The sequence below is a fragment of the Plectropomus leopardus genome, chromosome 20, assembly GCF_026936395.1.
Source record: "Plectropomus leopardus strain MGB_pleo_1.0 chromosome 20, ASM2693639v1, whole genome shotgun sequence".
In the NCBI taxonomy this organism is placed as follows: domain Eukaryota; kingdom Metazoa; phylum Chordata; class Actinopteri; order Perciformes; family Serranidae; genus Plectropomus; species Plectropomus leopardus.
The window spans coordinates 9,108,590-10,098,205 of record NC_142195.1 but is presented as its reverse complement, the minus strand read 5'-3'; the positions used below and the strand labels follow the sequence as shown (position 1 = coordinate 10,098,205).

Genomic DNA, 989,616 nt, shown 5'->3' with positions numbered 1-989,616 from the left:
AGTCAACAATGTAAATTATTTCTGTTGTCTGTGTGCAGCATGCTAATGTCATTTTTTTCAGTGCATTTTGGGAAAATATTACTATAACTCTTAACACAGTAATACCCAGGTAGCCAAAATAACCTGGCCCCGCATCAGCCTGAACTCAGCATGCTGGAAGAAATAAGTCAGGCTGCATCTGATTGCCCTGAGTCGGCTGAGAGTCCGGATGAATGATGCCCCAGAATCGGATCGAATTAACTGGCCCAGTACCAGCTGTCGACACTACCATTACTGGGCTGTTATGAAAAATGACCTGGCCCAGCACTGGCCCAAAGTTGGGCTGCATCTGATTGCCTGACTCAGTTTAGATTTGGGATTATTGACGTCCCAGAATTGGGCCAAATAAACTGTTCCAGTACTGACTGCCGACACTGCCATTACTGGGCTGTGATCAAAAATGACCTGGGCCAGCATCAGCCCGAAATAAGTTGGGACGATCTGGTTACCTGAATCAACAAACTGGCCCAATTCCGGCATCCGACATTGCAGTCACTGGGCTGTTATTAAAAATGACATGGCCCGGCATCTGCGTCAACTTGGCAGTCTGGAAGAAATAACTTGGGCTGCATCCGGTTGCCTTACTTGGCTGAAACTCAGGATAAACGATGCCCCATAATAGAGCCAAATACACTGGCCTGGTTTTGACCCACAACACTGCCATCACTGGGCTGTTATAAAAGACGGCCTGGCCCAGCATTGGCCCACACTTGGCACACTGGAAGACACAAGTCGGGCCACATACGGTTGCCCAGCCTGGCTGAGTACTTTCTTTTTTCTTCCAAAAAATACGTCCCAATTCTGGCTGCCGACATCTCAGTCAGTGGGCTTTTATCAAACATTGTCTGACCCAGCACTGGCCCAAACTTGGCATGCTGAAGATACAAGTCAGGCGGCATCTGGTTGCCTGATTCAGCTGAGACTCAGGAGAAATGACTCCTCAAAATTTCACCAAAAAAACCTGTCGTGATCCTGAATGCCCAGGCTGCCATCACTGGGTATTAACTGTCGGTGAAAAACAACCACACACCTCCATCTTTAAATGAAAGTCTGATGATTTTGTCTGCGAGTGGCCTATGACGAAAGAGGAGCATACTTTTGAATGGATTTTTTGGAAAGATAAGCCATGAGCTAAATGACACACCAATAAATAGAAACACACAGATACACACCACCATTTTTTGCCACGTCTCCTGTCATAACTCATAAACTGACTTATGTAGGGAGGCATTGTTGGACTAATGACAGGTTTTTGAGAGGTTTTGTGTGTGTGTGTGTGTGTGTGTGTGTGTGTGTGTGTGTGTGTGTGTGAGCTGCAGCTATGCTATGTTTTTAGTGATTTAGTCAGACAATAGAAAAGCCTGCTCTGTCCTGTTATTGTGTCTATCTGCTGGCCAATTTTTTTATCCTCTGCACTAACGGTGCCCTCTCCTCTCCTAAGGGTCACCGCAAACTTTCCCATGTAGCCATGGATATCAAACCATAATTCATCAACAGTGCCACAGGGCTCTTGGTACAAGTTGATACGAGACTTGGCAATACTTTCTTTTCCAGCCATTATAAAATGACTGGAAGGCTTTGAAATGAAGTCAAAGTTCCTTACTGCTGCTCGGCATGTATAAATAATACAAATCTGAGATACAGACCTGCAGGAAATTAAACAGAATTTATATTTCAATTTTTAAGCATTAACCTGGTTAAGCCCACTGAGACATTTAAAGTTGAAAAAAAGATTGAACAAATGTCTATCATGCATCTATTTGTCTTCAGAAATTTAGATTTATTTGTCTTTAAACATTTCGATTTTAGTTATTTAAGGTTGAAAACCTAAAGTTTAGTAGAGTCTGTGTATATGGCAAAAAATAATGATGCAAATGTAGGGGGTATGCAGTACTTGTACAGGTTTTTAAAGTTTTTTTAAAAAATATATTTAATGATTACTTTAAAATATGGTCTAAATCTGGGCTATGTGTAGCAGATAAATCCTTATCTATAAGAGGACTAAAGCTTGTAGATGGTGTTTAAATGACATCTGTTGGTCAGTGGGAGAATTCACCCTTTCCAATTTACTATTTTTTGGCACTTTATTGAAGAATATTTGGATGCACAGCAGTTTGTAAAGAGAAAGCTTTCCATTTACCTTTGCATATGGGCTGTCATCAGTTTCTAATCTGACTCCTATTTTTTAGCCATTAGCCATTGTTTATTAGGCAGAAATAACTGCCTAATAAACATGATAACAACATTAGTCCCCTGCAGTTATCATCCAAGGACAGGATCCGGAGGGAAAGAAATGTATCACAAAGCAATATCGAGTACTGTAGGTAACGCCGATATCTGAGAGCCCGCAGCAAATAAGCCTGGCAGTGTTGGCAGCGTTAGCTGTTGCGTTTGCCAGCGAGGGTCAAAGGCATGCAAGGAATGGTAACTTCAAGTCCTCAGGTGCCCTCTCCTCTCCTCAGGGTCACAGCAATCTTTCCCATGTATCCCAAAATACACAGTTTATCTGCTGCAGAGGATATCAAATCATAATTCATCAACAGCCACAGGAATTCTTGGTACAAGCTGATACAAGACTTGGCAATGTTTTCTTTTGCAGCTAATAAAACATGACTGGATTAATCAAAAGTGAAGCTTATGTTCCTCCACTATATGTTTGCACATCTGTTTCTTATAACTTGGAAATTTAAACCTCTTTTGGGGTGGGGGCTTAAAATATGCCCACTTGTTGTTTTTTCACTATATACTGTGTTATTTTTTTGTGCATTTTTAAATTGTGCATGAATAAAAAATCAAAATTGAAATTTAACACATAAAATAATTAATTGCAGCCACATCAATGTTGCAACAGCTGGTAATGTGTATGTTTGTGTGTGTGTGTGTGTGTGTGTGTGTGCTACATGGTAGCAAAACCACCTCAGATAGCGTTTTGAGTATTTTGCCAGGTGTTCTCATGTATGTCTGTTTGAGTTTTGCTTATAACAGAACTTTTGCAGAGTGTAGTTTTGCTACTTTTACTTAACTAAATGATCTGAATATGTCTTGCATCACTATCAAATCATTTGTCACCCCATTGCACTGTGTCCTTGGTAACATCCCAAACTGGGCATCATAACACAAATATGTACTATAATCTTACATAAGATGTTCTGCAGGTCTCAACAACACTGTGAAGATCTCAGATCTTAAATGACGGTCAGGTTTCAGCTTCTCAGTGCTAGAAAAATTTCAGAGACGACAAACCATAACTCAGCAGAATTCAATAGTGCACATGCACATAGTCAGGGTCCAACTTTAAAATTGGATATTAAAGGTCCAGTGTGCAGAGAGCAACATATGTAATATTTATCACTGTTTTCTTTAGTTTATAATATAATAATTGTGTTTTCGTTACCTTAGAATGAGCCATTTATATCTACATACGGACCAAGGCTGCTATGTTGTTTCTACAGTAGCCTAGAATGGCCAAACCAGCTCTATAGGCAACGGATATCCTGGTTTTAGGACTCATTACTGAGGTTCTCTCTACATACGTATGGGTGTGTGTGAGTTTATTTACAAGCAGGTGTATGCGTATTTGCAAGTGTATCTCCAGTACATGTAGAGTACATGAATAACCTTTCAACCCAACACCTTTACTTTTTCTTAAATTTTATGTATGTCTTCTTATTCATTTTACTGTTTTGTTTCTATTTTTTTCTCTTTTATCTTTATTCACACTAATTCTGTTTGTATAGCCTATAAAGTATTTGGATAAATGTGGTATTTTCATTTAAATTGTTGACAAAGATATATATATATACACTGTCAGCAGCATCCTAACACAGACGCACACACACACACACACACACACACACACACATATATACCTGAGGTCACTTCGGGACACAGTAGCTTTTGATCTCCGATAACTACGCATGAATGAGCAGAGTCCTTGAGTATCAGACGTCTCCCACCACTTCCCTCTGGTAGTACTCGCTGGGAGTCACACCACTGACAGCTGCTCCTGGCTGCGATCACAAAGAGGCTTTATGAACAGATGAAAGACTGTCAAAGAGGCAAGATCCAGATGTTCTTCAAACAGACAACACAGAGGACAATCTGGACACGTGTTTCAACAGACGTTATCAAAAAAGTTACAGGATTTCATGAAGCAAGATAGAGAAGTTACACTAACAGACTTTCACCTGTGGGAATATTACTATAGAGAAATGATTTCAAAATGTCTGCACAAAAAGTCTAAAACAAGATTACTGCAGACAGAAAGAACACAAACTGTAACAATGTTATACAATCCATAGTAAACTCATTTTTACAACACCTTTGGTGTAAGTATGGTTTATGTAATCTCATCATTTTCACATTTGTACCTGCTGTTGTTTCATTATATTATATAATTTTATATAATATAATAATTATAATTATATTTTATATATATATATATATATATATATATATATATATATATATATATAATATAATTCATAGTAAGTGGTGTATTTCTTTACCTACCTACCTACCTATCTATCTATCTATTATCAGTTGTGGGATGTAAGTGAGTACATATACTCAAGTACAAATTTGAAGTACTTATACTAAACTTCAGTAATTTTGTCCTGCAGAGATTTACTTATACTCTGTTTAGTTTTATATTTCAGGGGGAAATATTGTACTTTTTACTTAACTACATTAATCCCACACTTATAGTCACAAGCTACTTTATAAATTAAGATTTTTGCTTCAAAAACACATTATGAGCTTACACAATATTATATTTGGTTAAAAAATTATTATTATAATTATTAAGATTATATAAAAATCATTATAATTACAAAGTTGACTGACAAAACACAACTACTGACAACTATTTTGATTGTTGGAGTTGGAATTACTTATATCACTACAGGACAAATGCAGCACTCACCACTGATGCATACTCCATCAAAAAATATGAAAATAATCTTTTTATTATTTAATGTTTTTTTTTAATACTTTTGAGGTTGGAACTTGACTTCAACCCGCTACAACAGTAAAGTCCTGCTAATGAGATTACTTTCATAGCGGTGTTGGTATTTTTACTTAAGAAGAGGATCTAGTGTATTATTATATCGAGAAAATAGCACTATTGGTCAATGTGACTGTTACTCCAATGATAACTGAAATTTGATGATTGCACTTTTGCATTTTAACTTGAGATAGTGCTCACTCTTTGTATTGTGTGATAGTTGTATTTGTCTGTCTGTATTTATTGTTGTGACTTTGTTTTAAGCTGCAGATTTAAAGGATATATATATATATATATATATATATATATATATATATATATATATATATATATATATATATATATATATATATATATATTTCTTTGCAGTCAATTCACTGTTAATGGATTTAATATTATTATTATTGATATCAAACGAGACACATGAGTGTCTTGAGCCCAGGCCAACACAACCTCCTTTCAAAGCAGATGCTGCCCTTTTATCAGAGCCCTCATCCGTTTATTCAGCGTAGATGCCAGCCGTAGTAAGGTTTAATCCTAATCTACTTTCATCTTGTTTTGTTTAAGTGATCAAGGAGCCTCTCCAAGACACTTGGCCCTGATATTCACAAGCCTTTTAGCTGGTGTGTGTTTGTGTTGACTGAGACTGAGTAGCTGTAGAGAGGGGACATCCATTACAACATTACAGCCACTTGGACCTGTGCTGCTGCACCTGGGAAATGGAAATGTCTACGTGATAACCCTTCTTTTCCTGATTTTATTATTTCACACTGCACCAGTGTGGCTGAAGAGTTTGTTGAAAAAAAAAATGACAGAGTTTCTTCCCTGCAGATGCAGAAGAACTGAGGGAAGGTGATGAAAGAAAGGTAAAGTGACCAGGTAAGGTAGATTTGGGACCGATCCAGTGATTTATTTTTAATTTGTTGTTGTTTTGTTTTACAACAATAATTAGGAAATTCAGACATTAAAATCCAATGCAAAATTGTGTATTCTATTGAATTATGTGGCAAAACATCCAGTAATTATAAACACTGGGAACTATTTCTCCAGATTATTTCATTTTCTTCCAGATATTGTTGATTTATTATAAAAATGTTTTACCTTTCTATGAAGACCACATCTATCATGCATTATGATGACACTCACAGTGAATTATAAAGCATTCATGATGCCTTATGAATACAATCATCAACACACATAATGCTTACTGAGGCTTCCATGCATTTATAATAACATATGCCACGTCAAAATGATTACTTTACTTAACACTGGCAATGAAACATTATGATGAAGCATAAATTATTATAAATGCATCATTATGTACCTCACATTACTTAACACATACAATGATAACTTAAATACAGTATGGACTGTTATAGCACACTAAGAGTACTTACTACAGTTAATTATTGATGTGTGAATAAGTGAGTATAGATATTTATAATGCATTATAGGCCACAGCATTCAACCTCTAGTTTATAACAAGTCAAGGGCATCCATAAGACCCTTGCCGCTTATAAATCATTGTAAGTCATATCTATTATGTTTTATGCCTATTGATATACTGCATCAATAAGCACTATATCTGTTTACAAGTGTATTCATAAAGCATTATGAATGCATTATAACGCATTATGAATTCCTTCATAATGCATTATAGATGTGGTCTTCATAGAGTGTTACCAAGTTCTTTTTCTAATCTAAAAGCATGTAATGAAATAGAAAATATAATAGAAAAATGTGTTATACTGTACATGGAGATCTATTACCGCATAATTCCCAGGCTGCAAAATACAAGGTCAGATATCTGACACATGGAAGTATCTTTGTCTTTGACAGTGAATACAGCAGAGGGTCATGGGATGTGGAATGGGAAAATCTCAAAAGCAGCTGAAGAAATGTGAAAGAGGTACAGCATTTATCACAATCATTCTAGTGGATAGTCGAGCATTTTCAAAGCAATGTTCCTATTTATTGCAATAACTTCATGTCAATGTTATTCTTCATTTTCAGTGTCCATCTCAGTTCCAGGTAAATGTGTTTTATTGCATTGGTACAAGTATCTGTTAAAAAAGTCTCAAACAACAGTTTGCTAATTTTGGCAATCTCTGCTCATTTTTTATACACACTGTGAAGCTGCCACTGGTAAGTCTTCCAGTCTGGATCTGACAGAGTGAGTGAATGCATTACTGGTGGAAGAGGAAGATTACCTTGCCATGACCAAGTGCTTTCTTCTTCTCTCCCGATCTTCAGCAATCAGGGCAGCTCTGTTAATCCAGCGCTGGTACCGTCAGTATGTTGCTCGGTTGGAGGTGAGACGCAGGTGCACTTGGAACATCTTCCAGTCTATTGAATATGCAGGAGAGCAAGACCAGATCAAGGTGAGCTCCGACAGTTTTGAAGACTTTAGTCAAAATATTTGCATGAAATTAATGAATCAATTACATCTTAGTGTGCCCTCTCAACAGTGACCCAAAAAAAGCATTTTCAGTCTCTTGAAATATCGCAACATCTATTAAATTAATAGCAACAGAGAGAAAGAGAGAGAAAGCAAACAACACGATAAAATGACCCAAAAAAGCTGAAAACTGAAAAAAAAATTAAATTTATAAATTTTTCTGTACATAATTCAAATATATTATTACGATAATTGTGAATATAGTTTTCTGGACAGTTGTCACATATATTTATTTATTTATTTTTTTAAAAATGTATCTTGTCACCTTATACTACTTTCTTCATTGCCTTTTCCCCCCATGTGTTTGAAAGAAATCAAACCAATTTGCCAGGTGTTAGAGGGTTACACACTTGTAAAAATGCAGCACAAGAAAACTAATATCGAACCACGTTTCAAAGGGTTAAAATGAGATGGTCGACATGATGAACATACCTACTAAACATCAACATGATTGCATCGTCATCGTGAGCACATACAATGACATCAGCATTAAGCTCAAAGCAGAGAGCTGCTAGCATGGCTGTATATTCTTACTCTTGTTCATCAGTCTCTTCTCAGAAACTGCAAATTAATCTTCATTTTTAAAATTCTCCTTTTCCTTCCTGCAGCTCTACAATTTTTTTGGCTTCTTGATGGACCACTTCACCCCAGCCAGCAGTGAAAGTAAGAGTGACTCACTGACTTGTAGGTTTTCATTAGATTACTGACAGAGAGATAATCTGAGCTCACCCGCTCTCCTCTCTGCTAATGTGACACTGATCCACTTCCTTTTTTCCATCTCTGTTTTCAACGTACAGGAAACCTAATATCCCACATCTTTCGTAAGAATGAAATTTGTCATGACGCAGACTGGGAGAGATATTTTTGCTACAAGAGCGTTGAGGTCCCCGACAGCTACACCGGCCCCCATCTGACCTTCCCCATGACCTTCTGTGGGGTGTCGAAGCTGGTGGAGGCCTTCAAGCACAAACAGGTACGCACAGAACACACACTCATGGCCGACACACGAGTATCTTAATGTTCTTTTCCTCAGCGCTCGGTTAATTTATAATTGTCTTTTTCCCAGTAGCAGCTTCATGCTCGATATGTTCTGCAGCTTCTTGGAGAAACCTGGAGGCTTCTGAGAATTCTCCCAAATATCAATCAAATCTCCGCAGGCCACGCCAAACACATTACCATATGCGGTAGGCAACAGCAGGCGCTTCCCTGGACACTTTTTATTAATACGTTCAGCATGCACTCACGCCATCACAAATATTAACTCATTATTTATCCATTCACAGGAGATTTACATGGGCAGCTTGAAGATCTGCTGCTGATATTCTATAAGGTATTCACAACATGCAAGTCATCATATTGTTAGAAAGGGTTGTTCATTCACCCAGATTGACATCAGTGTTCTTTTGCTGCGTTTAGACACCTTTTACCAGCTATATAACCCTTTGAAACCGGCGCATATTTGACTTCTTTCGAAAACAAGTATTGAAAATTCTTCTGAATTTCAATACTTGTAAAAGATGTAAAAGGGATTAGGGAAACACAATTTTCTTCATTATCATTAGGAATTTAAAGTTATGTAAAAGAATTATTCTAATTTTTAAACACCTTGATCGGGTTGTTTGCTTGTTTGTTTTCTTTTTTACTTTTTTCCTTCAATTTTTTAATTTAAATTTCAGGTTATTTTCTTGGGTTTTTTTGTTTGTTTGTTGTTGTTTTTTTCTAATTTCTTGCTATTTTTTAGGGTATTTCCCTCTTTGGTTGCTCATTGCCTTCTTCCCATGTTTTTGACAGAAATCAAGCCAGATTGATCTGCTTTCAAAGGGTTAACAATGTGTTAACATTACGTTTGTTTTTTCTGTGCGTTTATTTTCAGGTCATTTTCTTGTAACTTTTGACAAATTTCTTGCTAATTTTTGGGCCATGTCTTGTCAAGTTGGTCTTTGCCTTTTCCTTTTTTTATTAATAAAACTATTAAACCACTTCGCTCATGTTTAAAAGGGTTAACTGACACCTTTCACTGAATCTGTCCAGAATGGTTTGCCGTCCTCTGAGAAGCCGTATGTCTTCAACGGAGACTTTGTGGATCGGGGTAAAAACTCTTTAGAGATCCTACTCATCCTGTTCGGGTTCCTGCTGGTCTATCCCAACGATGTCCTTCTGAACAGAGGGAACCACGAGGACCACATTGTCAACCTGAGGTAAGCTCGTCTCTGCACTGCTTTCCTTCAGTTTAGCGGCTTGTTCCTAATGTTTTTATAAGTTAGTCACAATATGCTCATGCAGTCTATGGCTTTATTAGTGTTCTGATATATTCAGCTGATGTGTGCACTAATCTGATTATTGTTGTGTGCTTTCCTCAGATATGGTTTCACCAAAGAAGTTTTGGGAAAATATAGGGTAGGTGTGTGTGTGTGTTTTCCTTTAACCTCAATATTACAGCGCTCTCAACCAAATTTAACGTCGATGATGGAAGAAATATTCAAATCCTTTACTTAAGAAGTAGCACTACTCAGTGGTGAAATGTTACTAAGTACATTTACTTGTGTACTGAACACTGAGGTACATATTTGAGGTGCTACTTGCATCCTTCTCACTATTTCATGAAAATTTTGCACTTTTTACTCTACTACATTTGTCTGAGAATTACATTTACTTAAGAGATTACAATTTTTAGCGCTAAGTATGTGTTAATCACAATCAGCTTCAAAATATGTGTACGCAAAGAATTTTATTCATTTTTTAAAAAATTGTTTTCAATGTTCCCACACATTTTTACTAATGAATTTTCAAAACCTTTCCATAACTACTTCACCCCACTTCCATGACTTAACTTAAGCAGCTTAAAATAGGTAGGCCTGTGAACACACACTTCCCGGGTATTTGCAGATACGCAAATTGCTAATGTTTGCTATCTTTATTTTCAAGTAAGACATGCCTGCCACCAAGTAGCTGCATATGCCAATTGAACAGAGCGGCACATACAGGTACTTTCAAACATCAAGGCTACGCCACTTTTTGAGGGACAGAAAAACAAAGATCCAATCAACGGTCACAAAGCGCAGCAATGGATTTTATATAACTTCTTTCTTGTAATACAATGTAAACATTAGCTGAAACAAAGTATATTCAAAACTTTTCCAAAAGATTCTATTAATTTCAAACCATTTCTAGGCCTGGAAAACAGTTTTTCTAATTTCATAACTTTTCCAGGAATTCCATGACCATGGGAACCCTGGTAGTTACAAATAAATAGACACACAGCTAAAAACAAGTTGGAAAGTCTGGCTCGATTTTGTCTGCAGGTGCACGGAAAGAAGATCCTAAAGCTTCTCCAGAAGATTTTCAGCTGGCTGCCTCTGGCTACAGTGATTGATAACAAGGTGCTGATTGTGCACGGAGGGATCTCTGACACGACAGACCTCGACACGATAGCCAGAGTGGACAGACACAAAGTATGTGTCAGCAAAATGAGTGTATTTGGGGTGTTTCAAATCCAGAATTATTGTCATATTCATCATGTCATGTGTGTTCATCTTTTTGAATGTGCACAGTATGTGTCGGCTCTCAGGCCTCCTAAAGTGACCCATCATGCAGTCAGCAGCAGTAAGACTCAAGCACTGAACAACAGGAACGAGGTTCCTGGTGGACCAGCCGAGGGCCGGCGTCGAGTGTGTTCTCTGACTTACCAGAGGCCGGCCACGGCTTACAGGCACGACTTTCCACGCCGCTCGCTCCACAGCACACCCGTGAGTAGCCAACTCAACTGGTCAGTGGAAGAGGAGCTGAAAAGGAGGCGCAGGCTGGCTGGGTTTGACCAGTCATACAGAGAACTAAAGATGTCTGACTCTGACTCCGATCCGGACTCTGGAGAAACAACAGAGACAGATGTGGAAGAGTGGAAACAAGTAAGTGACAGGAAGAGTGTTGGGTCCCAGTGGTTGTTAGTATTTTGGCAGATGGTCAACGTCGAGCAGGTGCATGCAATAATGCTCCATAATGAACACGTTTTCCTATTCCATGACTTTTATTTGGTGTGTTAGTTAACTGTACAGATTTTCACTACGATCACTATTTCACACCCAGATAGTGGACGTGCTGTGGAGTGACCCCATGCCCCAAAATGGCTGCATTCCCAATGAGGTGCGAGGCGGAGGCTGCTACTGGGGGCCAGACGTCACTGAGGAAGTGTTGGGGAGACACAACCTCCAGCTTCTCATCCGCTCCCACGAGTGCAAACAAGACGGCTATGAGTTCTGTCACAACCGCAGGGTGAGCACAACGATACACGTGAGGTGGAGTTCATAGATCTGATGCTCAGGATTTAGTGGCATCTAGCGAGGTTGCATAATGCAGACATCTGAAAATTCTCCTGTTTGCCCAGCGTGTAGAACTATGATGTCTGATGTGAAAACGCAAAAACATGAAATACGAATGGTCCTGTTTTGGTTGTCCATTCTGGGCTTCTGTAAAAACAACATGGCGGACTCTGTAGAGGAGGACCGTCTCTGTATGTGGATATAAACAGCTTACTCTTAGTTTACAAAAATTAATAAATTAACCTTTGAAAAACCGGATCAACATCTGCTGGGGTGGATTATTATATATTATCAAAATCAGAGGAAAAATGTACAGAAAACTTTATTTAGACTTCTCTAAATTATACATTTAATTTTTTTTTTTTTTTAGCTCTTTCTTGAGATAATTTTCTTTTTTGTTTGTTTTCTGATTTTTTTTAGTTTTGGGGTCTCATTTTCAGGTAATTTTCTTGAGTTTTTTTTTTTTTTTTTTTCTTTACTGTGTTCTTGCTTTTTTTTTAAGGTCATTTCTTATTAAGTTGCTTGTCACCCTCTTCCCATGTTTTCAAAATCAAGCAAGTTTGCTCAGATATCAAAGGGTTAAGCCAATTATACACTAAAGAAAAAAAGCTGTGAATATTATATTTAATTTCTGCCAATATATTCCACAAAATAAAAGACAACTTGCTTTGCTTGGGGGCCACTTTGGCAAAATGACAGGAGGCCAGGTGCTGAGCCTAGATTTCCATCGAAGGTCCAGGGGATCCTCCCTGACACTTTTTTTGATGAACAAGCTGTTTTTATGTTTTTATACAGTCTGGCACCTTATTGTACAAAGAATCCCACTGTTTATAGATTTATGTTATTGTAAATAAGGAAATACTTAGGGGAGCCACCTAACACACTATTATGGGCCAGATTTGGCCCACCAGCCATAAGTTGGTTATCACTGCCCTAAATCCTACACACAGGACCTTTAAGGTAAAATACTGATTGTGGAGTTTTCTCAGCTCTTAAATGGTATTGTCAAGTATGACATAAGATGAAAAACATTTAATCTGACAGCATTTAGTAATCAATGGTGAGTCATTAAAAATTTACCAACCGTCTTCTGTTGCATCCAGGTGCTGACTATATTTTCAGCGTCAAACTATTACGAGGTGGGCAGCAACAGAGGAGCCTATATCCGAATGGGCCCCGATCTGGTCCCCCACCTCATTCAGTATCAGGCCAGCAGGACATGCAGAGAGCTCACCCTGAGACAAAGGTACAAACACAAGGCTGCACAGAATTTAAGATAACAGAAAGCAATTTCAAAAAATAATCAACTGAATGTGCCAAAAACATTTAAGCACATTCAGTTGAGTGATTTTCTCAAGAGCTAGAAATAAATGTTTTTTCTCTGCCTGTTGTTTGTCAGTGTCGGGTGGACAGAGAGATCAGCTCTGCGAGCTCTCAGGGGACAACTGTTCGTACACAAGTCTGATCTTATCAGTGCCTTCCAGGATTTTGATCCAAACAACAAAGGTGCTGAGCAGCAGTGATGAATTTTCACACTTTTATACTTATAGAGGAATGCTTATTACATCAGGATGTAAATAAATCTACGGGATGTTTCTGTCTGTGTCTCAGGGACGATCTCTCTGAAGGACTGGGCCAGCGCCACAGAGAGAGTACTCAATCTGGGTCTGCCCTGGAGGGTGCTGCGCCCTCAGCTCGTCAGCAGCACCCGGTGTGGCATGGTGGACTACCAGCAGTGGATCAGGGAGCTCTCCATCACTGAGCCAAAACTAGAGGTCAGCTTTCTTTCTTTCTTTCTCAGCCTGTTTCTGACACACACAGAGCTGCAAATGTTGACTGATATGTCCCTCGTCCATTCCAGATCTCAGATAACAGCATCCTGGAGACTATGTACAAAAACCACTCCAACCTGGAAACCATCTTCCGCATCATAGACACAGATCACTCAGGTCAGTCAGCGGCAAGGTCCCACAAACTATAGCTCCATTGCTTTATCTGCTTTTCAGCCATGCTGGTGGCGTACTGTAGCTATATGGACAACGCTCTATCGGATGGTCCAAACCCCTTTGAGCAAGACTGAAATATCTAAACAACAATAAGATCAGTTACAACCAAGTTTTAAACACACATTTATGTTCCCTAGAAGGTGAATCCTACTGACTTTTGTGACCCCCTGACTTCCAATCTAGTGCCACCAGTGGGTCCAAGTTTATCCAATGAATTAGCTCAACATCTACTCGCTGGATTACTGTGAAACTGTAAAACTAAGATGGGGAACATGATAAACATATTAACATACTGATGTTAGAATTAAGCTCAAAGCACCACAGCCTCAACCAGACACAAGCATGGCTTTAGACTCTGAAGGCCTTTTCACACTGAGTCCGTTTATTTTTGTCGCACCAAGAATAAATACGACCTCATGGTGTGTCAACCACATTTGCACACTGACTCTTAAACTCGCAATAGGTTCGATTTTCTGTTTTCATTTTTTTTGCATCCATCAAAAGCAGCCAGGGATGTAACTCCAGTGGAGAGAAGCAATAGAGGAAATTTGCCTTGTAATTTTATCTCCTATTGCGACTGTTCACAACTAATATGTCAATAAAACATATTGGACTCAGTGTGCAAAGTTTCTTTGCATAAGTTTTTTTTTTTCAGATGAAGGATTTAAAATACACTTTTCTAAAAAAACGCAATCAGCGTGAAAAGGTTTGAAGTCTTTGTCTTGTCACTTTACGTTGGTATTTCTGAAAACCAAAGTCAAATCAACAAATTGCCCTGCTCTCGACGCAATACACATTTTTGTGATTTGGGAAGTATTCAACATAATCCTCCCCACTCTGTTTCTCTCTAGGTTTGATATCTTTAGAGGAGTTTCGTCAAACTTGGAAACTCCTGAGCACTCATCTTAAGACAGAGATCAGTGACAAGGCCATCACAGAGATGGCCCAGAGCATCGACTTCAACAAGGATGGGAGCATCGATATCAATGAGTTTATGGAGGCTTTCCGGCTGGTCGACCTCTCTGCACATTCCTGAGGGCCTGGAGCAGGAGCTGTGGCTGAAACCTGCTGCATAGAGAAGACACAGGACAGGTTGGAATAGACTTGTTAACCTGGAGACAAATCTGTGAAACCTGAATGAGTAGTATCTCATCCACATCCATCAACCTAGATCTTTTCTACCTCAGTTTATTTGGGCTTGTTTGATATTTCTTTTTTTAAGTTTATTTAAGGAGTTGGTGTATGTTAGGGATTTGTTTGTGTAACTTAATGATCAACTGGTTTAGGTGTGCATAAAAAACATCAAACTTAATGTTGTCTTTGCCTTTCATGTTGCCCCAAAAACAGTGTTTTGGACCAAAGTGAGAAATGAAAGGAAACCCAGATTGTAGACATTGATGTCCGTAGGGGAGTGTGAATGCATATATGAAAAATATTAATACAGACTTCTGTGGCTTCAGAGGGAGCTGGGCATTGTTTGATAAATGTCTGTAAGTGATGTCTTTTGAGGCATTGTTGGTCAGAGTTGAAGACTACAAGTTTCAATATAAAAAACAGAATTACCACCTCTGTTTTATGCTTCTGCAGTGAGTCAAGTTGCAGTTATAGGTTAACTTTTATAGCTGTGAAAACATGGATGCTTCACACACGTCTTCCCCCAGCAGCACATAGGATCTATACAATCAGCACAATTTCAAGATTAGTGTCACCAATTCAGTATCTGACCAAATGTCTTGAGAAATGGCGTTAAATAATGGCCACAAAAGTGCTTTTGCAGAACGTCGTGATGTCACAGTGAAGCTGACCTTTAAACTTTGGGTATAAAATATCAATATATCAATATGTCCTATGAGACAGTTGTGTAAAATTTTGTCATAATTAGTGTATGAATTCTTGCATTACGGCCAAAAACATGATATGTGAGGTCACAATGACCTTCAACCACCAAAACTAGTTCATTGTTGAGTCCAAACGGATGTTTCTAAAAGGCTCTCTTAGGATTTCACGTTCATTAGAATAAGACAGATGCAAGGTCACAGTGACCTTGACCTTTGACCATCAAGTATAATCCATTTATCTTTGAGTCAAAGTTTGTGCCAAATTTGAAGAAATTCCCTCAAGGTGCTCATTGATAGATTTGTGTTAATGAGACAGACACAAGACCACAGTAACTTTTGACAACCAAATTGTAATCTGTTCACCAATGAGTTCTAGTTAAAGTTTGTACCTTATCTGAGGAGGTGATCAAGGTGAGATATCACATTCACAAAAATGAGACAGAATAATGCCTCCGGCCACAGCTATTGCCATTGCGGAAGCATAAAAACCTGGTGTTGTGTAGTCAGAAAGAGGTGAGCTTATTGTACCTCTGCAGCTCACTCCCAATCTCTGTTTAAGGCTACATTAGCCACCACTAGCGTAATCACCCCATCTGACCGATTTGTCTGAGCTCAGGTTGCATTTAGGTGGATGTAGACGCCATGTTTTACCAAGGAATGAGTGGAATATTTACCTTTTATAGTTGGTACTAAATCGAGTACAAGTAAAGAGAGGACTGGGGACCAGGATTCGTAATAAACACATGAATACGTGCCTCTGAGTTTCTTTTTGAAGACTGTTCTAGATACCATGGAGCTTGATCAAATTTAATCAATGAGAAAGCGCCTCTACTTAAGGGGTGAATTTGATGATGCATTCCAACACTGTGTGTGATTAATTAGTGTATTTTCTCCTACCTGTGCTCTGACAAACAGTCTGTGGTTCAGACCCTTCAGACCCTTCAGCACGAGGGGATATAATCTGTCCGAAAGCTGCTTAATCAGTTCAACTGCCAGTCAGACTGCATCCAGGACATGAATCCTATCAACTCAAGCCCTGCTTTGATGAGATGCTGGAAAGAACTTGTCTGAAGCTAAACATAGGTGACATTATATGTCCCATATTAGCAGCACAACAATGCAACTGTGTTTACTGGTAACCTCTTAAGATCAAAAATAGGGATGCTCCGCTAGAAATTTTCTCAGCCAATTCCAATTTTCTTTAAAGCCCTAAATGACAACATACAAACATTCTTGTATTGAACTTTTCTTTAACAAAAAAAATCCATCAATCAATCATCAATTCTGTGTTTATAAAACACTGTCTATTAAATAACATTTCTCTCCAAAACTGCACAAGGTTACAGGTCCTTCTTTCACTCAAACTCACATGAAATCTGGGTTACCTTACTGGGAATGAATTGCAGTATGTAGCACTTAATCTAATATGTTTTACATTGCCAAATGAGAACACATCTATATATGCTCGCACAAATGACTGCACAGAAGAATCAGAGAAAATATTAACCTATACTGTGTATGTAGGCTAATCATACAGTCAGCTATTACTGATCTATCTGAAAAGAGAAGGAGAGACCTTTGTTTCTGTGAGAACAGCCAGTTACTGCGATTACTCTCAGCAGAATGTGTGGAAATGAATTATAACCTCCCTAATGGTCTGAGTAAGTCACGAATTTGTCGCTGGTCGCTTTTAGAAATTAAGTTACTAAGAGGCTTTGAGAAGTCGCTCTGAGGGGCGTAACAAAGCGTCGGTATTTGACGACCTGGGAACCGGATGCAGCGGCTCTGACAATAGCTGGTTACCATCTGTGCTGCTGTGTGCGTAACGTGAACCATGTGGTGCCTGCATGTACATTTGATTGGCCGGTCAGATCACGGCCGATCAAGCTAAAAATCGGCTGATTCTGGACATCAGCTGATTGACCAGTGCATCTTGAGTCTAAAACAGGATCCGGGTAAATGGGCAAGAAAGTGGCGCTGTTGAAGAAAAAAAAAAAAAAAAAGGCTTCCTTTACACAGCTTGTGTGCAAGAGAAGAGATGTTGTGAAGAACTTGTTTTCAATTTAAATGAAATTTATTAACATTCTAACAGCATAAAAAAAGAAAATACAAAGATGTATTTACAATGTTTTCAATCAGAACACACACTCAGTCCTGCGACTTGTTTACATGCCGGCTACAATCATGGTCTCTTATCCATAATCTGATTTATTACAGGGGAAGCCAGCTATTATTAGATGATGATGAGTCTTTTCATCAATCTCTCTATATGAGTTCGGAAAGCACAGATTAACCAGTCAGTTGTTGTTTTGTTGGAATAGAAAGTGGGGCAAAGTCCTGATGAACCAGCTAAAACTGTGAAAAAGTGAGGGTACTCCAGATTCAGATGCTCTCTTATGATCAAACTGTAAGGCAAGAGATGACTTCAAGATTAACCGACAGCCAGGCTATGTCTCAGAGGACTGATACTGAGTCAGAGTATTTGCATGTGTGTGTTGGTAGAGTGGACTCAGCTCAGGATGCCTCCTCTCATGTGTCCACTGTCACTCAGCCCGTGCTCTATGAGTTTGATGTCCTCCAAGTCATCTTTGATGACGCTGATCAAGTGACTTAAACCATCCTGCTGCTGTTTCAAGTGCTGAAAGTGGACAGATAAAGAATTTCAGTCAATGCCCAAAGTCTTTGAACTGTGCAGTCTGGAACTAGAATTATTGGGCACAGATGTTAAAATAAGATGCACTGTGTAACTGCGCTGACTCACTTGTTTGATTTCCCTGAGAAGGTCTGCATCAACACTGTAACGCTCTTCTGACCTCACAGCTCCGAAGTGATTCTGCATCCGGATTTGAGACATTAATTCATTCAACCGACCCTGGAAGAAAAGACAGCACAGAGAATGTAAAATAAACACTTAAAGACCTTGTCTCGAGTTTATTCACAAATACAGTCAAAACCCAATGAAGCTTAGAAGCAAGGTGTGGAGTTGTTGACATCCAGTATCACGATGGAGCTTATAATTGAGTCTCAGTTTCCTGCCAATGGTGTCACACTTTGTCCTGATCTTCAGGTGGAAATAATGCACCAATTTATGCAGCAATGCACAAACTGTGGCAGAACAGACAAAGACTGCTTGCCATCAAACACAGTTCTAAAAATACAGAATAACAAAAATGCATTTTGGAGAGAAACACTAGATGTAAAAATAACATACCACCCTCACAGCACCTTTAACCTCCTGAAACGTGGAATGACATCAGTTTTCTTGGCTATGTTCAGATGCCTTTTACATGCATTTAAGCCATTGAAACCCAAAATGATTTGATATCTTTTGAAAACACTGCTAAAAAGGCAATGAGCAACTTGGCAAGAGATGCAAGATATATTATTAGCAGTCAATAATAATATGAAAAGGGGAAATGTCCAGAGACTACAAAACAGTAATATACAATTTTAAACAGCATTTATACAGATATTATGAAATAAAATTCAAGGCATTTAAAGTGCTTTTCCAAACACTATGTCTTAATTTTCAAGGACTTCACTTGATCATATATAACTGATGTGACCAATGTCCCTTTTTGGTGCAAGGTTACTTATCACACTATTTAACCATAACAAAACATTTGAATGTCATGAGAGCTATAACGCATATAGCTTCTATTATAATGCACTGTTTTCTCATGCTTTGCAAAAGTTCAAATTAAGAGACAATTTCACAGCAAGAGCGTCAACGTAACCATAGAAACTCACTACATGTGACCTCCATAAGTGGTGCTGCCCTGCTGGTCCTAGACCTACTTAACTGCCTGCACACAGCGCAGGAGGAGAGGGAGAAACTCTGCCACGCTGCCTGATATCGGACAGAATTGTCAACAGCACATTATAATGACAAGAAAAAAAATCATCTTTGAAATCGAACCATCTGTAAGTAGTGCATGGAAACAATGCCAGTTTCAATTTCAGTTTTCGGCAGAGCAATTACATCAGTGCACCGCTGAGAAATCACGGTGAAAAGCCAGCTCATTAAGTCAAGTTAAATTAATTTCAGTCATGCCAATCATAATCATAACAACTTGGTGAACAAAACTTTTTTGGTCAAAATATACACCTCGTGCGGTTCATTTGAATTTTACGGACTTTCAAAGTACTTTGTAAGAACTGGGCTATTTTTATGGCACTTCCAGGACCTGAATCACCTTATGTGAACCTTTCAAGCATGCAGCGAAGCCATTTTAACCTGATTTCAACTCTAGTAATCTGGATGAATAAAAAAATGAACACTGTCAGTGTGTATCTGTTACTGCTACAGTTTGGACACACTTACCTTGAACTGTGTGGGGGCATTGAGTTCAGACTGTATGGTGTCCAGCTGCACACGGAGGTGCTCCTCATCCACTTGGATAGCATAACCACTTTTCCTTTGAATCTCCTGTTTGATCAACACCTGCCAGGAAAATAAATTTGGAGGAGGAGGAGGAGGAGGAGTGATAAATATGACAAGAAATACTGGAGCGGAATCGACAAAGCAGGGAAAGACACAGACAGTGCCAGGGCATTCAAACTCTAAAAAAAAATCATCAAGGTCATTCCAAATTTTCTTGGAAAACAGTAAGCAAAGTAAACAACGATGAGGTGGCTACCTGCAGCACCCTGTGAGAGAGATCCATCAACTTCCTCTTGTACTGCGCAATCTTGGCCACTGTGGTCGCCTGGTTCTTCTGCAGTTCACTGATGTCACTGGAGATAATCTGCAAGTCCATGTGTACGTGTACATGTGTGTGTGTGTGTGTGTGTGTGTGTGTGTAAGTGAGTGAAAACAGATGGGAAGAAAATTGTTGGCATTTTTCTCCACTGATTTCAAGTTTTATTTTTAGACCAGTCAAGCCGAAAACAACCCCTGCCCTGTTGCCGTAGCTTGGTAACATTTTGTTTGTTGTTTTTCATTTTTTATTTTCTCAACATAATACTAAGGCAGAAGAGATGTATAGATCCAAACAAGTTTTTTTTTTTTTACATTTTTTTAACCAATTTAGAAGTTATGTTGGTAAGTCTTGCACTCACTCTATGTCTTTGCATTGTGAGCATTGAGTTACCTTATTAGCTTCTGTCTTACATGATATATCTAATGTGAATATCCTCAAATTCAAGCCAAACTTGGCACATAAAAGGCTTATATGGATTGTAAATATGAAGGGGAGTTCCCATATTTACAATCTTCACACAAACACTTACAACCTGTTGGCAGCTTGCGTGAATTCAACATCTGTGTGCCCTGTCCTTGACACCACAACATCAGTTTCAAAATTCTTTTGTTGATAATCAGAAGGCACTGTGCCCAGGTCCAGTGAGTTGGGGGTTTGTTTACATTTAGAGAACTAAGATTGGCAGTAACAAACAGCAGTGTTTTCACTTACATCCACTCTGGTCTGGTGCTGTTTGGTCATCTGCTCCTGGATCTGCAGCCTTCGAAGCAGCTCCTTGAAACCTACCATGGGCACTGGTATTAATCTGGAGAAAAACATAAAGCACTATGAGCACCTTGCAGCTGTGTGCCTCTGCCCACCACTGAAGTTACAGTTTGCATCCATGTCTATCTACACTCATACATAAATATTTATCACTACTCTTACATGTACTATAATTCAAGTGAATATATAATGATCTAATATAATAATCACAATATAATAACTATCATACTTTCCTGTGAGAATCATGCTCTCTTCACTTATGGACTATTTGTTACAGAGGAGTACAGAGCACTAATAGAGAGCTTTGTTACATAGTGCCACAACAATCATCCGGAGCTCAATATCAATAAAAACCAACAAGCTTGTGGTGGATGACAAGAGGAACAGAATAGAAAACAATGTTGTGGCCATGAAAGATTACAGTCTCAGCTCTGGTTGAGCTGATTTTGTTTTGGTCAAGGTGGGGTGAGCACTTGCACACTGCTTTTATGGGGTAATATAAATAAGAAGAAATAAAACAAAATAGACTCAACTGGTAACATTTATAGAAATGTACAGTTGTGTTTTAACTGAAAGGTAACTATTATTGAAAGAACAAGTCTGGCATTTTACAGTCAGGGTCGTATTCTTATAACTGTGGCCAGCCTGACTGTGGGTTATGCTAACTTTGCCCTGGAAGTGGATCTCTACTCAGTTTTGCTAATTTCCGTTTTATTTTCTGATGGACTTTCTTAATATGTGTTGTTTGCCAGAATTGCTTCCCAAATCTCTACAGTGGACATGGAGAGTGTAAATTAGAATGACCTACAGTCATATTTACAACAGGTATGAGAATCAGAGCAAAGTTTTAAATTAACAGAATGAGAATAAGTTGCGCTACCTGGTACTATGAAAAAACTATGAAGTTTGTGAAATTCAAAATGCAGCGTCTGGAGAATCTAAATGATCTTCTGGTCTTATGCAACTGTTCTACCTCCCCCCACATTATTCATATGACACCCTTTATGGGAAGTCTTAAACAGATGACTTCAACCAACTTACTTCTCTGGGTCAGGGTTGTCCACCTTAGCCTGCTCCCAAATGATAGGGTCCACTCCTAGGGAGAAGAGACAACATCATCAGTTATAATTTAAGACATAAATATAATAAAATCACAAACCAACTCACGGTGGGGAGAAAAAAAAAAATCAATGCAGCATAGTATCCAAAGGTTTTCGGTAGCCTTCTATAATAATAAAGTCAATTGCTTTTTCAGTCCACTTGATACATTTAAAAACTCTGAAAAACATTCCTATTAGATAAAACAGAGGTTGACATAGTTTTCGTTTGGGGACATAATTAAGCATATACCAAAAACCTTTAAGATTGCAATAATGTTGTACTGTGACCGAAGTATCATAAAATATCTTGGGGCCTCTGGTGAGTCCTGCCCGTTCCCAACAACCTGTAGTCTTCAATGAGAGGTGGACACAAACATGGATGTACCTGCAGGTGCGTTTTGCAGCAGCTGTTTGAGCTGTGCTGGAGACAGCTCTGTGCGTGTGACAGACATGGCCACTCCAATCTGTGTGAGCTGCACCTTGACGTTGGCCTGCTCCAGATAGCTGAAGAGAGTAGTGGAGGGGATCCGCTTGGAGGTGCCATTCGGAGAACGCTCCACCACGTAAATGATCACCTCTGTCCTGTGAGACCGAAGACACACGAATAAGTCCTCACATTTGTTTGAAATATATGTATTATCTATTACGACTTCTTACAGCTTAAGAATTGGATTGTAGACATATTACAGAGACGTACTGGTCGTTGGGCAGGGCTTTGACGCCATCTACATTGACAGTGAGTGTCTGGTTGCTTCCCAGGATCTTGTGGAGGGACTCCACCAGGTGCTGCTGCTGACCTCGCACATCTGCCTCCTTTTTATTGAGAAGCAAGACCACTAAACCATCCTCGTCTTTACTCACTGGGACGCAGCTATAGCCCACCGCCTAGGACACAAAAGAAAGAGGATTACCATATGTTAAAATACACATGAACTTAACACTCCACTTACATAAATTAGCAGGATTTCTCATGTTTATTTTTTTGTGTCTGGCACCCACAAATAAATCATCCAACACAAAAAAAGTGAAAGTGAAACTTAATGTTCATTCTGCTGGGTTGAAAAATTTGCTTTCACTTCCATAAATGAGAGGAGCTAGAAAGGGATCTACAGATCAATGACACACCCCCCTAGTGAAAAACTGCTGAAGAGGAAACAAAGAACTCATACAAACTCTGCCTACTGCTTTGTGTTGAGGGACCAGCAAAAACTTTGATTTTTAGAGTGAGAACACAGAATAATGTGATTATATGATAATGATAAAAATATAAAGAACAAAAACAAAACAATGGTCTGCTACTGTCACACACATACAATCATTCTGTGGGAAACACTGACTGTCCGCTATTACCTTGAACCTGCAGAATGGGTTCTCCTGGGTGAAGTCAACAGGCTGGCTGTTGTTGCTGTAGTAGCCCTTCCCAGTGCCCCAGTATGCCTGCAACTGGTTCCATTTGGCTAAGATGGAGTCACGCTCATCTCCTAACAAGGTGGGAGCTGACAGAGCAGTGACCTGCTGGTAAAGCTGGGTGTGCTGAGCCTGACCCTGCTGCTGCGCCTGCTGGCCGAACAAACCTCCTGGAGGGGGAATGGAGAGGTATAATAGGTCAAATTGTCTTACTCTTTTCAGTTCTGAAACAACTGTATATATCTTTATTTATAGGGGAAAACTACTAATTCAAATGTTTATGTTACTTTATAACAAAAGGAAAACCACCAATTATTTTTGTACAGTCTCATATTTCTGCCTCAGCTGCATGCTCTTGAACTGATGATGCTACCTTAAGCTGAAATCTGTAACTTTGTGCTTGTTGTCGCCCTCTGTGTGATAAGAGGTGTACAGCAAAGTTGGAAGATTGTCTGTGAGCGAGCTTTGCAAAAAATACCCTGCAGAACTGTAGAATCAATAATGCTGGTGGGCTTATGCTTGATTTGGAAGGGGAAAATACAAACATGAGATGCAAGGCAGGTTACTGTTTCTCCTACCATGGTAGATGTGCTCATTTGTGCATTTTATGAAGATCCTTGAGAAAAACAGGTGGCCATATATATCATTAACTCATTTAAAAGCAAATTACAGGTATCAGATTTAATGTCCTGCAAGGCGGATTTGTCTGGGTGATCATTTTCTAATGCTAACATGGAAACACTAAGACCGTCATTTAGAAATACAGGGTCTCACCTGGCTGCTGCTGAGTCTGCTGGATATTAAAGCCTCCAAACCCACCAAGGCTAGTTGTTCCTAAGCCAGTTCCAAATCCTGTTGTCCCAGCAGTGGTTCCAGCGCCAAGCCCAGAGGAGAATCCAAACCCTTTGTTCTGTGTGTTACCAAACAGGCCTCCTAAAACAGAACAGTGTCCCAACACAGTGAGAAAATATCTAGATTAATACTGCTGAATGCCATTTAAGTCTAGAGTGATCGGGAAATATGCTACAGCTTTACAGAGGGATCACTACAGGAGTGACGGGAAGTATTTAAGGTACGTACACCAAGACATCTTATGGTAGTTATTTGTAAGCATTTCAACACAAAGCCGAGTGTGCAGTAATATGGAACAGTGGAGCTTTGGTTGTAATGTATAGAAAACTGAAACCAAACCAACCAAAATCAATTCTCCTTAGGCTGGCCCAAATCCCCCTTTTTTATATACATCATACATTTAAAAAAAATATCCAGCATTATTCATCATTCATGATTTTTATTCAGGTTATTTTCATCAAAGTGCAAGTATTGCTGATAAAACCCTGCCTTTGATGTTGCCTCAGCTGGTAAAAACTGCTGGATTCCTCATTTTTAAAAACTAAATGCTGTATATATATTCTCTTTCCAGCTCTTAAACATGAATGACAACCGAAGGGTAAGTTCATATTTTGTTGTTAAGGCTCACACTGCTGACCTGTGGTGTTGCTGGGAGCAGCAAAGCTAAAGGTGGAACCTGGTGCAGCAGCAGTTGTTGTAGTTGTCCCAAAGCCACCAAAAGCGCCTGAGAAACAAAGAAAATCATGCCAAATGAGATAAAGGAGGTAAAACAAAATGGGGGTGAGAGATAGATAAATGGGCGAAAGCAAAAAGAATGAAATCACTGACTATTTGATACATAGCAGAAGAGAAAAATCATGACTGAGCTTTTAAGATTAAGAAAAAGGAGAACAAAATTTTATTTCTATCTAGTGTTGCTCTTTTGTCTTACATAGAAGGTGAAAATGTACTGGCTTTCTATCAAATCAAATGGCATGAGTGCTTAATTCAACATTTTGTCTCCTCATGCAAATGGAAACAACAATGTAACACGTGAGATGAAAAATCACTGCACCACATAAATGTGAAAATGGATGAAAATGTGTGTTTACAGACACAGACTGTACTGAGTAATCAATCACAAAAGTCATCTACCTGTGCTAGCCAGGCTATTACCAAAATTGAAAACAGTGCCAGTGGTGGTTGCTGTACCAAAGCACCCCACATTAAAGCTGACTGCTGCTGGGTTGGCATTTAAACCAAACCCCCCAAAACTAAACCCACCAGCCGTGGTGTTTCCAGCTCCCAGCCCCCCAAATCCTGCAGCCAGCGGAGGCAGGCAGCGAGAAAGAGAAAATGACATGGAGGGGTTAAACGACAATGCGTCACGCCCCTTTCGGGCTCATTAATTGCATAAACAGTCTTCAGGTACCTTAAATGAGACAGGACTAAAAAAAAAAAAAAAAATTTGTATAGTGCATCTTACCAGTGTTGGTGGAGCCAAAACTAAATCCTGTGGCTGGTGCAGCAGCAGTGGTTGTGGCAGCCCCAAAACCAGGAGCAGTAAGAGCTACAGAAAGAAAGAAAAAAAGCAGACACAAAATAGTCAGTTTAACTGGCACACAACTAGATTCAGATACATCGACGAGGATACCTAAAAAGTCAACACAACTTGTACAATCATTACATAGTAAAAATATTACTAGCCCTACATCATTACTCTATTAAGTCCTGCATTAAAGGTCCAGTGGGTCCTCTGCAGAAAATTCAGCACCCAGTCAAGAACCTTCTGAACGTCTGGATCAGAACAAACGTCAGCACACATTAAGGTTTCGGAGAAAAAAAAAAGCGAGCACAAATAAGTGGGTGCTGGGCTCATGGCTTTTCTTCTAGATGAGCCAAACAACGAAGAAAAACGCTGATTTGTAACATTAAACTGCTTTATTTTGTGGTTTTAGCTATTTAAATCACAAGGTCTATTTTTATTGGGGAGGAAAAGACCTCTGCCCATGTTAGGTAAAACACCTCCTGAACATCTGGATCTTTAGTTATCAGAGAAAAGGTGAGCACATATTAGTAGGTGCTGGGCTAGCGGCCCATCTGTGATGTGCAGAACAGTGTCAGGGACACACTGATTTGTGACATGAAACTTCTTTATGCTTTGGAGATGAAGAAACCTCAGCAGATAGTTTTGTGTTGCAGTTTGCTATATTTCAAATTTTAAATTTCAAGAGATATATTTTAATTTTTATTAGTAATGCATATCGGTTCCAAATATCAGTTATCGGTCTCATTAAGTACTAATAATTGATATATGTATCTGCCCTAAAAAAAAACAGTATCAGTGGAATCCCAGTACATTTACCAAAACAACCAGTTCATTTCTACCGATGAAGCCTTCTTTCTGTGAATCCTAAATGAACTGCCCCTTCACAGGTGGATGAGACAGTCCCAACCTAGGCTGACATGAGTCGTTGCATCTCTTCAGTCACACTGACTAAAAACACAGCCGAGTAGCTGTGATTACTGAGGGTCACAGGTGAGGAGAGCTGCCCCCGTTAGTGAGGGTCAGATCTCTGGACTTACTGCCGAATCCTGATGAGGCGGTGGTGGTGGTAGTAGCTGTGGGGCCAAAGCCAAATGCTGCAGTTGATGCTGTGGTTTTGGCACCAAATGAACCGAAAGAAAACCCGGACGTGCCTTAACAGAAACACAGAGAGTGTTGCGAGTGTTGAATGTCGTGACAGTTACGTTAAATTGTGAATTTCACACGCCGCAAGCTCATTTTTGTCAGGGAGCGTGAGGTGCGCTCGCGAGAAAAAAACTTGCCGTTTGCCAAAACACCTAACGTTAGCCAAGAGCTAGCTACATCATAACGGTGTTACAATAACGTTAATGAACGGTGCCTAATAAGCCAAAACTATTTTACTGAAATTACAGAAAAGGTAAAACAATTTACCACACATTTGGCTCAACAGCTAACTGCCATAGCTGTGAAAGCATTTAGCTTTAAATTTATTTGCCGGTTGGTGAACCAACCGACATGACTGCTAACACCACGAGAGCGCTATCACCTGACCAGAGGTAGCTCGTGTATACACACCAAAAATGACGTTAGTTAACAACATATAAACACAACACATAAAACATTTTATGAGAATAAAATGTCCTTACTTGCTGCTGGGTTACTCGTGGCGCCGCCAAAACTGAACGCCATGTTTACTGCCGCTGTCAACCACTTCTTCTTCTCCTTCTTCTTCGTCTTGTTCTTTATGAGAGCCGGAAGTTGTCATCCACCATAACGGCGCATTACCGCCACCTGGAGTCTGCATGAGAGATAGCTACTTCTGAAAACATCACAGAAAATTTACTTCACTGGTGTTATAAATAGTGATGGAATGTAACTAAGTACATTTACTTATGTTCTGTACTTTAGTATGAATTTGAGATATTTATACTTTACTTGAGTGTTTTCTCTTTGTGCTACTTTATACCTTTACTCCACTACATTTCAGAAGGAAATACTGGTACATTTTACTTCACTACATTCATCTCATAGCTTCAGCTACAAATTAAGATATTTGCATAAAAATCATATCAATTTAAAAAATATGTTTTATGAATAATTAAACTACCTCACAGATTACACACATACAGCTTCGATTATTAGTTGATAAATCAATAAGTTGACTCACAGAGAGAATTACCAACTATTAGTAGTACTTTTATTTAAGTAAAAGATCTGAGCACTCTCTCCACCACTGGTTATAAAAGCAGCTACAAGAGTGTATGTTACTATTGACAATTTACAATTAATTTGATACTATATAATTCATGATACATTAAGAGACCATTTAAGAATTTTTAAATGCAACACGCAATAATTAATCGATCTCCATAAATGCCCAAATATCTGTGTCCTCACAACGAGTGTTGTTCAGTGTAGTCAGTGCAAAACACGCTGAAAAGTTTTACTCTAAAAACCACGACAACAGAGCCTAACCCAAAACCAGCACCTAACCAGACTTTTAAACTTGTGTGGAAAGTTGATTTACTTGATAAATGACTTAAGTTATTAACTGTCTTTTATTTAGGCACAACATGGCCATACATTTGGCAGGCAAATGTATGGATTTCTATCTTCCACTTCCCTAAAATGAGAACCAAACACTGACAAAAAGGCTTTAATGACGATGAGACACATTAACTGAAACTACTTTTATTTTTGTGTACACAGTAAAAACAGTTTTAACAGTCAACATTTCAAAACAAGCTGACAATCAGAAGAATAAGTGGTTATAGCAGTAACGATAATTTCAGAAAATACAATCCGTTATCAAAGTATGGCACAAGGAAGGCTAGTGTGCTTTCCGTGTTTTGGTGTTACAGACAAAGCAAAATAATTTATTCTTTTAAACCACAACACTTATGTTGTGTAATACTGTGTTTTGTTTTGCATAAAAAAATTGCTTTATCCAGCCATTCACCCTGTCATGAAATTATGACGACACTACATTATATACTCTCCACCAATTTACTCTATTTTCATTACTTTTTGAACATAACTGATTACATCAAACACAAAAAGTCAAATGAGGAAGCAGAAATCTCTAAATGAAACTTATCACAGCTTATCTGCTATTATTTGATATATTTATTGCTGATTATCATAGTGCACTTATTGACCAGGTGGTATGAAGTAACTCAGTCATCCTTAAAATGTTACAACTAAAAGTAAGCACAGAGATAAAAACTGGGCTCAACTCAGTTTAAATGTAGTCATTCTGCAACATTTTCTCTATGTTACATTAAATGACACCTGAAATCTTCATATTCCAGTGAGGAAAGCTGTAGCTCTATACAACAATCTACCATTCAAGCAAAGCCTTTCACAAAGTGCAGCGTGACCCTGCTGGCGAGACAAGAAATTTTGAAAACTTCTAGCCTTTTTGTTTGGTATCTGGAAGAAAACGACATGCACTTGAGAGTAGATCTGTTGGTATGCATCATGTTCTTTTCACAAAATATGTGAAAACTATAAAAGGCAAGACAAATTCAGTAACATTGATTCTTTAAAAGGCACAGCTTCATACTGGAACTTCATGAGTGTTGAGTTGTAATGGCTGGACATGAAGTCTTTCAAGAACACACACACAAACACACACACACACACACACACACACACACACACACACACACACACACACACACACACACACACAAAAAAAAAAAAAGGTTTGCTGGGTATAGTAATTAGCACCAACAATGCTAGTAAGGCCTTCAACAACAGTCTCAAAAAAGTTCATTTTGAAATGATAATAGGCTTAATTATATTTTGTTATGTCAGCATTAGTTAGTGTAAGCAGTTATGCAGGGCAAAAACACTGTCAAATCAGTACTGTATGAATCATTTTTCAACCATAAAATCCATAAAGTCACATTCAAGGCTTTAAATGGCTGAGAAAAGTGTGGAACTAGTAGATAACTGTGAAGCTCTAACTCAACATGTTCCTCATTCAAACATTTCTACATTTATCATTTACAAAAAAAAAAAATGAGAAGGATTTCTTATTTTACAAAAATTAAAGTATCCAAAATATACAGCGTTTTGTCTGATATTCATTCCCATCATACACTGAGAGGAATGTAAGCAGTTCAACACATCTTACACTGTATCTACACAAAAATATGCTCAGAAGGTTTCTCAGAGGCAGTGGTAATGATGTGCACAGATGTCCCTCTACATGCAGTGCACGGATAGAAAACAATGAGGCGTGACAATGTTGTGTAACATTTAGTGGAGGATTAAATTAAACATAGTAATACTGAACTGATTTTAATGTCTTTACAAAGAGGGAAGGCTTGCCGTGTGTTTTGTGCCTCTTTCCTGCTTCAAAAGGCCCCCCTGAGAGTAACACATCATATCTAAAAAAAAACCTCACAGTTTATGGATTTAATTACCCTGGTCCCAAATCATCCCCTCTGCCCTGTTACACAGTCTAAAGGTCTGAAGGCACAATCTAGGCAAAAAGAGAATGAGGTGAGGCCACAGCGTTAAAATCAAATTTATCCCACACCTGAGTTGAAAGGGTGTGTCTTGTTTGTTTTGGATCGCCACAAAGTGTACTTTTGCAGCTTTCAGCAACTGATTTAACCCAACAGCAAGAATAAGCCCTAAAAACACAATGTTTTCAATTGATTTACACTTTTTCTGGCGTGCTAGACAGTGTGCTATACCTGGACTTTAGGTAGCTCTTCAAGGATAAAATTAGGTACATACAGCACATTCAGTGTATGAGATTAAAACATGTTCCCCTTCTCTACAACCCCCCCAACCCCCAACCCCAGAGATTTCCAATCATAGAGGAGATACTGACAATTTTCTATCTCTCTCCTGAAAACCCAAATCCCTATTTGTGATTCTGAGCCCCTTCTAACGATTCACCCCCTGCTTAATCTTGTGGGTCCATTTTAGCTGTCAAACCGATATAGGTCCCATTCTGAGGATCTTCCTTTTCCTTGTCGTTGACTGGAGAGTAAGAAGTGTCCTCTTCAGTGGAGGTCTGTGGAGGAAGATTGTGGATGAAAAAAAAAAGAATTAAAAAACGTATTAAAACTCATCTTACTTTGTACAGTCATACCTGTAATTATTGAAGACTTGGTGTCCTTTAACATGCCATCTTACATTTATTGCGCACATATTTATCTTTTGGACTTACATACTACTATACACTGTATTTTAGCATAAGGCACAACTTATATTTTCCAAACTTTACACACTCAGCACATTATCCATATTACAATTTAAATGTTCACACACTGTGCTAATGCTATGTCTATTACGGCACGGTTTTAGCAAAAATGCATGTCTTTGGGAAGTACTGAGCATGCAGCTGGATAAATGAGACTTGGATTATACTGCACCAGTTGTGTGAGAGAGTCTGTACACAGACACATTGGTATAATTTTACTGTTTTTAAATGTGGCCGACTTCTTCTCCAATTCATTAAGCACTTGCTCTGTTTTTGGGATTCTTCGATCACCGTAGAGGCATGCAAATTAACTGTTTTGACTGCCTCAAACAGTTAATTCGTTTGTGTTAATTGTGTGACTTTGGTGTGAAAACAGGGTGGTCCAGATTCACCACCAAGTCCTACAATATCACAAATAAAGAAACTGATCAACTCAGTGGTAGACCAGCAGATCCTGTGTTCAGGGAGCCAAAATCACTGCTTTTGTAAAGTGAGTCTGGTGGCTTTGACGAGAGCATAGATGGGGAACTGAAGCCCCTTCCTAGGTTTTCTGATGTGGAGATAAAGCAGTGAAAAAACTCTCATTATAGCGTGCACTTAAACGGTTACCAATTTTTGCATCATTCACCGTATATATATGTCTAAATATATATATATATATGTATATATGTATATATTATATATATATATATATATATATATATATATATATATATATATATATATATATATATATATATATATATATATTGCTTAGCTTCTGTGTCAGCAGTCCTGCCGCTTTTTCCAAATTGGGGGAGTGCAGACAGACATCTACTGTTAGTAATACAGTGACTATGGATAAATACACCATACAACCCCACTTTAAAAAAACCCAAACTACCCTTTATGGTTAAAACCAGACATTAAGTTTACTGTACAGCATTAAAATTATTTTGGGAGTTGTGAAAGCTGTCCAAATGCACACTGAGAAATGAGATTAAAGATAAAGCAAACACAGCACAGGAAAACAAAACAAAGCAGCAAAATAACCAATAAGACTTACAGCATAGAGAGGCTTGGTAAACACAGTGCGCTTAACTTCATTCTGCACAGAGACACAGTGATAAACACATGCACAGTGCAATTAGTGTGTAGTTAGAGCAAATGAACCAATTAACCAAAAAAAAATGAACACAAATTACTTTTGGGGACAAAGCGAGCAAACAGTGAGCTGTTAGAATAAAATCAGCTAAGAGGTGGGGTCATACCTTCTGCTTGCGGGCCCTGTACAGAAGGATAATGAAGACAAGGAGCATAATGGCTCCCAGTCCCACAATAATGAGCGGGAAGTTGGACACTAGAGTGACAATCAGCAGCAGCTTCTGCACTCTCGCCGCAGACACATCATCAATCACCACACTCTGTGTATTAAAAGACAGAAAAGATACAGTATGTAACAGAAACTTTGTATATTACTTGTATATTAAGTGGCAGGTTTATCAACTTGAATACAATACTTTCTAATGGTTGTGTGCTTATTTGTGTTTTCCCTATACATGAAACAAAGAAGTTTCTTATTAAAATACTTCATTTTCATTTTGGAATTCATCAAGAAAAAAGGACAACATTATTAATTGTGTTTATGAAATATTAACAATTTTGTGATGATCCAATGTAATGATTCTTGTAATGAGTTCAACTCTACTGTCAATGTGTCTTCAGTATTCTTACCTCATTGAGGAACATGACGGGAAAGATGGTCTCATTAATGCTTCTAGTTTTCCTGTAGTGAACACAATGGAAAAAAGTGTGAGCCAGTCAGTTCTGAAACACATACATCAGTGTTTTAGAGTAATGAGATAAGTAGATACTCACGCAAATCCAGGGAGTCTGTTGATCAAGATGTTAATCTGCGCTCTCTTGTTTGCGCGCAAAATCACACCAGTCGTCTGCAAAAAAAGACACGAGATATGAACTGAAAAATGAAATCTCAGACAGTGTCTGGTACCCCTTTTCCACCAACATGGAAGCGATTCCCTTCCAGTTCCTGAACCTAATTTTAAACAGTTGTTTAAACAGGTGTGTCATATTTTAATGGTTTGAACAACTGTTGGAAGTCAAGTGAGTGATAGTCAGACAAAATAGAGGGTGCAATGGTCTCATTAGTAGGTGGTTCATGCTGGTCTTTTTAACCCTAACCCTAATAACAGAACAAAAGTTTGAAGATAATCAATGTGATCTGCAACTTGCTTGATGACTAAGTTTAACAAAAGCCTTACCAAGTAAAAGGATTACAGATTATGACATAAAATAATTGATTGTAATTGAGAGTATTTTTTATTTATTTATTTTTCTGTCTTTGGTATTGCTGTTATTCTGGGTTATCCTTTGTTCATATAGGATAGGCTACAATAAGCCTTGCTGGTTCGCTAAATAGCACCAAGAATCCTGAATGGAACTGGTAGGGTACTTAGTGGATGTTCTTCTTCTCCTGTATTATTCAACATGCCACTAGGTGGTGTAGCAGTACCTCTTATGACACAGTTGAATGAAATGCTTTGCTCCTACATATTTTCCCAGTGACTATCAAAGACAACTGCAGAGTTAAAAGTGCATTTGAGGTCAGTGAGGCCTGGTGGCTTACTGGGTTTAAGTCCAGGAAGGTTTGGTGGTGCTGTCTTTTGGGGGACATTCCTCCAATGGCAGCTGCATATCTATCTTCTCCAAGGTAAAAATGAGGAAAGGAGGCGACCACTGGGGCACCTGTGTGAGGAGGGGATTTAAGGGAAAAACAAAGAGAAAAGAAAACATTAGAGTTCAGATTTCCTTTATTTATAGTTTTCATGACACACGTCATAGCAGAAAGAAAAACAGTGCAAGTGAATAATAAAGAATAAAAATAAGTAGGTAAAAGTCATAGTTAAAAAGCAGTCATAATTAAGAAAAAAAACATTCATAATTAAACTCTATCAGGTGCATAATTGCAGAAACATGAAGGGCCCCTTTAAGTGTCCATAAAGTGCATGGTGTTCTGATTATGATTATGATCAAACTGCTTGTATATGTAAATGTACTTGGTAATAAAACCAGATTCTGATTCTGCTTAAACTAAGCAAAGCAGCAATTTATAATTTACAGTAGAGATATACTGTAAATTATAAATGAGTCACAGCAAAAGAAGTTTTCCTTTCTCTGATTTATGAAGTGACATAAATGTCAGCTAGGACCGATTGTGTGCTCCGTCCTTTGTGACAATGTTGCCCAATCTCTAATCAGGGTTTATTGTGACTTGACACATAATTATGACAAGGGGCTCTTGAGCTGCCACATGTTTGTATAAGAAGGTTTTCATTTTCATCAATTCAGACATTAATCAAAGTGTTTTGATGTCAACAAACATATCATCACATAACAGAGGCAATATTTAGAGGACCAAGTCAGTGTTTCTGGGCCAGTTCACCAAAATACATATTTTCCCTCTTACCTGTAGTGCTGTTTATCAGTCTAGATTGTTTTGGTGTGAGTCTTTGAGTGTTAGAGATATCAGCTGTAGAGATGTCTTCCTGCTCTCCAATATAACGGAACAAGGTGGCACTCAACTTGTGGTGCTCAAAGTGCCAAAGATACATTTGAAAAACTGCAAACCAAAGTCTCTTTTCAGAAATCATGAGCCAGTTACTTTGACCTTATTGTGAGCAGTTTCATGTAGGAACTACTCCATTTCATTTTTTCATTTCTTGAGTATGGGCCACTTGTCCATGAGTAGATCCACGCATCCTTCTGTGGGGTGATGCAGTCGGCCAGTGAAGTACAGTAGAAAGAAAATAGTTCCTACATGAAACTGCTTACAATAAGGTCTTTGAAATATCTTTTGTAACCAGGTCATGATTTCTGGAAAGAGACATTGCTGTTGATTTTTCCAAATGTTTTTGTTTTTTTTTTGACGCTTTGAGTACCACAAGTTGAGTGTCATCTAGTTTCATTATATTGGGGAGAAGACAGACATCTCTACGGCTGATATTTCTAACACTAAGCAACTCACACCAAAACAGATGGATGAATAGCGCTGCAGTTATGAGGACAAATATGCATTTTTCATTTTGAAGTGAACTGTCCCTTTAAAGGAGTTAATGCTAGTTTGTCATATTAAAGTCATATTAGAACATCTGCTCTGTAAAGGGAACCTGTAGAACAAGCATGTAGGTTCTGTAATGTGCTCTTCTTGTTCAAAACAATGCATGTATGTACAACACCATGATGGTGCGACAAAAATTCTCATCCTCCCCGACACACAGGTGTAGTAGGTAGTCGAAGAAGCAGCATAAAAAACAACGCCTCACGTCAAATGTCACATTTCTTGCTGGTTGATTTCTTTACTGAAACTTAAGCAGGGGAACATCTGAGAACAGAAGGTGAGGAGATATAAACTGACCTCCATCGCAGGAAATGCACTGTGTTACTCAGGGTAAATCTCATGAAGCAAATAAACAATAGGTACACAGATGGACCACAACCAAGAGTCGTATCTTATATCCAGGAATCTTGTTACTCTTGCTAAGTTCCTTCCTCATATTGTTAACAGGAGACACCCCGTTCCTACAATATGGCCATGGTCTAGATAAGCGTGTCCAAGGAGAACATTCCCGGTTAGGTTCCACCTGTGCAGTGTCACACACAGTCACTCTGTCTGTGTCTCAACAACAGAGTCAGATGGCAATGGCACAGTTCGGGGTGCTGTTGAAGTGGGGCAGAGGTGACCATTTTCCTGTCCTTGTGTTTGGTAACACATGCATGACAAAAACACACCCGCAGTCACCTGAGAGGCTGTTCCCGTGTCAACCCACAAGGTCAATGTAGCGCAAACACACACACACACACACACACACACACACACACACACACACACACACACACACACACACACACACACACACACACACACACACACACATATTCCTATTGGTATACTTATGAGTGCCACTTAATCACTGCGTACATTCCTCAAAACCTGATCCTAAACTTAACCCTCTGCACATTCTTTTAAATCCCAGCAGAATGAACCCCCTGTTGCTGGCTGCACTAAATTTGTACCATGACCTCAGAGTGCTTTGATTTCTTTTTGTTGGGCCATCATGTTTGCATATTTCTCCAACACAAAGAAGGCCCTCACATAAAACTACTCTGCCTATGCAGCAGAAAGACAGAAATACTTGAAATTGGTGCTACATGACCAGAGAAAACAGAGAAAATTGCTTAAGAAGTGAAAAACCTACAACTACCAGTATGCTACGCTCTTGATGTTGTGTGGATGGCTCCCTGTGAAATAATGGGAGCCGGCCAAATTTCGTAATACAGTTAAAGGGTAAGCTAAAGGATGTTTCTGAAAATATTTGGGGTAAATATTTGATAAGCACTGCTTAGTTTTACTGTTTGATCTCCCCTGTTCGCCCTCCGTTTTCACTGTGCAGGAAGCAGTGTGGCGCCCAATTTCTGCTCACAAACCCTGCCATTAGGGCAAAACGAGGCGTTAAATACATGTCTGAAAACAGTTTAGGTGAGAAATAGGCAGTGCAGTGACATAAACTTTATATTTGATAAGTGCTGCCTAGCTTCACTGTTTGATCAGATTTCGGTCCGAGTGTGTCTCTTGATTGGCTGTTTGCTCTTTGAGGTGGCAACTGGGAGCGGTTGGTGAAAATGCAGAAGTACAGCCTGTAGTTTGAGCAACAGCTACAAGAGCCAGAGAAACTCCTCCAAATGACTTATATCAAGTCATGTAGAGGAGTTTCGTCAGGGGAGAGGAAGGGCTATCAAGGCCCTGGTTAGATGGAGCAAAGAGTTCATCTACATGTACTTCCCACACTGTTTGATACACAGCTGGTGGAAAATCGACACTGAAATATTCCTTTGACTTTTATGTGCATGGCAGTCATTGGTGTCCATTTGTCTCTGTGAGAATCATCCAGTTAACACTAACCATTCACAGTAAATAACATCATGCCTGTTTTTAATGACTTTGTCAACATTACTCATATTGTTTCACAAGAAGCAGTACGCAAGTACTGTGCCAAATCAGTCCCGTTCATGGAAGATTCAACAACTTGTGACTTGTTTGAGTGAGTTGTTCTATCCCAAAGAGAACATCATGCCTTCATTTTCTTGCAGAAGCAACATGATTGCTGGGAGGTCATACATTCAACAGCTGATTGATCTGATACAGTATGTCAGTGGTAGAGTGTAAAGTTCATTTACTCAAGTGCTTTAGGGTGAATTTGAGGAAGCTGCACTTTACTTAAGTATTGCCTTTTCAAGCTGCTTTGTACATGTACTCCACAACATTGCAGAGGGAAATATTGTACTCCAAATGATAGAAGATTAATGGGCAAATATTTCGATGAATATTCGAGTCAGTTTCTTTTTTTTTTTATAGTCAATGCTATAGTCAATGCATAAAACAATCTAGTATTGCTCTTTCACAGAAAATTATCATATTTAAGAGAAAGAAGTGGAAAGTGAACACAGGGACTACAAGGTAATGCCCGGTCATATTCAAGGCCAGAATCAGGTGACAGGGCTTACCGACCCCCTCGGCTACTGGGCCAGTCATGGTCAGATGTTGCCTGAGGTGAGGAGAGAGCTGGAGAGAGCTGTGTCACATGGGTCATTTAGACCGTATTAGTGCTGCTGATAGTAGGATGGAAAACAAAAAAAGGACTTGACTAAGATAAGAATAAAAGCAAAATAAAATGGCAATAAGAAAGAACAAGGCAACAGAAATCAAATATGTTGGCGTTCTACGTAAAGTTATGCGTTTTAAAAAGAAAGGCCCAGATCAGAGTGTAGGCTCAGTGTCAGAAGTACAACCAACTCAAAGAACAGGAGACAGAAGAGTGGGCACAGAATGTCATACTCTGTGGCGGGCGTGTGAAAGTGAAAAAATTACATAAGAAAACAGGCTGCACAAAAGGACGTTTACCTTTCCGACAGGGGCTGACTTTCAGAAGTCCGGTTCCCAGGCACTCCTGTGGGGTGACGCAGAAACCCTCATTGGCTGGGTTCTCCTCCTTGCTGGCAAAAACAGAGCGTGGTGGTGTGAAGCGATATGCTGGGATTCCTTTCACCTCCACGTCTTTCTCAAACTCCATGTGGATCGACCTGGAGAGAAAAACAAAGAACAGTACAGTTCACGGCGAATTTAAATCAGTTTTTATTAACTGTGAGTTCTTCTCTTTCTTTATCTCTGGCTACTGTCGTCTTTGCTGTACCTCATGGGCACAATTCGTTTCAAAAACTTGAATTCAATGTCATGTTAAAAACAATATATCCCTTTTTTGTTTTATTATTAATATTATTATCTATTTATTAATTTATTTTGTTGTTGTTGTTTTTTTAATACTTCCTGTCTGTTCTAGTTTATTCCCTGTGGAGGAAGCCTATGGGGAGGAGTGAGGAGGGTTTTGGGTTATGAGATCACTCTACTATGTCGGTTCATGCACAACATGCTTTCCCATTGAAACATTGAACGAAAAAAAAACAAAAAACAGTTGAACTTTTTCCAAAGGCGCATCTGTTAGACAGACTATGCATAAAATAAGAATTCAAAGGAAATGCTGAAGTGATTTTCTCACAGGGGCTGGTGGAGGCACATGAGCGATGAAAACACCTCTACTGAATTAATTTAATAATATTTCTATCTGTCTGGTCCATTAATATTAAATCAATTTCCAGGTACCACACGCACTTATCTGAGTGCTGCTCGGCTAAGTCTCAAGTCAACAAATGCCATTCATCCAGTTTGCTGCACAGAATAAATAAACACAAATATAAAAGTGCACATGCTCTTGCATTAGCTGCTGCTCCACATTTGTCACCCATTCATTTAAGTCGATTTTACCTGCTGTTGGGAGCTGGGACACCTGCTCACCAGCAAACACAACCTGAACTCAATTCTCCTCTTCTCTATGAAAACAGACAGCTGACTTTCAACTTCAAGAGTAATATCTCTCCAGAAACTGTAGGATCTATGTAGAAATCCTGTTCTTACATTCTAAACAGATGGAGGAAATAACACTATTGTGTTGTGTTGACCTTCTTTTGGTCTGGGAGTGGAAAAAAATCTTTATTTATATTTTAATGTCTGTTGTGTTTTTACAGCTTCCAGGGAAATTGCGTTCCTGTGAGCAGTTCATCCCCGTTCAATGTATCTGCAGCTCCGTTTTTTCTAGGGAATCCCACAGATTCTCAGCGAGAACAAAGGAGTCCATACAGTATGTGCCAACTGGCCGGGAGGATGCGCCCCTTCGTTTCCCAGCCCACCAATCGTGCAACAATACTGTACAGACCTTTCCCTTGACCTTTGCGAGAGAAGCCAAGTTAAAGACTTATGTGTTTCCTCACTAGAACAGGACTGTGAAAGCCACTGCCTTGTACTGCTGTGCATGAGAGAATGTTACAGTATGAATTAATGTCAGATAAACTCAGCTGAAATATGCGTCTTTTGTATCTAAATCCCTTCAGTGTGTGCGGGCCAAGGTTGGATGAGATGATGTAAGATACTTGTATCTTAGGTGTAAAAACTTTGAAAGGAGAAAGGAGAGATGGGGTCGTATTAGTATTTTAGTTTAGAAAAAGTGCACCTTGTATAATAATTAATACTGATAATATTTAAATCTTAGTGTTAAAACATTCACTTTAGTTTGCAATGAGGCATAACAGTGTTTATATCTGTTATAATTTGGGGCCACCAGGACCAAAATTCAAATAACTTGCAAACTTTTAAAGCTACAGTTGCTGACTTTTATGAAAATAACTTTGTGTCATATTTGCTGAAACTGTCACGATATTCTGAGAGAACTACTTGAGACAGAGACAGGCGCGGCAGCAACAACCAATCAGAGCCGAGGAGCCTCCAACGCAGCTGTCAATCATGTCAATTGTAAACTATGGTCAAACTGTCAAACTAGGTAGCGCTGATCAAATATGAATCAAGATTCTGTCACTGAATTGCCTGTTTCTTGTCTCAAAGGTTTTCAGAAAGATATTTTAGTGTACTGTTTACATGTAAAATGAGACAGTTTGTGACCCAGCTGCCTTGTTGGATACATTCTAACAAAGTACCAACCACCGCCCACTGGCCAGATCAACATGCTCACTTTACAGCTAAACAGTACACTAAAATTTGTTTCTGAAAACTTCTATGGTGAGAAATAGGCAATGTAGTCACCTCCAATGTTTTCAGGAGGTTCACTGGTGACAGGGAAATAGAGCAGGTTGACTCATATAAGTTCTTGGGCAAGTTATCCATTAGTATTATTGTGATTTCATTTCAATTTTATCCTTATGCAAGACCATTGTCATTATCTTTATTTATCCTTCTTTCCATTATCATTAATATTTTTTCTTTTTTATGCTTGTGCAATAATATTGCTGGTGCAATATTATAGGGAAGGTACAATACATGAAGGCCATGTAACTTTCTTTCCTCATCTGTTGGTGACATCTAATGAGTGTCATCAGTGTGGACTGTCTATTGCATTTCTGTGTGTCTCACTCTGCTTTATTGTTTGTCCGTGAAGTATAGCTTGTGATTGCAGCTTCGTGTAATACTGTGGCTCTAGACAAAATTTTTTGTTTGTTTTTGTTGTTGTTGATGTTTTTGTTGTGTTTAGGTGTTTCTAATCTGCGTCATTCTTTATCTTCATTGGTTGGGTTGAATCTGTTGGGTTTTTTTTTTTTAATTCTTTTTTGTTTTGTGAATGTTTGGATAAGTGTTGGTTGTCTAGGACATAATCCCTTTAATATCAAAACATGTCATTAAATGAAAAAGGGTCTTCGCTAGAGGACAGATCGACATACGGCAAAAGGCCCTTTGGTATTTGAAAAATGACACCTGTTTGCAATTCATCAAATCTTTCTGTGGTTCAGCTGTTAGTCAGTGGACCAAAGGGTGACTGCCTCGTCAGGTCACAAATGAGAATTCTCAGCTTAAGGCTGAAAACACTTGAATACAACTGTGTGTGTGAAGGTTAACATGCTTAACTTAATGGAACATTTCCTCTTCTCATTATGGTCCAAAAAACCCAGGAAAAAGGGAGGGATCCTTCCCTTCAATCACAATAGCACAGACAGGCGCGATAAAGCCGTCAGGCAATGAATAAGTAGGTGAGAGTGTAAACATTTGGGAGAGGGGTTTCTTGACACACATCCAATCAGAGTCAAAGGTACAACCATGCCACTCCAACAGATTCTTTCCACGCTGAATAAAAAGGGGAGGATGTCTGCAGCAACATGTGATTTTTTTTGGATCAAGGTCATTTTCTAAATCAGAAGCTGTCATCATCAGCGAGGGCACAGTTTTGTCAGTAAAGCCAGCATAAAGCCGTAGTATTTGCAAAATTTGTAACCCCAAGGAACTATTCATTAGTCACTGTGTGAGAGGCAACTCTCTATAACATCCTGGAATAAATTCTGAAATCCTCCAGAAATCTGACGGTCCCTTATGAGAATTGGCACTGAACATGTCTGGCAAACATTTCCGAGAAGTAAAAATTGGATGGATGCACGCAGACCGTTTTATACAGAAAGCATAATCAAACTTGTTTGTTCCAGCTGAACAAGAACAGAAAGAACGTTTCTTTCCCAATGCTTATCTCACATTTAATAGCTGACAAGAACCATAAAATGCTTTAAGTTTTTTTTTCTCAGAGTTTTCTCGATCACACTCCCATAGTTTTCCTTCCCCCTCCTCACTCTCCCACCTTACATGCCCATTACCCTCCAGACCAACATTCCTCTCCATGTAAGCCCCTACATTAAGTGTTTCCTGGAAACTACCATGTTAGTCTTTCAAAAGGCACACACGGTAAAGGCGGAGAAAAACAGACGTCACCTGTGGTGCAGTTTGTAAGTGATCAGGATGTTATGATAACAATCTGTGGGATCCCAGGCCTGGGAACATTATTTCCATACCACATATGAAAGCCTGCGTCCTGCTGTAAGGTGAGTTGAGTCCAACTTAATGAGGCAAGACCATGCACCAGAAATAGACACTGGTTTATCATAACCACACCATCAACAGGTAAAATAACATTGGTGGGACACTGGGATCCAGAGGGACATATGGAGGATATAAAATCCCTGTTGCAGCTGGATTACTTGACTGATGTAGGACCAAGTGTCAAAAGTTTATTTTTGTTCTTGAGACAGATGAATACTGTCCTCATATCTAACAAGAAGAGTTTAGGGCCATGCATACTTCAGCTAACTATGCTTCTTTATAAATATATTTTGAATGGTTGATAAGGCCCGTGGGCTGAATTATTATAGTCCATAGTACTAATAAGCTCTAACATTAATGGTTCTGCTGTCAGTGTTGGTGAAATTAAGAAAATATATTTCTTGTTCATTTAGATTACTTAAACATTATCTTTGACAGTTTTTATCTTATTAACTCTGTTTCTAATTTGCAATAAGATTAAGACATTCGTCTATGATGCATTTTTTGCTTTTCACTCCAGAGGCGAACTCAGCCTTGCAGCATGCTGCTAGTGTATGTGTGTGAGTGTCTCACACACATAGGAGCCCTGCTCTAGGTGACACTGGCGGAGAGGGCAAAACGCTCCAAAATCTGGTTCAGTCAAGAGGTGATGCTGACACTGTACGTTGCCACGAGGGCAACAACTTTTTTGCAAGTAAGGGCGGGAACACAAGCAATTTTGGAAAACATTTCCCGATAATGCAAACACATACAGGTGGAGAAATGCATTTTTTTTCTACCATCTAGTCAGCAGTTCATCTCCTGTTACACCATCCACCTCAGGTACGTTACAGTGTATAATAGTGATTTGTTAAACAATGTTATTGCAGAATTTTAATTTATATATGGTGCCTACATATATAGAAAATAAAGCAATGTTAATTCTGTTCTCCACTAAAAAAATAAATAAAAAAAATAATCAATAAGAGTACCAATAAGAGTTAAAGTAACCATTAAAGTACCGGAACCATCAGCAGTATCAATAAGAGTAGTAGTACTGTAAAAATTTTAAGGATGCCCATCCCTTGTAGTGAAGATAATTTAGAAGTCTGTGGCCCAGTCGGCAGCAGTAGGCTGCAGGACGGCACTGTGATGTTAAACTGTACCTGCAGAGATCTGGAGTGAAGACATAAAGGCGCTCATTCTTGTCCAGCAGGGGATGGAAAGCACTTCCATCTGATCCATTGATGCTGTTGCTTTGGTTTGAGTTCCAGAAGGTCAACGAGCTGCAAAACACACAGTCACAAACAAGAACATTTTACATATATTTTTTAAAATTGCATCAAGAAAACATTTACACTACTAAAAAAAACTTAGAATGATCATACATATGGTGTCTCTTTGGGGGCTGATTAAATAAGAAATGAATACTGCCTGTAAAGTGACCAAAAAATGTTTGGACTCAGGCAGCCTGCCTTCACAAAAGCTCTACTATTTTTCTGGGACTAACAGAGAACGAAAACATTTTGTTGTTTTTTTTTTTTTGGCTCGATATGCTGTTTTTCAGAAACCCTCCTTTCAATGTCAACACTATTATCATATCCACTTCAGTGACAGTAAATTACAAGAAAACGTTTTGATGATCAAGCATGATTTATCTGAAAGTCACAGTTGATAAGAGAGGTTTCCCAGGAGCAAGAAGTGTATTAAGAGCCCCCGTACTGAGGCAATAAAGTGGAATAAGCGAGGTCAGAAAAAAGCCATTGAGGCATTTGGAGGTACAGGATGTCCTGTCCTGTGCTCTGTACTGTGGGGAGCAAGCCAGACACACAGAGACACAACCAGACAGCACTTACTTATGCAAAAACCAGTAGATTTGAGAAACGTTTTTAATCCAAAGGTCACACAGCCTTTGGATTGGGAGTGTGTTTATGTGAGACTGCAACAGCGGTACCTTTGGCCTTTCCATGTTTCAACACGGCCATAATCCAAGTAGTTCTGCCTCCCGGTGTGAAAGATAAATTCCCCATCATTGCTTCCATTTTTCTAAAAAGAAAAAAAAAGTCTTAAAAAAATAAACATTTTTAACAGAAAAAACAACAGCACACTGGATTTCAGTGAGTAATTAACCCTTTGAAACCTGGAGCGACTCTACATTTTTTGTGCTGCTTTGAGACGCCTTTCACAAGTATTTGAACCTTTAAACCCTGAGCAAATTAGTGTGATTTCTTTCAAAAAGACAGAGAAAAAGGCAATAAGCAACTTGGTAGGAAATGTTTCACATATTTAAATAAATCAGTAAATTCTGAAAATTATTTAAAAAAAGAAAAATGCTAGGGAATAACTATATTTTGGTGCTAATTATCAAAACTGCATATTTTAAATTACGTTACACAATTATTTTAATTTTTAGGCACTTTTTGCAGGTCAATTCCTTTTTTTGTTTTTTTTCCTCTTTTTTGTAATAAAAAAAAAAATCGGGTCATTTTCTCGTACTTTTTACTAATTTCTCGTTCATTTCTTGTTTCGTTCTTCATTTCCTTCTTCCTACATTTTTGAAAGAAATCAAGCCAGTTTGCTCAAGTTTCAAAGGGTTAATCAAAAACAAATTGACAAATCTTCCTTTCCGTAAGCCATGAACAAAATCAAGCTGAGGTTCATCAGTTTGTATTATTTGTAGACCTGTACATGCCTTGTACATGAGGCCAAAATCTTTCTCCACATCAGGACTGGTGGAGGCGATGCGGGCCAGGAGGGGGTCTTCGTAGCCCCATAGCAATTCATCCACAGTGCGAGTAGTGAAGAGACCGCTCCCCAATGAGTTCATCCAGATGGACACCATAGTGGCCTTAAAGAAACTCCCTTTCACCTTGTTCATGACAGCCTGCAGACAGGAAGTGGGAGTGAGGCAGAGTGGAGAAGAGATGGAAAACAAAGCAGGATGAGGTGGGACTGAGGAAACAAAGTGCAGAAGAAAGTGAAAGAGCACATGCTCCACTTTCCCCCCACTTGGATGTCCACTTTGCTCTATTTTTCTGAAACCTTTAGTTTGTGACTCACCCAAGCAGGGATGTTGACTGTAGTGATGTTATCCACAGCTGGGTCACCCACAGACTTCTCCCTCAGGAACACAAAGCTTTTGGTGTTGTATGCAGACACCATCTTGTCATCGTCCACCATGCTGACATTGTCCTTGTACCTGTACTCCCTGAGCAAACATAAAAAACTCATGTTTAAATGAAGCCTTTTAAATTAAAGTGAGCTACAAAACCCTTTGAAACCTGAACAAATTTGCCTCAATTCTTTCAAAAATATGGGAAGAAAGCGATGAGCGACAAAATGAAACAAGAAATTAGGGAAAAACAAGGTAAAAAGAAAAATTTAAACATCAGTCAAATAAAAATAAAAGAAAAATAAAAAATAAAGAAAGGCCAACAAGACTAAAAAAGTGCTTAACAATTACAATAATTGACATAATTTTAAATATGCAATTATGACAGTAATAACTTTCCCCTAGCTGTTTTCCCTGGTAGTTTTTCATAGGTTCTTTTAAATAGAATTTTCTAAATCTACTAACTTCTTGCAATCTGCGGAAAATTTCTGAAGTTTCTCATTGCTCTTTTCAAATGTTTTTGAAAGGAATCACACTAGTTTTCCACAGGTTAAAGGGGTTTATATACTTATGAAAGGCGTGTGAAACAGCAAAGAAAAGTGATATAGCTATTTGACTTGAACACTGCACATACATTGAGGTTAACATGTCTATTTCATCACAGAGCTGCTTCCTGTCAACATGACATCCGTTTGAGATGTGGTAACATGAACAGTTTAACATAGGTCTGGAGGTACGGGAGGGTTATTTAGACATGCGCCGTGGCCCTTTTTGGTGATTCAGCAGTGACCCTTGATATTTATTTAAGGGTTTCTGTAGCTGCATTAGAAGTGATTCAAAATGACTAATGTTTCTCACATGGCGGACAGGACAAAATGTAAAACATACTGTATATACCACTACCTGATCCTTACAGCTAACCCACCTGGATTTTTCTTTCATGCTGTTTAATATGTAATTAAAATAAGAGTGACTAAAAAGACCACTAGAGAGGAAGCAGAGAAGCAGAGGCTGATGTCCCTTTTTCAGTTTACATAGGTGCTGAGCAAATAACAGCTACAATTCAACAGCACTGCAAGAGGCAACCATTTTCTATTCTGCAAATCCAAATTTTGCAGTGTGCGGTGTGACTGATGAAGTCTAAATATTGAGACAAGAGAAAATGCAGCGCATGAGCCCACAAAGTCAATAAACTCTATAAACATAAACAGCAACACAGTCTGGTTTACATAGATTTTACATGTGTGGTCTCTGAATCACGCTTGAATTTAGCCCCTAAAACAGGAAGAAATTGTGTCAAAACACAGATTTGGCAACCCTTTTTTTCTACATTGAATGTTTTTAAGGTTTCCATTCCAAGCTTTTCTATTGCTTTTATTCTAAACAAAACTGTAACACTTTAACACTTTTCTTTTTTCTGTTTCATTTTTCACAGGTTTATGTCAAAGAAGTGAGACTTTTAATATGCACTCAACAGATGCAAATCCGTTAAAGTTTGGTTGCAGTATTCCAAGTTAGTGAGAACTTTCCATTTTCCAAGATAATCCATCCACCTGACAGGTGTGGATTAAATAGCATGATTACTACAGAAGTGTGCCCTGGTAGGTCACCATGAAAGGCCACTTTAAAATGTGCAATTTGATCATGCAACACGATGCCTCAGATGTTGAAAGTTTTTTGTGGCAATGTCCACCAGAGTTGTTGACTGTGAATTTCATTTCACCACCTTAAGATGTCTTTAATGTTGTTTTCTTGAATTTTGGCAGTACATCCAACCTGCCTCATGACCACATGGAACAACATAAGCTCAGCACCTCCACATCCTGCATCTTCACCTGCAAGATCATCTGAGACCAGCTGATGCAGCAATGGTTTTACACACCTGAAGACTTTCTGCACAAAGCTTTAGAAACTGTCTCAGGGAAGCTCATTTGCATGCTTGTGGTCCTCTCCAGGGTCTTGACCTGACAGCAGTTTGTCATTGTTACTGACTTGTCTGTTTGAGGCTGGTTAGATGTACTGCCAAACTCATGGAGACAACATTGGAGATGTCTAGTGGAAGTGAAAGAAATAATCAGATCACAGGAAACAGCTGTGGTGGACATTCCTGCGGTCAGCATGTCAGTGGAATGCTGACTCATTGTTTGCAAAATCTGTACCATCTCCTCCTTTCATGCTACAGGTGTCCTATCCAATACAGGCAAAAAAAAGCCCAAAATATAATTTAAAAAATCACATTTAAGAGTGGCTTTTTATTGTGACCATCGCAAGGAACAACTGTGTAACAATGATGATGTTTACTCAGCATCTTGATATTCCACACCTGTCATGAATGTATTAGTGCTCACTAACACAGATTTGAACAAATTTTCGACCAAAATTTGAGAGAAATAAATCTATTGAGTTCATAAAAAAGTCTTAGAGGTTTAACTTACACCTGTGAAAAATGGGAGCAAAAAAACTAAAGTGTAGCATTTACATTTTTGTACGGAGTACATTCAACAAAGTAAAGACAAATGAAGCATAGTAGTATCTGGAGTTGGACATAATATGTGCAAGTCAACAACAACGTCAAATATCTGACAACATGTCAGCCTGTGCACTTATGTGTGCATTAATGTGCTTTTGTCTCCTACCTGTACGTGTAGGGCCCAACTTGCTCGACCTCTGGCTTGGCCCCTTTGAGAAAAGCATCCAAATTGGTCACATTGAAGAAGAAATACTCCATGAAGACAGGAGGGGGAGGGGTTTTCCATGACTCAAACACACGGCTGCCCTCCACCAAAACAATCTCCTGTTGAGACAAGAAGTGCGTATCTCGGTTAAAATATTTGATCCTGTGTCCATTCGAACACATGCATTTGGTTGTGAAAAGCAAAACTTCTGATTAATGCTGAAAAAAGGACATGTGTGGCAGTTGTTGATGTGGCTTTGAACTGGTTATGCATTAGCTGGAAAAAAGTGCAAAAACTTTTGCAACAGCAAACATGTGTTTCGAATCTTTCCACAGTCTGTTCACAGTAAAAACAGCCCCAAGAACAAAAACATCCTTGGGGGGTTCGTGTAGGGGAGCTGCTGTCTGAGCATCATACAACAGCATTGGCTTCACACATGAATGGTATTGGGGTGACCCCTCCCCAGCTCCATTGTCAGCCGTTGCCATTGACAACAGGCACTGGGGGAGAGACACGTCATGTGATGCAGGGAGCTGGATGCCCACTTGTTGCGCAGGACCGCGATCTTAATGATCTGAGCTACATTCCTCAGGACTCAGCCTTATGTGGCGCTGCAAGTGCACGACAGGCAGAATTTTTTACATTCCCGTTTCATTTCACAGTATGACAGAAAATTCTCACAGCAGATGTTATTGCCTCTGGACAAGGAAAACCCGATTCACGGCAGGAATCTTTTAAGGAATTGGAAAACACTGGGAGTGAGGGAAGAAGGAAGGGGGCGAGAGGATTAGTATTTCTTTTGACAACACATCAAGAGGAAATCTCACTTTGGCCTAATTGTGTCAGCTTTGTATTAAAATTAAAAGCAGGACTTTGGTATGAAATAAGCCCAAAAGAGCTGAACATGTCAACGAGTCCCATTATTTCACCAGAGTGCAGGCCCCCTCCTCATTTGGGGTCCCTTGTTCAGAGACAAAAGTTTAGCTGAGTAGCCAAGGACAATAAAGCTGTCACCTTAGATTGAGGAAGGGAGAGCATGGGCTTTCTTTATCGTCTTTTCATCCTTTATGCTTTCATGCTTTTTATGGTACCCCTCCCTGCATGCTACATAAAATATCACATGGAAAACAGGAACAGAGAAACCCTCTTATCTCAGTGCTTACCACAGAAACTCTTACACCACTCCCTTTTTGAAAACACATGTAGCAGGTGAATACACAAATACACTTACTGCTAGTGCTTTGATGTCAAAGGCAGGCAAATACATAGACGTGCACAACACTGGGCACAGCGAGAAGCTATTCATCAAATCCTCCAGCCATGGTGTACAAGGTTTGCATACTCCAAATGGGCTCATCTCAGTAGGCTACACTTAACAAAGCTTTACCAGCTGAACTGTAGTCGGGTCTTGCTGTTACTGAATCCATCAAAATCATATTAAGGTCCATTTAGTTTGTAATTGAACAGAACTCCCCGTGGACACCAAATGTGGCTAAGTGGCTACATTGGCAGATCCCTGGTTTGGAATCACAGGAAGGCAGTTCTATTGCTGCAAAGATTTTAAAGAACATTCATTCATTGTCTGTAACCGCTTGTCCTTGCAAGGGTCGCGGGGGGGCTGGAGCCAATCTCCGTGGGCGCCAGACTATCACAGGGCCGACACATATAGACAGACAACCTTTCATGCTCACAGTCACACCTAAGGGCAATTTGGAGTCACCAATCAACCTGACCTACATGTCTTTGAAATGTGGAGCCGGAGACCCTGGAGAAAACCCATGCAGGCATGGGGAGAACATGCAAACTCTGCACAGAAGGGCCAACGCCTACAGACCGAAGCTCGTTCCAACCCGGGATCAAACCAGGGACCCTCTTGCTGTGAGGCAACAGTGCTAACCACAACACCATCGTGTTGCCCTCTTAAGAGAGTGAATTATGTTGATCCAAAGGTAATGTGTTTCCAGTTGCCTCTATGTCAGCTCCGCTAAATTTGTGCTCTTATGTTTATTTAGCAAGTCTTTTATTGTGCTTTTTGTGGATGGTGTTGGATGGTGATGACGTGTGGCTGCAAGTCACTCATCAGTCATTAAACTCTCCCTCTATTGACTTCTGCTAGCTAGCCAATGTAAACATCCGTATTCATTGAGGATAAGATTTAGAAGACTGGGCACCAGCTCAACTTGCATACTGCTAGCTATTGTACAGGCCAGTGAAAATAATATAGGGTGACCTTCATGTCGCATCAGTTTCCAAGAGGATATCACACACCGTCTGGTTATCATCTTAACTCATCACTTGTTGTCACTTTGCAGTGGACTTCCACGTCTACATATTATGCTCTCGGTATCCTTCTGCGTCTGATGGTTATGTTCCTGTGATTCCATCAAATATATGAGGAGGAACAATGAAGCTGTCTTGTTGAGGTCGGGGTGTGTTGACAGTTAAATCATTCCAAACCCTTGTACAACCCCACGTGAAAAATCAATGGTTCACTGAGGTGTGATTCTCTTTTTTACTTGTATGTTGTGATCAATGTTTTGCGGACATTGTAACACTTTTTTTTTTTTTACGCTGTTTTGTGCTGATTAACAAATGCTAGCATGCTAACACGTTTACCGGTGAACATGTTAAACATTATACCTACTGAACATCAGCATGTCAACACTGTTATTTTGAGCATGTTAGCATGCTGACATTAGCATTTAGCTCAAAGAACTGCTGTGCCTCAGCGCAGCCTCACAGCTAGCATCACTATAGACTCTTAATCTTGGCATTAACTTGAAGTAATATGAAAAGTTTTTGGGGCCTAGGTCCAGAGCCAGATATCATAATAGCCGCTGGTGATGACTTCAATAGATTCTGGTAAGATTGTCCCTAGGGCATGATTAACATGATTTTTGATGACTATTTGTTTTGCAGTCATGGTCGGCCACATGCCACAGACGTTTGGTGTGGATATGCTGTATATGTATGTATATGTTTCCAGGGGGATATTAGTGACCTCATGGCCTTTTCTCCAGTAGCACTGTCAAGATAAACCACATTTTATTTCAATACTGGTAAAACTCCAACTCATCTGTCTTTTTGTGGGAGCACTTCACCTTCTAGAAGTGATAGTACAGTTAAAATGTGAGCGTGTCAAAGCTAAGACTCTGAGGGAAACCCAGCAGACTACCAGCAAGTGAACACTAGCTGCTCACTCTAGTCTAGTCCATGTAAAATTAGCAAATTCCTATTCAGAGACAAGTCGTTTTTCACCATCACCTCATCAGCAGGTCATTGCATACTGACCTCGCTTGACTCACATGGAGGGGCTGCCAGCCCAGCCGGTTTCCCAATAAACCTAGCAGTGTGAAAGAGGCTTACCACACAAAGACAGTCTACTGGTGGGAGGGTATCCATGAAATGAAATCCTTCACACTGATGCAACTGAGGTTAGGGGGTAATGTGATACTGCTAACATAAATCATTCTGCCAAGCAAGTAGAGAAACCATGCGTGTCTGCATGTGAGCCCTGTGCATATGTGTCACACCCACGCATATTTTACAGAGTTAAGATTCTTTTACATACATATACGTCTGCCTGTTCATGTAATTACTACTCTCAAGCTGCAGAAACTACCTTGCGTAATCAATCCCTGGGTAATGTATCCGTTTCTCTGTCTCAGCTATCTAAAGATGAATACGTCAACTAATGAGACCAAAACGTGTAGACACTAAAAGCAGCGTTCATGTTAAAGATTAAATAAAGCTTTATTTGTCCCACAGCAGGGGCAATATGCATTGTTATAGCAGTATACTGCAAAACAAGAAGCATCCGCAAAACCAAAAAGCAAAATAGAAAAAATAAGGAAACAGGTTTTAAAAAAGTATGATATAATAGACAGACTAAATGGCTGAATTCACATTATTGTGAATGAGATAGATATGCCACAGTTTAGTACATACTGATAATGCACACGAGTGATGATTATTAGTTTTGGTAAGTGTTGTCTACTGGAAGCAGCAGGAAGGAAGGACCTGCAGTATCTCTTCTTCACACTTCGCTATTCTATATAAAAACTACAACTGCTGATAGGGATGCACATTCATATTTGCACGTCATCGGTATCTGCAGATATTGGCTTTAAAATGAAATATGTGAATTGTCCAACATGCTGATTACTGGTGATATCATAAACCAATATACTGTTTATTGACAAAGTGAACATGTATAAAACATCAACCTTTTTCTTATTTTGCACAATGAATGAATATTACACACACCGAAAAGCATTGTATTTTATGTATCCATCTGCTGGTGGGCCATCACAATAAGAGTATGCATAATATGATGTTAATTCCACTACAGAAGAGACCTGATGATCACTAAAAGGTGGGGAAAAAAGTAGATATATCGATGTCGTTAACAGGCCAAATTAGTTGTTTTTTTTATCAGCATATCGGCAAAATATCCAACATGGTGCATCGCTCATCGCGGAAAAGATGTCAGATTTATCTTGCCTTTAACCTGGCAGTGGAGATAGTAACAACGTTGAATCCACATCTATGTAAAAGAGACAGTCAGCAGGAAGTGACAGGTGTGACATTTTGATGATGTGTCATGTGTGCGACCCACCAGAAGTAAATTTAAAAGGCAGCCAGCAGCAGTTAGCAGCTAACTCAAAAAAGAACAGCAGCTGAAATGTTCCATAAATTGGGGAGTCAATTAGCTGTCGAGATGCTGCTGCCCCAGCAGACCACTTCATAGAAGATGGCTGATGTCTCCACAGTGTTAAAAAATGTCATTAGGAGTGGCCTCTGCACTCCAAATCTGCTCTTTCCTCTTTTATACAGTGCATATATAATGTCTGTCCAGGCAAGTTTATTGTTCAGGTCAATAACAAACAGTTTACAGTATCTAGTTTGCAACTCAGTCAAACTTTCCACGCCCTGAACAAGAAAAAAAATGTTTTTGCTTGTCTGTGAATGTCATCCCAGGGTGACAGGTCAAAGTGGCCGCTGCAGCAATGGCCTGAAATTGCATACCTCACCTTCTGTTCGGTTTACTGCGACTCTGTAAGGTCAACTGTTACTGCTCTGGGTTAATGCCAGCATGTATTATCACCTGGTAAATAGACCCTTACACACAAACTCAAAACTTACATTGAACAAGCAGTGGCACTAAAGATCTACTGATTATTGGACATGATATTCAGCATTTTTACCATTATCACTATCATTTTGTTTTTTTTATCCAATATCCAATAAAACAGGGTAACTGGAAAATGCTCTGCTTTGGCTCTGATGCAGCCGCCTCTCTTTCGTTGGCAGTCTCCAATGTGTTGCCTCGCTCCCACCCACAGCACTACCTGATTAGTTACACGTCATGAATAATAGCATATCAACACTGAGGGCTGTCGTGTCAAGGACAAACAAAGACTGGCACTGTTCTCCTCAGTGAGCAGATCTGTGTGTCAAATGTGAAACAGCTATTGATGGCTGAAATTACTGACATCGCTAACCAACACAATCCAAAACCATGAAGCTGCAAAAACACCCAGTAAAGTTCTGCTGTTGGTCTAATTGTAGTTACTACACTTGTATATTAAACTTCAGTTGTATGAGTACAGGACATATTACGTGACGTATTTTTAAGTATATACAATACAGTGTTTCATACACCAGACAAATGCAGATGGAAGATTAGTTGACATTAGCATGCTGTATTTGTGGGCAAAATTTGGCTAGCAAAATGCAACAGTTTAATCTGTGAACTTAATGAGTTTTACTGGAGTTACATTTTGCACATTTCTTTAATGTTGTCACTATAAAGCCATGTTTTAGGTATATTTGTTGAAGGGGTCTGAGTTCTTCTAGAGTACTCACATATGCGCAATAAATTCTGACACATCACTCTGAGTTCATTTGAAGGGCTGAAATAGACCAACTTCTCAGAAACTTAACACAGCAGCAGAGTAACACTCCCCCCGCACACACACACACACACACAACTGGCATTTTTAGAGTTGCAATTGCTGAGGTAATAACACATAGCAATACCACAAAAGACAGATTTTTGCAGAGAATGTGGAAGTTGTTGCTCTTTTTATAAAGACAGCGTTACAAAGTTCTCTTTCACACCACCCAAGTAAACCCTGAGATGCCTAAAGGTTGTTTTGTCAAGTTTTTCATTTTTACTGTCAAAATTTTTGTTAGCAGTCTTCTTGATTACTAATAATCAGTATCAGAATCGACACTCAAAAAAAAAGGCAAATCGGTCGACCCCTTATTAACACCAGACCAGGCAAAAAAATGGAGCTCTAGTGTTAAAAATTCCCTCTGCTATACCACTTTAAAGTACAAACTGTAACACATCTGAATAAAGTAATTTAGGAGATAATGGTTGTACCATAGTCAAGTTTTGGTGAATAAAAACCCAGACTAATTCACCAACCCAGCATCAGTCCCTGAGTCTCTTAACCTAAGTCATTTTATGACCTGGTTACACCCCTGAATGATTTTGCTTTGTGCTGGAGAGGCAGCAGTTGTTACACAGGTCCATAAAAGTATCTTCATAAACCACTTCATGAAGCACTACTTTGCCTAAAAAACTTGTAAAGCCTCACCAGTCTTATGGCTGAAGAGTTTGGAGCAAACAGTATAAGTTATCATTGTAACTGACAAGCCTAAAAGTAAATATTGAATGTGTCAGTAATGGTTAAACAAGACTAAACTGTCAGTGATGGGGATGAAATCACTTTGATGGATGAGGAAATGTTTAGAAGTTTAATTCACGTTATCTTTAGTGACGTCATGCAGGCTTTCCCAAACATGCATTTATTTACAGCAGCCCACCACAATTAAAATATCTGCTGAGATTTTCTATTTTTGGAGCTGGACCGCTCATTAGAAATGCTATTTATATATACTGAATGTACCATTTGGCTATTCATTGCGCAACACTCTCGGACTGCAGAGCAAACTTAACCGTTCCTTTTGCTGGGTTTTAAAGTTTGCATTCACTCGCAGAAGCTGCTCTTCTTATCTACTGATCTGATCTGATCTCTTAGTCACAACCTGCTGCTAAGGAAAGAATCAATGAAAAACTATGGGGCTTAACCTGACTCTGAATTATGCCAGTCGAATCAGATTTGGCTATTCAATACAAATATTTAACTACTCGTGTTGTTTTCTATACAAAGTTTTAAAGTTTGAACGGGGCTAAGAGGGACGTTTCGTGTGAAAGCGGCATTCATGTCAGATAATAAACAAGCTAACTGCTCTAACAACGGGTCGTTTATGAGCAACAACATTTTTTTCTGACTTGAGATATAAAACAAAAGCCAGAGACTATTGTATTAAGTTGCTTTGAGCTGCAATTTCACTAATTCAAAGCAAAAGGTCTCTCCTCCTCCATGCCACTGCCCGCATGCCTGCATCTCCATGTATCAAAGAGTAGCATGAAAGTCAAGAGCACTCACTCTTCAGCAAAATCTTGGCGGGGGGCAGAACATTCCCAGAAGTGCAATGCACAAAAAAGGACTGCTCCACTTTAAGCAATGTCAGTCGACTGAGGGTCCTCGACTGATCTCTGATTGGGCACCACCACGGGTGTTCAGGTGGCTCAACAAGGTTTTTTTTTTCCTGTAACATAACTTTAACTAAATAATGATAAGATTTATAAATATAATTCTCTAGACTTTTTTCCCAATTTATTTGATCATATTATATCATATCCCCAATCTAATTTACAAATTATTTTGTTGTTCACTCTTACCTTTTTTTTTTTTTTTTTAAACAATTTACGGAACATGCCTTACCAACTTGCCCATTGCCTTTTTTCCCTATGTTTTCAAAATAAAACAAACCAAACCAGTTTACTCAGGTTTCAAAGGTTTGGATGCTTGTGAAAGGCATCTGGACAAAGCATTAAAAGCAGATGTCGAGTCAGGTGTTAAAGGGTTAATTATGTTGAGGATTTATTTAACATGTGATATGTCTATATCAAGCAAAATAGTATCAAACTATATCTATGATAACTCCCACTTCCTGCAGCCATTTACCTTGGAAACTTCTATAAAAGTGTTTAAAATGTAATTTTACTTAAATTACAATTTTCCACATTGTTAGCAACTTTCAGCATGAGACATCTGAATATGTCTCGTGACCTCTAAGCCAATTCTACTCTTTAATAAAAGCCATCTGATACCTGTTATGGAAAGGCAGGTTTGATATGAAAATAAGGATGAAGGTGTGCCACTGGATAATACTGAATGTGGGCCAACAGTATTTTCATGTCTGCATTGTTATCAATGTAAAATGAACCTTCTGGGAGCGCTCTGAGCTTCACTGACCAACACTATGAAACACTGGAAAGCCAGTAACTCTAAAAGAGTTACTGTCTGAAGGCAACTGAATGGTCCACAGCATGTTTACTGGTGCTGATAAAATACTTTCATTGTGGCAAAAAAACAGAACTACAGCAGATGTTTGTGGTTAAAGCTTGATAATGGGAGTGTTTGTATTTGAGGTCCATTGACTTCTCCACCTCTGGGATGGAATATCAAACATCTAAGATCTCTGCTGCATTAAACATGTTGAGCTAAACAGAGTGGAGAGTGTGGGGAATAGGGTTGGGCAACGTTAAAAATTTCCAACAGCTCACCAGAAGCCCAACAATTGCCATTTGCTAATATATTAAGACGTGTGCAGCACGATATCAAGGGCAGGATGATATTGATGTTCATGTCAGGTTAAAAATCTATTCCTTTCAGCTGTAAACATCAGTGATGGTCTCATACTTCTTCCCATAAACCAAACATGATGCAGCTGCAAAGTTGAATACCACAACTGAGAAAACTGTACTTCAGTGTCTTCAAACTCTTCTGGTCCATCATCTGAAGCATCTTTAAACAATCTGCAGAGATACCAAACCTCTTTCATCATCAGCCAATGCTGCTCCTCGGAAAGGAAGTCAACGGATTACAACTTAGGAAAACAAGCGGAGGAAGATAACAGCTTCTCTTTGTCAACACATATATTTGTAAAGAAAAACCTTTAAATAAGCAATAGGCAAGACACCATTTACCAAAGACACTCTGTTTCATACACGACATGTCCAGGGCTAAAAAAATGAAGCCAGTGTGGAAGTGCCAAAAAGCTTGGCTCCAAAAGTGACTCCCTGGACTGTATAAATAATGGACATAGCTACTGTGATCATGAAACCATAGTGTGGTTCATTTATAGCCTCTGGACATTGCAATTAGGCTTAAAAAAGCCTAAATATGCTGCTAATTTGAGAAGATGATCTTGCTTAACAAAATGTGTAAGTACTATAGATGTTCGATTGCCACTGAGCTTTAGTCCAAAATCCAATGGAAAAATCCCACAGCCTTTTTAAAACGGGAACCATGGCGTTGCTAACTTGCACGCCGGCCTACGTTGGCCCCTGGCAGGGCTCTACAGTGCAAGCAATGCACTTGCAATTGTGCCTAAAAAAACTGACATGTACCAATAGGATAAATAATAAAGGAACACAGTGTGTGTGACAGAAATGCCTTTTTTAAAAAAAAACAAAAAACTGTTTTTTTCTCACAGTCACATACAGACAACTTTCACTTGCAGAAACTGTCAGTAGGGCTACAATAGCTGACATCGTTGATAAAAAAGAATCCAATTTTTTTTTTTTCAGCGAAGAGAGGAGAAAGGAATCCAGCGAGGAATATTTATTTGGAAGGATCAACAACTTTGAAATGTTTGACTGAGCTAAAACTAACATGGCTGACAACAATAAGGCAGCCAATATTAGTGAGATGGGAAAAAAAGTAATGTAGAGCTCTGCCTGTGACACTGTTCAGAGATTGATATAACTTTTAACTGAATATGTTTGGTTTTATGAAGTATTGGTCAGACTTAACAAGACATTTACAGAAATCAGACCTGCTATCAACAGCAACAAGTTTTTTGCATCTCACAATTACTGTGCAATTCTTCAGAGTTGCTCATGCTGTGCTTCTTCTATTGTATTAATACTCTACATGGGCGTTAGGAATCTTTCTGAGTGAGGGTTAGTGAATGAAGCAGCTCCATTGAGTAATGTGTGACCAGTATGATTTCACTCATTTTGTTGTTATGTGCTAATTTGCTCTAAGCAACAGACTCAGCATTTTCTTGTGACATGCTGAAAACTCCAACCCAAGAAAAAGCATTACTGAGCCAGCTCTTCCTTCCTATAAACTGTAAAATATGCCTTTTGACCAAGACCTCATGTGAAGTGTTTTGGAGAAAAGCAAACACAGGGCATGCTAACAGGAACTTTGACTGATTCTAATCTAACTGTGGGGAAGAGAAAGTGCTGATTGCACGGTGCAGGCCACTGAACCCATAATCACCCATCCTCCTCCACCTCAAGGAGCTTGAGCTGCTTATTAGAGCCACTCCTTCTGAGAGGCAACACACAACCCATCACTGTCCATGTTAACAGATGCAAGTCATCAAAACAGACTCCAGTGATAAGAGCAACCACAACACATGATAATAACAAAACAAGCGGATTGCACACTAAAGTTTGGTCAGCTGCTGAATTGTTGTCAAAGTTTGCATATTTTAATCATATTACAGCTGAGTTGTGAGACCAGTTGTTGGTGTGATCCCATCAATCTGTACTCTAATGAGTTTGCAAACAGTGGAGGGTTTGTAATTGGGTTCAGAACACAGTTTAATCCCATCACAATGTTTTCTACGATCTCCAACACACTCTACTTGCACTGTAGACTACACAGCAGTGCAGTCAGAGCACAAAACATTCATGAAATAATAACGTGCTTTATAGAGTTCTGAGGATGAAAAGTGTGTGTGTGTTGTTTTGGTTTTTTTTTTTACCTTTTTGAGGCGGTTGTGTATAAACCTGCGGAAAACTTGACCCAAGATTAAACCAATCCCAGAGATCAGCAGGATAGCACAGATGATCCCAACCGCGTAGATCGCGCATGATCTTCGTGTCATGATTGCAGGTGCCAACAAACACAGAAAGTTGCGCCCGAGACCCTTCTTGAGTTTGAATGAAAGCGTAAATATCCCTTAAATTAAACTAGCTCTCCGACAAAACTCGTACAAAGTTTTCCTGACTATCCAAGCTGTGATAATAAGAGCTCAAATCATGCCTTGGGGTTGTCCTCTCAAGTCGACGAGCAACTAAGTAACGGTTGAAGATGTTTAGTTTGTCCTCGCGAGTTTCCAAGTTACACAGAGCTGAAGGGAAGCCTGTTTGGTTTATAATGAAGCGGTTCACTATGGCAGCCACGAGGTGCCCTGAATCTGTCTATTCTAGAGCTCCAAAGGCGCACTCAATAAAAAAAAAAGTGTGCCACGGAGTATTTGTAGCGGGCTGTAAAGTTTGTCACTCCCTCTGCGCGAGGACAACGCTGATTGGTCGTAGCAGTTTGTGCCCCCGCGGGGGAGGTGAATGTGCGCGTGAGTGTTTGCGACCCCCGCCTGCAGCAGTGCTGCTTCAAGGACAAGCACACGAATCATGTGTGATCTCACGGCCTTACAACCCCACAGGACAGAGCTCTAACACTGTTCACTTACCATAAACTACAGTATTACTATGTTGTAACTGTGAGTGCATACATGGAGTCACAGAAACGTAATCTTTGAGTAACTGTTATTATTATTATTATTATTTTCCTGTGGGCAGTTACCCAAGTGACCAGTGGTGGAAGAAGTAGGTTATATAGGATAGATCCTTTACATTAGTAAATGTAGGATACCATTACTACAGTGTGGAATTACACTATTACAGGAAAAAAAAAAGCCCTGCTCTGAATATGGTGCTTAAGTAAAAGTAATCATTAGGTATAATCTGGAAAATGTACATAAAGTATTAAAGTAAAAGTATATAATGCAGAAAAATCTTTCCAAAGAAAATGTACATTAAAAACTTTTAAACTCTTTTTTTTATTTTAATAGGAAGGACAAGAAGGATACCTCGAAAAAAAAAACCTCTCAAAGTTCTTTCTTTTTAAAAAAAACATACTAGAAAAAATAAATTAGAAAAAAAAACACTCCAAAACTCAAATTTATAAAAAACTTAAAACAAAAAAAGACTTTATTTTAAAAAAAAATAGAAAAAGACTGTTTTATCAAAATAGTTCGCAATTATTACTGAATCGATGGATTTAATCAACTAATTGATGCAGATGTACTTCTACAAACCGTTGGTTAATTAAATTAATACCAAAACATCATATTTTATAAACTCTTCTCGTGACTTTTATCCAAATATCTTATTTTATCAAGTACCTAAAGCTGTTTGATAAATGTAGTGAAGTAAAAAGTACAATATGTCCCTCTGAAATGTAGTTGAATAGAATTATAAAGCAAAAGAAAATGCTCATATAGAGTACAAGTATTTCAAACTCACTCTTAAGTACAGTGTATAGTAGTAAGTATAGTGAATAAATTACCTTAGTTACATTCCCCCACTGCAGGTGACAGTGGGGGAAGGGGTGGGCAGAACATGGCCTAAAGGAATACTCCACCCACAAAATGACCATTTGCAGGATAAATCAATTAGTCACACTGTGTTACCTTAAATCTGTGGTGAAAACCTTTGTTTTTCTCACATGCCTTCATGTAAATTGCTGTTGATTTACTGATAGATTAGGGGACCACCTTTCAAACAATAAATTACTGTTTGTATTTTCCGCAGAGGCATGTGAAAAAAAAGTCATCTTTATGAATTCAAGGTAACACTTCATGACTAACTGATTTACAAATGATCATTGTGTGTGTCCTTTAAGTAAAAGTAGGAATACTATAGTCCAAAAATATATTACAAGCCAAAGTCCTGAATCCAAAATGTTACTTAAGTAAAAGGACCATTATCAGCAAAATGTACATAAGGTATGAAAGTTCTCATAGGGCAGAATGGGTCATTTGAAAGTGTTGTATTCTATAAAATATTATATCATTTTGTTTTCATCAGAAAGAAACACATTTATGAGCATTTTAATTTTAATGTTTGTCAATGACGAGGTGATTTAAGATACTTGATGTAGCTGGTTAGATAAGTAAGAGACCTATAGTACTGCATTGTAACAGTAGGCATATCTTCTTTTGATGTAAAAAGTAACATAACCAAAAGTGTTAAATATATGAATTGGAGTATAATTTCCCCCTGAAGTGTAGTGGAATAGAAGTAGGAGAATAAAATGAAAATACTCAAGTAAAGTACAGGCATGTCTATCAGTAAGTGCCTTGGGTGGTCAGCAGTTGTTTTACAGTACTGTTACTGTAGATATCACAATTTACTTGGTTATTTACATGTGTTTCCCCCTCAAACATTGAACCCACACCCCCAACAACAATAAGACAGTACATGCTCTGGTGCTCAGTGTTTATACTGATAACCACCAAACCACTTCCTAGTGCTGCTGAATTTACTTAATGTAAGCCCATCAAAAATAAAATAAAATAAAAATAAATAAATGAATTAAAAAAACTAAATAAATAAATAAATAAATTATATATATATATATATATATATATATATATATATATATATATATATATATATATATATATATATATATGCAAAGTGACTTCTGTCAATGTTATACTGCTGTGTAATAATTATAATATTGTACTAATAGATCAGTAGTACTTAAATTTATTCATTAGTTTATGTGCATTTATTTACTTTATAGTATTTTTTTGTTAGTTACATTTGTGAGAACAGACCAAATCCTACAAACTGATAGTATGCTCTGTATGTTAAATCTTGATTTTCTAAATTAGCATTGCTCTTAAAAAATGTTGTGAAGTGAAAAGTACACATCATCCAGTCTAGAATTGGAAAGTAACTAAGAACATTATTCAAATACTACAGATAATTCTTTTTTTTTTAAGGTACTTGCACTTCATTCCAATATTTCAGCTTTCTGCTACTTTGTACTTCTTTTCGACTAAATTTCAAAGGGACATACTCTGCTAATTAGCTATTCATTTATCTTGCAGCTATAGCTTCTGTAGTCACTTCAATGGGCAGATTATGAGGCGATGGGCCCCTGGCTCTGGGCACAAAAATGCAAAGGGCCCCACCACCTCCACTACAGGAGCAAGACCAGGCATGTGCATCCCAGGTTATGCTGTAACACTTTATATTTTATTTTATTTTTTTTATACTTTATTATTTTATTTCTTTTAACATGTAACTAGATAAGTACCCTTTTTGCAAGGAATTTCTTTTTCCAATTTTACGCAATACTTTTTGTTTTTGTTTTTAGATTTGGCCCATGGCATCAATTCAAAGCATGTTGTAACATCCCACATTTGCATCTGAGTCAACCCCCTCCCCCTCCCTCTTTAACATCCCTTGTCACAGCCAACAAAGATAACGGATGCAAATCAGCTGCTGCAAAGTCTCTTTTTCACACATCTTTTTGCATTTTTACACAGACCCAAACAACATCGGCATCATTCCGCCCCAGAGTGTGATTTTAGGCAGCATGCTGGCATTGCAGAATCAAAAAGAGGGGTAACAGGCTTTGTATGAAGTGTCTGCTTCTACTGTGATGTATAACATATGTGTCTGCAGTGCTTTTTAAACAATAACAATCACATTACAAGGTAATAACAATCATTTACTGTCTCTGTTATCTGGCCGCTGATCTGCTCCTCTGCTCAGAGGGTAAGAAGCGCCTGGACTTAATTGTTTTCCAAATTTTCAGACATTTACAGCTGCTGTTCTTTTCTTAGTTAGCTGCTGACCGCTGTTTTTTGAATCTCCAGTATTGGATCATATGCACAGCACAATGTCAAAACATCACACCCGTGCTGCCCATGATCCTTTCCAACCGGCTGACGTGCCTATACAGACACCGTTTCGGTGCTGTCACTAGCTCCCGTGGTGACTCAAAGACGAAACAACAGGTACTGACATAAAATCACAACCTATACCTCCAACTCTTGGGATGTCCGGGCTCTGCCATGTGTATAAAACAAAACTCAACCTCAAGTAATGTTTACATCTCCTGTGCTGCGGCTCTAATAATTCATTTAAACAAATCTGACATGTGGTTTGGTGCTGCACAAACACGGTGTGCACAAAGAGCGCAGTGGAGCAGAGGAGGAGAGTTTGAGAGGTGGAGCCTGGAGCTACAGCTGCTGCATGCGTTTGTTCTCTGAGATTCTTTAAGTATATTAAATTTATTTGGACGATAATAATAAGATTTGGTGCGTGACTGTTTGATTAAACCACAGCGGTTGTCTCTTATACACAAACGTGATTGCTGAAATTTTAAGGCAGCAAATTGAAATTTGAACCAACTCTTTGCGGAAGTAAAGCAAACGTTAACTGGATAACACGTTAAATCGAAAGGGTTTTAGTGGGAAAGTAAGGAGAAGATATAAAATAAGCCCTGCATTTAAGGCATGGAGAAAAAGAAAGGTGTTTGTCATAGGCTGAATTGAATGTAAATAAACAAAACTTTGGTGTAAAAATAGCCCTCAGAGTGTGTCAGAGCAGCGTCTACATATAAGATACAAGCCAGATTTATTTGTCATTTTTCTTAATCGTCGTTTAAGAAGAAATGAAATAAAAGTTGACCTTAAATCCTGCAACATATATACATGTACTCATTGTCTCAGAGATAACATTTAATAATGGATTACTTGCGGAATAGTGGAGGACTTTTACATTACTGCATCAATATTTGTACTCAAATAAAGGATCTAAGCACTCAACCACTGACCGTAATACATTGCAAACAGATCATAAAACACCTAAACAGCCAATTGCAGGTTTTCGAGAAAGTAGCATATAGTGTTTATTCTGCTATTCACCAGTCAGTCAACTTTTACCTATATATCTAATTCTACTGTCCTCATTGATATTCTTGCAGCTTGGCAAAAAATGATACAAACACAGAGATTTCATAGGACAGCCACATATAAATACATAAAACATGTAAAACTGTTGCTGTGGTGTTTCTCTTTTTCTTTTCTCTTATCAGCTCACCAGGTCTCTCCGGGTACCGCTCAACCCCTCCATGCCAATTTCACTATATCACATCTACAGTATGCTCGATGCAGTGAGTGGCTTTGGTGATTATGAACTTTCTGTTAGAGACGTCAGAGGAGATGATCAGCGGGCGCCAGCAGGCCATTTGGCAGCATCTACAAAGTGTGTTGTTTGTGATTACAGATATCAGTAAATAACTCAAATTGCGTTGTACCATGTGGAGGGAGTACGTTTATTTATTCACTGTTATCCCGTGCCATAGCCTTGTTTTATTGGGTTGACTCTGTCATGACATTCAGTTAACTCCTCTTTTTTCTTTTTGTAGAAAGTAATTTTTAATAATTTTTTTGAGGACTATTTTTTCTGCAAAACTTTACTTTGTTAATAAATCTTTCACCTTTGTTTGTTTCATTAACCCTTTCACACCATGATTGACATCAGTTTTGTTCTGATGCGTCCAGAGGCCTTTAACAAGCACTTAACCTCTGAAACCTGAGAAGAGAAAAAAATAGGGGGAAAATTAATATATATTTATATATATAAAATATATCATATATATTTAAAATTATGTTACAGAAAAAAAGTAACATAACCAAGAGTGTTCATTTTTTTTTTTTTTTTTTTTATTTTTAGCACTTTCTTAAGTTATTTTTCTTTTGCTTTTCGCTTGTTTTTTTATTAAGTTTTTCATATTGTTTTAGGTAATTTTCTCTTTTTCTCTACTAATTTCTTGCTCATTTTGGGGCAGTTTCTTGTTAAGTTAAACAGAAATCCAGCCAATATGGTCAACTTTCAAAGGGTTAATTTATACACTTCTAACTTCCCCTTATCCCCTGGACATATTCAGGGAGGATAATAAAAACATTTAGGTTTTACAAACTTTAGGTACACCTGGCTAAAACTTAATCATTCTAATACAACAGTCTTGTTCTTGTCATCTGTCAAGAGTTCACCAAAGCAAGTATTCATAATCATTTTGGGTTGTAGCTTTCAGTGTGCGTCACTGGATAAAAAATGTCAAGCACGAGACTGTGACCACACTCATGTTCTTGTAAAAGGCCCACAATGACTGACTCATCAGGATACTTTGGGACTTCTGCATTTGATAGTGTATAGAGTGTATTAAGGTGAGAGGACACAACATATCAGACATGGTGCCGTAAACCCTGACACACTGGGATCCGTCCACAGTCAGCAAAACATAGATCCAATCACTCCAACCGATTTTTGAATTGGTTGGAGTTTTTTTTTCAATTTTTAATTGCATGAATTTTTAAGGTTTATCCTTTCTCTGGTTTTTGTTTTAGGTTTTGTTTGTCTGTTTTTGCTGTCTGTGTTTTCTTCCTCTCACTTTTTCTAATGTCCTTTATGAGTACAACTTAAGATTTTTCTCACTAAGGTTCTTCTTTTATTTGTAAACAAAAAACAGCTGTACAGCGTCATCGTGGTGGCAATGTTAAGTCATGCGCCTGTGGTGTAGTTCGTTTATAGCTTCATGTTAGCTTTTTACTTCTGGCAATTGTGTTTTAGGCTTCAAAAATCACAAGAGTGGTGTTCATTAGTGGAGATTGTATCTAAGTTTCATAAAAGTTTGTTTGCCACAGAGCACATTTTCTGCAAAATTCCCAAAATCCAATAGAAAAATCACATAGGCTTTCTGACAAGGGCGACACTATTTTCCACATTTTTTTTTTTTTTTTTTTTTTTTTTACAAAAAGAAAGGTCCTTCCTGGAGCAGCATTCTGTAGTGCATGAACTGAAAAAACAAAGACTAAACTGTTGCAGTGAAGGTGAACTCTACTCAGAGGCAATGTTTGATGTGGCCTCTATTGATTTGGGAGAAACATTTGCCCTGCCCCACATTCATGCTGTAACACACCTTAGAGCTGCAAACGCTAGTTTGTTTTACCACTGAACAGTCTGAAATGACCAACGAGGAGGCACCTTGAAGCGTTTACTCATTCACTTTATCCAGCCTTGAAGGTCACATGCCTTTGTGACTACTGCTACTTCCCTATGTTGGACTGCAGGGTTTTTTGTCTTTGAATAGGGAAGCTTTGATAATGCAGCTGGTAAACAGATGCAAATGTAACACAGACAAAATATACTTTCACTTCAAAGAACAACTCTACTGAAGAACAAAATCAAGCACCTTTTTCATCTGCTGCTTTATAAATAGGCTGTAGGAAATATGTCCATTGTGTCACGCTGTCCCCCTGTTGTTTGCATTGTATCAGCTACGGTGGCCCAAAAGTCCTAGACACCACTATCTATACAAACATCAAGCTCATGTTAAACATAACAGGAAAATGCAATCAGCCATGTACGGAGATTCAATAGGATGTTGCTACTTTGAATTGCCATTGTTTGAGGAAACAATGACTAATGTACCAGCATGTATACATATATAGTCTGATAGTACCAAGTTATTGGGCATTTATTATTTAAAAAGCTTTAAGGGGATTTAAGGTGATTACAGTGCGACAATATGTTCAGTGCAATGCAGCTTTACATCTCGGGCCAAAACAAGCCAAACAATCTGCAAAAAATTACACAGGGCACTGACAAGGCATAGTGCACCATCTGTTTGTCACATGTTTGTGCTAATGATTTGGAAATGGAAAGAGCCATTTTTTAAACACTAAAAAGCTTTGACTACACAATCCCATTGGGTTTTAACCTGTTCGGCCAAATGTTATCTTATCTTATCTTACTGTAATGTTTACATCCATTATTTATGCTGCTGACACACACATTGTCCTACACTGACCTGACTTCACTGGCTCATTGTTTGTTTATTTATTTGTTGCGGTTTAAAATGAAGCTAAACAAAGCAAGACAAAACAAACAGGGAATACAGTACAGGCTTAAGCAGATGGGTATATAGGCAAATGTTTCAAAAAACAAAACAAAACAAAACAAAACCCTAGAGATATAGTAAAAGATGCAAAGAGTTCTTCCTGATGATTTATGGTTGAGGGCACAGAACAGGTTGACGGCTACAAATATCCCTGAACTCAACTGCCCCGATTTTTCCTCCTGGGTTACTCAGGTCTTCCGACCAGATGGTTTTGGTTACTGTGTGTTCTTTAGCAAAGCAAGAACAAAATGTTGCTGTTGTTGCACCAGAAGTGTGGAATAATTGGATACTGCCAAGTGGCAACCCCTAGGGCTGAAAAACACAGACGTGCCAAAAACTACAGCTCCTCTAATGGCCACTCGAGGATGGCTCCAAAACAGAGTCAGTCCCCAGAGATGCCTATGTTAAAATCCCAACTTCACAGCATGAATCAACATGTTTACAGCCTAGTACAAAAAAACTGTTTTGGTCTCCGAAGCTAATTTCCCCATTTAGGTCAACTGAACTGGGGGTGAAATATTGTATAACTCACCTGTTTACATTTCATTAAAGCCTAAAATTAAGTGCAGGTTGGTTTGAGTGACAGGCTGTCTGCCGATAGTGTCCTTGGCTTCTCAGTTCTTCTCAGATTCACCCCTCGATCCTCTAACCTATCGCCTTATGGTCCCTTCTGATTCCAAAAAACCAAGATGACGATGGCCAAAATCCCAAACCTCAGGCTTCAAAACCACTGGGTGTTGTCATAGTTATTATTTGTACAGTCTATGGACGTTGTGAACATCATTACAGCATTGCTGCTATTATTTTGTCAGTTTTAACCCAAAGGGAGGCAAGTCGATGCAAGATAGTAACAGTCTGAAAAAGTTTTAGCCCGAGGGTGTCAAAATGAAGCGATTGCTCACTCACACGGACATTCAAGGACACAAACAGGCCCACACTCTTTTTTTTTTAAACCTTAAAACACACAAAAAGTCAACTTTCTGCCATAATAACCATGAAATATGTGGCTTTCATGATTGAAACTCTCTGACAGGGTCTGTTTTTTACATTAACATGCTTGGAAAACAAACTCCTGATGACATCATTTGACCTAAGAGAGCACGACCTCAAGGGAGCTAAGAGACTAGACCAATACATTTTTAATGTCAGTCAATCAGTAAATCAGTCTGATTAATGCAAAAACAGAAGATTTTTGCCTCAGTTTCATACAATGCAATGCATACAGTAATGAGCACACAGGTTTTTGTTGTCCTTATCCTTATTGTATCTAACGTCTGGTTAAGTTATGTACAGAACTGCTGAACCTGTTAATTTAAGCCCACAGGACAGTTGGGCATCAGGGCGCCACTGCCGAGGTAAGCACAGCTCACTCATGGGGGGGGGGGTTTAGGGAAAAGATGTTTTTAGGATATGCTTGGCTGCTGCTAGTTACAAAACTGCTATACACAGATATGTTCCCAGAATAATGAAGGAGTACACACTGCGATATCTCTCGTTTTAACTTGGTATTTTATCCTGTGTTGTATGGCCTGATTTATTATTATTTATTAATATAGGTCTAATTGTTTCCATTTTCCTTTAGTAAGGCATATCTATGATGCAGGGTCACAAAATCTAGATTCACCTTGTTTAAAAATCTGATTTTGATATTCTATGATATACTATAGTTAAAATACAAACTTTCAAGCATTAAAAGTTTGAATTATGCCACTGCATGCATCCATTATTGCTTAGAACCAGAGTTGTAAACTTGAGTCACACACGACTTGGACTCGAGTCACACTTGCACTTTAACACCAATTCCCATGACTTCATTCGAACTTGAGCCTTTTGACGTGAAAATACTTGAAACCGTCCCCCAAGCCCAAGGAAGGAAGTATGTTATTTAAAAAGTGTGCACAAGTGTCCACAATTTATTTCCCTTCATTAAATAAACAAATGTTAATGATATTAATGCCCAAAAAGTTGACATTAAATTTTTTAACCTGACAGCATTCAATCAAGCTGCAGGAGAGAACCAAGAAGAACAAAGGTTATGTTACTGAGCTGTCACCAATAAACAAACTGCAGTATGCAAAACATGTCCAAAATTCAAGACGAAGATGCAACAATTTCCAAATTCATTTGACATTTGAGTTTGAAAAAAGAACGATAAGTCAATGATGAAAATTCACAAAATTAATGACCTAACACTTAGCTAACATTAGCTTAACTAGCGTATGCATGCAGTTTTTTAAAACACCGGTAAAGCTGCTAAAAATAGGCTATAGACTCTTTACCCATTGCCAGTAGAGCAGAGCTGTATACACAGCACTGCAGGAGATGAGTATGCCTCTGTGTGTGTGTGTGTCAGATTTTTTTTGTGTGTGTGTGTCGGTTGTTTTTTTTACCCTAGTATTAATATGTGATCACTGTGCTGTTTAATTGCTTCCCCGTTTTTAATCTTTAATCTGAAAGGACTTTGTAACCTTGTTAAGAGAAGTGCTTTATGGGAATTCAGTGGCTCAGTGGATAGAGCAGGTGCCCCATGTACAGAGGCTGGGTCCTCGCTGCAGTGGTTGCGGGTTTGATTCCGGCCTCGGCCCTGTGCAGCATGTCGTCTCCTGTCTCCCGTTTCACACTTACTCTCTGTCCTATCCATTAAAGGCCAAAAGGGCCCCAAAATATCTTAATATCTTAAAAAAAGAAAAGTGCTTTATTATTATTAGGATTATGTTGTTTATGATAATGATAATGATGACTATCATTAATGTTGTCTTTCTTCTTCTTATTATTATTATTATTATTATTATTATTATCTCTTAGTTATTCTGTCTCTCAAACTCAGTGTAGACTAGTTTGGAGTACTGCTTAGATGGAGACAGAAAGTAATAAGAAATTTAAATATTAGTACGAGTTGACTCAGTACTCGTTAGTCTTGACTTGGGGCTTGATTTGAGACTTATCTGTGACTGGCAAAGCAATGAGTTGGTCCCACCTCTGCTTAGAACAAACCATAGGGTCATTTTATACTGCCACTGTCAACAATAATACCATTATGACTCCTACGCAACCCCTACCACTACAACTATAGTGTCAAGAATTTAGGAACAACTTTTAACATTAAGCGTTATTGAACAAATTAATATATTATTACAAATATTAAGGGAAAAAGGGAGTACTGATCATCATGTACTGATGCATCTTCCCGTGGCTATTTTTCTCTATCGTATTGAAGGCATTTTCTCCCTTTTACTCATCATGAGCACTTCTTCTTGTGTTTGGACCATGGGAGAACATCTGCAGGATGCCAGTCAAAACATCCTAAATTTTGTATCGACTTTCATTCAAAAGGACTTGGCGGTCTCACTCCTCTGTTAGTGATTAAGGGACAAATCCATCCAGCTGCTGTCATTATCAGCCCGGAACTGTTCATTTCCCAAGGAAGATGTTAAATGTTAAGAAAGTGCGTTTGAATGAAGTTATGTCTGTGGGCGGGTGACCCTGCAACCTTGCACAGCTTATTTCAGTTTTGTTTATATTTTTTTTAGACGAACTGCTTGAGTGTAATTTCCAGGATACCGTCCAAGAATCTGACAAGCAGACTGATATACTGGAAAGCAACAAACCGATACAATGCTATTTAACTCATCAGGAGTTAAATAGCAGCATTGAATGTTTGGGAAAAAATATTCACAATGAGCGCCACAGGGATGTTTACCATCAACGTATATGTTGTGCCTCATACCCTGATATTCATCATGATATTTGGTCGCTGTTTCTTATGTCACCTCATTTCAACTTTGATACCACTGATGGTCCACTGACTGTACAGGATGTATCATGTCTTGGCCACAGCATGAGTTTTTATCTCACTTCCTAATGTTTTTCTATACAGTTCAAGGTTACAGGATAGGAGACACTGGAGGGAAGGACAGAACACCACACCCACCACAAACAAAGGGGACAGTTGTTAAACAGGTCGATACTGACACCATGGTGTGACCCTTTGATGGCGATTTCTGGTAAAAATATGGGAAACATATAAAAAATGATGCTTATTGATTTTATTATGGTGTTGATATTGGTAACTAATTTTCATTTAGGTGAATGTTTGATTATATATCGCACCATATTCAAATAGTATTCAATTCAGATGACCTTTGTCTCAACTTGGCCTGAGAGGATATTGAAAACAGCTGGCAGCATTGTTACAAACTGTCTGTACTTCCAATGAAACTTGTTCCGAGGCATGTTCTTTATTTATGTATGACCAATTGTTTTCTGTTTGTTCCAAACAATAACGTGAGAATATCGAAGTTGTTATCAGCTGATGTAATAGTATTACTAATAATAGCTATCAAAGCAACAACTAAATTAATAACAGTGTTCAGTATTCTGAACAGTTACCACAAACAATATCACATTTTGGGTGATTTTATGTCTATATATTGTGCTGTGACTTGATACTGCCAATATTATTTGCAATAGACTGACATTGGATAAACTATACATTCTAGTATGCTACAGCCTTTATGGCATTTTTAAATGCCAATTAAGTCATTTTTTTATAGATAAATAAATATGCTTATGAGATTATGTTTATGATATGTTTAATAAATAAATAAATATGGCTATGAAAATAATTCTTAAACAAATAGATATATAAATAAATTTAGATATAAATATGCAAATTAAATTAATGAATAAATAAATTGTTTTTAAGGGATGTTTTCCAGGGGATTTCTTTTTTTTATTGCAGTTTTTATTTCACGATTTTTATTTCATAATGCCACATTTATTTCCAACCTTTTTTAAATTTTAAGCTGTTACATACTCATGAATGGGGCATGGTTGTCTCACAGAATGAGACCATAGCAACAGCACAAGAAAATAAGAAAGGTTGCCCTAAATAAATAAAAGTAGCCCTTTGAAAAATGTCCTTAAATAACACCTATTTATTTACTTAGCTACATTTAGTCATTTAGTAATATTTACACTTATTTACACTTATTTATATATGTTTATATGTTGGTTAGTTAGTTAGTTAGTCATTTAATATTGACTTAAACCTACCTACATCACATTAAGGAATTTGGTTTCTGCTTCATTAGTGTACAATTTTGTACAGTACAATAATGAGGCAGAAATAAAAAGCTGAAGCTGTATTGTATACTGACGTCTCTTTATTATGATTAAAAGCTGTGGATGAGAAGTTTTTCAAAGTGATTCTACACATACAGTATCATACAACTAATCGGAATATATCTGCAAAGATTTCTTTTGTAATCTTCAGATTTGAATGAATATTTTAAAAAGAAGAAAATTCCAAATGTCATACTGAATTGTAAATCTGGTCAGCTACATTTTAGGTTTTTGTTTTTCTCACTGGTAAGGAGACAGATCTACGAGGTTCACCATATGTCAGTAGACGTTTTCGAGCACATCCCGAGCTTCTTGTCAAGGCCACCGAGGTGGATTTTTTTTTTTAAAAGAACGACACAACACATGAAAACAGCAGATGGCAAGTGCACCATCAACCTATAGTCAAGGAGTTACAGTATTAAAAACTTTAGTGTACCTTTGCATGTAAAAAAAAGTTAAAGTTAAAGTTAAAAGTTAAAGAGAAAGTCATACATTGCTTTACTATCCACAATATGTCCAAATATATTATGTGATTTAGTTATTTCTATCATATCTTTTTGTACTTAAAATGTTTGTATTCTTTTCCACGCTTTCACATTTGTGAGTTAAACATTAAAACATCATGATATAAAAAGGGAAGTCTTCCAAGCCACTTGGCTTCAGTAACAACTGACAAAGTTTTAAATATTCTTTGAATAGGGAAATGCATTGTTTGGTAAGGAACTTACTCAGAGTTGACACTTGCAGAGGAAGTCATTACTTCTGTTACTTTTGCCATAGCCTGCAGATGTGGATTCAGATGCCTTGCAGGGTCATTGACAGAGATGTCACAAACCTGTAGAAAGGAAATTGGAAAGATTAACAACTTCCAACCTTGAACAAATATTTGACATTAGTCACTGTTTCCATGACTGTAACTGATATTAAGTGTCAATGGGCCTATTAGTTGCTAAAATGCAAATGTTTGATGTGTATAACGAGGCAACACAGGTAAATTGTCAGTGGCTACAGGAGAGTTTTCTTCCAACAGGTAAAGTTTATTACGAACTTCTTAAAAACTAAAATTTTATTTATTTTTTATTTTTTATTTTAGGACATAGCCAGAGGTGCCTGTGCAGTTTTATTGTAGTAAATCACAGTCAAGCTATTTTGTTCAGTCAAACATGAGGTTAATGGGCCCAGTTGTTAAGAAGTAATCTGATCAGATTCTGATTTGAACAAATCTTACAAATTGGTTGATCAAAAGAGCAAAAAAGGATTCTAAGACTGGAATGACAGTGAGATCATGTCATCCAGTTTCGATCCAGATCAACCTTCAGTATGTGCTGTGAAAAACACTTTGGTAGGATATTGATACCTATGATAAAAACAAAAATCCGGATTATCCTGAATGCAGCAGAAAAGTGGATTCATTGTGGATTTCAGGAACAGTGTTAAAAAAAACTTTCAAATTGGTCAAAAATATGTATACATTCATTTGTATTGTGCACATGATTGTTTAACTGTTAGAGTGACAAAGTAGAGCAAGCATTTTTTCCTCACAAATAATCCCCAATTAGCTCTCCGTATCAAACAAAAGCATTTAAAGTTACAATAACACCTCTGTAAGATCAATAAGAATACAATAAGATCTCTGTGTCGTTCTTGTACTTATGGCGATAGGTTGCAATTGTAGAGTGTTGGCTGGCTACGTATTGAAACCAGGATGGCGGTTCTACCTGTTCTTCACAGAGAAGCTAGCCTGTGATATGTAGACCCATCTAAAACACTGATAATCCAGATTTGGTATTCTTGAAACATTTGCATCTGGATCAGGGTAATCCAAAACAATGTTGCTTTGAAAAGCCGGCACTTAAGTGAGATGGATTAGCTGATCCTGGGTAGCAAAACGTGCAACTTCCACTGGGCCCTGGAGACAACTTATCAGATTGGCATTTCTTGCTTACATGTGTGTGTTTTGGCTTGCAGGAAAGGTTAGGAGGGGCCACTTAAGTTACTGAAATTCATCCTCTGGGAGCTATTACCAATTTCCTCTAAATCTAGTACTTGTTGAGGCTTCTCACTCTTGACCGAAGAGACAGAAAGACATCCTGGCATTGTCTTTCTTGTGGCTGTTAAGCAACAAGGGAAAAGATACATTAAAGAATTAGGGTTCCATTGTTCGGCTCACATGTGTCCGCATGTCAGAAAAGGATCTGTTTCCCTCGACACAACTATTTTTATAAAGAGGAAAGAGTACCATGAGTGGGGTGGGGTACATAAACTTTTAAATTATATGTCAGTGTTTGAAAACCCATTAAAATCTTGGAATATATAAACTCATTTAAATTACGTTAAACGATGAAAACTTTATGTCATTTGAGAGAGCTGAGTGAAACCACCGAACAGCAATACTTTAAGGTAAATAATTTGTATATATGTATAACTGTATATATTGTTTGTACTGTATATATTGTTTGTTTATGTCGTCCTCTGTGCTTATTTCCTTCATCTTCATCCTGCACGTTTTTGTACTTATTTATTTATTAATATAGTTTATTTTGCACAGTTATCTTGCTATTTTGCTATCCCTTTGCTGCTGCAATGTTGGAAATTTCCCCACTGTGGGACTAATAAAGGATTATCTTATCTTATCTTATCTTATCTTATCTTATAATTTAAGGCATATTTCTGAAGACTTAATCAGTCAGTATACACCTAATTAATCTACATTAATCTTATTTCCATGGATAAACAGCCACAAGAAGTGCAGCCAGCATTGGATGTAATATGTGCCTGTGGGATTTCCTTCTTTTTCTACCAGCACAAAGTCCACATTAGCAGGCGCCATCATGCAGCAGTAATTGTATTTGTGTGTTTACACAGTGAGTTAACATCCTCACCTGACGCAGCTGTTTTCCTCTGCCACGCTCAGATTAACTGATCCCTGACATTCGATTTTTAACTAAGACAATTAACAGTAGGCTGTGCTTTAAATTTAATAAAGTGTCAAAATAACATTTTTAAATTAATTAAGTCAGAGACTAAAGTAGCCGCGATTTCAGTTAATTTATGTGCTTGCATTTTAATGCCTGACACTGGAGGCAAGAAAAACCCAAACAAATATAATTTAAAGACTGTGATGAGATACTTATTAAGCGTTTGAGCATGTGTGTGGGCAGGAAATAGCTCATTAAATGTTTGACTCAGGTATGCTGAGCAGCTAGGTGCCACTAATGCCATTAATAACGCTAAATGATCAGAATTGAGGTGAGACAATTTTTGACTTTTTGAAATGTCATCATATAACTAGAATCACCACACCCCCTTCTGTTCCTGAGATATGAAATATATATATATAATATATATATATTTGTCCTTTTGGATATAAAATCATCATCTCTTCACCATTTTATCCTGTCAGACATTGTATGACGTTTTGCCATAATTACCTTAAAAGTTCTTGAGTTATGGCCAAATACATGCTCTGTGAGGTCACAGTGACCTTTAACCTCTGACCACCAAAATCTAATCAATTCATAGTTGAGTTCAGTTGCTTGTTCAACATCAGTGCTTGTTTACAGGTAATTTTCTTGTAACTTTTAACCAATTTCTCGCTAATTTGGTGGGCTATTTCTTGTTAAGATGCTTGTCACCTTCTTCCTATGCCTTTAAAAGAAATCAAGCTAATTTGCGCAGGTGTCAAAGGGTTAAATTAATTAATGAATAGGCCAAGCCTCATTTTAAAGTGTCTCCATGTAAAGCAGTATCAGGGTAAATTGTTTCTCTTCGGACTGGATGAAATAAAATGAAACATAATTCAATAAAGTGGAACAATTTGATGTTAATAATGCCAAGGTATATATGGTGCCAGGTACATTTCTCTTTATTTTCTTCTGATTAATGCTTCCAAAGAAACTCCACGTTCCTCCACAACAGGAGGGAACATTTCATTAAAGTTGAATCCGAGCGTTAATTATCTTCTAAATGTCACATCATGGACACATTTCACAGTGAGCTTTAAAGTTCATCTCCTCTCCTTAACTTTTTATAAATAATTTTCTACAGGAATACAGGAATAAAGATGTCTCAGTACAGCAAGTCTTTCCCAGAGACAATCTAAATCTCAGCTCAATTAACTGTAAAACAGCTAGTTTCATATGCAAAGCCAACAGAGGGCAGCAGCACTCTGCAGCATTTCTCTCTCTTTTTATCTGATCAGCTGAACCTAAACTCCAGCATCTGAATTGGCATCTGGTTGCAAGGTGGCATTTTTAGCTGCATTCACTCAGATTTTGTTGCAGTTTTTTTGTGCAAGCCTCTAAACCAGTGTCACTATTGCACAGACTCTGCCCTTTAAGTCTGTGCTGCTTCTGCTGCTTCACTGCCAAAATCCATCCCTGCTGTTGTATCTCACACACCTCTCTCTCTATGTGTGTGTGTGTGTGTAATTGTGTTCACTGGGATACATTCAGCCAACCAGACTGGCTGCCAGTCAGCTTCTTAAATTCAAAGAGCTGCTTTTCAATCCAACTGTGGCTAATAGATTTTTATCTCACTGAATGACGGATAATTTCCAAGAGTAGTTTTTTTTTTCTGAACTGGTTGCACGCTTTGTGAAATTAATATTCATGTTTTCCTTTTTAATCTAAAAAAATGAAAGATCAGTTAATTATTCTCTTAAGTGCTGCAGTTCCATAGATTGAGCTAGACTGCAGTAATTTGACTTTTAAAACAATTAAAGTTAAAATAATTGAGTCAGTACTTGAGTCAAAGATACAAGAACTCTGCAGAATGCTAATTCATTTTGATGTTTTTATCCATGCAGCAAAATAAAGGGTGGGGGGGTCTCTTTGTAGTTGTGAAGCTTGTCTCTGTGGTTTTATGTCTCTTCATAGTAATTTTGTGTCTCTTTGCCCCTTTTTGTAGTCATTTTATGTCTCTTTGTGGTCATTTTGCGTCTCTTTGAAGTTGCTTTGCATCCCTTTGTTGCAATTTTGCTTCTCTTTGTGGTTGTTTTGCCCCTTTTTACAGTCATGAGTCTCCTTGTGTCTCTTTTCAGCTGTCTTCCCTTTATGCCGACAAGAAAGGCAGTAACAGTGCGTAAATGCCGTTAGTTTAAAAGGGAGAACTGGTTGACAGGACCATGGATGGGTGTTATGCTTTGATGTCCTTGTCATGTGAGCAACCTACCGTGGCAGATTTAAAAAGCAGCTAATAACAGTTAGCAGCTAACTCAGTGGAAAGACAGTGGCCAAAAATGAGTATAAGATCAGCAACCATATAACAGGGATGGTAAATGATTGTTACTCCCAGGTACATGCCATTGTTATAGTTTTAAAACTGCTGCAAACGTGTATGTCACACAAGAGCCAACGCTGTTAAACGCCTCTTCTGCTTCTGCTCGTTTGGTTCTCTGTAAAAATGCAGAGCCTGCTTAAAATGGAGGCTTTGTATAGCGTGATCTCTGTGTAAAAAGGGTTGTAGTGATGAGATGACAGCGCATATTTACAGACAGCCTCTCCATAGTGACAAAAGACAGTTGGACAGAGAGGCCTGCTTATTTTCTCACCCTAACCCTCTGCAAACCTGGCCAATCACTGAAGTGGCTAATTGACCCATAATTAGCGACTGGACCCCTTTTAAATCTCACTTTCACATTATCTGTCTGTTCAGTCTGCCCCTCGGCCCCTGTCCAGCCACTTTTCACTTCCCCCTGGCCCATGTGTTTCCTAGGAGCTCATCAGAGTTGCTGTGGATACTAAGTACATTATGTTCAGACTTGCCACCAATGCCAGTAACCTTTTGCACCTTCACTTTTTCAATAGATCACTGAAATGTTCCTGTCTGCCTGGATTGTCTGCTTTTGGGTCCTTTCCCTGCTGCCTCGTACTCCCCTGCTTTACAGAAGTGTAGTTTTTAAATGCTAGAGCAATAAGCACAACTGGGCCTCTGATTTTGACCCTCTTTAAGACAGGGTCTTAGAATAAGGTGATGAGACTGGGGCCAACGTCAGTCGATATTGAGCTTTAACACTGTTTTATTTCACACATTTTTAATTAGCAAAAACCACTCAGCATGCAATGAACTCTGAGTTTCAGGGCCCTGTGGGTTATGTGGCCCGAGGCAATTGTTGATTTCCAACTTTGAACATGAGAAGTAAGTTCCCCTTTATGCTTTTGTGGCTCACAGAGGTAGAGACATCTATCTTCCTTCATCTTCTATAATTGATCACTTTGTGGACTGTGCCCGCAAGTAATTTTTCACAAAGTTCCTACATTTTCATGAAGCCAGAGCAAAATACATTTAAATAAGGTGGAAGCATTGTAGAAAAATATAAAGGCATCAGCTGGATATTTATCTGTGAATAAAGCCTGCCAGTTTCTTCTGTTAGACCACACTACAATGCATATTGTCATATAACCACTGTTAGATGAGCCACAACGGGATGTAATTATATTGAAAGGGAAAGTGGACTAGAAAGTTAATATTTTTACTATTCACTCTTAGCTGTAAAAAACAAAATGTTTGAGTACTTTTACTCCTTTGACACATGGATCAACATCACTTTTCTTGTGCTTATGCCCCTTTTGCAGTTTAATATAATAACTTTAGTGGTCTATTGATAAAAACTACCATGCTGTCATGGTGTAAAAGCACCTAGTGAGAGCTGCAGCAGCCCTGCAGTCTGCCATCACACACACTGACTCTGACACCCCCCCTGAGGCGTTTAGAGCAGCATAGCGTCAACTTCCCTTAACTGCTGTTGTGTTTTAGCGGCTAACAATCGCGTAAAAACTGCGGCAGCCACTAACAAACGTGACACAAATCCTTTCCCCAGCTCCGCCACACAGTGTCTAACACACACCCGCCTAAACAATGCTGCTTTAATGGATTTAGCTGCTACCGTTAGCTACTGGTAAAATAGCAGTTACCATTAGCCGGTAAATGTTAAGAGAAAAACACAGCACATAACTAATTATTTTTTAAAAACACTTACAGCTACCACATCGGCAGTCTCTCCTCGGATAGTTGGCGTGGCTCAGATACAGTTTCTTGGCCACTCCTGACTCGTACTCGGGTGAAAAATGCTAAGCACAGACAAGCAGCAGTTTGGGTACTTCTTGCGGTACGCTGCCATCAAAAATAAAATTTAGCCACCCGGCTCTTTGTCCTCGTTGGGAGTCCATGTAGAGACTTATGCTCATTTTTTTTACAGTAAATAACAAAGCAATAAGCATGCCTATCTTTGACTTAGCACATTGCCTCTACCTTAACAACTGCGATGCCAGGGGAAACATGGCTGCCCTCTGAACAGCTCTTCAGGTGGGCCTGCTCGGGCGGTGACCAGGTATTTCCCCTTTTTTCTTGTTTATTTTCTGGTAATTTTCTTGTAACATTTTTTTAAAAATGTTTTTTGAATTTTTGCCTGTATTAGATAGGACAGAAGACTGATAGCGTGAAAGGGGTAGAGGGAAGGGATGACTTGCAGCTAAGGGCCGTGAGCTGGAATCGAACCCACGGCCGCTGCGGCAAGGACACTGCCTTCATTCATGGGGTGCCGCCCCATTTTCTTGTAACTTTTGACTAATTGCTTGGTAATTTTACAGCCATTCCTTAGTAATTTGCCTCTTGCCTTCTTTACCATGTTTTTTTTAAAAAAAGTAAGGGTTCACCAACTATTAAAAAGAATAACTTATGTAAAAACAGTTAATTTAAAAAGTCTTTCTTTTGGCTGTAGGTTTCTGTATTGTTGAATATATCAGGTATGGCAGAATTTTCACTATCTTATATTCACTGTAAATTTAAATATTTTAATACATTTTCAGTATATATATTGATGTAAGAAAAATGGGTCACACAGAATCTTTTGAAGACAAATGACAATGGCATTTATAATGCAATAAAGTCTTAAACTCTTTGGCCACCTGGATGTAACTGCTCTAAAGGCCACCTCTAATTCCAGGATTTTATCACTTATGGTCAGCACTTTGTCCTGCATCCTGTTTGTGATAATGGTGGACAGGATATCAACATTCAGCCAAGATGTGGAGAATGTCCAGTCTGGCAACAGTGTTTTGGAAGTTTAGCCAAGTGTGGCCAAAGGCCACAGAGGAGGGTCATCACTGCCAAATACAAAGTCACAGCATAACCTTGGGTGGGCGTGGTCCACCGAGAGGAGTAGCAGGCTTGTTTTGGGTGCTATATAAGTAAACTTAAATTGTCTTGCCTTGTTTTTAGACATTGAGAGTGAAGGACCAGCTGCACTGGTGAAGAAAGAAGGCAGCAGATGGGCAGCTGTCCAAAAGTGGGTCGCAGGCCAATTCTGAACGGGCCGCAAGTGACATTTAAATGTTTTAAGTTTGTAAAAGTACAGCGAATTTCCACCATGGAATTTTATTTTAAGTGCTGTGTCTTTTCATTCTTGCAATGTGTTTTATTGTGAATATACCAGGTTTGTAAAAAAAAAAAAAAAATCACACTTTCTTGTGAAGTACAGTGAATTTCCAGCACAGAGCTATTTGGCTGTATTATCACTAGGACTCATATCCTTCCTGTTCATCCGCAACTTCACTGGCTTCATGTTTATCAACTTTAAGATTCTACTTAAGGTCCTTCATAACTAAGCCCCTGTGTATCTGTCAGAACTCCATGTCTACACACCTCTGAGACTGTCTTCTGCAATCCACCCATCGCCATCTGCCTGTTTGACAACCATGGGCTCTAGAGCCTTGAGCCACTCTGCCCTCTGCCTATGAAACTCTCTCCCATAAGACATTCAGGATATTGACACCCTGTCCACCTTCAAGTCCCATTTGAAAACACACCTTACAAAGCTGGAGTGTTTGGTCTGATTTGACACACACATTTTAATTGCACTGATGATGACTTTATTTTAATTATTTTATATCTAGTTTTTTTATGATAATGATTTTATCAAGTTATTATACAAACTTATAAATGTTTATTAATGATGTATTGCTGCTTGTTTTGTTATTGTTCATTGTAAAGTGTCCCTGAGTACTTTAAAAGGTGCCTTTAAATGTGTTATAAGTATTATAAATATAATTATTATTATCATTATTATAATTAGTCAGAGTTTATAGTTGAGTACAGCTACTATTTTATTACCTATACCTACACACACACACACACACACACACACACACACACACACACACACACACACACACACACACACACACACACACACACACACACACACACACACACACACACACACACACACACACACACGACATGAAAATGAAAACCTCATTTCCCAGAATTCCTGCGATCATAGCCCTGAGGTCGGCTCAGGCCACCAGGAAGCAGCTTGTAAACAGGGTTCGCTTACATGCAACACCAGCGCACACCGATAGCCAGACACCCTCTGGACCAGGCGGAGTCGGTAGAGCTGTTCAACCTTTAATCACCGTTTATAATCCGTTCACAGGCAAAAGTAACATCCTCAAGCTGCTGCTTAATCAATATTTGCCTTATCATACGTTATATTTTATTAACGCCTTGTTTACGGTGAGTTTGTCGTGTTGCCGGTGTAGCACGTGATCCGCCGTCGGGTGGCGTTATATCGAAGCAGTCCTCTCCAACCAGAACCCGGCGTGTCTACGACGGTCTGCGAGTGTAGCAAGACAAGTCTGCAGTGACTTGTGCCCGACTTGGAAGCAAAGGTAAGGTGAAGCTAAGCTGTAGATAGGACAAGTGACATTTTTATATTCATTCAAGCACTCTGCTGTAAGCTAACGTTAGCCGAACAAATGCTACAGCTACTTCAGGCGGGTTTTTGACGTCCTCAACAAGAGGCGACTGTACAAATATTTGAGCTAAATAGCTTGTTTTGGTCAGTTTTGCACATAACTTAGTGATATTAGTCCGTTGTTAATGTTAACGGTTAATGGTAACTTTACGATACCCGGCGGTCATTATAAAACGGTCTGTTCAAATAGTACATTAAGTATTTGGTCCAAACCCGCTGGTACTTTGGACTCTGGTTAACTTGGCAGTGAGCATTTCTTCAGAGTATGTCACCTTTGACTTTGAAAAAGTAGACGATTTGTACTTTAGCTCAGTTTCAGTCTAAAGTCTAAAACTCGTTGTCATAGCAATTAGATATCAATGTACAATGTACACCTCTAAGGGGTCTGTGTACTTTATTTTTCCTGGGAACCTTAAAAAGTTTTAAAGGCATTGAATGCATTAATGTAAGCATAAGGCCTTAATTAGTACTTAGACGATTATTAGCAATCTTTCAGAAGTATTAAAAATGTTTGGGACATCAATGGGGAAAGTAGTCTAGATGGGACATTGAAAGTCCATGAATCCTTGGTTTTTCTTATGTTGCATTACCAAATGCCTCCTACATTAACTTCAGGGTAGATGAACCAACAAAATCATGTTTTAAATTACAATAACATAACCCCCGTTATTATTTTTTTAGTTTGTTATTTTGGTTATTATAAATTTGGTATTACATTTCATTCAGAATAGTATTAAAGACATCTTAAAAAGTCTTAAATTTATATGCTTAAAGTTATAGGAACCCTGTTTTCCGTATAAAAGCGGGCTGGTCAAACATTTCAACAGAAAAAAATAAACTAAAAACTGTGGTTTATCCTTCAGAAAAACAGCCTCAGCAATTAACAGTTAAATTACAAACCAGTGTTGATGGGCTGCAGCACCCCAATATTTTCATTGATTTATGATTTAGTCTATGAAATGTAAAGAAAAAGTTGATCGATTATTGAAATAGCTCCAAATAGTTAATTTATTGATTGACTATTTCTTTTTAGCTCTAATTTACATTCACATGTAGACAATAGGGAGTTCTTTTGGGGTCATCCTTAGAAAAAGACTGATAAGCTGATAAATACAGACGGGTCAGATGTTGCAGCTCTGTACAGGGCACTGGTTTCTGTTTTAATGGCTATTAGAATTCCCTTTTACCCATAATCAGCATTTTAAAACAACTTAAAAACAACTGTCAAAAATCATAAGCCCAGAGCTGAAACAGTCAACTTTAAATCCCAGCTCAAGCCTCAGAAATATGAGTATTTGCTGTTTTTGGAGTCTTTTTAGTAAATGGAATACCTCTTAGGTTTTGGACTGTTGATGGGACAAAACAGGTCATTTAAAGAACCAGAGCTCTGGAAAAGTGTAAAAGGAATTTCTTGCATCCATAATAAGATTTGTAAAAACCTTTGCTTTGGAAAACTTTCTGTAACCCCACCCCAACTATTGGTGTTGCATTGCATTTCACTAATAAATCTGCTTCACAGTCCTGTCATCATGGCATTGTCTGGAGTGAGAGTTATCGAGCTGGCGGGCCTGGCTCCAGCTCCGTTCTGTGGCATGATCCTGGCGGACTTTGGAGCCAAGGTGATCCGTGTGGACCGCACCAAGGTGGCCATGTCTTTGGACACACAAGGGCGGGGGAAACGATCTGTGGCCATCAACCTGAAGAAGACAGAGGGTGTAGCTCTGCTCAGGAAGCTCTGTGTCCAGTCTGATGTGGTCCTCGAGCCATACCGTAAAGGTCAGACCGCCAGCACTGTGTCTGTCTTTCTTTATTTGGGTCCCTATCAGCACCAGCATAAGCATTTTCTATTCTTTCTGGGGTCCACACATATACAGTTATACACACTCACAGCAATACCATGGATAAACACGACAAACAAAAACCATTCATCATGTTGGTTTAACATTGAAAAGAAAAAAAAACCAAAATGATCATCCTTTAACAAAAATTAAACCAAACAACCAAACCAATCACTGTTTCAAAGAATTCATAGCAGACTCGACATTGATCTTTATACAAATAAAAACTCACAGTCATGGAAAACCTGTAAAAAATCATGGAATTTCCCAGTCACAATTTCCACTTCTGGAAAAGTCATGACATTAGTATAAGTTGTTGAAAGTGTAGGAAAAGTCATTGAATTTTGTTGTCTGTTATGAAATTGTTACAATAATCTTCAATGGATAGCCCTCCACCTAATGTAACATGATGGCAAATGTATTTTCTGAAGCTGTTGTTGTAGCTCTAATACGCGTCGGTTTGTGACGTTTGTTTACCCTTGCATATTTTTCTTAGTTTTCTCCATGCGTTTCATCTCTCCCTCCATGTGCCAGCTGGCTGAAATTATAATCAATCATGGGCATGCAGGGCAAGAAAAGGTAATTGAAAAGTCATGGAAAAATTTGGGATTTTTGCCCATGAAAATGTGTGGGAACCTTGAAAATACAAATTATAGAATGGTTAGAATCATTAGTGGAAAAAGTATTGTTTTATTTAAGTAAAAGCACCAAGACATTAATATAAAAAAACCCAATTAATAGCAATAAGTAAAAGTATTCAGAATCCCTTTTCAGTAAAAGAACCGTGTGCAGCAATATTTACTTAAAGTAAAAGTACTTTTTCTGCAGAAAACTGGCCCTTGTGAGTGATACAGTGTTTTACGTGATTAGGTTATGTGATATGAGATGATTAATAGAACAGAAATTGACATTTTTTGACATTCTTTAAGTTTTGATATTTGTGAAAGAATACTTTTTCCTTTTTGAGCCTCAAACTTTGTTGAAATGAAATCCTCAAAAGGGGCCTAAAATGTGCTATAGTCACAAGGTTCCTATGGTTATAGAAAACTAAGGAAATCCACAAACATTTTCCAGGCCTGGAATCAGTCGTAATTATTGAAAGTACCATAAAAGTCATGGAATTTTGTTGTGCATAATGAAATCGTTACAATAGTCTTCTGCGTTTAACCTTCCACGTAATGTTAAATTAACAGTAAATTCATTTTTGGTAGTTTTCAGTTTAGCTCAATGTGTGATGTTTTGTTCACCATTGCATGCATTTCTTTCTTCTTTTCTCCTTGGATCTGTGACTTCTTACCTGTGTGCCAGCTAGCTGAAATTATTTTTAAAGACAGTTTGAATCTGATACATTTGAAAAACATGGGCAAGTGGGGGAAAAAAATCTTTATTATGGGTCCTTGAGGAGCCATGGAAAAGTTTTGAAATCCTAGTCCATGAAAATGTGTGGGAGCCTTTTGTCAATTTGTCACCACAATGTTCGAATACACTCATAGATAAACCTTCTTCTAACCACCCAGGTGTGATGGAGAAGCTGGGCCTCGGCCCACAGGAGCTGTTAAAGGAAAATCCTCGTCTGATCTACGCTCGGTTGACGGGGTACGGACAGAGTGGATCCTTGGCCACTGCAGCTGGACATGACATCAACTTCCTCGCCATGTCGGGTAATAACATCCACGTAATGGTTACGTTCTGGCCTGATGGAATAGTGTGTTGGCAGCTGTAATTTGTTTTCAACACATTTATCTTTTCATGACCTTTGAACTGGAAAAAAAAGGTTGATCACTGACATTCATCAATAACCTAAACTGCTGTGACAGTGTGCATCAACCTTTTCGTAAACATGAATGCGTTTTCCAACACCTTTAGTCCACCAGATGTTGAATAACACTTAGGGCGAGGGCTGCGCAATAATGTCAACATTTCATCAGCATTTGTTCATGTTGGCTTTAAAATGAACTATAACAAGACATCCTAAAGGTAAATCATGTCATTGTTTATTAGGTTATCATCTGTAGCACCTGCACTACCACATGTGTCTGCTTTACATGTAATGGCACTGTTGTGATTAAAATAAAACACAATCAGTCCAGCCAGAAGACAAAACCAAAAATCAAATTCCAATATAATTTCAAACAAATTGTATCAAAACTAAACAGTAACATTTTAAATTAACTTGTAATGACACATCTAAAGTGAAGAAAAAGTGGGAATATAACTTTTAAGAAAGTTGCTGTAACTACAGGATTCTTGTGGATCTTTCCAAAGTCTTAGATATAAGGCCTGAAATAGTATTCTGGAATAACATATATGCCATATAATGTCTTAAATCAGTCTTTCAAAAGTCTTGCAAAGTCATTTGAAGTAGGATATTAAGTGTTTGGGTTTTTTTTTTTTTGACGTTGCATTGTAAAATCTCAAAATAATCTGTAATATATATTTTTGTTAACATTTTATAATAATAATAATAATTCATTGAACAAACGCCACACAAACATGATAGAGGAACCAACAACACTCCTGCACATTTACAACATCCAGTCAAGTAAAAAATAAACACACTTCCTTTGAGGAATGGATACTTATATGATTATACTGTATTATACAATTTGTTTTGTTTGCTGCATGTTCCACTTCAGAAAGTTTTTACATTTTTAGCATTTGATGTTTAACTCATCTAACATGTTTTATGATGACCTAAACATTTGGGCAAAATTATCCCAAACTAACCCCGAGTAATTGATGTCAGTTCTTGTTTATCTTTTTCTTCAGTTTGGGTTATTGTAAAAATAGTCTTAAATTCTATTTCAAAGTCATAAAACGTTTGAAATGTAACTTCCCTTAAGCAAGGAACCCTGACCTCGTCATGACTTTTTTTGTTCAAGGAGTTTTATAATTTCTGTGCGATAACAAAATAGCAAAAATTCAAATGAAAGAAACAATCCTCTAAGGTGGTATGTAGACTTGTATGCTATCTGAGCTGCACATAACAAAGCATTCCTGTTTGAAAGGGTTATTAACCTTTCTCAGTTTTAAATTTAGTGCCATTCCTCCCTGAGCTATCCAGTTTATTACCTTTTCTTTTTCAGGGCAGAGGACATTCTCTGTTTTTCTCCACTAGTGTTTCATTTTGTGTGAACCTTTTCTCTCCACTCATTTGTGTCGCAGGCCTTTTGTCCCGGCTTGGTCGTAGCGGAGAGAAGCCCTACGCCCCGTTGAATCTGATTGCCGACTTTGCAGGAGGTGGTCTTACCTGTGCTCTGGGGATAGTCCTAGCTCTGCTGGAGAGGACAAAGTCAGGGAAAGGACAGATCATTGATGCCAGCATGGTAAGCATGTCAAGGACTCACTCATACTCAGAAGTATGCGAGAAAAAATGTCAAATATGTTTGCTTTAGGCAAATGAGAACGGAGATGCTGTGCACAAACTGTAGGCTGGGCTCAGGCACATTCTGACCAAAACAACCCTCCAGCAAACAAATGCATGGACTGTGTTAGTGTGGGCTTATTGCTACAGGCACCACAGAGAGGATATCATACAAATAAGGTAGTGCAAGACTTTTTTTTGTAATTATTGGTCCTTTGAAAAGTCGTGGAAAAGTTTTGAAATTCTGTCCCTGAAGATGTGTGGGAACCCTGGTATTACAGTGCAGGAGACACTGTCTGAATTTTGAAGTTGTGAAATGGCTGTGCTGATCACGTAACACAACTGTCTTTTATATTTTTTGAAGTTGTTATGGTTTGCACATTACACCAGCAATCAGCGACATAGGATCACACACTACATTGATTGATTGATTAGTTAATTCAAGTGTCATGCACTTAATTGTGCCCAGCCCAAAGACACTAACGATAACCACCGAAAAAATAGAATCGCACACAGCCAGCCAAAATTAGTCAGGGTTCTTCACCTGAACTTTTTCAAACAAATGCCCTCTCAGATCACTATACAGAAGGCAGAAGAGCAAAAAAATGAATTTCATCCTCAACAGCTTCAACATCACACATTCAGAATACCTTTATACCTCCTGACTTCAGTCGCCAGAGGCAAGGTACCATTTCTTGCCTGAGCACACAGGGACCTCTGTCCCCTCCTTAAGTTTAATGTGACATAAGGTTAAGTGTAGTAGTCCTCTTTAATTTGAAGATCTCCAGATCTCCTCCTTTCATTGTTTCTTATGGAAGTGACTGTGTTTATATAAGTCTGTGTGGTTTCTTAAGTCCATTTAAACATTTTGATGGGAAAAGTTGTGAGACATTGTGTAATTTTCCCTAAACTGTGCTTGAAAGATCTATTTAGATCTATTCAGTTTCAGTACATGTGTCGGTGCCAGTCCCAGCATGCATTGCATTGGGCCATAGCCAGGGAACTGTTCACACTGTACAGGTTGTGTAGCACAACGCCGACACATTTTCACATAAATTCACCCCTGTGTGCTATTAGAAGCACTTCAGAGCAGCTTTAATTTCTGTTTCATTGTGATGTTTTTTTTTATATAACCATGTGAAAACAATGTGAAAGGAGTTGGTTACAGTGCTGGAACTACAGAGTCATTATCTGAAACTGCAGCTCACTTCAGCTTTATGGAGCTGTATATTGATTTTAAGCTTCTTGTTTAGCTGTTTGGTAACCTAACCGTTTTGTTTCAATCTCACTGCTCTCATAGTGTCATTTTTCAGCCTCAGCAAGCAGCTGCATTCAGTGACAAAACTCTGAAATCCCCCTGAGCACTACCTGCTCAATGCCAAACTGCAAACACATCTAATGATAAACCTGTTTATTTAAATACGAGGTACCTCTGCTTTTTATTTGGTGGTTTGCTGCTAGAAAGCTGCATATTCTGTCGTAGTATGAGTCATGCTCTTTCGTCACCCCCCAAAAATATCAGAGTTTTTCTGTGCCAACATGATGTCATATTTCTTTTCAAATCACAAATTCACTTTTATCTCTCAAATAGTGTGAAAAGTAGATTCGGGCAATCACAGCAGCTTTCCAACAGACTCCATATTTCATGCATGAGTCATGACTTAGCACAGACAAATCAAGACAACATCAAAGCCCTGACCAGTGACAGAGATGCCCTCCTGCCTGCTTTGATTTGTCCCTGATGACTCAGACAGCAGTGGTAGAAAATAGTGTAGTCGTTTTAAAAACAGTGCATTGCGTACATTGTGTTAGTGTGTAAGTATTAAACTCTTTATGTCGATCCAGCACTCTTTTGACTTGACTTTTACGAATTAGCACACACTTCATAAGAGGTTACAATAACTGAAATGATTGCAATCAGCAATACAAAAAGTGACATTGACTTTCTGCTCTGCGCTCTCTGCAGCATGATAGCACTTTTGGTATATTTTTGAAGGCGACTGATTACATTCCACCAAGGGGAAATAAATCAAGTTTATTAGAAGTGCTTTCAGTCAGAGCTTGGTAAAGGAGTTTTTTCAGCATAATAGCTTGTGGCTGATGGTTTACCGTGAATGTCAGTAGAATACCCTTTGTGCAGTCTTTTCACAAGCTTTGCTGAAAAGCTTAGTATTTAACAAGTACTTGCTGCTTTTCAATGTTATTTTAACTACACAACATTTGGTCTGCTCTCTGTACTTTCTTATTGGGAAAGGAGATGCTTACAGAATGAATACATGAATAACTTTTACAGAAACATGGATGCTCTTGTTTTCACCACAAACATGGGACTTTATATGAATTTACAAGTAGGCGTCGTTCATCTTTTATTCATGACTAGATTTTTCAGGCGTAAAAATGAGATGAAAATCATATATCCTCATTAAGTTTTTCTTCTCCTCTGTCTCTCAAAACCCTCAGGTAGAAGGAGCAGCATATGTAGGTTCATTTGCATGGAAATCTCGTAGCATTGGTATGTGGGATCGTCCCAGAGGACAAAACATGTTGGACAGTGGAGCGCCTTTCTACGATACCTACGAGACTGCAGATGGAGAGTACATGGCTGTAGGAGCCATAGAACCACAGTTCTACAGAGAACTACTTAAGGGTAAGTGTATGAAACAGGTACAGATTGGATTGTTTTCTCAATAAAATAACTCTCTAAAGCCCATCTCCCACCAACGCCTGGTTTGGAAAAAGTTTCAAGCACCGTTATTTCCCATCCCAAGTGACTCTGCAGTAGTCTTTAGTATTTATCAGCTCCAGCTCCAATCCGTTCCAGCCAGCAGTGATGGAAAAAAATTGACAACCGGGTGGATGCACAACATCTTTGGCCCTTTTGTGGGTATGATTCAATGACGAGCTATCACAGAATACCATACATCTCCATCCAAGCAGCACTCGAACATTGTTCCAAATTTAGTCAGCACTGACTTTAAGAGGGAGAGACTGAATAGGTGTGAGATATAAAAAAGAAGTAACCACTGTAACATTTTCAGTGGCCTTCATGCTGCTTTCTTCTCTTTTACTATTCTGTTTTGGGGCCAATCTGTGATGTTGAACATGGGAAAAAAAACAAAAACAGAATGACATATTGGTCTCTACAGAGCTGTGTGAGTTGCTGGTACACAAGTGCAGTGGGAAAGCAGTCTATTTCCTAAATCCTGCTTTTAAAAATCTGCATATAAGGGCTAATTTGGCCAGTGGTCGCTTGTGTCACACATGTGCCTCTGCCATGCCATGAATAATAGCAAAACCTCAGGGGAAACAAAGGCCCAGGAAGAACACCAACTTCTAAAAAATGCAAAATACAAACAAAAGAAACAAGCAACAGATCACAGGCAAATGTAAGGTTGGGACACTCATGTCTTTAGACCATAAGCATGATTTTTAAACAGATCATTGGGGGGGGGGGCAGAGCTTGTTGTGTACCCAGAGTTATAAAGACAACAAGCTGTGATGCATCGTGGCATTGCTAACTTCTGTGATATGTACAATGCATAACCTGTAAAAGTCTCAATGTAAACCTTTAACATTTGGTTACACATTTCTCTTCACCAAATTCACTTTGTTTTTAAACACATGTGTCTGGGGCCAGGCTCTGTAAGGGGCCACAGGTATCTGCAACAGATCAGTTACCTTCTGAGGGTCTGGGTGCAGCCAGGGGCAACAAAAACGAAAGAGAGCTTGTGGGCCCAGTCCAACTGACATTCGACTGAGCCCTTGTGATGCCCCGGGCCCATGGATAATGACGAGAGAAGCTAACTCTAAAGAAAAAATTGAATAAAATGAATTACTATTTATTATTTACAATTAGTATTATTTATTGGGATTTTTATTATTGATAATGTGGTTTGCAGATTTATAACAGCAAGAATACTATTCTACCATTTTATTATTTAATATATTTTCTTTAATTTATTTATTTTTCCCTGCTTTGTCTATATTCCTGTTTCCGTGTACGTCTTTTTTATTCTTAGGCTTAGAGTTGGATGCTGCAGACTTACCTCCTCAGATGAGCTTCACCGATTGGCCAGAGCTAAGACGGATCTTCACAGAGCGTTTTGCTTCAAAAACTCAGGCGGATTGGTCAAGGATTTTTGTTGGGACTGATGCCTGTGTTACACCTGTGTTGTCTTTCGACCAGGTGAGCTCACACCCACATAACCAGGAAAGAGCCTCTTTCCTTAAGGACTCCAGCGGGGAAGAAAGTCCCCGGCCAGCCCCAATTCTTTCTAGGACTCCTGCGGAGCCTTGCCTTACCTCCGACCCTGTTATTGGAGAACACACAGTGGAGGTCCTAAATGAGTACGGCTTTACATCTGCAGAGGTAGACCAGATGCTGACAGCAGGGGTTGTAGAGTGTAATGTAGTCAAAGCAAAGTTGTAGACATAATTGATATTAGGGATTGATTTTTGACCAAAAATCAAATTGAGTGATTTGTTAAGACCTGCACATTCAAATTATGTCTAACACGGCAGTTTAAGAATCACAACAGGAAGGGAATAAATAGCTTTTTTGATTACTTGTAAATTAAAACTGAGAAGCAAAGCAAAGTACAAATGTGTCAGAAAAGCATTATCTCCATCTCCGTTCTCTTGGAGCCAAGGAACCTGATGCACGATGTTAAAGAATTTACATATCACTCTGGCCTTAAGCGTAGACGAGCCTTTGACAAGATGAAAGGCCATCCTGTGCACTCGCAGGGCACATAAATGCAGTTCAGGCTTATCAATAGGTCATAGTTGTCAATTTGAATTGCTGCCTCCTCTTTTTTACTATCTGTTCTGTCCTCAGACTTTCTTATTTTGACAGTAAAACAGTGTTAGGAAAAGATGTGCTCAGTTTTCCAGGTTTCTGTGTACCAAAAGAAGTTTGCATGCACAGACTGATAAATCAGCAGCACCAAAAATATCTTCCTTTTTGAATTTAACTTCTTAAGAAGGTTTTGTTTTTGATGAACTATATGACCCGAATACTAACAATTATTAGATAAATTCCAGTCTGGCTGTTGGACCAACTGAAGCACTTAAACCACAAGATTAAAGGTATTTTCAATTAATTCAAACAATTTGGCTGTTTTATTTTTTTTTTCGATTTGAGTGCTGCATTCAATACAGTTAATCGTGGAATTTATATCTATCAGTGTATAAGAAATGGGTAGGTTTCTGGCACATTGCTTGACTGGACTAATGAAAAGTATTAGTTTAGAAGATTTTGTGACTCAGACATTTGACGCACCCACACAGGAAGTGCATACAGCATACAAACAGCTGTGGATGACAGATACCTCTCAGCCAGAGAGCAGACTCAGCCTCACTGGCATTATGGCCTTAATCACCCACTGATGTGTATGGAGTCATGTCTAGTGGATCAAGAATTTATATCAAACTGACAAAGGGAGGCACTGATGTGATTTTGGAGAGCTGTAGGTGGGAGTGTCTTTGCTAAGTAACGCTGTTTTCACAGCGTGTCTGACTGTCTGTGCTGAGACTGGGTTTGAATAGTTGGAGGAGCAAAGGCAGTGTTTGTGCCAGAATGACGCTGATTTGTACCTTCACTCGTCTCTTGTGTCCTCGCTGATCATTTTGGCAGAAAAGATGTCAAAAGGAGCCATGAAATTACAAGAAAGGTGCAGATGGGGAATCATTACCACTTCATTGATGCAACGTCCTTTCATTTGATTAGGTTTTTTTGTGAAAGAGACGAGAACTGGCATGTATTGCAGTCTGATGATGGGCCCACTCTCGGAGATAATCGGACGGATTTTAGGTCTGATTCACCCATCTCGACAATTGCGGGGGTGTTCACAATTCGGGCCAGTCTGACCAGATTATCTGCCCAAATGATCCTGTAGTCTGAAGGGTTTAAGGACATAATCTTAATGTTACCGACTGGAACAGAGTCTCCTCGATTTTGAATCTTTTGTGCCCTTACATCCTGTAGTGTGAAAGGAACATTGATGGAATATTAAGCAGAAAGATGAAATAGCCAATAAGAGCGAGCTGTAAGTATCACCAAAGTTGCGTATAGGCCCCGGTAGAGATAAACAGCAATACTTTATTTCCAGCTCTCCTCCAGTTCGCCCTGCAAGATATATAAGCCATGCTGATTCCATGTCCTGAGCCATGACTTCATTCACAGTTTGTTTCCTTTTTTCTATTTCTCGGTTCAGCACACACAACTACCTGGTTAAACAGCCTCCATTTGCATTAGTGAAGGTTTTGACAGCAAACGTGGTAGAGTGTGCAGTTTTTGGTTGCAACCTGGATCAATGTGAACATATTGTAACATTGTAGCAGATATTATGGTTTGTTTTAGATCAGATCTGGGAGTGATTTTAGACTGTTTGTAATTTTATTAGCCATTTTAACAAGGTTGCAAAAACATATTTTTTGTTTCCTTATCCACTAAAGACAGAGGGATGTCGTATGCTATAAAGCCCTTGAGGCTAATTGTGATTTGTGATGATGGGCTTTATAAATTGAATTTAATGTGCCGCTGCCAGCAACTGTTGAATATAATTTGCCCTTCGCCTTAAATTTGCATATCTCTGAGATTATTCTTTTGGCTTTTTGCCTTTATTTGATAGGACAGCATCAGAGTGAAAGGAGGAGAGAGAGGGGGATGACATGCAGCAAAGACCTGCAGGTTGGAATTGACCAGGTGAGCTACTAGACGCCCCTAAAATTTACAATTGTAATTCACTACAACACTAAAACTCTGTAAATTACCATTGTTATTGAACAATCCAGGCTTTCCCGCATGAGGCAAATCTCATGTCCCACTTTTCAAACCATAGTTCCTAATTTGGGACAATTCAAAATTTGGTCAAAATTACAAAAAAAAAAGCTCCACCATTTGAGACAACATGTGATTTTGATCACATGACACCACAGTTTAGTTAGCGTAGTTTTATTGACTTTCATTTCCATTTCCAGACACATTAAACTAATATGTGATGGCACACGCTGTGTATTGCAGCTCCCTTTGTGATAAATGGTGAGTCCCTTGGATGACGACAGTTATTAAATAAGCAGAAAATAATTGAAAGACAAGATCTGTTATTTTATTATTCAAAAGAATAAAGCTCCTTAGGGGGCAAACTAAATGTTGGGGATTTTATTTTGTTTACTCATCAGTTGCAGTTTGTACATTGTAATTTATTCAGTTGGTGCCACTTTTGCAACAGTTATTACTTCACTGCAGCCTGGAGGTGCTGCTGTTGGATTAAATAATTAGTTTTTAATGATAAGATGCTCGAGCACTCTGTGGAGGGATGCCTTATGACAATTAATGAACATTTATGTAAATCAAATGCAGCATGTCTATATTTCAAATATTTTTTCAAAGGTTTACAAAATCAGCTAACACCTCCAGAACCCCTTTACCTTAATTAAAATGATTGAAATGCTAAATAAGCAATCACTGCATTAGATACATGTAAATTTAAACCTGGCTCTATTAAAACGTTGTAAAATTATAACAATAAAATGCAAATATCTTCATGCATGAAATGTGAGATAAATACTTTGTGAGCACATGATGTGAAGGAAAGATGACTAGAAACAAACAGCACGCGAGAAACTTAATGTATGAATGACTTTTGTAGCTAAACAGTAAGCTTATGGATTTTAGGTAATAGGGTATAATGCAGATTATAGCTTTATTCCATTGTGTGTATTGTCATGAGCCAATTGGTTATAAGCTGTAAAAGGTCAGCAACAAGAATGTCATGACTTACTGTACAATGAACCACCTCATCACGAAGCTCAAAAGAATACAGATGTTAGCAGGATTTCAGGTTCAAATCAGCAGATAGCTGAAATGAACCAAAGTTTACCTGGTCAGTTGACTTTTCTAACTTGCCTCAGATGGTATCCTGCTTTGCAGATAATGTTGGATTTCCTTTTCAGCGTATCAGATATCTGTCTCGAAGGACAAAGTGGTTGCTCTGAATAATACATTTCACTGTGGTTTATTAAAATTTAGCGGTTAATGTTGACAGCATGGACGGATTAACCTGAAAACATGATGCGCATTTAGATATAAAAATAACCAGCTTTTTAAATGTTGATGTAAAAATAAACAACTTGGTAAATTACCAAGAAATCCAATTTTTTATTTTATTTATTTAGCAGTACCTCTGTGGGCCACTAGACCACGCTGTGGAGCCCACCAGTGGGCAGCAGCCCCCCTTGTTGAGAGTTGCTGGTTTACACCTGTTTGCTTGCCAGCAGTGTTCTTCACTGCCTTTGTTGATGCATCACTGCATTTTTAAGAATATTCTGCCCAATTGGCATGAAGAGCTGAGTGAGAAAATGTTTTTTTGTGGGTGTAATTTCAGGTAAAAAAAACAATTTAACAACAATTTACAATAATAGTAATTTGGAAAATATGCTTTTACACTTTATTGAAAGTTTGATGAAAAAATTGATACTAATCTTGTGTCTCTACGGTGAATAGGAAACAAGGGTTAACAGGACATTAGCTTAGTTTACCATAAAGAGTGGAAACAGGAGGAAACAGCAAGTCTGGCTCATCTGTCTCAAGATAAAATGTGCTTATTAGCACTTTTAAACCTCACCAATTAAGATGTCATATCTTAGTTGATTAATTCATACAAAAACGATTTGTAAAAACTACAGGTCATCTGCTTGTCACTAAGCAGTCTGATTGCTACAGTTAATATTTAAAGACCTTTTACAGACTATTATCTTTATTATAATGTACAGATGTGCGTAAAATTGCTGCTTAAATAATTGCTCTAACAACAGAGCGTTTCCCTCCAGCATTAACAGAGCTCCGTTCACTCAGCCATCTTTCACTTCATGACTGTACTACTATCACATATGCGGTTGTAGTATTAAACCTTAAGGCATGGAGGTATGTGAAGAATGTCAGCGGTGTGACTCCGAACATCTGACTCTCACCCTGCCAGGCCAAGCACAGGCCATCTGACTGTAAGCATATAGCAGGAGATTAGTGCAGGCCTCAAACGTGGTTTGATGTATATGTAAGCCAAATTGTACAGAGCAGTTTCAGCCTGTTAGATCTCTATTGTGCAACATGTAAAGAGTTCACACATGGAGGACAGATCCATGAGACAGATCTTCACCTGCCAAGTGTTATCACATTTTGTATCATAAGCAGGTGTATTATAGACCTGGTCTCAATGCAGAGTGGTGCTTTAAAATATTTAATAATGGAGGAAATTTGATTTGTTGACAGACATAACCTTAAAATAATTTTGAATATGAAGCAATAGATTGAATAATCTGTATTAACAAGGCACTCTAGTTACATAATATTTCTTTCCCCACACTCCAGTGGTGGAAAGTAACTTATTACATCTATTCATATATTGTACTTAAGTGCAAATTTGAGATACTTTTATGTTAATCTCATGCCACTTTCTACCTTTACTCTGCCACACTTCAGAGGGAAATATTGTAGTTTTTACTCCACTACAATAATTTCAGAACTTAAGTTACTTTACAGCTTAAGATTTTTGTGCACAAATTATATTAAAATATACAAGTGCAGCTGAAACAATTAGTTGATTGATCAGAAAATGAAATGGCAACTATTTTGATAATAGTTTAAATTATTTTTCAGTAAAAAGCATTTAATTTCTCCGGCTTCTGAACAACATGAAAAAAGGTTTGCATGCTGTTGCTCATCCACAAGTGTTGTTTAGAGCTTATAGCTTTTTTCATGTTTATTGCTGTTTCTTGAAATGATTATATTGATTATCAAAATTGTTGCTGATCAGTTTTCAGGCTATGGACTGATCGCTTCAGTTCATAAAGTGATATCTCTCATTTGCTATCGTGCTCTTTTTAGTTCAGCTAGTTTTATTTCCTCTGCAACAGCATATAAGCAGTCTGCTTTGTTGACACTGCCCAGAGCCTGGATGAATACATCCATGGAGATTTTGTGTACTGTCTACATATTGTATGTGGATATCTCCTGTATATTTTCTGTGTGTATATGGCTTAAGTTTCTGTGAACTGGCTGTGAAAACAAATATCTCATTATAAATCTAATCTAACGATGACAGAAGGAGGATAATCTGCCAGTATCAATGTGTGCCCTTCATAACTGAGTAATCATGCCTGTGTTTTTCTTCATATTAATATTTTCAGGCTAGCGTTCAGAAGATGGAAAATGAGCTTTTCCTTGTGCTCCCACCTTTCTCTCTTTGCTGTCAGTATCCTCCGCGGGGATCACATGGACCATCACTTGATTAGCTTTAGTGCTGCTGTAGCCGACCACAGAAGAGCCCTTGTGATTTCATGGTTTGGTGACGAACTCATCCATCAGTGGTTTCGGGGGGAGGGTAGATCCTTACTTTATTATTACATTATGGCTATCTGGGCAGGGCGGTTGACTTATTATAATTCAAGGATATTCTTTCGAAATTTTCAAGATTTCCCTTCTCTCCTTTTCACACTTTTTCTAGTTACTTACTACAAACAGGACATATGATCAGCAAGGTCGTTCAGAATCATCCTCTGGGGATCATGAATGTCTGTGCAAAGTTTCATGGCAATCTGTCCTGTAGTTGTTGAGATATTTCAGTATGCACAAAGGTGGTGTGAATTAAAAAAAAAAAAAAAAAAAATTGACGTTAATGTTAATATTTCACATTTTCAATATGCTGGTATCGCCTGTCTCTATCTTTGATCAGAGTGGCTCATTTTGACAAACTTTCTTCAAAACGTATTGCTCAAAGACCTGTCTGTAGCCTTTTTTTTATAAATGTAATCAGATTCAAGAAAGCTCATTTCCTTAATGGTTTACCTAATGTATCTTAACTGAGAGTAATTGTCCTTGAGGACCACTTTCAATCAAATTGGTAAAAAAATAATTAAATTGTCAGGATTAATTCTCTCTTTCTTTCTTAAGTTGAATTATAAAAAAATCTCTCCTTTTTTTAAATAGCACGTAGCATATCATGTGTACTGTAGTGTGTGTGTGTGTGTGTGTGTGTGTGTGCGCGTGCGTGCGTGCGTGCGTGCGTGTGTGTAACAGCATTTATTTCTCCTCAGTCTATTAAAGTGGATTTGAACGTTGAGTAGTTTTGACATTGAGTTCAGCTCTAAAGCCGCACTGAATCATCCCTGAATAAACATTATTATTCATGAATGCAATCCTGTGCTGCATTCAAACACTAAAACCTGATATTAAAGTTTAAGTATTGTGTCAGTTTTAACAGTGAGGTGTTTGAAGCTGCCTGACACAATAGCTGTTGTCAGAGTTACAAAATGATGTGAGGTATAAATTGACGGATTACTAGAATTACTTCTCTACTCAACAATGAGAATGTCAAGATGTCATCCAGGCAGTATTGATGTGAAGATAACCTTTAACAGTGTCAAGGTGCAGCAGCTGCTGCTTTATGAGCTGAAATGGCAGTTTCTGCCTTTTAATACTGAAGATCATTAGAAATTGAAGAGTGGAAAAAAATATTACATTTCTCTCGGGGAACAAAGATGAGGGGGATTTTAAGAACTGCTTCAGCAGTGTTTGTGAAATGGGACAGTGTGGCATTTCTGGCTGGATATCTGTAGATGTGGCTCCTTTTACTTCAACTGAAATTTCTCAACTACACTGCCATGAAATTTTGTCCAGACATACATTTTCTGTTCAGGAGAAACTTAAATGACTATGGTGATACCTGTCGATCAGCATTAATTTAACCATTCAAGGGTTTCCACACTGCAGAAGGACACATAAGTAAGGGGGGTTTGGGGATTCTTCCCCAAAAACTCAGGGATCAAACACAGTATTTCCTGCATTCTGGTGACGTGAACTGCACTATTTTGCACCTTTCTGCATGAATTTAGGGTGTAAATGTCTTTTCAGACATGTTGTTTTCTTAAATATAGAAGTCTGCTGCTACTTAAATGTTTATATGCACATGCACCTGTTCCAAATATTGACACCTTAGCTCCCATTAGCCTCGGCTACTAATTAGCAAATGTTGGCATGCTAACACACTAAAATGAGATGGAAAACACAGTAAACATCATACCTCAGAACATCAGCATGCTCGATTTGTCATTTTGCGCATGTTAGCATGTTGCAGTTAGCATTTGGCTCAAAGCACCACATTGTGAGACTCCTTTTAACTTGCTTTTCAACAGCTACATTGACCCTCATTTTGAAGGCAATCCAGTGCATTAGTTGTGCAAAGACACAGAGCCTGTTTACACCAAGTATTATTGTGCATCTTCGAGCCATTTCAATGGTAGTGGACATTGGGACTGTTTAACAGCTGTTGCGGCCTTAGCTTGTGCTAACCAGGCAGACATTGAACTGACCGTTTGCCAGAAGTAGAGCAGCTCTGGACACGGTCCTTTAGCGCTGCGTCTTACCTGTTTAACAGCAGCAACACCTTGCTTGACGTTATCCAGTGGCGTCAGCTGAGTGGATGGTTCTTTAATGTGGTCCACTTCACATGAGCGCTCACGCTGCTGAAAGAATGTGGTCAAATAAAAAATACTTAATGGTTTCCAGACCACCTCTGAATGTTGTCTTGAGTGTTCAAATCTCAAGACTCATTGAGAGCGCATTCACGCCCGTCCACACCAAGGACGCATGCTAATACCAGGTGTAAACAAGGCCGTAGACTGGTTTATCTTTCCTGAAGCTAAAATGGGAAATCTCTTAAAGTCTGACATTTTGGGGAACTATGCTTCGGCTATTCCCTGTCTCGCCAAGTTAGATGAGAAGTGAGATCAGTATCAGTCTTCTCATCTAACTCTGAAAGTCAGCAAATTTTCATGTTGTATATTGCTTTAAGTTTACTACTTTGCTTTCTCCAAAATGTCCTGATATTCCAGGTCCCAATCAAACTCTAGAGAGAGAGAGATCGCAAAATCTTTTTGTTTTCCATTGCATCAGGCACCTGGCAGGACTGGGGGGGTAAAACGTCTCTAACTAGATGCTCATCTATTGCCTGTGATTGCATATCACATCCCTTTCTGCTGGCAGGGTGAAAGCCTTCGTCAATTGTGTGTATTTTGGCTCAGACAGGCGTGTTGTGGTTACATAACACCCTGACCTGCCAGTGTATCAGGTTCTTTGTTGTCTGTAGTGTTGAAACAGCTAGTCACTTAATTGGATGCTGCTTTTTTTCCTCTTCCCATGTGTAAGAGACGTTATACACTGTACAACAACAACAACAACAACAACAACAACAACAACAACAACAACAACAACAACAACAACAACAACCCTATTTTAAGTAAATGTCTAGCACTCAAAACAGTTCTTATCAATAAGTTTCTCTTATTAACAAATCTGGTTAAAAGACCCATTAATCCATTTCTCAACATCATTTGACTTCCCAACTGTCTGTGGTACCCTGCTAATCATTATATTTTATGGAGGATGAACACTTTTAAAACCTGGTGAAAAAGATATACTTTAACTTTAAAAAAAAAAAAGAAAGAAAGAAAAAAGCTAAATGATTACCTAAAACAGCTGGGTACTGTAATTTTTTAGCAAATCTTACTCCTACAGGAGTCAATACTGCAGTTGGGGACTACTTTTAGCTGTGCATTAATACACATCTGCGCTCTGGTGAGTACAGCAGCAGGATGTTGTGTTTGGGATTAACTCAAAATAAAACAAATGTCAAGTAAATACTTAAAAGCTGTCAAATAAAGGTAAAAAGTGCAATATTACCCTCAGAAATGTAATAGTGTAAAGTATAGTAGCATAAAATTGAAAATACATAAAATGCAATTACTGAATAATTGTAGGTATTTCATTTCGGATATGTGGGTGTATCCATATTTGTTTAGTTAATTTCAGTATAGGTTTAAATAAATAAAGAAGCCGGTTTATTAAAATCCAGTGAGTTATGGGGAAGGGATGTGATTAAATAAGTCCGTATTCTCACTCCTTTTCAAATATGTAAAACAAGTCGTCTTGTCTTTTACCAATTCCTTTTGATTTATGTTTTCTATTGTCTGTAAATATTACTTTTTTTGTCTGTCTGCTTGTTTGTATCATCATGTCTCTATTTTCTTAATTACATGTTTGAAATAAATCAAGTTATTATAGCTCACCTATTATATGACAGGTCACAACCAATTATACTTTGCAAGTTGGACGAGTGCAGAGCGGCACATTACTGCAGGCTGTTCTGTCACGCTTAGCACTGGTTTGTACTCCAAGATTAATCTGGTGGTTTTTAATTAGGATATAGGTGCAGAAAACTGATCATTCAGCACAGTGGGACCAGAACACAGCAGGAAAGATAGGGTACTATGGAAAACAAAGAAAGTGTTTCAGCATTGTAGCTCAACAAAGATGGAAGTTAAAATGAAAGAGAATGAAGGACAAAGACAGTTTTATGTCTCCTAATGCTCCCACACTGTGTGTCTGCTTGAGTCTTAATGATGCTCTTGTGATTTACAGGGCTGGTCTGCTGATTCTGAGAACAACGGTCATCGGACCTGAACCTGACCTTTCGAGGAAACTGTGTTTTGATAACACTTCGTTTCACGGAAACGAAGTTCCCAATGAAGAGTTAGTTTTTTGTGGCTTCGCCTCAGCTTGAACACAGGTGGTTAGTCACAGATCAGCACACAACAATTCTGACAGAACTGATGGATGATCCCAGCAAGAGCAGGAAAAACAGTAAGATTTTCTAAATATTTTATGGTGCAAGTTGTGATTTCTTTCTCACAGGTAGTTATCAAACCTAGCATTTAAATGCAACATCCCCATTCCCTGATGTATTTCTTTATACCATCTCACCTCTCAAAGCGGAAAATAACTATTTTGTTTGGAGAGGCACATGATGATCTAATGACTCATCTACTACACGGCACAGGTCGTTAGTATTTATTGATATGGATTGGCTGTCTCTCCAAGATCCCCAAGGAGTCAGACCTTTAAGACTGAGTTTCCTTTCACTCACCACATGAGAAGAAAGAAAAGGTATTGACACACACCCTTGCACAGGCACACACACACCAAATATCACACACAAATAGACTCCAGTAAATTCCAATTTCTCTGCAGTTGTAGTCTTTTTGAATCTTCATTAACTTTTCCATTTTACCAGCAACTTTTTAATTATGAATCTACAGACTGGAGAGAATCATCTGCATATATTTTAGTTGCTCAAATGATAAATTATCAATGCCTTTTAAACAAGAGTAAGAGTCTCCATTCAATGCCACTTTTTAACCCTTTGAAACCTGGATCGACATCCGTTTTCTTGCGCTGCATTCAGACGCCTTTCACAAGCTATTTGAACCTGTGAAACTGGTGTGAATTAATTTGATTTTTTTTTTCGATAACATGCAAAAAACAGCTTGGCAAGAAATGCCCCACAGATTTCAACAAATTAATAAAATGTGACAAGAAAACTACCTAAAAAATATTTAAGAAAAAACAGGAGGATTGTTAGAAAATTATCCAAAAAATAGGGGGAAGAGTCCTGAAAACTACTGTTATGGTAATTTTATTATTCAAACTGTGTTACAGAAAAATCTAACAAAATATATAAAATAAATATATTTTCAGCATTTTTTAAAAGTAATTTTCTTGATTGTTTTTTTGTGGGGTTTTTTCAGTTGCAAATTTTCAGGTAATGTTCTTGTAACTTTTTTCTTTTATTTATTTTTTTTTTTTTTTACAAATTTTGTGCTCGTTTTTGGGCCAAGTTGCTCCTTTCCTTCTCCCCCTGTATTTGTAAGAAATCAAACCAATTTACTCAGGTTTCAGAGGGTTAAATACACCTACTTTTTTCTCTCCTCCCCTCTCCCTCTGTTCTTCAATGAGTGCCCCTCGGCTCTGCTCAGACCAGGAGGCAGACCTTCACATGTGAAGAAAAGCTGTGTGGATCTTGGGACTCATTGCTCAGCTATGCAGTAGAGAGGAGGATTAGCTCAAGCTGAGCACCAGTGCAAGGATTGGGCATTTGGCCATTTATCCATCACCTGGCAGACTGAGAGAGAAACACCAACATACTCTTTGTTCCTACTCACCTAAATCTCCTCCTCACTCCCTTGTCATTCTCCCTCTTCTTCTCCCTTTCTCCTTCCACCCCTCTCTCCCCCCTCTAAACCATGACCCTTTTATCAGAGGACCAGTCTGCGAGGCCCCAACCCTGCCGGCTCCCGGAGCCTGGCAAACACATGAGCACGTCTCTGTACCCAACAGACTTCACAGGCTCCAAAGAGGACTACATGGACAGTGGAGAAGGCGCTGTGTTTGGAGCAGTGGAGCCCCCCAGACGCTCGCGGGGCCGGCTCATCCTTCACGCCATGGTCATGTTCGGAAGGGAATTCTGCTACGCCGTGGAGGCAGCGTTCGTCACACCGGTGCTTCTGAGCGTGGGCCTGCCCCGCAGCCTGTACAGCCTGGTGTGGCTGATCAGCCCCGTCCTGGGCTTCCTGCTACAGCCCGTCATTGGCTCGGCCAGCGACTACTGCCGCTCACCGTGGGGCCGGCGGAGGCCTTACATCCTCGCCCTGGGCATCCTCATGCTGCTGGGGATCACCCTGTTCCTGAACGGAGACGCTGTCATCTCAGGTGAGGGATGGGCGGGAGGATTTGAGAATGAGAAGAAATGGAAGATAGACAGACAGTGAGAGGGGGAGGCGCAGATGTATTTTTAGTCTCGACACATCAGAAAGTGAGTCTTTGTTTTGGGTGGCTTTGATTTAGAGGGGATAAAACAGAATGAATAATCAGCTCTTTCCATCAGGGAAAACGAAATATCACTGTTGAAATGTGAAATCACCTTGAACTCATTCTAATGTCTGCTTATGCTTGGAAATATGTACAATAATAACTTGTAAAACTCAAGAAAGGCAAACATATAAGGTTTCATCTTAATGTTTCTACACAGGAGCACTAAGGGAGTATACTCAGGGTTTTGCAAGTAAAATTCAAGGACTTCTAAGTATTTTTTAAGCTTTTCAAATGTTTGACAGTATGAAATGGTTTTCTCCACAACCATCTGTTGCAAGAGAATCGTGCAAATTTGTGAATGGAGCAAACGTGCTGTCAGGTGCTAAAATGAAGGACAAAGAAGTTTAAAACATATATCTAAAATGTTTTATAAAATAATTTATCATTCTGTTCTCCTCTCAGCTATATTCAAGTACATTTTCAGGAAGTATTCCAGGGCTTCAATTTCTGAGAGACAAATTCAAGTACTTTAAGCACCTCAAACACCTTGTACAAGAGTGGCTGCAGTGTAAACCTTCCTGGAGCTACAAATATTTTTACTTGAGCTACCCCCCCCACCACCACCATAAATAAGCATTTTTCACAGTGTTTGGCTGTGATAAGTGCTGTAGTTTAGACTGTGCCGTTTAAATCCACATGAAGGTTTGGCTGTTCTGGGGATGTCTAAAATAAATATAAAATATGACCATTTTAAGTTCAAACTCCACCCTAAAAATTATATGAGCAGGGTTCCCATGATCATTGAAAACCTGGAAAAGTCATGGAATTTAACAATCTTATTTTCCAGGGCTGGAAAAGTCATGGGATTAGTTCAAATCATTGAAAGTTTTGGCAAAGTTATGAAATTTTGTTGTGTGTAATGAATTGTTGCAGTAATCATCTGGGGATAACCTTCCACGTAATGTAACATAACAGCAAATTTATTTTCTGTAAGTTAGCTGGTGACATAACGTAGCTCTAATGTGCAGCGATTTAAGGGAGCACGATATATCGTTTTGGCATCGATACTGTGATGCACAATAGTCACATCAAAGGACCTGCAATGTCAAATAAGGCAAATTAGCCCAAACAACTTAAGCCTTCCCCTTTAAAACGGGTTACGTGTATATGTTATGTAGTGTGGCAGCGTTTGTTATGGGAAGTGAGACTTTTCTCTCTCTCTCTCTCTCTCTCTCTCTCTGTGTGTGTGTGTGTGTGTGTGTGTGTGTGTGTGTGTGTGTGTGTGTGTGTGTGTGTGTGTGTGTGTGTGTGTGTAAAACCACCATACTAAGTGAAATTTAAGTATGGGTCCTTGAAAAGTCATGAAAATGAAACTGTGTGGGAATGTGTGGTTTGAAGCACCTCCCCCATTTGCCCCCCCCCCCCAAAAAAAATAATGAACAGTCCCTAACAGTTCCAATTTTTCCTAAATGCCTTTCCTGTCCCATAAAGAACATCAGCTTTCACCTGCCATATGCCAATGACTTAATTCTATTATTTTAAAGTGACTGAATGAATATAAATGTTACTGTTTGCCTCCAAAGTGTTCTCTTATCTCTTTGGCTTTTATAGACTCAAGCACTGAACTGAATAAGTAATAGCATTTTTGGAAGAAAGTGACACATCAATCAAGAAAGTTTCAACATTTTAAATGTGCAAAAAGTCCTTAGCATCTCCAGAGCTCACACTTCAAACCTGTGACTAAAGTCAAATGTGTAACTTGTTAGCGTGGCCCTGAGCCGACGCCCGCTGGCAAAGACGGCGATGAGTCACAAGTGGGAAATAAAACTCTCGAGTAAAACTACTGATAACATGTAAAACAACCCGGAGTGTTTCCTGAGAATCCAGCGGACAGCATCACGAGAAGCTTCTCCTCACAAAAGAATCTGTGACCTTCACAGCCACATGCACTGATTCACTGCTGAGAAATACAGTGCTGCTGTATTGTGTCCCGCTGAACAGGATCAATGTGGGGTTAAGTGCACATTCACTGATCATTTCCTCCACTTTGTATGTCACAGTTGGCCCTGGAAGCTGCTAATGATGGCGTCTCATCATCAATACCTCAGTCATGTCTCAAGATCTGAGGACAAAAGCAGTAATCACCTGTCAAAGTTTGAAAAAGCTTGGCACATTAGGTTGAGAGTTCTCTTTTAACAAGAGAAAAAGCAACATAATTTAAACGAGCTTTGGTTCAAAGTGCAGGATTCTTATTTCAAATCTGGGGCATAGGTCAAGAGAAAACCAAAATCAGCGTGTTTGAAATACATTTTTCTCGTTGTTGAATGCTGTGATTGTTGATTGGGTTTCTATTTAAAAGGCTCTGGTCTTTCTATAATCATCGTTCACGCTATGAAGTATTTCTTTCTTCCGACACATGCCGGATAAGCTGATTACCTTTAGTATTTCTCAGGGAAGTAGAAAAAGCCACAGGAATTGTGTTACATAATGTTTGAATTGTTGTAATTACCCACAGCGTAATAATAACGTTGAACTGCCCTTTCAGTTCTAAATAGCATTTTCTTTTCATTTATGGCCAGAGAAACGTCAGAGCAATGTTCTGTTAAAGTATTTTTTTCTGCTGCAGTACATCTATTTCAAAGTTTTTAACAGGCTATTATGTTGTTTTTGCCTTTCTGCTTGAATCATATATCCTGTTTGAATTGCAGGTGTTGAGGAGAACACAGAATAAGACTTGGCTCAATGATCAAACAGGCAGATCGTGAAGTTTTCAATTGGTTTTCATGAAAAAAAATGTATTCATGTCTGACAAGCTCCAAGTGTGCTGATCTGGTGGGATTCTTCTTTTTGACACTTTAGTAAAGGTCTTAGCAAAGGTGCAGGGTTTTTTTGATTATTGAGGTGAAAAATATGAAACTGGGAATTTGGGTTCCCTCACCAAGAAGTAGCATCAAACGCTAAAAAGTTTGGGAAAAGCAAAATCACCTCTTTCTTAACAGATGATAAATGATAGAAAATACTTGTTGAAAACATGTTTAAGTCTGGGGACTGTGTAGTACTGCAAAGTGGAGTTTAGACCGTTCAGGATCTTTTTGGCATGTGCAATGACGGACAGGAGCCATCCTTAAAACAATCCTGCCCCCACTACATTTTAGGGGTGGGCAGATTATCAGCCTTGCAGATTATTGGGGCAGATATTTATATAGAATAATGATACAAGCTCAAACGTTATAACCCTAACAAAGTTTCATCTCGCTCAGCAGACATGCCCCTAGCATCTCAGAGCAGAGAATACTACTCACAGTTTTGAAACCTATTTTATTAACTTGGTGATTATTTTTTTAATCATTGAAATTTGGCTCTGTGGTTAATTGTAATTGTGTAACAGACTAGTGGCACACATTTTTGCTTTATCTGAACTTCATTATCCTGCATAGTTGTGAATTATGCTTCACTTTTTACCTTTTCTGCATCAGTTTATGACGGAAATGTCCTCTGCTCGTGCTTTTATTAGGGCGGACAAATGCACATGTTATAAATATTGAGCTGGTGGTTTCCCCCTGCATCCCTCTTGAAATCTACGCCCATGGGTACCGTTGTACTGTTATGTACACCACTGGCTGCAGTGCTTGATGAGTGATGAGGTGTATTGTTCTGTTTTGCAGCGCTGGTCACTGACAGGTCATTGAGGAGTATATGGGCCATAGTGGTGGTGATGTTCGGGGTCGTGCTGTTTGACTTCGCTGCAGACTTCATTGATGGGCCCATCAAGGCCTACCTGTTTGACGTGTGTTCCCATCAAGACAAGGAAAGAGGTCTGCACTACCACGCTCTGCTCACAGGTGTGTAACACGGACGAGCACATAAACACACACTGTTGTTGCTCCAATTTTTATTTTGCTTATTTCTGTCATGAATCATTCCTCGCCGGCTGCTTACGTCATGAATCTTGATGGTGAAAGTTTCCGTGGCAATAACTCAAATAACACATACCTAAGGCGTGATGCTTGTGGGTGGAGCACACACTGTGTTGCTGAGACTGAGTGTCTGTCTTATGACTTCCTGAGACTTTCTTGCCAATAATAAGATAAGGAGATTGATACATCGCTCATCATCGAGACTGTACATTTTTCTTAGCACAAAGACTGTTAACAATGAGGCTGTCTCTGTCCAATGGTAAAGAAACCCGCCTTCCAGTATCTCTAAAGCTCCCTCATTAACGCATTATAGGTTGCTTGTTTAATCCTTACAAAACCCAACATGTAAAATGACAAGTAGCTTTGTGTGGGAGTTATGTGCCGGACTTTCATCTGCTCATTGCCTGGCAGCCTCACAGTAGTGAAACAACACCAAGGAACTTTAAGTGCAACCTCTCTAGCTGTGTCCAAAATGATTTTATTTAAATATAGTGCACTGCATTTACTGTCTGCTGTTTTATTTGAGTGCCCCAACTGTGTGTACATGTAGCATAAAGAAATATAAAGTGTAAGTCCTGTTTCTTAATACATTTTAGTGCATTTTAACTAGGTTTTACAATCCAGAACTTAACTGTTTTGGTTCACTCTCACTGCTCCCATCAGTCTTGTTTTTCAGCTGCAGCTATTTTCAGAAAAAAAAAAAGCTCCATACACAACTTGCTCAGTACCAAACAGCAGAAAGACACAGTCAGAGACTAGCAGGTCAACATGACGGAGCAATTAGCTGCTAAAGAGACAAATATTTACCAGAATTGGCAGAGACTGAAAAAAAAAACCCAGTGATGTCCCTATCTCAGCCAAGTCGGGCAATCGGATGTTGACTTATTTCATCCGGCGTGCCAAGTTTGGGCCATTGCTTGTTGTTTGGGCCAGGTCATTTTTGACCGACCCAGTGGTGTCAATATCAGCCGATCGAACCAAACTGGTTTATTTGGCCCGATTCTGGGACGTCAATTATCCAGAGTCTTAGCCAGGATTTATCATTTCCAGCGTGCTGAGTTTGGGCCGTTACCGGGCCGGGTCCTTTTTGCTATCTGGACAAAGCTAAAATAGATTGAATACTAGACTTACATTCAGCAAGTGGACATAAACATGACTCCAGTAAATAATTATATTATTTCATTACAGACGAAATATGATAATATATCAGCACTTTACTCTAAATACACTTTTACCTCCATACAACATTCGGCAGTATTGACACTGTTTGCAAAAACATGTTAATAGATCAAATACAACCACGTTCAAGATAGAAAAACAGACCTCAGAATGAACACACACTCACATTTTTATTTTGTTTCACTAATTTGTCGTTGAGATCTTGCCAATACAATGTCCACATGTGAGAAATATTCCTCTCCATGAGTTGTATCACCTCAGGATAACCAAATGTAACCAAAAGCTTCTTTCTTTTATAATAAGTCTCTCTGGGAATTTCACAGTAGGGTTGGTTCACCCTTTCATGTTTCTCAGGGATTTGTGAACATGATGTTTCTGTAACCGGCGTGACATCGCAGAGTGGGCTTTCATAACCTTGCCACAACTTCTAACAATGTGCTCTTCGGCCACTGTGACCCATAAATACTTCGAAGTTTTGTAACATTCTCTTGATGGATTCATCCATCCGTCCATCCATCCATTTCACCTTCAGAACATCGAGATTGTGCTGAATAGATGAATAGATTCGCCACTTGGCAGCCAAGATTGTCCAAAGTTCATGGCTGTATAATGAAAAGAAATTTGAGGCTCTAAGCTGACATACTGGATGTAGACCCATGTTTGCTGCATTGCCAGTTTATTTTGAGTCCTTAGTTGTAGATTTTCCTTTGCTAAACGTTTTAAAGGGAAAATCAAGAGTGCCACATGTAGCTAAGGTGAGCAAGGTTGGTATTTTCACATCCTGGATAATTAATAATAATTATAAACTTTATTTGTATAGCAACTTTCATACAACAAAAGTACCCCCCATGCAGCTTTACAACAAAATTTTACATGCAAGTGTTTCACATGAAAAGACAGAGGACATAAAGACACAATAAAACATGCATGTAAAAATAAGGATAAGATTAGACTGTATCTTCACATGGATAAAACCCACTTCATAACACTAGAAAAAGTAATACAAAAATAAGGATAAAAATAGAGTGTAAATGATGCATAACATAAGATGAAAAATAAAACCCATTAAGACAATAATAAAGCTAAAAAAAGGTTTATAAAATGCACAAAATTAGAAAAATACAGAATTTTAAAGAAGTGCAACAGTGCTCAAGTGCAAAGGAAAATGCAAAGCAGGGAAGTCAGAGATAGCTAAAGGCTAAGTGAAGAGATTCGTTTTCTTTTTAATATATTTAAAGATTAATCAGACACTTTGAAGAGATTTTGGCAGAATGACCATATATGGATGAGTGAATGCATAGGTTAGGAGTACACATCAAAAGACTGCATGCTTTACTACTTTATGCAGCATATATGAGACATATGCCATATTTAGATGTCATTTTTCCTTTAAACCTAATCTATAAACCACCATAACCTTACAAAATGTGTTGACAGTGAGTCTAAAAATATACAAGATCAAGCAAATATCTTATAATGCACTGCCAGGTGGCAAGATGATGTTTTGGGTGTGAGCGAGCGGCAGTGGTGCGCTCAGCTGTCAGCATGCACGGGGTGGTGTGAGCATGCTAGTCAGGGAGTAATCCAGCCCTGAGCTAGTCATGTGCTGCAGTCATGGGTCTGGGCTGAGAGAGACAGAAGCCAGGCACATGACTCCTTAGACGCCCCTACCACCGCTGGTATGTAATGTTTGAGGAGGGAATTGTTGCGTGAGCTTTCTAATCACACACTCTGACCTAAGGGTGTTGTTATAACCAGTGTTGACGACAACTGTGATATTTAGAAATAAAATATTGACATTGTGGTAATAATATGCGATTATATAAATAATCCAGTGCCCCCAAAATTATTTCTGTCCTCACTTTGTCTGGCGCCCCTAATGCTGTCTATCTATAATTATCCATTAAAGTAGAAGTGTGTAAGATTTAGTGGTAAGTAGAGGTGAGGACTGCAGGTTGCAACCAGCTGACACTTTTCCTTTGTGCCAAGCGTAAAATCTTGGCGAGGATTCTTTCAGTGTTGATTTTCAGGAGGTTTTTTTTTTTTTTTTACCAGGAGCCAAATTATCCACAGAGGTCTCCTCCTCTCAACAAACAGACCTGGTGATTTAATCCAGTAAAAATGTAAAAATAATGGATGTAGTTATTGTGACGTCACCCATTGGTTTGTTGATAGCCATTTTGAAGCCTCGAGTTCCACATTTCCGTCATCGCAATGTTGGTTTTTTGGAGCCAGAGGTGACTTTTTTTGAACAAAAGGGTAGAGCTGACTCGTAAACTATAGCACCTTGCTGACAGCTTGTCACAAAAATGGCCCCGTCCTTGAACATGCACAGCTTTTGGCCTTAATAAACATGTAAATGGGTGAGTAATAAAAAAAATAATAAAATTCACCCTGTTAAGTTGTCATGGATGTTGAAACTAACTAAAGACACCAAAAAACACTTTATCAGGTTGTAAACATGTTTATGTCTGCTGGTCAATTGGACATTTTAACACAGGGGTCTCTGGGGATGTACTCTATTTGGATGCCAACAATAAGAATTTTCTCCTCCAGCGATGTACTTGTACAGCCCACCACTGCATTGCTGATTTTGTTCTCCGTCTCTCTTCTGAACACATCTGCCTCCATTGCATAAACTTAGCATCTTTCAACTTTGGAGCTGGACTTAAAGCCTCTGGGAACACAAATCACGTAAACGTTCTTAATATGTAATTGAGGGTCTTACATGCATAATAAAAAGCATCAGAAATGATCAGACATTAATCCAGCCTCAATCCAAATTGAGATGTGTTCATTTTTATTTTTTTCAATTTCCTGAACTTGGGTTGATTTGGGCGTGGTTATCCCTGATCCATGTCAGGTAATATGGATAAAGCCAATAAATAATTCAAAATCAGGTGTCAGTTGATCCTAATTTATCATGCCAAATTGAAATCCCTCGACGCTCCTTTCAATGGGGTGCGTTCAGAAACACTCACTCTGAAACTGGATCATTTGTAAATTTGGAGCGCTGTTGGAATACCCTTCAGGTATCCCACTCTGGGAGTGTCAGTGTACTCTGAGCAGCAAAGAGCAGCAAAGTGCCGAATGGAGTGAATTTGTCATGAACTTGACTGTTGATTGACTGTTCATTGACTCATGGAGAAATACTAGAACACTTCGCTCTGTCATCTTAGTGTAGAGTGTCCAATTTGATTTCGGGCGCAAACAGGTAGGGCTGTGCCACATAGATTCAGCTTTGCATGGAGACGATAGACAGTTGACAAAGGTGGGATCTGATCTGCCACGGCCACACAGTCTGGGAAAAAAATGCCATTGTCCTCAAAATGAGCTGTTTTGAGCTCTGTTTTCTAATAGTTGGGAACATTTATTTTCACTCAAATTTCTGTGGATACTTAATAAGACACTCAACTTTGATATGGTATATGCATTCTGACTATTTTAAGCCACGTTCCCAGAGGTGTTAAGTGGGTTTTCCCAGTGATTCAGCGGAGTCAGATCAATTAGAATCTGTGTTTATGATGTACTAAGGTGGTGAATCACAGTGTGGCTATAGGCTCTTATTTGCCTTGCTTGCAATAAAGAGATACTTTTTGTAACCTGTTGTTAAGGTTTTCCCACTAATGTATGCAAACTACACGGGCCTGCCTCCGTGAGCTTCTCCATCCTCACAGAAAGCAATTTCCACTTCTATAATATAAAAGCACTTCAGTGTAATAGCTACCTCTCACATTTTCAATCTTTCTGTGTATACTTTTGAGATAAGTTGAGCCACAGTGATATTTCTGTTTTGATCTGTTGCACTGTGCTGAAATGAGATGTTATTGCAGGGGCAGAAACACACGTGAGGTGACATTAATGACACACAAAGAAAAGGGCAGAGCAGGCTTGATTCAGAGAAGACGAGTGATTGATGTTTTACACAAACAGCAATGCTCCAGTCATGGGACACATGTGAAGCGTGAAGTGGTTATTAGTTTACCTGCCAGGTGGTATAATGTAGAAAAATAGCCTCCATTTCAAGTGACTGGTGACTCAGTCCATCAGTCAACCAACCATATATGTTTTTATTTATTTTTATTTTTTTTTTTACAATATATTGAATCGATTGACCACTGACTCCCATTTAAGAGAAGCATCCACCTGTATAGACTTTTTACTCTAGTGCATGAAAGAAAAAACAGCAAAATAAAACATGATCTTAGTTTTTTTTCTCCAGTTATTCTGTGTTGCATACAAACAGACTGCTCACTCATATACTGCACAGGCAACCGACATATCAAGTGGTGCTGGTTCAGTTACAGTGGATCTTTCTACTCCAGGGGTGCTGAAAGTTTTGCATATGATTAAGGCAGCACTAGAAAGATGATAAATCGTAATTTCCATGATGATGATTGAGGCTGGCTCCAAAACGGAGGCAAACCCCACAGATCCCCCATGTTAAAATGTCCAACTTAACATGAGAAATAAACATGTTTACAGCCTGCCACAGAAAATGTTTTGGCTGATTTTAGCATTTATGACAACTGTACAGGGGGTGAATTTTTATTAAACTTAACTATTTGAATTTTATTAAGTCCCAAAATTATGCATATTTAAAGGCGTGGCCCCTTTGAGTCATACGCTGTCTGTTAGGTGTCGCTACAGTCTGTGAGTCAGATCCACCCTCACTCCTCAGCACCAGCCTCTTACCCAAATATGCTCACTTTTGGCTTCAAAAATCCAAGATGCCAAACTTGAGGGTTCAAAACAGCAGTCCACAAACCAGTGGGTGATGTCATAATAGTTACGTCCTTTATTTTATACAGTCTATGTATGCACCTATGGCTTTCTAAAGGTTGTCATTCCTGTAGTGTGTTGAATGTAAGCTATTTAAAGTGAAAATACTGAAATGGATGACAAATGATTGAGATATAATAAATCCATTTAATGTTATATTTTAGGGCATCTTAAAAAAATGTCTCTGAGGGTTGCCATTGGCCCACAGCCCTCATACAAAAAAACAATGGCCTTTATGGTCGCTCACTTTTCCTAAAGCTGTCAGCATTAAACTTTCCTTTGGTGGTAAAGAGAGGAGGCTGTGCTGTTCATGAAAGCCAGTGAGAGCAGAGAGATATGAGATTAACGCAGCACGGAGCACACGCTGTCTGCAGCTGGTGAGCCTTCATGTTAGCAGCAAACAGGCTGAATCCAAATTCCTGATGGCTCCATGTCTTCTGCATGGATACTGAGCTTGAAGCAATATTCTCTAAAATATGAAGCTATGTCTTACTGCAGTGCTGAAGTCTAAAATAAGAATTTCTCTATGCTGATGTTTTGTTCATCATTTAATGTTGATTTTGTTTCCTTTTTTATACTTGTATTTCCAGTGGTGTGTCTGTGTAAAAATGAAAAGATGACAATATGCCAAGTGCTGTAAGTCCACTATACATACCCAATTAAAAAAAGGGGAAGGTTGTGTAAAACATAAATAAAAACAACATTTGCAAATCTTTTTAAACCAGTACTCAATTGAATGTAGTACAAAGACAAGCAAACAAACAAATAAATGTCTTGTATCAAGGAAAGTTAAGTGCACACCAAGGTGCTCAGGTTGACAATTATTTATTAATAGCTCACATTAAAAAAAAGAAGAGTGAATTAGGCCTCTTGCATATCACTTCTTCAGATTCTCTCTGTTTATAAACCATCAGCTGTTTCATCTAAACCATTATGTGCTAATTATCAGACAATGAAACTGGTGTGTTTCAACATCAGAAGTCATATTAACTGCTGTGTTACTATGTAGAGTGAGTTTCAATATAAATAAGTGTCAACCTGAGCATCCTGGTTTGCGATGGAACTTTACTTTTCTTGGTTTATTGTTATCCAGCACCGGCTGGCACCCAGGAGAGAGGCACAGCTGCACAGGGCTTTTTAAATAAATATCGTGTCCTTAGATATTGGACCGACATTCATCAGGTGGACACAAAAACAACTTCAAATAAATTACCATGTTGCTCTGTAACTGCTGGATGTGAAAATAAGCAACTGTTTCTTACCAAGTTTGCTGTATTAACTTTAAAGGTGATGATATGTTAAAATTTTGTTTCCCAACTTGTTTCCGCTGCCCTCTTGTGGCAAAAACTCTCTCAACTCTTTAAAATGGAAAAAAAATATACCCGGAGGAGGAATGTTCTAGTCGACTTTGAATGTGTACAGTACTTTAAAACAAGTGTACTTCTCTGCCCACAGTGTTTTAAGCTTTGCCGCTGTGTTTCAGGTCTGGGCGGAGCGTTTGGCTACCTGGTGGGAGCTATGGACTGGGGTCACTCTGTGATGGGTCAGCTGCTGGGCTCAGAGTATCAAGTCATCTATTTCTTCTCAGCATTGACCTGGGGTATCTTTCTCACCGTGCATCTCTTCAGTATCCCAGAGCAACCTCTGGGCAAGGACCGCTCCACCTCCGACCTCTCTCCTCCCAGTGCCCTCCGCCTGCTGGGGTCACATAGCAATGGTTATGGGGCACTGGCTAACAAAGAGCCTGTCTCACCGATAGCCCCCTCGTCTGTCCCAGACCTCAGGCCAAGGTCGTTTTCTGCTCTCGGAGAGGCCAACTCAGTGACCTCCAGTGCCAAGCAGCCAAACAAGGAGGTATGTAATGTGCAGGATAAACAGGATGCATGTGTTTATATACATGTGGCACAGATTTTCTTTATGTATCCATCTGTGCTCATGGTCACAGGGAGACTTTTATGAAGCTATTAAGAGGAAATGGACTTGGAATATAGTCCTAATATCAGTTCTATTGGAAGCTAAGTGGTGGGGAAAGTCAGGTAAACATGTTGCCTTTATTGAAAGATGTGAGCACAGTGACAATGTGGTGTGTATATTTACACATCAAAGACAAAAGCTTTTAGTGATGGCATCTGAAAGTCACAGAATGACTGTTGAATAATTTCATTTGATCTCACTGTGCAGTCATAAAAGTAGCGACAAACAGTCATTTCAAGCATCAACATACATACTATATGTCCGTAGTCTAGCTTCGGGGTTCAATTTTTCCTTAAACACTGTTTTCACACTGACCTGCAGATCCATTCAGTGTTTTTCCATCCATCCATTCTGCCTGTCAGAAAACACAAACCCACGACCTTTCTGCTGAGAGGAGACAGCACTAACCGCTCTTCAAATTCATTTCACAAAATGAAAACTAAAGTAATTGCTGTTCTTATGGTGCTTAAAGCACAGTGACATAAAAAGCCCTGCAACAAGCGAGTGCAATTAGGGCTTAAAAAGATTTCAAGCATTGCAGTTTCAGCTTCAGAGTGCCCCAAGCCATCTCTTTGACAGGGTGACCAACTGTTTTTTGTTTTTGTTCATAGCCAGAACAATGTAAGGAATCGCAGGCCAAACAATAGTAAATGTGCAGTTTTCAACCAGTTACACAGCAACAAAGGCAGTGTTTCAAGACCAGAAAAGCTCACCATAAAAAGCTCATTTTCTATCAAAACTACAGTTTAATGTTTGACATCACAGTAGTTTATTGGTGTGCCCACACCAATATATATCAACCGGTTATCGATAACTCTAGGTGAAGTAGCGATATTTGGTGTTCAGTTTAAGAAGTGCTCATAGTTGGTCAAAGTGACATCAACATCATGTTTAAACTCAGCTGTGAAGTTTACATACAGTGCAATTTGCTAGAAGTATGCTTATTCTAGTTTATTTTTAAAACTTGCCTCGCGCCATTTAAAAACAGGAAGCGGGGCCGCAGTTGGTCCACACACCATAGTTTGGCCGCACCTGATCCATGATAAGACAATAAGATCACTGGTTTCCTGGTTTCCTTCATTTCTGTGAAGAATACTAAATGAAATTGTTTGAGTTAAGATTATTATTTTAGATATGAACTGAAAAACAATCTCACAGTATAAAGGTACAGTGAAGACATAAAATACATCTGAAATATTTATTAAATATGTCATAATTGTATAATGTATAATTATTTAATGATAGAAAAGGGTGCTATAAAGAAAACTGTTGGGAACCACTGAATTAGATGAATGATTTTACATATAAATATTCGATTGTCTGACTTTATTAACTAAACTAACTAACTTACCCCTCAAAATGACCATTTGCTTACCAGTTATTAACCCTATATTACACTGAATTTGTAAGGAAAGCGTGTTTTTCTCTCATGATTTCACTAATGAAGAATGCAAAAAAACTGAGAAAACCTTTAATGAACTGAAGTAATATTGATCAGCATTAAACAACAGCAAAACTATATCAAAACATCAGTTTACACTTTGTTTTTTGTGTTTTAATTAGTTTGGATTCTGCAAACTCACACAGTGACACAAACTATCAGTTGTAGGCAGCGGTTAACACGCAGCTCTGGTATTCATATGAAGCTTGGATTATACTGCTCGAGTTGTGTGAGAATTTGTTAAGTGATGTTTTTGATGAACTTTTGCTCTTTTTAAACACTGAGCCCAGTGACTTCAATTCATATAGAATTATCTCTCTTTTTGGATTCTTCGTTCACCAGAGGCATGCGTAAAAAGTTTTCTTTCATTAACAAACTCTAATTTTCTTTCGAGTCGCATCTCACTACCACATCAAAACCAGCTTAACCTGCTGCTTTTCTGGTGTAAACTGCAATTAAAAATACACCAGCCGAAGACTACTCTGTCCTCTGTGTTCTCCTTCCACCGCTCGGCCAGTTCTTCACAGGAATATTCATAACTCAATATCCCTGAGGATGTTTGAGTTCAAATGAGTAATTAGGCCATGCTCTAGAGTGGAAACTCTTCAAACAGCCTCATGAAGATGATGTGAAGTGTTCTGTGAATATATCCTGTGCAACGCAAAATTGTCATGTGATTTCCTACAGTATTCATGAATTCTTTTCTGAAACTCCGATCATCAGTCGCTCCCTCAAACCCATCCAGCCGGGTTTCTGTTTAATGTGTCTTGATGAAAAGAAACGGGATCTATCACAAGACTTGGTGTCATCCTTTTTATACAACTCACTTTGGTAGCCTTGCTTTGATGTTTGATTAATAATCTCTAATATTTCATGCTTTGGTAGTCCTTATCTTAGCTCTCATTGCTCTGGCTGTCTATTCTGCCCTTTATTTCACACTTCGGTGAGTTTAAACAGTGAATGTTTCTGTAATAAAAAAAATTATTACTGATGCAAAGTTTTTCACTTATAAAAGCAAACGATTACAATGTCATATCAGGACTTCATTTAATGCTTCTGAAGTGTGCATAACCGTATGGTATTATCTGTTTTATCTTTCAACATCTCCTGTCTCTTACCCTTGATCAGAGTCCTTAACGTGACTCCTCTGAGAAGTTTATGTTCCTTCATTCATTCCAATTAAGATCATTAGGATGTGGACGTCTAGTTTTTTTTTAAGCTTTTGAGCTGACACTTAAGCACCACCAGCAATGAAACACAAGGAGAGTAATGAGTGCTTCGAAAGAAGAAGCTTTTCTATTTTATTTTAGTACTTCTGTCAGCGTTGTAGCCATTGGCGCTGATGTCTGTGATGTTTGTGTATCTACAGGCTCAGAAAAGGATGACATTCAGGTCAATGATGAAAACTATCATCAACATGCCAAACCACTATCGCTACCTGTGTGTCAGTCACCTGCTGGGATGGACGGCTTTCCTCTGCAATATGCTCTTCTTCACTGATTTTATGGGACAGGTATGTATTTTAAGAGTGTGGCTCGGTGTGATTGGCGTTCAGGTGTGGCTTATGTTCCCATCTGTGTGGCAGGTTGGTGGTGGATTGCAGTGGCTGATGGCATTGTGTTGTTGACATCACTTTTAACCACAGACTTTATAAAGTAATGGGCATAGCTACTGTGACGTCACCAATTGGTTTGTGGACTGCCATCTTGGATTTGTGAAGTCAGAAGTGACCATATTTGGACGTTAGGATGGAGCTAACCTTAATGCTAGCTGCTAGCTTGGTTAGTACGGTGCATTTACAGTCTGGTTAAATGTGATCACGATAATGATCATTTCTGCTAGAAAAAAAAGAACTTAAGAGCTTAAAACTCATAAAACAAATTGTACATCCCAGTAAAATGATATATCCAGCGTTTATGGGCAGGCATGCATGTCCATGGTCCACCCAAGGGCTATTTGGGGCCCTTGAACAAATTTTAAATGACCCTCAATGAGGTGATATAGTGTGTTTGTAGACATATTTTGGTCTCTGAACAAGCCCCCACTAATTCTGAAGACTCCTAGGAGTCCAGGTTTTTATAACAAAAATGACTGTATTGAGCACAATCCTGTGTAAGAAAAAGTTGTGTACTTGGTATTAATACGTTTATTGCTAAAACCACAAGGCAATTAATTGGCAGGAGTTTGAACTATTTTTAGCATTCTATAATCATTTCAGTCATTTGAGCCTAAGGCAAAACGTGGGGATTCTTTTTCATGTGTTTCATGTCATTGTGAACTGGGCTAGACTGTTGAGGCAGCATTTTATGTATAGTAAGTCGCTCCCTGTTGGAGGCCGAAAGAAAGGAAAAGATGAAAGCTTGTCTTAATGAGGGTGGCTGTCATTAAATATCTATATCAGTGAAGCCATGTGCTTTAACTTCTAGCCTTGAAAAAGCCAAGCTTGTATTTTAACACTCTAAATAATGGCTGTCTTTGCTTTTCAGATTGTGTACAAGGGAGATCCTTATGCAGACCATAACTCCACAGCCTACGCCACATACGAGAGAGGAGTCGAAGTGGGCTGCTGGGGGCTGTGTATCAATGCTGTGTCCTCTGCTCTCTACTCCTGTACGTAAATGAAACATTATGTATGTGTTTAATTCACAGCAGTTACCATCCATTAGTATCATTATGCCCGGCACACTGACATCATTAGTTCCTCTGTGAATGACAACCCGTCAAGGTTTGGCAAAGAAATGAGTAGCAGTCAGCAATTACCACCTCCTTGTCTCTTTTGTGTCGGGATCACAGGTGGTAGTGTGCCGCTGCCGTTCATTAGCTGCACAAAAGAAACACGTTTCCCCAGAGGTATGCTGATTAATGTTTCATTCAAATGCAGCATGTAGGTCTGCTATAGCAGCAGCTATGTAAAAATAAAAATAACAATGAAAAGCGAGGGAGAGACATAAGAGCTCGGTCACATAAAGTGCTGGTGTCCCTGCATTTCTTGAGTGTGAAATTGGCTCTATTTATATTCTGGATGCTGAGAAAAATTGTCTTTTTACAAGTTTTTTTTTGTGACATTGCTGCTCTGAAATGAAAGATAGGCTGTGGCCCTCCGTCGTCTGATACCAACGCAGAAGGTGTCTGTATGAGATGCACAGCTTCCTCCTGGGTGAAACACGTTATAACTCATAAAAAATGTTGTGAAAAAGTAGCAGTTGGGTTAGGACAATAAAACAACTTGATTAGGTTTAGAGAAAAGATCACATTGAAATGTAATGTGACTCAGTGCTGCCCCACTGTTCTGTGATTGGCTCGAACTCATCACATCAAACATTAACCAGCACCAAAGACGGGAGACTATGCAGAACACTCAAGGAAAAAAAAGCAGCATAAGGACAAGAATGTGACATACGCCTGTTACATAACGTTACGTTAAAGAAGTCAAACATATTTTTCATGTTACATGGGACACCAACAGCGTTCTCCTGGGTGAAAGTCCTGTGTTTGTTTGACCCAGCCATTGACCCTGAACTCTTCTGTATGCAGACTTTGTCACTCTTTGCCATAACTGTTTCACAGGAACGTAGAAAGTAAAGATACTTGGCGTAGAAAGAAAAAAACTAAATAAATAAATAATTGCCGTAGCTACCGTCATGTCAGCCACTGATTTGTGGATTCCTGTTTTTAAAGCTGCAAATGTGGTATTTTGGCATCACCATCCAGAAGTGACCATATTTGGACAAGAGGGTAGAGCTGTGGAGAAGTGAGGCGAAGAGCTACCTGAGAAGCCGAAGACACTATCGGCTGACAGCCTGTCACTTAAGCGGCTCCACCCTTAAATAAGCACAACTTTAACCCTTGACAAAATGTAAAGTAGTGGGCTACAACGGCGCTCAGTGCAACTTTTTGGCCAAGACACAACAATGTGAGCCGACGTGGCAGTGGGCTTTCATCGCCCCCGTTGTTGTTTTGTGTGTCACGGCTTTTAGAGACATTAGGTGCAGGAGTTCTCTTTCATTTCTGTTTCTGATTTTCCACTAAGCTATTTAGGACATTTAGGTATTTATTTTCGCTTTTGATTCTTTTTAGATAGCATTAGCAGCTCTTGTTTTCAAGAGCCCCCCTTTGATTTTATTTCCGTCTTTAAGTTGAACTGCACCCAAAAGCCCTTTTTCCTTTGTAGTATGCCACACATTTTTGTTAATAAATAACTTAATTTCACCAGAAACTTCTCTTTTGCTGTTGCTTTCCTTTCCCTTTGCGAGCTGGGTTGTAACAACCGAAAAACATGCAAAGCGTCTGTATATGATGACCTGGGAGTCAGACACAGCTCTGCAAACTGTGGAGGGTTTAATGTCTTTTAGAGGCACAATGCCATTAAAAACAAAGCCATTGTCCCATAATCCAACTCAAACTATTTCTCTGTAATGATGTGTGTGTTTGTGTGTTTTCAGACGTGCAGCGTTTCCTCCTCCCATACATCGGCCTGAAGGGATTATATTTCATGGGCTACTTTGTATTCGGCATGGGCACCAGCCTGATCGGCCTCTTCCCTAACATCATCGCAACGCTGATCCTCTGCAGCGTGTTCGGCGTCATGTCCAGCACGCTCTACACCATCCCATTCAATCTGATAGCGGAGTATCAGCGGGAAGAGGAGGTATGGGGCTGGCAGGGGAAATTGGTGTTCAGGGCTGAGATGTAAATGAGTAGAGAGAAATAACATTAATTGGGTGTGTGCAACAAAGCTAGGCTGAATCAATTAGGATGTTTGGTTTTTTTTAGTTTTCAGGGCCAAAATTGAATGCATCTGCTCAGCCGTCTTGTGTGTGCAGCTTTGCTTCAGTTTAATGGTTGAATCCTTTTAACTCTTCACCCACATAAAGTGCCAAATAGCTTCTTATCAACAGGTGCATCAAGTGCTTACCTGCAGTCTGAGGCATGCAACATTTTCCCAACATCAAATGCCATAAATGTATTATCCAGAAACAACGCCATGCATTCATAAAACTATACACAAATAAGACAATTAAACAATATCAACATTTTTTTGTGTGAGCCATGTGGGCAATTCTGCAACCATTTCAAATTAAGCTGCAACAGTGAGTCTAATGATTGATTAGTTGATCAATGGGGAGTTAATCAGCTATGAATCAGCTATTTTTTAACCAAATATGATATTTGCTGGTTCTGAAATGTGAAAATAATGTGCATTTCTATGACATGCACAAGAATAACCTGAATGTCTTTGAATTTGCTGTTCAGAAAAAAACAAGTCAGATGATTGCAGTACTTAGAGCTGTGGGAAGTGAATAATGACAGGCAATTTTGACAGTTTCCCAGACAAAAATGATATGTTATTAGAGAAAGTAATGTGCAGATTAAGCCTTTGAAACCTGCTGATAACGGTTTTCTTGTGCTGTGTTCAGACGCCTTTTACAAGCATTTAAACCTTTCAAATGTAACTATATATATTAGTTGATTTCTTTCAAAAATAAGTGAAAGAGGCGGTCAGCAGCTTTGCATGAACTGTCCCATAAACTGGAAAAATAATAGTAAAAGGTGACAAGAGCATGACCGGAAAAATTAGCCTTAAAAAAGGGGAGAAGCATTATATAACTATCAAATAACTATGGTAAAATATCAATAAAACCATATTTATAAGTATTATAAGTAATATGTTTTTGAAATTAAGTCACACAATATGTATTCATGGTATTCCTGTTCCTCATAGTTTTTTTTTTCTATTTTCAGGTATTTGTCTAGAAAATGTTTACTGATTTCTTGCAAATGTTTTGGCAATTTTTTGTAAAGCAGCTCATTGCTTTCTTTTCATGTTTTTTTTTTTTAGAGGAATCAAGTCAATTTCCTTTGTTTCAAAGAACTGATCAATAATTAAAACAACTGCCAGTTGCAGCCCTAATTTTTAACCAATTTGCCCCAAGTGGTAGAGCGGGTTGTTCTGTATTCGGACGGTCAGGGGTTCGATCCCAGGCTCAACATGTCAAAGTATCCTTGGGCAAGGGACGAACCGCATATTGTTCCAGGTGGCTGTTCCATCGGTGTGTGTATGTGTATGAATAGTTAAAAACTGAGTAGCAGGTGGCACTTTGTACAATAGCCATGGCCACCAGTGTATGAATGTGCTTGTGAATGTGTGGATGTGAGTAGCGCTTTAAGTGGTCTAACAGATACAAAACAGCTATATAAGTGCAGATCCATTTACTATTTAAATGATTTGAGTAGGCGAACGTTTCATTTAACTTAAAGAACTCGATTTAGTATTTTAATTGCAAAATGCTTGAGGATTCAGTGGAGAAAAAACATTAATTGAACTGAGAGCAGAAGAAAGCTGAGAAAACCCTGAATACCCTTCAAATAATGCAACTGAACAGAAGCTGCCAGTCGACCCTCACTGTCTGGTAACATCCAAACCGTCAGACTGTATCACACTGTTTCTGTTATACATTTAAAGTCTAAAGCCAAAACTGAGATAACCCTTAAAACTTCCCCAGAGCCACAGAGGACATTACACAACTACTTTCACAGGCTCAGTGCTCGTTGTGAAGACTTCAAAAAACATTGACTTGTGAAATTGGTTTAGTACCCATTTAACTGAATTTACTTTATTACACAAGGATGAATCATTTAGCGTCAATACTGTTTTCCAGAAAGTCTTGGGAAATTAGAATAACCAAAAAAGCAGTAATATGATTCAAATATATCAAATAACAGTAACAGGCTGTCAATCCAGTACTTTTATTTTATGTGAGAGTTATTTATTTAATGCTTCTCATTAGATATATACATTCCTTCATTTCTGTTTACTTTCAGTTTATTCATTTGCAACGACTGTCTACCACACATTTTTGCCCACACATTTATGTTATTTTTTTGAATGATATATGTATTTAGCTTCTGTGCTGATTTATGTGCTAGATAATAGATCATTTTGTTTTTGACTTACAGGATTTCCTATGAAACGTATTTAATGAGAGACACAATGCTGAAAAAATGCAAATATAGCAAGACAAAACGAAAGTGAATCTAGGGTTAGTTTTTACATTCACTTTCCCCGGCGAGTGTTTTTACTGACAATCCTGTACAAATACCATTAAAGAACTCGGCGATCTGTGTGATTACATTATACCGGAGGCTGCTATTGAAAGCAGCCTCTTCAGCAGAAGAGATTCCAGGGACAGGCTGGATCTTTTTTGTCGCTTATATTTCATGGAATATTGTGAAAGAATTAGGGAGATATAGTGGCGTCTGGGGGTGAGGATTGCAGATTGCAATCAGCTGTAACTTCTACCAGTTAGAGTTCCCTCAGTGTTTGTTGATCAGGAGTTTTTATCCAGTAGCTGAATTATCCCCAGAGGTGTCCCTATCTCCAAAACAAATGGACGTGGTGATTTAAACAGGTAAAAACACTGAATAAAGCAGATAAACATTACAAATAAGGGTTCCTCCGGCTCTGTTTCATGTTGTAGAAATGACATTAGCCCACCACTTGGTAATGAATGCTCACCTTTTTTTTCTGTTAACTTAAGATCCAGACATTCAGGAAGTTCTTGCTCTGAGCTAAATTATCTGCAGACGTCTCTTCCTCCAAAATTAATCGACTTGCTGATTTAAAGCGGTAAAAAAGAAAGACAGAAAAGAGCTGTTTTAAATTAAAAATCAGTGTTTTTCCTACATTGCCCATCACAGAGGGGCTTCCAACAACAACATGAAAAGGCGAATGTCCCTCTCTGGAGCCGGTGTTCTTTGCTAATCTATAAAAATGGCAGTGCAACGTGGTGATCTCCGTATGGGAGGACCTGCTTCTATATACAGCTCATTCTGAGGTATCGAAAACATGACGATTCTTATTTTCAAGTGATTATACACAAAATAACACACACTTTTTATATTATATTCCATTTCTGCTGATATAGCCCCCTAAATCTTAAACACTGGACCTTTAAAAATACCACTGTCATTAAAGAGACTGTGGTAAGAGACTTGGGTATTTTCGATTCCAGTTGACAGACGAAGGACAAAATTAAACTTTTTAATTTTGCTGAACGAGTGGTTTTCAGTTTCATTTTGAACAGCGTCAGCCCCATTCACAACATCATGTCTGAAAACTAACAGACTGAATCATCTAAAAAAGTGTGTACTCATAAAAAAATAATAAAATACAACTTTTTTCCTGAGGCAGTGGCTAAAAAATCCATTGTTGATGGAAAAACACTTTCTTTTGTTAGTTTTGATGTGCCCTGGCATGCTCAGTCAATACTTCATTACCCTGATTCAGGTGAGCTGGTGATGAAATCAAAAGTTTGAGGTGAGGAGGAGGAGGAGAGCTTTAGTTAGCTTTAGTTATAGTTACAAAATACAAAAATATTTGAGGTGGTCTGTTGACTCCCCAAGGTGAATCTTTTTACACAACTATTTATTGCTTTCTGCCCTTGGCATTCCCGGTAATACTGAAATTAATTACACTTAAAACGGCTTTTCCTTCGCCCTCTTCCTCTCCAGGAGCAAGTGAAGCTACGAGGCAGCAGTGGAAGTGAGCGGGGCACCGGGGTGGACTGTGCCGCCCTCACATGCATGGTCCAGCTGGCTCAGATCATCGTGGGCGCGGGTCTCGGAGCACTGGTCAACATGGCAGGAAGTGTAGTCGTGGTGGTCCTCTCGGCTTCGACCATGTCCCTGATCGGCTGCATCTTCATCGGCCTCTTTATCAGATATGTGGACTAATTTTGCTTATATAAAAGTATTTTAATTGTATTGTTTTAATAAATACAGATTCTTTATTATATCCTTGAACTAGCTTTGATTCGTGACTCTTTGTAGGGTTTGTCAGCAAGTTTTCACCTTAGGGTGACACAGAAATTGCAAGCGAATCTATGTTCTTCAGCTCAGCGTCCTCTAAATACGACTCAGTATGATCGATCCTTTATATCTGCTGCTAGCTCGCCTAGCACCTCTGAGATAGCTAACGTTACAGCTCATCAGAGGACGTCAATAATGTTTACATCTCGTTCTGTCATGAGCACGAGCCTATCGTCCATGAGTAGATGCACGCTTCCTTCTGCGCAGTGATATGATTGGCGGATGTAGTTCGGTAGAGAGAAAATAGTTCCTGTATGAAACAGACAGCAACGAGGTCTGTGTATTATCTTGAGTTGTAATTTATTGAAAGAGACATTACTGTTGAGTTTTTCAGATGTATTCTTGGCATTTTGAGCATTTTGAGTTAAGCGCCATCTAGTTCCATTATTTTGGAGAGAAGGCAGACATCTCTACAGCTGATACCTCCAACACTCAACATGCAACCCACACCAAAATTATCTAGATTGATAAACAGCACTACAGGTAAGAGGAAAAATATGTATTTTTGATTTGAGAGTGAAATGTCTCTTCAGCGTTTCCACAAACCGATTAACGTTCTATGATTGTTTAGCTACATTTTCTGATCATATTACTGCATACTTTTACCCAACTAACATTTTAAAAGCAGAACTTAGACCTGAGCACTTCTTCCAATACTGAAAATGAGAAACATTTGCATCTTCATGCAATAGATTTTCTTTTCTTTGATGTGGGAGAAAGAGTATGCATTTCCAAGAAGTTTTGACTAAGTAATTCATCTTTTTTTGGGTGGAAACATCGGAAACAAATTACTATTCACAGCAGAGTATTTTTTATGCGTCTCAAAACATGTCTGGAGGGAGGCTTTAAAGTTGAGGTGGTTTGTTTAGCTACTGGCAGGAAATACTTTGCAAAAGAAAGAAAGAAAGGAAAAGAGTGGGTAGTAATGGGCTTCATTATTCTCTGTCAGCAATGCAAGTGTTTTTACAAAATCATAGCAAAAATATGCAAACGATCCTTCTCCTTATTATTTTTTTTATATGATGATAATAATAATAATGATAAATTGGTATAGGTGTAATATGTAAGTGTTAAAGCATCTATGTACATTTCTACATACATCTTTCTTGAGGTTTTTTTTAGGTTGTAGGTGTTTAGAACTTTGAATGAGGCACTTTCAGACATCTGTTTCTATTGATTTTAAAAAATAATAATAATAATTTTTAGTGCATAACAAAAACCATTTATCTAAATATCTTTGAAAATAGGTTTCTTAGACATCACCAAAAACATCGAAAGCTTTTCTTCAGTACCCTGGGAGATCAGTGGAGATGCAAGCTCATCGCTGTTACGCTCTAATTTCTCAACGTGATTTAGATTCAGGTCACTTTTCTTCCCCTCAAAGGGGAAAACAGAAGAAATTCTGCGTGTGTGTGTGCGTGTGTGTGTGTGTGTGTGTGTGTGTGTGTGTGTGTGTGTACAAACGTGCATGTGTGTGCACAAACTGTGGGCGACGGATTCAAACATCTAATTAAATGCCCAAGGCCTGGTGCAATTAGTCATTTATTTGTAATGACAGCATGTCAGTGTGTGCAGAAAATGAGTCCCTTCGTTTTCCACTACTAAATTAAAAGATTAAATGCAATGTTTATCTCGGGGTGTTGATTTTTAAGAGTGGATTTGCTGGACTCCTGCAACCCCCTCTCTGTCAGACACATACACACACATCAGCTTATGGGAAATCAAATACTTAGAAACAGCAGGAGAATAAAGGATTGCAGGGAATTCAAACAGATGAGTAGCATTGGATATTTGTGAAATTACACTGAATCCAAAGTATAATGGAATCCTGCATTTTCTATCAAATCTGTAAGTTAAAATGCGTTTATATCTGACTTGCTGTCAAACAGGTATCCGTCTCTGACATTTAACTGCTGTTAAATTGTACTTGTACTTGGCCACATTCACTGAGTAGGTGCTTTCTGAAATTAAATTAAGATTAGAATTAGAATGAGCCGTTTAGGGCTGGTCCTCACCTGCAGAACTCACCATGTTCACCAGCCATGTTTCTACAGTAGCCCTTAATGGACGAACCAAACACTGGCTCAGGATATGGCCTTCGCATTAACACAGTTAGAAGCCCATCTGCATCAAAAACTATTCCTTGTAAAGTGAAACTTCTTTATTTAGTGTTTTATTTTTGCCGGTTTAAATCATTGGGTCTGTTTTCAAGAGTAAGAAACATCTGTGGACGATTCATCTCATGTTTAAAACCTCCTGAACATCTGGATCTTAAGTTATCAGAGAAAAAAAGGAGCTCACATTAGCAGATGCTGTGCGAGCCACCAGTTTCCAAAGTGCCAAACAGTGTTGGAAAAACAGAGATTTTTAGCATGAAACTACTTCATTCAGTGTTTTTACTGGTTTTAATCAGTTGGTCTGTTTGATTTGGAGGGAAAGAGACCTCTGTAGATAATTCGGCTCACAGTAAAAATCTCCTGAATGTCCAGATCCAAAAAACAGGTGCTGGGCGAGCCGGCCGTTTCCAATATGCCAAACAGCATTGGAAAACACTTGGAAAACACAGCCAAGCTTTGGTTATAGCCCAGTTAGGCTATTACTACTGTCCTTGTCCCAGTACACAAACACCAGAGAGTATCGATATATTAACAGTATCATGTCCAACTCCTCCACAGTGGGTGGCGATATGCCCCCTTTCAGCAAGTTACTATTGGATCTTCATCCGGTTGATCTACTACGTCACATACCAAACAAGTTAGCAAGTGGCAAAAGGGTTGCATGTCGAATGGTGAAACATTGATAACTTTTCGGCACTGTACATTACATAGGTATCCTACCCTTTTTTTCTACCTTCTTGTTTTGTTTTCCTCCCTTTTCCTTCTTTTATTTCTCGCATCTAAGCCTGGCGCTGGGACTGTGGAGCATGCGCAGAACGCCTTGGCCAGTTCAGGTATTGAGGCGCATACATGAAACAGTTATTGGACCCCCAACCGCATTATCTAGGTTTGCCAGACCGACTTTGAGAAATTCGACGTAGTACGATTTCAGTCAGTCTAACATGTTTACGTGTATTTTCGAAGTCCTGTTTTAGTCAGACTAACACAATCATTAGAGTTTTTTCTATCATGTAAATGTACTGACTGATTTATAACGTAAAACTGCTTTATGCACTGTTTTTACTGGTTGGTATCAGCAGGTTTGTTGGTTTTGTAGAGGAGGAGACGTCTCTCAGTGAAAACCTCCTGAACAATGAACACTGAAAGAATTCTAACCAGGTTGTTTGAAATCTGCAATCATCACTGTTATACACCACTAAAGCTCCCTAAATCTTACACAATGCTCCTTTAAATATATATATTGAAAATTACTTGCAGTTGCACTCAACTTGACATTTAAAGTACATTTTGGGTGCCTTAATAGTAAATGTCAGGAACAATAAGAGACTTTGAAGGTCGTTTTAATGGCAAGTTCCTCTGAATTTTTCATGAGGTTATTAGAAAGTAAAGAACTTAAATATAATAATGGGTTGTTTGAGTTTATCCCCTTGAAAAACTTTTCATTAATTCTAAGAGGTTCCTTCATTAATTATGAGTGAATTCATACAAATGCAATCATGTAACCCATTAAGCCCTCTTTATGTGCATCAGACACATTGTCAGACACCAGTGTTCTCTTTTCACATTATATTTAACCCTTTGAAACCCGGACTGACATCATTTTACTTGTGCTGCATTCAGAGGCCTTTCACAAGCTATTTAACCCTTTGAACTCTGAGCAAACTGGTTTGATTTCTTTCAAAAACATGGGAATAAAAGGCAATGAGCAACTTGGCAAGAAACCTTTTTTTTAAGCTAGTGGAAAGTTTGTGGAGAACAATATTTGAAATTATTATGAAGATTATCATTTTTAAACTCTTCAGTTCAGGTTATTTCATTGGTTTTTTTTTTTCACTTTCCCATTTTTTTGTTTTTGTTGTTGTTTGTTGTTGTTTTTTTGGGGGGGGGTATTTGGGCTTTCTGTGTTTGGAGGGTTATGGTTAAATGTTTTTGAAAGAAATCAAGCAAATTTTTCTAGGTTTCAAATCTGTGTGTAGCTCACTGGACATTGTCAATCCGCGTTGGCAACCACCACAAAACAACAAAGAAAGAACAAAGAGCAACAAGTGTCTCACCTGTTAGATGCACTTTACTTGCACATTAAAATACATTTTTGGACATTTTAGCACATTCAAAATACTGTTTATCTGCCTTCATAATATCACAAGAGAAATTCCAGAGCCCATTTCACAGATGCATGTGCAGTAACATGCCAGTGGGTCATATATGACCATATCTGTCCTTTTCTCGCTTGCTTTATAATGCACATCCAACTAACTGACGGGGCACTTAACATAAATTCATATCAATAACGATCTAAGACGATTAAGTCCTTTCGGCAGTTTAGACTACGTGCTGTTTTGCGGCAGGTCTCGCTGGTCATGGTACATCACAGCCCCCGGAGGATAAAACTCTACATCGGGCTCCTCGGGCGCGCTGACGGGGACCAGCACATGCCCTTGCTCGTCCTTCCCCGGCTTTGTGGTTCCTGTGATCGGCCTTATTTTCGGTGAAGTCATCCTCCAGAAGAGTTTTTTCAGCGCTTTCCTGAACTCCCGCCTCATCAGGCAGTACAGGATGGGGTTCAAGCAGCTGTTGGAGTGCGCCAGGCACACGGACACGGGGAAGACGTACACCTGCGTGGTGTAGTACTCATAGCTGAAGTGAACCACGTTGAGTTTGATGAGGATGCCCCAGGCTGTGAGCGCCTGGTTGGGCAGCCAGCAGAGGAAAAAGGATAACACAACGATGGTGACAGACTTTGTGACCTTGGCGCGTCTTTTTGCGCTGGAGGTGTTGATGTTTTTGGATGTGATGAAGCGCAAAAGGAGCAGGTAGCAGGCGGAGATGATGCCAAGCGGTAACACAAACCCCAGCAGCACTTTTTGGGAATGATACAACCCAAGCCATAACTGCGCGGTTCCGTTGGATTCGGGGAATTTGACAAGACACAAGTCCTCGTTGGAGACAGTGACGGTTGTGGAGAAAACTGCGTGCGGCAGAGCGGCGGAGACAGCGGCAAACCAAATGAAAACGGTGATGCAGCGCGCGGAGGAGCAGCAGTGTGGCCGCCGCCGGCTGCCCTTGAGCGCAGAGGCGAGCGAGCAGTACCTCGCCACGCTCATGGCAGTCAGGAAAAACACGCTGGCGTACATGTTCATAGCCGTCACATAGGAGACGATTTTGCACATCGCTTTGCCGAAAAGCCACGTGAAGTCCAGCGCGTTCTCCACCGCCCAAAACGGCAGAGTCAGCACAAACTGGAAGTCCGTCACCGCCAAACTAGTTACAAAAAGGTTGATGGAGGATTTTTTCCACACTTGTTTCGACTTCATAAGATACAGGACCAGTAAGTTGCCAACAAGACCCAGTGCGCACACCAGCGAGTAAATGATGGAGATGATAATCCTCACAACAGCAGCGCCATCTCCCACAAAATCTGTCCTGTTGAGCGGGAAGAAGTCACCGTCCGAGCGGTTGGTCGTGTTTAAAATACAGCTGAGGCTGAAGTTTACAGAATACACTATTCCTGCTTCGTAGTTGGTGTCTATAAATTCTCCAGACATATTAACTTCAATCCGTGAGGATGCTACCTAATGTCATGCTTCAAAATCCTCGGATTTCAGGTCTTTGCGCCAGCCTCCTTAAATACATAAACATACACTGAACATAAAGAGAAGCGGTGCAGATATGTACCCAAATAACTGCCCTTTATCCCTGACAGGTGAGCTCTACTTTTGCTCGCCGTGCTCTGAGGTTTTTCTTAGTGCGCCTCAGCTCTCCAAATGTGACAAAGCGCCCTGACGCAGCGCTCAGGCGCAATCTGGCGCTGGGGGTTGGTTCTGATTAGATGCCATGTGGAAAACAAGAAGACGTCATTTCATGTGGAGACCACCATGAAAAAAGTACGCTCTTGAATAAGATATTAAAAAAAATAATGTTTGCATTCGTTTTTCTATGTAAACCGACATGATCTTGTAGGAGTACAAACCGCCTCTGATGTTCTTGAGAATTCTTTTTTAAATGCAAACAAAATCATACTGGTGGTGCTGATTACCCAGGGCCCCGATGGGAGAGGGGCCCCCAAAAAGCTTGGGGTGAAAAGTTTGCTTTTCTTTGCAGTTTATTGGAATAATTAATGCTAAACCCAAATTAAAACTGTACAAATAAATTGGTTGAAAGACTAAACCTTGCTTTACCAGTTTACTTTGGCATATCTTTCCCTAAGAAAAGGAAATCTGAATTCCAAGAAAGACATGGTAAAAAAAAATGAAAAGTTGCATAAGAAAGACATGGAGCACCAGGGAGGCGGCGCTGCAGAGAATGCTAATGCATAGGGCCAACAATTTGTTGTGGAGGTGAAAGTTGCCGTCAAATGCTAAAAGCTTCCTCCACAGTGAATTCAGCAAATCCATTACTTTCGATTCCTTTCCTATTGTTTCTTCCACTTACCTTGGCTGAGGGTCAGCACTGTTTCATCAGAGTTCACCTGGCTAGATGGCACAGATGAAACAGGGTGGATGGAGTGGAATTAACTTAAAAGCAGAAGGATGGATGAAATGTAGACATAATGAGACAGCATGGGGAAGTGAGCACAGAGAGTTGGAGAAGAGATGTGAAAAGAGTGCGGTAAATTAGATTGTGCGAAATTAGAGGATGCTGCTGGGATTGGAGGCATTAAAGTTCAACAATACTCAATAAGGCATGCAAGTAGCCGGCTATATCTGAATCAATGGCCCTCATAAAAGAAACAGCAATTTCTCTTATTTTTGCTCATATCCATGATTTCTTCTTATTTTGTTAGTACCCACTGATTTCTGGGATTCAGCAATGTTCTCTTATTTTTGCCATTCTCTTAAGTAAGAGAACATTTTATGACTCGTCATGAGCCGCCGTACCAAGATAAGACAAAGACATCTTGTTTTCACAGGCCACAAATTGTTGCCCAGCGCAAGAAAAAAAAATAACTTTGCATTTTAGGAACAACATTCAAAAAATTTATGAATATATGTTAATCCAATTTAGATAATATTTTAGAATAATTATAATGACTGAATTACTAAATTTCATGGCTAAAGAAATAAATTTCTACTTAATGCCAATTACTATTATTTCAGTTACTGCGCATCCCACTGTGGAAGTGAGTACATTCACTCATATACTGTGCCTGAGTACAAATTTGAGGAGCTTTTACATTTCTTGAGTATATTAATCTCATGCCACTTTCCACTTCTACTCCACTACACTTTAGAAGGAAATATTTTATTTAATTAATTGGCAACATTTAAAAAAAAATATTTTCCAATTATGTTAAATGCAGAAATAAACAATTATATGGTTCTTATATATATATACATATACATACATACATACATACATACATACATATATATATATATATATATATATATATATATGAGGATTTGCTAATTTCCCTTTTAGTTATTTATTAGTTATTTAATTTTTACATTTTGAATTTTCTGCCTTTATTTAACAGTGGGCCTGTTACTGTTCCACTACTGCAGAAGTTCTTCCTCTTACAACCTTTTTTTTTTGTGTTCATGTGTCAGGCTCTTCACACATGGCGCAAAATTTGCACTTATATGGTGTTCAGGGGGTGTTACATTTGCAAACATGGGACTTGTGATCAGGTGGGATTCATCATTGAGCACACCTGGGTGGGAGCAGATTTGGATGGTGAAGAGCACTTGGTGCATCTAGAGTTGACTTCTCATATATTTTCTCATAAACTTAAAAGAAAAAATATATAATAGAATAAGAAAATGTATGAGAATATTGCTGCATGAGGCCTAATATATCATACGTGTGTATTTACATTTATACTGCATAAAGAATCTTGCCAAGGTTACAGTGAGGGGTAGATGATTACATCTCCAGGGACTATGATTTTCTCCAATGCCATAGATCAACATGTTGTTATCAATTATGTGCACTTCTGGCTACATGAACTGAATGTGAAATAGCTGCTCTGAATAGTAAGGGAGTGACTCTGTGCAGCTTAATTAGCTTGTTAAGGAGCAGCCAATGGAGTGAGGAGACCAATTACCTGTGCAGCTGCAGGCAGCTCACAACTTCTGCTCTGGTAGAAGAATTTTCACTTTTTGAAGAGTTATGTGGGAGATTAATGAACCTCTTTTTGAGTATATTGTGCTAAGGCTAATGGTAAGTACTGTTTTTTGTTTAAAGTTTGGTGTTGTTTCAATTTAGGGAGATTTGGGGATTATTAAGTGTGAGACATGCAGGTGTTAATAATCAAATAAGATTCTCCTTTAGTGTGGGGGTCTATCAGCTCCAGTATGTATGACTGCAAGAAAAATATAATACAAAAGAATGTCAGAGTAAATAGATAAAAATGTCATTTTCAACAAGTGTCTACTGTGAAGACAGGTTTAAAGTCTTAAAAATATATATTTTTTGAAACACTTTATTTAAAGAAAAATGAGAGAAAAGCCTCAAATTTTGCTAGTTTCACTTCTCGCATGGCTAATCGATAGTGAATTCAGTTCAGTTCTTTTGTTTTGACTTACTTTATTGTCAAATGCAGTGATAACGGAACAAATGAGGGCAAGTGCAGAGGCATATAAACAGACAGAAAAGATTATATTAAGTGACACAAAGACGAAATGCACAGGTAGAAAGAAATAAAGGTAGGGTAGAATATTGAGAAAACAGAAATAAACAAAAACAAAGAAAATTAAAAAGAGGATAAAATCAGCATTGGATGTGATGGGTGTGCAGGACAAGACTTGCAAAGGTGTATTCCTCATGACAAATTAGGAGCAGAAAAGTAATCTTGCAAGGAGCTACAAATGGCTCAAGGGCCTGGCAAACATGTTGCTGTTCAGGTTACTTACTCATGTTTTTCCAATCTCAACAGAGCCAGGGAAAAAATATTCAATGGAGTGCATCACTCTTCTCAACATTTAGGTTAAATGTATTTGTATGCATTTGAAAGGATCTGCCTATGTTGTGGAGCAATGGGCCTTTCATAGGATTTCAATTAAACCTCTGAGATTTTTTTTAGACATGGCTAAAAAGGAAATCAACAACTTGGCAAGAGATGTAACACAAATTGCAAGAAATTAAGAAAATGACTTGGGTTTTTTTTAAGGGAGAGAAGGGGAAATTATTGAAAGTTAATAATCATAAAAAACATAGGGAATTTTTCCAGATTATTATTATTATTATTATTATTATCAACTGTTTTATCTATATATTTGTCTTTGCTTTTGTTTTTACCTCTTTTTTTTCCTCAAAATTTCCGGTAATTTTCTTGTAACTCGTAACTTGTAACTTTAAAAGAAATTAAGCCAATTTTCTCTGGTTTCAAAGGGTTAATTTTAAGTTGTGTTTCTGTTTAATGCTCCATTATGTTCACCAGCTGGCCGCTAATATTGTCAGTCTGCAGTTTGGTTCTGGGCAAGGAGGGTGGAAAGAGACATGCTTTCTGTCTGCTGCAGCTTAAAGGCCATGAATGGTAATTCTCTGTGGGTTTGTCCCCATGAGCAACCTTTCAAACTTTCAGGGCTGCCAACTTTTCAATTTAATTTGGAGTACGAGTAAAATGACCTCCGACTTTCTATTGTCACATTCAAGATCATCCTGAAGAGGATTGCATTTACAATTTCAGCAAACCTCTGAGTATAAAGACTTTAGGAAAGGACATGAGAAAGTATTTTTAGGAGAATTTCCCTTCTTAATTTAAAAAAACAAACCTAAAAGAACTTCAAATTTGACAGTCGTTGTGATCAAGACTCCATTTCAGCAAACCTATTTATGACACATCAAATATGAGGAAATCATTTATGTTATGATAAAATGTGAGCAAACTTTCCCTTTAAACCTTATAAATAACAATTTTGCTTGATAACTGTAGCAACACAAGGAAAGTTAGTATTGCAATTTTAAAGATGACATATGTATGTCAGCTGACGTTTGGTTCTGCAGATGCAGATCAAATAAGTAGATAAAAGAATATCTAAGCTCAAAGTGACATGTGAGATGAGTCATACACGCGTCATACTGTAGGCTGCAGTTTTGTTTGATAAAACAGGCGGCATCAGCAGGACGTGAACTCCATCAGTACTGGTGTGTTTAGCCCCTGATCCAGTTTCTATATTTGGGAAACTAAACAAGAGAAATGAAATTCTGAGTCACCGCTGTGATATTCCTTCACCCTATATTTGAGGCTCATATACCACAAATCCTCTGCAGGAATCAACATCTCAGATCCTCTGTGAAGCTCCGCAGCATCATCACTGACAGGAGAAAAAAATATCTGCTATCTGTTCCAAATACGTGCCATCCCTCTGACGGTTTCCTGGTCCTCCATATTATGGAGGATATCGTGACGGCTGATGTTATGAAGTGGATGGATTTAGAGAGGGAGAGTGATAGCTGCACAGCCCGCACTTTATTTACCAACTCCTAAAAAATTAAATAAAATATCCCTTTGTCAAAAACAGATTTGATTCATTTTCCTGGCCACTAATTGACCAACAGAAGTGTGCTAATGGAATTCAAATTATAGTTCCAGCCATGCAACTAGTTTTTAATAAAAAGAAGAAAAGAAAAAAAAAACAGACCATCAGAGTAATGCATGTTAAAAATAAAACCCAATGGTGGAAGAAGTAATTCAGATCAGTTAGCAAAAGTAAAAATTACCACAGAGTGAAAACCCTCTCTTACGTGTACAAGTCGTGCATTCAAACTTTTACTCAAATAAAACGTACAGTGACATTTACTTTGAGTATTTTACATTTTTTTTTAAAAAAAGTACTCATTAGGGAACCAGTTTAAATATTATTACTTTAAAGGAATATTTCACCCACAAAATTATTGTTTGTATAGCAGTTACTCATCCTGAGTTATTTGTAGAAATAATAATAATAAAATAATAAAAAATGAAATTTAAAAAATTAAGAAAAAGAGAAGAAAATTGATAAACAAATCAATAATATCATATCTAGTTGAGGTGGATCTTATTCAAAGTATTGTATTTACTACTGTATTTTTTACTACTTACTTTTGGGCAGTTTGATTTACTGTGTAAAAACGCTTCATAATTTATATGCTCATTTTAGGTTTCTGTAACCCTTAAATCAGCACAGTTAGTAGAAACAAAAGCTGAAATAAGTGAAGTGGAGTGAAAAGTTCAGTATTTCCCTCTTAAATTGTGTGGAGTAGAAGTATCAAGTAGCACACATTGGAAATACTCAAGTAATTTTTAGGTACCTTCAGTGTGTACTTTTATATTCACACATTGTACAGTTTGTTACACTCTGTCATTGATTAAGTCCAAATGTCTGTGTTCAGTATTGTGGAACTTGAGACAGGTGTTCTGCTGACCTCCAGTGTTATTCATGCAAACTACAAAACAAATTGATTTAACACAAAACATATTGAGCATATCGCCCGAGTGAACCCAGAGCGGTGCCGAATCTCCCTGCCAAACTGTTTGTTAGTCATAACACAGCTGCTGGAGCCACCAGCTTGCGCACATACCAGAGAACAGATGGAGCTGTGAGCGTTTAGTGTGAAAACTGTATTGAATGAACCCTGCGGTCACAGTCACACTTCATCCAAGGTCTAACATCCACTATCCTAAAATCGTTTCGGGACTTTCATAATCACACAACAAGTTTATGAAAGATTTTTTTACTGCACGTCCGCTCCAAAACAAACATCTACTACAGTTTGGCTAGTATCTGTCTCTCTTATCAGCGTGCTGACACACCCCTCATATAGAAACTCCGGCGGCATTCCTCAGCTGTCACTGTTTTGAAGACAGCCGGGCACACAGGCCACCTGAAATTAGGTCAAAGATCCTGACACGTTTGTTGTAAACAGAGCGGGGAATAGATGTCCTTGGGTACAAAACTTAAGACTGGTGTTTGCAGGCGAGACTAATATCCCTATACCGGATTAATAAAGTTGTGAGTAATGCTTCTTGGCAGTGTTTTCAGTGCATTTTAATCCATTCTCCTCATACTTCATTTCATTGCTACCTGGGTATACTTAAAAATGAGCTTACTTTTTCAAGCGATTCACGATAACTGAAGCTCACATAAGTCAGATCCCTGCATCTAAAAAGAATAAAAGTTGCAAATAATGAAGTGAGCTTTGTCAAATGGTGCAATGACTAATCACCTGAGGCTCAATATCAGCAAAACTGATGAGCTTGGATGACCAGAAAGAAGAAAAAGAAGGAGGCAGGGGCGTAGCACCAAAATTCTGGGCCCTGTGCATAAGCAGTCTCTGTGGGCCCCCCACTATCCTCTCTTGATCCACATCTTTCTTTCTTTCTTTTTGGAACCCAAATTTCTTTTGGCAGGGGGGTGAAAACATGACAGTGTACGCTGGTGCTCCAGCAGCATAAACAGTCTCTTACTCCACTCTAGCTGTGTTTTTAGACAGAGCGAACTAAACCATTTTGGACCTTTAAGGGGTGAGAGGGGCCTCACAGAGCTTCCACTATTTTTCAATAAAAAGTTTAGTCTTTATACCGATGTATTAAGCCAGTTTTAACTTAGTTGTGGCACTAATTACTTACAAATAAAAAACTGCAAACAAAACAAAACTTTTCATTCCAGGGTTTTCGAAGGCCCCCTCCCGTTTCAGCCCTGCGTAATCATTTCCAGCCACAACGCCAAAGAGGAAGTAGATACCTTTAACTTTTTTCGATATCAAATGTCATTACTTTAACATTTTATCCTACTAGGCTTTTCTGTGTAAAGAGCTTACCTGAGTTACAGACAAAAATGTGTTGTGTGAGATCAAAATGGCCTTTGACCTGTGACCAACACATTCTAAATTCATCAATTTATCCAGTCTGAGGCTGCAGTCAAATCGTCTTTTTTTTATGCTTAGGGAGGTCTTGGCTATCCACTTGTCATTAGATTATCAAAACACATTTTAATACCAGGGCTAAACAGGCTTCATCATCAGCAGTCACATAATTACGGAGCCTAGTGTAAGCAGGTGTTTTTTTTAGCACGGTGGTTGTCTGTTTTGGAAGTCCTTGTGAATTCTCCAACATTTAGGAAAAGGCAGGATGCTTTTTTTGTGACTATATCACAGCTCAAGTGGATGTTTGAGTGAAATTTCCTCGAGGCATCCCTGAGATATTGTATTCATGAGAATGAGACTGACAGCGTGATGGACAACCCGAAAACATAATTCGCCCTGCCACAGCTGCTGCTGGCACAGAGGCATAAAAATTCAGCTGGTGGCACAACACTGAACTAACCCTGAAAAATAAAGCGGTCGTCAGATGCCACTTCTACAAGACAAACATGACAAGGAAGTTTGACATGTTGTAAAAGAAATGTATTCTCTTTCTTGCTGAATGTTAGATAAGAAGATTTGTGCCTCTGTTACTGTCAGCACACTGAATATGAAGACACAACCAGCATATCAGCAGCCTGCAGACATGAGAGTGGTATATCTGACATTCAGCGAGAATGACACTTGTCTTCCCCAAAATGTCAAACTACTCCTTTAAATTACACTATCTTACTTAAAATGCTGTGTATGACCATCGCTTTTCCACCAGTTCATCCACGGTCCCTTGTGATGCTATTGACCTCAGACATTTAAATCTTTATAGACCGGATAAGGTGCAGATAGAAATGTCATTGATATTTTTTTTTTTTTTTTTTTTTTTTCAAAGAATGACATTTGAAAGAAACTTGGAAACAAGGGCAGAGTCAGATACGAGATTATTCCCTTGTGCCTGCTGGATTAAGTCACATTATGCCACAGGACGATACTGTTTTATGTTCACACCCTCACACTGGAATTTGTTGGCTCCTGTGACAAGACACTGGCGAGTCCAGCTAATAACACAGCACCATAGCAACGCAACAACACAATAAAACTGTAACCAAAGTACAGTCACATGAAAGGGAGCACAATCATTACTTAATAAGAGCATGAGGTGTTCATTTGTCGACGTAATAATATCGTAAATATTGTATGTATTTGATTAAAAGTTAAAAATTGTAACTGGAACCAGGGTTACAGTAGCTCATGGAGACGTTTATCTGTGATAAGTCAGCAGTGGCCTCGTGAACTTGAGCTCATCGGTTTGTGGTGAGATCAAAACAGTCTACCAACTGAGGGGATGTTAAGTAACATTTCTTAAAAAACGCCACGTAACGTTGAGTAACTTTCAGCGGGACCAGGTCATTGTTTTGCAAGTCACAAGTAAGTCTCAAGTCTTTGCAGTCAGGTCCCAATTCAAGTCCCAAGTGAAGACAGACAAGTCCTAAACTTTAAGTTTTGAGTCATAAAGTCATAATGTGTACCAAATTTACTGCCATTTTAGACAAATATTACATTTACATTACATTACGATATGACATCTACCCAAATTAAAGCCAAATCTAAATCACCACCTGGTGGTTGGCTGCAGTGTAGGTCATAAACCCCGCCCCCTCCATATTAGTGAATGGGCAAAAACTTCAAGTACAAGTCAAATAAAGTTTTCCTGTCATTTTGGGTAGTTTTTATCACACTTATGTGTGTTAAAGTGTTTGTTTTTCTGATGAGTATAGTTTTAATTAGTTATTTGATGCTGTAAACCCTGTGTGTGCCAGTTGGAGTGCCCGCGTTTAATGGCACTGCTCGTGATTGGTGAGGCAGGTGTATGGGCAAAAACGTGATGCTGCGGAGATCGCTTCTGCACAGACGGTGGCTCAAAATGTCATCAGCGCCAGATGGCAGCGGCCATATGTGGTATAGTTTGGCTTCATTTTTGTACAGTGGGAGGAAATAGAGACGTGTCATCCATCTTTATATCTAATTATAATATTCGACCTGCAAATTTTGCATACTGCAATTCATTTTTTGTTGACCACCAAATAGTTTTTTGTACCCAAACAAGATTATCTTTGGTATAATTTTTTTTCCAACTGGCACCCAGTAATGTTAATGTAATGTTAGTTCTTCATGGTTCCCTCCTTCAACTTGATTGGATGTTGTCAGGTTGGTTCAAATAAAGCGGATCCGGAGGATTAAGATTTCCTGGGAATAGCTTTAACGTTAGTTGATTCAGGAAATAAGGGAAACGAATTGATTTCTGGAGCACTTTTTACATAATATACTTTTTAATGTTTGGACTTGGTATCAAGTTTTTTCAAGTCAAAAGGCTCAAGTCCAAGTGAAGACAAAAGTCATTAGTGTTAAAAGTAAAAAATCGAGTCTAAAGTCATCAAATTTGTGACTCCAGTTCAAGTCATGTGATTTTTGAATTTTTATTTTTCTTTAATTGAAAGCACATGTACAATAGACATCTTTATTGCTAGGTGACATATAGACGGCAGGTGCAGACGTCACTGACTCTGCCCTAACTCTCTTCATTCTACATTTAGATGCAGAACACACATACAGATACACATTTAAAAAGGCCAGTGAAAGGCTGACAGTCTAGAAACCGTCTCATACAGTGGAGCATTTTCACCTCAGTGGAGCCTCCACACACAGGCTCGGCTGTTCTGCGTCCTGTAGCTCGGAGGCTGCCGGGCTCCAAATATACAGTTCAAAAAAGCCTCCCGCACAAGTTCTCCTTGTCCTCCTCCAACCCGGGACTCCAGGACTGCAACCTTTTAGTATATAGACGACCCTTTTTTGCATTGCTAACGTTGATGAGTAACAATATTCTGCGTGAGTTTACAAAGAGACGTTAGTGTGGATAGAGGAATAAATGATAATTGTTGATTTGTGTGATGTGGATCAATAGTTTACCAGCAGTAAACAAAACAATATGACACAAAGATACAGCATATTAAGACAGTTGTGCAGCTGCTGGTACTCGAAATATTGCATATTTTTATACAGTGGAGTGTCTTATCTTCACACAGTCCCTTTCCTCTCATTTTTCAGTGTCTGCCTCCCACGACATACTTGATAAAGTTTTTGCATCGGCTGCCAGCTGGTGTCACATCTTTTTTCCAACATAGCAACAGCTGATTTAGCAGAGCTTAGCGAAAGGCTACAAGCGCCTGTTGCTTCAAAGACAACATCAACAAAAAAACAGCTGAACAGCTTGTGTTCATCATCCTCTTTGTTCTGAAGCTTCATCAAAGTTTCAGACAAGTTTCCCTTTAAAGGAGGGTGCAGACTCCTGTTTGATCCAACACAGCCTTCATCCAGAAATGTCCCCCCACCTCTGAGCAGGACTTAGTTGTGTATGTCACAGGGGGACCTCCTTTTACACACTGCTGTCACACGTGAGACAAAAGGCAGCAGCTGTGACACGAAGGACAAAAATCTCTCATGTCTAAACAACTCCCAGAATTGTGGACGCACACACACACTTCTCACACAGCGTTGGTGAGCGGTGGCTCTGTTGAGTCTGCTGTTGAGGTTGTGTGTGTCACGTTGGTGTCCATCATTCTGAGCTTCTCTGTCCCGTTTCGCGGTTCTTCCCTCCGTCTTCTCCTCCGCCAACAACACCTGCATCTACGACTGACAGAGACAAACACATGTAATCATGTCTTTTGTATGCAGCAGCAGGGGTGTTTCCAGGAATGGAGGACATCGGGGGCTTTGCATGGACCTCAAGAGGGGGGTTCAAGGAAATCTTTCCCTGGGAATTTTTATTGCTAAACATGCTCTACTTTGGTGCTTTTTATGCACTCTTGCACCTTATTTACCTGTGAAAAAAAATTTCAAATGTTTTTTTCTTTTACTTTCAAAATATTCGGAGCTGTTAGTAATTCCTATTGATAATAAAATACTTTCAAATTCTATCATTAAAAATCTTGAACTCTTTGAAAGTTAAGCAAATTGGAGAAAAAGCAGCGTGAAAGACATGACCCACAAATTGGCAATAAATCATTTCAAAGTGACAAAAAAAAAGAGAGGGAGAAAAGTGATAAAAACTAAGACAATGACTGCATGACTGAAAGTAGCAATGACTGTGTACAATTTTTTTAGAATCCTAATTTAAAATATTTAATTGTAATAATTATAAATATAGTTTTCTCAACAGTCTTTTTGGGCAGAATTTTCCAATAATTCCCTCCCGTCCCCCCCTAAAGACTTCCAGGCTTAATCCAGGCTTATTGATACCACTCTGCAGCAGTAATGGCAAAAGCAGTTGCTCAGTAATTATGCTGTCATTCCATTTAACAAGACAGCTAATGAGCATGGTTTCCAAAATGTGACACTAAGTACATTTCATACATTGGTAAATCACTTTTTTTTCTGTCAAGCAAGCACAGAAGCTTACCCTGAACAAATGCAGATGAATACAATGACGAGAATGAGGAAAACGAGTCCTGCGATGACACAGGCAATTATGATTTGTCGCTTCTCTCCTATCAGCCAGTCTAGGTCCATATACTCACACCTGGCACCAATGTAACCACGGTGACACCTGAGAAAGAAAACAACTGTCATTTCAAGCAAAAGATGATGAAAAAACACTACTGCCTCTTTTATCTGTTCTATCTCTTTCCTGTCATTTTTCTCTGCCAAGCTCCTAACTTTGAATTTCTTTTCTCTCTACTTTTTACTGCTACATCTTTCTCTTTCTCCTTTATCTTCATCTTTACGCAGCGGATGTCTCTCACCTGCAAGACGGTGCCTGTTGTTCCTTAATGTAACGACACTCTCCGTGGATGCAGTAGTTTGTTAGTTCCTCGGGGCATTTTGAGAAGTGGCTGCCCCACTGCCCCGTGTCTGTTGTGTCTGCAGGAAAAATGAAATAACATTTAAAAGGGAGGGATTGTGTTCAGACAATTCAGGACAACACTATTCTGTCATCTGTTACATTTTGCATTTTCCATATAAACTAATAAACATCCAAAGAAAGCCTGAGAAAATCCACCTACCAGGACTTCTAAAGCCATAGGTACATAATTTAACTACATAATAAATGGAATTGTAATCTGTTACAGTACTGAGAGGAAATAATTCTGTTACTTTGCACCTTGTCTCTGTGCAGGAACGCCTTCTTTTGGCAAATCCGGACGATGCTGGCCAGCAAAGCAGTCAGAACAGAACATCATCAAGGGTAGGATGCCTTACAAGGAGCTGTCTCTTAATCCAGACAGGCTTCATTCATTTGGCAGTATGCACTCAACTTTTATATAATTTATATATAAATGCTTATTATGCTTAATTTCAGGTAATTTTCTTGGAATGTTTTTTTTTTTGTGCAAATTTCTTGCTAATTTTGGGCCATGTCTTGTTAAATTGCTCATTGCCTTCTTCTTATGATTTTGAAAGAAATAAAACCAATGCTCAGGTTTCAAAGGGTTAATGTCACCAGTCAGTATAAGTTATGAAAAATTCATCGAAGGTAACAAGTTACATTACTTTGATAAAGTAAATAAAATAGTTTGGCCCACGATACCTTTTACATTTTTACAAAGGTTAATTTGCAACCATCACTAAATATGACACTAGCGCAGCAGATTAGCTCAAAAATCCCTCCAAAACCACAACAAAAAACAAAACAAATGAGATATAACATGTCAAATAAGTGCTTGTGGACTTTATTTCCTTGTTATCTGTTTTCTCTGTTAAAGCTGAACAAGCCAATTGCTGGCTTTAGCCTAATATTTAGTTAACAAACATTAGAGTGGCATCATTCTTCTCATCTAACTCTCGTCAAGAAAGCGAGAATGTCAAACTATTTCTGTAACCGCGTCACGTTCTGTCAGCGTGCTTTTTTTGACACCTTGGACTTCTGGCAGAGCCTGAGTTATAAATAGACTGCTTGCAATATGATCCAGAGAGGAGTCCTAATGAATCAGTGCCAGGAAAGCGTGGTGTCATCAAGGTCTCATTAACCACGTGTTTCATTTATTACAATTCCTTACCAAATGAAACACGTGCGAAGGTGGGATAAAGTTACAGTACGATTCCCATTCTCCCTGTCTATGTCTTCCCGCTCCTCACTCTAAGTCAGTCTACAGACCACACCCCGACACAGCTGCTCATGGGACATAACACTGAACTTCTGACCCCCAACGTTGCACATAGTGCTTCTTAAACTACACGCTGCCGCTATCTTTACAACACCATTATCTTTGAAAATGAGCTCGTAAAAAAATACTGCTGTTCAGGTGACATCAATGAGAGCGCTTCGGTTTAGCTGAAACTAGATCCGGCTTGCTGCCTGATGACCATTGTTGAAAAGGAAAATATCCAGTTACAAAGTTCAAAGGAATAGCTGGGGAAATATGTTGGCCTTTTTGCTTGGGTTAGCTTAGAAGGCTGATGCCACTCTAATATTTTACTAAATATGATGCAAATTCTAGCTGAAATTGGTTAGTTTATTATTTTATATTATTTAGTTATTATTATGATTTTATTCATTGCAAAATTGAATAAAAGCATGTAGAGCTTGGCTTAGTTTAGCAGGGGAAACAGCTTACCTGGAAAGGAATAAAAGCATTTACCTTTACCTAAACTAGCTATTTTTGTAACATGGTATATATTATTTGTTTAATATATACAAAAATCATATTGTAAAAATGTCATGTAGTCTTGGAGGGTGTTGAATTCGCTTTCCTTAAAAAGGAAAACGACTAGCCTGGACAGGAGAAAAAAGTAGTAGCACTTAAGCTAACTATTTAATATTACTTATAAAATTTATTTGATCAAAAACCAAGCTGCAAAAATGACAATGCAATGTTTTAAAAGGGAGCTGAATTAGTCTACCGTCTTTCCAGTCTTTCCACTAAGCAAAGCTAACTGCTTCTGGTTGTAGCTTCATATTTAGCATCCTCTATACTAGCTCTCAGTGACAGCAAGAAAGACAAGATGCACATCTCAAAACGTTTAACTTTTTTTTTTAAAGTTAGTTTTAACAAAACAGCTTTGGAATCACTTGTTAAATGAAACAATATCGTTGTTTTCTCCTTTGATTCATTTAATAGGCTATATCAAACAAAAAGCAACAATAATTTTAAGGAACAGAGTGCAGCTGGTATGACATTTTTCTGTAGGCTGACGCTCGTCAAAAAGCCTGATGGCTTTTTCCATTGGATTTTGGGTTATTTCAGATAATAAGCTCTGTCTCAAAAAACATTTTATGATAGACACTTATGTTGTTCAGCAAGACAATCTTCACAAATTAACACAAATTTCATGATTTTTAAAGCCTATGCAATCGCCAGAAGTAAAAAGCTAAGGCAGGCTATAACAAACTGCACAACTGTCGCATGATTTAACATCCCTTGAACATCCCCACCACTACAAGGCTGTAAAGCCATGTTCAGCATGATGACATTCAGTATTTATTGACCCATTTTATGTTATAAAAAAAACCCCATGAAATTCTTTTACCATTGTATTAACCATCTAACCAAAAAACTATTATAAAAAACCCTTGGCTTCAAGATGAAGGAACCTGGAGTGCTAAAATGCTACTGTGTTTTAGGACTCATTCCCTTGACCAGTACAGTTTGTAGTAATTAAAACAAATACAGACGAGTGAGTTGAGCCTGCCTCCATTTAAGAGTTCATGTATTTTTTAAGAACAGAGAGTTGCAAACAAGAGACGTGTCCCTCTTAATATTTAGAAGATGTGTCCCTCACAAACATTTCAAAGTAGCAAACAACTTTAATTTTGACAAAATAAGACATTCACACTATAAACTGATGCAGAAAGGCACAAATCAATGCATAAAAAAATCACTAGATTGCAGGAAATTAAGTGTATGGCGCTCAAAATTTCATAGCGTAGCACCCCCAAAGTCCCCATTTCTGATGTGTTCTGACACAAAACCTATGCCTTTGTTTTAATTACTCCTGGACAGCCGGTGTTATGTCTCCTCGCCAATTTTTTTTCCCTGTTAAGTGTTTCAATGTGTAGGTGTGTTTTCATGTTTACATCCACATCTGTTATTGCTCATTCTTCCATTAAAACCTCCTCCTTAAAACTTCAAAGCAACCATTTATGACACCCTAAAGGGCCCCGCCCCCCTCGCCTCCTGCCCGTATCTACCTGTGCAATTGTCTCCGTTGCCATGGTGATGACAGTGTGACACAGTCCGATTGGCAGACTCGTCCGTGGCATTCCATTCTGCCAGGGAGTATTTGCATAAGGCCAGAGCTGCAACCAGAAACACAAACAAAAAGCCGATCACACTCTCACACACCCGCACACAAGAAACAAATATATGCATGTGCACAATTGTGCAAACATTTTTAACCAGTTTGTGACCACATTTCACACTGAGTATAGGATTTCTTGGAAAAAAAAACCCATAATCACAATCAGTTATTGAAGAATAGCTGCTGAGTCATGATGCCAGCCTGCCTTGTAGGGCAGATTTCTCTCATTCACGCCCACTTCTGTCTCTCCCTCTCTTTCTCTCTCTTTCCCTCACGCACACACACACACACGCACTTTTACTGCTGTAAACAAAATCATATAAACTGTCCTGGTCACTCTGAGAGCAAAGGCAGTTAAGGATATAGTGTCATCTTTAGTTTCACACTAGGGAAAGCTGTTATGACAAACTAATTATCACAGGTGATATACAGCTGATGTATTCTTTTAATAATTAACAAACACTGAAGTCTACTGGACAAATATAGCTCAGGAGGATGAGCCCTTCCTTCAAACCTGTGTTACTCTGAGGTCACGTAGATGATGACAAGGTGTGGCAACAATCAAAACAAATTATAAGTGACTCATGCAATGCCATTATAACACTTTATATATGTCCCTCATGAGGAAAATGGTCACTGGAGCACATGTTAAAATTAATAATTATATATGAACATCACTCTAACATGTCTGTCTGATATTATATTCATCTGTTTACCAATAAGGTGGGGAGGTAAATAGGATAAACAGTAAATCTTACCTGCTGCTATTCCTAAATAGAGTCTGTACACCTTGGCCATGTCCTCACTTGATAAAAGCGCTCATCCAATACATGAAAGCTCAGTATCAATAACAAATAAAGATGAAACTGGATAAGTCCTTCCTCAGAGGTCATTGACCTTTGAAAAAGGTGTGGGCAAGCTGTAGAAGTTCCCCAGTGGTAAGTTGTATTGTGGTCCTTCATTGATGGCGGTTAGGTTCATAGTCATCCAGGAAAGCTTGAGGCTATAACCAAAGCACACACACAGTCCGAAGTGTCTCTCTGGACTGTGACTGGACTGCACCACACTGTGTGTGAGAACAGAAAAAAAGGGGTGGCACTGAAACCCAACTCTGCTCTCCGCTCCCCGCCCACACCTTTAAAGGAGTACACCACTCCATTCAGGCTATTCAGGTTAGTTCCTAGTCAAAGAGCAGCTCCACCTTTACACCTGACTTTCGTCTTCTTGAGAATGAAGCGAGAGGCGGAAAAACTCATTGACAATAAGTAACAGCCAGTTCAACAGCAAAGCACTTCGGGATCAGTTTTCTAGGCTTTTTTCCCTTTGGGTTGTCTTTAGAAGAAACATGTAAATGTATGACCTGAGTTTAGCAGATTTGCTGGTCCAAAATCAGACATTGTAAAATAGAGCTGGACCTCTTCTTAGTCTAGAGACGGATTTCTGCAGGGTATGAATCCACTGGAAGAAAGTTTAATGTGAAAGGTCAAGTGGCTACTAAACTAAAACGTGTTTTTTTATTGAAGCATTTTCCAATTTCAGGCTTAATTTCAGAAGGAAGAATTGTACTTCATACTCCATTAAAGTTAGATGACATTTGTGAAATTAAGATTTTACAAACAGAACATTGTTAAAGAATTAATCACCCAACACAATGCACGAAAATACTAAAAGTTAGCTCCTTCGAGACCAACTACAAGCCACAGGCCTCTGGACATATGCCCAGTTCAGTTATCCATCCATGTGAGTAGCCTACAGTGAAGTGCATCAGTGATATTGCATAATATTATGTATAACACTGGCTAAGCTGTTGAAGGAGAAATTGTGATATTATTGTTTTCCACACATGACCAGAAGATGGCACCATTTCACACTTAAATAAATATTTTAAACATGTCCTGTGACACTTAAAATTGTAATTATGGTTAAGTTATTATGGTTTAAAAGTTTATTATTAAGCCAGCCTCTCTCTTGCCTTTCCTGTGGTTTAGTACACAGCTGCCACTGTAACTAAATAGAAATAGTTGAATGGCAAGCTTCTGTCAAACCTGGACCATTTTATGCAACATAGGGTTAAAAAGAAATATAGAAAATTGCTGTTCTCAAGTGAACAGTTTCACATTTCTCTCTGGTTTTGTCTCAGAAAGGGTTTTGCATTTTCACACACACAGACACAAACACACACATGCACACACTCTCTCTCTCTCTCTCTCTCTCACACACACACACATATATTCTGTTCTGTTTCTGCTCATTTTCATGCTAAAAGTGCCTTAAAGGAGGAACATCTGATGCCTTTAGTGTGACACACGTTTGAACAAAGGTTGTTAGGAAAGGAGGCATAGAAATGTGAACACTATTGAGACTCGTCCAAGAACAGTGTACTGAGAGGAAAAGGAAGTGACAAAGTAGAGAGTCGTCTCATGACAGACTAGACCTCTTTTAGGCTGATGTAGACTGTTTCTGGGGCATCTGTCTACTTGTCCAAATACATAAGTTTCATTTTATACAGAATATGTGCAAATAGATAAAATAAACAGACTTAAATGACTAAACGCACAAAAAATAAATAGACAACATGATTCATAATATCCATTTTCCACACAATGGTGATTCATGTTTAATTTCTAATCTAGCATAGCCTTGAGCTTCAAAATAAAGTCTAAAATCTTAAAAGCTGAGTGAAGTCAGTGCTCCTCTTTGTTGAGTGTCTTTGCAGTTTTGAACAGGAAGACCCAGTTTCCTCTCTCTGGCTGTGATCCTAACTTAGACTGAACCATCAGGAAGCTCCGACGCAGACAGATTCCAAAGTGTAATTTAGAGCCCGGCTGTAAACATCCGCTTTGTATAATCCATAGATAATATAATTCTGCTACAGACTTTCAAAAGTTATTGAAATAAAAAGATACAGTATGTTTCTGTAATGTCCTTTAATGTGGAACAAAAAAAGGAAATAGGTTAACAGTTTCGTGCTAAAACAAGGCATTTATTTTTAAAAAAATCTTGTGAGAATTTTTTTTTCATGCTTTTCTCAAAAACAAAAATAATTAAAAACAATTTCGCATCACTTTCTTCTGCGAGTGAGATGCCACAGTTGTGTCCACTTTTTCCTCCTCTGCAAAAAAAAGTGCAAATCTTTTCATTTCTCATTTAAAATCCTACTATAATTTGTTACTTACAAATTGCCTTTTAAACTTTGTGTCCTCTGACCTTCACACTACAGCACAGGAGCGTGGCTCTCTGAAGGGGTTGCTGCCTGTGGGGACTCCGACCAGCAAAGCGTCTTTGCCTGCGTTCTGCAGACAGTACTGCTGGAGCTCTGCAGCCGCCTGGGACACCTGGGAACATATAGACATAATATTTGTAAGTCAGAGTTTATAAAAGGGTTTTAAGCAATACTTAATGCTTATTAATACAAAATAGAATTTAAAGGTCCAGGATAAAGGGGGTTCAATTGGCACACAGAGTAATATTCCATGTTTTTCTTTAGTTTATAATCACTTAAAAAAAGAATCATTGTATTTTTGTTACCTTAAAATGAGCCGTTTATATCTACATACAGAGCAGATCCACAGAGCCCACCATATTGTTTCTACAGAAGGCCAGAATCAAACACTGGCTATAGATAGGGCCAGTAGCACTTTTGCGTTTTTGTTTTTTTGGGTTTGTTTTTCTCACCTCGGTCACCAATGTGCTCCTACACGCTTGGCACACGGAAGACGTTTCAGTTCTACAACCTCACTCACTGTTAGATGGCACAATTTAGGAGGCCTCATAAGAAAAACTCTGGGATTCCTTTAGTTTCATGTGCCTGCAGTACCAAACATGCTTTGTCTTATAAGCTAGCTATTTAAAGACAGGGAGACCCCTCCTCTGAATTGTTTTGCCACTTACCTTTTATTAATGAGATATTAACAAGGTCCTTTATAAATTACTTATTAGCTGACTTGATGCCTTTATTCACAACTTACCAATAAGGAGGGGTCTCCCTAAATGACATAATGAGCTTAAAATAGTCTAGTGCATAGTTGTGCATTTTCTGCATCAATTTATGATGCAAATGTCTATAATTTTGTCAAAATAAAAGTCCTCTGTGACATGCATGTTTATATTGTTGGGGGGGGGGCGTCCCTCCCAAATCCTAATTATCATTTAAAAATTAATAAATCCATTATTATGATAAATTCAGGGCTCATTTTAAATTTCTGCTCTGTTGTTAAATTAGCCTTTAAACAACAATAAAGCAGACAACGTAAAAGGCAGCTGAGCAGATAAAAAGCTTAACAGAGTATAAAGCGACATGCAGAGTATGTGAAGTACAGTATGAGCAATTATTACAAAAAAACTGGTAATAAGCAGCAGTCAGTGCAACATAAAATCGTATTATAATACAGACGGCATTAGTAAAACCATTAAGATTACTGTCTTCACACAAAAAACACATTGTGACACGATGTCATACAAGTAGATTTCAAATATTTAGAATTAGATATGTGAAATGTGCTCAGCTTCCTTAAAAATAGGCCTATCTAAACTGGTTACTATCTAATGTATCAAAATGTATGATGAGAGCACATAGCAACATTTTTTGATGCACTTCAAAATGTTTCATTGATACATTTTATGCAGCCACTACAGTATAATGCGCATAATTGTGGAATAGGAGTATAGAACAAAAACTTATGTAGTGTGAGACAGTATTAAATGAATGTGCGGAAACAAAACAAGTGGGTGGCTAATAGATTAATATATTGTGTAAGATAAAAGCAAAAAAATGTTTACTGTAATGTTTCCGGCAAATTATTCCGCTGGGGAACGGATAAAAGATTATCTTACGGTATCCTACTTGAAATCTAATACAGTAAGCTTCTGCATAAATGTAACAAAGTTTAACAAATTAAAAAAAGTGAATTAGTAAACCCCAAACCCTCACATATCTTTGTCCATTTTCTGTTGCATTTCTTTAATTTACCTTGATCCTCTCCACACTGGCCTCGAGCTTCAGTTGTTCCACCAGCCGTCGCATGTTGGATAAATTGGAATTAGAGGTCATGTTGTTGGAAATTTGTTTTGGTGGGAGAAAAAAAATTCCTTGTGAAAAAATCCCCTTCAGTCTTTCAACACTGGAGCTGACGGCACTAATGGGCATGGAAAGGCTCGAGGAGGAAGAGAGGCCGGGTTTCTTTCCAAATGACCTTAGTCCACTTCACTAAAGAAATGAGGAGACATGGAATTAAGACTTGACTTTCATGTTCTCGATAGCCCACACTAGTGGGCCTATTTAGACATTAGTATTATATGGTCATCATTTTATCAGAACTTTCTTAGACTTACTTGTTTGTCTCTTTCTTTGGTTTTTATGATTGAAAAAAAAGTGCATTTTTTCCTGCACCACACTGTGTGTTAGAATAGAAAAAAAGGAGTGGCACTGAAACCCAACTCTTCTCTCTGCGCTGCAGCTGATTCACGGGATTGGCTGTAATTAGCTTTTGCCGATCATCTGTCTATATGAGTCCTGAGAGGGAAGATGAGGAGACAAAGAAGGAGGATGAAAAGAACAAATGAGAAGACTCAAGGAAGTGAGGAATGGGATTCTCACATTTATACATATATATATATATATATATATATATATATATATATATATATATATAATATATAACATTATTTTTTTATTTATTTATTTATTTTTTTTTTGCAATTTGCAGGATATTTCTTGCCAAGTTGCTCATTGCCATTTCCCCCATGTTTTTTTTTTTAAAGAAATTAAACCAATTTTCTCAGTTTTCATTTTTGTATTGATCATTTTTCAAAATATACAGTACATTGTACAAGTATCTAATTAATTTTAAAACCCAGAAAAATGGTAAATTTAGTAACAAATCAGAAACAACTTCAAATACACACAGAAGAAAAAAAACAAAAACAAAAAAAAGACATAACACAAAAACAATAATCCAGATAACAATAAATTACAAGAGGGAGGAAAAACAATTATTTAAATGCTTATAAAAGGCGTCTAGGGGCAGCAAAACAAAACTGATGTCGATGGCAGGTGTTAAAGGGTTAAAGGTCGGGTTCATATGGTCGGGTCCTTTGCGGCTGCACGCATGCGCTTGCCTGGGCTGCCGGAAAGTGCTGTTAGGCGTCGTGCTGCAGCTGAACTGGAAATTACTAGCATCGGAGCAGCGTTTGAATGCAGCTCTGCCCCTGAAATCCACATGGCTAATGAACTACAACACTGTCTGCTGGTGTCCTCATTGGTCTGCGCTGCAGCTGATTCACGGGATTGGCTGTAAGTAGCTTTTGCTGAAAGGTAAACATTACAGGAGAGCCTCCTTTAGAGGAGCTGCACTTCTTCTGACAGGCGGCGACGCGTTGGGGAAATATGAGCGACACTGTGAGCTGTCAGAACTGTTCAGTGTGAAGTGTGTGTGAGACTTTAGCAGACATGGTAGAGGTGTTTACCGGGCGGCCACTGCTGAACAAAGACGGGGACTTAGTGGATCCTGAGGAGGCGCTGAGAAACAAAGTGGTGGGGATCTACTTTTCTGCAGGATGGTGTCCTCCTTGTCGCGATTTTACACCCATCCTGTGCGATTTCTACACGGAGCTGGTGGAGGAGAGCGAACCTCCGGCTCAGTTTGAGATAGTTTTTATCTCCTCTGACAAGTCGACCGATGACATGGTTGAATATTATCACGATATGCACGGAGACTGGCTGGCGCTGCCCTGGACGGACGATTACAAACAGTGAGTACCAAAATCAAATGAAAATGCATTAAAGTCTGCGTATTTGAATTATAAAGTATTTCATGCACACCCACTTTAAACTCAATATGATGGGTCAAAAATCTAATTAGCTGCACTTGACGGTGCTTTATTTGTCTTACATCTTATTAGGAGGTAACACTGGTGTCTATAAAGCTCTTTAGTCTGCGCTCCCTCTTATGTAAAATGCTTATTAGGGTCACCCTCTCAGGGATTAGGGTTAAGTGCAAGGCAGACAAACTGTCTGACGAGATGAGAGTGCAAGATAGATCTGTTCAGTTTTAATGTTTAGGGTTTATTTTTACATTTTAGCATCCAATTGCAACATTGGATGCTAAAATGTAAAAATAAACCCTGTCATGATTGTGTGTTGTTTTTTTTGCATGCTTTTCCTGTTGTGAAAAAGTTTTTAGTGGTGGAGAAGTGCTCAGGTCCTTAGATAAAAGAAGCAATATCACAGTAAAAGTAATGCATTCAAAGTTTTACTTAGGTAGAAGTGCAGATGTATTATTGTTTAAAAGTATTAAAAGTAGACACTCATATGGAGGTGATGTTACCTTTGTCAATTTTGCTATTATAATCATTAGATTTATTCACTTAGTTTGTTCATTTAATTTATTATTTTGTTATGTACAAATTTATATATCAATAAATCAAAACAAATACTGATTAATGAATGTGTAAGCAGTACTTTAATGTTTTAGATGGTAAATATGAAAGAAACTTGTTTTGTAGTGAAACATTAACAATGCTGGGCTGCAGCTCACACTCTTATATTCATTATCAATTAATCCACTGCTTACCTTTTTTCGATGAATCAATCACCTTATTTGTAAAATGTCAGAAAATGTTTTTTTTTTTTTTTGACCAACAGTTAGAAACCCCAGAATATTCACTTTGTGATCACATAACATAGTAGCGTTGCATGATATTGGGATGTTACCGATATTCGATATTTTCTAACTCATTTGAGCTGACTGCTGATGCGGATACCAATATATGCACATTTATTTTTCCACATAGTTGCAGAGAACATCGAGTCTCTCCTGTGGTGAAATAAACATATTACAACTGGTCTTGTTATGCTGGACCACTGGTGGTAGACATAAAATACAATACTTTTCTAAATGTACACATTAAATGGGCAAATCAATAAAACTTATTTAACCTAGGTTACATGTAAAACATACCATATTTGTTAAAGAAACTATATTCATCCCACATTTGAACAGGTTTGGGTGATACTCTCTAGACAATAGCCAAAACCAGGGCAAATTTGACCCATTTCAACTGATCAGAGTTGCATAATAATGATATAGTGTCATTTGTTGGCCTGTCACATTGGCAGAAATGTTCATCGGCCTGATGCCAATATTTCATTTTAAAGCCGACCTGCAGATGTTATCATGCATCCCTCTAAGAGAGGGCTGGGCAATAAGAAGAAACTCCAAAATCACAGTATATTTATCACCAGATACATTGATATCAATATTGTGACTGTTGATCCTGTAACAAAAATATTTACACAAGAAGATTTTTGATAATTAATTATCAGTAATGTGGATATAATGACTAAGTGGGTAAAATGAATAAAACAGCTGGAACTGTCTGCTGAGTTCAGAAAGTTACATCACTGTAATGCAGCCGTTAAAACCAGGAAAACACAACACTTATGATATTACAATATCCAAAACCAATGTCTAGTCTTATGTCATGATATTGACATAAATATCAATATATTGCACAACCGCAACATAAGTGTGAGAAAACTTTATTTAAAAAAAAATACATTTGAGATGTTGGCACCAGATCATTCTTGCTTCTTTGATTTAAAGAAATTTATTTAAAAAATTCATCCGTTGTCAATCAACTAATCAATTAATCAGCTAATTATTTGAATTTATAGCGTAGGCTGTATTTCAATATTGTAGCAGTTCGAGGGGACGTTAGTTTTATTTTTCTTCTATCTATTAGGTTTCTTGTAAATATAACTGTCAAATAAGAAAAACTACAGGTGCTTAAATTGTAAATATGAAATAAAAGTGCTGAAGCTGCAATGATTATGGTTAATTCATTGATTGACAAGTTGATTTCAACATTCAAATTAACTGATGCGCAATTAATAACTTAAAGCATTCCTCAAGCAAAATGCCAAATATAGTCGAGAAATTATCGTCAGATTTATCAATAATGAAAAGCGATCGTCAGATTCAGTCCTAATGTTGCAGTGTTTATTTTTTAAGCTGATCATGTGCACTGTTTGTAAAATATAAGTCTGTGAAGAATCTTAACGGTCAAGTAAATGAAGTGGTGTCAAACGTGCAGTAATTCTCTCCAAGAAGAGGACTATTTAAAAAGTAAAAAGTATCAGCTTTCCAGCATTATCAAGCATGTAATGTTTTATTCACAAAAGCAACAGCTGTTCCAGCTGTTATTCTGTAATAATCATCTGTCTTTCTCTCTCTGTTTTCTCTCAGTGAGTTAAAGCAGCGCTACAAGATCACAGCGGTGCCCAAACTGGTGATCGTGAAGGAGAACGGGGACGTGATCACAGACAAGGGCAGGAAACAGATCAGAGACCGAGGCCTGGCCTGCTTCAGGTCCTGGCTCGACGCTGCCGAGATCTTCCAGAACTTTAAGGGTTAGGAACCAACGACGAGGAACATGTTGACCCATGTTCTCACAAGAGCTTCTGCAGCCCCGTTAGAGAGACGGACAAAACCAAAGTTAGATATTAAAGATGTGGTTAAAGGGAAATCAAAGAGCGAATTACATTTCTGTGACACAAAATCATGTTTATCTATCCTGATTTTGTCTCTATTTTTAGCCTTTTCTCGTTGATTTTGGATATATTTAAATTTTTAACCCTTTGAAACCTGGATCTGTATCAGTTTTCTTGTGCTGAGTTCAAACGCCTTTCACAAGCTATACGACTCTGTGTAACCCAAGCAAATTGGTTTGATTCATTTCGAAAACACTGAGGAGAAAAAAAAGGAAAAAAAAGGCAATGACCCTGACCAAAATAGTAGAATGTGACAAGAAAATTACCTAAAATTAGTTTTTAAAAAAGAGGAGAGGATAATTAGAAAATTATCCAAAAGGCAGGGAAAATGTCCCACGAACTATATTTCATTTTTAAAATTATGTTACAGAAAACAAATCTAATCAAGACATAAAAAAAGCTTTTTTTCAGTGCATTTTAGGTCATTTTTTGTTTTCATTTTTACTTGTATTTTAGTTTGTATATTTCTTACTTATTTTCAGGTCATTTTCTTGTAACCTTTTTGTTTTTTGTTTTTTTTGGGGCTTTGTTTATTTGGGCAATTTTTTGGCCATGTCTTGCTAAGTTGCTCATTGACTTCCCCCCATGTTTTTGAAGAAAATCAAACCTATTTGCCCAGATTTCAAAGGGTTAAACACTCTAAAATCTTTTAAATCAAACAATCAAACAAAAAAAATCAAACTTTGACTGAACTGCTCACACGCCATGCTTTTAAGATTGGTTTACAAGTAGATATGGATTTGTTTTAAGCGTTTACAAGACAATAAAAGGCTGGAAATGCTGCTTTGAACATCCTATGCATTTAAATCAAACCTCAGGCATGCCCATTATATGGTTCAAATGTAAAAACAAAACAAAAAAAATCTACTTTAAGGAAATTGTGTGTCTAGTATGAATAATTTTCAGAGTTTAATTTAATTTAATCTAACCCTAATTTAAAAAACATCAATTTATGTTCTTTATAGGCTTGTGCACTAATTAAACATACCGTTAAACCTTGCTTTGGTTAAGTAGATATCTTCTTGCTTTTGTATATTTAAGATTTCACTTGTAGTTCCACATTGAGCTGCCTGTATATTTTTGTATTTTTTATTTTATATGTGTTGTGAGGATGCAAATTATTAAAAAAAAAAAAAATATATATATATATTTATATATATATATTCTGAGATGTATTGTCTTTTTGTTTCATCTCACATTTCTGTTGTCATGTCAAGTAGTCTCAGCATAAGTCCCATGTTTTATGAACAAACAAACTGATTCCCCTGTTGCCTCGTTAAGACGCAGAAAGCCCACAGGGCATCATTTCCAACATGCTGACACACACATATCCTCTGTCCTAATTGCCTCCCCCCCCCCCTTGTGCAAGCTGACACTGCTGTTATCATTTTGTATGTAAAGCATCCAACAGGCATGATGACATTATGATGAGTCTGCACAGACCGGTTCCTCCAGTACCTGTCTGCTTTGTAATGTCTAATGCTGCAAGTCTTCAAAGGACACTGTGTCACACCAGGTAACGCCCGCAGGCTTCATTCAGGAGTGAATTCGGCTGGAGATGGTGCCACTCCTTAGGGTCAGATCAGGTGTTTGTGCCGCCCCTTCATCACACGTCTCAGAGGACTTCCTACGTCTCGCAGTCTAACATTGAATTAGATGATGCAACTCCTCAAAGTAATGGAGGGAGTTGGAAAAATGAAGACTCCTGTTGGCAAAAGACAACTTATAACAAACTGAACTGAACTTTGAATCATTATTCCTCGGGAGCACTTTTGTGAAAGTTGTAGTTTTGTGGTCGACCATGTGGGGTCACTGTTTAGCCATAAATGAAAACGATGGTGTTTTCTCGGTTCTGCCCACATTTAAGACAGTTTTCGCCTAATCAGACACAAGTTGTGAAACGAAATTACATTAGTTACATTACATTAGTGTCTTATTAGTGTGTTTATTCGAGTGTTTTTGTTTGGAGTTGATTTTTAACCCTCAGGTCTCTTGGTCGGTTATAATCTGGTTTATATAGGACTGAGTGCAGCTCCATTTATCTGTGTACATTTATTCCTCATATCACATGACGGTCTGTCTAATAGGACCAGATAGAAGTTATATTATGCTTTCGGGTCTAACGCTGTGTGTGTGTGTGTTATTGCATTATCAAATCAGCTTTGAGAATGTGTTAGTCATGATGTGAGGTCAAAGGTCAAAATTATACCCATTATTTTTGCTCAGTGGACCTAAACATGGATGTGACTCATGAATTACAAGTCTGTAAGCTGTAACTAACAATTTGACTGTGGATTTTCTGTGAAATGACTGATCCAGTAATGGATGGTTGCAGCTACACAAAGATTTGTGATCAGCTTGGAGCTGTTCACTGTTGCACTGTAAAGGTGTCTCATAATCCAATGAGGGATGGGCTGTGAGATGGATTAAATTAATTATTGATTTCATATAACCCTTTGTACAGGATGCTTTATAAAGAAGGTAGAACCAATTCATATACTGTTGGCTGCATATAATCAACAGTGGATTATGAGACAATAGGGCACTGGGCACAGGTATGTAAAAAAATATTTAAAAAAAAAAAAAAAGCCCCACCACCTCTGCTGCATAGGAGCAAGAAACATAGTTTGTGGTAGTTTTGCCGTTTTGTCTCTTTGAGGTAATTATTTTGTCTTGTTGCTATTTTTTGTGTCATTGCAGTTAATTTGTGCCTCTTTGTGATCTTTTGTGTGTTTTCTTTGCGCTCATTTTTAGTCTTTTCCTGCTCGGTATGTGTTCACTAGAGTGACATTTTGCAGATGAAGGTCAGGAGGGCCCCTAACACTTTGGGCCCCTGGGCCTGTGGCTGGTAGACTTGTTTAGTGTCCATCTATCAGTGTAATATGAATATAGGAGGGCACATCACTGCTAATTTATTGTCTTGTATAGTGTTGGAAAGTAACTGAGTACTTTCACTCAAGTATTGCAAGAATGTACATTTTTGAGGTACTTGTATTTTGCAATGTGTTGCTACATCATACTTCTACTCCTAAATATTCTACTTTTTACACCACAAATATATTATTAATCGGACTGTAAAAAGTAATTAAAGTAACTAAAGTTACCGTTTACATTCAGATTAATAATATGAAGTAACTTAAGTTACTTTTTGATGTATTAAGGTAAGACTTAATTGATCCTCAGGTGAACATTCACAAGCTACCCAACTGTAATTAAAATAATCATCCAATTTTTACCAGCTGCAATAGTAAAGTAATAATAATTATTATACAAAAATATCACATAGGCTTACATTATTCTGAAATGGGCCGTTTTTAAAAACTAAGTAGGCAATATTTTAATACTAATGGTTTTACACTTTTACTTAAAAGATCTTTTTCTGATGCTGTGTAGCTGAAATGTGATACGGTAATTTAATCACATGCTTTTATCCACATGGGACTTTATTAAATACGGAAAATGTCATTTTTTTTGTATTTGCTCCCTCGTTGCTGTTTGACTGAGACCCCAGCCCGCAGAGAAGCTCTCGGTTCAGTTTAGATTCAGATGGATCTTTATGTCGACTTTCACATTAGTCAGTCGGACTTCTTGTTGGCTTAAGAAATGAAAGGCAGCAGTGTTTCCTGCTGCTGTAACGGTGTTTGCATCAACTAACAAGGCTTTTCTTTATGTGAGAGCAGGGCGGGAGGGAGGCGGAGAGCTGGGTGGACCGGCGGACCCTGCACGGAGAGCGCGCTACCGTCAATTTTCGCCATAGTTATGAATGGCACTTCCGCTTACAACCTTCAAAATAAGACCCATATTTCTTAATACAGTTGAGTGGTTATATGGAAACTTTCCAAGTTTATCATAAGACTTATCATAAGGTCAGATTACAATTTCAGTCAAAATATTTAATATTATTTTTTGAAATCAGCTTTATGACTAATTTTATTAGAATTGCCCCACCCAAATCCCAATTAAGACTTTATTATAGGTTTATGACAGAAGAGGTCAAACGGGGAGTTTGACCTCTCTGCAGCATGATCTAATTGACTCCAAACGCAAGTAATGTCACTATGTAGGATACAAATAGTATTGTAAATTGTTATGTTCGTGAGCGATGTATTGGCAAACATTGCCTATTTCTCTACACATAGCCCCATCATGTATTAAACAGAAACTGCTTTCGTACTTGATATAACATATTTTAAGATTTTTGGTGTCTCCTTCATCAATGGCCAACTTGTGGCAAAGGGAATAGTTATCACATAGCCTACTGAATATTAATTAATTAACCTTTTGAAACCTGAGCAAATTGGCTTGATATCTTAAAAAAATGTAATTAATTAATTAAACTAGGAAAGAAGGCAATAAGCAACAAAAGAAAAAAAAATACCCATAAGTTGAGAAATTAGTAAAACAAACCAACAACATAAACTGTGTAAATGGCCTGTGAAAAAGTGCACTAAAATTCTAATAATTCTGTAACATAATTATCATAATATAAATGTAGTTTTTCCACTCTATTTTCTATTTTTTATATTAGGTTTTTGAAATATTATTTATAAATGCTCTCATTTCCTTGTGGAACATTTTTGGAACAAGTGGCTTATACATGTTTTTGAAAGAAATCAAGCTAATTTGCTCAGGGTTTAAAGGTTTAAATAGTTGTGTAGTCTGAAAGCCAGCAACTAATTAGCATAGCGTCATACAAAGACTGAAAGTGCGGGGAAACAGCTAGCCTCGCTCAGGTGGTGATTTTGTGATTTTTAAAAGAATTTTAACACAGATAAACCAAACGAGGTATATGCTATTATGTTATTTAGCCTGATTAGCTGGTGAGCTTTGGAGACGCTAGGCTAGCTTCCCAGCTAAGCTAATGCTAGCATTTCTACTGCCTTTAAAACCTGTTCAACTTTAAACTTCAATGTTAAGCCTTTAAAATGCCTAAAACATGAAACAAACGGTCAAAACATATCTGTGTGACTTGGTCAGGATATTAAAATGTGTTTAATTTGGGATATATATATATATTTTAACATTTTATCTTTCTTTTCTTTTTTTTTATTTTGAAGGCGGCACACGTCAAGTTCCGGTGTTACTCCGCCTCTGTCCGGTTGTCTTCACGCTCCTCGGCGGTACAAACGCTCACACCCGCTCTTGCCCTCCGCAAGTGTCGGCTGTAGACCGGTGGAGGGCTGCAGGGACCGGACCGCAGTACCGGGACAAAAACAAAACCTCCACGCAGGATGGACTGAAGCACAGACTGCTGCAGGAGCGAGAGGTTAGTTGTCCGGGTGAGAGTGCACGTTAACACTGTAAACTACAGATACAGCCTGCCGGTAGCCATAATGTAAGAAATAACAATCACAAAATCTTAATAGTTAGCATGTGGTGAGTTTGCGCTGATCACTCTCATCCCGCTTAATGTAAACTTTAACTTTGCTATGACATCTACTTTTCGTGAGCAGTTATCAGTTGTAATTAAGTCATATTTTCCTATAATGCACTTTATGTATACATTTTATGGGAAAACAAAAATGTGCCTAATTGTGAGTATAACTGGCTTTAATGTACGTGTAAGTGCTTGCTTGTTTTCACTGAGGAAGCTGTTGTTAATCATTTAAGTGGATGCATACTTTCTGATAGATTTAATATAAATGAAACAGTCCATTTTTGGGGGTATGTTCAAGGACAGTCGGGTTATGAGGGCACTTAAAAGTAAAATCACATGGAGGATTTAAAAAACAGGCAAAAAAACAACAACAAAACACACAAAAAACACATAATCATTTCTGGTGGGTAGATCTAGATAATAAAATTACATGCACTCAGTGAAAGTGCATGCTTCTGCATCTGTCTCTCTCTCTCTCTCACACACACACACACACACACACACACACACACACACACACACACATATGCACGCAGCATACTGAGCAAGCTGGAGGTTTTATCAGGAAAATGGTTCTAATCCTGCTTAGCGCACTCACTAACAGGCACCTAGCACCCTGAAATATTTGGTTTGCAAGCTGGCAGAGTTGTTTTTCTCATATTGGAAGAATGAAACCGGAGATTATGTAGGATTTGAGGTTGTTTAGCAAGCAGAGAAGAGACTCTAGAGAGTGTACACACACCAGCAGGATAAATTACTGCATGTGCCTTTACCCTATAGGAGTGATTAGCTGGAAAACAAATTGATGTGATACTTGATGACATATATGTGCTTACTGTGCCTGGAAGATAAAGTTGCCCTCTTTTATTAGATGCTCAATACATGTGTCTGTCCTACATGTGTGTCTGGGAGTGTGTGTTCTCACTTTGTGTTGCTGTGCAAAACCTCACATGCACTCTCATGTTTCACAGATCAGATAACAGGAATCTTGCAGGACATTTTAATGGTGCTGATGTAACGTCCCTGCAGTGTATTGACAAATTACCTCTGATGATATTACAGTTGCCCTCGCTCAGTTAGATAATGCTGGTTTATAAAAATCGATTACATTGAATGGAGAGCTTATGAATGGCACTGAAGGGTTTATAGCCTCTAGGGCTGGCTGTGTGTTTCACTAAAACCAGTATAAATTATCAGCAGCAGAGGGAGGAGCTAGTTCAGTGTTGCCTACCTGTTTTAACTGCTAAAACCACACGATGTACACCTTTGCATGCAAAGACGCCACAGCTGAGAAACGCCACAGCTCTTCCTGGTAATAATGTCTGTGTGGTGGTTAACTGTCCAGGGAGAAGAAGGAAGTAATGAGCTCTGGCCCTGACTGAGCTTAGCTCACACTTGTTAACATCTTTCACAACATTTCCGTTGCATAATGTTGCACCAGCGGCAAGAATTTTGCAAAGGTTACAATGTGCAATTATAATGTTGCAGGTGAATGGCTGAAAATGAAAAGATGTGATTTGTAGACACACTGGATTTCATTCATTCCATGTCAACCTCAATTTGTTTGCTCACCCGCTGTCTCTGTTGTCAACTTTTCATACAGTCCGACTTGCAAAATCATTGTCAGCAACTGTGAAGCATGTGACACGGGGAGCATCCTACTATACAAACTGAGATTTATTATTTTGCACCATAATTATGCGGAGATGAGCTGAGCCCAATCAGAATTGCATTGTGGTTTTTTATTGTGTTTTACTGAATGAGGGAGTGCCCACTAATTTCCCCTCTCTGCACAGGCAGACTGTATATAGCACATTGTAGAATTGGGTGGTGGCTGTTTTTGTGTTATTGGTTTATGGAGGAAATCAATCGGTTTTCCTTGACTCCTAGAGGCACTAAAATCAATGCTTGTATTCCCTCGTGCTCATTTTGGATAGAAATAAGAGTAACTGTTAATGATGACTGACACTTCTGTTTTTAAATGCTTAAGCACATTTTCATATTCATGATAACAGACAAACAGACACTGGAATTTTACAGCCGATACCCCTGTACCATTGCTATTTTTTGTTACTTATCAGTTGGCATACAAGTAGTCTCATTTCGCCACTTATTGGCAACTGTATTTTTTAAGACATATCAAATCTTAAAGGTTTGTGATTGGGGTATATACTGATTTATTTTATGTCATAGAAGAAAACGTGAACGTCTCTTAAGCTTGTGTCAACCACAGATCTCATTTAAGGCTTCTAATCAAAAACGCATTCAAAAAACCAATACTAATTTGTTGTGTGGTGTTTAGTAATTTAGTCATGTCCAGGGTGCCCAAAATTTAGCTGTAACTCAAACTTGATTTCTTAATGCTAATATTATTCAAAGGTATCATCTAACTTTGAAGCAATTTCATCAGGTTATAAGCATAAACAGAAAAAGGACATTTCCTTTCATAAAAATTACTTTAATTTGGTGAGAGAGTCCTGAGACTTCAGCCTACATGGGGTTTAAAACTCTACCAGGTGAGCCAGAGGCTCAACCCTTCAGGGCTGTTAATTAACCAAAATCCAACGTCCTTCAAAGGTCTCATGCCAACGTCATCTTGATGTAAAATGATGACATTTAGTCGGAAGGTACGAAGAACAAAACTAAACATATGCAAAGTGCCAGTGCCAGCTGGGAAATGTGTTAAGAAATGAATATATTTTTGAGTTTTTTTATATCAGAATTCCTGTCTTTGAGAGTTTATTGACTGAGATTTATCTGACATTCTGATATTTGACCTGATTTTTGAGATTTTCTATCTGTCTATGCTACTGTTCGTTCTCGGCTCTTGCAATGACCCATTTTCCCCATGGGGCCCATTAAAGTTTCATCTGATACCATCTAACCTAACTGTGAAGAAATGGGAACACTTTGAGGACCAACAGAGAGACGGGGAGAGAGGGGAGGTGGAGGGGTGGGTGGTGAATGTTAACACGGACCGCTTGTAGTGAAGTAGAGGAGTGTAATGTGGTTTTTTTTTAAGGGCCCTCCAGATGGCACGTCGACAGGAAGGTTCCGGGGAAACCGGCCCCTAATGAATGGGAGGGAGAATCACCTGAGGGGACAAGAGACATCAAAGAAACCTTTCTCCGCTCTCTCTCCCTCTTTCTCCTCCCACATGCTCACTTTATACTGACTTCTTCATTTTCTCCCCTCACACCATGTATCTGATCTACCCACTTAATAGTTCCCCCAAGTAATCAGTGGGCATAGCTCTCACCATCCTCCACTCATTTTTAAATTTATCTTAATTAATCTCCTCTCCTCTCCTCTCCTCTCCTCTCCTCTCCTCTCCTCTCCTCTCCTCTCCTCTCCTCTCCTCGCTTCTCTCCCTAGAGGACATTCCTCATTTTTACAGTGAGATAGCCGCAGGGCAGGTTCAGACAGAGCTGTCTGAGCGCTGACATTCACTGAGGCCAACATGCACATAAACGCATTAACATCCTTGACCTGTAACAAATACACAACCCACCAGAGGCTGCTGGGAGGCAGGATAGAGTGACACAGACAGGCAGTGTGGAGCAGAAACACGCTCGGCTCTGTGGTTTATCAGGCTGTTTGTAATGATTGCAGACACCACTTACTTAGAGAGGGTTGGATGTGGATGGGAGGAGAGGGTTGCTTGAAAGATTAATGCACCCATGCACTCTCATATAAACATGTGTGCATGTTTGAGTATTGGATGAGAAACAAAGAATGTAAAGAGAAGGGAATGTCTGAAGGACGATGACAGTGGTTTTGCATGATTTAGCCCTTCACATAACGGATAATCACTTTGCAAACCACTGCAATTAAAAAAAATGGAATGTACTTGGTTTGAAACCTTAGCCAGTTGGACTGATTGCTCTCAAAAACATGGGAGGAGAGCAATGGGCAACAAAACAGGAAATGACCTCAAAATTAGCAAGAAATTATTAAAAAAGTGCAAGAAAATAACTTGAAAGTTAGTAAAAGAAAAACAAAAAAACAACATAATAACATAGAAATGACCTTGGAAAAAGTGCTTAAAAACGATAATAATTTTGTAAGGGGTCGACTGATATTGGTTTCTTGGGGCCAATACAATACTGATTATTAATGGTTAATGAGAATGATAACCGTTATTTGGAACCAATATGCATTTACAATAAAAATGAAAATCTTTTTTGTCAATATTTAGAATTTGGAATATAACAAACTCCAACACAAAACTTTCTTTAAATGCCTTTAACAAATGTTTAATCAAAACTGAAATGTTCAACATACACAGCTGTTGCCAGTAACTTTTTTTTTTATAAAGTCAAATGAAAATTTGAATTAAAGCTCCCTGAGGTTATATAAAGTTAAAGTTCCTCCCATGCTGAAACTTTCTTTGCACTTTTTAATTAATTACTTTTATTGGGGATCAGTAAAATAAAATAATGAAATGTCAAAATGCCAAATATCGGCTCAAATTATTGGCCAGCCAGATAATCTGTCTACTCCTATATCTTGTAATTTAAATATATAATTATGATAATTATAAATATATTTTTACCCTAGCTTTTTTTTCTTTTTTCCCCAGACATTTTTAAAAAATAATTTTCTAAATCTACTAATTTTATGCAATTTGTCGAACATTTCTTACTGAGTTGCTCATTGCCTTTTTTCCCCGTTTTTGAAAGAAATTCGCTCAGGGTTTAAAGGTTTAAATACACGGCAAAGGCATCTGAAAGCAGCAAAAGGAAAGTGATGTCACTTGAAGTTTCATAGGGTTACGCATCATCTTCCATCAGCAGCAGTTTCCGTTCATTTCTGTACAATATGAAAATCCCCTCGCTGTGTCTTGAATCTTGTTTTAGTCGTGTCATTTGTGACGTAACATACAGACTGTTCAAATCAGTCAACTCTTAAAGGGGAACTCCTTTCATTTTGCACATCGAGATTAGTTTACATGCCACAGTCGAGTGCTTCTCAGCCGGTGGAAACAGTTGTCTCATGTCTGACTGTGACGATGTCATCAGTGGGGTTATCGCAGCGTGGATTTTAAGACGACACATTTAAAACAAAAAGCCTGTCTGTTAAAATCTGGGGGGGGTCTTTCAGACTGAGTCTGAAAGACCTGGAGCATTTATCAGTCAGGGATAGTCTAACAAAGAGCTGCTTTAGTTGGAAGATTTAGTGTTTTTGGAGCTTATGGTGAGGATATTTTAAATCATACAATAGCTGACACTCGTTAACCAAGGGGTTAATGAGAGCCCTGCCATAAACGCCTGCTGTGAAGGTTCTGATTTGTAGTTTCAGCATCGTACTTCTCTTATTACTAGCAACATTAGACAGATTTATAGCGCACAATCAGCCCGAATCATGGTTTAATTATTTCTTTTATTCTCATTGTGATATGGAGTCCCCTTTAAGGGATACTTTGCTGATTTTCAGTCAGCTTTATAATCATAATGTGGGTAGTATGTGTCACTGAACTGTGATAAACTTCGCTTTATCTCACCAGTGTTTAAGAGTTTGTGAACAGGAAGTGGCCGCCATACTGGATCAGTAATCAGTCAAATCAACTGAGTAGGAACTCGTTAATTCAGACTTTCCCGTACAAATGGAACGCACCATACATCACCCACCTGTGGGGACGTTTATCAGTGCGGCGCAGTGCATTCTGATAATTGTAGGCTGTCTATATGTTGATCAAAAGCGACTTTCCTTTTTTCTCTGTTTTCTCTGGTCATTTAGCACCAAAGTCAAAAGTATTTGCGTCTTTCTACAGTCTGGTCATCTTTTACAGCTGTGAAATACTTCTCTAATATGAGGCAACACCATGTGTTTTCGGATTTTTCTGTGAAAGCTGTTAGCTGTGCAGAGATCGTGGCGAGCAGGAGGTTTGCAGTGGAAATGCCTTTAATAGATGTATGGACAAATATAAATCCTGCATTCTTATTTTTAATATTTCTCTCTCAAGTGCAGCAGTAAATCAATGGAGTTCCCCTTTAAACTGATTAAATTTCGCAATGATTGTGCAACTTAGGCACAACCTAATGCAGATTGGATGTTCCCTGTGATGGATGACATAACTCAAGAAAGTTTCACGAGCCTGCTAATAGATTTTTATACCTTTGCAGAAGTTAATGGAGAACAGAGGTTTCCAGAAAAGATACTTTGTAAAAACAACTCTTTGAAAAAATGAAAATGATCAGCAAATTTTCGGTTGAAGAGCTTAAATGTGCAGGCACACTGATAAGATCCTTTGAAGCAGATATACAATATAATCTGTGTGGTTTCTGGTGTTGTGGTCTGTTTTCTCTCTTTCCTGCAATTTCTCCACACGCACACTCAAACACACACACTCAATTAATGCTTCTGCAAAGTGTGTCTGCCTTTGAAGAGAACACATTCCACTGTAAGGTCTCAGTACATACATTATTCTTTATATTTTGAATATATTAAATACCAGCAGAGCGCAAAGAGAATAGGGCTCTTTAAATCTGACAGCGGGGCTGAAAGGCAACATTTATCACGATGAGAGGGTCACAAGGTTGCTTCTCAAATGCCTCAGACATTTAAAGGTTGACCTGTGTAGGCTGTAGTACAGAGACGGGCACACACACACAGATAACCTCTCACCTGAGTGTGATTTCTGCTGTACGAGTGTGACCGACAACCAGAAACGAGACAGAAGGCTGAGAAGAAATCTGTGTTTTCCGACAGAAGTTCCTCTTTTCTCACACCCCCTTTTCTCCTTATTTCACAAAGATAAACATGGCAGAGTTGGGTGTTAAGAGGGTAACACTAATATTTTTGCTGCAAATGAAACACATACACGCACATATCCCCACATAGATACACACTAATTGAAGCACACACACACGAATGCCCCGTGGGCAGGAAGCTGCAGCAGGAGGGGAGGAAGTGATTTCCGAGGCTGAACCAGATGCTGCAGAGCTCTGTTTTGGAAACATCTCCGGCCACCAAATACTAAATCATTCTCTTTGTCCTCTCTCTTTTTCCTCTCCTTTATGACAGCCTGATCATTTATTTCATCTCTCTGCCTCTGACCCTCTCCGACTCTCGTCCCTGCATCTCAGTTTCTATTCCTAGCAGGGAGAATGAAATACGTGGTGCGGGGGAAAACACATTTATCAGTTATGTCATCTCGGGAAGTGGAGGAAATGTATCCTCTGCCTTGTTTCTCTGTTGGTAAACAAGCCTGACAGCGTTTGCGTTGTATGTGGATTTATTACTTCTGTTATGCAAAGAGGATTTCGGCAGATGCAGTTCTGTGAGATCTTTGTCAGAGGACGTGTCGTAACAGTAAAGGTTAAAACAAACACCAGGAAATTGTTGTGTTGATTGGTGTTTTGATCTGTCACACGTTGAATTAGAGTTGCACAGAGAAAAAAACAGGAAGTGTTAAATTTTTTATGTGTCTTTGCTGATAAAATCTAATGCAGTGATAGAACACAAAGAAATAAGCATAATATTGGGTGAAATCGGGGCAGGGTGTTGTGGTAAGGTCACACATTCAGATGATGTCATTTCCTCTGAGTTTGGGTTGGGTTTGTGTGTTTGTTTGAAGCTCAAGTATCTCAAAGTTTGTGTATCCAAAAAATAAGTTGTAATTAAAATAGGAAACTGTCACAAGGAAACTGCTCCACAGTGTTAACAAGACTAAGAGCATGCCGTCACGCTGTTCATTTGTAATTTTGTGCCAGGCCCTTGGGAAGGCAGCTCAGGCCCGCTTGAAATTTTTTCCGCTGGCCACTTGCAGTATTGCACTGAAAAAATCCCTGGAGGCCCAAAAAGCATTTTAGACTTCCACTGTAAAAGAGACGTCTGTAAAACTGTCAGTACGACACTGAAAACAAGGTCAGTTATCATTCTTTCTACTATGAATTTTTGATCCAAGGAGGTTTTATATTTGTAAAAGTCATGAAAAGAAAAAAAAATCATGATGTCATAACAGTGTGAAAGCATATTCAGTAAGCAGCACAACCAGCAAGTAAACTCAGAATCTGGAAACTTAACGTTTACTAGTATAGTGAAGGAAGTGGCCACCTTACTCTGCTTTACTCTGCCTCTGACTGGCTTACCCTGACAATGTTACTCTAACCCTAACCATCCCACTCCTCTTTCCTAAATCTAACCAGTCCAACCAACAAGGCAACAAGCACTATCCAGTCAGACAGAGAGTAGGGACGGTCATTCCTTCGCTATCTTAGGAAATGCAAATTTGCACCAGGCAGGCACTTCCATTGGACTGAATAGGCAAATCTTATTATAAATATATGGGCTGTACTTCAACATAGTGGTGCTTTGCTTTGCAGTGGAGTTAAATGTTAACATCAGCATGCTATCACGTACACAATGACAGTGCTATCATGCTGATGTTTACCATGTTCACCATGCATGTGAACATTTGCTAATTTAAACACAAACTACTACAGCTAGGCATGATTGAAATGTCAGAACTTTTGCCAATATTTAGTCATAAACTTTGGTCAGCACTGGACTATTTAACTTTTATAAATAGTCAGGTCAGGTCATCAGTGTAATTAAACTGAATCCTAAGGGTGACATGAATCTCTGTACAAAATGTCTTGGCAGTATATCCAAAAATTATCGAGACATTCCACTCAAAACCACAAATGTGAACCTCACGATGACACTCTGGGAAAAGTTGGGGGACCTTGTCTGGGAAAGACAAATTTATGCACCATATTTCATGGCAAGCCATCTAACAGCTCTTGAGATATTTCACTCCAGACCAAAATTGTGTTTCTAATTATTTCTTAATAATTTCTAATATGATAATATTTTCTCCACAGTGTCTAATTGAAATATAAACATCACATATCAAACACATTCTTTCAGTGAAAATAAGCATAAGCGCAAGTAGGGTAACACAAATCAGGAAATTACAGACGCCTGTTTCCACATCACACCACCAATAAAATCAAACGTGATTATTTAGCTGCCGGTGTTCCTGTGTTGCAGCCGTGCCTTTCCCCACGGGGAGTCAAATATCCAGGACTGAATCAACTCATTCATTCCCGGTGAGACTCAGCGGTTGACTGTGACTCTCTGCTCGTAAATCTCAGTCACACCAGCAGCTCTCCAGTGATGAATCTTTCTCTGGTCGTTTTAACAGCAGGCATTGACTGCCTCGCCGCAGAGGATCTGTACTTCTATTGTCTTTGTGATACATTTGGCAATTGTTTCTAAAAGTAACACGTCTCACCACCGTCAGAGGGAGAAATACTGAGCTGACAAACAAGGATATGCTTCACTGTTGTTTCAGTGTGTGACAAGGGCGTTTTATGGGTTTTACATTTATCAGCTATTTATCACTTTATCAACAGCATATACATCTACAGCAATAATAACTCAATTATTTAAAGGAACAGTTCATTGTTTTGGGAAATACCTTTATTTGTCTTTGTGCACATTGAACAACTCAGATTTAAAGTGTTATAGGAAGCTTTTGGTGGTGGGAGGTGGATTATTTTAGCTTTTGACAGAGCCAGGCTAGAATGTTTTCCCTTGTTTTTCCAGTATTTACTGTGCTAAGCTAACTAATCACCTTTTGTCAATACCTTGTTTTATCAAACAAGACACTCACTGCTTCTTAAATGTGTGGATTTGCTGAATATCTGTTGTGTTTTGTATTTTTTATTTTGTTGTAAATTGAATATTCTTGGGTGACTATTGCTTTTTGTCTGGCAAAAACAGCAATTTGAAACCATCACGCCGAGGCAACTTGTGACAGGCATTTTTCACTATTTTCTGACATTTTACAGACAAAATGATTCATCAGAAAAATAAGCAACAAATTAATTGATAATAGAAACTAGAAACCATCTTCTGCTGCGATCACTCCAGTCACAATAAAGCGATTCGCCACTCAAAACGATGTGGGCCAGGGGCTTTAAATAAGGGAGCCAATAGCCCTCTCCTACTTCCTACCGCCCTGTCCTGCCCTGAGACATCATGGTATAAAGATACATGAAGAAAAATGTGTTAAATTCCTTCTGTCATCAGTTATTTTAGAATTCAGAACTATAAGTGATTTTTTTCCTATGATTGTGCAAAGATAAGCTTGTCGCTCCGCTCCCAACTCCCCAAGCTCCCAAAGCTTGCTGTAGTAAAAAAAATTCCAAGTATTGCATTTGTTGCATAATATAACATTTTGACCTTCACAATGTCAGAAGTAAGTGCGCATTTTAATTTGTTTGCATGGCTTGTGGTTCACCGGCATCAGTGCCAAAGTGCAGTTTGTTACAGGAAGTCATGACACCAGGAAAGTCAAAGTCACCCCGGAGAAGTGATGTAATTATTTAAACGTTCCCAGCTTGTGATCATATGGATACAAGACAAATGAGAGCTGCTTGTGAACCAAAGAAAGTGATTAAACTGCCACCGCGTCATTAAAGTGATGCCATATTTATGGTCGTATATAATGACATCATAAGGATTTTCTTCGAACTGAGAGGATGATTCGCCATCACAGCAGCCATATTTTGCCCTCCAGCTCTCAATCACTCACTTTTCCCCGAGAAACTTCTCCTCAAACATTTTTCGGCAGTGGAGGTCCTGCTGGAGAGACGCCCTGTCTCTCCTGATTCAGCCGTCTGTTAGAGCACAGTCCAGTATTCACTCCTGCCACATACTAATCCTTTCATTAGGCTCGGCTTCAGGCAGCCCTGTCAAAGAGCTGACTGTGTGGCGAGTCAAGCAAGACTGAGACTGATACACAGAGATACATTTACAGATATGTACTGTAACTCAAACACTGAAACACCTCCCCACAAATACATATGCTGTAGTGTATATGCATACTCAAGACTCACATTCAAACATCTAACATCTATCCATAGTGTCACTCTCTCTTTCTGTACTGCTGGTAGATATTACTATCTTATATTTTATTTCTTGCTGTGACTGTGATGATCACATCACAGTCATCTTTTTGGCTTTAGGTCTCTAAACATCTTCTCTTCTCCACCTTTAAATATTTCTACAATTTTTTTCATCTTGAATTGACTCATTTGAAGGATTTTTAGAGACCTAAAGCAATTATAGTATTTCGCAACATAAAGGCAAAAGAAAAGAAAAGAAAAGAAAAACATAAGGCAGTAAATCAAAAATATTTTTGTTTCTTGTTCCCTTAAAGAGATAGACAGATCATGTGGGAAATAAGTTTATTTGCTTTCCTGCCAATCGTTGGATAAGAAGATCGTTCCAGTTTCACATCTTATGCTGCATCTCATGTTTCTTGGATGGTTTCATTTCCCAAGTTGGGAAGTCGTTCTTCGGATTTAAGTGTGTTTATGAGCTTTTAAGTCATAATGTGGAAACAGCACGGGAGCTGCAAAGAAGACGTATCATATTTTATTGCTCAGAGCATTTAATGTCCCAGAGAAGATTCATTTTGTTATCCATGTTTGTTTAAACAGTCTGATATTACAAAGCAATTTTTGTCCCAGACTTGTTGATGTACAAGTGCATCACTTAAAACCACTAAAGTGTTACTTTACCTTTCTTTTTATCAAGGTTATTGCTAATAAATAACTTTTATGACTAATCTAGGTCATTCTACCTGCACATCATCTAACAGTTACAACCTACTATACTATATTGCAAATTAAGCATGAGGAAAAAAATGCAATAATTGAATAAAATAAGTTTCTTAACACAAACCAAACATTTACTTTTGTCTGCCATGTTTCTGCTTAATATGACGTCACTAGTGTACCAAAATTTTTGTTGCCCTTCCAAGTTGTTTGGACTTCAGAAGGCAATCATGTAAATTTTCTCAGTAGAGAACTAATTAAATAAACAAGATATAACATTGATTTGTGAGCTTAAGAGGTGTTTGACAGTGTGTTTTGTTACTTTTGGACAGTGCCAGTCTAACTGTTCACCCCTGTTTCCTGTTTCATGCTAAGCTATGCTAACACACACGGCTGTAGTTTTATATTTAAAGAAATAGTTCAACAATTTGGGAAATGCACTTATTTGCATTTTGGCTGAGAGTAAGATTAAAAAATTGTGTCACTCTTATATATGTCCATTAAATAAAAAGTTAGCTCTAGGAGCTTGTTAGCTTAGCTTAGCATAAAAACTGGAAATAGGGCTAAGCAGCTAGCATGGGTCTTTTTTTTTGTACAAATTAAACAAACAAGCAGAAATGTTTAAGGAGGTTAAGGAGGACAGATTAAGGAGGACAGAATTTTACTACTCTCATATCTGTCCATTAAATAAAAGTTAACAGCCAGAGGTCGGTTACGTTAGCATTTTATAAAGACTGGCGATAAGGGGAAACAGCTAGCATTGCTGTGTCTGAAGCTAAAAAAGATCTGCCCAGGATGGGTGCAACTGATTTGTATCAGCCACTCAAAGATCACATACAAATATCCGCTTCATGGTGAGTGTAATGGATTTTCAATGAGCAAGGATGTAATTGCAGGAGAGATAATGTGTCTCAAGAGACGCTGTGTTTAAATAAAAATAAATAGATAAACAGAAAGCAGTCTGGCAGTATGGCACGTTAAGTCACCTACTATATATACGCTGCAGATATATATATATATAGATGAATGTATGGATATGTCCCAGTTTCTTTTCTCTGTATTCACTGAACACATACTCACAATAACACACTTGTCATTTGTGCACTTTAAAGCACACACCCTCGCACTCTGCCTCATATTCTCTCACATCAGTGACAACATTGCTTACCAGAAGCTGCAGTCCTGAAGGAATGCTTGGTTTGGCCAAGGTAGTTGCCATCCTAAACTAACACGTCAAAGTGGCCTGGCATGTTTCAGACTTTTAATTGACACACGTGATGTGGATTGGATGGAGGTCAAAATGTCAACATTAATTGTTTCTCTGATGGCAAACCTCTCTCTTCTTTCTGTCAGGAAAACAACATGAGAAAACTGCTCACCACCGAGGATTCACTTTCTCATGAGGCAAAGCATTTTTGCTCCACCCGTCACACTGCTTCATCTGGGCTGATGTGAAGAGGACGTTGCAGACTGACTGTGGGAGTTGGCAAACAGATGAGTCACGTATGAGTGATAGATGATGTAACAATGTTGCTGACCATGGAGCTAATTGGACCAACAGAAAGGGAGAAAATGCTTTTTCTCATACATTCACTTTGCCAATGACAAAACAAGTTACAATCTCAGGCCGTGGAGAGGCAATGACCTAATTCACATGAAGTGACCTCATACTGATAAGTAGCCCGCCTCCTCACTGGGTGATGGAACACAATCACAAATGGACTCTTATCATCGTGGCTGGAGTGTGTGAGGTTACATGATATTTCTGTCTGTGTGTGGATGTTTAACTCAGAGGAGTGAGCTTTGATGCTACTTGCAGCGATGTTGCGGCGTGGGCTGCTAGCTTGGGTCTCCCGTGTTGGAGGCGTGCTGGTACTTCTCTGCTGCTCCTTGTCACTCCTCTATGTGATGACCTGCAGTCCGCCGCACTCTGACGACCCTCCGCTGAGCCATGCTCTCCCTCGCGCTGGACCCAACCACCCCAGCCTTGGGGGCACAGGGCCAGGGATTGGAACAGGAGGGGGTGGAACAGGAGGAGCCCGAGGTGGAGCTCCTCAAAGCGGTGGACCCCCAGGTGTTCAATCTTATCAGGTGCTCCTTCAAGAGCGAGAGGAGCAGCATCGCCTCCACATCTCCTCCTTAAAGAAGCAGATAGCTCAGCTCAAGGAGGCTTTGCAGGAGCGAAGTCAGCAGCTGAAAGGAGTGCAGGAGAGCCTGAAGAGAGCTGCTGGGGGACCAGCTGAGGGACAGGAAGCTGGGGTTGGCTCCCAAGGTGGTGGTCTTGGGGAGGCTCAGGGTGCCAAGAGTCAGCAGACGGACCTCCAGGAGTTCCTGCGGAGCCAGCTGTCTAAGGCCGAGGTGACCGCAGGCACCAGGCTGCCCAGTGAGTACGCTGTGGTGCCCTTTGAGAGTTTCACCCTGCAGAGGGTGTACCAGCTAGAGATGGGGCTGACACGTCACCCCGAGGAGAAGCCTGTGAGGAAGGACAAGAGGGAGGCGCTGGGGGAGGTGCTGGAGACGGCCCTGCACAGCCTCAACATGCCATCATCCCAGCAAGACAGCAGGAGTGCAGTGGAAAACACTCAAACAAGCAAAGTGTACACACCGTCTGACTTCATAGAAGGTAAGAAAACATCAAATATCAACACTTGCTCCAGGAAATTATGTTTATGTGCAGCTAAATGCAACATTACATATGTTTTGAAGGAAATATTATACTGTCTAGATAACGTTTTTTGTTTATACATGGAGGAAATGTTAATTAATACATCACTCAAGTTGCAAAATGTTGATGTTCGGCATAATTTTTAATGACAGAATTGTTTGTTTCCATCCATCTTGCAATGCAGCATTACCTCACGACTGCATTGTTAATCTTATTATATGGTTATGTTTCTTAAGATTAAAAGGAAATATTATTGTCAGATTTAATGCATAAAAAATAACTTGAAAGATAACTTGAAACATGAGGCCCATGTCCATTACATTTACCTCAAACCACAATTTTTCCCTAAACTAACCAAAATGATAATTTTTTCTATCAGTTATTCACCCTATGTTATGTTGAACTCGTGAAGAAAATAGTATGTATCACATCCCGATTTGATACGATGAACGAAGAATCCAAAAGTGCACAATTGTGCAGAATAATCCAAGTCTCATTTATCCAATCGTATGCTCAGTATGCTCACACATGCATTTTCGCTAAAACCTTATTATTCAAAACACAAACGCATAAACAGTCTCACGACTGCACCTGGGTAAGGATGTGCATTTGAAATGAACTCAATATAATGCACAAGGAGAATTTAAAACATAAAGACTGGAAATACCAAATGACGTGACATACCAAAAACTGCAGTTCCTTGAATGGCCACTTGAGGCTGGCTCCAAAAGCGAGTCAATCCCCATTCCCTTTTGTTAAAATGTCCAACTTTACAGCAGAAATAAACATGTTTACAGTCTGGTCCAACAAAACAGTTTTTATTTCTATAGCTAATTTCAGGATTCATGACAACTGTATGGAGGGTGAATGTTTATATAACTCTTCTATGATCAGTTTATTAATGCTTTAAGGTACATATATTTCAGGGCAGGGCTGTCTGCGAGTTGTCACTACAGTCTTTGAGTCAGATCCACCGCTCAAAGCTTCACCCTCTCATTCAAATATGGTCACTTTTGGCTTGAGAAAAACAAGATGGCAACAGACAAAATGCAGAACTGGAGACTTTAAAACAGGTGTCCAAAAACCAGTGGGTTATGTCAGTGTATGCTGTGTTCATTATTCATACAGTCTATAGCTCATTCTTCGTATGCAGAATCGTTTTAAATAGTGAGGTTTTATAGAAAATGCATTTGTTTGGGAAGCACTGAGCATACGACTGGATAAATGAGACTTGGGTTACACTGCACGAGTTGTTTAAGAGATTGTAAACAGATATATCGATATATATACAGACTCCATTTAATCCATTTTATCATCAATTTTCTCCGTCTGAAATCTTCATTAACCATGAAGGCATGTGCCAAAAACGTTTTCTTCACAAATTCAGTGTAACATAGGAGTAATTGATTTACAAATGTCATTTGGCGGGTGAAGTAGTCCTTTATTACAAAATGTTCATGGTAAATTGAAGCATGAGGAACATGTTTATTAACATTTAACTGAAACCCTGATCTTTTCCTAACCGGATTGCTGTTGACTCATGAATGTATCCTAAAATATTAACCATAACAAAATGCCTCAGAGTACATTGTTGAAAACACTGATGTATATGTTGTACTTTGCATTGCTTAGAGTAAACCTCACTATTTGTCTGCCTTGTAGACAATAAGGTAATATTTGTCCCCACCACCTAACTGGAAAAACAGATTAGTACTATATAAATGTAATTTCCTGTCGACAGGGTTGCCGATTTTTTCTACATCTAATCACTATAATCTGCTTTCTTCCTCTATGTCTGAGTTGCTTTGATCTCTTTTTTATACATGAATCCCTGGAAGGTCAGAAAAATGTGAGTGTGTTTGTATACGAGTGAAGCCAGGATATCCTCCTAATTTGTTCTGCTCAGCTCTGATCACAACCTCAGGAAATGAACTCAGATGCTGCTCATTCACAGTGGAGCATCTCTTCAAATGTGGTAGTCTGCTCTGTGTGTGTGTGTGTGTGTGTGTGTGTGTGTGTGTGTGTGTGTGTGTGTGTGTGTGTGCACTCTGTGAAGGTCACCATGCACAGTGTGTGAGTGGGTAGAGGTTTTAAAGTGAGCAATAGGGGCACCTGGTGCGTAGGAAATGAGCCATAGGTCACTCGCGTATATAGAGCTTGTGTGTGGTCCTGCTTCATCTAAGTGCTTGTTTATGCGACAGTGATTTTAATAGATGTGCATACATTTGCGCATATCTGTGTGTAAACAGCCTCCACTATTCCTCAAGAAGACAGCAGGAGAGTGCAGCTAGCTTTTAATGAAATAGCGACTCCCTTCTGCTCATATTTTTTTTTTGCACTTAATGCCCTTTAATGGACTCGGACATCGATTTTGATCAAATCTTGAACAAGCAGCAATTTATCCAACCTGCAAGCCAGACAAGTGAAAGGCAGTCTAGATGTCCAGACTGACAAAAGCATCTTCGGGGAGCTCTCAGGGCAGCATTGGCAAGCTAGTGAGCTGAAACTGCACACAAACAGAGGAGGTATGCAAAATGAACTCGCCAGCAACTGGGTTCTGTCCTAAAAAGGGACAGAAAAGTATACTGAGACAGAAAGACAGGAACAGGAAGAGGAGGCATTTATTCTAAATTGTTCAGGCTATTTACTATATGAAAGCTTATCGTGTCCTCACAGGAAGCTGGCCAACTTAACAGGAAGGCCTTAATTCAAACTGCTATCAGACTATAAGTGGTTGCTTACAGACAAATTTCTGTTCTCTATCTTCGTTTTCTGACTTGCACTTCACTTTCTTCTTTATTTCTATCTGTCTGCTCTTTTTTTGTCATCCAAGCACTCTCTGATGTCTATTTCCAGTGCTGTGTTTTCTTCCTCTTTCTCCCTCCCCGTTTCTCTTCCCTCTGGTCTTACTTCTCACTTTCTGTACTCCATTTCCCATTTTCTCTCCACCCCCACAGACCTCAGTAGGTCCATTTGCAAGTAATAATCCTTGTAATAGCAGAGTAATTGAAAAACAACTTCTCTCTGGAGGAGCAAGTTGACGTAAAGCCTGCAACAAGAAAATTGGTCTGGATGACCAGAATAGCCTCTCACTTTTCTTGTGTGTCATGCATGTGTGTGTTACATGTGTATGCACAGTCACGGCTCTTTGCCCAGCTGCAGAAAAGTGCATGGACAATGTCTCCAGTTGCCTTGAATGACCTCTTCCTCTCCCCACATATACAAACAGTATCAGTCTTTCACGAGCTGATGCTAAAAATGATGTTCCCTGAAAAAAAGATGTTTATTTTGCAGATATTTTTTTAAGATTGGATGTTAAAAAATAACTGGAAAAACACAATCTGTGGCTTTTAGGAACACAGAAATTCTCAGGGGATTTAAACAAAAGCCGCACCCTGGAGAAAAAAAGGATAACAAAATCACTGCGACAAAGAACGACACAGAGGAGCTACGTACATGCACAGAAACTAAAATCTGGCATTATAATTCACTATGGACAAACAAAGATTGTTTTTGCACTGGGTTACACTTACATTTTATCCAGCATTCATACTGTATTCATACTGGTTAATATGTTGGTATGTAAGTGAATGTAAAAGGGACAGTTCACAACAAAATCATCACTACATATTGTTCCTCTTTCCTGTAGTGCTATTCATCAGTTTAGATTGTTTTGGTGCGAGTTGACAGCTGTTGGAGATATCGGTCGTAGAGATGTCTGCTTTCTCTCAAATAAGGAACAAGATGGCAAGTGCCAAAAAAAAACTCATCAACAATGTCTCTTTCTAGAAATCATGAGCCAGTTACTAAAGATAATAAAAAGACCCTGTTGTGAACAGTTTCATGGAATAACAGTTTTCTGGATACCAAACTACACTCACTAACTGTCTCAACATGCAGCAGGAAACATGCATCCACTCATGGACGAGAGGCTTGTGAAGGCGCCACATTTTAACATTAATGCTGCCCTTCTCATTAATATAGCTAGCTCAGTGGTGCTAGGAGAGCTAGCAGTAGATGCACGCTTCCTTCTGCAGGGTGACACGGTCGACAGGTGCAGTTCTGTGGAAAGAAAATAGTTCCTACATTAAACTGCTCACAACAGGGTCTGTGGATTATATTGTGTAACCTGTCATAATTTCTGGAAGAAGTCATTGCTGTTGCGTTTCTCAAATGTATTTTTTGGTGCTTTGAGCACCACAAGCCGAGTGCCAGCTATTTCCTTTATTTTGGAGAGAGGGTAGACACCTCTACAGCTGATATTTCCGATATCTGGCAACTCACACCAAAACAATCTAGACTGATGAGCAGGTAAGAGAAAAATATTATATAGTATTTTTGATTTTGGGGTGAACTGTAACTTTAATATACAATATAATATTTTCCCAAAGTTACTAGAAGTTCAGTTTATCATAGTTGTTTAATTAAAGCTGCAAAATTTAAAGGAATACTTCAGCATTTTGTGAATTGCTCTTACTTGCAGGGCATCAGATGAAAAGATTGATTCCACGCTCAGATATGAGCGTAGCATGAATTATATCAGAAATAATGGAATAAGCATATTCTTTTAAACATGCTTATATACTCAATGTTGCTAAAATACATTAATACAGCTACTGACTGTCATAAAAACATGCACTGGCTCTGTATCAGTTTGTTTGGTCATGAGTTCATGTCTCTGTGTCTCACTCATCAGGTATCACCCGCACAGAGAAGGACAAAGGGACGCTGTACGAGCTGACCTTCAGAGGGGAGTCGACTAATGAATTCAGACGCCTGGTCCTCTTCCGTCCCTTTGGACCGCTGATGAAGGTGAAAAACGAGAGGGTGGACACTGCCAGCGTTCCGATCAACATCATCGTCCCACTGTCCAAACGCACAGACAAGTTCAAACACTTTATGCACAACTTCAGGTGAGACTCAGTGATTGAAATCTTTTCTCACATATTTGAATTCCTTATCCTGTTTCCAGCAGTTTATTGCAAAGTCACACAAACAAAGTGACATAAACAGAAGCACCACAATGAATTATTCAAGACGGTTTGTTGTGTCACACGTAACTAATTCAGGAAAATGTGATACTCTGTTATTCAAACCCAGTTTCAATTCCCATTTCACATTTTAATTGGGGATCAGGCAGACAGCGACAAGAGGTAGGCGAGATTAGAGGAAAGAAAATTAACATCAGAGAAGCTGTTTTTCTTTTTTCTTCTTTTTTTTTTTTAAAGAACATGTAATTAATATTTTGAAACTGCCAATGCGGCGTTATCAGTTAATTTATTTTGGTGCTGGTGGGCATAAAAAGAATGTAAACAAATCTAAGAGGTTTAAACGATTCAGACGAAAGGATGAACGAAAATCCCAGCTCAGTTTTTATCAGTTACCACATGACCACAGGAAATGTAATTTCATACTTATAAAAATTTAATGTACAGATTTAATAAGCATCTCAAATAAACCACATTATAATACAAATAGATCCAGGCTAGTATGTGATCCAAACCATGAAGGATTTTTGATAAAGAAAATCAGCAAAGTGAGCTTGTCTCAGCTCTGCAGTCCATCACCATCAGTTCAGGAAACATCCTCCTTAATGTCTGTGATTTATTGGGCAGCTGCTGCTGCTTATCACAGCTCTTTTTACATGGTAAATCCTGCTTAGTAGCAGTGTTGCAGCCCATTAAAATGCCCCCCTGGGCAGACCAGCAGCAGTTGATATACAGCATGGCAAGAAGTGTACTTACTTGAAAGACTGGGTGAGTCGCTGAGCAAACACTTTACCCTCATCCATATTAAAGGTGTACCAGGAGAAACTGTGTGTGTGTGTTTAGGAGGCGATAACAGTGAGTAACTGCGCATTTATCAAATATTCTTTATTCACAGTTAGAATGGAAAATAGCAGTGTTTATGAGGCCCTGTGATATATTTCCCAAGTGCAAAATATGGAGATAAAATGATGAATTCACACAAACAAGCTGAAAAAAAATGCAGATGGGCACTCTGGTGTTCATAAAGAAAATATAACGTTTTCGTTTCTATTTTGTGGTCCCAGTGACAAAATGAAGAATGCCTCATCAGATCCTAAAAAAAAAGTCTATTTACTTCTAATAATGCCGGCATTTAGAGAGAGCCTTTAACAAAACAGAGTGTATAATGACAGTAAAAACCTCATTATTTATGACTACTCAGTATCCTCTGCTTATAATTAGTCATTTTTAAGCATTTTGTGTTTACCTAGTTGCGTTTTAGGAGACATTTCTCCCCATGTGCTTCTGGGGAGAAACTCTAATGTGTGTGTGCTGTGGCAGACGAGGTGAATTATCTTCAGCATATGCGTGATATATTTGACATTTCTCCATCAAAGTGCCTGCAGGCATCTACCACCTGGTCTCTCTTTCACTCATGTACAATCTCTCCTCTGTGCTTTCATGTAGTGTCAGAATGAGGAGAGTGAGTATCATAGCTGAGAGTGAAGATTGTCTTCATTAGCAATTAAATTGTCTGTTACTTTTTTGATTAAATAATTAATCCTTTAGTTTGGAATTATTGAAACAAGAACAATATTCAAAAGTGTTGTCTTTTCAATGCAGGTTTTGTTCCTACTAACTTAATTTTCAGTGATGTAAAACAGAGAATAGCAGTAAATCATCACATTTTAGAGGCTGAAACTAGCAAATGCTTGATATTTTTTTCTTGGTGAGTGATTCAAGCCATCAATTATCCGAGTTGTTGTTGGACTAATCATTTCAAGACCTCTAAACCAAGGACTTCTTTTTAAAACCCCTCATTTAATCTTCCTTCCTGCTCTGTTTGAGTACACTTTCATCCATAATGTCCCTTCCTGTGCGTGTGTGTGTGTATGTGTGTCTCTCTGTGTGTATGTACAGGGAAGTCTGTGTGCGTCAGGACGGTCGGGTCCATCTGACAGTGGTGTATTTTGGGAAAGAGCAGATGAGCGAAGTCCGCAGCACTCTGGAGAACACATCCAGGTGGGTTGAAAGCACAGCCAAGATCAGATCTTTGAGTCAGAGGGCCAGAATATGGAAGGCAATTTATGTAATGAAAATGAGTGCTGCCGCAGTCATGCTCTCAGAAGCAGCTGCTGTAAAAACATTTTTTTCCCGCATATAACACTAGAAAGCTCTTCACGTTTTCTAATCTGTCGCTCTCTTATGACACACACACACACACACACACACTCACACACACTCACACCTCTTGGCTCGGCGTCCTGCCACAGCCAGTCATCTGTCTGATGAATAATGGAGCAGTGTGCCACCCACGCTGAGGAGCTTCGAGCCACCAGCCAACACAGATAAATTACAACATGCCTGTGATCATCCCTCACTCATGCTAAACCTCTCACATGGACCCCTCGACACACACACACACACACACACCTCAGGAGATGATCGCCGGCGGCTGTTCAGAAGTCAGATCCACTGTGGATAGAGCCTCAGATTCCCCGAGGGGGTTGCTATGGTGACGCTTGTCGATTTCCCAGCCCCGAAGGTTTTTGTGTGGCCTTGATACAGTTGGACTATCTAGTATAGTATCACACAGCGTCGCTCTTTGTCCCTCCGTGTGTCTGCCTGCTGCTGTCGCTGAGGGGGGGAAGACTGCAAAGCAAAAAATGCAGTGTTAAACACACTTGAAGTGAAGAAGGAGAAGGCAAAATCAGAAAAGAAGAACACAAACATACAACAAACCCTATTGATTTTAGTGTAGAAGTGAGATTTGGGATGTTTGTAAGAGAAGCACACTGAGTAAAAAACAGTTGGAGCAGGAGTAAGTGGAGGTACAGTCAGCGCTGGATAAAGTGCACTGTCCTGGCAGCGGCTCCGCCTTGAACCCTTTTAGGCTTTTCGTATTCTTCTCACTGCCGAACAATTCATTCATCAGTTATACTGCAGCTTACCTAGGCGTGAATCGATGGCTGTAATCAACCCTGTACTCCTACTTTTCTTTTATCTTGCTCCAAGACTGTGGTTGAAATGAATGGGAGTCATTTCTGTTAGATAACCTGTGGTTCCATTATCCAGCACACACACACACACACATATACAGTACAGCCACAGATACAATCACAAACTGCATATAGGCTCACAGAGGAAGATGCATGTGTGCACGGGCATTTGGACTGTAACTCAGGGTTACTGTCTTTACTGCGTAATGTATGAAAAAATACAGGTCCCGTGTGTGAGGTTTATATCCCCATAAACCTCACACACGGGACCTGTATTTTTTAGTGTCATCTAGCGATGTAATGTATGTAATGTAGCGATGTAGTGTAGTAAGTACACTGATTTCAACCAGCTGAAACTTCTCCTGGTTGGAATTCCTTTAGTGATCAGCAGGTTTTTACAAGGCAGCAAATTTTCCACAAAAGTCTCTTCTCCTCCCTAATTAAAACTAAGAATAAAGCAGTTTTGCGTTATAAATTAGTGTTTCTCTGAATCTTTTTGGCATATCAGCAATGGGCAGCTAGCCCAGCACCTGGTAATGTGTGCTCAATATTTTTCGTCTGATAACTTAAGATCCAGATGTTCAAGAGGTTTTTACCGGGAGCTAAATTATCCGCAGATGACAGATGTCTCTTCCTTTCCAAAATAAACAGATCCGCTGATTTAAACCAGCAAATACACAGAATAAAGCAGTTTCATGTTTTAAAAGTATTATTTTTTATACTGCTTGTCATAGAGGGGCTCCTAACTATGATGGCTGACACGAAACCATAAATGGCCCTATCTAGAACCAGTGTTTTTGCGTGTCCCGAGCTACTGTACGAACATAACGGTGCAACATGTCGATATCCTTAGACGAGGACCTGCTCCATATGTAGATATAAAAAGCTCATTGAAAAATAACGAAAAAAAAAATATAAATATAAATATAAAAATATTCCTATTTTCAGGTGATTATAAACTGAGGAAAACACGCTTCTTTTATTATTTTCTGTTTCTGCTAATATATCCCCCTAAATCCTACACACTGGACCTTTAAATATATACATTGTTTATTATAAGTGTCTGACATGGTCAGACAAAAATTACAAACAAACTAGTTATTTTCTGCTAAAACCTGGTCACTGACTTTGAGCTAATGCCAGCATTACATAATGGCGGTTGTAACATGTTTTGCAAGAACAATTTTCACCACGTTTGCTGTCTCAGTTAAACATGTTAGCTTGCCAACACTGATTAGCCCTAAATACAGAGGCTGATGGGAATCTCATTAGTTGTGTATTGTCATAAATGAAAGTTTTAGACATATTTGGCCTGTCGAACGGTAGAGCAGCGATGCTCAACTTACAGCACAAGGGCAAAATCTGGCCCCCCAACCATTTTCTTATTCACAGTGAATATAAATTGATGCAAACTAGGCTTCTTTTTTTTGTTACTTTAAATGTAAATAAGGTGCCAGAGTGCATAAAGAGGAATCAAAATAGAGCTCATTTATCAAACAACGTGCCAGGGGAAAATCCCCTGGACAGCTTGACAGTGGTATGGGCTAAGCCACGAATTTTCCTCAATTCCTAGAAACACCACTACGTACACCTGAACTGGGCAGAGCTGCTGTGACCTGCCCCTGGCCTCCTGTCATTGTGCAAAGCAGCCTCCAAGCAACGCAAGAGCTATGATATGTAGAGAAAAAGTCAGGGGATCACAAAGTCGTTAAGATTCAGAGCAAAACACAAACCAATCTCTGTGTTTGCAAAGTTGTATTGAACAAAAATCAGGTGATTTTACTTAATAACTTAATCAACTATCACAGTGGTCTTTTATCAACCAACTAATCTGTTACACTAATCGACTCAGCAACAGGGCACGCTTGCATGCAAATACTAACAGATGCTTATTTTATCCAAGGATAACTCTAATTAAACTTTAATTAACCCTATAAATCAAGAACAGATCCTACAAAAAAGAGTTGAAAACGTCCTCACTTTGAAGGTCTAAAACTCCAATTGGTTCACACAAATATATCGTTCAAGTGCACACACACACCTCCACTCACAAACAAGTCAATATCTGTTCCCAGCAGTGATGGCATCATTAGTGGCTGATCTGATTCTACACTGCCCATCCTATAAATGGAATTCACCTCGAGAAAGTGGTTTGATTTGCGTCTGCTCCCAAACAACCTCTAGCTATTTGTCCTTTTTTTTCCTTTATCACATGCAGTCACACTCTCTGCTTTTTAGTAGCACAGCGTCCCTGCTGAAATCCTTTCAATAGAGCATTTGTACGACTATCAGCAGCCAATGTGAACTACCTGAGGCACATTTCTAACAAGTCTAACGAGATCTAAACTGTCCCGGATCTCAGGCAGCTTTGTAACCCCGATCAACACCTCTTCAAGGATTAAATGAGGGCAAAAAAATGCATGGGTTTTCATTTGCAGGTGCTAATTGTTTGCAGGTGTTTATATCAAAGTCCAAACCAGTCTGACTATAATAAAAACTAAAACAGCCAAAGCAGAGTATGGGAGATAGAAAAGCAATGCTCCAGCAAAATCAGAGCCTCCGTTTTCAAGCATTCTGCCTGACACAGGGGATATCGTTTAAAATAGATAGGATCAGCTACTGAACTTTCAAGTATATCGCTTACACATCCATACTTCAAAGCCTGAACTCAGGCTCAAACCATCAGGGGGAATGTACGTTTCTGAGCCTTACATGCTCAAGAATAATGATTGAGAAGAACGTGAGATAAAGAGGGGGAGAGATACCGCTGAGAAATTGTGTGTAACGGAGGGAGAAGTGAGTGATCTGTTTTAAAGAGATACCGCTCGATACGTATGAGTAAGTGTTTCAGAGGCAGAGCAGAGACGGGAAAAAACAGTGAGAAAGGAAGTTGCAGGAGAGGTGTAAAGATACGATGCGAGGTGGGGGGAAAAAAAAAATCCGAGGATGGGAGAAGAGCATCAACAAGGATATCAAAGGAAGTGGTATGTTAAGATGAAAGAGAAAGATCAGAAATTTGGGCAGACAAAGAAACGAAGGATGAGATCAATCTGTCACTCTTTCAGGTTTTACCTCAGCCTGTGACAGCCTCTCAGACAAGCCTTTCATGTTACTATGGCATTTTGTTAAGTTCACAGACAGGTCGACAACACTGTGAAGGGCCCCTGACAGCTGAGGAATTGAAAGGATAATGTCCAGCAGACGGAGATTGAGAGATTATGAGAGGATGAAATGATAAACAAATCACAGAGCAGTTTTGAAAGCTGTCCAATATTCATTTTAAAGAGACTCTTAACTGATCGTCTGTACCCATTCTGCAAATTACTCACCGTTGATAACTCGTGTAGCTGTCTTGCCTGAGGGCTCAGACTGAGAGTGATCACAACAAGTCTACATTTTTTATAGCTTGCACTTACCTCTCCATTACATGCAGAGACTGCTGATTCCCCAGCTCACTGTAAAGCACAAGCTTCTTTTTTTTCTCTTATTCTGCCCACTGAGGATACACCAGCCTCCCTGCTCTGTAAACAGCAGACAGGTGACAGACAAACAGAGGAAATTTGTTGTTTATAATTTATTGCTGCCATTTAAAAAAAAAATCCCAGGTAGAGAGGAGCTACCAAGAGAGCACATCAAAGAATGCAGGAAAACATGGAGAAGGAGGTGAAAGCAGTTTACCTTCTTCACTTGAAATGTATTTATGGGGCGACAAGACTTGACTTGACTGAAGATGTACATGCGATTACACTTGCATGAACATTTTTAACTACTACGCAGTATGTCATAAAATGACAACATAAAAGAAATGCAGTGGTGTTTCGGTGAGTTTAGTCTTGAGCTAAATGCAAACCTTGCATGCTAACACATTCACAATGACATTGCTGACGTCCTGCTGTTAAACTGATGCGGTGTTTACTAATACAGAAGTCAACGTGACGTCACAAGATCACTGCCATCTTTGTTTGAAGCGAAGGTGGTCTGTAAAATTCAAAATCGTGCTTTTCTCGTCTTTTCTGCTTAATTTCACAACCTTGAATAACATTTTGATTGAAGAATATTGAGGCCAACATGGTGTTTAATTATTTTGAAGCCCTTTCTGGGGATCTAAGGAATGATATTTAAGTTTGGCCTTGAATCATGCCTTAGGTAATGTACTGCAGCCAATGCACTTACTTAAAAAAATTATCAGTTAGTTCGGATAGTAAGGATAAGTAAAGTACTTAAATTGGCCAATTCTGGGCCTGTAAAGACTGCCAAAATGCAAGACCAAACACTCAGCGACACACAATTATACAATTACAGTATGACTCATTAGTCTAGTCTAGTCTCATTATTCTCACCTGTAATGAAATGCATACAGCAGACATGAATGTGATTTGACGTGGGGGACCAAGAGCTCTTTTGGTTGGCACTACCGTGAGCCATGTTGATCTGCCAGTCCATTTTTCCTATATGATTCCTCAACTGGTAGTTACGATGTAAGACTGGATACTTTGATTTGTCTACTCTTCTCAGTCGTACAGCAGTCACCCAGCACATTGGTGTGTGGGTGTCACAAAGAAAACATTTTTTTGATAGGACAGCTATAGCGTGAAAGGGAGAGAGAGAGGGGATGACAAGCAGCAAAGGGCCGAAGCCAGAGTAGAATCTGCAGCCGCTACGGCAAGGGCATAGCTTTTGTATATGGGACGCCCGCTCTACCATGAAAACAAAGAAAAAATGTTAATGCTGTAACTTTTTGAGCAGTTTTCTACACTGCAACAAACTGTACTGGAAGTGACCCTACCTCCACATGGACACATTTAGAGCAGAAGAGAGGTGTGCTAATCCCTCTAAGAGTTGTTGAGATATCTCTGTCTGGACCAAAGTGGTGGACCGCCTAACTGGCATACAGTGCCATCACCAGAGCAATGCAACAAGCATGGCTAAAATGCAAGACGGTATCTTAAAAACGTGTTTAGTTTAGTGTAGCTCTGTGTAGTTAGGTTTATGGTTGAATTGTAGAAGTACCACTGTCTTTGGAGTTTGCAGCAAAAAGCCAATTTGCAACACCTGCTCAGAAAATGTGTTTAGACTGAAGATATTAATTGAATTAGTTGTATTAGTGTTTGTGTCCAGGGACTACAGATGGAAATTAGCTCAGAGCTAAACCAGCCACAATGCAACTCTTCTCCTCATGTCAGATTAATGTTGTTATATATGGTCCCTAACAAATGCTGAAATAAACTAAGCTAATATGGCCACATATAGAAGCTCACAGCACACACATTCAGTAAACACCATGTTTGCAGTCAGTCCTTGAGCTATAATCACACACACGCAATACATGCAATAGTTACACAGAGGCACAGATTCACAGAGAAGAGAAAATCTGGTCTCTGTCTCCTGTCCTGAGCCGAACTAACAGGATCAGGACTGCTGCTGAGAAACAACATGACAGCTCTTAACAGGCTTCTCACTCTGACACAATTTCAACAATTTAGCCCCTTCGAGGTACCAGCCACCACGCCCACAGTAAACAAATTGACTATTTTAGGCCAGATTGAGGTGCTGTGGGGGAAGAGGGAAGAAAAAGAGCATATTATGAAAAGGAGTTTCAAAAATAAGGATGTTGTAGGATTTAAGTGAACTTCATTCGACATACGATAGCTGTGCCTTTGTTCATTGTCTTGGGCTTACATTTTAGAGACTCTGTAAATGGGTAGGTGGACACACGAATGTTGAAGAATTGTTACTAATATTATAAGTCTAATGAGATATAACAGAATCCACCTACAATTTACATGATTAAATATCTTGTTTGATTAATTCATTCAAAAAACAAAATGTAAAAACAACTTCAGCTGGTATTTTTACCTTTTCACGGGGCCAAGCTAGCTGTTAGTCTTTAATCAGCAGGAGCAGCATAAATCAGCATATCACAGCCCCACATCCTCTGTATCTGTATATTTGAGGAATATTGGCTTTCAAGACAGATTTACATCAGTTTAGTTTCCCTCCAAAGTGAAATCAATTAGGCTAGATGCTAATGTCACAGCGACATTCAAAGTGACACAAACATGTAAATGTTCTCTCTGAGAGGTGCCAAAATATAAAACAAGGCTCCAATGAGACCAGAAATCTGTTTTAAATGAATAGTTTGACGTTTGGGGATCAATACCACCTGGGTGTCTGTAAATATGCAGCTACAGTTAACAGTTGCTTAGCAGCTGCTGATATCGCCTATGGCAAGCGCCTTGACTGGGCCTTGGTGTATGTGTGCCCAGGGGCCCATTTTCTCATAATCCACCCATGGCTATGGCTTTGTTTTAAGCGTCTAAGTGGCCTATGGCACTATCAACTTTCTTATATAACTCTTGTAAATAAAGCAATAAGAGTAGTAATTATCAAACTATCCATTTAAAACAAGGTAGGACATTATTTTGCTGATACAAAACATTATAAAATCCATATTTTATCACATTTGTGTTAGGAAATAAGCAGTGTATTTTAGTCAGTGAGATGCTGTTCTTGAAAGTTTTCTCTTCATCTTTGACAAATGAGCTTCCCGCCCTGTTAAAATTGAGACTGAATCAACATGTGAATGAAACTACTATTGCATCAACATTGTTTGAGACAAACAGAGCTATTGTGCTCCGTCTTAGCCATCTGTGGACAGTTGAGTGCCAGCGGGTGGGTCAGCCTCTCCTGGGACTCTGTTTAGACTGCGAAACAAATCGACTCTGTTTGGTTTCATAAACTATAGACAGACGTGGAGAATAGACTGCAGACGTATTGTCTGACAGCACATAAATACACATAGACAGGTATATAAGGACATCTTGTAATTGCTCCTGATGTTTTACATAAAGTTGTTATTCTGACTGACAAATAAGGCACTCATAGGTGGCATCCTGTTCATGTGTCTCTGCTCTGACCAGGATTAAAATGTATTATTGTGTCTTATTCATGAGAGAAGCTGAAAGGACAGGAGCGAGACAAAAGCATACACATGAATAAATATGCTGATACACAATATTCACACAGATGTCCACACACACACAGCCGTCAGATGGAAATGTGGGAAACATGATTCACGCTGCCTCTGGCAAAAACAAACAGACCATGTTTCCTTTGGTCATCCCGGTTTCCTCTGACAAAGCTGTGCATGTCTACCTGCTTTCTCTCGTGTTATATCACCCAACATCACATGAACAACGAAGGAGGTTAGATCCTGTTTGTTCTGCTTTGGACAGAGACGTGTGAACCAGTTTTTCCTCAGTAATCTCTGTATCTGAAGTCAATACGAAGTGTGCGTTTCGGTCTGTGTATGCATGAGTAAAGGATTAGTCACCAGCAGTGTGAATTGTTATGGTTAAGGGAGAAAAAAAGCCACAGCTGTATACATCTGGATCCAGCTGTTTCTCTTTACTCTCACCACATCCTTAGAAAACTTCAAGGCAGTGATGGAGGAAGCTTCGTTGTCTCGTGCAATTACAGTAACAGTTAAAACTTGTTCGTATCATGATGAGAACGCGGGAGAAAAGAACATGAGCTGAGAACAAGAATCGCGGGAGTTAAAAGACGTCCACAAGAAGTTGTGCTGATGTGAACTTTGTGAGTTCTTCATGTTTTAATATTTGGGAAGAAAATATTAATGGCAGAAAATGAAGCATTACTGGAGCCAAATCAACCCACAGGGAAGCCCAGGGCACAACTATGCTGTGGGCCCCTGTTGGCTCTTGGGTTTCACACAGTCTGTTGCATTAACCTACTCATCAGATCCAGTGTGTATGGCAGCTTCATCATATTTTGTCCCAGAGTCCATAAAAAAAACAACTCAGTGCTCATATTCTGTAAAGCTATTCAGCCCCATGTTTCATATGCTGTCTGAAGTTTGTCTAGTTTGATTAACACTAATTTATTTAGGAATAGAGTGACTCAGGATTGAATCGTAAAACCAAGGAGCAGTTTCTGTGCAGTTTCTGGGCAATCATCCAAAAAGGGGGCATGTGCTGTACCCCTCATTTTAGACAGTGACTTCTCTTTCCACCCCCCTTGCCTAAAACCTGGAAATGAGTTTAAGTATTAGTACTCGCAGTTCCCTTGTCTCAAAGTCATTGGGTTTTTTAAATTGGTTTTTGGTTAGAAGCCTGAAACAAGGTCTTTGGTTAAAACAAGCTTAAGACTTAAAATTTGTCAGTAAATACCCTACTGGTGAACCTTGAAGTTTTTATGTATTATGTAAAAAGGCGGTTGCTAGAAGTGGCTAAATAAGACTACAGAACATCATCATTATAGGCACCACGTGAGCCACAGTATCAGCTGCAGTATCTTAAAGAAGAAGGTAGAAGTGTAGATTGATTAGTCATTTTTTAAACAACATTATGCAACATTCAGAGCATACTGACGATTCAGAGTCAGAGTCAGAGTCGGGATTGTCTGCACAAGGCTATCAACATGGAGATGGCTGAGCTGGCAGCTAAAAGTGCAAACTCAATCAACAGCGACAACAACAGCAACAGTGCTAACAGAACTAACATTGTTACCTGTGGAGAAACCCGAGCATGGGTGCTGCGCATCTGTGAGCACTTTGTGTTACAGTTCATTTGTATGAAAAGTGCTATACAAGTAAAGTCTGATTGATTGATTAATTGTGATAACATGAGCTAGCCAGTGGGCTACATTCACTAACAAGCATGAGCGGCCGGACCGGATACCACATCATTGGACAGAGAAGTTCAGATTAAAACGCACACAAAGGCAGTACGACTTCATTCTCTGCTTAGAACGTCAATACTTCACTATACCTTTACCTCGCAAATAGTTACTTGATGCTGTGTTAAAGCTCCGAATGTTTCACAGCTCCTTTAAGGCCTGCAAAATTACAATTAACATTATATTGTACTTTAGTGGTGCATATTCCATAACAACCAAACTCAGAAATGAATATATTACTGGCTGCAGATTGGACAAAGGAAGATTTCACAGCTTAGATGCACAATGGGCTTGGTGGCTTTAGAGACTGCATGTTGATTATTTGTATAACTTCAGTTTCTGAACAGATTTATAATCAATTCACGTCTTACTTCTGCTTTCCTCCTCTCTCTCTCTCTCGCTCTCTCTCTCTCGTTCTCGCTCAATAAAACAATAAATGAGGAAATCACAACACAATAAAAGGAAAATTAAATCAATTAAAACAAAATTAGATAATTAAACTGTAAAAAATGGAGTAATAAGCTTATCCAAATTCATTGCAATCAATCAAGAGCACAGGAAAACTTTAGATGTTTTAATTTCAATTTGATACAGACATAACTTATTAATAAATGCAATGAATACATAAGAAGGTCTGATGTTTCTGCCAACACTCATAAGTGAGAAATATTGCAAATCAGGGTAAAAAATGGGAAGAATCTGTCTTATAAAATGTGAAAATGTCTATTATTCTTTATGAAATCCTGCAGTCGTATATTCTCTTTACAGTTGTGCTACATTAGCAGTTTCACAAAGAAGACTTCGAACAAGCTCATTTTAATATGAATAAACTTGAAAAAAAATCTATATTCATGTATTGATATTTTCATTCTGTGGGTGTTTCTGTGAGAAAATTGACTTCTGGTTTCTTTGTCTCTCTCTTTCTCTCTGCAGGGAAGTTAATTTTAAGAACTACACTCTAATGCAGCTGGATGAGGAGTTCTCTCGGGGACGGGGTCTAGACGTCGGGGCCCGAGCCTGGAAGGGAGGCAACGTGCTGCTTTTCTTCTGTGACGTAGACATCTACTTCACCGCTGACTTCCTCAACACCTGCCGACTCAACACGCAGCCCGGTGTGACATACTTTCACCTTTTTAACATATAAAAGATCAACGTTATTAACATGAGAGATATCAGCAATGCATTTATGACGAGTCAAACTGTTTCACTCCAGAATCTCCAAAGACATTACTGTGCATGTTTAAGGAAATATCTCAGGATTAATCATTCCGAGAAGGCAATATGTATTCGTAGATATATTATTATATATTAAAGATAAAGGATATCCAAAATTGTAGATATAATTATGACAAGAAATAACTTCTTGGTATCTACACTGTAGTTTTTAATGGTCCAGTGCGTAGGATTCAGGGGGATATATGGGCAGAAATGGGATAGAATATAATAAATATATTTTCTTTAGTTTATAATCACCTGAAAATAAGAGTAATTGTGTTTTTTTTTTACCTTAGATTAAGCCGTTTATATCTACATATGGAGCAGCTCATTGTCGATTGAGTCCGCCATGTTGCACCACTGTGTCTTTACAGTAGACCAGAATAGACACTGGCTCTTTTTAGGGCTGTTTGCGTTCTTGTGAGTCCCTGAGTGCAGTCCCTCTTTGACAAGCAGCTTCGGAAAAGCGCTATTTTTTAACATGACACTGCTTTGTTTGGTGTTTTTACCAGTTTTTTACCAGGTCGGTTTGTTTTCGAGAGAAAGAAACCACTGTGGCTAATTTGGATCGGAAAATCGGAAAAATGGTGAGAAATGGTGACACATTAGCACGGACTAAGCTAGTGGCCCGTCTTCAATGTGCTAAACATTACTGAGAAAACATTGACTTGTAGTGTGAACCTGATTTACTCGGTGATTTTAACGGTTTAAATCATTGGGTCTGTTTGTTATGGAGAGGAAGACACCTCTGTAGATAATTCAACTCCTGGTAAAAAAGGGAATTCTAACTGGGAGTTCACGCTTTGCACAAGGGAGATGTTTCAGCTGGTTGCAATCTGCGGTCCTTGCCATTGGATGGATTAGATGGCACTAAGTCCTACACACTGCTACTTTAACAACTCATTGATTCACTCTTACTAATCAGAACGTAATTAGAGTTAAAATGTAATTACAGATGCCTTAAGTGAACGTTTTATGGATATCTTAAAAGTACTTGCGACTGGACGAAATCTGTCTGGACATATCATATCTTTATTAGCCAGGATGCAATGGCAGATATCTTAATTGTAATTACAAGTGGTTAAACTGTTATGACTAGTCTCTAATTTCTCAGTGTAATTAGAAATGGTCAAGTGAAATGTATAAATATTTAAAGTGCTTTCCCTACAATTCTCATTAAATCACTGTTTTTATCTGACATTGCTTTGCTGTCTCGCTCCCTCTCAGGTAAAAAGGTGTTCTACCCGGTGTTATTCAGCCAGTACAACCCCACTCTGATCTACGGAAGTCCTGAACACGTCCCACCTGTGGAGCAGCAGCTGGTAACACACACACCAATCAGACCTACCCGCTCCCTTTTCTTCTTCAAACACTCTCCAAGACACTTGTAGAAAACATTATATTCAGTTGCCGTGCTAAATTGCTGTGAAAATATTTCCCCTCTCCAGCTGTTAAAAATCGACAGAAGCATGCTCCTGTTGATGTGCCTCCAGAGTGTGTTGAGCTGATATATTTTTGTTCATAAGCTCCCTAAGACTTGCTGTTCTTTTCTCCTGCAGGTTATCAAGAAAGACACGGGTTTCTGGAGGGACTTTGGTTTCGGCATGACCTGCCAATACAGGTCCGACTTCATCAACATAGGTAAATATTTGCACTGCAGTCGTAACCATCAAAACATTTTAGCAATGCAGGAATTGATAAACAGTTGCTCTTGGGGCTTGATTATCTGAGCAGAGGCGTTACTTAATGCGGGGTAAAAATGGGCTTCCTGGATGACTTGATGCTATGCTAATGGTGGCATAGCTTAATGGATATGAAAAACGCCAGAACCCAAATGGTTTAATATTACATTACTTTTCTTAACTGGGAGGAGATTTGATTATATTACTCTGCATGAAACAGCTCTCAGCAGCAGCAGAAGCATAGATTAGCATATTTCACAGCCCCCATGTCCTCTCCATCTGTGTACTAGTTGAGCAATATTGGCTCTCAAGACACATTTACATCAATTTAGTTTCCCTCCAAAGTGACATCACTTAAAGGCTACAGCGAAACTCAAAGTGGTTTATTGTTTAGGGCCAAGGCACACACGCCAGCATGAAAATGCTCTCACTTAACTGAGCCGAAATGTTAAACAAGCTGCAGGAAGGACAAAAACTCTGATTGAAAGGAGTAGTCTGGGGATATATGTATTCACTTATGTGCCAAGAGTCATTTGCAAGTACATGCTTTTATGTATGTTCATATTTATACATATGTATGTCATATAGAGTTGCAACCATTAATGGATTAATTGCCAACTATTAAAGCTCCAATGTGTAGGATTTAAGGACATTTTTGCAGAAATGGGCGCAGACAGTTTTCATTTGTCAATAATCACATAAACACAGAGAAGCATGTTTTTGTTACCATGGAATGAGCTGTTTATATCTACATATGGAGCGGGTCCTCTCCAACAGAGTCCGCCATGTTGTTTCTACAATAGCCTAGACTGGATAAACCAAAACACTGGCTCTAGATAGGTCAGTTTGTGTTTTGTGTTGGCCACTGACCTCCAACACACTTTGCACATGGAAGAAGTTTCAGTTGATCGCAATCTGCAACCTCACCACTAGATGCCACTAAATCCTACACATTAGACCTTTAACCACCAACTAATTTGATCTTTTTTTTAAGAAAAATAAAATCAAAAATTCTCTGATGACAGCTTCTTAAATGTGAATATTTTGTGGTTCTTTACTATTTTATGAGAGTAAACTGAATATCTCTATCTATAAGTTTTTGAAAGTGTGCATAAGCCTTTACATTTTTACATTTTATACACCAAACCACATTGATTGATAGAGAAAATGATTGGCAGATTCGATGAAAATAATCGCCCTACTTCAACTTTATATTTACCAAATCACATGAAATTGGTACAGTAAATATATAAGCCAAGCTAAGCTAAGCTATCCAGCTTCTGACTGCAGCTTCATATTTCAAAGTATTCTCATGCAGCAGTATGATATCCTACAGAAATGCACACAACGGTTTGCATGATATCCTATGAATTAGCACCTGTCTATTGACATTAGGTCCCTAACGTAAAATTGTGAAGGTTTGATTTAGGAAAAGAAACAGGATGAGGATGTAACTTAAAATGACTTAAAGCTCACACGGTTCTGAACACCGCTCTCATGGGGAAACTCCTGTGGTCTGTGACCCATCCACTAACCTGACCCGCCTCCTAACGACCGCTTCCTTCTTCACTCCTGTCAGTGCACTGATGACATGACTGCAGCCCTCCAAAATATTTCTATTTACTTTGCACAAATTACTGGGTCGTCATTACATGAGATTTCAGTGAATTTTAGTGCATTACTTTTCATAGCAAAACATACGAATTATGCATGAGAACAGCCTGCACATTTACCATACAGGCATATCAATGTTCATTGAAAATCATAATTGAGTTGTGCTGTTTTTTGTTCTTCGGAAATTATGATGCAATATGTTATTTAGGCCACGAGTGCATAAACAAATGAACAATTCATCTGTTGGGTTCAAATTCCTGTCTTATCTGTGTTTAGCCCTGGAGCATGAGTGTGAAAATGGAGACAGAGACAGACAGAATAATCAAAATAAAACTGCAGAGAGACACAAAGTGTGAGCATAAGCAGACACCCATGGTTCAGGCGTTTAAAGATGCAGGTTTAAACATGCCTCGTCGAGGACTGTTTTGCAGCATCGGTCCAGAATGTCCTCTCCGCCCCCTCATGAAACAACAAACCAGGCAGAGGGGAGGGAAGACTGATTATGATCACATCCTGTAAACCCTAATCAGGATTCACAATCAGCTGCAGTGAACAGAGCACCAGAGACTGAAGTTACTCAGAAAAGTTTGCATATCAAAAAGCTTATCATTTTCCACAATACCACATCCTATGATAGTACAATTAAGTTGCGTTTTATAATGCATTTAACGTCTCTCATCTCCAGGAGGTTTTGACATCGACATCAAAGGCTGGGGCGGCGAAGATGTCCACCTGTACAGGAAGTACCTCCATAGCAATCTCCTAGTGGTCCGAGCACCGTCACGAGGCTTGTTTCACCTGTGGCACGAGAAACACTGTGCTGACGAGCTCCCTCCAGACCAGTACCGCATGTGCATGCAGTCTAAGGCCATGAACGAGGCGTCACATGGCCAGCTGGGGATGCTGTTCTTCAGGCACGAGATTGAAGCTCACCTCCGCAAACAGAAACAGCAGCAGAACTCGAACCCCAAGAAGACATGAGGAGTTGAATTATTGTCACTGCAAAGACTGCAATCAGCTGAAATAATGCCGATGAATTCGACTGAGCTAAACCGCATCCGATAATAGAGGAAAAGTTCAACACTTTTTGGAAAATACGCTCATTGGATTTCTTGCTGAGAGTCTGATGAGTAGACTGAAACCACTTTCAGATATAACACCTGTGCCACACTGCCTGTGAGAGCAGCGCTGCTGAGGCGTGGCTCGATTGCTGCTCAGCTGTGGCACATCTAGAGATTCGGAGTCTCGCCAATTTTTACTGCATGACGGCAAAAATAGACAGTAAAAATGGTGTTTTGATAATTATGTTGACATTATAGGACCTTTCACCTCAAAGTTTCAATGTCTATATCTGTCACAGACACTGAGAAATACAAATATATTTTGTTGTTGACAGTGCAGAATCAGCTTTTTATACCACAAGCGTGCGAGCTGCAGCATTTCAGCAAGGTAGCCATCATGCGCTGCTCACGCATGCAGTGTGGCCCAGGCATAAGAGTGAGACCGTTCCTCTTGTTGACTCTGCAAGAAAATAATAGGCATATTTCTCAAAAAGGCGAACTTTTCCTTTAATGAAAAATGTGAAGACTTTTTACTCATCGAGGACTCCGAGCACTTTGTTGCTCTTTAAAGGAAACCATGATATAAAGATGAATAAAGAACTGACTTGAGGAATTCATCGATACAAGTGGATCGGACTTTTCGTTGGACATTAATCAACAGATCTCCCGTCTGAAACATGTATCTGTACATTTAATATAATGTCCATATGTATTTAACTGCAGAAAGGCCTTTCAGAACGAAAACACAGCACCTTTGTTTGAGCTCTACAGTGTCTCTAAACCAAGTGCCCTCTGTGAATAAACCCTAAACAGTCTCTTCAGAGTGAGAACTGAACACGTGTATTTTTATGTTTAGGGAAACAGAGCCACCTAGTGGACTGAAAGTGAGCAACATGTCAGTGCATAAACAATGAAGGATTCTTTTAAAGCCTGGAATGACCTTGTAAAACATTATTTTTGATAAATTATTCATTCCTATAATTTATGTTTGTTATTATTTTGTAAATGCCACCATGTATAAGGATTATAATTGCAAATGCAGTTATTGCCTGGACAGTATTACGTGTGAGTTGTTCTCCTCAATAATGAACGGTGCTGAGACAAAGAAAAACAAACAAAATTTGTTTTTTCCTAGTAAGCCTTCTGAGACAGATGTATTTATGCCCAAATAAAGATAATTTTATTTTGAGATTGTTTAAAGGACAAAACATAATGTAGACTTTGTGTTTTGTTGTTGTTTGTTTTTTTTTTGTCACAATATTAATTTGTTGACACATAATGGATGAACAAAGGAAAGGACTCTTGACTGACAGTAACACTGTTTTCCTGACTTTGACGATGACTTACTGTTACAAGTCAGAATTAGATGTACGGATCTAATATTTTTGCTTAAATCGATCAAATGATATTACATGTATCACTGAGCAGTCACCGAAACTGGAGTCGTTGTAGGTGTAGATACATTAGTGCCTCATTGGTCACTTTACATTATTTTTAATGTAATCCCCCATAAATACAGCTACAGCACTTCAATCAAAACAAGCTGTATTCTTGGTGGATGACCAAATATGTGAAAAGAGGCACTTTTTAAATCATGTTTTTTATTGTTAGCCATTAAAACATTCCTTGTATATAAAAAAACATTGAATGACTGAATGACGTTATTTTTCCACTTCATGTAAATGAGTTGAATTAAACATATTTGTGCATTGAGTATGTTTCATTGTGATGTATCTGCTTATGCCATCTGCTGTCATTATCTATTCTTATCCAGCTTTAAGGTGGAATATAATACAAAGATATGAGAGAATGTTAAAATTATTACTTTTATTCTTGGAAAGCCCATTGCTGTAAGACAAAAATGTCATTAACTGATTAACTGGCCTTGATTTTTCTTTCAGGGACATGTGAGGAAAGAAGAATATGGCAACCAAAGGGTTCAGTTTTGATAAAAAAATATTTTAAAAAAAATAGAAAATAAATAAATAAATATATGTCAATAAAATGCATAACTTAACCATGGGATTAGGACAAATACATTTCTCAAACGTCAGCCCTTATTATCTTTTGTGTTATGTTATTCTGCTTATTCACATTTAAAGCAGAGTTTATGTTGGAGCTCATTTAATTTCTAATTTTTTTTAGCTCAAAATTTCTTTTTCTAGTATTTGATCTTCTTAGCTCACATTTTCCCAATGGCTGCTGTATTTCATGATACTTTTAATTGCAAAGTCTGCACCTGTCAATCAAAACAGCCGGAGAAAAGACAGTCATGAGTGAACAAAAGACAGAAAAAAATTAATCCGGTTCTTTATTAGACTCTTAAAAGGAACAATTCAGACCGGTGCTTTCAATCACTTACTAATTAAACCTTCTCTCTGCACAATGTGGGCACGTGCTGACTGCTTGAATACTCGCTCTCCTGTTAGTTTGGCTGCACCTGTTGATGGAAATATATTTCAAAAGTAACTAAAAGTTTGTAGCCATTATTTACTGATGTGAATCACCATTTTCAGTAATATTTTATTATTTTCTTAGTGTAGCTTAAACTCCAAAGCACTAGATGGTGTCAGTGAGCTGATAAAAATGTCAGGTGTGCTGCTGAAGTACCTTCCTCTTCGTCCCTGAAGTGTTCAAACAAACCATGGTAATAATAACAATAAACACTGTTTTTTAATTTAATGCATACAGAGATTAGTTAAGTGAGACAATTAATTATAGTTACATGTATAACTTCATATAATGTGCTTCCGCGTTTCAGGACTCATTACTCCCCACTCTATTACTAATGAAATAACTTTATCAGCGCTCAAAATTGATTAATCCAAGTATCTCCCACATTTCCGCTGGCACTTGAATGCGGCACTGCAGGCCTGCAGCAGCTGCAGCCAATACGTCCATGGCTGCAGCCCTCGGCGGCGCTTTCCGACTGTCGTTAAACTGCTCATCCGCCACAGGTCACTCACACACACACACACACACACACCGACACAAGACAAGTGTCACCGCAAATGACCGAGCCTCCGTGAGAGTGTTTTGTTTTATTCACCGGCTTTTCAAACCAACATGACAGACGTGCGGAGTTATCGGCTCTGCTGCAGTTCACCGCCCACCAACAACAACAACAGCAACAACAACAACATTTCTTCCTGATATGTGCTGTCCTGCGGCTCGGACGCTGTTTTGGTTACGCACGAGGAGGGCGTCGACGTTTTATCGTGTTTTTACACTATTTGCGACCTTTTTTTAATCTCGCACTCCGTCGGAAACAATTGCGGCAGCAGCGACGTCCCAAGGAGGGGCATCCTCCTGGTGTTTATTACAGGAGAGGACACACTACGAACCAAGGAGTCGAGACTGAGACAGACAAGAGCAAACATGTTCGAGACAAGAGGAATCCCCTTTGTCCTGCTCGACATAGCCTGTCTCATTCTAGGTATGTACCTATATGCTTTTTTTTTACTGACTGTTTGCTGCTGCTGTTATTGTCGTAAGCCGATTTGTGATCTGATATAATCCTACTGTTTAGATATTTATCGGCTTGCCATCACGTGAAGGGAGTGGTGAATGTTCAGCTGCACGCGAGTGTCATTTAATGGGTTAATATGGTTTATTTTGACCTTTTAATGGAGCTACTAATCAAACAATATCATGTGTTAAATAAATGTGTAGCATCTTTTTAAATAGCCCTTAAGTTGCTGTAGTTTTTGCTCCAGTGCAGTTCAGGACTACATGTCCTTTGTGTCCATTGTATGCAAATTAGTGCCACTCAGCGTCTTTTCTGCTGTTTCAGATGCTCACAGACATCTAACTAGTTAGTTATGAGGCTGTGTTTAAATTATTACTTCTGTCATGATTGTACTGAAGTACAGTGCTGTGCAGAAGTCAAAGGCCACCTTAAACTTCGTTATTTATTTATTTATTTATTTTACATATTTATTTCTCAGTAGTCTCTTTATTAAGTTATGCCCCGAACATACAGGAAATATGTATACAGTATTAAAAAACGCAAATGTTTCAGAATAAAATAAATTCAACAGGCTATAATATTTCATGTGAGCTCCCTTTTCACTTAACATGTCTTGAACTCCCTTGAGCAAACAAAATGAGATTTACAATACTAATACTCTGGTTTATTTACTTTTTGGGGTATTTAAATGCATTATACACGTTCTCTGAATTCTTTGTATCTTAAAGAGACAGTCTCATATATTTGCTTAAAGAATCCATGGTGGTCTAAGACTTGTTCACAGCACTGTAACTCTCTGAAGTTAAAAGTTACAGTTACTGTCTTAAATTCTGGCCATTAAAGTCCACATTTATGGTTATAAACTGATTTAGATTCAGCTGCAAAACACAAGTTTTCTATCAGTAATATAACTTAGTGTTGAGAAACAGTGTTTTAATGGTTCTCAGGCTAATGTTTTCAAGCCACTCACATTTTCTTGTTTTGTGTAACCGCAGGTCTTCCCCTTAGAAAGTCTAAAGACATCACATGCGAGAGCCCATAGTCATATCAGTCCGGAAACTGTATTCAAATTGAAGAATTTGTGAACTCCAGTTTATTTTTCCAGTTATCTTAACACTGTTTCAAATGTTAAGCATTATCTGAAAGTGTGGTGACACTTAACAGTTTCTTAATTTTTCTCATCCAGTGTTAAAGTCTTTAATGTCTGGATATATGAATCACTGTACAAATTCTCACGGTGCTGTACATTTAGTTTTGCAGTGTAGGCACAGACATTTTGTCCCCGGAGCTTTGAAAATCTGATTATGAACGATCATTGCGTACGATGACTCACACAGCGATGGCCTCCCTTACACCGTGTACAAGATGTTTTAAAGATCCCCTCCAGACATGTTTCAAACATAGTATTACACGAAAATACTCAGATAGAGTGATTAATTGTGTTTGGATTGTTATCAACAGGTGACTAATTTAACATTTTTGTGGCAAAAATCATATCAGTGTTTCGTGAGTGGAGGGGGACTTTAAATTGTTCCTGTACTTTCAAGGTTACAGACTTATTTAATATTGTTTAACTTTGTAAGTGCTTTGTGCAGCGTGGAGCAGTACGTCCGTACCATCTCAGTGTGCTATTAGGCTGACTGATGCAGAAGCAAACTGGATTATTCTGATATTGACAAATTAGATTATAAGCATCAGTGGTAATCTGTTTCCAGACCCAGGCTGTTTCCACAGTGCATGTGACTAAACATGCACGTACATATAGCAAGGTTTGACTCGTGAGCTTGATGAATATGAGAACTGAAAGAATTTGCGATCATCTTGAGTGCATAAAATGCAGCGATGAACTATTTATGTTCTGGTTTTCTTACTTAGCTGATTTAATTTGGTTTTTAACACAATTATTGAGCAGACTGCTAAATGTCCTCATGTATTTATGTTAGGTATCTGCATTTTTCTTATCATCTGTGTGTTTGTCCTTTAGTAGTAGTTGTGGGAACAAGTTAAAGTGTAACACGGCTGCTTTTGCAGCAGTTACAAAGTGACTTGCAAGTCCCGCTGTTGGCCTGAGTGTCTCTGTCCCGACTTTTTGGCATTTCCAGCTGTTGTGGGCGATCAACTTAGCATGGCACAGCTGACGGTGTCAACAGCTGCGGAAATGGCAGACAGAACAGAGATACCAGACTGACTTAAAATGTAGTTTGTCGTAGGATGTTTTCCTATCTTCATGTGTTTGTGTGTATTCTGTGTGCGTGCCTCGTTATTAATGTATACCTCATTATATACGTCATTTTCTGCTTGACTGGCTGAACAACTGTGTCTTTTTGCTGGCACACAAAGGGCTAAACAGGCCAAACAACCAGAGGAACGACAGCAGCTTTATATTCAGACTCTAAACTGTCAAGTCCTATTAGCATAATCTGTTATCTTTATGGTATTTTATCTATAGGGAGTGCTTAGCTTGTGTCCACAGCTCCTTTCACATCAATATATGAGTCAGTGCTCAAACAAAAAGCTTCTCAATCCTCTCTGCTGAGAAACTTACCAAAAGCAACATTCAACATTTTTTTGTGTTATGAAGTCACAGCTGGCGGGTGTGTTTGCTGTTTAATTTCTTAATGCTGCAGAGTGTCTGTTCAAGGCTCCATGTCAAAGGATATGACTGGCAGTATTTTTCCTATTGTTAACAAATCTCTCCAAGACCAAAACTAACAATGAATTGAGACACAACTACCCACAAACCTGTTTTAATAAAGAAATACAAAATTGGAAAAAAAAAAAAAAAATCGGGGGTTTTTGGTAAAATGTAATATATTACTCCTAAAATGGCATTAGATTTGGTGAAGAGTGCATAATGACTGGTTAAGGTTTCAGCTCAAAGTTTAGGAATAGGGGCTTGACTTCAGGAACTGTGTGCAAAGACTTGAGACTAACCTGTGACTCGCAAAATGATGAATTGGTCCCACTGCTGGGAAATACTCAATACAGTGCCACATTCATGACACATTTGGCCTATGCCAAATAAATTCACCATTTCTATTATACATTATATAGGTATTGTTTATACTGTTAATGTCTGAAGTCAGAGCAAATGTTACATATTGAGGGCTCATGTTGCTGGTTTTGGTCTTTTCATTGAATTTGATGACATTAGGAAAACATAGACAGTCTTATCCTTTAACTGGGCTGCTAGAAAGGTTGGGGTCTTTTATTTCTGTCACACAAATTTTATTAATTTTCTGTGATGATAAAGAGCACCATCATCCACGTCTGTGTGAATGTTGACAGATTTAAAGACCTCAACACTTTGCTTTGGGACCTTCTCGATCTCTGCCGTGCATTTTTCTTTACCTCCTCCAGCGGTAACTCCTCCCGATCTCTCCGTCCACAGGGGGTCTGCCTCTGGCAGCCTTTAACCTGGGTAAGATCCGTCCCTACCAGAGGGGCTTTTTCTGTAACGATGAGAGCATCAAGTACCCTTTCCACCACAGCACAATCACCTCCACAGTGCTCTACACTGTGGGCTTCAGCCTGCCCATTAGCTGCGTAAGTAGAAGTCACTGAAATACCTTTCCCATGGCAAATATGTTGACTTGTCAATAGCAGGTGTAACAGATAAATGCCAGGGTGTGGCAGGGCATTGACGCCGGTAGCTGGCGCACCTACATGGAAAGCAGCCATTGTAATCGATTATCAGCTACACTTCTGCTTTTCCTGCGATGGCGAGTCAAAATGTCTGCTGTGAGAACGGTCTGTTGGGACTGATAGACCGGCACATTGAAATACCAGTACATTTCCAGAGCCTAATAATGTAGTGTGTATTCAGAACGGCAAGCTTCCTGTTTTCATAATACAGACAGTTATTCTGTGGTTGTTAACAATAGCACAGCTACCTGGTATTGAAAGCAGATGAGCAAAGTAAGTTTTATCTACTTCTGCTATGGTTTCATATGTAGCTTGTGAGACTGTTGGAGGTGTTCACCAACATCAGCTCTCACAGCTGTGTATGAAAAGCTTAAGGTAAAGGAGGGTGTCCACTTAAAAACAACAAATACAACGAAATCAGTAAATGTGAAATCTTTTTGCACACATACACACACGCACGCATAAAGCTGCTTTGGGGAAAAACATTCATTTCCTGGAAACTAACCTCTACTTACCTAATCCTAATCCTAACCCTAACCCTAACCACTGACGAAAAAAAATCATATTTTTCGGAAATGGGGGTGACTTTTGGCTTTTGAGCGTTCTGCTAAAAAAACAAAAAAAACCCCAGACCCCCACCAAAGTACAAAACCTTCATGAGGGGGTTGCAAATCCAGCTTTTATTTAAGGGGAATATAAGAAAATGTTTAAAATAGGAATACAGTAAAAAATTTTCTCAATATTTTATCCATTCCCTCAAGGAATACTGCATTTTTCGGGATTATTATTCAAGATATGAACTTTTTAAAAAAAGGCATTAGAAAAGTACATACTTAAAACAACTAAAAGCTAATAGAACAATGGCCAAGAGTCAGGATGAAGAAAATACTGAATTTGTCAAACAAAAATAAGCCTATTAAGTATGTTATTATTGTTAAATAATCTGCCCAATATTGATGTAAATTGCTTCCTGCAATTATGCAGTTTTTATGCAGTTTATCAGTTCTGTGATGTTATTGCTATACCTTAGATATCATATAAAATTAGTCAGGGGTTGTCTGTTGCAACAATAACTGAAAAGGAGGTTTTATTTTTTCATGAACAGTTCAACCACTAAACATTTGGACCAGCCAAAAACACAAACTCATACAAAAGACGTAAACCACAGATTAGTTAAGCCATTAGGGAATTAGCTAATTATACTCCAGAAAACCTAATAAAATATGGATACTGTGAAGTAAGAACAGGCATGCTTTTGTTTTTAATTTCTATTTAATGTTAATCTATTGGGTGAGCTCTCTGTCACTGTATTTCATTAGTGCATCAGCCGTGCAAGCTGCGTGCTGCGTCCCTCTGTTCCTTAAAATAGCTGGAATGCTCTTCTGGACGAGAGTGATTGTTATTGGAGAACGACAGACGCAGAGAGTGCTGCTGGTGTGTGTGTCTGCCTTCTGTTTCTGCTTTGTGGTATCTGCGATTTATCTCTTCCATCTCTTGTCTGTGGGTTCTAATGTCTCATGAGTTGTTAAAATCCCAGTCTGTGACACTTTTCGTCTGTTTTTTTAACTCACTTCATGGTTCACTGTCTGCCAGAAGAAGGTGTGGGAGAATATGTGGAAAGTCAGTATAAAGAAGAAGTTAAGTGTGTCAGTTTGCTCTAAAGAAGAAACGTCAAATGTCACTTGTGGGAGAAGAAGTAAGTGAGAAAGTGCAATATATGACCGTTTCAGTCACGTACATTGCGGGCGTCTTGTTTCCTTTCTCTCGCTGTGGGTTCGTTGGTGGTAATTCGACCATCGAAACACAATGACACCCATCTCTCACTGCATCACAGAGAAAGTGATGAGCTTGATAACCTGCTCAGAAATGTCAGATTTGTGACTTTATGTTTGATTCATCTGATTCCTTATCAGCAATGTCTGTCTCGTTGCCAACACTTTAACCACTGATATTTTCACACTGATTTTCATGAAAGTTGGTCAGGATGCAAACATCTTTCATGTGGCTGCTGTCTCCTGCTCTGCACAGGCACACAATGTTGCATGAGGGGTAGGGGTCCGTGGCCGGGTGACATGTTCTTGTAACCTGAATTTTTTTCTCTCATTACTTCTCTGCTAGCTGGAGTCCCATTTGTAGTACTCAATGTGCAGCACAGTCCTTTCCGACGGGGCTTTTTCTGTAATGATGATACAATCAAGTACCCCCTTAAAGAAGACACCATTTCTGCTGCTTTGTTAGGAGGTGTTATGATTCCTGTCACAATAATCACTGTAAGTGCATCTGTTTTGTTTTCTGCTAACAGTTCTCTTTATGCAGTGCTTACCTTCATCCACTTTCACACTTTCCTTTCTCTTTATCAGCGATTGCTGCTAAATACATTATTCTGCAATGATGTATTTGTTTTGAATTGCTTGCATAAGCCTCATTACCATTAACTGTGAGTTAATTTGCTAACTGCATGTTGTAGAAAACGTAGACGTTTTCATAACGCTAACATTTGATGGTGAAACAGAAAGGTGACCTGAGACACAACTTTATCTGTGAAAGTCAGGAGCCCCAGATGATTCTGCAGCCGCTGCAACAATAAATATCACAGATGTGAAAGTGTTCACAAGCAGCGCAGTGGTAACCTCAGTCATTTGACGCTGAATGGAATTGAAAAAATGTGACGGCACTTAAAAGAGAGACTCGTGTCAGTTCAGTATAAAAAAGAGAAAATATGCTTTCACTAAAGACTTACCATACTGCAGGATTTACCTAAAAAAATAATTAAACAGACCAACTTCCATTTAAAATGTGTGTAAAACAACCTGAGGTTAGTTAAGGCAAAGCAGCTTTTCTGTAATAATTAGTGACTTATCAACAGGAGTTGCTAGTTATCTTATTAATAGATTTTAAAGATACTGACAGCGGAGTGATAGCTATAAGATCCCATCAACAGCATTGTTGTTAAACGAATGTACGGCCTCCGGGCCTGTGATCTGTCGTAAGTATTGCAAAACAAACACATCCACACGCACATAAACCTTAACAGGAATTCATGAATAATTCTTCTGACATGTCACATAATGAATACAGTAAACCGTACAAGCTCAAATATGATTCACTTTGCGATCAAGGCGTGATGTAATTTAAACTTTAGGATCAAACAAAATGTTTATTTTAAGTGGACATCATCCTGTTGCCGTGTATTTCCAAAATTATGTGCTCACTGTCTGTCAGATGAGAGTTAAAGAGTGTACTTTAAGGAATAGTTTGATATTTTGGGACATAAACGTATATGCTTTCTTGCCAAGCTTTAGAATAGAGGATCAATACCAATCCCATATCTGCCCATTAAATATGAAGCTACAGCCAGGAGATAATTAGCTTAGCTTAGCAAGAAGTCTGGAAATGAAGCTCTTTTTGGGTTTTTTTTCCTCAGCAGCAGTGTAACTCATAGGGAGGGCCGTCACAAATTAATGAATGTGTAGGAACCCCTGCGACTGAACAGCTAGCCTCTGTTTTAAAAAAATCTGTCTACCAGCTCACCAACTAAAATGTAATGTTGTGTTTGCTTAACCGTACAAAAACTATATATTATTATATATTTCCACCAGCTACGTCAACAAGCTGCTGGTGGTAGCAGCAGCGCAGAGATGTGGGAGTGGTATCAATCTTCTCATCTGACTCTTGGCAAGAAAGCAAATGTGTTTAAATCCCAAAAAGTCAATATGTCTGTTTAAATATGGTTTCTAAGATGAGAAATTTTGTGAAAATGTGATTTTTTTAAAAACGCCATACCTGTTTTTTTCGACTCAGTTAGCGATTGTCAGCTTAGGGAATATATCAGGCTCTGACGTTAACTTTATTCAGTTGCATGTGTAATTTCCATTTTTGTAATTCTGTACAAACCTCTGACTCTGTATCCTTTCCTCGCTCTCCTTCCCTTCCCCCTCACAGATGATCTTTGGCGAGTGCCTTTCAGTTTATCTAAAGCGCATCAAATCCAAGTCCTCTTTCGGCAGCTACCTTTCCAGTGTTTACAAAGCTGTCGGTACCTTCCTCTTTGGTGCTGCGATGAGCCAGTCTCTGACCGACATAGCCAAGTACTCTATTGGACGTCTCAGGCCACACTTCCTGGATGTGTGCAAACCTGACTGGAAACTTATCAACTGCACAAAAGGGGAGTATATTGAAGAGTTCACCTGCAGTGGAGACGCCACGATGGTCAATGAGGGCAGGTATGTATTGCTTCATTTTAAACCTTGTGTGTCTTTTATAGCATTCAAATGCGTATGGATGAATGCAGAGTTCCAACAATTAATCGATAAACTGAAAGAAAAAAAAAATCATTTTCAACATTTTCTGTCTCCAGCTACTCAAATGTGAAGATTTGGCGCTTTTCTTTTTCATATATGATAGTAAACTTCCTTTTTGATACACATAGACCAGATCAACATCACATCAAGCCCCCTTTGAGGAGAAAGAAACCTGCTGTCACATCAGGAGAGAAAGTGAAATCCCTCCAGTCTGCAGATCTATTAGCCATGAACAAGCTGTTTGAGGACAGTACTCAAACTAAAGATACCTGATCTCTGATCCATGATACCCGAAACCTAATTGATACAATCAGATGCACATATTTGATTGAATCACAAAGTTTCGTGATCTGGAGCAACATCTGGGTATTGGGCCACTGATCCACTTAAATGAAGGAAGCATGAAGGGACATGACAGCAATCAGCCTTCATTTATAAAGCTGTCACAAACGCTCAGGTTCAGGCAAGGTTGCAAAACAATTTTTAGAAAATAAAAAATAAATCTTTGTTTATAAAGAAATAAATGCAAAAATTACAATTCGAACACTTCAAAATGGATTGTAATTTTTCTCTAGCATCTTCGGTTTTCCATTCTCTAAAAAGTACCCTTATGTCGGGTCTAGCCTGCCAGTGGCATATGCAGCTAGTTGGCAGCGGGAATGTCTAACAAGCGAGTAAAGGTAGCAAGCACCAGCAATTCCACAAATGCCTGAGAAGTGCATGTTTAATAATGAACGGCTGTGTCTTGATTTAGCCCTACCCATCGTAAACTACCTGAATAAAGTCATGGAAATGGGGTAAAAATGCGCTGAAAAGTTTTAGAAATTCATTGATTTAGATTTTAGCTGCTTGCTGTTGAAATTAGCTCCTCATTTAAATATCTGGCCCTCCAGGTTCTTGTTGTTTTGCTTGAATGATGGTGTTATTTATAGGGGTGATAAAACTATTATGGCAGGCCCCATTAAGTGCAACTCTTAGTTCACAGTACAGTATCTGCTCATGGACTGTGAAAGTGTTTTTAGCAAAATGCCGCAGCACACGAGACTAGCAGAATTGAGTAATGTCACAGGAATGTAAAGCTTGTTTTGATTTAACGTCACCGTCCCTTATCAGCTCAGAGCAGGAGGAAATATAGTGGGAGGAGAGGATATCCACTTCTCATTCTGATGTAGGCACGACCACCGAGAGCAGCAGTAATTATAGAAGCAGAGGGCCTAAATAGTGACATGAGCTGTGCAGATTGTATCAGTGTTAAGAAGGGTTTATTACGAGCTGTGAGGAGCTTTCTACTCTTTTCAGCTCCACTTTGCGTAAAGGTAAAGTAGGTTATTCTGCTTAAAGGCTAGAGTGCTTTATTTTCTGCCTCGCTCTCAAACAGTTTTTGGCGAGCTTAATGAAAATGTGCCCACCGACCCCTTTATCATCTATCTAAATTATCTATTGGGCGTTTCCCTGGGTGTGTTGCACTATTATTGATATTTCCTGGAGCCTCATCACTATCCTGCAGTCTGCTTATTTTAATAAAGCATAATGAGACAAACATTTACCAGCTGGCCAAAAAAATAATCTGCTGATTCAAGGCAGACATCCAGCGCTTTTAAGAGTAATGTCAGGACAAATTGTATTTCCAGCTCTTATACAGTGTGTGTGTGTGTGTGTGTATGTGTGTGTTTTTGATGGCTTGCCGGTCACTAGTAGAGGTAATAAACAGCAGCAGGAGAGGAGCGAGCAGGTCTGGATCATCTTACTGTAATATGATGCGTCCTTTGCCTCAGTTTAACTTCCTCAGGACAGAAGAGGCCTGGAGTTTATACGTGTGTTTTTTTTGCATTTAGGAGTAGATATTTAACTGTAGGAACTCAAACGTGGAGGGTTTGATGAATAATAATACTTGTCATGCATGCTAATTTTTTTTTATCAAACGGACATTATAAATGTACACTGAGTGGAGCCTCCACAACCTGCAGTTTTAATGTGATATCACAGAGGATGTATAGAGGTCAGTTCAACATTATTATTTAATTTGCCAGTTGGGTCTTGTTACTAAGGTCAAGCCTGGATTGTCGACTAACAAACACTGTTGGTGCTGTAATGATTAGCTGATAATTGAATAACTTCAAATGACCGAGCACAATAACTTTAACAATAACTGTAAACATATGGTTCCAAAAATCGTTTTAACGTAAGTAGTCCTGGAGTCCTCACCACAACTATAACAACACTAACAGTGTTGAACAAAATCATTGGGATCACTTCTAGAGCAGACTGCTGAATAACAGGAACACTGACAGTAAATCCAAATCCATCTGAATGTTCAGGGTGACACAGCTGGAGCTTGCAGTGTTTGCTTGGCACCACTGTTGACAGTATTTTATCAGTGTTAATGCTCAAATCGTTATCTGTGTAAGATTCTCAGTCATCCAGGTCGTGGTAATTCTACGTGCTAAATCGTAAGCAACTGGCATTGCTCAAGTTTCGTAAAGACGTTTTACCTGTCATACAAGGAACTTCTGAGAGCAAATCCAGTTACCTACACTTTAACACGTCTGCACTAAATGCAGACGTGCTATAATGTTGATGTTCAGCAGGTATACCATGTTTACCATGTTCACTGAGTTTACCGTTTACAAATACAATTTTTGACCTGATGATGGCAATTTTTTAATCGAACGTGCTGAAATATTTTAATATATAACTGAAAACTTTGACCTACTAATGACACTAGATGGAGAGTGAAATCATCACCAACGTTCTTACATTTCACCCTCTGGGAAATATAAATATCTGCACCCAGTTCAATCCAATAGTTGCTGAGATATTTGAGTGAGGACCAAAGTGGTGTACAGTAATATTACACTGTGCTGTTGCGAGGTGGTCCAGACAACCGTATAAAACACGGCACTGTCATGATGAACAGGAAATAGAGTGAAGTAGAGTGAAGTGGAGAGCCTGCTTCTGCCTCGCTGTCACTCTTCATCACATCACTTACATTCCTCTCACAAATCACTTCTTATTAATGCAGCAAACACGCACCTGTCAAAGAACGTCAACCCCAAATACGGGTGCGCCAGAATGACGTGTGGGTTTGTGTATCTGACTAATGAACAGTTTAATAATACAGATGACAGACTAGATGTCTTGTATGTTTACTGCAGCAGAGTAATTAAGCACATAACAGAGTGTTGAGCCATGCTTTTGTCTTTCCATTGCAGGCTATCCTTCTACTCCGGCCACTCCTCTTTTTCCATGTACTGCATGCTGTTCTTGGCTGTAAGTAACTGAACCAGTTTTGATTGGCAATCATTTTACATCACACACGACAGCCTTCAGGGCTGACAAATAAAGCCAAGTGCCAAAAACTACAGTTCCTTGATTGGCCACTTGAGGCTGACTGAGAAACCAGACTGACTGTCAAACCCCTATGTTAAAATGCCCAACTATACAGGGGAAATAAACATGTTTGCTGCCTGGTACAAAAAAAAACCATTTTTAGTTTCTAAAGCTAATTTCAGCATTTCTGACTCCTGTACGTTGGGTAAAAGTCTTAAAGTTATGCATCATTAAGGGTGGCCCGCTTTGAGTGACGAGCTGTATGCGACGCGATGCTACAGTCTGTGAGTCACATCCAACCCTCAATCCCCCACAGCTCCACCCTCTCGTCCGAATATGGTCCCATCTGGCTCCAAAAATCCAAGATGGTGACAGCTGAAGGGCTGAAATTAAGGCTTTAAAACAGTAGTCACACAGACCTATGGGTGACACCTACATCCACTGTTTTTACAATCTATGGGAAACATAGTTTTTATAGGGATCAGACAAATAAGATGTAACGTGTTTATTAATGATGATAGGTGCAGGTAGGCTTTATCTTTTAACTTTTGGTCAGAGCCATGCTAGCTGTTTCCCACTGTTTCCAGTCTTAATGCAAACAGTCTCATGGCTGTAGCTTTTAATTTAGCAGACAGGGTCAGGGTTATGGCTTTAAGGATCTGTCTCGTTTAAGTAAGACGTCACGTTCTCATTGTAATCAGAGCTACTCAAAAGGGCTCCGAATTCCAGGGTGGGCGGGAGGCCCCTTGCAGAGGAGGGAGGAATGCTTTTGTTGATAGGCTACAGTGGCCGAGTTTCAGTAGTAATTCTGCAACGTCAATAGCCTTTACCAGTAGTAGCTACGTGACAAGTTAAACAAGCAGTTACAATCTCAGTGTAAAGAAGAGGATTGCTTTACACATTGCAGAATAACCTAATCCTCTATAAATAATCTAATCTGTCTCTGTCAGCCCTGCGACACTTTGGTGACCTGTCCAGGGTGTACCCCGCCTCTCGCCCCATGTCTGCTGGGATAGGCTCAACCCCCCCAGCAATCCATAAGAGTATAAATGGTTCTGACGAATGAATTAATTGATAACCTTATCTTAATACATAATCTAATCTCTATAAAATATTTTAAAATTCAAATTTTATGGGGAAATAATTCAAATGTATGTACAGGTATTTAACTTTTAAAAATATTTTTTTAAATCATCATATAAATGAATAAATCAAATACACAATTCTTAGATACATCATTAGTTTGCAATGCCTCTCAGTATGACAAATTGGTACCACTTTGCAAGACAGCATATAAATGTATTACCAAAATGCCAAACTACGCTTTGAACTTCGGTGTTTAAGGATTTTTTTTATATGCCCGCATGTCCTGCTTGATGACAGTTGTTCAGCTCAGAGAATTATAGCATCATTCCTGTGTTGTGTTTGTTCAGAGCTAATTTTACTGCCCATCCCTGATAAACTTTATAGGCTGCTGATTCATTCAACACCAGCAGATATAAATAGGCACGGGTACAAAGTCCTGGCACCAGCACAAAACTCCCTCTGCATAAAGTGGAAGTTCAAGTACGAGAAGCAGTGACTGGCAATTAAACATTCACCGTCAAGCCTGCTTTTCTTTTTTACACAATTAAACAACAGAATCTGTGTCACAAATAAAGACTAACAAGAGAGGAGGAGTGTCTGGATGGAGCGGTTAAGCTTGTTTATTCTTGAAACCAAAAATAAGACATGCCCTACTTTTAATACAAACAGAAGTTTTGAAGTTTGTGCCACAGAGTAGTATGACGCTCAGCTGACCTTCATGATAAATGCTCCGGGGTGGTTTGATGTTTAATCATCAGATTAGATTGTGAGAATAAACAATCTGTTCCACCAGTTTCCTCTTCCAGTAACATTTATTGATTCAAGGTCAGTTTTGTGAAATGAAATGTGGCCTGCCGCAGATTTCCTCACCCTTTTTAGATGACAGAGGAGGAAGTAAATAATAATAGCTGATTTAAAAAAAAAAAAAAAAGAAAAAGAGGATGTTTCATTGACAAATGTTTACAACAGTTTGCTCAAAGATTTTTCTCTAGTGCCGTAGTGTAAAAACACTGAGTCATCTGCATATCACTGCAGCTCATTTTCTTTCCAGTAATCCGTGTCCGTGTCTCCCTCAGCTCTACCTGCAGGCTCGACTCCAGGTTGAATGGGCAAGGCTGCTGAGACCCACAATCCAGTTTTTCCTGATTGCTGCTTCAGTGTACACGGGATTGTCGAGGGTGTCTGATTATAAACATCACTGGAGCGATGTGCTGACGGGACTCCTGCAGGGTGCCCTCATGGCTATCCTGGTGGTGAGTCATGTGACTTTACCTGACTTTTTAAAGAAGTAGTTTGACTTTTTCTTTGGAAATATGCAAATTTGCTTTTTTTTTTATTAAATCATTGTTTTTGGGGCATTTTCTGCCTTAATGAGTTTGCAGTAGTGGAAAGATAACAGGAAGTGAGGTAGAGAGTTGTAAAAGGTGTCCTTGAAACTACGATGGGGGGATGATGTGCTGTGCGTGTGAAAAAACTGTTCGATCCTTGGACATAATTGTGTGACTGTTGGGATGTCATTACTCTAAATAAATAAATAAATACTATACAAAAATACTATATTTAAATTTTTTTCAACAATATTACATTTAGATAATGTTTTTAAACAAAGTACTCTCCTATGACGTTTGTACACTGTACAATGATGTTTTGATCATTTTTTAAATGACACAGTATACTATGATATTTTGACGATTTTCAAATGACATAATTACGATCACATTTATGATTTTTTTTTTATTGACATACTACACTATGATGTTTTTACGATTTTTTTTTTTAAAGAGATACTTTTTCGTTTGGATGATTTTGTATATGACATGCTCTATGATGTTATGAAGATTTTTCAAACAACATATTTAAATGTGACATTTTACTATGCTATGACTTTTTTCTGCAATTTTAGGCAACATACTATATGTATACAATTTTGGATGACATATTGTAGTATGACTTTTTTAATGCTTTTTTGGACAACATAGTATAGTATGTTTTCATGCTATTTTAGATGACATGCTTTCTTTCTTTCTGGACCACATACTGAAGTATGCTATGTATTTTTAGGCAATTTTGGATGACATGCAATACTATGACTTTCTGATGCTGTTTTTTGACAGTATTCTATGATATATGACATTTTTGTGTTAGTTTTGACGCCATACTATCCTAAGACTTTTGTGGGTATTTTTTGATGACATACTATAGTATGACATTTTTATGCTATTTTGGAAGACATCATATACTTTGACCTTTTTTCTACTTTTTGGAGACATACTGTACAATCACATTTTTATTGTATTTTGGAAGACATTCTTCAGGCAATCAGACACATTATAGGACATGCTATAGTATGTCTTTTCTATTGTATTGTGGACAACATACTTTAGTATGACTCTTTTGTGGTATTTTGGACAGCATACTATAGTATTATTTTTTTGTGGTATTTTGGTCGACATACTATAGTCTGACATTTTCATTGTAGTATGACTCTTTTAATGCACATTTGGATGACATACTAAACTATGACTTTTTAATGCAGTTTTGGGCAAGATATTGACTTTTTTGTGGTATTTTAGACAGCATACTATAGTATGACTTTTCTATTGTGTTGTGGACAGCATACTATAGTATGACTTTTCTATTGTGTTGTGGACAGCATACTATAGTATGACTTTTGTGGTGTTTTGAACGACATACTACAGTATGACTTTTTTGTGCTCTTTTGGAAGACATACTTAGTATTACATTTTATGATTTTTCTCATGACATACTATACTATGATATTTTTATGACATTTTTAATGACACTTTCATTTTAATGATTTTTTTTATAGGACATACTACACTGTGACGCTTTCTTTCTATTTTTCCGTGGCATACAATCATTTTGTTTTTTTATTTTTTTAATAACATTCCTTGCAATGTTTAATGAGTTTTTAAAGGACTTACTATACTATGACATTTTAAATTGATTATTTATGGACCACTTTACTATGACATTGATTGAGCCAACCTTGCTGTTTCTCCCTGAGCTCATCTGAGTTCGTCTAAAAGTATTGATCGCCCTCAAATGTTGTTTTTCCTTCAAACCACAGATGTAAATAATTAAGCCTCACATTCCTCCTGTATTTTGCAGGTCTTCTGCGTGTCTGACTTTTTCAAGCCACGCGTAGATGCCCGTAAAGAGGCCGACATTCCACACACAACTCTGCAGGAGACCCCGACAAATGGAAACCACTTTGAGAGTCCCAATTAAGCTAAATGAAGAGGTGGAGGAATGACGCCTCACTGCTCTGTCCAAACGCACACCCAGGACCCCTGCCTTTTATTTTTCCCAAACTCTCATCCCTGAATACCCTGCATGGATTTACGATTGATTCTTATTTTGTGGAACTCAGTGGATGGCTGTGCATCCCAGAAGAAAATTTTGGGTGCTGCACCTCAGGCTTGTTCAGATTTTAAGATTTTTATACTTTTAGGCTGTCTTGTCCACCAGTTCTCCGTCTGGACCCGACTACCTGTCCAAGCCTTGTAGATATGCTGAAGTGACTGAGACAGATGTAGGTTAGGGGCTAGAGATCCTGTAAAGACAGGAACCATTTAGCATGTATTTATCTACTGCACTGGTGGGAAGATTTACCTGCACGTGCCCACTAAAGGGTCTGACCACTGCTGGGAGAGAGGAGGGTTGGAAACCTGTGAATGTAACCTTGCTTTGTGCTTTCCCTCACCTGGAGTCAGTCTGCTCAAGGATCTGATTCAGGATCAGTTTTCAGGTGACTCCAGCACCCAAAGAGACGTCCAAGTCTCATAACTTTTATGCCTTAGGTCCAGTATTAATTTAAGGGCTAAGTATAGGAGGAATGTTTGCTTCTCAAGGCTCCAAGTGCTGGAGTCTAAAGCTGATCCTAGACCAGAGGGCAACGCTGCCTCACATCTGGAGCTGCTGCCTCCAGGCCGCCATGTCACTCTCCAACCTTCTAACCTAAAAGTCAAGGAAGGAAGCTTGACTTGATTCATGTTTGGTTAGAGAGTTGGAGAGTAGACGGTCAGTTAAAGCCCCGTGTTGCCTTTGCTGGACTGCTACTGCTGCTATCACAGCTGCCTGTGTATCTTAGAACTAATATAAACATCAAGTGAACAGAAACAATGTACTTTTGTATAATCTGTATGTAAAAGCAAGTCAGCATACAGACTTTTATTGAAAAAAAGTTAAATATGTACAAATGTCTAAAATAAGGAAAAATAAAGCCATTTTACTTGTTAACATGAACAGAAATGATATGTAAGTGTATTATGTCATGAGCCATAAAAAAAGTAGATTTGCCAACTTTACCAACCAGATATATAAACAATCATGTCAATTATTTTATGAACAACTCTGCTCGTGGTAAAAATAATAATAATAAAAGCATGAATGTTCAATGTATTCTTTCCATGCAGATGCATTCACCTAAATGAAAAACATTTCTGTTTACATCCTCAGTCATTGATATTACAACTTAAGAGGGATCACAACTCAACAGGACATTATAGAGCAGAAGTGAAACAAATTTTCACATATATATATATATATATATATATATATATATATATATATATATATATATATATATATATATATATATATATATATATATATATAGGGAAAGGAAAAATAAACAAAAAGCCAATTGAAAAGGCACAACTCAGAGATTTTTTTTTTTTTTTTTAAAAAGGGCCAAGACATCCATCAGGGATTAATTATAACTATAAGGTCAAAAAACAGCATTACTTCTCCAGTGCTGCTCGTCATGTGTTGGAAAGCTGTGGCGTCATCATAGGTAGAGACTGGCAGCAAATACAATGTCTCTCTTGATCTTTGTTATTCCTGCAGATACACAGAAATTGAGAGTAAATTAAACATGTTAAACTTTTAAAAACACTTTTTTCCAAGGTGCCATACTAAGTCAAGATGAATAATATAGAGAATATATATTATGATTATGACAACATAATATACTGTATGGCCTTTGGAGTTATTTTTTCAATATGCTCTAGTATGGCGTTTTTGGCCGTTTGTTAATCATTCTGTATTATGATGTGTCTCAACATGCTATTTTATGTGGTTTTCAGCTGTTTTTCGGACACGTCAAATTTTGACATTTTTCGACATAGTATACTTTGACGTTTTTGGTCATTTTTTCGACATGTTATATTATGATGTTTCTGGACGTTTTTTCAACATTTATTACTGAACTGTGTCTCCACGTGCAATTTTATGTGGTTTTCATCTGTTTTTTGGACATGTCATATTTTGACGTTTTCTGCCTTTTTTTTCTCGACATGCTATATTATTATATTGTTATATTGTTTTTAGCTGTTTTTTTAGATATTCTATATTATGATGTCTCTCGACATGCTGTTTGATGTGGCTTTCAGCTGTTTTTTTGTGGACGTGTCAATTTGACATTTTCTGTCGTTTTTTTGCAACATTTTATGCCATGACGTGTCATGGCATTGTTGCGTGCAGCCTGGTTGTGTGTGCGATTAGGCACACAGTGTTGTTGCTGCTGTGTGCTGTCCTCTCTCTGTGCGCTCCCTCCGCCCTCCTGTGCACCTGTTGCCAATTCCCTTATTGGGGAGGGCAGGTAAGGAGGTGCGGAGTGTTAGGCCGTCTCTTTCTGACACGTGCGCAACACGAGGAGGAGGCAGCACAGCAGCCGGGTTTGTAGGGGTTCTCTCCCTCGATTTTGTTCATTTTCTTCTTCCCCCGGCATGTCTAGATTGCAGGGTTTTGTTGTTGTAGTTTGTTATTTTAATTTGCATTGCAGGTTTCCGGTAGTTCAGTTTTCGGTCTTTGTTTAACTTTAGTTAGGTCCCTTGTTTCTTTTCTTTTAGGGAGTTATGGGAAAGGCGCTGAGTCTGACAGCCCTCTGTGGGCTGGCTCAGCGGCTTTTCACCTTTGTGTTCGTTTTGGCCGTGACCTCCATCCCTTTTGGTTTGTTCTGTTGATTGTTTGTTATAATTAGTTTTTTCTCTTTACAGAGAGCCACCACAAAAGGGTTTTCAACCAGTTGCTTTGACAATAATCAATAAAGTGTTGTTTTTACACTTTTTCCAACTGTCTGGCGTCGTTGTTGCCGTCTCTGTGGAGCCATTTGTTAGAGGCTGTAATGCCATTTTATGTGGTTCTCAGCTGTTTTTTGGACATGCTGTATTATGACATTTTTTTCCATACTATAGTATGACATTTTCGGTAGTTTTTTCGACATGCTATATTATTTCTTGGCCTTTTTTGAACATTTTATTAAGAAGCTACACTAGGACATGACGGTACGCACTATAACAGGCAATTTTCAGCCATTTTTATGACGTCAAATTTTGCAATTTTCCTCATTGCATGGAGATGTGCCATAACGTAGGATGTTGATATCAGGGCCAAACCCCCACCCCCACCCCCATACTATAGAATGGCAAAAATCTCAAATTATGACATGTCCCAAAAATGGCTGGAAACCACTTATTATTGCTCCTAGGGACGCGACATAGCGTATCATGTTGAAAACAGGGCCAAAAAAAGCCCCAAAAGTGCTAATTTAGCATGTTGAAAAGATGGACAAAAATCGCATACTATAGTATGGCAAAAATCTCAAATTTTGTCATGTCCCAAAAATGGCTGGAAACTGCTTATTATAGCTCATATAGATGCACCAAAGCACATCATGTTGAAAACAGGGCCAAAAAAAGACCAAAAAGTCATAATTTAGCATGTTGAAAAAACTGCGAAAAATCCCATACTATAGTATGGCAAAAATCTCAAATTTTGACATGTCCCAAAAATGGCTGGAAACCACTTATTATTGCTCCTAGGGACGCAAAAAAAAAGAGCCCATAAGTGTTAATTAAGCATGTTGAAAAGATGGACAAAAATCGCATACTATAGTATGGCAAAAATCTCAAATTTTGACATGTCCCAAAACTGGCTGGAAACTGCTTATTATAGCTCATTTAGACGCGCCATAGCGTATCATGTTGAAAACAGGGCCAAAAAAAAGCCCAAAAAGTGCTAATTTATCATGTTGAAAACATGGCGCAAAATCGCATACTATAGTATGGCAAAAATCTCAAATTTTGTCATGTCCCAAAAATGGCTGTAAACTGCTTATTATAGCTCATATAGATGAACCAAAGCATATCATGTTGAAAACAGGGCCAAAAAAAGCCCAAAAAGTGCTAATTTAGCATGTTGAAAACATGGCCAAAAATCGCATACTATAGTATGGCAAAAATCTCAAATTATGACATGTCCCAAAAATGGCTGGAAACTGCTTATTATAACTCTTATTTATGCGCCATAGCGTATGATATTGAAAACAGGGCCAAAAAAAGCCCAAAAGTGCTAATTTAGCATGTTGAAAACATGGCCAAAAATCGCATACTATAGTATGGCAAAAATCTCAAATTTTGACATATCCCAAAAATGGCTGTAAACTGCTTATTATAGCTCATATAGATGCGCCATAGCATATTATGTTGAAAACAGGGCCAAAAAAAGCCCAAAAAGTGCTAATTTAGCATGTTGAAAAGATGACGAAAAATCGCATACTATAGTATGGCAAAAATCTCAAATTTTGTCATGTCCCAAAAATGGCTGGAAACCACTTATTATTGCTCCTAGGGATGCGACATAGCATGTTATGTTGAAAACAGGGCCAAAAAAAGCCCAAAAAGTCATAATTTAGCATGTTGAAAAAATGGCGAAAAATTGCATACTATAGTATGGCAAAAATCTCAAATTTTGTCATGTCCCAAAAATGGCTGGAAACTGCTTATTATAACTCTTATATATGCGCCATAGCGTATCATGTTGAAAACAGGGCCAAAAAAAGCCCAAAGAGTGCTAATTTAGCATGTTGAAAAGATGGCGAAAAATCGCATACTATAGTATGGCAAAAATCTCAAATTTTGTCATGTCCCAAAAATGGCTGGAAACCACTTATTATTGCTCCTAGAAATGCGCCATAACGTAGCATGTTGAAAACAGGGCCAAAAAAAGCCCAAAAAGTCATAATTTAGCATGTTGAAAAAATGGCGAAAAATTGCATACTATAGTATGGCAAAAATCTCAAATTTTGTCATGTCCCAAAACTGGCTGGAAACTGCTTATTATAGCTCATTTAGACGCGCCATAGCGTATCATCTTGAAAACAGGGCCAAAAAAAACGCCCAAAAAGTGCTAATGTAGCATGTTGAAAAGATGGCGAAAAATCGCATACTATAGTATGGCAAAAATCTCAAATTTTGTCATGTCCCAAAAATGGCTGGAAACTGCTTATTATAGCTCATATAGACGCGCCATAGCATATTATGTTGAAAACAGGGCCAAAAAAAGCCCAAAAATTGATAATTTATCATGTTGAAAAGATGATGAAAAATCGCATACTATAGTATGGCAAAAATCTCAAATTTTGTCATGTCCCAAAACTGGCTGGAAACTGCTTATTATAGCTCATATAGATGCGCCATAACAAATCATATTGAAAACAGGGCCAAAAAAAGCCCAAAAAGTCATAATTTAGCATGTTGAAAAAACGGCAAAAAATCGCATACTATAATATGGCAAAAATCTCAAATTTTGACATGTCCCAAAAATGGCTGGAAATCACTTATTATTGCTCCTAGGGACGCAACATAGCATGTTATGTTGAAAACAGGGCCAAAAAAAAGCCCGAAAAGTGTTAATTAAGCATGTTGAAAACATGGCGAAAAATCGCATACTATAGTATGGCAAAAATCTCAAATTTTGTCATGTCCCAAAAATGGCTGGAAACTGCTTATTATAGCTCATATAGATGCACCAAAGCATATCATGTTGAAAACAGGGCCAAAAAAGCCCAAAAAGTGCTAATATAGCATGTTGAAAACATGGCCAAAAATCGCATACTATAGTATGGCAAAAATCTCAAATTATGACATGTCCCAAAAATGGCTGGAAACTGCTTATTATAGCTCATATAGACGCGCCATAGCATATTATGTTAAAAACAGGGCCAAAAAAATCCCAAAAAGTGATAATTTAGCATGTTGAAAAGATGACGAAACTATAGTATGGCAAAAATCTCAAATTTTGTCATGTCCCAAAAATGGCTGGAAACCACTTATTATTGCTCCTAGGGATGCGACATAGCATGTTATGTTGAAAACAGGGCCAAAAAAGCCCAAAAAGTGCTAATTTAGCATGTTGAAAAGATGGCGAAAAATCGCATACTATAGTATGGCAAAAATTTCAAATTTTGTCATGTCCCAAAAATGGCTGGAAACCACTTATTATTGCTCCTAGGGATGCGACATAGCATGTTATGTTGAAAACAGGGCCAAAAAAAGCCCAAAAAGTGATAATTTATCATGTTGAAAAGATGACGAAAAATCGCATACTATAGTATGGCAAAAATCTCAAATTTTGTCATGTCCCAAAATGGCTGGAAACCACTTATTATTGCTCCTAGAGAAAAGCCATAGCGTAGCATGTTAAAAACAGGGCCAAAAAAAGCCCAAAAAGTGATAATTTATCATGTTGAAAAAATGGCAAAAATCGCATACTATAGTATGGCAAAAATCTCAAATTTTGACATGTCCCAAAAATGGCTGGAAACCACTTATTATTGCTCCTAGAAATGCGCCATAACGTAGCATGTTGAAAACAGGGCCAAAAAAAGCCCAAAAAGTGCTAATTTATCATGTTGAAAAGATGACGAAAAATCGCATACTATAGTATGGCAAAAATCTCAAATTTTGACATGTCCCAAAAATGGCTGGAAACTGCTTATTATAGCTCATATAGATGCACCAAAGCATATCATGTTGAAAACAGGGCCAAAAAAAGCCCAAAAAGTGCTAATTTAGCATGTTGAAAAGATGGCGAAAAATCGCATACTATAGTATGGCAAAAATCTCAAATTTTTTCATGTCCCAAAAATGCCTGGAAACTGCTTATTATAGCTCATATAAATGCGCCATAACATATCATATGGAAAACAGGGCCAAAAAAAGCCCAAAAAGTCATAATTTGGCATGTTCAAAAAAATGGCGAAAAATCGCATACTATAGTATGGCAAAAATCTCAAGTTTTGTCATGTCCCAAAAATGGCTGAAAACCACTTATTATTGCTCCTAGGAATGCGGCATAGTATGTTATGTTGAAAACAGGGCCAAAAAAGCCCAAAAAGTCATAATTTGGCATGTTCAAAAAAATGGCGAAAAATCGCATACTATAGTATGGCAAAAATCTCAAATTTTGTCATGTCCCAAAAATGGCTGGAAACCACTTATTATTGCTCCTAGAAATGCGCCATAACGTAGCATGTTGAAAACAGGGCCAGAAATAGCCCAAAAAGTCATAATTTAGCATGTTGAAAAAACGGCGAAAAATCGCATACTATAGTATGGCAAAAATCTCAAATTTTGACATGTCCCAAAAATGGCTGTAAACTGCTTATTATAGCTCATATAGACGCGCCATAGCATATTATGTTGAAAACAGGGCCAAAAAAAGCCCAAAAAGTGCTAATTTATCATGTTGAAAAGATGACGAAAAATCGCATACTATAGTATGGCAAAAATCTCAAATTTTGACATGTCCCAAATATGGCTGGAAACCACTTATTATTGCTCCTAGGGATGCGACATAGCATGTTATGTTGAAAACAGGGACAAAAAAAGCCCAAAAAGTGCTAATTTAGCATGTTGAAAAAATGGCGAAAAATCGCATACTATAGTATGGCAAAAATCTCAAATTTTGTCATGTCCCAAAAATGGCTGGAAACTGCTTATTATAACTCTTATATATGCGCCATAGCGTATCATGTTGAAAACAGGGCCAAAAAAAGCCCAAAGAGTGCTAATTTAGCATGTTGAAAAGATGACGAAAAACCGCATACTATAGTATGGCAAAAATCTCAAATTTTGACATGTCCCAAAAATGGCTGGAAACCACTTATTATTGCTCCTAGAAATGCGCCATAACGTAGCATGTTGAAAACAGGGCCAAAAAAAGCCCAAAAGAGTGCTAATTTAGCATGTTGAAAAGATGACGAAAAATCGCATACTATAGTATGGCAAAAATCTCAAATTTTGTCATGTCCCAAAACTGGCTAGAATTTACTTATTATAGCTCATTTAGACGCGCCATAGCGTATCATCTTGAAAACAGGGCCAAAAAAAGCCCAAAAAGTGCTAATTTAGCATGTTGAAAACATGGCCAAAAATCGCATACTATAGTATGGCAAAAATCTCAAATTATGACATGTCCCAAAAATGGCTGGAAACTGCTTATTATAACTCTTATATATGCGCCATAGCGTATTATGTTGAAAACAGGGCCAAAAAAAGCCCAAAAAGTGCTAATTTATCATGTTGAAAACATGGCCAGAAATCGCATACTATAGTATGGCAAAAATGTAAAATTTTGACATGTCCCAATATGGCTGGAAACCACTTATTATTGCTCCTAGGGATGCGACATAGCATGTTATGTTGAAAACAGGGCCAAAAAAAGCCCAAAAAGTGCTAATTTAGCATGTTGAAAAAATGGCGAAAAATTGCATACTATAGTATGGCAAAAATCTCAAATTTTGTCATGTCCCAAAAATGGCTGGAAACCACTTATTATTGCTCCTAGAAATGCGCCATAACGTAGCATGTTGAAAACAGGGCCAAAAAAAGCCCAAAAAGTCATAATTTAGCATGTTGAAAAAACGGCGAAAAATTGCATACTATAGTATGGCAAAAATCTCAAATTTTGTCATGTCCCAAAAATGGCTGGAAACCACTTATTATTGCTCCTAGAAATGCGCCATAACGTAGCATGTTGAAAACAGGGCCAGAAATAGCCCAAAAAGTCATAATTTAGCATGTTGAAAAAACGGCGAAAAATCGCATACTATAGTATGGCAAAAATCTCAAATTTTGTCATGACCCAAAAATGGCTGGAAACCACTTATTATTGCTCCTAGGGACGCGACATAGCATGTTATGTTGAAAACAGGGCCAAAAAAAAGCCCAAAAAGTCATAATTTAGCATGTTGAAAAGATGACGAAAAATCGCATACTATAGTATGGCAAAAATCTCAAATTTTGACATGTCCCAAAAATGGCTGTAAATCACTTATTATTGCTCCTAGGGACGCAACATAGCATGTTATGTTGAAAACAGGGCCAAAAAAAGCCTGAAAAGTGTTAATTTAGCATGTTGAAAAGATAGACAAAAATCGCATACTATAGTATGGCAAAAATATCAAATTTTGACATGTCCCAAAACTGGCTGGAAACTGCTTATTATAGCTCATATTCATGCACCAAAGCATATCATGTTGAAAACAGGGCCAAAAAATACCCAAAAAGTGCTAATTTAGCATGTTGAAAAAATGGCGAAAAATCGCATACTATAGTATGGCAAAAATCTCAAATTTTGACATGTCCCAAATATGGCTGGAAACCACTTATTATTGCTCCTAGATATGCCCCATAACGTAGCATGTTGAAAACAGGGCCAAAAAAAGCCCAAAAAGTCATAATTTAGCATGTTGAAAAAACGGCGAAAAATCGCATACTATAGTATGGCAAAAATCTCAAATTTTGACATGTCCCAAAAATGGCTGTAAATCACTTATTATTGCTCCTAGGGACGCAACATAGCATGTTATGTTGAAAACAGGGCCAAAAAAAGCCCGAAAAGTGTTAATTTAGCATGTTGAAAAGATGGACAAAAATCGCATACTATAGTATGGCAAAAATATCAAATTTTGACATGTCCCAAAACTGGCTGGAAACTGCTTATTATAGCTCATTTAGACGCGCCATAGCGTATCATGTTGAAAACAGGGCCAAAAAAAGCCCCAAAAGTGCTAATTTAGCATGTTGAAAACATGGCCAAAAATCGCATACTATAGTATGGCAAAAATCTCAAATTATGACATGTCCCAAAATGTCTGGAAACCACTTATTATTGCTCCTAGAGAAAAGCCATAGCGTAGCATGTTGAAAACAGGGCCAAAAAAAGCCCAAAAAGTGATAATTTAGCATGTTGAAAAAATGGCGAAAAATCGCATACTATAGTATGGCAAAAATCTCAAATTTTGACATGTCCCAAAAATGTCTGGAAACTGCTTATTATAGCTCATATAGACGCGCCATAGCATATTATGTTGAAAACAGGGCCAAAAAAAGCCCAAAAAGTGCTAATTTATCATGTTGAAAAGATGACGAAAAATCGCATACTATAGTATGGCAAAAATCTCAAATTTTGACATGTCCCAAAAATGGCTGGAAACCACTTATTATTGCTCCTAGGGATGCGACATAGCATGTTATGTTGAAAACAGGGCCAAAAAAGCCCAAAAAGTGCTAATTTAGCATGTTGAAAACATGGCGAAAAATCGCATACTATAGTATGGCAAAAATCTCAAATTTTGACATGTCCCAAAAATGGCTGGAAATCACTTATTATTGCTCCTAGGGACGCAACATAGCATGTTATGTTGAAAACAGGGCCAAAAAAAAGCCCAAAAAGTGTTAATTAAGCATGTTGAAAAGATGGACAAAAATCGCATACTATAGTATGGCAAAAATCTCAAATTTTGACATGTCCCAAAACTGGCTGGAAACTGCTTATTATAGCTCATTTAGACGCACCATAGCGTATCATGTTGAAAACAGGGCCAAAAAAAGCCCCAAAAGTGCTAATTTAGCATGTTGAAAACATGGCGAAAAATCGCATACTATAGTATGGCAAAAATCTCAAATTTTGTCATGTCCCAAAAATGGCTGGAAACTGCTTATTATAGCTCATATAGATGCACCAAAGCATATCATGTTGAAAACAGGGCCAAAAAAAGCCCAAAAAGTGCTAATTTAGCATGTTGAAAACATGGCCAAAAATCGCATACTATAGTATGGCAAAAATCTCAAATTTTGTCATGTCCCAAAAATGGCTGGAAACCACTTATTATAGCTCATATAGACGCCATAGCATATTATGTTGAAAACAGGGCCAAAAAATCCGAAAAGTGATAATTTAGTATGTTGAAAAAATGGCAAAAATCGCATACTATAGTATGGCAAAAATCTCAAATTTTGACATGTCCCAAAAATGGCTGGAAACCACTTATTATTGCTCCTAGGGATGCGACATAGCATGTTATGTTGAAAACAGGGCCAAAAAAGCCCAAAAAGTGCTAATTTAGCATGTTGAAAAGATGGCGAAAAATCGCATACTATAGTATGGCAAAAATCTCAAATTTTGTCATGTCCCAAAAATGGCTGGAAACCACTTATTATTGCTCCTAGGGATGCGACATAGCATGTTATGTTGAAAACAGGGCCAAAAAAAGCCCAAAAGGTCATAATTTAGCATGTTGAAAACATGGCCAAAAATCGCATACTATAGTATGGCAACAATGTAAAATTTTGACATGTCCCAAAATGGCTGGAAACCACTTATTATTGCTCCTAGAGAAAAGCCATAGCGTAGCATGTTAAAAACAGGGCCAAAAAAAGACCAAAAAGTGATAATTTAGCATGTTGAAAAAATGGCAAAAATCGCATACTATAGTATGGCAAAAATCTCAAATTTTGACATGTCCCAAAAATGGCTGGAAACCACTTATTATTGCTCCTAGAAATGCGCCATAACGTAGCATGTTGAAAACAGGGCCAAAAAAAGCCCAAAAAGTGCTAATTTAGCATGTTGAAAACATGGCGAAAAATCGCATACTATAGTATGGCAAAAATCTCAAATTTTGACATGTCCCAAAAATGGCTGGAAACTGCTTATTATAGCTCATATAGATGCACCAAAGCATATCATGTTGAAAACAGGGCCAAAAAAAGCCCAAAAAGTGCTAATTTAGCATGTTGAAAAGATGGCGAAAAATCGCATACTATAGTATGGCAAAAATCTCAAATTTTTTCATGTCCCAAAAATGGCTGGAAACCACTTATTATTGCTCATATAAATGCGACATAGCATATCATGTTGAAAACAGGGCCAAAAAAGCCCAAAAAGTGCTAATTTAGCATGTTGAAAACATGGCCAAAAATCGCATACTATAGTATGGCAAAAATCTCAAATTTTGTCATGTCCCAAAAATGGCTGGAAACCACTTATTATTGCTCCCAAGTACGCGACATAGCATGTTATGTTGAAAACAGGGCCAAAAAAAGCCCAAAAAGTGCTAATTTAGCATGTTGAAAACATGGCCAAAAATCGCATACTATAGTATGGCAAAAATGTAAAATTTTGACATGTCCCAAAATGGCTGGAAACCACTTATTATTGCTCCTAGAAATGCCATAACGTAGCATGTTGAAAACAGGGCCAAAAAAGCCCAAAAGTGATAATTTAGCATGTTGAAAAAATGGCAAAAATCGCATACTATAGTATGGCAAAATCTCAAATTTTGACATGTCCCAAAATGGCTGTAAACTGCTTATTATAGCTCATATAGGCAGCCATAGCATATTATGTTGAAAACAGGGCCAAAAAAAGCCCAAAAAGTGCTAATTTATCATGTTGAAAAGATGACGAAAAATCGCATACTATAGTATGGCAAAAATCTCAAATTTTGACATGTCCCAAATATGGCTGGAAACCACTTATTATTGCTCCTAGGGATGCGACATAGCATGTTATGTTGAAAACAGGGCCAAAAAAAGCCCAAAAAGTGCTAATTTAGCATGTTGAAAACATGGCCAAAAATCGCATACTATAGTATGGCAAAAATCTCAAATTTTGTCATGTCCCAAATATGGCTGGAAACCACTTATTATAACTCTTATATATGCGACATAGCATGTTATGTTGAAAACAGGGCCAAAAAAAGCCCAAAAAGTCATAATTTAGCATGTTGAAAAGATGACGAAAATCGCATACTATAGTATGGCAAAAATCTCAAATTTTGACATGTCCCAAAAATGGCTGGAAACCACTTATTATTGCTCCTAGGGACGCAACATAGCATGTTATGTTGAAAACAGGGCCAAAAAAAGCCCAAAAAGTGCTAATTTAGCATGTTGAAAAGATGGTGAAAAATTGCATACTATAGTATGGCAAAAATCTCAAATTTTGTCATGTCCCAAAACTGGCTAGAATTTGCTTATTATAGCTCATTTAGATGCGCCATAGCATATCATCTTGAAAACAGGGCCAAAAAAAAGCCCAAAAAGTGCTAATTTAGCATGTTGAAAAGATGGCGAAAAATCGCATACTATAGTATGGCAAAAATCTCAAATTTTGACATGTCCCAAAAATGGCTGGAAACTGCTTATTATAGCTCATATATAAGCGCCATAGCATATTATGTTGAAAACAGGGCCAAAAAAATCCCAAAAAGTGATAATTTATCAGGTTGAAAAGATGGCCAAAAATCGCATACTATATTATGGCAAAAATGTAAAATTTTGACATGTCCCAATATGGCTGGAAACCACTTATTATTGCTCCTAGGGATGCGACATAGCATGTTATGTTGAAAACAGGGCCAAAAAAAGCCCAAAAAGTGCTAATTTAGCATGTTGAAAAAATGGCGAAAAATTGCATACTATAGTATGGCAAAAATCTCAAATTTTGTCATGTCCCAAAAATGGCTGGAAACCACTTATTATAGCTCATATAGATGCGCCATAGCATATCATGTTGAAAACAGGGCCAGAAAAAGCCCAAAAAGTCATAATTTAGCATGTTGAAAAAAGATGAAAAATCGCATACTATAGTATGGCAAAAATCTCAAATTTTGACATGTCCCAAAAATGGCTGGAAACCACTTATTATAGCTCATATAGACGCGCCATAACATAGCATGTTGAAAACAGGGCCAAAAAAGCCCAAAAAGTCATAATTTAGCATATTGAAAAAACGGCAAAAAATCGCATACTATAGTATGGCAAAAATCTCAAATTTTGACATGTCCCAAGAATGGCTGGAAATCACTTATTATTGCTCCTAGGGACGCAACATAGCATGTTATGTTGAAAACAGGGCCAAAAAAAAGCCCGAAAGTGTTAATTTAGCATGTTGAAAAGATGGACAAAAATCGCATACTATAGTATGGCAAAAATATCAAATTTTGACATGTCCCAAAACTGGCTGGAAACTGCTTATTATAGCTCATATTCATGCACCAAAGCATATCATGTTGAAAACAGGGCCAAAAAATACCCAAAAAGTGCTAATTTAGCATGTTGAAAAAATGGCGAAAAATCGCATACTATAGTATGGCAAAAATCTCAAATTTTGTCATGTCCCAAAACTGGCTGGAAACTGCTTATTATAGCTCATATAGATGCACCATAACAAATCATGTTGAAAACAGGGCCAAAAAAGCCCAAAAAGTCATAATTTAGCATGTTCAAAAAAATGGCGAAAAATCGCATACTATAGTATGGCAAAAATCTCAAATTTTGACATGTCCCAAAAATGGCTGGAAACTGCTTATTATAACTCTTATATATGCGCCAAAGCGTATCATGTTGAAAACAGGGCCAAAAAAAGCCCAAAAAGTGCTAATTTAGCATGTTGAAAACATGGCCAAAAATCGCATACTATAGTATGGCAAAAATCTCAAATTTTGACATGTCCCAAAAATGGCTGGAAACCACTTATTATTGCTCCTAGAAATGCGCCATAGCATAGCATGTTGAAAATAGGGCCAAAAAAGCCCAAAGAGTCATATAATAGCATGTTGAAAAGATGAAAAAATCGCATACTATAGTATGGCAAAAATCTCAAATTTTGTCATGTCCCAAAAATGGCTGAAAACCACTTATTATTGCTCCTAGGGATGCGACATAGCATGTTATGTTGAAAACAAGGCCAAAAAAAGCCCAAAAAGTCATAATTTGGCATGTTCAAAAAAATGGCGAAAAATCGCATACTATAGTATGGCAAAAATCTCAAATTATGACATGTCCCAAAAATGACTGAAAACCACTTATTATTACTCCTAGAAATGCGCCATAGCGTATCAAGTTGAAAACAGGGCCATAAAAAAGCCCAAAAAGTTAAAATTTAGCATGTTGAAAAAATGGCCAAAAATCGCATACTATAGTATGGCAAAAATCTCAAATTTTGACATGTCCCAAAAATGGCTGGAAACCACTTATTATTGCTCCTAGATATGCGCCATAACGTAGCATGTTGAAAACAGGGCCAAAAAAGCCCAAAAGTGTTAATTTAGCATGTTGAAAAGATGGACAAAATCGCATACTATAGTATGGCAAAAATCTCAAATTTTGTCATGTCCCAAAAATGGCTGGAAACTGCTTATTATAGCTCATATAGATGCACCAAAGCGTATCATGTTGAAAACAGGGCCAAAAAAGCCCAAAAGTGCTAATTTAGCATGTTGAAAAGATGGCGAAAAATCGCATACTATAGTATGGCAAAAATCTCAAATTTTGTCATGTCCCAAAAATGGCTGGAAACTGCTTATTATTGCTCATATAGATGCACCAAAGCATATCATGTTGAAAACAGGGCCAAAAAAAGACCAAAAAGTCATAATTTAGCATGTTCAAAAAATGGCGAAAAAATTGCATACTATAGTATGGCAAAAATCTCAAATTATGACATGTCCCAAAATGGCTGGAAACTGCTTATTATAACTCTTATATATGCGCCATAGCGTATCATGTTGAAAACGGGGCCAAAAAAAGCCCAAAAAGTGCTAATTTAGCATGTTGAAAACATGGCCAAAAATCGCATACTATAGTATGGCAAAAATCTCAAATTTTGTCATGTCCCAAAAATGGCTGGAAACTGCTTATTATAGCTCATATAGACGTGCCATAGCATATTATGTTGAAAACAGGGCCAAAAAAGCCCCAAAAGTGATAATTTAGCATGTTGAAAAGATGACGAAAAATCGCATACTATAGTATGGCAAAATCTCAAATTTTGTCATGTCCCAAAACTGGCTGGAAACTGCTTATTATAGCTCATATAGATGCGCCATAACAAATCATGTTGAAAACAGGGCCAAAAAAAGCCCAAAAAGTCATAATTTAGCATGTTGAAAAGATGACGAAAAATCGCATACTATAGTATGGCAAAAATCTCAAATTTTGTCATGTCCCAAAAATGGCTGAAAACCACTTATTATTGCTCCTAGGGATGCGACATAGCATGTTATGTTGAAAACAAGGCCAAAAAAAGCCCAAAAAGTCATAATTTGGCATGTTCAAAAAAATGGCGAAAAATCGCATACTATAGTATGGCAAAAATCTCAAATTATGACATGTCCCAAAAATGGCTGAAAACCACTTATTATTACTCCTAGAAATGCGTCATAACGTATCATGTTGAAAACAGGGCCATAAAAAAGCCCAAAAAGTTATAATTTAGCATGTTGAAAAATGGCCAAAATCGCATACTATAGTATGGCAAAAATCTCAAATTTTGACATGTCCCAAAATGGCTGGAAACCACTTATTATTGCTCCTAGAAATGCGCCATAACGTAGCATGTTGAAAACAGGGCCAAAAAAAAGCCCGAAAAGTGATAATTTAGCATGTTGAAAAGATGGACAAAAATCGCATACTATAGTATGGCAAAAATATCAAATTTTGTCATGTCCCAAAACTGGCTGGAAACTGCTTATTATAGCTCATATAGATGCACCAAAGCGTATCATGTTGAAAACAGGGCCAAAAAAAGCCCAAAAAGTGCTAATTTAGCATGTTGAAAAGATGGCGAAAAATCGCATACTATAGTATGGCAAAAATCTCAAATTTTGTCATGTCCCAAAAATGGCTGGAAACTGCTTATTATAGCTCATATAGATGCACCAAAGCATATCATGTTGAAAACAGGGCCAAAAAAAGCCCAAAAAGTCATAATTTAGCATGTTCAAAAAAATGGCGAAAAATCACATACTATAGTATGGCAAAAATCTCAAATTATGACATGTCCCAAAAATGGCTGGAAACTGCTTATTATAACTCTTATATATGCGCCATAGCGTATCATGTTGAAAACGGGGCCAAAAAAAGCCCAAAAAGTGCTAATTTAGCATGTTGAAAACATGGCCAAAAATCGCATACTATAGTATGGCAAAAATCTCAAATTTTGTCATGTCCCAAAAATGGCTGGAAACTGCTTATTATAGCTCATATAGACGTGCCATAGCATATTATGTTGAAAACAGGGCCAAAAAAAGCCCCAAAAGTGATAATTTAGCATGTTGAAAAGATGACGAAAAATCGCATACTATAGTATGGCAAAAATCTCAAATTTTGTCATGTCCCAAAACTGGCTGGAAACTGCTTATTATAGCTCATATAGATGCGCCATAACAAATCATGTTGAAAACAGGGCCAAAAAAAGCCCAAAAAGTCATAATTTGGCATGTTCAAAAAAATGGCGAAAAATCGCATACTATAGTATGGCAAAAATCTCAAATTTTGACATGTCCCAAAAATGGCTGGAAACTGCTTATTATAACTCTTATATATGCGCCAAAGCGTATCATGTTGAAAACAGGGCCAAAAAAAGCCCAAAAAGTGCTAATTTAGCATGTTGAAAACATGGCCAAAAATCGCATACTATAGTATGGCAAAAATCTCAAATTTTGACATGTCCCAAAAATGGCTGGAAACCACTTATTATTGCTCCTAGAAATGCGCCATAACCTATCATGTTGAAAACAGGGCCAAAAAAAGCCCAAAAAGTCATAATTTAGCATGTTGAAAAGATGACGAAAAATCGCATACTATAGTATGGCAAAAATCTCAAATTTTGTCATGTCCCAAAAATGGCTGAAAACCACTTATTATTGCTCCTAGGGATGCGACATAGCATGTTATGTTGAAAACAAGGCCAAAAAAAGCCCAAAAAGTCATAATTTGGCATGTTCAAAAAAATGGCGAAAAATCGCATACTATAGTATGGCAAAAATCTCAAATTATGACATGTCCCAAAAATGGCTGAAAACCACTTATTATTACTCCTAGAAATGCGTCATAACGTATCATGTTGAAAACAGGGCCATAAAAAAGCCCAAAAAGTTATAATTTAGCATGTTGAAAAAATGGCCAAAAATCGCATACTATAGTATGGCAAAAATCTCAAATTTTGACATGTCCCAAAAATGGCTGGAAACCACTTATTATTGCTCCTAGAAATGCGCCATAACGTAGCATGTTGAAAACAGGGCCAAAAAAAAGCCCGAAAAGCCCGAAAAGTGTTAATTTAGCATGTTGAAAAGATGGACAAAAATCGTGATACTATAGTATGGCAAAAATCTCAAATTTTGTCATGTCCCAAAAATGGCTGGAAACTGCTTATTATAGCTCATATAGATGCACCAAAGCGTATCATGTTGAAAACAGGGCCAAAAAAAGCCCAAAAAGTGCTAATTTAGCATGTTGAAAAGATGGCGAAAAATCGCATACTATAGTATGGCAAAAATCTCAAATTTTGTCATGTCCCAAAAATGGCTGGAAACTGCTTATTATAGCTCATATAGATGCACCAAAGCATATCATGTTGAAAACAGGGCCAAAAAAAGACCAAAAAGTCATAATTTAGCATGTTCAAAAAAATGGCGAAAAATCGCATACTATAGTATGGCAAAAATCTCAAATTATGACATGTCCCAAAAATGGCTGGAAACTGCTTATTATAACTCTTATATATGCGCCATAGCGTATCATGTTGAAAACGGGGCCAAAAAAAGCCCAAAAAGTGCTAATTTAGCATGTTGAAAACATGGCCAAAAATCGCATACTATAGTATGGCAAAAATCTCAAATTTTGTCATGTCCCAAAAATGGCTGGAAACTGCTTATTATAGCTCATATAGACGTGCCATAGCATATTATGTTGAAAACAGGGCCAAAAAAAGCCCCAAAAGTGATAATTTAGCATGTTGAAAAGATGACGAAAAATCGCATACTATAGTATGGCAAAAATCTCAAATTTTGTCATGTCCCAAAACTGGCTGGAAACTGCTTATTATAGCTCATATAGATGCGCCATAACAAATCATATTGAAAACAGGGCCAGAAATAGCCCAAAAAGTCATAATTTAGCATGTTGAAAAAACGGCGAAAAATCGCATACTATAGTATGGCAAAAATCTCAAATTTTGACATGTCCCAAAAATGGCTGGAAACTGCTTATTATAACTCTTATATATGCGCCAAAGCGTATCATGTTGAAAACAGGGCCAAAAAAAGCCCAAAAAGTGCTAATTTAGCATGTTGAAAACATGGCCAAAAATCGCATACTATAGTATGGCAAAAATCTCAAATTTTGTCATGTCCCAAAAATGGCTGAAAACCACTTATTATTGCTCCTAGGGATGCGACATAGCATGTTATGTTGAAAACAAGGCCAAAAAAAGCCCAAAAAGTCATAATTTGGCATGTTCAAAAAAATGGCGAAAAATCGCATACTATAGTATGGCAAAAATCTCAAATTATGACATGTCCCAAAAATGGCTGAAAACCACTTATTATTACTCCTAGAAATGCGTCATAACGTATCATGTTGAAAACAGGGCCATAAAAAGCCCAAAAAGTTAAAATTTAGCATGTTGAAAAAATGGCCAAAAATCGCATACTATAGTATGGCAAAAATCTCAAATTTTGACATGTCCCAAAAATGGCTGGAAACTGCTTATTATAGCTCATATAGATGCACCAAAGCGTATCATGTTGAAAACAGGGCCAAAAAAAGCCCAAAAAGTCATAATTTAGCATGTTGAAAAGATGACGAAAAATCGCATACTATAGTATGGCAAAAATCTCAAATTTTGACATGTCCCAAAAATGCCTGGAAACTGCTTATTATAGCTCATATAAATGCGCCATAACATATCATATGGGAAACAGGGCCAAAAAAAGCCCAATAAGTCATAATTTGGCATGTTGAAAAAATGGCGAAAAATCGCATACTATAGTATGGCAAAAATATCAAATTTTGACATGTCCCAAAACTGGCTGGAAACTGCTTATTATAGCTCATATAGATGCACCAAAGCATATCATGTTGAAAACAGGGCCAAAAAAAGACCAAAAAGTCATAATTTAGCATGTTGAAAAAATGGCGAAAAATCGCATACTATAGTATGGCAAAAATCTCAAATTTTGACATGTCCCAAAACTGGCTGGAAACTGCTTATTATAGCTCATATAGACGCGCCATAGCATATTATGTTGAAAACAGGGCCAAAAAAAGCCCCAAAAGTGCTAATTTAGCATGTTGAAAACATGGCCAAAAATCGCATACTATAGTATGGCAAAAATCTCAAATTTTGACATGTCCCAAAAATGGCTGGAAACCACTTATTATTGCTCCTAGAAATGCGCCATAACGTATCATGTTGAAAACAGGGCCAAAAAAAGCCCAAAAAGTCATAATTTAGCATGTTGAAAAGATGACGAAAAATCGCATACTATAGTATGGCAAAAATCTCAAATTTTGTCATGTCCCAAAAATGGCTGAAAACCACTTATTATTGCTCCTAGGGATGCGACATAGCATGTTATGTTGAAAACAAGGCCAAAAAAAGCCCAAAAAGTCATAATTTGGCATGTTCAAAAAATGGCGAAAAATCGCATACTATAGTATGGCAAAAATCTCAAATTATGACATGTCCCAAAAATGGCTGAAAACCACTTATTATTACTCCTAGAAATGCGTCATAACGTATCATGTTGAAAACAGGGCCATAAAAAAGCCCAAAAAGTTAAAATTTAGCATGTTGAAAAAATGGCCAAAAATCGCATACTATAGTATGGCAAAAATCTCAAATTTTGACATGTCCCAAAAATGGCTGGAAACCACTTATTATTGCTCCTAGAAATGCGCCATAACGTAGCATGTTGAAAACAGGGCCAAAAAAAAGCCCGAAAAGCCCGAAAAGTGTTAATTTAGCATGTTGAAAAGATGGACAAAAATCGCATACTGGCAAAAATCTCAAATTTTGTCATGTCCCAAAAATGGCTGGAAACTGCTTATTATAGCTCATATAGATGCACCAAAGCGTATCATGTTGAAAACAGGGCCAAAAAAAGCCCAAAAAGTGCTAATTTAGCATGTTGAAAAGATGGCGAAAAATCGCATACTATAGTATGGCAAAAATCTCAAATTTTGTCATGTCCCAAAAATGGCTGGAAACTGCTTATTATTGCTCATATAGATGCACCAAAGCATATCATGTTGAAAACAGGGCCAAAAAAAGACCAAAAAGTCATAATTTAGCATGTTCAAAAAAATGGCGAAAAATTGCATACTATAGTATGGCAAAAATCTCAAATTATGACATGTCCCAAAAATGGCTGGAAACTGCTTATTATAACTCTTATATATGCGCCATAGCGTATCATGTTGAAAACGGGGCCAAAAAAAGCCCAAAAAGTGCTAATTTAGCATGTTGAAAACATGGCCAAAAATCGCATACTATAGTATGGCAAAAATCTCAAATTTTGTCATGTCCCAAAAATGGCTGGAAACTGCTTATTATAGCTCATATAGACGTGCCATAGCATATTATGTTGAAAACAGGGCCAAAAAAAGCCCCAAAAGTGATAATTTAGCATGTTGAAAAGATGACGAAAAATCGCATACTATAGTATGGCAAAAATCTCAAATTTTGTCATGTCCCAAAACTGGCTGGAAACTGCTTATTATAGCTCATATAGATGCGCCATAACAAATCATGTTGAAAACAGGGCCAAAAAAAGCCCAAAAAGTCATAATTTAGCATGTTGAAAAGATGACGAAAAATCGCATACTATAGTATGGCAAAAATCTCAAATTTTGTCATGTCCCAAAAATGGCTGAAAACCACTTATTATTGCTCCTAGGGATGCGACATAGCATGTTATGTTGAAAACAAGGCCAAAAAAAGCCCAAAAAGTCATAATTTGGCATGTTCAAAAAAATGGCGAAAAATCGCATACTATAGTATGGCAAAAATCTCAAATTATGACATGTCCCAAAAATGGCTGAAAACCACTTATTATTACTCCTAGAAATGCGTCATAACGTATCATGTTGAAAACAGGGCCATAAAAAAGCCCAAAAAGTTATAATTTAGCATGTTGAAAAAATGGCCAAAAATCGCATACTATAGTATGGCAAAAATCTCAAATTTTGACATGTCCCAAAAATGGCTGGAAACCACTTATTATTGCTCCTAGAAATGCGCCATAACGTAGCATGTTGAAAACAGGGCCAAAAAAAAGCCCGAAAAGCCCGAAAAGTGTTAATTTAGCATGTTGAAAAGATGGACAAAAATCGCATACTGGCAAAAATCTCAAATTTTGTCATGTCCCAAAAATGGCTGGAAACTGCTTATTATAGCTCATATAGATGCACCAAAGCGTATCATGTTGAAAACAGGGCCAAAAAAAGCCCAAAAAGTGCTAATTTAGCATGTTGAAAAGATGGCGAAAAATCGCATACTATAGTATGGCAAAAATCTCAAATTTTGTCATGTCCCAAAAATGGCTGGAAACTGCTTATTATAGCTCATATAGATGCACCAAAGCATATCATGTTGAAAACAGGGCCAAAAAAAGCCCAAAAAGTCATAATTTAGCATGTTCAAAAAAATGGCGAAAAATCGCATACTATAGTATGGCAAAAATCTCAAATTATGACATGTCCCAAAAATGGCTGGAAACTGCTTATTATAACTCTTATATATGCGCCATAGCGTATCATGTTGAAAACAGGGCCAAAAAGCCCAAAAAGTGCTAATTTAGCATGTTGAAAACATGGCCAAAAATCGCATACTATAGTATGGCAAAAATCTCAAATTTTGACATGTCCCAAAAATGGCTGGAAACCACTTATTATTGCTCCTAGAAATGCGCCATAACGTATCATGTTGAAAACAGGGCCAAAAAAAGCCCAAAAAGTCATAATTTAGCATGTTGAAAAGATGACGAAAAATCGCATACTATAGTATGGCAAAAATCTCAAATTTTGTCATGTCCCAAAAATGGCTGAAAACCACTTATTATTGCTCCTAGGGATGCGACATAGCATGTTATGTTGAAAACAGGGCCAAAAAAAGCCCAAAAAGTCATAATTTGGCATGTTCAAAAAAATGGCGAAAAATCGCATACTATAGTATGGCAAAAATCTCAAATTATGACATGTCCCAAAAATGGCTGAAAACCACTTATTATTACTCCTAGAAATGCGTCATAACGTATCATGTTGAAAACAGGGCCATAAAAAAGCCCAAAAAGTTATAATTTAGCATGTTGAAAAAATGGCCAAAAATCGCATACTATAGTATGGCAAAAATCTCAAATTTTGACATGTCCCAAAATGGATGGAAACCACTTATTATTGCTCCTAGAAATGCGCCATAACGTAGCATGTTGAAAACAGGGCCAAAAAAAGCCCGAAAAGCCGAAAAGTGTTAATTTAGCATGTTGAAAAGATGGACAAAAAATCACATACTATAGTATGGCAAAAATCTCAAATTTTGACATGTCCCAAAAATGGCTGGAAACTGCTTATTATAGCTCATATAGATGCACCAAAGCGTATCATGTTGAAAACAGGGCCAAAAAAAGCCCAAAAAGTGCTAATTTAGCATGTTGAAAAGATGGCGAAAAATCGCATACTATAGTATGGCAAAAATCTCAAATTTTGTCATGTCCCAAAAATGGCTGGAAACTGCTTATTATAGCTCATATAGATGCACCAAAGCATATCATGTTGAAAACAGGGCCAAAAAAAGACCAAAAAGTCATAATTTAGCATGTTCAAAAAAATGGCGAAAAATCGCATACTCTAGTATGGCAAAAATCTCAAATTATGACATGTCCCAAAAATGGCTGGAAACTGCTTATTATAACTCTTATATATGCGCCATAGCGTATCATGTTGAAAACAGGGCCAAAAAAAGCCCAAAAAGTGCTAATTTAGCATGTTGAAAACATGGCCAAAAATCGCATACTATAGTATGGCAAAAATCTCAAATTTTGTCATGTCCCAAAAATGGCTGGAAACTGCTTATTATAGCTCATATAGACGTGCCATAGCATATTATGTTGAAAACAGGGCCAAAAAAGCCCAAAAGTGATAATTTAGCATGTTGAAAAGATGACGAAAAATCGCATACTATAGTATGGCAAAAATCTCAAATTTTGTCATGTCCCAAAACTGGCTGGAAACTGCTTATTATAGCATATAGATGCGCCATAACAAATCATGTTGAAAACAGGGCCAAAAAAGCCCAAAAAGTCATAATTTGGCATGTTCAAAAAATGGCGAAAAATACATACTATAGTATGGCAAAATCTCAAATTTTGACATGTCCCAAAAATGGCTGGAAACTGCTTATTATAACTCTTATATATGCGCCAAAGCGTATCATGTTGAAAACAGGGCCAAAAAGCCCAAAAAGTGCTAATTTAGCATGTTGAAAACATGGCCAAAAATCGCATACTATAGTATGGCAAAAATCTCAAATTTTGACATGTCCCAAAAATGGCTGGAAACCACTTATTATTGCTCCTAGAAATGCGCCATAACGTATCATGTTGAAAACAGGGCCAAAAAAAGCCCAAAAAGTCATAATTTAGCATATTGAAAAGATGACGAAAAATCGCATACTATAGTATGGCAAAAATCTCAAATTTTGTCATGTCCCAAAAATGGCTGAAAACCACTTATTATTGCTCCTAGGGATGCGACATAGCATGTTATGTTGAAAACAAGGCCAAAAAAAGCCCAAAAAGTCATAATTTGGCATGTTCAAAAAAATGGCGAAAAATCGCATACTATAGTATGGCAAAAATCTCAAATTATGACATGTCCCAAAAATGGCTGAAAACCACTTATTATTACTCCTAGAAATGCGTCATAACGTATCATGTTGAAAACAGGGCCATAAAAAAGCCCAAAAAGTTAAAATTTAGCATGTTGAAAAAATGGCCAAAAATCGCATACTATAGTATGGCAAAAATCTCAAATTTTGACATGTCCCAAAATGGCTGGAAACCACTTATTATTGCTCCTAGAAATGCGCCATAACGTAGCATGTTGAAAACAGGGCCAAAAAAGCCCAAAAGCCGAAAAGTGTTAATTTAGCATGTTGAAAAAATTGTCAAAAATCGCATACTATAGTATGGCAAAAATCTCAAATTTTGTCATGTCCCAAAAATGGCTGGAAACTGCTTATTATAGCTCATATAGATGCACCAAAGCGTATCATGTTGAAAACAGGGCCAAAAAAAGCCCAAAAAGTGCTAATTTAGCATGTTGAAAAGATGGCGAAAAATCGCATACTATAGTATGGCAAAAATCTCAAATTTTGTCATGTCCCAAAAATGGCTGGAAACTGCTTATTATAGCTCATATAGATGCACCAAAGCATATCATGTTGAAAACAGGGCCAAAAAAAGACCAAAAAGTCATAATTTAGCATGTTCAAAAAAATGGCGAAAAATTGCATACTATAGTATGGCAAAAATCTCAAATTATGACATGTCCCAAAAATGGCTGGAAACTGCTTATTATAACTCTTATATATGCGCCATAGCGTATCATGTTGAAAACGGGGCCAAAAAAAGCCCAAAAAGTGCTAATTTAGCATGTTGAAAACATGGCCAAAAATCGCATACTATAGTATGGCAAAAATCTCAAATTTTGTCATGTCCCAAAAATGGCTGGAAACTGCTTATTATAGCTCATATAGACGTGCCATAGCATATTATGTTGAAAACAGGGCCAAAAAAAGCCCCAAAAGTGATAATTTAGCATGTTGAAAAGATGACGAAAAATCGCATACTATAGTATGGCAAAAATCTCAAATTTTGTCATGTCCCAAAACTGGCTGGAAACTGCTTATTATAGCTCATATAGATGCGCCATAACAAATCATGTTGAAAACAGGGCCAAAAAAAGCCCAAAAAGTCATAATTTGGCATGTTCAAAAAAATGGCGAAAAATCGCATACTATAGTATGGCAAAAATCTCAAATTTTGACATGTCCCAAAAATGGCTGGAAACTGCTTATTATAACTCTTATATATGCGCCAAAGCGTATCATGTTGAAAACAGGGCCAAAAAAAGCCCAAAAAGTGCTAATTTAGCATGTTGAAAACATGGCCAAAAATCGCATACTATAGTATGGCAAAAATCTCAAATTTTGACATGTCCCAAAAATGGCTGGAAACCACTTATTATTGCTCCTAGAAATGCGCCATAACGTATCATGTTGAAAACAGGGCCAAAAAAAGCCCAAAAAGTCATAATTTAGCATGTTGAAAAGATGACGAAAAATCGCATACTATAGTATGGCAAAATCTCAAATTTTGTCATGTCCCAAAATGGCTGAAAACCACTTATTATTGCTCCTATGGATGCGCCATACCATGTTATGTTGAAAACAAGGCCAAAAAAAGCCCAAAAAGTCATAATTTGGCATGTTCAAAAAAATGGCGAAAAATCGCATACTATAGTATGGAAAAATACCCAAAATTATGACATGTCCCAAAAATGGCTGAAAACCACTTATTATTACTCCTAGAAATGCGTCATAACGTATCATGTTGAAAACAGGGCCATAAAAAAGCCCAAAAAGTTAAAATTTAGCATGTTGAAAAAATGGCCAAAAATCGCATACTATAGTATGGCAAAAATCTCAAATTTTGACATGTCCCAAAAATGGCTGGAAACCACTTATTATTACTCCTAGAAATGCGCCATAACGTAGCATGTTGAAAACAGGGCCAAAAAAAAGCCCGAAAAGTGTTAATTTAGCATGTTGAAAAGATGGACAAAAATCGCATACTATAGTATGGCAAAAATCTCAAATTTTGTCATGTCCCAAAAATGGCTGGAAACTGCTTATTATAGCTCATATAGATGCACCAAAGCGTATCATGTTGAAAACAGGGCCAAAAAAAGCCCAAAAAGTCATAATTTAGCATGTTGAAAAGATGACGAAAAATCGCATACTATAGTATGGCAAAAATCTCAAATTTTGACATGTCCCAAAAATGCCTGGAAACTGCTTATTATAGCTCATATAGATGCACCAAAGCGTATCATGTTGAAAACAGGGCCAAAAAAAGCCCAAAAAGTGCTAATTTAGCATGTTGAAAACATGGCGAAAAATCGCATACTATAGTATGGCAAAAATCTCAAATTTTGACATGTCCCAAAAATGCCTGGAAACTGCTTATTATAGCTCATATAAATGCGCCATAACATATCATATGGGAAACAGGGCCAAAAAAAGCCCAATAAGTCATAATTTGGCATGTTGAAAAAATGGCGAAAAATCGCATACTATAGTATGGCAAAAATATCAAATTTTGACATGTCCCAAAACTGGCTGGAAACTGCTTATTATAGCTCATATAGATGCACCAAAGCATATCATGTTGAAAACAGGGCCAAAAAAAGACCAAAAAGTCATAATTTAGCATGTTGAAAAAATGGCGAAAAATCGCATACTATAGTATGGCAAAAATCTCAAATTTTGACATGTCCCAAAACTGGCTGGAAACTGCTTATTATAGCTCATATAGACGCGCCATAGCATATTATGTTGAAAACAGGGCCAAAAAAAGCCCCAAAAGTGCTAATTTAGCATGTTGAAAACATGGCCAAAAAACGTATACTATAGTATGGCAAAAATCTCAAATTTTGACATGTCCCAAAAATGGCTGGAAAGCACTTGTTATAGCTCCTAGAGACGCGCCATAACGTAGCATGTTGAAAACAGGGCCAAAAAAAAGCCCAAAAAGTCATAATCTAGCATGTTGAAAAAACGGCAAAAAATCGCATACTATAGTATGGCAAAAATCTCAAATTTTGACATGTCCCAAAACTGGCTGGAAACTGCTTATTATAGCTCATATAGATGCACCAAAGCATATCATGTTGAAAACAGGGCCAAAAAAAGACCAAAAAGTCATAATTTAGCATGTTGAAAACATGGCGAAAAATCGCATACTATAGTATGGCAAAAATCTCAAATTTTGACATGTCCCAAAACTGGCTGGAAACTGCTTATTATAGCTCATATAGACGCACCATAACATATTATGTTGAAAACAGGGCCAAAAAAAGCCCAAAAAGTGCTAATTTAGCATGTTGAAAAAATGGCGAAAAATCGCATACTATAGTATGGCAAAAATCTCAAATTTTGACATGTCCCAAAAATGGCTGGAAACTGCTTATCATACCTTATATAGACACGCCATAACATAGCATGTTGAAAACAGGGCCAAAAAAAGCCCAAAAAGCGATAATTTAGCTTGTTGAAAAAATGGCCAAAAATCGCATACTATAGTATGGCAAAAATCTCAAATTTTGACATGTCCCAAAAATGGCTGGAAACCACTTATTATTGCTCCTAGAAATGCGCCATAACGTAGCATGTTGAAAACAGGGCCAAAAAAAAGCCCGAAAAGCCCGAAAAGTGTTAATTTAGCATGTTGAAAAGATGGACAAAAATCGCATACTGGCAAAAATCTCAAATTTTGTCATGTCCCAAAAATGGCTGGAAACTGCTTATTATAGCTCATATAGATGCACCAAAGCGTATCATGTTGAAAACAGGGCCAAAAAAAGCCCAAAAAGTGCTAATTTAGCATGTTGAAAAGATGGCGAAAAATCGCATACTATAGTATGGCAAAAATCTCAAATTTTGTCATGTCCCAAAAATGGCTGGAAACTGCTTATTATAGCTCATATAGATGCACCAAAGCATATCATGTTGAAAACAGGGCCAAAAAAAGACCAAAAAGTCATAATTTAGCATGTTCAAAAAAATGGCGAAAAATTGCATACTATAGTATGGCAAAAATCTCAAATTATGACATGTCCCAAAAATGGCTGGAAACTGCTTATTATAACTCTTATATATGCGCCATAGCGTATCATGTTGAAAACGGGGCCAAAAAAAGCCCAAAAAGTGCTAATTTAGAATGTTGAAAAGATGGCCAAAAATCGCATACTATAGTATGGCAAAAATCTCAAATTTTGTCATGTCCCAAAAATGGCTGGAAACTGCTTATTATAGCTCATATAGACGTGCCATAGCATATTATGTTGAAAACAGGGCCAAAAAAAGCCCAAAAAGTCATAATTTAGCATGTTGAAAAGATGACGAAAAATCGCATACTATAGTATGGCAAAAATCTCAAATTTTGTCATGTCCCAAAACTGGCTGGAAACTGCTTATTATAGCTCATATAGATGCGCCATAACAAATCATGTTGAAAACAGGGCCAAAAAAAGCCCAAAAAGTCATAATTTGGCATGTTCAAAAAAATGGCGAAAAATCGCATACTATAGTATGGCAAAAATCTCAAATTTTGACATGTCCCAAAAATGGCTGGAAACTGCTTATTATAACTCTTATATATGCGCCAAAGCGTATCATGTTGAAAACAGGGCCAAAAAAAGCCCAAAAAGTGCTAATTTAGCATGTTGAAAACATGGCCAAAAATCGCATACTATAGTATGGCAAAAATCTCAAATTTTGACATGTCCCAAAAATGGCTGGAAACCACTTATTATTGCTCCGAGAAATGCGCCATAACGTATCATGTTGAAAACAGGGCCAAAAAAAGCCCAAAAAGTCATAATTTAGCATGTTGAAAAGATGACGAAAAATCGCATACTATAGTATGGCAAAAATCTCAAATTTTGTCATGTCCCAAAAATGGCTGAAAACCACTTATTATTGCTCCTAGGGATGCGACATAGCATGTTATGTTGAAAACAAGGCCAAAAAAAGCCCAAAAAGTCATAATTTGGCATGTTCAAAAAAATGGCGAAAAATCGCATACTATAGTATGGCAAAAATCTCAAATTATGACATGTCCCAAAAATGGCTGAAAACCACTTATTATTACTCCTAGAAATGCGTCATAACGTATCATGTTGAAAACAGGGCCATAAAAAAGCCCAAAAAGTTATAATTTAGCATGTTGAAAAAATGGCCAAAAATCGCATACTATAGTATGGCAAAAATCTCAAATTTTGACATGTCCCAAAAATGGCTGGAAACCACTTATTATTGCTCCTAGAAATGCGCCATAACGTAGCATGTTGAAAACAGGGCCAAAAAAAAGCCCGAAAAGTGTTAATTTAGCATGTTGAAAAGATGGACAAAAATCGCATACTATAGTATGGCAAAAATCTCAAATTTTGACATGTCCCAAAAATGGCTGGAAACTGCTTATTATAGCTCATATAGATGCACCAAAGCGTATCATGTTGAAAACAGGGCCAAAAAAAGCCCAAAAAGTCATAATTTAGCATGTTGAAAAGATGACGAAAAATCGCATACTATAGTATGGCAAAAATCTCAAATTTTGACATGTCCCAAAAATGCCTGGAAACTGCTTATTATAGCTCATATAGATGCGCCATAGCATATTATGTTGAAAACAGGGCCAAAAAAAGCCCAAAAAGTGCTAATTTAGCATGTTGAAAACATGGCGAAAAATCGCATACTATAGTATGGCAAAAATCTCAAATTTTGACATGTCCCAAAAATGCCTGGAAACTGCTTATTATAGCTCATATAAATGCGCCATAACATATCATATGGGAAACAGGGCCAAAAAAAGCCCAATAAGTCATAATTTGGCATGTTGAAAAAATGGCGAAAAATCGCATACTATAGTATGGCAAAAATATCAAATTTTGACATGTCCCAAAACTGGCTGGAAACTGCTTATTATAGCTCATATAGATGCACCAAAGCATATCATGTTGAAAACAGGGCCAAAAAAAGACCAAAAAGTCATAATTTAGCATGTTGAAAAAATGGCGAAAAATCGCATACTATAGTATGGCAAAAATCTCAAATTTTGACATGTCCCAAAACTGGCTGGAAACTGCTTATTATAGCTCATATAGACGCGCCATAGCATATTATGTTGAAAACAGGGCCAAAAAAAGCCCCAAAAGTGCTAATTTAGCATGTTGAAAACATGGCCAAAAAACGTATACTATAGTATGGCAAAAATCTCAAATTTTGACATGTCCCAAAAATGCCTGGAAAGCACTTGTTATTGCTCCTAGAGACGCGCCATAACGTAGCATGTTGAAAACAGGGCCAAAAAAAAGCCCAAAAAGTCATAATCTAGCATGTTGAAAAAACGGCAAAAAATCGCATACTATAGTATGGCAAAATCTCAAATTTTGACATGTCCCAAAACTGGCTGGAAACTGCTTATTATAGCTCATATAGATGCACCAAAGCATATCATGTTGAAAACAGGGCCAAAAAAAGACCAAAAAGTCATAATTTAGCATGTTGAAAACATGGCGAAAAATCGCATACTATAGTATGGCAAAAATCTCAAATTTTGACATGTCCCAAAACTGGCTGGAAACTGCTTATTATAGCTCATATAGATGCACCATAGCATATTATGTTGAAAACAGGGCCAAAAAAAGCCCCAAAAGTGCTAATTTAGCATGTTGAAAAAATGGCGAAAAATCGCATACTATAGTATGGCAAAAATCTCAAATTTTGACATGTCCCAAAAATGGCTGGAAACTGCTTATCATACCTTATATAGACACGCCATAACATAGCATGTTGAAAACAGGGCCAAAAAAAGCCCAAAAAGCGATAATTTAGCTTGTTGAAAAAATGGCGAAAAATCGCATGCTATAGACTATCTACTATATACTATAAAAATCTCAAATTTTGACATGTCATGACATTTTAACTCTTGTGGACGCGCCATAGTATAGCATCTTGAAAAAAGTGCTAAAAAACAGTCAAAAAGTCGCAATATAGGACATATAAAAAATGGCCATAAATCGCATTCCGTAATGTTTGGACTATTGAGCGCACTTTAACATAAGCTGCATCAATAAATTTAAAAAGAATTTTCTTTTTTTACAAATAGAGGCCGCAGGTGTCCATGTTGTAAAATGAGATATTTACACAGAAAGATGGTACACAGAAAGATTTTTTGAATCTTTATTGAAATAAATGCTTTTTTAACAAATAGTGCCTGTAACACAGCAGTACCACAGCAGTAATTCGGCAGTAACATGGCTGATTAAAAAAATAACCAGTCTACCAGCCATAGACCGATAGCCTACCAGAAAAGTCATTGATCGCTATCTTCATCTTCCTCCTGCGTACTAAAACCACTGAAGTCGTCTTCTTCAGTGTCTGAATTGAACAGCCTTTGAATGACTTCATCACACACTTTCTCTGTCTCTCCTTCGTTGTCTCTCTCAGTGTCACTTTCGTCTCGAGGCGAATTTGTGCTTGTGCTGTCCTCTTCATCACACAGCAGTCCAGCCTTTCGAAACCTGTCGGTGATCATAGATTTTATAGTATTTTATAGCATGTTGCTATAAGATACTAAATAAAATAAACATAAACTATAAAATATGCTCATATAGATGCGCCATAGCGTAGCATATTGAAAACAGGGCCAAAAAAAGCCCAAAAAGTCATTATTTAGCATGTTGAAAAAATGGCAAAAAATCTCAAATTTTGACATGTCCTAAAAATGGCTGGAAAACACTTATTATAACTCATAGAGACTCGCCATAGCGTAGCATGTTGAAAACAGGGCCATAAATGGGACAAAAAGTCATTATTTAGCATGTTTTAAAAAATGGCCAAAAGTCTCATATTATAGTATGGAAAAAATCACAAATCTTGATATGTCCCACAAATGGCTGTAAACAGCTTAGTTTAGTTCATAGAGACGCGACATAGCATAGCATGTTGAAAATAGGGCCAAAAAAGGCCTAAAACTCCTAATATAGTATGTTGAAAAAATTGTCAAAAATCGCATACTATAGTATGGCAAAAATCTCAAATTTTGACATATCCCAAAAATGGCTGGAAACTGCTTATTACAGCTCATATAGATACGCCATAGCGTAGAATGTTGAAAACAGGGCCAAAAACAGCCCAAAAAGCCATAAAGTAGCATGTTGAAACAATGGCCAAAAATTGCATAGTATGGCAAAAAATCTCAAATTGTGACATGTCCCAAAAATGGCTGGAAACCATTTATTATTGCTCATATAGACGCGCCATAGTGTAGCATGTTGAAAACAGGGCCAACAAAGCGAAAAAAAGTCATTATTTAGCATGTTGAAAAAATGGCCAAAAATCACATACTATAGTATGGTAAAAATCTCAAATATTGACATGTCCCAGAATTGTCTGGACACAGCTTTTTATAGCTCATAGAGATGTACCTTAGCATAGTATGTTGAAAAAACATCAAAAAAAAAGTCCAAAATTTCAAAATATAGCTTGTTGAAAACAGGGCCAAAAATCGCATACAATAGTATGGCAAAAATCTAAAATTTTGACATATCCCAAAAATGGCTGGAAACCGCGTATTTTACCTCATAGAGGCGTGCCATGGCATAGCATGTTGAAAACAGGGCCAAAAATAGCCCAAAAACTCATAAAATAGCATGTTGAAACAATTGCCAAAAATCGCATAGTATGGCAAAAAATCTCAAATTGTGACATGTCCCAAAAATGGATGGAAAGCTACCATTATAGCTCCTAGAGATGCTTGATAGTGAAGCATGTTGAAAACAGGGCCAACAGAAGCCCAAAAAGTGATAATTTAGCATGTTGTCAAAATTTTAGATTTTTGCCATACTATAGTATGCGATTTTTTCACCATTTTTTCATGTCCCAAAAATGGCTGGAAAACACTTATTATAGCTCATAGAGACTCGCCATAGCGTAGCATGTTGAAAACAGGGCCAACAAAGGGAAAAAAGTCATTATTTAGCATGTTGAAAAAATAGCCAAAAATCACATGGTAAAAATCTCAAATATTGACATGTCCCAGAATTGTCTGGAAACAGCTTTTTATAGCTCATAGAGATGTACCTTAGCATAGTATGTTGAAAAAATGTCCAAAAAAAGTCCAAAATTTCAAAATATAGCTTGTTGAAAAAATGGCCAAAAATCGCATACAATAGTTTGGCAAAAATCTCAAATTTTGACGTCCCAAAAATGGCTGGATACCACTTATTATAGCTCATAGAGACGCGCCATAACGCAGTATGCTGAAGCAAGGGCCATAAAAAGACCTAAAAGCCATAATATAGCATGTTGAAGACAAGACCAAAAATGGCATACGAAAAATATCAAAATATTACTTGTCCCAAAATCGTCTGTAAACTACATAACACAGCATGCTATGATGTGTCTCTGAATGCTATATTATGTGGTTTTCAGCTGTTTGTGTTTTTTTGACATATCCAGTCAAAGTCAAGCTGCCTTTGTATCTTAGAAATAATCTAAACATAAAGTGAACAGAAACAATGTACTTTAGTATAATCTGTATGCAAAAAAACAAGTCAGCATACAGAACTTTATTGAAAAAAAAAGTTAAATATGTACAAATGTCTAATATAAGGGGAAAAAAGCCATTTTACTTGTTAACATGAACAGAAATTACATGTAAGTGTATCATATCACGAGCTATCACACAAAATGTAAGCAGACTTGCCAACTTTCCTGCCCAGATATATAAAAAATCATGTAAATTATTTTATGAACCACTTTGCTTATGTAAAACAAAATAATAACAAAAGCGTGAATGTTCAATGTATTCTTTCCATGCAGATGCATTCACCTAAATGAAAAACATTTCTGTTTACATCCTCAGTCATTGATATTACAACTTAAGAGGGATCACAACTCAACAGGACATTATAGAGCGGAAGTGAAACAAATTTTCATGATGGGGAAAAATGGTAAAAAAATAAAAAATAAAAAAAAGATGTTAAGGAAAAATAAATAAAAAGCCAATTGAAAAGGCACAACTCAGATTTTTTTTTTTAAAAAGGGCCAAGACATCCATCAGGGATTAATTATAACTATAAGGTCAAAAAACAGCATTACTTCTCCAGTGCTGCTCGTCATGTGTTGGAAAGCTGTGGCGTCATCATAGGTAGAGACTGGCAGCAAATACAATGTCTCTCTTGATCTTTGTTATTCCTGCAGATACACAGAAATTGAGAGTAAATTAAACATGTTAAACTTTTACAAACATTTTTTTCCGAATTGCCATACTGAGTCAAGATGAATTTCCCTAACCATATTTTGTTGTTACAGGTATGAGCACAGCTCTTTTTATCACCTTTAAGGAAGATGTTTGTACAAACCCCAATTCTTTTTAACCTATATTCAATTGAATACACTACAAAGACAAGATTTAATGTTCAAACTGATAAACTTTATTGTTTTTTGCAAATATTCACCAATTTTGAATTTGATGCCGCAACACGTTCGGTTGGTATGGGGGTGTTTTAGTGCCCATAGCATGGGTAACTTGCACATCTGTGAAGGCATCATTAATGCTGAAAGGTACATAACGGGTTTTGGAGCAGCATATGCTGCCATCCAAGAAACATCTTTTTCAGCGACGTCCCTGCTTATTTTAGCAAGACAATGCAAAGCCACATTCTGCACGTGTTACAAAAGCGTGGCTTCGTAGTGAAAGAGCGCAGGTACTAGAATGGCCTGCTAGCAGTCCAGACCTGTCTGCCATTGAAAATGTGTGGTGCATTATGAAGCGCAAAATACGACAACAGAGATCCTGGACTGTTGAGCAACTGAAGTCGTACATCAAGCAAGAATGGAAAAGAATTACACCTACAAACCTTCAACAATTAGTGTCCTCAGTTTCCAAACGCTGATTGAGTGTTGTTAAAAGAAAAGGCGACATAACACAGTGGTAAACATGCCCCTGTCCCAGCTTTTTTTGGAACATGTTGCAGGCATCAAATTCAAAACGAGTGAATATTTGTAAAAAAAAAACAAAAAAAAAAAACAATACAGTTTATCAGTTTGAACAATAAATATCTTGTCTTTATGGTGTATTCAATTGAATATAGGTTGAGAAGAACAACATTCTGTTGTAATTTATGTTTTCCCAACATCACAACTTTATGAGAATTGGGGGCAAGAAAAAAGATATCTTGGTCCAGCATTCCAAGCACACAAGAGTTCAACGTGAGGTTTTAATGACATAATATACTATGAAGTTTTCATGATTTTTTTGAAAATTGAAAATTAAAACTTTGTCTTTTTTTTTTTTTTTTACCTTCAGCAAACTTGTTCTCCAATTCAGTGTTGCCGATGGCCTTGGCTGCAGAGCACATTTGTCTCAGGACCTCCTCCAGACGACGCATGCAGCGGATGATGCTGCCTACACCACGCAGACACAAATATACACAGTGTTTATTGTGTGTTAATCTGCTTTTTTTTCCACAGTTTAATCACGTAGCCACATACAAAACATACCACACGTTTGATGGCAAGACAGATATTTTTCAAGAGTTTCAATCCTTACTGGTCTATAATTTCAATATAATTTCCAGTACGTTCCCAGGGAATAATTGTAGTTTGGTACTAATTATGAGGAGATAGAGCTTATTTTGTACACTTCCAATTGATCGTGATTAACTGTGACTGCCAAGTATCTTTTAGTCAATTAAATTTCTGAAAAAGGCAAACATATAAAAAAAATTCGATATGGAGAGTTGTGTTTCCAATAATAAATCAACGATGAATCAATTATTTACTTAAGTTAATTTGTAACATTTCATTCAAGGAAATTATTTTTTTTGATAATTAGTGACAAAGAGAAAACTCAAAAAAAATCAGGAAAATATATTAATTGCTAGTTTATAAGAATCATCAAGTCTCTTTTTCTCCTTTACTGACGCACACAAGCACATCTGAAACTCCCTTTCTTGACTCAACATTACTTCCTCATTATGATGAAATGTAAGTTTTTTAACATGAGGTCATTGTTTGGAGTCAGACAGAGAAAGTATGAGGACACTAACAGATTTGGAGCTGTGTAAATCAATAATCATCCTCTAACAACCGACTGTGTGCGTGATAGTGTAGAAAGTAAAAGTGAAATGGATTTGTGAGGGCCATGTTGAATCTCAGCGGTGGTGGTGGAGGATGATTCATATGAAAGACATTAGTACTTTTAGCTAAATGTACTGAAAGTATTCAAGTAAAAGTGCTCATTCTGCACAAAAATGTGTAAGTAGAATTTTACTGATGTAGCTGGTTAATGTGGAGGTACTTTAACTTTTTTACTACAGTTCGTACAGTATTACAGTATTTTCTAAAGTACAACAAAATTAGAAAGATTAAGTTAAGCACAAATACCTCAAAATTTTACTTACATCTAAAAACTATTTCAAAATTCCTGTTGGATATTAATATGAATAGCCCACCTTCAAAGACGTCCGTCATCTTGCAGATTTGGGCAAACGTAGCGCCGTTGGCCCAGGCGTATATCACATCCATGAGGTGAGGCTTGAACTGGCTTAGATACGTCTCCTCGTCCACTTCCAGTTTGGCGTCTGCAGAAACTTTTGCTATGCGCTTCGCACACTCCTGAAGAAAAACCACAGCAAACATTTCAAATTCAAACTTTTATTGATTAGAAAACAAATATTTTCATTCAGGTTGTTTCATGTCGTCTCACCTGCATTTGTCTCAGAGGAGCTGCTAGTTGCTCAGTCAGTTTCGGCATCTCACTGGCCTGAAGGAAAAAGCATCATCATTAATGTTGTGATATCAAATATCAAACAGTTGTTTTGTAGTCTGTGTTGACAAACTCCAAGTTAATTTGAAGTCTCATCTAAATAATAACTGCATTTCTCTAAATAATAAAATATATATATATATATATATAAACAGGCGATAATCCAATAAGCCTTTTTTATTTTACGTACTGTCTAATTTTGGATTTGGTACCAAGTGTATGAAATGGATCAGAGCATCACAAGCCGACTGTACGTGTATATTCTTTTTGACACCTTATTTTGAAGTATATAAACATTTTGCCACAAAGCCTTTTTCATTTAACAAAAGAAACCAAATGTCTAAAATGTTTAATGTGCAAATTGCCTGAATCAAACACAATATACAATTATATTAAACTGAAAAAATCTGATTAAAAAAATTATAATGACAGTTTTCAGTGCCTTGCTCATCACGGCATTAGGGGATTTTTCAAGTCTACACTGAGATAAGGAGACTCCTTTCTGTCCTGGTTACTACTGTCAAATCACTGAGGAGATCTGGCTGGGTTACTTCAGCACTTTGATGTCATCAGTGTGTAGAAAACACATGGAGGTTGGATGTTTTGCCGTCATCCTAAGCTAAACTAGCAGCAGATGCTTTTTAATGACATGTGACAGCTGCGCGCGCGCACACACACACACACACACACAGAGACACAGAGACAGAGACAGACACAGACACAGACACACACACACACACACACACACACAGAGACACAGAGACAGAGACACACACACACACACACACACACACACACACACACACACACACACACACACACACACACACACACACACACACACACACACACACACACACAGAGCAGTCCGGTAGTGGTGTGCAAACATGACAGCTGCTTGTCATTGTCCCCTCTCCTCACACAGATACTGTATGTGTTCTGTTGCTCTGAGGGCCCAGCTGACATAAAGCCAAAGAAAAGGTTTGTTAAACCATCTGATGCTGGATTGCCTCATTGAGAGAGCAGGCTTCATTAGGAAAGACAAACACACATCAACCTCAGGTTTCTGTTTTGGTTGCAGTGCAGCGGAAGAGACCAAGAATGCGACTGGAGCTCAAATGTGTGGGAAGAATGGGAATCAGCTGTTTGTCTCAGCGTTCAGGGAAAGGCTTAATATCTGTTTGTGTAAAGAATTAAATAAATTATATGTGCTTGTGTGTGTTTGTTTATACATTCTCTTGGAAGACGAAGCAGGACAGCAGGGCGGTGGCTTGTTCCACTGTCAGATCGTTGAATAGACCGTTGAATACCATCTCTGTCAACAGGAGCTCGTCAGCACTGAAAAATGATAAGATATGATGATATATGGTATTTTATACAACAGTTAGTTCAGAACAAGCAATCTGATTGGTCAAGAGGCATTCCATGAGTGCTGATATAGGAGTACAACATCACTGGGACTGTTAACTTTTAACTCTGCATGTATCACTCCGCTGCACGGCTGTTCAAAATCCGTTAATTAGTGTTAGAGTGAAAGTGGGATACGTTAATAGCATGGTGTAAGCACAGGTTCAAACAGCTAGTTGCCCAGGAGGGGGCAGCTGTGACAGACGGGTTTTGGCAAACGTTCATTAACTGGGGGTAAACCAGCTATCACGACCGTGAACGGACACGCTGCAGAGATGAACTGTCTGATCAAACTAACTCATGTGATTCACACAGACCGCCAAAGTGTCTGTTAACAGACGGATTTCACTGAAAACAGAGATAAATGATTATTATACGAAGCAGCTGCTCTGTGCAGAACATGAAGACCGAGCTAACACAGATTAGCAAGCAGCGTGCGGGAAAATGTTTGTGCTGATAGGCAACAGCTGTCGCGTCCAGCAGTTGCGGAACTATTTCTGTCGGCAGAGCCAAAAAAAAAAATCATTAAATAAACAAACAAATCATAATCTGTTGTCGCTTGTTACTATTAACAAATAAAAGACGTTTGTAGAGCTGTTGTATAAAAGCAATATCACCCTCGAGGTCGTGTGTTGTGCTGTATATCATCACGGCTGTGATTATCTTCAGCACCCGGCCTGCGGCCTCGTGGCTACGACCGAATCACAGCCGTGACGATATACGAGCACAACATCACTCCCTCTCAAGTGACATCGCTGAACTATTACTTTATCAAACTGATCTGAACATGTCTTCCCTCGTCTACTAAAACAGTGTTAGTAACAATGCAGAAATGGTGTGTGGCACCTCACTTATGAACCTGAATTTAAGTTTGTACTGTACAGTAAAGGATTTCACTTTTTAAGCAGTGTTCCCAGAAAATGTGTACAGCAGATCCTGTTCAACTATTTTTTTTTGAAAATGCCACTAAAATAAAGGTTAGAAATGTTTGGCTTACATTTTTTCCTTCCTACTGATTATGATAGTTGAACTTGTATCAGCCAATAGCAAGTACTGATCCAATTCTATTGTCTAAAAAATTAAATAAATAACAGCTATATACCACTAACATCTTTCTCCGCTGCTTTGGACCTGTCGTACTTCAAATGCTTTATAACAATGCTGGTGTTGAAACTGAAAATACTAGTGCCACCCCCTGAAACTAAAGCCTTGTATACTGCACACTTGCCCTTTTTCTGTTGCCAGATTGCTGACATTTTGCTAATGGCTAACATTACAATATTTATACATTCTTCTTTACGACTATACAACAGTAGTTGTCTGTGGTGGCCAGGCCTCAAGGAAGAGTAACAGGCTTTGAAGCCAATTATTGTTGAGGCCAAACTGGAATTACAACACTTAAATCCATCACATGATAACTTGCAACTTAAAAAGGGTTTTTCCCATAGACTGAAATGACGAGACACTATGTAAATAAGTCAATAAATTTCTTTTTGGCATAAGCCCGGTTACATGACTCATTTCATTATTGTGATTTGATCCATTTGGTTGATAACATTTCTTAAGTCTTGAGGGGACACGTGATCAAATAATTGTATCCCCATTTAAGTTAGCAGAGCACTTAACTGGAAGCTAGCCACTTGGCCAGCTAAAGTTAGCTGCTCGGCCACCACAAATCTCTATTGTGCATGTTTTATGGGCCACAGAAGGCAGAAGTAGTGCTGATCATCCCCAGATCATGCAGGTGTTTTAATCCATCGCAAGTGAACTGAGTAACTCCCATAAATGGGGCACAGCATTCAGCGCTGTATCCAGTTCTTTTGATACATCAATCCGTGGCTGCACTGCGCAAACTGCTGTGTAGACTGCAGTTTAAAGCATGGAAGACCTGAATTTCCAGGAAAACTGCTGTTTTATCTGCGAAACTAGTTTTAAGTTTAATAAAAACAATTATGTGGGGTTGGATTGGTGCACAGACTAACAACGCATACATTTTAGGTAGCATTGGAGGCAATTCTGATGCTTATATTTGTATCCAAACAACTAATAAAGATTATTCTCTACAAAACATACATTTTTCAACTCTTTGAAAACCTCTGTGAATCAGTAAAATCGGTTTTACTTTTGTAAATCTCCATTATCAAATCCTTCTGTTTCATTAATTAGCATATGCAGGAAGGTATTTGTTTCCCTCAAACCTGTCATAAACAATTTTAGGCTAGCGCTTTAAGACCAAATAACCTCCAAATTGACTTGGACAATCTTCATTCATTAGACTGCAGACAGTGATTAACCCAGACATCTCTGCTTTTGTGATCAGTGTCAATGTTTTCTTTTCCACTGTGCCAACGCAACAATGACAGTGCACATATAATTCGGCTATTCAATCTGTCTATAGATGTGTTAAAACAACAGCTCAGCCACCTGGTTTTAAAAAGGCTTATCATCCTTGTAGAAGCCACACTATCAGCAAACAAAACACATCTAAAAAAAATCATGTGTGCTCTGTCCTTTCCTACCTGCTGATTTCACAGGCCACCCGGCCTTTCAGCTCGATGACATCAGACGGACTGGCGAAGCCGAGGCGTCGCAGAACTCTCTTTCTGCACTTTAGCTTGTCCATCTGCAGGACGGTTTGAGCTTTCTTCAGATCTCGCTTGGCTGTGCGAACATGTCCAGCAATCTAAAATACACAGATACCCTTGGTTAAACCGTGCAACCTTTTTTTTTAAAGATTTTTTTTGGCTTTTGCCTATATTTGAGATAAGACAGCTGTAGTGTGAAAGGGGGAGAGAGAGGGGATGACATGCAGCAAAAGGTCAAGGCCAGAATTGAACCCGCGGCTGCTGCAACAAGGACATAGCCTCTGTATATGGGGCACTTGCTCTACCAACTGAGCCACTGGGCACCCCAAACCATGCAACCTTTACCTCGTGTAAACCCAAAGAAGCTCTTCCAGGGTTTGTGGAAAACACTTAATAATGATTTGAAGTACTATGATACTACCAGCTGTTTTGCACATGAGATCATATGAAACATTAATTGTCATAGTGACAGAGTGGAAATATTTGAGTCATGTGCCAGCAGATGTTAATCAGCCTCGTTATCTTTCCTCAACGATGTCCATTATCCATTTTAACCTTTACCCCATGATTACAACACACCTCACAGACCAAGAGCCAAACACATACATCAAGACATTTCACCAATGTGGGTCATTAATCAAAGAATTCAGAGGAATTACAGCCAAACTTCTCCGAACTAGTGCTTGCATCTGAGATAGTGAAGAAATCTTTCACACACAAAAACTGCACATCCTAAATTATAAAAAACAGCTCCAGCATTTTATTCCCTATATTTCCTTGGCTTCTTAAAGTGCTGCCAAAATATTAATATGGGACTAATTACAGCCCTGTTAGCAGCACAACTCAATGGTTTTGTCAGTCTGTCGACTGGTCCAAACTGAACCTCTCAGTGACTGGTTAAGGAAATAACCATGAAATTTGTACACGTACCCATGATGCCCAGAAGATGAAACCTACTAACTTTGGTTAGTAAATGTTTTGTTTCTGTACAACAGCAGGTATATGGGTTTGATTGTGTTTGGTCTTTTTTGTTGTTGTAGTAATACTTTTTTGAAAGAATATTTTTCCATTTGCTCGTTGCCTATGTTTACATAGAAAATATTCTGAATTTGATGCGGGTCATGTAAATAGCATATTCCGTTTAGATTTTCTTAATTAGGCCTTTATCAGTATGAAGCATTTTCCGATTTCCGATGTGAGATACACCGGTATTGTTCAGGTTTTAGGATCTTTCTTCAGACATGTATACAGCACATTCAGAATATACACCTCAATTGAGCAGCACCGGCAGTTCCACTTTTCTGTATTTCGATGTGATGAACAACATGTTAGGGCATGTTAATCAAAGTATGCAGGGCTACATGTAAAACCTAATATTCATTTTCATTAGCCATGGAAACAGTTTAATGGGAATGTTGTCTTTTCCAGCATAAAAGCAAAAAAAAACAATTTGTGCATGTAAACGTAGTCTTTGTGATCTGATGAGGTTCTCTGTTATCTGACCTATAACTCAGGGTGCGGCCCTGTAAGACTAATGTCTGTGCTTTCTTCCTGTGTTTGTCTGTATGAGTATATACGACCAAAGCCAACATGTCTGGCAGAAAAACACAATGGAAGGTCATAGATTGAAATCAAACAAACTGTAGCCAAAGTAGATAAAAAGGAAAGATAAAAGTAATTCATATTGCAATAGTAACAAAACAAATTGTGTCACTGTTTTTAAAAGGTTTCAGTAAGGTTTGACATTTAGCAAAGTTTCTAGGGCTGACGTCTAACTATCCCGCAGACTGAAAAGCACCCATAAAGTTCCTCACCAGAGCTTTCTTCTCACAGAGAGAGTACACAGATTCCAAGTTGGGGTCACTATGCAGGGGGTGGGAGTACATGCGGTGCTCAAAGGCCTCCACTTTCTGAATAACTTTCTTCAGTGCAGGGTCTTTGATGCCCATGTCATCTATGGGGTCGAGCAGAGGAACGCCATCTGGGAAACGTTTCTGCACCTCCTGCAGACAAAATGTTTGGAGGCAACGGAAAGAAAGAGCAACAATTTACATCCTGATTTCTGTTGAGTTTGACCAGTTTCATTATTTTTCATTTCAACATGGCTGCATTTTGCACCTGTATAGACTTCAGCATGAGCTGTCTGTTGTCAAAGGGCCTCAGGTCTTTGGGGATATAAAGGCGGACTGAGCTGATGGAAGTCAGGAGATGGAGCAACACTGGAACCACCTGGACAAAAACATTAGAGTTACAGCCACCCTAACTACAGACACATGCTGTTATATTTGTGTATTTAATGTACACTAATGTTTGTGTTTGTTGCACTCGCCTGCATCTCTCCAGTCTCCCCTGGAGCAGCAGGTTTAGCGGCCTCAGTTGCAGCATTATTTACGCTGTCCTTACTACAGTGGACCAAAACTTCCACCACATGTAGTGGATCAGAGTCCATACTTGTCTAAATGGTGAAATGCAAATTAGTCACAGCCACATGTAAATTGACTCACATACATATGACATAACCTTGAACTTACCTTTGTGTTAGTCTTCTTGCAAAAGTTTACGACAACTCCCCAGCCAAAGTCAGCATCTTCATTTTTTACCTGTGGGATGAAAATAAAGAGTCATTAGATGACATGTCGAAACGAATAATTATTGTCCTGCTGTCAAATTGCGATTGTGTGAAGTGTTACCTTGACAAGCCGCCCAGGCTGCAAGAAGGGCAAGCAGAATTTGGGTTTGTGGATGAACTCTTGTATATCTTTACCCAGTTTGGCCAGCTGCTGTCTGATTTTAAAGTAGGTGACCACACTCTCTTCATTGGGAATCTCAATGCTGTGATACTGCCCCTCGTACTTCTTAATTTCTAAAAAGATAAATCAGCAATATGATTAAAGTTTAAACTAGAATGAGAACACAACAGAACAGATAATGTTTTATTATCGCATCTTACATTGAAAAACATTTATTGACGATTTTCTGCAACAAGCCTCATGATATGGAAAATAGTGCCAGACACCAAATACTGACAGATGTCTGAAGGCCTTGACACACCAAGCCGAAGGTCGGCTGTTGGCCAATGTTGGGCCATTTGCGATCATCTGACAACCTGGTTCTTAATGGTACTAGTAAGCTCTTGACGGCTTTTGTTGGCCAATTCAGCATGTTAAATCCGTGAATCGGTAAATCGGAAGTCATTAGTGATTAAACTTACTAGTCAGCAGTTCAGCTTAGCTTGTAGCTGTAGTTTAGAAAACTACAATAGAAATCCTAGCAGACATATCCACTGAACATAGTATTTCATGTACAAAAATTAGTAAGAGGGAGTGAAGACCTTTCATCCTTTTTCAAATTTTATCAAAAAACATACAAAAACATGAATTTTCTTTCTGCCCTATAACAGATCAATGTAAATAAAACACACACAAAAATAAAAACAGAACTAACTTATTGTTACTGTTTGCTATTGCATGCTTAATATTATTGTGTTTTGTTGTTTTTGTGCTAACTGGCTAACTGCAGTATTAAACCTGTCTTATTTTTTTTCACAGGCGCAAAGCGTACGTGCTAGTTGGCCTTTGGCTGTAGACTAGTGATGTGTTCAGTGCAACTTTTTGGTCTAGACACGGGCGACGTGAGGCAACGCAACAGTCAGTCTTTGTCATCACTAGTTTGTTGATGTCGGTTTGGTGTGTCTGGGCCTTTAGTTGTGGACTCAGTGTCAACACTGCAGTCAAAACTGTGCTTTTCGTTTTAAGCATATCTTGTCAAACAGTTTCTAAGTTATGCAAAATACACCCAAAGACATCTGAAATATGCCAATCAAGTATGCAGATTTCACTATATTTGTAGAATTTAGAGTTGTGTTTTTCTGTAGGTAACTTGTTCATCCAGCCTGGAGCATGCTGCAGGAAATATAGAAAAAAATGCTTACTCTCCACAACGCCAGGCAAAGCCCTGTAGTGTTGGAACTGGTAGAAAGACTTCTCCAGCATGTACTCTGGGTTGATCTCCTCCACACGCAGCAGGTTGAGCACCATGTTATAGGTCAGGTGGAAGGCACTGTTCAAAGGGTCTGCTGAGCCCTACACAGCACAACAAAAAAGAGAAAAAAATAAACAGAAAAAAATAAATGCCTCCTTTAAAATACTATATAGCTGTGATTAATTATGTTTTGAGAATATTTTTAGCATTTTTCTCAAAAGGCTAAGAAGGTACGAGGTCTGAGGAAAACCAGGCTTAAGTCACATTCCCAAAATTAAACACTGAGGAGGATTTTGCAATCACAACCTCCAGAAACAGAGATATAAACCACAGCTTTCACCCCCTGGGAGCTGAGTACTGTGACAGAGCCAACAAATAGTTTTACATTAACACAGCCTCTTTCAAAAAAGCTATGCAGCAGCATATTTATAGCAGCAATAACTGTGTCAAATCCAACACAGACTGAGAGACTCTGGCTTCCCTGTGACTGTGAGTTGTCAAGCTTTTGATAGAGCATCAAATGGCCAAATGATCCACAGAAAGAACAACTTAAGAGCCACTTCTGACAATTTCCATTCAAACATCCGCACAAATTCTCAGCAAGTCAGCAGAGAAATATGTTTCATTGATGGGATAGTTGGACTACTCTTCTAAGAATGTGCAGACAGCACTTAGGAGGTTTGTAACAATGTGATTGATGACTAACAATTGCATTCAGAAAAATAAACTGAACTCGTAACAACCGTAGCAGCCATATTCACGGTACCTTTAGTAGCTGTTTGCCCACAGCTGGGCTCATCTTCTCGTCCACCATGAAAATAACAATTCCTCTGTCGTCCATTCCTCTCCTACCAGCTCGCCCAGACATCTGGATGTACTCACCTGATGTAATCTAGAGCACATGAAAACACACGAGACATTAAAACAGAAATGTGTTAGTGAATGCTTTTCTGTACCTGTAATAAAATGTATATCTGTTTATGTAAAAAACAGTGACACTACTGAGGAAAAAGAGGCATTGTGATGTTGTGCTGATGCATACTTGAATGAGAAAATAACCAAATGTTTGGGAAAATAGACAAAGTATTTCATCAATTAGTGCCTAGCCAAGAATCTGCATCAGTAACGAGACTGAACCAGATTTCCGCAAGCCTCTTGGGACTTTTCTCTGAGATGCACATGGCTCTGATTATCTCCAAATATCTTCTGGCCTTTGAGCAATAAAAATGCAAAAAAAAAAAAAAAAACTGATAAGATTATTTTCATGTTGAAATGAGCTGATGCCATGGGATCAACTCTTGATTTGAAACACAGTGTGTTTGAGGAATGAGAATTGTGTGTATTTCAATGTGTGAGTGCCTGCGTGGAGCTTTGGCACCATCAGCGGCACCAGATGTTCCTGATGAACCTTTTGGAGGGCAGTTTCCTTCTCTCTCACATTCTCAAGCCTTTGTGTATGTGAGCTGGAAATCCATGTGTATGAAGTGAAGATGAAGGGTGCTTCTAAGTGACGGCAGCTCCACACATACACACGCTCGGCCCTCAGCTCGTATAAACAATACGTGGCTGTTTATGTGGCGGTGCAAGCTGCAGGGCTTGAAGACCTTATAAAGGCCTCAGAGCAACACACTGTGTGACAGCTCCACATGGCACACAAGCCAGAGCTGTTGTTTCAAAGAGATAGCACAGTTTATGGGGAATTTTACTCCTCTGCTGGCTTCTCATTGAAGGTACAGTAACTAGGGGATTAGCCTTGCAGCTCTTCTCAAAATGCAGAAAAACTTCTCTAAAGATAGAGGAACATAAACTACATTTTCTTAGCTCATTTTCTGGCTTATGCGCTCCCACAACCACAGCTATGGAAATTGCAGCTCCACAACATAATGTACTTGTTAGGATGTTGCATGTAACATTGGATGAAGGGGAAAAAAATCCAATAAATCTACTGTGAAAATTTCCTCTTGACAAATTATCTTTATTGACCTATTATGTGACATTAACTGTGTGTTTGTGCGTGTACATGTGCTCTTACAAAGCGGTGATTCTTGCCATCAAATTTGCGTGCGCTGGTGAAGAGCACAGTGCGAGCCGGCATGTTGATGCCCATGGCGAATGTCTCTGTAGCAAACAGGGCCTGAAATGAGAATAGAAAGCAATAAGACAATCTCACTGCAATTTAATGACCATGTCATTATGATTTTGGGTACACAATCAAATCCGCATTTGCAAAATTGAAATATGTTTGTATTCAGTCTTTCTTACCACAAGGCATCGTGTTTATCCTTGAGGTCTAACAAATATGTTGAAATTTATTTTAAATTCATAACGAAGAACACAAATCCAAAAAACTGAATAATAATAATAATTGGCATGCACTCAAAAAGAAAAAGCTAGTGCTCTTCAAAAAAACATGCAAATCATGTATAAAAGGAGCTTCAGACTTCAGGCACATATTTACAAGCCTCTGAGGACTTATAAGCCATTATACTAATAAGATCAATATATCGAAACTCTACTTTTTCCTCCTCCTGTGCCCAAAGAGACCAATTTTAAAATTTTGCAGTGTTTACATCTGTAGCGTAAAACAGGCAGAAGGACACAGGTCATAAAAACACTGCTCCATAACACTGCTAGAGGTGAAAAATCTCACAGTGTAGCTTTAATTAGTTTTGTGCAAATATAAAGAATCTGCTTGGAGTTTTTTTTAATTATCAATTCTCAACATTACTTACTAAACTTTTTACTAAACCATGGATGTCTGCACATTTTCATTTATATGTACAAAGCACAGTAATAGAATGAGAACAGCACCGACATTCCCAATCAAATCAACGTTACAGGACGGTCACAGCAGCAGGCATTTTTAGGTGTATCATTGCCATTGTAACCCTTGCAGCAGACTGACTTCCCTATAAACTTCTATATAAACAAACCAATATGCGCAACATTAAAAATTCACCGAAATGAGGTTCTGAAGTAACAACCAAACAAGCACAAACTGCTACCTTGAAAATGTTATGGTAACTGTTGTTTCTTCCGTTGCCTTTAATTGCATTATTATTGAAACATGATGTCTGTAGATGCGTCCGAAGAACAAGTGAGAGAAGCTGCTCAGTGGACAGCTGAGAGGCACAGATGAACAGCATGTAGATCAGCATATTTTTACATTTATCTCTGTGAGTTAAGGGTTAACTTTGATAAAAACGAGAGTTGGTGATTATTGGCTCAGTGGAATATCTAACTAGAAAATGAAGGGGCTATTTACATGGCAACGGTTCTTGCATGAAACGGTAAACTTTTGTTGTAGTTTGGACTTTGGTCGGCGCTTTGGGGGCATGAAAACGCAAACTTTTGAAAAGACCTCACCATTTTAACGAAGCATGTTTTATGATGAGTTAACAAGGCAATCAATCTAACATTAGTGTTAGTTTGGTAAGAGAGAAATATTTGGATTGGACCATGGTGATATTTTTCAGTTTAATAAGGAAAATAGGTCTGAGAATAGGCCAAGATAGAATTCTTAAACTAGTGAGTGTGACGCACTTTACAACCCCGCTGATATGTGTTGTTACCATAACAACTAACAATGATAACCTTTTTTTGTACACGTTGAATGACTATGGCAAACAGTTCAATGTCCTGTCAGTACATTCTTTTTCGATGGTACAAACACAGTGCTTAAAAGGACAGTACCTTGATTAGGCCTTCAGAGAAAAGGATCTCTATGGTTTCTTTCAGGATGGGCAGTAAACCTCCATGATGGATTCCTATTCCCCTCTTCAACAGAGGCAGCACGTGCTCCACCTGAGGAACACCGAGACATTTCTTTAAATAAGCTTTAGTGACAATTACACCACTTCATTCATTCATTCACAGCCATCAGCACCACAGAAACAGAGTGGAAAAGCATCTAACCCTCATAGTGGAAAAGTGTGATGTATGGTTGGCTTTGCTCTTGCCGTAGTGGTCTACCCACTAACAACTGTTACCTCAACACGGCTGGTTCTCATAATGTGAGTCAGCACAGCAGGGCAGAAAAACAGGAGCAGTGTTTGAGCTCGTGTTGATATTACATGTGCAGCTATTAACATTAAGGCAGTTTAACTGTCTTCTTTCAGCAGAAAATGATTCTGAAGGAAATGCGGAGGCCTTTTTTCTGAACTTTACAAGGTGGCAGCACTGGGCTCAAAAGGAGGAGTAAGAGCAACCTGGATGGTCATAAAAACATCACGAGTTGAAAGGAAACAGAGCTTGAGAGTTCAGTCTTTCTCACCTGAGGGAGTTTCTTGTCTTCATCTGAGAGACAGTCCACTGCGTTGTTGAACACTTCCTCAACCAGACGTTTCTCGTCATCTGAAACAAACATGTGGTGTATTTTTTAATAAAGGCCTCTCATAGCTGTTCCAAAAAAAAAAAAAAAAAAGCTCTGAATAATTGCAGAAAGCCATTTCTTACATCCTGAACCTCAACTACTCCTCAAACATGCCTGCACACACAAACTCACACACACTTTAGGGTTATTTTGAAATGTTGTTTTAGATATAATTTTTCTTGGCATGTGTGGTTAATGTGGAACAACAGGGAGAGTTTTTTAGTAAATCGCTGGCAGGAAAAGTTTAACCACCCAGGGACCGAGCATGCAAATGATGCCGCTGCATTTGCTTCAAGTCTGAGTTCATTCCAAGTTTTATCTGATTTTGCCGCCATATGCTTCAAAAACATGGTCTCTCAAATTTATTCTTCAGTTTTTCAAAAACACTTCGAAATATTTATATTGTTCATTGAAGACTGATTCAAAAGATTAAGGCTGAGGTCTTATTACATAAACAAACAATATCTGGAAATCAGTTAAATGCTGCCACGTGGTTAGCCAATTTAATATTTGAATCCACTATGTATGAATGTACCAACAGATCCACAACCACCGGTGTCTTATTATTGTGCTAATCACATTATGTTATTTGCAGTGGCTGGTTGGCTATCTCTGTCCATGTGGAAACTTTGTCACAGGTCTTTCTGTGTTCATGAAACTATTCTGGGAAACCTGCCTTCTTATGCGCATGTGTTAGTCACAAACTTGGACCTCCACAAAGTCGGACAGCTCAGCATTTATTTTTGATGTTAAATGACTTCAGTGTCAATGTGACTTATTTTATTGGTTTAATAATAACAAAGCCACAGTAAAACACACACTGGGGCCAATGTAAAAATGGAGCTCGGCCCAAGATAAGTCCGTGGCTGAGGTAAACCATCCTGATCAAAAAAAATCAAACAGCCAAAACATCTACTTCAAAGCCATTTTAGCAGCGAGCCAGAAGTCTCAAGTTTGGGACAAACGGGAAGCTCAGAGAACATCCAGAAAGGAAACAGTTAAACCTCTGAGGAGCGTCATTGTACTCAGTAAATTCCATGGCAATCAGCCCTTAAGCTTTTTATGTTTCTTACGTACGAATGGAAAAACTGACCGGATGGTGGTAAAAGAAAGGCCAAAGGGTCATCAAAAACAGATACTTCTATCCAAACTTGATGGGAAGATGGTGAGTGGTTTCAGTGTATTTTGACATGGACTAACGCCATAGATTTTACACCTAAAGATATGTTTACTCATCATGAGGAGTATTACTCAGCCTTTGCAAATGATTGCATAATATTGTAGACTCCAAGCTTGTGCAGAAACCCTGCATTGCATATGAGGATGTCAAGTTTCTGTAACAGTCAGGGAGGGTCTAAAGACAGACGAAAAAAGATGCTTTATTCGAAGTATAGGATAGGATCAGGATATAGGTGGTTTTGGACTTACAGTCAGGATTTCAGTATCTGCTGCATCAACTTTCCTCATTCCCTTTAATCTGTCTCTTGCAAGTAGAGATGCTACGATACTATTTTTGCCTTTCTGACACCTGAACTGTCTTATCAGTTGATATTAAGTACTGATCAAATAACAGTATACTAGTAACTCTGTAAGTATGTGAAATGATTGTTAGCACTGTTGTATGGCATGGCTGAGCTTAAACCAGCAGTTCCCAACTGGTCCAGCCACAGGGCCCAGATTTCTCCTTAGTCATTAGTTCAAGGTCCACACCTAAATTACCTAACTTTATTCTATAAAATGTTAACGACACATTGATTTAGAACATAATGTAATAAAATGTATGCAAGAAGTGCAATTACTTAAAACTTTGTGAATAAATAGCACTCCAACCATATCATTCCAGTGACGCTGCAAAGACGCAGCATTTTAAAGGCCAAATAATACCAAGAACAGGACAATAAAATAGTTGCGGTACTGGAAAAAGACAGGTTGGTGTGATAAACGAGGTCCTTAAAGTCTGTAGGTCTGTACTTCAAAATAAAGTGCATTTTTTACATTCTTGACACGTTCTTGCGTTACTTGTGGTCCATTCAGAATGGACCCACGACCCAGTTTTGGACCACAGCCTACCAGCTGGGGAAAACTGTCTTAAATTACAACATGAACAAATCAATACAGAGAATGAATGCCACAGAAGTTAGCCAATTGCTGTTTTTTTTGGATTTGGGAGAGAAATGTTCATATTAACTCATATTTTGGATTGTCTTAGACCATTGAAAAAACATAAAATTTTGAAAATGGGCATAACTACCCTTTAAACAGTAGTTGCCAGTGGCATCACAGCGTAACTTGCTGTGTAGGCTTCTGTTTTAGAGCAGCAAAAAATGACTGATTTCTGGAAAAACTGCTGCTACAAAAACTACTTGTAAGTTTGTAAAGTAATTGTGGGATCAAATTTTTGCATGGACTCCAGGTCCTATCAGACAGACACACTACTTGCCGATAGCTAACCTAGCATTTTAGGCTGTATCTGTATCAGACCAACTCTACTTCTGAATCCTCCAACTTTACAAAGTGTGTAATACTTAATTGCTGGAGTTCTTCTTGAAGGCAACAATTGAACCTCTGTGAAGCATAAATATCCACTGAATTCACAACTATGTGATGGGTAACTGCTGAAATCTTTGGCTTTTGACCAAACTGCTGGTTGGACAGACTTCATCAACCTCACGCTCTGGCCATTAGTGGCAAAAAACAAACAAACATAATGCTGTCGTACAACCACAAAACTACTACAACATGGCACCAACAACACAATCTGGCTCTGTGTCCATGTGTCAGTCTTTGCACGAACCAACAGCACTTCAAATTTGTCTGTTTGATGCTGCAGTTCTGCGTTTGTCAGCTGGTTTGTGTTTCAGCACCAGTCGGTCCCCTGACTCCAACACGGCTCCTCTGCCATTCCACAAACACTGCCCAGAAACTATGTGTCACAGCACACAGCAGAAACAGAGAGCGAGAGGGGAGACTTTGTCTCAGTGTTCATAAAAAAAAACACACTGAGAAGGATATATGGAAGAATGAAAGAAAACCACAACATAGAAAAGGTAAAATAGAGGGAAGGGGGCTGGAGAGGAGTAGCTGGTTGACAATGACAGAAACCAGGAGAGCAACGTGGCTCCCTCTCCTTATTATAACCCACCTACACACACAAACAGACGAACTCCATAACACCAACAACCTGCCTACAAACACTGGTTAAGCAATCTGGCTGCTCAACTGTTTGCTCGAGAGAATTGGACCCCGTGAGTTTCTAAATGACAGATATAATGACAGAACAGAATATACATCTTTACAAACTGCATGTGGTAATCTAATGAGTTGTGCAACCATGAAAATAAAATTTTAAAAAATCACATTTTGTTACGAACACTTTATGTCTTTTAAATAACAAACAAGTTAATTAAATAATTTCAGTTCTTTGCAAATCAGATTATTTTTCTTTCAACATTTTTCCTCAATCAATTTTCTTTACTCTGATAAAATTATCTGACTGCTATTACTGGATAACATCTGCCTCAGTTTCTAGGAAAAATTAGCCTGTTCAAGAAAATTGTCATAACACAAGAAACTGTTGGAAATGAGCAGTTATATTTGGCAGAATTTTAACATTTCTTGTGTTGTTTTTTTTTTTTTGCAATATTAATGAAAAAATTGGCCACGCTGACAGAAAAAAGGCTTTCAGTATTGGCAGAGCTCAGCATTAAAACAAACCTCCTCATTTATAACAATGTCACAATGCAGGGAAAACAATCCAAGATGAGGGAGGAAAATGTTGCCCAAGTAAGACTTCATGAGTATGTTTCATCTCACTGTAAAAGCCTGAAGCAGGTGGATGCGAGCCAAACTCAATCTTTTGATGGATTATCTCCCATTGTGCAGAGATTTGTCCTCATGAAGCAACTTCACTTATCCACTGGACCAAACAGCAGCACCAGCTGTGCAGCCACAATAAGCCGCATTCACAGCACTCACTCAGTGGGGAGGATTCACTCAGCTCCACTTGCCAACAAATTAGCATTTTGGTGAGCGGTTTCGCTTGCCCTATTTCAACACCCCCCGCCTAAAGCTCTCGGCAATTTGTCACAAAAATGTATTTGTTTTAGCATTTCGGTGAGCAAAGACAACCTGCTCACCAACTCTGAACCTAAACAAAAGTGTTACAATTATTAAATGTGCTCTTAGTGTAACTTTGCAATTTCACTGCATCTGTCAGTTATCAGATACAGACAAAAATAAAAGATTAATTTGGCTTATGAGAGATACATTATGCTGAGCAGACCTTTGACCACTTACTACTGATTGAATCAACAGGTTGGGATTTTAATTGCTAGCATAACAGATGTGCCAGTTTAAAAAATAGCTGGAACTAGACATGAATTGTATCCATTTTCCATACACTTCTGTCACGTCACCTTTCCAACATTTTTGTGTAAAAAGAAAAAAAATAAATAAATAAAAGCTGATCTTCTTGTGATAGAAGTAATTGTTGCGTGTATATTATTGTCTAGCAGCAATGCTGTTTCTCATGCAGTCTACTTAATCTAAGACAAGTCTTGCTGGGTTTAAACACTTATGGCCCATAGAATAATGAATAAATAAGCACCATTCTTGCTCGAGGGAGCGAGGATATTTGTTGCCACAACAGATACCAACACACAAGCAGGCTGAACAAAAATGATGTGTTGAATTAAATCACGCAGCTAATAAACTGTTTTGGTAACTGGAAGAATTCATCTCAAGATAAAGTTATAGGTGCAATACTACCTAACAGGGGAAGGAGCATTTTTCTTTTATTTGGCTTGTAACGTTATCCCCACAACTCACAGTCACCATCTTTCTCCTCTCAGGTGCCTGTTCCACCAGTAGACACTGACCTCTGGTGATGCACTACAATTCATCATCTTAATACAGCATCTCCATATCAGTTTAATAGAAAGTATCTGTATCTATCTTTTTGCAGTATAAAAAGGACATACATTTGGGATTTCCGCATGTCAACACAACGCTGCATTCGCAAATTTGGAAAATATTCTAACATTATCACAGTCAAATCAGCAGAATGAATGCTTGCACAAAAAGCACGGATCCGCAACGTCTATCATGCTAAATCTCCTTAACACACAAAATGATCACACTCGCATGAACAAAGAGAAAAAACAAAACAAAAACAGTAGTGACCTCATCACCTCCCATTGATCTGATGGCTCAAGGGTCTGACGTCAACCTTTCATAATGCAAACATTTCAGAAAACCTCCAGGACAAGTGTATGTACCTTCTCAAACTAAACAAGTGCTTGTGGGAGTATCGCACAATGCAAATTACCACTCATGTTGTGAGTCTCCACAGTAACAAGCCAAGTAAAGAGTTGTAGTGGAAATAATTACAGATACACATCACAAGTTGTGATAAAAGCTGTATGCTGAATGGCAGAACAAATACACATACCTCTGTTAAAGTCCAGTTTGGCGACCTGTAGAGCGTAGGCCTCACATTCTTTCTTGCTGAAGCTGAAAATGATAACGGGCTGAAAGTTCCTCTCCATGATCATCTTCACGATCTTGAACACACTGGATGGACCTGAGGAAATCATAAATGTGAGTAATGATGAACATGAATTTTTAAGTGGATCGAGGACATTTGCACAGATTGATCTTGAAAACTGTCGCGCACACACAAAAACACGCACCTTTAGTGCCTCCTTTACGGTTTCTTGGGTCCCACTTGCCCCCTCCGCTGCTCCCAGAATCCCCTGTGTCTCTAAGCACCTGCATAGCTGTGTTGAAATTGTCCTCTCTGAAGTCTCCCTAAGGAAACGCAGAAAAAACAGATGTTTTGTATCATGGACATCAAGTGAAGACTGGTCCCAAAGGACACATCTAAAACTAGGAGACAGAAAGTCATCTTGGGGTAAAAGGAGGCCAGAAACATCTAGTCTGTTTCTAGTCTGACTTGTAGAGGATTAATAAGCCAACTTTCTTTCATAACTTAGTTTGTAGGTGTTCTTACGTTCTCATCAACAACTAGGTGGAGTCCGTCGCCCCCTGCTGGGAAGATGTAGTGTTGCAGCGGAGTGGGACGATAATCTGTGTAGACGACATGGCATGGCTAAAGGAGACATGAGACAGAAAAACTTCATTAATTATGTAACAACAAGGAACATGCACAATATCCTGATCCTATCACATAGATGGATAATTATCACCAGCTCATGTTACACACAGGAGAAGGTAACTTAACCCTTACGATAACAGTACATCATCCCACCTGCTTATGTAGGTGGCAAATCCACTCAGCAAACTGTCGGGCATTGGGGATGGTGGCTGACAGGAAGACGTAATGCACATTGTCAGGAAGAAGAATGATGGTTTCCTCCCACACAACACCACGCTCTGAAATACACAAAAAGCGAAGGGATTTATAACAAGCTAAAACAAGTGCTTTCTTATCCAAAATCTTTCTCCGTTTTTTTTTTTTTGTGAGGTTTACTCATATGATTGGTCCAAGTCAGATTCACCGAACTTTCTTAGCTATGGAAACTTGACTTGTGTCCACCTGATGAATCCCACTTCTTAATGAGGACGTGCACATTCATGAGATTGGATCTCCATCATACTTGACAACCCTAAAATTGCCATATAAGGCTACCTAAACTGCTCCATTTGTGGGCAAATGTAATTCACAAAAATGTTATCAGAGTAAAAAGAATGTTGCACCATTAGGCCTCTATTACTGAATCAGCAGAAAGAAAGAGAACAAGTTCAGCAAATTCAGTCATGGTATGATGGGACCTGAAACAATGACACAATATTAAAAACACAGCTGTAAATGAAGAGCCATCAGAGCAGCGCTTGTGCTATGACAGAAACAAAGAGGCTCAAAAGCATCTTTTTTCAACATGAAAGGTGACCAAGCGGACACAAAAGTCACATGATATTAAAAGAGGAGAATATTACAGTCTATATTAATTGTTGCTACACTGTTGGATGCAACAGAGCATGATACTGGACAGCGACTTCTGTGGGTAGAAGTTTTTGTGTGGAAATCTAGCAATAAATATGAGAAAATCTAAAAACAAACTTGCAGTAAATTGTCATGCCATAATAGTGATATACATATTGAGAACAGATTACCTGTTATGCTTGAAGCTTGCTTTAGTTATGTATTGGATTTTAAAAAATGATCATAATTTAACTTCATCATTCAGATTTTGGCTCTATGACTTCAGGGCCATATGAGTACTTTTTCCTCGTGGAGAAAGGCACATTATCAGTACATGACTCTGAAAATTCTGAGTGCAAGTAATATGATGATTGCAAAAAACGATCTCAAATCACTTGTACGTACCACCTAAAAAGGAATCTGCTCATATGACTGATTTTGGTAGGAGTGCTGATTTTCCAAACCACACTGAAGGTAAATCAATAGTATGACTGTGTGGTTTGTTTAGTGTACTCACCTGAATCTCTCATGTAATGGATCTCATCGAAGACAACCCACGCGACCTCCCTCATGATCTCAGAACCTCGGTACAGCATGCTCCTCAGGATCTGGGAGAAAAGCAGTTTATCATGTCAGATCAAACTGTCAGTGCTGATTCTCCTTCACAGCTGCAAACTGAGCCCCCAAAACACCTTATAAAGACCACTCTACAATAAAGGTAACATTCAACATATCTCACAGTAACTCCTCCTTTTTGGACGTCTCACCTCTGTTGTCATGACGAGGCAGGAGGCAGTGGGGTTGATGGTGACGTCACCAGTCATCAGGCCCACATCCTGAAACTCCTCGTACATCTCTCTGTACTTCTGGTTGGAGAGGGCTTTGATGGGGCTGGTGAAGATCACTCTCTGCTTCTCTCTGAGGGCCAGTGCAATGGCATATCTACAAGAAGAGGATTTAAGAGATGGATTGACAGAGCCATAGTTAAAACAAATGCAGCTGAAAGTAAGTTGGATAAATAGTTAAACTGATGTCACGAATAACATTTTCTCTGCTCACTTTAACAGTCATATAGTTGTACTTTTGAGTATGACATGTTACTTCATTACTGTTTATGCTGACATAATGACATTTTATTGTCAAAACTTTCTTTGCTGCACTTTATAGTCCAGCGAACTCAGCATCTTATTATTCTATCTTCCTATTCTCTCTTTGATCTAAAATCTTATTTATCTTTCATCTTTGAGTAAAAACTGCAATATGTGGATGCCATAAAACGCATCAGTGTCCCATCATGTACCACAAACAACATACCACAACACAGATAAAAGATTCACCAATACCAATAGTCCAAGATATTAAAACTCACAGTCATATTCATATAACAAAATCAACTTCACTTAATGAAAACAAGCTGTATTTGTTGTAGTTTGGGTTTAACTGCATTCTTTGGTCTCGTGTACATGGCTGTAGCTCTCCAGACAAGGCTCAACAGTACAGTAAGCAATTCATTTTGTCCACAACTATTAATATACTTACTCAGCACAGACAGTCTTGCCAGCAGAGGTGTGAGCAGATACAAGCACAGACTCATTGTTGTCTATACATAAGATGGCCTCACGCTGGAACGGGTCAAGAACAAAAGGGTACTCCTGCAAGAGAAGCAAGACGTGAAAAAAAAGAAAACAATCCATACTGAAGAAGTCCTCATTAAGTAATGCAGTGTTAAGATGTGACAACAACGTGCAAGTATTTTCCTTATAAAGACCATGTAATAATAATAAAGTATAAAGTGTACACCATAATTAAGTTCAGAAAATGGTTCCAATTGTAAGTTTAAAACGTGTCCTTTATAGCCCTCATAGAGAAGATAAAAGATGTCATACAAAAAATAATGAATGTTTGAATTAATCTTTTTTTAAAAAAAAAAACAAAAAAAAAAAACCAATTTCAGTAAAATTAGATAATGTTCTTTTCTGAACGAACTAAACTAGTTGAAGATGAAGATCAGTTGAAGACCTGGTCTAAAGATGCAATGTACCTTGGCTGCTTTTCCCACTCGTGGTTTCAGTGGTTTATATTCATCATTTAAAGGCAGGGCAACCTGTTAAAGAAACACAGAATTTTTATCAGTCAATTTTTAATCAGACAGGTGACAAATTCAAGAAAAAGCCTGATATGTCTTTGGCCAATGTGGTTTGATGTGTTAGACAGTGGTTTCCATCACAGTCATCAAATCAAATGTGGGAATAATTTTGGAAGAGTAGTGTTCATCTCTCCGTTAGAGTTCCAGAAATTTGCTGCTTGCACAATCTATATTAGGGCACACTGATGCTGCTTTGGCAGCTTGTAGTGGCAACACTTTATTGGTTTTAAACTTCATCCGTCATCCATCTGCAAATTTGCTTTAATTACCTCATGTGAGCATCCTTCCACGGTCTCAACTTGTTCCACCTTGATTTGAGGCATGAATTCTGCAAGGCTGAAGCAGTGAATAAATAAAAAAACACTGGTTATCTATACAGCAACTCTAAAACATAGAATGCAGCAACTCTAAGCTATTATTCCCCCGAAAACCCTAAACGTCATTACTTTACATGGCATAATGTTCAATAGGGGTGTAACGATACATGGATTGAATATACACCCTTTTTTTTTTTTAAAAATCCCATTGCATGTTTTATGTCAGTATTTCTGTCTAAGCAAAGCTCCTTCCAAAACAAACAATGCTAGCAGCCTAGCACCAGTTCATGGTAAGCAACCAAGAAAAACACAACAAAGGTTATTTACAGATATTGTTTCACAATGATCACAATTTCATATTTTACCAGCATTTGGCTGGTGGCTGGTGCTAATTTCCAACCATGACCATAGAGTAATATGTATTGCAGGGCTTTTTTATTAGGCTGTATTATGAAGTTGTGGAAACATATTCTGGTCCCTTAAGTAAGTATGCGAAATACTCTTAGTAAAAACCGGTAAAGGTTTATATGTTGTATCAGCTAATTGGACTATATTAAAAAAATGCTTTCATTTGTAAGACACATTTTAATGTAGCTGGTCGGGTTGGAAATCATTTTAACCACTTTGTAAACTTCTGAGTAGTTTAATCCGTAAAAATATAAAGACTCTCAACTGTAGTGGGTAAAGCATAAAATACTTCCTTCAAATATATAATAAAGTAGCATAAAATGTTATCACAAGTAAAAAGACCTTACATTTCCTCTCCATCAGTTATAACAACACCAAAGCACCAAGTGAAAGCAAACAGTGTTAAGATGTAACTCAACTCACTTTAGGTCATTGACAGAGCCTGTGTCAAGTTTAGGTTTTTTTCCAAACGCCACCTCCTCCCCACCGTCACTGTCTGCCTCCCTCTTGACCCGGGCAGACGGACCAGCATCCTTGTCGGTGCCATTTTTAGTTAAAGGTTTCCTGGAAAACAGAAAACACACACAGGACATAGAGCTGCTTTTACTGAACCTGTCCTGCTAACATCTGACGTTACACATCAACAGTTAGCTTAGCTAGCTACGCTCTTGTAACTTTGATCGTCTACGTCTCAAACAGAAGGTAACATTATACATATAAGAGCAAACAACATTTTAGTTGGTTTAAGGTCTGTCAGCACAAACAGGTGCTTTATCTGACGTGTAATGAACAAGTTAACCGACATTAGCTAACTAGCCGGTTGACGTTTTATCTGCCTTGCACGTGCACACATGATGCTACATTCACGTTCGTCCTTATTTCAACCGACAAAACACGACTATGCAAAAAAAAAGAAGCTTATACCCGATTTCTGGCGTCAGAGAAGCGGGTGTCTTTTTGCTTGTGGTCGTTTGTTGTTCATCGTCAAACACGCTGAACAAACCGTCTCCAAAGGCGTCCGCCATGTTTGTTAGGGGCACACTTCCCACAATACAGCACGAGGAGGTTTGCTCCCCGGTAACACTTCCGGTACGGAAGCTGGGCTGTCCAAAAGTTACCCAACCCGACATGAATACGGGGAGACACACACGTTAGCGTAATTTTTTGCTCTCTATTCATAACCACAACATTTCAGGAGTTTGCCGATGACTTGGAATCACATAGTCGCATAGCCGAGCAGCTGGCAGGCAGTGTTTTTGTGACATAATGGGTGGAAAGAAGAAGAAATCGGCGGCGCAAGCGGCCGCTCCGGTGGCCCCGGCAGCAGCAGCAGCAGCAGCGGGCAGGACTGGTGCCTCTGCGGGGAACAGCGTGGCGGAGGAGCCGAAGAAGACAGCCAACAACAAGCCGGCTAAACCAGCCAAAGAGAACAAGTCGAAAGGTGGTATTATAGCTGTAGAAACATCACTGTAGAAGCTGAAAATGCGTTGATACGGTCATTTTTAGAATATAGTTGGAGCTGTTGGGTGTTCATACTGTTGTGTTGAACTCTATATGCAGTGACTCATTCATAAATGTGTTGTATTTATGATATTTATTTGTGTTAGATTGTTCAAATTTCCATACAACACCCTTTGCACACGGAACCATGTAAATATCTCATTGTATTCTTAATTATTATTAAGTTATTTGTCAAGTAAAAGATACCAAAAGCTTCCATGTTACAGCATGACAGATGCCAATCTGATATTATCTGATATTATGTCACCTTGCTGCATTGTTTGCAGATTGCCAGATATTTAAACAGACGTAAGGGTCTGGTGACTTGTGATGTACAGTTGCCTTTACATTCAAAGTAAACAATAGGGGTGGGGATCAGCAGAGGCCCTAGGATACAATATTATCACGATACCCAAGTCATGATACAAAATTATTGCGATTTTGAATATGTTGGGATATGCTGAGTTTTGCAATATTATATATTACAAAAAGAAAACTTCATTATCATCTGTTTATTCTAATAATATCTTTTTTTTTTTTTTTTTGCCATTTTGTCCCTACTTCCAGCTCCAAAGACCTACAGTCTTGCCAACACTGCCCAGGTTGACACAGGTGGAGTCGCGGACAAGTCAATTCTCAAAGTAAGTTGTTTGTTCAGTAACTTAACTGTGTAATTTATCATAATTGTGTAGCTTGACATAATTTCTCTCCATGACAAGTAAATATTGCATCTGTAACTTTTTGTTGACAAGCTTGTTACATATTAATGAACTAAACATACTGTAATCGGCCTTTATCTATCCAGCTGCAAATCTCATCCATTTAGTCCAGAATGTTTTCATGCTGAAGAACTTTCAAAATGTCAATAATGAAATGGGATTTGATCCATATAACACAGGTTATAATCCAAGCGGACCTGGAGAAGAAGATCATCAAGCTGATCAATGACTTCAGAGAGGAGAATGGCGACAAAGGGCCCATATCAGGCAGACTGACCAACAAGAAGTTGCTGGTAAAGACAAAATCATCCCTCTTACACTTCACAGTTAATACACACTTATATGAATGTGTTACCATGGTTGAATGTTGTCCTTTTCGTGTTTGCAGGACCTGTACACAGCTCTGCAGAGGTTCAACTTCAAGCGAGAACACATTGAGGAGGCGATGAAGAGTAGTGTGCTGTACGGAGGGGATCTCCACTCTGCTCTCGACTGGCTCTGCCTCAACCTTAAAGATGGTAATAGAGCGTCAGCGGTCATTTAGATGTCTTCATTGCGCAGTTCTTGAGGACACAAAACTGTTGAAACTCTGACTTTCTTATTGTACCGTCTGTATACCAGAGGAGCTGCCTGAAGGTTTTGCCCAGCAGATGCAGGAGGAGAATCAGAAGAGCAGGCCGAGGTTCCAGCCTCCTGCTCAGCAGAAACCTGCAGCCCCGAGCCCCAAAGCACCCAGCAACACCCGCAAAGAGACCACCAAGGTTTGTTTTATTGACAAGTGCGTGTTTGCTAGACAGATGCATACTGTAAAAGTTATAAGTATGGTGTTTTCCAGGCTGCAGAGAAGGATGAAGCTGCAAGTATGAAGGACTGGATCTTAAGGTATGCAGAGCAGAGCAGTGATGAGGACGAGGAAGAAGAAGTAGAAGACAAAGGGAAGAAGACCCATAATCCTGAACTAGATCAAAAGTTTGATCCAGTGAGTAAAATTAAAACAACTTAAGCTGAAATCTCTTTTTATGTAATTAAAGGAATAGTTCATCATTTTGGGAAATGCACTTATTTACTTTCTTGCCAAGCGTAAGATGATTTTTTGGGTTTTCTACACATTAAGCATATGAGATATAACATGTTAAGAAATAGTGAGCTTTAGAGATGCTGGTAGGTGGATATTGTCACCTTCAGGTGGAGCCAGGCTAAACTACAATTTTTTTTTCTGTAGATTGACGGTGACATTGTCAGTTACCACATTTCAGCTCTAAAATCTAACTTTTTTTCAGCCACTGTATGAGGCTGTTATGTGGCATGGTGTAGTAATATGTGTGTTCTTTCTGCGTAGAACGACAGGTATTTGATCCTCACTGCTCAGTTGTATGACACAAAAGAAATGGCAGCTGCTGCCAAGACAAAAGGAGACAAGGCGGGCCAGAGGATGGCACAGGACAGGATACGCATCATCCAGCAAGGTAAGCGTGCTTTAACTCACGCGTGCAGAGATTACAACGTTTCTTCCAAATCACTTTTGTCTCATTTAAAACAAATGTGTTTTCTGTTTCTAGAAATGAAGCCCCTGGAGTCCCACCCCATGTTCAATCCAGCTATAAAAGTGGTGGATGTGCCTCAGAGGGAAAAGAAAATAGTTCCTGTCAGCGAGGACAAAGAGGATCTCAGCTTCAACTTATTTGAACAAGCTGAAAAGGCTCCACCTGCGGAGAAAGGTTAATTTGGCAAATAAATTCCTTACAGTTAAAGTCATTCATCAAGTGACTTTTAAACAGGATGTAGTCCTTAAAAAGTCTTAAAATGTCTTCAGCTCAATTTTACAAATATTAGACCTTAATAGTCATTAAATAATCTTAAATTTAATGACTAGTCTAGACTAATTTAGTTCTCAATTACAACACACAATGTTGATTTTATCTATTCATCTTCTATTCTTCATCTTCTATCTATTCATCACTTATTTTTGTCAGAGTGACTCAAGCTTCTCTGTGTGAAAGTCCACCAGTACCACTGAACTTAATACTTTACTTTAAACTTGCACTTACCTGTTGACAAAATGTACATTAACCTAATTTACTCATACATTTACACATAATCATATTCCTAGAGCAAAAGGTACCTCTGCACAGGACAACATATACGTCTACTTTTTATCTTTATTTTTGCCTGCAATGCCTGAATAGGAAAACAGTGATTTGTCCAAAAATCAATCTCAAATTTGTTTAAAATTTATCATGAAAAGGTCTTAAAAAGTATTAAATTGAAGTGTCAGACACCTGTAGATACTATAATAACATGGATGAATTTTAAAGAGCTTTTTTTATTTCAAAGTGGCATAAATTCATAACAACAGACTTTTTTTTTGGATCATTTTGTTACATTTTTCTTTTCTTCCAGCTCCAGTTGTAAAAAAGAATGAGCCAAAGGACATTCGTAATTTTGACTACACGGCTCGCAGCTGGACGGGAAAGTCTCCCAAACAGTTCCTCATCGACTGGGTCCGAAAGAACCTACCCAAGAGTCCACCACCAGCTTTTCACAAGGTTGCTGCTGGTAGATACTGGAGAGCCAGGTAAGTCTGTGCTTGTGTTTCTGTGTCCTTTTTCTGCATACAAAGACTGCCACACACAAAGACAAATATTCTATCATGTGTAGGATTTAGGGGGATACAATGGCAAAAATGGAATATAATATAAAATGTATGTTTTCTGTAGTGTATAATCACCTGAAAAAAAGAATTGTCTTGTTTTCTGTGGCCCTAGAATGAGACGTTTATATCTACATAGGGAGCACATCCACGTCTACAGATCACTGTGTTCACTGCCATATTGCTACAGTAGCCCAGACTGGACAAACCAAACAAACATCTAGTGGTGGAATGTAATTAAGTACATTTACTCAAGCGTTGCGCTTGAGTACAAATTTGAGGTACCTGTACTTGAGTGTATTCTTTTCATGGTACTTTCTACATCTGCACCACTACATTTTAACAACATTTAAAAAATAATTGTAATTGATTTGATGTGTGTATCCACCAGGGTGCGTGTTCAGAGGGCAGATGATGTTCTCGAAGTTTGTCCAACGATCCTGACTGAGGACAGCATGCAGGCCCAACATCTGGCAGCCACACTGGCACTCTACAACCTGGTTAAAGGACAGGTAATAATACATGTAACCTCCCTGTAGAGGTTACTGCAGGTCTGCTGCTTGACCTCACATTTACTGTTTTATCCTTATTCATGCTAATCCCAGTCATCCTCTAATAATTTACTCACTCTCATCCACTCTCAGTCAGTGCACCAGCTCCTTCCTCCGACCTACAGAGACGTGTGGCTGGAGTGGAAAGACAGCGAGCAGCAGCAGCAGGAAGAGAGCCGCACCGCTGCCAACAAACCTCGAGACCAGTTCATCTCCCGGCTCCTGACCAGACTCAAACAGCAGCAGAACCAGAACAAAGGGCAGGAGTCTGGATCCCAGGGCCAGCAGGGGCAGGGCAGTGCTGGGGATGAAGAGCCCGAGGAGTCCTGGGAGAACCTGGCTGGTCTCGATATTGGGGAGGGAGAAGAAAAACAGGAGGACAAGAGTGAGAAAAGAGGAAGGAGGGAAGAAGCACTTGAGGCATCCAGAGAGCTCTTAATGAAGCTGAAGAAGTCCTCACTGGCCCAAAAACTGAAGGTAAATACATTGAAGTATTCTACTTTACCATATTAAAGATGCATCAACCAAAACTAAGTAATTAAACAAGTATCCTACCTTCAAGGCAGAGCGAGAGCAGCTTCCTGTCTTCCAACACCGACACCGTGTCCTGGAGGCACTGCAGCGCCATCCTGTGGTGGTGGTAGCTGGTGAGACAGGCAGCGGAAAAAGTACTCAGATTCCTCAGTTCCTCCTGGAGGAGCTGTTAACGGGCGGCAAAGAGGCGAAGCCCTGCAACATCGTGGTGACCCAGCCACGCAGGATCTCCGCCATGAGCCTGGCCTGTAGGGTCAGCCAGGAGCTGGGCTGCGAGGACGGACCGGGGTCGAAGGTGGAAATATATTTTTTACAGAGAAACCTTTTGCTTTGCTCTTGTATATGCTGATAGGATGCACTGTCACCTGCTTTAATGATCATGTTTAAATCCTTTTCTAGTCGTCGCTGTGTGGATATCAGATCCGGATGGAGAATCAGTCTGGGGAGTGGACCCGCCTGCTGTACTGTACGACTGGAGTTCTGCTCAGGAAACTACAGCATGACAAACACCTGAGCTCCCTGACGCACATCATCGTAGACGAGGTACTGACACTTTCTCATTAAACATAATACTTTGCAGATTGTACATGTCTCGGCACCAGGTGTGATGCCATACTATTAGTTTCCTTTCTACCCTCAGGTACCAAGGTAGGTCTTTAGTATTTTTAAAAATGTCTAAAAAAATATTAAGTTGAGGACTTATGTTATGGACATAAAGTTATGCACTTGCCCTTGTACAGCACCTTTCTAATCCATTCAAACAGCTTTTACATGACATGTCAAATTCAACCATTCACACAAAGATGGCTAAGACTACCATACAACCTGCTACACAGTTTTAACAATCACATGCACTTACAGGCAATTTTGAAACAATATGGGGTTCAGTATTTTGCCCAAAGATACTTCAACAAGCAGACTGGCAAAGCCACAGATCCAACTAACACCTAGTGGACGATCCGCTCCATCACCTGATCCACAGCTGCATAGTCAATATTTACCCATTAATACATGACACACAGTTTGAGAAGCCTATCTTAATTTTTTCAGTGTTTATGTTGTTCCCCATATTCACTGCCCTAAATGCAGTCAGGAAGGATGTTTCTGTTGGACCAAAAATCGTAAATTCTACGCTTAACTGAAATAGGATAGGATTTTACCCCACCTCCTCCTCCTCATTTCCACCTTCCTCCATCAGGTCCATGAGCGCAGTGTCCAGTCAGACTTCCTGTTAACCATCCTGAAAGACGTCGTGATGAGGAGATCAGACCTGCAGCTGATCCTTATGAGCGCCACGGTGGACTGTGACAAGTTCTCCAACTACTTCAACCGCTGCCCAGTCATCTCCATCCCTGGCAGGACTTTCCCAGTGGAGGTAAGAGGAGCTTGTGTTTACTTGTCCACAGAATCTAATTTAACTATCCTTTGTTTATTCAAGAAATCTGAAGTGGATATCAGGGACATGATGTGTCTGTTTTTGACCTAAGTGCTATCACTGATGTATTTTTATGATATTTCAAGGACTCTGCCTCAGAAATGGGGCATTGTGAACGCTCCTGTGTTTTTGTTTCTAGGTGTACCACTTAGAAGACATAGTGGAGCAGATGGGGTATGTCCTGGAAAAGGACTCGGAGTACTGTCAGAAAATTCTTGAAGAAGAAGAGGAAGTTAGCATCTCTGTCACACAGAAAGGTGGCAAGACATTACAGCACCAGGTAATGTTGACTCTTTGCAGCAGTGATACAGTATGCATGATAGTGGTGTGATATCTTTGTGTTTAACCAGTGTCTGTCCATTCTAGGAGGTGATAGTGAGGGACTCTTCTGGCTGGGACCTGGGTCCAGATCTAGACCACTTCAGCAGCAGGACTCGGCAGGTGCTACAGTACATGAACCCTAATAAGATCAACATGGACTTATTGGTTGACCTCATCGACTACTTAGGTATAACACAGCGTTGTGCCAGTTTCAGGCAGCACAAGGTACATATTCATACATGTTTAGGTCTTGCATGTTAACTTCCGGTGTCTTTCCGCTCTGCCAGACAAATCTCCACAGTTTTCAGAGTTGGATGGAGCCGTTCTCGTGTTCCTCCCGGGTCTGGCTCACATCCAGCAGCTCTACGACCTGCTTTCCTCAGACAAGCGGTTCAGGGACAAAAAAAGGTGATGTAATGCGCTATAATGCAGTATATACCAATAAAAGTCCTGACGAAACAAACATAGTGAAATATACAAACTGATCCCTTAACTTGACCTTTTTTCACTGGCCTCACTGTGACCGGCTCTTTCAGGTACAAGATTGTTGCTCTCCACTCAACTCTCTCATCAAAGGACCAGGCTGCTGCCTTCACAGTGCCACCTTCTGGAGTTAGAAAGGTACTTCTAAACGTGCACTGAGAAATAAGAAAATAAAGCAATCAACATAATGTGATATGATTTAAGAAAGCCCTTTTTTGTTATACAGATGAATTTCTGTTAAAAATAAAATGTTGATAAATATATAATCTAATTTGACTTAGCAACCGAAGAAATGTACTATAAATCCTGAAAATTTCTACTGCTCTGCTTTGTGTCCCTTTCAGCTCGTCTTGTCAACTAACATTGCTGAGACAGGTGTTACTATTCCAGATGTCGTGTTCGTCATCGACACGGGAAAGACTAAAGAAAATAAGTAAGGGCTCATTAACAAAACCAGAAATGTCTTGCATATTATAGAATTGTTATGTCTTCTATTACATTAAAAAGATAGGCTGTTTTCATGGGAGATTAATAACTGGATCAGTTTCATGGTTTCAGTCACCAAAATATATTTTATCCAATAATCTGTGATTTGGTACTATGAAGCAAAAAACACACAAACAAAAACAGTCTATTGCCTTTCTAGTGTGTCTGTAAGGCTGCATTTGGCACAGTGGTGCTTTGAGCTAAATGCTCATGTCAGCATACCCACAATGACAATGCTAAAATGAGGGTGTTAAGTACAATGTTTACCACATTCACTATCTTACTTTAGTGAGTTAGCATGTCCACATTCTCTGGAAAAATGGAAGTTTTGACTTTAAGGCACTAGCTAAAATCCAGCCATCCTTCTTAAATTGAAGGAGACTCTCTCTGTCTGTCTGTCTGTCCTTCGATTTACTCGACAACAGTTCAGCTTCAGACATGGCGGATGTGTTGCTGAGGACTAAAGGAAGTGCAGTGTCAAGTGCAAGCTCTTCACATCTACTTTTATATTGATTAGTATTGAATTATGCACATACTGTATAGTGTATTGAGAGGAGACCCCTTTTAACTGTCACACTACTGAATCACATTCTGGGCACAGTTAGCTCTTCATCGCTCACAAGTACATTCAACAACCGAAGAAGAACAGAGACCGGAGATGTTACATTGTAGCAAACTTTTCAAGCATCAGTGATTTAACTTTCAAAATGAACACTTTTGTTCCAGGAAATAGCCTGGTTCTAAATAGCTAGCTGTTAGCAAATGATGCTTTTACTCCAGCACTGCTAGAAAACGCAACTGTGTCATGGCAGGCACATTGCTCCAGATCCAAGGACGTGCAGCATCAAGTGTGTTCGGATGAGCTGATCTCACAAAAAAACACCGGAGGCTAAGCAATGAGCCTGCTCCAAACAGGCACATTTTGAACAGGGGCTGCACTAGTCCCTCAAAACCATAAATGCCAACCTCATGGTGTCGCTACAGGAAAAGTCTCACCATGTTATTGGGATACATTATCTGGAAACAATGGATATCTGCATTAAATTTCATGCCAATCCGTCCAATAGTTGTTGAGATATTTAAGTCTGAGTTAAAGTTGTGGACATATCAGCATTCCCAACCCTAGAACCGTACCATCTGCAGGGCTAATAATCTGAGTAATATAAAAACAAAAGGGAACTCAAACTCCAGTTGTGTTGTTCAGGTACCACGAGAGCAGCCAGATGAGTTCTCTGGTGGAAACTTTTGTTTCCAAAGCCAGCGCCCTCCAGAGGCAGGGGAGAGCGGGACGTGTCCGAAACGGCTTCTGCTTCCGGCTCTACCCAAAATTCAGGTACGGAGGTCATCATCCATTATAAAGAGAAGGGAATGGAAATACAAAGCAGGAAAAAAAGTTTTCCATTAGATATGAAGGATGTGTTGGTCAATTTTGCCCGTTTGACCCTCTTGACCTCAGGTTTGACGCCTTCATGGAGTACTCCATTCCAGAGATTCTACGGGTCCCACTGGAGGAGCTCTGCCTTCATATTATGGTATATAAACCAGACTCAGACGCAAAAATAAAGATTCACACAATAACAAACTACTACATGTGGAAACACTACTGAAGCTTCTATTTAAGGTGTTTTTCCCCCTCCTAGAAATGTCAGTACGGCTCCCCGGAGGACTTTTTGAGCCGGGCCCTGGATGCTCCTCAACCTCAGTCAGTCAGTAACGCCGTCAGCCTGCTGAGGAGGATTGGTGCATGTCACCCAGACAGTCATGTCCTCACCCCTCTGGGACACCACCTGGCAGGTCTTCCTGTCAATGTGAAGATAGGCAAGATGCTCATCTATGGAGCCATCCTCGGCTGCCTGGAGCCCATAGTATGTACCATTGCCTCCTTACTCACAAAACAAACACTCCACAAGTCTTTGTGACTGTGTGAGGAGTATATCATGTTATTTTATTTTGTAACCACTACTGTTGTTATATTATATCTTTATTATGCACTATATATTAATTAGAGATTGATTTCAGGCAACCATCGCAGCAGCCATGTCAGAGAAGTCTCCCTTCTCCACACCGATGAACAGGAAGGAGGAAGCCAACCTGGCCAAATCCGCCCTGGCATTGGCCAACTCTGATCACCTGACCATATACAACGCATATCTGGGGTATGGACTTTTTAAGTCTTGGATTCAAACGCAGACTGCAGAGCTACATTAAGAGCATATTTGGGGGTTTTGAAAGCATTTCAGATTGATCACACACCAGTATTGATTTTATGAGTATCCTTCAGTTCTTTAAGAGGTAGAAGAGATGAAGAGTACTGATCAAGTCTTGAAAACCATTAAATTAAGTTCCTCCAAAATAAGACGTCAGAAGATAATAAATAGTCTTACATTTAACTTAAATAGATCTTGAATATTTCCTTTTTTCTGCTGTAGATTGTTAACAGTCGTGAATTTTTCTTCTGTATGAGGTTGAAGGATTCCAGTGGACATCATACATCTTTGAAAAAACAAGTGAGATTTGTGCTATAGTGCAGGAAACTGTTCTGCCTTTTGTAGTAAATTTCGGTGTCAATTTGAAACAAAAACTATTAGAACTGGTTAATCCATTTATCCACTTTCTATCTGGATTCAGCTCCCATTATCTGATTATTTACTTTACTATAAATTATTGATACATGCAACAACATGCAGCGACATTCATCCAGTCGTATGCTTGACAAAAACAGTAATGACCTTTTTTTCTCACACTGTCAGGTGGAAGAATTCACAGACTGAGGGACAGAGAGCAGAAATGGCCTTCTGCAGAAAACACTTCCTCAATCGTACAGCTCTCATTACAATAGAGGTAACACACACACACACACACACACACACACACACACACACATTTAGATTATCCCCCCTCTTCCCCCACCTGTCTGATCCCATGTGTTTGACTCCATCTTTTATCCAGGGTGTGAAGCACGAGCTGATAAAGATGGTCGAGCAGGCGGGTTTCTGGTCGTCTCGCTCTTCCTCCAAGCTGCAGGAGGCAGCACTTTCCAAGCAGCAGATCTCTGTCCTGAACGCAGTGCTGACGGCGGGGCTCTACGACAGCGTGGCCCGGCTCTTGTGCACCCCGTCTGTGGATGTGCTGGAGCGAGTGGCCTGCACGGTGGAGACACCCCAGGGCAAGGCTCAGGTCCACCCGTCATCCGTGAACCGCAACCTGCAGACACACGGCTGGCTGCTGTACCAGGAAAAGGTACGGGTGAAGAGTGTGTAATATCTGCTTTTCACTGAGTCACACATGTGCTGATACATGTTCATCCACAGGTGAAGTACACTAAGATTTACCTGCGAGACACCACGCTGATACCTCCTTTCCCCTTGCTGCTGTTCGGAGGTGATATCGATATCCAGCACAGAGAGAGGCTCATCACACTGGACGGATGGATCCACTTCCAGGTCAGAGGTCACTGGGCCCGTTCCCTCTCCTCTTCTGTCCCCTCCTGTAGCAGCAGCAGTTGTGTCCTTGCTGAATGTTTCTTTTTTTAAAAGAAAAAAATCAATATGTTGTTCATCCTTAAAGGCTCCTGTACGCATCGGTGTGATCTTCAAACATCTGAGGAAGCTGATGGACTCTTTGCTTGAAAAGAAACTGGAAACCCCGAGGATGAATCTTGAAGGTAAACACAAGCATCACAGCACGACAAATGGCATTTTTTGAAGCAGAGTAAGCAGCATAAAATAAATAAAAAAACATTTTTGTTTAATGTGTCCATGGCTGTGCTGCAAAACCTGAAAAATCAAGACAAAAATGCAGATAAAGACTGGATGGCATACATTTTCATTCATTCTTGACAACACTTCATAGACGGAAGGCATTATAAAGAGATCATTATAAAGAGATTTACCTGTACTTCTGTTGTTCACAGCAGTGGCTCCTAACTGGTGAGTCACAGTCCAAAAGTCGGTTGTAAGTGACTTAAATGTGTCAAGTTTGTAAAAAGAATAAAACACCCTTTAATTTCAAATACAGTGAATTTCCAGCAAAGGGCTTTAATTTTAAGTGCTGTATATGTTTATTTTTGCAGAATGTTTTATTTCTGTGTTTAAAGCCAAGGTGTTGTATACATTTTCTGAAATAAAATGGAATATTTGGTAATTTATTAAATGAGGACCTTGAACTAACAACAAAGAAGAAATTTGGACCCATGACTAGACCAGTTGGGACCCAATGGTTTACAGAATAGTGCATTTTTTGTATTGAAATGTTCTAAAATACACAAAGAAATCACATACATGTTAATGTCATCAGACTATACAATTTTAAGCAAACTGCAGGTAAAAATAAAGGGAAAATATGTTAGATCTGATCTGATCCTGTCTGTCTGCTATAGGTGAGAAGACCATCCAGATCATTCTGGATCTGATCAAATCAGAGTGACATTGGACCGCCAAAAGATCCGACTGCCTCGGAAGAACCTGCATATCAGTATCTTTTCTTACACTATAGACAGACCCCTGTGTCCAGTCGTCTTCAGGAAAAGTGTTTCCTATTTGCTGTTCAGGATGCAGCACCTGCAAACAGATGTGGGCTTCCTCATGATGAACTGATGATTACCATGAACTCTTACTCACATTGAGGAGGACTGTATCATATGAAATGCAAAAATTCATGCTTAAATTTAAGAGAAAAAATAGAAAACTATGTTGCCAAATGTGGAAATAAAGCTGTAAGCATTTTTATTTTAACCTTTCATTGTGTCATGATTGATAGTCAAAATGAGGTACAGCCTTGAATATTTTATAATGATAAATAGAAGGTGTTAATGTAGGCACCAAAAGTAAGTTGAATAGAGAAACTTTAATGCTTAAAAATTCTGATAACAATAGTAACTTTACATAAATCCAGCGCCAGCTCAGTTGCACAGTAAAATCACATTTAATTGCTCTCTTTCAAACTTAAGTCACAGTTTGTAGCAATGCCGACAACTGATATGTTAACATAAATAAAGCAAAACCAAAGTGCAAAAATTCCAACAATCCTCAAGTATTCAGAAAATAATGTATGTCATTATCACACATATCAATTTCAGTGACTTGAATGTCAAACTTAACTTTTTTTTTTCTAGAAAACAAGCCTGTTGTTCAGCACATCTTGCACTTAGCAAGACTTTCCAAATGTTAGGATGAACGGCGAGTGACAAAGAACAGGACTTTCATGGAAAGAAATGATCAGTAATTCATAAACTGTACACTGTGGATAAATGAGTTTGTGCATTCACCCTCCAATTTCAAGATCTGTCAGCTGACATGCTGCTCTCACATCAAAGAGGAATTGAAAACAAGTAAGCAGACAAGCAATCTTATTTTATGAATCTCTATTTAAACTTTGAAAAAAGTTATGATCCACAAAAATAAATACAGAACAGGAGATAAATGAAGATGCAATTATGCAGAGGAAAGAGCCCTACATAATATCAATGGAATAAATATGCTCTATTATCTGGACAGTGAAATGACTTCTTAAGTAGCTGGATGTCACTTTTTATACTGATGTCATCTAATGGTTTGGTTTTTGTTTGGTTTTTTTTTTCAAAATACTGAGCTAAAGTCCTGATTTTAGTTTTGATTTAAAAAAAAAATACACATGAGAACCTAAAAATAAAATGATGGCGTTCACCTTTCTGTTTATACCACTGTGATATATTTAAAATATCACACAACCTCACCTTAAAATATGTATTTACACAGTTATGACACTCATTTCCATCTGGCGACACCTTGTCATTACAGGAAATCACAAAGGAGGAAGTGAAGAGACTTGTGTAACCTTTGTATCCAGTACAAAGCTCAAGTGCTGCACAGGATGTGCAATAACTTCTCCTCCATCAGATCTGTGTGTTAGTACTGGATAACACTGTACCCGGCATCCTGCACTGTTGAGTAGACTGTATTATCTGCAATCAAAGCAAAGATCAAAACAATGAGGCGGTTCAATATGAAAATCAGAAGTGTGCAGAAGCCATCCGGGTTATCATAAAGTCACAAGCTCCAACCCCACAACTGAACACACCTTTTGTTTCCCACACGCACATCAGAAAATTTAAGTGTTGTAAATTTGACAACATTCCCATGGAAGCCAGTATTCATGTTTACTAAGTAGAACTACATCATCCTAGCAAGCAACACACCATGCACTGTATTTAAAGGAGCAGTGTGAAGGATTTACAAGTTATCTAGTGGCAACATTGGAGAATGAAACAAACTGAATACTCCTCCGCTCATAACAGCGGTCAGGTAACATATGCATAAGGCCCTCTTTGAAATCAGTGTTTGGTGCCAAGATGGTGACTTTCTTTTCTACCTAAATGAGCACATTTATGTGGGTTTTTTAAATGCAGGAAAACAAGCTATTGCCATTAGACCTATGAACATGGCGCTGTAGACAGTAGATTTGCGTTTCTTTCTGGGGGTTTTTTTGTTTGTTTGTTTTCCAGTAGTGTTTCACGATCAATGTTACGGACAGATCAGAAAACAGGTTAGTTAAAATTAGAAAGCAACATGGAGGCCAGTGAAAATGTTACGGTGGTTACTTTATGAAATCATCTGGTGAATTTCAGCAACTTTTGGTGCAAGCTACTTTCAGTGAAAAACAGTTGCTGAAAGATCCCCCTAAATACTACATACTGGACATTTAAGTAAAAAAAAAAAACATTCCCTTACTATTGGGTGTTGGATCAGGTAATGGCCCCCTCCTGCAAATTCGAAAACAAAGTAAACAATAAATCAGTAAGTGCTCTAAAAGAGTGGCAAACAAGAGCTTGAAATACTTAATTGGTGGATAGATGAATAAACATACAGGTGGCAGCCTTCTCTTGTTTACCTAGTGATTGGCGGAGGCATTCGAGAGGGTGGAGCTGCAGCAAGAGATCTCTGACCACTGTAGAAGTTCTCATACAACACCGGAGCTGTTAAGAGAGGAGGACTGATACTGTTCATATATGCTGGCTGGCAACTGATAAAACTTGTGTACACTAATTCATTGTTATTGACACTGATTTGTGAAGGTGTGGTTCTGATTTCATACCTGGTGGTTTGTCACCGGTCCGTCTAAGGTTCACAAAGTGTTCAATATCTTCCTGGACATCACACTGCTCCAGTGATTTCCTCACTTCCTCATACAGCTATGCATACACAACCAAACACACACACAAACAAGGGCAGAGTCCAGTTAAGTAATGTCTTCACATATATGCGAGGTTCATCTAAGAAAGTTTAAAATGTGAAAGTATTATTGTTATAATAACAAAACATGATGGGCCCTGTTTAAGCTATCTATAGCAGATGGTCTTAAGTGCATATACGGCATGTCCAACCAATTTTGCTTGTTAAATAATCTATAATATGGGTGTAAAGTACGGTGCGAGGGACAAAGGGACTTGATTTAAACCCTTGGGTGTATTTTGGGTGTCACCTAATATTCATCCCTTTAAAATCAATGTATACCTGCAACTGGCACACTGATATTTCCATGGCGAATTGTGTGAAATAAGAGCACTTTTCTGCTGAGAGCAGAAGGCAAAGAGAACAAACAGCAGACAAAGGAAAATCACAATGTGGTAGAGAGGTTTCTTATCGGGGAGTCTGCTCTGCTATGTTCACAATTTACAGAATGTAATTTACATTTTCCTTATTTTATATTTGCCCCATGACGGCAATACACCAACAACCTCATTATAAGACCTACACACCCATTAGCACATAGGTTGGCACATACGTATTTGCTACTTACATAACGTAATCACTGAAATTTGCATCAACCTGGTGAATGTAAATCCAACAGTTACTCTCATTTTAGCTCTGTTTTTGGTCTCCACCGTCTCCTAAGGGAAATATCCGGATCTTCAGCTGCTTAATGCTACACTTTTTTCACCGGCTAGACACCAACTGTGTCTGTCTGCTGTCTCCTTACAGCTTAACAACAACCGCCGGAGAATTATCATATCATCATCTGCAGTTTAAGTATTGATTATAGAAGCTTTAATTGTTGGCTTTACCTCATCACTGGTCACACACTGCTGGGATAGCTGGTTGAGATGAGTCCAGACTGTGTTTCTCAGAAAGTTAATACGCTCCATTGCCTGCTTCTCAAGCACCTGCAAACAAATGCATAACAGAAACATTCAGGTCATCCACATGATGTATGTAAAATTCAAATTTTTGGAATCTTACTAAACGTCTCACCTCACAGGCTTTAACATGCTCCTTCATCCATTCATCTCGAACCTTTCCCACTGTAGTCACATTCTGATGATAAAACCTGTCTGCCAATCAAACACATGCATCAGTATCAACAGGGTATATCTAGTTACCATTAACCACTACAGTCTCTTGTGTGGAAACTATATTAAAATCAACCTGGTTTTGTGTTCCAGACAAGCAGTGTGGATAAAAATGCTAAATAAATACAGTCCAGTCCATCCAACACCAATGCTCCCAGCAAATGATGTGACAAAAATGTCAGTAGCAGCTGTTTTTGTAAACTTACCTGCTTCTTCTGCATTCTGTTTTGCTTGCTGTGCTTTAGAGTAGAGCTAAAAGGTAATAAATAAAGAACACAAGTATTCAACAGTAGGTCCTTGGATAACATATAACAAGTGACAAGTGCCGAAATTAGTGCTGGTGAGTTGGTAGAGTCAAACCTATGAAAGTAAGATCAGAGATAATCAGAGCACATACCTCCGCCAATATTATGGAAATCACTGAATCTTTTCTACCTAAGTATTAGTATTGTTTAAGCACAACTTTACCTTCTCTATTGTATTGTACATGTTTCACATCAAGGGACAAACATAATTGTGCTGTAAAAATCAAAAAAACATATTTTCCCCCTTACCCGTGTTGCTATTTATCAATCAAGAGTGTTTTGGTGTGAGTTGCTGTGTGTTGGGGATATTTGTAGAAAGATGTCTGCTTTCTCTCCAATATAATGGAATTAGATGGCACTCGGCTTGTGGTGCTCAAAGCAACAAAAAACACATTTGAAGAACTCAACAGCAAAGTCTCATCATGACCCGCTTACTCAAGATGAGTGAGCGAGATCCACAGACTTTGTTGTGAGCAGAATTTTCTTTGTAGCAAATGTCCCCCACCAACCAAATCACCACGCAGAGGGAGGTGTATCATGTATATAACTCCCCTAATAATACTGTCTAACGGTAGCCATCTACTTCAAAGCTTTTATTGGGTCAACAGTATGGGGTTTACATGCACTTTAGGGACACAACTAACAGCTTAATCATTACTGACTTATCTTTAGTCTTTAAAACATCAGATAATGGTGGGAAAATGCCTACTGCAAGTTTTCAGAGCCCAGTGTGATGTCTTTACATAACATGTTTTCAAATAAATTTACATTGATATCCATCAAAAAAGACTAAAAGAGCTGTACATCAATAAATAGATAAAACAGCAAGAAACACAACCCCTGTGTGAATCTAAATGTGGGGAAAAGTAATGTTCCCAGTAAATATTTGATCCTTTGTCATAACAACAGTGAGAGGGTCAACATTGTTTCAATGTACCTTCTCCATGTGCTTGGTGTTGTTGGTGTTGGTGTTTCGGTTCACATTCTGGTCTGCTTCTTCTTTATCTCGACACTTCTGCTCATATGTCTTCTTTGACTGGGGACAGCAACACAGTTATCATTTTAGCCTTTTAATGTACATCGAAAATGATATGAAAGGCAAAATGTGTAGGAAAGAAGAAAATAAAGACAGCAGCATTAACTGAGCTTGACATTACTCTGTGGATTTATAGCACTCACTTCCTCTGAGCTGCTTCAATATATTGACATCCAGTTTTTTTGGTGGCACACAGTAATTTTCCTATTTTCATTTAAATGTTGCATGGCAAGTACTTCTTCTTTTTGTAATGATTTAGATGGCATTGAACTGCGCCTTGTGAGCTACTTCCCAGGCTGATCAACATGACTTCCCCAGCCAAAGAGGAAGAGCAGAAAAGGGATAAAACAGGCATTTTCACTGTTTTCATAACACAACTGAAACTCTCTGACGTAAATCAAGAATGAACTAAAATAAGCTGGGTGCTATCACAACAGTGTTTGGCTTTAATTCTGCTTGTGGTGATAGTCCACAGGCTAATCAGCTCAGTTTATCAATAACATTTTACAAGGAAAAGCAACAGAACATTTCTTGAGGGAAAAGTCTGAAAGCACCCTTGAAGTGGCTCATTTAGTCTTTAGCCTCTAATAATTTACTTTGCAATTTAAGTATTTTCTTACATCCATCGTCTTCTTGAACTGTGAAGACTTCTGTTTGTGGAGAACATCCATATGTTGCTCAATCTGAAATGACAGGATCATATCCAGTCAACTACTTATAAAGGTGTTTCACCTGGCTGCATTACGGTGCTGACAAAACTGCCAACCTTTTTCTTCGCTTCTTTTTGTTTTTCTCTGAAGTCTTCCAATTTCTTGGCCTCCTCCCTCATGCTCTGGGCCAGTTGTAAGTGTGACAGACTCACATGTTCAGTCTCTGCAGGGGTAAAAACATGGTTTATACTGAGAAAACACAAAAAACAAGGATTAAAGGCAGTATCATTAAAGGAGCTGTGTACAACATTGAGAGCATTAATATAGCAGCAAACAACTAGTTGCTATGTTAAGATATACAATGGCATGCTGAAGAGAGAATAAAGTCACGTTCCCTCTCCGTGTCTTGTAATCTGAGCCTCTCTATTTATTGTTTTAGTAAGTCAATTCCAGCCATGCGTGCATGTTGATAACACCATCCTAAACCAATGTCACGGAGGTGTGGCATGGCGGGAACTCCCCAATTCCCCTTTGGGTTATCACCGTTAGCTCTGTCAGCACTTTTGCCATTGTTAGCACTGTTCACGTTGTTAGCACCATTAGCTACTAGCTGCCAACTCTGGCTCCTCCATTTTGAGGGGGCCATGTGTAGACAACTTCTGAATCATAGATACGCTCAGAAAATCATACACAGCTACTTAATATTAAAAAAATGTTAAGCACTCACGTAATTTAAAGACATCCAGGGATCTTTTTAATGTGCTAAAAAAAAATACATACGATAAGAAGATTACAGAGGGACTTGTAGCAATGCACCAACAAAGACGACAGCTCATTTAGAAACATATTAACAAAACAAGATTTTAAAATATTTTGGGGGAAAAAATAACTTTGCGAGTATTTTATGAGGTAGGAAATGATTTCAAGTTAAGTTCATATTCTGCTCAATTAAATGCCTGTTCATAGTCACACTGGCCAAAATATCAAAGTATGAAACTCAGGCCAAGGCCTGGAGTTGTTGATTATTTTATCACCTTTTCTGTACTTTCCTAATGATTAAATTAATTAAATGACTGAAACCTAAGCCTGAATGACTGTCAGAAAATGGATAGAACCAATGCTTTTATTAAGTAAATAAGGTTCCCCGTCTCACCCTCCCCCATTATTCTTTCTTCCCCTTCAGAAACAAACAGAAACAAAGTCACACTGGTCATGTGACCCTTGTCAGAATGGGAACTAGACTTGCTAATGTGGAAACGATATCACCTCACAAAAGCCGACTGACAAAATAGACATTATTAGGAAACTGCAGAAAAATAATGCAGTCCTCATTTCCACCTTTAAACTGTGAACAACAGAGTGAAAATTTTCCCACGCTTGTTGACCAGACCGCTTTCACCTCTACATTTGCCACATTCTACGTTCAATTCATTTTCTGAGGCTCACTGTAAAAATCGATGTGGTCAAACAGATAGTAACAGCATGTCAGCACTGAGGTTTCTTACTTCATCTCATTGTGTCCACACACCTTCTTGGACAAACTAAGGAGATCTTTGGCATACTTCTCTTCAATTGTTGCCCTGAGAGAAACAACCAGAAACCAAGAATAAAAGAGAAGGAACAGAACAATCCTTTATCTGATGAACTGCAAAATAATTTACATGACATCAGTGACAATGCTTTACTGCTAGTTTACATATATACATAACTTGGTCATCAGTATCAGCCTGTGGACATTTTTAGAAACCAACATCATAAATTCACATCAAATGTGAATTTATGATAGGACTGTGTCTGTACTGACATACATGAATTACACAGAAATACAAAAGCATTTATTAAAACAACCCTGCTGCCTCAGTCAAAATCAAAAGCACTCATACGTGTATGGATAAAGAGAGGGCAACAAGAAAACCAGGAAACACATTCTGGGACTAATTTAGGCTCTAATGACATGAATTCCTTATCATTTTATTGAGTCTGCATAATCAGGAACTCAAATGACGAGGTGCAATTTACAGAATACACAACACGGGCCTTTTGTGTTACTGCGTGTGCATCTGCATACTATTTGCTGCAAATGCATGCATGCACTTTTGCACAAATGAGCAAAAACTTCATCTATGAATATATTGTGATATTATTTAATACAACAGAAAAAAGCACACTTGTAGCAGTCACTGATCCAAAGTTATATTGAATATGATGCACATATTTGCTTTATCTCTATACTCTCATTTATAATCCCATACACTGTAAAATCTTATAAGTCGATCTTTAAAAAATCTAGGAAACCAAATGTCTTGGTAAGTACACATAACTATTAGTCTTAAACTATGTTTACTTTATATCTTATTGTCATATTTATTTAAAATTTAGTTGTCTTTATTTTACTTTATGAAGTTGTTGCAGCTTAAATTTTATTAGTAAAATGCTAAGTTTGCTGTTATTGTTATATTGTTATATTTTTTTGTATATTACTTTAGACAAAATTAAGTAAACAACTACATTTGAAGTTAAACAAACCATTGAATATAAAGTAAACACATAGCTAAAGCCTAATAGCTACACTTACTTGCCTTTTTTTTAGAGCACGATCAACTTGTCAGATTTTAAAGTGTACATATACTTCTTGATTTCTTTTTTTTTTGTCTTGGAGCATAAACCAAGTGATATTGCAAGCAGCGGTTGATTTTCGTGTGAGTGTCCCACTGAGACGAGTGTGTTTCAATATCTTGGAAACTCTTGTGGTTCTAGAAGTGCTTTTCATTGTTACATGAGGAAACTTTCAGTTATGTTTTTACGTAATGTCCCCTTTTGCTGTATTCTTAGCTTTAAGTGTTATTATTATTGCACTGCAATCTAAGCAAATTAAGTTCATGTTACTGGCTGCCAACTGGTGTGTGTGTGTGTGTGTGAGAGAGAGAGAGAGAGAGAGAGAGAAAGAGAGAGTGAGAGAGATAGGACAGATTCATTATCCCATGAGGAAGGAGGAAATCGAAATTCAAATGCCAAAGCTGCTCAGAGCTGCAGCACTGTCGGCTAGAAAAACATTTTCAGTTCCTCCTCTAAAATTTTTTTTTCCGCTGGTCTACCACGATGCTGTAGAGTGCAGAAATAAATGCTGCTATTGTCATTGCCAATTTTATACACAGCGGCTTTTTATACCACAAGATTGATAGATTGTAGGCTATTGCATGCAAATGATTTGTCACTCTTTTTTTAAGTGTCAAACTACATAATATCACAGACTAATCAAATACAGCATGCTAAAATATTCTTTAAATTAAACTGCAGTCTTTGATTGCGCCATGTCCACCTACACATGAAGTGTTCATGTTACAGACTTCACCTATGTAACTCAACTCCTCTCAAACCTCACGACTTTGCACAATAATGACACTGCAAAGTCTACACTTTGTGTTCCTTCTCTTGTTTAGCTTCATTTTCATTCCATTCTTTTAAACTGATTCTGTCAAACCCTGCAAATAATATAAATGCTATTTTTAGTCACTGTCATACAATTAAAGTTTAATGTGATTCTGACAATTAGAAAACATCAAGAGAACCACCAGGGTCTATGGTTTTGTTTGTTTGTTTTTTGCATATTTACATATATAGATCATAGCATTACCTGGCTTTCATGAAGTCCTCCACCTCTTTGCATGTCCGCCTGCCATCATTGAGATACTGGATGATAGCATCGTAGCCAGCAGTGCAGGTAAGGTCAGCGTTCTGTCAATAACAATTATAAAATAGTTTACTTTGTTCTTCGGTTTTAGGAATTGTAGTATAGTAGTGGTATTATATGTCCACTTTATACATTGAGTTTGCATTATACAAAAAACCAACACAGGGACACAATGCTCCCATAACACCACCTCTACTACCGCCCAGTGAGACACAGACTCCGTCTAAACTTGTTTGACTCTAAATTCACACCATGAAGTTCATGACACAGACATAAATAAACACTTTACTTTGGCACAGAGATGTAAATTGATGTTTTGAACTGTACATCTCCGTGATTTAGATAAGCCGGTGGTAACAGCCTATAATCATCCTCACCATGTAGATGTCAAAATCAGCATGTAATTGACTTTCTATCCCTATAAGATATAAAGCAACTGTATTGCTTAGTCAGTTACCCAAGAGTCTGTAGGTAATTTTACTTTTTTTAATAAAGCAAGTGGTGGAGTGTAACAAAGTACTAATTTGTTGAACTCCTATGCATTTATCAGAACGCTACACATACTTTGCATATTAAAATTTTACACAAACTGTGTTAAACTGCCTTACATTTTCATTTTAATACTGAAATACAAAAAACCCACCACTATATTTATAATTATTACAATTATCATGAATTATTATCTTAATTTAGCACTTTTTCAGCTCATTTCCTGATTTTTTTTTCTTTTACTTTTCTTTTTATTTTTGTTTAAATAACTAATAAATAACTCATTTTGGATATTTTTCTTGTAACTTTTTATATAATTCTTAAAGTTGCTCATTCCCTACTTTCCATGTTTTTGAAAGAAATCAAGCCAATTTCAGGTTTCAAGAGGTTAACTACAATAAACAAAAATAAAATGTCATTTACATATCAATGCACCATTAAAAGTAATCTGTCAGTCTAACATTATTTAACAGTATAACACTAAGGCAATATTTCTGCAGTACTTAAGATACTTTGAGAACCTGAAAGTGTGGCAGGTTAGAAGTACTTTTACTTTAGTGAAGGGTCTGAATTACTACAGTACTTTTACTACAGTAAAACAAGTTAGCTATAGCATTACTTGACAAAACACATCCTCATGTTTGAATTCACGCGGCGGCATTACTTTTTTCGACCAAAATTTCGTCAACTATTTCAAATAATGACACCGAAAAAACCTCAAAACACAGCACTAAAAACTCACCCAGAAGAAATCCTTGAAATGAAGGTTTTTCATCGCGGCTGAGTGGACAGAGGCAGTGTGCTGTGGACAGGTCCGCTGGTTGACTGAGCGTATCTGTGTCTGATTGTCCCCGCTGCTACTGTACGGTGATTCTGTGGGCTGGGCCGTTGACGCATGCGCAGTCACGATAAATAAAAGCTTAGCGTCAGGGTTGTCTGCACGTGCACTTTGTGTCCATCCTCACACTTTTGATAATCTTAGGGAAAAAAATGTATTAACAATATTTTGAAAGAGGTTTAATTTAACATTTTATATAGAATATATATTGTAAAGAGTGTTCTGGGAAGATTTAAACAGAATGTGAATTTTCCTGTGATGGAACAATTATACAAATATATATTGTATGTAGGCCTATAACAAAATTTGTGGGATGATTTAATAATAATAATAATAATAATAATAGTAGTAGTAGTAGTAGTGATGGAAGTCGTGTTATTATTTTATATGTTGTCTCGAAAAAGTGGTCAGCTGGCCATGTGTGTATTTGTGATAAGAAGAATGATAATAAGAAAAATGTTTATTTTAATGCAGCTGTCATTTTCAGCAAAATCCATATACATGAAATGGAATGGACGAATAGAAAAATTTGCCATCTTCCTAATGACTACATTACAGCTCCTTCTTTAAGCTGAACCAAGACCCAACCCAACTTTTTTTTTTTAACTGAAATAATTTCAGTGTATATCTGTACTTCATTTTCAATCATTTACATTTTCCTCCTCTTATAGACTGCTTTATTTGTAATGAATACAGAGCTTCTTACATAAACATTTTGACAAATATTTATTTATGTAACACTGTGGTAACATTCAATGTGTTTCCTCTTTTCATTCATATTTATTTGTTTGTTTTTTGTTATTGCATTTGAATTTTATTGCTCTTAAAGTTAAAAAAAGACTGCACCCATCTGCCCAACACTGTATAATCAAATAAACAACAGTTACATACGCAAACTATGCAAACTGGTCGCCTACGTATAGTAATTTAACATAGACCCTCCAAAAGAAATGGCAGGGCCCCTGAAAAGGTCCAGTGCATTTTTTTTTTCTCATAACAGCTTCGAACCGAGGATTAAAAAATAAATAGCAACATTATTTCCAGTAGAGGGGGGTTTTCATTATGAAAAAATTACATTTTAAACAGTAATAAATATGATAATTATTTTTGTTGTTTTATAAAGAGATGATTAATATCATGGTTTAAAGTAAAATTTGATTAATGTGGTCATTGCTTATTTTTAGGACGAACATTATTATTGCTGGCTTCCATGAACCCTCTCTAAGCAGCTGGGCCCCGGAGAGTTGTCACACTGAGTTTGAGTGTGCTGCCATCTGGAGAGTGATGGAGGGACACACATGGTTTAAAACTCACCAGTCAGGTAAGTGAGGTTTTAAAAAGTGTGAGAATAATGAAAATACAATGGAACATGTACATTGATAAAAGAAGTATTTGCATCATTAACTTTAGTAAAAATCACAATACCACTTCAAAAATATACATTTTACAAGTCTAAAAGACTTGTAAATGTACAGAAGTAGTCAGAAATAATATGCAAAAGGGCAAGTAGGCTGCTCCATATGCAGAACAGTCAAAACTGTCAAGCCAGTTCGGTGTAGACATTACTGCAGTTAAAGTTTTGTAATTTGTTTATTCTTTCTACCACAGGAGCACACACACACACACACACACACACATACACACACATATCCAGAGAGTAGAGGAGGCACAAGGTAATTTCATATTTTCACAACAACAATAAGTGTGTTGACATAGTATTACATGACTAAACATTTTGTATGTACAGCAACTCTGATAAGCATGTTCATAGTACATGTATATTGAAAACAGCAACTCTCCCTTTTCTACCTATGTGGCCATAAAAGACTGGGAGGACAAGATGTTTTACAACACTGTTATCTGCAGAGAGGCCTTTTGCAACCATGTGACAATTCTGCACTGTAGATGAACTTTACTTTACCTGAGTATTTCCATTGTGTTCTGCTCTATACTTCTATTTCTTATCCAACAGCTAATAGCCAATATATAGTACATACATTTAAGCTTATAAAACACATGCACTGCTAAAGTCAAACCAGTGGCTCCCAGTCTTTTTGATTTGTGACCCCTCAAAAAAAAAAAAGCAGCATATAGTTGGGGCCCCATGCTACATGTTAGATGTCTCTGAGTTGTTAGAGGTTGCACCAAAGAGACACTTCCGCTATAAACTTCTCAGATGGTTTCAATTGAATAACCATTTGAGACCCAAAGAGGGAAAATGAAGTGACCCCTAGGTTGGGAACCAGTGAACTAAAACATCAAATTGCATATTTAAAGTTAAGTAAGTTAAAGTTATTTGAAGTTAAATCCAGCTCCGTCTTCATCAGCTACTGCAGTAAAATTCTACCAAAGCATCAGTTTGAACAATTTCATATTGAAATATACATTAGTTACAGTGGACATTTTTTCCCAGAAAGATTACTTTAGCTTCTTTAACTGATATTTTAAGCACATTTTGCTGATTACACTTCCGCATGTTTTCTTGTTTTCATTAAAGTAGTTCTACATGAATATATTGATATTTTAACTTAAGTACAGGATGAATTTTACTTTCTTTCCTCCAGTATTTTGTGATGTGCTGCTTATATTCTGCTTATATTCTTGTGTCTTTTCTCTAGTGGTGGAAAGTAACTAGGTACATTTTCTTACGTACTTAAATACAATTTTGAGGTATTTATTCTTTATTTGAGTATTTCCATTTACTTTATACCTCTACTACACTTCATTTCACTGTTAAATATTTGAATTTTTTACTCCACTACATTTATTTGACATCTTTAGTTACATTCTGCATATTTAGATTGCTAAATAAAAATCACCTGATCGATTAGCATTTATTTTTTATAGATTATAGATATTATAGCTGTATGTAAAGTAATTAAAATGAGCTCCACATGAACCCATTACAGCATCAATAATTATTACTTACTTTAATATATATGATTCTGAATTAGGACATTCTGTAAAATGAGTACTTTTACTTTTGGTAAAGTACATTTTAAAGCTTATACTTTCGTTTTTTCACTAAGCCCAAGTACAAATTTAAATGCATGACTTTTCTTATAGTATTTGAACACTGTGGTGTCGCTACTTTTAATGACGTTTAAGATCTGAGTACTTCTTCCACCGCTGCCTTTCTCCATATGTTTACATCAAAAAGTATCTTCTTTAATCCTTCTCATTGTTCTGTAACTCTGTAACGCTTTAAATCTTCTCCTTACATGGAATTAACTCCTGTCACAGTAACTCAGCCAGTAGTGCTCCAATCACCTGACTACAGACTGCAGTAATTTCCCTGGGTACTTCCCTGATCCTGCAAAGAGGAAGAGATAGCTTCCAGGCAAGCCTTAACATGTTCATGACGCCTGAACTGAGCAGAGACTTCATGCCATATGTTACTCTTAAAGGAGATTCCTAGAGTTTGACCGAAAAGCAATGCACAAACAGTATATACAGTATATATTTGACGGTATAAACCCGTTATACCGTCGTATATGTTGTGAGCTCATGGTGTATCTAGTCACCGCCCTGGTGTGTGTAATGTAATCAGAGGAAATGCCTTTTTGATGTCACATGAATGCAGGCAATAAAAGTTGTCATACCTATGTTAAAGCAGCCTGTTAGTATATGTAAAATAAACATTGTACTGATCACATGACATGGTGGTTTTGAATATCAAGTGGTTCTCTTTATATAATCAGTCAAATGTCACTTTAGTCTCATGACCGCGTTCTACATTCTCAATAACAACCGCAAAATCTGCTAATATCTTATCACAATCAGCCCCCAAGGACACAGAATCAGCCACTGATCCTCCTGTGAGCTGTTTTCCATTCAAATCTTACCTGTACGATAAATCTTTATGGTGGGATTATAAACATGTAAGTCCTTTCTTAAAATCTAGCCTTTATCTACTGAACAGCGCGGTCTGTAATGTTGAAATCTTGTATCAGGTGACACATTACAGCTGGAAGGTTTAGTTAATTCTTGTCATCGCTGTAACGCTTCTTTTAAATGTATGTATGCGTGTTGAATTCATCTTCTAAAATGGTTAGATCATTTTATTATGATATGTTCTTTTTAATCATTTTGTTGTAATTTTTTTATATGTGCTCACATCAACATGGTTATGTTGGACAAAAGTGCAAGCATTAACTGTGTGGCACAAACATTACAGGTACAGGTATGTGTTATGTACAGTTTTATGTAATACAACTGATTAAAGGCATCCCATAATTGTAAACACAAAAGTGGGAGGAACTTGGCTGTAGCTGACGGGGATTCCTCAGCCATATAGTTACGTCAGCTGGTTGTATTTAAGCCAGGGCTGCTATCAATAGTTCAGACCTGTTCCTTCTTGTCAAGCCACAACTGAACAGCTTCATAAGAACTACGGAAAAAGAAAAACTGGAACTTTGAAGCTTCTCTTTACCAAACAGACAGAGAAATTATTAAAATGGCTAGCCCTGGTGAGTATCTAAGAAGATTTTGTTTATCTGAACCTAGTTTTAATTAAGCTTCATAGATTTGTATGTGTATTAGATCATTGATACTTAACTCGTGTCGTTTGCCCACAGATCTCTCTGCCACAATTGATTACTGCGCACTTGAGCTGCGTCAGATTGGAGATGGACTCTACTGGAGATACAAACTGCTGGAAATACTGATAAATAACTACAAGACTGTTTCTAAAATCAAGTGACATCGAAATGAAAAGGAAAGAGGAAATGGATTTAATTTGAATGGCGTTGGGAGCCGAAGCAGAGGAGTCTTGGACTCATCACTGAGGGTAAAATGGTGACTCTCAAGTGGGATGTCAGCTCGTAGAAACACCCTGATGGAGACGCTGGATGTGGACTGTCAGTGGACTGTTGTCGTATTCAAGCCTGAAGCTCTGTAGAGGAAGCCAAATGTGTGGGGATGCTGTTTATCCACCTGTTCAGACCCCTGGGTGACTGGAACCAAAGTGGAACATCTGAATTGAAGACATCTGCTGAAAAAGGCTGATTATCTATACATACTGCTGTATATATGGACACTTTTCCATGTTACGCTCTGTCAGTCTATCACATTTATGTCCACTGAAGGACTCAGTTAGCTACTTATTGACTCAAAAATCTTAAAAATGTCTTTCTAATGGGAAGTATGTCATGAGTTAATAATATAATAAAAGATGCATATTCAAGTCTAATATCTCGTCATGTGGTCATGTGGTCATGTGGATTATCAGGTGGAGTTAGGTAAGGTGGGACATCAGGTTAAATCGGACAATTGAGGTTTTACTTCTTTGGTTCATAAGATATTAGCAGCCAATCACCAAACATGTTTCTGCATTGATACTACAAATGTGCTTTACATGAAACAAACATTACAGTTGGTCTGAGATAACTTGTTAGGTGGAGCAAAGATTACTGGTCTTACAAGTTGCCAAGTAAGTCCTGTGGTATGTTGATTTTCTCTTTTGGTAATAAGACTTCTACAGCTAAAACAAAAAGAGTGTAACAACAAAATGGATATAGGACGTTGCACTTAACCTAGCTGTTTGACGTGAAATAGAAATTTTTTCACGGTACACTTTTTTGGGAATGGGTTTTGAGTGAGAACCTAAAGCATTCAGGAAAAATGGGACAAAACGTAAGCTGGAAACATTCAACAACATGCCAGCATGTTTTTAGGCTACCGGGTGTCATTGAATCATGCCACAATGTCACATGTAGAATTGTCTTCTTCATTTGCTTTTAACATGCTAAAAAATAGCTTATTTTACATTCATGTTTTCATTTGTGCTTAAATTGTTTGAATGCTTTCACGTTTTTCTGTTTTAATGGCTAACTTAACACCTGGAACAGGGACAGGGTGCTAATAGGCTATTTTGTTTTTTAACTTTGGACAACCAGGCTAGCTGTTTCCCTCTGTTACTAGTCTTTGTGTAAAGCTAAGCTAAACTACGCTAAGCTAAGCTAAGCTAAGCTAAGCTAAGCTAAGCTAAACTAAGCTAAGTGGCTACTGGCTTTAGTTTCATACTTAGCATACAGACACGAGAGTAGTATCAATCTTCTTATCTAACTCTTGGCAAAAAAAAAAAAAAAGTAAAACACATATTTACTTAAGTGTTGAATCTGTTGATTAATTCTCCAATTAATCCTGTTATGACAGTCATCATAACTTCCCAAATCTTTAGGTAACTTCCTCAAATTGCTTGTTTTGTCTGACTTATAGTACTAAGCTCAAAAATATTCAGTTTAAAAAGATCAGAAAAATATCCCCATGTTTCTAAAGCACCCACATTATTGGCATTTTTTAAATAGATTACATACAAAATAAATCAGTTATTTATTTGCACTGGGTGAATCTGATAAATCAGCTGTAGACTAAGCACCTGATATTATTTATATGACCATTTATGACCATTTCTAGGTTTATTTAACAAATAGAAAGGTAGAAAACTCAAACGTAGATAAAGTAAATCCATGAGAATAAAAACAACAGCAAAACAGTGCTAAATTCAGGCACTTAAAGGATCCTTACTTTATTTTGTGTGGTAATACAAAAGCATACAGAATTATAGAGGATAGTAGAGAAGATCCCTTTCATTGAATTCCATTAGATCGTACACATAAAATGACTAATAATTACATACAAGCCTTTTCTCTGTAGCTACATCCACAAGTACCCCAGCCCTCCACCAAAAGCATGCATGGTCTCTTTGCTGTAAACAGAGCTCAACTGTTCTTCATACCTATTGGTATTTTGTTGGTAGAAAAAAAGACAAAACTATAAGTATGCCATGAAACAAAAGGTGATGGAACTTCATACACAGATCACACTTGTCAGGCCAGGATGTTTACAATCATCATTTTATAGAATGAAACAGGAGCGTTCCAAGATCTGCACTTGACCATGTTCGGAGATCGTTTTTGTTCCAACAGATTGCATGTTGTTGAACAGCTTCAGTCTATAACAAGGATTTATCTGGGGCCCAAGTAACCCTCCCATCATCTGCATGAATTAAACAATACAACATGCCCGCCTGGGCCTAGAAATAACATCTAATTATGACATGACATAAAAACTTAGAGATACAATATATTGCAAATGGAAAACTTAAGATGGGTCGGTTCACCCAAATAATAAAAAACATTGTCTCAGTTTGTTGGTATCTTGTGAGACAAGCTATTTAACAGGGACGATCTCTTTAGTGCAAAGTAGTTCTCAGAAAAACTGTTTACAGTAAAGATGGTGGATCAGTGGAAAACTCCACAGAGACGTTGTTTCTACATCTTTTGTACTGATGAGCATCTTAAAAGGAAATTCCATTTACCCTCAATGTATAAAGATAGAGGGTGATATCTCTCAGACATTTTTCAAAACCTAAATAAAACCAAAGCTAACTCCATAGCAAGATACTAATAGTGAGAAAATATATATTTTTTAAATAATTTGGGTGAATCGAACATTTTCATAATTTTAGACTAGCCAGCTTGGCTAACATTCCCCACCCTGTTTGTAAAAGAAGCTGCAGCTGATTATACTGTAAATATTGTGTAGGCTGATCCAAATCAGATCACTCTTTGTTTTTACATCTCAACTCGCACTGTGCAGAGGAATGACTTTTAAGTTTTCATAAAGATTAACAGTTGTAGACAAAATGAGTGAGATCTTTTTTCTTTTTTTTTTTTAAACTACAGTTGCTTTCAATCTCATCCTCTCAAGTGTGTCACTCAACCCAAGAACAATCCCTATAAATACGATCCTACCTGCAGACCTATTGACTGTGCAAAATAGTTGATAAATGGCAGGCTACTCCAAGCATCGACTAGCGACATAAATAGAAATGGAAGACTAGTCTCATTCTATAAACACAGAATGGACCCATTTCGGCTTATGAGATAAAGAATTTTTCTTCATTTAGGTCAGAATTTATGGAGGGCTAAATTACCCGGCTCATTTTTGATGATGCAGGCTTTAATTTGTCCTCCATTTCCTCCTCAAAATTCAATAAGGAAGAAAAGGAGGAATGAGAAGTTATGAGGGGACAGAGTAAAACATTCAGGTAGTCTATTCTATCAGTAACCCTTTAGCAAATACTCCCAACATAAGTGAGAATGAATAGGAAGAGACCTGTGTGAGGGCAAAGAGCATCAATAGCAGTGTGATTTGCTATCCTTTATCCTTGCTTAAGCATGTGGGAGGGTATATGGAGACCAGACCAGGATTTGATTCTGGCCACATCTTGTAGTAATGTAGAGATGATGTTTCCTTTGTGAAGAAGGGAAACTTGGCCCCAGTCAAAATCTTCATATTCACCATGACTACTGCTGCCATCTGCTTTGTTCTTTGATGTCATCTAACATTAACAGAAACCCATCTGTTTGTAGTGTTGACATTTTGGAGTATATCCAGCCTCGCAGCAGCAGATAATATACCTCACTGTGTGAAGCAGCCAGTCGTTTTTCATTTAGAGACTGTTCCAACCAACCAAATATAACTTGGGGAAGCCCACCACCAATCAGATTGCACTGAGTTTTAACATGGACTGCCAGCAAAACGTCATCCGGAATAGATGTACAAACAGGCTCCCCAACCAAAAAATAGATTGTCTCATTAAGTGAAGTCCTTCAACCAATTAAATAACACAGACCATAGCCAGATCTTCCAGTCCAACCAATCAGGTGTTTTTCATTTAGTGAATGCGGCTACCACGGCCCACATAAGTTCGTTGACGTTGGGCTTTGCGCTCTCCTTCTCCGGCTCCAGCTCCAGCAGAGTGTGGACTCTCTTCATGCCAAGGTCGTACTGGTCGTCTTGAAGTGGGGCGAAGGCATTCTCTAGAACGTCGGAGGAGTGGGCAAGAAGAATCAGGGCCAGAACCCGCTTGTCCATGCGGTGGGGATCGTTGACCCACTTGTCCAAAACGGATTCCTGGACCTTCTTGACGAGGCGCTGTAGGAAGGAACATAAACACGTACGTTTATAGCCATCATATGCATCACATGCATTCAGCTGGGTGAAAGACCTAAAGTAACAACTAATTAAATGGAGACAACAGTTTTTGAAATTGGTCCAGTGCTTAAACAGGCTGCAATGTAACATTACCGACCCTTTGCACACTGTTAATTTGCTACCAATTAAAGTGCTTGTTTTTTCAACTGGTATGCTAAAATTGTTATTTTATCATCGTAAACACACTACACCCAAAGTCAACAGAAACTAAATAAAACTCACCAAACAAGACAACTACCAACTCTGGTTTGGTGGAAATAAAAATTACAACAGCCCAGTCAGTGATGAAAGTATGCAGGCTCTACACATGCTGAAATGACTGTTTATTTAAATAGAGTTTTGTGGGTTTGGCAAAGGCAATTTTAAGGGCTGTTTCTGGTTAAACAAAAAGGATCTTGCTCCTCAAAATCGAGCACTTTTAGTGGACGTAAATTGACAATGCCAAAGCCCGGAGTCGTCACACTGCAGCCTGTATCGCTTACTAACCAATTTCAAAATGTGTTATTCCCATTACTCACTTAAACACAAAAACATTAGTAAAGGGTCCAGGTAAAATAAAAAAAGCAACCCTGAGTTATTTAAATATAAAGCCCCAGATAATTAGCTTATCTTAGAATTAAGACTCAAAGCAGGGGCAAACAGCTAGCCTGGCTCTGTCCAAAGGTAAACATACCTGCCTATAGCAGCTCTAAAGCTCACTATTTAACACATAATTTCAGTTGAACTTTAACAGGATCAAATGTAGCTGTTACTGTTACAGATCAAACAGACAATTAAGCGGAGACTGTGACTGTTAGCCTCACTCTCATAAAAACTGAATCCTGTTTACAGACTGAGCATAAAAATACTGCTTGTATCATAAAGTTTTTACATGTAAGAGTCTTCAACAGCACACAAGTGACTTGGTCGCCCCAAAATGAGTCACGTAACATCCCTACACCTTACCTGTTTAATGATGCTGTTGGTGAGTGGATGTGTGGTCATGTCAAAAAGAAGGAAGTTCTGTTTCTCTGTGGTGAGCACGCCTTTCTCTACCAGGTTCTTTGCCAGACGCTCTCTAACATTTCTCAGCTGGTAGTGCAGCTTCAGGGGATTCCAGGTCTCTCCTAAAGAACAACATAAGACCCATTTTAGGACATTTAACACAGCCATACATAGACAATGTCATGTTCACACGTTAATGTCGCTGCTTTCAGCGTATTCATATTTTTTGTTGATGTTGAAATGTTTTCAACGACAGTCCCCGTAAATTGTTGCTGTCCATTTATTGTCAACTCATGGAAGATTTGAATCAACTTATAATTTAACTTACACTGACAAATGAGAAATAACACGAGCAAAAACAGCAATCAGAAAGAAAATATGTCACCTACATACAGTATATCAATGATATTGACTAAGAGTTGGGATACAAATCTATGCTGATGATGCAGGTTTATGTGTGGCAGGAAAACCATCACGTATTTCTGCAAACAGGCTAAAAGACTGATTGGGCAAGGTGGAACACTAGCTTGACACTTCTTGCCCAACACTTAGTGTTAAAAAATAAATGGTCACAATGTGTTTCAGAACTACTGAGCTACTAATCACAGACATTTTCAAAGTGAGGATGAAAAATAATGACTTAGAGACACTAAAGGATTTGGAATTGTTTTGGACTCTAAATTAAGGTTTGACAATCACATCCCAAAAAGTTGTGTAGGGCTATTTTTCAACTTTTCAACCATACTATCAAAGTTCTGGGCAAGACACTACTAAGGACCTGTGCTCACATAGCGTCTTTGTTTGTTTGTTTTTTTGAGTGACTGCATCTTATTAATTGTTCCCAGTGAGGACAGAGCTCGTGCAACTGCCCAGAGAAAAGGTCCACCCCTAAAGTCTTTTTCAGAGCATTTTATTATGCCGCCACTCTGAGCACCTCCAGTTGAAAATCTCTCAACTTTTCAGAAAGGTGCTTATGTTGTAACTGCTGCTCCTTTAGCTACAGTCTATCCTGAGCTGTATAAAACTATCACAACAAAGCCAGAAAAGCCTATTTGTGGGATAAATTCTGCTGGACACTGTATGTTGCTGCTGAATGTTGTACTTTTATCACTGTACATACTGTAAGATGTGTAGTCAACACTCTGTTATTGTAGCGTTAGCTACATTAGCTACCAGCTAAAACTGATATCAAGATATTGTTATCACAGAAACAAAAGTCATGCAAAGTGTGTCATTAAAAAACGCTCTATGGGGATCTAGTCAGAAGGTTGGCGGTTCTACCCCTAGATCCTCTAGACCACATGTCGTAGCACCCTTTGTCAAGATATTAAACCACAATTTGCTCCGGATGGCTGTTCCATCAGTGCGAGATGTGTTTGAATCTTTTAAAAAAAATTAGGAGGTGGCACCTTGTACAGTAGCCTCTGCCACCATATGAATGTGAGTGTGATTCAGTGAATGCGACTCCTAATGAACGTGCCTTGAGCGGCTGAACGACTAGAAAACAGCTATACAAGTGCAGGTCCACTAGGTTTCGACTTTTAATGAAGCACTGGAATGAAGTCCTCAGCGCCCCGTCACAGCTTTTCTGCCAAAGAAAAACACCCTGTGAACACATGCCCTAAGATTTCATCATTTCAATATCCCAAGGAAGTATAATCTTCTCAGTTTCGACAATTTCATTAATCTCTGGGGCGGCTGTGGCTTAGGGGGTTGAGCAGGTCTTTACCAATCTGAGGGTCAACAGTTCAATTGCTGGCCACTGCAGTCTGCTTGTCTAAAAGTCCCTGGGCAAAATACTGATGGTGTGTGAGTGTGTGTGAATGCTTATCTGATGAGCAGGTGGCACCTTGTATAGTGGCCTATATAAATGCAGTCCATCCCTTTACTATTTACTTCAACCAAACATTTGGCTTTGAATGCGTAAACCGTTCAGTTACACCCATGTTCAACTAGACTCCCCTGTAATGCTACTCACACCAGAAGTACATCATGAGGAAGTTGCAGATTTAGACACTGTAGGACTTTCTTTAAACAAACTGCATTCTGAAATAATGCACAAGCCTACAAAATTCCCTTCCTGCTAGTGCAAAACATATTATTTTAATTTATTTCTACAATAGAAAAGTCCTGCCTAAAACCTGGCCAGAACTGTAATCATGGCATCAGCTAGTCATCATTTCATACTTGAGTTGATGTTATAAATGTTTTGCAGTCTGCTTTGTTTATTTAACTAGTCTGTTTGAATGTTTATTTGAGTGCCGTCATGGATGATTGCTGTTGTGTTTAAAAACACACGCTGTTTACGTTTTAAGGTTTTTATTTATAACATGCATTTTCAGTCATTAAACCATTGCTGCCCATCGAGGGACTTGTGTTGGAAATTAGCTTCACCCATATACATGTGTTCAGTAAATGTGATACTGTTTCACATTTTATTAAAATCTAAATAATGACTGCTGCATTTTATGTCTGTTTTTGTTGCTTAGCTGTGAGTCACTGCTTCATGCTGCTTGCATCACTGTTTGTGCTAAAATGCTGTTTGTTGTTGCTGTGTTATTGAATTCCTCTTTTTTATTGCTATTGCTGTCTTTGTGGTGTCCTGCTGTGTATGTTCTGTGAATTTAGCATTTTCCAGGTATCAAAGCATCTTGCTAAAGCACTGCAGTTGAAAATAAGCCAGCTGGCTAACATCAGCAAAATGGTGATTAACATCTGTTGTCCTTATTAAAAAAAATGAATTAAATAAAAAAATATTAATAACATGTCCAAGAGTAGATTAGATGTGAAATGAGTAGATTATTACAAGGTTTGGTTATCAAAGTAGGTATGCTTTATCTCACCACTCAGCAGCTCTATCCAGCTCTGGACCGTCTCTGGAGGCTGGGTTTCTTTAATGTGCTTCAAGGCCTCATCCAGTAGCACATCTCCTGTCGGGGCGTCTGACTTGCAGATCACCTTTGCAAACACAAGAGACGTATTTGAACTAGGATGGCTGCTAATGTCTGCCTCACTTAACACATATAAGCATATCCTGTGAGTACAGGAACTACAGTACAGTGTGTGCTTTTCAGCAAAAAACAAAGATAAGCAAAGGGATTAATTTCTTGGTAAGAAGACTATTACTAATCCCCGGGGCTCCCACACATTTTCATGGATTCAATTTCAAAACTTTTCTTCTTGTCCTACTTACATTTTTCACATATCAGATTCAAACTCTGTTCATAGATAATTTCAATTGGCTGACATTAATTAAAGGAGAGAAGGAAGGATGAAATACGGAGGAAATAAAGAAATGTATGGGATGGTAAAATAAGCCTATTGCATTGACACATAGGCTTTTTAAGCCTTTTTCTGTCTCTTTGGGGTCATTTTGAATGGTTTGGGGTTCTTTTGCTTCTCTGTGGTCATTTCTATATCTGTGGTTGTTTTGCTTGTCTTTTGGGACCTTTATCATTTCTTAGTGGTCATTTTGCATCTCTGCAGTTGTTCTGTATCTCTGCTGTCATTTTACGTCTCTTTGGGGTTCTTTTGAATTGTCGTGGTTGTTCTGCATCTCTTTGGGGTCATTTTGCGTCTCTTTGGGGTTCTTTTGAGAGGGCTGAGGTTGTTTAGCATCTCTGTGGTCTTTTTTGCAAATGTCAGTGGTTGTTTTGCCTGTCTTTGGGGAACTTTTTCATTTCTTTGTGGTCATTTTGCTTGTCTGTAGTTTTTCTGCATCTTTTTGAGATCGTTTTAGCGTTTCTTAGGGGTTCTCTTGAATTGTTTGGGGTTGTTATGCATCTCTCTCTGGTCGTTCAATATTTCTTTGAAGTTGTTTTGTGCCTCTTTGGGGTCCTTTTGCATTTCTTTGTGGTTGTTTTGCATCTCTATGGGGTCGTTTTATGTGCTTTTGGGGTTCTTGTGAGTGGTTTGGGGTTGTTTTGCATCTTTTTGTTCATGTTGACTTTGCATTTATCATTTGATCATTTTGCATCTCTCTGTGGTCATTTTGCTTGTCTGTAGTTGTTCTGCATCTTTTTGAGTCCATTTTGCATCTTCTAGCTGTTCTCTTGACTTGTTTGGGGATGTTTTGCATCTCTCTGGTCGTTCTACGTCTCTCTGAAGTTGTTGTGTGTCTCTTGGGGTCCTTTTGCATTTCTTTGTGGTCGTTTTGCATCTCTTTGAGGTCGTTTTATGTGCCTTTGGGGTTCCTTTAAGTGGTTTAGGGTTGTTTTGCATCTCTGTGGTCGTGTTGCATCTCTTTGGACTCCTTTGAACGACTTACATCTGTCTGTGGTCGTTTTGTGTCTCTTTTGGGGTTCTTTTGAATTGTTTGCCATTGTTTTGCATTTATGTGATAATTTTGCATCTCTTCTGAGTCATTTTGTATCTCTTTGGGGTCCTTTGTCTTGAGTCACTTGTTTCACTATTTTGCATTTGTTTGAGGTCATCCACAGACAATTACTGTCAAAACTTTATTACATAAACCAAAGTTCCAGGAATTTTGAACCATGATTTTTACTAATTCCATAACTTTTCCAGGCCTGGAAAATGAGATTGTGAAATTCCATGGATTTTCCCAGGCATTCTATGAGCAGGGGAACCCTGACTCTCTACAGAACAAATAAATCCTTCAGCTCACGGGGACAAAACTGAAAGGAATCAGGTGTCTTTTAGCATTCAAGAACATTTATACAGTTCGCTTTCTGAACACCTGATCACATCTTCACACTTCTCACCTTCCTGGAGAGCAGACTTTTCCTCCTGACACCGCAGGGCTCCAGCTGTAGCCGTCCTCTGAGAGCCAGCTCCACCAACATGCACCCGCGAAGACCGGAAGAAATACAGTCGTTCCAGAAAGACGTGTAGCCCTGAGAGGAGGAGGAGAAAAGGTGCAGCGCTAGTTAATTTAGCTGACGTGTTGGTTGGAGTGTCTGGTATCTGAGTGCTTCCAGGTTGAAAAGGAGGCGCGTCGTTGAAGCTGGATGGTTGTCAAGAAAAGTACACAGGTAACACAAGCTACGAGAGCTGTGTAGAAAGTAAATTATCTTATTAGCTTAACGTCGGCTAATCCCTTTCATTCAGGAAACCGCCTACCGTCTTTTCCCGAGGAACACCATAATGCAGCTATAGCGACAAAATTGACACACGCTAATGTTATTTACATTTGTTTGTAAACGAGTTTAATAATAACCAGCGTTTAAAACTGTACACTTTACAACCGCCGCGGTCAAATAAATCTGGGAGACATTAACTAGCATCTACAAACGAAGTTAACTTTGTTGACATTTGCAAACACGGCTGGTGACGCACCGTAAACATTGTGTTAGCTAATGTTGGCTAAACTGCTGTTGAACGACATAGTTACCAGCTATCCGGATTAAAAACAACGCACACCTCTCGATCCTTGAGGCCCAAGAGTAACACCTCCTCCATCAGAGTGAGCCTGGTTTCCTTCGAGTCCCCCTTGTCGTCGTCCTCCTCCTCCTCCCCGCGGCGCGCCTCGTCCTCCTCCCCGCCGGACTCCCTCTCTCTGTCGGCGGCGGCGCTGCGGATGGCCTCGGTCCTCCGCTGGACGAGGCCCGAGTTTCTCTGGATAAGAGTGGTCATAGCTGGTGCTGCGAAACGATCGAATCCCAAGAAAAGCGCCTACCTCGACCAGCCAGGAAGCCACGCAGCATGTAACCTGGATATTAAAGGTGAAAACGGTGAAACGGTCGACCGAGAATAAACACGGCCGCTGACGGTAAGATCAGCTCGGGATTCCTGCTTCGGCTCTGCCTACTTCCTGATCCAACATGGTGGCGGTGGCAATGACGTCGGTTGTGGGCTGAACCGCTGAACCTGAACGCATCTCGCCTGTTGCCTTCAAGTGCTATCAGGAATACTCATAGACTGTATATAAAGATTTTATATTATTTTACTTTATATTTTGGTTAAAATCTTATTTTTTTTTAGTTATATGTCTTTGTAAACAGTCTATGGGACAACTATGGGAAAATCTAAATTTTTAAAACATCTGTCGACTATAACATCTCATAACCACCAGTGGTGGAAGAAGTATTCAGATCCTTTACTCAAGTAAAAGTACTGATACCACACTATGGAAATACTCTGTTACAAGTAAAAGTCATACAAAGAAAATGGTACTTAAGTAAAAGTAAGTTAAAACAATATCTAACTTAAGATTATGTGATAAAAAAATAACCAAAACTATGAATTTACGCAAATGATATAGCTTTATTGGTTAACTAAGTAAACCCTTAGCCTATGTGTGTTCATACTTTTGTCTATTTTATTTTCTTCATTGTTTGTCTGGTTTGTATCTACTTTTGTATTACATTTGTATTTTTTGTGTTGACCACTGAATGTATTGTTTTTCAAGACGGTTAGTAAAAAGTTTTTATTTTTTAAAGTATTAATTTTCTTTAAAGTATCAAAAGTACGCAATGCAAAAAACAATCTAAAATTAAGAATGAACACAACACACCTAAAACCCTCAAATTATTTAAATCAAAATTGACCCCCCCCCCAAAAGAAAACCTCAAAATTCTATATAAACAGAATAAGACACCCCCAAAGTCAAAATAGTTTCTTTATGAAGAAAAAAAAAATCCAATCTCAAATTAATATAAAAAGAAACCATTCTGAAAGATTATAAAATGTAATGAATATTTAAATGCATACATGGTAGTTAGAAAGATTTATTCAGTGTGATGTTGCAGAAGTTTCAAAAATTAGACAATAGCCGACTTGTTTGGGAAAAAGGCTTTTTTTTTTTTTGGAAGATACACGTTGTTTCGAAATGTTCTCTGTTGACTGTTGCATAAGAATTAAAAAAGGGTGCCAACCTTATTGTAGTCACCAAGAGGTAATGTGATACAGGTCATATACAGATAGTGGTGTTTACTTGAGAAAATGACACTTGAAATATAATGCAGTGAAAATTTAAAAAAAAGAATTTAAGCAGACACTAAATGGCAATTAGAAAAAATAAAGAGTGAAATGGAATAAAAGTTAATATTGAATCCGAGAAACCTGCACATAAAATCACAGAAATTAAGAAAAATGTATTGAAATGAAAGGAAAATTGTGTGGCTGGACAGAAGTCATTTCACCTGCTGGGGTGCTGGTGCTCCAAAGCCAGACCCTTAATCTATAGACCAGACTGTGTAAACCGCATCTATCTAAAAGACCGTGTGTCTTTTAGTAAAAAGAAATTGTAAATGTGTGCACCTTTGTGGGAGTGTTGTAACGAGTACTATTGAAAAGGAAGCCAGCATTGCTTTCAGCAAAACTACCCTGTTATAACGTTTTTTAGAATGTTTTCACTGCTAAAAGGCCTCCTATCTTCAGTTTGCATTTTGTTTTTAAGAAATTTGATCTAAAATCCATGTTAACACTGACACTGTTGTCAGCAGCCCCCCTGCTCAATAACACCATGGGAAATTTAACAGTATAGTATAAGTAATATATATTTAAATTATATATAAACTTTCTATTCAGAAAAAATTTAAATGATACACGGCATGAACAGTTAATTTTTTTCTTTTTCTCCAAAAAGCCACAGTGCAGTACAGACTGTCAACACAAGGTGGTAGACTGCGTGCAGGAAAGAGATGCCTTGTCTGCAAGTATTTTAGCTCTACTTTCTGAAACTGATGCTGCTGAATACACTTTCAAAGAAGGCCAGTTATCAGTGGACCACTCTATCACTGGCAGAGGCCCATGTGATAATGAGGTAGCAAATAAACTCCCAAACATCCTCCACTTAACCTCACTCCCTTTCCATGTCCTCCACTCTGAGTTACTTTGTGATGTTGGGCAGAAGGGAAAAAAATGAGAAGTTGCAAATTCCATTGGCTTGTAAAGGTCTTTTTGCTTTGTTATAGCAAGTAAAGCACAAGTGTAACTCAGAATAATAATGAGCCAGCATGCAGAAAACCTGGCTGCTGGAATTGGAATAATTATGTTTTTTCAGCAATGACTTAAAAATTTCTTCCATTAAAAAGGAAGAAACAGCCACGACAATATGTGCTTGGTGGCAAGTCATTAGTAATATTATTATAATTATAATCATTTTTTGTATTGTGTTCTTTAGGTTGTGCTCCAAAATTCAACACGTACTGCTCTTTTTTTTTTTATATACAGTACCTAGCACAGTGACAATACAGTACATATCTGGAAGAACAGTCATAACAGATGTGCAAGGAGTCCAGTACCCTCTAGTGGCCTTGCTAACTGGTTGTGCAGACGGATATAATGTAGTTTTCATGCTTGGACTGGCAGTAATCAGTGCAGCACTGTCTTGCATGGCCTTAAACAAAAGTCATCTTATTGAGGGGCTTTTTCTCCCAACAGAAACCTCACTATTCTAAAGAAAAATGCAAAGTAACTGCAACCTTTCATATGTTTTATGATCCCTAATGCCAAGAAACACTAGTCTAAATTGAATATAAACTATATAATTCACTGAAAATCTAATTAGGTTTTAGATCAGCTCATGACTTATGTCCTGTGCTCCTGTCTTAAAAGCGATTCTCACTATACACAAATGTGTCATGCTGTTCTGGACAAAACTGCAAAATTATACAAAATTCATCTTTTAGCAAAGAATTATACTTGTCAAGTACATAGCCGAGGTAATTTGTTCCTTTACATTCGTGACTCATGACAATGTGATTCACATCTGAAGATGTTTTTGAATATTCCTGCTTTGGGTGTTTAGTCTGCAATCAGTCAGTGAAGAGGAGTCCCACACTCGCCCTGGGAGACGAAGCTCTCCTTTTATGGCCAGTTGAGTCAGGTATCGGGGGCTCAGTCCCCATCAGCTGTGAAAAATTTACAGACAAGAAGACACACTGTGACCTTCTGACCACTTCTTTTATGAATGATGTTTCTAAATGATTCGTACAGCATCTGTAAATCGGAATTTAAACCTGGAAGAAATAAAAAAAATAAACAGAGATGAATAAACTGGATTCAAGGTCTCAAAACAAAACAAAACCATTATCATCAGAGTTTCCAAATGACAATGAGTGAAGCAAATCATGGTGTAAATTCAGTTAGTATGGTCAATTAGTCATCAGTGTCAAGCCAGTAGCTTCCCACAGTATGTTAATAGCTGATTACATGCAGCATTGACATCAGATCAAGAACAAGATTAATTAATCAAAAGATAAAACAAAACTGTTAATCCCTGTAGGAGATCAGATAATTACAGAAGCAATCTTAGCTATAAATACATGTGTGACAATTACAATGGCTATATTTTGCAGTCATTTTGAAAGCCTACCTTAAGAGTAATTTGAAAAAATACAGTTTGTACTATGGTGAAAAACCACTGTTCAATAGTAACAACATTTTTTTCTGCTGGTGCAAAGAGCACTGTTTAAGTACTGTAGACAGAGGAAATAATAATAATTTTAAAAAAGGCTTGAATAAACTGATGCTTTGTTGAAGATGGAAAGTTTCTGTTTGCCAAGGCACCTCATGGTCTCCTGAGCTTAATAAAACAAGTATAGACCACAACCAATCAATAAATAATAAATTGGCTGAAGTCATTCCCATATAATACCTTTTAGGAGGACTAATGGCAACATTAAAAAGTCAAACTGGAGTGATGCCCTAGTCTTCTTTTTTTAGGCCTAGATTAAAGATCCAGCGTATTTGAGTTCAGCACTTTGTCTTATTTTTATGAATCAATGTAGGCCATATTTATAACTGAGATAAATGTCAAGCAGCCTGCTCCTGGTAGGTGTGCTCTGCAGTATTGTTTCAGTAGTGACGGTGAGGGCTCACTTTCAACTTGAGCTGTTTCGTGACACCTGAAAGCCTCAGCAAAGAGGGGCAGTTAACCCACTAATCCGGCTTTGTGAGGCCCCTGGAGATTTCTGTTCAAAGTAAGCCACAGACTTGTTTCCTACAATACATAGCTACATGCCTGTGGTACCTTATTCAGCTTTTTCTTGGGCTGAGAGCTAGAAGCTGCATATATCTTGACGCTTGTGCTTTTCGTTAGCCTTCTAGCTAACCCGGCTAATGTGCTAAAGCTAACTTCACCTCAAACTCACTTTTGATTTAAAAAAAAAAAAAGTTCTCATAATATTACATTTCACAGTGTTAGCTTTTGGTATTGTTTAATTTGTGAGTACCTACATTATATTTTTTTTTTGCACAATAAGATTTTTAAGATAGCTTTAAAGAGAAATTTGCTACTAGCAACTAGCATAACGTTAGCATCTCCGGTCACCTGCTAAACAGTTTATCTTAGCATTTGTGTTTGGTCTGTCTCCTGGTTTAGCAGTGGCTGTGGTGACGAAATTTAAGATTTTTTTTTTTTTTTTTAAAGATTTATGAAATAAAAGCACACCAGAGGATACTATGTGAATTTAAGAGTGCCAATTATTCTGAATGACAACATACAAAACTTCTTGAATCTTAAGTGATCAATAGCAGAGGATGTAATCAATGTCCTATTGTAGTAACAGCTGTAAAAACTTCATTTAAAGTCCTGCTTTCAAAATGCTACTTAAGTTAGTAGTAGGCTATGAAATGTATGTATGCAAACAAATAGCCTCTGTGATGTGAATACTGAGGCACCATTGTAAGTCAGTGTTTTGTTGTTGTTGTTGGTCACTGTGGGGCGAATTGAAGTTGATTTATGCTGTTGGGTAGTTTAATGTTAAACTGCTTTGTGGTCTATAGGCTATAAACTTGGTTTTAACCCTCTGAAACCTGGATCAACATCAGTGTTCTTGTGAAAAGAGAGGTAGGGAGAAAATTATTAGAAAATAAACAGGAAACTAATTAGAATTCAATATTTTAAGTTAATTACATTTACTTTTTAGCACATTCTCCAAGTCATTTCCTTGTTTGGATTTTTTAAAACCATTTTTTTGTGCAAATTTTCTAGTAACTTGTTAATAATTTCTTGCTAAATTTGGTAATATCTTGTTACTCCTTGCCTTCCTCATGTTTTTGAGCCAATTTGTTCAGGTTTCAAAGGGTTAAATATAAAATCCTTATTTGTAAAGTCACTTGTACTGTGACCATAGCTGTCAAATAAATTTAGTGGAGTAAAAGCTTCAAAATTTCCCTCTGAATTGTTGTGGAGTAGAAGTATATTGTATGAATAGAAATACTCAAGTATGGCAAAAGTACCTACACCTCTGACTTACAAATGGTATTATTAGAATGTGGTACATTATGATCAGTTGAACTCCCTACTTGCATCAGATAACTGGCCACATAATCTCTTTGTTCATCTTTGAAGATCTCTGCCAAGAAAGTCTTCAAACATTGCAAACAGACTAAAAGTAACAAACACTGTCTTCTCCTCTGACGTTAAAGAGCCTGTAAGTGTGGCCCTAAAAATTCCTTGGAGAGATAATGCTCCAGACGGTTGCAAATATGCTCTGTATAAACAACCATCTCCACAACCATCACAGCCAAGACAGTCGGCCGACACTCTGACCATCTAGGTAGAATATTTGCACTCAGTCCAAGATGCGAAGGCGTTACAGCATTAGGCCCGGAATAAATCTAATAAATCCCCTCATGCTTAAGTCTGTGTTGGGGTGTAAAACTGTGTAGGAAGATTTAATATCTAATCAAACCAAAAAACTAAACACATTTTGGTATTTATAAAAATCATGAAAGTTACTAATATATACTCTGAAAACCACCATCTTTTTAAAATGCAAATATCACACTGGATGCAAATCTTTTTTGACATATCAGCTGATCATCTGCTACCCCACTGACACTATTAATAAACTTCTAGGCCCCTGTGAAGCCTACCAGAGATCCATGGTTTCAAATGCTACGAACAAAACATCTGTATTTTTCACTTTGTACATTTTTTCTCACTGATCCAGCAGTTCTGGTCTTGACAAGAGGCCTAAATCACTCCCCAGAGCCTTAAAAGAGGCCACACTCAGGCCCATATTGGAGCCATTTCCTGTCTCTGGAGTGGGCAAAAGGTTGACCCTTAGTGCCCCCTTTATATAAATGCACAAGAACACACTCACATATGCACACACTCTTTTAAGACAACACCCCCACAGAGAGAACTAGGGGAGTCACTTACCATTGCACTGCACTAAGTGAATTACAGAATTTCTCAATTGAACGTTACACCGCATCTCACTGGAGAATAATGGCAAAGAAAATACAATTACATTTAATAGCCTGTGATATTGAAAAGCCCCAGTGAATACTACAAGGCTGAGAAAAAGCAGAATATCAATTCAGGGATCGTATGTAGACGGTTTGAAAAGGAAGACCCTATCAGTTTTCTCGCAGCTTGTTGCAATAATAAGAAACAAGATAGGAAAAGAGGCCAAACTGTGTGGAAATAATTGAAGATAAAAGGTCACATCTGCAAATTTCTCAGTTTTGAACTGGTGTGAAACAGAAGCTTGGTGCAATTTATAGTGCGATTATGAAAGCAGCATGCCCAAGGACGTGTTGGCTCCGAGGCCAGGTGGGCTGAATAAGGCTGTATGCCACACACTCAGCCAACAGTAAGAATACTAAACAAAACAGAGAGTGAAAGACAAAGAATAATGAGGTGAAAGACCGAAAGAAAAAGAGTCCTTTTCAACATTTGCTCCAATTCAGAACAATTAGGGGAAGTGCTTTGCCTTCGTCTCATTGTGACATGAATAATAAACATCACAATGAGGCAATACATCTACAGCTTATATTGCAATTGAACAAAGAGTAATTTTACTTCACAGTGGATGCTTGAGTATTGAAAGCCTTGTATCTAGGACACAGATCATTTGAGTCTTTTATCATGTGCATATGGCTGAATGAAGTCATTGTCTCAGTATCAGCCAGATACAGAAAACATGACACGCAAAAGAGGAATTGTAACTTGTTGGGCTAATCTTGTTTGACAGTTTTTTTTAATAAATTGCAACGATTAAAGCTAGGCCTACAGCTAGAGTCAGCTTGATTAAAATTGCAGGTTAATCGGTTCCAGTTTGTTTTAAGAGACTATAATTGATATTTTTTATAAGTGAAATCAGTGTGACAGTGTGAAAGGGATACCTCCTAGTCATGGACCTACAGAGAAGTAATACCTGAATCTGTAGTTCCCTCAGCTTTGCAGAGCTTTAAAGTGAGTTTAGGCTCAATGTTTAACTGTTCAGCTTCAACTTTACCGTTTTGCTTTTCTCTTACCACTCTCATAGCGTCGTTTTTGGATGCTAAAAGCCCCACTGTGCACCACCTGCAGCAGACCAACAAAGTTAGCTGGTTAACTGGTGGACATATTTAGCAGCTAAAGAACCGTATAATCTCCTGAGGAGATAGAGGAGACCAAAATCTGAGCCAATAGAGAATTCATCTGACTTAAATTAGAAATGATGTTTCTTTGTAACTGCTGGATGTGTATACAAGCAACTATTTGCCAGCTAGTCAAACACATCAACTTAAAAGATGATGAAGTGTCTAAGTTGTGTTCATAGCTGTTCCCAAGTTTGCATTTTGCCAAAACTGGTCATAGCAGACCAAGTTATGCTGTAGCAGCAAAAATGATGCAGTGATGCATTTTACCGCTCACAGACGTCATGTTAAAGAGGAAGGATGACTTATTTCCTCCTGCAAACGTTGCATTGTCTCAGATTAAAATGAAATAAAAGATGGTTTGAGGGCTAGTTTGATGTAAAGGAAAAACTAAAAGTCCTCATAATTTTTGCCACCAAAGAATTAAAATATCCTTTTTTTCTGTTTAGCCTGCAGATTTGTGTGATCCTCCCAACGGGGCCCTCCCTTTCCTCTGTTCTCCCTGGTAGATTTCTGCAGGAAGCCTTTAACAATGGGACCCCTCCAGAGGATCCGAAACCCAGCTGTAAGAACCTCTACACACACACACACCAACACACGCAGTGCAGACACATACACACACACACACACAAGTGTGACCTCGTTTATATTTGCACGTATACACACATCTACAGTATGCACAGAGACAGTCAACATGCAGCCATCCACTGACATGAACGTTAGGTAGAACCTTCCATTGTTTGAATGATAAAACAACTGACCTGACGGAAGACCGACATCTTTCGGTGAGGAGACCTCTGACTGAGGAGACCGGGATCAGCTGATGAACCTGCAGCACTGCTGACCTCACAGTGAACGTTTGGTTTGTTTGCTCTGCAGAAGTGATGGAGTAGTCTGACCCCTGCTCAGTTTAAGGCAAAACAACTTCCAGTGGAAAGTAACTCAAGTACTGTAGACACATGTACTTCATTTGATGGTCACTATTTTTTTTTGTTGTTTTACATTTCTACCCTTCTAACATTATGAAGGAAATTCACTACACATATTTGACAGCTTTAATTACTTTTCCGAGCAAGATTTCAAATGGAAAATGTATTGTCTATATTAAAAGTGAAACATTGTTATAGATTAACTTGCCCAATAGCATGCAATTTAGTTATGATAGCTCCAGCTTGGCAAACTACAAGAATAAAATGCTACTTCCACATTAATGCATTATTCAATACTATTATATATATAAGAATATAGCATTCAATGTTTGTCTGTATGAAATAGTTTTGTTTTTGTTTTGACATTTTTTCCCTTTATTTGGTTTTACTTATTAGCAGCAGTAACCCAGTTGTCTTTGGTTCGGTACTTTTACAGAGTGAAGCATTTTTTTCTTTTTTTTCTTAATACAAAATAGTTTTATTTTTGACAGTTAAAAGATTTCTTCTTCCCCACAATAACCATTTATATATCCATTACTCAACCTGTATTATTTTGAATTGGTGAAGAGAAATTTGTTTTTCTTTCATGCCTCCATGGTGAATAAATTATAAAACAAAGAGAACTTTATTGTTTCATTAAAGTCATAGGGGTCTGCATTTCAAAACAGCAAAATGAGTGCTCAGTACAGCTGGAACAGACAAAACTTTATGAAAAGAAACTGAATAGAAATAGAAAGTTATTTGTGCTGTCTTTAAAGCCAAACTCCATGGACCAAAAAAGTAATTTTAACTTACTGAACACAGAAGCTGCAGGTCTACCACTGCTTCGATCAGTTAGTTTATGTTTTTGTGTGAATTTGGTGTTTCAGTTCAGTTCAGATTTATCAAACTCACACAATATCGCATGTAATTTCAGCATTACACGGGACGAGTAATTGATGTAAAAATCATCATGGTGATTAAGTATTTCCTCAAGTTCAGTTTCCTGGTAATCCCTCAGTACTTCAGCAAGATGTGGAGTTTTGAACTTTTATTTGCACACTTTTATTTGTACTTTAACACCGTTGTAATTTAACTTTCAGTGAAGTAAAAGATCTAAACACACTACTCAAAGCAACGTTTAAGTGTGAAAATTCCCTGGTTCACTGCAGATTTAGCCAGTACAACACAATAATCCTGACCAGATGACTTCTTATGTTGTTCATCACTTGTGGTCAGAGGCCAACCGATGTTCAACCCCCCAAAAAACAGGATTTGTGGTCAAAAAAGTCAAGTCAAAGTGAACATGATGAGGAGGCATGGAGACCTTATGATCTTAATCATCATCTGGTTACTCAAGGGGAGACAGACCACAGAAAGGTCAAACACACATGAGCGTACACATACACGATATTCCCACTGAGTTCCACAGCATATACCTGAGGAGATCCGACCCCCCCCCCCGTGGGTCTGAACTGGAGCACTTGTGCCCTTCTCAGCCCTTGAACTCATGTATACCATAGGAGACCTGTCAGTGTGACCAAAACTAGATCCCTCAAAAATTACCTTCCTCACAGTTATGACAGGAGTAATCATAAACAAAAGGTAAACTGGCAGCAAAGTTAAAGCTCCTGGTCCGCTAGTTTAATCATTGTAAACTGTCACTGGCTTGGCCCTGCAGGATGTTTTACCTTCGACAGTAACACAATCTCCATGTCTCTGTTCTTTACTGCAGCACATGGTGTAGTGTTTCTGATGCGGGTGTGTTATGAATATTTCGCTGTTACCACCTGTGGCAGCCAACCTGTAAACAAACCTCTGCCCTGCCTTTGGATCAGATGGATAGGCTGAGCTGGCAAACAAAAAAGTAATAAAAGTCAGGGGCATGCCTTATACAATTTAAACAGTCACTATGATATTACACTGAAACCATGTGAGGGAAGATACCATAAAGGTACTATTGAGTAAGAGAAAGTATCACATGCTACTATATAATTCAAAAAGTCTTAATGTATTATTCTGCTGCCTTCTAAAAAGATAAAAATGATAATTTACTAAATATGAAGTTGGTTGAGTGAGTTTAGAAGTAAATGAGCCAATTTGAAGGTGCAATGCTACGCTAAAGTGGAATCAGGCAGATGGCAAACAGACAACATCTTCTCCACTCAATATGTTGCGATGGTAATGTCATATTTACAAAGAATGCAGTAATGATAGAATAATAATGATAGAATAATGAGGGACCATGTTGAAATGACAAAAAGTTAAATATTTTAACTTAGGATGTAAATGTCGTCTAGTGTCACGTGTCTGTGCTGTTCTGTGCTGGCCTCTCCTAATTTTACTCTCCTACACCCGTCCACTAAAGTGATATCCAGTTTGCTGCTTACTGTCTGCATAATTTTATATGAACGCAGCATAAGTGATGCTTTTTCTTATTTTTCAGATGATATTGGAGCCAGTGTCTCTCCCTGGATTATTATCCAGCAGCTGTGTGATCAGGTAAATTTTATTTGTTTGGTCCTTAAGCTGCTGGTGTTGAACTAAAACTTGCCCATATGTAATGTCCATATTGTCCCCTTTAAGTATGACTCCAGTATAGGAGACCAGGGGCAGACTCCACGGTCCTGGTCCTGTGTTGAAAATTTCATTTTATATATGTGCATTTTGGGTTTTTTGCCTTTATTAGATAGGACACAGCCCATGTGTGAAAGGGGGAGAGAGCGGGAATGAGATGCAGCAAAGGCCCGAGGTTGGAATCAAACCCGTGGTCACTGCGCTGAGGAAGTGGCCTCTGTACATGGGGCTGCTCTACCAACTGAGCTACTGGGCGCCCCAAAAATAATATATTTTAAAGTTCAGCTAAAGCTAATATGAGGCTACATTTTAGTGCAAAATACCCCTTCTGTGTTACAATCCAACTGCAGCTCAGCAAGGGACACTGGGGGAACACAACAAGACTGCAGGTTTGGAAAACCTCAGACTGCTGATAGTTTTAGCTGTAAAATCGCTCAGTGGGATTCCTTCACTGCATGAATAAAGAGGAGAAACTATTACAGCGAGAAATAAGTATTTAAATGTACATATGGGCATGTAAGTACTGCTTTAAAGTACCAGTGTGCGAAATTTAGGTGCATATATTAGCAAACATGGAATACAATAATCATAACTATGTTTTTATTTGTTAATATTTACCTGAAACTAAGAATTGTGTTTTTGTTACACTAGAATTAATTTATATCTACATATGGAGCGGGTCCTCTCTTAAAGAGTCCACCATGTTGTTCTACATTAGCCCAAAACAGAAAAACCAAACGGTGGCTTTAGATAGGGACATTTGCATTTTCCTGTTAGCCACCATAGTTCTTCTACACTCACCACTCAATGCAACTGAAGCTTACGCACTAAGACAGACTTGAAAAACAAAGTGAACCCATTCTTGAAAGTGGTGAAAGTTTGTAATATGTTTCAACAGTTTGTATAAACCATCTACACCTGCTCAATCTGTTACTGCCAGCTGCTGTGAATATTAACATTTATGCCACATGAAATTCAACTTGTTCACTCTGGCCTCTAGCTTCAGCTCCATGGAACCAGACACATAACTTTTATTTGTCATTTGTCACACCGTAAGTTTGTGGATCTTGCTGCCAGTTGCACAAGGGATCAACTGCAGTGTTCCTAAATTGGTTCTGAAAGTAAAATTTTGTCGTATTTATTCCTGAATTCTCTGAACTCATCAAGTCAAAAGACAAGTCATTCAACAGGCACAGACTGGGAAATGCACAGGTGTTACTAATAACATGGCTCTGTTCTGTGAGAGTGACGGTGTGAAAGTGAGTCAGCATACACAATATCAGGACCCCGAAACTGGAGAAGCTAAATGGAAATTAGGCTTCATAAATTGTATTAGTTACACTCGTTCTTTTTATTTCTCTTGTGACATGTCAAAATTTCCCCCATGGAGAATGTTTAGTAAGAATTTGCTTCTACTGCAGCATTTGTGAAACTGCTGGCTTTTTTGTGGTCTTGGACACATAAATTGAGCTTTGTCTCCATTTTGTAAATCATAGCAAGTTGAGAAAGATGGTGGGTGGACCACAGTGAACGTCTGTAAAGCCATTGTCTACTTCTTGAAATGTCATTGACTGGCGGAGGGGGGTCAGTTTGTTCTAAATACAAAAAGCTGGACCATGCAGAACTCTTTCTTGTGCTAAATTGTGAACATAACTTTAGGAATCAACCTTGCACGACCGCCCCCACTCATGTCTCCTCCCGTGTCTACAACGCTGTCATGTCAAATGTCACGCCAAGAAATTACTGCAAGAATATGATATGCTTTAATCACAATGGCTGTGTGACTTGCCAAGAATGTGATGCCACATGCTGGAAACAACTGTGTATGTGTGTCTGCGCACATGTGTTCATGCCTATTGACATACGTGTAAGCATGTCTGTCCACCAGGACAAAGAAAAAAAGTCATTACAGCAGTTCATTCATTGATTGCAGATTGTCACAGTACTAAAAGGTTACAGGCTGAAACTTTTTGAAAGGAAAATTGGTGTGAAACTGCCTGCAGGGAGTGACTACAGACTAGTTTTTGGCAACAATAATTCTTTTAACAATCCATTCCACTGAGCACAGCCCCCCCCCAAACTTCCTGTATGCTGACACCAGGGTCCGGGGACAAACTTTGACAGAAATCCCATTCCTGTCATTGTTAGGCAGTCATACTCACAGAAAGCAAAACCCAGAAACATAATGGCTTCCAACTTTGGACTTAACTTCCACAACAATGCTGTTAACAAAACTCTGTAGTCATGCTCACGGCTGAGTGAGGCTCTAATAGGCATCGTGTTGCAGCATGTTAGGACAACTGTTTACCATTCTCATCGTCTTCGATTAGTAGCACGCTAACAGTGGCTAAGTAGCACTGAACACAAACCACAGCTGATGGAAATGTCTTACGTTTTGCAGGTTTCTGGTGAGAAACCAAACCACGCAGCCTGTGACATGCTGAAGTCAAGTGCGGTGTATTGACCATGTTGGCACCTCAGTGTGCCAAAAAAACATTTAAAAGTGTCTATACTACACACCGCTCCATTCACATTATGGGTACTGAATGAAGTACTCTGTTAATATTAGTAGGCACTTTATGCGTACTGGTATTGGTATAGGTATTGGTATCGTCATTTTTTAAATGATACCCAGCCCTGACTGGGAACCATGAGGATGGTTCAAAATGTAGTGGTCATTCGTAGTTTCTGTGAAGATGTCTCTGTTTGGGCCTAAGTGGTGAACCGACTGACATTGCCATTCCTAGAGCCATGCTGCTAGCATGACTGAAAATGTTTTTAACAGTCGCACATCTCAAGTCCTCTACTTTAGTACATATTTATTTATTACATGTCAAATATAGATATATTCTACAGGATAAGGATTAATGTAAAAAAAAAAGTGAGCATTATGCATGACTGCTTAGCAGAGAAGAAGGATTCATCACTGTTGTTATGGAGGGCAGAGGTGCCCAGTGTGACTGTGGGAGACAGATAGCCAGTGGCCAGGCTGTAACTGACACTCTGCCTCAGTGTTGACAGAGTCAAAGGGTCGGGACCCTGTGTGGGCCCTCTGTAGAGTAAAGTGAAGCTCTAGGACCTGTCAGCATCACTGAGAGGAGGAGACTGAAGAGACCTCTAATTGCTGTCCACATGTGTCAGATTGTTGTTTTCGCCTCAGGGGTGGGATCGGACGTGATTTTGAAGATAGTGTGATGATTTCTACTCACGTGCTACTATGTAAGCATCACCATCTGATTTGGGAAGTAAGACGAAAGGGATTAACCAGTTTAACTTGCTTTTTGAGCATTTTTTTGACCAGGAACACATTATCTCTTGTACCTCTAAAGTTTTTAAATATGTTATAGCCTTTAGATGGAAAGTAAGGTTTTACGAGTTATTAAGACCTTCACGAAGTCAGATTTAAATCTGAATCATAGTTTACCATGAGCCTTAATAGTCTGAGACAAGGCCATGCTGAATACCCAGGAAATAAAGCATAGATCCACATTTTCCATTGGTTTCCATCTGCTTTCTATTATGGAGCATTTCCTGTTTGTTGTTGGCTGCCCTAATATTTGCTCTATTCACATCATTAGTATGAAAGAATAAATTAAAAGCGCTGTGAACACAGTGGACAAGACAGAGTAAGGAGCATAAGGGGGTTTAAACTCGAGACATTTCCATTTGCTCTCCTTGGTCTGGTTAATGTTAGAGTTCAAAACATAGTCAAATGCTGTTCTCATCAAAGAGGAATCAGTGAGGATGGATCTGCTTTCTTTCACATTGAGCTGACAGTCCTTTTTTTTCTGAAGTTCATCCCCAGTGGTATTGCTAAGTCATGATTGCAAACAACCACCCGTGCTGTTCGCACTAACAGGGCTTCACAAGCAGCACCGCAATGAAGTAGTGTTATCTTTGCTTTGCTGTTAGTTGGAGATTAAAAAACAGAAGTAACTAAAGCCAGCATGTCCTTATATAGCAATGAGCTGCTGTTTTTGTCCACTGTTTATGCTTTAAGTGCTTAAGTCGGTTTACGTTTCTATGGCTACTGTTATTGTACAAACATTTCATGTATTTTATCAAAAACCAACTATTCAGTAGATCAATATTTGGTCCCATTAGTTAAAAACAATTCCTAGGAAGAAAATTGAATCATATTCAAACAAGATTAATTTGGCTCTTGAAGGTTTAAGACAGTTTTTAAAGGGGCACTCCACCGATATTCCTCTCAAGAGTCAGTTTACTTGTCATGCGAAGCCTGTGAAAACAGTTGTATATATTCTGTGGCTCTAAAATAACTTTCCCAGGTCTGAGAAAACAACGTCTGAGGCATCACGGTTATCTCAGCTTGAGCTTGGAAAGTAATTATTCATGAGGGAAAACTGTGTTACAAACTGGCCTCATGGAGTATAAAAGGCAAAAGCATTCACAAGACGGGAAAGGTCTAACGATAATAAGCAATTATTGTATTATAGGGAAAAAATGGATGTAAAGTTTTTGAAGCTTCATAATATGGACCAAAAACTCAGGATTCTTGATTTGTACTGCTTCGATTTTGAACATTCATTTTTTAAAGCTGCATTAATATACTTTTTATCATTTGGGGGCATCGAAAAATAAATGTAAACATGGCATAGATCACCTTTTAAGGTTGGTATCACAAACAGCTTACACTATTTACACATTCAGCAGACACTAAGCACATTAATCTTTTATGTAGTTGTGTTTCCATCAATTTGACAAATGTAGTTCTAATAATCACACTCTTTAGCCCCGTTGTTGGTCCACCAACTCCTTCGAGAAATGTCTGTCTCTTCAGCTGCTAAAAGTTTCCCTCTGTTTAACAGCTAGTTGCTAATTTTGTCTGTCTGCTGTTTTATATTTGGAAGGTTGTGCTGAGGCTGTCGAGTGTTGAGACTGAGTCAAAACAGTAAAGAAGGTTGTCATAAACCCAAAACAATGAGCTGAAACGCTGAAGGCCAAATGCCTCATAGAGCTGAGGGGATCTGCAGAGTTGGTTAATAATTCTCTGTTGGTTTGTAACTACAAGTGACATTTATTTAAATTAAGAAAAAAACAAACAAACAAATCATATGTATCCCCTTACCTGTAGTGCTATTTATGAGGGTTTTTTTTTTTATGTGTGTGAGTTGTCAAGTGTTGGAGATATCGATTGTAGAGATGTCTGCCTTCTCTTTAGTATAATGAAACTAGATGGCACTCAGCTTGTGATGCTTTAAGCGCCAAAAAAATGCATTTTAAAATCTTCACAGCAGTGTCTCTTTCCAGAAATCATGACCTGGTTACTCAAGATAATGCACAGATCTTGCTGTGAGCAGTTTTATATAGGAACTATTTTCTTTCTACGGAACTATACCTGAAAAACCACATCACCATGCAGAAAAAGTGTGCATCTACTCATGGACAAGAGGCTTGTGCTCATAACAGCGCAAGATGTGATCACTAATGCCGTCCTTATGGCTGAGCTGTCATGTTAGCCAGCTCAGTGGTGCTAGGTTAGCTAACAGTAGGTGCATGCTTCCTTCAGTGCAGTGATGTGGTTGGTGGACGTAGTTTGTGAGAAAGAAATAGTTTCTACATGAAACTGCTCAGAAGTCTGTGGATTATCTCAAGAAACTGGGTCTTGATTTCTGGAGAGAGACGTTGATGTTGGATTTTTCAACTGTATGTATTTGGCTCTTTTAGCACCACAAGCCAAGTGCCATCTAGCTCCATTATACCTGAGAGAAGACGACATCTCTATAGCCAATATCTCCAACACTCGACACCTCACACCACAACAATGTAGACTGATAAACTGCACCACAGAAAAGAGCAAAAATACATGTTTTTGATTTTGGGGTGAACTGTCCCTTTAATATGTCTCCTGTGATTCCCCTGACTTTACGAAAATAAATCACTGGAGTACCCCTTTAATGGTTAATTCGTATCCACAGATATTTGTTAAATATAGTCTCAAATTTCCAGGTATCGAATGAGAACTCAACGTAATAACAGAGAATACCATACATAGTATATGTTTACCGTGAGCTGTCGTTAACTGCTTCACAGACAATCACCATCCCCTGTGTACATTACAGATTCCTCAGATGCTCACTGTAAATAGCTTTCACTGGGGGGAGGAGGCTGTTATTGGGCATAGAGGATCTACCGCTTGGCTTTAAAATGACCCAATGAGTCATTCAGTCTGTAAATAAATATTGTGTGTCAGACTGTATGAACCAAGCTAATTTCCTTCACTTAAAGGGATTTACTTGGCCTGGGATATACAGTTTGTCTTCATTACAATAGCGCTTTACAACACAAAAAGCAGCTCAGAAAACCTTCATGACTGGATGATGGAGAACATGAATGTTTCTCAGGGTATTCTGTTCATTAGGGACCCTGAGAGCCTTGTATCTTGTATGCACTTAATGCTCTCTTCCTGTCTGCATGTATACAGACAGTTAAAGGCGTAGAAAAAAAGCATAACACATTAGAATAGACTTCCATGGCTAATCGAGAAATATGGTATGTCTGGATGAAAGGCAGGGGACAGAGGAAGGGAAGGAAACGGTGTCGAGGTCAAAAATGAAAACATAGGGGACCATTTCTGCACTCTCTTTACAATGTTAAAAGTATGTGAGTGGGCCGAGGTGTTTCAGAGGATAAGGAAGGGGGAGGCGGGTGGGATGGGTATGTTGTAGTGAGGAAATGCATGGAAACTAATCAGAGTCTTCCTGAGTCTCAGTAGTCAGATAGCTGCAGGGCTGAAGACAGGAAGGACTCCTGTAAACTGTCTCATTCACATGGAGTTCCTGTCTTATACAGATGTGTGTCTTTTTGTGTACCTTTAAAGTGTGCATAGTTACATAATGAGGAAGGTTACAACAGGATATACTGTGTGTAGAGTAAATAATTTATTCTGTGCGTGCTGTGCTGTTCTGTTTCTGATGAAATGATTGTCATGTTTGTTGTTCGTATGTATGACATTCATAATATTTACACAGAACTGGAGAGGGATAATGGTGGTGGTGCTACTCAGTGATTATAGAAATTGATACACACATGCAAGTGTGTATGTGGTTGTGTGTTTGTCTGGGTGAAGACACAGGCATACATGGGTCTAATAATGATTGTCTCGCAATGCATGTGAAAATAAGGCTGGATAGTACATTTTAAAAGGGGGAAAACAAAAAGCAGACAGTGTGCTATATAATTGTAGTTTTTAGATTTTGGTTGCTAAGTGTTCACTAGGGTGGTGCAGCAAATGTTTACAGCAGTGGATGCTGGGTGATTAAAGGCCCAGAGTGTGGGATTTAGTGGCATCTAGGAGGTTGCAGAACTGAAAACTATCCCATGTGCCAAGCATGTAGGAGAACTACAGTGGCCAACGCGAAAGTGCAAATGGCACTACTTAGAGCCAGTGTTTGGTCTGCTGGTCTGGGCTACTGTAGGACAACATGGCAGACTCCGTTGAAGAGGACCCGCTCCGTATGTAGATATAAACGGCTCATTCTAAGATAATGAAAACACAATAGTGAATATATTACTATTAATACTATTATTAATAGTAATATATTGAAATGGGTCTTAAATGTATAGATTTTGTGACAGAATAGTAATTGAAGTTCTTGTGATTACTATATTTTACTTAAAATGAGTAATTATTCTATGTTCTGCTGTCTGCATGCATGTCCCGCAGTTGTGTCATTGTTTCACCTGCTGCATGCACTGAGAAAGTGCGATGGTCACATGCGTGGATGAGTTACTGAAGTCGAGTAAACAGTCGAGTAAACAGTTGTGAGAGAGCTGACATTGAACAAATTCCTGTTTCAAACTATTCCCTGTTTGGTGTTTGAATTTGAGGGTAGTTGGCCCTGAAAGTCATCAAAAAAGACCTTAAATTTAATGTTGGGCAGAAACCCTGAAACAATACATAGAAGTATGTAGGGAAGAGAATTAGTCAACAAAACATGTAACCTTGAGGCAGTAACGTGCTGCTCTTTTTTTCCCAACTGACAGACAACATTGTTTTATGTTTTAAAAGCATGACTAAGATTGTTCCACATGTTCATTATTGAGTGCATGACGCAGAAGATCCCCTGACATTAACAAAGTAGTCATTTTCAAACCATGATCTTTCACTAAATATAACCAAGTCATTTTTGTGCCCAACCAAACCTTAACCATAGCGTTGTCAAGTCACAAAACAGATTTATTTTTCCAACACTGATTCGTAACTGTTTTTGAAGGCACAGAGAAATTATGTTGTCAAGGTGATCAGAAAATGCCTTCATGTATAGTTTAAAAGAGGCTGTGCACAAACGATGCATGCTGTTGTCTAGTGTTGAAGACTTGTTTTATCCACTGCATGGAACAAAGCTACACTGACTTTCTTCAAAAGCCACTGGGTACAATCATGTGTGCAAATTCAGAAAATGAAGTAATCGGTGGTCAGAGATGACAACTGGAAATCAGTAATGATCAACAGTCAGAAAACACCTTAAAAATAAAAAACAAAGACAAAAATATTAAAAGAAATGTTGAAATATCTGCGTCCAGCACCTTTTGACAAGTTTTTCAGCATTTCCTTCTGTGACTCATAAGGAGTTTGTAATGGTACCAGCTGTATAAATTCTCAGGGTAGATTTTGCAAAGTTCTTCTGAAATGGTCAGATATTGATAACCAGTGGTTGCTAAAGTGTCAGTAGACATTTGCAAGGTAAATAGTGCTGGATGCTAGGGTGTCAGGATGTGGTTTCCTTCTTGTAATTACCACTTGGAGTTTGATACCAGCGGTTTTCTCCCCAGTAGTTTGATGCGCCGTAAACCTGTCAGCAGAGGATTTGTAGGTTCTGCTCTTGAACTATTTCAAGATGTTTCTAATAACACCAGACTAGTGTAAAATTGCTAAGCTTCAGATAAGTTTACAGCTATATTACAGGATGATGGAGAGGATTGTGAAAATACTATAGGGTATCATCTTTAAGTGAACCTCCTCGCTCTGAGTACTGGTTTTTACATTATAGGGTAACATTGCACTCGTGAAGTTGATTGTAATCAGGGAGCTCCGGCCCCCTCTGAACGAATTTTGTCGCCACCCTTCCTATAATAATCCTGTGATAATCTTAGTGGGATTTTTGCATCCTCTCCAGCTGTGGGTCCCTGGAATTGGCACTTTGCAGAGTATTTGTAACTCTACACTTTTTGTAACGATATAAATCATCAGGGACTGAATTAGTGTGCCTGAATGTCTTGTTCTTTCCAGTACTGGACTGAACTGCTGCTAAAGACAAGCAGCTGAAGAAATCACTCACATTTGCTTATTTCATCCTAAAAAAATTATTTCAATTTTTGTTTTGTTTCCACATAGAGATGCCAATTGTTGAATTAACAGCATTTCAGAATGAATGAGTTTGTTGCAGCTGTGGTAGATTTTGCCCATGTTGGCAGTGCACAGTCAGCTCTGAATATCTTGTTCTGACTTCTCACAACAACAGCTGCAAGATGCCAGAACAATCACAGGCATAAAAAAAAGTCAGATCAGATAATGCTAATATATACTGTATTTAGTTAAAATATCAAATGTTGAGACATTATTATGCCTTTATGTAAAAATCAACACTATTTACAAGTACTCTTTTATTGTAAAAGTCTCACACTTACAAGTATAACACACTGGCATGTATACCTTGTTGTGCATGCTGTACTGCACGGTATAAAGTATTGTGCATACTGTGCAGTACATGATAATGGGAAACACTTTGGATTAGGTTTTTCAACTGACAGATGACAAACATCTTTTCGGGGCTACTAACGCAGATGGTGAGGCTTCAAACTTCTTCATACAGTGGTGGCCCCAACTTTCAACACAAAGCCACAGCTGGGAAATGAGAGTGGACCCCTGGGAAATTCTATGGAGGGCTGACTACCAAAGAGGCATACAAGCAATTTTATTAATGTTATCGGAGAGTAAAACCAACAATGTTGAGTTTGTTCATTAGTATTTAAAGGTTTTCAGTTTTGTTTTGTCTTTAAATTGTTACGACAACAAATCTGTGTTTATGATCAGAGGAAAGAATTCAACTTTTCTTGCACATAAAACTCTTTTTCACACATTGAATCCCACATGAATTGGCCAGAATTGTGATGCACTTTTGCCAACCCAATTGCCAGAAGAAATGTTGGCATTGAACATTTCTGCAAACCATAAGATTCACTACATTATATGTTGAAACTTTATGTTTCTTTATATTCCATAAAGGCTGTGGTGAGCATGTGGTTATGTTTAGGCTTTAGAAATACTTGGTTATGGTTAGGAAACTATCACATTTGGGCTTAAAATACCCCACTTGGGTGGCATGATCTCAGCTGGAAATGCCTCTGATGTCTCTCTAAAAAAGCAGCAGGCTTTGGTTGCACAGTTGCTGTTGGAAATGCTGCCGATATTTCGCTAAAAATGACCTGTTTTGGTAGCATAGTCACTGCTTGACATGCCGCTGATGCCTTGCTAAAAGACAATGGGATTTGGTGGCATAATGGCCTCTGGATATGCCAGTGATGTCTCAGAAAAACACACCCCACTTTAGTGGAACATTTGCAACTGGAAATGTCTGACTAAAAAAACTCACTTTGAAACCTCGCCCAGACATGGAAAGGATTGCCATATTGATAGCTCTTTCTCGATTCTGTGGGTGGTGGTGCATGACCGTTATTAGTTGGTGAAGCGATCTCGATAAAATATCCACTTTTGGGCAGCACAATCGCTGCTGGAAATGCCTCAGATGTCTTGCTAGAAAACAATCAGATTTTATGGCCAGATTGTCCCTGGAAATGCTGCCGATGTCTCACTAATATACGCCCCAATTTGGTAGCACAATCACTGCTGGAAACGCAGCCAAAAACAACAGGTTTGGTCATGAGCAGTGGTCTGCAGCCATCTCCCCTATCATGCCATTCACAGTCACCTCTTGATAACAAAGTCAGCTCATATAGCCAAGCCTATAAAGCCAAGAAACATTGAAATGTAACGTGGTTTGCAGACATGTACAAAGTCAACATTTTCTTGTGGCTGATTTTTATCCAATACCATCTTTGATACATACAATTATAGGGTGACTTTAATACTATTACAACAAATCTAAGTTTACAATTATTAAAAACATGAAGGATCAGCTGCTGTATGTGTTCTGGTCTAATTGTTTAATGCCTGACAGTTTGTATTCTGGTCTCCAGACATCTTTGCGCTGACTGCTAAGATTTTCCCATGGACTGGCAGACCAAGCCCCCACAAAACATAGCTTATAAGGTCCTGTACACGAGTGAACTCCTTACAACGCTCCCACCCTCCTTCCTCCTCCTCCTCATTATCCTCCTCCCTGTTTCTGTCTGAGGCGACACGCAGAGGAGCAGAGCTCATCCTGAGCGCAGGAGTCAGTTTGAAACGGGACTTCAGACGGTCAAACTGTGGATGCTGCAGCACAGGAAATGCCTTGTGGACTCTTGTTAGTCGTTTAGCGATTTGACTTCTCTGGGGAGCCCTTGTTTATGTGAACACCGAGCGCGAGAGGGGGAGAAAAGTCCGTGGAATAACTGAGGGCATCTATAGTGCGCCGGGATGCTCGGGATAAGACATTTCACTTTGACAACAGCGGCAGTAGCTGGTGAGTAATAAAAATAATAAAATATATAATAAAAATTTCGCTTTTACGCTAATTTTTAGAGAAAACAGTGGCACGCGCCTTTTCTCCCGCGTCAAGGTCTCCGGCGCATCTTTTGCGCACACGCCGGACACGCGTATTCATCGCAGCCTGCATAATTGACGACTAAGCGACTAAAAGCATCCATTAGGTGTGTCACTCACATTGCCAGCGCGCCCATTAGAAGGTGGTGGCACCACAGTGTCCTCGTAAACTGCCCCTAAATACTTTCCGTCCGTATTGCCCAGATGTTGCTTATTCTGACTGAGGGGAAACCGCAGAGCACTTAATTGTTTCTACGTGCAGCAGAAGCATGGCATCGCCTCATATAATCGAGACATTACAGCCAGTCAAACTACTGAATGAACGTTGCGCTCAGCAGTGTCAAGGCTTATTTGCAAGCAAGTTTTGCTGCTTCTGAGGAAACAAGTCTGCAGAGAAGTGTGTGTTCCTCATATTTCTGCAGTATCTGATCATATGCAAAGCATGAGTTAGGTGAAATCGTGTAAGATCGTGTGTCAAGACAGACCCTCACATACATCTTTGGATGAATGAGCAGCAGGGTTCTCACAGACACACACTGCACACAGGGTAGTTGGCCTGCACACATTAAAAAGTCTCAAAGGCATGCAATTCATCTAAAAATAAGACTTTAATTATAGCATGAAAATGTATTAAATCAATCTTTCAGAAGTGGTAAAAATGCTAAGGATATTATGAATCTTTTCTTTTTTTCTAACGTTGCAATTGGAAATTTCAAAATAATCGGTAATACCATATTAAAAAAAAATAAATTAAAAAAAAATTTAAATTTAAAAAAAAAAAAAATGACCAAATGGCTCTCACAATAACATCACACAGAAGAAGACAGCTTTAAATTTGTCTAAATGTTTAAAAAGTCTTAAATCTTGCTTGCCTTAAGCTGTGCGAACCCTGTACAAGAGGGTAGGATTTTCACAAATCATCAGTGATAATTGCACTTTAATTTTAAGGAGGTGAAAAGTGAAATTAACACCGGTTTTAAGAGACAGCGAGGCTCTAATGGATGTCGGTGTTGGTGCTGTGAGGTCCCTCTGGTGATGCTGTGCTCTCAGGTTCAGCTCCAGAGCAGCAGAAGTGAATTAACTTCTAGGTCATGTACCAAGTAATTCAAACATGACGGATAGTCCCGGCAAAGCTGAGCGAAGGAATCACCCCTCTGAGTTTGAAGGAGAGAAAAACAGCGAAGAAGAGAGCAAAGCAAACGGTGCATGTCTCTCTTTAATGATCAGATTCCTATGCTTACATGTGATGCCGGCTTGTGATGCTCATTAGAGAATTGGGTTAGTGATGGGAATTGAGATAAATGTGTGTGTGTTTGAACGCATGTGTGTGTGTGTGTGAGAGAGAGAGAAAGGGATCAGCTGAATCTCAATCATTACCATCACATCAAGAAAGTTAGGTTCACTCTCAGGTCCCATCCTGAACACTCCTACTGGTGCTGAGTCTCATAATGTAGTCCACTGGAGTATGACTTGAGTTGGGTTACACAGGGGTAGAAGCTATCTGTTTTGAGTCCATACAGGGAAATCCCATGTTGTGCTATCGGAGCTGCCTCTGCCTGCCTCAGAGGCCCACATGTGGTTATTGTAGTGGCAGCATTTAATCTGTATAAATTCCTAACGGAGATGGGGCTACAGGTGGTTTGAGTTTGGTACTGCAGAGGAGGAGAGGGGCATCTGGCTTCAATAAGTATGTGTCAACCCGGAGTGACCGAGCTCACTAAGGACGTGAGCAGCATGAACACCTAGACCTGAGACTACTGAAGGGATGCAAGTAATAATTATTTTCATCAATCTGTTTTTTTTTTTTATTAGTCAGTGTTTCAACTTTATTAGTCTATAAATTGTTAGTAGGAAAGCATGAAAAATTTCACATCACAGCTCCTCAGAGCCGAAGATGATGTCAGATAAAACAAGCAATCCAAAGACAAGGCATGATGGGCATTTTTTACACTAGACTAAATGAGAAGCAAAAATGCCAAAAATAGTTTTAAAAAAATTATTTATGGTAATAGAAGAGGAAAGAGGTAGAGATTCCAAACATTTGAGAAACTAAAACGAGCGAAATTTGATTTTTGTCAGAAACAGTAAATTGATTATTAATGTTATTGCCCGTTAAAGCTGCATACTGTAAAGATAAACTATTTGTCTTAACTTAAAAAAAATGTTAGTGTCCAGACTTCCTTAAAATTTTAAATTCACTGATTTTGAGAAGACAAGTTGAGATCATTTTGTAATGATTCAACTTGTCCTCTCAATCATTGTCGGTCATATTAAAGATTAAAAGCAGCTCTGAAACTCACTTGTTTGTTGAAACAAATAGTTTATTTTTAAAGTGCAAGTATAATAGTATGATTAAATTTATTTAAATATAAATGTATTTTAAATGAATATGCAGATTATTATCAATCAATCATTCAATCAATCATTTATTTATTTGTCACATGGAATTATATCAGGTACAACTCCAGTGAAATGCGATCCCTTCAGCTCCTTTAACATTAAGCATTGTTGGCTGCTGCTTTAATTACTTGATTAATTAATTGAGTCATTTCACTCCATCCATTGTCTGTCACAGCTTATCCTCTTAAGGGTGCTGGAGCTGATTCCACCTGACTTTGGGCGAGAGGCGGGGTACACCCTTGACAGGTTGCCAGACTATCACAGGGCTGACACGTAGAGACAGACTACCATTCACACTCATATTCACACTTAAGGGCAATTCAAAGTCACAAGTTAACCTAACCTGCGTGTGTTTGGACTGTGGGAGGAAGCTGGAGAAAACCCACACTGACACATGCAAACTCCAAACAGAAGGGCCTCAGCCCGAAAGCACGTTCAAACCTGGAACCTGTGAGATGACAGTGCCTACCACTGCACCACCGTGCCACCTTAATAAATCATTGAGGCTATTGGGATTTAAACTTTAATGTCAGATAAAATAAGTAGTAATAATGTTGGGCTTCATAGGAAATTTTGATCATGGGCACGGAAAAAATGCTTTTATAATGTAGAAGCTAAAACTAGAGATTGTTTGCGATTAATGTCTGAAGAATTACATTTAATCCGCAATCAAAACACTTGATTATTTTTCTGTCACATTAATCAGCTCTTGTTTCATCCCGACTTGACATGCTCTGAAGTCTGAAGTTTGTGTGAATGCAGTAAAAGCATCACAGAGATCACATAAAAGGAGATGTTTGTCATATGTGACAAACAGCCATGAGACATTTGGAAGTTCATATGGTTCTTTAACACATTAGAAGCTGCCCCTTCAAGTGGCTTTGTCACAAAGCCAGAATATAGACCGCATGTTCTTACTTAGGAATGTATTTAACGTCTTTGTTATTATGTCTGCTGCAAAGATGGAGAGGAGGGGTCAAAGGTCAGTCGAACACAAGCTGATTCAGCATGCCTTCAAGGACTTTTTACATAAAGTTTCTCACACCTCAGATTTAGGAATTTGTCTTTTCTTAACATTTTTATCAGCATGTGAAGTGCTTCAGTAGATTGACCTGAGTAGATGGTTATTTCATTGAAAGCTATAAGGTCAAGAGATAAGTCTTCAGACAATAAAGCGCTAAATTAAATTTATGATCCTGAGTAGTGAACCCGGCCTCCGTCAATAGCTATATGTCTCCTCCTGCTGCTTTACTATCTCTACTATCATTTGAATCAGCTCACTCCCTCAGTCGCAGCAATCAGCACTAATTTGACATAAACTGTCTGCTGGCAGCGGCAGGCAGATTCACTGCGATGGTATGCGATGCTGATGCGATTGCTACTTTAAGTATATTCAGCCTTTTTGACGTGTTCACTGTTAGCATCCTAATTTTTTAAATCAGTTTTGTTGTCTGAAGTTGTGCCGCTACCTTTGAACACTTTACAAGGAGGTAAAGGAAATCAAGTTTATTGTCTCGACTTCTGCTGGGTTCATAATTACACTGTCAGACATCTGTCTGCCACCATAACATCTCCTTCTACACTGAGACTGACGACATGCAAACACATGAATTTGTTCTGGAATATCTCATCAACTATTGGATGGAAAGGCATAAACTATTGTATAGACATTCATGGTCGACAGAGGATGAATCCTATCCTGACTTTGGTCAATACAGAACTTTTTTTTAGAACCACAGATGCCCACGATGCATGTAATGCATCAATTAGTAAGACAGAAGAATAATGTTGCAAAATTAAATCCTATTTTCTCTAGATGTCAAACACAGTTCTCTCAGTGAAAACCCATGTGCTCACTCGCATGACAGCGGCAGCATCCTGCCCTGTTAAAGAAATACTTTTGGAGCTTAAAGGATAACTTCGGCATTTTTCAATCTGGACCCCATTTTCCCATGTGTTTGTGTCTAAGTGACTGATGCAAAGAACAGTTTTTGAAACTGCTCCATTATTACGTGAGAGGGCAGCAGCCAGCAGCTGCCCAATGGGCTGCAATATAAACATATGGGGCAACTGATCACTGTCACTGTTTCTCAATTAAAAGTGTTTATTTTGACACTTACGGGATCAGACTTTTATTTTAAGAGGATGAAGTGTCTTTTTACTTTTTCCTTAAATGTGTCCGTTCATTATTGTCTCGTCAAGTGGCAGTCTTATTCTGAAACCTCACGTGACTTGTTGCAGGAAGATGTGGAAATGTGAGGGAGAGTTGGAGAGAGTTGTAAATGCAGTAATTAAACAGAAAACAGCCACTGCTTGTTGTCCCTCTTTCTCTCTCTTCTCGTCCCCTCTTCAACTGGTAGGTGACCTTCATACATACACTCCGGCTCAAATAAATTCAGGCGGACATCGAATTAAAAGGCCACGTCCATATCGTCGAAATCCGCTCAATCATGCATGATATTAAAAATCTTAAAAATCACTATAGTTTTCTGTAAACTGCTCTCTCCAACTTACACTCAAATGTTCACATTTTTTTCTTCCTGCAAGTCACATGTTGTGAGATTTCAGAACAAGACAAAATTGTTGCTCACATCAGTCACTTAGACACAAATACATGGGAAAATAAGGCCCAGCTTGAAAACTGCTGAAGTAGTCCATTAATAAAACCAAAAAACTCAGGATTTGTCAGCATGACTTTCTCAAAAATGTTTTGCCTGAGTTTATGGTTAGTGCTTTATCTGATGTGGTAGACGACGAAGAGGTTTTCACACCTCTTACAAACAAGGATGTCTACATACCAGCTAACACCTACCTCATGGCTTACATTTTCAAGTCTGACTGTGTGACAATCTGTGACCGTGATAAATGGACTGAGTGTACATCTATAAGACAAGGGGCCGTATTCACAAAACATCCTGAGGCAGAAATTAGATGAAATCTGGTGTGGCTGATGTAAAAGAAACTCGCAGCAATAAGAGGCGTGTCAGTCCTCTTCTCAAGATGCCTGTGTTTTTGGTCAAAAAACAATTTAATAAACTTTTAAAACCATATATTGATGGCCGTTTTAAAAGGTTCATTCGACTCACAATTTGAAACAATACGATGGCGTGACAGTTTATTATTTTGATAATGGAAAATCATTACTGATGAGTGATTCATCAAACCCAGACTGTGCTCTTTAGATCCTACTGTGATACAGAATTCAGTTAGTGCACATCAAACAATCAACAACTGCAATTCATACTTGAATGTTCGCTGTATGATTATGTCAGCTACAGTCTTTCTCTGGATGCATTTAAAATAGAAAGAAAGCTAGTTCAGTTTAGGAGACTTTTTTCCCCAGAAGTCAATATAAGAAGAGGAAACTGCACTTAAAGACAAACGTGACACAGACCTCGGGCCGTCTGGTGTCAAACAGCACAATAGACAAGAGATACAGTCACCTGTGAGGCTTCCTGCCTGTCTTGGCAAAGACGACATAGAAAGAAAACAGGAAGATAGTTCCCTCTCCTGCCTCGCGAGAGCTGGGGCTTCAAAGAAATAAAGAACTCCAAACACAAAACACATTAAAATAGGGCAGGTCATGACATTTCACAGTTCACCATTGCAAATATTGTTTTTGAGCAGTTTCACTTTCTTTACCCCACATGCAATAGTGATAGTGACTGTAGACACGGACACTGACGCAGCACCCACTGACCAGAAACTGTGGTTTTCCTTCTGCATATATGTGGTTGTTTTGGGTCAGTCAGTGCATACAGCGAGCTTCACTTACAATTAGTGGTCTCTGTCAGCTGGCACTTGCTTGTGGGAAAAAAAGGCACAAAACACAATAGGCAATGATACATTGTATGTGATATTCAGAGCATTAATATAGCAGCAGGCCACAATTTGCAATGTAAAGGTATAGTAGAGTAATGGTGTCCTGACCAGATAATTAAGTCACGCTACCTCTGTGTGTGTTGTAGTCTGAGCTTCTCTGGGTATAGCATCCCCACTGCTTTACACTGTGCTCATATGGCAGTTACGGCGGATTTCAAGACAACATTGTTGTGCAAGTGTAGCGCCCACCCTCCGTTTCCCGCCGTTTAAGATCAGCTAATGTTAGCACTGTTAGGTGATAGCCACCACTATCTTCTTGGTTACATCCTCATCCTCATATTTCCATTCAAAGTCAGGAGAACTCTTTTATAGCTAAGCTTATTTGTAATTATTTGATTGATTTGTGGATGATATAGAAAGTATGTTGCTTGTTTTAGAGAAGGTCAACATTCAATTCAAATACCTAACTTAATTTGGCATTCACTTTCAGCAGTGCTTATCAGGCCAGTATCACAAGAAGCTCATTCTGATGAAAACAAGCTTTTGAGTGCACACAAAGGTGACTAATGTCAAGTTAGAGCTGAGCTGACAGGATGTTGCACTCTGTGGGTAGCATATATTTCCTTGAAGAACCATGATACACTAAGAACGGTTCAAAGATTTACCCTCAAGCTTGTGAAACCACAAATGCCACCCACATGACTTAGTTTCAGACTCTGCTGCCTTAGCCTATCTCTACATATGTGTAACTGCTGCCTGTGCAGCATGTGGCAGCCTTGAAGCTATCATTTGCAAAGATGTTCAAGGTAAAGCTGATATCTATAACAGCATTCATCGCTTTACTGGCACTGGTCCATTTTGCCTTTTACCCTTAAGTCTTGTCATTCAGATTGAGCCCTAGTCTGAGAGAAAACATTAAAAGAGATTCATTTGGAAATGTTGCTTTTGTATATTTGGTGCCTTTAATTAGAGAAAGAGAGGGAGAGAATTGCAATAAAGTGTTCCAGTTGGAATTTATTGGATTGTGCTGGCCTCTATTTTAATCTTTGTGAATGTCAGTGACTTTTAATCTAAAACCATCATCAGAATATTCAGTCTGTTCAGTGCTTTGGTTTATCTATTAACCAGTTTGGGCGTCATTATATGGAGGTCCCACAGGGGAATTTACCAAAAAGAAAACTTCCACAATAGCATTATAATTCCACATATGTTTGAATTATTTGAGTAAAAATGAAAATCCCATAATCCGAGGCAGCTACAGAGTGAAAGAGCAACCATGCTCTCATCTTGCTTTTGACCAAATCAAGCAACCTCCATGGCTAAAAAACTGAAGCCAATGCAAAAGTGCCAAGACCCGCAATTCCTCTAATGGCCACTTGGGGCTGGCTCAAAAACAGGGTAAATTGCCACAGAACCCCATGTTAAAATGCCCAACTTTACAGAAGAAACAAACATGTTTACAGCCTGGTACAAAAAACTGTTTCGGTCTCTGAAGGTAATTTCAGCATCATGACACTGTGCAGGGGAAGAAAGGTCTGTGAGGTGTCACCACAATCTGTAAGTCAGATCCACAGCTCCACCCCTCTCATCCAAATATGGTCACTTGTGGCTCCAAAAAACCAAGATGGCAACAGGCAAAATGCTGAACAAACTTCCACAAACCACTGATTGACCCTGCAGTCTGCAGGATGCCACACCACCATGGATGTCACAATGACATCATCACTGAGTTGTGTCCGATTTAATTTGTAAACAACAGAAGCAACTGTGCCCAAAAACTACAGTTAAATAATTCCACAACCAGAAACCATGGATTACCAAAACCATACAGGATGCCATAATCACACCCACACTGCAGCCAGTCTGGAAACACAGCCAATTATAAAGCAGCAGCCTAAAATGTAAAAAGAGCAGTAAAGGAGAAATGGACTTAACTTGTACAAATTGAAGGAGCTGACAGGATTGCATTTGATAGGAGTTGTATTGTTTCATATGACAAATAAGTAGATTTTTTTGATTCACTGATTGATATTTTTAATAAAAACCCGTTTGGGCTTCAATATATTTACATTGAGCATTACAGTCCAATAGAGCTGCTAGCGTGGCTGTAGACTTTTATTCTTTTTACAGTATAATTTGCAAATAAACAAAAATGAATAATGTCTCTCATATGTGTATGAGAGACGACTGTCAGTAACACAAACCCGGAGTTGGGTTTTGCCACAGAACTGAGTCATCACTGAATCATAATGTCCTGTCTGCTGCCATCATTGGAGACGGGGAAGTGAGAGAGAAGTATAAGGAAACTCCTCGGGGTTGCCAAGGTGATGCTTGTGCCAAACGTTGCCCGCTCTGTGACCGCGAATGTGAAGTCATCTCAACAAGTCTTATGGTTTTAGCAGTAACGTGCAGGACTTAGCTTTCCGTCTGTCATTATTGAAAACTGGGGTAAATGCTAAAGATGTATCGAATGAGTTGTTCTGTTTTGGTTGAAAATGTGCCTGAAAGACTGTTATTCCTGCTTTATTTGAATAACAGGGACAATCTTCACGAAGTGTTTGAAAACCTAATCCTACCATAAGTGGCCCCGAAGCTCAAAAGCAAACACGATAGTGAGATAAGTGCAAAATAATCCCCAAACTTCATCCAGCAGCATACACACACTCTAGAAAGAAACTGATATCTCTCATAAAAGAGCCTCAAATAAACAAATCGCCCGTGAAGGTGCGACATCGCATGTCGTTTCAGCTTACGTAGGTCTTAACCTCCGATGAAGGTCAAGCCACACACAGACACACGCACACATGTAAAAACACACACCCAACACATAAAAGCATTCTGCATGTGTTTCACACTTCATCACTTGTCACTACTTTTCGTCAGCCTGTTACAATTCTAACATTTTCAGGAGCATCCTCTTAACCCCGTGAAGCCCTGGTTTAATTGTTTCCTTGCTGAAGAAATATTTAAGATTTATTTGGAATATTTTTGGGAGGATAAGATAAATTGTAATATAACTATTTAGAGACACACATTTAAACTGTAAAACAAGTTGATTTTACTTAAAATAATCTTGGAAACTAATTGCTTTGAAAAAGGGAAATAAATTTGACTATTAATCTTAATTTTGTGTGCTTTATGTCTAATAGTTAAGTTTACTCAAAATTAAACTATATTTACTTAATTTTGTTGAAGTTGTTGCAATTTAGGAATTGTTCTTTTTTTTAGTGTTAGCAACTTCAGTAAACCAAGTTAGTTTGATGTAACTTAATCATGAGGATTTTGATGGAGTTTGGAGATCTGTTTTAATAATATGTGTAAGAAAATGCAAATATGAGCAAATTAAACAATCAACAACTATACAGCACAGTAAACTTGGTTTACTGAAGTTGCTAAAATTAAATACGTCATTTTTTGTTGCAAAAACCTCACAAAATTAAGGAAATACCACCGCATTTAGAACAATTAGACATAAAGTAAACAAACTAAGTATAATAGTTATATTTACCTACATTTTTCAAGACAAGCTATTTCTTAGAATTTTTTTTTTTTTAAATCAACTTTTCAGATTTCACAGTGTAGGCCTGCATTTGCTTGATGTCAGTCATAATAAGTTTTGCCCTCCTAAACTATTAAGCATATTTAAACAGCACCACAACATTTATCAAACATTATCTCAGCTGCAGTTTCATTTTTATCAGTTGTTTACGGGAGCTTATCTCCTCACTCTGCCCGTTATTATGTCGGATAGTTTGTTTATGCTCTGGTATTTTTCAGTCATGTGACCTCTGGCACTGCGCAGTTGTTGTGAGGCATCAGGGGCAAAGAGGAGGGCGGAGGAGGACGCAGCAGGGCAGACATGGAGGCAGAGGGGAGAGCGTAGAGGAGGTTGTCGGGGAGAGGGGAAAAGCTGCTGGTGAGTTGATAGGAAGGCAGAGGGGAGGTCCATTTCGGAGAATTCGTTGTGGGAGGAGATAGAAAAGGGTAGAGGTTAAAGAGAGAGCAGACAACCACTGCTTCTGCTTTTCAAATGGAGAGGGTTTTTCATCTTTTCAGCTTTTTTTTTCATGTATTATTGTGGTCCACAAGTTCTCATTGCTAAATAGAGTGTTTGTCAGTGGCTGTGAAAATGTTTCGTGACTGTTCCCACTCATATGAGCATTTTCTCATCTGCCAGCTTCATAGTTGAGTGGCTATGTGGTGCAGTGAAGGCGAAGAGTTGGTTTCACACCTAAACTGTTTGGTGTGGTCAAAACAAAATTGCATGTTTGGTTTTGTTCGTTGTGGTTGTTTTTTACATTGCCTGGAAAAGGACCGTCATTTGATGTGGGATAGAAAACCAGACGAAACTGTGTAATAGCAGGAAGTTCAAAAGCTAAACTATTGTTAAATTTATGCTGATGCTGAGCTTATGCATTCCAAAGAAGTGTTCCAGTGGCGTTATTTTGTCTTTTAACTTCCTGTCCACACTGGGAGCAGGAACATTTCACATTATGTTGATGAACACCTGCTGTTTGTGATCACCTAGCACTAGCAATTTAGCAAAACCCAATCGTGACAAAATGTTCAGTGTGAAAGACAGATTCTGAGAAAAATTAGAAACTTTCTTCCAGTAGTCCGACAAACATTGAAGTATTACAGTTCAAAATGCCTCTTTTTTATCACTTGTATGTCCGTGACTACATATAGTTGAGCTCAAATTACATTCTCTAAACACTGCTCAATGAATTATTTCTTCATGAGCCCTTTACAAACATCAGAGACCAGACATGTGCACTCGAGTCACATGACTTTTTGTGATGTGAGCTAAAGTAACCATTTAAGTTTCAGCTTGAGAAAATCAAAAAAGACTTGCAACTCAACTTGGACTTTAACACAGATGACTCATGACTTCACTTGGGCTTGAGCTCTTTGACTTGAAAGCCCAAGGATTTAGTTCACATTCAAAAAATATGCCTTGGTTAAAAAAAAAAGAAGAAAGAAACACAGTATACAAAACATGCAGGTTAAAAAAATTACAGATAACACACTTCCAACTTTGTTTGGATCTTTGAAATTGCACAAAGAGCAGTAAATGGAAGCTAATATTAACATAGTTAGCATAGCAAGCTAATGCTCAGATAACATTAGCTTAACAGCAAGCAACTTTTGAAGAAACTTGCTTTAAAAAATGAATGCAAATTTATTTGGCATTTGTGATTTTTTTTGCAAATGTAATATTTGCATTACCTTTATTGAAGAGCGCATTATGATTGTTTAGGACTCAGAATCCAGAGTGGAATATTTGGGACTTAAGAGTTACCTGTCTTGAGAATGACTTGCAATGACTTGCAAAACAATGACTTGGCTCCACCTCTGCCAATGATAGTAAATCAACACATGGCACAATAAAGTGCTACTTTATGTCCGTCCTCATGGATCCTGACGATGCAGGATGACAGTGGAGTTACTTGTCAGTCTGTGACTTCAGCTGTTCTCCCCTTGTACCCGAACCATAAACTCCAACCTCCCCCTTAAGCCTTTTTGTGTGACAGTATAAAAAAATGATACTCCCCTCTCTTTTGATACTGACTGAGAGGAGAAAGTCTTAATTGACAGCTGGAGCTTGTCTTTGTCTCAGAATGTCTGATAAGGACACTGTGGTTATACTTTGGCACAGCCAGAATAAAACATTATCTTTTCTTGGCATTAACTTTCATTCTGGGTGTAGTTTGTGATAAAGCTATTTTTCTTTTTCGTTTTTTTTTTTTTTTGTAAAACAGGTTTTAGTCCTGTCTTGAGTTATTTCCTTGTTTTTGCCAGTGTGTGCCAACCAAGACCTCATAACATCTTGCCCGGAGAAACACATGAGGAATACTTGGACTCACAGCCTCCTCTGGGGCTCTCTCTATCTGCTAAGTGCTGATAGCCTCAGACTTTGGATGTATGTGTTTCTGTGTGTGTGTGTGTGTGTGTGTGTGTGTGTGTGTGCTACCAGAGCAATGCTGCATCTGTGCACCAGGCCTGTCCAACCCTCCACCCGCCCCCGTCTCTCTCCTAGGCCAGCGGCAGGCCAGAGCTATCAATCAAACTGGCATCATACAGGGAGCAGCAGAGCTGTGGCGTCTGCCTGGAGCGACATGCTCACATTAACCTCTCCTGCAAAGAGGCCAAAATGAAGTGACTATGCTGGTCATGAGGGTCTTCTTGCAGGCAAAGGTTTCCTGGGAAAAAAAAGGTGTTTTTTAATGCTATACTGTTACAGTCTTCCGGAGGTCAAATAGGTCAGAATGAGCCAGAACAGTTAGGTAGTCCATAAGCATGTGACTGTTTGGATACTTTTCGTATTCATATAGTGACATCAGACTAATATTTGGGATCAACCTAAGAAGGGTTCCTGCAGATCCCTGAAAAAAGTCTTTAAAAAAATTAAAATCGCTTTAATCAATCTTTAAAGAAGTCTTAAAATTGACATGGGAAGTAGGATTTTGTGAATCTTTTTTTTCTGGTCCCATCTTTTATTTATTTATTTATTTATCTAATATAATAATTATTATTTTTAAATATATAAAATTAGCCGTAATTCCTCTCACATCAACATCACCAAAAATTCATTTTTTATATGATAAATAATTAAATACATTTTTTATCCAAATATTTGGTGTCGGTTCATGTTTTATTTTTCTTCAGTTTTGGTTACTGTAAAATTGGTCTTAAATTTCATTTGAATGGCAATAATAAGGCCTTAAAAAAGTCTTAAATCTAACCTGCCTTTAGCTGTAGGAACCCTGTTAAGGTTTCTTCACAGAATAAAATCAGCAGCAAAAAGGAAATAGACTTGACAGTGAAGGAGAACACATTCATGTAGCAAATTCTTACTGGCGTTGGGTGACATCAATGAATGAGGAGAGAGCTGAGGTGATTTGACATTCACCACATTTTATTTTTGCCTGTTTGTCTTCTCATCTACAGTATTCAGAGTGAGTATGTCTGCTGTGATTTTCTTTACTGTTTTAGGGTAGCCTTAAAAAAACAGCAGAGAAACAAAACATCAGGGGGAGTTGTGTGTTTCTTCAACACATCTGTGTGTCTGACAGAGTGAGGGAGTGTGTCGACGGGGGTGGGATTCACCCCCGCTGAGGACTTGCCCTCGCTAACATGGATAAATTTAGAAAAACGTTCCCTTCTTCCTTTCTTCTGAACTTATTGTTTCATAGAGCACAATTTTTTAATCTCTACAAATGTAAAAAAAAACCACCACATGCTATTTACTATTTAATTTGTTTTCACTATAGATGTCTATTCATATAGCAGTCCTATACATTGTTTTTCACATGAATAATTTCAGTGTATTAGAAACCACAGACCAGCCAATAATAAATGTTTAGGTGCAGCTGGATTGTGATCTTATAAAAGAAATATAAGAGCGTTTTTAAACATTTCAGAATAAATGTTCAGTAAATAATTGCCAAGCAGGAGCTAGTTTTGTGCTCACGCCTGTTTGAGAGAATAACAGCTCTCTTGTCCAAAGTGTGTACTTATATCTTATTACTACATTTACATTAACATTTACTTACAACTACACTTTTAAATGGATAATTATCTTGATACCAAACTTGAAATTAAATTGACTAACACATATTGTATATATGGAAGTGGTTTGTGCAGAGTTTTTAAATATAACTGTGCTGCGATTCTAAGCATATAATTGTATGCTTTTCCCTCTTAATATTTGTTCAGTCAGTGATGTGTTTGCAAAACATCCCACCCTAACAATTAGCTTAACCTGCCGCTGTGATCCACACTAAACACATATTTCAGCATCTTTAAAAGGCTTAAGACACATGGGTGTGTTGCTGTTGTCAGCACTGCTTTGAGACACACATAATAAAGTAAATAATGAATAAACCATCATCAGATAACACTTAAAATTGATATATACCATAATTTACTTTTAAAAGTATGGTTATACATTTTGGGGAATCTTTATTCCAAGAAGTAGGCAAGATGAGAGGCTGATACTACTCTCATGTCTGTGTTACATATGGAGCTAGAACTTGGTGCCAATTTCACAATAGCTTAGCATAAAAACTGGAAACTGGTGGCCTGGCTCCCAACAATGGTCCAAATTATTAAATTTGCCTATTAAACATAAGCGCATACTGCATCCCCCTTTAAAACCACATTTTGTCATTTTTATATTTCAGTTTGTGTACAGATTAAACAAATAAGATCACATATTACAAGATTAAATAAGATTAGATATTTCAAGATTTGGAGTTGATGGTCAGTGTATTGTCTAACTTTTGGAGGAGCTAGGCTAGTTGTTTCTCATTGCTTCCAGTCTTAATGCTAAGCTAGGCTAATCACGTCTGAGCTTTGGCTTAATACTTCACTCATAAACATTAAAAGTGGTATTAATCTTCTCATGTAATTTAGGAAACGAAAGCAAATAAAGGCCCTTTTCTACTGCAGACTTTTTACAGACAGCCATCTATGCTGCTTTTCTACTGTTAACCAACCTGTCTGTAACGTTTACTGTGACACACCAAAAAAATCTCCACCCACACACACACACACAAAGGCATGCTTGTCTGCTGCAGACCCGTGTTCACAACTCTGGTCTGTTGGCAATGGGAAAATAGTCTATAGCCTGTATGTAGCGAGCTTCCCTTTGTTGAAAAAAAACTACAAACTGCACATACGCTAATTTGGGTGGAAAAGGGGTATAAGTGTATTTCCAAAATGTCGAACTATTCCTTCAAGAGCAAGATCATTTTCTGGAAATGCTCAGATCTAGCCTGCGAACCAAATAAATCTACGAGCTCATGTGATATTTGCTCTGGCAGATATGTCTGGCCTCCGTCCCACACAGATTTCCAGCCGACCTGGCCCGGGTCGGGCCAATCATTTATCAATTTTCATATGGGGTGTGTTTTAGACGATGACAACTTGCAACCTTTGAGCTTTACACAAAATATGTGATAACATCATTTTTGGCTCACACGCCGTTGTGCCAGGGACACAGCTGTGAGCATAAACCTAGCTTAGTAAAGAGTAACGTCGTTGAGACATTTTATGTTATACAACCGAGATGGCTGTACCTGATGTGGAATTTTCTGTTGAAGTATTATTTTCAAATTCTGGTGGCAAAAATGGCAACATTCGTTCACAGATACACCAATGCAAGTCCATCACAGCTCATCTCTGCACACTACAGTCTGTTAACATTTGTCCGCTGCTCAGCGCTAAGTCTTGTGTTAATGTTTTAAATGGTTATAGGTCTGTCAAAATGTGTTCGGAGGCATTTTGATGCAAGTCCGTTGATAACACCTCATTGACAATGAACTCAGAGGTTGCAGAGTAATTCACATTTGCAATCTGGGCTGGCTAGCTCTGATGAGCATGACAGATAAAAAACAGATGGAGAGCCCGAAACTACCACCAAGCTGATTCGTGCTTGTTTAAATTAATTACATTGTTCCACCTAAACAGCAGGCAGCCAGCTAAAAGCACTCTACTATTTGTGTATTCTAATTAAAGTTTTAAGAGTATAAGTGGGTTGTGCAGATCAATGTTAGTTCGTCTGTTAAGTGGGAGTTTGGCTAAGAGCCTTGATAACACTTGATTATAAGAACACACTAAACAAAGCACAGATAAATTGCACTGCATACTTTGTGAAGCTATAATTAGAGTATTTCAGTTGTAGTGTTTGTTGTTTATTATGCAGAGCCTGTTATTTGAAATGAGACATAAATTAGTTATTATTATGCCAGAAGTGTTGCATACAGACATTGTTCTCTGTTTGCACAGGATAAGTGACGGCAAACTACACCCCTTTTCTCCTGTTCATTGGATTCTCATTTGAGTCTCTGTTTTTGTATTTTTTTGCCAAATTAACCCAAAGTGATGTTTTATGAGTTGTAGGAATATGGAGCTCATGCTTATAGTAGTATCTGAGGCATAACATGATTATTTTCGCATGTTGCTTATTGATTCTGGAGGAAGGTCACTCTTTGACCCTTGGGTGTGTGTATTTTTAGTTCCTCCAGAGGTGTTTGATCTATCCCAGAAGCCCCCACTTCCCAGCTGCTCCCTGTATGTTCAAACTGTTGTGATCAGCAGATTTAACAGACAGGCTATATGCATGTGTCTGCTGGAGGGACATGGTTAGAAGAGTGTCAGCCACCCCTGCCATATCCTGAGTGAATTTTAGGGGGGGATGAAAGCTTTGACAACCGTCTGGGGGGATGATGTCATGCGTGGGTCTCACTTGTAACTCTGCATGTTTTCTGCACCGGTGAAAAAAGCAGAGCTCCAGAGGATACATCTGGAAGTTTCAGAGAGTGGAACCTGACACCGTCGAGCCGATGTGTTCAGTCAATGAATGAAAGGAGGTATGAGGAGAGGAGCGGAGAGATGCTGGGACGGGAGGTGGGAAGGAAGGAGCGACAAAGATGAATGAAAGGAGGAAATAGTAGTGAAATGCATGATGTTCTTGAGGGAAAGAGGGATGGGAAAGTGAGCTAATGAATGGGTGGAGGAGAGGAAGCAGATTGAATAGCAAGCTGAGTAGAAGGAGATGATTTTTAGCTGATGATGTGGCTTTTGGGATGGCAGTGTCATAAATATCTCAGCAACTTTTGGATAGATACATTGACTCTCCCTGTTGCATTACCAGCAGTTTTTTTTTAATTTAATTTGTGAAATATCTCAACAGTCTTCTCTGATTGAGACAGAATTTTGCAAACATTCATGGTCCCCAGAGGATGATTCCTTTGGTGATCAGCTGATGCGCTGTTTTGATTTAAATGTCTGGACAACTGTTGCATGGATTGCTATAAATTTGAGACAGACATTCATGTTTTCCAGAAGATTGTAGTCCCATTGATGTATGATGAGAACTGGATACAGTGTTGGAGGCCCTTGTACATTCTCATGAAAGTTGCTCAGTGGTGCACGAAGCCAAATAGCCTTGAGATCTGCAGTATGAAGTTACCCAGATCTTCAGCATTGTGGGGCCGTAGTGGCTGAGCAGCTAACTTCCATCAGCCAAGTGGTTACTTCTGGTTTAACCCCCCGCAAACTTGAATGGGGATAAAAAAAATGATTTAATAGTGCAGCTCTTACAGACTTTCAAAATGTTATAGGACCAAATGGATCAAATCACTTTAGTGCAACAATTTTAGGGGGATATTGCAGCACTAAAAAAAATGTATTCACTGATTTACAGGCGTGTTTTTTATAATGTAAGTCTACGGGGAAAAAGTATTTCTGGGCTCATATGACGGACCCGGGAGTTATAATTCCACCTTTGGCCAGTATGTAACATTAATAGTCACATTAACTTTTTGTGTGTGTAAAATATTTATGTAACAGGAAGTTAGCACCATTTGCGATCTGCCTTTAGCTAATGCTCATTAGGCATGTGACAATATGAATATTTCATGTCACCATTATCCTGTCCACAACGGCTTGACACAATATTCACAGTTTTGCCAATAATGGAATTTCACTAACATCAACTTATCAGTAATGGTGTCATAACTGATAGTGGTATCAGTTGATGGTGGTGTTTTTTGTGATTTGAAATAAAATCACATATTTTCCCATCCCTCGTGCTCAAAAATTGTTTTTGGAAAACAAGCTCCAGCATGTTAACATTGTTATTTTGAGCATGTGAGCTTGCTTAGTTAGCATCTAGGTCAAAATTGCTGTGCAGCCTCTAGCATGGCTGATGACCCACAATCTTTTAACAATCATACTACAGCTTGTCTTGTTTATCTTTACTGACATTAGCACTAAAACTCCGTGGAATTTGGCCTTTTGTGTTCCCCCGTGAATATGAAGATATAAAGCGCCTACATTCATGACCTTTTGCGTCGACTACACACCCACACCCTTCACATTTGGCCAAGAAATAAGCAGCGGCTGAGAAGACAGCCAAATAAGAAAATTAAGTCAGAGTCAGCAGAGCTAAAAACTGTCAGAAGTTGAGCTCGTGATAACCATTCCTGGAGTGATTAGAGAGGAGAGGACACGGTTTGAGCACAGAGGAAGAAGAAATTGGCCGAAAAATGGAGTCAGATAAGGATTGTGGGGAAGTCAGGAGGAGAAGCTGGGGAAAAAGGGCAGCAGAGAATAACAACTGATCAAGATAAAAGAACAAAGGAGAAAATCTGGAAATATTTCAGTTTCATAACTCTCATGCCCACGGCCATGCCAGAATATGAAGCCTGTCTCCTTTGGCAACAGTGTCTGTTATTTAACAGCAGCACATGGTGCATGAAGGTCCAGGTCCCACCCAAAAATCTCTGGCTTTATTCTGTTTAATGGTCAGACACTCGTCCATCATAATACTGCGCCATCTTTCACTCTGACTCATGTACCATTAACATTATCCAGCTTCTGTTTCTGTTTGCTTGCTCAGAGGATTTGTTTTAACTGTCTGTCTTGGATCAACTTTACAAGTGACATGTGTTTCCTACTATGACTGATTATGCGTTTCAGGGTAACCTAATGACTTTGTTACCTACAGGTGCTGATTAGCGCTGAGTTTTAAAGCTGATTATAGTCGGTTAGATATTTTACAGATGAGCAGGTGCCAGTTGGGTGTGTGTTTTTACTGTGGCTGAACGATGCTTTGAAGCCTACAGGTGCTGACTTTGGGTGATTTTTATAGGTGGTTTGATGTCTCACAGGCCAACAGGTGCTGATCTGTGCTGCTCTCTGTCCCGGCTGTATCAGACAGATCTGACTTTGGCTACTTGGTTTGATGTCTTGCAGAATTGTTAAATGCTGAAATGGAGTCGTTTTGGTTTTAAGAACTGTATCCGAGAGGGCAGCAGGGTTTTATTGTGGGTTAGTGTGGCCGACATATATGCCAAGATCAGTCAGGACCACATGGAGCTGACCGAAAACAGACACGTTGGTTGCTCATTGTAGTCTCAGGCTCAGATATTTTTGTCAGTTTAGATTAGAAATTTCTGGTGAGCAAAAATGAGATTTTTCTCATGATAAGCAATGACATGCATGGGCTGTATTGGATCAGCTGGTCACATTTTTCAGTTTAAACAAGTTTACAGCCATGCTAGTGGCTATGTGAGGCTGTACTTAGCACACTGGTGCATTAGTTGAAATGCTCCTTGTTTAAAGCACAAGTTGGCTAATAAGAAGCCGATCATAGAAAAAATTAAATAATGAATGGAGGTTTAAAAGGACGGCAATGGTAGGGCAGCAGGAGTTTCAGTTTATATTAAGATTCTTTAAGTTCCCATGTTATCTCCCCCAGCTGTTAAATAAGATAAACCTGGTCAACGCTAATAGCACCATTCAGAAAAAATTGCAGTTTGAATAATAAACAGCAGTTAATGAATTAAAGGAAATGATTTATATTTAAAAGTAAGGATCTTATAGTAAGTGCAAATCAAACTGAATTGGATGGCAGGATAAAATAATAAAAACATATATACCTTTAGGGTTAGGGGTTGGGTTAGTTCAAGTTCAGCAGTTCTGAACACAGGTCTCAGGGGGAAAGTCTCGAATTTTGTGACCAATCCATCACCCCAACATGCCTCCTTAGGGGACCGCTTTCTTCTTTACTCTCACCAGTGCACTGGTCACATGATCGCAGCATTCTCAAATATGTAGGTTATACATGAATTGCTGGCTCATATATGTATGCATTTTGGTGCATTTCTTTTTGTAGAAAACAGTGCATGAGAACAGCCTGGTTGAGGCTGATGTGGGTTAATGTGGTTGGTATATACTAGTTTTACCAAAGAATTTAACAAACTTATATTTCAATTTCATGGTTTCAACAAAAAGAAGAGTCAGTGGATCACCACAGATCTATCCTGAGTGGAACATAAATGTCTCTACCAAATTTCATGCCAATCCAGCCAATGGTTGTTGAGGCATTTCAGTCTGGACCAAAGCAGTGGACCAACCCACATAGTGCCATGCTGCTACCATGGCTAAAAAAAAACTCCTGCTGCCTCTCCACTGCTCACCATGTGTACTAGAGTGCAACATGAACCCTTCAGAGCTTGATGGACAGCTTTATATGCCAGTGCCTCAGAGGCTCATGAGGCCATTTCCATCCACCAAGGGAGAAGTCCACTTATTGGTTTTCCAGGGCAGATGTTAGCCCAGCTCACGAAAATAGCCAGTTACATAACTCAGTGTTTTTGATTTGAACAGAGTGGAGCCAGGAGACACCAAATACAACAAAATGAGATTGGTGTACACAAAAGACTGCCAATCGACATAGGACGTTCCTGTGTAACTTACAGCTCAGAGGCCAGCGTGACTCTGAACTGTACTCGAGTTCAGTATGTGATAAATGAGAAAGGCCTGGCTGGCCCAAAGCCATCTTAAATCAGCTAAATTAGCTCTGTGTGTGTGTGTGTGTGTGTGTGTGTGTGTGTGTGTGTGTGTGTGTGTGTGTGTGTGCACCTGTGTATTTGAGGGGATGTCTATAATCAGGTTAATAGGAACAGGAAATGGAGCTTCTCTGAGAGATGTAGAGGGGCAACAGAGGAAGTAGAGAAATGAGTGAGGGAGAAACAGAGGGGATAATATTTCTTGGCTGGGATTCCAGTATATGACTCTGCAGGTCTGGCTCTCGCTCACTCTCTCTCTGTGTCTCTGCCTATGTCTCTTTACTAGAGGGGAGTGTAAAAAGCGTAATCTTGTATGAAATCTATGGGATCAACATCTAAACATGACTGGATGATGACTGGCAGCAGTATGTTTTTTTAAGTTCTCTGTTTATAAGAAACCAGGGAGAGGGGTTGGTAACAGACTTGATTGCATGTAATTCATGCATCTAAACCTCCTTGAGTTATGGTTTACATATATGCTGATCCCTGTTTGTATTATTGCTCTCCAGGCCTGTCTTCGACCATGCATGTCCTGTTAACATGACAGAGTACACTGCACCTACACCAGAATGTCATGCGTTACGAAGGGATTTTAGACCATTTTCATTCCCAGGGTGTCAAATTACGAGAAACTCTGCATAAGGCGGGAGGGAGGGGAGGTGTATGGGTCAAACACAAGCAGACTTTCAGCCAAGAGACCACAGTTTGTGTCCCGTGTGAAAATGAAAGTCAATGTTGATTTGACGTAATGTTGTGTCACTTACGCACCACGTCCTGTGTGGAAAGAAAGACAGTGTTGCTCTGTTGTAACATTATGTAATTCATGACATCACTATTACACAACGTCATAATACATTATTTTACATCATGACCCTTAACATGATCTTTTTCTCTAAATTTATCTTAGTAGTTTGTTTCCTAAACCTAACTGGGGCTGTTTCACTACATTAAACATTAATGTGTTACAATGTGCGTCAGCTATACGTCACAGAGATGCTAAAAGGTGCCCCTTGTAATGATGTGAGATGACAACGGGCATGACAAGGAGTCAGTGTTTGACAATCTGGGAATGAGGTGGATTGGGCATTTCTTTATAAACAAAAGTCTAGGACAAGGATATTTTGACTTGATGGCACTTTCTGAAAAGTCAGAGGATCACCAAAATTAATCAAATTTATGCCGAGGGGAACATTAATATGTTTACCAATTTTTTTGGCGATCCGTCCAATAACTGTTGGAATATTTCACTCAAAACTACAAATTTAAAACTCAGTGACGGCAGAGGAAAAGTCAGTGTATCACCAAAGTCATTGGTATTCATACTCTGGGGACCATGAATCTCTGCACAAAATTTCATAGCCCTCCTGTTTGTGTTGACATAATGCCAACTGGACCAAAGCGGTGCACAGACTGACCCAACGACACAACGTCCTTGAGCTGCACCACTAGCGTGCCTAGAAAGTCTATAATTACTTTAATGGTGAAACTCAGACTCCATATGGTAGCTCTCTATTGTCCTTGGGGTCAGACACATTAGCTACAAAGCATCATCATCATCAAACAAATAGCTGCTTTTTATTTGCGGCTCTCCATGTATGTGGTCTGTGTCTGCTTGTTCTTTATTTAATCCCGCTGTTCCTCGACTCCTCTGCACTCCCTCACAAGTCCGGGAATTGAATAAATTATACTGGAGGAATTCCCTGGCACTGTACATATAAAGAGCGTCATTGTAGTGCAGGCACAATGAGACATGGATGGATTTATATAGAGCCTCTGTGATATATACTCAGCTCGGTGACAGACGGACGCAGACTGCGCAGAGTGCAGAGAAGAAGCCATTGTCCTGCAGGTCAGACTGGACTCTGACCAAAGTACTTCGCATTGATGTTTGAAATTCCTCTAGTGTCCTCCAAAATGACTCTGTGTGTGTGAGCGTGATATGGTTCACACAGTTCCTCTCTCATATTGGTGTATCATCTCTATACTTTTGATATCATAAGAATGATATAAATATTGTGGCTAAATGACAAAAATGTCTGTTATTTACAGTTGTTCTATTAATAGATCAGTTTATTTTTCATTTCCGGGTTGAATCTTTATTGTTTATTAATTAAAAATGTTTGTTCATGCTGATCCTCTACTTAAATAAATTGCTCTTATTTCAGGATGTGATTGTTTATTAACCAGTCAGATTTTCAAACTGAACTCTCTCTGGGGAGCAGTGCAATAGCTAATGCAGGTCTAGTAAACAACAGTCTCTGGCATCCTGAATAATATTTCCTTTCCTTTCGTCCCCGCAGTGCTGCTGGCATGTGTGTTGTCCTTCAACGTGGACCAGAATAATGGTTTGTCGTTCAATGGTCCGGTGGAGGATATGTTTGGCTACACAGTCCAGCAGTTTGAGAACAGTGAGGGGAAATGGTGAGTGTCATCAACATTCATCAACTTTCACCACAACATCATTTCCTCCTTGTCACAAAGATCCTAGTTGAAACATGAGTCCATTTCAGACATACACAATGTGATGGCAATTCAACATTGTATTCGGTTGGACCCTGAACACTTTCAATACAGGACTGAATGCTATATTAAAGGGATTGCCCTGAAATCAAAAATAATTTTTTTCCTCTTACCTGTAGTGCTATGTTTTTGGTGTCAGTGCTGGAAATATCTACCGAACTGCACCTGCCAACTGTATCGCAGCGTGCTCATGAGCATCACTGATCAACCTAACTTCACAACTGAGGACACCATTAATGTGTGCATCTCACGCTAGTACGAGCACAAGCCTCTCATCAATGAGTAGATGTACACTTCCTTCTGCGTGGTGATACGGTTGGTGGTTTTAGTTTGGCAGAGACAAAATAGTTCCTACATGAGAGTGCTTAAATGAAATGCGTATTTTATTCACCTTATGAAGAGCACTGTAATTGCTTTATCACACAGTTTCAATTCTTTTTATTCATTTTAACATGTTGGGTTTATGGATGTTCAACCATTGACATTAAATACCATTAAGACAGATGTATGCAGTCACAAAATTCATCTAACAGTTTTATGTGCATTTTAGTTTGCAAAAGAACAAATAAATGAATAAAAAAACTCAGTGAAAATGCTAGAAATTCAAAAACATTTTGGGAAATTTTGTTACACTGAATACAGCCAACTGTGACAAAATGCAAGCTAGACAGACTTAACTAAAGAATCATGAATGTATATAAAGCACCTGAGCATCATCTTTATTCCAAATTGTTTTAGTTAATTTGAGGTTTAACTAGAACTCTTAAGTTATGTGATCTCTTTGTGCCCTCTTGTTTTGATTCGATGAAAACTAACTGGAGAATTAGCGCCACCAAATGTTTATCTTGGTACACCCAACTCCTAATATTTGCACAGTGGCAGGGGATGGAAACACACTTTACAGTTTCATTTACATTTTTTATGTCATTTTGAAAGTTTGGTTAAAATTTGCGATGCATTTGGATGTAAGTGACACTTCCTGTGCACAGTAAACTTGTGTGCACATGACGTTGCCTAACAACTCTCTTGTGGGTTTTTTCATGAACTGGTTTCTCCACTCTGGTGGTCCTCTTACATTGTTATCAGAAAATCTCCTATATATTGTTTCAGATAGGCTTGGCCAAAACGGTTCCTGCATTAGATCATTTTATGACACCAAGTTTAGTTTAATTCAAATCCTCAACAATAACAAAAGCGTAAAACCTTTATTAACCTGTAAAACAAAGTGAAGGCGAGCGCACCAGCTGCTGCCCTAATGAGGCTCCCTGCCTTTACTGCTCTGGCTGTTAACGGTAAACTGCCCACCAGAGCCTCCACACCAAGCCTGTAAATACACTGAAACCAAGCATCCGTGGCTCCTTGATAAAAAACAGTCTGGGAGCACATTTTTAAAAACCTTGTTAAGTGCTATTAGAGTGTGGTTAACAGCTCTGTGTCTCCACATCTCTCCTTCAGTTACTCACGTCTTCCTTCCAACCTGTTGCAACACCACTGCTGATTCTTTCCCACATGGCTGTACCTGGTGCTGTCCCGCCGTCACGATCTTATCAAGCTCATATGAGATCATTTACAATAATTCACTCACCGCTAATCAGTGGAGCCAGCTGTGAGTGAACCTCCACACTGTGCCCTGAGAACACATTGGCTCTGTTGCATCTCCAGATAACACTATTTTGTTCCAGTTCACAGAAACGTATTAAAGAGTTCTGAGTGATAAGGGCTTGATTGAAGAAGTTGAACTCAAGAAACAACATGAGTAAAGCAGGGGGGACGTCAGAGTTCTGAGGAACGGATGAAAACAGATGAAAAACAGAAACTAAAGAGATTAAACTGATTGATGGAGACAGTTTCAAGCAAACAAGGAGGAGGGGTTATACAATTAGAGATGTTATTTAGCCACCAGTGTGTCCATGAGGGAGAATATTTTGAAGAGAAAAGATGGCGATCGTAAAGTGACGTAACAATGCAAAGGCTGGGAGGTGACTGATTAGTCACAGATGTGTCCTCTAGACTCCCACCCCTTAGCTCTTCAGTGCACCTCAGTCGTGTTGAAATGTGACATAGTTTAGTTTTCATTTACATGAGCTGACTTAGTCATCGGAAGGTGAAGGTGAAGATAACTTTTATTCATTTAATTTACTTATTTTGTTTATGTGTTATTTATTTCATTCCCTTTTATCTGCATTTTTTATTGCTGTTTTTGCCTTTGTTGTTTTTAATCTTTATCTTATTTTATACTGACATTGTGCCCCTTTGCATTATTTGTCCTCTTGTTTTAATTTTATCGTAGATCCAAGAGTTTTGTCTCGCCCATGTTCAGTCAGACTGTTTGGATTTCTGTTGTTGTATTTCCTTTTAATATCCTCTTTCTGCTTTTGCTTTGCTTGTTCTATATAAATTAAGTTATTATCATTAGAGTTATTAAGGCGATGGTGCTGAAAACTGCAGACTACTGCAGAGCATAGTTTGAGACCAGCAAACATCGAGACATCGAGACATCGACTGCATTTCCATCCAAGATTATGGCAACCAGCTGGTTGTTTTAAGCCTAAAGTTGAACTCTTCATAACCCTAACCAAGAGATTTTTGTGCCTAAACATAACCACACATTAACCACAGCATTGTTAAAACACAAAGAAAAGTTTCAACATATCCTCTTCTTCATGGTTTGCTGAAATGTACAATGCCAACATTTATTCTGCCAGTTGGGTCACGGAATAGTTCAACATTTTGGAAAATACTCACTTTCTTGCCTAGAGTCAGACAAGTAGATCAATACCACACTCTTATTTGTCTGTTCAGTATAAAGCTAGAGTCACAATATGGTTAGCTTAGCGTAGCATAAAGACTTAAAGCAGAGGAGCTAACCCTCATATTTGCTGGACAGCATAATATCAGTCTCCTTGTCTAAATTCTGCAAGACGTAGTTCCAAAATCTTGAACTATACCTTTATAACTATTGAAAATTATTTGATCTTAAAAGTGCAACCAAAGGAACCAAAGCACCGTCAAAGTCTTGAAGTCTAGGTATTTAGTTGTTAATCAAAGTATTGGTCAATTCAGGGCACCCAGTGGCTCAGTTGGCCCCATAAATAGATGTTACGCCCTCTCCCCCGAGGCCGCTGGTTTGATCCAGGCCTCAGCCCTTTGCTGCATGTTGACCCGTCTCTCGCTACCCCTTTCACTCAAAAAAAAGTATTGGACAATTAGATTTTGACCAGGTGGTGGCGCTAGATGTAAAGTCAAGGGATCACTGAAGTCATTAGGATTCATCCTCTGGGCATCATGAATGTCTGCGCAAATTTTAATGGCAATACATAAAAACAGGGTTAAAAATGAAATGAAACCATTTCTCTTCTAACAGTTTTAATAATCTGAAGAAAACGGTGTCTGACAAGTTTATGTAGCTTGGACAGGAACAAGATTAAAGTACGATTTTATAACTTTCTGAACTGCCTTTTTTACAGTAAAGCAAGCAGTATCAACAATCTGCAGCCAATTATCTAAACGTATGTTTCATCCTGTTGAGTATTCATCATAAATGAATCAGTAATGTTGTGGTGTTTTCACAGACAGCTGACTGTGGAGTGAGCAGAGTGTTGTTGTATTTTGTGTCTCGCTTTAGATGATCAGGGCCCATTAGATTTCAGGAATGTTAATAAGCACGAATGTTTAGAGGAGGGCAGATGACTGACTCTTTTTAGTTTACTGACAGAGAGACACAATGTTATGCAACTCACACATGGACATGAGTGTGTAATGCAAACAGGCATATAGTCATTCACATTGAACATACATGTCCAGTACAGACCAGACACACACAACCACGCACACACGTTGTGTGATGTACAATAACACTGTTCTGATCTGCAAACATCTGCAGCATATCATACATTATATATGTAATGAGGTTATAATAAGGTGTTTTTTTTAAAGATATTTCAGTGTTATTTCGGATTCATACTGTATTTTCAGGTTGATGATATAACAGTGTATCAGCCACAGATTCATCAGCCAGTTACAATAAACTAAAACAGCTTTTTTAACCAATCTGAACCTCCTGTTTATGTTTTTAAATTTAACTACGTAAGTATAATTAAGGCAAATCTAAACTGTTGGGAAATTATAAAAACGCTCACCACCTCCAACCTGCCAACGCTTAATTTCTGCAGTAACATTGAATTGTGCTTATTATCACAACTGTTAAACTGTGACACTGGTGTGTGGTTGTTGGCAGGATATTTTACTAACCAATCCCAACTTTCTTTATTTGTTCAGGGTCCTGATTGGATCGCCGCTGTCGGGCCAGCCAGCCAAACGGACAGGAGACGTGTACAAGTGTCCTGTGGGGACGGGGGACAACACATGTGTTAAACTGGAACTGCCTAGTAAGAATATTGTTTGTGTGTATGTGCTGAAATAGCTAGTCAGTTAATCTATTTATTGATCAATATGAAAATAATCAGTAACTAGGTTTGGGTGGTATCTGTTTTTCCATACCTTCATACTTTCTTGACATTTGACTGAAGAAAATAATATATATCAGTTTTTGTGTGCAGCACCTCCCTCCATTTATGCCCCCAAGCGTCAATTTGCTGTTACACAAGCTCTTTCAGTTTATTTAGTCTAACAGATAAACAAAATAAACCAACTAAGTGTCAAGTTCTGTTATTACAAAGAAAAATAGAACCATACACATTCTGAATTTACGTTCCTCTCTTTCTCCAAACTGATATTAGCCTTGTTGAATCAAAACACTTCATTCAGACAGACACACCAAAACTATGTTTGTCAGTCTTACTGTTCCAACAGTAACCTCTGGTTACTTCAAAAGAAACTTAATTCACTGAGTAATATGTGAAAATATGCTGCTTTACCTTATGCAATGATACGTATGATATCCTACGCATAAGCGTCCCACAAATTATGGTATGTCCTTTACATAAAGTCATGTAATTATTGTACAGTTGCAGAGGTTAGTTTAAGGCAAATAAGCTGACTCTGGATATGTTTAGTAAATGAAGCACGGTTTGGTGTCTTTAGGATTAGGCAAGTGAAAGTGTTGTGGTCAGTGTCAGGAAAAGAAGCACAGTGATGATGTACTTTAAAATAGATGAAAGTTTACTTAAAGTTCGCATGGTTCCTAAAAAGAAAACAATCAGGAGATTATTCAGTGATGAAAATGATTATTAATTGTGGTCTTAATTTGTACCATATTTGGGCAGGATTGTGTGCAGTTGTGCTACTGTGTGTTTAAGGCGACTGTATATCTGACTGCGTCTCGTCGGGAGGAAGTGAGGCCCATCCGAACAGGAAGACAGTAAATAAACAAGGATTTAATGTTTCATCCTTCTAATTATATCTTAATGAAACAGATAAACACAGCTTAGCTCCCGGTCAGTGGTGTCTGGCTGTGTGTCGACACTGGAGGACTGAGAGTGAGCGTGTACAGCAGCTCTGCACATCAGCTCTCGGCTCAGAAATTAATACTTTTCAGCACAGCTGTTCACACCTCAGAATTACTGACTTACAGGAGTTGCAGTTCTCCCGCTGTTGGTAAATTACACACTATAAGTGCTGATAATTTACATTGAGAGACTGAAATGATACTCCTCCACTCTCCAGAGGAGAGTCCTGTATTTGTTTTATCTTGAATGAGTTAAGCAGGAAAAAGCTTAAATCTCACAGACTCAAGTTTAGTCTGCAAAACATCCACTGGGAATCGAGTGAGCTTGGCAGCCAGAGCAAGACAACTCAGCAAACAACTGGGAGTGGTTTACAGGACATCAACAACAACAATGCCGTATTTTGATTTAAAGTGAAACTGACTGAGTTTTTACCCTGGACAAGGAGAGCCCAGCAGGATGGGTTCATGTTAATGTTTTACTGGAGAGAAGGGCTTGTCAGTCACGTGTAAGTCTGATCCCTGCAGAGTCATTTTGCTCTATGCCCACTGTCCACGCCCTATAGTCTGTCTCCATAGGTTTACATTATTGCAGCACAGGAGAGAGATATGCCAAACCATAATGAGCAAAGTAATGAGCAAAGTTAAATTAGTGTGGTTTTCATGTTGTAATTCTTAATCACGGTTCCGTCCGACCAATAAAATTGAAAGGTGGTTATGCCAGGACAATTACGTGTCATAAAAATACTGGCAAGAGAGTCCCAAAATCCACAGTTTATCAACATGACTGCTAAACAGAACTGCAAAATGTTTACATTCTGTTCAGAAAATTGCATCCAAAAGACAAACAAAATAAGACAAACTGTTGGCTGCACACAATTGCGTATACAGGCTCTGAAAGTCTTTTAGGCCGAAGAACTACTCAGCAGTGGTGGATGCATTAATATACTGAATTTTATCATTTTTAAATATGAAATAAAAATGCAAAACTTTGGAGGCATGCAGGCAAAACATTGTTTTTTATCACAAATTCAGTGTAGCACAGTGTGAGTAATAAGCTCTTCCCGTCGGGCCATCCCGTAGGGCTGCAGTGAAGACAGTTTATTATTCCATCTTTTTTTTTTTTACCTCTCCAGGCAATGAGCTGCATGCATAACACACAGTCACACCCATACTGTCCTGTCCCTTTTACACAGACATAGATCTGGTGCTGTCACTGCACACTGCTGCCAGCTTAAAGGCTAAATAAATCTTTCCTCCCATTCTGTGATAGTACCTTTTATAAAGAACAGAGAGGAAGAAAAGCGTAGCAATATTCCTACATTAAACAATTAGTGTAGAGGGTTAAAGTGGCTAGAGGTATATAAACAGTCATATGGTCATATGATGGGTGAAGCATTCCTTTAAAAAGTACTCCTTGAAAGTACAGAATTATGAGCATCAAAATATACTATCAAAAGTAAAAGTAATTTTTATACAGAATGGCCCGTTTGAAAATTATGTGTTATGATACTGCATTATAATTATTGATGCATTAGTGTGTTCATCACTTTAATGTTGCAGCTGGTAAAGATGGAGCCTGTTCGAATGATCTACAGCTGGGGAGCTTGTGAATTTCCCTTCGGGATCATCAATCAAGTTCAATCTTAACTAAGAATATTACATTATGATGTATTTGTTGATTACATTTCCTATTGTTTGTCTGAATCTGAAAGTAACTAAAGTAAGGGGAGTCCAATATTTGCCTCTGAATTGAAGCTAAGAAGAACAGGTTTAAAAAGTAACAGAAAATGAAAATACCTAACTAACTTTGTACTTGTGTACAGCACGTACAGTAAATGTACGTACTCACTTTCCACAGCAGGCAATTCATGGCCAACACCCAGTAAATAACTTCTGAAAAAGTGGATATATATTTTAAAAGAAGCCACTTTGCAAACAGCATTTGACCTACAACTTTCTTTGAGTTTAAAGAGGTCATTCCAAACCAAAAGGGATTGTGTGATAAGGCTGATTTGTTCTGATTGCTATCTGTGGTTCACAGTTCACTGAGGACAAAGCTTTTATTCTCTTCTGCAGCTCGCAAAGCTGCTCTCAGTCCCACGTGGATGAATCATGAGGTGCCGGGTCTTGGTCTATGTCACTCATTTTATCAGAGTGTTAAGAAACAAAGAAATGTGACTATACAAACTATCTTTTTTTACCATCAAAGTGTGCTGTGTGTGCATGAGAGATGACTGATTACTGTGTGTCACAGAACATGTGTTAGAGCATAAAAAGATCCTCTAATTTTGTGTTTTCTTTAGTATTTTCTTGTCAGCTTGAAGACAGGAAATAGGGGAAGGATAGAAGAAGAAAGCAGGAATCTGTATTCACACGGAGATGAAGAATACAGCTGAATTTTAGTCACTAAAGCAAGCCTGGCTGCTAATGAGAATCAGAAATGGTTAAATATCCAAATCCTCTCATGGGGATTGGTAAAGAGCTTGATTCAAAAATGAAATGGCATGTGAATGAGTTTTTATGAGAATATGTGGAAAGAAAAATAAAGCAGATGATACATTCCCAATTTGAAGCATTTGTCATAATAGGCTAATTTTAGCCACATGTTGTGATTGCTTAATGATTCGATTTCTTTCCCACCACAAGTTGGAATTTTGTCAACAGATCATTTTGTTTTATGCTCTACATCCTTTATTAATTGCTGTACGCGACACCCTGAGGTAAAGTGATGAAACATGCTATATTTAACCACATGTGAGTGATTATTGCATCTATGTGGATTAGAGGGAAGTAAGGAGGGCGGGTGAGCGGCTCTCTTCCTATGGGAAAACTCAGACAAGGAATTTGTCCAGCTGTTCTTCCTCTGTGCTGCTCTCTGTTTGTCTCACTCTGTTTATTCATCCATATTTTTTTCTTTAGAAAACACAACCGTTCCCAACTTACATGAAGTCAAGGAGAACATGACCATGGGAACCACGCTGGTGACCAATCCCAATGGAGGATTTCTGGTAAGAAGGAAGTTGCTCTTTATAGTATATCAAAGTGCTCTGTAGTACATTTTCCATACCAAACACAAAAGGACTGAACTCTGCATATTTCCTGCAAGAAACTGGGCAGCAAGTGTATGTTCACTAGACCTCTGGTCTCTGTGGAAACAGTGGACTCAGCCCTCCATGTTTCCCAGTGAGGCGTTATGTCCTGGGAATTTGACACTGTAATCTACTGTATACGTGCAGAAATGTATGTATAGGAGGTGGTCACATCCATTCCATAATATGGATTTGAACTCCAGTATAATTTTGCACGTAATCACAAGATGAGCAAGGTGTAAAAATGACCAAAACCATGGACTAGTGGTCGATTAATATATATTTATGCAACTTATCATTTGGTCCAAGCAAATATATGGTGCCTTCTAAATCCCTTACTTTTTCTTTTTATTTTCAGTATATACTGCAGCTGCCCTTACAAAGTATGTACTGTTGCAACAAGTATGCATTCAATTGCAGGGTTTCCCATACATTCATTTATTTGTTGCAGGCAACCACAATGAAAACATCTGCCACCACAAATAGGTATTTTAGAAGCACTAGTATATATTTGATATATATACTGCACAGTTATTTATAGCACACTTTGGGAAGAGACGGTGCAGCAGAAGCAGAATGTCAGGCGCATTGAAAGAGAAACTTAACTGTTCATTCTGGTGGATCTAAAAGTTTTCTTTCACTTACAAACGGCCGCTCCTCTCATTCAGCGATGTAATTTGATCCGCTGTGAATAGATCGACTGATCAATTATCCGTGTATGATGAAGTTGCTTCCACAGAAAAAAATAACTCATGGAGAGTGCTGCCTGTGCTGCGTTCAAGGATCTGCAAAAACTTCAGAATTTAGAGAGGGGACACAGAATGATACAAAGGGACACAGGAATTTAAAAGATGTTAAAAAAAAAAAAAAAAAATCCTGCCCCAGCACCACCACCATGGTCAGTTACCACCACACATACACTCTTATTCTGTGGGAAACACCGAATTGGGACATGCTACATTGTCATACATGTCCTCATATAATGGCTCATATAATATTGAACATATTTGTGCCCACTGCGTTACGTACTTAACATAAAGTTACATACTAAAGTAAAGTTACTTGCACTAGGTTTAGGTGACTAAATTTACTGTGTCGTCAGCCACTTGAATGTCCTGTCGATCATTGCACCATCTGAAAGCTTTCAGTGAGCTGTCAAGCTGTTATTAGTCTGGATACTGCTGGTTTGAATACTGCAAAATGCAACCAGATGCAGTAGAACAGCATGTATTTTTGGCATACTGTTTTAGTCATACTATATATTGGGAATTACTAAATCTTTTTCTGGCATACTAATAGTGTGGTGGTGTTGGGTATTGGAATGAAATTATTGTGCTGAACTGAAAGACCCTGCACAGCTGCTATTGTAACTGAAGCTTTTAACCTCTTTTTTAACATATTAAGTAACTCTTGCCTGTTTTTGATGCAGTGTTTTAAACATTTGACAATAGGAACACATCAAAAGTCACTCACACACAGGAAAAAAACAACATTTGGATTTGGTATAGTGGCTTTTATTTTGAAGGCTTAATTTGTTACATAATCACATTTTTTTTCCTCAGGACGTTCCCACCGGCCTCAATTATAATATGTAATAAAAATGTGTTTAATGGTAATTACATCAGCATGTTAGCATTGCCATTGTGAGCATGTTAGCATTAAAGTCAAAGCACCACTGTACTTGGATACAGCTTCACAGAGCTGCGAACATGACTGTAGATCCTTAGGCTTGATCTTGTCTAACTCACACACTGTGGAGCATGCAGGAGAATTTTAGGAAATGAGGCTGAAAGATAATAGATGTTATTCAGTTTTCCATTCATTGTTGGTCGTTTTAAAGCCCTTCTTCCTTTCAGGCTCAACTTCTCTGTTTCCCTCTTCTCTTTCTCTCTTTGCAGAAGTCTGAAGGGATCTCTGGTGGTTTTTAATAGTCTCTGTGTAATTCTCAGTTTGAGTAGTTCTTTCCTCTTGGTTTCTGTCCTTGGTAGCCCCGAACCTCCTCTCACCCATGACCTCATACTGGTGGAAAGCTAACCAGTTACAGCCTGTGAGTTTTTACTTTCTCAAGCAGCTCGAGTCTTAGTTTGTGTGTGTGTGTGTGTGTGTGTGTGTGTGTGTGTGTGTGTGTGTGTGTGTGTGTGTGTGTGTGTGTGTGTGTGTGTGTGTGTGTGTCCTTTCTCCACAGGCCTGTGGTCCTCAGTATGGCTACATGTGTGGGCAGCAGCAGTACATCTCAGGAGTTTGTGCGAATGTCAGCGATTCCTTCCAGATCCTCAACTCTGTGGCACCGGCTGTGCAAGGTACGCAGCCTGTCAGAATAAGACACAGCACATATACATCAGCACGTAAAGGCATCTGCACAAATTGCCTGTCTGGGATAAGAGATTACAATCTACTCTTCGCGGTAGTACCACCCAAGATCATGACATCAAACTCCCCCTCTCTCAGTGAAGAGGGAGATTAGAGCATTCTTCTTAATGTAAACTTGTCTGCGACCCCCATCCCTCTGCGGCCCGGCCCAGCCCAGCCCTTCTGCCCCGTTGTATGCCCAAGTTAGGAGACAGTTTACTGGGCCTGCACTCTGTTTCCCAGGAAGGAAACAGCGTAGAAAGAACCGGAGAGCCAACAGTCTACAGGCATTATTGTCTATTCTTCTTTCACTTTGTCTACCATTTATATGACAGAAAGAAACAAGTGCAAACATACAGTGTTGCAAAAACGTCAGTGTTAAAATGTCTCAGGTTTTAGACTGATTAGACAAATTCTGAATTAATGTAAACACTGACACATTTTAAATGATTGTGAAGCCTTCAGGGACTTTTTGATTTCTTGTTTGGCATGAGGCAACCTGACTGAATTCATTAGGTCTCTGCCTTGAGTTCCTACACTAAGATATAACAGCTGGTGAAATTAGCCTCCTTTAGGCCAATTACTTCATACACACACACATACTAATACATACAACTGCAATGTAGCCTTGTACTTCTTAACCTTGGACTTTTATCCTCTGCATAAGTGGTATTAAATGTTAAACTGTGAGCTTTAGAGGTCAGAGTTTCCCACACATTCATTTATTTGTGGTGGGCGCGACAAAAAAAAAACACCTGCTGTCACAAATAGATTTTTATATTTTTTGAGGTGAACCATTCATTAAGGGCACTTGAAATATATAGACTACTTGGTTATTGATTGCACCACACTGTCGGAGCACAGAGCGTACTCTGGGCACAGATGGAGCAGTAGAATATTAGGTGCTTTCAACTTGAAACTTAACTGTTAACTCTGCTGGGTCTAAAAGTTTGAATTCACTCGCAGCCGCTGCTCTTCTTATTCTCATGATACAAAAGTACACACACTCATTTATAAGAAAAAAAAAACAGACAACAACAAAAGTTTGTTGCTGTCGTCGTCTCCCACCACGCATACACTCACATTCTGTTGGAGACAACCAAGGTCAGGCTTCTCCTTTTAAATACCCTATAATTATCCAGTAATTTAATAAAAAGACGAGGGTTTTGTTTTTACATTTGACTTCCTATTCAGTTAATATCCCTTCAGATTTAATCTGTAACTCAGAGTGGGGTCCCAAGAACCGCTGCTGTATATTATTACATTTTGATTCGGAGCTTCTGTTGGTTGTCTGCTGTGGGTACAAGTAAACAGGAAGAGGACTGGATGTGTTGCATAATCAATTTTTTTTATTTGGAGCAAAATCAGTAATTTTAATGAGACCAGCTGTCCATCTTTGGAAAAGTTTAGAGACAAAACTTTAAATGTGCATAAAAAAAGGCAAACCCCGTAACTCCATCCATCCATTCAGCCATCCATTTTCATCTGCTTTTCCGAAGCTGTGTTGGGGGGGGCAGCACACCAAGCAAAGCGCTGCAGATGTCCCTCTCCCCAGCAATGCTTTCCAGCTCCTCCTGGGGGACCCTGAGGTGTTCCCAGGCCAGATGAGATACATATATAATCCTTTCAGCATGTTCTGGGTCTGACCCAGGGCCTCCTACCAGTTGGACGTGCCCAGCGCACCACTAACGCGAGACACCCAGGAGACATCCTGATCAGATGCCAGAACCACCTCAACTGGCCCCCTCTGTCACAAAGAAACAGTAGCTCTTCTCCAAGCTCCCTCCAGATGCATGCAGAGGAATAATAAACCAAACTTAACATTGAATTACCTGTCATTTCTGTCTCTGTTCCAGAGTGTGCAAAGGAGCTTGACATCGTGATCGTTCTGGATGGATCGAACAGTATCTACCCCTGGTCCAGTATCATCGATTTCCTGCGACGTTTCATTGAGAAAATTGAGATCGGACCTAAACTCTCACAGGTCAGCTGCATGAATAGATGATTTCAGAGGAGTTTTAAATTATCCTACTGTTAATCGCAGTTAAGATGACTCTTTTTGTCTAAAGCATGTCGGTGTATGCAATGTTAAACATCAGGTTGTGGAATCACACATGGTTGGATAAATGGGTTACATAAGATTAGACTGAAAAAGTATGAATGAAGGAATAAACCGTTTGCTGCCAACACAGTTCTTCATATTATATTATATTTGATGACTAAAGTGCCCTCCATTATGGAATTTTCCACATGGTGCCAGCAGTGAGAATCACTTTAAGATGTCCTTCATAAAGCAGACTTTATGAACTGAATCCTTTCTAGTCTTTAGAGTAATTTTAGCCTTTGCGTTGTAAGTTATACCTTGAGTGTATTTCTGTCTTCTTGTGTTGGATCACTATTCCAGTGGGTGGTTAGTTTTTATTATGGTTACATTGATCTGGCCTGGAGCGTGTGGAGTTTTCCAGAGGGAAACACTGGAAAGTCTTCTCACTGTGGAGCCCGGTGGTTGTAAGTCACATCTTCCATGGCTGCTGAAGTCCTCTGCCTTCTGTATAAAGAACATTGTGTCATATCAACCCCACCAAACCCGACCACATCCTCAGTAGACTGTCTCGGCGGGGAGACAGAGAAGAAGAGAACACAGAAGGAGAGAAAAGAAAAAATAAATTTAATGTAGGACAACATTAATAAGAATGTGTGTGTTTTCCAGGTGGGGATAGTGTCCTATGGTGAGACTGTTACTCATCGTGTCAACCTGAGCCAGTTCGACAACACTCGTGCTCTGCTGGATTTCGTTGAAGACCTTCCTCAGCAGACCGGCTTCAAGACTATGACTTTCCTTGGCATCGATACTGCCAGGTACTCAACATTAACCCCTCCTATTCTTTTGGGTGAGCTTGGCTTTACCGGGCCACAGTTTTTGATTAAGTTATCGAGGTCTGGCAAAGTTTAATATGCATTTGAATGTTATTTCAAGATGGTTGGACAATGGATATAGAAAGGCTACTAACGCAGACATCAACATAAAGCCTTCCTGTTGGTGAAACTGCTCATTGTGCTGTCATTGGTCAGATTTCCCCTAAACAGTCCAGCAAAGGATCTCTGATTGGTTCGACATGTATCTAGTCTGGCATTGTGTAGTCCAGGGAGTGCATAAGAGAAAATGTACTTTCTCTCTATGTCAGTAATTTCAAATTTATCTAAAAGTGGAAAACTGGTACGTAATATGAGTGTTACTTAGGCTATATCACTTTCGACCGTTATAGTTTTTGTGACGTCATTAAAAAAAGTCAGTGTGTGCATTTTTCCATAGCGGATCTTTAATCAAATGCTGCCAATCTAAAATGGCAGTTAGTCATCAAAACTTTGAGAACCCCTCCCTGATGTAAGATTTTTCTTTCAAAATGCACTCAAATGGTCTGTTGATCTGATAAGTTTCTAAAAATGTATCCTGGTGGTAATTTCGCAGAGATGCAGATTGAAAATGCCCCCCTTTTTACAGCCCTGTTCAAGCATCCCAACACAATTTGGAGTTATCGATCTTAAGGCAATCGGGAAACGAGCACTGAATAAGGCTTTTATAAATGTAATTTTATATTTGTTTATTTCAATATTTTATGGCATTGACTTACAATCAGTAATGTTGTAACTCCAGTATCTACTTCAGCGGTACATGCTGACACTGCTATAAAGGCTTTGACCTGGAAACATAAAGTAGTTGAGATTGTTGTGTTAATGAATCTGCCACACAGTTCATCTGGAATCTCAGCTGACTAGGAATACTTTTACAGCACTACTTTATTAGATAGTGTTAAGCAGACAGGTGCTCTGGAAGTTTTGTTTTTTTGACTCAGTTTTGAAAATTGTGTACCAATCAGGAGGGAAGCTTTCATGCCGGAGCGTGGTGCACGACCCGGGGTGAAGAAAGTCATGGTGATTGTGACTGACGGAGAGTCACACGACTTCCATAATCTGGACAAGGTCATTGGAGAGTGTGAAGATGATGACATCGAGAGGTTTGGCATTGCTGTGGGTACAAACTACCTTTGTATATGTGTACTGAGTTTTTAGGAACAAGTGACAGTTTTGTGTTTATTATTAACAATACGCCCAGAGAAGATTAGTTATTATTCATGAAAAGCTGGAATATGCAGATTATAGAAATCATAGTGACACAAAGCCATTTCACTGTGCATTTTATTGAAATATTGAATCATTTCAGTCAACCAGCCAGTAAATCAATTAGAATTTACTAATTCAGTCAAATAATAAGAAGAATAAATAAAGCAACGTAGTTGAAAACAAATCAGGGGAAGGTGTACTGAAAAGTTTCTTTCACAGTTGTTTAACCTTCATCAGGGTCATTTTAATCTTGAGTCTCTTTCTACTTATTTATACTATTTTTGTGTTTCAGGTTTTGGGAGACTACAATCGTCAGAACAAAAGTGCAGAAGAAGTGCAGAAGTTTATCAAGGAAATCGCATCCATCTCCAGTCAGCCATTACAAGACCACTTCTTCAATGTGTCTGATGAGGTGGCGTTGTTGAGCATTGTGGATGCTTTGGGAAGCAAGATTTTTGCCTTGGAAGGTAAATATTGTGTTAATATCCATATTGAGTTCGACATTTTGGGAGATACGCAAATTTGCTGTCTTGCCGAAAGTTAGATGAGCGTAGAAGATCTATGGTGGCTGACATGAAAAACACCAGTGGCCCCTTCTACAGCCAGTGTTTGGTTTTTCAGTTTTGGATAAAGTAGAAACAATATGGTGGACTCTGGAAGAGGACCCGCTCCGTATATAGATAAACATGACTAATTTTAAAGAAACGAAAACATGATTCTTATTTTTGAGTGACTAAACACTAATAAAAACATAGTCAGGAATATCATATACCATTTCTGCTATTATATCCCCCTAAATACTACACATTTGACCTTTAAAGTGACAATGACATACTCAAAAAATGTTGTTATTTACTATCAATTTTTATATAAAAAGCTTAAAATGAACTTTTCCCTCTGCAGCTACAACCGGCAATTTCACCTCCTCCTTTGAGATGGAGATGTCCCAAGCTGGCTTTAGCGCACATACTTCGAAGGTAAGTCAAAATCCAGTTATTTATGTTGGATGAATACACAATTACCATAAAAGTAAAAGTCAGTGACTTTCAGTAGAATGACTGAACCAGACCGAGTGACAGACGAGTGCATCCTATCTTTAGATCACAGGGAAGTTTACATGTCTGTAGGCGTTTCGTTGAAAGGAATTGTTTATTTTATGTGCTTGCGTGCGAGTGTATGTGTTGGCATGGACGTTTGCTCGGTTAATGAACTCTGTGCCACAGTGTTATCTGTGATGCATCTTCAACCCTTTGGTGATTCACCTCGGTCAGTAGAAGTTTCCAGACACAGACGCTCTCTGTCCTCACAGCGCTGCAGACTTAACACTAATGGTGTTTGATCTGATTGCATGAGAGCGAGAGAGACAGACACGAGACATGTCCAGCACGAGAGACGGCGAGGACGGTTGAATCAGATGTTTGTTCACTACTGTTAAAACAACACGCCCTGGAGTTCATTCATTAGGAATTTCCTATGTCTATTTTAAAGTATACTCGCTTCTTACGCATCTCTTCCTGCTCCTGAATCATGTTTATCATCTCTCAACTGATGTGTGCGCTGTTTCTGTGGCTCATTGAGCTTAGCAAACCAGGACATAACTAAACTGAGTCGTTCCACCGTGTGCTGAACATGTGAGGCCTCGTTCTAACGGTCAGTAGAGGGAAAGAGCCTCTTGAGGCACTTTGTTGTGACTAATGACATATGCTATGTCCTGTGTGACCCCTCCCCTTCCTATTAAACAACTCTGTTTCCTGCAGACAAAATTAATGAATAAATTGATTTAGGGATATTTTATTTTCTTGCTTTGTTTCCTTCAACAATATTTTATTTTATCCAGGTTATTGACCTGTGTTTATATTTTTAAGAGGTTATTCTCTCTTCAAGAAATGATGAATAGTTCCATTATTTATTGTCAATATTTTTTTTCGATTAATAAGTTCATTGGTTAGTAAATAGAATAAAGTATTATAACGTATGAAAAAATTGTGTATCACAGTATCACACAGTATCCCAAGATGATTTTTATATAAGCTTTTCAAAATAAGAGAAGCCTTTTTTGTCTCCCTTAGGAGAAATTTGTCTCGGGCATTAAAAAGACATAGGCAATGTAACAGCTAACAGACTCTCCAAATACATAAAATATATTATATATATATATTATTATATATTATATATATAAAATATATTCTTATAAACAATTAAACTACAGTTCACATTCAGTAACACACACAAGTTTAATTGAGAATTATGTAACAGGGAAAATCAGAAGTTTTCCTTGATGAATATTTTCAGGAATTAATTCAGAATTTTTGCTGCATTTTCTGTCGATTGATTAAGTGACCAAATGTTTCAGTACTAGTTGAACTCTTGGGTCTGAGGCTACTAGTGACTTGATGCAGGTTGCGATTTTATATTTAAATTTATGTTTAACAAATAGAATATAATTACTATAGGTTAATTCACCCAAAAGCATATCAAATATTGAATCCTCACTTCAGCCTGCTACAATTTGTGATTTTTGATTACATGTGAATATGCATCAGTAGTCACATTTCAACAATGCAGTAATATAATATGAAAGTCTGAAGGAGACCTTTCTGTATATTTAGTACTTTTGATGCTTTAGGTAAAGTTTGCTGATATTGCTAATTAATTTTACTTTGTAAGGTTTTGTGTGGTACTGTAAGATTTCGTGTGCAGAACTTTAACTTGTTAATGAATATTTTTACAATTTGGTAAACTACTCTTTTTACTTTCGGTTATAGTGAAAGTGAACAAATGTGAAGGAAACGTTTTGGAATGAGCTTTTTTTCCAGCTGGCATTTTACCTTGCTCCATTTGTTTGTTTGTTTTTCTCCACAATTTACATTAATCTATCTTAGATGGATGCAGCTTACAGTCTAGCAAAGTGGCCACTCACCTTTAAGATATGTCCATGGATGTCCCAAACATAGCAAACTAAGACAAAAATATGAAAATATAAGCAGAGGGAAGAGTCTGTGCAGAAAAATACATGGCCACACACTGAGAGAGGGTCATGACTGATAATTAAGAGATTAGTTTTGTATGAGCCCATACTTTGTGTTTCAAAAATCCTGTATAGTGTGTCTTTAAGTAAAGGACCACTTAATAATGACAATTAACAGAAATTGTAATTATTCTAATCTCATATCCAACTGTTCCTGATATCAGCTCTGTTGTCTCCCATAGGATGGTGTGTTACTGGGAGCAGTGGGAGCGTATGACTGGAATGGGACCGTGGTAATGCATACTGCTGGAGGAACAATTGTTCCAGGGAAGACCGAGTTCTATGACCCAGAGACTGAGGCCGGGTATGAAGGACTTGCTGGGTATCTTGGTGAGTTGACTCGTAAAGTCATAAAGGCCCTGAAATCAAATTTTCGCAATCGGCTTCTTACTGTTTCCTTTTGTTTTATGTTAAATGTAATTCGGATTTGATCAAAGTTTTTAGTAACTTAAAACAAAAAATACAGAAACATACACCTGTTAAGAGGCTTATAAAACACAATGAACACAGTTTTTACACTTGCATGAACAACTCTGTCTGAGCTGAGTGTTTTTGGTTACTCAGAGAGATATACTATATCTTTCAAGACATTAGGTGAAATTTTACAGCTGCAGAATAAATATAGAGCCTCTGTTGCATGGAGGAGCGAGGTATGTAATTTATCTAAGTCCAACAGCAGATGCCTCCCTCTGTGTGTCACATAAATAATACACACAGGCTTTTCTCTCTGTCCTGCTGCCTTTTATGGCTTGTAGAGCAACCACAGCATCTTAATATCAAGTTATTTAATCAACATGTCATTAGAAAGAGCACTGGTGGGTCCATGCTCGCGTACTGTAAACTCAGCTGTTGGCACCATCCCTAATGGTCTGACCGCAGACCGTATAGCCTTTGTGTGCCTCACTGTGAGTGTGTGTTTGTTTGTGTGTTTTCCTGACAGTTTCCAGGAGTGTTTTATAGTTACCCTCCTCACACAGAGATGTAAACAGCTGGCTGAAGGAGCATTTAAAAAAGATCCTTCAAAGAGAGTGTGTGTTTCTCATGATGTTGTTCAGTGTGCATAATGTCTGCTTATGTATGCATAGAATTTGATACAATGGTTGCGTGTGTACTCATGTCTCGTCAGGCTATGATGTTCAGTCAGCATCCACCCCTGATGGAGTGCTGTACATCACAGGTGCACCGCGGTACAACCACACGGGCCGCGTTGTTATTTACCATCTGAATGAAAAGAACAACATAGTCATCTCACAGATACTGAAAGGAGAACAGGTGAGTCTTTTTCAGTGATGTGCAGGTTAAATAGTTTCGAAAAAAGATATATATTTTAAAAAAATATATATATCCTGGGTCACAACAGGCGTGTCATTAAGTGACAAAGCAGCATTCTGGTTAATAATAATAAGTTATTAGAGACTTTTTGCCACCTTCTGTCCACCTTCCACCGTCTCTCACTTTTTTATTGCTCTCTCAAACACAGACAGCAAACAGCTCTATCATCTGCACTGGGTTTCAGGGTTTCTGTTATCTGATTTTTACCAGGAAAATCTGTTGAAGTTGGAAATATTTAAATATCTCTGGTATATTGTCTGGTTAAAATATTTCCCTCAGAGAATATGTAGGCCTAACCCTGTATTCCATAAGCAAGCGTCTCTCTGTCCACACTGAATTAGCTAAATGTAAAGGACTGGAATCACTAGAGGCTCCACAATACAATATTATCACAATATTTGAGTCACAGTATAATATTATTATATTTAAATATTTTGTGATATGCTAAGTATTGCAATAACATACATTGTGATATTGTGATTCTTACATTTTCATTTTAAATTATGAAAAACTTGTAAACATGTTTTTATCTAATAAGATAGCATCTTAATTCCATTTATCTTTTGTCAGTCATCTTTATTGCAAAATGCATCAAAATCAGAATGCATCTAGTTTAGGGAAAAAGAAACTGATTGTAAGATTAATTGGCTGCAAGTGTAAATTTGTGTTTCCAATGTTATTAATTTATATACTTTTATAAAACTTGATATTTTGCGTCTATGTATTGAATCAGTATTGCCATACAAAATATCAAGATACCATGCTGTATCAGTTTTTCCACCCCAATTAAGTATTAACTTCTGTATGTCATGTAAACAAGCCACTGAACCTATCAGCTGTGCACTCAAAGGATATCAGCTCTGTGCTTAGGTTCATACTTAAGAGGTAACCACTTAAAAGATGGATGAGTGCCTGTTCTCTTCCTGCAGGTTTATTTGCAGTGAAGGTCTCTTTGCTCAATCTGTCTGAAAGCTGTAAGACGATACCTCAGGATTCTGTTCATATTCTAAGCAATCTGGATGTCTCATGTTGTATTTCGTAATAGACTTTAAATAAGATAAGAAGTCTGTATTGATCCCAGAGGGAAATTTCACATTACAGCAGCACAGAGACAGGCTAAGTGTTTTTTCTTGTTGTGTTGTCCACATTATTATTGAGTTTTCTATAATGTTTTGAGAAATGTTGTTTTGTTTTGCAGATTGGTTCCTACTTCGGCAGCGTCCTGCAGACCGTCGATGTGGACCGTGACTCCTTCACGGATATCCTCTTGGTTGGATCTCCGATGTACATGGGCACAGAAAGAGACGAGCAAGGACAGGTCTACGTCTACAAACTTAAGGTACAAATTATTAATCAAAAAGAAAATTAGGTATTTTGTGCATTTTGAAAGAGTCAGATTGTGACAGTACACCCACTGACTTTTTTTCCCCTTTCCGCATCACCAGGATGGCCAGTTTGAGCACGAATTCACTTTAAAGCCAATCAATCAGTCCTGCTGTACTGCTCACTCCGCCACCTGCACCAATAAAAATGAACCATGTGGCGCCCGGTTTGGTACGGCCATTGCGGCAGTATCAGATCTCAACCTTGACGGGTTTAACGACGTGGCGATTGGCGCGCCTTTTGAGAATGACCACCGAGGGGCCGTTTACGTCTATCATGGAGATAAGACATCACTGAAGGAGAAATTTGTGCAGGTCAGAACAGTTTCAGTTCCACTCAACAGCAAAAAAAATTGTAGATTAATGGAATATATTGGTGTATATCAACCTGTCATATTTCCCGTAAATGTGGGGGTCGTGTTTTGCATCCATCACCTCCTGCTACTATCTGTGTCTCTTCCAGACCAGAGTTTGAAATAATTCACATAAGGGTCAAAGGTAGCACGACCCACTGAGCCAAAAAAGTCACATTTATGAGAAAAATGCCAGGCTGAAATAAACCAAAATCCTCCTTTAATGTGAATCTAATTGGGTCTGTGTTTCTCTTTAGCGTATCCCTGCAGGTGGGGATGGTGAAAAAGTAAAATTCTTTGGCCAATCCATACATGGAGTCATGGATCTCAATGGAGATGGGATCACAGATCTCTCCATAGGAGGTCTGGGAGGGGCGTCACTATTCTGGTGAGACACGGCCCATCCTCACATATAAACATTCACTCCTAAAACGACACATTCCACCTGAATCATTACCAGCAGCAGCACCCGTATCCCGGAGACATCATCTTACAAGTCTGCTTTGCATTGTCTTACTTGGGTTTAGACAGCTGTTCATGTCCCACTGGGCTGGCAGGCTTGAGACTAGCAACTTCCTAATGATCTCTCTGTTAGTCTCTGTTGGACTTGAACCCACAAAGTTGTTAAACATCAGCCCACACCATGATTTAGCTTCCCAGGCAGACCCTTATCCCAGAGTTTCTGCTGGCAGAGGCTCAGCTAAGCTGTGTGAAAACTCCATCTCCCAAGTGGCTTAGAGTTTAAAAAGGATTTGGCAGCAGGCGGCTGTTCTTCCTGGACTGTTGGCTGTGTCTTAGAAAGCTCAACAGTTGGATAGAGAGAGTTGAGGCCAAGCTGCGCGCTCAAGATGCATCCGTGTCTTGCAGAGTTGGGACCGAGTCATTATTGCAAGTCACAAGTGAGTACACAAGTGAGTCTCAAGTCAAGACTGACAGATCCTAAGTGAAGTCCCAAGTCCTAAACTTTGAGTTTCAAAGTTTAGCTCTTCGCTAATGGTTAAATCACTTAAACAACAGAGTAAATGGAGCAACGCCCATAATCTAGTTCAGGCAGTCAGCTTCAGCTGCACTGATTCATATACACACATCATGCATCAGTCTCCATATGTCATCTGCAAAATTCACCCTCTATTAGGTGTTCTGTTTAAGCTGTCAGCTCTCCCTCTGCCTTGTCAGTGCTGCTGCTGCCCTGCTGCCTGCTCTTTCAGCCCCAACTCCACCTCAGCATTCACCTGCAGGCTCCGGCTAGAGGGGAAGATATGAAATCATCACTCCCCAATATCTCATGTAAACACATCTGTGGGAAGTGATGAGGCTGGCTGGAGTCTAGATGCCAAACTCTGTTTTGCTGTTGACATAAACATTTCGAATTTAAATTGTTTGTCTGACTGAATCATGTCAAATTTATAAAAATCATGAATGCTTTTTTTTTTCTCGCACAATTTGCATTCCTTAATTTGTTTTTTTTGTTGACCAGCACATGAATAAGTTAAGTTTTTGCACATGAATAAGTTATTTTTGGTAGAATTTTCAAACTGGTGCTCAGTAATGTAACATTAGTTCTTCATCACTCTTGATTGGAGGCTGTCAGATTGGTTAAAACAAAGTGAATCTGGGGAATCAAGTGTAAAACATTAACTTTAGCTGCTTCAGTTGAATATGACGAAAATTAACTGATTTGTGGCATACTTTTTAAAAAATAAAATCAAGTCAAAAGGTTCAAGTTGAAGTGAAGTCATGAGTCATTAGTGAGGGGAAAGTCTTTTGTAATTTTTATCAAGTCAAGTCTAAACTCATCAGATTTGTGACCAGAGTCCAAATCATGTGACCTGTGTCCACTCCTCTAGTTGCTTCTTCCTCCCTTTAAGAAAGTAGATGCATGCTCACATTCCAGCACACATATTACACCAATGACATCTACAATTTTCTAAAAGTCGGTATGTTTTTTAATTTCACCAGGTCGAGAGATGTCGCAGAACTCCGTGCCAACATGACTTTTGACCCCGCTAAAATCAACCTGCAGCAGTCTCAGTATCAGTGTGAACATGGCGGACGCAAATCAGTGTGTGTGACAACTGAGGTGTGTTTCATCTACAGTGTCAAATCTGACAATCAAGATGTACAAACTGATGCAGGTGAGCCATTCAGCATCCTGGTCATTTCTCTGCCTCCTCATTATTAAAGTAGTTTAATTACCTCATGTTTTCTTATCTGCTGTGTCCTGCAGCTATCCGCTACAGTCTGACTCTGGATGCTCTGCGTGCCAAAGCCAGGGCCTCCTTTATTGACTCAGATGACAAAAGTGATCGTAAGATTACTAGGGTCTTCACCATCAAAGACAGAGAGAGACAATGTGTGCAAGAAACCTTCATGATGTCGGCAAGTACTCCGATCTTTATGTTGCACACATGTTTATGGTTTCTTACCTGTTTTTAGCACAGTATCCGCATGACACAGTATTCAGATACACTGGAGTCCCTCAAATTCTGTGACAATCATTCATCAGAGTTATATCCTACACTTATTTGAGATGTAAATGGTGTTTTGAGCCAGAAAGGAGGCAGGACAAAGCTGTGAGAAGTCTTATGCAGAACAGGAAGACCTTAACATGAAACAGACCCGTCCTGATCAAAGCATGCCTAGTACAGCCCCGTGCTGCTCTGCGTGATAAATTATCTGTAGACACTTGGAGAGCTGCAGAGATGGAGAGAGAATGAGAAAAAGGAAAAGGAGAATGAAAAATGTGACAAAGCGGCGTTCCAGGTCAAGGGAGATTTCTACAAGTAGCCTAACAAGCACATCACAGGCTGTTGATCACTGCACAAACCTTCGTACGTTACAACAACACCACCTACTGTAAGCAGTCTTCAGTGATGTGACACATAAAGCCATGTGTGCAAAGTTTCTCATTCACTGCAGCAACGGATTTCTCTGATTAGTTGCCTTCAGGCGAGAGAAAGAGGAACTAATCAGTGGAAACAGCTGTTGTGGCTGTGTGTGCAGAGCATGAATACCTGCTCTGTTCTAGTGTGCCAGTTTGTGCAGAAACTTCCCACATTGTCCAGCGCAGAGAGGTCCTCAAAGGTCAAAAAAATTAGTAGCGGACACACAAAAGGCCTTTCAGCTGTTTTACCTGAGTCCAAGATGGACCAGACCCAAAGCTGAACAAATCAAATCAAAAGCAGATGTATCAGAAATGTGTCCATGTCCAAAAAATGTGTTTGTGACTCAGTGTGGTCTGAAGAAATGCCCCCAGTATGTTACAGTATCTAGCTCCAGGTCAGTAATATGCCTGACTAAAGATGCAGCATGTGTTCCTCGTGTTATACTCTCTCCGGGTTTAATCAAAATTTGGCCCAGGCTAAGGAAAAACTCATATTTTTATGCTTTACTGTTCCTATACAATGTTACATACTGCAATGTGACACCATTCCTTCAAATGTTGTCTTCATATATCAATGATCTAAAGGTCCTGCACCCCCATACAGGTTTTTCCAGTTATTCTGGTTGATTAAACCTCTTTTTAGTCATGCCAGCAGCGTGGCTCAAGAGATGGCGATGTTGGCCCACCGCTTAGTTCTAGACTAAAATATTTCAGAAACTGTTACATGGATTGTCATGAAAGTTTGTACATGCATTTATGGTGTCCAGAGGAGGATGTGTACTTGCTTTGGTTGAGGTTAAAGTTACACTATGCAGGATTGTTGGTTACTATTTGTAAGCACACCGGTCTGTGAAAGTAAAGCAAAAGCTAATCTCAGATTCCCTCGGTTGATGTTTCGCCTCACTGTATTTGCGTTTTTTTGGTGTTGTGTCTCTTGAGTACCTGCTGCTTCTGGTCTTGCAGAGTAGAATCAAATAGATCCATACACACCATGCTTATAGTCTGACACCTTGTTGCTATGTTATTGTAAAGTCCAGACCTCAACTGCAAGCTACGAAGATACACACCCATAAGTGTCCCAAACACAGAAAATAAGAAAATGCAGAGCAGAGTCTCTGCAGGAAATATGCTTCGCTACACACGTCTAGTAAATGATAAGGGATGATTGAGAGAATGGGAATACTTCTGTATGAGTCAATACATACATTGACATCTCCCTCTGGATGATCTGAAGTAAGTTTTCATCAACCATCATCAGGTCAAGATTTTATTACTTCACAAACTTTGGTCTATGATAAAACACCTGCAAGACTAATGAATTTCCCAGCGTTTAACTCAAAGTATTTCTGTGCCAAAGTGGAGACTCACAGATCTGGAAGCAATGCATGACCTTGAATTTTTGCTTTGCCCTTCTGTGTGGTATTTTGGTGCCAAGCTTTGTGCTAAAAATAGACCTCTCAGTACTACATATGCTTCCAATGCAACTTGGCATGCACTGATCCGATACTGAAAATAATATCAGGCGAACGCTGACTCAAATAGCTTGACTGGTTATCTGTAACAAAGTGGCCAATCTATTTATTTCAGTTCTATGGTTATATCTGATTGCACATATGTTTACTACATCATGCATCACTGTATTGCATTTTGTTCTCATTTTATGCCATTGTGTTGTTTTATACTTGAATTTTAATTCCTGTTTAAGTTTTTCATCAATTTGTTGTTGCATTTAAAAGGTTTACACAATTGTAATTCCTGATGATTTTTAAGAGGGTTTACCAAGTTGCTGGTGCTCAATTTATAATTTTCATAATAAAAATAATAACACAAATAAATAGTAATCCAGTCCAGTAATTTTATATTTATGTATTTATTTTTTACTTTTTGTTACTGTTAGTGTGTAAGTGGAGCCTGATATTGCCTAATACATAAAATAATTATCCCAGTCATTTCCACAAAATGAGGCTTACAGCTTATTCATTTATTATATACTATATGTATAATAACACTGGTATCGGATTGGTCCTTGGTATCAGTCGATACCTAACGCCCAGGTATCGTTATCAGCAATGTCAGTGTGATGATTTTTTCACACCCACTTTGTCACAGGTTTATTGACACTTCTGGCATTCTTTTTGCTGTCACTTTTGGGAATTCCTGATAATACCAACTCTTTAATACAATTCTTATGTTGACATGAATGTTCTTATATAACTTAAAACAAAATAGGGCACAATCAAATTCATCAAGCGAGTCGGGGAGCAGTCAGTGGTGCATGGACTGTACGCATCGACATAGTCTTTAGTCAAGTCAAGTCTTATTAGTCAAATAAGTGAAAACACCTAGAAAAGAGATGACTGCTTGCTCTGTAAGCTATAATCAAACGTAGCTCAAAAACTTGAACCAACAGGATAAACAGGAAGGAAATCCAAAGGGAAAATGAGAAAAACATGAAAAAACCCTTTAAAAAAGTGAAAACACCTGTGAATGTGGACCAAGGGTATGAAGGGTTAGTTCTTCTATGCTTACATCCTCCTGTTGCTCCTCCTTCCCTCTCCTCACTCTCCTGTTGTGTTTGTTTTCCTCGACAGGCCCGGCTTGACTTCCGAGACCCTCTCATGGTGTCTCTGGAGTTTGGACTTGCTGAAGACAAAGGCCCCGTCCTGGACGAAAGCCTACCTAGATCCATCAATAAGACAGTAAGACAATATTTCATATCATTATCAGTGTCTCTCAGCACTTTAAGTGTGAACTGCCAAATAACAGCAAGCAGAAGAATTAGAGTCACAGACAGGAAGGATTTGAAACTTGTCTGAAACATCCTCCATCTGTCTGTCTTTATAATCCAAGACTGAGAAGTGGGATGTTCTCGTCTGGCTCCAAACTCGCTGCTGTTACACTGCATTAGCATCTGCAACAGCTGACTGCCATCCTTCGTGTTTCCTTGAGACTGCATTAGTGTTTCAACACCAAGCAGTCAGGACAGTCTTCCCACGCTCCCACGTTCAGAGTTGTTCTAACAAGAGGGTCTCCAGATAATTGTTGCAGTGAGTGATGTCTGTAGATAAAGAGGGAAATCTTACATGAGAATTCAGCTTTAATGCGTTACAAAGAATGCAATTAAGCCCGAGTGTGTGAAACACACAGGAGCAACACCTCCCCTTACTTCTTAACACAGGACCGAATGTGATGTGTTTATAGGCCTTAACACATCCTCAGTGTCAGATAATGTCATAGCAGCGAATCATGCTGAACTTACACAAGCGAGGAAGCGTTATAAGGACGTCTCCTGTTATTGTTATTGAAAGGAGGAGAAGGGACACACACACACACACTCACACACAGTAAGGGGAAGTCATCAAACGGAAGCTTTTCTTCTAACATTGTGCTGCATATGATATCCCAGTCTCTCATCCTGTCTTTGGAGAGTGGACACTGTTGATGTTAACAGTCCACAGGGAGAGCTTTGAGAATGGGAACAAATATGACGGTGACCCTCAAACCTCTAACACTCTGGGGGAAAAGGCAAAGGAAATTAAGGTCATGTGAGTGCACCTTTTTTAGTCAGTGGTACAAACAAATACACAGAGACAGCAGCTGATTTAGCTTCATTCTTCTGCTCATTTCTACAGAGGGCTTCTAAAGACTTAAATCAGTGAGTGTAGGAGAAAGTCCCAGTTCCCAGAGCGATTGAAGGTGCATGATATGAATCCCCATGAATATGACGTACTTAATATGAAATGCTAATTAAGTGTATTAGAAGACAAAATTGACTTTGTATTTTTCAATTATGGAAAAGCATCACATTTTAGGTATTTTTCACTTGTTAATTTAACTTCTTGAGGGTAAAATAACACACACACAGACACACGCACAACACAATATTCACATGAGAGTATCTTCACTTGAATCACAGGATATATATAGGATGCCAAATGTCCTATATTAGATTTTTAGAGTTGGAGTAAACTGTAAGTTGTATTTTGAACTATGATTGGCCTCCCAGCTTGTTGTGATGTTGGAAAACTGTCCTCGTGCATATGCGTCTTAAATTCAGATTTAAGGTGATCACAGAGAAAGTTTTCCTTCTCAGAAGCTGATTTTGTACACACCCTTTTAATATTCTGCACTCATATCACTCAACACAGTGAAGCTCAAACATTCAAATGATGTAGCAATAATCAAAACACATTCTTGACTGTAAGGACACTTTCTTTGTCTCTATCTTGCAGATTCCCTTAGTGGACTGTGGAAGCCATGAGAGGTGCATCGCTGATCTCTCTCTCAAAGCAAAGCCAAGTGTCAATAGGTGAGTGCAATTAGAATTATTCACACCTTTTTCAAGTTTGTCGTACTGGCCGCTGTAAGTGGTCATGCTGTTGTTGAGTAGCTGTTGCACACTGAAGTTGTACATTATGTACTGTGTCTGAGTGTCTCGCAGCACAGTTACAATAATAACTGAGTTGTCGGACTCTTGTCAGCAAACTCCTCTGGTGCACGACTGCACCCTTGTGGGGAGACGTGTGCATCACAACCAAGCATGCTGAGAGTTTTTTATTCATTTCTCCAGAATGACGATCATATCGAACAAAGACAAGTTTGACGTGAGCATCAACGTGAGAAACAGCAAAGACCCTGCATACAACACCAAAGTTATCCTCAGCTTCACTCCCAACATCAACTTTGTCAAAGTGGAGGTGAGATTTCTAGTGCTCCTCCGTCTGCATCATATCAATGTGTGTGGACTGAAGCGAAGTGTGTGATAATGTTTGTTGTGTTTTTGTATTATCAGCCGGAAAAGGAATGCACTCTGAATAACACAAGAGTGGAGTGTGCTGTTAGATACCCCTTCTTGGGAAGCAATGAAGAGGTTAGTTTCAGCATGTGTTACATTTGTCATGCTACTTACATTCCTTTAAGTTATATATTTTTTATCTTTACTATCGCTACTTAAGTTGTGATGTGATTAATATCTACAGGAAGATTGCAAAGTCAAATTTGAGGTAAATCCCAAGCATATCCAGGACGTCATTCAGATCAACGTGACAGCTACAAGGTTAGAGAATAAACGCTGTATTTTTTGTTTGTCTGAAATAAATGAGTCTGTTTCTGTTTGTAGAATTGTTCAAATTTTAATTTAAATTTCCCACAGTGACAGTGAAGAGTGGAATTCAACACTGCATGACAACACGGTGCTAATCTCCATCCCTGTAACGTATGAAGCTGGACTCATATTCTTAGTGTGAGTAGCTGTGGAAATACTGCTCCTCTGCCATCTTGGATTGCAAAAGTGGATGCAGTATCGGGCTCTTAAAAATGTGGTGAACTTTTTGACTTTTCAAAGCAGGAAAAGAGCAAGTGCTTCTAATAACATTAATGACAGCCCTATGTTAATCATTTAAATGACATGCGGTCATTAATAATGTTATTAGTTACGCCTGTGTTTGGAAAATCAAAATGTCTAAGATAAAGCCATTGTGGTACCACTATATAAGCAGGCATTGGTATATGTGCTGAGCTTTAGGATGGTTTATTATGGTGGCTATAATCAATATTTTTATATATTAATGAGTCACATGATCACATTTTTTCCCATTCTTTATTTACATGTTACAAAGAATGTAACAGAAATCTAGAATACAATTTTAGATATACAAACACAATAATAATGCAAAGCCAGGGGTATATTACAAACACCACATTTTCCCAAAATAATGTGAAGTATTTAAAGATATGGTCCATGATGAATCTGCCTGTTTCATTGAAGAAATGCTTTGAAAATTTAGTGTACACTACCTGCTCAGCACCAAACAGTGATTAGGTGGTGAACATAGTCGAGTATTTAGCTGCTAAAGAGCCAGGTATTTTCTTTAGGAGCAGCATCATCTTCTTGGCCCTATGCTAAAGCAGTCTCCCTTTTTCCACAAGTCAGTTCCAGGCTTTTTAAACGCACCATAAAAAATTTTAAAGTTATATTAAGTTTATATGATGTTTGTGTTGTGTTTACAGCTTGTTGTGGCCCAAAATATTGCCTATAAGCAGACCTCGATTTGTCAAATAAGTGGGGTTTCCTTTAATTTTTTTTTTTTTGAATATTTTATTCATTCATTTATTCTCATAATATACAAACAACACAGTCACAAACTGACAGTACAAAAACACCCATTTATATAACAGATATCTACAAAATAAATTAACAGACAATGAAATAAATTTACACGCACAGATTAACACAAAAAAAAGAAATTAATAGAGTTAAGTACAATAATTCACTAAAAGAAAAAAACATTCCTTTTAATATGAGTGCCTCTTGTAGAGTTTTGCTTCTGTGGGTCCTAAGTTTGATATTTTATTATTTCAAAGAACAGGAAAATCTTATATGATGTTTTTTCTATAAAATGCATCTTCTAGACGGCATGTGGGTGATTCCATCATAGTCAAAGAGGGTGAAAAGTTTCCCAGTGTCTTCAATGAGACCAGGATGATCGGAGAGGAGGTCAACATCAGCTATACGGTAACAGAGATCATATCTGGTCATGTGTCAATATACATGTAGAGTATACGTAAAGTGATGGCTCTACCTGAACATCTCACATCTGTCCAGGTGGAGAAGTCAGGTGATATGGTGACTCCACCCCTCGACCTTACAGTGATGTATCCTCACCTGTCCCCTCGGCAGAATAACTTATTGTACCTGACACATGTCACCACCAGCCCACAGGTATGCACACACACACACACACACACACACATGCAGACATGAAAACAGTCAGAACCACCCTCATGTTTCTCCTTTTTCTCCAGGTGAAATGTAACGCAGCACAATGGATCAACCCTCATAAAATTAACCCAGAAGTTATAACTACCAATCCAAAGAAAGAAACTCTCAGTGTCTTCCTGCTGGTGAGTGGTGAACCTCTTTTAAAGACTACTGACCTGAGGGGTGTGTCAGTAAAATTAGGCTTATTTCAGTAAAAAAAAAAAAAACAGACATGACTCTTATCTCATTAGCTAGGAGATGGCTCCATGAAACAAATTATTCTTGGTTTGGATTGTGAGGCTCATTCAAGACAGGCTTTTCGCAATAATAATACCTTTTATAAAATGTCTGCATGAGCGAGTGTGTGTGTGTGCTCCTATCTTACTCTGTGTGTGTGTGTGTGTGTGTTGATTTGCTCCACAGAGCTGTGAAAACCTCTACTGTGCATCCTTCAGCTGCTCCATCCCCGAGGCTGCGATCAGTCAGGTCAACGTTACATTCAGAGTGTGGAAACCTACATTCATCGAGGTATGTTTAAGGTGACACATGGGCGCTTCTTTTTGGCTTGTCTCTGTTGTTTTGCTTGTCAAAGTGAAGAACTTGGAGGCAGGGTGACTAACAGCTATCTGACCGATGAATAAAAAGCATTTAAAAGTGATTTATCTTACAGGGGGAGTTTTCCAGTCTATACATGTCGGTGAACGCCACACTGGGGATCAAAAACACAAAGCTGTTTGAGCTGAACAGCAACGACAGGACCAGAAGTGTAAGTCGTCACTCTTTTGTATTACATGCCTTTGTTGTCATTGAATGTTTGCGTGTGTTTATGTGTACATTTGCTGTATGTGTGTGTGCCGATCAGGTGAAGATCCACGTTTTGAAGGAGACTATAGGAGGAATCCCCATTTGGATCATCATCATCAGCATCCTGATAGGACTGCTGATCTTAGCACTTGTCATCTTTGCCCTCTGGAAGGTATTAAATCTTTTAATACCTTGTAATGTATTACCAATAGAATATGAAATATGCCATGGCTTTAAAGGAGCAGTTCAACATTTTTGGGAAGTGAGGTCATTTGCTTTGTTGCTGACAGACAGATAAGAAGATCAGTACCAGTTTCATGTCTTTCAACTCAAAATCAAAAATACATATTTTCCTCTTACCTGTAGTGCTATTTATTAATCTAGATTACTTTGGTGTGAGCTGCAGAATGTTGGGGATATCGGCCGTAGAGATGTCTGTCTTCTCTCCGGTATAATGGAAATAGATGGCACTCCGTTTGTGGTGCTCAAAGCAACAACAACAACAACAACAACTAAACTTTTGGAGAACTCAACAGCAATGTCAACAAGCACGAGCCGGTCGGTTAAAAGAAAATATTTCCTCCATGAAACTGCTTGCAATAAGGTTTGTGGATTATCTTGCATAATCGGGTAATGATTTCTGGAAAGAGACATCGCTGTTGAGTTTTGCAAATAGATTTCTTGGCACTTTGAGCACCACAAGCCGAGTGCCGTCTAGTTCCGTTATACTGGAGAGAAGTCAGACATCTAACGGCTGATATCTCCAACACTCAGCAATTCGAACCAAAACAATCTAACTTGGCAAACAGCACTACAGGTAAGAGGAAAAATAGTATTTTAAATTTTTACTGTTTCTTTAATAAATGAAATAAATTAAATTTTTTGTGAATCTAACCAGGAGACCGTAAGCTAAGTTTAGCATATAGACTGGAAACAGAAGGAAACAGTTAGCCTGGCTACCAGCACGTTTAATGCTCTTTAATTGACATATTACATCTGGTTTGTTTAATCCTGATAAAAACTATTTGTAGTTCATATTTCATATTTCAGTGGTATCGATCTTGTCATCTTTAGTAACTCGATAAGAAAGGGAATGATGACAACTAATAACAGTTTAGCAGATACAGCAAACACTAAGAAGCGTACAGAGTAACTGTTTAGTAACTGAGCTTTCTGCTCCTCCAGATGGGCTTCTTCAAGAGAAAATCAAGGGACTACTCAAAGGAGGACATGATGGACTGAGCTATCCAAACATCCAGCAGCAAGCAGCTCTGTGACCGACTGCTTCCTGAGCCATCAGGTCGCACAAAGTGACAGGCAGACTTTTAAACAGACAGTCGGACGGACGGAGGAGACGCCATAAGACCCAAAGACACCTCGGCGCTACGATGCAGAAACGACCTGGGAAACGTGTCCACCGTGTCCTGCGCAGGCCGCAGTCAAATACTGTTTGCAAATACTTCCAGACACTTGTCCTTTGATGCTACACTGGGGACACTGGGGCTGTTCAGATGGTCTCACACATAGAGAGCGCTTTCTCTTTCTCTGTTTGAAGTATTTGCAGACACTATTTGTTCTAGATCAGCTTCTTTCTTGTAGATATGCAGAATACACCGAGCAGTTCAAGAAGAGGAACCCGGGAGGACGAAGAAACCATCACTTAACAGGCATCTGTTGGAAAAGTAGCATATATCTGTATTACATACAGCAGTTCTACAAAATCAGAAGAGATTCAACAGCTGCACTCCAGCTTTAGAGGAAAAGAAGTACTCAGGTTTTTCTGTATGAAGATCAAATGTCGCCTAAGCCACCTCACATACTTTCTAAGCCGTTACAGCAACAATGTCCAAAGGTCTATTCGCTTCAGTACAATATGTGAGCTTGTGTTGGAGCAGCCTGTCTGACAGCTGAGACTCTTGTTTTAAAGCTCATGTGCTTTATTAGTTTTATGAAAACACTGTACCTTTTAGCATTTTATAGCATTTTGTTTTGGGTATTTTTTTTTTTTTTTTTTGCTGAATTTTAACAGTATAACATGGCACATCCTTGATTTAAAAAAAAAGTTGGCTTAAGACACTGACCTGAACACATTTATTTTTAAGCAAATGTGCAGCCAGTATGTTTTTATTTTTTTAAATCTTAGTTAACCAATGCAAAAGCAAACAAACAAAAAAAATCTTGTCCGGACTCCGATGTTAAATGTTTGTACTAAGTTTCACTGAGGGATACAGAAAGCTGCGCCTTCAAAATCCAAAACTTTGATTGTACTGTAAATATACGTAAATGCTCAGCTATGTAAAGCTTTAAACTTGTACATAATTGTGTTTGCTATAATTCATGTAATTTAAGAGATGTTATCCATATTTTTTTGTGATCAGTGGTCAGAGAACATGACTTTGCTCAGGTGCTATAATTATCATGAATGATGACATTAACATTTGACACGTAAGAAAGTGATCTGGCCTGTCTCGCAATTTCAAAGCTGTTGCAAATATGTAAATATTGTTATATTTTGATGAGAAAATGAAAGTATGATTATTCTGTACTGAAAATATACATGAAGATGAGGGTTGTATCCACTACTTTGGCTTTTGTTTGACTGAAAGTGATGTTAAAAGCCTGAATGACTGTGTTGTGAGGCTTTCACATTATTGAGACAAGAAACGTCTGTAGCATATTTTGATTTTAACCTTTTTAATTTGCAAAATGGAAGGTTAAAACTCCTCCCAGTGTCACCATTCGCCAGCAGCGGCTGGTAAATGGTATTCACTGGTAGGCGTATTATAGTGGAGGGCAAATTACACATGTACACAAAGCATAAAGGCTCAATATCACCCTGTATGCGGTACACAGTACCAGTTACCAGTACACAGTTATTCTTTTAGGTTTTCTGTGTTTGTTTCCAGAAGTTGCACAGCTACACAATGTGTTAAAAGAGATTATATTGTGGAGACCGCTTTTCTGCCTCTCCCTCGACTTTTTTTTTTCCCTCACTGACATACAATAAAGCTGAGGGAAGACTGCAAGAAGAAGAAGAAGAGGAGGCAGCTTTTTAATACTCCTCAGCTCTCACTCTCCACTGTTGACAAGAAGCACATGTAATAAATTGTATGTACAGAACTGTCGTATGGCTACATCAGGCTTATGCACGAGGGCAGAGTCACGAGTCTTGCTTTGCTCACTGGAGGTGGTCTGGGATTGTTTTCTCAGATTTTTTATCTCTGTTGATGTCTGAGAAAGCAGAAAGTGAGAGTCGTGAGCTCCGCCCCAGCCTTCTACACTGCTGTGAAGTCTTCACTGTAATGCACTGGTTTGTCAGACTGTATGTGTATCATCAGCACAGAAATTAACTGAATCTTATGTACAAAAATAAAGACTTTTTACGAAAAACTCCTTTCATCATGAACTTTTCTGTTTTTGTTTCGACTAATGTAAACAGAAATTTATCAAAATGTTAAAGGTGCATCTTCAAATCTGTCTGTTAAATGTTTCACTAAGTCTCTCTCACTCTTTACAGTCATATTTAGATGAAAAGAGTTGCTGATATAAATTTTCTGTCTTGAAATACGTAAGCTGATAAATAACTATTCCTGCTGGAACATATAGTATATTAATAGCTTACTTGATTAACAGCTTTTAAGTAACAATTTTGATGATAAATTAACCATTTAAGTCATTTATGGAGGAAAAAATTATTGACAATTTTGACTTAAGCTTAATTTTATTCTAGTATTTCTATTTAATTCTCCTTTATACTTCCCCTCTACTCCATTTCAGATGTTAATATTGTGCTGTTTACTCCCCTATACATTTATTTGACTGCTACAGTTACTTTAAAGATTAAGAGTTTACATACAAAACTATGGGCAGATTTCACTGGGAAGGCAGGGAACACAATCCCCTCAACATTTACAACATGTGCATTTGTCCCCTCAATAAAAACATGAAAGTAGGACTTTTATTTTGACAACTTTTAAAATAAATGCTGTAATTTAAAGCAGAAAAGGCACAAATTAGGTGCATAAAAATCCCCCAGATTGCAGAAGATTACATGTTTGACTGAAAATTTCCAGCAGAGGACCTCCAGAATGACAATGTCATATGCGCCCCCCCAGCTGTTGGGTCCACTTGTTTAAATGAGCAAATAAGACATTTGGTCATAAGTGCAGAATTTCAGTTAATTTATCATTATTTTATGTGAAGCATTTTGTTTTCATAAAGGGAAAGAATACATTGTTCTTTTCTGACTATTTATGTGGAACATATGGTGGTTAATTTCTCCAATTTTCTTCTTCTTTGCAGATTTGTATATATGTCAGCCTAATCCCATTACCTCCCCTTGATTTAAATATTTAAGAAATAAAAAAAAGAATTCATTTTTAAAAAAGGAACAAATTGTTTTGAAGAAAAGGCAAACTTTTCGATACCTAAGCCTACTAGTCTATTACTAGTACTACTATACTAGTAATACTACTACTATACAAGCATTTTCAAATCGTCTTATTGCTTATTTTATTCCTTAGTAAATGACCCTAAAACTTGGTCCATCACTGAAAGAGGATGTTGGCAGGAAAACTCATCTTCACGGTCTTGACGTTGGCCGGACTAGTTTGATGTCGGAGAGCGCCGCCTGGTGTTCATCCGCGACACTCAGCGATAAGTGACACTCTGGGAGGGGAAGCAGAACAAACTGTAAGCTGCTGGCGGATCCATCTTGCTTGAAAAAGACACGAGAGTGACGGCTTTTCTCAGTTTATTACCTAAAATACTGTGTCGTTCCCCGTTAACCGCGCTGGGGAGCCCGAGGAGGGGCTGTGCCGCTGTTTGTAGGATGTCCCGACATGAGGGTGAGTTGATAAACAGGTCCACAGAGCCTGGGTTGGTGGCTACATTACCTGAGCAGCTAGCTCCTCGGCTAGATTTGCTAAGTGCTTATTCAAGTCAGCCGCTTTTCGCGACTTGTTTACGGGCTTGTCTAAACACACACATGCATGCGGCCAGCAACTGTGGCTCACACACGTATCTCATAAATTATAATTTGAAGAAAAATGTTGTTACTTCTCTTAACCTGCTCGCAATGATACGGCAACATTGCGGAGCTTAGCAGTTAGCCGTTGCTAGGTACCTTACATTAGCTGGGCTAGCGAGCAGGCTAATGTATGCTAACATATGAAGTCGTTGGTGTAGCTGCTATTTAATGTTGCTTATACTTTCTCCCACAACCTTAGTAGTTGTTTAATACATGTCCCATTATAGCTAGGATCATGTTTTGCTGTTATTTCGGGTTACGTGTTCATTTAAGAGCCCGTAGCTCTAATGTTAGCGCCATACTGTCCCGTCTGGTCACATAACCCACTGTTGTTAGCGAATGCACTGTCATCAAGAAGAAAGTCTGAGGCCTCAGACCATAAACCAAACACTAAGTTAGCTATCTGGCAGGCTACTAGCTAGCTAGGGTTAAGTTACAGTATGTTTAACTGCAAACCAGATGGGAGTGTAAATTCGGCTCACTTCATTCACAACATATTGTTAGTTGTAGCAGGCCAGCCAGGTTATCCTGTTTAATCACCTCAGAAGTTGCTAAGGTGTTGTACAGAGCAAACATGAGCAATGTTCAGTAAGATAGCCCCAAGGGACCAAGTATAATGCCAGAGTAACTCATTTAAACTCGTTGAAAGTAGGACAAGAAATGTCCATGATAACTGGTTATGTTGTCCACAGTGGGCTAGCCTTTAAGATTATGATAGTGGTCTTTAAGACAGTCATAAATCCTTGTTAAAACCAAAGAAGGCTCACAGTTTTAAACAAGGTGGTGCTAATATTTCTGTAAAACTTGCTGCAGTGAGTGCAACCTTTAATCAACACATACAGCTGATAACTGCATATTGATGGTTGATTTGTTTGCTCAGGCCTGGCTTTGGTTAATAAATGTGGAAATTTTCTCTTTGTATTTTGAAGCTTCTTGTTGCTAGACATCAGATTAGTTTCAATAAAGGAAAGCCCCACAATACTTGCATACCTGCTATCCAGCATTTGCCAAATAAGGCGTTTTTTTTCTCTTCAAAAGAAATGTCAGCGAGGCAGGAGTTGGAATATTGTGTGTAATGATAACTGTTACGTCTCAGAAAATAACTGGTTGTGTCTGCAGAGTAGTGAGCCAGTGCTGGAAGAGGTATTCACTGTAATCACGCCGTAGAAAGTGGACAAGCACAGAGATGCCATTATATTTGATATTATGGCTTGTGAATAGTATTAGGCCATTTGGAAAATATAGAAACAGCTGACAATATGTCTGCTGCCTTGGTTGGCTGCCCTTTACCTTCTCCTTCTGTTGACAAATTTGGTCTCTGTAGCTCTAGTCTAGATGAATACAAAAAGCAAAACCTGAAAGTGCATAGACAGTGCTTTAAATGAGTAACTAAAGCTGTATCGAATATGGTTGAGCCATGTCTCTGAGTTGAGTTTTTGAGACCTTTAATGTGAAGTTCACTGGAATGCCACAGTTCTTCATCACTGGTACTTGTGGGTTGGTGCCACTCCAAAACACATGCTTTTGTGAGTGAGACTGGCCTACAGATAGAGATTACTTTCTCACAGTCAGTCCTGCAGACGCAGTCATAAGGAATTTATAACTTTATTGTCAGGTACACACATTTGACTTTACATCCCTCTGTTCTCTTGCAGGTGTGAGCTGTGATGCATGTTTAAAAGGGAACTTTAGAGGAAGACGGTTCAAGTGTTTAATTTGCTACGACTACGACCTGTGCGCATCGTGCTACGAGAGCGGAGCCACAACGACAAGACACACCACAGAGCACCCCATGCAGTGTATATTAACCAGGGTAGACTATGGTAAGGACAGACAGACAGACACTTGTGTGGCTGATCCTAAACAAACTCATCATGCCATGGTTATTAATAATTAAAATATTGATTGGCAAACAATAATGATGGCTCTGTCTTTTTGCAGACTTGTATTATGGAGGAGACACTTTTTCAGTAGAGCAACCCCAGTCCTTCACATGTCCTTACTGTGGCAAGATGGGCTACACAGAGACGTCCCTACAGGAGCATGTCACCTCAGAACATGCAGAGACTTCCACAGAGGTGGTGAGTATACAGCACATATTAAAGGGTCGCGGCTCACAGATTTTAAACGGTCAATTTATGTGTCATTCATCAATAACATCTCAATACTTTCAAATGTTGTCTTTGTTGCTGGAGGCAGCTCCAGCAGCCTAGTTTACTTCTGCTGTCCACTGACGTACTTTATATTGAAGTCATTAGACTGTGCTATTGCTGTCGAGCTGTGCACCTCTGTCAGCTAAAATGACTCTCGAGGAAGTACAAACAGAGGACATTTATGGATTACTTGTTGTCAGAGCAGGATTTTTATGAGCGTTGTCCACTGCTGAGTAAACTGAGCAAAGGCGAGGCTTAGGGTCGGGCAGCTGCTGACAGTGCTGATACGTACCTGGTTGGCTTGCAGGTAGTTTGCCAGTCAGTGGTAGGTCTTCTAGCAGTGATGGGGCATTAAAAGAGACCCCTGTAGTCAACAGCTAAAGCTAAGTCGTAGTGTCTGTGCTCCAGTTGGCCACTTGTACCAAATGAAACCAAGCTGCTGCACTGCAGAGAGTTCCTCTGAGGTCTGTTTTGTTGGATTTTGTTGGAGGGGGACATTGTGTCATACGTTGTCTTAATGTATGAGTCCATAGAATGACCAAAATCAACAATTATTCCATTTCTCAATACTTCCCAACTTCCCAACCCTGTCTGTGTGCCAAGACCCAAGCACAATTATTCCTAATAAGGATATAAATAATTAAAAATGCTCATAAATAGCATATCTTTTAACTTTTTTGAAAAGCCAAGTCATTTTCTAAAACAGCTGGGCACTGTGATTTTTAGCAAATGTTTCTCAAAGAGGAGTAGATTGTGCATTTGGTCCGGACTATATTTAGCTGTAAATTAAACTGTATGCATTCGGTGCATTAATGAGTATTTACAGCAGCAAAATGGTGTATGTGGGATTGACAATGGCCGTTTTATTCATAATGAATCAACATGTGGGTCAGTGATGTGTTTTTAATGGAATTTGGGGTCACATATATTCAGTCATTGACAATAAGGAAACTGTAGAACAACGTGCTACTCTTGTCTTTAAGAAGATTTTTCACAGACTAAGAAAAAACTTTGCCAACAGAAACAAGACAACAGTTAAGGTGGAGTGTTTTTGTAACTTGTTGCTGTGTTTGTATGTGGCAGTTAACATACATGATGTCATTTGCTGGGATTTTACATTGAGAGTGCACTGATACAGCACTAATGGACTCATTTGTGGTGAAATGTTCTGTAATAGTAACCTTTTTTGGTCTGCAGTGCAGCGTGTGCAGACCACACAGTAGTGCTGCTCCTTCACCTGTTTTTTAGTGCGTTTGATAAAGGCTGTAATGAATTATTTTCATAATCGATTCATCTGCTCCTTAATTTGTCTATAAAATGTCAGGAAACAATGGAAAATTCCTGTAATAATTTTCCACATCCCCTGGTGATGCATATAGATTGCTTGTTTTATTGTTCAATAGTCCAAAACCCAACAATATTCGCTTTACTGTCATATAACAAAAAAAAGCATCAAAGACACTGAAACTACATGAAGGAAATGTTTGGTGTTTCTGCTCAAAAAATGGCATGTAACCAACTATTAACATTGTTAAAGATGATTTTTCAATTGATCGACTAATCGGTTAAATGACCAATCTCAGAGGCAGTGGTTCATTTTATCTACATGATGTCCATTTCAGATGTTTTTTTTTTAACTACAGTAAAGTGATACTACTACCTACACAAAAGAGACAAGGAGCATCGAATTTATGAAGAAAACTTAGTTTCTCTCACATTCAAAGTGACTTGGCATGACTAATTAATACACAAATGGACATTTGGTGGGAGAAGTATTCCTTTAAATTCCTTTAAATAAAATTGCTCAGCCGATAATCATTTCCTCATTGTCCCATGTACAAGCTGAATGTCATATTAGCACATTAAGCATATACTCATGACTATTAACGTACTCTTAAAGGGGGGAACTCCACCAATTTTACTCATCAAAGTCTGTTTACAGTTCTTGGGGAATATGACTGTATATATGGAAAAAAAGTTGTATAAAGTATTTTTTGTGCCTCCAGGGGGAACTGTGTGAAATCGATGTATTGCCTTAAGTGATGTCACTGGAGTCAGTGCTGGTTGGGGCTAAAGAGTATTAAGTTGAAAATGAAAAAAAGCTTTCTAGAACTGTGGCGCCAACTCTCTGCTTAAGACTACTTTATCCTGAATTATCTAACTGAATTGTTGTCTGTCGAGTTGCATTGTTGGTAATGTGGGCACCACTTTTTGATAAGAAATTTGTGGAATAAAAAAGTGAAGGAAAATATTGTTCTGCTGCATCAGTTTTGATGCTTTTTTTCTATGTAATGTCCATTGTCGGTCTGGCAGTGTTCCAGGATTGCAATGCTAAATAGTTGGAGTACTCTTTCAACTGACTTCATTTAGTTTTATGTTAACAGCTCTGTAGTCACTCTTAGTAAGAATTTACAATCTCTTAAACGTGCCACTCATTATGATGCTGCACTCGAGAAAACATTTGAACAGGGTAAAACTTGACTCTAAAAAAAGAGAGAAACCATATTGCTTGCCACCTTCATTTTGTTTCATTGCTAGGTGGCGCACAGGACAACATTTTTTGTCAAAGAATGGTCATCTCAAACAGAAACGTCTCCCTCTTTCTCATTTCAGATCTGTCCAATATGTGCAGCCTTGCCAGGAGGGGACCCCAACCACGTCACAGATGACTTTACAGCTCACCTCACACTTGAACACAGAGCACCAAGAGATTTAATATCCTTCCTGTGTGTCCTACACACTAACTTCTACATTAAGTTGAGTTTAAAAAATGTCCTGTTATGATGTAATACTTTGTGTGACAGTACTGCAGTGACCCTTAACAGTCCTCGTTTACGATGAGTCCAGCAGTGTTCGACATGTACGCAGGATGTTCCACCCTGGACGAGGACTGGGTGGTCCCAGAGCACGACGGACAAATATGCACTTTACTAGCGGCTCCACAGGGGGACTTTCATCCTCCTCTTCACAGAGCTCCACTTACACCCCCAGTAACAGAGAAGCGATGGACCCAATCGCAGGTTAGAGTCAGGAGTATTTTGCATTTCTCTGCAGATTACACTCTTCACTCACAAGTTGAGTTAGATCCTTCACTGTTGCCTTCTGCTGGTAAAAACTTCGGACATGCTATTAAAACTGCTGCATTGTATGACTAATGTCCATTCATTTCCAATCTACAGGTTTGAATGAACTTGTTTTGTGGTAAATCTGTTTAAAAAAAAGTTGATGTTGTTGAGAATACTTAAATAAATAACGAAAGAAAGAAAAAAAGAAAGCAAGCTATCCGCTAAATAGAAGGCTTCAAATAGACCCAGTGATCTGTGATCCGTATCGGCTAATACTGCCTCTAGTGATCAGTGATTGGCCCCCAAAAAGGGTGCACCCTTTTATCCAAAAATCTAATAGTAACAAGTCAGGAGTATTTTAAAGTAATATACATGTTATGGTCTGTAATCTTTTTTTCCCTCGTATTTAGAAAACAAAAATCAGACATGATTTCAACCAATCCCTTGATGGCTGATTGTAGATCATAGGTTTTTTGTAAAATCATGCCGGTCACTCTGTTACCTTTTCTCTGTCCTTCATATCGTCTTTTATCAACAGTGTTGTCTCTTGAAATCATGACTTACATAGAAACTGCTAAATGTGACCACGGATGTCTGTTGTCTCCTGCAGAGCTGTTGTCTCAGCTGTCAGGTGTGCGGCGTGCAGCAGGGGGGCAGATAAACTCATCAGGGCCTTCAGCCTCACAGCTCCAGCAGCTCCAGATGCAACTGCAGCTGGAGCGACAGCAGGCTCAGGCAGCACGACAGCAAGTGGAGACGGGTCGCCACGCGACACGACGCGGCAACAACCCAGGCAACACTGGCACCGCCATCCCTCCACCCAGCACAGCAACTGCCAACACTGCCACTGTGGGTGAAAACAATCCCTCATCCTCGTCCCACAGCTCCCAGTTCCTATTAGCACGGTGAGTGTAGCCAGTTGGCCGTATTGGTAATGTATTATTACATGGTTATAACACTATCATAACTGCCCTTATTTTGAAAATTGTCAGGTCTCCACTTTAACACTTGCCCAGAGTGAGTAAACTCTATGTTCAGACAAGTGGAACGCCTCATGCAGTGGTCCGATCGGCCAACCGAAAAATAAATATGATGTATGTGGCGTAATCTGAAAAGCAAATTTTACTTTTTCACATTGATATTAACTGCTCCTTGCATGCGATGAGTCCTCATGCACCAATTTAACATCTGAGAGTTGAAGAAGCAGCTGCGAGCGAGAAACAAACACGACGAGAGTGAAACTCTTTGTACCTGTGTGTTTACAACTAAGAAGCAAGCACACAGAACAGACCACATATGGGGTCTCACAGGTTACTCTGATCTGAAAGACACAAATCAATGTAATGTTTTACAACTGGGAGCGGGAACCAAGGGAGGCACTGGACCTCACATTCAATGCGATCACAGCCACACAGACCTCCGTGATTGGCAGTTAGCTCAGAAAGTTGGCACCACAGAAGAAAAGTTCATCTCATCCTCGTTCTGTTGGGAAATTTGCGATGCTTTTGAAATGACGGTAGTTATTTTATACAGGCTTATCCTCACCTATAGACATGCATTTTTTATTGCAGTTTTTTCAATTTGAAAATTGCATTCTGTCACATCGCAATATCAGTGTGACATGCGATTAATGGTTCAGCTACAGTTGTCAGTAGGATCAGTTCATTATTGAATTTGTTGACAACAAGAAATATTAAGAATACCAACAGTTTCATTCTTTTCTGATACTTAGTTAACAGACATTTTTAGACGGTAAAGCTGATCTTTAATTGCAAAATATAATGTAAGGGTGGGTTTCTGTGGTAAAACAATGGGACCCTCCAAGTAACAGAATGCCAAAAATCTGAAGCCTGTATGAGAGCTTTGAAGACATTCATAGTTCTTGTAACAACATAATTACATCTCCTCTCTTCTCCTCATATGTTTCAGTCTTTTGATGTCTGCTGTTCCCACAATGATGAAGTTCTTTTGAGTTGTACAACTAACTGTGTAATCAGTGAGGTACATTATATCTGCTAGTAGGGCTGTAACTAACAATTGTTTTTATTTTTGAGTAATCCATTGACTATTTTCGGGATTAATCGATTGGTTGTTTTGTCTACAAGATGTCAAAAAATGGTGAAAAATGTATGAATGTATTTAAATGTAATCTTCATTTACTTCAGGTTGAATGAACCTAAGATGTCTGAAGCAGAGCGGCAGTTTCTAGAAGGAGAGCGTGCAGATCGCAGCCTGTTTGTCCAGGAGCTACTTTTGTCCACGCTGATGCACGAAGAGAGCTCCTCTTCCGACGAGGACGAGCGCCGAGACTTCGCCGACTTCGGAGCCATGGGCTGCGTTGATATCATGCCTTTAGATGTGGCGTTGGAGAACCTCCAGCTTAGAGAGCGCAGCTCTACGGGGAAGGAGCCTCCGCCGCCTCCTCTTTGATGTCCGAGCATCAAGCAGACTGTGTCCTCTCTGCTGCAACTGTCAGTGATGGGCAGCAAAACAGCGGCAGTCCTCCCTGGCCTCACCCTTCTTTCTCCCTCCTCTAATTTCTGAGTTTGTTTTTGGTGATTGTAATTTCAGGCCTGTCACCATTTTTGTTACATTGTAAACAAAAATAAATGAGAGCAAGTGGGATAAATGTGCGAGTGCGCAATAGAGTGAGCGAGCGAGAGAAGAGAAATATATAAATATATATATAAAAATATATATGAAGTTGATAATCAATCCACATAACGTTTCTTTTCTTTATCAGGTAAATGTTACAGGCAGCTGTGGCAGACCTTTGCTTCCTGTGACATGCAAATGGCTCTCCGTATAAATACTCCACATTCAAAAGTCAAGAGGGCGTAGGCTCCTCTGATGAAGCTGCTGTGTGTGTTTATGACTATTAATAAATAAAAAGTGCTTGGATGGGTTACCATAACTACTGCATGCAGTTATTTGCAGCGTGCATGACTTTTAATGACCTTGTCATTAAAACTTTTTAAAAAAATATCCCAAAGCTTTTAACTGTTTTAAATGGTTATTTCAGACACGGTTATTGGAATTTGAGTTTACAAGACTGACATGCAGAAATTGAGCTCTAACAATATATTTTGTCAGGTTTTCTTTGAATGAGTCTATAAAATGAAGAGAAAACAATTTGACTGTGCAGTAGCTTCAGTGCGAGTGTCTCAGCTCCAGAACGCCTTTTCTCTGTGACGACTGAATATTTCGATTGTTGCAGAGCTGCGACTTCACGCATCAGATGAATGCTAGGAACAGAAGACAAGAGAGCTTGCCTCTGTTTTTCTCCCTAGATGTTTATGTTTAGTGATAAGCTGTTTAGGCACAGTTTGCATTATAATTTATAGATAAGAACAGACGCCCAACTCCAGTATGTCCATCGCTCCTGCACACTAGTTTCTGGCTTTCACTCTGCTTGTGTACAGGCCCAGTGTCAGGCCACGTGCTTTAGACAGCTTGTATGAATTTCTTTGCTGGGTAACAGGAGCTTGAGACTTTCCACATTGCAGTTTTGTTTTGGTTTTTTTTTCTAAGAGAAGGCATTTTTTCTGCTAAGGTTAGCACTTTCTATTTATTCATGTTTGTTTTTCTGATTCTCTTGAGCCTTGATCTGAATCATGCCACCTTCATGCCTTTCCTTTGACCCTCTATGTAAAATACAATGAGATGTATATGGAATTTGTGCGTTAACTTTCATAATGGTTCTAAGACATGGGCAGGCATTTTTTTTTTAAATGTAAATTTAGAATACAATAAATATAAACTGCGCACAGCTTTTGATGAAACCAAGAGACCATCACACCTTTTGCACCTTGTGTTGTTGTTGTGACTCTACAGATGTTTTTTGATTTAATCTGTTGGTGCATAAACTTGAAATTTTTATAAGTCTGCTTGAAGAGTGAAGATGAGGACATTTGGAGCTCAGCCGTTGACATATTACTCTGTTTAGCGTTTATGAGTATATAAACATTTAATAATAATGTAGTTTTAAGTAGATATAAAGGTTTATTAACCCTTTGAAACCTGGTGCAACATTGCTTTCCTCGTGCTGCTTTCAGACTATTTTAGACCTTTGAGCCCTGGGCAAATTGTTTTGATTTTTTTTTTTTTTTTTTTTTCAAAAGCATGGGGAAAAGGGCATTAGGCAACTTGGGAAATGGTAAAAATGACAACTGAAATGTTTCACAAATTGCAAGTAATTAGTAGATTTAGTAAATGATATATTTATATCTTATAAAGCTCAAGAAAATGTCTAGGGGATAAAAAAGGAAAAAACCTAGGGAAAAATATATTTACAGTTATCATAATTGCATATTTAAAATATGTTACAGATTTTTTATATATTTTTTTTAAAACACTTTTTCCAAGTCTTACTTGCCTTGTTTGTGAATTTTAATTGAATTATTATTTTTAAGCTTCATTTTATTTTCTTGCACTTTTTACTAATTACATGCTAATTCTTTGATCATTTCTTCTTTCTTTGCTCATTGCCTTCTTCCCCTGTTTTTTTTTTTAAATAATAATGCTCAGGTTTCTAAGGGTTAATGTAAATGTCAACAACTATCGTTCCTGTGCACAACCATAAATGGAGGCTGCTGTAGTAACAGGCAATGAATGACAATGAAGTAAAAACATAAATATGTCCTCTTAGCAGAAGTTGACAAATACTGCACATTTAGAAACACCTGTGTACAGCTATATTACTGTGTGTCTTTAACTGTTAAATGTTTATTCACAGCTTATAAATGCTAAATGAAGGGATAAAGGCAAAGTGTTATGCTCTGAAAAACAAGGTCAGTTAGTACACGTAATAACATACAATATATAAAGAATAAAGGATGAAAGCAGACCTTAAGTCAGTATAATCAAACCAGAAAAGAAACAACAAAATATATTTATTTGAGTATTCAGTCTTTTTGGAATTTATTCTTCCTTTGGCAGAGCCATTGAAGCTTTCCTCAGAGTGTCAGTAGGTGACCCCTCATGAAAGACGTGATCTGCCGTGGAAGACACCCCAGATGGACGGCCCAGCAACTGTCCCCCCAGCCTGAGTCAAGTGTGAAGCTCCTGACCAGTAACACTGCAGTACAAGGTAAGTCACATACATGTAGCTTAATTTTATAGTCTAAATAAATGTATGTTTATGTGTGTAAATTGTGACAATAATGTGATATAAAAATACATACACACCTCAGCACAGTATACAGCTAATTAGCTGTTTTTGCCGTTTGGCCGTGTGTGTGTGTGTGTGTGTGTGTGTGAGGACTTGAGAGCAGCTGTCCTCGTCACTCCTCTGTAGTTATTGTTAGAAACAAATGGTGCCCATGAGATACCTTTCATGACACATGTCGCTTCTTTTTAAAGCAGCCAAACCAAACACACTGAACGCCAATCACACCGTAACGGACAATCTGCCCACGTGTGTGTGTGTGGTGTTCAGACTGCAGAGAGGATGATAATTATAACAAACTTATCAGCAGTTTGGAGTGCTGGCTGACTGGGATTGTTTTACAGTAGACAGCCCTCTGATTCGATGCCCAGCCAAATCATGCAACATTTTACACTGCATGAAAAGTCCAGCAACAAACTGTTTCTGAAAAAACATAACAAAAACGATACATTTAATCTCCACATGGTAGCTCCAACATTTAGAAAATAAATCAGAAGTGTTAGACAGTAACTGAGTAAATCAACTCAAGGACAGTTTTCATTTTCTTTACTTAATAGTCTACTTTTTCTCCACTACATGTTGGAAGCAAATATTGTATTTTTTACTCCAGTACATATATTTAATAACTTAAGTTACTTTGCAAATAAAATACAAAACATAATTACTAACAATGTGACACGTTATTATACATTAAGCTATATAAAATAATAAAAGCTCAACAATTATAATGTAAGATGTTGAAGCCTAAAAGAATGGGAACCACAACAGCAGGTTTTATCTTTAACAATGGTAACAAGCTTAAAGTTTATTATCATATCACAAATACAATTTTTTCCGCTCACATGTAGTGCTATTTGTTAGTTTAGGTTGTTTTTGAGCGTGCATCTACTCATGGATGCGAGGGTCATGACAGCAGTAGATGTAGACGTTAATGCCGTCTTCCTCGACTGAGCTGTAACATTCTGCAACTCACACCAAAAAAAGTTTGATTGACAAATGGCACTACAGGTAAGAGGAAAAATATGCAGTTTTGATTTAGGGTAAATAGTCCCTTTAATGTTATTTTTGAACATACAATCTTAATCTATAAAGTAAATAAGGCTTTCAGATGTATGTAGTGCATAAAAATATAAATATTTCACTTTGAAATATAGTAGAGTAGAAATATAAAATAGGATAAAATGTAAATACTCAAGTACAAGTACCAAAAAAGCTATTCTCCGTGGACACACAAAGAGTGGTGAGGACACAGAGCGTATTGTAAGACATACCACCTTTATTAAATGCACAGTATCACAAGGAACATTTCCATTAATTGTGGATAAGCTACTCACATGATGCACAAAGCATTGAATTGATTGATAGAACTGGCTGATTAAAGCAGGATTAAATCTGCCAGGAGAGCACACACACACGCACACACACGCTCACAAACACACATACACACACTCTTGCATACAGATGTATGTGCCAACGCACACACACCACCTCGGAGACATTAGTCTCACACACAAACACGTACACTCTTTCTCTTTGTATTCACACAGTAAGTAAAATTTGTTATCTGCACAAGAATGAAAACTGTAATCTTTTTTTTTTTCATTTACCATATATTTACAAAAAAATTAACGCCCCCTCCCTCCCCCGAGATAGATTACATTCAAAAAAGGTCCCGACCCTTCTAGATTACATTCAAAATAATATACTATTCATGATGCAAAGTCACAGTTATTCATCTGAAAGAGGATCAAAATAGGCTACAGTCAGTCAGAGGTTGAGTGGTGGTGTTGGCCAGGAGGCGACCTTTGACCTCCTCGCCATCGGCCACACGTCTGCTGGGACGCCTGTCAGCTAGGAGCGATCCTGATGTGTAATCAGATCCAGAGTCTATGGTCCTCCTACAGACAGACCGCATCTCAAACAGCCTCTGTGTAAGCTCCCCATCACAGTGGAGAGGAAAGAGGAGATCGTTTTTCTTTTTTTGTCTTCTTTTTTTTTCTTCAGAGAAAAAAACACATAGTTCAAATAAAGTCCTCTGCAGATCAAAAGTTGCCCAAAAAAGGATTGTATTCTCACTGGTATTATGAACGAGCACAAAGAAATTATACAATGTAGCACAAATAAAATCGTATTTACACATATTATGTATTGCCAGTGGCCCATAACACGTTGTCTTCAATAGATGTCACACAGTTTTGGACATGATACCTGCTTCAAACAGATTATACTATTAAACATAGCCTACTATTGATATAGACAAATATCAGAACTGTACAGAATGGACAGCAATTTATGTACAGCAGACACATGACTATTATACAGAACTGACAAACGCTGTAATAAAAACATAGAGGGACACTGAATCATTTTCATCAAGGACAATGTGTCAGTTAGGACTTGCTTCAATCGTGGTCGGCACAGCAAAAGTGATTTTTTTTTCATTTTTTTGTCAGAAAGTGCAGTTGAGGTTGAGGCAGAGAATGGTCAAGGGCACAGGTTGTGCATTTGGGGGATAATTAATGCTACGAGTTGCACTTAAAGGAATAGTTATGTTTTTTTCTAAGTGGGATTGTAGGAGTCATTACCCACATTATATATAAGATAGATAATATATTTCATACAGTAGATGTCAGTCGGCACTCTCCTGGTTTGGAGAAGCAGGCTGGAGTCTGACATGGAAGTTTAACGATGTGCTGCTGTGGAGGGGGTCAGCAACAACATATTTTTAGCCACCTAAAAAAATCAGTCTAAGTTAATGCTATATTGAGAGTAAAGTGGTAAAAATACTCTCAGTATAGCATTCACTTAAGGTGATATAGATTTTTATAAGTAGGACTTTTTTAAGAGTATTTTTTAGGCTTTTTGCTTTTATTTGATAGGCGATAGGTCAGCTTAAGTGACGGGGAGAAAGAGGGGATAACATGCAGCAAAGGACCAAGGCTGGAATTGAACCCGTGGCCGCTGCAGCGAGAACGTAGCCTCTGTACATGTGGTGCCCACCCTACCAACGGAGCCAACGGGCACCCCATAGGAGTTTTTCTGAAGTGGCTAAAATATGTTTTGTTGCTGACCTCCATCCACAGCACTACATTGCTCAGCTTCCAGGTCAAACTCCAGCCTGCTTCTCCAAATTGGGGGTGTGCAGACTGACTTCTACTGTATGTAAAATATTGAATATGAATAAGTACACACAACCCCACTTAAAAAAAAACCTGAACTATCCCGTTAACGCAACTTATTGTCTCAGCAAAGAGCCATACTGCTCGATGCCTCCATATGGACATAAATTGTGGTTATTATGGAGGAGTCATCTCTGCTGTTTTTGCAAAGATTAACACAGAAGTTTGTACTAGACACTTAGACCAACACGCTTGTTTAATATTTTCAGCCTTTTGAAAATCTCAAAACAAGATAATTTGGAAAATAAATTACAAAATGCGCTTTAAAACCATTTTTTAAGCAGCCGTTATAAATGTGCTTTAGCGATGCCCGAAATAAAGAGCTGTATCAGTCGCCACGCGGCTGACAGGGACCGCTCAGAGAAATGAAAGTACCCCTGGGACACTTTAAGGGCAATCGGACTCTTAATTATACTTTTACTGCGGCCTTTTAGCCTACTATGTAGAATTAAAGATTACATCTTCAAAGTATGCTCTTGTAAATGACAAATAAATAAGTAGCAACAATATATGCAAAACCAAAAGTGCTTAAAACAAAAAAAATCCTCTGTACACTTAACTCACTTCAGTGAACACACAGAAAACTGCATCAAAATGCCCCGTCAATCCCTCTTAGAAATTACTCTTAAAAATGAATCTGGTCTTCTCTTATCAAACACAATCTCATCAACAGCAACAACATTTGAAAAACCTGCGTCTGAAGATGCATACAAAACCACATCACTTACAGATATGGGCCACCGAACAACAAAGATTTGCTGAATGGCATTTGCTGGTGAATGAAAAAACAAAACAAAAACTAAACTGTGCTCATTTTTTTTCTCTTTTTTTTTTTTTAGAGCTTGCCAAGTCCTCGATCTCTGTGCTTTAGATATATCAAATGAAAAAGGTTGTGAAATGAGCAGAGCACTCCAACAACGTTTATAACACCACTTTGTTAATATAGATGACCTTGTGTGTAAATATTTAAATAAAATATGACAAATGATAAGAGATTGTTTGAAAAAAAAGTTGTAAAATGCTGTATGCCCTTATGTTTTACAACCTCGACATTGATTTCACATCTGGACGTCCTTCTCAGGACTTGAGTAGGTTTTATATACTGAACAAACATTTAAAGGTAACACTTTTGTTTTTGCTCTCATTTTTCACAAGTTCAAGATCTAAGACTTTTTATGTACTCAATAGATATATTTCTCTCAAATTGTGGTTGCAAATTGGTTAAAATCTGTGTTTCCCAAAATAATCCATCCACCTGACAGGTGTGTCATATTAAGATGCTGATTAACCCTGAGAAACCTTAGAAAATTGGCCTTATTTCTTTTTAATACATGGGAAGAAGGTAATGGGCAATAAAAGACGAAATGAGCCAAAAATGAGGAAAAAATTAGTAAAAAGTAGAAGAAAATCACCTGAAAAATAGTATAAAAAGAGAGAGAGAAAGAAAGTTTAAAAAAAATGCATGACCTGGGGAAACAAAAATTAGATTCACTTCATATTTCAAATATGTGAAAATTAAAATTATCTGAAAATTTAAAATATAGTTTTTCCCTAGCTTTTTTCTTTTTCTCCCTAGACATTTTCCCCTAGATTTATAAAAATAATTTTCTAAATCTACTTATTTCTTGCAATTTGTGGAACATTTCTTACCAATTTCAATATTTTACTAAATCCTATGTTCTGGAACAAAATCAAGCCAGTTTGCTCAGGGTTCAAAGGTTGAAATACTTGTGATTGGTGTCTAAAAACAGCGCTAGAAAAGTAATGTCACTCCAGGTTCCAAAGGGTTAACAGCCTCATTACTACATGGGTGTGCCTTGGGATGGTCGCAATAAAAGGCTGCTTTAAAACGTGCAGTTTTATCACGTATCACAATGTCACAAGTTTTGAGGGAGTGTGCAACTATCATAAGCTGTTTCCATGTATTTGGTAGTACATCCAACCGGCCTTACAACTCCAGACCACATATAATCACACCAACACAGGACCTCCACATCCAACGTCTTTACCTGCAAGTTATTGCAATAATTGGCTTGCACAACCGCAAACATTTCTGCAAAAAATGTCAGAGCGTCTCAGGAAAGCTCATTTGCATGCTTGTCACCCTCAACAGTTTGCCATCGCAACCAACTTGTTGTGGTTGTGTGGCCGGTTGGATGTACTGCCAAATCCAGGGAGCATTGGATTCGCCATCTGTGGCATTGTATCGAGTGCTAAAGCTGCACATTCAAGCGTGGCCTTTTATTGTGACCATCCCAAGGCACATCTGTGTAGTAATAATGCTGTTTATTAGCTGCCATGTGGATGGATTGTCTTAGAAAAGTGCTCACTGACATGGATTTTAACATACTTGCAACCAAAATTTGAGAGAACTAATCTCTTGGGTCTGTAAAAAAGTCCCATATCTTTAACTTAAACCTGTGACAAAAGGAAGCAAAAACAAAAGTGTAAATTTTTGTTCAGTGCATAACAGACACAGGCATGTATGTGAATCTACATGGGTCTCACACTGTTTTTAAACATTCATGTGCCATAATACACACATATGTTTAAAATTCAAAGAAATAAAAGCCTCTGTAAATGACTGAAAAGCCCCACACATTGAAATCAACAGAAAACAGAGTCAACATTTATAAATTCTACAAATATTAAAATAGTCTGTGACATATAAAATAAAAAAGCTTCAGCTGTTACTTGATGAGTATTTTTTCTATCTTCCTGCAGAATATGTCGCTCTGTGTGTTGAGAGAAGCTCTATCTACAAAGTTGTGTCCACACAGAGTCCATTAAAGAGACACGTTATTTTCCCTTTCATTCCCGGCAAATAGATTATTTAATATGATGAACTGAGATGGAGAAATCCAGTAATCAATGTTTCTGATTATCGGGTTTCTTTTATTTGTATGCCTTTCACATAAAGTTACATTATCCTGTATGCATTTTGGTTTCCATTTGTGAAACATGCCTCGGTAACAAATGGATAAGAAAAGAAAAATTTAAGGCTTTTCTCGATGTGATGATGAGGACACGGACGATAGCATTTACAGGAACATTTACAGCCAGGTACTGTACACAGGCACACTCACACAGTCGCACAGCCTTTTTTTCCGGCTCTCCTCTCCGTCACATCTTGTGCAAACAAACACACAGCCGCCCCTCCACGTACGAAGCCTTCCAGCTCACACACATGCACGCAAGAGTACATACAAGAACACGGGTGCATCATCAGCCCAGTATGTCCAGGTACACGGGCGAGGCCTTGGCGAGGCTCTGGAGCATGCTGTGGATCTCTTTGATGTTCAGCCTCATGTAGGGCTCCCTCTGCCAGCAGCCCAGCATCAGGTCGTACACCTCTTTAGGACAGGTGCGGGGCCGCTGCAGCACACGGCCCTGGGTGATGCACTCGATCACCTGCAGGGCACAAAGTGACAAAAGACTGTTTGACTTTGGTGTTTAAATGAGAGCAATGCAGCAGATGTTGCTAATTTTTTGGAACATCAAAATGATTGAATGATGATTTAAATATGATGATCAGGAAGTTTTCACATTTATGCTGACGTAGTTAGATAATTCTCAGTCCATCCTGACGTAATATATATATTTTTTTGTTCGTTCATTTTAATTTAGGCGCTTTTACACTATTTTTTGGGACGAGATGGGATCATTTAAAAAAATATTGCTATAAAATATTTTTTTTGTCAAAAGAACTGAAAAACAAGGGTGCACTGGTGCTCTTGGGGTTAAGGCACCTACCATGAACTACAACGTCCCTGATTTATGTCCTGTCAGATGCATTTGTTACACATACACAAATGTTCTAAGTTTCCCCTGTGCCCACCCCAAAACATCTTTGCCTTTGACTCCCAAAAAACATATATAAAATATCTTTTTGTTTATTTACAGAAGAATGCTGAGATAAAACTAAAGTTATACTTAATTTACAATGTTCTTTAATATTTTCTGTAGCTGTGTGTAAACAGCATCGCTCTGATACTTGCCAGTTACTGATATAAAAGTTTTGTAAACAAAAGAAATGTGGACACCCCACTTCAGCCAAAGACTGGCATTCCGCGTAATTAAAACCAGTTTTAATGGATATGATGTTTGCACAGTATCTAAATCCTCACAACAACAAACAGTGGAATCATCGTTTTAATGATGTAAATGTAGCATCGGTTGCATCCTCCCTACGTGGTTGACGTCTTTGCACCCACAGTTTGTAAAAAAAGCTTTTCTGTTGAAAATGTGCTGTCTGTGAGGCCCAGCTGATGCTACCACACATCCTTTTTTTCTCTGACTTAAAAAGCTCCTCTAGAGCCAATAGATGTAACACAGCTGTTTGTTTTCACACTTACCAAAGGTGAACTTTGCTAATTTATGTACTACTTCAATTGGGAAAGTGTTACATAAGATGATATTTACAGTCAAACTTCTCCATATGACTAGCTCAAAGTTTGATAACTTTTCAAGTCACGGCCTGTGTTTTGGTGATAGCTGCAAAGCTGTGTTACATACTGACGATTTTTAATGAATTTTCCAACATCAAACTTTTTCTATAGTGAGACCATCAGAGGAAAAAGTGTCTTAAAGTGCCAGCGTTGACTACACTAACTGCAGACCTCTTGTGACTCTGACCTCATTGTTGGAGAGCTGGTACCAGGGCTGCTTGCCGTAGGTGAAGATCTCCCACAGCACCACGCCGAGGCTCCACACATCACTCTCTGTGGTGAACCGCCGGTACATGATGCTCTCTGGGGGCATCCAGCGGATTGGCAGCATCGTATGACCGCCCACCTGCAGACACAGACAGACAGTGAGTGAGTGACTCTTCTTTGTTGGGACATTTTTAGCCACACTTTGACTCGGCACTATGAATGTTGTTTTGCTGTTTCCCTTTGTTGGTCCTGACTGAAATATCTCAAAAACTACTGAACACACTGCAATGAAATTTGGTACAGATATTCATGGTGTTCAAAGGACACTTTCTAATGCTTTTGGTGTGTGTTTGTTTTAGCTGCTCACTTCCTCAAGGACGTGTGCTCTCCTCTAACTCTCCAGAGCTACTATCCTAAAGCCAACCACTAGAGGCCCTCTTTCTTGTCCTGGTAGCAATATTTTTTCCTCTGATTGGCTTACCCTGACCCTAACCAATCAACAAAAGCAAATAGTACTAGCTAATCAGATGCAGAGTTGGGGCGGGGTCATGTCTTTGCCATAGTAGAAAAAAAATTGACACCTGATGTCCCCTCCCACCTGCACACCTGTTCCTACTTTCTTCATCGGCCTCTCAGGTGTAAACCAGCACATATTCTCATGTTTCCTGTCAGATCATTTTACCTGTAATGTTAGACTCTATTTTTTAACCTTTTTGCTCCCAACGTGGTTAAAGCAGCCTCCCATTGCTTGCAGTAAAAGACAGTAGTAAAAGGACAATTGGTGCGTTCTGATGCCAGAAAAAAGTTCAGCATGTCCCAATGCATAGTATGTCAAATGCAGTATGCCAAAAATACCACAATGTCCCACTTCAACTGGTTGTATTTTGCAGTATGATTTTCTGGCTTTTCTGACCCACAATCCTCTGCACAGCAGAAGATATGTCACGTCAGCTGAGCCGCATTCAGATGACAGCTCTCTGGCACCCGAGTAAAGCTGCAATGATGGATGTCACCGCATTCAAGTGTGAGTACTACATCTATCTGTGATTTGTGTGTATAATTTACACATTAATGTTCTGTTAATTTTGCACTGCGGATTGTGAGGCGCATTGTTATGATGAAGTAGCACGTCCATTTGTGTGCATACTCCATGCAACAGCATGTACTGTGTAAGGACAGCTGCACTATGCATTGAAAGGAAAAAGTTTGCGAATTTGAATCCAGCAAATGTTTTATCTCTATCTGATTGGTCTTCAAGTCCTGTTCTTGTGTCCAAACCCGTGTTCACCAAGTCAGTAGTGACATTTGTAAGTGACATTTGTGGTTTTGCGGAACATATCTTGACAACTATTTATTTGATTGTTGTGAAATTTTGTGAAAGATATTTAAGGTCCATAGAGACTCAACTTTTGGTGATCTTCTTTTAATTAACTGATTAATGATGGCAATCCCATCAGCTTCAGCTATCCTTTTTTTAGAGCTAACAAGCAAATGTTCGTGCAGTAACACGCTCAACTAAGATGACGAACATTAGGCCTTTACGTTCTAAACGTCAGCACGTCAAACTTTAGCATTTAGCTTCAACCACTGTTGTACCAAAGAACGTCCCATGATGATATAGAGAGGGGTTTCCGTTATTTAGCCCACCCTCACTGATATAAATTGGATGGAAATAACACATTTCAGCAGCACTGCAAACTGCATCCTGCAAAAATGATCATGCAGTTAAACAGCTCTACCTGATCATTCATGGACTGTTGCATTAGACTACATTAGTTACATCTTAATGCACCTAAAAAAAAGGCAACTAAAATTTTCTTTAGTAGTGAGCAATTGCATTTTGTCAGTCTAGCATTCCTGTAACATGCCTGTTATAACATCAATACCTTTTATCCAACCAGGGTCTTCCTAACTTCTTCCATCTGATATTTCCTGTCTACTAAATGCATTTCCTTCTCTCGCTGTCTCCTCTTTTATCTAATCACCATCCTTTCAAATTCATCCTCTCACCTACAGAAACCCACACACCAGCATATATGATCATAACCGGCAGATCAACAATGGTGAATGGATGTAATTGTATATAATTCTAGTTTTATTTGCCACTAAACTAAACATTAAGCCACATCAGCCTTTTAACGTGAATTTTATGCATTTATATTCCTGGTTTACCCGATTCATTGTATCACGTAATTCGCAGCATTATAACAGATGAGAAGGTGATACTGTTAGCTGTGTTTGTGCTCTGTATTAACATTTGTAAAAAAAAAAAAAAAAAAAGTTTGATATCGGGGTTGGTGACTGGCCGGCTTTATGGTGATCATGCACCTCAGAGATGATGTGTTTTGCGTTCAGATCTCTCACTCCACTTTGGACAGCAGAGGGCACTGTGGGATTCAAGCTGAAATCTCAGACAGAGGGGATGAGGAAATAAAATACACCCATCTGTATAATGTATATTCTGTATTTAAATTGTATTGTGTTGTAGTATCAAGTTATTATAAAAACGTGTAATCTTCTCACCACCATCAGTGTGTCCGAAAATATCCTGTGCCGTAGTTTAATATGTGCCGTTCATGAGTGAAGGGACGAATTAACTCTTGCCCAGGGAAAAGGAAAAACTGCTGATGCATTTTTGCACTGTTGGCCCTTATTCCCATGGAAACAGTAATTTTATGCAGATTATAGAATTTGCATTTAAATGGCATTAAAAATAGATAAAATACCTCTGGTTAAAATTGTCATTTATGCAGCTACACAGTTATTTCAGGAAAACTGGAATAAAATTCTAATTACATATTTGAGACAGTGCGTATGTGGCTACATTTCCATATTTCTGTATATATATGTATATATGAGAGGCTTGTGTGTGTGCTTATGTATGTGTGAGAGAGAGTGTGGGAGCAGGACAAAGGGGGGATTTTCAAAAATACTCTGAACTCACTCTGTAGTAGTCTGTGCTGTAAACGTCTCTGGACATGCCAAAGTCTCCGATCTTGACCAGCAGGTTTTCTCCTACCAGGCAGTTCCTGGTCGCCAAGTCTCTGTGGACAAAGTGTTGGGAGGCCAGGTAGACCATGCCAGCAGCAATCTGTTGGGCAATATGCAGCATCTGGGACTGGGTGAGCTCCACCAGGATACTGTGTTGACCGTCTGCCATTAGCACTGCATCAGGACCGTGGGACCTGCACCCAGAAACACCTCATCAGAGCTTCAATCGATTGCATTACTGAATAGGTTAGAAAAAATAATGCCAAACACCAAAAAGTCACATTTGAGAAGCTGGAACCACTGAATGTTTAACAATGCTTCTAAAAAAAAAAAAAAAACAGCAGATGACTCAATCAGTTATCGAAATGATTGCAGATTACTTTTTTGTTGATGGACCAAACATTTCAGCTGAACTTAAGTTGTTGCCAAAAAATTATTTCGAGGTTGCATAATCAGGTGATACATACAGTATCAGTTGTTGGCTAATTCAATGAATTAAATACCCGCAAATCGGATTATATAAAACCATGTGAACCCATCCAGCATTGATATAAAGCAGGCCCCCTCACCCACTGATTTGTAAGACTGCTTCAGTGGCCAACATTAAAGGGGACCTATTATGCTCTTTTTTTTTTTTTAAAGTTTATAATTGTAATTTTTGATTTTGACTAGAAAATCTTTATATGCTTTAATGGTCAAAAAATGTCATTTTTCCTTATACTTTCTGTGCTGGAACACCTCAACCCCCACCCACCTTTGTGTGAAACACTCTGTTTAAGTGCCTGTCACTTTCTACCATAAAAAAATCACTTATAAAAACTTCCAAACCTAAATCTTTACAACTGGACATGATCCATCAGGATAAAGACATTAACAACATCAGCCACAAAGATTCCCTGACATTAGCACATAGCTACATGTAGCTGTGAGGGCTATGTAAACACCTGCAGCAGCGTGCCTGGAGCAGATGACTATATAACGGAAACATCAGCTTGTATTAAAAAAATAGAACATACGTTGGAAACAGAGTTTTCAGAACGTCTCACATTTGAGGATTTTGCTCATAGGGATTATTTTTACATACATTTACCTCATCATTTGAAACTTTGGCTTCATTTATTATAAACATCCAAAATTAACATTATACATATGACAGAAAACACGGAAAAGCATAAAAAGTCCCTTTTAAATAATTATCTTCCTCATTAGAAACAGAATTAAATTATTTTCAGCAGTGGATATTACATTACATTATGTAATGTCACAGAATATATCATGATATCACCCATCTGTTCCTTCAGTGCGCTCTGATAGAGTTAAAAGAATATTTGGACATTTCGGAAAATATACTTTCTTTCTGAGTTAGGTGAGTAGATCAATACCACTGTCATGTCTGTGTACACTAATTATTAAAGATGAAGCTAGTGCCAGGAGGCAATTAGCTTAGCTTAGCATTAAGGATGGAAACTGGGGCACAGCTAACACTGGCCTGGCTCTGTTCAAAATTAACAAAATCCACCTACCAGCTGCTCTAAAGCTAACACATTAAGTCTTGTTTGGTTTTTGTAGGGATTAAACAAAGTGTAAAGATGACAGGTTGTGGTTTTATGGTGGATTATGTGCTGGACTATCTTGGCCAAGAGCAGAAACTTTTTTGAGTCTTTGCTGGTTGCCAGGAAACTTCACAGTGATGAAAGGAATACAGGAATTAACTTCTTCCAGCCAGGAAATAGTCTATCACATAAACCAATACAAAACCACAACTTTTTTACATTTTTTTTTCTCTAAATTCAACAAACAAGGTACAAAGTGCTAATTGGTGAACTTCATAGGTGCAAAGGTTCTTTATGCTTAATGTCTTAATGCTAAGCTAAGCTAATTAGCTGCTGGCTGTAGCCTCATATCAAACGTATGAACTTGAGAGTGGTATCGACCTTCTTGTCTAACCTTTCCAAGACAGCAAATATCTATATATCCCCAAATGGTTTACACTATTCCTTTAAAACATGCCAGTATTTTTAAAAGTCAAAATGATCCTACCTGAGGAACTTGTTTAGGTCTCCATGTTTCATGTATTCAAACACCATGATGAGTGGGTCGCTCTCCACACACACCCCGTAGAAAGTGACGATGTGTTCATGTTGCAGGTTGGTGAGGAGCTCGGCCTCTCTGTAGAAGTCCGCCCGGCCGTTCTCGTTGGCCTCTTTCAGAGTCTGATGAAAAGGCAAAGACGAGGTAAGGCGCATTATCTACAACACACATCCAGTCAACAGAATTCACTAACTGAATGACAAAGACATTGATTATTTGAGTGAACGGCGTCCTGGTCTGTACCTTGACCGCCACGTGGAGCTTCTCCTGGTCTGGTGTTAGGTTGTAGCACTCGGCGAGGAACACCTTCCCAAAGGCTCCCTCTCCCAGCTCCCGCTTCAGCACAATGTTGTGTCTCTTGATGTGCTGGACAACTTAAATGCAGAGTAAGAGAAGTTAGGTCAAGGGCACAAGTGCATCTTGATTTTTCAGTGGGTATTTTGGTGATTTTTAGTCAGGATTATATGAGAGATCAAATCAGATTCAGGCTGTAATCGCAGAATATTTTCATTTTGTTTTGTTTGATTTGGAAATGAATAAATGAGTCTATAAAATATCAGGAAATAGTACGAGTCCAGAACAATCTAAAAAAAAAAAGGTGTTAGAATTTACAATAAAAGGGCAATTCTGGAAAACAACACATTTGAAAGGCTTGAACTTGCAAACATTTGACAATTTTGCTTGATAAATTACATTTCACCTTAAATAAGTTAAAAATTAAATGAATACATTTTAAGTTAACTGAATTTGTGAAAAGAAGTTGAGGTAAGTTTGTAATGATTCAACTTGTTTTCGCAAATTCACTGAACATAAAAAATTTAAAGCAGCCTGGACACTAACTGTGTTAAAACGAATACTTTCGTTTTACATTGTAGGGTTAGTGGTTAGGACACAATCACGTGTGTCTAAGAAAGAAAGTCATCCAGGTTTATTCTGCTGAGTTGAGCCTTCTGTAAACAAGCTCGTGTTTCTGGACATCATCTGAGCGTCCAGTCGCCCTGCAGAGCAGCACTCAGTATCACAATGCAGCAGGATGTTGACAATAAATATGGCGTCCGGCTGTGACCCCTGCATGGATTTATCTGAAAAGGTACGGGTTACCGTCCATTTGTCGAGCGCGGCGGTAACTCACACGTGTCAGATTTCAGCATGCTGCCCGAGTTGCGGAAGTACTGTGGGTTCTCAATGACAGGAATCTTTGTCATCCCAATGATCACTGCATCTGGACCCATCTCCGAGGACGACGGGGTGTTGTTGCCATTGGAGACGTGATGAAGAGGGCTGGCAGAGTCATCGTCATTACTGATGACTGAGGAGGAGCCTAGGGAGCCACAGAGGAGGAGGTGGAGAGGAAAGAGAGGCAGGAGAAGAGTGAAAAGTAAAGGATGACGAGCGGAGAGAAGAAAGGAAATTGTGGCCATAGATGGGGAGAAGAAGGAGGACGCGTAAGAGGAGGGTTGGAGGGAGAAAAGAGAAAGAAGGACTTTTAATTACAAGTTGTACATAATGACAAAAAGAAATCAGAAGATCAGGGAGGATGACTCAAATTCCTGCCACAGTCATATTGACACTGATTCTGTGGAAATGAGCTTGAGTCAACAGTAACACACTTACAAGTAGAATAAATTGCATTAATGGTTTATAACCCATTATAATGTAGTTGTCAGCAACTTTAAATATATTTTAAGTGTTTTTTAATCAATTTGTCTCATATAAATCTTTTCATGAAGAATCCATATCTGTGTATAAACAGTTCATACTTTTTGAAAAACACACTGTAAGGATTTGTTTATGTGTGTAAAGCAGCAACATTATGGGATATTATTATTAACTGTTTTATACATTGGTCATAAATGAATTATAAGGGGAATTTCTAATTGATGACAATCAAATAAAAAACACTTAAAGATCCAAAGTGTAGGATTTAGGGGCTTCTATAAGCAGAAATGGAATATTAAATCTATGGCTATGTTTTCATCAGTTTGTAGTCACCGGAAAAAAAAAAAATGGCAGTTTTTTGTTATCTTAGAACGAGCAGTTTATATCTACAAACAGAGCGTTTCCCCTTCCAGAGAGTCTGCTGTGTTTTTTTTTTTTTACAGTAGCGCAGAACAAACAAACCAAACACTGGCTCTAGATTGGGCCATTCACATTTGTACATTTTCACGTTTTTACGTTTCACGTTTTCCCATTTGGGCACCGTAGTTTTTCATGCTTGGTAAAGAAGAGAAGTTTTAGTGCTGCAACAGCACTGCTAGATGCCACTAAATCCTACACTGGACCTTTAAAATGTATTCAATAAAATAATCTTATGTTAGAAACGTCCTTATATTAAACTATTCCATGCTCTGTTATAGCGTTCTATAAACTATTTATTAACTTTAATATACTGCCGATTACAGTTTTAAATTTTTTACTAACTCGTGGTGGTTTTAGAAGAATGACTTGTTCAGCATTTTTGTAAATTTGCTTATTTGCTATTTTGCCAAGAGTCAGATGAGGTCTTATGTGTCGCCAAAACTGAAGCTATAACCTGCAGCCAGTTAGCCTAATTTAGCATTAGGCTGGAAAGAGGCAGATTTTGTTGGTCTGACAGGGCTGAGCCTGCTTTTCCCACCCATTTTCAGTCTTTGAGCTAAGCTACGCTAAACAGATACATGTTAAAGTGGTATCACTCTTTTAATCTAATGCTGGACGAGAAATTTCAATGTATTTCCCTAAAGGTATTAGTATTCTTTGAAAGGTCCAGTTTGGAGGATTGAGGGACATCTATTGGCAGAAATGGTATCTTATATTCATATTTTCACAAGTGTATAATCACCTGAAACAAAGAGTGGTTGTGTTTTTGTTACCTCAGAATGAGCCGTTTATATACATACAGAGCGGGTCCTCTACTAAGGAGTCTGCCATGTTGTTTCTACAGTAGCCCAGAATGGACAAATGAAACACTGGCTCTGGATAGAGCTGTTTGCAATATTGTGTTTTGCTTTGGCCGTCTACACGCTTCAGGAGAAGTTTCAGCTCAGCAACCTCATCGCTCGATGTCATATAATCCTAAACACTGAACATTTAAGAAAATTAGCTCACCTTTAATACCAAACTTGGAGTTTCTTCCATATTTGAGAATAATCACCATCAAAACGCAGCCAGTCAAAGCAACTCCTGCGATCCCCACAACGACATACACCTGTGAAAAAAACATAAAAATATTTTAAACAAAACTGTCAACCAAAACGTGGCATCTTTATAGAACAGTAATTCCCAGCATGGGGTCAGGATCGCCATAAAATGAATGTGAGGAATCATGAGATTATTTACATGATAGGGTCAGCAGAAAAATAAATATTTATGTTGCATGTTCTGAATTTTAAAAATAATTCAAACAAAACTGTGATGGAGGATTGGGAGTAAATATTTATGTAAATATTTATGTAAGGGGGTCACAATGACAGGAAGCATGGCTTTAACCCTTTTAAACCTGGAGCGATGTCAGTTTTCGTGTGCTGCTTTCAGACGTCTTACAAGTATTTAACCCTTTGAACCGTGAGCAAATTTGTGGGATTTCTTTCAAAAACGGGATAAAAGGCAATAATAAACTTGGTAATAAATGCTATTATGTTATTAGTTGATTTCGAAATTATTTTTTATAAAAGCTAGTGAAAAATATCTGGGGAGGAAAAAGCTAGTGGAAAAAATACTGTATTTATAATTATACTAATTACATATTATGTTACAGAATTATATATTTTTAACCACTTTTTATGCCAAGTCTTGCTTTCCTCTTTTGTGTGTTGTTTGTTTGTTTGTGAGTGTTTGTGTACTTTTTTAAAAATATATATATTTATTTTTTAAAAAAAAAACAAAAACAATTTTAAGGTAAATTTCTTGTAGTTTTAATTCATTTATTGCTATTTTTTGGGTTAATTTCTTCTTTTGTAGCTCATTGCCTTCTATCCATGTTTTTCAGAAAAATCCAACCAATTTGATCATGTTTCAAAGGAGATGGGTGAAGATCACTTACGGCAACACTGTCGTCCAGTGGAGGGAGGGGAGAGTCTGAAAAAATAAAATAAAATGAAATGCTTGTTAGAACATTTAAAAAATGATGACAGCTATTATGTGCAAACAGTTGACTTTGTGATGCTTCAAACACCTACCGGTGGTGTCTGGGCAGCAGAAAGATGCAGGCAGAGGCCACAGGAGAAGGGACAGGTCATGGGAGAGTTACTACGGTTGTTATGAAGCCAACAAATTTAAGCATTTTTGGTTTTATAGAGCTGAATCATAACTTACAGTAGTAGAAGGGGTCTTCTGCTGAAAAGAAACAAAATTCTGTGTGTTAAAAGTAAAATTTATCAGCAGAAATGTGCTTACTTCTTCCTCAATGTACTATTGTGAAAAGACACCTGTATGGTCGATGTCAGGCGGGTTGATGAACTGGGCGGACACCTTCTTCTCATCCCGGCCGTACTTATTCTTCGCCACCAGCCTGTACACGCCGTTGTGGATGTGCGTGGGGTTGACCAGCTGAAGGCAGCCGTGGTACTCGCTCTCTGTGGACTCGTGGATCATGGTGCGGATGTAGTCCTGCTCCTCGAGCGCTTTATTCTCGTGGTACCACTGCAGCTCGGGTTTGGGATTCCCCGTGACGCTGAAGGGGATGCACCAGTGGTGGTCCCGCTCCGGCCCCAGCAGCTGCTGGATGGTGGGGGCAACTGACACGGAGGCAACAGTAAAGGAAGAGTGATAACGGGGTGACAGGAAATCAAACACCAGGAGTAACAGCCAGTAGGAAAAGTAACATTTACGGGCTCAGAGGGGAGATGCTGTTGGAGGGGGTGAAAAGAGAAGAGAGACTGATGACACAACATTTAAACGCTGACATCAGGAAAACGTGGAAGAAGAAATTGAGGAGAAATGTGGCACTAAACAAGCAGAGGAGTGTGCATGAGGAGCTTCACAGGAGGAAGAGTTATGGACAGGAAACACGGAGAGTCAATAAGATTTGCCAAGAGACTGTAATGATAACTAAGTGAGGAGCCTTGTGCCTCCACTGGAAAAAAAAACAAGGTTTAGAAGAAAGCATTTAAAAGATAATGAGCGAAATTTAATTTAATTAATTTTTTAATTTATTTAATTTTTTTGTTACTAAATATAATCACTACACACATACTGTTCTGTAACAAATGATCCTGTAAAATTCTGGTAAACTACTGGCAACTGTAGTTGCAAGCATCCTACTTTTAACTTTAACATTATATTATGGTTAAACTGATCACAGTATTTTACAGTAGAATGTGATGTTTACAGTGTAAGATTTGTCCCAAAAAAAAAGCATCAAGATTTTGGAAAAACTGTATATTACTGTTAAATGTGGCCGTATTTTTCACAGCGGTAATATTGCCTCCAAAAGAACCATCAAAATTTATTTTAAAGAACAATGTGAGGTTTAAAGTGTGAATTTGATCCTACAGAGTTTTACTGTACATTACTTTTAGAATTTGGCCATATTTTTACAGCAGTAAAATTGCCACCAAAAACATAAAGATTTACAGTATTTTACTGGATTTTTAAAAAAAAACTGTTGACTACTGTTAGAATTTTGGCGTATTTTTTTTTATAGCAATTTGTTACCGTGTACATTTCTGCTGAATGACATGTAGTTGTCAGCATCCTACTGTTATGTTACAGTGTCGATACTGCAAATCACTTCATTATATTACTATACAATGAATTACTCTATTTAACTGTAGAAAAGAGGTTTTACTGAATTAAAAAACAAAAACAAAAAACCTGTATAATACCGTTCAAATTTGGTCTTATTTTTTCTAGCAGTTTTCTTATACTGTGCAGTTTGTTAACATTTACAGTCAACGATAACATAAAAGTAAGAGTGCTTACAGAGAATATTGAGCTGCAGGGTGGCCTCAGTCTGACCGACCATGTTCTCGGCGCTGCATATGATCACCTTGCCATTATCATCAGGAGACAGGTCTGACAAGGTGAGGCTGCTCTCGGTTTCAGAGGGATCAATCTGTAAATACAGCATTATTGTTTTGCATTAGAAGATCTCAATTTTTTTTGGTTTTAGAGCCAAGGACCCCTTACAAGATAAAGAATATAGTAGGGACCCTCTCATCTATGTCCCTTGAAATAACAACACAAGAGAGATGAAGACATGTCTTGAAAATAACTGCACCATCTCAACCAGGGCTGGGCGATATATTGATATTATATCGATATCATGATATGGCCAAGATATTGTCTTCGATTTTGGATACTGAAATATTGTCAGTGTTTTTCTGGTTTTAAAAACTGCATTACTGTAATGTGATGATATTTTCTGAACTTACCAGATTGCTACTCCAACTTATTATTATATCCACATCAATGATGATCATTCACATCTTGCTGTGTAAATATTTTGTGAAAGCATCAATCATCAACCCTACAATATAACAATATCGATGTTGAGGTCTCGGTATATTTGATTTTCTCCATATTACCCAACTCTTATCTCAACACAGAATACCCCTAAAACAATGCAACTTATAGTAGTTAAATTAGTTGCAGGTGACACTTCACAAAATTCTGAAAGCAAATAAAGATAAAAGGGCTAATTTAAAGAGCATTTAAGTGTGTTTCATCCACTATACATTTTCAAAAGTTTTAAAACACAGATTCTGATTATTTTAAATGATCTACAGTTTGTTAGATTAGAACATAATCTATGGGCTATTTTATATTAAAATAAAATACGAACTTTAATTATTGCAATTTTAAAGAAAAGGTTTGTATCAGACACCCCATCTATATAGAACCGGGATGACATCACTTAATGGAAAGAACATCCTTCTCAGAAAAGCTTCGGGAAATTAAATTTGAGGAAATTTGGAAGCAATGGAAAATGTACATTACCCCGAAAAACTTTTTTTTTAGTGTTCAACTCTTGATTGTAACTTTTTTTTTGTCTTCATAGTAAAACACTCGTGTTCTGGTCATGGACGTACATTTCCGGGAGAGCACAGGGGACATGTCCCCCTCAATATTAAGAGAAAAGTTCAAGCTTAGCATGCACATCCAAAAGTGATAAAAAAAGCTAGATGCTGGACCAAGCAAAAATATGAAATAATAATATATAATATCTAAAATATAATAAAATATGAAAGAATAAATAAAGTCGGCACACTTTCCCCTCAATATTTACAACATGTGCATTTGTCCATCCCTGTAAAAACATGAAAGTAGCAGGGGGGGTTTAAATTGACAAAATTAAATAAATGGATGCACAAAAGCCTAAACTTAGTGTAAAAAAAAAAAAAAAAAAAAATCAACAGAATGCAGTAAATTCAGTGTTTGACGCTTAAAATTTATATGGGAAATAATGAAACCAAACCTACGCCCCTGGGTGTGCAGACCGGCTCACCTCGTGGTGGGTAGAGAGCCAATCAAGGTTCCACATGATCTCAGGAGGAGGCGAGCCAGAGGCTTTGCACACAGCTTTGGCGTTACTCCCCTGCATCTCCGTCACAGTGTACGGGCTGACCTCCACTTTAGGAACCACTGCGAGAAACGAGCAAACAGCAAAATTAAACATCCAATCAGAACTTTACATAGACTTATTTGTTTACATATCCGCCTTTCCTGTCTCCAGGAAGTCTCTCTACATGTTCAATATCACATTCCCAGTGCTGCTTATTATAACGCGGTTTCACATTACCGCAGTCTGGTGGAGTGAGCGTGGTGAAGGCCTGTGGTACTCCTCTCTCGTCTATGCAGTTCAGCTCTTGACTGTCGGGTTCTTCTAGCAACCTCAGTTTGATCCACAAGTTCTCACAAACACAATCCAGAGGGTTACCGGACAGCAGGAGCCTGGGAAATAAAAAACACAGTACATGAGAAACTGTAGTTGCACATACAAAAAACACCAGATGTACTGATATTTTTCTGTACACTTACGGGAAAGTTGTGTTAAAGTTCTGAAATGTTCTCCAAGACAGCGTTGATAGGTTATTGTCTCTGAGATTTCTAAAAGAGAACAAAAATAGCAATCAAAATCCAAACTTGTGTGTACTCCAATGACACACCTTTAGAGGGACTTTGGCATGCGTCTTACACATATTGGAGTTTTGTGTTGTTGAAAAAAGCATCTGATGATATAGACGTCAATCTCGTTCTCATCACTGTTCTGTTGGAAGTCGAAATGCAGAGTCATCAGGTCATCTGCTACGCCTGTGCTTCAGCAGAATATATGATTGTGATTTGAAAGCATACTGTGTGATACTTACAGGTTTCTGAGGTTTATGTAGTGTCTCAGACTGTTGTCGTTGATGTCAAACAGTCTGTCTTGATTGGTAATGTATCTGTTAAAGAATAGAAAAGAAAAAGCAGTCATGACACACGTGCTCACCCATCGTTTAGTGTAAAGTTTGAATCCAAAGGTGTTGGCAAGTTGTTCTGGACGTAGACACAGGCTGAGAAGCTCTGGTGCTCAGTGAAATAACTTGATCTGAAATAAGTAAGTGTGCTATGCTCTAAAGCAAGAGAATCACTTGTGTTTGTATATCTTTTAGGAAACTAAATGCTATTACAGAGGTCTTTTTTTATCATTTTGTAGCTAAATGTGATCTCTGCTGCCCACACAGCTGTCATGTTCCTTTAGTGAGGGAATTTGGTCTGCAGTACTTTTAGTTGTCAACAACATGTTTTTACACACTGCCAGTAGCCTATGTTTAGCAACAGACATAATATTCTGTATTGTTGGTGATACTGTTTATATTATTGTATTAATTGACAAACATACAAAAATAGTTTTACATTTTGATTAAAATCAAAATATAGCACTTTTATGACTTAATGATGTCACTTTGTCAAACTTTTTGGATAAAAGTATGACCCTAAAAATGTATTATTACATTTTTAATAATTATGCAGTCTCAGAGAGAGACAGTCTATAATCTATAATCAGTAGGCTACATCCTGATTATTTTTTAAAATATGCAATTTAATCATTGTATTTTAATGGGGACTAGCTAAACTAGCTACTAGCAAAAAAAAAGTGTGAAATATTTTAAGGTAAAGGTTTTTATTTTTAAATGGGGACCGACTGAACTACTTTTGAGCATGGCAATACAAAGCAGAAATTGTATAAATTTTTTAACAAATGATAATTCAAAGATGATTTTTAAAAAATATTGTAAGGTGATTTTTTTTTTAATGGGGACCAACTAAACTACTTTTTTTGATAATGCAAAGCAGATATTTTCCAAAATACTTTAAAGTGAAGTAAAGTAAAGTAGTTTATTAAAAACTACTTCTAGGACATGATAAAAGCAAAGCAGAAATGTTATATATGTTAAACTTTTTTTTTACTTTATTAATTAGAAGTATATCACTGAGGATTTTAAGTAAGGACCGAAAAAAACACCATTTTATATTACCATTACATTGCTGTTGCAAACATCAGAAAAGATTAACCACTTAGATTATGTTGTTGTCTTGGTGGTAGGGAGACACTTTTGTTTACATGTGGATGGTAACTTTAGTTACACAAGGCTGTGATATATTACAAGTTAAAGTAACTATCTAAAGGGTCTGTGCTGCTTCGGGAGTTTTTATTGCCAAGTATTACAAATAGGGCACAGGATTTTTTTTATTTTTTTTTTTAAATGTATGGTTATTTTTTAGAGAGTTCAGCTGACAAGCCATCGTGAAATTTTCTTTATGCTTCACAGGTGTTTTATTTGCCAAAGAAGCACATTTCACCCACTAAAAAACAGACACTTTGCGTGAAATGTACAAAGTTTGGGCTGCTATAAGGCTTCTATAATTTCTAAGATAAATAGAAGAATAATCTTGTTATTAGGCGCCTATAACCTATATCTTTGATGGGTTTATGACACCTACTTCCAGTCTGTCTGCCTCGGGAAAACTCACCCAGTATCCCCTCCATCCTCCACTGGGTGCCATGCAGTTGTACACTTGTGCAGGGTTGTAGCAGGTACACTCCGACACAAGCCTACACACTGACGCAGATAAGGCTACATAACTGTGGGGAGCCTATCGCCGGGCTGTATACAACCGATGTGATCTCGTGTGTAATCTGGCAACAATGTGGTCATTTCTTGAAATATTGAGCTTATATCACCCCCCACCCCCACCCCCCTCCCCCTAAAAAAAAAGCCGAATTAACACCTCTGACGCTGCGTCGGGCCTAAACATTTACTCCATCACTACCTCTGGAGCTGTTTTGTAAAGGAAACACCGACTAATCCAAATAAGCCTGACGCACACTCTCACCACCATTACACACACACACTCTATCGTCGTTAGTGGCACGCGCAACCCCCATCTCCGCCACACATATACACACACGCGCGCGCGCGCACACACATATACTAGGCTACATGATCTGACAAACCCATTGGTTATGTGGGGGGAAAGAAATTCGCATATTTAGTGTTTGACATCAAGCGCAAACGCCAGATTGGTGTTCAATCCACATGGGGAAATCATATCAGGCCTTTTAGTAATATTGGTGTTATGATTACCTTTATTATGATCATAATCCTAGCTATTGGGTATTATTGCGACCTACGATCGAAGGTACTTCTTTACGCATTGCATCCTAATAAGTTCATACGCCGTGTGCACGATCATTTTCATACACTTACATCTCCGTGATGTTTTCCATGTCATCTAACGTGAGGAGAGGGAAATCCTTGATCCCCGGTACAGAATCAATACAAACAATCCTTGAGATGCTGCAAGTGCAGGATGCGGGGCAAGCATCGCTAAATCTCCACAGCCCCATCAAAACCAAAAACAATCCAAGACGAGCCATGCCATATTCCCCAGCGCTGGAGTCCATCGCAGGTCCAGTGATATCCCCCACGAATCCCCCAAAACTGAATCAAATTGAATAATTGTTAAGATTTCCTCCCTGGCTGCTTTTTTTTGTTTTTTTTTTTTTTTGAAAAATCTTGGCCAAGTTAATCCTTTCGACTCCGCAGAAGAAGAAGGAAAAAAAACGCCGTCTGTGAGGAATGCGCAGAGCCCACGGTTTTAATATCAAGATGCCATGGACTGGCCTTCCCGTCTCCGCAGAGCTGGTATCACACTACTGCATATCGATGTCGTGAAGCAAGGTGTCAAGTGGTCCGTCCTGGTGCTGCTGCTGCTGCTGCTGCTGCTGCTGCTGTCTCACTCCTCTATCTCGGGCACAGACTGTTCGCCTCTGCCTTGTAAAACAAATATGAGGTGTTCCAGATGTTTAGAGATCAATAGGCAGGGCCCCCCCACGAGCGATTTCTCATATGTGTGGTGATGGGGAGGAAAATAAGAGAGACTGCACAGTGGAGTAAGGATGCGTGGTGATGCTGCGTGTGTAGGGAGGAAGGCTACCTGCATGCGTCTATCGATTATCGCCGAGGACGAGCGCATCTCCCCCCAGCCATCACCGGGATCGGGTTTAAGATGGGTTGCGATGATACGCCCGGAGATGTATTTCTGGCAAGTTGTATTTATAGGAATTTCTTTGAGGTTTTTTTTTTCTCTCGATCATGCAAAACCTCACATGCTGCAGTCTCACTGGGGCTGCACAAGTGGGCATGTATGGGTCAACTGCCCTGTTTGTGGCGGGCACAACAACAATATGGATGTAAACTGTTGTGTTGTAGTTGCTCTGAAGCCATGCGTTGGACAGCGCTTTTTTCCACATCGACACTGTTGTACGGTTGGCCATTAGGCCTATAGTGTGACGTACGGTTGACGCACAAGACGGGGTGCATCTATGAAAAATAATTACCTAGCCTATACTATGTCTGCAAGCTTCAAATGGGTCTCACTCCAGTCAGTGGTCATATATATATGGGGAAGAATCTAAAATAAAAAGCTATTTTGTTTTAGATATTCGTCCTGAAAAAAAATGCATTTTTCAAAAATAATGTTTTTTTCTGTTAAGTTTGGCACATAGAAAAAATACGGTTTTATTTGCAGAACTGGGCTATATTTATACAGGCTTAATAAACCTGGATTTTAATTTAACAATATGCAAGTATGGTGGTGTCAATACACCAATAAAGATTATTAAGGTGACATCAGGTCATTTAGGACAGTTTTTATTACCAAGACAACCACTTAAAACTGTGATTGCTGCTTTAAGTACAACTTTTCTAACTTTTTATGGGTCTTTGTTACATTGATATAAAGAAAATATGTTGCAGAGTAAAATAATTTAGAAACTTTCGACCTTCAAACACACAGAGAACCCCCACCATGCTCCCATGACATGTTAAGGTAAAATAGGACAGTCATGTTTGATTGTATCCATTTATCAGTTCAGTCATTAATTCATAAAAATCATTAATTTAACTTACTATTCATTAAAAAAAGATTTCCTATCTTTTCTGCCAGGCTTTCTCTGTTCTTTTAATACCTGTTTCCTTGGTGCAATATTGTCTAAAATGGATGTGTGTGTGTCTAAGTCTGGACTCTTGTGGCTGACATATTGCATCATCTTTAATATTTTTAAATGACAAAAATTCTAAAAATGTCCAGATGGCACACAATAGCATACCTCATGTTCATGTCCCATTTTACCTCAATGCATTAACACTCACTCAAAACCCATAAAATGTAAAGTATGTTGAGAAATATTCAGATTATGAATTTTTGTTTAAATCAATAAAATGCAACATCCTAATTCCATGTTTGTTGATATACTCTTACTGTTTTAGCTTCAATAGTCTTATTACCAAAATAAAATAATTAACAGGCCACATGGTTTACGTTGCAAGTTCTGGGACCAGACTTATTATTATTATTTTTTGTAATCTTTGCTATGTCCATCCTAGTTATCTCAGACCAATAAATATGATTGTTTGTAAAGAGGATTTCTTCATCAATAACTCCATAACATGTTTGGTGACTTGATGCTTATATTTAGACCAAAGAGCATAAGATGTAAAAGCTTATTTGTCCCACTTTACCTGATGCCACACATTACCCGCCTTCACCCTATATACATTATTTCCCCACTATTACATCTAACTGAGCAAATTAAACATCATTTAAATCCTTTATTTATCCATCCTTTGAAAGTTATAGTGCAGTGGTCAATATCAACAAGATAACGTATCTCAAAATGATCAAATGAACTCTATTTACCAGTGGATTCCTAAATTTCACTCATAATGAGGAGACATACTCAGCCAGGACACATGATCTATGACACAGCCTGCATGGTTAGTGTCGCTATGGTGACTTGCTTTTTACAAATAGCGCTGACAATGTCAAGTGTCGCTATGGTTGCAGATGAAAATATGTACGCAGGCTTTTTTTATGAGAAACATCAAGAACTGAATTATATCTGTCTCCATGGTAACCTCAGAGTATAGGAGAGGGAAGAGAGCTCTTTATTTTGCAACAGATCCTTGCCTATATCTGAAGGAGCATGACAACACTACAAGAGAACAGGGGGATTTAAAATAGATCAAGTATAGAAGTAAATGGGCAGTGAGGTGGACAGGGGCGGAGCACCAAATTCTAGGCCCAGTGCAGCAGCATTCTCTGTGGGCCCCCCGCCCTTCGTCTCTTGATCCATGTCTCTCTCACGCACCTTTTTATTTTTTTATTTACAAAGTCAGTTTGCCTTCTCTCCCTTTCCTTTCTTTTTTTGTTTGTTTGAACCCTGAATTCACTTTCTTGGGGAAAGACATGACAGCTGGTGCTCCAGCAGCATAAGCAGTCACTGACTCGAGCTGCGTTTAGAGACAAATCCGAGTGCAGGGCTGGACTAAACTATTCTTTACCTTTAAGGAGTGTCACAGTCTGCTCTGCCTCTCTCCTGCTGCTGTGGGATCTTTTCCTCTTACTCCACCCCCACCTCTCTCTCCACCCAGCCGCTCCCCCTCCTCAGCCTCATCACCTCCACCTGATGCTCCTGGATGCTCTTCATCTCCAATCAAGCCAGTATTTAACCACCCTCACTCCACTCACTCTTTGCCAGATTGTCTTTGCTTCCACGCCTGACCTTCCAGCACTCACTCTCGGACCGTTTTCGTGGTTTCGACTTGGCTCGCCTCTGACCACCTCTCCTAGTCTCTGTCCCAGTAAACCTAACAGACCTCTGTCTTCGACCACGAGTTTCACCTAGGTGATGGAAACACAATATCCGGGTGAATGCGTTACTTTTAGCCCCTTAACTGCCAAGATGCAAAGATGCGCCAACACAAAATACCATCCGTCTCCGCCCAAGCAGACATCAATCCAAATTAGTCTGCACCAAGTTTGTAAAAGAGACTGAATAAGTAAGAGATATTAAAGAAATTCAAATATATTAAATATATTTTAAAAAGTAACCACCATAAAGTTTTCATAGGCCTCCACCTGTGCTGCTTTGTACTGTTTACTAACCTGTTCACCAACCTGTCTGTGATGTATAATGTAACACACCAAAAAAAAAAAACAACAACCAAAAGACCCCAGAAAGGCATAGGCTACTCATTTGCTGCAGAGACGTGTACACAGTTTTGCTCTACTGGTTATGGGAAAGGAGTCCCTGGCCTATTTTTAGCGAGTTTATGCTTGTTTAAAAAACCCAAGGGGGTATAAGTGTGCTCTCACTACCTTATCATTTCAGCACTACAGGAACACTAAACTGAATTTAGTTACACTGAGAAAAACAATTTGTGCATATGTGTTTAACTTGTGAATTCAAGGCTTACTTTCTTTTTGAAATTTTCTTCCACTTGAAGCCTAGATGGTGGTTCTGAGCTGGAATAAAAACAAGGTGGTTACTGCTGTGCTTTAAAGTTTGCCTTGCACCAGCGGAAAGATTGTTTAACATCAAGAGATCTTCCCCCTCTTGTATGCTGAGTTTATATCCACTTCTGCACTATCCAACTCTGCAACTCCTCCATCTCGGCTCCTACCTCCTCCTGAACCAGCTGGTGGCAGACTTGTCTTGAACCTTGTGTGCAGTGATGCAGCTGTGACTCAACCCACTGAACTATATCCTGTACTATCCGCTGTCTCTGAGTGTGTGGATTATCAACACTGTTACACTCTTGTAACTTATCTGAGTGGAAGAAAAGCTGTTTCTCTTTCAGACATAATTCATCTATTTCAGACCAAATGATGTTTCTGTTTAAAGCATTCTATTGAGGGTGGGTTTAATTTCCACAAATCATCAGCAAATATATACAGTTATAGAAATTATTGGTAAAAATACAAATGCAATACGCAGATAACTAATGCATTTACAAATACCATACTATTCTTTTAGTATTTATAAAAAAAATAACACAATATAGGGGTAAAATAAACAAAAACAACAACGCAAAAGACTAAGTACCCAACCCATCAGTATTCCTGAATCTTAGGACATAGTATATAACAGTGTATTAAAGTGGCTAAATCCCATAAAACATAAAAAAAACTTAGGTTTCACCTTCATATACTTGGATTTGTGTAGATACATTTTTTCCCAAGTATTAGCTTGTTATTAAAGTCATTTTTTGCCGTAGTCCATGATAAGTCCATAAACAATGCCCTTTTGAAAAAAAAGTTGTCAAGTGGAGAAACCTTCAGGGAAAACCAGTCATGTATAGCAGCCCCTAACTGTATCTATGATCCGTAAACTAACCTGACAGTCGATATTCAGGGCAGTAAAACCCTTGCGGTCACGCAGTAGTTATTAGAAGTGGCTGGGAGTGTCCGCCGAGGGGGGCGGGGTTGAGAGGGAGCGCTGCCTGCGAGTCTGAACTCAGGAAAATGATACAATAAATATTACAGGAGCGTTTGATATATTGTTCTTCGTGGCCATGAGGGTGCACCAATTCCTCTCCGTGTGTTTAATGTAGCTTAGCCCCGCCCGCCCGTGCTGTCTTGAAAAGCATAAGTAACAAGCCACCGTGTGAGTGTCGCTGAATCGAGCTCACCCTCAGTATTTCCTCTCCATGCTGAAAACGTGTGAACGCTTCTGGGCGAAGAAACCGTGGAGGACCGCAGTGAACGTGGCTCTGCTGCAGGTTTGTTTTTCTAGCCGTTAAAATCGCGTTAGCTCGGTATTTAACGTTGCGTCATTTAGCCCCGATTGCTAGCTATGGTTCCTGTAATTTGATTTCACAGCTGACATTTACAAGGATAGCCGGGTTGATTCATGTTGTGTCTCGCCAGTGAGTGTTGTACAGTCGCAACGTGTCCACTGTAGCTGCGGACACGCCTCGCCAAACACAGAGACAGCAACTGGCTAGCTCAGCGAAGCTGTTAGCTTAGCAAAGTCATGTCAACTTAGCAAGGGAGCTAGCTAACTTGCGCTTGCAGGCAGACAGGTGACAAACACGTTTTCCTTTCGAGTATTTGACATTGCGCAGGTAGCTTTTATGTAACGTTGGAGTTTCCTCGGGTAGCTGTTTTAGATTTATATGGAGTTAAAGGTGGGGAAAGACTACAGTGCGCGAGAGCTTTCTTCAAAACAGCTAATTTGGTAACCACCTACATGTTTCGAAGACAAGCTTCATGGACGAGGTAGCTGTAAATGCTCCCGAAAACACCGTATTTAAAATGGGTGCTGCTAATTCCTTAGCTGTGTAGGCGTTGACCAGCATCTCCCTATAATTTCGCAAGGCCTCAGTACAGTGAGTGATGCTTGCAGAAGTCTGTTATTGCAGTGTCTAACTTGCAACAGTGGGCAGTGCACGTAGGTGGACTGTATGCGTACAGTAGAGTTCATGCAGGCTATTTTAGACTATATTTAAAGTTTCTAGACCTAGAGTCTGAATGCTGAACTATCCAGGCAAAAACACAAGTCAGTTTTACTTACATACAGCAATATCCCAAATCACAGATTTGGCTCAAGAGGCTTTACAGTCTCAGGGTTTCCTACATATTCATTTATTTTATCATTAAAACATTTGCTGCCACAAATAGATTTTATGGCACTACCGAAAGCGATTATTTATTGCACCACACTCTGGGTGTACCGTGCATACCGTTGTCACAGGTGGAGCAGCAGAACACCAGGCACAGTGAAAGTGAAACTCAACCGTTCATTGTGCTAGGTTTAATACTCAATTTATGGCCGTGGGCCAATCTGGCTCCCAATTGGTTGCCAAGTGGCCCCTCAACTATTTTAATTCTTATAAAAATACAGTGATTCATACTGGGAATTTTTTTTGTACCTTTCATATACATACAGTGCCAGAGTGCATAAAACAATATCAAAATAAAGCTTGTTTATCAATAACAAATGCCAGCCTAGGATCACCTGATCCCCAACAAAGGCCCTAGCTAGGCTCCTTATATCCTAAAATCCTAGAAATATCCATTACAACTCAAACTGCATCTCAAGGGAAAAAAACAACAACTCACAATGAGTTTTGCCTGTGCTACATTCACAGATGGCAAAAACATTCAAATTTAGAGAGGGGGGTTAAAAAAAGGCTCACATGAAGACAAGATTAAACAAAAACAATAAAATAATAAAGTAAGCTACCACCACACATAAATTCTGTGTGAAACGTACTACGTATCTACTGCATAGGATATCCTCTGTCCTTATTCACCCAGTCGTAGGAATGGGTGAAAAAAAAAAACAATACAGCAAAGCATCGCAATATTTTTTTGTGGCCATATTGTTACCTTTTTTTTCCCACTACATACATTTTTAATATGCTACCAACATTATTAAAATGTTGGTAGCCTACTAGAATAATATAATCAAATTTTCCATCCAAAATTATAGAAGTGATTATAATTAGATAATACAGATATTGGCCAAATATTCCTTTGGGGACATAATATGCACTTGGAAAAATGTAATAAATGGCAATATATATCAATATATTTTATTGCAGTACTCAGTAAATTGCAACGCATTTAAAATCACAATAATATTGTATTGTGACTTAAGTATTGTGAGAGTATTGTATTATGGGGCAACAGTGGGCAGTGCATGTAGGTGGACTGCATGCATACAGTAGTGTTCATGCAGGCTAGTTTGAGACTATTTTTAAGGATCCAGTCCTGGATTGTAAATGCTGAACTACCCAGGTAACAACTCAAGTCAATTTCTTTTCTATACACCAATATCACAAGTCACAGATTTGCTTTAAGGGGCTTTACCATCTGGACAGCATAGGATGTCCTCTGGAAAAAAAAAACATACAGCATACTAGTATTGTGATAGCTTTATGTGGCAATATTAAACATTCTGTGTTTCCAACTTCCACGTTGTAATGATTTGCTGCTTTCTCTCATTTTATACAGTAGCAGACTGAGTAGCTTTATATTTTCGAGTGTTATTGGACGCATTTGAACCTGTTGTAGATGAAGATGGCAATGTAAAATGGACATTATTTTCTTGTGTAAAACAGGCCAAACAATCAGTCACTCTGTGATTGGCAGATTAACTGATAGGCCTGATAAATATATTCAGAAATATTTGATGTATCTTTGCTTGTACCATATATAGCCAGGCTGATGATATTATTGCTGCCCACCCCCTCTTTTAGCAGATCCAGGGAGAGGAGCCTGTTTGCATTCCACTGCAGGTGCAAAACAATGGAGGTGAAACTCGAACAGCAGGACGACGATATCGCATTCAGCAACACCGACACTAATGGTAAGATCACACATTTTCATTTTGATCATGACCATAATGTAAACTACATGAATTAACTCATGCATTAAGTAGAAAATGAACTGAGTGTGCGTAGTGTTATATCCAGCTCGAAGTACAGCGTGTAGATTTACTGGCTAATTAGTTCACTCAAGGGAGTAAAAGTGAAAAAAAACTGAGCATTTCTGGCTGGCACCACATAGCATGTGGACATGTCAGATGGTTGAGGGATTCTCCTGTCCAAGATACTGCTGTTCGGTGGGCCCTGAGCAGATCTGCCTGTGTTTTAATCCAGGAAGGGTACATGTTGGTGCTGGACATATTCCAGCATACAGTTGGCTGCTAAATGAAACACGTTCTTGGGGTAGAACATACTGTAGACCTAACACTCACCATGTATTTATATATTTGTCACTTCCATTAACCCATTAGTAGATATGGCTAGTGATGGTAATTTATTGTCTTTTGCATTTGTTTTTCAAAATATTACGCCTACATAGTCCTACATTTTAGCCACTATATGTAGCTTTTTGTGTGATAATAGAAGATGAAAGCAAGATGTTTTTAGAAAATAAGGTCATTCTGGTGAAACATGGCAAGTTAATGCTGCACCAGCAATAGCCATGGCCAAAGGCATGATGTCTTCAGGTTGTCTGCTTGTCGGTCTGTTTATTTGTAGTGAATATGATATCTCAATTAAGTCCTTGGGAATTTCTTCAAATATGGCACAAATATCTACTTGGACTCAACGATGATCTGATTAGAATTTGGTGGTCAAAGGACAAAAGTCAAGGACACTGTGACCTTGTCTGTCTCATTCTCATGAATGTGATATGTCATGAGCACCTGGAGGGAATTTTTACAAATTTGACACAAACGTCCACTTTGACTCAATGATGATCCGATCAGAATTTGGCAGTCAAAGGTCACTGTGACCTTGTGTCCATCCCATTCATGTCAATGCGATATATCAAGAAGATCTTGAGGGAATTTTCTCAAATTTGGCACAAACGTCAACTTGGACACAAGAATGAACTGATTAGAATCTGGTGGACAAAGGTGAAGGGTCAGGGTGACCTCATAAAACATGTTTTTGGCCATAACTCAGAAATTCATGCTCTAATTACGACAAAATGTTACGCAAATGTCGAGCTCAAATTTGACCTGAATTGTCTTCTCTCTCAGGTAAACGCCCAGCTGAGGACATGGACGAAGAACAGGCCTTCAAACGTTCTCGCAATGCAGATGAGATGGTGGAGCTGCGTGTGCTGCTTCAGAGCAAAGTAAAGACCCATTTACACAGTGGGGCTGCATTAGTTGTTGGGTCACAGTGCTGTTTTTTTCCTATCAATCAAAGTGATTCATTTCTAAGGACATTTTTTTCTTCACAGAATGCCGGTGCTGTTATTGGAAAAGGTGGCAAGAACATAAAAGCCCTACGCACAGACGTGAGTAAACAGACAAAAAAAAATGCTGCTGAGGTGAACATTTAGTTGGCTAATAAAACTGAAAGGATCCAGACCTAAATTCCAATTAATTCCAACCCCATACTCATTGGACTCCCTCAGAAACAGTCCCAGATTTCCTGCCAGCAGGTTGAAGACATGCACTGCTATTCAAAGACCAGTTTTCTTGAACGATGACATCAACTTGGCTCATTTGAAAGACGAGAAGGAAGGCCTTGTTTGACATTTTGTTTCCACTCTTCTTGTGAGTTTCAACCTGATGCCAATTCCCCTCACAGAGTGGAAGCTATGTCTAACCTTGAGCTGACAACAGGTGGCTGGAAGCCTGAGTGGACATAGTCTCAGGGATGTAAATCTCCAGACTGTGTTTAGTTTATCTTTGTCCAGGTCACACTTCCTGTTCTTCTTCACTCACCACAGTTTCAAGTCTCTCATTTCACTTTTGGGACAAAGTGTAGCGTGTATTCAATTAAAAATGTATTCCTTCTCCCCCTCTTCCCTTCTCCTTTACTTTTTTATTTATTTTATTATTTTTTTTTATTTTTGGCCACCTTCCTCCGTTGCCCATGTACTGGATCGACATGCCCCTCCTGCCTTGCCCACCTTGACGTTGGCCCAACCTCCGCCCGCCCCTGAACGCCCGCCCGCCCGCCCACCTGACACTCCCGGTTGGCCCCGCCCATAAACCGTGCCCCTCCTTAAACGGGCGCCTAACTTGACATCTTGTGATTGAATGCCCCCGCCCAATGCCAACCTCCTCCACCACAACCACCACCACCACCACCACCACCAACACCACCTCGGCCCATGCAGTACAATGCCAGTGTATCAGTCCCAGACAGCAGTGGCCCAGAGCGGTATGTCCCACCAGTTATTGCCTCACTGCCTGATTAGAACAGTGAAACACATGTCTTTGATAACCTGCCTTCTGTTTCATTTGAACATTTTTATATACATGACAGTATACTCCCCCCTCTCCCCAAACACCCCCTCCTCCACTTGTAAGAGACGTGTATTGTTCCTTTTGATTTTTATGTCCATTTTAAGCATCTCCATTGAGTTGGACTTCATTACAGTTTATTGTCCAGAGTCACTGACAACCCACTACCAAGTAGTTAAAGAATAGCACCACAGCTGTTGGATGTTGTTTTTCCGTGCTGTGACGTTTAATTTCACCATGAAACTTGTGGAAAGCAGACATCTTTTTCTCGCTCTGTCCTCTGTGGCCCACCTGGCCCCACTTACCTCCGACCTCCCCCTCCCTCCTCCACCCCACCCCCCTCCTACCCCACTGTTTTCAGCATCACTGTCCATGATTTCCGAGAGAGCGCTGGCTCTCGTCTGGAGGCTCCGTCCCCCACTCTGTCACTCATCAGTGTCGTGTCTTTATTTCATTGTGCTGTTCTGTTGAATTTCTCTCAGGCCACATCGGATCAGAGCTGCCTGCCAAATCTTTTCATAACCCCCTTCTCCCCCAACCTCTCCACCCCTGCTCCTGTCCTGTGCAACAAAGTAGTTGGTAACCACACGCATCTCTTTCCCCTCCTCAACCCCCTCTGCTCTGTTAAGGCTTTGACACACCAAGCTGACATTAGAGAACTAGCGGCGATGAAAGCCCGCTGCTGTGTCGCCGTCGCGTTGCTGTTTCTCGCCAAAAAGTTGCACGTGAACACACCAAACCGACGGCCAGCAAGCACATATGTTGTGTGCCTGCGTGAGAGGAAATACCCCTCCATACCAGCAGACAGCAGTCATCTGTATTCATCATTCAAAACCGTCTTGACGCTAGTTAGCCAACTAGCACATGAACAACACAATCCAATACTGAAAGCACAGAGCATATTACTGAAATGTTTCTTTTAAGACCTCAACCAATCTTACCTCATGCCTCACCAATAGTAATGGAATTTCACAATGACATTTTCCAGGCCTGGAATAGTCATCGAACTAGTGAAAATCAATGAATCTTTTGGTAAAATTTATGGAAATGGCTTGTCTGTAATAAATTTAATTTAGAAATAGGGCCATTTTTTTGGGGCGATTGGTTTAAAGAGAATTTAAGCGTTTTTTTTTTTTTCCTAATTTTTGTAAGACAACTAAGTTTTCTTTTTAAAAAATGTGGCAATTTTTGGGATGGGAACCCTGCTCATACTACAACTTTGTTTCGACCTCGCTCCCTCTTAACGTTAGCTGTTTGTTTACATTTTTCACTTCAGTTTCTGATCTCATGCGCTGAGGTGGACTGCTAATCAGAGTGGTTTCATTTACCGATGGTATCCACAGACAACGGTGTCGATTCAACATGCTGAATTGGCGGAAAAAAAGCTGACGAGGGTCGACGAGGGCCAACGGTGTGGGACACACCTGTGGTGACGACGGCTGCAGACGCTCAGCCGTTGGTTTTGTGTGTCACAGCCTGCTGGTATGGAGGGGAATCTCCTCTCAGCTCGGCGCAGAAAGTACACGCTGGTTGGCTGTTGTTTCGGTGTGTTTATGTGCAACTTTTTGGCAGAGACACGGGGACGTGAGGCGACACAGCAGGGTTTCGTCACTGCTAGTTCTCTGATGTCAGTTTCGTGTGTCTTGGCTTTTGCTCTTCTCTACTGCCCACCTCGTTTTTTCCTCACCTCAGCCCCCAAGCCCCCCCCTCCCCACCTCTCCCCTCTCTTCCCCAACCCTCCTGGTCACAAAGAGAAGGTGTGCTGGTGGCGCAGTTGTCATGGCAAGTTTATGTTTGAGTTTGTTATGTTCCTTTTCCCCAACTTGCTGGTGGTGGGATGGTGATAGAAGATCTCTCTCTGACACCCCCTCTCCCTCAACTCTGTGTGGCCAGTCTTCCGTTAATTTGAGCCGTTCTGAAGCTGCCCATCCTCCCAAGACTTAATAATATTAGATTGAGTGCATGTCAGCTGCTTATTTAATTAGTGTAGTGTTGGGGAAAAGTTATAATTGTGCGCAGTATGCAGCAGTCTTAATTTTTTTTGTTTTGTTTTTATAGTTTGAAACCTTTCGTGAGTTTGTCCGTTACTGTTTGTTGGACTGCTTCTCGCTCTACTTTTTGTCCCCCTTGTAATGCCTTGCTTCCTTTTGGCCAAAATGGTTCCTGACAGGATCCTGAGTGTGAATGCCAGCATCGATACTATTGGAGAGATTCTGCTGAAAATTATACCAACTCTAGAGGAGGTAAGCAACCACGGTAATTATTGTTGATTATGTGTGTGTGAACCAAGGGCGAGTTCAGGATGATGGACGACATTCCCTTAAATTTGCTGCTTGTTGAAATGTATGGAATATAAAAGTATATAATTTGGTATATGCAGACCTAATGGTACTTAAAGGGACAGTTCATCCCAAAATCAAAAATGTATATATTTACTCCAACCTGTAGTGCTGTTTATCAGACTAGATTGTTTTAGTGTAAGTTGCCAGGTTTTGGAGGTATCAGCCATAGAGATGTTCTCCCTAATATAAAGGCATGAAATTGCACTCAACTTGTGGTGCTCAAAGCGCCAAAAACATACATTTGAAAAACTCGACAGCAATGTCTCTTTCCAGAAATCATGACCTGGTTACTCAACATAAGAGAAGAAGAAAGAATGCATCTACTTATGGACGAGGGGCTTGTGATAGCACGAAATGTAAACATTAATGGTGCTAGCCACAGCTGATCTGTAATATTAGCCAGCCCAGTGGTGCTAGGTGATCTAGCAGTAGGTGCAATAGGTTTTGCACCATTCCTTATTGATTGTTGGTGCCGCGTCAACTAACGAGCAATGCGTCAACAGAGGTAGTGAAGAAGAAGAAGAAGACTGCTAGCATGTATGTAAACAGTGCAAGATTTTAGGTATTTAAAACATGGTTTGCAAATGCTGTATGAGGAAGGCACAGTGTTCAACATATTTGTTAGATGAGATATTTTGCTTAGTAATACTGAATGTAAACCTACTGTAAACTTTTTACAAAGAAACTCCACAAAGTGACACCTGGACCCAGAACATACCCACGTCTTTAAGACCTGACACGACTGCTATGTCCAAATATTACACCAAAGAATCTGACTGAGGATGCAAAGCTAAAATTTAACTTACTACACAACTTAATTACACCAGACTAATGTAAGAAACCGGATACACCCCTGTCTTGCTCTTCTTACCAATAACACTGTATTTTGGTTAGTCTCATTGGGACAGGTGACAAAGTCTGCTTCATAGCCACTTGCTGGCTGGCTATAAGTCATCCTCATGATTTTACTGCAGTGGGGTCAACCAGAGAGCGCGTATCTGTCATTTGTACAGACCAATCACTGCAGTGGCACCCATGTGGTTGACACCCACACCACCATATTTAGCAGTTGGCACACAATGCTTCAGATGTGTCCAAGCATCAGAGTGAAAGATTTCTATTAGTCTTAAGTTCTGTTCACCTCATAACACATCATGCATCTTACTTTGTTGGCCTTGAATATATTTTCCAAATGGCATCTCTGTAATAACTGCCACTTTTGTGAAGCTCACAGTAATTAGCTTTTGTCTTGACGGTCACAGAAAAATAATTCAGTGTTATTTTTGAGGTGGTTGTTTTTTTCGGTAATTTTCTAACTACTGAGTCGAATCTTGGTTTCTTTAATGAGCTCAATCTTTTGCCACTACTGCTCTCCTAAACCAGCACAGTTTATGTTTTTGTTTGCCAAATGCTGTCATGATTTACTGAGAGTTTCTCTTGTCATATGGTAATTTTAAAGACTGATGCAACAGCGATTTAAGTGCCAATTATTTGCTGTTGTTAGTCTGTCAGTTGCCCGGTGCTGTTTTAAAAACATATCTTCTAAAATTGACACCTGCTGCTTATTACTATTTAATATCACAAGTGTGAATTCACTATTGTGTAATAATATTCCCAACTACATCTTATTAAACAAGACTACATCCATTCAAACAGATTGCAAATATGTTTTTATTTTCTATAATCAAAACTGCATAGGGTAAGTTGTAATCTGTTTTCGGATTGGTTCATGAGTTTGTTAATTTAAAACTTCCATCAAGTGTTTACAAGCACATAACATAAGCTTGTAATGAAGTTCTTAGTTGCGTCTGTGGTCCTGAATGTATCTGTTGTACAGACATTCATATTTCTGTGTATAGATTATTTCAAATTAAAAACCCACCACATGTTGTAGTGGTCTTTTTCCATGTTTTTCTCATATTTTCAAGATTGGGAATCTAAGTGCAAGAATGCTTTATTAATCAACAATGGGAACAGCTTCAGGTGCTACTGACATCACTGATCATGCTTTGTGTTTCTTTAGTACCAGCATTACAGTGGGATTGATTTTGACTCCGAGCTTCGCCTGCTGATCCATCAGAGCTTGGCAGGGGGCATCATCGGAGTAAAAGGTGCCAAGATAAAGGAGCTGAGAGAGGTAGGACAGAGTCCAGATTAGTATTGCTTTGATGCTCTGCACCAACAACAGTTGGCCCGCAGGTGAATTATTTAAAAAACATAATTTTTCCATGTATTTTGTGAGTTGCACTAGCAATAATTACTTGACATACATGTAGTAAGGACTATTTTTTTATGTCTCCACACTGGATTAGAATTCAGTGATCAACATCACAAAAGATGTTTTTGGCCATAACTCAAGAATTCATACTCTAATTATGACAACATTTAACACAAATATCATATAGGATTGATGATGACACAAAGTTAAACTCTGAAGAACGTTCAGGTCTAGTTTGCTGGTGTCATTGGCTAATTCAGGAGCAAAACAATCAGTGAATTTGATGCAGTTGATGTACGTCTGATATTTTAATGTTTTCATGCACTAGAACACCCAGACCACCATCAAGCTGTTCCAGGAGTGCTGTCCACACTCCACTGACAGAGTCGTCTTGGTGGGAGGAAAGCCAGAACGTGTCATTGAATGTATAAAAGTTATCCTGGAGCTGGTGTCAGAGGTTAGTTTACATTTCTGAGATCTGCTGAAAGCTTCAATATACTTTATATAGTCATGCGTTTCATGATATATAGATGTCAGCGTAGTTTATAGCCTCAGAGACTAGAGTCCATTATTTTAAAGTAAAAGTCAACAATTTTAAGTGTTCAGAGTATCATTGTTTATGTAGCAGTCTTTCACGATCTCTTTAATTTCTTTTCATTTTGCAGGCGCCAATCAAAGGTCGTGCTCAGCCTTATGACCCTAATTTCTATGATGAGACATACGACTATGGCGGTTTCACCATGTTATTCGAGGAGAGAGGCAGACGACCCATTGGCGGCTTCCCCATCCGTGTGCGTGGGGGCTTTGAGCGCATGCCCCCAGTTCGTGGCAACAGACCCATGCCTCCTTCCAGAAGGGATTACGACGACTTGAGCCCCCGTCGGGGTCCTCCACCACCGCTGAGCAGAGGGGGGCGAGGGGGCAGCCGAGCACGTAATCTGCCTCTTCCCCCGCCACCACCGCCAAGAGGAGGGTGAGGAGGGGCATACATACTACAGATGCTTTTACACTTCTGTTTCTGGTTTGTTAAAATGAACTCTGGTGTGTTTGCCTAAGTGGTTTGGTTTGTATTGACTTCACAGTAAAAGCTCTTCCTTAATCAGAATCAGATTTATTACCAAGTAAGGGTTTCACTTATAAGGAATTTGCTCTGGTCTTGGTGCAAACATTAAACATACAATAAATATTAAGATAAATCAAAAAAAGGCAAAGAACTGCAACGCTCAAGAGCAGGAATTTCGATGGAAAAGTAATAGTAAAAACATGACAAATATGTACAATAGTAATAATAGGGTAGTTTTTATTTCTGTTTCTGTCTGTTCATCAGTAATGATATACATGGTTTGCTTTATTTTTTTGAGAGAGAGAGCTTTTTGTGGCATCACAGAACATCAAAAAGCCCATGTGTGATTTGCTTTCAGTAACCAGTATTTGATTTCCCCAAGTGGATGCATGTAAGGATGATGATGCAGAGAGTTAGATGCCAAAACTGTCACTTAAATGGGTTACCTGTCAGGCCCAGGCCTCCAGGAGGGTCAGAAGAGGAGAAATCTCCTAAATGATGTCACACTGGGGTGCAACTAATGTGCAGTAAAACCTGGTCTGCAGTTGCCGAAGGGCTTACAGCTGGCACACTATCATAGAACAAAAAAGTACGTAATAAAAGACAAACAAAAAAACGTTCTATTTTATATTGACCACCATCAATTTGAGTGTACTTAAAAGTTTTGTCAGGCTAAGTGCACTTAAGGAGGCTAAAAATAGCGCACCCAAAGAGAACCTCAGTGCACACTGGCTCTTTATTTTCTGTGCTGTCTGCTGTAACCCTACAACATCACAGCACAAGATATGTTGTGAATTTGTCATCCCCTAAGATCCCATTGAGTCAAAGAGCGTGTCCCAGCTTCTTTTTAACAGCCGGAATTTCAAGCTAATTTCCATAATGGCCAAACAGTTGCAACCTCAGAATCCGTTACATGATGCTTTTGGGCCAGATTTTTTTCCCATTGTCATGCACTGGAAAGAGATTTTGGATCATTATCTTTAGATTTTGATCCGTTCATTCCTGTAACATTTGGAAAAGTCGAGCGTGATTAAATTATTTTATCCCCATTCAAGTTGGTGGAGTGCTTACCTTGAAGTAGCTGGCTTGATCAGTGAAAGTCACCGGGGTCATTTTCTACGCGGCAGTTAAACTTTTTGACTTCATGTGCCACTAACCCACAAAGTCAGTGCAAAAGTGGATCTTTTTTTTATTGATCTGGACCAAATGAACCAAACTGCAGGTGTAAAAGCATCCTCCTTAAATATCCAATTGATACAGTTGGACATTTCTATTTTATTTTCTTCCTTGTTTACAGGGGAGACCGGTTCTCACATGGAAGTTATCATGGCGGCATGGACGACAGACCAAGGTGAACATGTAGTAGGGATGACTGTAATTTAATTTCTCTCAAAAGCAGAGCAACAGATATCATAAGTTGCTCAGTAGCAAAATGTCAACCCACCAGCCCTGATTCAGAGTGTGATCACAGGTCATCTGTAGAGTCTGCATGTACTTTTACACCCACAGCTTTCTAAATACCAATCTAACAGCGCTGACCTGCTTCATACTGTAGCGTCAAGTGTCCTCCAGAGTAGAGAAACTGTATTAATGTGTCCCTTTTTGTCTGTAGTGACAGAAGAGGCCGAGGAGGAGACCGTTACGACAGCATGGTGAGTGCCGTCTGTTTTTACAGGTGCTGCTGTGTTTTTGTAGCTGCCTCGTTGTGTGTAGTCGGTGTTTGTGAATTATGTCTCAGACGAGGTGATTGGAATTCCTTTTTCTGAGTGTAGTACAAGCACGGAGGCACGGACACTGTGCTGCTTTTTCACTGTGTATTGCACACTGATCTGGGCCTGTTGTTGCCTGGTAACAGTTGTCTCCGTGGTTACCACAGAGCAGCTGAGTACGTAGTCCAGAGATCCACCAGGCTAGCAAATGAACTCAAGTTGAAACCAAAGCAGTTCCTGAACAGGTTTCCTTCAGGTCTTGGCTGCAAGATAATAGTTCAAATAAGGTGGTAAAGAAACATTTGTTTATATAAATACCTTTTATGCTCTTTGTTGATTCATTCTTGAGATGTAAGGAGAAACATGGTTTGCTCCAAACCAACATAAATTTTAGACATGTACCTACTTGTTTAAAGGCCACTTAGACTTTTTTTTAAAATCAAAATGCAAATGAATTTCAGAAGTAAGGGCTTCAAGAGACGAAAGTAACTTAAATACGATATAAAGATAGTCTTGGATAATAAGCTAAGCCATTGCTTTTTTTTTACCCATCAAAATACACATTTGATTTACTGTTGAGGAGAGTTTACAAGCACAAATAAAAGAAATGTGTGTGTTTTATGATGTTTTATCTTAGAGTAAAATAAAATCTGTTTCGAGCTCCTCTTCTTCTTACTCAAAACTAGGAGTCAGAGTGGTATGTACTATATGATCTTCTTAAATTCAGAAGAACTACACTTAGTGGCCACTATACAAGGTACCCTTGATTGACCCTAGAACAACCTGAATTCTTCATGGCACGCTGCAATCTCCTGTTCTGCGACATCTTAAAGGTGCTCAGTTGGGTTAAGATTTGGTGACTGTAGAACTTAAGTATGCTGAGTCATGTTGATGCAACCAGCTTCAGGTGATTTGTCTGCATTATGCTGCTGGAAGAAGCCATTAGAAGGTGTGTAGACTGTGGCCATAAACGATGCATGTGGTCAGCAACAGTCCTCAGACTGTGCTTTTTACAAAACACTTAAAATGGGGCCAATGTGTGGCAAGAAAACACTTCCCACATCATTAAAGCCAATTCATACTTCACGTGTCCACGTGTCTGCAGGAGTCTGCTTTAGCCCATGTTACATGAATGTCATCATCTGCCATGTTCGTGGGGGTTTGCACAGACCTCTGTGTGGATGTTCCTCCGCAGCCTATAAATTTGTGACTGCGTTGACTGTACGTATAGCAAGCGAGCTGACTGGCATGCTCCAGTTACAAAATCTAGTCTGTTGTTCCACACTCCCGACCAGTTGCTGGCATATGCACCTCTAACTGGTTTGCCAAGAACTGCACTCAGAAGAAGACTTTCTTGTGAAAGCAGTATCTCAAGAACACCTTGAGGGGATTTATTCAAATTTGACACAAACATTCACTCGGGACTCAACAACGAACTGATTCGAATTTGGCGTCAAAGGTCAAGGTCGCGTGACCTTGCATCCATCTCATTTTTATGAATGCAATATCTGAAATGGCCTTACAGGATTTTTTTTGGGGGGGGGGTGGTTGGGGTTAGAATCTGGTGGTTGGAGGTCAAAAGTCAAGGTCATGTTGACCTCATAAAACACGTTTTTGGCCGTAACTCAAGAACCTTGAGTGGCCACCTTGAAACTGTGCTGATTGTGGAGATCATCGGTGCTGCTGGGAGGAAGATGTGTGTGAGGCATCATGTTTTCAAAGACATGGACGTACACTGTGAGTGCAGCTTGACCATGTGCGGAGGCTCACAACCGTGTGGCAGTATTTCTACTTCCAATCTTCTATTCAGTAAAAAAAAAAAAAAAACGTACAGGATTAAATTCTGAAATATAAAATAAAATAAAAAAAGCTTATCCTGTCTTTGGCAGTAGGTGTCACACCAACATGTCTATATCTGTGGTTCAACGCTGCAGCTGGTGCCAATCTTGCTATTGCCAACAGATCGCACACGTTGGACTCGAACTGCAGGTCTAACTGCTGACACTTTCAGGTGCTTGGTGTCAATGGTGCTGTGCCTCTGTGGATGTAAGGTTGTGTGTCTACGTGCCAGTTTTTCGATACCTAGTGCTTTTTAGGTGTGTCTAAGCAGTTGTCACATTTTCAAATGTATATTTCCTGTAACGCATATAATCTCAGGGTGCTCCCAAAATTACTTTGGATCGTTTCAGTGGCCTACAGACCTCAGATTTCAAACCAATGATGTACTTTTCAGATAAAGTAGAATGGGATATTTGAAGCGTGAATGTCACTGAAAATGTGAAGGGACTGCTTAATGCTGTGGAATCAGCACAGACTTAGATCTGTGCTGAATCCTGCTCTGGATGCAGAAATGATCAACCCAGTACCTGCCAGGTTGTTTGTCATGGATACGTGGTATATTATTGTACAGAAAACTTAAAAATGTCGTGAGAGCAAACTGGCATTATTCTGTCATTAAAACTGTTTCATATTTGCCTTTTTTTCCCTCCAATCACTCCTGACATGCAGAGTGGAGGCGGATATGGTGAGTGTCGATATTTACATAAATCCTGCACAGATTTAGGTTATTTTATCAAAAATCATGTCTTCTTTTATTTTCAAGATGTCTTATTATTACATATTCAGCCACTATTTGTTTCAGGCATGTCATTTATGGGCAGCCACGTAGGCTCTGTCATTGGTTTTTGGGTCCAGAGTTGGCTTTTGCCCTGAATGTCCACTTTATTAGGAACATTTGTCCAATCTAATACAGTACAATACAACAGCCCTGATGTGACATTTATCTTAATGAAACTCACAGTGTTCAGTTTTTTGAGTGAAATGCTCATAAATTTGTAAACTCAATTACATTCATCACTGAGGTCAAAGTTAGAGTTATAAATTCAGCCATGGTTTTTTGTCCATCGATTATTTAACTTCTAAGAGACTTACATGGGTTCCTTCGAATTTCCTGTAGGAAATTAATACTTGAGACCTTCTGGCATAACACATAAGGGAAGACTAGAGTAGCTAAGAATTTTTCTTACAACATTCAAAGGAAATTCTTAGGGTGATTTTTTTGCAACTTTTTTTCTATGGCATCCTCTGTTGAAAATGTAAGAGCAACCTTAGCTAAAGTGGTTTCATGCAACCAGGCACAGTTAGGTTAAAACCTGTCTTGTGACCTGATCATACTGCTGCTTGTCCCTGTTGTAAAGCTCTGGCAAAAGGTTCTGACATTTCCCCGCATCCTAGGAATGACAGTGAATAAACATTTCCCATTAAGAAAAACAAAAACATGATTTCCTTTTAAAGTATTCGTTACAGCACAAAAAGAAAAAAAAATGTATTTGTCTTGGACGTTTGCCTTATTGCTTGTTTGCTATCAAACGATCTCTTGTCATTGTCCCTGTGGTCCATTTTCATTTTTATCTTTCTTGTTTCCTTTCCAATGTTTCCAAAGACAACAATTCTTCCTGGGAGCACTTTCAGTCTGGTGAGTGGGGATGGATGATTATTGTCCCAGTGTCTTGTCCCCTAACCTAAAACGATTTCTTCCTCTTATCACCTGCTTTAGTTAAAGACAGTGTCACCTTAAGTGTTCTGTCTCCCCTCCCCCTGCAGGTGGTAGAGGCTCATACAGTGATATCGGAGGCCCAGTCATCACAACACAAGTCACCATCCCAAAAGATGTAAGGAAGACATCTATTCTAAAAAAAAAAAAAACAGGATTTTTATAGTAAAGAATGAAAGAAAGACATTTCACCCCTGAATCCATTTTCAGTCGGCCTGTGTGGTTGTTTTTCAGCTGGCTGGCTCCATCATTGGTAAGGGCGGTCAGAGGATCAAGCAGATCCGCCACGAGTCCGGGGCATCCATCAAGATTGATGAACCACTAGAGGGCTCTGAGGACCGCATCATCACCATCACAGGAACACAGGACCAGATCCAGAACGCCCAGTACCTGCTGCAGAACAGGCATGTGCTCCTGTGATTCCCCCAAATGTGGTCTCCTCTGAAGGCCTGTATGTTCATCCACCACCGGGTGGAAGTAAACTTTTGTTTATGTGCTGCGTTTAATAGTTAACTAAAGCTTAAATGTATTGACCCCCATGAATAAAACTGTCTTGTAGCCAGGTGAAACTCACACACAAACTTAATAGTAAAATACATAAAATATATAATGAGGTTGTCCATTGATGCTATTATTTTAAATGTATTATACAACATACATTGCATTTATTGTCACTACCACCTCCAAAGTTTTCAGATCACAGATCAGTCACAAAAACTGAACACCAGAGTGGTGTTCATTTGTCCAAAGCTGAAATGATGGTAGTCTAATTGGTTAATTGATCAAAAGAAATATAATTGCCAGCTATTTTGATAATTAATTCCTCATTTTAATAATCTGTGAGGAAAACACGGCAAACTCTTTATGGTTTCACTCTCTAAAATGCGAGGATCTGCTGGGTTTGATGTTTCCGCCTTAAACTGTTAACTGAGGCTCCGTCTAAAGAAATTCTGCCCATAATAATTTCGTTTCACAAAATATCTCCGTCTGCACTAGAATGCAAGAAGGACTCCAAAACTCACATTAGCTGTTTTCCATAGTCTCCCCTTGTCACACTGATAGTAAAGTGTACAGCAGAAACTCAACTTGCTTTGCCTAAGGGCCACTTTGCAAAATGACAGGAGCCCAGGGGCCAGTCATACACACTTTAGGCATACGCAGGTGCATTTCTAGGATTTGATGACATTCTGGGCTTTGTCGAGACCTCTGTCTGACCTCTTTCTGCACCTTTTCAGAGTAACAAAATATCTCAGTGTGAATTCACAACATTTCGTTTTCATTCATCAGCTCACTCAAAAACAAAAGTGATGCTCCGGCCATCAAAAGTTTTCTCTCCATTCCTTATCGACAACAATCCCACCATCAAAACTGTCCCACCATCTGCTGGTTCGACTGGGCCTGACCCAAAATCATTGTTTCTGGCGGGCTTTAAACCACGGACACCGGGGCAGACCAAATAACATTGTGCGCAGCAGATGCCTCTGTTCATGCATGAGGCGGTGCAGCAATATTAAGTCAATATTTAGTATAAAGACGTCATTAGGGCTAAGCAGTGCAAACAAAAAGTAAACAAACCGGTAGTCTGACGATGTTATTGTTTGTGTTGCATGTTCATTACACAAATCAACAATGGACATGCAAGATTTGAAGAGATGACGTTACTGTTTCCCAAATGCTCTGTTTTATTTGTTTTGTTTTGTTTTTTCAGATTATTTTTGTGGCTTTTGCCTTTGTTGCAGATAGAATCAAACCCGTAACTGCTGCAATGAGGACATAGCCTCTGTATGAGGCACCCGCCATAGCAACATAGCTACTGGACGCCCCCAAATGCTCTGTTTTACATGTCCACACAGATACACAGTAACCAGAGAATAGGGAAAAAAAGTGACCTAGATAGGGGTCGACTGATATTGGTTTTTCAGGACCAATATTGATTATTAGTGCTTAATGAGACTGATACCCGATATTTGGAACTGATATGCATTTATAATAAAAATAAAAAAATATTTGGAATATAATTATCTAGGCCCAAAGGCTATAATTATAATTTGGAATATAACAAACACAAACACAAAACTTTGCTTAAATGCCTTTATCAAATGTTGATTAAAACCTGAAACTTTTAACATCATATACAGCAAGGTTCCAGCAACATTTTTTTGAAAATTTAAATATAAAGTAAAAGTTCCTCTCATGCTGACACTCTCTTTGTTTGTATTGCAGACGGCCTTCCCTGTAATCCACACACTTTTTCATTAATTCATTTTATCTGCGATCATTAAAATAAAACGCAGATGCAGATAATCGGTAAAATGCCTAATATCGGCTCCAGTGATCAGCCAGGCCGATAATCTGTTGACCCCTAGACCTAAAACTGTGGTCACATGAGGACAAGAACCAAAACATAAAGGAAAAAAAATCATTTAAAAAATATGTGTCTGAATATCTTTGAGGTTTGGGCCGTTCATTGAGCAAATTGAAATTCTGTGGGGCATTTTTCATTATTTTGTTACCTTTCATAGACAGCAGTAATTGTCAAACTAACAGATAATGAGAAAAATAATTATTTGCACATTAAGCCAGAATTTAAGGTGTTGAGCCTTTTTTTTCTTTCAGTAGTATTTCATCTTGAAGAGCTTTTCAGTTCACAGACACTTCCTTTCCCCCGTCACTAAATGGCTAAGCTGGTCTCAGCAGTCGTAATGCTTCTTGCAGACAGAATTTATTTCCAGCCCTGACCTTGGCACACTTTTTATAACTTACAATTGTGCTCCACATGAAAAATGTCTCACAGTTTGCAGCATTCTGCTTTAACAGCTCCTGACTCATGTCACGTCCATGTTTATATAAATATTATGAATTCTGTCATGAAATGTCCTCACCCTCGTGTGTCTTTTTATTTCAGTGTGAGGCAGTACTCCGGACGGTTCTTCTAGGAAAAGGGAAGTGAAGAAGAGTGAAGCCATGCTGCCATACTGTTTCCTCCTCCTATTCAGAGCTTACATTCCTCTGCTTTGCCTCCTTCCCTCACTATCAAACACTACACCATCGATCTATAAATCTTTATTTTGAGGAGTTTTTGAAAAATCTTAAGCTGTCAAAAAAAGCAAAACAAGGAGTCAACAACATGTTTCTGTGCTGGTGTAATTATTTTTAAGGAGATCATTGTGCCGTCATTGGAGTAAACTCATCCGTGTGATAACTTTTGGTGTTGTGAGCCACCCCCGGGGCCCTTATCTCCCTCATTTCAGTACAGCATGCAGAATGTAATCATTTTGTAAAGAACATTATGTGAGTTTAAGGTTTTTTCATTTTTACCCCCTCAAACATTCAAGCACACTTTCTAAATCAAGATGCATGGTCTCAGAATGGTTAAAGAACAATCTAATTGAACTCTAATTTTATACAACATCCGATAACATCTTTTTCCACTGTCAAATGAAGTGCTTTGTTTTTGTAAGATCAGCTTTAATGAAGTAGTTTGACATTTTGGGAAATACACTCAATGTTCTGGAGGAGAGTGAGATTAGAAGATAGATACCACTTATGTGTCTGTATGGTAAATATGAACTGCAGCTGGTTAGCTTAGCATAGCATAAATATGGGAAACCAGGCAAACCTGCTTTATTAATGATGTTCAAGGTCAACATGCTCCACATACTAGCACCTCTAAAGCTAGCTAACCCACAATTTATTTATTTTTTGTTAAAAACATGCAAAATCAAAGTGTAAAAACTACCCTTTTTTGTTTTTGGAGCAGTAACCATATGTGCTGTCTCTCCTGGTTGCCTGGCAACAGAGATGACACTTTTTTGTAGGCCAAGGCAAGTTATTTTTGCCCCGGTACCCCTGTCAAAAAAGCCTATGGGATTTTTCATTTGGATTATTGCTTAATATAATCTATGTGGCAACAAACATTTCTGATACTTTTTTTGTTCAGCAAGATAATCTTCTCAAATGAACACCATTTTTATGATTTTTGAAACCTAAATGCAATCGCGGGAAGTAAAAAGCTAATGCTAGGCAATAAACGTACTACATTATGTTTGCAAGATAAAACGTCGCTGTTACGAGGCTGTAAAGCCGTGTTTGGCGTGACGACATTCTGTTGTCTCACTTAGCCACGTTAGCAACCACCTTTCTTAAGACACATGAAAACTTCACAGTTCACAAGTGGGGTATTTAGTGACGTATTTTACATAGTAGGTGAAGCTAAAATGCTAACTCTTGTCAGTGGGATACTAGTAATTGGAGGTAACCACAGGTAAAACAGTGAATCTATATTGTTATCCTTTTGTAGGAATTAAATGAGAAATTACTTGTTAATTAGTGAGCATTTAAGGTCCTCGTACTGTAGGTGGACTTTCATTTAGCTGAACAAAGCCAGGCTAGCTGTTTTCCCCGTTTCCAGTCTTTGCGCTAAGCTATCAGTAACTGTACAGATATGAGAGACGCATGGTATCAGTCTTCTATTCTCCATCAGAAATCGAATAAGACAAATTTTCCAAAATGTCATACTTTTGCTTTACGTTGGAAAAATGTGCCAGTGTGAAATAGAATAAGAATTTTTAAAGAGATTTTTTGTTTTTCATAGAAAGACAAGGAGCTGTATAAAGTGTGTGTGTATATATTTACATAGAATTTCACGAGTGGTTAGGTTAGACAGGCCCAGAATACTCTTTGGAAGGATATGGTGCCAAAAGAAAGGTTTGGTAATCTTTTTTCTCTATTTCTATCATTATTTGATTTTCTGCCACTCATGACTCGCTGTAATGCAAACTTTATATCTGATCTTTATGATCCATTCTTGCAAAATTGTCTTTTATTTTTGACAGTTTGGAAGCATTTTAAAAGTTTGTGTTTTTTTGAAAGGCTCTCTGGAGAAGCAGTTTTGAATGAGGAGCGTACAGCTTTGAGTCTGTGAGTGGTGTTTTCTGTCCAGTTATATCTGTATCTTTGTGTCTGATATCTGTAGTACCTGCAGGTGTTTAGTAAATAAAGTCTGTGTCACAGTTCACCAAGTGTGTATTCAGTGTTATTTCAATAGGGGAGTAATAAGGGACTGTTCTTTATTTATGAGAAGCAAGGGGTGGTGCAAAACAGAGGAGACTTAATGTTTGTAAGCACTGTGGAGGGCATTATGTGTTTTGATTTGTATATGGGAAGGCATATAACTCATATAGACCATTTATCATCACCAGAAACTGTGAGATATGGTTATTTATGATGAATGGAGGGTTGTGCATTTCCCCCCAGTCACTCAGGGAAGCTCGGGGAAAAATATTTGTAACTGGGGAGTGTTATGTTATTATTAAAAAAAAAAAAAGCAAGTCTGGAACAAAAAGACATAAGAAAATGCAAAAATGAAATAAAATAAGCTATTCTTTTATTTATTTATTTAATTATTGCAATTTTTGCCAAGTTGCTTATTGCCCTTTTCCCATGTTTTCAAAAGAAATCAAACCAGTTTTCTTAGGTTCCATAAGGTGTCAATGCTTCTGAACGCAGCACAGTAAAACTGATGTTGATCCAGGTTTTAAAGGCATAATATCTGTCTCTTGACTGGTGTCCCCAGTCTCTCAGGGAGGCTCAAGGAAAAATATTTGTCATCTTGGAGGGTCATGATGTTAAAAAAAAAAAAAAAACTGAACCTGACAACCTGAAAGAAAAAAGAAACGGCCACCTCTTATTCTGATAAATACAGAACATTCCCTAAATGTCTGTCCGGTTCCGGTTGTAATTGGTTTCTAGTAAATTGGCGTAGCCTGTTGCTCTAAGTGTCACATGCATCCGCAGTTTACTAGTTAACACCGGAAATTAGCTCCCATAATGTAATAGTGAAAGGCCACACGGTTTCCCATCAGAGCTCAGCCCTCTGCTCTGTCACATGGTCCACCGTTGGTTTTTTCTCAGGATAGAGGACGGGACAAACACAAGTGGACGCAGAGGAAGATAACGCCGAGCCTCACCTGTTCATAGACTAAAACTGGCGCGAGCATCTTTTCCTTTGTCGCGGAGGTGACTTTTTCTTAATGTTTGTGTTGTTTTGTAGCGCTATGAAGTGAAACTCCGCCATATTCAGCCCACCACGCCCGGAGCACAGCTACCAGGGGTAAAGACTCGCTTCTGCTTGACTAAAGTTGTTGCACAAACTTAATTTCCTCTTCACAGGAGAGGAACGAGGTAATACAAACAGCCTTGAGAATAACGACTTCCTTACATTTACATTTGTTAAACATTGTTTCCAGCTCAGGAGCTCACTATGTTGGCGTACGCAGTGGGAATTCTGGAGGATTTAATGAACATATATTGACTGTAGGATACTCAGAGCTTTTTTTTTTCTTCTTCTGTAACCAACATTATGAATGTGTGTGTACCTCTGAAGGGGAAGTGTTATCCAGGAGTAATGACTCTGATGTCCGTGGGGGCTTGCTGCCTCAGCCCGGAGGCCAAAGAGGCTCGGAGGATCAACGATGAGATTGAGAGGCAGCTTCGCCGGGACAAGAGGGACTCCCGACGGGAATACAAGCTGCTTCTGCTCGGTAAGGGACAAAAAAAAAAAAAAAAGTCTTTCTGTAATACTTTTATAAGAGTATACGAACAGTGCAGTGGTGTTGGAATTGTTCAGATATTAAGCTACTTGAAAAAGCAGTATCAGTCTGTAAAAACACTACATTCAAAATTGTGCGTAAACGTATATAAGTATTAACGAAATTTAAAGTATAATAAAAAAAAAAACGTTACTGCACTGAAATTTTACTTAAGTAAAAGTATGTATATTAGTAATATAATATTAGTATATAGTTATACATAAGGTTTTAAAAGTTAAAGTACCAAATGCAAAAAAATCTAAACAAGCAAACAAAACACCCTAAAACTCATATTGTAAATAAAAGGGGAAAAAACAACAAAACCCAAATAAACCAAAATTGATGATTTGACACTATTTGTACATTTTTGCTGCTACAGTAATACTTTTACATGCAGGACATTTTCTTCCAACCTAGTGTTATTATATTGTGGCATTGCTACTTTTATGTAAGTAAACAATTTCTATAATTCCTCCACCACCATGCATGATATAGATAATTTAAATCTCTTCACAGACACAAAAGTATTCCAAATTAAATAAAATAAATTACTCTGTTACAAATTAAAGTCCTGCATTGCAATTTTACTTAAGTAAAAGAAAGTAAGTAAATTCAGGAAAAAGTACTTAAAAGCTTATAAGTAAAAATACCAAATGCAGGAAAATCTAAAAAAAAAAAACAAAACAAAAAAAAAACAAAAGCAAAATGAACAGCATGCCCTAAAAACACAAAATTATAAAGAAAAGAAAAGAATAGAAACACACACACACACACACACACAAAAGATTTCATACTATTTGTACATTTTTTACTTTTGAATGCAGAACTTTTTCTTGTAACTAAGTATTTTTTTACAGTGGCATTGCTACTTTTACTTAGGTAAACAATCTGCATAATTCCTCTACCACTATGCATGACATAAATAATTTAAAGCCACACACACACACACACACACACACACTCACACACAAAAGGAATAAATAAACATAAAAATCCCTTACTCAATTGGCCTTGAAAGTACTTGAGTACATAATAATGTGTTTGTGGTTGACTACGAACAGTTAATGCGCACTGTTCAATGATGCAGCTGTGTGTGGTCTCAGTACAGGCCACCACAGAAAACTCTTCAGCATTACCACAGCAGGTCCAAAAACATAATTATCATTACAAACAGTAGCATAAGGAGGATTCAGATCCTTTTCTTCAGTGGGACTCACCACAATGCTTTATCGGCTTAATTCACCTAAAACAATTAAAGGTAAAAACATTTATGGATAATTACTGATGCATTGATGTGTAAGTTGCATTTCACTCTCATAACTGGTCGAGGTGGAGCAATTTTAAAATAATTTACAACTGTTGGATTTATCCATAACACTCCATTATTTTGTATAAATAGATAATGTAGTTTGTATGTAAAAATCTTTATTATTAAATATACTATTAATTTCAGCTCTAAGATAAATGTAGTGGAATAGAATTACAGTATTTTCTCTACAAAGTAATGTTGTAGAGGTATAAAATAGCTTAAAATATACCAGAAAACTGTACTCAATTACACCATATGAGCTTCCATCACTGATTATAGAAACACATTAGTCCCAAATGGTAGATAAATGTATGATAGCTGGATTATCTTGGTATGGCGGCCACATTTTATGTGCGTTTTTGTTTGTGACAAAGGACTCATCAGCAATGCTGTGGGTAAGTTTAGGGCGTAAGATGGTCACGCTGGTTATGTTTTTCTGCTTTCAAAAATGATTGACTCACACTGAATGTGTAACCATCCTGTTCGGTTCAGGAGTCAGAGGTGTAGCTTCACTGATTTCCAAACAATGACCACATACATTGAAGCAGTCTTACATTTTTGCTGTGCAATTTGTCTACTATTTTGTTTTGTTTTTTCCAGCATTACATGCTCATCACTTCTCACTAAGCAATCTCTCTAACTGTTGCCAATAAATGCTTTCATTTCAACTTTGTGAGCCACAGGGGGGGAAATGCCGCAACTTCTTTTAGTTCAGCTTTTTACAAGCAGTCGCTGGTGAGATGACAAAATACTGTTTATAAAACTTGACTCGAAGAATAAACATGAGACCCTCGGGGCCCGAGAATAAGATAAAACCCAGACTATGGTAATTCACTTACAGTAAGTCCAAGATTGCATAACAGTGAGACGTGAAAGTCCTTCACATACAACAGAGGTTAGTAATATTCTGTGTTTTTCCTGTTTTCAACACAATCCATTAAGAGATCAAACTAACACTTAATTGTTCCTGATAACAAGTACTGTCTCTGTAGCAAAGAGTGATGTCGCTTATTTCTCTGTAGACGGCTTCATTGTTAATGCTGCAGAGTCTATAGTCACGTTAAAAGCTCTACGGGGCTGTAATTTGGCACATTGGTGCTGTGAGCTAAATGTTAACATCCACATGCTAACACCCTCACAATGACAATGCTAACGTGCTGGGATGATGTTCACCATCGTCATCACTGTATTTTAGATTTTTGCCAGACATCAAAGTATTGGACGAAATGTTAAGAGTTCACCACAGTTAGATATTGAGAGATGGACTGACAAAATGTTGGTTTTAAGCTTTTTAAATGATTTAAATGATTTGTGGACAATCAAAAAAATATATAAAATAATTTTAGTCCAATCCATTAAAAGGTAGGATCAGTATTTTTCTACTTTGGCTTTTTCTTCCATGTTTTTGTGACTACGTGAATAATGGAAATAATGGAAAAATTATATTGGTCCAGTGTTTAGCAAGACCAGTGCAGCTGACAGCGTCAAATCAGGCTGCAATGTAACCACAAGGAGCGTTTGTCAAGCATCAGTTTAAGTCTACTAAAAGTGCTTGTTTTTGTTAACAGTTATCATTCTTAGTATCAAAAATAAAAATTGAAAGGTTCCCTGCAGAGATTGTTTGACTAGAAACAGCCCTGAATATGCCACTGCTAAATCCACCAGACTCCATTTAAAAAAACTGTTATCTTACCATTTAAAAACACACTAAATTCAAAGACAACAGACACAAAGTAGAACTCAAGACAGCAGTCTCGGTTCCTCTCTCCGCTGTTTTAACAATCACCAACTCTAGTCTGGTTGAGATAAACCTTTAACTGGCCCAGACAGATGTGAAAATATGCTGTATCTATAAAAGCTAAAATTTCTATTTATTGAAATGGAGTCTGGTTGGGTTTGGTAATGGTGATATCACGGCAGCTTCTTTTTTTTTTTTTTTTAAATATCTTTTCTGTACCGATCCCTTCCATAACTTGTCAGACTCTTAGAATAAAAATCTAAGCCTGTCAGTGTGAAAAACAAGTACTTTTAGGTGGTCGTAGGCTGACAGTGTAGAAATGCCCCGAATGTTTACACAGCAGCCTGTTTTTCCACTGAACCAGTGTCAGAAATTGTTGTTGTCATTAGTCATTTAGACAACAAAAAGGTCTGAATACTGAAAAATACTAAATTTGTATTGATTTTCAAAGTCTTTTTACGCTGAGCAGCACTGTTTGTATGTGTGTGTTTTATAAGTTAATGTTTGTGATGTTGTGTTTTGAGTAATAAAACTAATAATAGATAAAAAATATCTATATAAAAAATACTGAATGTACCCTTTAAGACAATATGTGTTTGTACAGTAATGTTGTGTATGTGCTGGTGGTTAGGAACTGGTGAAAGTGGGAAGAGCACTTTCATCAAGCAGATGAGGATCATCCATGGCCGTGGATACTCTGACGAGGACAAGAGAGGCTTCAAAAGGCTGGTCTACCAGAACATCTTCACAGCCATGCAGGCCATGATCCAGGCCATGACCACCTTACATATCCCCTACAAGTACGAACACAACGAGGTAGAACAAACTGTTACTTCTTTGTCCTTTCTTTGCTGCTGCACACAGACGGATTGAGGAAGAGCTTTTACCATGCTCTGTCCCAAAAAAGCGCATGCTTGTTTTACTGTCTCAGACACTGACAGAGCCTGCAGTCTGTGTTAGGGTGAAGTACTTCTGGTAATTTGCAACAGTGTTTAGTTTTGCAATCCTGCTGCCAGGGAGTTTAGTCCGTGGTCGGAGCAGGCTGTCTTTTGTCAAGTGCACGTGATGTTACGCTGCAGGCATGTAAAGACAGGTACTCCTGAGACAAATAACAAGTAAGAGACAAAAGAGGAAGGGAGACAGAGAATTCCCCATGAATCATACAGGAATCTGTCTCTGTCATACTAACTGCAGGAGCTTATTAACATAGATTTGCTGGTGCACACAAATTTGGCACATAAGTTAAAGTTTCAGGTAAGGATGAGAAGAGTCCACTGCCTGTGTCCGGTGACAGCAGCTGGAGGGGGGGGGGGTTGTCATGTGGCTGTTGTCGACCTTTTACAGCATTAATTAAGTCTGAGTCAGCACACGGGTTACAATTTCTGTCTTTCTCAGCCTCTGAGTGAGGGTGGTGTTCTGTGTAAGCTCACAGGATGCCAGTGTTTGTCACGCAGCGTGCAGATATTAGTATTGAACGGCAGAGGCTGAAGGTCAGAGAGGTCAAGAAGCCAAGTGACTATTCGCTAACTAGACTTTCGACTGAAACACTACAGGGCTTAACTGATACAGGAAGTGTTGAGTTTGTATTAACAGCATATTGCAGTAACAAATATTTAATAGGGCATATAGGAGCAGATTGATCTCTAAAATAAATTTTAAAGGCTACCTGGTACCTTCTGCAGTTTAAGTTATCAAAGGCCTGTGCCTTGAGTCCACAAATTGGGAAAACACTGAGATTCGAGAGCTCTTTACCCTCTGAGCAGAGGATGAGATCAGCTATCATATTATAGGAACAGTAAATTATTGTTATTGCCATGAAAGTGCTGCCAGTGCATTTATTATATGTTACACTTCGGATACATGATATTAAATTTTTTGCTGATATCCCATCTTCCGATGTAAAGAACTTATTTGGCCGATAAGCAATACCATTATCAATATATCCACTTTTTTTGTCCTCCACCTAATTTGATGATGTGCTAATATTATTGTGCATGCGGATGGTACACCAGAGGCCAACGCTGTTGTATCAAACGTTACGCCTCTCGCCCATGTCACAACTGTCACGCCTCTTTTGCTTTTGCGATTCCAGCATGCTGTCTAAAATCACACACTGGAGTAGTATATTGCAGTGTAGTTACAAGTAAAACTACAAAAGCAGCAAAAAGAGGGGACTTAGCAGCTCTATAGCACAATTTCTGTGAAAAAAAGGGCGAATAACTAAGGTGGGAGGGCTAAGCAAACAGTTAATTGTATGCTTTGAGTATTTGTTGAAAGTAAAAGTGAGTTTTTAGTAAATTGCTAAATTGTTTTGGGGATCCCTGGGGTTGGGGAATGGAGAGAAAAGAAGTAAATAAAGAAGTATGAAAAAAACAGGCTGGCATGGCAGCTTCTAAAGATCTATTTAAATGTGTCCCATCATTTCTACAAAGAAAAGAGTGGGAGCATGAAAGTGCTGAAGCAGGAGCCATGAAATCAATTTTATAAGATGCTCAAAAAGGGAAAGGCATTTGAGGGTGAAATGTTAGAAAAAAAAGAATTAAAAATAAAAGTCTCAGGTTGTTTTGAACTCTCATAAAATCTCCTGTGCCCATTCCAGCCAAACAACAGAAAACAGGACAATTACCTCATATTGTTTCCGTACTATGTGTTGACATACGACAGCAAACGGCTCCTTAGATAGTATTGGTTTTATTGGAGTTAACAGTATTGTAATAAACTGATTATACTCATTTACAGTGTGTAAAGATGTATTTTATAACTTTCAAATTTACAACTGTATAGCATCGCATAGACATTTGTATCATGGCAGGGTCACAATATCTTCTTTATAACTGTATTAGTGGAAGATACCATCAGAACATCAAACACAGCAGCCAGTCAACAAAATGACAATTGCAGTATATCTGCAAAAGCCTGTTTATTGATGTGAAGTTACTCCTCCCCTGCGATAATGCCAAAGTCCCGGGCAGCAGTAAATAGACTCAGAATATGACCCATGAGTGAACATAAAAGTACTCCAACCAGCTTGTGCAGAATTTTACAAGTGTTTTCTGGCTCAAAGATTGCTCTGTGGGTGAAGAACTGGAATGCAGTCAAGGAAATATTTATTATTAATCGGACATAAATCAGGGCAGTGAGGGTAAAATAGAAAGATCGGGAGTTCCAGGAAGATGGAGGACATCGCTTTACAAATCCAGAAAATGTGGGTTGTGTGTGTGTCTTTATTTTATGTTAAGTGTACATTTTAGTGTACATTAAAGTGTATTCTTGAGCTGCAGCTCATCATTATTTTCACATTTGAGTAATTTTCTATTTGTTTGCTCTACAGAAGATCAGTTAACCGTCACAAAGGTGATCAATTGTTTTGTCAGATCAAACATCCAAAACCCATAGAAATTAAATTTCATGTAATATTCAGAAAAGGGAAAGCAACAAATTTGAAAGAGCTGGAACCATCAAATATTTGGTATTTTTGTGCTTGAAAACAAAGACTTGTTGAGTTGCCATTTAATTGTTGCAGCTCTAGTCTACAAATGATGTGATCCAAGTCTTGCTGATGACTCAGCATACAGGTTACATAACATAATTTATAAACATGCATTGTTTAAAAACATGCAGCAGAAAGCCCAAAAATATAGTTACTTTGAAACTTGTGTGAATTGGCTCGATTTTTTTCAAAACATGAGAAGAGGGTGACGAGCAACTTAACAAAAAAATGGCCCAAAATTTGCAAGAAAACTACCGGAAAATATATAAAATAAAAATAATAAAACAAAGAAGTTAAAAAAGCAACAAAATGATCTCAAGACAGTGCTTAAAAAAAATCCCCTTTTTTTCAATGACATAATTTTAAATATGTAAAGACCATTTTATGGACATTTCCCTTTGTCTTTTGATCATATCTAATAATCCTCCCTTACTAGTTTCCAGCTAATTTCTCTGATACTTTTTAGTTATTTTTTGGAGTTTGCAGGACATTTTTTGCCTCATTGCTCATTTTGTTTTTTTCCCATGTTTTTGAAAGAAGTAAAACCATTTTATTTTCACATTTACGAGGTTTAAATGTTAGTGGGAGGTGTTAAAGGGTTTAAGGTGCAATGTGTAATGCACCTTAACTAATTTGGGGCAGCGACACTTTGTTTCTGTCGAAAAGAGGTCATTTCTGTCAAGCGACACTGATCAAAAATCTAGAGCGCCAAAACATGACTAAGGCTTTACTAAGCTCCCAGGAAAGCCGCTCAGTCAATTTTTTCCGAGTGGCTACTCATGGTATTGCATTTTTTGGTATTGCAAAAAAAAATCCCTGTGGCCCAAAAAGCATTTTCCCCATTATAGCTCTGTCTAGTGTGAATTTTTGATCAATGGATGTTTTATATGTAAAACTTTTCTTGAGCTGAAATAAGCGATTTAAAAATCAGGCTGGGCAACCGGGAGAAACACGACTGTGCATATTCAGTGGGTTGTGCATCTCTGCAACATAATACATCTTTGGCGTAGTGTCAAAATTGTTAGTTAAGTTTTCGAATGTTTTAAACTAGAATTCTGCCAATATGTTAAACACCGCACCATGAAGCTTTTAATGATTTTTATCTTCCATAGCTCTACAGCAACAATGCATGAAAACATAAAGTGATATCATCATAAATCTCTATATATTTCTCTTGGATTATCTCATTAATTTCAGTGTGTCATTCATTTGTTCTTCAGACAAACGCCAGTATTATCCGTGCGGTTGATGTGGAGAAGGTCACAACATTAATGAACCCTTATGTGGATGCCATCAAGAGCCTGTGGAGCGACCCGGGGATTCAGGAATGTTACAATCGTAAGAGGGAATACCAGCTCTCAGACTCAGCCAAATAGTGAGTGTAAACAGAAACTAATAACTCCAGAGAGGTTGCCAAACAGTTTCCATTGTTTCATCTGCTAGTTGTCTGTTTAATGTGCTCAGAAGGCTCAGTGATTATTCCATTTAAGGTTGACAAAAGGCTTAAAGGCAAAAAAAAAAACCACCATTTAAATTCTCACTTATATTCAAGTGGCTGAAGCAGAAACATTCATGATGTGAATATACAACAATAATTGTCTCCCCTGTCCTTTTCCTGTTTTTTAATTTTTTAATATTTTTTAACTCTGGGTTGTCCTCCTGTGTTAACAGCTATCTGAATGACATGGACCGAATATCTGATACAGCTTATCTGCCAACGCAGCAGGACGTCCTGAGGGTCAGGGTGCCTACAACAGGTATCATAGAGTACCCCTTTGACCTGGAGAATGTGGTGTTCAGGTGAGTCTTTATCCCAGAGTGGTTACATTGTAGCCAAGGTCATAGTCAAGGTCATAGGCTGCCTCCATATTACTACGCTTTAGATTTAACCAGTATTTCCACGTTTCAGCTAGGCATCCTTACTTATCCAGGGTTTTAGCAGCCCGTAAATGCAACAGTTTGGAAACGCCGATGTGGACACCCCCGTTCGTTTTCTGATTAACGCTATAAGCCATGACGTGTTTTTCTCTGATTGGTTATGCCCAAGTCATGCGACCATTTTCCGGAAGAAAAGACGCTACATCAGCCAGTGTGTATCTATAACAAATTACAGGCTTGCTGACCTTTTTGTCTCTGATAGCAACTGTTGTGCAGTTAAATTCTGCATTTTATCTGGCGACCACCCGAGCAATGCTTCCTGTTACACAGTCTCTCACCTGCACAGCGTACCTGAATTGTCAGGTGATATGTGATGACTGAAAACTTTTTCTTTAGCGCCCCCATGAGTATTTTTTGTAAAATGTGTCATCAGCTATAGGTTAGATTACCACTGAAGTTGGTGTATACATTCGTGCCCCTGTCAATGGTCAATGTGTAGGATTTAGGAGGATTTACTGGCAGAAATGGTACATAATATTCATAACTATGTTTTCATGAGTTTATAATCACCTGAAACGAGGAATCATTGTTTTTTTGTTACCTTAGAATGAGTCATTCACATTTACATCCAGAACGGGCTCCATGTTGTTTCTTCAGCAGCCCAGACAAGAAACGACAAACTAAACACCGGCTCTAGATACGCCCATTCACGTTTTTGTGTCAGCTATCGTACTTCTTCTTCACAGCAGAGGGGAGAAGTTTCAGTTGGTTGCAGTCTGCAACCTCATCACTAGGTGCCACTAAATTTGACACACTAGACCTTTAATTTTTGTAAAACTAATGACATTCACATCAGCCTTTGTATTCACTGCTACTAAATGTCGGCATGGTGAACATGTTAAACATACTCATCAGAATATTTGCATTGTCATAGTGGATGATGGCATGCTCAAGGCTCAAGGCACCTCTGTGCTTAAGTGCAGCCTCACAGAGCTGATAGCCTGGCTGCAGACTCTTAGTCTTGCTTCTTCCTGTGTAGAGCTTAAAGAGCACAGTTGTGGGAGTGGAGGCATGAGTCGGAAGCCATTATGTCTTGTTAGTCTTTAATAGTCTTGTTGGAGCACAGCTGGACTTCGTTTAATAATTAATTGTCAGAGGTCCATGGACTTGTTTGGCCCATTTATACTGTATCATCACAATATTCATTAGCAGTGTCAAATCAGGCCAGTTTTAGAAGTTGGTTTTGTTACTATATTAATGAATTACACTAAATTCGGCTTTTTTAAAAATCAGGATATTATATGAGGAGGTGAAATTTTCAATTCCCATGATCTAACCTTGATGCCATAAACGGAAATGATGACAGTTTTCTCGAAATGTAGTAAATCCATTAAAGTCTCTCGATTTTCGGATATTAGGTAATAAGACTTAAACAGATAAAACTCAGATATGAGTGACTGTTTGTTTGTTATTTATGAGAGGGGAGGGGTGGTGCAGAACGTGTGAGGTACTTAGGATATATTTTTAAGCACTTTCAACTTTAAGTGGTTATGTTTTGTATTTATTTTAAATATCATCAAAACCCCCAAAACAGAAAGATGTTTTCTTGTGGTCTTAATGTCTGTGTTATGAATGATCGATTCTCAAAAAGCTCTTATCATATTATCTATATTAGGGACTCAATCATTTAAATAATCATTTTAGCCCAGCCTTAAATACAAAAATTAAAACTGGCTGTTTTTTTTTTTTTTTATTTAATGATGTCTTGAACCTGTTTCTGTAGGATGGTGGATGTGGGCGGCCAGCGTTCAGAGAGGAGGAAGTGGATTCACTGTTTTGAGGAAGTCACCTCCATCATGTTTCTTGTGGCGCTCAGCGAGTACGATCAGGTCCTCGTCGAGTCCATCAATGAGGTGAGATGCTGCCTAAAAAATTATCTGTAACAATTACAATATGTCTCTTCCTGTATATGTTTGTTAGTCTGTTCGGGGGAAAGAAAGGGGCTTACTTTGGAATAATTTTCACCAAAAAAATCACCCGGAGGGACAAAAAGGGACATTTTTTCTTTTGTTTGAGGCCAAACCTGTTAGGTGGAGATATTGACCTAGATTTCTACAAAGTCCAGCACTAGTCTGGTTTCTTTCTCTTTCTCTCTTTCTTGTCGCAATGGCAGACTTCATCTTGTCCCTCTTTTGTGGCAGTGTGCATAGAGCATCTGCAGGGGGAGCTCTTTAGTCGCTCTGTTCAGCAGCGTGCACCACTCAGAGCGGCTCGCTCACTTGATGAAATTACAGCCAATTGAGTTTGCTCACACATGCAATCACTGCTGAAGTACTGCTGTCTAACACTATGTCTGGTTCCATATTTCTGCTCATGCTTTAATGTTTTTTGTCACGTGTTCATTCACAGAATCGCATGGAGGAAAGCATGGCCTTGTTCCGGACAATCATAACTTACAAGTGGTTCAAAGAGTCCTCAGTCATCTTGTTCCTCAACAAGATCGATTTACTGGAGGAGAAAATCATGCATTCACATTTGGTCGACTACTTCCCTGAATATGATGGTAAGAAGAAAAGTGAATTCTAGAAATGCAGCTGAGCATTATGGTGTTTATGGTTTGAATGCAACACCTTAATTAAAAATCTGTTCGGGATAGCTGTGTCTTTGATGTGACATTTTTTTAAAAGAAAAAATATGATTCCCTCCTGAAAGAAATGTCTTTCTTGTACAGATGAAAAAAATGTTAAGCAACACAACACAATCTTAGTTTATTTAAATTTTGCTGCTACAGCCCACCGTGGTCTGGTATGACCAGTATTTTATAGTGGCTGATGTTATCGTTAACCAGCAATATTACTGTGTAGCTGACCTGCTGAGTATTTGCACAGGCTTTATATATATAACTGACTATAAAGATAGACAACAAGTCTCCACTTCCTCCCACTTAAAGAAAACGAAGCCAAAACTGCACTGGTGACTTCATTCAGAGCTGGAGTCTGCGCATAGGGATCTTTGTGGTATTGGGTTGCCACCCACACACCGTGCCGACCAGTGACGAGCGGCACCATTGAACGCGAACACAGTGATTGGTACACACAGCTGTCAATAATGGCTTCAAACCCTCTTTTTTAATAATCAAAAAACAATTTAAAATCAGATTTATCCAAAAATTAACACCTCAACAAACATCAGTGTCATCAGAAACACCTAAAATGACAGAAACCATCTTCTAGTTTTGTCCACGTCCCGTCTGCTGATATAGAGAGGGCAGGGTTTATGAATTAAATTGCAGCCAGCCACCAGGGGGCTGTTTTGACTTCACTTTTGGGGAGCTGTCATGCTGTCCAGTATTGAGTGTAGTCTGTGGTCATACAGCTGTTGCAGGAGTTATTAAATTGTTAAAGTTTGTGTTACTTTCTCTTTCAAAAGTCACATAGTCTCACTTAAATGTTGCATGCAACCATTTGATATTCTAGCTCTAGCCTGTCTTATATTCTTGAGCTTTTATGTAACTACTGAAAATACTACAGTGACCTTCATGTGCTGTTCCTGCCCTCTGTCTCCCTCCACCAGGTCCCCAGCGGGACGTCAAGGCAGGAAAACAATTCATCCTGGATATGTTTGTCAGTCTCAATCCAAACGAGAAAAAAATCATCTACTCCCACTTCACCTGTGCCACCGACACAGACAACATTCGATTTGTCTTCAGCGCGGTGAAGGACCACATCTTGCACACCAACCTGGAGGTCTACAATTTGGTTTAAAACGGACGTGTTGCCGCTGTAATTCAATCGGCTTTGTACAGCTGGCAGTCCGGAGAGCTCTGCGGTGATTCAGTTTGCCTCACACTGCTGCTGAACGCTATAATCCACAACAGGAAATTGAGAAGCTACAGAGCTTGTCGCCAAATGACTGTACTACTGATGTATTTCAAATTTTCCTGTTAGGCTCTTTGGAAATGGATGTCTCCAGCTATAATGAAGTGTGTCCTAACAATTAAAGCACTGCCTTAGTAAGGAGTCTATTATAGTATGCACTCTGAAATTTATGGAACTCATTGCGAATGAGCAGTAGCGGTATAAATGCACGTGGATGGATTGAGAGGGGGGAAAGTATTTTAGTGGCCTCAAAAGCCTCCGAGGACTTGTAATGTACTAGGTCTCTCCTTCAGGGAATCGGTGGAAGTGAATGTAGACTAACTGCAATGCAGCACATCACATCACTAACCCCAGTTTGTCGTAGTTTATCATTTTTTTGTTTTTTTTTAAGTTGAAAACTGTTTAAAATACTCGAAATGCTTAGTTTGAGTCTTGACTTAAGGGGAAATGGAGTAATAATTAACACTAATGTGTACATTTACTTTGCTATTTGTGCTGATATGCTGTATGTGTCCGTCACTTAGTTGGGTGTTATATCATTTCCATAACCTCATTTCAAAAGACTTTTCACTTTGCATTTATCTGTGATGGCATTATTTAGTCTTAAACCACTTTTTTATTGAGCACAGCATTAATTTTTTTTATTAATGTAATTTAACAGATTTTAAAGGGAATCCTGCTGTCACGTCTTTATTTTGTCAACGCTGTAGAATCAAGCGTTCATGCAGTTCAGGGACTACTTTAAGTCATTTTCTTGCCTAAAAATGGCTGTAGAATCTGCCCCATTATTTATCTGAATGTAAATATAACGGTACATTAATGGTACACAATTTTCACCCTTGCCTGCATCAAGGTCAGTGTTTAAAGGCTAACTGCTGAAGAGACTACCATGTTAAATAATCTCTGGAGTATTACACTAGTGCATTCCTGATCTTTTTTTTCCTGTTCAAGGGTATGAAATGCATGAATAAAAAGCTAATGAGAGCACATCCATGGCACTAATGTTTACACGACCCCTTTTTCTTCTTGTTAGAAATAATTACAGCCTAGTCTGAACGGTTTAATTCATGGTTCGATTTCACTGTCACTGCGATATCTTAATGCAGTCTTCGTGTTTTTAATGTGATTGGTGTTAATGAATAGACATTTGCTGCTCAGTTTTTCTTTGTCTCTGTGTGTTTACTAACCAGCTCCAGTACACTGATGGTTTACCATTCAAGTGTTTGTCTTCTTGGCTGCTCCATCAGCTCATCTGGACCAGTGTTGGTCCTGAAATCCTCCTCTGTGATACATCCATCTGGCTGGAGGCTGCAGCAGCACTTCTGTTAGGGATCCATAGTTTTAGTGTTGTACACAGGGATATATAGTGTGGCAAGGTACTTTTATTTTTTAAGGAGAACAGACACACAGTAATGTGGCAGCAGTACATGACATGAGGCATGAGGGTAAACAGGGTCTTTATTGATCCCTTTTAGGTTTTATTCAATCCAGATCCAGCAAGTCTATCATTCTGCATGCAAACACAAGAAATTATCCACCGTACATCCTAGTGTATACAAGGGCTGCAACTAACAATTATTTTCAATATTAATGTGATTCTTTGATCAATTGATTTGTCTGTATGACAGAAACAGCCAAAAATGTCAAATCACTATTTCCCTCATAAAAACTGCTGTAATGTGAGAATAATGACTCAAATAAACAATTCATAATCAACATTCAGAGGGGAATAATTTTTAATCATTGTTTAACCCTTTAAAACCTGGGTAAATTGGCTTGATTTATTTTAAAACATGGGAAGAAAGCAAAAAGAAACTTAAGAGGTAAAAAAGCTGTTAGCAAAAAGAAATTCAAAAAAAGGCGTAAAAAAGTTGAAAAAAAATTACAAGTATTTAAAATAATTTTAAATATGTAATATATGTATAGTATGTATATAATATGTAATAATATATGTAAATATGTTCTTTTTTTACCAAATATTTTTTTCCTAAATGTACTAGTTTCTTGAAATTTGTGGACTATTTTTTACCAAGTTGCAAAATTTCTTGTCCCCTGTGTTGTTGTTGTTTTTTTTTTTTTACTTATTTTATTTTTTCAAATAAATCACACCACTTTGCCCAGGGATTCAAAGTGTAATCACGTCATTAGGTGTTTAGTGTAGTTATTGCACCTCCATTATGTTTTTGACCTTATTGTGGGGTGTTTCAAATTATGTGGCTCGTGGGAGTTTGGACCTATAGCAGACACACAGGAGCGGAACTCGCGTTTCCTGTCAGTCAGAACCTGCCCATCCATCCGCCCGCCTCCTCCGGAGCGAGGAATGCACCTGAACCGGATCCTGCACGGGGAACAATGGCTGCTGAACGTCGCTCAGCCACCTGTTCCGGGACACACGTTCCCCTGAAAGTTTCGACAAAAATCATTTTCCATTCATTTCAGTAATCCCCGTGATAAGCTGTGGCGCACTTAAACTAACAGCGGCTCGTGCAACAATGGAGGAGTGCTGCCTGCCTGCCGAACAAGCGGAGAAACTCCGAGTACACCGAGAAATAGAGAAACAGCTTCGTCGTGATAAATCAGACTCTCAGCGGGAGTTGAAGTTGCTGCTTTTAGGTGAGTGTCATTAGAGTTTATTTATTAACTTCCACATGTTCACGCACTGCGACTAAAAATGTTTGGGATAATTAACTACCACGTGCTCACCTTCCGAGCACCTCACAAATGGACCTGTCACAAATTCAATTAAATGAGTTTATTACCGTTTAAATGTTGCCCACAAGGTGACTTAAAACTGTTATCATGTTTTCTTAACTCTTCTTTTTAATCGGCGTCTTGGCCATGTTAGGCAGCAGCATGGGGTAAAATAAGTGAACACAAAATTAAAAAAAAAAAAAAAAAATACAAACTTTCCAAGGAACAAATTGCTGTACAAGCCACATATCCAAAATGTCAGTTTGATTATTGATACCCCAATGATTGTTTCAAAATGGATTTAAAAGCATTGAAAGAAATCAAATTAGGGACTTTTAAAACGCTATCATTTTTTCCTCAAAACGTGTTGTTGCTGTGTCTAAGTTGAACTCAGAAAAAAACATTTTAATATATTGATATAATTTTTCTGTAAGATATCTCTTGCCCAATGGGAATTTCATGGAAATGTAAACTGTCAGTGACAATGATTCATGAAGTAATCACTGTGAGTATTAAAGTAGGAATAAAATGTTGTGTACTGTAGGTAATATAAGATATATTGGATTTTAGAAGTCATCTATGTATGTAAGAGTTAAAAAAATAGAGATTGGCAACTTTTTAAAAAAGTTTAATAACAAAATTTACATTGTTTATTTTTAAGAATTGTACCTACCTTTTTACAAATTGGGAAATTTTACAACTGTGTTTTGAACTAAAGTGGTGATATGCAACTTATTCGCTCTAAATTATCATTATAAAGTAAATGTTGATTGCACAATGTATAGAATAATGGCATCATTGGCATTTAGATTAGTTCCCCGTAAGCTTTGTTTGGACTTTGTAATTCTGTCTGCCTCTGAGTCCAGTCTTCCAGAAAACAAGAAGAGGATAGTGCTTTTATTTTTCCAACAAGCTCTTGTTATTCATCCCCAGTTACCAGAGGATTCATTACTTTTCCTATCCCCTTTAGCGGCAATGGTGGAACAACCAAAATAAGTGTGGAAAACAAAATGCAGTGTGCCCTTTGATGCTGGTAGTTGCTGGGTTCTGAGGAAAATGGAAAGCGATTCATATTTGATTTTTGCAAAAAATACCATCCTTATCGAGACATTCATTGAAGCGAAGAAACCTGTATGCTGTTTCTTAAGCCTCCGTTTCAAGGCTGTAGTTTTAGTTATTAGGGTAGTTACAAAAGGTCATTGAGATTTTGAAAGAGGTTTCCTTACTTCTAGAACAGGACCTGGATGTTTCAGTTTCACTTAGGCTCACTTTTAGCACTAAACACAAAGAACAGCTGTTGACAACAGAGATGTTGTCTGTCCTGTCTCCTTTCTGGATTGAGAGATTCAGGATTTGCTGGTTTTATCTTCATCCAGGCCGGTATTTGTAGCTCCTCGAGCCTTTTTAGGAGTTTTGAAGTGCATGCTGCTATCTGAGGGATTGTTATCAACAATTTTATTGCAAAATTCTGAGAAATACATAATTGTTCTTACCAAATTTTATGGCAAGCCGTCCAGTTGTTTTGAGACATTTTGCTCAAAACCAAAAGTGTCAACCTCATGTTGACAGGAAAAGGCTGATGACCAAAATCATCAGGATTCATCCTCTGAACGCCACCAACAACTATAGAAGATGTAATTATATTAGAATATTTGTTTAGACAATTTACCAAAACCAAAAATGTCACCTCTTGGGACAATAGTCCATCCAAACGTTTTGGAGTTATTCAATTCTGGGCCAAAGTGGTTGACTGAATTCAGGTCAGGTGCCGCAGAGCTCCAGTTCATTATGTTGAGCTGATAAACTCAGCAAATACACAAGTGTCTGGATCGATAGGTAGCAAGGCTCTGATATTTGTTTTTGATTGCACTGACTTTTAAAGTAGTTAACACGTTACCTTTTGCATTCTTCAAATAGTTGGTGAATCTGTGCTTTAGGTGCTGTTGTTTGGTGAGGACGTTTTTGCTCACAAGATATTAATAATGCTTCATTGCAAAAGCCATGCCAGGTCAGCACAATACATACATGCACGGTGGTCTCGTCTGTATTGTGCATATGCCAAAATATAAGGACAGAGATGCAGAATGTAAAAAGAGAATAAATGTGTCACATGGTGTAGAGCCACATTTTGACAACCATAATGATAAGCAAACACCAGCTGTGTGACATATAGCACAGCTTTACATGAGCCCTGTTTTTTTTTTTACCCACAATTATCAAAACAACCCAACTTACAGAAGCTTGACTGTCGGGTATGATGGAAACAATGCATTAGACATGAAGGACTTTGTTTAAAGGTCAGTGCTGCTTTAAACTTCAACTTGAGTTTGGAGAATGGAATCTCCTCCTGTGAAGGTCAGTGTAATGGTTAACATTTTTGGGCATTTTAGGTGCTTAGCTGACACTACTATCGAGAGTAATTTACAACCAGACAGCAGGAAGCGGTTTCACTCAAGGGCACATGGCTGTTGATTGACTTGCAGTGATCGAACTCAAACCTTCAGTCTACCTTTTTATTCATTTATATTGCGTGCTGTTCTTTTTTGTTTTAAATCTTGGTCTGTCTGGTCTGTTTTTATGGTTTGACTTGATTGTTTTGGGGTTTTTTTAATCTATTTTTAAGACGCTTATGTAATGCAAATAGATAGAAATTCAATTAAAAGAAGTGTCCATGTGTATGCTATTATTTTATGGTGTGCTATGTTTTAAACGTCACTATTTTCTGTTATATCCAAGCATATATCCATCCACTGTAGCTTGGAAGAACGTGAGAGACGTTAACTTCTGACAATGGTCTTGCATTCTTAAGAATAAAGCCTTTTCTGTTGTTGTTTTGTCGCCAAAATCCAGTTTAGCCACAACTGATTGATGTTCAGATGATTTTTTTTTTTTTTTTAGTGCTTGGCCTATTTCTAGTATTGCTTTGATCATATTCCATTTTTCATCCTTCGGTCTCATTCATCTCATTTGCCTAGGGACTGGTGAAAGTGGGAAGAGCACTTTCATCAAACAGATGAGGATCATCCATGGCAGTGGGTACAGTGATGCTGAAAGGAAAGGTTTCGCTCGGCTAGTGTTTCAGAACATCGTCACAGCCATCCAGGCACTGATCAACGCCATGAGGACTTTACAGATCGACTACATCGATGACCAGAATATTGTAAGAAACTTTGCCGCGTTTTTAAAAAAGACAGTGTTTTATGTAGTATTGTAATACTGGTTGACAGAGGTGTGAATGAGTCATTGTTTTGCAAGTCAAAAATAAGTCTTAAGCCCAAAGTCAAGACTGACGAGTGTGAAGTTCTACACTTTGAGTTTCAAGTCCTCAACAAGTCATTGTCTTGGAGCTTTCAAGAAAGTTTCAAGTCCCAAATTAAGATGGGCAAATCCCAAGTCAAACCACAAGTCAAAAACTGTCAAGTGCCAAGTCCTAAACTTTGAGTTTCGAGTCCAAAACAAGTCATGATGTGCCCTTTGCCACGTGTAATTCCATTTTAACAACAGTGCAATTATATCTGAAATTTACAAAAGTCATGAATTCTTTTTAAAATGTGTATATGTTAAAACACACGAGACTGAACTTAATCATTAAGTGGCTTCGGGGAATTCAAGTATTTTTATGTCAAAAGACACGAGTCCAAGTGAAATCACAAATCTTTGGTGTGAAGTCTAAGTTGAGTTGCAGGCTTTTTTTGGATTTTGTCAAGTCTAAAGTCGCCATATTTGAGACTCGAGTTTGACTCACGTCTTCACCTCTGCCATTTAGCAAGTCTAACAAGTTTCAGCCACATTAGCAACTGTGTGAGTCTGTGCTTTAAGCCAACAACATCGTGCCAACATTCTCACAATGACAATGCCATCAAACTGAGGTTTAGCAGGATATTTTTAACATGTTCACCATCATAGTTTGACATGTTGTCATGTCATTAAATATGCAGGTAACTACCATTAACATTTTGACCTGATGACGATATTGAAGGAACAATGAAGACATCTCTCTCAAAATGACAAATATCAAACTCATGGTGGAAGAGTCAGGCAATCAACACCAGTCATTAGAATTAATAGTCTGGGGACTATTAATGCCTGTACAAAATTTCATGGCAGTTCATTCAATAGTTGTTGAGATGGTTCAGTCTGGACGACAGTGGCGGATAAACCAGTTGATTAACTGACATTACCATCTCAAGAGCCACACCACTAAAATGAGGCTCTCTAAACCACTTTTACCCCATCAGAGTCTATGTCACTTTACACAGAATCCACGAGTTTTAGACGGAGTTCAGCTGCAGTTCTCATCCTCCTAATGGTCTATTAATAGGTCAGTCAAAAACTGAAAGTTTGTATTTAGTAAAATCCCCTGTGGATGTCTTGTGTGTGTGTGTGTTTGTGTGTTTGTGTGTGTCTCAGAGCCACGCACAGAAACTGAGCCAAGTGCAGGCAGACCAGGTGTCCACTTTGGAGGCTTGGCAGGTGGACGCCATTAGGCGAGTGTGGAATGACCACGGTGTTCAAAGGTGCTACGACCGCAGGAGGGAATTCCAGTTATCTGACTCTGCCAAATAGTAAGACTTTCATATATTGTATATCATTTACACAAACCCAAGGCTCCTCTAGCAGGCCTTCATTTTGCATTCATCAACTCAAATCTAAGAATGTGGATTCATACAGATAAAACTAAAAGATTAATATGCTTAGAATGAGCGCAGATCTCTGCATGATGTTCCCTTTTATCTGGTCAGGTTAATAAACTTGATGCATTGTTAACTTTTCAGTTACCTGAGCAACTTGGACAGAGTCACAGCGCAGTTATACATCCCCACCCTGCAGGACATCTTGAGGGTCAGGGTTCCTACTACAGGCATCATAGAGTACCCCTTTAACCTCTCAAAAGTTATCTTCAGGTAGAGTATTTTGCTCTTTATTACCTGCCATGAAAAAAAAAAAGAAAAGTTGAACTTTTGACAGGTTTGCAGACTAAAACAACAGAAGAATTCTATACCTGATTTGTTTTTTATCCATAAATCTTTTAGGTTTCTAATGATGTTTTGAAACTTAACTGACAAAATTTGTGGATTTTGGTGAAACTGTTTTTTTGTTATAACAAATGTAATGATTTGATGATGAGATTTAAACCAATCTCATGTCTGTACGCCAAATATGAAGCCAGCGATCAGCTTTAGCTTAGCATGAGGATTTGAAACTGAGAAATGGCTAGCCTGGCTCTGTTCAGAGTTAAGTAAAAAAAAGTTTAAACCTCACTATTTAACACAATATGTTCTTTATTTATTGATACATAAACACAAGAAAAATATCAAGATTTGTGGAGGTACTATGTACCCTATTAAACTGCAAGTTGGTTTTACATTTCTGTTTGTGTGTGATTTGAAAAAAAATAGATATAGCATAATGGTAAGTGAGCTTTAGAGAGCAATGCTAGCTGTTCCCCCATTTCCAATATTTACATTAAGCTAAGCTCTAGCTTCGTATTTAGCATCTTTTCTTCTAACTCTCGGCAAGAAATCAATTCTTTCCATTTCTCAAATTAACAAATGATTGCTTTAACAATCTGGGAACTTGTATATTTTACTTGATCAATGGTCATATGTCTGTAGGATGGTGGATGTGGGCGGTCAGCGTTCAGAGAGAAAGAAATGGATCCACTGTTTTGAGAATGTCACCTCCATCATATTTCTGGCGGCCCTCAGCGAGTACGATCAAGTCCTTTACGAGAATGAGAGTGATGTAAGGTCAAAAACCTCTCAGTCTGTACTTCCTCAAAATTAGGATTTGATTCTTGATTTCTTGTGCAACAGCTACATACGTCCTCCAGCTTTTAAAACACCTATTTCCACACAAGTCTTCTGTCTGAGTCTTTTCTGACCTTCTCTTGTAGAATCGACTAAAAGAGAGCCTCGCCTTGTTCAAGACCATCCTTTCTTATGCTTGGTTCCAAGAGTCCTCCACCATCCTCTTCCTGAACAAAACAGACTTGCTAGAGGAGAAAATCCTACACTCACATTTGGCAACCTACTTCCCCGCCTTCACCGGTAAAGCGTGCAATCTCTTTTGCTGCTCGTTGTGTTAAAACAGCATTAATAGCTGCACACAAAATCATTATTTAATAGTTTGTGCACTGTATTTACTTTTTACCACTTTTATTTAAGTGTCTGAGGAGAGCTGAGACGATGAATTGATTTCCATGGACAGAAAATTAAAGAAATAATTAGTTCTGTTAGCTGTTGTGATGATTTGCTGCTACATGTTTGGTCACTAAACCTTAATCTTTGTGTTTTGAAATGTTGGCCAGACAAAAAAAACAAATAGGAAGCAGCTATTTGTTTTTCAAGTAATGTACTTAACTACGAATTTTTTTCTTTTGACATAGCACTTTTCTTAGGGTTCCTGCAGATCCTTAAAAAGTCTTAAAATGCATTGAATTTATAATTTAAAAATAAGGCCTTAATTGGTATTAAAATGTCTTAAATCAATCTTTTAAAAGTTTTAAAAATGCAAAGATATGGGAAGTAGCATTTGATGCATCTTTTTTCTGATGTTGCATTATACAATTTCAAAATATTTGGTTACATATTTTATTTGTTTATTTATTCATTATTTCCTTTTTTCTTTTTTTTTTAACATAGAACATGTGCCAAATCCCAAATATGTACAGATTGTACTACATGCAACAGTACGTACTCCATAGACAATGGATAATTTTGGCTCTCAACATGGGGGCTGCTGGTCTTCCTCTGCTTTGAATAGAGCAATATGATGGCTTTAGTTTCCCGTTGGAAATCACAGTCTGATCACAGTTATGAACTATCCCTTGAAGTAACATTTTAAAGGACTTTAAACCTGTAAAAGAATATTTTAGTAGTGGCAGTTGTTTTTTGTTTGTTTTTTTTCCTTGGTAAAAGATCTGACTACTTCCACAACCACTGACATTTTGTAAATGAATAATTAATTTACCGATAATCAGGAGATTAATCATTAAAAAATAATTCTTATTTACAACATTAATTCTGAATGTGAAATCTTATCATGGGATGAAAAAGGCATTGCCCATGAGCATGCGTACTGCTTTCTGCCAATAATTGTCTGAAATCTCAATTTATTGCTCACTATAGAGTAAACTAAAGAGTGATTATTACATTAAGAAAAGTGAAAAAGAGAACAATGCAGTGATTTCAGACAAAGCCTTTGTCTTAAATGATCTCATGTTTAAGTTCCTCTAAAAACTCCCTGATTTGAATCACTCTCGCCCACAGGCCCTCAGTGTGACGCTGAAGCTGCAAAAAAGTTCATCTTCCAAATGTACAAGGAGCATCACAGAGGGCACCCCAAACCCCTTTACAAACACAACACCTGCGCCACAGACACAGAGAACATTCGGGTCGTCTTTAAAGCCGTCAAAGACACACTTTTCAGAGACAACCTTGCAAAGTTCAACCTGGAATAAGGAGGTTGCAGGCCAAAGCTGTGCTTTCACCTTTGGGAGGACAGATTTTTGTTATACAGTCACAGACAGCGCTTTTATGGGCATTTTATCTGTTGTGTGCTGACTGTTATTCAAAGGCATGAAAGAGAGACAATAAGAAAGTATCAGGAAAAGGACATTTTTCTCAGCACTGTTGTAAAATTTCCAGTAAGTGGTAAAAAAGCATAGTTGCTATTGCTACAGAAGAGGAGAGGGCAGCTGCAATACCTGTTAATTGAGCTGGTACAGAGGGTTTGTTTATAGACAATGGGTAAATAGTATCAAACGGGTTAGACAAACTCTTAGACTAAGAATGCACCCCACCCTGCCTTACAGCTCCAGGAGGAGGAAGTAAAAGAATAGCCTACCGGGAACCACTATGCCTTCACTTGTATTTATGTAAATGTGTGTGTGTGTGTGTGTGTGTTAGAAAGATATTGCTCGACCCTCCCTCCACCATTAATAACCTTTTTTTGTATTCATGAAAAATGTCGGTAATATTGGAACCACTGCAATGAGCAAACAGCACAGGACTGAGAGTAACCACCAATTAAAACAGCTACTTTCTTAAGCAAACTGCAAGTACATCTCAAAAATGATGTGTTGATGGACCGGCATAAATTAGTAAATTTGACTATTTTGGCTATGAGAAATGGTGTATGTATAATTTAATATAATGATATTGCTATAAATAATCTTTGTATTTTAATTTGAAATGTGTTTTGGCAGCGCATGTAAAAATGTCCCTGCAGATAAAACATATTGAAATTGAATCGAATTGAAATTGACTTTAAAATCTGCCAGAAGGTTTTGGGGTTCAAATTGTATTTAAACAAAATATACAACAATTCAGTTTAAAGTTATGTCTTCCCCAAGCCAAAGTAAAAACTCAAGTCTGTCCCCACTGCTTAAAAAAATATTTGACGTGCCTCCCTGATTTTGTAACCCCCCACCCCTATAAGGGAACTAACAGTCCCTAATTTGTGTTTTTAGCGAACAGGATTATGCATCAGTCCGTCTCTTTCTTGTAACTTTGCACAGAACTTTATTCATTAAAAAAATGTGTATATGTGAAAAGAACTTGCACTTCATGATATATGACAGCAGCTGTGTGGCACTGATTAACCAGAAACTGTTTTAGGACATGTCCATTCTGTGCCGGAGCCGAGGCGTGGTCACAGTGATTGGTGTGTGAAGGTAACAACCTTTGTACTAAACAATGGTTACCAATGTGCAAAGGTCTGACAGGCTGGTCTCTGTCTTCCTGTTGGGGCTGAAGTGGTAAGTGAAAAGAGTCACCGAGCGGGGTTAGACCTGTGGGGACAACAATGCCTGTTTCCACACAGAAGGAGAGACTGTCTAGGTACTATTGATTTTAGCTGCTTTGTGGCTTTACTCTAGTTTGCTTGTTTAAGGGTTGAAAAGTTCAGTGCTAATGCAGAATACAAAAGGACACATTTGAAGTTTCCTTGTAGACAGAGGACATGGTACGCATCAGATATTTGCTTTGGATCCGTCACTGTTTTCTTCCCAGCATGTGGTAAAGTGTGTGAATATTATCAGCACATGAAGCTGGCAACGTTCTCTTTCCTGATTGTTATTGCTTTTTTCTTTACCCTGAGGGCTAATAAAATGTTGTAGCTGCACAGTATGGGCATTAACAGCAGTCCCACACTCCTCGCAGGTAATGATAATAACACGACGGCGCCTACACATACACGCAGAGTTTATGGATAATAATGACACACAAACACAACTCCTCCTATATCTCCATTCAGTTGCACTGCCTGAGGAAGCTGCTGTGCAGCGAGCTGTTATAGCAGGTGATCGCCCTTATTTGGTAATGGCCCAGATCATGTGATCACAAAATGGTGGAAGCTGTGAGCTGTTTGTAAGCTGAGCATCTCCATCGAGAGGCTGGGAGAAAAGGAAATAGGCAGGGAACTTGGAAGTAGATCCATGCTCTGAGACACTAAAAGACAGAGATTCCCGAGCCCCAGCAGTGGTGAGTAGATGGCTTTTATTCTGTGATGATAAAAAGAAGAGAGAGAGAGGGATATGTTCTTGTATTTTTTTTCTCTCACAGCCAGCAGACAGGAAGCAAGAGTGAGGGAGGGGCTGCTGTCATCAGCACTGTGCTTCTGTGCAGTGGAAGTGGATCTGAAGCGGCTCAGCATCCTCCATGGAGGGTGCACATTACAGCTGATGCCTATTTTGTTATTCTGCATTGTAGGAGCGTGTTTTTTTGTTATCTGTGTGTGCTCATACTGTACATGTTTCTGTGAATCAGCATGATGTCAACTGTACAGGAGTCAACCATCCAGCGTTTTTTTTTTTTGCAGCTGTTACTATAATCACATCTTCCTTGTTCCAGGCAGAGTCTTCGGAGTAGGAACGAGGATGTTTCTTTTTCATGTGAATAAGCACACGTGACTCACTGTGAATTTGCATCTCTGCCCAATCTGTGCTCATGCGAGCGTGTAGTCATTCGATTTGAATCAGCACTAGGAAGAGACAGCGAGGAGGGGGAATGAGCTTGTCATGATGTAACAAGCCCTGTTCCTCCCCCCTCCTGCCACCCCTGAGCATCCTCCCCCTCCTCCAGTTTGAATGGAGGGATTATTCACGGGGGAATGGTGACCTTTAACCTCAAAATATTTCTATTTTTCATCCCTCCCCCTCCTTTCCCCCCTCAGCATCTTACTGCTCATATTTACTTCCTCTGTTCTCTGATAACTGTGCAAATCTGATCAGTAAAATCAATACACCATGTGTTAAAGGGGGCAGTTAACCCCCAAATCAAAAATATACGTTTCTCTCTTACCTGTGGTGCTACTTAACAATCTAGATTGTTTTAGTGTGAGCTGCACAGCGTTGAAGACATCAGCTGTCGAGATTTCTGCCTTCTCTCCAATAAAATGGAACTACATGGTACTTTGAGCTTGTGGTGCTTAAAGTGCCAAAAATACATTTGAAACACTGCACAGCAATGTCTCTTTCCAGAAATCATGACCCAGTTTATCAAGATAATCCACAGACCTTGTTGTGAACAGGTTTATGCAGGAACTATTTTCTTTCTGCCCCACTACACCTGCCAAACATCCCTCTGCAGAAGGAAGTGCGCATCTACTGCGAGCTCACCTAGCACCACTGAGCTAGCTAACATTGGAGGGACGCCAATGATGTTTACATCTTGCAATGTCTCGAGCACAAGCCTCTTTTCCATGAGTAGATGCACACTTCCCTTTGCACAGTGATACAGTTGATGGGTGTAGTTTGGTAATAAAAAAATGTTCCTATAAAACTGCTTACAACAAGGTCTGTGGATTATCTTGAGTAACCCGGTCATGATTTCTGGAAAGAAACATTGCTGTTGAGTTTTCAAATGTACTTTTTTAGCACTTTGAGAACCATAAGCCGAGTGCCATCTAGTTCCATTATACAAGACAGACACCTCAACGGCTGATATCGCCAGCATTTGGCAACTCACACCAAAACAATCAAGACTGATTAATAGCACAGCATTTAAGATATGTATAATGTATACATGTATATGTATTGTTGATTTGTGGGTGGGCTGTCCCTTTAACACATGCCTGTTGTTTGGAGGCTCCTTGTAATAAAGCTTTCTGGTATAGCCAGACATTGTGCTTTTTTCTTTTAAGGCCAATACTGATATTATCTTACTGGACATATTGGCAGATGGTAATTGTTCAGCATGAACATTAACATAAACAGCAATGTTGATACAGATCTCCCAGAATTGTTATTAAGGGATTGTGATCAAGATGCATGCACATGCACGCAGCACATTATACAGTTAAAGTTGCCACTGCTCTCTGGTGGACAAACTGTAGATAATGATGACACTGTGTCTTCATTTCCTCAAACCCAGTCAGATATAGATACCTGTATTGAGCTTATATTTGCCATTTATCATATGAAATATAAGATTCCTGATCTACATTTTGGTCCAAACAATACATTTTTTTGGGGGGGGGGGTTGAAGGAACTATCCAGATCTGTAACGTAAAAGTAGTATTGCTGTAGTATAAAAATGCTCTAACACAAGTAAAAGTCATGCAATGAAAGGTATTTATTGTAAGCAAAATGTACTTACAAATTGTAATTATTATTATTATTGGATCAGAATGTATACATTTATTTCTTTAATGTGAAACATGTTAGTCCATAAAATAACTTGCAACCAAAACTTTTAAATACATGTAGTAAAATAAAAATGTACATATATTCCTTCTAAAATGAAAGTGACTACAGTGAAAGTGGACTACAAGTATGAAGTGAAGCATGAAATGAAAATACTCAAAGTGCTTCAAGTCTGTCTCTAAGTACAGTACTTGAACTAATGTATTTAGTTACACTCAACTGCTGGTAGGTTAAAGTTTGGCGTAAACTGCAATCTTAACAACTTGTCTTTCTCACAGAAAAAAAATCATGCTCCCATGTGATTCATTATACAGCAGTCTGGATACTGTCTAGGTTTGTTGTCGTATCATAAGAGGCCATTTCATAGCTGTAATTATCTTCTAAAGGTCCTCCTGGGGATGGACCTGGCATCAGAGAATAAAATGAACTCTGAGGGGGGCGAAGGCAGACCAGGTGAGTCAGCCAACACACAAATCAAACCCACAATTATTGCAAAAGAAGTGAAATTGTTTATGATATCTTAAATGCGGCGATGATCCAAAAATCACTGTTTTTTGTTCTGTTTTGTTGTAGTCCCTCCTACCTCTCTACCCCTGCAAGGAGGTCCCACACAAAGGAAAAAACTATCTGCCCCTCGCATCAGCCTGTCACTGGACCAGAGCGAGGATGACTTGGGGGAGACACCAGACGATCTCGACATTAATGTGGACGACCTCGATACCCCTGATGAGGGGGATTACCTCGACTACACGGACCATGAAATGGACTGGGAAGGTGGGTCATTCAGAATAAAAACAATGCATCTTCTTTTAAATGTAACTATAATGTAATTCCTACTGAAAAATATATTTTTTATGCTGTTACAATTGTTTTAAAGGGACAGTACAGCCCAAAAAATACCCACATAATTTTACTACTACCTGTAGTGCTATTTATCAGTCTAGATTGTTTTCATGTGAGTGGCCGAGCGTTGGAGATATCAGCCGTAGAGATGTCTGAATATAATGAAACTACATGGGACTTCAAAAAATATTTGAGAAAAACCAGACAGAAATGTTTGTTGAGTTTACCACATTTCTGTTTCTGAGTTTTTCAGATGCATTTTTTGGTGCTTTATGCACCACAAGCTGAGTGCCATCTAGTTATAATATATCACTCAAACACTGCAAATGACACCAAGTAACACTACAGGTGAGAGGAAAAATATGTATTTTTGATTTGGGGCCGAACTGGCACTTTTTTGTCAAGTTTTTGTTATTACTCATTATGTTTTATGGTGTAATTCTCTTAACCACCTAGGTCTACCATGAATTTAAATCTTTTTTCGACTGAAGACATTTGCACATGTCAGCAGGTGTAAATGATGAATAATTCAATTTAGCTGCTCCAGTGTCAGGGTCTTGGTATTTCTCATGCTGGTTAAATGTCACACTGTCATGGTTCATTGGGACACTTGCACACAACAGAACCATCGCTAATGATGTTAATAACACCTGTGCCAATAACACACTACTGGTCTGTTCTCATGTCAGACCCCAATGCAGCCAATAGAAGTGGGACAAGTGAGCCTTACAATCCAATCCCGACATACAGCGCTGAGGAGGAGCGTCAGGACGGCAAACTGTGGAGGACCGTACTCATTGGGGATCAGGAGCACCGCATCAACATGAAGATCATCGAGCCCTACATGAGGGTCATCTCCCACGGAGGTGATTATTAGAAAGCCATATTTGCATTATAACTATGAATGTTATGTTCATCCTCAACATGATCTGTATTTGCAGAGGCAAATTATTTTTATTTTCATAAATACACTTTTTAATAATAATAATAATAATGACAATAATGTTGGTGATGATGATGATATATTTATATAGAACCTTTCAAAAATAGTATTACAAAGTGTTGCACAAATTATACAAAATAATGCATGAACATGCTTTGTTGTTCAGGCAGGTAAAGAGTAAACCACAATTGTTAGGACTGAACTACATTATTGATATGATTGTTTAAAGTTAAACTGGAGTCATAGATTAGCACTGGATTTCACTAAAGGTGCTTGGTTAGGAAATATATCACTAGTGGCCCAAATAGTATTATTTCAATTCTTTCTCATTGAATTGTAAAAAGTTATTAGACATCTAGCACTTTACATCCCTTAGACATTTTTTAAAGACATCAGTCTGCTGGAGGATCCTGGTTTTTGTAGACACATACAGCTGACTGTCATTAGCATAACAATGGAGAGATATTTTATGATTAACTATTAATCTGCCAAGAGGAAGCATGCAAATACAGATTAAAAGAGGACAAAAGCTCCTTTTGAGGAAATCACTATTGTGCTCACTGTCAGGTTGAAGGATAGGTCATCTTTTTTTTCCTCAGGTCTGTCTGAAAACAACACTCACTTGCTCATATGTGAAGGCGTAATTACCACTAGGGATGGGGGAAACGCTCGTAGTTGATCAAAGTGGTAATAAATTGCCTGTAGTGTTACCATGCACATTTTTGCCCCAGATCTTTGTCTTTCAGGTAACATGGTAACATGATGAATATAACAGTCTAATTTATCATAAAGTATCCGGTTAATTAATAATGCAGGGTTTTGCATAGAATAAAACACAGTTTTATGTATATTCATATCCATATATTTTTATGGAACACTACCATTATTATGGAAATCACCACAACCAGTTTCAACATAATTTGATATATTAAGCAGTGAATGAAGACTGAGTAAATTATTTTAGAAAAGGATGTGTTCTTGATCAGAATGGACAGAACAACAATTACACCTACCAAAAACTGTAGTAATGCAGCTATGGGCATGAGAATGTAGTTTTAAAACAAAGAGTGAAAGAATGTGAACCTCTCCTCTAATATTTCCAACAATACTCATTAATTATTGCAACTTTTGTGTACTATTAATCACGTCAGTTACGCTGCCACAAAGTAACAGAAGCAAACAACCAGTTTCATTAAAAATGTCTGGAATTGACAGCAGCTAGAATTAATATGGGGACTCAATTGTTTGAGCACAGTAAACATTTTTCAGTTTAGCTTTTCAGTTTACAGCAGGCCTAAATATCTGATTCCAGAAGTAACAGCATATTGTTAAAGTCTTAATCTCTGGTGAACTGCATCACAGTCGGCTATTGTTTCTGAGCTGAGAATGATGTCTCATTTTGGATCTGCCTCAACTTACCTTGGAGGAGGGCCAGCCGAAAAAAAAGAAGAAATACGGCATCTTTGTTTATCTCTCTCTCTCTATTAAACATTGTCAACAGACATACAGCAGGTCAAGTGCATGCATATTAATATTCCAGTGAGTAAAAAGGTAGATATCGATCAAATGAATATGAAAAGGTAAATCAATTTAATTATGTATAAAAAAAATATATTATTAGAAAATAATTATTCCAAATATAACAATGCACACTGACTTTTTTTGTCTGTCAAAAGTTAATGTATCTATGCACAATTGAAATTAGCCAAAAATATCTTAAGGGTTTGAGAGGGACTAACTGAATCTTTCCTTCAGTATGTGAACTTTACCAATTACAAGTGTAAGACTTGTCATGTAACTCAAAGGTTTATTATTACATTCAAATTTTGTGATAATATCTCTCGAAGTAATTGTTGTAGATCCCTGTCTTTTTAAATAAACCTCTCTACGTCTCTCCAAAACACTTATGAGGAGGGGCTTTTATCATTTTATCGTAATCTGAGGCAGTTCTTAATTTGTTCGCAAAGTACGAATTCAAGTGAGAAAATATTTATGAATCCCAGATATTAACAAAAAGGTTCCTAGGTGTGATTTGAGCACAGACTTGTGCATATGCAGGTTTGTGAATGAGGCCCATGTGTTACACCACAAGATTTTAAATTGAATTTCTTTGATCTTGTTTGGAAAACAGAATATAAAAGGATGTATCCGTGCTTTGTGCTAGTTTATATAATCTAATTGTGAATTCCAAAAAAGTTTCCCTATGAGGGAGATCTCATAGTTTTTAAGCTCTTCCTGTTTGTTTGTAGTTTTTATGTCTGTTAATTTCATCCCAGAAACTTTTAACAAAGGCACGGACACAGTGTGCAGTCGAAGCCAGTTGATGAATGTTACATCAACCAGTCGCCGTCTGAGAGGGAACGCTCCACAAACAAAACACGCTGGAAATTTTCACACGTTTTCTGCACATTAGAACAATAGGATTCAAGCTGAAAATTGGCTAAGTGGCCACTTGACAAAATACACCCTGTGTGTTTGCCGATGGGTGGCTGCTGCTGTCCAAAACAACTCTCTAGTGTGTATAAACAAGTGACAAATTAGTGGAAAAACACAAATAAATAAGTGGAGAAACTGGTGCAGTTGCTTCCATACAGGACGTCACTGAATGTTTTTTGAATGAAAGTGATGTGAATGTGTATTAATTAAAACCGTAGGACTGCAACTAGCTATTATTTTCATTTTCAATCAGTCTGCCCGAAGCTTTCTTCACTTATCAATGAGTCTATAAAATGTCTTAAAATAGTGAAAAAAATGACATCAAAATTTTCCTAAATCTAAGAAGGTTTAAAACTGAAAGACATTCACTTAACTATCACACAAGACAAATAAAGACTGCAAATCCTCTGTGGATGAGCTTAAATGAAAAAGAAAGTCTGTGAAAATATCAGTCATTTCAGCTTTTTAAAAAAACACCAGAGGGAATATTTCTTAGAAGAGTGGTGTTTTTTTTCTCAAATTAAATTCCAGAGACTAATCCAGGATGCACTGAAGCTTTTCTCAGTCACCCAAACCCTACTTAAACAGTTTCTATTGTTTATTTTCTCTAATTTGTCATTCATTAAGACTTCTGTGGTCCCAGGGTCTAAATTGAGACTCAACACTAAGTCACACCATATTGGTTTCACAGGGGCCTCATCTCTCTTTCCCCCCTGAAGGGCCCTCTAAAACCCCATGACCATGAGCGTGCACCTTGATAAGCACTGACCATATTACCATTATTGGTGGAAATCTGACCCCTAACCACATCAGGTAGTGCATTTTATTCCCACTGTGCTGTGGGCTTAGGTGAAACACAGCCGCCCCATGGAAACAGAGACGTCTGTCACTGAAAATAACACAAGCTCTGTCATTTAGATAAAAGACTCTCTGTCTAAGTGACACCAGATCTTGTGATGAATGGGTCGGTGAATAAAAGGAAATTGCATTAATCGGAAAAGTAGTGAGAGCAAACAGGACAGAGAGACAGCCAGACAAAAGACACAGATTGGCGGATAAATTGAACAAAAAAAAAAAAAGAGGAAAATGAGGGAGCAATTAAATTATGAAAACTATGCTAATTAAGGCTAAGCTCTCACCATCAATAAAACAAGGTCAAGTTAACTCATTGCTTTTATTTGTATGTTTTTATCAAGGCTACTATGGCAACGGAGTGAATGCCATCATCGTGTTTGCTGCCTGTTTCCTGCCAGACAGCGACAGAGAGGACTACCATGAAATAATGGAGAATCTCTTCCTGTGAGTTTTACACTGCACACATGCACACACACACACGCACACACGCACACACACACAAAGTCTTAAGCTTATATCTTTGTAGGGACCCTCATTGACACAATGAGTCCCTTACCCTATGCCCTCTACTAAATGATAACCCTAATCCTAACCCAACCTTAGTTTAAGCTGAACCTCAACTAAGTCTTTACCCCTCAAAAAGGGCCCTTAAACATCCTCGCTCTCCAAAAATGCCTCACTCTGTGTTTGGTGTGTTTGTACTTGCTACATAGTGAGGACCAAAACATGTTTTAACCAACACACTTTTAAGCAGTCGTTTCTTTTTTCAACATGTTATACATGTTGTAAGCGTTGTAGAGAAATATTACAATTAATGCTCTTGCAGCAATGTTATGCATTTGCTTTTTAGTCACACTAGTGACATTGTCCACTTTGGTCCTGACTGATATAACGCAATACAAATTAACATAAAACCTTAATATCATAACATGCTGGTGCTAGGTGGTAAAAAGTTTTCCACGTTCACTATCTTATTTAGTGTCTTAGCATGCTAACATTTGCTAATCAGCACAAAACACAAAACAGCTGTAGGAAATATGATACTTGCAGAGTTTTCCAAGTATTTTGTCGAAAACCAAAACTGAAATGAAAGTTAAGGGATCACCAAAGTTATTACAGTCCATCTGCCATGGCAATCCATACAATACTTGTCGAAACATTTCAATCAAAACCACAGATGTGAACCTCATGGTCGTGCTACAGAGAAGTCAGTTTTAGATCACCAAAGTCAGTTTGAGACGCATCCTCTGGGGACTGTGAATATTGTCTTTTTTGGTTTTTACTCTCCATGATGCAAACATCCAATTACCTCCAAAAACAAAGGATATTGCCATCAACCTCAGTTTAACTTTATGTTTTGTTCTAATTAGCAAATGTTAGCCTGCAAACACCACACAAAACTAAAATGGTTAACATTTCAAATTAACATGTTTGTTTTTTTTTTTCAAACAAAGCAAACTAGAAAAAAAGACCTTGCTAAGATGCATTTTATTCTGTTCTATTTAGCATGTCGAGGATGGTGCTTTATTCTTTACATAGCCACAGCCCGTCTGCACATGGAAATCTCTCTAAATAAAGTAACAGAAATAAATTGAAAGTCTAGCTTGTTTGTGGAGACCTCCCATGTTGATGTCTTCACTGTGGTGCTGGCACAGTTGCATTTCATGCTTGGACTGAGTGGTTGGGATCCCACAGGCTGTTCTGTGAAAGATATTGAGTAAGCTGGCATATCTGAGAGTTTTGGATGGAAATGAAAGGAGGTAAACCATAGTGTCTGCACTTTCTGATGCCAGATGGCTTGAGGTCTGAATCCTTGCGAGGAGGAGTTAACTATAGCTGGGAGGTGAGTGCTATGCAGCTTGATGTCAGTGGGAGATGATCACAATAGTCACGAAACAGAGTGGATCAGCAGTGGTGATTTGTAAGCTGGAGAATGACATTGAATCGGAAGGAGCGGAGAGTCAGAGTGAGCCCAAAGTTATTGAAGTTAGAGTTATTGAGGAAACTAGAGAGGACTGTGTTGGCTGACAATATTGTCAACGTTATTTTCAAAGGAGGTGACAAAGTTCCCCGCTGACTGAGAAGAAGAAGGAGAGAAGGTGTGTGTGTGTGTGTGTGTGTGTGTGTGTGTGTGGGGGGGGGGATAACGGCTTCTTTTGGTTTGAATCCGAGGATTGGATTTTATAAAGGTAGAGGTCTGATTGAGTTGCTGAGATGGATGCCGAGAATGAAAAAAAAAGAAGAAATTCAAAGCAAAACAGCTCCTCCACGAAGAAACGTTTGTACTATTTTCTCATAGCAGACATCAGAGGAGAGGAATTTCTTAAAATGCTAGTTTTTTCGAACACAGCAAGACAGCACATTTTGTCAATTTCTCATTCAGACACCCAAAACATGGTTCTGCATTTCTTGCTCTTGTATTTCACCAGTTTTACATGAGTGATTTTAGTGTGTTTTTTTTCTTTTGGTATTTCGCTGGTTTTAATACATGGCTGAAACAGTGTCAGAATGGGGAGTTTTTGCAAGACTCACACTGTTGTCCCACTTCGATGTAGTATGACATCATGGTTTGGACACTCAATTAATATTTGTTGATATTAATTTGGAAAAAAATCTATACACTTCATAGTTTTGTCATAGTGGTTTGTGCCATTTTTATTTTGAAGTGTCATTACATAATACTATATTATAACAACAGATATGGTAACTTTTATCTCTGTTTATGTCAGAAGACAATAAGTGTAGCTTTGATGGGCATTGGTGCTGTAACGCAGAGTTGCGCATGCCTACTGAGATTTGCATACACCTCGTGGTCGTGTGCAGCACAAAGCGAAAACTAGTAGACATTGTGATGGTTTCTATGATGTACTGTGTTTAATAACAATATAATCTTCTTCAGTGGCTCATCAGTAATCAGTGTGTATCAGATTCAGTAGAAGTAACATTTCTTTGATATGATTGATGAAATCCAAAAACAGCCCAGAAACCCAGAAAATAGCATTGTGAAAAAATGACCAAAACACCAAGGCTATAGTATGGCGAAAATGTCAAAATTTGACATGTCCAACAAACACCTGAAAACCACTTAGTATAGCATGTAGAGTCATAGTAAAGTATACAGTGTTGAAAAAACCTGCAAAATCGGCCCAAAAACGCATAAAATAGCATGTTGAAAAAATGACCAAAACACCAAGGCTATAGTATGGCGAAAAATGTCAAAATTTGACATGTCCAAAAAAACACCTAAAAACCACTTAGTATAGCATGTAGACGCATGTTAAAATGTACAGTGTTGAAAAAACCTGCAAAATCGGCCTAAAAACGAATGAAATAGCATTGTGAAAAAATGACCAGAACACCAAGGCTATAGTATGGCGAAAAATGTCAAAATTTGACATGTCCAAAAAAACACCTAAAAACCACTTAGTATAGCATGTAGAATCATGTTATAGCATACAGTGTTGAAAAAACATGCAAAATCTGCCCAAAAACACATAAAATAGCATACTGAAAAAATGACCAAAACACCAAGGCTATAGTATGGCGAAAATGTCAAAATTTGACATGGCCAAAAAACACCTGAAAACCACTTAGTATAGCATGTAGAGGCATGTTATAGCATACAGGGTTGAAAAAACATCCAAAAACGGCCCAGAAACCCAGAAAATAGCATTGTGAAAAAATGACCAAAACACCAAGGCTATAGTATGGCGAAAATGTCAAAATTTGACATGTCCAAAAAAACACCTAAAAACCACTAAGTATAGCATGTAGAGGCATGTTATAGTATACAGTGTTGAAAAAACCTGCAAAATTGGCCTAAAAACGCATAAAATAGCATGCTGAAAAAATGACCAAAACACCAAGGCTATACTATGGCGAAAATGTCAAAATTTGATATGTCCAAAAAACACCTGAAAACCACTTAGTATAGCATGTAGAGGCATGTTATAGTATACAGTGTTGAAAAAACCTGCAAAATCGGCCTAAAAACGCATAAAGTAGCATGCTGAAAAAATGACCAAAACACCAAGGCTATACTATGGCGAAAATGTCAAAATTTGACATGGCCAAAAAACACCTGAAAACCACTTAGTATAGCATGTAGAATCATGTTATAGCATACAGTGTTGAAAAAAACATGCAAGATCTGCCCAAAAACCCAGAAAATAGAATTGTGAAAAAATGACCAAAACACCAAGGCTATACTATGGCGAAAATGTCAAACTTTGACATGTCCAAAAAACACCTGAAAACCAATTAGTATAGCATGTAGAGGCATGTTATAGTATACAGTGTTGAAAAAACCTGCAAAATCGGCCTAAAAACGGATAAAATAGCATGCTGAAAAAATGACCAAAACACCAAGGCTATACTATGGCGAAAATGTCAAAATTTGACATGTCCAAAAAACACCTGAAAACCACTTAGTATAGCATGTAGAGGCATGTTATAGTATACAGTGTTGAAAAAACCTGCAAAATCGGCCTAAAAACGCATAAAATAGCATGCTGAAAAAATGACCAAAACACCAAGGCTATACTATGGCGAAAATGTCAAAATTTGACATGGCCAAAAAACACCTGAAAACCACTTAGTATAGCATGTAGAGGCATGTTATAGTATACAGTGTTGAAAAAACATGCAAAATCGGCCTAAAAACGCAAAAATTGCATGCTGAAAAAATGACCAAAACACCAAGGCTATAGTATGGCGAAAATGTCAAAATTTGACATGTCCAAAAAACACCTGAAAACCACTTAGTATAGCATGTAGAGGCATGTTATAGTATACAGTGTTGAAAAAACATGCAAAATCGGCCTAAAAACGCATAAAATAGCATGCTGAAAAAATGACCAAAACACCAAGGCTATAGTATGGCGAAAATGTCAAAATTTGACATGTCCAAAAAACACCTGAAAACCACTTAGTATAGCATGTAGAATCATGTTATAGCATACAGTGTTGAAAAAACATGCAAGATCTGCCCAAAAACCCAGAAAATAGCATTGTGAAAAAATGACCAAAACACCAAGTCTATACTATGGCGAAAATGTCAAACTTTGACATGTCCAAAAAACACCTGAAACCCAATTAGTATAGCATGTAGAGGCATGTTATAGTATACAGTGTTGAAAAAACCTGCAAAATCGACCTAAAAACGGAAAAAATAGCATGCTGAAAAAATGACCAAAACACCAAGGCTATAGTATGGCGAAAATGTCAAAATTTGACATGGCCAAAAAACACCTGAAAACCACTTAGTATAGCATGTAGAATCATGTTATAGCATACAGTGTTGAAAAAACATGCAAAATGTGCCCAAAAACACATAAAATAGCATTGTGAAAAAATGACCAAAACACCAAGGCTATAGTATGGCGAAAATGTCAAAATTTGACATGGCCAAAAAACACCTGAAAACCACTTAGTATAGCATGTAGAGGCATGTTATAGTATACAGTGTTGAAAAAACCTGCAAAATCGGCCTAAAAACGCATAAAATAGCATGCTGAAAAAATGACCAAAACACCAAGGCTATACTATGGCGAAAATGTCAAAATTTGACATGTCCAAAAAACACCTGAAAACCACTTAGTATAGCATGTAGAGGCATGTTATAGTATACAGTGTTGAAAAAACCTGCAAAATCGGCCTAAAAACGCATAAAATAGCATGCTGAAAAAATGACCAAAACACCAAGGCTATACTATGGCGAAAATGTCAAAATTTGACATGTCCAAAAAACACCTGAAAACCACTTAGTATAGCATGTAGAATCATGTTATAGCATACAGTGTTGAAAAAACATGCAAGATCTGCCCAAAAACCCAGAAAATAGCATTGTGAAAAAATGACCAAAACACCAAGGCTATACTATGGCGAAAATGTCAAACTTTGACATGTCCAAAAAACACCTGAAAACCAATTAGTATAGCATGTAGAGGCATGTTATAGTATACAGTGTTGAAAAAACCTGCAAAATCGGCCTAAAAACGCATAAAATAGCATGCTGAAAAAATGACCAAAACACCAAGGCTATAGTATGGCGAAAATGTCAAAATTTGACATGTCCAAAAAACACCTGAAAACCACTTAGTATAGCATGTAGAATCATGTTATAGCATACAGTGTTGAAAAAACATGCAAAATCTGCCCAAAAACACATAAAATAGCATGCTGAAAAAATGACCAAAACACCAAGGCTATACTATGGCGAAAATGTCAAAATTTGACATGTCCAAAAAACACCTGAAAACCACTTAGTATAGCATGTAGAGGCATGTTATAGTATACAGTGTTGAAAAAACCTGCAAAATCGGCCTAAAAACGCATAAAATAGCATGCTGAAAAAATGACCAAAACACCAAGGCTATACTATGGCGAAAATGTCAAAATTTGACATGTCCAAAAAACACCTGAAAACCACTTAGTATAGCATGTAGAGGCATGTTATAGTATACAGTGTTGAAAAAACATGCAAAATCGGCCTAACAACGAAGAAAATAGCATTGTGAAAAAATGACCAAAACACCAAGGCTATAGTATGGCGAAAATGTCAAAATTTGACATGGCCAAAAAACACCTGAAAACCACGAAGTATAGCATGTAGAGGAATGTTATAGTATACAGTGTTGAAAAAACCTGCAAAATCGGCCTAAAAACGGATAAAATAGCATTGTGAAAAAATAACCAAAACACCAAGGCTATAGTATGGCAAAAATGTCAAAATTTGACATGTCCAAAAAACACCTGAAAACCACTTATTATAGCATGTAGAGCCATGTTATAGTATACAGGTTTGAAAAAAACATCCAAAAATGGCCCAGAAACCCAGAAAATAGCATGCTGAAAAAATGACCAAAACACCAAGGCTATAGTATGGCGAAAATGTCAAAATTTGACATGTCCAAAAAACACCTGAAAACCACTTGGTATAGCATGTAGAGGCATGCTATAGTATACAGTGTTGAAAAAACATCCAAAAAACAGCCCAGAAACCCAGAAAATAGCATTGTGAAAAAATGACCAAAACACCAAGGCTATACTATGGCGAAAATGTCAAAATTTGACATGTCCAAAAAACACCTGAAAACCACTAAGTATAGCATGTAGAGGCATGTTATAGTATACAGGTTTGAAAAAACATCCAAAAATGGCCCAGAAACCCAGAAAATAGCATTGTGAAAAAATGACCAAAACACCAAGGCTCTAGTATGGCGAAAATGTCAAAATTTGACATGGCCAAAAAAAACCCCTAAAAACCACTAAGTATATAGCATGTAGACGCATGTTAAAGTGTAAAGTGTTGAAAAAACCTGCAAAATCTGCCTAAAAACGCATAAAATAGCATTGTGAAAAAATGACCAAAACACCAAGGCTATACTATGGCGAAAATATCAAAATTTGACATGGCCAAAAAACACCTGAAAAACACTTAGTATAGCATGTAGAATCATGTTATAGCATACAGTGTTGAAAAAGACATGCAAAATCTGCCCAAAAACACATAAAATAGCATTGTGAAAAAATGACCAAAACACCAAGGCTATAGTATGGCGAAAATGTCAAAATTTGACATGGCCAAAAAACACCTGAAAACCGCTTAGTATAGCATGTAGAATCATGTTATAGCATACAGTGTTGAAAAAACATGCAAAATGTGCCCAAAAACACATAAAATAGCATGCTGAAAAAATGACCAAAACACCAAGGCTATAGTATGGCGAAAATGTCAAAATTTGACATGTCCAAAAAACACCTGAAAACCACTTAGTATAGCATGTAGAGGCATGTTATAGTATACAGTGTTGAAAAAACCTGCAAAATCGGCCTAAAAACGAATAAAATAGCATTGTGAAAAAATGACCAAAACACCAAGGCTATAGTATGGCGAAAATGTCAAAATTTGACATGGCCAAAAAAAAAACTAAAAACCACTAAGTATATAGCATGTAGACGCATGTTAAAGTGTAAAGTGTTGAAAAAACCTGCAAAATCTGCCTAAAAACGCATAAAATAGCATTGTGAAAAAATGACCAAAACACCAAGGCTATACTATGGCGAAAATATCAAAATTTGACATGGCCAAAAAACACCTGAAAAACACTTAGTATAGCATGTAGAATCATGTTATAGCATACAGTGTTGAAAAAGACATGCAAAATCTGCCCAAAAACACATAAAATAGCATTGTGAAAAAATGACCAAAACACCAAGGCTATACTATGGCGAAAATGTCAAACTTTGACATGTCCAAAAAACACCTGAAAACCAATTAGTATAGCATGTAGAGGCATGTTATAGTATACAGTGTTGAAAAAACCTGCAAAATCGGCCTAAAAACGCATAAAATAGCATGCTGAAAAATGACCAAAACACCAAGGCTATAGTATGGCGAAAATGTCAAAATTTGACATGTCCAAAAACACCTGAAAACCACTTAGTATAGCATGTAGAATCATGTTATAGCATACAGTGTTGAAAAACATGCAAAATCTGCCCAAAACACATAAAATAGCATTGTGAAAAATGACCAAAACACCAAGGCTATACTATGGCGAAAATATCAAAATTTGACATGGCCAAAAACACCTGAAAACCACTTAGTATAGCATGTAGAATCATGTTATAGCATACAGTGTTGAAAAAATCCTGCAAAATCGGCCTAAAAACGAATAAAATAGCATGCTGAAAAAATGACCAAAACACCAAGGCTATAGTATGGCGAAAATGTCAAAATTTGACATGTCCAAAAAACACCTGAAAACCACGAAGTATAGCATGTAGAGGAATGTTATAGTATACAGTGTTGAAAAAACCTGCAAAATCGGCCTAAAAACGGATAAAATAGCATTGTGAAAAAATGACCAAAACACCAAGGCTATAGTATGGCGAAAATGTCAAAATTTGACATGTCCAAAAAACACCTGAAAACCACTTATTATAGCATGTAGAGGCATGTTATAGTATACAGTATTGAAAAAACATGCAAAATCGGCCTAAAACGCATAAAATAGCATGCTGAAAAATGACCAAAACACCAAGGCTATAGTATGGCGAAAATGTCAAAATTTGACATGTCCAAAAAACACCTGAAAACCACTTAGTATAGCATGTAGAATCATGTTATAGCATACAGTGTTGAAAAACATGCAAAATCTGCCCAAAAACACATAAAATAGCATGCTGAAAAAATGACCAAAACACCAAGGCTATACTATGGCGAAAATGTCAAAATTTGACATGTCCAAAAAACACCTAAAAACCACTTAGTATAGCATGTAGAGGCATGTTATAGTATACAGTGTTGAAAAAACATGCAAAATCGGCCTAAAAACGCATAAAATAGCATGCTGAAAAAATGACCAAAACACCAAGGCTATACTATGGCGAAAATGTCAAACTTTGACATGTCCAAAAAACACCTGAAAACCAATTAGTATAGCATGTAGAGGCATGTTATAGTATACAGTGTTGAAAAACCTGCAAAATCGGCCTAAACACGCATAAAAGAGCATGCTGAAAAAATGACCAAAACACCAAGGCTATAGTATGGCGAAAATGTCAAAATTTGACATGGCCAAAAAACACCTGAAAACCACTTAGTATAGCATGTAGAGGCATGTTATAGTATACAGTATTGAAAAACATGCAAAATCTGCCCAAAAAGCATAAAATAGCATGCTGAAAAAATGACCAAAACACCAAGGCTATACTATGGCGAAAATGTCAAAATTTGACATGTCCAAAAAACACCTAAAACCACTTAGTATAGCATGTAGAGGCATGTTATAGTATACAGTGTTGAAAAACCTGCAAAATCGGCCTAAAAACGCATAAAATAGCATGCTGAAAAATGACAAAAACACCAAGGCTATACTATGGCGAAAATGTCAAAATTTGACATGTCCAAAAAACACCTAAAAACCACTTAGTATAGCATGTAGAGGCATGTTATAGTATACAGTGTTGAAAAAACCTGCAAAATCGGCCTAAAAACGCATAAAATAGCATGCTGAAAAAATGACCAAAAATCCAAGGCTATACTATGGCGAAAATGTCAAAATTTGACATGTCCAAAAAACACCTGAAAACCACTTAGTATAGCATGTAGAGGCATGTTATAGTATACAGTGTTGAAAAACCTGCAAAATCGGCCAGAATCCCAGAAACTAGCATGCTGAAAAAATGACCAAAACACCTATGGCGAAAATGTCAAAATTTGACATGTCCAAAAAAAACCTGAAAACCACTTAGTATAGCATGTAGAGGCATGTTATAGTATACAGTGTTGAAAAAACCTGCAAAATCGGCCTAAAAACGCATAAAATAGCATGCTGAAAAATGACCAAAACACCAAGGCTATACTATGGCGAAAATGTCAAAATTTGACATGTCCAAAAAACACCTAAAAACCACTTAGTATAGCATGTAGAATCATGTTATAGCATACAGTGTTGAAAAAACATGCAAAAGCTGCCCAGAAACACATAAAATAGCATGGTGAAAAATGACCAAAACACCAAGGCTATACTATGGCGAAAATGTCAAAATTTGACATGTCCAAAAACACCTGAAAACCACTTAGTATAGCATGTAGAGGCATGTTATAGTATACAGTGTTGAAAAACATGCAAAATCTGCCCTAAAACACATAAAATAGCATGCTGAAAAAATGACCAAAACACCAAGGCTATACTATGGCGAAAATGTCAAAATTTGACATGGCCAAAAACACCTGAAAACCACTTAGTATAGCATGTAGAGGCATGTTATAGCATACAGTGTTGAAAAAACATGCAAAATCTGCCTAAAAGCATAAAATAGCATTGTGAAAAAATGACCAAAACACCAAGGCTATACTATGGCGAAAATGTCAAAATTTGACATGTCCAAAAAACACCTGAAAACCACTTAGTATAGCATGTAGAATCATGTTATAGCATACAGTGTTGAAAAAACATGCAAAATCTGCCCAAAAACACATAAAATAGCATGCTGAAAAAATGACCAAAACACCAAGGCTATACTATGGCGAAAATGTCAAAATTTGACATGTCCAAAAAACACCTGAAAACCACTTAGTATAGCATGTAGAGGCATGTTATAGTATACAGTGTTGAAAAAACATCCAAAAATGGCCCAGAAACCCAGAAAATAGCATTGTGAAAAAATGACCAAAACACCAAGGCTATAGTATGGCGAAAATGTCAAAATTTGACATGTCCAAAAACACCTGAAAACCACTTAGTATAGCATGTAGAGGCATGTTATAGCATACAGTGTTGAAAAACATCCAAAATCTGCCCAAAAACACATAAAATAGCATTGTGAAAAATGACCAAAACACCAAGGCTATACTATGGCGAAAATGTCAAAATTTGACATGTCCAAAAACACCTGAAAACCACTTAGTATAGCATGTAGAATCATGTTATAGCATACAGTGTTGAAAAAACATGCAAAATCTGCCCAAAAACACATAAAATAGCATTGTGAAAAAATGACCAAAACACCAAGGCTATACTATGGCGAAAATGTCAAAATTTGACATGTCCAAAAAACACCTGAAAACCACTTAGTATAGCATGTAGAGGCATGTTATAGTATACAGTGTTGAAAAAACCTGCAAAATCGGCCTAAAAACGCATAAAATAGCATGCTGAAAAAATGACCAAAACACCAAGGCTATAGTATGGCGAAAATATCAAAATTTGACATGGCCAAAAAACACCTGAAAACCACTTAGTATAGCATGTAGAGGCATGTTATAGTATACAGTGTTGAAAAACCTGCAAAATCGGCAAAACGCATAAAATAGCATGCTGAAAAATGACCAAAACACCAAGGCTATAGTATGGCTTAAATGTCAAAATTTGACATGTCCAAAAACACCTAAAACCACTTAGTATAGCATGTAGAGGCATGTTATAGTATACAGTGTTGAAAAACCTGCAAAATCGGCCTAAAAACGCATAAAATAGCATTGTGAAAAATGACCAAAACACCAAGGCTATAGTATGGCGAAAATGTCAAAATTTGACATGTCCAAAAAACACCTGAAAACCACTTAGTATAGCATGTAGAGGCATGTTATAGTATACAGTGTTGAAAAAACATCCAAAAACGGCCCAGAAACCCAGAAAATAGCATTGTGAAAAAATGACCAAAACACCAAGGCTATACTATGGCGAAAATGTCAAAATTTGACATGTCCAAAAAACACCTGAAAACCACTTAATATAGCATGTAGAAGCATGTTAAAGTAAACAGTGGTTAAAAAACCTGGAAAAACGGCCCAAAAACCCATAAAATAGCATGCTGAAAAAATGACCAAAACACCAAGGCTATAGTATGGCGAAAATGTCAAAATTTGACATGTCCAAAAAACACCTGAAAACCACTTAGTATAGCATGTAGAGGCATGTTATAGTATACAGTGTTGAAAAAACATCAAAAAAACAGCCCAGAAACCCAGAAAATAGCATTGTGAAAAAATGACCAAAACACCAAGGCTATAGTATGGCGAAAATGTCAAAATTTGACATGTCCAAAAAACACCTAAAAACCACTAAGTATAGCATGTAGAGGCATGTTATAGTATACAGGTTTGAAAAAACATCCAAAATGGCCCAGAAACCCAGAAAATAGCATTGTGAAAAAATGACCAAAACACCAAGGCTATAGTATGGCGAAAATGTCAAAATTTGACATGGCCAAAAAAAAAACCTAAAAACCACTAAGTATATAGCATGTAGACGCATGTTAAAGTGTAAAGTGTTGAAAAAACCTGCAAAATCGGCCTAAAAACGCATAAAATAGCATTGTGAAAAAATGACCAAAACACCAAGGCTATACTATGGCGAAAATGTCAAAATTTGACATGTCCAAAAAACACCTGAAAACCACTTAGTATAGCATGTAGAATCATGTTATAGCATACAGTGTTGAAAAAACATCCAAAAAACAGCCCAGAAACCCAGAAAATAGCATTGTGAAAAAATGACCAAAACACCAAGGCTATAGTATGGCGAAAATGTCAAAATTTGACATTTCCAAAGAAACACCTGAAAACCACTAAGTATAGCATGTAGATGCATGTTAAAGTGTACAGTGTTGAAAAAACCTGCAAAATCGGCCTAAAAACGCATAAAATAGCATGCTGAAAAAATGACCAAAACACCAAGGCTATAGTATGGCGAAAATGTCAAAATTTGACATGTCCAAAAAACACCTGAAAACCACTTAGTATAGCATGTAGAGGCATGTTATAGTATACAGTGTTGAAAAAACCTGCAAAATCGGCCTAAAAACGCATAAAATAGCATGCTGAAAAAATGACCAAAACACCAAGGCTATAGTATGGCGAAAATGTCAAAATTTGACATGTCCAAAAAACACCTAAAAACCACTTAGTATAGCATGTAGAGGCATGTTATAGTATACAGTGTTGAAAAAACCTGCAAAATCGGCCTAAAAACGCATAAAATAGCATGCTGAAAAAATGACCAAAACACCAAGGCTATAGTATGGCGAAAATGTCAAAATTTGACATGGCCAAAAAACACCTGAAAACCACTTAGTATAGCATGTAGAGGCATGTTATAGTATACAGTGTTGAAAAAACCTGCAAAATCGGCCTAAAAACGCATAAAATAGCATGCTGAAAAAATGACCAAAACACCAAGGCTATAGTATGGCGAAAATGTCAAAATTTGACATGGCCAAAAACACCTGAAAACCACTTAGTATAGCATGTAGAATCATGTTATAGCATACAGTGTTGAAAAAACATGCAAAATGTGCCCAAAACACATAAAATAGCATGCTGAAAAATGACCAAAACACCAAGGCTATACTATGGCGAAAATGTCAAAATTTGACATGTCCAAAAACACCTAAAACCACTTAGTATAGCATGTAGAGGCATGTTATAGTATACAGTGTTGAAAAACATGCAAAATCGGCCTAAAAGCATAAAATAGCATGCTGAAAAATCACCAAAACACCAAGGCTATACTATGGCGAAAATGTCAAACTTTGACATGTCCAAAAAACACCTGAAAACCAATTAGTATAGCATGTAGAGGCATGTTATAGCATACAGTGTTGAAAAAACATCCAAAAACGGCCCAGAAACCCACAAAATAGCATTGTGAAAAAATGACCAAAACACCAAGGCTATAGTATGGCAAAAATGTCAAAATTTGACATGGCCAAAAAACACCTGAAAACCACTTAGTATAGCATGTAGAATCATGTTATAGCATGCAGTGTTGAAAAACATGCAAAATCTGCCCAAAAACACATAAAATAGCATGCTGAAAAATGACCAAAACACCAAGGCTATAGTATGGCAAAAATGTCAAAATTTGACATGTCCAAAAAACACCTGAAAACCACTTAGTATAGCATGTAGAGGCATGTTATAGCATACAGTGTTGAAAAAACCTGCAAAATCGGCCTAAAAACGCATAAAATAGCATGCTGAAAAAATGACCAAAACACCAAGGCTATAGTATGGCGAAAATGTCAAAATTTGACATGGCCAAAAAACACCTGAAAACCACTTAGTATAGCATGTAGAATCATGTCATAGCATACAGTGTTGAAAAAACATGCAAAATCTGCCCAAAAACGCATAAAATAGCATGCTGAAAAAATGACCAAAACACCAAGGCTATAGTATGGCGAAAATGTCAAAATTTGACATGGCCAAAAAACACCTGAAAACCACTTAGTATAGCATGTAGAGGCATGTTATAGTATACAGTGTTGAAAAAACCTGCAAAATCGGCCTAAAAACGCATAAAATAGCATGCTGAAAAAATGACCAAAACACCAAGGCTATAGTATGGCGAAAATGTCAAAATTTGACATGTCCAAAAAACACCTAAAAACCACTTAGTATAGCATGTAGAGGCATGTTATAGTATACAGTGTTGAAAAAACCTGCAAAATCGGCCTAAAAACGCATAAAATAGCATGCTGAAAAAATGACCAAAACACCAAGGCTATAGTATGGCGAAAATGTCAAAATTTGACATGTCCAAAAAACACCTGAAAACCACTTAGTATAGCATGTAGAGGCATGTTATAGTATACAGTGTTGAAAAAACATCCAAAAACGGCCCAGAAACCCAGAAAATAGCATTGTGAAAAAATGACCAAAACACCAAGGCTATACTATGGCGAAAATGTCAAAATTTGACATGTCCAAAAAACACCTGAAAACCACTTAGTATAGCATGTAGAGGCATGTTATAGTATACAGTGTTGAAAAAACCTGCAAAATCGGCCTAAAAACGCATAAAATAGCATGCTGAAAAAATGACCAAAACACCAAGGCTATACTATGGCGAAAATGTCAAAATTTGACATGGCCAAAAAACACCTGAAAACCACTTAGTATAGCATGTAGAATTATGTCATAGCATACAGTGTTGAAAAAACATGCAAAATCTGCCCAAAAACACATAAAATAGCATGGTGAAAAAATGACGAAAACACCAAGGCTATACTATGGCGAAAATGTCAAAATTTGACATGTCCAAAAAACACCTAAAAACCACTTAGTATAGCATGTAGAATCATGTTATAGCATACAGTGTTGAAAAAACATGCAAAATCTGCCCAAAAACACATAAAATAGCATGCTGAAAAAATGACCAAAACACCAAGGCTATACTATGGCGAAAATGTCAAAATTTGACATGTCCAAAAAACACCTGAAAACCACTTAGTATAGCATGTAGAGGCATGTTATAGTATACAGTGTTGAAAAAACATCCAAAAATGGCCCAGAAACCCAGAAAATAGCATTGTGAAAAAATGACCAAAACACCAAGGCTATAGTATGGCGAAAATGTCAAAATTTGACATGTCCAAAAAACACCTGAAAACCACTTAGTATAGCATGTAGAGGCATGTTATAGCATACAGTGTTGAAAAAACATCCAAAAACGGCCTAAAAACGCATAAAATAGCATTGTGAAAAAATGACCAAAACACCAAGGCTATACTATGGCGAAAATGTCAAAATTTGACATGTCCAAAAAACACCTGAAAACCACTTAGTATAGCATGTAGAGGCATGTTATAGTATACAGTGTTGAAAAAAACATGCAAAATCTGCCCAAAAACACATAAAATAGCATTGTGAAAAAATGACCAAAACACCAAGGCTATAGTATGGCGAAAATGTCAAAATTTGACATGGCCAAAAAACACCTGAAAACCACTTAGTATAGCATGTAGAATCATGTTATAGCATACAGTGTTGAAAAAACATGCAAAATGTGCCCAAAAACACATAAAATAGCATGCTGAAAAAATGACCAAAACACCAAGGCTATACTATGGCGAAAATGTCAAAATTTGACATGTCCAAAAAACACCTAAAAACCACTTAGTATAGCATGTAGAGGCATGTTATAGTATACAGTGTTGAAAAAACATGCAAAATCGGCCTAAAAACGCATAAAATAGCATGCTGAAAAAATGACCAAAACACCAAGGCTATACTATGGCGAAAATGTCAAACTTTGACATGTCCAAAAAACACCTGAAAACCAATTAGTATAGCATGTAGAGGCATGTTATAGCATACAGTGTTGAAAAAACATCCAAAAACGGCCCAGAAACCCACAAAATAGCATTGTGAAAAAATGACCAAAACACCAAGGCTATAGTATGGCAAAAATGTCAAAATTTGACATGGCCAAAAAACACCTGAAAACCACTTAGTATAGCATGTAGAATCATGTTATAGCATGCAGTGTTGAAAAAACATGCAAAATCTGCCCAAAAACACATAAAATAGCATGCTGAAAAAATGACCAAAACACCAAGGCTATAGTATGGCAAAAATGTCAGAATTTGACATGTCCAAAAAACACCTGAAAACCACTTAGTATAGCATGTAGAGGCATGTTATAGTATACAGTGTTGAAAAAACCTGCAAAATCGGCCTAAAAACGCATAAAATAGCATGCTGAAAAAATGACCAAAACACCAAGGCTATAGTATGGCGAAAATGTCAAAATTTGACATGGCCAAAAAACACCTGAAAACCACTTAGTATAGCATGTAGAATCATGTCATAGCATACAGTGTTGAAAAAACATGCAAAATCTGCCCAAAAACGCATAAAATAGCATGCTGAAAAAATGACCAAAACACCAAGGCTATAGTATGGCGAAAATGTCAAAATTTGACATGGCCAAAAAACACCTGAAAACCACTTAGTATAGCATGTAGAGGCATGTTATAGTATACAGTGTTGAAAAAACCTGCAAAATCGGCCTAAAAACGCATAAAATAGCATGCTGAAAAAATGACCAAAACACCAAGGCTATAGTATGGCGAAAATGTCAAAATTTGACATGTCCAAAAAACACCTAAAAACCACTTAGTATAGCATGTAGAGGCATGTTATAGTATACAGTGTTGAAAAAACCTGCAAAATCGGCCTAAAAACGCATAAAATAGCATGCTGAAAAAATGACCAAAACACCAAGGCTATAGTATGGCGAAAATGTCAAAATTTGACATGTCCAAAAAACACCTGAAAACCACTTAGTATAGCATGTAGAGGCATGTTATAGTATACAGTGTTGAAAAAACATCCAAAAACGGCCCAGAAACCCAGAAAATAGCATTGTGAAAAAATGACCAAAACACCAAGGCTATACTATGGCGAAAATGTCAAAATTTGACATGTCCAAAAAACACCTGAAAACCACTTAGTATAGCATGTAGAGGCATGTTATAGTATACAGTGTTGAAAAACCTGCAAAATCGGCCTAAAAACATAAAATAGCATTGTGAAAAATGACCAAAACACCAAGGCTATACTATGGCGAAAATGTCAAAATTTGACATGGCCAAAAAACACCTGAAAACCACTTAGTATAGCATGTAGAATCATGTCATAGCATACAGTGTTGAAAAAACATGCAAAATCTGCCCAAAACACATAAAATAGCATGGTGAAAAATGACCAAAACACCAAGGCTATACTATGGCGAAAATGTCAAAATTTGACATGTCCAAAAAACACCTAAAAACCACTTAGTATAGCATGTAGAATCATGTTATAGCATACAGTGTTGAAAAAACATGCAAAATCTGCCCAAAAACACATAAAATAGCATGCTGAAAAAATGACCAAAACACCAAGGCTATACTATGGCGAAAATGTCAAAATTTGACATGTCCAAAAAACACCTGAAAACCACTTAGTATAGCATGTAGAGGCATGTTATAGTATACAGTGTTGAAAAACATCCAAAATGGCCCAGAAACCCAGAAAATAGCATTGTGAAAAATGACCAAAACACCAAGGCTATAGTATGGCGAAAATGTCAAAATTTGACATGTCCAAAAACACCTGAAAACCACTTAGTATAGCATGTAGAGGCATGTTATAGCATACAGTGTTGAAAAAACATCAAAAACGGCATAAAAACGCATAAAATAGCATGGTGAAAAAATGACCAAAACACCAAGGCTATACTATGGCGAAAATGTCAAAATTTGACATGTCCAAAAAACACCTGAAAACCACTTAGTATAGCATGTAGAGGCATGTTATAGTATACAGTGTTGAAAAAAACATGCAAAATCTGCCCAAAAACACATAAAATAGCATTGTGAAAAATGACCAAAACACCAAGGCTATAGTATGGCGAAAATGTCAAAATTTGACATGGCCAAAAACACCTGAAAACCACTTAGTATAGCATGTAGAATCATGTTATAGCATACAGTGTTGAAAAAACATGCAAAATGTGCCCAAAAACACATAAAATAGCATGCTGAAAAAATGACCAAAACACCAAGGCTATACTATGGCGAAAATGTCAAAATTTGACATGTCCAAAAAACACCTAAAAACCACTTAGTATAGCATGTAGAGGCATGTTATAGTATACAGTGTTGAAAAAACATGCAAAATCGGCCTAAAACGCATAAAAAATAGCATGCTGAAAAATGACCAAAACACCAAGGCTATACTATGGCGAAAATGTCAAACTTTGACATGTCCAAAAAACACCTGAAAACCAATTAGTATAGCATGTAGAGGCATGTTATAGCATACAGTGTTGAAAAAACATCCAAAAACGGCCCAGAAACCCACAAAATAGCATTGTGAAAAAATGACCAAAACACCAAGGCTATAGTATGGCAAAAATGTCAAAATTTGACATGGCCAAAAAACACCTAAAAACCACTTAGTATAGCATGTAGAATCATGTTATAGCATGCAGTGTTGAAAAACATGCAAAATCTGCCCAAAAACACATAAAATAGCATGCTGAAAAATGACCAAAACACCAAGGCTATAGTATGGCAAAATGTCAGAATTTGACATGTCCAAAAACACCTGAAAACCACTTAGTATAGCATGTAGAGGCATGTTATAGTATACAGTGTTGAAAAACCTGCAAAATCGGCCTAAAACGCATAAAATAGCATGCTGAAAAATGACCAAAACACCAAGGCTATAGTATGGCGAAAATGTCAAAATTTGACATGGCCAAAAACACCTGAAAACCACTTAGTATAGCATGTAGAATCATGTCATAGCATACAGTGTTGAAAAAACATGCAAAATCTGCCCAAAAACGCATAAAATACAATGCTGAAAAAATGACCAAAACACCAAGGCTATAGTATGGCGAAAATGTCAAAATTTGACATGGCCAAAAAACACCTGAAAACCACTTAGTATAGCATGTAGAGGCATGTTATAGTATACAGTGTTGAAAAAACCTGCAAAATCGGCCTAAAAACGCATAAAATAGCATGCTGAAAAATGACCAAAACACCAAGGCTATAGTATGGCGAAAATGTCAAAATTTGACATGTCCAAAAACACCTAAAAACCACTTAGTATAGCATGTAGAGGCATGTTATAGTATACAGTGTTGAAAAAACCTGCAAAATCGGCCTAAAACGCATAAAATAGCATGCTGAAAAAATGACCAAAACACCAAGGCTATAGTATGGCGAAATGTCAAAATTTGACATGTCCAAAAAAACACCTGAAAACCACTTAGTATAGCATGTAGAGGCATGTTATAGTATACAGTGTTGAAAAAACATCAAAAACGGCCCAGAAACCCAGAAAATAGCATTGTGAAAAAATGACCAAAACACCAAGGCTATACTATGGCGAAAATGTCAAAATTTGACATGTCCAAAAAACACCTGAAAACCACTTAGTATAGCATGTAGAGGCATGTTATAGTATACAGTGTTGAAAAAACCTGCAAAATCGGCCTAAAAACGCATAAAATAGCATGCTGAAAAAATGACCAAAACACCAAGGCTATACTATGGCGAAAATGTCAAAATTTGACATGGCCAAAAAACACCTGAAAACCACTTAGTATAGCATGTAGAATTATGTCATAGCATACAGTGTTGAAAAAACATGCAAAATCTGCCCAAAAACACATAAAATAGCATGGTGAAAAAATGACGAAAACACCAAGGCTATACTATGGCGAAAATGTCAAAATTTGACATGTCCAAAAAACACCTAAAAACCACTTAGTATAGCATGTAGAATCATGTTATAGCATACAGTGTTGAAAAAACATGCAAAATCTGCCCAAAAACACATAAAATAGCATGCTGAAAAAATGACCAAAACACCAAGGCTATACTATGGCGAAAATGTCAAAATTTGACATGTCCAAAAAACACCTGAAAACCACTTAGTATAGCATGTAGAGGCATGTTATAGTATACAGTGTTGAAAAAACATCCAAAAATGGCCCAGAAACCCAGAAAATAGCATTGTGAAAAAATGACCAAAACACCAAGGCTATAGTATGGCGAAAATGTCAAAATTTGACATGTCAAAAAACACCTGAAAACCACTTAGTATAGCATGTAGAGGCATGTTATAGCATACAGTGTTGAAAAAACATCCAAAAATGGCCCAGAAACCCAGAAAATAGCATTGTGAAAAAATGACGAAAACACCAAGGCTATAGTATGGCGAAAATGTCAAAATTTGACATGTCCAAAAAACACCTGAAAACCACTTAGTATAGCATGTAGAGGCATGTTATAGCATACAGTGTTGAAAAAACATCCAAAAACGGCCTAAAAACGCATAAAATAGCATTGTGAAAAAATGACCAAAACACCAAGGCTATACTATGGCGAAAATGTCAAAATTTGACATGTCCAAAAAACACCTGAAAACCACTTAGTATAGCATGTAGAGGCATGTTATAGTATACAGTGTTGAAAAAAACATGCAAAATCTGCCCAAAAACACATAAAATAGCATTGTGAAAAAATGACCAAAACACCAAGGCTATAGTATGGCGAAAATGTCAAAATTTGACATGGCCAAAAAACACCTGAAAACCACTTAGTATAGCATGTAGAGGCATGTTATAGTATACAGTGTTGAAAAAACCTGCAAAATCGGCCTAAAAACGCATAAAATAGCATGCTGAAAAAATGACCAAAACACCAAGGCTATACTATGGCGAAAATGTCAAAATTTGACATGGCCAAAAAACACCTGAAAACCACTTAGTATAGCATGTAGAATTATGTCATAGCATACAGTGTTGAAAAAACATGCAAAATCTGCCCAAAAACACATAAAATAGCATGGTGAAAAAATGACGAAAACACCAAGGCTATACTATGGCGAAAATGTCAAAATTTGACATGTCCAAAAAACACCTAAAAACCACTTAGTATAGCATGTAGAATCATGTTATAGCATACAGTGTTGAAAAACATGCAAAATCTGCCCAAAAACACACATAAAATAGCATGCTGAAAAAATGACCAAACCACCAAGGCTATAGTATGGCGAAAATGTCAAAATTTGACATGTCCAAAAAACACCTGAAAACCACTTAGTATAGCATGTAGAGGCATGTTATAGCATACAGTGTTGAAAAAACATCCAAAAATGGCCCAGAAACCCAGAAAATAGCATTGTGAAAAAATGACGAAAACACCAAGGCTATAGTATGGCGAAAATGTCAAAATTTGACATGTCCAAAAAACACCTGAAAACCACTTAGTATAGCATGTAGAGGCATGTTATAGCATACAGTGTTGAAAAACATCCAAAACGGCCTAAAACGCATAAAATAGCATTGTGAAAAAATGACCAAAACACCAAGGCTATACTATGGCGAAAATGTCAAAATTTGACATGTCCAAAAACACCTGAAAACCACTTAGTATAGCATGTAGAGGCATGTTATAGTATACAGTGTTGAAAAAAACATGCAAAATCTGCTCCAAAACACATAAAATAGCATTGTGAAAAAATGACCAAAACACCAAGGCTATAGTATGGCGAAAATGTCAAAATTTGACATGGCCAAAAAACACCTGAAAACCACTTAGTATAGCATGTAGAGGCATGTTATAGTATACAGTGTTGAAAAAACCTGCAAAATCGGCCTAAAAACGCATAAAATAGCATGCTGAAAAAATGACGAAAACACCAAGGCTATACTATGGCGAAAATGTCAAAATTTGACATGTCCAAAAAACACCTGAAAACCACTTAGTATAGCATGTAGAGGCATGTTATAGTATACAGTGTTGAAAAAACCTGCAAAATCGGCCTAAAACGCATAAAATAGCATTGTGAAAAAATGACCAAAACACCAAGGCTATAGTATGGCGAAAATGTCAAAATTTGACATGGCCAAAAAACACCTGAAAACCACTTAGTATAGCATGTAGAATCATGTCATAGCATACAGTGTTGAAAAAACATGCAAAATCTGCCCAAAAACACATAAAATAGCATGGTGAAAAAATGACGAAAACACCAAGGCTATACTATGGTGAAAATGTCAAAATTTGACATGTCCAAAAAACACCTAAAACCACTTAGTATAGCATGTAGAATCATGTTATAGCATACAGTGTTGAAAAACATGCAAAATCGCCCAAAAAACGCATAAAATAGCATGCTGAAAAAATGACCAAAACACCAAGGCTATACTATGGCGAAAATGTCAAAATTTGACATGTCCAAAAAACACCTGAAAACCACTTAGTATAGCATGTAGAGGCATGTTATAGCATACAGTGTTGAAAAAACATCCAAAAACGGCCCAAAAACGCATAAAATAGCATTGTGAAAAAATGACCAAAACACCAAGGCTATACTATGGCGAAAATGTCAAAATTTGACATGTCCAAAAAACACCTAAAAACCACTTAGTATAGCATGTAGAGGCATGTTATAGCATACAGTGTTGAAAAAGACATGCAAAATCTGCCCAAAAACACATAAAATAGCATTGTGAAAAAATGACCAAAACACCAAGGCTATAGTATGGCGAAAATGTCAAAATTTGACATGTCCAAAAAACACCTGAAAACCACTTAGTATAGCATGTAGAGGCATGTTATAGTATACAGTGTTGAAAAAACCTGCAAAATCGGCCTAAAAACGCATAAAATAGCATGCTGAAAAAATGACCAAAACACCAAGGCTATAGTATGGCGAAAATGTCAAAATTTGACATGTCCAAAAAACACCTGAAAACCACTTAGTATAGCATGTAGAGGCATGTTATAGCATACAGTGTTGAAAAAACATCCAAAAACGGCCTAAAAACGCATAAAATAGCATTGTGAAAAAATGACCAAAACACCAAGGCTATACTATGGCGAAAATGTCAAAATTTGACATGTCCAAAAAACACCTGAAAACCACTTAGTATAGCATGTAGAGGCATGTTATAGTATACAGTGTTGAAAAAAACATGCAAAATCTGCCCAAAAACACATAAAATAGCATTGTGAAAAAATGACCAAAACACCAAGGCTATAGTATGGCGAAAATGTCAAAATTTGACATGGCCAAAAAACACCTGAAAACCACTTAGTATAGCATGTAGAGGCATGTTATAGTATACAGTGTTGAAAAAACCTGCAAAATCGGCCTAAAAACGCATAAAATAGCATGCTGAAAAAATGACCAAAACACCAAGGCTATACTATGGCGAAAATGTCAAAATTTGACATGTCCAAAAAACACCTGAAAACCACTTAGTATAGCATGTAGAGGCATGTTATAGTATACAGTGTTGAAAAAACCTGCAAAATCGGCCTAAAAACGCATAAAATAGCATGCTGAAAAAATGACCAAAACACCAAGGCTATAGTATGGCGAAAATGTCAAAATTTGACATGGCCAAAAAACACCTGAAAACCACTTAGTATAGCATGTAGAATCATGTCATAGCATACAGTGTTGAAAAAACATGCAAAATCTGCCCAAAAACACATAAAATAGCATGGTGAAAAAATGACGAAAACACCAAGGCTATACTATGGTGAAAATGTCAAAATTTGACATGTCCAAAAAACACCTAAAAACCACTTAGTATAGCATGTAGAATCATGTTATAGCATACAGTGTTGAAAAAACATGCAAAATCGGCCCAAAAACACATAAAATAGCATGCTGAAAAAATGACCAAAACACCAAGGCTATACTATGGCGAAAATGTCAAAATTTGACATGTCCAAAAAACACCTGAAAACCACTTAGTATAGCATGTAGAGGCATGTTATAGCATACAGTGTTGAAAAAACATCCAAAAACGGCCTAAAAACGCATAAAATAGCATTGTGAAAAAATGACCAAAACACCAAGGCTATACTATGGCGAAAATGTCAAAATTTGACATGTCCAAAAAACACCTAAAAACCACTTAGTATAGCATGTAGAGGCATGTTATAGCATACAGTGTTGAAAAAGACATGCAAAATCTGCCCAAAAACACATAAAATAGCATTGTGAAAAAATGACCAAAACACCAAGGCTATAGTATGGCGAAAATGTCAAAATTTGACATGTCCAAAAAACACCTGAAAACCACTTAGTATAGCATGTAGAGGCATGTTATAGTATACAGTGTTGAAAAAACCTGCAAAATCGGCCTAAAAACGCATAAAATAGCATGCTGAAAAAATGACCAAAACACCAAGGCTATAGTATGGCGAAAATGTCAAAATTTGACATGTCCAAAAAACACCTGAAAACCACTTAGTATAGCATGTAGAGGCATGTTATAGTATACAGTGTTGAAAAAACATCCAAAAATGGCCCAGAAACCCAGAAAATAGCATGCTGAAAAAATGACCAAAACACCAAGGCTATACTATGGCGAAAATGTCAAAATTTGACATGGCCAAAAAACACCTGAAAACCACTTAGTATAGCATGTAGAATCATGTTATAGCATACAGTGTTGAAAAAACATCCAAAAACGGCCTAAAAACGCATAAAATAGCATTGTGAAAAAATGACCAAAACACCAAGGCTATACTATGGCGAAAATGTCAAAATTTGACATGTCCAAAAAACACCTGAAAACCACTTAGTATAGCATGTAGAGGCATGTTATAGTATACAGTGTTGAAAAAAACATGCAAAATCTGCCCAAAAACACATAAAATAGCATTGTGAAAAAATGACCAAAACACCAAGGCTATACTATGGCGAAAATGTCAAAATTTGACATGTCCAAAAAACACCTGAAAACCACTTAGTATAGCATGTAGAGGCATGTTATAGTATACAGTGTTGAAAAAACCTGCAAAATCGGCCTAAAAACGCATAAAATAGCATGCTGAAAAAATGACCAAAACACCAAGGCTATAGTATGGCGAAAATATCAAAATTTGACATGGCCAAAAAACACCTGAAAACCACTTAGTATAGCATGTAGAGGCATGTTATAGTATACAGTGTTGAAAAAACCTGCAAAATCGGCCTAAAAACGCATAAAATAGCATGCTGAAAAAATGACCAAAACACCAAGGCTATAGTATGGCGAAAATGTCAAAATTTGACATGTCCAAAAAACACCTAAAAACCACTTAGTATAGCATGTAGAGGCATGTTATAGTATACAGTGTTGAAAAAACCTGCAAAATCGGCCTAAAAACGCATAAAATAGCATTGTGAAAAAATGACCAAAACACCAAGGCTATAGTATGGCGAAAATGTCAAAATTTGACATGTCCAAAAAACACCTGAAAACCACTTAGTATAGCATGTAGAGGCATGTTATAGTATACAGTGTTGAAAAAACATCCAAAAACGGCCCAGAAACCCAGAAAATAGCATTGTGAAAAAATGACCAAAACACCAAGGCTATACTATGGCGAAAATGTCAAAATTTGACATGTCCAAAAAACACCTGAAAACCACTTAGTATAGCATGTAGAGGCATGTTATAATATACAGTGTTGAAAAAACCTGCAAAATCGGCCTAAAAACGCATAAAATAGCATGCTGAAAAAATGACCAAAACACCAAGGCTATAGTATGGCGAAAATATCAAAATTTGACATGGCCAAAAAACACCTGAAAACCACTTAGTATAGCATGTAGAGGCATGTTATAGTATACAGTGTTGAAAAAACCTGCAAAATCGACCTAAAACGCATAAAATAGCATGCTGAAAAATGACCAAAACACCAAGGCTATACTATGGCGAAAATGTCAAAATTTGACATGTCCAAAAAACACCTGAAAACCACTTAGTATAGCATGTAGAGGCATGTTATAGTATACAGTGTTGAAAAAACATCCAAAAACGGCCCAGAAACCCAGAAAATAGCATTGTGAAAAAATGACCAAAACACCAAGGCTATAGTATGGCGAAAATGTCAAAATTTGACATGTCCAAAAAACACCTGAAAACCACTTAGTATAGCATGTAGAGGCATGTTATAGCATACAGTGTTGAAAAAGACATCCAAAAACGGCCTAAAAACGCATAAAATAGCATTGTGAAAAAATGACCAAAACACCAAGGCTATACTATGGCGAAAATGTCAAAATTTGACATGTCCAAAAAACACCTAAAAACCACTTAGTATAGCATGTAGAGGCATGTTATAGCATACAGTGTTGAAAAAGACATGCAAAATCTGCCCAAAAACACATAAAATAGCATTGTGAAAAAATGACCAAAACACCAAGGCTATAGTATGGCGAAAATGTCAAAATTTGACATGTCCAAAAAACACCTGAAAACCACTTAGTATAGCATGTAGAGGCATGTTATAGTATACAGTGTTGAAAAAACCTGCAAAATCGGCCTAAAAGCATAAAATAGCATGCTGAAAAATTGATCATATCTCCAAGGCTATAGTATGGCGAAAATGTCAAAATTTGACATGTCCAAAAAACACCTGAAAACCACTTAGTATAGCATGTAGAGGCATGTTATAGTATACAGTGTTGAAAAAACATCCAAAAATGGCCCAGAAACCCAGAAAATAGCATGCTGAAAAAATGACCAAAACACCAAGGCTATACTATGGCGAAAATGTCAAAATTTGACATGGCCAAAAAACACCTGAAAACCACTTAGTATAGCATGTAGAATCATGTTATAGCATACAGTGTTGAAAAAACATCCAAAAACGGCCTAAAAACGCATAAAATAGCATTGTGAAAAAATGACCAAAACACCAAGGCTATACTATGGCGAAAATGTCAAAATTTGACATGTCCAAAAAACACCTGAAAACCACTTAGTATAGCATGTAGAGGCATGTTATAATATACAGTGTTGAAAAAACCTGCAAAATCGGCCTAAAAACGCATAAAATAGCATGCTGAAAAAATGACCAAAACACCAAGGCTATAGTATGGCGAAAATGTCAAAATTTGACATGGCCAAAAACACCTGAAAACCACTTAGTATAGCATGTAGAGGCATGTTATAGTATACAGTGTTGAAAAAACCTGCAAAATCGACCTAAAACGCATAAAATAGCATTGTGAAAAATGACCAAAACACCAAGGCTATAGTATGGCGAAAATATCCAAATTTGACATGTCCAAAAAACACCTGAAAACCACTTAGTATAGCATGTAGAGGCATGTTATAGCATACAGTGTTGAAAAAACATCCAAAAACGGCCCAGAAACCCAGAAAATAGCATTGTGAAAAAATGACCAAAACACCAAGGCTATACTATGGCGAAAATGTCAAAATTTGACATGTCCAAAAAACACCTGAAAACCACTTAGTATAGCATGTAGAGGCATGTTATAATATACAGTGTTGAAAAAACCTGCAAAATCGGCCTAAAAACGCATAAAATAGCATGCTGAAAAATGACCAAAACACCAAGGCTATAGTATGGCGAAAATATCAAAATTTGACATGGCCAAAAAACACCTGAAAACCACTTAGTATAGCATGTAGAGGCATGTTATAGTATACAGTGTTGAAAAAACATCCAAAAACGGCCCAGAAACCCAGAAAATAGCATTGTGAAAAAATGACCAAAACACCAAGGCTATACTATGGCGAAAATGTCAAAATTTGACATGTCCAAAAAACACCTGAAAACCACTTAGTATAGCATGTAGAGGCATGTTATAATATACAGTGTTGAAAAAACCTGCAAAATCGGCCTAAAAACGCATAAAATAGCATGCTGAAAAAATGACCAAAACACCAAGGCTATAGTATGGCGAAAATATCAAAATTTGACATGGCCAAAAACACCTGAAAACCACTTAGTATAGCATGTAGAATCATGTTATAGCATACAGTGTTGAAAAAACATGCAAAATCTGCCCAAAAACACATAAAATAGCATTGTGAAAAAATGACCAAAACACCAAGGCTATACTATGGCGAAAATGTCAAAATTTGACATGTCCAAAAAACACCTGAAAACCAATTAGTATAGCATGTAGAGGCATGTTATAGTATACAGTGTTGAAAAAACCTGCAAAATCGGCCTAAAAACGCATAAAATAGCATGCTGAAAAAATGACCAAAACACCAAGGCTATACTATGGCGAAAATGTCAAAATTTGACATGGCCAAAAAACACCTGAAAACCACTTAGTATAGCATGTAGAATCATGTTATAGCATACAGTGTTGAAAAAACATGCAAAATCTGCCCAAAAACACATAAAATAGCATGCTGAAAAAATGACCAAAACACCAAGGCTATACTATGGCGAAAATGTCAAAATTTGACATGGCCAAAAAACACCTGAAAACCACTTAGTATAGCATGTAGAGGCATGTTATAGCATACAGTGTTGAAAAAACATCCAAAAACGGCCCAGAAACACATAAAATAGCATTGTGAAAAATGACCAAAACACCAAGGCTATAGTATGGCGAAAATGTCAAAATTTGACATGTCCAAAAACACCTGAAAACCACTTAGTATAGCATGTAGAGGCATGTTATAGTATACAGTGTTGAAAAACCTGCAAAATCGGCCTAAAAAACGCATAAAATAGCATGCTGAAAAATGACCAAAACACCAAGGCTATAGTATGGCGAAAATGTCAAAATTTGACATGTCCAAAAAACACCTGAAAACCACTTAGTATAGCATGTAGAGGCATGTTATAGTATACAGTGTTGAAAAAACATCCAAAAATGGCCCAGAAACCCAGAAAATAGCATGCTGAAAAAATGACCAAAACACCAAGGCTATACTATGGCGAAAATGTCAAAATTTGACATGGCCAAAAAACACCTGAAAACCACTTAGTATAGCATGTAGAATCATGTTATAGCATACAGTGTTGAAAAAACATGCAAAATCTGCCCAAAAACACATAAAATAGCATTGTGAAAAAATGACCAAAACACCAAGGCTATACTATGGCGAAAATGTCAAAATTTGACATGGCCAAAAAACACCTGAAAACCACTTAGTATAGCATGTAGAATCATGTTATAGCATACAGTGTTGAAAAAACATGCAAAATCTGCCCAAAAACACATAAAATAGCATGCGGAAAAATGACCAAAACACCAAGGCTATACTATGGCGAAAATATCCAAATTTGACATGGCCAAAAAACACCTGAAAACCACTTAGTATAGCATGTAGAGGCATGTTATAGCATACAGTGTTGAAAAAACATCCAAAAACGGCCCAGAAACCCAGAAAATAGCATGCTGAAAAAATGACCAAAACACCAAGGCTATACTATGGCGAAAATGTCAAAATTTGACATGTCCAAAAAACACCTGAAAACCACTTAGTATAGCATGTAGAATCATGTTATAGTATACAGTGTTGAAAAAACCTGCAAAATCGGCCTAAAAACGCATAAAATAGCATGCTGAAAAAATGACCAAAACACCAAGGCTATACTATGGCGAAAATGTCAAAATTTGACATGTCCAAAAAACACCTGAAAACCACTTAGTATTGCATGTAGAATCATGTTATAGCATACAGTGTTGAAAAAACATGCAAAATCTGCCCAAAAACACATAAAATAGCATGCTGAAAAAATGATCAAAACACCAAGGCTATAGTATGGCGAAAATGTCAAAATTTGACATGTCCAAAAAACACCTGAAAACCACTTAGTATAGCATGTAGAATCATGTTATAGCATACAGTGTTGAAAAAACATGCAAAATCTGCCCAAAACACATAAAATAGCATGCTGAAAAATGACCAAAACACCAAGGCTATACTATGGCGAAAATGTCAAAATTTGACATGGCCAAAAACAACTGAAAACCACTTAGTATTGCAAGTAGAATCAAGTTATAACAAACAGTGTTGAAAAACATCCAAAACGGCCCAGAAACCCAGAAAATAGCATGCTGAAAAAATGACCAAAACACCAAGGCTATACTATGGCGAAAATATCAAAATTTGACATGTCCAAAAAACACCTGAAAACCAATTAGTATAGCATGTAGAGGCATGTTATAGCATACAGTGTTGAAAAAACCTGCAAAATCGGCCTAAAAACGAATAAAATAGCATGCTGAAAAAATGACCAAAACACCAAGGCTATAGTATGGCAAAAATGTCAAAATTTGACATGGCCAAAAAACACCTGAAAACCAATTAGTATAGCATGTAGAGGCATGTTATAGTATACAGTGTTGAAAAAACCTGCAAAATCGGCCTAAAAACGCATAAAATAGCATTGTGAAAAAATGACCAAAACACCAAGGCTATACTATGGCGAAAATGTCAAAATTTGACATGGCCAAAAAACACCTGAAAACCACTTAGTATAGCATGTAGAATCATGTTATAGCATACAGTGTTGAAAAAACATGCAAAATCTGCCCAAAAACACATAAAATAGCATGCTGAAAAAATGACCAAAACACCAAGGCTATACTATGGCGAAAATGTCAAAATTTGACATGGCCAAAAACACCTGAAAAACAATTAGTATAGCATGTAGAATCATGTTATAGCATACAGTGTTGAAAAACAGCCAAAAACGGCCCAGAAACCCAGAAAATAGCATGCTGAAAAAATGACCAAAACACCAAGGCTATACTATGGCGAAAATATCAAAATTTGACATGTCCAAAAAACACCTGAAAACCAATTAGTATAGCATGTAGAGGCATGTTATAGCATACAGTGTTGAAAAAACCTGCAAAATCGGCCTAAAAACGAATAAAATAGCATGCTGAAAAAATGACCAAAACACCAAGGCTATAGTATGGCAAAAATGTCAAAATTTGACATGTCCAAAAAACACCTGAAAACCACTTAGTATAGCATGTAGAATCATGTTATAGCATACAGTGTTGAAAAAACATGCAAAATCGGCCCAAAAACACATAAAATAGCATGCTGAAAAAATGACCAAAACACCAAGGCTATAGTATGGCGAAAATGTCAAAATTTGACATGTCCAAAAAACACCTGAAAACCACTTAGTATAGCATGTAGAATCATGTTATAGCATACAGTGTTGAAAAAACATGCAAAATCTGCCCAAAAACACATAAAATAGCATTGTGAAAAATGACCAAAACACCAAGGCTATAGTATGGCAAAATATCAAAATTTGACATGGCCAAAAAACACCTGAAAACCACTTAGTATAGCATGTAGAGGCATGTTATAGTATACAGTGTTGAAAAAACATGCAAAATCGGCCTAAAAACGCATAAAATAGCATTGTGAAAAAATGACCAAAACACCAAGGCTATAGTATGGCGAAAATGTCAAAATTTGACATGTCCAAAAAACACCTGAAAACCAATTAGTATAGCATGTAGAGGCATGTTATAGTATACAGTGTTGAAAAAACATGCAAAATCGCCTAAAAAACGCATAAAATAGCATGCTGAAAAATGACCAAAACACCAAGGCTATACTATGGCGAAAATGTCAAAATTTGACATGTCCAAAAACACCTGAAAACCACTTAGTATTGCATGTAGAATCATGTTATAGCATACAGTGTTGAAAAAACATGCAAAATCTGCCCAAAAACACATAAAATAGCATGCTGAAAAAATGACCAAAACACCAAGGCTATAGTATGGCGAAAATGTCAAAATTTGACATGTCCAAAAAACACCTGAAAACCACTTAGTATAGCATGTAGAATCATGTTATAGCATACAGTGTTGAAAAAACATGCAAAATCTGCCCAAAACACATAAAATAGCATGCTGAAAAATGACGAAAACACCAAGGCTATAGTATGGCGAAAATGTCAAAATTTGACATGTCCAAAAAACACCTGAAAACCACTTAGTATAGCATGTAGAGGCATGTTATAGTATACAGTGTTGAAAAACATGCAAAATCGGCCTAAAACGCATAAAATAGCATTGTGAAAAAATGACCAAAACACCAAGGCTATAGTATGGCGAAAATATCAAAATTTGACATGTCCAAAAAACACCTGAAAACCACTTAGTATTGCATGTAGAATCATGTTATAGCATACAGTGTTGAAAAACATGCAAAATCTGCCCAAAACACATAAAATAGCATGCTGAAAAAATGACCAAAACACCAAGGCTATAGTATGGCGAAAATGTCAAAATTTGACATGTCCAAAAACACCTGAAAACCACTTAGTATAGCATGTAGAATCATGTTATAGCATACAGTGTTGAAAAACATGCAAAATCTGCCCAAAACCCAGAAAATAGCATGCTGAAAAAATGACCAAAACACCAAGGCTATACTATGGCGAAAATATCAAAATTTGACATGTCCAAAAAACACCTGAAAACCAATTAGTATAGCATGTAGAGGCATGTTATAGCATACAGTGTTGAAAAAACCTGCAAAATCGGCCTAAAAACGGATAGAAAAGCAGTCTGAAAAAATGACCAAAACACCAAGGCTATAGTATGGCTAAAATGTCAAAATTTGACATGTCCAAAAACACCTGAAAACCACTTAGTATAGCATGTAGAGGCATGTTATAGCATACAGTGTTGAAAAACATGCAAAATCTGCCCAAAAACACAGAAAATAGCATGCTGAAAAATGACCAAAACACCAAGGCTATAGTATGGCAAAAATGTCAAAATTTGACATGGCCAAAAAACACCTGAAAACCAATTAGTATAGCATGTAGAGGCATGTTATAGCATACAGTGTTGAAAAAACATGCAAAATCTGCCCAAAAACACATAAAATAGCATGCTGAAAAAATGACCAAAACACCAAGGCTATACTATGGCGAAAATGTCAAAATTTGACATGGCCAAAAACACCTGAAAACCACTTAGTATAGCATGTAGAATCATGTTATAGCATACAGTGTTGAAAAAACATCCAAAAACGGCCCAGAAACCCAGAAAATAGCATGCTGAAAAAATGACCAAAACACCAAGGCTATACTATGGCGAAAATATCAAAATTTGACATGTCCAAAAAACACCTGAAAACCAATTAGTATAGCATGTAGAGGCATGTTATAGCATACAGTGTTGAAAAAACCTGCAAAATCGGCCTAAAAACGAATAAAATAGCATGCTGAAAAAATGACCAAAACACCAAGGCTATAGTATGGCAAAAATGTCAAAATTTGACATGGCCAAAAAACACCTGAAAACCACTTAGTATAGCATGTAGAGGCATGTTATAGTATACAGTGTTGAAAAAACATGCAAAATCGGCCTAAAAACGCATAAAATAGCATTGTGAAAAAATGACCAAAACACCAAGGCTATAGTATGGCGAAAATGTCAAAATTTGACATGTCCAAAAAACACCTGAAAACCACTTAGTATAGCATGTAGAATCATGTTATAGCATACAGTGTTGAAAAAACCTGCAAAATCGGCCTAAAAACGAATAAAATAGCATTGTGAAAAAATGACCAAAACACCAAGGCTATAGTATGGCGAAAATGTCAAAATTTGACATGTCCAAAAAACACCTGAAAACCAATTAGTATAGCATGTAGAGGCATGTTATAGCATACAGTGTTGAAAAAACCTGCAAAATCGGCCTAAAAACGAATAAAATAGCATGCTGAAAAAATGACCAAAACACCAAGGCTATAGTATGGCGAAAATGTCAAAATTTGACATGTCCAAAAAACACCTGAAAACCACTTAGTATTGCATGTAGCATCATGTTATAGCATACAGTGTTGAAAAAACATGCAAAATCTGCCCAAAAACACATAAAATAGCATGCTGAAAAAATGACCAAAACACCAAGGCTATAGTATGGCGAAAATGTCAAAATTTGACATGTCCAAAAAACACCTGAAAACCACTTAGTATAGCATGTAGAATCATGTTATAGCATACAGTGTTGAAAAACATGCAAAATCTGCCCAAAAACACATAAAATAGCATGCTGAAAAAATGACCAAAACACCAAGGCTATACTATGGCGAAAATGTCAAAATTTGACATGTCCAAAAAACACCTAAAAACCAATTAGTATAGCATGTAGAGGCATGTTATAGTATACAGTGTTGAAAAAACCTGCAAAATCGGCCTAAAAACGCATAAAATAGCATGCTGAAAAAATGACCAAAACACCAAGGCTATAGTATGGCGAAAATGTCAAAATTTGACATGTCCAAAAAACACCTGAAAACCACTTAGTATAGCATGTAGAGGCATGTTATAGTATACAGTGTTGAAAAAACATCCAAAAATGGCCCAGAAACCCAGAAAATAGCATGCTGAAAAAATGACCAAAACACCAAGGCTATAGTATGGCGAAAATGTCAAAATTTGACATGGCCAAAAAACACCTGAAAACCACTTAGTATAGCATGTAGAATCATGTTATAGCATACAGTGTTGAAAAAACATGCAAAATCTGCCCAAAAACACATAAAATAGCATTGTGAAAAAATGACCAAAACACCAAGGCTATACTATGGCGAAAATGTCAAAATTTGACATGTCCAAAAAACACCTGAAAACCACTTAGTATAGCATGTAGAGGCATGTTATAGTATACAGTGTTGAAAAAACCTGCAAAATCGGCCTAAAAACGAATAAAATAGCATGGTGAAAAAATGACCAAAACACCAAGGCTATACTATGGCGAAAATGTCAAAATTTGACATGTCCAAAAAACACCTGAAAACCACTTAGTATAGCATGTAGAGGCATGTTTAAGTATACAGTGTTGAAAAAACATGCAAAATCGGCCTAAAAACGCATAAAATAGCATGCTGAAAAAATGACCAAAACACCAAGGCTATAGTATGGCGAAAATGTCAAAATTTGACATGGCCAACAAAAACACCTAAAAACTACTTAGTATAGCATGTAGAGGCATGTTATAGTATACAGTGTTGAAAAAAAAAACCCCAAAACGGCCCAAAAATCCAAAAAATAGCATGCTGAAAAAATGATCAAAACACCAAGGCTATAGTATGGTGAAAATGTCAAAATTTGACATGGCCAAAAAACACCTGAAAACCACTTAGTATAGCATGTAGAGTCATGTTATAGCATACAGTGTTGAAAAAACATGCAAAATCTGCCCAAAAACACATAAAATAGCATTGTGAAAAAATGATCAAAACACCAAGGCTATAGTATGGTGAAAATGTCAAAATTTGACATGGCCAAAAAACACCTGAAAACCACTTAGTATAGCATGTAGAGGCATGTTATAGTATACAGTGTTGAAAAAACATCCAAAAACGGCCCAGAAACTCAGAAAATAGCATGCTGAAAAAATGATGAAAAACCCAAGGCTATAGTATGACGAAAATGTCAAAAAAAACCACCTAAAAACCACTTAGTATAGCATGTTGTAGCGGTTATTAATAACTACGTTAGAATTTGGATTTTTCACTGGTTAAAGTAAAATGAACACCATTCTCCATTTAGGAGAAGATTAAATTTTTAATTTTGACAGTTTCAAAACATGTCATAACTTTAATCAGTCTCACAATCTGTACCGCTTATCCTGTATAAATCGATCTTGTTTCTGTCATGAAATAATATCCACAGACAAGGACTTGGTGTTAAATGAAATATTTTATTTAGGTTAAGGTTAAGAAAATGATGAGTAAATAGAGGAAGTTGTATGACATATAAAGGACAGTGAACAAATGAAAGGGAACCTAAGCGATGTATGTTCAGGTGATGTAAATGATTAATTATTGATGAGTCAGTAGAAATATGTGACCGTCTAAAACACGGATGCGCGCTGAACGGTAAATTAGAATTTAGAAATTTGGCATTAAAGCTTCACTATACGACATCAGCTCTGATCACTAGAAGATGTTATTCTGCCTACTTTTGCCGACTTGGTTAGACTTCTCCGGGGAGGTCCAGGTCGTTGCTTCACTCCGATGGAGAGCTGCTGCACGTCTTCCAGACGAGGTGACCCGCTGAAAGGTGGCGGCGGCCGGGCAGGTGGAGTCGCTGTGCGGTGGTCTTTAATTGGCCTCGATGTCCGCCTCAGCGAAATGGTAAAAGTATTTCAACAAAGTCTTTAAGGGCAGGCAACGGATGCTGATAGTTTGTGCAGCAGGTGTTGCTTCTAGATCCGTGGCAGAATGGCCAAAAACCGCTTACTATAGTATGGTGAAAAATGTCAAATCTGACGTCCCAAAAATGGATGAAAACTGCTTATTATAGCTCATAGGGACGCGCCATAGCATAGCATGTTGAAAAAAAGGGCCAAAAAAGGCCCAAAAGTCATACAATAGTATGTAGAAAAAATGGCAGATAAACCGCATACTGTAGTATGGTGAAAAATGTCAAATTTTGACGTCCCAAAAATGGGTGAAAACCGCTTATTATAGCTCATAGGGACGCGCCATAGCTTAGCATGTTGAAAAAAGGGCAAAAAAAGGCCCAAAAGTCATACAATTGCATGTCGAAAAAATGGCGGAAAAATTGCATACTAAAGCATGGTGAAAAATGTCAAATTTTGACATGTCCAAACAATGGCCGACAACCGCTTATTGTAGCTCGTAGAGACGCTCAATAGTACAGCATGTCGGAAAAAAGGCCAAAAATGTCATAATATAGCATGTCGAAAAAATGGCTGAAAACCGCATAGTATAGTATGCCAAAAAAATCTCAAATTTTGACACTTTCAAAAATTTCGCTGAAATCTGCATATTATAGCTTTTTGAGAGGCATATGTATTATAGTATTATGTTTTGGCATGACACATAGCATGAAGATTTGATCAGAGTTTTGGTGACATGCTGTAACATAATGTTTTTTGTCAAATTTTGGACAACATATACGGTGATGTTTTGGGCAGATTTTGGATGACATACTATACTATGATATTTTGGTCAGATTTTGGACGAAATACTATTGTACAATGTTTTGGTCACATGTTGGACGACATACTATACTATGATGTTTGGGTCAGATTTTTGACGACATACTATGGCGTGAAGTTTTGGTAAAATTTCTGACGACATACTATACTGTGACATTCTGGCCAGATTTTGGATGGCATGCATGCTATACTATGATGCATTGGTCAGATTTTCAAAGACATACTTTACTATGACCGTTTGGTCAGATTATGCACCACATTCCTTACTGTGAGGTTTTGGTCAGATTTTGGATGACATTCTATACAATGACTTTTTAGTCAGATTTTTGATTACATAGTATACTATGACATTTTGGTGACATTTTTTACTACATACTATACCATGACATTTTGGTAAGATTTCTGCTGACATACTATACTGTGATATTTTGGTCAGATTTTGGACTGCATACCATACTATGGCAGTTTTGTCAGATTTGAGGACAACATGCTATATTATAACAATTTTGACAACATAATATACTGTGACATTTCTGGAAGATTTTGAACGATATACTACCCTATGACGTTTTGGTCAGATTTTGGACAATATACTATAGTATGAAGTTTTAGTCAGATTTTTGACGATATACTATAGTGTGACATATATGTCAGATTTTGGACGACATACTGTACTATGACGTTTTTTGTGAAATGTTGATGAAATTCTATAGTATGACGTTTGGGTCGGATTTTTGACAACAGTTTCAATGTTTTGGTCAAATTTTTGATGACATAATATACAATGATGTTTTGGTCATATTTTTAACTACATACTAAAGTATGACATTTTTGGTAAAAAAATTTAAGATATACCATAGCATGACGTTTTGGTCAGATTTTGGACGATATACTAAACTGACATTTTCGTCAAATTTTTGACAACATACGATACTGTGACATTTTGGTCACATTTTTGATGACAATTTAGTGTGACATTCTAATCAGATTTTAAACAACATATACTATGATATTTTGGTTAGATTTTTTACGATATAATATACTATAATGTTTTGGTCAGATTTTTGATGACATGTGAGGTCAGATTTTGGACGACATACCAACTATGATATTTTGGTCAGATTTTTTACGATATAATATACTATAATGTTTTGGTCAGATTTTTAACTACTTGCTGTAGCATTAAGATTTTGGTCAAATTTAGGACAAAATACTATAGCATGGTGTTTGGTAAGACTTTTGGCGATATACTTCAGTATGACATTTTCGTGAGATTGAACGACATACTATACTATGGAGTTTTGGTGAGATTTTGGAAGACATTCTATACTATGACGTTTAACCAGATTTTTGATTACATGGTATACCATGACATTTTGGTGACATTTTTTACAACAGTTTTGTACAGATTTTTGAGACATATTATACTTTGACAGCATACTATACTATGACGTTTGGTCACAGTTTTGACATTATAAAATGAGGTTTTGGTCACATTTTTGATAACATACCATACTATAACATTTCCATCACATGTCTGGGCAAATTGGCTTTTTATGCAATTTAGTATGACGTATAGATATATGCATTTTTTGCTTTTGCATTTGCTTTTCATGATATGCTCAACTATGATTTTTTGTAATGACATCTCTACAAAGACATTTAAAACAAAATATTATTTATGGCATTACATTGTTAGTTTTCATGACTTTTTAATGACATGCTATACTACTATACTATTACTTTAAGAGATACTATGCCATCACTATAAAAAAACATGATGACAAACTATACTACAACTCTTTTTTTTTAAATTTGGACTACACACACACACACACATATATATATATATATATATATATATATATATATATATATATATATACACAAACTACATGCTACACTTACTTTTTGATCACTTTTTGTAATGACACTTTTCCATATGTCTGTAATATGACTCTTTTTTAACATTTTGAAAATACAGTACAATGACATTCTTAATAACATACTGTACTACGACTTTTTCAGCTATGTGATCAGCACACTGGAGCTGATGGTGGCAGAAGACTATATGATCGTGTACCTGAATGGAGCCACACCCCACAGGAGAATGCCTGGTCTTGGTTGGCTGAAGAAATGCTATCAGATGATTGACAGAAGGTCTGCCCAAATTACTATATTATTATGTGATAATAATATAATTTTGTGAGAGATTACAGTGGCATGACTTGTGTTAATGATTTGGATCTTCACTTTATAAAAGTGAAAATGAAACATGGATATTTAACCACACCTAACGCAGTACATAATTTGTTCTCTTTAGGCTCAGGAAGAATTTGAAATCTTTCATTATTCTCCATCCATCATGGTTTATCAGGACCATTCTCGCCATCACCAAGCCATTCATCAGGTACGAATGATCCCACTTTTAATAGTTTTAGAACTATCAGATGGATTTCACTGAAAATATGTCATGTCATTTCTTCCTTATGATGAATTTTAGTAACTTTGGTGATCCTGTGACCTGTGATTCCATCTCTATTTCCATCATCAGGTCACTTTCTTTTGTCTAATACTTTAGTGTAACTAAATACCTCCAGAACAAATAACATTACCATAAGCCTCAGCTGTACTTTGTGTCAACGGAACGACGGAAAAACGTGGTTAACATTATACCTGTTAACATCAGTATGTTTGCAAGCTGAGGTTAGCATTTAGTTCAAAGCATTGTTTAAAGTAAAGTCTCACACAGCAGCTAACGTGGCTGTAAACTCGTAGTCTTGTTTGTGTTCAGTGGCCCACTTCAGCCGAGTTAACCTTTTAAAACCTGGGCTTTTTTTTTAAAAAAAAAAAAGACAGTTAGCAACCTAAAAAGAAATGTCCCAGAAACTGGCAATAAAGTTGTAAAAAGATTAAAAATTACCTGATAATTAGAAAAAAGGAATTTAGAAAAAAAACAAATGACCTTGGATAAAAGGCTTGATAATTATGATAATTCTGTCAAAAAAACTTTAAATACATAGTTATGATAACTTTAAATATAGCTCTCTTGAGTTTTTTTCCCCCCAGCTTCTTACTTAATTTTCTAAATTTACTCATTTCTTGCAATTTTCTGAACATCTCTTGCTAAGTTGCTCATCGCCTGTGTTTTTGAAAGAAAACAATTTGCTCAGGGATCAAAGGTTTAAAAACTTGTGAAAAGCATCTGAATGCAGCACAAGAAAAGTGATGTTGATCTATGTTTCAAAGGGTAAACTACTAAAGTTTCACTTTTCAAAGAAAAACAGACTGATGCCGAGCCGGTTACTTTTATTGTGCTTTTCATAACCCTGTCATTGCACTTGTTTTAATGTGTCTGTGTGTGTATATGTTGCCCCTGTTACAGCGCCAAGTTCAGCAGTAAGATTAAGTATGTGAACAGTTTGGATGAACTGCAGGAATTCATCCCCATGGACTGCATCCAGATCCCCGAGTGCATCATTAGGTGGGTCCCTCCAAGTCCCCAAACTGTGCACCGCCCCTACCTCCTCCATGCCTGACTTGTCCTATTAAATGTCTTTATTTTCATCTTGTCATTTGAACTCTCACCCTAGACTTGACAAGGAACTGAAGGAAGCAGCGGAGAACTCAAAGTAAGCATTGACTCTCCTGCCTCTCATTACTTCCCTACGCGGAGGCAGTGGCCCCTGCTTCAGTTTTATCCTTGGCTGGAGTGCTCATTTATCAGATGGCTCACTTTTAGATCACAGGGACTCTTCTGCTGGATGAGGACCAATTGGATTTGGCTATGGTTGCAATTACAGGAAGGACACAGGGGAAAAAAAGTTGCTAAAGATGCTAAATGCATCGCTTTCATCTCATTTATCATTACAGTAAAATAAATGAGCCAGTCCTTATTGCAGAGTGATCTATTACACTGATAATAATTGTTGGCCCGACACTGTAGAATTCACACACTAATCTCTGGCTGATTAATTGTGCATCGAATCATAAGTTGCATGTGTCTAAGAATTTCCACAATACCAGTGCATTACAACACTCCACAACAATAAATTCTGCGCTAAAAAGCACTCTGTTTGTTTTCTCTCTCATTCAAGAATGAATAGTTTTCTGCTGGGACCGGAGCCAACGGCAGCAGGCAGAACAGAGTAAGTCCTCTAAGACGTTTAAGTTCACACATGGAAGAGAAATGGTCTTGTGTCAGCAGTCTGTAAACATACCTATCTTTAACGTCTCTGTTTTGTTCCTCTCGTCTTCCCAGCAGACCAGACGCAGCTGGTGCCAGCAGCTCTTAAACCCAAACATCATAAATGGATGGGTCATCTCAATGTTCTCACTGTCGTATTGTACGGTAGGAGCTGGAAAACAAGGACAAAGGCTCATTAGTGTGAGTGCGTGTGTGTCAGTGTATGTCAATTAGACACTGGAGTTTAATAAGACAACTTGCAATAGTACCTGTTAGATGTCATTCTTTCTGGCTGCTGTAGCATCAACTGTACCTTTACACCTGCAATCCAGAGAGCTCTATAGTCAAGTGTGATGCTTGGCGACACCTACAGAGTAGCATCGTCGTTCACGGTAGGATAGAGAATGCAATTACACTCCAGACAGTGCACTGCTCAAAATCCATTTGTAGAGTCTATAGTGTTGTAGTTGAGTTGTGCATGAGAAGCAGTCAAGCAATAATATCACCCTTTACTGGTCACACACACTCTCAGTATTTCAGATAAACAGGATACTTGTGTATCAGTAATCTACAATAAAAGCACATGGTGTGGCCAAAAAAAAAAAACCCTTGTGCCATAGATGATGACCAACTACTGCATTTGAGCAATCCACTCCTCTGTCTTAATACTCGTTTTAAAATCTATCTACAAATAGAAACTTTATAGAATCTATCTGAAACCAAGGATGAATATGATAAATAGGAAACCAAGTTTAAGTGCAATGTGAGAGCATGTCTGCAAATATGTGTGTGTGTATGTGAGTGTGTGTTTTCAATCTGTTTCTGTCAGTTACATAAACTGGGCATCGTCTCTTCAGCTTCTCCCTGATCATCAGGGAGAAACCACAGAGTGCATAAAAGATGGGATTTCTGTAAAGCACAATATCGTCTGTGTGTGTGTCCACACGCATGTGTGTGTTTGTGCATCAGTGCATGTCCCCTCATAGATAACTGATGGTCCTCTTTGATGGTTTATTGAGGATGAGCAAAGAAATTATGGATCACTGTCTAGTAATTCAATAAAAATGGACTGAATGTTACTTTCAGCTATGATTTGTTCTTTGGACACTGAGCGCTCATTTAGCAGCAAACCGATTGGGTCTGTTTTCGCCTTGTGACACCATGACTTACTCTTGAATATTCCTGCATATCTTTCAACACTTTATTTAAACAGAACACAGCTTCAAATTAAAATTCAATGCCAGCAAACATACAGAAATATAGAAAAGCAAAATAAATACCATGATTCATCAAAATTAAGATGCTTATCAACACCACAACAACTAAAAAGATGAATAATATGATTAATAAAATTAAACCCTTTAATGTCCTGCTTAAGCATTTGGTAGAGCACATTTTGAGTCACTGTATCCTGATGAAAAATGCATTGAATTTAACTTCACCTGATCAACTTATCTCTACCATTTAGTGTAGGTATTTTTTACGCTCAAAAAAATCTATAAAATGTCTGTCTTAAAATAGTCTGCCTTTTCAGTTCACCTCCTACAGGAAGTAAATCAAAGAGTCACTCCAGACATGATGGGCTTTTATTTTTTAAACATGCTCTAGCAAATGGTTGATTTGTCCTTTTACAGTAAAGTTAGTCTTCTGTCGTTAAAATTGACTATTTTCTAAGAAAAAAAAATTCTTATCATTTATAGATGATTGTTTTTAAATGATACAATTTAACGCTATCCATTATATATTTGCTGAAATAATTTCACAGAAATTATTTCGTAAATATCTTCTTTTTAGCGTCTAAAGCCATGCTTTACCTAGCGGCTGAGTTGACCTTTTATGGTAAAGGTAATGACCTAAGTTAAAAAATTCAGAATTTTCAAGAAAAAAAAAACATTAATGTAATGGTAAATATCTAGAATACATACGTAAAATACTACTACTAATACTACTAAAGGTAATAGGACTAATTCCATTGTCAAAAATTGACATGTCAGAATACTAACATATTACAAGCATTATAACGGTACATGTTTTGTAATTTTTTCTTTCTGTTTTACAATTACCGTGAAGGGCCATCTCAGCCTCTTGGTAGAGGCCTATATTTTAAAAATTTATGGGGTATGTTCATTATTTATAATGCCGCAATAAAATTTAAAAATGCAAGGGAAAAAAAATTCCATTGCTGTTTTCTTGAGGAGGACATTAAAGGGTTACTGAAACTGTCAAAACTGTTAAAAGCCCATGATAAGTTATGTTATATATGCAGGAAGTCGTCATACTCTAAACACAGCCCGGAAAACCAAGTGTTAATATGTAAAAAGTCCTTCATTATGCCAAACAACATGGGATTTTTCTGCAGCATATTTTGTGAATGGATAGCAGTTGTAAAATGCGGCTCATTATAAATAGCTTCTCATGTCTCATTTGGTTCAGCTCATATTCAGTGAAGGATAAATGGGTCTGTCCCTGAGGGCAGGAGGAGAAAAAGAAGCACAGAGGAGAGAGCGAGGCAGAGAAACAGAGAGAGGAGGAATCTGGAAGAGAAATGTTTCCTTAAAGAAATTCTTTTACTTCACCGGAACGTGTAGCTCTCGTCATCGTACTCCAACTCGTCCTCATTGTCCTCTCCCAGCTGTCCGTACCGGAACTTCCTGTACACGGTGCCGTCTTGGCCCATGTAAACAATGTCCTCATCCTCATCATCGTCATCATCATCGTCCTTCCCCCCAGAGCGGCGGTCAGCGATGTCAACCAACTGCGCCTCTTGGAAGCGACCTCCAGAGGAGCTGGCGCGGCCGCTGTAAGATGCAGAGGAGGCAGAGCTGTAGCCGCCATGTCTGCTGCCACCTCCGTATCCCCCACCGGAGCCCAGCTTCTCGTAGCCGCGGGGAGTGATGTCCGGGGGCGCTCTCTTGGAGCGGGAGTGCCTGATGATGAAGACGACAGCCACCAGTCCGAGCACCAACAGGACGCAGGCGATGACGAAGATTGCGAGGTTACCTCTGGCCTCCTCTTCCTCCTCATTCCTGAACGGCAAGTTGGTGCTGAGGACGCACTCTCCTACAAAACCACCATGACAAAGAGGTTTTAGACACTGTTGACTGATTGATCAGTCAGATGTCACATTAACTGGTTTCAGCCTTTCAAATGTGGAGATTTGTTGTTTTTCTGGTGTCTGCAAGGTTGCAATTTCTGCTAGGGAAGAGGGGGACAGGACCAACTCACTATTCAAAATGCTCTTTTTTAGATTTACTTGCCAAAATCTGTCTTTTCACTGACAAGTTACTACAATCCAGACGAGACAAGGAGCTGATAAAAACATTAATATGCTCATCTGACTCACCTTCAGTTATTTCCATGCGCTCACAGTGATAAGCTTAACAAGCAGCAGCAAATGATTTGCACTTTTTTCCTCTCCCTTCTCACACACACAGACTGGCCTTTGTTCAGGCTGTATGCCAGCTGAGGGGAAGATCAACAGCAGCACAACTCAACACCGGCCAAAATCTGGCCTGCAATGGGGGGCCAGGTGGCCTGCTGATCATTTTCTGATTCACAATTATTGTAAATTTTGTTGTTCTTTAAATTTACATAAGGAGCCAGAGGGCATTTAAAAAATAAATTAAGAAAGAAATATAGAGCTTGTTTACAGAAAGTGCCTGCGGTGGATGCCCCGGACCCTCCAACAGAGGTCTGAGCCCTCAAATGTCCTCAAATCCTACAAACACCCCTGTGTTCACCTGACCTGTGTGGAGCTGCTGCAAGGACGAGTGAGGACAGCAAATGTTGAAAGATTGAAAACAAGAAATTCATTGCATATGTAATTATGAACAACATTGTTTGTTTAGTAACTGGCCCCTGGCCTCCTGTCTTTAGCAAAAGTGGTCCCCGTACAAAGCAAGCTGAGAATGTCCGATCTACAGGCTGTACATGCAAGGCGCAAAAAAAATTGAAGAATTAATTGTCTAAAAACACTGCTCATTGAAGTAAAGATGCAAATACAACATTTATTCATCATAAAGATTTAGGTTTCATTAAGTACTCTTAATTTTTAGCCCTTGGTTATAATTCTCTTAAACATGAAATACTCACTAAAAAAGCAATAAAAAAAAAGTTTTTTAAAAAAATACTTAGGTACTATTAAATAAAAGTTTAAAACATGAAAACTTGATCTGACAGTGTGGGTCAGCTTTAATTGTCCGTGGCCTTTCAACCCACCAACTGTTGTCACATGATTCAGATGTTGCTATATTATGACTGGTGCACCAAGTATGTGACACTGACTAAGTCCCGCCCACATCAAACCAGTGAGAGGAGCACGGAGAGAAAAATATAACACAGAAATCTTAATGTGAAACAACAAAAACATTTAACTTTGAGCAGTTGGACACAATTTTTGAACTTTTCAGGACAAGAACCTGATGGTAAAAATACTTTTTCAAGTGCTGTATTTGTATTGATCATATATAAATGTACACATTATTCTTTCAGTTATCCTACCAGTGTTATGAAAAAAAAAAGAAATTATGATGAAATAGATTTTAAATTACTATTATTCTTTATACGCTGTCTTAACTGCAATAATTGGTGCAGTTATTCAACAAAAGCAGTTATTCAAATTTGCAATATTCTTTCAAATCTTGAATTTCGGCTATATTATACATGTTACGCATTTTTTATATATTCTTATTGTTCTTCTTACACATGTAGATATCTGTTGGACATTGTAGCATCATACACGCATTTTATATTTATAATCTAAACACTAGTTCATACATTGTATTGTAGCATTAAGCAAGCAGGTTTTAAATTTCTACACACTTAGACTCAGCACAGTATACATTTATATTTTTTAAAAATTCTCACTTAATACCAATACCAAATCACACTTAATACAAAGTCATGTGCCTCTCCATCCTCCTCCGTTTTCTTTCACTTAGTAAGACTGATCTCCAGCCTACCTCGAGTCTCGGTGCAGTTACAGCAGTCCTGCTGCTGCGCTGTGGCCTCCTCCTCCTCGTCCTCATGGCGGCAACAAAGCAGACAGCGCCCTCCAGCTTCTAAGATAGCCTGAGTGGGACACATGGTGCAGTTGGCTGGACCGGGCCCTCGACACTCCATACAGGAGTCGTCACAGTCTTCACAAGTGTGGCCTGAACCCTGATGAGGTGCAGGAGAAGTCTGAATACGCTGCATCCCCAAAAACACAGCTACAGCGTGCATTTTACATCACAACTACTGATTCTCTGCCTCCAAAGAAATCCAAAACTTTCATTTCTAAAAAAGTACCAACTATAAGTGATGCACTGCCTCTCAGCTTAATCAATTAGTATGCATCTACCTGCCAGACACTTTCAGTCAGAAGCCTCGCAGCATGAGCCGGGAGATTTATTTTGAACACAGTAATCATTTTCACTCCGCTGTTTGAGATTTCTCCTGGTGCAGTAATAAGTCAGTCTGAATTACATTATACGATACCCGGGGCCAAAACATTAGTAATAATTATTTTGGTGAAGCAAGGACAGGGTTAGGGATTTTTTTTTATATATATAAAAAGTTAACATTTGTGAAACTAAAACCTCATAAAAAGGTTACCTTTATCACAGGATACATGCCGATGTCGCACATGGATTCGCACATGCCATCAGAGAGCAGGTATCCAGCGTAGCATGAGTCACACGACTGAGAGTCTTTTCCTGCCGATAAATGACAAATTAAAGGCCAAGTCTGGAAATATCATGTTTTTCTTACTGTCAACAAATCCCACTACATACAATACATTGATCTTACTAACAAGTACCGTGTGTGTGGCCAAAGCCTGATATTTCTCAGTGGTACCACAGAGATCCTTTGCTGTCCAAAGCACATCAGCCAACACTTGGTGACATCTTTCCTCGTTACGATGAAGATGCTAATGTGTTTTGCTTTCAGTCCATCCCACACACACACACAGCATTCTGCTGCTGGAAGTATTAACTAGTAAACTACATCTACGACTGAAAATAGTCCCCAACAGCATTGTTTCCCACACATTCATTTATTTGTGGCGGCCCGCTATGATCAAAACAACTGCCGCCAAATTATTATATTTTTGGAGCTGGACTGTTCATTAGGAGTGCTATTGGAATTTATATACAGCTCTGTTGTTTCATGCACCACACTCTCGGAGCGCGCTGATGGAGCAGCAAAAGTGACATTTAATTGTTAACTGCGCTGAGTCTAAAAGTTTGCATTCACTGCCTCTGTAGCAGCTGCTCCTCTCATCCATCGATCTAATCAGCTCTGACCAGACAAAGCGATCAATTATTCATTCTGCATCTCAAACCCCACAAAATTCTGCAGAGGGAAAAAATAATGCACGACAAGTTACGCCTGTGCTGTGTTCACAGGCCAGAAAAAATGTCCAAATTTAAAGAGGTGACACCTCATCAGCTGCCGCCATAGATTCTAAATCTGTTGGAAACAATGTACACTTAGTCATTATATTCATATTACTGATCAATATCACATTTACAAGCTCCAGTTGTTTTAAGAAATTGTTTGGAAAAAAAAGCAAATGTTTATGATCTGTTCTTATTTATGTCTTTAGTAGGAAGAAGGATTGGGCAATATCACCATTATGTCAATATTGTGATTCAATTCAAAGGTTACCTCTAAAAAATCTTATTGTGTAAATATTTTGTGAAAGCACCCATTGTCGATCCTATAAAATTGTCACAAAATCGATATTAAGGAGAGCCACAGACACACTGGGGAGTTCAAAAAAGTACAAAACACAAAGTGCATTTCCATCCACCTCTCTTATTGCACATTTTCAACTGGAGCCTAAAAACACCTGACTGGAAACACTGAGCATTAAAAACAAAGGTGATAATAATAATAATAATAATAATAATAATAATAATAATAATAATAATAATAATAATAACTAACTACTTGTAAAAATAAAAAAAGATTTCCATTTGAGGGAGGTGGAAAAGTTGGTCTATTGATAAAAGGTAAAGTGTAATAGAACACATTCAGCGAGTACATAATGACACCAATTTATAACAATAATTAACACTAACTAATAAAATGTAAAGTGTTAGTTATATAAAAATAAAAATCCTCAAGTAGCCATTACAGGAACTGCAGTATTTGGTAGTTCCACACTGACTTTATTTTTCAGCCTCAGAGGTTGCCTTTTGCTTTTGACTGACACATCTTCTGCAGTGGCACCTGATTGAGAATTAGTATCACCTACTGCTTATCTCAATGAATCAACTCTCAATATTCGCCTAACAGTGGATGCAAAAGTATATGAATTTTCTTTTGGGTTTTTCTGAAAATACGGTTAAAATTTGTGCCTCATTTAGATGGAAACCCATCTATTGTTTGCTTTGGTCTTCCTATTTGATGTGTTGACAGTAACAGTAATAAAGTATAAAATGAAGTAATTTGACTTGATTCTTTTAAGATTGTTTAAATTAATGTACCACTGCAGGATGTACAGTACACAAGAACCTATACTGTATATAATATTACAACGGTCGAGTCCAAGCAGCCCTCCACTTTCATATCTGCAGCCCACAGAGGAAACAGCATCAATATCTCATCTCCTCTGTGTGTGTGTTTTTCTGCTGAATATCAAATTACTGCTGAGTGGACACTCATACCTGAGCATGTCCTGCAGCTGGCGTGGCAGTGCTCGCAGGTCCTGTGCACAGTGTCATGGTAGTATCCCTGAGGGCACGAGGGGAGGCAGCGGCCTTCTTTCCTCAAGTAGATGAGACCCAGAGCACAGCTCAGGCAGCTGTCCTCCCCGCCCCCAATACACTCACCGCAACTGGGGTCACACTTTTCACACATCCTTGAGCCTGCGTTTCCATAGTGACTATCAGATAGATGGGGAGAAAGTTATGATAGATTAGCTGCAATTAAATGAGATTAGAGTTTTGTTTGTCCTCAAAGGAAATTCCTCTCTGTAGCCACTCACATACAGCTTTGCACAACTACTCAGACATGACCAAGACACCATCACAGAGAGAACAGAGTCTCAAAAAAACTCTTCAAAGCACTGCTGAGAGTGAGACACTGGTTCTGCATTATAAATTCTAAGTGATATTTTCTTTTTTGCTGCATTGCTCCCGTAAAGGTCTGAAAGTATGTAGGGTGGCACAGCAATAAATAGCCTTTGTATCCTTTTGTTTTCTCTTGAGTATTTAACTGCACATCAATTTAACGGCACATTAATTTAACTCTCTCAATCACCGCACCCCAAATAAAATCAAGTCTAATTAGCATTTTACAGGCCACGTGAAGGGCTATTTAAATCTCAGGCTAAATTAGCCTCTGTCTCCAAACTGCAGCCCTGTCCAGCTAACTGAAGAGAAGCAATGGTTTAGTGTCCACAGTTACATTATGTGACTAGGCTGATCTTTTATTAATGACGACACTGTGCCACCGCGCTAAATCTGATGGATGGGCGGCGCAGCTGGACAGTGAGAAGGTTAAATTACCTGTGCAGGCAGGTCTCCACACACTCTTTGCCCTCTCGAAATAGGTGGGTTTTACAGGCGAGACACTCATGGCTGTGCTTTCCAACGCAGGACTGACAGGATGGGTGGCAAGGTTCACATTTCTGCCCCGGCTCATCCTCATAGTAGCCTGCTGGGCACTCAGCCACACAGGTGCCATCTGTGCCAACAAACACACACGTGATCACGCAGCTAAACAAACAAGTCACAGATGCTCGCAGAGCTTCGCGGCAGATTGCAGAGAATTCACGAGCAAAGTCGACTCACTGAGCAGGAGATGTCTCTGGTTGCAGCTCAGGCAGTGAGTTTTGCCAGGACCTGAGCACTGGTGGCAGTATTTGTGACACGGATGGCATTCCCCGTCCTGGTCTGCGTACTGGCGAGGCGAGCAACTGCTGGCTGATGGCACACAATGGCCATGGGCGTCTAGCCTCTGACCTTCTCTGCAGCTGAGGCAGGAGGAGGAGTGGGGGCCGAAGCAGGTAAGGCAAGATGCATCACAGTCTGGAAAAAATACAGGAAAAAAAATTACTGTTTTGCGCTTCTATGCCCCCACTAACCTGTCAAGTTCCAGTTACAGTTTACATCCATGTCTGTCGAAACTCATGGGGTCATGACAGTTGACAATGCTTCAATAGCTGCTGCCAAGAAGATGCATATTCCAAAACATGGATGCGCCACAAACATCTTCGACACAGAAAATTTTGTAGGCAATTGTCTTCACTCCAGTCCCTGAATTATGGCATTGAGTAATTGCCAGTAAAGTGTTTTTTGTGGAACATGATGATGCCACAGCAAAGTCAGCATCTTATTTTCAAAATGTCATCATTTCATCATTTTATTGTATTACATGTTTGCATGAAACTTTGTCACACTTAATACATGAATTCTTAAGTTATGGCCAAAAACATGTTTTGATGTTTTGTGAGGTCACATTGATTGATTCATCTTTGCTTGACATTTGTGTCAAATTTGAGGAAATTCCCTTAAGGCCTTTTTCAGATATCGTGTTCACGAGAATGAGAAAAGCATGAAGTTACACTGACCTTGACCTTTGACCACCAAAATCTAATCAGTTCATCATTAGATGGATGTTTGTGCAAAACTTGAAGAAAAGAAATTCCCTCAAGGCGCTCAAGAGCTACGGCATTACAGAGAATGGCAAAGACACAAGGTCACAGTGACCTCTGCAGTTTGACCACCAAAATCTAATCAGTTCATTGTTAAGTCCAAGTAGACCTTTTTGCCAAATTTGAGAAAATTCCCTCAAGGTGCTCTTGAAATATCTTCACAAGAATGGGGCTAAAGGATGTACGTACACGTACCACGCAAACACATAATGCCTCCGGCGATGGCTTTTTCCTGCACAGAGGCAGAAACGGACATTAAATCACATCTACAGGGAAACAAAAGGAGAGTTCGTGTTTTTTTCATTTGGACTTGATATCTAACATAGTAATAGTATATGTGATAATAAAAACACATATTAGGTTAAAGGTTTAAATTATTCAATATTTTTTTCTACAGTAATACGCTTTATATGATCTGGTTTCCATCTATTGGGTTCTCAATGTGTGATCTGTGAAAACATTCCCTGCAGCCTGTTTTCCCTTCAGATGAAAATAAACATAAAAATCACCCTCTGTCCATTGTGCAGTGCAGCAGTGTACTTCCTTTTTAAATGTCTTACTGCTGGCAGCTACTGTATGTAGCAACAAAAGCAGGCATCGCCTACAACATTTTCCTGGGAGAAACACACCATCGTCTCTGTGTTTTTGAATAACAAAACCAGAGTGTGTCTTTCTCTAGGGAACTGTCTTTGGCATTGCTGTTCTGTTTTCAAGGTTTGACAGCTGCCTGTTAACCGTCGGAAAAGCGTTGCTATTTTAGTCTGAGCTAAAGTCAGGAAACACACTCAGGCATAGTAGGGAATATAATTGAGGAAATGCATGAAGGACGCTTTACAGGACAGAAACTGTTGCATCAGTGAGGAGAGAGTAAAGTTTTAGGAGAAATGGAGCATCTCTGACTTTTGTCATCTTTAAAAGGGCAAGTGTTGTGAATGGATAAATGTTTAGTAAAAAACAAGTTTAACAATATTAAAAGAAATGGGTTTCGATTTTGACCAGGAGTGCATTTTTTGCTTGTGCGACCATCCATCCAATCTAACATCTCAAATTAACCCCTCATTTACCAAAACTTAGAAACAACAGAAAACATAAGCTTTCTCTGCCTACCTTTACATTCTGCTATTATGGCGTCTCTGTAGGTGTGGGAGGGACACGCTTCCAGACATGCCCCATTGTGCAGCGTGGCCTCTGTGTCCATACAGGCATCGCAGTCATTGTTGTTCGGGCCGTCACATAAAGCACAGTCAGGGTGGCAACTCAAACACTCCCTTTGGTCTTTGTCCTCGAAGAACCTCTCGGGACAGTCGAGAACACACAGGCCCTCGTGGAGAAAGTGATACTCCTCACAGTCTGCGCAAAGAACAGCTTTTAGCACTGCATGGAAGAACAATTTAGTACAACTCAGTGAAACTATACTAAGTCCCCTAAAGTCTTGGAGAGAAATGCAAGAAGGAGAAAAGCCCTCTCTCTGTCAGGCAGGGATTTCACTTGGGGAAAAAAAAGTGAAAAGATGAATGAAAAACAGACTTGAGATAGATGAGTCAAATGTAGTCATTATGACAAGAACACTCACTTTGACAGAGTAGATGAAATAAAATTCTGGCGTTGTCTCTAGACACAATGCATTTAGTGTAGAACTAGACCCAGAGTTACAACAAACTGTCAGCATGCCAACATGTTCATAATAACAATGCAACGTAGTGATGATTGGCATGTAAAATATTTAGCATACTCATCTTAGTTGAGTGTGTTGGCATGCTAAAAAATCACTAATTAACATTAAACACAAAGTACAGGTGAGGCTGATGGGAATGGCAATAGTTTGCAGTTATTTTGTCATAAATCCAGAATTGTGGTACAGTAGTGTTGATGATGCAACAGGAAAAGCTGAGATCTCCAGTTGTTACAATTATAACAATAAAAGTGCTCTCAGTAATGTGCAAATCTCCACTAGGTATGTCTGGGGTTGTGTGGGTGGGGAACAGGAAATGCAGGACGGCTGCATGTCCAGCATGAAAGCATGACAGTAGTGGAATGAAGGGAAGACAATATGCAAATAATAAGAGATTAATCCAAGCCCCCTTACACCTAATCTTTGCTTCTGTGGAAAAGCATGCACAATGCTGCAGAGATTGTGGGTCCCACAGAGAGTTTGGGTCAAAGTGGCGAACCAATCAGCTGATCAACATTACCATCTCTACCAGCCATTTTGCTACTGTGGCTAAAAATAAACTTACAATTAAAGACAACACAATCTAAAGGTGACTGTGCAAAGGCAAAAGCACATTCTAGATTAAAATGAGTGAGCTCAAACAGCCGAATCTGTCTTCGTTTGCAAAATGTTTCTGTACCTGTGCACTGTCCGAGTGGGTTGCACTCCTGGCAGGCCGAGGGGCAGTGTTGGCACTCCCTGTCGTGGACAGTGTGAGCTGGAGGACACTCCTCCACACACTGGTGCTTGTGCAGGAGGAGAGGCTCTTCACAGCTAAGGCAGTGGGTGGCGTTCTTCCCACAGGACGCGCAGCCTGCCACACAGCTACGACACACCTGGCCCGCTGGATAACCCCTGTGAGCAGCCAAACACACATCAGCAGACACACACAAGACTGTACACTTGGCATATTATGCACGTATACTTTTGGATCCTTGTCCATGTCAGCTTAACCAGGCTGCATAATGGACATAAATTAGACAAGAAGATTAATAGATGCATTTCTTTCAAATTCCCGCTTAACACAGTGGTAAGTGTAAATGTTTTTGTATTAAGTATTTTGAACAATTAATTAGTTTTCCATGTTATATGTCAAGCTGAGCAGCATATATTAATTATTTTTTCTAGGAATGCACGATCACATTGGCACGTCATCAGTATGTGCAGATATTGGCTTTAAAATGAAATACTGGAAATCAGCCAGCATGTGGATTTCTGCCAATATGAAACTTTTTTTTTTAAAATTGACAATGTGAACATAACATAACATCAACTCTAAATTGAAGTAATTTTCTTTTTTTTGTGCTATGAATGAATACTACACACATTAAAAAGCACTGTATTCTATATCTCTATCTGCTGGTGGGCCATTATGATAAAAGTATGCATAATATGACGTTAATTCCACTGCAGAGGAGACTTGATGATCACTAAAATTAAGTGGGGAAAAAAGTGGATATATTGATATTGGTATCAGTTATTGGCCAAATGAGTTGTTTTATATTAGCATATCGGATATTGCCAAAAAATCCAATATCGTGCATCCCTGATGTTTTCAGTGTGAAATGATATTAAAAATGCTGGCTTTAGTGTGTGTGCTGCTGTTGGGGTAAATAAGTGGACTGACATTTTGCTCTGCTGGCTGCTTCACTCCAAAGAGGACAACTAATAATTTATCAGGACAATCACGTAGTACTTAAGTAGTGCTAAAAAAGCAGCTTGGAAAAATAAAGATGAATTCCTCATGGCCAAAAAGTTGAATGGTCATCTCAGTGCTAATGGAGCTTCAAGGACCTCTTCAGCAAGGACGAGATATTTTTTCAAACTCAAGGATGTCACAATTTAATGGCTCATAAACATTAAGTGGGAAACGTCAAACCATGGCCAGGAAATATGTCTCCTGAGATTTTATTTTTGGCTCTACATGACTCAAACATCTGGCCTGATGTTCAAACGATGTAATTTCAACATGGTGTTGCCAGTAAAGTCCCCACAGGAATCAGTTTCCACATAGAGCTGTAGCACACTCTCATCCCTCTATGTAAAAGGCATGTGAACACATTTATACTGATAGGATTGACCCCTAACCTCACACACTGTTGGACACACTGGCCGTCCTGCAGGAATAACTGAGCTCTGCGTGTGCTCTGACAGCGGGTGCAGTGCTGAGCGTCCGCACACTGCAAACAGCCTGGAGGGCAGGCATCACACGCGCCGCTCAGCCGGCTGGCAAAGAAACCCCCCGGACACTTTGACACACATGTTTGCTGTGCGGTCAGAAACCGCCCTGGAAGAGAGAGAAAGAATAAACATCAACACTGCACTGCAAAATAGTTGGATATGATGTGGTGTCACCACAAAAATGTGAAACTGCTGTTGAAGATCTTACAGCATTCAAATATTAAGGCTGGATTGCACTCAACAAGGATTAACATTGAACCATGACTAACTCTTGGTTCAAGTTTCAGTTCTGTTGCACCAAACTTTAAGACTACTGACTAAGATTACATTTAAACCTCTCTTTAAATCAGTTTAGTTTTTACTCTCTAATCCTGCTGCACCAAAACTTTAAACTCCAATTTAAATTGTGATCCAGGGTTAACTTTAAAGCTACAGTTGGATATGTTTAACTTTTCACGCCGCCTTTTTGAGATGAATTGAGCAAATAATCAAGTTTTTCAAAAAAAGCTGAAGCAGACTCAACCCACTTGACTTTTATGATGGCGATAATGACGATGATGAATTATTGTCAAGATACCAGTTCACCAAGGAAACTGTTTTGGAGCTGAACAGGAAGATTGATTTTTTGATTGATTTGGCAATATTGCTCCATTAATTTGGAAGTAAATTAATTTTTGTTGGTGCAACACAGGCTGAATGTACTTAAATGTGCGGCGGACCTTTTGTACATTTTGTACACTGGTTCTTCTCTTCTCCAGAGCAGGACTCACAGGATGGGTGGCAGTCCTCACACTCTCCATCATCTGGAGGGGAAACAACGCAGTGAATAGACCTGATACCTGATCCTGGACGATCATAGTAAAAATCACTGTCCTGACAAAAAAATGGAGCCCGAATAGTCAGATGGCGGAAGGTTATCTTCTTTGCAACTTATAACGCAGGAAACAATGGCTGCTTTAATATATATTGGACATATTGCAGCAATATTGCTAGTAGTCTAAAATATATAGGCTATAGTTTGACATCATGAGAAATATGCTGGTCAGCTGGCTTGTCATTAGTTAGATGAGGAGAATGCTACCAGTGTTGTCATCATAGTGTAATTTTTAACTTTGATACAATACGTTGAAAAATATTGACATCTGACAGTTTTTGATACCAAGGGAAAATTGACATTGAGGGCATACAATTTACCATGTTTTTTAATAGATTAGTATAACAAGACTATACCATGACAACTGATCTTTTCTTGGTCAGTAGCAGAAACTAGCAGAATGACTGTAATAAACAATAATTAAAACATTTTTACCTTAATAAAAAGCAATATTCTTGCAGTAGTGCTCACATTCAAAAGCCTCTGACATTGTCATACATTCAAAAGGCAGTAAAGTGGAATTAAAAGACGAAACAGTGGCACAAAGGTCTCTAAGCAAGCAGCGTGAACCAGGCGAGTGATGAGAAGATGGCACTGTGCTTGTGCAAGAGGGGGCGGGGCTATGGGGCTGCTGCAGCGGTATGAGCTCACTGCCAAAGAGGAGAGAGAGCAACAAAGTAGTATAAGTAGTACTGATAATGCAAAAATGAGTACTGAAACCATATCAAATATTAATAATTGCTAAGAATTAACACATGGATTTTTGACATTACCTTGAGTCTGTATGCCAAATATGAAGCTAGAGTGGCAGTTTATTAGCTTAGCTTAGCACAAAGACTGAGAGCAGGGCAAACAGTTAGCCTGTCTCTGTCCAAAGTTACAATTGTGCCGATGAACATATTGTATCTCTTTGGTTTGATCAATCCTATTTTATTTCTTGCTTTTGTTTTTTATTGTGATGTACTTTTTGACATATGATATAGTAATTACCATATAAATAATTGCTTACTTTAAAGGTATACTGTGCAGGCATTGTTAGTTATTGTTTGTAAACACACTCACCAGCAAAAGTAAAAGCCCTCCCCAGATTCACTCTTATCTTGGACCAGGCTTTATCCGCCTGGCGTTTTGTCTCGCTATATTTGGTTTTTTTTCTAGCGCAGTGTCCACAATTGTGGTAGCTTTCTCCCGAACTCCTGAGCTTACGGTCTGGCACCTGTTTGCAAACTTTTTGTCTGAACTACGTATAATATTTGCACGTTCCATTTGCACGAGAACCATTTACTGCATTATAGAAAGAATTGTTTACTCCCATTTATACGTCAATTCGGTGCTTGTGTGTTTTCATGTGTGCCTTCCTTAACTCTAATTTTATTACTTTCATTTAGTGCTTTTTCCATTCTTTTGTTGTGTACTTGCATGTTTACACCATGATCTGAGGGAGACTGCATTTCAATCCAATCTATGTCCTGTAAATATGCCAGAATCATACAGCTGACTTTATAAAGTCTCGCCCTTATGTACACTATACTGTCCCACCACAGCAAAATAGACGAGGAAAATAAGAAAATAGAGGCAGGGGGCAGGAAAATGCTCTGCCACATCCATCTATTGTGTCAGGCTTGGCTTGGCTAGGCGCAGTGACTTCTATTAGTTGTCACCACCTTGCTTGGCAATCTTTAGCTCTGGACAGAGCCAGGCTAGCTGTTTCCTCTGCTTTTTGTCTTTGTGCTCTGTGTTGAGCTATGTTAATAACTTGCTGGCTGTAGCTTCAAATTTAAGATAGAGACAAGACAGCAAGATATCCATTCCCTCATCTAGCGCTCAGCAAGAAAGCGTATTTCCCCAAAAGCCTTCCAACAAAAGCATTTAGACAACAAAAGCGAAGATTAGTACCTAAACCCACTCTTCACAAGCTAAATCAACTGGCGATTACACAAAAGCTCAACAGCGTCCTGCAACGTTGTGCCATTCCAAATTTTGTGTGAAGGTTTGAGACTTTAATCTGAGCTTTTGTAGCTGCTGAGATTAAAAGTTTAAGAATAACTTAACTTCTGTGTGTTCATTTTCGACCTTTGTTAAAACGGTATGTACTTTTTGCAGAGTTACTTTGGTTCCTATAATTAAGATGTCTTGCCTTGCACTAATTACCATATGTTGTTTTAAGGTCTGTCCAACTAATTCTTGGGGGGAACTAAATGTTCAGCATATACAATCAATTATTTCAAAGTCCGTATCTGGCTGACGTTCAGTAGTTCTGCCCGTTTCGAGTACTTAAGTTGGTGCGGGGTTCAGGGACGGTGGCACACAGACCAATTACCCTCCAAGATTTCTTTTCTGCCCCTGTGAAAGTGCCCAAATCCCTGATTCATTATGAGCAGACAGTTGGATTAGTGGAATACATAAGTATTAGTCTCACCGCTGCGAAAGGTCTTAATGGGACAGACCTCATGGTCAGACACACACACTCCGAATTTGAGCATCTTCCCTTCCTCACACGTCAGACAGTCATCGTCCTCTGGGCCATCACATGTCACACAGTCCAAGTGACACTCCTCACAGTCATTGGTGTCTTCGTCACCATAGAAACCATCAGGACACACTGAAACACAACTCCCCTCTGGGAAAAGTAGAAGTTTCTCTGTATTTAAAATCAATATTGTATGTTGCCCACCTAGCTGTGCAAGTTCATTATTTAGGTACTCTTACTTTCCTAAAAGAGGAGCTCATTTCACACATCAAAGAAAAATACTACTGAAGGCTACAGCAGGTATTTTTTTTAGGAAATATGACAAGAAGTTACTTTTTTCAGACCTGTTACTATATCCTTAGTAATATACAAAGCAGATAATCTTAAAAAATAGTGTTCCTCTGCCTCTTTGTGGTGCTCCTGATGGAATTTGCAAGAAGAGATCAAAATTCAGTTACTGGATTGTCTATTTCTCAACTCAGATTTTGTCAGAAACATATTTCCGTGCAGTAGTTCCCAACTGGTGCAGCCACAGAGTCTGCCTTTCTCCTTTGTCGTTAGTTCAAGGTCCACACATTCAATAAATTACCACTTATTCAATTTTATTTCATAAAATGTAAACAAGTCGTCTTAGAACACAAAGAAACAAAACACATTGCAAGAGTAGAATGTCAAATAAAGTGTGTTTTTTTTTGTTTTTTGTTTTTTTTTACAAACTTTCACTTTCATGAGTAACTTGTGGTCAATTTAGATCAGACCTTTGGACCTTTGGACCGTGACACATCCAGTTGGGAACCACTGTTTCAGTGTATCCTTAAGCTGTAAAAAAGAGAAAGTTTGTGACCTGGCTGCCATGTTAATACAGTCAAGTAAACCAAGCACTACCCACCTGCTCAATGAACTCTCATTTTACAGCTAAACAGTACACTGAAACTGTTTCAGAAAACATTTTAGGAGACAAACAAGCAACACAGTAACAGAATATTGACACATATTTGAACAGCGCTGCCTAGTTTGGCAGTTTGACTGCAGTTCACAAGTAGTGACTGACATAACTGACTGCTGCTCTCTCTGAAAATCTCCCATCACAGACGACAGTTTCTAAAGCCTTAAACATCAGCAAGTGGAGGTCCTAAAGTCTAATGTTCTCTCGGACCGATGAAATTATAACGTGTGTGAAGTTCATTATGGGGTTTTGTCCAATGACACAAAAATTAAACTACCTTAACCCAGCTTTGAGCATTAATGCATCAGTAATAAGTATAAGATTCAATTTTTAAGTGGCACTAACTTGTAGTGGCAGTATTTTATACTGCAACACTATTTTAATCTCAGAAAAGGATCTGAAAACCTCTTACTAGAGTCTGCGCACTCGTATGTTGCATGATCTTTTTGTCGTCTCTTGTATGATCTCTTGTCCAGCACCTAGTTTTTATCGTCTAGATGTGTGTACTTTTGCAGACTTTTTATAATAATGCTTCATGCCTTTGTGTCTTGACCAGGTGGGGCAGTTCTACCTGATAAGAAGAGGTCGGTCTCACACCAGTAGCACTCATGTTCGTCACAGCTCACACAGTTGTCATCACATGGAACGCAGGTCATCTGGTCTTCAACGCTGTACGTCTTAGCTGGGCAGTTTCTGTAGCAGCCATCCTGAAAACTGATAACAAAAGCGGCAGTCTGTACCTGCTGTTTTACCTCACACACACACACAAACATACTCCACTCTCAGAGCAAAACCAGTCCCTTTTTCATTCTAGCATAGTAGTGAACTGAAAGGCGAGATCACACATGGCGACAGTGAGGCACACAGCCTTACTTGTAAAAGCCCTCAGTGCAGGAAAGGCAATGCCTGGGGTTATCTGTTGAAAGCAGACAAAAAAACTCAGCTCTCCTTTTAAACAGGAACTACCAGGAGAAACCCTTGAACATGGTCGGGAGCACACTGAGGAGGAGAGCTCCGTCTACTGTAGGCAACGTTCATTTGGGAAAAACTTTATTACGGCGACTGAGCTGTAACTTACACAAGACACACTTCCTGCAGCCCTCCTCACAGGCCATGCACTCGTCGTAATCTGGATCCTCCACCTCCCCTGAGGAAAAAAAAAGAAAGAAGTGTGTGAAGGAAAGATTCAGGGAGAGGGTGAGAGAGTTAAAGGACAGATGAGATGATGCTTTTCAAGGTCATCTTTGACACTGGCTGGCATGACAGATATAAGAAAACCAGCTCATAAATAACGCTGTGACCTTGTTTACCTTCTCCACACTCCAGCTTCGCACACACGCCATCAGAGACGTAGAAGGAAGAGTTGCACTTGAGGCAGTGGGTGGGGCTCGTGCAGAGCCTGCAGTGGTCCGAGCATGGCTCACAGCTCTTCTCCTTGGTGTGGTAGAAGGCCTCGGGACAGGCGTCCAGACACTGGCCTTTATGCAGGTAACGCTCCAGTCCAAACTTATCTGAAGGAAACAACATGGTGTATGTTTATGTCCATTTTTAAGAAACTTTGCGATCATTATAACTACTGTATTCACACATTTAATGAGCAAATACCCAGCTCATTTATGTGCAAGCTCCTGCATTGTCAAAAACATGGTGCAGCGAATATATAAAAAATAAAAATGCCTTTTGTCAACAACTGAAGAGATTCTGTCAGCAGAAACATCACAGGGCTTTCATTAAAAAAAAAAGAAAGAAATGGGAGACGTTGAGTAAAAGAGGAAATTTGTATAGCAATAGTAGTGGATAAACAAGATCAACAGTATGTGGAATTAGGACACACAAAAGAACACTGATAAATTAATTGTTAATGATTCAGTTGTGCTGATGTCATTTGTATGTCTCTCTCTCTCTCTCTCTCTCTCTCTCTCTCTATCTCAGACACACACGCACGCACGCACGCACACGCCTAACATTCAGCATGATTTACTTGTTCAGTCCTCACCAGTGTCACAGCTGGTACAGCTGGCAGACCCTGCATCCACACAGGTAGCACAGGTGTGGTCACACAGGTGGCACTGGCCACCTGACTGGTACTTGCCCTTGGCACACTCTGCCACACAGCGGCCCTCATCCAGAGCCCTGCAGCCAACGACAACAACAACAACCCACTTTTTCAGCAGCAACCCCACAAAATCAACAGATATGAATTATGTCTATGCAAATGAGCTGAACTAATTTAGATCCCAGCATGTAACATATGGCAGCGATACACAGATGAAGCTGAGTGTGTTGACACAGGGAGAGCAGAGGAAGGGCTGGGATGGTTGGTTAAACTGGGAGGCAGTGAGGGATTTTTAGACACTGATGTTTATAATTTGAGGTTCAAATTTCTGATAACCAATTTATCTGCTGATGAGTAATGTCAGCAGCATGAACCTATCCCCAACATGGTATATAGTAAATTACAGGGGTTTTTTTGTCATACACTGTCCATTGTTTCATTTTTTATGACAAATTATGTAAAAGTGGTTAATGGCACATTTTATATCCTTTTCCAATCCAGTCAAATCAATAAAGTTGCAGGTTCTTTTTTTTTTAATCCATCTATTAATCATTTAGTCTATGAAATATCCATAAACAGTGAAAAACACTGATCGAAACTTCCAGGTGCCAATGCCGATGTCTGCAAATGTCTCCTTTTGTTGAACCAAAGGTCCAAAATGTAAAAGATATTCAGTTCACAATGATATGAGATAAAGAAAAGCAGAAACTCCCACTGCTCTTCAGAAGCTGAAGCCAGAAACTGAAAGATTTTTCTAAAATTTGCCAATTATTTGTCATTTAACTGACTAGGGTAGTTTAGTACAAAGAAAATAGTTCCTTTATGAAACTGTCCACAACAGGGTCTGTGGATTATCTTCAGGAACGGGGTCATGATTTCTGGAAAGATGACGTTTTTTTGGGGGGATGCTTTGAGCGCCAGACGCCAAATGCTATCTACTTCCATAATAATGGAGTGAAGGCAGACATCTCTACGGGCGATATCTTTAACACTCTGCAACTCGAACAAAAACAATCCAGACTGATAAATAACCCTACAGGCAAGAGGAAAAGTCTGTTTTTGATTTTGGGGTGAACTATCCCTTAAAAAAAACATTCACATTTCATTTTCATTTACATAGATATGGTCAGCATCTTACTGGCAGCTTTGACTGTTGTTAATACTAATCCATCTGTGTATCATTTCTTCCTCTACATCATGGTGAAGCACAATCTTTTTCAGAGAAACAGTGGGATGTATTAATTCCCCCTCTGACCCTGTATCTGAAAAGTCAAGACCAACTCACCGTGAAGAAACACAGCTGATGCAGTCTTCTCTTTGCGGCCCTGTGCACTTCAGACACGTTGCATCACACGCGTGGCACTTTCCATTACCGTCCGGGTACTCTCCTGATAGACATGCAGCAAGAGAACGACGCTGACTCAGAAGTGAATAACCACCTGAGGCATAGATACTAAAGGTTGCAAGCCACATATACAGAACAGCTACACGTTATATATAGCTATATACAGCCACTCTACACATCTTTATATCAAATAAACATGGCTGGCTAATGATAAAATCACATTGTAAATATAGGCAGACCTAGATATACAGTACTGCATAAAAGTCTTAGGCCACCATAGATTTGTTGTTTTAGCAACGTTGTGATGAGCATATATGTATAGTTGTTTCTCAGTCTCTTTATTAAGATAGGGAGAATATACAGAACATGTACAATGCATTAAAAAAAACAAAAAAGTCAGAACAAAATGGCTTCTTGGGACTGAAGTCAATATTTAGTGTGAAACATGGAATTGTACAACCATAACAAAAGTGTCTTGAATACAATGGTGTAAACTCACCAGAAGATCAGTATTGTAAATATCAAATTGTCTGCCCAGGAGAGTTCAAGACATGTTGAGTGGAAAGGGAGGTCACACTAAATACTGACAACTTAAGCCTGTTTAAGTTGTTTTATTTTGAATTTTTTTTTTAATACTGTATACATATTATCTGTATGTTCTGGTTGTATTTTAGTTAGGAGACTACTGACAACTAAAAAAAATATGCATGATCATTATGACCTTGCTAATATAACAAAGTTTAAAGTGGCCTAAAACTTTTGCACAGTACTGTAATGTGTCCATACAGCAGCCTTTATACTTGCATCAAACATTGGCAGCTGTTGTGTGCGTATCATATTAATGCAGTTAGAACAAATAATTGTATTTGAAAATTTCAAGTTGGAGAACTGAACACGTTAATGTCGCTTTATATTTATCTAGCCGCAGTGAGCCAACACGTAATCAGGGAACAAGATGGTTGACTGACCGTCTGTGCACACAGTGTTAACAACGCACGCTCCCTGCTGCAGGCTGTGACCGCTGGAACAGCTGCTACAGTTCCCCCGGCTCGGCCCCACACAGGTGAGACAGCTGGCGTCACACCTGAGGAGGAGCGCACAGAGACTGAACACATGCGCACATATGCGCACACAAACACACACGTACTGACCACAAAAAACACACGCACACAGTGGGGAAAAACCTACATCTAACACAAGCACACAACTCCAAACATACACACACACAGAAGCCAACCACCAGAATAAGGCCTGCCATCAGCAGATAAACAAACCACCCACACCTGAACACACACCAGTGAGCTCACCTCCTACATATCCTGTGCCCATCAGCTATCTCTGGGTTTGGCTCGGTGGCGTAGAAGCCAGCACTGCAGGAGGACACACACCTCCACTCTTCCATCAAGTGGCCCTCTGCACAACGGGTGCATGCCGCAGCACCTGCACCTGATGTCGCAGGTAGCAGAAACAAATATGTTCTTAAATGAGCAAAAGACACAAAGGAGGTCTGCAAACAGTCCTATGTCATGTATTTGAATTCTATATTTTCATGACCTTTGACCTGTGCTCTCACCTGCACAGGTAGCGCAGGCCTTGTGACAGAGCTTGCATGTGCCTTCCTGTTTGTCGAGGTACGATCCTGCCGCGCAGCTCCGCTGGCACCGATTCCCCTGCAGACTGGAGAGGGCGGAGAGAGCATGTGGCACCGTGACACACACAACCAATCATGTGACACTGTGAAGATGACTCATTGCCTTTTAGACTGTAGACTCAGTTTTCCAACCCACAGCACACCACCACATGTACTTGGTGAACTGAGTCAGTGAACACAGTATTCCGGAAACTTCTAACTCAACAATATGGTGAATTTGACAGGGAGGTTTTGTTTTCTTTGGGTGATCCTGCAAAGTGGAAATCATGATGCATTTTTCTTTTTGAGCAGTGTGTAGAAAGGGAACGTTTTCTTTTCAGTCAAAAATATTGTAGTTTTTTTTTTTAAAAATGGTTATGATGCTGCAGAGGGTGTGTATGCATGGGGAGAATCAGTATTCTAAGTGGCTGGAAGAGAAGGAGCAGTGTTTACTGTGCAGTTAATTCAAGCATCAACTGAGAATTTGTCTCACCTTGTGTCTGGTTTGCATTCTGTGCAGATGCTGTAGGAGGTGCACTTCAAGCAGTTTTCGCTGCACTTTCTGCACATATTTGCATCTGTGGGGAAATCAAACAATACACATGGAATACACATCCGAGCGATTAATCAATCTTACTCACACAGCCCTCAACTGCAGTTACATCAACTGACTATTCATTAGCAGGCTCATGTGCAGCTGCTCTGTAAGCAGTGGCTCCTTCCATGGTTCACAAGAGGAGATTTTTTCTGTATTGGTATAATTATAAAATGTGACAAAACATAATTCATAAAAGCAGGTTTTAATGCCAGAAATACAACCATGGTCGAGGTAGTAGTTATCCCCACAGGAGGCCGTGCAGGTACTGGTCCCTTCAGTCAGGTGATGACCATGTATACAGGAAGTGCACTGGTCACTGCGACTCCCGCTGCAGCTCTCGCAGGAGGAGAAGCACCTTTTACAACGCCGGCGGTCGCCCCAAAATCCCCTGGGACACTCTGATACACACATCCTATTGGACCGACACAGACCAAAGCACATAGAGGACAAGAGGTGTAACTCTCTAAATGAGCGGGAGTGGAGAAAATGACAGTCCGTGTCCATTTTTTACCATCATGATGTGGTCACATTTTCTGTTGAGGTTGTGGCACAAATGCAGACTAAATAATAGCTCGTTATTTTGCAGTATGTGTGATCCACATGCTCTGCGACAACAGTTTCATAACATACTGTGAACTGCATTCTGGGTGTGCAAACTGTACTGTGTAATCATGCTAACCTTGTGTTGTTCTTGAACTTGAGAAAAAAGTGTAAACACGTGACACACTGCTGCGGGCTGGGCCCCTCACAACCATCGTCACTGCATTCTGGGTCGCAGGGTCCTGGAAGGGCAAACACTCGCAAAGTCACTGCACCACCACCAAGGCAACAACAGAGAAGTTATCCACATTGCTGATTTAGCTCCAGATTAACATAAAAAACTACCTAAACTGACAGAAACTGTAAATCTGCATTAGAGTGCATTTAGCTGCTGTCTGAGCAAGAGCAGGGGGCAGCTTAATACCAGCTGAGGACATGACTCACCACTGTATTCTTCAGTGAGATCACTATCCATCGCCATCTCAGCCGATCGGACTCGCTCACGATGCCTAGGATACGGATGCTCTGCGGTGCCATAAATCACCAGGGACCACTCGTTCAGCGTCCCTATGTAACAACAGAGAAACAGGAAGAGAGAAGGATAAGAAGGCTGTCCCGGGAGGCCTGCGCTGTATTTTAGCTGCCGCTCTAGTTGAACTTTAATGTATGTTTCATAATACTGTGATGTTACAAAGAGGAAGAGCAGACCTAGTTCAGTGTTGTCTCTCTTCACAGAGGAAGTATCGTGGATTTTCAAAGTCCATCTCCCAGCTGCCGGTTCCCCCCAGCTGTGAGTTGTCATGAATTCCCAGTTCTGAAATCCCTCGGCAGAGTCGTCGAGGGGCCTAAGACAAAACATTACATAATCATGATTATACAGCCACTATTACAACTGTTGCTAATACTATTACTACTGATTATACTACTGCTACTAATTCTACCACTGCTGCTGTTGCTAATACTACTATTTCTACCGCTACTACTGCTAATGATAGCTGATCACCGCTACAACTGTTGCTAATACTACAACAACTGATTCAACTACTGCTGCTGCTGCTAATTGTACCACTACTACTACTGCTGATTATAACAGTACCACTACTACTACTGATGATAATAATATCACTGCTGATAATAGTAGCCTACCACTGCTACTACTGCTGCTAATAGTGCCACTATTATTACTACTGTTCCTAGAAGTATCAATACTACCGCTGCTGCTAATAGTACTGCTGCTGCTAATAGTACCCTACTGATGCTGATGATTCCCTGTTGCTGTGAATACTACTACCAATACTACTCCTAATAATTCTACTGCTGCTACTAGTACTACTACCAGTAGATACTATTACCTACAATTTGGGGCTGTTGCTGCTAATTCTACTACTACCACCACTACTACTGCTGCTCGTGCTGCTATAACATCCATTGGTAATACAAAATATTGATAGGAGCAGCTCTGAATAAAATACATGAAATGTAAATGTACATAAAATGTATGTATTTACTTTGCCCCAACTGTGCTTTGCATCATAAGTTATCCACACTTGAGTCTGTCTTGTTGCTATATGCTGTATTTTTTTGCATTGCACTTTGCCGAAAGTAAGAAAATACATAAAAGTTGAAAGTTGCCCAAAAATTAAACTGCCAGAAACTTCCCCAGGTAGTATCTAGGTAGTAGAAAAATTGGATTTGGGCAACTGGTCTCTGGCTGATAAGAGCTGCCAAAAATCAAAATGCTTTCCCCCTGATGGTACAAAGTGCCAAACTGAAGAATTTAATACAGTGGAGTTATATCGCACTGTGCTTTAAATAGTTATACGCTCTGCTTTACTCATACATGTTGCTCATAGATTACTGTATGTAGAAACCCTGTGGTGAGCTATAGGAGGAGGGCGGTAATATCCTCCACACATTGTGTCGGTGATTGAGCATCACTCTTAGTTACCTGTTAGCCAGCAGCTGCGACACAGTGCCTGAAGGTGACGTGAGCGTAATGGAAAGGTCGCCGCGGCGACCGTGAGTGATGGTTACACGGACGACGACATGCTCCACATAAACAACATGCTGCAGGGGCTTGCTGGAGCAGCCTGTGCTCTCATATGCAGACATCAGTGGCGACCCGGGATGAATAGTTCTGTCATGAAACGCAGGACAGAAAAAGAATAAAGACACATAGTGAGAGGCAAAGATGAGAGAGGCGGCAGAAAACAAGAAGCACAGTCACAAGGAAAGAAAATTAAAGTGTGCAAGCATCAGTGTGAGAGAAAGCCATGTGAGAAGTGAGACAGAAATAGATAAAGCGTGATAAAAAGGGAGGAATCAAGGGAAGCCCTGACTCAAAGCAGAGATGTCTCGCAGTGCAGTTGGCGTGATACCTGCTCAGCTGGATGGGAGCCTCCTCCACACACTCATGCTGTGAGGGGACTTGTTTCCAACGCTCGGCCTCCTTCACCATGCTCTCAGCATCCAGCAGGCCAAAGCCATACAGGTGGCTCACTGACAGACACACAGACACAGACACAGACACAGACACACACACAGAGACACACACATATACCACATTAGCCAGGGCATAAAAGGAGCTGTTGCTCATAAAAAAACATCACGTACTCCTGGGACTTTGTAGGCGTTTATTACTGTTCTGCTCACAGTATCTCATTAGTTTGTACACTCACTGTTTGATAGTTTCCCTAAAAAGAGCTGAGAGAACATTTACCAAAATATGCTTATCAAGCTAAACTTATCTTTGCTCATCTTCTTTATTATAAGTTTTGAGAAGATTGCATTCAAAAGACATCATGTAATTATTCATTTTCTCCAAACTACTTGCAAATACGGGGGGAAAAAACTATTTGGAATTAGAAATTTCCGCAGAAGTCTGGTGGGAATACCTTTGTATCCGGCTCCATTAATGTGCCAGTCAGGGGCAAGAAGATGATGAGATTTTGATGTTTGGACAATAATGTGCTGCACATCCCTCCAGGTTAGTAAAGGGCTGAAAAAAAGGTCAAACAGAGAAAAAACATCATACTCTCATAACCCAGCCAAACCTATTAACAGCACCTGCATGTATGGATTTTGTCTGTGTGGGAGAGCTGCTTACTTCGCGTTTAAAGCAAGAGCGATGATGCCTGCAGCCATGGAGGAGGAGAGCGAGGTCTCTGGATTAGCTTGGCTGCAGCTCTGCCGAGGACCTAACGTTACCTGTCAGGGACATCAGATCTTTTTAGCCTTTCAATATTTAACAGTATTCACCTGCTATTACAAAGAACTGTGCTTTTCGTCTTTGTACAATAGCATTAATGAAGTAGATTTGCATTTGGGTTGAGAGATTTGATATATCCACCTTGTGATAACATTCGCTACCATCAAATACTTTATCATACACTTCATATGAATTAGATCATCGTGGGAAATCAATGGCAATACTGAATATATAGGAATTTTGCATCAATTTTATGAAGTACTTCCTACTGTTTGATTATCTTGTCCGTAAACAGTCTCACCATATATTCCACTATATGTTATTGTAAATACTTTAACTAGTACTACATTTTCTTTGTTTTAAAAACACTTTATCTTCATTTTCCTTGATCTTATTTTTGATTCCTTTTTCCACAATCATTATCTGTCAGAATGCCATTGGCCTTCTTTCTTCAATTACATTTTTATTATCCTATATTACACTAAACTTCAGTCGAACACTGCACACATCTGATATGTCCCAAAAAGCCCAAATGATTCTGGCATTTGGTATTAAAGGTGTTTAAAAGGGATAGTTCATCCCTAAATCAAATATACATATTTTTGCTGCCACCTGTAGTGCTGTTTATCAGTCTAGCTTGTTTTGGTGTGAGTTGGAGATATCAGCAGTAGAGATGTCTGCCTCCTCTCTGGTGTAATGGAACTAAATTGCACTCGGCTTATGGTGCTCAAAGTACCAAAAAAAAGACGTGAAACTCTTTCAACTACTAAAAGTTTCTGAGTGCAATATCTCATTCCTTTTCAATTTGTTTATTGTAAAAGTTGAGTTTGCAATGACAGTGAAAAACAATATGTTGTTCAGCCCTTGGTGTTGGCATATTGTCAGGTGTGCTAATAAAGAGATTCTGCAGATAGAAAACACAAGTGGAAAACCCCTCAGTAAGCCCGAGGCCAGAGGAGCAGCTCTCAGTATTCACCCAATTTACTCTAATGAGCCACCCCACTCTGTTTACCCATGACCCCTGCAAATTACATGGAGTGAGAGAAGGATCTGCCATCTTCCTTGCCCTCTGACTCCAAATTTATTTAGATAGAGAACATTACAATGTTTTTTACCTGACAAAAATATGGTTTGAAAAAAAAAAAGAAAACATTGTCTACTCAAATAAATATGTGGAGTCAGTCTGCATGTGTTACTGTGTTATTGATATGTTTTCCAGAAGCCTTGCACCTAGTATACATATAATTACATACTGCATAATTAATCACAGCCTTTCTTCCCTGCTGAGTCACCATGCAAAACACAATGATTACTGCCAATCATCAGGCCAAAAAAAAAACTGTTTCCATCGGTAATTATGTATTCCATAGGAGGATATCTATTCCAACTTTAAGAAACTTGTCATTGGGCCATATTGGCTATGCTGACATGTTACTGTGGGCCTTCTGACTATCTAAATGTTCTGACTGTATAACTGAAGAAGCTGCAACTGCTGTGGTGCCTTACAATTGAGCCCCCCTCTTATGGCTCTTTGCGCACATGTAATAAAGGCTCCAAAAATACAGCACTGATGTCAATGGGAAAAGGCCATGTTTATAGATCATATAACTCTGTAAATATTTTAAATTTAATATGATTTCTTCCTGTGTCTTTTGAATTTTCAAAGTTATTGTTCTTCCAAAAATAAAGTTCAAAGAGATTATGTCTGGGGCATATTTGCTTGATTGACAGGTGTCTCAGACTATCACACTCAACTGCAGAAGTTGTTGCTTGTTCGCCCCAAACACCGCTCTGCAGAAAAATGTGTATTTTGTGACTTTAAGCGGCTTTGAGCAGCTGGATTGTAACAATCTAACTACAAACATCCTTTAAAGTTCACCAGAGTTACAAATGTCATCATCAAAAATGATTTAAAAGTCAGTTTCCTCATTGTAAATATATCAGAAATACTCCAGCGTTCAAGCCTCTGGGACATGAAGGTAATGACAATGATATTGTCACATTTATTCTGTAATTTCCATTCAGCTTTACAGGAAATCCAAAAGGAGCTTTAACAAATGTATGTGAATAATAGCTCCATCTGTTCTTAAACAAACAGTCCCACAGTACTTTTATTTTTTATTCTAAGTTCAATATATTTCTGTATTTGGATTTAACTGTGTGATGTGTGATAGATTTATATATTTAATATTTCATGCCCTTTAAGATCCATTTAAACCCAAGCAAATAATAATAGCAGTTTATTAATTGTAACATTATTCTTCATAAATGTTGAATTGTCTGCTTGCCTGTTCAGCCTACCTGCTAAGCTCCCAGTTAACTGGAGTTATTAATTGGATGTTTAACAGTTGAACACTGTCTGTTTAACTCCTTATAATTAGTGCTAAATTATATAGTTCTTCCCAAGAAACGCCTCAAAAATTAATTTGAAACTATTCAAAAATGAGAAACCAAAGTGTTCCCAGTTAATCTTGACTGACATTAAACCATTCATGGAATTATAAATGGGTAGAACAGAAATGGCATTTGTTGATGGATTTTCTTGTTGATATTATTATTGTCTTGATTCCCATCATGCTGAGTTTGCATTGTATGCCAATTTGCCAGCTTTGGTTGAATTTGCACTTCCCCATGTTGTGGAAAGTGGATCCACAGGACTTAGCATCATGGCCCAAAACAAAATATGCGTGTTGTTGGTTCCATTACTCTGATCTGAGTGACAATGATGAGAGGCATTTAATTAATTATTTATCAAAAATTTGATTTTACAATTTTTTTAGTGGATTGATTACAGAAAAAAAATACGATGTGCAGAGCAGGGTTGAAACAGTATGAGATTTTCCCAGCATGATAACCGTCTCAGAAAATATCATGGATTCACGGTATCACAGGTATTACAGAATTATTATTAAACTCACTCAGAATGACCCTGAATGCAATGAAAACGAAGAGTTATTTTGTTTGAACAAATATTTGATAATTAAGAGTTGAAACCACCCCCCCAAAAAACGCTACCTTAATGCGGTGGAGGGGTTTGGTTGTCCCTGTGATCCTGGAAGCTGTGTTGTCGGGGGCATTAGATCCTGGTAGGGTCTCCCAAGGCAAAGTTGTCAAAGGGCGGGACTCAAAGGCGTGTGTCTGGTGGCCCTGCCTTTGGTCATAATGCCGGCCAGGCTCAGCACAAATGAGCAACATGAAGCCAACCAAAGATTAATGATCGACTTTGAGGTCGTATCATCAAACCTGCGGCCAAATGTCTTGTACACTCGGGTGAAGAAAAGAGCAGAGCTGTCAACTGATCACCACCTAGCGGTGAGTTGGATCAGGTGGCGGGGGGAGGCTCCCGGAAGCCATCCTGTATGACCAAAGTGAGAGCTGTGTCTGCATACTCTGCGTAACGTCAAACCCGCTCCCATTTAGTGTTGGCTTCCACCAGGGTTGCCCCTCGTCTCCGATCCTGTTTGTTAAAATCATGGACAGGATCTCAAAGCGCAGCCGAGAGGAGGAAGCGGTCCGGTTTGGGGACCTCAGAATTGCATCTCTGCTTTTTGCGGATGATGTGGTTCTGTTGGCTTCATCACACTGTGACCTCCAGCATGCACTGGGGCAGTTTGCAGCCGAGTGTGAAGCGGTCGGGATAACTAGTCAGCACCTCCAAATCTGAGGCCATGGTCCTCTGCCAGAAAACAAAGGACTGTCCTCTCTGGGTGGGGAGGGAGATGCTGCCCCAAGCAAAGGAGTTCAGGTATCTCCGGGTCTTGTTCACCAGTGAGGGTAGAGTGGAGCATGAGATGGACAGGCGGTTTGGCGCAGCGTCTGCAGTGATGCGGGCTCTCCATCGAACCATTGTGGTGAAGAACGAGCTCAGCCAAAAGGCAAAGCTCTCAATTTATCAATCCATCTACATTCCAACCCTCACCTATGGCTATGAGCTCTGGGTAGTGACCCAAAGAATGAGATTGCGGATACAAGCGACTGAAATGAGTTTCCACAGCAGGGTGGCTGGGCTCAGCCTTAAAGATATGGTGGGCTCGGACATCCAAAGATGCTTGGAATAGGGCCGCTGCTCCTTCGTGTTGAAAGGGGCAAATTGAGGTTCGGTCATCTGATCAGGATGCCTCACGGACCACTCCCTTTAGAGGTGTTACGGGCACCTCCAACTGGTAGGAGGCCCCGTGGCAGACCCAGAACACGCTGGAGGGATTACATTACTTGTCTGGCCTGGGAACGCCTCAGGGTCACCCAGGAGGATCTGGAAAGTGTTGCTGGAGAGAGGGACATCTGGAATGCTCTGCTCTGGTTTTTGTCCCCGCAACCCAGCCCCAGATAAGCGGAAGAAAATGGATGGATGGATGGATGGTGGTTTTTTTTAATAGAACTATGTATAAAGAGTGTCCCTTTTGAGACTTTCTTTCCAGTTGATTTTTTGCCCCAATATTGTAAATAAGCAGATGTTATAATGTATGATAATCATCAACTTTTATACCATAGTATACCGTAAAACTGGTATATGGCTGCAACATTAGTTCAGCGTGTGCTTGAAACTAGTAATTGAGAGTTTCGTTTTGTGGATCGTAGATCCACAGACGTAGACACTGTGATTAAGATAAAGTTTTCACTGAATACCACAAAACACAAAATTCAGCACTGAAGTGCTTCCATTGCACATACAGACTCAGCTGAGCACATCACGACCTGCGTATATCTTGTGTGTACTGAAAACACTAATAATGTTTGGTATTCTCCTCACAGCCTCTACTCACCATCTTCTCTGTCTCCCCACCAGTGTAAGCTGTCGCCAGTGTGGAGGAGCACTGCTCCAGGTAATCTGGCCGGCTTCCATGGCGAGCGCTGCTGCTGATAGAGACAGTGTAGATACTGCTGCTGTAGCCGTCACAGGAGCAGTGGTCACCTCTTCGCCCTCCGTTCCCTGATGCCCAGACAAAAACAGAGCCTCTCCCGTGTCGGCCCTGAGATTAATTGGGGGAGGAGACAGAGGTGATTAATTTATTAATGATATTTACACATCGATAAGGAGAAGATTCGCCCTTGAAGTAAATATACAGCCGCAGGTAGGATACAGATATAAACAAACACAAGCACATGCAGCCAGAAGAACTCTCTTTCGCTCACTGTTTTGATGCCTTTCTGCAAAGCAAGACGAGTCAGAGGCCCCGGTCCCTCCAAAGTGGCCCCGTCATCTTCTGGCCCCCAGCTAGCCAAGTAGATATCAATATACTGTGATCTAAAACTCAGTGATTGGGCCTCCACAATGTCAGTCACATCTCCATCCAGCATGCGGATGCCTACAGGGGAAAGATAATGGTTGAATCCATTACACACAAAACTTTGACCTCCAAAAGTCCTTCTGCATTACGGTTTCATGCTGTCACTTGGACTCACCGCCTATCCGTGCGTGGAAAGAGACTCCAACCGTGCATTGAGAGTTATTTGCAGCTGCGGCAACCATCCCTGCACACTGTGTCCCATGGCTTCAGAGAAAGGAGGAGAACATCAGAACATGAGGTTAGATGCATATGCATGAGGAGAAGACGGGCTATTTCCGTTACATCAAACCAGTGAGAGGACAGAATTCAGACTGGGGGATTTGCATATCCATATATGCATGTAATTAGTGAAAAATGGAAAGAAAAGTGTGCATTCATTAAAGTTAGAATCACGACGGGGAAAGGAAAACTGCAAGAAAACAGGTGCTAAAGAGAAACCCAGGAATAAGAAGTACTCACTAGTTGGAAGCATTGTTGGAATAATCCGGAGAGGGATCTTCGTCTTGTCCGTTCACATCATAACTGGCGAGAGGATCCTGAATCAGATGGATAGTAAGCAGCAGCACATTACGAGACACCGGCGGCTATCTATCTCTGTTTCATCAGACAAATCACAAAGGGCATTATTCACCAGTCCACCGGACAGTTAAGTGGATCAGACGGTTAATGTCCATTCCAATACTCTTGGCCGGCCTTTCCGAACCTCTGGCCCAAAAGCTCTGCCTGCAATATCTGTCTCAGCTCTGCGCTCTTACACTAAGAGCTCTGCCAAATTGCTTATGATTAATGTCCCCTTCCCGAGAACAGCGTCCCATCCCAGGGCACTTACATAATTTGGCTTCAGATCCGGATGCTCTCTCTCAATGCCATCATCTAGGACAGACACCACCACACCCTTCCCAGTATACCCTCTCCTCCAGGCCCCCGCAATGTTCATGAGAGACCGGCAGCCTTTGGACTCATCGCTGCAGTGCTGTGGAGCAAATAGTGGGACATTCAATTTAGCCCCTGGGAGTAAAGAATAAATCAGGGTCTATTCTAGGATCTGTCTGTCTGGCTTTATGTGTGTATGTGTTTCAGACTTTAAAAATCTGACTCACCATGTACCACAGGCTGTTCCATATTGAGTCTTCATAGTGCAGGGTGCGGTTGGACTGAGGATGAGCAGTGGGAGGGTGTTTGGAGTAGATGTGACTGGCTCTGGAGTACCTCTTTACTCTTCTTTGGACCACCTGCTGTTGTAGCCATTCCACCTTAAAACAGGAGCACACTGGGTATTTGAACAGATGTAGACGTTTGTAGCTGCATGGCTCAGTCTCAGTTGGATTGTGAGTCAACCACTTGGGACTGAAATATCTCAGTGACTATTGGATGGATTGCCATGAAATCTGTGGTGAAATTTAGTCGACACCCTCAGGGTGAATTGTATTGACTTTGGTGATCATTTAATTTTTTTATCTTGGTTTTTGGTTTATGACCAAATACCTGCACAATTAACAACATTCCTGTAACACCTGCTAAAGTTAAAACAGCCCAAAAACAGAATAAACCACAAACATAATACAAATCTGTAGTTTTTACTGTAATAATCCCACAAACGTAATAGCAGTTGCCTACTACAAACTGAATATGTAATTTCCTGCAAATGTAATGGCTATTGCAATGTTTCTGAAAGTTATTTATAACTTACTCAGAGCTCTGCTTTGACACGTTTTGACTTGCTCTGTCCATAATAAGCTGACTCGAACCCATAGGCGTATAAGTAAATAAACAAAGAACAATAACCACAAAGATTATTTTTCATTTTCATATTACATTTGTGGGAAGTTATTATAATTTTGCATGCTAAGGATTTTCACCTTCCCACAAACGTAACAAATCCCTGCAAATGTTATAAAAACTTTTGCAGGAAATTTCATATTGCATTTGTAGAAGCAAATCCTATTAGTTTGTGGGAAATGTATTACCATTGTGGGATTATTACAATAAAAACTGCAGATTTGTAATACGTTTGTGGGTTGTTATTACTTTGGCAGGTTTTTCCATCACCCTGCAAAAGGTGTGCAGTGTTTTATTCAGTGTTGACACATAGTACAATAAGTACAAACAATACAAACTGTATAAACAAACAGTCTATGTATTAAGTAGTGACTGAAAAGACTCAGAATCAAACGCTTATATATGCCTGTCCTACACTTAACAATTTCCATCAACAATAAAAAGAAATCGTTGAGACTTGTAACCTTCAAAAATAATGTTGTAAACCATTCTTCTGAAAACCAAAAATTAGATACACATTTTTGAATTTATATCAGCATTGTTCCACATTTTGAGCACAACAACAGAAACCCATCTCCTCTGAATCTCTTTTTTAAGATTTTGGTACAGTATAATTACAAAAACATCTTAAATCATATTCGCTCTCTTTTACTGAGAAAAATCTTTGTAGACATTCTGGGAGTGACAGATGTATTTTGAGTTCAGTGTTTATTGGGACATGTTAGCATGCCAACATGCTAAACTAAGATGGTATACATGGTGAGTCTGCAAAACTGAAACTTTTCCTTTGTGCCAAGCGTGCAGGAGAGCTACAGTGGCCTACACAAAAAGTAAATGCTCATTCTAAGGTGATGAAAAATGCAACATTTCTTGCTTTTAGTTGATTATAAACTGATTAAAAAACATCGTTCTGAATATTATATATCAACTCTTCCAATAGAGGCACATAAAGGCGGTTTATGATACAGGCATCCACTTTGTTAAGGGGAACTTTGGTTTTTCTACACCTGCACCCAATTTTCCCATGCTTTTGTGTTTGAAACTGGTCCAGTGCTGAGTGAGACTGCTGCAACCAGCAGCCCGCAAAACAGACTGCAACGTAACAACTGAGGGCATTTGTTCACTGTCAATTTGTGTCCAATAAAAGTGCTTGTTTTTGTCATTGACAGGCTCAGATTTTTATTCTATGTGTCTGACAATATTATGGAAAGATTGCTACAGAGAAAGACCTTTTCATAAAAGAGTAAGATCCTTTTGGATAAACCAGAAACGGCCCCGAAATTGTGATCGCCAAACCAACCAGACTCCGTCCAAATTAAGCAGACATTTAAGCGTGTAAAGATCCAGTATATTTTCACATCTGAGCTTAATTTAAGCAAACCAGATTTGGTGATTTTTGGAACAGTGAAAAGACGAACCAAGACAGCTTTTGTTCCTGATGCCCAGATCAAGTTGTTTTTTCTCAGATCTGAGTCAAGTGATAGAGTGTCTGCCAATACCGAGTCTCGATCCAATAGTTATATTTACCTGGATAACACACACAATGCACACTTCAAGTACTTTTAAGTCATTAAAATAAATCCAGTGTATATGCTTGACAGTTTAATAGTTCTGCAAAGCACTACACAAAAAATCTGTTTCCAACCAGTTCTTTAAGGTTTTGGATTTTATTTTTACAAAAATAACAAAGTAAACAAACTTAACATTTTATATGACTTATCACAATTTCACTTAGTGCGCCAATTGCTTTTTCAACAAAATAACAAAGTTTATAAACAAAATGTGTCTTCAGAAGTAGCTCTAAAATCCACTTAGAGCAGCGTTGTAATAAAAGTATAGAGAACTATAAATAATATAATCACAGTTCCACGTCAAACTAGTGTTATGGGTTAACTTTAACATTCCCAATCACAACAAATAAAATGAACAACAAAAGTTTTAATTCCACTTACAGTGATGTAGCAGCTTAAGATGAACATGAAAAATATCAGCTTGCACTCATTGGAGTAGCAGCATTACAATAAAACATGAACATCTGCCGCAAATCGTTCTCTCCGTTTACGTCACCAGAGTGAAGGTGGACATAAACAAAGGATTTGGGTGGGCAGCGTGCCCAAAATAGATTCTGATCAATTTAAAAATGCTTTGATTGATCAGATCGGGGAATCCCTGGTTTTTGTAAGGTTCATTTGTGCGTGTCACGATGATAAAATAACTGTTGATTTAAATGGAGTCTGGTGGGTTTGACCTAAAGCGATTTCTGGGCCGTGTCAGATTCAGATTTTGAAAACTTAATTGTCTGTGATGACAGAACATCAGCTTAGACATGGCTTAACATACAGTGCAAAACAAACTCAGACAATAAAAAAAACAATAAATACCTACAACAATAGTTTAGACAGAATAAAAATTACAATTTACTGTTGTCTGCTAACACAAAAAGGATCTTACTCTTCAACAAAAAGTTCTATCTCTGTATGGATCCTTTTCATTATGTTGAGAGAAATTTCTAATAATCATTAGTGGCTGAAACAAGCCGGCTCACTTAATACAGGACCTTTTTTTGAAAAAAAATGTTGTCTCCATTAGTCACAAAAACATGGGAAAATAGGGTCCAGGTTGAAAAACACTAAAGCTGCCCTTTAATGACTTTGGTCATCTTGAGGCCATGATGTGAGGGGGTGAGTGTGTGTGTAGAACAGGCCAGCACATGATCATGTGTGTGCTTCTGTGTTTGAAGGTAGGGAGGGAGCATGCTGCTGATTAATAATCCAGCAGAGCCTCCTCATATCCCATTACTATACCTTGGTCTCCTTGGCAACACTAACAGACACCTCTTCATTGGACACAGTGGACCTCTTCACCGTCTTGTGGTGGCGAAAACTGTAATGACTCCTCAGGTCTCCAATCTGGTGAAACACACATCAAACGCTCTAAATGAATTTGTTTTCAGGTGGAGGCGTGCTGCTCGCCCTGCTCCGTCACTGTACTAAACAGCTGTTAAATTATGAAGCTGCCTTTGGTGCGTTTCATTAAAGCAGCTACCTTACACCTGTGATAGTTTTTCAGGCAACCTGAGCCACAAGACTGCAGCCACACTGCTGCTCGTGTTGTGTGTGTGTGTGCGTGTGTGTGTGTATAACACCATGACGTCAACAGATTGTTTCAATATTTAAGAAAAAGAGCTCTGAGTAATTTATATATTTAATATAGAAAGTGTCACAATTGGCTCTGTGAGCTTTGCACGAGTGACAAGAATAAATTATGATCCTAATTTATTCCCTGATGGTTCTGTTGTGAAATTAGCTTTTGACATCTGACCTCAGCAATATAAAGCTGAGTACCACAGGGTCTTCCTGGTTCATATCACCCGCAGTGAAACATGGACCCAAGACCTGCAACTTTCATTACTGCACCAATCCCCATGGGTGTACATGTGTTGAATTTTATGGACCTAGCCTCTCTCCCTCACTCTATTTTATTTATTCACTTTATTATTTATTGATTTTGTTTTTATTTGTTCCTTCTGTGGGTGTATTGAGATGTCTGGTCTGATTGATTTCTGTCTTTTTATTTTGTGCGAATAAGTTCTGACAAATTCTTTGCAACCATGATTGAAACAGCAATAAAGTCCTGGATCTTGGTTCTTCAAGGTTTAACTGTTCGGATAATTAATATTATATGGTCAGGGGCAGAATAATGAAATAAAAGCAAGAGGTGATAGAACAAAATGGGATTTTTTTTAGGCAGCTTGGTATCCTTCTCACAGTGGCGATCACCCCAGCAGGCTTGTGAGCAGCTGCTGACTTCTGATACAAAAAGTTCTCCTCCAAAGTAGAAACCAATTGGAATTATTACCTTTTTTTAATCATTTTGAGGAACAATCTACAGCAGCTATAAAAGTGACTTTCAACCGTCTACTAAATTCAAGATTTTCTTGAATCTTGTGCAAAAATTACACATTATTCTAGTTTCTGTCAGTGACAAACAGTGAACTGCAATCACAATTTATGCACTTAATTTCAAATATTAAACAATTTCTGGTCCTAATAATGTTGGAAACTTGCTATAATATTGTCTTATGTGACACTGAAGATTTGGGAGTTTGGTGATTAGCAGAATGCGACACTATAAGGTACTGTTCGTTATTTATGAGATTGGAGAGGATGGTGCAAAGCAGGCAATTCAAATTGTTTTTTTTAAACATTGGAAAGGGAGTTATGTTTGTTTGGTTTACTTCAACTTCAAATGATTTTCATTGACTTAAAATACCCTCAGAACCTCCAAAACCAGCAAGTGGGTTTGAAAAGCACATTGACTTTAAAAATCTCCAAAATCGCGCCATTTACCACGACCAGAAACTGTGAAATATGGTTATTCGTGGTGTAAGGAGAGACATACGTTTTCCCCCAGTCACTCAGGGAGGCTCAAGGAAAAATATTTGTAGCTCAAGAGAGGGTCATGATACATACCTATTTAAAAAAAAACACTTAAAAAAAAAAAACAGGCCAAAGCCCTACTCTGATAAATAAAATACAGTCCCTCAGCCTGCTGATTATTCTGATTAAATCTATATGTGTATCAATGGTGAGACAGTTTTTAAAGATGTGAGACAATATTTGGGAAGAATAAACATACTGTATACTGGATTTTGTGTAATTTGTTTGGGTCATTTTGCAGCAATTCAATGCCTTTCAATGGTCTGAAGCTGCAGCTGCAGCTTAACTGACAGGCCCCAGACTCCCTACAGGCCTACAGACAGTGACTGACAAGTTACAAACTTTAAAGGGAGATTAAAAAGTACAAAGTCGACAACTGAGAGGAAATAACGGCTGCAAATGCTCGGTGTGCTCTTGTCGGGGCTTTCTAAAACAGTAAATACAGTACGTTGCATGACACTTACCTGACCCATATTCGTAAATCCATATTTCTCTGCTATCCTGTCGACAGACTCCCGGTTCCCTCTTATTTTTATGGCCCAGTCGTTGGTGTAAAATGTTGCAAGACAAACTTGGAGCAGAGTTCCCATCCACAGCGCCAAAAATCCCACCATGACTGCACAGAGACCACCGCGCTTCCTGTAATTAGACTGAGCCCAGGTGTTTCAGACGCCGACCCCGCACACTGCTCCTCTGCCGAAAGTGTTTCTCATTGCCTAAATTAAAGTTCACTGTGGCAACGAAACTATTTCATGAGATGTTCAGAGGGAACGGAAGGATCTCTGCCGGTGTAGTGTCGACCCGACACCTCGGCTGGCTCTCCTTCACTGGGAACAAACTCCTATCAGATTACCGCTTCCATTATGGGCGCCAAGGATCAGCTGTGGTGTTACTTTTGAAAGGATCCGGCTTGCGGATGCTCCGCCCCTAAGCGGATGCTCCGCCCCTAAGCGGATGCTCCGCCCCTAAGTTCCCCGTGGTGCAACGTCATCTGTGTAATGCAGTTTTAATTAGATAAAACATATATTTTCCTAATCAATTGTTGTTTTCGTTTTTATTTTAAAAACAACAAAAGGAACATGTGAAAGAGCCAACCAAAGGAGAAAAAGGTCACGTTGGTTTTAGATATTGCCAGAGGCGGACTAACAACAAAAGGCCACCCGGGATTTGTTGTCAAGGGGCCCCCCAAATTCGAACAAACACAATATGTTTGTTATCCAAAAAAAACATTAATAATAATAATAATAATAATAATAATAATAATAATAATAACAATAATAATAAAATCTGGTCATTTATATTTTTATGTATTACGCTGTAAAAGCTTATTTATCCAAGTTTTACCTCTGCATGTTTATGTGGGGCTACTGAAAGCAAAAATTCAAAGCTGAAGAAATGTAATGATCACCTGCCAACTAGCTTGACTAAACAACCTGCTTTTCAAAATAATTTCAAATATTGTAAAACATTGTTTAAACACCGAATCAAATTAGACTCTCAAAAGAGCATCAGTGGCATGTCTTGACACAATTTTTTTTTTCACTGGGGTCACCCACATGAGGCACTGACTTAAAGGGGGTGGCATGAAGTACAAGCACTTGCGTAAGCTTCAGTTTACCATGTTTGTTGCTACTTCCCATACCTACTTTAATCACTAACATTGCATTATCTTACATTCCTATTTATAGTTTAGTTTAAAAGACAAATAGACTTACAAATCACAACACATATGTAAAATAAAGTGATGCAAAATAAAGCTTTCATATTTTAATGATGTGAAATTGTTTCTCCAAAAGTGAACATACAATTGCAAGAATAAAGTGCCAACCAAATTAAAGTGCCAACAATATTTAAATAAATAAGCCTGTGTGAATAAACTAGCACTTATGTGAAGTGATTTGCATGTAAACTTGGTCAGGCTAAACACTACTCTGGCACATTACTGCTTTTCATGTTTAAGAATGAATTCAGTTTACTTGTCAAACAGTTCATACTGACTGGACAAATAGCCAATTATAAAAGGGCCAAACAGATTTCAGGGCCCACCCCCAGCCACTCCAGAAAAGACCCTGAAGAGCATACTGTATTCACATTACATATTCACACAAAGCACACTAGATTTACAATGAGTAAGTATTTAACAAATAATTTTCATTGCTTGTTTATCCTCTAGGGAATTTGTGTACATGGCTGAGACATATGTACTGCATATTTTGCTACCTGTATGTATTGCTACATGTAATTTTGTGAAGAATAGAAAAAACAACATCAAAGCATCTGTGGAGTGGCTTGCTTTTCCAGTATGACCACTCTGCTATAAAATAAACGATATACACAATAACATCTTCAGTCATGTAGTAGTCACTGTCTTCACTGATTGTATGTATGGTGTCTTTGCAGTAAAAAAAAAAAGAAGAAAAAAAACCTTATCCTGAACCCAGAGGATGTGTTTAGCATTTCTGTGGAAAAATAATATTTAAAAATAATATTTGCCTAGAGGCAATGGATTTTTTTTTTTTTTTTTTTTTTTTTTGTATTAATGTTTTTTGGCCAAACGCTTTTCCCCTTGGCACCACAGCAGTCTGTGCATTGTGAAGCGATATCCCCGCATTTAAAAATTCACTGCTTTAACTGGGTCAATCTGAAGCAATCAGAAAAAAATCCTTCATGGTGTGTAAGAAGACCATCAAGATATTCTTCAATTTTAATGCTGCAATTCTACACAGACGGGAAAGACTAGAAACTTGAGTGGGGACAAATTGCAGCTGGTGAACTGAGAAAAAATTGACAGTAGACTGTCTATGTGTTGGATCATAAAAGTGCTCATCTGTGGGTTCTGTACATGTATGATTTCTAAAAACATTAAGAATATGGTACTATTTTTTAACAAATAAGTATATAAGTATATTTCACATGGAGGCTTACATTCAAGGCTCATTTTAGTGTTTCTTACAATAGTGCCATTACCAAAATAAATAAAGCAATAAGCAGAGAGATGAAATCCAAATAACATCATAACAGGCAGAGTAACAAGGCAGTACTTTAAAGAAATAGTTCCAATACTTTTCACACTTTTGCTGTATCCAGTATTGTGCTAAACTAAGCTGACACTTCATATTTTCAGGAGTGGTATCAATCCTCTCATCTACTGTAAAAACTGCCAGAAAGTGACATTTTCCATGATGTTGAACTTTAATGTAAATCTGGTGTTTAGTTAAGTCAGATTATCTCTAACTGTGACACTGCTGTAGAGTTGCAGCTCTGGTGTCCACAGATCCCGTTAATCAATATAAATTAACACATAAATAAATGATTAAAGTTTATGAAACATAAGAGATCTCCTCAATTATATTTTTGCAGTTCTGCTTCTCGGGATGCGTGCACATTTTATTGCTCTTCTCTTATTCTTGCCAGCCTGTCAGCTCAATTGGGGCACCAGTGTGATGATTGTGTGGAGACTGGTTAGCATGTAACATGTAAGTGTACACTCCATGTGGCAACTGGGTCACCAAACCTAAAATCACTTCTAATTTCCTTGATAGAGAGCTGATTCCTTTTAAATACATATTGTATTATGTTACTGTTTAATAAAACATCAATCAAACTTCCATATCAACTCCAATGTCAGCCTTTTAAACTAAAAAGAAAAAAAGAGTACTTTCTTTTACTGAATATTTTTGATATATGATTAGTTCTAGCATCCTGTAAATAAAATTATTTTTCAAAAATCTGGCTGACTCGTTGAAGAGCAGTTTTGAGGAGAAACTGGAGGAGGCAAACTAAATGAAATCCTTTCATGATCTACAAAGCTGGAGAGCTCTGTTTCATCTCGTCATATTGTCGCACACTACAGAGGAAGCCAATCTTAACTTCTCATCCAGCACCAAAGTAGCTTATTATTGCATGTTTTATATGCTACAATACTGTATTACATAGCGAGATGGAAATGGCTGGAGTTGATAGGAATTTGGGGATTACAGAATATGTGATGCAACATGTCCCAGTATGTTAATTTTAGTTAGATCTTTGTTAGCGTTATTTCAACTGTTGCCTTTTTTTGCATTGCATCAGACTGAGCTCAGTGAGCATCATCATAAGTCATCAGTATACATTACTGTTATTTTACTAATGAAATCTTTAGGGGCAGTCCTTTCAATTAATGCCACAGTATTAGGCATATAATTATGCCACTAGAGATGCACTATATGTGTGGCAGGTAGATGAGGCTCATAATTTGATGTATATTGCATGTTGTTGGAGGATCCCTCACTAATTAAAAGGAGTTGTGGGCATCAGCCTGTTGTTGGTGACTTAGTGCTGTGGGAAATAAAGGAAAGGGGCAGGAGCTTGTCTTGTGCCAGAATTTGTATCAAAACAGAGGCAAAACAGTAATTCATATATCTAATAAAGTAGAAAAAATGTACTGCATGTGAATACAGTTGGATACTAATATAAAACATGGAACTATACCATTCATTAAAGCAATAGTTTAACATTCATGAGAAGGACTGATACCACACTCATGTTCTCTGAGGCTGGAAAATGAAGCCAATGCCAAAGTGTCAAAAACTGCAGTTCCTCTAATGGCCACTTGAGGCTGACTCATAAACAGATTACCCATAAAATTTCAATTGATAGTCCTGGCTATTATTTGCCTAAATCACTGAACTCAACAGGCTTATATTTGGGACATCCACATGAGACGGGCTTTTAATTCCTTTCACAAAAAGCTGCTGCTCAGCAAAGATGGGAAATACAATCAATTTTTTAAAAATGTAAACCTCTTTCTTGCATCTCTCTTTTCTACTATGCTTGTAGCACTGTATTCTCTAGTGCTCGCTGAATTATAGAGAATTTTATCAAGCTAACGATGTGTGTAGCATATCCATATTGACAAAAGTTTACGATATACCGGTAATTGTATGGGTTATCTAAGAAGCTAACTAACATTATCTCCAATGGGTAGCCAACCTACCAGTTTTATACATTTAAAGAACTTCTATAAAAATTAACTTCATAACAGTTGGACCAGGCTTCTAATTGAGATAGATATTTATCTGTCAAAATGTCCCAGCTAGTAGGGACTGGGCGTTTAAGTGGGAATAGGCTTATATTTAAAGTTTTACAGTGAATCCCCATAGACCCCCATGTTAAAATGACCATCTTTACAGTAGAAATAAAAAATAACCAATGAGTGACATCATGGTAGCTACATCTGTTATTTATACAAACTATGGTTTGTATGGTAAATTTAAAGCAATTTCCAGCACCTCCGAAAATGTGCTAGTTTGGAGATGGAAAAAGGGTATAAAGCTCACTAAATAAACATACTTTCAGTCTTCAATGGTTCAAAGGTTTTCGGTGCCTTTAAACTGTAACCTAATATATCTTAGAAACAACCTTTGTTTACAACATGGACAGTCTGGAGAAGTTTTCATCAGCTCATGTTTGAAAAAGCATGATATTGATCGCTATGACCACTTCTGAGCTAACTTATTACAGAAGAGTTGCAGGTAAATGCAAGAAGCAACCTCAATAACAATTCAGTTTCATCACAAGCAGCCAAGTACTTTCATATGAACCACAGATCTGAAAGAAAATCAGCAACTCTTGGACAAGCTCTTTGTTGTGAATCAGAAAATGGAAAGCCTGAAGAAAAAAAACATTCAAAGATTTCTAAACAGAAGAATAAATGTACAATGCAACCAGAGAAAAATCTAAAGAAAATCAAAGTTTCGAAATTTTACAATAACACTGTCTGTCCTATCATCACGTACCAATTCACGGCAAGCTCTGAATAAGAAAAAAACAAAATCAGCATGAAAATGGTCTCTGCAATATTCTTGCATGGATGCCAACGTGTCAGAATATTTTGCTGTGTAAAGTCATGTTCAATGTCCACTGTGACCTTGAATTGTAAATTACAAAGAGCAGGTTCATGATGCAATAAGCACTCATAGTCTTTATCATCTGCTCCACAATGGAGTAGAAAACAAACTAGCTGCACAAAACAAAGGAAAGGTACCTCTCGGCAAAGCAGTCACAGGACTTTGAAGTTATCTAACATGTCTTCAGAGAGTCTGACTTTGATGTTCAGAAAACTCCTCTCAAACAGTGACACATTCCCCTGGAAATAATTGTCAAACGTGTTCCTGAGCACGCTGACTGCCCTGCAGGCAGCACAGCCATGAACTCTTTGTTCAGATTTTTTTTTTTTTTTTTTACTGTTTTATAAACTCTCATTGTTTGGCAACATGAGTTTTGCTGCGTGACATGTCATGGTAAGTAGTTCACATTTTGAAGCTGTGAATACTGTCAGCCATATGGTGGATTAGAGTTTATTTAATGAACTATCAGATCTTTGACTTGTGTGGAGGGTCATTGATCAGCTGAAACTACAGTATCTGTAATGACATCTCAGCAACAACAAGTGATGGAACTAGCTTCCAAATGATTTGTGGCAGACCAAAAAACTTGGTTAAGACAACACAAATGGCTGTGTTGCCTCCAGCACTGTTGGGATTATGAAATAGGAGGATGCAAGAAGACCAGTTTTAGTAATAGATACATTAATTGCCTCTGTGAAAAACAGAATTGTTGGCTATGGACTCCTGGGTTTTTGTCTCGTGATGCTATATGTGGTGTTAATAGCCACATCGGGTATTCTATCCTGGGTGCAAATAGCGTCAGCCATTATATTATCTTTGTTTCCACAGCAATCACAAGGTAAATATAGAGTTCACGTCACAAAGACGGTGCTGCATTGAGTTGTAGCAGCAGTTTTAGCCCCCACACTGTGTCGACAGGCCAGCTACATTCAAATTAATTAATGGGGCTAAATGTCTTTTCGTAAAGTCAGTCTGACCACAGTCTAATTACAGCTTCAAGCAATCTTACTGGTAAATCCAGCTTCTTTTGGGGGAGTGGGTTTGAAATCAGTGACAAATCTTCCTGTATTCGACATAGGCAACTGCCTAATATCTAATGCCAAGGGATGGAGGATGTTGGAGAGCATTACGGTAAGAAAAAATAAAAAGGCACAGGGGGGGGGCTGCTAGCAAATGCAAATATTTTGCAACAAGGTGATTATGAGTGCATTTGTAGCCCAGTGCACACCATGGTGCTGCACACACACTGTAACAAAAAAAAAACCCCATAACACTAATCATTAAAAAAGGTGAAGAAATGAACAGAGTCAAAACTTTGCTCACAGCTCAGCTCCAATGTTGATGTTCCTCCGAAGCCCCATTTATGTACATTTGGGAAGTTCTTGTGATTCCTCTGAACCTCCTCCAACATCTTTGGTTTGAATTCAGTCTGGGCCCTTGTCGAATATCATCCCACTCTTTCTTAAAATCTCTGCTGCGTGTGTGTCAACTCTGAAGTTTCCTGTGAAGGCAAAATGTCCAAAACTCATCAAAACTTATGCAACTTATTGACAAATCCTGCACACTGGGATGTTTTCCCGCCCAGCCTGCCAGAGAGCTCTTTTCATGTGCGCCACGTACATCTAATCGTACATGTTGCCTCGTATGGAGAACCGCGGTGTTGCAGGTCTGCAGTGTTTCTGTGTCCTCCTCAGCCCCAGCCACCATGTATTTACATTTCATTGCCCATTTTTGCGTCAGTGACAGCAGTGGCAGGGGAGAATTTAGCTCATATTTTATTAAACCAATCTGCAGCTATCGCAGTTGACTCAGAAACTTGGCAGGTCGTCTTGAAATGGGTACTTTTTAATTCATTATTTATCATGTCCCAGTGACACACACACACACACACACAGTGCTGCAGTGCTACACATGTAGATATGACCGGAATGCTTTGTGTGTGTGTGTGTGTGTGTGACTCCTCTGAAATCCAGAGAGCCGAGCCAGAGGATGTGCCCAGGCATTGTGTGTGTGTATGTGTGTATGTGTATGTGTATGTGGGTGTATTTTTAATTTGGATCCCCTGGTCCACATTCAATCCATATTTTTCTTTTATTTGGTCACTAATGAGGCTCCTATTTCAGTTCAAAGAAAAGAAAATTCTTTCAAGTATCACTGCTACTTTGGGGCTTGTTTATCGGCGTCATTATTAAGTCATTGAGAAAAGACAGTTTATGTTGCATCATTTATTGCATTAGCTTTCAAATATTATTTTTGCGCCGGACAGGTTGTGTCTCCAGCACCTCTGACTTCTCTGTCTGATTGACTGTGAAATGACCTCTTTAGTTGTAATGTGGTAAAGTGAAACATAATATCTCTATAGCAGCCTAAGCTCAATGACTCATACAGTATTAGCTTTGCTGCTTCCTCTCAGCATGCAGAGGCAGTTGTAGTTGTTTTCACATGCCCATTATGCACGGTTGTTGATGCCTCGAGACATGGTTATTTTTTTTCTCCTTCATTTTAAGTCGAGCCTCGACTGATGTTGCACCGAATTGCGTGAGCCAACTTTGACCCTTGATGTTTCTTTTGAAGAGGCCTCCAAATAGGCTTGTGCTCTCCTTTTCTCTGCAGGCCTCTCCGGAGATCCGTAATGACCGGAGCCCATTTACCTGATGTGTCAGTGTGACACACCGGCAGCCCGGGTTGCTTTCCATGTAAAGCTTTTCTCCCTTTTGTGTGTACCAGCATTCTTGAATAGCACTGCAGCATTGCTGACAAAATAGTTACCTACCTCCTCACCCCAGAATCCCTGCACACACACACACACACACACACACACACACACACACACGCACACACACTTCCTTTCTCTTTATGGATTCAAAGCCAGTCTTCTCTGCCTCCTTTGTTCCCCACTCCAGGCTGGGCTCAGATCCTCTCTGCTCTCTGTAAGCCCGCTCTGCTCTGTCATCAGGATTACAGGCTGTGCTGTAGCAGATTAATGACTGACAACTCTACACTCCTCTCAGCATTGCACGGCACACACAGAGCTACTAGGAGGGAGCGTGTGCCTGGTTGTGAGGGAGAGAGGAACAACTGCGGGGGAGATAATGCATTGTGTCGGTCTGAGAACAATATGTTAGCTGTGCGATTGTGTGTGTGAAGTGGAATTGTGTGGTTGTGAGAATGTGCGCGCAGCGGGGTTTGTGTGAAAATGTGTTATTTTGAAGCGGCAGTACGTGCAGCAAAGGCTTTTCAACTTCTACACCTCAGTGCAGCTCAGTAGGACACAGAGTTAAGTTGTGCTCAGCTGAACAAGCGTATATATGTGTGTGTGTCATGAGTGCATATGCATGGTTGTTGTTTTTAGAACAAGAAAAAGTGGCAGATCTAAGTCCAGTGCATAAGGGAGTGTGGACGCCTGCCTGACACGGATGCATATTCCCTCCAAGTTCCCAACAAAACAACAGAGTCTGTTTCTAACTGCTTTGTTTGAGGGCAAAGTGGAAGCTGGCAGTGGTTGTACAAATCCAAACAAGCAGGCAAACAAACTGAGAGCTAACACTTTCCAAAGTTCGGAATAAATTAGGCCAGGATCTCATACCACCTCAGAGCCTCATAGAAGCAGCTTATGTGTGTCATGAATTACTAAGTAGTAATATTTGGGGCTTCTCGCAGCCATCAAACAGCTGAGGCTTAATTTCCTGAGACTTGCCCTGAAGTGTCCAGGAAAGTGGGCTGTCTGAGCCGCCATCTGAGGACTGAGAGGCGTCCTCTCTTTGCACTGTGTTGTGATATTTTAGAAATGTATAACATGTTGTCTGTCTTGCTAGAGAGCCATATTCATTCACCTACCAATTCACCAACAGTACCAACAGCCAGCGGTGAAAAGTACATGTTTGTGAGTACTAGTACTACTTTAAACTTCTACTCCACTCCCTTTCAGAGTAATATACTTTACGACGGCATGCTTTGCGTTCAAGTGGTTAAGTGGTGAGAGCGACACTGCTAGGCAATGGCAACATGGATGATAGTGACCGCTGGGAATATCAACATTTTCATCAGAAATATAAAACTACTAACTCTATACAACTAAAATGATGATTTTATTAACTGACCATCAGCAGAAAATCCTGCATCCATGGCCTGCGACATTTCTGAAAATGTCAGCAAACATGTCACAACTTGCAAACTCGGAGCTTCCAAAAAATGTCCTCACAAGATCGTAAATATCACATGACAGGGTCGTTCAAATGGGCTTATGTCTTAAACGCAGTAAACACGACCCCAAATGAACGCACCATGTATCCTACTGGCTGGCTAATTTCCGCCATTCTGCACTGCATTCATACAGCTGTTGCTGCTGATATTGCTGTCAGAATGGTGGCGGAACTGCGTCATCGCAGAGGGGTTAACACCCTCCCTCTTATTCCTCCCATGTTAAAACTGTTAAAGATTTCGTCAGTTTTGTTGCCATTGTTAACACTGATCACACTGTTAGCACTGTAAGCTGCTAGCCGCTGGTTCAAATACCTCCATGTTGAGAGCTGCTCAGACTATATGCTCTGAATGTCAAATATAGCTCCTTTAAATCATATGATCAGCTAATAAAATACAATGCATTGATAAAGATGAAACTAGTGGTTTAAAAAGGATGAAGAAGATGCAAATATAAAGAAAGACAAAATTGCATCATGTTGTATTTTCCCCATTTATAATTTTATAACCCCTGAGGGGTGCTGACTGTAATTTATCTTTTTTATACTTTGAAGGGGCCTGACCCCTAAATTGGAAACTACCAGAATAAACTCCCAAACTGCAAACTTAAGTATTTTAAAGTGCTCCAAGTCAACCAGCTACAGCAGGAAAGTGCTTACACACTGATACATTAGTATTAACAGTCTAATAATGTACACTTTAAGATTATATATCACTTACAGGGGGCATTTTTCTGCAGAATAAGTACTTCCACTTTGATACTTGTGCATTTTGCTTGCAGTACTGCTATACTTTTATATATTTAGGATTTTCAATGCAGGACTTTTACTTTGAATGGATTGTTTTTACATAGTATAATTTGATAAATTCCAACTTTATAAATTATTCAAATATAGCTACTTTGAACAAAGGATCTAAATACTTCTTCCACCTCAGATAATGTCTTAAAAATGTTAAACCCACAAAGAAAACACACACAAGCATCTGTGGTAAAATACTTTTATAGAGCAGTAATCCATATCTGAAATATAGCATCCAAGCAGAATAGCTCTGATATGTACAGAACTCAACTCACTCATTTTCTCAATTTTATATATGCTTTGTAAATATGTCAGGTCTTTTCTTTATTTGTGTATTTATGTGTGTGCTGCATGTGCGTGTTGACATGTGTAGTAGTTTGTCATCAATTACATTATATTAAAAGTTTTAAATACAGGTCATAATAATTCTTTTTAAATGTCTCTTGATATAAAAGCTGGTGTTCTGACCCTCATTAGTCCATTAATGAAGATGAATATTTCCTCTGTCTTGCCTATAAACTTTATTCATTTCATCTTTTATAAATATTCTCTCTCGTCTCTGCTGTATTGCCACTTGTACTGTGCCCCTTGCCCCCGTTCCACCCGCTATATATTCTCTTTACTGACTGAACTTTTGCTTTTATTTGACTTCAGCACTTTTACTACCCTGCACCAGTATCAAACCTGTAAGTGCTGAAGAGGCATTTTAAGAGCAGAACAACACGTGTGGCCCAGTCCAACCATTCTCATCAACTCCAACAGTAACAGCGAAAACCATCACCTCTGTAACCCTTTCTCCTCCCACAGTTTTAATGTTTGCATTTTAATTCTCCAGTCCATTCCTCACTTGTCTTTTAATGAAATCTCCAAAGTTTACTGTTTGTAGTTTTTTAAAGAAGAGTACGCAGTGCATTATAGTATCAAAATGTTGTTGTTTTTTCCTTCATCCTCTAGCACTTCAGAGGAACCAGAAGCATTTCTTCCTGTTCTTCTTGGTGGTGGCAGGGGGTCGCACCGGCTGAGGGGAGTCTTGTTGGTGGGGTGTGGAGGGCTGGGGAGTGGGGGTCTGTGGCGAGCCCTCCGGAGGGTCACCCACCTTCCATGTGCGTACCACCTGCCCCTCCTGCAGACGAAAATCATGCTCTACACTAGAAAGAGAAAGAAGGACAAAATGGGAAAGTGTTACTTTAGCTTATACCTGAAATAACCAATTTCACCAATACTTAAGCTCTGTTTTTGGTCAAAGGCGAATACTCCATCCTTATTTAGATTGATTTAACTGCCACCTTTGATATCATCGATCATGCCATTTTATGCTATCAGTTGCACAACTGGCTTGCAATTTCAGTTTAAATTTTTTTCTGACAAGCAGATATTTCTACTTTGTATCAACAATCCTGTATCCTCCTCAGCTCCCCTGCTGTGTGGGGTTCCCCAGGGGTCAGTCCTAGGACCAATCCTCTTTTCATTCTACATGTTTCCTCTGGGTCATTGTTCACTCAATTCCTCAATGCCATCACCGTTAAGAACAAAGATCTATTTCTCTACTCAATACTAATAATCTACATCAGCAGAAGCACCCGCGACTCTGGCGTTAGCATTTGTTGACCTTCCGGGAAACTACCAAAGAATAAGGAGCAAGAAAGTCCGCATAGGGTGGGCGGGAGTGGAGGTGTATTGGGTCGAACAAACTCTGGACTTTTACCCCTGAGCCCACCATTAGTGGCCTGTGTAATAGCAAAGATCAATCAAGTTGTTTTAATAGCTAGCACTAGCTTCTAGTGTGCTAGTATGTGTAGCGAACTATGATAGTGATATAGGTCACATGACTTTACATTACATTAGCAACAAGCATACTTATTTTAAGCCAAAACGTGTTTTTTTCGAAACTATCCATGCACTTTTGTTTCTTAAACTTAAGGACATAAACCTAAAAATTAAGTGTTTTACCTAAGTTATAAGTTTAATTTGAAAGAGACTGTATGCCGTTAACAAGCAGAAACTGTACATGTCCTGTGAAAACGGAAGTGCATTTTGAAAAAAATAAAAATGCAACTAATGATACTAAATTGATGGCCATCTGTGAATGTCCAAAATCAACACAGGAGGGGTACCTACCACGTCATATTTCAATGTGACGGGTCAACGCCAAGCGTCAATATTTGTCAAATTGAGAATGAAATGTATTACTTAAGCTGCTGGATGCTCCACTATGTTCAAAAGCTAGTCACTAACTGCGTCTATTAGTTGTTTGGTGTTGAGCAGGTAGTGTTATGTGGGTTTTTAGAGTTTTTTTGCTAAAAACGGCTGCCTGCTTTGCCTAGAAACAATGCAAGAGTGATGACAGTGAAACAATACAGCTAATCTATGAGCAAAAACTCACTAAAACCACAGTAAAGCTGAGGGTAGCTGCAAATTCTGGTGATAATTCTCTGCTGGCTCATCACTACATGCAACCCTTTTCACATTGTCACAATGTTTTCCTGCTGTTTAAAAGAATCAATTCAAGTCAGTTTAAATATTGCAGTAATAAAGACAAATAACAGGAGCGTGCACAGTGCAAAATACAACAAAGAACGGGAGTGAAAGGCATGAAAGAGAAGCAGCAAAGTCTCCCGCATCTGCCACTTCATACTAGACAATAATGAAGCTGGTGACATAGTGAATCAAGAGCTAAAATGCTGAGTATCACAGAAATGTTGCAGCACCAGGAGGGATCCCGGGACTGCAGTTGACACACACACCAAATGAGAAGTCAGCAAGGTGCATTGTCAGTCACATGACAGCACAGCTCAGGGGCTTGAGTGCCGAAATGAGATGTGAACTCTGATGCACCTCAGCAGAGGCTATAGGTAAATGTAAGCAATAATAAATGAATGCATCTGCAATAAAGGAAAAAGGAAAATATTTGCTTACTGAATTACTTTTGTCAGCAGTTACATGTTGGGTAAGCTTCCCCCCGTGAACTGATTCTTTTTCCCTCTTTTTCTTTTTTTTTTGTTCATTTTAGTTTGTTGCTATTCTTGCTTATTATGCAGTGGCCTAGTTAGCTGGTGTTTCTCATCACAGCACAGATGCTGGAAATAAAGAGGACTCCCTCAGTTGAGGAGTGCTGCAGAGGAAGCAAGGAGGACTGAGCTCAGCAGCAGCAGCAGCAGCAGCAGCAGCAGCAGCAGCAGCAGCAGCAGCAGCAGCAGCAGCAGGGCCTTGAGTTTTCAGGCAAGAACAATGAGGACTCTCACATTCATATCCATCCGGCTTCAGAGCTCCCACCCCCTTAGTCACTCAACCACTTCACTCTGGATGCCCACTGCTATTCTAATGCACAAAATAAACAAATGAAACATCAAACTCCAGACAGTAGCACAGTGCAGGCAATAGGTATGGACAGAGTAAACGGTAAAAAAAAAGTGAGTGGGTACAAAGAGCAGTGGAGAGGATTTCTTCCCTCCGCAATATTTACAGCAGGTAGGGAAAAAAAACACTTCAACTAAACCTCTTTGTGGCAGCTGGGACCGCTTCACAGCTTGAAACAAACCTCCAAAGCTGCACAAAATGAGGTGCTAGTTAGTAGGAAAGTAAACGATGGAGTCTATCTCTGCCGTTCTGCCGCCCTGGAATGAATAGAGTAAATAAAGTGCTCTATCCTCACATCTTCACATGCTCCCTATTTGTGCCACCATACAGCTCAGCTCCCTATAGAGCTCCCCAGTGACTCCCGCCTTGTGTCCGCTGTGTTCCCTCTTTGTGAAAATGAATAGCCCCGGTCCACGGCTCTGACACAGTGGCGCTGTAGGGAGCTGTCCACCCTCAACCTTAATTATCTGCACACTGAGCCCACAAGCTGTGGCAGACAGGAAGCTGTGAATCTAACACGGTACTTTCCGCTGCTCACATCTCCACTTTTTTTTTGGGCTATAGGCTGCACCCCGCCTCAGGTCCTGCCCGTGGGCAAATTACAGTAGGTGTGTTTTACAGATCATGCGGGCCATAATTCAGCAGCGTTGGAGCTCTGGTGGTTTATGCAATGTCGGTTTCAGGCACGGAGTGTGGGAGAGAATGATCGAGCTGGTGTGTTGACCTGAGCTTATAGGTGACAGCTGCAAGCTCATTCTAACACCAGTGTGACTAAAGTTGAAAGAAATGTGTTTTCACAGTAGTTTCACAGTAATTGCTGTGTGTTTACCTCACATTCTGTAATAAAAATCATATGGCCTTGAAAAACAGTCCCCTCCAGTGTGTTTCGGCTGTTGTTCCTTCACATGTTTGACCTTCACTGTGCAGAATGATGTGTGTGTGCACAGTTTGACACTAGAAGGCTTTTTACACACTCATCTGCTGCAGGGGGGAAGTTTCTCTGAGCTCACCTTAAAGTTTCTCTCCACTCAAAAATGAGTTGTTCTTATGTTTATGTCCCCTGAAAATTTCTGACCTTGACTATACCAAATTGTATCGGTGCAAAGTTTGTCACTAGAGAGGTTTTTTTTTTTTTAAATTCTCAACTGAAGTGGGTCTGTGAATTCCCTCAAATCAGAGACTGAAACATACACAGAGGAAGATAGATAAGGTACATGAATGATCATTTATAAAGTGCTCCAGGGATTATGCGTTTCTGTAGGTTAACATGGAAGTTGGCATGGCCTGGGTTCCCTCCTCAAAAAGCCTACGGGATTTTTCCATTGGATTCTTGATATACTTTGTTCAGCAAGTTAATCCTCACAAATGAACACCAGTGTTGAATGATTCTTGAAGCATAAATGCAATCACCAGGAGTAAAAAGCTAACGTTAGGCTATAAACAAACTAAACCATGGTCACACATACTATTTGTTGCAACCACAACAAGGCTGTAAAGGCTGTTTCTATGTGCTGGTTTGTGCACAGTGTATCCATGACAATGCACAGAGCTGACTGTAAACAGACAAGAGGCTGTGCATCGCAAACTGCAGTAAAAACCTGAACTGAGATGCATGTTCCAAAATGCCCTGTATACATGACAAAATACTACTTCTAAAACTTGAATAACCATGGCATATTCCACATGTTTTAATGGAAAAATGCTAAAATCTGAAAAAGGCCTATTTCGGACTACCTTAACATGACCTGTGTCAAATTTGGAGTATTGTCATATCCGAAATAATTGTGGAATATGAGTGTGCATGTAAACATACCGAATCTAAAATCAAGGGCCACAGAGAATAGGACATTTAATTTACAAAATGTAATATATGAGACATATCATACAAACATCATTAAAAAACCATCAATACAGAAAAAAGAAACTTTTTAAGACTATTTATACATATATGAGATAAAGCCCGGTGTAACTTTGCAACTTGTTAATCACTGAACAGATTATGGATTATTTAAGGCTGTATCTGATATTTTCACTGAACTTGTAAGACCAAGTTTGTTAGAAACCTCAGCTACAATAAAGCCATGGTAACTTGAAACCTCTACTTCAGGTATGAGAATGGGCTTTTCAGAGAAGACAAAGATGTCTTGTGTCAAGGGGAAAAATGTTAGAAATTTCAATAAATCTGCATAATTAATGAGGGAGATGGAGTGGATTAAGAATGTTTAATGAGGCTAATGGACTTTTTGTGGAAGAAGAGAGTATTTTAAATCGCTTAAAACATGTCTTGATGGGAATTTACTTGTGTGTTTACGTGCATATAATTGTATTATACCTCCAAGTTTTGGTGGTTGAATTCAGTCTGACCTGAGAGTTTCAGCAGGAGCATCAAAGTGACTCCAAAGTCAACTGCACATCAGCTGGGAAAGTGAATATATCTCGCTGTTAAACATGTGTCAGTACACTATCCATTCCCACTGAGTGACCTTACTTTGTGCACGTCATTCCATCCTTAGAGATTTACTGTTTAAATCTCCTCTTTTTTTTAATCATTCAATTTGGGAGACAGCGACCTTGCCCAAGAGCACTACCCCAGCGCATCTCTGTAGGGGATTGAATCAGCAGATTTGTAGTTACCAATTCATTTGCCTGGAATTCAAGGTTATCCAAGACTGCTATTTCAAACAATTCCAGAAAATTAACAGCACTTGAAATGTTATTAAATATATAACTGGCACTGCTGCTGTATGGAGTACTGCAGTTTTTACTGCATTTAGATGAACTAACACACAGTTTAGTTTACTAGTGATCAGGAGAAAGAGCATTTGTACTTTCTGTGAACAAGGATGTTAGGTGCAGTCAGATTGGATAGCGGCTAGCAATGTGACAAGCTGAAAATAATATTCTGCAACAGTATTTTAAAATAATATAAGCATAGAGGTTGAGCAGGGCTTCATTTCTTTTTCATCCTTCCATCTATAAAACATTCATACAACAGCACCAGCAGGAGATCATCATTTCTCCACCATCCCTCCTCCTCTGTGCTTTTTGCTGAGTGGTGGAGAGACTTTCAGCAGAAATATAGCGGGGCAAAGGCAATCAACTCAAAATATCTTTGCAATTTTCTGTCCTATAGGCTGAATATTCTTTATAAAAGAGAGAGAGAGAACATTTCATTTCAGCAGGAATTACACAAGCAGTCAATCTCTTTAGAGAGCTGTATTCATCTGTGACGAGGTACCACACCCACAAATTCATACGCATGTACACAGTACAACAGATAAACCAGTGTGTGTGTGTGTGTGTGTGTGTGTGTGTGTGTGTGTGTGTGTGTGTGTGTGTGTGTGTGCACTAGCACATAGACATTCCACCAACTACTGTAACCCCTCAACATACACACACACACACACACACACACACACACACACACACACATACACACAGACACACACACACCAAGCTTCCTATTACTACTGAGGAAAACAGGCTGTACCTTGAGGTATTTCACTCTTCTGACCCTAACACCTCTTCCTAACTGGACATGATTTGAACAAGTGAACGAGTGAACATCAGATTGTTTCAGTTTATCCCAATGAAGATGTCCTTATTTGCCCCTAATGTCAGCAGAGAGCCTAAGCAGTTTCGCTTACTTGAAAAAATGCTTGCCACGGCTCTGTTTTTGCGACGCTTTGTGCACTGCAACCTATTTTCAGAGCAGCAGCAAGTCATTCCTCAGGCTTGACCGAAGCTTGATAGGCTCCCTGAATGTTGTTGTCGCCTGCCGTGTTCCCGCACATCTTTTTGCGCGCCATCTAATAAAGTTTGCTTGCTTGCTGTATCTGAGGAAGAAGCGTAAAGCCTAAGGCCAGTGATATCCTCGCTTTGCTACGTGTTTGTGTCATGAACAACAAATGCCATTTTTGCCTGTGGACTATGCAAGTTACTGGAGAATTCCACTAGAGGGCGTGTAAGTGAACTCTAACCGCATCGAATCGTATACAGTCTGCGCTGTAGTGATCTCTACAGTGGGGGTGTTCCTGCCAAAACACCCATTCAACCAATCACAAGCAGCCCCACTGAACACGAGCATATGGATTGGTAAACACGACTTTCAATTAGAGCGGAAAAATATCCTTTTTATAGAATCAAATAACTTCTTAAAACCGAACTTTATCATAAAAACGATTACTTGAACAAACATCAGGTTGATGAGAACTACCTTCAGTGACAGAATCTATCTTTGGGAAAAAAATCGAAATCTTAAATAGTCTCTAAATCTCTTAGGCACATCGGGACGCTCAGTGAGCCAGACTGAACATCCATGTGCAAGTTCTCCTTGTATACAGTTTAATTTTGTTTTTTGCTGGTTCTGGGTTCCCCCAGGCAACCCTGTGTTTTAATGTCACAAGGCTATGACCTGTGGGTAATTCCCTCAGGCCAAATCTGCAGAAATGCAGCTTTCCAGAAACTGTGCATAAAGACCTCAAAACGTCTGAAAGAAACAAGAGCCCTCATGTATTTACAAGATTTGACTCTGTTAGAGCCCTAAGCCCCCACAGACTTTGTGGGAATGTGCCTCAAGCCGTGAGTCCGTGAATGGGGACGTTGGGATCGGGCTTCCTGTCCTGAAATTCTTCTTCCCACCAGCTGCTTAACTGTCACACAGAGCGTCCCAGACTGTGTTTTACCTCTAAAGATCCTTCTTCAATACCTGCATTGACATTCAGATTGCACTGATTGTGTGTAGAGTATGATGTTAACAAATGTGTGTGTACTTAATGTTTGAATGTAAATTTCTATTCTCGCACAAGATGGTAATTTTTCCAACTAGGTGTGATTTTGTTTAGGTCGTCCGTTTTAATAAAGTCTGCAGCAGCGCGATACTAAATGCTACATAAAAGAGACATTTCTCAAATACAGATTCATGTGTTGCTTAAGCATTAGAGTGTATGTATGGGTTTGTCTGTGTGCTGTATATATTTTCACTATATGTGCAGCTGTAGGTTTAGTCACGGTGTAAGCCTATTTTCGTCTCACTCTTGAGGCAAAGATGAGGTAAATAATGCTTTAAACTGTAGGCAAAGTGCAGACGGAGGGGGTGTATAGCATTGATCAGTACTTCTGAAGTCATTCAAGGCAGTCAGGTGAAGTCTGTGTCAAGCAGAAACTCTGTGGGCATTATTTAGAAATATTGGACAGTAAGGGTAATTGTATTTTACAGGCCTAGAGCAATTAAAGCAGAGAAAAGATTCAATTGGTGGTAAGACAATTATACCACTAAAGGGAAACAACAACAAGCCAATTCCTAACTAAGAGTTAAGGGCACCACATAAAAAACTAAGAGACTGCAGCCAAACTAACCCCTCTGTGAGGTTGTACTCATAGGCACAGCACTGCTTTGAGCTAAATTCTTACACAAATATGCTAACATGCTTGCATAATATTGTAAACATGATGTTTAGCAGGTCCCACATTTACCACCTTAGAGTGTGAGCATGCATACATTTCCTATCAGCAAACACAAAAACAAGTGCTGCCGACCTTAATGGGAGCGCCATTGGTTGGCGTATAATTCTGGTAGAAAAAGTATTGGACACATTGAAATTGTGATGGTGGAGCTTTGTGAAATATTAAGGGGATAAGCTATTAAAATCTATCTTGAGGAAAGGCATAGATATTTGTACCAAATTTCATGACAATCAGTCCCATTTTTGTCACAATATTTTACTCAAAACCACAAATGTTAACCTCATAGTGGCACTAGAAGAAATCTTAAAGGATTAACAAACCAAGTAGCATTCATCCTCTGGGGACAATGAATGCTTGTCCAAAAATCCAATCGATTGTTGAGATTTTTCAGTCTGAACACTGTTAAATTGACATTGCCATCCACACAGCTTAGCATGGCTAAAAAAACGCTCACAAGACAATAAGTCATTTACATTAATAATGTCAAGTTGAAATAAAAATGCACCTTTTTAACCATTTTAGATCACATATGTGGTCATTTTCTGCACCTATTCACTAAGGTGTCAAAAAATAGTTCATAATAATCATGTTTTTCTTTCAGTAAAGCATAATACATGTGCTTTTTTAGCTTGTAACAACCAGTTTCAACCAATAATCAATCAAGCTGCAGCTTTTAGCCGCACAGCGTTAAGATAAAATTAGCTGGCTAGCAACAGCATGGTCAGTCAGTCCTTCAAAATACCGAGGTTACATGCCCACTGGCAACTCAAGATTATGCTCAGGACATTTTACAGTGGACTGCTTCTGACATTACTTGGAACATACGATGGACTTCTACAATCCTGTCAACATGACACCACAGGACCTCACTGTTATATGACACAATCAATTTTCAACAATCAAATCAACTTCCTCCCAACGTTATATCCTGCCTGCCTATTCTGTTTCACTTTTTAAAAAAGCTGTTTCATCTGGACTTCAATTTTTTAGACATTATCGAATATCTAGAAATAATATCATTAAATCAGCAATTTAGAATGACAGGCTTAAATATGACATATAAGCTCCAGATAATTAAACTGTCATCATGAGAAATGGTCTTACATTGAAAGATAATGACATAATTAAGGTGCGATCTCAATCCAGATGCTCAGTCAGCTAGTCTGCAGTCAGGTTAGGTTGTTGTTGTGTTCATCTTATTGACAGCTGGCTGAGGCATCTTCAGTCTGATGGCTTGAAATGATTGTGATTGACAGAAGGTCAATCCCACTGTAACCACAGAGCTGAAATCACTAATCTTGAATATCCATAACTCCATTCACCATTAGAAAAAAACTAAAGATACATAGAAAGCTTCACTAATAAGGTGGACTCGGGCAAGAACCAAGAACCAAGATCGCTGGGAGGAGATTGTGTGACGGAGCAAGAAAGGAAAGATACTGACACTGTAAACATGACTAATACCTCAGGGACACGTCATCCTATGAGTTATGCTGTCCACGTACAGTTTGACTATGCAATATAATTTATGTTAATCATAGGATGCTAAAAGCTTAAATGCACATCAGATCACATTACTCAAGAACAACTCTCAGCATTAGGCAGAACAATATATTGTATTGAAACTATGTGCGCCGGGATACAAACTTGGCCTTTTTCAAGGTCAATACATTTGGCTTCATAACTAAGTGCTGAAATGCTTGGCAGCAATTCAGAATAAACAAAAGGAAACCTGTTGTGGATGTTTTTAAATAACCTTGTATAGTTTTAATGTTACTGTCCCTACCTTCATCTCCGTCCTCTGGCTTGCCTCTTTTTCCATTGTGTGATTATGAATGCCCAATATTTACATTTTCATAGCAATTACCCACATAGATTTGACTAATGTGACCTTATTAGCGACCTCTGGCACTTTCCACAGGGCTTTGTTTTTTAAAAAACAACAGCGCAACCGTTCCCAGCGAGAGAGAGTGCCGACTCTCACCTTGTTTGTATTTCTCTCGGTCCGCATGAATAAATAACATAAAATGTTGTTTATTGAGGAGACCAGATGAAGAACCTGGAAGATTTAAGATCAGAGAAAATCCTCTGCATCAAATAGCTGCGTAAATAAGGAGCAAGCGAGGTTAAGATTGATTGCTGAGGAAGCATAAGCTAGGGATGAAGAAATAAAAGCAGATGTAGGCCAGGAGCTTAAGGTCCCATCAGAGTTAGCCCGTACCAGCTTAAGACTTGACCTGCTATTGTGGTCTAACTCTCAGTGCTTTGTTTACTCTGTAGAGCTCATTGTACCATGGGAAGATCCTGAACAAAGTGTATAAACGAGACAAGCTTGCATACACTGAAAAAGCAGCCAAATGCGAGGCTGGCAGTCGCGAGCATCCCGGATCTGCTCAGTGGGGAAAAAAGCTGTTCACTGTGAATTCACACTCATTACTGGTTTACTTTGGGAGTTCACTGCGCGAGCATGCTGCTATCACCCAACTGCGTCTGTCAGGAGCTGCTTTGAGCGACCTGATTATTAAATGTAGCATGACAGAGGGAGTGGTGGGTGAGATGCAGACTCCTGACAACTCACATCATGTGTGGCTAAAAGAATTAGTGCGAAAATGAAATAAGGTTATGGTAACTGATTTCTTAAACCTGGAATAACTCATTTTTTGGCCACCTGGGGGCAGAGGAAACAAGCTGCAAATTCAACAATGACATATAGTCACCTTTTAGAACAATAGTTCAACATTTTTTAAGCCTACTTGCTTTCTGACGGAAATTTACATGAGAAAATCAATACCACTCTCATGTCTGTATATGAATAAAGTGTAAGCAGCTAATTATTTTAGCTTAGCATTACGCATAAAACCAAGTCTTTTTTTTTACAGGGGGATTATGTACCGCACTATTTCTTGAACAGAGGCAAGGCCAAGGAATAATCCAGTTCATGACCCTACCAAAACACAGTCAACTGTTTCTTTACACTTGTTTCCCAAAATAGAGGTGTGGTTAATACCACAAATTTAGGTTTTGATCTGAACTTATACAGGGCAAAACTCACCAATATTGATACCAATGGCAGTTTTGATACCAATATCATTACTAATAATATGGATACTTTCTATCATTTAAATTGGCTTGTGTCCTTTCATGTATGGGAAAAAAGTGTGTCATAATTTATGAGGTGAATAATCAGTCTGATAAAGTAGCAGTTAATGATGACCAAATGGCAACCTTCAGGGTTGAAAACTGAAGACAATGCAGAGGTGCATAAAACTGTATGGCCACTTGAGGCTGGCTCGAAACAGGGTCAATCCCCAAAGACCCCCATGTTAGAATGCCAAACTCTACAGTGGAAATAAATATGCTTACAGCCTGGTACAAAAATCAGTTTTGGTCTCTATAGATCATTTCAATATTCATGACAACTGTGCGGGGATGAATTTTTATGTAAATCACCCGTTTACATTTAATTAAGGCTTAAAGTTATGCATCTAAGGTTGGGGCTGCTTTGAGTGACAGGCTTTCTGTAAGGTGTTTCTACAGTCTGTGAATCAGATCCACCCCTCGCATTGTCAAAATGCGATCATTTCTGGCTCCAAAAAAACAAGATGGCAACAGCCGAAATGCCGAACTTGAGGCTTCAAATCGGCAGTCCACAAACCAATGGGTGACGTCACAGTAGCTAAGTCTATTAGTTATACTGTCCATGATCTGGATGCTGAGGCATTTTCCTACTCCATCTCCTTTTCTGTTGTAGCTTCTAGTTCTTTTTTTTTTGTGTTTTTTTTGTCTTTCGCTCAGCCATCACTGCAATTATGTGTCGGATTAAACTAGTCAGGGCACTTGTCGCGGTAGACATAGATGTTGTTTGAGTGCGCCCAACAACTGCAGAGGAGGAGCACACACTGGATGCATTTACAACAACGGAGTGTCGTTTACAAAATTGGTAAAAACAACAACAAAAAAAATAGAAGAGAAAATCCTTTTTTTCTTTTTTTTCCTATTACCGCTAAAATTTATCTCCAAAACATCACCATAGTATTTGTAGTATCATTATTTTGGTATCGATCCACCAGCCTCTAAAATAGAAAATTATTCCTTTAGGCTAATACGGTAAAGCAATTGCCTATTTACACATTGAGCAGACAAAAAAAAGCAAAAAAAAAAGCAGCATGAGCATTCATTTAGAGTTGTGTTTCAGCCCACCTGATAAATATCAGTCCAATAATCACTCTGCTTCTGGCTCTGTTTTGGTCTCCACTCTCTCCTTTGGGAAATATCTGGCTCTTTAGCTCCTAAATGCTCCAACATGTTCACAGGCCATTTGATGTCTATCTGCTATGTTGGTGCTGAAACTGAAGTTTACAACAGAGCAGAAATACTGCAGCAGCCAAACACGACGCTATATGAGAGCAGTGAGATTGAACCAAACAGTAAAATTTCCCGACAGAAAACCCACTTAATACAGAAAATTTTCAGCAAGCATGGTTAAACACAAATCAGTCCAGATCTTTGTCAATTATAGCTGTGTGCTTGTTTTGAGGAAATTGGAGCAAAATTTAGTGATCGGCCTCCCGGAGCTGTTGTGGGCCTAATTTAGTGCAACATATGTGATGAGGTGTGCATACCCAATCTGTGCTAACATGCAAGCCAGGATTTGTCCTCAGCACCCACGCCCAGTGGATATTTATCCAATGCTCAGCAACGGGTACATGCAAAAGTACTGCAGAGATTTTCAAAAGTCACCTGGACATTAACATGATAAATGAGCTGAGCCGTGCGTCTGCTGAGGTGAATTAAAAGGCAAAAGGTGACGGCTGGTTGCACGCAGTACCTGTTTGTCCTCAGCACTGCTGAGGTATTGAGTGATAGCTGCTGGAGCGGAAGGCTCTGATGGATGAGTGGCTATTGAGGGGATTGGAGAGAGAGGGGTGTGACGGCAGGGTGGCAGTTTGCCACCTGACAAAAACAACAACTAGCAGTTAGAATCCATCTTTATTTCTGTCACACTCATTCATAAACACATACCAACGTACGGAGGCTTTCTCCACATAGTTATTAGTGTGAAGGGGGTGTTTTTAGTTTCACCTCTCTAGCATTTGGAGGTGGGACAGATAACGACAGTCTGAAGGGGTAATGGAGATTTAGGGCTGAGGTGAGCTGTGGGAGGATCGTTGGAAGACAAAAAAGGGAGCAGATTAACACAAGTATTTTGTTGTTGTTGTTGTTGTTTTACCTAAATGGGATTCTTTGGATCACTTCAGAGGTCAGAAAATATATAATGGACATATCTAAGAAAAACAGTGGTTTGCTTTGTTTAGATGTTTTGTTGGCTCTGCCAAGGCGTGTGGTTTTTGTGAGAAAATACATCTTTAAAATCAGCTGTATTTAACAGCTACCATACACTAGAAGACTTCAAAAAGACATTTAAAATACTTTTAAAAGACAATAGTCTGACATCCTCACACAAAGATAATATGTGTTTTTAGTCACAAACAAGATTTTGCATAGATTATTGAGCTCTCCATTTGCAAGACAAAAACAAGATTTCTTTTGTGATTATATTCCATCCTGCTCCTGGTGGAAAATATTACGCCAAACTCACAAAAAAAAAAACGACAAAGTCAATTCGGCATTACTATAATCCATAAAGATTAATATTAATTATCTGTGTTTGTGTACAAATGTTACATTTGTATTTTGTCGCCTCAACTTGCTACCAGTCTCTGTTGGTTTTAGTAGGAGGAAATCATGGGAATGAATGATGAGAGTTTGCTGTAAAATAAGTAGTGGTTGGTGGATGTGCTGGTACACACTGAATTAAACACGGACTTCTTCACTTCAAAACTCCACCAGTTTCTCCGTCTTTTTAACAGTCAAGTGGACTGAGACTTGTTTGTGTTCTAGGACCTCCCCTGAGTCTCCTCCATGTTTACAGCCTACTAAGGATGCAAGTTAATATCGGTAGGTCATCTGTATCGGCCAATTTTGGCTTTAAAATGAACTATTGGAATCGGCCAACATGTTTTTTCCTATTTTGCACAATGAATAAATATTACCTACATTGACAAGCATTGTATTTCATGTCTCCATCTCCTGGTGGGCCATCACGATAAGCGTATGCATGATATGACGTTAATTCCACTACAGAACAGACTTTTTGATCACTAAAATTGGGCAGGGAAAAAAGTGGATATATCCCTATACGTATCAATTGCCAGCCGAATGAGTTTTTGTATATTGGCATATCGGATATCAGCAAAAAATTCAATATTGTGCATCCCTACTGTCTACCGGGTTTATTGCTTCTCCTTTGTTTCTGGAGAAAGGACAGCTATTGGTTTTTGACAATGTTCTCAGCATTAATCTTCAGTATTTGCATAAGCCAAGACTAGGTTTCAACTCTATGACATTTTAACATTAAGATTACTCTCTCTCAAAATATCACGGTTTCACAGTATAAGGTAATTCACAACTACTATTATCATTATCAGCGACCCTTAAACGAATGAAAACAGATAATTCTAGAGGTTAACTGAAACCTTTTTTATTGGAAGTACTGGTAAAAAATCTGACAGACACATGCACAGGTGAGATTCTCTGTCCGGTTGCATATTTTTATCAAAACCTTAGATATGCAAATGTAAATGGTATGATAACCATCAATTTTCATACGATGGTATACGTTGAAAGCAGTGTACCACAGCAGCCCGACTCACAATGATATTAAGCATGTTCATCGAGTCAAGACAAAGATTTTATGACTGACATACATCAAACAGTGTAGAACACGGGAGCAAACACCAACTGAGGAAAAACGGTCATGATTTCATTCTAACAACGGAAATGTTTCTGTGACAGTGCAATTGCTTAAAAAGTAAGGCCAGTATTACTTGTACCCAAAATATTCATAGATCATAAGGTTAAAAAATGGTGGAAATGAATAAATCCCCAAAGTCTGTGAATTTTGTGGAGGTGCAAAAGTAAGCAGGGTTTAAACTTGTCTCTCAGACTCTCTTTTTTTCACTGTGTCATCTAAGACAGATAGTCTAAAATTGTGAACCATCATCCCCATTTGAACAATAATCGTGTCTACGGACGACTTTCCATTTCGCCTTTGAGTTTGTCAGAACAGCTATTAACATGTTTGCCTGCAGACGAGGTGGGATGACATGTTGTACAAACTAATTCATTTTGAGCATTGCCCCACGCTCATGAAAGGGATTTCACACAACCTGGCAACCCAGATTAAAAAAAACTCTTAGAATTATGAAACTCTGGGAAATGATTTATTAACCAGTAATGAACGTGTTAGCATTCAGCATTTAAGGTCTCGTCTATCGATCATCTCTGATAATGACATACGCTCGGTGCCAAAGCAGGGAGAAGATTGAGAGTGGGTGCGAGTGGAAGAGCTTTAGGGATCTAATTTAGCTGTGGGTGTGATTCTAGCGTGATTAGTATTTATATGACACATCATCCACATTAGGCAGTGCTTCCCTGTTCCACATGCCACTCTTGATCTTCTTCTCTCCTCCCCGTTTCAAAGACATGGCACAATGGTGATGGGCACCATCTGGCACTCACTGTTGGCACGAGGTCGGCTCTGTGATTATTGCCAAAAAGCATGAACAAGGGTTCTTGCTCTCCCTCTTCTCTCACTGAGTTTCTCTCCTCTGTTTCACGCCCAGCCCTCTATCTGTCATTTCTTCACACAAACAAACTCCTGGGTGGATGGATACACATTTGTAAGAATGTATAAGAATTTTTACGGTTTCACATCTCCATTGAATGGCCCGAGACAAATGCGGTTTTTTAGATGTATGCACTGCAAACACTTCACACACCACTGTGCCTGTTTTTTTTTTTGTAACTGTCGTGCTGTCAGCGGTGCAAGAGGAAAACAAGACTATACATAACAAATAATACTCGTCATTTCTGTTTTCTTGTTTTCTCGCTGTGAAAATCTCGTGCTCCTGCTGGCTGAGTATTTCGTCTATGTAGTTTGGTATGAATGAGAGTGATGCCGACAGTGTATTTTCTCCCTCTCCCCTGCGAGGTGCCTGTTGCTCCGTGGCTCAGCCCTGAAGTAAAGATGGATTACTGCAGAAGAACTGCCTGCCCTGCCCTTTACACATTTCACACACACCACTTCTCCATTATCAGCCTCATCCACGGGGGAAGTGGCGCACATACACGCACGCACGCACACACGCACACGCACACACACACACACACACACACACACACACACACACACACACACACACACACACAGAGGTTTGAAAGCTCTGACAGGGTTGTTAGCAAAAGGTCAAAGTCAAGAATCTGACAAATCTTTCTTTAGAGAAAGGAAAACCTCATATCCAGTTAAACTAAAAACACACCAGCTCTTATTTTACTCTCTTGTCTTTCAATCGGTTTCTATTTATCTCTGTCTTTCTCTGTTTCTCCCCCTCTCTCTCTATTTTTGGTTTAAGACACGCAGCAAGGAGAAAATCTGTTTGGATCAATTTCCTGTCAGATATGGACGACCTGGCGATTTGAAATATCAGAGAAAAGTAAATCCCGGCTCTGCAGTCTGCAGATTATCCTGATGTTGTTTGGCTTAACTTCAGGGTTCAATAAGTGTATTATTGACTGAGCAAGGTTCTTTTTGAAAATTTGGCATCTTAAATTTATACAGTTTATTTTCTTTCTTTAAAGCATAAACACAAAAATTTTAATGTATTTGTTTTAGACGGTTCATCATAACAACCCTCATTTTGATATTATTGATGGCTGGGAGTTTTCAATACTCATTCAGTGTGTTTCCATGCTGTGATAATACCTCAATGTTATACTGTATACCTCTATATATGGTACTACTGTTTTCATTTATTTTGCCTATTTTATTTATGTTTTATTTAATTTATTTCCTTTTTATTGCTTTTGTTGATTTAGAACTTGTTTGTATTATTCTAAACTGGCATTTTGCATCCTGCATCTTGCATTATTTGTCCTCTTGTTTTAATTTTTTGCTCTTGTGTTCAGTAGGATTGTTTGGCTTTCTCTTGTTGTATTGCCTTCTATATATCCCATTTCTGCTTTGCTTTGTTTGTCAAAACAAAATTCTGTATAACTAATGTTATATTATTATTAGTAGTAGTAGTAGTAGTAGTATTACTTTATGATTCTATATATGGTCCTGCTTTTCCATGTGGGATTAGATTCCCATGCAGCAAAATGACAAACATGATATAAAGATTAGATTTTCTATTAGCGTAGAAACAGACAAAAACAGAAACAGAGCATTACTGTCGGTACCAATGTTGCACAGACAACCCCATTGCTTCACGTTTTCCTCAGAGACAGGCAGCTACCAACAGCACAGGTAACTTGAGAAAGCAATTGATGGTACTGCGCTACACAAAAGTGCTTTCCTCTTCTAGTCTTGGTTGTGCAATGGTTGACGCACTTCCTGTGTGCACTAAACCCAGCCTAATTTTCCAATTTTTTAGAAACGTCACTGGTGATCATTATTCGATTGCCATTGCATTGTGCCATCAATATTCACTTCATAATGATAATGATTGAAGCAAAAAACCTTTGCCTACAACATCCATTCTTGTAATACAATATCTCCTCATAGCAGACAAAGCATTTATAACTTGGTTAAGTTTAGGAAAAGATTGTATTGTATTAACTTTTAACCAAAACCATGAATTTTTCCCCCAATCTTAACCAAAGTGCTTTTGTTGCCTCAACCTAACCACACATGCCCTCCATTAACCACATCAAAACTACTGATGAATCATGCCATGCTGCCCACTCTTGAATCAACCATAACATTGCGATAGCCGCTACCTCATACAACTGTTTTCTCTTTTTGCCAGCTCCCAGCCAACTGTTTGGCTTGTGACCCACTGAATATTGAGCGAGTCTTGGAATCCATCAAGAAACAATAATTCCCCTTTTCAGGCTAATGGCATAAACACAAACCAAATGGCAACCTCCAAGGCTGAAAAATTAAGCCAATGGGGAAGTGCCGAAAAACTGCAGTAGCTCAAATGGTCACTTGAGGCTGGCGCCAAAAGTGAGTCAATCCCCATAGACCCCCATGTTACTCAGCTGTTGCTCAGCTTTACTGCAGAAATCAACATGTTTACAGCCTGGTTCAAAAACCAGTTTTGGTCTCTATAGCTAATTTCAATATTCATGACATAACTATCTTGTTTATACAGATACATAATTAAGGGCTTTGAATGACAGGCTGTCTGCAGATGCTGAGATCCACCCCTCATTCCTCCACAGCTACAGTCTCTTGTACAACTACGGTCACTTGTGGCTCCAAAAAAACCCAAGATGGCGACAGCCAAGATGCCGAACTCAAGGCTTCAAAATAGCTGTCCACAAACCAGTGGGTGACATCACGGTAGCTGCATCCATTATTTTACAGAGTCTATGACACTAACATACACCTTAACACAACTGACCTCAAAGCCAAATTTCAGCATCTTAGGGCAAAAGGGGCAAATTTTTGATAACCAACCGACAGAGCGAGCTATAGCTGTTGGTTGCAGCTAAAAACGTTTTTCTACATTACTTTATCGGTAAAACAATTGTTTGTCTGCTGTTTGATCCTGAGCCGGTTGGGTACTATTTTGCTTATTAGAGCATTCGTACTAGAAGCAGCTGCCTGCTGCAACCGAACATGACATTAGGAAAGAGGTGAATGACCCAAAACTGCAAAGTTGCCAAACAGCTAAACAATGAACCAAAAAATCAATATAAAGCACAGTAAAGCTGAAGGAAGATGCATATTCAGCTGATAAGTCTCTGTAGGTCTGTCACTTTGAACGACCCCTTTTTATAATGTTATCACATTGTCGTTTGATACATTTTTAGTATAAAAATATTAACTAAAGTAAAGATCATAGAGCAGTTTAAGTTATGACAGCCGGACTTGCTACAGGTCTATCCACCACCCTGACCTCCATGAGTTTCTACATTGGACAAACTACCTCCTACACCAAAATGTAGCACTGGATGTACATTTTGAAGGGCAGAATAATACAATATGAACATAATTTCTGTGTATACTGGGATGCCTGATTTGTTTTTTAAAGTAGCTTTTAAAATTCATATTATGTCTTCTCTGTATCTTACAAAAGACACACACGCACACACACACACACACACACACACACACGCACACACACACACACACACACACACACACAGTATTTTTTCTGTCACTGTAATGTATACTCGGCTGTGTTTTTCCTATCTGTCTCCTTTGCTTTGTTGCTTCTTCAAATACAGATGCACTTTTCCTCTCCTCCTCCTTTCTCTTAACCTCTGTTTTTCCCTGGGATTTCATTTTATATTCTATTCAGTCAGGTCTTTTCACTGCCTGTTATGATAATGGCAGAGAATTGTCAATGTTTAATGAATGGCTGGAGGCTGGATACAGGTTCAGAAATATCCCTGTGACCGTTAACATGAGAACTTCATCTATAATTTGCTCACACACCGCTGTGTTCCCGAGGAGCTCAGCAGAAATGCGCACACACACACCGAGTCACAGATTTATTTTGGACAAGTTTCTGCTCATTTGCACACTGTATGTTATAGTGCAGATGTTGGTTTCCCTGAATAAACTGTGCACTGAAACACCTCGGGTTCTGCTTCATTTGGCCGTGGAAGGGAAAGCAAATCTGTAAGCAGCTGCCGAGGCAATCTTTCCTCCTCACCTCCTCTCTGACGCTCCTCTCACCCCTCTCTCCCGCTGCTCCTACACCCAATCCGGGGCTGCAAGTTTGCACCACTTCTCCTCATCCCCATTTAGGTGTGAAATGTATTTATATTCAAAGCGCAGAAAAACGGAGAAAAAGCGAGGGGGGGGAGTGGAGGAAGTGACACAAGCAATCTACTGGAAAAGGCGCCTCTTTCTGATGTCTGTAAAGTACCGTATTCCTCCGGATAAAACCGGGACAATGAGGAGCTGTCAGTAGCTATAGGCCAGTGTTGGGACCATGTGGAGAGTATTTGAATTGGACTGCTATGCCCTTCTGGGCCACATGAGAAAGTGAATCAAAGGCGGTGAAAGGAAAAGTGAGCCCGAGCTGAGGAGTAGCACTCTGGAGACGGGGAAGTAGACAGAAGCACATTATAGAGGGCAGGAGGAGTGTGAATGAGGCTCCACGCACCACAGCCCACTGCTCTTCACACTGACTTTAGTGGCAGCAAAGACACTATACATTGTTCTTACTAGATTCTCCACTTTGGAGTAAGACTTCGCCATTTGCCCTCGACTCAGATATACAAAGAAACATTGTGGATTTTTCAGTGGTGTAATGTAACAAAGTAATAAATCTTCCTTAATATAACGTAGTATTTTTTGGGAGCATCTGTACCTTGCTTGAGTTTTTTATATTTCTACCAACTTTCCCTTTTACTACACTACAATTTCCTAAATAATATATATACTTTTACTCCACTACATTTCCCCCAAGCATTTCAATTACCTACTACAAAATCTGGAAGGAAAAGAGGAAAGGATGAACTGAAGATTGAAGGTAAAATACTTAAATTTGTTTCTTCAAGTGTCATGTATACTCCCTTTTTAAAGGTATATGTTATGAAGAAATAAACTTCATAATATGCACAATTCTGACCACCTGCTTTTTTGTTAATAGCATTTACTTGTACTTTTAGTTTCAGTACTTAAGTGCATTTAACAGATTCAAAATACTTTTGATACTTAAGAACAGTAAATATTAGATACTTTAAGACTTTTACTCACCTAATATTCTAACAAGTTGCTTTAACTTCTAACAAAGTCAATTTCCGTTAAGATATCTGTACTTTTACTCAAGTATGGCTTTCAGATACCTCATCCACCACTGAAAATTTTTAACGCAGTCATCAGTTAATTCCCTCTGCAACTCATCAGGCTACATTATACCGCCTGTTTAAGCATGCAAGACGTGCAGCGCTGCTCCATCACGGGGATCTATCGGACAAACGTGTCTGGCAGCCATCCTTCACCCGCGCCGAGCCAACGGTAAGATGTCTCCTGGTCTCCTTTAACACTATTATTACTTTTTAAAATCTTTTAAAGCCATCGTGATTAATTTTTAATGTGGATGAATATTTCACCGCACACTAGAGTTTAAAAAAAAAGAAAGGAGAGTGAATGAGCGGTGAGAAAGTTGGAGCTATTGAGATGCATTAAGAGTCATCCCAAATTCCCCCCCACACACACACCATGCCCAGTCTCAGGAGTCTCTTATGCTCCACCAACTCACTCTCTGGTCTATCGCAATCGAAGGACAGCGTGTGAGTATCCGGCCCCGTCATGCGATGTTGTGTCAGTGGAGATGTGTGTCAGGAAGCGCTGATTCATGATGGGTGTGTGGTGAGAATGGCGAGTGATGAGTTGTTTCTGTAGGCGCTGTCACAAAATGTTCGTCTCAAGCCCTCCCGATGGATCAGTCTGCGGCCTTCGTCCTACGAGTCTTGAAGACTCGGCAGAGGAATCCACCACCCAACAGCCACCACCACCACATGCATATTCATATCAATGATGTGAAGAGGCATTCATTGACAAATAGGATGCCTAAAAGAGTCAGCACAGACTGTGAATGAGAGGAACAGAGAGAAAACAATGCGAGTGTGAAACGAGGCCACAGTACAGATATCAAACAAGCGTGAGTGGCATCCCCAACGATAACAGACGGCTAGCAGGAAAAGAGAAAAAGAGCAGGAATGCTTCCTCAGCAAGCCTTTTCTCAATTATCTGCTGTTCAGCGAAGGCGATGACGGATTGTGTTTGAAAAAAAAAAAAAAAAAAAAGGCAAAAAACTCTTAGTGGACTTATAGTTTAGCAGAAAACGTATGGTCCGGAGAGTCATTAATCCATTTCAGAGCAGCAGCCCATCGAGCTCCTCCAGCGAAATGCGTGATCGAGCAATAGACAGAGCCGTAGCAGAGATAAAGCAGCGGAGTACAGATCTGATTAGGCTGCCGTCTCCGCAAAACTCCTCGGGGATTAAGCACAACAGTTCCTTGTTAGACCCTACTTTGTTCCATCCAGCACATCCGCCATTAGCAAAAAGGAAAAATCACAACTCCCCCGCTAATTAACACCCCTGCGCGGCCACACAATCAGATTCACGTATTATCATGCAGTTAATGTGCCACTGGTGCTGGATAAATAACATCAGATGCATCATGCATTATTCTTCATGTAATGTGAAACCCTTGAAAACCAGAACAAATGAAGTGCTTATTTATGAGTCTTGGTTGGGTACAAAATGTTCAAAATGTTACGTTGTGTAGCCACTAGTATTTATATTTGCATGCTTAAAGTGTCATTAGCATTTTTATATAAGCTTTGCCCTGAAAGATGTCCTGAGCAGCTGGAGAACAAAGCTCAGTGTGCAAACACACAGTGACACACTTAAACACAAATGTATCACTGCTGCTTTGTACTTTACATATTAATAGTTTTTGTTAGACTTTTATCTCACTATATTTGATCGCTATTTCCTGCTATTTACCTACTTTAGATATCCCTTTTTATTTGTTTTTTTTTATTTTTAAAAACTGCCAAACAAAACAGGAAAAACTATTATCTATTATGCTCACTTCTGTTCAAACTCAACACTGATGATTTTAATGCAATGTTTTATAAGTAACATATTCAATATATATAAATTTGAAGCTGCATTAAATTATTTATTTAGTTATTTATTATTATTATTATTATTATTATTATTATTATTATTATTATTATTATTATTATTTATACTTATTTATACTTATTTCTATTTTATGGCCAGAAGTTTTTTTTTTAACCTGAAACTGATATGGGTTGGTTAGGAGTTTCTATATTTATCATTTATTGGAAAACCATTAACAGAACAGCAGCAGTATTGAAAAAGAGAGATCACTTTGATCACAAGATTGAAACTTCATCATGTGGCATTCATTTAGAGGTGTTTTTGGCCTGTTGACAAATTATATTTACCCACCTATTAGTCTCGTTTTGGTCTCCGCTCTCCAAAAATATCTGGCTCTTTAGCTCTTACATACTCGATTCTAGGGGCAGGCGATACAACAAAACTCTTCTATCACGCCATATATTATTCTCAACAGTATACGCACATCACAATACAGTAATTGTTCTGTAAATTCAATAAAAAATGTTTTAAAAATGACCATCTCATATCAATAATTCACCATATCTATTGTGTTTTATTGTTTCACAGCTTACTTTGTCTTATAATGATAATGGGTACAATCCCTGGTGTGTGTGTGTGTGTGTGTGTGTGTGTGTGTGTGTGTGTGTGTGTGTGTGTGTGTGTGTGTGTGTGTGCGTGCGTGCGTGCGTGCGTGCGTGCGTGTGTGTATTTAGGAGGCTGTTAGAATTTGCCTAGTCTGCTTAATTTTGTGCCTTATATTGTTTCCTACTGCCATTTATACTCCTCATACATATATTTATAAGAAAAAGGAAAACAAGTAACAAGTACAGTGAATCTAAATAAAAGCTCTGTTACTGAGCAGGAAAATAGAACACAAGGTTTAAATTGTGAGGAAATTACAAATCAGAACTGCACTGAGCGTAGCGCACGATTTCTTTTAAAAAAAAAAAACGGTATCTGTAATGAGAGGATGACTGGATGAAATATACTGCAAACATTAGGATGTTTTCCTGCATCATCTATTAGCATCCAAATGATGTTGGCCTGTTAATTGTTAATTCAATTATTAATTTGTTTACATCCCTGCCTTCTGTGGCTGAAAGTAATGACTTGAGAGTGGTGAGAATGAACCAAAACATTGAAGTTGAGGGCCAGAAAACCAAAACAATGAGCTGAAAGGTGCTGAACGTTCTGCACAGCTGAGGGAAACATCTGTGGGTTCATCAGTAGTGTATGAGCGACCTCCTTCACATAACATGTTTGACAGATTATTAATGTAAAAATATTGATTATATCAGCTTTAAAATGCAGTCTTGTGACATTAGATTTTTTCAGGTCAAATTTTGCAGCGGCTTATTGGGCGAGGACGAAAATTCTTGCATGAAAATGATTTTCATTTTTCCCCCTAAATATATTGCTGTCGGAGCTTTTCAGCGAGATTGATACTGTGTGATGTGCTGAGCTGTGCTTTTCTTTGAGGGCTAAGACTTCTTCAAGAAGCTTTTTTAATTGATGGAATCTGTCCTGTCAGATTTTATGGCTTTTCCATCACTCACTCCTTTCCGGGTTTCACTTTATCTTTTTTTTTTCTTCCTCGTCTTCCTTCAACACCTTCTTCTCTATTGCTGCCAAATTCTCTTTTTTTAGACTCAGCTCAACTTGAGCCTCAAAGAAAAGAAAATCTCCTCCCCTTTTAAGGCTGGAAAATCCTCTTGTCACACATGAAAGAAGCATGTCGACTCGACAGGTTGATGGAGCGATAAGTCATCATCTGACCATAAAACAGAGGCTTGGGATTGAGCACTGTGATATTAAGTGTAATATTTCTCACGCCAGGCATCATCTGTATTTCTTATTCCCTTTCTTCAAGATGAGATACTATCGCTGCTTCATACCGACATTCCTGAGCAGTAAACCCGCGCTGTAATATTCTGATCTTTCAAGATGAAGCTGTATTTAGTTTCTGAATGAATCATTTTCTTTTTGGGCTTCTCACTCTCTCCTTCTGCCCTCCCTCTCTCTCCTCTCATTTCTAAATCTCACATCTTTTCTCACAGATCTTTTTTCCCTCTTATCCTCAACTGTCTTTCTCCTCGTCGTCCCCAACTGCCTTTCTTCTTCTTCTTCTCTCTTTCTTGATTGAGGAAGTTTGCATAAGCACTATAAATAAATTACTGAAAATAACCAAATTAGAATGAATCATTTATATATGGGATATAGTCATTTAAACTTCGGCAATAATTGAATTTGTTCGACAATCAGGTTAATGTTGAGGATGTGTTGTAGCTACAGGAAACACCTTATTAGCGCTACCGAATAATAAATAATAAATGAGCGAGTAGGTGAGCATGCACAATCAAATCACTGAAAGCAATCAGTCGAAGCTGTATACACGCCACATTTCACAGCTCCGGTCCACAATTAAGAAGACTGATGATGAATCTTGGCCCTTTAATTGGGTTATGCTTCCTCAGATTTATGACATAATTTGACATAACCCCTGTAAGGTGTTTACATGAGAGTTTTAATCATCAGAGTACTGCAGTAACTGTACAACACCATTTGTTTCTGAGACAAGATCAATAATGACCTGAAAAACCTATGGTAAACAATGTGGTACATGTTTACCAGTTTACTTTTGCGTCATGTGGCTCACTGAGTATGTGGTGTTTCTCCTGTTGGCCCCATCCGTAATTTCCAGCTTGGCTCATAGATTTTAACATTGTGATGACAGATTTTTAAATTGCTATTTCACAAATATATATCCACCACTGTTCAAAGATTCATGACATAAAGAGTCATAATTGATCTTGTTTACAGATTAAGGTGTGCTGTCCAGTTTTACAGACGTCTCTTTTACAATGGCGGTCTATGGGTAAAGTGCTTTTTGGGCAACAGGGGATATTTTTGCAGTAATATCATGAGCGGCCACTGAGAAGAATTAGCTGCATGGCTGAGCAGTTTTCCTGGGGTCCTGGTTGGGACTCACATGACTTACCAATCCAGTCATTTGGCTAATATTGTTGAAGTTAAAAGTTGTTGCGTTTTGTTTGGCTTTTTTGCCTTTATTCAGATAGGATAGTTTATGTGTGAAGGGGGGAGGGAGAGGTGACTACATGCAGCAAAGGGTCAAGGTCGGGGTCAAACCTGTAGCTGCTGTGGCAAGGATAAAGCCTCTGTACATGGGGCGCCCGCTCTACCAACTGAGCTCCTGGGCACTTTTTTTTTTAACCAGTTTTTAAGCGACATATTTGCTTGATTGAAGCAGCTTTAATTTGTTGTTAAAATGTGTGTATACAGTATGTCACAGCAGATGTGTTTACGGATTTAAAGGCCAGACACTCTTTATAGTGATGACTATAATAGTTGATAGACTTTATAAAAACAATGAATGAAGCCACCGTGAGTTCAGCATTTTAGTCGTCACCATCTTAATTTTTTGGAACCAGAAGTGACCATGTTTGGAGGAGAGGGTGGAGCTGTGGAGGATTCATGGACTGTGGTGACACCTCACAGAAAGGCTGCCTTAACCTTAAATATGCGGAACTCCTAGCCTTATTTAAATGTAAATGGGTGAGTTATTTAAAAAAAAACCAACATCCCGTGTACGCTTGTCATGAATGTTGACATTAGCTGTAGGGACCAAAACTGTTTTTTGTAGCAGGCTGTAAACATGATTATTTCTACTGTTAAGTTAGGTATTGTAAAATGGGGGTTTATGGGGACTGACTCACTTTAGGAGCTAGTGTAAAATGGCCATTCAAAAAACTACAGTTTTTGGCACTTCCATGTTGGCTTTATTTTTCAGCAAAAACAGTTGCCACTGGGTCATCATTAGCTCTTACCTTAGCAGACTGATTATTCACTTTGTAAGTTTTGACACACTGCTCTCCCCTACATGAAAGTATATAAGGGTGGCTCTTACTCACAGACTGTGGTGATGCAGCCACACCCTTAAATACGTGCAACTTCAAGCCTTAATTAATGTAAACGGATGAGTTGTATAAAAATGCAAACCCGTACACTTCACATCATGAATGTTAAAATTAGCAAAAGAGACCAAAACATTTTTTTTTTGTTCCAGGCTGTCTATGGGGTACTGGCTCGCTTCAGGAGCCAGCCTCAAGTGGCCATTTAAGAAACTACACAATTTTTTAATTAATTTGTTAATTCGTTTTTTTTAACCCTGGAGTTGCCACTTGCAATAAATAAATAAAATAACTAAATGCGGAAAAATGCAATAGATCGATATATCTACAATATAAACGTACAGTATAAATACACTATATATGCATAAATAATATCTTATATATGTACATTTATAAAACAAATCAATTTAAAAAAACAAATAAACAAAGAGGAAATTTACATTGCATAATTCTGTCTCTATGAAAAGCTCACTTGAGAAAAATAAATTGCTGTGAAAGTCGGATGTATAATATATGATACGGAAAAATATAAGTGCAAATTGAAATCTCATTTATAGCTGTGGCTAAGGAGCTAGAGCGGGTCATCCACTAATTGGAGAATTGGTGGTTCAATCACCAGCAGTCTGCATCTCTAGGTATCAGGTTAACTGAGTAGCAGGTGGCACCTTGTATGCTTCCTTCAGCCATCAGTGTATGAATGTATGTGTAAATGGGTGAATTTGACATGTATAGCGTAAAAGCACTTCCAGTAGACCAGAAAAGTGCTACAGAAGTGCATATCCATTTACCTCTTTGTAATTCGGTCAAAAGGTTTCACACCTCCAGTTTTAAATAAAGATAGATATAAAATTCTCTGTCACTTATTCCATGCGTCAGGCTTTCCAGGTTTAATCCAGTGATGATCAAATGATATTTGTACATGTAAGCACTGAATGTTATTCTTCCTTTCTCTCCACTGTTTCTTTCTCCTCTCCCTCTGCAAGATTTGCTTCTTCCTCTAATAACCCCCCTCCCTTTTCTCTTTGCAATTCTGACATTTACAACTAAGAGGCAGGGATTTCAATTTCATAGCAATCCACACTTTTCTTTTTGCCTTTCTTCCCCCTCCTGTAAAGTGTGAAATCCTGTTTATTAATTGATTGATTTTAATTCAAATCTCACAGCGGAATGATTATGCAGTAACTCTGCGTGTGTGTGTTTGTGTGTTTGACACTGGGTGCATCTGTGTGTGTAAAAGAGAGATAAGGAGAGTAGAAAAATGAGGCGAGCAGAGGAGGAGGGAGGGAGGAAACCAAGTGGGCACACAAACTTAAATCTGTGTTGTTGTTGTTCACCTCATTAAATCTGAGAGAGAGTGTGTGTGTGATGAGTCTTAATAAATAATAACTGTGTTAAGTGATCAAACCTGCAGCGGTGTTTGTGCCATGAGTGGCCATACTCAAAGTGCTGTGCTGTCACACGGAGCAGAACGGCAATCCCACCGAGCCATAAAGCTGAACTCCCAAAACTGACGTGATTCAAAATGACAGAGTGATGCACATAACTGTGTGCTGTGACACGCACTGCACTCTCAGTGCTCACATGTAAAGGAAGCGATAAATATGCAAAAAAAATTCTCACTCGCACATCCATCCACATACCTGTAGATGATGCAGGCGCAGTCCCTGCAGGTCCCACAGTTCTCAATGTCCTGTCCGGTCCTGTATGAATGTCTTCTGTTGAAAAGCACAGAGATGACATATCAGGGGTAAAAGAGTGACGTTTTGTGTGTGTGTGTTTGTGTGAGCCCGCAAAGACATATTCAGGTTATCGTTTCCCTGAGCCGAATTCCTGGCACACACACATCCCTGCAAACACACCAATCTACTCTGAAATCACCCCTGATCATTTTTTAATGAACGATACCCCTTCCAACAGGCTCCGGCTGTTACGTAAAACCATGAGTCACCATATCACTCCAGGCATAAAACAATGCTTATGAGGTAAAAGTCAAGTCTGCATGCATTAGACTTAGCCCCATCACTGAATTCTTACACTGAAACACGCAAGATGTGTCACTTTATTAGACAGAAGGCTGTGCCGTCACATGTTGTGCAAGGCGTAGTTTTGGCATTAGTGTGTGATTTGGATTACGCTGCTCGGATTTCAGTCAAGTCTTTCCATGGATTCATAGACACACATCCGTCCATGTCTATCGCAAGAGTTCTCTCGTCCCCACATCATGTACTATTTCTGTGTGATAAGGCGGGGAGAAATTACTAAGCAGCTTACGATGTAGGAAGCAGATTAATTAAAGACTTGATGAGAATGGTAAAGGGTTTACACTAAGAGGCATGGCACAACTGAAGCCACCAACATGATAACAGCCAAATGCAGATTCCTATCTATACGCGTCTGCTGCATACATGCAGTAGGAAAAAGCTGCTGCGAAACGGGTGCATCCGAGTCCCAAATTGCTCCTTGTGGTCTGACATGACAGCAATCTTGTTGAGTTGAGATCAAGAGTTGCATGACTGACATGAGACTAAATAAAATAACTACAGATGCTCCCCTGCCTTCTTACCCACATCTGTCCCTCTTGCCTTCTCATTCTCACCAAATTTACGTTGCACGCACGGCTTTGTTGCCAAAGTATTTACAATGCTTACAATGCTGGGACTGGCTATAAATAGAGGAGCTACAACACAGCAAAGCTTAGGCACAACAATCATCTATCTGTAATGTTCACAGCACATGATGCTGCGAGGTTATTACAGCTGGGTTGTGAATATTCCTCTTTTTTAAGGAATATTCTGCAGACAACGCCCAATTGTCTACCCGACTCCAGGAGAGAGAAGACAATCTTTTAGTGAAAAGCTATGATCGCATTATAATGTGTGCCCCTCCTTTGTTTTGTGTGTGGAGAGAAACACATTCTCACTTGAGAAATTAAGTATCTAGGAATAAAACAGCAGGCACTTAGGCTACATGCTGACATTTACTTTCCAGGTCTCAAAAATACCAGACACTCATAATTTACGTATAGTCCTGCTGTTCTTTATCTCACTATCTCTCTCTATCTATCTAATAAGAGTTAACTGAAGACTGACTAAAGTTGGCCACAGATTACCAGATGGCTTTTCACACGACACTTGGCCCCAGGCTGAGAGCCCCCTTTAGCCCTGGGTTTACAGCTCCATTAGCCTACGGCTCCCAGTCATTTCACATTTACAACTTCAAATGTGGGATAGCTCCTCTTTTTGGCCCAGGGCTTTCACACAACATTTAAACCCAGACAAACCCCTTTCCAAACCCCTTTGGGCTATGCAACATTTCACAGCACTGTTGGCACTACCTTTGAACACCACCTTGGACATAAGTTGTGAAAAATAATACTCTGGTTTTGGGTCATCCACCCTACGATGTGAAGAGTTTTTAACCTTTTAAATGTGGAATGTGTTGTGAAAGTTGACCCAAGAATAGTTTTACCGAAGTTAACTCTTGGGCTAAGTGTGGAGCCTTGCACTAAACCCCACTCTAGCTGAGGTTATCCTTTGACTTTTCAAGGTTAGCACCTGAAACACAGTTAAGATCATTTTGTGTGAATTGAGTTTCAAACAGTTCTCACATCAATTCTGTGAATATGTCTCTTATTTCACTGTCAAATTAAATAGTTGCGACATCATTACTGAGTGCCTAAAATGTGAGCAGTGAACCATAGATGTCATTTCAGTCTTTGACAATCCTGAAAAACAGCCCAATATTCAAACACAAGAGGCTGCACTGGTGTGGGTGTGTTGTTAGACAATGGGGTTAGGGTCCCCATTTACAACTGCACAAAAACACCCACTACCAACCATTGATATCTGGCTTTCATATTTTATTGGAAAGGTTACAACTATACCCCCCATTTTTTTAAACCAAAATCTGCGCAGGTACGTATTAAATACAGGAAAACTTGTTAAAAATAGGCTATAGAGTCCTTTCCCATTACATGTACTGTTTCTTTTTTCTGTTTTACGGTTGTAAACACTAGAAAACAATATAGATGCCAGTGAAAATGTCATAGTGTTTACTTCTTTTTTGATCTTTTTTGATCTCTCTTTGATCTCCATCGCTGCCAATCGGAGCCAGAGCTGATAAATAACCATGACTACTGCAGAGTAACTTGACCCAAGTGTGAATGCTGATTGTAACCTTTTCCACTGCATACAAAAGCCAGATACAAGCAAATGCTAGTGGGGGGGGGGGTTTGTGCAGTGGTAAAGGGGCTTTAGCATTCCCTCCTGAGACAAATGACTCATTTAGCAAACATTTTTACTAGCCTGTAAGCTGCTTTCTAATGTTCACCAACCTGTTTTCAAGCCTGTCTGTGAATGTGACGCACCAGTAAAAATAGCAGAAAAACAAACTTGTCTGCTGCAGAACCATGTTCCTGGCTCTGGTCTACTGGCAATGAGAAAGCATACGCTCACTAATTTTGGTGGAAGAGTAACAGAAATGCAATCCCGAACAGGCGGTTTGAGAAGTAGAGTCATGAATCTGAAGGCTTATCAGAGGCCAAAATACTGAGCAGTAGTTTAAAATACTATGAGACAGGATTTTATAAGAGACTGTTATCTGCTTTCATGATGATTGTAGTAAAAATACGGTTCACATTACAAAGTAATCTACCATGAATATGGACCTGTATGCATTTGATTAGCCACCAGAGCAGCAAGCTGAGCGACGTTACATTGCCTTTTTTTGCTGGAGCTGTCTGCACTCTTGGCACTCTTGGCATCTCCACTGTGTCAATGGGCTGGCCAAAGTCGGTCTAAATGTGGCCGTAGGTCAACCCAGGGCTAATTAATTTCAAGTGTGAAAAGCCTTCAGAGCAACTTATGTCAGTGGTGGCATGTTAATGATTTTATAGCAATATGGGAGGCATGCTATTTTGTAATTTAGTATGTATTATGACCTGAGAATGGTCTGACTGAGCTCAAAGGTTGTTGATTAAAAGAGATTTGTGATATGGAGTGCAGGTGTTACCTTTCAATTCCTAAAATGTTAACTGCCGAAAAAAATGAAATATTGCCTCACCCGTCTCGCTCGGCTTCCTTCTTTTCAAGGTCTTGAATGACATCCAGCAGGACCTTAATGGTGTTCTGGCTGGTCTCCAGGACCCCCTCCAGGCTGTGAAGCTGCGTCTGCAGGCTGCGAATATCGTGCAGGGGTCCGTTGGGACCCAGGAGCTTTTCTGTCACCCTGGATGGGTCCAGTTTACACCTTGCCCCAGACACCAACCCTCCCAGAATTTCCTGGACCTGTCTTAGTGTGTCAGCCTGGGTTGCAGTCAGGGGCCCAGCTGTAGGCCGCTCCCCAGAAGCAGAGCAGCCCCTGGCTCCAGAGCAGCCCTGCTGGTTTGGAGGGAGAGGGTGTTGGCTATTGGGGGTGTTGGGCCTAGCATTGGGTCCTGAGCAGAGCATTTTGTGTAGCGCCCCAAGCTGAGCCTGGGCTGAGCTGAGACAGCTGGACTTAAAACAGGCCTTGGCAGGAGAGGAGGGAGAGGACTGCTTCTCTCCCTTCATCACAGCAACTGGCGGAGTCTGAGCTCTGTGCTTCAGAGAGCTGGCTCTCTCACAGAGCTTGGGTGAGTCTGTACATTTTACATCTTCCTTTTTCTCCTTCTCCTCGTCTTTATCTTTCTTGCTGGCCTTGCTGTCTGCCCTGAGCATGGGTGTTCGGATTGCAGGACCTGGCGGATCGTTTCCCTTTTTGCGCGGTGTGTAAGGTGGAGGTGGTGGGGGAGGAGGTGGAAGTCGAATGCCCCTCTTATCCTGAGCGTTGTAGGGCGCCTGAGAGGGGGGGGTGTATGGTGGTGCAGCACGAAATGTGGAAGAATAAAGAGGAACAGCTTTAGTTGGCGTTGCACATAGCTGTGCATTTGGAAGAGTGGACACGTACGTTTTCACAAGTGGAGGCGGAGAAGTGCAAGATTTTAGTTTGGGGACTGGGGAGGAGAATGGGGTTTTGCCTGTGTTGGCAGAAGAGGTATTTTGCAGAGCTTGACATGGGATGTTGCAATGAGACACGGTTTGTATGAGGGTGGCATAAGAAGGTGTAGTAGAATTAGGATGAGAGGCATGGTGACTAACTGAATGTGTGGTAGAGTAATATGTTATGGAGGTGCAGGACAGGGCAGTCTGAGTTACAAATGTACAGGGTGTTAGATTTGAAGGCGTAGTGTTGGATTCATTGTGTGGGGGCTGATGTGTTATGTTTGGGGTGGGAGTTGGATGTCTGGTGGGCTCAAAGGATGTCACATTGGGGGTTATAGCTGGTGTAGGGGTGGAGCAGGTTAGGGGAGCAGATGATACTATGTTTGGGGTAGGGGAGGTGCAGTTTGGGGTGGGGTATGTTGGTGCAGGACTGGAGCAGACAAGAGCTGTGCTAGGGGTCGCTGGTGGCGACACAACAGTGTAATAGGGGATAGGGTGTTGGACGACAGTAGGTGCAGAAGTGGAGCAAGGAATGGTCAGTGCTATGGGTGGCGGTGGGGTAGCGCAAGCTGACTTGGCTGGAGAGGAGCAAAGTTGTTTGGCGCAGTGTTCAGGGGTCTGCGCACTTGTAGGTGGGGGAGAGGTACAGTAAGGCACAGTTGTTATTTGGGTGATAGGAGGGTCTTGAGTCGCAGGTAGGGATACTGGATGCTCAGATTGAGTTTGCATTGGTGATACCGTCAAAGGTGGGGAAGCGCAGGGGCTGCAAGTTTGTGTTTGGGTAGTGCAAGGTTCATGATTTGGAGGAGAGTGACAGGGCGAGTCTGTCTGGATTTGAGTGGTGCACTGTTCAGTGTTTGGAGGTAGGGCTGGACGAGAGTTGGCGATTTGAGTTGTGCATTGTTTGTCACTCGAAGGTGGAGATTTATGTTGACTCTCTGTTTGACTTTGTGAGGTGCAATACTTTTGAGGTTGGGAAGGGCTCTCGGTTTGAACTTGAGTGGTGCAGAGTTTGGTGTTTGAGGGTGGTGGGGAAGGACTGGGGCTTTCAGTCTGAGTGGGAGTAGTGCAGTAGTGCACTTCCTTTCCAGGATCACTTGTTGTCCGATTCAGCCGCTTCCTCCTCCTGACTACTGAGGGAGTGCTGCTTCCCTGACGCTTGGGGCCATCTCGACAGGACACAGAGGAACAGTGAAATGGCTCAGTGTTGTGAAGCACTGAAGGTGGGCAGCTGTGCCTGGAGCTTTTGACCACACTAACAGCTGATTTAATGTCTGTCCTGGAGGCTTTAGACCTCCGTTCTATCACAGCTCGGTCCCCAGGAGGACCATTCTGATCCTTGGACCCAGGCACCGACACGTGGTTGTGCGTAAGGTACTCATCTTGAGAGTCATGTTCGTCATCCCCATCCATGCCCACTGAGTCCCCGAGGCTGTGGCTGCGTGTGTGAGTGGAGGAAAGGGACTGGGGCTTTTTCAGGCATGGGGAGGTCTGGATGGCTGTGCTGGTGCTCGTGCTGGGCCTGCGTGTCATTGGCAAGGTTAGGGAGTTAGTCTGTGGCGGTACCCAGCATCGACGCGTGGGACCTGGTGTCAATGGATGAGGTGGTGCTCGGGCTAAGAAAGCAGCCACCACCTCTATAGTACTTGCCATGTCCCCACGCACAGCCCCGACCACAGAAGTTTGGCCAGGTAGACTCTGAGTCCGCAGCCTGTCCCTGTCCGTCCATGGCTTGGGGGACCTGCTGCTGTGTTTGCGAAGAGGATGTGGGCTGTCACAGTCCGTGGCAGGCCTCTGATGGCTATTGTTTTCTCCTGTTCCACTGTTGCCACTGCTGCTGCTGCCATCCTCCAGGTCCTTAAAGCGGACCTGGTGGGTGCGGTTGCGGCGTCGCTTGAGGCGGCTCTCGATATCTGGGGAGTCTCGATTGAGCAGCACAGACCGCACAGTCATTGTCCCGGGCAGCTTGTCCGCCAAGGTGCTCTTGCCGTTGGTTTGGCCCGTGAGCAAGTGGTTGGGCTCTTTGCTCACCATTTCTCTTGTGTCTCTCGCTCCCCCAACATCCACAGGCTCTGCAGGCAGTTTGATGTGGTGAAGGCCTAGTTGTGTCAGTGCGTCAACAAGGAAACTGATCTCCCCTTTTCTTTATACTCATTATAACAGTGAGAGATCTGTACAGTTGATCGACTGAGTTTCATTACAGAACAGGCTTTATAAGATTAACTTCTTTGTAGGATTGTGTGCAGCTGCTCAGGTTATCACAAATCTATACACCAAGGACTTCCTTTGCAACTAAGATTGTCCTCTAGAAAGGATGGATTACCATAATCACAGTTCAAGGTGTAGTAATATTAAGCACAGCAAGTATAAATTCAGTAAAGATCACTGTGATGAATGCTAACCTCTTTGGGTTAGCCTTTATCTTACCCTTATACAAAAATAAATGTATGCAGCATCAAATACTCTTAAAATAAGCATGTAAGAAGTGTCCATACTCTCCCATGTCTTCTGAAGTTGTGCACTTTTGCTCCTTACTTCTCTTTAACTTTCAAGGGAGACGAACTCTCGATCAGGCCGGAGAGGTTACCGGCAAATAGGCAGCGAGTACGAAAACGCAGCCTGTCCATCCTCTCTGTGTCCATCACATTGGCTTGTCTACTTGGCGGCGCCTCCTTCTCCACCTGCTTTGTCCCCTGGGGCCTCAGGAGATTGGATGGCCGAAGTATCGGATGGGTCTGCGTACTTCTCCATAATGGCCTATCTGTTTCAACTTTTCGTCCCCCCCACCCCCTTTTGATTTTATCAGTCTCTTGGTTTCTTCCTCTTCTCAGCTCTTCTCTCAGTGACTCATTCTCTCATGGTTGAAGACGGTGTGAGTTCCTGAAGAAAAGAGAGAAACAAAGGGGACTGTAATTGTTCCCATATTATTGCATTCCCACTGAAACACAATGTGCTTGTTCGTTGGGATATTGAAAGAGATATAAGATAGGCAGCTATATTAAAAATGCATGAGAGCGGGGTCAACACAGAGGGGAAGAAAGTAGACATAAATTTAGAGGAAGTAATGACAGGATGTAGGTGGCACAAGAAAAAGAGAATATAGGAAATCACTCGGTATATCATCAGTGATATCCATGAAAACAAGTGAAAAGAGATTATAATTAGAGCCCATTCACACTGGCTGAGGGGGATACTTATGAGTATTTGATATTCCTCTCTCTGTGGCTCCCTTTTTTAATGTCTGTCTTTTGTACATATGCATGACATTACTGTTAGCTGTATTGTAGCAGCAGCCCTGGTGGTTTTCAGTACTCTCCCAGCTCCTGGGTGCACACTGTGACTGTTATTCCTTATGTGAGAGTGTCTTACAGATTTTTCTTTTTCTCCATGTTTAACAGTCTGTGGCCCTGTTATCAGTCCTTGATGATCTGCCATGGTGACATCCTTTCTGATTCATCTGGTCACTGTGTGACAGTCTGTCTGCCTCGCTGTATTTAGTAGTATGCTCTCGTCACACCGATTCCGCGGCCTGTTTTTGACGATCTACGGCCTTGATACGTATATATATCACTTCCATTTCCTGTCTGAGCCACTGGCAGTCGGGCGTGATGCTGTCATTTGCCTTACACGATCTATGGATCTGTGCCTTGTTATCTCCCTGTGATAGCCTCTGACACTGACAGGCCCGGGCTAATTCTGTGCGCGAGTATGACTGGCCGTTACTCTGTTTCCCCCCTCCTCTCTTTCTGTGGGAGGGGTAATTAGTGACTCCTTCACAGCTCCCAGGTTATTTAGGGAGAGAGATACCCGAGGGGCTGCCACTTTTATTTACGTCCACTGTTTTCCTCTCTTCACCCTCTTTCTTTCACCCTGCTCTGAAGAGGAGGATCTTTGTCACAGCCGCGCCCCCACCGTCAACCCCTCTAAAAACATGGTTATTAGGATTAATTATGATTAAAGTCACAGCTGACAGAGCCTTGGGGGGGGGGATCAACCATACACACTCAGATATATTAATGGATTTGGAAACAAACCACAGGATTCCTTCTCATTTTACTTTCTTATCACTGCAGCATGTACAGATGGGCTGCAGAGGACCAAATGGGGAACACTAAAGGCTCATTTACACTCCCTTCATGTACAAAAACGGATATGTTTATCTCAAAAGTTATAAACGTCATAGGCCTCATACTTCCACGTGCCTTTTATGATAGCGCAGATATAGCCAATAGATGGCACTAAAGGGCAGAGTCAAAAGTTTCACACAACAGCAAAAGAGGCAGTGGATGAGGTTCGTTATTATGTACCTTTTAATGGAGGCAGCGTTTTAGCAGGTGGTGGTCTGCAAGGCTAATAAGTACATTGCGACAATTCTTTTCTCTTTAATACTGATTAGTGCTGTTTCAATATTTTTAAATGTCTTCGGCATCCATTACAGTCGTATCTTGCTTGAAATACACAACTCTGCCCCCGCAATCTCCAGTGGCACTGCTGTGTTTCATCCGTATATGTAAGCCTTTAGAAAACATTTACAAATACTGATAAAATTAACACAAGAGTACTGACAGGAGGCTCCGTCCGAGATTATGGGGGCAGTGCAGCAGTGGAATGTAACTAAGCACACTAACTTAAGTACTGTACTTAAATATGAATTTAAGGTATGATTACTTTACTTGAGTCTATTCTATTCATGACTCTTTATACTTAAAATTCACATTTCAACGGGAAATATTGTACTTTGTGATTCACTGCATTTATCTGAAAATTCTAGTTACTTTAAAAATCAAAATTTTTGCATAAAAAACCATACGAAGAGTTGATTAAATATGACGTTTTGTTATAAATTTTAAGAAAATGGCAACCATTTTTTGACACATACAACATTTAAGTTTTGTTTTTTTTAAACAATTTAACTTTTTGGGGTGGTTTTGTTTTCAAAGATTTTCTGCAACAGGTACTTTTACTTTTAATACTTTGAGTAAATGTTCCTGATTATACATACTTACTTTTACTTATGTAATATTTTACTGCAGGATTTTTCCTTTAACAGAGCTTTTGCATTTTTAATTCTAAAAATGATTAATATTGCAAATACAAATCAAACATTTGGTAGTCAACAAGAATAATAAAATCTTTTGCTTTGTCAGTCCACCAAACACATTTCGCAGTAATAAAGATGACTGAAGTGAGATAACCTGACTGTAAAACTGAACTTAAAAGACAAAAAGTAAGGTAATTAAATGCAATATGTATTGTAATATATGTAATCACATTACTCAGCATACCCCAGAAAGTATCATGATAATATGGTATTGGGGTGCAAAAGTGAAAAGATTCCTCAGTCCAAACGTTGCGTTGTATTTCATGGCCTAACAAACCACCGGCTTCGAAAAAGCTGCTTCCATTAAAAGGTACATTATAACGACTTCCTCAGTCGTAGCCTCATGCCCTCAGTGTCTTCTATTGGCTGTATCTGTGCCATCATAAAGGACACATGGAGATATGAGGGCAGTGACGTTTACAACATACATCTTTTTTCGTACATAAAGGGAGTATAAATGAACCTTAAGGGGGGTTGAATCCTGATCTACAGAGGCTACAAACAAAAGCAAATGTATATAAATAGCATATCACTGATGTACACTGTCCATTCGACCTTGATGATTTTGTCTCTGGATAAAAACATGTTTCCACTCCTTCTCTTTTTTCATTAGTGTCCCATTCCACTCCGGTTGGTTGTAAAAAACACTCTACTTTCAACATCCACCTTGACAGATTTTCCTCTGAGTTTCATCCACCAGTCGCAGGACCATTACCTTTACTCATTCTATGGGGTGTCATCCTGACTCTACCCTCTTTCTATCTTTCTTCCATCTTGCCTCTCTCCTTTTTTCCCTTCACCACTGTCACTTATATCTGTCCTCCTTCTTTCACTGCTACTTGCTTTACCGCAATCTCCCACCGCTGCCTTTTTTTCTTTTTTTTTTGGTTCCACATCCCCTTCCTCGCCACTCTCGTCCCGCAAACTACCTTCAGATCAAAATTTACGCTGACAGCTTAATGAATCCGGACCCTGTTAATGCTGCATGGGCTAACTCCTGTGGCTGAGGCCAGCTCTTTCCAACATGTGACATTTTCATGTTGAGCTTTATTGGCAGGACCAGAGATAAATCACCAGGCAGGAGGAGGAAGGTGTGCGACGGCATAATGCCAGCTAGGGTCGTAACTCTTTTCGGTTATTATTTAAGATTTACCACAGCCGCCTTTACTAGCTGCCTACCTCTCTGAGAAGGCTTTACTGTGAATATAGGCTCCTATCCTCTTCCCTGGGCGTGTGTGTGTGTGATGATAATTCTAAGGTCACATCTGATCTCCCTATGCTAAGCCGTGCTGACTCTGGGAAACATATCTGATGCATGCAAAACAAGAGAAGCCGAGATTGCGCAGATTAAATAATATTCTTTCAGGGATGTTGAGAACGGCATCCACGCCAATAACACACCTTTGGGCCTCACTGTGTTGAGGCGGTGGAAGGTGCTGTGGATTGAATTGTTATGTAAAGGCATGTCAGATTGGATTGTCTAGGCACGCTTAAATTTGTCAGACAGCGCTGAGATGAAGAGGAGGCACAGGGAGGAAGAGGAAGGAGTGGAGGTAGACATGCTTGGTTATATTTAGAGATGCTATGAGACACGTAGCAAACTGAGAGGAGTAGGAATCTGAATAAGTAGGAGGGAGACGAGGCGGAGGGAGACAGACAGGCGGAGGTAGGGAGGAGGCGGAGGAGGGGGGACAAGGAGCAAAGCAGGAGGGAACAACCCCTGGCAGCAGAGGAAATGTCATGGTTAGGGTTCAGTGAAGTGGTAAATCAGGAGCATCAGCGTGTCAGGGCATTTAAGGGGGAACTGGAGAGGAACTAAGAAAAGCTATATGATCAGTTATTGGCCCCTGTGAGCAAAAGGGAAGGGTAAGAGTTATACCTGCACTCTGTCAAAGGGATTTACAATGAAGTCAGCTCACAGAGCAGATGTAAATGCGCAGGAACCTTTGTGGTGTTTGCATTTTTGTCCAAAGGGATCTCAAATTCAGGAGCAACTCCTTGAGAGTTTCCTGTAGATGAATATTTTGTTGGGTAAGCATTGTGTGCAGCACAGCGACATCTCAAACAGGGGGGCGTTTGGTTTTATTTGAAACAATAAAACCAGCCAGCACGTTAAAAAATGCAGATGTAAGCCCATAAAGGACTCGGCAGGAACACAGATTTGTATGTAAACACATGCATATACAAGCAATGCTGAAGCAGAAGTCAACCACAGTCTAGCTTTAACCCTTTGAAACCTCAGCATATTGGCCCAACTTCTTTCAAAAACATGGAAAGAAGGTGATGAGCAACTTGACAAGAAATGACCAGTTTATAGGAAATAAGAAAAAAGATACAAGAAAATTACCCAAAGCAAAAAACCGGAAAGGAAAAAAAAAAGGAAATTACCTTAAAAAATGCTAAAAAAAAAAAATTAAAAAGAAAAACATAATTTTAACATAATTTTAAATATAAAGTTCTAATAATTAGAAAGATAATTTTCCGGATAATTTTCCCTATTTTTTGATCATTTTCTAATAATTCTCTCTCTCTCTCTCTCTGTTTTAGCAAATTTTCAGGTCATTTTTTCATCTTCTTTTGCTTATTTCTTGTAATTTAGATGATGGGCTTTTTTTTGCCAAGTTGGTCATGCCCTTTTCATGTTTTCAAAAGGAATCAACTACTTTACTCAGGTTTAAAAGACTTTAATGCTTTTGGAATGTGTCTGGACGCAGCACAAGAAAACTGAAGTCTATCGAGGTTTCAACGGGTTAACAAATTGTTATTAGAAATAAGTAAAAAGAAGCAAGTAAAGGCATCCTCATCCCTGGTCTAGGATCTGCTCTTAAGAAGAGAAAATTCCTTCTGTGCTGATACCCTAAGCTGAACACAGTGTTACTGATGCAGCTCCCTCTGACTGATGAAATCTTAAGCCCGATCATGCTTAACAGCAAATTAAATGACACAAACAAACACAAATTAAATTACGATTCTTAATTCATTATATACCCGAGGCAACACAGTGAAACACAACCATTGTTATTCCTGTCAGACACTTGTGTAATAGCAGCAAGATGTAAATGCTGGCTTGTTTGTTTGTTTATGGCTATGTGCTGGCATTCGGCTCGGCCAGTTACAGTCAGCCGTCACACAAAGCCATATTTCACCAGGCACTGGCTGCAGAGGAAGTATTAAATATTGAAAATCTGCATCTTTGAACAGAGAGCTGTTCTACTATTTTTTTTCTTTTCATCAAAATAAACTTATCGCTGTGGATGAGTGGGCCGACTCACATTTCAGTTATGCAGCTCTAGTGGTCATGGTTAGGGACTAGTTGGTCAAGACATTCAGCAAAATAATTCCACTTAGGAGTTCCCACAAAACTTAAAGAAACGGTTCACCCCAAAATTAAAAATACATATTTTCCCTCTTAGGTGTGCTGCTGTGTATCAGTCAGGATTGTTTTGGTCGAGATATCGGCCATAGAGATATCTGCCTTCTCCTGAATACAATGGAACTTGATTGCACTCGACTTGTGGTGCTCAAAGAGCCAAAAAAAAAGAAACAAAGAAAGAAATTTATGACCCAATTGCTCGAGATAATTCACAGAGCTTGGTGCTAGAAGTTTCATGTAGGAGCTATTTTCTTCCCACAAAACCATAAAGGCCAACTGCATCACCACACAGAAGGAAGCGTGCATCTACTGCTAGCTCATTTAGCACCACTGAGCAGCTAACATTACGTCTCAGCTGTGGATGACACCATTAATGTTTACATCTCACTCTAGGATCTATTTTCTCTCTGCCAAACTACACTTGCAACCTGTATCAATGCACAGTAGGAAACGTGCATGTACTCATGAATGAAACACTTATGCTTGTGACAGCATGATATGTAAACACTAATGTGTACTCCTCAGCTGTGCTGTAATGTTATATAGCTCAGTGGTGCTAGGTGAGCCAGCAGTAGATGCACACTTCCTTTTGCACTGTGATGAAAAGTGTGAGTCGGTGGGTGTAGTTTGGTGGTAAGAAAATAGTTCCTACATTAAACTGCTCACAACAAGATCTGTGAATTATGTTACGCAACCGGGTCATTATTTCTGGAAAGAGACACTGCTGTTGAGTTTTCAAAATGTATTTTTTGGCGTTTTGAGCACCACAAGCAGAGCGCCATCTAGTTCCATTTTATTGGAGAGAAGACAGAAATTTCAATAGCTAATATCTCCAGCACTTGGCAACTGACATAAAAACAATCTAGACTGATAAATAACACTACAACTAAAAGAAAAAAATAGTTTTGTTTGTTTCTTAATTTTGCAGTGAACTGTCCTTTTAAAGTGTCTGAATGTTGGACTTAGTCCAGATATACAACTATGTATAAGCTTATTCATCAGTTATGTGTTTACAGCATGTTTCTGCTGCCGCCAGCTGGCCCAAAAAAAAACTGGTTATTTCAGTTTTGAGCATGAACTGGTTAGTTTAAACAGTTTCTTTTTAACTAAGAGGTTTTTCATCTGATAGTCTTGTTACTTCCTTTTCCCCTCGCACACCATTTATTTTTCACGTGTATTCGACTCACTGAAAATGCAGAGAGGTGGGCGGCAATGAAGAGGACGCTGGCTAAAGAGTTTCAGATGTCACAATGAAATCTGCACAAATTACTTGAAGGTTGGTGCATGCTGGTTTGTTTTGATAGACAGTTGTATAAGTGAGCTCCTGATTTTCAGTCAGTCTAATTTTCAGAATGAGACACGTGAACTTTGGGTTGTGAATATTTTGATGCTGATAGGCTCTTAGGCTGGTTCTTTAAATTTGTGCCATTTTCAATACTCTATTTATCTAACAGCAACGAATGCAAATACTTCAAGGTTAAACATCAATGATGCTCAAACATACGCAAATGTCAGCTTGCAAAGTCACTGGCCAGCTCATCACTTAAAAGGACAGAGCGGCCAGCAACCCTTCTTGTTCAAGTTTCCTTGAAGGATGGCTGGATTACTTCTAACTTTTAGAGTTAGAGTGCCAAAAATGATTTGTTCCATCTGTCCTCTTTTGACCAAAATCCCCCGCCTAATATGAAATCCCTATATGTAGGCCAATGGATTGTGATAAGCATACTTGGCCAACTGTGAGCAAATTTGAGGATGTTTGGTTATCTGTGAAAGAAAGCCAGAGTAAACATTGTTTGCTCTCTTGCACGCGTCGTGCAGCGTAATTGTCTTGTTTCTCCGGCTGGTTAGTTCTTTTATGCTCTGGCTTTTGTCCCTCTCATTCAGAGAGGTTAAATCTTCCAGAGGTCTCTGCGTGTAAAATCAGCACTAAAATAGAACAGGTGGCATGACTGACATGTTCAGTGCACAGCTGCACGTTACATGTAGCTACAAACAGCGCGGCCCGCTCCCTGGGGGTTACTCTCTGCTGGGGCTGTCGTGCTGTAATGTTCCTGTCCAAACTAATGTCCTGAGAGTACATCATAGCGTGTTACCTATAAAGCCAAGCTGCTGTCAGTCCAAAGACAACACCTGGCCAGCAGATAGACAGTTTTACAAAGCGTGGAGAAAGACTATAAAAGTTTAAAAGAGGATTTTTTTAACATACTATGTGTGGCAGCCATGAAGCAGGGGTCAAGGACATCGAAAAATCCAACCACATCCAACCTAAAATACATGGATAAAAACAATAGAACAATTTGAAATGGAAAATTGAAAAATTAACTAACTAACTATTATTATTATTATCATTATTATTATCATTATTATTATTATTATTATTATTATTGTCCTATCATTTTTGTTGATTTTGTTATTATTAATAATGAAGATGAGGGTGATAACTATTTTTGTATTTTCGCACTTTATCATTTCTTTATGCATGTATCTGTGCATGGTTGCTTGCCTATATGTGTGAGGCTTCAATTTGCACAAAAAAACTTAAAAATACACCATGGACTTAAAGTAATGATTTGTGTGAAATATTTGTAAGATGTTGAGAGAAACATTGCATTAAAGTATTTAAGAACAAGTTTAAAAGAGGACTTCTGTTGAGTAAAGAGAGGAAATTAAGTGGTGGAGACAGAAGACTGATTCATAAGCATTGTGAGAAAAAAGGATTAAATAGGAAAGAGGAAGCTGGGAGATGAAGATAGCTGACCCCTTAAAAGACACGCTGATGAGATAAGATAAAAGGGAAATATAGTTTAGTGTAGAGCAGAGGGAGTGAGAGAGCAGGAGCGACGACACACAGGATTAACAGCACAGCACTTCTTCACGCAGCAAAATGTGCACCTGTGCGTGGTGAGTGCATGCATGTGTGTTTGATTCTGCATGCATGAGAGGGTCCATGTGCAATTACATTTGTATCATGCGTGTCGATGACAAGATCGCCGCGAGATAAGTTAATTGAGACACGTGAAGGATGTGCAAATGTGAATGTTGAAGCACATGATTGAAATGCATTAACAATTTCACACATTACTTGTAGCCTGAGCAGCATGCATTGGACCTTGCTTAGACACACACAAATCCATACAAATGGAATTCCCTCACTCAGTTCCTCCTCCTCCTCCTAAAACTTTCTGCGTACAAACCCCCACCACACACACACACACACACACACACACACACACACACACACACACACACACACACACACACACAGAGTCCTGCTCATGACAAATATGCAATGAAAGCACGCTGTTGGAATCTGCAAAGCTACATCACTGACACACCAATCTAAGCTCCTCACTCTTTAAAGCTTCTCATAAAGCTGCACAATCTCGGAAAATAACTCCCACACCTGCAGTAAAGCAAATCTCAGCATCCAAACACACACATTTCACAACACGAGCACGCCACGAGCACATGAACACACCCCCACTGGCAGGATGAATGCGTGCGCGTACACACACACACCTGCCAAACACATAAACAAAATGCATGCACGTGTGCGTGCACGCATGCAAGGACGTGCACTGCTTCTCTTTTCATCGTACGATTCAGCAGAACGTAAAAAAAAACAGCCAAAAGTAAATGCTGCAGAAAATAAATACTTGTATGATGTTTTTAAATGTGTCCTCCTTTCTGATCTTTCTCACTTGGTTATCTCTATGGTGATGCTGAGAGAAGGCTGATGGGGGAGATCGCTGTACTATCTCCCATCAGGACACAGAACTGAGTCACACATACCACATCTCTCGCTTCCTGTTTCCCCTTCTGCGTTGCCTCGTTCTCCCACAAAAGCTCCTCTTCTTCTCCGCTATTCCTTCACAGCTCCTCAGCCCATTCTTCCATCCCTCTGGCGTTCATGTTTTGCTCTTATTCCCACCTCTCTGTCACTGCCGCTCGGTGCGCTTCACACCGTTTCCTCTCCTCTGTGCAGAGTCCATCTGCTCCTCTCTTTATCCTCTCTTCTCTGGTTTGGCTCTTCCTCTAGCTCACCCTCCTCTTCTTCTGTGGATTCATGCCTTTTCACGTGGGAACCTTTTTATCCATCCCTCAGAGCTCTGAGCTCCGCTGTGCCTACCTAGCTGTCTGAGCGTTTGTGCTGCGAGTGGAAGTGAATGGACAGGAGGGGGAGCAAGAAGACAAGAGTGAGCAAACAGGCAGTTATCCTCTCAGATGCTCCTCTCAGTTCCCCCTGTCTTGCTCCTTTTCCCTCTCTCCCCCTCTTTTTCTCTGCATCTCTCCATCATGACCTCCTCTCTGTGTCGCCATGCAAGCCCCCCTGTATCCTTGTATGCAAAGGATGGGAGGGAGAGACGGGGGGACGGGACGGAGAGTAGGAGGCAGTCGGAGGTGGAGCTAGTGAGTTGGTCTAATTAAAAAGCAGAGTATGTACAGCTGCAGAGAGCAAAGAGGGAAACGAAGAGGGGAGGAGAGAGGGGAGCCAAGTGATCCAGGGGGCGGAACCAAGGGACAGGGAGGGAAGGAGCAGTCGGTAGGGGGTGGAAATGAGGGGCACGGGCTGGTTAAGGGGGGTGGTGGTAGGGAGCAGCTAGTAGTGTGAGGTGGGGAAAAGGAAAGAGCTGACAGGACACCAAGGTCAGCTGGAGAGGAATGCAGAAAGGTCACGCACACAGAGAGGGAGGGAGACGGGGGGGAGAGAAGGAGGGAGAAGGAGATAGGAACAGACAGGTAGAATTATTCTACAGATATCTCCCATATGAGTGGGGGCAGAGCCGGGGAACCGTGACCAGCAGGATAATAGAGACACATGGACAATGGCCCTCTGAAGCAGAGGCAGAGCCATCGAAGGTTAAAGCGCTCCAGTGTTCTCAGGCCTCTTTAAATTAACATGCGTAAGTGTTTGCAGTCGTGCATGCAAATTAAAAGGCAAAACACCAGTGTGTATTAAATTAATCACGTATTTTTGCACGGGTGTTCTTCTGTCTGAAGTTCTCAGCGTGTTGTTTTTGTGTGGGCTTGATGACTATAACAAATTGATTTTTTTTTTTCTTCTTATTGTTGTACATCGACCCAATCATCAATGCACTGGCTGTTGTCACCTGAGGCTGGTTAGTAGAAACCACTCTATACAGCGGAGATGGAGAGATAAAGTCTACACCTAAATGCCTTAAGGGCTGAGACATCTCATCCCATTTTATCAGCTCTGATCACTTATCTTGTCCCATCTCCTCTCTCTCTCTTTCTATCACAGCTACATTAACATCCCACTGAATCTTGTTTTTACATCTCTCAGATGTTCTACTTTTAGATCCCATTTCTGGAAATCTTCATTTGAATGGATTTCAAATATAATTTCATGGAAAGAGCCAAATTACTCCCATGGAATTTGCAGTAATAGGAGCTGAATTGACAGGCCATCCACTGCAATACTAATGGGATATACCTATCGACTACATTGAGTAGACAGAAATAGATTAAAGCCTTTGAGCTAATACAAAAATCACATACAACACACGCTCAACTTTGCATATATTTTACACACATAATCCACACAAAGTGGTGGGAACTATTCAGAAGTAGAGTGATTAAAATAAATCCGCAGAGGGTCAGAGTTTCTTGCCATAACAACTTATCTACTTATGTTATAATAAGAAAAAGTGTCTTTTAATGACGTATGCAGATTTTGTGAACTATTCAGTTAGACATGTTGGTACTACAAAAAAAGTTGAATGTAAAAATGAATACTGTGATATCTGGTCATGATGAGAAAATATGCAATAATGCCATAAAAAAACGTCCTGTTATAAAGTGAAAGGATCTTGTTCAAGAGGCTCGTTCGAGATGAAACATGGGTGAGATCAGGTGGCAGCAGCAAGGGGGTGCTGAAAAAAGCTGCCGTCAAGTTGTTCCATTTTCAGCAAAGATGCTCTATTTCAAGCAACTTTTAAAGAATGTTCAGGAAGTCAGAGAAATATTAATATCCTGTTGGAATCAATGTACGCTACCTGTAGTTTGCAGACGATATGATATTATTAACACCACATGGTATGTTTTTTTAAACTTTCATTGCACAACATGAGACTAATATTCTGCAATCCAGTGTTAAATACAATTTCACTGAAAATGTGTATTTACTACATAAAAAGTGTGGTTCGTGGCCAAAACTAAGATCGAATCAGCTCTTTGATCAGGCGATAGCCAGACGCTTCTCATCATTCCCTGGGTCTTGCAGTCGGTGGAGAGCAACTGCGCCTGGCTCAAAAAACTGTGTTCGCCTCGATCTTGTGAGGTTATCGTTGCCCGCATCTGCATGATGTCAGAGCAAGGCCGGATCAAGTTGAAACATATTTAACTGGTATGCATTGTGCAGCAATTGCTAGTAACTGATTCTGAACAGGCCTGCGTCATCTCGAACAAGCCTGATGAGAAAACCAGTCCCCCAGGAAATGTGTTGAGCTTTGAAACGGTATAATTACGCCATCACCATCACATTTCTTCCATTGAATAACATGGCAAAACAGATGTCTGTAAATCAGTGGAAACATTTTTTTAGGCATCACAACGCCCACAAGATGACTTCACTTCAAGTCAGGATTTATACCATTCAGTCCAGAAACATTCAGAAAGTCTAGAGGAGCCAATTAAGTAATTTTATCTCCTTTCGAGTTATAAGCGCGCTAAACCGAAATCTCTTGTGCCTGCTCTATGGGCCATGCAGTGCTGAAGCAGTGCCGAACATCCAGGTAATTTTATAGCAGCTGAACCACTGAGCAACTTCATGTAGCACTGAGCAGATTCCAATGTAGTCTGCAGGTGTTAGCACATCATCAATCAACATCAATGGTTATAACAAGAAATTGAGAAATTATTCTTTTGTCGAGGTGGTAGCAATATGCTGCCATATTTCACCACATTTGCACATACTAATCTATTGACAAATTCGGCTACATTTGTTGGATCTCTCTGTAACTCTGTAATTGTCTCAGATATTGATAGTTCATTCAGTAGTTGAGACCACTCTGTGAGACTGTACTTTGGTATAACAATGCTGTGAGCGAGATGTTTGCGTCAGCATGCTGACATGCATCTGATTAACAATGATAGCATTGTTATATTTATCAGGATCAATCATAAATGACTGACTGATTGAATGCAGACCCATATTCCTGTTCCAAAAGAGCAGGATTAATTTGCTAGCTGGATATCATTGCAAAGTAAAACATGAACAACCTCCCCATCCAACCCCTGCAGACATATCAGTATCACTGTTATTATTAGATTCTGTAACAAGGATTAATATAAAAACTAATATCTGTTGTGCAAACTTACCCAGATACCTCAGGAACAGGCCCCAGGATGTGCACCTGCAGCTGGGGTGAAGCAGAGTGACGCACTGGTTGCAGGGGGTTCGGGGTCATGTGCTGCACAGAGGGCTTTGCTTGGCACGACTGCAGTGACTTTGACGTCTGTAAAGAGTTGGAAGACGAGTGATGTTAGACTCCGTGCATGTTTGTGGCTGTTGGAGACTGTCAGCATGGTGAAACAGCAGATGGAGGATAATGAACGGAGCACAGACTGTGTGAGGCTCCTGAACAGGCGGAGCAGTCTATCGGCTACAGAGAGGACCTTGAGTTTACAGACGACAAAGAGCTTCTGCTGGCAGAGTTTATAGGTGGTGTTTAGTTTATCATCAATTATATTTTGACAATGTTTGAAGCTCTCCGCCATCTCAACTGTCCTGCTGGTGATTATAGTGGAGTCGTGTGAGGGTCAAGGCATGTTGGGAGAGCTAAAAAGCTGTTCTTTATAGTTTTAGAGGCTCTCAGGCACAGACGCAGCAGCTGTCTGCACACGCTTTGTGAGATGAAACTGAAATGAGGACACTAATGGGCAACAATAGACTGCTGTTACGTTTCCTAGACAGAATTTAAAAATATACTTACTGTAATGACCTTTTAGGAGCAATATTAGTTTTATCTTAACAGTTTGAGAGCTTGAAATAAATCTATGTAGGTCACGCACAGGTACCATATAATGCATTTACTGCATATTGTGTCTGTCTAATAAAAAGTGTATTTCCAAATTTGGTGATTATGATTTTTTTTTTTTTTAGATAGACTGAAGGATTAAGTGTTCTTTTAAAGGTTGGGTAATGTTACTTCTTCTGAGGCTCAATAAACCCAAATGGATTATCTAAAAAATGCATTGTCACAAAATTTGCACAGATGTTCATGATCCCAAGAGGATGAAACCAGTTGTTTTGGAGATTCTCTGACTTTTCCTACTGCACTGCTATAAGGCTGAAATATAAAGGATTCATTAACTATGGGACTGACTGTCATGGAATTTGATGCAGACATTCATTATTCACTTAGGATTAATTGTAAATACTTTGTTGATCCACTGACTTTTTATCTGACATTTTCTGGACATGAGGTTGGCGCGGTAGAGTAGCGAGGGTTGGATCTGACTGAGAGGCGGAGGACACTGTTGGCAAACAACCTGTCACTCAAAGCCGTCCGTCTTGAAATATGCACAACTTTAAGCCTAAATGAAATTGACTCACTTTTGGAGGCAGCCTCAAGTGGACATTAGAAGAATTGCAGTTTTTGACACTTCACGTCAACTTCATTTTTCAGCCCCGGAGGATGTCGCTTAGTCAGTCTTGTAGGCCCCCATATTAAAAAGCCCAACATTACAGCAGAAATTAACATGTTTACTGATCTGGTTTAAAAACATTTTTTTCTCTAAAGCTAATTTCCGCTTTTGTGACAACTGCATGGGGGTGATTTTTTTTTTTTATATAACTCACCCCTTTACACTTTTTTAAGATATAAAGTTTTGCATAATTAAGGGTGGGGACACTCTGAGGCATAGCTACAGTCTATGAGTCAATTCTCTTTTCCACAGCTTCACCTTCTCATGTAAATACTGATGGTGACAGCCATGACGCTGAACTCTAGGTTTCACAACAGGAGTCTAAAAAAAAATGGGGGACATCACAGTAGCTATGTCCATTATGCCCAAATGCCTACAAAACTAATAACAATCCCATCAGCCTCTGCTGCATTTTGTGTTTCTTGCTAACAAGCAAATGTTGGCATGCTAACACTAAACTAAGATGCCGACCACGGTAACCTTTGGTAGTGCCTAGCTACAACACCATGCCAGAAAAAAAAGAACAAATAAACAAACAAACAAACAAAAGAGATCAGATAACAGCATGAAAAGCTTCTTGTTTTGATAAGATATTTTTGACGTTAAAATGTCATACAAACTTATCACATTATAACAAAAAAAACCTTGTTATAATAAGAGCAGCAATACACTACCATAGTAACCTAGATCCAAATTAATGACTAAATTCTGACTGAATAACACCTTTAGCCTATAGCATCATCATTTCAGATCTTGTTTCCTCTCTCCCTCTCTGGCCTCGTGCACATGAGTCAGTTACCATCCTCCCAGGGTGAGTCCAGAAACTGTAATTATTATTTAGCAGACTAATCCAACAGCTCCCTGCATATAGCCAATCAGGTCATTTTCCCACAGTGCCCACAGAGGACACCACCAAAAGAAACATCACTAGTTTCACTGGCACTCATTCATCAGCTTCTGCGTCTAACCAGTTCCAAAAAAAGGGGTGAATTTTAAGCAGATCTTTTAATGTACACTCAGATAAAGTCATCAATCACAGCCTAATACAAGGTTGTAGGATAGGGGACGTGCCTAATGGCGAGATCTAACTGTGGCCATTACCTGAAAAGGTTTTATTATTTTGCTATCTCAGATTCGAGCATGATGGATGAACGAGGCGGGCAGTCATTTGCCGGACCTGACTACAGCTGGCGTCTCTCTCTTTGATCTGAGCCGGAGCCCAGGACATTGTCAAAGATCTTAAGCTGCTTTGATGGATGGGGGAACTTTTCCTGCTTTGTTTCTGGGTCGAATAATGACTTACCATGTCCGTCCCCTTGTCTAGAAACAAGGCTGGAGGTCAGAAGAGAAATGCTGCTTGGCAACATAATAAATGGGTGAGAAGATAGACTGTGAAAGCGGGGAGATTTCTGGCCGCCGCTATGCACCAGAAGGCACTAACAATACATTACATCACTCTTAATGTTTGGTCTTCTTGTCCAACTCAAATAGGAAAGTGAATTACAAAAAAAAAGTTTTAGAGCAGTTGTAGTTAAATCAGTACAGAGTTGTATAACATGAAAGGCATCATTTTTATGGCTGTAGATAAAATTGCCTCAGGACAAGAGTGATTTTTGGTTGCTGTCACCAGCAGGTGGGGATGTTGTTCATCTTAAAGAATCAGGCAAGGTTATATTATAATACTCGTAACAAATTATTAAAGAAAGAATGAAATCTATTCCCCTATAATGTTCATTTGACCGTTTTGTTCCTGTGTTCACTGATTTGTTAATTATTACTTAGTAATCAGAGTAAAAGTATTATGCTGATGGGAGTATAGTGTGAGCATCATCCTGTGTTATGTCTGTTTGCTCTTGGCTACATGAATGAAATCCAGCTCTGAGTCTGTGCGCAGCTGATGTCACCGATGCCAAGCGTCTTAAAGGAATGTCACAGAAACAGATGAATCATCTGGGCCATAGGGCTCATTCGATGCACACAGAAAAATCTGGAGCGCATTCTTGATCAAAGTAATTAAAGAAATAGTGTAAATATAGCACAGAGTTCTCGCATGTTCTCCAGGTATGTGATGCTGATAAAGTGATGATGCAGCGACCATGAACATCCTGATCTGCTCTGGTCCATTTGATGTTTTTAAAGGCGCACATCAAACGCTACTCTGCAGCATATGCAGCTTGCCAAAGATTAAAAGGGGAGCGCTATTTTAAAAAATAAATAAATAATTTCTAGATTCTGGCAATAACTTTAATAATTTGGCTTTAGAACTGCAGCCCATTAGAGAGATTTTTAATAAGGACATTTTGTATGGACATCCCTGGACTAAAGAGGTAAAATCTTTTTTTGTATGATTCATTTATTATTTATATTTGAAAATGGATTACAGTGTAATATTGATGTTGCTCAGTACCCCCCCACCCCCCCCACCCCCATCCAAAAAATGCCTTTTGTGTGTGCCATGGACCAAACGGGTTAATTTTGCGAAATGATTATCTCACTGCCATCCACTTCCATCCATTCATTTTGATCAAGCAGCAACCTCAGAGGCTGAAAGAGTAAAGCCAGTGTGGAAGTGCCAAAACCTGCAGTTCACTGAATGGCCACTAGAGGCTTGCTCTGAAACTGAGTCAATCCCCCAAAGACACCTATGTTACAACTTTACAGCAGAAATAAACGTTTGTAGCCGACTGTTTCAGTTCAAGGATTTATGGCCAAAGTGAAGTTAAATATATATGTAGGTTTACAGGCAGGCAGATACAGGAATAATGAGGTAGGCAGGGGTCAAATTCTGGATAGTCATCCAAAAAAGAAAAACATATCCAAAAGGGGGCAGACAGGAAATCCAGGATTCCAAACTAACAGGCAAGTAAAAATTCCCAGATTCCATGTTTCGAGTAACAGATAACAGAGGCTAGAAAGCAAAAAAATACAAAGCACATGGTAACTGATGAACTGAAAAGGAGCGAGTGGACAAGGGCTGGTTAAATACCTGCAGGGCTGATGAGGAAAGGGGGAACAAGTGAGCAAGTGAGCGGGAAGGTCAGGTGACTAGGGCTTGAAGTAATGGGGTTGTTGCAGGGTCGGAGGGAGTGGCTGGATGTGGGAGGGAGGTGAGTGAGACAGGAGGAAAAGTCAGAGGGGATATAGTGGACAAAAAAAGAATGGCAGTGGATGGTCTGAAGATGTGGGAATGTGGCCCGAGGACATAATGTGACAAACCCAGGTCCCTTTGTGTGTGAACAGCTTTGTAGTTTTCTTGGCCAAATTTGAAACTGGCAATGAAATGAAATTTTGTACATTTCTTGTACATTTCAGTGGATGATTTACAAAGTTTTTGGTGACAACCTGATGAAATTACCCTTGACTCACAATTAGGTCCAAATCAAACATCAAAAAACAACATCGATCTGGATCGACAAATCGATTCACTGATCAGCAATCAGGTATCACTGATGCAAAAGGAACGCACCTATACCGAAGTATTGTCATCTTAAAGATAGCTTTATTTTTATATTACCATGGTGCACCTGTGTCACAACTGTTTATTGTAAGCACACCTCCTTTCTAAACATTCAAACAGCACCAGTGAATAAGACAGCCAAGAAAAAGACAATCGGCAGGTTTCCTTTAACCCACAAATTGCACAAACTGAAACTGCCAATGTAAAATACACCAAACTGAAACACATCGATCTAGAAAAAAAAGGTTTTTACACTGGCATGAGGTGGTATTTCAGTCGATTTGATAAAGCCATATTTATGGCTGGAATGGAAACACTTTTTTTGCTTTTATAGGTCACATGATGCTACGGCTATGCACTTGTTGAAAGGAAGTGGCTCCTTCGGGCATGACGCAACAGGAGCTACAAGAGGTGTTACTGCATCGCATAACTCTTCAAAAATTTAACGGATCATCTGGAAGTTTTGAATCCACAAGGACTGCAACACAGCAGACTCCATGGAAGAGAACCTGCTCCATATTTAGACATGAGGAGCTCATTCTGAGCTAACCATAGCACAAAGACTCTTAGTTTCAGTTGATTATACACTAATGTAAATATAGTTTTAAATATTATATTCATTACCGCCAATGGATCCCCCTACATCCGACACACTGGACCTTTAAAAATGAATCCACTCTTTTAAAAAGGGGGGAAAAAGCTATGTTTGACTACTAATACAACTTAAATGTGCAGACATTAATATTGAGAAAGTTTAACTTTCAATTAAGTCACACATAAAAAAAACAGTTATTACACTTTTTATATGCATTAACAGGTTTTTAAAGCTTGTATGTGATTCTTTTTTTTATCTTCTGGAACCGTTTTTTATTATTCTGCTGCAAAAAGTTGTTAGTTTATCAGAAATATTGTTTTATGATGATGCAAGACAAAGATACTGCAAGTAGCCTAATCTGTGGGATACTGTGTGTTCAGGGCCGTTCAGGGAAATCGGGTGAAACTGGGTACTGGCTGGTGTTTCTTACTCCTGCAGGAGGCTTAATTTATCTTTCTAGACAGTTACTGAGGTCATCTGGTTGGCACACTAATGAACCCAAATCAACCCTTTGGAAAAAAGTAAACCCAAAAAGGAACATATTATCATCTACAATGAATAACTCTGGACTTGATGACGTATTAGAAAGTGTTAAAGTATTTTTTTGTAATTGTTAAAACCTGTCACTACTTTATTACCATAATAGAATGATTTGATTAACACCAGAAAGAGGGAAACCCAAAAATTATTTGTTTATCATGAATAAATCCACTACTGCAAACTCTTTATAAAGAAAAATCTGAACTGACTCTGTAATAGCTCTCAATAGATTATGTAACATCAACAGTGAGCTGAGAGAACATGTGTAAGCTATGTGATATGTACATACATGCATGTTAAAAGTGGTGTTTGTGTGCTGTCTTTTCAAATTTGCAACTCAAAAATGCATTAATAGTCAAAGTTCCTTACATAATCATATAATAACTTTTAGAAAATTGGAAATTCATATTTTTCATTGACCAAAAAGTTGGTTGCTGGGAGACAATGCTTAGGGCACGCGCCCGCTGCTGGCGTCACGCACCTTGTTGTGGCTTTTTACCTGCTGAGCCTCTCGGCTTGTTTTGTTTACCTCTTCCCCCCTGACACGTGGGACAGGGAGGGGGAGGAGGGAGGGAGAGGAGGATTAGCGCAGCGTCGGTGCCTGGTGTCCTTTTTAGACTACAACAAACACAAGAGTGACTGAGAGAAAAGCGAACAAGGCAGAAACCCATTTGCACCTGCTCGTCCTCGTCGGCCAGTGTCAGCATCTCTCCGAGCTCTCCCCCCTCTCTCTCTCTCTCTCCATCCATCCATCCATCCACACACCCCGGCGATCAGGCATGTCTCTGTCCGGCTCGCAGACACCAGAGGACGGACTCTATGGTGAGTGATGGTGGTACATGCACCAGGCCGTGTGTTTCGCTGTTATATCATGACATTTATGTGTTTGCCTTTGCAGCCGTAACGTAGATCGTAATGCTCACACGTAGCTATTAAACAGCTAACCGACAGCTATGTGTGTGCACAGATCGATTGGATTCACCGATGAAAATATCAACAAAGTGGGTAAACAATGTAAACAATGAGCCCATTCATTGGCTCGGTGTGTCTCCGGATGTCCCGTCATCAGTGATACTAACAGCATGTCTGCAGGTGTGAGAGGATGCCACAGAGAGAAGAAAGCACTGCCAGTTTTATTGTTGGCATTGTTGTTGCCACTGACACCGTCATTGTGTAAACGGATTCCCTGACTCACCTGTTTGTATCGCTGTAAGCCAATTAAGATGTGGAGATTTCCTGACGCTTATAGCTCCACTGTGCACGTTGCTTGGCACATAGGATGCTGGGTAAAACAAGTGCAACAATGTTATTATGGGGACAGTAAGGGACTGTATTAAAAATAATGAGGGCAGGGTTGAGCCTTGACTTTTTAAAAAAAGTAAAACAAGGTTGTCACTTACAGCCTGACCAATACTGGAGTTTTTACATTAATGACAGGAATGTATCAGTAATCAATCTTGCTATGGACCCTTTAGATTTATTTTAAGAATTGTAACCAAGATACAAAGACCTACTGAGTGTGACGATTTAAAGTTGAAAAATCATCTTATTTCATATAGATGAATGTTATGTAACAGTGACAGTGTTTTTATATTACATTGAATCTAGGTTGCTATTTCTGTAAAGCAGTTTTCTTTTATTTATCAGCCAACATACGGAAGTACGTGTCTTGGCAATTTATTGGCCAAGCTTGATTGTCAATATTTGCTTTGAATGACCACCTCCTTTACTCAGAAACGTTTGTAAAACCCTGTTTTAAATGTCAATGAAACAATATTTTTATACTGCTGAATCTGCACATTAGGGGAGGAATTAGCAATTGCCAAAAAACAAAAAACAAATAGGAACAAATCATTTTTACTGAAATTTCAGCCACCATTTTTCCACCAAATGCTACTAAATGATTATTAAAGGTTATTAACATTCGTCAAATTTCCACCCAAATGTAGAGCAAATTGACTTTAAAATAAATGAGAGAGAGAGAGAGAGAGATGTAAGAATGTCCGTCCACAACTGTTTTGGGGATCATTACAAGTTGGACATATTGAGATAAATAGTTGATGGCATTCTCATTTCCAGTGCCTTTAAGACACCAAAAAAGAGGAGGGCACCTTTTTGTTAGTTGCAGTATTTTAAAGTTGCAGTTTTCTTTGAATTTCCATTGTTTGCACTCAGGTATTTTTTATGCACAAATTGAAAATGTGCATATAAATACATGGATGGAAACACACTTGCAGTAAAATATGCATATAACCAAATGCACCCTTTTGGTCGATGGTGAACACAAAATGTGTATTTTAGGACGCAACTCTTTTGCAGTTTGCATTAACTAGTCAGTCTTATTTTAAGTAATTCTTGCAAGAAAAATGTGAGGTTAAATAAAAGCATAGTGTTGTCAAAAATACAGATTTATTAACTTTGATTGATTCTTAATTCTTTCTTCTGCTCTCTTATTGGTAATGCTTTCTACAGTCATTCTGCTGTTACCTGATACCTACCAAGAAAAGCAAAGTTATAGCCCTGTTTATTTGATAAAAATTTAAACTTATATGCCCTAAGAGTCATTTTCTTCCCTGTATTATCAAAAATGGTATTGAATATTGACATTTCTCAATGCATTGTATTGGTGTTAGACATTCCATTATCGTGACAACACTATGAAGACACGGAAAAACTGCAGACCTCCCCTGTTCTCAAGAAACAATTTCAATATCCTCCCTTCGGCAAAAACAAAAAAGACATAACCCACCCCCCTCTTTTTGGTCCCCCATGTCCTTTTCAATTTCTGTACAGTCCCTAAACTGGAAGCAGACATTCATAGCTGCGCAAATCAAAAATGAGCCTGTTGTGCTGCAGTTCATTGAGTCTTTCAGCATCCAGCTCTTGTCCACATTACATAAAGCTGATTTGGCTGTGGCACAGATGAATGTGTATAGGATTGCACCATAGAAACTGATTTAGTGCCGCAGAATGGCGACAGATAGATAAGTCAGGCAACAAGGCAGTTATGTCATAACTCCCCTCTGTAAAAAAATAAATAAATAAAAAAGAAAGAACTAGGGCAATGGCACAGTTTTCCCACTCTGCCCTCCCCCTACTCCTCTCCCTCCAGCTCTGTGCCCACTCATGTCTCTCCCCCCTCTGCTGCTGTTTGTGTGATTACAGAGTGTCAGAAAGTGAGGATTAGAGCGATCAGAAGAAAGGTGAAGGATGCTATGGTAGGCAGATGAAGTGCTGATATTTTGTAAACGCTGCCCGTGTCACCAAGGGACACAGACGGCATGACAAGGGAGAAACAAGGGGAGGAAGGGAGAGGGTTGATGGCTAATCTCTAACAGAAATAAGATCTTACGTAAGCAAGCATGCTGTCAGCCCGAGTTAGCCCTGCCCTACTGTTTGGCTCTGGGTATGTGCACACCATACACACAGCTAAGCGTGCGTGTGTGTGTGCATGTGTAAATCTTTTCCTGCTCATGTACCCAATGACCCAGGGTGTCCATTCATTCCTGGGCTGTGTGTTTACGGAGCTCATTGATGGAGAGAAACAGACTGTGGCTTTCAGTCTTTGTCACGTCAGGACAGTGCTACAGATAAGTCACCGTAATGTCAGCGCACAACAACACACCTGTCCACATTTCAGAGGGAAACTAGCTGGCTCATTTGGTTAACATAAGCATCGCAATATCAGAATTTCCCAGACAATACAATCAGTGGGTTATTTGGAGACAAGAAAAGCTGCAGTGGTCAGTAATTTACAGAAAAGTGAAAAAAAAATCAAATAAGTTGAATGAAAAACAAAAGAAACAACAGTTGGAACCTTATAAGATTTGATCAATGTATTTCATACTATACAGAAAATAAACTAAAACAAAACGTAGGTGTGTGTGTTCAAATGGAGAGCTGACAGGAAAAAATATTGCATCTTCAGTCAAATTTGGTTATGGACTTGCACTTGTAAAGCATTTTTCTAGTTGTTCGATCACCAAAATAACACAACTTGTTACATTCACACAAACATTCATACACTGGCGGCCAAGGCTACCGCACAAGGTGCCACCTGCTTCTCAGTTTTTTAACATTCATACACAACCACACATGGAACAGCCACAGCGGGAGCAATTAGAGGTTCAGTATCTTGCCTAAGGACACTTGACACACACAACATGTTGACTAGAGGATCGTGGTGATCTAAATGCTGAATTTTAAAAAAGTTTATTCATTTCTAAGAACATTTTTTCAACATTTTTATAATTAAAGGTCCATTGTGTAGGATTTAGGGGGGTATATTGGCAAAAAAATGAATGTAATATAATTTTTTCTTCAGCGTATAATCACTAAAGAAACTAAAATAAGAATGATTATGTTATCATTACTTCATAATGAGCTGTTTATATCTACAGTACATAGGGAATGGCTTCTCGTCCATGGAGTCCACCATGTTTCGTAGCCTAGAACTGACAAACCAAACACTGGCAGTTAGCATACCCTCTAAGATGAACAGTGTTGGAGGAACCGAGATTTTTTTTTGACCATACAACTGTTTTTACCAGTTTATATCTCCTGGTCTGTTTGTTTTGGAGAGGAAGACATAACTGGGCTCATGGTTAAAACCTCATGAGTGTCTGGATGTTAAGTTTTCAGAGAAAAAAAAATGGGCACACATTAGCAGGTGATGGGCTAATGGGCCATCTCCAACTAGCCAAACAGCGTCAGAGTAAGACAGATTTGTAATGTGAAATTGCTTTCAGCGGTGTGTTCACTGGTTTTAATCACCTGAAGATCTCTGAGGATTATGTGGCTTACGTTAAAACACCCCTGAACAACGAACACTGAGGGAATTCTAACCGGGAGAAGTTTCAGCTGGTTGATATCCTCAATCCTCACCACCAGATGTCACCTAATCCCCATTAATCTTTCACACGGCACATAGAGTTGTGCTGTTTTGATTTACATCAGGCAAAATCCTTTACACATGTAAAACAAAAACTACAATACTTGATTTTATCAGTTAATTACAATCTGTTCAGAATCACTGGCATGGACAGCAGTGTTAATAATAACACTGTTTTATCAATCTGTACGGCACAATTCACCTTATAATTTAGTGAAAAACTAAATGCCAGTGACAGATGTGTTGCACACTCTATGAATGTGATTCAATGTAAACACTAACTTTTAAGGCTATAGATTTGTTTACTTTCCTCATCACGAGTCCTCTCTGGCTCATTGCAGTCTGACATATGTGCACGAGGCCCCAGCGTTGTCTGCCTCCCTGCTTACTGTCTGAGCATCATCACAAACTCAGCTGCTCCTATTGTTTCCTCATCAGGCTCCTGGGTGGAGCTGGAGGAGCTGATCGCAGCCGTGAGCCGCAGGGAGAGCCTGACAGGGCCGCAGGACAGCATCTCCTCCGCCCTGCAGGGGGAGCTGGAGAGGATCCTTCTGGAGGCACAGCTGGAGTGTGAGAGGAGTAGAGACAGGTAATGGTGCAGTTTGAGTGGTTTTTGTTTGTTTTGTTTTGTTCTGGGGGTTGAGCTGCACAGCGAGGTGTGAGAATAATTTGCACAGTAATGAGTTTCATTCTGTGCTCAGTGGAACTTTGCTTGTTTTTCACAACATGTGTTTACTTTCTCTGTTTGATTTTAGCAGAGTTGTAGAGTTGTTAAACTGCAGTCTGTCCATATCTTGATTCTGAACCCAGATTGTAAACGTCTGTTTGTTGTCCACAGTCCTCCACAGGCAGGGACTCCAAAGTCCACTGGGTCCCCGAAATCCACGAGTGAGCAGGACAGTGACTGTATCACCATACAGGTAATGACTCAGCACTGACGTGTGTTTTTAAACTCATCATGAGTTTATCTGATAAATATTAAAAGGATTTTTGCTATCTCTGATACAAAACATAGATCTGAAAATACACATACATTTTATTTGGTTGGGTGAGAACTGTTGTTTACTTTTAAAGGTCCCTTATTATGCTAATTTTCAGGTACATACTTGTACTTGTGGTTTATACTAGGACATGTTTACATGCCTTAATTAAAAAAACAATCACTTTTTTCCTCATACTATCTGCTTGAATATGTCTGTATTCATCCTCTGTCTGAAACACTCACTTTTAGCGCCTGTCTCTTTAAGCCCCCCTCTTCCGAAAAAGCCAAGTCTGCTGTGTTTGGTCAGCTTCTCTGGGTCTTCCACATCTGTGCTCTTGGTGTCTCTGCACCGTCACTGCGGCCAAAAAATGATTGTAACACTGTAGCAACAGTTTCTACCTTTATATAGAGTAGTTGTGAGATCACAGCTGCAAAGAGATCTTGACAGCTTGTTTAAAGATAGTTTCTGAATATTTACTGTGTCCATTTCTCTGCAGATTGAGTGTTTTGATACTTTCACAGTATTTATATACCTATACCTGCTTTATGATTAAAAAATGAATCTGACTTTAAAATTATGGGACCTTTAAAGCCCTTTAACTACAAATTAAATACAACATACTTTTATTATCTTTTATTTTACAATACTGCTGTCCAAAGCACAGAGGACTTTTTTATAGTGATTTCTGACTTCCCCCTCTCATTTCCATTTACTTTAGTACAGTCTTAAATCAGCTTGCAGAGACATAAAAGCACTTGAGTTAGGTCATCTACCTCATGAAGTTGTTCTGTTTTATTGAACTGTCTGTAAGAACGGTATGTTTGAGATTCCACCCAAAGATTTACAAGGCATATGTTCATGCTGGAGAAAATCAGGAGAATATCAGATTCAGCCATGTACATGTGCTGAGGTGTCAGGTTAACGTCACTGCTCTGATTTTCTCGTTTGTGTCTACTCTCCTTCCTCTTGTTTTTTTTTTTACTGTTATAGCATATGTTATAGCATATCATTTTATCTGTTACGCATGTTGCAGGAGGAAGCTGAGCGGCGGGTGGACACTGACTGGGTCTGGGACTGGTCCAGTAGACCTGAAAATATGCCACCGAAGTAAGACTAGCTCAGTTATTAAATGTATTTTCTTGTATATTCATTTATGTTAGCTGTTTTGTGTTTTTTTAATTTACTTAATCCCTAAGTTGTTAAAGAAACAAGAATAGTACGTAGAGGGTTAAATAACTAGTTAAAACCAAACTCATCATAAAAACGACCACCAGAATGATAAGAACTACCTTAAAAGACAAAAAACATCATTGGGAAAATTGATGTGTACTTTGATTTTTTAGTCCGGCCCATGTCCAATTTGCTTACGTGGAGGGGGCGGGGTTTATGACCTGTACTGTAGCCAGGAACCATGGGGTGATTAAGATGTTTTGGCTTCATTTTTGGAGAGCTGTCATGTTGTCCATCTTTATAATACAGTCTATTGTTCCTACCAGCCCCCGACGCTCACTAATTAACAACAGTTTAAGCAAACATTAACAATCTGTTTTGTTTAAGGCGTACGAAAACAGAAACATAAAAACAACAATTTAGTGCTTTTATGGGGATTTACGTGCTGTAACAGTTATTACGAGGCTGCCTGACAACCAGACGAAACACTTTACTTGTTTGTTAAATAATTAAACTACATGAACGAATGACTTCCCTCGAAACAAATGCATTCATTTGCTAAAAAAAAAATATTACTCACAAAACATACAAAATTGGCATGTAGTTATTTTCTAGTGTGTGTCTTCAGTTTGACTTTGAAGGCATGTTCCAATGCTGTGTCTTAAATTATTTTTTTGCGGATTATACCTTTGAGTGTTGAGAAGCGCATGAATCACCCTCATTTTTTATTTACGCTGCCACACTTGACATTTAATCTTCAGCAATACAATAAGTCTATTTGACAGGTAGTAGCTCTTAATGGCCTCTTAGTACTGTGCTACCTTTCATGCATTCCCAGTCTTCTCTCTTGTGTTCTCATTATCTCTGTTTATTTTTCTGTCTTTCCTCCGCCTGCGTCTCTCATCTCTCCACTTTCTATGTAGAGAGTTTGTGTTTCAGCACCCGAAGCAGCAGGGATCCCTCAGCGTGAGGAAGACGGAGGTGATGAAGAGAGGGATCTTCTCCTCCGATGTTCTCCTCATCCTTGTTCCCTCTCTGCTGGCTTCACACCTGCTCACACTTGGAGTCGGGTGAGACCAATACACACATACTTAAAGGAAAACTTTACCCGCCAAATGATCATGTAAATGACGCCTTGTTACGCTAAATTTCTGTAGAAAATGTTGCTTGCTTGCATGCCTACAGTGAACGAAGAATCAAAAATGACTTAATTTCATTCTTGATGAAATTAAGTCATAGGGTTCCACCTTTAACAACAGCAAAACCATATCAAAGCATCAGTTTACAAACTCTCACAAAACTCTCATTTATCCAGTCACATGCACAGTGCCTCCCAACCAGACAGCCCTTTCCTCTCTCCTGTCTTCAAAGCCAGACTCCATTAACACAAACAGCAATTTTACCTGACTGAACACGGGAGCTGCTGGTCTACTGCTGCCCCAATCAGTTAGTTCGTTTGTATAATTGTGTGACTCTGAACAAATGCTTTATATTACCAAAGTCATACAATAACATAAACAAACTAACTGGTTTTGGCAGCAGTAGACCAGCAGCTCTGGGGTTCTGCTTGGTAAAATAACTTTTTTTGTTTTTTAAGTTTAAGTTTCACTTCTTGATCAGTTTCTCATTTGAAAGGGCTGTCTGTTTGTGGAGTACTGAGCATACAACTGGATAAATGAGACTTGGAATATACTGAATAAGTTGAGCAAGAGGCTGTAAACATATCTTTTTATATAGTTTTGCTGGTGTTTAATTTGGACCCCATTTATTTCCATTCATTAAATCTTTCTGAATTTTTATATTCTTTGTTCACTGTGAAAACATTTAAGAAAACTAAATTTTCTTCACAAATTCAATGTAACAGGGGGTGAGTAACTGATATACAAGTGATCAATAAGGGGTTGAAGTTTTCCTTTAATATCTGCTGCTAAACTCTAACAATTCCAAAACTTGACACGGGCTGAAGCTAGCTACAGTTGCTAAGCTATGATTGGACAGCTGCTGTTTGGGGGAGGGTTTTCGCAAATGACCAATTACTGCTTTCTCTTTTTTTAGGATCTACATAGGAAAGCGATTGGCTGCTTCCACAACTAGCACGCTGTGACGTTGGCTGTAGCCCAGTACCCCCATTCGCTAACAGTCTGTCCAAAAAGGTCAGACTGTTACCGCACTAATTCGCCTCCTTCCCTCTCCTTCGTCATGGGGCAACCTTAGGACCCTGCCCGTCTGTACCTCTGTCTCTCTGTTCATCTGTCTACCCAGAAGCACTCTGCCTGTCTGTCTCTCTGTCAGTCTGTGCATGTCGTAGGGCCCGGAGAGCCGACGGATGCCGACCAATGAGTCAGACTGAGGTCACTTTTACTCCCCCGGAGAGTAACACTGATCTCAACCAGCTAAAGCATATTCAGAGAGGAGAGATTGCCCAGATACAAGAGAGGGGAGCGAAAGAGAGTTTAACCCAGCTAGAACAATAAATCCCTTTGATAGGAGGAGATGAAAACTGTTATTTGGGAGCAGTGTGTTCGGACGAAATGAGAAAGATAATATGGGGTAGCCTTTCGCCCAACCTTTGAAAAAGCAAAATGTCTGTCATTTGTCAAAAGTAATGACCCTCTGTAACTCTGAGCTGCTGAAAGTGGCTCTTGGGTTTTTTTCTGCTCTGATGGTGTATCTAATGTAGAGAGTTTTAGTTGGCTGAGTGAACCGTAGGAGTGGCTCTGGTTGTGCTTTTTGTCCCGTAAACCAATTAAATATTTGACGTCCGACAAAGACAATCATGACCCCATTAAACTTCACTCCTCAAAACCTTAATGTGCCTCTTGGGTCTTTTATTCCTCTCTTCCAGCCTCATCTTGGCAGGCGTTTCTTGAACACATGTTCATCTCGTTTAATAAATGCAGGAAAAGTGAAGCCGGCAAAGATTTCCTTAATTTAATTTGAACCAGTGATTAAAACTGCACGTGCGCAAGGTGGGGGTTTTTTTTTTGTTTGTTTCTGTCTGGAGATTATTCGTAGGCAATCATAAAAAACTAAAAGGAAAAACTTTGACTGTGTTGTTGACAACCTGCAAATGAACCACAGCATCTGGTTAAAATTTATGCCCCTTCCCATATGGGGTAAATCACCGAAAATCACTCTGTTGATTCGTCCTGATAAGCTCTTTGATGTCTGTTTCACTCGTGTTTTTTCTACCTGATCTCCACCAGCGATGACTCTTCCTCTTATAGAAATGTTATGACATCACATAAGCCTGTCTCCATCTGCCTTTGTCATTCCTTACCTCACATACGTCTTTTCTCTCTTTTTTTTTTTTTTAACAAGCTGCTGCTTTGACCAGTGAAGGATTTGACATTTTATTGCTTTCCCATAAACCAGAAAGCCGTTTCCTCTTAACATCTCATGAAAATAGCTGGCCTGGATTTAGAACGGATGCCCTGAGAAACACACTGTGTTTTTAGGGGGGTTTTCTTTGCTGTGCTGCCTTGAATGTAAACGTGCCCCATTTGTTGTCCGGCCCGACCAAACCCAGCGAGTTTATCAGCCATTAGCGGAGTGTTTGATGTGAGGGGTCCTGCTGAGCTCGTTAAGCTACTTGTAGACACACCACGCTGACGATGCAACAACACGCCTGCGTTGGCAGAGTACAAAAGCACCTGGTTTCCATTCACAGACGTTCACACATTACGCGCCCACATGCGAACTATGCCTAGCTACTGGTGCATGTTTTAGCAACACTTTTTCACAACAGGGGACAGCAGCGTGTGTGTCGGTGAGCGAAATGTTTATATGTGCTCAGGAAACGTTCGTTCGTCATTCTTGACTGCCATTCATCTATTTAAGTTGTGCAATGCTGCAATTAAAGTCTCAGTAAAAAGATTCAATTCCACAACGTCTGGCTCATGTTTGCAGTTTTGGCCTATTTTTCCAATAGTTAATAATAACATTGCACTCAGCCAAAAATAAGAACATAGAAAGAAACAAGCGGTCAGATGATCAAATAAGTTTAAACATTCCAGTTTATATTTGCATCATGTATTTAGATAATAAATGATTACTCAAATTGCCTGTTTTAAGCATCCATTATTGCTTATTGGTCTTCTTCCTGGTTCAACTCTGACCTGGTGTACGGAGTGTAACGTGTAGGAGATTACTTTATCAGCACTTAGTCGTGCTTGGCTCGGTTAAAGTTTTTAAATTTGTAATTTAATTTTTATTTACGACATCTATTGCACGTCTGTCCGGCCTGGAAGAGGGATCGCTCCTCAGCTGCTCTTCCTGAGGTTTCTCCCATTTTTTTCCCCCCTGTTACAGGTTTTTTGGGGGGAGTTTTTCCTTAGGCGATGTGAGGGAAGGGGAAGGGGAAGGACAGAGGGAAGTCATATGCTGTAAAGCCCTCTCAGGGAAACTGTGTTTTGTGATAATGGACTTTATCGATAAAATTGACTTGACTGGACATCTTGTATTATTTTTAGATTTATTTTCGCCACCAAAATCTATGAGGAAACTTATTTCTTAATTAAATTTTTTCACAACAAATCCCAAGATAACCCGAAATGACACAGAACCTTTTAAAATAAAAAACTATAATGAAATACAACCACCTAAAAAGTGAATTGAGCTGCTTCAGATATAACATATCTTGCATTTCAGTAACTTAAAGGTGTATGGGGGTATATGGGCAGAAATGGAATATAATAGTGTATATCACTTGAAAAATAACAATCTTTATATTTTTTTTGCTCGCTTAATATGAGCCCTTCATGTCTACACAGGAAGAGAGTCCTTTTCACAGAGCCTGTCAGAGCCCAGAACAACAAACAAAACACTGGCTGTAGAGAAAGCCTTTTGCATTTTAATGCTGAAGTGGCAGCACCGTAAGATCACAATAGGTTCTCTGTTCCCAGACACACCAAACTGACATCAATGAACAAGTGGTGTCGAAAGCCAAGTGTTGAATCGCCTCACATCACCTGAGTCTCTCAAAGAGTTTCACATAAACACAACACCATGACTTCAGCCAACTGCCAAACAGCATGCATAGTCTGCGCCTCCATGAAAAGATAAAACTCCATACCAACAGGCGGCGGTTGTCTGTCATTGTCATTAAAAACAGGAAACCAGACGAACAGCACAATCCAATATTAAAAGAACGAAGCATATTTACCGCACGCCAGTAAATACCAACACAATCAGAAAACGTTTCTGCTAAAAAGCTCAATGGCTAAAGAAAAACAGTCTTACCTTATAGAACAAGTTTGTTTGGACCTCACTCCCATTTGACTTTAATTCACTGAGCTGAACTGCCAAATACAGTGATTTCATCCACTAAAGGGCTACGCCGTCTCTGAGGCTGATTCAACATGCTGAATCATGTTGAATCATGTTATAGCAGCTAATGCACCTCCCCTTGTTTTATATAAGGTTAATGTTTTATTGTGCACTGTCCCTGTATAAATAAAACTACATTACATTACAATCAGCTGAAAAAGAAGCCCACAAGGACGGAAAACAGCCAACAAGGGCCAATGGTGTGGGACACGCTGCCGCTACAAGGGTGACAGACATTCACCGGCAGCCCAACACTGCCGACCATTTGGTGTGTTATGCTTGTTTAGGGAGCGGTAAGGGGGTCACCACCAGGTGTCACTGGATCTTACACACTGTTCCTTTAATTTCCACCCCAGGAATGTTAGCTTTTGTTAGCGGTTCTTGGAAGGAAGGAAGTAACAGATTCAGAGGCTACATGCATCCACTGATAATTAGGCAAAACTGCTACAAACAGCTGGGCAGCATGAGCACTCAGAAGATGAGCTAATTTAATTTTTCTCCAGCCGCCGCCTGCAATCATAGTAACTGTAAAGGAAGAACTACGGACATTTGTTTTTGTTTACTTAAATAGAAGTAATTCATTCAGATCATTATTTTAAGTGTCTGAAAACATTATAGAAAAGGATCACTGTGGAGATAAAACCTCTTTGCTAAAGATCCTTTGTTTAACCAGAAGCAGACCCAAAATTTCCATCACCAAACCCACCAGACTCCTTTTAAATAAACAGTAATTTTAGCGTATACAGTGCCAGCATTTCAGCCTTTAGCACATCTGACAGATGCAGATGTCTCCCTTAGTACTTGACCAAATTAAAAAATTGTTGTCTCCATTAGTCACTTGCACGCAAAAATATGGGAAAATAGGGTCCAGATTGAAAAGTACCAATGTTACCCTTTAAGCTATGAGTCTTGGCCAGTGAATTGTCCCTGATTCAATCCCCCCAAAACGTTTATCTTCAGCTTGGGGCAAACAGACGGTCACAGGTGGCACAGTCTGTTGTAAATCACCATGTTCTCACACAGTTACATCCCCTGTTGCTGTGAACCTTGGTGACTTCTTCATAGCGGGGGGCTGTGTTAAGATTTGTCGACCCTGTAATATCCTCCCTGAAAAATGGGGACAATTACTACAATGAACAGCCTTAAATGCCACATGTGATTTTTCCGAGCATAAAAGCGAGTAGCAGACTTTAAGATACACGTGGAATACAGCGGTCAGCGGGAGTCTGAGCATTTAGTGTTACGAAAGAACTTGTAACTGTAAGGACACCGAGGCTGAGACAAAATGTGGAATAAATCTCTTCATTTCCTGGACTCCACTTTAGGGATCGGACATCTGTCTCTCTGGGAAATACATTATCTTCCTGCTCCTATACCGCTAGACAGGATATAGAGTCCAGTTTCAAAGAGTTTGGATGTAACAAAGAAATTCGGTTAAATTGGCACAGCGTTCATGCTTTAACATTCAAACAAGGTCACTAATTTGAGCCTCCATATCAAGTAACCTCACTTAACCATATGTGCATGTGGCCCACTTCCCCCTCATGAAGCGTTTATTATAGGGAATAGTAGGTTCTAATTCCACATAACAGAATGATGTACTCCCTCTCAAAAATCAGACACATAATAACACTTACAAAAACCACCACACTCCTACACGAGCAATAAAAACTTTTTTGTTCTTAAACAGTTGCGCTCATGCACAATAAATACATTCATCTCTAATATTTCATGTTTGCTTCACTGAATACAGACTTAATGTTTGTGGGAGGAGATCACTGCGTCTCTTCAGATGCGATTTGACATTCAATATGCACAATGAATGCCGTGCTGGAAACATTTTCAGACAGAGATTCTTGCATTTTTCATACTCTCTGTCACTCTCGAGAGCACCGCAGCAATTTGACTGTGTCTGAACAAATGACCCAGTGTGCTCTCACACTATGTGCCGTTTCCCACCGTATGGCCGACCTTTTCCAGTCCAGACACGCTTGGTCTCAACGTGCCAGAACTATGAAGGATTAATGAGAGCAGCTGGAATAAGACTCAATGGAGCACAATGCAGCGCTTTTTGCACTGTGTAAACAAGCCTCTCAATAATGTGTAGGTGTGTTTTGTCCTCACATCCTGAAGCATTGGTTGATACATGTTTTTCTATGGAGAATCTTTGTTGTTGCTGAGCTGAGTAAAATGGGACATTCAGTATTTTTTAAGTCTATGTAAGTTTAAAACAGGGGTGGAGGAGAAGGAGAAGAAACAAGACTAAAGCTGCCAGTATGCTTCATCACAACAGCGTGTAGGATGGGTAGACCAGTTTCAGAAACCCCTGCCCCATTGCAGCTCTCCAACATCAGAATTGATATTGGAGAGGTGTCCGACAATGTCTGTAACTTTCAACAACAATCCCACCCATTTCACACCATGACGTGTTTGAACTTCTCTTTTTAGCTCTCTTTTTTAATGTCAACACAAGTGTTTCTGTCACTTGTGACCAACCCTCTTTTGCACAAATAGATTTCTCACTCCGCCTTCAAGAAGATTTTCAATTCCCACTATGGGCGCACAACACATCATACAAAGTAGGTCTTTTTTAGCACAACATTGCCCCAGGAATCGGATCTAGAATCATACTAACAATCATTTATGGCAAAACTCACAATATACAGTGGTGCTTAAAAGGCATACTTCACCTCCCCCAAACTGACTGTTTGTATATCAATTACTCATCATGTGATATGCTGACTTAATGAGGAAAATCTTCATTTTTCTCGCATACCTCCACAGAGATCTCCAATCCAAAAGCAGAGAAAATTATTGATGTTTGGTGTTTTAAAGGATTAATTTGGATTCAGCAAGTCACACAACAACACTAACAAATTACTAAATCAAGGCAGCTGTACATCAGCAGTTCCTGTAGTCAGAGAGGTAAAATTATTTTTTCTGTTTGTTCAGTCTAGATAAAGTTTCACTTTCAGTTCAGTTCAGTACAAAAAGTACAGCTGACACCTATGGGAATCGCATTAGATTTGTAGGTATTAAGTCATAAACCTAAGTATTGGAAGAATTTGAAAAATATTGGATCAACAATTCATCCTGAGGGAAACATGAATGTCTGTACCAAATTTTGTGAACATCCATCTGAAACTTGTCAAGACCTCTTGACACAAGATCTCATTCTCACGCGAGTGGAAAAGTCAGGGGACCACTAATGTCATTAAGATTCATCCTCTGAGGTACATGAATGTTTATACGTGGTTATTCATCCTACAGTTGTTGAGATGTTTTAGTCTGGACCCAAGCACTGATCTGACATTGCCATCCCTAGAGCCATGTTGCTAGCGTGGCTAAAAAAGTAAAAGGAAAAAAAGGTCAAAAGAATAGGAAAAGTAGCACTGAGGGTGTTGGTGTGAAAAGTATCTACAGCGATGATTTACAGCAGTCTCCGGCTACGGTATGAGGTGTGTAGGTGTAGGTGAGACATGCATGAGATGGAGACGGTATGAGATGGACTGAGTGTGAACGTATCCAGCTGGTGTGAGTAACTGAAGGAGCAGCTGGATATTCTGAGAGTGAACTCACAGTTTACACATGGCAAAACAATCAACCGCAACTTCAACCGGCAGATTTGCGGGGGCCTTCATTACGTACCCTCACATAACACTGAGAAATGTGGTGAGACACTGAAACCACATTGTTGTTTTAAAAAAACGATACGCCCCCCCACCCCATCACACTGAGGCTATTCTGAGAATACCTTTATGCACCTATCATCAATCTTCTAGTGTAATGGTCATGTTTTTCCAAGAGGGGCGTCGAGGTTTATGTTACAGTGTCTACGACTGAGATCATTTTGAGTGATTTTACAGAGAGATATGAAGGCGGGTGATTCGGTCAGGTAAATGGAATTGAAAAAAATATACCAAATGGTTTCATTCGTTTCCTGTATTTTTCCAAAGTTGGTTTTCTGAGGATTAGGAAAAATGCAGAGTTTTTTGTACACACAAATCAAACTCACATTTAGCTCAAACTAATGTTTGCATCCATTTGGTCTGATTACCTCAAGGCCAAAGATGACATAAATCTACAATTGTAATGAGCAGTGCCTTATTTTCAAAGATTTACCGTTCCGTATTGGCTCGGAATAAATTTTCTGATTAATTTTGGATCTATAACATTTGACGTATAATTTGTATTCATGCCCTCTATGCCGTGTTAGACGATTCCAGGAAACTCGACAGCTTTATCCACCATGACATACCAATTTGGCTCAAGAGTTTGCAGTCTAAATATGCTGCAGGATGTGGGTCCATCTATTAAGCCTCTGCCTTGAGTTCAGAGCCACAGTCTGTCTAATACCAAAAATTCAGGCAATTTAATGCTGTAATTTTGGGTTTGGAATGAGTCCCCTCTACCAGACAGGGTGGAGGTTTTGATAGATGCTGCAGATTTAATGAAGTGTCGGATCAGACCTCTCTGACTTGCTGACTCGCTGCTGTTACGTAACTTCATCAGGTAAGACAGTGCAGAGCTTGTAAGGCATTGCGTCCCACAGTGTAATGAGCAGTTAAGCACTCAGCGCCGAAGCAAGGAGACTTATGGTCACCTCCAGCTGTGGTTTGCTGTCTTGTAAACGTCTGTATCCATTCCGCAAACACGAGGGTACTGATGTAAGTCATTTTATGAAAGAAGTTCTTGTGATGAGAAACCTTTATGTGGTGAAAATAATACATGAATGCTGTCTTCGCACGCACATTCAACATCCGTAAATCTTTCACAATTATGCCTGAAAATGTCATTAAAGGGAAAAATTCTAAATTTATGTGTACCTTTTGGGTAATTTGTATATTTATGTGTACCAAGAGAATAAAATGGAACAAACACCCTGTTCTCATTCCCAGGACGTCAAATACAGCAACTTGGTAAGTGATGCCATGGGGCCCAAAAAATCCTTCTGTCAAGTGCAAATATTTATTAGATTTGACAAATACCTGTATAAATGTGGAGTAGGTAATTTTGTCAGGTACAATTATCTTTCAGAATGTACTACTACCTATATACATGCTCACTGTAGTTAGCTTAGTAAAGCAAAATGATCTGCAGTGTTCAATTTTGAAAACTGACAGGATTTTCTGCCATTGTGTCTGTGACTTCCTGCGTGACTTGCTTTGCAGCCTCTACTTCGCTGCAGCTTCAGTTTATGATTGCCGCCCTAAAACTGTGGATAAATCGTTTTGAGCATCACACGACCATTGCAAAATGACTCAATTCACTATCAGAGTTTAATCCATGCAATTTGGAAAGTCTAGAGAAGCCTCACGATTACACTATTTTATCCACAGTTAACAGGGCACTAATTGGGAGGTAATCTCAGGATGGCAAAGGCATGTCAAACCCTCCTCTGTGTCTGATTGGCTGGCCTAATGCTCTTACCCTGAACCTTACCAATTTTTAACCATTCTTGCTTCAGCTCTCCGACCGTAGTCAGCGAGCACAATTGGAGATTAGTTTACCTCCTGGGCTGAAGTAACTTCTGGGTTAACTCCCTTCACTTTAACCAGCAGCTGGAAAGCAACACGCAGGAGCGCCACTCGGTCTTGAGAAGCAGCAGCATTAATTAACTGAAAACTGTGACTTATACTGCACATTTACTGCTAAGCGTACCACTTTTACGGCTAGGTGAACGCTCTAATGCATTCACTGACACTAGTATCACCCACTCACAGGCTTTGGCCTGACCACTCGCACCATATGCTCACACATACACACACTGCCCTGCCTCTAAAGAAGCCACGCCACTTATAACACAATCTAGCAAACGAAGGCTCAGAGTACTGACCAATCAGAGGCAGAGTAGGGCGAATCATGACTTCTACCTCCTAAAGGGAAAAAATACAACATACTTCGCCATCCTACGCAAGCCTAGCAAATGTTCAGGTCTGATGGGGTGTCTCATTGGCCTGGCGCACACTGAAAATGAAGGCCAAATTCGAAAATAGATATGGTCCAAGCAGGGGTGTCTTAAGTAGGGTGGCAGGAAGTAGGAGAAGAGATACAGTTGTACTTTTGGCAAATAAATCCAAGAAGCTTGATAAATGATCCTACCATAATGTAACAGAAGAATAATAACAAAACCCAAATGTTTTGATAATGAGTAAAGGCAAATGTTTAAAGATGAGTAAGAAAGAGGACAAACAAAGAGCAAAACAGTGAAGGATGAATTTCCCCCGTGGACAGTTTTGATGCGAAGACGTACAATTAAAAAAATATTTGTAGGTCATGCATGTTTTTACTGTTTTTTTCCATGGACTACAACAAAACATTTTCCTTTGTGTAGCTATATACGTGCCACATGCTTCCTATTATGCACCTTTAATCATTCCTGTTTCGATCAGTTTGTTTACTTTCGGCTCAAAGGTTTTGAAAAATGCAAATTGTCAGACCTCCGCTGAGAGCACTAACAGCCCTTACTGTCCTTTTATGCTGCATGAAACCACTGCTTCAGGTCGTGGTAACCCGGTATATCATGTCGTCATTGTGGGTACAGTCATGCTATAATCTTAAGTATCTGTTGCCAACGAACCATATAAAGAGAAGCTGAGTTACGAGTGTGAATGTCAGAGTCTCAGGATTCGGTCATATCGGTATCACGAATAAAAATAGTCCGGAGATGTTGTCAGAGACATTTGGGGTTTGGTTTTATCTTCGAGCCAGCTGCGGTGCTCACTGTCTGACCTCATCAACCGCACCATGATGTGACTCAGCCCAGGTCCTCCAGTGGACTGATGTGGTCTATAGAGCTCCTGACCACAGCTGCAGACCATGCATGGAGGTCTGTGGGCCTTTCTGCGATCCAGAGACCAAACGCCTGCAAAGGCTCATTCTGGAAACCAATCAGATGGCAGATAAAACTCTGGGTGTCCTGTTCCTGACTGGAATGAGTCCATATCGGCACAAAACAAAATACCACGGCAGCCGTGTAAAGACTAACCACAAGAACACCTGTGGTAGACGTATGGAAACTATTGTGCAACACATTTGCTGCTGCTTGTTGCTATAGATACTTGTGTTTATCTTTTTAAGTAGGAACATCATCCCAAAGCCACTGAGACTTGGCTTTTGTTGAATTAGTGAAACATCATTCATACAAATTCGGTATTATTTAATGCTCAGTTGCTCAGTCATGGAACAAGGCTTAAGAAAATGATGCAACGTGCAAAGAGGAACGGAAAAACAAACATCATTAAGACCCGAGCCTCCTCATCTCTGCCAAATGTGGCAACTTGCGTGGTGCCAGACTTGCTGACGACCTGGAGGCCGTGTGAGCCAGCAGCCTGTCTGAAGCTCTGCTGGCCGCTTAATACGGCTTGTTAAGGCGTGGGCTCCACAGAGCGCTCATTTCCTGACTTTGCCCCAGGATGGAGGGGGGAAACGAGGGCACATGGGGAAGGTGTCACATCTGATCCCTGGAGGGAAAGTGAAAGAATCTGTCTGTGTTTTCAGACAGAGTGTGAAATAAATACTCAAAGCCTGATTGCTGGAGGAGGGAAACACTTTTTTTTTTAAGAAATTCACCCCAAGCGTGAACTCAAGACTCTAAAAATATTCCAGGCTCAATTTGAGTTGAAACATGAAGTTTCAATAACCAAACATTAGGTTCCTAGACTGGATTATTAGCTGCTCATGTACATTTGTGTAAGAGCCTGTGGGAATTTGGTAGCAGTGAGTTGGAGCCAATGCAAACAGTTTCTCCAGGTCACTCCTTCTCCACATGGGGCCGTCTGAGGAAGGTTTTAAGAGCAGGTTCTGGGTCCTGATGCTCCTCCCTCAGCAAGACTCCTGCGATCCTCACATTCACACACCAATTGAGACACACACACAAAAACAGTCAGCAGCTTCTATTACCATGACTTCTCACTTCTGATTCAAAAAGGAAGCAAGGACACAAACGCACCACTCACAGCAGGCGCAGACATACGGGAAACTGCCACTGTGTCACAGAAAGTCCCTCCAAAGAAACTGCTGATCTGGGACCAGCTGGAAGGACAAAATGGGTGTTTGGACGGCCCTGATTCTGGCCTTGCAGCTGCTGTTAAAACTGAGCTTACACGTGGAAGCCCAGGCTTTAGGTGAGTGTTATTTTAAGTGTTTTATTTAGCTTTTAATGTCAATTATTTAAATGTCATCACAATTTGAACAAAATGTGTTATTGATTGGCGATAACCAATTGCAACAGCTGTGGTTGCTGTTGGGGGATGACAACAATTGAAGAATAAAAAACCTTTTTAGGCTCTCTTTTTAAATGTTAACACACACACAAAGAAAGACGTCTTTGATTTCATTTGAATGCCGCATTTTTCTGACATCCTTGGTGTGATGTAATCCTCCATTTTCATTATCTGTCAAGAAAGATTTAATGGCTCCACCACTGGGTATTTTAACACACTATGTATGAGTTCAATGCATAATGGATAAAGCAGACACTGTGAAAGAGAATATCATATGCAGGCCCAAAGAACACAAAGGATTAGACATGGTGTGTGATACTCACTGAGGTACGAATAAAATGCTAAATCTCCCCGTCAGTTCGAGAAGAGATGAGGCCATCAAATGCATTTTTGGGTGGTTTGTGACAGGAGTGAGAAAAAGATAAAGAATAAAAGTAGACATCTCTCTGCTGAAGTAGAGTCACCCTGCTTTCCATATCTATCCAGCCAGATCTTGCTTGATTACTTCGGCTTCAGGAGGTTCAGCTTTCTGGCTCGTATTAATTCAAACATAGTCCCAGCTAAAGTCGCACACATGGGAATAATCAGAGATGATCTGGGCGCAATATTGAACTTCAAGTCACACAAACTCTCTCCCTCTCTCACAGTCACACACAAATTTGTTCAAGGTCACGCACAAAAACACAAGCTGCAGACGGCATGTGAAAACATTGGTGTTGATAGTTTATCAGCTTCTTACAAATCACTCTGGTGATAGATGGTGTACCTTTCATGCACCCATTAATCCCAACAATCTTTTGGCAATGGCTGCCTGATGTTATGTATAAAACAAGTCCAGTTTAATGGAGTTTATCATCCATCATTTCCTTAGCAGTTGAATCATTGTCTGTAATTGTTCAAAATCTAGCAGACATATTTTAAAGCTGCGGTAGGTAAGATTTGAGTAGCACAAAACAGCCATTCTATATCTGAAAGGGGTTACTAATCGATATGAATGTCTCGAGGATGACTTCACTGGGAGATGATTTTACCAGAATTCAAAATGCACTTTCTACTCTGGGCACAGACTCCTTGCCCAGGGACAAGGCACACTTTTAAAGCAGCTATAATCAATATATCTATAATTACAATGTATCAAATGACAATGTGAGAAGGGTCGCTCTCAGTGATGAACCTACAGAGAATTATCACCTGAATCTACAATTCCCCTCAGCTTTACAGTGCTTTATAGAGAATTTCAGCTCATTTTTTAGCTGCCCGTCTGTTACTTTACTCTTCTGGTTCTCTCATAGTGTCGTTTTAGGCAACAGCAGGCAGCTGTTTCAGTAAAAAGAAAAATAAACCCTCTAAAAAGCCACAGTACACCTGCTCAGCACTAAACAGCAGACAGACACAGTTAGTGACTAGCTGGGAACACAATGGAACATTTGGCATCTAAAAAGCCTGATATTTCCCTAAGGAGTTGCTAAAGACCAAAAACTGAGCTAAAAGAGATATTGGACTTGCATTCTTCCATTGGCTCTAATTGAATGTTAATGTTTCTCTGTAACTGCTGGGTGTGTAATTAACCAACTGTTTGCTAACAAGTTCGACGTATCAACTTAAAAGCAATAAGATAATGTGTTCACAACTTGTTTCTGCTACCCCCAAATTTAAAAAGAAAAAAAAGAAAAGTTATTTAGTCATAGAAGGTTTATGTTTTTGTCTCAGGCAAATATAACGGGGACCTATTATGATTTTCTGTATTTTGTGTCTTACATATAGTATTCAAATTAAGCATGTTCATATTAAACAGGGCCAGAGTTTCAAATAATGAGGTTAAACATTGGCCTATGTAGAGGTAGCAAGATCCCTGTGAACAAAAACCTCAGATGTCCCACCATTTTGAAGATCATTTTTTCTATTCTGGCCACAATATGACATTATAGTGAGCTAGATGTCTTTATACATTTAACATGTACATTACATTCACATTACATAGCCTACACTGCTGCATGAAGCTACATGTTAACCTCAGGTAAACATGTCATCTTTGTTGCCAATTTTGTGTTTATTTCTCCCTGATTGTGGATCATATTCCTGCTGGGACATATCCAATTGTGTTTGGAAGCTTTTATTTGTATTTTTTTTGCTTTAAAAAGTGCCAGCATTTTCCGTTACAGTCATTCACTGGCTACAATGGCAGTGCAGAGATGACAAGATATGGAAAACAGAAAACCACTGACCAATCAGATCAGACTGGGCATTTAAGGGAGGGATTCTTAAAGAAACGCTAAAATGGAGTGTCTCAAACAGTTGGTGAATACAGGCGTTCCAGCACAGACAGCATGAGGAAAATAGTCGTTTTTGAACATAAAAAACAAGTAAACATTAGAAACAAATACAGTATGAACCTGAAAATTTGCACAATAGGTCCCCTTTAACTGCAGCTGAGAGCCAAATACACCATTTTACATCATGAAATAGATTTCTGCCTCTATTAGGTCGATTACTGTGAAAATGTGACCTCACTGTTTATGTTAATTATGTGCTGATGGTGATGGTGTAATTCTCTCGTCATTACTAATGCCCGACCAGGTACTTTTAAACAGGAAACTATGATAAATCATAGCTTGTACACCCTCAAATGGGAAGTATTTGTAAAGCAGTAAAATGAAGAATGCTGACCATTTGTACCCTTTATAGTGCTCTGTAACCGTGATAGATTTATATGCCGGTGTTAAGGAGAGGACATGACTCTGGATTATTTTATGGCTTTCAGCTGAACTAGTTTTATGAAGCTTGAAATCGGAGGTTAATCAGGGGGTGAAACGAGGCACTTTCTCAGGATCTCTGGTGTAAGATGACCCTGACCCCCACAGAGCCCTCTGTCCAGAAGATTTATGGACAGTAAGACTGTGTGTTTTATGTACAAGTGTGTCTTTGTAGTGCTACAGAAACTCTAAAAACACACACTGAGGTTCAGTTGCTCTCTTGCTGTTTTGTTCATTTTTGGACTTTTGTCAATTTAACCAACTGATTAGTAAAAAAGAGACGGCGTATTGCTCAACAGGTCATCTTTTTGCAATCACGAATACAAAACTAGTCATCTACTTTTCAGGCAAAGGGATTTTGACAACACTATGTGAGCAGCCATGTCCAGTGGCTTAGTCTCATTTAACTAACATTTTTTTAAGCCCCGTGTTTCACTGAAATGCAGCATGTGAGGGACAAAACACGAGGAGAGAGTTAAAAGAAAAAAAAGGAGAGACCTCATCTGGGGATCATGCTTCGCAATCTTGGCTGACAGCGACCAATCTCTGGGAGCATTTGGGAGCAATTTTGCTCCCTCATGACTGTGGGCCTTGCAGACTGCTTTCAGGGTGCTTGTGCATTCATGATGCGTGCAGATGGCGGACTGCAGATTCACTGCACATCCTCTAGTGGCCTGCCCAGATCCCAAGTCACTTTATTAAAGGAGGACTCTAACCATAAGGTGTACAGCGTCCCTCTGGCTTTTCACACCCACTAAGCAGCTTGTCAGTAGATGTGTTTTTAGCCTGCCATACCTTTCTGCCTGTGAGAACGATAAATGACTTGTGGCTGAAAATGAGAGCTCACATAAGTTTCATCAGCCGAGCAGCTTTGGCGTGGATCTAACAAAAAAGTAATAAGAACACCACATACCTAAGTGTCACAGCTCTGATATGCTTCGAAATCCACGTCTTTCTGATTTCTCTGAGCCAACTCTGCCTGCCAAGTTTGCGCTGACTGATTGACACAGCGTCTCGCAAGAGCAACAAACACTGGGTCAACATCATCATCTTCTCCTCGTCGACTCAGGATGTGTTTACTCAGGGATCGGAGCGGCTGCAGGTTGTAAATATTCATACATCTCATCATCCATTACTCATGTGCATTACCGCTTCTCTCTTTTCCCATCCCTGTCAACAGTCTATGATCTGCTCACCTCGCCTGATTGCTTGCCAGACCTGCTGCAGGGGGGTCTGGCCGAGCAAGGGGTGAACGAGGCTTTCATCCTAACCTCCTTCAAGTTGCAGCCCAAGACCGGAACCAGTGTGTTTTCCCTGTACAACCCCAGGGACAACAGCAAGTACTTTGAGTTCACGGTGATGGGGAAGCTCAACAGAGGTAGGAGACCACGAAAGAGACCCTGGTGCAGTTTAAAGCTGCACTAATCAACATTTTATACTCATGTGTTGAATAACTGTGTTTTGAGTGAATTATCATAAGACTCTGCTGTCCGTCTCACATCAGTGGAGCATTTTAGCATCTTTCAGCTCATTGTTTTAGTTTCACAGGGACTTGTTAGTAGATTTTAGCATGCTTTTATGCCACACTACTATGGTGAACGTGGTAACCATTACATCTACTTAAAATTAGCATATTCACCGTGTTGTTTGACCCATCCACCAGCCCAACCTACGTCTTTTCAGTCTTTATACTAATGTCTTGTTTATTCCAGTCAGTGCACTGGACACTCAATCACAGCCTGCCTAAGAAGTGTGATGTGCTGAAATAAGTTAGCTGTAGTCAATGGGTTTTTTGAATGGGTTTTTGGTTAGATGCCTGAAATAGGGTCTGTAGTTTAGCAAACTTTCACGTTTTGTTCTAAGACATAATATATGTCAGAAAATACACCTCTCATGAATTTTGAAGCTTTTTTCGTGTCTTAAAAAAACGGTTGCTAACAAGTGGCTAAATGAGACTAAAGAGTGTCATCACGCTGGATACAGTTTTACAGTTTGTTGTTGTAGAGATGTTGAAGTCATGTGACTGTGGTATAGTTTGTTGATGGCCTACCATTAGCTTTTTACTTCTGGCTATTAGATTTATGCTTCAGAAATCATAAAAGTGGTGTTAACTAGTCAAAATTATCTTGCTGAACAAAACATGACAGTATCATTAACTTTTGTTAACCACAGACCTTAATTTCTGCAATAATCCAAAATACAATGGAAAAATCCCACTGGTTCTCTGTTGAAGAAAATTGGGGCGATATTTAAAAAAGTAATCATGAACCCACATAATCATGATGCTCATGATTACGTGGGTTCTATAAGAATTGTAGTGCATTACTTTTCTTACGTATACATAGGAACAGTGCATGAGAACACCCTGCCTTGTTAGCATGCTGATGTTACCATTTAGCTCAAAGCAACGCTGTGTTTAAGTGCGGCCTTTCAGAGCCGTAAGCAAGGCTGCAGACTCGCAGTGTTGTTGTAATTTGGATGAATCAACCCTTACAGTAAATGCTTCCAGTAATCCCCCCCTCCTCTATGCTCTGCTATTATCTCTTCTTTGCTCCCTCTTCCCCTGCGCTGTCCTCTCAAAGCTGTGTTACGCTACCTGCGGACTGACAAGAGGATGAGCTCAGTCACCTTCAACAACCTGGTGCTGGCAGACGGCCAACAGCACCGACTGTTGTTCCACCTGAAGGGGTTGCAGCAGCAAGGGCCAGGCGGGGTGGAGCTGCATCTGGACTGCAGGCTGGTGGAGACGGTCAGGGATCTCCCTGCTGCCTTCCAGGGTTTGCAAGCAGGCTATGGTATGGTGGATCTCAAGACCATGCAAGCCAGAGAGCAGGTGACAGTATTTCCATACAATAATGAATATGTTTCTGTTCCAATAAAGCGTCTGGAGGTTTCCAGATGGTCTAGCAGTCGACTTTGACCCGTTTTATTCCAACAGGAGAGTTTAGACGAGCTCAAGCTGGTGGTTGGAGACACATTTGAGAATGTTGCTTCATTACAAGACTGTCACTTCCAACAAAGAGACTCCGTCCAAACTCTGGGTAAGATTCTTGTGGAAAGCAAATGTCCACAGAGATGGCCAAATGTTTCACAGGAAAACAATCCCAGTGTTAAGAAAACAACAGTCAGTGTTTGTCAGAGTGACTTGAGAGAAAGCAATGAGAATACCCCACCTCTGCTTCAGTTTAACAAAATAACAGTCCCTTTCTCTTAGGGGTCAACACGAAGCAGCTGTCCAATCAAATGCTGGAGTTAACAAAGGTGATAAATGAGCTGAAAGACGTCCTCATCCAGCAGGTGACTACCACTAACAGCTCCTCTGAGGCCACTTAATCCTGCTTCCTCACCCCTGACCTTCCCGACAGCTTGCCTGACTGCATATAAAATTGTTTATGTTTGACCCTTTCCAGGTCAAAGAGACCTCATTTCTCAGAAACACCATCTCAGAGTGTCAGGCCTGCGGTAAGATCGTGTTCAATAACAGTCATGTCACTCGCCAGTAAATACGATCAGGGTTCCCACACATTTCAAGGACAAAATTTCATAACTTTTGCCTGACTGAGGATCCATAATAAAATTTAATGACCATTCACAACGTTTAACATTAACAGAACTGTATGGTATACTTTAATGCAAATGTCTAAAAACTGAACAGCAACCGTTTCCAGTCTCTAATAGGTGGTTATGTTCGTTACATCACGTGCAAAGTTTCCCATGGAAGAGCACTGTTACAAATTTCATTACACACAACAAAATTCCATGATTTACCCAAAACTTTCAATGATTTTTACCAATTCCATGACATTTCCAGGCCTGGAAAATAGGATTGTGAAATTCCATGACTATTCCAGGTTTTCCATGACTGTGGGAACCCTGTATGATGCTTAATTCATATTTTTGGATTGTTTACCAAACAAAATTTAAAAAGCACAATGAATTAAATGTGTTTTCGCCTGTTGTTTAAAGGTCTGGGTGGTAATGAGGTGCCAAAACAAAGGTGTGCCCCGGGTACCTGTTTCCGTGACGATATGTGTATAGAGACAGCTTATGGTGTCGAGTGTGGACCGTGTCCTGATGGGTACACCGGAGATGGTTTCAGCTGTGATGATGTGGACGAGGTAAGATTAAGTTTGTGTGGGTGTGTTTCTCTCCCACTGATTCTTGTGAGAATCAGTGTTAGTTTAAGGACATTCTTAAAGAAACACTTCACCCTTCAAATGATCATTTGTATATCAATTACTCACCCTGTGTTATGCTGAATTTGTGAAAAAAAAAACATTTTTGTCGAATGCCCTCTATAGTGATCGAAGAATCCAAACCATGGCGGAAAGTTTTGAATTGAGTCATGGGGTCCCTGCTTAACAACAGCAAAACTATATCAAAACATATGTTTAAAAAACTCTTTAACAACTTGTGCAGTATAATCCAAGTCTCATTTATCCAGTACAAACACAACCCCCTATAACTTCAGTTCATCAAGAATGTTTTTCCATTTTTTGATTATTTGTTCGCGGTAGAGGCATGCAAGAATGTATGTATGCATGTGAAATTTTCTTCAGGAGTTCATTGATACATACATTGATATATGAATGGACATTTTGGAGTTAATTATTTCTTTGCGACTTGTTGCAAACTTGCCCAACTTAAATTCTTGTATTTTAGGGCTCTATTCTGGGTTTAAAATTATATTTATGGCTAGGTGAAGATATTGAAGGGGTGGGTACTGTACAAATTTTGTTAAATTCCCATGAGGTAAGTATGGGCCTGAGGCTGTTGGTCTGTTTTCAAAATGTGTGCATTTCCACACAGAAACTCTGCCACTGTCTAGACAAACTAGTAAACTGAGCCCGAGGTAAGTATTATTTATTTTGGATGCTCTGTTTTAAATTATTTTCAGGCATTTTGCCCTGTATTCAAAGGTACGCAGCAGAGAGGTGAGAGGAAATGAGGAGAGAGGGATAGGGAATAACATGCAGCTTCACAGAAGCTAATGTGGTATAATGGGGTTCGGGAATGAAAGCCACAAGTAAAGGTAAAAGTTTGGGAATTCAGTTAAAGTCAAAGCATTACTGTTAATGAGGTCCTTGTGAGGATAGAAGTACAAGGATGTGTGTGTGTGTGCATGAGTGTTTAACTGTCTTGTCTTCTCGTGTTTGCACTGACCCCTTTTTATAAGGACTGGCCCCTTCAGCATTCTCTTTTTTGCATGAGCAAAAGTGTCATCAAACCTAAAAGCTTTCGGGAGAAGCCCTGTGAGAACCACATACATTTTGCAGCTTCAACAGCGCTCCTGTCCTCCTTTCTTCCTGCAGTGCCAGTTTAACCCCTGCTTCCCTGGAGTGAAGTGTGTGAACACCGCCCCGGGCTTTCGCTGTGACGCCTGTCCGCTGGGCTACACGGGCCTGGCAGTTGAGGGTGTGGGCATTGTGTTTGCTCAGACCAACAAACAGGTAAAAGAGTGGATAAAATGCAGAGGACACACAAACAAAATGAGACTCGATTATGAAGGGATGCTTGCAACTATTAGCAACGATCAAAGAAGACATAAAATATCATTATTAGAAGAGTTAAAAGGGGTAACCCTGTAACCTTTGTTTACAGGGGAATGCTTTAGATTTTAGCCCTGAAATTAGGCTGTAATTTTTAAGTATACATGTGATATCAATAAACTATTTACTGGTCACCTATACCAGTATAAATATAAAGCTGAGGCAAAAAAGTCATAATCATAATAAAAATAATGGGGACAGATATTTTGAAGATCCATTGTTAGATATGGGAAAAGAAGAACCTAGAACAGCTTCCTATAATGTCATCCGATAATGAACAATTTCCCTCTGAAATGTAGTGGAGTATATATAAGTATATACAGTATTCCGAAGTAGAGTAAAGTACAAGCACTTCAATTTGTATAAAAGTACAGTACTTGAGTAGATCTACAGTTTCAGAATTTAAAAAAAAAAGATAAAAGTTGCTCAAGTTTGATTGGTTAAATTCAGATACAAAAAATTGGAGCACAGTCTGTCTGTCATGTGATCCAAGAAAGCAGCTTGAAAATTGAAACCTAATGATAACTACCAGGGAGAACGATGGGCTCTGGTAAGTCGTCCAAATTGTGTTGTTTATGTAAAATCTAAGTGTACTGTATCTAATCTTCTGTTTGATTTTTGCAACAAGCATTTTTCAGTCTGTATTTGACCAATCAAATTTGAGCAACCTGAATCTATTTGTTTTCTTTGTTTTTAAAACTTTAAGTTTTGGATCTGAAGTTGTGAACATTTAAAAAGTCCAGCTCTTGAAAGTGCAAATCAAAAACTTTCCATATTTTAATTTCAAAGGGGTGAATTTAGAATTTTCAAAGTAAAATATTTCAAGGCTATGAATTCAGTGGTGTTTTAAATTTCAATACGAAGTACTCGGAAGCTGTTGAAATTTAAATACTTATTTCTCTGAGTTGCTCATAAAAACAAAACTTTGGAGGATTTCACATCTCACTTTTATCAATTAAGGTCTGTGACGATATTGACGAATGCAAAGGACCCGACAACGGAGGCTGTACTGCAAACTCAATCTGTCACAACTCCGTGGTAAGACCAATGTCCAATATTATCCACTATAATACTACACATAGCTCATGTAGGACAATTATTTGTGTGTACGTTCAATAAAACCAGATGTCCTCATTCCTGCACAGGGCTCATACCACTGCGGCAGCTGTAAGACAGGTTTCACCGGAGATCAGGTGAAGGGCTGTAAGCCAGAGATCAGCTGCAGCAACAGCCTGACCAACCCCTGCGACATCAACGCTCAGTGCAGCGTAGAGAGGGACGGGTCAATCACTTGCCAGGTGGGATATCACACACTCACTGCAGATAAGTGCAACTCCATACACATGCTGTCTGAGTTCCTGAAAGGTTGTCTGTGTTTTGTCAGTGTGGAATTGGCTGGGCCGGTAACGGATACCTGTGTGGGAAGGATACCGACATTGACGGATACCCAGATGACAAACTCAAATGCAAAGATGCGAACTGTAAAAAGGTAACCCAAGTGCAAACTGTCAGCAGATGCAACTTTGCTGTGACAGGCAGGCCTTTTTTTAAATAATTCTTTTACGTCTCTTCACAGGATAATTGCATCTACGTTCCAAACTCTGGTCAAGAGGATGCTGACAGGGATGGTCAAGGAGACGCCTGCGACGATGATGCAGACGGTGACGGTATACCAAATGAGCAGGTTGGTGGAAATGTTTTAACAAATGTATGAAGCACACAACAGCTACAACTGATGATTTTTTCATTATTTATTAATCTGTTGATTGTTTTCTAGAGACAGTGATTGATTGTTTAGTCTATGAAAAGGTCATGAAATCGTGAAAAATGCACATCACAGTTTCCTGAAAGGAGCTGTATGTGATATTCAGAGCATATCTATGATTTGTCTGCAAATGACTTTTCACATGGAGGCGGCTAGGCTTGTGGCTAGCATCTAAAAGTGCTAACAAGATGAACAGTGCTAACTACAGAAAAAGAGCGATGACAGAGCTAATGATGTTAACCTGGAGGGTAATTGGGGAGAGGGCCTTACACTTCTATGACAAGGCTGTCCTGTCACAGTGTGTTGGGTGCCATCTGGGGGCTTTTAATTTGAAAATCCAGCCTTTTCCAGGGTCCCTGCTAAACTCCTGGTATCCTCTGGGTGCTTTTATTTTGAAAAGCCAGCCAAAATCCTGCCAAATTGCAGAGCCAATGTGGTTGGGAAGGCATTATCAGCAGTAACTGCCGTATGAGCGCAGTGTGAACCAGAGAATGACAGCTTAGAAACTGAGAACAACAGCAAACCTGGCTCTGTTATTTTTAATTAATATGTTTTATCTAATTTCTCTAATACTTTCTGTCCATTTAAAACAAATTCCAGAAATACACATGCTGTGAATAAGACCTTTGTGTTCTCCGTCTCTCAGGACAACTGCTGGTTGAAGCCCAACGTGGACCAGAGGAACAGCGATAAGGACAGCCACGGCGACGCCTGTGATAACTGTCGCATGGTGGAGAACCCTGACCAAAGGGACACCGACAGTGACGGCAAAGGGGACGCCTGCGATGACGACATGGATGGAGACGGTATGGAGATAAATTACATCACTAACACTGACGCTCATCCTTATATAACCAGCATCACTGAAGGCACTCACTGTTATGACTTATTACTCTCCTTCACATTTCCCCCCTGCTCTCATTAAATTACAGACAGATTTTACATTGCACACCTCTGTAAATCATGTTATAGAAATATATCACACTTAAGTAATATGGATGCTTTTAGAAGCCATCTGAGGCACGAGAAACAGCACTGCAAAATGAAAAAATAAAAAAGTCAAGGCCAACAGCAGTCTGACCCCTGAGCGAACACAAGCTTTGATCATTCACCAGCATGATTACACCTCAAAAACCGCCACGGGAGAGAAGATAGTTTTTCCTCTATCGCTGCTGCTTGACCTTTATGCATTTGTGGTGCTGCTGCTGCCTCCCTGCGCTGAATAAAAAACAGCATCAGAGCACAAACTAGTGTTCCCTTTCATAGCAAATACAACAGTGCAACCCAGTGGTGAAATGACAAATAACATACCTTAAAAAAACAGTAGTATGGATGTAATGTCTCACTGTCATTATGTATTTATTAATCAAATATAAATATAAATTCACTGATTGACTTCACTCATTGTTTATCAAGAAACTGACAGAAAGTGTCACTTTCAAAATTGAAATTTCAAATAAATCAAATTGATTAGGTAAATACCCCATGACTGTGTCCATGTAATCATCATTCCATATTGGCAACACCCATATTTGGAAATATTTCAATTGGGCAATGGCATGGTTTGTTTTGTTATAGAGCTGCAGCTGATAATTACTTTCACTATAAACAATCTGCTGATTATTGTCTCTATTAAAACTGGGGTAGGCAGTTTAATTTCAGCATCACTGGGCAAAAGTCCTTGCCTGGGTCCAGACCTTTAAATGAGCCCACTCCACCAAGCTGAGTGATTTGTCTGGCAATGTGAAATGAAACAGCAGTTTCTCTTTTATAATAAAAAACAACCATTGAGCGCCACGGGGGTCTAGATTAGCAAATCACTACTACTGATGTCAAGCTGTAGTCACGCTGTTGTTAAGCTGTGGGTCACAGTGGACAAAAGCTGCCATCAAGGTTATTGTAAAATTTATCTCAGATAGACTCAATCTCAAACAGATTCTGCATGTTTGCAAACTCTAAACACATCGGAGCAAGATTTTGTCGTCAAGGTGTTCTGGTTTCTGTATGTCTACAGAATCTATTTGCAGTCTGAGTGAGTTGTATTGTTTAAATATGTTTGAATGGCAGGTAAACAGTCTATGTGAAGAGGCAATACTCATTGGCCAAAATGCATTCTTGGAAACCATAAGCAATGACAATGATTTGGCTTTATAATCGGTTTTTGTTTTTTTAATTTATCTGCATTCATATGTAGATCTGTTCATTGAAATTAGCCGAAATGACCAGCACACAGAGCAAGAGGTCCTTGGCTCTGATATCTCCTAGCTACACCGGATCAGCCTGAAATATTGGCCTTTTATCATCGTCAGACCGAAAGCTAGTGGGTTCCAAGATTGCTTCAGAAGAGAAATGTCTTCTTAATATCACCTGACAGTGTAGTTTGTTTTACTTCACTCCACTTCACTCTAAAAACCCCAGCAACACAGCTATGTTGGCATGGCTACGCGTAAGTATGGACCTAAAACGACGCTGGATTAAGGAGGACATAGGGTTCTCTAGTAATTGGTTATGGAAAATCAAATCCCCCTCCCTCGTGGAAATTGGTTAGAGAGGGCACAATACTTTTATTATCAGGCAACAGAAAGTCTCAGCCTTTGAGCATATTGTAATTTATGTGGTCTGAAAGAACACTAAATTTCTGCCTCAGCTTGGCTCTGTTTTCAGGCTTTAGAAAGTCTGGCCCGTGAGACAATAATAGGCCAATTTTAGAGAGTAGCTGTCAGTCATGTCAATCACTGCTGCTGAGCTGCAGTCAAACTGTGAAACACAACACTGATCAAATATGAATCAAGGTTCTGTTACTGCACTGCCTATTTCTCAACATCCATTTCTGCCATCTCTGAATACACCTGTTTCATACATGACAATAATCTATATTCACTGCTGAGAAGGAGTCGGACTGACTACTAAATAGCGCTAATCGTCTCCTCTTGTTCACTGGTGAGCAGGTCTGAAGAACATTCTGGACAACTGCCAGCGTGTCCAGAACAGAGACCAGCGAGACCGGGACGGAGACGGAGTGGGAGACGCCTGCGACAGCTGCCCCGACATCCCCAACCCAAACCAGGTCAGTCAGATACACAGATGGATAGATTGTGTAAAGTAGTTGAGTACATTTACTCAACTGCATTTTGGAGTACAAGTACTTACTTGAGTATTTCCATTTTATGTTAACTTTTATTCCACTACATTTATCTGAAAACTAAATATTTTACATAAACATATATGACAAGCTTATGGAAAACAATGCACAGCCCCTCATATTTAGTGTGTGGCCCTTCTGAGGATCAAACTCTACACTGAACCACAGAACAAAATCTCCACATTGTAAAACTAGCTCCACCTCAACCAGCTACAACAGCAAAATACTGCTAACATATTGATGTGTTGGTACCATCAATCTTATAATGTCATACATAATACATTTTACAGTCACAGGCAGTATTGGGAAGGTTACTTTTGAAATGTAATAGGTAACAGATTACTAGTTACCCTCTGTGATAAGTTACAAAGCTATTTTAATTACTTGATCAAAGTAATGTAACATTTGATTAATTTTCTAACAAATGTTTTAAACAGGGCTATAAAGCTGAAGACATAAAAACCTTTAAGACTTTTGTCTCAGTGGCTTTGCTGATGTTTGATGTCCAATAAGATGCCAAAAGAAGGTATTCCTGCACAGCAAAAAGTTTTAAAGCAACAGAATTCATTTTTTTTTAAATATAAACTTTTTGCTGAAAAGATTTTTTTTTTTTGCATAATCCCTTTGTAATCGCCAACATTTTGATTAGTAACTGTAACTGATTATAGCTACATTTATTTTGTAATCTAATTACTGTAAGTAGTTACATGTAGCTAGTTACTCCCCGACACTGGCCACAGGGGGCATTTTACTGTACAACAAGTAGTTTTACTTTTGATTTTTGAGTACTTTCAGCTAATACTACTTTTGTGCTTTTACTTAAATATAATTTTAAATGCAGAATCTTTACTTGTCATGGAGTCTTTTCGCATTGTTGTATTGGTATTTTAAGTCAAGTAAGTAATCTGAGTACTTTATGTGCTAGAAAACTGTGAACTCTTTGCTCTTGTTTCAGTCTGATATTGACAACGACCTGGTTGGAGACTCCTGCGACACAAACCAGGACAGGTAATAATATTGTCACAGTCTCTCTGTTGTATTCTTGCAGATGTCTTATATGTTATTTCTACAACTGCTACCACAGCTTTTATTTACATCGTATGATTGTGTCACTTCACTGTAGTGATGGCGACGGTCACCAGGATACCAAGGATAATTGCCCGTTCGTAATAAATAGCTCACAGCTGGACACGGACAAAGATGGGCTGGGTGATGAGTGTGATGATGACGACGACAATGATGGGATCCCTGACACTATACCACCAGGACCAGACAACTGCCGGCTGGTGCCAAACCCTGACCAGACTGACGACAACAGTGAGTGCTAGTCTAAATACCAGCACTTCTTCATGTACCACGCAGTCAGAGCAGCAATGTTAGATACTTCAGACTGTTGACATCCTCGGCTGAAAACCAGCATGGTGATCTCACTGAACTGTTCCTACCTTTACATGGCATTTTGGGCCCAAGTTTCACACCCACACAGATCAACCGAAGCAACCCTGAGCACAGTGAGTGGTATTTTAACTGGGTAAAAGCCTGCTCCCATTTGTGACTCTTTATGACATTAAAAATGGGCTCTGAAGTCAATGGGAGTGGAGTGTCAATTCAAATCAAGTGCGGTGAGGTGTTTTTTATTAGTAGTCTGGGAGTTGCGGGATTTAAAGTGGAGCCAACAGTTTGGAATATATTACAACAGCAAAAGTTTATTTACCTGTTTTGGAATTTAAAAAACGATGCCCGCAAGACATTCATGCATTTGCTTAACTGAGCAACGATAGCACAAAAAGAAGCTTTTATGCTAAGAACCACAGAGCCTGTGACCTTTCTGATGTTGTAGCTGTAGCACATTCATGGGCAAATTCAAAAAAGGATTGCACCGCTTGTTCAGCCGCCAAACCTGCACATCGAAGACATAAAGAAACAGTGCAATTTTTCAAAGCACCCACAAAGGGTTTAATGCTCCCCTGACTGTGCTCTCAAACAAATTGCATCTCAGTGCTCCTGTACTATTTGCACATAACTAAATTAGGTAATATGCAAACTTTTGGCACAAAATTGCCAATTTTCTAATGAACATCATTGTATCAATGCAAATGAGCATCATTGCAAAAACTCCAGTTCACAAAATCACTGCTAATCACAAGATGCAGCAGATGAAATCATTAACGTCTTTAAAAGGTTGGCGGTAACTCAAGCACACGTACAGACTGGGATAGTAAATCCTAAACAACTTCACTCTGTCACATTTAAATTCCGTGCCTAAAGGAGGAGTGCCTCGAACATCTTGTCAGTCAGAACCTGTAGCCCGCAGTTCTTTGTTTTTCTCTTCCATTTTTCTGCTGACTGTGTTCTTGGTGCAAAGGCAACATTTAAACTTCAGATGCAAAGAAAAATCAAATTTTATGGGCTGTAATATCATCACCGCAAAATCTTTCGTGAATCAGACCTTGAGATGGGGCATATAGAGTTTGCAAGTGATTTGCAATTCATGATGCTATCAGAGGCCGCAATCCATTCTTTGTGAATCCTTCCGTCAGAGTCTTTATAGTGTACCATGATCCAGTACGGAGGAAAATGTTTTTGCTTCCATTTAATAATCCATATCTGCTGTCAGATTCAGAACTATATATGAAACACTGCACAAAACAAACACTACCAAATGTGCTACAGAAACTACATTGCACTCTTTATCATGGCAAATGTCCCTTTTCTACATCTGAAAGTACACTCACACAGCAGGATGCAGACTGGAGAGTGCTTATATACAATCCATCTAAATTAAGCAAATGCAAAACACAGCCTTGTTCTCTTGCTAAAATGTGGATAGCCTCTCAAGAAAGGTCTTTTTTGCACGTTGGCAGCATATTTAGGATGTTTTGTATTCAAACCCCGCAGCTCTGCAGCTTTTGGACATCAATGTCTTTTTGAGACAGGCCTTTTTGACATTTTTGTTAAAGCCAGTCTAAAATCTCCTCACCGTGACAAGGCAGAAAAATCACTTTGCATAATTGATGCAACACGATTTTGAACACACAACAAATCTCTGCACCTGCACCTTGGTCATGAAACGATAATCCACCATCTTTTTTAATTTAAATCTAAATCCTGTCTCTGTTATCCCTCAGATGATGGAGTTGGAGACGTGTGTGAGTCGGACTTTGACCAGGACAAAGTGATTGACAGGATTGACAATTGTCCTGAGAATGCAGAGGTTACCTTGACTGACTTTAGGGCCTACCAGACGGTGGTGCTGGACCCCGAGGGTGATGCCCAGATTGACCCCAACTGGGTTGTTTTGAACCAGGTGAGATTACTGAGAGCAGAACTTCCTATTTGTCACTTGTGGTGATGAACCTACTGAGAATAATCAACTGAATCTACTGCTACTTTTAACATTACAGCTATAAAGCTAGTCTCAGCTAATGTTTCAGCTCATGTCTCTCAATTTTAGTGTTTTCGTCTCAAAGCCTCTTTTTCGGCTATTTTCAGCAAAGACATGTACGCGCTCACAACCAAACATCAGACAGACACAGTTAGCAACTAGCTGGTGAACACAGTGGAGCATTAAGCTGCTGAAGAGCCAGATTTTTCCCTCAGGAGATGGTGAAGACAAAAAGAAAACATAGTTAAAATGGAGTGAACGCTGGACGTTGCATTCATCAGGTGGCCACAAAGATTACGCCAAATGAATAATAATATTTCTCCATAACTTATGAATATGCAATTTTTGCTAACAAGTTCTAAATATTATTTAAAAGGTGAAGATATTGTTAGAAGTTGGCAAAAAAAATATTGTAGCTTTAATCCATTGAAAAGAGAACTATATGTATAGTGCATGCTAAACAAATTTTAATATATCTAAAATTTAAGTTGCAATTATAAAACTTAATAAGATGTGCTGAATTCCAAAAAAAAGGGATCAAATTCTCCATTAATAAGTCTGTCTCTGTCACACACAGGGAATGGAAATTGTTCAGACCATGAATAGTGACCCCGGACTTGCTGTTGGTAAGACGGATTTCATCTTGGTTAATGATCAGTCACTTAAACAATGTTCTTGAGAGATAAAAACTGATGAATAATGATACTGATTACACGGTCTGTTGGCAGGTTACACTGCTTTCAGTGGAGTGGACTTCGAGGGCACATTTCACGTAAACACAGTGACTGACGACGACTACGCCGGCTTCATCTTCGGCTACCAGGACTCGTCCTCCTTCTACGTGGTGATGTGGAAGCAGACTGAACAGACCTACTGGCAGGCGACACCCTTCAGAGCCGTGGCCGAGCCCGGCATCCAGCTTAAGGTGAGAGCACAAGTCATGTCACCGACTCACTGGCAGCAGATTCATACTCATCCATTTTTTATCCCTCAAAATATTTTCTAAATTTCTGCCTTTCTATTGTCGGTTTACTTCCACCGCCCCCACAACCACCTTCTCTCTTTTGTTTGTCGCTGTTCATCAGGCTGTGAAGTCTACATCGGGCCCCGGGGAGCACTTGAGAAACTCACTGTGGCACACTGGAGACACAAACGACCAGGTGCGCCTGCTGTGGAAGGACCCCAGAAACGTAGGCTGGAAGGACAAGGTGTCCTACCGTTGGTACCTGCAGCACCGCCCACAGGTCGGATACATCAGGTACGACAAAACCTCTTCTAGATATTCGTTGACTGATTCCATCCAAGAACATATCGACATTGCTTCAATGATTCAAGGAATAGTTCTACATTTTTGGAAACAACCCCCACTTGTGACTCTTAAGAGGACAAGCGGTTATGGACTATGAATGAATTAAATTAAACTAATTAAATTAATTTAGGTGGGTCTGTGACATATAAGGTTTGCAAGAAGCAAAGCATAAAGTAAGCATAAATCCAAACAGGTTTTCACTCTTTATATACACTTTTTTTAAGGTATAACACATTGTTAGACTGAAACTAATGTGATAATAGCATGATGACATCATCAAACTTTACCAATATTTTTTACCCCCTATGATCTCAATAGCTACGTCCATTTTTTTTTATTTTTTTTTTTTACAAACTATGGTTTCCACTCATTATGCTAAGCTAAGCTAACTGACTGCTGGCTTCAACTACATATTTAAAGTCTAAACATGAAAGTTGTATCAATCTTGTCATCTAACTCTGAGCAAGAAAGTGAATAAGCAAATTTCCCTAAGTGTCTAGGAGGGAATATATTTTTAAAAACAGTCTTGTGTTCTGTTTAGGGCGAGGTTTTATGAGGGAACTGAGCTGGTGGCAGACTCTGGTGTGACTATTGACACGACCATGAGAGGAGGACGACTCGGTGTGTTCTGCTTCTCTCAAGAAAATATCATCTGGTCCAATTTGAAATACCGCTGCAATGGTAAGGAAGGGACACTTCATCTAAGATCCACGTATCTGACTCTTTTTCTGTATTTTGACTTACTGTGATTGCATTCTATAGAGCAAGTCTCTTTGTGGTTTGTTTTAACACATCATCTTAAAGTGTTGTATAATGTGACTGGAAAGTGGGACAGAAATACTACTTCGATTTTGTGTTGTTGCGTAAACAAGACTATAGCTGAGAATTAGTTTGTCCTTACTTGGCTTTAGATTCGGAGTTTGTCTCATGATACCTGACTTCTCACTTCTACAGACACCATCCCAGAGGATTTCCAGGAGTTCAGCACTCAGCACGGCGTTGACTCACTCTGAAGTCGAGACAAAAATATGACACCAGATCTCTAAAGACTCTTCTGTGTGGGAATGTGAGTGTGTGTGTGTGTGTATAAGTGAGAGTGTGTTTAGGTCTGTCTGTCTGTCTGTCTGTCTGTCTGTCTGTCTGTCTGTCTGTCTGTCTGTCTGTCTGTCTGTCTGTGTATTGATGTGTGCAGTTTAAGTGCACATATGACCACAATCTTTGTACTGTATGTGCATATTATCATGTCCGTTTCCATTTCCTAATTGCGTCTGTTCTGTTTAATCGTCGCTTAAAGACTCCAGCCGAAGGTGTTTTGCTGAATATCATAAGTTATGATGATTTTTACTGAACATGACATTGCATAACAAGAGAAAAAAATAATACAAGAACATGTATCTTAAGATAACATAATGCAACATAATACAGCGTCGAGGTGGAATTAACAACTTCTCCCCCTCCCTCAAGCATTTCCAAGTGGTATTTTTGTTGGCACTGCTGTCGCAATGGTTACTAGATCGCTTTCCATTTTCTCCAGAACCTTGCAACTGGGCTCTTTTTCTTTTGCCAGGTTTTTTACATTTACTACAGTTGTTCCACTGTTCGTCATTTACGCTACTGGGCATAGTAACTGCAAAGAACTTACACTGACATGCTTTAATAACTGGGGATAACTACCGATAGCTAACAAGGAGAAGAATAGCGCCATCCTTTTCTTGTTTTGGTTGCAAAATAGTTGACACACTTTCTTTGTGCCGTAAATCAAGCCTTAGTTTTTCCAAAGGATTGTACCCAAGCGACAATCTCCGGGGCTGACTAATGGAGCCAATGCAGAAGTGTCAAAAACTACAGTTCCTTTAAAAGTCACTTGTGGTTGGCTCCAGAAACCACTCAATCCCCATGTTAAAATGCTTATATAATAATAGTAATAAACATGTTTACAGTCTGGTACAAAAAATGTTTGGTCTCTATAGCTAGTTACAACATTCATGTCAACTGTATGCAGGTTGAATTTTTTCATAACTCACCTGTATACATTTTATGAAGGCTTAGAGTTACGCATATTTACACCGTTTTGAGTGACAGACTGTCTGCCAATAGTGTCCTTGGGTTCTCCGTTAGATCCACCCCTCGCTCTTCCACAGCTCTACCCTCTCATCCAAACATGGTCACCTCTGGCTCCACAACAACAAGATGGCGATGGCCAAAATGCCAAACTCAAGGCTTCAAAACAAGAGTCCACACAACAATGGATGACATCACAGTTGCTACATCCATTATTTTATACAGTCTGTGATCGTACCCAGTGAGAGACAGAATTGCAGAGCGAAGCGAGGCTTAAAGGGAATCAATCTAAACACCGATCGTGTCATTATGCTCCAGCAATTATATTGTGCAATCAACATTTACTTCATAGAAGTTAAAGCAAAAAACTTTCATTTCCACTTAAATAATGCACAGTTTCCATTCAGTTCATATATATTTCCTAAAAAAAACACAGTATTTCACTTCCATACAGGACATTTTGGCCTATGCATGGTATTATAAAGATGTTCAACAACTGGAAGGGAACTGGAAGTTATCACTGTGGATCAACCTCATACTGATGTTTCCTACATTCAGATGTATGATCAGATCAGATCATGAACTGGTTGTGTTTTTTTTTTGTTTTTTTTATAACTATCAGCGTGTTTATCTTTTCTCCTTTATGTTAAGAAAAGATGAACAGACCAATTTTTTTAATGACTCAAATTTCAGACTGTACCTTGTCTAACTTACTATAGGACATTAACTTAAAGCTCAGTGTAACCATGACTTTTCTTTCCATCGTTTTGTCCTTGACATCTTGATCATTTCATATCTATGTAGTCACAAACCTGGTCAAAATAAAGGGCTTTAAAATATACAGAATTTCATGTTGATGTTTATGTAAAAGGTGATATCAGGTTTCAAATTACTTTTCTTTAATATTTTTCTTTTGCATGTTCTGAAGTCTAGATGTCTTTAATCCACTGCTTGCTTGAAGATACCACAGGTCAAGATATCATATGGCCACTTAAAGAAAATGCAACCTTCCAATAATCCACTCAAATGCATGAAAATGACCTTTTATAACAATCTCCCTCTTCCTCATGAGTTCCTTTAGCTCAGAGGGTGATACTTCAGAAACAAAGGCCACTGTTATGCTTGAGCAGGAAATACTTTCCTAATAAGAACATTCTTATACCTGATTAGCTGCTGACATGAGTAGAGAGACTTTGGTCTTTGCTCGGAGCAGGGGGTCCTCCGTTAAAGAGACAAGGATGAAAGTTTGGGGCTTTAATAAAGACCAGAAGAGGCTTCACAACATCACGCAGAGTCCTTTATGTCTAGTTTCTTTTTAATCAAGTATGTGTGCCTTCATTAACTCAGCTGGTAGATAACAGAGCTGTGATTCATCTCCAATTCAGAGAGGTAAGAAAAAAATCCTTCTTTAATTTCTGTTGCATAAGAGGTTAAATGACTCAGCTCAGATGGAGCTTGGCTTAATTTAGCTGAAAGTGCTGTTGTATTAACCAGAAATAATAAAATGGAACTGGATATTCAAGAACAGCACAGTGTGTGCCCACTCTGTATTACTTGATTGTATGATGGGAATATTTACTGATTTATAAATAAATGTGATGTAAATTATAAATTAATAAATCAGTCACATCTGTTAGATTTTTTCAGGTAGTCCAAAAAAAATGTTTTTTGAGTTAAATTCTTTCCTAGGTTCTGCTTTCACTTTGGATGAAGAACACTTTAAGAAATGTATTGACTTTCTATTGAGTGATTGGTATGTTGAATATTGGGGTTCTCTGCTTTATGTTTTCAGAATCTCTGCTGAATTTGGATGATCTTTGCAAAACATGATTTACATAAAAGTAGAGAAGGAGCTTGTGGGGGGTTGGGTTCTTTAGCTGACCAAGAATTTGTTGAGAAACTTGGTTTACCAACTCAAGATTTTTAGTGGCCCCATCTGGACACACCTATGAAAACATTTCTGGGGGTACCAATGCCAATCAACAAGCTATTCTTATCCTAATAAATAAGCACTGACCCTGCACCTGGTACTCAAGAGTGGATGAGAGTTTGTACACAGTTTGCAAGCAACAGCAGCGACCTGAGGTATCGTATGAGAAAAAAAGGCAACTACCAAGGGCCCTATCAAAATGCACAAAGACAGGAAACAACACAAAACAAAATAATAATCCAGTAACAACAAGCAGTGACAATATGAGGGCTTAAAGATAACAGTATCACGGTTGGAACTACCTCCGGACACGTACATGGTTAGATGCTGATTGTTTTATATCCAAACCAACATTCAGTCACAAAAGTTACTCCAGAGTTGTGTTCAGTAGCTTCCGTATTTGTTGATTCTTAAGCAGTATTGTGGCACAGAAAAAAAGAGGCTGCAGACGGAGTTGAGAGATCAAGAGTTGCACCGTTCACTCAACAACAGAAACACACCCAGGCTTTCATGCAGGGAACTGTGACTGCGGATGTTGGAGGTAACAGTGGGAAGCTCTTTGGAAAATCTGCTTTGATCATTACTTCAAGAAAAAATACGAAAATAAAAAGAATAAAAAACGATGTGGCAAACTGGCAGTGAAGTTTGGATTTTAGCTCGCACTTTTCTGTCGGTATTGTTTCCACCCCAGGGAGCAAAAGGAAACATGTTCACAGTCTGTGGGCAGAGGCGTCGACTTGTCTAATTCTGAGTTATAGGAGAAGGGTAGACGACAATACATGATGATATCAGGGCCTAAATTATGAGTTTAGCTCTAATTAAAATGTGGACTGTAGACACAGGAGGATATATTGGCAGAAACAGAATGTAATATTTATAACTATGTTTTCTTTAGTGTATAATCAACTGAAACTAAGAATCGTTGTGTTGTGTGTTGTTTTCTATATACCGAGCTAATCTTCTTCCACAAAATTTGCCATGATGTTCGTTAGTAGCCCAGATTAGACAAATCAAACAGTTTCTCTAGTAAGGGCCATTCATGTTTTTGCATCAGCCACCATAGTTCTCCTCAGCACTTATCACACAGAAGAAGTTTAGTGAGTTGCAATCTCAAGGCTAAAGGCACCTCTACCATTTTAGAAGTATTGTTTTGGCACCAGTATTGGAAAAAAAAAAATACCCAACCCTAGTAATAGTGATCCTGAATGTATTAAACCGCCAGTTATGGCACCTTGACTGTTGGCTTTATAAATGTAGTTTCCCTGCTTAATCAAGTCTCAAATTAAATGGCAATGAAAGCCAATAGCTGTTGAGATCTTTCAGTCTGGTTCAAAGTTGTGGACAGAATGACCAACATTGCAACCTTTAGAGCGGCCAAATAAAACCTGTTCTGTATGATATGCTGTACTGTGCTAACATGACAATAAACTCTAATGACAGCGAGTATGGGCAACAGCAACCAGCCTTCACTTGAAGAAGCTCCGGCTGGCTCCTTTCTCCTCAGAGCTGTCGGACTCTTCACCGGGGACATGTGTCTCTGTGGAGACTGGGTGAAAAGTAGGTGATGAGCTGTCTAATTTTCAGTTACTTTTAAGTTATTAAAAGTGTGCAAATGTAATACATTGGAGTACTATACAATATACAATATACAATATACTATACAATTTCATATTTGTGTAGTTTAACATTTAAGCCTCTTTGTGATGTAATTTAGATGATGGCAAAATGAAGTCACTATCTGTCTATGACAGGACAGTCTGTGGTAATCCAGCTGTTGGACTGGATTTTCCGCGGGGTGGCCCAGGTCATGTTTGTTAACAACCCTGTCAGTGGCCTCCTTATCACAGCTGGCCTCTTTCTGCAGAGCCCTTGGTGGGCTCTAAATGGCCTGCTTGGTACCTTTGTCTCCACCTTGTCTGCCATCATGCTCGGACAAAACAGGTACGATTATATCTCTGTCTTTATTTGGCCTCATCACTAAAAAGAAAAAAAAAAAAACAAAAACATTTTCCTCCTACAACTAAGCCATTATCACTGTCACTTCCACTTTAGCTCCCCAGGGCTATACTTTCTTTAGCTTTCACATCATGCTAATTTCACAGTGTGTTTCTCATTTTAATGTGTTTTACACATCTGTCACATTCACCACAGGGCAGCCATATCAGCGGGTTTATATGGCTACAATGGAACATTAGTCGGCATGCTGATGGCTGTTTTCTCCACTAAAGGAAGCTGGTATTGGTGGCTGTTATTGCCAAATATGTTCATGTCTATGTTGTGGTAAGTGTTCTCGTAAAATGCTTCTGATTCTTTTGATTTCACTCATTTTACAACTTGAAGCTTGTGGTAATTTTTGTAAAAAAGGATCTGTGATTTGGTTGTGAAAGAGAAACAACAGCGGCTTCTCATTTCTTGCCAGCAACCTTACAGTTCCACCATTTGGTTAATAAAGTTGTCTCTGGCTGCTTTTTCCAAAGTAAAAAAGTAAAATCCTGAAATTTTGGATGAAATCTATTTTAGTGTAGCCATTCACATCACGATCCCACCATTCCTGGCACTCCCACCCTACAACCATCTCAGTAGAGAAGTAGCAGCCATTGCTCCATAAAAAGCCATAATTTTAAATGTGCCTCTCCCTCTCCTCGTTTTCATTATCATCTGCTTACAAATTTGCTGGTTTTCATTGCACTACACGGGTTATTGCTGCTGCAGAAGTGTGAGTTTCCTGCCGGGTAACGTTGTGAGAGTCCACCTGGCTGCACACACACAGTGACAGGGCTAACTGTTGGCATCACACAGCTATTGTCAACTCAGTCTGTTAAGCCATTTTAGTGCCAGAGTAAGTTTGTTGGGATCACAAAACCATTTGGTGTTTGATGTTAGCTGCTACTGTGTTAGCATGTGCTAACCGGGTAGAAGTGGAAGTGACCATTTGCCAGGAGGCCAGCGGCTCTGAGACAGTAGTAAAGTTTGCTGAACAGACCAGATCAGAGCCCCAGCATGAAAAGCATTGAATACAGGTATCGTTTGACTGGAGACGTTTAGATACCGTTTGGCACTGGGTTATTTTGGTGAATACCTTAAAAAGTTATCAAACACCCATACCCAGCCCTAGTAAATGCTGACCACAGTGGCTTCCCTGTTTACTTCCGTAAGACGACTTGCTGTCTGTGATGTTTTTGTTGTTGAAGGTATGCACCGCCCTACTCTCCCTCTGATTGGCTAGTACTTGTTGCTTTCATTGATTGGGTTGGTTAAGTTTAGGCAAGAGGAGTAGGCTTGGTTAGGGTAAAAAAGACAGAAAGCCAATCAGAGGTAAAGTAAGGCAGAGTAGGACGCGTCATGCCTTCGCTATCCGCAAAGCAGTAAAAATACTACTTTGCTAGTTGAAACAGTTATTGGCAGATTTTATCAGTCATAAGCTAAAGTTAGAATTCAACTTTATACATGGACCTCCAACCATAAGGTAGACATAAATCTCGGCTGGATCATAATGTTCTAGTTTGCCTTTCCGCCCAATCACTAATCCATGTCCTGCCCCTGTTCACAGCCCAGTGGTCTCCCGTGCTTTATCCTCAGTTGCCAGCAAATGGGACCTCCCGATATTCACACTGCCCTTTAACATCTTGGTGTGTCTACATGTTGCAGCTACAGGAGCCAATCACCCCTACTTCCCAGAGGTACAGTACAGACCTGCAATCCAAACAAGGATGCTCATACGAAGTGCTTAGCTGTAAATTAAAATGGAACGTTTTCTGCAATTTCAGGTGGATTTTCAGCCAAATCACCATCTGCACCCTCCAAATGACACCATGAACAGCCTCAATGTCTCTCAAGTATAACAGTAATGTTCTTTGAAAATCCCCACATAATCTAAACCATTACAGTGGCTCTGTTGCAAGTATGTTTTGTTTTTTTTTTAAAACACATTACAATGTCACTAAATGGTAAATGGATTTCCATTTGCAGCTCTTCCTGTCAGTGCCAGTTGGTGTGGGCCAGGTGTATGGCTGCGACTGTCCTTGGACAGGAGGTCTCATCCTTCTGGCCCTGCTGCTTTCCTCACCCACTATCTGTTTCCATGCCATGTGGGGCTCTGCTGCTGGCATGTTGTCTGGTAAAAAAAGATTCTCCCATCTGCACAAAAGTATGCATAATGTCTGCGCACCATCACATTATGGCAAATGCATCATGGCATGTTTTCTTAAATAATGCTGTGTAAACTGTGCATGTTATTGATGCAGTTTTCAGATCTGACATTTGTGCAATTGTTTGCTGTTGAATAATGAATTTCATAGTGAATACTAAGATTGTTTATGTGGTGCAGGATTTGCCCTTGCAGCTCCTTACAAAGATATCTACTCTGGACTCTGGGGATATAACAGTGCTCTGTCTTGCATCGCCATCGGAGGAGTCTTCTATGTCATAACATGGCAAACTCATCTCCTGGCTCTGACGTGTGGTAAGAGCGACTAACAGCATCATTATCCTCCTTCGGGTAGTTGGATAGAAAATATTTTCATTGAAAATGTTCCTTTCCAGCACTTTTCTGCGCATACATGACTGCAGCGATCTCAAAACTCATGTCTATGGTAATTTCCTCCCAAGTCAAACCCTATAAACATAATGTGCACACCCAAATGTCTCTCATAACATGTGTCAAGCTCCCCTCTCCTATGACATCCCCTTTCAGCTGGCATTACCGGCCTGCACGTGGCCTTTCTGCCTGTCGACTCTCATCTTCCTCCTCATTTCCTCTGAGATCCCAGCCATCTGCAGACTGCCTCTGTCTGTGGTCTCCTACCCCGAGGAAAACCGGCGCTACCAGAGACAATTAAAGGCCTCGGAGAAAGCTCAGCGCAGTCAGCAGAGCTGCAGCCAAGAAGAGGCCACGCTGAAGGAGAATGGACGGCCAAATGTCCAGTTGGTGGTGGACTGCAGTGAATCTGTGTGATTAGAGATGCTCAAACCTCTTTGAGTGTTTAAATGTAGATAACATAAAAGGAATGTGATGTACAGTTTTGTAATTTTTTTTCTCTTACATAATATCTGTTATATAAAATGGCTGGCATTGTAGTGAGAAATATTTTCTACATGGCAATTTTTTTCTTGTGCAGTGTTCTACACAGCAGAGGGCAGCACTTTCCAAGGAAAGATAGACTGTTATTGCACATAAAGCCTATAACATTGCAAAATACTGGGCATATTTGACAGTATGAATGAAATTATGTATACCGACTACATCAAGTAGATGTAGCCTTGTCATGTTATGCATTTAGAGTTGTTACAAAGCAAAGAGTACCAGTCTTGAGTTGATTTAAAATGCAGCAGAGCATTTCATCAGTGCAGACAGTGAGCTGTAGGGGAGATTTCATAAAGTGCTCCCCCAGCAAAAACACCCATTTCTCTGCCAGGCATAATCCATCACTGCCTTCAGTACTCCAATCTGTCCTCTTATCGTTTCTCTTTACCTTTCTGTTGGTTTTATGCTTCTCTTTTGTGCTTGTCTACTCCTTCCCTCTGTCCTCAAATGCCTCCTCCCTCTCGCTGTCCTCAAATGCTCTATTCTGCCACGATTTGTCTGCCTTAGTCCTCCTCTCTCCCTTTAAAAAAAACAACCTTTCTCCCATTTTTCTTAAGAAAGAAGATTTTGATCTCTGTGAAAAGAAGTCACCGAGATGTCAGCTAATAAAAGGTATCTCGAGCTCTGTCTGGGTCTGCATTTATATTTACATTTATGACTAAATCTTTGCGTGTATTTATCGCCATCTGTCTGTCTGTGTATCTGGTGCACCGAGGCACAAGGCTTCAGTCTAGCCAGTGCTACACATAACAGTCACACTCCCAGACGTGTGGGAGTGACGGTACATCGGGGGAGATGGTGCGAGACGAGGGACGGGGAACAAGTAGATAATGAGAACATCTCATTTTCTTGACTGGTGAGAAAATATTACTTGTTATGACACCTTTTTTTTTCTTGAATGACTAATGTGCATTTTTCCCCCTTCTCTGCCCTTTTTGAACCCAATTCCTCATCAAATATGACACTTTTACATTTAATGTTCTGAAGGCATAACAAAGGAAAACTTTCCAACGATGCAGCCGGTATAATCTCTCTTATCCACTGCTGCCTTTAGGTAAGAGTGACCTTAGTAGGGGGATTTTTGCGTGGCATTTTACATAACGTTGATTCAGCCAGCGACCTTTGAAGGACAGGAGAGGTGTTACTTTGTGTCCCTTCACCAGTGCCGTGTGCTCACAGCAGTGTGATTCACCTTCCAAAGTCCTCTGCAGGCAGCACCTACTGCTCCCACACAACACAGCAGAGGAGAGAGAGACGGGGCTGAACCTGTGAAGGATGAAACCGCAGACACAGTCCTGTGCACCTGCATGTGTGCATGGCAGAGAAAAAAACTGTCTGTTTGTCTACTCCAGCGTCTGTCATTCAAGTAAGTAAGCCAACTATTTTGTAAGTGTAACAGAAGGAAGACATGAAAGCATAAGTGGTACAAGGACAGGGTGTCTTTACCAGACGTTCTCAAAGTGTGGACTCCGGATCCGGCAAGTCAATCTGGACTCATCCAACACCTTGTATTAGGACTTCAATTATACATGTAATTAAGTGTACATTTCCTACTCTGAAAAAAATGTTTTATACTTATCAATAAATTGTTAGTTTTGTAAAATAAAGTCTATTTTGAGATCGTTACAGCGATGTTGGCCTGAGATTAAGCCTTAAATGTAATCATTTCACTGTTTGACATCATTGTCATGGCAACACTGACCACTGGAGAGCGTATGACGTTTAATTCATCAAGTGCCAGAGTTCAAGGGTCAACGAACAGGCATCCCTTCAAAATTAACAAGTTATTTAACAGCTAACGGGCGTTTACATTCTGTCCTGCCGGCACAAGAAAGCAAGACTTCGGCTTCTTCTGTTAGTCTGCATTACGTTGCTGATGCGGCGAGGATGTCACTATCCAAATGTGCAAAGAAAAGAAAAGTTGACCAAGAAAAGTTTTCAAGTTTTCATGAGTGGACAAAGAAATATGTGTTATTTTGCCCCAATCCTGCACGAAGCCCATGTGTTTGATTTGAACAGAGACAGCTGGAGTTGTGAAGAGTGGACATGTTAAATGCCACTATGACACAAGGCACATTTCAAACAGCAATGTCCTCAGAACACAGAGGTGAGGACAACAACACTTTTAAATTAAATTAAAATTAAAATCTTCCTGTAACAATAGATCAAGTCATATGTAATCACCTACAATCCAGGACAGTGAAGTTATGTTCTCTCTATGTTTTTCTGGGAATTTGGGGGTTGAAGCAACCCAGGGGAGTTCAAGTTTTGCTATTACAAACCTGGAGGGTGTCAGGGTGTTAACTCGAGCCCTGTAAATGAAGGCTGCACACCTGCCAAACAACCAATTTTTTTCAACATCCATCAACACAGATTTGTTGTTGTCAGTAGATTTGTTGTAGTTGTTGTCAGGCAAGGTTGGAATAAATTGGACATCCATCATTTGGCCAGCTCTTGCTGTGGGTGTCCATTTGGATGATTTGGGTCGTTTAAGACTCAGTAAATTGGACTAGCTTTAGGCCAACAAAAACAAAATAAATAAATGATGAAGCATTGAGCATGTTTTCACCTACCACTGCATTCATCAAATGTTATTTCAATCACGACTTTTGCTTCCCACATTTAAATGAACACGGTCAACTGGGATATTGACATTTAAAATTCAAACTCTGCTGTATATAAAATTGAGCGCTTTCTAAACTTACAGCAAGTAAGTTTAGAAAGTCTCCAATTTTAGGGAGCGGCCATGCTGCTGTGTTCACACCGTGCTGCGGCAATTTTTCTTAACGTTACGGCTGCAGTCCAGAGTAGATGAGTAACAGCGCAGACAAGTAAAAAAAAAAACCTGTCTGGAGCAGAGGGCAGAGAGCCAGTCCTTAGAAATGGATCATCACCCATTTTTTTGGAAGTTTTTTGCATTTAAAGTGTAATGTAAAGCAAGAACAAATCATAAGCATAGAGTGCACTGGACTTGTGTCTGTGCCACCAGGCAAGAAAACTAACTTGTTAAACCATATTAAAAGAATCACTTCAACCTGTAGTTCAACGAAGGCATGAAGGCCATGGATGCTAATGTCAACTCACTGAATCCCCGTCCATCCAGTGTCAATCTGATATTTTTAAAATGTATCATGAAACAAAAAAAGACGCCCACGATAAGAATTTCCATTATTAGGATAATTAAGCCTTAAGAGACTGCTGTGCAACCAACAAGAAAAGAGATTTGCCAAAACAGGCTACATATGCAACAATCTCTAAAAAAGCATTGGCATATTTTTTTCCCTTTTATTAGTTTTTCCCTACAAACGAAGCACACTAAAAAAATGTGTCCTATCTGTGTATAAGCCTATACTTAGGGCATAGTTTTATTAATATTTTGCTCGTAGGGAATGCAATGTATTCAGGTGAGGAGGAGCCTTAAAATATCATGTCAAAGTCAGGCATAACTTGGTGGCATTTTAAGACTTTAAAGCGTATTTTGATTAATGTCGGGATAATTTCATAATTGCAATTATTTTGGCCAGGATAATTGTGATGTGAAATTTTTGTATCATACTCTGAACATGATTCAATCAGCGATAATTAAGAAAGTAGTTTAGTTAAGAAAGTAGTGGTAACGTACAAATGAAAATAAAAAATCTCGGGGACAGGGCTGTACTCTGGGTCTTTTTGGGGGCATTTCTTACTGATTTCCTTCACTTGAGAGCTGGCGTGCCTGTGTACGTTGTAGGTGAGCCTACATGTATGGTAAAGCACACTGTATATGTATTGGTATTAGCAGACAAAAGGGGACTGACTTCTGTTCCATTTTATTTTAAGTTATACAACCATGCATAGTTGATTACAAAAAAAGATTACACATACACTGCAGTTAAAAAACGGGGGCACAGACAAAAGCAGTTCAATGAAGTTACTACTGAGCAAGTGAGAAGACTAAACAACACCGCAAGTACACCAGGCTGCATGTAAGCTGTCCACCTTCTCGCTGCCTAACAATAACGGTGTCAGTGCAGCTTGGCACTTTAATTAGCATTCATTTCTCGGAGACTGACAAGCAACTTTGTATGTGTTTATGAGAGAGACAGCGTGAATGTGTGAAAAACAAGCCGAACACACAGTCAGACTGTTCCCGTGGGCAGGAAAGAATGATTGCTGTGAAAGAGGCTGTTGTGATTCACTCCATCTCGCTCAATCTGTGAATAGTATGTAAGAGCTGCGATCTGGAGCATGACGCTCCTGGCACAACATGTTCTAACCAAATTTGTCTGCCGTTTCCTGTAAGACGAAAGGAGAATCCCCAGGAAACTCCAGCCCCCATTGGATGACTGAAGCATCACAGCAGAGGAAGCATTGCCATGTATGTATGCTCCCTGACACTGATTTCCATATCCATGGCTGCACTGCCGGCTGCACAGCTGACTCTGTGTTGTAATACTGTAGTATAATCTCTAAATAGAAATGCTGGGTCTTTTTCAATGGCAGTGAAAGCAGCATTCAAGCAGATGACTTGCTGCATTTCATCAAGAGTGGCCTTCATGTGGTGTTGATTTGTGAGTCAACAGCACTGTGTGGGTCTGTGAGATATTTTTAAATATCTTCATATTTTATTTATACTACACATCACATAAGCCCTCTTAAATCCCCAGTTTCCTCATTTGTCTTAACAAAATATCTTCTTGGTTAGGGACTGTGCATAATTATTAAGGGAGGAGGAGGGACGGAAAAGGGGAAGGGGTTAACCACAGACCTAATTTCAAGCATCCAACCTTGGGGCTTTTTATGCATTTAATTGACAGGACAGACAAAGTTTGAAAGGGCCGAAAGGGAGGGGCGACGGCAGCAAAGGGCTGAGGCCAGAATCGAACCCGTGGTTGCTGCGGCGAGGACTCAGCCTCTGTACATGGGGCAGCCGCTCTATACACTGAGCCACTAGGTGCCCCAATGTGTTTTCATTTCTTGGTAGTGAACTGTAACATTTTGGTCATGTGAAAAAAGTCTTGTTTCTCTAACGGTTTAAGCCTATTTTTCCCTAGTAAAAATTAGCAGTAACACAACCCCAGCCGTAAATTTAGCAAGCTAGCAGAGAGCATTATGATTATGTCCACCCTCTCATCCAAATTTGGTCACTTCTGACTCCAAAAAATCCAAGATGGCGATGACCAAAATGCCAAACTTAAGGCTTCAAAAGGGGAGTCAGCAAACCAATGGGCAACGTTATGGTGGCTACTTCCATTATTTTCTACAGATGATGACTTTGGAGTCTGATGAGTCCATAATGAGAAGGGATAATCTGAATATTACTTGAACAATATCCCACCCCCTAATTAGTTGGCCCTGTTTTCAAGTGAAACGTTCATGAAACAATAATCCCAGATCACACATTTGGTGTGGAATTAGCAATTCTCAGAAAACGACAAATGTGTTTCATGTTGGCAGCACATTCAAGCTGCTCTCTATTGTTGAATTAACAGCTACTAAATGATCAGTTTCTACCACCTTACCCATTAGTAGAACAGGTCGGGTTATGCTGAACATGTATTACGTAACAGGATACAGTAACTGTAAATGAAACATTTAACTTTACTGCATTTCTGTTATGATGCAGAATAAACTGAAGACTGTTGGGTAGTGAAAAAAAATTGCTGTATATAGATCATGTTTAATCCCTATTAATTACACAATTTGCTCTACTGGCAGTTATACAGTATAGTTGCACTCTTTTTCCTCATGAAAATAAGCATGTATATGCTTTTCTTTTTAAACAAAATCCGGATAAAAATAGATGACACCTTTCCTATTGCCACTAGACCAGAGCCATGAAGACGAGTATGCCTTTCTGTTTTTTGTTTTATTTTATTTTATTTTTTTCCTTATTTCACTTATCCAGTCTCTCTTTTAAACTTGGTGCAGACTAATTTCGAACGGCGATCGAGTGCTGCGAAGACGGACAGAAAATGTGGCTGAGAAGTCACCGATAGGTGATCGAGCTGGAGCCGATAAATACTCGTGATTATACAAAGTAATTTGTCTTGTAAGTGAATGCCAATTTTAACCTCTCCCATTAAAGACAAAACCCAGATGTTAATGGGTTAACACAAGCTGAAAAGACTTTCACGTTTTGTTCTACGACATAGAGTACGTGAGTAAATACCCCACTTGTGAATTTTGAAAGACAGTTGCTTACAAATGGCTAAATGAGACTACTGAACGTCATCGTGCCGAACACAGCCTGAAAGGCTTCTGTAGTGGCAATGTTGAAGTTATGTGTCCATGTTGTTGTTCATTTATGGCTTAATGTTAGCTTCTTACTTCTGGTGACTGCATTTGTGTGAGTTTTATTAAAAAATTCACTCAAAGAACAGTAGTCATAAATTAGTAAATTAGCTGTACAGACAAGGAAAAAAATGTTTTGTACCAGGCTATAAACATGTTTATTTCTGCTGCAGAGTTGGGCATATTAACATGGGAGGTCTATGTGGATTGACTGGTTCTTGAAGCCAGCCTTTCTGTGGTGTAATCAAACTCTTAAACTCAAGTAAGAAAACTGAGCCTCGTTGAGTTTATTTTACTATTTATCAAAATGAAGATTGACAAGTTTTTTCACAGCAATTTTCTGGCAAGGCAATCAGCATCCTTCAGTCAGTCAACATGATTCTGAGGTGATATTTTGATTTTTCGCAGGAGCATGATATGTTAACGCTTACTAAACGACACAAGGTTCTTTAACACATTTCAGTTGCATAACTGGAAGCTGCCTTTTCCATGCACAGCTGCTGGCGATTAAATGGCTCATTTGCATTGGTTTTCATTTATTGTCTGTAGCACTACACATAATTGCTATGCAGAACTATGGGGGCGGACGCATTTATATGCACACCTGCTTAACATAATGGATACAGGAGCCATTCAACAAATGCAGCCTTTGTAAAGCTTATTGAACTTTTGAGGAAAACTCCATTAACAGAACAGTTTGGGTCCAAGTAAACTTCAGCTTCAGGAAATCAACCTTCACACATTTGAAATGTCAATCAATAGAAGGTGTTAAGGTTATAATTTGCTGCTGTTTTGAATTTTGTTCAATTATAAAAGTGTACTTCCCCAACTTGAAGTGCACTTAAAGTAGCCTGCCTAAAACTATCTCCACCTCAACCAGCTACAATACTCAACTAACTAGACTTACAACATGATTGGAAGCACAGCAAAAATGCAAATACCACCAATACCACATGACAAGAAAACTCAAGCTGCTGATACACTACACATATGGACTGTATATAAATATATAGTCTACCAGTATTAAGATGCTTCACAACCCATTATAGGTAAAGCACAAACATCTCCAACACAAACTTGATGCAACACATGCAAGATTGTTTTTGAAGCAAAAGCTGATTCGTTGCACCAAAATGCCACAACATCACTCACTAGCCTGTGTTTAACCACCACTGCCAGAGATGGATAGATTACTGAGTGTGTCCACCAGGCACAGGTAAATGTGCCAAAATATCAGAGGCCCTTCTGGCCCATACCTACAACATGTCGCTCAAAAAGACACATACTGACCAATAAGCAAATCAAAATGACCACACAAATATGCAAATGAACTGCAAAAGAACTGAAAAAGACTCAAAGCAATTAAAGGGGAAAAGGAACCACAAAGAGACAAAAAAACAAAGTGAAAGAATTACGAAAAAGATGCAAAATTATCCCATAACCATAAACATTTATAAAAGAAGAACAACAAAAAGCAGCAAAATCACCACAGACACATACAATGACCACAAAGAGACAAAAAAGACAAACAAGAAATCACAAAATTGTCTCATTAACACAAAACGACATCAAAAAGATGCCCAACAGCTACAAAGAGATGCAAACCGACAACAAAAAAGGGCAAAGCCACCACAAAGATGCACGAAATGACTACAAACAGACACAAAGCAACCAAAAAAGAAACAAAGTTATCTCATAAATATTAAATGCCTTCAGAACGATGCATGACAACAAGAAGGTGCAAACCAACCACAAAGATACACAAATGACTAGAGACACAAAATAACCCAAAAGATGCTAAATTATCTCATGAACACAAATTGACCTCAAAAAATGTGTAATGACTGCAAAAAGATACAAAACTACAACAAACTCGCACAGAATTACTACAGTTAGAGACACAAATTAACCAAAAAAAAGATGCAAAATTATTTCATAAACACAAAAGGACCACAGAAAGATCTATAACGACTACAAAAAGATGCAAAAACAACGAAAAGAGGTAAAGCTACTGCCAGGTCTGTTTCTTGCTCCCATGTAGGAGAGGTTTACGTTTGACAGAACATAACAATACAACATAAAAACAAGAAGGGGGTTACATACATGGTATTCCATTTTTTTTTTTATAAATAAGTTTCTTTACAAAAAGACATTAAAAAGGGTACACAGGTTCAGGGTCTTGACAGCTTTACTGTTGGTTGAGTCTTTGATTGTTTTTATATACTGTTTGGTTTCATTTATTAAAAAAAAGAAAGCAAGGATTTTTATTCATGTATCGGCATTTATGAATATGCCATTTAGCCAACAGAATAATAAGATTAATTATATAATATTGTTTGTTTTTGGGGGGTGTAAAGGAAGTGAAACCAAACAGTATATTTTCAAAACAAAGGGTAAAGTTATTTTCAATAAAGGAGGAAATAAAGTGGCAAACATCTATCCAGAAACTGTTTGAAAAGGGCAAAACCAAAACAAGTGAAAGATATCTTCAGGGCATTATGAACAGAAAGAGCAATTAGTGTCAACACAATTTAACACAACTTAAACCGCTGTAAAAAGAATATTTTACATGGATAAATTTTGTGAATTAATTTGAAAGATACTTCTTTAATTTTATTATTGATCATGTATTTGGTTGGTAAAATCCAGATCTTTCCCCAATCAAGATTTGGTAATAAGTTATTCCAATAAGTAATTACATAGGGGAGAGACACAATGTCCCTTTGAAACAAAGCACGTACAGCGCGATTGCTGTTGCGTGTCGCCGAGAAACGGTGTAGGAGAGGTGGTTGGACCCTTTGCATACCAGTCCCCAGAGGCCTCCTGTCTCATGATACGCCCATGACTGTCGCAGTTTTGCGCGACAGACTTAACGCCAGTACAAAAATCAGCGTTAACAGTAGCAGCTACAGCACTGGACTCACCGTTCAGACGAGCTGCGGGCGACATTCATGTGAGGTCTCTCCGGAAGTCCAGCTGCTCCACCAGTGCGGCGCATGGACCGACGCTGGTCAGTGAAAATGTCCCTCATGTACATTTTGTCTCATTGGAAGCTCACCTGGAGACCCCCCGCGAGCCGGTGACAGCGGCTGGGCTCGAGCCGCACTGCTAATGCTAGCTTAGCCTTCTCTCGTGGGTTTTTGCCCTCCTCCCACAGCGCGTTTTTCCTCCAATTCCGGGCCGGACGTATGCTATCTTTATTTCTGTCGGTTAAATTTTCTTTAACATTTATCCAATTTCTTATATCCGTGGTTACCAACCATAATATTTGTCTGTGCTAGTTTCTTCGTGCTGCACGCGCAACCCTTCACCTTTGCTCCGCTTTGCTCTCGTAGGTCATCCTTAATCTCGCAGACATGTGCGAGATTTGATGGTTGACTGCCTTCCTGCCCCCCAGGAAGTGCGCCACGCGTTGATGCAAAATGTACACAGTGGTCAAAAGTGGAATTACATGACAATGGCCCAAAAAGACTTTCCCCCATTGACTAGCATCGGAAAATAGACCTCTGTAAATCAGTAAATATTTTTTTGTGAGCGTCAAAACCCCCGAGAAACGTCCTCTATCCCTATCTAGATGTAAACCTAGAGTCTAAAAGTCTAAAAGAGCCGTAAGATTAAATTTTTACATTTGTGAAAGAAACCTAAAATATCGATTTCTAGGATTTTAGTCAAAAATATTTTGATATTTGATCTTGTCTGTATCCCACCATCACAGACTATGGTTGCACAAATGTACCACCTATCAATTTTTCATGTACGTTTTTATGTAATATGTTGTCATTGTTGGTCTTTATGCTCATTTATGCAAAGCAAAGTCCCCTTGGGGCAATAAAGGTTTTATTCATTCATTCATTCATTCAATTGCATTACACCACAAAGGCGTTCATGTTACAGAAAACCTGTCTAAACACTTATTGATCATATGACCAAACCTACTTTTTTTTTTTTTACTTGACTGTTAATGTCACTGCAGAGTTATAAGCTGCTTAAAATAGCTGTTCAAAAACATCCCAGTATAATTTTTGCATCCTCTCATCCACTGCATAGTTACATAGCCTTAATATTAACAACAAATTCAGTTTGCACAAAAGATAAAAAGTCATCTGAGGACAGGGGCTCCATCCCTGAGCAGGTGACTGTCTGGGTGTTTTAACTGCATGTCTGGTTGTTCTGTTCAGTTTGTGAAATGAAAAAAAAAAAAAAAACACTTTGTGCTGTGTCGTGACTGTCTGCTCGGCTCTGCTTTCAAGAACTCCGGAAGCAAGTCTGAAGATGGACAAGGAGGCTGCAACATCCGCGTGATCATCGCCGGAGCTCCAATGGCTTTGCACCGAGCAACCTGAGGACACCGGCATCCCCTGCTGCGCGTGAGGAAATGGGCGGATCCGGGGAAAGCTCGCTCACTGCTGCGTGGGCGGGTGAGTGGATAGTAAAGGAGCTGCCGCGGTGCTATTTAACAGAGAGCCGAGGAGAGCTCAGACAGGACGCAGCAGTAGCATCGACAAACACCGGAGCGATTTCAGCACCTGGACAGCGACACTTGTAGCCTAAAAGCAAACTACTTTTTTAGCAGCCGTCATGGTTCTCATCTGGACTCAGTTCGGTGTGAAGCACAAAAATGTCAATGTCAAGTGCAAAGTGCGCGTGATGCACAGGGGTGACAGCTCAGGATCATCATCATCAGCGGTGAGTACATTTTGATCAACTTTTTTTTTGTTTGTTTTAATCTTTTTTTTTTCTTTGTTTAATTACTAATTAAATCAGCAAATAGCCTGCTTATATTATAGTGTGTTAAATACACTGTTAGGGCGTTTGGATTTCATACAAGGTGTATTATGGCAGGAGACAAGCTGTAAAAAAAAAAAAAAAAAAACCTAAAAGAAAATCCTTTCATCATCTCTCAGTATCATTGACTATATGTCTGTTGCTGTGGATTCATTCAAAATCCAATAATCGCCGATGCGCTCTCAGCCAATCGCTGCAGAGAATCTCGGTCGTTGGGGGAAATCTTTTGCCCCTCACGACCCCCCCTCTCTCTCACGTTGTATTGTGCACCAGCCCATAAAATGCATGGATATGCAGCACGGAGATAAGGGTGTTTTCCCACAGAGTGTATTTGCTGGGGGGCTGATTTTTCTGCATATTAATAGACAATGTGCAGCAGCTTGTGTGGAGAATGTCCAATACATGAACCTTCCTGTTTTGAATTCTATGAGATGAATATTTAAATTTACACCCTCATTGGTTATTTATGGTCAGCTGTCTTTGCAGCATGCATTATTGCCACAATGAGAGTTCATCAGAAGTGCATTCTTTGAGCAGGTTTTCATGAGTGCACTAATGTCTGATTGTTCTTGTGTCCACAGGAGAGCACCAAGTCTGAGCAGGACACACCCTGCCTGGCCATCAAACCCACTGGCAAGGACTTCTTCAAAGTCCTGGGTGTCTCCCCCGATTCCAATGAAGACGAGATCAAGAAGGCCTACAGGAAGATGGCTCTCAAGTTCCACCCGGACAAGAACAGCGACGCAGATGCAGAGGACAAGTTCAAAGAGATCGCTGAGGCCTACGAGATCTTGACTGACCCCAAAAAGAGAAGCATCTATGACCAGTTTGGAGAAGAAGGTGAGATTTGATTTCCGTGAGTTAAGTCGCGCAAATAGTAACTGACATGTGGTTAATTACTGTAGCCCAGGCGGGTGCATTGACTATTCATGTCTTCATTAAGGCTAAATACTGATGAGCTGTGGGAGGATCATCACTGAGACACTTTCACTCTTGTTAAAGTGGCTAAATATGTGCAGCATCAACAGCTGCAGGGCTGATGAATTATTCAGCAATGTAAGAGTTTTCCTGAAAACTCCTAAATAGCTGATGTTTAGGAAACCTTCTAGAGGCAGCAGCAGAATTTGCATTAAAGAAGCACTAATATTAGAAAAAGAATGAATCATCATGAAAACATGTAGATTTTGATGAATTTAAATGAACCCTTTCTGTTTTCTTTGTGTATTTCTAGGTCTTAAAAATGGAATGTGCATGGCGGGCCAAGGCAACGTTTTTCGCAATAACTTCCACACCGACCCCCACTCCACCTTTTCCTCCTTCTTCCACGGCTCGGACCACTTCGACATCTTCTTCAGCAATGACTGGGACGGTGAAGACGACCTCTTCAACCCCTTCAGACGGTTCCCCTTTAGCCACGTGAATGGGTTCTCCGGCAGTGAAGGTGGCCTGCGAAAGGGCCAGCGGAGGCTGCAGGGCGACGAGGTGGTGCACGACCTGCTGGTGACCTTAGAGGAGGTGATGCAGGGCTGCACGAAGCACGTAAAGATCACCCGCAGCCGCCTCAACCCCGACGGGCGCAGCATGCGAACCGAGGAGAAGGTGCTGAACGTGGTGGTGAAGAAGGGCTGGAAGGCCGGGACCAAGATCACCTTCCCCAGGGAGGGAGACGAGACGCCCAACAACATCCCAGCAGACATCACCTTCATACTCAGGGACAAGGAGCACATGCAATACAAGAGGGATGGCTCCAACATCGTGTTCACAGCCAAGATCACCCTCAAGGAGGTGAGTTTTTGTGCACTTATGTCAGGCTTAAAAGACGACAGTTTGACTCCTACAGAGGCCTCCTCATTTATTATGTCACAGATCTATAAGTAGATATACTATGTAATGCCAACAGCTTACACCTACTCAGAGAAAGGCCATCCGCCACATCTTATCCTTTACGTAACCGTGCAATGATGCATTTTCTCAAGTACCAAAAAAATCAATTACTGAAGGGCATCATAAGCCAGAAGGTGCGATCTCTGCCAAACTCTGGGAGGGCGTTATCTTTGATTTTAGTGTGAAGAGAGAACACGGTGTTCTGATTCAGTGCCTCTGAGCCCCCAGCTTACAATGGGCTAACAGACCCCCGCTAACATAACAGCAGCAGCAGCCTGCCAACGCCTTCGTTACCTCATCGGCCCCTGCAGAGCGAGAGAGAGCAGGAGCTAAATTTAGCCACGGTGCTGACTGCCCCCACGAATCACACTTCAGCACCGATGTGTGCCGCAGACTCCTCTGCCTCTACGCAGCAGGCCAGTTTTTGGCTCGATCCGTCTCTGGCTCTCACTTCTAGCAGCCTACGCGCAGATTAGCAGGGTAGCAGTCACACAGAGTGGCATTTCAAAGAGTTCCCTCCATCTTCCTATGGCTCCCTTCAGTCACTGAAGCACTTAACTCCCACACACAGTCTGTAAATAGGGCAACGATTATAACATCTGTAGCACTGGTTTGTTGCATAACACAGAAAATCGTTTTTGAAAGACAGACGCTCCATATTTATCCCTTACATAACTTGACACCTTTAAATATCAGGCATTTAATTGATTTTTTTCTTGTGTTCCAAGTGTGCTTCACACCAGTCATATCAGGGCCACTCAGGAAGCATTACAAAACGTGCTCTACATTTAACAAGTCTACAAGCTAACTTTTTCTCTTCCTTTTTGTTCCCTCCAGGCTCTCTGCGGCTGCACAGTTAACGTGCCAACACTTGACAACCGGATGATGCCTCTACCATGCAGCGACGTTATCAAGCCCGGCGCTGTCCGGCGGCTGAGGGGCGAAGGTCTGCCCCTGCCCAAGAGCCCATCCCAGCGCGGCGACTTGGTGGTGGAGTTCCAGGTGCTCTTCCCCGACAGGATCCCACCGCAGTCCCGCGAGATCATCAAGCACAGCCTGGCCCAGTGCTAGCCTGCTTTTCTTTGCTGATTGACACAGCTTCACCATGTGTGTATGTTGTTATCAATTCACAAACACAGCCTTGCCCGAGGTGCTAATATCACAACCAATCACAACCTCTCATTGTGTTTGGGAATGGCAAGAAGCGGTTAAGTGAGTTATAGTTCAGCGAGGAGGTGACTTTCTGCAGGGCACGACAAGCATGATGCCACCTGAGCAGTGAGTTCAGAGCTGATGAATGGGGTCTTTGGTATCTGAGGGCGTCCATTGACTCAATAGCCTTTCTCTGAGTGAAAAGGTTATCTGTACTGTTATACTTGCAAGCCTACAGCAGGATATCAGTGTGCTATTCAAGTCTGTATAGACTTCCTTAAACCTGAGCGGTAGAAGAAGAACTTTATTCTAGTTATATGGTGCTCATATGACCGATTTTTTGCATTGATTTATTACAATAGCATATATACTTGTGTACAAGGATCTACTTTGTGTGCAAAATGCAAAAATATTGTCTCTAAGAGAGATTCATTTGTCAAATGTTCTATTGAATTATTTGAAATGTTTGTATATATTCTGCAAGGAGGCAGCAGTTGGTGTATTATTATCTGATATAGAATGATAAAGCATGAAAAATAAAGAAGAAAAAAACAACATAATTTGACTTCTGTTTTCCGCTGTTCTTTGTGATAATTATGTACATTGTATAAGTAATAATTACATGGTATTACAAGTAATAAATAATGAACCGCAGACTGTACAGAATTGAGCTGCCAGACTTTTAAAGGACGTGATCACATCACTCAAGTTTCAGCCTTTTCACTCTGGCTCCCAGTATGTTTAAGAAGGAGATTTTACCAATTATCTTTAAAGCTCTTCATGGCTTCACTACTGGCTATATCTCTGAACTTTTAATGCTGTATGTGTTGGTACGTAGTTTGAGATCCTCGGGCAGAGCTCTTCTGTCTGTTACAGAGCTAAAAGGGGACAGAGAGTTTGCAGTCAGAGCTGCAAGGCTCTGGAACAAGCTGCCCGATTCAGTGATCTCTCATTAGTCCCTTCTTAAATTATACTTTTATCAGAAAGCCTTTCCTGATTTTACTTGAGTTCTAATACCCTTTAAACTCTTTTATTTCCTTGGTTTTATACAACTTACAGTTTTTTCTTAATCTGTTTTCTTTTCAAACTTGTTTGAAAAATGTTATGTCTTGTATGTTTTATTTTGATGCTATGTGAAGCATTTTGTAATGTTGTTTTTGAAAAGTGCCATAAATAAAGATTATTATTATTATTATTGTTATTATCATCATCATCATCATTATTATCATTATTTTAGTCCTTAAAAGGGGCATTGTAATAGGGGGATAAATTGGGAACTGATTACCTGGGGCCCCAATGGGAGGAGGGCCCTCAAAAAGCCTAGTATGAAAACTTTGGTTTTGTTATCATGTTTTTATTTCTTATTAATTAGTGCCATAACTACATTAAAATTGGCCGAATAAATCGATATAAAGAGTGAACTCTTTATAAAAGAAATAGTGGAAGATCTCTAAGGGTCCTCTCACTTCTTAAATGCACAATTACAAACTGATTTATGTGATGATGTTTTGTAGTCTCATTTAGCCATTTATTAGCAAGTCCTTTTTAATAATATGTAAAAGCTTAAAAATTCACAAGATGGGCATTCACTGACACATTTTACGCTGCAGGAAAAAAAACGCAAAAGTGAAAGAATGTCAGGCATGTGGCCAAGAAATTGGGGGGGGGCAGAGAGACAGTTTATGCATAGGGCCCAGCGTTTGGTGTTACGCCCCTGGTCCACAACACTGGGTCCATAAAAATCACAATTCAGAGCATGAATATCTTCACTGCAGCACTTTAAGATGCAGTGGTGCAGAAGCCTGTCTACGTGCCGCCATCTAGCGGCAATCGGTTGCTATGACAACCCCAAATATCCTGCACATAAAAGGACACACCTGTTGACCTGTGATTCATGTGTCTGCGAACTGAGTGCGCGTTGCAGAGTCAGATCAAGCCTTTGCTTTGGTAACACTGACAATGATGACGACAAGAGGGATGAGAAGCTGCATCTGTTTGCATGTGAGGAGCAGGCTGGCACGTTGGATCAAAAATACGTTCAAACACAAAGTAGTCCTCACTGATTGGCAAACCAGACCACCTGTGCGTTCAGACACGTGACATCTCGATTGAGATCACCGATTCTCCAAATTCAGCCTTCATGTCCCCTCGGATGAGATGTCGCAGACAAGTCTGACCACCCCATCAAATGTGACTGAAGGTTACCCCGTGACAAATCTGACTTTGGTGGTACTTCTGCTCATCCCCTGTGTGGTCATCCTGCTGCTGCTGAACTGCTTCTTTCTGGGTTACAAGTTATTGATCCTGTCAAAGAAGAACAACATCAGACGGCAGCGAGAGGACGCAGAGGAGATGCTTTTGCACTCCACGCTGCAAAGAGTCAGAAGAGTATCCGACGTGGCTTTCCCCTCTCTGCAGGACGCCAGGAGAGCTTACACGTCTCTGTCGGAGCCCGTCCTGCCCCATCCTGTCACCTCCTCCAGGGCTTCATCCAGGGAGAGGGCCGGGCTGGATCACAGGAACCGGCTACTGAGGCCAGATGGCGGTTCGGGGTCCCGGAGGGCGCCGAGCACCATCCAGGCCACCTCCTCTGCGACGGGTTTCACCCCCAGACTCGACCTGCCCTCCGGCTCACGGACACACAGCATCAGCAAAACTGGATGGTGCAAAAGCGCACCGGTTTTGCTGCAGTCCAGCGATTCAGAGGCTGAAATCAGAGTGAACCTGGTGCCGCCAAATTCTCCAATGGTGAGTGGTCCAGTGTGGGTGTCACTAACTCAAAATAAAGAGGTCTAATGAGTACGCCGACACTGTGAAGTTATTAGAAAGTAGTGGAGATTGACTAGTTGATATCCTTTCAGAAATATAAGTACATATTCACATTTGACAGTGTTTTAGGTCAGTGATTCCAAATTCAAGTAATTGTGCTCAAACATCAAACAGGCCGGATCAACCTTATTGGGGGGCCCCGGGCCAAAAATGAGCTGCTGGGCCCCAATTAAACACCCGACTTCTTGGTGTTTATTTATTGCTCCAGTTTTCATGTGTGGCGATTTCATTAATTATGATGTAAAGTATGTAAGGTCTCATAGGAAGATTTTGAGGTCAGGCCTCCAAATCAGCTAAAAAAACCCACAGCCACTTCTGGGGCCCATTTATCTCAGTTTATATTTGCTTTAGCACTACATATTTTCATGCTACTAAACAAAGTTTATTAAATTACCACAAACCTATTGGGCCGCTGAAGGTTTGGTGTGTACGCCTGTGGTGGGCTGGTTACGTAGAGTCTGATACCCATTTGACAGTTATCGTAGCCATCAGAAACACCAGATTAGCTGCTACATTTCAGCAGCGACAGGGGCGTATCACACGGCCCATACAAACAATAACAAGTCAAGGGAGCTTAATGAGACAGAGAACTGATGAATGTCAATCAGGCTTACAAAAACTCATATTGTATACATTATTTTATCAACTAGGAAAGCTATCATGGCTTTTGCCCTGTCGGCCGACATTGTTGTTTGTTTTGTCAGCTGACAGTTACATGGTTACCCCCCTGGCTGGCACATTACACTCCATTTAACAGCTTTCCTGGCCCTCGTCATATACCAGCACACTGAAATGAAGTGAACCCACTCACTGCTTATACTAAATCCCCTGCTCTGTCTATTTGGTTTATTCCAAGCAAATGGCAAGAAGGAAAACTTTTAGACTACATCAGTAGGAAAAAGCCCACATTAAATTGCGGCTTGAGTCAATTTTATGTCACGATAATCTGCAATAAAGCAAGAAATCTCTGCAAAATCACCAAGATTATTTTAAAAGTAACACAAATGTGTCTCCCCAAGATTGAACCTTTATGTTTAAAGCACACATATTATTTCTAATGCAAAGTATGAGGTCTTTATTTTTTTCCTCTGTTCACAGCTCAGGACAGAACATGTGGGTCGTCTTCATCGGAGCAGTGCTTACGAAATCCTGACAGACGTGAACCCGGGTGTAGCAGTGCACGCGTTTGACAAAGTGGACACAGAGTGCGAGTACGCCAACCCACCTTCAGAGGCGTCCTGTCTGAACACGACTGCAGTGGGTCCTGGACTGGACAGCGACTTTGGTGCAAGTGCAGGTAAGCTTTGGTCTCCTTCAGCAGCACTGTAATAATCAATGTGACTGTCATCAATAACTAATGACACTGCTGCGTCAAAAATAAGTAGACTGAGGTACAGTATGATGTAAACACTGTCTTGTCTTGCTGGGAGAAAGGCTTTAAAGAACCGGTGAGGAATAAAAAATGATCTTGTTCCTGCTTTCCATACAGTTTTTAAACAAAATACTCACCATTTTTTTGCAGGTGTCTCCCTGCGGATTCTGTCAGACAGTGACGGTCTGTCTAACGGTGTCCTGGCTTCAGCCCTCGAGTGGGATTATTACGACCCCTGCTATGTCAAACAGAATAATGTACCCAAACACAAACACCACCGACCTGCAGTGCACACCAAACAGTACTGGGTGTGATATTTTCCATCTGTCAGTGTGATTAATAGTTTTAATGTTTATTTATTTATTTTTATTACTTATTTATTTCATTTAAATAATGCACTGTTTTATTTTTTTATTTTTTGGAAAGAGTCTTTATTTAGTTTGTCTCACTAATAATCACTACTTTATAAGGACACATTTTTTTCTACAAATGCACTCTGCTACTGAATTTGTTCAAATTGTGAAATATTTAAAATGCACCTTCACTTAAGTTATCATTAAGTATTTATCATGCACCTCTTTCACCTATGCTATTGTTAATAGTAGTCACTGTCATGTTTACAGGGCTGTTCAGCTAATTCTGGATTCCACAAACATTCACATTAAGATTAATATTCACTGCTGTTGATTTAAATATTTTGATTCACTTTGAATAATAAAGACTCATTTATAATTGAGGTAACTGCCTCTTTATTATCTTTGCAAATGAAATAATTTAAATTATTGTCACACACAGAGAATGAAATTTGCAGACATATTAGAGGTCAGGATTCAATAAATCAGACTTATGTCAGTGCTAAAGAACAAATATAATTTTGGGTTTCAGGTGATGTTCACTTTTTTTTCTCCATTTTTTGTTGATCTCCGCCTTTACTATTAAACTGATTTGGAAATCTGCTAAGTGCCATTCCTTACCAGTAGAGGGCACTATAGTTTAGTGTTCTCTATCTGTACAGTTTTACTCTGCACAGACAGAAGCCAAAGACTTCTGATGATACCAAGAATTTTACTGTTGGCTTATCCTACACAGTGACATAGTAAGAGAGATACAATGATTTAATGCTTTACGTTTGCTTTTCATAAATAAAATGTTGAGAAAAAGAAAGCACTGTGGCTCCAGCTGGGCGTACAGTGGACTGACAAGCAAAAATATTCTTAATCCAATTCATCTTGCCCTGTTATTTATTTTTTACATTACGCCGAGACTTAGTTTGATTTGTGCATGAAACACACCAGCATTTGCTTCCTAACTGTTGAGATGCAGGATTTTAAGAAAAAACTGTTAGAGGTGTGGCTGTGTCCTATATCAGCATTGGTTTGAGTTTTTATATTCTGTTTCATCATCAAACTGCATCTTGTGGTCCATCATGAATTAAAACAGAAAGTGACCAAACCAGGGCTGCACAATATGCAAAAATAAATGTGATATGAGTAGCAATTTTAGGGGAAAGGGTAATGTTTTCATTTCATTTTCCCTGGGGAAAAAAAAAAAAGATTTTGTTGCAGCCTGTACCAAACACGCATGTTACCTCATCCGGAAAACGATTTGCAGGCTCTGTAACAATACAATGCTTCATTTATGACAATACGTTGACACACATTTTACCTTCATCAAAATATCGTAGCTCCTGTGATTTGGAAACAGCAGCTCCAAACATAAAAGAGGCAATCGGGTCAACTAGTTGGAATACTTTATTCTCTGTTAAGAGATATCTGTACATTAAAGTTCAAGTGCCACTTTTTTTTTTTTAAGTTCATAGAAAGTATAACTGACGTTGCACTGTGTGAACATGAAAACAACCAGACCGAACAGCATCACCTTACTCGAAGCTGGAGAGGAAAGTCAACACAATTTGCTTGAGTTTAGCATCAGAAGCCTCAGAGATTTTGCCATCAGCCCTGCAAATCAAGAACAGATCGGTTACAATGTAAAGTCAAAACATTACTTGCCGTGCCTAAAATGCCCAGAAGTTCTTTAACTCACCTAATCGCTGCCAGCAGGTCTTGGTGCTGACTCAAGATGTGCTGCAGGAAGGCCTTCTCAAACTTGGTGATCTTGCTAGGCTCCATTTTGTCCAGGTGTCCCCTCACACCAGCATAAATGACCGTTACCTGCTCCTCAATAGCCATTGGAGCTGGAAGCACGCAGTCACGATACATGAGACAAATGTAGGACAGACATATTTTGTGAGGAAGCGTGTCATGCTGAATGGAAATACTCACAGTACTGTCCCTGTTTCAGGAGCTCAGTCAGACGGACACCACGGTTCAGCAGCTGCTGGGTGGCAGCGTCCAGATCAGAACCAAACTGAGCGAAGGCAGCCACCTCACGGTACTGGGCCAGCTCCAGCTTCATGGTACCGGCCACCTGGTGACACGCAGAGGTCAACAAGTCAGAATCAAAGACATTCATTGTGATAAAAGCTGCAAAATGGGTGATAATAAAGAGGGCTGACCTGCTTCATGGCCCTGGTCTGGGCGGCAGATCCGACACGTGACACGGACAGACCGACGTTGATGGCCGGGCGAATACCTTTGTAGAACAGCTCGGTCTCCAAGAAGATCTGTGTGAGCAAACAGCATTTAGTGACCGCTTCGGGATTTTAATTGGGATGCAGCGAGTCACACGCTCACCTGTCCGTCTGTGATGGAGATGACATTAGTGGGAATGTAGGCTGACACGTCACCAGCCTGTGTCTCGATAACGGGAAGGGCTGTGAGGGAGCCGCCGCCAAAGTTGTCGTTCATCTTGGCGGCTCTCTCCAGCAGACGGGAATGCAGGTAGAAGACGTCTCCTGGGTAAGCCTCACGACCGGGGGGACGACGGAGCAGCAGGGACATCTGACGGTAGGCGACGGCCTGTAGAAACAAACACACGAGGTGAGCTGTACGGCTGCTAACTTTTAGATTTCCTTTGTTGTTCGGACTCTGTGTTGCTGTTTTTCTTGTTCAGGTCTTTGTCTCAGTGGGACAAACGTGCAGCAGCTGGATTTCTGCATTAACTAAAATTACCAACCTGTATCCAATTTAGTATCTGACCAAACGTTTCCTCTTCTGAGATATGACGTTAAGTAATGGCCAGAAAAGCGTTTCTGCAGAACATTATGATGTCACACTGAAGTTGACCTTTGGCCTTTTGGATATAAATCATATAATCACTTTGTCATTTTATCCTATTTGACATTTGTGTCAAATTTTGTCAGACTTAGCGAATGAATTATTGAGTTACAGCCAAAAATATGTTTTGTGAGGTCAAAATGACCTTGACCTTTGACCATGACCACAAAATTCTAATCAGTTCATTAAGTTCAAGTGGATGTTTGTGCCAAAGTCACCGAAATTTCCTCAAGGTCTTCTTGAGATAGTGCGTTCACAAGAATGAGGCAGATACAAAATCAGTGACCTTCACCTTTGACCACCAACATCTTATTAGTTTATTGTTGACTTCAAGGCGACGTTTGTGCACTAAAGGTGTTCTTGAGATATTGTGTTCACGAGAATGAGACACAAGAGGTCACAGTGGCCTTTGACCACCAAAGTCTATTAAGTTCTTAACTGAGTCTAAGTTGACGTTTGTGCCAAAATTGAAAAATTCGCTCAAGGTGTTCTTGAGAGGGCGGAGAGACATCCCAAAAACATAATGCCATCAGCCACGACTATCCCCTGCACAGAGGGATAATCAGACTCACCTGCTTGGACAGATCGTCGTAGATGATCAGGGCGTGCTTGCCGTTGTCTCTGAAGTACTCTCCCATGGAGCAGCCGGAGTACGGAGCCAGATACTGCAGCGGAGCAGCATCAGAGGCAGTGGCAGACACCACAATGGTGTACTTCATGGCGTCGGCATCAGTCAGCCTCTTCACCAGCTGAGCCACTGTGGACCTCTTCTGGCCAATAGCTACGTAGATACAATACAGCTTCTTCTTCTCGTCGGTGCCGTCATTGAAGCGCTTCTGGTTGATGATTGTGTCGATGGCAATTGCGGTTTTGCTGCAACACAAATTTAAAGGCTAAGCACCATGGATATACCAAAAGATCTGTATTGTGCACAAGTAAATGTTAATTTTGGGCTTTAGAGCCCGATATTGTCAGAAGTTAATTCATTAAAATCACTGCACCACCTTCAAGTGTATTCAAAAGCCTTTAAATAATTACAACCACAGTATAAAACCATGTTGAGATAAATGTACTTTGAACCAATTCAAAATATTTTTTCACACAGCCATGATGAAACGTTAAGCAACAAACCCCATAAAATATTACTTCTACAATCAAAATGGCCATACAGTTACAAAAGCTGAACTACCAACAAGCAGCATGATTAACAGTTATTAAAACATCTTGCAAATTAGCTAGAATCATGATATTTTGCATATTTGTCCCACCCCTTATCAGCATTAGCACTACCACTGCTGTAACTGCATTTCAGCAACACCAGGAACAACATCAAACGCTACCGTGTATTCAAGTATTCACTTTGAGCCGAACCCTCTTACCCAGTCTGCCTGTCTCCAATGATGAGCTCACGCTGTCCACGACCGATGGGCACCAAACTGTCCACGGCTTTGATGCCAGTCTGCATTGGCTCCCTCACAGAGATGCGGGGGATGATACCAGGGGCCTTCAGACCCACACGCCTGCGGGTGCTGGAGCCAAGGGGACCCTGCGGGGAACAAAAGGATCAGCCATCGACCGATGCGACTACTAGTGCTTGTATATAGTCAGATGAAGTGCTTTTATGAGAAGCATTTTGTGTTGCATTTTACGCATTAACAGTGCTGTAGAAGTAGAGTTTACTCGCGCTACCATTTACCTTTCCATCGATAGCATTTCCCAAAGCATCGACGACGCGGCCCAGGAGCTCCTCACCGACAGGCACATCCACAATAGCACCTGTTCTCTTGACAATGTCGCCTTCCTTGATCAGCTTGTCATTACCAAACACCACCACGCCAACATTGTCGGGCTCCAAGTTCAGAGACATGCCCTGGATAAGAGAAGAAACAACAGTTAAGACTTTTTCCTTTCGTGAAGTCAAATTACTAATAACATGGCATAACTGCCCTCCAAATAGATGAAAAACCAACAGATATATAATAAACAGACCTAAGAAAAGTAAGGTATAAACATTTCATCTCTTTGTAAGGCTATTTCCACAATCTTGTCAGACACTTCTAATAACACTCTAAGCCAGTCAGTAGCAAAGCCAGGCACTTTTAATGACGCTGCACGACTGCATGAAGGGCTTACACTGGAGCAGTCTCAAGCAATATCAAACCAATTTTAAAAATTGTTGTCCCCTTTGGTCACATCAGAGCAAAAGCATGGGGAAATCTGATCCAGAATGAAAAGTATTGATGTGTCCCTTTAACCCTTTAAAACCTGAGCAAATTGGCTTGATTCTTGAAGAAAAATAAAAAGGGATGAAGGCAATGAGCAGAAGAAAAGTTTGCAAAAAAATTGTTAAATGTTGCAAGAAAAGTACCTAAAAACAACTGATTAAAAAAATGAAAAAGACAGATAAACAAGTATATGACCTGGAAAAAGTGCTTAAAATGTATAAAAGTGAAATATTAAATCATGAGAATTATAAGTACAGTTTTTCCCTAGCTTTTTTCTCCAGACATTTAAAAAAAATTTCTAAATCTATTAATTTCTTAAACCTTCATCTGAGAATGTAACCCTTTGAAACATGAGCAAATTGGTTTGATTTCTTTCAAAAACATGGAGAAAAAGCAATGAACAACGAAAAAGGAAATCACATAAAAATTAGCAAGAAATTTGCAAAAAGTAACAAGATAATTATCTGAAAATTTGTTTTAAAAAAATGCAACAAATCAAAAAAATACAAAAAAATAACAACAAACATTATCTTTTTGAAAAAGTGCTTAAAATTATAATTTTGTGATGTAATTTTAAATATGCAATTATAATAATTACAAATATAGTTTGTCCTTAGAGTTTTTCATTTTTCCCTGGACATTTTACTGAGCTTTTTCAAAAACATTTTCAAAATCTAAGAATTTCTTGTAATCTGTGAAACATTTCTTACCAAATTGCTCACTGCCTTATTTCTCATGTTTTTGAAAGAAACTGCACCAATTTACTCCAAATGCAAAGGTTTATGTACTTGTGAAAAGCATCTGAAAGCAAGAAAACTGATGTTGCTCCAGGTTTTAAAGAGTTAAGGGACCACTGACAGCAGTTTCAGAGAAAGTAGAAAGCATCGCTGTTTGCCAATTACCTCTGACTACACCGAACATAGACGCTGTTTCAGTGAATGCAACCTTTTCAAATATTCAAGCTGTAATATCATAAAGCCATACAGCAAAAGCTCAGCGTCTCAGGTTTACGTTATCAGTCTTTACCTTCAGACCAGAGGAGAACTCCACCATCTCCTCAGCCTGCACGTTCCTCAGACCGTAAACTCTAGCAATACCATCACCGATGGACAGCACGCGACCAGTCTCCTCCAAGTCAGCACTGGTGTCAGCTCCCATGATCTTTTCCTCCAGAATGGATGATACCTCGGCTGTGCCTTCAATGTGTGTAAAAGTACACTAATTAACAACTTTGGAAACACTACTGGGTAACTTGAATCTTTCTTAAACAGTCGGCCAAGTACAGGTTTCCCAAAATACTGACCTGTTTTCTGCAGCCATGGACGGGTGGTGTGTAGATTCTTGACTCCTACACATGCTGCTGCGACGTTCTTGGATACCTTTAAGACAGCGGTGACAAGTAAAGTCAGAAATTTTACACATGATAATAATATCAAAACAAAGAAAAGAGAAAAATATAATACGATAAATATTATTCATCGACTTTCCCAGTGACTTTGTCACAGTGCTAAGCAAGTTAACCCAATTATAGCCCCAGTTTGGGCCTGTCGTGTATTACCAATACACCCACTCAGAGCTGTGCAGTGTTTGAAAAAGATTTAAGATTAAGAAGAAAGTCAGTTTCTTTTTCTAAACAAAAATGGAAACCAGAAATGATACATCTTTGGAAAATTTTTAAAAAATGCACAAAAAAGGTATGAGTAATTTTATCAGTTATTATTTATCTGTGATATTGCCATATCTATATTTTAATACAAAACAATGCATTATTACTTCAGACATATGTCATGCAGACTGTCAGGATAGGAAACAATCTGGAACTTTTTCTGAGTTTTCTGAGTCTTTTTCTTTTTTTTTCTTGCAGTTGTCAGCATATTAAACATTTCAGTTTTTGAAAAATTTAATTTTTTTTTAAAACATTTTTTAGAAAAACATACCCTTGGCTCTGTCACTTAAATGTAATTTAGGATATTACAAGCATACTATGATCAATTAAAATACAGAGTTTATATGAATAATTTCCATTCACATTTCATTGTAAATTATAATAAGTAGCTAAAATTCATTAAGACAGTCCTATTTCTACACGACCGGGGTCTTCTTCCAAAATAAGAGCGCATTTGAGAGGGGCCCCATGTCATTCAGTCTGCAGGGTCACAGGACAGTCCTCACCTATAAGTCACTAGCTAGACCAGAATAATATCCAGCCTAATGTGAGCCCATATAACGCAATATATACAGCTGTGCGAAGTTTATCCTGGCGGTGCTTTTATAATGAAAGTTAGCATGTCCAATTAAAGCTAAAAGTGAGACAAAAGCTGACCTTCAATGCCAGATTACACGTCTTGACTGCACTTTAGCTTAGTCATAACCGCTGACAGTGTGTTAGCACTTTATCACAAAGCTCAGACATTCATTTTATCCACTCGTCAGCTTTAATAATGGCACATCACAGTGCTAGCTTGCTGCCTGACAGCAGAGTGAAGGGCCCGGTGTCCTCCACTGCAGAGACGCGAGCACGCACAGCACCGCCATGACTTCTTCATTTGAATAAATTTAGGGTTTTCTGGTAAAGGTCGACACAAATTTAACGACAAAAGAAGTTAGAGGTGCTTACAAATCCAGCCCGTCGAGGCAGAGTGCGGGCAAGAGCCGCTGCGACGCGTACTGACAGCATGTCGGTGTCCTGCGGGGTCTGTCCTGCTCCCGGAGCGGAGAGAGAAGGATGGCGGACACGGCAGCCGATTTGTAGAAAGGTCACAGTGACCCGGAAGTACTTCAAAATAAACTTCTTTTTTTTTGTTTCTTATACCGTTTCCTTTATATAAATAAAATATATGTATATTTTGCTTATTTATATGCTTAGATATTTCAGTACTATATTTTCACTTACAGTATTTCATGTCTTAGATTCAGATTTTGTTTCTGCTTTAGTGATTTTGTGCCTTTTCTTTTTTTGGGGGGGGGCTGTTCTCTATTTATCAGAGGAGGGGTGGCTGGGTTGTGATTTCGTTATTTATTTATTTATTTATTTATTTATTTATTTATTTATTGCCATACCCAAAGCTACAAATATTTTTCCCTCAGCCTCCCTGACTGACTTGGGGGAAATGTATGACCATCCTTTCAACATAAATTAGTTGTTAAACTTTTTAAGTTTTTAAAATCTAAGACAAAACCCTGGAGCTGGGGAAAAAGCATTAGTTTTTCACTTTTATTATGCATGCTAATTGGTTGGTGCAAACAGTTTATTTTGGGAAAAATGAGACATGTAGAATAAAGTGAATTAATGAAATATCACTTTTGCTTTGATTCGGTTATTTTTCTTCTGTTGGAAGCTTTTATCCCACATAATGTGTTCAAGGATCATGGGAAATTTAAAAATCCAATGATAATTTCTGTTTTTACAGTTGCTGGCTTTGATAAATGATGTACTTTTGGCATTTTAAAAAAACATGCCCTCCAAACTGGCATGTTTTCTTTACAAAACATGGAGGTAAAATAAATCCAAAATGCAGACCCCCCACCTCCCTAATGAATGTCAAACAGTCCCGAAGACATTTAATAAGCATTGTTAGAGGGAGCCTGAGGGCTCAGATTTTCTTTGCCAATGACTGCTTCTCTGAAAGAACTTGATCTCTGATAAAAATGTATAGTATTTACCTCTGAAATAAATATAACAAAGTAAAAGTGCACAGCAGCATAGTATAGTATCATTGAAATACTCAAGTAAAGAACAAGTATTTCAGAGTTATTACTGTGATGTTAGGGAAATTGTGGTGGTGCGTCTATGGGGATCGTGGGTCAGAACTTTAGACTGGAGATTTTAGAAAAATAATTTTATCAATTTGTCCAGGAAAATGTACGGAAAAAGACAGGTAATAGATTTACAAAGAAAATGAATATTATTCAGCAATAATGATGGAAATGTTACAACACAATCAAATACATACACACACACACACACTTTATATGAAAGTAGGTAATCTTTAACCATTGCACATACATATATGTATGTACATATGTACTGAAAATCAGGAAATAAGTAAAAGCTACAAACATTCATTTTTACACTGCCTAGTCCACCTTTCAATGACTGTAAACTTATTTTTAAACTTTCAGATTATTAAAAAATATTTTATCCTCACTCCTTTTTTTCTGCACTTTAGCTATTTTAACAGTGATTTCCAACTGTAAATCCTTCAGTAATTAATTGTACTTTTTATGTCTTTTGTCTTTCATCTGAAATCTGTATCTTTTATTGCTCTGTAAGAATTTTCCTGGTGTATGAAATGTGCTAAATAAAGTTGCCATGCCTTGCCTCTACATGTTTTTTTGGGTTTGCTTTACTATTCATTTCCATACATGTTTTTGACTTAAAGTAGCTGGCAAATGTATATATGGACACACTTTTCAACAACTACAATAATATATAAGATATTTTCCCTATAAAATGTTTGCATACAGGCAATCCATAAAATAAACTATATCACTGTACCCAGTTATGAATATCAGACCAAAACAAATAAGCACATGGACATGCAAAAAACGGAGGAACAAACTGGTCCCTCTGCTGTCCATGCGTGTCCTGCGGTATTTCCTCTCCTGTAGTGTTAATATCCGGCCCACAGGGGCGCTCGACCGCGAGAACCACACCGGAAGTGGCGTATGTATCTTTGTGAAAGACGGACGGCTGATGGAGACATTTTAAAATAAACACACAGCTAACCGCTAAAGGCTAACGGGGCTCGCGAAGGTGCGAGCGCACTGCGCCAAAACACGTTCAAATCCCTCCAAGTTGTGTAGAAGTGAAGCACATTCAACAGTGCGTCGTTTATGCATCGTAAATCAAAGACGCTACAAATTACCGAAGATGTTGAAAAGTCTGACACTGGAGAAAGAAGAATATAACTAACGCCGCGGTAAGTTGTGCAGAGCGCAGCCGATTTTAAATGCTAGTTGGCTACCGTATTGACTGATAACGTTAGCCTTTAGCAGCTGACATTATCCTGCTTGTTACGCCTCTGGATGGCTAGATACTGCTTCCATTTATAGGATCTTGCGAGGCAGCTGTCCTGCAACCGGAACATTTTCCCATGACTTGTGGTCTTGTTCTCGCCAAGTTTGCAGTGTAAGGTTATGACCGAGGTTAGCTTCACTACGCAGCTAAAAGTAGTGTCTGGATCCGAGCCTCTGTTAGCTTCAGCTAGCTCTAGACCTAACTAAGTAAAGTAATTAATTTAAATACCATGAAAGGTATCATAGTACACTGACTTTTTTTAATTCGGCCGAAGAGGTTTAACAGACTTTAATGAAATCAGACTCGCACTGTTTGAAACGTAAAAGTAGAAGGAAAAAAAAAAACTAAAAATAGCCTTCATCGCGCTTAGAAGTTAGCCGATATTAATGTCATACCAGCATTATCGTTAATGAGAGTTTCTGGCCAAACTGTTGCATAAAATATAATGAGATTATTTGTTAGTTTTGGAATGTGAGCAGTCAGTAGTTATGCAACATGTAAACCTCGTACAAAATGTACAGAATAAGTCGAAACAGTGTTTTTTATCCGAGTCTGTAAAGGAGGAAAAAAATGTCTGAATATGCTGCTGTTGTTAACCACAGTACTTGAACTGGAGAATTACATGTTTTAAAATGAAGATTGCATTTTGGGGTCATAATTTAATAATTTGGGGGTGTAAACTATATTTAATAATGCCCTTAAGTATTGCCTGTGCTGTCAGACATCCACGCTCTTGCACAGATTACTGTGAATTTGAATTAGTGATATGTTTCTCTTCCAGCAGGTGAGCTCCTGTCCAGGCACATTGGTCCATGTTTGTTGGACCTTTGGGCTCTGGGCTCAACTAGCATGAAGATGGCTGACTCAGAGAAGGCAGAGGAATTTGCGTATGCGGAGTTACCCCCAGAGTGCCTTGATGAAGCACAATCAGCCACAGGCTCTGTTCAGGGAGAGCAGGATGAGCATCTGAAAACAGAGACCACCACCAGTACCAGCTCACCACCGCGGGAGAAGGAGGCAGACAGTCCCTTGAATACAGAGGGTGAGCAGAGCCTCCTCTCCATGCCATGCCTGATGAAAGAGCTCCGCCGAGACTCCCCAGAGTCCCAGCATGCCTCTACAGGGAGCGACAAGCCCGTATCTCGACATATCTATGAGAGTGACTCCTCAAACCCCTGCATGCTCTCCCCCTCATCCAGCGGCCACCTTGCTGACTCAGACACACTTTCCTCAGGAGAAGATGGCACTGCTCCTCCCGCAGGAAAAGAGGAAGATGGCAACATGGAAGCTTCAAATGATCCTGGGCAGGCAACAGGAAGGCAGTCATCTGCCACAGCTACAGGGGGGAGGAAGTCTCGGCGGTCACGTTCTGAGAGCGAGATGCCGCCCAATGCAATGGCTGCAAAGAAAAACCGCTGCCAGCCCACCTTGGTCGCAGCAGGAGGGCAGGAAAAACAAACCAACGGCAAGCTGGCGAAAGTGAAAGGTCACAGGAGCCAGAAACACAAGGAGCGAATGCGTTTGCTGAGGCAAAAACGGGAGGCAGCAGCACGGAAGAAATATAACCTGCTGCAGGACAGCAGTACGAGTGACAGCGAGCTCACGTGTGACTCCAGCACCAGCTCCTCTGAGGACGAGGACGATGACACTTCAGGAGGTAGCAAGACAATCAAGACAGATATTTCAGGTAAAGTCCAGCTTTCACAACACATGCTTATAGCACAGTACTACTACCACTGTGTAGTAGCACATGGTCACAGTAACAGCCAATTCGACATCCTTTACAACACTGTATCACATAGTATCATAAAACATAGGTGCGCAGTATATGACAGCCAAAGCTGATCAGCCATCCAGCATAAAGCTTGACGTTAAGAGGCTGCCTGCATGACTTAAAACTTTCAGGCAACCAAACCAAGTTGTTCTCTTGCCACATATAGTGAGAACATGTAAAGGGGGTTGTTCAAAACCTTTGCAAAATCACATCAGTACAAGCACTGCTTTGTTTGTGTTCGATCAATCACTTTCTCTGTTTTTTTTTTTTTTCTTTTGTTGTTGTTTTCTCACTCATCATCTGTCTTCATTCATCCTGTTTTGGATACTTAGCTTGTGTGTTTAGGAGGGCCTATGCCCAGACACTTATTTGAGCTTTGTCTCATGCATGCTGTGGAAGTCTAGTCGACATTCTTCAACTCATTGGAAGATAAAAACAGAATTGTGTTTTTTTCAATCTAACCTATATTGCCAGCTCTGCTGCCTCTGCTTTTACTGTTCACAGCATTGGTGTGCTGCTACCAATGTAGACTCCAAATCAAATTTAATGTGCCATTTTATTAGAATGCTTTAAAGTCAATTTAAAGGATGTATATTTAAACAGGCTATAGCACTTGAGGACTGCTAGACACATAGTATAACCTGCTTTCCTGCAGCTTTTGAGTATTTCTGAGGTCTGTCATTAGTCTACAGTGGAATCTTTTTAGGGTTGCAAACAGGCGGTCCTCTTCTCTATAATGGGTTCTGTAGCACCTTTTGGGAGACAAAAAGGAAATATCCATGCATACACAGCTCTATGCTGGAAACTAAACTCGGGCACACAAGTGTCCAATATGAGTAAACACTGACTGTATTGTCTGCACATCGACCCTGTGTTTGTTCCCTTAGTTAATCGACTGTTTCCTGATGATTGTAGAAATCTCTCGGGTGAGTTGAGTTCTCCTTAAGTAGCTTCTAGCTGGGATTCACAAGCCTGTTGCTGCTGTTGAAGTCACGTCACAGAAGTCGTTTCCTAGAATGTAACCTTTTGGGTTGGTTCTGGTTTGTGGTTTTTCGAATCTTCAAAATTTAGCTGGTGATGTGCCAGGATTTTTGTTTAATACATTTTTTGTTCCGATCACATAGTGTGTTTCCACAATGACATTAGTGCATCTAGTCTTACGCCCTTTTTACAGAGATCGCACTACAGGACTGCTGCTAAGTCCCCTCTTCATGACTCCTTTCAATTTTTACACAGAATCAAACGATGGTGACACCCTGCCGCTCCATTGTGTGATTTTAGATAGCATGCTGGCACTGCGTAACCAAAAAAAGGCAGGCATGACGTTAAATGCAACAGCGTCGACCTCTAGTATGACATATATTATGTGCCGCAGCAGCCCTTTCTAATAAAAAATGGCAATAATGATCACTGACCATCTCTGTTACAAGGTGGCTGATCTCGTCCTCTGCTCGGGTAAGGAGCTCCCGAATCTCATCATTTTCTTAATTTGTGGACATCTATGGCCACCGTTCTTCTTTTTGAGTTGTCTGCTAACCACTACCAGCTGCTTTTAAATCTCTTGTAGTTTGTAACTCGTTGTCAAAACATCATACCCATCCTGCCCATGGTCCCGTCCTGTTGGCTGTCCCTTTGATACAGACACGGTTTCAGTGCTGTTACCACCTGTGCTGGCTTAAAGGCGAGTCAACTCTGTCCCTATGATCGTTCCTTATACACAGGACGGCGAGGCGGCATAATGGCGCGATATTCCCACCTTGAACAGGCAGTGTAAAAGGGGCTTTAGATTTTTGTTTCAGGGGCATTAAAGAGATATTGCACCATGTGCAACTTTTAGCCGATACCCTGATGCGTCTTTTAATTGCATATTTTATGAAGATGAATTACGTTTTAAAAGAAAATATAGTTAGACGTGTGTTGCCCATTTTCTTCAAATGGGTGTTTTTAACCACAACACATTTTCCAAACCACGGTCACTAAATGAGTCGCCCAAGACATCCAGTTATTTTTCTTTAGGGATCCGTGCCACATGAAATGTTTTCAACCATTTTTACATCCCGCACACAGATTTGAGTGCTTCAACTGCATGATGTAGTCCATCAGCATGAACGAGTTGATCTGCACGTAACCCAAAAAAAAAAAAAAAACTGTCATTTTTCTCTTTAATACAAAAGTCCACCTCCGAAGCATGAAAGTGCCACTGTATTTTCTTATGGCTTGGCCTCAATGTCTTTAAAGCTGGCTTCAGACGTGCATCGGAGAGATCCAGAGTGGGCGCCCAGATTCATGGGCTGCTGGACACCAGTTCGTGGGACAGGAACGGCATCGGGAGCGTTCTGGAGGAGGCCATGACGCGATTTGCCGTGATGCAGCGCCAGACCGAGGAGCGCTTCCGCATCTGGATGGAAAAGCTCGCACACCTCGACTCGGACAACGACTCGTCTAAACGCTCAAGTGATGCCGTAGAGGGGCAGCAGCATCCCTCCCAGGGGGGACGCCCATCCCCACCCAGCTCCTTTTTGCCATCGTCTGAGTCTGCAGAGACCATGGCCGCCTACATGTTGGCACGAGAGAACAACAGTCTCACCTCCACCCCTATGAACAACAACAACAACATCCTACCTGAAGCAGTCACTCAGAATGGAAATCTAGGTGTTCCAGACCCTGGTCTCTTGAATGTTTAGATTTCACTTCTATTCGCTGTGATCTCACCAAGTGTAGAACTAGTTGATACAGAAAGCATGGCAATGGGTATTAATAGATAAATGATACGAGGTCACTAAACGGATACACCATCAACAGCAGCTGGGCCTGAGCCGGCGAACTTGACTGTGTGCAGAGCTGAGGCTCAGTGCGTCTGCTGGCACTGAATCACTGTGAAATTTGACATTCAGAATAATTCAACTCACCTGTTTGATTTCTGCAGCGTCTGTCGACACAGACTCGGGGCATATCTCAATAGACTGTTGAGTCAGGGCTCTTATTGTATTGCTTATCGTATGGCTTGTTTGTTTTTGAGTACTAGCTGTACACTCACATACATACAGACACAGAAGCTGGTTATATCATTCATACAGACTGTGCTTTACAGCACCTGGGCAGCCATCATGACAGAGCTAGGTTGGGTGCTGCTGCTTAATAGCATGTGCCTTGTCATTCCTGACTTCATGCTGGGAATGATAGCTAGAGCATCATATTTCTTTAGGTCCAGCACTCTACATTACCCTTCTTTCTCCCGAACTATGTTTGCACTTTGCTTGTAAATGGTTCAGGACTTTTAAAAATCTTGTGACAACCTTTATTTTGGTGGTATAGCTTTACTAACATCAAAAACATTTACATAACAATATAGATTTGCCTATAAATATAAACACACAATATACTAACCCACATGAGACCTTGCTTTTTAAAATCCTCAATTAGATTAGATGTGTTTACATTTTGTAATGTTTGCCTTTCTGTTACATTTGCTGCTACTGCTGCCTTTGTGCAGTAACAAGAAACTAGTGAGGGGGGGGTGGCTCCCAATGTTTATTTTTAGTAGCCTATGTATAGATTATAGACATCAGATAAGGCATGGGTTCCTATGTTGCAGCTATTCGCTTCAATGTCAAGAGCCTGAAATCTTCACTAATATTTGCCTAGTTTATTTTTATTCACACTGGTCCTCCAGCTTGGCCTGTGTCTCCACAAGGCGCCGCGCACTCCGCAGCTTGACTTTGAACTGAAAACCGAGGCATCAAACTAACAAATACACAGCAGTAATACAGCTGCAGTATGGTGCATGGCAATGTTTACTGATTTCTTAAAAAAAACTGACTGATCTTAGTGATCAAGTGGCCTTCTCTGGTTCAGATCCTGTGGTCTTTGAGGTGGAAACTCTCCGCCTCAACCCTATCCTCCATACTACTTTCAAGACCATGGTGTCACAGTTTTTAACACTGCTAACCATCACAGACACTGATGAAGGAATCTTTGGCCTAATCATATTTATAGTTAGGATGTTAAAAAAAAAAAGTGTTTTCTGTATGTGTATATGTAGCCCTATGACTGTCCCGTTTTACAAAGCTGGAGGCATTGTTTCCCCACCTGTTTGCATGTGGTAATATTAGTATATAGAATGTGCAAGGCCAAATTAGTTTTCATCAGCAGCATGTGTGCAAGGTATAGCTTTGCTTATGCTGATAAATGGTGACTGATTGAACATTTTATCTATTTAGTTGTTTTCTTTTGGCCTTAAGTTTTTGTTTTCAATTCTGTGAATATTGGTGTTGCGTAATTACCTACATTTGGATCCCAAAACTGCTGTCCTGCATTTGTTAATGCTGAAATTACCTTTAAAATCAACTGTTTTGTCAACATGGTAAAGGGAGCCTTGTGCATACTCTCACAAACTGTGTGCATTAAAAACAACACTAAGGACAGTCCATTGTTTACCAAAGAGACTATCCTGGTTTACATCAGTCCTTTTTCTAACTTAAATACATGGCCTTTACATTGGCAAGTCCTCTGGGTTTGTCTGGTACCTGCCTGTTTCAGTCCAATCAGCTATTCATAGGCAGTGTTCTCTCAAAGTACACGCTGTCCAGACGAACCCCCCCTCACACACACCCACAGTCAAGTCTGGATGATAGCTGTGTATGTGTGTCTCCCAGGGACTCCTTTTACAGGGTAGAACAAACATGTTCCCGCTCCTCCACAGAGTTCTTCTATTGTTTGGCTTTTATTATCCTCCCACTACATTTCATTCACCAAGTAAGATAATTTTGAAGTGTTTTGTAATGACTGTACTCTAGTGTAGTTTTTATGTGAATGGCTGTTATTTTAAAAGCAATAAATGGAGAGAGAGAAAAAAAAAAGCTGCCGCTAAAGGTTTATTTTTTTTACTCATATAATATAAAAGCCTCAATAGTGTAGCAAAAAAGTGATGATTACTTTATTCACAGTGGGATGTTTCTGTAATTATCTATGTTTTACAGCAGAGCTGCTATCAATTTGAATGTGCTAAAATGTTTCATTTCATTATTGCATTTGGGGAATATAGGCTTTGTTTCCTTGTGCATTTTGCAGTTAGCAGGACTGCGGATGCGTCGTCCTGTCCTACGATTCCAAAGCATGATTTGAATAATGAAGTGTTCTCTTTGTTTTCTGCAGACGGGCTTCCAGTAGTGGGTCACTATGATATTTCAGACACTGATTCTAACCAGGAGAGTATGAGTGTGGAGACAGTCCGGCCCACGGTGATAAAGCATGAGCTAAAAACACACAGAGGCCAGGATATGGCAGCTCACTCTGGGTGTATAAGAGCTCTGTGCTCTATCTCAGGTCAGTTACAAACCCGCTGAATCCAAACTGATCATTTCCACTCCTCTCAGTGAAGACAGGACATTTAGAGGCATGGGTGCTGCGTGCTATGTGGGGGAAATGGTCTTATTAATCTCAGCAAGAGGCCTTTGAAATACTACTGCCTTCATCCCACACACTACTGGCTTGCATTGGGTGCTATAAAAATCTCTGCCTTGCTTCAGGACAAAAAAGAAAATGACCTTTTCTGACTGACTAGCCGGCATTGTCAAAACATGAATCTAAAGTCCACAATTTATGTTTTGTCCAATGTGTTGCTCCACGCTATCCAGTCAGCTATTTTTTTTTTTTTTCAAACCCAAGTGTCAGATTCATCATTGTTTTGTTCTTGTCTGTGTCAAAGCAGCTGCAGTCTTTATGTGTCAGCAAGGCCTGAAGCTCTCTATTGCTCTGATTCTCCTCACAATGTGTGACTCTGTTCCTCTTATTTGTTTCAGGCCACGTGGAGGCAGAGCTGTCGCACAAGGAAAGTTCACAACACAACAAGGGCCAGATTAACATTGCCTCCTCTGACAGCGAGGTGGAAATAGTCGGAGTGCAAGAGAAAGCACGGTAAAGACTTTCAGTGGGACTTTAATCTTTTGACTTTTATTTTCATTAGGGCTGCGCCCGACTCCAAATTACGCCAGCAGAATCAGATTCGGTCGTTCAATACAAATATTTGACGATTTATTTTTTTGTCGAACGATTTAAAGTTTGAACGGGGCTCAGTGGGATGCAGCAATCACACAAAAAATAAGCTAGCGGTGGATAGGCAGCATGCAGCAACATTTTTACTAACATTAAAGTTAAGCATTATCAGACAAAAGCCGTATTAATCTGCTGTGAGTTATAAATTCACTAGTTCTCAGCAGAGGAGACGATTATGTTTTCTCACCAAGCAGAGCTCTGCCCCTCTGTGTCACTTCCTGTGTCTACGCAACAGCCTTTACCAAAGAGTAGTTTAAAAGTCAAGAGCGCTCACTCCACTCCAAAATCTTTTAATTTTTTAAAATATATAACCAACCAATTGATCAGAAATTTTTACCAATAATCAATTTAGTGCTACCAATTTTCAAGTTAAAAACAGTCTGTATATTATATTTGTAACGTCACTAATCCACAGCTTGTTTAAAGGCACAGTTTCTGTATTCAGACTGTGTGCAGTTCTCTGTGGTTTGATACTTTTTGCAGTTTTTATAAAGCCCCATTACCTGGTTTATATTAAAAAAGAAATGGAAATCTGACTTTTTACAATAACTTCAACTTTTTAAATTCTTTTGTTTCTAAATCTAGTTGCGCCCACCCGTGCGGAGGGGTCATAAAGAGTCTGTCCACCTGGAAGGAGAACTCAGTGGAGCAGTTAAACAGCACAAATCAACCACAGCTCTGGACTACTGTTTCCCCTCAGCCCAACTGGGTGTCCCCTCCCGAAGTGGTGGACCTCACACTGGACGAGGACACCGGACACAAATACCTACTTTAAACAACCTGTACACTGAAGACTCCTTATCTTCTCCCTCTCACTCCTCCTCATCCCTCTTGCCTTGCCTCCATGTTACGGCTGAAATCCTTCCTAATAGTTGCGGCCTGGCCTGTAACCGCTCCTGGACTCTTTGTGCTCCAGAGTTTGTTTTTAACTTACTGTCAAACAATCATGTGTATCAAAGCCATTCTACTGACGTGATTCCCTCATCTTGGCTTGTCAGTTCTGAATTTAGTTGTAATAAAATGGCACAGCACTTCAAGTGCAGGTGGAAATAAGAGTGATTTATCTGTTAATGATAGCAATATCCTACCTTCATTTAATACCTCAGTTACCCCCTGACAACAGACACAGGTTGTCATTTTTTGTTTTGTGTGCTTGCAAGCTGTATAGTGAAAACATCAAGTTGCTGCTTGAGAGCAGGTTAGTATCAACGTGGCTGTTGACCTGCTTCACTACAGACTCTGAATGGCACATTTTCAGATTTGGCATTTTATCACCTGCAGTCGAGGCATAAACGGCAGCTGGTACACTTCTATGTTGTACAGTAGACCGCAAAGTTTGCTTTGTACCGGTCTAAGGTCAGTTTTGTTTTCAAGAGTCTCACCACTGGTTTCACATTTAGTTCAGTTTCTGCAATGATGGCTTTGCTTCTCGCTACTCTGTCCAGCAGAGGTATAGCCTGTGCTCTGGTGCTGTATGGTAGGGTTTTGGTTTATTTTAAAGAAATGGTTTGACATTTTGGTATTTTTGCTTTTTTACTTTCTTGCAGAGGTAAGAAGATTGATACCACCCTTATATTTGTACTTTAAAGTGATCGTTCAGATCTTAAGTGGGGTTGTATGGGGTACTTATCTTTAGACAGTACATTACATACAGTAGATGGCTGCTTTTACACAGAGATCGTGCTACAGAGCAGCAACAAAGTCCCCCCTCTATACCGCCCCGGCATTTAAAACAGAACCAAACGATAACCGCGTCATGCCGCTCCGGTGTGTGGTTATACACTGCCTCTAGCGTGACATACAATATATGCATCAGCAGTACTTTATAAACAATAACAAAGGCATAACATGTCAGTCACAATTATTTACCTTCCCTGATCTGTGGCAGCTGATCTCATCCTCCGCTCGGAGGCTAAGGAGCTCCTGAATCTGATTGTTTTCCCAGTTTTTGGACGTTTACAGACGCTGTTCTTCTTCTTTGAATTAGCCGCTTTGCTAACTGCTGCTTTTTAAATATCCCACAGTGGGTCACACACATAAACATGTCAAAACGTCACACCCATGGTCACTTCTCTCCGGCTTGATGTATTACACAGAGCTTGTTTCGATGCTGTCATTAACTCTGCCCCCCTCCCCCCATTTCAGGATCACACGTTATATACAGAACAGCAAGGCATAACGGTGTGATATTCCTGCCATGAACAGGCTGTGTAAATGTGGCTGATGTCAGTTGGCACACCTTCAGTTTGGAGAATGAGGCTGGAGTCCAACATGGAAGATAAGCAATGTACTGCTGTGGATGGGGGCAAGCAAAAAAAAGGAATTTTGGCAACTTAAAAAAGGTTCCACCTAAAAAAAAAAATCCAGTCCAATCAGAAAATGAAGCGGTTATATCAGTCTCTTCAGAGCCAGATTCCATTTAGAAAAACAGTGACTTAACATTGCTAAACGAAGGAGCTGCTGGTCTACTGCTGCCTTGATCAGTTAGTTTGTGTTGTGTGTTAAAAAAGACTTCTTTCAGATTCACCAAAGTCGCAAAATAACACAGACTAATTAACTGATCGAAGCATCGGTAGACAAGCAGCTCCCATGATCAGCGAGCTAAAATTACTTAAATTGCACTTATACTGATACAGATTTTTTTTAGGTGTCTGTGTCTGTGCCTGCTTCTCCAAACTGTGGGCGTACCGCCTGACATCGACTGTAATTACCATAATGACTCTAAATAAGTACCTCATATAACCCCACTTTAAAAGATCAAAACTATCCCTTTAAATATGAATCTACAGCCAGAAGCTGGTTAGATTTGCTTAGCACAAAGACTGGAAACAGGGGAAATAAATAGCATTTCTGTCCAAATGTTACCAAACCCTCATACCAGCATCTCTAAAGCTCACTAATTAACACGTTATGTCTTGTTTGTTTAACTCAAACAAAAAAAACAAACTGTAAATGACAATTTACTCTTTTGGGGGAGTTATGTGACGGACTATCTCTTGACAGAAATAGATGAACACAGTGAGAGAAGCTGTTATCTCAGCCAGTCTCCAGTCTTTTTGCAAAGCTAAGATAACCTGCTACTTTAACGTCATATTTAATGGATAAACCTGAGTGAATCCTAGCATCTCCTCTTGCATTAACTCTTCACCAGATAACAAATAAGCACATTTCCGGATAATTCTTTTGATACAATCCACATATTTTGTTTCTGTTACTACCATATTACAATACCGTATTCCTTCTTTTATATTAACATACAGAAAACCACTGGTTAAACTCAGACACTGAGGGAAAAAATACAATCACACTACAAAATACGGCTCATTTCCACTGCAGCACTATTATATGTGGATGTGGTGTATGGGCAATAGAAATGACTTGTGTTATGTTTAAAGCCACAGAGTCTGCTGTGTTGCTACAGAGTCTGAGAGTGTCCCAGGTGATGCCCCCCCTCCCCCACTATCAGTGAATGTATGACCCTGCAGTGCTGACTGGGTGCACTTCTGGTTTGCATGTTTATCCTGAGTGAATGCAAACACCTTTAAACCTCTGGGGACCCCTTTATAACAACTGAAGAAATGTATCTTCCATTGATTACTGCAAAGCAAAAGATGGCCTGAATGCCTTGAAACGTGCACTATTTTTCTTTTAGAATCGTATAAAGCTTATTCTTTTACCTTACAGAGCAGTGGATTTTGCTATCTTGATAATAAATATTTTAATAATAGATGTGAATTTAGCACACACATAAAGTATACGTGGTGTTGAGTTTGTACCCACATATTGGGGGGTGTTTATAGAAGAAACTTTTACTGTATGAACTGTTTTTACCCTGATCCTCAGGGCCTGCTTGCTCTCTTTCCCTGTGGTCTTATTTTTGTCTTCATGCAGTACTGCAGCCAAGCTGGTAAATTTTTTATCAATGATCCAACTCCTCATACTGTTTTAACACGTAAGATTTATTTTATTTCATATGAGATAACAGCTACTTTTCTAAGTGATGCTTGAGAATTGTAGAATCAAAATATTTGACTTCTGCTGGTCACAGAAGGGAAGGGAAAATCCTAATTATAAGGAACTAAACCAAAGTCTAAATGGAATTTATGTTTTTGTTTTATGGATTTTAAATTTGCTTCCATTTTTTTAAAAAGTGCTCTGTAAGTCTAAATCTTTTAATTTGAAAGTCAATGCATTTGATGTGAAATGAGATGACTTGAACTCTGTTTCAAACTCAACATACAGTTTAGTACAATGTGATACTTTTGTTTTTCCTTTGGCCAGTTCTTTCCACCTTATGCAGCTACCACTGTAATTTTGATTCTTTTACCAGACCACTTCTTCTTGCAAAAACTATTTTGCTCTTGTTTCTTAGGATTATTATGAAATGTTAGTAAGACTCATGTCTTTAGTGATAGAGGTTTGGTAGAAATTTCTGGCAGCGATGCCCGACTATGGTTGCACATAGCATGTTTGGTCACATCTTTAACCTCCAGTCAGATATTATCCTCATTACAAGTAATTTAGCTTCGCTCTTCTGTTATTATTGTTTTATTTTACTGTCAGTATTTTAAATTAACAAAAAAAGGTGTTTATTTTGTTGCTTCTGCAAGTCCTTGACTTCCTTGAAATTATGTCTGTAGAACAAAAAGAAACTATTTTAAAACTAAATAAATAGAGCGTTATTTAATGACCTTTTGTACAGCCATTTATTTCCTTGTCTCTAGAGAAGGCTGACTCATTTTACAAGCAGTTTGTGTTGTTTTTGTTCATGTGTTGCGACTGTCAGGATGTCAAATGTCAAGCTTGGGAAAGGGAAATTAAAGTGGAGGATTTTTCTTGTTTCACTTTAGTCTGAAGAATTAGAGTTGCCAATTTTGGATGTCAAAAGTTGTATAATTGGGGCTTTTGTCTGCGAGCTGTAGAAATTGACATTTGCTGCGTGTTTTTCATCCTGTCACAAAAACTTTAAATTTAACTTAGCAAACACTGTCATTTAAATTCAACTTCAAATTTAAATATGATAATGGCAGCACGGAGTCGTGTCAATCACAAAAGTGTTTTGCACAACTAAATTCTTGTGTTCCTGTGTGAGAATAATTGCCACTATAGGTACAATACTTAACGACACGTCTCATTGTTGTCTTTCATCCTGTGGCCAAACAGTCTAGACAACTGCCTCGCCATGAACAATACAACTTCACCGTCACCCACTAAAGTGGCATGCCGGGTCAGAGGTCACACCGTGACACCTGCCGCTAGGGGGACATATGGAGTTCACATGAAGAGGACAATGAGGGTGTGGAGCAATGCAGTCTGCGGGGCCCTTCCCCTGCAAACCAAAAGCCCTTTGGCCGGCTCTTTTCACCCTCGGGGGCAGAACATCAGCTGTATGCTAATTTTTTACAGGGCAGTGGTGGCCTCACAGAGCAGCGAGTGTGCTGGCTCACTCTCAAAAGCCAGAAATAAATATCCTTCCTCTTGCAGATGTCTTTTCAGGCTGAGTGATGCAGCTTTAGATTCTGTGTTGTACAAGTGCTGTTCCGGGTTTATTCAAAATGACAGCTCGCTTGTTAAAGACTGCCGCAGCCGCCACCAGAGGGCCGTACACCAACAAAATAATGCATGTGACTACTTCTAATGACTAATGAGTGAAACACGGATAACATGAGTTCCTTCTTTGGTGGATCTTGATCATTTATGTTGTGATACAAAAACAAATACTGTTCTAATTAGCAAACTTAAAATCAGAAATTATCAATTAATGATGGATAGTGGATTATTTTGATAGCTGATTATTTGCTTTTTATTTTAAGCAGAAAAAGAAGAATATTGTCTGATTTAAGCTTCTCAAATGAAGATTTGTTGCTTTTCTTTGGCATGTAAAACTGTAAACTGATTATTTTTGGGTTGCAGACTTTTGGTCAAATAAAGCAAGTCACTTGAAGATGTCACCTTGGGCAGTGGGAAGTTGTAATGAGTAACATGAGGACAGAGAGGAAATTCATTTCAAATTAAACACAGTAGCTTCCGTTTTCATGATATCTATTAAAATGGTTTTGCAGTTAACACTCTGACAGTATTAAAAGTCTGTTATTTGTGAGTAAAGTGAACTGATCGCAGTAGTTTGACCTGCGCTGATAGTAAAGCATTGTGAAAGGCTCTTTGTGAGGCGCCGCAGGCTTAAAGCATTAGATGGTGGGAACTAGAAGACGAGGACATATGGGACTAAGAGTTTTGTGACCCCCTCCGCCTCCCCATGCCCATCTGTTCCCTCACCCTTCAGGCTTAGCACTGAAGGCAGAGAAGTTTTCAGGACACGGACAATTTGGAGCATATCTGCTGCACAGAAAAAAATGGTACAACATGGGGAGAGGCTGTTTTTTTTTTAAAGGAATTATGATGAGAACTGAATAATACTTAATTATCTGTGGCGGATTATTCAGCAGCATTTCCCTGATGGCTGTGTTTGTGCGTTACTACAATGAGCTGGTGACAACCGATCTGCTAAATACAAAGATTAAACTATAATCTAATGTGTTGTCTTGTCCTTATAAACTCTGCTTAGTAGGCTGTTATGAAAATGTGATTAGACTGAAAAGGGGTTTCAGATGTCTAGTGTGCTTAGGGGAGGGAATTAACACTGGTCCAGATTTTTCATTGCAGTTACATTGAAGTCTTTCTTTTAATGTCTCCAAAGAGGCCTTTCTTGTGTAATAGATCATATTAAATAAATTGCTTCTGATCATGTTCTGTAAAATCTAGCTAACTGTTAAGTATGGCTGGTAAATAAATGTAGTGGAGTGGCATAAAAAAACAACATAAACTGGAGCACCTCAAAGTTGAACCAAAGTACAATGCTTAGTTAGTTAATACTTACTTAGTTTCATCTTACTGTTCTGCTTTTGGGGACCAGTGGGCCATTTATCCCAACGGAGACTGCTCAGAGAGAAGTTACCAACACTGCTACCAGGAATGTTGCTGAGTAATATGTTTCATAACATGAGCAGTCAACTACCCCAAAAATGCTGTTTTGTTTTGACATTCAAAGAAAAATCATAGGGGAAATGTTGGATGGGAGTGTATGAGGAAAGCATTAAAGTTAAGTCTAGAGAAGACTATTTTATGAATAGTCCCAGATCTAAATATGTAGGCTATATGTATGTTTAAAAAGGTTAGGCCTGATAATAATAAAAAGACCCTGATCTAATAATCTTGTACTAACTTGTACTTCAATAAATATGCTTACTTTACATTCAAGGCTGTGTTGGCCGTGTGCACTTTTGGCGCTTTAGACCAAAAACAGTTGTGCCACCCCTCAATTTGCAATGTACCACATCAGCAATAACACACCAAAGGCCGATATGTCATTCACATAAAGCACTCAGCAGTAAGAACAAACACCATAATGGCTTAAATATAACACAAATGGTCGGTGCAACAGGTGTCAACAATATCAAAGTATGCATGACATATCATGCAGGCATTTTGCCAATCCATAGGCTGTACAAATAACGCACTAAATGGATCTACATAACTTCAGCAGAGTAATGATGCCACACAGATTTTTTTTCCCCAAAATAATACAATTCCAGCTCTTCAAAGTAAATAATACCCATGCAAATCTCTCCACATATCACTTTCTCATGTGCATTTGTGCATCAAACATATATGATTAATGGACTGCAACTTAATGACTAAAGGTAACCTTTCAAATGAGTATACAGCATTTCGCAAGGCCGAGGCTGCAGGTGCAGCATGATTGACACATGTATCAACCTTTCATTGTGCTTACAAAAGCACAGCCTAGTATGCCAGGAGTCTGCATTTACTGCTATTGGTTACTGTGCGATTTTACTCACGAATAGTTGGCACTCATAAATTATGCCACCCTTGCCAAAGTGCTACCTTTAGGCAACTGCCTACTGTATACATACTGTGTACATATGGATGTGCCAATGGATGTGTCAATTTATGTGGTTATGTGGTGGTAACCGTGGTGACATTCCACTGCTGTTTACATAAACTGACACGTTTAACTATATTTCACTCAACATTTTAATGACAATAGTTGTAAAATTTGTACTCACTACTAATAACTAATAACTAAATATATATATGTATATATACATAAAAATTCAGAATTATTCTGGAAAGTAAAAAGGTTTTGAGAGTAAGTAGTGCCAGTGTGCATAAAAAGCATCAAAATAGAGCTTCTTCCTTGAAAAATGTCCCAGGATTATTCCCCCCCTACTGATGTCCGGGGCCGAGTCCCCCATGCCTTTAAATCTAACAAACGCCCCTGCTTACCTCATGATCCTGGTTGATTCAGTCATGTAGGGGCAGGCTGTCCAAAACACAGACGTCCCCGCCCAGGCGCTCATCCCATTGGTGGATCAGGGTGCCAAAGCCGGAGGGTCCTGATCGGAGGGTCCAGTGATTGGTTGCTCGTGTCTGTGTGTGCTCGCAGCGCAGCCTGTCCGTTTGAATGTGCTCGGGACTGGAGAGGGTATCATTTCCATGGACCATCTGTCTCACTGGCTGCCCACACAACAAAGAAGGACCCAGGATGGTGTTAGTACATGTTGGATATCTGGTTCTCCCCGTCTTCGGCTCAGTTAGAAACAGAGGTATGACTCGCCCTATTCTTACTTTAACCCTAACAAATTTCTCGGCTTTTCTCCTTCTTTTTAACGTCCTCAAATGATGTAAACAGAGCTGACACCTGCTAGCAAAAAGCCAGCAGCGACAGTCGAGCGTAGACAACATTAGCTGTCTTGCTAACAGTAGCGTCGCGTGAAATTAACCGTGAGCCACCGTTAAAGCGCAGCTAATGTGACCGAGGCCATTTAACGTTACACGAGAGCAATGGACGTTTGTTTAAGGATGTTTCGGGGCCTGTTACCGCATCAAATAACTGCAGCTGTCAAATGGCAGCCTCTCTTTTTCTTTCATCCTCAGCTGTGCTAGCGCGGTCTGCTTTATCTTCCACCGCGCGCTGTTTACGTGCGTTTTTTTTTGTGTGCAGCCACCGCTAAGCTAACGTTACTGAACAATACCACACAGCCACATTTACTAGCTCAGCTTTAGCTAATAATATCCATAGCATTGCGTGGATTTGTCATTAATTTGGCCCAAGCATGTATCTGAATGGAAACTGAAAACATGACAAGGGGATGTTTGTCCCTTTGTGTGCAACTGGCATGGAGTCTGTAGATTTCTTGCGATCATTTTAACATGAGTTAGTTTCAATTAAGGGGTTCCTTCATTAAAGACAGGTAGTATGATGGCCGTAACTCAGATTAAAGGCTATTTTAAAATGCATAAAACCTCAAAAATGCAAACCTGCAAATTAGGCTGCAGGTGCAGTGAAACTCTGAACCAGCATAAATAGGAATGATGACACTCGCTGAATTGGGCATAAGAACTATAACCATCCTCCATTGCAGCAGGCTATCTGTGTTGATTATGTAGTAATAATAGTAATAATTTGACGTGCATTGTTAAAACTACATGCAGTAGCACCAATGATTTCATTGTGCTTTTATTTGTGTTCTTTTTTCCTGTTCCATAGTATCGAGGCTGGCTCTACATTCCGCATTTCTCAGACCTTTGTCCCCCTCCATTGTGTAGCTAACGATCATCTGCTGCTGTCTGCCGTAGCCTCTGCCTGTTCTCTGCATCTAGCTGTATTGTGAACCCCTTCTTCCTCATTTCCTCTTTCCATCTGAAGACGACATTGGCATTAAAACCGAGTTCCCACTCATACCGTATCCTTCTGTGTAACAGACTAAAGAATAACACCTTCTGTAGAAAACAGTTTGTCTTTATTTAAACTGTCATGTTGCTCTTCAGTGAATAACCCATTGTAGCATTAGACTTTACTACAAACTGTCATTGTGATTCTCCCATTCAGTGTGGATAGACTACATTCTGCTGTAAATTTCTGTAAAGTGGATACATTTTGATCCTCCCCCTGATTCGATTACAGCCAGGCTTGATCGAACTCAATTTTGTCTCCATTCCCCTATTTGCAAAGGTGCATTGTACCAGCTTTTGTAAACATTAACCCCTCGAAACCTGAGGTGATTGACTTGATTTCTTTCCAAAACATGGGAAGAAGGCAATAAGCATCTTAACAAGAAATGGCCCACAGATTAGCAAGAAATTAGTGAACAGTTACAAAAGATCAACTGAAATTAAGCACACACAAAAAAGAGACTAAAAAGTCCTTTAAAAAAATATGTGTTAAATAAAATAAAGTGATTTTTTTTTTCCTGTAACATAATTTTTAAATATATAAATAAATTTAGTTTTCCAGAATTTTTTTCAGGATAATGTCTAATAATCTCCCCACAGCTAATTTTCAAGTCATTTTCTTTACACCTATTATTATTATTATTTAATTATTTATTTTAAATTTTTTTTGGTTTTTTTTGCAATTTTTCCAAACATTTCTTGCCAAGTTGCTCATTGCCATTGCCCCATATTTTCAAAAGAAATCAGACGGATTTTCTCAGGTTCCATAGGTGTAAATGCTCATCAAAGGCATGTGAACACAGCACAACAATGCTGATGATCAGGTTCTGGAGGGTTAAAGCACTTGTATGATCACCTTTTTTTTCCCTAGATAATCATGACCAATAATCATTTTATCCTAACGTGCACCAATTCGCCAGTACCTGTCACACTAATCTGTGTGATGCTATTTTCATTTTGATGGTCCACTGCACCTGTTCTAGTGGCGTCCAAACGGCTGGTCATAATCCTATCCATGTGTGAAAGCCTTTGTTCCTGCTAGCTGAATTGATTTAGTCGGTCACAATAAATTGGCTAACTCATCTTGCCATTTGAAAATCCCCCACTATCATGCACAGCCCCCCTATCGAGTCTTTTCTCCAGAATGCTATCCATTTTACAGGGATGTGTATATCCTGCACTGCTGTAGATCTCCTTTTAGAATGAAAATGTCTTTTATTCTTTGGTTGTGGTTTTCTACCTTATGTTCTTGTATTAGATCCTAATGCATGGTCATTTTATACTTTTGTTTTTCCACATTGAACAGCAGACTCCAATGTAAACTTTGTGTAGAGATGTCCCTGCTATACTGAAATGTGCTGTAAGCATACACATCTACTCATTGGATGCTGCTTCTGTTCTGTTAACCCTACAGAGAGCATGGTCGGGCCTTGCCTTCGGTCTTTATTTGCATGGTATTATTATGGTTATGTAGGATATATTACTCTTATTATTACTATTATCACACAGTGCCACACATAACTAATATTTTTCCAATAAAGACTGTAGATTTCTTTCTAACCTTCAGTGTGCTTTTTGCTGATTTCCATGTGGTCCTCCCCTCCTCCCTCCACACTGTGCTGTCACCGAGACGGTCCCCTCACTCTTTATGTGCTCTCATTTCTCAGCTGTCTTTGACAGAGTTTCCTCAAGTTGCTGCTCTGCTTCCTTCGGAGTAGGGCCAACCAAATTTTCTGTCCATAAAAAAAAAAGAAAAAAAAAAAACAAGCATGTTTTTACTGGAACACACCGGCATTGATAATCAATGTTACACGCTGTCATTCACTCCTAACCCAACAAAACACAGCCTCCCTCACTTTCACTCATTGGTGTTCATTGGCGATGAGTTTACATTGTAAAAACTTTGGGTCATATGGATCAAATCCTCTGTCTAGGTATATATCATTTTGTATTTTGGTGACAGTTTCTGTAAAAATCAACTACCATGTATGTTTCTGACTAATCCAACAAAATTCACATAAAAATACAATATTGCCATAAAGCACTTGATTTGCAGCATTGTCTGAAATGGCCTAATCCAAAGATATTAAACTGTTGTAGATTAGATTATAAACAGCATTACAAACAAATCGTCTCATAGTATATAATATGATGGTGCCCAACTCTACCTCGAGGTATGGACTAATATTACTATTGAGCACAAAAAGACCTTTGGTGTCTTCTGTCGTACATTAAACACTGGGTCACATTATTCTGTAGGTTGGAGACTTCTGTATGTTATCAAAGGAACGGTTCAACATTTTGGGAAATCCTCCTATTGGCCTTCTGGCAGAGTGTTAGAGTAGCTTCATAATCTCTCTCATGTCTTTGGTTAGCTTATTTTAGCTCAAATACTGGAAACAGGGAGAAACAGCTGGCTCTGAGGCTCGATAACAAAATCCACCTTGCAGCTGCTCCAAAACTCACATGTTTACTAATTTACACATATCTTATTTGGTAGTATGAGGGGGCGACCAAGAAGTGTTTTGCCACACTTTAGGGTATGGATGTGCAAAGAGAACTGGATACAGGTTGGGAGGCAGGTCTCTGGTCATTCCTATGAAAGTTGGTCAGTGGTGCATGAAGCCAAAAAATGTTAAAGTGCCGTATATCAAATTCCCTGAATGATCAGCACTGCCTTCGGCCTATAGAGCAACTGCAGTAGACGCTTTCGCCAGCTGAGTTGACCACTTCTGATTTAATGCCCCGCTAACTTGAATTGTGATAAAATCATTTAATTGTGTAGATAGACTTTCCAAATGGATCAAATTGTGATTGTGAAACGAGTCATTTTGCGTAGGTTGTGACGCTCAAAAGAAAGTATCCATTGATTTTCAGATGAGTCTTTTGCAGTGTAAGTCTATGGGAAAAAGTGTTTTGGGGCCCAATGGCATCATGTGACAGACTCAAAAGTTATAATTTCACTTTTAAACCACTACAAAAATGAACTTCAAAGCCCGGCGAGCTTCCTGGGGACTTGCTTTTGGGGAGTCATGTCTCCCATCTTTATTAGACAGTATATGGTTGTACTACAAAGTACAGATAAATCGACATATAAAAGTGGTATTGATCTCCTCATTTAATTCTCCACCAGAATGTTAATTGATCAAGAGTCTCCAAATGTGAAACATAATGAGAAATCAATTTGGTTCAATCACAAAATGGCAACTACTACTTCTATTTAAATGCTATATCTTTGTATAAAATATTGGCCTATTTCATCTGGTCCTTCTCTTGTTAATAGTAGAACAGACCTTGACACAGTTACACAAATAAAATCGCAGTAAGAAGAATGTCGCCACAGTTTTATAAAATAAATTCCTACAGTTATCCAGCCTTGCCTTCGTAGCGTGTGATAACAGCACAGGTGCAGACAAGGCTTCTGATTATTTATTGCAGGAAGTCAGACATATTGTTAAATTAAAGGCTTTTTGTAAACACATAGTAACAAGATGTGTTTAAGTGCACAAGTTCTTAACAGACCTAGAAAATGATTTGGTTTTAAAATCCTATGTTTTCCTTTAAATGTTAGGTGTTTTAATGTGCTCTGGATTTAAGAATTGCCCTCATTTTTAACAATGAATTTAAAAGCCCTTTCTTTTAGAGTTTCTGTGGAAACTCTAAAAGTGGGTTAATTGGTCACAACATGCAGCGCAGCACATTTTAAAATATGAACTCAGTCATTTAAAGAGTTTTAAAGTCTGGAACTTCTGTCTGTCACGTTCCAGCCACTTGAGTCTTACATCTGTTCACAGTCTCTGAAATAGTCTGAGTTATTTATGTGCTGACACAAGGTGTGTCTGAGACTCAGCCATGTGTGCTCGGCAACTTTCTCCAGAGACTCCAGCAACTGACTTTTAAATAACTTAACAGCTGTGATACCTAAGTTATTTCACTGGTACTGACCACATTAGTATCAGGCGCTTTGTCTTCCATCCTGCGGCCATACTGTCCTCGTGTGACCGACCTTTAGTATCAAGGTTAGTGGGTGGCGTGCAGGCATGTGCCATGTAGAGCTGTTTGTATGCAGACTTCCAGTCCAGCTGTCAGCATACGAGCTGATTTCACTCATTAGTCCCTTGCTCTGATTGTGAGTGTGCCAATCAGGGAAATCAGCTGGTGTGGTGATGATGGGTTTCATTGAAAAACTGCACACACAAGGCTCACAGGGTCACATGACGGAAGACCACCGCACCAGGCAGAAGACAGGATTATGTTAGAAAGGGGAGGTGCGATTGTAAAGCTGCAGTGATGGAAGCAGGAGGGGTGAGGGAGGGAGAGGGACAGGTTCGATGTCAGACTGCTGCAGTCGCAGCTGGGCAGGGCTTACAGGCTGTCACTCACGCAGGGACACCATGCCGCAGCCACACTGTGGGGGAGGGGCTGCCTGTGCAGCAGCTCAGGGGTGAAAAGAGGTGGATGGGAGTGTATGAGTGTGTGTTGTGTGCGCTTGTGTGTGGATGGGTGGGGGTCTGTTCTGCACCAATCAGGAATTTTCTGCGAGTCAAAGCTGAAGCTGAGATGTAACAATAACAACATCAGGGCTCTGACTGCTGGCAGCACTGCAATATGTCAAATATTAATGTCAGCGATTCATGCTGTGAAAGACAAATCATTTTTACATTTACTCTCAGCTTCACATTGAGTCCAGTCATACCAGGTCACGGGCTTCATACAAAAGTGATGTGCAGCCTTTAACCAATCCAAACCAGCAGTCTGTCATTTCTGCTCTACTTCCTCAGCCAAATGTTGTTTTCAGATTGCTCATGGCTCCCAAGGTTCACTGGCTTCTCATGTCCCAAGGCTATATGCAACAAAGCAAAACAACAGCCATGTAAATATGTCATATTAGGAATAAATGAATAGTTTGACATTTGAGGAAATTTGCCTTCTGGTGGAGAGTTAGAGAAGCAGATTGATACCACCCTCATTTTTTTTTTAAATACATACAAAAAGCCCAGAACCCAGACTCTTTCTTAGTTTGGACCAGTAACTTCCCAGAGTCTGATAACTGCTCAAAGCCAAATGTGCCTCAGTGATGACGTTTTTCTGTAGGCCAACTCGGAAACTGTCATCGCCCTGGTTCTCTCGTCAAAAAGCTGATGGGATTTTTCCACTGGATTTTGTATCACTGCAGAGAAAAGAGGCTCTGTTGTAAAGAAATCTTTATGATACTTACATGTTTGGTTTTGGAAGATAATGTTCACAAATGAACCCCACTTTCAGGATTTTTGAAGCATACATGTAATCACCAGAAGTAAAAAGTTAGTGCTAGGCTAAAATTAACTACATTACAGTCACTACGTGGCATGGTTTGGCGTGATGACATTCTGTAATCTCATTTAGCCACTTGTTAGCAAACGTCTTTTTAAAGACACATGAAAGCTTTAACGTTTGCGAGTTGGGTATTTACTGACGTTTTAGAACAAAATGTTAAAGTCGCTTAAGCACGTGTTATCCACAGACATTATTTCAGGCTTCTAACAAAAAACCCATTGACTTTGAGACGAGGGAACTGGAGGTGCTGAAATGCTAACGGATTTCCCACTTTTAAGACTTGTTACTGGGGCACTCTTGTGACCTTTTCCATTAAATACAAAAGCCAGATGTTAGAACATGTTCAGCGGGAGAAAGAGAATAAGCATGTTCCCAAAACGCTGTACTATCCCTTTAAATGAATCAACTAAATCAATCAATGCACATGCATTGAAGGCATATTATGGGATTTTGTGTTAACATTAAAATGTTACAGACTTGAAAATTTGTAAATTAGATCTTAGCTTAGTGAACCATCTACTGTTAATTAGATTAGTCAGCAGCATTTGCTAAATATATCACAAAGGATTAACTAACAGCCAAATCTTTCGTCTCCATATTAGACATATATGTCAGTCCGTGTTACTGTTTATCACGTTTTATTGTGCTTGACTCAGCTTGAAACAGCTGACAGAACAGTAGATGAGACAATTACTTCTTCCAACCATGCAAAACACTCTGGTACTTCATTACACACAGTGCCTCCAGACCCCGCTGTCCGCTTCCTGTTGCAGAGGGCTAGATAGCTGTAATGGGCAGTTGAAGTAGTAATTGTTTGTTCCCACCTCACCCTCCTTCCAGCCCTCCTCTCTCTGAGCCTGGAGTAATTTGTATCGATTGTTTTGTGCAACTTGATACCGAGGTGATTCAGTGGGACTACCATACAATCTCATGCCTCCTCCTCTGCTGATAGGAAGAGTGGGGGGAAGGTAGAAATGGAGGCGGATAATCTTTTCAGCCCACCTCGGTTGCTGTGCTGGGTTTTAATGAGAAATCTACAGTTCAGTATTTGTTCCGTCGCATGTCAGACATAATACAGAGCCTCAGTCTATTAAATTGACTAGCAGTGGACCGCAGACAACCCCTCCGTGCTGTAGATCTTCTTGGAAATACACCCGGCTGTTAGTGAAGATCCATCCTTCCTGCTGGCTGCACTATGGCAAGTGGAGAGGCGGGCCATCGCGTGCAATCTGTGTGTGGGTTTAGATGGTGCTCCACAGGGGTCTCAATGTCTGTGTCCTCCATCTGCTGTTTTGTCTGTCTTGTGTCGTCTCTTCCTGTGTCATGGCTCTCTTATTTTTAAGTTGTCTTTGTTTGAATGGTTGTTAAATGTTTTTGTGTGTCTGAGAAAGCCAGAAAGTGCTTGTTTCTGCAATTATGTGTGTCAGTATGTACTCATTACTGGTTTGTCTGGGTCTCTCTGTGGTGTCTGTTTGGATGATGAGGCTTAATTCTGATCACTTGTGTTTATTCCCCATAGGTGCACACTTCACCAGGCATCAACACAGCCATGCTACCTCCTGCCGACACTTTCACCTGGGTGCTCCCCAGGCGCCCATCTCAGCAGAGTTCCCTCTAGGACACGCCAGCCAGCCGCCTCAGACCGGCCTGGCAACCCACCTGCCCCCGGCACATCACCCGCCCCTCACTGCCCTGCCTGCACCCCCTCAGTTCCAGGATGTGCCGGGGCCTCCATTCCTACCTCAGGCCTTACACCAGCAATACCTCATCCAGCAGCAGCTTCTTGAAGCGCAGCACCGCAGGATTCTCCCACACTCCAGGTAGAGTCCCCACCTGCATACAAATACGGAAACGCAAACAGATGTCAGACGTTTTTATGCTCCACACCGGTGATAGGCGTGGCTGAAGGCATTATGTTTCTGGGTTGTCCATCTGTACTTCTGTCCAAACCTCTGCTCCATGCTAGTGAATGTGATATTTTAAGAATGTCTTGAGGGGATTTCCTCAGCTGGGGCACAAACGTCCACTTGGAGTCAACAATAGACTGTCTTTTGGATGGTTGAAGGTCAAGGTCACTATGACCTTGTGGCCCTCCTGTTCTCTAAACGCAATATCTCAAGAACACCTTGCATGAATTTCCTCAAATTTGGCACAAGTGCACATTTGGTCACAAGGATAAACTGGTCAGATTTTGGTTGTCAAAAGTCATTGTGGAAAACATGTTATTGGCTATAACTAAATAACTAAAACTGAAGAATTTGTGCATTACCTATGACAAAATTTCAAACAAATGTCTCATAGGATAAAATCATGAAATGATGACATTGTATATTCAAAAAGGCCAAAGGTCAACTTCTCTGTGATTTCACAATCTTCTGCAAAAACACTTTTCTGGCCATTACTCAACTTTACAACTCAGGAGCAGAGGGACAGACATTTATTCAGATACTGAATTTGTGACACTAATCTTAGGTGTCCACCTTGAAACTGTGCTGATTGTTTAGATCTTCTGTCCTGCTGGGTTAAAGATGTTTGTGAAGCATCCATATTTTTGAATATGAACCATCTTTGCAACAAGATCCAGATTTAAAGCATTGTCTACTGACATAGCTACAAGTGTGGACAGACATGGATGTACATTTTAACTGCAACTTGACTGGTTCACAGAGGCATACAGCTGTGAGGTGGTAACTGTTGTTCATCTTATCTTGATCCTCTTGCAGGAGAACCCAGGAGCGTATACCCCTGAACCCTCACCGACTGCGCTCAGGCTATGAGTACTCCCCTCCCCTCCATGTTCCTCAGCCAATGACACAGCAGCAGCGGTACCTGGCCGAAGGCACCGACTGGTGAGTCTCTGTCTGAGATTAACGAGAATCCTGTAGAGTCGAGAAATGATCCCGTGCTTTCATCTCTGCGGCCATCTGTCTGTCTGTCACATTGCCTAGCATGGGTGATGATGCTGATTTAGTCGCCTGTCTGTCTGCCTGCAGGGATCTCAGCGTTGATGCTGGCCTCCCTCACCACCAGTACCAGCTCCAGCAGCTTCCGCAGCCCTATCAGCATTACCTGGCTTCCCCTCGAATGCACCACTTCCCTAGGAACACATCCTCTGCACAAGTGGTAAGTTGGTCTCTCTGCTATTTTTTCTGTGAATTTTATCACATAATTATTTTCATGCCTCTGCGCTAGTGACAGCTGTAGCCAGAGGCATTATGGTTCGTGTTGTCCATCTGTCGGTATGCTTGTACAACCACATGTTTGTCCCAGCCTTGTGAACACACAACATCTCAAAAACGTCTTGAGGGGCACAAACATTCACTTGGACTCACAGATGAACTGATTTGATTTTGGTGGTCAAAATTCAAGGTCACTGTGACCTTGTGAAAACAATATCTCAAGAAGGGCTTGAGGGCATCTCAACAAATTTGGCGCAAACGTCCACTTGGACTCAAGAATGATTAGAATTTGGTTATCAAAGGTACTGTGACCTCAAAAAAATGTTGTGGCCCTAAGTCAAGTATTGAATCACTAATTATTACATTTTACACAAATGTCTAATAGAATAAAAAATTAAGACATGATGACATTTTATATCCAAAAGGTCTACTTAACTGTGTCATCATAATGCTACGCTATTAAATTGCTGTAATATGATAGAGAATTCTCCTTTGTTAGGTTGTGCATGAAATCAGAAACTACCCGTACCCTCAGCTGCACCTGTTGGCACTGCAAAGTCTGAATCCTTCGAGGCACGCCACCGCTGTGCGGGAAAGTTATGAGGTAAATCTTTCTCTAATATATTTTACAGAGTTTCCATCCATCTGTCTATTGATGGCAACACTCAAAACAATCTCACCTCAAGTTCCATTTAGTAGCTTTTTTGGTGCTGTTGACTTTATCACATGATCTTCTTCAGCAGATAGCGTTTGCTTAGTTGTCTTGAAACTGCAGAAATTGCAAAAACAATTGCACGTTAAGGACTTCTTGTCCATGCTGGCTGAAATTTGAGCTTCAAAGTTCATTCTTAATCCTGAAAATCCCAGTTTTACGAAACACTCTCATCTTGAGGTCCATTTGTTAGCTGTTCTATTTTTTACAATTTTTAGTAGTATCTGTTCTCAACTGAATGTGGACTTTACCTCAGGAGCTGTTGCAGCTGGAGGACCGGCTGGGAAGTGTCAGCAGGGGAGCTGTTCAGACAACCATAGAGAGATTCACCTTTCCACACAAATACAAGAAGGTAGGACAGATAACTGGATGTTAATAACAAACAGATAATAGATTCACATTTTTGCATATTCACCTTTGAGATCCTACCTTTTGTCTCTGTAATCTGACCTACAAACAGAGAAAGCCCCTGCAGCTGAAGATTGGCGAGGAGGAGGAAACGGATGTGGATGAGAAATGTACCATCTGTTTGTCAATGCTGGAGGACGGAGAGGACGTCAGGTTAGAAATGATTCATAGCTCCCAGGATTACTTACACAAAACATCTCTTTTGTAGAGTTAATCATTTCTACTTGATCGCAACTTGAACATTAACTCATAGCCAAATCCTTCCTCTTGCTCACATCAGACATACAGTCACTTCATATTATAAACAGGGTTCCCACACTTTTTTACAAATGAATTTTTAAAACTTCTCCAGAACTTTTACACAATATTTTACCCTATTTCTAGGACTTAATTTAAGTAGTTTAAAATGGGTAGGCCTATGAACAGGCACTTCCCTGGCATTTGGGAATAAACAACCAGCTAGCGCTTGCTATCTTTACTCACATGTCAGTAAACTAGATGCATATGACCACACCAGCACACATGGGTACTTCTCAAAACATCAAGGCCACGCCTCTTTTTGGGGGATAGAAAAACACAGATCCAATCAACATTCATGCATCACAGCACTAGATTCTTAACACAATATATTTTGGAAATTGTTAAATATTAAATAATGTAATGAAATGAGTGATGTTTTGGGTATTTTATTAATATAATGAGTGAGTTATTATGAGTTTTTCTATTTTCATAACTTTGACAGTGGGAACCCTGAATTTAAGTCCAGATTTTAACAGATGTCACAACAATAGATAAAACAGTTTGAGGGTGGATTTTGTTCGTCTAACAGAACCAGGCCAACGGTTTCCATCTGTTTTTAGTTTTATGCTAAGCTAAGGTAACCAGGTGTTGACTCTTTTTGAAAGATATGAGTGGTATCAATTTTTTTTTGTTTAACAAATCAAAAAAGTGTCTTTTTTTGTTGTTGTTTTAAAAAATGTTAAACTATTCCTCTAAGCAATAACATGGGTATGTTCACCTAAACTTGCATTTCAAACTAAGCGGGGGTGTGAAATTGAGGGCATGAGAGCCATGCCCTTGGATGAGGGAAGAGGGTCAGTTTACAGCGTGTGGCGTCTCAGCTGTCTGAGAGGCGTGCAGGATTGATGACTCAACAGAAGTCGCCTCTACGTGCCTGAATGAGCAAAATTAACTCCCTGCTGGTTTCAGGAGTTCTTTGCAAGCACATAACGGTACTGCGCTGGGAAGAGTCGATGTGAATCGACACTGACCCGTGTCTCTCTGACTCTCTGTCCTCCAGGAGATTGCCCTGCATGCACCTCTTCCACCAGGGCTGCGTGGACCAATGGCTGGCCACCAGCAGGAAGTGTCCGATCTGTCGAGTTGACATCGAAACACAGCTGAACCCTGACAGCTGATGAGATTTCAACACCTCCCCTCCCGCTCCTTGTCAATCACCCTTGTGTGGTTCCTGCTTTCTTCCACCCCGGCCTGCCGGCCCTCCTCCTCCTCCTCCCCTTGTTGGGTGCTTTGCCAAATGTCTCCAGACTTCATGTGACATCACCACCCTTCTGACTCACGCTTTACTGAGCCAAGCCTGGATAACTAACTACACGAGAGGCCGCAGAGGACTCTCTTTATATAGAAGCACATCCCTCTGGAGGCAAAAGACACGCAGACACACACACATACTCATGTACACAGGGTTTACTTGTAGCTTGCTGGTCGTAAGTGGGGTGTTGTTGCTGTTGTGGTGTTGTACTGTAGGTAGCCGCGGGCTGTGTAGCATGTCCTCAAAGCCATGACTTAACGTCCTGAGAGTGGAACACATAACCCCACACTGAGCTGGCTACTTTCTCTCTTTTTCTCTCTCTTTCTCTTTCTATATATATAAATATATATATTTCTCTCTTTTCAAACACACTTCAATCAAAGTGAATATTCTGCCACACAAGAAAGCTTAACAAATGCTCTGATGCCATGTTTACCTAAAGATCATTTGTGGTCGTAGTAGAGTAGCAGTAACCAACAAGTGATATCTGGTGTTGCCCTCTTATTGGGGGGCAGGCACCAGCTAGCTGAGTGTTTTAATTCTATCATGCAGCTTTGACATTTTGCAATACAGTTGTACATTTACCTTGGGTTGGTGTCATGTGAGATGGTGTCGTGTGAGTAGGTCTCTTTCACTGCCGTGGGAGCCCAGTGATTGAGTCGTCGTGTGTTTTCAAATTTTAAAAAAATAGGTAGAAAGTGTTTTTTACCAAAATGCATTTTGTCACGGTGTAGCTTGAACCTGACGCGCAGGTTCACGTGTGTGTGTGTGTGTGTGTGTGCGCGTGTGTGCTCTGCCCTGCTGTGTGTGACTTAAAGAATGTGTCTAACAAAATGTGTGGATATTCAAAGAGTGCAAATGTGAGTGTGTTTCAAGGGTTTGAGGCAACAGCTAGGCGTTAACTCGCTGTAGGTTAACAGCATGGCCACTGGAGCGCTTATACAACACAAAGCCAAAAAAAAAAAAAAAAAAAAGGATGAATAAAGGAAACTATCATGCACTGCAGAGTGAGGTGGGAGGAAGCTGCCCTCGTACCTGTATCTTTATCTGGCGCAGGGCCAGTGGCAGAACAGTGTGTGCTAAAATGCATGTTTCATCGTCGACTCGGGCTGTTAGCTCTGGTAGCGTTTCTTCAATATTAAAAGGTACAGAGATGGCTTTGCATGACTTAGTTAATCTGAGCTGTGACTATCTTCTCAACACTAACAAACAAAAAAAAATGGTGTCAGTGGCTGCTCCCCTGACTTGTAGCGTGTGTTCATCCTGTCCCCTTTGGTGGCAACGATGGGATCCTCTTTTTGATGTTTACCTTATTGCCTAAAGAACAAGCACATGTGACAATAGTTATAGCAACAAAAGGTTTTTTCCTCGGTATTGCATTTGGTTTATATTTAGGTATAGATTCATGCAGTGTTTCAGCAGAGAGAGGAGCTTTCGTATTGATCTTGTGTATTTGTGTGACAGACCTCCCCTTGTGGTTGCTATGCTGGTTGCTATGCTGTATTGCTAGAACATGTAGAACGTGGTGAGACGGAGGCAGCCTCCCTCTCGCAGTGCACACAGACACGAGACGGCACAACAGCAGGAATACATTCAGGCTGTTAACACTTGCTCTGGCCAGTTTTTTTTTTCCCTTTGTGTAGTCTCAGTTCTGCAGAATGCCTTTAGGACCCTCTCTGTCCTACGCACTGTGATAGTAAAAGATAAGCCCTGAGACGCTTTTAGCCTCGTGGGTTACGGCTCAATTAACTCGGATTACTTTCTCTTTGTCTTGTGCACTGCCAGTGTCGACACTGCCTCCTCCTGTAGTGGAGTCATCCGTGATGAAGTTTTCATAGTTTACACAGGGTGTTGTCAGTTGAGATGCCTTAAGTATTTAACAATCATAATTTATTACTAACTGTAGATATTGTGGGTATGTATTTAATTTTATATAGTTTTTTTGTGGGGTGGGGGTGGGGGGTGACTGAATCATAATTTATTTATTTAGAAATAACACAAAAATGCTATGAAAAAAAACTATTACCTCATTTTTGCATTGTTTTAAATGGGAATGCTTTGCATGCAGTTGTACTTTTTGGAACACTAAAGTTTAAGAAAAAAAAGAGCCCTGCTGTTTGATCTCCACAAGCTGGCTGTGCGATGTTTACTGTCCAAGGCTGAGCTACTGAGCCCGCTCTTTGTCTCTTTCTCTCTCTCTTTCTCTCTCTCTTTCTTAGGCTCAGTCCCAACACACCCCTTTCCCCCACCGTTTAGCCCTTCCCCTCCATTTTGGGCGTTGTGTAGAGCTAGAGCGTCCCAATACTTGTTGGGATGGAGGGTATATGGTGCATTGTTAGGGCTACATTGCCCTTTAAAGAGGTTTTTCAGAGGCAAACTCCAACCAAGTGTTATGAGAACCCATGACAACAAATGTATTTTCTTTCTTAACTAAGATTTTAAAAAAGACAAACACCACTGTATTGTCTTAGGTTAATGTCATTGAAATAGTCCTTTTCACTAAAACAAGCTCAATAAAAAAAATCACTGGTATGTTGACGTTGACGTCGATAGCCAACTAGCGACACAGGGTGACAGTGACATTCACGTAATGTACTCAATAAACCAAGTTAGCCCTCTGAGCTAATCTGTGCTATATGTGCTAACGACAGGTCAGATATGTGTCTCAGGCGACTGTGGGGCCCTCAGCTGATCCATTTTTACAACTTTTTTGGAAGGAGCCCGACCACATTTAGCCTACAGAGCTGAGCTAGCGGCCTGGTAATGAAGCAGTGTTCTTTTTATTTTATGATTTTCTTAATTAATTGATAGCGTGAAACCAAAGTTGAAGTAAACGAATTGCGAGCATCCACTCTTTGTCTCTGTCAGATAAATGGAAAGATATTGACGTCTGCTTAAATGAACGCCATCGATGACAATACTTATGACATATGAGGATCTTGAGGGTTGTCCCATTTCATAGGTCAAGATTTTAACCACCCACAACTGTAACTAGGGAGGGAACGAGGGAAAGGGGCAAAAACAAGAAATGGGATTGGGCCTTAGTTTCTCTCACTTTTTTTCTGTCTCTCTCTCTCATGTGGTGCTGTGGATCTTGGTTACATTCCATTCAATGCAATTTCTCTGATCCCCCATGCTGTGATGTAGTGGACAAACTGCAATGAAGTGATTTTTTTTTGTTTTGCACTCACTTGTTTTAAAAATGGGAACCCTCTCACTGGCAAAAAAAAAGTTAGTTTAAATAATTTAATATTATCACTAAAAACTCTGGCTTTTATTTTGTATGCTCTGCTTTTCACAATGCACTATATGTCTTAATAATGATCATCTGTGAAGCATGTTCCTTTGCTTTAACTCTTCGTATCTATCTTTTAATTTCTGTCCTCTCTAGTGTTTCTCTTCAGTTTGTAGACATAACAAGTGCCTCGCTTTAAGTGTTAGGAGATATTTCCATATTACTGAAACCATTAATAACAATCAACCCATGAAGCCACCATGCCTTATTGGTTGCACAATTAATCAAAGGATTGAGCTGTGAAGGAGTTACACAACATTTGACAGGTGTCTGCAAAAGCCATTATCCTCGAAATTAAAGTCAAACTGTCTGAACTAGCTGTTGGTTTGTGGAACTGGAAGCGTTACATATTTTGGAAATAGATCTGACTATAAAGAGGCATGTTTCACTGTGGGCTTTACAAATACACTTAAATAATCCGTCTTTAATTCTGTTTATCTTTTATCTCTGACTCTTTTATTCCTTTTTTATTTTACCGTCCATCTCTCCTCTCAGAATCTTTCCTGTTTCCTTTCACAGTCTAAAAGGAAGGCAAGGATTTTAAAGCACAACCTTTTCTAAAAATGCATGTTTTCTCAGGTTTCAATATAGTCTCAATGGTTTAATAGTATATGGTGAAAATATATACAAAGAATATAACAGAAAAAAAATATTAATTTTGTCGCTGTTTGAAACTGAAAAACAAAAACTGAAGAGAAAATATCCCAAAAAGTGCCAGTGAAAGGGCTGCCGCCATCCTCGTATGAAACTCTGCTGTTTAGCTGTGACTGCGCAATGTTTTTCAATATAGGATATTTTATCTGAAAATAGAACTATTTATCATTAATATTAAAGCAATAGCGCATTAATGGTGATGAGTGTTGATGAAGAAATGGATGAGCATATTATGGGTAAATGTTAGATTCACATGTGGTGGAATTTTGTACTTTATTTATTATTACTACTAATAATAATGATAATGATTTCAAAAGTTGCATTGCTAAACCCAAACTGTTCTGTTTTGTTTTTTAATTTTAATTTTATTTCATGGCTTGTATATTATCCTTTTGTATGTGCTCTTTTTGTAATAAATTGGATAAAATGGACAAGTTCCTGTTTTTCTGTCTTTTATATTCTGCTATAACATGGTCTCAGGTTTTCCCCCAGATGATAAAATGTGGTCAAAAATGTCACTCCATGACATGTAAGAAGTTGCTATTAGGTTTCCACACTTCACATGGTGTTTAAATTATTGCTAAATTTGGGGTAGGCAGTTAAATTTTGGCATCCTCCAGCCTTTGTTTTTCAGGCTTTAGAAAATCTAGCTCATGAGAGGACACTTTGGCGAATCACAGGTCATTTCAGACAGTGGGTGTTCCTATAAGCTGTTGAAAAATGCAAACATGCGTGCATGTCCTTTCGGTAAAAGCCTGATTCAATGGCGGAGAATCCTGCAGAGAGGGTTGCTATTCCAGCATTGGCAAAAATTGCCTAGACCGCGAATAAGCCCTGAAACGGAAGCCAAACTTATCAAAGAGACTCTAAAACAAAGTCAGGTACTGACAATAAAAGAAAAATAAAATAAGTGTCAATATCTGAAAAGACTTACAGAGATAGAGAGAAATAGTTGCTAATAGTTTAGCCTTCTGCTTACAGTAGCTAAAAGCTAACAGATGCAGCTTTAAGGTAGTTAATATTAGCTAGAGCCTCGAATCACAGTGTGTTCTCCACTCACTACAGACTACCAGTCTACAGCTGCAGCAACACAGATCCAGCCTGCTCAGACCTGCGCTTCAGGGGACCGGACAGACCCGACTCCCTGCCAGATCATTTAGCAGGTTAGAACCGGCACTGCTGGTCACCAGCCCGCTGTGACAGCCAGTGCTGGAGGGGTTTGTGCTGGCCAAATTCAAGCCACTACAAACACCGAACAAAGACTCCTCTCCAGAGCTAAGCCAATTTTCATGTTTTAAGGAGATCACTCTGAATTGCTTTGTTGCTAAAATTTGCTATATAAATAAACTTGCCTTACCTTATTTTTAAATTTGATTTTAAATCATTTTAAATTTCTTTATCTTTGCACCTCTTATTTGCGCTTTTGCTATTTTTTTTCTGTCAAAGAAAAAGTAAATCATTTGTAATTATTTTAACTTCTACATCTTTTCTTTTTATTCCTTTATTGTAAATGTCTATCCTTTAATATGTTTTATATTTTATTGCTCTGTAAAGCACTTTGAATTGCCCTGTTTAGTAATACATTTAGACAACTAACAAATAAAACTGCCTTGCCTTGCCTTGCCTTGCCATTGTCCTCCAGGTGAAGCAGTCCACAGCAGCACGGAGTGAGGCGGAGGGACTGTAGGGTAGCTAACTAGCTAATTCTTGTCTCATCTGTAATCTGATAAATGGAGAGAGACAGAAAGAGCAAGGAAAGGATGGAATGAGTAAATGTGCTGGGTGCAACTCCACAGTGCAATAAGATTAAATAAATCACGTATAGGAAACGTTTGGTGACTGTATGAAGAGCGTGCATGTGCCTGTAGTCATCTGGTGGGAGGAGCTTAGGACAGAGAGGGGAGGGCTGCAGGAGGAGGGTGTATATATAAATCCTGCTTGGTATCTGCCTACCCCAGCTTTAAACAAGTATTTCACCAACATAAAGAAGGCCCTCACATACATCTCTGCAGTACAAAGATGCAAAAAAACTTTTGAAATGGGTGACACATGACCAGAAAAAAAATTGAGAGGGTGTTTTTTTGTGTTTTTCCTACTATGCAGGAAGCAGTGAGGCACCCACTTCCTGTTCACAAACTGCCATTACAGCGAATGGGGCATTGAAATACATTTATGAAAACATTTTAGGAAAGAAATAGGCAGTGCACTAAGTACAGCCTGTAGTACAGCCCCAAGAGCCAGCAAAACTCCACCAAATTACATAACTTTAAATCAAGGGGGGGGGTATCTAGGCACTGGCTATATGGAGGAAAGTCTACCACAGTTCATGTACACATACTACCCACATTGTTTTGATACAAAGCTGGTTAAATATCAGCTAAATATCCCTTTATTACAAAAGTACTTGAACAGTTTTAAAATAAAGTTCTGCAGTTATGGATGTTGTTTGAACAAACCCACCAGTGAATCAAACAGGTGGAAAGCTGCACTGAGCATTGCAAAAGAGTTTAATGTTTTATAAAACCTTAATTATAACAAAACTGAACAGACCATCCCTGATATATGAAACTTAAAAAGAATGGCACATATAGTTTCCTGACCTAAGTAGATATTGTCACAGTATTTCATTGCAGGCTATATTCCCAGGTAGTGTTAAATATCACACAATAATATAATAATAAAAAAACTGTGAATGTAAAAATCTGTCTCGCTTCCTGAGATACAAAACTTACCAGAGCAGAATCTCTTTGGTCATTATTTTAAACACGAGGGAAGATCTCTCTGCAATAAGAGTTTGTATAAATAAACAGTTTATCTAGTATTTCGGGTAAAGGACCCTGGCAATCTGCCCATCAGCCCTCTTAGTGTCCAGCCACTTCCCACAGAGGAAGATGGTGGTGACACCGTTGGCTGTGTTAGTGACTTCCACACGATCCAGCAGCCAGCCGGGGCTCAGACCGGAGTTGTCGTGCTCCACCCGAACTTTCTGCAGCTCTCCCATGTCCAGCATTTCCAGCAGGAAACGGTCCGTCTGCTCGCGTTCGAAAAGGTTCCGAAACTTCTGCCGCAGCTGCCGGCGGCCTGAATCTCCATTGGAGCCGTAGATAGTGATGAAAACATTGGCATCTGTGCCTGCTCCCTTCTCATCGCCCGTGATGACGATGATTTCGTACTTGACGGGCACCAGGCTTCGAGCTTTACTGGCGAAGCTCTCAATGGATTTCGCACACTCGAAGGTCATGAAATCATCCCTCTTTGGAGAGAGCGGGACGTGGGCATTGCAGCTAAATACATACCTGAGAAGAAGGATAAATATGATTTGTTACCAAAAAATGGCGTCCACATGAACGTAGATGTGGGTCACTGAGCAGTAATTTATGTCTTACTTGTTTCCTAGTTCCCTTTCTGTGATGACAACCTCCTCCACATGCCACAAAACCTCCCCCTTTACTTTCTTTCCATCCTTGGGTGTGTGGCCGAGGCAGATACCAGCGATGTCTCCCAAGTTCTTTGATGAAAAGTCAAACCTGTCAACATTTCCCCTAAAAAAGAGAGAAAAATTAAGCATGTTAGTGTCAGTAGCTGTTCCCTTAAATTGGCCCACATACTTTAAATTCATGTCAGTGCTAATTTGTTCTGGATGGTGTAATGTCATCATGGTGGAATTGCAGCACTGGTTGTAGCTCAAGTGCTTGGTGCTGGTGGGATTATCATAATAAGAGTAAAAGTAGAATTAGAGGGAGAGAAAGCACATTTCTTTGAGCTTTTTCATGTAAACAAGTTGCAGCTCATTAAGTTAATCTTGCGCCAAGTACCTACCGCAAGAACCTCTTCTTCTTTGAGGAGTTCTCCATTACGAATTCTTTTGATCGGCCCTTCTTCCCCTCAAGAACTATCCAGGCATTTTCTTTGGTTTCAGTGTCTCCAGTTGTAATACAAATTTCGTATTCTTTTGGAGAGAAAACAGACAGTTAAAGAAAATGGTCTCAGTTGTTCACAAACAGACATGTGCACCAACAGAACATATAACCTACATAAAGATGCCTTAGCATAGAAATATATGCAGTAATTTAAAGTTATAATCTCTAAGATTTCCATGAAATCAGTCCCCATTTTTCATACTATTTATGGTCTTTACAGTCTTTTGTTAAAATTATTTATCAGGAACATTAAGTAATTATCTTTCTATATAGTACTAATCATTGTGTGGCTGCACTGTAAACTGAAACACACACTGTATTACTGACAAAGTAGCTCCTAAATGAGTATTCGCTGGACTCCAAAATTCTGGGACCTATAGTATCACACTACAATCCACCGTGATCAGAACTTGGAAAAAAAAAGTAAAAGTGCAATGGAACAGATTTCAAGTTGGAGCTGCTGCACAGAAACCTTTGGCAAATTCCATATAGTCCAAATTTGCAGAGATAAACACACCTGACGTCACATCAACACGGCAGCGCATACAGTAAACTGAGCAGAATTGATTATTTTACGTTATGTGGTGTTTCGTGCTTTAACAACATTGTAGCTGCCATTTCTATTTCCATTCAGATGATCTGTGCTTGATAGAAGTATTTGCCAGCATGCTCATCTCCGTCTCCATCCACACACACACACAAAAAGAGGTCACAGCAACTTCATGCTTTTGGCTGTGGTGATTCACACTAATATGCTCGGCACTCGCTTACACATTTTTGAGCTGCTGTATGTTATTTTAATGAGCAAAGACGAGCCAAACTGTTGACTTTTTTAGACTCCCTTTCTCAGTGCTAAAGGTGCTGGGATCATTGAACTGGGACACATTTAGATCGGAAATAGGGAATATTGACTCGGAACAATCTACTTAAATTAAACTGCACTTGCTGTTACCATGGTGACCACAGGTGTCGCCAAGTAATACAGAACTGAAATCTAAAGGATTACAACTTTGGACACAAGATATGTCTTATGTGACGGCCTTACTCGTCTTCTCGTTGAGGTCCAAGTAGTCGTTGTTAGCGCACGCCAGTTCTCTCATTATCTGTCCATCATCGTCATTCTTGGCAAGCCAGCGATCGCAGGGGAAACGAAATGTTTTGTCCATGATCTCATCCTTCACATCAATGTACTCCAAGTGCCATCCTGGAGCAGGACCTGAGTGGAATGGGATCGGGAAACAAAAAAAAATTAGATACATAATAAATGTTGTCAAGAATAATGTGACAAGATGGATGCAGGAATCTTTTAAACCAATAAGTAAAAAGCTGCGTCACTGCTTCAGGCTTCCTATGAGCCAGACAGCAATGTGTCAGTTGTTAATCTTTGACAGCAGATCCATTTAGTCATCAACTGTTTCATCAAAATAGAAGTGGGGACTCAGATATCTTCCGTTATGTCAGACTAATGTATCTGTGGCCAGATTTATTTTGGGTTGAATGGCTGTAACTTAATTTGTTACTTAAAATTCATTCATAAATTCATTTACAAGGCACATTTCACAATGCCAGTTACAAAGCCCACTATGCAGGGTGACTGTTCATCCGAGGGCTGACCTGAGTTGTCGTGCCAAACTCGCACTTTGGAGAGTTCTCCCATGCTGAGGATATCCGAGAAGCGAAATGTGTCCACCTGCTTGCGCTCAAACTTGTTGGACTTGTTGCATTCTTTCAATGCCAGCGTGCCCGTGTCTCCGTTCTCTCCGAAAATGATGATCCACACGTTGGCATCAGTGCCTGCCCCTGAGAAGGACAGGAGAGAGTTAGAAAAAAACAATATGAATTTCGACTTCCCTTGAACGCCTGTCCGGTTAAACAAAGAGCAATGCAACAATTGTTAGCTGGGCAATATACTGTATACATTATGTTTAGAATTATCTCTAAAATCAGAATTCTTAATTTTTACAGTAAAGCCCAAAAGTCTTTTTAGCAAAGTTGTGATGAGGATATTTCTCATTCCCTTCATTAAGATACAAGCAAAGAACACATAGAAAATGTACAATGCATAAAAACATCAACAAGACAGAACAAAATGGACTCTTCAGACTGAATTCAATATTTAGCTTGAAACATGGAATTGTACAACCAAGCTTTAGACATGTCTTTAATGCAACCTGGTGTATACACCATAACATTAGTATTGTAAATCTCATATTGTCTGCCCAAGAGAGTTCAAGGTACTTTGCTGAAGTTGTTTTATTTTGAAAAAATTGCATTTAATAGTGTATAAATATCTCCTGTATATTCTGGTTGTATTTTAGTAAGGAGACTTCTGAAAAATAAATATGAATGATCATTATAACCTTGCTAAAATAACAAAGTTTAAAGAGGCCTAACACTTTTGCACAGTAATGTATATTATTCTGACTAGACTGCATGAAACTCATAAAATTGTTAACTACAAAAAAAATGCACTTGACCTCATTTGTGCCGATTATAAATTCAAAAGTGCTTGCACTTTGTTGTAGCTCTTTTAAACTGCAATGCAGCTTAACTAGTGCAGGGATTTCCTGAATTGCCAATAAATACCAAGTTTTCAAAGCCCCGAGGAAAGTGATCAGCTAACAAGCGGACACACTATGCATGGAGGAAAATGAGCAGCAGAGAGAGCTGCACTCTGTGACTCAGACAGCACATCTGTAATCCCTCTGTGTTTTATTATTTCATTACAGTGTGTCAGACACTTAGTGAATGTGTATTAGGTGATGGTGAGCACAAACCTTGCGCAGTCTGCAGCATGTCTTCAATGATGTGTGTACACTAAATTAGAAATCTGATGTTATAATCAACAGCCCTGTCATTTAAATGAAATTAAGAGTTGCACTTTATGTTGCTGTTAAATGATGACTGTATTGTTATGTGCCTCCCTGTATGTACGTGCTTAACATTCAATGCCTCGTCACATTGTACATGCAGATCATCTCATAATGATCCTAAAGGAGAGCATCACTTCATGTGCAGCACGTTATTGGCTACATGCGTGTGTGTGTGTGTGTGTGTGTGTCTATCAGCCTGGCTCATTATTCCTCCCGTAGCCTCAGTGGTGGCGCAGGGCTACATCTTAGCTCCCAGTAACAGCCAAGGGCAGAGAGCAGTCCTTTGAAGTCGGCTCAGACTTCTCGCCATGCTATCGTATTGATCAGCAGCCCTACTGAGCTACAGAAAATACCGCATGAAGAAAAGAGGGAGCAGAGCCATGTGGAGGGTTTCTGAAGAGGATTTCTTTCACTACCACATTTGAGTTAGACATGAATTATTCTAGCTTTGCTCCTCCTGGAAAACATAAACGTCGGCACAAGGACAGGTCAAATGATCCACTTTTAAAAACATTTTTTTCCTCCACTGCAATGAGAAAACTTCTCTCTAATCCCAACAGATGAACTGCACTTAACACTTTGTGTGAATCTCGTAGATATTATTTGTGAACTTCCTCTTGTTGTAACGTGCATAATGTTTGTTGAAGTAGTCGTGTTTCTAATGTGATGTTAGCATCTGTCTATGCTTGATGTTGCTGACTTGCCCACCTGCTGTACATGAAGCAAGTTTCGCCAACCTTGGCCGTACAGTCATCAATAAATGATTGATGACTGATGAGGAGCTGTGTAACATAGCCATGAACTCCACCTTAAGCTTTGGATAGTGGTTGGAAGAATGTGATTACAGACATAAATCACCTCTACAAGGTCATAGCGCTAATTTGGTACAATAGGGGAGCTCACTCATCTGAGAAATATCAAGCCACCATCTAGTTTGAACTCATTTAAGCACCTGTAGGTTGCCCTCAAGTGCCTTATCTTGAAAGAGTTCAGGAAACAATCAACAGAGACGTGATTGCAAGGTGGACCCAGGACACACTTGACAGATGAAATGTCTCATCTGACATTTGAGTCCTTCAGGATCCCCCAGGGAGAGCTGGAGGATGTTACTGATGAGAGAGGACATCTAAGCTGCTCTGCTCACGATCATCATTGGATTTGACCTGACGCTGACCCTGAGATGAAAGGATGGATGGATGATGTCAGTATTCCGAATAGATGGACTTGAAATGGCCTCATCTGTTGAATGTGTTCGAACCTGGGCAAAAATTATAATATATGTTGTGGGGACACTCCCCCTAATATTCAAAAATTCTCAAAACATTCTCCATAATGTATTTATAGAAAATATCAAGAGTATGAATTTGTTATGCTATGACAGAAAACCATGCCCCAGTGTCTGAAATAATTATTAATGTAATAATTAATGTATTTAATGTAATCATAATCAATAAAAAGATTACTAAACTGCCATTACTATTACCACTAGTTCTAGTATTACAGGGTATTGCAGTTTTATGTGTGGTATGTCCATGAAGCTGCTCCACGACTGCTGTGGGTACAATCAATGTCAGAAAAGTCATTTTTTTGTTAGTCTGTTGAAAAATTTTTTGTACACTTAATGCTTTGGGTGTTTTTTTGGAAATAAATCACAGTTGCTGTTTATGGACTTCGTGTGATTGTCTTTTTCCTTTACCCTTCAATTATTTGTCACTACCCTCATCCTCTGAGCCTAGTCAGGGAACATAACACTCTGTTTTATTACTTATTTAAATGTATTAAAAAGCAGAAAAACAGGCTAAATATTAGTGTTACATAAGCAATATCAATGACGACTGTTATAGTTTTTGTAAAATTTTTGTTATTCAAAGTACAATTCATCATAAAAAAGACATTTAAAATGTATAGTAATGTCATAAAAAGTAAAAACATGTCGATTGAAAATGGTCTCCTATCCCAGTGTTAAATGTTGATTATATTTACATTCAAATAAAACTACATGAAAACACTACCAAAAAACACAGTCAACCTGTGACAATGAGTCAGAAATATAAAAAGCTTTGTTTTAAGCTAAAGAGGCTTAGAACTACTGCTTTACAGTATGGCTGATAATGTAAGTACAGAAAAATACACGAAGCATATCTAAATTTTCACATAAATGTTTGCAATGACCGGCATGTACTAATTTTCACAGGGAAAGAAAAAGAAAAGGTCCTTCTCTGACTGTAACATGTAGCTACACATTCACTGTTATTTGTTGGGATTACCTGATGAACTTAATGAAACATTTTTTAAGAGTCAGCTGACAGCAGCCAGCATGTGTTGAGGACTTACCTGCACTATCACTGGTCTTGACTTGGACTATATAGGTGGTGAGCTCCACCATCACCTCCTCGTCCACGACAGCAGCCATCTCACAGATCATCGTTCTCTTGGGTCCACGTGTCTTGGACAGCCACTCCTCATAGGTGAACACAGACACCTCCTCTGTTGTCAGGTTACGCATGATCACCTGGATACATGGAGATAGCTCTTTAAACGTTATATCGCACTTAACTCTTAATGTCATTCAAAGTCCTGACATTGATTATTTTTATGATCCACTGTCACAGTGAAAGAAAAAAAAAATCACTGGAGAACTAATGCTGCTTTTTGACAATCATGAGCCGGCTTAAGTTTGCCCTGTCAGCCTATCTCTGCAGGGATTTGCATTTCCATTACAACAGGGCTACCCGCTTGAAGGTGTGTCTTTATAACTGATGAGGGCTTATCTTAAAAGCAGCGAGCATAGTCCCCTGTGTGTGTTTTTTTTATGTGTGTATGTTTTTCCAGCAGGCAGGTAAAAGAAGTTTACCTGTTTGAGGTGAGCTGTTTGCAGAGGTGCAGTAAGAGCCTGGTGTCTGCAGCCCGTAAACATCTCACTGTGGCTGTTTCTGCTTTCACTCTCCTCCCTACTTGCTTTTGAAAATACTGAAGTATTCAAAATACTACTAAAATACAAAAAAATCTCAACGCAAGTACTTTTAACAGTGCACGACAACTTTCTGGACAAATCCATTAATAGTACTTTGTCCAAACATAGCACAAAAATTGCAACTATTACAAGTGCAGACAATTTTGTTTAAAATACTCAAATGGAATTAAGCAAATGTTCCCATACCTCGACATGCTGTGAGGCAGTTTGTGTGTAGTAAAGCAAACATTTAAAACTATAGGAATCATTCCTCATTTTAAAAACTTCAAACATGAACCTGAGATATGGTCATGGGTGTTCTGGTGGGGAATCTTCATCTGCATCTGCTGCAGTAGCCATAACTCACAGTGCATAACCAAAACAGGAACACTGGAAAATCTGCACCAGACTGCATGGCAATCTAATAGGTGTCAACCTCATGAATGCATGGGATCACCAAAATTAGGGTTTATCCTTTTGGCACCATGAATGTTCAAAAATTTAATGTCAATCCATCAAACAGTTATTTCAGTCTGGACCAAGGTGGTAAATAAATAATAAATAAATAAAGGTTCTGTCCCACATTGTCATATTATGGACACTTATGTGTATGAAGACAAACCCTGCCTCTGATCATTCGTCCTGGGAAACATTTTGTTGCTAGACAAAGACTGAGCTCAGGCAGCCACACTTGTATTACCTCTCCACTCTGCATATTTATTTGGCCCGATTACTATGCTGGCAGTCCGCCCGGTGCACTGTTGTGTCCATTTCAATACATAGACCCAGCAATCCATAAAGGCAGCACATCTGCTTGTGATGCTGAACACACAAGGCTCTGTGCAGGGTCAAGTCAAGGAGATGTTCGCAGTCGCTGAGTCCCAGGCACGGACGGACAGGGCTCGGTATTGTTCCTGACTGCTCTGCTGCTCTGCAGGCATGGTGCCTTTACCAGAGAGGACATTTGCATAGGAAATGTGTTCTGTTTCATTTGGCCTCAAACATCAGACTGAATTTGGAGGTGAGCAGTGATGCTGTCCTCACAGGGTCAGCCAGAGAGCGAAAATACTGAACCATTTGGGGACACTATGTTTATTAATGCAGTCCATTATATTGCTGGACTATGTATTAAAAATTGTGACATTTAAACTACCATAAACCAAGTTACACTAAAAGGAAATTTGGGATGATTTTTTTTTCTATCTTTCTCTACTGAGTACACAAACACACACTGCTCATTACTGCGTGTGTGTGTGTGTGCCAGAAACAACAGCATGGTGAATAAAATGGGTCAATATGCTCACTCCAGGAACTCTGGGCCCTGGTGTGTGTGTATGAGTCTGTGTCTTTGTGGGTGGGTGAATCATTGACCATTCTCCTGCAGGCAGGGATAGATGTGTGTGTGTATTTGTCTGTGTGCTGTGTGATATAATAGATTGAATGATCCTGTGACCTACAGCACACAGAGCCAGCATAAAAACACAAACCTGTGACTGCTTTGTACTATTGATTTTTGGAGAAGCTAACAGTTACGGTTCTGTGTTTTTTATGCCCCTGGTTTTATGTTTTATGGACAAGAGCTGCAATTTCTTCTTCATAACCAAATACTATTAAAATCATTGTAAATATCCTGAACAGACATCTCCTGATATATACAGGTTAGACAACAATATTACAATTGATGCAGCAGAACCAGAGATGTTATCCATGTTATTTCATGTATTGTTCTCCCCAGTTAATACCTGTTGTCTACATTATCCTCACTGCAATTTAACAGTTCAGTAAAGTACACTAGTAATGATTAATGCAGCCTCGAGCTGCTAGCCTCAAGCAGAGATGAGGAGCAGGTCTAGTTTACTGCTTTCTTATGCTGCACCTCCATATTTGTTTTATGAGCCACAAACGGCTTTATAACATATTTTCCATATGTGCAGCAATAGCCCTCAAGACCTCTAAACATACATTGACGTGTAATATCAGCTGAGTTCTCCTTAAAAGTGAGCTGACCTGATCCAGGAACCAGTCAGGCCGACTGCCCGTGCCATCAATACGAAGCCTCATTTTCCTCAGTGGAGCGATGTCATCAATTTCCATGTTAAAAGTGTCCTCCTGACCGCGCTCAAACCTGTAATTCACCACACAAACAAAACAGAATTTACATTCTACAGCATAATGAAATTCTGTCTTTATTTTACGTTGTTTTCCGCTGGCCATATTTGGCTACCTGTCTTCATTCTTCTGCAGCAGCATCTCCTCTGTGCTGCCATTGGCTCCAAAAACAGACATGTAGATCAGGGTGTCTGTTCCCGCGTTCTGCACGTCTCCTGTTACCACGGTCACCTCGTAAATAATCTGATGTGAAAATAGAATATAAGATAAGATATTTTACTTGATAGATTTTTTTTTTTTTATTTATATACTCACATAAGTACTACACTGGTAGTATCTCTAAAACTCCACTAGACGAGGATTTGAATTTATCCTCCATCCATTACATCCATTAGTCAATATCAAATGATAAACAGACATCTTGTTTTTACAATAATACAGTTCAAACAGCAGCAAGTCATGGAGGGGTATGATTAAAAATAAGTTGTAAAATTGTGAGATTGTAATGTAGAAACATTTTCTATTTCTAATGCTAAAAGAAACTCTGACAATCATTGATGATAAAAGTTATTTTAAGGAGGCTACTCATCATTTCTAATCTTATTTGTAATGTGACTGTGCATAACTTTAACTCACATTATTGAAGGGCCAAAAATTTTAAAAGGGCTCATAAACATAGTGGTGTCAAAGACATTCCCCAAATCAGCCAAGATAAGCCCTCATAAATATCACAAACCTTTTAGACACATCTAATACCAATAAATCTACCTTCAATAAAACCTTTTTTTTATATCAATAGTGTAGTGAATCATATTTTTAATTCTGAGATTTGAGTGTCATAGCACAACAATATCCAGCATCTCCAGTAAACTGTATACATACAGGAGAAACGTCACATGTTCTCTGAGGCATTTGGGAAATTTTGGAAACCTGAACTGTTCATAGCTACCCTGTAGTGACTAGCTCCTTATCCTCTGCTAGTAAATACCCCAAAATGGCTGTTTTGTTTGGAATGGTGGTTGCAAAGAAGTTAATTTTACGAGTGTTGAAGATAGATTCTGTTCCTGCATGTGATTTATGGTTAAATGAAATGGCAAAACACATAACATCTGGAGAGTCTGAAATTCACAACACATTGTACTAATGAAGCAGCCTTTGCCCACTTGTTACATATGATATGCAATGCCTATTGGCTTTCTGTTTTTCTTTGTTTTTTATGCTGTAAAAAACATAAAAAACAATGTTCGGCATTTTTTCAACAAATCAAATGTTTATGTCTTGTGGTAAAAGACAAGGGGTAAGAAATGTCCCCTCTCAAATGTATCTGCATATTTGTAACAGGCTGGATGGTGATCTTTCAGATACTCTTGTCTTGAAGTTAATTTAAAATCCCAAATAAAACAAGAGATTTACCACATTTAAATGTATTTATTTAAAATGACAGTTCTGATGTAGACTTTCCACACAATTCCATTGGTTTCATTAGTGACAGTCTGAAACTGACTCGTTATCATTATATTGTTAATTTGATTTAGCTGTGATGTTTGCGCTCTGATCACTTTGCTGTCACCAATGTTCTCCCATTTACATACCTGCTGGGAGATGGAAATGGCCTCTGCATCCAGCACGTTGAATACTCTAGCAGTCAAACCATCTCCTCGATCTTTGGCCAGCCAGCACTTGCAGGCAAAGACATATTTGACCCCTTTGGTTGGCACAGCAACAGACAGCTCATCAACTAGCCAGCAGCTTTCAGGAGTGGCCCCATCGTGACCGAGCTGCAGAGAGGGCGAGAAACAATCACTTCAGGCAATGTGGGCGTATTTTTCTGCATTTTCATGTGTGTGTGGATGCGCTAGAGTACACAGTCATCACTGAAACTCTAAAAGCTCAACCCCCTCCCTCACCTCGACCTTTTTGATCTCCCCCACGTCTGAACCGTGGGACTGAAAGCTCTCCAGAGAGCCGGCCTCATAGCCCTTCTTCCCATCCGGCAGGTCCAGCCATAACCTCTCTGTCTGGCTGTGATTGGCCCCGACGATGATCACGTAAGCCCTGCTGGTGGTGCTTGCATCCCGCTCCAGTCCAGTACAGATGGTGATGTGGTATGGTATGACTGCACAGGAAGGGCACAACACTTATTCATTCATGAGAGCAAGGGATTATGTAAAGATGTCTGTGTTAGAATATTAATGACCAGCATTCACAGAGGAAAGATTTTTCTTACTCGGGAGCTTGATTTCTTCTTCGTTCTTCTTTTTACTCTTTTTGTTCATGTTACTGTCAACACTCTTCACTGTCAAGGCTGAGTTCTTCTTTTTGCTATTTAGACTCTCTCTTACTCCTTCATAACCCTGAAAGAACACAATGCCTGTAGTGTAAAGCACTTTGAGTGGTCGCTAAGACTAGAGATACGCATCAAAAAAGCACTCCATTTATCCATTTGCAGTCCATTTACCTTAACATAGAAGACTCTCTCAATACGTCGGTCTTCCCTTTTCCTGGAGAGCCAGCGTTCACATAAGAAGAGAAACACCTCTTCAGTATCTACGTCAACCACCTCTACCTGGTCCAAGTACCAGTCGGCACTCATCATACTGTTATCATGGCGGATTTTTATCTTGAAAACCTGTCCGAGGTCAATTGCTTCTATAGTGAACTTATCCACCTGCGGATATAAAAATGTGACAATAGGTGAAATAAAAACACTTGTATAATTATATAGTTTGTACTTTTTTTATGTGATATATTTCCTGTCATTCTGTTTTTTATTATAAAGCTGCTCATTGGAATATTTGTCTATCCTTACTTCAGTGGATAATACACAAAATACTTTCTTACAGATCCTCGCTCAAACTTGTTGCTGTTTGTCTCCGACTTGCTGAGCTTCCTCTCCCCAGTGTCCCCCAGGTCCCCGTAAATCGTGAGGAAGACATTGGCATCGGTGCCGCCTCCGTACACATCACCTGTCATCACTGATACTGTGTATGTGTGAGCTGTAGTGGGGATGATGATCACAGACAAGCACACGGGGGAATCGGTTAGAGGCAATTGGCGGAAAACGGAGTGAAAAGAAAGCAATTTTCCATCGCTGCTTGATGCCACTGTCACAACAGAGACTCACTCAGGGATTAAAAAGGACCTTAAGGGAAAAGTGTCTAGTTTCCAAACTAATGCTCAGAAAGGTGGGGAGAAGACAGTACCGCAGCAGTGAGACAACATATTTCTGTATGTGTGTGTGTATAAACACTGGTGAATGTGATGCTTGTCTGTGTATGTTAACATACTCTCCAGGGCATCTTCCACCTCTACTTCTGTGATTTTCAGGCTTCCGTCTCGTGAAAGTTTCTCAGTGATGATGTCAGAGGGCACCAGCTCTCTCACGCATTCTCCATCATCCTCAGACTTGGCAAGCCAGCGTTCACACGGGAAGATGACAGTCTCTGAACCCTTAAGACGCAGAAAGAGAGAAGGAGAGAAAAACAGAGAAAAAGAGGGAGAAAGAGAGAGAGAGAGAGAGAAAAGCAAAAGAAAAGAAAACAAACAAAGCTACAATTTCATTTGTGCGTTTGAGAGGAGAATGGACACAGTGTTGGCCTTTGAGCATCAGTTCAGTATGAGAAATATAAAATATAAATGAAATTACAGCAGTGGACTACCCTCATCTGTCTGTGAGGAGAACACCTCCACCTACTGACCAAACATAGTGCTTGTGTGTGAGCAGAAGCTGCAGTGGTGGATGAGGTATCTGAAAGCCATACTTGAGTAAAAGTACAGATATCTTACCAGAAAATGACTTTGATAGAGGTGACAGTCACCTGTTAGAATATTACTTGAGTGAATATCTTAAAGTATTTAATGTTTACTGTACTTAAGTATCAAAAGTAACTTTAGAATATCAAATGTACTTAAGTATTGAAAGTACAAGTACAAGTAAATGCTGGGAAGGATTATGAAGCTGATGTCTTTGTAAAATACATCACCATAAAAAATGAGGCCTACATTACAGTTGAGGAAAACCAAGATCTTTTTCTTTTTACAACTTAGAGGATTTATAAAACAAATTTCAGTTTTTCCTTCTCTCTCATTCCTTAATTCGTCTATCTGTCCCTTCCTCTCTTCCCTCCCTATTTTGTGTTAAGTATCTAAAATGCATAGGGAAAATGTAGTAGAGAAAAAGTATTTTACTCCACAGCAGGGAGTACCTTTCCCTTCCTGAGCAGTCGTCTGATCTCCACTCTGTCCAGATGCCAGCCTGGGTTGATCCCACGGTTGTCATGGCCGATCCGGATCTTTTCAATCACATCCCCCACATCTTCTAGCTGCACGGAAAGCAGAACATATCACCAATTTAACCCTTTGAAACCTGAGCAGATTGGATTTATTTCTTTCAAAAATATGGGAAAAAGTTACATGGTAAGAGTTACGACAAAAAATTACCTGGTATTTAGCAAAAAAAAATTAACAATAAAACAGTTAACAAACAAAAACTACTACTACTATCCCTACTTTTTAAATTATTATCAATTTCTAATAATGTCTCCCTCTCTTTCTCCTTTTAGAAACTATTTTCAGATCATTTTCATGTCTCCTAATTTCTTGTAATTTGTGGGACATCTCTTGCCAAATTGCTCAGTGCATTTTCAGCTGTGTTTTGAAAAGAAATCAAACCAGTTTGCTCGGTATCAATTATTTACATGCATGTGAAAGGCGTATGAACGCAGCATGAGAAAATTGATTTTTTAAAGGGTTAACACTGGATTCAGTGCTGGATTCACTGCAGTAAATACATTGATGGCCTTGCTATTCTTCACTGGCCTGGTCAGCCGAGTTTGATGAACGCACCAGTTCTACCTATTTATCTTTCATGACTAATACACTGTCACTGTACCTCAACAATAAACATGTCCTCGGCTCCTCTCTCAAAGTACATCCTCCTCTCCCTCTTGTTCACACACAGAGACTTCTGCTGGGTGCACACTGCATCTCGTCCGTAGAGGACAATGAAGACATCTGCATCTGTGCCGGCTCCAAACACATCACTCGTGAAGATTTTAATTTCATAAGGAACAACTACAAAATGAAACAAAAAATATTACAGATGATTTGCATCAAATGACAAATATACATTCATTTTGATGTAAACTGTCATGCGGTGATCATTTACATGGTGTGTAAAGCTCTGTCTGAAGAGAATTAGGGAAAAGGTCCCTGACGATGGCCCCGTCATCCTCCCCTTTATCCAACCAACGACCGCAGGGGAAACGCAGTTTCTGTCCAAGAGACGGGGCATCAATCTCCACCCAGTCAAGAAACCAGCCTGCTGATCCTCCTCCTTAAATATTAACACACATTGTTGTGATAACATATGCAGACCTATCTTGCATTATTTACTGCACAGGCAGGAAGTCTGTCCTACTGTACCACAGTTGTCATGTCCGACACGCAGCTTCTTCAGCAGTGCAATATCCACAGCTTCCACAATGAACTCATCAATCATCCCCCGCTCAAACTTATTCCTATGAGTCTTTGAGGCCTTCAGGTTAATTATCCCTGTAGATGCACACATCACATAACAATTTCATCATTTAAATACAAATGCACACAGATAAAAATAGAGTGTGATCGTCTGGAGCTTCACCTGTGTCATCTTTGGTGCCGTACAGGATCATAAACACATTAGCATCGGTTCCTGCATACTTTTTGTCACCGGTTTTTATCCTTACTGTGTAGGTTGTTGACATGGCTGTGATAACAGGAAACCAGAATAAATTACACATGGTAATCCTGTGATTATCATTCCAATTTATTAATTTAAAAATGATTCTTCAGCACCTCGCTTCTCTTTTAAGGCAGCCATAATGTTGCTCTCACCTTTCTGTTCCAGGCCGAGTGTGGCTTCGGAGTCCTCCTCATCATCATCATCCCCTTTCTTCATAAAGGCCTCATCCACAGGAACGAGCTCCCTGGCAAGCTGTCCATCATCCTCATCAACAGCCAGCCAGCGTTTACAAGGAAAAAAGTACCTTAAGACAACGGATAACAAAAATATGTTATGTGCAGTTTGCAGTCGGCATAGTTACAATATCAAGATCTCTGTTTAGTTTCTACTGTTCGATGTTGAGTACCATTTTTCACCACACAGTGGAGCTCTACAGATATTTTATGTGCAAAGGCTCTGTCTGCTATCTAGGATGATGTTGTTCTGTGAAACCTGTTGCAGTGAGTTGGTGTCTAGAATGACACAGTAAGGGGTTTATAATTTCTTATCTATGAAATAAATGATTAAATTTTCATTAACTGGTTTCTAAAGGGCTTTGTGAGAAGCACAGTTACACGTCTGAAATTAAAGTGCTGATGGATCTCTGCTCTCTAATAGGGCTTCAACAACTTATCATTATATTATTTTCTCAAATAACTGATGACCTGTTTGGTCTATAAAATGTCAGAAAAAGGTGAAAAATGTCAATCAGTGTTTTCCAAAAGATTCATTCCCAAGAAATGTGTTTTGTTGTTCACAACCCAAAGATATTCAGTTTATGGTCATAGAGGAGTAAAGAATCCAGAAAAAATATTCACATTTAAGAAACAGGAATCAGAGAATTTAGGCTTTTTTTCTTAAAAGGAATTACACAAAACTATTAATCAATTAACCCAATAAGTTGCTGATTAATTTTAAAGCTGATAACTAATTAATGAATTGTTGCTATTCTGTTTTCTAATGTCATCATGACTTACGTGGTGTCATCTTTGTTGTCTACAATTTCCACTCTGTCCAAAAACCAGCCAGCACTGGCCTGACTGTTGTCATGTCGGATCCTCAGCTTCTTTAGGACCCCCAAGTCAACAGCTGTGATGTTGAAAATATCCTCCTGGGTCACATGTGAACAAAACAGTCACAAAAGGTTAAGAAATGTCAAAGGTCTTAGTTTATCAGTCCAGGAGAGCCTCATTACTTGTATATTTGATCTGTATTTTACCTACAAGGAGCCTTAGATCATTATTTTGTTAATAGAGGGGATTATAGTATCAGTGATGACAATCATGACCATGTAGAACAAATACAAATAATCAGGTGAAAAAGATAAATCTACAATACATTCTAAACAGTGGAAGAATAAAGTGTCTGTTTTCACCCTGATCTCTTTATGCTAAATTAAACTAAACTAAGCTGAGCTAAGCATCTCCTGGCTCTAACCTCATAATTAGCCACTAACTCTCTGCAAGAAATTGACTAAGCATATTTCCCAAAATGTTAGTCTATTCCTTTCATACATAAAGTTTATATTAACACTTAGATTATCACATTAAATGAGCACATCTAGAAATGACAGAAACAAAGTTTACCTTGCCTTTCTCAAATTTGTTCAGGTTGTTTCCCTTTCTGAGCTGCCGCTCCCCCGTGTCGCCAATCTCTCCATAGATGTTGACGTAAACATTGGCATCCGTCCCAGCTCCCCACATAGTCCCAGTAAATACATGAACCTCATAAGAGTTCACTGAGAGAGAAAACACAGTTAGACACAGTTAGAAAGTGCACATCATTGCACCTGATGTACCTAATTTGCTATTAATTATTAATTTCACACGCAGAGCAATACTTAACCCACAAGATGACCATCTCTAAATCAATAAGTCATACCTTGTTTGCCTGGATTCATAAAGATTTTTTTTCTCTCAGGCCTCCACAGAAAACAGCAAACATATGAATTTATGAATTGATCGGGATCTTTTTTCAAACTCGTGGGATAAGTCTCATTTATCCTGCTGTCTGTTCAATACCTCCCAAAAACATGCATTTTTGCTAAAACCTTAGGCTTACTATTTAAACTGAAACTGAAAGTGAAACTTATCCATACTCTCCTCAAAGCCAAATCCCAATACTAAAGTTGTGTTTTTTCAATGCAAAAATGTTTGGAAGGTACTGAGCATACAACTGGATAAATTAGCCTTGGATTACACTACACAAGTTGGTTTTCTGCCCCTCCCTGCACTGTACATTATTTGTTATTTGTGTATTTTAAAAAAGGGGGTAACACATCATTACTAACCGATTTACAAATGGTCATTTTGTGGGTAAAATATTCCTTTAAGGCCTCTTCTGTAATAACACAGGCATTTTTGTAAACAGAATTTCCCATCCTTTATTGCCTCACACACTGTGGCATTTGTAAAATGATGGTTTTGTTCTGAATGTCTGATTGGTTGTTTTTGTTGTGACACCATCAGCAGAAATGCCTACTGTTATAACTACTGTATTTCCTCGATTAAAAGCACATACTGCACTCATTTATGAAGCCATGCAAGCTACTGCATTGTCAACAACATGGTCCTGCAAATGCTTCACAGTGAAATGCCTTGTGTCAATGACTGAAGGGATACTGTCGACAGAAACAATATCAGAGGGCGTTTTCAAAGTCGTAGGGGCGCAGGGGGGTTGTTAGTGCTGCACACTGATACCGTCATACACTGTATAAACCGGTGATATTCCAAAATGGTATGAAGGTATAAAGATACCGCTAGCGAGGTTAGAGCCAAAAACATGTCTGTCATTACATGAAATGTCACCTCATTGGTGACACCTCATAAAGAAAATGTGATGCACACTCTCAAACCAAAAAGTTAAGTTTCCCTTTTACAACAGAGTTTCTGAAAATCTTCACCCTGGACAAATATTTTGCAAAAGATCCATTTTTAGTGACGTCAAACAGTTTGCCTCTGGACAAAAGGCCAATAGAAAAAGAAAAGCTACGTTTTCAAATGTATGTGCGTACATGCAGATAAGGACAAACCATCTAGCCTCTGGAAGCAAATAACAGTGCGTCAACACACATTACCTTAATGCTCTACTTACCCTCCAGGTCTTCATTGTCCTCAGTCAGCAGCTCAACCACAATCTCCCCATCCTCCTCATCCCTGGCCAGCCAGCGGTTACAGGGGAAGGTAAATGTCTCCACCACTTCCTGCAGCTCCTCAACAAACTCCACCTCCTCCTCCTCTTTCTTCTTCTTTTTCTTGTCCTTCTTCTTGTCTTTCTTGGTGTCCTCCTTCTTCACCTCAACCTGCACCATAGCCATCGTCAGCCTCTTGATGTCCACTGTTTCCAGGAACCAGCCGTCTCCAATTCCCTTTCCATCATGGTAGATACGCAATTTGTAGATCTTTCCGACATCCAGAGCTTCAATCTGGGTAGTAGATGTAAAAATTTGGTCAAACCAGAGACCGAAATCTGCTGCTTACATTGACAAAACACGACTTTTTACAGACCCTGAAGATCTCAGTGGTGCCACGTTCAAAATTGTTGGAGCGACTCTTGAGAGCGAGGACTTCGGTTTTTCCCTCATCTCCGTAGATCTGACAGAAGACATTGGCGTTGGTGCCACCTGCACGCACGTTCCCTGTGACCACTGTTACTTCATAGTTGATCACTGTTGTGACAGGAGAAAAGATAATGTAGAGCAGAGAAGTATACTGCATGTGTGTGTGTGTGTGTGTGTGTGTGTGTAAATTCACAGGAATGTATATATAAAGGTATATGTACATATGGATGTGTGTGTGTGTGCTTATATGTACGTGAGTGTGAGAGTGTAATTATGTAAGTGTATGTATGTTTGAGCTGAAGATCATGAATGAATTGAGGAGTAACTCATAAGGTTATACTTCTCCTCCTCCTTTACAATTATGTAGGATCTATTTTTTTACTAGAATCTATTGTGTGCAGATTATCATCCATTTCAATTATTGTCATTTGCTTAATTTTTTTGTTTATTTGTTTTTCATGTTCGAAATTAAAAAAATATGAAACCAAACTCCAACTCATGATCACTGTTACTGTGTCTAAATTCTGACTTAAAAGTACTTTTAAAGTTGTTTTTATTTACATTGCTCTATTTCCAAGATCTCACTGGGATAGATCTCAACCTCCACTTTCCCATCAGCCTCATCTTTACAGAGCCAGCGGTGGCTCGGGAACATGTACTGCGTCCCGTGAACTGGTACAGAGATCTGCACACTGTCCAGAAACCACCCAGCCCGCAAGCCCTCATTAGTGTGACCAATAAGGAGACGGTTGATCTGTAAGAACAGAGGACATCGGAGGATAAAACAGATTAACGAAAGACAGATAAATATCTGAACCATAAACTCTGTTGACTATTAAGTGTACTCATGTGTGAAGCACTTGCCTGTCCAATGTCAAAAGTGTCAATGGTAAAGATGTCAGTCTGTCCCGTTTCAAAGTAGTTCCTGAGGTCATTGTCGGAAACTGCCAGTATCATCTTGTTAGTATCACCCTTCTCCCCATACAGCTTTACAAACACCCTGGAGTCTGAGCTGGCTCCATTCACACTGCCCGTCTTGATCGCTATGTGGTAGCTGACATCTTGTGGGGATGAACAGGAGAAAATAATGTAGTTTATAAGAGCATTAAAGATGTGTTGCATTTTTTTAGTAAACTTAATCAATCTTTTTAATGTTAATTATGCACTTACTGAAGAGAAGCAGGCCATCTCCAGCTGGGACTAACTCACGAACAATCTGCCCATCATCTTCATTACGATCCAGCCACCTGAAGGAAAACATTAATTGAATTTTATAGTTGTAAACGTAGGTTGAGATCAACCCTCCTACCACGTTGCTTATAAATGTATAACTTATGGTTTATCTAAACAGATTTAGTTTACACAAGGTAAAGGTGAGAAAAATTAAGACCCAAACATTAAAATACAGTGGCTGGATGCTTAGCATTTTAACAATTCAATTTAAGTTTTTGCTTAATGCATGAGCTTTAATTTAAAATCCATCAACATTTCAAATAGCCAGAGAGTGAGTCCTACACAAGTCTGATTTTTCAAGACCTGCTCCCAAACTGGTTCAACAACAAAATCTATAACCTGTCAGATTGTGCATCAAAGCATCAGTCTCCCTTAAAAAAATATTGACTTCTGTCAGTTGTTCAAAGGCTAGGTTTGGGGTTTCGGGGCTGGATTATGGATGCTAGTGGATCACAGAATTCTGTGTAATGGCACCAGGAGGTGCAATACCGCACCCACCCCGCCACCAACACGTATGACCAATTAGTTTCGCAAAACCGACCCAACAACAAGATCTGCAGCCCAACCCGAAATTGCAAATCCTATAATAACTGTATAAAAAATTTAATTTGGCAGCATGTTTAAAGTGATTATTTTAGGAAATTTTTATACATGTGAAACATACACAAAATATATTTTAAAACAAAGGTAAATTCAGAAAATAAAAGTAATTAATTTTAATTAAGTAATGTTCTCATAATCTACAATTAGCGTCTGTTAGTAATGCATCTAATTGAAGCAGCTTTTATATTCCAGATGGTGCAGAAGAAAGAGCTCAAAAGGAAATTAACATTAAAATAATGAATTAAATTATTATTTTCATTTTATTTTAATATATAGTTTTTATCTAACATCCACTGTCTGACCCTCATGTTCTTTGTTTAACCCAGAACTGATTAAGTCAAGAAATTAAGCCAAAATACCATCTGCGAATCATCTTTTTCCCCATCTGATGCAGGACTCTGTCCTAAGATAATTTAACATCATAGGGAAAATAGATCTCCTCAAACTGAATAAGATTTACCGGAAAATGATTAACATAACCAATACAAATAAAACAGAACATGCAAAACAACAGTTTCACATTGTCTAATGAGGGATGCTACCAAGCCTTTCCTTTCAACAGCACAGACGGACTGACAGACAGACAGGAAGAGCCTCATTCCAGATGAAACACTGCACCTCAGCCTTGCGGTTTGGATCCAGTTACAGAAGGAGAGAGTTGGCTGACTAATGTGCATTTAGTGCCGATTTGTAGCGGCAAACTCATCCATCAGTTGCCTAACTACTTAAACACATGCCACTGGAGAACTAGCGAATGTGTGGCCGATTTGAGTCTTTTAGGGCTGTTTGGACATTTTTGTCCAGCTGTTTGGTGTTTTGGTAGGTTATTGAGTAAGGAATTGTGAAGAAAACTTAGCATACAATTCTTCGTTGCTGAAAATTAGATGAAAGGGTAAAAACCAAACTCATAACTGTACAACAAGTAAGTTGACCACTAAAGACTAAAAACCTGAAGCACTTTCTGCACAACCAAAACTTGCATTTTTTCTCTTCATTGTTTTACAGATTAAACAAACAAGATCTAGCATGTTGATTAGCCCTTTAAAACAAAGGGTGGCATCACTTTTCTTGTGCTGCTTTCAGTTGCCTTTCACAAGTATTTCACCTTTGAGCCCAGATTGGTTAAATTTCTTTCCAAAACATGGGAAAAAAGGCAATGAGCAGCTTTGTAAGAAATGATCTAAATATGTCCAGAAATTAGAAGATTTAGAAAATTATTATTTTTTAAAGAAGCTAGAGACAAGTGTCTAAGGAAAAAGAGAAAAAAAGCTAGGGATAATTGTATTTAGAATGAACGTAATTAGATATTCAAAATTATGTTCCAAAGTTCTTATAACTTTTAAGCACTGTTTCCCGGTCATTTACTTGTTTGTTTTATTTTCTTTTTCGTTTTTTGTTTGTTTGTTTGATTTGGTTTTTTCTTGTACTTTTTACTATTTTCTTGCTAATCTGGGGGTCATTTTTTTCTTTCTCATCGCTTTCTTTCCATGTTTTTGACAGAAACCAGGCCAGTTTGTTCAGGTTTTGATGGGTGAATGAGCTTCAGAGGTGCTGGAAGGTGTATTTTTTTTTTTTATCTGGGAGCCATACTTGCTGTTTCTCTCTATTTCAAGCTAAGCTAACTGTCAGTTGCATTGTGTGTACCATACAGAAATATGAGCGTTATTGATCGTCCTTTGAGTTAAGTGTAAAGTATTAGTGCCTTGCCTGAAACAGGGGAACTCAATGGCCACACTCTCCGGCTGGCCTTCCTCCCTGACCATCACTTTATCAAGGAACCAACCGCAGCCTCCACCACGGCCATCATGACCCACACGTACTCTGCGCACCTGGCCCAAGGACACGGACTCGATGAGAAACTCATCGTGCTGAATGGAGACAGAGAAAACTGGTTAAAGATCTTTCCCAGATTATTTATTTATTTTGTGTGTATTATTGTTGCACTCACATTGCCCTTTTCAAATTTGTTGACATTGTTTTTGCTCATAAACATGAGTCTCTCCCCTGTGTCACCCAGGTCACCAATAATATTGAGGAAGACGCTGGCATCGGTGCCACTGCCACTGACATTGCCAGTGCAGATAGTGACACGATACTTAATCACTGAAAGAAAAAAAAAAAAAAAAAAACAGGCAACCCATAGAATTCAAATATCTGCACAGACTCTTGGTCAAACAGCTCAAATGTATTTAGGATCAAATGAGCATATGTGTGTTTCCTTGGTGTGTTTCTTACAGGGCAGCGGCTCATCAATGAGCTCTCCGGTAGCTGGAAGCTCTCTGACAATCTCATTGTCGTCTTCATTGATGTCCAGCCAACGGCCACATTCAAATGAATATTTCTCCATCGTGAGAGTCTTGAGCAAAGTGACCTGCAGAAAGTCACAACCCACATGTCATCACACACTTTTTCATGTCTGGTTCATGATCTGGCCGAGGCACTGACATAGAACACATCTTCCAAACAATTCCATATTTCTGAGATCACATGCAGACTCCAATTCAGTGTCTAATTTAGTGCTAAGAAGGGGCACCATACAACAGACTGTACAGCTTACACCGACAGATCTGACAGACAGCACAATGGATCTCACCTTCGCTAAATGCCAGCCAGCAAATGGGTGTCTCTTCTCATGCCAGATGCGCACTTTAAGCAATCTTCCTATGTCTGGCATTTCAATCTACAGTGATCAGATACATATGACAGATACTTGAAAGCAAAATTTGTAAGAGTGGAGATCAGTGTGAGAACTTAACAGTTGAAGAAGGCTTACCATGAATTTATCAAGCTGGCCCTGTTCAAAACTGTCTGAGTTGTTTTCCAGTTTGATCTCATCAGACTTGCCCTTCTCTCCATAGATCTGCAGAAACACCTGGGCGTCTGTCCCCGCCCCCTTCACATCTGATGTCAAAATCCACAGGGACCATGGGTACTCTGGAGTAGCAGAGGAGAAGATTCGATAGTAAAGTGGGTTTGTAAAGTTTTCATCAAAAGCGAATGTGTTTTCAGAATCAGACATTATTTAATAAAACACCACTTGAATTCTTTTTTGGTAAAGATAATCTGAGTGATTTCTCTTTCTTTCAGTGAGTAGAGATCTCTGTTGAATGATGACACCTACTCTTCTGTTTTTTCTGCCTGAGTGAGACCATCTCATATAGCTCCCTTTCAATCAGTCCGTCCCCCTCATCCTCATCCAGCCACTTCCCACATGGAAATGTCTGCTCGATGCCCGTGAACGGACAGTAGATAACCACCTAGAGGGGAAATTTGTGCCTGGTGGGTGAATTACACTTTGAGAATCATTCAGTTACCAAAAACAGGGGTGTAGTACCTTTTCACAGTACCAGCCAGCACCAACGGCCCCATTGTCGTGCCCGATGGTGACCCTGCTGAGCGGGCTGATAAGTTCACAAATCTCTACGTTGAAAATGTCGATGAGACCACGCTCGAAAGCACCGCCCTCCAGGAAGACTTTGCCGCTGTTCTTTAAGCCCTTGGAGCCATGCATGACCATGTGAATCTTAGAGTTGGTGCCTGCACCCCTCACATCTCCAGTCATCACTTGTACATTGTATACAATTCCTAAGTAGTTGCATAAACACAAAATATTATTATTTAATCAATGAATTGTAAAAAGGTGACAGGATATTAGCCAGAAAGGGTAAAGCTTCCTCACCCATTGGCTGCACGGATCCAACCAACACATCTCTCTGTATTTTGCCGTCACATTCATCCATGGCAAACCAGCGGTTCACTGGAAACTCATACACTTCTTTATTCCCCATGTCATCAATCACTACCTGGAGAAGAACATTGTGAGTGTTTTAAGCACATGTGCACATCTATGAGGATCATCTGTGCATGTGTAGATTGTACATGCCTTATCTAGAAACCATCCAGCTGATGAACCTCTGTTGTTGTGTCCAATGGTGATTTTCCTCAGCCTTCCCAGGTTTGGCGCCTCTATCGTAAACTTGTCCTCTGACCCACGTTCAAAGTTGTCTTTGTCACTGTCTAGGCGTCTCTCTCCTTTAATAATAAAACAAAGCATTTTTTTGTACAGCTATTATAGTAACACTTAACATAGAACAGCATTTGTCATTGTTATTGGTTAATGAGACTCACCTGTGTGTTATGTTTAAATATACAGTCAATTAAAGGATATTACTATCAACAGAACTTTTATCGTCTATGATTATGATACTTATTTGATTGTTTAAAAGTTCTGTATACAACATTCAAAATGTTAATATAGCAGCAAACCACTGTTTGCTTTGTAAAGATATGGTGGAGTAATGGTTTCCTGAGCAGAGAATAAAGTCACTATCCCTCTGTGTGAGTTGCATGGAAGCTTCTCTGTCCAGTGTTGTGGTAGACAATGCAGCCATGCTTGCATGTTCATGCATGTCTGTGGATGTGAGTCCCTGTGCGTGACTTTGCTAATACGCTCATTACTGCTGATTTTGGGACGACACATCGCAGAAGCGCAGCGCCCACCCTCTGCTTCCACCCAGGTAACAGTGTTAGCTGTCAGCACTGTTACTATTGCTAGCACTGTTAAATTAAAATAGAACAGCTGACTCCTAGCCACATCCATGTTGAGAATCATTTGCAGACTGTCTATCATAGATATGCTCTGAATGTTGCATACAACTCCTTTAAGTTATTTATCAAGTGAATTAGCTTAAAATTTCTGGTTCCAGCTTCACAAATGTAAGGAAGTAGCACTTTTTTGTTTGTTTATATCAATGTAAGTTTAATATCTTTTTGATCTATTAATCAGACAAATGTCTCCTTGGGCTCTGAGATTTTTCAATATGTTCCAACATTTTATACAATATGTGTTTAATTACTTAACAGAAAAATGATCTACAGAAAGGAGAGTAATGAAAAAAATAAACATTTCTTGCAGCCCCACCTGTGTCACCATTCTCTCCAAAGATGTTCAGAAAGACATCAGCATCAGTTCCACTTCCCTTCATGTCAGCAGTGAACACACTCACTATGTATTTATTTGCTGCAAAACACAAAACAGAAAATCCAGTGATGAATAAAAACAATTCACTGGAACGACAAGCAGTGAGGTAAATGTTGACTATCAGTGTCTTTCATAAACAATTTTCTACCCAGTGGCACTATTTAATCATAATCAGCGGGACTTTTCTATTGTCCGTAGGCAGCTGCTTTGCTAATCCACCCTCGGATGGTTTCCAGGTTAAATATTCATAACACTGAGTGTGTGTGTGTGTGTGTGTGTGTGTGTATGTGTGTATGTGTGTGTAAAACAGCCATATCACTCTGACCACTCCCTCCTAGCACAGTGTCCTCATGTGTTTATCTGAGCCTTGGTCTCACAATGCTTTGCCTGACTGACTGCAGGTACTAAGATGTTATATCACATTGCAACAGAGCACACATGGGCTGGTTTACCTGAGGATTATACTCTGATGGAATTCAATTACAAAATGAAACAGGAGGAAGATCTGCACGCTACCAGGCATATTTGTGTCCAACTGGCTAGACACATTGCATTAACATTGTGAAGTTTCCAAATAAAAGTTTTTGTTTCTGTTTGAAATAAATACAATCTAACATTACTATAAAATTTATTCTCATGGATACAATGAAATTAGCTTAAGTATTAGATCTCTTGGACTCTTAAAACCACAGTCTTTCTGATGAAATTTTCAAACCCAGCTGTTTCTCTCAATGTGTTGGACGTAACGGAATTTTAATTAACTGTTATTCCATGTGAACCTTTGTGAACCTTTGTTTCTGCTTTGTGTGATGTGTTTGTCCCAGAGTGACCTACATTTGGGGACGTCCATGGGGTTCAGGCTGCCCAGCAGGTCCCTGACATACAGGTTGTCCGCCTCCTCGCGACTCAGCCAGTTGTTGCAGGCGAAATAGAAGCGCAGATGTGGCCGGTTCATGTCGGTCACCACCACCCTGTCCAAGAACCAGCTGGCGTTCATCCCTGTGTTGTCGTGCTCGATCCTGGGGAGTCAACCGTCATAGTGTGACATGAAATCACCCTGCAGGTAATCCCAAATTAGTTTTCCACATTACATTGACTATTTTCTTCTTTTGTTTGAATTTCTGCAGTGGTAAACGCCACACAATTCAGTGAATACAGTGGGGTAAAATAACATAAGGAAATATAGCCACATTCAGCATGTAAGAACAGTGTTTTTACTGTAAATTGATTCACTTTTATAACACAAGAGTTACTGTTTCACAACAGACAGCAGGGACAAACATGAGGAATCACACACAAAGTTTCCTGAGCTGGATTCAAACCAGATTTTATATTCATTAGAATTTTTCTTGCACAAATCATTTGGGAGTAGTTTGATGCCAAAGTCTACTTCTGCCAGCACTCACACAATAAAGACAAAAAAAAACAGCCAAACAAGAGAGTGCAAGCTCTTACAAAACCTTGGACCCTTAATAATGCACTCAATTCATGAGCATTACATGAATAGTATGTGAGATAAGCAGTGGACAGACAGTTACACAGACTCAATCACCCACACACAATCAAATGCATGATTCCCTCCAGGTTTATGACTGGTGGATTTCAAAATCTGGTAAGCAGACCCTGAGTTGGGATTGTTTTGACAAAAAAAAGCTGGGGTTAAGTAACACTCCCATAGTTCATAATTTGAGCCATAGTGCAGCTCTACTTTTTGTAATCTCTGTCTTATGTGTTTGCTGCCTTGTTTCACTGCTCATGTGTGGAGATTGTGATGTAACTCAGCCTCCTCTGGCGTAAGACCCTAACTCCCAACAACAGATGGGGCTTAACCTTCTGTCACTGGATGAGATCCTTTGATGGCCAGCAGCACAGCTGTAAAATTAGTGAGAAATGTTTCTGTGATCCACTTTGTAAGCCGCTCTTATCCTGTGTGAGGTATACTTAAACTGTGATGTTGTCATTGACCTCTAGCCATGCACTCTGTCTGCTGAAACCATGCAAACAACAAAAGGAGCTTTATAGAATATATTATTAACACAAATCACAGTCAGCAGCACCATGGGTATTTTTCTCTCTGCTGTACAGTACCTCAGTTTCTTTAGAGGACCCACGTTGTGTGTTTTGATGCGGAAAACATCAGTCTTATTCTTCTCAAATGCAGTACGGCTTCTGTAAATGTAGGACACATGGAAATTGTCAGAATTTAGGAGAAAGATAAAGAGTGTGTGTGTGTGTGTGTGTGTGTGTGTGTGTGTGTGTGTGTGTATGTGAGCGAGAGAGAGAGAAAGATAAAGAGAGTTATGTTCAATTTGATTGAGAGAGATTACATGGGTGGAAGAAACACAGTCCAGACAGATAACTGAAGTGAACTCTGGAACAGTAAATTACATCTCCTGACTGATCCGGCTTAGGGTACCCTGGTGGTCTCATGGCAGTTGTATAATCTGAAACCTCCTGAGGCTCGGCCACTTCGATGCTCCCTCCTCCTCCTCACTAACTGATACCCCTCACAGAGCCCGGCTGAGCCTGCGTGTGCAGTGGACCCCCTCTGCCAACCACAGCGAATCAGACACCCTCTTTTCCATTAACAGAGAACACATGCCTTTGTCTCTGACCCACATTTCCATCTGTTCTCATCTCCCTGCAATATACAGTCGCCAGACAATGCCAAGACTCGCATAATCAAAGTGCACGGTGTCATATACTGTAAAAAGAAAACTGCCAAGAATGAAATACTGTCCAGCACACATGAATACATGCCCTCGTTCTTTATTTTGTGTAAAATCACCTGCAAGACAATAATGGGGAAAGATTTATAATACGAAAAAGCAAACCCAATGCAAACTTTGGAATTCATGCAATTTAAATTTGTTATCATCACACTGAATTTCCAAAGAGTTGCATTTTTAATCTGCCTTGATTGTTCAATCAGGCAAATATGCTTGGAGACATAGCAACCGTCCCTTACCTGTATCATGTTATAACGTTTTAATTGATAATTACACAATACAGGCAGGACCTAATATATATCGGAGTAAGGTGAAACTCCTTACTATGTAGTACGTTCAATATATGGCAAAAGTGACTCATCAACGTCGATGTATGGTATTTCATCAGCTGTGCAACAGTACAGCCACACAGCATGGAGATACTGAATACATAGCATGTTGATGCTTTCTGAGGTGGATGAATGGGACCACCACAAGGTGTGGGTGACATGGTTCAGTGTGGCTTACAATACGTTGGTATATCCTATACGCTGCACAGGTAACCCTATCTGTCAATCAATGTGTGCAGAGATAAAGGGAGCCTACTGCTGATAAGATCCCCTGAGAGTCATTTGATCATCCACAGAAATGACATCGTGGTCTTCTTTCATTTGCCTCTGAATGGAAAAGAAGACCGGCCATGTCACATAGTTCCTCCTTACTCCAGATATTCTGTGTCCAACATTTTAAATGACTGTATAGAGGAGAGATTCCTGCACCACAGCCAAACCTTTAAGTACTTGCGCTGCTTCTCTGACATCAAATGATTTTTTTGAAGTTTCAGTCTGAAAGAGTTTTAAAAAGTAGGTTAAAAAAATCCTCCATATGCAAATTTATTTTTGTCTTGATTCATGGCCTCCGCAGGCAGCAGGTTAATGTTGAGCAGGAATGGTACTCCATACAGTGTTATGCACAATATAACTCAACACAAGGACAGAATCATAGCCATCCTTTAGCAGACTGTTTAGAAAATACCTCTTTTCTGTGCTGAAGGATCAGAGAGGAATAGAAAAGGTTAAACATTAACAGCTGATAATGACAAAATAGTAAACTAGCTAAGCTTACTAGTTATATAAAGTGAAATCTAATTTACTTAAAGCAAGACATAAACAGTGGCGCCCTGGTTAGTTAATTAGTCACTCATTTTTCAAGCTGGCAAGGTACCACTTATGTTTGCATAGCTTCCCGGGAAGGGGGCTTAATAACGCTCCAAAGAAGCGTTATTTATTTGAGGTAAGTCTCAGGTACCTGACATTTGTATTAACCTGCTGGAGTGTCCCAATTTTGGTGAGGGAACAACTGACAGCTATTTTCAAACGAGCACCTTGAACTCTCACTTTAAGATATCTGAATGAAAATGGGTTTGAGTCTCCCCTAAACCTGAGAGGGCTTGTTCCCAGTAAATGTTTTGTTCCTTACAATCAATGTATTCCATCAAATCAAAGCTGTATATTTGTCTTAGATAACACATTAAAATGAGATTGCTGTGGAATTGAAAAATGTTGTACTGGTGTTAGTCTATGCACATCAGATAATTAGTAATGTTAGCTTTAAAATTAGAAACCAAAGTATGTCAGTATGCAATTCCTTAACCCTCCACACTGACATAGTTTTCAACTAACATACACAACATCATAATGAGAACTCTGAAATTCAGTTGTTTCTTTATTTTTGCCATCCTGAGATTTTGAGTGACCCTATCTGGCTACCCCTATGAAAAACTTCTGAGAGCGCCACTGCACATCAAACCTCAGAGCAAAGTGAGTCATTGAGACCTGATTTAAAGTCTTTAAGACAATAAAACCATCAAAGTACACTATAATTTAATGATATCAATATAAACCATTAAAACTTACTTGCTTGCCAGATGAACTTTAGGCGTGACGCCAAAGTCTCCAAAAAGGGTGACAAACACATTAGCATCTGTCCCAGCTCCCTTTACATCACCAGTGATAGTGACCACCTCATAAACTGAAAGAGAGAAAAAGGTGGAGATTAGACAGAAATGTGTGCCCTGGCGTTCATATTGGATGAATTACGATTTTGAGATAATGAGAGCACATGTCCGGAGTACATTCTGTGAAGTCTAACAAGGACTTAATAATTTAAAAAGTTAAAGGTTGAATAAGAGGACAAACAAAAAGACACATCCTCAGGCAGTGTCCAATAATCTATAAACATTAGGGAGCGTTATGTTTCCTTCCATGCACAGTTGCCAGGGAATTCAATGCGGCGAATCTGCAGCGAATCCATGTCTGGTGTGATAACGCCAGCCAAGCCTCTCTCACATTTCACAAATGTGTCTCTTTGTCTAACCGAGCCACTGAGTTGATGGGAGGGTAAACAGGATGACATCTCAGCAGTCTGTAAAATCTGCCTCAGTTGGTGTCATTTAAGGTGGCTGTACGGAGGAGGGGAAGAGAGAGCAGACATACACTGAGCTCACTGTATGTTTACGTTTGTGGGGCAGCAATGTTGCTCTAATGGTCCACACTGAAACGTCTCAAGATCTATTGGATGGATTGCCATGAAATTTAGCACAGACTTTAATGTGCCTCTCTAAATAAACTGACTAATTAAACACTTAAATGATATCCAAAATATTCAACCAGTGCCATATTCAGGGTCAAATGTATTTATTTTATAGATACAATCCTTTGGTTTATGACTACATACCTGCAAAACTACTGACCTTTCCATTTGTCTGAGCTATACTTTGTGTTTAGTGCTAATTAGCTTATGTCAGCATGATAATTTAAATAAAATGGGGAAACATGTCAAAACATCATACCTACATCGAGCATGTTAATGCTCCTGAGTTAGCGTTTAGCTCAAAACACCACCATGCCAACGTGTAGCCTTAGAGCTGTCAGCATGGCTGTACACTGTCAGTCTTGTAGCACAGGCTTGTGGCTATTTTTTTACTCACAAACATGCATCATGGCCTGTATAATCACATCTACTTTTATCGAGTAAGCCACTTTTCACTCAACTTTTGTCACCATGAATCCAGTGAGCTGATAATTACTCATCACAAAGTCATAGCCGTGAAGTATTCTCTGTTTGAGTGACAGTAACAACATTAACTCTTCAGTAGGAGCTTATTCTGTGTTTGCCGGTTGCCTGTGACTCAATAGTTGGGCCTGTACAGAGGTAATTCTATAGTGCTGTTGCATTACTGAACGTAAACGTAAACTCCTCTGTCCTGTGGTTACATAAGATAGACTGGAAGGTATAGGACACTGTCTGGGACTTTGGGTCCAACTTCATCGGAGAGAAACGATGGAGGATTAAGTGTCCAGTCTGATCAGAAGTAGACTGTGGTTTTAAGGGCTGTTAGGGTTGGTTCTCTCTTAGGCATGCTGAGTACATATGTACTCACATGTGTACAAACACATGTCAATGAATGCACAACGGAACTGGAAGTGAAGGATAAACTGAGTGAGGGAGACATGCAAAAGCAGCAGAGGCTGAAGACAGATTACCCACAAACATCCAGAAGAGGAGGAAAGTCGAGGCCGTGACTTGATAAAGAGCAATTTGACCAAAGTCCAACAGGGACATGGATATCTAATTAACAGTGAGCAGAGCTATTAAAGTCGGATTCAAGAGAAAGAGAGACACCTGATAAAATCAGATAGACAGTGGCCTGGTAAAACTGAGCCCTGATAAACTCCTTGGAGTGTCAGAGGCCTGAGTAAGCCAGTGAGCTAAGAACGGCATGTACACCGGCATGTATCACTGCTACTGATGCTACATAATGATAGTGGCTAATTCTTTCCTAATCAGCACAAAGATCAGGAGCTGAAAGCACGTCCACTTAAAGCAGCCACTTGTGGTAGCAATTATCTTGCAGTGAAAATACTGGAAAATATACTAAAATGTCGCATTTTCAACACTCTGTTGGGGGAAAAAAATCAAAAGCTTTTGTGTTCAGATTTTTTGATGTATTAATATGCAATTTTCTTATTAAAGACACCTTTGAATATAACTGAGTGCTACACTTTCCTAATGCTCCTTTATGGAAACCCAGTCTCCCAGAAGTTGCTTTAAATACTAATTTCTTTGCCAAGAAAACACTTGTCAGTTGTGGGAGACCGGGGTTCGCTTCTTAAGTCCAGTGTGTGATTGGGTTTAGTCAACAAAAGCACTTAGTTAGGATTAAGGAAAGAATGTGGTGTCAGTTCAATGTTAATACAAGAAACACTCTCTATCTTGTGCTTCAGCTTGCTCTCAGCTGCTTCAATATTACACCAGAATCTTTGACTGACCGTAAACAAACCATAAAAATATCAGTAGATACTGTTTTAAAAGAGCAAATATAATCATAAAACAATTAGGATAAGTTTGCAGTTGATTTTTTTTTCAGATATGTTAAGTATAAACAGATGCCTGCAGACTACTGCAGGCCATTGTTCCAACAAACAATATAATGGTTGTGTTTCAATGAGTCATTGCTGTGTCCATTATCTTGTTACCCTCCAATCGTGGGCGTTTTGTAGCCAGTAAAAGCAATTGTATTTTTACCGCTGAAAGCCACTAAAAGCAACTGCTTTTTTACCATGACATCGCTGCTTCAAACAACTGTATAGAGGAGGGTATTTTTGATCTTTACCAAACCATAAACTTTAAAGCCTTTTATGTGCCTAAACCTAACCATACATTAACCACTGTGTTGTTTGAAACATGTATTAATGGTTTACATAAACATTTAATGCCAACAATTTTTCTGACGATAGGTCTGCCATTTGAGCCTGGGCATTAATTGTAGACCTTGGAACTGAACTGCAACAGTAAATGCCCACTGACTGGCTTTCACAGAGGCTTTCAACTTCAAAAAGCTTTTGATAGGATCGGGATCTAACTCAGCTCTTATATAACTGAATTGCTCAGATACAAAGTTACATTACGGTAATTTTAGTACACACATACTAGTAATTACTACTATGTCTTTTCTGATCTACTCAGAGCTGTCATAAAGACAAATTGTTTTCAATATTTGTATTGTTTAGGTTGCTCTTTTTTTCCTGATCCCATTAATTACCCTACAGCCCTCTTCCTCTTAACCAAACTACAAAGATTTTTAAAATTATACATTTTTGCAGCCTCCTGGTGGATCTGGTTCCCCCATTTTAAAAGCCCTGTGCTTTAAGAAAGCTCCTCTGGCTCCCGGCCCTGACTCTGGCCCCGGTGGTTCTCCCAGCCCCAGAGACTGGGACAGCACCCAGCGTCTGTCTGCCCCCGAGCTTCTGTTTGGCTCCATTCATGTGTAACATAACTGAGCTTTCACCCAAGAACAATCACAGAGGGATTCCCCGGGGTGCTCCTGCTCGGAGCTGAAGGGAACTGGACGAAACACCTTGTCAAGATTTGACCAGTTGGGACACTCCAACAGGTAAATACAAATGTCAGGTAACTGGGACTTACCTGAAATAAAGCATGTGTGGCTTCTCTGTCTGCTCTTTAGTGTCACATTCTTACCTTTCTTTTTGTAGTACTCATCCTCATATCCATCTGATGAGTCTGTGTGGTAGTTCAGCAGCTCGTTCTGGTAGATCACACCATAGTCCACCTGTTTGTTTTTGGATTTTTTCCCTTTTTTCTTTTTGTCTTCATCACTGTCCGCTGATCCCTTCTTTGGCTTCTTCTTTTTCTTTTTCTTTGAACCCTCCTCCTCCTCATGCTCCTCAATCAAGGGGTCCTCATCACCATCATTGTGAGACTTCTTCTTCTTCTTTCCATCTTTGGACTTCTTGTCCTTGGATCCCATCTCTTCCTCTCCCTCTGGGTTCTCTATGGAGGATTTCTTCTTCTTTTTCTTCTTCTCCTCCTTCCCTCCCTCAGTCACTTCCTCTTTGAGTTTCTCTGATTTCTCCTTTTTGGAATTGGGCGTGGGGTCATTATTGTTCTGCTCGCCTTCCTCAGCTTCATTTTCAATCACAACACCAGCTTCAGCATCCTCATCTGACTTCTTTCTCTTCTTTTTCTCTTTTACTTTGTCCGCCTCTTTTTTCTTCTTCTCTTTTTCTGGGGCCTCCTGATTTTCAGAGTTCTCTGCACTCTTGTTTTTCTTCCGACTTGTCTCTCCTTTTGTGGTGTCCCCACGGGTCACACCATTGCTACTCTGCTTTAAATTTGGCTCTGTTTCCTCCACTTCGTCATCGACCTCTTCGGTTTCTTCTGAAGCTGTGGATTTTTTCTGTTTCGACGGCATCTTTTATTCATCCACTTCCCTGGACTTTAGTTTCGTAAGTGCTGCCTTGAGTTTCTAATGGTGTAAGACAATTCATTTGACCCTTGGCTGCAGAGAGGTTCTGAGATCGTGGGGTTCACAGCAGCATGGGTATGTGTGGCTGCAGGCACACAGACTCAGGACACGCAGAGGGTGCAATGGCTACATGGACGTCTCCTACCTGGGCAGTATATGGCCATATGACTGACACACACTACTCATGAAAAATTACCATCACGTCAACACTCACGTGACCTATGGGAGAAAGCCCTGTGAAAAAGGAGCCTTGCACAGAGAACTTATCCTCTCTGCCACGGCATTCTCCATTATTCATAGTGTTAGGATCGCTTTACGGGCCGGGGGCGTCTCGCTTTTACCTGCAGTCACACATACACAGACAGATAGACAGACAGACACACACATTAATACACACACCCACACACTCTCTCTCTTTCTCTTCCTTACCACTCCTCTTTGTTTATTCTGATAGAACAAAGTGTAGCAATGTGCATAAATCACATTTAAGTAAAAGAAAAGCAAGAGTTTCATGAAGAAATTGACATTTCTCTCATATAGGTGTGCTCAAAATGAAGCCAGCTGGTTGTTAGCTCAGCTTAGCCTAGTTTAGGACATTAATTAGAAAATGGGAAAACAGTGCTGATTCTGGTGAATGCAGCTATTCCTTAAAAACATATCAACTCTCCTTAAAGGGATAGCAAGAAGTTGCACGTTACAGATTTTAAGTATTTAGTAGCAATTTCTGTCTGAGCTGCGCTGTCCTTCCTTATCTACACAATGACAATTAATATTAATATTTTGTCTTCTAAAATATTATTTAACCATGTGTTAACCATTATTAACTAGTTTATTCTTAAGTCATAGTTCAGTAAATTGCTTACTGTGACTAAGTGAGTGATCACAACTTCAGTATTTTGGAAATCTCATCTCCAATGTAGATTTTTAAGACAACTCAAATGTAAGACTATTCAAGGTGCTAAACAAAATATACACCAAATTTTCCTCCCATCATTTGTCCAGGAAAAATTGCCTTAAAATTATGGATTGATTATGGAATAATTTGCAACTGCAAAAAAGCATTGCAGTGCTTGCAAATCCTAAAATCATAAAAATAATGTTGACTAGTTTACCTACTTAGTTATTATGTGGACTAACAGACCTTATTCACCGCAGACACTTTGACTTGACACAGTAGAAAAAGCCAGGCAAAACTAAAAACCTTATCGATTAGCTATTCCAGTGAGCCAGCTTCCACAATACCAGGGCCTGCCCCAAGTGGAATGCAGCTACATTTAATATTATTAAAAAACACCCATGCTTTTCTTGTTATTATATGTAAAAATGACTGCTATGAAAAAATGTCAACTGTAACAAAAACAACTGAACATTTTTCCCATGACTTCAGTCTTCAGCCAGACACATCTGCACCTATGAGCCAAATCATCCCATTAGCATTATTGCTGCCACCTGACACCTAGTAATGTAGGCATCAAGGGGAAGGGCAGAGTTTGGTCATATTGATCTTTCAACATCAGATTACCCAACCCGCAGATGACAGCACAGAGTCAAACCTCATTTGACCCAGTGCACTGAGGAATCATTCCAGTAACATAAAAGATAAAATCCTACATCATTCCCAGTTAATCTAATTCATAACATAAGAATTTGCAGTTTTGCACACCACCATCCTAGGTATGTTTTTTCCTTCTTACTTACCTTGTGTTTACATAAAGGGGAACTGCATGTACATAATTTCATGAGACTAAACTTACCTGAATTTGCCCGTGGTATCGTGTTTATTTGAGAGCCAGGTCAAAGCTTTTTTCGATGAAAACGTGTGGTGGTGACTGCATTTTTGACACGCTCTGTCCATCAAAGTATGCCGTTCCTGTTCTGTCACTGGAGCTCAAGTACCCCTTCATCTGCAACATGATGTTATACAGGATTAATTTATTGCTCGATTATAAGGCTAATTACATTTGAGTTTGTGGATTAGTTGAAAAAAAAACATCAGACTTCTAGCTATTTCACTGGAGATTCATTACTTTTCACTGCTGACTAACAATGCAATTGTTCTGTTATCTATTTGAACTGTCCAAATATTACTTTTAGTTGAAGTGTTTATTTACTACTTCTACTTAAGCTATTTCTCCATAAATTTTAACAAACAAGCCATTTCTACCATTTATTTATCAACTACTTTTATCTACTTCAATATTTTATCCATTGTTTTCAGTTAGTTATTTAAACTGTTAAACCACTAGCATGCCTACTTTAGGCAAACTGCCTAAACCATTTCATTACTTTTAACTATTAATCACCACACACCAGCCAGCCCTTTATCCACTACTTTTAGCTAACAACTTCAATAGTTGAGCATTATTTTTAGCTAACTGTTTCAACTTTTATGCTCTTATTTTTTAGTTCACTATTTCAATCCTTTATCCATTTTTTAACGAAAAATGGAACCATTAGCCCTTATTTTTAGCAACTATTTTAACCATTTATCCAATATTTTTAGCTAAGTATTTCAATGATTTAGCCGTTATTTTTAGCTAACTGTTTCAAGCTCTTATTCTTAGCAGTTTAAGCGAATGTTAATTACTTAAACCATTTAGCTCTTATGTTTAGCTAACTATTGCAACTATTCACGGCTCATTTTTGGTCAGCTTTTTTATACCAGTTACCACAACAGTTTAGCCGTTATTTCTAGCTAGCTATATAAACCGTTTAGTCATTTTTTTTTTGATGTTTGGTGTTTATGACAACGTTTTAGACTTTACTTTTTTCTAAATACTTTAACCACTTAGTCCTTTCTACTTCTACCGTTTAGCTACTGTTATCGGCTAACTATTTCAACCATTTAGCCATATGTAGGTTTTTTCAACCGTTACGCCACCGCTTTTATCTAACCACTTCAAACATTTGTTGACTAAAGTTAAGTTACTTACTTTTGGCCGTTTCAACTTCTTTCATTAACTGTATGAAACAAAACGCATATGCTGGCTTGCTTTATAACTTTATATTGCCTGTTTTGAGTGTCATTATTACCTGCCGAAAGACTGTTTTCACCGCGGACATTTTGACAGGCGGCAGTGAGGACCCACGGGTGTGTTCAGTAACATTAATGATGGCTGCATTCCATTTAGGGGAAATCCTGGTGTTTTGCATACTGACTCACTGGGGAAAGCTTACTGGGACACTTAATGGAACTTAACCATTGTTCAAGTTAACAGTGAAGAGTTTTTTTTTCTATTTGTGGGGGAGAAAGAGAGGGGAATAAGAGGGGAAAACAATAGCTACAACACAGCTAAAATATGATCTGCCATACTCCCAGCCATCCTCTGCTGAGTCAGTCAGTGAGAGGACACTGACACCAGCCGCTGCTTAATAATTGAAGTGTTGACAGCTTTGCTCAAAGAGCTAATTGGAGAAAACAAACCAGAGGCTAACTGGTCTAAAATGAGACAGTTAAATTAGCATCTCTGTGGCCCATTTTTAATACCTAATGCTATCTGTGGCAAATGTACTTATTACTTAAATTAGTATTTATATAAATCAATATGATCAGGTACTGCAGGTACACATTAACAGACAAACACAATAATAATTCATACAAGTGAGAAAATCCAAACAAGTTTATTTACAAACACAATACCAGTATAAAGAATGATCTAGAGTCAGTTAAGAAGCACTGTGTTATATATATTTATATTGCCTCCATTAAGTACACAGACCAGTTCCCTTTCCTTTCCCCATTCTTGATTCACTTGTGTCTGTGCAAAAATTTAGTGGTCAAGCCGAAACATTTTTGGTGTTCATATTTTCTAAACTCATATCTCTTGCGCATAAACACACAAAGAGTCTGTATAAATGATGAAAGAAACAATCTTATAAGCAATGACTTTTAAATACAAAGGAAATAATGAACGTGAACAGAGGAGTGCCAAAATATGCATTTACAGTCTCTTAAAACCTTTTGCAGCGTACAACAAAACTTACAGTAAAAACACAGCTTTCAACGGTTTCTAGAGTGAAAACTGAACGCTCACAATTCAAAGGGGACGGTGGAAGAATACAGTGGTGATAAAAGGGTCGTACCACTTCACAAAAAGGGCATCAACCGTCTTCATTCGTGCATCTTCAATCAATGACTCAACTGCATCCACTATTATACAATTCAACGAATCCATTCATCTCTCTGTGAAAAGGTTCGTGTATATATCTCCAAAAGCACTGTGAGCTCCAGTGGAGGCTTAAGTGTAAACATATTTCAGTGATCATTGAAGCAGGCACACACAAAGCCAAGTATAGAGTAAAGTCATGCAGAGCATTACATGATTATGAATGGAGTTTACAGGGAGTAAGACTTTGCTAATTCCAATAAAATACGAGCTGAGAACCGCACATGAACTCCTACACCATAGAGTCTTACATGTCCTTTGATTCAAGAGACAAACTAAGATTTAGTTTGATTTTAATGTATTTTTTGATAAGCAAAACACATGGGTGCATTGCATATCATATAGAGGGGTTTGATATTTCATAAGGCAGCATGGCTTAAGACATGAATGACAACGAGAGGCTGGGTCGCTCGACAGTGCCGTAAGTACTGCCACTTTACAAATTGGACGGCCTTAAAAGTCAAAGTTTTGCTCAGTTGGTGTCATTTTAAAATATTTATCTGGCTTTTGTCCAAAATCATGACAAAGAAAATATCCTTGCCTTTTCTCATACCTTTTTTTTCACCAGATATATCAGAGGGGATTTTTAAGATAGAAGTAGGCCACTAAAAACAGGCCGTTTCAATAGTGTTTTTAAAATATTCACCCAGTGAATCTGGAGAATAGGAAACAGATTACAAAAGTAGACAACTGGATGTTACAATTTTTTTTTCTTAATATCAAGGTTCAGGTTTTGTTTTACACAAACATTAAAAGCTGCCACACCCACAGAGTGTCAGAGATAAAGAGAGAAAGAGAGTGGGAATGAGGGGGCACAAAGACACCCACTGCGGCCCGTTTCAGCGTAAATATCTGTGCAACGTTGAGTAGAAAACAACACCTCTGTACAGCAGAGCCACTAGAAAACTTCACAGAAACAACATCACTATGATGACCACTTTTCACATTTAAAAACAAGCATCCTATGGTTAAAGAGTCGGAGATAACCATAGCGATCTGATTGGCTAAGTAAACAACTTAAGGTACACATAAGTATGTTGGCAATCAAAGCAAGCTACCTTCACTGTATCGTGGAATAAGTGAGAGCAAAGAAGTGAACGCTCTGAAGGCCAACTCACTTTTTAAATAGGGAGGACATAAGTGTCTCTTGGACTAAAATGAAACACATTTTAAAATAAACCAACTAAACGGTAAACCACGTTAACGCACACGAGTGAGACATCACGTGCACTGACCCGTGTGTACGTTGATGATCCCACGGGTATGCATGTGAATAAAGTTGAAAATTTCATGTGGCATTGCGTGGAAGCCCGGCCGTGGCTTGACGTTGTCATAGTAATGGTGAGTAATGAAGATGCCAGAAGGGTTCATGGGAAACGCCCAGAAACCGTAGAGGTGGACTTCCTCGCACATCTCCAGGGCAGCGGTGACGAGCATCAGGCCACTGCTGACCCGTTTTGCCCGGACGCCCTGCACCGCCCAGAAACGCTGAACGTTGAGGAGGTACTGCGGGTGGAAGAAGAACACGCCCCTCTGGGAGTCAAAGTCATCCAGCATGTATTTGACTCTGAAAGATACATCTGTGTTGCGGGTGTTGTAGAAGGCGGGAAGCACCACTGAGGAGTTCTCGTAATTCTGGAGAACTTCGTAAAACGGTCGGCGCCATTTCTCCAGTTTCTGAAATCTGCAGAGGAAGCAAAACATGAGACGCCAAACACCAAAAGGAGATAGATTGAGAAAGAGATAGGCCTGATTTCTTACTCAGACCCATATTTCCAGTACCTCTCTGTAATAATGCTCGGATTTATTGTCACCAGATCTGTTTTAGTGCCAACATCAGCAGAGTACTTCTCATTGATGGGTGGTATGTTGCACCTGCAAAAATAAAACGTACAATTCTAATGATAAAGGAGCTCAAATATATCAAATGTATCAAATGTGATTTGACACAAACTGGGCATGCTGGTCTGTTGCACAATAAATCATGTAATATTTGTGATCAGGAGTTGGGCTTCCACAATGAATCAAGCTTAAGTAGCTGTTAGCTAATTGTCCAATCAGGGTGCAATACTTGGCTGCCTTGGTGCCAATCAGGTGCTCCCTATTTACAGCCCAATCACAGTAAAGTGTATTTTAACTACACTGGCAACAGTTCAAGTGTCATGATACAGACATTGTAGGTATACAATCAAAACTCAGGAATTAATGTTGGCATTGTACATCTCTGCAAACCATGGATATGTGACATGTGTAGCGGTTATGTTCAAACTCAATGTTTCTATATCGCTGTGGATAATGTGGTTATGATTAGACACAAAAAGTTATTGGTTATGGTTAGGAAACCCCTTGAAACCTGAGCAAACTGGCTCAATCTCTCTCAAAAACATGGGAGGAAGGCAATGAGAAAGAAATTACCCAAAATAAGCATTTAGGAAAGAGTTGCTGGAAAATTACCTGAAAATAACCACACAAAAAATGAAAGAAAATGGTTTCAAAATATGGTGATGGCTTGAAAAAAGTGTTAAAAATGTAACTGTTGATAACAAATAATTATGATGATATAATTATTTTCCTAATAATTATTTTCTTATTTTTTTCCTTTCTCTGTCTCTCTCTTTTTTTAAAACTAATTTCCACATCATTTTCTTGTCAGCTTTTCCTAATTTCTTGCAATTTGTGAGATATCTCTTGCCAAGTTGTTTGTTGCCTTTTTAGCCAAGTTTTTAAAAGAAATCAAAGCAATCTGCTGTTTTTTTCTGTCATGTTTGACATTACAAACAGACCACTAAACAGGCAATAAATAGTAGAAAGCAGCATGGAGGCCAATGGAAATGTTACAGCAGTACTTCTTTTTTTATATCTCTTACTTATTCTGCCTGTCTGACAAACTCAGTGCCAATTAAACTTTGAACAATGTTAAAGTGCTGCTTGGATACAGTCCAGTATTTTGTAGCAGTGCATCATTGCCCTGTCCTGGCAAAGTGGTTAAAATTAGTGCATCCACCTATTTCCAGGGTGACTGCCAATGTGCTCTTCCCATTAAATACAAAAGCCTAATGTTATATGGTGTTAATGGTTTTTTTTTTTTGTCCTGTGCGAAAGTCAGCTCATATAAATATAAATTGAGCTATGCCACTGTAGAAACATTAATGATAGATATAAAAAGTCCAAATGTAACATATTCATGTTTTGCAGAAATGTACAATGCCAACATTTTCTTCTGGATAGTCTTTTTATGTGCTCAAAAAGTTGTTAGCATTGTTGCTACGTTTTATTCATAGACAATAATAACACATATTGAAGGACTACATCCTGTATACCTAAACACAAAATCTGCTGAGTCAATTTCCTTTCCACATTTGGTGTTCTTGATGATGCCGCCATTTCCAATAACAGCACATTTCTTGTACTGTGATTTGGAATACGGCATATCCTGGATGACACAGACACGTTTTGTTAGATTCAGACAGCATTGTGGGCTCTTGAAATCAGATAGATCTTATCACCAGGTTTAGCAGCATGAGGCCAATGGTAGAATAATACAATTTAATATAAAGGAATGCTCATAAAAAGGTGATGAACTCACATCTGGGAACATCTTGAAGACTTCAGTGGTGATGGGAAGAATACCACTGGTGTCCACCTCGTACCTCAGCTTGGTCCCTGCAGGAGTGTTCCTCTTGGTGGTGAACAGAAAGGACGGAGCATTACAGCAGCGAGACAGAGACATCCTTCACGAAGACAAAGAAAGAAGGAAGTTAGTGTCTAAAAGACTTCATGGCACAATCAAGTCAAAAAGTAGCTTAACCCTTGCGTTGTGTTGATATTGGCTTCACCTCCTCAGTGTTTGGGGTCCCACAGACCCTGCCTCTGTATGTGTAAAAATAGTAATTGCAAAATCAACCTTTTTTTTTCTTTTTTTTCTTTGAATATGACCATAAAGCACTGCTATTACACCAAGTAAAGAACATATGTCTTCTTTAATATGCTAGAAAGCTATAAATGAACAAGTATAGATTATTTTGTTTTGCAAAAAGTAATTTACAGATGAAGAAATGTACAGTATGTTATTAAATAAGGACAAAACTTATGTTAAGAGTGACGGGGGATCTAACTCCCCTTTCAGCCCATTTGCCAGAATAAAATGCTGACGTCGTATGTTTCTGCAAAACACGCATGTGTTACTTGTACGTGTCATACGCATCATATCGAAATTAAAGTGACGTGGTTAGACATATAGGATGTGATGGGGCAGTCTTACATAAAACTTTCTGTCAACACTAATCACAGATATATAAAGAATATGACAATCCACAGAGTCTAAGAGGTTATGCTGCAAACCTCTGAAACTTCTTGTTAGTGAAAAATAAAGTTTCTGAGCAGTTCTTTATAAAATTACAAAGTAAAATGTGATAAATTAATGTCAACTACATTTTTTGAGATGTTATGTATACAAATGAGAGCACGGGTTTAAAGGACCAAAAAACAAAGGCAGCGAAAAAAAGAGAAGTATGCAGTGTGCAAACTGAGAGGTAATGAGGTTATGTACATTTTTTTTCTAGTCATTCATATGTACATTTCCTCTGCTGAGACTGGCTGATGCTTACTTGAAGTTGCTGGTCTCCTCCTTGTTCTGCTCCCACCTACACACCTGCAGGTTTCGCCATCTCTCAAACAGCTCTGAGGTTTTCACCCTGGCAGACAGGCAGAGAGACTTGTGGAATGAGGAAGGATACCCATGGCCATGTATTTTCCGACTGATGTCTCTACCAGGGTAATAAATTGAAGAAACATCTTAAAATCGACTCAAAAAGACAAACGGGGGGGGGGGCAGAAAATTGCAGTGGTTACTCTGTGTTGGCTGTACTGACGCCACTGGATCTAGACTTCTTAACACAGAGACGGCAGCCTCATCAAGGATGTCTGTGAATAGCTGCCCTTGAACTGACATTTCCTTTGAGATGTGATTTGCTCTGGGAGGCAGGGTGGCACCGTTACTTTCACTGTTTGGCAGAGTGACAGTAGCTCAGTAGCTGCTCTCTGCCTCATGGCCCCTCATCAAGCACCCAGAATGTGTTTGATATTAAAGTTTGGCAGCCTGAAGGACACGCACAAAAGGTCACTGGACAATGTTCACATTCATACAACGGAAAATGTGCTGCTCGTATTGCAGTGAGGATTGGAGTCTAATGAATCTCTGAATTGATTTACTCCATAATGTTTTATATATAGCGTGCTGCAGTTAGATTGACAAAAAAAGCACTTGCAGCTGTTATGCTAATGATGATTGTTGTTCAAAGATACTCACAGAGTCACTGCAAATTAATCACTCATTAATCACTCTGATTATGAAAAAAAAAACAGCCAAGAGATAATGCTCAAGAGTCATCAAATCTATTTATGTTCATGACATCATTTCAGATGAAATTCCACTATCAGAGTCAAGGAAAATGTTTATATCACAGGTAAGACTCTAGACTCTAGGAATTATATATTACAAATTATGATTATGATAAAAATATGTATAGGCAGAATGCTGTCTCTGTTATCTGAATTAATACCAAATTGCACTGGAGACCAATTTGCAATGGGATTTTTCCAGGTGCAATACAGGGATCTGCAGCATAAAATGAACGTGGGTCAAATGTTGCAGTAATTTTGATCTCAACTACACATCTGTAGAGTTTTGTGAATGTGTCTTGCACAGCTTGGATAGTTTTGCCTTGTAGACCAGGGGCGTAAACAGGGTGGTCAAACACCCCTTCCCTTCTTCTTACCCCCTACTTTCAGCCCCTTTTCTCAGGCCACACCCATCTTCGCACTTGACCGTCATTCTGACCCTAACTACACACCTGTAAAGTTTCAGGAGCTAGGGGCTTTAAGTTTGGGACCAAGGGCCCTCTCCAAGCTTCCTGCCCCTCTACTTCCGGCACCCTTAGCTTAGACCACTCCCACTGTGGAACTCGGACTTCATTTTGATCTTAACTACGCACCTGTAAAGTTTTGTTGCGATGCTGTCACCCTAACAAAATCTGTCTACAGACAGACAGATATACAAATACCTGGCGAAGTAGATTATTCAAAACAGCTTCTGTAATAGTTCCTGCTACAATCGGTGTCACCAATACCGCATTTCACCATGATCTCTCACACACACACACACACACACACACACACACACACACACACACACACACACACACACACACACAGAAACACACACACGTGTGGACGTCTGACGAAAATCCTCCAACCTCATTAATAAAAAATTTCAACACGCTAAAATGTAAAAGAGTATTTTTCACAGGTCCCTCTAAGCACAGACAGTTCTTTGTCTCCTCAAAGCAGGTGGGGGATTTCTCCGTATACCTACTTGACAGGTACTTAAAGATCTCCTTGGGGGAAAAAAAGATGTTAATGTAAATAAGGTTGTCCACAGCATGTGTGGACTACATCACAATGAACACTCACATTGTCAAGACTTTGACGTCCATAATCTCCTGTCTGAGCTCCCTGCAAGCAGTGGAGTTGTATTCATATGAGCCATCGTAGTTTTCCAGATACCTGGAGGGATAGACACAGTCATCCTCGGCCTAAACTTCTCCACACACACAAGAGAATCAACAGAATTAACAAGAAAACTGTGGAAATAAAATACAATATATAAAACAGTGTGTTGAAAGAACACCATAAAGGAAAGTAGCTTACATTTACTACAAAATGTCTTTATGAAATACTAGTTTATCAGTGTAGCAGTGTTGTGAGATGACAAATGAGAGAAGTGATGCAACTGAATTTAGGCGTCACAAAGGAGATAGTAACATACAGTTTCCTGGACACTTGCACCAGATTCTATTACATCTTAGTCTAAACCAATGTGATACACTAAATGAAGAAAATAATGCCTCTCATATTTTCACTTATTTAATTGGTTATGATGAGAACTTGCATGGTTTAACTCCAGTTTATAACTGGCATCGTGTGATTAAAATGTGTTAATATACTGTTTATTAATTTAGATGAGAAAAAGAAAATAAACAGAATGAGAAAATGTGTTTCCAGTGAATAGTTTGTTAAAATTGTGGATTAGATAGCAGTGTGTGGTAAATGTGAGTATGAGAGTGTCTGTGTTTTGGTATGAGGCAGTACAATATATTTAAACACATATAATTAACTGCATAAAAATAATACTGTAACAATATGTTGATACATTGTGCACATCAACACATACACAGATGTTCATGCAAACTGGTAATCAGAACATGGAAGCAATAACAAATAAGATTTTTTTAAATGTAGTATTTTCAACTAGAGTTTTAGAATCTGATAAATCTATTTTACACGTATAAAACAATCATTACATTGAAATGACAACATTAACCAAGAAAAAAAATAATGTCTTCGGCGTGGTGTGACTGTGTTTTTAGTGGATTTGACAAAATGCCTCTGCAGAGAAAGTTAAAAGGATTCATTCATTCATTGTTAAATTCATATCCATGTTTCGTTAAGTTGCCATTTATCTGTGCACTGACGCATCATTTCTTGCAGCACATTGTATTTATGTCTGGATTCTAGATGAAATGTGCGTGTTTGTGTTTTGGGAAAGGATGGGGGTTGGTTAGGATGGAAGCTGAAAGGAGGGAAGAAGGAGATCATCAGTGTAACGTTATTTGTCTCTATGATTACAAGAAGCGATAACCATGGTGGGCATATGACATTTAGGATTTTTGTCAGGCTACAAAAATGAACCAAAAAGAAAAAACAAACCTCTTTCCATAACTACACTTTGCTGAAACGGCCATATATGAGACGTAAGTAGCTTGTACACACATTCAAGTGTATACGTTTTTTGCTGATGGAGTGGTTTTGAAATATGGAGTTGCTTCCAGCTTTACAGAGGACTGTATGTTAAAGCGAGACTATGTGACTACTGATATGAGAAAGAAGACATTTAATTCCTCTTACAAACAAAAAGCTGAATTCATGACATCACATTGACTTCACATGCTCCGGTATGACTAGCTTACGTTAAATTGGCTAATGTTAGAAAACCTTTGATAAATGCTATCCAACAAACATTAAGTGTGACTGACTTTTCTTATTGCGCTCCTGTAACATAGTATTTTAGCATGCCAGGATGTATTTCAACAAGCTGTAAATGATATTCAGAGCATTAATATAGCAGCAAACAACTTTTTACTACGTAAAGATATAGTTCTGGAGCCCGGAGCTGAGAATAAAATCATGCTACCTCTGTGTGGTACTGACAGCTTCTTGTTTCGTTGTCCTGGGAGAAGGTCCAGCTGCATGTGCATGTGAGTCCTTGTGTGTATCCCATTGGCAAGCTAATTGCAGAAGCTAGCATCGCCCTCCAGTTGCCCCCTAACTTGGCTCTGACAGCACTGGTACCCATATAATGGTTAGCACTGTTAGCACCGTTAGCACCGTTAGCTGCTATCCACCGGCTAAGCAACCTCCATATTGAGAGGTGTGTGTAAACAACCGTAGTTGCTTTAAGGGTGCCTTCCTCCAGCCTTAACATTAAAGGTTAATTTAGCTGAGGGTTGTGGGTAAGAAAAGCACGGAGAACTCCTCTCAGTTTATCCGTCTCTTTCTAATGTCCGTTGTGTCAAAACAACAACCGCTCATCTCAACCGATCTCATCACTGGAGCGCATCTCTCATATCACTCCGCGAGCTTAACAACCCTTGCCCTAAAGGGGAAGGTGCACCACACTAAGTAGTTCCTCATTTTCACTTAAAGCAGGGGCAATATAAAACAATGTAATGTATGAATTTAGCCTTAATAAAATTATCTTATCTATCTAAATAAATCAAGAAAGAGAATAAGGTTACTTACCAAAAAAATATAACTTCACAAAAGTAAATCTCATCTTACAATCAATCAATAAATCTGTTTGTGGTGCTGAAATAGCAGACAGATTTGTAATTTGAGTCCCAAAAGTCACATCATCTGGCTTTGTCTTTGATCTATAATATTCTTTAATATACTATGGTAGGGTATATAGCTGAAAATCAATATTCACCTAGTGTACTATTTTCCTGTAATTACCACTTTTGGCCACAGTGGCCGCTGTTTAGCAAAAGTCACATGGTCTCGCTTTTTCTTAATAAGTTTGAATTCAATTTTTTTTTGGTGTGGGGGCACAAATCAAAAGGTCATTTGATTTTGTCTCAATTTTGAACACAGACCACACTGGTGCATTTATTTTCACAATTTTGTATCACCGATTTGTTTAGCCCTTTGAAACCTTATTAATATAGTCTTATAGACAAATTCTTGGTTTTGTTTAAAAAAAAACACTTATTTTAAAGTTTTTTTCTTGTCACTTTTTACTAATTTCTTGCAATTTGTGGGTCACTTCTTACCGAGCTGCTTACTGCCTTTTCCCCAGGATTTAAAAAAGAAATCAAACCAATTTGCTCAGATTTCAAAGGATTTAACAGCTTGTAAAAGGTGTCTGAATCCAGCACAAGAAAAATAATGTTGATCCAGGTTTGAAAGGGTTAAACCAAGTGTTGACTTGGAAGGAAATTATACAGATTTACCACATAAAGTTGCTAGGTCAAATTAAAACATAACACTCAGTGGAAGATGAAACATTACTCTGACTAAAATAAGTGCTTCAAAATATACTTTGCCTTGAAAGTCTTGAAAAAAAGTCTCCTTGAAATGTTTTCAACTTGCATGCAAATGCAACAATGTTCCAACTGTTTATCTCAGCTACACAGGCATGAGAAATGAGCAGGCAGTAAAATGTGAGAAAGGTACATTATGTTATCACATCAGCCAAATGATTTTGTCTAACGTGTCTATAGTCTCACACCCAGGGGGGTTTCTCTCTTTAGCTCTGATCTATAATTTTCCTTTTAGGTTTGGGCAGACAGCCACAGGCTGCATTTAAATTTGTTAAACTTGTTTGATATAAATATAGAAATTGATCCATAGAGCTAATTTTATTTTCACTGTATACAAATATACCCCCTCTGAGGTATATCTGAATCTTGGTTGTAAATGTTGCAATATATTTTTCAAATTTATAATGGAAAATCCTTGACAGAAAGGGACAGGCTTTAATGCCAAAATGGGAACGATTGCGGTGTGTATTTGTTAGAATGAATTTTCAGTCACATCAGATAGGTAAGATGGAGTGTGGTGTTTTTGAAGATGGATAATATTGCAGAATATTACCTGTGGAGGCAAATGAGGCGAGTTTATAAAGAAATAATAGGAATAAAAGAACACAACGAGCAAATACAATGGAGGGATGCATTAAAAGGAACAAGATGCTGGGATGAAATCGCACAAATAAGGAACAATGAAACTGGTTGTCTACATCCACCTGATGATGCAGTGTATTTCTGAGGTTTAACTAGGAGGAGCATCTGCTGTACAGAATCTGTTTGACACTTCAAATAGGGCTTTTCATGCTTGTTTTAGCTAAGATGATGAAACCTTTGCAAGTGTTCTCGGTTCAGATCTAAAAGCAAATGATTCACTGAATGAGATGAATTTCATCTCATGTGGCATTTTAAGGGTTGATCGGACAATGCTGGTCCAAAAACCAATCCAGAATGAGAAAGACTAGCCAGCATTTAACCACTAACATCTATTGCTCAATGAAGATTTGGAGTTTAGGGGGCTAAATCTGGCACATTCCTGTCGTATTGTAACAAGGAAAGTAAAGTGGAGAAGGGGGTAAGTCCAGGTCGCAGAGAGAGACAATGCAGATGTGAGAAGGGGCGATAGGGGGGGGAGCAGAAAGAAGTGTCCACACTATGTACATGGCATACACACAGAGCTGTGCAGAACACATGAGACACAGATTGAGGAGGACAAGGCATTCGGAAATGGGTGCTGGATGGGACACAGACGTACGAGGAGAAGCCAGTACATCAACAGGAGACCGTGGTTCAACCAGCTTCTGAAGGGGGGAGATGGGGATCTGGGGTCGAGGTGGACAGGATCAGACAACATGCAAGAGCAAATCTGAAGTGCAACCACCACTGAAAAAATATGAGAGTTTATACCTTTCAGAGTAATGAAAAAGAAAGAGGCATTCTTGGGTTTCTGTGAAAGTACTAAAAAAAATGCCTTCAAACTGGCCTACCTTTTTTTTTTCTTCTTAATATCGGCTAGGCAGGGTGTGACTATTACGGAGATCTGTGAATCTGGCTGAAAATTCTGACGGAAACATCTGTCAACATGCAGACAGGTTAAGTTAGAGTTAAATATGTGTCCTCCACCCCCCGCTAACTTCCCTAACCCTGCAGATTACAAAAACAAGTAGAGCATAAAAAAAATGTACATGTGCTGCAGCTTTGTGTTCTCTCTAAAGCATCTGAGGAGACTGCTGTGCTGTATCAGCGGCCCAGTCCATGCATGCAGGGCTGGGTCGTCACTAGGATGGATTTTTGTGTTCTCTTTCACTCTGTCTCTCTCTCGCTCTCTCGCTCTCTCATCTCTCACACTCTCTTTTCTCAGAGGTGTTGTGCAGTCAGTCACGCTGGAAAAGTACCTTTTCCTTCCATTTCTGGCCGGCTTCAGAGATCCATCATCCGAGAAATTAACGGGACCGGTCCAATTTCCTGTCTCGTCCCCTTTGAGTCGGCTAAACTGTTGCGCACTAGTAAGAAAATGAATCAGTTTATTTCGGGATTTATTCTGCTTTCTGTGCAAAATGTCAAACACATACAACCAAGCCCATGTGTTCACTTGCAAAACTTAACACATTCTCACACACACACACACACACATACACACACACAAATACATTTAAGGGGGACCAGCTTTTTGCCTCAAGGAAAAATACGTCAAAGTATGACACCAAACATGGTTAGAATGCATTTTCAGTTAATGACATCATGATTTGAACGGTTTATTTCGGCCCTGCTCGGCAGTTGCCGCTGTTCTGAGTGTGATCCAAACTTTCACACAATATTTGGCCTGAAAGAGTGTTAGACTTTTAATTGGATGTATTAAAGTCGCAGTGATTTAAGGGAGGAACAATAATTGCTGCCAACGTTGCTGTGAATGTCAAGTTACTTCTGAGGGAAAGACGCCAACAGACTTGCCAAGAGCAGATTTTCACAATGTAGACCATATTTTCAGCCAGATATTATTTTTAAATCTCTTCAGGGATTATCTAAACTTGAACTTCAAGTCTACAAATTTGTAACACAAACATATCTTTGTCTAATGAAACACGCTATTGGCTTTCATTTCTGGAAATTTTCACCATAACCATGACAGTGATTTTATGAGAGGAGGCCATTTGGTGCAGGTGGTTCATAGCACTCGCATAATGAGGAAGAAACCAACTAATTTTAGGGAGATGGGGCATTTTAGGCCTAGACATAATATTTTCCAAACCATAACAAGGTGTTTTTTTGTGACAACACCTTCACCACAGCATTGCTGAAGTGTTAAGTTTCAATATATCCGCTCTAAAGGATAGTCGATGGGGTTGTTTGTTGGGACCATTTTCAGGTAAAGATTTTGTGCATTGGCGAGCACCAAGACAATATACGTGGGGATCGGCACATAATCAACATCATCAACATCGTCATCTTGTGCAACTTGTGTATTTTTTGGACAACAATGGACGTCTACTGAACAGATGCGATCCATTCATTTTTGGTTTTGGGCTTTTCATAGGATTTGTTGGCAATAAGTTTCCTTTAAAAGTCTGCTGTTCTTCAATTAAGAACAGATTATTCACATTCCATACATCCAAACATCAGTGGGCGTACAACTTCTCTTATTACCAGCTGATAATTATGCAAGTATTCATGTGTGACTCATTTCTTGGAGTGCTCCGTGGGTGTTGTGCTAAATTCAGCAGGGTATACTGAACCCGAAGAGCCTCTTTGGGTGCATTATGTGATCAAGTGTTCATCATCGGAGGCTCATGTCAGTACTGATCTGCAGACGCATTCTACTAGTGCCACTTCAACTCCTCAATAACACTCTGTAACCAGCTGCAGAAAAACGAACGCATGAAAATCCGAGAGATGTTTGTGCCTGCAATAGGACAGCTGTTATACAGAGAAGCTAATCAAACCAGCACAATTTAGGCACAGATCATCACAAAAACACTGCACCTGTTTGTGATATTAATATTTTCTAATAGCGTTGTCACCAAAAAAATCCTCATCAATCCTATGTGCCAAAATCTAATTCACAGGTCGATCCTGTGCCTTCAGTCAAACATTTAGAGTCCATTTATCTTCAGTTGACTCAATTATGAGCGCAGACAGTAATCTAAGCATTACATCGGACAAACAACAAGTACAAGTTGTTCTGCAGCACTAATGTGCTCTGAATCTGCCCTTGAGCATTGTTAATGGGACTTGAAAGCAGAAGGGACTTTTATACTATTAGATTTTGTGACTTGGCTGGCCTGGCACGGTGACTCAGATGACCATTTATTATGTCCTGAGGCACTTCCTGTGACAACTAATGGCTCCTAAAGATGGTTACTTTACTTTCTTTATCAGAACAGGAACCTTACAATAATGCTGTTATTCATTAAAACAGATACGATCTCCTCTCAGTCTCTCCCTTGTTTCCTCTCTACAGTAATTCACAACAGGGAACCACTGGTGTAAATGTGGCGAGCGCTGTGTCTTTTAAATTATGAATTAGCGTTCCATGTGCTGCTATGTGCTAGAATCAATATCTCCTCGTACGGCTCTGAAAAAGCACAGAAAGCTGCTCAGAATCAGGGGGATACAACGCAAACACATAATGCATCAAAAAAATCTCATAAACAGAGTCAGTATTTACTGCAAACAGGGGCATACACAAAATTCTGGATCCTGTACATATTCATTCTCAAAGGGCCCCTTCGTGAATCCACAGCTATTCATTCTAGTATCTTTGCCGGGCCCTCCTCACATGAGGGCCCTGTATAGACCCCTTTTCCCTCCCAATCCTATGCCCCTGACTGTAAAGGTAATAAGTTTCACTAAATTTTTCACTAAATAATCGCTCCTTGACTATCAAATGCCAAATATTTGCTGGTTTCAGCTCCTAAAAAACTTCTGCTTCTCTTTGCTCTGTAGGAAACTCCAATTTAAACCAAGAGACAAAGCCATTTTAGAACATTACGGGAAAAAGATGCAGGCTTGATGGCGTCCCCTGTGACTCAGCTTATTAAGTTACCAGTGGCTAGTTTTAGAACATAAGACACATCAACTGTTTCACCAGCCAATTAGCTTGTAGCAAAGTTTTTTGGTTAAGTCAGTTACAAACTGTCGGTTGTTCGGTTGCCATGGCATTCCGTCCCCAAGCCTGAGTCCGTCTCATTGACATCCCTGAGGCTGTGTCGGTGTCATGCGGTGGGTTGCTGCAACTGTTTGGCTCATGTCGTACCCAAGAAAACAAAGTAGTCTTACAGTTTGTCACTTGTGCCTGAAAAGCTGGAAATTAGAACGTAAGTATAGAGACTTCAGACTGAACTGGGCTTAATATTTTAAATTGAACGTCTTTTTGTTTTTAGAGTGTTTGTGAGACAAAGTAGCAATACATATATGTCACCTTGACCTTTGGGAAAACTGTTACAGGCATTTAAACCTTTTCTTTCTGGCGTTTTACAAATATAAAATTAAGACAATCTAGGTACTCATTAGTTGCAGTTTGCAAGGTCACTAATCTTTGGATGGTTATGAACCAGCCTGGGACCTTTTGTGCTACTCTTTTTAGCTGGGAGTATTTTTAGAGATCGCCCTCTTCAAGTCAAATAGAGTTGAAAGTTAATACGTCTTCCTTTACAGAAGTGTGTCACTCACTGCGATCATTTAATGAGCTTCCCTCCCGAGTCTGCGCTGCCATTTTACAATCCTGTATTCACCACTGCTTCATTTCAACGTGAGTAAAGCAGGGCAGCAAGCTGATTTATGTGACTCAATGGCCACAGTTATAAAGTACAAGAATGTTCCTGAAATAGTCTGACATAAAAGGACGTCTTCATGCATTTAGAGAGAGAGCCCTTTGATCATGAGTTGGCGTAGGATAGATGAAGCGGTTCCTCCCTCTGCTTTCTGACAATCTAAGCACCCAAATGTCTTCTCTTCTGACATTCTATAGCCTAGACGTCTCTGGAAATTTGCAAAGATCATTTTTCCGCGGTGCCCTCAAAACGCAAGCGTGTGACAAACACCTTGCCAGCATGCTGTCACACTTGGGTTTAGCAGGAAAAGAGGTTGGGTGTGGTCGAACCCATGTGGACAACAACTTCTGGTTATTTACGCTCGGAGAGATGTCATAGGATGACGTCTTCTCCCTCTTTCTCTCTGCATCACTCCCCCACACACATGCATGCAAACACAATCATTTCATCACTCCCTCTCAGTCTCTCACTCTCGCTGTCTCCTTCCCCCCCACACTTGCACTGAGGTGTGTGTGCAGACAGACTGTAGCAAAATGGCTGCCGCTGCATGAGCCCACTGGTTTCTGTTATGTGGCTTGTTCCCCTCTTGCTCCTAAGAGGGGGGCAGGTGAAGAAAGGGTGTGTATGTGTGTGTATGTGTGTGTCTGGTCTGAATTCATGCATCTCACACCGCAGAGGTTCGGGATGCCATGAATCCACATTGAGCATCATCAGACCAGCCCAGCAGGGTGGCGGGGAAGGGGGGTTAGCTGTGGAGGAGGAGGGTGGGGGGCTTTCAGATTGCAGCACATGCTGTATGTGTTTAACATACATGTGCTGCCTGTAAAATATCTGGAGGTGGGTTGTTTTTTTTTCAGATTGTTCCTTTTATTTGGAGTGAGGTTTTCCTTTTAACCACCTAAAGATAATACATCCCGGCTTCTCAGCATCTGCTCGTCTCACACTGAAATTTGTCTGAATGTAAAGAAGAGGGGCCTGCCATTTTAGTGGATAAACTGGTCTTTAAATGGGGGTGCAGAAGTGGACTTCAAACCTGCTCAAGGACCACATCAGTGAGACAAATACTGTTGCAGAGGTATTATAAAACATGGCTCTGCAGTGGCTGTGTGTGCACTGAGTGCAGCCTGGTAAAAAAAATGATTTATTTGTTAACAGGGACCAATAAGAAATACACATCATCTTTATCATGTTGATATCTATAATCATCATCAGCTCCAATAGTTTTCATTCTGATAATCTGATGCCTCTGTAAGATGTAGGCTATGACCAGTCAAGAAGGCTGAAAATCAAATAAAGATCTTTGGAAGAAAAAAAAAACAAAAAAGAAAGGGAAAACATTACCATACACAGCTGGAGCACTGTGTATGGTATGAATGTGATGCTTCAGTCTCAGAAAATATATAAAAAAATAAATCCAATGGAAATTGTTTCTATGCCACTGGGAAAAAAGATGGATGGTTAATTGCTATTGTTCTTTTCAGCCATGAAAGCTTGTTTCCCACCACCCCCACCCCCCCATGCGTCCTGACATCCAAGCTACTCCCATTTACACTGAACAGCTTATCATTTTAATCAGTCATTATTTACGTTTCACCATTCAGTCATTGACTAGATAATAGCACAAATGAAGGCATGCTTTTTAAAGCTGGATGTTATCCTCAAATTGTCACAGGCCTGCGCTCTAATTGCCTTTTGTTAACTGCGACTAAACAGAGAAAATCGACACTTACCTCTTGATATAGTTTTTTCCATAGAGAATCTGTTGCAATAGTGTGACGAGTCCAAATGCGCAAATAAATATAAAGCAAAGAGATCTATTGCCGAGTATATCTTTACCCGACGATGGGTCGGCGTATCCCATTCTTCGGCGCAGCATCCAGGGCTGACGGTGACACCCGGTTAGGTGTCTCTCTCCGCTGCATTCAGGACCAGGAGCTCAGGGGTCTTGTACCCGCTGGATAGGACATTGTCCATCGCCTAATTTTTAGTCTATTTTACTGCTCTCGTGCCGCAGCATCATTGCTGTTGGATGATAAGCATCGCAATGTATCACCTTCTGACAAAATATTTCCGCTGTGTTTAAATATTGCGCAAACTGTGTGTAAAAACATGAAACGCCCCGCAGGTATTTCTTGATTTGTCTCGGGTATCGTGTGCAGGTGCAGCCGCTCGGTTGGATGCAAGCAAGGCAGATTATGCAACAACACACACTAAAAAAAAAACCGCGCTCAGAAGGTTATTTCTTGAGAATGAAGCCCGAAATAATCAAACAAAAAACGCAAAGGCGTCGATGCCGAGCGCGACTTCTTCTTGCTTTAGCTTACTGATGCGAGCAGGGAAAAAAACATCCTCCATGCTTCATCTCAAATCTGAGCGTGACTGAAATGTTAAAGGAGGAGGATGCGCCTTTTCTCAGCCTGGCAGCCGGGGGCGCGCCGCGTTTCATTCACATGCTCCTCGCACTAAACCCAAGGTCATGGTCTCCTTTACAAGGATGCACCTGTGCTCTTAGAATATATAAATATACCTGATTCAGCTGACCTACTCTGACTGGAAAAATTCCCAAAACCAGCCACTGAGCTGTAGATTAAGCATCACAATCTAACATTACATTTCATTAGGATGTCTTAAGAGCTGATGCTGTTGCAGCATCACTGTAGGGGAGAGTGGGGTCAGTTGGGACAGGGGGATAGTTGGGGACAATGCCTTTTAGCAAGTTAGAAAGCAGCTGTGCCAATGCTGTCCACCAGCCTTCTTAAGTATCATGAGCCCTTTTTATGCAGAGATTGTGTTGCAGGACTGCTATGTCCCTTTTTTATGTGTCTGTTGCATTTTTACACAATGACCGCACATAAGTACATTTTTTGGCTCTTTTGTTATTTTCATCTACCAAACTGTTTTTAGTAATACAACACACACACACACACACAAACATATAGCTGGAATACTGATTTCCTGGCTGTTGATGCTAGTATTAGCTGACTGAATTTTTGTTTGTAGAGAGCAGGGGAGTCCAGATATCCCGACCATCTCAGGGAATTGGAATTTTAGAAAAAATACACTCTTTGAAGTTTTTAACAATCCTTTCACATGAGTCAGGCTCTAAAGAAGTGATAAGGTGTTTGTAGAAACCATTAAGGGATCTATTTTTATTACAGTTAAAGTAGTCTGAGAGTAATGGCAGGTAATTTCATGACGATACAAAAGTGTCCCAACAGACCCCACTCTCCCCTATATTTACCTCTGTTCTTTATGCCTTTTATTTATTGCAGCTCATGTTAAAGTAATAGGCTAAACAAACAATTTTTCTGCCAGTACAATGACTATATTTAACCTTCACACTCTCCCTCTTCACTGTTTTAGGGCTTTAAAACCTGGCCGGCAACCCTGTGGCAGTGCTAAACCTTGGCACCACGACAGCAGCACCTCCTCAGAGCCAGAGTCCTGACAGAAGTCAGAGGATCTTTACAGCACTACTGCTGATAATTGTATTGATGCCATTGATTTCTGCCAGTGTCCGCCTTGACAGCTGTTTAAAACTGTCATCAAAATCCATCTGGTGCAGTCTGGACCACTTCAGCAGTGTGTATTGTGTGTGTATCATGATGCACAGAACCAAACATGATAAAATTGTTGTTTTGTCTTGGTTTTTTTAGTTTTCAGTCTTCTTATTTTGTGTTTTATTTTTATTGTCTATGCATCTGTATTTCAGTAAATTAATTTGTTCACAACAAAGTGGAAAAATATGCATATATGCAGTTCCCATCTTCACAACTAGAGGGCAATATGAGTTTGGCATATGACACAGTAGTACTGAAACTGTGTATTATAGTATTTCTAGTATTACTACTACACCCACTGCTGGCAGGCTCCTAATTGCCAAGGGGAACACTGCAACTTCATAATTACACTACAGTATGTATTTTCCACAAGGGGCACCATGATATCATTAATACAATTATAGGTTCACTCTGCCTGTTATTAATACCAATATCTACATATTTAAAAAATCATCTGACACACTTGTAAGACCAAATCTTGTCAAAAAGTGTCTTGTGGACTTGTGTGTATTTTCTGGTTGATCCCTTACACAACTAATTTACCTAAAGGTTAAAACACAGGTAACTCTGCTTTGATTTTATCTGATTTTAAACTTGCTGTGCACCCTGCCTTTTTTTTATGTACAACCTGTTATTGGGCAAAGCCTTTCTCATGTTTCCTTCAGTATTCAGTTTCAAGCCAAAAGTAACAGGATTTACAAGAAGCGGTGGGTGAAGGGTGGGAGTAGGAATGCAGAGGTACAGAACAATGGAAAGTTAAAACAAAAATAAAAAAAATCACTGCTAGTTTGAATGAATGGACAATAATCCACTTTGTGTCTATTGTTTTATTCCAATTAATGGTTATATTGCGTTGCAATTTTCTTTTTTCAAAATAAACCTACAGACAGTACATACTTGGTTTTTACTGGACAGTGGGAACATGATGGTTTTTCAGTCCTCAGGCACAAAGCATTGAAAAAAAAAAAAGACTAATGTCCTCACGGATGTGTTTGTTCGTGTGTTAGACAGAGTGAGCAAGTTAAGGAAGAGGTGAGTTTTCATATTGAGCCCTGAGTCCTGTATGATTCTTCAGTGCTGTTCAAACAACCGTGACTGTATGTTCTCCGCACAGACATCTTCAACATGTGTTTGTTTTCTTAGCAGCAGCCTCTTTAACCTTCATATAGGCTTCTCAAATCCTAACCCTCAGGTGTCTGCAAAGAGTCAAAGCTCATCAGTCCTTACTTCACTGTCATCCTTCGCTCTGTGTGACTGCTCCTCTGTTGGTACTCTAAACGCCACATAAGGACACGTCCTGGTGTTCAGACAGACCAGCTTCTTCAGAGTGGCAGAGTTCACTATGTCAAATCCAACTTTGCCCCCAAAGGTGCTGGGCTTCCAGTAATCTGGAGAACATATCGGGTTTCCCAGAAGGCCTTTAAGGGAGAAGGGGGCGCCCATCTCCACCATGCTCTCTCCAAATATGGTCCCTTGTCGTGTCTTCTCCAACAGCAGACCAGGATAAAATTCAAGAGCGTCAATGTCGCCATAGAGTTCCTCAAGCTCGCGCGCTATCTCCTCGTTATCTGCAAAACGGTAACCACGAGTGTTGCACAATTAACCAAAATTCCTACAATACAATACATCAAAGAGTAATCTGGCACATCACTAAGGATTCACCCTTCAGAGGATAACAGTGAAAGACATTGTGATAGCAATGGTGAATAGGTTTTAAGGAAATGCCTTTAAAGGGAGTGGATGGCATTTATTTCAGGAATGTGTGCTCAGCTGCTCTCATGGACTTGTAAAAATTGAAAAAAACATGCTTTGAGGGTTGCACTTTGTGTAGTGTGGTCTGTAACAGAACAGAAGTGTTTTTTCCTCACCAGTGAATTGTCTGAAGGATGTGTACGGCTTGAGGTTAAAATACTTCCTGTACTCATTAAAGGGCTGTATGCGGAGTTGGCGGGACTCCTTTATGGCCCCCACAGCCACTTTGGTCACAACAGCGTTGATGTTGTGGCCACCACCGATCTGTTGGACAAAAATTTGACAATCAAGTATTCAAAATACAAAATGCCAGTATTCAAAATACAATATTAGGGTATTTTTCAAGTTTGTGAGAAGCTGGTTTTTTTTCTTATACTAATTTAAATGGCAGATGATAATTAAAATATATAGAGCTGTAGTTGGTTACTTTTCATACTTTCATACTCAAACTGTCACTTCATTTACACTGCGCTAAATGAAGCATAAACTGTGAAAAGCATCATACTCCTCTGCATACTCTATTGCCCTCTAATGGCCTTAATGCATCTGACAGAAGACAACCAATCAGAGCAGAGGAGTCTCTAACGCAGCTGTCAATCACTGTTTGTGAACTGCAGTCAAACTGTCAAACTAGGCAGCGCTGATTAAACAAGAATCAAGATTCTGTTACTGCATTGCCTATTTCTCACGTGAAATGTGTTGAGGGACATATTTTAGTGTACTGTTTAGCTGTAAGAGGAGAAAGTTGGTCCAGCTGGTGGGCAGTACTAGGTACTTCAGTGTACTGTAATCAACATGTCAGACAGGTAACAAACTTTCTCCTTTTACAAATAAACAGTACACTAAAGTAGCTCTCTGGAAACATTTAAGGAGATAGATGGAAAATGCAGTAAAAGAATCTTGACTCTTGATTTATTTTGTTCGGCAGTTTGACTGCGTCCACGATCATTCATTTACATGACTGACAGCTGCATTAGAGACTCCTGGGCTCTGACTGATTGGTCGTTTCTGGTGCGCTTCATCTTTTCAAGTGAATGCTATTAGAGGCAGAAGGAAGACAAGGAGGGAAATTATTATTTTTAGATTATCTATCCCATTTGCTTCTTACAGAATATGACAGTTTCAGCAAATATGATGAAATTTTATTGCTATAAAAGTTACGACTGTAGCTTTCAATGTTCAAAATGAAACATGCTTAAAAATATGTCAAAATGACATAATCCCCTTTCACACATGCACTTTTAATCTGCAGTTTTTTATAGTTCTAATTTTTTTTATAGATTTTATTTGTTATTCATTGATGCAGCATGCACAAAATTGGCAACATTGTCAAATATGACCTGAAGTAATCTTAATATATAGGATTCTGCTTCATACACAAATTAAATGCTAAGCCACTTATGCAACTGCAATTTGATTTTTCTGGAGGCTGTTTAACTTTTGATTATGTTTTACAAGTGCACGGACAAACCATAATTCTGTTTCCAGCCAGTACATAACTTTTATCATATGTCAGGGAATATGTACTTCTGTTCACATCTTTGCAGCTACGTCCTCCCTCTTTTTAAAGGCTCTACTTTGGGTTCAGCCAAAGATAACCCATAAGTGCAAATATAGCAATTCCCACCAACCTCAGTGAGTCAAACAACTGTACCTAAAATTTAGCTAAATCACCCTCAGTGATTGACTTTGAATCACTTACAGGATACAAATCCAGCAAAGCCGGGAAAACAGGAAGCATGAATGCCAAAAACCACAGTAGTGTAAATTATATGACCCATAATTATAACTAATTAAGACTTAGCTGTAGTTATGGAAACTTCCACACAACTTCACTAAAAAGAAAAAAAAGTATTGATCTCTGCATGTCTATGACGTAAGATCGTCTGTATTTTTTTTACCTGTCCTGCAGCTTGTCGAGAGAAAGCATCCACAAGCTTCTCAATACCGTAATGTGTGAGAACAGACGTGTTGAAGAGGAACTGCGTGTACGTCAGTTCATCTCCGTTTATAACAAAGGTGTCGGGCATCAAGGGGTGCCAGTGGTAGAGCTGGCTGAACTCCAGAGCGATACGGTTCCCGTACTGGAAGTTGGAGTTAAACAGCAGAGTGGGATCAAACTTGAGCTGCAGCAGGTATCCGCTGAGCTGCTGCACGTACTCCTCGATCACTATTTTTATTGTCTCACCTGAGGGCAGACAGACGAACATTAAATCACCTACATGATACTGAGTCACGACAGAACAGGTTTAAGTTGACTCTGACAAAATGATCATGAGTTTAAGTGGGGCTATGGTGACGGACAATTCATTGACATTAAACATGAGGCACACAAGAAAAAATAAAGAACTTTTTTTTTTTTTTAAAGGAAATACATTAAAAGAAGTTCAACATTTTGGGTAAGAAGTTTTTTAATTTCTTGATGAGAGTTTGATGAGTAGATTGATACCATTCTCATAACCTGTAAGTTAAATATTTGTCTGGCTCACAGGATGTAAAAAAATGACAGGAGGGGCCACAGGTTAGGTATATGCAGGAGCATTTCTAGGATTTGAAATCATTCAGGGTTTAATCCAGATCTATTTGGTGGGGTCTGCGGGATCCCCTGGCACTGTCTTTTTCCCTCCTAAAAACCTTTTTAAACAAGCTCTTAATGTGTGATTGTTCAGGTGTTTATTATCGATTTGCTTACTGTTTATTCTGCGTGTGCTTATGTAATTTTGTTTACTGCTTTTTACTTCGGTACAGCATCTTTCAGTTCCTTTTAATAGCTTTTCATAAATAAAATGTATTATTATTATTATTAAATGGGAAAAAATCACAGTGTGAATCACTTTCATTTCATTAGACATTTACATTAGAAAACGTTTGTGCTGGACGAGAGATGATGCAGGTAGCTGACCAGGTTACACGTCAGGTTCTCTGTCAGGTGACCCGGTCCAGTAGGTACTTGAAGGTTTGTCTCTGCATTGAATTTTGTCTGAGGAAGAGTGTGAAGCTCAAAAGCTCACTTTGGTGGTAATTGAATTAAATATTTATGGGAGCATAGTATATTCTGCAGACTTTTTATCGTAAATTGAATATTAATACCCTCCGCTACGTTAAACTGGTCTCATAAAGCCAGACTGATCTGCACACTTTATTTTAGCGCCATGTGTGACACAACAACCTCAGATCAATCTACATGCTCACACGTCATGTTTTATGGGGGGTTTTCTTTTGCAGGGATTTAGACATTTTAATGCCAGCATTCCCCTCTCCACTCGGGGTGTGCCATATCGTTCATGTGTAGAGATGTGTTCATGTTCATGAGTGTACCGGTACAATTTTCTAATATGATAAGAAAAATTCATGTTGGGATAATGGCAATGTATTGAATATATAACATCATACCATAAGACAACAACAACTAATGCTTAAAGCAACTTTCTACCAGCTTCACAGTGGAAAGGTTCAGCCTGGCATCCAATATTTTAGTAAACTCAGTCAGCAGTGGAGTGCCACACTTTATATATATATTATTACAGATTCAAGGGTACTTTTTTTGTATTTAGCAACTGTTTGGATGTGTAACTTGTGGTTGATTTTTTTGGATTTTGTACAGTTACATTTTATAAAGAATCTCACTCTGAGTCACTGTTGTTACAAACTCAAGAACTGAGAAATAACTTTGGTTTGGTTATTAGTAAATGGTAAAAGTAACTTCACAGTTATATTTATGCTGCCACATAAAGTTATTTTGTTACAACTGTATGCTCTTGAAATGAATAATATAATTTTTTCTTTTTTCCCCCCATATCATCAAGAATATCTTTATCACAAAAAAATACCCAGAAAGATTGTTATATTTTTTTAGAGCCATATCACCCACCCCTAGTCTCCACTCCAAAACAAATTATTCTGACACTATTTTGCAAATTATTCTGACACTATTTTGCAAGGGCTCTGTCGCTGCGTCCTGGCCTTGTGCCGCCCAAGACTAATGTGATTGGTTTAAAGAAATACAAGCAACCCACAGCATTATTTTCCCCTTATAGTGTGTAACTATGATGAGTTCAGCCAGACTTTTTTATGTGAGACAAGTTAAACGAAAAACTATAGTTTTAGCTTAGCATAAAAATTTAGAAAACAGCTCGTCTTCTTCTGGCCAAAGGTAAGAAAAATCTGCCTATAAAGCTCAACCATGAACATGTTATATCTTAATTGTTCAATTTGTTTTTGCGGTTTTACAGAGGTAAAATTCTGGACTTTTTCTTGACGGAGTAGAGTGACTTTCTGGAGTTAAATTGTCTTCAGAAAATGGATTTTCTTAACTTTGGACGGAGCCGGGCTAGCTGTTTCCAGTCTTTGTGCTAAGTTCAGCTAACCAGCTGTTTGTGATAGCTTCAAAAAAATGGTCTCATCTACCCATTGTTTAAAATTCTGTCCTGCTCACCAATGATGATGAAGCGTGTGGTCTGGAAAAGCTGCTCATCATCCCAGGTGGGATGCTCTGCCTTCAGGATGTCACATACGCGGTTATGCTCCCTCAGCCACAGCGTGGCGTACATCCCCAAACCAGGAAGGAGTCCAAACACTTCCTGACCAATGGCCATCTGACCCTCGGGAGGGATCCCAGGGGGGTAGCTCATCCTAACGGGTGCATCCACTACAGAGGGAGGGTACATGTCGCCGTCAACTATCTAATGGGAAAAACAATACTCTATGAATACATAAATCACAACCCAACTCCATCTGACAGTCAGGTATATGCCACATTCCTGCAGCGACATGTTGTGTTTAAAAGCCCTATAGCAGATTAAGTGAGAGGATAGAATATCAAGAGCGCTCTTAGTGAGTGACAGATTTGCCTGAAAATTTACACGTTATCACACTTGCACTCACACTTGGAAATAGAAAGTAAATAATCCAGTCTTGATCTACATGCCGCGCACAATATTTCCTCTATTCCCAGTTTTGGTTCTTTCACCTGATACTTGAGTTTTCCATCTTTGTGAAGCCTGAGCTGGAGCTGACGTTCCAGGTTGTCTCCATAAATGTGCCCGGCATCCACCTGCATGTGTCAAAGGATGAGACAAAAAATAAAAATGAGAGAATAAGAGGAAATAAATAAAGGTATTCATTTATTCAAAGCATGAATGCAAAGTGGTTAAGCTGCAAAGACAAAATGTCATTGCAGCCAAATTGTTTGAAGCTTTTTCTACTGCGATAATCACCACATCTCTGTCCTTTTCGCCTCACGTAAAAAATATAAATTCCCCCCAAAGCATCCAAAACCCTAAAAACCTGCTCAGGAAAGAAAAGCAAAAAGAAGTGCTATTCAAATAAAGTCTATCATTATTAAATGGACTAACCCCGTGTGCTAAAGCCTTAGTGAAGCCCACACCCATGCGGTTGTAGGTCTTAAAGAATTGGTGTGTGAAGTGCTGCGCGAAGAAGGCAAACATGAGGTTGGAGCCCTGAGGGTCGGGCCTGAACGTCCTCCTCTTCAGCAGCCTCTCAACCAGCAGCTCAGGGTCAGGCAGCCCAGCCATGCCTGAACAGAAACACCATGGCGTCAAACACAGCACAGGGTAAAACACAGATACACCCCGCCTCTAGTCAAAATACCAAAACAGTGCGTCTGCGAACGCAGCACTGATACGGTTAACACATCACACTGCACTTCTGAACCGTCCAAGGTCAGGAATCTGCACACGTGTGGCTGCAGTGAACTATTTAACATCAGCTGAAACAGTACTGAGCAGATTACATGTTCTGCATTATATTATTGATTCCGTCACACTTTTGTGCCTCATAATAAAATATGATATCAAAGCCACTTAGTGATGGAAATTGGGCTACTTCATAATAATTTAAAGTGACTTCTAGAGTATTTCTGTTTTGTGCTACTTTATAATTCTACAATTTAGATGTTAGTATTGCACGTTTCATTTCACTACTGTCTACACATATCTTACTTCTTATTATTTTTAAAGATATTTCTTTTTTTTTTCCAAAACAAAAGATCATTTGATCTTTGATCTTAGATATTGGTTTTTCAGGGTGAATACCAGTAACCAATATCTGGAACCAATATGGATTTACAATAAAAATGTAAATATTTCTGTTGAAATTTAGAATTTGAAATATAACAAACTCCAACATAAAACTTTGTTTAAACACCATCCATGCAGTACAAAGTTAAAAATTGGCACCCCCTTCGTACAGTTATCAAATTACCACAACAATACCGACAGATATTGAAACTTTTATTGATATCCAAATAAAATGATGAGTCACTGACCTTTGACCCCCATTGGTGTAGGGCAGTCCTCTGGCACAGGAGGGAGAATCCGAGTGTAGTAGCTCAGATTATAGTAGGACTCCCAGCTGAGGTAGCCATATTTTGAGTTGTAGGTCGGCGGACTGGGTATTAAGTTGGACCTCACTGTTCATAAAAACAAACGAATAAGAAAATATAGATTTCAGATACACTGAATATGTGACAGCTATTAACTGTTTTTTTTTTTTAAATAAATGAACAGCTGCCTCTGGACCTGTTAGAACCAGCCGCATGAGGACGTCCCGTAGGAAGGTGTAGTTGATGATGTCCCACAGCAAGCGAAAGTGGGTGAGAATGTAATGCACCACATCTGGGCCAGGCTTCAAGAACTGCCGCACTCTGGTCCAAAACTCGGCTATGGTGGGAGGAAACATGAACAAAAACAATCTTGTTCTTACTGGAAGACGGGCAGCTGGGAACTCCGACTGGAAATTCGCACATGAATAACAAAGTCATTATGTCACAGTCCACAAGGATACTAAGCAATTTTGACCTGAGTGTTAAAGCCTCGTTCCAGACCTCTGAATAGCCACCCACATGTATTGCTTAACGATTAACTCAGTGAAGTAAAACAATTATTTGGCTACAGGTTTTAATGCCAAAGCACAGTATCAACTTACATGATAAAGGCTCTTAAAAGCTCCTGATTTTTTACTATATTGTTGGGCTCCTCTGTCCATATCTAGTTTTAACACATTTATTTTTCACTTTTGTCCTCATATGTTGAATTCCACAATTTATTTGTGTTTGACACAATTAGCTTTCAGTTGGGGGTCGGGTTTAAGACCACCTGGCAAATATGCAGTACTCACTCCTTCATGTGTGGCTTTTCTGCCATAAATAAAAAAACAAAGTCTTATTTTATGTAAATGCTTTCACTCGATCCAATTTCGCTCTTTCCTGTTGGTCTTTATTGTTTGCCTTTGCTTGTCTTTCCATCACTTTCCTCCCACTCTCTCCTTCCTTTTTCCCCTCTGCATAATCAAAGCAAAAGCTAATTGGTGTTTCGCCCGATGAGCGTGATGTAACTGCATAACTGTCAGCTAAAAACTTCACATCCGATTAAGTGCCGCGGTGTGTGAGCTTTCCTTGTTAACGAGAAGCAGAGCGGCAGAGCTAGTTTGTGGTTCAGCAGAGATCAGCAGAAGCAGCTTTGACACAGCTGCTCTCTCTGGCATTTGCTTCTGTTCCTCCGATTTTTCCAAATATTTGGGTCTAGACAAGAAGTCTCGACTCTGTGAGCCAGGAGTTGTGTTGCACTATTTCCTGACTTAACAACAACAAAATGAAATAGCCTTTTCATGAGCTCAGCATCTAATCCTTTTTGTCTTGTGTACAATGGAGTGATGGAATATTTGACATTCTTAAAACGAGCAATAATCAGGGAGGATATGAGAACTGATCTCATGAGGATAACTGGACTCACGGACGGTGCAGTTTTCTCCGCTGTAGCCGGTCCGAGTGCAGTCACACTCGTACTTGTTCTCGCCATACGTCACACACACACCTCGGTGCTGACAGGGTAAATAACAGCATGGGTTCACTGTGGAAAACAAGGAGAACTACATGAGTAATGCTTACATTAACTTATATATGACACTTTGACAACGTGAAATCAAATATTGACTTAACATTGTTACTTCCTGCACAGTGATTTAGTTCCAACCCAAAAACATCTGTCTTAGCAGAGATTGGATCACCATTGTGTCTGGCTGAGATAGAGTCCAGGGAACAAAACAGCTTTTATCCTGTTTTCAGGCTTTAAGCTAACCAGCTGATATATCATATCATATTTTTAAGAGGCACATATTACAATGATATCAGTTTTCTTATCCAACTCTCAGCCAGATAGCAAATTAGCCTATTTCAGCTACTCTTAATGGGACACCTTACTGTGAAAATCAAAATGACTATTTTTGCTCTAACCTGTAGTGCTTTTTATGGATCTAGATTGTTTTGGTGTGAGTTGCCGAGTGTTGGAGATTTTGGCTGAAGAGATGTCTTCCATCGTTCCAATATAAAGGAACTAAATGGTACTCGGCTTGTGGTGCAAAGTCTTTTTTTCAGAAATCATTGCCCGTTTTCTCAAGATAATCCACAGTCCTCGTTGTGAGTGTGTATTGTTTTTAGGCGCTTTGAGCACCGCAGGCCGAGTGCATACTCTACTGTATTTCCAACACTGCTAAAACACCAAAAAAAAATCTAAATTGTTAAAAGAGCTCTAAAAGTAAGAAGAAAATATGTGTTTTTGATTTTGGGGTAAACCGTCCCTTTAAGATTGATCTAAAGCCCATATTTAAAACTACACAGATGAAACAAGGATGAAAAATGACTCCCAAGTCAGCTCCATGAAACTGCTTTTGTCCGTAAAGAAACAAAGGGTGGGGGGGGGGGGTCAAAAAGAGGCATTGACAACATGAAACATGCACACATGCTAGTTTTCACATCAACATTGAATCTCTTGAATTACAGCGTGATGGCAGATAAGGCTGTTTGCATCACACATTCTTTAGTCCTGAGATTTATGCATGAATTACTACGAGTTCATAATATTATAGCAGCACAGATAAGCATGATATGTGAAGCATGCAGTGAATTACAAAACACCCAGGTAAAGGCCAAGCCTCTCTGACAGTATATACACTTCCCCGCACATGTAATAACATGCCTCTCCCTGCCCACGCAGCCCCCATCCTTTTCTCCTCGCAGCACACCCAACATATCAGCCACCTCATCCTACTGCTATGTAAACTACATGTGCCTGATCTGATTTCAGGGATTACAGTGAGGTCAAATCTCACGTCACGGAGAAATTCAATTCATTGCACCATAAATTTAAGTGAATCACTCAGCGAACAGTTCACACACAGAAGGTTTTTGTCTCCTATGACTCAACTCATCTCAACACCCTCAAGTGCAAGTCTTACTGTGTGGGCCTTGACTGCAGTTATGACACAGCATTTCATTCAGAGATTGTATGACTTGGCAGCATATTTAAAAAAAAAAAAAAAGGTGAAACTTTTTGTTGAGAGCTGATAAGAGCAGGGTGGTATATTGTGGACAGGTTCCTGTCTGACCTGTGGGGGCTACATGTTTGGCCACATGCCAACAGGTTAGGCAGGAAAAGTCTGTCTGGGGAGAAATACATCCACCGAGTGTCACTGATCTGTCAGCGCTCTGTCCTAAAATTCTGTCTTTTAGGGAACTAAAAGATCGGATACTCCTTTTGATGAATAAATAAACAGATGTTCAGAAAACAAGTTTGTTTGGAGCTTTTGAAGTGGAATTATGCATGAGGAATTTATCTATAGATAGTGTTTTACATGCAGTAGATGGCAGTCGGGGCACTCCTAGTTTGGAGAAGCACACTGGAGTCCGACACAAAAGCTAAGCAATGTACTGCGGTGGAGGGGTCAGCCACCAAAAAATGTCCCACCAAAAGGGAATCAATATCAGATTCAGTGTTTGCTATACTGAGAGCATTTTCACTACTTTTCCTTGCCTTTAAACAGTGATTTATAACAGAAAAATTAAGCCGTTATATCACTGTCCGTTAAGAAAAACAGTGATTTCATATTGCTGAAAACTGGAGCTGCTTATCTATCAGCTATTTCCTTTGTGTAACTGTGTGACTTTGGCATTAAAAGTGTTAACTCAGATTCACCAAAGTCACACATTAACACAAACTAACTAACTAACTAACTAACTAACTAACTAACCGAAGCAGCTCCCGTGTTTAGCGAGCAAAAATGACTTTAAAACAAATTTCTCAGCGAAGTCTGGAGGCTTTGAAGAGAGAGTATGGTATACTGAGGCTGTTTCCTCTTCGAAAGGTAAAGCAGTGAAAAAACTCCTAATATAGCACTTACACTGATACAGATTTTTTTAGGCAGCTAAAAAACATTTTGTGGCGGACCCCACCACAGCAGTGCAATGCTTCACTTCTGTGCCAGCCTGCTTCTCCAAACTTGGGATGTGTTGTAAAAAAATCTACTGAATGTAATACACTAACTAGGGGTCGACTGACTATTGGCTGGGCCTATTATCAGAGCCAATATTTGGCGTTGTGTATCAGTGTTTTATTCTAATGATTGCCAAGAAAAATGAATCAAAAAGTGCAAAGAAAGTCTCAACATTGGAGGAACTTTTACTTTGTAAAACCTCAGGGTGCATTATTTATTATTCATTTTTTAAGTTTAAGTTTTATTTAAGTTTTATTTTTTAAAAAAAAGTTGCTGGGAACTTGCTGTATATGATGTTCAACGTTTCAGTTTTGATTAAGCATTTGCTTAAGACATTTGAACAAAGTTTTTTGTTGGAGTTTGTTATATTCCAAATTCAACATTTTGACAGAAAGATTTTCAATTTTAATGTTAATGCATATCAGTTCCAAATATATATACATATCGGTATCGGTATTGCCTAAGTACCTCATTCAACCACCCCTTTAATCTGCATTGGAAAAATCAATAAATAGACCTCAAAATCCTACCTTAAACACATTTATATTAACTCGAGAAGAAAAAGGGCCTTTTTTTTTTTTTTTTTTTACAATTCCTCTTATTTGATTGCTTTTTTCCGGGCTGATGAATCATGTTACTGTACCAGGAGCAGGCGAGCCCGGACCTGTCTTTCTTTGTTATCAGGGTTACCGCAGCGTCTAGGCAGGTTAACCCGGGGTTCACTGGAAGACCCGGTAAAACCTCAGAAAAACACTCTCGGGCGTGCACACTGCTTCACACCCTATTGAACATATACTTCCCGTATCCGACCGGTGGCAGCTATTAAAACATTTGACACTCAGACTAACATATATCTCAGTGCTGCTGGCAGGAGGGGCTGTCCAAACCCGCTGACCTCTCACTTACCTGTGCTGGAGGTAACCTCATCACCGCGGCATGCAGGCTCCCGCAACAGCAAGAGCAGAGCGCAAACTGATCCTAGGACAGAGGCTGGAAAAGCAGTTTGGAGTCAAATTGAGTTTACAGGAAGGTAAAGCAGCCAAACAAGCAGCAGCCACTCATACTTACATCTCATTACAGCAGCCTCAGTTCAGGAGAATTTCATTCCAACTCATAAAAACTGTAAAAAGAAGAGTGCGCAAACACATCCAGGTGGTTGAGAGAGTTGTGAGGAGGAGGGCCAGTTGTTTGTGGACGTGCAGAGGGAGTCTTGGAGCAGCAGTCCAACAGGTTGAGTCCGGCGTGTGAGTGCTGCAGCCCCGCCGCACTGCGCCTCTACCTGCCGTCACACGGACAAAAAGGGAAAGTGGGACGGAGACTTCAGAGAGCGGGTTTACGACTTCTTTATCGGCCCCTGCTGGTGCGGAAAGCGCCACTGCAACTGCGTGATTTTCCATGTTTATTCCACTTGACTAATAGTTTGGATTAGAAATGCATGGTGGGTGGAATCATATTATGGGATAGGATTAAAGCATACGATATTTTCCTGTTGCTTTTGGTTCACAGCCAGTGTACAAAATACTATCCCTTTGTCCCTGGAGACATGAAACTGTCCAACTCCACCTTTAAAAGGAAGGAAAGGGGACAAAGGAGGACTGAGAAGGATGACTGTGTGGCCTGATCATGCAAAGGCAAACAGACTATTTATTTATTTATTTAGATAGTAGGGGGGCTCTGTTTGCACTTTAATTTGGTGACTCCTTGAAACCTGCGCAATTTGGCTTGATGTCTTTCAAATACTTGGGGAGAGGGCAACTAGCAGCTTAACAAGACAAGGCCCAGAAATGAGCAAATCATTTGAAAAAAAAAAAGAAAAAGTTACAAAAACATTACTGAATATTATAATAAAAAGTCACAAACCTAAAAAATGACCCAAAAAGTGCTGAGAATGAAAAAAAATTATATATATTTTTTTAAATCTATATCTTTCTGTTGCATAATTTTAAATATAGAATTGTTATAAATATATATTTTTTGACATTTTTCTATTTTTTGGATAATTTTCTAGTAATCCTCCCTTCTTTTTTTAAACTAATTTTTAGGAAATTAATTTTCGCTTTCTTACTAATGTCTTGCAATTTGTGGGACATTTCTTGCCAAGTTAAGCAAGCTCTTGAAAGAAGATTATCAGACTTTACTTACAACATGACAGATTGTCAGGCATTTTTTCCATTAGTTTTAAACTGAGTGAAACTAATACACTCTAATATGTGTACGGAGAGCATTCCACCGTTCAGTTGATATAATCGAAAAGGCAGTTTGGCAGGCAAATTTTGTTGAGCAATCTTTAATACAGCACACAAACACTGACTATAAACAAAATAATTCAAAGCTTAAATTGTATTTTTTCTGGCTGAATTCCATTAAGCTGCTTCAGTTTCTGGGTCCTGGTATTGTTCGTGCTGGCTCAAATGTCTGACTTGAATATTTCAGTGGAACAAAGCCATCAAAATGTCACCAGTAACACCTGTGCTTTTTGTACTGTGACAAGTTAAAAACTGCCGAGATGTAAGATCTGCTTCTGGAACCACTCCGCAATGTTTTCAATGTGGCTTAATTTTGAACGGTCATAATATTAATAACAATAAGAAGAAGAAATCTTTATCGGCATATCCCATTCCATGCAAAAAGATGTAATTCAATGGGCTTCACACAACATTAAAATATGCCTAAAAACAGATGTAAAAAGTGAGAATATTAAAAACAAAGCAGCAGACTTTTTTTGAGAGTCAGTGTTTCCCTGCAACAAGAATTATCTCTCTCTTAAGTTGTTTCTGGCTCACTGGCTCTTTATCTCAGAGCTGCACATCCTGGCTCTAATGCTTATGTGACGTGTTTCACTCGCACATAAGACGCTGAGTTTACAGAGCAGGAAAACAGCACCAGCGCAGGTCACAAGGCCAAAGTAGAGGAGGTCTGTTAGGACTGAATCTGGAGTTCAGCAAGCCCAGAAGAAGTGGCGTTGCTTTGGGAATACCTGTCTAATTCTGCATTATTTAACCCTTTCAAACCTGATCAAATTGGCTTTAAAACATGGGGAGCTGGAAATGAGTAACTAAAGACGAAATATTTGTGATAAATGAATAAAAAGTAACAGAAAATACTTTTTTTAAGTTAAAAAGAAAGAAAGAAAAAAGAAAATCAACCAGAATTTAAAAAAAAAAGAAAAAAGAAAAAAGCTCAAAACAGCTCTTTAACATGATTTTAAATACTCAATTACAATAATTATAGTTTAACCTATTTCTTTATTTTTACTGTACACAGTTTTCCCAAGCTTTTTAAAAATAATTTTGTAAATCTACATATTTCTTGCAATTTGTAGCATGATTTTTTGCTCAGGGTTCAAAAGGTTTAAATATTTGAAAAAGGCGTCTGAAAGCAGCACAAGAAAAGAGATGTCGCTCCTGACAACAAAATATACATTTAAAGCTGGCAATAATTTAACATTATTTTTCTCCATAGCAACCTTATCAACAATACAGAAAGTAAACAAGTGAAAACTGGCAAGAGTACGCCCTCGAAAGATGAAAACAACAAAAACAACAGTATTTCACATAGAGTATGGTGTCAGAGCAGAGAGCAGAAACCCCGCAGCAGTCTTCATGTTGAGAAATACTGCAGCTGAGAAATCCTCGCAGGCTTATCTGTGATTGACGCCACTCTCTCCCTCTGCAGCGGGAAGTTGCAGATCATGTTTGACTTGCCAGATCCACCAACAGACAAAGCGATTACATTTGTTGACAGAGTCGGGGCAGGTGCTCAAATCAGGGAAATGAGAAAAACAGCTCTGAAATCTTTGAACACTCAATGTACTCTTTCACTGCAGAGACAGAGGCTCTGCTGTTGCCTGCTGTGTATAAGAAGAAAACTTTTTTTTAAAAGTCTTGGGACAGATCTTTCAAAGAGCCTGGAATTGGCTTGATTTCTTTTAAAAAAAAAAAAGATGGAAGGCAGGAAATGAGCATTTAAAAAAAAAAAGAAGAAAAGACAAAAAAGAGTACAGAAAATTAGCCAAACAAAAGAAAAGAAAAGTAACAGAACATAATAATTTCTGATAATTATCATATTATAATTATATTTTTTTGGTATTTGTCCTTAGTTACTTTTTTAGTTAATTTTAAAGGTAATTTTCCTGTCACATCTTATAATTTTTTTTTTTGCAACTTGTGAGACATTTCATGTGAATCTTCCTGTTACCTTTTTATCCCATGTTTTTGAAAGAAATCACACAAATTTGCTCAATGTTTCAAAAGTTTAAATGATTGGGAAAGACACAAAAAAAACTAAAAACGATGCAGGTCCCAAAGGGTTAATGCATGTTTAAATGTCTCCATCCTGCTGAGAGTTAATCTTCTGCTTCACCAGGATCACTTTGACTCTCGAGGAAGGCCTCTACAGGACAAAACTTCACTTCTCTTTGGTCAGTGTGGAGCTGATCCTCATAAATTCCCATCCACAAACATTTCCACAACCCCTGACTGCTGGTTTTCTTCACTCTGGCTGTTTGACTCAGATGTAAACTGACTTCCCTCCCGTCATCAGTGGAAAAATCCAAGTATCCAGTTTGGCTCCTGTTAAATATTTAGCTGTTTGCCATTAAAACTGCACTTTGCAGTTCATCTTCCAGCTGCACTGTTTTGTTTTGTTTTTTAGCGAAAGAGGACGCTACAAGTTCTAGGCAGCCTGGAGACAGTTCACCTGAGGCCATGTGAAAGTATCTGAACGTTGCAGGGCCCCTGTGTGGCTCTGGGCCCCCTGATTGAGACCTGTTTCCTTTCATTCTGCAGCCACAGCAGGACAGTGTCCTCTGTGTGTTTTGATGTTGTTTTGTCTACAAGCTGGATTGAGGCTTTTAATCAACAAAATGTCAAATTTTTTCCATGTTTCAAGGATCCATAATGCCTTTTTTTCAGCCTGACTTGCACAGTTTTGTTTTTTTTTTTCTTTGTTTTTTAAATTCAGATTCAAACTCTCCAAACTAATGATTCCAGCTGGCATACATGAAGATTGAGCGATAGTGCCAGGAGAAAACAAAGAAACGCACGATTGTAAAAAATAAAAAAATAAATGAAAAAATACTGTTATATAACTTAACATGGGATGTTTTACGTGCAAGATTACTGTGACAATTTCATTATGAACGAGATTCCAAAACTTTCAATGATTTTGATTTTTCAAGCCCTGAAAAATGTAATTGTGAAATCCCATGACTTTTCCCGGTTTTTCATGACCGTGGGAACCTTGTTCATTGATTTTGTCTTCAACTAGGCTGCTAAAATACCTTTAAGGATACTATTTTCCCAGCAGCAGAAGGTCAGCATATAGAATCTGCTGTAAAAAAAAATTAATTTAAAAAAATCACAATAAATCCAGTTTTGTCACTGTAATTTCAGTCAAGTCTTGCCAAATCATGTATAAAATTTGACTTATTGGAATTGCTTCATGCCATTTAAAGTTAGAAAAACAGTCCAGCATTGATTATATATATATATGATAAATATATTCAACCACTAGGATCAAAAAATGTTTTTGATAAATGAACATTGGACTTAACTCTACCCTGAGAAGAGTTTGTGCCATTTGTTGGATCATAACTTTAAATTAAATCCAAATAATTATCAGTCTTGATTCAGTATCAAAAGGCAAACGGTTGCCATTTCACACCTGAAGCTTCTATGTTTGTGCTCTGATGCCGATTTTTTCAGAATGATTGAAAACAGCTTATTTGATTTGCTAATAGAAAAGTTGTATGTTTTTAAGACAGACATAGGACGTCAAAGGTGGGTGACTATGTGAAAACTTTCCCAGACAGTTTCACAACATTGTGGGAGTAGCTTTTAGTGTGATTGTTTCCACATTTTACTCAATTACCTTTGCAGATTTGTTTAAATCAATTCCAGATGTAGAAGCTTGTATTTTTTTTTTTTAACTCAAAACAGCCCAGAAGCTACAAATCTTCCAACATTGAAACAATTGATGTCTCCAAAAACATTTATTTCAGGTTTGTGTTTGACAAAAAGTTCAACTTTTACTAGAGATTTGTACAAATGTACCAAGTGGGAATAAAGTTTTAACCCCCTGTGTATATAAACTCTGTTGATCACATCAATTATGAACTGCCGTTAGCCAGGACTGGCCAAACAATAAGGCTCAAAGACTGAAACTCCTGTTTAACATCACATTTATTTAACCAAAAATGTGTCTTTTAGGATGAGCTGGAGGCGGCCACTGCAGCACGTCTGGGTTTGGGGGTGGTGCCTTCCCTGAAACCATTCCTGAAAAATAGAAACAAAAAAACAGAAAATGACGTTGATGCAGCAAATGCCAAATAATTAGAGTAGTATGACACTGAAATTCCTGGTAAAAAAAAAAAGTCATGCCTCTGTATTATCTGCTGTGGGACTAGTAAAGGATTATCTGTTCTTAATCTGCTCAGAGGTTTCCTTGATGACAGTTTCCTGTCTGCCAGTAGTTATCGGCTGGTCAGCTAACCAGCGAGCTAACTGGCTGAAATAACCACAGCTGTTGGGAGCTGGTGATTAATTCCCCAACTATAAATGTTCTCCGTGTTTAACACGGGAGAATAAACAAAGTGTCACAAATGATGCTGTCATTTGTTTTAGCACACAAACAATGGGATTTTAGAGAAATAGTCATCTAAAAAGAAATGCGTCATCACTACGACGTTTACTAAAATTTGGCATCCAATCTCAGAATTTTTTTGAGAGCGCACATTTTGTTCTCTCGGGGGACGCTGGGGTGTAGCCGATAACAACGATGGCTCAGTTCCACTAAAGCGTCCCAGTTGAACACGGAGCCAGCATAAACAACACCAGAATCTGATCCAATCTCAATGAAACCAGGTCTGCTTTTGTACAATGGAATACAAGTTATCAAATTAAAACCTGCAACATGGCAGCCAACTTAAATATGCTGATAAAAGCGATTAAAATAAATTAGAATCAAACTGGTTGTTATTTTTGTTTGAGACACTTGGAAGTGTCTCAGCGCTCCACTTTTGAGAAACACCACTAAGGCTATTTAATGTCCCACATCTTGTATTTCCTATGATGCTTACCTCAGAGAAAACATTGATATCACGCTGAATTCATTTGTTCAGACATTTTTTTTTTCACCATCATCGGTAAGCAGCATTGACAAATCTTATAACAAGACCATTGACGGTTTGCTAAAAAATAATCTCGCAGTATTTGGCGAAGCACCACGTGTCTCTGCCAAATCTGACGCGACAACACAGACAGCAAATAACATGTTGTCAAAAAACCAGCGCTGTTCACAATAAAGTACACCAGAGTGCCGTCCACTGGAGACACATTACAGATACAAAGTGAGAACAGGCCTGTGGGAGACTAACTCTTACACCTGGTGGTGAAAATATTCTCTGGTCAGTTCCCCACGGCAAAAATGAGCGAGACAGAAAAAAAAAAAAAAAAACACTGTCTAGTTGTGGGACATTAATATTGTTGGCAGATCATGTTACCAAAGATATTTGGATTACCGCTTCATGTTTACAGTCTCGGTGTAAAAATCTGATAGGAACATTCAGTCCAACCATCACAGCTGCTCAGTATTGACATTTGTAAACGCTTGCCTAAAATTGTTTACACAAATGTTTGTTTGCCAGTACAACATGTTTGTCATGATGCTATGTCAAAAACACCAATCATCTAATGGTAATATGAATTGCCATTTTTTAATAAACATGCCTGATCAAGGTTTCTTTTTTTTTACAGTTTTACATCACAGCCTTAAAATCAATTTTGGAAAATATGCAGGTATGAGCTTCCTCTTGAAAAGTAAGATGCAGGAGTCTTGCTAAGACTTTGACAGATTTAATTAAGCCAAAGACCACAGTGAAGATATGTTTGCATGAAACCACTCCAAAAACTGTTAAACACCGTTAACACCCTAAACAAACCACATCATGGTCAACGATGTTGATTTATCAACTTGAATTACAAACACGGGCTCTGCTATTGAGTTGTGTTGACATGTTTCCAGAAGGGAATTTAAGCATCAAGCATCTTTTTACAACATTAAAAGCCCAATAACTGTGGACTGCAGCAAAGACAGCAAACACATGTTCACAGTGGAATCAGCACATAACCATCCGCAGCGCCTCTGGACACACTGAAATTCTGCTCTTGTGTTATACAACATCTAAAAATCGTACCTGAATCTGCGGTAGACAACCTTCAGGTGTCTCAGACGGCCAGTTCCAGTGGTGTTCCTCCTCTTGGCCTTAGCGCTCCAGTTGTCTACAAAAACAAACATCAGTAGTCAGCTTGGCCGTTCACATCTGTGCAGCTGAATACTTTACCAACACAGTAGAACTGGGCGGTATAGGCTGAAAATTACATAGTGAAATTACAAGTTTTTTTTATATCTCAACACAAGATATCTCCTCAAAAGAAGTTCATTAGTGGGAGACAGAATTGAACATTACTTCTTTAAAAAAAAATAACAAATTCCTTATTTGATGTTGCAATAATGTAGGAATGACTATTGGTACTTTGAAAAAATATTAACACGATTCCATTTTTGAGCAATAATCATGAGTAATGTAGATATAATGACTAAATAGGTAAAGGCAAGTATTAAAACAAGTAGAACTGTCTGATAAATTAAGATGAGTACATCATATTACTGTAACGCAACCTTTAAAATCAAGAAAAAGTACCATTTATGTCATATCACAATATCCAACATCAAAGACGACATATAGTCCTTACAAGATCTTTATATTTCTTTATACAGTATAATATCTTTATATTGCCCAGACCTACAACACAGTTTCTTGTCACAATTATCTTAATGAATCAATGACTGTTCCCATCTGGATATTATATTTGAGAGGGAGAATAGTTTCTCAATAACTGTATCACCTGCAGATAGTACATGTCCAGCAAAGCTCCAGCTGCAAAACATCAGATTTTTGGGGGGCACAAGTGTTCAGTAAGATAACAGCTCAGCATGTTATTGAATGACTTACACTTTCTCTTGCGCTTCTCGGGGTAGCCACACTTGCCACAGGAGGACTTCTGCAGGTGGTAGGCTTTGGACCCACAACGACGGCACAGGGTGTGCGTCTTGTTCCGGCGCTTTCCGAAAGATGATGTTCCCTTCGTCTGAGAGGTGAGAATATGAAGAAATCAGCGACAATTCCCAAAAATGTCACTGCACGTTAACAGCTATGACAGTCTCGTCTCAGCACAGAAGAGTGAATCACAGAAAGTCATATGTTCAGACATTTGTGTTTGAAAACATCACTGACAAGACTCGTGAAGCAGTAATCTGCGCTCACTGTTGAATGTAAAGAGAGCAGAAATATTAAATCACCGCCTCCTTCTTGGCATAACAACGGATGTAGAAGTTAGTACAGGTAACAAGTCGTCCAAGTCCTCATCCTCAGCAACCGAAATGATTTTTGTCACCGTCTCGCGCAGACAGTGTGTACATTATGGGGAAGCACATTCATTGCTGCATGAAGCGACTAGCCGGCTATGCTAACCGCTATGGAAGAGCTAGTAGGCTACATAGTTAGCTGCCATTACCTTTATAAGACGAATAATTACACTAATTCGTCCTCGGTACGCTACTGGGTATAAACGACTATATTCGGAGTGATTTTGACGGTTTTTGGTGTTCTCCCGGTTAAATTGGGCCCATTCTGACCGCTGAAGCTCAATGCTATGAGCTGAAAATAAATGCTAGGATTGATGTGACAGGAACAACTTTTATTTTACTCAAATGAAGCTTCATCTTAAAAAAATACTACACCCAAAAAGTTATTGGGTTTATCCGACATGGAAACACCAAGATTCCATGTCGGATAAACCGCACATTACACAGATGTTAACAGATCTTTGTCTGCCAGCGTTTCTGCTTACCATTTTCGTCCGGTGGCTAAGGGAAAAGAGACCGGAAGAGGAGCTCGCGCACCATCAAATTACATCCGCGCTGCTTCCTGTGTAACACAGAAATGTGACCCCATGTAGCATTTTGCTAATATGCTAACATCCCAATTTATTAGAAGTTAACCTAAAGTTAGCTCCTGCAATGAACATTATACTTAAGTAAAAGTAATTACACATATTCGGGAAAAACACTTAGACTGTTAAAAGTGCCAACTCTAGATCTAAAAAAAAAGAAAAAGCATCCCCATAACTCAATTTTATATTGAATAAAATATGCTATATAACACCCCAAAACCTCAAAATTATTTGAAAGCAAATAAAAAAAACCCCAAACAACTAAAAAAAGGAAAAATGGGAAACTCCCCCAAAAGTCAAAATTATATTTTGAAAAAACTCTTTTCAAAATATTTGCCATTTTTTTGTCAACTGGCCAATTGATTAAGTAATCATTGCAGCTGTACTTGTACAAACTGTTTGGTAGTTTAATTTCTGATGCATCTTATTCTATGAGCTCTTTTTATGTGTTTTATGCAATAGTCTTAATCTGTAAAGTAACTGAAACGTTCAAATAAATGTAATAAAGTAAAAAGTACAACATTTCCCTCTAAAATGTAGTTTGGTCCAAGTATAACATGACATGAAAAGAAAATACTCAAGTTTAAGTACAAGTACCTCTGATCTGTGCTTACAACATCAATCCAAAACATTTTGTTGTAAATACTGTGAAAAAGTAGAAATTCTGTCTTTTCCACTTTACAGATATACTTTTTTAAAATTATTCATAAAATTTTATATTACAGACATATTTGCACACCACAGCACACCACCACAACCAAAATGTGCTGTGAGGAAAAAAAAGAAAACAAAAAAGACACCAGCCTATATACAGCTATGTACATGTATACATATACACATAGGGGTATCTAATAAAAGTACAAAGTTCATAGTTTCCAAGATGTTCAGTGTTCTCTCAGCTTTTTTGTCCTTCAGTCCATGTAATAATTGTGAGTTGTGCTTTAAATTTTATTTTGGATTGTTGTATTTTTGGGAGTTTTTCATTCCATTTACATTTGTGAGTGAAATATTTTCCCAACAAAATAAAAAAGTTCAAGATGAGCACTTTTTATAGTCTGTTCCTTCCCTCTTATAGAAAAATATTATATCTTTTTTTGTTAATTGGATCATCAAACTAGTTGATGTGCTGAAAAAGTGCTCAACATCCACAGATATATTCATGGATATATTATATTCATGGATATATTATATTCATGGATATATTATATTCATGGATATATTATATCCTGCACTACCAGCACCACCCTCTTTATACGTCAGTGGGAGGAACCCGGATGAACGGTGTGTACTGTCATGTTGCCTTTAAGTGCTCTCAGTAAAACCCAGGTTTACAATTCGGCCATTTCAGAATATCACTACAATTCTTTGAAATACAACTTTGGATGGCAATAACAGTAGAAAAATGCTTTGCAGCTCGATTTCCTGTCGTGTGTAGAGTAATTGTGATATTAAAATGAAGTGTAAATGATTGTGTTTACAAAGTTGTACAAACATAACAGATTTAGCGACACCGTTTTGCGCCTGCGCTTTTTATTTACGACATTTTCCTGAACCATGAAGGCATCATACTCCGGGAGAGTCGCTGACTGCTAAACTCGCGGATTAGCTGGAGTTAGCTGGATATTTTACTAACGTGAGTTGGTCAAATAATCAAGGTAAGATTTTAAAAAAGCCCATTAATAAGTTATTTATATTTTAATGCTTTTCAGTGGTGTATAATGTAGGTGAATTTAATCTACACTCGGTTAACGGCTGGCTAATGTTTACTGGTTGACACCATAGAGGGAGTCAGTGTAAGGGAAGCTAGCTCAGCTGGCTAACGCTAACCTAGCTCACTCTCTTAAACATCGGCTGTGCCCACCGGTTTGGCCTGTGTCCTACGTAATAAATAAGATAATTGGATTGTCTCTAAACTCCTTCAAGTGGCGCCCAGGTAATGGAGGAAATAGCAGTAATATTTAAGAGCATGCTAACGGTAGCTAGCTTGTTTAGCTATGGTAGCTGTCACATCTCCAGGGATCAGACTATTTAGTTCGCAAGGTGTTTGTAGGATTTCGCTCCTGCTGTTTACATGTGTTGAAGGCATTTTTTCAAAGGAAATAAAGATTTTGCAGAGCCACCCAATGGCAACAATTTTAGACAAAAAAAAGCTGTAGTTATACATTATATTGTTTCCCATATTGCAGCCTTACGACTGTCAAAAGTGAGGGGGGTTAATATGTGGGGTCTGCCTCATTGTGTCTCCATCTGTGCACACAAGTTGGCTTTACGGCTCAGTGCACCATTAAAGGCCTCTCAGGCAGCTCAAGTGTTGTTGGCACACTTAGTGTAAGCTATGTATAGTGCCGATGTCCCATTTTTGAAATAAGCCCTTTCTGAAAAACCTATGACAGCTAGGATGGCTGTCAATCTGGATTATTCTGCTCCATTTATTTATTGTAATCTGTCTCACTATTGTGTGATTAGGCTGCTTTTAATCTGTATTTTTTTAAAATGAATGAGGCTGTAAAGATAACATAATGGCTGTGTTGTCTCATTGTCAGCTGCTGCTCATGCAAATTATAAGTCAAGTTGCTCAACAATTGAGATTGGCATGCTTATTTAAAAAAAGAAATCTGTTCATTCAAGTGTATTAGATTGGTTCATACTGATGTGCCTTAAAAAGATGTTTCTCTTCATGCAATACAAAGATGAAGGATGAGCTCGTCCATGTTGATAAAACAGACAATTGCAATGGTGCCCTGTCTCAAGGAGAATACAACAGAAGGAAAGGTCATGACGTCAGTGACGCGTGTTCAAATTTTGCATTGGAGCCAGACTTTGGTGCCAGTTGTAGTGCAGTTACTGTGGCAGAAATGGCAAATCACACTATAACCCATCATATCTTTGTTGTTTCAATTTGTCTGTAAAAATCCTTCCATCAGATTAAAAAAAACATACATTACCTGATGTGGACTGATGTTTATTATGTAATTGTGTGCATTCATTTTCCTAAGTTTTGGTTTCTAAACAGATCATGTTCTGTGCGTCAGCTGCACTAATAAACTCTGGCTCCAATGCAAACGCTGTCATAAATGTCATGTCTTTTCCTCCTGTTATGGTTTCTTGCCCTGTCTAAGACATTGATTACTGCTCCCTCAGGTGAGCTGTTGTCATGACGACTCTAGATGACAAGATTCTGGGAGAGAAGCTGCAATACTACTACAGCAGCAGCGAGGACGAAGGCAGTGACAACGAGGACGAGGATGGGGAGAACAAGACCATCCGGAACGCTGACGTCAATGAGCCGGAGATAGACTATAGCGCCGATGGAAGTGCTGTCAACACAGGTGATAATACAAGCACACACACACACACACACACACACACACACACAGAAAAGTAATGTTCCAATAAGGCCACTGTGCATACTTGGAACAAGACATTACAGTGACACTAACCATTCTCTCTCAGGACCAAAGGGTGTCATCAATGACTGGAGGAAGTACAAGCAGCTTGAGGTGGAGCAGAAACAAGAGCAGAAGAAAGAGATGGAAAGGCTGATCAAGAAGCTGTCAATGACCTGCCGCTCTGACCTCGACCTGCAAAAAGACAAGGAGAAACAGAAAGAGATGAAGGACAAAATCAAAGGCAAAGTAAGCAGGATGAGGACAAAATATATACATGTAAAGGAAATGCTGTATAAAAAAAAAAAAGCTGCCTTAGTCCTCATTGCAAGCAGCACATGGGTGACTCTCTCTTGAAACTACGCCACAACAGTTGCTGTTGAAAGTTTTAATACAAGAAAGATATTATTTAAGGACGATACTCGTTCTTTGTGCTAAGCTAGGCTAACCGTCTGCAGGTTGTAGAGTTATTTCCTGCATCGACATGACAGCAGCTTTTTTTCTTCTTATGTAATTCTCTGCAAGAAAGCTTATTTCCCAAAATATCAAACCACTCCTTTTACTAACTGTACATCTTTTCCTCTTTGTCCACCCCACAGATGACCATGCAAGAGTACAACATGCTCCAGGAGGAAGAGGATGACGAAGACTTCCTCCAGCATTACCGCATGCAGCGCATTGAAGAGATGCGGCGCCAGCTCTGCCGTGGCAAACGCTTTGCGCAGGTCTACGAGCTCAACAGCGGAGAGGACTTCCTGGAGGCTTTGGACAAGGAGGACAAATGCACATTGGTCATGATCCACATCTATGAGCCGGACGTCCCGGGCTGTGAGGCCATGAGCGGCAGCCTCATGTGTCTGGCTCAGGAATACCCGCTGGTCAAGTTCTGCAGCGTACGCAGCTCGGCCATCAGCACCAGCGCACTGTTCAGAGACAGCGCACTGCCCGCACTGCTTGTTTACAAAGGAGGAGACCTGATCGGTAACTTCGTGCGAGTCACAGACCAACTCGGGGAAGACTTCTTTGCTGTAGACGTGGAGGCCCTGCTGCAGGAGTACGGCATGCTGCCCGACAAGGCACCGATCATCCCGAAGACGATTCGCAATGGAGCCATCATACAGAGCACTGTGAGCGATGATGACTCTGACCTTGATATAGACTAGAGCCATAATATCTTAACATGCATTATATGCTTGGGAAACACTCGCACACAGTCTGCATGGACGATAAATCATTTTTATGTAAGTGGACCCCCGTAGTGATGACGGACTGAGTCAGGCTTGCCATGTTAACACTCACACAGCAACATGCAACCAGCATTGAAGCAGAACCAAAACTAAATGCACACATAACATCAGTGAGTTTCATCACGACAATGATAATACATGGTAAGCATAAGTTATAATTAATTAAATTCTAGCCATTATTAACATAGAGGACCTGTTATACGCAGCGAGAATGCTGTAGAGGATAGATTATAAGTGTTTTGTTTGAGCTGTGACGGTTGACTATTTATTTGTTGTGTTTCAACACATTCCCTGTTTTTGTTCCGCGTACATCTTCATCGTCTTAAACATGTTTCACTCTGTAGAAAACTAATCCTGCAGCCCAAACTGACTTTTAGTTAATTTTATAACTTTTATATGTGCTGTACCATTTCAGATAGTAGGAAAAATAAAGAAATGTTTGAACTCACCACCTGTTGTATCTTTATTTATCCGAGTGGTCTAAAGTAAGGATGATGGACAATAAAACGAAAAGGAGTTTAGGAATGTTAAAGCTGCGCTTTTCAAATATTTTATACTAACTGTGGATTGATTGATTTAGGGTAACATTAAAGACTTGAAGAAATAAATCCACAGATCTGCTCTGCATTTTCCTTCAGTGTCACAGAACATTTTAGCCTCTTTAAGCTCATTGTTTTGGTTTTCCAACTCATATCTGTGCTAACCACCCTCATTTCTAGCTAAGATTTCAGTAAAAAGCTCAGATAGATGAACTGCACACTACCTACACATAAGCACCAAACAAAAAAAAATAGCTGGTGAACATAGTGGAATATTTAGCAGCGAAAGGGGACAATTTTTTCTTTAGGACTTGGTGGACCCCAAAATCATTTGGGGCCTGGCCAGAAACCAAACTCCAAATGAACTCTAATGTTGTTCCGCATTTGTCAGATATTTAAATAAAAACTTCTTGCCAACACATTCATTCAGCTGATCTAAATCAGTGATTAAATGGTTAACAGATTCGGCTGCATGACATTAGTAGCCATGTGTTGTACTCACAGATCATCAGATCAGAGATGAATACCAGTATTTACAGATGTGGGCTTCAGACAGCTGGAGTTGTCAGCCACAGATGGAGTTTATGTGGGTAATTGCCGGAGCAGAGCCCTCGCTAACGTTATTAGCTCCACCTGTGCTTCTGCTGCTACCAGCCAAACTGTCTGCTGTGAAAAAAGGTCTAAACCCATGATCATTTCGAAATGAATCCAAACTACTTGTTGTCTTAGTGTTTATAGCTGAAAAGTGTAAAATAAGTAGTCCTAATCACATGAAAAATAATAGTGAAAGACACTTTTATTTGTTAACATTTGAAAACTTAGACATATATTACATTTATTTGGCTCACTGAGCAGCCGAAAGTTGAAAATCTTACAAATATCGATTTATCATCACTATCTTATTAAGAAAAAACATGACAGTTGCCCATATAACCACGATGCTGTAACTCAGCTTCCTCTGCGATGACACAACAGCATCAACAGGCTCCTTTCCATTTCAGTAAATTCTGCAGAGGTGATTGGTCCAACACAGACTGTGTTTAGGGCAACTCATCCAATCCTTTACTCTCATCGTTGCAACCATATCAAAACTCATCCCTCAATTCTTTCAGAGCTACACACCACAGTTTGCATTTATCCCTACTGGCCACAGGATAATAACTTTGTATTAAAAACTGAGCGACATGCACAACAGTTGAAGTTCAGCGGACACCAGGCTAATGTAGCCTAGAGAAATCTCATCAGCAGCAGAGTGAGGCAGGGGAACGCCAGCAGCAGGAGGGTCTTTTCTTCATAGAGGGGAGCAGCTGAGTCGTGCAGGTCATGTCCACAAAAGGCATTCTCCAACAAAAGATGGGTTTCAGCGCTGATACCTGCAGGGAAGGAGAAATATTGTCACACTATCTCATATAGTTAGCTAATTAAAGGGACAGTACAGTTCAATCTAAACTGTTACCTGTAGTGCTATTTATCAGTGTAGATTGTTTTGTTGTGAGGTGCCAAGTTTTGGAGTTATCAGTAAAGATGTCTGACTTCTCTCCAGTGTAACTGAGTGAAATGGCACTCAGAGAAGAGAGAAAATAGTTCCTACATGAAACTGCACACAATAAAGTCTGGATTATTTTAAGTAACCAGGTCATGATTTCTGTAAAGAGACATCATTGTTGAGTTTTTCAAGCATTATATAGCTGCATTTTATTTGAGAGAATGACTGATGATTGATTTAGGAGTGAACTTTTACTTTAATCTATCATTACTGTGCTGCTTGCAGGCTCATTTGTGGCGGAGTTGATTAACATTTCATTATCCCTCTGGTGCTGCATGACCTGTGAGCCTCACTGCAGCCTGCAGATCAATGCCAACTAATGGTATGGGCTCACACAAGTTGCACGCTCAATACAGTAAATCAGTGGAAGCTTTGAAATGCTTCAGTTAGCTGAGGAGACCAGCACACTGTTGATGATACACACCATGTTGCGACCATTCGTCCCACAGACGCTGGACATCCTCATTGTGATGTCCGTGGTGTTCATGATGATCTGGGTCTGTATTAATCACAAAAGCCGGATGAGGTCTAACAACTAAAAAGAAAACTACATGAGAATATGGATAAATGAATACAGCATGGAAAGGATTAAGAGAGAACAGACAGGACACAAACAGGAAATGAAGGGGAAGGAGCAGGCAGCTGTTTTGACCTTGGGGACCGAAAAAACACATTTCATAAAATTATTATGCATCCCAATAGTTGTCCCGCAATGCACTAGAGGGCTTATGGCATACATGCCGTATTTTAAGATTAAATCTTGTGGAATTATAGAATAATGTTTAATAATGTGGGGGTTTTTTTTAGTTCAGTTTAACGGTTGTATTGGCACAAAAAATGCAATATGTGCACTAAAGTGCAGCAAATAATCAATCAGAATAAGAGTAAAAATAAGAACCAAGAAAAATTCATATAAAGGATAAAAAGTCTAAATAAAGATGGTAAATTGGTACCATTTGAGTGATGCCAGAGCATCCGTTTGAGTTCCCTGAGGGCCTGGGTGAGGTTCTCCAGCCGGTCATGAAGGTGGATATTCTCCTCTATCAGCGCATGAATTGTATCCTGCAGTTCAAAGCTCCAACCTTGCAGGACCAGCAGGACCAAGGGCATCAGCAAAAGCACTGGCCTTAGTCCCCTCATAGCGAGCACAGCACGCAGCCTGTATCACATCTTCACTGTCATCCCTGTCGTAGGCACGTCCCAGTCTCGTGCGAAAGAGATGCGCTTCGCTTCAGAAATGATTGGTGCAGTATACGTTACCAGCTTAAACTCACGGGGAGGTGACATCAGTTTGTTCTGTCTTTCCAAAGCCATGAGTGGAAAGCTGCCAGTGGGGCTGCTTTTAAAATCTATCCAATGTTTCCACATCAGTGGTCGCTGTGACTAAATGCAACAGAGGAGTCCCAGTTTGCTTTGGTATAGTCTGTTTTAAATGTATGCTGTGTAAATAAACTTAAGTACTTAAGTTCTGATGAATTCGTGTGAAATACAGTCCAAAAACGTGGGTAAAAAAGAGATGCCACGTGCCAATCGGGTGCATCGATAATCAATGTAGACAGACAGACAGACAACCTCCTGGTGTTTGATTAGCTGCAGCTCATTTCTGTCACATGTACGACACACACATGGACACCAGGACAAAATCATAACTGTGAGCCCAAGAATAAAACCACTGCTGAAAGTATATCCTTGAGTGATTATGTGAATGTCAACTGAATTTCCACAGCCTTTAGAGGTTTGTCTGGAGCTCACATCTCTTTAGAGAGTGAAACAAACAGACGTCAGTAAGACTAAGTGCACACTTACTGACCTACTTCAGGCCCCGAGAGCTACATTACTTCTTGTTTTGGTTCACAGGAAATAAGTCATGCCTCTAAAGCGGCACAGTTATTAGTGACACTTAAAATATTATAGAAACACAAGGTTGTGCTGCTTACAATGTATTTCCTGTTTGTTCCATTGTTTTATGGTCAAAAAGCTGCACAATTACGCTGCCATGTGTCAGAGAACAAACTGGGAGGAAAGACGATCCTTCAGATGCATTTGACTGTATTTTTTTCTTACTTGAAGCACAAAATGTACCAAATCACCATCTAATCCAATTTTTAAAACCTGATTTGATCCTTCATTGATCAAATTGCAGCTCATTTTGCCAGAGTTGCTGCTCAATTACACTCTCCCAATATGAATATCTCTATTAAATAACACCATATACTTAACTCGATTCATTCCCACACCGAATGACTGTCGTCAGATACCTGCTTTAGGATCGCGAATGCAAGTTAAGACTCATGACAATTATGTGTTTTTTTTCCAAAGAAGAAGCTTTTATTTAATTATCATGTGTATCAGTTTATGCTGTCTTGGCAGCCCTGGTGCGCTTCTTCTTGACCACAACAGGCTTCTGGCTCTTCAGGATGGCACTGGCACGACGCAGGGCAGCCTGGAAAAACAAGTCAGACTCAAATTACGTTCCTGAAAGCTTTAAAATACAAAGTCCACCATATAAACCGATGTGGTAACTCAATTTGAAATGCTGCTGTCGGATTAAGCTCACCATGCGCAGGTCCTTCCTGTACTTGTTCTTGCTGATGATGTGCCTCAGGCTGTTGAGGGTGGCGCGGGAGTTCTTGTTAATGGTGATCTTTTCGTAAGAGCTGGCAGGTTTGTGCTGGCCTGTTAAACAAATAAACATTCCACGGTTACCATAATAGCTGTTACAATCCCAATAATAAAAAAACAATAACCTGCGACCGCAAAAAGTCTCAGGTTACATAAACTTGCTGCATCTTTCTTTAAGTGTCATGCTCATCTATACCGCGTTTCTTGTTATTACAGCTCAGTGCATTTCTGCCAATTCCAGGAATCCACCGTGGCTACATATTCATCTACTGAACCGCAACCTGCTAAAACTGCCAATTTAACATCTTGACTTTCTGTAAGTCAGAGCGTGAGCAATGAAAATACAACAACTGTGTATGGAAAAGAGCAATGTTACAAAAAAGGAGCAGCCGTCTCATAAAAATGTCACTCGTATGAAAAATTATTTTGGCAAATACAGCTCTATGACATTCATTTTGAACAGCTGTCAGGCTGTAAAATATACATATAGATAATGTTTTCATTCAATCCATTTCAACACCTCCTGTGATCAGCAGGTAAAGCCTGTATACATTCATCCCCGTAAATCACTTGTTTTAAAGACAAAGGAAGTAGATGAGAACAATCTCAAGTGTTTACCTGCACGCTTCTTCAGCACGACCACGACTCCCTTGCCATCGGCAGCTGGCTGCACACCTACAGTCTTCTTGTGAACCAAACCGTTGAAGCGGAAAGAGTTCCTGGACTTCAGGTTGTTGGGCTCCTGTCACATAAATGGATTGATTCATATTAACCCACTGCACAGCTTCTGTTGTTGTCACAGTTGACAGTACATACAAAAATGGACAACTATTTTATCTGTACACCCGTTTCATTAGTATTTTTTATATCTTTTATCATTAAAATAATAATAATAAATTACTTTTGTCCTTGATGGTGCTACATCTTTGGAGTTGAAGGATAAGTTGATTAAAATCAGCAGCTACTATGAAAATTATTAGTTATTGTTATTATTTTTTCATTATCTTTTATTATGTACTGACTGTCTTATCTGATTTAGTTAAGTGTCCTTGGATGACTTGAAAGGCCCTTATAAGCAAAATGTATTATTATCATTATCATTGTTATCAATTCGTCATTATTATTATTATTGTTTTTAGCATTGTTACTTTAGCCCTATTTTGAGGGCTTGTGCCTTCACTTTAGTGGACAGCTTAGAGAATGAAATGGGGAAAGACAGAGGACGACATGCAGCAAAGGGCCAGGATTGGAAGTGAACCCACAACTGCTGCAGCAAGGACACAAACTTTGTAACTGTCGTCATTATTTAAGACAGGCAACGACAAATTAATTTTACCACCAAGACCAGTCCCATTATATCCTGTTTGTTTGCTTCAACGCAGTCAACTTACAATTTACTGGCAGTATTACAGTAGCATGTAAGTTCAATGGTTGAGCACCTCCTCATTTAGTTTTATATAATGCCATGTTAAAAATGGCAAACTCAAAAACATATTTTTGAGAAGCATTATAGCGTTGTTCCACCGGACTAAGCACTTTACAATTTGCCCCTTATTAATCCATTCAAGCACACATTCACGCTCAGATGGTAGCAGAGCTGTCTTGCCTGGAGAAACGTGTTGGTAAAGGACACTTCGACATGCACACAGATGTAAATGGGGATAAAACAGCCATTTTCATGATGTATGACCAACCTGCTCTACCTCCTGATCCACAGCTTTTTTTTTGTCTTCGATCCAATATGAACACACCACATATTCAAACCCCTTGTGATGCTCATATTTGATACTAGACTGGGACACAGATGTGTGAGTCAGGTGTGTGGGACAGGTGTGTGGGACAGGTGTGTGTGAGCAGAGAGGCAGGCGGTGTACTCACAGTGCTGTAGGTCTGTCCGTTCCTCTTGATGAGGAAGCTGGAGCAGTTCCTGATGACCATCCACTGCAAATGGGACGACATGATGAACCTGGACAAAACATACCACTTCAATTTTAGCGAAGTAATTCGCAAGCCCAGCTAAAAGCAACATTAACAAGCAGCTACACATACAGACTCAATCTGCAACTGACAAGCGTCATGTCTGTATCCTACCATCTTTTTAGCTACTAATGTGACGTTAGCTCAACGTGTTCACTTGGTTTCGCGATATTTGGATCACTTAAAATTGAGTTGGGGTATTATTCGCCAATTATAAAGTTCTATAACACACTATACATAGTCTTTTTACGTTATCACTCGCACGAATAAAACAGCGCTGTTGTTGAGCTGAAACACAGTTTGCTAAAGTTAGCCACATAGCTCAGCTCAATGGACTAAAGGAGCACGACGAGGCCTAACCCGGGCGACGTGCTCACACATATATCTGTCTATTTGTACTATGTACATTGACATTTATTGTCGCATAAGGTGTACAACAGACACCAGAGCATTTTTATCTTACTTTTCGACGCTGAATACAAATAAAGAGACAGAAAAAAGACACTTTTGTGAGCGGCTATTAGCTGCCGAGGCGACCACGTTACCTTTTAGCGGAGGAAGAGGACCGGAGAGGCCGGAAACCGCTTTACGGTGCCTCTGTCAGAGATCATTGCGCACATACGGCTTCTTTTTAATAAAATATTTAGTATATAACACACAAATTGACACATTTAAATTATATATTGAATCATATACATAGTTACAGTTGTGGTGTCACTAGTTCTTAAAGATTATATAATATTTTTGAATGTGATATTATTGAGTACTAGTTAACCGAAAGCTCAGCGGAGGGACACGTCCTCACCGCGCGCTGTAAAACCTCAACGTCATTAATGCGCGCCCCGTGTTTACAGACAGCCGTAAAAAAAAAATATATAAATTTCCAAATGTCAGCTGCTTCAACCACAAACGTGTGAGATATTTTTAGATTATATGAGTTCGTGTAGGGAGCACGTACAGAGTAAACCAGACGAATCTTTTAGTAAAAATCATTCGTTTTGGACGCAGATTTTGTGAAGTATTCTGTGGATGTTGTTGTGATTGGATGAAACTGAGGACCAAAAAGTTGTCATCGGGTCATATCTGGTGTAAAACGGCTCATTACACAGTCACAGTGTGGTGTGACATGGCATCTGCAAGCAGTGTCGTAATGTGACAAGTCAAACATGGACGAAGAAGAAGATCTGGAGACACTTGGTGAGAAACTATACAGTCTGATTTACCCCAAACACAAAGAAACTGCTGGAAAACTCACAGGTGAGCTGTTGTTACGTGACATTATAAAACAAATTTGCGCCATAGTAACTAGTAAACACGTGACATATAGTAAACATGCAATCAAAGTTGTAAATCTGCTTGTGTCTACCAGGTATGTTGCTGGAGCTGCCGGCTGCTGTCCTGAGTCAGATGTTGCAGGATGAAGCTACACTTACTGCTGCTGTGGAAAAAGCCCTCAGAGCTCTGCAGCTGTCACAGGATCCCAGGTACAGCGACGGGCGGGGGGGTGCTGACTTGATCTCCTCCCTCTACCATCCTAAGTCCTAATTTTTTTGGGGAGGATCAAAATTTTATTAGCAGTTTTCCTTTTTTTTTTTGCAATAAAACACAGAAATTCAACGAACATACATGACAAGAAAAAACAAAAAGCCACACTCACATCAATATATTTATATATTTATATTTTTTTTGCTCCAGTGAGACCAACCAGTAACCAACATCACTGTTTCATGGTCAAGTTCAACCCAGAAAAATCATTTAAAAACAAACTAAGTTCTCATTTCTAATACTGGATCAATTCCCAGTAGAGAAGTGAGGTAATGTTTAGATGCAGAAGGGTATATTTAATATAAAAAGACTGTTATACGATTAAACAGGATGTCTTGTTTTGCCTATGAAGGCAGCATCTGCTGTTTTAGTTTAGATCAGTGTATTATTTAGGGAACAAGGAATATATGTGCATGTCAGATTCTTCGAAATGGCACATCAAAGTGCCAAAAAGTGGCATTCTGACATCACTGCAACTTTTTTGCAGCAAGGGAACATGTAAGGACGAGGATGACGTGTCTGTGTCCTCTGACTCTCTGGGGGAGCAGCTGTTTGAGCTGGTGGATGTTTACAACACGGGTCACTCACAGAAAATCACAGGTAAGCAACCAGTCCTGTGATTCAGCAAACACCTGATGTAATGCAGAAAAATACCAGCAACATCAGCAGAGCTGCTAGCATGGCTGTGCACTTAGTCTTAATATCATTTGCATGCAAATAAATCTATGAGCGACTAGTGTGTAATGCATTGAGGTATGATTTGCTGTTCTTCAACAGGAATGCTTCTGGAGCAGCACAAAGAGGTCGTGTTAAACCTTCTTTCAGATCCAAAACTGTTGGAAGAGCAGGTGAACTTTGCCCTGAAAACGCTCAAGCAGTAAGCGACTTATGACTTTCAATGTAAATCTACAAAATAAAACATTAAAGCTCCAGTGTGTATGTATTTATTGGCAGAAATGACATATAATATGAATAAATATGATTTTATTAGTGCATAATCAGCCAAAAATAAGAATTAAAATTAAAATTACAGTTAAATCATATGTTTGCTGTAATTTTCTTGTTGCCTCCCTTCAGGCAGGACATGGAGGAAACAGACGTAAGTGACACGTCGGACGCTGACGACACAGAGAGGATAGGAGAGAAAATCTTCTCACTGGTGGAGGAGCTGGATCCACTTCATGCAAACGATATTACAGGTGACCTGATACTCTCTGTTGTGGCATTCACTCGAGAAAAAACAAAAGATCTTCCTTGATGTCATATCATTTAAAGCTTATCATTTTCCCTGTGGTAGAGGTCTTGTACGGTGTGGATAAAGTCTGAATTATGTTTTGGTTGTTTTCTTCTGCATGTGTGTGTGCAGGTATGCTGCTGGAGATGGAGCCGGCTGCTCTCCAACAGCTGCTCAGTGACCACGCCATGCTGGAGCTCGCTGTTCAGAAAGCACAAGCAGCACTGGACGCTCAGAATCGAACTCTGTCGACATGAAACGAGGAGGACAACATCATTTTACACAGAAATAAGACATTGTACGACTGATGAACTTGAATGATACAATGCTGGGAAGAGCTGGCACATCTCTCCGGGAGATCTTGATAATACAAGTTACCTATAGAAGCAGCTGTCTTCGTTTTTATGAATTGTTGAGCGGACTTTGGAGAGTCGACGCTTGCTTGGACTTACTGTCAATAATTGAAACGTCTAGTGAGTCGCCTCTTAGTTAAAATGAGGTCGATATTGCCCCTTTTTAATATCGTGCTGACTTTGCTAGTACGTCTTTGTCAGATATATGGGCTGAACACAAGTGCCAGTATCATATGAAACATCAGTATTGCATAGCTGTAAACAAAGTGTTTATCTAATATAAGTGTTGCCAACAGTCGAGCTATGACAATTTATTAATTTTGATTTTGTACTGTACATAATGATGTAACTGTGAGTCGTCTTTGCTAACAGAAATACAGCAGATTATTTAAAAACTCAGGAAGCTCCATCTTTTTAGCAATATGTGTGACATGGCTCTATGGATGTCAGTATTGCTCTAATGGTCCACCACTTTTCTTTTTTTTTTAAAATGCCACATGAAATGAAAAGTAGGACCAATTATACAATAACCCAAATTGAGGCAAAAAATGCTCAAAAAATTGCATCAGTTACTTAAGCTTAGGGACAATAGTTGTCCCTAAGCTTATGCTCAAATATTTACTGTAACATAAAACATTACTTTTTTGTCAAGTTAAAACTAAACATATTATCTTATCATGAAAGTATCTGTATGGTTTGCCTTGTAAAAAACTTTGATTTGACTGGATATGGTTAATGGATATGAGTGTTGTTGGTTCTTTTATCCTGATTTGCATTCTTTTGTCAAAATGAGTCAAGTTCTGTGTGAAAGTCGAAGTTTTTGATGTAACAAATTTGTAAACCTACAACTGACCTACTACACATATTATACTTAGACTTAACTGTTAACGTGGATCAACTCACTGAAATAACGACATTTCCACTTTAAACCTACTTTATCTCTGTGATTACCTGCAATGCTTGAATAAGAAAAAGATGATTTGGTAAAAAATAAGTTTAAATTTGGTTTATGATGATCCCGTAAAGGTCTTGGAAAGGACCCTGTTCTAATATTTAATTCAACTTCACTTTAAAGACACAAAATCTTGTAATGAATCAAACCAATAGACATTTCTTTCAAAGTGCTACAGAGCGCAAAAAATAACTTTATTACCATTTTGTTTTCACCTTCTGTATTTACTGTCTTATGTAAAGACTTTTACACGAGGAATCCTAAAACATTCAGGGAAAAACAATTCCTCCTATGAAACAAAAGGGGGACCTTTTAAAATCATAACCTGATGTCTACAAAAACTACTGAATCAAACATTCGGGATGACAAATGATTGAATTAAAAATCACATCAGCGAATTAAAATGACAAGGAAGTATTTAGAGTACAATTAACTTTCGTTTCACAATTTAGATAAAGATTTATTTGTCTGCAGAAGCGGCCAATACAAACGATCAGAATATGAATCCACGTCATCTCTGGTGAATCATAAATGCATTTTTTCAAAGCTAATCAGAAAAAATTAGTTGCTCTCCACGCACACGCACACACACACGCACACACACACGCGCCTTTATGCCTACAGCTCATAAATACAATCAATCTGATATACAAATATTTGGATAGATTTATTTGTAGCGACATTTAAAATGCAATTTTTAATCCCAATTCCTGCTGTTCTGGTGACCGCCCCTCGTTTCAGTGATTCTGTCAAATTTCTCAAGCGGAGAAACTCAAGCCTAACTTGGACGAAAGACTCTGACACAAATCAAGAGCTGTTGATGGGCAGGAGGACCTTTAAATAAATATCTGAAACGGGCAGCACCCTAACACTGCAGACTCTTTTCAAACTCTCTGGTGTCCCTGCTGTTTTATCCAACCTCTGTCTTTTTCTTGAGGGCGACTTGGGAAAAAGCAAACAACACAGCAGACAATTCATTATTGACACAATTCATTCTCACACAAAATGCCGTCTCCGGTTGACAGGAGAACACTGAAGAGCTGCGAATGCACATACGAGTCCACAATATGAAATTAAAAGGTGCCACTTTCTTTCTATCCATCACGCATTCAGTCAAACATGGACATGTGGACTTGCGACACAAACCTAAAACAGGATCAGGGATGATGATTCTGTTAAGTGTTAGATTTGAGGGGACAGCTTACAGGAGCGACGCTTTTACTGTACATGACAGTTTTTGTATGAAACCTTTATGTGTGTGTGTTAAAACTCATTACACAACTGTCTGTTTTCTGTATGGATGCAGGAAAAAAAGCCCTTCAAGAAATCACAGTCCCTGTTCAAAAAACTAAACAAAACACCAGTGACCATTACTGAACCAAAGAAAAAATGAATGAGTGGTTAAAGATCGACATGATGGAGACTGTGATTATGCTCTTCTTAGGTGCGGGCAAAAATGAAGGAACTTTTAGGCAGAGATCAGTAAGTCCGTGTGCTTGATTTCCTTCCTGGTCGGATATCGCTCTGTTCAACAAGTCTGTTTACACAATCTCTCTGCAAGATGTTTTTTATTTCAACACTGGGTACTGGCGCTGACCGCCCAAACGTCCAGCGCGGTGTCCACCTCCCGATGGTGCACTTGTCTGGGGAAAGGGAAGAGTGTTATTATTCTCAAATGAAAAGAGTCCCTTTTACAATTGCAAAACTAATACAACTTTTTTTTTTTTTTTATCCTCACCTGTGCAAACTGTGCAGGATTATAAAAGGTAACGCCTCCGGTGGGAGCAGTTCCCTGGGCAGGATGACTCTGCAAACAACAAACATATTAATTACAGTGTGTGCAGTGTTCCCATCCCATCACTTCAGTGGGCAGAGGCAGAGAGGGGGATGCACTCCCAATGCCACTCAGTGGTTTGGTAACATTATAAAACAGAAGCCACGGAAAGGTAATGTCAGACAGGACTGGGGTCCACAGTGAGGCAACATTACAAACCACTGTTTCACTGATGTTAGTAACCATGCAAGCTTTATGATAGGTTATTGAAGCTGTGTGTTCCCATGACAACAAGCAGTCTCCAGCATGCCTCAGTCTGATCTGCAGCTCAAAGTTAACCAGCGACTTAGGGGTCCCTGTTTGACAGCAATATTTGATCAAAACATCTATTTACAAACTCTCACACAACAGACGCAGTATAATCCAAGTCTCATTCATCCAATCGTATGCACAGAACGTCCCAAACAGACAGGCTTACCTCGCCAGTAATTTTACCTCACTGAACACGGTAGCTGCTGATCTACCGCTGCCTCCATCAGTTAGTTTGTTTGTGTTATTGTGGGACTCTGGTAAATCCAAACTAACCCTTTAAAACACCAAAGTCACAATAACACAAAATAACAGTTTAAGGCAGCGGTAGATCATCAGCTAAAAGTGTTCAGCGAGATAAAAATACTGTTTTTGTCAGTGCGGTCTCTCTGAAAGGGCTGTCTGACTGCACGAGTTGAGTGAGAGTTTGTAAATGGACGTTCTGATATAGTTTTGCTGTTGTTCAACGCGGACCCCTATGACTTCAATTCATCGGTATTGTTTTCCATTTTGGAAATCTTTGTTTACCGGAGGCGTGCAAAAAAAAAGCTATGCTTTCTACATGTATTCAAAGTAACACAGGCTGAGTAATTGATAAACAAATGATCATTTGGGGTTGAATTGTTCCCTCAAGAATCTACAGCCATGCTAGCAGCTCTGTGATGCTGTACTTGGGTACGGGGAGCTTTGAGCTAAATGCCAACATCAGCATGTTAATATGGTCACAGTGACAAGAAGGGGTTGTTTACTTAATTAACATGTCAGCATGCTAACATTTGCTAATTATCACCAAATACGTAGTACAGCTGAGGCTGATGGAAATATCTGTTAATGAACCAAAGCATTTGACAAATAACATTTTGATGATGGAGGTATATGGAAAATTCATCAAGGGGTTAATGTCTAAACAAAATTTTAAGGCAATCCAATTAACAAGATGTCAAGACATTTCATTCAAAACCAAACATGTCAACCTCAAGGTGGCGCTATAGAAAAACTAGGGGAATCACCAAAGTAAGAATGATTAATCCTCCAAGGACCATGAACGTCTGTATAAAATGTTATGGTAATTCCTCTGATAGTAGTGAGCTATCTCTGTCTGGTGCAAAGTGGAGGAGCAACAGACTGACTGAGCCATCCATAAAGTCACGCTGCTAGCATGGCTAAAAAAAAGGAACTTCACTGTGGTAACGGCTGACTAGTTTTTTTGAGGATTTGCCAGGTTTATTCGTCCATAACAGATGCAGAGTGAATTTAGACATGCTGGAGACAGCCGGCAGGTGAGCAGACGGACATCCTGGGTTAGATAGGTGCTGAAGCTTCAGGTGCAAATGGTGAAGCGTGCTACTAGTGATGTGGTGAGCTTGGTGGGTGGCAGGCAGGGGTGAGAGTGGACCATTTGAGGCCCTGCTAGAGGTACCTGGTTTAAATGCTGACTCACTTCGCGTGATAAAGAACTCATTGAGCTAGAACGTGAGAGCTAAAGACAGCAGGAGGGAAATAAACAAGTAGACAACAAAAACACAGACCCATATTAATAATCTCCCATGCACTGGATTAGATCTGTTTCCACTATCCACCAGTTCAGAATGAAAATAAAATTAAAATCAGCGTTAGGAAATTATGGTTCTTGAAAAAACTGACATGGAGAGAAATAGATTAAAAACAGCAAATGGAACACAGATTTGACATTTTACCAAGGCTGTGCATTTAGCATGATTATGTGGAAAGAGTTTAATTTGACATGCATGCATTCCCATATTCTTCCACCCTCTTTCATAAACGTAGGTTCATACAGATAAGCACACCGCACGCACTGGCTGTTAGGCTGTCGAGCTTCATGATTCAGTGGTAGCATGATGGTACTATGGTGGCTACAAGAGCAGGAGACAGGAGAGGTTTTTTCTTACCTCTCCGGACTGTGAGCCATCAGGCACGGGAGGACCCTCTGGGGCAGGTGGTAGCAACACTGGGTTGAACATCTAAACAGATTAAAGATCAGAACAGAGGAGAATCTGAATGAGTAGAGCTTTGTCTTTCATGTTGACTGGTTAAATAAACTGTAATCTGCTATCAAATATGATGCTACAGTCAGCAGCCCGCTAACTTGGCTTAATATAAAGACTGGAAAAAGCTCTGTCCAAAGGTAACAAAATCTACCTATCAGCACATCGAGAGCTCACCAATCAATTCACCAACATACAGGATAATGTAATGATCTTATTCTGGGATTTCACATTCCAACAATAGTAATACACTATTTAAGAGGTATGGGAAATATTAAGTCAAAATGCTGATATAAAGTTAAATTAACAATGTATATTTTATCATTAGACCAACAAAGAATACACGTTTTTATTTGCAAAAAGACGCTAGTAGAGAGTAAAACATACCTGTGGAGCAGCGCTGGTGTTTGGTGAATTCTGCTCCTGGTTTCCTCCTTCACTGCCCTCCAGAGGTTGTTGATCGTCAGGAGCTTCACATGGGATTCAGAGAAAAATTTAATTACTTCAATCCTTAAAGGGACAGTTCACTGCAAAAACACTATTTTTCCTCTTACCTGTAGTGCTATTTATCAATCTAGATAGTTTTGGTGTGAGCTGGAGAGTGTTGGAGATATTGGCCACAGAAATGTCTGTCTTTGCACCGATATACTAGAACTAGATGGCGCTCGGCTTGTGGTGCTCAAAGCACCAAAAAAATACATTTGAAGAACTCAACAAAAATGTGTCTTTCCAAAAATCATGACCCGGTTACTCAAAATAATCCACAGATGTCATTGTGAGCAGTTTTATGTAGGAACTATTTTTTTCCCCTACTTAACTACTCTCACCATGTATATCCGTGCAGAAGGTAGCATGCATATATTTGAATTATTCATTTAGCGGAATTGAAACACGCACCTGAACTAGGCACAAATAGGTTAGCGGGCATCGGCATTGGTGCCAAAGGAGCGAAGATGTCTGCAGGAGCAGGTGCTAATCCGCCCGGTTTAGCAGCTCTGCTGGGGTTCAGAACATCCACATATCTGCTCTTTGTGCCTGAGGAGAAAGTACATGTCAGAGGTAAAAAAACAGGGCGAACAGGTGCAAATGCTGATTGACTAGTTTGTGTGACAATTACAATATCTCATGTGCCCTTGATTTATTGTAACAACTTGAAATTCAACTGTTAATAGTATTATGCAAGATCAAGCATGCTGTTTGAAGAGAAAATTCACAGTGAGTAATCCTCGTCTCACCTGCTCTCCTGGAGAACATGTTGACAGGAGGACCGCTGCTCAGCGGTGCAGCAGGCCCTCCAGGGCCAGGCATCTGAGGCATCTTGGGAAAGCCAGCGGGAGGTGGTGGAGGGGGCTTACTCTACAAGAAAACCATAAAAAACCTTTTAACAAAGCCAGCGAGCGTAAAAAATATCAATCTGTCTTGAAGGCCAGTTTTTCAACAATACAGACCTCCTCTTCAGGCTCATTCAAGTCAACCCATCTTTGCTTCTGTTCATCCCAAACAATCTGTAAATAAATAAAACAACATTACTCATTAGTACTGGTCAAATGTAGAAGTACATAACACAATCAGTGCAAACGTGAAAACTGAATACAGAGGAATGCTATAACACCAGCACATATAACAGCTTTAACCCACAGATTTATTCTTGTCATCTGGCAGGTGAGCTTCATTCTTCCACCTCCAGGGCCACTTTATCCAGCCGCCACCTCCACCTCCACCACCACCCTGTGTGAAAAACAGAAAGCAGCACTGATTACTAATGAACGCTGCAGGAGCACTGTCTGAAAGTCTAAGTGTTTATGTGTGAGTATGAACCTTTTTCGGAGAGTCTTTCTTGGCTTTCTTGGCCTCTTCTTTGATAGGCTGCTCGGGAATTGAAGGCGGAGGTGGAGAGGCCTGCTTGACGGCCGAGTTGCTCCGCTCTCTTCCACCAGAGTGAGTGGAAGATTCGGAGGTGGTGCGAGAGCGACGTCCTGAAGCCTGTAGAAGAGAAAATACTGGTCAGAATTATATATACACCTTTCTTTTGAGACGTGTGTAGAAAGAGACAGTTTTGGATGGTGCCTTTGCTTTTTGACTGTCTGTTCGGAGTCTGACAATGTTTTTTAAAAAGTAGAATGCTAAATCGATACTTCTGAGTACTCTTTTTACAATAAAATTGTAGGAGATTCAATTAATTTTCTGAAAACTAAAGCCAAGTTAAAATAGGGTGTAACATTAGCTGTGCAACCACATATACTTTTGTTGACACCTGAGATAAAACAACCTACTCTATTTTGTCTCTGTGAACAAGTGCAAATACAAAAAAACCCTGGAGAGAATGAACTGAAGAATCCTCAGGCATCAAATATTTTAGCTATTTATACATATATATAACATGACACACAGACGCACCATATGCATTGAAGATTGTGAAGTAGTCCTCGATCTCCTGCCAGCACCCTGCAGCACCAAAAAAGACAAAGTATTGACTATTTTCTGTAAAAAATGCACAACATTAAAGCAAGTACATGTCTATGAACAGGAATTTGCCATTTTGCTGAGAGAATGAAGGCTAAAGGATGATTTTTTTTCAGAATTCAGACAGCCAGATACTGACCAACTGGGCCATGTGGTCATAGAGGTCTGGTGTGAAGGAGCTGGTGGGTGGGGAGGATGATATTGGTTGGGTGGGGTGCATCTCTGGTGGGGCGTGGGACATCTGCTCTGCAGGTGGCATGTGCCCGGGAGAAGGGGGCATATGCTGAGGCATGTGTTGAGGCATCTGGAGTGGCGGGGGGTTGATTCGTATAGGTGAATGTGGCCCCTGAGGGGGTGGCATGTGTGGTGACATTTGGCCCACTTGATGAGGTGGGGGACACTGCTGTTGATGAGCTCCTGGGAACATCTCTATCTGCTCATTTTGAGGCTGGAAGGGAGGCGGGGCGAAACCAGGATCCTGTGGAGGGTAGCCTGGGACGGGAATCTGGCCTGGCGGTCCGCTGGGGGGTACTGGGTAGAACTGGGGAACATCACCGGAGGGTAAAGGCTGAGCCATCCCATCTTGGAGGATAGAGGTGGGAGCTGAGAGAAAGTAAATAAGATGAGATATGATGAATTTTGAATCTGGCTCACAGTTAAGAGAGGTTAAAAAGAAGACCACCAAAATCAAAATACAAATACATTCATACACACACACCTGGAGGCATCAGCTGTACTCCCTGCTGTGGAGGCCCGGGGAGTAATGTGCTCATCAGTGGGTTGTCAGGGGCGGGGCCATCCAACTCCACAGGCATGCTGTAAGGTTCAGGTGGACTGGCCTCCTCTGAGTCACAGCTGGGGCTGCTGCAGTGAAACTGTGCAGGTGTTGCTCTGTCTTCATTGTATGTAATCGCCCCCGTCTAAACAAATAGACAAAAAAAGGACAAGAATCAAACATTTGTTACATGGGAACAAATTACAGTTCAAATACCAGAAATGTGAAAACTCTACATTAAATAAAATGTCTGAATTTTTAAAAAGAGATTCATTCTTTTCTCATGAATTTGGCTATTACACAAGTCCAAGTAACACACTGGAAATATACTAAACTAAAACTACCGCCTCACTGTTGTTCTCGAGATATCACATTCACAAGTATGAAACAGATGCAAGGTCATCGTGACCTCGACTTTTGACCACCGAAATCGAATAAGTTCATCAGTGAGTCCTTTGAGAATTTACAAGAATGAGATAAATGAGGTCACATTGACTTTGACCCCTGACCTATGATCACCAAAATCTTATCAGTTCATGATGGAGCCCAAGTGGAAATAAAAGTTACTACCAAAATGCTTTACTCTGAAAATCCTTTGTATAAATAAAAAATAGTCTGATTAAGCCCTTTTTCCCTCCTCACCCTTATTTGTCCATCCAGCTGTCTGAGGTGGATCAGCCATTCTGGCTCGTTGAACAACTCCTGCTCCGGCTTCTCCTTCAGTTGTGGATCAAAGAATCGCAGCTTTTCCGACATCTGTCAAACAACAGCATAGATGTACATTTAGAACAATAAAACTGGTATCTGAACAGAAGAGGTATGAAGGGAGAGACGGGAGGGAGAGTGAGTGCATACTTGTATAATCTGGCTGATGAAAACAGGAGAGTAGTAGGACGGCTGCATGAGGACAGTCCTAGAAATAACTTCACAGTAGTGGAAGGCCTGAGCGCTCAGGCCAGCTTCAGCCAAGCGGCATGCATAGATCAACTTGAACACCTGGTAAGAGAATATAATAAGCAGCAGAGTTAGTCCATAGAATCACAAAATCATGATTTGGAAACACTTCTTTAGTAGTCTGCACAGACATTTGTCAATTATTTGGTTTTCGGGGCAATTCCACAAGAGACAAACTGTGTGTTTGTTGGTTTATTCATTTATAAGTAAGGTTGTGTAACTGCATTCAATACCTTTAAAGGTATTGACCTCAATAACCCAGTGCCAAGAATCAATAAAACGTCTTCAGTAAAATAATACCTGCGTTAGATCATTTTAGTGCCATGATCTATTAAAAAAATGACTATTTGCATGGTTTTGTATGGTTTTGCATGTATAGCCAATACAGTCTGTGGTGTGGTAAAGCTGAGCGCAGTGTTTTTAGAGGAGTTAGCAAGAGCTGGAAAGATTAATCAGTTCACTGTCAACTACTGAAAGAATTGCCAATTAATTTGATAATCAATTAATCGGTTTGAGTAAAGAAATGAAGTCAAATTCTTCTATTATGGCTTCCTAAATGTGAATATTTTCTGATTGCTTTATTCCTCTATGACAGGAAACTGAACATCTTTTGGTTGTGGGCAAATTGAGACATTTGAGGATGTCATCTCAGGCTTCAAGAAACACTGTTTGAGTTTTTTTTTTTTACCACGTCCTGACATTTTACTGACCAAAATAACTGTTTTATTCATCAGGGAAATAACTGACAGATTAATTGATAATGAGTTGCAGCACTAGATTTGGCATTTCAGCATGTCGCCAAAATGTTCTAAAGTAAAATTATACTACATGCCTGCAGTAGAAAAAAAAAGTTTCGAATAAAGTTCTCTATTGGCATCGGCATCACCTTTAGGGTACTGGATTTGCTACTGGTATCGTATTTTTTTCAAACAGTAAATACCAAAAAATGTACCTGGAAATTAGGTAGTGAGCACGGCTGGGAGCCCAGAGATTGAGCATATTCATAGGCTTCAGTCCTCTGGATTGCTTCATTTGTTGCAAATTGGTAAAACGGCAAACTGATGTAAAAACACAAAGATACGGTTATATGTGTGGCATGTTACATGTAACGTGTATTCTAGTCTATAAAACTAATAGACGACACGACATGTGTGCCTGCCTCTGTCTCTAACCTGTGGTTGGAGCCAATCAGAACCATCTTGGTGCTCTTCTTTGTGAAAACTCCCAAACCGACTTGGGCCATTAGGTAGCAGAAGTGTGCGGCATCAATCAGCCCCTTGGAAGCTGCAATAACACAGAATGAGTCCAGACAGAATGTGAGGTGTAATGTGTTTGTTGTAATGAAGAATGCAAACACTTTTTTTGACTGCCTTTTTGATTATATCCTACCGAGGGTGTCACCCATGGTGGTGATTGTGCGAGTATCCAAGTCCAGGGTGTGTGTGAGGTTAGACAACACCATGGCCAGGTGAGGGCGCCAGTCACCCCACTTCTCCTCTCCGCAGCACTGTTTAAATAAAATAAGTATCTCAGCTAAAATGGCACTAAAAACACAGAGGAGCACATACTTGAAAAATACTGCCTGAGCAACCTCTTCAGAAATATAGTAAAAAATAGCAAGGGTTAACCCTTTGAAAACTGAGTAAATTGGCTTGACTTCTTTCAGTTAATATAGAAATGAGCCTAACATTTGCAAGATTGATAAAAAAAAAAAAAAGAGAAAATTCCCAGGTTATTAGTAAAAAAAAAAAAAAAAAAAAAAAGACTTGGATAACGTTCCTGAAAATTATAATAACTGTGTAACATATAAATATAAAGCTAAATATATAAATAATTTTCTTAGCTTTTTTTCTTCTTCTTTCCCTTGACATTTTTTCCCTAGCTTTTTTTAATCTAAATCTACTAATTTTTTAATGTGTGGAACTTTTCTTACTCAGTTTCTCATTGCCTTTTCCCATGTTTTTGAGAGAAAGTGATGTCTCTCCAAGTTTCCAAAGGATTAAAGAGAGAGAGAGGGCTGATGCAATACTCACAGTGGCTGATGCAGGCATCCTCCCTGACATCAGCTGGTACACTGTCTGCAGAGGGTCATTGATGGGCAAACTGTTGGCAAACCTAAAAAACAGACAAATTCAATATCCCATCTATAAATCTTTCAAAACATTCACAGAATAAAGGTGCAGCCAGGGTTAGGAGTCACAGCTTTACCTTGTCATGACACGCGCATGTGTCCTGTTGTCCATCTTACTGGCCAACAGCAGTGCATGTCCCCAGAGACCTCCCTTCATGGCAGCTTCAAGTGCATCCTATTTCATAGAAAAAATAGAACGCAATTCAGATATCACAAGATACTACATAAACAACTATAATGCAGTTAAAGAGGGTGTCTCTTTACCTTCTTGCGGCCAAACAGTAGCAGCTCCCTGAAGCGTTCTGTTTCCTTGCCAAGGTTCTCTGGGACGGTCATGAAGGTATCAGATAGCAGGGACAGTGGTCCAGCTCCCGGCTCCTCCTCAGCTCGTGCCAGCGGCTCGTTGTTAAAATCAATCAAGTTGGCTTCATTAGGACTCTTGCCCGGTAGCCAGACAGAGCGGTGCTCCTTCAGCAAGAGGTCAGCTATGTCCGTGCCAACCACGGTCTTTATAAACAGAGTATGGCAGTGAGAAGGTAGTTTCCAGCAAATGTACAATGTTGCATTCTTACTATAACAGATGCCTGGTGACGTTCGCTGAGTCTTACCCCGTTCTGTCTACAGAGAAGCATGATGAATTCCCAGAGCAGGCGGGCCGAATCTCTGTCCAGGATGTTGTTGTCACGAGCAGATTCAAGCGCTTTGTTTTGGGAGAACTTTATCACGTCCACTTTATGAGTCTCCTCCCTAATGGACAGGACCCAAGATGTAAGACGGGTTGGAGGCGACTTGTGAAACTAGTGCTACCTTTTATACATACTGATATCAAGACGGAAGAACACAACAAAAAAGCTATGACACATGATATGGACAAACAAATTGTTTCATCGTTAAAAGGTTGCTGTAAATAGGTAGTTTGGAGCAAAATATGCACAGTGCTGGGAAAGTCTTAAGGATAAGTATGTTGATTTTTTTTTTTTATTGTCAAAAAAACCCCAACAATGACCTAATCCTATTGTCTGTTGAGACAAAGTCTCAACCAAATACACAATTTCACTCGTGATTGCTAGCAATTAGAAAAGAAGAAAAAGAAACTACATATTCTAAACCTGTTTTGTAATATTTACACTTTCAGTGGGAACCAGTGGGCTTTGGGCTGAAACACAGACAGGCGAGGGAAGCCAGAAGGTACAAACTAATGCATTGTTGGTTTTGGGCATTGCATGACTTGTTAAAAATATCAAAAACAGAATGGAACAGAATTGTGATGGACAAAAAGGGCAGAATGCACTTACTTGACAAGAGGTCCAGGGAAAGTTCGTAGCTCTGCCTGATCTGGGGTATCCTGCAGCATCGTCTGCAAATACAGATATGCTTCAAAATACTACTTTATGAGACCTTATCATTGTGTAACTGTCGTATGCATGTTCTCTAACAAAAAAAATGCACAATCCCCATATTCTGTCTTTTTTCGCGTTGGGTTGAGCAACATTCTCTGACACTCTCAAGGGACTGAAGGAGCAGTTAGGGGGCTAAATTTTAGTGATAGGTAAGGGGTTACAGGTTTTCAGTACCTTGCTCCCTTTAAAAAAAGCACTAGGTTGCATGTGTGAGGGAATGGTCAAGATAGTGCAAAAGCAATACGCCTTATACTTGAATCTTTTTCTGATGTCCCTAGCGTTTCATGAAATCAACGCAATAGATCAAAATTTCACACAGTACGGGGAATGAATGCGATCTGTTTAAGAAGTACCTCCATGCTGTGGATATCAACAAGAGCAGGCTGTCCAGCTGAGGGGAGATTGGGCAGAACTTGGACCAAATGACCACCAGGTCCAAAGCGGGCACAGCGGTGGGGTATGGTGAACTTCTCTGGGGTTGCAGGACGAGGAGGAGCTGGAGGGAAAAACATCAGTCAGACTTTGAGCCAGTGGACAAAAGAAGGAAAAAGTATAATGTCCCAAATCTAGCGGTTTAGTTAGTATTTGATTGAACTTTGGTTCATTCTCTTAGTGACTTTAAAGCACTACCAATCACAAAAACGTTTTGACACTAAGGGTTGTGTGCTTACGTTGCTCGGGGGCGATCCAGGTGCTCTCTGTGGGGTACTCAGAGGGATAGAGGTACTGGCTGTAGTTTTGGGTCGCATCAGTCTGGTTCGGGTACTGTCCATAGGAGTAGTCCACAGCCAAAGTGGATGATGTGGTATCATAGACTGCTGACACTAAGTCGGGCTGGCTTCTGTATACCTGGCTCTGCAGGGTGGGAAGACAAACAGAGTTAATTATCAAATAGAAAGAAAAATAACACACAAAAGCAAACACCCGCAGGCTGTAAGTTGAACACATTTTCAAGATCAACAACAAACAGTTAATTAGCTTAAAAACTAACTTCAAGAAAGCAGTGTTGGCTATTTGTTAAGCATGATACTGAATTCCATTTGGATTTAAGATGAGCTGCCAGGTTGGTATCTACATCTTAAGACTTTGCTGCTGATAGTTATTAGGATGATGCTGAGAACTTAATTCTGGTCATAATAGTGTAAGTGCGGAGTAAATAGTGCAGTAAGCATTTAGAGTGAGAGGGGTAGATTAGTCTGAAATGTCAGCACATACTTCTCACTCGAGGTGTCAGGAGACTTACACAACTAGAATTACTGCCTCGCGGTTGTGTGCCTCTGCCAGTCAAGTTGGAGTTTATATCCATGTCTTTTCAGACTCACATGTAGCCATGACAGCAGACAATGCTTCGAATATGGATGTTGCTGCAAAGAAGCTACATATTCTAAAACGTGCTCCACACAGATCTTCAACCTGGCAGCATAGAGGATCTACACAAACAGCACAGTTTTAAGGTGGGCAACCAAAATTAGTGTCACCAATTCAGTATCTGACCAAATGTCTCCCCTTCTGTTCCTGAGATATGGTGTTTAACAATGGCCTGCAAAGTTTTTTTGCAGAAAATTATGATGTTACAGTGAAGATGATCTTTAACCTTTTACATATTAAATGTTATCAGTTAACTATTGTAGTCTGTTAGACATTTGTGTGAAATTTTGTCATAATTAGATCAGGAATTCTTGAGTTATGGCCAAAAATGTATTTTGTGAGGTCACAGTGACCTTTGACCACCAAGTTCTAATCACTTCCTTGCATCTAAGTGGACATTTGTCTACATTGGTACCCATCCTAAAATTGTCAAGGAACTGTTAAATGAAGCAGCTGAGAAGCAGGAATAATCACAAAACGACTTCAAAGCGTAGCTAACAGAACAAAAAAGATGCTACAGGGGATATCACGAGAAACCAACCACTGGCTGAATGTTGGCTTCACTCTTAAGAGGCCATAAAACACAACAGAAGAACATCTCTCTAAAGCAATAGTTCCACATTTTGGAAAATAAACTTAATTGCTCATGAATTCAGGAACTCCCTGCTAATCACATTCCAACTTTCTCTCCAGCCAAGTTTTGATATTAAGAAATGCGAGTACTTCTCACAGATCTCGACACAACTGGCTCAGCCTTTGAGCCAAGGTAGTGTATAACAGAAACAGGTAATTACATCAATGCATACAAAAAAACAAAAACATGTACCTGTTGTGATCGTGAGCTGAAGCTGCTGCGTCTGCTGTGGTGGCTGTGGGAGCTGTGCACGCTGTGTGCCGACTGCTCGCTGTGGACGCTGCGTCTGTCAAAATCGTCGCCATACACATCTCCACGCCGACGGTAATCATCATCGAAACTGGCATCATAACCAGGATAGTAGCGCCACTGATCATCATAGCCTTCTTTCCTGTGAATAGAGTGTACAATGCTTTAATAATAATTTTTTTATTACTGCAACAGTATCTGCAATAATAAAGTATGCATGTAGTCCTTGAAAAGTCTTAAATGTAACAAATAAACCAGAAGCAAACATTTTAACAAGGCTTTAAGTACCTATCATATAACAGATTGCACGTCGATAACCTTAAACTTCTCTTTTAAATCTATTTTCCATCAGTCACATATAAATCAACAGAAACTAAACACCTTTCTTACACAGCTCCATCAATTCCAAACATACATTAATATATAATCAAACAACTTCATTTACATGTACACAAATGTTTTTTTTTCTGCATACCTGGCAGGGTACGCCTGTTGATTATAGTAGTTGTCTCTCCCTCTGTAGCCGTCATCATAATTAGCCCAGTAGGACTGATCATAGTATCCTCTGTAGCGCGGGTCATACTGTCCATAGTTGTATCCTTCCCACAGAAAATATGGAGAGGAAGAAAAGTGCGAGATTCATATCAAAAATAAAATTTATATACACATAAAAAAGATTAATGTATTTTCTGAACTACTTATTTTACACACATTCTGTGAACAAACAGGGGACAATGAATTAATATTCATACTAATAAACAACGACAGCTTTCAACTCTGTGGCTCATACCTCCATAATCATAGTGCTTGGCGTAATCTGCATAATATTCATTATAGGCACTTCGGTTTGCTCTGTGGTAATCGTCAGGATAGCCTTGCCTGTGGGAGAAAGCGAGAAGAGGGTGAGATCAAAATATACTTGTTTTAAATCAAAGTCACCATGAGGGATTCTTTACCTTGCCCTCAATATTTTCTTAACTAAGCCAGACACTGGCATAGACCAGACGCATAACAGATTATTTAAATAAAAAAGTGCTGACTTGACATAAAGTATGTGCCATATCAGACTGAGAAACAATTTCACAGACCTGGATGAAGGCCTGTCAGAGTACTGACTGGCTCTGGAGCTGGGTCGTTCTGCCTGAGGCTCTCTGTACTGGTAATTTGGATCACGATACGCTGCGGCCTGTCCTTCATATCTGCCATACCAAGGATCTCCTCTGCCCCTGTATGGCCCATCCTGAAAGATAAAAGCAATAGGGGATTTTCTGGTTGCATTTTCACATTTCACAGCAGCTGTTGCTCACGCATGATCTTGTTGTGCATCTTTACAAAAAGTGGCAGATAAATACGTTCTGAAGTTAGCAAACAGAAAAAAGACTTTCCACATACTTGATAATATTGCTGTGCTCTAGGATCCCCAGGTGGCGGCGGGTACTGGCCAGGAGGATAAGCTGCTCTGCTATCTGGGTATTCCCCATAATTACCATAATAACCACCATACGTCTGCCCCGGCCCAGGAGGAGGCGGCCCGTAGCTTTGCTGGCTGCCTGCAGAGGAGGGTGGTCGAGGTGGCTCTACAGGAGCTGGCTGGGAAGCACCTGAAGGTACTGGTCCTCGAGGCCCTGGAGGGTATGCACCAGCAGGAGGAGGAGGAGGAGCACTCCCGGCGGCTGGCCCCTGTGCTGGAGGTGGATACTGGTCATGGGGAGGTTGTGCTGCACTCATTGGAACAGGAGGAGCATCATTTTGTCCCTGCTGTGCAGCCTGAGAATCTGATGTCTTAGGAGGTTCTGCCGGTGGCGGCTGGATGTTTGCAGCTGCTTGGGAGGCTGCTGGTGGAACCTGTGGGGTAGAAGAAGAAGCCGGGGTCTGGACAGGAGCGTTCCCTATCGCTCTTCCCCCCTGCTGAGCATCTTTGGTGACCTGTAGGTAAAATCCATTACTAGACTGTGGAGACTCGTGTTGAGAAGAAGGATGGCCAGATGCTTGATTTTGGGCTTGTGATTGGTGCATAGAAAAATCAAGCAGTTCATAATTTGATGGCTGATTGTGATTAGAGACAGCAGCAGTCGAGAGAGAAGCTTGTGGATTAACTTGGAGAGAAGAGTGGCTGTCTCCACCCAATGATTGTCCCCTGGAAAGAGGAGGGCGGACTGGCTGAGACTGCGGCGGGGCTGTGATGTCTGATGGGGCTGCTTCTGTGTTGTCTCGGGTTAGGTTGAGAGGGCCCTGGTTAGAGGCTGAAGAATTGAAGCTTATAGGTCCGGGGGTAAACAATGGATTCTGATTAGAGGTTACTGAAGGTGGCTGGGAGGTACTGGCACCCTGTCCCTGTGAAAGAGGTCGCACAGGGGGGGTAGTTTCCCTAAGGCTACTTTGACTGGGTGCTTGAGCAGGGCTGCTGGGAATTACATTGTAATTAGACACCGGCGGGGCAATCAAGACAGGCTGGTGGAGCGAGTCGGACACAAGGAGAGACGCATAGCCCAGGTTGCCTTGAGGATCAGTTGGCTCTGCCTCACTCACCTTTGGTGGGTTCTCAAGGTTCTCTGAGTGCTGCTGCGTAGCTGGTTGGACTCTCTGGGGGGGCTGCAGATCCAGAGGTCCATCCTCTGGAGGTTGGATGACATCAGCACTGGGCTCTCTTAAAGGAGCGAGAACTGTTGGAGCAGCAGGTGCAAGGAGGATGTTAGCGCCCAAGCTAGGAGGATCATGCTGAGCCCAGAGAGTAGTGGCAGGGCTCTCACAGGGCCGACTGGACCCAAAAGCACGGGATGAAGGTCGAGAGTGAGAATGAACCACTGGGTGCGTCAGATGGGGAACACCACCTCCAGCCCCAGCAGGCAGGGGATGTCCTGGGCCATAAATATTTTCCATATTATCTGGTGGCTGCTCCAGGTTGCCAGGTGTAGAATCCGCACCCCCTTCCGCTACCATTTTAGCCCTATCAACCTCGGCAGGACGCACTCCAACCCCATGTGAGCGCACAGGTTCAAAAGAGCTGTTAGCACTGGCCTGAAAGATACCAGTGGGTTTGGGGGGGCTTGGTGTGGGAGGCCATGTTTGCTCCATGGAGCTCTGTTGCGCACCCATATCTCCAGCTGGAGAAGTGTCAATCTGCTCAAAGTAGCCTCCAGTGGCAGCAGGCAGGTTAGCATCATCAGTGAGACGCGGACTTTCCTGCTGAATAAAGGTACCTACTACTCCGTGATGCCGACGAGTGCCACTACCACTTCCATGGCTCATATTGCTATAGTTGGATGACACGCTGGCAGATCTAATCGGTCTTGGAATAGAATCTGGAGTCTCCAGGTTAGGCCCAGTTTCAAACTGGTCTACTCCATGGGCTGCAGTAGCAGCAGGGCTGCTATGGGTTTCACTTGGTAATACTTCCTGGTTCGGAACACACTCCAAATTCTCCACATGGTCGTACTGGGAGTCAGGGGGCTTTTGGGTAGTCCCTTGTGGTGCATGGTTGCCGTCATTCATGTATGGAAGGTGTGAATGATCTTGCAGAGGAGGCCCTTGGTAATCTAAAGGAGCATCTGCGTGGCCACTGTGGGCCTGCGGGTTGTTGTGATGCTGAAAGGATCCAGGAATACCATTCACTGCCTTATTTCTCTCTCCAGCCAGTGTTTCTTCATTTTCCACATCATTGTCTTTGAAGAACATTGACAGTGTACCAGACTCCTGAGAGTATGGGACTGGGGCAGGGGCAGGAGCAGAAATAGACCCAGGCCCAGTGTTAGGCGCATGTTGAGATGCAGCAGAGTCAGGCCGGGGCTGAGGATGGGCTAGGCCAGTCCCCATTTGGTGGTAGCCTGAGTCCTGTGGAGGCTGGTTGAACCATGAGTCCTGGGGGGCAGAGCTCTGACTGAAGTAGCTCTGGAAGTGGGAATTATGCTGCTGAGAAGCATTTGGGTCAGGCCATTGAGAACTAGGGGCATTTACAGGGTTCAGGGGGGGATGAGGACCCTGAATCTGGGGATGTCCAGGTTGTGTTGGAGGGGTGGGGGCGTTGTGATGGGGTGATGGGGTGTGAGGGGCGTACATCTGGGTCTGCGGAGGTAAATTAAAAGGTTGAGATGGAGGGTCGCTAGTAGGCTGAAAATAGTTCTGAACTGATGGAGGGCGACTTCCTTGATCAGGGGCCCACTGGGAATAAGAGGTGGTGGGAGGCACAGGCTGGAAGGGCACGGGCTGAGGAGGAGGCTGTCCTTGAAATTCCTGGTTAAAAGGTGTCAGACACGGTGCTGGGGCTGAGGCTGCAGATGGTGGCTCTGTGGCTGTAGATGGTGTCTGTTCAGTTGAGTTAAAATAGCCCTGTTCATTATGTGAAGATGCATATCCTGCGGGACTGGGTGCTGGGTAAGCACCAGGGGAGGCTGTACTGTGAGGGTTGAACAGTGTCACCCCTGGCAGAGAGGATGGTGGGGGACCAGGGGGAGCAGCTGGGACATCCTCCAGTGTCTGTGGCTGTGGAGGCAGCCCTGAGCCAGCTTGAGAGTACATGGTGTTAGGTGGGGCTTGCATTGGTGGAGGGTTGCTGTTGGGTATTGTTGGGAGACCACCTGCAGCCATAGGGGGAGGAGCTCGAACGAAAGCAAAAGGGTCCGTCATGGGTTGAGTAGCAGGTGGCATTGCAGCAGTAGCCGCAGCTGTATGCTTGTGAGGCCTGGTCCTGCGGAACATATTGGGCCCAGAAGGAGGTGGGCCAGAGGCCCCTGGAGGTCCAGTCCGAGGAGGGGGCTGCATGGCTGCAGAGCTAACAGGTCCGAGGACCAGGTCACTCTAGTAGATGTTCACTGAGGAGACTGAAGTCAGGCAAAGCTGGGTAAAGAGAAGGAAAGAGGGAGGGGTCAACAAAAAGCCACACATGCCTTTTTGATGGGCTTTACCACACCTCTATTTGTGTAATGGTCTGTGATCCTATTTAAACGAACGAACAACGTGGCAGTTTCTACATCAGCTCTAGGATGTTATGACCAACAATGCAGTATTATGTTGAGTAAAACACAACTGCCCAATTGTAATGAATGCCAACTCTGATTGCATCACAACACAAGTATAATGGTTTTACTTTTAGAGCCTCGTGCTTATCTTACTAAAAGAATTAGAAGAAACATGATCATACAAACGGATGAAAACATGTATTTTATCATGTAAGGGGAAATGTTTAAAACTGCAATGAAACATGTCACATATGAGAAAAAAAATATTTAAATCAAATTGTTTTTTGGGGAAAAAAACCAAGACCACATTCTGAAGGTAATAACACTGAAAAGGTAAAACTATTAAGAAATGTCATTTTTAACAAGAAGAGGAAAATCAGAAATTGTTGATTTAAAAAAAGCACCTGCTTTTAGATCACAGAAGATTTTTGCCAGAAGGTCATTTTCAATCTGGTGGCTTCTGGAAAACATTGACAAATCCCATACTCCAATTACAATTACAGTTATTTATTTGTTGGAAAGAATGAAAACAGCTAATCTAGTAAAACAAAAGGAAAACTGATTTTGGATTGAACTTTCCAAACAGGAACTTGATGATGAAGCTACCGGCTAACGAGCAAGTGTCAAATAAGTCCTGCTGCTAACTTGTAGTTACTGCATTATTATTTCTTTTGTTTGAGACCTTATTTGCAGGTGAGAGATTTTAATAAAGATGCCACAAATACAAAACAGAAGATAATAAGGCCGGTGCCCTTATGATATTATTTTATCGATAAGATGCATAACGTTACACAGTGCATCTGTCAGTAGGAAGTTCAGGGGAGCTAGCCCAGAGTGACATTGAGCAACTGAAATGACAGAAAATGAGATCAACAAAGAGAGGCAATACATGATTAAGAAAGTACTCTTGATCGGATGAGCTCTACAAACGGGATCCCGGATCTTTCAAGCGCCTCGAGTTCTTCATCGGTTCTTCACTGAGAACTGTTGAAATCCCATAAAGCTAACGTTAGCGCCGCAGACGAGCCGACAGTCCACACGAAACAAAACAAAGTTAGATATTGAAATATACGCCATTGACACCTGTTCATTATCCAGACTCGTTGAACTCTAACCAATAGCTAACACACTTTGTTCTGACACGGTATTTAATTAACGTTACACATTAAGCTGCCTACGAGGAAAGGTCCAGAGTGCTTGGCTCAACGGCTAACGGTAAGGCTACAAAACGTTACATGTCCTAAACGCCATGCCCAGCCAAACACTGCTAACTAAAGTCACCTGTAGTTGAAAGAATCTCCCAAAACGACCGACTTACTCTTTTTGTACATATTTAACACTGACAGGGACAAACGCCAAGCAGTTACAGGACGCTGACCACTCGTCGAGCATAATTTAACAGGTTCACTGCCTGGTCAGCTAGCATTAGCATCGGTGCTTAGTTAGCATTAGCTGCTAACTAGCCTATGCTAACTACAGGGGTAACAGTTTCATGCCTGCATTAGAGACTATCTCAAAACGTTCAGAGCAAAGCATTGTAAATAATGGTATGTATTTACTCTTACCCGATGTCGGAAATGTGTACAAAAATAAATATATTGTTATAAATGTGCAGGACAGTGAGTCTGACACACCGCCACCATCTTCAATGAACACATCCTACTAGGCTACGTGTACAAGCAGCGTCACGGGCCAAACAACGGCTGCGTCACCGCGGGGCAGTGCTTGTTAAAGGTAGGCTAAATTCTGTGTATTTCTTTATCTAAATCCATTTATGTGCTTGTACATTGATTTTATGTTATTGTCATTCTAGTACACGTGTTATTTCAAATGGTTATCTCCCAGTCCCAGTCAGTTAATCACACCAGGGTCCATAAGGAAACCAGAGTCGGAATTCTAATACAGATTTGACTAAGGGGGCTGCTAATTAGCTTATATTGACAACAGGTGTTGACACTAGGTTGGTCTCTTGGTACAGTAAAATTAATCTCTTTTAAGTGGTGTTCTGGGCACTGAGAGCCACAGATCAGTTAAAAAGGGGATAATATCAATATCCTTGACCCATGTGGGGTCATGTCAAAAGTGTTATCACTGAAATTCTGCGGCAGCTTTAATATGTCAAAGGCACTTTTTATTCCAGGATTTTTCTGATCACACTGGGCTAAACTCAAGTGTTGAAATGCCTTAAAACATAGATTAATAACAAATAAATCAAATCAAAAAGCTAAATAATGTACCTACATTTCTCCACATCAGTGTGTGTCAATGGAACATACATAAAAAACCCAATGGAGCAGTTTCCTTACATTCCAAATGAAGATTATATAGCACATATAGTACATTTGCAATATATGTATATTATGAAGTTACATCTGTGCATAACACCTATATTTAAGAATTGTGTGTTCATATAAAACAATATGATATGAAAAAATCATTGCACATATAATGTTATATGTTATATATACAGAATATAAGAAAAAAAATCGAAATTATATATAACAGTGCACAAATCACATCACTATGCATGTAAGATTTATGTGTATTTTGAACCACAGATTATAGTATGCTATTATGCAATGCCCAAAAGATAAGAGCCAAAGAAAAGATAATAAACAGCAACATTTAAGACAATGTAGGTATGATATGTATCCACTAGGGGGCGCTATATTGTCACGTACATACCCACCAAGTTACTGATGGCAAGCCATGTCAACCAAGGAAACCAAAACAAAAAACATCAATAAAAAAATCAATTAAATTATTGTGCAACTAGACACTGGAAAGTAATATGCTGTCTAGCAATGGTCAAGAAAAGTACTGCCTATCACCCTTTCCATCAAAATGTCATGTTTTCATAAATTCAAAGTAACAAAACGTGCATTTTTCTTGAATGTTTCAGTAAATATATTTTTTTAAAAATGAAGGCAGGTTGACCAATACACATGTTTGATATTTGTGATTGCTTTGCTAAATATTTTGAGTAAACTGATATATATATTTTTCTATTTTGTAATATATACTTAGAATATATCATATATGCATTATAATACCATTGAGTTTATTAGATATTACAAAATATGGCCTCTTTATTAACAGTGATGCATTAAGTAATAATCTTTATGAAACATGAGATACTGTAGTCTCAATTTAAAGTTCATAATAGTCACCCCCTGTTTCAAAGCAAATGGAAAGTCCACACAGAAGATTCAAACAGCAGAAAATGAGAGAAATTACACACTCTGGATGCAGAGTACAAACATCCTGTACACACAGGTTTATGTCATGTTCACACGCCTCCTTTTTTCTCTACTTTCGCTCAGACTTGTCAACCGAAACCTACCCTCCCACTAGACTGTGTCTGAAGACTACGGGCCACGGGGCAGGTTGGAACAGACGTTTACACTCACGTTTACACCTAAAAAACCCCCAGTTGGTCTTCTCTGTGCCGGGTGAGTGTGTTGAGTAATCCTGAGCTCTATGAAGCCTCATAGCTGCTGATTATGTAATAACTTGGCAGAATTACCTATGGTGTCTCTAATAGGAATTTTAACACAGGATTCATTGATTATGATAATATAGGTCTCAGTTAAACACTGTAATGAAGCATCTAGAAGGTCTTTTTAGTACTTAACTAAGACAGCTATAACTCCTCCTATAGCCACCCAAATGTGGAGGCTGCTGTACCACAGATAACGAATGACAATAGTAAAACAGAGTTGTAAAAACATGAAATAATATAAAATAAGCACACATGAGATACACATATTCAGTTTTTAGATCTTTATTTCAAACATGCAAAATCATAACGGAAAATAAAAATGAAAATATAAGTAAGAAAACAACTCCAGAATACCCATTAGGCATATTCAGAAAACAACATAAGTGTTTTGTTTCCAAAAAAGGAGTAGGAGAAAGCGATTAGTTATCAAATCCTACCAGAGGCGTAAGGTAGTTACAACGGGCCCCAGTGCGCACTATTATGATCGGCCCTATAGCGCACGCTATCATACATACATATATCATTCCTTCACATTTGACAACATCAACGTGCATATTACCCAGCAATCGTTGCATATGTGTATGACAAAAGTACCATAGAAAATAAGACATTATAAGTTTAATTCCATTGTTTGTTTGTTTTGTGTGTGTGTATGTAGAATAAGCTTCATATTTTGTTATAGATTTCTACTGACTATTTTAGAAAAAACAAAAAGAAAGCCATGACAGAGATGGGTTTCCCTTTTTTGAGGGCATACATAGTAAATGGCTTCAATTTATGAAAATGATTTTAAGTCATGTATATTACCAAGCTGGTATTTTCTCATAAAAGACTCATTTTTCCTCTAACATACTGTTAGAGGGGCCCTCCACCTAATGGGCCCCAGTGTATCCGGCCTGCCTGCATTGTCTATATTTTCACACCTGAATCCTACCCCCTTTTTCTTAAATTAAAAAAAAATAATAATCATATCTGTAAATCTGTATAGATATTAAATACACATACAGTGTTTGTAAAATACTAAAGGGCAGATAAGGTGAAGTAAAGAGTAACCACAGTTGCCCTTTGGGTTTTTTATGCAGACACAGTATATACACACTGTTTCTCATGCTCACCCGCCAAAGTAAACCCCTCACCTACTGTAAAGATACACACCACAATCACACACCTCACTCGTCTCATTTCATGTTTCCTCTTCCCCTGACTCAGTTTGCAACAGGCACGTCTCTCTGTTGCTTCAACACAGCAGCCAGTGTTTGACCTCAGAGACTCTGCGTACCCTGTCATTAGGGTCGTGTTTATGGGAAGGCCAGGAGAGTTTGGTTAACCGCTGTCTAAATTCCTGATAAGCCCCCGAATATCAAGCTGAGCCCTGCGGTTTGTTAATAGCACAGGGTCTCTCCTGAACAGTATCCCTGGAGTGAGTCCATCTTTGCTGAGGCACGTATACACTCGTAATCAGCTGTCATGTTTGGCAGGTGTGTGATGACTGAGATACGAACTCAGCAGAGAGATCATTTTTTTGAATAGTCAGAGAAGATAATAACAAATATTTAGGTCTAGAGTCTCATCCTATTTGTCTTTCTCACACACAGTTGTGGTTAATAGAGTGATAGCAAAGATTGTATGGGCAGGTGTGGGCCTGGTTTTACACTGCGTGATGCAAAGATTAGGACAATGAAAGAACACCTCCTTTCAGAGAAGCTCTAGCATCCCTGCATGATAAACCCTGTGCTGCCATGCTGCTGCTTCATTGTTTGCACAGATGAAGTCTTTTTGAGGGAGACCAAATATTACAATTACTAGATTAAAAAATATTGCAAGTGTTACTTAACACATTTTGAATATTCATTGTGGTTATTTTATACTTACCCTCCTGAAAATTGTGGTGGAAAAAGTATTATTTCATAATTTCTTTTTGCAATAAAATGCTACAAAAGCACTTGATTGCAAATAAAAGTTCCTGCATGTAAATTTGCAGTAGTATTAGTCAAAAATGTACTTAATGTAGTCAAAAAAGTACTCCTTGTGCAGAGCAAGGTTATTTCTTTTTTTTTTTTTAGTGTGATTAAAAAAAGAAAAATATTTTAGTTACTGTAAACATGCAGGAAAAGTCTTTAGCTTTAGCCGTCATCAATTTGGTCAAATTTGTCAACATGACAGCATGAGGAGGCATTGGTGCATATGTTTGAGACTGATGTCTTCATGCTTAGCTTCACAAAGTATGTTTGTCTTGTAATACACATGTATGCTGAACTTATACTAAATCTCGCCCCTGACAAATACCATAATATTAGAAAAACTGAAACAAATAATGAAACTGAATACCAAATACTAAAGTAAAACTAGACCCTTTCAAACAGTAAAATCTAAAGTGAAACTAGCAAAGCCTCTCTGGAAACTAAATGAAACTAAACTGAATCGAAAACACAAATAAATAAAAAAAAGAAATAAAAATAAAAAATACTATAATAACTCAGGGGGAGAATGGTCCCTGTTGGTATTATATTATTACATGATTGAATCGTTATTATGATGCATAAGGTGTAAGCACTGTTTAAAATCTGTAGCCAGTCAAGATGAAGCTAAATAGTAACTGTGCATCAGATTTTATAAACTATAGCTGTAAGATGTGGTGAAGTAAAAAATAACTTATGTAATAGTCCCTCTGAATTGTCGTGCAGTAGTGGTGTAAAGTAGCCTTAAAAATAATAGAAAATTCATAAAAACAATGGTAATTTTATGGTAAGCAATGGCAATTAATTTTCAGGCGAAAATAAATGGTAGTGTTTAAAGAACACTGGCCTTTTTTTCTTTGACATTTTGACTTGTAGCATCAAGAAACGCACAGCAGTCACTGATAATGCTTAACGAAGCGAGTGAGCTAGCATGCGCAATATCAGAGCTGTGACTGACAGTCAAGGTGATTGAACACACCTGTGTTTTTGCTGGTCCACAGAAAGGGTGCTAAAATGTGAGTGAACTGAGAGAAACTGTCAGCCAGCAATGAACACGCTATGCCACCTTCAGGCTCTTAAAAATGCAACCAGATGGGGGCGTTGTTGCTCAGGTGATTTATCAGACACAGATGAGAAGTACTGGAATAAAATGTCTCATTTAAAGCGCGCTGAGTCAGAATTAGTTTTGTTTTCAGGATGAATTGTTTAATCCTTTAAAATCTGAGTGAACTGGCTCAATTTCTTTCAAAAACATGGTAATATGGCAAAGAGCAACTTCAAAAAAAATGACCCAGACATTAGCAAGAAATCAGTAAAAAGTACAATAAAATAAGCTGAAAATTAGCAAAACAAACACAAACAAGCAAACACAGCCCTAACAAACAACAGCAATACAGTGGCAAAGTGGAAAACATATACATAAATAAATACATATATAAGTAAAATACTAATTCATTGCAGTTTACATTTCTTGCCAACTTGATTGCTTTTCCCATGTTTTTGATATCAGTCAAGCCTATTTGTTTAGGGTTCAAAGTTTTAAATACTTCGTTAATACTGCGTCTGAATGTACCACAAGAAAAGTGATGTTGGTTCAGTGTTTAAAGGGTTAAATTAAGATTTTAATAGAAAACGGTTAAATGTTAGTAAGAAGTTTGCAATTTAAATCAATTGTTAATTTGTTGATCCAGGGAGTTCCTGGGGTTTGTGTTTGTGTTTGCAATATTGAGTGGGCATGTTCGGAAGAAAAAAGCAGTGAGAGCGAAATGAAATGACAGATTGAAGGACACTTATTAGATCACTCTAACGGTCCTGTATCACATTTAACCATCAATTAGGGCTGGATGCAATTATCGCGTTACTAAATTAGGGATAATTTTGTTTCCATGTTGATTAGAGGAAGAGTTATGGGCTAGGACGATAGAGGTGGAAAGTAATGTTTTTACAAGTGGAGGATGGATTGTTTTACAAGCAAGGGTGCGCAGACGTCACATCTGTTCCTGCCACTCCCCTGCGGGCCCGAGAGCATGGGAACCTTCAGCAGCTCCAATGGCTGCAACAGGTTTTGCAGAGTGGACTTCATTTATCAATTCAAATGGTACAAGTAGCCCTATGTGGGTCTGAATGCATTGTATGTGAGGCGAGGGAAAATATGGATACTTAACAAGAGTTCCACCCATCATCCAGTTGTGAGATAAAATAAACTCTGCATGATTGGTCTTTGGGTACGGCAATGAAAATAAAAGCATCTGTCGTCAGTATGTCATGCACGCAGCGCACTCTGTGTATGTTAATACATGTAATAAAAGTATCTCCTGAATCCAGGGGCTTCCTGTCTGCGGCTTGTGGTGTGCACAGTGCTCAGTTTGCCAAAGAGGGTTTTGAGTTTCCCTCACTGTCTTATCCTTCGTCGGCCCCCCAGTATGGTGACCAGCACACTTTAATAAGCCATTTCACAGGGGTCAATTCTCCTTTCTCCACGGCGTCAGCTGGGTCGCCCCAGTCACCCTCTTCACCCCATCCTCACCCAGGCTCCCCCGTTGGCATGTGTTCAGCCCCGCGTTGTTTACTGGACGGCGCATTTAGAGGGGTTAGCGTTTCACCATGGCAGCTGTTGGCACCATGTGCCTCCCCCGCGGGCGGCTGGCCGACGGCATGCAGGCCACTGCTTCACACACCCTACAGCATCCCCCTGAGGACTCCCCCTCCCTCCTCTCACCCCTCACTTGGCCTTGGTTGAAACCAGTAGCCTCAATCGGATATCATATACCAGTTTAATGTGAAGACACAGTTCTGGCTTTAATTGATGGCTCCCGGATGGTGCTCGCAGGTTGCAGCTAGTGTAGCCAGAGCTTGAAGAAGAAAATTCAGTGTCAACAAGGAGCATCATCTTTCTGTATGTACAGTATACATCTGACATGTACAGACTTAATTCATTCTAGCACGACAGCTCATATCATGTCTGTCATTAGCAGGATTAAGGGTTCCTGTCACTGCATTTTCCATGTCACCTCTCCTTGATTGGCCTGACAACTGTTACGACCACCAGGGCTCATGGGAAAAAAACCCAGGTGAAGTTTCAGTTCAAGGCTGCATATAATGGCCCCTGTTTTGTCTCATGGATTTATTAAAAGAACTGAATACAGTGTCAGAGGCAGGGGCCTGTTTATCCCTATAAAAGCTACATAGTGGCACTTGAAAGCCAAAAAGTTTGGCTTCTTTGAGTAAAAGTACCCAGATCATCTGCTCTGCTTTCCCATTTTGGGCCCATAGAGCAGGCACACTCGAGACTTTGGCTAGCCAAGTGGCTAACCTCAAGTTTAACCCTCCTCTAATTTGAATGGCGATTAATTGACTTAATCATGCAGATCCTTTAGATTTTTGAAATGTTATTGGACTGAATGGATTAAATACTGATAGAGAAACAAATCATTCACAGGTGCTGTGATGCTCAAAAATATGTATCAACTGATAACTGATGTCTCTCTTACAATGCAAGTCTATGGTAAAAAGTCATTTTGGAACACATGGCATCACATGATGCACCCGTGAGTTGTAATTTCATGGTTTGGCCACTATGTCAAATAGCCTTAAAGGCCAGACACTTTTTCTGGGAGCCTGGTTTTCAGCCATGAAAGGAGCATCGCTCTTATTATGGCAATGTCGGTCTGTCAATCGAACCCTCATTTTGGTCCGGACTAAAATATCTAAACAACTACTGGACGAGTGTGACGTGTAGCCCTCCTTGTAATGTGTGCTCCGCATATAGGCTGAGACCTTTGCAGCGACCTTTTGTTGCATAAAGTGCAACTTATGAGCGGAGCAGTAGTCCCTCTAATGACTCTCGAAGCTCATTTATATTTCCTTTCCTCATGAAAATACATACATCTGTTTCAAACATTGTGAACATCACTGTTCTCATATGTCCATGCGACCCCTGGAACTCCCTCAAGGACCCTTGGATGTCCTCAGACCCATGGTTTAGAACCACTGATGTTGGTGGTCCCCTGACTTTCCCACTAGCTCCACCAGCAGAATGACATTTTGGATTTTAGTGACAAATCTCCACAACAGTTTGATACAGACACCCATAATGCCCAAACAGAGTGTCCTCATGACATTGTCGACCCCGAGACTTTTCCTATCATGCCCTGTGTGACCCAGCAAATGTTTGCATTTGAACACGCTAAACTAAGATGTGCCACCATTTAGCTCCAAACACCAAAGTGCCTAAGTAGAGCCAAACAGAGCATGGCTGTAGACTTGTTTAGGAATAAAGCAGAGAGGAGATGAGATCCAGATAACAACAGCGGAATAAAAGAGTTGTAAAAAGTTCAGTACAAAATGTGTACAGTTAAGATGGGAATGAAGGAAGATGAAAAGAGGGAGCTTTTGTAGAGACATATAGTGGAAAGAGGAAACTATGTGACTTATTTCTGTGGCATTTTGTTCTGTGAATCAGACGTGGCTCGCTAATCAACCCAATAAACCAGTCAGCAATTTCTGGCCGACTAGTCGTTGCCTTCTGCTGTGATTCAAGGTGACATGCAAGAGAGGCATACACACAGTTCTTTAAATATAAACCCACTTAGAGACATACTCTGAGATCCTAACATGTTATGTCTTCATATGTTTAGAACTACCTCATCATCTCTGTGATTGGCAGATCGCTGTGTTTTTGGAGAGACAGGGGAGATTGTGAATGCTGGTAATCTCATCCCACCCCGCCCCAGAGAGCCGAGTGAGTCTTGGGAGAGTGGTGCAGAGAAGCAAGGTCAGGGTGACAGTTGTCAGACCCCCATCCATACCATTTGGATGGAAAGTGATACCACAGACAGCTGAGGCAGCTTCTGTCACTCTCAGGGTTAATTTGGAGCGTCTTAACATTCACTTTGCTCTGGACGGATTTGTAATGAACGTGGAACTGGGGGGTAAATGGAAATCTCAGCATCTGTGTCTCTTTACCTCTCCCCCCTGCTCTCCCTCACACACGCATACACCAAATTACAGTCAACATCTCGAGGCCACGGAGCAGATTCTTGAGGTTGTTTTGTAACCACAGAGTCATGCGGTGCCCATAACTCTTCCAATCACATTCACTGTGGAAAGGCTCGTCACCCTCCTGCATACATCCCGCCACACCCATGCACCTCTAGGGGCCCCGGATCATGAGTCCCTTGGTGAATGTTTTCCTCCTTCGCCACAGTCAGGCTGCATATCAGGAGGTCCCTAAAATAAACAGCTAGGGGGAAATGGGTTGAGGCTCCCTGGACACAAGATATTCAATCTCTAAATGGGTCCCAACAAGTTCCACACACGCCCTCAGCACCAACGTGTGAATTCAAAGGGGATGGATCAGGAAAAACTACATAACATGTAGCATACAGTGCTGTGTCCCTAAAGAGGATGTTCTCTTGTAATAAACAATGTCACATGTTCTAGTTTCACTAGTTTGAAGAACTGAAAAAAAAAAAGTTTGTCTGATAGTTAACACGTGATTTTTCTTCTGGGGACACCGGGAGCTTGACCGGTTTGGTTAAAGGGGAACTCCACTGATGTTCAACATCAAAGTCTGTTTACAGGTCTTGGAGGATACTACTGCATATGTGAATCAGTTGTGTAAAGCCTTTTGTGTCTCCAGAGGGAGCTGTGCAAAATCTGCTACATGTGCTAAAGTGATGTCACTTGACGACAGTGTCAGTTGGGGCTGAAGACCACATTCACATGGCACTGATGATCTTTGATTTGCACATGGATATGGTTTCAGAATGATGAATGATGACAGTAAGGGAACATTTAGACAGGCGATAAAAGAGGATGTAGTCCCTATGGGGCAATTTCTTTACTTCGTAACTATCATGTTCTTCCCCAAATGATGTAGAGATTTTTTGGGCATTTCTTTGACTGAACGGCAGTTGAATTGTGTTACTAGTAATTTGAACACCAGGTTTTTCACAAGAGAAAATTATAAGAAGATGATATATGTGATTCTGCTGCACTGATTTTGATGCTTTTTCAAAAACAGTCTATTGTGAGTCTGACAGCCATATTGAGTAAAGTAAACTGCCTTGACAATAATTATACTGAATGCCATGGGATGTATATCCATGGTACCTAGAGGATGAATCGCAGGAAGTTGGGTGCAGAAAAAATAACAAAACAAAAAACAAAAAACACCAGTGTAAATGGAGTGGGTACTGGACTGAAGAAACATCTGGTAAAAGTAGAAAACAAATCTACACACCAAACCACTCCTGTTAGAAGGATTTTAATGCTGTATTACTTTTGCTGTGATTTTAATGATGTGTAACTCATCCTCAGACTACAGCTGCTTGGCGTGCAAATCTATATGTTTTCTATTTTGCCATGAAATCAGGTACAGTAGTTGAAGTTGGGATGAAGGATTACAACTTTGGTGATCCTTAAAAGGCTAATTTGCAAAATCTGCTGTTGTCTTGTTTGCAACCTGTACGGCTGTTCCTTGCCCTCATGAACATTGCTGTTTGCTCTGTCACCGTGTTCCCAGATCTCAGCATTTACCCCAGTGAGTACAATGTTATTTTAACTGATAGAGATGATTGCCAACAACAGCAACTAAAGTTGTAATAACCCAAATTATCCTCCAGTGATGGAATTTGCTATCCACATTTGGCTGACACTGTATAAACCTTTCTTTGTACCCCCAAAACTTGGCCTGCTCTCAAAGAGAATGGGAGAGAGCACACTGGTGTCCATTAGTGTCCATTAGCTCCAACATCGGTGATGTATGCCTAAGAGGGAGATCATTATTCATTGTCATTGTTCTTGAAAGTGTCGGAAGAGCATCTATAGTTATGACAAAGAAGAACCTCTTTCAAGACTAATACACAGTCCAGCTGGTTGGTTACAAACTGCAATTACTGTGCAAAACTGTTCTAGTTGAGGCTAATGTGGAGGTTTTTTTTTAATTTCCTGTTCCCGTGTCTCACTTGTGCACATTTTTATTCATAAATTCACACTTAATGTTAAGCTACGGGTGCTAGTCCCTTTACCACAGTTGTCGTTTCAGCCAAAGAGAGAGAGGAAGAATAATGATGGTGGAGGTGGTGCGGAGGGAGGGAGGGAAGTTGAATCTAAAGTCTTTCTCTCTGCTTGCCTCTTGTTTACATTCCACCCCCCCAAAGCCCCTAACCAGAGCTCCAGCGCCTAATCTCATCAGAAAATTCCCCGGCTGAACAAATATCTCCTCTCATAGTGAATATTCTCACACGCACACACACACACACACACACACACACTGAGAGCTCCCAGGCACACAGTTAGTTTTCCTAGCTGTGTCTTGTCTTTGATCCCTGTGCTAGATTGAGACTTTTGGTTTACCTTCTCTCTTAGCTTGCAGACAAGCGGCACGTCAGCAGGAAATGAGTGTGGAGGTCACATTCTCACCTCCTTCTCTCATTATCCCTTTTGTTTCACTCATCTGTCTCTCGCTCCTTCTTTCTCCTTATTTCTGTTAGCTGAAGGACACAAGTCAGGCCCAGTTACAGACTGGCTGCAGTAGCAGGGATCAGGGTTTTGTGCGGTGGGTTGCAGGGGCCCTGTGAGTTCAGCAGGATAACGAGTATCTTTGTTCCAGTGTTGCAGCATTTGGCTGGCAGGAGAGACACACACCGACACACTGCCCAGCGAGAGACCTTGAGGCAGGGCGTGGAGGTGGATATGAAAGGCCGGGTGGACAGACAGACAGAGATGGCTATGGGCCTCCAACTGTGCGACCCTGACCCGTTCGTGCAGCTATTACGGATCGGATCAGTGGGCCTGTAAAGGCCAACTGTGTGGCCTGCTGCACTGCTCCAGTCCTCAGCCAAAACCAGCCAGTGTTCCTGTGTAAAGGCTTTGAACGTTTGCTTAGTGGGGCAGCAAATCTAATTTATGGTCTTTTTTGGTGATTTGCTCACATAGTTCATTTCTGTATTTGGGTTGTGTGAGATGCTCAGTGGTTGGAAAGTAACTTTAATCATGCACTGTAGCTTACTTTAGTACAATTTTGAGGTACTTGTACTTTACTTGAGTATTTCCTTTATGCACTGTTATCAGGAGGCAAATATTTTACTTTTTGCTCCACTACAATTGTCCAACAGCTGTAACTGTACAGGTTACAGATATCCCCTCCCGTTCAATGAAAGCCGTGTTTCTCCAAATCTGATTATTATTATTTATTTTTTTATAAACTGAGGGATGAAGGTGTCCTTTATTGGTTGAGTTAGTTCTCCCACATATTAAAGGTCTTGTGTGTAGCATTCAGTGGCAGAAAGCAGTGAAGTTGCTAACTGCAGTCAACTGAAACTTCTCCTATGTGCCAAACATGGATGAGAACTACAGTGGCTCACACAAAAATATATAAAAAGGTGCAAATGGCCCTGTCTGCAGCCAGTTTTTGGTTTGTCAATTTTGGGCTACTGTAGAACAACATGGCAGACTTTGTAGAAGAGGATCCGCTCCATACGTAGATACAAACAACTAAATAAAACAGATAAAGAAAAAAACAATTCTTAATTTAGGGTGATTATATACTAATGAAAACATATTTATAAACTATGTATTCAATTGCTGCCAATATATACCCCCCTACATCCTGTGCACTGGACCTAAAGCTAAATCCACCATTTTAATATCCTCAAGAATCAGCTGGAAAATGCATCGTCACAAAGCTGAAACAGCTGTTTTTCTGAACTCAAGAAAACTTCATTTCTCAGACAGATGTGGTTCTCACGGGACAGCAACACATGATACGTCACTGTAGATTAAGCTCCCCAACTTAACATGCAATATACATATTAATGCACCATTCATATTAATCCAACAATATCATATATAGGCCTACTAGTAAAACACTTATTGGTATGGTATTACTACTTTTACCTAAGTAAAGGACAGAGGTAGGACCTTATTGTTTTGCAAGTTAAAATTATGTCTCAAGTTTTGGCACCTGAGTCTTGAGTCAAGTTCTAAGTCAGGACTGACAAGTCTAAAGTCCTAAACTTTGTCTAGTCCCAAACAAGTCCTAATGCTATCTTTGAAAATGTAATGCCATAGTAACAACAGAATAAATCATTAATGCTTTTTTAAAAATTGTTGGAAGTTGTATTTCTGTCTGTAATTTTTTGATCCACACAATCTGCATAATGCAAATTGTTTTTTGGAGGCTCCTGTAGATTTTGTATGAGAATGAATTTATCTTTTGTATCGTTTCTTCCAACTTGATCTCAGTAACTTTAATTTATTTCCTCTCTTCTGCAGATTTATTGGCTACTGTCAACTTGGTACAAATGTAGTGGATGTGGGAAATTTAGTGTCACCTGATGGGTAATGAATAGTGTTAATGTTAGTTTAGATCAGGAAATGAAGGGAAATTAACTGATATGTAGCAAACTTTTTAAATGGCATACTTTTTCATCTTTGGGCTTTGGCAAAGGTATCAAGTATTTTTAAGTGAAAAGGCTCAAACCCAAGTGAAGTTTAAGTGGAGTTGCAGGTCTATTTTAATTTTGTAAAATTGTGTCTGAAGTCATCAAATTTGTGACTTAAATGTGACTTGACTCCAAGTCATGTGACCCGATCTACACTTCTGGTAAGGGACCTTAGTACTTCTCCCACCACTTGTGATTGTGTTTCTGCATTTGTCCCTTCTGTCATAAGGTTGTGAACGAGAGCCCATTTCCTGCTCTGTTCTCACTCTACTCGAGGCTATATAGGTGGGGGGAGAACCCCCACCTTTGTCTTGTTTGTTTGTGTGTGTGTGTGTGTGTGTGTGTGTGTGTGTGTGTGTGTAGGTAGCATGCCTTGTCTAGGACAGCACGGAGCCGGCCCCTTCCTGTATTTCATTGTTCCTTCAGCAAACACAGACACATACACATTCAAGCAAGTACATGTAGCCAATATTTAAGATTATATGACAGCATACAATAGCAGAAAAAAAACAAGCTCCCATTATTACATACCACTTTATTATTACATATGTGTTTTTATTATTACAATTGCAGTTATTAAATTCAAATTTCACCATTATTCACATTTGCAGCAACATACATCGATGATAAATGGTTCCTTCTCTCTTACCGTCACCTTGATGATCAGCTCTGTACTCGTGTGCCGACCTGCCACCAGGGATTAGCTGTGATGCACATGTGGCAAAGTGTTCAATCTGTAATCATCTTTTCTTATTGTTATCATCGGTGTCTGGGCATGTTTGACATTAGCATGACTTACATGCATGCGTATGAGAGGCTTGTCTCAAAAACCGAATGTGACGACTGTCAAAGCAAGGTGATAATTGGGACACCTGAGGACCTCTGTCCTCTGATCCACGGCCGTTTACTCCAGAGAGAGGACAATCAGAGGCTCCTCCACCACAGGTGGGGGCTGATGTTCCTCTTGATAAAGTGATGTGCTTCTCAAATCACTTATCTTCAAATAACCAACAGAGGGGTTGTTATCCAACAAACAGCAGTCCAAGCCCTTTGGTAAATAGTGGGCCATCAGACTGGCAGAGATAAAGGTGTGAAGTAGCAGCAGATTAGGCACAAAGCCTTTCTTTTATCTTAGCATTGCTGCAGAAAAGGCATTATGTTTTGGTTGCAACAAGATCCGAGGAGGTTTTAAACTATTAATGCATTGTGTAACCTTTAATTTGGAAAATTAGTAGCTGTTAGAAAACCTACAACTTCCGTAAGCAAAGCATCATTTGAGCACTTTCATTCAAAAGAGTGATAAAGACCAGTGTTTTTCAGAAGAGTAAAGTCACATAAATTGTACTCCTGCAGGATATTTTAGCTACCAGTGCATTATGCAAGCATACTGATGACATAAATAATACTGTTCAATGACTGCCTTGTCCAGATATGCTCTCTGTGTCATAGTGCTTTTTCGAGACTTTTTTGTAACTGGTTGGGTGTGAACCAAGAACAATATCTCCAGCTCTGGTCAGACTTTGAGGTCTGATAGTAGGATGACATCATGTAGTTCTTGTCAAGGGGAGCTACATTTTATCACAACCTCTGGCCTCGCTCCATTCCTCACCCAGAGGAGGAAGGAAGGGAGCGTGAGTTAGAGGAACTGCTTGTGCTGCAGGTCTGAGCGTCCAGGGTTCAAATTGCAGAGGGCAGTCCCACTTATATTTAATCTCAAAGAAATGACTCTGTTGTCTTGCACTTTGCGTCGACCTCTCTGGGTTTTGTTTCTATATTCGGCTTTGATAGAGTTTGTTTTCCGAGCTTTGGGTCTTCCCCTCTCCAACCTTGTGAATCCATCACAGAGCATTTTCTCATGGCCTTAAACTTTCCCCCCAAAAACAAATAAGTATCTCAAGTCAGAGAGAGACTTGCAAGCAAAAACACAAGCTCTGATTTCATGACAGATAAAGACATCACGCTCTGACAGCACTTTTGGCAAATCAGCACTTTCTTATTTTAAGACCAAACCACACCTTTGTGTGCGTATTGAGGATGCAGGAGGGCATGTGGTAACAGCAGGCATGGCTGGAGCTGAGTGTGTGCCTGGAAGATTTGATGTTTCTCACGGTGGGTCAGGTGTTTCCCTCTCACCTTACAAGCCCGTACACATCTCTTTTTCATCATAAGTCCAACACTTCACATTTACTTTTCTGTCATGCCATAAATTTGTAACTGATTGCTCACACTCCCTCTCTTTTTCCCCCGTGTTTCCCACACTATATGCACCTCAAGAGACCTAGCCCCTTTTGGCGTCAGTCCATTTGGCAGTTGCACCAACAGAAGGACCAGCATGTGCGTGGGCTTCATAATAAAATAATCTTTGCCCTGGGGTGCTGAAACTCTGCAGCTACTCCCTGACAGTTTCACTTGCCCTGAGAGAGAGGAAAAAAAATCTGGCATAGACTTTTACTCCCTGTCTGTAAAATACTGTATGTCGTAACTGAAATATCAAGTAATACCATGCTAGGCTTGTTGAAAGACTTCACAGGAAAGATTACCAGTTGTTATGTGTCTTGAGGAACCTGCAGAACAATCATGCGGCAATTTATGATGTGAGAATGAAACTCTAACAGGAACTGAAATATGTCCTTGTTTTATGAGATAAAGATTTTGTGCTTTGGAGTCCAGAATGCCCAAAGTCAAGCAGATTCACAACTGAATGGCTTCTGTACCATTATTTGATTTTACCCTGAATTTAATTTTCTGCTTTTCTGATGTCAGCGATGGAAGAACTATTCATATTTTATAAATAAAAGTAACAATACAACAATCTTAAAATACTCCAAACAAATGGGGACATGACTATATTTAAATATATATATTTATATATATCATGAGCATCCCTGAGTGACTAAATGTATGACCCTCCCTTCTCCATTAATAACCACATTTCACAGTTTGTTGTTATGATAAATGGTGTAATTTTTGAGATTTTTTTTAACAGAAAACGTGCCTTTCATATCCCCTCGCAGGTTCTGAAATTCTGAGGATATTTAAAATAAATACAAACTACGACCATTTAAAGTTGGATTACTCTCCCCTAAGCAAAATCAAAAACATAATTGTAGTATTAATTTGTTAGTTTAATCGGGAAAAAAGGATCATGATTTATATGTTGACCATATAATTTTGATGTATCTAAGCTTTCATATCAATGTATAGTGATAAAAAGTACTCTGTAACTCTGTACTCTGAAATGTTACATAGAACTATAAAGTTGCATAAAATTGAAAGAAACATCTTAAAGTTGTGCGCGTGTCCCGAACTCCACTCAATGTACTTAATTGCTTTAAAGGAATACCTCACCCAAAAAAATACAACTTATATATCAATTATTCATGCTTTGTTAACTTGTATTTGTGGCCTGCCTGCCTCTAGTGAAAGAAGAATCCAAAAACTGTGAATACTGTGGACTAGTTGAAGTAAATGGGGGCTGCATTTAACAACAGCAAAACTACATACAAACATCTGTTTCCAAATTTCACACAATCGGTGCAGTAAAATCCAAGTCTCCTTTATCCAGTCCCATGCTCAGTACTTCCAAAATGTATTGCCTTCACTTCAGCCCTTTCTGACTGGGACTAACAGTGAAACTTATCTATGCTTCCACTTTTAGCCCCATTTTTGGATTCTTCATTCACCAGAGGCTTCTAAGGAAAACAAGGTTTTCTTCAGGAATTCAAAGTAACAGATCATGACTAACTGTTATATTGGTGGTGATTTTGTTAGAGGGGTTTTCCTTAAGAGGCGGAAAAGTGTTCAGATCCTTGACTTAATAAGCTAGTAAAAGTAGCAACACCACAATGTTAAAAAATACTTGAAGTCCTGCATTGGCAATTGTACAGATCATTACCAAAATGGACTTAAATAAAACAGTTAAAAGTCCTCAATGCAGGAAAATGGCCTGTGGGTGTTACACTGTAATATTATTACATTATTGTCAAGTGTTTTACTGATGATGAGCTAATGTTTAATTCGCATTTTCTGTTTAATTTGGTCAAGGAGGAGCTACTATTAAGTACTAACTAAAAGGTGCTTTTTTGGTAATAAATCTAAAAGAATGCATCATATTATAGCCATTATGCCACCAAAATCTTACTTTGTAAAGTATTTGTTGCAGTTAGATGTGTTGTAGTGGATGTTCCACTGAAATATTGAAGAACTGATGTTTAAAATATGCCACAGAAAGAGAAAACTGAAAGAATATAGTTCCTCTTAAATGTATTTCTTGGTTGTTTTCCACCGCTTTAATGTTGGACAGTGAGTAGCAGTGAGTGTTTGTAGTCTCTGCATGTGAAGAGAGAGAGAGGCAGCTTTTATTTGGCCTGAGGAGGAGGAGAGGGGGGAGGAGGTGGAGGAGGAGTGGGAGGAACTTGTAGAGTTGCCTGCAGATTTCATTGAGAACTCGGAAAGCACCAGGTTAACATCTATGAACTGAGTCCTCTTGAAGACCTTTTTTCTCTCGCACTATTGGATTATTATTTTTTTTCCTACAAGGATATTTATTTCAAACCAACACCTGGAGTGTACTAAACTGCGGATCTATGCCAACCCTACGTGGGAGTCACCGACATTTGTGAAGTTGAACAGGAGGAATGTATCGTTTCTTTGTGAAACTAACATTTCTGATTCCTGCGATCGTCATCTCACAAGGTAAAAAAAAAAGAAAGATTTGTAGCAGAAAGTCACGGTTCAGGCTGCAGAGCATGACTGAGAGCCAGGAAGGAAGAAAACCTTCAAGAAATTAGACCTTGAAGAAGTTAGTGACTGGTTAATAGCTGTATTCATTTGCACGGTGGGATTTTTACTGCTTTATACGTTTGAGCTGAAGTCTGGAAACTGGTGAAAGCTAATAAATCCATTGGAAACTTTTACTGAGTAACTTTAAGAGCGTTTCTCGGTCGTGGGAATGAATTCACTACAAGTGCACGAGCCAAAAGCTGCGGTGCGCTTGGCTGCTGACCTCACCAGAGTGCGCATGTGAAAGTTGTTAACTGTTTATTTTTTCTTACTAGTGTAATCAGCACCTTAAATTTAACAATAGGTTATTAAAAAACTTACTGTTTAGACCAAAACTAATCATTTTGGGCTTTGTAAAACCATTTAACTTGATATAAATGGTTATACTAAATATTTGTATGTATGTCTGAAATTGTTCTTAGAAGCAGTTTTAAATAACACGGGAGATAATAGAAGCGGGTGCGTGTGTGTTGGGGACGCGTCGGGGGGGTGGGCGAGGGGGGGCACCTTTTGTCCTCATGTGTGGGAGAGTGTTGTGAGTGTGGGGGGGTGGAGGAGGTGCTGTTATTCCCGTCTGCCGGTAAACAATGCCCGAGGAGAGTGTTTTATGGCTCGTGCTGGACTCTGATTTCTTTTGTTCCGCACGCTGAGCCCCGCAGCTGCTGCGCTTTCCCCGCAAAAGCGTGCGCTCCCCCCCCCTCCCCCCCTTCTCCCACCCCCCAAAAGCCACGCACCACGCGCTCTGGCCTCACCGGTGTCCACAACAGGGCATCCCAAATATCCCCCATGGACAACTGTGTAACAAATCAATTCCACGATTAGGATGTGCACGCGCATGTGTACATTAAAAAAAGGATCCTGTGAATAAAGATGTATTAAAAATCTCACTGATGAATAATTTCCTATTTATAATTCAAACTGCCTAATCCCCAATAATCCCAGCAGCCAGTTTAACGGTACAGATTTCACATATGCTGCCTTCTGAGCTCATATTAATATTTTCTTATGCACTCAACAGGTCTAAAATGCACCCTGCCCACGGAATCATGCCTGAATGGAGGAAGATGTGAAGCCACCTCAAATGGAAATGGAGAATGCAAGTGAGTTACGAAAAGAAGCAGGGTGTGATGCACTGCAGACCACCGCAAAGTCTCATTTCCTGTTATCTCTTTCTGCTATGTGTGCACCCTTAGAAGTGCAGTGTGGTGTAATTTTTGCTACTTGAAAGTGCTTTTTGGTTGAAAAGCGAAGAAAGGGGCCACATATTCCCCCCTTTCATTCCAGCCTTTGAGCGGGGCCCCGCACCCAGCAACCGGAGGCCCCTTGAGTTTCTTCTGGCCTGGTGTGCTCCTGTACCGCTCCAGGAGCTGCATAGCTCTGCACACACATTCCCGAAAAAGAAAAGAGTTTTAAGAAGTAAAGGAATAGAAAAAAGAGAGTGCAGTTCCCGTGAGGTGAGAGAAGCTGGACAAAAGCCCACCCCCCACTCAATCAGTAGGCCCGTTAATGAATGCAAGACCCCTTCAGCAGCAAAGTGAGAGGACGCGTCCAGTCCTAAATCTTGTTTTTCTGCCCTTTCATGGGCGACAGCTGGGGCTCGCCCGCCGCCCGTCACCCATTGTCCTGCAGTCAGAATAATGCTGTGTGACTAATCTGAGTGGGGCTTCCCATCATGCCACAGCCACCCCAAACACCACAACACACACCAAAACCCCTGCCACCCCCACCCCTCCTCCAAAAAAGGCTTGTCTCCTGCTTTCTGAATGGGACCCCCCCATCTCTGCCTCCCACCTTCCCAACCTTACCCGCTTGTGATCTCCATTAGAAAGCCAGATGGCTGTGAAATGTAATTGGATTTGATGTCAAGAGAGTGAGATTAATTGGAATAAAGTGCAGAAATTTGAAGGCAAACAAGTGGGAACAGACAGAGAGACAGATTGTGGGCTATTTGTTTAGGCTATGGATTGGTGTTAATAGTTTGTGGTGAGACATTTGATATGCAAACATTGCCTTTAGCTGACCTGTGTGAGCTTCCTAAATTCACCTGCTCTTTTGCAAGAAAAGAGGATCTCTGTTTTTAGGTTTAACTCCCCAGAGCCCTCTCTGGGGACCTTAAAGCTACAGAAAATGTTTTTTTTTAACTCAGAAAATTTCTTAGTGATTTCCAGTTGTCCAGTTTTCATCTGTAAAGATGCTCAGGGGTGGCCTGGTTTCCCCTCAGGGCATGTGGTTGTGGCAGGCGCATCTCTGCTCTGCAAGGACAAGGGGGAGCTATTGAAGAGCCCACGCTGTTAGCCCAGGGCCACCAATTCTCAATCTGCACACTCCACACACACACACACACACACACACACACACACACACACGCGGACTGCCGCACGTGTGCACACAGAAACTCTCCCTCCACCCTCTTCCTCCACAAAGCTGTTATTGTGGTCTCCATCTCTACTCGGCCCAATTAAAAACAGACAGGATAAGAGCATCACTTCACCCACCCTCGCCCGCTCTTCCTCCTCGCTTTTCCTCTCATTAATCATTCATCCCTGCCAAAGCTGAGCAGCCATCAGTCACGGGGGGCACTGAGGATTCAGTCAGCGATCAGGGGTCAGAGTGTAGCGTCTATGGCGCGTTGAATTTTGTCCCACATTAACTGGCAGTCTCACAGGTGTTGTGTGGTAGCATAAGTGGAAACTCCACCTCAAGGGGGTATTTTTCTCACTGGGTAGAAAGAAAAAGAAGCTGGTTTTGTTATGACCCAGAAAAAAATGCCGCTTTTTTTCAGCTGCTTTTTGTCATCTCTTTTTACCTTTTTACTACCTTTTCAGTGCATTGCAGTGGGCAGACAAACAAGTGTCTGTCCTTATAAGTCGTTTTATACATTGGGGTCAAGATTTTGTGCAGGTTTTTCCGGAAAGTATTGTCAATGTGGATGATGTGGAGATCAAAGTTGTTTCTCAAATATGACCAAATGGCACTTTAGGGTTAAGTTTCCAGCATGCAATGTTAAACGGAAGATCAAAATGCCTTTAAACCCACTTCTGCAGTTCATGAAGTTACCAGTGAGTCATGCTGCAAGCTGAGGTTTTCGGTGCAGCAGTGTATCGAAGCATGTGGTGACACAGATTTTACGTGTTAAGGTAGATTAAAATCCTCTTTCAGCACAGTTCCCAAGAGTGTGAGAACTGAGAGTGAAATCACATGTTGGCATAGAGAACAAGGTTAGGCTCGGTGTAAACTGTGGTAATCACATGTCTTACGGATGGTTTTAGAAGGATTACAATCGTGTCGAGACAAAATCAGTATTTCACTGCCCTGTCCTGCAGAAAGGATGTTTTCTGTCCTTCCTGATTCCAAAAAGAGTCATCCTTAATTTAAATCTTTTCTATGCAGATCACCCCCCCCCCAAAAAAAAACAGGAACTGGCTTGTGTCCTGTTTATCACACCGCTGCATATTTATCTCCTTGAGGTTGAAGGGACTTACATGTATCTGTCCCACAAAGGCAGAGAGCAGTAACAATAGAACATGTGGAGTTTACTAAAAAGTGAGAAACACAGAATTATGGGACTGTTCTTTATTTATGAGAGGGGAGGGGTGGTGCAAAAAGGCACATTTTTTGAAGCACTTGGGAAACACTTATTTTTCATTTTGGCTTGGGGAAGGGACATAAAAGTTTAAATGGCTGTATTGTGTATTTAGCTTTGTGTCATTTTCAAGAAAAAGTGCATGTTTTCTTAAGAGATTACCAAAATTACACAGTTTCTCATAGCCAGAAACTGTGAAAACAGAAATTATAATTTGACTGTCAAATTTCTGATAACAAGTAGATTAACAGCACAGCCTGCAGCCTCTCTTTGAAAAAAATTATGTAAGATGAACACTCATGTCCAGGAAAAACAATGCTTAAAATAGTGATATTTCACCAAGATCACTGAGAAAATTTTGCCAAAAACAAACCCTTTGCACTAACTAACCAGCATGCATGGCAAGACTGAAAATCCAGTTCCCCCTTTGACCCCAATTCAAAATATTTGTAGCTTTGGGGAGAGTAAAAAAAAAAAAAAAATATATATATATATTCTAGCTTTTTATCTTCTCTTTTCCCTGAAAATTAAATGGGGAATTGAAATTTTGTTTCTTTGATGAAAGACATCAACAATCATTTCATTTATTCTCACATGAGCAACTCTATTAGTCTTTTCACGGATCCTATGCTTCACATTTACAATCACATTAGCGCCACAGACTAATTCGTCTCAAGAAAAAGACCTCATTTTGGGGAAAATCAGAATCAGGTCTTCAGTTTGTGGTGCCGGCACGTGGAAACAACAACGAGCTGCTGTAATGGGGAAGCACTCGGTCATGATTCTTGTGAGCCAAAAGGTTATCTGAAGGCCTGGGGCTTCCTGTTTCCCATGCAGCTGTAGTTGCAGTGTTATGCAGGCAGCTTAAAACATTTAAGGGCATAGTGTTGTGTGAGTCAAATTTAGTTTCCATTTGTGAGACAGTGACGAGGGCACGGTGAGGTCAAAAGGTTGGCGCTCCCCGGCCGGCCTTTGCATGACCATCGACGCTGCTTTGCTAAATTAGACACTGTTTTTGGTCTGAGGTGAGCGTTAATAATAAACATCTCAACTGTCTCACTGCAGGACTCAAATACTGCAAGACGTCAGACAGAAATAGAGTCAGAAAACTGAAAGTGTGCAGTGGTTGGTGCAGTAGGACCTCTGTGACCTTGCACAGAGCTGTCTGGTATTGCATATTGATGATAAAATGTCTAACCAGTAAAGACTGCCTAAAGCGAGCCCCAGCACCACTAAAAAGACGTTCCACTCTCCCTCAAGAAGGAATGTCGCTCTTCATTTGTCCTCCTATAGGATTACCGAGCAGGTCTCTGTTAAGGCTCAGCTCCATGTGAGCTTAAGCGAATCAGGTGCATGGCTGGGTCAAGTGTGCCTGTTGGTGTGGGGCTTTTATTGGGGTTTAAGCACTAAGGCTGCCACTCCCCTGGCTGGGCCCATTCCCTAGATGCCAGCCCCCCCCCAATATAGCAGGGAATGAAGTTGGTAGGACACAGTTTGGAAAATGTATTTTCCCGTTTTGACTTAAAAAACATAAGTACAACCTCTTAAAGCTACTGTGGAGAAAACTTTTGATACAAAGACAAATATCTTCCCCGCAGTAAGTGTTTGTGGGGCCTCAGAGTAGACTGGGCAGTGATGAGGATCCCATGAGTCTGGAGATCTTCAGCGCGGGGCCATCAAAGCTGCGCTGTCACAGCACTGAGATAAGGGGCTATTTGGCTCTAGTGGGTGCTGAAAGTTCACATGCACCAGCACAGGCTGTCAAATGTAGAAACACCAACTCCTCATGCGTATGTGTATGTCAGCCTGTCACGATAACACTGTAATGGACTTATTGAGGTTGGCAAAAACAATCAAGGTCCATACAGGGTACAATATTTCTCTTGTGTTTGTCCGCATTTGCTAACATGAGAACCTCACTGAGATTTTAGCCAACATGATCCCAGAATAAAAAGGAGAGTTCTCCAGACCATAAAAAGACTTTTTTAAAAGCACATGAACAGAAAAAAACTAAGATGTCTCCAATTTGTGATGTCATTAAGAAAAAGGTCTAGAGCTTCTTTATGGACAGTGATTTAAGAAAGATGTTTTGGATTACACTGAAAGCAGCCAGGGGGAAGCTCTTAGCATGTGGGAACATTTTCTGTTTCCGAACTGAGAACACGACAAAAGAATAAAGCTCATTTGGGTATTGAAAAAGAAAAAGAAAATCAGTCTCCCATTTATTGTCTATGAGGCAGTTTCAGACTTAATACCTGATGACATCACAAGTTTGAGACTTACTTCTCTGGTTTCTGACAAGAGAGAGAAGCTCATGTTCACAAAAAATCATCAAACTCTCTTTGACAATATAAGAAACATATTGGATTTCTTAATTTAGATGGTGTTCCCCTTTAATATTGTTACCTTATTACAAGTTAGGAGTGACAAAAAAGACCTGAGGCAAACTGAGGATGCTGTTGTCACATGTTATGTACCGACCTGATTGATGGTAACCTGAGTAATGGCCTCTGGAGGGGTGCTTAAACAGATATGTTGTCACTGATAACCATCAGAAGAAGTGGAGCGGCAGGCAGGTGCTTCTCCTCGTTAGACTGACTGTTAGTTGGGATGTCTCCGTGAGTCTGCCACCAGTAGGGCAAAGTCTATCGCTCACTCGCACAAACATGCTGCTGAAGTTAGGACCCCAAAGTTTGTTAGCTGGTATTTTGTGCATGAAAGTGATCTTGCAGTAATTAGTGAAGCAGGTGCTCAGTTCTTGTCACCGTGGCTGACCCTCATAAATCTTCCCACTTCACTCCGTTTAGAGAAGTAGACAGGAAATAACTTAATCAGTAGCAAAATGATTGCCTTTTTCTTTGACACTTGGCATTTTATTTTGAAATCCATAAGAAAACATTTGAAATTAACATTTTTTTTCTTTTTTTCAACTTTACACTATTATACAAGTACAGTTTGAGAAACAGGAGCTCTTATTACGACTTTGTTCACTTGTTTGAATAATTCATGTATATACAGATATTATGCATGCTTTTATTATAGTGTTACTGCATTATCAACCCCACTGATCCCAGTAAGGTGCAGATCAGTGATTGTGGTGGGCATTCAGAGCTTTCTAGGCCCACTAAATTCTCATTTCCTCGAGCAGAGCTCCAGTGCTCTGTTCTTGGTCTTACTAACAGATGTGAACCCCGGGGGTCAGACCTTGGCAAATGATTAAATGCATCCAAGAGAACTTTAGACAAAATGAATGAGGAGGAAAGGGCAGAAACAAATTGCCAATTAAAGAGAAAAAGAAGGCAGTGAGTGTTAAAGAGGGTGAGAGGAGAGATGACGATGTTGTACTTTCATATTAAACAACATGAGAGTGTAAAACTTACTCAGACACATAATTACTGTAAGCCACCCTCGGCCATTTACATAACATTTTCCACAGCGGTGGCATTTCCAGCACACAGTGGGGCCGGTTTTGTGTCAGATGATAAAGTCACCCCCAGGGTGGCAGATGGTAGATCAGGCCCAGCAGGGATGAAGAGAGAGGGGAGAGAAGGCAAAGAGGCCGTCCCACAGACACAAAAGTGTTTGGGGTCAGAGGTCGGGGAAGCATCTGCTCCGGCCTGAGGGGACATTGCAGCGCCGGGAGAGACCTGTTGCCGTGGAGTGTGTGCTGCTTTGGCTTTTCAGCGTGTGGGTGGATCTTTATCTTGGACTGGACTGACTTTAGGACAAAGAGGATCTATTACAGTTAGTTAGCGTGGGATGACACACACGAGTGCACACACACACACACACACACACACACACACACACACACACACACAACATCAATAATAACATCTGTTTCATTATACGTCACAAAAACTGAGGATTTTATATGAAAAGAATGAATTTAGGTGATTTTTTAAGTTGAGGTGAAATGGGAAGCAGGGAAACTTCAAAGCTGCCACAAATGCTTTTACAATCTTCTGCAAATTGCGACTGTCTGGGCTCCCTGTGGGGCTCATGGCACTGTTAAAAATGTTAAAAACTCTCCTGATTGGTCTCACCTAACTAAGTCAACAAGGGAGTTTTCAACAGTCCCATGTGACATAGGGGGAATGCTGTAAAAAGCAAACTGCTGGGAGCTGTAAAAAATCCACACAGGAGAGAAACGGGAAAACAGAGCAATGAAAATGTGACTTGAAGCAGAGATTCAGTATCAGTGACGAAAAAAGGAAATCAAAAGAGGAACAGGTAAGGAAGAGAGGAATTAAGAATGAGTGGTGGTTTAGGGGGGTGAAGAGACAGAAGTTGCAACAGCTGACTTCACATGGGTTCTTTATGTCCCTGGAGAAGAGGTTGGCTTGTCAGCACCCCCCATCTGACAAGGGGACAGAGGGGAGGGAGGGAGGAGGGATAAGCAGGGGGGGAGGAGGAGTCTTGTCCAACAGCTGCCTTCATTAACATGCGCACCTGCTCCCTGTGGAGATACTTGGAGGCCAACAGATGCCCTCCCTTACACATACACATTCACACGCTCGTAAGCACAACTACACACTTCCCCCACAAGCCCCATTTCAAACATAAACACCTATTTTTTTTTGCTGACTTGAAATGCACCTGCACGTGACAGATCTTTTTGTTAGGTACATGCTATAAATGTCAGATGATGCATGAGCAGCAGGGGTGTAATTTTTGTTTTTCAAGGAAATTTCTGCACAAATTGGTGCCTTTTCTAAATCAGTTTATGTTGTGAATGTCTTCGATTCTGTGAAATAAAAGTCCTCTGCTACTTTTGTGTTTTTATTAGGGAGGACTTTTATAACATGGGTGGTTTGGGGGCCCTCAGCCAGGAAATTTTGAGTGTAAAACACTTTATTTCCTTCCTTCTGGGGATTTTTTTTGTTGCCACAATTCATGCCTTTTCTGCATCAATAATGATGAAAATGTCTTAAATGTCTTCAAAATAAAAGTCCTCCGCTGCTTTCATGTTTTTATTGGGGAACACATAAACAATGGATGGCTTGAGGGTCCTCTCCCAGGAAACATGGAATGTCAAACACTTGAGTACCTGTCTTCTGTCTATTTATCTGTACCAATTTGTGCTATTTTGGCATCAATTTATTGTGAAAATGGCTTGAATTCCATCAAAATAATGTTTATGTTTTATATGGTGGTCCAAATTTAAAATGGGTGTTTTGTTGGGCCTTCCCCTGGAGGGGGACACTCAGTTTCTGGCCTTCTGGGGATTTTTTTGTCAGCAAATTGTGCATCAATTTAAGGTGGAAATGTCTATGCATTACTGCCCAGACCCTGCCAAAAAGAGGAGCCCAGCTCTCATCTTTGTCTTTTGTCCTGAGTTCCCTACATCTTAACCTTAGCCAGTTCAAGCTATGTGACTGTCTCAGCGTCCATCCTCAGTCTGGATGGTTGGGGACAAACCCATGGGGCTTAGGGCCTGTATGCAGTACTTAAAATAGGACATCCAGAGTCGGCATTGTCCCCTTGATCTCTATAGTCATTCAGGATGAGTGTGGACAGCGTGGGGGCCAAAGGTAGATGGGAACTGGGCTGCTATGGCTAGACCATTTAGTGGTGTCTGTTGTCCCGGCAGAATGTGTTTTCAAGGTTCTGAGGGAGTCTAATCCAGAGAGACACACTATGACAACATGCTGTCCCTGTCCCCGCTGCTGTGGGACTGTCCTGGGCGGGAAAATTTTAGTCCCTCTTCACTACTCCCCCCTTTATTCTCTCTTTTGTTTCCATGAATTAACAAAAAAAGTTGTTTTCTAATCATCACCTCTTCCCCCTTCACTGTCTCCTTCCAGGTGTCCCAGTGACTACGTAGGCAACCGTTGCCAGTATCCAAGCCCCTGCAGCCCTTCGCCCTGCCGTAACGGTGGCGAGTGCCGCGCTGTTTCCCATGGCAACACGTTTGATTTCCGCTGCGTGTGCCGCCTGGGTTTCACTGACCGGTTATGCCTGACCCCCACCAACCACGCCTGCATGAGCTCTCCCTGTCGCAATGGAGGGACATGTGATCTAATCACCCTCTCTGCTTTTCGCTGCCGATGCCCACCTGGTTGGTCAGGTATGTAGATAAAATCTTAACACATACTTTTATTTTGCACTATCCTTTCACCAAAAACCATAATTATCAATGTTTTGTATTCAAGGTAAAACCTGCCAGCTCGCCAACCCATGCGCCTCCAATCCATGCGCAAACGGCGGCCAGTGCTCGGCCTTTGATTCCACCTACATCTGCACCTGCCCACCTGCCTTCTACGGTCAAACCTGCAAGCAGGACGTCAACGAGTGTGCTCAGATCCCCTCTCCCTGTCTCAATGGTGGCATTTGTGTGAACGAGGTGGGCTCATACAACTGTCGCTGCCCTCAAGAGTACACCGGCCAACACTGTGAGACCCCCTACTTGCCATGCAGCCCCTCACCCTGCCAGAATGGAGGCACCTGCGTCCAGAAAGGGGACACCACCTACGATTGTAGCTGCCTGCCAGGTAACACACAAACACATATCTGCACCAAAATGAGCAGTTTCTGTTGACATATGGAGTTTCATACAGCTAGTGCAGCAATAAAACACACACTTTAGTTTTCCTATTACATCAGTTGACCTAAAAACCAGCCTGTTGTTGTAGTAAAATCTGACTGAGTGGAATGAGTCCTCTCTGGTTCCCCTCCTCCCACATCTCTCTGCCAGCCTCCACGGGCAGGATGCAGTCACACAGACGTTTCCTTCTGATAATCACCAGCTAGAGCCCACAACAGCGACATAAACGTATAGATATACACAATCTATTCATGAGGTCACACACACACACAAAAAATCTTGTTTTTCTACTGAATACAGCCAGTCTGTTGGGCGTCTTCATTGTGTTGGCACCCAAAGCTGTTGCAGTGTTACGTAAAACTTTGTTTAATTTTGAGCAATTGTGGTTACTGTTGTTAGAGGAGGCACTGCAGCTGTGAAGTTGTTTTTTTTGTCCAAACAGGCAACTTTATTGCCTGAGTACGTGCTTATGATTAGCACGAAGCAAGCTGTTTGGATATGCAGATGAATGAGGATTATTGTGGGGTCGTGGGTTAAAGTTTAAACCACGCTGTGTGTCTCTCGTGGGTGTCCATGCTGGAATGCAGAGAGATAGCGAAGCTGCACGGGCACCTGCAGAGCTGCGGGTTGATAGCTAATCAGACTATCGTGGCTGTAAAACACCCACTCAAGTCTTTGATGTTTGAGGAGGACACAAGTTGCTCTGTCATCTGCAGGGCGTTAAAACAATCTTCCACGGGGATATAGACAGCTTATCTGTCTCTTAAGTGCACACTGATAACAAGAGGAAGAACGAGTCATGTTATTAAATTAACACAAAATCTTTTCTATATCTTTGTAACTCCCCGCTTGTTTTTACATCCCTCTTGCTCTCTCCCTGTTTAGGATTCACAGGTCAACACTGTGAGCATAACATCGATGACTGTCCAGGCCACAGCTGCCAGAATGGTGGCGTGTGTGTGGATGGGGTGAACACCTACAATTGCCAGTGCCCACCTCATTACACAGGTGAAACTTTGCCTCTGTTTTTTTCCTAACTTAAAGAAATACATCACCCCCCCACATCATCATTTACATATCAATAACTCACCCCATATTACGTTGAAACGTTGAAGAAAATGTTTTTCTCGCATGCCTTTGGTGAATTAAGAATCCAAAACCTGACAAAATCTTGATGAATTGAAGTCATAGGGATCCATGTTTTACAACAGTAAAACCGTATCAAAATATCCTTACAACATTTCCTTACATATCCTTACAAAGTTTCACAAGTCGTGCAGTACAATGCAGGTCTGATTGATTCTTTGTATGGTCAGTAGTTCCTGAAGTGACAACCATTTCCAACAGGGCATTGAACAATAAGTGAAACTTATTCTCTTTTCAAAGCCAGACTCCGTTGACAAAAACTATAATTTTACCTCACTGAACACTGGATGTTTTGAGGTTAAGTTCGATTTCACCAAAGTCACACAATAACACAAACATACTAAATATTTAGGCGATGGTAGACCAGCAGTTCCTGTGATCAACAAGGTAAAATTATTGGTTGTGTCAGTTGAGTCTGGCTTTGAAACGAGCACATAGGTGAGTTTCATATTTAGTTCTTTCCCGCATTAGAAAGGGCTGCCTGTTTGGGAAGTACTGCGCTATAAGACTGGATAAATGACACTTTTATACTGCATAAGTTGTGAGAGAATTTGTTAATTGATTAATTGATATAGTTTTGCTTTTCTTAAATGTTGACTCCTATGACTCAGATTCGTCAAGAATTTTTTTTTTGGATTCTTCACTTACTCTTGGAGTCATAAGAGAAAAACAAAGTTTTTGTTATAAATTCAAGTCAAGTCAATTTTATTTATAAAGCCCACTATCACGAATCACACTTTGCCTTAGAGGGCTTTACACAGCATACGACACCCTCTGTCCTTAGACCCTCACATCGACTAAGACTATGTTCTGCATAACACAGGCTGATGCACTGATATGCAAATATTCATTTGGGGGATAAAGTATTCATTTAAATCAGAATAGTACAAAGACAACATTTATAAACACCCTCTTACACTGTCCTTTTCTCCTTTGTAAACTCTTTCAGGTCAATACTGCACTGAAAATGTGGACGAGTGTGAGTTGATGCCCAACGCATGCCAGAATGGAGGCACATGCCATGACACTCACGGCAGCTACCACTGCGTCTGCGTCAATGGGTGGACGGGCGACGACTGCAGCGAGAACATCGACGACTGTGCCAGTGCCGCCTGTTACCATGGCGCTACTTGCCACGACCGTGTGGCTTCCTTCTTCTGCGAGTGTCCTCATGGGCGCACAGGTATGACTATCAGTGGCTGTCCTAGACACACAGATTGTGATCTTGATGAAATATTGAAACATAATGATACAGTCTGACGAAAATGTGTTTGTATGGTGCACACAGGTTTGTTGTGCCACCTTGATGACGCCTGCATCAGCAATCCATGTCAAAAGGGCTCCAACTGTGACACCAACCCGGTCAACGGCAAAGCAATCTGCACCTGTCCCCCAGGTTACACTGGGTCAGCCTGCAACCTGGACATTGATGAATGCTCCCTTGGTAAGTTATAAAGTCAGCTGTTTCTTTTCTCTGGTTTCTTTAGTTTTGATATTTCAGTGCATAACTTACTACATGTATGAAAACTTGTTTCTTAAATGCTGCAGGTGCCAACCCTTGTGAACATGGCGGTCGCTGCCTAAACACCAAAGGCTCTTTCCAGTGTAAGTGTCTTCAAGGATATGAGGGACCCCGTTGCGAGATGGACGTCAATGAATGCATGTCCAATCCTTGCCATAATGATGCCACCTGCTTAGACCAGATTGGAGGGTTCCACTGCATCTGCATGCCAGGTATGAGTATTGGTTTATAAGGAGAAATAATTGAATCTTTGTCATGTTGGACCATTATTAAACTGTGGAACAAAGGGCAAGAAATAAAACATGATTTGACCATTTCTCCTCATGTGTCTGTTGGACTTCAGGATATGAGGGTGTGTTCTGCCACATCAACACTGATGAGTGTGCCAGCCAGCCTTGTCTTAACAATGGCAAGTGCGTCGACAAGATCAATTCCTTCCACTGCGAGTGCCCGAAAGGTGAGAAAAAAAATCAGGGAATGTGAGAGATGAGTTAATGGAGTAAAAGAAGCAGGTTCTTACCCTTTTTTTGGTCAGACAATGCAGCAGAGAAGAGGCAATAAAAGAGTGGATCATTAACTCAGCTATCAATGAGTATAGCACATATACGGGTCACAGATTGAATGTTAATGATTTACTTCCTCTGATGGTATCACTGAAGGGTTTTTGGGTGAACAGGGCAGAGCGGATCAGGTTGCGGGACATTAGCATATTTGGCGGGCGTGAGAGTTTGTATTAGAGCTTAGCGCCAAAGTTGGGGGAGGGCGGGATTGGTTTATGGCCGGTGAGCTGGAGGCCATTGTGTTTGAAAGAAAGATTTCACTGCACAGTAAGAGCCGAGGAGGAGGAGGAGGGGTGGAAGTGTTGTGGAATGGTTCGTTAGGACCTCCAGTGTCCTGCAGACCTACTTCAGATGCTAATGAGTTTTTCTGTTCTCCACTGTAGCGTTATGCACACTGTGGCTATGAAATACAACATAACTTTATAGTACTAATCTCAAACATTTTCGTTTAAACATATGTCCATTAAGTTGCTATCTGTCCAAAAATTAGTTAAAACAAAGGTGATGAAGCCTATGGCTCACTGTTGAAAGTATTGCATTATTTTATATTTGCAGTTTTATGAGCTGGGTGTTGGCAACAATGTTTGTATTTTTTTTTAAAAAATTGCACTGAGTTACTGCTAATGCAAACCGTACATTTCCTGCTGCTGCAGCTTCACATTAAAAGCGTTTAATTGGTAAAACAAGAGTTGGCTTTTATTATGAAGTGCTCACAAGAAATGCTTTGTGCTTGTCAGTGAGATAAGTACTAGGACAATCATTTTCAACATGTTTTGACAGTGGAATAGTTTGAAATATTGCAAGGGGTAATGGAACAGTCAGCAGCAGCCACAGTGAGCTGTATGAAGAACTGCAGGTGAAGGGCTACACACCTCCAACTGTCACTGTGCCCCGCTGTCTGCAGAATCACACCGTGTGCAGTATAAAACCAGATCATGGTTGTACACAGAATGAAAAATATCCCATTTATTGCCTGACTTCCAGATTAAAACAACAGTAGGTTACTTTGCTGACCCAGAACTCTGTGACTCATAGCGTTAAACTGCATTTGCTGTTACCACTAGTAACTACAGGTGTTACCAAATTAACCAGGACCGAAATCTTTAAAGATTGCTACACATAGCAATAAGCTGAAGTTTTAATTCTGCACTTTATTCAATGCATATGTAGGTTTTTCTGGGAGCCTGTGTCAGGTGGACATCGATGAGTGTGCTAGCACCCCTTGCAAGAATGGAGCCAAGTGTACTGATGGTCCCAACAAGTATACCTGCGAGTGTGCTGAAGGTAAAAGTTGTTTTTTTAGAATTCCCTTGTAAATTTCTACTTTCTACTTTCCCTCCAAAAGAACATTGCCATTATTTCATTAAAATGTACAATCTTTTCTTTTCTAGGTTACACAGGGCAGCACTGTGAGACTGACATCAACGAGTGCTATTCTGACCCCTGCCACTATGGTACCTGTAAGGATGGCCTCGCCTCCTTCACCTGCTACTGCCGCCCTGGCTACACTGGCCGCCTGTGTGAGACCAACATCAATGAGTGTCTGAGCCAGCCCTGTAAGAATGGTGGCACTTGCCAGGACAGGGAGAACACATATATCTGCGCTTGCCCCAAAGGCACTGCAGGTGAGACTTTTGACATCATCATTCAGATTGTTGCTTTTGAAATTGTACAATTTTGCTCATATCCTTTGCTTACACGCGTTCTCATCAACAGGTTTCAACTGTGAGGTGAATCTTGACGACTGCAAGAGCAAACCCTGCGACTACGGGAGGTGCATCGACAAAATCAACGGCTACGAGTGTGCATGTGAGCCCGGCTACACAGGTGAGGGCTGGGTGGAGTTTACAGGTGCAGGGGGTGTTCCCCTGAGCTTTGGGAGGGGCAGGTAGGACAGGTGGTTGGCGGGTTCACTCCTGTGGAACAATGGTGTCAGATTGCCTGTGTGGGATGTAAAGAGGGGGAGGACAGAGAAAGGAACACAGTCCCCAACCTGATACACACACAAAAGACACACAAAGCGCTAACTTTGTTTGCCATTTGAAAAGCTTGTGACGTTGAGCCTGGAAAGAGTCTGTAAGGTGATACTTTAAAAGGAAGAAGAGGCTGGACTTTAACCACATATCTGATGTGTAGCATGACAAATCCCATAAATATATCAAGTGTTTTCACCTCACTCACTGGCACATGTCCACCTGTAATGCACTGCTGAATAAAACTTCAGTGAGTCTTAATCCCAACAAGTGGACCACTCTCCGTCCCTTTCATGGCCCAGCAGAGCCGGTTCTGACTGGTAGCGGCTGCGTGATTATGCTCGAAGGCTTCTGTGCATCCCTCCTCCTCTTCCTCCCCTCCATCTTTTTGTGCTGACGGGGTGAGTGTGGAGGGCATGGCGGGACTGAGACACAGAGGGACAGAGGACTATTGTAACTGAAGATCAGGCAGTTGGGCCCCTCCCCTCCTGATTGATGAGGAGCAGAGGAGGGAGCCGAGTAGGGGATCAGAGGGGGGTTTAATTGTTACTCGGCCGTGTGTGAAATGGGTCTGGCCTTCTGTCCCTGTAAACAGCTCTGGGTGAGGTTAGTTCTCCCTGGATGGGGGGTGGTGTGTGTGTGTGAATAGAGAGAGTAGCTGCAGCCCCCCTCCTCCACCTCCTGGCAGCACCTCCCCCCTCTCAGATCCAGCTGAAACTCTCCTTCTGCCTATTCAACAGGGCCCCCATTCAATCAATGGAAGAGAGGCAAAAGGGCCTCCAGGGGCCGCCAGGCTAGGCACACATTGGAGCTGCTACAGCTTTGGCCTGTTGAATGTTTAGGCAGTCTTTAGTGTTAGTTTTCACTATTGTCCTAAAACCACACAGGGCACATCAAACTAACAGCCTATATAGCATCAAAGAATACCACACCAGAGAGCAAAGTGTCCAGCTGTGGAGCATTCATAATGGCCAGCGGAGATGTTCATCAATTCACATCTTTCAAATGGATCCTAAAATCCTGCCTTATTGTCTTTCAGGATCAATGTGCAACATAAACATCGATGAGTGTGCCATCAACCCCTGTCACAACGGGGGCACGTGCGTCGATGGCATCAACAGCTTCACCTGCCTGTGCCCAGAGGGCTACAACGACGCCACCTGTTTGTCTCAGGTGGACGAGTGTGGCAGCAACCCCTGCATCCATGGCCGATGCCAGGACCTCATCAATGGGTGAGCATGAATCAAAATTTTAGATGAATGAGCTAGGGCTGAACAGTTAGTCAAAATTTTTATCAAAATCACAATATGGCCTACTGCAATTTTAAGATTTTTAAGATTCAAGTGTGAAATCTGTGTCTAAATACACTTTTAAAGGTCCATTGTGTAGAATTAACCGACATCTATTAGCAGAAATTGAATACAATATTCAAAACTATGTTTTCATTAGTTTATAATCACCTGAAAATAAGAATTATTGTGTTATCGTCATTGTAGAACGAGCTATTTATATCTTCATACGGAGCGGGTTCTCTTCCACGCAGTCCACCATGGTGTTCTTACAGTAGCGCAGAGTGATAAAATCAAACACTAACTCTAGATAGGGCATTTTCACATGTCAGTGTCAGCCAATTTAGTTCTCCTACACACCTGGCACACGGGAGAAGTGTTAGTTCTGCAACCTCGCCACTAGACGCCACTAAATCTTGCACACTGGACCTTGGAAATATTGTTGTACTGCTGAGATATCCTGGCCTTTATATCCTACAGACTTAAGAAAGAAAACATTTTTGTTTTGCACAGATCCCTACAAAAATCAATGTTTTCCAATGAAAACAAGTGTCATGTACAGTTTATTTTTTTAATATCGCTTATATCGCATATCATAACAAATTGCAATATCGGTTAACAAAATTCCAATTTGGTATTTTTTCAAAATTGTTTTAGCCCTAGGATGTAGAACAAGTGCCATGGATATAACTCATATAATAAAAGAAGAAAAGTATCACTTGACCTGACATTTTCTTTTGCATTAAAGCTACAAATGTACCTGTGACTCTGGCTGGAGCGGCCCCAACTGTGACATCAATAACAACGAGTGCGAGTCCAACCCGTGCATGAACGGGGGAACCTGCAAGGACATGACCAGCGGATACCACTGCACATGCAGAGCTGGCTTCACTGGTCAGTTATAACCCTCATGACTCCATTTCTTTATCTTTTCTCATAGAGAGTGAGTGTGTGCTCCGTCAGTCTATACCTAACCCAAGTGTGTTCTCTAATCCTGCCACTGTAGGACCTAACTGCCAAACTAACATCAACGAGTGTGCCTCCAACCCCTGCCTCAACCAGGGCACGTGCATCGATGATGTGGCAGGATACAAGTGCAACTGTTTGCTGCCCTACACTGGTACGACACGTAGCTGCTAATTTTTCACACTGTTACCTGGGTTGTTTGATTTAGTTAGCTGTTTGCACAGGTTGGAGATTGTAAAGACAATCTTCCGCTTTCCACACAGAAGGCCCTATCTTGTGTTGTTTAAGAAAACATCACCCAATGGTCACAAACAGGAATATCTGTTTTTGGCATCTCTGTGTGGAAAGATCTGCCTGTCTGCTTTTCGGGGATAACGGTATATGTGTGTGTTTTGGAATAACATGCCAAAGCGACTAATATATGCTGGAGAGCTGGAGCCTGCTCCAAGCCCTATTCCCACTTCCGCCACGTCCTGTTTCCTGTCTGTGATCGCACAATAGCAGGAAATGGGAAGGCCCTTCCTGTTTGGCTAAGTCGTCATGGAAATGGACAAGGAAGTGGGATAGAAACTGGGAATTAGAAATTGATGTCAATCTTTAAAATGAAACTTTGTTCATAGTGTGACTTGGAATTGAATATTAAAGTTTAAGAAAGTGGCTCCATATTGCCAGAGCAATGCAAACACTGATGTTTTCTTTTCTGTGCCACCAGGTGATAACTGTGAGACCCTGCTGGCACCCTGCAGCCCACGACCCTGCAAAAACGGTGGAGTATGTAAGGAGTCCGAAGACTACCAGAGCTTCTCTTGCATCTGCCCTGAAGGATGGCAAGGTATCTACTTAATCATCCATTTCTGTTTCAGCTGTGTTTCAGCCATTAAGAACACTGTCGGGACATACTGACAGTTTCAGCAAATATGGCAAAATGTCACAGTTATCAAATGTTGCTTTAATCTATCCACCTACTGGATGATATGATTAACTTCTCTTAAACTATTTATCTTTTCCTCAAGGTCAAACTTGTGAGATCGATATCAACGAATGTGTTAAGAGCCCCTGCCGCAATGGTGCTATTTGCCATAACACTATGGGTGGCTACCAGTGCAAGTGTCAGCCAGGTTACACCGGCCTTAAGTGTGAGATCGACACTGATGACTGCAAACCAAGTAAGGAACAGATCTACACCCTTGCCAGTTCTCGTGTTGTCTGTAGTTCAAAACTCGAAAATGGTCATTTAATTTCCTCTTTCCTGCGTTTCAGATCCTTGCAGTAATGGCGGTCTGTGCCGCGATGGTGTCAACACTTTCACTTGCACCTGTCTACCCGGGTTTCGTGGTGGCCGATGTGAGCAGGACATAAATGAATGTGAGAGTAACCCCTGCAGGAATGGCGCAAACTGCACCGATTGCGTTAACAGCTACACTTGCACCTGCCCGCCTGGCTTCAGCGGCATCAACTGTGAGATCAACACCAACGATTGCACTGACAGGTAGCTCACCTTGTTGAAATGCTGTCTGTACTTATTTAACCTGCCCAAAGCAAGCCTAATAATCTCTAGTAATCTCTTATCTCTAACATTTTTACCGTGTCGCTTCAGCTCTTGCTTCAATGGCGGCACCTGTGTGGATGGAATTAATGCCTTCACCTGCCTGTGTCTACCTGGATTCACTGGGAGCTACTGCCAGTATGATATCAATGAGTGTGACTCCAAACCGTGCCTCAACGGAGGATCTTGTGTTGACAGTTATGGGACGTACAAGTGCACATGTCCTCATGGCTACACGGGAGTCAATTGTCAGGTAGGGTGAACTCTTTCAGTCAAGGCTGTTTTTGTTGGCTCATGCATTTTCTCCATTCATACAGTCTGTTAAGTATTTTCTCTCTTTGCGCCCCTCTTAGAATCTTGTGCGCTGGTGTGATTCATCCCCCTGTAAAAACGGAGGTTCCTGCTGGCAGCAGGGAGCCTCCTACACTTGCCAGTGTCAGACTGGATGGACTGGTCTCTATTGTGACATCCCCAGTGTGTCTTGTGAGGTCGCAGCCAAGCAGCAAGGTATGACAACATGCCAAAACTTATTTTCTGGCAGCTTTTTATATCAAACTTCTTGAATCTGAAAGCCCTGTCTGTGATTTGACCTTTCTGTAATTTCTTCCGCGTTGATTTTAGGGGTGGAGGTGGCTCACCTGTGCAGGAACTCAGGCCAGTGTTTGGATGCCGGGAACACTCATTACTGCCGCTGCCAGGCCGGCTACACTGGGAGCTACTGCCAGGAACAAGTGGACGAGTGCTCGCCCAATCCTTGCCAGAATGGAGCTGTCTGTACTGATTATCTGGGAGGCTACAGCTGTGAGGTAGGTTGATCGAATTGAAAATAAATTCACAACAGTTGTTAGTTATCATTCAAAACGTCATCATAAAAAAGTAATAAATTACATGTAACTCCTCTAATGATTTTCTTTCTCTCTCTTAGTGTGTCCCGGGCTACCACGGTGTAAACTGCTCCAAAGAGATCAATGAATGCCAGTCACAGCCCTGTCAGAATGGAGGCACGTGCATCGACCTCATCAATACATACAAGTGCTCCTGTCCAAGAGGGACTCAAGGTATATACCCCCATGCAACATAAACACACACACACACACACACACACACACACACACACACACACAATTTCATGAGCAAATATATTCACAAAAATATATTTGGATTTGGATATATTGTAACTCAACGTTTCTGTTTCCCATAGGTGTCCACTGTGAGATTAATTTGGATGACTGCACCCCCTCCAGCGACCCACTGACCAATGAGCCCAAGTGCTTCAACAACGGCAAGTGTGTGGATCGCATTGGAGGTTACCAGTGTATGTGCCCGCCAGGCTATGTAGGCGAGCGCTGCGAAGGTGACGTCAACGAGTGTTTGTCAGACCCCTGTGACCCCAGAGGGTCCTACAACTGCATTCAGCTCACCAACAGCTACCGCTGCGAGTGCCGCACTGGATATACAGGTACTTATGTGCATCCAGCTGCATGTACAAACTGCAGTAAACCTTTGTTCTGTGTCTGGGTGATGTACAAAGGGTAATAAGTCAATTTGCTTCTGTCCTGTAGGTCAGCGTTGTGACAAAGTGTTTGATGGCTGCAAAGGAAGACCCTGCAAAAATGGAGGATCATGCGCTGTTGCCAGTAACACACCTCATGGTTTCATCTGCAAATGTCCACCTGTGAGTACAGCCATGAGATCCACTTTGCTTTTTAACATGCACTACCCCTTTCTCTCAAGTACAGTACAATAATCATAACTTCTGTCCCTTCAGGGCTTCACCGGCTCTTCTTGCGAGTATGATTCTCGCTCCTGTGGGAGTTTGAATTGCAGAAATGGAGGAACGTGCGTATCAGGCCACCTTGGCCCACGCTGCCTGTGTCCACCAACCTTCACCGGGCCTGAGTGCCAGACCCCCACCGACAGCCTCTGCATCTCCAACCCCTGCTACAACGGCGGCACGTGCCAGATCACACCGGACTCGCCTTTCTTCCAGTGCAGCTGCCCCAGCAACTTCAACGGCCTGCTGTGCCACATCCTGGACTACTCCTTTGTGGGAGGTTTTGGCAGGGACATCACCCCGCCTCCAGAAGTGGAGGTGAGCTGCGAGATTCCTCAGTGTGACGAGTGGGCCGGGAACCATATCTGTGACTCACTCTGCAACAACCACGCCTGCGGCTGGGATGGAGGGGACTGCTCGCTGAATTTTGATGACCCTTGGCAGAACTGCTCCGCGGCCTTGCAGTGCTGGCGCTACTTTAACGATGGGAAGTGTGACGGACAGTGCAACAGCCCTGGGTGTCTCTATGATGGCTTTGATTGTCAGGGACAGGAAGGACAATGCAAGTAAGTCTAGAAAACACAGAAAATGCTTATCATGGACATATTTTGGGATTTGTTATATGTTTGTATATCAAAATGCTAACCTAATCTCATCCTTTTCCCCCAGCCCGCTCTATGACCAGTACTGTAAAGACCATTATGCTGACGGTCACTGTGACCAGGGTTGCAACAATGCCGAATGTGAATGGGACGGCCTGGACTGCGCCAACAACATGCCAGAGAAGCTGGCAGACGGGCACTTAGTCCTGGTGGTCCATATTCCCCCAGAACAGCTTAAGAATCGGTCCTCAGCTTTCCTCCGAGAGCTCAGCAGCGTCCTCCACACCAACGTGGTGTTCCGCCGTGACGCCAAAGGAGAACCAATGATCTTCCCTTACTATGGCAACGAGCAAGACCTCGTCAAACATAATGTGCTGAAGCGCTCTGCAGACGGCTGGCCTGAGTGGGCCTCCATGCCGGCCAACGTTTTGGGTCAAGTGAAGGAAAGTGTGTCTGCCATGGTCAGCCCAAGGAAACGCAGAGAGCTGGATCCTGTGCAAGTTAAAGGGTACGCACCACAAGCAATATTCCATGTAAATTATAGCATAACATATTTATTTGTATTTGGATTACGGAAAAATGTTAAATGTGTCTATCCATATCTGCCTATAGGTCTGTGGTGTACCTGGAGATTGACAACCGTCAGTGTTACCAGCAGTCTAGTGAATGCTTCCAGAGCGCCACAGATGTAGCTGCGTTCCTTGGAGCACTGGCCACCAGCGGGAACCTCAATGTTCCCTATATTGAAGCTGTCACCAGTAAGCAACTCATCTCCAGCCCTTTCGTAAAAATAAATAAATAAAGATGGTCACCAAGTTGAAATCCTAAGAAACACACTAACTTTGACTCTTTTTTCAGGTGTGAGACCTACTCCCTCCACTTCAGAGCTCTACCCCATGTACGTGGTCTTCCTGGGCTTGGCTGCTTTGGGTTTCATCTGTCTTGGAGTTCTGGTGTCCCGTAAGAGGCGGCGAGAGCACGGCCAGCTTTGGTTCCCTGAAGGATTTAAAACATCTGAGCCGAGCAAAAAGAAGCGCAGAGAGCCACTGGGAGAGGATTCTGTTGGATTAAGGTAAGGAGACTTAAAAAGTAGAATATAAAGACAGCTGTATTGAAAAGGCGGTACACCACAGATGAAAACATTGTTTTTTTATGTCAAGGTTATTTTTAAGATTTTGGGCTATTTGCTTGCATAATATGTCTTCCTTCAGATTAGAAAGAAGACACATTTAGGTGTAAATTTTTATTCAGCTTTTTTTTCTGAAATTGTATGTGAAAAGCATATATTTTTTATAGAAAATGCATCATTCGCATATTTGAACATAAAATTTCAGAAAACATTTAACAAAAAAATAGCTGTCTTCATTTATCAACTGGGGATGTTTCCTGGTGATATCTATTATTTAAATTTCTTCACCCTATTCCCTTGTAGCATCTTATGTTTTGTCTAAAAATGATTTGAATTTTATAATACACATCTTTAAAGGGCAATTTTCTCATACTCTGAGCCAGAAATCTTAATTTATTCACATACACCAGTTTTTCCAGTTTCATTCTTACCTATATTCTCAAAGTTTTCCCACAGGGGTTTGTTGATTTATCATTCATTTATATACCAGTTTATTCCAAAAAACGTGGGAAAATTTTTTTTTTTTTTTCTCATTGCAATTGACAGTATTCTATCATTTGTGGAGTTCTTTTGTATTTGATGTCATGTAACCAACGTACCTCCTCTTCTCAACAGGCCGATGAAAAACTCTGACATTAATCTTATGGATGACAATCAAAATGAATGGGATGATGAGGATCCAGACTGCAGGCGCTTCAGGGTAAGAAAAACACAATATGAGTCTCGACATGTCTGAAACTTTGAATTATTCAAACATTTTAATGTGTGATCCTGACGTTGTGATGATTGTCTTTCAGTTTGAGGAGCAGGCCATGTTGGATTTAAGTGACCATACTGACCACAGGAAATGGACACAGCAGCACCTTGATGCAGCTGACCTACGAATTGCGTCCATTGCTCCAACCCCTCCTCAGGGAGAGGCAGAGAACGACTGCATGGATGTGAATGTCAGAGGACCAGGTGAGTACTTTGGTTATCATACGGTGATCGTAATATTCTGTAAACAGACACATGACCGGGAACTCATTATAACTCATTACATCCTCTCCTTTCCATTTTCAGATGGTTTCACTCCCCTGATGATCGCCTCCTGCAGCGGAGGAGGACTGGAGACAGGTAACAGTGAAGAAGAAGAAGATCCCTCGGCAGAAATCATCTCCGACTTTATTTACCAGGGCGCCAACCTCCACAACCAGACGGACCGCACTGGAGAGACAGCTCTCCACCTGGCCGCCCGCTATGCTCGCTCCGATGCTGCCAAACGCCTCCTGGAGTCCAGCGCTGACGCCAACGTTCAGGACAACATGGGCCGCACTCCGCTTCACGCTGCTGTGGCTGCAGACGCACAGGGAGTGTTTCAGGTAACCTCTTCTTCCACGGGGATCCTATATTTCTCCTGGCTTTGATTTCTGATAAATCCAGCACATTAGAAGGACTTCACTAAACACGTCTGTGTCCTTGCAGATTTTAATCCGAAATCGTGCCACTGATCTTGACGCCCGCATGCACGATGGAACAACGCCACTGATTCTGGCAGCCCGACTTGCGGTTGAGGGTATGGTGGAGGAGCTTATCAACTGCCACGCTGATGCTAATGCCACCGATGATTCTGGTAGCTAACATTTTATCAACCCCCCATCTTCACAGTCCATGAATACCCCTCCCAGTGTGCTGTTATGATAATCAACCCTCACATTTATTTACTCTCTCTGCAGGTAAATCTGCTCTTCACTGGGCTGCGGCTGTAAACAATGTGGAGGCGGCTTTAGTGCTGTTGAAAAATGGAGCCAACAAAGACATGCAAGACAACAAGGTGTGTGAAATGATGTGTAATGACAATATAGTAATCACAGTATTTTACTTTGTGAATTGATTTTTATGCCTCTATGCTGGCAATAGCCATGGGCAGAGGCATTATTTTTAGGGCTATCAGTCCTTCCCATAGCTCCAGAATGGCTAAAAAGAATTTGTTTAAAATTTGGCTCAAACGTCCATGGACTTAACAATGAATGATTAGATTTTGGTGGTCAAAGGTAAATGTGACTTTCTTGAACCTGACATTCTCGTGAACACAATATTTCAAGAACACCCTGAAAGAATTCCTTTAAATTTGGCACGAACATCCACTCAGACTCAGCGATGAACATATTACATTTATGTGGTCAAAGGTCAAGTTCAAGGTGACCCTGCATCAGTCCTGTTCTCGTGTACACAATGTCTCATGTGCACCTCGAGAGAATTTAGAAAAAAAGCTCCACTTGGACTCAAGAATGAATTGATTAGAATTTGGTGGTCGAAGTTCAAAGGTCATTGTGACCTTGTATAACATGTTTTTGGCTATAACTCAAGAACTCATACGGTAATTATGATAAGATTTTCACTAATGTCTAATGAGATCTAATTATGGAGCAATGACTTTTTTATCCAAAAGGTCAACATAGCTGTGACATCAAATTTTAAACTGTAAGTGCAACGTTTTTGAAATTCTATTTTCTTGTTTGCTTTCAGGAAGAGACGCCGCTCTTCCTTGCAGCCCGTGAAGGCAGCTTTGAGACTGCCAAGGTTCTCCTGGAGCACTTTGCCAATCGTGAGATCACTGACCATCTCGACCAACTACCCAGAGATATCGCCCAGGAGCGCATGCACCATGACATCGTCCGCCTTCTGGATGAGTACAATGTGGTTCGAAGTCCCGGGCTCCACAGCGCCCCCCTAAGCACCTCCAGCCTCTCGCCACCTCTCTGCTCTCCAAATGACTATCTTAGCAACCTCAAGCCCACTCTGTCCGTCAAGAAGGTTCGAAAACTTAGCGCTGGTGGTAAAGGAGGGAAGGATGGAGGCAAGGATAATAGAGTAAAGAAGAAAAAGTCACTAGATGGGAAGGGGAACTTGCTAGACACATCAGCTGTCCTCTCTCCAGTTGACTCCCTCGAGTCGCCGCATGGCTACTTGTCTGATGTGGCATCTCCTCCCATGACGTCACCCTTCCAGCAGTCCCCGCCTATGTCTCTAAATCACCTACAAGGCAATGGGGACCATATGGGCCAGATGAACATGGGTAAAGACATGGGCTGTATGTCTTTTGACCCAAACCCGCCTCGTCTCACCCACATGCCCGTGTCCAGCCCCAGCAGTCAGGGCTCGACATCTATAGGTGGCAGCAGAGGAGGTCAGTGCGACTGGATGTCCAGGATGCACCCAGGTGTCGGCCAGCAAGGAGGCTTCACCCAGGCGCCACCCATATCCCACAACATGATGGGGACCCTGCATGGCGTCAGCACTGCCACTCTGTCTCAGATCATGGGCTACCAGAATCTGCAGAACACCCACTTGGGCTCGTCCGCACACATGATGCAGCAGGCTCACACGCGGCAGCTCCAGCACCAGAACTCCAACTCTGCCACAGCCGGCCAGCCTCTCAACCAGAGCTTCCCGAATGTAGAGCTGAACGGCTCTGACATGCCGCAAAATAATACTCGCTCCATGCCCATCCACACCGTGATGCCCCAGGAGACGCAGATCCTCGGCACACAATTTCTCACCCCTCCCTCACAGCACAGCTACTCTGGCCCCATGGACAACACACCTAACCACCAGCTACAGGTGCCCGACCACCCGTTTCTAACTCCCTCCCCCGGCTCCCCTGACCAATGGTCCAGCTCGTCCCCACATTCCAACATGTCCGATTGGTCAGAAGGCATCTCCAGCCCGCCCACAAGTATCCATTCTCAAATGAATCTGATCCCAGACCAGTTTAAGTAGAGACTTGTAAAATGGAACTCTTTTAGCAGAAAAAATATATATGAAAAATTCATACTGGAAGAGAGTAACGAACCTGTCTCAAGACTGAAGATGCTCCTTTTTTATTATCAGTTTTTATACTAACGATAAGAACAGTTTTAGTAATTTTGTATTTATTTATGTCCTTTTTTTGAAATATAAAGAAGATGCTTTTATATTTATGCTTTTGTATTTTTTTTGTTCTGTTATGTATTGGAAGATTAGAAAGGAGGAGTGTATATCAGAAAAAAAGACTCCTAGATGTGTACACTGGCTATTTATTTGTGTCTTGTGTTGCTATATTCACTGGATTTTATTTTAATCTTTCAGTCTTCAAAAATTTTTATTTTTTGGATTTGCATTGCTTTATGTTTGTACAGATTTTTTTTAGATTATTTTAAATTTTTCAGTATTAATTAATTATATTTTAACCTCCTTTGTCTTTAAAAATGACATAGGTTTTGTTACTGAACTACATTTCACTAAGTCTTATCACTGAGTCTGTGTTAGATGATGATCAAATCTATGTATAAAGTGTCACCTTTCATGATGTTGCTTTGCTATACTGTCCATTTGTGGCACATTGATAAAGAGAGTAACTGAGCGAAGGTAACGGAGACCTTAAAGCACAGAATAAATATCCCTTATCAGTTGAGAGGTGCTTTTCAAAAGGAGTCAAAAAAGCATCTAAATCAACCTGAGCCTATTTTGTATTGAATGATGGTCTTGGCTGGTGCTGAGTAATTGATTTGTGATAGATTATGATGCAAGGGTTGCTTCTTTATCTCATACTGTATCTCAAATCAGTGATTATGGTTACCATGTTTAACCTGCTAAGTGTTCAATTGCAGACCTGTTGTAGAAAATGTTACATTTGCCACAGTTTAAAAAATAGTGCCAGTGTGATTTTTGTTTTTCCTAAGAAAAGCAATGTATTTGTGAGATTTCTTGTTCAAAATGAAAATGTCTTCGAGGTGGAGGCATTGTTTGTGACAGAAATGGGGACCTTTGTTTGTGTGTTTCACGACATCACCTGCACTTTGTAAGGGAGTGTGGTTTAAGGTGTCGAAATGTCATGTTTTATAAACTAATTCAGAGATAAGAGATGTTTTTAAGAAAAGATGTAATTCAAAATCAATGTTCATGCAAAGTTGTAGTTTGCAAAGAAGTATTTCCTGATTCAAAATTGTTTTGTAAAAATTGTCCTGATTCAATAAAAAAGCTGTGGTTAAGCTTTAAAGATATGACTTGCTTTCTTGTTTTAATTCTTTTCTGGAACAATATGTGGCTGACCGTGCAGCCTTCCCATCTGTTCCTCAGACTGAATAAGACATCTATTGCATTAACATGAAAAGAGACGGCTCTGTTAAGACAGCTGCTGGTGTCTGATGCCCTCTGGTGGTGACATTGCTATTATTGCTGAAATCATTCCAGTTTATTTCCGCTGAGATTTTAGACTTGAATAAATGTGTGGATGCCACCATTAAAATGTTACGCTTTAATCATATGATCTACCTGATAAAGTAGATACTGAGTAGATATAAAGATGTGTGCTGGATTCAGGTGTTTTATCATTGGTGAAAAATGGAACTGATTATCCAGGGCCCCAAACGGCAGATGGCCCCCAAAAAGCCTGGAATGATGTTTGGTTTTGTTTGCATTTTTTATTTCTAAGTAATAAGTTCCAAAACTAAATTAAAACTGCCTGAATAAATTGGTCGAAAGACCAAATTTTGCATTTTAAAAAATAGTGGCGGCTCTCTAAGTTGAGTCCACCCCTGCACTAGAATTCATGCACACAGTTACTGTAGAGTCAAGTGAGTATACCAGCAGGGAAAACAGCATATGTTTTTCTCCAAAATGGCATTAAGGATTCCAAAAATGAAAATACAGAAATAAAGTAAAGGGACAGAAAGTAGACTGCAAAAAAAAAGAAGAAAGAAAGAAAAATAATTTTTTCTTTTTCTTTTTTTGCATAACAGAGACATGGATCAGGAGAGGAGGGGCATGGGGCCCACAGAAAGTGCCTATGCATAGGGCCCAGAATTTAACAAGTTCTGTCTGGATCCTTGTAAGAAGACAGAAATAGCTCACTCAGACTGATCTGGAAAAGAGAGAGACATACTTCATACAGATGCATGCCTTTCTCTCCACACTGAATGGCATAGTTAGGTTAGGTTACCTGGAATAGCTGCATTCTCATTGTAGATGCATTTCATATCCGGTTGGTGCTGTATTGTTATCTGTGGATAAGGCTACAGACTTTCTGTAATCTTGAATATAAAAAAATATATTTGTGCACAGGTGATGTTGAATGTGTCCGATCTTCAGTCTATTTAGAGCAACTCTCTCGTCACAGTGAGAAAACCAGGGTTAGTGAGTTGCCTGTTCTGACTAATGACATTTGAGCCACCAGACCTCTCTCTGTACAAACCTCTTGCTGTGAGCACATCACAGGAATCTTTGCTATGTGTGATGTTCATCTGGAAGAAAAAACAATAGTTCCAGCGATCAGTGACATCTCATTCAGTACTTAACACCACATGGATTAAAGCTTTTAACAGTGTTTTCAGTTAAAAGGTGGCATATAAAATATCCCATCAACCTTCAGGGATTTTCCAGAGGAATTTCATGTTATTTTAACATGAATAACATAGGTTAAATTAGTTAGTATTCTATAACACTCATCATTTGTAATACCTGGATTAGTTACTGATATGTCAGCAATAAAGCTGCAGGCTGTGCATCAGTGGACCACTATCAGTGGTGCTGACCAGAGGACTCTTTGAGGACATTTTATATCAAGTGTCCTATTTTGTGGTAGGTATTGTACATTTGAGGGTGCATGTGAATTGTTAAAGGGGAACTCCATATGAAATGGTTAATTTACCAGTCACCAGGTGTACTACTCAGCATTTGAAAACAATTTAAAACCCGGATGACATCAGCTTTCATGTGCTGCATTCAGTTACCTTTTACTACTTGAATCTTTGAAATACAAGCAACTTGGTTTTGAAAACATGGAGGAAAATAGCAATGAAAATCTTGGCAAGAAATGCCCCGACAAATTGTAAGAAATTAATAAAAAAGTGATGACAAAATCACCTAAAAATTAGCTTTTAAAAAAAAAAGGTTGGCCAACTGGGAAAATATTTTTTTAAAAACTGAGAAAATAATGTGCAGAAAAGTCAGAGGAAAAAAAATGTTTTCATTTTTTTTAGGTCATTTTCTTGTTTGTTTTAGGCTTCCTTTTTACCCTCGCTTATTTCGGTTTAAATATATATATGTATATATATATAACTATTTTTTTGCTAATTTTTTGCTGTGTCTTATTACATTGCACAATATAATACTCTGGAGTACTCCTCATAGGCAGTATTGCAGTTTTTATATACAACCTCTGACATCAACACCTGACCAGCGCTCTGTCTGTCTGCTGTGCGGACCTACAGCGCCCTCAGCAGGTGAGCAGGTGCGCTGCAGCCGAGCTGACAGCAGAGAGCAGTCGTCCCCATAGAGACAGGCTCCTACAACAGGGCTGCCCGGACACCGTTACACCCGTTACACCAGCTCGTCCTCCCTCAGAAGCAATGACAGCCTCAATATGAAACAACCGGCTTTCGGACATTAATAATTTCCTCGAAAACAGACTTCCGGATGGTTGCCAATCAGATTTTTTATTATTGGATTAACGAGCATCAGCGGCCAGCCGCAGCTTTATCCTGAGAGGCCGGAGATTTGTGTCTGAGGGCAGGGAGGAGTCCTCCTTGTTATTTCACCGCTAGCTGAAGCCAGGCCAGCATGTCGGCGTTTTAACAACATATCTCAAACATAAAGCTGTGGAGAGGAACCAATGCACTCTTAGAGGTGAGTCTTTGTCAGCTTAAATGTTGTGTGCGTCCGCGCAGTTTAGTTAGCTAACCTAGCTAACGTTAATAGTGTGAACTCTCTCGTGCTAGGTTGGTGTCGGGTCATTTATTTGTCACCTTTGTCCAGCCTGAAGCTAGCTTCAAAATGACTGACAGCAGCCGTCAAATATGTTAAAATATGTGTTTCATTTGTGGTTGCTAATAAATACAGCAGCTGTTATTTATGTCAAAAGGTGCTGCTTTTCTTTGACTAACACACCCTCAGCTGAAACAATTTGTAAATAAACGGTGTTAAATATGTATGGTCATGGCGTACAATTCATACTGACATACTGACATTAGTGACACGTTGATTACCAGCAGGTGTGTAGTAGCATCATCATCATCATCATGAGAGCAGGTGCTGTCAGTGAGTCCAGGCCCTGCTTGTTGTTCCTCATATCGATGATGTAATGCAATAAGCTGCACTGGAAATCATGTTTGTGCTTCTTCTCCGAGCAGGATGGATGTGGAGGTGAGTGCTGGCAGGGACAGCACCTGGAGGAGAGCGGCAGCAGATGATGCAGGTGGAGGGGGCATGGAGGCGCAGGTCGTACCGCTGGAGCTCTACGATTCTGCAAGAGCCAAAATAGACGCAAATCTCCGCTGGTTGTTTGCCAAAGCTTATGGTATAGGTAAGATCTCTCTTTTTTAAATCTCTTACTTTTGAGAGTTTGAATCATTTTAGTAATTATGCTGTGGATTTATTTATTTATTGGAGCAAAAATCTTTTGTTTGTTTTTCTTTTGACCTTTGTTTAGCCCCAAGAGTGGTTCATTTGCTGTATGTATATCTCCATAAAGATATCAGCAGCTGCACATGCTATAGCCTGTATGATAATTATGTAATATAGACCACATGCTGTAGTTGTATGAACAGTTTGCTGGATGCAAATCCTGTTAAGTAAGCCTGAACAATTACAACAGCTCCTTCTCTGGCATGCTGTCTTTACACACCTTTATAAGCCAAGGACAACATTACAACAGCATTTTCAACAGCATATATTTATACATATGTGTATATCTTTGACAAAGAGCCTGGCTGTTATATTGCAGTATTTGTGGTATTAGCTGCTATACTGAAAGTCAATAAAAAAAAATACAGCACATAATTCAGTCATGCACTGACAACAATGGTGCAAAAGAAGATTTAAAAAATTGTCAATCATATGTATAGCATTTTGCTGTTAGTAAAAATTTTACAGTTGACATGCAAACTGTTAACATGGAGAGAGGATGGGTGTTGTGACACGCAACAAAAGTCCCTGGCTGGAATCAGACAAGGTTGTTGCGGTTATACGATCTCCTGAGCTAAAATATTTTGTCATTTAATGATTAGGCAATTGACAGAAAACTGATCAACAACTATTTTGTTAAACAATTTCTCCTTTTGAGTCACTTCTCAACTATGGCAGACATTACCCTGAATAAGTTTGTCAAATGTGAGGATTTTCTGCTTTACGATGTCTTATGTGATAGAACACTGAATGCATTTGGGTTTTGGACTGTTTGTTGGACAAAGCAAGACATTTGCTGAGGTCATATTGGGTTTTAGGAAATTGTGATTGGATTTTTTTCATTTTATAGACCAAAATCATATCAATCAATAGAGAAATTAATAAGCAGATTAAGTGATGTGGAAAATAATCATAATAGCAATGTTAAAGCAGAGCACTAAATAGCTAATATACTAACAGCCTATCCTGAGTTTACCTCAGGAAATTGCTCAGCTGAGGCAGTAAGCTACCATAACTTTACACATCTCATGTAGAGATTAATTTAGTAAGATGACTTCTCTCACAATATTTGCACTCATTAAAATTATGCCATTTGCTGTGTGAAATTGTGCATCTGCTACTCTTTCATAAAAATGTGTCTATTTTCCAAAAATGTATGAAGTGCTCATTGTTTTATGGCCCACCTCCATACTAAAACTCTACAGTAATCTATTAAATAAATTGCCATAGATAATGCAGTCACATGCATTAACTGCAACTGTGCATAAAGGGATTCAGAAATACTTTATTATATGGTTTATGTCAGTATTTGGTCCAAAAAATATGAATACATTTATCTACATCTCCAACTCCCACTTAGTAAATCTTGTTTCAATTGTGTTGGCAATGTTCCCGTTTACAGTGATAGATTTATAAGTTGTCACAAAGTTATTGAGTGTCATTCAGATTGTCATTGTTTTGTTGGTTCTTTCACCATCAAAAATGTAAACAGAAGTCCTGAGAAAGAAACAGCGGCATAGAAACAGTCCAGACCATAGTGATGGAAGACTAAAGCCGACATCTCACGATCAGCCAAAGTCTTTTATACACGGGTCAGTGGCCTTGCCAGCTCTGACGAGGTGTACTAAAACATTAAAAATGATTGCTCTACATGGCCGGGCTGTAAGTAAAGGTCTAGAAATTACTCGATGAATGTGGGTTTTTGTGTCGCTCACCGATTGCTCTCCAGGGAGAGTGAGATAGAGGTCAGTTGTGCTGTTCCTGCAAGCTCAGTAGTCTCTGTGATTTTGTTATCGGTATGACAATAAGGCATTTGGAAGGAGACACAGAGACAGTCATTGAGTAAAGGAAAACTCTCCGTCATCATATGCCTTTCATAAGCCAGACATACAGTAGTTTAAGTGTTTCCTGCCTGGCAGTGCTGTCTCCTGTTCTGCGGAAGATGACTCAGTAAATCGACTCTGAGTGGGGAACAAATCCCCAAAATGTAAAGCTTGTAATGTGTGGTGATGTGAATAGTTTATCGGGGAGGATGACATCAAAGGAACACTTTACTCCCCCCCAGATGACCTTTTGAACTTTTGAAGAAAACTTTCTGAAATGAAAATTCTTGGTAAACTGAAGTCATAGGTATTGCGTTTAACAACAGCTTAACTACACAGATCAACCACAAAGTTAGAACCACGGGTGAGTGAAGTGAATGACATTAATCATCTTGCTACAATGCAATGTTCTGCTGGGAAACCTTGGGATATAGGCTGATCCCACTTGACTCACTCCACCCACTCAAACACAGTTGCAGGCCAAGTATCCCCCCTCATGGCTATGACACTTCTTAGCCACGTTTACACAGAGATCGCGCTATAGAGCAGCATTGAAGTCCCTTCTCTATATCGCCCTTGCATTTTTACACAGAACCAAACACCGACAGCATCATTCCACTCCAGTGTGTGATTATACACCGCATTGCAGCATCCCGCAATCAAAACAGGTTTGACACGTAACGCAGCCGCATCTGCCTTTACTGTGACATATAATATGCACATCTTCAGTACTTAACACTAACAAAGGCATAACATGTCAGTCACAACTATTTACTGTCTTTGTTTTATGGCAGCTGATCTCATCCTCTGCTCGTTATGTGTAAGGAGCTCCCGAATGTCATTTTTTTCCCATTTTGCAGACATTTACGACTGCTGTTCTTTTTTGAATTAGATGCTAGTTGCTAAAAGCTGCTTTTTAAATCTCCTGCGGTGTAGGTACCTACATAATATGTAATCAAAACATCACTCCACCCCACCCATGGTCACGTCTTTTCAGTTTTACATTTTATACACTGTTACTTTGTTTGTTGCCGGCTCAGAGGTGAGACCACTCCATCCCCCCTTTCTGCATTTGGACGTTATATACAGAACAGCAAGGCGGCATAACAGTGTGATATTCCCGGATTGAACAGGCAGTGTAAATGAGGCTCTTGATGGCAGTGGCTCCCCACAGCAGGACAATTCACCATGCTACACCACAAAACTGCTCAGCAATGACCCAACAAATCTGACAAACAATTCAAGGTGTCAACTTAGCCTTAGATTGGGATCTAGTCCCTAGATCCCAATCTGATCAAGCGTTTGTGGGACGTACCGATACCTCAGAGGTACCCTGAGCCCACGGTGGGGCCTCTTTAAATTAGGCTGTCAAGGCATGGGCACAGGACCTCTGGGAGCGCTCTGTAGTGTCTGGCACGGGTTTTGTCAGCTGATCATTTGAGTCCTGTGGGTTGTGAGATGGGGTACCAGTATGTCCCAAGAATGCTCATTTACATTGGAATCTGGTAAATTAGGAGGCCTTCTCAACCCCTGGAGCTCTTTATCACCTTCCTTGGGCCATTCCTGAGCAATTTGTACAGTGCGGCATGGTGCGTTGTCCTGTTGGGAGGGCCACTGCCGTCACAGAGTGCCATGAGGGGGGTGTCTAGGTCTGCAACAGTGTTTGGGTGGTTGGTGATGTCAAGTGGTATTTTTATGCTTGTTGGCAGCAGTGTTGGAAAGCTCTGTCTTACTGGTTAAAGCTTTACCTCTCTGTTACCCAACTGGGCAGAGATCAGATGCCCATAATAAACACCAAACCATTACCATCCACCCCGTAAAGCTTCCTACTTCCCTTAATCTGATTGGCTGTTCCTTACGTCACAGTGTGCCATGGACACTTAAAAGCCCTTTTCAGCAAGAGACTGGTTTCTTGCACTATCTACACTATCTTAACTGTCTTCCACACAGAATGGACAGTACTAACATTATTATGGTTTGACAGTCGTCTTAAGTTTTACAGTCTTATTAAAGAGAGGTGGTACTGTACATGTAGTTTTGCACACTGATGACTGAATGGATGTAACCGATTGAAAAAACACTGGATTTGTAATATAAATAACAAAGAAGCTGCAGTTTTTGATACCTGATACTGATCATCTGCAGCAGACTGGTGCATCCTGGCACCTTTGAGATGCCCCTCAACTTTCTGTTTCGATTTTGCTGTCTCATGTCATACTGACTAATCATGCATTCAGTGTTACCATTCATCACTATGATGCCATGCCAAAGCTGATATGTGATTTAGGCTTAAGTGAGATTTGTTTTGATTTACAGGCTATGATGCTCCAAGACAGCAAACTTAATAAAGCTCATGAATATATTATACATCATCTGTTGTTGGCAACATATTGTACTAGTTATTATGGTAGCATTTAGGCAAAAGCCCACTGACACCTCACCTCCACAACTGCATGTTATAATTACTTAAAAAGCTTTAGAATGCATTACTCCTATAATTTTAAAATGATCTACAATAAGCAGCCCAAAACCAGTTGTATGTAGTCACTACATATTAGTAGTGTGCTCCTATTCTGAAACACTGTATCCTATTGATGCACAGTGTTGTTGATCTGTGTTTGTTTTCTGTGATACATTCCCAGCTCATTGATAGTCACTGTGGAGGTCAGAGGAGCCAAAACACTGTTATTAGATTAGAGTGCAAACCAACCAACACAGCAGTGCTGGGAGCAGTGTGTTGGTGTGCTGTGTTGTGTGTGCTCGTGTGAAAGTCAGCACAGCTAGTCACAGTCACATGTTTAAGTGTTTAATGGGATTGGACCTGAAGGCTTGTGTCTTTGTCCAACACAGCCTGTTTGTTTAGACTCGCAACAGTTTTATTAATGGCCTTTGGAGAAACTGAAATCTTTCTAAATGTTATAACCAGAAAACAAGGAAATTTATTTTATTGAAAAACACAAAACACTGATAATTTGTGTGTAAAGTTTAGATGAAATCTGACATATTTTCTTCAATATTTCTGTTTGCAAACACAACTTTTTATATAATCACATCTACGATGACTAGTTCAATATTTATCTTTATTTATTTCTTATATTTATCAGACTGTGATTAGCCAGTTCTTCAGAAAGCTGCAGCACACTCCAAAATAAATGCAATATTTATTTGTTTTTTTACTGCATATTGATAGCCAACACTTAAATATTTGAGAGTATTAAAAATATCAGAGAATTTCATACAGTAATGGCCTGCATCAGTGTAATTAAATCCCAGCCATTGGTTTGTGGGGCCCATGAGGGTAGTAGATGGGCTGAAAATGGGCCCTATATGGGATTGTCCACAGGTTTTATAATTGGCCAGTGGCAGTTGCCCACATGGGTGGTTTAACCCAAGTGGGCCCCATATAAGATGACACATGGGTTATGCTAGGGTTACCTGGGTACAAAGTGGGTATGGACCCAAAATGGGCATGTTATCTGGGGTCCACTTGTGTAAACCATAAATATAGGGCCCATTATTCAGCCACTTACTACCTACATGGGCCCCACATACAAATGTTGGCTGCGATCAAACACTGATGAGTGTAACAATATGTAGAAAATGTATGAAAAGGTGTTCTTCACAGTAAGAGTCAGTGGTTATAAAGCATTCGTGAAATAACAAAGTGCAGCACATCAAAAGTACGAGCTCTGTTTTTCTTAATGACTTGGCAGATTGGCTGCATATACAGCTTTTCAAACTTTTTTCTGCAACGTCAGACTTAGTGTGCCCACAGGGTGCATCGGCTTAAAGGCTGTGTTTACCCAACACACTGTCTTCAGGAGGATTCTCCATTAAGCCGCCTTATTGTAGAGAATAGTTGTGGCTTTCCTCTGCAGAGCCCAGAGTCTGACAGCTCTTCCTTGACTGTCAGCAACATCTCTGCTCATCAATCTGACCTGAAAGAATAGGAACAAAGGACTTCCCTGCCTCCACTCCTCTTGATTTCCCCCGCACACGCACAAGCACATCAGGGTGGGCTTGGATCAGGTGGATGATAAATATCTAAGGAGTATTAGCAGCTAGGATTAAGAGACGAGCTCTCTCCTCCCCCTATAATTCTCCACGCCACTCAGTCACACATCCACATGTCAGGGACCATAAAACGAGTCAATGAGCAGGCCTCAGTGAAGGGATGAAACAGCAACCCAGCCCCCACCTTCAGCCATGTTGGCATTCCCCATCTCCATCTCCATGGCAACCATGGAGGACAAGGGGGCATTCTGGGACAGCTGAGGCTGAGGAAGTGGCATTGTAAAGAGAAACGTGTTTGGAAATCTGCTGGAGGAAGATGTGCGCATTTAGCTTTTGTTGAAAAACAAATGAGACCATCGAAGACAGACATGGAGCGATGTATAATGAGCATTTTCTGACATGATCTGGGATTGTCATGCACATATGGCTGCGCGACAGTAACACAGAGTGAGACGGATACTGTAGGTACGCTGTGCCAAGCAAGCAGTCTGTTGTGAAAGACAGCTCAGGTTTTCTCAGTGTCCTGTGGCTCTGATCTGTGTGTGTGTGTGTGTGTCTGTGTGTGTGTTTTTTTCCACTGATGAATGTCTTATTTTGTCTGTTCATCTCAGTCAGCTGGCCTCTAAGCTAAATGGGAAAAGATGTTGTTCTTAAGTGGTTGAATGTTAAGAATCACAAGTGTAATTTATCCTTTTTTTAAAAAAATAAGCCTATATCTTATTTTTGGTCTTGATTCTTATTATTTAAGATACAGTTTTATCTATGAGTGTCATTACTGAGATCTTGAGACTAGTAATGGACACAGCGTTATAACAGTGACACCAGCAGTTATACGGTCAGTAAGCATGTCATTACCATTGGGCCTAGTTTTTCTTCAGTACTTTTTTGTTTGTGAAATCAGTGATGAATGTATACAGAGTGACAATCATGCATTACAAGACTGTGCTAGGGCCGTCCCAACGTATGTTCAATTGAGTTCCATTTAATGTCAGTGTTTGGGAGGAAAAGTGAGTTGGGGGACTGGTAAAGACGAAAGACGAGTACCTAAGTCGATGCATTTAAAACAATGTGACAGTTAGCCACTTTGTTAGAACGCAAGTCGTAGTGACATTAGCCAAAACAGGTAGAAAAAGGAATACTTTGCAAGATAGCTGAGCTGTTACTGACAACTTTCAGTCATTCTAATACTGATTTTGATGTAGAGTAACATGCCAATGATCAAAGCTTCTAAGCATTTTGAGTCAGCTCCAGTATGTGTACAATTACAGTTAGGTCAAAGTTGAGCCAGAAAGTAGCTCAGCACAATCTAATGGATGTTTACAAGCCTCACTGCTAATGTGGCTGGCCAAGTGCTGGGACTGATACCACTTTCGTGTCTGTGCTTTAACAAGGAAGCAACATTCAACAGACAGTTAGCCTAGCATAGCATAAAGACTGGAAGCTAGGGAAAACACCCAGCCTGACTCTGAGCAGAGGTTAAAAAATCCACCTACTAGCACCTTTAAAGCTGATCAGTTAAAGTTGCTGTATGTAGCTCTGGAGAAAGATAGTTGATTGCTGAGTCTCATTCCTAGGTTGTCAACAGTGTTGGAAATTAGCACATGCCACTATCCAAATGCTGGTAAAATATGCAAGTGACTGCTAGATTCGCTAAACTCATCAGCCAGTAAAGCAATGGTCATCTACTGAGTGGCTGATAGATTTTTGAATCCAGCAGCAACAGTGGCAGGTGGACAAAAAACTTAATTTCCAATCCTGGTTGTCAAATATCTAAGCTTTGGCATTGTAGTTCGATCCAACTACCAGCCTAAAGTGTCGGTATTTGAAGACCAGAGAATGAGACTGAACAATTACCCATCTTTCTTCAAAACTACATACAGCACTTTCAACCATGTTACATATCTTTTTGTTTACTTGGAAAAAAGTGTAAATATGACAATTTGTGGATGTTTCTTGCACGTTTATTGGCTGCTGGCTGTAGCTTCGTTCTTAGTGTAAAGACATGGGGCTGGTATGGACCTTTTTCTTTTTTCAACTCTTTGTAAGAAAGAGAATATTTCCCAAAAAATTAGACCACTCCTTTGAGGTATGTTGACTGGAGCGGACATGTCCTTATACTGTATCTCTACAATTTATCTGGATGGTAAAATGCCATCAATACTGACTGTTATAATGGACAAAACTACTAAAGCAAGACCTAGTTTGTAAAGTAAGAAAAATCTTCTTTTAAAGGAGGTATCTTTCTTCAAAATAGTCCAGTAATATTACTTATTAATTTGGTAAAATATTCCCAAATCCAATGTTAATTCCAATTTCTCACCTGTTTTTTTTCTTTTGTCCCCATTTTATATATTACCATAGCAGCTGCTGACTCTATCAGACAACACTCTCCCTGTTTATTCCTGCCTAAATCTACCCAGAAAGTGCCAGAAGCTAAATTTCGTGAGTGCTTGGGGCCTTAACTCTGGATTAACATGTCCAAGGCATATAAAAATAGCTGCCCCACGTCTGTGTCCACGAGCAGGAAAACACTCTGATGGCTGGGACAACACTGTCAGCTTAAGTATCACCACTAAGTCCTGTTAGCTCATTGGCTTAAAGCCTCTGGTCCACCTATGGGTCTTTGGGTTCGCTACCTGGCATCTTGTTTAACCATTGACTTTGTCCCAATGCGCTGCTCTTGCACTGGCTTCTTCTTAGACAGTCTAATACCTTGAAAGGCTGTGTCCTGGGAGATTCTCTGTTACGTAACATGGTGAGGCATTGGTGGACACGTGTGTGTGTGTGCGTGTGTGTGTGTGCGTGTGTGTGTGTGTGTGTGTGTGTGTGTGTGTGTGTGTGTGTGTGTGTGTGTGTGTGTGTACAAAAATTGTTTAGGTGTGGATACATGGTGGAATTTGTGACTTAATACAACTTTGATAGGTATAAAAAAACACTGGCTAACCCCACATTATCCTAATTTGTTAATACATGCATGCTTGTGATTCTCTCCAGATCACATCCCTGCAGACCTGCGGGACCCCTTCTATACTGACCAGTATGAGCAGGAACATATCAAGCCCCCCATCATCCGCCTGCTGCTGTCTGGAGAGCTTTACTGCCGGGTGTGTGGGCTCATTCTGCACGCTGAGCAGGCCGCTTCACTCCAAAGCCACCAGTCTGTCATCCAGGCCCTGTCCAGGAAAGGCATCTACGTCCTGGAGACGGACAACACACCTGTCTCGGATCTGGACCTTAACTCCACTCCCATCAAGATGGTGGGTAGTTTAGCCTTACGCCTTGTTAAAAACTAAAAATAACTCTTGCTGATACAGGAAAATCAGAAGTTAGCAGCTAAAGAGCCACATATTTCCCCCAAGAGTTAGGAGAGTAAAACAGAGCTAAAAAGATAGTGAATGTTGGAATTACATCCATCAGATGATCTGACACTCAAAAAATGAATGCTAATATTGCTCCATCTCTTGTGGATGTGTAATAACACATCTTAATAGCTTGTTTCACTGCCCCTAAGTGGCCAAAACAAACAGTTAATACTGCTTCAAGACTTGTAAGTCAGAACATATTTACTTTTATGTAAATTAGGGTACATTCTCTGCTGTCGTATAACCTTGTGATCTGGCAACCCACACTTGCCATCTGGCACAAAGCTTATGCGACTTTGCTTTCCAGAGCCGAATATGAGCCAAGAGTATTGGAATAAATAATGCACCAGTGGATGTGAGTGTTTTTTCAGGTCTTAGGGTGTGTAACTAAAATATTCATGAAGTAAAGTGAACCAAATGCTCAGCTTTTTACATTTTTTTTTAAATTTTAATATGAGCCCACCCATCGGAGGTTTTAGTATTTTTCCACAGGTGTAAAAACAAAAGGCAACAAGCTGGCTGAGAAGCAGTAGTTAATATGTCTGTATATGGAAGTAATCTTTGCTCTTGGCTTCATAGAAGTAGAGACATTGATAAGACTTTGAAACCTTCAGTGCTGGTCATAGATATTTTGACAATGAGTTGAAATATGGCTGGACAGTTTAGCAATATTATATGGATACACTGTGAAATGAGACTAAATATTGTATTAGATTTTGGAAATGTTGATATCATAAGCATTGTCTTTTTCAGTTTTTTAAGGCTGCTTTATAGGGAAGTGATGTAATTATATGAACTTACCAACTGTTCTATCTTTTCTGTTATTTGCCTTTATATCCGGTCCACAAAGGGTGTAGCGGTAAATCATGGTTTCGTTCAGGTTTAAGAGTCATGGTTTGGTGTAAGTTTGATACAGCGCAAAAACCCCAAATGCATAAGGATATGTCTTTTCATTTACTTTAAACAGACAGTAGTGCACATGTGAAAGACAGACACAGTCCTCTTGCTGGGGACTGAAGTTGCATTTTGCCCACTGGCAACACTGGTAAACTATTGTCATTATGAAAATAAGGAACATTATAAACATTTCTGTATTACACTGTGTGCATAGTGAACACTTTGCCAAAAGGCAACAGATCACAGCAAGCTATACAACTGAGAAGCATCTCTTATTCTGTTCAAATCAAAATAGGAAAATACAAAGAATAATGAAAAATGAAATTTGTGCATTAGGAGAATGCTCCGATTACTTCTACCTTGGCCTATTTGATCATACAGAGCACCCAAACATTTATCATTGTGTTGATTGGCACATCTGGGTATTGCCATCAAATATGCGTTAGCATGTTAGATGTGTTTCTATTTACATACCCTACTATGGTGAAGCAACGCTGACACACCGCCCTCTCCTTAAACACTATCTTCTCTCCATGGCTGTTGTAGCTGAGAGGGGACTTACTGCTAATGGTATCTGGGTGAAACTCAAACTTGAGAACTTTGTATTGGCATCAATCTGCATACTGTTTATTCTCTGTGTGGCTGCGTGCACTTTACCATGACTCCTGTACTGCAGCAATTCAGCATGCATGTACAAATTGTTACAGCTCTAATATTCACATTACTGATGATTAAAAAAATGTTATTGTTAACGTATTTTGTGAAAGAGCCAATAGTCAATGCTATAATTCTGTTGAAATATTGATTTCAATGTAATTGGTTAAAAATGATCTTGATATTTGACTTTTTTTTCCATGTCACCCAGCCCTAAGTTGAAATGTGGAATGAATTGACCTTTTTCAGTAAAAAAGAAATCCATGTACTGGCTTCCAGCAACACACACACGCACACAAATATACACACAAAGTGAGCCATGTAATACTGGCATACAGTAGTGATTGTCTCACGTGTGGGCTGATAAGGATTTTGCTGTTCAAACTCTGCACGTTTCAGTCAAGAAGTTCTTCCTTGTTTCCATGGCAACTCAGTGATGGAGCATCTCTTACCTTTTGGGATTTTGGAATCAACAGAAAAGCACACTCATGCACTACTATTAATAATGCAGTACAATAATGTAATATAACCAGCAAAATCAATTTTCCTCCAGAATTCCCACGTCCACCTGATTGATGCCCTGATGATGGCCTATATACTGGAGATGATCAGTGTAGAGAAGGTGGTGTCCAGTGTCAAGCGCTTTTCAAACATCAGTGCCTCCAAGGAGCTGCCTTTTGACCTGGAAGACGCCATGGTCTTTTGGATCAACAAGGTAAGAAGCAGACATACGTGTGCTTTTGTGCGTTTTTCTATCTCCGTTGACCTTCAACATCTTTGTCGCTGCAGGTGAACATAAAGATGAGGGAAATCATGGAAAAAGAGCTAAAAATGAAGCAACACTTTCTGGAGTCGCCCAGTCACCAGAAGGTAACAGCTTGTTTGTCTCTTTGTTTTACTCCCTTGTCTCACACTCTCTTTGTCACTTTGTCACTTTCTGTCACTGCTTCAGAAAAAAAGCTCCCTCTCTGTTGAATAGTGTTGTTCTTTAGTGATTCTGTTGCCTTTGTTTATTTTCTGTCTGGCTGGGATGTGCATCCTTTCCTCACTGGATGCATTGACTGGATGCTTCAGGTGTGAAGGTTTAGTCATTGGATGTTGCTTGCAGTGTGATCTGATGACCGCCTCACATCACCTTCTGATCACAGATTTAAACATAAACACCTTTTTCCCAGACAAAATGTAGACAACCCTCAACAACCCCACCTTTTTACCTTTATGTCAACAGGTTTTCATCTGAGGGAAAGTATATAACTGGATAGCGGAGAGTGTAAGAAATAAACATGAGGATAATATTAATTTTACCTGTATTGAGCTGTTGAGCTAGTTTCGGTGGTTTAAGGGATATAAACAGGAAGTAAAATTTTGCCATAGACTCAATTAGTAAATTATGGACTGCAACTTGAGCAATTTGTATAGCTTTTGCCTGTTTTTCTAACTATTAAAAGTATGTTGAATTAGCAATTAGCAACTCCTGTTCAAAATGTACCCAAAGATGTACAGCTTACTATCACTTGATTACTTTTATACTGAAGGGAACTTAAAAACATGTTGAAGTTCTGGGGCCAGATGCATAAAACTCAGATTTTTTGCTAAAACTGGGTGTACGCAAAAGGCTGGACAGACATATAAAGCTGAGGTTCTCCAACGGTGTCAATTATTCATTGCATTTCTGCTAACCATCATCACAGAGGAATGTCAGTCATCATTGTCATCAGACTTCAGACGGATGATTTTGATGATGATCGATGATTTATTCATAGTGTTCATGTTCAAACTGACTTTACAAAATGCTTTACAAGATAACATTAAACAGTTACTAACAAGGAGATGAATGTAAATAAAAATGGTCAGTTTAGCTTAGGACTGGATGAAACAATCCCTTGTTGCACAAATTTGAGACTGTGTAGGAGTGATAGTGTTATCTCAGGGTTTCAGTGTCAGAGCCATTGGGTAGAAAAGAGCATAGATAGACAGTAAAGTAATAAATAGCATAAGAAAAGTAGAGCCAAGGAGGCATTTCTGTTCAGACTGAACTCTCTCCTCCTGGACTGGGCTATATACTCAACCCTTCCCTACTCCCTCATTTATGAGGGAATAAAGGGGAGAAGAGAGGAGAAACTAGAGGAGAAAACTTGATTTGAGGGGGGGTAAAAGCTTTATTGGGGACATCAGTTTGGAAACAATCCTTCACTGGTGTCATGGATAGGCCCACAACACTTACTAATCAGCATCTGGCATCCCAGGTGCACCCCTTCTGTTTTTACTCCCTCTATCCCTGCAGTTGTTGGTGTTATTCTTGGGCCCATGTGATGTCTCTCGTCTTAATCCAGGGCCACCAGCTTGCCTGTTGGGCAATGCTGAAGAGGGCTTTGATGGCCATGTACTGAAGCAGCCGGGTAGTTGACTTGCGCTCAAAGCCCTTTGCAGCCAACTTCATCAAACTTCCACTTTCCAGCTGCATTGCTCAACTATGGCTGCCAGGTCAGGGTACTTAAAGATCCTCCCAGGGCACAGTGAGCTCAATGATGCAGACAAGGCGCAGTGAAGAGGACCAGGCACAAGGTTTGGTCTGAGGTTAATAGAGGCAGTCTCAGATGGGAAGCAGAGCCACTGATCCAGATCTGCCAGTAATTTCTAGTCTCATGCCCCTCCCAGCTGGCTGGTGTGTGGTTTTACTGTACAGGCATTGATTTGCTTTGCACCTTAGTGGACAAACTCTCTTCTAAGTGCAGGATCGAATAGTGGAGGAGGTAGGACATTGATGGATCTACGTCTGGTCTCCAGGGTAGCTGCTAGACACTTCAGCATCTTATTGTGAAGCCTTGATAAATGATGACATGCATCACTCATAAATAATTTAGAATTAATTTAATGAATGTGCCTTTGATTGACATTTTAGAGAATGCTATGTAGCCTGCAAAAATAATAATAACACAGTCAAGGGAATAGCAAACAATGTTATCCAATTCTCAGTTTATATTTAATATCCTCTTTATTATACCACTTGCAGGTATCTCAGCTAAAACTGTGTGTACGAATGTGTGAGGTGCACAAATTCTTTCCTTATAAATACTACTTTATGTGTGGGAAAAGGGGTACCCATTTTTTGTGTGTACACATTGTTTATGCATCTGGCCTGCGTTATTAGAAGCATCTTTTGGCTATGATTTCTGGACATTTATTTATGATGGAGATTGGAGATAATGATATCCTTGGGAAGTGTAAGTCACGCTAATTATAATGTCTGTTTGTTCATATTTGACCGATTTATGACTGTTCCGCTCCCCGTCAACTCTCAAACGCCTCTCTGGGGAGACACGCTTCACAGTTTGACAGCCTCTGCTCTTTGTTGACTCATCTTGGTTCCGGTCAATCATTCAGAACAGGCGTGTTGTTAAAAGACAAGTGTCAGCACAGTGTCTTGTTGGGCTGCTTCTGTAGCACTGCATTAGTGTACTCATTGAACTTCTAATTGCAATACGCACAAACGCCTCTGGTCCTTTTCCTCATTTCTGCCTAACCCTTTCCAGTTGTCTTTAAGATCAGATCTGTCTCCATGGTAACGGGATAATCTGATTCCTTGTCACTGCATTTGACCCTTGACTTGTCTGCTGCTCTTCCTGTTTGTGTCTCCCCAAACTTTCCTCCCCTTCCTGCCTCTTGGATACTAGTCTCCCTCCAAATGGTACTGGAAGCTTGTACCTGTAAGTGCAACCACTAGCATCTCCTGTGTGAATGTGTCTTTGTCTGTATGAGGCGTGTGTGTGTGTGTCGGTGTCGGTGTCAGATCAGACAGCAAAAAATGAAGCCAAACCAAGAAAATAATAGCTAATGAAAACACAGTAAAAAAAGATGCCAGAGTGCCCCCTGGTGGCAAAGGAAGAAACAACAAGCTCTACACTCCTTATCATTGCTCATTTGCTTTTACTTTGCATGAAACCTTCTAGAAATTCTTTCAGCCGAGCCTTCACATTGTTCACCTTTCCTCCACCAAAACCTCTACACACCACTGCACCTTTCACAGTGAACTATCAGACAGTTCTAACTCACTGTTGCCATAAAGCAACCTGTCTGAAGTCCACTTATCCCGTCATGGTTTGCTCATTTCATTAACTCCCTCCCAAACATATCTTTCTTGCCTCACCAGCCTGATATATTGCATGCTCTGACCAGCTGCTTATTGGAGCCTGTGGAGTTCTCTCGTGTGGTAACGTACCCACCATTGACTCTTTTCTTTAGTTCATCCTCAGCTTTTCTTTTTCCCTGTTTCACTCCCTTTTTTCAACAGTTTATCACATGCACCAACAACAAATTCCATTTTAGTCTTAGTTAAGTCATTAGGGGTACACAGCACATAATACACAGTAAGCATTCAGATGCACAAGGTGCTGTTCTAAAAGATTGTTCCACCTAGTTTAATCTGATAAATAAAGACTACTGGATGCTAGTTTAGATATCAACTTCATAGCTTAGGTCTTGAAGGGAGCTACAGAATAATTTACAGAGTGGGAAATGCTGTGTTTGACAAGTGACTATGTTCAGGTGCCATGTATTTATGCACTTAAGCCTGTGCCCTCTCTTGCCATGTAGGTGCGTTACCGAAGAGATCACCTGTCAGGTCGGACAGCTCAACACTTTCCTCTGCTGGACGACCTGTTGAAGGATGTGTGTGACGGCACGGCTCTGCTGGCTGTGGTGCACTTCTACTGCCCAGAACTCATCAGACTGGAAGGTACAGTAACACTGCGCTGCTAGATCTGCTGAACAAAGTTGTAATACACTGTAGTTGCTGGTGCTGCACTCCACCAATCTGTTGCCTACGATTATACGATCATTTCAAAGAACAGTTTGATATTTTTAGAAATTACTTGCTTTCTTGCAGAGGGTTAGATGTGTAGATTAATACCACTCTCATATCGTGTATCTCCCAAAAAATGTCAGACATATTCCTTTAAGGTCTCTTGTCATAAGAAATAAGTTCAAAAATGTCTTTATCTACCTCCTAGTAATTACTGTGTACTGCATTAGCCTGAGACTACTGACTGAATGAGTGTGGACACCTGGAGGACACCAGACAGGTTCGAAAGTGACTGGCGAAAAGGCAAAACCACAGATAGTGTGGTAGATGGTATTTTAATAGTATATTTGTGTGCTAAACAGAGGATACATCCCAGCATAATAATAAATTAGAAAATGAAATCAAACTTTATGAAACACAGGTTTAATCAGTGGTTTAGTCAATGAGGTCATGTGATTCACAGTCCATATTCTCTCACACTGGAGTGAACAAATGGTCAATATAATTCACGATTGCAAGCGTGATCACAGAGGGAGCCAGTATATCTATGCAGAGAAGTCTTTGTTTGTTTGTTTGCAAGTGAAAGTATAAGCTCAGGGGGGTATTGCACATAAGTAGAACTTAGAAATCCAGGATAACTTAAAAAGCGAGGCTTGAACTAGTCTCATCAGTGACTCCTGGCTTAATCCGTTGCTCGTTTGCTAAACCTGGATGAGAAGGTGCAACTTTGTCAAGCCAGTTGTGAGTACTGTGGATAAATGCGAGTTCGCAACTGTCCACCACACACCACATGTGTCGACCACAGATCGTCATGATGCAGACATGGAGAAAAATGCATGCAGCAGAGTTTTTCTGCAGGTGAGCAGCAGCTTCTCATGGAAATGTATTAGGTAAAGCATATGATGTGCAAAAAAGGAAATACGGATGCTATAATCAAACAGAGAAAAAGCTTTACATATAGAAGCAGACTGACTAAATGCGTAAGTAAGGAGAGAAATACACAAGTGATTTGAGAAAGTTTGTTGGAAGTGTAGTATAATGGCTAACCTCAGTGTCTTTTGACCACGGATCTCGGGTTCGGGTGTCCTTTCATGCGATCTTTGTCCTTTTAGATCAAAACTTCTACTCATTTCTCATTTCCTTTAACTTCATCTGCACTGACATGTCAACATTACCACACAAGGAGATACTTGTTATCTCTACAAATCAGTTTGACACTTCGCCTTAAAAGTTAGCAGTGGAAATCAATAATTAATTAAATATACCATGAAGGCTAATTACTAATTCTCATAAAGGTAACAAGTATTTAGCAGATGCTTTCATCCTCCTCCGCTGCACTCATCCACAACGCCACACAGACCATCTGTGGGAGGGCGAGAGCCTCATCACTGACTTTACTGAAATTACCTTTGCAGCTTCATTAGCCATTTCTAATCATCTCAACAATTGCAGTAATAACCCACAGATATATGTTACATATTCATTGAACGTCTGAGAGTAACAAGATCAGGAGGACAGGGGGTGCTGTGGACAGGAGTGCCGACTTTTAATTGTTTGGCCCTAGTTTTAAATCTCCCTCATTGTGCACATTACCTTTAACTTCACAACGGAAATGATAACAACAGGCCTACTTTAATGAATTACAGAGTGGAAGTCTATGTTAATGCCGGCTAATAAAAATGAACAAAACAAATAAGGCTCCAGGATTAAACAAGACCGGCTGTTGGCTGGTCAGGAGCAGGCTACCTGCACAGAATAAAACTCCATGGTAACTGAAGTGACTCTGCTCTAATGCAACCGAGTCACAGCTAAATTCAGCATGGATAACTGGAAAATCCTGGCTTAGTCCACTGTCTAGGTTTTGTGCAATAGCCCTCTGCTTGTATGTTTGGAAGCTTATATTGGGCGACTAACCTCCCTGGGAGTAAGCACCTATTTTGCATGTCAGCTGAAAGCCATAGCAGTGATTGCACAGGGCAACGGAAAAGAATGGAGAGTAGGCTCTGAGTCTTTTGTTCACTGCCCATTTTTGTTCTGTTCTGTCTGCAGATATCTGTCTGAAGGAGGTCCCCTCCATAGCAGACAGTGTTTACAACATCCAGCTACTACAAGAGTTTTCTAATGAATACCTAAACAAATGCTTCTATCTAAAGCCAGAGGACATACTGTATTCTCCACCAGTACTAAAGGTAAGCCAAACACTTCAAAACAGAGAATAATTCTCTTCAACAACATCATCATGTCTTTCCATTGACCTTGAACTTGGACACTGTGTCTTCCAGAATAACGTGATGGTCTTCATCGCTGAACTCTTCTGGTGGTTTGAAACTGTGAAACCAGACTTTGTACAGCCCAGGGACCTTCATGAAATCAGAGATGGTATAACACTTTCTGCATCTATGTATTTGTTTGTCATTTAATGATCTGCGAGTTGCTTTTTTAAACTATCTTTTCGATCTTTTCTAATGGTTCTGATTTCACCTTTGAACATTTCTGTAGTGAGATTGCTGCTTCAGCCTAAGAGTTCACGCTCCCATATATCCATCTCCAACGTCACCAAGCGTAGTTTCCTGACATCATCAAACTCTGCTGACATATTGACCACGCCTCCGAGCCCGGACCTCAGGTATTATCCTCGAACTGTTTTTTTTTTTAAGTAACATAGTACAGAATTTCACAGGTTTACTGACTTATGTACTGTAGCTTTTTTTAAATCAGTACTGAGTAAGGCCTCTCTGTTTTTCCGTACAGCGCTAAACCAAGCTCATTAAGCCCATCTCACTCGTTATTGCCCCTGAGACAGAGACAACAAAAAGTGGCGGAGGAGAGCACTTCAGGTAATATTAAACAATATTTACTCATGCTGCGGTGCAGTTTGCTGTCTCAGGTCACAAACAGAGTTCTGCAAATACAGACAAGCAAGGGTAAAGATAGAGGAGGAAGCGCAGTCCGACTGTTTTTTTAAGGTGAAATGTAGGAAGTTAGGTCTGTCCTATTTGGATCGTCCACTTCTATTAAAAAAAAAAAAAAACAAGATAACTGATAAGTTGTTAATTGACGCATCGCTGTAGTATTTAGTGTTGTAACATTTCAAAATCATACACTTTTATATCAGAACTTTTTGAGTCAGTTTTATATTTTTTGCTAAATAATTAATTCCCCGACTGTAGATTACTAAAGTCATCCATAGTTAATATTGCGTGTCTGCGGAGCTCTTATTGTGACATGGATCATCTTTTCTTTGTACAGAGCTGAGAAACAGGTCCAACTCTCTTACACGTGATGTCCAGCATCAGGGCTCAATTCTGGCGTGGCCAGAGAGGAGGGCAAGGTGAGCAGTGTGATTGTAACCTTCACAGTTACTGCATGGATTGTTCATTGTATCAGCAGGTATACATAAAGTATATAGCATGCCATTGTTGCTCCATGATCCACTTTACACTGAACAGAATACTTGTTTTTTTCCTAGTCTTCACACGTTTAAGTTAAAGATCTAAGACTTTTTCTTTGCACACTTAAGACATCTCTCTCAAATTTCTGTTGCAAATTTGTTAAAATCTGCATTAGTAGACTCGTGATATATGCCAAATACAGTTTACATCTAGATTCATCCATGAAGAGAACACTTTTCCAAAGTGCAGGAGGCCATCAAAGGTGAGCAGCTGCCCACTGAAGACGGTGACGATGAACTGCTATCATGTCAGGACCTTGTTGACAAGCGCACAAATAGTTTCTGACATTTTGTGTGGACATTTTTTGATTGTACAAAACAATTATTGCATCAGTTGTCTGGGTGGCTGGTCTCTGATGATCCTGAAGGTGAAGATACTAGATGTAGAGGATCTGAGCTGGTATGCTTACAGGTGGTCTGCGGTTGTGAGGCCAGCTGGATGTACTGCCAAATGTACTGCTTATGGTCTGCCATCTGCCAGTACAGAAAAAAAACAGCATTCATGTGTTAAGAGAACACTTCTCCAAAGTGCCTGATGATATCAACATTGCCCATGCAGACAAACTGCTATCAGGTCAAGACTCTGGTGAAGATGAGGAGTATGCAGATGAGCTTCCCTACAACGGTTTCTGACTGATTGTGCAGATATTATTTCGCTGTGGAAAACAATTATTTCATCAGCTGCAGGGTAGCTGGTCCGAGATGATCTTGTGGGTGAAGACGCTGGACGTGGAGTTCTTGAGCTGATGTAGTTATATGTGGTCCACAGTTGTGAGGGTGGTTGGATGTACTGCCAAGTTCAGAGAAACAACATGTGGGAGGGCAACTTAAGACATTTGTGGCATTGTGTTGTGCTGTGAAATCTGAACTTTTTCGAATGGTTCTCTATTGTCACCATCTCAAAGCACCATCTGTGTAGAAATAATGTTGCTTCATTGGCATCTTGATGTGCCACACCTGTCAGGTAGATGGATTATCTTAAGAAGAAGAAATGCTCATTAACACAGATTTTAACAAATCCGCTACCAAAATTTGAAAGAAAAATATCTCTTGAGTGCATAAAAAGTCTTAGATCTTTAAATTAAACCTGTGAAAAACTGGAAGCAAAAGCAAAAGTGTTTCCTTCCTATTTATATTCAAAGTACTCAACTCACACTAATCCTATTTCTACCTCTGTCCCTGTCCAGGCCTTTGTCCCAGCCGGTGCCCCCTTACGCCCTGCATTGTCCCCTGGAGGACGACGCAGACAGTATCAGCCTTGCTCGCTCCATCAGCAAAGACAGCCTGGCCTCTAATATAATGAGCATTACCCCCAAACACATGCTAGGATCAGGTCCTCAGCTGCCTCAGCTGGCTCAGCACAGACTCAGTGGTCAAAGCCTGTTAAGTCATATGCGCATCGAGGACGAGGAGGAGGAAATAGAAGAGGAGGAACTAGTTGCTGTAATCCACCCTTCTGCATTCTCTCGACGTCGACTTGGGAGTGACATGGAGCAGGATGAGCTGGAAATCCCGAGTGCAACCTCCACCTCAAGGGGGTCTCATACTCGTCGCTCTCCCCGCCCTGACATTGGTCCCTTTACACACGACCGCCCTGCAGACAGCTACTATCTGGAGCCTTTGATGCCCGCCGTCCCTAAGCCAGCCAAAGAGAAGAGCATCAGCATGAACAAGGAGGAGGAGAGTGGCGAGAGTCGTTGTAGAGCAGCTGCAAGGAAAGCCACTAATGTTCCAAACACCTCCCAGAGGAAAGCCCCTGAGTCAAACAGAAGCTCCTTTATGCCCATACCTGTGGCAGACTCAGTCGCAAGCTCTCTCAGGCCACCCACAGAGGGGTCGGCAGGCATCGCTCACCCTGAGAAGAAGCAGACTTCAGGCTTTTTCCTTCATATGTCAGGAGAACCAGACCACCACGGTCCTTTCTCCACTACACTTGAGGCAGGGCAAGACTCTGACTCTGACATCGCAGACCTTGAAGAAGACGATGAGGAGGATGATCAGATGGAGTTGTCTCGAGAGCTGGTGAGGAGAGGAAAGGGGAGATACTTAGAGGAGGGAGAGCTGTGTGAATTTGGTGAGGGTGAGTCAGCTAAACTGAGGGAAGACTTAAGGGATAGTGAGCGGGACGATAAGGAAGGCGGCAGCGGACGCTCGAGCCCTTGCCTCAGCACCATATCTTGGGCGAGCAGCTGCAGCGCTTCGGGAAGCACTAGTGTCAAAATGACCAGCTTTGCAGAGAGAAAGCTCCTTAAACTTGGCCTCCGGGAGGGATTTTCAAGTACGAGCAGCTCTCAGAAGACCACGCCAGATGGCTCTGAGGTGGCTCCATGCCCACCTTGGCAGCTGAGGAGTGACTCCACCTCTGGCTGGCTAGGGAAGGAGCCCAGTTCTGTACTGGGGAAGAGTATCGTGGTGAGTCCCTCGGTAGTGCCTGCAGAGCTGCTGCAACTTCACATGCAGCTTGAAGAGCAAAGACGAGCTATTGAGTATCAGAAGAAGAAGATGGAGACCTTGTCAGCACGGCAGCGACTAAAGCTAGGCAAAGCTGCATTTTTGAACATCGTGAAGAAGGGCGGAGGACGGTGTGACACGCTTCCACTGCCCCTGAAGTACCCCCAGGAGTCCTCAGACCCAGCAGACAGGAGTAAAGTGAAGAGCCAGTCATGCAAGGATGACTCCTGTCTTGATGCTCTGAAGGTGCAAGCAAGTCAAACAGAGGGAGGACAAATGAGCAGGAACAAGTTAAACTCCTTGTCCCAGGATAACGGTGCCGAGCCGGACTTGAACGAGTGTTCCCACTCCATAGATCTACTCAACGACGCTATTAGTTCCATTCAGCAGCAGATGATGCAGCTTTCTTTACAGCAAGACCTGCTGATGAAGAGCGTGGTCTCACCTTCAGAACGGGTCGAATCGAGCCCGAGCACAACCCCAAACACAACCCCAAACACCACCCCAAACACAACCCCAAACACAATCCCAAACACAACCCCAAACACAATCCCAAACACAATCCCAAACACAATCCCAAACACAACCCCAAACGCTGCAACAGAATCCTCTACCTCAGACTCCAGATCATTTGCAGTTCACTTCGTAGACATTGGCGGCAGCAACACCGCCCCCACTCGCCGTCCTCCCAAGCTCAGCTCCAGCCAACGCAGCAAAACCTCAGAGCGAAAACAGAGTAAAGAGAACAGCAAGACGGCTTCTGTCAAGTCTCAGTCCCTGGAGTGCAGGAAAAATTCTGATGGATCGCAGGACAGGAGTACTGTGGAGAGCTCCAGGCCAGACAGAAGCATTCAGAGAAACGCCACCTTCAGAGTCCGCAGTGACCCCGAGCAACACAGCGATGAAGAGGGAAGTGCGTGCTTTGTGGACATCACATCTCCCTCACAGGCTGCAGAACAAGAGGGGAACAAAGCTGCTGACTCTGGAAAAGAGGCTGCAGGTGGAGAGGAAAGTGCCAGGGTCAAGGGTCAACTGATTGAGGTGGACCTATCAGACCTTAAAGGTCCACAGGAGGACGGTGGCGCCGATGTTACAGAGGAGGGCGAGCAGAAGAATGTGCTAGGTTTCTTCTTTAAGGTAAAAGTCGTGGTTGTCTAACGGACAGATTCTTATTCTGAAAGAATTATAATATATATATCAATACAATTTCTTTAGATCACACAATATCAGTAATACAGTATAAACAAAATTAAAAAAAATATGGAATGCTAGATATTAAAATATACTCTGTATGTTAAATATTATTTACATAAAAAACAAGTTTGCAAATTGGTAGAAGTTAGTTTAAGTGTGCAGTGAGGTTGAGTGGGAGAAGTATATATGTAAATTCATATGTGCAAAGTTAGGTTGTAAGAAAACTCTACAGCTGTCCGGTCTCTGTTAGACAGAGGTGAGGTGTACGAGGTTATTGCTTTGGGAAGGACAGATTTCCTTCACTGTCTGTCCAGGAGTTATTCTTTGGAATATTAACATATGGGAAGGAGAACTGCTAATCAAGGAACTTTTTATCTTCCAGGATGATGAGAAAGCAGAGGATGAAATGGCAAAACGTCGTGCCGCCTTCCTCCTCAAACAGCAACGTAAAGCTCAAGAGGCGAGACTACGCAAACAGCAGCAAGAAGTGGAGAGCGAGCTCAAACGTGATGAGACCAGGTACGTTTTCATTTCCTACACTCACAAATAAATGCTGAGGATGATGAATTGTCTCTTTGTTATTCAGTTAAATTCTGCCTTACTTAACTTTAAGGCGCAAGGCAGAGGAGGACCGCATTCGCAAGGAGGAGGAGAAGGCGAGACGAGAGCTCATTAAGCAGGAGTACCTGCGGAGGAAGCAGCAGGCGTTGATGGAAGAGCAAGGTCTGGTCAAGCCTCGCCCACGCACTAAATCCCGCAGGAGCAGGCCGAAATCGCTGCACCGTGACGAGTCCAACAGCTTCTCCAAAGGATCCACCACACGTAAGAAGCGCTTTTTAACAGCGTATATTTTTGTCCAGTGCTCCATGTTGTCTTCATATTTATCAACTTAGAGTGGTGTCTTTGTCTCCATGCTGATGGACCGCGTGTGCACTTACATTTTCAGTCTGTGTACATCCGTTGTCGTCCTCGTGTGTGTTACACAGGTAATTCTCTGAAGAGGTCCATGTTGATCAAAGCCCAGGGCTCAGCAGCAGGCTGCGGGGGAGGTGAACCTTCTAACCTGCTCTGCATGATGTCATATCTATAAACATACACAGCCCTTAGAGACAGCTTTATGTGACAAACCTCTGAGTAGTCAGCTATGGATTTTATACCAGGGAGCTCCAGCTGTTGTCTTGCCTATTATGCAGCTTCTGTGTCTTGTTTGAATCACAGGGTTGCAAACTGTTATACACATTTTAACAGGAGTGTTTTGTTTTGTTGAGCAACTGGCACTAAATCCCTCCATCATTTTCAGCTGATCTGAGCTGCAGTCATCGAGGATCGACGCTCTCTTTGGCGACTGAGGCAGACAGCGTCATCTCTGGAGGGGCAGAGTCCCAGAGGTGTGTAAGAGCGGAGGAAAAAAATCTGTTTTTCATTTCGTGTACCCTTGTAGTCATTTGAATGACCTATACGTGTGTGTTCCAGGGCTGGATCTGTGTGCTCTATGGAGTCGTTCCCCATGCTGAGCAGGACGTCCAGCAGGAACATGGAGAGGGACTGGGAGAACGGCTCCATAGCCTCTTCCATCACTTCAACAGAGTACAATGGTGAGCAGAAATGCATAATAAGACTGCATATTCATTTAGTTTATTGACAGTTTTTAAGCCAAGGCTAACGTTGAACTTTTGAACTTTTGAACTTTCTTGGGAGTTAAGATGAGAAATTCCTGGGCTGCAGTTGAAAATATCTACTACCTCCTTTTGAGCAGCTAAAAGAGTGTCGAGTCAGAGACAATGGCATGGACATCCCTCCACCACTGTAACAGGCCCATCCTGTTTGATCTTACAACAGAAAAAGTGGCCTTTCATTGTGACAATCCCAAGGCACACCTGTGTACTAACGATACTGTTTCATTAGCATCTTGATATGCCACGCCTGTCAGGTGGATGGATTATTTTGGCAAAGTGCTCACTAACGTCAATTTACCACTGAAATTTGAGAGAAACAAGTCTTGTGCGCATTAAAAAGTCTAAGACCGTTTATTTAAAATTGTTTTTGTCCAGGCTGTGTCTTTGTTGAGGCAATGACTTCCTGAACTCCGGTCTTTATTATTCTTTTTGTGACGTTTTGTTTGTCAAAGGTCCTAAACTCTTCAAGGAGCCGAGCTCCAAGTCCAACAAGCCAATCATCATCAACGCCATCGCTCACTGCTGTCTGGCTGGAAAAGTTAATGAGACCCAGAAGAACGTGATTCTGGAGGTCGGTGTGATCAGTTGAAATTAATTTATTGATGGTCATTATTTACTGTGAACATGTAAAGTACGTTTCTTTCTTACCGTTTTTGCCATATTCACAAATTACAATTCATATCTGTGTCACTGACCACAGGAGCTGGAAAAGTGCGAGTCCAATCACCTGATCATCCTCTTCCGCGACGGCGGGTGCCAGTTCCGCGCCGTTTACTCGTACTCACCGGACACCGAGGAGATCGTCAAATTCACAGGCACGGGACCGCGCTTCATCAGCCGGAAGATGATCGACAAGCTCTACAAATACAACTCAGACCGCAAGCAGTTCACCGTCATCCCTGCCAAGTCGGTGTCGGTCAGCGTTGATGCACTGACCATCCACAATCACCTCTGGCAGGTCAAGAGACCGGGGAGTGCACGGAGGAAGTGAGAACGATGACACTCATTATACTTTCTGTTCTATTTTGTACTGTTGGGCAGGACCCAATAATCTCTGAGATGATGGTATCATGAGATGATTCGACAGCGGGGTTAGACGTCAGTCTGTGGCAGAATATCAAACACCTGCCGACTGAATGTTTCTTTTTGTCTCGTTAGCTTTTTATTCTGCATGTAACACTTGTAATTTGTGGGTACGTCCTACATTAATTAGGCACTACTGATTATGGATTCCGATGTAGCAGTGAAGAGGAGAGTCAAACACCACCGAATCTACTTACAAGTGTAACTACAAGCAGGAAGTGGTGGACATTGACTTGATCATGCTATTTCAGCTTGGCAAAAAAAATACCAACTGCTGTGATTAATCCAGGCTCCATGTCCAGAGCCCCAGTTATTAACCAGGAACTCCTACTGGTCAGTGCTTTTATGAAGAGGGAGCTTTGAACTTACGTTTTTTTTTAAAATTGTAAGTATGGAATGGATGTTAGTGAGCGGTAATGTCCAGTCTCGTTTTCTATTTAGTGTGTTTGGGGCTGTGTGTGAGTCTTTGTGTTAGGGAAGGAGAGAGCTGAATGCACTGCTTGTGCATCCCGCTCTGAATGTGTTCTCTTTTGATTATGCTTTAAAACTGCAACTACGGAACTACAGAGCAAAGCAACAAAACGTTTTTTTTTTTTAGTTTGGGAGCTGCTGTTACAGAAGAGAAAGACTTTCTACAGAAGGGGAAATTGTACTAGTTTTCCAAACAGGAAGCACTTTTCAGATTCAGTGCATTATACATTTTCAGTAGTGCATTATATAACTTCACACCTATATTCCAGCATCCGTATAAGCCACCCGAGATCCCTAACTGGCTCATACTGCTGAACCAAAATGATCCGAGCTACGCCACTGAGCTGTTTGCTGCTCATTAAGCTCTCACTGGATCCTGGTGAGATGTGTGATTTTAATGTAGCTTCTGGCGCTCCACACTAGTAGTTTCTCTGTAATGATTGACTGTCAGCAGCTGGCGTTATGTGAGGGGGTGGGGGGGGAACTGCACAATACTTGATATTTGTTTGCTGCATTTTGTACATTTTTGAGTAGTATTTTTTGTACATTACGTACAAGTTATGTTTACTAAAAAAGCAGGCACTATTTTGAGGTTTATTCCGTTACTGGCTTTCAGAGATGTTATGAGTCTTATTTCATTGTGTTATATTGTATGTTTATTTATTTTGAAGAGATATAATAAAATGCAACTAGGTATGTTTTCTGATCAAGTGTTTGTGCTTGCTTAAGGTGTCATGATCAGTGTGCATTTTTGTGTGTGCATTTGCTCTATGTCCCCTCTCTCTTCTGATGTGGTGAAGGAAAAAAGTTTTTAAAGTGTTTATGAAAGGTCTGTAAGTCTGTTCAGGTCACACTTATTACACTCAAACACATACGTAAATTACTATACACTGTTACACACAATCATCTCAGGGACAAAAAAAAGCACAGGTGTAACTATTATACCTATCACCTCTAAAGTTTACTAATTTACATGTTACATTTATCTTAACCTTGAACGTTTTTATAGCTATATTGCAGAATTATTCTGCATAAATGAACATCCATTACATTCAAGCCCTTGCCAAATGAGTTCACCCCAATGCTGCAACAGGGCTATCGCTGCAAGGTAAAGCTCTCTGTATTTCTCAGTATACCAAAGTTTTTAGTGGCAGGTGTCTGTGGCGACCTTCCAGTCGGATGTCATGTGTTTTAAGTCAACCAGCCAGAGCAGATGCGGGGAGTGATTAATGGAAGATTTGTTTTGTTTTTATTGTCTTTTTTCAGTTTGGCACTGTTTTTTGTTTTGTTTGCTTAATGCTTCATCTGTGTCTTATTGTGAGACTCTGATATTTTCTACTGATATTATGTATGTTGACAGTTTATAATATTTATTTTTGAAGTAAGAAGGGAAAGACTGTAGCCACATGGAAACAGCTAGCAGTATGGTGGGAGCTGTGGTGAAAAAGCCTAAGATGCGTCGCAGTGGATGCTCCAGATAAAAAAAGAAACTGTAATTAATTATTTTTTGGCCATTTGGGGGCAGCAGAAACAAGCTGTGAAAATAATACTGACATTTCACCCTGACAGTTGTTATGGGGAGCTTACTAGCATACATTTGCTGATGGATCACCGTCATTCATTAGGAGTTCAGTATTGCAGAAAGTAGAATGTAGTGCACTGTTTTTGTAGCAGAGCACTATACAGAGCATACATTTCACATTTAAAGTAAAAGTTGTGCTATGATTTCAGACATGTCATATTGCTTCCCCTATTCTCTCTCTTGCTGTTGTTTTTTTCTTCCAAATACAATTTAAGAAGCTCCCACACCCACAGTGTAACCACACAGGTGTTTTCACTTGAGCAGCCCGATTAAACCTCAGCTCCAGTCTTAATTGCCAGTAACGTGACTCACCTGTTAGTCACACAGCTCCCTGCTTTTTTCTTCAACTCACCCTCACCCTCCTGTCTTTGCCTCCTCCTGATTTCCATTAACATCTCCTCTTCTTTCGCCAATTATTTCTCCTTTTATTTTGTTATATTTGTAAGAGAGTATGTCCATTAGCTGTTAACTGTCTTTATCCAACGCTGTACTAACGTTCTCCTGGCTGTAGCTTCACATTTACTGCACAGACACAAGAACAGTCTCATCTACATCTTAGTAAATTCACAAAACTAGACCTTTTAACTTTCTAGGTTAAAGACATGTAGCAATACCAAGACTAAAACATTAGACGCCAGCAGTTTCAATATGCGTTTTTCATAATATAGCACTTTATTGTGCAAATTCAAATAAAATGAAACTTAAGTACAAATATTTCTAACATTTAAATATGAATAAAGTCAAAGTCAAAATTTCTTGTGTACACAGGATGTAGCATTTTAGAAATGCGTACCTTGTCCAAACAGCCACAAAGTTGAATTCATAAGCAAACTCTTTCACTGAGCAGTACTGAAAGTAAAATGAGGTTTTCTGATTACTAATATAGTACAAATCAAATAAATCCTTTATGGCACAATACTGAATATATGGCACAGCCCATTTAAAGGGTTTAACTAAGAACTTCTAGTGCAAAAACCTCATCCGGCCTAAGAAATGTACTGCAGCGAAACATATAAATAACCATCACTGTTGGTACATAACTTACTAATTAAGACCTCTACACCACTAAACTAACTATGTCTATGGTTCAGCTACAAAAAACAAGCTTTAAAGGAAAGCTTTAATGCACATATTTTATTTAAGTCACATTGTGTTATATTTGATCTTATGTGTTTGGTGGTGAATAGGTACGCTTATGGCCAGAGGACATTTACACTGAACAAAAACAGTTTTTGCTCCCATTTTTCACAGGCTTTAGTTTAAGATATAATAGTTTTTATGCACTAAACAGAAATATTTCTGTCAAATTTGGCCAGAATTTGTTAAAATCTGTTTGTTAGCACTTCTTTTCCAAGATAATCCATCCACCTAACAGGTGTGTCATATCAAGACGCTGATTAAACTGCATCATTACCACACAGGTGTGTCTTGAGATGGTCACATTAAAAGGCCACTCTAAAATGTGCAGCCAACCAGCCTGACAACCACAGATCACATGTAGCCACACCAACCCAGGACCTCCACATCCAGCAGCTCCACCTGCAAGATCAGCTGAGAACAGTGCTGCTCGTACAAGTACCCTTTGTGTTCACTTGGACGATGCGTTCAGCTGGTAGGTCCATGTCGAGGGTTTGTGTTCACGCTTAAAGCAGAGACTGTACCTATTATGCAGACTCAGGGTGCTTGGTGTAGACCAGAGGATTATGTTTTTATGTTATCATGTGGTACTAGAGAGCATGATACAGTAACCTCACTGTACATCTAAGAATTGTGTGAAATGTTTGTCTGCAAGCTCAGAAGATAATGACTGACCCATCACATACTCTCCATGCACAATACCAGCAGGAACTGAGTAAATGAAAAAAAGTCTTAGGTCTTTACCTTCAACTTGACTTGTGAAAAATTGAAGATAAAACAAGTGTTGGGTTTAAATTATTGTTCAGTGCAGAATATGTGCATCTGATTTCTGTTCATCTCAAAAAGTCAAGAAAATATTGATAAATCCTGAGCTGCCAACCTCTGCATCCCAAAATCTCTAATCTTTATGTTCAATTTGCCAGAACCTACAACTGCAGAAACAAAATATACAGTCCAAGCTGAAACTCAGGATTTGTCAGTGACAATAGAAATCATTAATGGTGTGATCTTAGTCCTTTTGTTTGGTGAATCTCTCTAACTCACTCTAATCAAGGGCAACACTGCAGGTGTGTTGGACCTGACCCAAATCCCTTCAGTCCGCCAAATTCGTTTGTTAACAATCTTGTCCCTGACTGCTCATCGGAAAGCTTTCACAGCAAAATGAAAGCGCTCTTCTTACGAATAAAATGTCTGTGGCAGGAGGATGGAAATGTCACAGATGACGACAATTGTCACCTGCCGAACAGTAGGCACTCATATAATACAGTAGTAGACTGCAGTGCTGGAACATCGCAGCACAGACTGGACCTGCGTGGACACATCAGACCCCCGTAAAGCTGAAGGGGCGGTTATAAAGGAGTGTAAGGTCTGCATCAGAGCTGGGTGTCCTCTCTGATGTCTATGCTGGACTCGTGTCTCTCTTTCAGGCTGCTTCTGTGGACAGGAGGCTCCTCAGGGACATGAGCCAGAGGATCTGAACGAATCAAGTACCTGGGAAACACAGAGCAAGAGGGCAGATAGAAAAATGAGATAAGAATGTGCGTAAGTTGAAAGAGTTACCTCATGGGAACTCAGCATTTGGGCGCTTTCCTAAACCGATCCATACTCACTAACCCTTCAGTTCAAGAGTCACACTCTCAGCCACGAAGAAAGAACAGGAGCTCAATAAACTCTGAGTAAACTCTGAGATTCTCTTTCGCTTCTCTGTCATGAAGAGGAAACAGCCGTCGCCATGGATACTGCTAGGGGCCTTGCTGGCTCAGCTGTTGTGATAAAAAATTCATGTCTCCCAGTAATTGTATATTATTTCAAAATACAAGATAACAAAACTGGTGGCATCTGTTCTTTTGTAAAGAACTACAGTAAGTGATTTAGCGGCTCAAGCTGTAAACATTGACATATAATTAAGTATAAAGTTCTCCTGCTGAATCTGTTTTCAAATAATTGCCTATTTCCACATCCAGTAGACACAGGACAACATTATGATCAATTTAGTGTTGAGTGTCTGGTCATCCAACTCTTGTGAGCCCAATATTCGCTCTGCTTTTTGCTCTGTTTTGGTCTCCATCGACTCCTGAAGGAAATACCTGTTTTTTTAGTCACTAAATACTCCACTAAGATCACCAGCTAGTTGCAAACTGTGTCTGTCTGCTATCTGGTGCTGAGAAGTTAGTGTACAAGTGAAAAAAAGGTTTATGAGTAACCCAAAACAGTAAAATTGCAGCCAAAACAATAACTGAAACATGTAAAAAAAGAAAACAAAAAAAAAAAAAACAAAGCTGTGTAGAGCTGAGGGAAACATGAAGAAGAAGGAAGCCAACGCACAACTGTGAAAAACTGCAGTTCCTTGAATGGCCACTTGAGGCTGACTCCAAACTTTACAGAAATAAACACGTTTACAGCCTGGTACAACAACAGTTTTGGTCTGTACAGCTAATTTACCCCTTTATGCAATGAGATGTTTGTTCATTGGGCTCAACATACAATAGGCACTGTTCTACTCTGCCCACAGGGTGTTAACATCAGCTTTTTCTCCCTGTTGAAGTCAGCAAGACAGTACTGGTACACCAGGTCAGCACAGAGGCACAAGAGGGATCCTAATTAAAGACAATGCCTAAGATGTTAGCTAATCAGTATATTTCACAATTTCTCAACATTTTGTGGACCAAAAACAACTAAATGATCACTGAGAAAATCAGTGACAAATTGATTGAAAGTGAAAAAAATAGTTGCAGCCCTAGTCAGATTTACTCATCACACCTCTCATCCAAATATTGTAACTTCTAGCTCCAAAAAAACAACATAGTGATTGCCAAAAACTCGAAGCTTCAAAATAGGAATCCATAAACCAGTGGGTGACATCACAGAGGCTATGTCCATTTCTTTTATTCAGTCTGTGCTTTGTCATGACAAGCAATCCCATTTACATAGTCATTTTCTGAATTGATAATATAGAAATATCTATTAATGCAATTTTGAGTAAAGTAAAATATAATATATAGGATAATATGTAAAAGAGAGTTAAAGTGACAAAACAATGTTTATTGTTTCTGTCTGTGAAGAAAAACAAAACTGTGAAAGCAAACTGTTTTGCTTTGATTATCACCTGGATTCATTACTGACAAAATGCACACAGAAAAACAAAACACCCACAAATGAGACAGCTTTGACGAAGCCGAGAAATAAACAATAGCAGTGGTGACTCAAATTACACCAGATTACCAGTTGTACTAACCAACAGACAAGCCCACACACACAAGGTGTGCAACATAAAGGAGTAATTCTTACACGACGTCATTGAGCTCCAGCCTGGTGTCGGGAGACGGGTTAATCAGGACGTAGGACAGCGTGTTCTGGTGATCATTCTGCTCATCTTAAAAAGAAACATCATCCCAGTCAGCAAACTGGAAAAGTCTGCAGGACAATGTTACGTTCTTAATTTTTACCTGCAATAGTACCATTTATAAACTTTACCTTGTAAATATCCCAGGTTGACTCTGTTCATGACGTCACTGGCGGTCAGATTAGTTAGGTCTTCTGCACATAGAAGTTAAGTAAGAAACAGACAAATTTATAGGCAGAAGAAGACATTAAAGTTTGGAAAAGACAAGCTCTGAGCTGCTGGCAATGTCCATCCTCACCATATCCGGAGGTGGGAAGGCCCAGATGCCTCATGCGGTTTCGGACCAGCTCAGACAGCTCTTCCCTCTCAGAGCGCCGGTAGAGGTTGAGGCGCTGCTGAGCGATGCGCTGGGCGTGGTCCTTGCTCGACTCCCGGTTCACTCCCTGCCACCTCACACTTTTCTTACTCAATCGCCGTGCCCACTGCATGCTCTTCTTCCTCAGCAGGGGGTGGTCTGACTGATCATTGCTGCGAGACTCGTCTCCCTTGTCCTTGGTGTCCTCGCAGTCGTCAACGCTGACGGACACCTGCGACTGGGTTGGGGGGACAGGGGGTTATCTTTACGGTTCAGAACAAGGGTCCCACTGAATAATGTTCGAAGCTACACTATCAGCACGATTCTATTAATGACAATTAATAATGACAGTCAGTCCACTTTAGTCCTGGATAGATCATCGGGAAATGTTGTATGGAAGTTTATGGTTGACTTTTGTTCCACATTGACTATCTCCACTGGAATAATCCCCACTTACTGTATGTCCTTTCCTGATATACTGAAGGTGACAAAACTGATGTTAATAATTATCGCCTTATCTCCAAATTGTAATTGGCTAAAATCTTGGAATCCCTCGTAAATAATCAGCTCAAATCTAATGTTTGTTTTCTGTGGTCAGTCTGTATCAGTCTGGATTTAGATCTTTGCACAGTTCTGTTTCTGTAACATCCCTGGTTGTAAATGACATTGCAGTAGTCGTGGTTAACAAAATTTGCAGTTTAAAGCATTCAATACTGTTGAACATTCATAACTTTAAGGAAACTTTCTTTTTGTAATTCCATTTTAACTGATTTACTTATTGTCTGTTTATCTCAACTTATTTTAGGTTTGTATATTGATTGTTTATACGTCTTTGTTCATATCCGCATCATTGAAAATGAGGATCTCCCTCAATTAATTCCCAGAAATTAAATAAATGTTTGAATGCATGGTCCCTGGCTGTTAAACCCTACTGACTTTGGACATCCCCTGAAGTTTTATCAGGTGCCACCAGCACGTCAAAGTTCCTATTTATACTTTAAATACTTTTGTCAGCTACTAAATAATTTGGCACAAACATTAACACAGAGATTCATGGTTCCCAGAGGATTATTCCTAATGACTTTGGTGATTGCTGACCTTTTCCCTTGCGCCTCAGTGAAGTTGACAGTTTTTTGGATTTGAGTAAAATGTTTCAACAACTATTGGATAGATCACAGTGAAATTTGGTACACACATTCATGTTCCCCACATCATTCAGCAGTTACAAGCTTATTTGCAATAAACATGTTTTTGCATTTGAGATGGATATTTATACATGATGCAATATACAGTATTGTCTTAGAGATCTCACCTCAGAAGTCGAGAAAATGTGGGATTCTGTCCGATAGATCCCGATGGGAATTTCCGCACTGGAAGAGCAAAGTTTCTGGAACAGTCTCCCATAAGTGCTAATCCACAGATCTTCCTCTTTTACTTTCATCTGGAAAAAGAGACAAATAGATATACTATTAGTTATATAAACTGGAGTATGGCACTGCGTCAGAACATGTCATTCTTTTTTTTTTTTTCTTAGAGGTATCGAACTTACAGCACAGAGGTATCCTGATCCTGGAGTGGTGTCCAGCCCCAGCAGCAGCCTTGCAATAAGTATCATGTAATCCTTCACAAAAGACTGAATGACACAAAAACAGGCTTATAACTTTATAATAAAAAACAGTGGGCAGAAGGAAACTTAGGTCAGTTTTCAATCAAAGACTGAACACAAGAGGGCACTTTAGCTTTATGCTGGTAACACTGCTGTTTCTTCAGGTGACACTGTTTTCTCTGCTGCTTTGAGACACATTCATTTCTTTCACCTGGCATTGAAAAGAGTAATTTGAGGTGCTTTGCTGTAGGTGTGTACCAACCTGATACAGCAGGGTATCCAGCATGCTGATACTGAACACTCTCCCCGCAGCGAAGGGTAGGCGAAACATGAAGGCCAAGTTGGAGCCTTTATCACGCTCTTTCTGTGGGGGAGAGCCGAGGAACACAACAAAACACTGCAATGATCAACAGCATTTAAAGGTCTGTCACTTTTCTGACAGCAAAGAAAGCCAGAAGGAAATGGCAAACATAATAATCGTGCAAAGACTGGCTACTGAAAAAAAAGACAGTCTTCTATATCAATACATGTTGATAATTCACACTACACAGTTCACTGTTAGCCCTCTTGTTACAGGGTTACCTTCTCCAGCTTGGAGAGGGCCAGTGAATAGCAGTCCTTTGCTCTGAACTGCATGAATCTCATGTTGGATGGATGAGTAAGCTCTGTGATAATGCTGAGACTGGGAAACAACCTGGAACGAGAGAGAAGGGTGTTACAAAAAAAAAAAATTAAATAATGCTGCCCGTCCAAATATGGTTTTCAATGAGTGCTCAGATAAATAAAATTATGTTATAAAATGAATGACCCTGACATGAATAATAGAGAACAAACAATACGATAAAAGCTCATATATTACCTGAACATCGTCTGTACATTGACAATCGTTTTGGCATCAGCCATGTAGTCCTCCTCGGCACTCATTGTACTCTCTTTATCCACAACAACCAAATTATCAGCGTAGATAATGCCACACTGCAGCAGGCTGTCCAGACTGAAACACACAAACAGCAACAAGGACAACAGCAGACAGTAATTTGTCTGGAACACACTGCTCATCCACTTAAATCTAAGAGAAAAAATTAACTCCTCTTCAATGAATTTTAATGAAAAGATAAATTAAATATGTAATACGATTAGAATGAAAAGCAGGAGGTTATATGACAGTCTTACTTGTCTATGGTCCCAGCCATGTAGTAGACCATAGGAAAACAGCAGATGGCCTCCAGAAAGTGATTATCTGGCCTGAAGGAAACAGAAGATATATGAGAGGGGAAATGAGTTCCATTTGGTTTTGTAATATCCTTTTTACTTTAAATCATACAATACAATTCTTAGTATGATTTGCCTTGAACATGAGCAAAAAACACAATGTTGCTTAAAGTTATGTAGTAAATTTTGTTAAGATTAATGCTTTTCTTTCGGTTTTGTATATTTGTTGATCGATGATGCGTTGTTTTATTTTTGGTGTTCGATCAAAAACTGGCAAATATTTGGCAAGACAATAGAAATCAGTTACTCACCCTGTGTTATATTGAATTCGTAAGGGGGAAATTTGTTTTTCTCACGTGCCTCCACAGAGAGTGGAGAATCCAAAAACAGAAAAAGTTTTTAATGAATTGAAGTCAAAGAGATCCACATTTCATTGATCTAATTTATTGTTTTTATGTCGTTTTGTTGATTGTTGAGAGTATGAGGATGCAAGACAAATTGCTGTGAAAACAGAGAGTAAGGTCTTGTCTTGTCTTGTCTTGTCTTGTCTTGTCTTGTCTTGTCTTGTCTTGTCTTGTCTTGTCTTGTCTTGTACTCAGTATGTCCCAAAAAGACAGCCTTTTCTGATGGGGAACTGAACAAGCTCAGAAGTTAAACTTAACTGTGCTCTTTCCAAAGCCAGACTCCATTGACAGAAAAAGTAATTTTACTTCGCTAAACATGGGAGTTGCTGGTCAACCACTGCCTCAATCAGTACATTGCTTGTTTTGTGTGTGACTACGCTCAATCCGAAAAGCCCTTTAAGCACCAAAGTCACAAAACAACACTAACACACTAACTGATCGAGGCAGTGGTCGGCCAGCAGCTCCTTTGTTCAGTGAGGTAAAATAACTGTTTCAGAGCATCAACAAGCTTCACTTTTACTTCAGTTACCAGTCGGACAGGGCTGTCTGGGAAATACTGGGCATATATTATACAGCACAAGTCATGTGAGAGTTTGTAAACTGATGTTTTGGTATGATTAGCTGTTGTTATACGCTGACACCTATGACTTCAATTCATCAAGAATTTTCTCCAATTTTGGATTCTTCGTTCACTGGAGGCATGCAAGAAAGTTATTATCACGGAATCCAACATAACACGAGGTGAGTATTTGATATACAAATGGTCATTTGGGGGATGAAGTATTTCTTAAATATAAACACATAATGAAAGCAACTTCATATCTTCTTTAGGGATGTGAGTGTTTACTATGTGATGATGTACAGCAGTGAGTACTGGTGCTTTAGGAGCCTTGGTGTGCCTTTAGAGTCCCTCTGGTACTGTGCACACACACACACACACAGATTTAGTCTCTTCTTTACTGCCAGTCCATCACCACCACCACCCCTGACAGAACATTACTTTCTGCATCTGCCCAGTCCTGCTGACAAGAGACCCAAGGCTGTCGTAAGTGCTCGAAATGCGTATCCAAGTGTGTGGGTGTTTGTATTTGAGCATGTGCGACAGCGATAGGGAGGGAGGGAGCGAGAGCAGCACGGAGGGGGAGAGTTTATTGTTATGTGTGTTTCTATGAGAGTCCTCAGAGCTCGCATGTGGGGGTTGAAAAGGGAAACATCAGGGCTGTCGATGAAAGCCTGCTTGGTGTTCTCCAAAGAAATCATTTTCTTCATCTTTTTCTCCCCCTTGTAGCAATATATATCATTCAGGTTCAAGGCAGAGCAAGTTGCTATGGTTACTGTCTAGAGCTACCGAGCACAGCGTTTTTATTTTCTTTGTCGCTCAAAACACACCGTCACAGTGAGCAGCACCAGTAACCTAACATCAGGGCTGACAATGGAGTTCCACCTCCACAGCCTTGTCCTAAGTGCCGCGCTGACGTGAGCTTTTAGCATACATAATGTTTCCCAGCATGACACGGTGAAAGACAGAGTGACGGCTGAAAGGAAAGAAACGATTTGTGTGTTTCATACATCTATGTGTGTGTGTGTGTGTGTGTGAGTGTGTGAATGAAAACTCACGGGTTATCCAGCAGCAAGACAATAGGGTTGAGTTCTTTCCTGGGTCTGTAATAAGCTCTGAGAGGCACTATGAAGTTATAAAGACCGTTCCCTGCAGTCTCAGCAGACACAATGATCAGCTTGTTTTTAAAACCATAAGCCTTCGCATCCTCAAAGCTGTTGTGCCTGCAACCCTACATAAGGAACAACAAAAAAAACCCAACAACAGGTATTTTAGGTTTGCTTTTGTGATGTGAAGGACAGAGAGAGGAGGGAAGGAATGATGGAGGCAGTAAGTAATTGAGTGACTAAGTTGGAAGTGCGACTGCCCACCTGGTCCAGTCGTAGGCAGCAAAACGGGGCTTTCTCAGCCAACAGATGGCACAAGGTGGGCGAGCTCCCGATGTACGGAGAGTTAAGGGGATAACCTTTCACGTACCTGCAAACAAATCCAAAAAGCATGAATGACACATTTCACGAAAACAAACTGTCAGGCTTTCTTGTCAATTGTTATGCTAACAAAACAAACAAACAAACAAACAAAAAACACAGAACAGATTACAAAATACCCTGGTTGGTATAGAAACTCAGTTGGATCATGTTTGATTGTTTTTGTTTTATGTGCTTAATTTGCATCTTGAAGGTTTATCATATATTAAATGACTGTGATTTTCAATTATTTTAGGCTTAGCCAGAAATGCAACAGCATTAATTAAATTAAATGACTGTCTGTAGAACTAACAGCAAGTTTGACAATTAAAGACCAAAAGTAAAGTAAATGTTGTGCACAAAAGGGCCCTCCTGTAAACGCTTTCCAATCAATTCAATTTTATTTATAAAGCCTAACTCGCTTATCACAATTATATATATTATACTATATTATAGGATTTTACTACACATTAATTAGTAGTGTGTTAGTTAATGTTGCAGTTTGCTGAAATGGAGCTCATTTGAATCACTCTACATTTTAATGTACAACGATGCATCATTTATACACTGATCTTGTGTTGTGTGTAAAATCTTAAAATTAATAGTAACAAAAGCTGTTAAGTACATGTAGTGGACTAAAAACACAATATTTTCCTTTGGGCTCGATCAAAGTGTGAGTAAAAAGTAAAATACTGTATGATAAAAATAACCAAGTAAAGAACAAGAACATCAAATTTGTACTTTCCAGCACTGGAAGACACAGAGAACCTAAATGTAAAGGTCATTGACTTTTAAACGTAGTGTTTAGCACAGGAAATCTAACTAGACTTGAGCGGTATCAAGACATTACAATATACCAGGATTTTTAGAAATCAAGAAGGTATGATTTTCCGTACCATGAAACATATGCTCCTCTGTCTGTTAAACTGATACAGTGATGCTGTATTGAGGCGATGCAGCGTAGTGCACAGCACCACCAGAGGTCAGTCTCTCCTCACAGGGCTGAGAAACAAGGCGACTGTAAGTGGTACAGGACTCGAATTGCTACATGTGGCGTTGTCTTGAGATGACTTCTTCCAACTACAAAATAGCCGCATGATTTTACTCAACACCGTTCAGCTAACTGATGTGTCAGGGTCCACTGCTACAACAAGAGTCATTAGTTCCTCCATCAAGAAAAGCACTTATTTTTCATCTATTAGTTGTACATATTTAAACCCAGCAAGACTTGACTAAGTAGGCTAACTGCATATTAGAGATACAGGACTGTACATGTGACAGTGATTTTTATCACCAGTAGCTCAGCTTTTCAGTTTTGTCTGTTTGTTTTTCCAAAAAAAACATTATGTACTGTATACCTTGGTGAAATATCAGGAAGGTATAAAATATAAAGTAGATACTGCCCAAGGCAACTTCTACATGAGTAATATTTAAGTCAGGTAACTTCCGTTTAGAAGTTCTGCAGCAGAAGTGAATATTTCTTCCTTTGCTGTTCCTGCTTCTGTTTAGCTTTTTAAACACAGAGAAACAGAAACCTTACTCAGTAGGTGAATGGCCTTTCTCATCTGTGAACACAGAGTCATCTTCTGATTGGTCACTGAGGAGGTCACATGGCAGAATCGAGGAAGAGTCGGCGATCTCCTGAACTGGAGCGATGCTCGGCCGGCGGCCCCCCGTTCCGTTTACGGTAGGTGGGACCAGTTTAGCACCTGAGGCATCAGGCGGACTGGTATTCTGAAGGTCTATGGCAACAGTGCCTGTAAATAATAATCACCTGAGCTTTAAATCACACATAAGGAAGCAGCTTCTCCACAGTCAATCCAAATTCATCCAGTGTTTTTTCATCAACAAGAGCAGTTTATGATACTGTCTCACCCATGCTAGCGATGATACTGTGCACTGGGAGCTGTGAGGGTCCTTCAAATAGTCCCCCGCCAGTGCGGCCCTTCCTCTCCTCCTGGTTGAAGATGAAGGCGGAGTTCTCCTCCTTGGTGATGTTGATGTAGTAGCAGGTGTCTGTGGCAGCCATGATGTGGCGCGGGCCAGGGTTCAGGAGGATGCTCTTGTTGTCTTCCCTCTTTATACCGATCAGACACACGCCGTACCTGCATGTCACACACCTGCTGTTAGCATATATTGAAGAAAATATCTGACGACAGGATCTAATCATTGCATGTAAAGCTATAAAGATATGAGACTTCACAGCTTAGAATTGATATTTGAGGCTTAAAAAGAATTATTTGACATTTTGGGAAATACACTATTAATCACTTTCCAAAGAGTTGGCTTTGTTTAGCTCAGAATAAAGACGGGAGACAGGAGGAGACAGCTCGTCTGTCAACCACCGAGCAGCACCTCTAAAGCTCACTAACGTTCATGTTATTAATTATTATGCCTGGAGGCCACCTTTATGACATGAGGACAGGGGGATCATACCTAGTCAAGTTACCAAGTTTATGTTTTCTTAGTTTTCATTATTAGTTGCATTTCCTGCTTTATTTTGTTAAATACCTCTTGTTTCAGACCCCCACTTCCTGCCCCTTGTGTGTTTTCCCTCTTCTGTGATTGTCTTCCCCGCCCATATGTGTGTTTCACCTGTGCCTAATTATCTCCACCTCCCTGGTGTATTTAATCAGTGAGCTCCCTGCTCCCTGTGTCACTTTGTCTCCGTCCTTTGTGTTCAGAGCTCCAGCATTCTTGCTTGTGTTAGTTTTCCTGGTAAATTCAGATCCTTGCTTGTGTTTCTTGATCTCGCCTTTTGTCTAACCCTTTCTGGCTTGTTTGACTGTCTACCTGCCTTTACTTGCAAAGTATTTTTGTAAGTGAAGATTTTTTATTTTTCCACTGAATCTGCCCACCGAGTCCTTCTCCCTGTGAACCAGTCTTGTCAAGAGGACAGTTAATAAACACGCATAAATACTATTTATCCAGTTAAACAGTATAATCAATGAATTGCCTGTTTCTAACCTTTCAAAGTGTGCTGTCTTTTGTCTGTTGACAGAGGTCAGAGGGGCCCTCCGCTGGCACTATTTTTTGATAAACAAGCTCTATTTTGGTGCATTTTTCCATGTACTAAAGCACCTTATTTAATTAATTAATTTTAAATGTCAGTTTAATTATCAAAAAATGCTTGTTGGGCAACCTGGACAAAAACCCTTCCAGTATAATCAAAAAGTTAGATGTTCCTTTTGCATATATTTATCTGTTTAAAAAAAAGTAAAAAATTATAGTGCACTGCTGGTGATACAGGGGCAAACAGACAGTGATTACCAACCCATGTAAATGTCTTGGTATAATTTCATTTCTGAACTTGTCAGCATTTGAAGGAGATGCTTTAGCTCACATGTGAACTCACTTCTTGTGGGCATGAAAAGAGGCGTAGGTAAAGCTTTTGCCGTTATATTCTCCAAAGAACTTGCTGTCACACACTCGGATGTGGTAGACCTCGTTGCCAGAGCAACATCCGTACATCCTCTGCCACTGCTCCGGAGACTGTTGTCCTTCCCTGCATTCATTCAGGGAAAACACAAACATACTTGTTAGAAATTCACCATACATGCTTATGTACAATCAGTCAAGATTAGTCATTATCGTTATTTGCAGAATTCTCTACCCACATCCTTTCAGACCTCTCGGGGTCTCCTTCCCTCGCCCTGAGTCTCCTGGACTCTCTGGTGACAGCTCGATGCAGGCGTCACTCACTGTCTCTAATTTGCCCTTCGTAATGACTTCCGGTAATTATGGTAATTGCTCAGGTAATGAGCTGCGAGAGGTGCTCACAACAACCCTGAGGTAGCATTTTACATACTTGCTTCTTAGTACGTGTATTTCCCACCTCCTGGCTTCCATACTATAACTTAATGTAAGAGACAAAACAGTTCTCTGATTATTATCAATATCTCCTGGTCCCTTTTAAATGTTTTTCCACTGAACTTCCTTTTAGAGACATGAGCTGTGTCTCTAAAATCACCTTGTGTACTCAAAGACACCCACAATGCAAAGATACTCATAAAACAGACATTTGCATGAACATACTCAGTCAGACAACTATAATACACATTCATGCACATTTTTTTGTATTAATGTTTGCAATGTCAGACCCTGTTCACTTTTGTATAATAAAAAAAAACCCCACAAAGCTTCACTTTCTAAAGAGTTGTCAGGAACACAGTAAGTGCTGTAGCCCACTGATTCCCCTTTAATGCAGTTTCGCTCAGCTGTATTGGCATCAGCTTTTAGAAGTGAACCGTTTCCATGCTGTGAAAAATCATTTTCCACCGGAGAGCTTTTCACACTGTTTTACAGAGAACACATCCTAAAAAATCCATTTAGGTGCCGCCTGTTCTCTTTCTTTTTGTGCTTTGATGCAGTCTCTTTACTTCCTGCTGTTTCCCACAGTGAACTTTTGTCTTTCACCTCTCTGTGCCAGCTCCATTGAAACTATGTATGCAGACATGAACATGTGAAGAAATATGAACTTTGCAGTCACACTAAGCAGAAATCAAAAGGCCTGTGGAGGCCCCTGGTTATGCAAGTAGACTGACCGTCCGCGGGAGGTGTGGACAAGAAGCGTGACCAAGGTGGAGGTGGCTGGACACACACAGTTGAGAGCCAGCATGGCATATTTAAACTCCTCCTCACACACAACATGATCTGGAAAGGAAAAAGTGAGCGGATCAGAAGGGCCAAGCAAAGAGAAGTTATATCTCATCTGTTGCCAGGAAAGGTGCTTTTAAAAATGGGAAACAATTTTGGAAAAGGAATAGTTTGACATTTTGGAAGATATGCTTATTTGCTCTCTGTTCAATTCGTCAAGGTTATGAATACCTCTCTTATCCATCCATTAAAGAAGAACTTCATTGCTATAAAGATGTTCTTTTCAGAAAGATCGTCTTTCAATAGAAAGACTCAAATACTTTTGATTTGGGTGGTACGTGACAAGAGAAAAAAGGGCTGCAGCATTCACTCAGGAGGTAGAAAACAACTATCAGAATGAGCTGCGCTGCACTGGACCAAAAAACACTAGGTGGCGTAATGTGAGCTTGGCCATTTTGACAAAGGAAACAATATGGGGGCCAGCTGGTAACAAACAATATTGGATTCCAGTTGAACAGGAAGTTAAAATCTTTCATAAAACATTTTAAGACAAGAAACTTGAAATGCCGTAACAGCACTGTTTAGTTTTATTGTTTGATCTCAGTTTTTCCAGCCTTTGCTTTTACAATACAGGAAACCGTATGGCACCCACTTTCTAGTATTACGGTTTGATCGGAGTTTGGTCTGTGTTTGAGATGCAGATGCAGCTTTCTCTCTTGTTATGCTTCTATACTCTTTGTGTCCGTGGTGGCGGGCATACGAAAATGCCTCAGTGCAATCTGTAGTTCGGGCAAAAAGAGCCAGCAAAATTCTGAGCTCAGAGCGCTCACTGACACATACTACCCATGAAGTTATGCTACAAAGCTGGTTGAAAATTGGCGAAATATCCCTGTAAGTATGAAGCTAGCCAGAATAGTCAATTTCCCTTTTCAAGGATCAATAAAGTTTTATGTTATCTTAAGCCTGACTCGCTATCTCTGATATTTTTGACAGAGTCAAGCTAGCTGTTTTTCTCTGTTTCCAATATTCATGCTATGCTAAGCTAATTAGCTCCTGGCTCTAGCAGCATATTTAATCCTGATTATTTTTAACCATATAGGGGCAGTGGAACAAGCTAAAAACAACGCTGTGACATTATTGCCTTTTAATTCATACAGCGTCGGGCACATAGCATTGAGGCTGAGTCCCTGGTTCGAATCCACTCCCTCTGCTGCATGTAATTGCTTCTTTCTGCCGATCAAATAAAGAGCATCATTAACAGTCATTTGCAGTCGTGGTTTTGGAAACCTGACGTGTCTGATAAAGTTCAACATTCTCTTCTTTTGACTGTTTTCATCTCCTGAGGGAATTATCTGACTCTTCACCTGATAAGAGCTCCACTACTTTCACCAGTTAGTCATTAACTGTGTCATTCAGACAAAAAAAGCCTCCATAAGAGCAATGAGAGTGAACAGAAAATGGCATTGAAAAGAATAAAAACTGAAAAGACGCCATGAGGCTGCTATAACGGACAGACATAAGAGTGGAATAGATTTTCTCATCTAACTCTCGGCCCAAAAGCTAATAAGCGTTTCACCGACAGTTTGGAAACTCTCACCTGCAAACTTCACATGGAACTTATTTTCAGGTTTTAGTATCTGGACATAAAGGGGGCAATTTGGAGCAAAGTCTTTTACCGCCCAGGCTCTCAGGATGGTCTGATGGTCCTGAGGGAAAACAAAGTTGATGCATTTTCAAAGTAATCTCCTTTAATGAAATGGTGATTCTCTTCATGACTGACAGCATTAATGACTTGAGTTTTTGTAAACAGTTGAACTCATGATAGGAAAAAAGGTATGGCATTTATTAATTGTTTTTCTTACCGCAGCCATGCGATCCACCTCGTTACGACTGCTTAGGATGAAACAAGCCTCTGCGTCGTCCATTCTGCAGCAGTGAGACAATTTGACAAAAAAAACACAACAAAATCAAAATGCATGAAAAACAAAATACTCAAATACAAAAAAAAAATCATAAATTCTGCCACATAAAAAGCGTGAGTCAATGAAATGGCCTTTGACCAGTCAGGGGCGGTAACAATGTCCTCTGATTTAATATCTAATTTAACTTTGTCTGCAGACAAACACACAAAGAGCAACCTGAGATGCTCTGCACTGTATATCTGCCGTGAATGTGGAGCTGTTTTTGCATATGATTAACACAGCCAGGAGAGTGCAGAATGCAAAACAAGTGTGGGAGGATTTGAAACAGTGCCAGATGCAGGATGTAAGTGCGACACACACACACACACCCAGTCCTCTACTTCTAATTGCTCTATCACAACCCTGGCAAATGTTTACAGTGGAGTTATATAACCGATTTATAGAAGTAATACTTTGGTGTTTGATGTAAAGTGCTCCATACATTTTGATGCGTAGGACTGTTGTGTGTTTTTGACAGGGGGTTTTCTAACAGCAGAGATATCCTTCAGATATTAACTGTGATGAGTAAACTGGTGTGTGTGTGTGTGTGTGTGTGTGTGTGTGTGTGTGTGTGTGTGTAAAATCAGTTAGATTTTTCCCTTTAAGCTTGGCTCTGTAAAGTAGTCTTTGAGACGTGATTAACGTTACGAAAATAAACTTGACGCACAGATTGACAGCAGGTCTTTCAGTCCTTTCATCCATGTTAAAATTTTCACTTTCATGACTCAAAATGATCAGAAGAATGTGAGACGGATCATGATTGCTTTCCGCAGAGAAAGTGGTACTTTTAAGAGCCGAGTCTCAAAAGAAAATGGGTATAGCTTGAATGAATAATTACAATGTTGTCTAAGTTGGAGGCAACACAATAGCTCTGTCAAGTCTATTTACTGAGAGAGACATGAGAGAATATTTGGGCAGCATTTAGGAATGGAGGGACAATAGAGGTTCACATCCCACTGATGGTTTGCAGCAATTATTTATACCTGCCTAAAATGCAAAAATATAAAAGCATCCAGCAGAAAATTTGATCTGCGACAAAGCTTTGCAGCAAGTGCAGGTGCATGCTGCAAGGTGGGAGATTGACGATCAAAGGAATCCATGAAGTTATTTGCCTGAGGCACCAGGAATATCAATCAATATTGCACTTAAGAAAACATCTCACACTTGATCCTCCTCTCCAATAAACGCTGCAGACACTGTCCAGGCCAAACACTAAAATCTATTATCCTTCCAGCCTATTGGTAACAGAATGAGATGATATGATCACTGGATGAGTTCACCTTTGACATGCAGGTGCGTGACTTACTTGGCTCTAAGCAGGTCCTGGTCTTTGAGAACAGATCCCTGCAGATAGATGACCCTTTGAGACCACAGAGGGATCTGCAACACTCTGCGCACCTGGAGGTCCATTTCACTCGGGCACAGTATCACCACATAATAATCCTTAAAGATTACACAAGAGCGTCTTTAGTATCTACTGTGGAATGCAAGGAAAACCATATAGAAGACATCTTTTTTAAATCAGGGGGCGTTTTCCCTTTCAACATCCTGAGAAAAGCACCATGCAGATCATTATCACAACCTATATGAGTACTGCTGTGAATAAAAAAACTGTACCTGCAGTCTGGGATGGGCGTAAAATTCATTGAGAAAATCCATGAGCAGGTCTATCTTCAGTGAGCTGACGCACAGCACCACATGTTTCTCTGTCTGCGCTCTGTGTCGACTGTAATTCCCTCCAGACTTTTGTCTCTCCATCCACAGGTACATCAATTCCTCAAACTGACACACACACACAAAAGCTAATTTTTGAACTTGCAACATTCAAAAGTCAAAGATTATTTCAGCGTCTTCATACCTGCAGAGGAAGCACCACCAGAGCCACACAGATCATGATGACCACCAGTAGCTGGGAGGGCCATATGCGGGGAGTGACGTCTCCAAAGCCCACGGTGGAGAAGGTGACGATGCAGAAGTAGAAGGAGTTAAAGAGGGAGAGATTTTTGCCCGCTCGCTCCAGGTGCTGGATTCCACATGTGCTGTGTAGAACAATTCAGATAAACCATGTATACAAACAAACACACTACCAGCATTTATGACTTCCACTTATTATTCACACAATGCAGAATTAGGCTAAGTATGATAGAAAAAATGAAAATACCTTATTGTAATGCTTCACAAAAAGAAAAGAAAATCTTTATTCTGAACTTCTAATCACTTTGTTAAAAAAGAAAAAGAAAAAAATCACTTCCATGTATGAGAAGCTGGAAACAGCATTTTTTGCCATGTTTGCATGAAAAATTACTACCAAAAAAATTGCCAATTATTGCTCTGTTAATCGAATCAATTGGATGACTAATTGTTGGGGCAATAATTAAAAGAAAATACACATACAGATGTTTTAATTACACTACAGAATGACAGAAGGATCTTACAAAGAGCTAATAAAAACCCTTGAAGAAGCAGCCTCACCCAGTGAAGACCAGGCAGAGCAGGGTGCAGATGAGAATGAGGACCTGATTGAACATGGCAGAGTTGGTCCTCTGGATCGCTCTGTGGACATCATTCTACACAATAGCCAAAACACACTTTAACATTTGAAGCTAAAAACCTTGCTTATATAAAACACAAATATCACATAAGACATAATCAGTCTTGAAATTTATTGCAAATAGAGATGACATTACGATTCTCCTCCTGCTGCATGCAGCTGATCAGCATGAAATACAGGACAACATGATAAAAAGCAGAGATGATTGCAAAAGAAACCCCCCAGTGGAGAACCTGCGGGGTGCGCACAATCAGAGCAGAACCAAAGCAGGAGAAATCTGCTGTTGTCAAAAGCAGCTGCAGTACGACTCTGAGCATAAAGACATAAAGTCGACTCACAATCCAATGACTTAACGACTTAACAAAGTCATTAAGATGTTGATTACAAACAAGTCATTAACAGAAACAATTGCGTTAATGCTTTTCACTCACGATCATGTTCTCCAGCGCACACTTGGCCAGCCAGCAGTTGAGAAACACAGGAATGAAGATGTTTCTTATTGAGGGCCAGAAGATCTGAAGTGAGACATTTCAGCTTTCAGTGACAGATAACAATTCTTTCAGTTTCATTTAAACATTTCTCCAAGCTGGTCAGCCACACATCATAATCAAGTGTAGGGGAGACCAGGGTTGGTTGGCACACTTTTTACTCTGCTGTATTTCTCTGGCTTAATCTATGTTAGAATATTCCAACCAGCTAGAAATGAAAGGTTAAGGTCTCAGCTATAAATATGATTTCATGTACACAAATATTTTCTAAACTTAGAGGATCCAGAATGAAAGTCGTGCTGTGCATTTGTGCCAACAAGCAGCCCCATCCGAAGGTTATAGCTGGCTACAAAAAAGTGAAGCAACCAACAGAAACAATTTGAAAATTTTCTTAGAACAAGAATCAGAAAACATGAAAATGTAATAGTATATCTGCTCATTTAAGAAGAAAAAACAACAACAAACAAACAACATGTTTAGGGCAATGCACCAGTAGCAGTGTCTAACTACTTTTGGCACTGACCATTCAAAATTATAGCCTAGTAATTCCCTAAGAATATAAATACTGTTTTTCATCTTTCAACAATCTTACAATTGGTTGACGTATGTGCCAACCAATTGTTCTGACTTGTGCCAACTTTGATGCTATAAAACTAAAATGTTAGCCTCACCTTAAAAGTTAGTGACTTTTTTATTGACTTTACCGTGATGATGAAGGGAACTGTGTTGATCATCTCCAGAAGAAAGGACACCTGGAATATCTGCTCCCAAATGTTCCCCTAATATAAAAAAATAACAAACTATGCACAGACTTCTTTTTTTATTACAGTTTTTACCTGTAAGCACACAATAGACAGTGAGTCACTGCATCTTAATTGTAGTCTGTCACTTTCCATGACCACTTAATCCTTCACCTCATCCAGATCCTGTAATTGCCGTCTATCCTTAATGTAGCTGTGACAAATGACTTGGGCTAATTACACCACTTATGGATTGTCAATCTCACAGACTGTAAGTGACTAATTGCACAGACTGTATTACTGACGTGCTTCAAGTCTGTCTGTGTTGATGTTGTGTGAGTGTGTGTGTGTGTGTGTTTTACCTTGTAGCTCAGGTACATCAGTAACATAGTCTCCAGGAAACTAATGATGGCTACAATCACCTGCACAAACCAAAAGAGAAATAATAAACACAAGCTCATAAATCATTTACAACATAACGAACATTTCAGAAATAATCCTGAATGAAACCCACAGTGTTTTCATATTCACTTAGATGATAAGCATCTGTGGTTTAGATTAGGTGATTAAATATTTGATCATTTCATATACAAAAGGTTTGCTGGTTTAAATTAAATATCATTTTTCTCTGTAAATGTTTTGTTGTGACTCACTTGAATGGCCCAGACAGCAACTTTTCTATCCACCCAGAAGATCAGCTCCCTGTCAGACAGAGCGCACAACAGCAGCTCTTTTTATTAACAGCCCTTTAAGCATTGTTTGCTGTTTTTATACCAGCAGTGAGAATTAAATAAAATGAAATTAACAATCTAGATTGTTTTGGTGTGAATTGCCAAGTGTTGGAGATATATGCCGTAGAAATTACTGCATTTTCTCAAGTATAATGAAGCTAGATGGGACTCGATTTGTGGTGCTCAGAGCGCCAAAAACTACATTTGAAAAACTCAACAGTGCAGATGCTAAGCCAATATCTCCAACACTCGGCCCCTATTGCTATCTAGTTCCATTATATATACATATTTATATATACTCTGTATATATAATAAACACTGTATCTCTACAGCCGATATCTCCAACACTTGGCAATATTTGATATGGGGAGAACTGTCCCTTTAATCGAGTCAGCAATAATAGATGTGACAGTGTCCAATCAACATATCTAACATAGATCTCATGCCAGGTTAAGTGATTAGAGAAATAACATGAAGGAAATAACACGCAGAAATGTGGCTCTTACATGAAACTACATAGTACATTTCCCCTAATTTGACCCTGTTAACAGAAATCACACCTTCTGCTGCTCACCAGTTAATCTCTCTGTCCTGAACTGATCCGTTCCACAAGCAGTCGACACTGCGGAATAATGATGAACAAAGAAAGAATGAAAAATTAATGAATGTAGGAAGTAAAGTTATTTTTACTGACACACTTTGAGCAGTTTCTTTCATTAGATTTCATAACGATCAGTCTGTTACATCTTCATCCACGCCTCTGTGAAACTTATAAACTGAATGTCTTCTAATTTTTTGTGTTAAACACAAAACTGAAATGCTAAATAAAGAAAAAAGTTTCAAGATGTTTGGCTGCTTGACGGTTATGCATCTCAGAGCACAAACTATTTGTTTATCGTTTTTATAATCTATCATTTGTTGTGTACATTAGTGCTTCTGTTGACAAAAGGACAGACCATTTATTGTTGCCACTGGGAGCGTTTTGCTGTCCGGTACTGTGGCTGGCGCTGGCGCTCTGACCCGGGTTATCTGTCACCACTCGGATGATGTACAGCAGGCAGGTGAGCAGCTTCAGGGAGAAGTTGAACACACGGATTCGAAGGCCTAAAGGCGAGAGAGTGACTTGCAACAAACAGTGCAGCAAAAATGTGTTTTTTGGGGATTCATAAGCAACAACAGTGTGTAAAGTGTGTGTGTAGTATTACAGTAAAATCGGCACAGTGCTAATTATCTAAGCAAGACAGGCTCCTCTATATGCATCTGGGGCTCATCAGGCACACATTTGTCAGTATTGCTTTTGCTATGTTGAGCTATAATGGATCCTTTCAATTACGCAACAGCCAATTTAGGGCCGTGAGAAGATGACCTGCGCCATCCACTTACTTGATCTTTGGTTTTTGATGAAGAACAACTTCAGACGCTCCTTGAAGGTGTTTTCATTTACATAAAACTCCACCTGCACCCTGACAGGGACAAGAAGGAGAGGAACCGTCACCAGAGAATCAGCTGCAAAAAGAGCCATGTAGATGTTTTTCTGAGCAGAGTTTTAAAGTATGACATTTTGCACAGCATGAATATTCATCACGTTGTTTTTCTAATCATCTGCCCGAGGCAAGTTTGATAATTATCTGTGTCTGATTTTGTTTCCCACTTAGGGTTACTGTAGGACACACAGCTCACATTTAATGAGACAAAGAGCAGCTGTTACAGTATGGAGGTTAATTTCACCCTGAATTAAAATTAAAAAGGAAAAATGGAAAATCAAAGGAGAAAATGGTGCACACACATTGTTACCCAGGATAATCAGACCATGATTGGGTTAAAACAGAAAAAGCAATATTAATATTGAAATGTCAAATTGATATTGTGAAATAACAACTTTTTAACTTCAGACCACACCTCCATATTCACATAAAACTTGACAAGACAAATTAAGTGTTTAGGTGTTAAATGGAAAATGAAAAAGGTTAGATGTGGAAAAAAGAAAAGAAAATTAAAGAAAAACAACACATAATCTTTGTATCTTAATAATACATTTTCTATTTCAAATGCTCTAATATGTTTTAATTTTCCTTTTTTTATATTACCATTGGCATGAGTTTTTTTTTTCATTTCAGGATTTTAAATTCTACTTTTATTTTCTTTTTATTTATTTATTTTTCATCCAATTTATTTTTATTTTCCTTCCCTTTCTTTTCGACATCTAGATACTGTCTGATTTAAATTTTAAGTCTGGGCAACATTGTCCTCGGCATTAAAAAAAGATTATACCCTCACAACCTGTCAGTACTTTATCACTATTTATGCAAGTGTGGGTATTTTCAGACAAAAACAATATACTGAAAATTACAATCATTTTTACGCTTTTTGCTTTCATGCAATTACAGAATAAACTGTGAAGCAACTGAACACAAACATCCCTGTTGGAATAAAGAATAACACTGAAATGGAGATTTGATTAAAGTTTTTTTGGGGAGGGGGTGGGGGGGGGTCAGGTGTAGGCAATTGGGAGTAAATCTCTTCTGTGTAATGTACCATTGCAAAACAATGGCACATGTTGGATTTTTAATCTGTAAAACAGAGCAAAGCACAGAAGGAGAGCCAACCAGAGAGAATAAGCTTAACTCAGCAGGTATCTTGGCAACACACTGAAAATCTTTACACCATTATAATCTTCACAGCACTACCTGCAGAGGAGAGTGCAGACAAATGAACATGGGAAGACGAGTGCGAGCATAAGAGATTAGAAGAATTTGAGGAAGGTTGAAAGCTTGTGATCTTGCTGTTGCAGCAATCCCAAAGTTCAGTCTACTGCTGAAAGCTTCACGGTGGGAAGGAAAAGGCAGCGTGGGTTGTACCATGCAAGGACATCCTCCGGTGTGCACCACTACAATTATTTCAGGTCAGCACGACAATAAAGCTACACCACAGAGTGGAGAAACCCTTCTAGAGATGAAACCGATAAAACTGAAAGAGAAATCCTCTGCGCTGAGACCTGAGAACAGTTGTCACATCTGGCCAGCAGCAGGGCAGAGATGGGCTCTGGAGGCAAAGGCACTTCAACTGAGAGCTGACTGTCATGTATGAGGGTCCTAGAGATTGCTCTCTGTCTGTGTCTCACCCTGCAATCCACCCACCCACCCACACCCACACCCACACACACACACAATGGTGAAGTAATGATCCTTAATCAGCTCCTGTTGAGCGCACAATTACTAGCAGAAGAGGTCTGACATTAGTCATACTGCGATGTCACATTGGAGTTGCAGGCAATAAGGTGCTCAGATAGTGATTAGATCTTTTCAAATGACTAATTCTGCAAAAGTTCTGCAAGTGCAATCATCTGGCAGCTCTGGAACAGGCTGAGTTGATGAAATTAGCTCACCTTGAGGTGTTCATCAATACCAGAGAGAGACCTGTTGCTCAGAGTATAAAAAGTTCAAATAAAACCAGGGAGTGTGATGTGATTTTTTTTTTTTTTTTTTTGATCAGACAAAACCAGCGATGGCATAATAATGTTGTAGTTGTAACCCTCATATCAAAGGCTTATATTAGAGCTGGGATGATTAGTCAATTACTAGATTAGTCAACTGATACAAAAGTGCTATAGTAACTGTTTTAATGTCATTTCTTAAGCAAAAATGCTGAAATGCTTTGGTTTAGGCAAGGCCTTACATTTCATTTGGGGAAAATACATATGAAACGGGGGGTTTGGAGGGCCTTTATCAGAAAAGTAAGAGCGTCAAACACTTCATTTCCAGCATTAAGTGCACCACTTTATGGTTAAAGTGTCTTTATTATTGTCAAAATAAAAGTCCTCTGCTACTTTCATGTTTTTATTTGGGGGAAAAAATGCAAATGTCCTAAATATTGAGGGGGACATGTCCCCTGTGCCCCCTTAAAATATATTATACACTAGTGGGTTATGGACTGCTGGTTGGTCAAAATAAGCAATTGGATACTTATGGAGATATTGCCTTGGGATTTAAGACACTTTTATTTTTCACCATCCTCTGACATTTTATTGGCTAAGGTTTTCACTGAAAAACATCGGCCAATGAAATGTTAACTGCAGCCCAAATCTCAAACCTTTCTTGTTAGAGCTGATTAGTGATTAGTCGAACATAAAAGTTATTATAGTTGTTTAAAAATTATGCAGAAATCAAAATAAAATATACATTTATATATATATATATATATATATAAAGATAAAAATGACTGATGTGATTGCCAACATTTGTTGGTTTTCTTAGTGTTATATGAAAATCAGTTGCAGATCATTGGGATTGGAAATGTTTGTTGCACAAAACAAAAATCAATAAGCCAATTTGGACATTATGAGGGGCATTTTTCTGACACTTTAAGAAACAAAAGATAAAAAAATTATTGATTATTATTGATTATTAAAATTATTATATATCGACAGTCGTTGCAGTCAATAACTAAATACGTGCTCAGGTTACTATAAATGAATAAACACGCTGACATTTCTGTTGATCTCAGCAGATTTTGGGCGCGCATATCAAATTGGCACATCAAGCGCTCGTTTTTGCTTCATCCACGGTTTATCTCAAAATATATTGCATAAGTGCAATATATCTCAGTTGAAAAATAGGAAATGCAAACAGTAAAAACTTCCCACACCCTCGCTTGATCGCATCCAGCACGCACGACTTCACTAACATTAGGACATCACGCGCACTTGTGTGGCTCCATGTGGCCCTACCTCTGCCCGGCGTCACTACCAAAAGGGTCCGATCTCCAAGTGCTCACGGACGGATTGACCCAGGTGGGGATGACGATCCTAGGATCCATTGTGCAGGACACCTGTGGCTGCGTCGTGCAGTTAATTCCCACTGTGTAAAGCTTCTTGACCAACGCGCCTCCCCGCAGCTCTAAAACAACACAGCACTAACTGTGTTTGTCGGAGGGTGAATTATCTTTCAAAAAACTCAGCAAGAAAATATAAAAATAAGAATTCAAAGACGGGGCAGTGTTTGATTATTGATTTATTTTGAAGACTGAAGTGCTTATTGTAATATTTTTAGAAATGTATACAATCTCTCTCTCTCTCTTTCTCTCTCGTGCGCGGGCCTGTTGCCACAGCAACGTCTCTATGACAGGAATAACCCTAAAATGATGCTGCAGCAGCAGCGTGGTGCTCTCAGCAGCACTGCAGCTCCTGATGAAGCTGTAAACATTCACTGTGACAGACTGGAAGAATGTTCTCATGAACACTGATTTGTCCTCTTTTTTTTTTTTTGACTTACAAGTGTTTTTTGTTTTTTTTTCAAATGTGTCATCTAAAGCCTTCATGACTTATAAAGCCCAAAGTCATGCACTGTCTGTTTTGCTGTTTTGCTCTGCTGTCAAGAGAACAGGAGGTGGGGAGGTCGCCGCTCTGCTGATGAGGAGGTTTTGGCATCATAAGTGACAGCAAGAGAAAGATTGATGCTTTTTTAAATTTGACTAGAAAATGCAAACAAAAAGAAAATGAAGAACAATGTCTCTTTCTGTCTCCCTCTCTCCTCTGCATCTCATCCCTCCCAACTTTTTTGTCATCTCTTAATTTGATGAGTCTGAAGTAGTAACTTATAGATGACCTCCTCAAAAAAATGCTTAAATTTCACCAGCTGTGACTTCTAAAACAAGGATATTTTCTGTTTTTCATTGTCTTATGTGATGGTAAACTGAGTATATTTTGGTTTTGGCAAGTTTGGAAAATTACCTGAAAATAAACTAAAAATTTAAAAAACAAGAAAATTACCCATAAACGTGCTAAAACTACTTTAAAAATATATATGAGCATATTATTTTTTCCCATTTAAAAAAAAAATAATTAAAAAAAAGTAAGCAATTGGAAGAGACAGCACCTTTCTGTCTCCCTCTCTCCTCTGCTTTCCATCCCTCCCACCTTTTTGTCTTCTCTTAATTTGAAGAGTCTGAAGTGGTCATTTATAGATGACCTCCTCCATGAGTCAGTGCTTTTTGAAAATACCGGAAGAGGCCACTCCACTTGAACCCACCCTTTCGCCCACGCTGGTGGCGCCACTCAGTGCGGCTTTCCATGCTACATGAGAAGACCCTCATGCCATGAGTCCTGCCTGTAAAATATGTGACATTTTCATTTATGCATTTATATATCGCTAAGTTTAGCTCAGAGGGACTTCACTTAGTGTGAATAATGAAGGCATTTAAAATGAAAAAAATGTGATAAACAAAGTAAATTGGACAGAAGGCAACAGAAGGCAGAAGCACAGATGAAAGGAGGATGTACAAATGAAGGAGTGGGCCTGAGAGAAAGACTACAGCACTTCAAATAAGGCTGTTAGTTTGACAATATTGTGCACACACTTTCGTGTCTTTTCATGCATGCCCGCCTTTGACAAAGGAACCTCTCAGAGTGATGGATGATCCCCGGGAAGATGTGACCAGTGACATTTGGGAGTTCATAGACACAAAAGCCCGCAGGCTGACCACAGAAAATCAGTCAACTCCAAACACACTATCTGCCGGGGACAGAGGACAGGTTCATTTGCAGGGGAAGAGCAGAAAAATTATATTAACTGTCTAAATAGGAGCTGAAAATTTATCGAGGAGGAAACAGTGGTTGTTGCAAGGACAGCTGGGGAAAGATCACCTTTGACTTAAAGCTTTGGCAGAGCTCGTTGTTTTTCCTCGTCAAAGAGATGTGTCAAATATTACAAACAGCACTGCAGTCTCAAAGGTTTGCTGCTGCTGTAATCACATCTAAAATTACATCTGATCATCACTCTCTTGAGGTCCATCTGGCAGATCCCGAGCTACTGAATATATATCCTAAGAAAACACAAATTGAGTGTAGAACTAACTGTGTGAGACTGTTAATATTCAGCCTGTGCAAAACCAGAAAAAAATGAAATGTTATTTTCCTTTTTAAGTTATTTTTTGACTCTTTGTTTTAGACTTTAGAAGCTGGAGTGACATTAATCCTTGCCGTGGTGCAGTTTTGAATTTCAGGATGAAAAACAAATGAAGCAGATCTCAAGAAAACAGAAAACTGCAACAGATCTTGTCTGTCGAGCTCAGACACTGCAGCAGAGTACACTTTGAAAGGTAGATAGCAGAGCCAGTGGTGGTGAGATCTCATTTTAAATTCTTATTGTGAATTAGGTCACAATAACATGCTTCCAGCCCAAACTTGTTCAAGTTTCAAATAAATTGGGAATGTGTCAAACACACACCCACACACACACACACACACACACACACACACACACACACACACACACACACACACACAGACACACACACACACACACACACACACACACACCTAGCCAACTTCACCACTCAAAAACCAGCAGTGATTCAGAAACATCCTCTTTTCAGCACCATGGACAGCACCCCATGTTTCTGGCTTCACTTCCTCTTTCAGAGCCGACACGACCCAAAGCACAAACACCACTTACACCATATTACAGGGTTGGAGAGCACTTCACTCTGCACTTGTGTATGTTGTTGTGTATGCTAAGACGGACAAGGTAAACACTCCATGCACAATGACTCTGATGTAACAAGTCCAAAAACCGCTACAAAGGTGGGTCAAGTGTAGTTGAATTCAAGTAAATGTCAGCTGTTAAAACAAAAATGAAAAGCGGTCTGGCAGTCAGAACTCCTGATAGGTAAAAGAAACATTAGATGACTAAGTGAGCTGTAGTGATGTCAGATTTTTCTTTTTTTTCAGAGGAAATGTGGACTAATGGAATCACAGAAGAGGAACAGCAGCTGCTACTTCAAGCGAAGAGCGATGATTATTAGGACAAATCGACTATACAGAGATTCGGTTGACAATACTTCAAGACTAATGAGATTACAGCCTAACATGTTGCTTCTTTGTAACGCTATTTGCAATTTAGTCATTTTGAAGTTGCAAATCCCTTGTCGTTAAATGTTTTAGAAGTGCAACCAATGATAATTATTATACTATTGATTTTTTTCTTTGCGTTAGTTGATCATTTTGGTCAACAACTGTCAGAATTTTCAGTCCAAATCTCCCAAATTTTTCACACAATAAAAGACTAAGACTAATGTTTACACTTTCCAGTCTAGAAGAAAATAATTTCTGGCATTGTTTTAAGAATTACTTAAACAATTAATGTTAAAGAAAGGGGGTACTTCTGCAGTTGCTTTGGGGTTCATTGAAAGATTATAGGTAGTTCAATGAATTTGAAATTTAATTAGAATTTGTATAAAAGTAATATCCACTGAATGAGTCTGTAACAGCTGAACACCACATGTTGTGAGTGTAGGTAAAGCATAGACTGTATAAAACATAATGGACGTAGTGACCATGACGCCACCCATTGGTTTATGGCCGACTGTTTTGAAGCCTTCAGTTCAACATTTTGGTGTCATCATTTTGGTTTTTGGAGCCATGAGTGACCATATTAAAGTAGGTGAGTTAAATAAAAATCCACCCCTTGTATTACTGTCATGAATGGGGGAACAGAGAGACCAAAGCCCTTTAGGGTTTTTTGTACCAGGCTGTAAACCGGTTTATTTCTTAAAAAAAAAAAAAAAAAAAAAAAGGAAGTAGCCTGGTCTTCCTGTCTCTGAACATGTCAAACAACACTGCTCAACCTGCTTTCTACAAGGTACCATTTTTCTTCACCTCCCCTCTGCAGCCTACCTGTCATCGTTCTGGAAGCCCTGGTCCCCGAGCAGCAGGTCTCTGAAGCGGAAGCGGGGCGGCAGCGGAGGCACCTCCTCACTCTCCAGCTGCTCCATCTTAAGAGTGGAGATATCTAAGATAACACCGCTGCTGTTGATATTAGTCTTGAGTGGTGCTGGAGAGGTGCTGGAGGAGGGAGAGGAGAAAAGTAAAGAAGCAGAAGGGAAATGTAGGAAGGAAAGGAGAAGTGTAAAAGTGAAGAGAGCTAAGAGGACAGGCAATGCTGGAAAAGAAAAAGGAGCACAGGGAGAGGGACAGAAATCATGGGAAGGAGACATGGAATGGAAAAGATCAGGTGGTGGACTGATACGGGAATGCAGAAGAGTATGGGTTAGAGAAAACAGGAAGGAAAAACGATACTGTCACAAACTGATAGAAAGTGTTTCAGCCCAGCTGAGAACATTTCCACACTGAGCGTTGGTGACTATCTATGTAATTAGCCTGAAGCTTTTAGGCTTTAGCCCTCTGTTGTCTTGTAATACAAGCTGTTCAAACAACATCATGAAGTCAAAGCCGAACCAGCCATTATACTGTATGTTCCCCTAAAGCACCATGTATCCTAATTGCTTTGTTACCCTGCATAAAATGAAGCTGTACTGCTATAAACATTCATTTGAGCCCATTTAAGCATAATGAGCACAGGCAGAAGTTTACATACGGTCAGATAAATGTAGTCAACAGAGTCTTATTGCTTCTTACAGTCCACAACTTTCATAGCAGTAACTGTATTAAAAAAATTTTTTTGTACTTAGTGAATACGTACATTATCAGACTATTTCTCTGATATGGAAAAAACACTTTTCTGTTTTTCAAAAAGGTTTAGTGTAGACTTTTGTCGTAGTGTGACTGTATGCATCGACTACTACTGCAACGTACTACTGCATTTAAAGGGACATATTAACCCAAGTCAAATACACAGATATTTCCCCTTACCATTAGTCCGATATATCAGTGTAGATTGTTTTTTTGTGTGAGTTGCAGAGTGTTGGAAATATCACCTTTGAGCTGTCTGACTTCTCTCCAATGTAATGGAACTAGATTTCATTCTGCCTGTGGTCAAATGTATTTGAAAAATTCAACAGCAATGTCTCTCTACAGAAATTCTGACCTGGTTACTCAAGATAATCCACACACCTTGTTGTGAGCAGTTTTATGTAGGAACTATATTCCTTCTACCGAACTACACCTGCCAACTGTATCACTGCACAGAAACAGCGTGCATTTACTGCTAGCTGACCTAGCATCTGTGAGCTAGCTAACACTGCAGCTCACCTGCAGAAAATGCCATTATTGTTTTTACATCTCGCACTGTCGCGAGCACAAGCCTCTCATTCATGAGTGGATACACACCTTTTTCTGCACAGTGATACAGTTGGCAGGTGTAGTTCGGTAGGATGAAAATAGTTCCCACATGAAACTGCTCGCAACAAGGTCTTTGGATTAATTTTAGTCACAGGGTCATGATTTCTGGAAAGAGACATTGCTGTTGAGTTTTTCAAATGTATATTTTCAGCGCTTTGAGCACCACAAGCTGAGTGCCATCTAGTTCCATTATACAGGAGAGAAGTCAGACATCTCTATTGCCGAATCTCCAACACTCTGCAACCAACACCAAAACAACCCAGACTGATAAATAGCACTAAAAGTATGACGGAAACTCTAAATTTTTGTATTTGAAGTTAACTCAATCTTTAAAGGGGATTTTTAGAATAATTCCGACATGAAATCGTAAAAAAAATAAATGAAAGGACGGAAAAATTCGGTTAGCCGGATGAAGAATACAGTTTTCTTCCATTACGTTAATGACTGCAGATGTTGAGTCACCTCATCCAGTTTTTATTTAATCAGCCCGAGAGCCTGAGTAACAGGCACAGGAGGAGGACAGGATAGCGGGATGTTACCTTTGTGCGTGAAGGTGAACTGATGTCGTTTGCTTGAAGGAATGAATGAATTAGAAACCCCAGAACTGAGTCAATGGATTGATGTATATTGATTTATATCAGAGTACGCTGCATAAATGGGTATTTTTGAGATATTGCCAGCCTTCAGTTGCTGGAAGTTTTTGCAAATTATCTCCTCTCCTCCTTGATTACTCATCTCAGTCAAAGAGATGTAACAGATGTATGTTATGATTCAAATGAAGTGGAAGTGGTTTGGTGTGAAATCTTGCTGTTTTTTTTTTCACTCTCTCCCAAACAGATTACTGATAAAGCAGCCAAACTTATACAACCTATAGAGAGAGAGAGAGTGTAGAAAACCTCTGTCTCCTCCATCTCTCCACCTCCTCTGTCCATCACTGTTTGCCTGTTTGCTATAGTCCTCCATTAAGCTTGACAAACTTGTTGCATAAAAGATGATGGGTATATTTCCCATGCGGCTTGATGAAATCCATTCATCTAACTAAACCAAACAAAGCCTAAAGGCAAAGAGCGGCAGACTAATAAAACACACTGGAGCATACAGGTCATCAGAGGCATCCCAGTGAACAGAGACATGTTGAGAAAGAGCTTTCAAAAACACACATTTGTCTTCGCTGGGACTTTCAGTATACATTTTATTTTAACAAAATATGTAGTTTTTTTTATTTTATTTTTAACTCAAATGTTCTAAAGAAGACACATGCTGATTCCACTCCACCATTTCAGTATTATCTAATGTGTTACTGCCACCATATTTACAGTAGATAATATCCAGGCTGTTATAATGAAAGACAGAAAGAGAGCAAAGCACTGAGCAGCTGAACACACAACAGGAGGACATGAGCACACAGTGTATGGATGGAGCTTTTTGGAAAAACACAAACTAAAACCAGCACGTTTTACGCATCACAGCTAACTGAATAAAAACATTATTCAAATGTCATCAAATACAAAGACATGCTCACTGTTTTTAATCAACAAACCTGAGGTGTAATTATCAAGTTATTCATCACTATATGATACATAAAGTTTGCCTGCTTACTTGTTCCTGTTTGTTGTCTCTTACCGTGGTTTGTGGTCGTTCACGGTCCCATCATCGTGCACAAATGTCTGATTCACGTAACATTCACTGCACATTTTGGCCGGAGATCCGGCGCTGCCGTCGGACTGGAGAGCTGCGGTGGTCGGCGTTGGGTCTCCCTCTTCCTGGGTCAATTGCATCGGAGGGTGATATCTGCCGAAAAGGAGTGGACACCCGGAGAGAAAGACGCGCTCTTTTCACCGCCCGGGTGATGTCTCCCCCTGTGATGTCCCCCTCACCTATCCAGGTGCATCTTGGAGGTATGGGAGTGTTTTTATCAGCCTACACGGATGAGAGGCTGCGAGCAAAGTGACAACTGGCCAGTGAACTCTTTAAATACTCAAACTGAAAGATGCGCGTGAAAGCATTTGTCAGTAAATAAATGAAAATCAGGCTGGCGGCGCGTGAGGGGCAAATGTTGTGGGAGCTGCAGAGGACAGGTCTGCAGCAAGCAACATAACGGAGATGACAGCTTTCCTTCCTGAGGTACACCTAATGACATAACTGTTGAATTATTTCCCAACTCCTGATGAGAAGAGAGAGATCAGCACCATCTGTTGGTCTGTTCATCTATCTGCAATCAAAACAGAAAGTTTAAAGAAACATCTTTACCTCCCTAATGACTTGGGATCGACAGATTATCGGGCTGGCCGATTATTTGGGCCGATATTTGGCATTTTGCCGATTAACTGCATCTGAGTTTTATTTCAACGATCACTGATAAAACTAACTGAATAAAATGTGCAAAACGGTGTCAGCATGGGAGGAACTTTTACTCTGTAAATGCTCAGGGAGTTTTCATTTTTATTTAAATTTTCGCATGACTTTATAAAGAATTTTTAAAAGTTGCTTGGAACCTGCTGTATGTTGATGTTTTGTTAAGGCATTTAAACAAAGTTTTGTGTTGGAGTTTGTTATAATCAGAATTAAGTATTGACGAAAGTTTTTTTTAAATTTTAAACGCATGTCAGTTCCAAATATCTGTTATTGGTCTCATTAACTATTCATCAGTCTCACTAACTACTAATAATCGGTATTGGGATCGGTCAGTTCTTCAGAAAATAACCAGTGCGTCATCATAAATGACATTATTAGGTTGGTAATACTGATGTAGAAGTGTTACACCTCATACATGTCATAAAGTTTTGCTACACAAATCTGCCAGATTTTTAAGACATAAAACTTTTTATTGTTTCTATTAAAAAAAAGAAATTGGAAAAATGTCAAATAATTAAATACAGAAGTGTCACAAGAAAAAAAAGGCAAAAACTTTTACATTTTCAGTTAGGAACTGTATTCTATCAGCTTATAGTGTTTGAATGTAGAGCTTGAATCTGAAAACAAACCAGAGAGCTCTTGAATGAATGTTGTTAATGTTAAATAAATCTCTCCAAAATAAACTCTCTTTTGTCAAGAAGTCAGTGTAGTACCTCCAGACAATCAAAACACATCAGGACACTAATCCCAGATGTCATGTTATATGTTATTTGTGCAGAGGACAGCAGGATGATAAGAAATACAACTGCTTGATGATGATTCATAGTTTATGTAAAATCAAAAAATCCCACATGTCCGTCCACTGTGAGCCTGCTGTGGTGTTGCTCAGGTCAGCGGGTCATCCCACCTTCACACAGAGAGGAAACCCAGGAGGAGTGTGCTGCTCTCTGAAACACAGCAGAGCAGCATCACCGAGGACAACGGGTCACTCTTGGGATGCATAAGATGCATATTTTAGTGAAATACCAAAAAGGATGATTGCAGCACATACTGATTTTGGTAAATATTAGAAATGCACAAATAAACAGTCTCATAACAGTTGAAATTTTTAGACAAACTCACTTTTAAAAAAATGGTTTGCAACATGAGATGGCTTTTAGTGTCCGTGTTGTAATTTTATCCTTCAGCAGAGGGCCTCTAACACTGAACGTCAGTGATGAACATCATCAAAGATGTAAAGGACGAGAAGCCAGATGACCTCCAATACGCTACCAGAAGAGGCCATGAAAAATAAGACGTAAAGAGACAAGATTGACTGACTGACTGGATGTTTTATTATTTATTTCTTTGTTTATTTGATGACGCAAACTGGAGCAAGTACGGAAGAGACGTGGGAGAGGTGATATGATTCACTGGAGTGATGGTGACATGAGGTTGGTTAAGAGTTTTAAGATTATGTTTGGGATTGAGTCAGTCGCTGTGACTTGAGTGGGAAGTCTTTTTTTATTTTACTGCTGGAGAGAAAGAAGTCACATCTGTGGGATTATCCCACCAGGGTGGCTGTGCTGTGAAGGAGTTGGCTTTTGTTGGCAGATTAAAGGAATAAATATGAATATGTTCACATAGATTCATGTCACATTTGTGTAATTTAAGATCATCATAACATGTAAAACTAAGTAAAAGTACAAAAGTATTAGTAATAAAATGTACTTAAAATATGTTAACTGTAATATTAATATCACTATTAGTATAAATAAAAAGTCTCAAATGGTTGACAGGTAGTATATAAAGAAAGCATTCAGACCTGATCACCTTTTGCATATTTTTTTAAAGTTGCAGCTTTGTTCTAAAATAATTTTTCCTTTAATGATTAAGACACTTTTTAAGACACTTTGCTGTGACACAAATAAAGCCCAGGTGCCGCCCTTCTCTCTTGATTACATCATCAGATGTTTCTACTCCTTGTTTGGAGTCCACCTGTGGTAAATTCACCTGAGTGGAGGATCTGGAAAGGCATATAAGGTCTCAGAGCTGGCGGCGCGTATCAGAGCAAAAACCAAGCCATGAGGTTAGAGCCGGCCTGCAGAGCTCAGAGACAGAACTGTTTTGAGAAATCGATCTAGGGAAAGCTACAAAAAATAATTATGATGCATGAAGGTTCCCTAGAGGATCATTTTTAAAAGGGACAGGTTTAGAGCAATTAGGCCAGGACTCTTTAGAGACGTCTGTCTGGCCAAACTGAGCAATTTGGGGAGAACGGTGGCCGAGCTCCAGAGATCCTTAAGTGGAGATGGAAGAAACTTCCAGAAGGTCAGCCATCACTACAACACTCCACACCTATCTGAGTGACATAAACCTGTCCTCAGTGAAAGACACACGAAAGCACCTGAAGACACTTATATTATTATATTTGATGGAATGAGATAGTAAGTAAAGACTGGTGGAGGTAAGGGTGAAATCCAATTTTTTTTTTTAAGGGGAAAAGAAAGCACTGCCAGACTTTGAGAAAAAAAAGGTTCTCTGGTCTAATGAAAGTGTGACTGATTTGTTTGGCCTCAGATCTAAGTGACACATCTTAAGAAAGCCAGGTGTTGCTCATCACCTGCTCAATAATCACCCCAACAGTGAAGCATGGTGGTGGCATTTTTAAAGTAAAATGTCTCCTGCTTGTTTCATATAAAAACAAAACAGCTCAGACATGCCATGGCCGGATTAAAAAATGGCAGTAAAAAGATAAAGTAGAATAAAATAAAAACATAACATAATGGGCATTATGTCCATCCTTGACCCCCTGCAGCCCCCAGAATGTAAACATTTAGCAAAGTAAGTTTAAAAGTTATGTTTTGCCATAGTAAAAGTACAGAAACAGGCTATCCAGGCTGGAGGAACCCCAGTAATTTTTTTTTTCTATTTTAATAAATTTGCAACAGCAACAAAAGAAATCTCATCCTGTTTTTGCATTGTTATTATGTGGTATATAGTGTCTATTGGTCAGCTGAACATCTATTTTCTGATTGCAGTGTATGCTACACCATCATTTAAAACAAAGTGATTACACCACATTAAAGTTTTTAATTGAGCCCTGTGTGGCACTTTGTATTACCACTACGTCTGTAGCTTGTTAAACAGGATTTTTAGTGTAATTTTACTTCAAGTGTTTTCGGAGTGTTATTGCTGCATTTACTTAAATGATCTGAGTACTTCCACTAAGTATTAATCACCTGAAACTGGATTTTGCCCGAAATCTGATTTCAGCTTGTCTGAAAGCTGCAGAGCTGAACTGTTGCCCTCTAGTGGAAATGATAAAGAATAACACTTGAGTCTAAAAATCATCCAAACACAAGGATGGCAAACAACATAGCTGCAGATTCTTCATATTGCTTTGCGAAACTTTGCATTTTATATACCATGAATACATAAAATAAAAATCACTTCACTTTAGATTAGATTAACATCTAAAAAACATGCCAAAAGATCAAAGCCAAATAGAATACATTCATTATACATCTTAATTCATTCTCCATAGCTTGGAAGAATAAAAAACGTCCTTGCATTGATAACTCCCCCTGATGTATTAACAAATCCACTTATGCTGTTGAATTTATTATTTTTTGTTTTTGTTTTTTTTCCTCGCAGGACACTGTAGCGTTAAAAAGCAAATCTCAGGTTCAATTAAATCTTATCAGGCAGACGTGAGACTATAATTTAAGTGGTACTCAAAAAGACCTCTGCATTTAATCTTCTAAATTACATCATAAAATGTTTTGATTTTGTGCCACAGAATACATAATTGCCATTTTAAGCAACCAGCAAATTGTGTTTGTTTTTTTCTTTTGAATTATTGAGAGAATCCCATTTCGTGGTGTAATATTTTCTGGTGCTCGGGCAAAACAAGAGAAGTAAACAGACACATATGCTGTCAGACTGAAGCCTCTTTATTACATAAAAAAATCATTCAATTTAGTAAACAAATATTTTTGACACGAAAGAAAATGTAATCAGTGTCTGAAGGATTTGGGTGTGTGATGATGAGATCCAGAGGTCCTGTAAATGATGATGTGGATTTCTACAAGTGCTGGGATGGTAAACATTTGACAGTATGTTCTTCAATTGTTTCAGCCTGTAGTTATTGCTTAAGTAGCTGGTAAAGACTCTGTAGCTCTATGTGTTAACACATCACATGGATATCTTTTTCATATGATCCATTATCTTCTAATGATGACTTTGCAATGTCGGCACCATGTTTGATGACCAGTTCATCTTGTTACATGAGCGTTGCAATAATGTTAAAGGGGCTCAGACTGTTAAGCAGATACTCCCGTGACTTAGTGTTGCAATTCTGTTAAGTTGGGCGACTTACAGGAGGCAGATAAGAAAAATAAAGTAAAAAATAAAAGCAGTAGATTGTGAGATATCTTAGTCTCTAATATGGCTCAAGCTTCAACACACTAAATCCTACATTTCCCACAATGCATCTCATTAGCATCTTAAACCCCACAGTTCAAGTTTGTAACACAGGTTGCCAATTATAAATGTGCCATTTCTAAGTCTACACTAAGATAGTGTAGTAGTAGTCCTTATTACTAATAAACAAATAAACTCAATTTGATGAATTAAACAGTGGAGTGCCCCTTTAATTTAATTTTCCCATTTACTTCCTTATATTTTATTTCACTTGCTACTCCATTATATATATTTTATAGTTGTAATGAATCAATAACCATATACAAATTGGGCCCAAAAGAACACGCCGTGTTTTTAAAGCCGCTAAAAGTGAGTTAATGAGACTGAACAGGCTCGGGCAGAGCTTGTTAATTAAGATGAATTACTCACGTCTTTCTAACCACCTCCAAAGCATTTACACCATCCTTTAGTGGATAATGTTTCTTGACATAGAGCTGAGTTTTAAACTGTTGAACATCCAAAAGCATTTCTGACAATTTAAGTTGAAAAATCTGACTGAACACCGATTTGTTAGAACTGTTTATGCATTTATCAGAGAACCAGTTTATTATAGCAGAGTAGAATATGTTAACCCACAGTTAGATTATTCAGACACTTACCCGTTACTTAAGCATTAACCAGAAACTTATAAAGTGTATCTGAGTTTGTTTAAATCAGTCAGCTCCTTCTGTGCTGACTGAGGCCACGGCTGACACATAGTAAGGTCCCTCTCTGAGATACGTCTTCAGGCGGATGTAGTTCTGGCTGCCCAGTATCTCTGCCGCTGTAGACGAACACACAAGTGACCCAACCAGTTCAAACTTAGCATCTTTGGCCTCTTTTGTTTGACCCGTCGAACGATCCAGAATGAACTCCATGAAACTGGGAGTGCTGATCATTAACTTCTGGCCCCACGGCTGAGAGGCAATTGCCTGGAAAACACACACAGATACAGACGGAAATGTTAGTGAAGCAATGCTGATGGCGTTATTATAATCACACAAACTGTTATTTTACATGTTATCAAAAGGTCAGTAAAGCAGGGAGGAAATGACGGCATTTACAAACAGCTGAGCACTCACTGTGAATATCCGCAGAGCCCCACAATGCAGCTCTGGGAACGGCTGAGTGCTGATGTTGCTGATCATGTCCATGGGCTGGTTAGACAAAAGGTGGAACCAGGACTCGGTCAGAGCCAAGAGGTCGTCTGTCTGCTGCTCTGGCTGCAATAAAACGTATTAGATTTATACAAGTATCAACATTTTTCACCCCTAAAGATGACATTTGAAGACATAAAAAAGATGTATGGTCATGAATATGCTTTATGTGTACACACACACACACACACACCTGTAGAGTGAGAAGTTGAGATATGGCGTCCAAGCTGCGCACCCTGAGCTCTGTAGCTCCAGAGCTGGCAAGCTGGCTCATTCTCAACAGCACAGCCTTGAACTTTTCTCCTGAAGACACACAGAGAATCAGTGACAAAGACGCCAGCAACAATAACCAAGAGACAATCACATTCTGAGAAGGGCCATGGTTCTTTTGGCTTTTACCAAATAAAACTTGACAAACAGGCTAACCTGTTTTCTGAAAGACTTGCTTCCCCTCCACAGTAGAACCGAGTAACCCCAAAGTGTCCAGAGCCACGCCGATCATTGCAGGGTCCGGGTCCAAAGCCATCTCAAACACCTTGTTCTGGAAGGCCGGGTAGTTTTCACAAACCTGCTGAGGGCTGTCCATAATGGCCAGGTTTCCAAAGAACTTCACCAAACCTACAGGAGTGATATTCACACAGAAAAATGACTGAATAATGCACCATTGAGCTGTTGTATAAAATAATTACGCCACCTAAACCTCATGTTTCTGTCATCTTGGAGCAGTTCTCAAAACAGACTCACCAGGAAGGTAGAGGGAGGAGAAAGGGTCGGTCTCTGCTCCTCTGATCATGTTTGAGATCTTGTCCATTATTCCCTGCTGGGCCAAATACTGCCGGCCATGTTGACTGTGCGCTAAAGTGGTCACCATCTCAATGGCTGTGGCTCTGGGGAAAAAAAGGCAACAACAGATGCAAATTTAGAGCATGATAGAAAAGTAAAGACACTTATCAAAAAGGAGAGATGGTGACAGCACTCAGGCAAACTTGTATTACAATTTAGCAACTCTTAATTTTCAGTAACTGCAATTCTTCCTTTACTGTGTCTGTATTTATGTGATTAAACGTATTACCTGATCAAAACATCATCCCCTGTCAGTTCTCCGAGCAGCTGAGAAATGAAGCTGCTGTTGGCACAGTAACCGAGGGAAATGGGAGACACAGATGAGATTTCCACCACCAGCTGCAGGCAGAAAGAAATGTCTTCATTAGGAAACCAGTATGAGAGCTGCTCTGTTTGTGTATATGATGAATTACAGATTGATATAATCTAAATCTAAGTGCCCACGTTCTGGCATTTATTTTTGAGATCTTGTCTACTGGTCCATTAAAACAAATGTACATTGTAAATAAAAACCCTATGTGACGGGTTAACCAGAGTGACACACAGTTGAACGTACCTCATACATTCTGTATCTGATAATGTCACTTATGGCCATCACGTCCTTCATAACCGTCAGCAGGTCGCTCTGGAACAGTTTGTCTAATCCCAGCTTGGAGTGACTCAGTTTCGACAGGGACTGGATGGCCTAAAAAAACAAAACATTTACTGCACAAACTGTAGATTCATTAAAATCTCATGCAGGGAATTTCAGTATTTCACTCAATACCTGCTTTGCCACAGCCATCTTCTCCTCTCCAATGCAGCGGATCACCCCTTCAAGAATGTCGTGGTTGTTGAGGACTTCAGTGGCTGCATCAGGGTGCTCCACCATTCTCCCAATCTGACAGAGAAAAACACTAAACAAGGTCAAATGTTTGAAGGGGATCGTACTTATGCGTGTGTCAGTTTACTGTTTGAGCAGCCTACCTGTGTCAAAGCCAGGATCTTAACTGCTTCATTGGGATGAATCAGACCCCCCTTAAGCTCCGCTCTGTAGTTCTGGGCGAGCGACACAGGGCTGAGGGCCACTAAGATGCGTTCAAGGATGTCCACACACAGTTTAACCTGCTCCCTGCAAACACAGCTCACATTAGTACCGCTGCGGTTGCAACTCGTTTGGCCTAAAACGTGTTAGAAAACAATGAAAACCCTATCACAACTACTCAGAGCCCACACATATTAAAAATATGAACACAAGAGGACATGTCTTTGTCCCTTCAGTCTGCATTTCTGAAAGGGTTAGATTCATTCAAAATGCTGCATGATATCTACCTCTTTAATATAACGGTGTCAAGATTGGCTGACTTGAATGAAAAATGTATATTTAACAATAATTAATGAAAAACTGTCACATTTTTTCACATTCTGTTTAATATTGGACAGATTTAGAAACATGTATTTTAAGAAATACTGGTACTCTATGGATATCTGTCTCAAAGATGTAAATGTTTATTTTGAAAACAACATTTCTGCAAACTGTATCCTTTTTTCAATAATGTTTAAATACAAATATGCACATAATTAGCAAATTAATTCCCATAAACTGGTTGTATAAAGTGAAATCTGTGAGTATTTGGACAGTGATGTTTTGTTGGTTCAGCACACGGAACTCAGACAGGCAATGACTGTGTTGTGTTATTGACTGTGTAGTTCAAGTTCTGCAGTAATTTTCAGCTCTTTCACTTTGGACAAAAACGTGTAGCTCACTGTCTTTTTGCATCTGCACTCTGCAAAAATGTATTTGGGGGACTATGTGTTAAAAGAGCTACAGATTCTGCTCTATTATACATAACTACATAACTACTAACTACTACAAAACAAATATGAAAATCAGTTATGTAATTTTCACTTAAAATCCAATAATACGAGTTTATACAACATGTGTCAACATCTGCATCTTCATGTTAGCATTGTAGCCAGTTAGCTCGCTAACACAGCTAGCACAGGTAAAATACAGTCTTTTTAGCTCTGTATCTAACTTCCCCTGCCGCTGTATCAACTTACTGTTGCATTGACTGCTAATTACAAAAGTAGTACACACTGACTGACTCAGCAGTTAACAATCAGCAGTTTGCTAACAGAGACAACAGGATGCTTTGTGTCAAACCAACCTGTCATTAGAGTTCAGCAAAGAGAAGATCACATTGAAACGCTGCCCGCTCACTGAGTCTCTCAACGCGCTGACAGGAATCGACAGTAAAGCTGTTTTTAAACTCTGCAGCTCCTCTGTTGGATCATCAACACCGGAGATTTCCTCCAGTAAGCTCTCTATGGACGCCGCCATGTCTGTTTGGAAACTGGAGCAACTTCTTCTTCATGATTTACGCGGTTTATGTCCAACGTTGCGGCGCATTACTGCCACCTGCTGGACTGAATGGGAGACTACAATTCATTTCACGTAGTGACTTTTTTCCTCGGTTATTCTTCTAAGCTTTCCGCTTTAGTCTACTCCAAATTATAGGAAAAAACATATTTTACAATTTATGGGCATCCTCTACTCCCTCACTTTGTAATAACTATCAAATTTCATTTTTTGGCATTTCCCTCTTCTCTAAAGTAGGAAGGCAACTTTTATTTTTACACCTAGTAGGATATTTGGCTATATATAGTGATCAAGCATTTATCAAAGCAGGCTATTCTCCACAACTTTGGACCTCAAGTTTCAACCTAAGGCCAATTTTACCAAATAACACATTATCTAAAGCTCAGAAATCCTATGTTAGTAACAAGAATGAGTCCTTTTTTGGGCTGTATTTTGAGAAGTGCTTTATAATTTGACTTATTATATATTAAAGGGAGATATAATTTGAACCTGAACTTGAGCTTGCACTTGAACCTAAACATGACTGTGCATTACTACTGCTGAACATAATGCATTCAGTCAATAAACTGTCCAAATTTGGAAAAGTTTACAATCTGTTAGAGGTAGCCTTTGTATGTGCAGTGTTTGAAGGGTGTTTTCACATTAATCTGCTGGAAGGGAAAAAGTTTCTCCACATACAGACTTAAAACACGTCTGGAGGTGACCCTCAGTGTCCTCTGTATTATTAATGCTGCAATGCATGAGGCAGGATACACTCATGTTGATGAAGCATGTGACTTGGGGTGCAGGGTTACATGCTGTTAGAGTTTCGTGAAAGTGGAAACCCTGTCTGTCAGCATTTATTGTTGTTGGACTGACTGCACCAGGAGGTCCTCTGTCCAACTAACACACACAGAAACAACAAGGCAGCTGTCATGCAGGTACAGTGATAATAATTTGCAGCTTATATATAATAATTTGATTGGCTCCCTTTGTGATGATTCACTTTCTGTCTTTTTCTGTCTCATGCTCCAGTGCTGTCTGTGTAAACTGCGTACCCACCAGTGGTGTTTTCTCCTATTCAACGTCCTCCTCTTCCATGCCCTGCTGTTTGGGGCAGACTTTGTCGAGGAGTACCTCCTGCAGCCCACACCTGGGGTCTACACTGACGCCATGGTTGTCGACGTAAGAGAGAGAGCACGGAAACTAGACCTGAGCAACGCCAGGGAGAACGTGTCCCAGGCCTACCCCATCACTAACCCAGACGCCTGCAGAAACTCTGACCTCTTCCTCCTCACTATCGTCTTCAGCTCCACAGCTAATATCAGCCAAAGAGATGCAGTCAGGAGGACGTGGGGCAACCAAACACTCATCCAAGGCTTACCAGTGCGGATTCTGTTCTTTTTAGGATCAACTGAGACTTTTGCTGCACAAAATGCCCTCATGATAGAGTCTGACCGTCATGGGGACATGGTCCAGGGTCATGCTGTGGCAGACTCATCCCTCCGTGGTCCAACAGAGAGGACAGTGCTGGCTCTCCGCTGGGTGATCACCTTCTGTCCCATGGCACGCTTTGTCCTGCTGACAAAGGACTCTGTGTTTGTCAACCTCCCCGCCATCGGAAGCTACCTACTCGGGCTGCACAGGCACCCTGAGGACCTTTATTTAGGAAGGGTGATCCAGAGAGAATCTCCTGACAGGGATACCAAAAGTCCTGGCTACCTGCCTCCAGCTCTCTACCCTGACAAGTACCTGCCTGAATTCTGTGACGGCACAGCTTACGTCTTATCCCAGGATGTGGTCCGAAAAGTGTATGTAGCATCCGCAGCAGTCCGTGCACCTGTGCCGGCTGATGTGTTTGTGGGTCTTTGTGCTCAGAGAGCTGGTGTGGCACCAACCCACAGTGCCAGGTTCACAGGGGAGAAGCACATCCGCTACAACACTTGCTGTTACCTCTATTTGTTTTGCTCAGCAGGAATGGAAAGCCATGAACTGGATAAAGTGTGGACAGATCTGGGACAGAAGGGTGGGAAATGTTCACTGTTACAGACCTACTATGGCCTGGTGACCTGCAAGGCCCTGACGTACCTGGATAAACTGTCCCCCTTCAGCTCCAAGGGCCAAGCTGAATCGCACGGTTAATGTGTGATTAGTTCATGTGTGTGTCAGGATTGTCAATAGATAACTCTGTGTTGAAATTTTCGTACAACAGCTAAGATCACTATACATTAATGATTAAAATGATGAATATGCAGTGATGTAATTGGTAAAGGAGACAACCTGGTGCACTGTCAGCCCAAACCTTACATGTCCCCAGGTATGGGGGTGGGGTTTTTTCACTTGAATTAGCTATATGCATGGATGGATACCTGGACAGGCTTTTCAGGCACAGGACCAGGGGCCTTCACCTGCAAAATGCTGCACAAAGAGACATGTACCAATCAGTGAGACTTAAAACGACCACAAAAGGAACTGCAAAGAGATACAAAATAACTACAAAACAAAGGAGACACAACCACAAAGAGACAGGAAATTTAAAATTTACCTAAAAAAAGACACATAACAAAACAAAGCAAACATAATGACCACAAAGAGATACAGAGTCAAAACCGCCACAAGGTCTATGTTTCTTGCTCCTATGTAGGAGAGATGGTGGGGCCTTTTGCATATCTTTGCCCAGCAGCCCATTGTTTTATAATCCATTCATGGTTATATGCACTGTTTTTCAAGACATTTTGAGATATGAAACACACACACACACAAAGTTGTGGACTCCTGCAACCTATTTTTGTTAAACTATGCTGGAATAGAGTTGGGTGAATCAATGTTTAGCTGATAAATCTGCTGCATTTTAATCAATGCCGTAATTATCTGGTGTGCTCTGCAAATCAAGATCCCCAACAATGTAAAAAGAAAAACAAAAAAAACTTTGTCTCAAATATTTTGAACTGAATATTAAGTCAACAGAAGAATATTTACTGAATGATATTAAATTTCTTTAGATAAAAGCATAGATATGGGTTTTTTGAGAACATATTTGGGTCTGGAGCACCAGAAGCCACCCTTTGTTCTGCCCCTGCTAAAAGGACAGGAAAGACAAGAAATGAAGAATAGTTTTGTTTATTTCTTTGGGTGAATTTTGCATCAACTTGTACAAGTAAATTAAATCCAGTTACTTTATTTTCAAGTGGATTACAGAGGTTGAATATAGTGTACCTTTTTCACTCTCACTCTAGGACATTTCAGTGTAAGTAAGACCCCATTAATGTTGTTAGTTTTGTCTGTGGCTTTCACTATGACTGCAGAGGCCTGGTGATGTTGTCTTGCTCTTATTACACCTGCAGTATAACAGGCAGGTGAGTCAGAAATGTCAGTGAAGCACAGTCTATACCTGCCCACACAGTCCTGAGAGCAGGTCTAATCAGGCAAAATAATTGACTGTGTGGGTAGAAATTTGGTGCGGAGACTTTTTAAAACAAGGACAGACATCTGTGGTGCAATAGGTCCTTTTTAAAAGTAGAAAGTTACCACTGGTAAATCAATTATTATTCTGTATTCTGTACTTGTCTATTATAAAAAGAGATGTATTTATCATAAGAATGTGACTTAAGATCGGTGTGTTTGTAAATAAATTATCAGTGAATTAAGTTATTCTGAAGATATGGTCCCAGTTCTTTCATCTGCAAGATTTTTTTTCTTTTAAGCACATTTTAATTTGCTCCAGTAGTTGTCTATTAGACTATGGCCTATAAAGCAGTTTAGGACGAACAAACCTGGTGTACATTCAAGAAATTGTGTTTTTTGACACACCAAAGCCCAGTACAGGATAAATTTTCACCGAACAGTCAGCACCAAGGAGGACATCTAGTGTCCAAACATGAAGTAAAGCAACATCCTGCCTGTGTGACTGAGTCACATATGCATACCTCAGTGGTAGATTTAAACTGTGAGGGTAATGCATGGCACATATGCCCTATAACATCGATGGCCTCATGGTAAAAAAGAAAAATCACAGGGATAAGTCAGTGACCAATACAAAGGGAACAGTTACCAGAATCATCATAAATGTTTTCAACATTTTAAGTAAAAATAGAGTATAAATCATCATTAACATGACATTTTTTCATGACTGAAAAGTGTGATCCTTGCTGATGCACAAAATTGGTCTGTCTCACTTACATTTTTCAAATTTCAGCAGTTCAATGCCCTTTTAAATGCTGCTCAAACTACTGCGTCTCTCTCCCTGAATTCCACAAAGGGAAAGTTTGGCCTCTCTCCCACTACCGCGAGCTAACCAAACAAAAATGTTTGGGTGTTCTACAAACCTTTTCATTTCTGTCTCCCTGCCAGTGGTTCACACTATAACTCTCCACTCCACCCCAGACAGGTTCTATTGTGTCTGCAGAGCTTTTCCCGGCTGCCTGTCTCACCTCATCAGGCTAAGGAATCAAAGAATAACATCACAGCATGTCTATAATCATTCCGGCTGGTGAACAGTCACAGCAACAATTTGTCTGGCATACCATCACTGTGAACCAGGATCACTCTCCAGGATGAATCTGGATAAATTAGCATCAACACCTTCCACTCATAGCCTCGGCACCACATGATCCCTGGCCTCTCACCTCTCTACCTGCTGTTTTCTCTGTCTGTCTCCTCTTAAACAACTGGCCCCATGATGCTTTAGTTTTAGACCATTGACATTTTATGGTCACCGCCATACTTACTATACTTACATACTAGTTTTTTTTAAAAATATAAAGCTACAGACAGCTTAGCATATTAGAGCGGGGGAACAGCAAATCTGGCATGGTCGTGGATGTATAAAGAGAACTGGATGGAGGCAGGGCCCCATTCATCACTATGGAAGTTGC

At 39.4% G+C, this 989,616-nt stretch overlaps 46 protein-coding genes, 6 long non-coding RNA genes and 2 other non-coding genes across 100 annotated transcripts; 30 read left to right on the top strand and 24 right to left on the bottom strand.

Moving 5' to 3' along the window:
- The first annotated feature begins 5,666 nt into the window (after window positions 1-5,666).
- ppef2b (protein phosphatase with EF-hand domain 2b) lies at window positions 5,667-16,416 on the top strand. Of its 2 annotated transcripts, XM_088070665.1 has the most exons (19): window positions 5,667-5,923; window positions 6,884-6,953; window positions 7,058-7,075; window positions 7,181-7,189; window positions 7,298-7,425; window positions 8,111-8,165; window positions 8,300-8,475; window positions 8,572-8,686; window positions 8,786-8,832; window positions 9,534-9,700; window positions 9,863-9,899; window positions 10,805-10,954; window positions 11,054-11,407; window positions 11,586-11,771; window positions 12,922-13,064; window positions 13,218-13,324; window positions 13,430-13,593; window positions 13,680-13,767; window positions 14,676-16,416. In XM_088070665.1, exons 2-19 carry the CDS (start codon window positions 6,902-6,904, stop codon window positions 14,858-14,860), a joined length of 2,181 nt encoding a protein of 726 aa, XP_087926791.1. In that variant the 5' UTR covers window positions 5,667-5,923; window positions 6,884-6,901; the 3' UTR covers window positions 14,861-16,416. The 2 variants fall into 2 exon arrangements, with proteins under 2 accessions (XP_087926791.1, XP_087926790.1); XM_088070664.1 differs by lacking the exons at window positions 5,667-5,923; window positions 6,884-6,953; window positions 7,058-7,075; window positions 7,181-7,189 and having other exon boundaries at window positions 7,246-7,425.
- Window positions 16,417-17,714: 1,298 nt separating this feature from the next.
- nup54 (nucleoporin 54) lies at window positions 17,715-27,799 on the bottom strand. Of its 6 annotated transcripts, none has more exons than XM_088070666.1 (15): window positions 27,643-27,799; window positions 27,055-27,168; window positions 25,955-26,038; window positions 25,624-25,788; window positions 25,127-25,213; window positions 24,412-24,570; window positions 23,581-23,807; window positions 22,928-23,115; window positions 22,616-22,812; window positions 22,172-22,226; window positions 21,077-21,170; window positions 20,303-20,410; window positions 19,987-20,106; window positions 18,424-18,534; window positions 17,715-18,300 (listed from the first exon to the last, which is right to left on the bottom strand). In XM_088070666.1, the coding sequence occupies exons 1-15, from the start codon at window positions 27,683-27,685 to the stop codon at window positions 18,172-18,174; spliced, it is 1,881 nt and encodes a 626-aa protein (XP_087926792.1). In that variant the 5' UTR covers window positions 27,686-27,799; the 3' UTR covers window positions 17,715-18,171. The 6 variants fall into 6 exon arrangements, with proteins under 6 accessions (XP_087926792.1, XP_087926794.1, XP_042365427.1 ...); XM_088070668.1 differs by having other exon boundaries at window positions 25,753-25,788; XM_042509493.2 differs by lacking the exon at window positions 25,624-25,788.
- An 872-nt stretch (window positions 27,800-28,671) lies between these two features.
- LOC121959941 (lysosome membrane protein 2-like) lies at window positions 28,672-59,305 on the bottom strand. 2 transcript variants are annotated; one of them, XM_042509496.2, is made up of 13 exons: window positions 58,828-59,305; window positions 47,926-48,083; window positions 45,238-45,385; window positions 44,870-45,061; window positions 44,132-44,223; window positions 43,344-43,463; window positions 38,179-38,357; window positions 33,847-33,965; window positions 33,078-33,151; window positions 32,934-32,985; window positions 32,471-32,623; window positions 32,266-32,307; window positions 28,672-31,031 (listed from the first exon to the last, which is right to left on the bottom strand). In XM_042509496.2, exons 1-13 carry the CDS (start codon window positions 58,948-58,950, stop codon window positions 30,921-30,923), a joined length of 1,563 nt encoding a protein of 520 aa, XP_042365430.1. In that variant the 5' UTR covers window positions 58,951-59,305; the 3' UTR covers window positions 28,672-30,920. The 2 variants fall into 2 exon arrangements, with proteins under 2 accessions (XP_042365430.1, XP_042365431.1); XM_042509497.2 differs by lacking the exon at window positions 32,266-32,307.
- A 22,035-nt stretch (window positions 59,306-81,340) lies between these two features.
- On the top strand, window positions 81,341-95,313 carry amacr (alpha-methylacyl-CoA racemase). Its single transcript, XM_042509347.2, has 6 exons — window positions 81,341-81,625; window positions 83,231-83,487; window positions 85,067-85,210; window positions 86,715-86,875; window positions 89,374-89,560; window positions 90,933-95,313. Exons 2-6 carry the CDS (start codon window positions 83,241-83,243, stop codon window positions 91,340-91,342), a joined length of 1,149 nt encoding a protein of 382 aa, XP_042365281.2. The 5' UTR covers window positions 81,341-81,625; window positions 83,231-83,240; the 3' UTR covers window positions 91,343-95,313.
- slc45a2 (solute carrier family 45 member 2) lies at window positions 93,482-125,703 on the top strand. Of its 6 annotated transcripts, none has more exons than XM_042509451.2 (10): window positions 93,482-93,619; window positions 101,390-101,611; window positions 101,849-101,914; window positions 103,067-103,516; window positions 107,284-107,460; window positions 114,980-115,350; window positions 118,281-118,424; window positions 119,398-119,521; window positions 121,354-121,559; window positions 125,423-125,703. In XM_042509451.2, exons 4-10 carry the CDS (start codon window positions 103,120-103,122, stop codon window positions 125,642-125,644), a joined length of 1,641 nt encoding a protein of 546 aa, XP_042365385.2. In that variant the 5' UTR covers window positions 93,482-93,619; window positions 101,390-101,611; window positions 101,849-101,914; window positions 103,067-103,119; the 3' UTR covers window positions 125,645-125,703. The 6 variants fall into 6 exon arrangements, with proteins under 6 accessions (XP_042365385.2, XP_087926990.1, XP_042365384.2 ...); XM_088070864.1 differs by having other exon boundaries at window positions 101,808-101,914; XM_042509450.2 differs by lacking the exon at window positions 101,849-101,914.
- Window positions 125,704-129,956: 4,253 nt separating this feature from the next.
- On the bottom strand, window positions 129,957-131,823 carry rxfp3 (relaxin family peptide receptor 3). The gene has a single exon (XM_042509879.2). It carries the CDS (start codon window positions 131,439-131,441, stop codon window positions 130,224-130,226), a length of 1,218 nt encoding a protein of 405 aa, XP_042365813.1. The 5' UTR covers window positions 131,442-131,823; the 3' UTR covers window positions 129,957-130,223.
- Window positions 131,824-141,127: 9,304 nt separating this feature from the next.
- On the bottom strand, window positions 141,128-148,036 carry btc (betacellulin, epidermal growth factor family member). The gene is made up of 5 exons (XM_042509798.2): window positions 147,729-148,036; window positions 146,861-146,968; window positions 143,475-143,592; window positions 143,132-143,278; window positions 141,128-142,365 (listed from the first exon to the last, which is right to left on the bottom strand). Exons 1-5 carry the CDS (start codon window positions 147,766-147,768, stop codon window positions 142,218-142,220), a joined length of 561 nt encoding a protein of 186 aa, XP_042365732.1. The 5' UTR covers window positions 147,769-148,036; the 3' UTR covers window positions 141,128-142,217.
- A 1,522-nt stretch (window positions 148,037-149,558) lies between these two features.
- On the bottom strand, window positions 149,559-152,141 carry gng10 (guanine nucleotide binding protein (G protein), gamma 10). Its single transcript, XM_042509799.2, has 3 exons — window positions 151,940-152,141; window positions 150,178-150,305; window positions 149,559-150,082 (listed from the first exon to the last, which is right to left on the bottom strand). Exons 1-2 carry the CDS (start codon window positions 152,114-152,116, stop codon window positions 150,180-150,182), a joined length of 303 nt encoding a protein of 100 aa, XP_042365733.1. The 5' UTR covers window positions 152,117-152,141; the 3' UTR covers window positions 149,559-150,082; window positions 150,178-150,179.
- A 962-nt stretch (window positions 152,142-153,103) lies between these two features.
- Window positions 153,104-159,985, top strand: nxnl2 (nucleoredoxin like 2). Its single transcript, XM_042509764.2, has 2 exons — window positions 153,104-153,720; window positions 156,216-159,985. The coding sequence occupies exons 1-2, from the start codon at window positions 153,419-153,421 to the stop codon at window positions 156,382-156,384; spliced, it is 471 nt and encodes a 156-aa protein (XP_042365698.1). The 5' UTR covers window positions 153,104-153,418; the 3' UTR covers window positions 156,385-159,985.
- A 1,603-nt stretch (window positions 159,986-161,588) lies between these two features.
- csgalnact1a (chondroitin sulfate N-acetylgalactosaminyltransferase 1a) lies at window positions 161,589-200,083 on the top strand. Its single transcript, XM_042509546.2, has 8 exons — window positions 161,589-161,786; window positions 174,824-176,093; window positions 180,832-181,048; window positions 183,023-183,124; window positions 193,732-193,910; window positions 195,241-195,335; window positions 195,573-195,654; window positions 197,995-200,083. Exons 2-8 carry the CDS (start codon window positions 175,277-175,279, stop codon window positions 198,288-198,290), a joined length of 1,788 nt encoding a protein of 595 aa, XP_042365480.1. The 5' UTR covers window positions 161,589-161,786; window positions 174,824-175,276; the 3' UTR covers window positions 198,291-200,083.
- Window positions 200,084-201,232: 1,149 nt separating this feature from the next.
- On the top strand, window positions 201,233-220,295 carry plpp1a (phospholipid phosphatase 1a). Of its 3 annotated transcripts, none has more exons than XM_042508764.2 (6): window positions 201,233-201,806; window positions 207,603-207,754; window positions 209,427-209,707; window positions 212,998-213,055; window positions 215,278-215,454; window positions 217,334-220,295. In XM_042508764.2, the coding sequence occupies exons 1-6, from the start codon at window positions 201,749-201,751 to the stop codon at window positions 217,451-217,453; spliced, it is 846 nt and encodes a 281-aa protein (XP_042364698.1). In that variant the 5' UTR covers window positions 201,233-201,748; the 3' UTR covers window positions 217,454-220,295. The 3 variants fall into 3 exon arrangements, with proteins under 3 accessions (XP_042364698.1, XP_042364699.1, XP_042364697.2); XM_042508765.2 differs by lacking the exon at window positions 207,603-207,754 and adding an exon at window positions 205,231-205,385 and having other exon boundaries at window positions 201,237-201,806; XM_042508763.2 differs by lacking the exons at window positions 201,233-201,806; window positions 217,334-220,295 and adding an exon at window positions 205,427-207,180 and having other exon boundaries at window positions 215,278-215,975.
- A 28,857-nt stretch (window positions 220,296-249,152) lies between these two features.
- Window positions 249,153-277,986, bottom strand: mtrex (Mtr4 exosome RNA helicase). 2 transcript variants are annotated; one of them, XM_088070598.1, is made up of 28 exons: window positions 277,843-277,986; window positions 277,342-277,482; window positions 276,463-276,529; window positions 276,089-276,151; window positions 275,587-275,699; window positions 274,815-274,989; window positions 274,565-274,655; window positions 273,373-273,497; window positions 273,115-273,213; window positions 272,795-272,912; window positions 272,554-272,685; window positions 267,006-267,085; window positions 266,426-266,536; window positions 264,765-264,866; window positions 263,499-263,624; window positions 262,683-262,833; window positions 261,442-261,614; window positions 261,283-261,351; window positions 261,081-261,206; window positions 260,870-260,980; window positions 260,566-260,754; window positions 258,686-258,849; window positions 255,992-256,097; window positions 254,700-254,756; window positions 254,446-254,608; window positions 253,293-253,397; window positions 252,089-252,184; window positions 249,153-249,507 (listed from the first exon to the last, which is right to left on the bottom strand). In XM_088070598.1, the coding sequence occupies exons 1-27, from the start codon at window positions 277,941-277,943 to the stop codon at window positions 252,132-252,134; spliced, it is 3,111 nt and encodes a 1,036-aa protein (XP_087926724.1). In that variant the 5' UTR covers window positions 277,944-277,986; the 3' UTR covers window positions 249,153-249,507; window positions 252,089-252,131. The 2 variants fall into 2 exon arrangements, with proteins under 2 accessions (XP_087926724.1, XP_042365773.2); XM_042509839.2 differs by lacking the exon at window positions 249,153-249,507 and having other exon boundaries at window positions 251,512-252,184.
- Window positions 253,302-255,976, top strand: LOC148186172 (uncharacterized). The gene is made up of 2 exons (XR_015775085.1): window positions 253,302-253,434; window positions 255,685-255,976. It is a non-coding gene; the product is annotated as an uncharacterized LOC148186172 (long non-coding RNA).
- A 57-nt stretch (window positions 277,987-278,043) lies between the features above and the next one.
- On the top strand, window positions 278,044-290,330 carry dhx29 (DEAH (Asp-Glu-Ala-His) box polypeptide 29). Its single transcript, XM_042508917.2, has 28 exons — window positions 278,044-278,359; window positions 278,986-279,059; window positions 279,317-279,430; window positions 279,526-279,655; window positions 279,759-279,898; window positions 279,973-280,116; window positions 280,477-280,603; window positions 280,697-280,855; window positions 281,538-281,712; window positions 282,179-282,299; window positions 282,432-282,815; window positions 282,901-283,167; window positions 283,272-283,415; window positions 284,071-284,247; window positions 284,447-284,587; window positions 284,674-284,815; window positions 284,916-285,036; window positions 285,165-285,249; window positions 285,456-285,544; window positions 286,802-286,930; window positions 287,054-287,129; window positions 287,238-287,462; window positions 287,617-287,753; window positions 288,348-288,438; window positions 288,547-288,837; window positions 288,909-289,040; window positions 289,165-289,261; window positions 289,976-290,330. The coding sequence occupies exons 1-28, from the start codon at window positions 278,185-278,187 to the stop codon at window positions 290,020-290,022; spliced, it is 4,134 nt and encodes a 1,377-aa protein (XP_042364851.2). The 5' UTR covers window positions 278,044-278,184; the 3' UTR covers window positions 290,023-290,330.
- A 93-nt stretch (window positions 290,331-290,423) lies between these two features.
- Window positions 290,424-300,990, bottom strand: pstpip2 (proline-serine-threonine phosphatase interacting protein 2). Of its 2 annotated transcripts, XM_042508918.2 has the most exons (14): window positions 300,837-300,990; window positions 299,549-299,649; window positions 297,420-297,494; window positions 296,642-296,676; window positions 296,031-296,137; window positions 295,885-295,947; window positions 295,166-295,264; window positions 294,130-294,175; window positions 293,826-293,905; window positions 293,639-293,737; window positions 292,669-292,765; window positions 292,465-292,549; window positions 292,305-292,336; window positions 290,424-291,538 (listed from the first exon to the last, which is right to left on the bottom strand). In XM_042508918.2, the coding sequence occupies exons 1-14, from the start codon at window positions 300,867-300,869 to the stop codon at window positions 291,483-291,485; spliced, it is 1,008 nt and encodes a 335-aa protein (XP_042364852.1). In that variant the 5' UTR covers window positions 300,870-300,990; the 3' UTR covers window positions 290,424-291,482. The 2 variants fall into 2 exon arrangements, with proteins under 2 accessions (XP_042364852.1, XP_042364853.1); XM_042508919.2 differs by lacking the exon at window positions 297,420-297,494.
- A 4,276-nt stretch (window positions 300,991-305,266) lies between these two features.
- LOC121960320 (uncharacterized) lies at window positions 305,267-306,123 on the top strand. Its single transcript, XR_006106957.2, has 2 exons — window positions 305,267-305,401; window positions 305,510-306,123. It is a non-coding gene; the product is annotated as an uncharacterized LOC121960320 (long non-coding RNA).
- Window positions 306,124-307,432: 1,309 nt separating this feature from the next.
- On the bottom strand, window positions 307,433-316,700 carry LOC121959788 (Golgi phosphoprotein 3-like). The gene is made up of 5 exons (XM_042509277.2): window positions 316,299-316,700; window positions 315,641-315,772; window positions 313,763-313,877; window positions 310,881-311,041; window positions 307,433-309,875 (listed from the first exon to the last, which is right to left on the bottom strand). Exons 1-5 carry the CDS (start codon window positions 316,509-316,511, stop codon window positions 309,612-309,614), a joined length of 885 nt encoding a protein of 294 aa, XP_042365211.1. The 5' UTR covers window positions 316,512-316,700; the 3' UTR covers window positions 307,433-309,611.
- On the top strand, window positions 315,772-327,596 carry LOC148186171 (uncharacterized). Its single transcript, XR_015775150.1, has 3 exons — window positions 315,772-315,910; window positions 324,647-324,762; window positions 327,552-327,596. It is a non-coding gene; the product is annotated as an uncharacterized LOC148186171 (long non-coding RNA).
- An 11,418-nt stretch (window positions 327,597-339,014) lies between these two features.
- itga1 (integrin, alpha 1) lies at window positions 339,015-397,421 on the top strand. The gene is made up of 30 exons (XM_042509266.2): window positions 339,015-339,330; window positions 362,296-362,416; window positions 366,794-366,903; window positions 370,842-370,930; window positions 373,197-373,311; window positions 375,217-375,344; window positions 376,071-376,219; window positions 377,239-377,389; window positions 377,775-377,949; window positions 378,386-378,459; window positions 380,693-380,840; window positions 381,637-381,782; window positions 383,041-383,181; window positions 383,288-383,539; window positions 383,835-383,965; window positions 385,537-385,712; window positions 385,805-385,956; window positions 389,053-389,160; window positions 390,694-390,770; window positions 391,032-391,158; window positions 391,254-391,331; window positions 391,441-391,517; window positions 391,614-391,703; window positions 392,873-392,975; window positions 393,066-393,182; window positions 393,266-393,364; window positions 393,645-393,749; window positions 393,892-393,987; window positions 394,084-394,197; window positions 395,211-397,421. The coding sequence occupies exons 1-30, from the start codon at window positions 339,285-339,287 to the stop codon at window positions 395,265-395,267; spliced, it is 3,552 nt and encodes a 1,183-aa protein (XP_042365200.2). The 5' UTR covers window positions 339,015-339,284; the 3' UTR covers window positions 395,268-397,421.
- Window positions 397,422-398,642: 1,221 nt separating this feature from the next.
- Window positions 398,643-408,066, top strand: kcmf1 (potassium channel modulatory factor 1). Its single transcript, XM_042509206.2, has 7 exons — window positions 398,643-398,872; window positions 400,710-400,877; window positions 400,996-401,135; window positions 403,821-403,922; window positions 404,044-404,227; window positions 404,883-405,177; window positions 406,438-408,066. The coding sequence occupies exons 1-7, from the start codon at window positions 398,857-398,859 to the stop codon at window positions 406,700-406,702; spliced, it is 1,170 nt and encodes a 389-aa protein (XP_042365140.1). The 5' UTR covers window positions 398,643-398,856; the 3' UTR covers window positions 406,703-408,066.
- A 4,730-nt stretch (window positions 408,067-412,796) lies between these two features.
- On the bottom strand, window positions 412,797-433,966 carry ntrk2b (neurotrophic tyrosine kinase, receptor, type 2b). Its single transcript, XM_088070876.1, has 17 exons — window positions 433,029-433,966; window positions 430,644-430,718; window positions 430,472-430,543; window positions 430,315-430,383; window positions 430,076-430,227; window positions 429,782-429,918; window positions 428,257-428,389; window positions 426,762-427,070; window positions 426,645-426,669; window positions 426,377-426,437; window positions 425,443-425,542; window positions 423,488-423,676; window positions 422,599-422,729; window positions 422,305-422,477; window positions 420,218-420,458; window positions 417,254-417,412; window positions 412,797-416,029 (listed from the first exon to the last, which is right to left on the bottom strand). Exons 1-17 carry the CDS (start codon window positions 433,223-433,225, stop codon window positions 415,844-415,846), a joined length of 2,409 nt encoding a protein of 802 aa, XP_087927002.1. The 5' UTR covers window positions 433,226-433,966; the 3' UTR covers window positions 412,797-415,843.
- Window positions 417,310-422,519, top strand: LOC148186170 (uncharacterized). Of its 2 annotated transcripts, none has more exons than XR_015775115.1 (4): window positions 417,310-417,431; window positions 418,208-418,297; window positions 420,296-420,510; window positions 422,412-422,519. It is a non-coding gene; the product is annotated as an uncharacterized LOC148186170 (long non-coding RNA). The 2 variants fall into 2 exon arrangements; XR_015775114.1 differs by having other exon boundaries at window positions 417,341-417,435.
- Window positions 433,967-438,186: 4,220 nt separating the features above from the next.
- Window positions 438,187-459,285, top strand: hnrpkl (heterogeneous nuclear ribonucleoprotein K, like). 2 transcript variants are annotated; one of them, XM_088071571.1, is made up of 16 exons: window positions 438,187-438,386; window positions 440,874-440,980; window positions 442,163-442,260; window positions 442,369-442,425; window positions 443,257-443,300; window positions 445,554-445,626; window positions 447,749-447,862; window positions 448,272-448,400; window positions 448,609-448,916; window positions 450,304-450,357; window positions 450,619-450,658; window positions 453,224-453,239; window positions 454,158-454,190; window positions 454,319-454,386; window positions 454,503-454,672; window positions 457,174-459,285. In XM_088071571.1, the coding sequence occupies exons 2-16, from the start codon at window positions 440,920-440,922 to the stop codon at window positions 457,202-457,204; spliced, it is 1,296 nt and encodes a 431-aa protein (XP_087927697.1). In that variant the 5' UTR covers window positions 438,187-438,386; window positions 440,874-440,919; the 3' UTR covers window positions 457,205-459,285. The 2 variants fall into 2 exon arrangements, with proteins under 2 accessions (XP_087927697.1, XP_042364937.2); XM_042509003.2 differs by having other exon boundaries at window positions 438,189-438,386; window positions 440,871-440,980.
- Window positions 459,286-460,100: 815 nt separating this feature from the next.
- LOC121960007 (guanine nucleotide-binding protein G(q) subunit alpha-like) lies at window positions 460,101-474,311 on the top strand. Of its 2 annotated transcripts, none has more exons than XM_042509593.2 (8): window positions 460,101-460,451; window positions 460,654-460,810; window positions 464,537-464,721; window positions 468,616-468,770; window positions 469,067-469,195; window positions 471,057-471,186; window positions 471,683-471,836; window positions 472,847-474,311. In XM_042509593.2, the coding sequence occupies exons 2-8, from the start codon at window positions 460,675-460,677 to the stop codon at window positions 473,035-473,037; spliced, it is 1,080 nt and encodes a 359-aa protein (XP_042365527.1). In that variant the 5' UTR covers window positions 460,101-460,451; window positions 460,654-460,674; the 3' UTR covers window positions 473,038-474,311. The 2 variants fall into 2 exon arrangements, with proteins under 2 accessions (XP_042365527.1, XP_042365526.1); XM_042509592.2 differs by having other exon boundaries at window positions 460,102-460,380.
- A 1,094-nt stretch (window positions 474,312-475,405) lies between these two features.
- On the top strand, window positions 475,406-483,445 carry LOC121959521 (guanine nucleotide-binding protein subunit alpha-14-like). Its single transcript, XM_042508867.2, has 7 exons — window positions 475,406-475,764; window positions 478,818-479,002; window positions 480,253-480,407; window positions 480,618-480,746; window positions 481,458-481,587; window positions 481,739-481,892; window positions 483,114-483,445. Exons 1-7 carry the CDS (start codon window positions 475,644-475,646, stop codon window positions 483,302-483,304), a joined length of 1,065 nt encoding a protein of 354 aa, XP_042364801.1. The 5' UTR covers window positions 475,406-475,643; the 3' UTR covers window positions 483,305-483,445.
- Window positions 483,446-484,541: 1,096 nt separating this feature from the next.
- On the top strand, window positions 484,542-535,393 carry prune2 (prune homolog 2 with BCH domain). Of its 5 annotated transcripts, none has more exons than XM_042509423.2 (11): window positions 484,542-484,603; window positions 487,876-487,942; window positions 488,063-488,263; window positions 489,022-489,198; window positions 492,908-493,010; window positions 532,151-532,282; window positions 532,446-532,532; window positions 533,508-533,606; window positions 533,716-533,754; window positions 534,220-534,270; window positions 534,384-535,393. In XM_042509423.2, exons 2-11 carry the CDS (start codon window positions 487,888-487,890, stop codon window positions 534,415-534,417), a joined length of 978 nt encoding a protein of 325 aa, XP_042365357.1. In that variant the 5' UTR covers window positions 484,542-484,603; window positions 487,876-487,887; the 3' UTR covers window positions 534,418-535,393. The 5 variants fall into 5 exon arrangements, with proteins under 5 accessions (XP_042365357.1, XP_042365358.1, XP_042365356.1 ...); XM_042509424.2 differs by lacking the exon at window positions 484,542-484,603 and adding an exon at window positions 484,623-484,685; XM_042509422.2 differs by lacking the exon at window positions 484,542-484,603 and adding an exon at window positions 485,159-485,327.
- A 101-nt stretch (window positions 535,394-535,494) lies between these two features.
- Window positions 535,495-573,915, bottom strand: pcsk5a (proprotein convertase subtilisin/kexin type 5a). The gene is made up of 37 exons (XM_088071573.1): window positions 573,484-573,915; window positions 571,385-571,489; window positions 567,902-568,054; window positions 567,631-567,774; window positions 567,261-567,337; window positions 566,917-567,005; window positions 566,647-566,819; window positions 566,277-566,483; window positions 561,412-561,512; window positions 561,200-561,303; window positions 560,684-560,804; window positions 560,254-560,442; window positions 559,014-559,150; window positions 558,750-558,872; window positions 558,445-558,547; window positions 557,987-558,177; window positions 557,661-557,745; window positions 557,111-557,214; window positions 556,845-556,983; window positions 556,506-556,621; window positions 555,478-555,580; window positions 554,133-554,269; window positions 553,447-553,647; window positions 553,215-553,283; window positions 553,010-553,052; window positions 552,708-552,850; window positions 551,140-551,340; window positions 548,566-548,649; window positions 547,754-547,952; window positions 546,306-546,520; window positions 545,062-545,304; window positions 543,092-543,328; window positions 542,807-542,984; window positions 541,964-542,181; window positions 539,904-540,004; window positions 539,270-539,468; window positions 535,495-537,368 (listed from the first exon to the last, which is right to left on the bottom strand). Exons 1-37 carry the CDS (start codon window positions 573,631-573,633, stop codon window positions 536,881-536,883), a joined length of 5,670 nt encoding a protein of 1,889 aa, XP_087927699.1. The 5' UTR covers window positions 573,634-573,915; the 3' UTR covers window positions 535,495-536,880.
- Window positions 573,916-584,075: 10,160 nt separating this feature from the next.
- Window positions 584,076-696,264, bottom strand: LOC121960073 (uncharacterized). 3 transcript variants are annotated; one of them, XM_088071221.1, is made up of 5 exons: window positions 695,811-696,264; window positions 633,119-633,255; window positions 616,405-620,183; window positions 612,984-613,058; window positions 584,076-585,055 (listed from the first exon to the last, which is right to left on the bottom strand). In XM_088071221.1, exons 3-5 carry the CDS (start codon window positions 619,335-619,337, stop codon window positions 584,866-584,868), a joined length of 3,198 nt encoding a protein of 1,065 aa, XP_087927347.1. In that variant the 5' UTR covers window positions 619,338-620,183; window positions 633,119-633,255; window positions 695,811-696,264; the 3' UTR covers window positions 584,076-584,865. The 3 variants fall into 3 exon arrangements, with proteins under 3 accessions (XP_087927347.1, XP_087927348.1, XP_042365606.2); XM_088071222.1 differs by lacking the exons at window positions 633,119-633,255; window positions 695,811-696,264 and adding an exon at window positions 629,570-630,155 and having other exon boundaries at window positions 612,984-613,055; XM_042509672.2 differs by lacking the exons at window positions 633,119-633,255; window positions 695,811-696,264 and adding an exon at window positions 629,570-630,154.
- LOC121959585 (BCL2/adenovirus E1B 19 kDa protein-interacting protein 3) lies at window positions 639,633-648,894 on the top strand. Its single transcript, XM_042508977.2, has 6 exons — window positions 639,633-639,861; window positions 644,369-644,519; window positions 644,769-644,850; window positions 645,947-646,020; window positions 647,007-647,153; window positions 648,139-648,894. The coding sequence occupies exons 1-6, from the start codon at window positions 639,819-639,821 to the stop codon at window positions 648,185-648,187; spliced, it is 546 nt and encodes a 181-aa protein (XP_042364911.1). The 5' UTR covers window positions 639,633-639,818; the 3' UTR covers window positions 648,188-648,894.
- Window positions 659,245-680,446, top strand: thbs4b (thrombospondin 4b). Its single transcript, XM_042508975.2, has 22 exons — window positions 659,245-659,537; window positions 663,570-663,767; window positions 664,972-665,222; window positions 665,328-665,430; window positions 665,604-665,686; window positions 665,800-665,851; window positions 666,356-666,507; window positions 667,702-667,839; window positions 668,899-668,976; window positions 669,084-669,236; window positions 669,323-669,427; window positions 669,515-669,622; window positions 670,350-670,509; window positions 672,652-672,770; window positions 673,801-673,853; window positions 673,969-674,162; window positions 675,974-676,152; window positions 676,808-676,856; window positions 676,959-677,155; window positions 677,316-677,488; window positions 678,081-678,220; window positions 678,494-680,446. Exons 1-22 carry the CDS (start codon window positions 659,459-659,461, stop codon window positions 678,550-678,552), a joined length of 2,823 nt encoding a protein of 940 aa, XP_042364909.1. The 5' UTR covers window positions 659,245-659,458; the 3' UTR covers window positions 678,553-680,446.
- Window positions 680,582-687,235, top strand: LOC121959584 (urea transporter 1-like). 2 transcript variants are annotated; one of them, XM_088070943.1, is made up of 10 exons: window positions 680,582-680,989; window positions 682,971-683,087; window positions 683,282-683,471; window positions 683,682-683,810; window positions 685,081-685,210; window positions 685,298-685,366; window positions 685,500-685,677; window positions 685,858-685,992; window positions 686,073-686,122; window positions 686,224-687,235. In XM_088070943.1, the coding sequence occupies exons 2-10, from the start codon at window positions 682,976-682,978 to the stop codon at window positions 686,482-686,484; spliced, it is 1,254 nt and encodes a 417-aa protein (XP_087927069.1). In that variant the 5' UTR covers window positions 680,582-680,989; window positions 682,971-682,975; the 3' UTR covers window positions 686,485-687,235. The 2 variants fall into 2 exon arrangements, with proteins under 2 accessions (XP_087927069.1, XP_087927070.1); XM_088070944.1 differs by lacking the exon at window positions 680,582-680,989 and having other exon boundaries at window positions 682,964-683,087; window positions 685,500-685,647.
- Window positions 696,265-697,196: 932 nt separating the features above from the next.
- Window positions 697,197-701,897, top strand: LOC121959970 (dnaJ homolog subfamily B member 5). The gene is made up of 4 exons (XM_042509538.2): window positions 697,197-697,572; window positions 698,253-698,511; window positions 698,903-699,456; window positions 700,393-701,897. Exons 1-4 carry the CDS (start codon window positions 697,465-697,467, stop codon window positions 700,624-700,626), a joined length of 1,155 nt encoding a protein of 384 aa, XP_042365472.2. The 5' UTR covers window positions 697,197-697,464; the 3' UTR covers window positions 700,627-701,897.
- Window positions 701,898-702,688: 791 nt separating this feature from the next.
- On the top strand, window positions 702,689-705,644 carry hwa (huluwa). The gene is made up of 3 exons (XM_042509595.2): window positions 702,689-703,455; window positions 704,635-704,833; window positions 705,059-705,644. The coding sequence occupies exons 1-3, from the start codon at window positions 702,865-702,867 to the stop codon at window positions 705,220-705,222; spliced, it is 954 nt and encodes a 317-aa protein (XP_042365529.2). The 5' UTR covers window positions 702,689-702,864; the 3' UTR covers window positions 705,223-705,644.
- A 997-nt stretch (window positions 705,645-706,641) lies between these two features.
- atp5f1a (ATP synthase F1 subunit alpha) lies at window positions 706,642-713,082 on the bottom strand. The gene is made up of 11 exons (XM_042509594.2): window positions 712,927-713,082; window positions 711,613-711,688; window positions 711,336-711,505; window positions 709,781-709,954; window positions 709,464-709,630; window positions 708,657-708,957; window positions 707,602-707,826; window positions 707,424-707,531; window positions 707,191-707,335; window positions 706,952-707,102; window positions 706,642-706,866 (listed from the first exon to the last, which is right to left on the bottom strand). The coding sequence occupies exons 1-11, from the start codon at window positions 712,984-712,986 to the stop codon at window positions 706,788-706,790; spliced, it is 1,656 nt and encodes a 551-aa protein (XP_042365528.1). The 5' UTR covers window positions 712,987-713,082; the 3' UTR covers window positions 706,642-706,787.
- A 1,894-nt stretch (window positions 713,083-714,976) lies between these two features.
- ark2n (arkadia (rnf111) N-terminal like PKA signaling regulator 2n) lies at window positions 714,977-727,848 on the top strand. 4 transcript variants are annotated; one of them, XM_042508853.2, is made up of 5 exons: window positions 714,983-715,231; window positions 716,114-717,016; window positions 722,258-722,428; window positions 722,905-723,019; window positions 723,743-727,848. In XM_042508853.2, exons 2-5 carry the CDS (start codon window positions 716,179-716,181, stop codon window positions 723,930-723,932), a joined length of 1,314 nt encoding a protein of 437 aa, XP_042364787.1. In that variant the 5' UTR covers window positions 714,983-715,231; window positions 716,114-716,178; the 3' UTR covers window positions 723,933-727,848. The 4 variants fall into 4 exon arrangements, with proteins under 4 accessions (XP_042364788.1, XP_042364787.1, XP_042364786.1 ...); XM_042508852.2 differs by having other exon boundaries at window positions 716,111-717,016; XM_042508855.2 differs by lacking the exon at window positions 722,258-722,428 and having other exon boundaries at window positions 716,111-717,016.
- A 3,681-nt stretch (window positions 727,849-731,529) lies between these two features.
- Window positions 731,530-745,070, top strand: ark2ca (arkadia (RNF111) C-terminal like ring finger ubiquitin ligase 2Ca). The gene is made up of 8 exons (XM_042508710.2): window positions 731,530-731,784; window positions 739,749-740,049; window positions 740,953-741,078; window positions 741,223-741,352; window positions 741,908-742,012; window positions 742,377-742,472; window positions 742,581-742,681; window positions 743,829-745,070. Exons 1-8 carry the CDS (start codon window positions 731,643-731,645, stop codon window positions 743,944-743,946), a joined length of 1,119 nt encoding a protein of 372 aa, XP_042364644.1. The 5' UTR covers window positions 731,530-731,642; the 3' UTR covers window positions 743,947-745,070.
- Window positions 731,562-737,065, bottom strand: LOC148186169 (uncharacterized). The gene is made up of 3 exons (XR_015775161.1): window positions 736,859-737,065; window positions 734,475-734,646; window positions 731,562-731,695 (listed from the first exon to the last, which is right to left on the bottom strand). It is a non-coding gene; the product is annotated as an uncharacterized LOC148186169 (long non-coding RNA).
- Window positions 745,071-749,859: 4,789 nt separating the features above from the next.
- loxhd1a (lipoxygenase homology PLAT domains 1a) lies at window positions 749,860-786,962 on the bottom strand. Its single transcript, XM_088071331.1, has 42 exons — window positions 786,812-786,962; window positions 784,271-785,398; window positions 780,646-780,760; window positions 778,110-778,190; window positions 776,856-777,040; window positions 775,962-776,060; window positions 774,920-775,072; window positions 774,720-774,839; window positions 774,375-774,625; window positions 774,162-774,297; window positions 773,814-773,974; window positions 773,634-773,720; window positions 773,276-773,411; window positions 772,989-773,143; window positions 772,748-772,908; window positions 770,375-770,451; window positions 770,069-770,265; window positions 769,766-769,958; window positions 769,152-769,312; window positions 768,739-769,069; window positions 767,232-767,383; window positions 766,623-766,756; window positions 765,759-765,910; window positions 765,526-765,630; window positions 765,309-765,437; window positions 765,052-765,219; window positions 764,776-764,957; window positions 764,090-764,206; window positions 763,172-763,334; window positions 762,726-762,880; window positions 762,343-762,552; window positions 762,112-762,238; window positions 761,792-762,000; window positions 761,477-761,662; window positions 760,000-760,127; window positions 759,783-759,900; window positions 757,157-757,334; window positions 753,564-753,749; window positions 752,995-753,165; window positions 751,849-751,978; window positions 751,416-751,571; window positions 749,860-751,325 (listed from the first exon to the last, which is right to left on the bottom strand). Exons 2-42 carry the CDS (start codon window positions 785,001-785,003, stop codon window positions 750,845-750,847), a joined length of 7,269 nt encoding a protein of 2,422 aa, XP_087927457.1. The 5' UTR covers window positions 785,004-785,398; window positions 786,812-786,962; the 3' UTR covers window positions 749,860-750,844.
- A 1,700-nt stretch (window positions 786,963-788,662) lies between these two features.
- On the bottom strand, window positions 788,663-806,680 carry st8sia5 (ST8 alpha-N-acetyl-neuraminide alpha-2,8-sialyltransferase 5). 6 transcript variants are annotated; one of them, XM_042509182.2, is made up of 9 exons: window positions 805,868-806,680; window positions 800,763-800,870; window positions 800,355-800,441; window positions 795,695-795,787; window positions 793,831-793,989; window positions 792,810-792,954; window positions 792,544-792,656; window positions 791,006-791,098; window positions 788,663-790,907 (listed from the first exon to the last, which is right to left on the bottom strand). In XM_042509182.2, exons 1-9 carry the CDS (start codon window positions 806,011-806,013, stop codon window positions 790,445-790,447), a joined length of 1,407 nt encoding a protein of 468 aa, XP_042365116.1. In that variant the 5' UTR covers window positions 806,014-806,680; the 3' UTR covers window positions 788,663-790,444. The 6 variants fall into 6 exon arrangements, with proteins under 6 accessions (XP_042365116.1, XP_042365117.1, XP_042365118.1 ...); XM_042509183.2 differs by having other exon boundaries at window positions 793,831-793,917; window positions 805,868-806,672; XM_042509184.2 differs by lacking the exon at window positions 800,355-800,441 and having other exon boundaries at window positions 805,868-806,675.
- Window positions 806,681-808,509: 1,829 nt separating this feature from the next.
- LOC121959668 (prostaglandin G/H synthase 1-like) lies at window positions 808,510-821,053 on the bottom strand. Its single transcript, XM_042509114.2, has 11 exons — window positions 820,805-821,053; window positions 820,643-820,726; window positions 817,201-817,317; window positions 815,989-816,129; window positions 815,736-815,879; window positions 814,804-814,985; window positions 814,419-814,502; window positions 813,885-814,131; window positions 811,351-811,637; window positions 809,566-809,713; window positions 808,510-809,265 (listed from the first exon to the last, which is right to left on the bottom strand). Exons 1-11 carry the CDS (start codon window positions 820,809-820,811, stop codon window positions 808,904-808,906), a joined length of 1,803 nt encoding a protein of 600 aa, XP_042365048.2. The 5' UTR covers window positions 820,812-821,053; the 3' UTR covers window positions 808,510-808,903.
- Window positions 821,054-825,900: 4,847 nt separating this feature from the next.
- rpl37 (ribosomal protein L37) lies at window positions 825,901-829,789 on the bottom strand. The gene is made up of 4 exons (XM_042508684.2): window positions 829,648-829,789; window positions 828,750-828,885; window positions 827,931-828,015; window positions 825,901-826,011 (listed from the first exon to the last, which is right to left on the bottom strand). The coding sequence occupies exons 1-4, from the start codon at window positions 829,648-829,650 to the stop codon at window positions 825,942-825,944; spliced, it is 294 nt and encodes a 97-aa protein (XP_042364618.1). The 5' UTR covers window positions 829,651-829,789; the 3' UTR covers window positions 825,901-825,941.
- LOC121960334 (small nucleolar RNA SNORD72) lies at window positions 826,808-826,887 on the bottom strand. The gene has a single exon (XR_006106965.1). It is a non-coding gene; the product is annotated as a small nucleolar RNA SNORD72 (small nucleolar RNA).
- On the bottom strand, window positions 828,957-829,036 carry LOC121960335 (small nucleolar RNA SNORD72). Its single transcript, XR_006106966.1, has one exon. It is a non-coding gene; the product is annotated as a small nucleolar RNA SNORD72 (small nucleolar RNA).
- Window positions 829,790-831,254: 1,465 nt separating the features above from the next.
- pdcl (phosducin-like) lies at window positions 831,255-834,830 on the top strand. The gene is made up of 4 exons (XM_042509295.2): window positions 831,255-831,404; window positions 832,891-833,078; window positions 833,203-833,384; window positions 833,735-834,830. The coding sequence occupies exons 2-4, from the start codon at window positions 832,904-832,906 to the stop codon at window positions 834,296-834,298; spliced, it is 921 nt and encodes a 306-aa protein (XP_042365229.1). The 5' UTR covers window positions 831,255-831,404; window positions 832,891-832,903; the 3' UTR covers window positions 834,299-834,830.
- An 875-nt stretch (window positions 834,831-835,705) lies between these two features.
- On the bottom strand, window positions 835,706-837,751 carry LOC148186168 (uncharacterized). The gene is made up of 3 exons (XM_088071146.1): window positions 837,421-837,751; window positions 836,892-836,966; window positions 835,706-836,294 (listed from the first exon to the last, which is right to left on the bottom strand). Exons 1-3 carry the CDS (start codon window positions 837,605-837,607, stop codon window positions 836,149-836,151), a joined length of 408 nt encoding a protein of 135 aa, XP_087927272.1. The 5' UTR covers window positions 837,608-837,751; the 3' UTR covers window positions 835,706-836,148.
- Window positions 837,752-838,772: 1,021 nt separating this feature from the next.
- rpl28 (ribosomal protein L28) lies at window positions 838,773-841,554 on the bottom strand. The gene is made up of 5 exons (XM_088070705.1): window positions 841,530-841,554; window positions 840,968-841,055; window positions 839,708-839,831; window positions 839,025-839,143; window positions 838,773-838,910 (listed from the first exon to the last, which is right to left on the bottom strand). The coding sequence occupies exons 2-5, from the start codon at window positions 841,046-841,048 to the stop codon at window positions 838,821-838,823; spliced, it is 414 nt and encodes a 137-aa protein (XP_087926831.1). The 5' UTR covers window positions 841,049-841,055; window positions 841,530-841,554; the 3' UTR covers window positions 838,773-838,820.
- Window positions 841,555-841,900: 346 nt separating this feature from the next.
- LOC121960173 (uncharacterized) lies at window positions 841,901-845,014 on the top strand. Its single transcript, XM_042509785.2, has 6 exons — window positions 841,901-842,323; window positions 842,436-842,550; window positions 843,099-843,211; window positions 843,389-843,488; window positions 843,689-843,810; window positions 843,978-845,014. The coding sequence occupies exons 1-6, from the start codon at window positions 842,233-842,235 to the stop codon at window positions 844,100-844,102; spliced, it is 666 nt and encodes a 221-aa protein (XP_042365719.2). The 5' UTR covers window positions 841,901-842,232; the 3' UTR covers window positions 844,103-845,014.
- A 294-nt stretch (window positions 845,015-845,308) lies between these two features.
- sec16a (SEC16 homolog A, endoplasmic reticulum export factor) lies at window positions 845,309-865,881 on the bottom strand. Of its 5 annotated transcripts, none has more exons than XM_088070704.1 (32): window positions 865,734-865,881; window positions 861,743-864,046; window positions 860,606-861,139; window positions 860,302-860,453; window positions 860,004-860,092; window positions 859,689-859,812; window positions 859,157-859,355; window positions 857,634-857,817; window positions 857,316-857,458; window positions 856,858-856,919; window positions 856,171-856,309; window positions 855,827-856,069; window positions 855,640-855,737; window positions 855,465-855,546; window positions 854,821-854,938; window positions 854,604-854,715; window positions 854,384-854,489; window positions 853,333-853,473; window positions 853,120-853,233; window positions 852,421-852,622; window positions 851,842-852,305; window positions 851,637-851,684; window positions 851,058-851,222; window positions 850,878-850,967; window positions 850,688-850,744; window positions 850,475-850,595; window positions 850,137-850,274; window positions 849,627-849,709; window positions 849,144-849,215; window positions 848,654-848,713; window positions 846,889-846,957; window positions 845,309-846,793 (listed from the first exon to the last, which is right to left on the bottom strand). In XM_088070704.1, exons 2-32 carry the CDS (start codon window positions 863,969-863,971, stop codon window positions 846,719-846,721), a joined length of 6,513 nt encoding a protein of 2,170 aa, XP_087926830.1. In that variant the 5' UTR covers window positions 863,972-864,046; window positions 865,734-865,881; the 3' UTR covers window positions 845,309-846,718. The 5 variants fall into 5 exon arrangements, with proteins under 5 accessions (XP_087926830.1, XP_042365820.2, XP_042365819.2 ...); XM_042509886.2 differs by adding an exon at window positions 864,573-864,628 and having other exon boundaries at window positions 860,606-864,046; window positions 865,734-865,842; XM_042509885.2 differs by having other exon boundaries at window positions 860,606-864,046.
- Window positions 864,832-879,734, top strand: LOC148186167 (uncharacterized). Its single transcript, XR_015775096.1, has 4 exons — window positions 864,832-865,383; window positions 865,784-865,902; window positions 867,492-867,620; window positions 877,244-879,734. It is a non-coding gene; the product is annotated as an uncharacterized LOC148186167 (long non-coding RNA).
- A 3,778-nt stretch (window positions 879,735-883,512) lies between these two features.
- Window positions 883,513-911,520, top strand: notch1a (notch receptor 1a). The gene is made up of 34 exons (XM_042508753.2): window positions 883,513-883,772; window positions 884,878-884,959; window positions 893,250-893,512; window positions 893,598-893,936; window positions 894,875-894,997; window positions 896,085-896,318; window positions 896,424-896,579; window positions 896,684-896,869; window positions 897,001-897,114; window positions 898,388-898,501; window positions 898,609-898,842; window positions 898,934-899,044; window positions 900,230-900,422; window positions 901,228-901,373; window positions 901,486-901,599; window positions 902,158-902,277; window positions 902,459-902,611; window positions 902,706-902,934; window positions 903,043-903,244; window positions 903,345-903,498; window positions 903,613-903,797; window positions 903,917-904,049; window positions 904,193-904,450; window positions 904,554-904,666; window positions 904,760-905,331; window positions 905,435-905,875; window positions 905,980-906,125; window positions 906,226-906,439; window positions 907,112-907,196; window positions 907,294-907,456; window positions 907,559-907,857; window positions 907,961-908,108; window positions 908,212-908,309; window positions 909,005-911,520. Exons 1-34 carry the CDS (start codon window positions 883,715-883,717, stop codon window positions 910,256-910,258), a joined length of 7,434 nt encoding a protein of 2,477 aa, XP_042364687.1. The 5' UTR covers window positions 883,513-883,714; the 3' UTR covers window positions 910,259-911,520.
- Window positions 911,521-913,774: 2,254 nt separating this feature from the next.
- On the top strand, window positions 913,775-941,507 carry camsap1a (calmodulin regulated spectrin-associated protein 1a). 8 transcript variants are annotated; one of them, XM_088070958.1, is made up of 21 exons: window positions 913,775-914,143; window positions 914,647-914,819; window positions 923,752-924,014; window positions 926,224-926,385; window positions 926,460-926,540; window positions 929,345-929,377; window positions 929,821-929,880; window positions 930,264-930,405; window positions 932,521-932,660; window positions 932,754-932,850; window positions 932,971-933,097; window positions 933,223-933,308; window positions 933,721-933,802; window positions 935,110-937,510; window positions 937,950-938,086; window positions 938,181-938,389; window positions 938,554-938,616; window positions 938,868-938,955; window positions 939,041-939,162; window positions 939,696-939,814; window positions 939,944-941,507. In XM_088070958.1, the coding sequence occupies exons 2-21, from the start codon at window positions 914,648-914,650 to the stop codon at window positions 940,232-940,234; spliced, it is 4,875 nt and encodes a 1,624-aa protein (XP_087927084.1). In that variant the 5' UTR covers window positions 913,775-914,143; window position 914,647; the 3' UTR covers window positions 940,235-941,507. The 8 variants fall into 8 exon arrangements, with proteins under 8 accessions (XP_087927084.1, XP_087927085.1, XP_042365575.2 ...); XM_088070959.1 differs by lacking the exon at window positions 929,345-929,377; XM_042509641.2 differs by lacking the exon at window positions 929,821-929,880.
- Window positions 941,508-943,028: 1,521 nt separating this feature from the next.
- On the bottom strand, window positions 943,029-975,719 carry kcnt1a (potassium sodium-activated channel subfamily T member 1a). 2 transcript variants are annotated; one of them, XM_042509187.2, is made up of 31 exons: window positions 975,227-975,719; window positions 972,200-972,367; window positions 964,912-964,991; window positions 964,485-964,632; window positions 964,103-964,150; window positions 963,451-963,499; window positions 963,160-963,219; window positions 962,762-962,836; window positions 962,001-962,084; window positions 961,491-961,585; window positions 960,877-961,057; window positions 960,636-960,800; window positions 960,325-960,461; window positions 958,920-958,983; window positions 958,655-958,763; window positions 957,006-957,114; window positions 955,817-955,966; window positions 954,337-954,566; window positions 954,002-954,218; window positions 952,366-952,471; window positions 952,054-952,226; window positions 949,994-950,065; window positions 949,680-949,814; window positions 949,403-949,514; window positions 949,083-949,184; window positions 948,764-948,847; window positions 948,527-948,655; window positions 947,158-947,452; window positions 946,991-947,053; window positions 946,805-946,889; window positions 943,029-945,007 (listed from the first exon to the last, which is right to left on the bottom strand). In XM_042509187.2, the coding sequence occupies exons 1-31, from the start codon at window positions 975,379-975,381 to the stop codon at window positions 944,890-944,892; spliced, it is 3,798 nt and encodes a 1,265-aa protein (XP_042365121.1). In that variant the 5' UTR covers window positions 975,382-975,719; the 3' UTR covers window positions 943,029-944,889. The 2 variants fall into 2 exon arrangements, with proteins under 2 accessions (XP_042365121.1, XP_087927300.1); XM_088071174.1 differs by lacking the exons at window positions 972,200-972,367; window positions 975,227-975,719 and adding an exon at window positions 968,255-968,501.
- Window positions 975,720-979,872: 4,153 nt separating this feature from the next.
- psmd5 (proteasome 26S subunit, non-ATPase 5) lies at window positions 979,873-984,760 on the bottom strand. Its single transcript, XM_042509301.2, has 10 exons — window positions 984,552-984,760; window positions 983,368-983,512; window positions 983,168-983,281; window positions 982,958-983,086; window positions 982,631-982,740; window positions 982,303-982,445; window positions 981,985-982,176; window positions 981,752-981,861; window positions 981,484-981,624; window positions 979,873-981,333 (listed from the first exon to the last, which is right to left on the bottom strand). The coding sequence occupies exons 1-10, from the start codon at window positions 984,722-984,724 to the stop codon at window positions 981,076-981,078; spliced, it is 1,515 nt and encodes a 504-aa protein (XP_042365235.2). The 5' UTR covers window positions 984,725-984,760; the 3' UTR covers window positions 979,873-981,075.
- Window positions 984,761-985,677: 917 nt separating this feature from the next.
- b3galt9 (beta-1,3-galactosyltransferase 9) lies at window positions 985,678-988,296 on the top strand. Its single transcript, XM_088071456.1, has 2 exons — window positions 985,678-985,683; window positions 985,778-988,296. Exons 1-2 carry the CDS (start codon window positions 985,678-985,680, stop codon window positions 986,882-986,884), a joined length of 1,113 nt encoding a protein of 370 aa, XP_087927582.1. The 3' UTR covers window positions 986,885-988,296.
- The last annotated feature ends 1,320 nt before the right edge of the window (window positions 988,297-989,616 follow it).

Bases quoted from the DNA above. Each gene is read 5' to 3' on its own strand.
- kcmf1 (XM_042509206.2), top strand. The intron at 403,923-404,043 runs ATATCCTTCCTG...GTCCTCGTTTAC, and splicing joins ACAGAGCACCAAGAGATTTA to GATGAGTCCAGCAGTGTTCG. The intron at 405,178-406,437 runs GTGAGTGTAGCC...CATTTACTTCAG, and splicing joins TCCCAGTTCCTATTAGCACG to GTTGAATGAACCTAAGATGT.
- LOC148186168 (XM_088071146.1), bottom strand. From the start codon at position 837,607: ATGAGGGGACTAAGGCCAGTGCTTTTGCTGATGCCCTTGGTCCTGCTG. The intron at 836,967-837,420 runs GTACCAATTTAC...TGATTAATACAG, and splicing joins GCTCTGGCATCACTCAAATG to ACCCAGATCATCATGAACAC. The intron at 836,295-836,891 runs GTGTGTATCATC...CCTTCCCTGCAG, and splicing joins GGACGAATGGTCGCAACATG to GTATCAGCGCTGAAACCCAT.
- psmd5 (XM_042509301.2), bottom strand. From the start codon at position 984,724: ATGGCGGCGTCCATAGAGAGCTTACTGGAGGAAATCTCCGGTGTTGAT. The intron at 983,087-983,167 runs GTATTGAGTGAA...TTGTTTTTTTAG, and splicing joins AGATGGCTGTGGCAAAGCAG to GCCATCCAGTCCCTGTCGAA. The intron at 982,741-982,957 runs GTACGTTCAACT...TTCTGCCTGCAG, and splicing joins TCAGATACAGAATGTATGAG to CTGGTGGTGGAAATCTCATC.
- pcsk5a (XM_088071573.1), bottom strand. From the start codon at position 573,633: ATGGTGGGATTTTTGGCGCTGTGGATGGGAACTCTGCTCCAAGTTTGT. The intron at 567,006-567,260 runs GTGAGTACTTCT...CTTTCTCTGAAG, and splicing joins TCCAACAATGCTTCCAACTA to CCATGGGACACAGTGTGCAG. The intron at 560,443-560,683 runs GTATCACGCCAA...GTTTCATGACAG, and splicing joins GCTCCCATCCAGCTGAGCAG to AACTATTCATCCCGGGTCGC.
- btc (XM_042509798.2), bottom strand. From the start codon at position 147,768: ATGGCCAAGGTGTACAGACTCTATTTAGGAATAGCAGCAG. The intron at 146,969-147,728 runs GTAAGATTTACT...TTCTGGTTGCAG, and splicing joins CTATTTAGGAATAGCAGCAG to CTCTGGCCTTATGCAAATAC. The intron at 143,279-143,474 runs GTGAGAGACATC...TTTCTTTCTCAG, and splicing joins CAACAGGCACCGTCTTGCAG to GTGTCACCGTGGTTACATTG.
- ppef2b (XM_088070665.1), top strand. From the start codon at position 6,902: ATGGGATGTGGAATGGGAAAATCTCAAAAGCAGCTGAAGAAATGTGAA. The intron at 10,955-11,053 runs GTATGTGTCAGC...GAATGTGCACAG, and splicing joins CCAGAGTGGACAGACACAAA to TATGTGTCGGCTCTCAGGCC. The intron at 11,408-11,585 runs GTAAGTGACAGG...TTTCACACCCAG, and splicing joins ATGTGGAAGAGTGGAAACAA to ATAGTGGACGTGCTGTGGAG.
- hnrpkl (XM_088071571.1), top strand. From the start codon at position 440,920: ATGGAGGTGAAACTCGAACAGCAGGACGACGATATCGCATTCAGCAAC. The intron at 442,426-443,256 runs GTGAGTAAACAG...CGGCCCATGCAG, and splicing joins TAAAAGCCCTACGCACAGAC to TACAATGCCAGTGTATCAGT. The intron at 454,673-457,173 runs GCATGTGCTCCT...TTTTTATTTCAG, and splicing joins CAGTACCTGCTGCAGAACAG to TGTGAGGCAGTACTCCGGAC.
- rpl37 (XM_042508684.2), bottom strand. The intron at 828,016-828,749 runs GTAAGTCATTCA...TTGTTTTTGTAG, and splicing joins CGAGAAGCGCAAGAGAAAGT to ACAACTGGAGCGCTAAGGCC. The intron at 826,012-827,930 runs GTACGATTTTTA...TCTATTTTTCAG, and splicing joins GTTGTCTACCGCAGATTCAG to GAATGGTTTCAGGGAAGGCA.
- prune2 (XM_042509423.2), top strand. From the start codon at position 487,888: ATGGACCTGGCATCAGAGAATAAAATGAACTCTGAGGGGGGCGAAGGC. The intron at 489,199-492,907 runs GTGATTATTAGA...GTTTTTATCAAG, and splicing joins GAGGGTCATCTCCCACGGAG to GCTACTATGGCAACGGAGTG. The intron at 532,533-533,507 runs GTACGAATGATC...CCCCTGTTACAG, and splicing joins ATCACCAAGCCATTCATCAG to CGCCAAGTTCAGCAGTAAGA.
- rxfp3 (XM_042509879.2), bottom strand. From the start codon at position 131,441: ATGTCTGGAGAATTTATAGACACCAACTACGAAGCAGGAATAGTGTAT.
- thbs4b (XM_042508975.2), top strand. From the start codon at position 659,459: ATGGGTGTTTGGACGGCCCTGATTCTGGCCTTGCAGCTGCTGTTAAAA. The intron at 669,623-670,349 runs GTTGGTGGAAAT...TCCGTCTCTCAG, and splicing joins ACGGTATACCAAATGAGCAG to GACAACTGCTGGTTGAAGCC. The intron at 670,510-672,651 runs GTATGGAGATAA...ACTGGTGAGCAG, and splicing joins TGACGACATGGATGGAGACG to GTCTGAAGAACATTCTGGAC.
- notch1a (XM_042508753.2), top strand. From the start codon at position 883,715: ATGTATCGTTTCTTTGTGAAACTAACATTTCTGATTCCTGCGATCGTC. The intron at 894,998-896,084 runs GTGAAACTTTGC...AAACTCTTTCAG, and splicing joins GTGCCCACCTCATTACACAG to GTCAATACTGCACTGAAAAT. The intron at 907,197-907,293 runs GTAAGAAAAACA...ATTGTCTTTCAG, and splicing joins CAGACTGCAGGCGCTTCAGG to TTTGAGGAGCAGGCCATGTT.
- LOC121959941 (XM_042509496.2), bottom strand. From the start codon at position 58,950: ATGACACGAAGATCATGCGCGATCTACGCGGTTGGGATCATCTGTGCT. The intron at 32,986-33,077 runs GTGAGTATCTAC...TGTTCACTACAG, and splicing joins AACAGACTCCCTGGATTTGC to GAAAACTAGAAGCATTAATG. The intron at 32,308-32,470 runs GTATGACCCCAC...GTCTCTGTGCAG, and splicing joins ACAGGGCCCGCAAGCAGAAG to AATGAAGTTAAGCGCACTGT.
- slc45a2 (XM_042509450.2), top strand. From the start codon at position 101,581: ATGGATGATCCCAGCAAGAGCAGGAAAAACA. The intron at 103,517-107,283 runs GTGAGGGATGGG...TCTGTTTTGCAG, and splicing joins CGGAGACGCTGTCATCTCAG to CGCTGGTCACTGACAGGTCA. The intron at 115,351-118,280 runs GTATGTAATGTG...GTGTATCTACAG, and splicing joins CCAAGCAGCCAAACAAGGAG to GCTCAGAAAAGGATGACATT.
- LOC121959970 (XM_042509538.2), top strand. From the start codon at position 697,465: ATGGTTCTCATCTGGACTCAGTTCGGTGTGAAGCACAAAAATGTCAAT. The intron at 698,512-698,902 runs GTGAGATTTGAT...GTGTATTTCTAG, and splicing joins TGACCAGTTTGGAGAAGAAG to GTCTTAAAAATGGAATGTGC. The intron at 699,457-700,392 runs GTGAGTTTTTGT...TGTTCCCTCCAG, and splicing joins CCAAGATCACCCTCAAGGAG to GCTCTCTGCGGCTGCACAGT.
- loxhd1a (XM_088071331.1), bottom strand. From the start codon at position 785,003: ATGCCGTCGAAACAGAAAAAATCCACAGCTTCAGAAGAAACCGAAGAG. The intron at 766,757-767,231 runs GTAAACTTTGTT...CATGTGACCCAG, and splicing joins ACAAATTTGAGAAAGGCAAG to GAGGATATTTTCAACATCAC. The intron at 762,239-762,342 runs GTAAATGGACTG...GTGTTCTTTCAG, and splicing joins AGAGAGTCTTCTATGTTAAG to GGTTATGAAGGAGTAAGAGA.
- st8sia5 (XM_042509182.2), bottom strand. From the start codon at position 806,013: ATGCTGCGCCGAAGAATGGGATACGCCGACCCATCGTCGGGTAAAGAT. The intron at 792,955-793,830 runs GTAAGCATCAGC...GTCTTCGTGAAG, and splicing joins GAGGAGACCAGCAACTTCAA to GATGTCTCTGTCTCGCTGCT. The intron at 790,908-791,005 runs GTACTGGAAATA...CTTCCTCTGCAG, and splicing joins CCGAGCATTATTACAGAGAG to ATTTCAGAAACTGGAGAAAT.
- pdcl (XM_042509295.2), top strand. From the start codon at position 832,904: ATGACGACTCTAGATGACAAGATTCTGGGAGAGAAGCTGCAATACTAC. The intron at 833,079-833,202 runs GTGATAATACAA...ATTCTCTCTCAG, and splicing joins TGGAAGTGCTGTCAACACAG to GACCAAAGGGTGTCATCAAT. The intron at 833,385-833,734 runs GTAAGCAGGATG...TCCACCCCACAG, and splicing joins AGGACAAAATCAAAGGCAAA to ATGACCATGCAAGAGTACAA.
- amacr (XM_042509347.2), top strand. From the start codon at position 83,241: ATGGCATTGTCTGGAGTGAGAGTTATCGAGCTGGCGGGCCTGGCTCCA. The intron at 83,488-85,066 runs GTCAGACCGCCA...CTAACCACCCAG, and splicing joins CCTCGAGCCATACCGTAAAG to GTGTGATGGAGAAGCTGGGC. The intron at 86,876-89,373 runs GTAAGCATGTCA...CAAAACCCTCAG, and splicing joins AGATCATTGATGCCAGCATG to GTAGAAGGAGCAGCATATGT.
- ntrk2b (XM_088070876.1), bottom strand. From the start codon at position 433,225: ATGGACTCCAGCGCTGGGGAATATGGCATGGCTCGTCTTGGATTGTTT. The intron at 428,390-429,781 runs GTGAGCCGGTCT...CTGTATTTACAG, and splicing joins GGCTCTCTACCCACCACGAG to ATTGATCCCTCTGAAACCGA. The intron at 427,071-428,256 runs GTAAGCACTCTT...CCTCCGTGTCAG, and splicing joins CCTGCAGCTCAATATTCTCT to TTGCCCCCACCATCCAGCAG.
- hwa (XM_042509595.2), top strand. From the start codon at position 702,865: ATGTCGCAGACAAGTCTGACCACCCCATCAAATGTGACTGAAGGTTAC. The intron at 703,456-704,634 runs GTGAGTGGTCCA...CTCTGTTCACAG, and splicing joins TGCCGCCAAATTCTCCAATG to CTCAGGACAGAACATGTGGG. The intron at 704,834-705,058 runs GTAAGCTTTGGT...ATTTTTTTGCAG, and splicing joins CGACTTTGGTGCAAGTGCAG to GTGTCTCCCTGCGGATTCTG.
- kcnt1a (XM_042509187.2), bottom strand. From the start codon at position 975,381: ATGCAATTGACCCAGGAAGAGGGAGACCCAACGCCGACCACCGCAGCT. The intron at 963,500-964,102 runs GTGAGCAGCAGA...TCTGTCTGACAG, and splicing joins CAGGACAGAGAGATTAACTG to GGAGCTGATCTTCTGGGTGG. The intron at 961,058-961,490 runs GTGAGGCTGCTT...TGTTCTACACAG, and splicing joins CTCTGCCTGGTCTTCACTGG to CACATGTGGAATCCAGCACC.
- camsap1a (XM_088070958.1), top strand. From the start codon at position 914,648: ATGGATGTGGAGGTGAGTGCTGGCAGGGACAGCACCTGGAGGAGAGCG. The intron at 933,309-933,720 runs GTAATATTAAAC...TTCTTTGTACAG, and splicing joins GGCGGAGGAGAGCACTTCAG to AGCTGAGAAACAGGTCCAAC. The intron at 938,956-939,040 runs GTGTGTAAGAGC...TGTGTGTTCCAG, and splicing joins GGAGGGGCAGAGTCCCAGAG to GGCTGGATCTGTGTGCTCTA.
- gng10 (XM_042509799.2), bottom strand. From the start codon at position 152,116: ATGCCCATTAGTGCCGTCAGCTCCAGTGTTGAAAGACTGAAGGGGATT. The intron at 150,306-151,939 runs GTAAATTAAAGA...ATATGTTCCCAG, and splicing joins CCAGTGTGGAGAGGATCAAG to GTGTCCCAGGCGGCTGCAGA.
- LOC121960007 (XM_042509593.2), top strand. From the start codon at position 460,675: ATGACTCTGATGTCCGTGGGGGCTTGCTGCCTCAGCCCGGAGGCCAAA. The intron at 468,771-469,066 runs GTGAGTGTAAAC...CTGTGTTAACAG, and splicing joins CTCTCAGACTCAGCCAAATA to CTATCTGAATGACATGGACC. The intron at 471,187-471,682 runs GTGAGATGCTGC...GTTCATTCACAG, and splicing joins TCGTCGAGTCCATCAATGAG to AATCGCATGGAGGAAAGCAT.
- nxnl2 (XM_042509764.2), top strand. From the start codon at position 153,419: ATGGTAGAGGTGTTTACCGGGCGGCCACTGCTGAACAAAGACGGGGAC. The intron at 153,721-156,215 runs GTGAGTACCAAA...GTTTTCTCTCAG, and splicing joins TGGACGGACGATTACAAACA to TGAGTTAAAGCAGCGCTACA.
- rpl28 (XM_088070705.1), bottom strand. From the start codon at position 841,048: ATGTCGTCCCATTTGCAGTGGATGGTCATCAGGAACTGCTCCAGCTTC. The intron at 839,832-840,967 runs GTGAGTACACCG...TTTATGTGACAG, and splicing joins ACGGACAGACCTACAGCACT to GAGCCCAACAACCTGAAGTC. The intron at 838,911-839,024 runs GTGAGCTTAATC...TTGTTTTTCCAG, and splicing joins ACAGGAAGGACCTGCGCATG to GCTGCCCTGCGTCGTGCCAG.
- LOC121960173 (XM_042509785.2), top strand. From the start codon at position 842,233: ATGGACGAAGAAGAAGATCTGGAGACACTTGGTGAGAAACTATACAGT. The intron at 842,324-842,435 runs GTGAGCTGTTGT...TGTGTCTACCAG, and splicing joins AACTGCTGGAAAACTCACAG to GTATGTTGCTGGAGCTGCCG. The intron at 843,212-843,388 runs GTAAGCAACCAG...GTTCTTCAACAG, and splicing joins TCACTCACAGAAAATCACAG to GAATGCTTCTGGAGCAGCAC.
- LOC121959521 (XM_042508867.2), top strand. From the start codon at position 475,644: ATGGAGGAGTGCTGCCTGCCTGCCGAACAAGCGGAGAAACTCCGAGTA. The intron at 479,003-480,252 runs GTAAGAAACTTT...TGTGTGTCTCAG, and splicing joins ACATCGATGACCAGAATATT to AGCCACGCACAGAAACTGAG. The intron at 481,893-483,113 runs GTAAAGCGTGCA...TCTCGCCCACAG, and splicing joins CTACTTCCCCGCCTTCACCG to GCCCTCAGTGTGACGCTGAA.
- plpp1a (XM_042508765.2), top strand. From the start codon at position 201,749: ATGTTCGAGACAAGAGGAATCCCCTTTGTCCTGCTCGACATAGCCTGT. The intron at 201,807-205,230 runs GTATGTACCTAT...CTCCGTCCACAG, and splicing joins CATAGCCTGTCTCATTCTAG to GGGGTCTGCCTCTGGCAGCC. The intron at 209,708-212,997 runs GTATGTATTGCT...TTTCCATTGCAG, and splicing joins ACGATGGTCAATGAGGGCAG to GCTATCCTTCTACTCCGGCC.
- LOC121959788 (XM_042509277.2), bottom strand. From the start codon at position 316,511: ATGACCACTCTTATCCAGAGAAACTCGGGCCTCGTCCAGCGGAGGACC. The intron at 315,773-316,298 runs GTGTGCGTTGTT...TCCTCCTCTCAG, and splicing joins TGGGCCTCAAGGATCGAGAG to GGCTACACGTCTTTCTGGAA. The intron at 309,876-310,880 runs GTAAGGTGTAGG...TCCTTCCTACAG, and splicing joins CCAACAGCATCATTAAACAG to CGCCTCGTCAAGAAGGTCCA.
- atp5f1a (XM_042509594.2), bottom strand. From the start codon at position 712,986: ATGCTGTCAGTACGCGTCGCAGCGGCTCTTGCCCGCACTCTGCCTCGA. The intron at 709,955-711,335 runs GTAAAGACTGAT...TCTCTTATCCAG, and splicing joins AGTTCTCCTCTGGTCTGAAG to GGCATGTCTCTGAACTTGGA. The intron at 707,336-707,423 runs GTCAGCCCTCTT...GCGTGTCACCAG, and splicing joins AGACCAGGGCCATGAAGCAG to GTGGCCGGTACCATGAAGCT.
- LOC121959584 (XM_088070943.1), top strand. From the start codon at position 682,976: ATGGGCAACAGCAACCAGCCTTCACTTGAAGAAGCTCCGGCTGGCTCC. The intron at 685,367-685,499 runs GTATAACAGTAA...TTCCATTTGCAG, and splicing joins ACAGCCTCAATGTCTCTCAA to CTCTTCCTGTCAGTGCCAGT. The intron at 686,123-686,223 runs GTAATTTCCTCC...ATCCCCTTTCAG, and splicing joins TCTCAAAACTCATGTCTATG to CTGGCATTACCGGCCTGCAC.
- csgalnact1a (XM_042509546.2), top strand. From the start codon at position 175,277: ATGCTACTTGCAGCGATGTTGCGGCGTGGGCTGCTAGCTTGGGTCTCC. The intron at 183,125-193,731 runs GTGGGTTGAAAG...TTCTCTCTGCAG, and splicing joins ACTCTGGAGAACACATCCAG to GGAAGTTAATTTTAAGAACT. The intron at 193,911-195,240 runs GTGTGACATACT...GCTCCCTCTCAG, and splicing joins CCGACTCAACACGCAGCCCG to GTAAAAAGGTGTTCTACCCG.
- LOC121959668 (XM_042509114.2), bottom strand. The intron at 817,318-820,642 runs GTAAGTGAGAGG...TGTTTTCCACAG, and splicing joins TGAGGTTACCTCCAGCACAG to TGAACCCATGCTGTTATTTA. The intron at 814,986-815,735 runs GTCAGTGACTCA...GTTTCTGTTCAG, and splicing joins TACACCAATGGGGGTCAAAG to GCATGGCTGGGCTGCCTGAC.
- mtrex (XM_088070598.1), bottom strand. From the start codon at position 277,943: ATGGCGGACGCCTTTGGAGACGGTTTGTTCAGCGTGTTTGACGATGAA. The intron at 276,152-276,462 runs GTAATTAAAGCA...TTTCTTTAACAG, and splicing joins TGGAAGGATGCTCACATGAG to GTTGCCCTGCCTTTAAATGA. The intron at 275,700-276,088 runs GTACATTGCATC...CTTCTCTTGCAG, and splicing joins GAGTGGGAAAAGCAGCCAAG to GAGTACCCTTTTGTTCTTGA.
- ark2ca (XM_042508710.2), top strand. From the start codon at position 731,643: ATGTGCTCGGGACTGGAGAGGGTATCATTTCCATGGACCATCTGTCTC. The intron at 742,013-742,376 runs GTAAATCTTTCT...ACTTTACCTCAG, and splicing joins CTGTGCGGGAAAGTTATGAG to GAGCTGTTGCAGCTGGAGGA. The intron at 742,682-743,828 runs GTTAGAAATGAT...TCTGTCCTCCAG, and splicing joins GAGGACGGAGAGGACGTCAG to GAGATTGCCCTGCATGCACC.
- LOC121959585 (XM_042508977.2), top strand. From the start codon at position 639,819: ATGTCTCTGTCCGGCTCGCAGACACCAGAGGACGGACTCTATG. The intron at 644,851-645,946 runs GTAATGACTCAG...CGCATGTTGCAG, and splicing joins GTGACTGTATCACCATACAG to GAGGAAGCTGAGCGGCGGGT. The intron at 647,154-648,138 runs GTGAGACCAATA...CTCTTTTTTTAG, and splicing joins CTGCTCACACTTGGAGTCGG to GATCTACATAGGAAAGCGAT.
- sec16a (XM_042509885.2), bottom strand. From the start codon at position 863,971: ATGCAGCCCCCTCCTCGGACTGGACCTCCAGGGGCCTCTGGCCCACCT. The intron at 851,685-851,841 runs GTCAGTATCTGG...TTGGTGCTGCAG, and splicing joins ATGACCACATGGCCCAGTTG to GGTGCTGGCAGGAGATCGAG. The intron at 851,223-851,636 runs GTGCGTCTGTGT...TCTCTTCTACAG, and splicing joins CACAATCTTCAATGCATATG to GCTTCAGGACGTCGCTCTCG.
- itga1 (XM_042509266.2), top strand. From the start codon at position 339,285: ATGCTCGGGATAAGACATTTCACTTTGACAACAGCGGCAGTAGCTG. The intron at 377,950-378,385 runs GTAAATATTGTG...TTCCCTCTGCAG, and splicing joins CAAGATTTTTGCCTTGGAAG to CTACAACCGGCAATTTCACC. The intron at 381,783-383,040 runs GTGAGTCTTTTT...TTTGTTTTGCAG, and splicing joins AGATACTGAAAGGAGAACAG to ATTGGTTCCTACTTCGGCAG.
- dhx29 (XM_042508917.2), top strand. From the start codon at position 278,185: ATGGGTGGAAAGAAGAAGAAATCGGCGGCGCAAGCGGCCGCTCCGGTG. The intron at 285,037-285,164 runs GTGATGTAATGC...CGGCTCTTTCAG, and splicing joins CGGTTCAGGGACAAAAAAAG to GTACAAGATTGTTGCTCTCC. The intron at 289,041-289,164 runs GTCAGAGGTCAC...TCATCCTTAAAG, and splicing joins ACGGATGGATCCACTTCCAG to GCTCCTGTACGCATCGGTGT.
- LOC121960073 (XM_088071221.1), bottom strand. From the start codon at position 619,337: ATGGTGAGCAAAGAGCCCAACCACTTGCTCACGGGCCAAACCAACGGC. The intron at 613,059-616,404 runs GTGAGGCAATAT...GCTTTTCAACAG, and splicing joins AAGGAAGCCGAGCGAGACGG to AAGACATTCATACAGGACCG. The intron at 585,056-612,983 runs GTATGTGGATGG...TTCTCTTTCTAG, and splicing joins TGCGCCTGCATCATCTACAG to TGTAGAGCATGATTTTCGTC.
- pstpip2 (XM_042508918.2), bottom strand. From the start codon at position 300,869: ATGAAAAACCTTCATTTCAAGGATTTCTTCTGG. The intron at 293,906-294,129 runs GTAAGTTTACAA...TTTGATTGGCAG, and splicing joins ACAGAATGCAGAAGAAGCAG to ACAGGTTTTATCATCAGAAT. The intron at 293,738-293,825 runs GTGAGACGTTTA...ATTTGTTTGCAG, and splicing joins AGCATGTTAAAGCCTGTGAG to GTGCTTGAGAAGCAGGCAAT.
- ark2n (XM_042508853.2), top strand. From the start codon at position 716,179: ATGAAGATGGCTGACTCAGAGAAGGCAGAGGAATTTGCGTATGCGGAG. The intron at 717,017-722,257 runs GTAAAGTCCAGC...TGTTTTCTGCAG, and splicing joins AATCAAGACAGATATTTCAG to ACGGGCTTCCAGTAGTGGGT. The intron at 722,429-722,904 runs GTCAGTTACAAA...TATTTGTTTCAG, and splicing joins AGCTCTGTGCTCTATCTCAG to GCCACGTGGAGGCAGAGCTG.
- nup54 (XM_088070666.1), bottom strand. From the start codon at position 27,685: ATGGCGTTCAGTTTTGGCGGCGCCACGAGTAACCCAGCAGCAA. The intron at 24,571-25,126 runs GTCAGCAGTGTG...GTTCTGTTTTAG, and splicing joins TGCTCCCAGCAACACCACAG to GAGGCCTGTTTGGTAACACA. The intron at 21,171-22,171 runs GTAAGTTGGTTG...GTTTTTCTCCAG, and splicing joins GACAACCCTGACCCAGAGAA to ATTAATACCAGTGCCCATGG.